Source organism: Kogia breviceps, chromosome 2 (assembly GCF_026419965.1).
Source record: "Kogia breviceps isolate mKogBre1 chromosome 2, mKogBre1 haplotype 1, whole genome shotgun sequence".
Taxonomy (NCBI): Eukaryota; Metazoa; Chordata; class Mammalia; order Artiodactyla; family Physeteridae; genus Kogia; species Kogia breviceps.
In genome coordinates this window covers 74056997-75115834 of record NC_081311.1, presented here as the reverse complement: position 1 = coordinate 75115834, position 1058838 = coordinate 74056997, and the positions used below count along the sequence as shown (strand labels likewise).

General features: G+C 39.2%; 3 protein-coding genes, 2 long non-coding RNA genes, 2 other non-coding genes and 2 pseudogenes across 19 annotated transcripts; 4 read left to right on the top strand and 5 right to left on the bottom strand.

Annotated features, from left to right (window-relative positions):
- Positions 1-1599: 1599 nt before the first annotated feature.
- LOC131751716 (small nucleolar RNA SNORA61) lies at positions 1600-1733 on the top strand. The gene has a single exon (XR_009334281.1). It is a non-coding gene; the product is annotated as a small nucleolar RNA SNORA61 (small nucleolar RNA).
- A 104692-nt stretch (positions 1734-106425) lies between these two features.
- BICC1 (BicC family RNA binding protein 1) lies at positions 106426-416633 on the top strand. Of its 4 annotated transcripts, none has more exons than XM_067025611.1 (22): positions 106466-106709; positions 211468-211514; positions 292257-292326; positions 366785-366864; positions 368680-368838; positions 370127-370180; positions 370627-370821; positions 371049-371300; positions 373634-373765; positions 376150-376336; positions 378185-378346; positions 378949-379139; positions 379278-379410; positions 379953-380109; positions 391214-391379; positions 394339-394378; positions 394753-394907; positions 400991-401147; positions 405101-405261; positions 407941-408040; positions 410812-410890; positions 413677-416633. In XM_067025611.1, the coding sequence occupies exons 1-21, from the start codon at positions 106520-106522 to the stop codon at positions 410865-410867; spliced, it is 2844 nt and encodes a 947-aa protein (XP_066881712.1). In that variant the 5' UTR covers positions 106466-106519; the 3' UTR covers positions 410868-410890; positions 413677-416633. The 4 variants fall into 4 exon arrangements, with proteins under 4 accessions (XP_058911009.1, XP_066881712.1, XP_066881713.1 ...); XM_067025612.1 differs by having other exon boundaries at positions 391217-391379; positions 413677-415500; XM_059055026.2 differs by lacking the exon at positions 410812-410890 and having other exon boundaries at positions 106426-106709.
- LOC131751504 (5-hydroxytryptamine receptor 3C pseudogene) lies at positions 211855-255531 on the top strand (annotated as a pseudogene).
- LOC136793558 (uncharacterized) lies at positions 392348-836096 on the bottom strand. The gene is made up of 7 exons (XR_010838974.1): positions 835863-836096; positions 752570-752645; positions 473794-473883; positions 403895-403968; positions 402745-402877; positions 400951-401032; positions 392348-394239 (listed from the first exon to the last, which is right to left on the bottom strand). It is a non-coding gene; the product is annotated as an uncharacterized lncRNA (long non-coding RNA).
- On the bottom strand, positions 475311-475417 carry LOC131751753 (U6 spliceosomal RNA). Its single transcript, XR_009334311.1, has one exon. It is a non-coding gene; the product is annotated as a U6 spliceosomal RNA (small nuclear RNA).
- On the top strand, positions 835668-926705 carry PHYHIPL (phytanoyl-CoA 2-hydroxylase interacting protein like). 2 transcript variants are annotated; one of them, XM_067025618.1, is made up of 5 exons: positions 835668-836530; positions 914574-914770; positions 916655-916829; positions 920846-920963; positions 925624-926705. In XM_067025618.1, exons 1-5 carry the CDS (start codon positions 836425-836427, stop codon positions 926156-926158), a joined length of 1131 nt encoding a protein of 376 aa, XP_066881719.1. In that variant the 5' UTR covers positions 835668-836424; the 3' UTR covers positions 926159-926705. The 2 variants fall into 2 exon arrangements, with proteins under 2 accessions (XP_066881719.1, XP_058911086.1); XM_059055103.2 differs by lacking the exon at positions 835668-836530 and adding an exon at positions 836893-837344.
- On the bottom strand, positions 908523-911397 carry LOC131750346 (HAUS augmin-like complex subunit 6; annotated as a pseudogene).
- Positions 926691-1051353, bottom strand: FAM13C (family with sequence similarity 13 member C). Of its 9 annotated transcripts, none has more exons than XM_059055048.2 (15): positions 1050787-1051353; positions 1050611-1050649; positions 1043845-1043901; positions 1040192-1040387; positions 996819-996937; positions 979494-979551; positions 966805-966889; positions 951925-952135; positions 950422-950560; positions 945446-945527; positions 943823-944034; positions 934570-934665; positions 933052-933251; positions 931436-931537; positions 926691-928284 (listed from the first exon to the last, which is right to left on the bottom strand). In XM_059055048.2, the coding sequence occupies exons 4-15, from the start codon at positions 1040264-1040266 to the stop codon at positions 928158-928160; spliced, it is 1506 nt and encodes a 501-aa protein (XP_058911031.1). In that variant the 5' UTR covers positions 1040267-1040387; positions 1043845-1043901; positions 1050611-1050649; positions 1050787-1051353; the 3' UTR covers positions 926691-928157. The 9 variants fall into 9 exon arrangements, with proteins under 9 accessions (XP_058911031.1, XP_066881716.1, XP_066881717.1 ...); XM_067025615.1 differs by having other exon boundaries at positions 1051091-1051319; XM_067025616.1 differs by having other exon boundaries at positions 933052-933248; positions 1050787-1051280.
- A 3832-nt stretch (positions 1051354-1055185) lies between these two features.
- On the bottom strand, positions 1055186-1057995 carry LOC131751385 (uncharacterized). The gene is made up of 3 exons (XR_010839309.1): positions 1057829-1057995; positions 1055903-1056018; positions 1055186-1055241 (listed from the first exon to the last, which is right to left on the bottom strand). It is a non-coding gene; the product is annotated as an uncharacterized lncRNA (long non-coding RNA).
- Positions 1057996-1058838: the final 843 nt, after the last annotated feature.

Here is a 1058838-nt window from a genome sequence, read left to right as displayed (position 1 = left end):
GGAGCGCTGGTTCCTGGGGCTGTAGTTCCCGGATGCCTGGGCACAGGACCGACAGGGGGCAGAACACGCCGAGAGCCGAAGGGCTTCCGGAGGCGATGCCTGCGCACGACGTGCGGGAGTTGTAGACTCCGGCCCGCCGAGCTCCTGACCACGCCACTCGTAAGCCCCGCCCAGGGGTTTCCACGGTGATGGTAAACCAGCCTCAAATGCGACTGCAGAGTTCCCCGCGTTTCACCCTCCTCTAGGTTCTCAGAGGGATAGGGACGACCGAGGTGCCGGATGTGGAGAAGAGCGGGAGCATGGAGACTCGGAACGAGACTCGGAACCCTAAGGGAAGGGTGGGACGAGGGTGGGACAGAAGGGGACGAGTTTGGGGAAAATCCCTCTTTTAGGGCAGGGATGTCAGGGAGTCCTGGACGGGTCCGCATCCTAGGACCCGGAGGTATGAGAGGTCTGCACCAACATGTAGGGACATCTTTAAGGGTGTAGACGTGGTTGGAAGAAAGCTCTTTTTACTTTAGTTTGTTTTATCTCTTTTTTTAAAAAAAATTTATTTATATTATTTATTTATTTTTGGCTGTGTTGGGTCTTTGTTGCGCGCGGGCTTTCTCTAGTTGTGGCGAGCGGGGGCTACTCTTCACTGCGGTGCACAGTCTTCTCACTGCAGTGGCTTCTCTTGTTGTGGAGCACGGGCTCTAGGCGTGCGGGCTTCAGTGGTTGTGGCACGCAGGCTCTAGAGCGCAGTCTCAGTAGTTGTGGCGCACGGGCTTAGTTGCTCCGCGGCATGTGGGATCTTCCCGGACCAGGGCCCGAACCCGTGTGCCCTGCATTGCCAGGCGGTTTCTTAACCACTGTGCCACCAGGGAAGCCCTGTTTTATCTCTTTTTTAAAAAACATCTTTATTGGAGTATAACTGTTTTACAATAGTGTGTTAGTTTTTCCTTTACAACAAAGTGAATCAGTTATACATATACATATGTTCCCATATCTCTTCTCTCTTGCATCACCCTCTCTCCCACCCTCCCTACCCCACCCCTGTTTTACTTCTTGAGGCAGTACATTCACATATTTAAAGACTCACAAACTTGCAGAAGCCTTTATTACTCAAAGTTTTTCTCCTACCCATTTCCTGGTCCCTGAGGAAATATTTTCAAACCTTTGAATTTTTCTTCGCCAGAAGTTTTATTTATTCCTTTTGTATCTGCATCTCTTCTCTGTATTTTTCCTTCATCAGCTTCACTAAATTTGAAAACTTCAATCTGAAATATTTCCTGATGGATTTACTTTGCCTTCTGGTCACACTTTGCTGCAGCATGTGTATTCTCTTTTTCTAGTCATACCCTTGACTACGTTTTGCACTGGTTCCTTTTTGACAACTCATCTTGGAATGAGCCTGAATTCAGCAGGTTGTGGGAGTGGGTCCAGGGCTTTGTCTCACGCTCTCATATTTTTTTTTATTATAAAGATTTGATTGTAGTTATATTTTCCCACTTTAAAAATATGACATATACGAGATATATTGTAAAACAAATCTCGAAGGTGTAAAGAATACTACTCAATCCGGGATCTGTGTATCCACCACTAATCTTAAGAAGTAGTACTCTACCCGGTCCCCTTTCCCATTAGATCTGAACACTGCTCTTAGTGGTCATAAGGGAGGAATAGTAGGAATGAAGCTGTCCTCACAGTGCTTGTAGTCTGTTATGTAGCATGTGGGCTAGTTTCAAACAAGGTGTAATTCTCTTAGAACTTGTTTCCTCCTCCCCTGTAAAATGGCATAATCTTAGGCTTAAAGGGAGGCTGTATGTGAAGCTTGGGCAGTTGGTTCAGTGATTGGTGACTGGTATTTCTTTATTATTATTATTTTTTTGCTGACTGGTATTTCTGTATTTGGGAGGGATTTATCAGTGGCTTTCTTGCCTCTTGATTGAGAGTGTTCCTTTTTCGTAAGATCTGTGACCAGTAAAGCTGCATTCATCTGTGATTGTGGATCTACAGAGTTGGGAGGGAAACTTTATGGGAAGACACAAGCTCTTTTATGTGGAAACCTTGACCTTTGTGGGGTTTTTTTGTTGTTGTTGTTGTTAATGTTGGTACCTGGCATATAAGTGAACCAATAAAAGACTCTTGGATGTAAAAAAGAAAAAAAGAAATAGAAATCCATCTTTTTTTTAATGACACTTTGTATGATCCCGATCATCACAGCTCCCCTCATCACTGTCTTGAATTTTATGTTTGTCAATTACTTGCTTTTCTTTATAATTTGACTCAAATTGTATCCCACAGAAAAATGTATTGAATAGTTTTGCATGTCTTTGGATTCTGTATATATTGTTTTCATACTTTGCCTTTCTTTAGTTAATCAACATTGTCTGTTGTCTTCACAGGAGTATTCTAAGACCAAGCGTAAAGCTATAGTAATTTTTGCTGATTTATTTATTTATTTATGTATTTTCGGCTGCGTTGGGTCTTCGTTGCTGCGCACGGGCTTTCTCTAGTTGCAGCGTTCAGGGGCTACTCTTCATTGCGGTGCACAGGCTTCCTGGACTAGGGCTCATATTCTATTTCATTTCATACCCAATATTTCATATTGGGTAGCTTTTTGAGGAATTGGTACATTTCATCTAAGTTGCCAAATTTATGTGAGTAGAGTTCTTTATAGTTTTCCCATATTACCCTTTGAGGTTGTTTTGCCAAAATTGGAATATTTTCAGTCATTATTTCTTCAGATACTTTCCAGGCCCACACTCTTTTATTTTCCCTCCTGGGATCCCATGATGTGAACGTTAGCTCTTTTGTTATAGTCCCACAGGTTCTGGAGTCATTGTTCACTTTTGATGCTCTTTTTTCTCATTCAGATTGGATAATTTCTACTGTTGTTTATTCAAGTTCTCTGACATTCCCCCCTCTGTTGGCTCCATTCTGCTTTTGAGCCCATCTAGTGAGTTTTTAATTTTGGTAATTACATTTTTCAGTTCTAGAATTTTTTACTTGGTTCTTTAAATCTTCTGTTTCTTTTTTTCTTTCTTTCTTTTTTTTTTTTGGGGGGGGGTATGCGGGCCTCTCAGTGCTGTGGCCTCTCCCGTTGTGGAGCACAGGCTCTGGACGCGCAGGCTCAGCAGCCATGGCTCACGGGCCCAGCCACTCCATGGCACGTGGGATCCTCCCGGACCGGGGCACGAACCCACGTCCCCTGCATCGGCAGGCAGACTCTCAACCACTGCACCACCAGGGAAGCCCAAATCTGTTTCTTTGCTGAATTGTACCTTTTTACTTGTTTCAAACATGTTCGTAATTGCTCATTGAAGCATTTTTGTGATGCCTGCTTTAAATTCCTTGTCAGATATTCCAAATATTGGTGTTTATGTCTTCTGGTTTCCTTTGTTGTTGTTGTTGTTGTTGTTGTTGTTTTTGCCACACCACGTGTCTTGGTATCTAGTTCCCTGATCAGGGATCAAACCCGGGCCCCCTGCATTGGGAGTGTGGAGTCTTATCCACTGCATCACCAGGGAAGTCCCTGATGATTTTTTTTTTTTGATGCTGGACACTTTAAGCATTTTCATGAGACTGTGGCTCTTACCCACATCTGCTCTTTTTAGCAGGTTTTCTCTGACACCACGCTGGCAAAGGAAAGGGAGACGCTACCTCATTACTGCCAGGTAGGGTGGAAGTTCAGGTTCTCCATTCGGCTTCTGTTGACTGGGGACGGGCAATGGGAGAGGTGCCTCATTCTAGGGGACTGGGGCAGCTGTCACGTTCTCTATTGGACCTTCAATGACAGCAGCTTGGCTGGGAGGGTGAGATGTGTGTGTTGCAGTCTAGTGGGGGGAAGTCTAGCCTTCCTGTTGGGCCTTGGCTAATGTGGGTGAGGGTGGCATCACACTTTTTTTCTGTGGAGCTTGGCTGGAGTAGGGTGGTTATTGTCTAAAAATTTTGTCTTACAAGGCTGCCCCTTTCCTCATCCTTTGGCTCAGAAGAGCAGGCTTCCCTTAGTACCCATTGACGTTTTCAGACTGCTGGCTTCTCAAACACCCAGTGTAGAATATATGAGGCAAAAAGAAGACCCAGGAGCCCAATGTCATGTCATTCCTTGGGCCCCAAGATCCCTTCTTGGTCTGTGGTTTTCTCTCCACCTTGTTATGTTTATTTATATAATATTCAGTATGTTTAGCTGTATTTAATGGGAGGAATATGAAGCGCACCTTCTTTATCTTGTCCTGAACTGGAAGCTTTGCCTTCAGTTTTGAAAGGTATTTTTGCTCTCTCTGAAATTAGAGTCTGACAGTTTTTTCTTTCAGGACTTTAAAGATGTCATTCCACAGTCTTCTCTGTTGTATTGTTTCCAGTGAGAAATCTGATGTCATCCTTATATATGTTCTTTATTTAACGTGTCTGTTTTTCTGGCTAAGATTTTTTTAAAATCACTTGTTTCGAGCAATTTGATTCTGATGTTATTTGGTGTAGTTTTTTTGTGTTTCTTTAGGTTAGGGTTCATTGAGCTTCTCGGAACTGTAAGTTTATAGGTTTTTTGAAATGTGGAAAGTTTTAGGCCATCATTTTGTTACCGAACAGAGTTCGCGTGCCTGATGCACAGTGAGGCCAAACAAATCAAATGTTGGAGTTTGGAGCAGGGAAAGGTTTATTGCAGGACCAAGCAAGGAGAACGGGTGGCTAATGCTCAAAAGCCCTGAACTTCCCCATGGTTTTAGGGGAGAAGTTTTTATAGGCAAAATTTGGGTGAGGGCTGCAGGGTGTGTGACTTTCTTCTGATTAGTTGGTGGTGAGGTAGCATAGCTGAAATTCAGTGTTTGTGCGCTGGTACCGAATTGAATCTTGGAGACAGAGTTTGGGGCAAAGTACAAAAGAATAGCTTTATTGCTTTTCCAGGCAAAGGGGGCCACAGCAGGCTAATGCCCTCAAAACTGTGTGTCCAACCCAGAGGTGGTAGTGAGGAGTTTTATAGTAATGGTTCAAAGAGGAGAGCGTGATCAGCTTGTGGACGTTCTCCTCATTGGTTGGTGGTGAGGTAATTGGGAGTCAGCATCATCAAACTTCTGGTTCCAACCGGTCTGGGGTCTATATGCTTGTGGGCAGCATACCATTAACTTGCTTGTGGGCAGCATACCATTAACTTCTTCCACCTGGTGGGGGTTTTGGTATCTGTAAAACAGCTCAAAGGTATTGTTACGTGTATCCCTTGATGGGGAACTAGGACCCTGCCCCAAGGCTGCATTATTGTTTCTTGACTGCTCTTCCCTTGTCCAAATCCCCTCACTTCCCTGATTAGCAGTTGTTTGAACCTGCCCTTTGGAACTCAGGGAAGGTCATGGAGGCTGAATGAAGCCTATTTCCTACAAATAAGAAATGGGGGACACAGAAAGACTTTTGTGCCTGGGAGCCCCACAGAGTCCTGCTCCATTACAAAACCAGGATCAGATTCCAGAACCAAGAGATTAGAGTAAAGAACATCATCCACCTGGAGTCTGAAGTTCATCCCCTGCCTCCCCCCAGCTGCACCAGTGGCTTGTGGGATCTTAGTTTCCCAATTGGGGATTGAATCCATGCCCCCTGCAGTGGAAGCAAGGAGTCCTAACCACTGGACTGCCAGGGAATTACCCCAGAACCCATCTTCAGCAAATTAAAATAAGAATCATCTGCAAAACACATAAAATGCAAATTCCTGGGTGTCCCAGTAGGTCAATATGATTCTGCTGCAAATGAAATATTGATTGTAATTTGAGAAATACCAATTGTAATTTGAGAAATACCAATGAGACTATCAAAAAGACCAATTTAATGAAGACTCAGCAGGCTCCTAGGAGATATAGTCTCTCATTTTAGGACAGTTTTTTTTTTTTTTTTGGTATGGACCATTTTTAAAGTCTTTATTGAATTTGTTACAATATTGCTTCTGTTTTTTGTTCTGGTTTTTTTGGCCCCAAGACATGTGGGATCCTAGCTCCCTGACCAGGGATTGAACTGCGCACTCCCAGTGTTGGAAGCTGAAGTCTTCTGCTGGACAGCCAGGGAAGTCCCTAGGACAGATCTTAATATATGAATGGAGATTGGGGTTATCTACCAGGAGTAGAGCCATACCAGATAGATCTTTAGCTAGTCCTATCTAAAAAAGTGGTTGTTGATCTGGTATAGTTGAGAGGGAAGGCTGGCAATTTCCCCCTTAGAACATTTGGCTTTTGTAGACATTTTGATTGTCATGACTACGGGCAGTACTATTGGTATTCAGTGGATAGAGCACAAGGTTGCTGCTAAACATACATTGTGCAGGATAGTCCCCCAAACAAAAAAATTATCTGGTCCCAAGTGTCAATTTTGCTGCTGTTGAGAAAGCCTACTCTAAATCCTGTGTTACCTGAAAACTGGGTTCTCCTCTTGGTGGGTGTTGAGCCAAAAGACACAACCAAGCCAAAGAGGAAGGATTTATTACTTACAGCAAGTAAGGAGAACACCAGGAATCTTTCCCAAAGCAGTGTCCCCCTAAACAGAAAAATTGGGAAAGTTTTAAGCTAAGGGTACATGCATATCCTTGAAGGGGCTTGAACAGGTGAATTCGGCATAGAATTGGGGCACAGGGTGAGAAAGTCCAAACTTTAGTTGATTGAAGTTGTGAAGGTCAGAAAAGGTCAACATTATATCATCCCTTAGGTTCCAGTTGATCTGGTGGTTGAGCTCTCAAGCAGGGTTTAAATTCAGCAAAGCAGTTCAAGAAAGTGCCTCAGGCTAATCTTTGTCATTGAAACAGAACTGGGAGTCTTTGCAACTGATTTACTATCTTTGCTATTGTTTTCTCTCTTGCCTGATAACAGGTTGTTCTTTTGTTCCCTTAAATCATTATTACTGAGACCTGTTCAAGGGCAAGCATTGTGGCCAGGCTTAGATTCCAAAATGGCTTAGGCCAAAAATGGCTTCTCTTATAACAGGAAAGCCATGCCTAGTTCTTTTTCTCTGGGGATCCCCTACCCAATCTGCTTACACTTGGACTAACAAAAGATCTTGGAATAAAGAGAAGAGTAATTGCTGGCAAGATTTAAGAGACATGGCTAAAGTACTTCTAACTCATTTTCTTTGGGAGTTGCTACCATTAGCAATACCCACAACACCACCAAAAGAAATACTAAGCTTTGTGGCAAGAGAAGGATTAAGGGAAGAGTATACAATGCCCCAGGAAAGCCCCAGGAGCTCCCCTTACATCCGTTCTGTGAAGACTGATCCACGTTGATGACTATTTGCATGGTCTTGGAGGTCCTTGTAGAAAGCAACAAGCAAGGAGAGCTTGTATTTGTATAGCACTTAGGTTTATGAAGCACTTATACATTCCTTAGCTTCTTTTCCTTGGGAGGTAACCAGAGTATATCAGTTTCTTGTGGCTGCTGTAACAAATTACCGCACTTGACGATTGAAAACGATAGAAATTTATTCTCTAATAGCACTGGAGGCTAGAAGTCTGAAATCGGGTTTGGTGGGGCTGTGATCCCTCTGAAATTTTTAGGGGAGAGTCTGTTCCTTGCTTCTTCCAGCTTCCGGTGGCTGTCAGCATTTTTTGGCATGTAGTAGCTGTATCTCTCTCTGCTCTGTCTTCTCATCACCTTTTCTTATGTGTATGTTTCAAAACTCCCTCTACCTTTGTCTCACTGGCAAACATGTGATTGCATTTATGGTCTACTCAGATAATTCAGGATAAGGTTCTCCACTCCAGATCCTTAACTTAATCAAATCTTTTGCCATGTAAGGTAATATTCATGGGCCCCAGGGATTAGGATGTGAACTTTTCCTTCAGAAGAGTACAATTCAGTCCACTACACAGGGCAACAGTAACCCCCATTTTACATTATTTGACTAGGTCACATGGTCAATTAATTGTGGAATTTGTCTTTAAGCCCAAATCTTAGTCCCATCTTTTATGACTATACTGTAAATCATAACAAGAAACAAGAGTGAGAAAAATAATAGCTAAGGCACAAAAGGAGAACAGAGGAGAAATAGAGAAGTAGAAAATAAAATTAAACTGCAGACTTGAGATTTTGGACAGTAAGTCAAAAGAAATACTGCTGTGAAAAAAGGCCACTAGATGAGCCCAGGGGCAGTTGCCATTAATGAATAATTACTGCCCTCTGGGGGTTTTCTTTGTCACCACATCTGTGGGTTAGTGTTCCAGGCCGGGAACTATCTAGTGTGGAGATAATACTACCATTTACTTAGAACAGTTGGCTCAGTGCCTTGCAAACAATAGCATTTCATCATTGGAAGGCACCATAGGTACCAGCCGTGGTTATCAGTTAACATTTTTGTGCTTACGTTCTATAAGGACTGTTGATTTGATATTTTTATAAACCTTGAAAATAGTTACTTGCCAGATGATTAATACTCTCAAACAGTAAACTGTGTAGCTCTCATTTTTTCTACTCCTTGTCTACTGAGAGAGAATACTATTTTCAGACTAGCTGTTCTCAACTTTGGGTGCACTTTGTTTTATTTTATTTTATTTATTTATTTATTTTTTTTCCCTGTACGCGGGCCTCTCACTGTTGTGGCCTCTCCCGTTGCGGAGCACAGGCTCCGGACGCGCAGGCTCAGCGGTCATGGCTCACGGGCCCAGCCGCTCCGCGGCATGTGGGATCCTCCCGGACCGGGGCACGAACCCGTGTCCCCTGCATCGGCAGGCGGACTCTCAACCACTGCGCCACCAGGGAAGCCCCCCCTCCATAGAGTTTTATCCTACTAATATATTTTCATGCTTTAATGTCTTTTATGACCCTCTCATAATTCTCTGGAGCAAAAATATGTATATAAATTTTGATTGAACTTTTAAGATTTCCTGTGTCCACAGGCTTTAAGTACTTAACGTTTCTGGATTGTGGGATCATTATAATACCTATTAAAACATAATTAATAAAAGCAGCATTAATATATTACTGTTTTTAAAAAATTAATATATTACTGTTTTAAAAAATTTTTTTAATTTTTGATTTAAAAAATCAACTATACTGGAATATAGTTGATTTACAATGTTGTATTAGTTTCAGGTGTACAGCAAAGTGAATCAGTTTACATGTTCATATATCCACTCGTTTTTTAGATTCTTTTCCTATATAGGCAATTATAGAGTACTGAGTAGAGGTCCCTGTGCTATACTGTGGGTCCTTATTTAGTTATCTATTTTATATATAGTAGTGTGTATATGTCAATCCTAATCCCCTAATTTATCCCTTCCCCCCTGGTAACCATAAGTTTGTTTTCTACATCTGTGACTCTACTTCTTTTGTAAATAAGTTCGTTTGTAGCCTTTTTTTAGATTCCACATATAAGCGATATCATATGATATTTGTCTTTCTCTGTCTGACTTATTTCACGCAGTATGACAATCTCTAGGTCCATTGTATTACAGTTTTGAGGGGACAAAACCTAAATTTCCTTCAATAAGTGAGAGGATAGGGATTTCCGTGGTGGTCCAGTGGTTAAGACATGGGCTTTCACTGCTGTGGACCAGAGTTCGATCCCTGGTTGGGGAACTAAGATTCCACAAGCAGTGCAGTGCGGCCAAAAAAAAAAAAAAAAAGGGATAAAGTAAATACAGTATATTTATACAATGGAATGCACAGCAATAAAAAGGAATGAAATACTTATATAGACATTAGTATGGATGAATTTGAAAAGCATCATGCTGAGTGATAGAAGCCAGACAAAAGAATATATACTCTATGATACCGTTTCTATAAAAATCCTAGAAAATGCAAACCAAATCTATGGTGATAAAAAGCAGGCTTGTAGTTGCTTGGGGCTGGCAATGGAGGGAAGCACGGATTGCAAAGGGTTATGGGGAACTCTTAGGGATGATGGAAATGTTCTGGAACTTGAGTGTAGTGGTGAGGTCACAGGTGTAATCATTTATCAAAATTCATTGAATTGTACAATTTAAATTATACATCAATAAGGTCGACAAAAATGTGTTCCAATTTTTAAAAAAATATTTATTTAATTATTTGGCTGTGCCAGGTCTTAGTTGCAGCACGCAAACTCTTAGCTGCAGCATGCAGGATCTAGTTCCCTGACCAGGGATGGAACCTGGGCCCCTGCATTGGGAGTGTGGAGTCTTAGCCACTGGACCACCAGGGAAGTCCCTGTTCCAAGTTTTAATAGACAGTAAACAGTACACTTTTATTGGAAATATGCAGAAGAATAAATCCCTACTCAGGGATTAAATGAGACTAAAAGTCTCTTTCTCTTTCTTTTTTTTTTTTATGGCTGTGCTGCGCTGCTTGCGGGATCTTAGTTCCCCGACCAGGGATTGAACCTGGGCCCTTGGCAGTGAGCGTGTGGAGTCCTAACCACTGGACAGCCAGGGAATTCCCAAAAGTCTCTCATTTTTGAACCAAAGTCTATTTTGAATAATAGGCTACTGTAGATTCACACCTTCCCCCACCTCCCCATTTCCCTATCTGATCTCATTTCCTGTTCTACCCCTAACTCACCTCATTCCACTCATGTCTCACCCATATGTACATTTGTGGGGTGTGCTTCTCTTCGTTCCTTTAAGTCTTTTCTCAAATGTCATCTTTTCAGGGAAGCCCATTCTGAACACTCTCTGAACTGGTAGTTTCCATCCCCATACTCCCATCTTTTCTATCCCTTCTTATTTTTCTTTATTCTGTAGACATTAATTCCTTTAAGTACTATATAATTTACTCATTATGTTTAGTATTTATTGCCATTAGAATATAAACTCCATGAGGGCAGCAAACTTTCTTTTGTTCTCTATTGTACCCAGAATTGTGCGTGGTCCATACTCAGCCCTTAGTAAGTGTTGAATAAAAGAATGGATGGGGCTTCCCTGGTGGCGCAGTGGTTGAGAGTCCGCCTGCAGACGCAGGGTACGCGGGTTCGTGCCCGGGTCCGGGAGGATCCCGCGTGCCGCGAAGCGGCTGGGCCCGTGACCCATGGCCGCTGAGACTGCGCGTCCGGAGCCTGTGCTCTGCGACGGGAGAGGCCACGGCAGTGAGAGGCCCGCGTACAGCAAAAAAAAAAAAGTAAAGAGTGGATGAAAGTAGACTTAAAACTGAAGGCTTTCAAGTTAATATATATTTGGGTCAATAGGGTCTCTCCTTAAACCCTTCTTGGGATTTCTATGGGGGTACCCTGTCTGAAACAAAAACAAAACCAAACAACCTTCGGTTCGAAGAGGTTGACTCATTGTTTTTGAGATAAAACAAACAGGTTATATGGAATTTCCTGGTGGTCCAATGGTTAGGAGTCTGAGCTTCCATTGCTAGGGTCATGGGTTTCATCCCTGATTGGGGAACTCAGATCCCACAAGCTTTGAGGCGTGGCCAAAAACAAAACAAAACAAAAAACAAGCAGGTTATGAATACTGTGGAATTCAGGAGTACTCAGTATAGCCATCTGATGAAGTAACACAGGGTCTTGGATTCTCCAAAGCTCAGCACTCACTGTTCTTCCTCATAATGAGAGTGCCAGACTTAGGAGGAAAAGTAAATTTGAGGGAAAGTAAATTTAGGATGGTTGTATAGGAGCGTTGAGGTGTCCAACTTGAAGTAAAATACCATTATCTGGGGGAACAAAATTCGTACAGCCTCTAAATAGATGGTTCTTCATATAAACTGAAAGAGAAGACCAGATGTGAAGCAGAATAGGAGACATCTCTGAAGCAGGAGGAGTGCGGCCAAGGATGTTGAACTTCCTACGGGGCTTCTGTTACATTTCTTCCTTTTTTTTTTTTTTTTGTATTGTAATTACTGTTATGATTGGGTTTTATTTTCCATCTTGATATTTGTTTTCTTTTTCTTTCTTTTTTTTTTTGGCCACACCGTGTAGCATGTGGGATCTTAGTTCCCCAACCAGGGTTCGAACCTCTGCCCCCTGTAGTAGAAGCACGGAGTCTTAACCACTGGACTGCCAGGGAAGTCCCTCTGTTACATTTCAGCTCCTTCCTTGTATAACATTAGAGCTTTGTGCTTTCAGTCACATCACTGAAACCTAGTTTCTCAGAGCCTTTAATATTTTCCAAATCAGAGGAACCTCCACCTTTGACACAAAAGTGTCATAGCTTAGGTAGATTTCTATACTATATATGTTAAGCATCCAAAACCTGTAAATGGAGATGAAAAAGTCAGAACTGGGTCAGGAGAAACTAGCCCAACTGTGGGATTATTGTCAGCATTTAAAGGGCCTACTGAACTCTGGAATAGATCAAGTAGACAACAGTCTCTAGGAGGTCAGACCCATTAGCCCAATTAAGGGTGGGATGAAGATGAAATGTACAGTATTCAGAGGGAATGGAGACAACAGGCAATACTCAGAGACAAGTAGAAGCAACAGTTACGCCTCAGGAAGCCAGTTCCTAGGTTTCTAGGGCAAAGGCTGGGCTGCATGTCAAGAAGGGTGGGGTGCAAGCAAGGACCCCAGTTCCAGCAGAACTATCAAGACACAATGTAGTTGTAGGGACTGACCTGGAGCAGTATGATATGTAGGGAAAATTCTTCTGAGAGCACTGGGGAGGCCACTGAGCATTCAGATTTTGAGACCAGTTAACTCTTGAATTAGATAGTATGGGGAGATTTCAGTTGAATATGGATTTCAATTAGGGTCAGAAGTCTAACTTTGACAGCAATACTGAGAGTCAACATGGCATTGTGAGAATAGCACTTATAGTCTTGTTTGAAGATTAAATTAGTTATATTTATAAAGCATTTAGAACAGCCTTACGTAGTGAGTGCTACTTATCAGGAAACGTGTCTTATATAGAACCAAATTTTTGAAAATGCGTTGTCTAAGTTCTCACTCATTTAGCATGTAACTTTGTACTTTCCTGAATAAAATATAAATTTAAGGGACTTCCCTGGCGGTCCAGTGATTAAGACTCTGTGCTCCCAATGCAGAGGGCGTGGGTTTGATCTTTGGTCGGGAAACTAAGATCCCACATGCCGCATGGCATGGCCAGGAAAAAAAAAATGTATCTAAATTTAAGAAGTTGGTATTTTAAAAGTATTTCATTTTTGGCAGCTTTGGGTCTCAATTGCTGCACACGGGATCGTCCTTATTGTGCACGGGCTTCTCTCTAGTTGTGGCTCGTGGGCTCCAGAGTGCACAGGCTCAGTAGTTGCAGCACGTGGGCTCTGTAGTTGCGGTGTGTGGACTCCAAAGTGCATGGGCTCTGTAGTTGCAGCACATGGGCTTAGTTGACCCACAGCATGTGGGATCTTACTTCCCTGACCAGAGATGAAGCCTGTGTCCCCTGCACTGGAAGGCAGGTTCTTAACTACTGGACCACTAGGGAAGTCCCCAGAAGGTAGATTGAGTAATTTGAACTTTAAAAATTGTAAGCGAGGGCTTCCCTGATGGTGCAATGGTTAAAAATCCACCTGCTAATGCAGGGGACCACGGGTGCAAGCCCTGGTCCGGGAAGATCCCACATGCTGCGGAGAAACTAAACCTGTGTGCCACAGCTGCTGAGCCTGTGCTCTAGAGCCCGTGAGCCACAGCTACTGAGCTCGCGTGCCACAACTACTGAAGCCCGTGCGCCTAGAGCCCGTGCTCCGCAACAAGAGAAGCCAGCGCAATGAGAAGCCCGTGCATCATAACGAAGAGTAGCCCCAGCTTGCCACAATTAGAGAAAGCAGCAACGAAGACTCAGTGCAGCCAAAACTAAAATAAATAAAAATTTAAAATTGTAAGGGAAACTGTGAATATTGATGGATTTGAAAAATATTACACAGCTGATGAAAAGAATGATGATGGTGGTATAAGAAAAACGTATAAATGTTGCATATGTATTTACACTTCTATTTTATCTGAATCACATCTAAAAATAACAAAAGTTAAGTAAAAAAAAAAATGGCGAAGGACAACTAATAAAGGAATAGACTTAAAGAAAAGAAATAAAGATAATCGACAAAACAATGAAGCTACAATACTTATGCATTATGCACATGAACTACAGTATGTATAATATGTAGACGTGTATGAATGATCATTTAAGGGAATATCTATCTCATGTTCACTGAGAAGAAAAGTGTCATCATCTAAATAGAAGTAGTTAAAACATCCTTAAGCCATAAACTGGGCAGCCAATTGTTTTGTGCTCATAAATCCAGCTTTTCATCTGTGAATAACTCTGGGTGACCAGCAATTACCTCTGTTGGATTTCCATTTTAATTATTAGAAAATGATATAGATAGCCTCAAGCTCAAAAGGACCAAAATATGAATATTTGTGGAAGGCCTTGTTTCTGTAACAAATTTGTCAGAGAACAATAGCCAAGTTTTAGGGCTCTTTTGAGCTTGAGCTTTAGGCTAAATGGGTTGGCTGTGTTCCTCTCTCATAGATCCTCATCGATTGAGCACAGTGAGAAGACTAGTTCATCACAGATGCTGGTTCTCTGGTTACTATAGCACAGTTTCTCAGAGACTGGACCAAGGATCTGCTGCATCAGAATCACCTTTTGTGCTTGTCAAAAAAAAAATGCCAGTGGGCCAAAGACCTAAACAGATACCACACCAAAGAAGTTACACACATGGTAAATAAGCCTGTGAAAAGATGTTCCTCATTATACGTCTTTAGGGAAATGCAAAATAAAACAATGAGATATCACTACGTAACTACTAGAATCTGAAAAGGCTACATACTGTGTGATTCCAACTACATGACATTCTGGAAAAGGGAAAACTATGGAGACAGTTAAAAGATCAGTTTCCAGGGGTTAGGAGGGATAAAAAGGTAGAGCATAGAGGATTTTTGGGGCAGTGAAACAGCTCTGTATGATACTATAATGGTGGATACACATTATTATACATTTGTTCAAACCTATAGAATGTGCAACACCAAGATGGAGCTGTAATGTAAACTATAGACTTCGGGTGATAATGACTGATGTGTCAATGTTCGTTTATCAGTTATAACAAAAGTACCACTCTGGCAGGGAATGTTAATAATGGGGGAGGCTGTGCATGAATGGGAGCAGGAAGTATAGGGAAAACCGCCATATCTTCCTCTCAATTCTGCTGTGAACCTAAAACTGCTCTAAATAGAAAGTCTATTTATTATTAATTAATTATTTATTTATTTATTTATTTGGCTGCGTTGGGTCTTGGTTGCTGTGCGTGGGCTTTCTCTAGTTGTGGCGAGCAGGGGCTCCTCTTGGTTGCGGTGCACGGGCTTCTCATTGCAGTGGCTTCTCTTGTTGCGGAGCGCGGGCTCTTGGTGCGTGGGCTTCAGTAGTCGTGGCTCATGGACCCTAGAGCACAGGCTCAGTAGTTGTGACGCACAGGCTTAGCTGCTCCGCGGCATGTGGGATCTTCCTGGACCAGGGATCAAACCCGTGTTCCCTGCATTGGCAGGTGTATTCTTAACCACTGTGCCACCAGAGGAGCCTAGAAAGTCTATTTAAAAGACAAAAATGCCTACCAATTCCAGGGTCCAACACCAGACCTACTGAGTCACAGTCTCTAAGGATTAAATCCCTTGGGACTTCCCTGATGGTCCAGTGGTAAAACTCCGTGCTTCCAGTGCAGGGGGCGTGGGTTTGATCCCTGACCAGGGAACTAAGATCCCACATGCGCGGTGGTGCAGCCAAGAAAAAAAAAAAGGATAGATCCCTTAAATTTTCATTGTCAGCAAGTAACTCAGATGATTCCTATGCCCACTAAAATTTAAAATCTACTTCACTAGAGAACATAGATATGCTTCTTCCTCAGATGAGGCTGCCCAGTTCAGGAATAGCTCAGTACCCAGCTGGGTGAAGTGAAGGCATCAGAGGCTGACAAATACTTCCTTCCAGCAAATACTCTTCCCCCCTCTTCCTTGCTTTATTAACCTCAAATGGTCGTGTAATACACATATTGTTCTGCAGTTTGATTTTTTTTTGCTATTGTTTTGCATTTAGCAATGTATTGGGACATAGAGAACTTTTCTTTTTTAAACTGCCCTGTATTCCACTGTATGGCTGTACCATAACTTTTATTTATTTATTTATTTATTTTTGCGGTACACAGGCCTCTCACTGTTGTGGCCTCTCCCGTTGCAGAACACAGGCTCCAGATGCGCAGGCTCAGTGGCCATGGCTCACGGGCCCAGCCGCTGTGGGGCATGTGGGATCTTCCCGGACCGGGGCACGAACCCGTGTCCCCTACATCGGCCGGTGGACTCTCAACCACTGTGCCACCAGGGAGGCCCTATTTATTTATTTTAAAAATATTTATTTTCTTGATTTTTTAGCTGCGTCAGGTCTTCATTGCAGCGCTCTGGCTTCTCTCTAGTTGCTGTGCACGGGCTTCTCTCTCGTTGTGGCGTGCAGGTTTTCTTTCTCTAGTTGTGGTGCGCAGGCTCCAGAGCGCATGGGCTCTGTAGTTTGCGGCATGCAGGCTCTCTTGTTGAGGCCCGCGAGCTCACTAGTTGTCGCACACGGGCTTAGCTGCTCCACGGCATCTGGGAACCTAGTTCCCCGACCAGTGATCAAACCCACGCCCCCTGCATTGGAAGGCAGATTCTTCACCACTGGACCACCAGGGAAGTCCCCCATAACTTTAAAAATATGTTCCCTAATGATGGTTCCTAAACATTTGCCATTACAGAAAATGCTGCCATAAATAATCTTGTACATGCATGTATGTACATGTCATTTTGCACCTCTTTGAGTATATCTTGAGGATAAATTCCTCAGAGTGGAATGTGCTGGATGAGAGGTGTATGCATTTGCGGTTTCCATCTGTGGTGCCAAGTTGTCCTCCACAGAGGTAGTACCAATTACATACCCTCCAGGAATATGTGTGTCCTACATTATTTTTTAATGGCTGCATATTAGTCTATTGTAGGGATTACCATAATTTGTTTAATCTGTCTGCTGTTAGGGAACATTGAAATTGTTTCTCTATCCCACATTTCTTCAGCTCTCAGAGCCACACTATTTGATTGTCCTATGACTAACCTACCCAGCATGAGGGATTTGACAATCTTGGGAGGATCCTTGTGGTTGACTTATTATTGTTGTGATCATCGTAACAACAGCACTACAGACTTCTAAGTGTGTCTCCACCTATGATCTCACTTCTGTGGCTAGACCTCACCTCTAGCCCCTGGGAATTTCTTCTATGACCCCAATAGGATGACATCCCTTAAGTCAAATTCCAAAGCTTTGAAGCAGATCAGCAGATCAGGGCCCCCTAATGACTGATTACACACGGCTCTGACCCTACACAGCTTCAAGCTTGTTATTTTCTGCAGCCTTTCATCCCTGCATCCTGAAGATGAGTCCATTTCTTCCCCAGTGGGAAAGCAAACAGTGGAGTGGGAAGAGTGGTGATGCATGTCCCCCAGGCTATGCAAAGGGGGAACACTCTGATCTCTGCAGTGACTTGTTTGCAAATGCCTTTCCTTTCATGCCAGAGGACCCAAGAGAGAGGTGGGAGTGGGGACAGCTCTGGCACCTGGCAACTGAAGGTTTATCTGCGGGAAGCAATATATGAAGTGGTTTCTGCTCAGCATCTCCAGCTTGTATTTTAGTACTGCTCTAGCCTCAAACTTGGATAGTTTCGTACTGTTTGTGAAAGAGTTCTAAAATATTTAGAGGTTCTCAGAGATGGTGGTCTTGGGGTGGAGACACTTCTCCGATAAGAGTGCTACAATTCCAGCCATGATGGCCTTTTCTTGTTAATCTTCTTGTTTTCTCTATCCTGTATCCGGTTAGAAATCAGAGTGAGATTGAAATGCTACTAGAAATTATTTTGGCCAGAGACACATGAATATTTAATTCTACCGAAGAATAACCAAGAAAGGCATATAGTCAAGGAAGGTTAGCAAAGGAAAACAGAGATTGGTAAATGTGCTTTTGGCCCCTAATCCCAATATAGACAACTCACATGAAGTTGTCTATAAAGAGGAGACCTATTCCCACCCAACTTCACCATCCAAGTATCCCAAACCATAGTACCTGTGTACCACGAAATGGCCATGAGGAAATAAGAGGGAAGAGAAGGATATGACTACAACTTACTTCCTGTGAGCATGGACCCTGGACCTTATCACTTTAGCAGCTTGGAAAGAAGACAAAATGGCCACACTTCTATGGATGCACTATTGGGAAAAAGCATGTCCTAAGCAGGGAGAAGGTAAGGGCACCGAGGCACAAACATACTTGGTATGCCCAAGGGACAGCTTCTAATCCATGGATTTTTATTATTTAATCCATGATTCTGGCAGGTGTTTTGGATTGCAATTGATAGCTGTAGATTTAATAATATTAAACGTAGTAGCCTTCATTTCTCAGTTGCACCAGGACTATTAAGAACTTTGTTTTGTTTTGCTGACATACACGTACTCCTCTTAAAGATAGATAACAAACCAAGAAAATCAAATTAATACTGGCAATAAATTAAATACTTTGTTGGAAGTCTGTCGGATTCATAATTTGTGTAAATGATTTATAATTTAATTGATCATCTGCTTTCCTGATTATTACATGAACCACGAGGAATAATCCCACTCTATTATGGAGAAAAAATAACCCATATCAAGAGGTCTGAGTCAATAATATCTTGGCAAAACTTGATCTGAATGTCAATTGACCGCATCATTTGGAAGCAGTTTTGGTGTCCAGTTCAGTGGATTTTTTTCCAGTTTCCATGAAATACAGATATCCATAGCTGTTCACCTTGGAAAACTGCAGCTAGATGTGTTCTGTTTCAGCGTTTCTCAAAAGTAGTTTATTCCACAAACATTAGAGGGCAGCATTGGATAGGGATTTCAAAAAGACCGAAAGAATTCTCCACATCAAACCCGCCTGAATGCTCCATTGGGCTAGGCTTTTCTCTCTTCTTTTCTGATTCCACTTTGATTTCAAGCCAGGAAATGCCTTTCCCTGTGGCTTTCACTGCCCACTGCCCTCTTCTTCCTCAAGGGACACAGCGAGCTGGCTGGGGTTCATAGTGGACTAGTGCTCAGCATCCCTTTTCCCTCCTTTTAGGATGGGGCCAAAGGAATGCCCAAAACTCTATCTCCCAATTCCCTTATGGTTAAGATTCCAGATGTGATTTAAGTTTGTCCAGTCAGAGGCGCTTTGGGGACATTTGGAAGACAGATATGTACCTGGAGAGGCACTGTTGCTGCTTCTGTTTCCTGCAGGCAAGCCTGGTGCGGAGGGGTTCGGCTTCCTGGAGTAGCATGACCATGTCCAGTCACTAGCTTCATGGGGGTTATGGCGAGGGGTCTGAGCATGCAGTTTTTGCTGATGCCAGTGTAGCAGTGTGCCTTTGAAAGTTACAGCAGCAGCGGTGGGGCATTGTGATTCCCAGATTGCTGTTTAGGCTGTGAGTTTCTGTAGCTAACCGTTCCAGGGCAGTTTCTGATCGTATCTTGATTTTACCTGGTTCCTTGGCAGACAGTTCTATTGTCTGGGAGCCATTTCTGGAGGCCTTGCCTCAAATTTGCTTCTCCAGATCTTCCAGATTTTTCCTTTCTTTTTTCTTTCATTCATTTATTTATTTAATACCTGTACACATGTAGTAGTTTCAGAAATGTTTATGTACACTTGTCTTTAGACTTGCAGTTTCTACTCATTCCCAAAGTTACTTAGGTCAGTTCTCTTTACCCCCATACTCTTCAGTGAGATTTATCATACAGTTTATTTATTTATTTAAAATTGAAGTATAGGGCTTCCCTGGTGGCGCAGTGGTTGAGAGTCTGCCTGCCAATGCAGGGGATATGGGTTTGTGCCCCGGTCTGGGAAGATCCTACATGCCGCGGAGCGGCTGGGCCTCTGAGCCATGGCCACTGAGCCTGCGCATCTGGTGCCTGTGCTCTGCAACGGGAGAGGCCACAGCAGTGAGAAGACCGCGTACCGCAAAAAAATAAAAATAAAAAAATTGAAGTATAGTTGGTTTACAGTGTTGTGTTAGTTTCTGTTGTACAGCAAAGTGATTCAGTTTTATATATATATACACACACACACACATATGCATGTATATGTGTATATATTCTTTTTCAGATTCTTTTTAAAAAATAAATTTATTTTATGTATTATTTTTGGCTGTGTTGGGTCTTCGTTGCTGCATGCAAGCTTTCTGTAGTTGTGGCGAGCGGGGGCTACTCTTCATTGCAGTGTGCGGGCTTCTCATTGCAGTGGCTTTTCTTGTTGCGGAGCGCGGGCTCTAGGCGTGTGGGCTTCAGTAGATGTGGCTCGCAGGCTATAGAGTGCAGGCTCTGGTTGTGGCACATAAGCTTAGTTGCTCCGCGGCATGTGGGATCTTCCTGGACCAGGGCTTGAACCCGTGTCACCTGCATTGGCAGGCGGATTCTTAACCACAGTGCCACCAGGGAAGCCCCTAGATTCTTTTCCATTATAGGTTATTGAATATAGTTCCCTGTGCTATACAGTAGGTCCTTGTTGTTTATCAGTTTTATATATAGTAGTGTGTGTCTGTTAATCCCAGACTCCTAATTTGTTCTTCCCCCCTGCTTCCCCTTTGGTAACCATAAGTTTGTTTTTGCTGTCTGTGAGTCTATTTCTGTTTTGTAAATAAGTTCATTTGTATCATTTTTTAGATTCCACATTTAAATGATGTCATATGGTATTTGTCTTTCTCTGTCTGACTTACTTCACTTAGTATGATAATCTAGGTCTATCCATGTTGTTGCAAATGGCATTATTTCATTTTTTATGGCTGAGTAATATTCTATTGTGTATATATAGCACATCTTCTTTATTCATTCATCTGTCGATGGACATTTAGTTTGCTTCCATGTCTTGGCTATTGTAAATAATACTGCTGTGAACATTGGGGTGCATGTATCTTTTCAAATTAGAGTTTTTCAGTGTTTTATACTCACCTAATTCTCTGCAGTTCTTAGGTGCCTTCCTGCTTAAAATAGCTAAACTGGTTTCTGTTTTTCTAAAAGTGACCCATGAATGATACATTGGCTAAAGGTAAGCAAAAGCTACAGCCCAAGAATAGCACTGTCATCCATATCTCTGTGATCTTTGTAGCCTTCAGGTGAAATGATGAAAAACCACCATGAAATCTCGGGAGTAATGAGTTACTTCTTCCTGTGTTCCTTGCCCCATTCTAAAGTACATAATTATGATCCCACCACTGCTACTATTATAATGGATGTGAGGTGGTAATCTCTTGGACTGTGTGCTGGCAATCAAGCTCACAGCCATAATTCATTCAAAAATCATTTACCTAGCAGATGACAGTGAGCCAGTCTAGAAAGGCTTGTTAAGAACTAACCACACTAACATTAGTGTAGTGTGGCTTCCCTGGTCCCACAGACCCACTGGCTGATGCATTCTGATATCATTGGCTTAAGGAATCTACAGATCTGAGGATGCCTGCCAAGTTCCTCAACTATTCTGCATACTTTCTTTGTGAATGAGGCACAGCTGGGATGGGTTCCCTGACATTATCCACACACTAGTATGAGAAATATCTAAGCCCTTTCGACCTCATAGGATTGGCTGTAAACGAGACACATTCTACTTATTTATGCTTTTCAACAACTGCTCTTGGGGTATTTCCAGTCCAAGGGCACTTTACATGAATACGCAGTATACCAGCCACTCTTAGAATGACATTGTTACTCCAGATGGTGTATCAAATACAGAGTCTCTGGTAAGTGGATTCTTTACTGATAAATGTCCAGATTTTCACATAAGATACTTGAGAAGATTTCAAACTGAATCTACAGTGTACAAAATTAACCTCAGAGTTTGATTTTCAGGGAGTCACAAAATGAAATTCCTCAATTTTCTATGACCAGTAGGCTACGAGAGTCCCTTACTTTTGTAGCTGCAAGGCTGAGATTGCTTTAAGAATTAGAAAAGGAATCAGAGATTTCCAAGTACTCAATCTCTCTTAAAAACCCACCATTGAAATTTCACTGCATAAGGAAGCCCTCTACCTTCTTTGTCCATAGAAACTGTTTTTTGCAACCCTGAGAGTTCTCTTCCAGGAGGAAGCTGATACTCCCCTCATATCTGCTGTCAGCAGGCTAGGGACTAGGACCAAGTCCCATTTTTCCCTGGGATCATATGCAAAACCAGACATTGCAAAAGGAAGTTTATGTTTTGAAAACACTGCAAGAATTGCTTAATTTTTATCAACCAAAAAAATAAAAAATGAAAAGCAAACTTTTTACTAATTGATGTTGAGGCTATTTGGCTCAGAAGCACGGCTGATACTTTCAGATGGGGTTAAATTTGTTTCCAGGGGTGACAATTCCCTGATGGTCTTTACCCTACAACTTGCTCCCTGGAACCAATTTTCGTATGTGTTAGGATTCTTCAGTTGTAAACAATATAAATCAACTCTGGATAACTGGATTGTTGTAGTGGTTAATAGCTTAGGCTTTCCTAAGGTACAAATTCTGACTCTCTAAGTTACTAATTGTCACTGGACAATCAAACTAATCTCCATTTGCTCTCTGCAAAAGGGAATAATAAAAATACTACATACTTCATAAGGCCTTGTGAAGGACAAGTGGGAAATTACATTTGAAGTTTTGGTACATGGTAACAATTTGGTAGATTTTAATTATAATTTTATTTCTAGCTGGCCCTTCATTTCTTGTTAGAATCATAATGATCATTAAATAAATCCCTGCTGCCTCTCACCCTGGAGCCCACTGCGTAGAGTTGTTGATTAATAAATAAGTTGTTATGTTGACAGACATTTAGGTTTACTACTTATTAATAAATAAGTTGTTTCCGAATGAGCACTTGTAATTTGCAGTGTCGGCCCTCATGGTGTTCAGTTTGGAGCTTATGCTTGAAATCGTTTGTGTTAGTCCTAGAGTGAGCAGACCTTGACACAAAGTTGGGAATGCAAGAGGTTTATTGGGAGGTAATAAAAGAAGTGGGTTCACCTTCAGACTGTGATGTAAACTCTGGTGGCAGCGAAGGGAGAGGAGTAGGAAGCAGGACTGGGGAAGGAGAGCCTCAGACTGCAATGCAGAGATGACAGAACTTCAGCCAACCCAATGTGGAGCTCTAGAGCAAAGATAGCTCTTAGAGGAATCTCTAAGGGCCAGACCCTGATGTCCCTGCTGTGCTGTCATTGGCTGGGGGATGCCTTGGAAGAGAATGGTTTCAGCTTGAAAGTTAATGGCAGATCCCAAAAGCATGAACAGCTGAGGCTGCCAGCAAGTTCTTCCTTGAAGGGAGTTCTGAGTGGTCAGCCTCCATGGCTGTCGTGGTCCACCCCTTGTGCTACATGGCAGCAGCTTCTCTAGGGTTTCAATGAGCCTCTCTTCCTAATGGCGAAGTTATGGGTTCCAACTGGTATTCACTGTTACCCTCCAGTGTCCATTCTAAATTCCCCTCTCCCTCATCTATCCCCTCTCTGTCCTTATTGGCTTATTGATTGGTTTGACCCATGTGCTAATTCTAAGGACTCTGAACCCCTAGGAACCATACTCTTCGTCTTCTCAGATCAGGGTGGCTGCGCTTGTCCTTTTACAGTTACAATTGGACAAGGGAATAACCAGAAGTGCCCCAGTGGGTCACCTGAGTTCCACACATATTCCTCCCTGTCCCAGTGTGTCACAGCAGCCCTGCCTCCTATGGATCAAGCTCAATAACTCCTGTTAAGGCAGTAACTCCTGCTCTTGCCTGCTGATCCTAAATATAAAGAGACCAAAGTTCCCAGACGGCAGCCGTGTCTTACAGATCACTGGAAACCTTGCTATGTCCCTTTGCAAGGGTATGTCCCCTTTTGGAATCAGGACCTGTAATCCTGCAGAGCCCAGAGTTGTTTGGACAGAAAGCACAAAGTCCCCTGATGGGTCACTGCAAATGATGTTAAGCGGGGCCACTCCTGCTTGGTTCCTGGATCCACAAATTCTTCCTATTGGGGACGCGGAATCAATAGGTCTCTGATTCAGTGTGTGCACTGCATCCTGGAGGATGGTACGCCATCCTTGCAGAGTATTACCTAGGAGTTAGTACTTGTGTAGGTCATCTCATTATTCTAACAGGTTGGTAGCTTCTGGATGGAGCAATATATGATATAACCATTAGATCTCATGGTCATGGCCCCTCCCATACCTCCTTCATTTCCCTACCTGATTGGATGCTATACTGTGTAGGGCTTTAAGACTGTGGATCAGGTGCTCCTTAGCCATGCCCTCCAAATCTGACTCACTGATGGACTTAAAACTCTTAGGTTGGAGGAGACTCAGAAGTCATCTGTTAGTTCAGGTTTAATCTGATTCCGGATTCACATCAACAGCACCCTTAAAAAGAGATAAACCCAAGGATGACAAAATCTATGATACCGATGCCATTATTATTCCCCTTTTAAGATCTCATGGTAGATACCACTTTTTTTTTTTTTTTAATGACATTTCTTTCTATGCTGAGTCCAAACGGGGCCTCAGAATCCTTTTCAACAAACACCGGAAGCAGCTAACACTAAACCACCTGATCGTCCACATTGGGTTGAAACCTATGTGTCGTTCTGATCTACCCTGTACCCAAGAGCTAGCCAAATACTGGGAATTTCATTGCTACTTGCAAGAGCTAGCTTCATTCCTGTAAAAACATGCTGCCTCATTTGACCTTTGAAGCCCCCAGAACATGTATATAAATAATTAGTAAATACTTGGAGAATGAATGAATGAAGAAAGAAAGGTTCACAGAAGAGTTTCATAACTTGCTTCGAATTACCCAGAAGATCTGTTGACTCATCAAACATTTATTGAGAACTTAACTATGTTAAGTACTAGTCTAGGAGTTGGGAGATAGAGTTTAGTAACCAGACAAGATACCTACCCTTATGGAGCTTGCATTGTAGTATACATTGAAAATAAGAATACTGAGAATAGATAGGGAACAGGGAAGTAGCAAATAGTCCAAGTGCATATGGTGGAAATAACATGATTTTTGTAATAGGAATAACAGAGTGTGGTTCTTTATGTGAGGTGGTCAGGAAAGTCTGCAATGAGAAAAACATTTTTTAATTGTTGTAAAATATACATAACATAAAATTCACCCTTTAACCATTTAAAAATGTATAGTTCAGTGGTATTAAGTATATTCACATCGTTGCACACCCATGACCACTGTCAATTTCCAGAACGGCTTTTATCATCACAAACTGAAACCCTGTACCCGGTAAGCAATAACTCCCCATTTCTCCCTTCCCTCAACCCCTGGTAACCACTATTCTACTTTCCATCTCTGTGAATTCGCCTGTTCTAGGTAACTCATATAAGTGACAAATAACACAATATTTGTTCTTCTGTATTTGGCTTATTTCACTTAGCATAATGTCTTCAGTGTTCATCCATGTTGTAGCACGTATGAGAAGATGACTTTTTAAAAAGCTTTTAATTGAAGTATAACATACAAAGGGAAAAGTGAGTAACTCCTCACAACCTGAACACATCAGGGTAAGCAGCACCTAGATTAGAAATCTAGTGACTGGGACCACAGAAGACGCCCTCATGTCCCCTTCCAGTCCTAACCCCAGTGATAAACTCTATCCTGACTTCTAAGAATACGGATTAATTTCACCTGGTTTTTAACTTTATATAAATGAAATCATGCAGTATTTGTTTTTTTCTGTCTGCTTTCTTTTGCTCAGTATTGTGTTTGTGGCATTCATCCATATTGTTGTGTATAGTTATAGTTCTTTTATTCTTGTTGCAATGTATGAATATTCTCATTACTACGTGTGAAGAGTCTCATTCTGTTGTATGAATATACCACAATTTATTTATCCTTTATACTGTCGATGGTACTTAGATAGTTTCTGTTTTTAGCTCTTATAAATGGCGCTGCTATGAACATTCTTGAACATGTCTTTTGGTGAACCCATGAATAGATTTATATTATTTATATGCATATGTAATATATGTTGAATATACGGTATATAATGTGAATATGTAATATGAACCTATATACAGGTTTCCCCTGTTATCTGAAAGCAGAGCATTCTTTTTTTTTTTTTTTTAACATCTTTATTGGAGTATAATTGTTTTACAATAGTGTGTTAGTTTTCCCTCTACAACAAACTGAATCAGTTATACATACACACATGCTCCCCCATCTCCTTCCTCTTAAGCAGAGCATTCTTATGAAACCTTTTGTAAGCCAAAATGGCGAAGTGAAGAAACAATTACCTAAGGACACATCTCGCTAATGGATGCACAGGATAAATGGAACTAAAGCACAGATGCTCACGGACACAGTTCAAAGCTATGGCAGCTTGATGCTGAGATGTTTAGTGTAGCTCCCAGGGAAGGAGCTTGGCGGGGCCACTCTTGTTACTCAGGTGAGCACTGACTCTAGAATGGCTCCCTGTAAAACAAACACTGAACAGTTTTCACTTTTCACCTTTTTTTTTCAAAAGCAAAAATCCTCTTCAGATTTCTTTCAGTTAGCAAAAACAGGTACTAATGTAGCTCTTTCATTAAAGTGAAGGGGTGTAAAACAAACTTTCTAAAATGGGGTATATCTGTATATGCAATATACATACTTACTCAGTGGAAATGCTGGGCCACAGAGTATGTGTATGTTCAGCTTTAGGAGCTTTCCAAAGTGCTTTACCCATTTAGAAAGGATCACATTCCAGCAGAGGCCCGAAGGACAAAGGGGGATGGAAGCTGCATTGGGATTTCTCTCCTAACATCTCCACGGCTGTTCTGCCAAAAAAGTGTCCTTTCTTAAAGTGGTTATAGACCAAACGGGAGAAGTCCTCCACCTCCTTTCTGCTGTGGTCTCCCAGTGACACTTTGGTGAGAGGAGCCTCTGTCATTTTGGTCAGACTCAGGGCGACAGGAGATGATGACTGGTGACTCAGCCTCCCTGGCTCCACTTCCCAGAGCTCCACTCACCACATCAGTAAGCCTGGCACCGAGGGGGAGACAGAATCACAACACGTGTTGCTGTCCATTCTCGCAGAGATGTCAAGAGCCAAGGCCCGAGAAGAGGAGAGAACTGGGGTAAATATGTCAGTGGGAAAAAGACCAAGCTAGGGACCTGAAATTCATGTCTAAAGAATTAAGTAACAGTGGCAAATGAAAACAAAAGGCCCGACTGCTAAAATAACCCTTGGTACCTGTCTCAGATTCCCAGGCATCTCTATGTTTTGGGGAGGTCTTGGGACTCAGGGCTTGGCCAAATGTGTGGCCTGGGAGGAAAGCCATCAATAGAAGTTGGAGTTCGGGCTTTCTCCTCACCAGAAATGAAAGGAGGCAGAAAAAAACAAAAACCTGGCCACAGTAATGCCTGTAGATGGTGTGTGGGTGTGAGGCCCTGCCTCTTTGTCCTGGTTCAGGAAGTATGAACAAAACTAGTAGAAATGGGTCATTTTGGGAAAAAGTTTCCAGTGTGTAAAAAGAGTCTAGTTGCTTTGTCCTCCGGTGTTTTAGAGTTTCCTCTGGGTACAGAGAGATGCCAGTGTGCTGCTTTCAGATGGTGCTCATAAAGTCCTGTCTTTTAAAGAAAAGAAACAGTAAAAATGATTGGTGTGTCAAGGTGAGGTTTCCTTTTACACACACGTGGCCACAAGTGACTGATCCTTTTCTGAACTGCATGCAGTGTCTTTAAGGTAGCTAAGCAGGTGTGCAGCAAACTGCCCTCAGTCACAGTGCCCAGGGCTATAAAGGGCTGACTCTTATGCCAAAATCTCTTTTGGTTATTTTTCTTTATTTAGTAGGTACAAAAAGGGAGATTTTAAAAGTATCACAGGCTCATCATTTTGAACTTTAGTTCAGTGTTCATGTTTATAGATTAGAGCTGTAGATGTAGAAAGCATTAAAGACTGGAATGTATATATCCTGTCACAGTTGTGTGTATGTGTGTTCTAAGAAAATTTCTTGTGTGAGATAAGTCTCTTTCATTTGTTTTCCCTAAGACTTTTCTGGGAAAATAATGGTTAAGTTAGCTGAGAAAATTCTGATTAGTTGAGTTTCACTTATATCAGTTTCCTTCTGTAGTCATAAAGGAAAGAAGAAAGGGAGAAATGGCCCATTTAAACATGGGCCCCCCTGTGGTCCAGTCTGTATGACATGTCACTTTCAACTAAACACAGGTTTGACAACTGAGACAAATCAGAAGGTGAGACTCAAAGAATGTCGAAAGAGTAGAAATCCTTAAAATTATTTTTCATCTCTTGTTCTATTTCCCACGCACTCTAAAGTTCTTTCCAAAGACTTTCTCAACTCACCAAATCTCTTTCTCATCCCTGCATGTGCTCAGAGTTCTTGTCTTTCCCCCCTTTTTTCTCCCCCAACAAAGTAAGTTTCTGCCCCCCCCCACTTCTAAGGTTAAAATTATATGCATCCTCTGTTTGTCTATTGTCTTCTAATATTCAGATCTTTATTTTTAAAAATTTTATTGAAGTGTAGTTGATTTACAATGTGTTAATTTCTGCTGTACAGCAAAGTGATTCAGTTATACATATGTATATTCTTTTCCATTATGGTTTGTCACAGGTTGTTGAATGCAGTTCCCTGTGCTATATAGTAGGACCTTGTTGTTTATCCATCCTATATGTTTGCATGTGCTAATCCCAAACTCCCAGTCCTTCCCTCCCCTTCTCGCCTCCCCCTTGGCAATCACAAGTCTGTTCTCTATATCTGTCAGTCTGTTTCTGTTTCATAGGTATGTTCATATGTGTTGTATTTTATTTGTTTGTTTGTTTGTTTTTTTGTGGTATGCGGGCCTCTCACTGTTGTGGCCTCTCCCGTTGCGCGGAGCACAGGCTCCGAATGCGCAGGCTCAGCGGCCATGGCTCACGGGCCCAGCCGCTCCGCGGCATGTGGGATCTTCCCGGACCGGGGCACGAACCCGTGTCCCCTGCATCGGCAGGCGGATTCTCAATCACTGCGCCACCAGGGAAGCCCATATGTGTTGTATTTTAGATTCCACACACAAGTGGTATCATTTGGTATTTGTCTTTCTCTTTCTGACTTACTCGCTTAGCATGATAATCTCTAGGTCCATCCATGTTGCTGCAAGTGGCATTATTTCATTCTTTTTTATGGATGAGTAGTATTCTAGATCTTTCTATTCATTGTTCTGATTAGCTTCACAGAAGGCCTGGAGACAAGCACACAGTCACAGAGGGGCAAAGTTGTAAACTATTATACATTAATGGTTTTGGTACCACTTCCTCAGTAATTTTTAATATAATCACGTAACAGGAAGGGATGAGGGAAAGAGTTGAAATGTGGAACAAGATGAGCAACAGCTTTGAGCACAGAAATAATTCTGCCTAGACCCACCTCTTCCCCTCCTCTGTTGACATCACATATGCTCATACTTTTCCCTGGAAGCCCCATTTCTTGAAACCTGATAATCATAAACCAATAAACCATCCCCTTGGAAATGTGGCTACTTTTTGATGGTTATTTGATCAGAAGAAACCTAAAAGGGAGAGAACAGAACTTCAAGGTCAAGTTTAGCCATTTCTCTGGTATTGCATGTCTAATGCCCGAGAGTTTCTTCATTAAGACTCATTTCTCTATTAAAATCAAACAGTATCTGGACTTTCCTCGTGGTGCAGTGGTTAAGAATCTGCCTGCCAGTGCAGGGTCCGAGCCCTGCTCTGGGAAGCTCCCCAATGCCACGGAGCAACTAAGCCTGCAGGCCACAACTACTGAGCTCGCGCTCTAGAGCCCGGAAGCCACAACTATTGAGCCCGTGCACCTAGAGCCTGTGCTCTGTAGCAAGAGGAGCCACCGCAATGAGAAGCCCGCACACCACAATGAAGAGTAGCCTCCACTCGCTGCAACTAGAGAAAGCCCGTGCGCAGCAAAGAAGACCCAACACAGCCAAAAATAAAACAAAGAAAAAAAAGTATATGATTTGATAAGATAAAAGCATGACAAAAAGTTAGACTAGAAAAAATACTAAATACGTACTCAATATATACTTATCATTCCTAAGAGATTGTTAGATAAGAGTTTTTATAGTGTGACAGAACAAAAAAATACTTCCTTAATGAATAGTATATTTAGAAAATTTCCATGTCATTTGTATTTGTCTAGAAAGAGCTGTTTCAAAAGCATCTAGCTGTCTTGAGATTAAACTTCTCCGACCCTGGAGAAAGAAGCAATTGCCTGTTCACTCATTCAATAACTCAAAATATATTTAAATAGAATTCACCATGTACCAAGCACAGTATTAGGTACTAGGAGTAGGACAGAGAATAACATGGGGGACTTCCCTGGTGGCGTAGTGGTTAAGAATCTGCCTGCTAATGCAGGGGACGCGGGTTCGAGTCCTGGTCCAGGAAGATCCTACACGCCGCGAAGCAACTAAGCCTGTGGGCCACAACTACTGAGCCTGTGGTCTAGAGCCTGTGAGCCACAACTGCTGAGCCCGCCTGCCGCAACTACTGAAGCCCATGTGGCTAGAGCCTGTGCTCGGCAACAAAGAGAAGCCACCTCAATGAGAAGCCCGCGCACCGAAACGAAGAGTAGCCCCCGCTCTCTGCAGCTAGAGAGAAAGCCCACGCGCAGCAACGAAGACCCAATGCAGCCAAAAATAAATAAATAAATTTATATACATAAAAAAAGACTAACATGGTCCTTACCCTCATGTAGCTTACAGTGTAATAGGGAAAGCAGACATTGAGTACGTTATTACTCATTCAGACATTGAATGTGTGCATTGAGAGTTATGATGGAGAAGTACATGGTGCTACTGAAGCTAGTCAGTCAGGGAAGCCTTTAGGAAGAATATGGTTTTAAATAAAAGAGGACAGAGTTGCCTTCCTTTCTTTGGCATATTAAACCATATGAATATCTGTTGAGCGATCCAGGTGCTACTGCTGTCACCTCTGGGCATATCTTTCTCCTTTGCCTGAAAAGAATACATTAACCTCAGATTAAGCAAAGAGCTCATAAAATGCTTGATGGCACACTGGCCAATCAAAACATACCAAGCATTCTTCTCCAGAGGATCGGGAAAGAGATTCATTTTGAAATAATTATCTGGCAATAGGTTCAACCTGAAAAAAATAAACATGAAGCTGTAATTATTTTTCAACAGAACTAGAGACATTCATCCTAGTTTTTGAAACTGTATATCTATTTCAGAGCACTGGAAGCTCAATACTATGTTTTATGTTCTAAGGGTAAAAACATGATGTCTGTTTTATTTCACAACATGAATTGAAAGCATTTGTGGGACAGGATGTTGTTTTGGTTCAATAGATTGTTCAAGGTTCCTTAGGAGTTTTATCCAGTAACTGCTTTCAGCTTTAAGATATTAATGTTTCCTTTTGGTTTTCAAATCCAAAGACTGTGTAAGCAGATTTTTCTGTTTTTGATGCCTTAGTCTACTGCTAGGGTGGTTTAAGGTCATCAATCACATAACTGAGAGTAATAAAGGACTCTGGCTAAGAGTTTTTACACAAATAAAACTTGCATTGGTTTGAGTAGGGATGGAGATTATTCAAGGATTGCGAGAATAGCTTGGAGTCAAACCTCAAAAATGTCCCAGGTTTGCAGCTCATGCGCTGGTTGGGAAGGCTGCCCCTCACGTTAATTCAGGTAAGATGCTGGCCAGGCTCAAACTAGGAAAATGAGAGGACCTGATGGGAACAATAAAGGGATTGATACCCTTGGGCTATTCAGCAAGTCTTGGGAATCTTTCTGCCAAGAAAACCTGCTCTCTCTCCTTTCTTTCTCTGGGGATCCAAGTCCAGGGTTTGTGTTTAGGAACACAATGAACTAAGTCAAGGTTGTCGTAGACTGTTTTCTCTCAGGACCCTTTTCCCCTTCCCAGATCTGTTATTCTTATCTTCCCGTGCTCAGAATTTTCCTACTGCCCTGTAGAGGCCCAGAGTTCACCACTGTGGAGCCCTATTTGGTCTGCCCTACTTGGCCCAATATTGCTACCTGTTTTGGTATTTTCCCCCCAATTTTACACTTCCCCACTATTTCAGTTTCCTATTGTTGCAAACAAGTTCCTACAAACTTAGGGCTTAAAACAGCACAAGTTTATTATTTTACACTTCTGGAGGTCACAAGTCTGAAATGGTCTCATGGTGTTAAAATCAAAGTCAGCAGGGCTGAGTTGCTTTCTGGAGACTCTAGGGGAGAATCCATTATCTTGTCTTTGCTAGTTTCTATAAGCTTCCTTTTATCTTCAAAGCCAGCAATGGCTGGTTGAGTCTTTCTCACATTATATATCTCTAACTTTGCTTTTGTCATTACATTCTATTCTGACTCTTAACTCCTAGTATTTCCCTTTCCAATCATAACACTCTTCCATACCATTGGAGATAACCATTGAATTAACTTTTATGGGTTCATTACCTTGATTTTCATTTTAGTTTTGCCGCCCAGTTACATATACCTAAACAATATATTTTAATCTTTGAACTGTATGTAAGTGAAATCACACACTACCTATTTTATTGTGGTTGACTTTCTCCACTTAAAGTTTTTTTTGAAATAAACTCAAATTTATAGAAAAGTTGAAAGTATGGGTAAAAACTTTTTTTTTCTGCACTATTTGAGATAGATTGCTAACATAAGGCCCCATCATTTGAGAATATTTTAGTTTTTTTATAAACAAGAACATTCTGCTGCATAACCTCAATGCAACCATCAAAAGCAGGCAATTAGTCTTGGTGCAGTAACATCTACTCCTTAGATTCCATTCAAGTTTTGTAAATTGTCCTAATAAAGTCATATATAGCTAATAGACCCCATTCAGAATCACATGTTGCATTTATTTGTCCTGTATCTTTAGTCTCCTGCAATCCAAAATAGTTCCTCAAATTTTCCTTGACTTTCAGGACCATGACACTTTTACAGATTATAGGTCAGTTATTTTGTGGAATGTCCCTTAATTGGAGCTTATCTGATGTTTCCTCTTGATCAGATTTAATTTATGCGTCTTGGCAAAAAAACTATAAAAGTGATATTATGTTCTTTGCATTCTACCAGGTGGCACATAATTTCAGTTCCATTATTAATGTTGCTCATTTTGGTCATTTGATTAAGCTAAGTCTGCTAGGCTTCTCAGCTGTAGATTTACTCTTTTCCCCTTTATAATTAATAGATATTTTATGGGAAGATTTTTTATGATATTGAAGTACCTCATTTAAATATACCACAAAACTTTCAGTTTATTCATTTAAAAATGTATATTAAATTTGGGTCATGGTTTCCAATTTTACTCAATGGGTTATAATGCTTTAATATATTATTTATTGTGATGCTCAAATCATCCCAGACAGGGGTCCCTTTAAGATAGTTCTTTGCCCCTTTGACATATCACCATCATTGTTTGAGAAATTTCTCATTTTCTGGCACAAGAAGAAAGAATGTTCCAGGATTGTCTTCTACTTTCCCTGCCTCTACCCTGGAACCAGCTATACCTCTGAGAAATTTAACTCCAAGATTCCATTTAATGTATATTTAGAGAACAAGATCCGGGCATTATGTGTGCTCACTGCTACGGAGGGTACTGCTGCTCCCATGCCCTTTTAGTGGACGTAGCTCGAGAGTATGTGTATGTGTATACATACATTTATATGTATATATGCATATATACATCATATGTATATATATAATATTCATATATAACAATACTCATTTATATCTGTATTTATTTCTCTATCAATCTATGTGTTAAAAATTATGAGTCCACAATGATAACTCTAATTTTAATTCAATACCACAGGGTTTATTCTAGTTTTCCCTTTCCACATTTTTACTCCCTTTCTCTGAACAGTTAGAAAGCTGCTTCCCATTATTCTTAACAAATTTACTTAATCGATGAATCCTTTGTGTACAACCAATCTCCCATCACAGCTGCTGGTCCCTCCCCTACTTTTCTGCTCTCATCATTTTACTGGTGCTCTGACACCATGCAATGGGCCTGTGACCACCCTTATGACCCTTTGTAATCCCTCCAACTTGCTCTTTCCTAAGCAACCACTTATTTCTATTTCAGTAGATTAGTTCAAATTTTCCACTGTAAGTGGAATCATACAGTGTGTACTCCTTCATTCAGCCTAATTGATTTAAGATTTATCCATGTTGTTGTGTTACTAGTTCATTCCTTGTTATTGCTGAGCTGTATACCATTGTATGGATACACAAAAAATTTGTTTTATCTATTCACCTGTTGATGGACATTTGTGTTGTTTCCACTTTTTGGCTAATAAAAATAAAGTTGCCATAAACATTCATGTGCAAGTCTTTGTATGGATATATATCTCCTTTTCTCTTGGGTATATACCTATGAATCAGATGACTAGATAATATTATAGGTATATGTTTAACTTCTAAAGAAACTGCCAAAATATTTTCCAAAGTGGTGTACCATTTACATTTCTACCAGCAGTGTGTGAAAATTTCAGGTTTTCTACATCCTTGTCCAAACTCAGTAAGGTCAGGCTTTTTTAAAAAGTAAATTTATGTATTTATTTATTTTTGGCTGCATTGGGTCTTTGTTGCTGCACGTGGGCTTTCTCTAGTTTCGGCAAGCAGGGGCTACCCTTCGTTGCAGTGCGCGGGCTTCTCATTGCGGTGGCTTTTCTTGTTGTGGGGCATGGGCTCTAGGTGCGCGGGCTTCAATAGTTGTGGCTTGTGGGCTGTAGAGCGCAGGCTCAATAGTTGTGGTGCACAGGCTTAGATGCACCGCGGCATGTGAGATCTTCCCCGACCAGCGATCAAACCTGTGTCCCCTGCATTGGCAGGAGGATTCTTTTTTTTTTTTTTTTTTTAACATCTTTATTGGAGTATAATTGCTTTACAATGTCGTCTTAGTTTATGCTTTATAACAAAGTGAATCAGTTACACATATACATATGTTCCCATATCTCTTCCCTCTTGCGTCTCCCTCCCTCCCACCCTCCCTATCCCACCCGTCTAGGTGGTCACAAAGCACCGAGCTGATCTCCCTGTGCTATGTGGCTACTTCCCACTAGCTATCTATTTTACGTTTGGTAGTGTATATATGTTCATGCCACTCTCTGGCAGGAGGATTCTTAACCACTGAACTACCAGGGAAGTCCCAAGGTCAGTCTTTTTTACTTTTAGCCATTGTAATAGGTATGTAGTACCTCATTGTGCTTTTAATTTGCATTTCCCTAATGACTAATGATGTTGAACTTATTTTCATATGTCCTCTGTATATCTTCTTTTTTAAAAAAGTATTGATTTATTTATTTGGCTTTGCAGGGGCTTAGTTGCAGCACACGAGATCTTTGTTGAGGCACATGGGATCTTTTGTTTTTTTTTAGTTGTGGCATGTGGGATCTAGTTCCCTGACCAGGAATGGAACCCAGGCCCCCTGCATTGGGAGTGCGGGGTCTTATCCACTGGACCACCAGGGAAGTCCCTGTATATCTTCTTTGGTGAAGTATTTGATTAAACCTTTTACCTAATTTTTAGTTTTGTTGTTTGTTCTCTTATAGTTGAGTTTTGAGAGTTCTTTGTATGTTCTGGTTACAAGTGTTTTATCAGGTATATACTTTGCAAAGATTTTTCCTAATATGTGGCTTGTGTTTTCATTCTCATTTGTTAATTTCATTTCATTTTCATTCTTTCATTTAAGAATTTTTTTTTCTTTTTTTTTTTTTTTGTGGTAGGCGGGCCTCTCACTGTTGTGGCCTCTCCCTTTGCGGAGCACAGGCTCCGGACGCGCAGGCCCAGTGGCCATGGCTCACGGGCCCAGCCGCTCCGCGGCATGTGGGATCTTCCCGGACCGGGGCACGAACCTGTGTCCCCTGCATCGGCAGGCGGATTCTCAACCACTGCGCCACCCAGGAAGCTCCAAGAATGTTTTTTAAAGATCAAAAAATTTTAAACTTTGTTGAAGTCCAGTTTATGAATTTCCTTGTTATGAATTATCTTTTTGGCATCATATCTAAGAAATCTTTACTTAACCCAAGTTCACCATAAGTATTTAATATTTTTGCTGCTGTTATAAATGGTAAGCCTTTTCAATTTCAATATCCAGATCTTTGTTGCTAGTATATAGATGTAATGCTATTTAGTTCCTCTCCATCCTGTTTGGAGGCACATAATGACTGATTTCCCACTCTTAGTCATGCTAAGATATTTTTTAAAAAATAAATTTTTATTTATTTATTTATTTGTTTTTATTTTTGGCTGTGTTGGATCTTTGTTGCTGCGTGCAGGCTTTCTCTAGTTATGGTGAATGAAGGCTACTCTTTGTTGCAGTGTGCGGACTTATCATTGCGGTGGCTTCTTCTCTTGTTGTGGAGCATGAGCTCTAGGCACGCAGGCTTCAGTAGTTGTGGCACGCGGGCTCAGTAGTTGTGGCACATGGGCTTAGTTGCTCCGCAACATGTGGGATCTTCCTGGACCAGGGCTCGAACCTGTGTCCCCTGCACTGGAAGGCGGATTCTTAACCACTGTGCCACCAGGGAAGTCCCAGTCATGCTAAGATTTGAATTGAAATAGTGTAATCAATATGATTTACAGTATCCATGAAACTGTTCCCCATCAACCTTTCACCTAATACTTCTGGACCAAAAAACATTGCCTAAATTATATATTTTCATTAGGGGTTGCAAACTGATGATATTCTAATGCTATTGTTCTTCTTGCATTTACTAGCTGTGATTCATTTATAAAGAAGAAATATCCTTGGTCATTTATTTTGTTAGCCTGAAGTAGTGTACCAGGAAACAACATAAAAACTTGATTCTTTCTTTTTATTGATCATTTTTAGAATAAAGATTTCATGCTCTAGCAACTTCTAAAAGTGATGAATGGGGACTTCCCTAGTAGTCCAGTGGTTAAGAATCTGCCTTCCAATGCAGGGGATGTGGGTTCGATTCTTGGTCAGGGAACTAAGATCCCATGCACTACAACTAGAGAGCCCATGTGCTGCAACTACAGAGCCCATGTGCTCTGGAGCCTGCATGCCACAACTAGAGAGAAGCCCACATGCTGCAACGAAAGATCCTGTGTTCCGCAACTAAACCCATCGTAGCCAAAAATAAATAAATAAATAAATATTAAAAAATAAAAATAAAGTGATGAATGAGTTTTTATTTTTGGATTATCATTGTGAACACATGTTTTTGTATATATTTCACATACTTCAGCTTATCAAAGATATTATATTTTAGATGCTGGAATTGTCCCATCTTGGCCAGTATGAGACCCCTTCTAATTGGCTCCTGTGTTTTTTCAGTATGACTCTAGTAGCGACTGATAACTTTCTTGCTTTCAGACCAGACAACATGTCTCAGATTCATCCTGCATATTTCCTATTACAGATTTGGAACTGCCATTTCTATAAGGTGCCGTGGGTCCCTTCTTGGAGAAATGGTATAGAGAGGTCACAATCTAGATACTAGGGGCACTCATTGCTCTGGGATTGTCATGTTTCTTTCAGTGGTGAATGTTCATAAGCAGAAGTATTTAATTTAAATTTTGTCAAATTTATTAATTTGTTGGGGGGTGTCGTACCACATGTCTTGAGGGATCTTATTTCTCCAACTAGGGATTGAACCCGGGCCACTGGAGTGAAAGCATGGAGTCCTAACCACTGGACTGTCAGGGAATTCCCCATATTTTTCTTTTTTAAAATAATTAATTAATTAATTAATTAAATTTGGCTGCGTTGGGCCTTCGTTGCTGCACACAGGCTTTCTCTAGTTGCAGCAAGCGGGGCCTACTCTTCGTTGCGGTGCATGGACTTCTCATTGCGGTGGCTTCTCTTGTTGCTGAGCACAGGCTCTAGGCGCGGGCTTCAGTAGTTGTGGCTTGTGGGCTATAGAGCGCAGCCTCAGTAGTTGTGGCACACGGGCTTAGTTGCTCCATGGCAAGTGGGATCTTCCCGGACCAGGGCTCAAACCCATGTCCCCTGCATTGGCAGGTAGATTCTTAACCACTGCACCACCAGGGAAGTCCCCCATATTTTTCTTAATATTAACCTTATCTTTTTTGTGTGTGTCTTGTTTGAGACTATTTCCTTACCCTGAAGTTCTAAAAATGTTGTCCTATATCGTCTTCTAAAATGGTTTATCGTCCTGCCTTTCGTACTTAGTTCCATGAGCTAACTGGAATTGATTTCGTTGCATGGTAAGTGTTCCAATATCATTTTCCTCCCAAATACTGCTCAACTTTCCTGTCATTATGTATTGAAAAGTTCACCCATTTCTAATTACTCTGCAGTACTATCTTTGTCCTAAATCATCTATCCATATATGTGTAGGTCAGTTTCTAGAGCACACATACTTTATTATTGTCTAGTTGTCTGTCTGTGCACCACTGTTATAGTTTAATGTCAATTTCCAGTAGAGTCAATCTTCCTACTGTAATTATTTCTTGTGTATTCTAGGCTTTTTGTATTTTATACATATTTTAGAATTGGTTTGTTAATATCTCTCTGAAAACCTATGGAGATTTTTATTGGATTACACTGGAATTTTATTTTTATTTATTTATTTATTTATTTTTTTGTGGTACGTGGGCCTCTCACTGTTGTGGCCTCTCCCGTTGCGGGGCACAGGCTCCAGACGCGCAGGCTCAGCGGCCATGGCTCACGGGCCCAGCCGCTCCGCGGCATGTGGGATCTTCCCGGACCGGGGCACGAACCCGTATCCCCTGCATCGGCAGGCGGATTCTCAACCACTGCGCCACCAGGGAAGCCCTACACTGAAATTTTAGATAAAATTGTTGGGAACTGTTATCTTTATGCTTTTGCATCTTCCAATCCATGTACACATACCTCTTCATTTCTTTAGGTCTCTTTTAATTTTCTTTATTAAAATTTTGCAGTTTCTGCTGTATAAATTATACAAATCTTAAGTTATAGTTATTCCTAGTTACTTAATATTTTGATATTATAATAAATGGAATATTCTTTTAACTCCTGTTTTCTAAATGTTTGCTGCTCATATACAGAACTAACAAAAACTATTGTATAAGTTTCAGGTACAGCATTATAATTTGACATCTATAACACAACAAATTGATCATCAGCACAAGTCTAGTTACCATCCATCACCAACAGTTGACCCCTTTTACCAATTTCATGCATCTCCCAGTTCCTTTCCTCTCTGGTAACCACTAATATGATCTCTGTATCTATGAGTTTGTTTTTGTTTTATTTTATTTGTTCATTTTGTTTTTGTTTTTGTTTTAGATTCCACATGAGTGAACATATATGGTATTTGTCTTTCTCCATCTGACTTATTTCACTTAGCATAATGCTCTCAAGTTCCATCCATGTTGTTGCAAATGGCAGAATATCATTCTTTTTTATGGGAGAGTAGTATTCCATTGTGTGTGTGTGTATCACTGTCACATCTTTTTTTATATGTTCATCCATCAATGGACACTTAGGTTGTTTCCCTATCTTGGCTAATGTAAATAATGCTGCTGTGAACATAGGGGTGCATATATCTTTTCATGTGTTTTGTGTAAACACCCAGAAGTGGAATAACTGGATCATATGGTAGCTCTGTTCTTAATTTTTTTAGGAATCTCCATACTATTTTCCATAGTGGCTAAACCAATTTATAGTTCCACCAGCAGTGCACTAGGGTTGCCTTTTTCCCACATCCTCTCCTACATTTGTTACTTATTTATTTATTTTTTTGGTAAAATGCCATTCTAACAGGTATTAGCTGTGAGGTGGATATCTCACTGTGGTTTTGATTTGCATTTCCCTAATGATTAGTGATGTTGAACATCTTTTCATGTGTCTGTTGGCCATCTGTATGTCTTTGGAAAAATGTTTATTCAGATTTTCTGACCATTTTTAAATTGGGTTTTTTTTGTTAAGTTATATGAATTCTTTATACATTTTGGATATTATTCCCTTATAAAATGTATGATTTGCAAATGTTTGCTTCCATTCAGTAGTCATCTTTTCACTTTGTTGATGGTTTCCTTTGTTGTGCAGAAGCTTCTTAGTTTGATATAGTCCCATTTGTTAATTTTTGCTTTTGTTTCCTTTGCCTTTGTAGTCAGATCCATAAAAACATCACTAAAACAGATGTCAGTGAGGTTACTGCCTATGTTTTCTTCTAGGAATTTTATGGTTTCAGGTCTTACATTCAAGTCTTTAATCCATTCTTAGTTAATTTTTGTGCATGGTGTAAGATAGTGGTCTACTTTCATTCTTTTGTGTGTGGCTCTTCAGTTTTCCCAACACTATTAAATGAAAAGATTGTCCTTTCTCCATTTTATGTTCTTTGCTTCTTTGTCATAAATTGTCCATATAATTGTGGGCATATTTCTGGGCTCTCAATTCTGTTCCATTGATCAGTGTGTCTGATTTTGTGCCAGTACCATACTGTTTTGATTACTGCAGCTTTTAAGTACAGTTTGAAATCAGGGAGTGTGATACCACCAGCTGTGTTCATTTTTCTCTCAAGATTGTTTTGGCTATTTGGAATCTTCTGTGGTTCATACAAATTTTTAAAATTATTCATTCTAGTTCTGTGAAAAATGTCATAGGGATTTTGATAGGGATCATATTGAATCTGTAGATTGCTTTGGGTAGTATGGACATTTTAACAATATTAATTCTTCCAATCCATGATCATGGATTTCCTTTTATTTGTGTCTTCTTCAACTTCTTTCATCAGTGCCTTATAGTTTTCAGAGTATAGATCTTTCACCTCTTGGTTAAATTTATTCCTAGGTAGTTTATTCTTTTTAGTGCAGTTATAAGTGGAATTAACATTTTTCTTCTCTTGCTGATAGTGCATTATTAGTGTATAGAAATACCACAAATTTCTGTATATTGATTTTGTGTCCTGCCATTTTACTGAATTCATTTATTATTCCTGAGAGTTTTTTGGTGAAGTCTTTAGGGTTTTCTACATATAGTATCATGTTATCCATAAATAGTGACGTTTACTTCTTTCTTTCTGATTTGGATGACTTTTATTTCTTTTTCTTGACTAATTGCTGAGTCTAGGACTTCCAGTACTGTGTTGAATAGAAGTGGTGAGTGGGCAACCTTGTCTTGTTCCTGATTGGAGGAAAATCTTTCAGCTTTTCACCATTGAGTATGATGTTAGCAGTCAGCTTGTCCTATATGACCTTTATTATGTTGAGGTATATTCTCTCTATACCCACTTTGTTGAGATTTTTCATCATAAATGGATGTTGAATTTATAAAATGCTTTTGTTTTGCATCTGTTGAGATGATCATATGATTTTTGTCTTTCATTTTGTTAATGTAATGTATCACAATGATTGATTTGCAGATGTTGAACCATCCTTGCATCCCACTTGAATGTGTGTGATCTTTTTAATGTATTGTTGGATTCGGTTTGCTAATATTTTGTTGAGTATTTTGCATTTAGGTTCATTAAGGATATTGGCTAGTAATTTTCTATTTTTTTTTTCAGTATCCTTGGATGGTTTTGGTGTCAAGGTACTGCTGGCTTCATAAAATGTGTTTGGAAGGCTTCCCTTCTCTTCAGTTTTTTCTCTGAAAGACTTTGAGAAGGATAGGTATTAAACCTTCTTTTCATGTTTTTTTTTTTTTCTTTTCGTGTTTTGTAGAATTTGCCAGTGAAGCTATCTGGTTCTGGGCTTTTGTTTGTTGGTAGATGTTTGATTACTGTTTCAATTTCCTTACTAGTAATCTGTCTATTCAGATTTTTGTGAAATAACAGATTTTTAAATTGATTTTGTATCTAGCAATCTTGCTAAATTGAATTAATAATTTATTTCTAGATTATTTTTGTATTTCTATATATAAAATCATATCACCTGCAAATAATGACATTTTTGTGTCCAACCCTAATATATTTCTTTTTTTTGAATTTAATTTAATTTATTTTTTTATACAGCAGTTTCTTATTAATTATCGATTTTATACATATTAGTGTATATATGTCAATCCCAATCTCCCAATTCATCACACCACCCCCACTGCTTTTCCCCCTTGGTGTCCATACATTTGTTCTCTACATCTGTGTCTCAATTTCTGCCCTGCAAACCGGTTCATTTGTACCATTTTTCTAGGTTCCACATATATGCATTAATATATGATATTTGTTTTTCTCTTTCTGACTTACTTCACTCTGTATGACAGCCTCTAGATTCATCCACATCTCTAGAAATGACCCAATTTCATTGCTTTTTATGGCTGAGTAATATTCCATTATATATATGTACCACATCTTCTTTATCCATTTGTATGTTGATGGGCATTTAGATTGTTTCCATGACCTGGCTATTGTAAGTAGTGCTGCAATGAACATTGGGGTGCATGTGTCTTTTTGAATTATGGTTTTGTCTGGGTATATGTCCAGTAGTGGGATTGCTGGGTCATATGGTAATTCTATTTTTAGTTTTTTAAGGAACCTCCATACTGTTCTCCATAGTGACTGTATCAATATACATTCCCACCAACAGTGCAAGAGGGTTCCCTTTTCTCCACACCTTCTCCAGCATTTGTTGTTTGTAGATTTTCTGATGTTGCCCATTCTAACTTGTGTGAGGTAATACCTTATTGTAGTTTTGATTTGCATTCCTCTAAAAATTAGTGATGTTGAGCACCTTTTCGTGTGCTTCTTGGCCATTTGTATGTCTTCTTTGGAGAAATGTCTATTTAGGTCTTCTGCCCGTTTTTGGATTGGGTTGTTTGTTTTTTAATATTGAGCTGCATGAGCTGTTTATATATTTTGGAGATTAATCTTTTGTCTGTTGATTTCATTTGCAAATATTTTCTCCCATTCTGAGGGTTGTCTTTTCATCTTGTTTGTAGTTTCCTTTGCTTTGCAAAAGCTTTTAAGTTTCATTAGGTCCCATTTGTTTATTTTTGTTTTTATTTCCATGACTCTAGGAGGTGGATCAAAAAAGATCTTGCTGTGATTTATATGAAAGAGTGTTTTTCCTGTGTTTTCCTCTAAGGGTTTTATAGTGTCCAGTCTTACATTTAGGTCTGTAATCCATTTTGAGTTTATTTTTGTGTATGGTGTTAGGGAGTGTTCTAATTTCATTCTTTTCTATGTAGCTGTCCAGTTTTCCCAGCACCACTTATTGAAGAGACTGTCTTTTCTCCATTGTATATCCTTGCCTCCTTTGTCATAGATTAGTTGACCATAGGTGCATGGGTTTATCTCTGAGCTTTCTATCCTGTTCCGTTGATCTATATTTCTGTTTTTGTGCCAGTACCTTATTGTCTTGATTACTGTAGCTTTGTAGAATAGTCTGGAGTCAGGGAGTCTGATTCCTCCAGCTCCGTTTTTTTCCCTCAAGACTGCTTTGGCTATTCGGGGTCTTTTGTGTCTCCATACAAATTTTAAGATGATTTATTCTAGTTCCATAAAAATTGCCATTGGTAATTTGATAGGGATTGCATTGAATCTGTAGATTGCTTTGGGTACTGTAGTCATTTTTGCAATATTGATTCTTCCAATCCAAGAACATGGTATATCTCTCCATCTGTTGGTATCATTTTTAATTTCTTTCATCAGTGTCTTATAGTTTTCTGCATACAGGTCTTTTGTCTCCATAGGTAGGTTTATTCCTAGGTATTTTATTCTTTTCGTTGCAGTGGTAAATGGGAGTGTTTCCTTAATTTCTCTTTTAGATTTTTCATCATTAGTGTATAGGAGTGCAAGAGATTTCTGTGCATTAATTTTGTATCCTGCAACTTTAGCAAATTCGTTGATTAGCTCTAGTAGTTTTCTGGTGGCATTTTTAGGATTCTTTATGTATAGTATCATGTCATCTGCAAAAGTGACAGTTTTCCTTCTTCTTTTCCAATTTGTATTCCTTTTATTTCTTTTTTGTCTCTGATTGCCATGGCTAGGACTTCCAAAACTATGTTGAATAAGAGTGGTGAGAGTGGACCTCCTTGTCTCATTCCTGATCTTAGAGGAAATGCTTTCAGTTTTTCACCATTGAAAATGATGTTTGCTGTGGGTTTGTTGTATATGGCCTTTATTATGTTGAGGTAGATTCCCTCTATGCCCACTTTCTGGAGAGTTTTTATCATAAACTGGTGTTGAATTTTGTCAAAAGCTTTTTCTGCATCTATTGAGATGATCAAATGGTTTTTCTTCTTCAGTTTGTTAATATGGTGTATCACATTGATTGATTTGCGTATATTGAAGAATGCTTGCATCCCTGGGGTAAATCCCACTTCATCGTGGTGTATGATCCTTTTAATGTGTTGTTGGATTCTGTTTGCTAGTATTTTGTTGAGGATTTTTGCATCTATATTCATTAGTGATATTGGTCTGTAATTTTCTTTTTTTGTAGTATCTTTTTCTGGTTTTGGTATCAGGGTGATGGTGGCCTCATAGAATGAGTTTGGGAGTGTTCCTTCCTCTGCAATTTTTTGGAAGAGTTTGAGAAGGATGGGTGTTAGCTCTTCTCTAAATATTTGATATAGTTCACCTGTGAAGCCATCTGGTCCTGGACTTTTGTTTGTTGGAAGATTTTTAATCACAGTTTCAATTTCATTACTTGTGATGGGTCTGTTTATATGTTCTGTTTCTTCCTGGTTCAGTCTTGGAAGGTTATACCTTTCTAAGAATTTGTCCATTTCTTCCAGGTTGTCCATTTTATTGGCATAGAGTTGCTTATAGTAGTCTCTTAGGATGCTTTGTATTTCTATGGTGTCTGTTGTAACGTCTTTTTCATTTCTAATTTTATTGATTTGAGTCCTCTCCCTCTTTTTCTTGATGAGTCTGGCTAATGGTTTATCAATTTTGTTTATCTTCTCAAAGAACCAGCTTTTAGTTTTATTGATCTTTGCTATTGTTTTCTTTGTTTCTATTTCATTATTTCTGCTCTGATCTTTAGGATTTTTCCTTCTGCTAACTTTGGGTTTTGTTTGTTCTTCTTTCTCTAGTTCCTTTAGATTTAAGGTTAGATTGTGAGATTTTTCTTGTTTCTTGAGGTAGGCTTGTGTAGCTATAAACTTCCCTCTTAGAACTGCTTTTTCTGCATCCCATAGATTTTGGATCTTCATGTTTTCATTGTCATTTGTCTCTAGGTATTTTTTGATTTCCTCTTTGATTTCTTCAGTGATCTCTTGGTTATTTAGTAACGTATTGTTTAGCCTCCATGTGTTTGTGTATTTTACGTTTTTTTCCCTGTAATTGATTTCTAATCCTATAGCATTGTGTTTAGAAAAGATGCTTTATATGATTTCAGTTTTCTTAAATTTACTGAGGCTTGATTTGTGACCCAAGATGTGATCTCTCCTGGAGAATGTTCTATGCGCACTTGAGAAGAAAGTGTAATCTGCTCTTTTTGGATGGAATGTCCTATAAATATCCATTAAATCTATCTGGTCTGTTGTGTCATTTAAAGCTTGTGTTTCCATATTAATTTTCATTTTGGATGATCTGTCCATTGGTGTAAGTGAGGTGTTAAAGTCCCCCACTATTATTGTGTTACTGTCGATTTCCTCTTTTATTGTTGTTACCAGTTGCCTTATGTATTGAGGTGCTCCTATGTTGGGTGCATATATATTTATATTTGTTATGTCTTCTTCTTGGATTGATCCTTTGATCATTATGTAGTGTCCTTCTTTGTCTCTTGTAACATTATTTTAAAGTCTATTTTATCGGATATGAGTATAGCTACTCCAGCTTTCTTTTGATTTCCATTTGCATGGAATATCTTTTTCCATCCCCTCACTTTCAGTCTGTATGTGTCCCTAGGTCTGAAGTGGGTCTCTTGTAGACAGAATATAGATGGGTCTTATTTTTGTATCCATTCAGCGAGCCTGTGTCTTTGGGTTGGAGCATTTATTTTATTTTTTATTTATTAATTTTTTTATGGTATGCGGGCCTCTCACTGTTGTGGCCTCTCCCGTTGCGGAGCACAGGCTCCGGACGTGCAGGCTCAGCAGCCATGGCTCACAGGCCCAGCCGCTCCATGGCATGTGGGATCTTCCCGGACCAGGGCACAAACCCGTGTCCCCTGCATCGGCAGGCGGATTCTCAACCACTGCGCCACCAGGGAAGCCCTGGTTGGAGCATTTAATTCATTCACATTTAAGGTAATTATCAATATGTATGTTCCTATTACCATTTTCTTAATTGTTTTGGGTTTTTGTTTTGGGTTTTTTTTTGTAGGTTCTTTTCTTCTCTTTTGTTTCCCACGTAGAGAAATTCCTTTAGCATTTTTTTAGAGCTGGTTTGGTGGTGCTGAATTCTCTTAGCTTTTGCTTGTCTGTAAAGCTTTTGATTTCTCCATGGAATCTGAATGAGATCCTTGCTGGGTAGAGTGATCTTGGTTGTAGGTTCTTCCCTTTCAGCACTTTAAGTATATCATGCCACTCCCGTCTGGCTTGTAGAATTTCTGCTGAGAAATCAGTTGTTAACCTTATGAGAGTTCCCTTGTATGTTATTTGTTGTTTTTCCCTTGCTGCTTTCAATAATTTTTCTTTGTCTTTAATTTTTGCCAGTTTGATTACTATGTGTCTCGGCATGTTTCTCCTTGGGTTTATCCTGTATGGGACTCTCTGCACTTCCTGGACTTGGGTGGCTATTTCCTTTCCCATGTTAGGGAAGTTTTTGACTATAATCTCTTCAAATATTTTCTTGGTCCTTTCTCTCTCTCTTCTCCTTCTGAGACCCCTATAATGCGAATGTTGTTGCACTTAATGTTGTCCCGGAGGTCTCTTAGGGTATCTTCATTTCTTTTCATTCTTTTTTCTTTATTCTGTTCTGCAGCAGTGATTTCCACCATTCTGTCTTCCAGGTCACTTATCCGTTCTTCTGCCTCAGTTATTCTGGTATTGATTCCTTCTAGTGTATTTTTCACTTCAGTTATTGTGTTGTTCATCTCTGTTTGTTTGTTCTTTAATTCTTCTGGATCTTTGTTAAACATTTCTTGAATCTTCTCGATCTTTGCCTCCATTTTTTTCCCGAGATCCTGGATCATCTTCACTATCATTATTCTGAATTCTTTTTCTGTTATGTTTCCTATCTTTACTTCATTTAGTTGTTTTTATGGGGTTTTATCTTGTTCCTTCATCTGGTACATAGCCCCCTGCCTTTTCATCTTGTCTATCTTTCTGTGAATGTGATTTTTGTTCCATAGGCTGCAGGACTGTAGTTCTTCTTGCTTCTGCTATCTGACCTCTGTATATCATATTTCTTTGTCTTGCTTAATAGTTTTGGCTAGGACTCCTAGGGCAATGTTGACAAGAGGTGGGACAGTGGCATCTTTATTTTGTTCCTTATATTAAACAGATAATTTTCAGTGTTTCCTCATTAAAACTTCTTTGCTTATGGGTTGTTATTTTTATTTTGGAAAATATTTATTTATTTATTTTTGGCTGTGCCGGGTCTTAGTTGTGGCATGTGGGATCTTTAGTTGCAGCATGCGGGGTTCTTAGTTGCGGCATGTGGACTTCTTAGTTGCGGGATGCATGTGGGATCTAGTTCCCCAAACAGGGATCAAACCCAGGCCCCCTGCATTGGGAGTGCAGAGTCTTACCCACTGGACCACCAGGGAAGTCCCTGCTTATGGATTTTTAAACTTTATTTTTATTTATTATTTTCATGTAAGGAGGATCCATTCTATTCCTAGTGTACTGAGCTGTTTCTTTTTAACTACAAAAGAATATTGATTTTCCCCTTTTTTTCTCCATCTGTTGAATTTTTGTTTTTCTTCTTGAACTTCTTAAAATAGCAAATTATATTGGTTGATTATTTTCAAGTGTTAAACCAAAACACAGTGTGAATTGCTGGTGTAAACCCTTCCTGGTTTATATTATATCATTTAGCTATACTGCCAATTCAGGTTGCTACTTTAATGGGGTTTCAAGGATGAGTGAAAGTAGGTGCATGTTTTCAGTGTGCCATCTTTTTTTTTTTTTTTTTTTTTTTTTTTTTTTAACATCTTTATTGGAGTATAATTGTTTTACAATAGTATGTTAGTTTTCCCTCTACAACAAACTAAATCAGCCACTCAGTGTGCCATCTTTACATGCAAGTTAGTAGTCAGTAATTTTTGCCAGCTGATTTACTATGTTGGCACCTTCACTTCTATGCAGTATTCCTTGCCACCCTTCTACCCCGAATCCTGCCATTGCTATTTGCATTGTCTTCTGGTTGTAAATGTAATATGAATGTTCCCAAAATTGTGCTTATACTACATTGCAAATATTTTATTTGTGCTAATTTTCCTTTATTGGCAGTGAACTCCTTGAGATCCCAGTCTTGCATCTTTGTCTTTGTGCTATCAGATGCCTCACACAGTACATGTCTAGTAAATTTTGATGAAAGAAAGACTGGACAGGAAACTTCATCTTTCCCTGATATGTATCAAAAAATCCCTTACTGCCACATTACCATTTGCTGACTGCTAAGAATGACAGCTGCCAAATGGTGTACAAGAATGTGTTTAAATGCCCCATGAGGTGTAGTAAATTACACTAGTATAGAACCATTCTATTTAATCTTTCAAAGCATTTTCACAATTATCCTCTTCTTTGATCATCACAGCAACTGTGAAATAGGTAAATTAGTAGCTCTAGCCTTGCTTTACACATAAGTAAATAGGGCCCAGGGAGAGTAAATGTTTATCCAAGACCATTTGGCTAATGTTTGGCCAAATTTGGGTTAGAATCTAGGTCTCCAGCTATTTAAACTTGGGCTCTTCTCAATAGACCAGTGGTTCTGAAACTGTGGGTCTCAGGGGTTGGCACTGAGTGGGGATGGGAGGTAAGATGGAGGGTGGGGACTTCCCTGGTGTTGCAGTGGTTGAGAGTCTGCGTGCCGATGTAGGGGACACGGGTTCGTGCCCCGGTCCGGGAAGATCCCACATGCCACGGAGCGGCTGGGCCCGTGAGCCATGGCCGCTGAGTCTGCGTGTCCGGAGCCTGTGCTCCGCAACGGGAGAGGCCACAGCAGTGAGAGGCCTGCGTAAAAAAATATGGAGGGTGAATGATCAGGGATCTGAGCCCTCTACCTCTCTCACAGTTCTGCTTTTTTCCCCTTTACATGTTACTGTTCCAAATAATTTTCCTCTCTGAAAATAGCTCTGTTGCTGATTACAACCTGAATTTACTAGTCTTTAAGCACATAATTGCTTTCTGGCACTATGTGATGTTTCAGTTTTACTTTGTACATTCCTTGTCCTAGACTTGGTATCAACCATTTCTCCAAGGAGTTCTGGTTCCTTTTGTGGGGAATGAGATTTAGAATACAATATCTGGGCTCTAGGTGTACTTATTGCTACTGGTGCCTCATTATTTCTAACTCTTTTCTGGGACAGTACTAGGAAATTACCTTTTAAAAAACTCCCGAGTTTTTACTGATACATCTAATTCAAATCCAATGCCACAGTGTTTCTTATCTTCTCCCATTCCATTTTTTTTTTTTTTTTTTTTTTTTTTTTTTTTGCGGTACGCGGGCTTCTCACTGTTGTGGCCTCTCCCGTTGCGGAGCACAGGCTCCAGATGCGCAGGCTCAGCGGCCATGGCTCACGGGCCCAGCTGCTCCGCGGCACGTGGGATCCTCCCGGACCAGGGCACGAACCCGCGTCCCCCGCATCGGCAGGCGGACTCTCAACCACTGCGCCACCAGGGAAGCCCCTCCCATTCCATTTTTGTATTGCCCTTCTCCCATTATGAATACCCTGCTTCCCAAATAACACTGCAAACAGTATTTACTCATTTTCTCTATCCTGAAATGCACACAAAACAATATTAGAACAATGCCACCAGTACCCTTATTCAAAACAAAACTACTAAACAGAGTTCAATTTTTTTGTGTGGTTTTTTTTTTTTTTTTTTTTTGGCAGTACGCCGGCCTCTCACTGTTGCGGCCTCTCCCGTTGCGGAGCACAGGCTCTGGATGCGTAGGCTCAGCGGCCATGGTTCACGGGCCCAGCCACTACGCGGCATGTGGGGTCTTCCTGGACCGGGGCACGAACCTGTGTCCCCTGCATCAGCAGGCAGACTCTCAACCACTGCACCACCAGGGAAACCCTACCTGCTTTTATTTTGTTATTATTTTTTTATTTTGGAAGACATTTCTTTCTTTAAATTAATTTTTATTGGAGTATAGTTGATTTACAATGTTGTGTTAGTTTCAGGTGTACAGCAAAGTGAATCAGTTATGCATATACACATATCCACTCTTTTTTAGATTCTGTTCCCATAGTCATTACAGAGTATTGAGTACAGTTTCCTATGCTGTATAGTAGGTTCTTATTAGTTAGCTATTTTATATATAGTACTGTGTATATGTCAATCCCAATCTCCCAATTTATCCCTTCCCTCCCCCTTTCCCCTTTGGTAACTATAAGTATGTTTTCTACATCTGTGACTCTACTTCACAAAAAGTGGAATTTTGTAAATAGGTCCATTTGTACCATTTTTAAGATTCCACATATAAGCTACCTGCTTTTAGTTGCTTTCCAGTTCTTTCAGGAAGTTATCTTTTATATTTATTCTAGAATTTTAGTTCATATATGTGGAGAGTTAGTCTGATAGGAGCTACTCAGTCATTATTAGGAACAGAGTAACCACACCATTTTATTTATTTCGGCTTTTAATTAAACTTATATCTTGTATAACAAGTCCCCTCACCTTAGTCTAATTCTTCAGAAATGTATTAGATGTTCTTGTGTAGAACCTGAAGACTTACATAGTAACGCTTCTGCCTCCCAAGTATGAATGGAAGGACTTCAGAATTAGTCATGCCAAAGAAAGGATATGTGAAATATAGGGAAGGAAGTTGTTTGTTTATGCATTGTACATGCAACTCTAATGTCAGGGATGATGGCAACCTGAGACACAGGCATGATATACATGTGCATGTCTGGTGTGTTGAGGGAAGGTCATTTAATCACCAGGACAGAATATTTGAGGACAGTAAGTATTTTAGTTGAATGCAGAAACACCTGGGAAGTCTGCAAATGGAGACATGGGTGATTTAGTAGGCTATGGCAGGAGTCAGGTGAACTAAGAAGCTGAACCAAAACAGTGTCAGTCAGAATGCAGATAGGGACCAGACTTGAAAGAGAATTAAAAAGTGATAAACCGGGCTTCCCTGGTGGCACAGTGGTTGAGAGTCCGCCTGCCGATGCAGGGGACACGGGTTCGTGCCCCGGTCCGGGAGGATCCCACATGCCGCGGAGCGGCTGGGCCCGTGAGCCACAGCCGCTGAGCCTGTGCGTCCAGAGCCTGTGCTCCGCAACGGGAGAGGCGACAACAGTGATAGGCCCGCGTACCGCAAAAACAAACAAAAAACCTGATAAACCTTGTATTTAATGATATGGTGCTGAAGGAAATATTTATAAGGGTAAGACACATTTTCTGATTACTCAAATCACAGCATGCATTAACCTCTTACTTGGCTTACACATGTAATAACACTCTAGAAAGTCTAGAAAAAGAGGAAAAATCACCCCAAATTCCACTATCCTTATAAAATAACACATATTTTATATTCCCTTCCAGGCTTTATTCAGAAACAATGGTATATTTTTCAAATATGAAATCGTACCCCATGTTGAATGTCCTTGATACATCATAATTTTGTATTATTTCTATAATCTCAGTGAATAAGAAAATTTTATCTTGCTGGTCTTCATAATTACATCGTTTTTAATGTCTGCATATTATTCTGTTATTTCACACATCCCAACTTTCTGTACCATTATTCAATTTCTTGGACATTTATATTGCCACTAACACTACTGTAAATAATACTCCATGGGAATTCCCTGGCGGTCCAGTGGTGAGGACTCCGTGCTTCCGCTGCACGGGGCCAGAGTTTGATCCCTCGTTGGGAAACAGATCCCACAAGCTGCGCAGTGCAGCCAAAGGAAAAAAAAAAGCTCCATGAACACGTTTATGTATATAATTAGTCTTTCCCTTTTGTGGGAGATAAATTGTCAACATTAAGGTATCTGTAGTAGAACTGATACATTTAATATTGTTTCATGTATTTTAATATTTACTCACTAGAGCCCTGACATTACAAAGCCCTTAGAGTGATATGTGTGAGAATCTTTATATTCTAGATCATTACTAAGAGAAGGGACTTTGCCTGTTGATGGCTGTAGCATCTAGCATAGTGCCTATTATTAAGAGTCATAAGAGCTGTGTCTTGAATGAGTAAATCAGTGAATAAATTAGTGCAGTTGTCTTCTGTGGAGAGTTTAACTCATTTCTCGCTGTCTGGATGCAGTTTGATTTCAGGTGTACCCTGTGATATTGGAAAGGTCTGGAGAGCCATTTAGATAGTCACTCCTGTGATCTGGATTTTACAGAAGTCTGGAATGTTGCCCTGAGAACACAATCTGCAACAGCCTCTGTCTGGGATTTTTACTTTTGCTTCCTGGATCACTACAGACCCAAGTATTTCCATGGGCTTCCTTCTGGAAAACGAAAAAAGAATGTGCTCTTTTCTTTCTGGAGGAAACTTTCCCATTAGTTTCTACCTCCGTGGGACAGGTCCTTGTAGGGCAGGCTAAACTTGGGCCAGAACGTTTGGAAATCTTGACTCTATTCTCTCCTTGGCTTCAGAAGACAACTGGGATGGCGCTCAGCTTAGACTGGATACGTTTCTTTTTTGTTGTTGATGCTCTTTTTTTTTTTTTTTTTTTCGTAAAGGGAGCGAAACAATTTTGGTTCAGATCAGTGTGTAAAAAAGAAGGTTGGTAATCAGAATCATAGAATTATAGAATAGAGAGCTTCTATCGCTGTCATTTTTCTTTTACTAAAAATAATAATGACTACTTATGGCATTTTGTGCCAGGCCTTGTTCTAGCACTTTCCTTACATGACTTCACTTAATTTAATCATCACAACAACCCACCCTTATGAAGTAGGTATTATGATTTCCACTCTGTAAATTAGGAAAATGCTCAACGATTTTTTTTTTAATTGAAGTATAGTTGATTTACATTGTTTTGTTAATTTCTGCTCTATGGCAAAGTGACTCAGTTATACACCTATATACATTCTCTTTTATGTTCTTTTCCATTATGGTTTATCCCAAGATATTGAGTATAGTTCCCTGTGCTTAAAGATCTTAACTCACCTTTTCATAAGCACACACAAGTGGTGGAGTAAGGATTCAAAAATAGGTCTGGCTGATACCAATCTTCATGACTGTATATCCATTTGCAAAGCACTTTCCTTTCGATTCTGCTCTCTAAATCACAGCTGCAGCATCAGGAAGGAGACTGATTAGTCCTGTGAGGCAGAGGTGGAGACAGAGATTCAGAGATCATGTGCTTTGCCATCCAAGTTCTCACAGGAAAGAATGATAAAAGCCAGGCTGTACATGTGGACTGTCTGGTTCCCTGTCCCATACCCTTTCCACTGCTGCCCCTGGAGATCTCTCTGAATCATCCCATTATAGTTGAGGAAACTGGGGCCCAGAGTATTGCAGTGATTTACCAAGTTCATACAGCTGGCTAGCAAACTAAGACTAGAGCCCAGATTTTCTGCCTCCCAAGCTAGTGTCTTTATTATTATGTCTACATGGCAAACAAAAGCTAGTTGTTAAAGAATATTCAATGTGAGTTATATTCCAAACCAGAAAAGACATTAACACAGTCCCTCCAGTGCAGAGACATTTAACTCATCATCTTCGTTGTGTTAAAATGTCCTCCATCATACGAGATACCTGGTCGATCTGTTAATCATCAAGTATGTACTGAGTGACTAATATAAATGTGCTTAGCACTGGGAACAGCCCCTGAGTGGGGTCTCCATGGTCAGTCTATGAAAAATCTCAGGATTAGCAACTCTTCCCTCCTCCAGCGTAGACCTCAAAAGAGTCAAAGTAAATAGAATTTTCTGCCTCAACAGCTGTATTTATTTTGGGCTGTTTCTCCACCTACAACGCCCATTTGCTGTCCTTGGAGCTTCTGAACCTGTTTATTTTCAACCTCCCAGAGGCAGCCAGCTGTTGTATTCCTGTGTCATGGCAGAGAGAAGTCTTCTGGAGGGAAGCGAGCCATTTCAAAATTGTAAAGGAAATAACCCAAAGTAGAGTTTACCAACTGAGGCTATTTCCTGAGCAGGACACCAACCCTGCTCTCAAATATCTTATTCAAATAGCTTAACAAGACATAACTGGAGACAGAACTTGAGCACCGAAAATTACACAATAAAGTAAAAAGAGCTAAGGAGTGATATAAACTCAGGTCTTAAGTGGTATCAAGTGAATGTGATTGAGCCAGTCTGCTAGTTGAACAGTCTCCTAGTCGGTTAGACAGGACTAAACTCAGAGAAATATTTTGTTTGGGCTACAAGTTTGCTTCTGTATGTGCTTGCTTTTTAGTGACCCAATATTTAAAAACCGAGAGCATTTACCTGAAAATCCAGATTTCTGACTCCTTCTGAAAAAAAATGGAAGGTCTACTAATATGTGTTTGTCCTTGTGTCAGGTAACTATGGGCTGGAGAGGTGGGTGTGTTAGGTGAAACACACTCACCAGTTTGTCACAGTCCTCAGTGGTAGTGTGACAAGCACTGTGGGAGGCATGACAGCTCACTGACTACTCACAGAAGACTCTACTAGGTAGGTATTATCCTTCTTATTTTATAAATGGGAAAAGCGAAGCTCAGAAAGGTTATGTGGTCAGCCGGAAGCCACCTACTTAGTGAATAGCTAGGATTCACACCCAGGGCTGCCTGAGTACGTCCATTCTAGATGCTGCCTCCCAGAGGACTAGGAAGTGATAAAGCTGGGTCTTGAATCCAGACTGACTCCAAGCCTACTAGCCATTCTAAAATGTCATACTATGTCAGAGGCACAGACCCTGCTACATGCAATGGAAGCAAGCAAATATGTCACGATGAGCCAAGAAGAAAAGAACCATTCCTACTGGGAAATGACTTACAAGTCCAGGAATAACTTCTGAAGATAATACTTTGTGATAGACAAATTATAAATAGGCCAGACTATCACCAAACATTTGACCTGTGCTTCTCAGGTAGGTTGAAAGTTTTGGCCATTAGCAGCATACTAGAGCTACTCGAAAGCACTGTTAGGTATTTTTATGGGAAGGATTGAATCCTGTGAGGAAGCTGAACAAGGAATACAAATTCCAAATGGCCTGGGCAGAGTAAAGGAGCAGGAAGACCTATATTATATGCCTTGAAGGGCAGATCTAGGCCCACCATCCCCTGGGCAGTGGCCACCAAAGGCTGGACCTCAAGAAGACTGAAGCACCGTGTCAAAACTCATCACTTTGCCTAAAGCTTATCCTGGGTAGTGGAAATACAACAGGTTTAAATGTCAGTTATTCTGTTTTGTATTTTTTTCAAAAAGTGTTCATAAGTTGCAAAGCTTGGAATCAAGTCCAGGACTTCTTGGGTTCTCTCTACTATATGTCACCTTCCAGAAAACAGATGGTAGAGAGGGGAGGGGAAGGTGTTTCAGGTAGGGGGATGCTGTGTTAGGAAATTTCAGATTCTTTTTGAATAGAGAAGGAAACAAAATAATAGAGGTTGAAGCCTCTGACAACAGTCACCAGATTTATCACTTACCTTGTTATCACAGGTTGCAGAGGACTGATCATGCTGTCACCACTGAGATGCCCAAGGGCTGTATCTCTAATGACCACTCTGCCCTTTTTACTCTCCTTTCCTCTGCCATTTAGCCCCACTGCAGGCCATTTAGCCTCCCTACTCCAAGTTCCTGGATCAGTCCTCTTCCTGATCAAGGTAAGTTATAGGCTGGTGGGTAAACCATGAACCAGCTGTAATAACAGCAACAAAATCCAAAATGACAATTACTATAACCGTAATAACAGCAGTTAGTTTTACTGAGCTATTTCTGCATTCTAAACACTATGTTAAATAACTTACAGGCTTTAAACCATTTAACTATTATATCGTCCTGTAAAGTCTATATTATGAGGAGACAATTCTCTGAGAGTCTCTTGCATTTCTGCACATCTTGTGAGCAAGGCACTGGCTCCCCTTGTTCCAGACTAACTTTTTTTAAATTTTATTTTTTATTTACTTATTTTTGGCTGCCTTGGGTCTTCGTTGATGCGCACGGGATTTCTCTAGTTGCGGTGAGCGGGGGCTACTCTTTGAGGCAGTGCTCAGACTTCTTATTGTGGTGGCTTCTCTTGTTGCAGAGCACGGGCCCTAGGTGTGTGGGCTTCAGTAGTAGTGGCATGTGGGCTCAGTAGTTGTGGCTCCCAGCCTCTAGAGCGCAGGCTCGGTAGTTGTGGCACACGGGCTTAGTTGCTCCGGGGCATTTGGGATCTTCCGGACCAGGGCTCGAACCCATGTCGCCTGCATGGGCAGGCGGATTCCCAACCACTGCGCCACCGGGTCAGTCCCCCAGACTAACTTTTGAAGGATGCATGTATAACAAACAGCCTTGGAAGACAGAGATGGTGTTTCCTGTCAGAGCGAAGGACAGACCTGTTTATTGACCATTATAAATGATTCACGTTCCTTAAACTCAGGGTTCCTCTTTTGTAACACAACCTTCTTTGCACCTCCATGTGGGAAATGGGGCTTGGGGAGCCAGCACAGAAATGGGTGATCCTCTGGCTACTGCTGTTGCCGTTAAGTTACTGTCCTTTGCCTCTGACCCAGGAATTTTATGTCTTCTACTAGCACCCATGAAACTGTGGCAGGCTAATCTATTAGTTTGCAAGTAGGGCAGTGTCTCAGAGTCTACGAAACTGAGGTTGTTGGAGGTGTTTTCAACTGCTTGTATTTATTATAGCTGATCTTATACTTGAGTCTGTTGCCTGGATATTCTGCCTTTTAGAGATTAAATCTCCATTTTGAAGCATATTTCTGACACCCAAGTCCCAGTTTTATTCTCTGTTCCTGAGATAGTCGTCTATTCATCTATCCCAGTGTTTATTCAGTGCATAATATCTGTGTTGTTCTCGTCAGTTCTCCTAGGGAATGAAATCTTTCCTTGAACCCCAACTCCCATATCTCATAGTATTGTGGTGGAAATTAAGTAAAAATAATGGATGTAAAAGCACCTAACACAAATGATTCTCAAACTTTAGGTGGTATCTAAAATACTGGCATATTTCTCTTAAAATGCAGAACCACAGACCTCATCCCAAGAGATTCTGAATCAGTAGATCTAGATTAAAATAAAAAACCAGGATTTCCATTATTTTAGTCTTTGCTTACTTCTTGTCCTGTCCTTCCTTACCTTGTGCTTTATATTCTAGCAACTCCTAGCTGTGTGTAATTCTCTCTGCTTCTTCTCTTCTGTACTTTGGCCATCTTTCTTCTCTAACTAGAAGAGCTAACCCCTCCTCATCCTTTAGCTCAGGTGTCTCCTCCTTTAGGAAGCCTTCCCCATCTAATGAGGGGATATCATTTCTTCATCCTCCCAAAGCTTGCTGTTGTTTACCTCTATCATTTACTTGTACCTTTTATTAAGATTATGTGTGTCTCCACCAGCAGACTATCAACTCCTTGAGGGCAGGTAATTTGTCCTATTCACTTTTACACTTTACATGGGAAGCCTTTTATGGAATAGTAGAGTATCTGGTTCACAACAGGTACTGGGCTTTGAAATCAATTTTGTTGAATGAATAAAAGAATGGGGCTTCCCTGGTGGTGCAGTGGTTAAGAATCCACCTGCCAATGCAGGGGACACAGGTTCGAGCCCTGGTCCCGGAAGATCCCACATGCCGCGGAGCAACTAAGCCCGTGCACCACAACTACTGAGCCTACGCTCTAGAGCCCGCACGTCACAGCTACTGAAGCCTGCATGCCTGGAGCCCATGCTCCGCAACAAGAGAAGCCACCGCCGCGAGAAGCCCACACACTGCATCAAAGAGTAGCCCACGCTAGCTGCAACTAGAGAAAGCCCGTGTGCAGCAACGAAGACCCATCTCAGCCAAAAATAAAATAAATAAATTTAAAAAAAAAAAGAATGAAGCCATTTGTTTGCAGAAAGCTTTCAATATAAAATCCCATTGGGACTTTCCTGGCGGTGCAGTGGTTAAGACTCCATGCTTCCACCTAGAGGGGTGGGATAGGGAGGGTGGGAGAGAGGGTGATGCAAGAGGGAAGAGATATGGGAACATATGTATATGTATAACTGATTCAGTTTGTTGTAAAGGAAAAACTAACACACTATTGTAAAACAATTATACTCCAATAAAGATGTTAAAAAAAAAAAAAAAAAAAGACTCCATGCTTCCACTGCAGGAGGCGTGGGTTCAATCCCTGATCAGGGAACTAAGATCCTGCATGCTGTGCAGCCTGACCAAAAAAATTTTTTTTAAAGTCTATTAACGATAGTACCCTTGATTTTCTTAAAAACGTTTATTTCATGTGAGGTAAGACTAGAAATATGAGGAAAGAGAGAGCGAGCAAGAAGTTGAATTTTAGCATGGGTAGAGAGAGTAAACGATAATATAGCCTGACCTCCTCATTGTTTTTTCTTTTCCATTATGGTTTATTACAGGATATTGAATATAATTCCCTGTGCTATACAGTAAGACCTTGTTGTTTATCCATTCTATATATAATAGTTTGCATCTGCTAATCCCAAACTCCCAATCCCTTCTTCTCCCACTCCTCCTCCACCTTGGCAAGCACAAGTCTGTTTTCTGTGTCTGTGAGTCTGTTTCTGTTTCGTAGATAAGTTCATTTGTGTCATATTTTAGATTACACATATAAGTAATATCATATGGTATTTGTCTTTCTCTTTCTGACTTACTTTACTTAGTATGATAATCTCTAGGTCCATCCGTGTTGCTGCAAATGGCATTATTTCATTCTTTTTAATGTCCGAGTAGTATTTCATTGTATATATACACCAGATCTTCTTTTCTTTTTAATTTTTTAAAAATTCATTTATTTAATTATTTCTGGCCGTGTTGGGTCTTCGTTGCTGTATGCGGGCTTTTCTTAGTTGCGGTGAGCAGGGGCGACTCTTCATTGTGTTGTGTGGGCTTCTCATTGTGGTGGCTTCGCCTGTTGCGGAGCACGAGATCTAGGCTTGCGGGCTCCAGTAGTTGGCACGTGGGCTCAGTAGTTGTGGTTCGTGGACTCTAGAGCGCAGGCTCAGTAGTTGTGGCGCACAGGCTTTGTTGCTTCACGGCATGTGGGATCTTCCTGGGCCAGGGATCGAACCCGTTTCTCCTGCATTGGCAGGTAGATTCTTAACCACTGTGCCTCCATAGAAGTTCTTTTTAAATTTTTATTGGAGTATAGTTGATTTACAATGTTTTGTTAGTTTTAGGTGTACAGCAAAGTGAATCAGTTATACATATACATATATCCACTCTTTTTTAGATTCTTTTCCCGTATAGGTCATTACAGAGTATTGAGTAGAGTTCCCTGTGCCATAGAGTAGGTCCTTATTAATTATCTATTTTATATATAGCAGTGTGTATATGTCAATCCCAATCTCCCAATTTATCCCTCCCCTCCCTTTCCACCCTGAGAACCATGAGTTTGTTTTCTACAACTGTGACTCTATTTCTGTTTTGTGAATAAGTTCATTTGTACCATTAAAAAAAATTACTTATTTTTGTTTATTTATTTTTGGCTGCATTGGGTCTTCGTTGCTGTGTGCAGGCTTTCTCTAGTTGCGGCGAGCAGGGGCTACTCTTCGTTGCAGTGTGTGGGCTTCTCATTGCGGTGGCTTCTCTTGTTGCAGAGCACGGGCTCTAGGTGTGTGGGCTTCAGTAGTTGTGGCATGCGGGCTCTAGAGCACCGGCTCAGTAGTTGTGGCGCTTGGGCTTAGTTGCTCAATGGCATGTGGTATCTTCCTGGACCAGGGTTCGAACCCACGTCCCCTGCATTGACAGGCGGATTCTTAACCACTGTTCCACCAGGAAAGTCCCTGTACCCTTTTTTCAGATTTCACGTATAAGCGATATCATATGATATTTGTCTTTCTCTGTCTGACTTACTTCACACATCTCTAGGTCCATCCATGTTGCTACAAATGGCATTATTTTGTTCTTTTTTATGGCTGAGTAATATTCCATTGTATATATGTACCACATCTTCTTTATCCATTCTTCTGTTGATGGACATTTAGGTTACTTCCATATTCTGACCATTGTAAATAGTGCTGCAATGAACGTTGGGGTGCGTGTATCTTTTTGAAGTATGATTTTCTCTGGATATAGGCCCAGGAGTGGGATTGCTGGATCATATGGTAGCTCTATTTTTAGTTTTTTAAGGAACCTCCATACTGTTTTCCATAGTGGCTGCACCAATTTACATTCCCACCAATGGTGTAGGAGGGTTCCCTTTTCTCCACACTCTCTCCAGCATTTGTTATTTGTAGACTTTTTAATGATGGCCATTCTGACCAGCATGAGGTGGTACCTCATTGTAGTTTTGATTTGCATTTCTCTAATAATTAGTGATGATGAGCATCTTTTCATGTGCCTATTGCTGGTCTCCTTATTTTACTGAGAAGGAAACTGAGACTAGAGACAGTAAGAATAACATCACATAGCTTGTTAGTGGCTAAGAGAGATTGGAAGCTTCATCTCTGATTTTTCAGTCTTAAGCTCTCTAGACTAATCATGGTCCCTCCCTTCCACTAAGTTATGGCCCTATCCAAAGCCCAGCTAATGTTTTCACCATCCTGGCTTTTATTGACCTCATCTGATATTAATAATGCTGTTATTTCACATTATCTGAACAATTCCTACACCATGTTTTCTTTACATAAATTTTGCTTTCTCTGATGTATACCCAGTATTGTGGGGTATTTTTCAAAAGCTTTTATTGTGTTTATGTTCAATGTTTAATTAGAGTTTTGCTTCTGTATCCTGTGATCAAATTTGCCTCCCCATCTTGGCTTACTAGTTTTGATCTAATAGGTTTTTCTAGAGAAACGACTCTTTCACTAGTATTTAGGGGAGGAAAATGTGGTATAACATTAAAAAAAATAAGCCTCCTTGGTTTCCCAAATTTCATCCAAAATATAATCATCTCCATGTGTGTTTCTTCTCTCACTTTTATAATCAGATGTGGAAAATATTTAACATCCCATTGAGTCCTCCAGTTTCAATCAGTACACATGATAAATTGCATGGGGGTGTTTAATTTGCCTTGCAATGGAAACCTTTATCTTTGCCCTGTGGCCTGACTGTAGTTTAATAAAAGAAAGGCCCTTTGAATAGGTCTTGTGCAATGTGGGGTCCCAACCAGGTCTATGAATAATTTATTAGGCAAGGATCTTGTTTCTGTTTATGAAATACTATTCTGGAGACCGTTAGGGCTAGACCTGTGCAGTAGTCACAAAGTTCTTCTTGAGTTCCAGCTAGAAATATGCAGAAAATTATTGTTGCTGTAACTCCTCAAGCATATGGCTAGGTTCAGGGCAATCTGTTAACTTCTTGTGTTGTGTCCAAAAGTTTCCAGTTATCAACAAAAGATGGCATACCAGTCCGATTACTCCTGATGTATTCCAGTCAAAGATTCCAAGTAACCATAGTTGTGTGGGCGTATGTGGTCTGAAATAACAGGAATCAGTGAAAATTTCAAGTGTAAATACACAACGGAGATCATTTACATATCACAACCAGATGAACGTATCCCACTGAGCTGAGTGTGCTTTCCACAGGAAGCAGGAATTTTTGGGCCACCTCCCAACCCCTGATTCTCAGCGGTTGTAAACTATTTGAGATACATTTTGTTTCGAGTTTTGCAACAGACTTCTCTAACAGCTTATTTGCTTCATGTGTCAACAAACTTGAAAAACTAGCCTCTTACATAAGATAATGAGAAATGTGAAAAGCTATTGTTAGTGACCTAGTTCCCCCCAAAACTTGGTCAAAGATATTACAGACTGTGACATAGAAGTGGGCTTATCTTGATGGGTCTTAGTATGAACCTTCAGTTCCTAGATAACTCTTATACTCATTGGAATGAATTGGCTTGGGATCCTTTTCAAGGATGTTTATATTTAGTGACTCCATGAGCCAAAAAAATAACAGTAAGAGAGGGAAAAGAGGACTTTTCATCATTCCAGGAAAAGAGTTGCTGCCAGCTTTGAAGGCAAGTTATCCCCAGGGATGAGGCCACAGGGAGATCCCGGAGAGCAAAGTCCTGACCGCCCAGGTCCTGTGACCACACTCAACACTTTCTTCATCTGCTCAGGTATTAGCAGTAACTACCAAGCCTGTCTGTGAAAGTGGCAGAAGTTCAAGCTTGATCTTCCCAAAATGCAGCTCAGATGAAGTCGCTGAATTTTTACCGGTTCTCTATCATTTATAAAATTAAGTGCAAACTCCTCAGCCTGGCTCTCAATACCCTCCCCAAATAATTATCCAATCTTATCTTCCATTAATCACACAGATTCTGAGAAAACTAGATTACTGGCTAGTCCATGAAACAGCCCCTATCTTTTCTATTTTGTTGTCTTTGTTCATGCCGTATGACAAACACTATTGATAACGGTACAGTTATTAAGTCTAGTATTTGTTGAGTATTGACTGTATGTCAGGCACCATGTGATGACTGTCCATGCATTGTCTTATTTAATTCTCATAACAATCTGGACACAGACTTACTAATTAATTGCTTAAGGTCACAGAACCTGCAAGTGGCAGAGTAAGGATTTTGATCCTCTCTTGTCATATGACTGAAATGAGAGCCCTCGTTATACTGCATCTGGACTTCCATAAAAAATCTTATCTCTGAGAGAGATCATTTTCTCTACCTTTTAAAAAAAATAATATGTAATTTTACTTGTTAATTGTCCTTTTGAATGCATATTTGAGGTGGCCGAAATGAAAAGGAAAAAGTAAATGAGCAGAAAAGACAAGAAAAGGTTAATCCAAAGCATCAATGCTAACATTTCAAAGCATCAGTGCTATCATTTAGCCGAATGGCTATACAGTGAAATACTTTCATTTTATATATATATATTTTTTGTTTGTTTGTTTGTTTTGATTTTTTTGCTGTACGCGGGCCTCTCACTGTTGTCGCCTCTCCCGTTGCGGAGCACAGGCTCCGGACACGCAGGCTCAGCGGCCATGGCTCACGGGCCCAGCCGCCCCGCGGTATGTGGGATCTTCCCGGACCAGGGCACGAACCCGCGTCCCCTGCATTGGCAGGTGGACTCTCAACCACTGCGTCACCAGGGAAACCCTCATAATATATTAAAAAAAAAATTTTATTGGAGTATGGTTGATTTACAATGTTGTGATAGTTTCAGGTGTACAGCAAAGTGAATCAGTTATACTTCTCTACCAATTTTAAAACTAATCACCTAGCAATCGTTCTGACCTCTTCCCTAACTACATCGTGAGAGTGGGGATCATGACTGTATTTTCCATATCCCATGCAACACCGTGGTCTTGCTCAGAGTAGGTCTTCATTTGTTCTAGGCAACTCTCTGATTATCTGGAGAGCAGCACAGGATTCTGAAAAGGAAAGCATACTAGGCCAAAAGGAGGATTTGGTGAGGTTGATCTCTGGCATCCCAGCCTTTCTCTGCGCTCCTCTTTTCTTCCTGAGAGAAGGTCCCGTTCTCCAGTGCGCCATCAGAACTGGGAGGCAGAAAGATGTAAGGGTTCTATCAGGGCCAAACACTGATATGCTGGAGCTCATTTGTACCCCTGCACAAGAGTCAATAACAAGTATGTTTTCTAAACTTTGTGTTTAGAGACGTAACACTAGAAACTTGAAAGTGGCCAAGTGAGAGTATTTACACTATGGAAATCAGCTGACACTACAAATTAGGACCTCTGCCCCCAACCAAGGAGCTGGCTTGCCAGTATGCTAGGGTCTTCCCAAAGATGTGAGGGACACGTGATTCCAGTTGCCTCTTGCCTTTTCCCTGCTCCCTTTGACCCTCTCAACTTTTGGACCCACAGAACTTTGTTAAGTGCCTTCTATAAGCAGATACTCTGCCAGGTGGTATGATGAATACTATGATTACTGCCATCTAATTCCTCACGAGGAGGTAACAGGTACATGAATAACATGAATAATTGCTAACGGATAATCTTATTTGTTTTTTTCTCTTGATTTGTTTTAAAATTAAAAGTATACATATTTACATATATGAAAGTATAGAAAAAATGTAAGTGCCATGAGGATAGGAACTTTACTTTTCACTACTTCTGCCCAAATGCTAGAACAGGGTGAGGCATGTGGTAGGTGTTAAACAGTGAATGAATTTCATTACAGATTAAAAAACAAAAGAATACACTAAAATACTAACAATGCTTATCTATGAATAGTGGGATCATGGGTCATTTTAATTTTATCCTTCCTCTTCCTCCTCTCCTTCTCCTTCTTCTTCTTCTTCTTCTTCTCCTTCTCCTCCTCCCCCTCCCCTCCCCCTCCCCTTCCCCTCCTTCTCCTCCTCCTTCTTCTTCTTCCTCTTCCTCTCCTTCTTCTTTCTTTTTCCTCCTTCTTCTTCCTCTTCCTCTCCTCCTTCTTCTCTTCTTCTTCCTCTTCCTCCTCCTCTTCCCCTTCCCCCCTTTCCCTTCACCTCCTTTTTCTTCTTCTCCTTCTTCTTGCCTTATCTGTATTTTGCAAAATTTTAATAATGTGCTTGTATTATGTTGGAAGACAAAAATAAAAGAAAAAACAACTGGAATTATGCAAAGTAGCAAACATTAAGAGGCAGAAGGCACAGAAACATAAGCCTTATTGAAGTCTAGTTTCGGGAGGGTCTTGTGGGAAGGCTTCTTGAAGGAAAAGAGGCTTGAGATACATTTAAAATCTCTTTCCCTTATAGTCATTTTAAGCTAGCTATTGCAGGCGAAGAACCAGGTAAAATAGTTTACACTAACGGCTGAGAGACTGGCAGCTGATGCCACCATCCCTCCCAGGAACTGAAAATCCAAACAGGGGGACTATGCAGTAAAATCTTCTGGAGCTTTACCATTTTTTTCATTTGCTTCTTTAACAATTACTGAGAAATGTACATTAATATCTCTTACTATGGTAGTAGATTTGTCAGTCTCTCCTTCAAATAAAGTGCTTCATTCTGTGTAATTTTTTCAGATCTATTTTCCAGGTCACTAGTTTTCCTTTCATCTTTGTCTAAACCAATATTTAAACCTTCCATTGAAGTTCAAATTTTAACTATTAATTTTAAATCTTGAGACATTTAAAAAGTTTGTCTTTTTCCACTTTGTCTCATCAATTTTGATTCTTTAAATACTTTTGTACAATTTTTTAAACTTAGTTTGTACTTGGTATCTGGTAATTCCAGCATCTGCTGTCTGTTTAAAGCTGATCCTACAGTTTATTTATTTCATGATGATGATGATGATGACGATGACTTGTTTCCAAATACGCTCAGTGACTTCTAAAATTGTGTACCAATTCCTCTGGCATCCTTAAGGCCTGTCTTTAAGTGTGTTATTCAGGAGAGGATTGGTTTTTGCTTCTATCAGGTGTTTTATGATGCTATCAACCTGAAGCTGCTTAAATGGTATGAGTTTTAGCTCCAAGCCTGCATGAGGGTGGGCTCATGGTGAGTTCGGAATTATCAGGGGAGATTTTTTTCTTTTGTTCTGCTTCATCTAGAGCTAAGGCTGAAATAGCCTTAGCTCTATAGTGTTCCCACTACCCATTCTCTTATGAATTTTCTTTTCCTGTTTCTCCACCGACCTCATTATCTTTTAGGGGCTCCTGAATTTATACAGTGGTCTATAATACAACCTCTTACATTGCAGTGGTCTCAGGATTTGTCTTTTGCCACTTGAGCATAGGCCATTAAACCCAAACTGTCATCTACTAGAGACTTGTAAAATGACCCTCAGTGAAAGGTGGTTCCAGTGCTTACCTTCTTCTTTGGACTTGTACTTTCTTGTTATTTCTTCCTCTTTCTCACCAGTTCAGCTATGTACTTAAAAATAAGAATTTTATATTTTAGAAAAAGTTTTCAGGTATCCTGTACTTGGAGATCCTGTCTGGAACCCAGATTGCCTTAGGGCCAAAAATAGATTTCCTGTGTCCAGGCAACAACTTGCCATCCCAGTTAAGAGGAGTCACTGCCCTTATTACCTTTCCCCTCCTCCACAAATTTTATTCATCCTCATCCTCTCCTCATTATCTTATCTATCCCAACTAATAAATAATAAGAGCTCCCATTTATCTGAACGCTTGCTATGTGCCAGTCACTGCTGTAAGTTCCTTACATGTTTTATTTCATTTAGAATTTAGAGTAGTCCTGTGAGGTAGGTAAAGTTTTAATCTTTATCTTGTGGAAGAAGAGCCTGAGGTTCAGAAAAGTTAAGCTATGTGCCCATAGAAGTCTGTGTACTTGTCCACCAAACTGTACTGTTTGTCACGACTGATAGGCAAACTGATGTGACATTCTCAGTCAATGTCTTGAACTCAAATATGTTTAGGAAACACAGTTAGTTAAAATTAAAGGGCCTTCTTTGCAGAGGAATCTCCGAGCCTTTAATACATTAAATGAGCGCAGTGAGTCGTTAAGGGAGTAATGTGGGTAGCTCTCCCCAGACCCCTTTGAGCACAGAACTCTTTTTTCCAGGGGAACATCTGCAGCAGGTGTCACAGAACACATTCTGGGAAATCTGTGTCTAAACTAATGAAATTTATCCCTCTCCTTCTGTACATATTTAAGCATCAAAAATTTTGGAAACTTCAGAGAAAGACGAAAAACAGTCTTTTTTTTTTTTTTTTTTTTTTTTGCGGTACACGGGCCTCTCACTGCTGTGGCCTCTCCCGTTGCGGAGCACAGGCTCCGGACGCGCAGGCTCAGCGGCCGCGGCTCATGGACCCAGCCGCTTCGCGGCATGTGGGATCTTCCCGGACCGGGGCACTAACCCGCGTCCCCTGTATCGGCAGGCAGACTCTCAACCACTGCACCACCAGGGAAGCCCGAAAAACAGCCTTTATAGTGACAATGATGATCCTCATCTACACCAAATGGAGGTACCTAGCTTGATCATTCTTCTAATCAAGTAAAGACAAATCAAATGAGATTTGTCTTCAAGTGACTTTTCCAGTATTCAAAACTAGCCTCACATGACTTATCACCAAGGGCATTCAAAAGACTATGTCACAATATACACACTACCAAATGTAAAGTAGATAGCTAGTGGGAAGCAGCCACATAGCACAGGGAGATCAGCTCGGTGCTTTGTGACCACCTAGAGGGGTGGGAGGGAGGCTCAAGAGGGAGAGTATATGGGGACGTGTGTACGCATATGGCTGATTCGCTTTGTTGTACAACAGACGCTAACACAGTATTGTGACGCAGTTAGACTCCAATAAAGTTCTATTTCAGAAAAAAAAGACTATGTCACAGTCTACAGGGACTTAGTTATCAATGGGGATTTGCCAACTTCCTACTATATGGACAGCGTTGTTGGCACAGGTGTGAGCATCAGGGAGATATTAAAGGGGCAACCCTCACTGGGAATTGTATATTCAGCGATGCTAAAAGCCCAGCAGTCTCACCAAAGGAACACACAAAAGTGTTAACAGTGATTATGATTGTTATTTTTCTTTAAATGAGTCTGTATTTTTAAGTGGCTACAATATTGTTATTTTTATAATAAGAAAAGTACTTTTTAATTGAGATGTAATTGATGTATAACATAATGTTAGTTTCAGCTGTACAACATAATGATTTAAGAAAAGTATTTTTTTAAAAAGGAATCTTGTAACCACTTAAAAGGGCAAATGCATTTTAAAAATTTCAGAATCTGAAACTCAGAGAGGAAAGTGACTTTTCCCAAGTCACGCAGTCTGTCCGAGGTCAAATTGGAATTCTTAACTCCCTGGTCAGGACACTCCTCAGGATACTCTAAATGACCCCATAGTCACCCAGGGTGAGGCAGTTGCCGGGACTAGCCCCTCCTCAGGAAAGGAGTCCCCCAAAGAAGAAAAACGTATCTTATGGGTGGATGGGTTCCCTCCCTCCCTCCCTCTGTGGGCAAACAGAAAGCATACTGCCAATTCCACAGATTCTCTATGTCCGTGCTTCACGGTTGCGACCATTTTTCTCGCCAGAGGGGTGTCATGAAAGGAAGGGGAAGGGTTTGCATTAGGAGTGTGGGAGAATTCGTCTCTCTCTCCGGGACGCCATCCTATAATCTGCGGAGCTGCTGTTTTTTTCCCCAGGCTGTTTATTCTTGTTGAGCACCACCGGAAGACGTGGAGAAAGAATGTTACTTGGGTTCCCCTCCAGGGAAGAGTAGCTGCAGCCACCTAATGTGAAAGTTTGGGGAATCTTTGGTTGCTGAGGTTGAGAGATTGGGAGGTCTGTGGTGATTCTGGAACTCATTTTACAAAATAGACAATGAAGTAATTGATTGATTCACTGTTTTCCATTAAGGCTGCATTTTTGTGGTTTTTCTTGTGGAAATAAGAGCTCAGAGGGATGAGGGTATAACATTGGAGAGAGGATGTTAGAACCTCATACACCTGTATTTGCCTTCCCGTACAACTTGAGCAGTGGATGTTGGAAAGTGAGTGATGAAATGAGGACTGAGAGCATAGATCCTCTCACAGTGACATAGAACTGGAAGGAGTACCCAGAAAGCCTTGGTGCCAGTCTCCTCAGTTTTCACATGGGGAAACTAAATTTTACAGATGAGGCAATGGTAGATATTTAAACATCCATTGAATAATCTAGTATGTACTAGAGACTGAGCTAGGCATTGAAGAAACATCAAAAAACAATATAGGTGAGTCCCTGCCCTCTGCAATCTAGAGACCCAGGAGGCAAAATGACAAAACAAACCCCAAACCAGAATCCAGATCTTTTAGGTCCCAATTGGTGACCTTTCTTACATTTTCCATCTATCATACTTTAGGCACCTAAGTCTTCAGTATGATTTTGGGCAACTCACTAAACATATGCAGGCTTCAGTTTTGCTAACATACGAAAAGAAACGTACACATTTATTTGTTTATTATTTATTTATCAAATATTTACTGAGAACCGTCTGTATCCTAGGTGTATAGAACTCAGAATAGTATTTTTTTTTTTTTTTTTTTTTCGGTACGCGGTCTGCTGTGACCTCTCGCGTTGTGGAGCACAGGCTCCGGACGCGCAGGCCCAGCGGCCATGGCTCACGGGCCCAACCGCTCCGCGGCATGTGGGATCCTCCCGGACCGGGGCACGAACCCGCGTCCCCTGCATCGGCAGGTGGACCCTCAAACACTGTGCCACCAGGGAAGCCCGATCTTTTTTTTTTTTTTAACTTTATATTGAAGTATAGGTGATTAACAATGTGTTAGTTTCAGGTGTACAGCAGAGTGGTTCAGTTATACATATACATGTGTCTAGAATAGGATCTTTTTAAAAAAATATTTATTTATTTGGCTGCACCTGGTCTTTATTTGAGGCATGCAGGATCTTTGTTGCCACGTGTGGGATCTTTTAGTTGTGGCACTAGGGATCTTTGGTTGGGGCATAAGGAATCTAGTTCCCTGACCAGGGATTGAACCCAGGCCCACTGCATTGGGAGTGCAGAGCCTTAACCACCAGACCACCAGGGAAGCCCCTGGGAAGCCCCTGGGAAGCCCCTAGAATGGGATCTTTTTGCTGAGAGTTAATTTCCATCTGTCAGTGAGCAATTCTTTCCGAACAGTAACCAATAGGTAGCTGGAAATTCCAGAGTTGGCTTTATTTTCTTTTTGCCTTTCGAAGTTGTCTTACTCCTCCAAGTACCTGAATCCCAACTTGGATTTCTTATTCCCTCTCTCTCTCTCTCTCTCTCTCCATTCTTTTCTCTCTTCTTTGTTTCTATCCATCCATCTTCTTTCTACCTGATGTGTAAAACAATACCAGTAAATTGATTTACAATAAGATTTCAAAATCATAAAGCTGAACACTTGCATTGGCACAGTTTGCGGCTGCTCCACATTGTGACTTTTACTTATTATTCCTAAATGAGAACTTCTCTTAAATCTCAAGATTTTATTTAACATAGGGAATGTCAATACTGGATTATATTCACCACCCTATCAGGAAAACATGTTGCTGGCATTAATCCCAAAGAGGGCAAGGTTGAGGGAGAGAAAAAGGAAAAATGCAAAATGACATGACTGATTCTTGACATGTCCAGATAAAAAGGAAGAAAAAAACACTGGTCATTATCAGAGCAAAAAAAGTACTGGTCCTTATCAGGGCAAATAGTGTTATCTCCCAAAGTACATAAGAATTTCCAATATTAACCAACCAGTACCCTTCAAAAGATATTTTCTCATAGGTGAAGAATCCCATTCATGTTGGCAGCTGATTAATAAAGGCAGGAATGTGTTTTCTTGGACCTCATTAAAATGGAGAATGTGTAGAAATAGGTGGTGCTCATCTGTTTGTTTTTTTCAGTTCCCTTGCATGTACGTTTTTGTTTCAACTTTCAGGAGATTATTGGATAGTAGTTACTTGAAATTAGTAAGTTTATGGGCATAATTCTAAACACTGCATAGTAGCCCTTTCTGGGTCTTATTTCAATAAGTAAACAAGGTGAATCTGAATACTGTTTTTGAAAATCATTGTTATATCAGCATAAAGACTGACCATCTCACTGAAGCATTCCACCTGTTAAGCTGGTAGCTCTCCCAGGCACTCTGTGTCCATTCAGTGCTCATGATGTGTGTGTGTGTGTGTGTGTGTGTGTGTGTGTGTGTGTGTGTGTGTTTCAGTTTCAGAAGGCCCTGGGAGACCTCAGCAAGTACAGGTGATGGATCTGTGGTCTAATTGGTAAAAAAGATGAGTCCTAACTGGAGAAGTACAATCTGCACCCCTCTCTTGGAAGGATCTTGATGCTGCCAGGACTTGGCTTTTCTCAAGCTGGGAGCACTTTCCTGGAGATCAATTATGTGCCATTTCAGGCATTTTCCTATGGGTGGGAAAAAAATGGCAATATTTTTGGCTTTAGTCTATCCAGAACAAGAGGATCACAGCCAAACAGTAGGCTGGGAAGAAAACTGTTCTCCAGAAAATCGCACTTGATACTCCATTTCACTGTTTTGTTTTGTTTTGACCTTGTGTCTGTACTTCTGTTTCTTCTATTGGGTTGGCCAAAACGTTTGTTCGGGTTTTTCTGTAAGCTCTTACCAAAAAAATTACAGAAAACCTGAATGAACTTTTTGGCCAACCCAGTATAATACTGTGCTGCCCATTGCAAATGTAAGTGTTTTGCAGAGTGCCGCAGATAAGTGCTTTGTATCTCTTAGCCACAATTCTTTTTTTTTTTTTTTGGCTGCACCACACAGCATGTGGGATCTTAGTTTCCCAGCCAGGGATCGAACATGTGCCCCCTGCATTGGGAATGCGGGGTCTTAACCACTGGACCATCAGGGAAGTCCCACAGTTGTTATTATTATACTCTAATACTACTACCACACACCACCACTAATGATTGCTGCCACTCTTTTATAATTACTAGTCTGGGTCATCTCAATATTGTATTTGGACACTCAACAACTATAGTATTATTTTGAACCCCAGAAAATTATGTTTTAGAAGTCTGTCTTTGTGCTTCCCTGTGGCACAGTGGTTAAGAATCCGCGTGCTAGTGCAGGGGACACGGGTTTGAGCCGTGATCTGGGAAGATCCCACATGCCGCGGGGCAACTAAGTACGTGCGCCATAACTACTGAGCCTGCGCTCTAGCGCCTGCAAGCCACAACTGCTGAGCCCGCGTGCCACAATTACTGAAGCCTGCATGCCACAACTACTGAAGCCTGTGTGCCTAGAGGCTGTGCTCTGCAACAAGAGAAGCCACCACGGTGGGAGGCCCGAACACCACAACAAAGAGTAGCCCCCGCTCGCCGCAACTAGAGAAAGCCCACGTGCAGCGACGAAACCCAACACAGCCAAAAATACATAAAATTTTTTTAAAAAGCCTGTCTTTAAGTAACAGAAAATTCAGCTCAAATTGGTGTTTAAAAAAAAAAAAAAAACACTAGAGTTTCACTGCTGGCAATACAGTGAACTAAGAGAACCTGAAATCTTCCCACTGCAAACAAAAGGAAGTGCTGGATAATTTGTTTCTAGATTTTAAACCATGAATTCAATTTCTTAAATAGTTTTGGGCTATTCACATTATTTGTTTCATCATGGATGAGTTTTAGTATTTGTGGTTTTTGAGGAACTGGTCAATTTCATCTAAGTTGTCAAATTTTTATGTGTAGAGTTGCTCACAGTATTGCTTTATTTTTTATTTTTTCTTATGTGCAGGGTCTATAGTGATTATTTCTCTTCTATTCGCGATATCAGGATTTATGTCTTCTTTCTTTTTTTGTATGTTTCGCTATAGGTTAATTTGTATTTTATTGTTTTTACAGAACAAGATTTTGGTTGTTTCGACTTTATTATTTTTCTTTTTTTCAATTTTATTTTCGTCTGCCTTTATGATTTCATTCTTTCTGCTTGCATTGGGTTTAGTTTGCTCTTCTTTGTCTAGTTTCTTAAGGTCCTTTCTGTAAGCATTTAATGGTATAAATTTCACTCTAAGCATTGCTTTTAATCATCACACAAATTTTGATGTATTGTATTTTCATTTTTGTTCAGTTTAAAATATTTTCTAATTTCCCTTGAGATTTATTGGATGCATGGGTTTATTTAGAAGGGTGTTTCAAATTTCCAAGTGTTAGGAGGTTTCCTGTTATCTTTCTATAATTATTTCTATTTTTATTCTGTTATAGTCAGAGAGCATCCTTTATTTAATTTCAGTTATTTTAAATGTGTTGCAGTTTGCTTCATGACCAGAAATATAGTCTGTCTTAGAAACTGTGCCACATGCACTTGAAAAAATGTATTTTGCTGTTGGAGGAAGAAGATTCTAAAAATTTCAGTGAGATTCAGTTGTTTGATGGTTTTCGGTTCATCTACATCCTTGCTGATTTCCTGTTAGTTCTATCGGTTACTGAGAGAGGCAAATTGAAGTCTTTAACTATACTTGTGGATTTGTCTATTTCTATAGTAGTTCCATCAGTTTTTGATTCATGCCTTTTGAAGTCCAGCTAAAGGTACAAACATATTTAGAATTGCTATGTCTTCTTGGTGAAATGAGCCTTTTATCATTATGGGATGCCCTTCTTGATCCGTAGTAAATTATTTTGCTTTGTAGTTAACTTTTATATTAATGCAGCCACTCCAGCTTTCTTCTGATTAGAGTTTGCCTAGAACCTCTTTTTCCATGCTTTTTCTTTTAACCTGCCTATGTCATTACATTTGAAGTAAGTTTCTGAGAGACAGCAAAGAGTTGGGTTATATTTTTTCATCTACTCTGACATTCTCTTTTTTTTAGTTAGTGTGTCTCAACTGAAGATGATTTTGTGACATAGTTGTGACAACCCAAAATTTCTCCAAATACTGCCAAATCTCTCTCCCTCTCTCAATACTTCTCTCTCTCTCCTTCTCTGTCAGCTATCTATCTATCTATCTATCTATCTATCTATCTATCTATCTTCCAAATGTCTCTTGATGGGTAAGATTGCTCCCAGTTGAGTGCCATTGCCCTGGAGACTTCAATACACATCCTTAATTCATTACAGTCTCCTTCACCAGTACATTTCCTGAAGAATGTAAGAATCTTCTAACTTGATTCCATTTGCCATGTCCTACCTTTTGTGCTGTTGTTGTCATATATTTTATATTATATGTTCTAAACTCTAAAAGGTGTTACTATCACTGTTGATTTAAAGAGTTAGTATTCTTTTATGTTTTTCCACAAGTGTATACTCTTTTCAGTGCTTTTCATTTCCTCACAATTTTCTTTGTTTCTACCTGGGAAAATTTCCACCTGTCTAAAGAAGTCTCTGTAGTACTTACATCAATGGTGTGCTGCTGGCAATAAATTTCCTTTGTTTTTGTTTGACAAAAATATTTCACTGGTAAATAATTCTAGATTGGCAGGGTTTTTTTTTCTTTCACCACTTTAAAGAAATCATTACATTGTCTTATGACTTCTATAGTGTGTTCTATGAGAAGGAAACACCAAGATGGGATTAAAAATGCAAAGAAGATTTATTGGAGGAAAAATGCCTGTGACAGATAAATGAAGAAGGAGAGGTGTAGGTAGGGAGAAACTTCAGACAACCAGGAAGTTCTGACACCTGTGAAAGAAGAGAAGGAAGAAAGAACTGGGTCATAAAAGCCTCAGACTATGGAACAGTTGTAAGAAATGCTTGGCCAGGCCAGTGGAGATCTCCCGAGCTTACGTTGTCTGTTAGAGAAATCCGCATCTACGGATGTGGCTTGGTTCTAATACCTTCATTGTGGTCATTCATTGGCTGCAAGCAGCCCAGAGGGAGTGTGACTTGTCATGAAGGTTTCAGTGGATCTGAAAGTGCAGCAGCTGTCAATCAGGTATGCTCCCTGAAGCAGCCTTTCTTGAAAGAAGGTCTGAGGGGTGCATGTCTATGGCCACCACACATAGTTTCTTTTGAAAAGTTAGCTGTTAGTCTTAAGATAATGGGTGTTTCTCTCTCTAGCTTTTAAGAATTTCTCACTTTTTTTCAACAGCTTCTATAATATGTCCAGGTATGAGTTTTCTTTGTATTTATCATGTTTGGGGGTTATTGAGCTTCTTGAATTGGTGGGTTTATGTCTTTCTTCATTATTGGAAATTTCTCAGTCATATGTTTTCAAATATTCTTTTGCTCCATTCTCTCTCCCACCTCTACTTTGGGGAATCCATTCCATATATATTACACTGTTTGAGTATGTCTCACATTTGGACATACTGTTTCTTTTTTTTTTCTTATTAGTCATCCATTTTATACACATTAGTGTATACATGTCAATTCCAATCTCCCAATTAATCACATGCCCCCCTACTGCTTTCCCCCCTTATTGTCCATGTGTTTTTTCTCTACTTCTGTGTCTCAATTTCTGCTCTGCAAACCAGTTCATCTGTACCATTTTCTAGGCTCCACATATATGGGTTAATATACGATACTTGTTTTTCTCTTTCTGACTTACTTCACTCTGTATGACAGTCTCTAGATGCATCCACGTCTCTACAAATGACCCAATTTCATTCCTTTTTATGGCTGAGTAATAGTCCATTGTATATATGGACATACTCTTTCTTTCCAGTTTAGTTTCTCTCTGTGGTTCAGTTTGCATAGTTACTATTGATTGACCTTTGAATTCACCAATCCTGACTTTTATGTCCTGTTTGCTCTTAAGGCAACCCAATGAGGTCTTAAATCCAGAAATTCTATTTTTCAGTTCTAAAATATACATTTGTTTTATTTTGTGTATTCCGGTTCTCTCTTTAAATCCTTTGTCATTTCTTTTGTTTTCTTTAACATATTAGGCATACTTATTGTACTGTACTTTTATTATAACTTCATTATCCTAATCCTCTGTGGGTTTGTGTTTATTTTATTTTATTTATTTCTTAAAATATTTATTTATTTATTTGGTTGCACCAGCTCTTAGTTGAGGCAGGTGGGCTCCTCAGTTGCGGCTCGTGGGCCCCCCAGCTGCAGCACACTGGCTCCTTAGTTGTGGCATGTGAACTCCTAGTTGTGGCATGCATGTGGGATCTGGTTCCCTAACCAGGGATTGAACCTGGGCCCCCTGCATTGGGAGCATGGAGTCCTATCCACTGTACTACCAGGGAAGTTCCTATTTTATTTTTTGATTGTTGATCACTGTTATTGATTTTTTCAATATATGATACATTTCGACTGTATGCTGGGCATTGTGTATAAAAGAACAGCAGACCCTTCTGAAGATATCTTTCACTAGAGAGGTGTCTTCTTTTTTCTTTTTTAGGAAAGTAAGGCCAGGGGCTAATTACCTCAATTCAGTCATAGACTGAGTTGCGGTAGGACTGGATTTACAATTTTAGCAAGATTCTATCAGTCCCTGGTTTGTCTCTGTCCTTTAGGACAGGCTTTTGATTGAGAGCCTGGGGTATCTATGTCTTCCCAGCCCTAAGAAGGACTTTTCCCTCTGGACTTTTACTTCATCCAATTCTCCACAGCTCTTTTATGCCTTTAACATGTTTCTTTCCATTTATTCATTTGTTTTCAGTTGTTGCAGCAAGAGCTTTGACCTCCTGTGACCTCTTCTTCATTGTAAACAGGAGCAGAAGTGTCTCTAACCTGTTATTCTTACTAATAGTGTAACAACAAATAATCTTATAATGCCTCATTTCATACAAATGTGGTACAGCTATAAAACAAATTCTTAGATCAAAGATATGTACAGTTCATAATTTTAATAGACATTTAGAAATCCTCGCCTTAGAGACTGTACCAATTTACACTTCCACCAGCAATATATGAAAGTGCCTGTTTCACAGCACTGTTACCAATACTGTGTGTTAACCTTACAGGTCTTTGTGCACAGAATGACATGACCAGAGCTTTGCATTAAGAAGGTTAATTCAGTGACAGTTTGATAGATGGATAGGAAAAGACTGAGGACAAAGTTTATTTACCCCATAGTTTCATTTTGTTTCTAACGATCTACTAAGTGAAAGCTGACAGTATTCATGCTTGAACACATTCCCAAACTTTTCCTATCAGGCTTCTTTTTAGCTGAAGATTTGATGGCTCAAAGTCTTTTCATGGACTCAATACAAATGTTAAGAGATTTTTAATGGCTGCAATATAGTACATCTGTTTGTTACGGCCAATCTCAGCATTGAAGTCAGAAACAACCAGTTTTGTGATTCAAGAATAGAAGGGACAGAGATGGCTGTGGTTTCCCCTTAGGGCTCTAGCAGAGGAGACAATCTAGGGACAGTAAAGAACCTGAGATGATGTCTCTGTTAAGAAGAAATCTGTTCCTGCCTCATTCTTGGCCCAAACAGCCATAAGCCTGATAAAACAATATTGCATGTTAGTTTCAGGAATGTAACTCAGCCATTTCAGTGTTTCCTTTCTGGGTCTCTGTGGACTTCTAACCCTCACTTTAACAGTAAGGCTATATTATCCTCATTTTCTCCTGCCATCACTCAGCTGTTTTTCTTTCTCCTGTGTTCAGTGAGTCATTTCCTCAAGTCTTCCCTGGTTTGGCTTCAAAAATTTAGGATAATCATCAAGAGCTGTCCTCTTCTCCCCTTCAGGCTTAAATTCCTCTCAGTGTTCGAGAACTTTTGCTTCCCAGTGTGTGAGGTGGGTGGGCTCCAGCTAATATCCTTCCTTAAATCTTAGTATGTGTGCTAGAGAGAGCCCCACAGAATGATGGTAAGAAAGAGGTAACAAAATGAATGTTACAGAGAGAGAGAGAGAGAGGCAGGCCCATGCCTCATCAAAATTGCTGATATAGATGTATTGTTAAAATATATAAACTACTGGAAGATTCCTTCAGAATAACATGGAAACATTAAATGCTTTGTGAGAAACTACACACAGTTTCTAGTCTGTCTTCTAGGTATTTATATTCTTTTATCTAATGTTGTTAAGCACACTTGAGTCCTTAAGTGAGATGGATCTGGGTTCAAATACAGAAACTACCACCTCCTAGCTGTCTGACCATTGGCAGGTTATTTGACCTGCCTGTGTTTTTCATTTTCTTATCGGAAAACATGGAGAGCATATAGTATCCATATCACAGGACCAGCAGAGCAATTAAGTGAGGAAAGTCACATAGGGAGTGCTTTATAAATTATAGCCATTATTACTATCACTCCTGTGGGAATGTAATTGATGCCCACTATTTGCTCATATGTTTTTCTGGGATGTTCACACGGCGTTTAATAAATAACTAGGTCTAGATCAGGTGTTGACAAACTGCAACCTACTGGCCAAGTCTGGCCCACACCTTGTATTTGTAAATAAAGTTTTATTGGAATAAAGCCATATCCATTGTCTATGGATGCTTTTGTTCTACAGTGGCAGAGTTGAGTATTACAACAGAGACCATATGGCCCTCAACACCAAAAAAATTCACTAGATGGCCCTTTGCCAAGCCCTGGTCTAGATAGTCATATTTTAAGTGTCTTAAGGTATATAAATAAATAGATGTGGACAAATTTGTAATTCTGTGTCTCAGTTTCTCTAACTGAAAAATGCATATATTAAGTAAGATGACTCCTAAATAGGATCTTTCTAGAACTATTCAGTTGTCATTGTAACTTGTGGAATCTGGGAATTTGCAGTTGGTTTGTTCTTTCTGATGGGCTCTTCTATAAGCTGTAAGGAGAGAGAAAAAGCAGAAGATAACCCTCAGTGACTCAGATGTCAAATATCATGGTAAATTACGAGAAGCAATTTATCAGAGAGGGGAAGGGCAGTTTTGTGAGGCTTTTCCTTTTTTTCCTCTGCAGCCAGGTGCAGGAGATCTTGGTAACCACTGGGCCCCTTCCTGGCTAATTTAACAATTTCGCCAATTCTTGGCTTCAAAAAACCCCATTCTTCTGTCTCCTCACTGCCTGCCCTCCATAACACTTCCTCTCCAGGCTGGTCCCTGATGTTTTGTCTTCCTCTACCCTGACTTATTCTCCAATGGTTTCTCAGCCCTTGGTTCTCCACTCCCTCCCCCAAATGTGATGAAGGCAGGCTGCCAAGTCTCCTGGCCTCCCTCAGCTATGCCAACTGTCCTGCCTCCAGCAGGGCCTCCAGCTCAGGGCCTGAACTCCCAGCAGCAGGGGAACCAGCAAGTCCTATGAAAGGGAAATACCACCAACCAGTAATCTTGTGTCCTTTGAACTTTTGGATTGGGAAGCAGGGAAGGCTGGGAGATGTTTGACAGTTTCCATTGAGCACCTAGGGAACAGCCTTAGACAGTGAGTCATGACCCTGTCTCAGCTCTGCCCCAAACCCAGTGCGAAGTCCTTGGGCTAGTCCCTTATCTTCCCTGAGTCTCAGTTTCTCTGTGTAAAATGAAAACAGGTCCTTTCCTGCTCTCCTCACAGCACTTTATGCTGGTCACACATATGTAAAAGAGCTTTCTTTTTTTCTTTTTCTTTTTAAAATAAATGTTTGATTTATATTTTTTCCATTTCAAAATTACCTCATGCTCAATGGAATATTATTCAGACATCAAAAGGAATGAAATAATGCCATTTGCAGCAACATAACCTAGAGATTATCATACTAAGTGAAGTAAGTCAGAAAGAGAAAGACAAATACCATATGATATCACTTATATGTGGAATCTAAAATACGAAACAAATCAACATATCTGTGAAACAAAAATAGACTCACAGACATAGAGAACAGACTTGTGGTTGCCAAGGGGGAGGGAAGGAATGGGAGTTTGGAATTAGCAGAGGGAAACTATTACATATAGGATGGATAAACAACAAGCTTCTGCTGTATAGCACAGGGAACTATATTCAGTATTCTGTGACAAACCATAATGGAAAAGAATATGAAAAAAATATAGCCTGATGATTATGTGCTATAAGAACATGTGTCATTTTATGACCACCCAGCAGCATACACACCCTTCATTACAGAACCCTGATTTCCTCTGGGAGAGTCAGCTTACAACCATTGTGTATCATCTTGATGAGATTAAAAAAATTCAGCTGCCTGTGCTCTGAAGGCCCAGATTATTTCTTTCTTTCTTTTTTTAAAAATTTTTTTATTGGAGTATAGTTGATTTACAATGTTGTGTTAGTTTCAGGTGTACAGCAAAGTGAATCAGTTATACATATATCCACTTTTTTTTAGATTCTTTTCCCATATAGGCCATTACAGAGTAGTGAGTAGTGTTCCCTGTGCTATACAGTAGGTCCTTATTCGTTATCTGTTTTTTATATAGTCGTGTGTATATGTCAATCCCAATCTCTCAACTTATCCTTCTCCCCTTTCCCCCCTGGTAACCATAAGTTTGTTCTCTACATCTGTGACTCTATTTCTGTTTTGCAAATAAATTCATTTGTATCATTTTTTTAGATTCCACATATAAGTGATATCATATGATATTTGCCTTTGTCTGTCTGACTTACTTCACTTAGTATGATCATCTCTAGGTCCATCCATGTTGCTGCAAATGGCATTGTTTTGTTCTTTTTGATGGCTGAGTAGTATTCCATTGTATGTATGTACCACATCTTCTTTATCCACTCCTCTGCCGATGGACATGTAAGTTGCTTCCATGTTCTGGCTGTTGTAACTAGTGCTGCTGTGAACACTGGGGTGCAGATTGTTTCTTTCCTGCCTCCTGTGGCCAGAAGGTGGGCTGTGGCTTCAGCTCAGCCCATAGACGCTCTCTGCTGGGACTTTGATTTTGAGTGTGTGAAATTGGTCAGTGAAGGGATTGGCATTCTTTTATCAGGGTAGCAAAGTCTCTGCCAGGCTGCTCCACTACAAGACCAGTCCTGTAATTCCTGCTTTCTAGCCCTTGAAGCTAAATTGGTTTCTGCCTATTTCTGGTTGGAGGCCTAGCTTTCCAACTTTCTTGCATTATTTTCAATAAATTTTGTTTAAGTTGGTTAAAATTTATTTCTGTTACCTGTAATCAAAAACCCCAAATGACACAAATGTTGAGAACCATTTATGGAGCACTTATTATATGTAGGGCCATGTACTTAGGGCTCTGCATCCATTATTTAAATTAATCTTCCTAAGAACTGGGCATTATTATTTTTACATAACATATGAGGAAACTGAGGGTTTGTGAGGCTGAATAACCTACCCACATTTTTGTAAGGAGCGAGTGACAGAACTGGGAACCAAGGTTTGAACCAAGATGACTCTAAACATTTTAACCTTTATACTATGTGAAAATGGTATAATAGCGAGAGTTTTGTTTTGTAACCTGTGTTTTTGGTTTAGAAACTTATTATTAACATCTCCATGTCAATAATATTCTTGAACAATATGACAATAATGGCTGCCTAATAATCCATTGTTTGGATTCACTAACACTTACCTAACCAAATTCATATTGATTGAATTATAAAATGCACTTAATGAATATTCTTAAACTTTACTTTTCTACCTATCTCAAATTTTCTCCTTAAAATGAGATCTTAGATATGAAACTTCTGGGTTTAAAATTCCTGTGTAATATTAAGGTTTTTGATGCATATTGACACAGTGCCCATCAGAGGAATCTTATCAAGTTTTGTTCCCATTAAGCAGTGTGTTTGGGTACCAACGAAAGGGTTTTTCAATGGGGAAAATTGCTAAAAAGTTACAAAGAGCTCATAAATTAATGCCCCTCTTATTTAAAAAAAAGGTAAAATGCACTTCTAAGTTATGTCTACCACAGGGAAATAATATAGAAAGAAAAATAAATAAGGATCCAAATTAAGGTACAACCCGAAATGCAATTAGTATTCAAAGTGTAGGCATTGGGTTCGTATACAGATCCTTGGAGAAAGGGAATTACTTTAATTTTGAGGGTTTTTTTTAAAGGAGCGAAATCAGAGAGGGAAGCAGGAGGATGATCATGACGATGACGATGACGATGATAGAGGGGGAGGGGGAGGCGGGTGGTCATAGTAGCTGCTTAGAGTTTCTTTATTTCCGAGGCTTTGCATCTGCGTTCCTGCAGGAGACAAAGGAAAGTGAGGTTTCTCAGACTTTTGGTAGCCCCTGTGGTAAGAAGGCAGAGAGGCCACCCAGACTTACATATCTGAGGCAATAAATGATGATCAAACAGTATGACCTAAAGGGAACAAAACTCTTCTTCTCCATATACCACCCTTTTCATTCCTCAATAAATACACATTGGTTTCTTTTGTAAGAACGCCTACATTAAGATGAAGAGCTGACATCTGAACATTTTATTGCCCATCATGAAAACTCTAGCTGTAATTATGTCATAAATTTTATTCCAATCATTTAACAAGACCTAAGAGAATGAGATACAGGACTGAATTATTTTCAAAGGGACAGGGTAGCTAGAAAAGTTAAAATTATCATAATGAGGAGGAAGAGATACTTCTAGGAAGTTCTGGAGACATTTGGGAAACAGATGGGAGCTTGAGGCTTCAGGGAGCCTGGATTGAGGGTATGAAGAGCCATCAATAGATAGGAAATCGGATGTATCACAGGGAGAAATAAGAATGAACTTTGCACTACTTGATAGGGTAATACAGGTATGTTGTAGCAAATGCTAATAATATGTCAGGGTTTAATGTGAGAAGTGAGTCTCCCAGCACCTCAGTGTATTTCATTGATTTTAGGATCCAGCTCAATATCTTTGAAAGTGGGATGCATCTTACAATCAATGGTGTGTCATTTGGCAGCACTTTTTTGTTTATTAGTAGTACATAAAGGAATGGTGCATATTAAAATCTATGATGTCTTCAACGTGTGTGTGTGTGTGTGTGTGTGTGTGTGTGAGAGAGAGAGAGAGAGAGAGAGAGAGAGAGAGGGTGTGAGAGAGAATACTCTTCATAACAGGAAATGTCTGACAGAATATATATTGACTACTTATTCCATTTACATTAATAGTTGCTATCCTCTTAGTTTTCATTTATTTTTAGTTATTTTATTTTTTTTTTGAGAAAGAACCTTATAGATCACTGAACCTGGTGTCTTCATTCTACCAAAGAGGAAATGGCTCTGAGGTATTAGGTGCCTTTGTCCCTATCACATGTGTTTTGGGAGCAGTGGTCTGAGTGAGCATTCAGAGCATCACTTCTCAAAAATGACTTATGAATTACAGGGGGTTGGGAGCCCCAAGCAGTAGGATCTGTTTGGAGCTGGAAGGACCAAGAGTGGTAAGGGCTGTGCTGTGTGGAAAGTGCTCCTTGATAGCAGCAAACCACGGAAGGGGAGGGAGATGAAGACACTGATTGTGGCCTGGGGCAGTCAGTAAGTATGAGAGTGGTGGGACTTCCCTGGTGGCGCAGTGGTTAAGAATCTGCCTGCCAATGCAGGGGACATGGGTTTGCTCCCTGGTCCGGGAAGATCCCACATGCTGCGGAGCAACTAAGCCCATGCGCCACAACTACTGAGCCTGCGAACCACGGCTACTGAGCTCACGTGTCACAACTACTGAAGCCCGGGTGCCTAGGGCCCATGCTCCACAAGAGAAGCTGCCACAATGAGAAGCCCCCGCACCGCAATGAAGAGTAGCCCCTGCTCGACACAACTAGAGAAAGCCCACGCACAGCAACGGAGACCCAACGCAGCCAAAAAACAAAACAAAACAGAGTGGTTCCGTTTTACTGACTTTTTCTCCTTCCTCCCTCCCTCCCTCCCTTCCTCCCTCCCTCCCTGCCTCCCTCCCTTCTCCATCCCCCTCACTTTAAAAGGCTGTGAGACATGATAAGATGGTGAATTCAGTTATCCCTTTGAATGAGGAGGGTGCCTCTTGCCTTCTTGGCCATGGAAGAGACACCTGTTCTGTGTTCTCTCCCTAACTTATGGGAATCAGAGTTGCACTTGTTATTTAAGTATAGATTTGTGTTCAGGTGGGCCTGGACGAAGCAGACTGGTCACATTTTTCCCTCCTGAAGGCCCTAAAATTGTCCCACCTCACTTTTAGCCCCCTTACTGATATTGTACACTCCCTTCCCACAATTTTCTCTCTCTCCAATTAAATGATATTCTGACCTTCTTCAGGTCTAATTGGGACGCGGCTGAATAGTATTTTCAGGAACTCTTTTCCGGTCACTATCTTCTTTGAGTCTTGGTGCTGCCATTTGAGCCATGTGACCTTGGGAATGTTGAGCCACAGTTTGCTCATCACATGTAGGGATAGTGAGAAGATGAAATGAAATAATGCACACAAAGTCTTTTCATTTCTCAGTGTCAGACACATCACTAATATTCAGTAAATGATAGCAATTTTTATTATTTTTTGTGGTAGCCCCACTTCCCCTTCATCAAGCACTATATTACAATTCTTTCACCATTATAGCAAATTTATTCTCTATAAATTATAGCTTCTAATATTAATTCATGGTATTTGTGTAATTTTGAGTTGTTACTCTCCCAAGAGTGTTTGCATTCTTCACTTCAATTTTATTTTTGCAGAGTGTAATGGCCCTTCTTATATTGAAAGAAGTTCAGTGAAGTCATTTCATGGGGTACGCTGACGGGGAGGAGGGGAGGGATGCCTTCCTATCCCCTTTCTCTCCTACTTCCTCCTTTAGTTAAGGCTGATCTTATTGTCTACATTAGCATTTCCCCTGGTTCTAAATGCCCTCTTTGTGACAATCCCAGTCTTGTGTACACTGGTTCTAGTCGTGGTCTTCCTGAAGGCCTGTCCCAGTTAACTTATCCGTTCCAGAAAACCATTCTACACCTTTGAAAGCAGGGACTCTTTTCTTTTTCTTTTTCTTTCCTTCCTTCCTTCCTTCCTTCCTTCCTTCTTTCTTTCTTTCTTTCTTTCTTTCTTTCTTTCTTTCTTTCTTTCTTTCTTTCTTTCTTTCTTTCTTTCTTTCTTTCTTTCTTTCTTCCTTCCTTCCTTCCTTCCTTCCTTCCTTCCTTCCTTCCTTTCTTTCTCTCTCTCTCTCTTTCTTTTCTTTCTTTCTTTCCTTCCTTCCTTCCTTCCTTCCTTCCTTCCTTCCCTTCTCTCTCTCTCTCTCTTTTTTTTTCTCCTACCACCTCCTTCCTTTCTCCTGGTAGTGATACGTTGGATACTCCAGCCAAGCTACATTTCAGATATTTCTACCTCGGACAACTCTCTCCCATGTCCCAAATCCTTGTTAGATCTCTCCTTCTTCCCATGTCTGTGTAATAAAATGTACTCTTTCTTCTATTTGTGAATCCAAAAATGACTGTGATCATAAATCATAAGTATAGGAAACAACAGTATCCAGTAAAAGGAAGCTGTAAAGATTTTTTTGTTTTTATTGCTTTTATTCAGATTATAAAAGTAAGACAGGGTGGCTTAAAAAGTTTGACGGATTTAAAAATGTGTGAAAGAGAGTCTCACATAACTTCACCTACAAGAGGCAACTTCTGATAACAGTTTGGGGCATATTGGTTCAGGTTTTTGTTTTTGTTTTGTTTTCCTGGTGGTGTTAAATTTTGAGGTGTATTTAGGCATAATGAAGAAGAGTTGGTTTCCTGAAACTCCAAAAAGCCTTTGAAAATACCCAGACATGCTCTTAGGAATCTGCATTAAATCTCCCATAAAATCTGGTCTTCCTCAAACTGAACATTCAAAATACATAAAAAGAATTCTTATTCAATTTACTATTTTGTTTAATAACTACCATTGCTAAAGTATTGTATTGCATTATTAATAAACAAAGTGGGGTTCAGATTCATGATAGGTAAAACAGGCCTAATCTTGAAACTTGGCCACCATTAAAATATTAATTCTGTAAGAAAATGTGTACCAACAAACTTTGGGAACAGCTAGTATTTACTTCAAAGGGAATTAAGATTTTGGTCAGAAGCATGCAGAAAAGGACCAGATTTGGAGCAGATTTCACTTCATTAGGTGGTAAAGGAAACCTGGCTTAGGATCCAGCTCTGGCTTAGATGATAAAACCTTGGGCAAGTCAGTGAACTTTGCTTGGCTGTCTGGACCTTGCTAGGTAATATTGTAGCAGATATCAGCTGTATGCATGAACATTGCATCGTGGCCGCCAGGAAGGCAACAAATAATGGCTTGAGAATGGAAAATGGGACTGTTTTGTTTAAAAAAAAAGTGCAGTCAAGTTATTTTAGAGAAAAAAAGTTGATTTTTAGGGCTAACACTAGCAAAGGGCAGCAAATTAAGAACAGCTGAGTTAAACAGGCAGTGAAAGTGAAAACTGGGGAATTGAGGCTATTCCATCACTTTTCAAAGGCAGCAGGATCTGCATTCTTGTGCTCTTCTCTGAACACTGGCTATCGCTGCGTTCCCATAATTTTGCCTTCCAGGTGATGGCTCTGGCTGTGAGCTTGACTCTGAGCCAAATTTTAATATCCTTGAATCTTGTCTCCCCCAGCTAATTGAGCCTGTCTTTCAGTGTCCCAATGGCAAATTCCCCGAATGGAAAAATCTGATTGGCCCGAATTATTGTCAAGTGTCCCTCCATCATCCAATCAGCTGTAACTGGAGATGCAATAAGCGCTGGGGTTGGGAGTAGATTCTCAGAAAAAGCTGCGGCAGCCCTGGCTGCCATCTTTGACATAACAGGAAAAGAAATGGGGCTTTGTAACTTCTAATTATTCCTTGACAGCTTTTATTTCAATTTAATTCCATTCAAAAAATACTCAAATCTCTTCAATTCTAAAGACACGCTTTTTCATAAGTTAATGTATCTGATATCTAGTCATACCCCACAATAACTGTGTTCATTTAATGATGTATGTTGTAGTATTTCTTCTTCCTCCTCCCCTCCCACAGGCCACTGCTGTGGCCTCTCCCGTTGCGGAGCACAGGCTCCAGACGCGCAGGCTCAGCGGCCATGGCTCACAGGCCCAGCCGCCCCGCGGCATGTGGGATCTTCCCGGACCGGGGCACGAACCCGCGTCCCCTGCATCGGCAGGTGGACTCTCAACCACTGCGCTACCAGGGAAGCCCCTGATAAGATTTTTAAACTGAGGGAATATTGCATATATTATCGACAGGGCATCCATTGCTTTCTGTGGAGGATATAATGCCCCTAGATATGGGGCAGGGTTGGAAGATGGGGAAATATTTTAGTGTCTTCTTTCCACCACATCTTTGTTTGTTTGTTTTTAAAATGGCAGTGCCACACTTTTTGTTTTTTAAATCAATTAACTTATTTGTTTTTGGCTGCATTGGGTCCTCATTGCTGCACGTGGGCTTTCTCTAGTTGCGGTGAGTGGGGGCTACTCTTCGTTGCGGTGTGCGGGTTTCTCATCGCGGTGGCTTCTCTTGTTGCGGAACACGGGCTCTAGGTGCGCAGGCTCAGTAGTTGTGGCTCACAGGCTCAGTAGTTGTGGTTCGTGGGCTCTAGAGCGCAGGCTCAGTAGTTGTGGCGCAGGGGCTTAATTGCTCCCGGGCATGTGGGATCTTCCCGGACCAGGGCTCGAGCCCGTGTCCCCTTCATTGGCAGGTGGATTCTTAACCACTGTGCCACCAGGGAAACCCTCCACCACACCTTAAATCCTGCACCAAAAGAAAAAGGAGGCTGTTTTCCTCTTTGCTATAAGAGGTGAAGTTCATTAAAGATTCTGAGGTGGTCTCAGGATTTATAGCCCCGAGAAGCAAACATTTATTTTATAGAATAATAACTATCAGTGCTGACTGAGCAGGAAACCAACACTAGAGCACGTGTGGGCACAAAATGTAGCTTTGTATGCAACCAAATTCCAGGCAATTGCCTCGTCTAATTCACTGAGAATTTTTTTTAATGCTTCCTTTGGAACTGAAGTTCTTTCTGTTTGGTTTCAGCCCAAAGGTGAGCGTTTTTTTGAGAAGGTTAAATCTTTTCAGATGTTTTTGAGGTGTACAAAGAGGAAAAGCTAAACCATCTTCTGTTTTGCATACTTCTAGCTTCCATTACCCAAATGGTTTTGAACTTTACTGTTTTTATTCTATTTTGAGAGTCTCATGATCTGCTCAAAAAGTAGCTTATGGAAAAAAGTTCTTCTCAGATCAGTCCTGAAAATAACTACTTTTGTATTTGCTTAGGTGAGTAAACTTTTCAAACTATGTGAGAGGCCCACATAAGGCCTAAATATAGAAATTCATCAACTGGAAAACTGGCAGAATGAATCTATTAAAATCCAGAAAAAACTTGAATCAAGTTTTTAAAAAATAGTTAATCTTTAAAGCATCCATGAATTGGCAAAACAGAGCCTTCAAGCAAATTATTGAGGCAGCGTATATAGTGGGTCAGCTTTGATGCTTATTAGCTGTGTGTGGTTAAATTGCTTCCCCTTTCTGTGTTTTAGGTTTTTCATTTCTAAGAGTGTGATAATAAAAGAACTTATTTCAAAAGATTGTTGTGAGCAATAAATCAGATAATAAACCCAAAGCACATAGAACAGTAAGTGGCACATTATAAGCTATCAATAAATTGTTTTCTATTCATTACATTGAGACCACCTTAAGATAGCTACAGAGCTTCCCTGGTGCCCCAGTGGTTAAGGATCCCCCCTCCAATGCTGGGGACACGGGTTCGAGCCCTGATCCTGGAAGATCCCACATGCTGTGGAGCAGCTAAGCCCGTGCGCCACAACTACTGAGCTTGCGCTCTAGAGCCTGGGAGCCATGACTACTGAGCTTGCGAGCCACAACTACTGAGCCCACAAGCCACAAGTACTGAAGCCTGTGCGCCTACAGCCCGTGCTCTGCAACAAGAGAAGCCACAACAATGAGAAGCCCGTGCACTGCAATGAAGAATAGCCCCTGCTCGCCAGAAGTCGAGAAGGCCCACATGCAGCAGCGAAGACCCAACACAGCCAAAAATAAAAACAAATAAATAAATAAATTTATTTTTAAAAAGATGGCTACAAATACCATTTAATTAAGAAATCAGCATTGCCATTTTAGTGATCACTTGGTGTTTCAACTCATTATTTTCAAATTCAATTGCAATTTTTTTTTCTTATTTCAATGATTTCAAGTGTTTCTTTACAGTTGAAGCGACCTGCCAAATGCAGATGGATTGGGCCATTTGTAAATGGGACAGTTTCTGAGTATGAACATTCAATATGCATAGTAAAAATTCCATGCTACTCACTAGACAGCATATTTGGAGATTCTCTTTCTGACATTTGATATGTCTCTGGAAAAACAAAAGATGACGCATGTAGAAATAGTAGATTCTGTTGGCTCCCAGAAGATCCTCGGCCCATCCACACCCCACCACCCTCAGTGTTAGCTTTGCCTAAGAACCATACAACGTGGGGTATGGTTGTATGTGATGCCACCAACAGTTTTTAAATGGTTTAATACACTTCTTTTGTATGATGCTAATGGATTCCTGGTATTTCATTTTAAGGCTGGCTAGGCCAGAGCTCCACACTTACCATCAGTGACCATTTCACAAAGTGCCTGGAAACAAGGCAGACATTCGATTTGTTCAATATGTAATAAGCGAAGGACAGATTTCCACTACAGAGGAATGTTGATTTCCATGTTATATATGTTCCTAAAATTTGTGCTGTCAACTAATTTTTTATAAATTGAATATTCATCATATTGCCTTTTTCATAGACTTATAATTTCAGATACCTTTTTACTCATCTACAGATATTTAACACTTAAGATTTAAGTGTTTCTTCCCTCTTCCGATTTCACAGCTTTCTAACACCCACTCCCTCTTAACTGTAAGAAATTAATGGTATGTGGGCATCTCTTTTGAATAGAATAATCAGCTGCCCCCAGTGTACTGCTTGCAAATTTTAATTCCCAAGGATAGGTTGTCTTCAAGTCAGGGCATACTTATAAATACGTTTATTTCACCATCAGGAGGCAAATAGAAAATAAATTTCAAAGGTAGATAATGTCTCAAATTTTATAACCCTAAAATTAGTGATTAGAGACAATACGAAGCCTGAGAAAATAAAAGATGAAAATTTTGGGTTAAATCTCTTAAATGTAACAAATAACCTTGTTACATTTATGACTCAAAAACCAAGGTACCTATTTTCCCTTGGCATAAATAATATGTTGGCTAGCTAGGAATGGTTGTAATTATGTGGTATACAGTAAAGGGCTCCATAGATGCCAAAAACAGAAAACTGGAACCAGACCAGAAATCATGTACTGGGTAAACAGCTTCCCAGACAAATGAATTTGGCTGATTTTTTAAAAAGTCGTTTCTTTTACTTTCAGTTTTATGATCTTTATGGATAGATCCAAATTCTTTATTTAAAAATTGAGGTACAAGAGTTAGTATCATATACTTCATTCCATGAAATAGTGTATTCACATAATTAATGGAATAAATTGACCAGACTTTGGGATACTACTTTTAGGACTTTAAATACCAAGCAACTTAAAGCTAACCTTTGTACAAGTTATAAAATAGAGTAGGAAGCTACTGCCTTGATTGATACCTTGAGATTTTTTGTTTTTGCTTTTTGGGTTTTTGTTTTGTTTTCATCTCAGGAGAAAAATTTAATTCAATTTAAATTTTAATTCAACCTTAAATTATCTTTGGTAGGAAGATGCCCAATAATTATGATTGTGAGAAATGTCTAATATTTATAAATTTATCATATTTTTCACCCAGAGATAATCCCTCTTAACTATTATCACCACACCTCTTATTCCCCCACCATTTATAATCAAGATTTTTAAAGGAATAGCATGTATATAATGTTGTTCTGAAATAAAAATTGTTCTGAAAGTGGTTTTTATAACCTAACAGTATATAGAATAGACATGTTTCCATGTCAATCATCAGAAGTTCTGGCATTTCTTATTTATGTGTAGGACCCAGCCATTCCAGGAGAATTGATGGCTTTGGAGGCATCCAGTTACTGTAGACTTGGCAAAGACATTGGCATTGAGATGTCTTCAGAGCAATTTTATGAGAAGTGGAAATGAATAAGTGGGAGCTGCAACATTACTTTGTGGATGTCTCATAATGGATTGTGCTAATAGATTGATGTGTGACCATGTATAATGTCCTCTTTGAGGATTCCTTTGAGGTGGCACTAAACTGCTGCTTTAGCTGGTAAAAAAGTGCTTGGCTAAAGATAGACGTAACCCTTTTTTGCAGTCACAGTCTGATGGAAGGGAAGCAGATATCCTTGTTTCCTTAAGTATGAACGATGCATTAACCACCACAGTCAAACAAGACATCAGAGCCCAGTCAAGAAAACAAAAACACACTAGTTATTTTTAAAAAAGAGAATTTTTTTGACCATCTCATCCAATAGGTATTTTATTTATTGATGATCTGCTAGAGCACTCCACTGATTATTTTTCATACATTTCATATTTAATCATCATAACAACCCTGTAACTAACCTAAGTATTTTTCCTATTTATTTATCTATATGAATTTCAGGTGTACAACAGTGATTCAATGTTTTTTTCAAAATATTTATTTATTTATTTATTTGTGTTGTGCTGGGTCTTAATTGCAGTAGGCAGGCTTCTTTGTTGTGGCTGGTAGGCTCCTTAGTTGTGGCTCGCCAGCTCCTTAGTTGTGGCATGTGAACTCTTAGTTGTGGCATGCATCTGGGATCTAGTTCCCTAACCAGGGATCAAACCTGGGCCCCCTCTATTGGGAGTGCAGAGTCTTAACCATTGCACCACTGGGGAAGTCCCTTCATATCTTCATAGATTATATTCCATTTAAAGTTATTATAAAATGTTGGCTATTTTTCCTGTGCTGTAGAATATATCCTTGTAGTTTATTTACTTTATACATAGAAGCTTGTACCTCTTAATCCCCTTCACCTGTCTTGCACCTCCCAGCTTCTCTCTACCCCCCCACCCTGTAACTGCTAGTTTGTTCTCTATATCTGTAACTCTGTTTCTGTTTTGTTATATTCATTCATCTCATATGTTAGATTTCACATATAAGTGATGACATTTGGTCCTTGTCTTTTTCTGACTTATTTCACTAAACATAATATCCTCCAAGTCAATCCATGTTGTTGCAAATGCCAAAATTCCATTCCTTTTTTAAAAACATCTTTATTGGAGTATAATTGCTTTACAATGGTGTGTTAGTTTCTGCTGCATAACAAAGTGAATCAGCTATACATATACATATATCCCCATATCTCCTCCCTCTTGTGTCTCCTTCCCTCCTTCCCTGTCCTACCCCCCCTCCCTATCCCACCTCTCTAGATGGTCACAAAGCACCAAGCTGATCTCCCTGTGCTATGCAGCTGCTTCCCACTAGCTATCTAGTTTACATTTGGTAGTGTGTATATGTCCATGCCACTCTCTCACTTCGTCCCAGCTTACCCTTCATTCAATGCAATCCCTATCAAACTATCAATGGCATTTTTCACAGAACTAGAACAAAAAATTTCACAATTTGTATGGAAACACAAAAGACCCTGAATAGCCAAAGCAATCTTGAGAAAGAAAAACGGAGACTGGCTGGGTCCATCCCCTGCCATGTTTTTCTTTTGTCGATCAGATACAGTATGTGGAAATGTCAGGAATATTGTACCAATGGAAGAGTAAGAATAAACCACAATGGTAACAGGGCCAAAAGAAAGAAGAAAGAATTCAAAAATATAAAGATTTTTGCCAAGATGAGCAAATTTTTTTAATTGTTGTTTTGACCTTGAGCTTTTACAATACACTATTTCCTCTTCTATCTACCTGATCACATGCTCCCTTTAAATGTTATTGTAGCCATATTGCCTTTGGCCTTATAAAATGCAAATTATACTATGCAAAAGCAATTTTAATATAGGAATTAAATACAGATTCCATTTGTTTTCACTAAGTATGTGCTATAATCAGGGAATATTGATCAGTATAACTGATGGTAGAATTTAGCTTGGAGTTAAAATATGGCAGAAACTGAAACATATTTGAGGGAGGAATTCAATCACAAATATGTGGGGTTTGGGTGGTTTGGATTTTTGAATAATGTATTTGAACATGGGTTGAAGGATGGGTCTGGGAGTTTTTTTGTTGATTTTTAAGAGGAAAAATATCATCTAAGTGTTTAATTTATCTTTTTATTTAAAAAAAGAATATGTAATTGGATACCTTATTACTTCAGTGAAAGGCATATGCAGGGACTGACTATATTCCACCGTCATTTGTGTTCCAGTCACCAACACCCAGCTGTAGAGAAAAGGGATTACACCTGCACATAGAGATTATGTTTTGTTGGAGTAAGAATTTAGAATAGTGATTTTCAAATGAATTCTGGATCATCTGGAAAACATGTTAATGTGTAGATTTTCAAGCACTCTTCCTCCATATCCCACTGTGAAATTCAGATACAGCTGGTCTGGGAAGAGTCCCATAAGTCTGCATTTTTAATAAGTACTCCAAGTGATTCTGATATAGATGACCTTGGATTATACTTTAAGAAAGGCACCAGGGCTTCCCTGGTGGTGCAGTGGTTGAGAGTCCACCTGCCGATGCAGGGGACACGGGTTCGTGCCCCGGTCTGGGAAGATCCCACATGCTGTGGAGCGGCTGGGCCCGTGAGCCATGGCCGCTGAGCCTGCGCGTCCGGAGCCTGTGCTTCGCAACGGGAGAGGCCACGACAGTGAGAGGCCCCCCAAAACAAAACAAAACAAAAAAAACAGACAGCATAGGGAATTCCTGGCGGTCCAGTGGTTAGGTCTTGGCACTTTCACTGCTGTGGCCCCGGCTTCAGTCCCTGGTCAGGGGACTAAGATCCCACAAGCCGTGCAGTGCAGCCAACAGAAAAAAAAAAAAAAAAAAAGGGACCATAGAAATCTCATTCTGAAATTTTTCATATATGAAATTTCATAATGTAGAATATAGAGCTATTAAAAGGCAAAAGACTTGGAACAGTTCTTATAGATATTTTTCTTACTGACTTCTGCTAAAGAAAGATGACTTCCTTAACTTAATTAATGCCTGTAAGCATGAGGGTGATGATTTTATATGGTATTGTTAGTTACCCTGTTCTTTTTCTTCTCTCTTTCTCACTCTCTCTTTTTTAAGATTTTTCTATTTTTCATATTCTCTCCTGATTTTTCCTCCTGTCTTTCATTTGTTCTGTATCTACATTGAAAGTATATAGAGACATTGCATACTATACTATCTCCTTTATAATCATAATTTAGCCTTAGGTCTTAATCATAATTTAATGTTCAGTCCTTATGTTGGATATCTCCCCAATCATTTTGTGTGATGAGAGCTTAAAGTAGATTCTTTAGAAGACTGTAAGAAGGGCTCGTGGGAGCAATGTTTCCTAAGTATATTCATAACAGTTTATCTGTAGCCTTGTTATACTAGTGAACAAGTTTAGCTGGATATAGAATCCTTGATATGGTAATTTTCTTATTTTTTTCTTGAATGCCTCAATTTTTCTCTTCTTTTTTTTTTTTTTTTTTTTTTTTTCCGGTACACGGGCCTCTCACTGTGTGGCCTCTCCCGTTGCGGAGCACAGGCTCCGGACGCGCAGGCTCAGCAGCCATGGCTCACAGACCCAGCCGCTCCACGGCATGTGGGATCTTCCCGGACCGGGGCATGAACCCGTGTCGCCTACATCGGCAGGCGGACTCTCAACCACTGCGCCACCAGGGAAGCCCAATTTTTCTCTTCTTGAATACTTAATATATATTATTTCTTTGTCTTGTGGCATAATATAGCTATTGGAAGGTCTAATTACAATCTTATTATTTTTCCTTATAAATGACTTCATCTTTTTTGCCTGGTAGTCCAAAGAATTTTTATCTTTTCATTTAAAATATAATACCTTTACTAGAATAGTCTCAGGGTTGGCTATTCTAAGTTCTGGAAATTTGATTTAAATATGTAGATTTATATCATCTTTTATTTCATGAACATTTCTTTAAATTAATTAATTAATTAATTAATTTATGGCTGTGCTGGGTCTTAGTTGTGGCATGTGGGATCTTTGTTGTGGCATGCAACATTTTCTTAAATGACAGTTTTTAGTGTTGTTCTGCCCCATTGCTTTGGTTTTCTTCTTCAGAGACTCCTATTATGTAGAAGTCTCCCTCCCCTTGTTCTATCACTTTCTCTCAAATCTCTTTAAGAACATAGTTTTATTTTTTACTTAAAATATTTTTCTCCTTCCATTTTCCATTTCTCTTCAGGCATTATTCATTGTGTTCATTTACTCTTTAGTTTCTTCTAGTTTAGTGTTAATTTCTTAATTTAAACTTTTTTGATTCTGAGTCCTTTATCCTCTCTTTCAAACCTCCAATTCCTCCATTCTTATTAGAGCTTTTTCAACTCTGATTTGTTTCTTCTTTTATAGTTTCTATTGTTTAAAAACATTTCTTTTCACTTGTTTTGAAATTTTAAGTTCCAGTTTTCAGCTTTTTGTAGGGCTGTCTGACATGTTTTCATTATCTCTAGAGATATCTTCCACATTATTTAAATTCTTTCCTTTTTTTTCCCATCATAATTCAATCTCAGTTTATTTCTGTTGCTCATTTTAAAGTGAAAGTAGATTTCTTTAGCAAAGAGGTAAAAACACATGGCCCCATACTCTTAAGATTTGCTTCCTCTGTTCCCTTCTTCCATTTGTGTCTTTTTTTTTTTTTTTTTTGCGGTACGTGGGCCTCTCACTGTTGTGGCCTCTCCCGTTGCAGAGCACAGGCTCCAGACACACAGGCTCAGCGGCCATGGCTCACGGGCCCAGCTGTGCCATGGCATGTGGGATCTTCCCGGACCGGGGTATGAACCCGTGTCCCTGCATCGGCAGGCGGACTCTCAATCACTACGCCACCAGGGAAGCCCTCCATTTGTGTCTTGAACTTCTCTTTCCTTTGCCCCATTTCTCTGTCCTCCTTAATTTGATCCTATTTCCAGAAGTTTCTCCTCAATACAGGGATTTGACTTGAAAGAGAGTTTTGTTCACAGGGGCCAGACTGCTTCAGCACCAACACTCAGACCTATCGCCATCCCATTGTACTCGCCTACAGACTGGACCCTGCAGGACTCCCACCTGGTTTCAGCTGAGTTCAGATTAGCTTTCTGTACTTTCTAATGAGTCCTTGATGGTAGTTTTGCGGTTCTCCTGATGCTGTCCCCACTAGCCTCTATTCTAAGGTTTGAGGGAATACGTAGTCATCTAGTTTTCTTGTGTATACTCTTGGTAAGTTCTTGATTTTGCAGACTAATTGTTCTGTCTGGGTTTTTTTTTTGGGGGGGGAGCAGGGCAGGGAAGAGGATTCAGAGAGTTTCAGAAAATAAACCACTAACCCCACCTCAGTCTTCTTTTATTTATATTTTTCAGGTATATGAATATGTCTTCTCAAGTAGATTCCTCAATTTCTCTACAGAAAACAATTTTTAGAAATAATATCCACCATTTATTGAGTACTTACTACATTCCAGGTACTGAACAAATTAAATGTTTTATAAAGTATTCATTGATTTTTACAACAAGCTTTGGATGTAGTTACTTTATGCCCATTAAATAAGGGTAACCATGGTTAAAAAGCTAAAATAGTTGATCCCAGGTTGGGGTAGGCAGCTTCTAAGATGGCACTAATGATCCCTGCCTCCTGGTGTTCATGTGCTTATGTGATCCTTTTCCCTCCGTGTGGACGGGATCAAGTGACTTGCTTGTAATAAACAGAGTATGGAAAATATGATGGTATGTCACTTCTGAAATTAGCCCACAAGAAGACTGTGGTTCAAGCGCTCACTCTCTCTTGCTTCCTGATGCTCATCCTGATGGAAGCCAGCTGCCATGTTGTGTGTTGCCTTAGGAGAGGCCCATGTAGAAGGATCTGAGGGACGCTTCCAGACAACAGCCATCAAGGAACTGAAGCCCTCCGCCCAAAAGCCCGTGAGGAACTGGATACAGCTAACAACCACATGAATGACTTGGAAGTGGATCATGGAGCCTTTGAATGAGACCACAACTCCAGCTGACAATTTTTTTTAAATTAACTTTTATTGGAGTAGAGTTGCTTTACAATGCTGTGTTAGTTTCTGCTGTACAGCAAAATGAATCAGGCATACAGATACATCCAGCTGACGTTTTGATTGCAGTCGTGTGAGAGATTTTGAGCCAGAGGCACCTGGCTAAGTTATACTAGGATTCTGGACCCACAAAAATCCACAGATAATGTTTGTTGTTTTAAGCTGTTAATTTGGAGGTAATTTATTATACAGCAAGAAATAACTAATGCACAGGTCATAAAAGTAATAAGTGTTCCAGCTGACCTTGAACACAGGGGTTCTCATTCCAGGGTCTATATTCACCTCTTTGTGACACTGACTTTGAGTAGCCTTTAACTTTATGAGCTACTATTTCTACCACATTGAATTTGACGGTCTTCCTGCTCTTCCTTTGTTCTATTAATTTTTCTTTAAAAGAACATTTTCTATGTAGAAACTGCCTGTTGCTGAACTAAGTAATAAGTGAGCACTTTCTTTAAGTCATGGAAATTTGGAGCTAGAAGGAACTTGAAAATTCATGTAGTCCAAATCAACCTGTTCCCAGTTTTTACAGGTAAGGAAATTAGATTCAGCAAAATTAAGAGACTTGCCTAAAGTTACAGAATTAGTGAAAGAATAGGGATTAAAATCCAGGTCTCCTGATGTCCAGTTTAGGACTGTGGGCAGGTACATACTGGTAGTTCTACTTGGTTGTAGCTCACTACCACATTCTGAACGTGGAGTAGATTCAATTTGATTCCCGTTCATTTTCTCTGTACAAAAACAGAGGGATCATGAAGGGAACAGCTGATGATGAGTAGGATATTTACTTCCTTTGCTCTCAGGCTCACCTTCTCAGAAGGAGAGGTCAACAGTCTGGGTCCAACTGAATGACTATTCGTCTTCCAATCCCTTAACCACAGCACTGGCTCCAACATGGCAATGAAGTTTCATATTCAGAGCCAACTCCAAATGATTTGTCTTGGCTCTTTGGACTCATTGAGAAGCATTTCCTGAGCTGGAGTGGAAGGGGCTGTGATCAACTAGTAATGTCATCCATGAGTGGAGGTTGAGGGTGTGGTAGACTTTGTGCCATGTATTTGCCCGCTGGTGTTTCTGTAGTTCTGCGGCCTGGTCCTTCCTTTGATGACCCATGCTTTTCCTGCTATGAACCATTCTTGCCACACAAGCTGCCCAGGAAGGCCCTCGTTTCTGGGATCTTTTTCTTCTCATTTGATGTGAGGTTTAGCACATAAGTGACATTGGTGAAATTTACCTTGTAACTGAGTATAGTGTTAGAAGAGGAGCCAGTTCTCACATCCTTGAAGGCTGGATGCTTTTATGGCTCCATTTCTGGCTAGATCTGAAAGTCACATTGCCAGCAACCTGCCAGTCCATCAAAAAAAAAAAAAAAAATGCAGGAAGGTACAATTTTGCACATGCTTACTCTGTTGTCTTTTGCTAAACATTCCATCTTCTTCAGTCCCAGGGGCTCATGAGGATAAATTTTCACATTAGTGTTAGTCCAGTTATCCTGGACGACAAGGTAAAATATTGGTATTGTAGATCAAAAGCACAATTAACATGTGCCTTGAAACTTGGACAGAAACTTGTAGGAGCTGTGAGGCTGAGCCTTATACATCTCCGTGGGTGGTAGTTTTAACATGGCACTGCTAGCTTTTTTTTTTTTTTTTTCCCCTTTCCCATTTTGGTAAGTGGAGTATTGGGCAATGTTGGAATTCAGTGACTGGGAAAGTTTGTTTCCTTCTTCTATTCTTCTGTCTGCTGTTTAACTTTCTTCTTCCATTTGGATTCATTCTATTCTCTTTTCAATGACCTACGTTTTCTCTTTTCCTTTTCAGCATTGGGATGTTGAAACCCCAATGAAAATTTTTACTTTTCATAATATTCTTTATCAGAAGCCTATTTTACTGAAATAGTAAGAGAATCCAACATGCCCTCTGGCAACTAGCTATTCTCTGCCCTTGACTTCTGGAAAACACAAAACCATTCCTTTTCTGATGAGAAAGCTGTAAAAATCTGAACATGCCTTGATGCTTTAAGCTGTGCAATTTAGGCAAGTCACTTTGGTTCTATATGCTTTATTTGTACCCAGATATAAATGTGTGTGCATGTGCCTGTGTGTGTGTGTGTGTGTGTGTGTGTGTGAGAGAGAGAAAGAGAGATCAGTAGTTTTGTGAGCCTTTGGAACCCTGGGATCATGGAAGGAAAAGGTGAAAATTGAGCTAGTAAGAATCCCCTGTCCTTTTTCGACCAGAATAACTCTGTTATTATTAGTTTTCTATAAGAGCTTTCTGCATTAGAGTTTAAGTGAAACACAGATTCTGTTTTTTAAATGTGAAAACTACCAGCATCGATGAGCCTCAGGTTCCTTCCACCTCTAACAGTTTGCATTACCTACATGTAATCAGGCCCAGATAGGAGAGAAAGCCAGTGTGATGGAACATCATCTCTGTCAGGTGTTTCTGTGTTTCAGTCACAACCACTCCAGACTGTGCGTCTCCAGGCATGTTATCCTCATGAGGTATTAGCTACTCTCTTCTGTAAAATGGAGATGATAGTTGTACCAACCTTATAGGATTGTGGTGAGAAACAAATGAGATAATTAACAGTGTCCAGCAAATTATAAATACTCAATAAGTGTTAGGTGTTATTGTTAGTCTGAAAAGACTCAAAGACACGCTACATGGCATGCTCATCTTCCTTTATTACTTCATTTGTGTTTATGTCAAGTAAGCCTCCTCCTAGAACCAAATATAAAGGTATTAAAATAGAATATCAAATACTTTGCTGCTCTTTTAATTTGACACTACAGGGAAATTTTATTTATTTATTTATTTATATTAAAAAATTATTTATTTATTTATTTTTGCTGTGTTGGGTCTTCGTTTCTGTGCGAGGGCTTTCTCTAGTTGTGGTAAGCAGGGGCCCCTCTTCATCGCGGTGCGTGGGCCTCTCACTATCGCAGCCTTTCTTGTTGCAGCACAGGCTCCAGACGCGCAGGCTCAGTAGTTGTGGCTCACGGGCCTAGTTGCTCCGCGGCATGTGGGATCCTCCCAGACCAGGGCTCGAACCCGTGTCCCCTGCATTGGCAGGCAGATTCTCAACCACTGCGTCACCAGGGAAGCCCCAATTTTATATAATTTTAGAATGTTCACTTAAGATCTCTAAAATATACTGTACCATACCATGGCTATAATTTTGGGCCAAAAAGTTGCAGTGAAAAGTTAAAGTGAAAAAAAATGAGATGAAACAAATAGTTTCTTGGATGATGCTTTGCTGAAAATCAACTTTTTCATAAGTTTTAAGCATATCTTTGCACAACTTCATTTTTCTTTGAGTTTTTAGCGCTCAGTTTTTTGAACTGTGAAGTGAAAGGACTGGACCAGATAATTTTTCAGGTTCAACGTTGATGCTTCTAAGTTGATTTTCACATAATGTGGCACTCTAATCAATTTGTCTCATTTCTCCAGACCTCTGTTTCCTCAGCTGCAAATTAGGAAGAGAACGTTTCTACCTATCAGCTGGTTTTAATTCTAGCATTAGAGTTTTCTAACTTTTCTATTTATGCTCTTCTTCAACTTGGTTCCTCTCTGGTTACATAATCATCCAAACTGTATCACAAAATAATTTCTAAACATATGTTTCTATGTGCATGGTTAAAAGCTTGTTAGACTATATAGTACCAGGCAATTGCTGGGTGTTGGAGACACAGTGATGTAAAGATACATTTCTTGCCTTCAGGAACTCAGTCATCAGATGTATAATAATGATGATGATAAAGACAATAAATGCAAAGATAATTGCTTTAATGGGAATGAGCACAGTATTCATTGAAAACAAAAGGTAAAGAGAACCTAGATCAGCCTGATTGTGAGGTGTTTGTGAAGGTCAGGCAAACAAAAGGGGAGAGAGTGTTCCAGCTGGAGGAATACTATTTGCAAAGCACAGAGCTCCAGATGAGAGAGCAGGACTAGACCAGGAATTACAAATTGCTCTGCACTGTTGGAGTGTGAAATGTACAAAGAGAGTGAGTTGGGATTGCTAAACAAGGAGACTTCTAAGAGCTTTGTAGGCCATTTAATTGAGTAGTATCTGTGTATTGAGATTATTCAAATGTAAGTGAAATGCCAAGATTTTAAATTAAAATTGAAAAGTAGTTATTAATATAAATTTCTGAAACTCTTACAAAAATATATCAGTCTAGGATCAATAGTTCTGTATTTTGTCTTAGAAGAAACGAATTCAGGGAAACTAATCAAGAGAATCTGGAAAAGAACACCAACCCATTTTACTTTAAAAGTTCTCAGAGGAGTTTTTTCAGTAGATGACCACTAATCAAAGTTCGGTGTGCATTTCTAAAGTAAATGTAAGATAACACTCACTTCTTGGTTTTTTTTTTTAAAGCCTTATGGATTTTCATGTTTTGTAAGCTTGAAGATTTAAGGTGATCTTAGTTATTTAAGTTTTTCCCAGGGATTTTAAAAAATAATTTATTTATTTGGTTGCTCTGGGTCTTAGTTGCAGCAGGCAGGCTCCTTAGTTGTGGCATGCAAACTCTTAGTTGCAGTATGCATGTGGGATCTAGTTCCCTGACCAGGGATCGAACCCTGGGCCCCCTGCACTGGGAGTGTGGAGTCTTATACACTGTGCCACCAGGGAAGTCCTGGACTTTTCTTTTTGAGACCTTTACTCCATTAAAAAAAAAAAAATCTGCACAATTGATTACCTGGCATCTGATCTGTTCCTATCCTTCCGAGTAACTGAAATTTATTCTTTTCTTGAATGATATAGGAAGATAAAGACAAACAAAACAAATATACTTAATGGAAACAAAGATTTTCAATTATTCAAACTGTGGTTCAATTTTTGTAGAAAGAGCACAGAACTCAAAGTTGTGAATTCAAGGTTCTGTTATTTATATACCATTTCAATAATGGTATTATGTATTACTTCATCACCTTTTCTATAATCAAAGTTATACATCCATATGGTTTAAAGAATCAACTTGTTCTAGAAGACTTGTGTAATAACCAGAAGTATAACATATGCCTTCCCCCCATTTCCCATTTCCTACAGGTAACCACTTCCAACACTTTCAGCTCCATTCTATTTTTACCTCATATCTCCAAATAACATGCTTGTATTGCTACTCCTTGATTTTAAAAAAGCTTTAGTCATTATCTATTGGTGTTCCCCTAGAGCAGATGAGGTCTCACTTTTTTACTACTGCCTCCCCAAATCCCCCACTACCCACATGTATACTTCCCAATCCTCAAATTCCTAATCTAGTTATATTTATAATTTAGGTTAGATCAGTATCCAGAGTTTACATTATTACAACTACGTAAATACTAGTTACAGCTTAGCCATGGAAAATACTGTAATTTTTCAGCACAATGTTTTGTTATATCAATACTTGGAGTTATTAATAGTTTTCTATGAACCAATCATGAATTTAACCCCAAAGTCGCCAAAAACTTTCTTAATCTCTGAATATGTTCATAGTCAAGAATTATATCTATCTAATCTAGAAGAAATCTCAACCCTGGAGATATCTGACCTATTCCAATTTTTGTTCTCTTTTCACCATCATTCTGAGGAGGCCCTTTGCCTCTATCATGTGCTGGATCTCTTACTTCCCACGTTCCATGTTTTTCTCTTCATCTTGATTTACTCTTTTGTTTTGGTGGCACACAACCTTCAGCAGCTTGTTCAGATAGAGTATAAGGAGAGGTCTTTGAGACCCCTCGTATGGATGCATGAATTCGTCCTCATGTTTGATCGATAGTTTTGCTGGATTCTACTTCACGTTGGAGAAGTTTCAACTTCTACATTGAAAATTATTTGCCATCACTGTTCCATTGCCTTCTAGCTCCTGGTGTTTCACCTATTCGGCAGGACGCCTATGTTTTCTCTGTGCCTGCACCCATGAAGCTTAGCACTGGTGGAGAAAGTCAGGACAAGCAGACTGACCCCATTATAAATTTATGACTACCAACATGAACTGGACTCTCAACAGTACCAATTTATTCTTTTAAAAAATTTTATTGAAGTATAGTTGATTTAAAGCAGCAGCATTCCAATTCATTCTTTTACAGATGCAAAAGCTATTTTTAAACCTCTAAACACACACACACACACACACACACACACACGCACACACACACCCCACTCTACTTTTCTCAAACCTCTGGCAGCTCTTCTCCCACACTCTCAACAGTAACTTTGACTTTGACTTTTTTTGGAAAATAAAAGCCATCAGATGGGATGCCCTTGTGTTCCAGAGATGGTGTTTCTCCTCTACTTGTATCTTAAAGTCTATTCTGTTCCTGTTTTCAAAGCCCTATAATAATGATGACTCCTTTTTTTTATACGTTTCATTTCTGTCGACTGGACCATGTGTAGTTGTTTTTCCAAGTGCTCAAACCTCACCCATTAAATTATCATCCAGCCTAACAGCCAACCAACCCAAGAAACAAGAAACATCTACCCACATTATCCTTCAGCTACTACTATTTCCTCCCGTTCTTAGCCAAACTTCTGCCAGATTGCTGTCTTTCCTCCTCATTTCATTAGCTATATTCTCTTCTCTACCACTCCATTCTGGCTTTCTTGCTAAGGTTCCAGTGACCTCTATCAAAACTTTTTGACCTCTCTTAGTGTACAAAGATGATCACACTTTCCGGTTTGAAACAGAATCATTCCTGGGCTTACATGATAAAACTTTGTTTTGTTTTTTCTTCTCATTACTTTTTCTATTACGTTTCCCGTTATACTGTCATCTACTTGATCACTTAATGTTAGAATTTGTGAAAGCCTCTTTCCTTGGTTCTCTTTCATTCTCTTCTCATTCCTTAGACGGTCGTACCCATGCATATGACTAGAATTACTACCTATAAACAAATAAATAACACATTTTAATCTATAGCCAAGATCTCTTTTCTGAACTCCAGACCCATATATCCAATTGCTTACTTGACATATCTTTTTGGAGGTTTCAATGGCACTGTAATCTCAGTATATCCAATTCAAGGTCATCTTTCCTCCAAGGTAGTCAGTCCTTTTCCAGTGTTTCCTATTTCAGTTAATGGTACCTCTCTCTCTCCAATTATGTTAGCCAGAACCCTAGAGTCATTCTTGGCATTTCCCTTCCTACTACTCCATATCCAGTCCAGCACCCATCTAGCTGATGATATTTACAATCAAAGTGTTTCTCAAATTCTCTCACATTTCTCCATCTTCACCACTCTAGGTAAGCTACCAGCATTTCTTATCTAAACTTCCTGGGTAGTCTCTTAATTGACCTAACTACTTCTATCAGGGCTCTCAATGTGTTTTCCATATTATAGCCACTTTTTTTTTTTTTTTTTTTTTTTGCGGTACGCGGGCCTCTCACTGTTGTGGCCTCTCCCGTTGCGGAGCACAGGCTCCGGACGCGCAGGCTCAGCGGCCATGGCTCACGGGCCCAGCCGCTCCGCGGCATGTGGGATCCTCCCAGACCGGGGCATGAACCCGTGTCCCCTGCATCGGCAGGCGGACTCCCAACCACTGCGCCACCAGGGAAGCCCCACTGTCATCTTTCTAAAATGTAAATCTAAGTACATCATCCTTTGCTTAAAGCCTCTACATGGCTTCCTTGTGCTCTAGGGATAAAAACAAACACTCCTTAACTTGGCCTGAAGGGCTTACAAGCTATACTCCTTACATACCTCTCCTGTCTTGGCAAACATCATCTAATTTCTTATTCTCTTGTACCAGCTATACTGGTTTTCTTTTAGCTCCTTATGCCGCCACCTCTAACTACATGAGCTTTGCTTACACTGTGGTCCAATTGAGGGCCAATACAGCTTGGCGGCTAAGCATGGCACACTTCACGCCTAATTTTCAAGGGAGATTGCCTGCGTTCAAATCCCGATTCTCCAACTTACTTATTTGTGCAAACTTGGGCAAGTTACTTTATCTCCTATGCCTCAGTTTCCTCAACTGGAAAATAAGGATAATTGTAATAGATTTGATCATAATCGTGTTATTATGATCAAATGATCATTTTCAGGGAAGGCTCTTTTCCTCCCCTTTCTTGCCCAGTTAATTTCTTCTCAAACTTCTGTTCTCAGCTCCAGAGTCACTTTCTCAGAGAAGCCTCCACCGACCTCTCTGACTGAATCCAATTACTTCTTGACAGCTTTTCTCATATGTTGAGTCTCTTATTTGTAATGCTTAATATAGGTGCAATTTTGTATTTTTCGGAGTGATTTATGTATTTATTTTTGGTTAACATTCTGTCTTTCTCACTGAAATGTCAGCTCCAGGAACCTAGGGATAGTGTTTGTTTTTTGTCACTATTCTTCATGCCTAACACAGTGTTCATTACTTAGTAGGTTTCCCCCCAAAATGTTTGTTGACACAAAAACCGGTAAACATCTCTGATGGAAGCCTCTTTGATAACCTCTTTTGCTGCTTAAATTAGTGCTCTGGGGCTTCCCTGGTGGCGCAGTGGTTGAGAATCCGCCTGCCGATGCAGGAGACACGGGTTCGTGCCCTGGTCCGGGAAGATCCCACATGCCGCGGAGCAACTAAGCCCGTGAGCCATTGCCACTAGGCCTGCGCGTCCAGAGCCTGTGCTCCGCAACGGGAGAGGCCACAACAGTGAGAGGCCCGCATACCGCAAAAAAAAAAAAAAAAAAAAAATTAGTGCTCTGCACAGTAAGTAATAAGTTCTGAGAAGGAACACAGATGGTGAATCAAAGACCAGTTAAGCTGTACATCTGCTCCTGGCTCTTCAGGAGGTGGCTCTGAGCAGGAGGGTTCCCTGTTCAACAAGGCAGAGTTTTGTGGAGATTTTGTGCAGGATACCCAGACTTGGGTTCAATTCTTGGCTCCATTATCTGCTGCTGTGTGACCTTAATCATGTCTCTTGACTTCTTACAGTCCGAGTGTCCTCATCTGTCAAATCACATCACAGTACTCAGTGCAGAGTCAATTCCTGTTAACTAGGCAACGGAACTGATACGAATTTCACTTCATTAAGCACAGTACATGATTATCCACAGGCTCATGCCAACGATATGGCTTGCCCCTTATGTAGGCCAGTAAGTCTCCTTCTGTGGTCAGTGACAAACAGCTATCCCATCCCCAACCCCTAAAAATGTCAAAAAAAATTTGTGCTTTTGGTCACGAGAGAAATAATCAATGTGAACTGGAAAAAGAGTTCCAACAGGATTTCCTGGTGCTTCATGTTCAAGTTTAAGAGTGACAGTGGGTGAGCTGGCTTGGTGAGGTAGGATCAGAGGTTCGTTTGCTGGAGGGACTGACCTTGGGAACAGAGAAAAGCCCTCAGTCCCTGACAAGACAGCCCTGCCCAGATGCCAGCTGGATCCAGCTAACCGCCACTGCAATCTCAGAGCCTCTTTTCTCCTGAGCCCTCCTTTTTTTTTTTTAAATCAGCTGAATCCATTCCTTGAGAATCACATAGAAAATGACTCCCTTCTCACCTCATTCAAGAAAAAAAAAATCCCATTCCTCACAATAAAAAGAGTAAGCCTCTCGTCCGCCTCTTGTGCAGCTGGCCACTTTGCTGAGAGGAGAAATCTGGTTTTAACATTTGGTGGACGAGTGAGCTGCCTGGAAGCAAGGACCACAGTGATGTCTGAGAGAGATGGACGTTGTTTCTTCCGCAATCCTTCTCTTTTTCGCCTTCCTCCTGTTTCAAACTTGTGGGACCGACTGGGGCTGTGACTTTTAGGGTGTAGTGTGTGTACGTCAATAGAAGGGGCATTGTGTGTGTACTTCGAGCGCGTTCAGGAGGGTGCTGTGCTTGAACTTGCGAGTGTCTGTGACGGAAGAACTATGAAAGCATGTGTGTAGGACAAGATTTAGACGTGTAAGCGCAGCAAAGTGGTAGCGTGTACGTGGTGAGTGTGTGCGCGCGAGTGAGTGCGCGAGCCAGGGGCCGGCCGCCCGCCCGCCGCGGCTCCCCGTGGGCCGGCCCGGCCAATGAGCGCGCGGCTGCAGGGGCGGCGGGCGGGGAGGGGGCGCAGGGGCCCTGCGGATGGAGGCGCGGGCGGCGCGGCGCGCTCATTCCGCGCGGGCGTTGCTGGCGGGGGGCGGTGCAGCCACTGGCCGGGGACCGGGGCCCGGACCAGGGGCGGGGGGCGGCGTAGGCGGCGCCCGGGGCTGGGATGCGCAGGGGGCTCCGTGGCGGCGGCGTTGGCGGCGGCGTCGGCGGCCGTGGGGGCACGAGCTAGCGGCGCGGCGCGGGGAGCCAGTCGAGCCCGGCGGGCGAGCGGAGGCGGCGGCGCAGGCAGAGCGGCGGCCGCAGCCGGAGCCCGAACGCTGCGCGCCCACCATGGCCGCTCAAGGCGAGCCCGGCTACCTGGCGGCGCAGTCGGACCCGGGCTCCAACAGCGAGCGCAGCACCGACTCGCCCATGCCCGGCTCGGAGGACGACCTGGTCGCCGGAGCGCCCCTGCACAGCCCCGAGTGGAGCGAGGAGCGCTTCCGCGTGGACAGGAAGAAACTTGAGGCCATGTTACAAGGTAGGCATCCACCCCGCGTTCTCGGACTGCTGGGCTGCGCCCGCGACTCCTTCCCGGACATCCCCGCCCCGCGTCCCGGCGCCCGCCGCTCCGGCCCAAAGCCGACTTAGTTCCCCCGTCCCTTCCCCCGCGGAGCCAGAGGACACCCAGGGAGTGCAGACCTCGCGGGAGTCTCCACCCTTCCACGCCTCCCAGGTCTCCGGGCACCGAGAACCCTGTGCTAACTTGACCGGCTTCGGAAAAGCCTAAGGCCGTGTTTGTACCCGCGCGTCCAAGTTGCGTTCTTGGACTTTGGAGATGCCAGCTTTAGTCCGGACACCTGGGCTATGCCATCCGGACCCAGTCGGACCGCGAAGAGTATGCGTGACTCCCTCCCCACTCTCTGGCACTCTGGAATTCTAGCTCTGTCTCTGTTACTCTCCCTCGTCTTGTCAGTATCCACTTCCTCCAGCTGAGGGGCCTTGTCTCGCTATTGGGAAACGCTCTGCAGATGTCAAAGCTTAAGACAGGAGTTCCCGCCCCACACTCGGAGTAAGAGGGGCCAGCATGGGGGTGAGCGGCCGAAGCGTGGGGATTGTGTCAGGGCAGTGCTGCTGTGTTGGGGGACAGTGCGTGTTCATCGCCTGACAGGCTTATAAAACACATCTTGAGTTACACTCGGTTCATAAAAGTCTTCCCGTATTATGGGTATCTATCTGACTTTGTCTTTCACAATTTGGGTTGTTGTTGTTGTTTTTTAAACTCCCTCGTTTCTCTGGGACTTTCCCAGGCGTAACAGCTTTAACCATACAGGACTGGGAACAAATTTTGACTTTTAATGGGAGGATTGGAGTTCTCAGAGTGAATGCTAAAATGTCCAACGTCATTTTGATCTTCCCTAAAATGTTAATTACTAGCTTACGTGTAGTCCTCAGTGTGGTTCATTTCCATCATCCAGAGAAATAAGGTAATTTGAATGACTGTTATTCTTAAAATACTGTAGAGGGACCAGGCATTACTTTCACTAAGGGTGCAGTGGTGGATTCATTCAGTAGTAGCTCGTATCCTTATATGAAGGGAGGATTGGAGCTTTCCAACTTTCTTTTGTGGCTTGGTGCCTAATTTACTTTGACTTTATCAGTCAGTGCATCGCAGTGTGGGAGCTATTTAGCCCTCCGTGGAAATGCAGTGGTTTTTTAGGACAATTAAGCAGGTTATTTTAAGACAGAACAAGATGTTTTCCAAAACAATAACTTGGTGGAAACAAATAGCAAGAGTGTTTGGTAGGCGTTTTTGGATGAGTTACAAACTCATCTCTCTTGTTGCTTATTTTTATTGATAAACATCCCCAGTGCTTATCATGTCTCTGTCTTACTCCCTCTTTTTTTCCTCCTTAAATTATGTAACTTTCTAGGAGAGTTACTTCTGTGATAAACTGTTCAAATAGGAATATTGCAAAGTGGATTTGGAAATTAAAGCCCCAGTTGCCTTTCAGTAACCTATTTTAGTTATTCCATTTGTTCCGTGGTTATTTTTTGCCTAGTTCTTATTATAAAACAAAATATTAAATTTATTCAGAAAAATATTGCTGTGAGATTGTTTGGGTTGAACTGATAACACACACACCTATCCTTTCAGCAAGTTTCTAGTTTATTTTGTGCATTTGGAGGGCTGTGAAAGATGGATATTCTACGTCTTCCTTACCTGTCTCGCCTACGCACATGCAAGTAACGACAGTGATATTAGCTCCTAGGAAGCCCTCTTGCATAACCTGAGCTTTAGAAGTGGATTTCTTTTTTGAATTAATTAATTTCCATTTAGAATAAAACGAAATCTGGGTAAGACATTTTTTAAAATTTGAAGGCCGTTCCCTTTGTAGATATGATATTCTGACATAAGATAGTTTAAAATTGCTTTGCTGTGATGAAGTGTCTTTTACAGAAACTCTTGAGTTAGTATTTCTTCAACAACCTATGAATTAATGATGTATTCACACTTCAACGCCAAAGATTTCCTGAATAATTGAACATAGTGCTTTGATTAACTTTCCAAAATCACTAATAAGTGAATTATGCCTTCTAAGATAGTAAGTTTGAACACATTTGACAATAGCACCCAGTGCACTGTGTACCAAGGCATTTTGTCATGCATGCTTCCTAGTGTCAAAATTTGTTAGAACCACCACGTTTGAAGAATAAGACTAGTTTCTGAACCAAACATAATCGTGTGTCTCATGATTATGATACTAGGTGGTTAAAGCAAGCGTGGGCAACTGGAATCACTCAGACCTAGGTTCCCTGTGGAACCTTGAGACAGTTCCTGGGTACCTCCCTGTCTCAGTTTGTCCGTCTGTAAAATGGGACTGATATTAGTACCTTTCTCTTAGAGTTCTGTGAGAATTAACAGAGATAAAGCCTAATAAGGTAAAACTTGCCACAACACTGTTTTATAAATGCTAACAGCTTAATATATATCAGTTGATTTTATTATTACTACTAATAAATATTATAGCATGGATTCAAATGACTTCCAATGCCTATCACAATTTCTGACAGTAGTCTATATCTAAATATCTAGAGAACAAAAGAATTTTGCAGTTTCATAATTGCAGAAGTAAAATAGAGAACAAGGTAGGAAGTTTGGAAAGTCAAGAAATATTCTAGTATTGTTAGATATCCTTGGGTGGAAAGTTTTTCATTTGAAAAGTGCCAATTAAGAAAAGTCTGTATTTGCCTGGTTGGGTTTCTGATTATTGTGAATTTGGATTTGCCATTTTTCCTCGCACAATCGTCTTAAAATATGTGCAGGTTTCCAATTTAAATCAGGATAAATAAGATTCTCTGCCTTTAAGTCTACATAGTGCAAATGGTGATTATAATGCTTGGAATTTGTTTCCAAGAGAGACTGTCCTGGGGGTAAGTTAATCTTTAATGGGTTGTATTTTTCATTAGTAGAGAAATTCTTCTACGCAATGGACCAAAAATTCAGTGAGGTTAAAATATGGGCAGTAGGGTAGTGGTCAAAGAAATGAAATACCATTCTTGGATGAATCCCCAAAGAATTGATACACATAAAATCCACCAGGCCAAAAATGTAGGAGAAAAGATCACTCGTTTTTTATTTTTTGCTTTTGTTTTTTATCTAATAACTACTTTGGAACAGCCATGCAGAGTATCTGACACTTCTGTTTGAATCTAAGTGAAGATTATTGATTATATTAGTCAACAGTTTTGTAAATGGAAATTGATTTTCAAGTTTAGTTTAGGTTTTTGATGGGGACGGTAGGCCTTGGAACAGATACGACAGACAATATAATAATGAAGAAAAATTGTTCTTGATATACTTAATACTGATCTTCAGAATTTAGACTTCATATTTCATGTGGGATAGTAGTATTGATTCATTTCAGTCAATTAAATGTGATTTATGGTATGCAAAGAGGGAGAAGATTTGTCTAGAGGAAAGTCTGGGAGAAAGTAGCAAATAAACGGGTCAAGAGTCAGAAATACAGCCTTGGTGTTGGCCAGGGTCCTGAGAGACAAACACGGAATTTGTACATTTATACTTTTCCTTTTTCTTCTTTTGGAATTGTTTTACATCTTATGATTATACTTTTATTTTTACACTGAAAAACATATATGCGTGCTGTACAGTTAAAAATCCCTACATAAAATTTAGACTCATAGGCATTTTCAAGCTTCAGAATCCCTTGTATTTCATCATAGAAAGAATTGTGGGCTGGGGGCAGTGGCGTGTTTTTATGAATTGAGGTTGCTGTCTGGTGGGCTTTTAGGATACTGCTGTTAAAGACATTAAGAACCATGTTTTGGGGACTTCCCTGTTGGCCCAGTGGTTAAGACTCCGTGCTTCCAGTGCAAGGGGCACAGGTTGGATCCCTGGTTGGAGAAGTAAGATCCCATGTGCCACGCGGCATGGCCAAAAAATTAAAAAACAAACAAACATGTTTTTACATGTTCACAGTGACGGGTAGAACAGGAATCATCGATCACTGCTTGCTTGAGGAGTAGAACTGGCCACTAAAACAGCTGATCACACATCGATTAAAAGAAAGAGCAGCAGTTATATAATTACATATCTTTTTTCTTTTTTTAATCAATTAACTTATTTATTTTTTTGGCTGTGTTAGGTCTTCGTTGCGGCACACGGGCTTCCTCTAGTTGCGGCGAGCGGGGGCTACTCTTCGTTGCGGTGCGCGGGCTTCTCGTTGTGGTGGCTTCTCTTGTTGCGGAGCACGGGCTCTAGGCGCACGGGCTTCAGTAGTTGTGGCTCGCGGGCTCTAGAGTGCAGGCTCAGTAGTTGTGGCGCACGGGCTTAGTTGCTCCTCGGCATGTGGGATCTTCCTTGACCAGGGCCTGAACCCATGTCCCCTGCATTGGCAGGCGGATTCTTAACCACTGCGCCACCAAGGAAGTCCCTACATATCTTTTTAATTTGGCAAACTTTAGTGAAGATTGTCTTATAATTTGGTAAATGGATAATAATCTTTTAGATGCTTTTGTGGGATCAGGGAGAGAGATGAAGTAAAAATATATGAGAATGGGAGAGTGCTGAAAATGAAAATAAACAAGAGCTAAGCTGAAAGTAGTTTTCTAGCTAAGGCTTGATTAAGGCTAATAAACAATAAGAACAAATCCAATAATTTTTTGAAGCTTAATGGTTGAAAGCAAAGTGTTCTTGGCCAGATCTGGGTTTGAGTCTTGGTCCTACCTTTAAATAGGGAGCTTGGGAAAATTCATTACCTGCAGCCCCATTTATGAAAGGGGGTGTTAATTATCGTGCCTACATCTGAGGTGCTTGTGACCATTAAGAGAAAAAAAGATGGATGTAAAACAGCGCTGGCCACAGAGTAAGTGCTGAATAAATCACTAATAACCATATTTATTATAAACCATAGTTCATAAAATGCACATTCTTATATTGAAAATGAAAAGCAAATATATTTGAAAATGAATTAAATGGTTTATAATAAATGAACAGTCACAGCTATCTAAATATTTTTATTGGCCTTCCTGGTGGCTCACCGTATGCCCAGTGTATTAGCCCCTTTACAAGGGGCTAATAGGGGCTAAAGGTAGATGAGCATATGTACTGAGTAAAGCTGTATTGGACACAAGTGTGGAGTTTTAGATTTTGCGCAGGAGGAAAGGGCTTTGCACTCTCTTTAGCTGTCATTGTTCTTGCCTTGTGTATTTTTCACACTTCTAATATTTTTACTAAAGACTAGCCGCAAAAATCCATTAATCTCTATTGTAGTTTGATGTTGCTCTGAACTTGTCATTCATTGGTGTCTCGAAGGAGACTTTTTCAAAGAAAATGTTGTGCCTGGGCTAACGTGTTCTGTTTGCTCACCTGTAAAATGGGGACCATGATGGTCCTATCTTCCAGGGGTGTTGTGAGAGCAGAACGAGATGATGAGTGTGAAAAGTGGAGCTCAGTGCCAGGTGCGTGGTGTTCGGTAGACGGTACTGCAGCAGCCCCAGCAGCCCCATGCCATGTGATGCATAAGGATTTCAAAACACTGGAAAGCAAATGCTTGTCATGGTTTTTGTTTTTGTTTTTGTTTTTTTAAAAACAACTGCATATGAATCTTTTCTTTTTTTCCTTCAGTGAAAGTCTTCCTCCAATCAGAAAAATTTATTAGGACAAGTGTAGTAGGCTCAGAGAGCAGAACTGAAGGTTCAGATTGTTTTAGAAACTAAATGAGTAAAATCCATCAGAGATTGTGTAGCCTGGCGGTGAAGAGTTCAGGAACTGCTATCAGGCTGGCCTGGGTTGGGGTCCTAACTTCACCTCTTGCAGAGCCCCGCGAGGATGCTGTGAGAGGGTGTTACAGCCCTGCACTCGTGGGCAGGGGGTCGACGCTCTCCGTCAGTCTTAGCTCTATGAAGACTTCTGGGGTTTTGCTTAAGTTGATCATTGATGAATTAAAACATAGAAAGGGCTTGTCATATCGATGATTTTAACAGGCAGGAATGTATTTATTTGGCTGTGACTAACAGAAAACCCAACACAGAGTGACTTAAACGAGCCAGGGGTTTATTTTCCTGTTGAAACAAAAAAATCTGGGACTAAGAGGGCCAGGCCCCAAGAGCTGCTCCGGGACTTCAGGGAGCCCAGAACCTAGCCCCTGACCTCAGCCATCCCAGCTGATGGCTTTGGCCTCATTGGTGCAGTCTGGCCAAGGCTATGCCTGGAGATGCACCTGTGGTCTCTGCAAGGAAAAGGGAGGGAAACAAAAATGTTTTTTTTTTTTTTTTTTTTTAATTCAAGATTTTGCCTTTTTGTGTGACAAAGAATTCTCTCTCTTGGAACTTCCATCTGTATTTCTTTGGCCACTCTTTGCTACAAGAGATTCTGGGAAAGCAACTTCTTTTCTATCTTCTCTCGTAGAAGTAGGCAAGGAAGAAGGGAGTCAGAATGGATGCCGAGTGATCCAACCCGTAGTTTCCCCACAAAGGGCAAAGCAGAGGGCACTGTGACAGAAATTCCAAGTTGTGCCTAATGCAAAAGCTTCCCTGTGTCAGAGACTTTGTCCAGCATTGATAACCCCTAGAAATCTAGATGATTTGGTAATGCTTATGTGGGTGGAATTTCTTCTCGGCATTGTCTGGGAATAAACCTAATTCCCAAAGAGAAAACAGCTTTGATCATGGAAAGCAGTTCTCACGTTGTTACTCCTTTTACAAACAAGACCTAGGGCCCCCAAGTACTGTAACTGTCTTTTTCTCCTCCACTGTTTTCTGCCTGTCAGATGTTTTTTTCATTGAAGATCATACAACACAATACAAACGTCCATTTTACCTTTTAAAAAAATTTTATTATTTTAATTTATTTAATTTTTTTAATTGAAGTATAGTTGATATACAGTGTTGTGTTAATTTCTGCTGTACAGCAAAGTGACTCAGTTATACACATATATTATATATTTATTCTTTTTTAGATTCTTTTCCATTATGGTTTATCCCAGGATACTGAATATAGTTGCCAGTGCTATACAGTAGGACCTCGTTGTTTATACATCCTATATGTAAATAGTTTGCATCTACTAACCCCAGACTCCCAGTCCTTCCCTCCCCGACATTTTACCTTATCTTTCTCTAAGATATCCTTTCTCCCCTGCTACCTCCTCCCCTCCTACCACCCATCTCAAGTCACTTTTAGAATAGACAGGTTCAGTGTAGCTCATGCCTCTGCCCTTTAGGGTTTTCTTGGAGTGGCCCCTGCAATAGCATCTAGCCAATGAAGCCAGAATTTGTTCAGAAGATGAAGTCATTTTGGAGGCAGTTTGATAATAGAATTATCATCAGATTTGTGCCATGTTTTGCTGTTTGAAATTGTCCAGAATGATGAGCTAATAAAAATACCAGTTGGCTCATCCTTGGTTCATTCTCTTTATTTAAAAATCTAGTTCTTTAAAAATGCATGGAGTAATAGTGACCATGAATATCCCTTTATGTAAAATGCTTAATAAACTACCTGGGATGAAGCACAATTTAAAAAAAAATTTATATTTTATTTTTTTGGCTGCGTTGGGTCTTCGTTGCTGCACACAGGCTTTCTCTAATTGCGGCGAGCGGGCGCTACTCTTTGTTGTGGTGTGCGGGCCTCTCATTGCGGTGGCTTCTCTTGTTGCGGAGCATGGGCTCTAGGCGTGTGGGCTCAGTAGCTGTGGTTCGCGAGCTCTAGAGCGCAGGCTCAGTAGTTGTGGCGCACGGGCTTAGTTGCTCCGCGGCATGTGGGATCTTCTCCAACCAGGGCTCGAACCCATGTTCCCTGCATTGGCAGGCGGATTCTTAACCACTGAACCACCAGGGAAGTCCTAAGGCACAATTTTAATGCTAACCTATAATGTCTTTTGCAGTGTGGGGATGATCTTGGCAAGAAACCCTTGTTGTTATGCTGCAAAAGCCACCACATTTGATTTTTAATCCTTATGGTATTAGTATTTAGGGAAGTATCCAAAATGCACAAACCATTAATAGAAACATTTTGTAGATGTTATACACTTAAAAATCCATTTACTACCTAATAAGCTACTAATAACTATAGTTGATGAAAGCATTTATATTTGTAACATATTAAATCCTGTTCCCATTTATGATGCTGGTATATAAAAAGATAACGCTTACTTTCTAGCTATAAAGTAGTTTCTCTGTTACAGTGAATAAGATAAACCACATATTAGTCTGCATACTGAGTTGATCTGGAGCTTAACTCTCTTGTATAGGAAGATGCTTAAACATAAGATTTGAAAATTAGCCATTGTATTTTTTTTCAGGTTATGAAAGTAATCAAACTTATTATAGAATACTGGAAAATACAAACAGATGTAAAAAAGAAAAACCAAAAGTCACCCCTAAGTCCAGAATCCAACAATAACCACTGATAATATTTTGGGAATTTTTTCCTGGTCTTTAAAAAGTACGCTCACACATAATTTATTTTTGCCACAGATATTGAGTTCCTACTATATGTCAGGTACAGTGTTGGGCTTTGGGGGTGCAGACAAAACCAAGATAGATATGGTTCCTACCCTTGTGTGACTTGTGCCCCTTAAATTCTAAACTGGGGTCATACTTCCCTTCTTTTTCACTTTATATTGTATCATGGATATTTTCCATTTCATTAAAGATTCTTGAAGAACATGGTTTTATTATTTAAAAAATTTTTATTGGAGTAGAGTTGACTTACAATGTTGTGTTAGTTTCAGGTGTACAGCAAAGTGAATCAGTTATACATGTACATGTATCCACTCTTTTTTATATTCTTTTCCCATATAGGCCATTACAGAGTATTGAGTAGAGCTCTCTCTGCTATACAGTAGGGTCGTATTGGTTGTCTTTTTAAATGTAGTAGTGTGTGATGTCAATCCCAATTTTCCAAGTCATCCCTCCCCCTCCCCTTACTCATTGGTAACCATGAGTTTGTTTTCTACATCTTTAACTCTATTTCTGTTTTGTAGATAAGGAAGAACATGGTTTTAAATAGCTATATAATATTACCTTGACATGTCATGATTTGCTTAAACATTATGATATTTTATAACATTTTTAGGTGGCCAGGCAGTGGAAAGAGCCTAATGTTTCTACTCAGAATGTCCCAGATTCAGATCCTGGCTCTATCATTTATTGGTTGTGTGGCCTGGGACAAGTTAATAATTTTTCTGAACCTCATTCTTCTCATCTCTAAAATGGAATGAATATCATTTCTAGGTTGTGAGGGTTAAAAATACTGTATGTCAAGCATGCACCAGTGCCAGATGTAGTGCATATACTCAAGAATCACCAGGTGATGAATGTTAACACTGTGCCCCAAATGCTTTTGCCTAAAAACCTTTTTTTTTTAATCCTTAATTATCCTCAGAGGAAAAATTCTTACTAGTGAAAATTTTAGCTCAAAGAGAATAGATATTTTTAAGGCTTTGGATAAAGTTTGCAAAAAAATTTTTTGGAAAGATTTATATGGTAGGCAGAAGAGACAACAAATTTGTAGGTTCTCTTCTCCTTCTACCTGTGATCCCACATCCTGGCTTATTTGAGCTGGTGGTTGTGAGAAATTAGGAAATAATTGAATCACCAATCCAGAGTTAGAGTTTGTTTCTTTCATAGCAAACTTTGAATTATGTTTATCATCCCTGAGTAGCATGTCTGGGAATCACTAGTTCTTAAAATCTGTGTGCATAAAAATCACCTGGGAGATTGTACAAAATGGCAAACTCTGGGCCTCTCAAGAGATTCCAACTCTGTAGGTTTGAATCTGTATTTTGTGGTAGGAATCTGTATTTTGAAAAGAATCTCATGTGAGTCTAATGTAGGTGTTCCCAGGAATACACTTTGAAAAATATTGCTAGATAGTTAGATGACGGTGATCAAAATTAAGAATATTCAGGTCCTTTTCTTTCTTTGATTCCCTTTACCCCTTTTTTTAAAAAAAACATTGGCTGTGTTGGGTCTTTGTTGCTGCGCACGGGCTTTTTCTAGTTGTGGTGAGTGGGGGCTACCCTTAGTTGTGGTGCGCGGGCTTCTCATTGCAGTGGCTTCTCTTGTTGCGGAGCACGGGTTCTAGGCACGTGGGCTTCAGTAGTTGTGGCATGCAGGCTCAGTAGTTGTGGCACAGGGGCTTAGCTGCTCCGCGGCATGTGGGATCTTCCCGGACCAGGGCTCGAACGTGTGTCCCCTGCATTGGCAGGCGGATTCTTAACCACTGCGCCACCAGGGAAGCCTTGATTGCCTTTACCCTTGAACCTAGTACTTTCTCCATGTTATTAAACCACCTTGAAGCATTTTAGTCTAGAAGCATAATTTATAACTGGCACAACGTTGTTTAGAGAGTGGCTTGTAAGGAACTTGGAGGAAGAGCACAACCCTATATATTTCTGTGGAGGGGATATACTGTCTTTATTATGGCACAGCAGGCTCAATGCATTTAGTTGTCCTACAGACTCCTATAAAGTCAGGTGTAACAGACATCTGTTTAATATATTATCAAATAACTTAAGAGCACACATTTTTTATTATAGAAATTTAAAAAGCAGTATGAGGGGGAACTTTTAAAAAGAAAAATAATCTTTGGTAATCTCACCTTCCTAACAGCTATTTTCATTTTTCTACCTTGAAATGTAGTCCTTGAAATACAGTCCTTGACTGTTGGCATAGGGGTTATGTAGCTGTTGTTGTAGCATTGACTACAGTTTTGTATTCCACATTAATCTAATATATTAAATGTTTTTGTGTTTCTAAGCAAGTTTTCAGAATTAAAATTTTATGGATGGATAATGGTACCTTTGATCAAAAAAAATTTTTTTTGCAGTTATAGACCACTTTATGGTGAATGCGAATTACATAGCTTTTTTTCTCCTTTGAAACTATATTCCGAGGAAAAAATTTTGAGGCATATGGTTACTGAAGGATAGTGGCGATTTTGAAAGCAGCGGCCAACTTTGAGTACTTACTATGTGTGAGACACTGTTCTGGTGCTTTATGTATGTTCAGTCATCTCAGCCTCTCATGCAACAACCCAACAGATACAGATGCTGTTTGTGTCTGTCTTACAGACACAAAAGCTGTAACTCCTTTATTTAATTTTATTTTTTAATTAATTTTTATTGGAGTATAGTTGCTTTACAGTATGGTGTTAGTTTATACTGTACATCAAAGTGAATCAGCTAGTATACATATATCCCCTCTTTTTGGATTTCCTTCCCATTTAGGTCACCACAAAGCAATGAGTACAGTTCCCTGTGCTATACAGTAGGTTCTCATTACTTATCTATTTCATACATAGTATAAGTAGTGTATATATGTCAATCCCAATCTCCCAGTTTATCCCCTCCCCCCAACTTGGTGTCCATATGTTTGTTCTCTAGTTTGTGTCTGTAAGTCCTTTAAATCTGGGGCCTGGGTTTCTTTTTGGAATTCTGAGTGGACCTAGACACTCATTTTCCTCTTGGGGTTGTTACAGAGTCATAGCTATTACGTAGTGTGGAGATATATCAAATCTGAGTCTAGGATGATAAATCGTACTCCGGAAAAGGGTTTATTGCTTCTTCAGTTCCCTGCCAAAATGCAGAGGGCTGTGGTGGTAGGCACAGAGGTGGTTAGAATTCTTGGTGAGAATGCAGACGTTCCAGAGCACTGCCTTCTGCTAGCTTTGGTTAAGTTTTCTCTGTTTCTTCCTTTGTGAAACTGGGATAATAATACCTTTCTCCTAGGGTTTTTGTGAAGATCGTATGAGAATGTATGTAAAGTTGGCTCGCAGTTGGTGCTCTGTACATGGTCTGCATGTTTCAAATTCATTTCTTATTCCTGTGCAGCCTCCAGCCCAGTGCTATGAAAATACCTGTGTGTGTTTGCAGAGTAAATGACTCATGATGGATCTGGATTAAAGACTGTACCATTTTGGGCTGGTGGACCTGGCATTGACCTCATAGAACGGAACTTTAAAGCTAGGGCATGTGCTTGGCCTTAAGAAACACCAAATAGTTCTGCCTTACATAAGTAAGTAAGGCAGAGTAATTCCCTACGTGCAAGGTACTCTTTCTTCACCCTCAGTCTAGGGCTTGTGTAGAATGTTGTGTTATTAGTGATAGTGCATTGGCGTGGTGTTTTGAATGAGGATATGCAAAACTTAATTCAGGTGAGGTTAATGTGGGATAATTTATGGCTGTGTCTGATTAGTTTTATAAATTGAAATTTGTCATGGTGAATATAATTTTTCAATTTATTCGGTTATAGATTTTCTTATTCTTAGAATAATACATCTCCAGATACTTGTTTAAATATGCTTTTAAAGCATCTCAGATAAGAGATGTTTTTTTATGTTAGTTTGTTCATTGCACTAGGTTACTCACTGAGGTATTTTGGGTTAAGGGAAATAAACCACGCCTCGCAGAAGAGCGGGTGACTGGGAACTCAAGGCAACTTGAGTTCATGACCTGGTCTTTCCACTGAAACTGTCATCTTGTATAAGTTATTTAACTTTTTAGGGTTTGGATTAGATGTCCCCTAAAATCCTTTCCAACTCCAGTATTCTGAGTCTTTTGCACAGTATACAGTACAAGCCCAGTAGTACTTGGCATGTGGTGTTAGGATCTGACTCAGCTCTACATCCATGAGTAGTTTTGGTACGAATTTGCCTTGATCTGAACCACGCACCTGAGCATTCACAGCAAACAGGGAAGATGCTGGAATGAAGACAGTTGGAGTATCTTTGGAGGAGCAAGTATTCCCAAGGCAGCTGACCACAAGCTCTGCTTTCTGACATCTTGGCAGTCAAGTTTACAGTGCCCTCTATTCTGTGGGCTAAATGTTACCTAATTTAAGGTTTTCTGCAGTAACTGAGAAGGAATGACAGTGTAAACCATAGTTGAGACGTGCTGGTGTTGACACACTGTGTTAGATGAACAAAGGAGATCGTATGCTTCCCCAAGTAGCATCTTTTTGTCACATTTTCCTTCCTCCTTTGCCAGTGTGTCCAGTTATCAAGTTCCACGTGCCAGGGTTTATATCTGTCATGCAAACCACTAGAGAAATGTAGCAGGGAAACATAATAGTGTTCATTAGAGTAAAATCTCATTTGAAAAGACATCTGTATGTCCAGATTTTAAGTATTTTCAGAATCGCTTTAATTGCTTATCAATTATTGAGAACTAGCAAAATATTTCTCTTGTGTTGTACAGAATACCACTAAAGCTTGTATTATCTATGTTTTGAGTTGATTCCTTTATCATATGCTGAGCTTTTGAAGTGCCATTCAAACAAACTCAATATTTTGCATATTTGTCTTGTTTTTTTTTTTTTTTGGCCGCGTGGCATGTGGGATCTTAGTTCCCCGACCAGGGGTTGAACCCATGCCCCTTGCATTGGAAGCTCAGAGTTTTTACCACTGGACTGTCAGGGAAGTCCCGAAGTCAATATTCTGTCAAGCTTTTATAATCTTTTAAATAGCTTGATTATAATGATTTAATTTTAAAAAGTCAGGAAAATATATGTTTAGCTTTAGTATTGCAGGAGCAATCCTATAAAGAAATGTTTATTTTAGTCCAGGGTACTGTTTTTCTTAAATTAAAAAAATTTTTATATGGGAAATAGGAACCCAAGATTAGCATAGATCTATAGAGTTTTAATTTATTTTACAGGGATCTGTAATTTAGTAAAACATTGCTGGAAGTCATACTGTTGCCTAAACAGAAAGATAGCTTCAAAAATATATTTACTGGGAATTCTCTGGTGGTCCAGTGGTTAGGATTCAGCGCTTTCACTGCTGGGGTTGGGTTCAATCCTTGGTCGGGGAACTAAGATCCTGCAAGCCACACGGCGTGGCCAAAAAAAAAAAATTTTTTTTTACTATCAGTGAATGAATATCTGGGATGCATTATCTATGAAAATTTATTTGACCAAATCGAAACAAGTAGGCTTGAGCAAAAAATATTATTAAAATGGATTTGATTTTGAAGTTCTGTATGAATCATTAGCTTTCAGCCTTGTGAAATTTGTCTCTCATTATAAATTATTCAGGAATAGTGAAGCCATTTGGAAAACCCAGTGGGAAATTACTGTATGTGTTAACATCATGAAGTCATGTAATGGGACTGCATAAGTGAATGAGGCCCTTTACCTTTAAGAGGAATACAATCTAGTGGAAGAGAGGAAACCTACCTGAATTTGTTAATAGAAAAGAAAAGGCGATCCCATAGAATAAGGCTGTGCTTGCTTAACGTGCACCGTAGTCTGGGGTTGCCTACCTCTCTCCCACAAGATGAGGGCTTGCGATAGCTAGTTTATTTGGGAAGTACTCTTAAGGAGAGGAAGTGAGGGAATAAGGAGTCACATGGGGAAGAAGGCAAAGCCACTACAGTGATGTATAATTGAGTTGGTTACCTCTGAGGGTGATTGCTATTTCTGGTGAGTCGCAGAGTCTGTATCCGTAAATCATCCATATAAGGGACTCAAAGAATCATTTGTCTATCAGCTTCTGTCCCTCTTTGAAGAGGATTGAGGGTTGCCCCATGAGGTTTGCCTCTTCTGTACTTCTGGGTTACATACATGTGACACCTATCAGCCCCTACATACATCCAGCAAACTCCCAGAGCAGGACATGAGAAGTCTGTCTGCTGTAAGCTTGAGTTTAGGCACTGTCAGTACAAAGTGGGTTTACGTATGAGCAGAGCCATTTACTGTAGCCTGACTGGAATCAGAGATGAAGTGTAGTGGGGGTGAGATGGTGTATACAGTACAATATCTTTAATTAATTAATTAATTAAAATTTAGTTTTAATTTTTGGCTGCATTGGGTCTTCATTGCTGTGCGTGGGTTTTCTCTAGTTGCGGCGAGCGGGGGCTACTCTTTGTTGTGGTGCACGGGCTTTTCATTGCAGTGGCTTCTTTTGTCGTGGAGCACAGGCTCTAGGCACAGGCTTCAGTAGTTGTGGCGCCCAGGCTTAGTTGCTCTGCGGCATGTGGGATCTGCCTGGACCAGGGCTCGAACCCATGTCCCCTGCATCGGCAGGCAGATTCTTAACCACTGCGCCACCAGAGAAGTCCCTACAGTACAATATCTTTATATACTTTGAATGCAAAAAAAAAAAAAAAGGGAGACAGAGAAGTAGATGTTTAAAATGTGCCATACTCTTTGTTCTAAATCAAAGAAAAGTCTTTACTGTAAATTTTTGATGACTTCTATTGTGTATGTTTCTGTTGAGTTTGCTGTAATGTGAGATTACAGAAATAAACCTTTCTGTGGCCAGACAGATGGTGGAGTAAGGAGCTCCAGAACTCACTGCCTGACAGAAACACTGACTTAACAACAATATACAGTTCAAAAAGCCATTATGAGAATGCCCAGGCAAGCTCAAAGGCAAGAACAGCTGCAGTGAAATGGGTTAGAAAAGTGGTTTCATTTCACCTACACCAACCCCCTTCCCAAGCCGGCAGAGCTAGCAATTGAGAGAAAAAGCCCAATATGCTGCTTCTCCCTTGGAAGGCAAAGAGAATAGTGGAACATACATTCAACCTTCCAGCTTTTTGGGGGACTATCGAGGGATTGGTTTCTATTTTGCCTGACTTGGAGTACTGATGGAGGAACTGGCATAGTTTTGATGCCTGGAGGTTGTTGAGAACTAAAGAGAGCTTAGCAGCCTGTGACAGTGCCAGAGAACCTGCAGTACTGCAGACAGACATCAGAGGGAGTGAGAGACTCATGAAAAAGAAACCAGCAGACCTCCCTACACCCAGCATGCCTGGAGAAGAGGCATGCTTGTAAAAGGTTTGAAAGGCCCCCAGAATCTCTAGCTTGGCTGATTGATATGGAAGTCTTCCTCTGTACGAAGCCAGTCTATAAAGGTTGGGAGACGGGGCTGTTTTTTAAGTGCAAGAATCATAACAAAGATAACAAGGCACACAAAAAAGCAAGAAAACATGGCTCAATCAAAGGAACAAAATAAATCTCAAGAAGCTGACCCTAAAGGAATAAAGATCTATGAATTACCTGACAAAGAATTCAGAATAATCATTTTAAAGAAACTCAGTGTACTGTAAGAGAACACAGTAAATTAAATAAGGAAAGCAATATATGAACAAAATGAGAATATCAAAAAAGAGAAACTATAAAAAAGAACCAAACAGACATTCTGGAGCTGACGAATACAGTACTGAATTGAAAAATTCACCAGAGGGGATCAATATCAGACTCAGTCAAGCAGAAGAAAGAATCAGTGAATTTGAAGACAGTTCATTTGAAATTATTGAATCAGATGAATGATAGGAAAAAAATGAAGAAAAGTGAAAAAAGCCTAAGGGACTTATGGGACACTCTCAGAAGGACTATATATACTATATGGGTGTCCCTGAAGAGAAGATAAGGATAAGCAGAGAGCTTCTTTGAAGAAATAATGGCAGGAAGCTCCCCAAATCTAAGGAAGGAAATGAACATCCAAATTCAAGAAGCTTGAAAGAGTCCAACTAGGAAGAACCCAAGGAAGTCCATACAAAATGATCAATCAAAAGTCAAAGACAGAGAATCTTGAGAGAAGCAAGAGAAAAATAACTTGTTATGTTACAAGGGAGCTCCCATAAGATAACTAGCAGATTTCTCAGCAGAAACGTTATGGGTCAGAAGGGAGTGGGATGATCTATTCAACATGGTGAAAGAAAAAAAACTTGTCAACCAAAAATGCTACATTCAGCAAAACTGTCCTTCAGAAGTTAAGGAGAAATAAAGACCTTCCTGGATAAATAAAAACTGAGGGAGTTTGTAATCACTAAAGCATATGAAAATAGAAAGCTCTCTGGTAAAGAAAATCCCTATAGAAGATGCACACAAGAAAATGAGAAAGGAATCAAAGCATGTCACTATAAAAAAATCAACAATACACAAGGAAAGGCAGCAAAAGAGGAAAAGAGGGACAAAATACTGACAAGACTTACAGAAAACAGTTAACAAAATGGTAATACTAAGTCTTTCCCTATTGGTAATTGCTTTAAATGTACACAGATTAAACTCCCCAATCAGAAGACGTAGAGTGGCTGAATGGATAAAAAAGAAAAAAAATGCCAATTATATGCTGTCTACCAGAGTCTCACTTTAGGTATAAGGACATGCACAAGCTGAAAGTGAAAGGATGGAAAAAGGTATTCCATTCAAATGGTAACCAAAAGAGAGTAGGGGTTGTCATACTTACATCAGACAAAATAAACTTTGAGTCAAAAACTGACATGAAACAAAGAAGGTCATTATATAATATGAAAGGCTTAATTCCCTAAGAAGTTATAACAATTAAAATATATGCACCTAACATCAAAGCATCCAATTATATGAAGCCAACACTTACAGAATTGAAAGGAGAAATAGGCAGTAACACAATAATAGGAGGAGATTTCAACACCCCACTTTTAATAAGAGATCAGTCATGCAGAGGTTAACAAGGAAACAGAGAACTTGAACAATATGATACACCAGTTGGACCTAACAAACAGATATAGAACACTCTACCCAACAACAGCAGAATACACATTCTTCTTAAGTATGCATAGACCATTTTCTGGGATTGATCACATGTTATGCTGCAAAAGTGGTATTAACAACTTTAAGAAAATTGAAATCATAGCAGGTATCTTCTGATTGTAATGGACGAGACAGTGAATCAATAGCCACCCCCCCCCCAAAAAAAAAAACAAAATTGAAAAACTCACAAATATGTGGAAATTAAATGACACACTTCTGAATAATCAGTGGATCAAAGAAGAAAACACAGGGGAAATTAGAAAATATCTTGAGACAAATTAAAATGAAAATAATTATGTACCAAAACTATGGGATGCAGCGAAAGCAGTAGTAAGAGGGAAGTTTATAGTGGTAAATGCCTCATTAAAAAAAGAAGAAATATTCAAATCAACATCTTAACTTTACAACTCAAGGAACTAGAAAAAGAAGAATAAACTAAATCCAAAGTTAGCAGAAGGAAGGAAATAATAAAGACTGGAGCAGGAATCAAAGAGATAGAAGATAGAAAAACAATAGAAAAAAATCAATGAATTAGGAATTGGTTCTTTGAAAAGATCAATACAATTGAAAAGTTCTTAGCTAGACTAAGAATAAATGAAGTCTCATGTAACAAAAATCAGAAATGAAAGAGGGAGCATTACAAGTGATGCCACATAAATAAAAAGGGTCATAAAACACTTCTGTGAACAGTTATATGCCAACGAATTGGATAGTCTAGAAGAAATGGATTTTCTTCTAGACTATCCAATTCGTTGGCATATAATTTTGTTTTTTTTTGGGGGGGTTGGCTATTGATTCACTGTCTCGTCCATTATGATCAGAAGATACCTGCTATGATTTCAATTTTCTTAAAGTTGTTAATACCAGTTTTGCAGCTTAACATATAATTTCTAGGATCAGTAATCAAGAACCTTGCAACAAAGAAAAGCCCAGAACCAGATAGCTGCATTGGAGAATGATACCAAATGTTTAAAGAAGAATTGACATCAGTTCTTCTCAAACTCTTCCTAAAAATTGAGGAGGGGGAAACACTTCCAAACTCATTCTATGAGGTCCCCATTATCCTGATGACAAAATCAAAGATTTTGATTTTTACAAGAAAAGATTTTACTTTTACAGGAAAAGGAAGCTACATACCAATATCCCTGATGAATATTGATGCAAAACTCCTCAAAAAAAATATTAGGAGACTAAATTCTAGCAAGTTAAAAAGATTATACATTATGACCAAGTGGGATTTATTCCTGGAATGCAAATATGGTTCAGCATATGAAAATTAGTCAGTGTATTATACCACATTAAGAGAATGAAGGACAGAACCCACATGAGCACCTCAATTGATGCAGTAAGAATATTTGACAATATTTAACATCCTTTCATGATAAAAATGTACAACAAACATAATAGAAGGAAATTACCTCAATGTAATAATAAAGGACATATATGAAAAGCCCACAGTTAATATCACTCAGTGGTGAAAAACTGAAAGCTTTTCCTCTGAGATCAGGAAATAGGCAAGGATGCCCACACTCACTACTTCTATTCAAAATAGTACTGGAAATCCTAGCCTGAACAATCAAACAAGAAAAAGAAAAGACATCCAAATAGATAAGGAAGAAGTAAAATTATCTATGTTTGCAGATGACATATCTTATGTATACTTGATATTGTGTAAACCCTAAAGAGTCCATGAAACCCTGTTAGAGCTAATAAATGAATTCAGCAAAGTTGCAGGATACAAAATGAACAGACAGAAGTCAGTTGTGTTTCTATACGTTAATAATGACCAATCCACAAAGGAAATTAAGAAAACAGTACCATTTACAATAGCATCAAAAAGAATAAAACAGGAATCAATTTAATTAGGAGGTGAAAGACTTGAACATTGAGAACTACAAAAATTGTTGGCAAAAAGACAAACAATTGGAAAGACATATTGTTTTCATAGATTGGAAGACTTAATATTGTTAAAATGTTTATATTACCCAAAGTGATCTGCAGATTCATTGCAAACTCTATCAAAATCTCAATATCATGTTTGAAGAAATAGAAAAAAAATAAAAATTCATATGGAATCTCAAAGGACCCCAAATAATGAAACCAGTCTTGAGAAAGAAAAACAAAGTTGGAGACCTCACACTTCCTGACTTCAAAACGTATTACAAAGCTGTGACGAAGTGAGAGAGTGGCATGGACATATATACACTACCAAACGTAGGGTGGATAGCTAGTGGGAAGCGGCCACATGGCACAGGGAGATCAGCTCGGTGCTTTGTGACCACCTAGAGGGGCGGGATAGGAAGAATGGGAGGGAGGGAGATGCAAGACGGAAGAGATATGGGAACATATGTATATGTATAACTGATTCACTTTGTTGTAAAGCAGAAACTAACACACCATTGTAAAACAATTATACTCCAATAAAGATGTTAAAAAAAAAGTATTACAGAGCTATAGTAATCAAACCACGATGGTACTAACATAAAGACAGACATATAGACAATAGAGAACCCAGAAATAAACTTTCTCATTGACAAAGGTGACAAGGCTATACAATAGGAAAAGGATAGTCTCTTCAGCAAGTGATGATAGGAAAACTGGATATCCATGTTGAAAAGAATTAACTTGGACCCTTACCTTTCACCATATATAAAAATTAACTCATAATGGATTAAAGACTTAGGAGGATAGAAATTATTTCAAGCATCTTTTCTGACCACAGTGGTATGAAACTAGAAATCAAACACAGAAAGAAAAATGGGAAAAGCACAAACACATGGAGACTAAACAACATGCTACTAAAAAACCAATGGATCAACAATGAAATCAGTGAAGACAGCAGAAAATACCTTGAGACAAATGAAAATGAAAACACAACCTCACAAAGTCTATGGGATGCACCAAAAGCAGTTCGAAGAGGGAAGTTCATAGCAATACTAGACTTCCTCAAGAAACAAGAAAAATCTCGAATAAGCAATCTAACCTACTGTCTAAAATAATTAGAAAAAGAAGAACAAAGAAAACTCAAAGTAGGAGAAGGAAGGAAATGATAAAGATCATAGAGGAAGTAAATAAAATAGAGGAAAAAAAACAATAGGAAAGATCAATAAAACCAAGAGCTAGTTTTTTGAGAAAATAAACAAAATTGACAAGCCTCAAGCCAGGCTCACCAAGAAGGAAAGAGAGAGGACCCAAATAAACAAAATAAGAAATGAAAGAGGAGAAGTAGTAACCAATACCACAGAAATACAAAAAACCATAAGAGGATACTATGAACAGTTATTTGTCAACAAATTGGACAACCTAGAAGAAATGGACAAGTCTCTAGAAACATAGAGCCTGCCAAAACTGAGTCAAGAAAAAAGAGATAATTTGAACAGACTGATCACTAGAAGTGAAATAGAAGCTGTAATTAAAAACTTCCTGCAAACAAAAGTCCAAGACTGGATGGCTTCACTGGGGAATTCTACGAAACATACAAAGAAGAAGTTAAAACTATCTTTCTCAGATTCTTCCAAAAAATTGCAGAGGAGGAAATACTCCCAAATTCATTCTGTGAAGCCACCATTACCCTGATACCAAAACCAGACAAAGACAGTACAAAAAAGAAAATTACAGGCTGATATCTTTGAGGAATATGGATGCAAAAATCCTCAACAAAATATTAGCAAACTGAATCCAAAATTACATAAAAAAAGATCATACACCATGATCAGGTTGGATTCATTCCAGAGTCTCAAGGATGGTTCAACATATGCAAATCAATCAATGTGATATACCACATTAACGAAAGGAAAGACAAAATCCACACTATCATAATAGATGCAGAAAAATCATTTGACAAAATTCAACCTACAGTCATGATAAAAACTCTCCCCAAAGTGGGTGTAGAGGGAACATGTCTCAATATACTAAAAGCCATTTATGATAAACCCACAGCCAATATAATACTCAATGGTAAAAAGCTGAAAGTTTTCCTGCTAAATTCAGGAACAAGAAAAGGATGCCCACTCTCACCACCTCTATTTAACATAGTATTGGAAGTCCTAGCCACAGCAGTCAGACAAGAAAAAGAAATAAAATTATCCAAATTGGAAGGGAAGAAGTAAAACTGTCATTATTTGCAGTTGACATGATATTCTATGTAGAGAGCCCTAATTAGAACTAATAAATGAATTCAGCAAGGTAGCAGGATATAAAATTAGCATACAGAAATCTGTTGCATTTGTTTAGTCTAACAATGAAATATCAGAAAGAGAAAGTAAAAAAAAATCCTACTTAAAATTGCATCAAAAGTAATAAAATACCTAAGAATAAACTTAACCAAGGAGGTGAAGGACCTATATGCTGAAAACTGTAAGACTTTAATAAAGGAAATGGAAGATGATTCAAAGAAATGGAAGGATATCCCCATGCTTTTAGATTGGAAGAATTAATATTTTTAAAATGGCTATGCTACCCGAAGCAATCTAGAGATTTAATGCAATCCCTGTTAACATACCCATGACAGTTTCCACAGAACTAGAACAAATAACCCTAAAATTTATATGGAACCACAAAAGACTCAGAATTGCTAAAGCAATCCTGAGGAAAAAGAACAAAACTGGAGGCATAACCCTTTTAGACTTCAGATTATACTACAAAGCTACAGTAATCAAAACAGCATGGGGGGAAGGTGGGAAGAATTGGGAGATTGGGATTTACACATATACACTATTGATACTATGCATAAAATAGATAACTAATAAGAACATACTGTGTAGCAGAGGGAACTCTACTTAATGCACTGTGGTGACCAAAATGGGAAGGAAATCCAAAAAAGAGGGAATATATGTATATGTAAAGCTGATTCGTTTTGCTGTACAGTAGAAACTAACACAACATTGTGAAACAGCTATACTCCAATAAAAATTAATTTAAAAAACCACGATGGTATTGGCACAAAAACAGACATATCGATCAATGGAACAGAATAGAGAGCCCAGAAATAAACCCACACATCTATGGTCAATTAATCTACAACAAAGGAGGCATAAATATACAATAGAAAAAAGACAGTCCCTTCAACAAGTGGTGCTGGGAAAGCCAGACAGCTACATGTAAATCAGTGAAATTAGAACACTCCCTTATGCCACGTACAAAAACAAACTCAAAATAGTTTAAAGACCTAAATATTAGACATGACAACATAAAACTCCTAGAAAAGAACATAGGCAGGCAACACATTCTCTGACATAAATTGTAGCAATATTTTCTTCAATCAGTCTCCCAAGGCAAAAGAAAAAAAAGCAAAAATAAACAAATGGGACCTAATCAAACTTAAAAGCTTTTGCTTTTAAGCAAACTTAAAAGCTTTTGCACAGCAAAAGAAACCATAAACAAAATGAAAAGACAACCTACAGACTGGGAGAAAATATTTGCAAACAATGCAACTGACAAGGGCATAATTTCCAAAATATACATACAGCTCATACAACTCAAGAGCAAAAATACAACCCAACTGAAAAATGGACAGAAGACCTAAATAGACATTTCTTTGAAGAAGACATACAGATGTCCAACAGGCATGTGACAAGATGTTCAACATCACTAATCATTAGAGAAATGCAAATCAAAACCTCAGTGAGGTATCACCTCACACTGGTCAGAATGGTTATTATCAGAAAGTCTAGAAATAATAAATACTGGAGAAGTTGTGGAGAAAAGGAAACCTTCCTACATTGGTGGTGGGAGTGTATATTGGTGCGGCCACTATGGAAAATGGTATGTAGGTTACTTAAAAAACTAAAAATAGAGCTATTATATGATCCAGAAATTCTACTCTTAGGTGTTTGTATGGGAAAGGGAAAAACTCTTATTTGAAAAGAAACATGCACCCTAATGCTCTTAGCACTATTTACAATAGCCAGGACATGGAAACAACCCAAGTGCCCATTAATAGAAGTTTGGCTTAAGAAAATGTGACACCTATCTATCTATCTACCTATCTTATCTATCTATCTATTTATCTATCTATCTGTCTATCTATATCTCACACAGTGGAATCTTATCTATAAAAAAAGGATGAAATACTACCATTTATAGCAACGTGGATGAACCTAGAGAATATTATATGTAGTGAAGTAAGGCAGACAAAGACAAATATATCACTTACATGTGGATTCTAAAAAACAATACAAATGAACCTATATACAAAATAGAAATAGACTCACAGACATAGAAAACAAACTTATGGTTACCAAAGCAGAAAGGGAGGGGAGAGGGATAAATTAGGAGTATGGGATTAACAGATACAAACTACTGCATATGAAATAGATAAACAACGAGGATTTATTGTATAACATAGGGAATTATATTCAATATTTTTTAATAACCTGTAATGGAAAATAATCTGAAAAAAATATATAACTGAACCACTTTTTTTTAAACATCTTTATTGGAGTATAATTGCTTTATAGTGTTGTGTTAGTTTCTGCTGTATAACAAAGTGAACCAGCTATACATATACATATATCCCCATTGGTGGTGGATCTCCTCCCTCTTGCATCTCCCTCCCACCCCTCTAGGTGGTCACAAAGCACCGAGCTGATCTCCCTGTGCTATGCGGCTGCTTCCCACTAGCTATCTATTTTACATTTGGTAGTGTATATATGTCAGTGCCACTCTCTTACTTCGTCCCAGCTTACCCTTCCCCCTCCGTGTGTCCTCAAGTCCATTCTCTACGTCTGAACCACTTTGCTGTACACCTGAAACTAACACAATATTGTAAATCAACTATACTTCAGTAAAAAATGGATTAAACACCTAAATGTAAGACCTGAATATCCTGGAAGAAAACAGGGGAAAAGCTTTATGACCTTGGATTTGGCAGTTATTTCTTGGGTATAACATGAAAAGCACAAACACCAAAAGCAACAATAGACAAATGTTTGATCTATTTGATCTAGATCAAATAGATCAAACTTTAAGTCTTCTGTGCAGCAAAGAAAGCAATCAACTGAGTGAAAAGGTAACCTATGGAATGGGAGAAACTAGTTGCAAACCATAGATCTGATTGAGGGACTAATATCCATAATAAAGAACAAAAAACAATATAATTAAAAAGTGGATAAAGGACTTTAATAGCCCATTTTCCAAAGAAGATATTCAAGTGGCCAAAAATGATGAAAATATGTTCAACCTCAAATAATCATTAGGGAAATGCAATTTAAAACCACAGTGAGATATCACCTCACATCCATTAGGTTGGCCATTATCAAAAAACTGGGAGGGCTTCCCTGGTGGCGCAGTGGTTGAGAGTCCGCCTGCCGATGCAGGGGACACGGATTCGTGCCCCGGTCTGGGAAGATCCCACATGCCGCAGAGCGGCTGGGCCCGTGAGCCATGGCCACTGAGCCTGCGTGTCTGGAGCCTGTGCTCCGCAACGGGAGAGGCCACAGCAGTGAGAGGCCCACGTACCACAAAAAAATCCTAAAAAAACTGGGAAATAACAAGTATTGCTGAGGATGTGGAGAAATTAGAATGCTTGTGTACTCTTGGTGGGAGTGTAAAATGGAAAACAGTATGAAGGTTCCTTGAAAAATTATAAATGGAATTGTCATATGATCCAGCAGTCCTACCTCTGGGTTATATATACAAAAGAATTGAAAACAGTATCTCAAAGAGATAGCTTCACACCCATGTTCATTGCAGCATTATTTGCAATAGCCAAGAGTTGGAAGCAGCCTAAATGTTCATCAGTAGATGAATGGACAAAATATGGTGTGTACATAGAATGTTATTCAGGCTTAAAAGGAGGGAAATCTTGTCACATGCTACAACATGGATGAAGCTTGAGGACATTATACTAAGTGAAAAAGTGAAGTAAGCCAGTCACAAAGAGACAAATATATACTGCATGATTCCACTTATATGAGGTATCTAAAATAGTCAGTCTTAGAAACAGAAAGTAGAATGGTGGGACCAGAGGCTGGGGGGAGGGATATGGAGAGTCGTTCAGTGGTTATTGTGTCCATTTTGCAAGATGAGAAACTTCTAGAGATCTGATGCACAACAATGTGCATATAGTTAACACTGTACACTTAAAAAAGGTTAAGATGATAAATTTTATGTTTTATTGACCACAATAAAAAACCAAAAAAGAACAAAATCCTGTGTGCTGTCATCTGATTTTTAACCTAATATGACAGATTCGCCTTAGGTAAACCTTTATGAACAGTCATGATCTTTTAAAAACTCTTTAAAAGTTTTCAAAATGAAAGAGCAAAGGCACTTGAAGAATCCTAACTAGTTCTTTATCTTTCATTAAAAGTTTCAAGAGGGGAACACTTTGTGTATTTCATAAGGGTAAAAGCATTCATCCATTGAAACCTGAACCATGAGTATTTCCTTCTGAGAGATGCATAAAAATAAGTCAGCACGAAGGCAGAGTCCTGCGGTAACTGGAACCTTGTAATAGCATTTACATTTGATGTTAACATGCACATAACAGGAAAAAGGATTGAGTTATTTTCAAGCTCTCAAGTCCCAAATGTGCTGAATAAACATTTCTTAAAAAAAATAAATGTACGAAATGGATTTGTATGACTTGAAGTTTAAATGTTCTTGCATTCCATAGTTAACAATTGTAGCAGTATCACTTTCTCAAATTTCCTTATTTTTCAAGTGGACTATCATGGTTTGGCTCAGCTACTAAATTAAATTATTGCCTGCTTGCACATTCCTGTTGGTTACACTATAATCTTTACCTCCATTGGAAAATATGCCCTATTTTGAATGTTTGTTTCAGGCTGCTTGGCTTGAAACACCTCTGATTAGCAGTGAAGCATGGATATATATGTGTGATCTGCATTATGAATCTAAAAAGGAAAGAATTAAAAATGTCATACACTGTGTTACAAATACCCATTACTAGGGATATGAGACACTTTAGAAGTGGAATGAAAAATATTCAGTACAATTAAATTGTCCTGATAATCGATTAGAAAGGTTCTAGTTATATACATACATGTAGCATATATACATGCGCATATATATATATAATATACACATACATACATACATATCTATGTATATGTTGTAGAATGAGTTGTGTCCACCCAAAATCCGTATGTTGCTGTTCTAACCCCTAGAATCTCAGAATGTGACCTTGTTTGGAGATAGGGTCTTTACATAGGTAATCAAATTAAAGTGAAGTCATTAGGGTGGACCCTAATCCAGTATAACTGAGGTATTTATAAAAATTGGGGAAATTTGGACATAGAGACACATAGAGGGTAGACAATGTGATGACACATAGGGAGAACCTGGCCATGCCTCACAGCCCTCAGAAGAATCCAACCCTGCAGCGCCTTCATTTTGGAATTCTAGCCTGTAGAACTGTGAGACAGTAAATTTCTGTTGTTTAAGCCACCCAGTTTGCGGTACTTATGGCAGTCGTAAAAAGCTAATATAATATGTTTCCCTATTATGCAACACATCAGGATATACTTATTTAACTGTAATACATGATTAGTCTTTGAACATTTTAACGTTTCTTAGTGTATCTGAAGCACTCTTAAGAAATTAGTTTCCCATGCAGGTAGAGAAATTAAGGTTGGCCATGATGCTGAAGCAGTTAGATTTGGAAAGTGGCTCCAAAACCTCTGACCCTGTACTGTATAAATACAAATCAGACATTATTCAGGAGTTTATGAATTTGTGCAGTTTGTAGCAGTGCCAGAGTCCACTAGAGACCTAAACAAATCTGTTGTTATTCAGCACCAAAAAACAAACAAACAAAAAACCCTCAAAATTACACATACTGGAATTAAATTTTCTGGAGATCAGCAACAGCTGTCTTCAAATGACCATTTTTTTCAACTGCCCCAAGGTGTACATCCCTTTTTCTTGTGCTCATTTTGTCATCAGTAGAAGGGATACGAGTTCAGCGCTAGGAAAAGTGGCAGAGGAAGCGTTCCTTCAGCTTTTTCCCTCTGCAGTCCATGGCATACCCAGGTTTCCCATGTCCCATATCCAGGTGAACCCATATCCAAGTTCACTACCTGGCTTACCCAAATCTCTGACTGGGGAGACTTGGAGTTAGTGATAGAGAAGAAGAAAGCTATTTAAAAATGTCAGGTATTGATACTTTTATTGTTGCTATGGAGGTTGAGAGAGGTTAATCTTTCGGTGAAAAAGTTTTATACCTACTTGAATTTTATAGATTAAGATAGTGTTAAAAAAAAGCTGTTAAATTGGCCTGATCAATGATTTTCACAGTAACTTTTTTTTTTTTTTTTTTTTTTTTGCGGTACGCGGGCCCCTCACTGTTGTGGCCTCTCCCGTTGCGGAGCACAGGCTCCGGACGCGCAGGCTCAGCGACCATGGCTCACGGGCCCAGCCGCTCCGCGGCACGTGGGATCTTCCCAGACCGGGGCACGAACCCGCGTCCCCCGCGTCGACAGGCGGACTCTCAACCACTGTGCCACCAAGGAAGCCCCACAGTAACTTTAAAAAAAAAATAAATTTATTTTAATTTTGTCTGCGTTGGGTCTTTGTTGCTGTGCGCGGGGCAGCGAAAGGGGGCTCCTCTTCGTTGCAATGCGCAGGCTTCTCACTGTGGTGACTTCTCTTGTTGCGGAGCACAGGCTCTAGGCACGTGGGCTCAGTAGTTGTGGCTCGCCGGCTCTAGAGCGCAGGCTCAGTAGTTGTGGAGCACGGGTTATGTTGCTCCTCGGCATGTGAGCTCTTCATGGACCAGGGCTTGAACCCGTGTCCTCTGCTTTGGCAGGTGAATTCTTAATCACTGCACTACCAGGGAAGCCCCACAGTAACTTTTTAAAAAAACTGTATTGAAGTTGATTGACAATGTTGTGTTAATTTCTGCTGTACGGCAAAGTGATTCAGTTATGTGTATATATATTCTTTTTCCTATTCTTTTCCATTATGGTTTATCACATGGTATTGAATATAGTTCCCTGTGCTGTACAGTAGGACCTTGTTGTTTATCCATCCTATATATAATAGTTTGCCTCTGCTAATCCCAAACTCCCAATCCATTCCTCCCTTAGCCTCCTCCCCCTTGGCAACCACAAGTCTGTTCTCTATATCTTCACAGTAATTTTAAATTAAGAAGACAAAAGAAGCTATGTTCTATGAAGCTAGCATTCTTTCAGTCATGTTATTGACTATGTTGTCCAGTTATCTAGTAGCTCAAAATATACCAAGGTATGTCACCGAAAAGGTTTTACACTTAGTGTTGAAGATAAGACTATGCAGTTTTTGGAGTAATGAAGAACTCAGACCTTTTGCAAAAATTGATCCAGTCATTGGTAAACTTTTATTATCTATTCCAAAAATGGATTTCATGTTTAGAAAATAACTAATTAAGGGACGTTCTATGATCTGTCATATTTATGAATTTGAGAATTTTGTGACACTGAATTTTTGGGATAGAATTTTCCTGTGTGTTATCGCCATGAGTGTCTTTTCAAAATACACTTTTTTTGGGTGCTTTTATTATGTCTGTTTCCATCCTAACACTTCAAACTCACAGTTTTTACTTATAAAATAATCTAGTCAGTCAGTTAAGAGTAATTTTTTTTTATTTTTAAGCTTTTACATTGTGAAGTGTAATAGAGATACAAGAAATGAACCAAAAATGAATTATAGAGGGCTTCCCTGGTGGCGCAGTGGTTGAGAATCCACCTGCCGATGCAGGGGACACGGGTTCGTGTCCCGGTCCGGGAAGATCCCACATGCCGCGGAGCGGCTGGGCCTGTGAGCCATGGCCGCTGAGCCTGCGTGTCTGGAGCCTGTGCTCCGCAACAGGAGAGGCCACAACAGTGAGAGGCCCGTGTACCGCAAAAAAAAAAAAAAAAGAATTATAAATTATTTACACCACTCAGGTCAAGAAAGAAAATATTATCAGCATCTCAGAAGCACTCCCTTCATGCCGACTCCTTTGAAGTCACAACTCTCCTCATTTGGATGGTAGTATCTGTCTTAGCTTGCCATATAATTTCACCACATGTATGTATGTGTATATATATATGTGTGTGTGTATATATATATATATACACACACACACACACACACACACACACACACAGGGATCCTTGTATACTTTGTTGGGTTTTGCCTTCTTTTAAAACTTCATGGAAATACAGTTATACAATATATATTCTGTTGCGTCTGGCTTTCTCTGTCAAAATTTGAAAGTCATCCATGTTATTGTATATACTAAAGTTTATTGATTTTCACTGCTGAATATTTTCTGTGGTGTGAACATATCATAGTTTATCCTTTCCACTCTGACAATCCTTGCCTTTTAATTGGACTGCTTAGTTCCACAGATATTTAATGTGATTATTGATATAGTTGGATTTAGATCTATAATTTTACTATTTTTTGTTTGTTTCATCTATTTTGTATTTTATTTTCAGTAGACTTTATTTTTTAGAGCAATTTTAGGTTCACAGGAAAGTTGAGCAGACGGTACGGAGCTTTCCCATCCATTGCCTGAACCCACACATGCGAGTCGTTAACAACATCTCCCACCAGAGTAGTACATTGGTTCCAGTTGCTGAACCTACATTGGCACATCATAATCACCCAGAGTCTGTCGTTACATTAGGGCTCACTTTTGATGTTGTACATTATATGGGTTTGAACAAAAATATAATGGCAAGTTCTTTGATTTTTCCTGTCCAGCCCTCTTTTGGCTTAATTGATTACTTATAAAATTTCCATTTATCTAATAGCTTTTTAGCAATAGCTCTTTTACTTATTTTTTTAATGGTGACTGTAATATTACACTGTGCATCCTCAGGTTGTCACAATCTATTTAGAGTAATTTTTGACCACTTCATGTAAAAGGAAAGGCCTTGTAACCATATACATGCATTTACCACCATCCTCCATCCTTAATTATATAGTTCCTCTATGTGTTATGGCTACTTAAATTATAAACCCCACAGTACAATGTTACAAGTTTTTGTTGTAAACAGCCATGTGTATTTTAAAGAAATCAAGAAGATAAATTTATTTGTGAATCTATTTACATATTTGCCTTTTTTGAGCTCTTCATTTCTTCCTTAACACCCAAGTTTCTATGTAATGTTTACCTTCATTCTGAAAAAAAATCGCTTTAAGTTTACTTGTAGTACAATTTTGCTGGAGACCAGTTTTCTTAGTTTTATTTGAACATATTAATTGCTGCATATTTGTTCTTTTTTTTTTTTTTTTTTTTACCCTGGAGTATTCCATTGTATGCACATACCACAATTTACTGTACTGGCCGTCATTTATGTTATTTTTATCTGTTGGCTATTGTGAATAAAGCTGCTGTGAATGTTGTGCATGTCATTTGATCGACTAATTTCTATTGGATGTGTGCCTTGGGATGAAAATGATATATGGTGAGAAAATGTTTAGTTTTAGAAGATATTGCCAATTAGTTTTCCAAAGTGGTCATACCACCTTGCACTCTATTTGCAATCTAAGAGTTTCCCAGTTGCTGCGGAACTTTGCCAATAAATAATAGTTGTTAATCTTTTATGTTGTAGTCATTCTGGTGAGTGTGTAGTATTTCATTGTGGTTTAAATTTGCACATCCTTGATTACTAATGAGGTTGAGCATCTTCTCACGTTTTCTGGCTATTTGGATGGTCACTTTTGTGACACATCTATTCAGTATGCCATCTTGCATAACTCCAGTGCCTGACTCTCTGGCTTCTAGTTGAGAGGTTGTCCAGCCCATGATGTGGGTACTCAGATGCTCTTCTTGAAATCAGCACATGTTCCCATGGAGAAAGCCCCACGTGCTGCCCTCCTGTTCCTGGTCTTCTGTTCCCCACTGTATCCTGGCTTGGCAATTCTTCAGTCTCTTGTTAATGCTTTAGTGCCTCCAAGCAGATTAAAAAAAAATATGTCCATCTTTTTTAGTTAACCACAATGGGAGAGGGTCTCTATACCTGGTCTGCCACTACTGGAAGTGGAATTTCTCAGAGTTCTTGTTTTTTTTTTTTTTTTTTCATCAAATGATTCCTATTTTTCTAATTTTAATTTTTAAGGATATGGAGGAAAACATGCCATGAGACGTTAAGTTTTAGAGGGAATAACTTTTAAGGTAATTTATATGGAACTTCATTTGTGGTTTTGTTGCAAATTATTCCTTGGCTTTCAATGAATTTTTCATACAAGAGCTGTACTTACATTTTTGGTTTTCATTTTGCAATATTACTCCTTGATGTTTTAAGAGAAAAATATTTTGGCTAGGATTGAACTTTAAAATAGTCTAGATATATAATTATGGCAACAAGTAAAAAAGCATATTCTCTCACAGTAACTTCTTAAATATCAAAATATCTGCCCTTTCAGTTGATTTGCAATAAATAGAGTGGTTCTTTGGGTAAACATGGATTGTGTTCTCATAGAATTTATGAAATGGAATGCAATGGACTGGGGGAGCTAGAGAGAAGATGGCAGAGTAGAAAACTCCAGGGATCTGTCTTCCCACCTAGACAACTGTTGCACTGGCAGAATCTGTCTGATGTAACTGTTTTGGAACTCTGGTGTCTGACACATGCTACAACATCGATGAACCCTTCATGACATTATGCTAAGTGAAATAAGCCAGTCACAAAAGGACAAATATTGTATGACTCCTCTTATGTGAGGCACCCAGAGTAGTCAGATTAAAGGAGACAGATAGTAGAATGGTGGTTGTCAGGGTATGGGGGGCGGGAAGGGGAGTTGAGCGTTACTGTTTAAAGAGCAGCTTCAGACTGGAAAGATGAAACAGTCCTAGGTGGAAACCACCTGGTGGATGGTGGTGATGGTTGCCCAACAGTGTGAATGTACTCAGTGACAGTGAACTGCACACTTAAAAATGGTTAAAATGGTAAAGTTTATGTTATGCATATTTTATTTTACCACAATTAAAAATAAATAATGTAGTGATACACAGCACTGGAAATCATGAACTCTTGCTCCTCAAATATCAAAATTAAGCCACCATTTGAATGTATTAGATGATGTAGCTATTCAAAGAAATCATATAGTGAACTGTTTTCCTAAAGTGAAGCCTACTTTTGGAATGGAAGCTCATGCCTGATTTTTGTTTCTATAGATTTAGAGTTTTATGTATTTAGTTTCTGATTAGTGGGACCCATTGTCTTGATATGACATACAGCTTTTTTAGGTGATGGAGCCTTCTCCGTCTAATAAAGTCAGTCCTTGACTACTTGTAAATTATTACAAAAAGCTCATTTTATTCTGGACTGTAAATTATCCAATGAATATTGTAAATGTGCATTCTTAAACATGATATGGCTGTAGAAAGGATTGTGTAGGATGTGCAGTCGTAGTTTTCCTAACCACAGTACTTTTCAGGAGAAACTTTATAAAGACTAAGCAAATGAATAGATAATTGGAGAACAAATTTCGTTGATCCAGATTATTCAGCACCAAATTAAAGGCTTGGAAACAATTTGAAAATATAGCTGAATTATTCAGAGCGTTCTTAGGTATTGCAGGCTTTTTATAAATGACACTTGTTTTACTGTAACAGTAATTATGGCAATTATTCTGCTTACTTTATCTTTGTCTTTTAGATTATTTTAGTCATCTTTTAGTTTAAAATGTATAGGTGTGCTATGGTAGTATTGGTTTTTAATTCAGTGCTTATATTTATACTTTCATAGGTCTCTTGCAGGTTAATTCAAAAGTTATCCTTTGGATATATTTTGAAGAATAATTTCGTTCTTAAAGTTTAAAATGGAAACTTTCAACTTTGATTTATCCTTAGAGTGTATATCACTATGGCCGTGACATGTTTGACTGTTTCGTGACTCCTTTATTAGATACGAGTATAAGGTTTGATAATAACTTGTAGTGTGCTTCTGTATCTGAGGTTTGCTCATGATCTTGTCTCTTGGATTTGAATGGTTGTGACTAACTTGACTTCAAAGTTTTTCTTTAAATTTACTGGATATATGTAATGGAAATAGAAAATGTCAAGAAAAGTGAGTGCTCCAGTCAGGCTCATGGTTTGGCCCAGATTCTTTAGATATTTGTTGTATGGATAGTGCCTGGAGAGGCAGGGCAGGGCATGGGGGAAGGGGGAAGTCAGCCCTCTGGTGGCAGCTCCAGGCCTCTTTTTTCTTGTTTCAGGAAATTTTGCTGCTGCTCAAACTTGCGTATTCCACCTTAGTGAACCAAACCCACCCACTCGTTAGTCCTGCTGTCTCTAGAAGACTCTTTACCTGTCCTTTGTGGAGTTCACTGTTTATGCAAAGAAGGTTATCAAGTTATTTTCTCTGAAACATGCAGCATCCTCTCTGAGCCGGGTTCTGGTCAGTACTGTTTTCTCCATCTTATTACATTGGGTGATGTTTTAGTGCCCTAGAGGTTTTAGAGCCTCTGGGGGGTGAGCAGTCGAGGGAGCCAAACTGGTTGTGTTGTCCCTTGTTTCAGCTCCAAGACAAGAAGTCCACACAGTGCCCAGAGCCTTGTTCCTCTTTGTCTCACTTGATGAGCCCATGACCATCCCATTATTTATTCTAGATTCCTAAAGGTAAATGGAAATTAGCAGAGTGTGTGTATTTGTATCTTGTCTTATCTATTACATATCCTTCCTAATCCATGATTTCTTTCTTGAACCAGAATTAAACAATTAATGCTGTTTTGGCATTTTTAGTAGGGTTGCCCATTATTACCAGTGTAATTCAGGATACTTCTGGGTCATGAAACCCCCAAAAGAATAATATTTGTATTAGCTTATGGATATCGTTGCTGTGTCTCCAAGGTTATTGTTTTTCAAATTTTGGGAGTAATGGGGTGGCCGGCTGTAGAGCTGTAAGTAATAACTGAAGTGTCTTGGGATATTAAAAATAAGGAGTGCTAGCAAAGGATACCATAAACAAGACCAAAAGACAACCCTCAGAAGAGGAGAAAATATTTGCAAATGAAGCAACTGACAAAGGATTAATCTCCAAAATTTATAAGCCACTCACGCAGCTCAATAACAAAAAAACAAACAACCCAATCCAAAAATGGGCAGAAGAACTAAATAGACATTTCTCCAAAGAAGATATACAGATTGCTAACAAACACATGAAAGAATGCTCAACATCATTAATCATTAGAGAAATGCGAATCAAAACTACAATGAGATATCATCTCACACCGGTCAGATTGGCCATCATCAAAAACTCTAGAAACAATAAATGCTGGAGAGGGTGTGGAGAAAAGGGAACCCTCTTGCACTGTTGGTGGGAATGTAAATTGATACAGCCACTATGGAGAGCAGTATGGAGGTTCCTTAAAAAACTACAAAGAGAACTACCATATGACCCAGCAATCCCACTACTGGGCATATACCCTGAGAAAACCATAATTCAAAAAGAGTCATGTACCAAAATGTTCATTGCAGCTCTATTTACGATAGCCAGGACATGGAAGCAACCTAAGTGTCCATCAACAGATGAATGGATAAAGAAGATGTGGCACATATATACAATGGAATATTACTCAGCCATAAAAAGAAATGATACTGAGTTATTTATAATGAGGTGGATGGACCTGGAGTCTGTCATACAGAGTGAAGTAAGTCAGAAGGAGAAAAACAAATACCGTATGCTAACACATATATATGGAATCTAAGAAAAAAAATGTCATGAAGAGATTAGTGGTAGGACAGGAATAAAACACAGACTTACTAGAGCATGGACTTGAGGATATGCAGAGGGGGAAGGGTAAGCTGTGACGAAGTAAGAGAGTGGCAGGGACATATATACACTACCAAACGTAAAATAGATAGCTAGTGGGAAGCAGCCGCAGAGCACAGGGAGATCACCTCTGTGCTTTGTGACCACCTAGAGGGGTGGGATAGGGAGGGTGGGAGAGAGGGTGATGCAAGAGATATGTATATGTATAACTGATTCACTTTGTTGTAAAGGAAAAACTAATACACTATTGTAAAACAGTTATACTCCAATAAAGATGTTTAAAAAAAAATAAATGAAGAAGTGGCCACATGGAATCAGGAGTGGACAAACTAAAAAAAAAAAAAAAAAAAAGAGTGCTGGGAGTCCAGGCAAGCTATAGAAGCGGTGTCTGGCCTACAGGGGAGAGCTCTGCTCTGCTGCATCAGGTTGCTGCCCTGTGGAAATGCAGCCAGGTGTGGCCTGATCTTCCTAATGTTCAGACAGAAAGATAGAAATTTGATTTGTTTTACATGCAGTCCCTCAATTTTGTGTGTGTGTGTGTGTGTGTGTGTGTGTGGTACGCGGGCCTCTCACTGTTGTGGCCTCTCCCGTTGCGGAGCACAGGCTCCGGACGCGCAGGCTCAGCAGCCATGGCTCATGGGCCCCGCCGCTCCGCGACATGCGGGATCTTCCCGGACCGGGGCACGAACCCGCGTCCCCTGCATCGGCAGGCGGACTCTCAACCACTGCGCCACCAGGGAAGCCCCAGTCTCTCAATTTAAAAAAAATTTTTATCTAAGTATATATAGTTGAACAGTCTCCCAATTTTTATTATTGGTACCAAGTCCAGATTAAAAAGAAATATTTATGGGCCAAATACTACAGTACCTGTTCTCAGCCTTCAGTGTAGAGTGTAGGAAGCTGGCTTGTTGCTCCTCCAGGTGGTGGGTGTTGCTTGTAGAACATCACTTCCACTGAGGTACCCTGGTGACCAGTCCTGGAGGAGTCACCTCTGGGACTCAGTATTCAATGGCTCTTGTAGCTGCAGGAAAAACCTAGCTCCAAATGACATCCACAGTTGACCACAGTTTTACCTAAAATGAATGGTCCTCTTATTATTGTAATTTAATTTGTTGTCCTGTTATCAGTGGTTTCAAATACTTAAGAAAAAAATCAATATTGAAGTATCAGTTTTGCAATCCAGAGGATGTTTGTACTTTTCAGAAAATGATAGGCTTTAAAAAAATGATAATGTATTGGCTTCCTGCCTTGTAAATGTATCAGCTTTTATTTTATTTTTAATATGTAAGGAATGTGTCAGACTTTTAGATGCGTTTCAATTGATACCTAGGGAAATAATGGAGGATTCTTATTTTCCCCACTGGTGAGAATTTTTAATACATTTTAGTCGAATTTTTTAAAGTAAACTTTTAATTTTAGGGCAATTTTAGATTTATAGCATACTTGTGAATATAGTACAGAGTTCCTGTATATCCCACACCCAGTTTCCCCTTATTATTAATATCTTACATCAGTGTGGTATATTCTCATAGTTAGTGAACCAGTAATGATGTATTATTTTGACCCAGAGTCCTTATTTTAATCAGATTTCCTTCTTTTTTACCTAATGTACTTTTTCTATTCCAAGATCCCATCCGCAATACCACGTTACGTTAATTGTCACGACTCCTTAGGCTCCTTTCGGCTGACGGTTTATCAGACTTCCCTCGTTGTTGATGATTTTGACAGTTTTGAGGAGTACTGGTTAGGTGTTTTGTAGAATGTCCCTCAGCTGGGGTTTGTCTGAGTTTTTTCTCATGGTTTGGCTGGGGTGATGAGTTCTGGGGAGGAAGACCGGAGCGGTGAAGTACCGTTCTCATCACATGCCATCAGTGTGACCTGTCGCTGTTGATGCTAATCCTGATCACCTGGCCGACATAGTATTTGTCAGGTTTCTCCACTGTAATATTATTCTTTTAAACATTTCCCCTTTCCATACTGGGTACTGGAAGGAAGTCCCAGTGTGCAGTCCACACTTCAGTAGGGACTTCTGCTGTACCTCCCTGCGAGGGGAGAGCCCATGTAATATTTTAGAATTCTTTCGTGTAGGTGATTGGCCTCTTTTCCCCCTTTTATTTCTTTATTCAATCATTTATTTATATCAGTATAGACCATGGATATTTATTTTATACTTTGGGGTAGAAGGCAATACTTCTTTATTTTGGTGCTCAGATTGTTGTAGCTTTGGCCATTGGGAGCTCTTTGGCTTGGCTCCTTTGTCCCTTTCACATACCCCCATTGTTGTGCCTTTTTTTTTTTTGAGCACTTTCTTACTTTCTAGCACTGCAGGATGGCTGAGCTCATCTTTTATATTCCTTGGTCAGCCCTAGAACCAACCATTTCTTTGAGGAGCCCTGGTTTCTTTTATTGGAGAATGGTATTAGAAACCAAGATCTGGTGTGCTCTTTGCCACTGAGCTGTGTTGCTTCTAGGCTCTCTCAGCTGACAGAGCAAGCAAGGAGCTATATTGCGTATAGTAACCCTTATACACTCGTATTTATGTGTTTCTGTTTAAGCTAAACATGAGCTCAGAACTGATAGCTCCAACTCTCACCTATTACCATATGGGTCATTGGAGCTTTTTTCCCTTGTTGGTAAACACCTGCTCCAGCAATGAGAAATCTGGCTCTCAGGATCCACCAGTCATTTATGGAATTGTTCAACTCCAGTATACAGTATATAGTGGTTTTAGAATTGTTTACTAATCCCCCCCCATGAGAAATAATTTTATCAACAGAGCTTATGTGCAGTTCCTTTTGCCTTTACCCTTACACACTGCACTTATTTCTAAGGTCAGCACTTCTCTCTGCCCCCTTAAGTGAGTTTATTTCACACATTTGTTAGATTCCTTTGTCACAGTCTGCATTCCATCCTGGGATTCTCCATCCTCATAAATAATTTAAAATTTTCATACATTAGGTGTTCTATGTATGCTGTACAGTTTTATGGGTTTTGACAAATGCACAATGTCATGTGTCCACCATTATAACATACAGAATAATTTCACCATCCTAAAAATCCCATGTACTTTACCTATTCAACCCTCACCTCTTCCCAACCTCCTGGCAATGACTGGTGTGTTTACTATCTTTTTAATATTACCTTTTTCAGAAGGTCACATAAATGTAATCACATAGTACGTGGCCTTTTCTGACTGGCTTCTTTTACTTAGCTGTATGCATTTCATTCATCCATGTTTTTGCATGGCTTTACGTAGTTCACTCTTTTTTTTTCTTAGTAGTATTCCATTATATGGAAGACAATTTTTTTTAATACATTTACCTGTTGAGATTGTTTTTATTTTTGACCATTATGAATAAAACTTGTATAAACATTCTCATGCAGGTGTTTGTATGGACATATATTTTCAAATGAATTGGATAAATTCCTAGGAGCAAGATTTCTGGGTTGTTTGTTAAGACCACATTCAGCTTTATGACACGCCAAACCATATTCCAAAGTGGCTGTGTGCTATTTTGCCTTCCTACCAGCAGTGACTGAGAGTTCCTGTTGTTCTACATTTTCATCAGAACTTCACATTGAAAGTGTTTTGGATTTTAGCCATTCTAGTAGATGTGTAATGGCACCTCATTATTGTTTTAATTTGTGTTTTCCTATTGATGTATGATGTTGACCAACTTTTCATATGTTTTTTTGCCATCTATATATCTTCTTTGGTGAGGTGTTTGTTCACATCTTTTGTCCATTTTTAAATTGGGTTGTTTTCTTATTGTTGAGTTTTAAAAATTCTTTGCGAGGGCTTCCCTGGTGGTGCAATGGTTAGGAGTCCTCCTGCCATTGCAGGGGACACGGGTTCGAGCCGTGGTCCAGGAAGATCCCACATGCCGTGGAGCAACTAAGCTTGTGTGCCACCACTGCTGATCCTGCGCCCTAGAGCCCGCGAGCCACAACTACTGAGCCTACGTGCCATGACTACTGAAGCCCACGTGCCTGCAGCCCATGCTCCACAACAAGAGAAGCCACCGCAATGAGAAACCTGTGCACTGCAGCAAAGAGTAGCCCCTCTCACCGCAACTAGAGAAAGCCACGCACAGCAACGAAGAACCAAAGTGGCCAAAAATAAATTAATTAATTAAAAAAAAATTCTTTGCGTACTTTGTATACAACTCCTTTATCAGATATGTGTTCTGCAAATATTTTCTCCCAATCTTTGGCTTGTTTCTTTGTTTTCTTAATTGTATCCTTCACAGAGAAGTTTTAAATTTTATTAAGTCCAATTTCCCTATGTTTTCTTTCTTAGATTGTGCTTTGGCATGTAAAAAACTCACCGCTAAACCCAAGGTCATGTAGATTTTCTCCTATCTTTTCTTCTGGAAACTTTATAGTTTTGCATTTTATATTTAGGTCTGTGACTCATTTTGTGTTAATTTTTTTGTTAAGTTGTAAGATCTAAGTCTAGGTTAGATAGATATTGGATATCTAATTGGATATCCAGTTGTGCTAGCACCATTTGTTGAAAAGACTGTTCTTTTTCCATTGAATTGCCTTTGCGCCTTTTCCAAAAGTCAGTTGTTTATATTTGTGTGGGTCTGTTTCTGGACTTTTTATTCTGTTCCATTGATCCATATGTCTGTTCTTTTGCCCATTCCACTCCGTCTTGATTTTGATTTAAATTGGTATTCATTTTTAGTTAGGAGTTGAGAAAGGAGTCAGTTTTATAACAATGCTTGTGTGTTTGAGTTTTCTTAAAACATTAGATCTTTTATCTCCATCTTGTCATAAACTCTTAACATTGCACATCGTGTTTGTTTTCAAGTGATGTTGAGCATGCATGTCTGTAGTCTTCCTTCATATCCCTGTAGTGGTAAATAGAACCTCTCCCTGACATATGATACACTTATTTAGCTGTTTTTCATCTGTTTCCTGATTCTTCAGAAGAACTGAAGATCCATGGGAGCAGGACTTTTGTTGTTGTGCTGTTCACTGCTGTATATCTTTCGCTTAGGACCTGCCTGGCATGTAGTAAGATCTCAGTGATGTAGTGTAAACTAGATGAATGAAATATGGGGTCTAAAATGTATAACATCTTTGAGCAACAGGTTATTGTACAAAGGTGAATTTGCTAAATGGCTAAACATTCTAACCATTTAAGCATTAAGCAGAACTTATAATTGGAAAAGTCTGCAGTCAGTATTTTCAAATGTTACTTTGATTTCTTCAATACACTATACAGAACTGAATTTATTCTTTGTGCTGTCTCATATAGTATTTTGACCAGATATCAACCCTTTTTGTGAAATGACCTAACCAAGTGATCTTATAAAAGTTATAATTTCCCTGCGTCTCAGTGGACCACTAGTTTCAGTGACTAGATGATCTCATAAGATCCCATCAGTTCCTAAAGTTGTGACTGAATGACCTCGTTTCTTGTGGCATATTATACTAGGTCGTTCCTCAAAATAAAGTTCAAGTATGTAGGACTCTTATCTCTAACAGCATGTGGCTTCAGTCGACCATATTTTAAATTATTATTAAAAAATATTCCCTATACATGTGCCTTTTGTTGCTAAGTGTTCTTGTGTTTATATTTTTCCCCACTGAATTGTAGTTGTATCTTCCTTGTAATCCCCGTTAAATTGATTCCCACAGCGCTTGTCCGTCTTGCAGTCTGTCGGTAGGCTCTCTCAGCACTAGATGATAGATGTTGTGCTAGGTGGAAGTCTCCTAAAGTTGTCCACATCCTAATCCCCAGAACCTGTGACTCTGTTACCATGACAAGGGAAAATTAGGGTTGCAGGTAAAATTAAGTTTGTTAAACAGCTGACTTTGAAGTCGGGGGATTACCTGGATTATCCAGGTGAGCCCATTGTAATCACAAAGGTGATAAGTGAAACAGGGAGACAGGAGAGTTAGAGGTACACGTGTGAGAAAAACGCAGTTGACCCTGATTGGCTTTAAAGATGGAGGGGACTGAAAGCCAAGGAATGTGTGTAGCCTCTAGAAGCTGGAAAACGCAAAGAAACAGATTTTGCACTGGAGCTTCCAGAAAGAATGCAGCCCTGCCAACACCTTGATTTTAGCCCAGTAAAACTCATTTTGGACTTCTGGCCTTGAAAACTGTAAGATTATGAATTTGTGTTGTTTTAAGCCATTAAGTTTGTGGTAATTTGTTATAGCGGCAATAGGAAACTAATGAAAATACAGATGTCTAGTGCAGAGAGCACTGTGTAAATCAATTTTAGAAATTAACATTCTGAAAACATTCATAAAATGTATCAAGACAAATAATTTTGGGAGTGGGGCCCCTATTTTTAAGTTTCTTTAATGAGCATCATGAATTATAATACTCATTTTTAATGCTAAAACGTCTCGTGTCATTTTCAAGGTTAGTTTTCTAGAAGTTTTGGCAGTAAAGTACAAAAATTGTAAGAAATTTGAAGGTGTGAGTTTGCTGGGTCTGGATGAGAGGGGCTTCAGTCCTCATGAGATAAGAGTTTTAGCTTCACGGTTACCTACAATATTTGAGAGGAATGCTGACCTATAGAATTTTTTTTTTTTTTTTTTTGCGGTACGCGGGCCTCTTACTGCTGTGGCCTCTCCCGCCACGGAGCACAGGTTCCGGACACGCAGGCTCAGCGACCATGGCTCACGGGCCCAGCCGCTCCGCGGCATGTGGGATCTTCCCGGACCGGGGCACGAACTCGTGTCCCCAGCATCGGCAGGTGGACTCTCAACCACTGCGCCACCAGGGAAGCCCTATAGAATTTTTTTAAAAAATATTTTTATTTATGTATTTATTTGGCTGCACCGGGTCTTACTTGCGGCATGTGAACTCTTAGTTGCGGTCAGGGATCTAGTTCCCTGACCGTGGATCGCACCCAGGCGCCCTGCATTGGAAGTGCGGAGTTTTAGCCTCTGCACCACCAGGGGAGTCCCTGACCTACAGAATTAAAAACATTGAATAATTTGTATTTGAATTTGGACTATGTTGGATGGTTTAGAATAAGGGTTTTACTTTACAAAATAACTAAAATTTATATTATGTGTATTTAAAAATAGCTAGTTTTAAAATGAATTCCATTTTCTTGACATTTGAATGGACAGATTTCTTATCAGGTGGCAAATGGGAGGCAGGATTGATTGAATTCAGGGTTGTTAATCCCTTATATGAAGCAGAAGGAACTATGAAGATTTGTTGAGGTCATAATTCCACAGTTAAGGAAAGCTGAGGTTCAGAGGGGGTGGTTTAAGGGATTAGCTCAAGTTAGCTCACCTGGTTTATTTTAGAACCCTGAGCAGAACTTAAATCTCTGGGCTGTAAATCCTCTCTTCTTTATCCGTCTTGCTACACACAAAGGCAAGGTGAAAATGAGAAAATTTTAAGCTCTTAAAGTTGAACTTAATTGTTTCAGTCAATTCTGAAGTTATATACTTTTCATAAAGAGACTGCAGTATTCTCTTTTAAAATGCAGCAGCCATTCATTATAAACATGTCAGACAAACAGGCATTCTTATTTTTCAGGCATATTCTTATCGTTCAGTTTCTGAATTTTCTCCTTCTGTTTGTTTTTTCTTGTGATGCAACCCTAAATAGCAGTAGTTTTGAAACTATAAAGGAAGTATAAAGGAAGGGCCAAGAATCAGCTAAATGCTGATTTGTTTGCCAGGACAGCATATACAAGATAAGAATTACTTGTGCTTTGGACCCATGAAATGTGAATATTTGACATGCCAAAAACGAAGGACCTAATTTTTAAAGTTTAATATTAATGTTGGCTTAACTATGTGATTTTTAAAGTTCTTACATGAATTACATGTGGATTTTTTGCTTTTCCAGCTTTGTTAGAATTATGTTTAATTTTGGTATAAATTCTGCTACATATACTTACCTCTTTTTCTATAATATATATTAATATACTCTTTTATTTCCTTATAAGCTTTTTAAAATTTCCTTATAAGCTGTCCATTTCTTTTTTGGCTTTGTGTCTGATCAAGAACATGACTAAATGTGTAAACTCTGAATTCATTATTTTCAGCTGGCATGTTTGACCAGATTTTGTGATAGATACTTCAGAGTCCTTTCAAAGGTAAAGGAGCAAATAATAACTAACTCACACAAAGTGGGGAAAGTAAAAATCGTTATTTTAGTTAAAATTGTTTAGATCTAGAATAATTACTTGGGGAAAAGTGCATTTTTGAGATTTTTAAAAGCATATTTTTGTTTAAATTATCTTCAGATGGTGCAAACTTCTGAAACTTGGTATAATGCACTTTCTTGATTTCCATTGTTGTGACTTCATGGATATCAGATTTCTATTTTATAGTTGAATGCAGTGGAGGCTGTTGGACTCTTTGAATACTGCAACTTGTGGCCCTAGATAGTTTACCTATTGATTAATTACTCCTGTGCAGCATTACTTTTGTGTTGTGTCTGGGAGAGAGTTGGTTAGAAAGTAGGACCTAGAGATTGTCATACTGAGTGAAGTAAGTCAGAGAAAGACAAATATCATATGATATCACTTTTATGTGGAATCTAAAAAAATGGTACAAATGAACTTATTTACAAAACAGAATCACAGATGTAGGAAACAAACTTATGGCTACCAGGGGGGAAAGGGCTGGGGGAGGGATAAATTGGGAGATTGGGATTGACATATACACACTACTATATATAAAATAGATAACTAATAAGCAAAGGGAACTCTTCTCAATCCTCTGTAATGGCCTATATGGGAAAAGAATCTAAAAATGAGTGGCTAGGGACTTCCCTGGCGGTCCAGTGGTTAAGACTCTGTGCTTCAAATGCAGGGGTCGTGGGTTTGATCCCTGGTTGGGGACTAGGATCCCATATGTGGTGCGGCGCAGCCAAAAAAGAAAAAAAAAAAAGAGTGGATGTATGTATACGTATAACTGATTCACTTTGCTGTACAGCAGAAACTAACACAACATTATAAATCAATTATACTCCAATTAAAATTTTAAAAAATATTGTGTAGTAATCAGTAGTCCCGGCAGGAGTCCTAGAAACATCAGTGTAAACGGGCACACTTTCTCTTGTGATCATCAAGCTCGAAAAAGGGAAGCTGAGGTCGAGGTAATGAGGTTCTCTGTAATGTGGAGTCAGTTAATTTTCAGCGAGCCCATCAGCATTCTCATCTCTTCTCATGATAATGATTAGCAGCCCCTGGTAAGGGAAGTTTCAGTGTGTGCTTGTCACTGGGGTCTCTCATGTGAAACTAAATGTTGGCCTGGCATCTCTGGAACTCAAACGATGGCCAAATGGGTTTGGCCTCTGTTAAACAGAGTTTTAATCATTAAATGGAAATAGATGAAGTCGGTGAACAAATACAGTGGCTTCAAAGCCCTGATTTTCGTTTTTAAATAGCCCCTAACTTTGCTTGGAGGAGAGTGAAGTGAAATATTTCACCACTGGTGAACCTGGTGTTATCACTAAAGAGAATTAGTTCTGTTAGATGGTCCTTGTTTCTCTAAATGTGGTGTTCTACACTAAGGATGAGAACTGTTATTCCCAGTTAGGTAGCATTTGGATGGAGAAGTAATATTAAATTGTAGTTTTAAAAAATGTCTTCCATTTATTTGCTTAATTATGGTTATTTAGATAATTTATAAGTTATAGGATGAGAAAGCCTATTTGTAAGACTGTGGAACTTCTATTTAGATGTGTTGGGGGATGGTTAATACTATGACAAATTATTAACTTGGGATGAAAGTTATACCTCCAAGGTTGTGTTAAAAATGTGACTTTACTGTTGAATGGGAAGCCTTGATTCTAATTTTTACTGGCATGGGTATATGCATGCAAGTAGAAGAAGATTAATTTTACTCATTTGCAGCCTCTCAAATTCTGAAATTGCATTACTAATTCTAAAATGTTATAATAGGTCAATTTGGTCATGCACTGAAGCATTTCATGTAAGGAAAAAATGTATATTTGAGTTACTGGTATTCTTGATGGGCCATAAATCCACTTAGCATAAAAGTCTGCAAATTGGTTAAGAGTATGAAAGGGAAAAGAAATTTATCAAGAAATACTACATACAGAATATTGTCATAGAGTTAAGTTAGCTGAATTTCAATTTGTCCTTAAAATTAATTTGATAGAGTACTTGATGTAAGAAGGCAGGAGCCTTGGGCTTTTTTCAGATCACTCTTTTTGATTGCTTTTGAGTTCTTTTTTAAAAAACAGCATTTGCAATATTATAAATACGTAAATATTGTTTGCTGCAGAATCAAGTAGTATGCTTGGAGTGATTAAGAAAAAGACAATTTTTTTTTTGGATGGTCATTGCTTGAATATTTAGTCTCCTTAATTTATTTAAATTCAACTAAGTAATTTTTATTTATAGCTCCGCTATTAATATCACAAATACATTTGTTCAGGAAAGTGAATCAAACAAAAGATTGTACTTGAAACCTGCAGAAATGTCCTACACCTGGCTGTGTTTGCAATTCTTTTATGATCTTTCAGAGTCACTGCTGCTTCTGGGGCAGATGGCATGATCACTCATTTTGCTGGGCTGAACTCCATAACTTGGTATATGGCAGAGATTTGGAGATTTAGTGCAGATGCCCAAATATTAGTTGCCCTTGAATAGCAAGCATTTTAGTGAGAGGATTCTTGAATTTTTTTCCTCTATCTTGAACATATGAATATTTGGGGATATAGATAAAATAATGAACTAACTAAAAAATTTAATAAATTTGGTACTATCTACACATTTAAAGTACCATTATTACATAATAATTGAGCAGTATTCTAAGAAAAAAAAAATCTTAAATTACTAAATCTGCAGGTTAAAGGAGAATGTTCCAGGAATCAAAGTCCAAAGGAGTCTCAATTTTTTTTATATGTTTGTTTCTTCTCAGTCATACTCAGTTTCCATTGTTTTTTTAAAAAAATATTATGTATTGTCTTGCATTATTTTTTAATGTGTAACATTTTTAGTAATTTCTTCATATGGGGTGTATAGTAGACAGAATAATAGCCTCCAAAAGTGTGCATGTCCTTATTCCTGGACCCTGTGAGTGTTACCTTACATGACAGAAGGTTCGTCACAAATGTGATGAAGTTAAGGATCTTGAGATGGTAAGATCATCCTGGGTAATTACTTTTCTCCTGTTCGAAGAATTTCTTTTAACATTTCTTACCCTTGAATATTCTTATTTTGCCTCCATTTTTAAAGATAGTGTCATTGGATAAATAATTATAGGTTGGCCATTTTTTTTTTCTTTCATTACTTTTAAGATATTCCACTGTCTTCTGGCTTACTTTGTCTCTGGTGAGAAATTGGTGATCATCATTATCTTTGTTGCTCTGTAAATAATGTGTATCTTTTTTCTTTAGTAGTTTTAAAGATTTTCTCTTGAACGCTGGTCTTAAGCAATTTGATGTGTATGTCTGTGTTGTTTTATGCATGTGTCTTATGCTTGGAGTTCATTGAGCTTCTTAAATTTATGCATGTATAGTTTTCATTTGATTTAGAAAATTTTCAACCATTATTTCTTCAAATATTTTTTTCTGTTCCTCCTCCTTTGGAGACTCCATTTACATCACATTAGACAGTTTGAAGTTGTTCCACTGATGCTCTGTTCACTTTTTTCCAGTATTTTTTACCACTGTGATACCTTTTAGTCTCTATCATTTTAAATACACTAATCTTTTTTTTTTTTTCCTGCAAATTGGTTAAAAGTATGAAGGAGAAAAGAAAGTTACCAAGAAATATTATTTATAGAATGCTGACATAGAGTTGGCAGTCTGTGACTGTCTAATGTACTCTTTATCCCATCCAATGTGTGTTTCACCCCAGACATTGTAATTTTCATCTCTAGAAGTTCAGTTAGGATATCTTTGATATTTGATCTAATCAAATATCTAAGATATTTGAATATCTTAAAATTTTCAAATTTTCCTTGAGCTTTTTGAACACATAGTAACAATTTTTTATGCCCTTTTGTATTAATTCTAACATGTTAGTGCTAGTTCTGGGTCAGTTTTACTAATTGATTTATCTCCTTGTTGTGGATTGTATTTTCTTGCTTCTTTATATGCCTGGTAATTTCTGATTAGATGCCAGACATTGTGAATTTTATCTTGTTGGTTGCTGAATATTTTTGTATTCTTGAGCTTTGTTATGGGATGTAATTAAGTCACTTGGAAAGGGGTTGACCTTTTCATGTCTTGCTTTTAAGCTTTCTTAGGTAGAACCAGAGCAGCATTTACTCTAATTTTACTGCCTACTGAGGTAAAACCCTTCTAAGTACTCTACCTAATGTCCTTGTAGTTATGAGGTTTTCCACTCTGACTCGTGGGAGCAGAAGGAGCCCTTTCCAGCCTATGTGAACTTTGGGGATTATTCCCTCTCATCCTTTCAGGTAGTTCTTGAGTAGTTTCCTCACACACGTGGGTTGGTCAGCCAAAGACTCAAGGGGGGACCCCAGCACATCTCCAGAGTTCTCTGTCTTTGCAGCCTTCTCCTCTCTGGTACTCTGCCCTGCAAACGTCAGGCATCTTGGCCTCCTTGAACTCCTGGCTCCATCTTCTCAACTCAGGGAGAGCACCAGGCTCTGCCTGGCTCCCCATTCTTTGGGCCACAGTCTGAAAATTCTGTCCAGGCAGTAAGCTTCGTATGGTTACCTTGCTTGTTTCCTGTCTTTCAGGAATCACTGTCCTTTGTTGCTCAGTGTCCAGTGTTTTTAAAACGATTGTTTAAAATATTTTGTCCACTTTTGAGTTGTTGAAATTGTGTGGATAAATCCGGTCCCTCTTTCTCTTGCCTGTGAGATCTTTATCATCTCCAAGCAACATTCATAGGATTGCCTTGTTGTTCTTGTTAACTTCATAATGCATCTTGTTTAATAAAAACACCCAGACTTTTATTGTTTTACTTAGGGCTTGAAAAATATCATGTCTTTATATATTTAGGATGATTGATGATGACTTATCAGAAGGTGTATAAAATACAGTAGGAATCTTCAGAGTTCAGTCATAATCCTGAAATACATTAAACTTCAAGTTCTAAACAACTTATAAAACTGAAAAATGGTAGCACACTTGTTCACTTTTTGTGTTTTTCTTTAAAAACTTTAATATTGAAGTGCAGGCATTACATGGGTGGTATGTAACTGTTTTCTGGAATACATGAAAATTTAAATTCAGAAACAATGGAGTGTTTCCTTTGGTGTCTCTTAGTGACAGCAAACAAATAATTTTCCTTGGATTGCATTTTTATGTGTGATAAAATTTTTAGTGATGTGATGAAGTTATTGAAATTTCTTGGAAAACAGTTGCCAAAAGTTTTCCTGATGTTTGCTATAAGAAACAGGTTGTGTATTTGAACACCCAAATGCATTTATTTAATTACTAATAGAGTCCTATTCCATATTTCATTACATACAACTTTTGCTTTTGGCTTTCATATAGAAAAAATAAAATAAAAGCTCTATGCTATTTTGTGATAGCAATGTGATCAAAGTTTGAGGTGAGTGAAAGCTGACTTATTTTAAGCTGATTTCACGTAAAAATCTCTTTGTTTTAGCTTTATACTTTGTTGTATATCTAATAATTTTGGGTCATTTTCAGTCTTTTTCCCTTTCTCTTTGTGGGCTGTTTAAAAAAACAAAATGGTTTTGAAGCAAAGTCTCTCGCAAAGTGCTTTGCTCTCAGTTATTGTTTATTTGCCATGGCTCTAAATCAAGTCCATAAATGAGAAAATGGTTTTGGCTCTCTGAGTGAGGCCAGAAGTGCCGATTGCTGCATTTGAACTCCTACGGCTCTCCTGGGGTTTGCAGGCGGCAGGCACTTCGTATTGATCATCTCAAAAGCATTGGGAGCACATGCAGCAATGTTACAGATGAGGGACCTGATCCTCAGTGAGGTCACAGGAAACTGTCCCTCAAGTCACCCCACTAGCAAAGGGCTGACTCTTTGGACTCCATAGGCCTACGACATTATGCTGTCTTCCAACCCAACCCCTTGGACTGGTAGAGGCAACTATTGGCTGTTCTAGTGCCCTTGTCCATTGTCACAGAGGTCATTGTACCCTCATCAAGGATACTATCAATTGCAGTCTGTCAATTACAGTCTTGAACTGTCTGTAGGGAATTTCTACCTCTTTATAAAAAATAGGCTATAATAACCACTTTATATGACTTTAGAAAATGTGGCTGTGCATGGCTCCGGCTGTTGAAGTACCTTTAAGAATAATTAAAAAGTATCTATGAAATGATAAATTTCGTGTATAATTTTGTCCTTTCCATTTTAAATATCAGTAGTATCAGCAGAAAAGGGGACTAGGAAAGAAGGAACTATTTAAGAATCTGGGTGCCGGCCATTTCTGACACCCTCTTCTTTTTGATTCTTATCTGATTTACCTATGTACAATTTTCGCCTCATTTTATTATAAAAGCCAAATCTTTCCAACACTTTTCAGAGTTACTGATTCATCTCTTTGGTATAATATGAATATTCCATTTATATTCTTGAGTTAGAAGGTGACATAACTTGCAAATCGATAGAAATATGCACTTTAAATTTAGGTTTTTATTGGCCCTTATGCTTATTAATAGGTGGCATTTCAGCAGATAGGTGCATGTGAAAGACCTCTGTTATGTCTATTATGTCCCCGATTCCAGGGACACAGTGTAAACGGGACAGACCTGGGCTCTCATCTCCAAGGGCTTGCCGTCAAGGATTGCAGGAGTCTAGGAACCTTGAGCAGTTGCTGAGCGAAGCCTCTTTTCCTCCTGCCCTCAGGGGAGCTGGTCAGTTAAGTGGTCTGAAAAGCCCTGCCTCTGTATACCATGTCCGTTGGGGGATTGAGAAAGAGAACAAGCCTCTGAGTGAGAAAGCAGACTACCCCCCATCCTCACCGTAGCTGGAAAATACTGTCGCCCACTCCAAATTACCTGCCTTCGGAGGATAGTACTAAATTCTAATGGAAAGAAAAAATACTTTAGCAGGGAGCCCTTTGTCATATCAATATTATGTAGATCTCTCTTTGGTTTGGTTGTAAAGTTGATTAATATTCTGAAAGTCCTTGCAAAATCTGTGGTAGCTTCTTTGACCAATCTATCAAAGGAAGGGGGAGATGGTGTTTTTAAAACGAAGTGTTGCTGTGCAATGCTGGTCCAGGTTAAGTATCCAGGGCAAAGCTTGATTTTTCTCTTGCCTGCCTTTAAAATTTTTCTCCTTTTCCTGTTTTTCTTCCTTTTCATCTCTCTTCCTCTTTCTTTTTTCCCCCATAAAGCAGGAGGAATGAGAAGTGCATGAAAAATGTGCTGTTTAAATTTCCCATCTATGAATGGAGAAGTGTGCATATATGAATGAAATTTCAATGAGTAAAAATGTAGAGTATTTTATTATCTTTTGGGGGTGTGAACATACTAATGCTAAGCTTACCTGTGTTGCCCTTCTTTGGATCATAACTATCAATTGATTTTGTGATTTACACACATAAAACTGTTAACTATTGTGTGTATATGTGTACATAAGTCTGATTTTAACCATATTAAAATGCATTAAAAATCTGTAAATGGTCAGTGATTAAAGTACTAATTCCAGGATATCCATTTCCCTACAGCTGAGAGGGTCAGTTAATAATCAGAATGTTGCTTCGTAACATTATAGAACAGATCTTTAATTAATAAATAAAATAGTTAACAAACAAATGTGGGGGCTTCCCTGGTGCTCCAGTGGTTAAGACTTCGCCCTCCAGTGCAATGGGTTCAGGTTCTATCCCTGGTTGGGGAGCTAAGATCCCACATGCCTTGCGGCCAAAAAAACAAAACATAAAACATACGCAATATTACAACAAATTCAATGAAGACTTAAAAATAAATGCGGCCTTGTAGCCGAAAGGTGTATTCTAATTTAATTGAATATTTCCAGGGAACTGAAGCCTATACTTTGAACTACCAAATCATTAAAAATTATATTTCAGCATGTATTTTTCTGGTTGAAATGATAAAGTGTGTTCATTATAGAAAAAGTTAAAAAGGAAGGGTAAGAAAAAAAACTACCCCTATTTTTAACTCTTCAGCAGTACTTTTTAGTGATAATTACTGTTAATCCTTGGTTTATCTTTACATCTTTACATTTTTTTCTGTGACTATATACATAGGCTTATGCACTTTAAAAGTCAGTATCAGATTGAGCATATTGTAAAACATTTAAAAGTTTAAGTGCTTCTAAAATTCTTCATACACTTTTCTGCCTTCTTGAATACACTAACTTTCTTGGTTTTTTTTAAGATTACGGTTTTGTACTGTAGCAAGTCTGCATTTTATTTGTATGTTTCCTGTTCCAGTGTTAATATATATCCTGAAATTAGGACCCTAATATGTCCTCCATTCTTCTACATTGTGGTGCATTGTGCTCTGACATCGTTTAGCAGGTAAGTAAGCTTTTTAGGAATTTTGTTAAGGGTCAGTAAGATTCAGAGAGAGAACTTAAAGAATAAAGAGTAGAATCTCTTGCTGAGATTCATGGTTTTATTTCCATCAGTCTCCTTATGGGAAGCTGATTAATGGCTCCCCCAAAGACATCCATGTCCTAATCCCCAAACTTGTGACTATATTACCATATATGGCAAAGGGACTGTGTAGGTGTGATTAAATTAAGGACCTTGAGCTGGGGAGATTGTCCTGGATTATCCAGTGGGCCCTGTGTAGTCACCATATAAGGGTCCTTATAAGGAGAAAGGTCATAGTAACAGAGAAGGAGGTGGGAGGATAGAAGCAGAGGTTGAAATGATATGCTTTGAAGATGAAGGAAGAGGCTGTGAGCCAAGGAATGTGGTGGATGGCCTCTAGTAACTGGAAAAGACAAGGGAATGATTATCCCCAGAAACTCCGGAAGGAACGTAGCCTGGCCAACGCTGATTTTAGCCTGTAAGACCCATTTAGGATTTCTGACCTCTGGAACATCTAGATGATAAATCTGTGTTGTTTTAAGCCACTGAGTTTGTGGTAATTTGTTACAGCAGCCATAGGAAACTATTGATAATATATCCCCCAAACGGTGAGGTTTTTGGAGGGCAGAACTGTATCTCTTACACTTTAAAATCCAATACAGAATACAGCGCATGCTAACTAAAGGTACAAACGAAGGAAAGAATGAACGAATAAGTAAATGAATACTGACTTCAACACTTGAATTTTTAAACTTATAGTCTAGGGGTTGTCAGAATTGACTGGAATGAAATCTTGAGGTAGTAGGTTTAAAAAAATAGCCTTCAGGCTTCCCTGGTGGCACAGTGGTTGAGAGTCCGCCTGCCGATGCAGGGGACACGGGTTCGTGCCCCGGTCCGGGAGGATCCCACATGCCGCGGAGCAGCTGGGCCCGTGAGCCATGACCGCTGAGCCTGTGCGTCCGGAGCCTGTGCTCCGCAACGGGAGAGGCCACAACAGTGAGAGGCCCGTGTACCGCAAAAAAAAAAAAAAAAAAGTCTTCCCTAAATTTTGAGGAATTACTCACAGGTATCTGTTAATTCATTACAACTCAGTTGCACTCAGGGATAAATTCCCTACTTAATTAAACAGTGCTTATGAGTTTTACAAAGCCCTTTCAGTACAAGAAGTGAAGCAGTTCTTTTATTTTTATTATTTATTTATTTATTTATTATTATTATTATTTTTTTGCGGTACGCGGGCCTCTCACTGTTGTGGCCTCTCCCGTTGCAGAGCGCAGGCTCCGGACGCACAGGCTCACCGGCCATGGCTCACGGGCCCAGCCGCTCCGCGGCATGTGGGATCTTCCCAGGCCGGGGCACGAACCCGTGTTCCCTGCATCGGCAGGCGGATTCTCAACCACTGCGCCACCAGGGAAGCCCGAAACAGTTTTTCTTTAAAAAAAAAAATTTATTTATTAATTTTTGGCTGTTTGGGTCCTTGTTGCTGTGCACGGGCTTTCTCTAGTTGAGATGATTGGGGGGGGGGGCGGGGGCGGGGCTACTCTTCATTGCGGTGCATGTGTTTCTCATTGCAGTGGCTTCTCTTGTTGAGGAGCACGGTCTCTAGGCACGCAGGCTTTAGTAGGTGTGGCACACGGGCTCAGTCGTTGTGGCTCATGGGCTCTAGAGCTCAGGCTCAGTAGTTGTGGTGCACGGGCTTACTTGCTCCGCGGCATGTGGGATCTTCTCGCTCCAGGGCTCGAACCCGTGTCCCCTGCATTGGCAGGCGGATTCTTTTTTTTCACAATTTTTTTTTTTTTTTTTTTTTTTTTTTGCGTTACGCGGGCCTCTCACCGCTGTGGCCTCTCCCGTAGCGGAGCACAGGCTCCGGACGCGCAGGCCCAACGGCCACGGCTCACGGGCCCAGCCGCTCTGCGACACGTGGGATCCTCCCGGACCGGGGCACGAACCCGCGTCCTCCGCATCGGCAGGCGGACTCTCAACCACTGCGCCACCAGGGAAGCCCCTGGCAGGCGGATTCTTAACCACTGCACCACCAGGGAAGTCCGTGAAACACTTTTTTCAGGGGAGAAAGTCATCTTAATGAATCTTCTCAAGTCTTACCAGGAAGTGACCAGGGACATTGAGAACGGAACTTACCTTCGCATTGCCAGCTGGTGCAGAATCACTATCGATAGCTTTAGCCGGAAAAAGAAGCTCAAGACATTCTCCTATGTCATAGGCCATTTGAATTAGCTAAGCAAAAAGTTCTATGTCTGTAGTAACCAACCATCCATGCCCGTGAGATCCTGGCTGCCTAGAGAAGTAATGAACGGGCGACAGTGCCATCTTGACATGGCCATTCTTCCTGGCAGTCACATACTGCGCTGCCTCTGCTTTCTTTGTTGGAAGATAACCCTTTCCAGTCCATGTATTTATGAGCAAAGCACTTCCTTGAAACCTGTGTGTTTTCTTCTGTTACTCAGTTTCAGAAGTTTGCTTACCTGGCGCTTAAGTCTATGGCCAGTTAGAAGTGGCACATTAGAAGCTTGGAGAAGGGATACTTAGGCCAGCTGCTCTGACATCATCAGCATGAAACACAGTTGAAAACCTGATGGGAGAATTATAAAAAGATGTAAAAAGTGATAGTTGTCTGGGGCTGCTGCCACTCACGTCTCTGGAGGCTGTGTAGCATTGTCATTCATGTTCATGGTGATGACCTGGATTAGACCATGTCTCTTGTGCCTTGAAAGATGTGGAAAAAAGTGTTTAACATGTTCATAGAACACGTTCTATACTCAATTGTTAACTTAAATTTTGTTGTAGTTCTTTTGCTCAAGAGTATAAACTTTAGTGTTCTATGGTGACTCATTCACTAGAAGTGCCATAAAGCTGAAGTTTTAGTACAGATCTCATGAGTCAGCCTTTACCATAAGCCCTCAAAAATGATTTGAACTTGGGAATTCCCTGGCGGTCCAGTTGTTAAGACCCCCCCCTTCCACTGCACAGGGCATGGGTTCGATCCCTGGTTGGGGAACTAAGATCCCGCATGCTGAGTGGCACGGCCAGAAAAAAAAACAAAACTGAACTCTTTTCTCCCTTTAGGAGAGCTATGAAGAGAAAGAAAAGTGATTTGTCGTTTCTTAAAAGAGAATATATATAATCTCTATAAAATATATATAATAATATATAAAAAATATATGTATTTCTTTTTCCTCCCCCCATAATTGGCTTATTTGACTTTGATGCTTCAGTAGTTGACTTTTTATTTTTATTTATTTTTATTTATTTATTTATTTATTTTTTTGCGATACGCGGGCCTCTCACTGTTGTGGCCTCTCCCGTTGCGGAGCACAGGCTCCGGACGCGCAGGCTCAGCGGCCATGGCTCACGGGCCCAGCCGCTCCGCGGCATGTGGGATCTTCCCGGACCGGGGCACGAACCCGTGTCTCCTGCATTGGCAGGCGGATTCTCAACCACTGAGCCACCAGGGAAGCCCGACTTTTTATTTTTAAATTTACTTTTTTAAGCTCCTGCTCAGTGCTATAACCAGAGTTGTATAGCCAACTAGGACCTAAGACAGCCACTGGCAGTGGTAGACAGATAAACTAATGGATAGTTTATGGTAGCATTTTTCAAGTTCTTAGTGTCCAAGGATCCCCTGACCACCTGTGCCTGGAGAGGTGCTGAAGGCTGCCCCGGGGAGGACTTAACATCATCTGATTCTGAAGTGAGCTTCTTAAGAACATTCAGGCAGAGGCACCTTTTAGCATAAAGGCTTGGATGTTAGAAAGGGTATGGTCTCCTCGGAGAATACTGAGAGGTGTTATGTGATCAAAATACTGCAGGGAGGAAATCGGGGGCAAAAAAAGAAAAGGTTAGTCTTCTTTCCTGGAGTGGGAATTTGGCAGCCAATGACATTCTAATCCCAACAACTTTCCGGTCATGTGAGTTTCGGTAATGTACCCCATTCTCTACCTTGGTTTCCTCATCTGCACAATTAATGGTGCTAATAGTGTCGCTTTCTAGGAGAGCTTTCATAAGGACTAGCAGAGAAGATATAGAAGCCTCTAGGACACTTCCTGGAGTTAAGTCCTCTACATGGGATATCCCTGTCTTTCTTCAATCTCCTCAGGACCCCAGGCAACCATCCCTGGTACTTTCAGCAGGCCGGACCAAACTGGCAGGTGCCAAACAGAGCCCCAGACTTCTATGGGAAAAGTCTGGCTTGGGAATGCCTTTGCATAAGCAACGTTTGGTTTGTTGCCTTCAAAGAGTTCCCCTTGAGAGCATCACACCGTAAACCTGGGTCAGATTTGTTCCAAGGCCTTCTAAATCTCACTCTGTATCACACAGCACGTATTTAAATGTTCCAGCGGGTTATCTCTTCACCTCAAAGTTTAAACTGAGAAATCCTTTTGGCAAGGATGAAAGGAAAGGAAGAAGGGTTGCTGGCCAGCAAAAAACAGGATAGAAAAGAAACTTGTGCAGAGATCGCCCACATCAGCACCGCACATCCACTCCAAGGAGGCAGGAGGTTTCTCAATCCCCAAAATCCAGCCAGAGATTTTTTTAGGTTAAGGGTTGGTCTTTTTGGTTTGTTTCTTTTTTATGATTTATTTATTTTATTTATTTTTGGCTGCGTTGGGTCTTCGTTGCTGCACGCAGGCTTTTTAGTTGAGGCGAGTGGGGGCTACTCTTTGTTGTGGCACGCAGGTTTCTCATTGCGGTGGCTTCTCTTGTTGTGGAGCATGGGCTTAAGTAGATGTGACGCGCGGGCTCAGTTGTTATGGCTCGTGGGCTCTAGAGTGCAGGCTCAGTACTTGCGTTGCACGGGCTTCGTTGCTCTGCGGCATGGGGGATCTTCCCAGACCAGGGCTTGAACCTGTGTCCCCTGTGTTGGCAGGCGGATTCTTAACCACTGCGCCACCAGGAAAGTCCTAAGGGTTGGGCTTGAACTTCTTTTTATTCTTTCCTACTCCTGGTGCTCCATCCCCTTCTCCCTGCCTCCCCTGCCTTCTCTCAGCTCAATAGATTATCATAAAAGGGAGAGGTAGGAATCACATCTGACTACCTTTTGGTCAGAACTACATGACAATACCGGGGCCTTCCTAAAGAAGGGGAATTTCACCCCAGAGCTGCTCGGCTGTGGGCTCACCAAGCAATGAGAGGCAGAGACTGCTCAGGTTGCCCCTGTTTTTTATTGTTCCTACGGAAGGATTTTTGCAAAAAGATGAGTCAAGACATTGGACTTCTTAGGTTATGCTTAAGAATTCTCTGTTTGGGCTTTAACAATTTTTTTTTTTTCCTTCTCCAAAAAGCACAGGTAGGGAAATAAACCTGGATGGGCTTGGTAAAGGAGCAGTACAAGTGCTCTTTTAACTTGGAAACAAGTGTTTTTCAAGTTACACTGACAGAGGAAAAGAGCACCTCAAGTGAGTTAGGTGTAGAATACAGTTGATAGAGTTTATATAGCCAGTGGCATTCATTTGGAGATGTAGCTCAGCATTTGTCTACACAGTTTCCTGGAGGTTCTCCAGTCTCAAACCTCTTTAATTACACACTATTGAATTCTCCTACTCTTTGCTTTTCCCCTCAGCACAGGGAACAAGTGTCCATGTCATAACATTTAAACGTCTTGAGAGCTCTGTACTGCAATTGGAATGGAATGTCAGGAATTTTTCTTGGGGGAGTATTTATTTTTTATGAGTATCCTTCAAACCTGTAGCCTTGGGAATTATAACTGAGGATGATTTCTTGATCCACTGCAGTAATGAGTAAAGAAGCCACATGACTGCTTAGCTTGAGAGCAATGATAAGATGAATGTTTATGTGTTTGTTGGTTCTGGGAAGCTCAAAGCGCCTTCGTAGGAAAATTTAGTTAAAAAACAATAGTCGCAGCGCCTAGTTCTGATGGCAGAGTAGAGAAATTATCCTTGGCTAAGGTTATCTTCTATCTTGCCTTGTAACATTGAAATGCATGCTGGAGCGTGATGCCCCGCATGTGCTTTTCCTGGCTTGCTGCTCTCGTAAGTTTGGCCCTGGTAGACTTAAAGGTTCTCCAAGTTGGCCAACCCTCATGATGAACTCTTTGAACGTGATAGGCTGGGGGCGATGGCAGGAGCAGCCAAGATAATTGGAGCTAGGATTCTGGTGTTGAAAGAGGATGAAGTAGAGCTATTCCGAACAGATGCAGAGTAACTTACTGCAATTGATCCCATCTTTGTAGGCTTCTTTTCAAACTTTTGAACTGCTTCTTACTTTGGCTTTGTGTGTTTATCTTTCCTTTAACTTTCTAGCCATACTAGATTTGAGCCAGCAGAACTTAGAATTCGTGCTTCATTTGTGCAAATACAGTTTGGAAACTTAAGGTTAGGAAACTTATGTGTCAATAGAAAATTTAACTTAAACTATAACTGTGTGTGTATTTCCCAGACCTGAACCCATTTAACCTGGAATCACTAAGCCAACTGGTAATTGAGCATGGACCCAGCCTAAACAGAAACAAATGGGTAGCAACTGTAGTTTTGGTCAGACTCTTCCAGATGCTCTTGCTTTATGTGAATCATAAAGAAGGATCTGAATCACCTTTGTATGTGAAATGTTTCATGACACCATTTCCGTTTTGGGTTTGTAAAAATACTGCTGCCGATTTTTTGTTGTTGTTGTTCTTCTTGCATAGGAAGATTTTCTTGACTCTGGCCATTTTCAGTACCCAGCAAAGGTATCCACTTCACCAATTTCTCATTGCTTTTACCTTCATCTGTCATGTTTTTGTATCCAGGACATTCTAGATTTGTTTGTAAGCTGTACATTAAACAATTTGAATTGTGAATCTGACTTCCCAGGTTTTCTTTTTTTAAAATTTCTTCTTCATAGACTGAAAGTTTTTAGGAAGACACTCTGGTTAGCTCTGAGTGGAGTAATGAGAATTCAGAGACTTGCATAATTTTATTGGAAGGAACCTTTGTCTTTCCACTGGGCCTGTCAAAGGACCTAGCTAGTGGAAATGCTTAATTAAAAACTTGTTGAATAGAACTGATAAAGCCAAGCAGTCCATTATTTTTATAGATGGTCTTGATGGAGGCCAGATTTATGGAGATTACCTAGAGGCAAGAATATATGACTGCTGTGGGATTTTATTATTAATCTAATATGAAAACATTATGTGTCAATTTGAACAAATTTCATTAAAAATAATGTTATAATTAATATATGCATAAACTGAAAAGCACAAAAAGTCACCCTTAAACATTTATATCTCATACCTGTATCTGTAGATAGATATTTAGCATATATATTTATATTTAAAGATGTAGAGAAAACTAGAGGGACAGTATGTCAAAAAGGATTATCTCTGGTGTTGGCAAGTACAAGAATAAACTGCCAGAGGAAGAAAACAACATGCTGTACATAGCTTGCCTTTCACCCTCCCCCCCGCCCCGTTTTGGGAGGAGAGGAAGATAAAAATATGGTGAATGTTTTGATAGCATGTTTTTCTGTTATTTTGTGGTATTCCATCCTATGGATGTTTGGTTTGTTTTGGTTATTTAGGGGGTGAGAGAGAAGATTTGGTGCTTACTCTTAACAATTCTTCATCAGGATTAATGGAAGGAAGCCCAAGGAGATAATTCACATCAGACTTAGGATTCTGTATTATCTGAAGTTTTACCTCAAGCAAAATGACAACACAACACCTGGGTGTGGCTTGAATTTTGGAAACTGCGTATTTTCCCTTCTCGGTTCCCTCCCGCCCTTACAGTACTTTCTCTCCTCCCTTCCCTGCTTCCTCCAGTTGTAGGTGGGGCTGTCTTAGTGATCGTGTAGTGATGCCCTGAGTTGATTGCCTTCCCATCTTCTCTGGCATTGGGTCCAGTTTATAGCATTTTTATAAGGTGTAGCTCAGTGTTGGCATGTGAAAGTAGTCAACGGATGTTTGTTCCATTAACTACTTGTCTTGCAAGAAGATGTAGCTAGATTGCTCATCAAAAGGTAACTAGACTGCATTTCAGTCATTGAGAAATCATATCTAGCCTTTGTCATTACTGAGGAGACTGGCTTTGTAAGGCGGAATCCCCTTGCAGCTTTTGAGCCCGTCTAGGCAGTTCTTAGCAGTTAGATGATAGAGCTGGACAAGAAGGACTAGGCGTTTCTGAGGCCCCAATGGCCTGAAAGAGGTTTTGCTAACACTTCTAAACTAATTGGATGGTTTGTAATTTTTCGGTTCTTTTTCGAAGGCATTCATAACCTAACAGCATAGGTGAGGGCTGTAGGTTTCCTCTCCAGCAGCCTTACTGCCAGGTAATGTGTATCTACTAAAAAATTTTTTACAAGGAATTCTGCCTCACATGCAGGTCCTTATTCATGAGCAATGCTATTTCATAAGCTCAGTGAAGTCCTAGCTCTCTGTCCCTCTGGCACTCCTACAGTCCTTGTATGAGATGTTCCTTGAGCCAGAAGGGAAGTTGTGCAAGCAGCATGACTGACTTTCTGGTCAACCCTTACACTGGAAACCCTGAGCTGAGAGTCCTGATCCAGAGGGGTTGGGCCACTGGACTTTCTCAGTTCATGTGCCCCGTTTGGTCAAGGGTTGGAATACCCTACAGTCTTTGTAGTCAGTCCACATGTTAAAAACATCACTATTTCACCCATGAAAATAATTTTTTTTTTTCTTTATTTGTGGTACGTGGGCCTCTCACTGTTGTGGCCTCTCCCGTTGCGGAGCACAGGCTCCGGACGCGCAGGCTCGGCGGCCATGGCTCACGGGCCCAGCCGCTCCGCGGCACGTGGGATCCTCCCGGACCGGGGCACGAACTCGCGCGTCCCCTGCATCGGCAGGCAGACTCTCAACCACTGCGCCACCAGGGAAGCCCCATGAAAATAATTTTTAACGTTCATTTTGCTAACTAACAAAGCCTTTGGTATTTATGAAAGAGAAAGATTCAGACACCTACTGGCTGACACCGGAGTGTGTCCTTCTGAGTGGAGGCTTTCAGATGCTAAGGCAACACACCTGGAGTGTTCTCAGCTGGAGTAATCTGCCATTCCTGGGGTGTGGGTCAGAAACAGCCGATATGCATTTGTCACACGAGCTGTGCTGAAGTATTTAAAATATAATTACAGACAACACATTAGGAGGATGTTTTGTGATTGTTCTTTTATGTGAGAACCAGGTTGGGAGATGCATTTGGACACCAAAAACACTGAAATATAAGGAATATTTTTGTGGTTGATGGGAAAAATTGGAAACACATTTGATGTTAAGATGGGCTGAGAAAACCTGGACACATGGTTGCCAGAGAACAGGCCCTTTCAGTGCTTTTTCCTGGGCAGAGGCAACTTGGAAGTGAGATACAAACACAGAATGCAGTCTAATAAACTTCTTCTTTGCATAAAATAGAAATGCATACTGAAGCAAGGTGCACTTATAAATACAAAGTTGATTTTATGTATGGATCACATATTAAAGTGTATACAACCCTTTCACCTTCATCAGCAGTTTTTAAACATTTGCTCTCATGACCCTTTTACATTTAAAAAATTATTTGAGGACCCCAAAAGAGATGTCATTTGTGTGGGTTATAGCTGTTGATACTGACTGTATTAGAAATTAACTTTGAGGGACTTCCCTGGTGGTCCAGTGGTAAAGCAACCACCTTAAAATGCAGGGGACGTCGGTTCGATCCCACGTCAGGGAACTAAGATCCTACATGCCGCAGGGCAACTAAGCCCGCGTGCCACAGCTACTGAGCTCACGTGCCTCAATGAGAGAGCCCGTGTGCCGCAAACTGCAGAGCCCACGCGCCCTGGAACCCGTGCGCCACAACTACAGAGCCCACGCACTCTGGAGCCTGCGTGCTACAACTAGAGAGAAGCCCGTGCACCTCAACGAAAGATCCTGCATGTCTCAATGAAGATCCTGCGACTAAGACCCGATGCAGCCAAAAGTAAATAAAAAATAAATAAATATTTAAGAAAAAGAAAGAGATTAACATTGAGAAATTTTAATGTATTTATCAGTACATAGAGTTTGAATGTAAATTCTATGTTTAACAGAGTTTAACAGTTTATCAGAGTTTAAACATAACTGCAAACCCATTGCATGTTAATAAAAAAAATTTTTTTCATGAGAAACTCTGTCTTTTCCAAAACAAGACTTGCAGTGAGAAAGTGAGTGACATTGTTTTATATATATATATTTTAAAATTAATTTATTTTATTTAATTTATGTTTGGCTGCGTTGGGTCTTCATTGCTGCATGCGGACTTCCTCTAGTTGCGGTGAGTGGGGGCTACTCTTCGTTGTGGTGCGGCGTCCTCTCACTGCAGTGGCTTCTCTTGTTGCGGCGCACAGGCTCTAGGCACATGGGCGTCAGCATTTGCAGCATGTTGGCTCAGTAGTTGTGGCTCCTGGGCTCTAGAGCACAGGCTCAGTAGTTGTGGCACACAGGCTTAGTTGCTCCGCAGCATGGGGGATCCTCCGGGACCAGGGCTCGAACCCGTGTCCCCTGCATTGGCAGGCAGATTCTTAACCACTGCGCCACCAGGGAAGCCCTGTTTTATATTTTTGCAGATCTCTATAGTATCTCACGTACTGGGAAACAGCTGGATTCTAATGCCTGCTGTACTGGAAAGTAGTAGTATTATGAAAATAGTTTTGATTTCTCAGACCTCCCACCCCCACTGCCCCTAGAAAGGATATCAAGGATCCCCAAGGGTCCTGACAACACTTTGAGAACTTCTGCTTCAAAGTTTCAACAGGTGCCCTCCCAACCACGACTTGATTTGGTCCTGATGCTCTCCCTGAGGCATCAGTTATAGCTCGATTTTATAGTGGAGGAAACCTGAGGTTCCTGCAGGCCTACCCGTGAGTACGCAGCATTGTGAAAGTTCCTCCGCTGCTAGTGCAGCCAATTTTTACTTTTATTTTTTTATTGACATATAGTTGATTTACAATGTTGTGTTAATTTCTGTTGTACAGCAAAGTGACCCAGTTATATATATTTACATTCTTTTTCATATTCTTTTCCATTATGGATTTATTGCAGGATATTGAATATAGTTCCCTGTGCTATACACTGAGACCTTGTTGTTTATCCTTTCTATATATAATAGTTTGCATCTGCTAACCCCAAACTCCCAATCCATTCCTCTCCCAGCCCCCCTCCCCCTTGACAGCCACAAGTCTGTTCTCTACGTCTGTGAGTCTGTTTCTGTTTCGTGGATGTGTTCATTTGTGTCATATTTTAGATTCCACATATAAGTGATACCACATGGTATTTGTCTTTCTCTTTCTGACTTACTTCACTTAGTATGATAATCTCTCATTGCAGCCATGTTGCTGCAAATGGCATTATTTCATTCTTTTTAATGGCTGAGTAATATTCCATTGTATATATGTACCAGATCTTCTTTATCCATTCATCTGTAGATGGACATTTAGGTTGTTTCCATGTCTTGGCTATTGTAAATAGTGCTGCTGTGAACATTGGGGTGCATATACCTTTTTGAATTGTAGTTTTGTCCATATCTATGCCCAGGGGTGGGATTGCGGAATCATATGGCAACTCTATTTTTAGTTTTTTGAGGAACCTTCATACTGTTTTCTATAGCAGTGCAGCCAATTTTTAAATGAGGGTTTTCTGATAGTTCTGCTTGTGTGATTTGTTCTTTTTCAGTGTTTGTCCTTGTTTACCATAACTTGTGTCTACCTTCTAATCAAACTTAGATTTCAGGGAGAGGGAAGCATCCACCATTATTGAGGCAACTTCATCATAAGAGATGAGTTGTTTGCAGAGAGTTACTGCTTTGGGTGATTTTCCAAATGTTCATATACGAAGTTTTCACTGTAATATTTTAATGCTTGATGAGCATTTATGATAACACAGGGTACTATTTACTATGGTTTTTGGAATATGTGCTTTAGATAGGTTATTTCAGGGCAGTCATTGTACTTTCTCACCTTATGTGGATTATATTTCACACCTTAGAAAGGAGAGTGGACTTGCTGAGTGTCACCTAGCCCTAATTAACTATATTTATACTCTCCACAAACTTGTGCCGTCTATGGAGGTCAAAGCAAGTCTCTCTCCCAAGCCTTTCAGGAACAGATCTGTTGTATAGGATCTGTGTTTTGAAATTTTAAACTCTCAGTAGACTTTTTGTTCCATGTACTATTCCTTTAATAGTCAGTGAAAATGAATTGTGAGGAAAGTGAAAATTGCTAGAAAAGCAGCAAAGACGGGTCCCAATTTTTACTATTTTATTCCATGCACATATGACTACCCTTTCAAATTTCTGTAAGAGTTTCTAAGTGCTTACCCTCAATTCTGTATTATTCAGTGTCATCGCCTTGCTGTCTGGGAGCAGACCACACTTCAAGTAGCACCCATGTCCATTATAACCGCTGTGCCTTCTCGTGTGGTTCAAACCTGGATTTCAGTCATTTTATATCCTGCCTTCCATCCTTAACCTCAGTTTAAACTAGAGGATTCTTATATATTCTTCTCTGCCTTCTCAAATAATATTTAAATAATATTGTACTTTGGAAATGATGTTGCAGAAGTAAGGTATGTATATTCAAAGTATGTTATTAAAAAGGATCACTACTGTTCCCCAAACATACTCAAACAGAAGTTCAAATAACATTGTTCTGGACCTTATTTTCTCACTGAACAAGATACCAGCACTGGCTTACTAGTTTGAGGGGGACAAAATAACAAGTTAGTGAGAGAACGAGGTTATCCCAGATGGCTTGAGTTAAGGGAAGGAATGAGTGGTTGCTTATTTTTTCTTTACCGGGTTCTTAGAGTCATTTTACTGAAGACTTGTGGGTGAGGGGAGAGCAGCAGAGGTACAGTCGGTCAGAAGGGGCCGCGGCTGAGAAACAGAGGGCAAACAGAAGCCAACAGGTCGGCCAGGGCTAGAGGAGGATCTAGCAGATATAGAGAGATGAGGTTGGTTTCCCAGCTCTCAGCTGGAGCTGTGATTGTCACGGTCACGGCTGGGATTTCTCTGGGTGCCAGGGAACATTTACTGGATGCCAACCATGTGCCAGGCAGGGGCTGGTTTCTTTTCATGGAACCTCCCTTCATCCTCATGACAGATCCAAGAAGGCGGATAAGAGGACAATGAAGGCCATGGAGGTAAAGTATTTGTTCAGGGACACACAGCTAGGGAGCAGTGAGGCTGGGCTTGGAACCCACGTCACTGTAATGCCACAGCCTCTTGCTCTTCCCAGATCAGCTGCAAATTGAAAAGCTCAGGAGGTCAGCCTGACGTGGGCCCACCCGAGAGCTGGAGCGTGTGGGTGCTTACTCGCTCCAGTATAGTTTCCTACCAATTCCTCCAGTACTTCTCCAGATAAAGAAGCTGGATAATGAAGTATCTGTTTCCAGAAACATTTTGAAGGAAATCAGAGAGAAGCCAAAAGGGACTTAAGTTTCTCCAGAGAGGAAGTTGAGAAACTCAAGGATAGCAAACCACTAATGCCAGATGTTATTTATCCAAAGGTTTTTGGCTACATTGCAATACTTTCTGGATCTCTGCTACTTCTCTGCAATCTTTCTGAAGCTGCTTTGAGTTTTAAAAATATACGTACCTGAATTTGAAACCGTGGTCATTTAATCCAAAATATGCTCTTAAAACCCTAAATTCTTTGTAATAACAATGGTGGAAGCACAGAAGGAATCACTCCAAATGATTATTTGAAGTAGTATTTTATTCCAAGTGGAAAAAAATATTTCTGAACTGGCAACTGTTTCAGCTAGAGTAAGCTGTGCTTTTGCTTTAAAGAAAGATTACATTTAGCACTCCCTTACTACATACCCATGGAATGTTTCCTACTTAAATGTTTAATTATTGTTCCTTAATGGAAGGCTCAAAGGAGGTTTCACTGTAGCTGTCTTTGACTTTTCCACCTAAGTGATAAAAAAAAGCTTTTATATTCAGTCATAAGGCAACAAATAATGACATAGTCCCCTGCAATGGGTGTGGAGAGGTGGATGTGGGAGGCTAAGGACAACTAAAACGTTCTCTTATAAAAAGGACTATTGATTCATGACCTCAGTTCCCCAATTATGCTTTTTTCCCTGTATGACATTTTCAGTAACATTCCAACTTTAATATCTTTACTTTTGATCATTTTTTTCTTTTCATTTAGAGAGAGTTTTCAAGCTACTATTTTTTGTTCCTGAAACTTGAGTCAGAGAATCTCTTCGAATTGTTTGCTTTGCTTTTTCTACCGGAACATTCTGCAGCCTGCCTCTCTATTCCCCAATACAATCCAACAGCCCGTGGTTTAGTGTCCACATTGTACTCCCATACACTTCCCTAATTGATAGAAAACTTGGAATGGATTATTCCGCCTAATCTCTTTTTCTTCTTAATAAGGAGGGATGCAGAAACTTTTCTTTTTGACTCAGGCTGTTGAAAATGTTCGTAAAATAATAGCCCACATTCTTGCCTCTGTGAGCACGGTGGAAGTGATTGCCTCCCGATGGCTGAAAACTTCGTAGTGTTTGAGAGCGGCTTCTCCTGATACCACTTCTCCTTAAACGTGTGGGAAATGGAGATTTGAAAGGAGTGGAGGTAAACAGCTTCTGGCATAGTTGCCAGATGCCAGGGGTCCGGTTGCTGTGTCCCCGTCCCCTCCCTCAGAGAGGCGCTCAGGATCCTGCGGGAGCCGGGCTTCCCTTCCCCACGTGTGGAGGAGCGACAGGTGTGCACGGTTCTCTCCGTGCCCCCGTGCTGCTCCGCGCCAAGCATCCACTCCGCTCTTGTACACGTGGAGGAGGGGAGGCCTAACCTCGGCAGTGCCTCCTAAGACCCTGAATGGCCGGGAAGTGGCTATTTTGCAGTAAATCCTCATATGATACCTACCTTTCTTGAGTCGATTCCTCATGGAAGTTCTGCCTGATGAGGACCTGCTGCGGCACCCAGAGCTCCCCTCACGCTGCCCCACTGATGGTCAAGCCCTCCGAGCCCCGCTGTGCTCCCCTGGGACCCGAGGCCTTAACTGCTGCCCTGACTCGGTCATGCCTCTGGCTTCATTGGAACTTTCCTTACAACAGGTTTGAAAGTGAAGCTTAGTGGGTGAGCTTCCATGGTGGGGATGGGCTGCTCCGTGCTGGAGAGAAGACACTTTGACCTGACTCTCAGGTTTTGCTGGGGTGGTCTCATACCCATGGTTTAAAAGGAGAACTTTCCTTTCCAACTACTCCTGAGGAGTAGTTGTCTGTGTGTGGGCGCTCATTGGTGGCCAGCAGCGTACCAGTGGTGACCCATGTAGCAGTGGTCACACCCCAGAGCCTGGCCTGGCGGGGAAGAGTGTTTCTCTGGCTGCATTGCTCTTGTTTTACAGTCCATCCCAGGCAGAGAAATTCAGGGCTGTCACTGAATGTCATCCTCTCATTGCCAGGTGATTATTTCCTTCTCTCAGGAGGGAGGTTGGGTGGGAAGTGCTCATTCCTAAGCCTTCCTAATGTTTGAAGTGATGGGAGTTTTTAAATTCCCCACCCCTGAGCCGGTTGTAAAGCACTGGCACCTCCTCATTGCTACCTAATCTGCTTCTGGATGACTCTGCCCCCTCTGTTGAGTTGGTATGTTCTCAGAGGGAGTGCAGGCTGACTTAGCGTAAAGGGGGTATGATTAGAAAGCTAAGTCTACAGAGCAAAGAAAGCCCTGGATGTTTTCCAAAGTATAAAAGAACAGCCTTTTGGATTATCCATTATTTTGGATAATAGGCCGTTTACACTGTCACTCAGTCTTTTTTGTTTTTAAATTAATTAATTATTTTTTGGGGGCTGCGTTGGGTCTTCACTGCTGCGCGCGGGCTTTCTGTAGTTGCGGCGAGTGGGGGCTACTCTTCTTTGTGGTGCGTGGGCTTCTCATAGCGGTGGCTTCTCTTGTTGCGGAGCACGGGCTCTAGGAGTGCGGGCTCAGTAGTTGTGGCTCATACTCAGTAGTTGTGGTGCACGGGCTTAGTTGCTCCGTGGCATGTGGGATCTTCCCGTACCAGGGCTCGAACCCATGTCCCCTGCATTGGCAAGTGGATTTTTTTTTTTTAACATCTTTATTGGAGTATAACTGCTTTACAATGATGTGTTAGTTTCTGCTTTATAACAAAGTGAATCAGCTATATGTATACATATATCACCATATCCCCTCCCTCTTGCATCTCCCTCCCACCCTCCCTATCCCACCCCTCTAGGTGGTCACAGGCACTGAGCTGATCTCCCTGTGCTATGTGGCTGCTTCCCACTAGCTATCTAATTTACATATGGTAGTATATATATGTTCATGCCACTCTCTCACTTTGTCCCAGCTTACCCTTCCCCCTCCCCGTGTCCTCAAGTCCATTCTCTACGTCTGCATCTTTTTTCCTGTTCTGCCCCTAGGTTCTTCAGAACCATTTTTTTTGTTTTTTTTTGTTTGTTTGTTTGTTTTTTTTTTAGATTCCATGTGGCAGGCGGATTCTTAACCTCTGCGCCACCAGGGAAGTCACTGTCTCTCACTCTTAATCACTCCAGTTGAGTTCCATGGCTGTGTGCGAACTGATTCTATTATATTTTTCTCTGAATTTTATGCTCTGGATTTTTTGGCACTCCCTGCCACCAACCTCCCCTTCCCAGCATCAAGCAACATTTCCATTAAATTTGAAAACCTCTTCCAAACGGAGTACATACAAGAGAAATGAACCTCAGTGTATAACAGAGGTGGTGGTTTTTGAAGTTCCAACAGTGTGAGAGGAATTTTGTGTCTGCTTAGGATGGGAGTAAGAACAGAAGAATTTATGTGACAGTTATTGTATTTGATTCTAGGAAAGGTTTTAATCAGGGAGAGAGATGTATTCAGAGTTTGAAGTTGTGCACAGAAAGTTCCTAGAAGTGTCCTAGAGTTTTAATTTGTTTGCTTTGTTTCTTTTTTTAAAATTAAGGTATAGTTTACATGTAACATTGTATTAGTTTCAGGTGTACAACATAATGATGTGATATTTGTATATGTAGTGAAATGATCACCACAATACATCTAGTTAACATCTGTCACTATACATAGCTACAAAAAATGTTTTTAAAAGTAAAATTTGAAAATTTGGGGCTTCCCTGGTGGCACAGGGGTTGAGAGTCTGCCTGCCGATGCAGGAGACATGGGTTCGTGCCCCGGTCCGGGAAGATCCCACATGCCGTGGAGCGGCTGGGCCCGTGAGCCATGGCCGCTGAGCCTGTGCGTCCGGAGCCTGTGCTCCGCAACAGGAGAGGCCACAACAGTGAGAGGCCCGCATACTGCAAAAACAAAACAAAACAAAAAACAAAAATAAAATTTATTTATTTATTTATGTATGGCTGCGTTGGGTGTTCGTTGCTGTATGTGGGCTTTTCTCTAGTCGTGGTGAGTGAGAGCTACTCATCGTTGTGGTGCGCGGGCCCTAGAGTGTGTGGGCTTCAGGAGTTGTGGCACATGGGCTCAGTAGTTGTGGCTCGTGGGCTCTAGAGCGCAAGCTCAGTAATTGTGGCACACGGGCTTAGTTGCTCTGTGGCATGTCGGATCGTCCTGGACCAGGGCTCAAACCCGTGTCTTCTGCATTGGCAGGCGGATTCTTAACCATTGCACCACCAGGGAAGTCCCAGATGTTTTTTCTTGTGAGAAGGACTTTTAAGATCTATTCTCTTAGCAACTTTCAAATATGCAATACAGTATTATTAACTGTAGTCACTATGCTGTATTATTTTCCTTTTAGAAAATAAATGGTAACTTTATTTCTTGTCCTAAAATCCGTGAAATCTTTCTACTGTTCCTACTTATTAATTACAGGAGGAATAAGAATCTCTTTATAGTCTTGTTTTTATAAGGATAATGCAAAGTCTCAGATAATTGTGCTTAATAATATTGAAGGTTTGGGACTTCCTTGGCAGTGCAGTGGTTAGGGCTCCATGCTTCCACAGCCGGGGCATGGGTTCGATCCCTAGTCTGGGAACTAAGATCCCGCATGCCACGTGGCACGGTCTAAAAAATAAAAAAATAAATATTGAAGGTTTCATATGTTGAGGCATCTTTTGAAGTGTTAATTGAACTATTTTTAATAATGGTGCTTTCCTAAATTCGAGTACTTCACAGAGCCACAAAAAAACCTAAGTGGTAATGGTAATATTTATATTTAGAATATTTATCAGTTTATTATAGTAAGTTATTCATGATCAACTTCTTTATCATCATAGGTATACATGTTTAATAATGTTTTAAAATATTTTGTTTTTCTTGATCCACAGATATTGATATGGTTCTTGGGAGCATATATGAAAAATACTCCAAGATTTTTAAAGAGGGTGTTTCAACTTTTCATGTGCCTCTGTTTTGTGGTGTAGTGTGATGATGTTATATGTTCCTATTCAATTACCGTCTATTTAGATGTCTTGAAGGCCACTTGTATTTGCTTCTGATTGCTTCTGTAATAAACTGCCACAAACTTGGTGGTTTGAAACAACACTAAATTATTATCTTACAGTTCCGGAGGTCAGAAGTCCAGAATAGACCTCTCTGGCCTAAAAATCAGTGCTTTGGCAGGGCTGTGTTACTTCCAGAGGCTCTAGGGGAGAATCCCTTTCCTTGCCTCTTCCGGCTTCTAGAGGCTGCCTGCGTTCTGTTCCTTGGCTCACGGCGCCTTTCATCTTTAAAGCCAGCAGAGAAACCTCGTCAAATCTCTGACTCTAACTCTTCCATCTTTTAAGGACCTTTGTGATTACACTGGGCCCACTCAGAGAATCAAGGATAATCTCCTCATTTTAACTCAGCTGTTAGCAACCCTAATCCCATCTGCAACCCTGATTCTCTTTCCCCCGTAACCTGACCTGTTCACGGTTTCAGTGATCAGGATATGGGGGCCATTATCCTGCCTATCTAGGTACCACTTAAACTGTGCGTAGCCAACACAAAATTCAGTTTTCCTACCCTAAACTTAGTCTTCCTCTGTTCTGTGTCTTAGTAAATCACTCCCCTATCTATCAGTTGAGTAAATAGATACTTCAGAGTTATCTTTGATTCCATCTTTGTTTTCTTAATATGTAATCTATCATCAACTTTGTGTATTTTGCTTCCAAGATAGCTTTCAGATCAAAGAAGGACATCTGTCTCTGCCACACCTGTACTAGCGTACCTTTTAGGAGTAGGTACCCTGGTATAGTAGGAACTTCCTAACTACTCTCCCATGTTTTTTTTTTTTTTTTTTTGCTTTATTGAGGTATGATTGTCGCATAAAAATTGTGCAGTTGGTCCTCTGTATCCACATGTTCACATCACAGATTTGACCAAACGCAGACTGAAAATATTTGTAAAATAATTCCAGAAAGTTCCAAAAAGCAAAACTTGAATTTGCAGCTTGCAGGCAACTATTTACATAGCATTTACATTGTATTAGGTATTATAAGTAGTCTAGAGATTACTTAAATATATCGGAGGATGCATTAGATTACATGCAAATACTATGCCATTTTATGTAATACGGGGCTTGAGTATCTGTGGATTTTGGAATTGGCAGGGGTCCTGGGACCAATCTCCCTGTTGATACCGAGGGGTGAGTGTATATATTGAGGTCGTACAACATGATTATTTTTTAAAAGTGTACAGCATTTGGGTATATTCTTTTGACCTCTAGACGTTTTCCACACTTTAGCTAGAGTGGTCCTTAAAAATGCAAATATGCTAGTGTCATTTCTCTTCTTAAAAGCTTCAAGACAGGGCTTCCCTGGTGGCGCAGTGGTTGAGAGTCCGCCTGCCGATGCAGGGGACGCGGGTTCGTGCCCCGGTCCGGGAAGATCCCACATGCCGCGGAGCAGCTGGGCCCGTGAGCCATGGCCGCTGAGCCTGCGCGTCCAGAGCCTGCGCGTCCAGAGCCTGTGCTCCACAACGGGAGAGGCCACGACAGTGAGAGGCCCGCGTACCGCAAAAAAAAAAAAAAAAACCTTCAAGACAAAAACAAATCTGTGATGTGGTCTCAAGATTGATCCCGTCATTCTCTGTGGCCTCAGGGCCTTTATGTGGACTCTTCTCTCTGTTATGAAGCTCTCCCATCTCCCTGACTGCTCATCATCTTTACTTTGTTAACTCACATTCATTCTTCATACTTTGATCAATACCCTTCCTTACAGAAAACCTTCCTTGTGCTCTTTGCTCTGTGTCAAGGACTCCAGCTGAGTGTTCTCGGACTTCCCTGTAGTTTTTCTTCATAACTGTTGTCACAGTTTGCAATTTGAACTATTTTATTGAGTAGTTAAGTATCTCTACTCTGAATGTAAACACAAAACTGTCATATATACACTACACACGTGTACACACATAATTTTTCAGTAACTGTTCTTAGCTCTGCTATGTTGAAATTCCCTTTTCTGAGAGGTAGAATATAACATATTCCTGAATGATGTTTCAGTCTGATGTTATAACTTTCCTTTCTCATTTCTGTGTTTAAGCCTCAATCTTGTTCTTTTTACATCTTTTGTCTTCAAATCAGGAATGGGAAGAAATAACTTCTTCCTGCATGAATTCTAGTCTCCTTAAAATGTGACCATCACTGTGTTCTCAGTCCCCCTTTCGTGTTCCCGGGGGTTGGGTGGATGGTATGATTCAGGGTGGAGTTAAGGCCGGTCCTGGTGTCTCTTAGTAAAATCTGGGAGGAAGGCTTCCCCAATATCTGGTGCTCTGAAGGCTGCCCTCTGAACATGTGCTGTGGTGTACTTATCTCTGGACCTTGGCCATAATTTAGGATTCAGGGATCATTACTGTTATGCCATTACGTAATTTCTCTTTGTGATTGTTAATTAATTTCTCCTTCATTGGGCAGTAAGGTTCATGGGTAGTAATCATATCTGTTTTTCCTCTTCGTTTATTTCTCAGTGTGGGTGACCAGCTATTCCAACTATTAGTTTAGGATTGAAGAGTTTCTGAGAAAATAGGACTTTCAGTGCTAAAAATGGGAAACTCCTGGGCAAATTGGGGTGAATTAGTGTATTTCAGTGTTTTCTTAGCATAGTGACTGACAAAGTGGGTATAAAACGGTTTTTGAATAAATGAGTACAGAAGAGTTTGACAAAGGCTAACGTGATTGCAAGATATTTGCAAGTGTTTCTGCTTCACTCAGTTAATAAATATTCAGAATAAATACAGCTAGTCATTGTGCAACCTCACCTGTACAGTTATTAATTTCCTTCACCTTAGATCTCTAGCTTACAGTTGTACTTGGCAAGTGTTAATGAGTTATAGAGGTAGAGTATGAAAAGTGGAATTCAGTTGACTCAATGCTTTGTGAAGCAGATCAGTAATTTGTGATATTTAATAAGACTGGAGTCATGTGTTTATATAGCATTTCAGTATTGCATTTTTTTCTTTTGATTTTGAAGAGTGTTTTGCGTTAGCAAATAAGGATCAGGTAGTCTGAGTGGTGTGTTCCTATCCAGGACCATATGATATAACTCTTTGTGTGGTCATTTTGAAATCCAGTTTAAAAAAAAATCAGCTATGATTCTGTTTTCTCAGTAATTATTATTAACTCATTAGTTCATTTAATCATCAAAACTCTAGACAGTGTAGGTACCATTCTACCAGTGTGACAGATAATGATATATTTTCAGAGAGGTGGTTAAGACGTATTGTTACTATATGTTAACAGACATACAACTTTTGTTCTGAAAGGTAAGGGTTGGTATGCTACACACAAAATACACAATACTGCTAATATTCATTTACTTCAGTTAGGCTTTATCATTTAAGAGATATCCTCACCTTATTACTTAAATTTTTCTGTAAATGTAAAATGAGTTTATACATGCTAGTAATCAAAATGTAGTCACATGCAATTTTCTCTATTAGGATTAAATACTCTTAAGTAGAGTAACTAAAAAAATGCTACTTATTTCTTTTATTCTTTGGTTTCTTAACCCATTTATTGATTCATCCATCCATCCATCCATTTAATGTGTTTTATATGTCTGCTGTATTTCAGATATGTAGATTGGGGGATTGACGGGTAAAAAAATAAAGTGATTAAAATCCAGTTTCTGTCTGGGTGAAATTCAAGGTCTGTAGCTGAATGTTCTTGGTAACTCCTACTGACAAACAGTTAGCCTCACAAATATTTGCTGAGCACTTAGTGTCAGACCCTGTTGTTAGGTGCCTGAAATACAATGTGAAAGAGATCTGCACAGATTTCTTTCACACGTCATATAGTAGATGTAGACACACACACACACACTATACACAGACATACGCACACTACACGCTATGTATGTGTATATATTGGGCTGGCCAAAAAGTTGGTTCGGGTTTTTCTGTAACCCAAATGAACTTTTTGGCCAACCCAATATATGCAAGTACCTCTATTTGTATAGGTATAGAAGCATGCACTTGCATACAAACATGTATATATCATTTGGAAATTGTGTGTGTGTGTGTGTGTGTGTATGTGTGTGTGTGTGTGTGTGTGTGATCACTCAGTTGAGGTTGACTTCAGCAAACAGGCATCAACCAAACATTCTTAACTTGCAGCCCGGGTCTTCTCTGGTCGGGTTTGCCCATTGCTTCTCTGTGGGAGACACACAGGGATCTGCCAGTCAGCCTCTTCACAGCTATGGGTTTTATTTGTGTGTATTGTGCAGAAGAATGTTACCCCGGTGGCCTAATTAAGACCTCATGACTAGTGAGTGCCACATGGCTCGTGTATGATTTGTGTATCATGTCTATTTAGTGTGCCTCAGGTGCCTTCTGCACATTTAGTGCCTTATGAATATTAACTGTCTTTTGCATATTTAGTGTTTCATGAATTGTAGGTGTCTTTTGGTCCTTCCATCCCTTTCTGTGTTCACGTGCAAATGTTCAACTTACTTTGTCATGTCTCATTACTTATCTATGCTTAACACATCTGAGGAGTTTCATCTATGCATCTATTTTCTTGTGTTATTGAGCAGCATTTCCAGCCCTGTTGAGCAGAATTGAATTTTCTCAAACAATACAGTAGGTGTACATCACAGATGTCCAGTTGTAAAGTTCCCTGAGCCTTGTACCAGAAGCTTCAAGGAAAAGAAAAATATCTTTTTATTGTTTCTTTTTCTTTTTTTCTTTTTTTTTTGTGTGTGTGGTACGCTGGCCTCTCACTGCTGTGGTCTCTCCTGTTGAGGAGCACAGGCTCCGGACGTGCAGGCTCAGTGGCCATGGCTCACGGGCCTAGCTGCTCTGCGGCATGTGCGGCAGTCTTCCTGGACTGGGGCACGAACCTGTGTCCCCTGAATCAGCAGGCGGACTCTCAACCACTGCGCCACCAGGGAAGCCCCTCTTTTTCTTTTTTTTTTACTTTATTTTTTATTGAAGTATAGTTGAATTACAATGTTGTGTTAATTACTGCTGTACAGCAACGGACTCAGTTGTACAAATGTATATTCTTTTTCATATTCTTCTCCATTATGGTTTATCACAGGATATTGAATATAGTTCCCTGTGCTATACAGTAGGGCCTTGTTGTTTATCTATCCTATATATCATAGTTTGCATCTGCTAATCCCAAACTCCCAATCCAACCCTCTCCTACCCTCCCTCCCCCTTGGAAAAATATTTTTCATATTCAAAATTTCAGGTCAGTATCATGAAGTTTGTGGACGGAGATGGCAATGCTGTTTGAAACTCCTTTCTGTCTTCAGGGTTTTGAGTTTGGACTTGCCAGTTTTATTCCTCTGTGTTGTAAACATTTTTAATATAGTGTGGTCCAAAGTTATAGTGTATGGAAATGTTATTTTGTAAGAAAAAGTGTTAGACTAAGGTAAATAGGTTTTGGGTGGCTAAGAAGCTCCATTTCACTCTGACCAAGAGTTAGATATTCATGATCTAACTCCTGGCTTTTGAGTAAACCTGGGAGCATGTTTAAGGTTAGCAGTAATTGATAGGATTGTTTGCATTTTCTGTGTATTATGGGAAGCAGTTCATTCCTTTTCATTAATAACTGGTCAGTGTCTTCTCTGCCACCTTCAGAGAGGATCTCCTCTAGATTGTTTAAGAAGCCATCTTTGAAGAGACTTCCCAGCCACCCCACATATACTACCTAGAGAAGTAGTTGTATACAGTAGAAGGGCTTTTCCAGGGACTTCCCTGGTAGTCCAGTGGTAAGGAATCCGCCTTCCAAGGCAGGGGACGTGAGTTCGATCCCTGGTCAGGGAACTAAGATCCCACATGCCTCGGGCCAACTAAGCCTGCGCGCCACTGCTACTGAGCTCGTGCGCCTCAATGAGAGGCACTGCAAACTACAGAGTCCACGTGCTCTGGAGCCCGAGCACCACAACTAGAGAGAGAAAACCCACGTGCCACAACTAGAGAGAAGCCAATGCACCGCAACGAAAGATCCCACACGCCTCAGTGAGGACCCTGCATGCTGCAACTAAGACCCGATGTATGTAGCCAAAAAAATAAAGAAAATAAATAAGTTTTAAAAAAATTAAAAAAGAAGAAATTTGCCTTTTTTTTTTTTTAAAAGTGCTTTTCCAAAGTGATTGAAACCAGATAAACTTGGATAAATTGGGGAAATCATCAAAAATATACACACATTATAAATATTTTATTATACCCTTAAAATATAAAAATCTATTTACATTTTTTGTTGTTGTTACAGGGCCAAGGCCTTTTCTGAATACGAGAGATTAGAAGCAGTCACATTTTTTAGGATTATTTATTTGACAGACATTTGGGGACAAATACAACTAGGTCTTGGTAACAGACAACAGAGTTGATGGGAGTGGAGGTGCCCAGGGTGCACACGTGTATCTCATCAGCCTCGAAGCTTCAATGTCCTGTAGCGTGTGGGTCCCTTCGTCTTGCAGACGGGCGGGGAGAGCGATGGAGATGTGGAGGTTGATTAGGTGAGCTGCTCCTATTGGTGTGACATCTTCAGTTCTCTTTTATGTCCAACTTGAATTTCAAGCTGAGCTTCTCTGCTCCACATCAGAGACGGAGCAGGTAAGAAGGGCATTTCTTGTATCGGAGGCTCTCCTTTGTGTTATTATGGAGCCACCTAAGCAGGCAGGGCCTGGCAGCCTGAGCAGTGGTGTCCAGCAGACCCAGCTCCAGAGGGCATGGGCCCCACGTGTGTCCTGTGTGGGAAGAGCGGATCCCATGATTCTTAACGCTGCTTTGAATATGCAGGAGTAGCTAACATCCCACTCTAAATGCTACACCCCGGGCTGAGTGCTCTGCCTGGCGGAGCACATCTGACCCTCGTGACGCTGGACGGCTGAGCAGACGCTGGCAGTGCTGTGCCCCTACCCCTCGCCATTCGAGCACCAGGTAGGGTGACCAGTTGTCTTAGTTTGCCTGCACCTGAGGGTTTTCCTGGGAGCCTGGACTTCCAGTGCTAAACACCCATTGATGAGTTGGTCCTCCTGCCTGAGGACCCTGCAGCCCGAGGAGTTTGCTCAGAGCAGAAGCTGCCCTCCACCAGTGACAGGCTAGAATTGGGGGCGGTGAATGTCTGTCTGCCTACAAGCCCCTTGAGGGACAGCCCTGAGAGGGCCCCGCTCACACACCTAGATCAGCTTCCTCCTTTGCTGTCTTTCCCTCCCCCCTTCCAGTGACCTCTGGGATCAGCTTCTGCGTACATGACTTTCACTCAGCTGCTTGTCACAGAGTCTGATTCTGGGAGAATCCAGTTGAAACCATAGGGCTGGGAAGTCATTTTGCCCCCTTTTCACGTGGGGGAGGTTAAGTCATCTCCCTCAGAGTTGTTCGGTGGGCGCGCCGTCGAGCTATGAGGAACTTTGCATTATCACATCCTGTATGGCTTTGTTTCCATCCTTGCCCACTGGCAACTATTTCCAGAAAATCTAAAACTTTATTTATTCCTATGGAATTAACAATAAGCAACCATCAGCCCAGTGGGTTGATGGATGGTATGATATTTTATCTGTGCTACACTTAATGTCAGAGGATTGAACATGGAGCAGAAAACTCATTGTAGAGGAAGTTTGGAGCTGTTTTGACTAAGGAGAAATCCATCTTTCATACACAGTTTCCCAAACCAGGGAGTTGCTGACTAAGGATGCAGGGCTTATCCCTTGCCCTAGTGATGCTCAGCCTGGCCTTGGCTGGAAGCAGGACTTTGACGTCTCGGACCAGATTGGATGTAAACGGCCTGCTTGTGCTGAGGAGTTGTGTCTGCTGCTTCTTGGCTCTCAGCCTGGAGCCTTCTATCTATGAAATGACTCATTATAAGGAAGTCTGTTAAAAACAAATCCCTCCCTGTTTTAGAGCATCTCTTAAAATTTTTCTTTAATTAAAGAATTTTGCTGCTTTCAGTTCTAGTTGCTGCCAAGAAACGTAGTGTGCATTGAGAATGGCTGTGATACTTACGGTACTTGAATTTCTTGTGAAGATGGATGCTTTGGGGAATGTGAGCGTATTTCCCTCTCATTTGAAAGCGAGAGGCTTGGGAATCATAACAGACTTAAAACTCCTTTCACGGCAAACCTACAGCCTAACTGAAAGCTCTCCAAGTTTCTCTAATAAAAGTGACTCCCGCCTCTGAGCATTTAAGTTTCTTTCCCATTGTTCTCAATCCCTTGTAGTTTTATAGGCTCTTTAGATTACCCATTGAAAAAAAGGCAACTGCCTGGCAGGTGATCCCCAGGAATAAAATGAGTTTATGCAGAAGTGTAGAGTATAACCAATGCCCATGTTTAGGAATCAGTGGGAAATAGTTTACTTGAAAAAAGACGTAGAAGAATTTTGCCTTTGAGAAACTGACCTTTGACCATAAGTGCTCGCTTGCCCTTTCCAGTCTACTAATCCTTTCTACTAGTGCACTTCTGGCTTCCCTCAGAGATCTAAACAGACACTCCCCGTTTTTGGGAAATATGCTTTCATTCATTCATTCATTCATTCCATCTGGCTCCTCATTTCCCAACTTCACATCTGCTTCACATCCTGTCCCCTGAAGGTGCCACACACACGCGTGCTTGTTCACACTGCTTTAGGTGCTGTTGAGTTGTAAGAAGATGATAAATGCTGGGAAGGATTAAACCCAGTATGGGTGTGACTTGGGGGGGGGAGGCTCTTCCTTTGGTGAGACTGAAAAGCAGATTCCTTTTACCTGTTGTTGCAGAGTGAAGAGAATGGGAAGGTAAGCTGAACTGGTGCGGAGGTTGTAAGATGCAGCGAGAAGATGCCCGTTCTCTGAATATGAGGCACCTAGAGTTGTCTCAGAAAGGCTGATGTGTCCTCAGGAGTCGAGCTGTCTGCTGTTTGACCCCGTGGACACCCAGCTTCTCAAAACACACTCCCTCCTTGTGGACTGTGGAGTGAATGAATTGCTCTGAATTCTTTTCGCACCTAGTTCCGTTTCTCAGGTCTGCCACCAAGTTTCATAGGTCTGCTAACCGCATATAAAGTAGTGCTTAGCAGTGTTTCTCCAGATGAGGTGGTGATGCATGTATTTCTAGAATATGTAGAGTATATTTCCCAGAATGTGACAAACCTCCGTATTTTCTGCATACCTTTTATAATTTTATAGATGCGATTTTATGATGTCCTCAACTTTTCCCTAGAATGAAAGTTTCCACAGAAAACTTTGTTAGAGGAAACATAGTCTCTAATAAATATCTTGTTCATTATATTAATTGGTCTTATTTGGACACAGTCCTTTCTTCAGGTGTCCTGATGAGAAATACATGCAGTATTCCACATATGGCTATTAGTTTGGGATAATATTCTTTGCTCTCTCTTTTGTTATTGTTCATTTTTTTTCTTTGGTGAGGGCTGGGGGTAAGATGGTGGAGAAGGTTGGGGACAGTTAGGTTTTGAGTTACTTGATACTGACCAGGGTTCTTGGCCTTCCCCAGTCAGTAGAAATTGACCAGAGGCCAGACAGGAAATTCAGGCAAGGCTTTATTGGGTCCCCTGCAGCAGGGAGGAGCGAGTCTCCCTTGTGTGCCCCCACCTGAGGGGGGACCAGCTTGTTCCTTGTATGGGGCGGTAGGGGCATGTCCGGGGGTAGGGCTGGAGGGGTGGCTTAGGTGGTCTGCCCACCCCTCTGGTGGTGGTGTGTGCAAGAGACATGCGCAGTTCCCTGCTTTTGCTCCCAGCTCTTTGGAAGTGGCAGTTGATGTTTTTTGGTCTTTTTGTATCCTTCGTCCAGAATTTGCCAGCATGCATGTGGTTATTTTTAGTCGCTTATAGTTTCTTTGTATTTTGTTCCCAGTTTCCTGCTTTTGCTCCCAGCTCTTTGGAAGTGGCAGTTGAGGTTTTTTGGTCTTTTTGTATCTTTCGTCCAGAATTGGGGGCATGCATGTGGTTATTTTTAGTCACTTATAGTTTCTTTGTATTTTGTTGCTGAAGGAGAGGTTCATCCAGGTGCAAGTGCTGCAGCAAAGGGTTCCAGGTCCCAGCCTGTCTCATTATCCCCTGAGAGACTCTACACCCTTATTCTTTTTTTTTTCTTTTCTGTACGCGGGCCTCTCACCGTTGTGGCCTCTCCCGTTGCGGAGCACAGGCTCCGGACCCGCAGGCTCAGCGGCCATGGCTCATAGGCCTAGCCGCTCCGTGGCATGTGGGATCTTCCCGGACCGGGGCGCGAACCTGTGTCCCCTGCATCGGCAGGCGGACTCTCAACCACTGCACCACCAGGGAAGCCCATACACCCATATTCTTAAGGGGTAAGGGACCGAAGGTCTCTTCTTCTGAAACTTCTTTCTGCTGGACAGGGGCCACAGACCCTAGCCTACCCTAGAGGTGTAGAAGTCCCTTGCTAACTGTTCCAAGGACCTATAGGGACCTGGGCCACCCTCTGCTGGAATGGATTGAATTCCTTGAGCTGTCCGTCATGAGTCTTCCTTCAAACTATTGCAGCCTAGAAGACACAAACTCAATCAAAAGGTTAAATAAACAAGGGCTAAAAAGGAGAACAACAACAATAGCCATTAAAGGGCCTACAGGGACTTCCCTGGTGGCACAGTATTTAAGACTGCACGCTCCCAATGCGGGGGACCCGGGTTTGATCCCTAGGCAGGGAACTAGATCCCACACGCATGCCACAACTAGGAGTTCTCATGCCACAGCTAAGGAGCCCGCCTGCCGCAACTAAGACCCAGTGCAACCAAATAAATACTAAAAAAAAGGGGGGGGGGAGCCTAGAAAGGGAAGGAACCAGGTTAACTTTGGGGACACATCCATAGCTGTTGAGCAGACAGGGAAAGCCCTAATAAAGCCTTGCCTGAATTTCTTGTCTGGCCTCTAGGCAATTTCTGTTGACTGGGAAGACCAAGAACCCTGGTCAGTATCAACTATCTTTAGAGAATAGTCTTCAGTGATGTTGATTTTCTTCCTAACTGTAAGTCCTTCAAATAATTTTTAAACAATTCTTTAAAATTTTCTTTTACTTACCTGTCCTCTTCTTCTCCCATCATTTCCACCTGGAAGAGGGAAGGACACAGTAGCAGATCAATGTGGATTGCTTGACCACGGAGCATCTCCATTTAAAAAATTTGAGACCAGTTTCCCTCCATTTCAGGGGCAGGACGGTAACAAGTACAGGAGACTTTTTTTTCCGATGGGAATATTTCTTCCTACACTGTAGCCACTTGAGTGCCTCCCAGAGAGCATTCTTGCTTGAACCAATGCAATTTTGATTGTCTTTCACAAAATCTAGCAGAACAGGGATGGGAAGGATCACCCGCGCTTCTGTTTTGTGATTCTTTACACTTTGAGACGTTCTTTGGGCAAAGATTGGTTACGAATTGCTTCAAGATGCATGCACTGAAGCTCGAGATATTCTTTCTTCAATGCTGGAGGTGAACTCTTTGCTCTTCCCTTGGCCCTCATTGTCTCTGCTCGTGAGTGTGAGGGGGGTTTCTCTTGGTGTGAACAGCAGCGCTATTTTGAGAAGTTGACGCTCAGCCCTTGCTGCTATAACAGGCACGTAACATAGCACCCCATTTTTCAAAACCGTTTTTGTTGGCTCGTGATTTGTGCTCGTAAAACGTGCTTATTTGGAAGCCCCACAGCTGTAGAGTTCTGTTTATAGACACTGAGCAGGTACAGTTTAGCTGACTGCCTTGTGCAGGGAAAGAGTCTGTGTGGAGTCAGGATCAGGGAATGGGAAGGTGGAGGCTGTCTCTACCTCACAACAGTGGGAGGAGCTTAGCAGCACCTACTAGAAGGCAGGCATTCTAGCTTGGGTAGACTTTTGAAGAATTTGGGCAAGATGTACTGTTTGGTACATTTGTTTTGACTTTGTTAACCTTTTTTAAAAATTGGAATATAGTTGATTGACAATGTTATGTTACTTTCTGCTGTACAGCAAAGTGAATCGGTTATACATATACATATATGCACTCTTTCTTAGACTCTTTTCCCATATAGGCCATTACAGTACTGAGTAGAGTTCCTTGTGCCATACAGTAGGTCCTTATTAATTATCTGTTTTATATGTAGTAATGTGTATATGTCAATCCCAGTCTCCTAGTTTATCCCTCTGCTTGACTTTGTTAATCTTAAATAGCCTTTGTAAATACAGGCTTTACTGGGTTTAGTTAGATATATGAGTTAATACAAATTCATAAAGTTCTTATTTTTTCAAAGGAGATAATTTAAAAAATGATTAGACTTATGATAAAAACTCTTAAGTGGTTTTTACTTTTAGGTATGTGTGTGTCTATACTTTTTGGGGGTCATTTTCAGAGTACTGTAGCTGTAGCCCAAGAAAAATTGGGAAATAAAAAAAAATACTATACTGTAGTAATCATATTCTTTCATAGTATACACATTTTGGCCTTTTGATGAACATCCCTAGTTTTTGTGTGTATATTTAAAAAATAATAGTTGTAATCATATTTCACATACAATTTTATGACCCATTTAAAAATCATGCCTATTTAAAATTTTTATTTTTACTGGATAGTTTATTATAATCATTTTTTCTTTACTGCTTTACCTTTTGCAAATCATCAAAACCATCTTTTCAAATAAATTTAAAATGTTTGAATAAGTGCCTATATTTAAATTTTCTTAATTCTCATATTGCTTTTGCCATGCCTTTTGCTTATTTTAAATATTACTGAAATGAACACATTTGTGCTGATAGTTTTTCCTCCTTATTTCACGTTTTGGATTATATTCTTAGGACCTAGTCTCCTAGAAATAGAGTAACAATTCTTTTTTTAAAAAATAAATTGATTGATTGATTGATTGATTGCTGTGCTGGGTCTTTGTTGCTGCGCCCAGGCTTTCTCTAGTTGCAGTGAGCGGGTGCTACTCTTCGTGGTGGAGCGTGGGCTTCTCATGGCGGTGGCTTCTTTTGTTGTAGAGCACGGGCTCTAGGCACATGGGCGTCGGTAGTTGTGGCGTGTGGGCTCAGTAGTTGTGGCTTGCGGGCTCTAGAGTGTAGGCTCAGTAGTTGTGGCACACGGGCTTGGTTGCTCTGCGGCATGTGGGATCTTCCCGGACCGGGGCTCGAACCCGTGTCCCCTGCATTGGCAGGCAGATTCTTAACCACTGCGCCACCAGGCAAGCCTTACAGTTATTCTTTATGTAAACCAAATTACTTTCCAAAATGATTATGTGAATTTATACTTCACTCTGCAAGCACTATATTCTTACTGACGCTCATGGTATTACTGAATTTCATGGTTATTATAACATAGTTTTAGAAATTATAAAACCTTGAGATAAAATCTTTAAATTCTCTGAGAAAATACACCATTTAAAAAAAAGGATGGGGCTTCCCTGGTGGCGCAGTGGTTGAGAGTCCGCCTGCCAATGCAGGGGATGTGGGTTCGTGCCCCAGTCCGGGAAGATCCCACATGCCGCAGAGCGGCTGGGCCTGTGAGCCATGGCCGCTGAGCCTGCGTGTGTCCTGAGCCTGTGCTCCGCAACGGGAGAGGCCGCGACAGTGAGAGGCCCACGTACCACAAAAAAAAAAAAAAAAGGATGGATTCAGGTATTATATCTTAACCCTTACATATCAAGAATTTATTTTCAAACCATTCTGAAATTAACCTAAGCAGATTTAGCAAAATCAGAAAGATAATCTAGAGTATTTTACACTTTATGTTTCAGGATAGGTGCTTTACGCATGAACACCCAGAGCTTGACAACTGTCAACCCACCTGGAAAAGAAATTTTCATTACCTTTTTAGAAAAGCTTGAATATTTTGAGACTGGTGAATAATCAAGGCCTGAGACGTTTAAGTTCCTTGAACTTAAGAAAAATAAGTTTAAACTTCCCAAAGTAAACAGAGTACAAAAAGCTACTGAGAAGATAGAAGAAAATGAATAATACATCCAGGCCCACGTTGCTATTACAGCAGATTCATTTTAACTGAGATAGAATGTGATCCTAACCAAAGTTACAATTCTGGGAAGAAGAATAAAGCTATGGCTTAGAATATGACCACCATGTTTGCATCGTAAATATACGCACATATTTTATGAAAGGAAATCGAGGTAACGATATCGGTTATAACTTTTATCCTAGGCCAAAGACTATTACCTTAAAATTACTCCTCAAGCATTGTTTGAGATGAAAACCACATTTAAAGGTAGTTTTCTGCCTACTGATGAAAAATGAATTCATGTTAACCAACCAAGGCCTTTAAATGGAATAAATTATAATCAGATGTTAGATTTCGATCAGCTTTAACAAAAGCAAATGATTCTTTTCAGAGATGAGAATTGATGGCTTAGCCCTCAAAGAGTTTATCTTTTTTCAGACTAAATGTCTTCAGAGGAGGGTATCTGCTTAATTTCCTAAAAACAGGCTTGTGATTTATCGGCAGCAAACTGCTGAGTTTAAGAAATAAGAGCTCCTAAATGTTTTCCTAGGCGTTCCGAATGAGGATGCCTTGATCTGTAGTAACTTGATTATGCAAAGCCACGTTTTACAGAAGGTGGAATTGTGCAGCTGGCTGTGGAGGAAGGACCTGGTAGGGTCATAGGTCAGATCCTCTCTGAATGACTTCCTTTGCTGTCTTGCATATCTGAACTCGTTCCATAAACCTGTAGATTATAGACCCAGTCAGTCCTCCTGACTGGAGGAAAACGTTCCCCAGGCCTACTGAACACCTGCTGATTATATTAGCCCTTGAGACCTATTCTAATGAGATACAGTGTGAGGCAGTGTTGGCTCAACAGGCCTTGAGTAGAGCAAGTTTGGAAAAGGCCGGAAGCAGTTTTCACAGTAACATGTACGTCTGGGACTGCTTCTACCATCCTTTAGTTAGCCCTGAAAACTTCTCCAGGCTGTAGTGAATTATGCTGCACATCCAGAGCACTGGCATGGCCTTAATGCCGAGAATGACTTAGGTTGTCACATTTAAATCCTTTACTCGCCTCAGAATAATTGTATTTCTCTGTAGCCCTGGGGTTCAGGTGAAAAGTGCAGTGGATGGCAGTGGGCAGCTGGCTAGGATGATAGAAAACCGGTTTGACTGAGAGTTTGGAAAGAAAAGCATGGAGATCACCACGTGACTTTGGCAGTGTCTCAGTGCTCGAGGCTTAACTGTGTGTGAGAACTATCTGATGTGTTTATAAAAATGCAGATTCCCAGACCCCTGCAATGATTAAGGTCCACTGGGATCTGAGGGTGAGGCACACGAATATGATTTTTTCCCTTGAACACCAGTCTCCCTCTGTGTGTCTTTGAGTTGATACAACTACAGTCCACTGGAACATTAGAAAGCCCTTTGCCCAGTTGGTTTATTTGCTTCAGCAGATCATTTGAGCTAGTGGGAGCATCCAGTGAAAAAAAGGTAAATTTTGTGGTATAGCTAAGTGTACTGACAACTTAAAAGATTATGGAAAGACCATGTGAGTTAACTGTCCATTTGGTAGTTCACGGGTGACTTTTGTGGAGCAAGTGAAAGAATATAGGTGGGACATTGACAGAGGTGGGGTCCTCCTTGTAGTGAAAATGACCATCTTCCATAATAGTTATTAGAGCGGGAGGGCAACAACATCCTGTTGCTATAATTTCTAAAGTCATAGAAGAGTGGACAACTAGACACTCGTTTAGTCCTCGATTTAGTGCGTAAGTAATGTGAAGCATCACCAGTATTGGGTAGGCCTGTGTAATTGTTCTTAATGAGCTTCACATACGCTCAGATTTGTCTGTTATGTGCAAAGACGTGTCTTCTGTTGTGACTGCTGCGGGCGTCGTCTGCCCCACTGCCTTTCCATTTGTCTCACCGTTTTCTGCTCTGTCTTCCCACTGGATTCTGCACTGCCGAGAAGACTTCAAAAGCAAAAGGGCTCCTCCGGTCTGTTCCCCCTTGAGTGGTTCACTTAATGCCACCATTGTCCCCCGACATTCCTAGCGTGGTGCTGCCCAGTCCCACTCTGGGGAGGTGGGAAAGCGGAACCCACTTGCAAGAAGCCTCGCTACTGTTGTCTTTTTTTGGGCTGCGCCACGCAGCATGCAGGATCTTTGTTCCCCGACCAGGGATCGAACCTGTGCCTCCTCCAGTGGAAGCACGGAGCCCTAACTGCTGGACCACCAGGGAATTCCCGCTACTGCTGTCTTGAAGGCTGCAGTGAAAAAGTAACATTTCCTTTGTGCTGCTGTTGTTTCATTGTCTGATACTTAGACCACTCAACTTTAACCAGAATCTTTTAAAATAAGATGTCAGTATAAATACTCTGAGGTCAAGATTAAAAAAATTAAGCAAAAGCATAGTTACTATCTTTACATATCATGGAAGAACATTAGGTTGACTTTGTACTTAGCAAGTGTAGTTATAATGGCCTTAGGCCAGATTTTCACACTTGCCCTTTATGTTCTTTCTGTGGCCAGAGTACTGAAATTGGGCAGTATATTAAAAATGATCATCAAATAATACATATATATGGTTTAAAAATGAAATTATATAAAAAGGCTTCTTAAAAAAATCATAATTGTATAAAAAGGCTTATTAAAAATCATAAAAACCATGTTCTGTTCCTTAGATGAAGCCACTTTTTACTCTTTGAGCTGTTTCTCCTAGTATTGTTTCTCCATTTTCTAAGTAATCTATTTTTATTGCTTTCTCTTGATTCATTTCTTTCATACATATTCTGCTGTACTCTTATGTGGTAGAAAGGATTTAGTTGTTCACTTTTCTCCTCCCAATAAAGTTAAATCACAAGTTTTGGTTAAATCAATATTCAGTGTTTATATTATGTATGCTGTTGCTGCTCCCTGACAAGCCCAGGAATATACAAAGATTTCATTTCCTTTTTTGACAGAATTTTGTTTTCCCTGGAGTTAACAATTGCCTTGTTTTTTTCCTTGAGCTTAGTATTTTTATAATTATCACAGGTTCTTTCCACAACCTCTGTATCCTCTCAGTATAGTTTTCTCCATGGTCAAGATGTCAGATAATTCGTTCCTTTTTTTTTTTTTTTTTCCCCCTGATAATCTTCTGCCTGAAGTTGGTTGTCATGTCCCATCCTTTACCATTTGCCTTCTGGGCTGGCTGTACAGCTGTCATCTTGGGATGCCCTTACCATCCGAGGAATTTTTTCTGCTTCCATCCTGGGAATTCTTCCCCCCCCCCTCTTTTCTGTCTTTAACTCTCAGTTTTCTATATTCAGGAAAGTCTCTCACTTCCTTGGCTGAGTTCCTCATTTTGGTAGCATGCAACTTCGAATAGTGCCAGGAAGTAGTAGGGAAGTAATTTTTTTTTTCAACTTTGCATGCCTGAAAATATCACTGTTTCCTTCCGCTTGACTGAAATTTTAGCCATATAAAGAATTTTGGGTTGAAAATCATTTTCCCTTAGAATTTAAGGCTTTAATTCATTATAATGTAGCTTTCTATGACATGAATGAGAATTATGATGCTATTGTAATTGCCTATGACTTGTTATAGTCTCTCTGGAAGATTTAAAGATGCTTTTAGTTCAGGCGTGAAATTTCAGTGGGCTGTGCCTTGATAAGGGTATTTTTTCATTCATATCAGCTTAGATACTTAGCTTGCTTTATCAATATAGAAACATTTTAATTCTGGAAATTTTCTGGTATATTTCTTTGATATTTTCTATCCAGTTTATATTCTTTCTTCTTTTTTTTTTGGCTGCGCTGGGTCTTCGTTGCTGTGCGTGGGCTTTCTCTGGTTGCAGCAAGTGGGAACTACTCTTCGTTGCAGTGTGCGGGCTTCTCATTGCAGTGGCTTCTCTTGTTGCGGAGCACGGGCTCTACGTGCCGGTACTTCAGTCATTGTGGCATGTGGGCTCAGTAGTTGTGGCTCGAGGGCTCTAGAATGCAGGCTCAGTAGTGGTGGCACACGGGCTTAGTTGCTTTGCGGCATGTGGGATCTTCCCGGACCAGGGCTCGAACCCGTGTTCCCTGCATTGGCAGGCAGATTCTTAACCACTGTGCCACCAGGGAAGCCCCTATCCAGTTTATAGTCTGTTTTCTTTCTTTCTGGAAATTTGGTTAGTTGGTTTTGGACTCTTGGATTGAACTTTTTAAAAAAAGTTATATTATCTTTCCTTCTTTATTTTACATGCGTATGTCCTCTTGTTCTCCTTTCTGGGAGATTTAAAAAATTTTCCAAATTTTGGATACTGTTATGTTATTCTTGTTTTATTTTTAGTTTACAAGATTTTTTCTTGTTTGCTAAATATTTTTCTTTTAAAAATAGTATCCCAGTTTTTAGAATGTGGTAGTTTTTCTTCTCATTAGGATAATACTGTGAGTTTAAAAAAATCTCCCTTCTCCTTCCTCCATCTTCCCCTGTTCCCTACCCTGTCCTTCCTTACTGTCACCTCCTCCTTCGTCTTTCTCCTCCTCCCCACATCCTTCTCCTGCCCTGTTCTTCTTTCCTCCTCTCCTCCTCTCCCCTTTTCCCTGTCCTCCTCTTCTTTTCCCTTCTTCTCCTTCCCCTTCATCTCCTCTTCCCCCTCCTCTTTCTGTCATTTTGTTTGGCTCTTGTTCATATTTTAGAGTGAGGCACTAAAACATTTTGCATTGGTGGGATTTGTTGACTGGTGGTCCTTGACAACAAGGGAGTGACCTTGTACGCTGATATACATTTCAAGGTAAATAACTGCTCTATGGCCGTCTTATCACAGTGCAGTCCCCACCACGTAGAGCAGTACCTCAGCTAAGGTCCTGAATTAGAATATCGTGCATTAGAACCACACATGTGGAGCACCTAGGAGGAAATTCTAACCCTAAGTAGGAACAGTTTTCATGGCAGTGCATGGTCCTTGAGTAAGTCTAAGTCACTGACAGTATAGAAAGGAGAAGAGGCATAGATATGCACTATTTAGATCATTTACTGAAAAAAAGAACATTTGAAAAAGAAACACCCTTACCAGTATTGCTCAACTAAGGGTCTTGGCATTAATGGGTGGGACACTTCTTTATCGAGCTGGATTCTTTGTGACGACCCTGGATGGATGCTAAACGTCTGCACCACTGCCCCATCCTGTGACGACAGAAAACACCCACATATTTCCGAACGCGCCTCTGAGGAGTGGTGCTTCCTCAGGAGCATTGCTGTGAGCCGACTTAGGGAATTCCTGCCCCTGCTCACTGGAGAGCTCCCCTCCTCTCTGCTGTCCTGCACCTACAGCTCCTTTTAGGAAGAGGGGCTCTTTTAAGTGCTCTGAGGCACATAAAAGGGAAACTAAAGTTTCTGTCAGACAGACATGGGTATTCACAGCGTTCTCCCTGACCAGATATTACTTTCCACATCTCCCCATGTCTCAGTCCTTTCCCATGTTAAACAGTCAGCTCAGAAGCTCCCTACCGTGTCCATACTTTGAATTCCTGTTACCTGTGACTCCTATATGATGTTCAACCTTTCAGAGTCTTGTCATGTTAAATGACTAACTTCAAAGAACAGGTAAGACCATAAGTTCTTTGAGATCAAAGTTGCAGGCTTCCATTTATTAAATTCTTATAGAGCGCCTATTTGCATTTTTTGGAGGTGAAAATAGAGCCTTTGGGAGGCTCAGTCACTTGGAGTTATACTGCTAGTCAGTGGCAAACCTAGAGGTGAACCTAGTTTTCTCTGACTCCACAACCTTGATCTCCTCTTTTTATGCCTCAGGTGCTAAATGAGTATTGTTTAAATGCATCAGTAAATGAGTCTTTCACCGTTAAGATGAATTGGAGTAGCCCTGATGAAAGGAAGCACATCTTTGCCCCCTCCCACCCCTGCACCCATTTTGGTGGAGGAGAATAGCAAACAGATTGCCCTGTATCCGATTTCTGCACATAACCTGAACTTTAAACATGCCTGGAACACATTTGGTTCTGATTTAAAATAAGTTGGCTTGCTCCATTGCCATGTTATTACAAACACAAAAGAAATATAAACTTCATTCTGTTAAATAACCATCCACATAAACTCTTAAATAGTTTTGGGTTGGGCCAAAGCTGGATATTAAGGAAATGGTTATTAATGTTACATATTTTATTCAAACTACTCTAATTCCTTAACCCTCCCAGCACCTCCACAAACACCAGGCAACCTTCTTCTTCCCTCAAAATGTTCCCAGGGGTTTAAGACAGATACAGCTTGGATGTCAAGCTGCTGACTCCTCCTCTTTGGAAGTATTGCTTGTTTTCGGTCCTTCGGACCTGTCACTATGCTCTGTACTTGAATCTTTGCAACCCTCTTTGGGTAGTAGCAAAGTTATGATCCCCTATAGTAACACAGTGACATGGAAATGTAGTGTGAACCACAGTGTAATTTAAAATTTTACAACCACATGAGAAAGAAACAAAACAGGTGAGGTTAATTTTAATGTCGTTTTCTTTAATCCAATATATGAAAATGGTATCATTTCAACATATAATCAAAAATTATTAATGAGGTTTTTACTTTCTTTTGTACTGTCTTTGAAATCCACTGTGTTTATTCTTTCAGCACATCTGGTTCAGACTAGCCATATTTCAAGCACTCAGTAGCCACAGCAGCCAATGGTTATCATTTTAGACAGCACAGCTCAATGGCAAGACCCATATAAGCTATGTAAAGGCCATGAACATCCTTTAGCGTTTCATAAAGCTAGAAGAGTGTTGCTTAAAAAAAAAAACCTAATATTATGTAAATACTCCAAAGTTGTCAAATAGTGTTTGTGACCACAGGCCAAACTAAATGGTGCTTCAGAGGTTGCTTACATGTGAAAAAATAGGGTGTGAACACAAGACATGTGACATGACCAAAGTTTCTGTTAATCAGTTGGACTCAAAGTCCATTGATGTATGTCAGGGTCATTAGCCCACAAGGAAGTCTTCGTTGCAGGCCAATAAATTTGAAGTCTGAATAAACTCTTAGCCAGAGTTGCTTGAAGAGTTCAAGTTAGCTTGAAGCAATGAATAATGTAATTTAGATGTTCTCAGATTTTGGTGAATATTTGTTTTCTTACGTTTGACAGCAACAGATGCTTTCTGAAACTATATAGCCTGTAGATTACAGAACGCTGGCCTTTGCTCCAGGCTCCTGCTGTGCCCTGAGTGTGGCAGGGCCACCACCAGCTTAGATTGTCCCCAGCACTGGAATATTAGCAGAGGTTTATTGCCCTGAGAGATTTAACGTGGAAAGAAAAGATCCCCTGAAATCTGAATTTTGAGACGTGTAGTCTGACTAGGACTTAATTGTTAAGAGTTAGCAGGTATAAACTTTAAAGAGGCAGCAGTGGTCCCCATTGTTAGAAGAGATCAGGACTCCTATCTTCACTCCCATCATTATCTATGTCATTTCTATTAGTTCTGTTGAAAATTTGATGGGAAATGAAAAAAAAAAAAAAAAAAGCCTCAGTGGATGTCTTGGATCTTTGGTGTAAGTGGCCCATGCTTTTAGCTCAAATTATCATAGATAATCCATCTCTTTTCTTTCAAACTCTTAGCCATTGAGCCCTTTTAGAATGTGGTAAATCTAAATATAATAGAAATATAATAGGTGTTATCCTTTTTATTTCATGTTTTATTTGGCCTTCTTTTAATGTATAATTTATGTGTAATGAGAACTATAGAGTAAAAATTTTCTCCTTTTGATTCATACATTTTAGAGAGCATCTCTTTCTGTCTTTTGGCTAGCTATTAAATTTGGATGTGACTTACAGGTTTTCCAAATATTGGATTGTTTAGTCTTTTCGGCTATGAAGTTTTCTTTCTTTCTCTCTTTCCTTCTTTCTCTCTCTCTCTCTCTCTCTGTTTCTTTCTTTCTTGGCATTCCATCCACGTTTTAAGTTTTATTTAATTTTTATTGGAGTAGAGTTGATTTATAATGTTGTGATAGTCTCAGGTGTACAGCGCACTGAATCAGCCATACATATACATATACAGTATCCATCCTTTTTCAGACTCCCCCCCACCCCTTATAGGCCATCACAAGGCACTGAGTACAGTTCCCTGTGCTATACAGTAGTAGGTCCGCATCAGCCATCCATTCTATATATAGTAGTATGTACATGCCAGTCCCAATCTTCCAATTTATCCCTCCCTGCCCCTCTACCCCCTGGTAACCATAAGTTTGCTCTCCACATCCATAACGCTTATCAGCTGTGAAATTTCTTACTCTAGGCATTAAGTTGTTAAAAAGTTGTTAAAACTTCTTTACTCAGAGTTAGTTTCACATAATCAGAATTTCAGTGTAGATAGTGCTAGGTTGATTAAGGTGTATGATGTTCAACGCTGGGCATGATTTTATGGACTGTTATCTGTCTCTGCTATTACATTAGTGATTTGTCTCCTTTGGTAGCTTATGTCTGCATTTGACCTTTAGACTTTTTCCAGATTGCCTTACACTGTGGGCTGAAAATGAGGCTGTGACAAACCAGTAATGGTAAAAACTTGGTTCACGCTCAAATAGGCAGAAGTATTTTGAATAATTTTAACTGAATTTTTTCCTAATTGGAGGCTATTAAAAGCTATTTATTAACACTATTTAAAGGCATTCTGAAAAATGTAAGGCTTCCCTGGTAGCGCAGTGGTTGAGCATCCGTCTGCCAATGCAGGTGACACAGGTTCGAACCCTGGTCTGGGAAGATCCCACATGCCACGGAAGCAGCTAAGCAGTGCCTCAACTACTGAGCCTGCACTCTAGGGCCCACAAGCCACAACTACTGAGCACGTGTGCCACAACTACTGAAGCCCGTGCGCCACAACTACTGAGCCTGCGCTCTAGAGCTCGTGAGTCACAACTACTGAGCCTGCGTGCCCCAACTGCTGAAGCCCACGCACCTAGAGCCTGTGCTCCGTAACGAGAAGCCACCGCAGTGAGAAGCCTGCACACTGCAATGAAGAGTAGCCCCCTCTCGCTGCAACTAGAGAAAGCAACGAAGACCTAAAGCAGCCAAAAACCAACTAACCAACCAAACAAATAAATAAATAAATGAAAAATGCAAAGGAGGAAACCATAAATGACCCAATAATTCAGCCACTCAAATAACACTTGTTTATGTTTTGTGTTTATCCTTTAAGTCTTTTTTTCCCCTAGCATATACATTATATGTATGTGCACACATGATACTTCAATACAGAATTGATCATTTTGTATGTCTTGTTTTATGGACCCCTCAAATATACACAATTTATTGCATTTTTGAATATGGGAATTCTTTTAACTGCAAAAATAAAACAGTATTTAAAGAAAAAATAAGAAGATGAGGAAAACCATCCTTAAATATCCAGCCACTGTTAAGATAAATTTAATTTTTGTCTGTTTCTTGATTTTTCTCTGTAGGTGTACATGATTTTTTTTTTTTTCAGGGTGAGTGAATTTGATTTTGTTCTCAGTCGACTCTGGGAAGCAGGTAGGGAGTTTTAGGAATGGTAAGGTCTGAACATCTTGCCCACTTACTGTGATATACAACCTTCAAATGACACTATTTACTACTGGAGTTTAATCTTGGAGATGTCCTTCAGTTGGCTAGCGTATTTAAATGTATTTAACTGAGAAATGAAGAAACTTTATAAATTGACTTAATGTCCACTATTTTTTCAATCAATTCTCAGAGCTTTGCATGCCAGTCTAGAGTGTTAGATATGATTGCTGATCATAAGTTCTTTGGGAGTATATAGAAACTGCACTTTCTACATCTTTTGCTGATTCTTCTTTCAGTAGACTTGTAGGGAAGTTTTCTGAAAACAGTAATATACAAATAAAATATATGGTAAAGCTCTTTTAGCATATGGATTACATCAATACAATAAGTGAATGTTTTAAAAAGTTGTTAGTAAAATATTTTTGCAGGAGAATCAGACTAGCTAAATGGTTACATTTATCTTTCAGGTGAACGTAAGGTGCAGCAACCTTCTTAGTTGCAAATGTGCTATAGTTGGGTTGTGTGAAAAAAAAAAAAGGGAGGAATGCCCTGAATCTTCAAAGATTTTTTTTTTTTTAGATTTTTATTTTTATTTTTTAAAGTTATTTCTGAAATATATATTTTAAAGTAATAACTAGAATTATGACTTATAACATTATATCAGAACATATAAGATTTTTAGAAATTTCATGGAATGTCTGAAACATTTAAATTAACATATTTCGGGCTTCCCTGGTGGTGCAGTGGTTGAGAGCCTGCCTGCCGATGCAGGGGACGCGGGTTCGTGCCCCGGTCTGGGAAGATCCCACATGCCGCGGAGCGGCTGGGCCCGTGAGCCATGGCCGCTGAGCCTGCGCGTCCGGATCCTGTGCTCCGCAAAGGGAGAGGCCACAACAGTGAGAGGCCCGCGTACCGCAAAAAAAAAAAAAAAAAAAAAAATTAACATATTTCCATACAAATAACCCCAAAAAAGTTTAGTATTAGTTGTCTCTTTTTGTTGTTTTTGTTTTATACTGCAGGTTCTTATTAGTCATCAATTTTATACATATCAGTGTATACATGTCAATCCCAATCACCCAATTCAGCACACCACCATCCCCACCCTACTGCGGTTTTCCCCCCTTGGTGTCCATACGTTTGTTCTCTGCATCTGTGTCTCAAATTCTGCCCTGCAAACCGGTTCATCTGTACCATTTTTCTAGGTTCCACATACATGTGTTAATATACAATATTTGTTTTTCTCTTTCTGACTTACTCAGTATGACAGTCTCTGGATCCATCCATGTCTCAACAAATGACTCAATTTCATTCTTTTTATGGCTGAGTAATGTTCCATTGTATATATGTGCCACAACTTCTTTATCCATTCATCTGTCAATGGGCATTTAGGTTGCTTCCATGACCTGGCTGTTGTAAATAGTGCTGCAATGAACATTGGGGTGCATGTGTCTTTTTGAATGATGGTTTTGTCTGGGTATGTGCCCAGTAGTGGGATTGCTGGATCATATGGTATTCTATGTTTAGTTTTTTAAGGAACCTCCATACTGTTCTCCATAGTGGCTATATCAATTTACATTCCCACCAACAGTGCAAGAGGGTTCCTTTTTCTCCTTACCCTCACCAGGATTTGTTGTTTGTAGATTTTCTTATGTTGCCCATTCTAACTGGTGTGAGGTGATACCTCATGGTAGTTTTGACTTGCATTTCTCTAATATTAGTGATGTTGAGCAGCTTTTCATGTGCTCTGGGCCATCTGTATGTTTTCTTTGGAGAAATGTCTATTTAGGTCTTCTGCCCATTTTTGGATTGGGTTGTTTGTTTCTTTAATATTGAGCTGCATGAGAAAGCAACGAAGACCCAAAGCAGCCAAAAACAAAACAAACAAATAAATAAATAGTGTTTATATATTTTGGAGGTTAATCCTTTGTCCATTGATTCGTTTGCACATATTTTCTCCCATTCTGAGGGTTGTCTTTTTGTCTTGTTTATGGTTTCCTTTGCTGTGCAAAAGCTTTGAAGTTTCATTAGGTCCCATTTGTTTGTTTTTATTTCCATGACTCTAGGAGGTGGATCAAAAAAGATCTTGCTGTGATTTATGTCAAAGAGTGTTCTTCCCGTGTTTTCCTTGAAGAGTTTTATAGTGACTGGTCTTACATTTAGGTCTCGAATCCATTTTGAGTTTATTTTTGTGTATGGTGTTAGGGAGTGTTTTGATTTCATTCTTTTACATGTAGTTGTCCAGTTTTCCTAGGACCACTTATTGGAGAGACTATCTTTTCTCCATTGTATATCTTTGCCTCCTGTGTCATAGATTAGTTGACCATAGGTGCGTGGGTTTATCTCTGGGCTTTCTATCTTGTTCCATTGATCTATGTTTCTGTTTTTGTGCCAGTACCATAACGTCTTGATTACTGTAGCTTTGAAGTATACTCTGAAGTCAGGGAGTCTGATTCTTCCAGCTCTTTCTTTTTCCCTCAAGACTGCTTTGGCTATTCGGGGTCTTTTGTGTCTCCGTACAAATTTTAAGATGATTTGTTCTAGTTCCGTAAAAAATGCCATTGGTAGTTTGATAGGGATTACATTGAATCTGTAGATTGCTTTGGGTAGTGTAGTCATTTTCACAGTATTGATTCTTCCAATCCAAGAACATGGTATATCTCTCCATCTGTTGGTATCATTTTAAATTTCTTTCATCAGTGTCTTATAGTTTTCTGCATACAGGTCTTTTGTCTCCATAGGTAGGTTTATTCCTAGGTATTTTATTCTTTTTGTTGGAATGGTAAATGGGAGTGTTTCCTTAATTTCTCTTTCAGATTTTTCATCATTAGTGTATAGGAATGCAAGAGATTTCTGTGCATTAATTTTGTATCCTGCAACTTTACCAAATTCATTGATTAGCTCTAGTAGTTTTCTGGTGGCATTTTTAGGATTCTCTATGTATAGTATCGTGTCATCTGCAAACAGTGACGGTTTTCCTTCTTCTTTTCCAATTTGTATTCCTTTTATTTCTTTTTTGTCACTGATTGCAGTGGCTAGGACTTCCAAAACTATGTTGAATAAGAGTGGTGAGAGTGGACCTCCTTGTCTCATTCCTGATCTTAGAGGAAATGCTTTCAGTTTTTCACCATTGAAAATGATGTTTGCTGTGGGTTTGTTGTATATGGCCTTTATTATGTTGAGGTAGGTTCCCTCTATGCCCACTTTCTGGAGAGTTTTTATCATAAATGGGTGTTGAATTTTGTCAAAAGCTTTTTCTGCATCTATTGAGATGATCAAATGGTTTTTCTTCTTCAGTTTGTTAATATGGTATATCACATTGATTGATTTAAGTATATTGAAGAATGCTTGCATCCCTGGGGTAAATCCCACTTGATCGTGGTGTATGATCCTTTTAATGTGTTGTTGGATTCTGTTTGCTAGTATTTTGTTGAGGGTTTTTGCATGTATATTCATTAGTGATATTGGTCTGTAATTGTCTTTTTTTGTAGTATCTTTTTCTGGTTTTGGTATCAGGGTGATGGTGGCCTCATAGAATGAGTTTGGGAGTGTTCCTTCCTCTGCAATTTTTTGGAAGAGTTTGAGAAGGATGGATGTTAGCTCTTCTCTAAATATTTGATATAATTCACCTGTGAAGCCATCTGGTCCTGGACTTTTGTTTGTTGGAAGCTTTTTAATCACAGTTTCAATTTCATTACTTGTGATGGGTCTGTTTATATGTTCTGTTTCTTCCTGGTTCAGTCTTGGCAGGTTATACCTTTCTAAGAATTTGTCCATTTCTTCCAGGTTGTCCATTTTATTGGCATAGAGTTGCTTATAGTAGTCTCTTAGGATGCTTTGTATTTCTATGGTGTCTGTTGTAACGTCTTTTTCATTTCTAATTTTATTGATTTGAGTCCTCTCCCTCTTTTTCTTGATGAGTCTGGCTAATGGTTTATCAATTTTGTTTATCTTCTCAAAGAACCAGCTTTTAGTTTTATTGATCTTTGCTATTGTTTTCTTTGTTTCTATTTCATTTATTTCTGCTCTGATCTTTAGGATTTCTTTCCTTCTGCTTACTTTGGGTTTCGTTTGTTCTTCTTTCTCTAGTTCTTTTAGGTGTAAGGTTAGATTGTGAGATTTTTCTTGTTTCTTGAGGTAGGCTTGTGTAGCTATAACCTTCCCTCTTAGAACTGCTTTTTCTGCATCCCATAGGTTTTGGATCGTCATGTTTTCATTGTCATTTGTCTCTAGGTATTTTTTGATTTCCTCTTTGATTTCTTCAGTGATCTCTTGGTTATTTAGTAACGTATTGTTTAGCCTCCATGTGTTTGTGTATTTTACGTTTTTTCCCCTGTAATTGATTTCTAATCTTATAACATTGTGGTTAGAAAAGATGCTTTATATGATTTCAGTTTTCTTAAATTTACTGAGGCTTGATTTGTGACCCAAGATGTGATCTCTCCTGGAGAATGTTCTATGCGCACTTGAGAAGAAAGTGTAATCTGCTCTTTTTGGATGGAATGTCCTATAAATATCCATTAAATCTGTCTGGTCTGTTGTGTCATTTAAAGCTGTGTTTCCTTATTAATTTTCATTTTGGGTGATCTGTCCATTGGTGTAAGTGAGGTGTTAAAGTCCCCCACTATTATTGTGTTACTGTCGATATCCTCTTTTATCGTTGTTACAGTTGCCTTATGTATTGAGGTGCTCCTATGTTGGGTGCATATATATTTATAGTTGTTATGTCTTCTTCTTGGATTGATCCCTTGATCATTATGTAGTGTCCTTGTTTGTCTCTTGTAACATTATTTTAAAGTCTATTTTATCGGATATGAGTATAGCTACTCCAGCTTTCTTTTGATTTCCATTTGCATGGAATATCTTTTTCCATCCCCTCACTTTCAGTCTGTATGTGTCCCTAGGTCTGAAATGGGTCTCTTGTAGACAGCATATATATGGGTTTTGTTTTTGTATCCATTCAGCAAGCTTGTGTCTTTTGGGTGGAGCATTTAATCCATTCATGTTTAAGGTAATTATCGATATGTATGTTCCTATGACCATTTTCTTAATTGTTTTAGGTTTTTTTTCTTTTCTTTTCTTTTTTTTTTTTTTTGCGGTATGCGGGCCTCTCACTGTTGTGGCCTCTCCCGTTACGGAGCACAGGCTCCGGACGCGCAGGCTCAGCGGCCATGGCTCACGGGCCCAGCCTCTTTGCGGCATGTGGGCTCCTTCTGGACCAGGGCACAAACCTGCGTCCCCCGCATCAGCAGGTGGACTCTCAACCACTGCACCACCAGGGAAGCCCTTTAGGTTTGTTTTTGTAGGTCCTTTTCTTCTCTTGTGTTTCCCACTTAGAGAAGTTCCTTTAGCATTTGTTGTAGAGCTGGTTTGGTGGTGTTGAATTCTCGTAGCTTTTGCTTGTCTGTAAAGCTTTTGATTTCTCCATCGAATCTGAATGAGATCCTGGCCGGGTAGAGTAATCTTGGTTGTAGGTTCTTCCCTTTCATCACTTTAAGTATATCATGCCACTCCCTGCTGGCTTGTAGAGTTTCTGCTGAGAAGTCAGCTGTTAACCTTGTGAGAGTTCCCTTGTATTTTATTTGTTGTTTTTCCCTTGCTGCTTTCAATAATTTTTCTTTGTCTTTAATTTTTGCCAATTTGCTTACTGTGTGTCTTGGTGTATTTCTCCTTGAGTTTATCCTATATGGGACTTGCTGCACTTCCTGGACTTGGGTGGCTATTTCCTTTCCCATGTTAGGGAGGTTTTTGACTATAATCTCTTCAAATATTTTCTCTGGTCCTTTCTCTCTCTCTTTCATTCTGGGACGCCTATAATGTGAATGTTGTTGTGTTTAATGTTGTTCCAGAGGTCTCTTAGGGTGTCTTCATTTCTTTTCATTCTTTTTTCTTTATTCTGTTCTGCAGCAGTGATTTCCACCATTCTGTCTTCCAGGTCACTTATCCGTTCTTCTGCCTCGGTTATTCTGCTGTGATTCTTTCTAGTGTCGTTTTCATTTCAGTTATTGTATTGTTCATCTCTGTTTGTTTGTTTTTAATTCTTCTAGGTCTCTGTTAAACATTTCTTGCATCTTCTTGATCTTTGCCTCCATTCTTTTTCCAAGGTCCTGGATCATCTTCACTATCATTATTCTGAATTCTTTTTCTGGAAGATTGCCTATCTCCACTTCATTTAGTTGTTTTTCTGGGGTTTCATCTTGTTCCTTCATCTGGTATATAGCCCTCTGTCTTTTCATCTTGTCTATCTCTCCGTGAATGTGGTTTTTGTTCCACAAGCTGCAGGATTGTAGTTCTTCTTGCTTCTGCTGTCTGCCCTCTCCAGTTCTCTTTTTATTAACTCTCCTTCCAAAATCATTTCATCTAATTTAATCCTGGGTCGTCTTCCTGTTCCTCCCCTGCTCTTCAGACCCGTGCTGTCCAAAATGCTGGCCACAAGTCACCTGTGCACCTGCTGGTCTTGGAGGGTCTCCTGGGGAGGCAGCGGTCAGCTTTTTTCTTTCTTCAGTGCTTCGTCTAGTTTCAGTTGCTCACAGGGTGCCACGTGCAGAGGCCTCACCTCCAGCGCTTCTGCCCAGAGTTCCTCTTGCGAAACGGCTTCACCCCACACTGCAGTTCAAGATGGCTTCTTCACAGATTTGAAGAATCATTTCTCAATTAGTTTTTGTAATTTGAATTTGGTTTTTTTCTTGCTCACATTCCACAAGGGTGTAAAAAACCCATTGCTTTACAAAGGAATGTTTAAAGATATTCTGTACTATATTTTAAATATGAAATCCATAGCTCTTGTGTTTTTAGATTTGTCTGTGTAAAGAAAGCATCAGATGTTATGGAAAAGCATTTCAGAATGGATTTAAATAAGTTTCCATTTGCCCTGCGAAGAACTGAAAATCGAGCTTTTTCCCCCCGTCTTTAATTCAGTAATTAACTAGACTTTCCCTGTAGTTTGGGGGACTGTAATAGTTTACACCTGTTTCAACTTTTGCTGTTTTTATTGGCTGTGGGTTTTGCCGTCCCATATTTCTTATGAAGCAAAAATATGAAATAACATAGGGCAAAGCATTGGAGAAATTATAATAAACATAAAAAATGAATTGTTCAGCTTAAAATATGAAATGCTTTACCTGCACAATCCATGAAGCCATGTTTCAGTAGTATTGAAGTAATTTATTCCTGGAGTTCTGTGTCATGAAAATAAAGACAGTTGCTTTCATTGGCAGGAATAATCCAGGGCTTTTACAACCAAACGATTAACTTTTGGAACATCAGGCAGAAGTCATATTGTAAAGACAGTTAGAAAAAGCTTGCTAAATTGTTATGTGTGTGTTTATGTTACTGTGAGTAAAAAAGGTGATGGTGTATCAGTGTATAAGAATGAAGCGTCGATAGAACAATTCTACGACAGAATACAGTCTGACTTCAAACGTCAGGGAACGCCATGACATTAAGTATGGGTTGGCTCATTCCACAGGTGATGTTTCCCCCTCCAAACATAATGAAAAGAAAACCATTGGGTCAAGAAATTACTGTACCTCCTATTTTTTCTTGCAATCCAACTCTCAAATGGTCTCCCTGGAAGCACCCTTTCTTCTTTAGTCGTAACAGTAGCTACCCAGCTCTGGTGTTGGGTTAAGAGTAAAATGACTAGGTCTTTAGTGCATTGTCCAGAATAAGAATAGCTAAATTAAATTTTTAATACGTTTAATTTGGATAAAGTTGTGACTGTGGAAAGATCTTAGGGAAAGTTGTTTCTAGAACTGAATTTTAATTGTCTTGATCTCAATCGTTGGGTGGCTTTGAATATATGGGCCAAGGTTGTAAGTTGAATGAAGGTCTATATTGCTTAGTTTGAGTCACCAGCATGGGACTTAAATATTTGTGGAATGAAAGTGAACTTCTCTTTCTTTTCTGGGTCTGTAGAATGAACATCTTATATGCCTAAGTTTATGCTGAGAAAGAAATACTCCACAAACCTCCTCCCTCCCAGTCTCTCACTTCTTCAAGAGGAGTTGATATTTTAATGCTGAGGAATTTAGAGTAAGTTTGAGAAAATGGAACTCTCAAATTTGAGCTCAGAAGGATCCCTCTTGGGGAGGGGAGAGAATACTTTTGGTGAAATATTGTTCTCCCTTGATTGGCTTCTGTGGCCTTGACAGCTTTGTTTGGGTGGAGTCAGTAAAGGCTGTGCAGGAGACCCAGCAACCTGGGAAGGAGGTAAGCATATGCTCCCAGCAAGGACTGATGACAGACTCACCATGGTTTGCACTGGAGACAGTGACTACCCAGGAGTCCAACCAGAGGCTTTTACCAGGTCCTTGTGGGCTTGGGAAATGGACGTGTCTCAGGATTTAGGGGAAAATCAGGCTCAGATTGTGCATAAACTTTTGGAATGAAGAAAGCCAGAGATTTTTGGTGTCAACTAGTGTACCATCTCTGGCTCCCTCCCTCCTGTTCCCCCTCAGATCATAAGGTTGCTAATGGTACAGGTTTCTGGTTAAGTTTTAGATGTTTTTCTGGGAACATAATTATAATTTGGGTCAAACTAAGGAAGTTCCCCCACTTCTGTTCATCCAGGGATTGAAAGGCCGTGCTGTGAATTCTGTTTAGCTGGACTTGGCATGAAGGGGCATTTCAAGGTTGTGACATAATGCATTTGTCATGAGCAAAATAAGTGTCTAAAGGAAGTTTCTGTAATAAAATGTTAATTGTATCAGGAAATTTAAACTGATGAATTTTTATTTGTGAAGAGGTTCCCTGTGGGTGAAAGGGGTGTTTATCTCCCTTGCTTGATAGGCCTTTGAAAATACCTTTGATTCTAAAATTTCTTTTTAAAGAAGAGTTCCCTCGATGTCACTAGAATTTTTTTTCCAGTCTTTGTGCCCTAGTATGCAATTTTCATTGCCAAGCAATTGTGTCATCGAGCAGGGGTGCCTTTAAGCTATTTTTGGCTTTAGAGATAAAGCCAGCCCAAGAGGTAGCTGAGTTGAAGTGCCCCCAAGGCATTTGTGTCATTAGGTTAGGGTGCCAACCTTTTATCTTCCTGGCCCCTCTGGCTAGGACCAACCAAGTTTGCCAGTTTATTTAGGAAGAGTGAGCTTTGCTTATTTTGTTGTTCAAAATTGCTTTTTATGTTCTTTCAGAAGCTTTACTTTTGGTGTATTTCTGAGTTGGAGTGAAAATCATAATTTGTAGAGTTAACTACAAAGAATCTATTTGTGGAAGTGTGTGACTCAAATGCTCACATCGGTTTCTGTGCTTAGTTCATGCTGTTGATGATGTGGTTTTTCTGCAAAGAGTAAAGTTAAAATCATATTGGAATTGTGTGTTAGTTTCCTTTTGCTGCTGTAACAAATCACAAGTATAGTGGCTTACAACAACATAAATATATTTTCTTACTGTTCTGGAGGTCAGAAGTCAGAAATGTGTTTCATTGGGCTATACCAAGGTGTTGGCAGGGCTGCACTTCCCCCAGAGCTCTAGGGGAGAATCCATTTCCTTGCCTTTGCCAGCTTCTGGAGGGTGCCTATATTTCTTGGCTTGTGACCCCTTTTTACACCTTCAAAGCCAGCAGTGTAGCATCTCTGTATCTTTCTCTGCTCTGACCCTCTCCTTTTGCCATCACATGTCCTTCTTTCTCCCTCTGCTTCTGTTGTCACATTGCCTTCTTGGACTCTGACCTTCATGCTCCCTTCTTAAAAGGGCCCCTTGTGATTACAGTGGGTCCACCTGAATAATTCAGGATACACTTCCCACCTCAAGACCCTTAATTTAATCACACCTGCAAAATGCCTTCTGCATATGTAAGGGAATATATTCACAGGTTCCAGGGATTAGAACATGACACCTTTGAGGGGCTGTTTAGCTGCCACATATTAGTTTTTAATTTAATTTATTATTTCTTTCTAGCTCTTGTTTTCATACATTTCCCCAAACTCTCTTTGGAAATCACAGAAACATGTACTCTGCTCTGGTTTTTTTGTTTTTTTTTTTAAAACATCTTTATTGGAGTATAATTGTTTTACAATAGTGTGTTAGTTTTTCCTTTACAACAAACTGAGTCAGTTATACATATACATATGTTCCCATATTTCTTCCCTCTTGCATCACCCTCTCTCCCACCCTCCCTATCCCACCCCTCTAGGTCTGCTCTGTTTTTTAACTGAAAACGTGTCAATAAAAATACACGTTTTTACAAAATTATAGAAGATATCATATTTAACTGTGAAATTAAAGTTGGTGACAAAAGAATTTAGACGTTAATACTTACTACTTTTGGGGGGCAGAGAGGATTTCTTTGAATTTTGAATTCTCTACTTAACGGAATGAGCTGCCACACTTACTGGGTCTTTAATAATTTTAGCAGGTGCCCTTGTCTCACACACACACACACACACACACACACACACAGTCGCGCACCTACACATAGGCCCCTTGATGGTACTGCCCACTAGGTGTTTGGGGTGCCGCGGTCTCTTCCGGATTTCAGTTTCCAGAAGTTCTTGTTTCTGCTTGTTTCTCTGTCCTGGGCAGGGAGGGGACTCTTCCACCCTGTGCCTGAATCTGAGACCTGCTGTTTGCCTTCTGAAAGGTGCAGTTTGATGCTATTGCAAGCAAGATGCCATGAGCTCTTTGTTCCTGTCTCTCCACAGATTAAAAAGAAAATGTTCACAGAACCGTAAAACTTTTGCACGTAAAGAACTGGGCTTGTCCTTTATTTATAGGCTACCATTCAGATATGAAAACGATTGTTCAAATGCAATGACCTTCAAATTAATCTCAGGTGAAATTTTGTTGTCTGAGACCTTCACCATGACTTTTTAACTCTCTTGTTGTTTTGTCTCTCTCTTTGTAAATGTGAATAAAGAAGTGAGTTAAAGTGTAGTGTGTGATGCCAGCTGAAATCCAAGTAGATTATACAGTCATTGCAAAGCATAAAACTGAAATTGCTCTGAGTAGGCCTTGTCGGATGAGCCATCGCTTGAAAAGGCAACCTCACGTCTGGGACTGATTACAGACAGGAGGTGCTCACAGCACTACAGCTGATTCTACTGGTAGTTGTATTTGTTCATGTATGTAGTTCCTTGACTATGAGAAAACAAGATTACTTTCATCTATGTGTGAAAGTAGAGGCTTGTGAGGCTTTCAGACAGAAAAAGGACTGTGAAGTTATCTAAAGATGTCTGATTGATTGGATTAGTATTCTATTCTGTATCCATTTTGCATTACAGATGAGGCCTATCGACAGGCACTGAGCTTTGGGGGAGCAAGGCTGGTATCCTGTTTACCTTTATATTCTCATACCTGATACTCGAGAGTTTTTTGAATACATAGATTGAAAAACGAAACTATTTTAAATGTTTACATTTTTATTTACAGCTGCTGCTGAAGGAAAAGGCAAAAGTGGGGAAGACTTTTTTCAGAAGGTAAGTCACTTTTTACTCGTGCCTTGGTGATAATTAAGGAGAAATGTACCTGTCTCAGCAGTTACACTAGAAGCCGGTGAAAGCGCCCCTTCCATAGGAAGGAGAGTAGGTTTTGATAAGATAGCTGGAGACGCTTGGGGCAAGGAAGGGGTGGTAAAGCGGCTCCTTCTAGGCAAATTTAATGAAGTGTTCCCTTGGAGGCAAGGAGGCAGTGAGGGCTGCCAGATCTGCTGCCCAGATTATCTTCTTTACCACCTGTTTTCCTCCTTCCCCAAACACATACCTGACCTAGGGGGCTGGAGAGAAGGAGTCCATCACAGCTTCTTCATTTCTGGTAAGCATGACCATGGGCGAGGTAATAAAATGGACAAAAGATGCACCATTAGACTGCTTGCTCATGACTGGTAACCATGTCCATTCTGTCCCCGGCTGCCCTCCGTAAGTTCTGACCTTCAGTGAAGCCAGCCTGACCAGTCATAGAGGGAAATAGGAACTGATGGAAAATGATTTGAGATAGTGTGGAGAGCAGTTGATTAATTCTGATTAGCTCTATTTTAAAATAAGTGTTTTATGTAAGGGAAGATGTCTGTCTTTTCAAAGAAATTGACTCAAGTTCCCGTTCTTCTTTTGTTCAGTTGAATTTATTATATTTGTGTGTTTGTTGTGTGTTGGTTTCCAGAAGGCATGTGTGTAGGAAGAAATACACAGTTTGTCCCAGAGTGAAATACAGCAGCCACTACGGATGAGGTTAAATATCACTGTAGAGGGTCATCAAACTTTTGGAAAACACCTGTGTGACCAGATGTGGCTTTTACAATCCTCTTGCCTTCCGTGTGATCTGTTGTTTTATTTTATTTTTTTGTCAACTTCATCATTCATCTGCATTCTCTTCCAATGATATTGAAAGCGAATATTTTCAGAGCTGATACAGGCATTGGCATTTTTTCATTCTGAAAATATTTGTTTACCACCTGCTGTGTTGTGCAACACACTGGAAAGACCAAAATGAGCAAGGCGTAGTCCCTGCCCTAAAGGAATTAGTCAGGTGTTTGATGATAAAGCTGCATAAATAGCAGGAAAGCCTGGGCCGTATAGGATTAAGCACTTGACTGGGACTTGAGATTTAAAAGGACTTGTTGAGGTCTTTAGAAGAGTAGAAATTAGCCAAGTGGAGGTAGGCTTGGGTGGGTGGGAAGGGCATTCTAGGTGAAGAAACAGAATGGAAAAAGGCTCAGATGTGGAAGAATTCATGCAGCATTCATACTTCAAACATTTGGCTGGCATATGACATCGGAGAGTTCATAGTGCAAGGTGAGGTGTACTATCCTATATGATGAGGTACCTTCTTTGGGTGGCCTTTCTTAAAGGGATTTAAATTTTAAAAATTTAAAAGTGCTGTGCTGGCCAAGTAGAATGTGCCAGACCACAGTTTTCCACCCCTGCTTTTTAGGCTCATGCTGTTGAAGTTTATGTACTATGTCTGAATCTGCCTTCCTTGGCATTGTCTGACATTGGTTCATGTCCAGTTTGTACTCAATAGTTGGGCAATTCAGAATACTCTGCTTTTAGCTGGGGCAGGCTTGCCACAAGGGGAAGAAAAGAGAAGACAAATAGCAGAAATCGCAGATTTTCCTTGGGTTGGCTGTGGTGGTACGAATAGATGCAATCTACAGGAGGATTTTTGTTTCTTTTTTTTCTGTCTTTGAGTTCTTCTTTAACTTGCAAAGAGATGTAAAAAGCAGCCTGTTCAGCTTTGTGTGACTCAGACATTTTAAAACCTGAATCGAAACACAGTGTATGGGGTCATAAAGGACCTTCATTCTTAGAAGATTTGCTAATATTTATCACTCTTTGCAGAGCCATATATACATTCCAGCAGTTTAAATGGAAACACATGTTTGAATCCAGGAACATGTGTGCATCCCACAAACTGTGAGTTGGAATCATAGATTACATTCTTGGTCACAGGTTAATGAAGTCGCTGAGTAACTAAATGGAGTACTTTTTAATCTCATCATTTATATTTTTTGTTCAATAAAGTATCTTTCTGATCGACAAGTGTCAATATAAGATTTGGATACTTACCCTGGAAAAAACCCTGCAACTTACTAAAAGGCAAGCATCCCAAATTTCAGAAAAGTAATTTTCAGTGTTTTGACCAGACCGAAGTAGACATTATGGTCTGTCTCCAGTAGAATGAAGGAGTGGAGAAGTATTGAATTCTCCTCCAGGAACTTTCTTCTAGTCACACATCTTCCATTAAAATTAATGGCATTTTGGGAAACATTTGCGAACAAAAAATAAACCACATTGCTGGTCATTAGCATGTTTGAACAAATGCTTTTCTTCTCCCAGGGAAATGCATATATGAAGGTTCTATATGCTTATTATTAGAATATATTTTGGTTTTTTACTCTGGGGTGTATATCACAAACCAAAATTAGAATCTCTCTTTGAGCTGAGTTTAAAATTTGACTATCCCGGCTTTAAAAATATCTAAGTCTGGAAGGATACCTCCCGGATTCATACTGCCTCTCCCTAAGGAGAGGATTGGAAGAGGAGGATGGGACTTGTATATGTTATTTTGGTTTTTTGGGACTATCAGAATATATGTAAAATCACTACTGAGATCATCAAATATATTGTCTCAAATTTGGAGCTATAATTTGCAGTTGTTCAGTTTACTGTACACTTTGGCTTCTCCCAGGAGTCACAGTTACTGTTTGTTTCAGAGATCCCCCTGGTTTTCTGTATACTGTTTTACTGTATGTGTTTAAAATGTTTTATTTCCACTGATATTCTATTAGGGTAAAAGTCTAACCTGTTACAGCAGATAATGCCAACAATATCATGCCTTAAAGAACAGTTCTTTAAAATTAGAAGCATCTTAAAAATTCGAAAATAGGGGAATGGTTGAATAAATTTTGGTGTATTCACATCATGAAATTATATGCAATGTTTAAAAAAAACTAAGTAAATCTTTATGCATTGACACAGAAAGACACTTGCAATGTATTGCTGAATCAAAAAGCAAACATGTAAATAGTATGATTTCTGTTTTGCAAAATACATATAAAAACAAGTTAAAATATAGGTCTGAAATGGTACACATTTCAGATCAATAAAACCATCAACAGAGATCACACCTTTTTATTTTGTCCTTTCCACATAGTACAATTTTTAAGTAAGTGTCTACATCTTTTGTAAAATTTTTAATGAAACAATAACAAAAAGGAAAAAAAGAACAGTTCTTTATTTTACTTTCATGTAACATTCTAAGGAGAATATTCTCTCTTGGTGGGTAGCATTGTCCCATGCTGTCAGTGAGAGACCCAGATTCCTTCTAAGACAGAGCTCAGCTGTTCCTTAAGGCACAATCTCATCTGTATGGTTAAAACTGGGTCATCACCATGGCCAGATGGGAGCTGGTGAGAAGGAGGGAGTGTGCCGTGGTCTTAAGGCAGGTCAGGTCTGGGTCTGACATGTGTCAGTTGTTTTCACATTCTCCTGGAGAAAACTCCTGTATGTGGCCTTATGTAGCTGCAGTCATAGGGGTGGGAGGAGGAGCATCTGGAGTAAATACTGATTTTGCAAGCGCTGTTTACCAAGAGACAGATTAAGGAAAAATGAATGTGGTCGGAGGGTAATATCTCTGTGTGTTAAGGCTTTGGAACGTTTTGCATTATCTTTTGGGGCTGCTCTAAAAATTTGTACCACAAATTGAGTGGCTTCCACACTAAAAATGGGTTGTCTCACCTTTCTGGAGGCTAGAAGTCCAGGATCAAGGTGTGGACAGGGTTGGTTCCTTCTTAGGGCTTCCAGAGAGAATCTGGTCCACGCCCCTCTCCTGGCTCCTGGAGGTTTGCTTGCCGTCTTTGGTGTTCCTAGCCTGTAGAAGCATCGTCCGCATCTCTGCCTTCTTCACATGGCGTTCTCCTTGTGTGTGTCTTGCTGTGTCCAAACATCCTCTTTTTACTTTTTTTTTTTTTTTGTGGTACGCGGGCCTCTCACTGCTGTGGCCTCTCCCGTTGCGGAGCACAGGCTCCAGACGCGCAGGCTCAGCGGCCATGGCTCATGGGCCCAGCCGCTCCGTGGCACAAACATCCTCTTTTTATAAGGACACCCGTCCTATTGGATTAGAGCTCACTCTAATGATTTCATCTCTCAGATTACATCTGCAGTGACCCCGTTTCCAAATAAGGTCACATTTGAGGTACTGGTGGTTAGGATTTCAACATATGAATTCTGGGGGACACAATTCAACTACTAATACCTTTTAATGGAGGAAATAAAGTTTGTGGAACATTTACTATAATTAGAAAAAGTTGGTAGAATTGTTGTGTTATCATGTTTTGATATTCAATTTGATCTATAGATTTTAACTTCCTAGTCATTTGTACTAAATTGTTTTCTTTCCTTATAGCAAGTCATTTTTGAGTTGTCTATAACAAATACATAATTATAACATGCAAGAAAGAAAAAAAAATCTACTTAGTCATCCCACCTTTGAAGAGCTACTATTTATACACCCTTAGTCCTTTTTTCTATGTATATTAAAAATGTAAAGTGCTTCTTAATATTCTCTGATTGGCTGATGAGATTACAAATTAGACTCTTTATGTTGGGTACATCCCAAATGTTTTTCTATGTTGAAATTTGCAAGTTCTCCAGTAATCGTACTTTTTATTCTTTGGCTCTAACTATATTTACAAAAGGAGGGAATGGATACAACTGTTGCCGTTCTCTCTAGTTCTTTGTCTACTTCTCATGGAACCTTAATTGAAACACATGGAAATGATCTGCCAGGAGTTTTACAGTTCTTTGGCCAGTTGTTCATGGCTTACTCACTGTCTGTCCTGTTTCCTTTAATCACTTTTTTTTTCTTTCTCTTGTGAAATGACTACTTTTTTTCTTTCTCTTGTGAAATGACTATGGCAAGACCTTGGAGGGGAAAATGTGTTACAGTGTATTAGGTGGGGATGAGTAAAGTGATTATATTACAAATATGATTCATCAAAGCAAAATGCTTTAGGAATCTCAAATCCCAATGGCTGAAGAAGAGAAAATCCATTCAGCATCATAATTGATGAAAGCCAAGTTTTCCATTACATTGGGTTATATACATCATTTCACCACAAAGTACACATCAAATATTTTAAAGTAGGGATATTTTATACTCTTAAAATATGTCAGTTTAGAAAAGTGACCTTTAAACTATGGTTTTTCAGAAGGGCTTATCACTAAGACTAATACAAATAAGAAACTGTTTGATGGTTTATGTGGTATATTTTTATTACCCTCAAGCTCATCTTGTTAGGCAAGTAGATTTTTGTCATTTTGAGACTGGAAGGTAGCAAGTGTTATCTTCTGGGGTAAATTGCTTGGAGGAATATCTATCTCCCTTTGTACCTCAAAATGAGTGCATTAGTTGGTCTTAGATGGGGACCACTTGAATCTTTTTATTGGGGGGGAGGCAGAAATCTCTAAGTATAATTGCTTCTCCTTCCTCCACTGACCATTATTTTGTATAGGTTGAATAGATCATAGTCCTCTGGTCATAGAAATAAGTTGTGGTTTGTTTTTTTTTTTTTTTTGCGGTACGCGGGCCTCTCACTGTTGTGGCCTCTCCCGTTGCGGAGCACAGGCTCCGGACACGCAGGCTCAGCGGTCATGGCTCACGGGCCCAGTCGCTCAGCGGCATGTGGGATCTTCCCGGACCGGGGCACGAACCCGCGTCCCCTGCATTGGCAGGAGGACTCTCAACCACTGTGCCACCAGGGAAGCCCTAGAAATAAGTTTTGATTTAATTATTTAAAAGTGAATTCACTTCATTATAGCCCATGATATACTTTCTCTAGCACTGAGTCTTTATGCTTAAAATTTAAAATCAAATTTGATTTAAATGAAATTAGGATATTTAAGGTTTTAATCTCAGTATGTGTTTCAATAGGTAATATATTCACGTGGTTCACAATTCAGACATTCCAAAAGGACGTGTATATACAGTGAAGAGTATTTGATGTCACAGTTCTGAAGATGGGCTGAGGAGGCTGCAGAATGAGTGTTGATTTTGATTCCAGACTTAAATGTTGTCACCACCGGATATCATCACGAATGGACAGCCTTAAAGCCAACATTCAGGGACCCTGAGTTCTTATTTCTGATGACAGCATTATGGACTTGAGCAGACTCTCTCACTGAGAGAGTCTGTGATCACTGTTTTCTCCTACAGCTGGCTAAATAGGGGTAACTGGCACGTACAAGACTTAGAAAAATGGACAACCCCCCCAAACAGGTTATTCTGGTCATCTCTTAATTAATTATATTTATTTTTAAAAATTAATTTTTATTGGAGTATAGTTGATTTACAGTGTTGTGTTAGTTTCTGCTGTCCAGCAAAGTGAATCAGTTATACAGATACATATATCTGCTTTTTTTAGATTCTTTTCTCATATGGTCATCTTTCAGAAAGTTGTTAAGGGTAAGAATCTGTCCTGTTTTTATATCTTCTGATTTGCTTTCTGTCTTCCATCAGAGTTGAGCAGATAAGTGTTAGTGAGAAGAGATTAAGAAAATGACTGTCTTAAGTGATTTGCTCATTCTCTCTTTTTCTTTTCTAAGTTCTGTCTTTCTGTTGACTTGAATACGAGGAGCCTGGGTGTCAAGCCCATATTCTCGAGCATGTTGTACAGTCACCTGTTGAGTTCTGTCATCATATCAGGTACTTGGCCTTTCTTTCGGCAGTCATTTCACACAACTGCTTTATGAAAACCACATTTGCTGTTTTATTCCTCTTTCTGCATCCATGGAGGTAGGGGATGTCATTGGAGTTCCTTTAAACTGTGTGTTTGATGGCAGTGAAGATACCCTAATTGCTATTATGATTTTTTAAAGTGAATAATAATAGTTAACTTAAATCAATACCCTGTGAAAGTTTAGTCATTACTGGTTAAAATGTCTCTTGAACCCAAACTCAAAGCATTGGATTACATGGAAAATCACATTGAGTTTATGATTGGATTACTATGTAGGCCTTAAAAAATCATGTTAACATTACTAGGGCAGAAATTATTCCAAAATGTTAAGTGTCTGTTTCAGTGATGAGATTATAGTTGATTTGTATTCTTTCTCTATACTTATTATGCAGTGAACCCCGATTATTTTTAAAACCAAGATTAATCATCACCACCCCCTCATGGAGAGAAACAGACCATAATGGCTAAAGTAGGTTGAGGTTGCCCATGAATGCATAAATTATTGCCAATTTGTAGAACATAAAGTATTTTGTTGAAAGAAGTGTAAAAGATCATTTGGTTCTGCTGCCCATGAAGTACGGAAGTTCCTTTTGTATCTTCTACAACAGGTATAAAGACAGTACGGTCTCAGATGTATATACAAGGCAGATCATTTTTAGTCAGTGCTGATTTTCAGAAAGTTTCCCCCTTTCTTTTCAGCCATGTGACCTTCTTGTTTTGCCATTTGGAGGTATAAAAATTTTTTCGAAGATATTTTTAAATAAAATCTGTATGTTTTCTTTTCTTCAGACTAAAGATATTTAGATTTTATTTATCATATAACTCAATTTTCAGATCCCTTACCATTCTGTTCACTTTTAGGGGCAAGATTTTACATGTGGCAACAATATCTGGGTACAATATTTTGGGTATAGCCTGACGAGTACGGCTATAGTGAGGCCATGATATCCATGATACGGATGTGATCCAGAAGTAGCTGAAGATTATATAATTTTCAGGCACTGTTAATTGGTCACAGACGTGAAGAATTGGCTTTTTTTTTTTTTGGCCATTCTTCATCCAACTGAAGAGGAATGTTTGGCTCCAACTGTCATTACTAATTGTATAATATAAATTAAGGATACTAGAATCCTGACTGGCAGGTTAAAGCCCACTTGTAGATAGCTTACATGCTCTGTCACTCTAAACTCTTGACCTGACATTTGGCTTGGAGACCATGTGGCAGTTAAGGTGGCCAGAACATGAAAGTGTGGGAAGCATCCCTTTGAAAGAGTTCACCTGGTTCTGGGACTGTGTAGTCAGAACTCCTGCATGATTTTCTTTCTTCATTATGGACTTCACAAGGTTACCTGGGAAAAGGACTCAACCACAGCTTGACGGCCCATAAAATGATGGGGCCAGTGCAGTGACTTTTAGTGTGACTCCAGTGAATGCTGTGACATTTAGTAAAGATCTTTAAGCTTTACTGCTTTAAAATGGGTTTACAGAAGAATTATTACATTTTAAAATTGGGTGTGGTGGTGATATCCTTTTCTTCTAGACAAGGATCTGAATAGCCTTGGATTGATTTTTTTTTTTTTTTTTCTTCAGGGTCAGAGACCTAGTTGGTGGCAGCCAGGAACTTGAAGAGTGCTTTTCTGACTTTGTTTGACTGTTGTTCATAAAATACAAATCATTTTCTGTAAATCAGTGATTATCATGCCCTGTTGGGTGGACTGTGCTCCTATAGTGAGAAAAGTTCTGTCTAAAGCTGTAAGTTTTGCTGAGTAGGACTCTGAATTAGAGTCATTGTGGTGCATTAGAGGGACAGCCAAAGGGCTGAAGCAAATTAATACAGTAAAATAAATGGTATGGATTTTGTAGTCCTTTATATTTTGTTTAAACAGTCAGATTTCAAAATCATTTTAAGGTTGGTTGGTCTGATATTTCACTTTTATTTTATCCAGGAGAGTTATAATAGTGGCTTATTGTCATCTCATGAATCAATCCTTTCTTCAATTCAGGAACTCTTGCTGTTTTTTAAAGAACAGCCCTTTGCTTGATGGCATTTAAAATTTTGCATTTTATTTAGACAAAATAGATTGCTTTAGAATTTGTACTTTGGCTAATTCAACTCTTACCTTTTGTCTCTGAATAATACGTTTAAATTTATGGACTTTGTCATTTATGTGATTATATGCCTGCCTTTCCACATACCCTCCCATGAAAAAAGGAGAGGAGCCAGGTGTGTTTTGCATCACCTGTTTCCCTGCTCTTCCAGCCACAGCTCACAGGCCTAACTAGATGTGGCACCAGACCCAATGAGGAACCTTCTATAGACACTGGCCACGACCTGTGTGACTGGCTCTGAAAACTCACTGAGCGAGACCCGTCTCTAACAAACTGGGGAAACTTAAGACCTAGAGTGGTAGTGGGGATGTGGAGGGAAAGGTCGTGGTGTCAGCTGGGGTCGGGGAGAAGCCAGGGGTGACCGTGTGGGCCACGGGAAAGTGCTGGGGTCACTGGGAGAAGCAGCTGGGAGTCAGCAGAGGAAACCCCTCCACAGAAGGGAACATTGAACAACAACAACAACCAAAAAAAAAAAAAAAAAAAGGAGCGAGAGAACGAGAGAGACTGAGCGAGAGGGCGAGAGCGAGCGAGAGAGTGCGCGCAAGAGAGCGAGAGCGCGCGCATGCGCGAGAGCGAGCGAGAGCGAAGCAGATATGTTAGAAGTGAGCAATGACTCTTTGGGGAGCTGGCACAGCTTGTGGTGCTTCTCAAGTTTGGCTCAGTAGGTGCTTTTGCAAACTTCTTCCCTTCTCTTGATGTGCTTGAGAAACTTTGGTGTCTGTGTGTAGTATAGTTTAACCCCTCGATGAGTATCTCAAATTAAGTTATATCGTTAAAGGAGCAGTGCTCCCTAGGTAAGACGTAAGACATTCTCCCCAAACGGGTCATTAAAATATGTATACAGCAGCACACACATATATATGTATATGAATTCTATTCAGAGAGAATGTTCATCATATAGTGGTATAGTATATTTTCATGTTTTGCAACACATACCACAGTGTATTGTAAAACATGAAAATATACCATACCAGTATATGATGAACACTCTTTCTGAATAAAATTCATATATATGTGTTTGTATATATACATATATATATGTTGTGTGTGTGTGTGTGTGTGTATGAATAGTATTCTTATTCAGGGTGTGTCTCTTTTTGCTCGTCAGTTGCCAGCATTATTCAAGGAATCATAAGGTCATAATTGCTGTTAATATCTTCAGTGGAAAAAGCTTGTGCTGGCCTTATTTTCCAAAAAAGATTTAGCTGTGGGCTTTTATTGTATGTTTTAGGATTTCCTCCTTCTCCTTGGACATTGGCACTAATATATTGTTTTAGTCAGTGTTATGCTTTTTGTGGGAAGTTTGTAGTCAGCCAACGTGAGGAGGGGTTAGTACAGCATACAACATTTTCTGTTTTTCTTAGTAGTGGTTAGGGAGAACACTTTGTTACTCTTTGCCTCTTTAAGTAACATGATCCTTGAATTAAATTATTAAATATCCTGAATGTTACTCTCTCATTTTGTATGTTCAGCAGTTGTGGATTGTCCCAAACTAGTTCTTTTGCAGGTTTTTATTTCTTTGGAGGCAAGTTCCTTCTTGAAAGGAGCTACCTTTGTCACTTTAAGAGGTGAAAAAATAGATTTCATTACCGTTTTTTTTTCCCCTTTGGTGAAGTCAAAATGATCTAGGATAAGTGTATAAGTATGTCTTTCCTTCCTTAGCATTTATTACCATTAGTACTCTTGTCATTCTAGATTATCATTGTCATTCAGTTTTTCTGCTTCTTAAAAGTTAAAGTGATGACAATTGGGAATGAAGGAATTTAGCCAGAGATGAAACCAACTACAGGCAAATATATAGAGGCTTCTGTGTTTCCTTCTCAGTTTACTTCCTTGAGTTTTCCATCAATTACTTGTTTGAGAGAGAGAGAGAAAACAAACAACAACCCAGCTTCAATTCCCATGTGGCTGTTTACTTTGGAGTTGCCAAGAAACCTTAATCCCATGTGAATAAGAAAACTTTAAACTCAGCTTGGAGTTGTTTTCTTAAATAGAACTTCTTCCTGTTATAGTTGTCTATGGGATTTTCCAAGACAGTTGTCCAAATTCATGTGTAAGTCAATAGGAGATGCTGTTTGAGAAGCTCTGTGGCATGGTCCTTAGGTTGGTAGGTTGGGAGAGCCTAAATGTTTCCTGGTTTCAGCCAGTATGTTGAGAGGGAGTTATGAACAAAATTGAGGAAGTATTATATTTTAGTATTTATTTGGAACATGGATATTGTGTTTCTTCTCATTTGTGAGTACCACTTCACTTTAGCATCCCTTTACACATTGAAAATATGGTGTGCTAGGACTTCCCTGGTGGTGCAGTGGTTAAGAATCCGCCTGCCAATGCAGGGGACATGGGTTTGAGCCCTGGTCCGGGAAGGTCCCACATGCCACAGAGCAAGTAAGCCTGTGCGCCACAACTACTGAGCCTGCGCTCTAGAGCCCGTGAGCCACAACTATTGAGCCTGCGTGCCACAACTACTGAAACCCGCATGCCTAGAGCCCGTGCTATGTAGCAAGGGAAGCCACCACAATGAGAAGCCTGTGCACCACAATGAAGAGTAGCCCCCGCTCGTCACAACTAGAGAAAGTCCGCGCATAGCAACGAAGACCCAACGCAGCCAAAGAAATGAATAAAAAGAAAATATGGCATGGTACCTCATACTATGTCAATCTGGAAACTCTGACTTCTAGTTTCATGGGACTACTAAAGAAGAAATAATTTCTACCTTCAAAGAGCTTTCAAGCAGAAGGAGAAAGATGTTTATAAGAAAGGGTTAGAATGAATGATGAAGTACAGGCTTTACAAAGATGCCAAGTAGGCCATTCATGAGACACTTACAACCCTCCCTTTGAGCTACACGCTGTGCAGGTGCAGGATCGTGGAGGGGAAACAGGCGACATCTGGTCCCTGTCCTCAAAGGTGCCACACTCTAAAGGAGAAGTGGCATGGGAGTGCCACCCAGGGTGGCGAGAGCATGTACTAGAGGAAACAGAAGGAGTGATTTGTTCTCCTTTGAGGCCTCAAGAAAGGCTGCCCTCAGGAGAAAGTGTTGGAGCAGGAATTTGAGGGAAGGGTAACACCTATGATTAGTATGTTGGGTAAGATTAAAGTCCGGCTTTGTGGAAGAGTTTCTGAGCAGAGAGCAGTGTTGAGATTAGGTTAAGATGTATTCTAGACCTGTGATAAAGTGACCTAAATGTCTTAATGGAGGCAAGATGGAAAGGCATTCCTCACGGAAAGAACCCCCTGAGTGCCTTCGCAAAGGCAAAATAAGAGACAGTGGAGAATGTTTTTCTGTCCTGTGGCCTAGAAAGCAAATGAGTTAAAAGTGATATATATCATTATGTCATCTTTTTCTGAGCTAAGTACTCAGAGTCAAGTGGAAGGTTGATTGGATGAATAGAAGGTTTGGAAATCCAGATTAAATTTAGGAGATCATACTGTTTGTATGCATTGTCTACTGAAAGATGATGAGAATTAAAGATGATAGCCAGGATACAAACATTTTGTGTTATAGTTTGTTTTGCAGCTTCTGACTTCTTTGTTAAGTGCTGGCTTTAGGGATGTATTATTACTTTTTTCTTCCCTCTACTTTCCTGGAGGAAAAAATGCATTCCCAGGAAGATTAACTTTTAACTATGCTTTGAAACATGAGTTTTCAACTGTTGTAATACCTTCATTGCATTTTGGACGATAAAACTTCCAAGTTTGGAATGATGGCTATAAAATAAATAGCATCATTTGACTAAGTCCCAAGCTTTCTATGATAAGCAGTTTTTAAAAAATGTATTTTCCAGGAGGACAGTTGAAAATTTTGGCTTTGCAGTGTACTTCTGGCTGTGTTTTATGGGAATCAGACTAAAACTTATGAGACCAATGATTCCAATTTGGCAAATAATAGAAGATTTGGTTCTATTTGTTCAAAATTAAAGCTTTTAAAGAAATTGTTGGCTATCAATCATTTAGCATGTTCTAGTGTTAGCGTTAAACCACCATTATACAATGATGAACAACACGTACAGAGAAGGCCAAGAATATTCGAGAGCCAGTATTGTATGCAGAATAAATATAGCCAAGTCTCATTTTTTCAGGGGAAGGTTTTCTAACTGAAAAAAGTGGAATTCATGTTCCCTTTCCCATTTCCCTAACTCACCGTGAACCATTTTAGAGTTAGTAAATTCTTAATCTACAGCAGTATTCTTAACCCTCATTGGTGTAGGTTTGCCTGTGAATCTTTTAAAAGCTATTGATGTCCAAACTAGAGATTCTGATTTAATTGTTCTGGAAGTAAAGCTTGAGCATTATTATTTTTGTTTAAACTGCCCAAGTGACTTAAATATGCAGCCAAGGTTTGGAACCACTGATACAGCGTGTGGGCAAGTGCAGAGAGAAACTCTAAATTTGTGTTGGTCTCTAATGCTGATTAAAAGGAAGGAATTGTATGTATTTTGTGTGCGTTTATGTCAATTATGAATGGATTTCACTTTCTGTTGAGTTTCATTCTCTTAGGACTAAGTGTTCCGTGGTATGATTTCCAAAAGGATATACTGTGGAACACTAGTTCTGTATTATGTTAATAAATACTGTACTTTTAAAAGTTCCATGATTAGGTAAGTTTGAGGAATGCTTTTAATTTTTATTTATTTATTTATTTATTTGCGGTACGCGGGCCTCTCACTGCTGTGGCCTCTCCCGTTGCGGAGCACAGGGTGCAGGCTCAGCGGCCATGGCTCACGGGCCCAGCCGCTCCACAGCATGTGGGATCCTCCCGGACCGGGGCACGAACCCGTGTCCCCCTGCATCGGCAGGAGGACTCTCAACCACTGTGCCACCAGGGAAGCCCAGGAATGCTTTAATATACAGTTAAAAAAGGCTTTTTCCTTCAGAACTGCTTGCAGCCACTAATGTGTTAGTTATTTGCATTTTGTGAATTTGTTAGAGGAATATACGTTATGCAGCACTTCATAAAACTATTTGATCATTTTTTTTCCTTTTGGTGACAAGATAGTCTATAGAATTAAACAATCAGTGAATTATTTAGAAATTCCTTTTTTTCCACTGACCAAGATTTGTGTTAGGGCTGGACGTGATGCACTTATACAACGGAGACTTTCTTAAAATGTGTATTTCCTCAGTGAGCCTCATGATAGGGGGAAGAGTGTAAATCATTGCAGAGTACATGATTCTTTCCTAAAACACAACTGTTATCATTTGATAACCATGCTCAGAATTTTTTAACATCTTTCCATTGCTTCCCAGATAAAGCTTAAATGTCTTTAAGCTTGGCATTGAACGTTCATTACAGTCTGGTTCCTTCCTGCTTATTGACCTTTGTCTCCCAGTGCTTCTTAAACCAACCTCCCTGGTATCAACCAGTGGGATCCCCAAGCCGTGATCATTCCTGACTTTTGTGGCTGGAGATAAAAATATCTACCCACCTAGAAAGTCTTTTTCTCACCTTGATCTCTGACCCTTTCCAGTTGTATACCTAAAAGTTCCACCGTTCTGTGGCATGTTCTTGGCTGGCCCAGCCTCCGTGGACAGTTTGCACTTCTTTATACGTTACACACCTGCATCACTTTGGATTTTATTAAAATGTTAATTTTCTTGTGTTGTTGTTCTGTTCTTTGGAGTTGATATACTAATAATCCAACTAGTTTCTGACTTCTGAATTGAGACAGTCAAGTATTTTGGGGTCTAACCCATTGGTCTCTGTGCATGGTTGGGCTAAGTAACCTCTTAGAATCATGTTATTATAGGACTGAAGGGGACCTTAAGAGATTTTCTAGTTTGCATAGAAATGAAGAAAGACCTAGAGAATTTAAGCCATTTGTCCAAGTCATATAACTTTCTAATTGTTGAAGCTGGAGAGGAAACCCAAGTCCCTCTTCTTTTCACTGCACTGACAGTTCATATCTTAAAAAAAAATCCAGGTGCTCTTTCAAGAAAAATTAAAATCTCATGGCCTTCTTTCTTGTTAATGGCAAAACAGTAAATATCATTACTTAAAACAGATCAAAGTAATGAGAGAAAGTGCTGTCTTGTTCCTCACTCTTCCAACCTACCCCCAGATTTTGATGCTTTGGAGGTTCTTAGGGAACACTTGTTTGAGATGGTGTTTAGGAAGCTGGGTTTTTAAAACTTGGATGTCCCAGAGGTGATTACGGTGTGCATTTCTTCATACCATCTCCTCCTTATCCCTTCTTTCCTTTCCTGATGCTTTGCCCTCATTCTGAATCAATCAGTGAAGGAAACAAATAAGAGATGTCAATATTATGAAAAACACTAAACTGGGTACCATGAGATCTGAGTTCAAGTCCCAGTGCAGTCACCAACGATGAAATCTTTTTTTTTTTTTTTTTTTTTTGCGGTATGCGGGCCTCTCACTGTTGTGGCCTCTCCCGTTGCGGAGCACAGGCTCCGTACGCGCAGGCCTAGCGGCCATGGCTCACAGGCTTAGTTGCTCCGCGGCATGTGGGATCTTCCCGGACCAGGGCACGAACCCGTGTCTCCTGCATCGGCAGGCGGATTCTCAACCACTGCACCACCAGGGAAGCCCAAGGACTTTGAAATCTTATTCAAGTCATTTGGGTGTTGAGACTAGTACTCACTTAAAAATGGAGACAGTTCCTCATAGAATTAGTGTTAAAATCAGTTGAATCTGAGCAATTTCAAATTGGCTGAAATTGAAAAGCTTTGAGCAAATCTGAGAGATGATGGGATTCTTCTGAGACCCATCCATGTCAGTGCTTGCATCTTTGAGGTTGAGCGAAGCCTGCAGGGCTTTATTGTTTTAGTATGGGACCCCTTGTTTTTATTATTGTTACTTTTTGGCCATGCAACGGCTTGTGGGATCTTAGTTCCCTGACCAGGGATTGAACCTGGGTCCACGGCAGTGAAATCAAGGCGTCCTAACCACTGGACCACCAGGGAATTCCTGGGATGGGACCTCATGTCTTTAATTGCTTGGGGCAAAAACCACACACACATCTATAATGTCGTTGGTAACTCTTTTCAGTTTAGAATTGAGTGATAGTAACTTTTATTTGCGGATACTACTTTCCGGATTCTTATGTTGAGAAAAGATCCCATTTGCTTGTTTGTTTTTTTTTTTATTGAACTGTGTTGAATTTTTTTGGTATTTGATAGTAAAAATACTTTCTTCCTTAGTGACTTTCTTTTTCTTGAGGTGGTGTTGATGGTGTTAAGTGCTCATGCAATGGAATAGTTTGCACTGTTAGAAATCCTAGTCTTCCTTTGTTACGGGATGGAGAATTGTCAGGGAATGATGGCCTGTGGCAGGGTGAGGTTTGCTACCAATAAAGAGTCATCAGAGGGTTTCCCTGGTGGCGCAGTGGTTGAGAGTCCGCCTGCCAATGCAGGGGACAGCGGGTTCGAGCCCCGGTCTGGGAAGATCCCACATGCCGCGGAGCAACTAGGCCCGTAAGCCACAACTACTGAGCCTGCGCGTCTGAAACCTGTGCTCTGCAACAAGAGAGACGTGACAGTGAGAGGCCTGCGCACCGCGATGAAGAGTGGACCCTGCTCACTGCAACTAGAGAAAGCCCTCGCACAGAAACGAAGACCCAACACAGCCAAAAATAAATAAACAAATAAATTAAAAAAAAAAAAAGAATCATCAGGGCAAACCGAAGTTTCATTTTGGATGAAAAAATATTTCTGTTCTGCTTGGCAGAAGAGGATAAAAAAGAAAATCCAAGAAACTTTTTGATTCAGGGGCTGCCAGTTCTCTCTGGGTGCGAGGAGCATTTCATGTCTCAGCCACAAGAATTTTCCACTTTGGTTCAGATGTGCATTGTCTTCCCTCCTCGTGGCTGCTCTGCTTGCAGCTTGTGGCTTCTTGGCTCTTGGCTCTGAGCCATGAGAGTCCTTTGAAGACCACTCAGGAACTCCTTTTTCTACAGCCTGTTGGCCTCTTGCTAGGGGTAGTGGGAGCCATGCATCATGATTGTTTTGAAAGATTTATTGAATATTGACTGTGGGACACTATTAGGCCTCTGCAGGGACATGATAAGACAGTGATTCTCTTGGTTGCTGATTGTAAGTGGAGGTATTTATTTAGGGATCACTATAGGTTTGGATATTGTAACTGACAGTTAAATTGGTACAGGCATGGAGGGCCTGTGCTGTGAGGGCCACGGGGAGCCACTTACATGGGACCTGTAAGGTGAAGAAGACCAGGAACTTTGGGCAGATATGAGACAGGATGATAAAAGGGCGGATATAAGGAAATGAGAATGAAGAGTCTTGCTAGCATCTAGTGGTGTGGAGAAGGAGAACATGAAAGAATTAAGGATGACTTCAAAGTTTCAAATACGAAAAGGACAGACATAGTACCATCTAGCAGGAGAGCTGTTTTGGAGAAGCCTGTTGACTTTGAAACCAAGGTGGAGATGTTTGGTAGAGTGTAGTGGAGAGATCAGGGCTGAAAACAGTGACTTGTTTGGAATCACTTGGATTATTCCAGCAATAGTGAAGTGGTTTATGTAAAATGGCCTATAAGCTAGGAGTTTTCTCAACCATCTCCTTAACATTATGGAAAATAACCATTACATTTTATGGTAAGTAATTATGCAGTTGTATTTTTTTTAAAGGAGATTTGAAAAAAATGCTAGAAGATATCCAATAGGAAATGCAAGCATATGTGTATTCTTTTTGAAATGTGGGTCTGTATTTGGAAGAGCTCAAGCTGCAGTGAAAGGAAGAAAGCTTCAGTTCTTTGTCTCCTGCCTTCGTTGCTCTCTTCCTGTCTCAGGCTCCTCTCCCCTAACTCCCCCGCCCTCATTTTGGTCTCAGTGCTTCTGAGATGTAGACCAGTGTCTCACTGCCACGTATACATCAATATGTGGTCACCCAGAGTTCACAGACTTGAAAGTTCCTTCTTCCAAAGAGTCACTTGTGACACATCAGTCTCCCCAGTGGTTTTGTGGTATGGTCGTAATGAGAAAGGAGGCCCAAGGCTACTGTATCAGTTTATTAACAGCTGGTTATTGGGAAAAGAGCATTGGAGGAGGAGAAAGAAGAGGGAGATAATCCCAGTGTTGGATATCTTTTCTAAGTCTCTGGGTCCTTATTCATTAAGGAAGGGGCAGAAACATCTGGTCTCTAAGGCTGTGATATTCTGCTTTTTTAGTGCACAGAAGTAAGATCCATATCCATACTATAAGTGTTCCCAATAAATCAAGACAGGGTCCAAGTACCAGCTCATAGAGTATATTTGTTCATCATGGGAGCACTCTTATATTTGCCAAGGCTTTTATTTTCCTGAACTCCCCAGTAAGATAGGGCAGGAGGAAGGTCTTCAATTGTTAAAGCAGTCTCAGTAAGCAAGCCCACCGTTGAAATTAATCCAGGTTCATCTTCTTGGAAACCATGTGGTAATGACAAATGGGAGCACATACAAAAGCTTTATGATTTGCCCCGAGCCTCATGCCTAGTTCTCGTTAACTGAATTTTGGACAGAAATGGTAATTTCTCATTAAGCATAAGGAAATATTATTTTGTACTCCCCTTTCTGGTTGAGGCAATATATATAGTAAGTTAAGCAATATAAGTGTCTCAGAAAGGACTGGGTGAGAAAAAGAATTGAATCCACAGCCTAGTTTTTGTTGTGGGTTCACAACATATGCCCTACCTTTGTTTAGTGACAACATTCCTTGCAGATTTTGTTTACTATTTGTTACTTGTACCAAAATGTTTACCTGTAAACAGGTAGGAGTGTCATGAAATGTAATAACTAGTCTTGATTCATACTGAGGAATGCTCAATTGTGACTTCTTTACATGTGAAATTTTAAGGTGTTTTCAGTCATTAGATTCTAAAGAAATTACTAACTGCCTGTCTTTCCTTTTTGTGAGTTTTTAATTCCAGAGACCAAAAAAGTTTACATACGTAGCTTACAGACATTTGCTTAAACTTAAGATGGTTGTTGAAGCCCTGGAGTAAAGTTATTCAATACATATTTGTTGATTGAGTGAATGAAATGATTTACTCATTAAAATTTTTTTCGAGTTTTTTCATGTGTGCCAGGTACTGTGTTGGGCATACAGTGGTGAATGATTTAGATGTAAGTTCTGCCATTATGGAGCAAACAAATTTTACTAAGGATACAAACACAGTACAAGAAAATAAGCAAATAAAACCATGATTGATTGTAATCCATCTATGAAAGAAACATGCAAAGTACTAAAATGGGGAAAGGCTTATTAAATGGATGAACATATCAAGTTTAAAAAGAACTCAGTTTTTTTAAGTGAAGTGATTTCAGGGGACAGCTAAATTTTAATCATTTCCTTGGAATATACAAAAAGCTTTTTATAGTATTTACTTCAGCTTTCAAAAGCAGTTCTTTACCCTCCCACTTACACTAGCACATTTGAGAAATCTTACCCATGAAGGATATGATTGTGTTTTCTTTAGTTGTCTTTATTGGAATTCTTTTACAGTTCTTCCAAAACAGTACTACATTCCTTAGAGCTAAGCCTCAGCAGGAATAATGAAGCATCTTATTTGATGTATTATTCCATTACCTATGATGTCAAGACAGTTGGTAAAAAATTTCTTTTTATAGAGCAACCAAAGGGTGGGGAGGGGGGAGGGAGAGAAAGACCGATTTAAGCCAATCTAAACAGTCAGATCCCGAGGAAATGATTTAGGGAAGCTTTATCATGTGATGGCTGCTATTCATTATCTACTCTGTGTTGGACAGACTCGGGGTTTTGTTTGCCTTTTAAATCAGGGCAACACTTGCATTGTGGTTTTGCTGTCGTGCCCTTTCTTCATGTCGGAATTTTTCTAGGGCTTGTTGCAAATTCCAAGGCAGATGTTTGTCTTCCTGAGGTTCAGGGATGATTTGGCGCCATCTAGGTTGATCTTTTGCTTTCCCTGGAAGAGCACTGTTGCTGAATAATTTCAAGCAGTGACAACTGCTGGAAGGAAGTGTATGGTGGTGTCTTCATACCCCGAGCTAGTCAAGTCTTGATTAGTCTTAAAGAGATGAATCATTTATAATTTTAAGTTCTAATAATATAGTAAAGCTTATCACTTGTATTTTAGGAAACCAATAGCTTCTACACTTTCTAATGACGAATGAGTTGGACACGTGGTTAATAATATGGTTAGACAGAGGAAACCTCACTCTAGGGATTCTTTGTTACTGTGGTAAAATACATATACCATAAAATTTATCCTTTTAACCATGTTTAAGTGTATATATAGTTCAGTGGCATTAAGTACATTCACGTTTTTGTACTGCTTAAATTCTTGCTGTGAAAAATCAACCCATCTGAATTGTATTTTGACATTAATATAGTCACTTGTTTATAGGGAAAAAAATTTCATGTTGAATCACAGAAATGAAATATTTTGCTGGAAAGATAAAATTTGAAGTTATACTAGCTTTGCTGCATATTTATCTGGAATAGCCAGGATTCTTAGAGGTCAGCTTTGTACATTTCAGTGAACAGTATCTAGTCACTCTAAAGCCGGCATTTAGAATTACTAAACAGTTGATAGATGCTGGGTGCCTAGGAAAGAGCACAAGGAGTTCTTTGCATTTTGTGAGGGGTTAGATACTCTGCACTTCAGGAGTGAGCAAAAATGCACAGCAGCTGCTGATCGTGGCTTCTTTTTTTTTTTTCTTTTATTTGTACTTTATTTGATGCATTTTGACAACCAGTGAACTGGAATGTCTTCTGTATTTGTAGATATCCATGTATACATGCAAGTAGGTTACAGTTCCACAGTGGCTGGGTGACCACAGCAGCTGCATGCATACAGGTGTGCCCGTGCTTCATGGGAAGGCGGGTAATTTCTAGACTTGTTTCTTAGACTTCAGCAGATCTGATCACTTCAGTTTTTAATCCACGCTATATCAGCGATTTTGTTTCTTTATTGGTCCTATAACATGTTTCTACATTTCACAGTCTTTACTGTGTTATTTCTTACTCCTCATTGTGAAAGATGCTTGTGGGAAACAGCACTTGTGTGGAGCTCAGTCCATCTTCCCTGAAATGTTTATTAAGTCTGTGTGTGTGTCGTATTCCAGGATGGAGAATAGTGACTCTGGTAGGGCAGAGGAGGAGGTCAGAGAGGGGAGTTCTAGGCTGGCGTTATTCCTGGAACTTGGTGGAACTTTTTCTGTTATGAGTTCCTGGTGACTTGAGAACATCTGCAAAACCTTTCCCTCTAAGTCTGGGCTGCGCAGTCACCTTTTCTGTCCTACCGGTCTGGCCCTTTGTCCTCTCCGCAGCCCGTGGTCTTGCAGGAAAGTGTGGTTGACTGCACGACCCATGATTTAATTGGACAAATCAGGAAAAACACCTATGCTCTTGAAAATATGGACCATTCATTTGTATTATTCTTAGACCATAATGCCTACGAGGTGACATTTACTTTTGGGGCTTGCCAACCAGGTCTCTCTTAGATACCACTGAACAAAATTTGGTGTTCTCTGGCTTTCTCAACCAACCGGTTACTTAATGGAAAGCCGAGTTGAATTTCTCAGCTTAAAAACTGGAGAGTTTAGGGGCTTCCCTGGTGGCGCAGTGGTTGAGAGTCCGCCTGCCGATGCAGGGGACACGGGTTCGTGCCCCGGTCCGGGAGGATCCCACATGCCGCGGAGCGGCTGGGCCCGTGAGCCATGACCGCTGAGCCTGCGCGTCCGGAGCCTGTGCTCCGCAACGGGAGAGGCCACAACAGTGAGAGGCCTGCATACCGCAAAAAAAAAAAAAAAAAAAAAAAAAAACTGGAGAGTTTAAAACCCTGTGGTTGGCCTGTCTTCTGAAGGCTTTGTGATGGTGCCAATCTCAGATCGGGATGTGAGCCTTCGAGGGAGGGGTGATAGTCTCGCTTACGTGACATCCTTGTGCATCCAAAAGCATTTGGCTGCATCCAGTGTTTGAAGCACCCTCCTTTGATTACAGAGCTCTTTGCTGTCTTCTTCCTTTGCATCTGATTTTGTCAAGCTTCCCAGATATTTCCTGAAGCGGTTTCCTCCGTAGTCATCTGTCACCATCTGTCCATCAGAGAAACCTTTCCATTACCTCCAGATGCAAACTTGGCTGGCCTGCGTTGAACACAGCACTCTTCTATTTTCAGGGTGAGTTCTGAATGGCGCAGTGGTCAAGCTTTAAGGTACACCGTGTTATCCCTTGTTTCACGAAGTGTGAAGGGAAAATAAGAGTTTGGAAATAATATGAGGTGGGGAGCATTAGGGTTTGTATACAAAACATACCTCAGAATCAGAGCTTCCGCCATGGCCAAAGCTGACCAGTTAGAAAAAGCACAAGTTTCAGAAGATTAAAACTGTGTCAGTGGCTCAGGAAGATCACAGGTTTTATGGCTGCAGGTGCCTCAACCTCAGAAGATCTTTTGTGAATTTGCTAAAGGAGACCCTGCAGTATGTGTCTGGTAGACTGGGTTGTCAACAGCAACTACTCCCAGCTGCTGTATGATTATTTCTGGTTATGTCTCAGTGTGGGAGAAATAGAGTTGCTTTTGTGCCACTATGAGTTAAAGCAATTCTGCAAAAATTAGGAATTTAAAGTATCTAGGATGGGGGCTTCCCTGGTGGCACAGTGGTTAGGAGTCCTCCTGCCAGTGCAGGGGACACGGGTCCGAGCCCTGGGCTGGGAAGATCCAGTTGCTCCACATGCCGCGGAGCAACTAGGCCCATGAGCCACAACTACTGAGGCTGTGCTCTAGATCCTGGGCGCCACAACTACTGGAGCCTGAGTGCCACGACTACTGAAGCCCGCGTGCCTAGAGCCCGTGCTCCGCAACAAGAGAAGTCCCTGCAATGAGAAGCTTGAGCACTGCAATGAAGAGTAGCCCCTGCTTGCCGCAACTAGACAAAGCCTGTGCAGCTGCAAAGACCCAACGCAGCCAAAAATAAATAAATAAATTTATTTAAAAAAAAATCTAGGATGACCTCTACAGCTGTGAGACAATCCTCGATGAATATTCCTTCTCCCAGCTGAGTTAGATAAGGTGGTGATCGAGCTTTTATTATTACTTATTCGTTTTTATCCTGACTAATAATCTAGCAATAGCACCACTTTCTAACATGTGGCTACCCTTTTCCTAGTCCCTATAGTGTGTCAGACATGGTATTGAGGCACTTGATGCAGAAGACATCTCGTAATCCTTGCAGAAACCTGGCAGAAGCTTTATTCTGACTTCAGGGAAAGGAAACTGGCTCAGACAATTTGACTGACTTGGCCCGTGCGCCTTGTACAGATTCCACTACCTGAGACCAAGAAGTTGTGAAGAGAGGGCAGTTGAGCTCTTTTCAGCCAAATCTTAAAAACAGTCCAGGGAGTAGCCTTTTTTTCACATTAGCCCATGCAGCACAGAGATAGACCCCCAGCCGCCCCTGCACCTGGGCGCCTCTGGTTTCTTTGTGGCCTCCTGTGTGTCACAGGCGTGCTTTGTGGCATTCCACAGCTGGCTCCCTTTAAGACTCAGAGCTGTGCATCCAGAGCCACATGAGAGTGATTGGAAAAATTAGATAAGAACAAGTATTTTCTTGCTTTGATTTTTAAAATATTCTTAAGCTTTGAAAGCATAATTAAGTTTAATTCATCTAATGTTGTCAGGAAGGGCAGTCTTTTAAGGAGGAAAAAGAAAAAGCCTTCCATGTAAAGATATTTGAGATCTGATAATATTTCTACCACGTCCTCTTGATTTAAAATTTAAGTGAAAAACAGTGTATAGGTTCTCTCCTTCCATCATTTTGACAGTATAGCATATGTTGAAAACTAGCTTTAATATGCCTATATATATTTTAAGCCAGAGGCAAAGTTACTTTTAAATGTTAATTTTTAGTAATGATGTTCATAGGATAGTATTATGTCTACACTCTAAAAGGTTGAATGTGTGTTGAAACAAAGCATTTGCTTTATATGGACAGAAAGGGACCCCCCCACCCCCAACCACTGCCCCCCAACACACACACAATTTGTGGTACCTTAGGTCAAGGTGGAGAAGCTGAAGATAAGTTTTAAAGAGGGTATGCAATTAGAACCACATTGGCATTTTGGCGGTTATTTATTTTTCCAGGGTGAACGTGCTTTCAGAAATTGCCAGTGGTTGCTAGGCAGGCTTCAACAAACACAAAGGACATTACCTAAGCGTCCAACCTGGCTGGTTTCTCAATTTGAGTTTTGTGATCCTGGCTCGAAATGTAGTCAACTCTATTACTGTTTGAATTTGGAATATAGAATTTTGCCAGCAGTCACATTGTCATTTGAGTCAGTAGTGAAGTTAGTTTTCTCTCCAGGAGGCCAGGTGACTGACTTGAAGTAAGGGCGTGCTGTCCAAGACTGTGGGCCAGGTCATTTGAACCGCCTCAAAGGTGAAGAGAAACTAAATAAAGAAAACAACTCCATCTTGCCAGGAGGAGTGGCCTTTTCCTTTGGTGCTCTTCTTTCTGATGACTGGATTTTCCTGCTGGAGATATGCTGGCTTTTTTTTTTTTTTTAATCTCTTTCTTCTGGCAAATGAATGAAATTTTCACACACTCAGGTACACTTAAGTCCTTTACTTAAGCAGCTTTTGGAGCAATGCCAGTGAAACTGAAGGAATACATGTTTTTCTGGACTAGTGATTAGACGTGCAAAGCTGTTGAAAAATAATCGTTGAACCATAGGTCTGTACATTTACTTATCTTTGTTTTTGTTTTGCGCTGACTCTTCAGGGCAAGAACAGTACTGTGCTATTTACTATGAGATGGAAAATTTAGACCAACTACGAAGGCTAAATGTTTCAAAGACAACACCTTTTATTTTTTTTATTTTTATTTTTTTTTGTGGTACGCTGGCCTCTTACCGCTGCGGCGTCTCCCGTCACGGAGCACAGGCCCTGGACGCGCAGGCTCAGCGGCCATGGCTCACGGGTCCAGCCGCTCCTCGGCATGTGGGATCTTCCTTGACCGGGGCACGAACCCGTGTCCCCTGCATCGGCAGGTGGACTCTCAACCACTGCGCCACCAGGGAAGCCCGACAACACCTTTTAAATGTGTCAGTCATGCTGGGGGCAAGATGCTGATAAATATAACTTTCCACTTTCCCAAATAGAGTCAGTATGCACATTTGGGATGTTTATAAGAATGTGAAATATGAAATTTACCTTTACCTGTAAAAGAAGTATATATGAATAACCCATTGGGTTAAAATTCCCCGTAATACACAAATCAGAATTAGCTTTACCATACTTCCTGGTGAGGTATGACTATCATATATCCTTCCAAAAAGGCTTAGGGTCTCGCAGGCTGCCTGCATTATCTGTTTGGATATCATTACATAGAAATGAGGCTGTGGCGATTACTGTAAAGATCGACATCCTTCTACGTATAAACGCTCATTGCTAATAACCCTTTTTAATTTGGCCTCATGTGTCTAGAACATTTTGATTGGGACTTGCATGGTATCTGTGCGCCTCTTGCACAGAACCTCTTAGGAAACTCACAGTAGAAATAATGGAAGTTCACAATTGTGTTTTAGGCTGTGGGAGACACTTCTGTGAAAAATGCAACAGGTAGTGCTGCCTTTGGGAGATACAGGGTCTCTCTTGCCTTGTCTGTTTTAGGGAGTTCACATGTTAGTTTTAAATACAACAGAAAATGTTTCTTTTTATAAGTTTATATTCTATTTGGAGAAATAGCTGTTTCTTCCCCCCGCCGCCCCAGTAAAAATGCTCTGTACTCGTTGACAGAAGAAAAGAGTGCAGAGAATTACAGAGTGGAAACTAGAGAAAAGCCACATTCCTGCCTAAAGATACTACATGCATGTTGGAAGTATCTCTCTTGTCATCTTCCTTTCATAGATAAGCCTATATATATAATTTAATTTCATTGTCATTTACTCTGCCAAATAGTCTGTATTGTGTTTTTTATAGTCATCACCTTTTCTTGTTCATAAATATCGGTTTACAGTATCCTGTTTGATGATCATGGAATCACTTAATAATTTTCTCATTAGAATATGAAAATGTTTTATTTAATTAGAAAATTAGCATTAAACGTTGAATATTTGTCTATAGTAACCATTGAAAGAGAGGATGCCAGCTTTCTGCTGTAAGAAGTTTAGTCTATAAAAGCATGGAAAGGATACAGTTTTAGGAAAGAGCAGAAATGTCAAAATCTCTTTGCTGCTTTAGAGAATCAGAAATCCTTGGCCTTTAGCTTAGTTCAGAAATTTGAAAGAACTTAAAGATCATTCATGAGTTTAGGAAGTATTTTAATACCATAAAATACTAGTTATCTGGAATCCAGAGGAATGCGTCATAGTGGTTATAGTATCAAAGACTGTGAAGGAGTGATTTTTCCCAAGGTGACTTTCCACACTCCTGAAAACCATCATCTTCACCATAATCTGTGTCTTTTGGCTTGTCAGCACTTTGAAAACGTAAGACTTTTCCAAGTCACACAACCCTCTTTGGCTGTTCACAACTACTTTTATGTCTTGTTGATGGGGTATAAAGGATTATCCCTCACCATTACAAGAATGTGTGCTTAAGGGATTTGGGGAGTGCTTTCTCCAAAAAAAAAAAAAAAAGAGTGTGTGTGTAGTCATGGGAGAGAAGCACAGCTCTGCAAACATGAAACTAGCTGAAGTTTTCTCCAGCTCCCTTTGGTGCTTTGCGTTGACCAGAACTACAGAGAAAAGTTGACAAATGTTGCTATGATTGACTGATTTTATAAAGTGTTGTAAACTGTTCTGAGGACACACTGCATTCAGCAATGTATTTTCCAGAAATCACAACATTTTTTTCCCCCAGCTTTAGGGCACCTTGAGTTCTTTTTCAACTTGAATCTAGGGTCTTCATGCCTTATTTTAATTTGAAAAGGTTTTCAGAAATAAACATGGCACAGCCAACTGCATTAAAAAAAACACTTTGCTTATTCAGCAAGCCACGAGGACATCTTGAAAGGCGGTGTCAGCTCATTTGACTGAGACCTTCTACAGTAGAACATGGTTGAAGTCATCTGCTGTAGGAGTGTGTGGTACTTGGTGGTTTTAGATGCTCACAATATACAAAAATACGCCAGCACGCACGTGTGCGCGCGCACACACACACACAGACACACACACCATGCCAGAGTGCTGAGGGACAGAATGGTTCAGTGTTGTTGGAAATCCTCTCCATTGTCTGAGGATAAAGCTACTTGTTACTCTTGCCTTTCCTCCTACTCAAGATGACTTCTGATCTCTTTGCTTCTCTTTACTTTTTGCTTTTCTTTTTTTCTTGGTAGTTGCACTACACGAGATTTGAGTAGGACCTTTTCCTATTACCCCACAATTGGCAACTAGGACTCAGAATGGAGGGCTCTATGGCCCTGGCACTCTGAAGAGAGTGTCAGAAGAATTGCCAACACGTGAATCTGTACACTTCTTCACATTTATTAAGAGGTGGCAGAAACTGCTGTTAATACCAACAGCCACCATGACAAGCCACCCCTCTTCCCTGCAAACCCCCTACCCAATAAGAAGGTTGAAGTGGGAAGGAAGAGTTAGAGAGTCATTGGGCATGTTGGGCTGGTGGGAAGTGGGGGTGGTCCCCAAGAAAACAAGATGATCCCTTGGGAGAAGGATGTTTCCAAGGAAATTTCTCATAAACATTGGGCATCTCTGCAAGAGGAAGACTAGTGTCTTATTACCTGGTGGCATAACTATGTAAGCAACAGTCTTGCTGATGTGCCTCAGTGTCTGTGTGAGATTTGAAAAGAGCACTGGGGAGAAACTCTCCCAAAGTTTAATGTGGGTCAAGTTGATACCACTGAAGGTAGTTGGGCTGGAGAGCTGTCTCTCTGTTCACCCACCCATGAACCCTGATCACTAGGTGAGGAGAGCCCAGCATCTAGAGACCAATGGGTATTCTCCTGGTGTTGGTGAGTAAGGAGACATGGAGGATGTTGGTTTTCTCATGTCAAGGAAGTGTGCAGTGGACTCCTCGTGGCTGCCTCTTGAAAACTCATATAGACTCCCCACAGGAGAGCCACACCTGCAGACCTTACCTGAGAGGTTGTCAGCAGCTGGTTAGCATCAGTCAGAGAAGCACTGGAAAGTAGTGGTGAGAGGATTGCTGTTGCACCCAGGTCAGTAAGGGGGCATTTGATTTTTCTTTCATCCTTTTTTTCCCCTAAATTGCTGATCTGCACTGGCATATGCTGCACACTTTCCATGTGTTATTTCATCTGATCCTCCCAACATGACCCTATGATATAGGTTCTATTACTGTTCATATTTTACATACACAGGAAGCTAAGGCACAGAGAGATTTAGTATCTGGAATTTGGATCGAGGTGGTCTGGCTCCCAAGGCCATGCTATAACCACCGTCTTGTCATACCATCTGAGATCAAAAGATGTGACTTTCAGTTTTTTACTGTCACCAGCAGGAAGAAATACATTTTACATCCTGACCCAGTACACACCTACATAAAAATAAATAAATGGAAAAAAGTTAATGAAATAACATTTACATGTAATACAACCTGAATTTTTTCTGTTCTTTTCTGTTTTGTTAAAAAAAAATGCTAGTTACCACCTACTGAGTAGATGCTCTGGAGCTTAGAAGAGGTTTGGAGGGAGGAAAGAAGAGCGCCCATTCCCTGTGTGCCTTCTTTCTGTAGCTCTCTCCTCTCCTCTCCCCTTTCCACACAACCCTGAGTTTCCTGAGCTGTAAATCTGCCTGGTCAGGGATAGAGAGGTTAACAGAGTTGGTTATGAGTTTGGAGAGTTACACTGCGAGGGACTGAGTTTCTAATACTGAAAGTGACCAGAAATTGATGTATCTTACCTTCTTGGTAAGAGATGGGGAAGGGGGGTTCCAGAGAGCACAGCTGAAAGTAGTGATGTTGGAGTTCATGTTACTGCACCCCCAATCAGTGATTTCTTTGTGAGCTGGTTGTATCAGCCTTTGACTAAACGACAGTGTGAGGGGCTTGCAATTCAAGTAGGATGACCTTGTCCTCTGTGGGTCTTGCCTGTCATCCATGGAATATAGGCTATCCTCTTCTTATTCACTGCTAATGTGGGGCTATTGGGGTGCTAATTTCAGACCTCTATCTATTTTGTATTACTAGCCCAGAGCAGATTTTATTGAAATCGACTTATTTTGCTAGTTCAGACTTATTTATGACTGCATTTATTACTTACAGTACATCATATTCATTCCTCCTTGGTTTATAATTTATTTTCAATAAAACTCAGCCTCTTTATATCCTTTTTAAAAAATATATATGCTTTAAATAAGCTTTTGAAGTCAACCTGGAACTCCCTTTGTTAAAAATAAGTCAAGATGAAAAAATGTCTCGGTAGGAAAAGATGAAACCAATGGCAGTTAGTCCTTGAAAAAGAAGTACAAGTGTTAACGGCAAAACTTCTGTTAGAGTTCATTGAATCATGCTTTCTAGAGACCAGAAAATTACTGGGCTCCCTCTTCACCCCACCCCCAATTTACAGATTACTTCTGGAGGGGATGAGGAATGCCTGCCTTGAACACGTTCCAGGCTAAAATGATTGTGACAAGGCTCTGAACTTTGTGACCTTAATCACCCATTTGTCTCAGAGTTGGAGTGAAGCCAGACTCTTCTCTAAGGGAGGTTTTGCCTTTCTTCACATGTACTTCTCCACCCCAGTGAGATGGTTTGTTGGTCTCTCCTTTACTTGGCTCTAGGCCATCATCCTGTACTGAGAGACGATGAGCAGAAAAGAACCACACACGCCAGTATTGTGGAGGACAACCACTACATCACAGACTGGACTTTGGATGAGGAACTGCTGGGGAAATGGCTTACAGATCTTAATACCCGCAACCTTGGTGCTCCTGCCCTGAAAAATTGGTGTACTTTTTAAGCTTTATGGATACTGTTGAGTAGCGTACAAATGTGGTTTCTCTCTTTGCTTGAGGGAGGCAGGGATCAAATTTGCAGCCCAGGACAGTGACCATTCAAGCCCTGTGGTATGAAATTCTGTGTCCCAGTCCTTCCCTTGGTTTTATTCTTCTCCCATCCTAGTTTTCCTTCTGGGTTTCTCTTCGATTCTTCATGGGATACTTATATTTCATACGTGCTCTTTAAGACGCCTCCAGTTCTCATCGTGAATCACGTACATCCAGAGTGCCATTGCCGAGTAAATGTAACGTGTGTTTTGAAAACTTTAGCTTTGCTTATCTACTGCCTTAAATAGTGGTTGTAGATGAAAACAAGTTATGGCTCCAAATTTATAGTGGGAGAGCAGGACCACAGATTTTCTGTAGACCTTGAACTCTTGTTCTAGGTTTGGCAAGGGTAGGTGTGACTAAGATAAAAGTGGATTTTTCTTGAGATAGCAGGATGAAGACGATTGAAAGGTCATCTTAAATTACTCAATAGAGTTAGCTGATATGAGATTTTAAGGAACCATCCACAGGGCCATTCCATATTCAGTAATGAATTGGGACAGAAAGCATATTAAAAATTCATACTTGGGAATTCCCTAGCAGTCCAGTGGGTGGTACCCTGTGCTTTCACTGCCGAGGGGGCAGGTTTGATCCCTGGTCTGGGAACTAAGATCTCGCAAGCTGTGCAGTGCCAAAAAAAAAAAAAAAAAAATCATACTTAATATCTCAGAAGAAGCGGGTGGAGTGTGAGGTGTTGATCTTGAGAAGCAAGAGAACTGTTAGTCAGTGATGTTACTTTGAGAAGCCGTTTTCCCTTTTCTAAATTAGTCTTCCCCTCTATAAAATGAAGGAGCTAGACAAAACGAACATAACTCTGCCAACTGTAAAGTTCTGTGATTTTCCAAATGCAGTTAAAATAGAACGTTGAAAAGAGCGTTCACCATCACAATGTGTGTAAGTAGAAAGTTGGGAGTCCTGGGATTTGAGGCCCTTAGTGGTGGCTGAATTAACATTAATCCTCACACTGTCATAGCAGTCTCTTGGCAAAATGATCGGCGTTCAGACCCAGCAGGCAGGTGTTTTCCTCATAATTTTGGAGTAAAGCAAATGGAAGCAATTGTGTATGCACACACATGCATGCAGCTGTGATTATAAGTTACCAAGAAGGTTACTTACGCATAGTCATATTCTTGGTGAGTTTTGATATGCCCGTTTTAGCTACTTAATAAGCGTTGATTGTTCTGACTTGGAATTTTATAGTATCGTCCATTAAAAATGGTCAGTTACATAATGCCTTGCTACCTTACCTTAAAACTCATTTGAAAACATTTTATAAAGATACATTATTTTAACCTTGGAGGATACCTTAGAGTCTACCTTGTTAAACGTTTTTGTTTTATGATTTTGGGGAGAAGGATGTTTAGTGTGGTTATTGTCTGGCAGGAGGTAGCTTGTTTTTATTTACTTATTAAAGAACTCTTAAACATATTCTATATGTTGGGTAGAAGAGAACAAGCCCTTTGCCTAGCACATAGTTGGAGCTTAGTAAATGTTAAGTTTTTTTCCTCCTTTCCTCAAATGAGTGTTTGCTATTAGTGGAAGGCTTTGTAATTTGAAATCTGTACATAGGGAGGCTGAGCACAGGTTTCCTTGACAGCCTGTTACATACATTAGAACATTTGGGCCATGCCAATAAAGATTTTAACCACTAATACAAGAGACAAACAGGAAACTAATAGACTAGTCACATAGTGCATAGTTATAGCCTTAGAGCTAATCATTGAGTACTTTTAATAAGGTTATTGAAATGTTGTATTTAAAAGGCTGGTTATTCTCTACAATTTGGTGTGTATTTAGTCAGGGTGAATGATTTTGATGATTTGTCCTGCTAATAGTAACTGCCATATTTCATGTAAGAGATTGCGTTTTCACTGAGATGGGCAGACACAAACGCTTGGCCCCGAGTTTGGCTAAGTTGCCAGAAATAGTTTGGGGATTCATAGAGTTGTCTCAAAAATTCCCGAGGTGTTGCATCATCTTCATGGGTCTGGTTAATTTTCAGTTCTTTATGAAACTGAGCCCCACTGGTGGGACAAATGCTCAGGAACTCGCACCTACACAAAGATGGTGCACCCCAGAGGCAGTGGTGGAAATTGAAAGCCCTTTTCGTAAGCATTGAACTACGTACGCACTTCTCTTCTGAAGGGTCGCTTTATTTCCATGAAAACGTCATTCAGCATTTCTTCAAAGTTTGAACTCACAATAGTCCAGCATGGAAAACGCTGGAGTCCAGCCTTCATTTGCCATCTTCTGTTCAATCCACAGGTCTGTTTGAATCAGGGTACTATGTATCCTTAACCAAGTGTCACTGCTCCTTCTTTGTTCCAGCAAGTACATGTTTAGCCTGTATAGACTGTGACTTCAGTAAGAAAACGTTGTTTAAGTCGTAGAAGTCCGAATTAGTTTGGTCTTTCAGAATTCTTAAAGTTCCTTGATCTGAGAATACAACTCTAGAATTCACAACCAGCTGAACGACTTAAAGTAAATGACATCTCCACACACACTACCATGACTACTTCCAACCTTCAGTATATTGCAGACGGTTGACTGCATCTGGGTGTACAGACAGTTTATAATCTTGACAATGTCTCCACCATGCCTTACCATGTTAAACATTTATCGAACATCTATTGTGAGCTAGACACTAACCTGGGCCTTGGATTTGCCTGTAATTTAAGTGCCTCTGCTTTCTGCACTAGCCTCACTTTCCAGCCTCTTCAATTTCAGCTTTTGTATAATAATCATGTGCTGTTGCCAAATGGGCTGCTAGCTGCTCCCAAATGTAACAGTCTTGCCATTTCATCTAACTGAAAGCTCTCCTTCTATCTCTCTTTTTGCCTATTGATGGATTATTCTTGAAAGGCCACCTGCCATGTTTTTTTAGTGAAATCATCCCTGATCACTGGGGAGCTGGAACTGATCCTTACAAATGTGCTATATGCACCATCTATTCCTCCTTGGAGTTTTTATTTGCATGCAACACTGCATTGCTATATAATAGACATGCTGTATCCAGATAAAGGCAGCGGTGGTTGTTTTTGCATTTTTGATGTTTCAAAGGAACATGCACTGTGGGAATTCTTGTGTCACAGTAGGAGCTCAGTGTCACTGAATGAACATTCCTGTGATTTAAGTGGCACCCACTTAATGTACACAGTGATTTTGGAGAAGAGTGGGATCTGGGTCCATGAAAGTTAACTTAGTGCTGGAGGATTTCTTGAAAATAAAACAGTTCTGTGTATAAATTAATTTAAATTTTAGCTTTATTAATATGCTTACAGGATTCAGGATTCGAAACATACAAAAGTGCACATAGGAAGTTAAAATATCTTCAGTCTCTTTTCCCTTCCCAGCATGTAATTAATATTTCCAGTTTTGAAACTTGCCTTTTGTCGTCATTTAACAATATATCTGGGAACTTATTACAATTGAATACATAAAGATGACCCTTGTTTTTTCATCCTGCTGCATGGTATGTGTAATTATATGGAGGCAGTGTAATTGTTCACCTGTCCTCCACTGGGGAACCTTTAAGTTGTTTACAGCTATTTATTGTAACAGAGATGAATTTTCAGGCATTTGAAAAACTAGAGGAGGAGGGAAAATAAACTAGAAGAAGTATAAGATCTTGAACAAAGAGAAGGGTATTCTTTGAATATAGAGACAATTTTAATAGCTACAGTTTGTTTTATATAAATTCTTATTTTTAGTGAACAAAATAACAAAATTTAAGTTTTAAAGAGCCACTTAAAAACCCATTTGGTACAAGTAGCTCTTAGTTGAATATGCTTCTTTTTGTTTCCAATTTAAGTTGGTATTTTACTTATTTCCAAGGATTCTATAGGCAAATAATGTTTGTAATAATTTATGTCCTTATCTGAGATCAAATTTAGTAATTGTTTTGGGATTTAATAAGCATTTGAGAGATTAAAGACTTGCTTTGCCATCACTACTAATATTTTTTATTTATTTATTTATTTTGCGGTACGCGGGCCTCTCACTGTCGTGGCCTCTCCCGTTGCGGAGCACAGGCTCCGGATGCGCAGGCTCAGCGGTCATGGCTCACACCGGCCCAGCCTCTGCGCGGCATGTGGGATCCTCCCGGACCGGGACACGAACCCGCGTCCCCTGCATCGGCAGGCAGACTCCTAACCACTGCGCCACCAGGGAAGCCCCTAATATCTTACTTACTGTTTTCTTAGTACTGTCTCTGCTCACAGTAGCCACCTCATCACTTGTGTTGGGACTTTGCTGCTTAAGATAGGTTACAGTTATTCAGGATTGCTGTCTTAAAGAATAGTTTTCAATATATGGATTATGTTTTGCATATAGACATGTGAGTTTATGCTAAATATAATAGTTTGAGCAGCAGCATCAGCCATTTGTTGAGCAATCACTGTGTATCATAGAGTGCTAAGTTGGTGGATTCTCCTAGGAGCATTAAATACTGGCCCTGGATTCTCCCCACCCAAAGATTTAGTTGGTGGAAGGGAAAGCTTGGGATATTGGGCTTTTTAACAAGCTCTCCAGGGGATTCTTTGTTAATAGAATAAGTTTTCCTTTTAAATAATGTTGGATCTCCAAAATTGTTGCCAAGAACTCTTACACTCCTGTCACCTAGATTCCTAGTTGTTAACCTTTTACTCAGTTTTCTTCCCTTTTTATTAACCTGTCTAATGTAATCGTTTTTTGAAATAATGCTACATCACATCATCCTTAAATGCTGTGGTGTGTACCTTCCCCAAAGAAGAGCCTCCCCCTACATACATATACATTTGTAATGACCCTGGAGTCTCCATCCCCCTTCACCACCATGCTTCCCCTTCACTGCCCTCCCCCCTCCCTGGGCTGTTAGATTTGCACTCTATCCCCTTTCCTGCCCCACTTCCTTGCGTGTCAGTGTCACCATGCTGGGAGGGTAAGACAAAGGAAAGTAAGGGAGGATGGGAAGGAATGGAAAAATTGTCTATCAGCCATCAGGAAATGAACATTTTCAAAACCACCATACGGTCCACACACCCTGTTCAAATGTCACCAAATGCCCCAGTAATGTCTGTCTTTCCCTTTCTGGTCCAGGATTGTATATATGAACGTAGGTTGAATTTAGTTGTCATACGCATCAGTCTTCTTCAGTATGGAACCCATTCCTACGTCTCTTCCCTGTTTCTCATGCCCTTGACAGGCCATTCATTCTATAGGGAAACCCTCAACTGGGATCACTCAGTGTTTCCCCACGACCGGACTCAGGCCATGCGTTCTTGGCAGGAATGATGCCAGGCTCTTTAAAGTGTTATCAGGTCAAGAAAAATACTGTCGGTCTGTCCCACCGCTGGTGGTGTTAACTGGGATCACCTGGTGAGGTTGGTGAATGCTGAGTCTGTCCACTGTGAAGCCACCATTATCCCTGTTGTATTTAGTTATAGTTATATTTTGTGAGGAAGTGTTCCCATATTGTGCCAATATCCTATTCTTCATCAAATCTCTGCCTGTAAGCCCTAGCATTCATACAGGACTCCTTCCTTTTTAGACTGCCACTTGATAGCTGCTGAACGGTGATTATTTATTTTCATGATCCCATCTACATTTATTAGTTGACATTCTGTAAGAGCTTTCTTTTCTTCCTTATTTGTCAATTAATTTATCCACTTAACTTAGTGTGGATTTATGAATTCTCATTTTATTCATGGGTTTTAATCTGGTAATTTCATTATTTTGATACTCAGATTGTCCCAGATTTGGGATCTTTCACGTTGACCCCTTTGTTCTTTTGACAATTTCCCATCATTCCTTGAGCATTTTCCTACTTTCAGGCACAAAAAGATGTACATTCCTGACCCTGACCCCATCCCTTGTTGTTTTGAGTGGAAGATGGTAGCTAGAATCATGATCTGGGCATCAGTGGTGCTGTTGTTTCCAGGCCCTCTCAGCAGGCAGAACTAGGAAATATATATGTGTCTACATTCATACACACATGTATATCTATGACTATTTCTATATTTATCTGTCTGTATAACTTTAGAAAAATGAGTTTATTCTGATAGTTCAATTTGTAATACAATTCCTCGGTATTCTTTCTAGCTTTCCCTCTTCTCCAGAAATTGAGAAAGCTGGCTTCCATTATCCGCAGTAAATTAATTTTATGCCCAATTAATTAATTAATTCTGCTTAATGTAGCCAATATTCCAGCCGCTCAGAAATCCTCTTTTCTGCCACCGTTGTGCTCCCCCATTCTCCTCTCATCCTGGCAGCCAGGCACGCTGCCATCCATGTCTCTGCATGGCATTCCCTCCCCATCATGGTCTCACTTCATCCGATTTCAACATCATCATGCCAGGCGGGAGGGAAAGGGAATGTAAAAAGAGGAACCCCCTGCCTGCCCCCGCCGTGATTTCATGTGCTGTCAAGGTTGAAAATCACTGTATTTAACATATTGCATACATTATGTCTGATTTAAATATTTCAAACCATATATATATTCTTTTCTCATGAAGTAGTTGAGGTTTGAGAGATGTATCTTTGTTATCAGCTTGTCTTTTTCTAATTTCTTCCATAAGTGGAATAGAGATAAATTCTTATTAATTGTGAGACTCCAGCAGGATATTGATAGCTGGATTTTATTCTGATGTTTTAAATTTCCTTTCTGGTAGTAGGATATGGTTTCCAAAATGGGCTGATCTGGTATATTGGTAGCAACTTGGTACTGTCAATGTTTTTAAGGGGGGAGATGCTTTTCTTTTCTTTTTTAAAAAATGTTATTGGGGTATAGTTGATTTACAATGTTGTGTTAGTTTCAGGTGTACAGCAACGTGAATCTCTTATATGTATACATATATCCACTCTTTTTTTTTTAGATTCTATTCCCATATAGGTCATTACAGAGTATTGAGTAGACTGCCCTGTGCTGTATAGTAGGTCCTTATTAGTTATCTATTTTATATATAGTAGTGGGTTCTGTTTTTAGAAAATTTTATTATTTTTAAATTTTTAAATTATTTATTTATTTATTTTTGGCTGTGTTGTGTCTTTGTTGCTGCCTGCAGGCTTTCTCTAGTTGAGGCGAACAGGGGCTACTCTTCGTTGTGGTGCACAGTCTTCTCATTGTGGTGGCTTCTCTTGTTGCAGAGCACAGGCTCTAGGCACATAGGCTTCAGTAGTTGTGGCACGTGGGCTCAATAGTTGTGGCTTGCAGGCTCTAGAGTGAAGGCTCAGTAGTTGTGGCTCACGGGCTTAGTTGCTCCACAGCATGTGGGATCTTCCTGGACCAGGGATCAAACCCGTGTCCCCTGCGTTGGTAGGCGGATTCTTAACCACTGCGCCACCGGGGAAGTCCCTAGTAGTGTGTTATTTAAATGTGTGACTTTACAAGGGCTCGCATATTGAGCTTGGATTTCTCTCTTAGTCTCTGATGTTCTCTCATGCTTCTCTCTGCTTCTGCTTTTTCACTAAATTCAGAAGCACTGATATCAAGATGGTCCCATGTCTTTTCTCCCTTCAGTTTAGAAATGACATTTTAAAGAGGTAACGCATTTCCTAGACCAACCCCATCCCTTCTGGGAAATCTGGAGGGAGAAGTAGTTGGGAGCCAGTGGCCTAGATTATAAAAATCAAAGCCCCAAACCTGATTATAGTCAGAAGAATCCTAGGAGTGATCTAAAGCTAAGTTCCGTTGCTTTGTGATTCATGATGATCTAAGACTTTTCATCTGTTTTTCATTTTCTGCAGATTGTTAAGTTGGTTGCTATTATCGACAGTGTTTAGGTTTAAACAATTAAAATCAAGGTATAGAGTTACCTATGTATGCTGTGTTCAGATTTTGCTCATTTGTTGGCATATATTCATTCTGCAAAAGTTATATGGCGCAAGTTTACTTCAGATGATCTCTTACATAGTGGAAAATATCTGAAGTCAGTTGGAGGGTAACAGAGTGCTTTATGTAAAATTTCACTTTTACTTAAAAAATTGGATTAAGTATTATGGAATTTATATGAATTTCAAATATGATATAATTTAGATTTTAAAATATTAGGCTTTGTAGTAACATTCATTTGACTAAAGATTAAATTCCATAGCTTGAAGATTTCATATAGTTATAAATGATGACGAAATCAAACAAAAGCATAAAAATTAGAGTATAATTTGAAGAAAAAATTGGAAACCAAGATAACTAAACTTTTAACTTTGAGAACTTGCATATTTTGGAATTCTAAAAAATTGTTAGGAGCAAGGGATAAAAAAAGTTTCATCCCTTATGTTCTGAATTTCTGTTCATTTTGTTTTCTATGTGATGAGTTTCTTTGTGAGACTCCTTGTCCTACAGCTCTGTTGTCTTGGTGTGTGGGTGGTCCCTCCAGGCCAAAATACTGTCCACACAGTTCATGGAAATAATCTACTAGAAGTGTATAAGTGCCCTAATGGCTTGTAAAAAAAAAATTATTGATAGTGTTAAAGCATGAACTTTGAAATTTTTTTCTAAAGTTATCTGCATGAATTATGCCACATAAAAGTGCTTCAACAAAGGATATTCCATTTGATTTTTCTGATTCTGGAAAGTACATTAATTTTTTTATAGGTATATTCCATTTTAAAATGCCTCAATGAAATAAAGCTTTTAAGAAGGACTGTCACATGTTTTCCACTAAGGATAAAGAAGGAGGTAAAATATAAGGCTTTTAAGTAAAAACGGGAGTAGATTTTTTGTCCTTTAGTTCTTACATTAGAAATAGGAAACCAGAAGTCAGCTAAGTCTCCATAGCAATCATCTCTGTTTATGAGATGAATAACACATTTAAGTCTGGATTTTGGGAAGAATTCTTGAAAAGTGAAAAAAAGCTAGCCCAAAATTTCTGGTGTTTTGACTTGAAATTCAGTCATTGATTATTTTGCATTACAATGAGAAAGTGTGCTGTGACCACTGATTACTTTTACAGCTTTCCTATTTGAATTCTTGTCTGTGGAAACATAGGAAAAGAACAACTTTGTTGATTATACTGCAATTTCATATGGTTAACTCTAATGTATAATAAATTATGATAAAATACAGAATATTTGTAATGATCTGGTAAGAAGATGGAGAAGATATTAAGAGTTCTGACTGATAAACATTGTCAACACATATGGAAAACCTGGATTATCAGTTACTTTTCTGAAAATTCAAACATGTGCAACTAAAAGAACCTCTTTTTTGTGCAGTGTCTAGAGTACTGCCTGCCCCATTGTAGGTACTCAGTAAGTGTTTGTTGAGTAAATAAATGAAAGATATTTTTATTTGTAAGTTGGTTTTGAAAATTCAGTTTATAAGTTTTAGCTAAAAGAGCAGTTTCCTTCCCCTCAGCTTCCAGCACCTGACAACCCCTGATCTGTTTCTCTCCATACAGTTTTGCCTTTTTCAGAATGTCATTTAATTAGAATCTTGTGGTATTTAGTCTTATGTCTTCTTTCACTTACAATGAATCGTGTGAGATTCATCTAGGTGGTTGGGTATATCGGTAGGTTATTGTTTTTGTTCTGAGTCGATGTCTGTTGTATACTTCTTATTTGTTGTTCATTCACCAGTCCTTAGGCATTTGAGTTGTTTACATTTGATGGCTGTTATAAATGAAGGTTCTGTAAAATTCACCTACAGGTCTTTGTGTGGACATATGTTTTTGTTTCTCTTGGGTAAGTGCCTTGGAGTGGAATTGCTGGCTCATATGGTAAGTGTATGTTTTACTTTATCAGAAACTGCCAAATTGTGTTGTAAAGTGGCTGTACGATTTGGCTTCCCACCAGCAATGCATGAGAGTTGCAGTTGTTCCACATCCTTGTCAGCATTTGATATTGTCCATCTTTTTAATGTTAGCCATTCTAGTGGATACCTTAGTAATTTTTCCTCATGGATTCATTTACATTTTTCTGATCACCAGTGTTGCCGAGCAGTTTTTCACGTGCTATTGGCCATTCATGTGGCGTCAGTGTCTGTTCAACATTTTGCTAACTTATTTATTATTATTATTATTTTTGCGGTATGCGGGCCTCTCACTGTTGTGGCCTCTCCCGTTGCGGAGCACAGGCTCCGGACGCGCAGGCTCAGCGGCCATGGCTCACGGGCCCAGTCGCTCCGCGGCATGTGGGATCTTCCTGGACCGGGGCACGAACCCATGTCCCCTGCATCGGCAGGCGGACTCTCAACCACTGCGCCACCAGGGAAGCCCTTTACCAAACTTTTTTAAAAAAATTTTTTATTGGAGTATAGTTGATTTACAATGTTGTGTTAGTTTCAGGTGTACAGCGAAGTGAATCTGTTATACATATATCCACTCTTTTTTATATTCTTTTCCCGTATAGGCCATTACAGTGTATTGAGTAGAGTTCCCTGTGCTATACAGTAGGTCTTTATTAGTTATATATTTTACATATAGTAGTGTGTATATCTCAATCCCAATCTCCCAGTTTGTCCCTCCCCTCCATCCCCTGGTAACCATAAGTTTATTTTCTACATCTGTAACTCTATTTCTGTTTTGTAGATAAGTTCATTTGTACCTTTTTTTAGATTCCACATACAAGTGATATCATATGATATTTGTCTTTCTCTGTCTGACTTACTTCACCCAGTATGACAATCTCTAGGTCCATCCATCTTGCTGCAAATGGCATTGTTTCGTTCTTTTTTATGGATGAGTAATATTAACATTTCATTGTATGTATATACCACATCTTCTTTATCCATTCCTCTGTTGATGGACATTTAGGTTGCCTCCATGTCTACCAAACTTGTTACTGTGAAATCACCATAACGATTTATTTATTTTTTGTAGTGAAGATGTGAGGCACTTGAGGGAATTTTATGAAGTCAGTTCTCATTTGTTCACTGTAATCATGAAAAAAATATAGCAAAAAGTGGAAGTAGTTTTAATTTCTCAGTTCACGATGTTTTTTCCTTTAAAAATTAGATGTGTTGTCAAGTATCAAAACTTGTAAGTACTCTTTTAGGGTAGGAGAGCTGTTCCTTTTACTGCCTTCTTGTGGAATGGGTGAAGAAGAGTGAAATGGGACCAAGGCATGGAAGACAGGGTAGAGCTGGAGGAGGGGTGGGGGGAGAAAGAAGTCTGGGCATCCATCATCAGTCCCTCAAAAACCAAATTCACCTTTTAACGTAATGGAAATGTTTAGTTGAGTCTTTTTATTTTGCATATGAGAGAATAGAGTGTCAGAGAGGTGACTTATAAATATATAGGATTTATAGCTAGTTAATGGCAAAACCAGGAGTGAAGGATACTCCTGACTCAGAGCTACATGATCCAAGCAAGCTCTTTAATCTCCCTAAACTTCCTCATCAAGTGTTAAAGGGGGTCACGCCTGCTTTATAAGGTTATATGGATGAAGTGGAGCTCGTGTGTGTGTTTATGAAGTGCTGATGTATACCAGGTGCTCCATCAATGTTTTTTTCCTTTGTCTCATCTTGACTTCCTGTAAATTACTTTTTGGTGTGAACATAATAAGTAGAAAATTGGCAGTAAGCACAGAATTAAATATTTTATGGTCTTCCACTTTTTAACAAAATGCACAGGGTGCAGACTGGAAGTAAAACTTCTTTTGGAAGATTCCGTGAATCATTTTAGCTTGAGAAAATGGAGTTTTATATCATCTTTAGATGCTCTGATTTCAGTCAGTGCATAATTATTGCCTTGGGTCAGGTACACCAATTTATACAAAAAGCTGTTCCTTGCGTTTTCTTCTCTGAAGTCCTCTTGTTGTGGGCTTCTGATCTTCACTGAATGTCCTTATAAAAGAAAGGGAAAATATCGATAAAGTTTCACACTTCAACTTTCCGCTCAGTGTTTTTCCAGATGAATTCAAGCACTCTGAGTCTCACCTTTAGGTCTGACCCTCGTCGCAAACAATCTTGACGTTTTCCTTTAGCACAGCAGCCTGTACCCCAGTAGCCACATTTGAGCTTTACATGACTTCATTTGCTCTTTTAATGAACACACATTCCAAGCATTGCATCAGTTTAAATAGCTGGCGTGTGTAACTCGACATTCTCTTGTTTGGGAAAACTCAGTTTTATTGATGGCATTGAGTCCTGGTGTTTGTTTACCACATTTATTGAAAGCACTTTGCTTTGGGCCAGTTTCAGTATGCAAACAAGACCCATCAACTTGTAAAATAAGATTTCTCTTCCCTCTCTAAAACTGAGGGGTGTAACTAGTTCATTATTTTTCCTGATCAGACCAGAGAAGAATTTACAAACTGAGGACTTGGGACCAGCCTTGTGCTCAATTAGCTATTTCTTTTTCCTTTACTTCAACAATGGGGCTCTGAGAAGAGATAGTGGCTAGATGTTTACTTGAGGGATTAATAAACCTTTCTTTCGGAGTTTAAAAGGGTTATCAAAAGTTTTTTACAGGAAAGATCCAAACTGATAGCATGTACAATAAGAAAAGCTACTTGTCTTATAATATTCCCCAGACTATATGTTAAAAACTTCACTGCTGAAAATGAGCAATAAATTATAGTTTCCCAAGCAGTGAGTATGTAATTAAAATACTTACGCTACTAAATGAAAACTCTTTTCATATATAGTATTGACAGTAGTGCTTGCCACATAAGAAACTTTCTGTAAGGGTTGGTTGAATAAATGAATGAGAGTTGATATTGAGTGTTTTAATTTGTTGTTGGTTTTGAAAATACAGTTTAATTAAAAGTTTTAATTAAAAGGATAAGTTGAGCTAGGGCTCAAGGTGTGGCCTGTGGTCTGTTAAAGTCAACGTCATCACTAAGTCTCCAGAGAAGAGCCTAGGAAAGGAAGCTGGAAAGCGGTTGTCTCCGTAGGAGGGATTTTTTCCTCTGCCTCCTTCTCTACCTGCTGCTTCAAGAAAAAGGAAACACTTTGACCGTCAGTCTCTCAGGCTCTGACCAGCACGGTGTAGATCCTGTTGTTTAACAGAAAGGCTCCCATCCGGTCATCAGCTACAGCGTCCCACTCATGTCAACATCTCCTTCACCCTGTCCGCCATCCTGGAAGTGGATGCACAGCTTCAACTGATGACGTCGTTCCTGTGACTAAATATGATCTCGTACAATCCATTCGTCAGGTAGAACCCAGAGGAATATGAGGGCATCAGGAAGCTCAGCATGGCAAGTGAGAGCCTGTGGCTTCTAGATACCTTTGTTGAAGAGTTCATGGATGTGGATCAGGCACCCACAGGTCTCATGGTTTATGTCAACAGTGAAGGTCCATCAGATACGAGAAGCCACTGTGAGAGGTCCCCATCTGTAACCTGGACATCTTCTATTTCCCCTTTGATGGACAGAACTTCACACTCGTCTTCAGCCCTTTCATCTAAACAGGTGGCCATCAGGCACAGGTGCAGCCTCTGCATGAGGAACCTTCTGGTGCCTGGTGGCTTTCTGTTTGTCATCAGTGCCTTCAGCTTCTTCCTGTTGGTAGAAAGATGATGACACTTCTCCTGGGCTACACCACCTTTCTGCTCATGATGTATGTCTTATTCCTGGCCACTGGCACCCCCTCATCAATGTCTGATTTGTCCTGTCTGTCTCAGCCTGCCGGAGACTATGTTCATCACCTACTTGCTGTACCTGGCCCCCACCCATGCCTTGGTAGCTCTATTTTCTGCTTCTGCACTGCACCAGCCCAGGAAAATGCTGCCCTATTGCACCCCAGAAAGGAAATAAGGGTCTAGGTCTCACCCCCGCTCGCCTGCCCGGCCTGAAGGAGCCAGTGGAGTTGGTAGGGAAGGTGCCAGGTACCGGAGAGGCAGAGTTAAATGGATGCCCTGCATCAACAAGGACTAGTAGAGATGTGAGACTCCGACACAGCGCTTGGTGGGCTTGTGGGTGCTGTTGAGCCGCATGACGGGTACCCTTCTCCTTCACCTCTCCCTGCTCTTCTCGGCCTCTTCCATCATCATGGTCTTTGTCTTCTGGAACACCTCAGCAGGTGTCCACGTGCCAACCCTAGTCTGGAGCTTCTCTTGCCTCTGGAAACTCATCAGGCACTCATGCCTGTCCAGATCCCAGCCCTCAGCCCTGGCAGCCACCTTGTTTTTAACCCAGTCCTTCTATGCAGTTTCAGACCAGGCCTGGATCATCCTCTGTGCTCTCCACGTCTTTGCCCCTGCATGCCATCGGCTCCCCTCAGCCAGCCCTGGAGCTCTATCTGGCTCCTCAGGAATCAAGTTCCTGGACTTCTTTTGTTGAATCATCTCCCATCAACCCTTTTGCAGGGGGGCAAGAAAGGGGACAATTCGACTTTTTTTTTTTGAAGGTATATTTTTAGTAAAATTTAACTAAGCCTTTAATAATTTTATAGTTCCTAATTTTTGCAAAGAATGACCTAGGAATTTTCCTTAAGTAAAACACTTGTGTTTGGTAGTGGAAATTAAGGATATAAGCATTATTCCTAGGGAAACATTTAAAAAAAACATTAATGGGTAACACAGTGTGACATTTGGTATGCAAGTGTTAGTTACCTACTTCTTAAATAGGTCCTAAAGACCTACCAGTGTATGAAAATAAGAAAACAGTATCCAGGAACTTCCTTGGTGGCACAGTGGTTGTGAATCCACCTGCCAGTGCAGGGGACACGGGCTCGAGCCCTGGTCCAGGAAGATCCCACATGCCGCAGAGCAACTAAGCCCCTGTGCCACAACTATTGAGCCTGCGCTCCAGAGCCCACAAGCCACAACTACTGAGCCCGCTTGCCACAACTGCTGAAGACGGTGAGCCTAGAGCCCGTGCTCCGCAACAGAAGCCACTGCAGTGAGAAGCCCACGCACTGCAACGAAGAGTAGCCCCCAGTCGCCGCAACTAGAGAAAGCCTGTGCAGCAACAAAGACCCAGCACAGCCAAAAATTTAAAAAAAAAAAGGAAGAAAACAGTATCCATTAAAATGTTACATAATTCAGAATGACCATTATTTTCCCTGTATTAGCTGGAACTTTCCCTGTTTTTTTCTTGAATTATCATGGTTTCATTGCTTAAAATGCATTACAGTAGTTCTGCTTAACCCTTTTTCTGCAAAGTCCATATTTTGGGCCCTTGATAATGATTTCATATGGCATAAAATATTAATTTTCTTGGTGATTGAATTGGTTACAAATTCCTTAGTAGTCAACGTTCATGGATTCACAATAAAAGTGAAGATGTGAAGGAAAGTAAGGAAGAGTACATTTGTCTATATTATTGTAAAATTTTAGTTAATGCTTTTATAGAAATGCATTGTTTGGTTACTTAAGGCTCTTCTACCATTTTATTATAAAAATACAAAAATGTTGAAAGGATTATGCAGGGAATACCATATACCCACTACTTACATTCTGCAGTTTTTAAATATTTGCTTCATCACACATGGATCATCTATCCAGCCTTCTATTTACTCATGAATCCATCTTTTTGCTGCATTTCAGACTGATGTACAGACAGCACATGCATACCAATAACTGGCATTCAGTATTTGTTCATGGTGTTTTGTTGCCTTTAAATTTAAAATAAATGTAGCATTCACTGTGTTTTGACAGATGTATAATATAAATCCATGTAACGTAAACTCTTATGAAGATATAAACTGTGACTTGGAAAAGTTTCCTCCTACCCCTTCCCCTCAGCCCACTTGAATATCACACCCCAACAGCTCTGGAAACCACTCTTCTGAGTTTTTTTTTAAAATCAAAGATTAGTTTTTTTTGTTCTAGAACATATCTTGAAACAAACAGTATGTACTCTGTAGTGTAAGACCTCTTTCACTTAGCGTAATGTTTTGGGGTTTCATCTGTATTGTTATGTATATCAGTAATTCATTCCTTTTTATTAATAAGTTGTATTACATCATATGGAACTCACCAAGGTTTATCTATTTCCTGACTGTTTCCCATTTTTGGCTATTATGAGTAAAGCTGCTGAGAACAAGCCATTTACCTGCTGGGTATTTGCATCTGATTAACTCAGGAGCTTAAAAGTTAGTATATTCAAAATTGAGGTTACCCAACTGTGTTTTCTCCCCAAGTCCCTGTGTCAGTGAATGGCACCACCCTTCAAAGTGCTGTCCAAGTCATAACCTTGACTGCTTCGTGTCCCTGAGCTCTCACATGTCATCATATATGAAGTCCTGCCAGTACTATCTTAATCACATTTACTCACTTTGCCATAGTGCAGAGTCACGATCCTGTTTGAAGCCATCACCATTTTCATCTGGATTGCCAAAGAAATCTCCTAACTCGTTTTCTTGCCACCTCTCTTGGCTCTCCCTCTCTTACTTTCTCCAAAGTACTGTCAGGGATCTTTGAAAAAGCACACATTAGATCATGTTACTTACCTATTGAAAAATGTCTGGTTGTTTCCCATTGCTCTTAGGATAAAAAAAAGTAAAATCCTTACCTTAGTTTGCAAGGCTCTGAATGATTTGACTCTTGTCTCTTCCCTGGTTCTCACCTTTCTAACCACACTGGGTTTGCACGTCACACATGCTTCGCGCCTTAGGCTTTATCCTCCTGTGTCTTGGCTCGGTCTCTCTAATCGGATCATTCCCATCGACCCACAGTTCTGTCCTGGTACCTCCCATTTTAAAGACAGACAAAAACTGCCTGTGTTAGTTGGGATTAGAATTGTCTGTGGCAGCAGAAAATCAAATCAGAGCAAAATGTTTTTAAAATAAGTTGGAAGATTATTTCTCCTGGAAAAATTGCGTAGCAGGACAGTGCAGGTCTGGGGTGGCGTCAGTGCTCCCCCAAGACCTCAGTACACCAAATCGATTCTCCCTGTACAGTTTCCCACTCCTAGGTTATGGCCTTTTAATCTTCATAATCCAAGTTGGAACTTCAGAAATCACAGTCCAATCAGCAGAATGGAAGAAAGGACAAAGGACATCCACTCATTGGATGATGAGATTTCTCAGAATCTGCTAACATTTCCCTGGGCAGAACTGAGTTACCTGGCCACACCTGTTTTTCAAGGAAGGCATCTAAAAATCAGAGGTTCTAATTTGGGGAAAGTGGATAACTGGGGTAGGTATTTGCCATTGCCATACCTCCCCTAGACTCCCACATTCCTCTGCAGCCACTGTCGTGTTTTTCTGCTTCTTTTTAGAATCAAAACTTGAAAGAGTTGTCTATTAATGATATTCTACTTCTTCAAGGCCCCTTCTCTTCTCAACTCACCTCAACTCCTATGCTCACCCTAGTTGGTTGTGTCAAGGTTACCTGTGATCTCTGTGTTTCAAGAATATAAGGAATATGTACAAGTCTTATCTGATGTCATTTCTCAGTAGCTTTCAGTTCTTTTTCCCTTGAAGGACTTGCCCTGTATGTGGATCAGTCTTGAGCTTTTCATTCATCTTCTGTGACTTCATCGTCTACCATCCTTCTGGAAACTCATTATCCTCTTATTTTTTCAGCATCTCCTATTCTACCCAATGTGTGAATGCTGGAATTTCTCAAGATTTAGTTTTCCTGTTTTTTTTTGTTTTTTAATTGTAGTAATAGATACAAAGCATAAAATTTACCATAAAAATCTCACCATTTTTAAGTGGCATTAAGTGTAGTCACATTGTTGTGTAACCATGGTCACCATCCACATGTAGTACTTTTTCAGCTTCCCAAAGTGAAACTCTGTAACCATTAATAACTAGCCATTTTCCCCACCCTCAGTTCCTTACAACTACCTTTCTACTTTGTCCCTTTGAATTCTCAAGGCTGGTTTTGCATCTAAATTGGGCGCACCTTGGGAATTCCCCGACAGACCAGTGGTTAGGGCTCCACGCTCTCACTGCTGAGGGCCTAGGTTCAGTCCCTGGTTGGGGAACTAAGATCCCATCCCACAAGCCGAGTGGCATGGCCAAAAAAAAAAAAAAAAAAAAAAAATTGGGAGCACCTTTATCTCTTCTTTGTGTCCTTCCTGTGCAAGACCCTCAGTTTCCATGACCTTAAATATCATCTGTAGAATTCCAAATTTATATTTTTGATCAGATTTTTTCCCTTCAATCACTAGATTCTTAAAACTTTAGCTTGATATTTCCACTTGGATGGAAATCCACTTCAACAGCTCATAGACTTTAAAAAATATATAACTTATCTAAAACTTTTATTAGTCTCATTTGTTCTTCTCCTTTCTTCCAAGCTCAGCCATCCAGTCATGTAAACCAGAGACGTGACTGATAACTTAATAACTTCCTTCCCCCCCCCAATCAAATCAGTCAGTAGGCTTCTGAGTTCTACCCTCAGTATATGTTGATTTGAATCACTTTTCTTCATTTTACCTTCCTAACCTTCACCATGCTCCCATCATCTCCTGCCTGACAATTGCAATGTACTCTGAACTCATCTCTCTCCTCCCAGTCCTGATCCCGTCAATGTGTTCTTTTAAACACAAATAGAGACATGTTACTCCAAGTCTTTAAAACCCTTCATTGCCTTCCTAGTACTCTTAGAATAAGATCTAAACTCCTTACCATGGCTTTTCAGTCTCTGATGAGTTGGCCCTTACTGTCCTCTCCACCTCACCTGTTGCCACTTTCTCCTTCCAGTCTGGTCTTCTTTCAGTTCCTATAACACCGAGTTCCCTCCTGCTTCAGGGCTTTTGGGCTGTATGGTACTCCCCTCCTGCAATGTTCTGTATGTATTTTTGACATCCTTCAGGACTTGGCTTAAATAACCCTTTAGAGACCCAGAGAGATTGCCCCAGCCAATATTAAGTAGAAACCCTCTTATTGTTCTGATTCAGAGCATCCTGCTCTTTTTTAACCCCTCCCCCATGTTAAACAATGATTTCTTCCCCTTCTTTCTTCATTTCCCTCAGTAGGTTTATTATTATTTAAAAAAATTTGTTCCTTTTCCCCAGTAGATTGTAAATGTTATCAGGGACTGTTTAAATTCTATTCCCTATGACATACCTAACGTTTAACACAATGACTGACACATATTTGGCAAGCAGTACATATTTGTAAATGAATGAAAGCCAATCCCTCTCCTTGGCATGGTTCGTGTTACCCCCTTGTGTTACCTCCATGGTTTGTGTTACCCTGCTTCATATTGTGGCTCACTTTTTTGAAGGCTGCCTTCCCTGATTAATAGACTACATGGCATCTCTGTATCAGATGGTATCATTGCAACTTTTAACTTTCTTTCTTGGAACTTCTTATGCTTTCTAATTATACATTGGACAGGGTTGTTTGGTTGTTTGTTTCCCTGACTGTACTGTCATCGTCGTGAGAGCAGTGGCCGTGGCTGTTTTCGTCAATCATTGTTTCCCATCAGATGAGCATCTTGCTCACACTCATCTTGTTTCGTAAATGAGCTCATAGTGGTGAAAATATACCTCACCAACTGGTTGACATTTCTTACTGTGATAGTTATATACTATTTTATCAGATGTGACTAGGTGCTGGAGATGGAGCATGTATGGAGAGAATCTTAATTTCTTGAACCCAGGATTTGGAGAGTTGAGTGATTTTTAATTGGATTCTCCTTAGATGTTAAGAACCTAAAAATTTGCAAGAGAAAAACTGTTTTGAAACTTTCATCCTGAGCATCACGTGAAGACATCTGAAATATTGCCAAGTGCACTTCTGCACTGTTGAGGATTAATGAAATCCTGGTCCATCTGCATGTTTGTCTTTCCAAGTCTCCCTTGTGACATCATTAGTGAGCTTAAGCCTCCAGAGAAGCTTCTTTGGAAATTCTCATAATCAATTAAAATCATTTTTGAAATGTGTAAATTCTTTGAATGTTACTCATAACTTTTTATGGGCACCACACATTTTCCTATATCAGAAAGATTTAAAATTACTTTTGCAGAAAAATACATTTGGAGTACAGTAGATATTTTCTACCATGCCGTATAAATTTAGTGGGGTACACTTTATTTTTCTGGCATGTTCTTGGAAGGAATGATTTCCAACATTAATTCAGGAAAGTCTGGTGGTTTTAAAAATCCTACCATGTGCAAGGGGATTTGCCTATCACCTTGTGTTAATGGGCCTCAGTTTCCCAACAGCTTTTAGCCCTAGGCCTCTCCACCATATACCCTCAACCAAAAGTCAGGTGCTGGGCTATAAAGCTGTCTGTGCATTCCTTCTTCCTAAGATCAAAGCCTAACTAGTTATAAAATGCCTGGGGCACCAGCTTTTCTGATTCTGGTAGAAGTACTGTTTACTCACTCTTGTGAGCATTACTGCAGTCCTTATATTTTTCCTTGAACCCATTTCAGGTAAACAGAAGACGAATGGATCACTTGCTGGTTATATTCGGCATACAGCGTGTTTAGTTTAGGCCATATCATATTCATTCAGACAGTGATTTTAATATAAATGATGTGTCTGCCAACATTTTAAAATTAAGGAGATTTTACATAACCAATCTGTTTTGGTAGCTTTTCTTGAAAAATCTGGAAAGGCTGGCTGTTTTGGGCCGGCTCCTGCACATGCTACTTGGAGATGGTGATATCAAGCAACCACCTTGGGCAGGACAGGTGGTCTCCTGTTTGGTACACCTCTACCACTCCCTGTTGTTTCCCTGACACTGAGGTCAAGTGTCAGTTACCATTTATCCTTGTTGTACTATTGGTTTTCTCATGGTACAATAAAATAATTCTTGTACCCCTGTCTGTCAGTCTAGAGAAAATGTGAGGGGGTGGACAGTGAATTCCAAGAAAATGAGAGAAGGTATATTTGTTTGGGGAAATGAATAACTTTTATATGTCTATTTTTTTCTTTTGTGGAATGTATATTTGAATTAAAAGCTTGCAGTGTGCCCCTTCATTGTTAGCAGTTCCTTTCCTAGCTCCTGTAGACCTATGAATCAGGGACTTTTGATTAGATGTATGATCCTATAAAAAAGAAAGTGACTCCACCTTTGGGTCCCTCAGAGGACAGTATATTGATCTCCTCGAAGCTTATGACTCTCTTGGAGTGAAATTCCCAGGTCTCCCGTCTGTGACTTGTCAAGAGGGTAGCTGTTTCTGGCTTTCCCAATAATTAGGCCTTATAGGGCGTGGCAAGTTCAGTATAAGTAAAACAAACTTTGCCGCAAGGACTGTATATTATAAAAAGGGGATTTAACCATTTTTAAAAATAGTAATGCCACATAACTGGTTTAAGAGAGATGATATAGCAGCTCTGAGGAGGGAAAGATTACACCTGATTGAGGGGATCTTGAAGTTGCTTTTATGTTTTGCCTTGAACAATGGGTAGAAAATCAGCAGCAGGAGACAATGAAGCCATAGAACAGTTTGAATAAAGGAAAAAAATTGTAGGGATCAGGTGTGGATAGGACAGTGTCTAGAGGTGTTAATGAAAGTAGAGGAAGCTGAGGAAAAGCAAAACCAAAAAGGTGGGTTGAGACCTGGTTATGGACAGTCTTAAATGCTAGGCCAAGAAGTTTGCACCTAACTTAAGGGATAATGAATAAGCACTGGCTGACTTTTGAATTAGGGGAGGGACTTATCAGAGCCTATGACTTGAAGGGGAAAAGGCTGGAAGTGCTGCTACCAGCGGTGAAACCCAATGTGGAAGTGTTCACGAGGGGCGACGATCTGTATGGAAACTTGTCTTAGATTCTGGGCACAGATTTGGAGAGAGAATCACTAGGTCTGTGCAGCTTCTTGGTTATGGTAGTGTGGGGGGATGGGCAGTGGGGAGGGAGGGGCTGGAGGGGAGGGGAGGGGATAAGGTTTTGAACAGATGGAGTCGAGTATGGATGTCCGAAGGAGGACCTGGTTTGGAAGGTGTATCTGATAGGATGCTTTCAGTTTCAGGTAACAGGTTGGCTCCGACAACATGAACATGTGTGGGCTTATGTTACTGAAGAGTGCAGAGATAAGTGGGCTTCAGGAATGGTTGATCAAGAAGCTTCATGATGTCATCCAAAGCTCAGACGTTCCCTGACTCTCAGCTCTGCCTTCCACGTGGATGGCTTTATCCGGAAGCTGAGCCTCCTCATGGTCATGGGTGGCAGCCTGTAGGAGTCGGGCTCCATTTGTCTTTGTTCACGTCTAGTGGGATAGAGAAAACGTTTTCAGAAATTCTCTTACAAAAGCCTGAAAGCTTCATTCTCAAAAGCTTCCATTAGACCACTTCCCACTTGTCTTTGGCCCAAATTAGATTACATGGTTGACTATTCTTTTTATTAATTATGGTATAAAATTTAATATCTTAACCTTTTTTTGAGGTAACATTGGTGTATAACTTTATGTAAATTTCATGTGTACAACATTACGTTTTGACTTCTTTGTACGCTACAGCATGCTCACCATCAAAAGTTTAAATTTTCTGTCACTATACAGTTGACCCACTGTAGCCATTTCGCCATTCCCCCCACCCCCTTCTGCTCTGGTAACCACTAACCTATTCTTTGTATCTGTGTGGTTTTTTGGTTTAGATTGGTTTGTTTATTTTGTTTTTGTTCTTTTATGTTCCATATACAAGTAAAATATTATGGTATTTGTCTTTTTCTGTCTGACTTATTTCACTTAGGATAATACCCTCAACCTCCATCCATGCTGTCGGAGATAACTATGTTCTCTTTTTTTCTGGCTCAGTAGTATTCCATTGCATATAAATACCACATCTTCTTTATCCATTCTTCTGTCCATGGGCACTTAGGTTGTTTCTATATCTTGGTTTTTGTACATAATGCTACCATGAACATAGGGGTGAATTTATCTTTTTGAATTAGTGTTTTATATTCTTTGGATAAATACCTAGAAGTGGAAAAGCTGTATCATATGGTAGTTCTATTCTTAAATTTTTGAGTAATCTCTGTATTGTTTTCCATAGTGGCTGCTACCAATTTACATTCCGCCGCCAGTGTATGAGGGTTCCCTTTTTCCACATCTTCTCCAACACTTGCTAATTCTTGCCGTTTTGATACTATCCATTCTAATGGGCATGAGATGATATATCATTGTGGTTTTGATTTACATTTTCCTAATAATTAGTGATGTTGAACATCTTTTCATGTGCCTGTTGGCCATCTGTATATTGTCTTTGGAAGAATGTCTATTCAAATCTTCTGCCCATTTTTCAATCTGTTTTTTTGTTGTTGTTGTTGAATTGTGTGACTTCTTTATATATTTTGGATATTAACCCCATATTGAGGATGTGATTTGCAAATATTTTCTTCCATTTGGTAGGTCATTTTCTCATTTTTTGGTGGTTTCCTTTGTTGTGTAGAAACTTTTTGATGTAGTCTCATTTGTTTATTTTTGCTTTGTGTCCCTTGCCTGAGGAGACATACTAAGAAAGATATTCCTAACACTGATGTCAAACAGCATACTGCCTATGTTTTCTTATAGGATTTTTATGGTTTCAGGTGTTACATTCAAGTTTTTAATCCATTTTGAGTTAATTTTTGTGTATGTGTAAGACAGGTCTGGTTTCAGTCTTTTGCATGTAGCTGCCCAGTTTCTCCAGCACCATTTATTGAAGAGGCTCTCCTTTCTCCATTGTATGTTCTTTGCTCCTTTGTCATAAATTTATTGTCTATATATGTGTGGGTTTATTTCTGGGCTCCCAGTTCTTGCTTGATCTGTGTGTTTGTTTTTCCACCAATACCATGGTGTTTTGATTACTATGGCTTTGTGATAATATAATTTTGAAATCAGGGAGTGTGCTACCTCCAACTTTGTTCTGTTTTCTCAGAATTGCTTTGGCAATTTGGGGTTTTCTGTGGCTCCATAAAAATTTTAGGATTGTTTGTCCTAGACCTGTGAAAAATGTTGAGACTCTGTGGAGTCTGTAGATTATACTTTGGGTAACATAGAGATTTGAACAATGTTAATTTTTCCAATCCAGTGAGCATGGACTGTCTTTCCATTTCCTTGTATTGTCTTCAGTTTTCTTTCAACAGTGTCTTACAGTTTTCAGTGTACAGGTCTTTCACCTCCTTGGTTAAATTTATTCTGAGGTATTTTATTCTTTTTGTTGTGATTGTAAATTGGATTGTTTTCTCAATTTGTCTTTCTCCTAGTTGATTGTTAATATACAGAAATGCAACAGATTTTTGCATATTGATTTTGTACCCCGCAACTTGTATTTGTGTATTGTTTCTAGTAGTTTTTTGGAAGAGTCTTTATGGTTTTCTATGTATAAAATCTTGTCATCCACAAACAGTGCCAGTTTTACTTCTTCCTTTTCAATTTAGATGCCTTTTATTTCTTTTTATTGCCTAATTGCTCTGGCTAGGACTTCCAATACTTTGCTGAATAAGAGTGACGAGAGTGGGCATCTGTGTCTTATTCTTGATATAACTTTTAGTTTTTCACCAGTGAGTTTGATGTTAGCTGTAGGTTTGGCATATATGGCATATATACATGTTGAGATATGTTCCTTTTATACCCATTTTATTGAGTTTTTTTAAACATAAATGGGTATTGAATCTTATTGAATGCTTTATATGCATGTATTTGGATGATCATATTATTTTTATCCTTTATTTTGTTAATGTGTTATATCATGTTGAATGATTTGCAGATGCTGAAACATCCTTGCATCCCTGGAGTAAATCCCACTTGATCATGGTGTATGATCCTTTTAGTGTATTGTTGTATTTGGTTTGTTTTCATTTTGTTGAGGATTTTTGCATCTGTACTCATCAGAGATATTGATTGGCCTGTAATTTTCTGTTTTGTGTGTTGTCTTTGTCTGCTTTTGGCATCATGTAAAATGAGTTAGGAAGCATTCCCTCCTCTTCAATTTTTTGGAAGAGTTTGAGAAGGACAGGTATTAAATCTCCTATGAATGTTTGATAGAATTCACCTGTGAAGCTGTCTGGTCCTGGACTTTTGTTTTTGGGGAGGTTTTGGATTACTGTTTTACTCTCCTTACTGGTGATTGGTTTATTCAGATTTTCCTTTTCTTCCTGATTTGGTCTTGGAAGGTGGTATGGTTCTAAGAATTTATCCATTTCTTATGGGTTGTCCAGTTTGTTGGCATATAGCTGTTCATAGTATTCTCTTATAATCCTTTGTGTTTATGGGGTATCTGTTGTAATTTCTCCTCCTTTGTTTCTGATTTTCTTTATCAGAGTTTCTGTTTTTTTCTTAGTGTAGCTAAAAGTTCGTTAATTTTGTTTATCTTTTCAAAGAACCAGCTTTTAGTTTCATTGACCTTTTCTATTGTCTTTTTAGTCTCTATTTCATTTATTTCTTCTCTGATATTTATTATTTCTATCCTTCTACTAAGTCTGAACTTTGTTTTTTTCTAGTTCTTTCAGGTGTAAGATTAGATTGTTTATTTGTGATATTTTTGTTTGTTTTTTGAGGTGGGCCTGTATTGCAGTAAACTTTTCTCTTGCTTCCTCTTTTGATGCATCCCATAGATTTTGGTATTTTCATTTGCCTTCAGGCATTTTTTGATTTTTCCTTTGGTTTCTTAATTGGCCCAATATTTGTTCAGTAGCATATCATTTAGTCTCCACACATTTGTGATTTTTCTAGGTTTCTTCTTAGAGTTGATTTCTAGTTTCATACCACTGTGACCAGAAAACATGCTTGATATGATTTCAGTCTTCTGAATTTATTAAGAATTGTTTTGTGTCCCAACATATGGTCTGTCCTTGAGAATATGCACTTGAGAAGAATGTGTATTCTGCTGCATTTGGATGGACTGTTCTGTTTAAATCTGTTAAGTCCATTTGGTCTAATGTTTTATCTAAGGCTGCTGTTTCCTTGTTGACTTTCTGTCTGTATGATCTATCCCTTGGTGTAAGTGGAGTATCAAAGTTTCCTACCATTATTGCATTGCTGACAATTTCCCCCTTTAGATCTGTAAATGATTGCTCTATATATTTTGGTGCTCCTAAGTTAGGTTCATATATATTAACTGTTATGTCTTTTTGGTGGATTGTCACCTTTTTTTTTTATTATATAATGTCCAATTTTGTCTCTTGTTGCCGTTTTGGGGTTGCAGTCTGTTTTATCTGATGAGTATGACTCTTCTCTCTTTCTTTTGGCTGCCATTTGGTTGGAGTATCATCTTTCATCCCTTTACTTTGTGCCTATGTTTGTCTTTAGAGCTGGAGATGATTCTCCTGGGGGCCACATATGGTTTGGTGTTGTTTTTAATCCACCCAGTCACTTGTCTCTTTGTATTGGTGAATTCAGTCAATTTACATTTAGGGTGATTATTGATAAATAAGAACTTAGTACTGCCATTTTATCTTTTGTTTTCTGGTTGCTCTATTTCTCCTTTTTTCTTTTTCCTTGTGTTTCTGTCTACCATTTTAGTTTGGCAGTTTTCTATAATGTTTTTCTCAGTTTTCTTTTATGTTTCATGTCTCTGCTCTAGATTTATTTTTGTGGTTATTGTGAGATTTGTACGAAATGTCTCAAAGCTAAAATAGTCCTTTTTATGCTGAGATAGCATCTTATCTTCATTTACATCTAGGGGTTCTGTTCTTTCTTTTTATGTTTTTGTTGTTGCAAGTTATCCCTTTTTATGTTGTGAGTTTGTTAACCAAATTGAGTAGCTATAGTTTTTTTTATTGCTTTTTTCCCTTTAACCTTTATGTTATAATTAAGTGCTTAACAACCTACTCTGACATAGAGTTGAATTTTTCTGATTTTTCCTTTCTGATTATTACCTTAGTTTTGTGTACTTTTGCCTTATCATTTCAGGTAGAAGAGCTCCTTTCAACATTTCTAGTAAGGTGGGTCTAGTGGTAATGAACTCCCTCAAAGTATGTTTACTGAGAAAGCCTTTATTTCTCCTAAAAATCTGAAGGGTAACTTTGCTGGATAGAATATTCTTGGCTGACAGTATTTTATTTTTGAGTATTTTGAGTATGTCATTCTACTGTCTCTTGGCTTGTGGAGTTTCTGATGAGAAATCTGCTGATAGCCTAATGGGGATTCTTTGTAGGTTGCTGTCTTTTTCTTTCCTGGCTGCTGTTAAAATTCATTCTTTGTCATTGACTTCTTGCATCAACAGATTTAGATATTCTTTTGGCTTCACTGACTTCATATCTAGTTTCTTCCCCAGATTTGGGAAGTTCTCAGCTATTATTTCTTTAAATAAACTCTCTGCTCCCTTCTCCCTCTCGGATACCATTATCCTTATTTTGCCTTTCCAACACGTCTTGCCCTTCCTAATGGATAGTTCTTTTAGAATTTCCTCATTTTAAAAAACAACAGCTCTCTCTCCTGAGTCATTTCTAGCTTTGTATATTCAAGTTTACTAATTCTGTCTCTCATATGGTCTGCTCTGTTTCCAGTGCTTTCTTTTCTTTTCTTCTTCTTTTTTTTTTTTTCCTGACTGTGTCATGTGGCATGTGGGATCTTAGTTCCCCAACCAGGATTGAACCCATGCCCTCTGCAGTGGAAGTGAGGAGTTTTAACCACTGGACCACTAGGGAAGTCCCTCCAGTGCTTTTTTTCTAATGCATTGAAAAAATGTCATTTATTGAGTTCTTCAGCTCCAGAATTTCTGTTTGGTTCTTTAAAATTTTCCAGTTTCAGTCTCTTTGGCAAAGTATTGTTTCTGTTCATTAATTTTATTCCTGAGCTCATTGAACTGCCTTTCTGATTTTTCTTATAGCTCATTGAGTTTCTTCATGACAGCTATTTTGAATTGTCTGTCATTTAGATTGCAGTATTCAATGACTTTAAGTTTGAGTTTTGGAGAATTGTCATTTTTGTGTGTGTGTGATACTATGTTGCTATGGTTTTTCACGGTGCTTGGTGGGTTGTTCTTCTGCTGGCACTTTTGAAGTAGCAAACACCTTTCTTCTTTAGGTAAAGCTTTTTTCATTTGATTCTAACAATTCAGCAGGTTGGTAATTAGAGGCTTTTCTTTTATTTTGCAGTAGGTGGTGCTATATTACAAGTTTTGGTTTTCTCTTACCTGAGCCACCTCTGGCTATATTTGAGAATTGGCACTTTCCATCCTCCCCTCCCTCTCTGTCAAATGTGTTTCCTGGTGCCCTCATTGTCACTGCTTGTGCCTTTGGGGTTGGTGGTGCCTTGCCGCTGCTGGTGTCACTGCTGGGAACACTGGGATGGTGGGTGTTACCACCATGTCTAAGGTCGCCTGCGTTGCAGGCAGCTGCTGTGGCAGGGCAAGTAGGAAGGATGGGGAGATGAGTTGGGTGCCTCTGCTACATCCAGGGCTGTTGGGTTCATGGGCACTGTTGCTGTGAGTGGGAGGGGGGGCTGGAGACGTGGGCACTGCAGCAGCTGGAAGAATCAGGGTCGCAGGTCCTGCTGCTGCTGCCCAGTTCCCTGGCTGCAGGTGCTGTTGCAGCTGGGAGGCCAGGGCCATGTACCCTGCTTCCCCTCCTGCTACTAGGTTCTCTGGGATTGCAGGCTCAGCTGCTATGGCTGGGGGGCCAGGATCATGGTCACTGCCTCTGCTGTTCCCCTGGCTCCACCTCCTCCATGTGTTCCAGTCCACCCACCTATAGGTGTACAGATGTGTGGAAGTCTCTGGCATCCTGGTGTGTTGGGCAGAGGAACCTTTGTTTGAGTTATGGATGTTTCACTAGTTGTAGATTAAAGGGGAGAGACAAAGGGAGTGTCTCATTATGCCATGATGCTGACATCACTTCATTTTAACCATTTTTAATTGTACATTCATGAATGTCGTTCAGCCATCACCACCATCCATGTCCATAGTTCTTTTCATCTTGTACAACTGAAACAATAACTCGCCATTTCTTTCTCCCCATAGTGCCTGGAAACCACCATTCTACTTTGTGCCTCTCTAATTTTGACTCTCTACTTTTCTCATATACATGGAATCACACAGTATTTGTATTTTTTTTTTTTTTTTTTTTTTTTTTTTTTTTGCTGTATGCGGGCCTCTCACTGCTGTGGCCTCTCCCGTTGCGGAGCACAGGCTCGGACACGCAGGCTCAGCGGCCATGGCTCGCGGGCTTAGTTGCTCCGCGGCATGTGGGATCTTCCCGGACCAGGGCACGAACCCGTAACCCCTGCATCGGCAGGCGGATTCTCAACCACTGCGCCACCAGGGAAGCCCCAGTATTTGTATTTTTGTGACTGGCTTATTTCACCTAGTGTTATGTTTTCGAGGTTCATTCATGTTGTAGCATATGTTAGAATTTCCTTCCTTTTTAAGACTGGATAATATTCCATTGTATGTATAAACCACATTTTGCTTATCCATTCATTCTATGATGGACATTTGGGTTGCTTCCACATTTTAGCTACTTTGAATAGTGCTGCTATGAACATGGTTGAGAGTTGTACAAATATTTCTTTGAGACCCTGACTTCAGTTCTTTTGGATATATACCCAGAAGTGCTAAATCATATGTTAATTCTATTTTTACATTTTTGAGGAACTACCATAGTGTTTTCCACAGCAGCTGTGCCATTTTACATTCTCACCAGTAGTGAGAATGAGGGTTCCATTTTATCCACATCCTTGCCAACACTTCTTACCTTCTGTGTTTCTTGTTTTTTTGATAGTAGCTATCCTAATGGGTATGAGGTGGTATCTCATTGTACTTTTGATTTGTATTTCCGTAACGATCACTGATGTTGAGTATCTTTTCATGTGCTTATTAGCCATTTATATACCTTTGTTGTTGAAATGTCTTTTTGAGTTCTTTGCCCATTTTTGGATGAAGTTGTTTGTTTCTTTGTTGTTGAGTTTTAACATGACTGTTTTTACACTAACCCCTGGCAATGGGAGTGGCATCACTCTAACATAAGTGGGTCGATTTTGGATCCTGGGTAGACAACGTACAGTGTCAAGTTGCACGGAGAAGATTGTGCTCAGTTTAAACATGTCTGAGGAGCTAGTGAGATATCCAGGTAGAGAGAACTAAAAAGGCTATGTGTATGAGTCTGGATTCTGAAAAGAAAGAGCAGAGGGAGGTTTTACTTCAGAATAAGTTCTTCAGCTAACTGATGTTGAAGCTTTTAAAGAACTATCTGGCAGAGGCAGTCATGCCCACCAAATATTCTGATTGCCCCTTGCATGTCCCTGATCCCTTTGAGTTGGCAGAGATACATATGTAGTCATGGCCAATGGGCTGTGGGGGAGGTAGTGTGTTTCTCTTCTAGGCCAAGGCAGTAAAAGAGTGATGCAGGATTCTTCCTGTTTTTCTCCCAGAGGGAGACTGAGGAGGCCATGGATTCCAGATGGGTGACTATAAAATAAAAGGGCCTCCCTTTAGCTTGGGTCCCTAAGTATGTAGAGCCAGGCCCCTCGCCGACTCATGCAGGCCATTTAACATGAGAGAGGAATCAAGTTTTGTTGTGTTCACCTCCTGAACACACTCCATTTGGAGTTGTTGCAGTAGCGTAGCCTGCGTGGAATTTTATCTCTTTTTGATGTCTCAGGGATGCCATTATAGAGCTGCTGTTGTGCTGATCTGTTATTCCTCATCAGCATCAATGCCATTGGGGATTACTGAGCTAAGTAAGATTGTTGACTTTGAGAAGATTAAGATGAACTGGGTGGTAAAATGTATTGCCTAAAAAAGCATAAAAGTGGATTCATGTAACTGGAGTCACTAGGCATATGAAAAATCAGAGGCTAGAAAATTAACAATCAAAAGTTGGTAACTTGATTTTATTAAAGATATCAATAGTATTACATTTCTCCCCAATTTATATACTGTTCTACTCAAGTTACACAAAAGTTATACTCTGATAGTTCAAGGTTAATAAATCTCTTTATAGTTACTCCTGATGTCAGGTAGAGACCTGGTTCATCTTTCTGAGGAATTACAATAAAGTGATACTTGGAGAATGGAATAGCCGTAAGAATCACAGGTCCTTATGTCCCAGGGGAACCAAGAAACTGGTTTTTCACTAACATTATAGGTGATCGTGAATAACCCACTCATACCCCATGAAAATTCTCCTTGGTTTGGAGCACAGATGGGGAAACGGGAACTATGCTTTTTTTTTTTTTTTACTGCCCACAGTGTTTTTTACATTATTGAAATAGGTGCCAACAAGTAGAAATCATATTTTAAAATGGGTGGGTGTGACCTGTCCCCCCAAGCCTGTGCCAACCATAGGCTGGAACAGAAATGACAGAACTTCCCACCTACACTTGACCCAACTTGCCACGCACTGTACTTACCCCGCCACCTCAGACATTGTGGCTGGAGAGTTTGTTTATTATAATGCAGATATCCCCTGGGAGAATGAATCTTGTCAGTGATTTAGTCTTTACTTTCATTTAATGACTCTTCACTCAGTTCATTTATTCTATAAGCATACTCTTCAAAAATGCCATGCTTTGGATGAGTTAAAGGAGACTTTGTAGATGGAATGGCTGCACTCTGTGCTACACCATGTGTTGTATAATTGGAAAGTCTCCTTTTGTTTTTGATTGAATTTTATTATTTATTTACTTAACTTTTTTTAAAGTTTATTTTATTGAAATATAGTTGATTTACAGTGTTGTGTTAATTTCTGTTGTACAGCAAAGTGACCCAGTTTTTAATACATACATATATATATATATATATATATATATATATATATATATATACACACACACACACACACACACATTCTTTTCCATTATGGTTTACCATAGGGCATATTGAATATAGTTCCCTGTTCTATGCAGTAGGACCTTGTTGTTTATCCATTCTATATATACTAGTTTGCATCTGCTAACCCCAAACTCCCAACCCTTCCCTCCCCCACCCCCCTCCCTTGACAACCACAAGTCTGTTTTCTATGTCTGTGAATCTATTTCTGTTTTATAAATAAGTTCATGTGTTTTTTTTTTTTTTTTGATTCCACATATAAGCATTATCATACAATATTTGCCTTTGGCTTACTTCACTTAGTGGGATAATCTCTAGGTCCATCCATGTTGCTGCAAATGGCATTACTTCATTCTTTTTAATGGCTGAGAAGTTTTCCACTATACGTATGTACCACATCTTCTTTATCCATTCCTCTGTCAGTGGACACTTAAGTTGCTTCCATGTCTTGGCTATTGTGAATAGTGCTGCTGTGAACACTGGGGTGTGTGTATGTTTTTGAAGTAGAGTTTTCATCTTTTCCAGATACATGCCCAGGAGTGAGATTGCTGGATCATATGGTAACTCTATTTTTAGTTTTTTAAGGAACCTCCCTACTGTTCTCCATAGTGGCTGTACCAATTTACATTCCCACAAACAGTGCAGGAGGTTTTCCTGAGAAAAGTGATTTTAAAAAGCTGAGGAAAATGGCAAGAGAAAGAAGGCAGATTCAGGAAGTCAAATATCTGTCTTAATAGAGAAAATAAGTGCAGAAAATATTAATGAAAGATGAGGAAGAATACTTTCTATGTCCGGAAAAAAGAAAGTCTCCTTTTCCCTTCATGATCTCTTCCTTATCACTGCTAATTCCTTTACCAATGCTTCTTGAGATCCTAAGTGCTAGATTCTAATGTTTAAAAATGAACAAGATACAGTTGTTGGTCACCAGGAGCCCAATTCATTGGTGGGATTGGAACCCTAAGCAAAGAAAGCAGCACGATAATGTTGCCACACCAAAGTGAGGATGAGGAGGGAGAGAGAGAGCTGACATTTTCCTGGGAAAGGTGGAGGAGTTTTCACAGTGGAGGGCACATTTGAGCTAGGTTTTGATTGATAAGTAAGTGTTCTCTGAACTTTCTGAAATAAATGAGCTAAACCTGCCTATAGTGTGAAGAGTTTGAAACTCCGTATTAGTGATTTTCAGTGGGGTGAGAAAGGTAGTCTTCACCTTGCCTAGTGATGTGGGACCCTAAAAACAACCTTGCAAGCTGAAACTGTGTAAAGCCCTTTTAGTAATCAATGGGAAAATGGAATGATATGCAACCTTTAAAAATTTTTGTCAAAACATTAAAAAAAAATCTCTACCTAACAGTCGTAAATGTATAGGAAAATGAAAAAACAGTAAAATTAATATTTATTCAGAACACTATATTTAAACATTAGAAATATCGAGAATTTAACGTGTTTCATTTCTTTGTAAAAAGCTTGTCAAGTTGCAACAGCGCTAGCTTTCTTTTTGTTGTATAACTTAAAGCAGCAGTCCCCAACCTTCTTGGCACCAGGGACTGGTTTCACGGAAGACAATTTTGCCATGGACTGGGGGTGGGGAGATGGTTTGGGGATGATTCAAGTGCATTACATTTATTGTGCACTTTATTTCTCTTACTATTACATTGTAATATATGATGAAATAATTACACGACTCACCATAATGCAGAATCAGTGGGAGTCCTGAGCTTGTTTTCAGTTGCCACTCCCTGTGAGGGTTTTGATATGAGTCTGCAAGCAATTGATTTATTACGGTCTCTGCAGTCACACCTCTCTGGTAATGATAATCTGTATTAGCAGCCGCTCCCCAGCACTAGCAACACTGCCTCAGCTCCACCTCAGATCATCAGCCATTATATTCTCACAAGGAGTGCACAACCTAGATCCCTCGCATGCGCAGTTCACAGTAGGGTTCGCACTTCTATGAGAATCCAGTGCTGTGGCTAATCTGACAGGAGGCGGAGCTCAGGGGGTAATGCAAGTGACGGGGAGTGGCTGTAAACACAGATGAAGCTTCGCTTGTTCACCCACCACTCACCGCCTGCTGTGCGGCCTGGTTCCTAACAGGCTATGGACCAGTACTTGTCCGTGGCCTGGGGATTGGGGACCCCTGACTTACAGTATGGAGAGAGCATCTTTTCTATGCCTTGAATGGTCAGAATCACAAGTCTGGATCAAATCCCAACATTTCATCTTTTGTACTTTGAAAATTGTGAAATGTCTCCCAGAGTTTTTTTTAAATGTGAGTTATTGTGCTGGCATCACCTCCCCTGGGACGTCTTCATCTTTTTTGTGACTACAGCTTTCATTTTTAAATTTCAATACCTTTGTCTTCACTAAGTTCCTCTGGCTGTGTATTCAGAGTCTCACACACAGCGGCAGTCTCATTATTCCCGCTGTCACCTATTGATTATTTTTAATTTAATTTAATTTATTTAGTTTTGTCTGCATTGGGTCTTCGTTGCTGCACGGTCTTTCTCTAGTTTTGGCGAGCAGGGGCTACTCTTCATTGTAGTGTGCAGGCGTCTCATTGTGGTGGCTTCTCTTGTTGCAGAGCACGGGCTCCAGGTGCGTGGACTTCAGTAGTTGTGGTGTGTGGGCCCTAGAGTGCAGGCTCAGTAGTTGTGGCGCACGGGCTTAGTTGCTCCGCGGCACGTGGGATCTTCTTTGCCAGGGCTCGAAGCCGTGTCCCCTGCATTGGCAGGTGGATTCTTAACCACTGTGCCACCAGGGAAGCCCTCAGCTATTGATTCTACATCCATTGACATTGGATTCAAATTCCAGTTCCAGCAGTATAATTTTTTATTTCTTTGCTGCACTTTCATCTTCGTTGGCCAGTTTTCACTTTGGGTTATCCATTTTCATGTCACTTGGTTTTATCACTGGAAGACAGGAAGTCAGCACAATTTCTTGCTTTGGTGTCTATGCATGAACTGATTACAGACGTCCCATGAGTAATCAGAGACAGACTTTGAAAGAAGCAATATGACTGATCACTGATCAACATGAGCATCTGTTATATATGAAGTGATTTGTGCGCTGAAGAGCTGGCAGTGGAATTTGTATTTGATGCACCTACTCACAATCACAATTAATAGACTTTGGTAACTGGAATGTAATATTGGGGAATTGGTGGTGTCGAACGGAGCTGTGGTAACTAAAATCCATGCGTATCAAAACTTTGCAAAGCCAGGACTGTCTCTATGGATATCTTGAGTGGATTTTCCTGCCCTTTGTGGGAAGTACAGCATCTGTAGTGCTGGCCACTGAGTGCCAGTGTGGCCCTCTTTTGTGTCACTGTGACAACCAAAATGCTTCCCACATTCTCCATATGTGCTTGGGGTGGGGATAGGGTCACTCTGTCATTAGTTAATTGGAATGTTGAGGGGCAGCCACTCTGCTGTTGGTGAGCACTTCAGTGTTCATGGCAGAGTTCTGGAGCAATCTCTCCATGAGTATGTGGTGCCTTCCCTTCCTTCGTAAGCCAAGTGAGGCAGAAATTGCCCTTGCCTGGGGAGTCATGTGACTGATCGTCTAGCGGGGCTTTGCTACCTGCCTATCTGCTGCTTAACCTCTTTGAATCCTGATTTCCTTATCTATAAAAAGAGGTTTACAAGATTATCGTGAGTACATGGTAAGTGTATGTGAACATCAGGCAGATGTGAGCAGTTGTTCTGACAATGATGAATAACTGAATCACTGAGATGCACTTCTTGGATTTAAAATGAAATATATCAGAGGCCTCTAATGTCTCAGCAAGATCAGTATCCTCAGCTTCTAGACACCCCCCCCCCCAACCATGTGAGAAGTTCACTACTTTCCCATCTCCACTTTTCAGTGTCTTCTAGTTGCTCTTTTCTTGCTTTGCTCCCCTCATGGTGAAGTTCAGCAAATTGACTCCTAATCCATCAGTATGTGAAGTACCTTGAAACAGCTTCTTCCCTGAAGATAGATCTTATTTCTCTATTGGTACAAGGAAAATAGAGCACCCAAGAGTTGGTCTCTTGGGGAAGCAGGCTGCAGATGGCGCCCAGCTGGTAGCCATTTTGAATGATGAATTTTCAGTAGTTTAGAGTATAAATGTCGAGCATTCTTTTCCTGGTCCAAGAATAAATATTTCAAGTAAAGTCAGCATAAATAGACTTGTTTCAGGTTGATCTGAGATGCTGATTACTTACCTGTGGATTTTTAACTTTACGTCTGGAATGAAGAATTTGGTGAAATAAGCACATTAGTAGAATGTTGTTGGTTTGGCAAAGGTTTCCTTCATCTGTAAGATATTATCCTATAATTGCTGCAGACTTTCAGAATGTTGTAGTATAGTGAACATTCATAGATATTTTCTCTTTCCACATGTGCTAATCTGGAATTTACTGGAGATGGAAAAAATCTACTATGACTTGAGCATTGAGGAATATAAATGGAAATTATTTTTATCATGGGTGAAACTACATGTGTAATTTAAGTTATGCTTGTTTATTTTATTCTAATTTTGGCAGGTTATTTAAGGACAGTGAAATTATTTAAATGATTCCACGTAAATCTGTGATAATTTTTTTCAATAGCTGATAGAAGTTTCTTCCAATCAAAAAAAAAGCTTCTATATTCCAGCTTATATAAACATTACCCTCCTTTCCTTCTTTCCCTCCCTTACTCCACAGAAACTAAAACCAAAATAAGAATATATGATTCCATGTTTATTAGGTACCTTTTTAATATAAGAAGCAGTGCTATTACTGTTTGATCAGGGAAACTACTCCGTTTCTGAAAAGCAAATATGAATTAGAATGTTAAGATGGCTCTTTAGTTTCCAAAGCTATTATCAGCTTCTATCTTCATCAGATTTTTCATGATGAACTACCCTTTAAAACTATAAAAATAGGTATTCTTCCTAATATCTACAATCTTAATTTTAATTGCTTCATATATTTCAAAATTGGTATTCTTAGGTCAAATACTCTTGTTAATATAAGTATTTGCAATTCATTGTATCTGAGATTAGCATAAGAATTGGTTACATTTTAGTAATTAGTCCCCTGTAAGTAATGAGTACAGTAAGCCTAACAACAGAAATTTAAAAGTTATTTTTCAAATATTTATATTTTTAGATGGACTCCTCCAAAATCTCCTCTCTCCTTGTGACATGTAGAATTGCTGCATATTATGAGAGCAGCTAAAGAAACCTAGCAGAAATTGGTAGGATTGAGAAGAGATTCTTTTGAGAGTGAAGCTGTCCAGAAGTTGACACTGACCTATTTGAGGTGCTTATAAACATACAGCATCCAGAATTATGAGTTAGAACAAGTCTTTAAAATATTCAAGGTATCATTTAATGTTTATTGAAAATAATTCAACATCACATATTTGTTCTTCAAGCTTTGATTTTGTGAAGGTGGACGCCAGAACGATAATACAATTTAGGAAAAAAACACTAGCTGGAACTCACTTTAGGTTTCTTTTTTCCTAAGACGGAGGATAGTCATTTCCTTCTCAGGTTTTGTGGCTTTGTATACCTAGGCATTCTTAGCTTAACTGACATCAGGGTATTTATAGATTTTGTTTCACAAGGAAGTACTAGTTCATTTTAAGTATGTTTCCCAAATTTCAATTCAAATGTCACACAACTGGGGGACATCAACAACTTATTTTTTTGGAGAGGGGTTGGTCAGTGTTAGCCACTTAATTGAATTATTCCTTGAATGCAAACTGAAGTTTTTGGACATCATCCTGATTTGCTTAAAAATTAGGGCATATCATGGGTTTCTGGGAATTGATTTCATTGTGAAGTTTTGCAGGAATTAATTGGATTGTGGGAAGTGTATATTATCCTCTTGAAAAGGTGTCCGTGTTTTCATACATTATTAGAAGATCCACAGAATGAACTGCTCCAGTGTTCCTATTTCCATGCTTTTAAAAAAATGTCACTTTAATTCTCACTTCTCTCTTAAACCTGTCTGGATTTTGTGAAGACAGTGAGTGGCCCCTGCTCATCTCCTTTCCCAACGTGCTGACCCTTTAGATACACTAGGAACTTGTTAACATCCACAGCCCAGCCTTCTCAGCAACTTTGACATGACTTGTGTCCACACCCAAGCTGTTGTTCAACTCAAGGATATGGCCTCTGTGAAAAGGAAAGTAAGCCCTTAGGTCAGGGTCGTCTGGTGGCCCTGGGACATCTTTTTAAAAACATGTAGAATTCACCTGTAAGCTTTCTAGCTCTTTTTTTTTGCCTCTAGGAGAAATCCTAGCTTTATCTCTGACCTCCATTCATTGGCTGCTTTATTAAGGTTACAGCATCCAGAATTATGAGTTAAAACAAGTATTTAAAATATTTAAGGTGTGATTTGATGTTTATAGAACATGATTCAAAATTAGTAGTTTGTTGTCTAAGCTTTGGTTTTGTGAAGGTGGAAACAGGGGCCATAATAAGAGTTTTAAAAAAAAAAAACTCGATGGAACTCACTTTAGGATTTTTTTTCTTTTTTTTGAGATGTAAGATAGTCATTTTTTTCCCCAGAGGTTTTGTGGCCTCTCTAATTTCAGCCACAAGCTTACGGACCTCACCTTTTCCAGTTCCCCTATCTACAATATTTGTCTTGATGACCATTTAGGACATCTTTTTAAGCATAATATGGTAGAGACAGAGCCTCGGAGTTGCTGAGTGCCGTGATTTCTGCCTCTGAACTCCCCGACCCCCACCCGTATCCTGCTTCTACCAGGGGACACGCTTGTCAGCCCCCTGTTGCAGTAATCCGCCTGCAGTCCTGGGATTCTTGGAGCAGTCTCCACCCATACCCCCAGGGGAGAACTGCGCTTCCACCGCCTCCTCCTGAGCATGCGCCCTACTGCTACTCTGCTCTTCTGCTAGTGCTGCTCCCGTAATTGGCTGAGGTGAAAACCAATGAACAGTGTGCAGTGTCTGAACTGTGGGAACTGACTTGGAGTCACCGGAGAGGCTGGTTTAAAAAGCTTCATTGATAACTTTCTATGGGGAGTCTCCCTGTGGGTAGTTAACCCCGCTGGTTCTCAGAGTTTACCTGTAGCAGGTGATAGCCGAGCACAGGTCCTGGCCAACTTCGTGTCGTGTCTTCAAGTCTCTACTGTGCATGCCCGTGTGCGGAGCCGTGGACAGCTGGAGAAAACGCGTGACGAGGTCCCTGGCTCGGCCGCGTGAGGGGGCTTCGAAGCGCCTCTGCTGCACTGAATCCCCCTCAGCCCTCCAGGGTACCTGATCTCCCTCCTTCTAGAACTCTCTACACACACACATTCCTCTTCTGCCTTGGTCACTTTCTCCCCTCTTTCCCCAGCTAGCCAACTTTTCCTTCTCTTTTAGGTCACAATGTTAATAGGCATTTCCTTGAGATAACTTTTCTTGGCAGTACACTGCTGGGTTAGGATCCCTTCAGTACACTCTTGTTGCCGTTCCCCATTCTGCAGCTTGGCACCTAGTACCTAATGGTGGGTTAACTAGTATTCTCCTCACTAGACCACGAGCTCCTGGAGGGCAGCCCGGTCTTGTTTGCTCTTGTATCCCTAGTGTGTAGGACAGCGCCTGGCCAGAGGTCATCAATGTGGAATGAACACAACGGTATTACCGAGCAATCAAGACGTGCCGCCCTCTGTGCTTTGGGTTTTCCACATATTTTCTTAGCGAGGCACAACAACTCTGTGAGTCATTAATTGTATAGAGGAGAAAAGTGAGGCTGCTGAAAGTAATTTGCCCAACATGATAGCTAGAAATCAGCAGAGCTGGTCCTTGATTCTCGAGCCACCTGCCCTTCATGACTAGATTCAACACAGGTGATGAGCGTATAAAGGGATGCTGGAGAAGGCATCCATTCAGAGCTCCGTGTGGGGACTGCAGCCTGGTGAATGACCTGTGAGGTTGGCCTTGGCTGGCCACAGTCAATGGAATTGCTTCCCCCCCCCCCCCGAGTCATATGGGAAAGATCAGCTCCAGGTGCCAAATTCCAATAACTAATAATTTTTTTTCTCTGAAAAATTTGACATTTATTGCAGCTCATTGGACTTTGGAGATCATGTGGTACAGAAGATCGAACTCTGTTTTTAGAATTAAGGATACTAAGCTTAGGATATTGTATTTTCCTCTCAAAGACAGTGTGGATGTGGGTAGGTTGAATGTAATTTTGGGGGGCCCCATCACTTCACTACACAATAGAGACACTGGACTGGTGTGAGGTCTAGAGGGAGTGTGTGTAAAGAAGGCATTTGAACTTGATGGCTGTTACCTGCTAATAGGATATTTTCTGTGGCAAATGATTTTCTTTTATGGAGCATCTGTTGGTGTTTATTTATTTATTTATTTATGGCTGCATTGGGTCATTGTTGCTGTGCGTGGGCTTTCTCTAGTTGCGGTGAGCAGGGGCTACTCTTCCTTGCCATGTACAGGCTTCTCATTGCGGTGGCTTCTCTTGTTGCAGAGCACGGGCTCTAGGCACGCGGGCTTCAGTAGTTGTGGCACGTGGGCTCAGTAGTTGTGGCTCGCGGGCTCTAGAGCACAGGCTCAGTAGTTGTGGCGCACAGGCTTTGTTACTTCGCGGCATGTGGGATCTTCCCGGACCACGGGTCGAACCCGTGTCCCCTGCATTGGCAGGCGGATTCTTAACCACTGTGCCACCAGGGAAGTCCCTCTATTGCTGTTTAATAAAAAGAGATGATCATATTCAGGGTGATTTCTGGGAAGCTCTCCAGATGATTAAGATTTCAGGAAGTTATGTCTTCCAACCGTATTTGACAAGGAAGCTTCTTTATTAAGTCTTATAGTTATGGAATCAGATGTAATTTACTGGATTAAATGGCCAAATTATTTCATTCACAAAAAGTATATAGATTCTTTTCTTTCTGCCTCCCCACCAATAGCATTATAAATAGTAAGATATTAATTTCCCATTTTATCTCTTAAGGTGCCTTAGTCATCATAGAGGAAAACACACAGTCTAATTTTAGTCACTTTGAAGATATGTGTACAGTAGCTGGAGCTAACAGGTGATAAAATGTGAGCAATGATAAAGCCTTCCTAAATGGGCCTTCCTGCCCTCGTTTAGTGACTGATGAACTCATTCATAAATTTGCTTTAACTTGGCTTTCAGGACTTGAGTGACTTTGCAGGTTATATTTTGGGGCGCCCTTTACTAACCTTCCCCTGACCCCGACCTTTTGTGATAGGAGCCAGAGCCACCTCTGTGAGCTGGCCTTGTGCCAGCACCCACCCCATTGTCAGGTAGTTGCCTTTTTTGTCTGTCTGTGTCCCTGACTTGACTGTAAGCTCTTGAATACCAGGAATTGTTTCTTATTCATTGCTTTGGGTCCTGGCACTTGGGGCACCTAGGGAGGCGTTTGACAAATATTTGTAGGTTCTTAAAACCAGTCAGTCTGCACAAATCCTAAAGCATGTTTTCAAATGTGTATATACACATTCTTTAAAGATAGAGGCCCTATATTCAGTACAGCATGGTGGTTAAAAGGACGGTTTTTGTCAGCAGTCTGGGGTTTTTATCCCCACTCTGCTGCTTCCCAGCTGTTTGAGGAATAAAGGAATCCACTTCCCAAGGGTGTTATGTAGATTCGTTTGCCCAGATAGATCTGTGCTTGCTGTGTGCAGGGTAGAGTGCTTTTATTTTTCAGAGACAAACTATAAACAAGTAAACACAGAAAAAAGGAGAATTTCAGACTGTGGTAAGGGTTAGGAGGGAAACGAACACAGTGAGCTGCTTGGGAGGGTGCTCGAGCGGGAGGGGGAGCCGGGGAAGGGGGGGCAGCTGGGGCCCTGAAGGGGGGTCCGCTGGGCGCCTTCCTGGGGAGGCCGTATGCCCACAGTTGAGCAAGTTGAGGGGGGTGATAATAATTTATTTCATTTAAAAATACAGATTTATGTGTCAACCCCAACCTCCCAATTTATCCCTCTTCTCCCCTTTCCCCCTGGTACCCATAAGTTTGTTTTCTACATCTGCGACTCTATTTTGTAAATAAGTTCATTTGTACCTTTTTTTAAGATTCCACATAGAAGCATATTCCACATATTCCACATATTTCCACATATAGTATTTGTCTTTCTCTATAGATAACTCATAAGGACCTGCTGTATAGCACGGGGAGCTCTATTCAGTATTCTGTAGTGACCTACATGGGAAAAGAATCTAAAAAAGAGTGGATATATGTATATGTATACCTGATTCACTTTGCTGTGCAGTAGAAATTAATGTTGTTAATGAACTATATTCCAATAAAAACTAAAGATACAGATTTACAGTTAACTAAGCAATTTCATGGAGAAGACAATGAAACACATGAACAAGGACAGCACAAATGGGAGGAGAAGGGGCAGGGGCCAGATCCGGAGAGTTGGGGCAAACAACCTTCAGGGCCAGGCCAGTCCCTCGACTTTGTAAAGACCTCACTTTTGTTTTTCAATTTTTAATAGAGATATGGGTTAGGGAGCTATTTCTTTTAAGAAAAACAGCAGTGCAGGCACCATGATAAATGGCAAGTGGGTAATACAGACACGGTGACGAGAATGGTTAAGTGGCTCCTGATCTCATTGTGGGAGACCCAGTGGGGGTTGGAGGGTAGCCCAGGGTCTCTTGACCCTGACTAAAGGGGGCATCTGGTCCTCAGTGCCAGCCAAGTGTTGCCATGTGGGAATGTGGGCTCCAGGTGCTAAATCTGCCACATTTTCCAGAGAAACAGAAATGTCTCTGTGAAATTCCCAGATTTAAAAATGTTGGCTTAGGGGGCCGGAGGAAGATGGCAGAAGAGTAAGACGCCGAGATCACCTTCCTCCCCACAGATACATCAGAAATACATCTACACGTGGAACTGCTCCTATAGAACACCTACTGAACACTGGCAGAAGACCTCAGACCTCCCAAAAGGCAAGAAACTCCCCCACGTACCTGGGTAGGGCAAAAGAAAAAGGAAAAATCAGAGGCAAAAGACTCCGGACGGGACCTGCACCAGTGGGAGGGAGCCGTGAGGGAGGAAAGGTTTCCACACACTAGAAGCCCCTTCGCGGGCAGAGACTGCGGGTGGCGGAGGGGGAAGCTTCGGAGCCGCGGAGGAGAGCGCTGCCACAGGGGTGCGGAGGGCAAAGCGGAGAGATTCCCGCACAGAGGATCGGTGCCGACCGGCACTCACCAGCCTGAGAGGCTGCTCACCCACCGGGGCGGGCAGGGGCTGGGCGCTGAGCCTCGGGCTTCGGTCGGATCGCAGGGAGAGGACTGGCGGCGCGAACACAGCCTGAAGGGTCTAGTGCGCCACGGCTAGCCGGGAGCGAGGCCAGGAAAACGTCTGGAGCTGCCAAGAGGCAAGAGACGTTTTCTTCCCTCTTTGTTTCCTGGTGCGCGAGGAGAGGGGGTTAAAAGCGCTGCTTAAAGGAGCTCCAGAGACGGGCGTGAGATGTGGCTAACAGCGTGGACCCGAGATGGGCATGAGACGCTAAGGCCACTGCTGCCGCCACCAAGAAGCCTGTGTGCGAGCACAGGTCACTCTCCACACTGCCCCTCCCGGGAGCCTGTGCAGCCCGCCACTGCCAGGGTCCCGGGATCCAGGGACAGCTTTCCTGGGAGAACACATGGTGAGCCTCAGGCTGGTGCAATGTCACGCCGGCCTTTGCCGCCTCAGGCTTGCCCCGCACTCCGTGCCCCTCCCTCCCCGCGGCCTGAGTGAGCCGGAGCCCCCGAATCAGCTGCTCCTTTAACCCCGTCCTGTCTGAGCGAAGAACAGACGCCCTTCAGCGACCTACATGCAGAGGCAGGGCCAAATCCAAAGCTGAGCCCCGGGAGCTGTACCAGCAAAGAAGAAAAAGGGAAATTTCTCCCAGCAGTTTCAGGAGCAGCGGATTAAATCTCCATAGTCAACTTGATGTACCGTGCATCTGTGGAATACCTGAATAGACAACGAATCATCCCAAATTGAGGAGGTGGATTTTGAGAACAAGATATATTTTTTCCCCTTTTCCTTGTTTTGTGAGTGTGTATGTGTATGCTTATGTGTGAGATTTTGTCTGTATAGCTTTGCTTTCACCATTTGTCCTAGGGTTCTGTCTGTCTGTTTTTCCTTTTTCTTTTTTTTTTTTTTTAAACTTCTAAAAAAAGTTTTTTTCTTGCTTTTTTTTTTTTTTTTTTTTTTAGCGGTACGCGGGCCTCCCACTGTTGTGGTTTATCCTGTTGCGGAGCACGGGCTCTGGACTCACAGGCTCAGCAGCCATGGCTCACAGGCCCAGCGGCTCCACGGCATGTGGGATCTTCCCGGACCGGGGCACGAACCCGTGTCCCCTGCATCGGCAGGCGGACTCTCAACCACTGCGCCACCAGGGAAGCCCAAAAGTTTTTTTCTTAATAGTTATTTTTTATTTTAATAACTTTATTTTTTATATCTTACTTTATTTTATTTTATTATCTTTCTTTCTTTCTTTCTACTTTTTCTCCCTTTTATTCTGAGCCGTGTGGATGAAAGGCTCTTGGTGCTCCAGCCAGGAGTCAGTGCTGTGCCTCTGAGGTGGGAGAGCCAACCTCAGGACACTGGTCCACAAGAGGCCTCCCAGCTCCACGTAATATCAAATGGCGAAACTCTCCCAGAGATCTCCATCTCAACACCAAGACCCAGCTTCACTCAACAACCAGCAAGCTACAGTGCTGGAAACCCTATGCCAAACAACCAGCAAGACAGGAACACAGCCCCATCCATTAGCAGAGAGGCTGCCTAAAATCATAATAAGGCCACAGACACCCCAAAACACACCACCAGACGTTGACCTGCCCACCAGAAAGACAAGATCCAGCCTCATCCACCAGAACACAGGCACTAGTTCCCTCCACCAGGAAGCCTACACAACCCACTGAACCAACCTTAGCCACTGGGGACAGACACCAAAAACAATGGGAACTATGAACCTGCAACCTGCAAAAAGGAGACCCCAAACACAGTAAGATAAGCAAAATGAGAAGACAGAAAAACACACAGCAGATGAAGGAGCAAGGTAAAAACCCATCAGACCTAACGAATGAAGAGGAAATAGGCAGTCTACCTGAAAAAGAATTCAGAATAATGATAGTTAAGAATATCCAAAGGGCTTCCCTAGTGGCGCAGTGGTTGGGAGTCTGCCTGCCGTTGCATGGGATACGGGTTCGTACCCCGGTCCGGGAGGATCCCACATGCCATGGAGCAGCTGGGCCTGTGAGCCATGGCTGCTGGGCCTGCGTGTCTGGAGCCTGTGCTCCGCAATGGGAGAGGCCACAGCGGTGAGAGGCCCGCATACCGCCAAAAAAAAAAAAAAAAAAAAGGTGATCCAAAATCTTGGAAATAGAATAGAGAAAATGCAAGAAACGTTTAACAAGGACCTAGAAGAACTAAAGAGGAAACAAGCAACGATGAAAAACACAATAAATGAAATTAAAAATACTCTAGATGGGATCAATAGCAGAGTAACTGAGGCAGAAGAACGGATAAGTGACCTGGAAGATAAAACAGTGGAAATAACTACTGCAGAGGAGAATAAAGAAAAAAGAATGAAAAGAACTGAGGACAGCCTCAGAGACCTCTGGGAGAACATTAAATACACCAACATTCGAATTATAGGGGTCCCAGAAGAAGAAGAGAAAAAGAAAGGGACTGAGAAAATATTTGAAGAGATTATAGTTGAAAACTTCCCTAATATGGGAAAGGAAAGAGTTAATCAAGTCCAGGAAGCACAGAGAGTCCCATACAGGATAAATCCAAGGAGAAACATGCCAAAACACATATTAAACAAACTATCAAAAATTAAATACAAAGAAAACATACTAAAAGCAGCAAAGGAAAAACAAATAACACACAAGGGAATCCCCATAAGGTTAGCAGCTGATCTTTCAGCAGAAACTCTGCAAGCCAGAAGGGAGTGGCAGGACATATTTAAAGTGATGAAGGAGAAGAACCTTCATCCAAGATTACTCTACCCAGCAAGGATCTCATTCAGATATGATGGAGAAACTAAAACCTTTACAGACAAGCAAAAGCTAAGAGAGTTCAATACCACCAAACCAGCTTTATAACAAATGCTAAAGGAACTTCTCTAGGCAAGAAACAGAAAATAAGGAAAAGACCTACAATAACAAACCCAAAACAATTAAGAAAATGGGAATAGGAACATACATATAATTACTTTAAATGTAAATGGATTAAATGCTCCCACCAAAAGACACAGACAGGCTGAATGGATAAAAAAACAAGACCCATATATATATGCTGTCTACAAGAGACCACTTCAGACCTAGGGACACATACAGACTGAAAGTGAGGGGATGGAAAAAGATATTCCTTGCAAATGGAAATCAGAAGAAAGCTGGAGTAGCAATTCTCATACCAGACAAAATAGACTTTAAAATAAAGACTATTACAAGAGACAAAGAAGGACACTACATAATGATCAAGGAGTCAATCCAAGAAGAAGATATAACAATTGTAAATATTTATGCACCCAACATAGGAGCACCTCAATACATAAGGCAAATGCTAACAGCCATAAAAGGGGAAATTGACAGTAACACATTCATAGTAGGGGACTTTAACACCCCACTTCACCAATGGACAGATCATCCAAAATGGAAATAAATAAGGAAACACAAGCTTTAAATGATACATTAAACAACATGGACTTAATTGATATTTATAGGACATTCCATCCCAAAACAACAGAATGCACATTTTTCTCAAGTGCTCATGGAACATTCTCCAGGATAGATCATATCTTGGATCACAAATCAAGCCTTGGTAAATTTAAGGAAATTGAAATTGTATCAAGTATCTTTTCCAACCACAATGCTATGAGACTAGATATCAATGACAGGAAGAGATCTGTAAAAAATACAAACACATGGAGGCTAAACAATACACTGCTTAATAACGAAGTGATCACTGAAGAAATGAAAGAGGAAATCAAAAAATACCTAGAAACAAATGACAATGGAGACACGACGACCCAAAACCTATGGGATACAGCAAAAGCAGTTCTAAGAGGGAAGTTTATAGCAATACAATCCTACCTTAAGAAACTGGAAACATCTCGAATAAACAACCTAACCTTGCACCTAAAGCAATTAGAGAAAGAAGAACAAAAAAACCCCAAAGTTAGCAGAAGGAAAGAAATCATAAAGACCAGATCAGAAATAAATGAAAAAGAAATTAAGGAAATGATAACAAAGATCAATAAAACTGCAAGCTGGTTCTTTGAGAAGATAAACAAAATTGATAAACCATTAGCCAGACTCATCAAGAAAAAAAGGGAGAAGACTCAAATCAATAGAATTAGAAATGAAAAAGGAGAAGTAACAACTTACACTGTAGAAATACAAAAGATCATGAGAGATTACTACAGGCAACTCTATACCAATAAAATTTACCACCTGGAAGAAATGGACAAATTCTTAGAAATGCGTAACCTGCCAAGACTGAATCAGGAAGAAATAGAAAATATGAACAGACCAATCACAAGCACTGAAATTGAAACTGTGATTCAAAATCTTCCAACAAACAAAAGCCCAGGACCAGATGGCTTCACAGGCGAATTCTGTGAAACATTTAGAGAAGAGCTAACACCTATCCTTCTCAAACTCTTCCAAAAGGTAGCAGAGTGAGGAACACTCCCAACCTCATTCTACCAGGCCACCTGTCACCCTGATACCAAAACCAGACAAAGATGTCACAAAGAAAGAAAACTACAGGCCAATATTACTGATGAACATAGATGCAAAAGTCCTCAACAAAATACTAGCAAATGGAATCCAACAGCACATTAAAAGGATCATACACCATGATCAAGTGGGGTTTATTCCAGGAATGCAAGGATTCTTCAGTATACACAAATCAATCAACGTGATACACCATATTAACAAATTGAAGGAGAAAAACCATATGATCATCTCAATAGATGCAGAGAAAGCACTCAACAAAATTCAAAACCCACTTATGATAAAAACCCTGCAGAAAGTAGGCATAGAGGGAACTTACCTCAACATAAAAAAGGCCATATATGACAAACCTATAGCCAGCATTGTTCTCAATGGTGAAAGACTGAAACCATTTCCACTAAGATCAGGAACAAGACAAGGTTGCCCACTCTCACCACTGTTATTCAACATAGTTTTGGAAGTTTTAGCCACAGCAATCAGAGAAGAAAAGGAAATTAAAGGATTCCAAATCAGAAAAGAAGAAGTAAAGCTGTCACTCTTTGCAGATGACATGAGACTATACATAGAGAATCCTAAAGATGCTACCAGAAAACTACTAGAGCTATTTAATGAATTTGGTAAAGTAGCAGGATACAAAATTAATGCACAGAAATCTCTTGCATTCCTATACACTAATGATGAAAAACCTGAAAGTGAAATTAAGAAAACACTCCCATTTACCATTGCAACAAAAAGAATAAAATACCGAGAAATAAACCTACCTAAGGAGTCAAAAGACCTGTATACAGAAAATTATAAGACACTAATGAAAGAAATTAAAGATGATACAAATAGATGGAGAGATATACCATGTTCTTGGATTGCAAGAATCAACATTGTGAAAATGACTCTACTGCCCAAAGCAATCTACAGATTCAATGCAATCCCTATCAAACTACCACTGGAATTTTTCACAGAACTAGAACAAAAATTTCACAATTTGTATGGAAACGCAAAAGACCCCAAATAGCCAATCAATCTTGAGAACGAAAAACGGAGCTGGAGGAATCAGGCTCCCTGACTTCAGACTATACTACAAAGCTACAGTCATCAAGACAGTATGGTACTGACACAAAAACAGAAATATACACCAATGGAACAGGGTAGAAAGCCCAGAGATAAACCCACACACATATGGTCACCTTATCTTTGATAAAGGAGGCAAGAATATACAGTGGAGAAAAGACAGCCTCTTCAATAATTGGTGCTGGGAAAACTGAACAGCTATATGAAAAGAATGAAATTAGAACACTCCCTAACACCATACACAAAAATAAACTCAAAATGGGTTAAAGACCTAAATGTAAGGCCAGACACTATAAAACTCTTAGAGGAAAACAGGCAGAACACTCTATGGTATAAATCACAGCAAGATCCTTTTTGACCCACCACCTAGAGAAATGTAAATAAAAACAAAAATAGACAAATGGTACCTAATGAAACTTAAAAGCTTTTGCACAGCAAAGGAAACTATAAACAAGACGAAAAGACAACCCTCAGAATGGGAGAAAATATTTGCCAATGAAACAGCTGATAAAGGATTAATCTCCAAAATTTACAAGCAGCCCATAGAGCTCAATATCAAAAAAACAAACAACCCAATCCAAAAATGGGCTGAAGACCTAAATAGACATTTCTCCAGAGAAGATATACAGATTGCCAACAAACACATGAAAGAATGCTCAACATCATTAATCATTAAATCAAAACTACAATGAGATATCATCTCACACCAGTCAGAATGGCCATCATCAAAAAATCTAGAAACAATAAATGCTGGAGAGGGTGTGGAGAAAAGGGAGCACTCTTGTACTACTGGTGGGAATGTAAATTGATACAGCCACTATGGAGAACAGTATGGAGGTTGCTTAAAAAACTAAAAATAGAACTACCATACGACCCAGCAATCCCACTACTGGGCATATACCCTGAGAAAACCATAATTGAAAAAGAGTCATGTACCAAAATGTTCATTGAAGCTCTGTATACAATAGCCAGGAGATGGAAGCATCCTAAGTGTCCGTCATCAGATGAATGGATAAAGAAGATGTGGCACATATATACAATGGAATATTACTCAGCCATAAAAAGAAACGAAATTGAGTTATTTGTAGTGAGGTGGATGGACTTAGAGTCTGTCATACAGAGTGAAGTAAGTCATAAAGAGAAAGACAAATACTGTATGCTAACACATATATATGGAATCTAAGAAAAAAAAATGTCATGAAGAACCTAGGGGTAAGATGGGAATAAAGACACAGACCTACTAGAGGATGGACTTGAGGATATGGGGAGGGGGAAGGGTAAGCTGTGACAAAGTGAGAGAGTGGCATGGACATATATACACTACGAAACGTAAAATAGATAGCTAGTGGGAAGCAGCCGCATAGCACAGGGAGATCAGCTCGGTGCTTTGTGACCACCTAGAGGGGTGGGATAGGGAGAGTGGGAGGGAGGGAGATGCAAGAGGGAAGAGATATGGGAACATATGTATATGTATAGCTGATTCACTTTGTTATAAAGCAGAAACTAACACATCATTGTAAAGCAATTATACTCCAATAAAGACGTTTAAAAAAATGTTGGCTTACATTAAAAAAAAAACTTATGGCAGATTGCATAAGAATGCATCTGTGGGCTGCCAGTCTGAAACATCTGCTGCAAGCCCTTTGCTGCTGTGATAAAAGGGATTAAGCGAAGTATGATGCATGTTAACATGTTAACCATTTAGCCTTGTGCCCAGAACGTAACCAATATGGAGGTACTTTTTATTAATTGTGCTGTTCATGAGTTTCATTGCCTTCACCATTAACTTGTTTAGTTACGTCTAAATCCATAAGTGGTAGTTGCTGTCATTTGCCTACTGATGTGTTCAGTTCTTTGCTTTTATTCATTTGTTGGGTGGATTTTATATTCATGGTATGAAAGTAGACATTAAACTAGACTAATTTAAGTGATAACAGTGGAGAAGAATGAAGGGTTAGCCTTTCTCGGTTACTCATTTTTCTCACATTTACTGTCGACTTCCTTTGCTCTGAAGACACCTGAATCACTTGTTCTAGGGCTTCAGCACGTTTGGGTCTCAAGTCCTTCTGGCCAGCGTTAGGTGCGTGTAACTGCAAAAGAACTGTGGCAGAAATGCCATTTTAGAGAGGCGAAAGGTGATGGGAAATGCAGCCTTATGATGTGATGTCCCGTTTAGAGGCTTTTCATCAGTTTTAATGAAACACAAATGTGTCCAAAGCAAGCTAATTTTTTTTCCCCAGAAAAAAAGAAAAAAGCTTCATTTAGTAAGGCCTAACCCACATCGTTTTGTATTACAAGGATCATGTTTGCTGTGCTGCAATCTGTTGGTGATTGCTTTATTCAGCACAAGCATCTCGGATGGTTTGGCAACAAGTTGGGTTAATTACTTGTTCATGTACTTTTTGGTCTTGTCTTTACGTTAAAATTCTGGAGCATCACAGAGAGGAACGCTGGGAGTAACAAAATATATGTGAATATTTCTAATAGATTAAAGGTTTATAAAAATGCATCTCTTTCCCCCAAGGTTTTTGGGTTTGTTTGGTTTTTTTGCATTGTTTTAAAAGGAGATCATTTTGTTGCATCAACATGAAGCTAAGGACTTGAAAATAATTTTTTTTTCTGGGAAAAAAATCTGTAAATACAAGTTCTTAATTGAATCAATAATTTTCTCTTAATTTTTGCTACAGATCATGGAGGAAACAAATACGCAGATTGCTTGGCCATCAAAACTGAAGATTGGCGCCAAATCCAAGAAAGGTAAATCCTGAGAGATGAAGAAGTTTTTGGTAACGGAGACTGCGGAATTCCTGCAGGTTTCCTGGGGAGAAAAATCAACCTTTATCCTTATCATATTTGTCCCCCAATATTTCTTAAATAGCAATATTTGGGGAGGATTATCATAATGAAAAATAATGTACAACTTTTTATCCAACAACAGAATAATATTTTTAAGTATTCTGTTGTAATGGAAATGTTATTATAGAAGATATTGTGGCAACTTAACAATGTCAAGGATGAGTATTCATTTGGTGGCCGTGAGTCATGGTCACTCTCTCCACATGTAATAATGTGTTTTCAAAACATAAACTCCCACTGTGTACACTTTAGGCTTCTTGTTTATGTACCAGATTTAACAGCTGATTATTTTCCCCTCCAATATGCTGGGAACTTACATTTCCTTTTTTGACTGCTGCTTCTCCTCTTCATCTGTTACACAGTGAAGATTGCACTTGATTACTCTTGTAGGCCGAGCATTTCCCTTGTCTGGCCTTTCCTCTGCTTTAACCTAGAGGACACTCACTAATGTGTGGATGGTCAGAAAGGGAAATATAGAACCCTTATTTCTTCCAAAATTACATAGTATTTTCTAATGATCTGCCAGTATATACTTTTTTTTTTTTTTTTTTTTTTTTTTTTTTTTTTTGCGGTATGCGGGCCTCTCACTGTTGTGGCCTCTCCCGTTGCGGAGCACAGGCTCCGGACGCGCAGGCTCGGCGGCCATGGCTCACGGGCCTAGCTGCTCCGCGGCATGTGGGATCTTCCCGGACCAGGGCACGAACCCGTGTCTCCTGCATTGGCAGGCGGATTCTCAACCACTGCGCCACCAGGGAAGCCCCAGTATATACTTTTATGGGTAGCTTTTCTTTTTCAAGGATAACCTCAGTGTCAAGAAACTTTGTTGTGCATACTTCATTAAAAATGCATGTAGTCACTAGGAGATAATGGAAAACTATCACCAAGCAATTAAACAAACAATGATTGTGAGAGCTGAGCATTATCTCTTGTGGTCTAGCTTTTTTGTTGTTGCTGTTGAGTTTTGTGTTTGCTGCCCCTTCTCCCTATGACTTTTGTTGCTAAATGACACTACACACCACAAGATTGGTCAATTTTCTTGTTTCTTTTCATCCAGATTGTCTTCTTTTACTCTCATTTTATTAGAGCTACTCATCACATGGAATGTAAATTATTTTGCAGTTCTTGTTATGAGTTTGGTTAACTGGACGACAGTGGACTGGAATTCCTACTGAAACTCTGATCGTGTTACTTTCTTATTTGTGACCATAGTGGCGAGGGAAAGGGAAGCTTATGTGCTAAATGGTGAATTTCCAAGTGGAATTCCACAACTTTGTAGAAACCTTGCATTTGCTAAGTGCTATAGGATATATTCTCAATTAATCTTCAGTGTGTTGAGATGTTTTATACTCATTATGCAGAAGGAGAAACTGCTGTTAGTGGGCTGTCTACCTATTTGGTTGTTTGCTGCCATACAAAAATCCCTGGCTGGCCACTTGAGTAAATTGGAACTTGAACATGAACTGGAGCCTTTCCCTGTTGTCAGGTATTTTTACTTAAAGAATGACATGAGCTTCATTACTAGCTTAATAAAAATGTAGTTTGATCGGTCCCTAAAGAAAACCCCCTAGGAAACATGAATATTAAAACAATCCCAGATAATTTTGGATGGCTTATTCTCTTACATTATCCATGCTATGGTTTTCCCCCCACTATCAGGAGAAACTGAGAATCGATTCATTTTTTTAGTTTAAAATGTGGTTACAACTTTAGAGATGTTAGGTAATACAGAGATGGATAGATTAAGATAATGTTTTAGTTTCCAGTCATTGACACATTAAACGTATTCAGGATGGCCAACTATATTCCACATTATGATTATATACTTTGCTTTGAAAATAAGAATATCTCAGCACTACATTTGAGGGCATTTAGCATAATTTCCACATGGTTGAAAGTTACCTTTGGAATTGTGCCTAAGAATTGATCCCTCCAGGCCTAGGTCTACAGACATCATTTTATTTTTTATTATTTATGAAGTGCTATAAATGTACACAGTACTGTATGATGAGCAGAATGTGCCAGAAGAGAGGGGTGGAGCTCAAGGAATAAAGAAAAAAATGAAAAGGTTTCCTCAGAGGAAATTACTGTTGAGAATTGACTTGAGTTGCCCTTATTACTTGAAGACACAGCTGCTGAATCAGATCTTGACTAACATCCCTGATATGTGTATTCCTATATTATTTTCTAAATGATCTAATTCAGAGATGAAATTTGTTTGACTACAATTCGTATTTAGTAAAAGTAAAATGAAAACGGCAGGGGGAATTTTAGAAGGTAAGTATTTGCTCTTTCATCTGATCCTTTCTTATCTCTGAATGTTGTAGAGGAAGGAGTTAGTGGTCTTTATTTTAAGCCTTCTTCATTCCAAACTATTATTATTCAAGAGACCAAAGAATATAAAAATATCTAGGGACTCATGCCATGTTTGGGATGATTATTCAATTCTAAATCCCATGGTGATGTGAAGGTTTAGAATATACAGATGATCCCTAGTGTGCCAGAGAGGCAATGCGGCCATCTGTTTGTGTTGTATTTCACCTTCTAGATTTATGATGCTTATTGGCTGAATATTTGAGCCTAGACAAACATTTTTCATGGCTACTGTTACCATAGTCTGTCCCCTTCTTTACCTTACTGGAATTAGTCCTGTGTTTTTCAAATAAACTTTTAGTAGTCCTGTCCAAACTGTAATTTTTAAGTCATCAATCCTTTATCAGAGCAGCTGTATGGCTCCTTTGGTTGATGTGCCAGTAGGATCCTGCCCAGCAGAAAGGCAAAAAGCCAACAGCCTGAATTTGACATCATTTAGAAACTTAAGATTCTTCTCTAGAGATTCTGGCTCAGTAAGTCTGGGGTGGGACTGGGAATCCATATATTTAACAAGTTCCCCTGGTGGTTGTTAAGGTTGAGTTTGGGAAACAAAAATCTCACCATCTGACATGGAAATATCATGATTTAGTCACTAAGGAGACCATGCGTTCAGAAAGCAATGTATGGATAATGACTGCGATTGAAAAAGAGGCAGAACTGTTTGAAGGTGAACTACTCCTGGAGTCTTCCTCTGCTCTCTTCCCCTATCTGCCCCTGCGATCAGGTTATATTCTGGTGCCTGGTTAAAATAAACGTTTCATCTTTGGGGTGGGGCGGGGAAACAGGCAGAATCCTTCAGTGGTCACTTCTCTTGGATAATGTCTATCTTGGTTTCTAAAGAACTGCACCTGTATGGATTCATTAGTCTTAAGCTTCTGTCATCTTTGCATCAGTTAACGTGAATGAGTTTAGAACGATGAAAACCTCACTGTTCAGCGCCTGTGTGCAATGTAATTTGGGGTAAAAGGCCGTCTGGTGTTTGTCCTGTCCCTCTCTACCCCTCTTCCTCCCACGCCACCCTTCTCCCCCTTCCTTCTCCCCCCTCTCCTTCCCTTTCCCTTTCTTCCATTCCCATTTAACCATAGAGAATACACTGGAAAAAATGTACTAGGAACATTGTCATTTAGTAAGCAGGGCATTTTGGGGAAGTGCACATTTTATGGTATAAAGTATTTGAAATTATTGGGAGGTCGAATCTTTATTAGAGTCAAAAAGAACTAAGAATTGAAGATTCAGTATAATGGCATTTAAATAGGGAAGTCTAGGATTGTCTTAATGGGGGTCATGATGAAGAAAAATAAAGCAATACTTAGTATTTCTTCTGTATAACATAAATTTACTTTGAGTGGAAGAAAATAAAACTTTCCAACTGTTGGAGTCAGAATACTAGAACATTCTGCTTTCCATAGAAAGACTTGAGGTTTGTGCCTGTGAGAGCAGTATTTAAGAATTAAGGTGGGGACTTCCCTGGTGGTCCAGTGGTTAAAACTCTCTGCTTCCAATGCAGGGGGCCTGGGTTCAATCCCTGATCAGGGAACTAGGTCCCTCATGCTGCAACTGAGACCCGTCACAGCTAAATAAATAAGTAAATACTTAAAAAAAAAAAAAAGAACGTGATGGGAGTTCCCTGGTGGTCTAGTGGTTAGGATTCCAGGCTTTCACTGCTGCAGCCCAGGTTCAGTCCCTGGTTGGGGAACTGAGATCAACAAGCGCATGGTGTGGCCAAAATAAATAAATTAATTAATTAAGGTGTATAATACTGTAAGAGCTTACTAACAGGATAACTTCAGGCACTCATTAAAATTTTGAATGTTTTTCTGAATCACAGCCTATTTTAAAATAAATGTAGCTTTACTGAAGTACAAATAATATTTTGAACAAGTTTGACTGTTTCACCAAATACACGTCCTGCCAAAGCTGCCTTAAGTAGATAAAAGTGATTGGTAATGAGAATTTATCGCACTGGTATTATTGTGCTGATGCTCCATGATGTTAGATGGAGTTTATTCTCTCAAATAAGGTAAACATTTTTCTTACAGTCTTCTTCTTCTTGCTCTTAATTTGCTCAGCAGTCTCTTTCTTCTTAGACTGGCAAAGGTAAATGTGGCTAAAAATTGTTTAAAGTTTTATGCCAAATTCCAAATAACTAAGGTCAGCGTTAATGAAGCTTTTTTGTCTTTTGTTCTGGGAAGAGTTGTCCTGCAGAGTTTAGTGATAGAAACTGTTGTCTGCAAGTGTTTCTCTTATGACACTTTCGATGCCCCAAGACAGAGGGAATGAAAGATGTTGACTGGGTTGCTTGATGTATCCTGTTTTGGAGGCCATTTGGCACCAAGTTTGGCCATTCTCTTCCTCCTAGAATAAACAAGAGGATCATCAAAATTCCATGAAGTTTTATTATTTTTGGTTATCTTCCATCAGAACAAGCAATATCTAATACAAAATCTTAGCATGAGAAAAATTGTAGACTTTTCACTTGACTTTTTTCCAGAGGAAAATGTTTTGCTGAGTGTACTTAACCTTTAGTTGTGTGTTCGCATCGGACTAGATAAGGATTTTAACGTGATATTTATTGCTCAAAGGGCAGAGGGCAGAAAGGAGGCCTGGCATAGCATATGGACCACGGTATTTCCAGTGGTGGGTTGTGACCTATTAGTGTATTGAAAATTAATTTAGGGGCTTCCCTGGTGGTGCAGTGGTTGAGAGTCCGCCTGCCGATGCAGGGGACGCGGGTTCGTGCCCCGGTCCAGGAAGATCCCACATGCCGCGGGGCGGCTGGGCCCGTGAGCCATGGCCGCTGAGCCTGCGCGTCCGGAGCCTGTGCTCTGCAACGGGAGAGGCCACAACAGTGAGAGGCCCGCGTACCGCAAAAAAAAAAAAATTAATTTAGGGGTCACAACCAGCATGTAAAAAAACTACTTCTAGATTAGAAAACATCAGAGTGTAAGAGTATTGTTTCATGAGACCTTTAGTCCTATATGCCACTGTTTATATTTACAAACAAATACACACATATATTACTAGGTCATGATGTAAAATGGGTGATAAAGAAAGGTCAGAGAACACATTTCTAGGCAGTTAGTTCCTCAAAGGGTAAAGAGTACATGCATTTTGTTCATCACTGTGTTTCTAGCACCGTAACCGGTATGTAGTTGGCGATTGGTCCCTCAACGCAACTCAGTCGTGGGTATAGTGGAACTCTGAGTAGAGATGGGAATGTATATCACTAAGAAGGTGTATTGTGTAGGGAAAAGATTTAGAATCACAGCCTTCACAGAGGAGTGGCATTCATGATTGAGAAAATTATTGACTAATAATTTTGGAAAGAAACTTAAGGAAAATGATCTGATGGTTGTCACTCATGGGACCCTTGAATGAGTAAAACTCTGGTATTATTCTTAGTGGGTGTGTAAATGAGACTTAAGACTCAGCCTCCTGATTGCCTTCCAGACCGGAACTGTTTTGATTGTGGTTATTTTAATTAGGATTTGGTTATGTAATTGATACATCCATAGTAGTATTGACTACTACCATTTGTTGAGACCTGCTGGGGCCAAGCCCTCTGCTAAATGTTTTACATATATAATCTTATTTACTGATCGGAGCAACCCGTGAGTTAGGTGGTGATAGTCTCATTTTACAGGTGAAAAAACTAAGGCATATGAAGTTCAAATAACTTGCTCAGGGTTTTACAGTTAGTAAATAGCAGACTACAGACTTGAACTCATATCTGTTGTCAGAACCCCGCATCCAAATTACTGTACTCTAATGCCTTTTCTCAGCCACAACCTGGGGGAGAAAATACCTTTCTTGATGCCTTTTTTAAATTCGAGGGTGTTCTCTCATGTAGCATCCCTTTGTCAACCGTTTCCAAGAATAACTGATTATAGTCAAGTAATAACGCTCAGTTTCATAATGCCTCAGTCCTTGGGAATTCCAGAGGCTTGAAGTTGGGCTAAGTTTAGCATGTCTTTACTCGTATAGATGATATTTCAGTTTTCAGGTCAGTTAGATCTGGCAGTTAAAAAAAATATGAGGCGAATTCCCTGGTGGTCCAGTGGTTAAGACTCAGTGCTTCCACTGCTGGGGCCTGGGTTCAGTCCCTGGTTGGGGAACTAAGATCCCAAAAGCCACGTGATGCAGGCAAAAACAACAACACCCCCCCACACACACACACCGTGAAACCGCTCCTAGCTGTGTGCATGTAGAAAAATGCCTGCTTCTGAATTTTAACTTGATATTTCATGCCTTCATGGGCTATTTCCTTAGGAAGAGACTTGCTGATTTGTCATTAAGCTAAACAACTTCGAAGATGAATTTGAAAGGAAAATAAGCTCAGAACATGTTATAAATTGCTTGGGGGGTTTTTGCTTGCCTTTCTGCCTTCCATCTTTGATAGTAATTTCTACCATCTGTCCAGGAACCTTTGTATTTCTGCTGGGTAGAAAGATTTTGTACTTAACATTTTTGCATATTATTGATGTGACTCACCATCAATCGGTGAATGCTAATTAGGGGCCATGAGTAGGAATTCAGCCAAAGAGCTGAAAACGTTGTATGCAGTGTACTAATAGTCTCCCTGGTTAGAGAGAGCATGATCTAACTAGGACCTCTCAGAGGAGGACAGAGCCCTGGGGTATTTCTAGTTCTTGAAGCTTCCAGTATACTTAAACAATAAAAGGCTTATAAAAATTAATATGTATTTTAAATATACAATTTGTCAGTATATCTCTTTCTATATGAATCACCTCATTTGTAGATAGTACCAAACATCCAAATATGAGATCCTTTCTGATTACGTGTGCTCTTGACATACAACCTACACACACATCATTTCACAGGTGAGATGATTCATGCTCTGTGACATATTATCAGGACTCAGGACCTGAGCTTGGGTTCATTTCTTTCTTTCTTTTTAATTAATTAATTAATTTTATTTTGGGCTGCATTGGGTCTTTGTTGCATGGGCTTTCTCTAGTTGCGGCGAGCGGGGGCTACTCTTTGTTGTGGTGCACGGGCTTCTCATTGCGGCGGCTTCTCTTGTTGCAGAGCACGGGCTCTAGGCACACAGGCTTTAGTAGTTGTGACGCGCGGGCTCAGGAGTTGTGGCTCGTGGGCTGTAGAACGCAGGCTCATTAGTTGTGGCGCATGGGCTTAGTTGCTCCGCGGCATTTGGGATCTTCCTGGACCAGGGCCTGAACCCATGTCCCCTGCATTGGCAGGCGGATTTTTAACCACTGTGCCAGCAGGGAAGTCCCTTGGATTCTTTTTTTGTTCTCTAGCTGGTTCCCTTTATCTTCCCTCTGAAGGCCCCAAGGATTAGCATACTTGCTCATCTTATAACTGCCACAGGCTAGCTGCTCTTTCCAGTCTTTTCTCTCTTTCCTGTACCAGGGCCAGAGAGGAAGATGGTTTTAGCTTTTCAGCTGTCCTCTCAAACCTGAAATAAGCAAATATACCTGATGGTTTGTTTGTTTGTTTTTTTGGTGGTACACAGGCCTCTCACTGTTGTGGCCTCTCCCGTTGCAGAGCACAGGCTCCGGACACACAGGCTCAGCGGCCATGGCTCCTGGGCCCAGCCACTCTGCGGCATGTGGGATCTTCCCGGACTGCGGCACGAACCCGTGTCCCCTGCATCTGCAGGCAGACTCTCAACCGCTATGCCACCAGGGAAGCCCCTGATGGTTTTTTAGAAAGATATTTTTCATTAACTTAGTAAGGAAACAAATTTGGAGTAGAATGGAGAGGTTAGAAAGTAAGTGGAAAAGTGAAAGCATTTAAACAATAAGACAAACCAGAGACTGGGAGAAAATATTTGCACAAGATATATCAGCTATTACCCAAAATGTACAAAGAACTCAAATTAGGAAATGAACAACCCAATTAAAAAATCGGGCAAAAGACCAGAACATACACCTCACCAAAGAAGATATACAGATAGCAAATAAGCACATGAAAAGATGCTCAATATCAAAAAAAAGATGCTCAATATTATATGTCATTAGGGAATTGCAAATTAAACCACTACACATCTGTTAGGATGGCTGCAGTCCAAAACACTGACAACACCAAATGCTGGTGAGGATGTGGAGCAACAGGAACTCTCATAGTGCTGGTAGAAATGCAAAATGGTACAGCCACTTTGGAAGATGGTCTGGCAGTTTTTTATAAAACTAAACATAATCGTACTATACAGTACAGCAGTTGTACTCCCTGGTATTTCCCCAAATGAGTTGAAAACTTATATCCATGCAAAAACCTACACACAGATATTTATAGCAGCTTTATTGATAATCAAACTTGGAAGCAACCAAGATGTCCTTCCATAGGTGAATGGATACTGCCAGACAATGGAATATTATTCAGTACTAAAAAGAGATGAGCTCTCAAGCCTTGAAAAGACTTTGAGGAATTTTAAAATGAGTTTTAAATGAGTATTAAAATGAGTATTACTAACTGAAAGAAGCCAATAAGACATACTGTATGATTCCAACTATGTGACATTTTAGAAAAGGCACAATTGTGGAGACAGTAAAGAGATTAGTGGTTAGTATTTGCTAGGGGGGCTTGTGAGGAGGGAAGGATGAATAAGCAGAACACAGAGGATTTTTAGGGCAGCTAAACTGTATGATCTAAAATGGTAAATACATGTCATTATACATTCATCAAAACATTATACATTCATCAAAACACACAAAATGCGTTTTGCTGTTGATGTGATGTTGATGTTCGGGGAAGCAGTGCCTGCGTGTGGCAAGGGGCATATAGGAACTCTGTGCTTTCCATCAGTTTTGCTGTGAACCTGAGACTGTTCTAGAAAATAAAGTCTTTATTAAAAAAATAGTCCTAGATATTGGGCACAACACTTTATAATCAGCATTTTAAAGTGTATTATATGCAAAGATAAAGTTATATGAGCAATAACTCCTTAATGTATAAGTTTAAAAGAACCATGAAATCTCTTAAGAACCAGTGAAAAGTTTTGTAAAATAAAAAAAAGAAAGTGAGAAGGATGATTAAATGGTAAATCACACCTTTTTATTCCCCAGAAGGTGACTGGAGCCAAGTCATGGTCTTTCTTTGTGACCTCTGTCTCCTGGGGAGTGCTCCTTTTCCCTCAGTTGTCTTCTTTTCCTGAACAGATGTTTTATTTTAATTATTATTTTAAAATTAATTTTTATTGGAGTAGAGTTGATTTACAATGTTGTGTTAGTTTCTGCTGTACAGCAAAGTGAATTAGTTATACATGTACATATATCCACTCTTTTTTAGATTCTATTCCCATATAGGTCATTACAGAGTATTGAGTAGAGTTCCCTGTGCTATACAGTAGGTTCTTATTAGTTATCTATTTTATATATAGTAGTGTGTATATGTCAGTCCCAATCTCCTAATTAAAGTTTGTTTTCTACATCTGTGACTCTATTTCTGTTTTGTAAATAGGTTCATTTGCACCCTTTGTTTTTGATTCCACATGTAAGTGTTGTCATATGATATTTGTCTTCCTGTGTCTGACTGACTTCACTCTGTGATAATCTCTAGGTCCACCCATGTCGCTGCAAATAGCATTATTTCATCCTTTTTAATGGCTAATATTCCACTGTATATATGTACCACATCTTCTTTATCCATTCTTTCTTCGATGGACATTTAGGTTGCTTCCATGTCCTGGCTATTGTAAATAGTGCTGCAATGAACATTGGGGTGCAGATGTTTTATTTTAAGTCCATTGCCTTTAGTGAAGAAATTGCTATCCCAGGATCCCTTCTAATTACAGTTCTTTTTTCCTTGTTAAACCCTATGAGGAGGAAGAACAAAAATATTTATTTGTCTAACTTGTAATAGGCCTTGTTCTAGGTGTGTTATCTCTCATAATCCTCACTATAACCTTATATGAATGACCTTTTTATCCCTGTGATACACGTGAGTAACTGATGGAGAGGTGGTATAACTTGTTCAGTGTCATACATAGAATTTGAAATGATGGAGTTAGGCCATAAACCTTGATTTCACAGTTCAAGGTAATTCCCTCCACTCCCTAAGCATGAGCATAGGTGCTCATGATGAGTTTGGCCACCAAAGATTCACCAGCACATTCATTTAGGGAAACCCAGGTTGAGAATATGTTTCTTAACGATCTCTTTAGGAAGAAATGCAATCCTAACTCCTTATACCCACATTTTAGAAGCTTGCTGGATGTCCATCTTTAAAATTTTTTTCAACCTAGATTTTTTATTTCTTTGTACTTTTTGCAGTATTTTTCCTTCCTTTTCTCCTCTTTTAAAACCCATTAATGGTTTTACTAGGATTTGCATAAAATAATTATCTGGAGTAGTGGTTCTCAAGGTGGGATGGCTTTATGCCCCAGGTGACAGTGTGGAACTGCCGAGATAGTTTTGGTTATCACATCTGAGAGGTGGTGCTACTGGCCTCTGGTGGGTAGAGGCCAGGGATGATGCTGCAGCACACAGGACAGCCACCTACAACAAGAATTATTTGATGCCGCATGTCAGCAGTGCAAGGCTGAGCAACGCTGAGCTTAGAGGAGCAGGCGTGGAATTGGGAGACAGCCCTCTGCACAGCCCTGGATTCTTTTTTATTTTTATTTTTGTAATTTATTTTTATTTTTAAAATTTTTACTGGAGTATAGTTGATTTACAATGTTGTGTTAGTGTCTGCTGTACAAAAGAGGGAATCAGTTATACATGTACATATATCCACTCTTTTTTAGATTCTGTTCCCATAAACGTCGTTACAGAGTATTGAGTAGAGTTCCCTGTGCTATACAGCAGGTTCTTATTAGTATCTGTTTTATATATAATAGTGTGTCTATGTCATTGCCATTCTCCCAATTTATCTGCCCTCTCCTTTCCGCCTTGGGAACCATAAGTTTCTTCTCTACATCTGTGACTCGATTTCTGTTTTGTAAATAGGTTCATTTGTACCATTTTTTTTTAGATTCCACATATAAGCGGTATCATATGATATTTGTCTTGCTCTGTCTAACTTCCTTCACTCAATATGACAATCTCTAGGTCCATCCATGCACCGGATTCTTACTAGACCATTTCATGCAGCCCTTTGCCCTGTGTAACTGGTTTCCTTTTGCAGCATTGGAAACGGGATAGTTGATCTATATTAGTGACTCCTGAAGAAAGGGCGTACATACGTAACAACGTAGGTGAAGCGACGGAATTTCAGTAAGAGAGATAAAACATGGTGAGAGGGCCATTTTAAAAGCTAGTTTGCAGTCAAGTTTGAATTACATAGTTTGTGCAACTTGCACTGTTTGTTTACTCTCCATGAGTGTTTCAGCCCAAGTTTCAAGTTGTGCCTGTAGCTCCGGTGCTGGGGGATGACCAGCCGCCCTCCCAGTTCCTGCTGTCTGTGTCTTCCATTCCTCCTTTCTGGAAAGCGTGGTTGTGATAACTGTGACAGTTGCTAAGGTTTTATGACCATATTTGAACACCACGATGGTGCCATATGCTCCTAACTTGGCCTGGAGGTGGGCACCAGATTTTGATGGTTTCCCAAGCCATGTGTGGCATCTCCCTGGCTTTCCTCTGTCAGTCACGGCACTGCTGGACAGAACTCGGTGATGTCTGTCAGGCCTGTCGGTAGCAATTAGATTATTTTTAAGAAGACTTTTGCAGTTGCAAACATGACCGAAGTACCATGTGCATTTCTCATAAGCTAAGGAAAACAACATCATAGTGGCAGCCTCACTTCTTCAAATGGTCTTTCTGTGGCACTAAAACATGGTTTGTGGCTTATTATAACATTTTCATACAAACCTTGGTACTAACAGATGTTTTTAGCAAAAGATATTAGAGAGATTTCAGGAATGAGGAGTTACATTCTCTTTATATCTTGTTGCCAGAAATTACTCTTAAAGCAAATAAGTCTTGCGTGAAATAAAAATAAAATGAGAACACAGCGTACGTATGTTTTTGGCTATTTGGTCTCTGCAGAATTACATATTATCACTTTATGAAAATGGACTCATTCTATACACACAAGCATTTTTGCAATTGGACTTTTCCTCTTAAAACATAAGAGGATGTCTTCTGTGTAAGCACATAAATGGTAATATTCTTTTTTTGTAGCAGTATGAAATGCCATTGTGTATATGTGGGGTATGGATATACCATAATGTGTTTTGACACATCTGTTTTAATAGACTTTGGCCTGTGTTCTTTTTTTTTCCTGTAATGAATGTCAGATTTATTTGTCCATTTGTACAGGCTTTTTTGTTGCATAAATTCTTATAAGCAGAGTTCCTAGGCCACAGGCAATGAGCAACTTTGATAATTTTTAGGATTGCCATCTTGTCCTCCCAATGACTGTTGAACTCCTACCAGAAGGGACTGGCTTCTGGAAAGGAAACAACTCTTCCCTCCCATCTTTGCCAACATTGTGCTTTTCCATCTTCAGGCAGCCTAAATAGTGAAAAATACATTGTCTCATACACTTCCTTAATTAACAGAAAAGGTAAGCATGTCTCATCTGTTCATGTAACACTTGTTTGTATTATTCTGTGAATTGCTCGTCCTTTTACCTTTTGTTGGTTGATTCATATCATCTACCTATTCTAGTGAGTAGTTCATCTTTTCCTTCTAATGAAATAAAGACTTTTAAATTGTTTTTTCTACTTGGAAATTTAAGATTACTTATGCTTCTCTCTAACTGTAGTGTCCAAATGGCTCATTTCTCACTATTAATATTTATTTACAGTAATTCATGGATCATTTCTATTCGAAACTAGAAAGAAATGAATTGACCTTAAGTAGTAATAATGTATTAATTTTTGAAGGACTGTACAAAAGTATGCATGAACTTTTAAGACATTGGATTTCCAAAGTAAACTATTTAAAGATTGGATTGTCAATATTAAGAGAGTGGAAATTATATAAATATATAGATATACTCACCTATATAGACACAAATACATATAGATATATATTTATGTATGTATATGGGTGTGTGTGTGTTATTTGGCAAGGCATGAGAAATAATTATACTATTATTCAAGAAATCATTGAACTCCTGAGTTTTCTTGGTGTAACAGAAATAAGACCCAGTAAGTCATTTGCCTGTATTTGCATGAATTGAGCTTTAGTTTTGTAGTTTAGTGGGAAAAGTTTTTGAAAATTTTTCCATTCCCCCTTATATTCAAGGGAAGGACACCTAAATATGTTATTTTGGATTGACTTGTATTCTGTTTCTACACTGTTTCCACTTTTAGAGTGGGATCCATAAATAAGAGTATTTAGTTTTTGGTAAAATTTACTTCCTCTTCAACCTTCAGTTGACTTAAGAGAACTAAAGTTTCCTTATGCATTGCACTGTTCAGAAGTGCCCCTTTGCTTTCTTTGGGTGGACCTCACTCTTTCTCAAATCTGATACAGCACCAAGGAGCCCAGATTTATTTCACTTAGCTGGGAGATATATATGAACTCAGCAAAGTGAGACTGAAGAAAGGAAAATAGACTTTCAGCCACTGAGGATATACATGTTTGAGATCAAACTATATGCCCCTATTTCCTTTGCTTTCACCATCAAGTGGGTATATTTTAATCTAATCCTCTCGGGTTTTCTCCCTAGGTCAATGCCGAATCGATTTTTACATCATAGGCAAGTTATGTAACACTCTGTCTTTCCACACCTGCAAAATGTAGTATCTGTATAGTCTAGGTTTGGAAATTCATTCGAGTTCATTGCAAAATTTTAGTTTTCAGTAAAGTTTTTTTCAGCCACATTGACTTATGTTCTGTTCCCCAACCCATTAAGCCATTTCACACCTTTGCATCTGCTGTGTCTGCTGTGTCTCCACCCTCCGTTTTCCAACCTGTCAACTCCTAGTCATCCTTCCACATCCATCTCAGATGACATGTCTTCCTGGAAAGCTTCACCTACACTGTAGATGTGGTTTATACTCAGTTCCCTACGCTGTCAGTACCTTATGCATTTTTACATTTTGGCACTTTCCAGGCTTGTGTTGTATCAGCCTAGACTTTTGCCTTTCCTCCTGGGCTGCGAGCTCATGGACCTGTGTCAAAGGCCAGCATGTCTTACTCCCTTCCGTGTGCACAGTGCCTGCCAGGAGTAGAGTGATAACTTAGGAGTTAAAGTTTACATTATCATTTCGGTTTAGAACAAATTTGAAATTAATTCAACAGTGATTTAAGTCATTCTGGTATCTTTTGAGTCACTTTGGAGAAAGAGAAAAATGTCCCTGGCAGCTCAGCTGAAGTGTTCCCAGTTGAGCATAAATACCTCTTGCAGAGTATAAATAATCAGACAAGGCTACTCCCTCAGTATGTCTGAAGCAAGACTGAGACAAGGACACTCTGCAGCCACAAAAGTAATTAAACATCCCTCTCTTTTGACTGACCTGAGTAATTGCTGCTGCTTTACCAACGATGACTCCAGTTCTGCTTTCATCCTCTCCCTTCTGTGTTAAATTTGCCAAGATACTTATTCAGTAAATTTCCCCCACTTCCTGACAGCTTCCAGCCCAAATCTGGCCACCACTTTCCAAGGAATCACCCAGAACAAACCCAGGTTCTATAATAAGCTTCCTTCAGTTTCCTTTTAGGATGCCCCAGTCCCTTTGGTGCACTCTCTCTCTCTTGCTGTAGCAAGCTAAAGAAAGCTCGATTTATTGACTACAGTTGTGTTCCTGGTGGTCTTTAGCTAGTGGGCCCTATAGTGAGTGCTGGAAGAATTTAAAGGAGCATTGATCTCAGTCTCTGCCCCCTGGAACCTTAGAGTTTGGCCAGAGTTTCCTGCCCTCTCACTTTAAACACATTTTTTAAAATGGCATTGTTTGCTGTCAAGACTAGAATAGTTGAGAGGAGGAGGAGAAGAGTGCAAGCCACAGCCAGGGAAAATATTCCTTAGGAGTCGGTGCTTCCTAGTGTGGATTTCCAAAGGGCAGGTAGGGTTGAGGCATTCTGTGTGGGAAAGGCTCAAAGCTGCAAAGGATCATTGTTTGTTAGAGGAAGAGAAGGTGAAAGGGTGGCCAATAAGGCTGGACAGATAGGGCAGATCAGTGAGGGCCATGACCTCATGTGAACCTTGTAGTCAGTGGAAAGCTTGGAGTAGGTGATGGTCACAGGAGATAATTGATACATGTGGTAGGAAGGGGTTAAAGACTGGGAGACGAGTGTAGTGGATCATATTTGATAAATGGGATCAAGGAGACTTCTTGAAAGGTGAAGCAGCAGAACATGGTGGCTTGATAAAAGCAAGGAACTGGGGCTGCTATAGCAAAAGGTGTTCTTTGGCTCTCGGCCTCCCTCTGAGTTTACCTGTGGTGGGCATCTCCCATGCATGCTGACAGCTTCCCATCTCAAGTGCTGGGTTGCTGCCCTTCTCCCCCTCCCACCCCCCCGCCCCGGGGTCAGCCCTGTGGGAACTTCCTCCTCTGGTGTAGAGCAGCTTAGAAGTGCTGGCAGTGATGCTGGAAGTGAACTCTCCCAGGGACAGCCTTCAACGTTAGTGAAGGACTGGAGTCAGAAAACACATGTCCAGTTTCCCCTTCTCTCTGTGGGACAGTGCTGCGACATATCATTCATGTCTCCTCAGGGTGCCCCAGGGGGATGGAGCCCCAGCAGTGGCTGCTCCATACCACTCCCTTTATTGGTCTCCTCTCTCCTCACCCATGTTTTCCTTACTCCCCAACTTGTGCTCCCTGGAATCACCTCCTGAATAAACTATCGCAAGTAACACACACTAACCCAGGTTCTTGTCTCAGGGTCTTTTTGAGGGAGCCCAAGCTAAGATGGCTACGCTGGTCGATTGAACAGTCATTATGCCACGGACAAGTGGAGTTGGCATTCTCTCCCGGTCGTTAATTAACAACTCTTTTTTAGTGAAAAAATGACTGTATTCATCTCAAGTGTATTTTATATATCAGTGCAGAAATATGGCAGAATGATTTAGAGTTCAGGGCTCATTTTGAGAAAAATAATGCTCCAAACCATCTGCAAAAGTATTAAAATGATCCCAAGTAGCACATGTGCACTTGAAGCAGTTTCCAGGCACATTAGATTGTTGTCAACAAAGAGAAAGACTATACACTATGGGGAGAAGCAAGAAGAGAGAAAGGGTCTGGAAACCCGTGATTTTAGCAGGTCAGGAAAAAGACTGTCAGTGGGTGAGCAGAGCAGGAGCCCTGAGCTTCCTCACCTGGGTGTCATCCTGGCGACTTAGGAATCCTAGGCCATTGGCAGCGGTGGTGTGATTCTTGCCAGGTGAGCACTGATGTCAGGGAGCGCTGACAATCAGTCACAGGGAGAGGACGCACCATAGGATCATTTCCATCCATTTGTTGTGTTCTGAAGGTCGCGCTGAGTGGCTTCAGCTAAGTTAGGGAAAATATTTCCGTTCCTAACAAGATAGTTAACTGTGCTCCTTGGGGATTCTGAAATATTTACTTGACAGTAATCAAAAGAATTTCATTCTTTTCCTATTTTTTCCTCATGATTGTATTAGCATCCAACTATTTTAAAAGTCAGCCCTTGATGGAGTTTTATAGACAGATGGCAAGAAAATTGCTTATAACTAAAGGAAGCAATGACTCCATCCGGTTTCCATGAGCAATCATACCTGCACTCTTCAGCATTTGGAACTTGATGGTTGACTGAAAAGTTGCCTGCACAGGGGTGGTCCTGTCTATTACACTGCCTTAGAAAATGAAACCCTGGCTTTACTTAGCCCTGTGTTCTGTGTTGGACCTTATTCTAGAAGGGAAAGAAAGTATTTACTGATGTTTTTCTCCTAAAATCTATTAATTTTATTGAAGTGAATGTAAAGCATGGATTGTTTGTTTACCATTTAATAAATTTTGGAGAGCTCATATGCATTATTACTTTATAATCTCATCAGTCATATGAATTAAGGAATAAAATAAAACTTGAATACTTTTTAGGAACATGTAATTTTTTTTTATTCACAAGATCGTCACCTCCATTGAATAAACCATCATGTATAGGAAAGTAAAATTAAGTAATGATCACATTAGTGACCTCTGAGAGAACAGCAGGCTCTAGAATGCAACAAGCAGGAAAGGAAGAGGCGGCAACTAAAATTGAAGGGTGTCTATCTATGAAATGAAAGAAAATGTTAACAGTTGGAGTGGTTGCTTGACACGTCTGTGGGTTGAGGTGAATTGAGTTTATTTTTCTTTTACTGTTTCATTCGTTTCTTATAAAAGTCAGTTGAGTGAACTACTAGGCTGAGAAAGTGTAGAGGAAAGAATGACACTAGGGAAAATAGGAGAGCAGGGCTAGATTTAAGATGACAGGTGTTGGGGCTGAAGTTAGTTAGCCTTGGGCTGTTCACCTCACTTTGTGAGTCCTTCCACTGATATTACTGTGTTCATTTTAGTCAATAACCTGTTTCAGTGTCTGCTTCCTAGCTGTAGTCCTCAGTAGACTCTGCTAGGTATGGTCACAGGTTTAATGCCTAAGGTTGTTGATTCTGCCAGATACATGCCTTGTAGAAAGCTTGGCTTGGAGTATGTCCTTGATAAATGTCTGTTAAATGGGTTTGAACATATTTTCCTGAGTTTGGTGAGAAGGAGAGAAGAGTAAAGATCGTGATGGATTTAAGAGACGGGAGAAAATTGAGTGTAAATTTCCTCTGCTTTGCTCAGTCTGTTTGGAGATGAAGTCATCTCTTGGGAACATAGGAGGATGCTTTGGAGACCTGAAGAAACCGGGGAGCGTTCAGAACAGTTGCTTATGGAAAATGCAATAGAGATGAATAAAACACTTGCCAGACCAAATTAGTATACAGTAGAGGCTGCACAGTATGAATTTGTAGTCAGATTTCTTAGGACAGTTATATGCCTTTTCCCAGTTCTTTGGTCACTCAGAAGTGGAGAACACAGATTTAGGGGGATTTTAGGGTATGTGATGAGAGGGTGAAATGGTCGACCTGGGGTTGGGATGGCACACAGGGAGAACTGAAGCCAGCAGGAAGCTAGGGAGAGGGCAGGGCCCCGGGAGACATAATATCCTAGAGAACTTGCAGAGTTGAGGGCATTCAAGAATTGCATTGGTAGGAGATTGTAGCCACAGGAAGAAATGACCAGTTAGAAGAAGTCTTAGAAGTGGCATAGTCTGGGTTGTGATGAGATCCAATTTATGGCTGGGTTTGTGGGTTACTAATGTATAATTAGTTTCACAATTTAATAATTCTTAGCACCTTTAGGATTGTTTAGCAAAATTAAATTGGATTCTTTAAACAAGCAAAAAAGAAACTTGTTAAGGAGTTAAAACCAAGTAAGATGGAAACAGTTAGTGTCAATATGACTCTAGTTTACTGATTTCTGTGTGATTTCAAAGCTGGGCAGCCAAGCTTGTACTCCTTTAGTCATTGACTTTCATGTATGGGAAAATGACTTATGTAACAGCCAATCAATGCTTTTGCTAGCCAGTTTTAAAATGTTTCATGTGCAAACACCTCATAACTTATGCATGTTTTCCAGTGAGAATTACATCATAGGTCGAAAGAAAATAAAGGCATCCATGATTCTTAGATGTTACATAATCTGGGAACTTCATAACTTCCTAGTTATATAATTTGAAGTCATTATGTAATCTCATGGCTCCTTACAAGGGGGAAAAAGTTATATTTCTTAAGAAATTCAGCAGGATGATTGGCTGAAGAACATTCGTGTGTGGGTGTGTGGGTGTGTGGGTGGACTTTTGCAAATACTCAAATATTAATTAGAATTCAATTGATCTGACCATCTCTCTGGCTCCTCCCTCTGGATCACCCCAGTGACCATCTAGGTCACCTTTCAGTTCCAGAACATCAAAAGCTGTGACCTGTGCCAGCCTGGAGCTATGCACGGGATTCCTTGGAGTCACAGGGAGTGTTCTCCACCCTCCATTCTTTCTATTCCAGGCCTTTGATTCTGCCTGAATGGCCATTTATGCTCAGCCCTCCTTCCCCTCCAGCATCCCCTGAATTGCTGTAGCAGCAGGATCTGTTGGTGACTTCCAGGATGTGGAGGCTTTGGCTTACAGACTGGCAGTCTGTGGAGCACGTCTGCCCAAAGCCATGGCTGCCTCTCTTCTAATGGGGCAGACAGCACACCTTCAGGTCTCTGATTCTTGTACCCCCAGTTACTCATCATGGGGTCTGGCCTCCCTTACTGAGAAGTGAGTTCAGGGGGTGAAGGCAGATAAGAGTCTCTAAGGATCTGGTTGCCTGTCCTGGCTGTTCCCCCTTTACTAGCCTGAGTCTTATTTGAACTCAGATCCCTGCCTGGTGTAGGTATAAGCTGAAGTCCACTATTCCCTTTGAAATGCAAATACATTTTGCTCAAATCCCTTCCCATTTGCAGTGAGAGAGAATCCGTAGTTCTCTAGAGCAATTTGGTGGGTGTGGATTTCGGGATACTTGGTCTAGTCATTTCTACCTTATTTAAAGTGTGGCGGAATTTCCTGTCCTGTGCCCTTTATTATGCGTTAATGGCAAGGAGCACAGCCTTTCCTTTTGGATTTCCATCTTGTAAATATCAGCTGTGCAAGGCGTTTGTGGCTGACTTAAATGTGTGAGGGAGCAAGAGATTTTGCTTAGCCTGCTCTTTTCCTTGGAGACTCTGCTTCCTGGCACCCCCCTCCCTACTGCAATCCCCGCCTCCAGGCTCTGCCCTAATGTATTTCAGCAAACATTTAAAAGCATCAAATGATCTCTCTGCCTTCATGGTGACCGAGGCCGCCATTTGGGCATTCTTGAAGTATGGATCCCAAGTTCTGGCTTGTGAAGGTACGTTCTTCCTCACCTGCCAGTCTCTAAGAGGGGAGAGGAGCAAGGTGCAAGTGTATTTCACCACCCGTGTGAACACATCGTATCCAAAGGCAGAGATGGTTCCTTTGGGGAAGTAACCGGCATGTGTTTTTGTTTGTGTGTTTGCTTGTTTTACTTTTACAAACCCACATGATTCTTGAATCTTTCAAACTGTGGACCTGTGGACCCTCACCTAATGCCTGGGACCTTCCTGGCCACCTCAGTCTTGGTAGACAGCTTGGATTACCAGTCTTAATACTATAAATTTAGCACCATCTGAGGAGATATCTTACAGGTGCTTGGTTTCCTGAAAACATGTTTTTAGGGGAAAGTTAGTAAAAAAAAAAAAAAAAGTTTTTTTTTAAATGCTGAAGTAGGTTCTAGACGACTTGCCTTATTGTGTTTTTTGTTTTGTTTTGTTTTTTTGCGGTACGTGGGCCTCTCACTGCTGTGGTCTCCCCCATTGCGGAGCACAGGCTCCGGACGCGCAGGCTCAGCGGCCATGGCTCACGGACCCAGCCGCTCCGCGGCACGTGGGATCTTCCGGGACCGGGGCACGAACCTGCTTCCCCTGCATCGGCAGGCGGACTCCCAACCACTGCGCCACCAGGGAAGCCCCTGCCTTATTGTTTTGATTGATGTTTGCTAACAACTTTGTGGGGAACTGGTTACACACTTAGTGCATTATAAATGCCCTTTATAATTGGGGATGCCAACATCAACTTTAATGTAGAGTGTTAGTGGCATTTTTACTTATAATATTTAATTATTTAAAAAATTTCTACTGCTTTCTCTCTCTTATCCACAATGGATGAGAATCTGTTCCTTGCATAATATAATTTTAATTAGACTGAAAATTCAGTGATTTGACCAACTCTTCCTGCCCATTAAAATTAAGTCTTTGTACCCTCGAATGGGAAGAATTAAAAATGAGATCAGGTAATAAGCATGTCTGTTTTCATTCAGATAAGACTATCCACAATGGGTTTAATCTTTTAACCTGTTTCAATAACAACAACTATCATATATTGAACAACTATTACTAAGTGAGGCATTGGATTATAGTATATGTGTTTTCTAATTTATCTCACTCTAATGAATTCTATGACCTAAACATCTCATCTCAAATGCAGGAACAGAGGCTTAGGGTTATGCAGTTAGTACATGTCCTGACTGGAAATTTGCACCTACAGTTCATTTAGCCGGTAGTCCATCCTCTTGACGGTGCTTAGGGCTGCTGGTATAGAACCCTGGACCTGACCTTTTGTACTTGGATGACACCTGTATATTTTTGAGCACTTTCATAGTTAAATCTTTCTGATTTTGGAAGATGATGTTTTTATTACATGTCATAAGCATAGATTAGAGGTGGCTGTGCGACCCCCATTCATCCTGTGTCTCTTACGTACACACAAGACATTAACTCAGCCTTTTCTTCTGGAACAACTAACATTGGCCTCGTACTTTTTTTTTTCCTTTGGGTCATCATCTTAAAAATATACACCTATTACCACGGAATGTTCTGCAGTTGTTTCTTAAGGTTGAATAACTCAGTAGATGGTAAATATCTTTTAATCAGTTTACAAAGGAACAAGTTTACTCCAGGGAAAATCAGATCTTCAGACTGTTGTTATGTAAAATGAAGCTTTTTTTTCCTCCTGGAACTTGGCAGGGTTTAAAGTCCAGGAGGAAAAGAATATGAGTGCGGTTGGGAGATTGAGAAAATGTAAAGAAGGTGACTGAGAAATGTAAGCAGTTGATTAAAAAATAAGCAAATGTTAACCTCACAGAGCTTTATAACTTTATCTCACTAATGTTAATATTTACCTTTAAAAGGTGATAGAATTTATTGTTGCTCTTTTCGGTACAAAACCCAACTGAATTTTACTGAGAGAAAATGGAATTTTCCATGGAACAGTAACAAGGTAATATAGACATGATTAGAATGCTGATTCTGGCTATGTTTTACGTATTTACTTCTTGAGAAAACTTAATGCCTAAATGTCCAGTGTCTTTAACCGGATAGTTAAAAAAACCGTTTTCATACTTTACAATTGCAAAAGGATTCATAGCAAAGTTCTATGAAAAAGTGAGTCTCTTTTTGTATTGAAAATATAGTCTTTAGAAACTGGATTTATATTCACTTAGCAGTACACCTGAGTGATATCAGTTAACAGCTTTTTAATCAAGTAATAAACCAATAATGTATAGGGAGATTAGATAGACAATCATGATGTAGCTAAAATAAGCATAACTCTGTAAACACCTGTCATTCTTCTAATTTTTATGGATCGCTGAGAATAGGATTTTGTGAAACAGTTACCAGCCCTTGAGATAGTGCCTTATGCATAGTAGGTGTTCAGAATGTTGTGTGTGTGTGTGAGAGAGAGACAGAGAGACAGAGAGAGACAGAGAGAGGGAGAGAGAGAGAGAGAGAATTGGTGCATGTGTGGTTGATGCCTGGATCAGTGGGTTGATGTGTGAATACACGAGCTTAACCCCTCCTTTTGCTGTCAGTGCAATTTCTTAGGATTCTAGTAAACAACCAGTGGTTCCTCTTCTATCCCCTACCTCCTTACTCTGGTATACTTAGAGAACATGCTGGATTAAAACTAGAATAATAATCCCAGGCACAAAGTCCTAATAAATTTCGGTGGAGATTGATAGCCTCTGTATTCTAGACATTATCAGTCCCTCTAGACATTATCAGTCCCTGACACCATCAGACCTGCTTCCCTGCCTTCCCAGATTCAGCTAAAGCCGAGAGAGTCAAGTGGCTCATTGGCTACTGCAGTTGCTACATGATCTGTCAGCCTGGCCAGGTAAATGCGTGTCAGGTTGGCCTTGATTATCTTGGAAGGACTTTCTTTTATGCTCTAAAGATCTCTACTCTAGTACAGGGCAATGGTTAGGAGCATGATGTCTTCATCCAGAACTGCCTACGTTGGAATCCTGGCTCAGCTACTTACTAGTCATGAAACAGTGGGCAGTAGGCCCCTTAAACCTCTAGATTCCTCATCTGTAAAATGGGAACACAAGTAGTAGCTACCTCTTAGGGGATTTGTATTGATGTCTACCTCAGACTGTGAAAGCTTCACTTCTAACCACAGGAAAAGTTTTTGAGTGTGGTCGCTAACGTGCACAGGGGTCTGGACAAAAATGACGGTGATTCTAACACATAGCCAGGGCTATATTTAATTATTCACCTGCCACCCTGCCTCTGGTCATCTGCACCTGTTGGACAGCAAACACACCCTCTCTGTGACTTGTAGGCTTGGCAAGGACTTCAGGTCGCTGTTTCCGCTGTTTAATTAAACTCTTCAGAGTCTGTGATCATTATGGTAAAAATGTTCATTCTGGAGAAGTTTGAAAATGCTTTCTGGTTAGCATGAGATTTTTGGCATGTGTTGACTGTGGTTTTTGGCTATAAATTCCTGAAATGCTGACAGTTGAATTTATTGTTGCTTTAAATACAACTGCTAACACTTCTAAGTGTCCGTACGGACTCGACAAATACTTTGCTTCTGCTCACTGGATGTATGAGCTGGGTGAAGAGGAACGATTATGATTTGGGGAATCCTGAACATTTTTCTTCATTTAGCTTGATGCTGAAGTGAATTGGAAATATTTCTTTGGCATCATAATTTTGGGGTTTCAAAATCGTGTTTGGATTTTCAGGAAATTGGTGGTAACTTTACATTAGCTGAGAAAACTGAATTTTAAAATTCTCAGTGAAGAGGCAAATGATCCATTTTTCATAGGAAAAACTTCTTTTTCAAGGGTATTCGCTGCCAAGTTGTCTGCAGTGGCTTTAGGCAGTACTTGACCTTTTGGCACATCAAGAAATTGTTTTCTTTGTCTGAATATTAAATCAATATTTGAGGAAGGCTGGGTAGTGTATGGTATGTGGTGCAAGGGCACGAAAACAGTCGGCCATGTGTATTTCCACATCTGCAAGCAGATTTGGTTTCTATAACTGTCAATCAAGCAGATCTTATGGAATGAATTTTCATTCTCTCACTAGTTGCCATACAAATTCTGGTTCTCCAGGAAATAAATCACAATGGCCTTTCTGATGGAGGTAGACGGTGAAAAATTATATGAGGATATAGTACATCCAGTCTTAAGCAGAAGTAAATTGCTTTTAAAATTTCTTTTATACTGTGAAAAAGAAAACATTTTTTTTCCTAAACATGCATTGTTTGTGATGTGATAGGCTATGTTCTCTTTATTTTATTTTTATTTTTTTGCGGTATGCGGGCCTGTCACTGTTGTGGCCTCTCCCGTTGCGGAGCACAGGCTCCAGACGCGAAGGCTCAGTGGCCATGGCTCACGGGCCCAGCCGCTCCGCGGCATGTGGGATCCTCCCGGACCAGGGCATGAACCCGTGTCCCCTGCATCAACAGGCAGACTCTCAACCACTGCACCACCAGGGAAGCCCGGCTATGTTCTCTTCATGACTGTTTTGTAAAATTTCTCCCTGCAGCAGGGTCTACTTGGAACATGTGGTCTCCTGTTTGGATTCCGTTGTCTGGGGCTATTTTTTCCTTCCTGCTCCCAGTGTTACTGGAAACACTCACTCTTTCTGCATTAGCTGCCACGCAAGTGGAGGTGCCTTCAATTGGGACATGCCACACACTGTTCAAACCTTTGAAGCCAGCCAAGTTTCACAGGGCACAGAGCCTTCTAGGGTGTTTTTCATCTAACCCTTCCATGCACATGTCTGTCTAATGAAGGGGTAGTGTTGCTTGTGCTTAACAAATGTGTCCACTGAGATAGGAAAAAGAATACGAAATACACCTTTGAAAGTACCTGGTATATCTCAGTCATTGTGCTAGATCACAGCCACCCAGCCAGGCAGGGATTACCACCCCAAGTGAAGATTTGGAAACGGACCCTTGCGCACCCCTGGGAAACTATCCAGCTAATATGTGCTGGTATTTAAACCTGTATCTTTTAGAGTCTAAAGCCTGCCTACCACACCAGTCACCTCACTGAATTTTATAGTGAAGTGAAACATTCAAGAACATTAGTGAATATTGTCAGGCTGGAAAGAAATTCACGAAATTCCAATCTGGGTCCCAAACTGGGTTCTTTGTACCATTAGGTCCCTGGATGAAAATGCATTTCTGCTAGGTACCTCATTCTTATCCTGACTCAGAGTGACTTTATGATCTCCCTAAATCTGTCCCTCTTTCACAGTTCCCATTTCAGATGCTCAAGCCAGAATCCCAGGAGTTATCCTTGACCCCTCTTTCTGTCTCACCCTCCACATTCCATCAGGCACAAAATACCGTTGATTTTACCTGTTAAGCATCACTATGTCAGTTGGAGGAATGCCTGGGAAAGAAGCAGGGTGGAGGCCCAATTTAGCTCAGACACCTGTGAAAGGAAGCATGCGGGGAGAGGAGATGGGGCCAGGGGAGCCTTAGATGGCGATGCAGACCTGGCAGCGCCTCTGCTGGTCCAACAGTGGCTCTGGAGGGAAAGTTGCCTGTTACAGAAATCCCATTTTGATCAGAATTGACAGGATCCTAATATGCCTCTGGACTTAGTCTTTGGCTGGGGGCTCCTGGGGAAGAGTGTGGCCTGGGCTGAAAAGCTGAGGTAAATCCTGAGGCCCTGCAGCCAGAGGCAGTCGGCTAACTACACTGTTGCAGCTGCACTGCAAATTCTATCTGAAAGGGAGGTCTGAACAGCTCCCCCTCAGTGGCCACCACCTTTGCTCCAGTCTGTCCACCCCTGAGCCCAGTTGCTTCACCCCAGTCAGCTGCCTTCCCCTCTCACCTGGACTATATGGACTCCGGCTGCTCTAGTTCCACTCTGATCCATCCCTACAGCCGTTTTGTTTTGTTTTGATTTTTCAGAAGGTGGCTTTATCCAACAAACGCAAATTTAAAAGTTGCTTCTTCTTGATAGAGGTAAGACGGTATTTAAAATGGATTTGTACATGTCACATTGAATGAATTATCTTTGGCAGAATTATGGCTTATTTGCTACCACCTTTTAGGTAACTTGTAAACCAAGAAATAGAGCCCCCAAAGGAGTTATATACAAAAATACCAAAAGGTGGCAACAGGGAGATATTTTCTTTTTTTCTTTCTTTTTTTTTTTTTTTTTTTGTGATATGCGGGCCTCTCACTGTTGTGGCCTCTCCCGTTGCGGAGCACAGGCTCCGGACGCGCAGGCTCAGCGGCCATGGCTCACGGGCCCAGCCGCTCCGTGGCATGTGGGATCTTCCCGGATTGGGGCACGAACCCGTGTCCCCTGCATCGGCAGGCGGACTCTTAACCACTGCGCCACCAGGGAAGCCAGGGAGATATTTTCAATAAATTTTCTCTGGTGTGACTTTTACACCACAGGAAATATTCAAATTGCAAAGTCTTACTTAACACAAAAGGATTTGTTTCTTTGTCCTTCTTTTTCCTTTTTCTTTTTGTTACAGTGTTTCCACTAGAATACAGCTGCTGTGACACATGGAATGGGATATTTTTTATTCTCATGTGGTTCCATATAAGAATTTTTTAAATGAATGCTATCCTGGGGCTCTAGTATTTCTAACCTAAGGCTTTTGAGCGTCACAATCCTGTATGAAGCCAGGGTTGGATGACCACCAGTATACAAACCGAAGTGTAATCCTTTTATATCAGAATTTCAAAATAATTTCCTTTCCATGATCACCAGGCCCCAAGGTCTGGGGAGAAATTCCCTAGTGGTGATTTTTTTGTTTTGTTTTCCCTGATGTTCCCTCTTTGCATTCTCTTGTCCTTCTTTAGGACTCACCTCTAATGATGTAATTAGTGATCTTGTCACACCTTTATTATAAACTCTTAGACTAAATTCCAGGTGGGGTCCTGAGGGAGCTGTCCTCTCTCTACCTTTTCACCGCTCATCCCAGCTCACACTAGATCCCAGAGTTGGGATCTCCCTCTCAGAGGGAGTTTCCTGGTTGATACATTTGTCGAGGAATGCCCTTGCCCTTGAGATCAACTGGTGTGGGAGGGAGGGGTGGAGAAGAAGGCCTGGCTGGGTGCAGGGAGGAGGGCACTGCAGTGCAGGGCCCATGACAGGTCCCCCCGCCCTCAGTGGAAGCTTTGGTGTTGGGAGGCCCTTCAGAGCTGTCCCAAGTTGGGTCAAAGGGCCAGGCCTCTAGACCATGAGGTAGATAGTCCCTCAATGCCATGGGAAGAAGCTGTGACCAGGCAGGGGAGTTTTCCTCAGTAGAGGCTGAAGTGGAGGCAGAGGGGGCTGACCCCTCCCAGCATTTTAGGGGAGTGAGTCCTTTGATCCCGCAGGGAGATCTGCTCGGCTCTCTGCCTGGGCTCCTCTGCAGCCATGCGTGACGTCTCCCTGCAGCCTCTGGGCCTGCTTGCCTGTTATTGTTGCCGAAATTTGGCCTCTGTACACTGGTACCGAATTGAATCTCAGAGACAAGAGTTCTGGGTGAAGTAGAAAAGAATGGCTTTATTGCTTTGCCAGGCAAAGGGGGCCACAGCAGGCTAATGCCCTCAAAACTGTGTGTCCTAACCCAGGGGCGTTTGTGAGGAGTTTTATAGTCAAGGTGGGGTTGCTAATAAGGATCAGGGTGCGTGCAGGGCCCGCATTCCTTCAGTCTAGAGATCGTCTGATGTCGTGTCGTCTCCTGATCTGTGGTTCTTGAGGTTACTGAACTGTGACCTTCTCTCTGGAACACCTTCCATTTGGTGGGTGTTTTAGTTCTGGAGAAGAGCTCAAATAAATCGTCATGTGTATCCCTTGAGGAGGAGCCAGGACCCTGCCCCAAGGCTGCACTCTTGTTTCTTGACTGCGCCTCCCTTATCTCCGCATTCCCTCCTTTTCCTGAATAGCAACTGTTAGAACCCTCCCTTTGGAACTCAGGGAAAGGGACACAGAAAGGCTTTTGTGCCCAGGAGTCCCACAGGGTCCTGCTCAGTTTCATTATTTCTTTTACCTGGAAACTTCTTGTTTGCTACTCTGCCTACTTCTGTTTACTCTTCAGATCTTACCTTATGCAAAACCCAAAGCACCCTATATTTCTCCTCCTTTGTGGTTTCCATATCACACTTGTCATTATTTGTTTACTGTCTTTATTCTCTATGAGAGGCATAGCCCACTACATCCCTGAAGGGTGGTATGTGGTACATACCAGGCATTCATCAATAGGTGTTGATTCACTAAAATGGGACAGAGTGTTAAAATTTTTTTTTTTATTACTTTGCTTATCATATATTTCTTCTCTCATAAATAATTTAAATAATATGTAGAATTCTGTGATTACATTTGATACTTGCTTTATTCATTACTTCATCAAATGTAGCATGCCCTTTTTTTCTTGCACTTCTTATTCTTGTGAAAAATCAAGTACCAGATAACTTGTGTGAGTCATCACAGAGGTGAAAATATTGGTCAGTTTGGAGCATTTATGACTGGCTAAATTTCCATAAAATTCAGGAAGACTACAATGCTGTCTTTCCAGTGCATATATCTGTGATTTATTGATGCATTTTTTGGAAAGTATAAATAAGCAAACAAATTTTAAAATTATCTCCATTCTTATTAAAGAAAGACTGTGTATATGAAGATAAATATGTATTTACAGAGTAGTTATGATCAAGGTCAGTGTTATGATATACAATTCTCATGTTAATGGGAGACTTACTAAAGCACAGCACTCTTTATGATTACCTAGTACTTGACAAAAGAGAAGTGAGCTGAGTAGTATGAGGGAAATGTAAGTCTAAATTTTTTGTCATGTTCAGCCAAGATGAGAAACATTGATTTGATTGGAGAAGTAAAGAAAAATAGAACTGGGTTTACAAAACCTCGGTTTAATATTGTCTATACTTTATTTCCAACAATTCTTACATGAACTGCAAGATTTTCCCCCTCTTGTTTGTTTTTGAGATAATATAAATCTTAGCTCAACAAACTCCTTTGTTCTTAGAATCAGTCTTCCTTAAATTGAGTTTATAGTTCTGTCAAATTAAAAAATATTTATATATCATTTTCTAAGGAAATTTTAAAGTTTCTCCCTTTAAGAGGAAATAAAAATCCTTTCAATAACTTTTTTTAGGACTCTGGGAGATTAGTATATAAATCCTAGGTGAGTGGCTCATGTTAAAGCCCCCTGGTTACAGAAGGCTGCCCCTTTGAAGTGGACAGTCCGAGCAGGTGTTTGCTCCATAGAGAAGTCATCCAGTTGGCCTAGCTTTGATTCTGTATCGTAGTTTACAGAATGTGTGTCTGGGCCAGGGAGTCAGAGGGCCTGGATTTGAGTCCGCACTGGATAATGTCTATTTGGGTTCCCTTAATCTTTTTGACCAACTTCCTTATCTGTAAAATAGGAGTTATGACTTCTACTGCGTGGAGTAGCTGCAGGATTCACGTGCAGGAATCTGCAGGAAGTCCCGTGAGGAGCCCTAGCACAAGGCCCCCAGCAAATGGTAGCGATTAATATTATGACCAGTGCTTGGAAATAGCATATGTTTTGATTTCCCAACTTCAAAGTTAACTTTTGAAATGAAGGTTTATTTCCCCATTGAATTGTAAAAGTTTTACACATGTGTAAAGAAAAGACTGTTACAATTTAGAAATTATATTTTGGAAACTCAGAGTCTTAAAATTTTTTTGGCTGTTCCCCGAAACTCCTTTGACATTTAAGAGTTGCAGGTATTTCAAAATGAGATCAGGTCTGATTCATTCGGATGATTCTGATGGTTTCTGAATTTATTTGATTATATTGAGGCTTTTTGTTCCCAGTATTTCCCTGGATTGTGTGTGTGTGTGTGTAATCAAGAGAAGATATGGAGTGCCTGGGATTTGGGTGGAAAAAACTCATCAGGAATTAATAATTTCTAAATCAGTGTTTATGTCTTTCACTTTTGTTCTTGAGTTTTAATAGCTCCCCAGGACAGAGCTGAGAACAGAGTGCCATGGGAGTCCACAGAAGGAGTGACTAACTCATTCTGGAAGACCTTATAGAAGAAGTGACATTTGGGTTGGCTTTGAAGGATGAATTGTTTGCCAGATAGAGAACAGGATGGGTGTGGGGTGGCTTTTACAGACCAAGGGAGCCATACGTGAAAAGTCAGAGCCCTGAGAGCACATGTATTTCATTAACGGTTAAAAAAAAAAAAAAAAAAAAAAAAGCTGCTGGGACCATAAGAAATGACAGTGTGAAAGCTTCCCCCAGACCTGTGCGAGAGTGGCCACCAGTGGGCAATGGTGTGTCAAGATACTGGAAGAGGATTTGGGCCAGATTGAGAAGGGTGTGTATCTTAAGGAGTGTGTTCTTCACCTGGAAGGCAGTGTTCACATCTGCATTTAAAAAAATTTTTATTTTATTTTTAAAAATATTTATTTATTTGGCTATGCCAGGCCTTAGTTGCTGCACGTGGGATCTTTTAGTTGCGGCATGCAGGCCCTTAGTTGCGGCATGTGGGATCTTGTTCCATGACCAGGGATCGAACCTGGGCCCCCTGCATTGGGAGCGCAGAATCTTAGCCACTGGACCACCAGGGAAGTCCCACAACTATATTTTAGAGAGGTGTCTGGGTGGAAGAGGGGTGGAGGAGGTGAGAGGATATAGATGAGAGATGAGACGTGGTGACAGAAATAGGAACAAAAGAGGTTAAGAGTGGGATCCTTAGGCAATAGGATTGATTTGCAGGAGAAAGGATTTTAATTAATATGAGATGTGCATGATATTACATGAGTTTTACCCTCATATTTAAACCTTTTTATTAAGCATAGAAACAAGAGCTTTATTCTCTAATGTGCATTACACACTCAAGGGAATGGTTTCTCTTTCTGGCATTTAACTCTTTCATCAAAAGAAAATCCATCCTAGTTGCATCCATGTTGCTGCAAATGGCATTGTTTCGTTCATTTTTATGGCTGAGTAGTATTCCATTGTATGTATTTACCACATCTTCTTTATCCATTCATCTGTCGATGGACATTTAGGTTGTTTCCATGTTTTGGCTATTGTGAATAGTATTGCTGGGGAGGGAAACACCAGGAGTTTGGGGTAGCAGATGTAAACTATTATATATAGGATGGATAAACAACAAGGTCCTACTGTATAGCACAGGGAACTATGTTCAATATCCTGTGATAAACCATAATGGAAAAGAATATAAAAAAAAGAATGTCTTTATGTGTATAACTGATTTGCTGTACAGCAGAGATGGGCACAACATTGTAATTCAACTATACTTCATTTTAAAAAAAAAAGAAAAAATACACACACACACACACACACAAAAGAAAACCCATCCTGTTTAGTCCCACCCTGGGCAGAAGCTGCCCTGAACAGCGTTTTGGACCCAAAGTGAAAGGCTAATGGGGAGAAAGGGTGGGCACATACCACAGAGCCCCCAGACACCCTAGGCCTGGTGGGACATCTGGGAGGGGATGCAGCACAGAGTGACACCCCAGAAGACCTACGTTTCCCCACACACAGTCACAGAGCCAAGCCCATGAAAGAGGTTAGTAAAGTATTTCACAAGTGATTTTTTTTTTTAGAAGAAAAAATGTCAGTTCATTCCTTAAAAATAAGTCAAGTACAGGGAGGGGGAAGGGTAAGCTGGGCCGAAGTGAGAGAGTGGCATGGACATATATACACTACCAAAGTGTAAATGGACAGCTAGTGGGAAGCAGCCTCATCACACGGTGAGATCAGGCAGTGCTTTGTGACCACCTAGAGGGGTGGGATAGGGAGGGTGGGAGGGAGAGGTAGGGGATATGGGAATATAAGTATACGTACAGCTGATTCAATTTGTTATACAGCAGAAACTAACACAACAATGTAAAGCAATTATACTTCAATAAAGATGTTAAAAAAAAGTCAGATAAGTTTGCAAAAGAGTAATTAAATTGAAACAGCTTTTGCTCTCATTATGTTATTTCCCATCACCTTTAATCTGTTAACATGCTCTGTGAGTTCCAAGAGAACAATAATAGTGTAATAGAAATCTATCTCAAGACCTATTTTTTTAAAGTCTTACACAAATTATATCCTCACTGAGAGTTAAAAAGATTAAATATGTTGTCCAAGGATTTTATAGTTAATAAGAAGCCCTTATATTTAAATCCATGCTGTTTATTTTATGTGATACTGTTTCCTTATTGAAATTGTTGGATTTAGGGTTTGAGGCTGAGAAACAAGTCAAGGCTGACTTAACGGCTTCTGGTCTGACTGACCACAGTTGCTGGCACTTCTAACTGAAGTAGGAAATAGGAGCAAAGGAGCAGTTCTGGTTTTGTTTTGTGTGTGTGGAAGCCATTTGGTTTTGGACTTGTTGCATTTGAGGTGGTTGGTGGAGATGTTGGGCAAGCAGTTGGAATACAAAAAAGACACGAAAAGCATATTTTGGACCTGACAGAATTATAACTTTTTCTGTTATAAAACGGGCCATTAAAGTTTGGGTATTCAAAATTTTTTAACATCTTTATTGGAGTGTATTTGCTTTACAATGGTGAGTTAGTTTCTGCTGTATAACAAAGTGAATCAGCTGTACGTATACTTATATCCCCATATCTCCTTCCTCTTGCATCTCCCTCCCACTGCCTCTACCCCACCCCTCTAGGTGGTCACAAAGCACCGACCTGATCTCCCTGTGCTATGTGGCTGCTTCCCACTAGCTATTTTATATTCGGTAGTGTATATACGTCGATGCCACTGTCACTTCACCCCAGCTTTGCCCTCCCACCCCATGTCATCAAGTCCATTCTCTACGTCTACCTCTCTATTCCTGCCCTGCAACTAGTTTCATCAGTACCTTTATTTTTTAGATTCCATTGTATATGTGTTAGCATACAGTATTTGTTTTTCTCTTTCTGACTTAGTTCACTCTGTATGACAGACTCTAGGTCCATCCGCCTCACTACAGATAACTCAGTTTTGTTCATTTTTATGGCTGAGTAATATTCCACTGTATATATGTGCCACATCTTCTTTATCCATTCATCTGTCGATGGACACTTAGGTTGCTTCCATGTCCTGGCTATTATAAATAGAGCTGCAGTGAACATTGTGGTACATGACTCCTTTTGATTTACGGTTTTCTCAGGGTATATGCCCAGGAGTGAGATTGCTGGGTCGTATGGTAGTTCTATTTTTAGTTTTTTAAGGAACCTCCATACTGTTCTCCATAGTGGCTGTATCAATTTACATTCCCACCAACAGTGCAGGAGGGTTTCCTTTTCTCCACACCCTCTCCAGCATTTATTGTTTGTAGATTTTTTGATGATGGCCATTCTGATCGGTGTGAGGTGATACCTCATGGTAGTTTTGATTTGTATTTCTCTAATGATTCATGATGTTGAGCATCTTTTCATGTGTTTGTTGGCAATCTGTATATCTTCTTTGGAGAAATGTGTATTTAGGTCTTCTGCCCATTTGGGGATTGGGTTGTTTGTTTTTTTAATATTGAGCTGCATGAGCTGTTTATATATTTTGGAGATTAATCCTTTGTCCATTGATTCGTTTGCAAATATTTTCTCCCATTCTGAGGGTTGTCTTTTCGTCTTGTTTATCGTTTCCTTTGCTGTGAAAAAGCTTTTAAGTTTCATTAGGTCCCATTTGTTTATTTTTGTTTTTATTTCCATTTCTCTAGGTGGTGGGTCAAAAAGGATCTTGCTGTGATTTATGTCATAGAGTGTTCTGCCTCTGTTTTCCTCTAGGAGTTTTATTTATTTATTTATTTTTAAATTAATTAATTAATTTATTGTTTATTTTTGGTTGCGTTGGGTCTTTGTTGCTGCACACGGGCTTTCTCCAGTTGTGGCAAGCGGGGGATACTCTTTGTTGCGGTGCACAGGCTTCTCATTGCAGTGGCTTCTCTTGTTGTGGAGCATGGGCTCTAGGCACACAGGCTTCAGTAGTTGCAACACATGGCTTGGGCAGGTGCTCAGTAGTTGTGGCACATGGGCTTAGTTGCTCTGCGGCATGTGGGATCTTCCTGGACCAGGGATCAAACCCGTGTCCCCTGCATTGGCAGGCAGATTCTTAACCACTGTGCCACCAGGGAAGTCCCCCTCTAAGAGTTTTATAGTGTCTGGCCTTACATTTAGGTCTTTAATCCATTTTGAGTTTATTTTTGTGTATGGTATTAGGAAGTGTTCTAATTTCATTCTTTTACATGTAGCTGTCCAGTTTTCCCAGCACCACTTATTGAAGAGGCTGTCTTTTCTCCATTGTATATTCTTTTTTTAAAAAATTTATTTATTTATTTTATATTTATTTTTGGCTCTGTTGGGTCTTCGTTTCTGTGCAAGGGCTTTCTCCAGTTGCGGCAAGCGGGGGCCACTCTTCATCGCGGTGTGTGGGCCTCTCACTGTCGTGGCCTCTCCCATTGCAGAGCACAGGCTCCAGATGCACAGGCTCAGCAGTGTGGCTCACCGGCCCAGCCTCTCAGCGGCATGTGGGATCTTCCTGGACCGGGACACGAACCCTTGTCCCCTGCATTGGCAGGCGGACTCCCAACCACTGCACCACCAGGGAAGCCCTCCATTGTATATTCTTACCTCCTTGATCAAAGATATGGTGACCATATGTGCATGGGTTTATCTCTGGGCCTTCTATCCTGTTCCGTTGGTCTATATTTCTGTTTTTGTGCCAGTACCATACTGTCTTAATTACTGTAGCTTTGTAGTATAGTCTGAAGTCAGGGAGCCTGGTTCCTCCAGCTCTGTTTTTCTTTCTCAACATTGCTTTGGCTATTTGGGATCTTTTGTGTTTCCATACAAATTGTGAAATTTTTTGTTCTCGTTCTTTGAAAAATGCCATTGGTAGTTTGATAGGGATTGCGTTGAATCTGTAGATTGCTTTGGGTAGTAGAGTCATTTTCACAGTATTGATTCTTCCAATCCAAGAACATGGTATATCTCTCCATCTGTTTGTATCATCTTTATGGATATTCAGTTTTATCATGGCTTTAAATAAAAGTTTCTAAGTTGATGTCCCAAGTGGCCAAAGTAGTCACTTTGAAAATTTCTTTTTTTTTTTCTAGTTGCAGTATTATTGATACTTCATGCCCAAGTATCATACTTCATTTTGTATGTGTATATTTTGTCAGAAAGCTGTCTGGATAAAGCTTAGGAGAAAAATATCTGTAACCATTTTCTTTAGATAGAAGTATACTATCTCTAGCTCCTGGGAGTATTTTAAGGATTTCCTCATACCAGTAAGTATCCATGTGAATGGATTGTTGTATCTCAGTGGTGTTTTCAAGAGTTGTTCATCTCTGCCCTGAGGTTACGTGTATGATTTTTTTAAAAAAATTTCTGTTCTAATAATGTGTCTCATACAACTCTGGCTTCATCTGCTTAAAGATTTATATGTCAGTATTATTAGATGCTGGTTGCTATCAATATTCTTTAATTTTCTGCTATTCCTTCTACTGTTGTTGTCCAAGTAAGTGGAGCACCAGCTATTAGATCAAGAACTATTACTGTCTTCTTATGTTATGGTCTTCTCAGTGTATGGGGAGGTGAGCTAGACCCTAGAATACTCTGGGAGGCATAAAGTTAATGTCAAACAAGCAATATGAATAAAAGAGTTATATCAATGCAGAAGGCACTTTTTGCTGGATGGGGATTGGTCATGGTTTTTTTTTTTAAGATTTTTTTGATGTGAACCATTTTTAAAGTCTTTATTGAATTTGTTACAATATTGCTTCTGTTTCATAACGTTTTAGCTTTTTGGTCACGAGGCATGTGGGACCTTAGCTCCCCGACCAGGTATTGAACCCGCACCCCCTGCATTGGAAGGCAAAGTCTTAACCACTGGACTGCCAGCAAAGTCCATGGTCATGGTTTTATAGGTCATTTACTCCTTGTAGGATGATGGCTCAGAGGGTATTTAGGTGGTGGGTATGGCAAAGGGTGTGTCAGAGAGGTACACAGCATATTTATAGAATGACAATCAGGCAGATTTGGCTGGAATGCAGAGTTCATGGAATAATGTAGTTAGAGCCAGGCTTCAAATAAGGTGGCTTAGAACCAAACTGAGGAGGACTATAATATCTGATTTCTTAATAAAGTACACTCTCCCAGTCTCTTAGTATGAGCCTGGCTAGGATGCTTCCGTGGGCTGGTGTGAGACTACCAGGCCAGCTCATAGCATGGTGCATACATGCTTCCAACTAGTTGGGGATCAGGGCCTCTCCCATTCTCCCTGCTTGAATTTTTGTTTCTCTGATGCCATTTAATTTCACCATTTGGGCAAATTGTTATTTTGATGGTGATTTTCAGGTAGGCTTAAAGGAAAAGATGAAGGTTGCTGAATTTCTTTTAAAATATCAACAGAAATAAAACAAGGGGACAGCAGCTGTGAAAACATATGCCAGACTTCTCAGCTGTGGTCTTATCATGCTAGCTTCAGTGCAGGCTTACAGTGTGTACTTCAGTTGCCATGACTACCTGCTAGGGAGCAGAATCCCCCTGATTGGTATGCTCTAGCATCAGAATTTTCATGGAAAGGAAATTTAAGACTTTTCAAAGAGTGAAGTCAATACTTCTTTTTCTGTAAAGCAGATGGGTTATACATTTAAAAAAAATAAAAATGGTCACTACAGTTTTGATTTCCAAGTTATAAGTGAAGCCAGACTTGAAGGTAGTGTTTCAAGGGGTTTGAAATTCTGGCATTTAAATGGTTTCTCCTATATCGTCCCCATGACAACAAAACTGCTTGCAAGTATTGAGTATCATCTTTGCTGTAAAATATTTGTTGCAAAAATGCCTTCGATTCTTATCGCTACCTAATAAGCTGAGGCAGACTTTAGCTAGTTCAAGGTGTTATATGGACAAATATTTCAAAATCTTTTTTTGTTGTTAAGAGCTTAATAAAATTACAATTATAAGTGAACTGTTAAAAAAATTGAGTGATGTTAAATTGATGTTCACTTAAAAACAAGGAAATATTATTTCAATTGCCAATTGGAAAATATATATCACAAATAAATTTATGATTAAAAAATTTAAATTTCTTAAGCATAGCAAAATATTGCTGTTTTAATATTGGCGATTTTATAGTGTGATAAATAACATCTCTCCATGTTCTGGCATACACCCTCTCCCCCTAATTTTTCCACCAAAGAAAAATTTCATTTTCAAGTTAATACCTGATGAAGCCATATATTTATTAAAAGATGTAATTGAAAAATAGTTTTAGTGTTTTAGTTCAGTGGCCATTGTAATGTGTGCTTTTTGAAGCTTTGTGAAGGATTTAAACTGTTACCCAGGTGTAATGAATGAAGTGCCATTTAGGGAATAAGCTGTTTTATTCATTAAGCAATATCACTTGAATTTTTTAAATAGGATCTTTTTTTTTTCCCAAAAGTGACAATTATTCTTCTTGTATTTGTTTATTGTTAAGTATTCTGTTTTATTTACTGACCATTGAGGGGAAAGCATGAAATCTTAAATTCCACGAGGAACTTTTCATGATTTGGCATCTTTATTCTTATCTTGGGTAAGAAACCATTTGCTAAGTCCCCCTTTGTTAAACCCAGATGTCTCTGTCTGGTGCTCAGGACAGTGTCCACTTCTGGACCATCATCCCAGGAGAAGGATGCAGGGAGTCATGGCAAAGATACTGGGAGATGGAGGACACTTGAAGGTGAGCAGGGGTAACTTCATAAGAGCTGAACCACAGAAAGAAAGTTAATTACAGCAAATGGATGGGATTGATGGCCTGGAAGAAATGAGAAAGCTGGACTAATCCTGAGAGATCTTACAAGCGTGTTTTTATTTGGTCTATTTCCCAGATTCAGTCAGGCCTTAAATTGGATTGTCTCTTGTCTCCGGTTATGACCCTATTTTGATACATCCACATTCTTGATTAAATGTCATAACAAACCACTTCACTTCCTTTGACCACATGATGACTCTAATCTTCCAATGACTCTGTCCCAAAACCTTAAATTTTAGCCACAGGATGTGGTTGTCTATGAGGTATTCTCTGCAGCTTCACATCTTTCACAGCGTAAACGATTGCTGACAGTGTGGGCACTGGAGCCTGACTACCTGGGTTGGAATCCTGGCCCTGCCACTTACTAGCTCTGTGACCTTGGACAGGTTATTAACTTCTCTTGTCATAGTATCTTCCTCTGTGAAATGGGAATAATAATGGTACCTGCTTCATACAATTATATAAGAATTGATAGGGACTTCCCTGGTTAAGAATCTGCCTGCCAGTGCAGGGGACACGGGTTTGAGCCCTGGTCCGGGAAGATTCCACATGCCGGGGAGCAACTAAGCCTGTGCGCCACAACTACTGAGCCTGCGCTCTAGAGCCCGCGCGCCACAACTATTGAAGCCTGCGCATCTACAGCCCGTGCTCCGCGACAAGAGAAGCCACCGCGATGAGAAGCCCGCGCACTGCAACGAAGAGTAGCCCCCGCTCTCTGCAACTAGAGAAAGCCCGCGTGCAGCAATGAAGACCCAATGCAGCCAAAAAGAAAAAAAAAGAAGAATTGATATATCAGAATTGTGTAATATGTTAGTTTTCTATTGCTGCTGTAACATGTCACCACAAACTGAGTGGCTTAAAACAGCAAACATTTATTTCCTTGTGGTTTTATAGGTCATAGCTCCCACAAGGGTCTCACTGGGCTAAAATCAAGGTGTCGGCAGGACTGTGTTCCCTTGTGGGGTCTCTAGAGGAGAATTCATTTTCATGCCTTTTCTGGTTCCAAGAGGCCACCCACATTCCTTGACTCATGGCCTGTTCGTCCACCCTCAAAGCCTTTCTATGGTGACATCTCCATCTGACTCTCCTCTTCTGCCTCCCTCTTCTAATTTTAAGGACCCTTGGGGTTATATTGAGCCCATTTAGATAATCCAAAATAATCTCCCTGTTTTTAAGATCAGCTGATTAGCAACTTTGATTCCATCTGCAACCTTAAATAGCCTTTGCCATGTAACATGACACCTTCACGGGATCCAGGGAGTTAGGAGGTGGAAATCTATGGTGGGTGGGTAATTATCCTGTCCCTTTTCCCTTTTCATCTCATGCTATCCTAGTGTTACAGAGTAGATGCTTATATTTCCCCACAACTTTTTTCAATTCGGAGCAGGTATGTTACCACAGACAGAAGAGAGGGGCCAAAGAAAGAAAAGTGGGAAGAATTATGTGCTGATGCTCTTTTTTGCATCTACATAGATTACAGATAATTCTGTTGTCATATCTTTATAACCATCCAAATTGACCTTCCCCTTTGGTTAGTGCCTCTGAAGGTTTGCTAACAGCAGCTGAGAAGATAAGAACAACATTTAATCCATTTATCCATGAGAGGTGGTTTCCCTACTGAAACTTTTTTGTTTATATCCATAAAATATGACCTAATTACATCAAATATTATGATTTAGAGTGGGCAGAGACTTAAAACAATGAAATAAAACGTATTAACATTTGCGAGGTGGCTCACAGTTTACAAATGTTTTTATAAAAATTATTTTATGCCACCTATCAGCATTTTGAGAAGTAAAGCAGCCCAAATCGTTCGGACAACAAAAGTCATCTCTAGAGATCTGCCTGCTCCTTGCTTCTGCCAGAGGATGGGGTAGGAAAAACACCTACCTTCTTCCTTAGTTAAAATTTGGCAGAGGTAGGATCATTGGGAAGAGGGCAGAAGGAGTTCCCTTTTCTACAGCCCAGGAAACTACAGGGACAAACGTGATGGCTGCTCATTGTTTGTGCCTGTGTTTCTATGTCAGTCTGGTTCTCTTTGGTTCTTGATGTGACTCAGTTTGCAGGGGTGGGATGGGAGAGAGAAGCATTCTTCTCCTTTCCTAAACCGGGCCAGGAATATATTAAGCCATTGTTTTCTAGTGCAGTGTACATTTACCAGCACACTCAATGATTACATTTAATAAAAAGGGGATGGAGGGAAAAATGTGTTCTGAGTTCACAGAACTCGCTAAACAAAAAATTTTAGGTCAGCTGATGTGTCAACAGCAGCGAAATAATTCATTCTCTCTTCGAAAAGTGAATGCCAATAACAATAGCCATGATTCTGGCAATGGAATAATGCTCCAGAGGGTGACTTTCAGCTCTTGGCTCTCTTCTTTCCCTCTGTTTCCAAAGGACATTCTCCCCAACAATAGCACCAAGTGATTTATCCTTGCTCACGTCAGCTGCTGAGGTTCGGGGGACCACACAGCGTGGTTCGTCGGCCAGGTCTGTCTTCCTGTGGCTGTAATCACAAAGGAAGTACTCTTTTTTTAAAAAAAGAGAAATACAAAGTGACATATTTGTTATTAAAGCCTTTTGGGGTGCTGTGGAGAAGATCACCCTTATAGCCTTGGGGTGCTGGAGTAAATTGTGTGTAATAAAGTCATGCCCATTTTCCTACTGTCTTCCTTGGCCCTGAAACTTACAAGGTCAATGAAGTGAAGGAGGCAGCCCTTCCTTAATGTTCACCTTGGTTATAGCTCTGTATTAAAGATGTTAAAAGATACCGGAATGAACTTTATGTTGACCAGCTTCTAAGTCAATAAATAATTGATGTAAGTCTCTACAACTTTTTTCATTTTCTGAGAGTATATAAATTTTAAATAACAGGCACTAATGTGCTCTTTCTAAGATAGGTGTTGGAAAGCTGCTTATAGCCTTTAATTTGTATCTGTCAATTTAATTAGTCTTTAAAATATAAAAGTAATAACAGTTGTTAGCTCTTGCTGTGATCAGGGATCAGCTAAGTACATTCCACAGGCCACATCTGCCCCGCCGCCGGTTTTTGTAAATAAAGTTTTATTGGGATGCAGCCACATCCGTCATTTACAAATTGTCTGTGGTTACTTTCCTGCCACAGAGGCGGAGTTGAGTAGTTGAAATAAAGACCTTATGTCCTGCAAAGCCAAAGATATTTACTCTCTGGCCCCTTACAGAAAAAAGTGTCAACTATTAGACAGGTAAGGTACATCACGCCATACTAGGTGATGTGGGTTCAAAAATTATTAAAGGGTGAGTCTCTAGTAACTTAGTACATAGTTGGAGAAAAGGTATCCCTGAGTTTAAGTGATGGCACAAGTAAAATTTAAATTCATTTATTCATTAAATCGAGTGAGTGAGTGAGTGTGTGTGTGTGTGTGTGTGTGTGTGTGTGTGTGTGTGTGTGTGTGTGGTACATGGGCCTCTGTGTTGTGGCCTCTCCCGTTGTGGAGCACAGGCTCCGGACGCGCAGGCCCAGCCGCTCTGCAGCATGTGGGATCTTCCCGGACCGGGGCACGAACCCGTGTCCCCTGCATCGGCAGGCAGACTCTCAACCACTGTGCCACCAGGGAAGCCCTAAATTGAGTGATTTTTGACTGCCTCCGGGGAGCCAGGCATTGTTCTAAAGTGAAAGAAGTAGAAGTAAACAAAGAAGACAAAATGTCTGCCCTCGTGGAGCTTGCAGCCTAGTAGAGCAGGCAGATAATAAAGAGATGAACATATCGTGTAATGCCTGGAATGTGCTATATTTTTATGTATATTGAGGGCACGCCAATGGTCTTATTTGTCATTAGCAATAAATTGGTTAATTTTCCCTAATATCTGAATCTCCAGTGAGGTTCAGATATTTTAAAAAGGGGGGGATGGAGAATGAAAATATCTCAAACCAGTAATTCTCTGAGCTTTTTACATATGGTTCAAAATTACATTTATACATGGATATAACATGGCAAATAAGATATACGTGTTTTGGTATGGTAGGGGAAAATTTGATTAGGCAACAGGACACCTGTTGTATTACTCCCTGTTTAGTCTCTTTTTGGCTGAATGGCCTTTAAGGGTTCTTAACTTCTCTGCAACATGGAGGGGACTGTACTCTCTAAGTGCTTCTCAAAGTTGAGTGTGTATCAGAATCATCTGGAGGGTTTGTTAAAGCGTAGATTGCTGTCCTGCCCGCTGAGTTTCTGATCTAGTGGGTCTGGGGTGGTGCCTGAGAATTTTCATTTCTCACATAGTCCCAGGTGAGGCCAGCTCTGCTGCTGGCCTGGGAAACTGCACTTAGAGAACTGTTGCCCTCCAGGATCCTGGAGGCCCGTCCAGTTCTTCCAGTATTTTTAAACTCCCTGAAAAAGCTTTATAGCTTTTTGAAGGAGACTAGAAGTTCCCACTAATGATTTGACCAAGGTGACTACTTAATATTCAGGACTGTTTACTGAGGAAAATCTTCCAAAGAAGTGAGAATCCTAAAATCTCTTCTTATGGTCACTTGGATTGATGTGCATTTAGTAAATTTTATATAGTTTCCTTGGGAAAATTAATGCATGCTCAATTCTAAGGGTGGAAGCCATGATTGTTCATGATTTTCTGTTTGTATCCCAAGTCCACAGTTGCAGTACGTGCTCTGTACTAATATGTTTAATTGACCTAAACTTAGGGGACAGAATGCTTTTTAAAAATTTTTATTGGAGTATAGTTGATTTACAATGTTGTGTTAGTTTCAGGTGTACAGTGAAGTGAATCAGTTGTACATATACATATATCCACTCTTTTTTAGATTCTTTTCCCATATAGGCCATTACAGAGTATTGAGTAGAGCTCCCTGTGCTATACAGTAAGTCCTTATTATCTATTTTATACATAGTAGTGTGTATGTGTCAATCCCAGTCTCTCAATTTATCTGCCCCCCTCTTGTCCCCCCTTAATGCTTCTTAAGGTCATCTTCCTGAGTTGCTGCTGGTTTTCTGTAAAATTCCATTTAGAATTAAGGAGCATTAATTGCACTGGGTGTCAGAACTCTAAAACTGTCCATAACATGTATTCTGTATCTGCAAACTGTAAGAAGTGTTTTGACACAAGAAATATGAAAATATGAACCTCTGTGTCCCAGTTTGCACAACAATGGAACCGTGCCATGCATGATCACTACAGGACCAAGAGCTATTATGGCTGTCGATTTTTTTAAAAAATTTTATGGAAGTATAGTTGATTTACAGTGTTGTGTTAATTTCTGATGTACAGCAAAATGATTCAGTTATATACGTATATACTTATTCTTTTCTATTATAGTTTATCATAGGACCTTGAATATAGTTCCCTGTGCCCTACAGTAGGACTTTGTTGTGTATGCATCCTATATATACTAGTTTGCACCTGCTAACCCCAAACTCCCAATCCATCCCTCTCCCCCCTGTCCCTTGGCAACTACAAGTTTGTTCTCTATGTCTGTGAGTCTGTTTCTGTTTTGTAGATAAGTTCATTTGTGTCATAGTTTAGATTCCACATATACGTGACATCACATGGTATTTGTCTTTCTCTTTCTGACGTACTTCTCAGTATAATCTCAGGTACATCCGTGTTGCTGCAAATGGCATTGTTTCATTCTTTTTTATGGCTGATTGATATTCCATTGTATACATATATACCACATCTTCTTTTTCCATTCCTCTGTTGATGGACATTAAGGTTGTTTCCATGTCTTGGCTATTGTGAATAGTGCTGCTATGAACATAGGGGTACGTGTATCCTTTCGAATTATAGTTTTATCTGAGTATATGCCCTGTAGTGGGATTACTGGATCATATGGCAACTATTTTTAGTTTTTTGAGGAACCTCCATATTGTTTTCTATAGTGGCTGCAGCAATTTACATTCCCACCAACAATGTAGGAGGGTTCCCTTTTCTCTACACGCTTCCCAGCATTTATTATTTGTAGACTTTTTAATGATGGCCATTCTGACTGGTGTGAGATGGTACCTCATTGTAGTTTTTTGTGTTTTTTTAAATAAATTTATTTATTTTTATTTTTGGCTGTGTTGTATCATCATTGCTGCGCATGGGCTTTCTCTAGTTGCGGTGAGCGGGGTCTACTCTTCGTTGTGGTGTGCGGGCTTCTCATTGCGGTGGCTTCTCTTTGTTGCAGAGCACGGGCTCTAGGCGCACGGGCTTCAGTAGTTGTGGCACACGGGATTAGTTGCTCGGGGCATGTGGGATCTTCCCGGACCAGGGCTGGAACCCATGTCGCCTGCATTGGCAGGCGGATTCTTAACCACTGCGCCACCAGGGGAGCCCCTCAATGTAGTTTTGATAGCTGTCAATTTTAAGATGCATCACGGCCATCACAACTTTTTTGGTGTTGAAGTGTACATCTTATAGTCAGTTAAATACAATAGATAAAAAATTCTGTGTGCTAGATATTATGTTCCTGCCCATAAACTGGATTGAATAGAAGATTTTTGAAATGAAACAGGTCTATCATAACTAACATTACCATCCAGCTGTTAGCACTTCCATGTGAAAAGTTTTTTTAAGGAAGACCTAAGTTCTACAAATCTGAAGGGCACCTGCTTTTTAATTGGAATCAGTCTTTATTCTTTTGAAGCCACAAATATTTTCTTACGTGAAGGGTTCTCACTGAACACAGCTGATTCCTATTTCATGTTTGTCTTCTTTTTCGGAAAAGACGTTTGCTTCCCCAATTTTTTTCTCTTTTTCTCTAAAAAGAAATGTTAAGGCTTTGTGAAATAGAAACACAACTCTAGAGAATAAACTATTAATCACAGGGCTCATTGAAGAGGTTTAAAATGGGAGCTGCATACACCCATATCAACAGCAATAGAAGTGTAGCAGGGCTACAGGCTTCCAGAAATGATTCTTAATTCAGGAAGGGCCATGGGCTCCAAATGATTAAAGTTGTTTTTCTCTTCACTAATTTTTAAAAATCATTTATTCCCATAACTTATGTAAAATCTCCTTTTAAATTTCTCTACTAGTAAAGTGATTCTAACGTAAATGGTACAGTTGCCAAAATATTGACCCATTTTCTAATGTCGCTCCTGTGATTTTGATAGATGTCACGCAGTGCTAACAGTTTGGGGATGTTATTGGTAAATATTTGTAATAAAAATATAGGTATCAAAATAACTATGTCAACCATAGATGACTTCCTGACATTTTAATAGAGACTTTCATTAGTAGCGGCTGGGACCCAGGTGGTGGCATTCTCTCTGTTACGTGCTTGTTGTCTTCTTGTTTGTCGTGTGTGGTCAGGAGGGAGGGGAGGAAGGGCTGCCTGGTGTTCATCACTCCTTCCTCTGCTGATGGAAGGTTCGACGGCCTGTGCTGATCTTCCCCCAGCCTGACGGCTCAGAGTTATCTTGTTTTATTCTGTTTGATTTTACCTTTCAGGTGTAGATCTTTGTTCCCTCTGGAAGTGTGTTTTTGTATATGACATGAGATAGGGATCCAAATTTATTTCCATAAAAGGAGTCAGTTTTCTCAGCACCAGTTTCTAGGTAATCTGTGCTTTCTCACTGATTTGTGATTTCCCTTGTTAACCAAGTTGATGTACACACACACACACACACACACATATACATGCACGCTTTCCCTCCTTCCCTTGTAGTTTTCTGGAACTTGTTCTTTTCGTCTCTTAGATATCATGTCTTAGTTTGTGGTAGGCAAAGACCTTTTTTTCTTTTCTTGTCCTGTCCTTGTCCTTCCCATTTTCTATTCTCTTCTGTACTGATGTTTTCTTTTCTTTTTTTCGGTTTCTTGCTTTTCCATTTTTATCATTGACAGTGCGGTGGAGATGTTGTCTCTGTGTACGCACCATGTGAAAGAGCTTATTAACGTTTGTGTTTCTGTTTCATGGATCAACAATTTAAAAAGCAGTTTTGAGGTACTAGGTGTGTAAGAAGCCTAGATTCAACAATCGTACTCTGAAAACAGTAATATGAAAATCTTAATACACTGTCCACTACAGAAGTTTGTGGCTTGGTTTGGTTTTGCTTTGTCTTTTATTGCCAGGTGGAACAGTGTGTTCAGTGAAAACTACAGCAGAGCCCTGAACGGTGTTGCCATTTTAGATTTTTGTCTCTGTCACCCCTTATCTGACTAAAAATAATTATTGTATTGGGAATTGAGAATGAAGGACTTTGAGAGGAAGTGCTTATTTTCTTGTATTCCAAGGACAAAGTGACTTTTTTGATTCTGTTGAATAGTACTTGAAAGATGCTGAACAAATTTAGTCAGTTCCATCAGCAAACTGGATAATCCTGAGGTTGGAAATGTGGGGGTCTGTAAAATTTAGTCACGGAGGAATAAAGTACCTTTGGTCACAAGTTGTTTAGAAAAAAGCAACACCACCAAACCCTGCAGCTGTTTTAAAGTGGGCGTTTCCTCTTGGAGAGAAGTCCAGAATCTCTCAGAGTTCTATTCTGGTTTCTTCGTAACTTGCCGAAGGTTGGCAACTTCTACTCAGCTGATGGTACACGCTGCAGGGAGCAGGGGGGTGTCTCATCTGTGTCTGTGGTGGGTGGTCCCCCGGGAGGAGCCCAGGGATGCCTCAGGCGTGGCTGGGAAACTTTCCTTCTGTGGCTGTCTGTACTGTACCGGCTTTAGGGACGAACGTGTATGTGTGTGTGTGTGTGTGTGTGTGTAACACTCTACTTGAACTCGAATTTCCAAGTTGAAATTGTTTACCTTCCAAATAATCGAGAGAAAAAAGAGGAAGCCTGAAAAGGGACTTTGGATGTGTAAATGCTTTTCTTGTAGCAGATCAGAATTGTGAGTGGGTCCCCTGCAGACCTGAGGTTTATTGCTTGCAATTCCAGACGAATTACAGTATGTATTGCAGTCACTGTATTTAGGTTACATCTGCTTTCTCTTAAAGTTCCTTGGTAAACTGAAACTGCTAGTGAGTAGAAGCCTGACTCTGAAAATTTTGAAAAGCAGCTGTGTCCAGATCACAAGATTTTTCTTTGTTTTTGTTTTCATGGAGAAATTGTTCTGGGTTTGGTGACTGTTTATTTAAACCAAGTACAAATGCAGGGAGCTAAGTAGACAGCCTTATTTTAGCCTTATGAACTTTGGTTTGTTTGATTCCTTTTTTTTTTTCTAAACTGCCAGGGCACACGTTTTAGTATCTACCCTGCTTTTGACCTCCAGCTCTACTGTTTTGTGTTTGGTTATCTTGGGGAAAGAGGGAGGTGAGAGCATTTGTACTTAACTTGTACTCAGCCTCTGTGGTCCCAAAGTCAGTGGGGCTGTCAAGTTAAAAACAGAAAAGCTGGTTGCTCGGTGGATAGCTGAGACTCTTCATGTGATTTCGGTTTACACTTGGTTGGGTTTCATGTTACAGTACATTTGGGGAATTATTTCTTGGGCTCTGGCAACTCTGCATCACTTCCTCCATGTTGGGGATTTTCCATCTGAGGTCTTCAGGAAGAATTCCACAGAGTTTGTGGAAACACAATTCTGAATGGACAAAGGAAGAAACACCTTAGGTTTGAGTGGATGTTTTTCCATTACATTCCTAGATTGGATATGTTTTTTTCTTTTAAATTTTTTTCCTTTTTGGTGTGAGTATTAAATGCCATTCTCGAAGGTGAATTTCAGTTGAGTTTTGGAGAAACCTTTGCAGCGGTGGTTGAGTCTGGATTAGACTCTGGGGTTTCCAGCGGCAGCTTCACTGCCCCGACCGCTCCTGTCCCTTGAACAACCTGAGAGACCGCGCCTGTGGACCCTGTGCTAATGGGTCACCTCTCAGTTCTGCCGTTTTCGTCGTGAGATGATCTCACTTTCCCTGTTGCTGCTCATGAGCCCTCTGTCTGTTTTTGACCCTGCCTTTGTTTTTTCCGTTTTCCCTCTAGATTTTGTTCCCCTCACATTTCCGTATACCTTTGCTTCTTCTCACCCTTCCAAGGTCATACCTTTTCTTGTTCCATTTTCACTTGTGTCTTCAAGTCTTGCATCTTTTCCTTTGAAAAAACGTTCCTTTTTTCTTCCGTGGCCTGTTCCGACATCATCGAGATGGAGACCTTTTTTTCAATTCCCTTTCATCGTGTGGAAACAAGTAGCTCTTCTTGCTTAAAGACCAGTTGGAAAGGCTTCTTTTTGCTTTTCCTAAGTGGAACTGGGTTGCTACTTACTTAGAAACCACAAGCATTCCTGTGTGAAATTAAACTCGCTGTTTTGAGATTGTGTGTGGGGTTAGAAGAGGGGGACATGGTAATATTTGGAGTCTCTGGCCTCTACTTCCCATAGGTTTTTCATTAACATTTTGTTGATTTTAAGCTATTCCTATATTGGGGACTAGTTTCCTGAGTTAACCTCTGGTTCTCTTTCTAGCAGGACACCCAAGGGCCCTGTTGGTTTGCTTTTTTCTCTTGCCCTGGTTCTACCCCAGACGTTTTCCATATGATCATACCTCTTTCCACAGAAGTTCTTGGTCATCAGGACTCATTAGCACCTACTAGTGTTTTTGCCAGAATGTTTTCCATAATAACTCTAGTCACATATTAAGTTAGCAGTTAATTCCTTTGTGAAGAAAAGCAGGTATTTAACCAACAAAATCATATTTGTGCAAATATATCTGATTTAACACTCTGGCAACATTGAGATGCCTTCTAAAATGGCTTCATCTCACAAAGAAAAGAAATAACTTTCTAGCCTTTGTACTGTACTGTGTAAACCATGCTGTCAAAACTTACCTGTCTGAAACTCTGGGACCGAATAGAGTCAGATAACATGAATTTATTAGGTTTTGATAGTGAGGAATGCTTGTATGGTATTTGCAAAGAATTTTCATAGGTGCTCACATTAAAAATTGCAATTTATTTTCTTGGTGCTTTAATTTCTTAATTGCTGTGATAAGAAAACTTATTTTGCATTGAAATAACCATATGTAATTAAAGTACACACTGCTGAACATAATTCACATGTATAATTACATACCTCACTTTAGAATATACAAGGGATGCATATAAAATAATGTCAATTCTCTGGCCCTGGTGTGAAATTAGCCTCCACGTTGGATGTTACACTACCTGAATATTGTGGTCTGTGGATTTATATTTGCTTATGAGTGTGGACATTTCTCAGTTGTGAAATATAGATTTCAGTAAGTGCTTTGAAATCATAGCACGTTATCTGCAGGAAGAGTATTTGGCTTTACCAATTCATTGCCCAACTATTGCATTTCTGTGTTTCTGTTGGAAAATGCACCCCTAATTGAGATGTGAGTGGTGAAAAGTACGACAAATATTAAAGTGCCTCTGTGTGGGCCTTGATTTATGCTTGAAAGATACAAAAATAAATATCAGAGCATCCATTTCCAGAGTGTAGCTTATGATTAATAAATGGATGTTTTGTTTCAGAGGATGAATATTCAGGATTTCTGACTTAGGTTTCAGTTGCTTCAAGAGGTCTTGTGCACAGAGAGGGGCAGGAAGGGTACAGGCCTTTTTTTTTTTTTTTTTTTTTAAACATCTTTATTAGAGTATAATTGCTTTATAATATTGTGTTGGTTTCTGCTGTATAACAAGGTGATCAGCTATATGTATACATAATATCCCTATATCCCTTCCCTCTTGCATCTCGCTCCTACCCTCCCTATCCCACTGCTCTATGTCATCACAAAGCACCAAGCTGATCTCCCTGTGCCATGTGGCTGCTTCCCACTAGCTATCTATTTTACATTTGGTAGTGTATATATGTCCATGCCACTCTCTCACTTCGTCCCAGCTTACCCTTCCCCCCGCCCCGTGTCCTCAAGTCCATTCTCTATGTCTGCGTGTTTATTCCTGTCCTGCTCCTAGGTTCATGAGAACCTTTTTTTTTTTTTTTTTTAGATTCCATATATATGTATTAGCATACAGTATTTATTTTTCTCTTTCTGACTTACTTCACTCTGTATGACAGACTCTAGGTCCATCCATCTCACTACAAATAGCTCAATTTCGTTTCTTTTTATGACTGAGTAATATTCCATTGTATATATGTGCCACATCTTCTTTATCCATTCATCTGTCAATGGACACTTAGGTTGCTTCCATGTCCTGGCTCTTGTAAATAGTGCTGCAGTGAACATTGTGGTACGTGACTCTTTTTGAATTATGGTTTTCTCAGGGTATAGGCCCAGTAGTGGGATTGCTGGGTCATATGGTAGTTCTATTTTTAGTTTTTTAAGGAACCTCCATACTGTTCTCCATAGTGGCTGTACCAATTTACATTCCCATCAACAGTGCAAGAGGGTTCCCTTTTCTCTACACCCTCTCCAGCATTTATTGTTTGTAGGTTTTTTTTTTTTTTCAGTACATGGGCCTCTCACTGTTGTGGCCTCTCCCGTTGCGGAGCACAGGCTCCGGACGCACAGGCTCAGCAGCCACGGCTCACGGGCCCAGCCGCCCCGCGGCATGTGGGATCTTCCTGGACCGGGGCACGAACCCGCGTCCCCTGCATTGGCAGGCGGACTCTTCAACCACTGCGCCACCAGGGAAGCCCCTGTTTGTAGATTTTTTGATGATGACAGGCCTTTTCTTAACTCCACACACCTAAGTCACTCCTCACCCTATCAGAGAGGCTGGAACCCCATTCAGGTCAGTCATTCCCAGGTATTCTGAGCAAAAAAGGAGGTCGCAGGACAGGGACCAGTGTAAGACTTCCGTCAGAGATTATTTGTTGATTTAGGTTGCTTGTGGGTAAAGTGTGTTAGAACCGAGGTGCCATAAATATCGATGTAGTCTGTCCTTAAGCCTGAAACCTCCAACTCAGATCAGCTGTGAGCAACTGGCTCTCACATCAAAGGCTTTTCTTATTGCTGGCACAACTAAAGGTTTGAAGTTCTTGGAAGTTGGCAACACTGAGAAGCTGCACTCCCTGTGTCAGAAACAACCCCAAGAGAGAACCTTACGAATGGTGTTTGGTTTCCAACGCCATTCGGTAGAAGACAAAATGTCCTGACATGCATTTGCAATATGTTTTCTCTACTGTCTTAAAAAATTATATATCCAGTTTTTTTTTTTTTTTTTTAACTGGGACCAAAGCCATCATGTAAAAGAAAATTTTTTTGACTGGCAAATATATTGCATATTTCGTACGAGTGCAGAAAAACACTTACAGAATGTTACCTGTTCCAAAGTTTGTAGTTCCCAGTTGTGTGCTGAGCATGGGCCGCATATTAGATATTAGATTATGTAGGGGCCCTCACGATAGGTACCTGAAGGTTGCTGGATCGTTTCTTATGCCCTCCTGCCTACCAAATTCTATGAATTCTACTGAATAAAAAATGGAGTTTGTGGCAGATCCTGATAGAGGCAATTATATTGCTATCATGAGTATGACACACAGTAACGAAGCAGTTCCTTGCACATGGTTCATTTACTTCTTTTTTCCCTTCCCCTTTGAGAGCTGTGACAAAAAGCCAACCCATCATTCCTTCCTGTCCCTCATCTGGCAAAGACAAGGTTACTTCTAATAACCAAACTATTGTACAAGATAATCATTCCATGTCCACCCTTTAGATCATTACCAAAAGCTGTCAAGCATCAGAAATATTTCATCAGCCATTTCTTCTCACCATCTGTAGGTCCAAGATAATGAAACAAATGGGACTAGCTTCTATTATTTCTTACTTGTTGAAAATTTCTGTTGCTCTTGGGAATAAAAACTATTAAATTCTGTAAAGTGTGATCAGAGAAAAGAAACTGAAATTAAAGTAAAAACTGAGCATTTGTTCCAATGGGATTTTTTAAAAAATAAAAGCTGGCCACTTATTGAAAGCCCAACTTAGATTCCAAGGACAATAGCTTCGGGCATTAAAATAGAACTGTAAATATTTTCAATATGAACAAGATATCTGTAAAATCTGAAATCTTTGTGAAATTTTCTAGAGGAAAAACATCAGGCTAAATATCTGGAAAGTAGGCATTTTCAGCCCTTTTTCTGGTACATGGAAAGGATTAATTGGTATGAACAGCTTTGGGTATTCACCATATATATTGGTATAATGCCATAGAACATTCTTCACCCAGTTACAAATCACAGTAGGGAAAGAATGAAAACTGCTAAATTGTCCTTTTATTGTTAAGACAGTACTTTCTGTTTCCTCTTTTTCTGTAGTGTGAAAGAAACTCAATGTTGGCCCTCTGTTTTATGGAAACTAAAAATAAAATTATACTAAGAAGAAGGGCAAAGGAGTGAGAAAAATTGTTCATTTTTGAGGGGATTGTGGTCATTTGAAACATGACATAATGCTAGCTGTTTTTCATCAGCATGTTTTAAGCAAACACATTCTTAGCTCTGTTTTTGGTTTTGATCGTAAGTCCACTGTGAATTCATATATTGTGGGAAGAGCTAATGATGCTAAAAGAAGCCTGGTTGTTGCCAGGTCTGAGAACGGGATTGGTTTTCTCAAGGAACCCTTATTCCATCAAGGGTGTTAAATTACTGTAGGTTACATTTTCGCAGCAGATTGGCGAGTCCCTAAGTGACAGTTTCCACTATTTTCCAGCTCCGTGATGTGTCTGTACCTAATAGTTTTGCTTCTTGTTAAATTGTAGAACTCATGTATTATGTTACCTTCCACAGAGAAACTCACATGTACATTCCAGGTGAAATCTCATTACCGTAAATACATCACCACCAAACACCATAGAATGCATTTTCTAAGTCTTTAAATACATTTATTTAAAGTAAAATTGAACGCAGAGAAATTTCTGTTGCAAAAAATGCTTTTCAGAATCTACTTTAACGGGATTTAAGCTGTCTTTATTAATGGCCTTGGGAATTACTTGTTTTAGAGTTCAAGGATAATTTTACCTCCAAATGGAAAATCCTGACTCTCATACAGATATAAATTGAACTCGTGTTAGAGATTTTATTTATCTTATTATTAATGAGAGAACCAGACAGATGTTATAACCTCTCACAGGAGAAGCACAAATTTATATGGAATAAAGGAATGTCATGTGAATTTACAGATGTTTTATGATGCTGGCTTTTTCTAATGGGAAAGAGAAATGAAGTTAATTGAATCACTAGGGGACAGAATTTATTTGCATGTCTGTAGACAACACTTATTTTGCTTTGCTCTTAGTTATATAAAATTTAAGGAGTTATAAATAGTTCAAAGGCAGTGAAAGGCTAGCATCAGAGAACCTGGAAAGGTGAGCTCTAAACCATGCATGGTTTTCCACTGGCGACTCTGGTAATCTGTTTTGCTTATCATTTCCTTATGTTAGTTATGATGGACATAAATGAACATTTGTTGGAACCAGAGGAACTTGCTGAGAAGTAACATGCAGTCTTCCTTAGGTTTTTTCCTGAAAGGTCAAAGGTTATTTTAATTCCTTTACAGACAAAGACTTCTTCATTCTCTGTTATAAAAGATGTCAAGTTCATTCTTTAGGGGTATGATTTAAGATTTTGTAAGGTGAGATGCTAAGAATCTATGAACAGAATGATGAGTTTGTGTGAAACTAGATGAGGCCGAGACACAGGTGGTAGTCGCTAACTCTGTACCAGTTGTCTACAAATGGGGCTGGGAAGAAAGTTGTTTCCTTTGTAATTACAAGAGGAGATGCACAAATCCTAGAGGAGGAGACACTGACAAAGTTTAAAATCTACGTGAGATAAACACTAAAAAATGAGCCAGTGAAGGACTTTAAGCTCCCTAGGGCCTAAATCAGTTTCCATTGGAAGGAACAGGCAGAGAAACCCATCAATATAGGGTTTAAACAATAAATTTATTTATTTATTATTAAATTTAATTAATTAATTAATTTTGGGGGCAGCTTTGTTGCTGTGCACAGGCTTTTCTCTAGTTGCGGCGAGCGGGGGCTACTCTTTGTTGCGGTGCGTGGGCTTCTCATTGTGGTGGCTTCTCTTGTTGTGAAGCACGGGCTCTAGGCACGTGGACTTCAGTAGTTGTGGCATGCGGGCTCAGTAGTTATGGCTCTTGGGCTCTCGAGCGCATGCCCAGTAGTTGTGGCGCACAGGCTTAGTTGCTCCACAGCATGTGGGATCCTTCTGGACCAGGGCTTGAACCCGTGTCCCCTGCATTGGCAGGCGGATTCTTAACCACAGCATGACCAGGGAAGCCCGAATACAGAGTTTTAAAGATGATTTATTGTGATTTCCCTTGTGTGTTAATTAGTTCCATCTGTCTATTTATTTTGATAAAATCATTTAGAAAAATTTAGAAGTGTTTGTGTGCTTAAATAGTATGAAAGGCATTGTGCCCCTATAGATAAGGGTTGTCGAGAATAGATGATTAACAAATGGTTCAGGCTATTGATTCCTTAAGTCTGTCTTAGAAAACAAGTACTAACTGAAGGAGGTGGCTGGGCTACTCTTCTGGAGACTCCAGAGCAAGCTTTGGCATGGGACTCTGATTCCTGGGAGCACGTCTTCATCTTCCAGGAGTCTGGAGTAAGTGCCTGTATAATCCTCTTCATCAACACACTTCAAGAACTCATGGGTTTTACACTATTTTTTTTTTTTTTTTTTTTTTTTTTTTTTGCGGTACGCGGACCTCTCACTGTTGTGGCCTCTCCCGTTGCGGAGCACAGGCTCCGGACGCACAGGCTCAGCGGCCACGGCTCACGGGCCCAGCCGCTCCGCGGCACGTGGGATCCTCCCGGACCAGGGCACGAACCCACGTCCCCTGCATCGGCAGGCGGATTCTCAACCACTGCGCCACCAGGGAAGCCCAAGAACTCATGGGTTTTGAAGTTCATATCAGCCACTGATAAAAGCAACCATTTCCATAATGACTGGAAAAAATTTCTTAGGAAATATTTCCATCAGGAAAGAATTGGGAGCCTACAGTCGGATGAAAATAGGTCGAATAGTAGAAGTCAACTTTTTGTAGGTGTGAGTCCAGGATTCAGTTGGAAACCAAACTCTTTTTCAAGTGTTTGTTTTTAAGTTGGCACTGCTTTCCCTCACGACACTGGTTTTCCCACGTGTCTTTTTTTGTTGATTTATGTCAGAAAGAGCCTGTACGTGCTGTGTTCCCAACCTGGGATGGGCCAGCTCCTCCTCACTCTAAGAGAACTTTGTGGCCAGGAGACTCTCAGAGCTGATCAAATTCAAGGCCAAGTAAGTGAAAGCTGAAGAATGTACAAACATAGGAAAACAAAAATCATGGAAACTTGAAGAGAACAAGAGACTGTAAGAGGTGCCACCGAAGCGAGGAAATCTGGTCAGACATTGAGATCTGATTTGCAGCCAAGCTTGATGGGAATGTCTGTGAAATATTGGAGAATGCACTTGTCAGTTTTGCTGAATACAGCAAAAAATGTCTAAAGTATACAGTGGAAGTGCCAAAATCAAGATCCATAACGTTTTACATGATATATTTATATTGTGGTATCTGGCCAAAAATGTAGTCCACTTTGTTTTCTTTTGCTTCCACATCATGTGGTAAAAGAAAGAGGGATAGGTTATTAAGTGGCTGGCATTCTTTTTTACAGACTCTGGGGTCTGTGGTCAGCTGCTGCAGGTAAGGTCCAGCCTGTCTGGTTAAATGAGTGGATTGATTGTCGTGATGGGCCGTTTGTGCCAGGAGGTGTACGGGGCATTAAGCTTCTGTACATTCTTTTTTCAAAATTTTCTTTACATGGCAATTGACTTGAGTTTTTATTGCGAAATGGAAGTCAAAAGGCATTGGCCAAACTTGCAAGTGTACTTTGGAACTTTAAAAAACAGAGTATTAATCTCTTTCTAGATTAGCCCCTACAAGTATATCGCAGTATTTGAGTGATTTCATCCTTATAAACAAAGGATGAACTCAGCATATTCTTCATTGCCACAGCACATCCCCATGTATTGGTCAGACTCAGCGGAATAAAAAGTCTATCAGAATTTCATAGGTTCTAAATGTGAAATGAAGCCAGCTCTATTATGTTTGTTGTTTCAAGGCCCTGTGATCTTTTTAATTTTTTAAAATTTTTTGGCTGCGTTGGGTCTTCGTTGCTGCGTGTGGGCTTTCTGTAGTTGCAGCGAGCGGGGGCTACTCTTCGTTGCGGTGCGCGGGCTTCTCATTGCGGTGGCTTCTCTTGTTGCGGAGCACGGGCTCTTGGTGTGCGGACTGCAGTAGTTGTGGCTTGTGGGCTCTAGAGCACAGGCTTGGTAGTTGTGGCGCACGGGCTTAGTTGCTCCGCAGTATGTGGGATCTTTCTGGACCAGGGCTCGAACCCGTGTCCCCTGCATTGGCAGGTAGATTCTTAACCACTCTGCCACCAGGGAAGCCCCCTGTGATCTTTCATCAATACTTTTTTGAATGAGGAAAGATAGAGGAAGCCATTGAGTATTGAGTTGTTAACATGACATGATTTCCCTCCTAATACCCAGAGGTAGTTCTGTCAGATCTTCAAACTTGCACGATCATGACCACCTCTACTAAGGATAAAAGTAATAGTTATCCAATAATGAATAAACCCTGAAAAGACAGGATAGTTACTTTAAAAATATTGGAGGTCTTGGGAAAATTATTGCCTAACATATATTTAATCTTTTTTTTCAATGTTGGTACCTAATACTAGCCACTATAGCTGGTAGCATGAGTTGGTCAACTTTTAAAGGTGATTTTAAAACTATGACTATATAGTCCTGAGCTTTCCCTACGACAGCATCCCCAAAGGACAAGTTAAATCTGGTTTAGATGCAGGAAACGTTTTCAGATATAAGTGAAGCTCATAAATTTTGGAATTATTCAAAGCAAAAAATAAGCATGATCGGGCTTCCCTGGTGGCGCAGTGGTTGAGAGTCCACCTGCCGATGCAGGGGACACGGGCTCGTGCCCCGGTCCGGGAAGATCCCACGTGCCACGGAGCGGCTGGGCCCGTGAGCCATGGCCGCTGAGCCTGCATGTCCGGAGCCTGTGCTCCACAACGGGAGAGGCCACAACAGTGAGAGGCCCGTGTACTGAAAAAAAATAAAAAAATAAGCATGATGATTCCTAATAGTGGACAGTGCCACACTGGCTGGTACTGCTGAAGAGGAATTACTCATATAGGAGAGAACCAGGAGGAACTTAGTTCTGAGCACAGACCTTGTCAAGTAGGACAGGATCACATACCGGTGATCTGTTCATCTTTGAATTGCTTTTTGCACAAGCATGTTCCTTCCTAAGCTGAGATCCCCATTTCTCTCAAAAGGAGAAAGGACAGTAATACATTTTGGACCTGCCATGTTGAAATTCAAGAGTGAGAAGTTGTTTACTGGGTGGTTGAAACTGTAGGGAGGCCAAAGCTGGGAAACCAGAACTGGAAAGTGTCAGGGTGTTGGGTGAAGTTAAAGCTGCATGAGGAGATGGATTATCCAGGCAAAAGACACAGACAAATGCCAAAGGGGATACCCTGGGAACAGAGGCAGAGAAGGCAGGAAAAGAGACTGAGGAGGAATACCAAGCGAAGACTCAGTCATAAAATTGCTGTAAGTTTAGTGATGTTTGGGGGTACAGGTGTAATAACACATACTAATGTTTACTAAGCATGTATTAGGAAATAGGCAATTTATCAAAACCATTTTATGAGTGAGGAAACAGTTCACATCAGTACAACCAGGACTCATACCGATTTTACTTTGATAATAACCATTTGCCCACCTTAAGCTTTTGAATGTTATTAGATAAATGATCAAACAAAGAGAGCTGGAAGTGACCACAGATTACCAGAAACACAATTCCATCAAGGATCCCCAAGAATTTAGCTTACTTACCCAGAGACTTTAGATGTGATCAGCAGATGTGGAAAAAATCTAGTTTATGTGACTGTGGGGAAAATCTGTACTTGGAAGGCTGTATCCTTTTCCGGACACCTTATTGGCAGAGAGATCCATTAACTTGGAAGGGACCTGTAATTCACTTGTGGGTGAAAAAGCAATAGAAATGCTTAAGGCAGTAAAAGCATACAGAAAGTGAAGAAAGTGATACGTGTGTATGTGCTGATATAGCAGAAGGGCAGAAAGATCTGAGTAAGCATAAAACTCACTCCAGAGTCAGGGAAGAGAAACATAAAGGCTTGAAGTTGATCCGTAATTCCCATTTTCTTTGGTTCCTGGTAGGGTGTTTTCCACTTTCTTCCTAAAACAGGAAAACGAGTTGGTTTTAAATTTTATGCCTTTAATTTTCTTTAATCCTTGTTTGATGGAGATAAAAATATAAAATCATTGAACTGAAATTCAGGGAACCTGAGGAAACAACAATGGAATAAAACTGGGCAAGTCCATTAGCCTGTCTGAGAATCATCAACAGATTATGTGAGAACAAACATTTCAGTAAATCATTGCTGATCTAGAATAATCAGTGGGATATCTGTGTTATCTAGGGGAAAATTTGAATCCAAAAGCTATTTTTAGAAGAAAGCTTTCTTTCCCTCTGGATTGCATTATCAAATTATGACCTAATATTCTTGAGGAGACCAGTTTAATGATTCGCTATTATGTTTTTTTAGGTATTCTATGGTTTTAAATGTGTAAATTTGGCTTCTAAAGGACCTTCTGGTGTGTGAATAGCAAGCATTTCACTTGCCCGCACATTTTTATTTACATTCATTTACTTATTAAACACCTTCTTCATTCCCAAAGTAAAGGTAAAGCCCAGCCTAGCTCAAAACTTTGATATTGTGAATGAGTGACATCCACATGAATGAGGTTGCACATAATAAACTCCCAGTGGGAATCCTGGAACATGTTCTTTGTCAAGGCCATGAGAATCCCCTTGCTGTCTAAGATTTGGAAACTTACCTAAGCAGCAATTCTGGATAGGCCAGAGCACAAAGGAAGCAATCTAACCTTTCTCCAACTAAAATCTTGGATTCTAAGGTAACGAGTCAGAGGGGAAAAGACTTTTCTCCTGCTCTGAAAGGGTACTTCTAATGCTTCTGTACTTATTAATACTGATGTCAGAAAAGCTGGTGCCTGTTCCATGCCTCCTCTTGAACTCTATCAAGAGAAAAAAAGCCCCGTTAAAGTTTAATCAATGGAAGCAGGTGTTACAGAGAAGAGTATATGTCTGTTGAAAGCTGCCGGCCAGTCCAACTCCCATCTCTTTTCCAGGCACACAATAAAGTTAGTCCACAGGGCACATGAAATCTTTCCAGTCCACAGTAACATTCGAGTGTGTGTGTTGCTGGATGCAGCGTGGAAATATTCCCTTCTGGCTCAGTTATGAGTCACGCTCACAGCCCCACTCCCCAAAGCTGCCTCCTGCTGGTTTGAAAATCTTGGTCATTTCTGGCCGGGCGGTAGGACTGCTTTCCAGTATTATTGCTGTTTAGTGTCTGGTAGTTGCAGAGGTGGTCCATGCTGCACTATGTTCCAAGGAAGACCAATCTGGGAACCAGATTAAGGCCAAATCTAGTCTTGGATGTCGGGCAGTGGGGTGGGAGTAGAGCGGGATGGCAGGGGCACTGGCTGGCAGGACTGCTGGAACTGTACAGTAGAAGAACGACCCCATGTGTGTATTTTTAAACTTCATTGCTCCCCTTGAAATGGAGTAGGGAGAGTAATTGAGTGTTGGTGCAGGGAAATGTTTCACGTGGGTAGCACATTATATGTTTGTTATGTAAATCATAATAAAATTTGGATCATCTCAGAGTTATCAACTGAAGGTGCTAATAAGATATCTTCTTCAACAATAAAATCTCGTAATTTTCAAAGCAATCCCCCCTTTCCTGCTCATATTTCATTAGGAGAGGGTTTTATACTGTTAGGCATATAAGTACCATGCCACATATTTTCTTTGATTTTTAATTTCTTATTTGTCTCTGTCTTTTAACAAGTATTCTCTGAAGTACTGTTGGCCCAACTGTGTATACATGAACAGTTCTGAACTTGAGAATTCAGTAATTGTTATTTGTTTTTGGAAAATATTTTTGTGAATATTGATGGCTTTTTGTTTTGAGGTTTTACCTTCATCATATATTTTACTTCAGTAACAATATGCCATGGTTTATATTTTAGTAGCTAGGACGCTGAGAGGATATTTAAGATTTGTCACCTAAACTCCTAAAAGTGGGCAGTAAAATAGGAAATATTAAATAAAGTAGTGTGGATTGGAGACTTTTGTACTGATTAGTATGAACATAGGAGAATTTTGAAAATAGGACTTGCAAAAACTTTCATGTTTCCATGTCTTTATTGTATGTTCTTTACAAGCTGTCTAAACTAATGGTTAAGTTTTAAATTACAGTTGGAAAATGAAAATTCCTAAAATTTCCTGAGGAATCATTTATAATATTTAGCAGATATGACCTAGTTTAACTTTCAGAAGTCTAGCTTCAAACTCCTTTGCTGTATTTTCTAATTTATATGTATCATTGAGAGACTCTGCTGTGAAAAATATAACTTGTGGAGATGTGATGACTTTATGCTAAATTTGCTGTCATTGATTTCCACGTTTTAGAATTTCTGTTGTGGCCATAATGATCTAAGCTGATGTTTTGCCTTTTTTTTTGTTTGTTTTTTTTTGGAGAGGAACAGTGAAGTGATGGCAAAGTGAATACATCTCATTTTAATTCTTGCCTTTCTGTGTTCAACTGTTATCCTCTCACAAGCTGCGGAGAGCATCTGTCCTCACTAGGGAGTTACCATGCTGCTATGCCGTACATTCCTAATACTCCTTAAAAGTGAGGGAAAACAAACAGATCAAGTGTCACATCGCATGTAAAAGTTTTTCTAAAAAGCTAGGAATAAGAGTTTATCACGTTGTTTATCTTCTCTTGTTCTCGGGGTGATGCTAACAGTCCAATAGAAGTTTCCCATTGAAAGACAAATACATAATAAAACAAATCAGAGACATTTTAATATAGTTTATATTAAAACCATAGTGAAAAAGAAGAGAAGTTGTTTGCACTTGTTGGGACAGTCTGGGGAAGGGAAATGCAGAGCTCACCCCAATTGATGTGAGAAGGCTCTGGGGTTTCGGTTGCTTACAAGTCACCGCACCAGCCGTGATGTGTCCTTGGTGCTGTTACAAAAGCCAATGCTGTCAGCTTTAACAGAGGGATGGAAAGGTTCTACAGACCTAAATCCATTATGCTGTCCCACTTACTATCATTTCCTCCTCACAACTGTGTGGGGGGGACACCTACTTTGTTCCAGAGATTGAGGCTTCAAAAAATTAAAGTTGCTTCTCTTAAAGTCAGTTCCTAGCCGAATAAGCAGGGGCGACTGCCCCAAAATCTATGCCAAAGCCTGGAGGGCTGTGATGGGTGAGCCAAGGGGAGTGGGCTGTGTAGTGTGGAGGAGGGAGGGGTAAGTGCTTAAGAGAGATAGGGAAGCAGATACCGGTCACTCTAGTGAAATCCAGAGCCATCTAACACCTGTATTCTAAGATGCAGTGAACAGTATGCTCTGCAGAGGATATAAAAAGGGGACACAGTGTGTCCCATCAGATCAAGGAGCCTGCAGACTTCACGAGAATGGTAGGTGTGTGGATGATAGCGGAGCCTGTGACAGGGCTATTCGGGGATCAGCGGTGATAGGTGTACTTGGTGCTGGAGGGACCTGATGAAAAGTGAAATTTGGGTTGACCTTAGGTGGCGCAGATTGGCCAGGTGGAGCTGAAAGGAGGAACGGTGCAGTGTCTGATGGCTTCAGGCACAGAGGCATGGAGATGGGAGGTTGTAGGACATGCTGGTGTAGTAGTGAGTGTTCAGGCTGGGCTGCAGTGCAGGTTATATACAGGGAAAGAAAGGAAGTGAAAGAGAAACGGCTGGGTGTGGTCCCAATCACGAAGGCTTTGGAGAGTACAGCCAACAGTCCATGCTTTTAATTCTGTAAGGTTGGAGAATCATTGGAGGTGTGGATTAGAAAGGTGGTTTGAAGAGAATTATTTTTAACAGCTAACTTCTGCTGTGTGAGAAAGTAGTACACTTTCTGTCACTAAAAATGTGGCAGTCTTGATGACTGTTTGGGAGGCGTGTTCTACAGAGAAAGCATCCTGGGAGTGGGAAGTTTTAGAATCTGTGGTCACCTACACAGCTCGGACTATGGTGTCATCTCCACTGCAACTGGGCTCTGTGAGATGTGCCTGGCCCAGTGGGGACCCTCAGTGAACCTTGGTGAAGGACAGGAAGGAAGGCCAGAAGTCTGTTCCATTCCAGGTCTGAAGTTCTTTGATAGAATTCTAGCAGTTCTTCTGAAATAAGATTTCATACCATCTGTTGAATGAAGATCTATCTATTTCTGTAGCAGAATGATAAAAGGATTTTTACTCTAATAAAATATATAGGATTTTTTAAAGAAAGAGAACTTGATTCAGTTGTGCCTTCTTTCACAGACCTTCCATTCTTTGTTACTATTTTCTCCTGTGTCTCTTATGATAACTGAAAGAAAGTAATGCTGAACACAAATTTGGTGTCATCTTATTGGTTAGCATTCATGTGTTAAATATTCCTGAAACTGTATTCTAAAATTTTACCAAAGCATATGTACACATTCTTTGAATGCAATTCCAGGTAGGTTCACAGGTAATCCATCGACCTCCCCTCCCTAATAAGAAACTCTGACTTTAGAATGAGGCCGTGGTTTACAGAAATCCCACTTCCGTAGATTTGAAGTTGGCACAAAAACAGATGCATGTATGTATTTAAAACAGTGGTTTTGGGGGAGGAACATGCAAACAAATGCCTTTAGAGGTAAAAGTTGTATAGAAGCCAAGGAAATACTAAAGAAATTTTTGAGTGCTGCTGAATCCACACATATTTCTCAAAGGTCTGATAAACATTACAACACATTTATCAAGGAGCATCGCACGGTGCAAATACTTCCAGAGTAAACATGGCCATGTGGTGAAAATGCATTGGCAGAGCCGGTGGGTGGAGAGAGAGACAGAGGCAGAGACAGAAATGGGGGTAGGGTGGGGAGAGAGGGGGAAAAGGAAAATAAAGAGAAAACTGCATTACGGTTCTACTATAGTTGTAAAATTGACTTGTGTTGAGCAATCAGAAGTCAGTCCTTTCAAAACAATGTCTGCGAAGATCTAAGGAACATGATTCTTAACCTACGTAAGGCACGGAGCCCACCCACTAAAAGTTAGTGCTTCTGTGGAGAGAGAGGCAGCCCAAGGACTGAATGCGGGGTTCTCCACCACCTCAGCCTCAGGCATGCTTTCCCACTGAGAGAAGATGGGGACTTGGTGGGGCAGGTGGTGTGAGGGAAAACAGAATGAACTCCAAATGATTTAAATGAACTTGAACGAAGGAGCTACTTAGAGTAGACAGAGTCAAGGGCTAGGTGCCGAGGCACAGAAACTGGCAACAGCTGGAGGCCATGACCGCCCAGGGGCTGAAGGGGCAAGGGCAGGAGCCCCGTGAGAAGGGGACCATGACAGGAGGCTGCTCCGTGCGGTCCTGGCCACGGAGCCAGGCAGCGACTGCCACAGGTGCTGGTTCAGCTTCCCGGGCGCGAAGCAGTGGGGACGAGACAGAGCGCAGGCCCCGGCCGGGGCAAGTGGAGCATATCCACGCCCCATTTCCAACTCTTTGACTTCTCTCCTGAGAAGACAAATTGTTATTGCCGTGCTGGTGAAACTCTTTGTCTGGAGGACCCTGTCCTTTGAGGTTGTTATTTACTTATATTAAATGGGTGGTTTAATCACCCCCGAGAATGGTGTGCCCTTGCTCGGCGGAGGACACGGGAGAATTCTTTCAAGAAAGAGCACTATACTCCCGCTACCAGGATTGCTCGTTTCCATTTGTTTTGGAAACAATCGCTGAAGAAAAAGAGAGATGTGGCCATAATTGTTTGAAGGAATTCCATGTGTCGTTAGTGGTGGCCATAAACCTATGGGCTTTGCCCGACTCTCTGGATACTGTTCCAGCCGGGTCTTTCAGCTGCAGTCGAGCCTCTCATCATATTCTTGCTTCAGTTTCACGGGGGAAGTCTGTGTTCAGAGCCAAAGTATGCTGATAAAATATTAAGGGTGATGGCACAACAACAACAAAAAAGGAAAGTTCAGAAAATGCCTGGCAAGAAGCCTGTCGCAGAATTGTAAAGGAGAAAGAAGGAACTTTTCTAATTGAGAAAACACTTTGTTATTATAATTAACATTTTTAAAGGTTTCAGTTTTTAAGAGAATTCTTTTGAAACATTGTGCTTGGAAAACAGGGAGCTCTGACTTAAATACATTTTGTTTTAAAGTATAAGGAACTAATTGGAGCAAATAGATTTCAGATTTTACTGATACAGATATAAAAAGGTATCTAAAGGTTATATACCTTTATATACCTGTATATATACCTGTTATATACCTGTATAAAAATGTTATACAGATAACCTTTTAAGGTATGAGTATTTTTCCAGTATATAAATGTATACTTTTTCATGGAAGAAAATACAGAAAAGTTTGAAGCATAAAATGAAATAAAAATTAACAGTGACCCTGTTACTTAGAAAGTAATCACTATCAATTTGGTTGTTTTCCTTTTTATTCCACCGAATATATGTGTATCTTTAAAAATGAAATCATGGTATTATGAGTCTTTGTTAATATTTCTGTTGCAGGAAGGGGGATCCCTTCCAGGGCCCAAGAGTGGGCTCTTGTCTAACACTCGGAAATGAATGGTCCGAGGAGACACACGTGCTGACAAAGCAAGAGACTTTATTGGGAAGGGGTGCCCGGGTGGAGAGAAGCAGGCTAAGGGAACCCGGAGGACTGCTCTGTCATGTGGTTCGCAGTCTCGGGTTTTATGGTGATGGGATTAGTTTCCAGGTTGTCTCTGGCCAATCACTCTGATTCAGGGTCCTTCCTGGTGGTGCACGCCTCGCTCAGCCAAGATGGATTCCAATGAGAAGGATTCTGGGAGGTTGGTAGGACATATGGACTGGAGTCTCCTATTTCCTTTTGACCTTCCCTGAATTCTTCCAGTTGGTGGTAGCTTGTTAGTTCCACATTCCTTACCAGGACATCCTGTTTAAGATAACTCATGCAAGTGGTTACTGTGGTGCCTGGCCAGGGTGGGCGGTTTCAGTCAGTGTTTCCCCTCGCATTTCCAAATTGCTCTCCAGGCATTTTGCATCAATTTTTATTTCCATCAAGAATATGTTAGTTTGTCTAACTAAATCCTTATTAGACTTATAATTTCAAAAATCTTTCCCCATTTTATAAATAAAATATTATTTAGTAAGGTTGAATTTTATTCATGTTTATACATTTATTGGCCATTTTTCTATTAAATTATTTATCCACGTCTTTTGCCCATTTTCCTGCGGGACAGTTAGTGTTGTTTTTGTTTGTTTTTTTCCCCCTTTCTCTAGAGGACCTCTTTGTATGGAAACAAATTAAGAAGATCAAATTTCTTGTTAGAAAAAATAGGACATATTGGTCACCCTTATCAGGTGATGTTTATTTTCTGTGATTTTTGGTGAGAAGGCCTACATTCTTGCTCTCAAAAGGCAAGCCAGTTTTAAAATACTGAACTTTCAACTTTTTCATTAATATATTTAAGCAGGAGTATTACCTTTGTTTAAATGTTTAGTGAATCCTGATTTAGAAACTGTTGGGCCTCAAGGTAAGTTTAGATATTTTTATTAAGAATAATAAAGGACCATTTTAAAGTTATTTGATAATTGAAGTTATATTTCCCCCCGGAAGATATAAATCTCTTAGGACTGAGAGATTAAGACCCTTGGTTCCTACTTACTTGAGAAACAGTTACCAAAAAAGTCTGAGAAAAACAAGCACTATACAGAATGATCCTGAGTTGGAGACAGGGGTGTGACTGTGTGTGCATGAAAAACTATTAACAATCATCTGTTCAGCTAGTCTGTAGAAAGTGGGAAGAAGAAGAAGGGATTGGTAGATAGGCATTTTCCAGATAATTTTCTTTCAAACTTATTTACCAAATATTAGGTACTTGCAGTTTTTGCGAGAATTACTTTCTCAAGATCATGAACAAGACTGAAACAGTCTTTTAACCCCCAGAGTTGTATGAACCCTTAATTAACTGCTCTTCAGTGCATTCTGTAAAACTTCCGCACTAGATCTTACAACACAGATGAGAAAGGTGGAGAAGTTTAATGCCACCCTCAAGCTGGTAAGTTAGTTTTAGAACTGAACTCCTAAGAGTTTTGCTGTTTCTTATGTAAACCCTTAATTGTGCCTCAAATATCTTCATAAGACAGTTTCTGTTTTTTACATTTCTCCTCTCAGTAGGCCAGAAGTAAAACAAAGAGACCATGTATGTGGTGTGACAGGGTCACATCTTCGTTTATGGGACTTCCCTCATGTACTGTGTGTGAACTCCTCAGTGCATGGTTACTTTTCTGTGACTGCAACTAGCAGCTATGTGTTAAGAGGGCACGAATGGTCCCAGCTGTTGTAAGATGGGACAGTCTGCCCTGGCCACAGATTACAGAGTTTTGGGTTTTAGACCACAGGCAGTACCGCTGGGACCTGCCATGTACACTGTGAACATCAGTATTCCTTGGAGGAAGAATGAAGATTAGTCACTTCTGGCTCTGAGAAATTCTTGCATAACTTGCTTTTATCTCAGTGCAGTTTCCTGGGGATGCTTTATCCTGGCACAAGCCTCCGTCTCCACTTCAGTGCTCCCTCTTCTATCAAATGGACCACTGAGTATCGGACTGGAACTCGAGTTGCACTCCAGAGGGCCGGTATTCAGTGCAGCTCTCTTTTACATGCCCCATTCCTCATCCCAGGTCCTTGCATTATTGCTTTTGTCATGCCCTGCGGCTTGGGCTTTGTTCCTGCTGTCACAAGAGTTGTCCATACAAATGTGAACGTTCTCTCTCGGAGTAACCTAGAACTGCTCATGCTTGCTGTAGACCTGTTATGTACCAACGCTTCACACGATTCCAGATCTCTTCCTGGCACTTCGTTTCCTTTCCTCTCTCTTCTCAGAATACTCTTACTTACTTCTGAAGTATAGAGCTCGGATGCCAAAGGCTTCAGGAAACTAACTGAGTTAGGCTTTGTGTTTTTAACTTTCCTTTTTTACTCTCCATATTCCAAAGTGAGATTTCTCTTGTGCTTTGGATTTTTTCTCCCTTGCTCTACCTGAGCAGCAACTCTGCAGTTATGCGTGCAGGTCAGGTTACACTGCGTAAGATAAGGTGGTTGATAAAACAAGGTCAGTAACCCTTTCCCAGTTCTCACACTCCTCAGATACATCTGTCCTTGATTTTCTCATCTCTTACGCTTCGAGCTTGCTTTATACTTTGTTTGCATTTCGTTGTTTCTCTCTGAGATTATTTCTGCGTTTTTACTGAGCTCCTAAAACTCTGTTTCTGATTAAATAAATAGCTTTGATAAAGCACATAGAAATCTTAACAGAAAAGAAAGAGGTGCCTGGTATACTTCCTTCCTCTCTATGCCTTATTTCATCCTAAAGTTGAAACATCAGTAGAGAACAATTATAACAGCATTATTGTTGTATTTTGAATTCTTTTATTGCTGATTTTGTTCGAAATGCTGGTATTTCATCAGCAAAAGCTCTTGTATATCTTCTAGCTAGCTTTGGATTTTCTCAAGCTGATAGCTCTTTCTACCAACTTGATAAAGAGTCCATATGGTCCATCTTGGTATGTGAACACACCCTTTCCTTGTGTTCAGCAAGAAGTTACTTGAAGTGCTCATTACTATAGTGGTGAGGGCACTTCATTCCAATCATTGCGGAATAGTTGAACTGAAAAGTGTCTTGAGGAACTTGCCATACGTTCTTGTCTTTTGATTTGCTTGTGTCATTCATGCCACTGTAAAGTCAAGAATACACTTTCTCTGTTGAGTATTGTTTCATTCTTCCAAATGGAATTTTGATAGGAAGTTATCTAGGGGTATTATGGTATATAAACTGATGGTGGGCACCAGTGGAAATATTTTTTTCTTGTGAAAACTAGTTTGTTTGTTTTTTTTTTTCCCCCGGTACGCGGGCCTCTCAGTGCTGTGGCCTCTCCCGTTGCTGAGTACAGGCTCCGGATGCGCAGGCTCAGCGGTCATGGCTCACGGGCCCAGCCGCTCCGCGGCATGTGGGATCTTCCTGGACCGGGGCGCGAACCTGTGTCCCCTGCATCGGCAGGCGGACTGTCAACCACTGCGCCACCAGGGAAGCCCTGAAAACTAGGTTTTTACATTTAAAATACATTTGCTTTTTCATGTCTCACTGTCCATCCCTCTTCTAGTTGAGTAGTAAAGAGATTATTTTTTTGTTTTAAAATAAGGTAAATAAGGATGAGCTTATGCCATATCCTAAAGCAGCATAGTTGGTTTAGGGAATGCCTACAACAGGTGAATTGGTTCCTCTTGATCGCAGTTATAATATTTGACTGTTACGACTGTTCACCAACATTTTGCCTTAAGTACTTAGAGCTTGGGCTTTTCCACCCCCTGTCCACATATACTCCTTGCTGTTTTATTTTTATTCTGACTCAGTTTATTGGAATTCTTGTTGTCAAAGGAGCATTCCTTGAAATAATCTGGAGTCTGTATTACTGGCTACAAAATAAGCTTAAAGTGCATTGATTTCCTGTTACTCTGTTTCGTTCTTTTAAAGTCATTTCCAGTCAGGTTTAATGAGTCAGTTCAGGTTTTCCCTATCTCTTGATAAAATATATATCTTTACTTCAAAAAAAGTGATACTGGTATGTTATTTGACCCGTATCACATTTTTGTCTAAAAAGGAAAGCCTGTTTCTCAAGAAGTTAGAGGGAAACTCTTTAATTTCACAGAAAAATAAGGGCTGTGGGCAGTTGACTGTAAGTTTAGTTCACTTTCGCTGATCAGCAAAGCGACTTTCCAGCCTAAAGGAAAAGTGATCAAAATAGCAGACGTATTGGTCGGTGTCTCACTTTGAATGGTGACCTGGCTCAGTAGGGTTTGAGGTAGAACCCCATGTCCCTCTGTGGCCGTCACTGCCTTTGTTTTATGCCTACAAGCACCTTCTGCAGGAAGTGGCAGTGAGGTGAGCCCTGGATTTCACCTGCTTTGATACACAATTCCACATTGCTAGGGTGTACCGAGCAAAAGGAAAGCCTGAGCTGCCATCTGTGAAGCTCATCTTCCTCCACTTAGAAGCAGGTTGCGATTTCAGACATATTTGTATCGCTCCTGCATCTTCAGGTTCTTGGAAACATTTTAGAGGGTGGTGTCTTTGGTGTGAGCCACTTCATGAGGTACCCAAAAAATTGGAAAATACACCTGTTTATGAGGTTAAGGTAAGAACCCGATAGTACTGCTTTACACCAAAGAAATTCAGATTTAGAAGACAGTGTAAAAATGATCTGACCAAACTCCCTCGTTTTTAAAAATTTTTTATTTTGGAAGAAGGTATACTCCAGAGATTCAGTGATCCTTCTTTCCAAGGTAACAAAGCTAGTTTATGCTGAATCGGGATTCAGAACTTAGTATCACGACAGTAGAATCCACATATTCTCCCCACGACATGAAGGTAATCTGTAGCCTAGGTTAGAAGATACTGAAACTCAATCCCTTCTCTGTGGTATCTGCTTTCTTTTCCTAGCATCTCCCTATGTGATCTGAGTCAGCCAGTGCCCTTGAGATGTGTGGGGATTTTTCTGAGATGATGTATATTGGCTGTTCGACAGAATTCCTACTCTTAAAGCCAGAGTCTTCCTTACATAAAACATTTGGCCATACTACTTTGGAACTACTTGCCAGCGGAGGATATAGTCCCAGTGGTTGGAGGGAATTTCAGAGGAAGTTGAAATTCTCTGCCTGTCAACACTGACCACTCCTAATAGTGTTGACAGACCTGGCCCCAGCCAGTGTCCTTGGTTAGACAGGTTTAAAGGCTAAGACTCTTTAGGAAGAACATGAAATAAAAGTGAAAAGAGTTCCCACCCAGGAGAAAGTGAATTCTGTCCAGTGATCTCTTCTGATGGATTTAAGGCCAGTTTGACACTTTTTTTTATATGCATAAATGTACCAAAAGCCATCCTGAGTTTAGGCCATGATACGGAACTTTTCCCCATAAACAAAAAAAAAACAATTTTAATATGATGTCTTTTATTTTGGGGTGTTGAGGTTGGGAGGAGTGAGTTTAGTCAAACAAGGAATTTTCTATTATTTTCTCTCTCCAAGAGAACATGCTGAGAATGAAAGCATTGCTCTGAATTTTTCTGAGGCAGGAAAGTAGTTACAAATAGATCATTGGTGAAACATTGATGGCTTAAGTTCATCACGTGTCAGTAGTATCTTACTTTCTGTAGCATAATAAAATACAATGAAATGCCTAACGTGAGTATTCTGTATAGATTTTTGCTGTGGGATAGGAATGAAACGGAAAGGATGTTTAATCTTGAGGAGAGAAGGCAAAGACAATAAAATATTCACTAATGTTTCCAGGAATGGGAATGTTTCCAAGGATAGAAAACCAGAAGAGGAGAAACCAGAGTTTGAAGAGATAATCTTTTAAAACCATAATTTAAGCTCGTATAAACATCCCAACTCTTTGAAATATTTATCTTTCTGAAAATACGGTTTTTAGCATGTTCTTACGAAAACATTTGTTGCCTTACCAAGTCCTTATGAATTTCCATATGGAGTCATAAAAAAAACCTCTTTTTGCCCAAAGGTTTAGCTCCTTTGCAGGGTACACATATAAAATACCCATATCATACCCATGTCCGTACAGCTTCTTATTACTTATTGAAGGTTGGATCACTGTCTGGTCTTCATAGGACGACACCAGAGAGATGAGAGCAGGTTGATGGGACAGGAATCTAAAAACCCAAAATCTGGATGAATATCTGACAGTTCTCTGTATTTTTATAGAGGTACTGAAATCAGAATATTTGAAATTAAAACTATTGGGAAGGGCTTCCCTGGTGGCGCAGTGGTTGAGAATCCGCCGGCCGATGCAGGGGACATGGGTTCGTGCCCCGGTCTGGGAAGATCCCACATGCCGCGGAGCGGCTGGGCCCGTGAGCCATGGCCGCTGAGCCTGCGCGTCCGGAGCCTGTGCTCAGCAATGGGAGAGGCCACAGCAGTGAGAGGCCCGCATACTGGAAAAAAATAAAAATAAAAAATATATAAAACTATTGGTAATGTTTTGGGAAGTGCAGGACATATGGTCGCCTTGGTTGTGAGGTTTAGACTCTTTCCACAGATGTGGATCTCCTCTCTCTGTATTTTGCCATCTCCAAAAATAGGGACGCCATCGATCTAGTCCACAACTGTTTACTGAGTATCTACTATTTATTTTGAACTGTGGAAGTTTCAAAACCAGTTAAGACAATTCCTGTATTCGGAGAGCTTGAGAGGTTGATTCAACAGCAGTCAATATTATTTTTAGAGCGGTGTCTTAAAACTTTCATGCCCAAATCAGAGTTGTCCTTCAAAGCAATTAGTTTTGGGGAGGAGAAGACTGCTTACTTATTTCCTGTTTCTCCACCATCTTTCAACAGTTCTTTCCTCGTTTTTATGTTTATTAATGTAGTTCATACTTTGATTTTTCATCTCTCCATCAAGTATTTCCAGAATGGCTCTGAATGAAACCTTAGTCCCTTGTGGTGCTACATGGACAAGCTTGAAGGGTAAACTGTAGCACTTATTGAAAGCAGAGAATAGTATTTCAGGATTTGAGATGAGCGCATTAAGCTCATCCTGGAAGAAGAGCCCACTCACAGCCTGTAGATACCTTTTAAGCAAGAGCAAAGAGGGAATGAAAACTACAATACTACAGGCTACTTCAGCGGTCTGAACCAGAATTTTGTCATGTTTTGCTCTGTACTTACGAGACTTGATTATTTAAAGCACCATTTTCCAAATGAGTGCTGATTTGGGTCCTGGAGACACTTTGATGCTGTTGGTGGCTACTGTGTCTCTCTTTTGTGTCCATTGATAGTTTATAATTTTGGCCACTAGATGGTGCTGTTTCACTTTGAAATAAAATGTACACATATATTTTGAGTCTTTTGCTTTTTATTTTGTTTATTGTTCCTTTGATGCAGAGATGGTGGAAAATCAAATTCCTTCTTAAATTGGATCTGAGGTTTCCTGTCCCTCTACAGATGCCTAGGAATTTTAATATGATTATCCAGCCTGTAAAATAATAGGTTTTCAGATTATCATACCACTCAATATACAGTGTTAATTTATTTTGTGAGAAAATACATTTTTTTCCTATAGAAGCATTTTATGTTATATATACTTGGCTGATACATAAGAGATTACAGTTACACGTTTTCTGTGGCTTGATCTGCTGTGTCCTATTCTTGATTTAGGAATCACTTGGGAAAACAACAAAATGCTGATTGCCGGGTCCTGGAGACCCCGGAACCTATATTTTAGTAAGTGCTACAAGTGAGTCTGATGAGCAGACATGTGAGTCTGGATTAGGGCAGCACCAAACTCTCATCCCCCACTGCAGCAGTGAGCATTTCTAGGAGACATTAATGTCAGAGCCTACAGTCATTCAAACCAAAGCTCAAGAGAGTTGAGACCACAATTTTGAATGTAGATAGCTCTTTATGTAAATATTGCCTCTTGGAGCCATAATGGATATAATAAGAATTATTAAAGAGAATGTTTGGTTACTTAAGTATGCTAAAGTTGGCGAGAGTCCTGCACAGAAAAGGCGGTCCCTCTTAGGACGCCTAAAGGAGCAAGCAGACACCACATCATGCAGCAATAGCGCGGAGGCTCTCCCGGCTTGCGGTGGTTGGACAGCCGTTTTGCTCTACGTTTATTTAGCCCCTCACCTTGTAATACCTGATACTTAAACACTTTAGAAAGTTTTAACCAGCATGAAGGTCTTTGATCTTCACAACATCCCTTTGACAGGGCAACTTTCAGAGGAGGGATTAAAGAACAGACTAAGGAAAAAGTGCCTGAGCCAGGAGCAGCCGCCAGGAGGCACGGTCTGGGGAGGGGCCGGGGGGCCGGAGGTGAGGGCACAGTCTCCGATTAGGCCCTGCTGCTGGGAGGCCTCCCCAGGAGGCCAGGCGTTCCCGAACTCTGAGGCTCCATGTGCACTCTTGTTGACTAGGGTTGCTCCATCCTACCCTAAGAACGGGGAGCTTTAGAAAATGGTTTCCTCCATCTTCCCATCCTTCATGCCCTTCTCTGTCTCCCTCCCTCCCTCTCTCTTTCAATCACGCCTTCTGAGTCATGGCCTTGAGGACTGTGAGGTGGCGATGGGTAGGTTAAATCACAATATGAGGATGTACGTGTAGTTCGATAAAATCTACACCAGGTCAGTTTACTTTCTTATCCTAGTTTGTCCTGGTTTAGAAGGACTCAGGCGGAACTGCTTGCTAACTGTGAAAGTTGCTCAGCAAACACTGGCTGACTTTTGTCGTTGGCCTGAGTCTATGAAGTGTCCTCAGCAGAGAAGGCAGTATGTTGTGAGCAGTCAGTAAGCTTGGCGTTATTAACGATGGTGGTGGTGGTGGTGATGCTTTCTCTGTTATTCAGCTTTCTCACTAAAGCTAAAGCCATAGAACGTTCAGCTTACCCCCTAGGATGGTCTTGGTCTCTGTCAGGCTGACCTGTGGGGTAATAAAACACTCAGATTGTTGGGGAGACTTGAAAACCTGATTCAAGAGAGAACCCAAGAGACACGTCCCCATGCAGGCGCTGGCTCTGATGTCTCCTAGTCCTGGAAGACCGGAGATTGGCCAGCTGCCTCCCGCCCTTAAAGCCTTCCTTTCTCAGTGCGGCCTGACACCCCTGCCCCGTCCACAGCTGGTCTTCTCGATCCTTCATCTTGTTCTCCTTTTCCCTTTTGTCATAATATTTACCTTCTAATATACTAGGTCATTTATTTATTTGATTGATTTTTGCCTCCCTGCACAAGACTGTAAGCTTCATGCAGACAAGGGTCTTTTTTTGTCACTAACATATCCCCCAGCCCCTGGAATAGTGCCTGGTACATAGTAGAGGTTCAGAAAATATTTGCTGAATGAATGAATGCTTTCCTGTGCAACATTCCCTGGCACTAATAAGCAGTAGACATAGCAGATATTTAGTCAGGTAGTACCAATTCTGAATAAATATTAAATATTCCTGAATGAAGATTAAGGTTTTTTTTCTATAAACCTTGACTGGTAAGAATATCTGACTTATCACATGGTTTAAAGTATGAATCCAGAGTTGGAAGACATTGGATTACAATAAACAAGCCCTGAATGGTTTTCTGGGGCAAGTTAACTAAACTGCTCTGTGCCTTGGGCCTGGAATGTAGCAAGAGATGAATTAATAAACTGAATTTATAGATTCTTTACTCGTTTAAAAAATAATTATGATATTTTGCAATTAAATTTAAATAGGTTAGCTAGTGTTGAGAAGGAAAAAAAGCATCGATAAATGCACAGTTTGGGTATTTTCCATATTCCTGTTTTTATTACAGTGACAACACACCTGGAATGAATCAGATATTAAATTTATTATGTAATCTCTTTTCTTATAGTGTAACAGCAGTTTTAAAACAGAGCCTGGGAGTTTCATATGAGTCCTTTGTTTTTGATTTCTTATAGATCCCCATATTAAGGTTTCTGGAAAGAAAGAAGATGTTAAGGAAGCCAAGGAAATGATCATGTCTGTCTTAGACACAAAAGTAAGTGATTGTTAAGGACACTCAGATGTCAGAACCTTGTCTCTGCAAGAGCTACTTCATGCTGTTGTGAAAGAACCATTTGGAGAAGAAAAACTAGGAGAAAGTAATGGTGGGTTTTGAAATAAGCATGTGTGATTCTACAGTGGATTAAAGTTCTGTTTAAAATTTGAATAGGTTCTCTCATGCTGGGTAATAGAATAATATTCTCCCCCCAAATATATATATATATATATATATATATATATATATATATATATATATATATATATATATATATATATATATATATATATATAAAATATTGACCCAAATTAGTATAGGGCAAGTAATAAAGATTGCAAGAATGAGCATATTTGCCTTTATGATATCAGTAGAAAATGAGAATAATCTTCTGTATAGCTCTGTGTGTGTGATGGCATGAAATTTGACAATTTGTCTTATACATTCTGTCTCTCTACAAGTATATGTAGAGAGAGAGACAATAGAGAAATTGAAATATGTAAAAATGTATACTCGTTTGTGAGAATTTATTTTAATAAACACGTCAAAATCACTTACTACATGCCAGGCACTTAGCTACACCCTTTACAAATATTAATTGGTTTAATCCTCATAACTATCAGCACAGAGATATTAGGGAATTTGCACAGGATCCAGTAGCTGAAAAGTGGGGAGGGTAGGATTCAAATCCAGGCTGTCTGGCTCTTAACCACTATGTTTTGCCACGTGGTATTTCACTGAAATGGTTTCTGATATCTTCCTCTTTATTTCCTTTCCTGTTCCTTTTTGTTGTTGTTTTTTTAATTTTTAAGAAATATTCACCGTATAATTATTAAATATTTTAGGATACCAAAAAAAGGATATCATTTTTTCTCTTTTTAGAGGTTAAACTAAAAGAAGAACTAAGTTTAAAAACCAAAGTATTTAATGAATATAAGTTTAAAATTTAAGAATTCAGAAAATGTAAACCTATTGATATTTTTAACATCTTGTTGTATTTGACTTTAAAATTTTACTTTGTAAGGACTGAAGAATTTCAGTATCAGTTTTATAAATGAGAAAACATTTCATGTCAGTCTTTATAATTTTACAACACTACATTTTCCCAAATTAAATACATGGATTCCAGTCGGAACTGTAATTATTCATTATGTTTTAGAATTTTAAATTTTGCTTTAATGTAACTAACAAATCTTACACTCCGTATTGGTTTACTTAAGCCATTTTACTGCTAGAGATGTATACTTTGTGGTATCTTCCTCACTCTTAATCCTACCGGCAAGAATAACTTATCTACGTTGGAAGATTTGACATATAGTGATAGAGAAGTTGTGAAATGTTTGTAAATACTTTCTTATTCCATTTTGAATTTTATTCTTATTTCTAGTTTTCTATCATTGTTCAGCGTTTCTACCAACATACATGTATTCGCTCTTGTAATTGTTTTCATCTGTTTTTAGTTATTTGAATTCTGTTTCATGAATAATATCTATTAAAGGAAAAATGAGTAACTTTTTTGTAATTATACCTAATTTTACTTAAATACTGCTGTCCCCCAAATTATCTTGGTACAAAGTATATCTTTCTATTTTTTCTGACAAATTTGTCTTTAAATGAAAATTTCTTTTTTATTAGCCAAGGAGAAATAGATAGAAATTGAAAAATTTATAAATTAAGATGATCTTATTAAGAAATCTGTAAGATTTTCCACTGGGTCACATTTTGTTAATCCTATTCCTTTGGGGGAAAAGTGTTTTTTAGGAGTTGTTCCTTCCTTTTTCATGCATCAAGAAATAATACATTATTTCCACGTAGAGCAATCGGGTCACCTTGAAGATGGATGTTTCACATACAGAACATTCTCATGTAATCGGAAAAGGTGGCAACAATATTAAGAAGGTGATGGAAGAAACAGGATGCCACATCCACTTTCCAGATTCCAACAGGAATAATCAAGCAGAAAAAAGCAACCAGGTGCTTTGTCTTTTCACATGAAGTTTTATGGGACAAATTAAAGCTTGAATTTTCTGTATGCATAACTTTTTTGGGAGATGAGAGCAAGAGAGTAATCATGAAAGGTGGCATTTAGTATGGATTGTATGTCCCTCTCCAAGGAGACTGAAAGTGCTCTTCTTTTTTAAAGAGATGAGTTGTAGATGGGCCATAAATCCTTGATCTCTAAATGGTTTGTAGAAGAGAGGAAAGGATATCATGGCAACATAAAACTAAGTCCCTACGAAAGGCTCGGAAGGCATGTGAGTTAGGAAAGGACATGAAAGCTTGCCTAGTCCAAGCACCTGTTGATAGCTGGGATTCTGTCTGCAGTGTCACCCAAGTGGTCCTCAAGGCTACACTGGATCACCTTCTGAGAGGCAATGTATGAGTGTCTGACTTCCTCACGTTGACTGAATTATGGCTCTGTTTTATACACATTTTTTTCTAGTTCTTGCGTTTGGAAACAAATGGAACTCACCTGTCTACATGAAAACGCTGTCAGTACTTGAAGAACAGATGGTGTTCTTTGTGTTATTTGGAAGTTTTCTCTCCTCTAATCACAATATAGAAACTATGTTGGCCACAAAGATAAATATGATATAGTTTTTTCTCTGTGGGGACTAATGGTGACAGTGGGATACATACATAATTATAGAACTAGATAGGAAGCCATGGTAAAGAGCAAGAGCAGTAATCAGAATATTTGATAGCTGACACGGCATGGGCATGGCCCATGAGAGAGCACTGTTCTGGAGCCCCACCCCCTTGCCCTGACGCCTAGAGTAATTCTTTAGTTGATGGATCATAGTAAAGCCCAGGAGATCCCAGGAGAGGGCTGTTGGAGCAGCACTTTTTTTGCCAACTAGCATGGAAGTAGTTCATTAGTTTGAGAACTTAGTGCGGCACTATCATTGCACATTGATATCCATCTCGTATTCAGAGGGTTTTTATAAAAAGGGAGAAAATGCAGTGAACACGAGAAATTGTGAAGAGGGCAGGATGGGTTCATGGGGGCTGGGAGGCTTTAGGTAAGTCGGGGAGGTGACGTTGATCAGTTGACACACGTCACCAGAGCTTGTTAAAATCCAAATTCTGATTAAGTAGCTCTGGGTTGGTGCCTGAGATCCCTCATCTTTAACAAACTCCCAGATAGGCGATGCTGTTTTATCCTGGACGACACTTTGAGTAGTGAGGGTGTAGATAACTGGGAAAGCAGATGTGGGCTCAAGTACAATAAATCTAACTCTGTGTTTTCTTATTTTTGCAGGTATCTATAGCAGGACAACCAGCAGGAGTAGAATCGGCCCGAGTTAGAATTCGGGTAACTATTATTTATTACCTTTAGTACTGTAAATCAGTGTCACCGATGTCTGCATTATAAGGCAATAAAAATACCATAATTTATCAATTTATAACCAAATCATATGGTCAACATGTAGGAAATAGTGACAGAAATTGTATTAATGTATCAGAGGTGTTTCTTAGAGATGTTCTGGATTTTATCTGGCTTGATTTCTCTGATGATTTTGAAATGATCAGAAAGACGCCTGAGAAAAAATGCCACAGGCAGCTTAAGTTACAAACTCTCAGGTTTCACAAAAGGCTCCTTTCATTTAAAAAACTTTATGTAGTCTACCCAAGCTTGTGGCTGTAATAGAAGCATCATGTTTTAAAATTCCATCTTCAGAAAAGAATGAATGAACTACACACATCTCTAAATGTACAATGACTTAACTATCTGCCCTGTGTTCTGTAATTTCATTTTAGGAGCTGCTTCCTTTGGTGCTGATGTTTGAGCTGCCGATTGCTGGAATTCTTCAACCAGTGCCCGACCCCAACTCCCCCTCTATTCAGCACATATCACAAACGTACAACATTTCAGTGTCATTTAAACAGCGGTCCCGAATGTATGGTGCTACTGTGATAGTACGAGGGTCTCAGAATAACACAAGTGCTGTGAAGGTAAGTGGTTTAGGTAATTCCGAATGTTGTAGGTATACAAATCATCCAAGTTTTATTTTTAAAGGGTTTTAAAAGTAATTTGTTTTCCAGAATTTTTTCTCATAGTACATTCTGGTTCTTAGAATGTGTTGAGTTTTTCCCTAGCTGTCAGAAGCGCAGTAGAATATTTCCCTTCAACGTGGATGGTTACTGTATAGGCCTACGTCTTTCCCGCCCTCTTCTCCTAGGAAGGAGCTGCCACGCTATTGGAGCACCTCGCCGGGAGCTTGGCGCCAGCCACCCCCGTGAGCGCGCAGCTAGATATTGCAGCTCAGCACCACCTCTTTATGATGGGTCGGAACGGCAGCAACATCAAACACATCATGCAGAGAACGGGCGCTCAGATCCACTTTCCTGACCCCAGTAATCCACAGAAGAAATCCACCGTCTACCTCCAGGGCACCATTGAGTCTGTCTGTCTTGCAAGGCAATATCTCATGGTAGGTTTACTGAAGTTAACGGTACGATTTTTTTTTTTTTTTTACCTCTTTGGGTACAGTGTTTGTTGCTGCCCATACTGTACCAATGTGGTATTTATGGAAGCACTTTGAAATTCTGGTCAAATAAGCAACTTACTTGGTAAAGGGAAATAAAAGAACAATGTACATAGCGCCTCACAGACTTAATTTCATTAGATAGGTGAGTAATTTCCTTTTAGTATTTTTTTTAACTTACACTAAGCAACAGAAGAGGTTACACTGAAATAACTGGATGTATTTTGTGGAAGGTGGTTATTTTTATTTGACGTGTAGTATTAGTTTGAAGGTGATTATTTTTATTTGACGTGTAGTATTAGTTTGTGTTTGCCAAAAAAGTCTTCTGTTTAAACAGAAAAGTTAAAAATTAACACATTGAAAATTTTACCCTCAAAGATGTAAATTTTGGTAGCATGAAGCATTTGAACATTTCATAAATCTCTGATACACTTTTAAAAATGCTGTTTAAGCCATGAATTTGAGTGTCATGCATTGAAGAAAAATAAGTTATATAATTTACTACTGCTTCCAGTTTATAATTTTCAATATTTCTATACTTCCTATATTCATTTAAAAACCCAGTGTGTAGGTTGATGTATAGTAACAAAATGGACTGACGTACTGTGGACTCACAAGTATTCTTATTAAAAACACCATTATATTCTCCTGTTCAGGCTAGACCTTTAGTGGCATTTGAATCCATAAGCTTCAGTTGTGACATTTGCTATTACTAAGTTGCAGAATCTGTTCTTGAGAAACTTTCAGAAGACCCAGATTTGTTTGTTGATTCCATTCCTCTGACAGATGAGAACTTGTTATAATCATTAAGGATTATGATATATAATTTTAAGAAATTAATTTTTAATTTTCTTAAAAGCCAGGCTAACTTAGGCTACTTTTAATATACGGCTAATTAGAGAGCATATTTGTATTCAAAGATTATTAAGATTACTCTTCATATTTTCTTTTTTGCGCTTTTCAAGTTCTCTAGATATTATTTGGAGTTAGTAAACTTTTCAAGCGATCAGCACAGTTATGAATTCGTATTCATACTTTGATCACACCTGCCAAAAATACAGGTGTGCAGTGAGACATATTATTATTATTAAACAACATTGAAAGACATGAGGGAGAGATAAATTACATGGCTTTAACTTACATTTTAAATACCATCACCATTTTTTTATAGCAATGTCCTTACAAACATCACTTATCCAGAAGAGAAATGGAACGTGGTGATTTCATTTTAATTCTAGTATGTTTGATGGTAACTTCTGATAATTATGTACAAATCCATCAATCTGTACATCGTAATAATGTATGGGATCTGGTTCCTATACTATACTAAGTAGGGGCCAGGAAGACAGCGTCAGAGAAAAAAAGTGCTAAACTCTGCCATGCTAAAGAGTGAGATAGTGAAAAGAAGGGGTGATAGTAGCATTTACTCCAGGAAGGAGGTAAGATTTGAGCTGTGTCAGAAGAGAAGTAGGAATTGGGTTGGCAAAGAAGCCTTTTGATGAATTAAGATACCAATGTCAGAACCTGTTTAAAAGATAGTCAAGGGCTTCCCTGGTGGCGCAGTGGTTGAGAATCCGCCTGCCGATGCAGGGGACATGGGTTCGTGCCCCGGTCCGGGAAGATCCCACATGCCGCGGAGCGGCTGGGCCCGTGAGCCATGGCCGCTGAGCCTGCGCGTCTGGAGCCTGTGCTCCGCAACGGGAGAGGCCACAACAGTGAGAGGCCCGCGTACTACAGAAAAAAAAATAAATAAATAAAAGATAGTCAAGAGGCTGGTCTAGCCTAGAGGAAGGAGCAGACATGTACACATAAACCTGTGATTGCACCAGCAAAGCCGAGCCGAAATGTGGAGATTTTTAAAGGCTGATACATGTTTAGATTTCATTCAGGAGACAATAAAAAGCCTCCACTGTAAGTCTTTGAGCCAGGCCACAAGATTAGTATCCTTGATGTGGCTGAGAATCTAGTTTCTGGTGTCACTAACAAAACTGAAGTCAGAGAATGGAGGAATTTTCCAAGGTGGAGAGTAGATAAAGAATTCAGAGCCAAAAATAAACATAAGATACATGTTTTTGTCCTCCAAAAAATAGTTTCTACCCCTCAACATTGTTTGCACACCAGCCTTCTAAGCTATGTGAAGGTATATAATTTCGCTTTAATACTTTGGTTTACTCTTTAAATCTGTAAAGGATTGTATTATCTGTAGGCATGTTAAATTATTGGATGTTTAAATGAGTAACTTTTTAACCTCTCACCCTTTCCATTGTGACATTTCCTAGGGTTGTCTTCCTCTTGTGCTAATGTTTGATATGAAGGAAGAAATTGAAGTTGATCCACAGTTCATTGCTCAGTTGATGGAACAGCTCGACGTCTTCATCAGTATTAAACCAAAGCCGAAACAGCCGAGCAAGGTTGGTTCAGCGTCTGGGCCCAAAGAGAACCATGTATCACCTCACATTCTGTATAGTGTTATTTTCATATAAATGTGTATTTGCATATACATGGAACTAAATATTCTATATAATATACATCGTTATATATTATATTTAGTTATTTTATATAAATGTAAATTTGTAACAGCATTCATTATTGATCTTTTTTTAATATATGTGTTGGTTTTTGGAGTCCATTTGTGACCATTATTTTAATTACATATATGGGAAGGAAAGAGAAAACATTTTCTTATTAATTTGCAATCTGGTAACTTTAAACGTTACTAACTTGCCGGAGAGTTGGTAAGGCTGAATGTTGTGTTATGTGAATATGTGTATGTGTACATATCCAAGGCAATTAAAAAAATACTTAGTTTACTTACTAATTGTGAGCCACTGTGCTAGCCCTGGAAATTTAAAGAATAGGCGCCATTGTCTGTCATATATACTTTAAATAAAGAAGTATCCCCAGTTCAGCCTTCTTGGAACTTCTCCTCTAAGATGCTGCAAAGTTTAATGGGACAATTCTGGCGTTCTTAAGTGCTAGTGAGAGTTCGAGGAAAGAGGAGTGTTCCTACATTAAAGCACGTAAGTTGACACAGCCACTTTGAAAAGCAACTTGTGATCATCTGCTCACACTGAAAACACAGAGACCCTACCCTCAACAATGCTACTTCTACTCATACATGCCGAAGAAACCTTTGTATCAGAAGCCAAAGGACAAGAATGGTGTTGAATAAAAAAAGCAAGTTGTGGACTTCCCTGGTGGCACAGTGGTTAAGAGTCTGCCTGCCAGTGCAGGGGACACGGGTTTGAGCCCTGGTCCAGGAAGATCCCACATGCCGCAGAGCAACTAAGCCCGTGCACCACAACTACTGAGCCTGAGCTCTAGAGCCCACGAGCCACAACTACTGAAGCCTGCATGCCTAGAGCCCATGCTCCGCAACAAGAGAAGCCACCGCAGTGAGAAGCCCGCACACCGCAACAAAGAGTAACCTCCACCCTCTGCGACTAGAGAAAGCCCGGGAACAGCAGCAAAGGCCCGACGCAGCCAAAAATTTTTTTTAAAAAAGCAAGTTGCATAATATCATGTACTAAATGATAACATTTATGTATATTTTTAATTATAGTAGGTAAAACACCAAACAATTGTGCCTTCCATTGTTAAAATTTCTAAACTGAATTTTATTATGTATGCATATGGTATATGTATAACATGTATTACTATATACAATTTTGTCTGTATGTAAATAATGTGGTATTTAGTGTCCAACATAAGAAAAAGAATCATGCGTTCTTCAAAAGAAAACTTTAAAGAAGATAGGATTGATTCTAAATGAACTTGATATATTGAGCTTAAAGTTAGAGAATAGAACATTAATTTTATGTATTGTGAAGCTTTGTACTTTACTAATTTGAGTTGTCTAGAGTCACTGTACATACCAGAACGAAAAGATACAGTCAGAAGAGACTTTGCATGTAAAGATGGACAGGCACAGGAAGATTTCTGGAGTTCAGCAAGAAGTGAGCAGAGGTCAGGGGAAAAGAGATTTTAAGTGAGAACTCTGAAACCTTGCAGCATCCCAGGGCTGTTTAATTACGCCTCACAGGCCCCGAGGCTGACTACTGCTTTAACTGCTGTGTCAGCCACACATTTTCTTTATTGTCCACTGGAGGCTTTCCCCCTTGGGTTCACATTTCCGATTTTCCAGATGAGTCCACTGAAGAAAAAAAAGAAGATTTATTGTTTGGAAATTTATTTTACTATAAGCTTTGCCACAGATATGTCATCAATGAGGAAGAGTGGTACCTCAAGGTCCATTAGTTAACTAGTAGACTGTAACTGTCAACTATAAGTGACTATTATTATGCAGTCTTTATATGGTGACGTTTGATTTGTTTTGTAAAGATGAGATAAAGGGGGCAAAGCTTTAATGTAGAGACAAGACGATATAAACGAGAATGGGCTGTAGAGACAGAAGGACCCAAGTTCCAATCCTCTAGCTGCTCCTCCACAGCTCCTCCACAGCTGTGCTGTGAGGGCTAAGGCCCTTGTCCTCACGGAACATGAATAATAATTCCACCCCATGAGGTTTTGCAGGAATTAGAATATACGTGCAGCTTCCATCACAGTGCCTGGGACACAGGACACACCCAATAAATGGTAACTAACATTTTATGGTTTTACCAAAAGGAGTAAACTTAGGAAATACGTGGTTAGAATTTGCAGTTGATTTTAAAGCATCATTCATCCATTCCCTGAGTGGAATTCTTATTACCATATTCATTTCTCATCCCCCTCCCCAATTCATTGTAGACTACTTGCACGTCACTTTTTTCTTTCTCATTATGTGTTTTCATAGTCTGTGATTGTGAAAAGTGTTGAGCGAAATGCGTTAAATATGTATGAAGCAAGGAAATGTCTCCTCGGACTTGAAAGCAGTGGGGTTACCATAGCAACCAGTCCATCCCCAGCATCCTGCCCTGCCGGCCTGGCATGTCCCAGCCTGGATATCTTAGCTTCCGCAGGCCTCGGACTCACTGGACTAGGTATAAAATTTATTATTATAGCCCTTCTCAGCCGCTGGGAGATTGCTTATCCAGTTTCCTTTCTTTCTACTGTTTGTGGCTACATTTTAAAGGCTGTTCTTTTTCCTCTTCAGGCCCTATGATCAGGTGAAAAGCAACAAAACTCGAATGAATCCATTTTGATTTTTTTGTTAGACTCTGTGGATTTCCGTTTGCCAGATTCTTTTTATTTTGGCATAAATAATCAAGGTCTGGCTGTTGTATTTTCGGTGGCTGTGTTTGTTCTTCTAAATTAAGAATGCCATTGAGAGTGAAGTGAGCCGGCTGACAATAGTTTATGTGTTTGTTCTCTCTTGCATTTGCAATATTGCCATTAGTCCCTAGAGATAAAGATTATCCAGTTTGTTTTTCAAAAAGTAATTGCAGACCTGCAGGAGGGGTGGGGAAGGGGGAGGAGAAAGGAAGCGGAACCCTCAGTCCCAGTGGTTAGGCCTGCCTTGCCCAAACACAAAGGAGATCTAGCCTGCGGCCACCACGGGAAACAAACCAACCTGCACTTATACCTAAGGTGAAGAAGAGAAAGATGAAAGAACAACATCATCTTGGTGCTTTAGTTCTTTAAGAAAGCAGGGTGAGCCACTTAATAGGTGTGGTGTGATATGTACTGCCTCATTTACGGATTCCCATCTTGTAGGATGAAGTTCATTGCTATATTACAGTTATTCTAGGTTCACTACTTTTTTGCACATTTTTCAGTAGCCATTATATAAAACATTAATGCTATAACCCTCGCAGATCATTCTACCAAGTTCAGTGTTGAGACAGAAAAAAATACTCTCAGCAGTCTTTAAAATTTTTAATAGCTATTCTTGCTTTTTAAAAATGTAATATGGTTATAATATGATTAAGATTCCAAGTATCCCTGCCCAGACACCATTACAAGTAAAGACAGATTTTTCCCCCTTGGTCCCTAATCTTCCAAAGTTGTCCCTTCCACTGGAGATTCTGAACAGAGTTGTAATAACACAGCAATGCATGTGAGTCAGGAAATGCCAATCAGGCAACTTAGCAGGAACTGAGTTCTTCCTGCACTAGAGGGAAAAAAAGTGACCAAAGATCAGGGTGATTTAATTTTAAAATGTTTTCATGGCTATCTCTAGCCTCCAATACTTAATGCTTTAAGTATTCCTGGAAACTTATTTATACAAACTCACTTTTCACTTTAGAACATATTTGAAATGCCTGAAGGGAAATTTCATTACTAAATCAAACATTAAATCCTTAAAACAAGCAAAAAGCGGAAAAACAATTCCTTTTTCTGAGAAAAGTCTTCATACGCGTTGAGATGGACCCAAAGACGTCACGTAGGGACAGTCATACGTGGTATGAAAACTGTTCCAGGTGGGCCAGCCTCTGCAAATGGACCGAAGGGAGATATTCTGTTGCAGGAAAACATCCCGCTAGTCACTGCTAATTTCAAGTGGTTTAAAAGGAGTTTGTTTGGAAGCAGATGACAAGTGAATTATGCAGAGAAATACAAAATGGGTCTCCACGTGAGCACAGTTTTGTTCTTCCTGGCTAGTTGAAGTGATTATGAAGCAACTGCCTGGTGCTCCAGGCCCCTGATTACTGTCCTGGTCTGGGCATATCTGTCTTCCATTTCTGTTTGTGGGCAGGTGGGGTCCTGTGTTGGAATTGTATCATGCAATATTTCATGTGACTATTTGAAAGAAGGTAATCTGTCCCTCATATCTTGTATTTGGAAAATATCAGATTATATGAATGTGCATTCCAAATGGCAGTATTGATGCCATCTGTATTTTTAAATCTTGAGTTTATGTGTATTGACTTTACATTCATTCATTACAGGTCTTTTGGGACCCACTGCCTTATCTCTCAATACTTCAACAACCCCGAACTCACTTTTGAATGCTCTTAATAGCTCAGTCAGTCCTTTGCAAAGTCCGAGTTCTGGCACCCCTAGCCCCACATTGTGGGCACCTCCACTTGCTAGTACTTCAAGTGCCACAGGTCAGTATTATTTAAGTACAATCAAAGGTGTGCATTCTTAGGTATTAATCAGTTTTTTAGTAAAATTTACTAGTGGTTCCGTTTCCGTAGGGAAGAACTATGGTTCAAAGAATACTGCAGCCAAACAAATTCTCCAAAGTGTAAATCAACTAAAATGAAGCATAATAAAGCAGTGAGATTTTCATAAAAGTAATATGCAATCGTCACACGTGACAGGCAGATCAGGAAAAAGAGCATGATGTGCAGGAAGCAGTGGCAAAAGCACGCGAGAGTCACTGACCTGCTAATTAGGCAATGCACGTTCTAGTTTGACAGGTTCGCTTGGTGGTCACATGCACATGCTCAGTCTAGCTAGCTTCCTCATTTGTACAGTGAAGAGCTTGGACTAAATACGCTCTAAAATGTTGTTCCATTTTAATACTTCTTCTATGTTTTTATAGTAATGTGTTAATAAACCTGTTAACAGAGGGGTATCAAAATTGAATTCTCAGTTTGCAGCAACAAAAATGACTTTTTTGTTGTTACTGAAAATAATAAAATAATGCTTCTTGATTCTGAGTTTATTCCTGTCTAACGTCTGTCTTCATGAAATGCTGTTATAGGTTTTTCTGCTATACCACACCTTATGATTCCATCTACTGCCCAAGCCACATTAACCAATATTCTGTTGTCTGGAGTGCCCACCTATGGGCACACAGCTCCATCTCCCCCTCCTGGCTTGACTCCTGTTGATGGCAACAGTATGCAGACAGAAAGCAAAAAAATCTCTGCTTCATTAAATGGACACACACAGGTAATGCCCTTCAGCAAGAATCATGTGATCTATGCTGTTTGTAAGAGATAAGCCACTGGTAACGTGTTTAAACTTTCACCTGAGATGCATTTTAGCCTTGTGACCATATCTCTGTGTTGTTTTCTATTATTATTTCAGTCTCCGAATATAAAATATGGTGCAATATCCACTTCGTCACTTGGAGAAAAAGTGCTGAGTGCGAATCATGGTGATCCATCCAGACAAACAACTGCATCTGAGCAGGCATCTCCCAAATCAAACCCCGCAGAAGGTATCTTTCCTTCTGAACTTCAGCCTGCTCTGTTGATTGGATAAAGGGGATTGTAGAAAGTCTGTGCAGTGATTTTGAGTGGGTTTTTCTAACTAGTTATGATTCACCCTGGCTCAAGGCTGCAGAGAGACAGTATCTTGAATGAAATTCCAAAGAACATGGTGAAAGAGCACTTTGCCATAGAAAGAACCACTTTCCCATTACATTGGACCTTCCTAAATTAAAGTGAATGTAATTGTGCAGCAGGAAAGCATTAACTTACTAAGTGTGTGTGTGTGTGTGTGTGTGCAATTTTTTCCCAAGTAGAGTATTTCTTTTTATAACACCTTCATCCTTAACAGTCTTTAAAGAAATGTGAGGGTCTTCAAATTTCATCATGAGTGTTTGAGGTAGCCTGAATTTAAGGCATCTTCTCTGTAGCTGAAAGCTGTTATGCTTTTTTCCAATTCCATAGAATTAGATTCTGATTTGTTTCCATTGCAGGTGATTGTTGATAGTAAGGTGATGTCTGGATTTTTGCTTTTTTCTCCCCTCTTCTGCAGGTTGTAATGATGCTTTTGTTGAAGTAGGCATGCCCCGAAGTCCTTCCCATTCTGGAAATGCTGGTGACTTGAAACAGATGATGGGTCCCTCCAAAGTTTCCTGTGCCAAGAGGCAGACAGTAGAACTATTGCAAGGCACAAAAAACTCACACTTACAGTATGTATTTTAATTTTAAAATCCCTTCATCCTTTGAAAGAAAGTGTATAACAGGCTGGATTTGTGTTAAACTCAATAGTTGGTGCTCTTTGGTTCAAGTGCATTTGACATTATCCATAGGTTTTTTTCATTTCTCTTTATGATTACCTTCTCTTTTTACTTTTAAAAACTTTATTAAGAATAGTATCCGATAACTTTCACCCTTGTTAGAAAGCAAAATTCACCTAAGTAAATTTAAAGATCAAATTGACTTTATTCAGCAATTCATGAATTGGCAGCATCCCATTTAGCAAATAGAAAGGAGCTCCAAAGAGCTGCAGAAAGAAGAGGCTTTTAAAGGCAGAAAGGGTGCGGGACAAGGAAGTCATGAAGAAAGGAGTATTTCAGGCAAGGTCACCTTCCTTTGGGAGAAGGCAGGGGTCTGTCAGGTGGGTTACCTCACTAGTGTTGGCCAGGAAATTCCAGACAGGACTGGTTAAGATTACATTCCCAGGAGAGGCTGAAACTGCAGTTAGGTTAGGTATCAGGTCTTGGTTTGTGGATATGGGGCTTAGTACAAATGACTCCATTTTGGGCCTGTTGTCCCTTTTTTCACAATTCTCTCCTTTTGATCAGACTTTCGGCCCAAGTGAGAGATGTGATCAAAATTTAAGGCATTAGCACCACCCTCAGCTACCTCTCTATAGTTTAGTTCTTATAGCTTTCACTCATCCTCTGTGTGGTGTTCACAGGTCATGATTCTTTTTTTTGCTATTGAATCTCTGTGGTATTCACAGGTCATGACTTCAGGCTCACAATTGTTTTAGTCAGTCATTTTCTTCATTTCTTTTCTGGCATTCCAGTTTTAGGGTGGTCATTTGCTCAGTGGTTAGTGGCTGCAAACATACATTTAAAGCTTTTGAGAGAATACAATGCACCAGAGAGACTACTGTGACTGTTATAAGTAGAATACTTGCCAGTGTTTGGAGGGCAGTTCGGAGCCATAGTCCCCCAGACCCAAACCAATCAAAATCAAATAAGTCAAAGAAAGGCCCTGCTGAAGGAGTCATTTTTTAAAGCCAAGTGACTTGCTCAGCGATCTTAGTCAACTGAGTTTCCACTTGCCCAGAATGTTAATCCAGGTTCAGCAGGTAGTGTTGGCCACAGCACAGACACTCCCTTGTTCAGCTAAAAGACAATCAAAGGCTATTCTATTATCAAGAACAACTTTGGCCAGAGAATCTAAGGAATTTTGTTGGGCAGCTGCTGTCTTGGTAGATTTTGCAGTATTTTCAGGAGTTAAGGAGAGATTCCTGATTATAGTTTCATTTACATTTACTCTTAACCCTGGGAGTAGGGCCCTGCTATAGAATGTGAATCCTGAACCATGCAAGCCTCCTGGACTTTTCTAACTCTGCAGTATAGATTCAGGGGATTTGTCCAATGAAGTGTCTCAGTTTGTTTGTAAACAGTTAAGGGCACAGTTAGATAATTCAAGAGGCATTGCCCTGTTACGCGCCAGCCATCTAGGCATCCATACGCCCTAGGAGAGTGATAGCCACCACTGACAAAGATAAATACTGTTGGGGCACAAACCACTTCCAGACAGCACCACGTGGTGCTGTCCATGGATTCATTTGTGGGGGTTGTTGCATTTGCCCATTCAAGCCATGAGTCATTTAAGTTTTCAGTGCATTTGGGAAGTAAATCTCCTAACCTGAAATAAAAAATTCTAAATTACAGAGGTTACCTGCCTTAGCAATGGCCTGAGAGATTCAGAGTGACTGCATTATCTTTCTGGAACAATGCCAGACAGAGTAAAGGAAAGAAAAAGAGAAGAAAAAGGTTTCATATTTAATTAAAGTGTGAAGTCTTGATCTGGGGTCTCAGGAGGAAGCAGTCTACCTCAGTGTCAGCTACTTCTCCAACTAGTCAGTTTGATTTTGAGGTCTCCAGATGTCAGGTGGAGACTTCTTCAGCTGTGAGATGTGTACCTAAGTCTCTGAAGTTTGGCTGCCATCTAAGTATTGAAGAGGATCTGATATAGTGCCTTCCAAGGAGACTCAAGGACCATCTTTGTTCTTAGTGATTCCAAATCAGAAGGGTGGGAGAAAATTGGAAACATAAGTTTGGAGAATTGTGGCTAGTTATTTGAAGGGAACTAGAAGAATTCAGGATCCAGTCCAGTTTACAGGAATATAAAAAAACCTCAAAGAAAGTTAATAGCACTAGAATCTAATATCTACAAAAGTACAAACATTTTTCTCTCTACAGTTACTTCCATTTTTTAAAAACAAAAGATAATTGCAGTTAAACTAATTTGTTTGCTTTAAAATTGGCCTGATTATTTACATAAGTGCAGCAAGAATAGTGATTGTATTGTATGAGTACTTTTTAAAACTGCTTTGCAGGAACTTTTCATAAGGAATCTCAGATTGAACTCTTAAAAGCCTCTGAGGCCAGAAAGCCAAGCCAAGGACTCGCCATCAGATTTTACCTACAATACCTATAGTTTGGGTGAATTCCTCTCTTCATAAGGTCCCCAAAATAACCTGAGGTACCTGGGCCTGCCAGGAAATGACCTTCCTTACTCACCGGGTAAGGCTGCCAGGAACCCTGTAAGCAGAGCACCAGGCCAGTTTTTTTCAAGGGACTTTATTGGCTTTATTAAGTTAACCTTAGTTCCTCAAAGCTGTCAGATCATATCTGAGTCTGTGTATGTCTCTCTCAAATATGACATTTCAGTCAAACTTTGGTAATATAGCCAATGTTTCCAGTGTGTTCTGTTACAAGGAGAACAGATTCTTATTGACCTTTGCAAATAACTAACTGTATTGCTGTTGAAAGAATACAGAAGAGTTTCCAAAGAGTTTCTGGAGGGATCAGGTAGGGAGAAAAGTAAATGTTTCGTCTTTGTTTACAAAGGTATACTTTACCAAATTGCTGTACGTCATCGATAACTTAGGAAAAAAGGTTTCCTTAAATCTGGAAAAATGAAACATTAAGGAACTAGCAATTTTTCAAACAAAAATAATCATTAAAAAATTATAATCCTCCTCCTCCTCAGTTCATTTAGTCCCATGTACAATAATTGATATTTGTTCTGCTTGAATCCAGTTCAGTTTTATGACCTTTATGTTATCAGAAACATGCACTTGTTAAAATTCTTTCCATGAATCTCCTTGAAGTTGAGGCACTTTTGTAAGAACACTTTTGCAGAAGCATCTAAGACTGTAAGTCTCTGTAAATGATAAAGACTTAAAAATGCCCATTGTTCAAGATCTGATGAGATTTCATTTGATAAAGAAATGTAGTTATTTCTGTGATATACACCAGTTTATGTTAATATTAATTATGACTGATAACATTATACCTGGACATATCACATCTCTAGGAATTTCACACAGCTCTGGAACACTTATATACCTCTACAAATACAAAATAGAAAGGGCTTAGTATTACTTTTATTTGACAATACTTCCCATGTAATTTAACACATCAAAGAAGCCTAATTAGTTTAAGATCTCTCCTTTTATAAGGAGAGGGAACAAATCTTTTGAGATGTGTCCCAGGAGCCCTCTGGAAAATCTCAGTTAGTTTGAGGTCAGAAAGATTTCATTTGGGATTTGATTTGGGGGAAGTTTGTCAAAAATATCAAAAGGTTTAAAAACACTTGGTCATATAGGATCATAGGTCACTGTGAAACAACATTTAGTTATCCATTTAACCAAAGTGACAATTAAAGACTACACAGGCAAATATAGAAAGTTAAATAGTTATTACAGGAAATTATTTTGGTAAAGCACAAAATACTTGCTTTCTAGGCAGATTACTTAAAGGTAAATAACAACCTTTTACAATCTCTTATTAAGAGCAGACCAGTAATTCAAAATCACTTGTTCTTTTAACAGAGAGAAAAGCAATTCTGATTTTGCACTGAGGTACTTTTGATATTAAACCTCTTTTTTTTTCCACTTAAATAAATTCATTCTAATTTTAGCCTGCTTGACCACACATAAAATTCCTTTCCCAAGATTCCTTTCCTACAGACCTTCTACAGTTTGGTCTTATGTTTTCTTCTTTCCCATTCTGAAGTAACCAATCTCACTTTAGGGCAAAATTAGTTTCTTTTTCATCAACAAAAATTCCTCTCCATTCCTCATACCTTCTTTTACTGAAAACACACATCCTACATTCCTTGCATATGGAAATGTTTCCTTATTATTTTGAGTAACTTTAATTATATATATATACACATATATATATTATAAACATATTTATATAATATATATTTAATTTTTAACCCTAAACAACCTTTTTAGTGAAAAGGAGTAAACAATTTTGTGGCTTGACAAATTAATATTTTTTATAATGTCTAGAAACATATGCTTTTCCATAGTAAATTTCTCAGTTTGGCACAAAACATGTTTATTAATGTATCCAAATACCTTTAGTTTCTCTGTAAAAAAATAAAAAGGCCCAAAGTGGTAAACCTATGTTCAGTAATTAATGTTTTAGTATTTTATCTTATTTGGAAATCATCTGGATAGTCAATGACTATCCATCATTTACTTTAATTTAGCAAAACTTTTAAGGTTTTAGGTTACCAAAAAGATTTTAGAGAAACTATTTTAAAAGTTCACTGAAACACTTGTATCCCATTTACATCTGTAGTAATCGCCTTTTTTCTGTGGGGGATATGTTCCAAGACTCTCAGTGGATGCCTGAAACCATGGATAGTCCTGAATTCCTATGTATACTGTGGTTTTTCCTATACATATATACCTATGATAAAATTTAATTAGAGATTAACAACAATAACTAATGAACAATTATAACGATATATTATAATAAAAGTTATGTGAATGTGGTATGTCTCTCTCACTTTCTCTCTCTCTGTAAATGTCTTATTGTACTGTACTCACCCTTCCTCTTCTTGTGATGATGTGAGATGACTAAAATGCCTATGTGATGAACTGAAGTGGGGTGAGGGATGTCGGCACTGTGATGTGGTGGTAGGCTGCTATTGACCTTCTGATGATGTATCAGATGGAGGATCTGATCCTGGATCGTTGAGCTATGATGATGTTGATGGTTGGGGAATTCCACGATGGGGTGGAGTGGGGTGGCAAGAAATTTCATCACACTACTCAGATCAGCAAACAGTTTAAAACGTATGACTTATTTATTTCTGGCATTTTTCATTTAATATTTTCAGACTGAGGTTGACTGGGTAACTGAAACCACTGAAAGTGAAACCACAGATAAAGGGGGACTACTGGATTCAATTTACTTAATTTACATAAGCACTTAAATCTTTTAAAGCCACTTAAATAGAGCTCTTTTACAAATTAATTTTGGCAGTACCATCCGGAGGTGGAAAATTCAACACATCTGCAACACATACATAGACACACATAAACTGACAATCATAAACAGAGACCTTTGGGGTTCCATTTTTAAATTACTGCTGTGAATCAGGTACAGTAATACAAAATTTCACTAGTTATAAAAAAAAAAGAGTTGGATTTAAGTTGTTTTCTGGTAGATGGAATAAGTTAAGTTTACCTGCTCAGATGGCTGAAGCTTTTTACTGTATTTGTGGGAAAGACACTTAAAAATTTTTTTGTCCACCTAAGTTTCAAATGACCTTTTCCCTTTTGTTCATCTTCTGATAAGAATTACCTCCCTAAAGTTTGTAGAACATTTACATCTCAAAGGTACAGGGAAAGAAAGCAAGTTCCTCCAAGGACTTTGGTTTCTTCCTATAAGGCCAGAATTTCTACACTACTTAAAAGCCTTCTGAATAGGGGAGGTTTTAGGATTGGTAAAAGGACTAGGTGGACTTTGAACTGCCTCTACAGCTAGTTTCTAGTTCTGCAAAGATTTGTAAGATAAGGACAGTTGCTCTCAATTCCTCAAAGAATTGGTTTGCAGCCTAAATGACAATTATAGTTTGAGCCACCCATCCAACTACATTATCCTTAATTTGCTTTTTTTTTTTTTTTTTTTTTTTTTTTTAATATCAGGGAGAAGATGTCTAACTAAGGTGGGAATCACAAGATTTCTGTGTTCTGGATTTAGAGCTGTTTGCCTTTCGAATGTTTTAGTAAATCCTTTCACAGAGGCTTTAGAGGGTTTTTCTTCCCCTCTGAGTGCATAGTTTAATTTTAGTTTAAGGGAGGAGACGTAAAAAAAAATTCCCATCAGCCTCTGAATATCAGCTTCCAATTTTTGACCAACTGTTGACTGCAGAGCTACTTAAAAAAAAAAATCCTTTAACTATCTTGTCAGTTTTCAGAGTGGACAAGCAATAAATATTTCTGGCAGTATTGAACAACCCCTTAGACTTAAGAGGTATTCCAGAAGAGGGTGCAAAAAATATTTTATTTTCCTCTCTTTATTGGGTACTACAGACAGAGAGACCCAGGAGAGCTGACTCTGGTAAGAATTTTCTCCCTTCGTGGGCTTCTGCCAGTTTTCCCAGGATCCCACCTACAGGCTCCAAATGAGGTTTAAAATAGAGGGTGTAGCTCTAGTATCTTCCAGAATTTGGCAAGGTTTTTCATGAATTTTAATTTAGTTTCCCTTAGCTGTTTAAGGGAATAATGTAGCAGTTTATAAGAAAATCCCTCAGAATCTCAACAATTCTGGGAGGGGCTCATTCTGGGGCCCTCCTTTGAGGGTAGATATGAGGGTGTCTATAGATTCTGAAAGCTCAGCCTCTGTGCACCAGTGCTGAAGCGAATCTTGGAGACAGAGTTTGGGGTGAAGTAGAGGAGAACAGCTTTATTGCTGTGCCAGGCAAAGGGGGCCACAGCGGGCTTGTACCCTGAAAAACTGTGTGTCCTAACCTGGGAGGATTTGGTGAGGACTTTTATAGCAGTGGTTCAAAGGTGATAAGGAGCAGGGAGTGTGCAGGGCCTGCACTCCTTTAATCTGGCCTCAGGTGGTCTCCTGATGAGCTTCTCTGGTTCTCAAGGCTGTCAAACCGTGAGCTTCTCTCTGGAATGAGGATTGCGTCATCAGGCAGTTCGTCTTCCAGTTGTTGGAGTCTTTAGTTCCGTAGAAGAGCTCAAAGATGTTGTTATGTGTATCCCTTGACTCAGAATCAGCACTCTGCCCCAAGACTGCACTATTGTTTCTTGACTGCTCCTCCCTTGTCTCTGTATCCCCTCCCTTCCCTAATTAGCAACTGTTCGAATCTGCTCTTTGGAACCCAGGGAAGGTCATAGCGGCTGGAGTCTATTCCCTACAAACAAGAAACAGGGGACACAGAAAGGCTTCCATGCCCAGGAGCCCCACAGGGTCCCGATGGTTTCACTGCATGACCACTAACACGTCAGACATTTGTTTGTGATCTTCTAGTCTCTTCAGAGTGGAAAGGCAATTTAGACAGGATTACTGGAGTGAGTACTCATGTAAAAGAGGATAGGGAGTTCCCTGGTGGTTAGGACTCTGTGCTCTCACTGCTGAGGGCCCCGGGTTTTATCCCTGGTTGGGGAACTAAAATCCCACATGTGCAGCATGGCCAAAAAAAAAAAAAAAAAGAGGATAGAAGGGAGCAGTAGTAGTTATGTCAGTCTTACTGTCTCTTGTTTTAGGTGCCTCTTGTGTCTGTAATTTTTCATTAGCCTTTTTGCAATGAATCTTTCATTGAAGCTATTTTGGAATTTTGAAGCCTTTTGGAGTCTTCTGCATGCCAATTAAAATAGGTATCCCATTTTATTTGGGGGGGGAGTGGGGAGCCCTTGCTTTTAAGTGCACTTCTTAAATGATCTTATATAATTGGAACATTCTTCATAATGGTCATTCTAATTGTAGGTCATCTTTAGTAACACTTTGCCATTTTTATAGATATTTATAGCTTCCAGGATCATAGTTCTTAGATGTAAAATAAGCAAGTGTACCAGAAGGTGGAGTGCTTAACTCTGAATTTTAAGGATCCCATTTCTTTCAGCTAAGCCGTTTTGAGTTTGGGGGAGGCAGATCAATATCTAAGAAGGATGTGCTGTGGGCTTGGGGTGTGGTGTTTTACAGTGAACTTTGTTGCACGGAAATCTTCTTGAGGTTGGTGGATGACCTAGTGTCAAGCTAACCTGTTCCATGACCAGCTTATTTGAACACGGGAGTCCTTGAGTTAGGTGGAGAGTACTTTATCAGCTTTTAAGTGCTTCACGCATGCCCACGAATTTTTGTGGCTTTTTGGCTTCTGAGATTCCTATTAGTGGTAGCTTTTATCTACAGAAAACAAGATAAACACACACATGCACCTTAACAAATTGGCAGTAACCAAAGGATTTTGCTATGTCCCAGCCAGGTAAAGGTCTCGTGTATACCACCAACAATTCCTGCCACGGGACCTTGGCCTGGGGAATGAATTGAACCAGCAGACCTCAACAAATGGAGACTGAGGACTAGAGGCTCCACATACATGGAGAACTAATAGTTCCCACATGGATCTTGGGACAGAATCAAGGCCTGGGGGTTTCCATCAATTAATTGACTATTGTGGTCTGAAATAAAGGCTGGGGACTTGAGCTCCCAGAATCGGGATCCAGCTGACCTGCTCTGTATTGGAAAGCCAGTTAGATTGGGAGCTCAGTGCAAGAGCTCAGAATTGAGAGAAAGTTAATCAACAGTCCTCAGAAGCAGTGAGACAGAGAACTCAAAAGGGTTTGCAGGTACCACACCTGTTTCTTATTCCCCAAATTATTGGAAGTCTCCTTCAGTCCTATTACTGCTATCAAATCTGTTTTTTAAAAAAAATCAACTGAGTAAGTTTAAAGATCAAATTTACTTTATTCAACAATTCATGAATCGGCAGAATCCCACCTAGCAAATAGAAAGGAGCTCCAAAATGCTGCAGAAAAGAAAACATTTTAAAAGGAGAAAAAAGGAGGGACAAGGAAGTCATAAAGAAAAGAAAGGATTATTTCAGGCAAGGTTACCTTCCTTTGAGAGAATGCAGTGGTCTGTCTGGTGGATTACCTCAACTTGTGTTGGCCAGGAAATTCCAGACAGGACTGGTTAAGATTACATTCCTAGGAGAGGCTGAAACTGCAGTTAGGTTAGGTATCAAGTCTTGGTTTGTTGATGTGGGGTTTAGCACAAGTGACTCCATTTTAGGCCTGCTGTCTCCTTTTTAATACCCTTAAATCTTCTCAGTCATCTCTCCCCTTCCTTTAGCTGGTTGGGTTTATTTCTGGATTCTCTAAACCATCTCTTTTGCTCTGAAACTTTAGCATTCTCTCTGCTCTTCAGTAATCAGCAGGGCAATTTTAACTCTCTGATTTTTGCTGTAAGAAATTTTCTTAGTGTGAATTCTCCTTCATTTGGCTTTGAATTTCCAACTTAAACTATGGCTCCCTTGTTCCAAGGTAGTGAATTGTTCACTTTGGTAATAAATACTTGGCAGTATCATGATTTTACTTATTACAAATCACAGTGAGTATAAATACATGTTATATTAAATATAATTCTCCCTTACCATAGCACCATTAGGGATAACAAATGTGTTATCCTTACTTCTTCCATTTATTTTATTTTTTTCAAATAGGCAGTCTTTTCACATTTTAAAAACACAAAACAGTGGAATGCTTCTACATCAAAAGGTTTTTGTTCCCATCCACTTCATCTACCCAATTTCCTCTACTGCTTTTTATATCGTTACAGAATAGAGTGTGTTTAGGCAAATGTAACATATATATATATTTACTTTTTTAACTAAAAAATTGTTTTTATTGAAGTATAGTTGATTTCCAGTGTTGTGTTAATATATATTCTTATTTCCTCTTTTTCTCAGCAAAATCTGTTTTGCTTTTATAAAAAGCAAAATCTGTTTTACTTTTATAAACTCTTTGATTAACTACCATTGTTCCCATTTTGTCCAAATCTGCTTTACTTGTGTTTTTCTTAACATGATACTAATACGCCAAATTAACATTATTTTAGGTTAGAGAAATGATTTTGTTTTCCCTCTGTGTTGATGCATTTGAAGTATATACCTGTTCCTTTCATTGTTAAATGTGTTCATTGAGTGTGAAAGTGTGAACTGATTATCTCTCATCTGAATTAAGCTGCAACCTCCAGAATGGTCTCCCTGCCTCCAATCTCTTATCAGCTCTATCAATCCTTTATTTTGTTCCAATAATTTTTGTCACACTCTGGCTTTAAAACCACCAGTGACTGCACACATCCTTTCCTTTGCTTATGCTGTTCCCTCTGAGTTGCTGTTACACAATGGCGGACTTGCAGATAGATGCCCTTTAAATTCCAGGTCACACACCTGTGTGAAGCCTCTCTGAATTTTTGTCAAACAAAGTTCTTTGCTCCTCCTTTTGTATTCTAATAGTCCTTTCTAAATTCCTCTGAACTCCCCTGGTACAACTGAAGAGTGAATGATAAAAAGAAGAATGTGTGAGCAAATCAGCTCTTTGACTAATACTGTTTGTTATTTCTGTTTTACTTGAGCCTAACATGCAGTTGGATGTGAACTTGAGGTGCATGTATAGGGCATTATAAATTCTTATAATTCAGATAATTGCCCCCCATTTTAAGAAGCACTTGCGTGTTCTTTCCCTGCACCCTGAACAGATGTTAAAGAATATTTACCTGCTGCCTTTATCATAGCAGATTTGTTAGCAATATCATGTATATTGCACACAAATGAATTGGATCATCTTCATGCCTTCAGGCTGACTCAGTTTGTTTAGACTGCGTAAACATGGGTCAGGGATATCTCCTTGATGTATGTAAATTAGAAATCTTGTCTGTATGTCTGTTTCATATGTACTGCATACAGTGTATCACACATGCTATATTTAATGTGTGTGAGTATTGATCATGAAATAGTTTCGGCACCATCTCTAGAGTCAGAAAGTCTGGGTTCAAATCCCAGCTCTACCATTTACCAGAGGTGTGACCTTGGACAAGGTACTCCCCTCATCTGAAAAATAGGGATAGTAAGACTGTCTTCCTCATAGCAGTACCGTGAGGATTAAATGAGATAATACATGTAAATGGTTGACAGTGGTAAACCTACATAGTCAATGTGGCACCTAGGAAATGTGTGCTACATTTGTATGTAATGGTGGAGTGTTCAATCCCAAACTCTCTTTCACAGCAGCACTGACAGGTTGCTCTCAGATCCTGAGCTGAGTACTGCAGAAAGCCCTTTGGCTGACAAGAAAGCTCCAGGGAGTGAGCGTGCTGCAGAGAGGGCTGCCGCTGCCCAGCAGAACAATGAAAGGGCCCGCCTTGCCCCACGGCCATCATATGTCAACATGCAGGTAATGATAAAAAAAAAAAAAAAAAATGGACAAGTCATCCAAATGTAGGCTGCCTAGGTTGGGGAATGGGGAATTCAGTGAGCTTTTAGCAGTAGAGCAGAAATTAAATTTAAATATATATGCAGTAATTAGGAATTGGTTTTGCTATAAACATTAAAAATGAAATGCAGGATTTAGTTTGAGAAGAAGTCTTTAAAATATATTAAAATGACATAATATGGTCTATGTATGTCACATGCAAATGACATTTTCCATCTGTTTAAAAAAATTTAGATAAATATGAGAGCTGTTATTTCTAAGCATTTACTATCTCATGACATAGTCTTGGATAAATAGATATAATATTCTTCTATCTGTGAAATGGAGAAGATAAATTTGGTGTTCCTTAGACAGTTATAAAAATAACTAATGTGAAGCTTCAGTGTATTGGAAGGAGATGCTAAATATTATTGATGGTTATGTTGGTTCACAGATTCTGATGATTATTTTGAACAATTTCCTCTTTTCCGTGTATCCATTTTCAAAGTATTAGGCTAATTACTCAAAACAGACTATTGATCATGAAATTCAGAAATCTGATTTTCATATAGATCACAGTATAAAAGATAAGGATTTTGTACTTTTAGAGATGCCTCTAAACATTTGATTTCAGTATCTGAATTACTGGATAGACTTACCTACTTTGTAGTAAAAGATATATCATCCCCATCCCCCCACTTCCAAAAAAAGGAAAAACGTCACAAAATCCTAGAAATAAAGAAGTTGTCACAGATATGTCAAAGAAATTAATTCATGGGACTAAATTATACTTCTATAATTCCAGTGAAAACTACAGTACCATCCTGCTTGTCTGTTTTTCTAATCCTTTGCATTTGAACATTTTCAAGAGTTTTTAGATGAATGTTTTTTACAAAAGCCATAGCCTTTATAAAGTGCAAAGTTAAAAAGAAAGACATTTATTACATTTTCTCTGGCAGATTTGTTTTCAGTTATTATAAATTACAGTTCTCTCATCTACAAAGTATCAGATTCCTTTATGATCCCCTTATGGTTTTCATCCATCTTGTGACTCTCGTCTTTTCCATCAGGTATACACTTATAGTGAACCATCTTCATGTTCCTTTCTTTTAGGATGGATGTAAATGGTGATAGAGTTTCAATTTAAATAGATGTATTTACGCCATTAGTGCAGAAGTGACTCTTAAAATCACCAAGAAATCAACGATAATAGTTTGAAGACTTCCCTGATTGCTTTAGCTGAAGATGATCTCTGTCTCTTGAGATGGTCTCTGTCTCCTGAGCATTCTTGGACTTCTGTATCTCCAGTTCTCTCTTCACACTTACCTCACTTTCTAATTTATTTTGTGGTTATTTCTCTTACTCATCCCTGCTAAGCCTCTATATGATTTGAGGCTATAGATTATTTTTGATTCATTGTAATATTCTTCCACAAAGTGTAGCACAGTCCCTTTAGACGGAAGGCACTCAATAGATATTTACTGAACAAGTAACTTCAGCATCTCCCCACATCTTGCCCTTAGACATTAGTCATAACAAGTTGATTTTAACTCCCAGAATCATTTTAGACCTAGGATTTCAAAAACATTATCAAACTGTGTTATCTAAAAATCTGACTCTCCCAATTTACTGCCATGTTCCTTCTGGTTGGTCTAGGTCGGACTGTTTACTTTTATTATTTTGGCCTAATCATTTGTAGTACATTTTCACTTTCCTTCTGATTGGTCTAGGTCAGCCTGTTTACTTTTATTATTTTGGCCTAATCATTTGTAGTACATTTCACTTCCAGAAGTATCCTGTTTCAGACCATAAATTATATGGACACCCTACATATGATGGTATAGTCCTCCTGGGAGGAAGGTCCAAAGAGCTCTTGCCAGTGGGTTCTTGACCCATCTGATAGGCCTTTGAGACATTCTTTTTTTCTTTTTTTAAAAATTTACTGAAGTATAGTTGACTTACAATATTGTGTTAGTTTCAGTTGTACAGCTAAGTGATTTTGGTTATACATATATGTATATATCTATATACTTTAAAAAAATTCTTTTCTGTTATAGCTCATTACAAGAGACATTCTTAAATCAAGTCTAAGCTAGTTCCTGAATTGGCGAGTTGAGAACGCTGGGCTAGCATTTGAGATGTAGCTGTATCGGGACTTCTTTCTTCAAAATGACCTACCTTGGCCCCTGTGCAGACCCAACTGTGTCATAGTCACTTATTCAATGTGAATGGGAAGAATAAATGGTGCCATCCTAGTCCTGTGCAATAAAAGATAACTTTTATTTTTTAAATTTAGGTTTATATTTTTATTTAGGTGTAATCTTAATGTACTGCTTAAGCATTCTGATAATGCATTATTTTGAAACTTAGCATAACTATTATTAGGTTATTCACTATATGTTAGCATATATTGGTCCTAGTGTGTTAAATATTTCATAGTAAATAGGACTTTTTTTCTTTTTGAAGGAAAATTTCTAACTTTTGTCACTGTCATGACTTAAAGTTGGAAGTAGTACTTTATTATTATAATGAATTAGTTTTGAAAACATGTTTAAGTTTATCAGACTTGCATGGATTACTGTCACATTATGGTGCAGAGCTTAGAATTTGTCCCAGGCAGATTCATGGGCTATAGTCAAAATCTTTTCATGGGGCTTCCCTGGTGGCGCAGTGGTTGAGAGTCCGCCTGCCGCCGATGCAGGTTACGCGGGTTCGTGCCCCGGTCTGGGAAGATCCCACATGCTGCGGAGCGGCTGGGCCCCTGAGCCACGGCCGCTGAGCCTGTGCCTCCAGAGCCTGTGCTCCGCAACGGGAGAGGCCACAACAGTGAGAGGCCCGCGTACTGCAAAAAAAAAAAAAAAAAAAATCTTTTCATGAAGTATTGGCATAACAATTGGATAGACTGACAATAAAGATATTTTCTCTGTTTTTTTTTTTTCAGGCATTTGACTATGAACAAAAAAAGCTATTAGCAACCAAAGGTATGTGATACATTAATGATCTGTACTTTGATTTTTTTTCAGTAAACACGTAAAAGGTTTTTCAGTGTTGATGTTGAACTGAGAAATTGGACCTTCATAAAAGGAATCCCAGAATGTTTAGGTTCAAGTTGCACAAACTTTGTTGAGGTTGAGTAGATTAGCATTAGATCAATTAAGAAATAATGTATCATTTTAAAGTTTACCATTACTTTGTATAAAATGTTTTTTGAGGATATTTTAAGGTATTTTGTGTTAAGAAATAATATTCAGTGATAATTTCTTCACATATATCAAAGAAACAATACTCATCAATATCTTATTTAAGAAATTCATTAAAAATACCAAGCATTTGTTTTATGTTCTGTTTTCCAAAGCTATGTTAAAGAAACCAGTGGTGACGGAGGTTAGAACACCCACAAATACCTGGAGTGGCCTTGGGTTTTCTAAATCCATGCCCGCTGAAACTATCAAGGAACTGAGAAGGGCCAACCATGTGTCCTATAAGCCCACAATGACAACCACTTTTGAGGTTTGTAGAGTCATGCCCTACCTATTCTTCCTGTCTGTTCTCTCAGCAGAAGAGAACAATCTTCTCTCCTCTCCCATTCTCTGTTTATATAAGGACAGTCTATTAATGGTGATTTGTTTTAATTTCTATTAATGGTGATTTGTTTTAATTTCTGTTCCTGTAAACGTATTGCTATGAAATTGATACAGTCCAATATATTATGATCTTTTATGCATCTTCTGTCACAGTTGTTGATCAGCTGTGAAGGAGGTGTAAATTTGTATAAACTTGTTTTTGTTAGGTGGAGAGTGTCATAAGTGATAGAGCAGGGCCGAGATTAAGCAAAGGACAGATGTAACATTCCATAAAAAATGTATAAAGAATCCCTTTATGCAAGGGTATCACTCGCAAGCCCACCATAGGAGGAAAAGGCAAGTATTCAACAAAAACATGTTCTCAGATACGAGTTAAAAATTCAGTGTGTTCAGATGTGCCAGGAACACAGCAGGAAGTATCACAAATGAGAGCTCCAAAATGTTATGCTTCCCAGATGTTGGCTGTAGTGCTCAGGGTGAGACTGGGAAGCTGGTATCCTCACCACATGGAGAAGAGATCTAGGGTTCCTTGCTTCTCAGCTAGGCTGTACGACTCACTCGGCAAGGCCTTTTCCGTTGGAGAGTGTCAGATTTTGACTGTAAGCCTTTTGAGAGTGGGGTGGGGTTAGCTCACATGCACACACACTACTGGTGAGGCCGTGCAAACCCAAACGTGGATGAAAATGATTAATCCAAGAATCACAGTGTTCAACCAGAACACTGTAGGCTGACAAACAAATAGTGGTTAAGGGTTTCATAATTGTTAGTCTAATAACTAGCATTTGTAGATTGACCTTCTTTTCTCCACCCATTTTCTCTGTAATAAATTAGAATGTTGATGAAAGGCAGAAGCAAACATGACATGTTTTCCTTTGTCTCTGAGCAAGTGAAAAAGAAAATACTATTGAAATACTAAAAAGAACATTCTCCTGTGAATTTCATTGTCAGACTTCAAGTAGCAGCCTAGCAGGCTGTATTTAAAGATTGAAGTTACTGTCAGCAGCTAGAATGTAGGAACCATTGTGGAAAATTTGAGGCTGTAGGAGGTAACACCCCTCATTCTGCCATTGTAGCTTTGAGAGAAAATAAACATCTCCCTTCACTGGCAGAGACCTTAAAACGGCTGTGCTAATTCTTAGGCTTCCACTGATGTATTGAATACCTGCCGTCTTCCGTTCTGCTCACCCTCCCCTTTGGCAGAGTGGAGTGTTAGGTGGTTGATTGTGTTTCTGTAGTTTCAGAGATGAAACATTTCACTTTAGAAATGCAAATTCAGTTCTCTTCTCAAAGACCAGTAATGTGACAGGTTGAAATGATGATCATTCTAACGACGCAGTTGTCAAGTGCAGGGGCTGTGGGGCCTGACGGCCACCGCTGACACATGCACAGCTTTGATGGCTGACTTCACACCTCTGAGCCCATTTTCTCATTGCACTTGTTCCAGGATGATGTGGGAGAGGGCATCCAGTGCTCAGCGTGGTGTGCAGGAAGTTCTCAGCAATATTTAGCAGCTACTGTTATTTCCACTGAAGAACTTTACCCTGAAGAAAACCAAGAGCCTGATGAAAGATGTGATTCATAGACATATATGAATGCTTATTGCTGGAAGTATTTCTGCACATTCAAACTAGATATGCCTTTTCTATCCAAAGGAATACCTTAGAGTGTTATATGAACACATAATGTGCTAGTAATAATTATCAGATCACACTCATTTATTTTTTTGTGGGTTTATCTGGTACATTTTCATCCATAGGCTTATTTGAAACCTATAAACTACCAGCGAGGGAAAGGGGCCCAGATCAGTGACGTGTCTTACTTGAGGCCATGGTAGTAGTTGTCAGAGAGAGGACTTGAAATCATTTTACAAAATTTCTTTATACTCCTCTTCCTAATGGTTTAACTCAAGAGGGTACATAGCAAGGCGATATATAAATGCTCTAGAGCCATGTTACTGTACCTTAAAAGACATAAGAATCATTGGGAGCACTTAAAAATGCAAATTCTTCCCCCAGGATCTCAACTCATCAGGAGGGAGCGAGCAGGAACCAGTAATCCACATTTTCAGCAAAAGTCTAGTCTGTTTCTGATGCAGCCTCCCTTCTGGAAACATTGCTCTACAGGGTCGTAACATAAGGGGGATGGCACAGAAATCATGTCAGAAGCTGGAAGACTCTTCTGCTCTGGCACTTTCTGTGGGCAGGAACGTGCAGGGTCCTGACTCAGTGGCTGAATCCCCTCCTGTGGGGTTTCTTGCTTTGGCTTTCTTGGGCTAGCCTGTTCTACCTTCCTGGCTAATGTCTAACAGCTCACTCACATTGAGAGGTAGGGGAGAGGATGTAACCAGAGAGATCAGTGCAAGGACATTCACCATGTAATCTGCTTTTATTCACGGCCCCTTTAAACACTGCTGATGAAGAAATGTAACCAAACTTTTTTAGGGAATGGTTCTAGATTCTCCCAGGTGTGTAGGACTTGAACTTTTCTTCATGCATCCGAAAGCCATTGAAAGGAGGTGAAAGGGCCCTTACATAGCATGATATGATATTCTGAAGCAGCCGCTATCTGCAGGTGCCTGCCCTTCTCTTTATTCTGTTATAGCTCAGAGGGATTAAAAACTGGGCAATTGGGGCTTCCCTGGTGGCGCAGTGGTTGGGAGTCTGCCTGCCGATGCAGGGGACACGGGTTCGTGCCCCGGTCCGGGAGGATCCCGCATGCCGCGGAGAGGCTGTGCTCGTGAGCCATGGCCGCTGAGCCTGCATGTCCAGAGCCTGTGCTCCTCAGAGGGAGAGGCCTCAACAGTGAGAGGCCTGCGTACCGCAAAAACAAAAACCTAGGCAATTGGTGAAGATTGTTTCTTTGGGTTAGAACACAGGGACAGGGTTGGGTTGAGAAGGACCTGGGGAAAAGTGAAGAGAACTTAAACAATTTTTATTAAAAGATTGACCACATCTCTGCTTGTAGCACTATTTTAAAATTGGAGGGTAGCTAGAAACACTCTTTTACCTTAATCTTTTCCAAAGAAAAACAAAACCAAGTAGACAAAGTAGAATGCTGCTCTGGAGAAGCACACTTAGCCAGTAGGTCCTGACGGGTGAGGGCTGTTCGGTGTGTCGGGGATCAAGGCACATGAGTTTCCTGCTCTGGGAAGCTTGTTTAAGGCAAGAAACCAAGGCTTTGAACATGTTGTTCAGATTTCTGAGAAACCAGGTTTGAGCAGTTGTTTCCAGTTTTAAGGCATTTTTGAGAAATTAGCCTTTTCCAAAGATCTCCTTTAGAGAAGAAGTAGGTAGCTTGAGGCTTATTTTTGTTTTCTTCAAGACTCAAAAGTATGACCCTATCCACTTGATGATATACTGGGACAGCAAAAAGTCAAACAAAGGCTACTTGACCTGCCATATTTTTGTCACATCAACAGAACTACAAAAGGTTTGGGATTTTCCTTTTCTTTTTGCTAGTCATCTCTTAAAGGCATTTGGAATGGTTACATATTCTCTGGAGCAGATAAAACCTGCACTGGGAATCAAAGAATGGTTTTTAATTTCCTCAGCACTAAGAGTAATGAGGTTGTCTGGTTATTTTAAGTCTTACAGATCTAAGAGTGGAGGTGAGCTGCTCTTTGTGATACTCTAGTTAGTAGATAACAAAGTAGTACATATCAAAAGATTATGTTTTACTTAATGTTTTCAGAAAACATCGTTTAGCCGGGCCTGATATAGCTGTGTGAATTAAATCAGCTTAGATCTCAGATGAGTGGTTTTTTGGTACTCAAAGAGAGTTTAGATATGGAAGTTTTAAAATATATAGAAATACTACATAATAATCTCATTAATCCTTCTGGTAATTACCAATTTTGAGCATGTTCTTATTTCCCTTGCTGCATGGGATTTATCTGGTTGAAGTATAATGTTAAAGATGGTTTTAATTGACAAAGACCATTTATTTGGTCTTAGGAGCCTTCCTTTCCCTATGCCCCTTCCCACAATTTAGCAAAGGGGATCCCATAGATGTAGGAAAAGGTATCTGTGAGATCCAGTATTCTGCAAATATTTATTATTAAGGACCTTCTGTGTTCCAGACACAATTCTAGACACTAGAGATACAATGCTTGAATATAGATTCTTCCTTTCATGGACAGAGCTTTCTCTTTGGTGGGTGGAGAGAAATATGTAACAAGTTAACAAGAAGGCATTAAGTAATAAAAGTCCCTGATAAATGTGAAACAGAGGCTGCTTTATATTGGGTAGTCTTAGCCGGCTTTAATGAGCAGATGATGTTTAAGGTAAGACCTAGATGGCAAGAAAGGGCCAGCCTTGTGAAGATCTAGGAAAAGAGTGTTAGGCCAGGGAAACAGCTGGCATTATCATTTTGAAGTCAGAACAGACTGGTAAGTTCTTGGAGCAGAAGGTGGACAGGTGGTGGAGCACTGAAGATGAGGCTGGAGAGAGAGGCAGAGACTCAGTTATGGGGCATCTCAGCCCGTGGTGAAGTATTGGAAAAGCATGGTAAGACCTTATGAGAGGCGTGATATTGTTCTAATTTGCATTTAAAACAACCACCTAGTTGCTTCATGGAAAATGGATTATTGGGGTGGGAGGCAAGATAGAATCAAAATGTCCATTAAGGAGACTATTGGTGACATTCGTGGGGATGGAGAAAAGTAGGTAGATTTGGGGTGTGTTTAGATATGACATTGATGAAACTGATAGATTGGATGTAGTGAGGGGAGGAGGAACGAATATGACTCTTAGAAGTTTGGCTTGAGCTACTGGATGAATGGTCATCGCTGAGATTTAGGAATTCTGGGAGAGGGGTAGGTTTGGGTGTAGCTGGGGAGATGGTCATCAGCAATAGGATTTCAAGCACTCTAAGTTTAAAATACCTATGAGACGGTAAAATGGAGGTGTCAGATTGGCAACTCTGTGGTGCTAAATTTCAGTAGGGAATTCAAACCCAGGGGTAAAAATTTGAGTCATGGCTGTTGTTAAGCCTTGACAGAGGTTGCGATGACTGATTACTTAAGGAGAAAGTGTAGAGCGAGATGATAGGAATGCGAGGACCGAGTCCCTGGGTAATCTGACATCTGGAGTAGAAAAGGGGAGGAAGATCCTACAATGGCTACAGTGAGGTAGGTAGAAAGCCTCGAGAGTGGTATTAGAATGCTCTGAAGAAAGAAGCATTACAGCCCCGCATGGTCAGCTGTGGTTATGCTGCTGCGGGATTGAATTAAGTGAGTTTAGTGACCTGAATAGTAAAGGATTCTCTTGGAATTACCCAGTAAACGTAAAACTTTTAGAATCAGAGAATCTTGACTTTAATACTGTAGATATAGTACAAAGTATGGTACCTGTAATACAGTGATTAAATAAATGAATAAAGAATGAATAAATGCAAGTTCAGTGCAAACCGTGAGATCTTTTAAATTACTATTTTTATTTTGATTTGGGGGAGTTAAAAAAGTTACAATTTCCAGGTACTTGTAATTTGTTGGAGAGATCATGTACTTAGTTGAATGAGAGTAACACGGGACAAATGCCAGATTCCTCTCCACCCTTCCACTCCGTGAGCCTGGGAGCTCGATTCCTGTCAAAGCATTGGGTGTAGCCGCACCACTTCCCGACTCGTCCTGTGTGATACAAGGCAGAGAATCTCTGCTATACCAGATGGAGGATTTGCCTTGTTCCCCAAAATACGAATCCTCTAAATCTTACAGGAATGAATCTTTATACTGGGGGCTCTCAGAACTCCTCTGGGCACCCTCATTATCAACTCCCTCATAACGAAGGAAGAACACTTCACTGTGTGTATTTCCAAGTGTCCTTGGTAGCTGGAAGACAAAGACTATAGACAGGTCCCATAGCCTCTTCTTGAGAATCAGCATTCGTGGGTAACTGCATTGGCCAGCAATCGAAATAAACGATAAGTGGTCTAATGTGTATTCTTTTCTTCTCCCACCCCGGGAAACCTACCTTATTAAACATTTCCTTATCTGGCTTTGATTGCTTTCAGGGTTCATCAATGTCCCTCTCGAGGTCCAACAGTCGTGAACACCTGGGAAGTGGAAGCGAATCCGATAACTGGAGAGACCGAAATGGAATAGGACCCTCAAGTCATAGTGAATTTGCAGCTTCTATTGGCAGCCCCAAGCGTAAACAGAACAAATCAAGTGAGCTTTGACTTTTCGTCATACTTTTAGATGTAATCAGCTTGGAATTTGCTTAGTTGGTTTAGGGTAATGTTCGAGTATAAATTCTGGACTCCAGGCCTTCAAGTGTTTTGGATTACTCACAGGTCACCTCTTCTGAGAAGCCTTCCCTGTTTTTTTCCAGTGAAGCAGGGCACATGGTTCCTGCTTTCACTGCATTTTGTATATGCTTTCATTTTAGCATTTGTCGTACTGAAGTACAGTTACTTACTTACATAACTATCTCTTCCTGTAGAATTTGAGCTCCACAAGTCAGGGACTACATTCATTCAGTAAACGCTTATTTAGTGCCCATGTGCCGAGCATTCTTTTAGGCTGTGCCTTCTTTCTTTTTTCTTAATTGAAATACAATTGGTGTAGAATATTATGTTAGTTTCAGGTGTACTACCTAGTGATTTTACATTTGCAGGCATTATGAAATGATCGCCACGATAAGTCTAGTAACCGTTTGTTTCTGTACAGTTATTACAGTATTGACCATATTCCTTACACTGTGTGTTACACTCCTGTAGCTTATTTATTTTATAACTAAGGAGGTTTGTATCTCTTAATCCCCTTCATCTCACTCCCACCCCCACTTCCCCTCTGGCAACCACCCATTTGTTCTCTGTATCTGTGAGTCTGTTTTCACTTCGTTTTGTTTTTGGATTCCACATATGAGTGAGATCATACAGCATTTGCCTTTCTCTTTCTGACTTATTTCACTTACCAAAATACCCTCTAGATCCCTCCATGTTGCCGCACACGGCAAGATTTCATTTTCTTTTATGACTGAGTAATATTCCATTGTGTGTGTGTGTAAATATATATATATATATATATATTTACACACACACCACCTTTTCTTTATCCGTTCATCTGTTGATGGACACTTAGGTTGCATTCATATCTTGACTATTGCAAATAATGCTGCAGTGGACATAGGGTGTATATATCCTTTTGAATTAGTGTTTTTGTTTTCTTTGGGTAAATAGAAGTGAAAGTGCTGGATATGGCAATTCTATTTTTAATTTTTTGAGGAATCGCCATACTGTTTCCCATAGTGTCTTCATCAATTTACAATCCCACTGACAGGAGGCTGTGCCTTCTTTCTTAATTTATTATTTCTTCTCAAATGTCTAACAGCGTCTGACACCTAGTAGGTGCTCGGTAAATGTTTGTGGAATGAATAAACGAGTGAGTCATGCACACACAAACATCAGAATGAGGAGGAAAAGGCAGGGATGTAAAGGAGTTGAGCAGAATGTGATCAAATTAGTATCTTAGACAATAGAAGAAAGTCTGCCCAGCCACCTTTGGCTACCAAAGGTGAAGAGCAAGATTTTTCAAATTGGCAAGATGTAGCTAAATGAAATTATCAGGAAAAGAAACGTTTAAAGCGTAGGCTTTGAACAAATATGATTAAGACACAGCATGAGTCCAGTGGTTGTGTCTGTAACAGCACCCACATGTCTGTATAAATGGGTAAACAGACAAGAACTGACACAGTAATCGCAGGATATTCCCCTAATGCCTTATTGCGGGGTTTTTGATGAATTTGGAACCCTGAAACACGTACCCTGGAGTATGTGGAGAATAAAGGCGATCTGGACGAGCCTAGTCAACAGTAACGGCCCATTATTACCATCAGCCAAGTGGGCCGAGTTGTCAAGTCTCAGATTCGAAAAGACCGGTCATGGTGTCGGCCAAGTCTAAACAAGAAAGCATATGGTCAACTCTTTCATTGCCAAGTGCACGGTCAATAGCAGCCTGGAGTGTTCCCGTGGATCCTGGGCTGGGTCCTCTACCGCTGACAGGACAGTGGAGCTGAGAGGCAGGCTGGTGCCAGGTGCACAGCTTGGGGTGGAAATGATCTCCGTTTTATATTCCAGCATCAATTAGCTTTGTGTCTCTCTTCTTCTGTCTTTATCCCCTTTCCCTGCACTGAATCCTGGATGATTAAAATTAACTGTGTGACTCAGCTGCATTGAAATTCAGGATTAGGGTTAAGATAGGGGATTCATTAATTTAAAAAGATTGATTAAAAAAGCACTGTTCCTTGGCTTTTGTCCGATGTTTTAAGAGCCTCGGGAGTTTAAAAGAGAATATAGATACTATAAGTAGTTAAGATGAAAAGAAATGTAAAAAAAAGTTGTGTACCATAATAAATATTTATCACTGAGAATATTTTAAAATATTTTTTTCACTTTTTGCTGATCTGTTTGCTTAACATATGTAAATTATTATCATTTAAACATGTAATCAATGTAAAGATATTTTACATTGTCTTTTTTTTTTGTACTAAGTCTTTAAAATATGGTGTGTGGTATTTTACACTTAGAAGACATTTTTAATCTGCACTAGCACATTTTAGGTGCTCGATAGCCACATGTTGCCAATGGCTAGTGTACTGAACAACAAAGTTTTAGACAAGTTTTCTTGACACCCTTGTCAAGGTCACCAGTGTCTAGGTTTTCTCTGGGTATCCCTGTTTCACCAGTTGTTCCACTGTAATTCCTCAGTAACTCCCTTTTTTTTTTTCCCCCCTCAAAGAAAGTAAATTTATCACTCGGACAGTAAGTTCTGAGGTCAGCCTGACGGTAACCTCCATGTTGTCAAGTCCAGTGGTCACCCCAGTGTGCTCATCCTGCTCTGCTTTGTGTCACCCTCGAACCAGTACCTCACTGGCCATTCCTCCTCACTCTTTGTTGGTGACCTTGGGGCCTTACCTTCAATTGGTGGAGTGTTCCAGGACTCAGCACATCAGGGCTCGGTCCTGGGTCCTCTTCCCTACACATTCTTCCTACAAGAGATAAAATATCTGTTTTTAAAAGAAAGAGAAACCTTATCAAGAAATTCCTTCCACTTGAAACATACATAGGATTTCTCAATTGGGAGATGAAAGCAACCAGAGAAAGTGATTAGTGGCACCCAGTGCCATGCAGAACAAAATTCTTAGATTTTCTGAATGCTCTGATCCCAGAGGAGATTAGATGGATCTGATACCTAAGTGAGTGTCCTCTGCCCTCATCAACCTGGGAATCCCCCGAAGCCACATCTTTAGTAACAGGATAGAATTTCCACAGGGTGAGAGTCAGTTGTTGGTCAGGGCGGTAGGAATGGCTGCAGAGCTCTGCTAGATTCTCCAAAGCAGCTCCTGAAGAGTGTTTGAATATTTGCTCAAGTACTTGGTGTGGCTCGCTAGTCTGTCACCCAGCTGTGCATGTCCTTGGGTCTGAGAACCACAGACAACGTGGAGGGATCTTCACCCACCAGATCAGTAGCAGAGCCAAGGCAAAGCTCAGCATGGCTGTCTTAGAATTTCCCTTAAGAGATGGAGTTGTTTTTGTTGTAAGTTAAATCCAGGAACTCCAGCATCATTCTTTTCATTCATATGTTACTCCTAATTTTGGAAGCACTCTATTTCGTGAACTCACTGCTCCATTATGTTTGAGGGAAGTGAGATTTATATGTGATAATATCATAGTATTTCTTTGACCACAGGAAAGCACAAGTGTGGATACAGAGGGCCAGCCTGCATCTAAAAGGAGCCTGTAACTTTCCTTACCTTTGTGTCCTAGGGATCCTGCTTCCACTTCCTCGTTTAATTCACATCAGATCAGTTGTGAAGAGCCAATGTTCCTGAATGCTCAGGGAGAATATGCTTAATGGTTATTAACTACGGAGGCCCTGTTGCCGAATTGCTCCCTCCCAAGTGTAACCTTTTAAATGGCGAGAGCCTCCCTGAAAGCCGTAACCAGCATTTCCTTAATGAAAAGCCAGTGTTTCAGTAAAGGACTGCTGCATTTCTGCAGCTACTGGTCTATTCAGCCCAAAACACTGAATCCGAACTATTTGAGTGATTAAAACTTTTAATTAAACCATGCTCTCTCTGGGCATTTTCACTTCAGGCCTGTCTTTCCTCTGCCTTTCAGCGGAACACTATCTCAGCAGTAGCAACTACATGGACTGCATTTCCTCGCTGACAGGAAGCAATGGCTGTAACCTGAATAGCTCTTTCAAAGGCTCTGACCTCCCTGAGCTCTTCAGCAAACTGGGCCTGGGCAAATACACAGATGTCTTCCAGCAACAAGAGGTCGGTAGTTATTTATTTATCTTCCCAGGCATCTTTGTTTTGGTTGTGTGTATGATGACTTCTAGAATGAAATCACTCATTTACCTATGACTGTGTTTCCACTGAGCATTTATTCAAGTCTCATAGCTTATTTTTGCTGCCAAGAAAATTGTCGCCATCTTATTTCTTATTTAGTGCAACTTGTAAACACAGGATCGCAGAAATGTAGGAAACTGTGTTTGCAAAAACACCTTCACCAGTTTTAGCTAAAAGACCTAATGAATGTCTTGATTTATAGGAACTTTTGATTCACAAATTCCCTAAGGTCAGCAACAACTCTATTTAATCAGATTTTACTCTTTCATCTGTTCTTATCTTTATTTGTGGCACTTAAAAGTAAATAACAGCGTCTGAAATAAGTAACTATCGTTGTTTGTGACACCATCCTAATCATGTTACTGAAGCTCTCACAGAAGATAATGCGCTTTCATACATGTTAACTTATTCATTAATTTACTGTTTGGGTTTTGCCTGAACTGAGGCAGAACTAAGATGTCTTCTGAAACATCCCTACCATGGATTTTGGCCAGACTGATCAGCCGTGGCCGTGACGCACTGGCATAAAGAAAAGAGCCCCTAAGTGTGGTTCTTTCCAATTGTGTTGTCATAGTACCAGGGCACAGCTAACTCAAGGCAACAGAAACTTCGAATAGTTCTCTAAATGTATCTGTTTTTCAAATCCTGACATGGTCCAAGTTTCATGCTAGTTTGCTTCATTTCATGTTAGATTACATGCCAGTAATTCCCTGGCATGCATCAGTCAGTAAATAATCTAAGATTTTTATTAGGCACTTAATATCATAAAACTAATGTAGTGCCCATAACTTAAGTTTAATTGCTGACCTTTTTTTGTTCTTTAACACCAAGAAAAATGTTGTCGTGTGTATTTTGGACTTTAGGACAATGATTTTGTTTTCTTTTCCCTAAACCTAAATTAGTGTTCATTTAACCAAGGATTTTCTAAGTTGATTAACATGTTCAACATCAGCGCATTAAAAAACTGCATTTATTTATTAGGCTTCCTGGTTAGATGCAGGTGGCTGATTGAGAAGCTCAGGGCTGAGGTATTTTAACTTGCTCGTGCACAGAAGGTTTTAGAAGTAAGTGACTAGATGTTATTCAGTGATATTCTGCATTTGTTTTAAATTTCTATTTCCTATTTGAAGAAGCATAGAAATTTATTATGGGTATTTCTTATCTAGTATTTCTTTCTAGGAAGAAAACATGATAATATAAGGTCAGACTGGCTTCGTCTAATATTAACTGGAGCAGGGGTCAGTGAACTGCAGCCTGGAGACCTGCTGCCTAATTTTGTAAATAAAGTTTCATTGGAACACAGCCACACTAACTCAATTACCTCATATTGCCTGTGGTTGCTTTCAAGCTAAACCAGCAGCGTTGAGTAGTTGCAACAGAGACAGTATGCCCACTAACCCTAAAATAGTTATTCTCTGGCCCTTTAAAAAGAGTTTGAGGATCCCTGAAATAGTCTCCATTGGACAGAATTTCTTAAAAAACATCTCTCTAGATTTGTGATAAATGGTAAATGAAAAGGTTTTTCAAGATCTGGATGTAACCTTCAAAATCAAAACAAAATTTCAAATTAATTTCTATATAATTTGAATTAAAACTATATTTTACTGTTTTCAGGTGTGTTGAAATTTGGTACTATTCTCTTTATGTAGGATATTTTCTCATATACAGATATGACTTAACAAGAATCCCCCATTAAGTGACCTTGTGCGATTTAATATATTGTAACCAGGATGAAGATTTATTTAGCAACTTGCACAGATGATATGTCTGTATACATTATTACTAACTATAGCTGCCAACTATTTTACCCCTTTGGTGAGCACATTGCATTATATCTAAGATCATATTTAAGGCCCCAAACAACCCTGTGAGGTATAGGATTGTCAACTCTCAGTGCCCACAACTAGTTATGGCAGAGTCAGAACCTGAACCCAAGTCTCTCTGGCTTCAGAGCCCATTGCCTTTCTGTCCCTCCACACAGGCTTCACAAGGAGCGGTGGGATTCTTGGGCTACTTCCCTCCACACATTGTTGCCAGGAAGTACATTTGCTGTTGCTAGAAATACTTCATGTATGCCACTTTCAGAGATAGTCTGCTGGGTTAAGCGAAGTGAGTCATGGGTCTGAGGTAGACTGTGAATTCTGCTATCATTTTTATGTAGAACACAATGGAAGACACCCTTTTATGTTATTATTCAGTCTCTTTTTATGGAGATATACTTAACCAAGTCAGAATCTAAAACTAATTTTCTCTCTTCTGGACACGTATGTATTATTCCTTTCATCAGATCACAGAACTGTGCAATTTCTGTTTCCCTTTTTGCCCTGGCTGCCAGGATGCTAAGACCTTAGGATGCCTAAGTTTATATCTCAATTGCAGTAAACCACTGGCTTAGATTCAGTCTTCTGCTAGAATCATCACTTTCATTTTACCACCTTTCTTACTTAACTCTTGTCCCTTAGGTTTGTATTGTGCCCACCATTCTTTTTTGAAAGTAGGCAGAGCGTAATTAATAAATAAAATTAAGTGTAGCAATGAGTAGCATTTATGCTGAAGAAGAAAAATACTTAATATATTGATTATAGATTACTTGTTCACCCACAGATCGATCTTCAGACATTCCTCACTCTCACGGATCAGGATCTGAAGGAGCTGGGAATTACAACTTTCGGTGCCAGGAGGAAAATGCTGCTTGCAATCTCAGGTGAATATAAATGTTCTTACTCATATTTTAAAGTCTGAAGGACCTCTGCCATTGGTCTCCAGCCAGTGGGGCTGGTTCTGCCCATCAGCCCCTTGCTTACTACCTGGCAGCTTTGGGGTTGTGGTTTCAGAGTGTTTCCCACTAACAGTGTGACAGATGCCAAGAACACGCCCACTGCTTTGTCAAGGCATTGCCTGAAAACCTGCCTTGACAGTATCTTTCCTTAAAACAGATCTCTTGGAAAGATCTAACCAAAACTGCCCTTTGCACAACTTGGGGATGACGGAGCAGTTTAATTCTCCATTTTACGGTTGTATTAAGCAATGATCATTGCGTTCGTGAATAATTATCCTGGACTGGCTGTCATGCTTTAAATGCACGTGTTCCTGCATAGCAGCTGAGATCATTGCACCAGAGAAAAAGAGAATTGGTATTTCTTGTCTTAATGCTTTTTAACTTTACCCCAAGTTTTAATAGAATTAGTGAGTCACAGAAGAGGGTAGTATCGTAAAAGTAGTCACAGAATGAAGGAAAGTCTGAAGGTCTGTCTCCCAGACCACCGCCTTTGTGCGTCTTTTGCATGTTCTGTGTATAAGAATATGCTCTATACGTATTTACTAGGTACCTCCCACGTGGAAGGAATGGGCAGATGATGAGTTGGCAAATACATAACAGTGTACCTCAAAAAGGTGTTTAGAGAAATATGAGGAAGGAATCTGGGGGGCAAAAAAATGAGGTTACTTTTTGAAGTCTTTCTGATCAAGTTTCATGAATGCCAATTTTATATGTGTGCCAGTCTCTCAAAAAGACAGAGCCAAACGTCAGGTGTGGTGGGGAAATGACGTTGCTTTTCAAAACACCGAATTTGTAGGCTGTGCTTTTATGAGGCCAGCAGTGGCATCCAACTGGTGAAAGCCCTTTCTAAACAGCATTCGCTAATTGAACCATCAAACTAAAAGCCTCAGTGGTTTTCCATTTTCTTTCAGCCGCAGATTGCTCTTGCATTATTTTATAGCAGCTGATCAGCCCCGCCCACCTCCCCACAGGAAATCGTATATATCTGAAGCAGATATAAGCAGAGTAGCCTTGAAATAGGTGTAGAAATTCAGCCATTGAGCAGCCCGTTAGGCTTCTCTATGGATAGAGCCCTGCACGCATCAGTTTGAGAAGTCTTCCTCCACCCTGTGTGCCCAAGGGGCCGCATTGATGGTGCTCCACAGGGAAGCCACTGTTTCCTGTTCACTCATCAGATCAGCTTGGGTATAGTGGAAAGAACACTGTATTCACATAAGGAGATCTGAGATTTGCCTCTCCAAGTCACGTACCCTTGGGTGAGTTTCCAAACCTCCCCTGGTTGTGGTTTCTTAACTGTGAAGGTGGATTGGAGTAGATGATTGTGTAAGGTCACCTTTCATTTCTAAAATCTGTCCTTCCATGTGGTATATCATCAGGCACAGTGAAAATGACCTACAGTTTTAATGATATATTATTATTGTTCTTTCTTTTTTTTTTTTTTTTTTTTTTTTTTACTATCTGTGGCAATAGGATAGTTTTCAACTTCTTTACCCTAAAGCTCAGTCTCAGAGGGTTACTTCTGGACCCAAATTAACTTTATATATTTTTACATTATTTTATTAATTTGAAAATGGAATTGATATACTACTTGAAATTTTATTAACTCAATCACCATGCCTATACTGTTAAAATATGTCTATGGGGCCGCACATTTATACCACAGAAGTGTATATTTCAGAACTCCATAATCTTTCACTAGAGATTTGTGGACTATCCGTGACAGTATAATGAAAATTAAGTCTCTTCTTTGTGTACCAACCCAATTCCAAACTCTCTAAAGCTTCCAGCACCAAGCACATATCTCTAAATATTTTCATAGATTCCAAGTAGATCTTCAGTACTTTTACTCTGGGATACATTGGTGATATATTCTAGGTGGGTTTTGGGGAGTAGAGTGCAAAAACAGGAGGGGTTTTGAGTCCTCGTTTAAAACAATGTTTTCTCTAATCATCGTCTTCAATGTGTTCTTTTGAGGTTATATCCTGTTTCTATAGACTGCCTCTCTCAGTGAGGTTCACGGGTCCTCTTGCTTTTAAAGGGAATTAGAGACTTTGAATAAGATGCCTTATGAATGCTCTGTACAGTGGGAAGTATTTGATTATTTAAGGATAATTTTGCCTTACTTTGTTGAAGTGCATTTGTTTGAACTTGGTAAATTATTTTCTCTGCAAGGAATAAGTTTTTATTGAGAAACCCTTCATCAAAAAGCTTCTTTTTCCAGTTCAATTCCTCTGATAACAAAGACATTCATTTAAAGTCTCGGAATACTTCATTTCCAGATAGAGGCAGGATATCAGGTCAGCCTTGACTTAGGTTTGTCTTGTGGTTACGTAGTTTGGTTAGATACAGAGTTTGCTCAAACTACGTTTTAAAATTTTGTAGATTTTTAACTTATAATCGGAGTTGTTCTTTCAGTATAAGGTTTCGGTTTGCTTTTAATCTTGGGCCAGAAGACATTTATTTTAATGTTATAGGAGGAGATGAGATTTATCTCTAATAGTAATGGATCAGAGAAAAAATTTCATCTTTTTTTCAAATCCATGATTTTTTGCAAATTCATGGATTTCTCTCTGAGTATTTTAGTGATTGGTTAACTAAATGTACAGGGACTCAGTGAAAGGAAGTTTAGCATCCTGTTGACAGGCTTTCCGCCACAGCCTCAGGTAGTTCTAACATTTCCCGACCTATTCTTTTAGTTTGTGACTCTGTTCAGATCCGCAACAAGATCCTGAGAGCTGCCAGGATTGTGTGAACCTTGGAATTTCAAAGAAAAAGGTTGGTATTTTCTCAAACTATCCCTTAGGCTTACTGAAAAAAATCAGAAGAGGGAGTTTGCTTTCTAATTTAAAAAACAACAAGAACAAAAGTCTCTTCAGTAGGACTTGATCCTTGATAATCTTAAAGATTTATCTCTGTGCTTCACACTTGGAATATCTCTATATATGTACTCTTAGAAATTACATCTTTAGGGAGTGGCTGAATTTCTTCATGATCATTTGTCCTCTCAAAAATCTAGCTGATGTGACTTTTCAGAATGAAGTTTTCAATGTCTGTTAAAAATTTTTGTCTTCAGTGGCCCGATTGTTTTCATGTGCTCATGGAGAATGGTGTTTGACTTACTCCTCTCTTCTCCTTCTCTGTAGTGTGGGAATGTCCTCCTGATTCATGGGTTATTTCCCCATGAGAAAACGGAGGCCAAAGAAAGTCTCCTCATTTGAAGGTGATAAAACTTTCCCAGGCTGTGTTTAAGGGGATTCATTTATTCTCAACTCTCCTATAAGTTTGCCTTTAAATATATTCAATTCTGTCTTGATCTCTGAATTTTATGTGTTTGTTTTTTAAACAAGATACACGTGATGGGAATGTCATTGCTACTGCGTTTCTTCAGGAACTTGAAACAATAGCCATCTATACGCATGCCTGCATGTGTCTTTTGCTTGTAATATCTTCCTTGCTTCTTCAGAGTTTCTAAGCTTTATCTATTTAAAAAGTAAATTTGATATCCATATAAAATATGAAGGAAAGCTGTTATCTACATACCTGAAACTACCAATTTCTCAAATTTGTATTCCTGATAACCTCGGTTGATCTCTGCCCAATGGATGGACCACTGAAGCCCATACATAGCATAGACCTTTGCATCAGGCAGGCAGGGTTTCAGCTCTGTCACTTAACAGGCAATGTGGGCAAGTTACTTCGTCTGTTTTTAAAACTCAGGTTATCTATAAAATGGAGGATGGTAATATTATCTACCCCTTAAGGAGGACTTAAATAGGACACAACGAATGTAAAGTGCTTGTCGTATAATAGGCTCTAATAAATTACTGTTGGTTCTCTTCTCCCCTAAGACTTTAAGTGTGAACAGAAAAGAGGCCTCTTCACTCATGTGTCACCCCTATAGGGCAGACAGTTACATTTTGGAAAGCAGTGGGGTGAAATGTTAAGGGTATTGATCCCTCTTCTAGCACTTGGGAGACAAGAGCACATCTGGCCATATGGCTGTCCCTGGCCACCTACGACCCGCTGCAGCCTGTCTGAGCCTCTGTTCCCGTCCTCAGCATTACTGTAGCAGGCCATAGCTTGCTGTGTAATCTCAGAGCTCAGAATGGGGTTGTGTGTGTGTGTGTATGGCTGAAAAAGTCCTGAGTTCCATGCAGATAATTAAAGGTGCTGAATCACTTGCTTTACCACCCTCCCAGAGAAGAAGACAACAGCTTTAAACACACCAACTATATATTCCGTCTAGTTGAGATTGAATAAGTTTGAAGAGACAGTTGACCCTTGAGCCACACAGGAGTTAACCCCCATGTAACTTACAGTCGGCCTCCGCATCCACAGTTCCTCTGCATCTGCAGATTCCACCAACTGTGTGATACTGTAGTATTTACTGTTGAAAAATATCCACGTATAAGTAGACCCACTCAGTTCAAATCCGCGCTGTTCAAAGGTCAACTATATTTGCATTTGGTGGCTATCAGAAACGCTGCTTTCTAGTGTCTGACAATTCTATTTACTTGTATGAGTTCATTAGTAACAATTACATCAGTTGACTTGAGCATTTGTGTATGGAGGGGAGGATGGGGTATTGCATAGTCATAAACAAGGTAGGCTGCTTCCAGTTTTCATCTTTCTGGTTAATAATTTTTAGTTGGGAAAAGACATAAACTAAACAACCAGTACTCTGGTTGTTTAAAATGAAAATCGAGGATCTTAGTTTTTCTCTGAAAATTTGGATTCACGTATTGGTTGTTTGCGATTGTATTAATTTCCTTAACTGTTGCTATGTTTACTAAGTTGATTTTTTATTCACAGAAGCCTCCTGCTGATGCGATATGCTTTTTCATGTCACCCTTTCTGACTCAAGGAGCTTAGGCATCATGTGTCAGTGGAGCCACGGGGCTGTGGATTTTTTTTTTTTTAACATCTTGATTGGAGTATAAATGCTTCACGATGGTGTGTTAGTTGCTGCTGTACAACAAAGTGGATCAGCTATACGTGTACATATATCCCTGTATCTCCTCCCTCTTGCATCTCCCTCCCACCCGGGGCCTTGGATTAACAGATCAGTGTGCTGCTCCAGTGTTCTGGTGTTTAGAAGTGGGAGCCTCTTTTCATGTCGACTTCGATAATTTAATGATCACTGTGTTTGACATGGATGAGTTTAATGAGCTGTAATAATTTTCTGTATCCCTGGTAATACATCCTCTCACATGCCTTTCACCAGCTTTGATGGTGCCTCTCCCTTTGCCTCTGAAATGACATTTGGGATCGGTGAAGCTACTTTGTATATTTGGACTTGAGTGTTCTGAGGATGACATATTTCCCAGATACTTTATGAACTGCAGTAAAAACGATTTGCTGTCCTTGGTTCTCTCAGCTACAAATGGCTACCTTTCATATCAGACTTTCTAGCATTTCAGAAATGTCTTGATGGTCAACTTAAAGGTTTTCCTTTTGCTACCTACTTGACTTACCCCCCCAAACCTACCACATCACCATTTTCTGAGCTGAGCTCTACTGCCATGTGCTGATTCTCTCTCTCTCTCTCTCTCTCTCTCCAGAACTAAATAAAAACCGAAGAAAGCTCTTTGAACCGCCAAATACACGCACCTCTTTCCTGGAAGGCGGAGCAAGTGGGAGGCTACCCCGTCAGTATCACTCAGACATTGCTAGTGTCAGTGGCCGCTGGTAGCGGTACCGTCCAGGCACACGCCCACCAACTCTGTCAAGTCGGACGCAGGAGATCTGTGAACAGCCTTCACTGCACACCATCCTCAGCACTCGGGTGTCTGGTATCAGGACCAAAGCATCTTATTCGCACCTGAACTTTGTGCCGAAGAGAGAGAAGATGATGTCCTTATGTCATCATACAGAATGCCACACGAGGATTACTTTTTTTTTTCCTAACGGCAATTGGACAGAATTTGCAATATGAGGGTAGGGCTTTATTTCCTGTTTTTATTTACCTATATAATAACATATGCACTGATTTTTTTACTTAACATGAAGGCTGAGTTGACATCTGGGATGCCAGAAAACACAGAAGTTATTTTGTTTGTTTGCTTATTTTGTTTTGGTATTTGGGGATTTTTTTAAAAAAATAATCAAAGTGGAATTTTCTGGTACTGCTTTAAAATAATTATTGAGGTCTTTCAGCACTTTACACTTTCTTACTTCTTGTCCTGTGGAAATTATCTCTCTTTCTCTCGTTTTTATGTCACCTGATGTATTGGTACAAATCAGACTGCGTTAAATTTTTATTTGACATAGTAGTACTGGATTATTAGTTTTTGTGCAGAATAGTCTGTGACTTCGGGAAATGTAAGCGACTCCACTTGGTTATGGACCAGTTCTGTTCATTTATGTCAGCATCCTAGAAACACTTAGCAATGAACCTAGTTCACTGTAACAGGTGCGAGCAAAGAAAGACCAAATGGACTTTGCAATATTAACCCTTTGCAGTCATCATATTTAGCTGCTGCCTTTATTGCTAAAATGTTTTTAATGGTTGTCTGAAGGCAAAGGGCTATTTTTAGTATACTGCCACTAAAGGACACTTATTTATATCAAACTTTTATTTTTAGATATTATAAGCATACCGTACATAACTGATTAAATTGATATCTACTAGAGATTTATGGTAGAGAATGGACGGCATTCAGTAACTGGAGCCCTAGATTGTCACTTTATTTAAAAAAGATAAATAATCATCTGACAAGACAGCACTGTTGCCATGAGGAGGAGGAATAGATGACTGTCCTTATGTACACGTTAGCTGTGCGCCATACGGTCACAGGACTTTCCTAAAACCATGTCTGTCTGCTTGAAGCAGACTTGGGTTTGTTGAGAATGGAAAGGCTTTATTTAAGTCTCCAGGGTGACAGTTTACAAAGACAGCAGAGTTCTGAAGGAGGAAAAATAAAAGACTATTTTGTAAGTGGCTAAACTCGTTGTTACAATCTTGATACTGTGAAAGTCCAAGAAATCAGGCAACATTGTTTCCTAGGTCTATTCAGACATCTCATTATGGATTTATGAAGGGTTTTCAATCCATGAAGACAATCACTATAAGTGCCTCTCTTTCTTCAAAGCAATGTTATTTCCAAGTGTATTAATTTGTTGGAAAACTTTCCCATAGGACATGTGGTGACTTCCCTGTACTGTAATGACTTATTTATGTTCGGTATTCGAGACTTTCTACATGGACATAAACCACTGTCACGTGCTGTCCAAAGAAGGCATTAGATTCATACACAACAATTGGGGACTTCCATACAAATGTGGGATCAGAAATACTTGTCTGATTTTTTTCCATGGTTAAGGGCTTATCATTAAAGGAAGAACAAGAATCGGAGAGAAATTTTGCACACCAAAAAATTTTCACTTAAAAAAAAGAAAAGAGTATTGGTTACCGTGAAGGCATAGATAATGGGCCTGTCATAAAATTATCAATTATAACAGCACTAAGGAGATGCCTGTTCCCAAACAGAACTGTATGTGCTTATGGATGTAGAACTAAATCGCTCCCTTCACAAGTACAATGGAATGATCCTGCATGTATGTCACATGTATGCAGGTCATCACATGGAGCTCCCTGCCTTATATGACTATATGAACACATCATGCTACACCCTCAGCCATAGAGTAAGAATTCCAGATTTGTTTCCTGTGCGACCACTCCGTGCTCTAAATTTTATCATTTCTTTAATAAGACCTCCTCCCCAAATAAAAAGTAATCATTTGGAGTCTTTCCCCCCAGCTCTTTACCATGCATTTGCAACAGGAGGAAGATGGAATGATTTGCAGTATTGAGTTGATATAGGTTTTATGAACAGTGCTTTGATATTATGCCAAAGGGAAAACTGTCCCAATTAAACCAGATTAAATAGGGTGGCTAAAAAAGTAAATAAAAAACACTGGAAATTACTTTTCTCACTTTCTCTTGATGCAATGAAGGGATTATGACACTACAGTATACGGTGTTGTCAGTGTTATATGATGCACAAAATATTTGGATTATTTGAATAAATGTTTTTAATCAATCTGTGCCTTAATAGTGACCGGTTATCTGTAAATATAGAACAGATACAGATTGTATTTTTGTGTGGGTTTTTGTCCTTTTAGTGATTTTTTTTTAAATGAGAGATGGAATTAAACATTGAAAATGGGAATTTTTTTCTAATCAATTGTTATATGAAAAATAAATTTATATAACCCCTTTGTATTGCCCTTGCTAGATGAAATGTGTCTTTGTTTCTAGCTTTTTGAAAAATATTTTCAGCAGAATTGAAAGCCATTTCTGCAGTAGAATTATATATGCACTCCCTGTCCTGTTGTTTTGCATTGACAGTGCTCATGTTCAACCAGAAGCTAAGGCACTTTATTTTAGCCAGAGAATCCAGGACCAGTAATCAATCATTGTTTCTGTGGCCACCCACAGGTACATAGAAAAAGAGTAAGATTATGGAACAGGTTTTATTCTTGTTCATTCTTTTTTTTAAAATAAAGACTCAAGTCTATGACTGCTTTGACGACCTCATCCATAAGCAAAGGGGCTCCTTACTAAAGTGATGCAGGGTTTCTTGACCCACGTTCCCATTGCAGAGGCCGACTGTGCTGTCACGCCGAATGGTTACTGTGCCTTGCTCTGAGATTGTATCTGAACTGATTCTCAAATGGAATTGGCACTATAATATTAATCCTGAGATTGGTCTAAATCTCAAAGAAACCCTAGCCCTACCCATTAGGCTCCCAGAGTTATCTCCACTTGAATTACCTGTGCTAGTGGTTCTTAAAAATTGTTGCTAGCAAATAGTTCTTTTGATAATTGAAATATTACTTCTGAACCCAATATTAAATTATTCATCCATTCACTCATTCATTCATTATATAAATACTTAAATGAGGGCTAAGTACTAGGCCCTGTTCTAGGAACTCCAGTAAATGAAACATAAACCCTTGTTCTCCCTAAGCTTACATTCAAACTGGAGAAAGATGGAACTGATGAAGAGGGAATGAAGGATGGAATACCCTACCCTTCAATACAGGCCTCCTTGCATTTACAGCATGCCAAGGGAGCTCTTGAGTGCTGTCTAGAAACTCCGGTTTTTGACAAAATGGTTGAAAGTACCCATCTCATAGAAACAGGCCCATGCTTTCAATGCAAAATATTATTCACAGCCTCCCTTTCTCCTTTTTCTAGGTTTCATAGATTTAATCACATTCTTGAAAGGAGTGTGTAAGCCAAAAGGGTTATGACACAGCTTTGTATGATGACCCATCACTTCCCAGATTCGACTCCCAGTGACTCTGCGGTATTCAGAAATGAGATTTACCTTGAAAGAACATGAGGTTGCTACCCCTGAGGCTACTCCAAGAATGCAATCATAGAGAATGATGTCACCAAGATGGTGACAGGTCATTCCTGACTTCCTGTCCCCTATAACTAAAAGAAAAACCAGCAACTGTTCACGGATAAGACACCACTAAGGAGGGGCTTGCAACAACCAGCCCTCGGATCTTGGCAGTCTGAGTTCCTACCTGCAGTGCCCAAGTAGTAGTCCCAAGCAGCAGCTTTGCTCATCTGCAGAACCAAGACGGTAGTAGCACCGTCTGACCAGGGAACTTAGAGGAGTGCAGGTCTGCCTGATTCAAGTCCTCAAATGAGGAGTTTTTCAGGCCCTGGAGCCTGGTCTGCCCACACCCAGGCAAGGGAGCTGAGCCATAGTCTCACCCTCTGTGGATTGTGAGTCCCCACGCCATCTGACAGGAAGGGCTGACAGAACACCTGGAAATTGCTGCATAACCCAGTAATGCGCAAGCTGAGAGGCAGGCGGGCAGAGCTGACCTCCAGGGCAAAGCAGGTGGCCCTCTTTGGCCCAGGAACTTGGGGCATGGATTGGCTTGAGTCACCACCACAAACAAAGAGACTTATCTTGGTCTTAGAGTTGCTTCTCCCACTGCACTGGGGAAGGGAAATGAATTCATAATTCCAAGAAGCTCCTTCAGGCTTCTTGATCAGGGAGCCTAACCAGAGCACAGTGCATAGCCGCTCCAATAGCTCTGCTTACAGTGTCACTTAAAACCCACGAGCACGGGGGCTTCCCTGGTGGCACAGTGGTTGGGAGTCCGCCTGCCGATGCAGGGGACGCGGGTTCTTGCCCCGGTCCGGGAGGATCCCACGTGCCGCGGAGCGGCTGGGCCTGTGCGTCCGGAGCCTGTGCTCCGTGACGGGAGGGGCCGCGGCAGTGAGAGCCTATGTACTGAAAAAAAAAACAAAAAACAAAAAACAACCAAAAACCCATGAGCACAATCTATGGCTTTTCCCATCTGCAGAGCAAAACGGGTGGCCTTGCCTGACCAAGATACTCATTTTACACTCTTGCCTAATTCAGGTCCCCAGACAACAAGCTGTGCAGCCCCTGGGTCCTGTCCTGTAGGGCAAGCTAATACATAGCCCTACCTACTGCTGAGTAAAGAAGCCAGTCATGACCACTTAACAAGCATCACCATAGAATCCAAGCAAATGTGGAGCACATCCTATAGCCTCCCTTGGGCAGGGAACCAAGCAGCAGTCTATCCAGCTATTCTCAGCTAGGGGCACATGCCTCACCCTGACCTTAGAACTCAAACAGTTGTCTTGGCCCAAAATAGCAGCTCCCCACCTGCCCAAGGATGTTACCAGCAGACATTCCTGGAAACCCAACTGAGCTGACTGGTGAAAAATTTTCTCTGCCAAGGTGAACCAGCAAAGTCTGGAGGAGGAGACCACTTTTCCAATATATCAGTGTAAGAAATCAAGGACCATAAAACATCATGTAAATATGACACTATGCAAGGAAATTAATAAGGCACTAATAAAGGATCCTAAAAAATTGGAGCACTATTAAATGTCAGGCAAAGAATTCAGAATAATCCTCTTAAAGAAGTTGCTGAACTACAAGAAAACACAGGCAACTCAATGGAATTAAGAAAGTAATGCATGAACCAAATAAGTTTAACAAAGAAATAGAAACCACTAACAAAAGTAAAACAACAATAAACAAAACCAAAACCAAAAACAAACTCAAAATGGAAATCCTAGGGCTGAAAAACAGAATAAATGAATTGATAATTCAACAGAGAGCTTCAAAAGCCCACTTGACCATGCAGACAAAGAATCAGCAACCTGGAAGATAAGACCTTATCTAGTCATAGGAGCAAAAAGAATGAAAGAGGCAGGATGGCAGAGTAGGAAGATTCTGAGCTCAACTCTTCCTATGGACACACCCAAACTACAACCACATATAGAACAACTTTCTCTGAGAGCAACCTGAAGGCTAGCAGAACATCTCTTATACAATTAAGGATATAAAGTTAAAACTCATTGAGACAGGTATGAGGGGCACAGATGCAATCTAGTCAGGACCAACCCCCCAGTGGGTGACCCACAAGCAGAAGGGGAGGGGCTATCACAAACTTGGAAGTCCTCCCTAAGAAATGAGGGATTGAAACCCCTAATAGAGCACCTTAGCCCTAGGGACTAGAACTGGGAATATGAGCCCCCTTAACTAATTCTGAAAACCAGTGGGGCTTACAACCAGGAGAGCCAGAGGACAATAAGAAACCAAAACTTGCTCTTAAAGGGGTTACTTGCTCTGAGTCCCAGCATAAAGGCAGCAGATTGAAAAGCACCTGGCACTCTAGCCAGCCTGCTAAGATAGCATGCCCCCCAGCCTGTTCTGAGCTCCAGCTCCAGTCCCTCCTACCCACCAAGGCAGTAGCTCCTGGTGCACCACAGGAGAAGTCCTGGTCCATGCTGGGCTCCAGTGTTCCCCACACCCATCTAGGTGGTGGCTCCCAGTGTAACCCGGGAGAAGCCCTGGCTTGCACCAGGCTCTGGCCCCAGCCGCCCCTGTCCCCCAACCCACCCACCAAGGTGGCTGCCCTGGCATGCCCTGGGAGAAGCCCTGGCCCATGACCACTTCAGCTCCAGTCCTCCTGCCAAAGCCACAAGACACATGCTGTCTGCATAAAGGTACTCCTACACAAGGACATGCTTTCAAGACTGGTAGAGTAACTGTTTCATCTAATTCATAAACACAGAAAGTCAAAATGAGAAGACAGAGGATGTGCTACAAATGAAAGAACACAATAGAATTCCACAACCCCCACCAATGAATCAGAGCTAAGTGATTTGCCTGATAAATAGTTCGAATCAATGGTCATAAAAATGCTTACTGATCTTGAGAGAAAAATGGAGAATACGGCAATAACTTCAAAAAATTAGAAAATATAGAAAAGAGCCAGTCAGAGCTGAAGAATATAATCAGTGAAATAAAAATACACTACAGGGAATCAACAGCAGATTAGATAAGATAGAAAAATGCATGGGTGATTTGGAAGAAAGAATAGTGGAAATCAGCCAATCACAACGGCAAAAAGAAAAAAGAATTTTTAAAAATGAGAATAGGAGTCCTCAGAGCCAGCCTGGAGGGCGTGGGACGCCACGTGCCCACTTGGCCGTGCCATCCGGGTGGGGGCATGCACGGCCCTGATCCCCCGGCCGGCCTGCCTGTGACTGGGGTGCGGCCCGGTGGCTCCCCGCCTGCTCCTCACTCCTCGTGCAGCCCCTCCGTATGACCCCGGAAGGGAGGCGGCTGAGCTGAGGCGCCGAGAGAAAAGGGAAATTGCAAAGCTCATGTACAGCCAGATCGACAGCATATTTTTTTTTAGGAATCAAGAATCAACACTGGGCTATTTCCTAATATTAAACCATGAAAGCCCACTTGGAGGCTGCATGGCCATCTGCAGACTTGAACCTGAAAAATGGACTTTTTCAATTGGGGAGATCTCCTTCAGCTAAATCATCAGAAGTGGTGAGAAGAAAAGACCTCTACCCGACCAACCTCCTCCAGGCAAATTAAATCAGTCTAGCAAGGAATGGAGCTGTATAAGTGTGGCCAGAACACCATCTTCTGCTTGCACCATCAGTGAGCCATCCCTCTAAGACTGCCACCTACATGCCGGTTGCACCCAGTGCAAGGCATCCAGCTGTGTCAGGGAATGGGAGCTGAAGTCCTGCTCTACTCACCAAGCTGAGTTTATTGGTGCATGGCCGTGTCTGCCCAGATGATGTGGCTCCTTTTTCTAATTTGCACCAATGCACCCTGTATGGGCTAGTGGCATGTCTGACTGCCCCACTCCCATATCCCAGTCCTACCCAGGATTCTATTCCTTACCTTGGATGGATTCAAGATTTTCATGAACAAATTAGGTTTCTTTCAAAAGATGAAATTTTTGACCCAAATTGAAATTAATTTCATAGGTAAAGCTCAAAATATTATCATAGATGTGAATTACATATGTATTTATATATGCATAATAAACAGTCATGTAGATATACATGTCTGTGTATCAGAAGTTAGCAAAACTTAAATTTGGTAAGTGTTTAAAATAAAACTATTTTGAGTATTTGAAAAAAAATAAAAATAAAAACGAGAATAGTTTAAGGGACCTATGGGACAGCACCAAACATACTAACAGTAGCATTATAGAGGTTCCAGAAGGAGAGAAAGAAAGGGGCAGAAGATGTGTTTGATGAAATAGTGGCTGAAAACTTCCCTAACCTGGGAAAGGGAATAGATATCTAGATCCAGGAAGCACAGAGATTCCCAAACAAGATGAACCCAAAGAGAGCCACACCAAGGCATATCATAATTAAAATGGCAAAAGTTAAAGAGAATTTTAAAGGAAGTAAGAGAAAAATAAGGACTTAGAGCCCCATAAAGCTATCAGCTGATTTTTCAGCAGATACTTTGCAGGTCAGAAGGGAGTGGCATAATGTATTTAAAGTGCTAAAAGGAAGAAACCTACAACCAAGGATACTCTACTCAGCACAGTTATCATTTAGAATTAATGGACAAATAGTTTCCCAGAAAGTAAAAACTGAGAGTTCATTGCCACAAAACCGGGCTTACAAAAATGTTAAAGGATATTCTTTAAGTGAAAAGAAAAGGTCATAACTAGAAATAAGAAAATATATGAAAGAAAAAAAATCTCACTGGTAAAGGCAAACATATAGTAAAGGCAGTGGATCAACCACTTACAAATCTAGTTGGAAGGTAAAAGAAAAAAGTTGTAAAATCAACCACAACTACAATAAACAGTTAAGGAATACACAAAATAAAATGTAAAATATGTCAAAAGCATATTTGCAGGGGTGTAAAAAAATGTAGAGCTTATAGAGTGTGTTCAAACTTAAACAACAGCTTAAAATAAATATATATATGTCTATATATATGGACCGCGTGGTAATCACAAACCAAAAACCTATAACAGATACACAAAAAACAAAGAGAAATGAACCCAAACATAGCACTAAAGAAAACCATCAAACCACAAGGGAAGAGACTAAAGAAAAGGACAGAGAAGAACAACTAGAAAATAAGTAACAAAATGGCAATACATAAATACCTATCAATAACCACTTTAAATATAAATGAACTAAATGCCCCATCAAAGGATACAGAGTGGGTAAATGGATGCAAAAAAACAAGATCCATCTATATGCTGCCTATAAGAGACTCACTTCAGAGCTAAAGACACACAGAAAGTGAAGAAATAGAAAAAGATATTCTATGCAAATGGAAATGAAATCTGTGGTAGCAATACTCATATCAGGCAAAATAGACTTTAAAACAAAGACTATAACAAGAGACAAATAATAAAGGGGTCAACCCAATAAGAAAATATAACACTGGTTAACATATATGCACATAATATAAGAGCATTTAAATATATAAAGTCAATATTAGTAGACATAAAGGGAAAAATTGAGAGTAAAACAGTAGCAGGGGACTTCAACACTCCACTTACATCAATGGATAGATCATCTGGAAAGAAAATCAATAAGGAAACAGTGGCTTTTAATGACACATTAGATCAGATGGACTCTCTCTATATATTTATTTATTTATATATTTAGAGAGAGAGAGAACATTACATCCCAAAACAGCAGAATGCACCTTCTTTTCAAATGCACATGGAGCATTCTCCAGAACAGATCACAGGCTAGGCCACAAAACAAGTCTCAAAAATTTAAGACTGAAATCATATCAAGCATCTTTTCTGCCCACAGTGGTATGAAACTTAAAATTAATTATAGGAAGAAAACTATATTAATTATAGGAAGAAATTATTAATTATAGGAAGAAAGCACAAACATAGTGAGATGAAATAACATGCAACTAATAAACAAATGGGTCAACAAAAAAAAATCAAAGAAGAAATAAAAACATACCTTGACATGAATGAAAATAGAAACATAAATTTCCAAAATCTAAGCAGCTCTAAGAGGGAAGTTCATAGTGATACAGGCCAATCTCAAAGAAACAAGAAAAATGTCAAATAAACTACCTAATTTTACATCTAAAGGAATTAGAAAAAGAAGATCAAACAAAGCCCAAAGTTATTAGAAGGAAGGAAATAATAAATACTAGGGCAGAAATAAATAAAATAGAGACTAAAATACAATAGAAAAGATCAATGAAACTAAGAACTGGTTTTTCAAAGATAAACAAAATACACAAACCTTTACCCAGACTCATCAAGAAGAGAGAAGGCCCAAATAAATAAAATTAGAAATGAAAGAGGAGAAGTTACAACTTATATCACAGAAATACAAACAATCATAAGAGAATACTACAATTATATGCCCAGAGTGGACAACCTAGAACAAATGGTTAAATTCCTAGAAACATAAAATATTCCAAGACTGAATCAGGAAGATATAGAAAATCTGAACAGACCAATCACTAGTAATGAAATTGAACTGGTAGTCATTCCCCCACCCCCCACCCCAAATAAAAGTCTAGGACCAGATGGCTTCACAGGGGAATTCTACCAAACACTTAAAGAAGAACTAATATTTATCCTTTTCAAACTATTCCACAATATTGACGAGGAGGGAACATGGCCAAATTCATTTCACAAGGCCAGCATTACTTGATACTCAAACAGAAAAAGACACTATCAGAAAAGAAAACTACTGACTAATATCTCTGATCAGTATAGATGCAAAAATGCTCAGTAACATACAAGCAAACCAAATTCAGCAGCACATTAAAACTATCACTCACCATGGTCAAGTGGAATTTATCCCTGGATGCAAGGATGATTCAAAATACATAAACTGATCAATGTGATATATCACATGAATAAAATGAAAGGGAAAAAGCTATATGATCGTCTCAATAGATGCAGAAAAAGCATTTGACAAACTCAACATCTTTTCATGATAAAAAGTCTTAACAAATTAGGTATGAAAGCAACATATCTGAACGTAATAAAGCCCACATGTGATAAGCCCACAGCTAATAATCGCATTCAGTGGAGAAAGATTAAAGGCTTTTTCTCTAAGATCAGAAACAAGACAAGGGTGCCCACCCTTGCCACTTCTATTCAACATAGTATGGGAAATCCTAGCCAGAACATCAGGCAAGAAAAAGAAAAGTCATCAAAATTGTTAAATGAAGTAAAATTGTCTGTCTCTGCAGATGACATGATTTTATATGTAGAAAATCCTAAAGACCCTACCGAAAAACTGTTATGCCTAATCGATGAATTCAGTAAAGCTGCAAGATGCTATTTTTATAGGTTAATTTTGTATTTCTATATACTAATGACATTGTCTGAAAAAGAAATAAAGAAGTTGATCTCATTTACAATAGCAATCAAAAACAGTAAAATACTTAGGAATAAACTTAAGGTAGGAGGTGAAAGATCTCTACTCTGAAAATTAGAAGATATTGATGAAAGAAATTGAAGAAGACACAAATATATGGATAGGTACACTACGTTCATGGATTAGAAGAACTCATATTATTCAAACGTTCATAACTACTGCCAACCATCTATAGATTCAGTGTAACCCCTATCAAGATTCCAATGGCATTCCAATTCCATTTTACAGAAGTAGGAAAAACAATCCTAAATTTTACATAGGACTACAAAGACTCCAAATAGCCAAAGCAATTCTGAGAAAGAAGAACAAAACAGGAGACATCACTCTTCTTGATTTCAAGCTATACTCTAAAGCTACAGTAATCAAAACAGTATGGTTCAAAACAAAACAAAAAAAACAAAAAAAAACCGTATGGTTTTGGATAAAAACAGAGGAATCAATGGAACAGAATTGATAGCTCATAAATAAACCAAAAAATATATGGGCAACCAACATTTGAAAATGGAGCCAATGATACTCAATGGAGAAAAGGTTGTCTCTTTAAGAGATGATCCTCAGAAAATTGGACATTCACATGTAAAAGAATTTAACTAGACCCCTGTCTTATACCACTCACAAAAATTAACTCAGAATGGATTAGGACTTAAATGTAAGACCTGAAACTAAAACCATAAAACTCCTAGAAGAAAATCCAGGAAAAAAGCTCCTTGACATGTGTCTTGGAAATGATTTTTTGCTATGATTCCTAGAGTCTAAGCAATAAAAGAAAAAATTAAAAAGTGGGACTACATGAAACTAAAATGCTTCTGCAGAGCAAAAGAAACAATCAACAAAGTGAAAAGATCACCTAGGAATGAGAAAAGGTATTTGTAATCCATATATCTGATAAGAAGTTGATATCTAAAATATATAAAGAAATCATACAACTCAACAGTGAAAAAAAAAAAAAACCACACCAAATAGTTCAATTAAAATAGGGTCAAAGACCTGAACAGACATTTTTCCAAAGAAGATACAGGAATGGCCAACACATACAGGAAAGGACACTTAACATCACTAGTCATTAGGGAAATGACAATCAAAACCACGATGAGATATCACCTCATGACTGTTAGAATGGCCATAATGAAAAAGACAAGAGAAAACAAATGTGGCAAGAATGTGGAGAAAAGGGAATCCTTGAACATTCTGGGTAGAACTGTAAACTAGTATAGCCACTGTGGAAAACAGTATGGAGGATTCTCAAAGTATTACAAATAAAACTACCATATGATCCACAATTCCACTTCTGAAAGAAACAAAGATGCTAACTTGAAAAGGTACCTGCACCCCCATGTTCATAGCAGCAATATTATTTACAATCGCTAGGGCATGAAAGCAACCTAGGGGTCCATCAATGGATGAATGGATTAATAAGTTGTAGTAAATATATACAACGGAATATTATTCAGCCATAAAAATGAGAAAATCCTGTCATTTGCAACAACATGGATTGATCTTGCTAAGTGAAATAAGTTAAATGAAGAACAACAAATGCAGTATGATCTCACATGTAGAATCCAATTTAAAAAACTCATAGAAAAAGAGATAGATTGTCAGAAGCAGGGGGTAGGGGAGAGGAATTTGGAGGAAGGTGGTTAAAAGATACAAACTTTCAGTTATAAGATAAGTAAATACTAGCAATATAATGCACAACATGAGGACTGTAGTTAACACTGCTGTATGATATGTAGGAAAGCTTTTAAGAGAGTAAATCCCGAGTTCTCTTCACAAGGAAATAAATTTTTTTTCTTTTCTTTCTATTGTATCTATATAAAGATGATGGCTGCTACACAAACTTACTGCAGTAATCATTTCACAATATATGAAAGTTAAACCATTATGCTGTACTTCTTAAACTTATTCACCAATATGTCAATTGCATATCAATAAAACCAGAAAAATACAGTAATATTTAGAAGTTAATTCCAAAAATAAACCTCCCAATTGTTTTGTGTATCCCTTAACTGCTTATTGTGGATATAGCTGATTTTATACTTTGGTCTTTTAACCTTCCTACTAGCTTTTTGCATGGATAATTTCCTACCTTTACTGTATGTCTGCCTTTACCAATGAGCTTTTCATTTGTAATTTTCTTATTTCTAGTTGTGGCAGTAATGAGGAGAGGAGAGTAAAATGCAGGGATTTTTAAATGCATTTGAAAATAAGAGATCAGCAACTTAAAACAATCATGTATATATGTAGATTTCTATATAAAAACCTCATGGTAACCACAAACCAAAAATCTATCATAGGTATACGCAGACAAAAAGAAAATGGAATCCAAATGTAACACTAAAAATAGTCATTGAATCATAAGAGAACAAAAGAAGAAGAAAGGGAAAAAACAATCTATAAAACAGTTCCCAAACAAGTAACAAAATAAGAACATACATAGCAATAATTACCTTAAAAGTAAATGGACTAAATGCTCTAATCAAAAGACACAGAATGGCTGAATGGATTAAAATATAAGACCTGTATATATGCTGCCTACAAGAGACTTACTTCAGATCTAGAGAAACACACAAACTGAAAGTGAGGGGATGGAAAAAGGGATTCCATGCAAATGGAAATCAAAAGAAAGTTGTAGTAAAAATACTTATGTTAGACAAAATAGACCTCAAAATAAAGACTATTACAAGAAACAAAGAAGGACACTACATAATAATTAAGTGATCAGTCCAAGAAGAAAATATAACAATTGTAAATATATTTACACCCAACATAGGAGCATCTAAATATATAAGGGAATATTAATAGACACAAAAGGAGAAGTTGACAGTAACACAATAATAGTAGGAGACTTTAACACCCCACTTACATCAATGAAGAGATCACCCAGACAGAAAATTAATAAGGAAACACTGGCCTTAAATAATACATTAGACCAGATGGAGGTAATTGATATTTATAGAGCTTTCCATCCAAAAGCAGCAGAATGAACTTTCTTTTCAAGTGCACATGGAACATTATCCAAGACAGATCACATGCTAGGCAAGCCTCAGTAAATTTAAGAAAACTGAAATCATATCAAGCATCTTTTTCAACCACAACCCTATGAGACTATAATCAACTACAAAAAAAACCCCCAAAAAACAAAACTGCAAAAAAAACCAAGAGGAGGCTAAACAATATGTTACTGAACAACCAATGGATCACTGAAGAAATCAAAGAGGAAATGTTAAAAATACCTAGAGAAAAATAAAAATGAAAACGCCGATAATCCAAAACCTATGGGACACGGCAAAAGCAGTTCTAAAAGGGAAGTATCAATAGTATCAATATATAATGATACAAGCTTACCTCAGGAAACAAGAAAAATCTCAAATAAACAACCGGAACTTATACCTAAAGCAACTAGAGAAAGAAGAACAAACAAAACCCAAAGTTAGTAGAAAGAAAGAAATCATAAAGATCAGAGCATAAATAAATAAATTAGAGACTAAGAAAATAATAGAAAAGATCAATGAAGTTAAAAGCTGGCTCTCTGAAAAGATAAAATTGATAAAGCTTTAACCAGATTCATCAAGAAAAAGAGGAAAGAGGGCCCAAATCAATAAAATCAGAAGTGAAAAAGAACTTACAACTTACACCATGAGATACAAAAGATCATAGGAGACTACAATGAACAACTATATGCCAATAAAATGGACAACCTATTTGGAGGAGAAATGGACAAATTGTTAGAAATGTACAATCTCCCAAGACTGAGCCAGAAGACACAAAAAATATGAACAGACCAATTAACAGTAATGAAATTGCATCAGTAATTTAAAAACACACAACAAACAAAATTCCAGGACTGGATGCCTCACAGGTGAATTCTACCAAACATTTAGAGAAGAGTTAACACCTATCCTTCTCAAAGTATTCCAAAAATTGCCAAGGAAGGAACACTTGTGAACTCATTCTATGAGGCCAGCATCACCCTGATACCAAAACTCGACAAAGATATCACAAAAAAGAAAATTACAGGCCAATATCACTGATGAACATAGATGCAAAAATCCTCAACACAGTATTAGTGAACCAAATCCAACAATACATTAAAAGGATCATACACCATGATCAACTAGGATTTATATCTCAGGGATGCAAGGATTTTCCAGTATCTGCAAATCAATCAATGTGATATACCACACCAATAAATTGAAGAATAAAAATCAAATGACCACCTAACAGATTCAGAAAAAGCTTTTGACAAAATTCAACATACATTTATGATAAAAACTCTCCAGAAATTGTGCAACATAATAAAGGCCATATATGACAAACCCACAGCTAACATTATACTCAATGATGAAAAGCTGAAAAAATTTCCTCTAAGATTAGGAACAAGACAAGGATGTCCACTCTTCCCACTTTTATTCAACACAGTATTGGGAGTCCTAGCCACAGCAATCAGACAAGAAAAATATAAAACGAATCCAAATTGGGAAGGAAGAAGTAACTGTTACTGTTTGCAGATGATGATACTATACATAAAGACCCCATCAGAAAACTACTAGAGCTCATCAATAAATTCAGTAAATTTGCAAGATACAAATTTAATATACAGAAATCTGTTACATTTTTATATGCTAACAATGATCTATCAGAAAGAGAAATTAAGAAAACAATCCTATTTGCCATTGCATCGTAAAGAATAAAACACCTAGGAATAAACCTACCAAAGGAGGTATACGACCTGTACTCAAAAAACTGTAAGACACTGAAGAAAGAAATTGAAGACAACTCAGATGGAAGAGGAGTGTTCTTGAACTGAATCTATACTGTGTTCTTGAACTGAAAGAATTAATATTTTTTTAAAGATTTTTTTTTTATGTGGATCATTTTTAAAGTTTTTATTGAATTTGTTAGAATATTGCTTCATTTTTATGTTTTGGTTTTTTGGCCATGAGCCATGTGGGATCTTAGCTCCCCAACCAGGGATCGAACCTGCACCCCCGGCATTGGAAGGCGAAGTCTCAACCACTGGACCACCAGGGAAGTCCGAAAGAGTTAATATTGTTAAAATGACCATACTACCCAAGGCAATCTATAGATTCAATGCAATCCCTATCAAATTACCAATCTTACAGAACTAGAACGAATAATTTAAAAATTTGTATGGAAACACAAAAGACCCTGAATAGCCAAAACAATCTTGAGAAAGAAAAACAGAGCTGGAGGAATCAGGGTGACTTTGAACTATATTACAAAGCTACAGTAATCAAAACAGTATGGTACTGGGACAAAAACAGAAACATAGATCAATGAAACAGAATAGAAAGCCCAGAAATAAACCCATGCACTTATGGTCAATTAATCTACAACAAAGTAGGCAAGAATACACAATGGAGAAAAGATAGGCTCTTCAATAAGTGGTGCTGGGAAAACTGGACATCTACATGTAAAAAAATGAAGTTAGAAATTCTCTAACACCATATAGAAAAATAAACTCAAAATGGATTAAAGACCTAAATGTAAGACTGGAAACCACAAAACTCCTAGAGGAAAACATAGGCAGAACACTGTTTGACATTAATCACAGCAATATTTTTTTGGATCTGTCTCCTAAAACAAAAGAAATAAAAGCAAAGATGAACATACGGGACCTAAGCACAGCAAAGAAAACCATCAATAAAATGAAAAGACAACTTACTGAATGGGAGAAATACATTTGCAAATAATAGGACCAGTAAGGGGTTAAAAATCCAAAATATATAAACATCATACAACTCAACATCAAAAAAAAAAAAAACTGACTAAAAAATGGGCAGAAGACCTGAATAGACATTTTTCCAAAGAGGATATGCAGATGGCCAACAGGCACATGAAAAGATGCTCAATATCGCTAATCATCAGGGAAATGGAAATCAAAACTGCAATGAGATATCACCTCGCACCTGTCAGAATGGCTAACATCAAATAACAAATGTTGGCGAAGATGTGGAGAAAAGGGAGCCCTGGTACAATGTTGGTGGGAATGTACGTTGGTGCAGCCACTGTGGAAAACAGTATGGAGGTTTCTTCAAAAACTAAAAATAGAACTACCAAATGATCCAGAAATTCCATTCCTGGGTATATATCCCCAAACTCCAAAAACACTAATTCAAAAAGATACATGAACCCCAGTGTTCAGAGCAGCATTATTTACAATTGTCAAGATATGGAGGCAACCTAAGTGTCCATCAACAGATGAATGGATAAAGAAGATGTGGTACATATACACAATAGAATACCCCTCAGCCATAAAAAGAATGATATTTTGCCATTTGCAACAACATGGACGGACTTGGAAGGTATTATGCTAAGTGAAACAAGTCAGAGAAAGACAAATACTGTATGACATCACTTATATGTGGAATCTAAAAACACAGTGAACTAGTGAATAAAACAAAAAAGAAGCAGACCCACAGATACTGAAAGCAAACTAGTGGTTACCAGTGGCGAGAGGGAAGGGGAAGAGGGGCAATATAGGGGTAGGGGATTAAGAGGTACAAACTATTATGTATAAAATAAGCTACAAGGATATATTGTACAACACAGGGAAGGTAGTCAATATATTATAATAAGAAAAAAATAGACCTCCCAAAAGACACTGGACAATGGAATAAATGGAGTCTCCTTAGATGACTGTTTCCGAGGAACTTTCACTCTCTTGGCTATGTAAAACTTGTTATACATTATTAAATTGGCTTAGGATTTGTCCTGTCTTGAGTACTTATTAATTAAATATATTCAATTATGTTAACGTGCATTTAAGCTAATTTTGATAATACACCAAAGTTTTTCAATGTTATACAATTCCAGTCATCGCCAGAGGCCAAGAGCCTGTTTTTTCTCTTATAATCCTGCTCCAGGTAAGTCACTTCCTTTCCTCACCTCAAACAGCCATTGAGATAAATTTCAGGTAATTTGGCTGAGTGGTGAAGAAGTTGGACTTTGTAGTTTGACAAACATGCATTTAGATCTTGTCTTTAGCTCTCAGGAGAATCCCTCTTTGCCTCAGAATCCTCACCTGTAAAATGGAAAAAATACCTACCTTCTAGAACGGTTGAAAGGGTAAAGAGAGGCCCTGTGTCAAGCATCCCACATAATATGTGACACATAGTGAGCAGTGAATCAATAGCAGCTACTATTATTACTAACTGGGTGTTCCTTTCACTGCATGGGTGTTTCTTTGCCCATCAGGGATCTTCACTGTGTTCAACTGCCTTCTGCATCAGGAGGAGACTCCCATTTCCTGTGCCAGAACATTAGTCACGAGAACTGTAAACTCCAGTCTCAGGGACCTGCCTCCAAGACTGATTGAGATCGAAGTCAGAACACTTTCCTGAAGGTGAAGGTCGAGGGCCTTACACTTTGTACAGAAATTTGTGTATTTGATTGCTCTTTATTTTGATTCTTTTAAATGTGTGGAGAGGATTAGTAGCTAATTCTAATAGTCAAATACTTTGGGCCCAATTGTTATGTTCCCAGAGAGTTCTCATTACTTCCTGATGGCATTTCTCCCCCCTAAAGTCGATGCTACCCCCTGGTTTTGCCCAATTTCTCCCACTCTCATTCCTTTGGGCCCATACCACCCCAGGGTTTAATATCAGTTTCCTTTGTGTGTGTATAATGAGCTTTTCTTCTTTTTTGGAAGGAGTCATTTGCCTGGATTTGTGCTAAGTTTAGTTGTCTTCCTCTTTAAAAAGTGAACTGAGTTAGATAATTTGACCATTTCTACAGACGTGGCCAGGACACTTCAAAAACACTTCATCAAGGGATTTCACATTTTTGTTGCTTTTTAAAATACTTTGACTCATTCTGCAAGGAGACAAGTGGAGCTTGAAGTTTCCTTTCTCAAGGGTTAGGCCGTGAATGTGTTTTGGAACAGATTTTGAGAACTGGATTCTGAATCTGACTGTGGAGGCAGAATTTCAGTGTGGGAACCAGAATCTTTAGGAAAAAATTACAGTAACTGAAATTTTTCAACTTCACAATAGACTGTTTGGATGGGCTAAAAGAGGAAAGAAAAAAAGAGTAGCTCAGTAATTGGTGTGTGTGGCCCGCTTCTATTTTCAAGGCCAGAGGAAACAAATGACTCTGAACTCTCTGTGTTCACTGGTTCTTAATCCCTCATAGAGAGGTTGTGGGAATTGGACATTAAAAGACTTTAGCAAAACATCTAGAAAACAATTTATGTTCAAACAAAATTTTCACTGAAGCACTACTAACTCTTTGTCCAAATGGATGATGCAATTTGATATAAAGTCACTGTGAATAAAGTTCTCCAGCTTTTTAAGTTTGGTGATGTGGGTGGGTGACACTTCCTTTATTTTTCCCTCTCTTTGCCAGAATCTTTAACTGACACTAATAACAACCAAATGAAGTTGCTCTACTTAAATTCTTCCTATGGGCTGAAAGAGTCTCCACAGTGAAAAGTCAGGCTACCTTCTGTTTCGCAAATCTGAGTTAAATTCCTAAATGAGGGGGGTAAGTCCATCCTATTGCATTTTTTCTATATTTAAAATCTTTTAAGAACACATAAAACTATGTTAAATTTTTCCATAAAACATGTTGCAACAGGGTAGCTTTAAGGAAAGTTACAGCTTTTACTTGTCATAAAATAAATTTTAAATCAGGCACTCCACTATAATGATGTCTTTAAAGAACTGACTTGTTAAAAATATCAGAGAACACAGAACTGAGTTAGAAACTGAGTACTGCAGGAATGATAAAGGTAATACTTATTTCCCTTGTATTTTTAAAAGCCTAGTATATACAAACTTTTTGGAATATCCATGTATTAGGAAGTAGAAATATGAAAAATAGATCCCTTACTTTCGGTCACACTACTTTCAAGGCAATGATAAGCTAACAAGACAGAGAAGCTAGTTAGAAAGTTAAAGAAATAATTTAAAAGCAAATCTTAGGTGCATAACTTTATGTCCTCTTCATATAGTATTTCTCTATGAAGTATTCTGTATTTCTCCCAGTTTGTTAGAAACAATTAAATCTAGGTGATACAAACATGGGTGTAATTCCAGTGCTTCCCAAACCATATGTGATTAAAACACCAGTTTTTAAAACTTCATTTGAAAAAATGAATTCATTTAACTAATACAGTTATAAAATATAGTGAAAACAATGAGGTAGTATAAAGTTATAATAATCATTTCTAAATGCTTACTCTCACTTCCTGTACTTATTGTAGACCAGGAATAAACAGTTCTCAAATGCACACATCTCCACAGACCACTCTTAGAGGAGGACTCAATTATAAGTTTTTTGTAATAGAAAGATTTAAAATGTATTTTAAAAGATACACATGGAATTACTGAGTGTCGTCCACATGTTTTAGCAGCTGCACCAGCCTGGAAAGAACTTGGATGTGCTTTCAAGCATCTTTAAGATGCAGTAAGTTGAGTAAATCTCCTGGAGAAGCAGCGAATGTGTCAACGTGATTTGCTTTTGATTTCTGTTCTTTGGCCACAGCCCTGTGGCTACTACTGCTGTTTCCCATGTGTTTAGTGTATCAAACTCTCCCTCTGCTGTTTCTCCCTCTCACGCTGTCCCATTTATTTATGCTTTCCCACAATTGAGGGGAAATAGCATTTTCAGTCACTTGGAGGAGAGTTTATTTTGTGTGGCAGTACCTCTAGGATCTGGCACGCTCTAGAAGTGAAAAATATTTCCTTTGATGTTTTCAAGACGGTGGCTTGTAGGGTTCCAAGGCAGAGGCTGGCAGGGCGCGTAGGTAATATTACAGCATTGTGGAGGGAGGCCCATTTTCATTTTCACCCTTGCAAGGTTAATCCAGGCCACTTTGTTCGGAGCCATTCTTTAGTAGCACACGTTAGAACTTCACCTCTTTAGGATGCTCTTGGGAACTGATTTCAACGTTCTGCTAAAGCAGAGGAATCATCCCCATACGCACAGCAGGCAGTGACACAGATACACTTTCAGCAGCAGAAAGGGAAACCAAATCCCAAACAGTGGCCACTCCGGCCTACGGCCTAGAGAAACGAGTTGACAGCTATGTGAAGAGGACGTCCAAACCAATGTGCCTGCTGGAACCGAACGGAGCGACCATGTGGAATGACGGTAACAAACCAACTACAAGCCACCTGGGGATTATGAGGACCAACTGCTCACACAGGAGGGAAAGGAACCAAAGAAAACACTAAAAAGGGAAAGAGGGAAATTGGGGGAACATGCTACAGTAAGGCCTACATGCCACAGCACAAGAGAATGAAATCCCTGGGTTTGTCTGTGGACCCTGGATGTGTTCTGCTTCCAGACCCCCCAGCCATGCAGCGGAAACTGCTTCAGTCAAAAAAGGAACTCCTGAAATGACAAGGCTCCAGGAAGAGGCTTCCTTTCCAAGAGCTGCTCAGGCCTTCCAGGATTTCTCCCAGTTAGCTGGGGGAGAGAGAGGGGATAGACGAGAGCACCACTGTCTTCATGATGGGAAGACTCCACGGCAAGTTTGAAGTTAAGTGACGATCAGAGCTTGGACACAAAGTCTTCCTTTGTAAATAGATACATCTGCATCCTGCAGCCACACGTAGACAGTCTTGCTGGGTAGTGTGGGCTTGTGTGTATATAGTGCCCGTGCCAGCTTGGAGGGCCCTGTAGGGTGATGCTTTCCCTCCTGGCTCTCAGACCCAGGTCCGTCTATGAGTTACAAAGATTAATTCCTACCTTGTGCTTGGTTTTGTGACTGGTGGTGCTTATGCCTATGTACTTCTTTTTAATGTTTACTAAATTGAAACCAACAGTTTTATAGAAATACAGATTTCTCAGCTCCACTCTAATGACTGAAAAATTTCTGGGGAAAATTTCAGGGAATCTGTATTTTTCTACGTTTCCCAGATGGTTCTGTCACATCAGGGCTGGAAGCCCAGTCTTTGTAACCAATGGACCAGATCATTGTTAAATAATCATTTCCAATTGAACCCTTTTCTATTCCAAATTGACGTCTAACGCCATCTTTTGAATAATATTGAAAGATTTTGAGTAGGGGATGAATTGCAATTTGCTTTTGCTTGGCAGATCCATTCTTCAAAGTGTAAATAACAAGGGGCAACTAAGAGCTCTAAATGGGGCAATCCTGAGGAAAATGCACTTTTAACTCCCTCAAACTTTAAAAACATTTACAATGCACACAGCAGTTGCAAGATAATCCAGTAATCAGTCACAGATTTCCTAAAGATTTGTATAAGGCAGTGGTTTGAAGAACAGATTAGTGGGTTGGACACTGTCCTTGGAAGGAATAAAATTACATTATTAGAATTTTGCCCTTCCCCCAGTTCGTGAAGTCCCCCTTCTACCACCTTAAAACTGAAGCTCACGTTATTGAAGTTCTTTTTGTAACCTAACTCTAACCTCTCATGTCCTAAAGTTCATCGTTAGAAGTAATGATTTGCCATATTCTGTCATTGCCATATTCTTTCTCTTCTCTGTACACCAACAATTTTCTTCCTGTGAAGGGGAGATGTTAGTCGTGACCTATAGCAGAAAACGGCATCTGGGTGCTGAAAACACTGAGAGGCAGCTCCCATTGTGGATCTGGGAGCCCACACTCCCCTGGGGTTTAAAACATTTCTCTTCCTGGGCTGTCATGGTACCTGAAGTCCACCGTTAAATCTGCCTCTTTGGGTTAAGACAGGTATGTTACCTAACAAACAAAAGTAAGATGTGGAGACCGAAATATGTTTCATTGTGTCTCCTTTTATCCTTCCTACCTTGCTGGATCCCTTGATTCTGGGCACAGTCAGCTTCATGGACATGCTTAGATGGGCCTTGCACTTGGTTTAATGCTCTGCTATTGCCATTTTGAAATTCTTAATACATTTTGAATAAGAGACTCCACATTTTCATTTTGCACTGGGCCCACAAATTATGCAGCTGTTCCCGCCTCTAAGGTTGATCCAGCTGCCTATGAATGCTCAGAAACACTTGGCCAGTCCAACTTCCTTTCCATTTTTGTGGCTGTCACATTAAACTGTGCAGCAAGATGAATGAGGAGAGGTGACCTGATTTGGGGGATTAGACATAGGTCTTCTCACTGGAACAGTGATGGGGAGAATGCTTCCTCTGGCCCACTGCCCCTTCTTGGCAAGACACATAGAGCTCCCTGTGAGCCACACTTGGCCCACAGACTGCGCTCCATTCAATAAACAGCCAATTCGGCATATAATTTTATCATTATTGTTTTTGCGGAGAGTTTTAGGGAAGCCAGAATCATAAAAGAATTCTTTCTCCCTCGCCTCCTGCTTCGGCTGGGCCATGTGTGTGTGTGTGAAGTTCATGACTGACTTAAGGGCCATGTGGTCTGGCCAGTGACTGACATTAAATTCTTGCTCACTCGCCTAGTGCCTTTGCAAAGGAGCCTGCGGGTCTACTCTTCTTCCTCCTTGGATCATCTGCTTTTTTGTGATCTTTAAGCTAAAACTCACTTCTTTTTCTCCTAACCAGCTTCATACTCTCAGCAAATATCAAATGGGTCCTCAAGAATACAATTCAAGGTGGGAGTATGGGGTGCGAGGGGAAAAGAGATGTGAGACTAGGACAGAGCAGGTGAGAGGAGAAGGAAAACTGTTTTCTCTTGCCTAGGGCACTGGCAGGAAGGAGGTAGTGTTTAATCAAATGAAGGTTCAAACCCTCACCCGGAATTGCTTTCTGAACCCTTGAAGTAGCCCACTTTATCTTTATGTTCTAAGATATCCTGGATTTGGCATGACATGTGTCAGGGAGTAGAAAGGTCAGATGAAATAGTCAACATGACAAGAAGGCATGGCACTGAGAGGAACAGTACCTGGCTAAGTTCTGAAAGTTGCGGAGATCAGAAGCGATTCAAAGGAGAAAAGGGTGATGTAAGTGTTTAGGTATTTACCAAGTGCTGAGGATTTCCTGCAGAGGGGAGTCAGTCTCTTCCAGACAGCTTTGCACTCACCAGGATCTGAAAATGGGTTGGCTGGCTTTCAACTATTTACTGAGCTCTTGCCATGTACCATGCATGCACTGTGCTAAATACTTGACATAGATAACCTCATTTACGCCTCACGATAACCTTAAGAAGGTATTAGTCAGCACTCCTTAGGTTGCAAGTGACAGAAACTCATCTCAAATGTATTTAAAGCAAAAAAGGGAATGCATTGAAACATACAGCTGGTAAGACCAGGGGATGCTTCAGGTAGATCCCTGTATTCAATATTCTAAGGAATCTGGTTTTCTCCAACTCTCAGGTCTGCCTTTCTTTCTGTGGGCTTTATTCATTAGTTCTCCTCAAAATGGCTATTAGTACCTCCAAGTTTATAGCCTATGGAAAGATATCTTTCACATTATTCTAGCAAAAGTCCTGAAGCAGACTCTTACTGGCTTACATTGGATCGCATGATGAGTTCTGACCCAGTCTTTGACTTTAATTAGCCAGGCTTGGATTACATGCCCACCCATGAAGCCTACTGGTGGGTGCATCCCAAAGAGCCACATGGATTGAATTGGGGAGGAGTAGCTCCCCCCAAAAGAGGGGCTATTGTTGGAAGAAGGTGGAAGAAGTAGCAGGGAAAACAGAAGACTTCCATTATAGGGAGGCACTATTTTTATTCCCTCTTGCAGATGGTAAAAACTGATGCAGAGTCATGTTACCTAATTTGCTAGGGGTCATATAGCCAGTGGGGGATTAAACATAGGCTCTTCTCCAGTCGGCTGAGATGCAAAAGATCTGGGGCAACATGGGCTGATTTGGCTGATCATAAGTTGCCTATTTGTTTTTAGAGGGGAACTGTGGTCAGAAGACTGACTTGAAAAGAGAACATCTTTCTGTCTCTGGAAGCAGACGGGATGGTGGGATTCTGTGCAGCCTGCCCTCTCCAGGCAATGCTGAGAAGTGCTGTGAGAGTATCTGGTACAGGAGAGGATCACAGCTGAGCATGCACAGCTTAGATGTGGGAGATTTGCAGGCTCTGATTTCTCTCATCGCCACAGAACCTAAAGAAGCCTTGACATGGAAAATAGTGTAAAGGCTGTGGCTCCCACATGCCTCATTCTCAACCAATCAAGAAGAAATTGCGATTATAACAGGAAGGGGGAAGAGGACATGGAATGAGCCAGGTCTCCCCATCCAACCTACACTCCCACCCTCCATTCCCAGCCCTCCTTCAGGGTCGGGGAACATGTCTGATGTATCTTTGAATTCCTCCAGTGGTGCTTTTGGGAAAGTGTTTGATCACAAATATTCTGCTGTGCTCTTCCTAGAGATATGATGGAATTGAGCTTTGCTACTGACTAAATATTGACCACTGGATTTAGCTTACTTATCAGCTTGTCATTACTCTAGGGCAAGTTATTGGGCTTCTCTGACGCTCAAGCTCCTTGTCTGTAAAATGTAGTTAACAAATATCTACTGCCCAGGGCTGTCCTGAAGATTAAGTAAAAGAATTGGGGTTAACCTAGTACCTTGCAATTAGCATTGCTCAGTAAGTGTTCATTTCTTCCTCCATCCTGTTCCAGTAATCTTTCCAGGGCAACACTTCAAAAACTGTTGGAAAAACAATAACTAAAGCTATCTGCATAGAATGACATATTTCATAATCTGACATGCAGGGTTCCTTGCCTCTCCTGAAGTGAATTTTTTGCATAAGGTAGCTGTTGGTGCTCTCCAGCCAGACTCACCAGGAGCACACCTGGAGCTGACAACTGGGTTTATTCTCCCTTGCAGAGAGGGAGAAAGCACCTATGGGGAACTGTGAGGGCACCTCAGTAAGTGGTATTAAAAAGGCCTTCTTAGAAAGAAAAAAAAAAAAAAAGGCCTTCTTAGGATTTGGGCTGGTGTTAGGTGATTTGGGGGAAGAGTTTAAAGGAAGCGAGGTTTTGCTCTGGGTTGGTTGCTGTCAGGAAGCAGGAGTAATTCTGATTGGGTTTCTTAATGCATTTGATCTAGAAGGATGCAGGACAGGATAAAGCTGTGATATGTAAAAATGCAACAAGCAGTGACTCACATTAGCTACGAGAGTGGAATGTTTGGAATTTTGAGGCTTGGACAATATTCATGTTTTGTCTGTTTTCAGACATGGTGATGGAATGGTCTTGTTTTTGTCTTGATCCATCACGGTCATTGAGTGGCCTTGTCTAATGTTGATGTTGTGCAAAACTGTTTATGTTGCGCAGGAGAACACCAAGTTCTGGCTGTGAGTTCCAGGCAGCTGTCCCACATATTAGGGGGCTGCCTTTCTCTTTCTCATGACTTTTCAATTTTTTTTTCTAGTTAAACAATTTGTTTAACTAATTTACTTATAGCATTGACTATTTAGTACTTGCCAGGGATTGTTCTGAGAGCTTCCCAGATATCGACACATTTAATCCCACAATACTCTGAAGAGATTAGTCCTTTGTTAGCCCCATTTTACAGATGAGGAAACTGAGGATCAGAGAGTTGAAATAACTTGCCCAACAAATTTCCCACAGCTCGTGGAGGACAGAGCTGGGGTTCAATCCCAAGCAATCTGGCTCATGAGTCAGGGCTCCTAAGAGACAGCAGTGATAGCAAGTTTTGTTTATCCTAGAAGGCAGTCATCAGGGTCCTTTCAGCAAACCCTCGCCCTGCACTACCCCATGAACTTTACCTGCCTGCCCTTCGGGATGGCTCCTGCAGTACATAGAGGAGGGAAGAGATTTTGAGGGGGCACTTCTCTAGTGCACTGATATCTGGGAATGACTCTTGAGAACCAGTCGTGGAACAGCTTGGGAGAGAGAGGCCAGAGAGGGACAGAAAGAATATTAACCACAAAAAGTTCTCATGGTCCAACTATGGTTTTTTGTAAAAGTTATTTTTTGAATTTCACTCTTCTTTAGCCCTTCTCATCCCATTATTGACCCTGGATTCTGTATGTTTATTTATTCAAAATTCCTTACTTAGTACCTACTGTGTGCACACAGTGTATGTGTGTGTGTGTGTGTGTGTGTGTGAGTACCTACTATGTGCACACAGTGTGTGTGTGTGTGAGTGTGAGTAACCCAGACATTGCCAGGCCTCCTGTGGGCAGTCGACAGTCTCCCTTCTCTCCTGCACCTGTGTGGAAGAATCTGCACCCTGACACCTGTTTATGCCAAAGCAAGATACAGGTCACTCTCTCAGCTTAGTTGCTGGTGAGGGAGAGAGAGTGAATCTTGAGGGCAGGTCAAGTATTACAGCCTCCCACCAGCCAGCACTCTGCCTGTGTTGCCAACACCTGAACAAAGGGAATGAGACGTCCCCATCCCAGAGAGCGCTGCAACAATTCCAGGTGTTGCTCAACCAGAGTGACAGAGCGGAAGGTGAACTGATTAGGCTGGGGACGGCTGACTACTGTTTTGACACTGAGGTCAGAGAGAGTGGAAAGAGGCAGATCCGTCTTTACATGGTCAGTTTATGGACAACGTAGCATTTGCTTGAGATTTCTCTTGGCAGTGCATGCTCCAAAGGAATTATAATCAAGATGCCTCCTAAAGCTATAATCTAAGACTATTAACAAGCTCTGCTGTTTGTAGTATTTCTCTAGAAGAAAAAATGCAAAGACCCAAAAGGAAGTGGGAAACACATGTGGAAATGGAAAACATGAGCTCAAAGCTGGTAGAGACTTGGGATTCTGCTTCCAAGTGGTCAAACATCAGTGAACAAAAACTACTAGGAAGGAGTTCTTCTTTATATCCCAGTTAAATCTCTCCTGTTATAACTAATTCACCTCCTCTTTGCATGCTTAGTTCTTTTGCATAGGAGAGAAGCAAAGTTACCTGTGGGAAAAGCTGTAGAATAAATACTTCATCCCTGACAGGCGCTGCACTCAGCTTTCCCTTGGTCTTCTAGAGCCTCCAGTTTCCTCTCCTACATCTACTTTTATAGTTTCCCCAACATGTGTCTGTCCCCTTCCTCAACAAATTAGTTTTGCTTTAAAATCAAATAAAGTCACCTGGGGAAGAGCGGGAAAAAAATGCTGCTTAGGTTTGAATGGCAAGAATTTCTTTTCATTCTCAAAGTGCCTCTTGGTAACTTGTCCAGAAATAATGACTTAATCTAAAAGAATGAAGAACCAATGGTGGTATATTAGGCATCGGCCACTGTCCTTTCTAGAAAAGATTTTCAGTATGGTTTTCATAAAACTTTGAATGGTACCAGGGAACCAGGTACTTGCTTTATCCCCATAAGAGGCCTTCTCTGTGGAGGATTGATGATCATCATTAAGTTAAATAATGGATATGTGACGTACTTATCACAGTTTCTGTCACATGGTTAGTGGTTGATGAAAGGCAGCCATAGTCATTATGGTCTATTAAATTGCTCTTTACATACTTTGGTTATTACTGATATAGGTAGGGTGGTCTCAAGCAACTGAGCCTGCAAGTTGAGTCATGACCTTATAGAGTAAGAGATTCAGGATAGGTGTAATGTGTGGAAAGGCCATGTGCCCCTTATCCACTCCAGGGTACCCTGTCCTCACAGGACAACTGGGTGTATGCTTGGGCCTTGCTGTGCTTTTTGTAACTGACCATGTGATCCAAATCACTTTTTATTAGTATACGACCCTGGTAACTTAGGCTTTGACAATCTGAGCTAAAATACTGTGTGAATGCCATCCAGGACAGAAATTAACAGAGCCTCAGAAACTCACATTGGACACACATCACAGATGCCTCGAACCAGACACTTTTATAGAGATCTATGTGGATTTGAGGCAAGTCATGGCCCGATTCGGACATAATTATCAGGGAGATGAGGTTTTCACTGGATCGCTTTGAGGGAAGTGAAGCCCTCCTTGCAGTGCTCTGAGGTCACTCCAGAGCACCATTTGGAAGACGGGGTTGGGACAGTTAATATTTTAAAGAATTTAGAGGGAGAGATTATAATAAAGGATCTTAATAATTATCCTATTGGTATTATATTCTTTTTGCAATGTAATATAACAGAAAAAGACAAGAAGAAGAATAAATAGGAAAATATCATGAACGGCACCTTTTTGGAGGAAGCTAAGGTATTTAGGAAGATAGGTGCTCACTACAATCCTGAGTTGGAAGGAGAAATGTACCAGGGTTAGTAAGAAGAAAAGAATGAGTGAAGCCTGTGGATTCAGAGTAATGTGTACAGACTACAAAAGACCTTGTGGAAAAACAAAATAAGGAGAGGGATCTGCAGAATGTTTGAGCTGTGCAACCACAAACTAAGTAAGGGAAGCCGAGGACACCGTGAAGGTTAATGGAATAGATGTGCTTCTGCCATAAGGGTAGGACACGAGTGACAAGTGGGGCTCCTCCTCGTTACCAACGTGACCGTGAGAAAATCGCCTACATGGAAATGAAGTAAACAGGCATTAGAGGTGTTGCCAGAGATGGGAATTCTAGGATTTAAGAGCTATTTATCGGCAGATAGAAAAGAAAAATGACATTGAGGGAAATAATATGAGTTCTGTAAACAGAGTTAAATGGATGTGTGATCATAGGGTTCCTGGGTACATCTCACAGCCTGTTTTTTTTTTTTTTTTACTACTTTCATAGAAGTCAGGGAAGGTATTAAGAAAGCTATGCAGTTGCTTATCCATATTGCTTCCCAGTTATACTTAACAGCATTGCTGCCTGAAGGAACCCTGGGATGAGGAAGCGACAGACACGTACTCTCTGGGTTGCAGTGAAAGACGAATGGGAAGTACGGACGCTGATGCTTAGATTTCCCTGCTTTTATTATCAGGAGGATGGTTTGGCTCACTCAGAAAGGAAAGTGAGAACAGAAGAGGAAGGCCTCAGGGAATAGTATCTAAATGAGAAATGAAGTGCTTCTCCAATTCCCCTTCCCAAAGAGGATTCTCTGATACAACTGAGTTTGGGAACATGGTTGAACCAAGAGGTGAGGTGAGATATGTGTTCCGTGCCCCCTTGACACTGGATGGCTGGGTTGAGGGAGCACAGTCTGAGTTCACTCCTAGGGGCCAAGCCCTGGGTACACATCACAGAAAGCAGGAAGAGGAAGTGAAACGAGGGCCCAGTGGGCAGGGACCAGAAATGACAAGAGACAAGCTGAAGTCTGGATTCCATCTGTGAAGCTCAGCACTAGCCCACTAGAAATAACAGATCCAATGAGTGATAAAAGACTCTGCAATTAGATTTCTAACTTTTCCTTTTGTTGGGAGGAGCTACAGGGAGGAGTATATGGGAAAGAGCATCCAATAACACTTTCTCCCCAGATGTTAGCTGACCTAGAAATAGAAAGTGATGGACAGGAAAGTTATTCCCACCTCAACACTCCCAAGTTCCTCAGAGCACAGTTCAAGTCCTTTATCACAGTTTTTAAGACACTCCATACTTTGTTTCTAGTCTTATCTTCCAAGACTCATGACACACACACACTTCTGTTCAGCCTAATTAAACAGCTGGACATTCCTTGAGCACATTCTCCATGTCTATGAATCCATGACCATGTTCCCTCAGCCTGAAATGCCCTCCCTGACACTCACTGGTTGGAGAAATCTTATGTGTCTCTGAGGGTCCAATTCAAAAGGCAGCTCCACCATGCAGATTTCTTGATTACCTGGGTAGAAGTATCTCACTCCTCCTTTGAATTCCTGTCGCTCTGTGTACCTCTCTCACATGGTTGATCAAATGCTGCCTTGCATTACAGTTTGAGGATAGATGCTAGCTTTCATTCTTCTTTCTATTTCCTCATTGGTGCCTAGGATGGTGCCTAAGATAATGAGTGGAAGAGTAAATGTCCAGCAAATATTTGCCAACATGAACGGAGTTCAAGGGTACTTGATGGAAAATAAGGAGAGGCTACAGAGAACTGGAAACGACCAGCATTTCTCTTGTGCTGCTGTTCAGTAAATATCATTTCATACCCAGTTATAGTGGAGGAGATCCTGGAGGTGGCTGAACTAAGGCAGGAAGTAGAAGGATGCAAGACATATGAGAAACAATTATTTTTTTTTTCCAAATGCAGAATCTGTTGTTCTTGAAATGGACAAAAAGCACGCTCTGCTGCAGCTCTGTGTCATTTCACAGCATGGCCCATCTGCTATAACTGCTCTGTGAATATTTGTTCTGCTATTTGGTCTGATGTGTGTCAAAGACCAAATGATCAAACTGATAAGAATTAGTGAGAATAGCCTCAAACTGGAAAGGGGATATAGAACAAAAATGAAACATCAATAGAGCAACTGGGGTAGTAGCTGGCAGGTGAAGATCATTCTGGAGTGTACTGGGAATCAGATCTGCTAAATAATAGACTTAGCAGTGAGGACTTTCACTGGCCCGAGAAGGAGTTGGTACTAGAAACCAGGAAGTCTAAGCTCTTTTCACAGCTCTAATCTCCTCTAGCAATTAACTTCGACTGGCCTCAAGTTTTCCATCTATGAAACAGATAGATGGAAATATGTCACAAAGCATCTATCTCCCAGAGAATATGGAACACACCCTCACTTTTAATTCTATTAGAGCAACAGCTCAACCAGGACAAGTATAATCTGTATCAATCCATTACAAAATTATTTCATAAGTAGCTATTGTGTGCCAGGCTGTGCAACATGTTCTGGGAATGGAAAAACGAACAAGACAGACACCTTTTGAGACCAAATAGCATTTGATAGGATTCTAGCCAAGTCCACTTTAGGTGTGTGACATTGGGCACCCTTCTGACCATCACTAAACCTGTTTCCTCATACGTAAAAATGAGGTGATGATAAAAGTCAACGTAAAGGACTGTTGTGAGGATCATATAACATGAAGATGTGCAAAGCTCTCAGCAGAATGTCTGGCACACAGGCGGTCACTAATAAATGGGAGCAGTGATGATGATAATCGTTTGACTATGTCTGAGTGACGGAGAAACAGGTATTTGGAGGGAGGCATATAGATCAACCTGAATCAGTCACATGATAGCTTTGAAACTTCAGATAAACCATGGTACATTCAGACAATGTAATATTAATCAGTGCTGAAAAGAAATGAGCTGGACAGTGACTTCACCAAGATGGTAACATAGGTCACCCCTGATTTCATTCTCTCTCACAGAAGAAAAACTGATAACTATTCATTGATAACACACCACTGAGGGAATCCTAGAACACGGGGATGAGGCTGAAGCGCACCCTGCACCACAGAGACCAAGACAGACTGCACAGAAGAAGTGGTACATGCTGACCACACTCCCCCCCGTGCCCTCAGGCCAGGGCAGCACCATGTGGAGAGGTCTCCCCCGAGTCTACCGTTCCTCCAGTGGGAAGAGAGAATCTGGGAGGGACATTCACCCAGCCTCCCCAGTGTTGTGGGTTGCTTGGTGGGAGCCACTACTCTCTGGTCTTGCCCCATGGGGACTGCAGGGCTCAACCACTGGGAATCTGACTGTGAGGGAGAAGAGGGGAGGGGCTTGCAATAATCAGCACTCAAATCTTGGCAGACCAAGTTCCTTCCTGTAAAGCCCCAAAACAGCAGCTTTGCTCATCTGAAGAATCAAGTCAGGGGTACACTTTGACCAGGGAACTCAGTGGAGTGCAGGTTTGCCTGATTTAGGTCCTCAAACAAGGAATTTTGCTGGCCCTAGAGACTGGTTTGCCCACATCCAGGCAAGAGAGCTGAGTCACAGCCCCAGCTGCTGCTGCGGGCATGACTCCTGGCCCCAAGAGACCAGAAGGGCTGGGGAGACCTGTGTAACTTAGCAACACTTCAGCTGAAAGGTGACTGGGCAGAGCTGATGTCCCCAGAGCAAAGCCAATATCAGGTGTAGAGGGTTCCCCTTTCACACCCAGGCAGGGGAATTAATCCACAGCCTCACCCGAGGTAGAGGGTAGCTCCTGGCGCCTCCTGACTGGAAAGCCAGTTCAGAAAAATTGTGAGTTTCCTGGAGTGGACCCTCCTTGTCCCATCCAGGCAGGGAAATGAGTCATGGTCTCATCTGCTGTGGGGCCTGGCTTCTGGCCCCATCTGACCAGAAGTGCCAGAGAGAACACCTGGAAGTTGGTAACCCCGCAATGCTCAAGCCAAGAGATGGGCAGGCAGAGCTGATAGTCTGCAAAGCCAAGCCAGTGGCCCTATTCAACCAGGGAACTTGGGGCATGGGTCAGCTTGAGTTAAGACCACAAACAAAAAGCCCTTAGAGCTGCTTCTACTGCTATGCCTAGGCAGGGAAACTAATTCACAGCCCCACTTATTGCTGAAAACAGCTTTCCAACTGCCCAATCAGGGAACTTAACCAGAGCACATAGGAGGCTGCATAGTCCATCCAACAGGCCTGCTTACAGTGGCACTTGAACAGAGAGCACTGTATCTAGTTTCCCCATCTGCAGAGCAAAAACCAGTGGCCTCACCTGTCAGGAAATTCAGTGCACACACTTGCCTGATTCCAGTCTCCAAACAACAAGCTGTACAGGCCCTGTGTCTGGTCCTCCTGCCCTGCCAGAGAAGGGAAGCTCATTCATAGCCCCACCTACCAGTGAGTATAGTACCCAGTCATGACCATCTAAGGAAGCATTACCAGAGAAATCAGGCAACTGCACAGCCCATCCTACAGCCTCACTTGGGCAGGGAACCAAGGTAGAGTCTTATCCAGCTGTTCTCAGCCAGTGGCACATCCCTTATACCAAACTCAGAGCTCAAATAGTTGCCTTAACCAAAATTACATCCTAATAGCAGGCCCCATCTGCCCAAGGAAATTGCTAGCAGACACACGCAGAACCCAATCTGAGCTAACTGGTCAAAAATTGTCTCTGTCAAAGTGAACCTGTAAAGTCTGGAAGAGGAGCATACATAGATACCAATGTAAGGAATCAAGGACCATAAAAAATTAGATAAATATGATACTACCAAAGGAAAGTAATAAGGCTCCAGTAAATGACCCTCAATAAATGGAGATCTTTGAACTATCAGACAAGAAATTCAGAATAATCCTCTTAAAGAAGTTTAGTGAACTACAAGAACACATGGACAAGGAAAAATTTAAAAATAATGAATAAACAAAACGAGAAGTTCAGCAAAAAAGGAGAAATCATAAAAAAACAAAAAGAGAGATCCAAGAGTTGAAAAATAGAATAACTGAACTTAAGAATTCAATGGAGTACGAGGAGCTTCAAGATGGTGGAGGAGTAAGATGTGGAGATCACCTTTCTCCCCACAAATACATCAGAAATACATCTACATATGGAACAACTCCTACAGAACACGTACCGAACGCTGGCAGAAGACCTCAGACCTCCCAAAAGGCAAGAAACTACCCCATGTACCTGGGTAGGGCAAAAGAAAAAACACAAAACAGAGACAAAAGAATCGGGACAGGACCTGCACCAGTGGGAGGGAGCCGTGAAGGAGGAAAGGATTCCACACACTAGGAAGCCCCTTCGCTGGCAGAGATGGAGGGGGGGGGGGGGTTGGAGGGGAAGCTTCGGACCACGGAGGAGAGCGCAGCAACAGGGGTGCGGAAGGCAAAGCGGAGAGATGCCCGCACAGAGGATCGGTGCCGACCAGCACTCACCAGCCCGAGAGGCTTGTCTGCTCACCTGCCGGGGCGGGCGGGGGCTGGGAGCTGAGCCTCGGTCTTCGGAGGTCGGATCGCAGGGAAAGGGCTGGGGTTGGCGGTGTGAACACAGCCTGAAGTGGTTAGTGCACCACGGCTGGCCGGGAGGGAGTCCGGGAAAAGGTCTGAAACTGCCGAAGAGGCAAGAGACGTTTTCTTGCCTCTTTGTTTCCTGGTGCGCGAGGAGAGGGGATTAAGAGCTCCACTTAAAGGAGCTCCAGAGACGGGTGCGAGCCACGGCTGTCAGCGGGGACCCCAGAGACGGGAATGAGACGCTAAGGCTGCTGCCGCCGCCACCAAGAAGCCTCTGTGCGAGCACAGGTCACTCTCCACACCGCCCCTCCCGGGAGCCTGTGCAGCCCGCCACTGCCAGGGTCCCGTGATTCAGGGAAAACTTCCCCAGGAGAACGCACAGCACGCCTCAGGCTGGTGCAACGTCACGCTGGCCTCTGCCGCCGCAGGCTCGCCCTGCATCCGTACCCCTCTCTCCCCCAGGTCTGAGTGAGCCAGAGCCCCCGAATCAGCTGCTCCTTTAACCCCTTCTGAGTGAAGAACAGACGCCCTCCGGCGACCTACATGCAGAGGCGGGGCCAAATCCAAAGCTGAACCCCGGGAGCTGTGCGAGCAGAGAAGACAAACGGAAATCTCTCCCAGCAGTCTCAGGAGCAGCGTTTTAAATCTCCACAGTCAACTTCATGTACCCTTCATCTGTGGAATACCTGAATAGACAACGAATCATCCCAAATTGAGGAGGTGGATTTTGGGAGCGAAGATATATTATTTTTTCCCCTTTTTCTCTTTTTGTGAGTGTGTATGTGTATGCTTCTGTGTGTGATTTTGTCTGTATAGCTTTGCTTTTACCATTTGTCATAGTTTTTAGTGCTAGTTATCATTGGTGGATTAGTTTTTTGGTATGGTTGCTCTCTTCTTTCTTTTTTTAAATTACTTAAAAATTTTTAAATTATTTTTTATTTTAATTAATTAATTTTATTTTATCTTTTTCTTTGTTTCTTTTTTTCACTCTTTTATTCTGAGCCATGTGGATGACAGGCTCTTGGTTCTCCAGCCAAGCGTCAGGGCTGTGCCTCTGAGGTGGGAAAGCCAAATTCAGGGCATTGGTCCACGAGAGACCTCCCAAACCCACATAATGTCAAACGACGAAAATCTCCCAGAGATCTCCATCTCAACACCAAAACCCAGCTCCACTCAACGAGCAGCAAGCTACAGTGCTGGACACCCTATGTCAAACAACAAGCAAGACAGGAACACAACCCCACCCATTAGCAGAGAGGCTGCCTAAAATCATAACAAGGTCACAGACACCCCAAAATACACCACCAGACGTGGACCTGCCCACCAGAAAGACAAGATCCAGCCTCATCCACCAGAACACAGGCACTAGTCCCCTCCACCAGGAAGCCTACACAACCCACAGAACCAACCTTAGCCACTGGGGGCAGACACAAAAAATAACTACAAACCTGCAGCCTGCGAAAAGGAGACCTCAAACACAGTAATTTAAGCAAAATGAGAAGACAGAGAAACACACAGCACATGAAGGAGCAAGGTAATAACCCACCAAACTTAACAAATGAAGAGGAAATAGGCAGTCTACCTGAAAATGAATTCTGAATAATGACAGTAAAGATGATCCAAAATCTTGGAAATAGAATGGAAAAAATACAAGAAACGTTTAACAAAGACCTAGAAGAACGAAAGAGCAAACAAACAATGATGAACAACACAATAAATGAAATTAAAAATTCTCTAGAAGGGATCAACAGCAGAATAACTGAGGCAGAAGAATGCATAAGTGACCAGGAAGATAAAATAGTGGAAATAACTACGGCAGAGCAGAATAAAGAAAAAAGAATGAAAAGAATTGAGGACAGTCTCAGAGACCTCTGGAACAACATTAAATGCACCAACATTCAAATTATAGGGGTCCCAGAAGAAGAAGAGAAAAAGAAAGGGACTGAGAATATATTTGAAGAGATTATAGTTGAAAACTTCCCTAATATGGGAAAGGACATAGTTAGTCAAGTCCAGGATGCACAGAGAGTCCCATACAGGATAAATCCAAGGAGAAACATGCCAAGACACATATTAATCAAACTATCAAAAATTAAATACAAAGAAAAAATATTAAAAGCAGTTAGGGAAAAACAACAAATAACAGATAAGGGAATCCCCATATGGTTAACAGCTGATCTTTCAGCAGAAACTCTGCAAGCCAGAAGGGAGTGGCAGGACAAAAATAAAGTGATGAAGGAGAAAAAACTACAACCAAGATTACTCTACCCAGCAAGGATCTCATTCAGATTTGATGGAGAAATTAAAACCTTTACAGACAAGCAAAAGCTAAGAGAACTCAGCACCACCAAACCAGCGTTACAACAATGCAAAAGGAACTTCTCTAGGCAAGAAACACAAAAGAAGGAAAAGACCTACAATAATAAACCCCAAACAATTAAGAAAATGGTAAAAGGAACATGGATATTTATAATTACCTTAAATGTAAATGGAGTAAATGCTCCCACCAAAAGACATAGAGCGGCTGAATGGATACAAAAACAAGACCTGTATATATGCTGTCTACAAGAGACCCACTTCAGACCTAGGGACACATACAGACTGAAAGTGAGCGGGTGGAAAAAGATATTCCATGCATGGAAATCAAAAGAAAGCTGGAGTAGCAATTCTCATATCAGACAAAATAGACTTTAAAACAAAGACTATTACAAGAGACAAAGAAGGACACTACATAAAGATCAAGGGATCAATCCAAGAAGAAGTATAACAATTGTAAATATTTACACACCCAACATAGGAACACCTCAATACATAAGGCAAATGCTAACAGCCATAAAAGGGGAAACTGACAGTAACACAATCATAGTAAGGGACTTTAACACCCCACTGTCACCAATGGACAGATCATCCAAAATGAAAATAAATAAGGAAACACAAGCTTTAAATTATACTTTAAACAAGATGGACTTAATTGATATTTATAGGACATTCCATCCAAAAACAACAGAATACACTTTCTTCTCAAGTGCTCATGGAACATTCTCCAGGATAGATCATATCTTGGATCACAAATCAAGCCTTGGTAAATTTAAGAAAATTGAAATCATATCAAGTATCTTTTCCGACCACAATGCTATGAAACTAGATATCTATTACAGAAAAAAAAACTGTAAAAAAAAAAACTCATGGAGGCTAAACAATACACTACTTAATAACCAAGAGATCACTGAAGAAATCAAAGAGGAAATCAAAAAATACCTAGAAACAAATGAAAATGAAAACATGATGACCGAAAACCTATGGGATGCAGCAAAAGCAGTTCTAAGAGGGAAGTTTACAGCAATACAATCCTACCTTAAGAAACAAGAAACATCTCAAATAAACAACCTAACCTTACACCTAAAGCAATTAGAGAAAGAACAAAATACCCCCAAAGTTAGCAGAAGGAAAGAAATCATAAAGGTCAGATCAGAAATAAATGAAAAAGAAATGAAGGAAACGATAGCAAAGATCAATAAAACTAAAAGCTGGTTCTTTGAGAAGATAAACAAAATGAATAAACCATTAGCCAGACTCATCAAGAAAAAAAGGGAGAAGACTCAAATGAATAGAATTAGAAATGAAAAAGGAGAAGTAACAACTGACACTGCAGAAATACAAAGGATGAGAGATTACTACAAGCAACTCTATGTCAATAAAATGGACAACCCGGAAGAAATGGACACATTCTTAAAAATGCACAACCTTCTGAGACTGAACCAGGAAGAAGTATAAAATATGAACAGACCAAACACAAGCACTGAAATTGAAACTGTGATTCAAAATCTTCCAACAAACAAAAGCCCAGGACCAGATGGCTTCACAGGCGAATTCTATCAAACATTTAGAGAAGAACTAACACCTATCCTTCTCAAACCTTCCAAAATATAGCAGAGTGAGGAACAATCCGAAACTCATTCTATGAGGCCACCATCACCCTGATACCAAAACCAGACAAAAATGTCACAAAGAAAGAAAACTACAGGTCAGTATGACTGATGAACATAGATGCAAGAATCCTCAACAAAATACTAGCAAACAGAATCCAACAGCACATTAAAAGGATCATACACCATGATCAAGTGGGGTTTATTACAGGAATGCAAGGAATCTTCAATATACGCAAATCAATCAATGTGATACACCATATTAACAAATTGAAGGAGAAAAACCATATGATCATCTCAATAGATGCAGAGAAAGCACTCAACAAAATTCAAAACCCATTTATGATAAAAACCCTCCAGAAAGTAGGCACAGAGGGAATTTACCTCAACATAACAAAGGCCATATATGGCAAACCCACAGCCAACATTGTCCTTAACGGTGAAAAACTGAAACCATTTCCACTAAGATCAGGAACAAGAAAAGGTTGCCCACTCTCACCACTCTTATCAAACATAGTTTTGGAAGTTTTAGCCCCAGCAATCAGAGAAGAAAAAGAAATAAAAGGAATCAAAATAGGAAAATAATAAGTAAAGCTGTCACTCTTTGCAGATGACATGATACTATATACAGAGAATCCTAAAGAAGACACAGAAAAATACTAGAGCTAATCAATGAATTTGGTAAAGTTGCAAGATACAAAATTAATGCACAGAATTCTCTTACATTCCTATACACTAATGATGAAAAACCTGAAAGTGAAATTAAGAAAACACTCCCATTTACCATTGCAACAAAAAGAATAAAATACCTAGGAATAAACCTACCTAAGAAGAAAAAAGTCCTGTATTCAGAAAATTATAAGACACTGATGAAAGAAATTAAAGATGATACAAACAGATGGAGAGATATACCATATTCCTGGTTTGGAAGAATCAACATTGTGAAAATGACTGTACTACCCAAAGCAATCTACAGATTCAATGCAATCCCTATCACACTACCACTGGCAGTTTTCACAGAACTAGAACAAAAAATTTCACAATTTGTATGGAAACAGAAAAGACTCTGAGTAGCCAAAGCAATCTTGAGAAAGAAAAACGGAGCTGGAGGAATCAGGCTCCTGGACTTCAGACTATACTACAAAGCTACAGTCATCAAGACAGTATGGTACTGACACAAAAACAGAAATATACACCAATGGAACAGGGTAGAAAGCCCAGAGATAAACCCACACACATATGGTCACCTTATCTTTGATAAAGGAGGGAAGGATATACAGTGGAGAAAAGACAGCCTCTTCAATAAGTGGTGCTGGGAAAACTGGACAGCTACCTGTAAAAGTATGAAATTAGAACACTCCCTACCAACACACACAAAAATAAACTCAAAATGGGTTAAAGACCTAAATGTAAGGCCAGACACTATCAAACTCTTAGAGGAAAACATAGGCAGAACACTCTATGACATAAATCACAGCAAGATCCTTTTTGACCCATCTCCTAGAGAAATGGAAATAAAAACAAAAATAAACACATGGGATCTAATGAAACTTAAAAGCTTTTGCACAGCAAAGGATACCATAAACAAGACCAAAAGACAACCCTCAGAATGGGAGAAAATATTTGCAAATGAAGCAACTGACAAAGGATTAATCTCCAAAATATACAAGCAGCTCATGCAGCTCAATATCAAAAAAACAACCCAATCCAAAAATGGGCAGAAGACCTAAACATGTATTCCTCCAAAGAAGATATACAGATTGCCAACAAACACATGAAAGAATGTTCAACATCATTAATCCTTAGAGAAATGCAAATCAAAACTACAATGAGGGCTTCCCTAGTGGCACAGTGGTTGAGAGTCCGCCTGCCGATGTAGGGGACGCAGGTTCATGCCCCAGTCTGGGAAGATCCCACATGCCACAGAGCACCTGGGCCTGTGAGCCATGGCCACTGAGCCTGTGCGTCCAGAGCCTGTGCTCTGCAATGGGAGAGGCCAGAACAGTGAGAGGCCCACATACCGAAAAAAAAAAAAAACTACAATGAGATATCATCTCATACCTGTCAGAACAGCCATCATCAAAAAATCTACAAACAATAAATGATGGAGAGGGTGTGGAGAAAAGGGAACCCTCTTGCACTGTTGGTGGGAATGTAAATTGGTACAGCAACTATGAAGAACAGTATGGAGGTTCCTTAAAAAACTAGAAATAGAACTACCATACGACCCAGCAATCCCACTACTGGGCATATACCCTGAGAAAACCATAATTCAAAAAGAGTTATGTACCACAGTGTTCATTGCAGCCCTATTTACAATAGCCAGGACATGGAAGCAACCTAAGTGTCCATCGATAGATGAATGGATAAAGAAGATGTGGCACATATATACAATGGAATATTACACAGCCATAAAAAGAAACAAAATTGAGTGATTTGTAGTGAGGTGGATGGACCTAGAATCTGTCATACAGAGTGAAGTAAGTCAGAAAGAGAAAAACAAATACCATATGCTAACACATATATATGGAATCTAAACAAAGCAAAAGGTTTTGAAGAACCTATGGGCAGGACAGGAATAAAGATGCAGACGTAGTGAGTGGACTTAAGGACACAGAGTGGGGAAGGGTAAGCTGGGACGAAGTGAGAGAGTGGCACTGACATATATACAGTGTCAAATGTAAAATAGATAGCTAGCGGGAAGCAGCCGCATAGCACAGGGAGATCAGCTCTGTGCTTTGTGACCACCTGTAGGGGTGGGATAGGGAGGGTGGAAGGGAGATGCAAGAGGGAGGGGATACGGGGATATATGTATATGTATAGCTGATTCACTTTGTTGTACAGCTGCAATTAACCCAACAATGTAAAGCAATTATACTCCAATAAAGATGTTAAAAAAAAAAAGAAATGCTAAAGGGAGTTATTTGAGTGAAAGTAAAAGGACACTAATTAATATCATAAAAACATAAGAAGGTAGCATAAAACTCACAGGTAATGGTAAATATATAGTCAACTTTAGATTCTGTAATATGGCAATGATGGTGCAGTATTCAATTCCAGCTCTAGTTTGAAAGTCAAAATATCCATAATAACAATAATCTCTTATTAGTTGCACAATATAAAACTATGTAGGGAATTCCCTGGCAGTCCAGTCGTATTTGGCACTTTCACTGCCTTGGCCTGGGTTCAATCCCTGTTCAGGGAACTAAGATCCTGCAAGCCATGAAGTGTGGCAAAAAAGAAAGAGTAAATTGTAACATCAATAACCTAAAATATGGGGGAGGGGAAGGAAAAGTTTAAGAATTCTGTTGAAGTTAAAATTTAACACACCATTTTAAACTGATAACAACCTAAGATATATAATGTAAGCCTCGTGGTAAACATAAGGGAAAAACCTATAGTAATTACATAAAAGAACATGATAAGGAAGTCAAAGAGTATTGATACCAAAAGACATCAAAACACACAAAAAGACAGCAGGATAAGAAACAAGGAACAATGGATCTATAAAACAACCAGAAAAGAATAAAATGGCAATAGTAAGTCCTTGCCTAACAATAATTACTTTAAGTGTAAATGTATTAAAATCTCCAATCAAAAGACATAAAATGGCTAAATGGATTAAAAAAACAAAATACAACAATGTGCTGCCTATAAGAGACTCACTTTAGCCTTAAAGACAGACATAGCCTGAGACTGCAGGATGGGAAAAGAAATTTCAAGCAAATGCTAACAACGAAAAGCCAGGGTTGCTATACTTACATCAGGCAAAATAGACTTTAAACTAAAAATGCTAAAGAGAAACAAAGAAGGTTACTACATCATGATAAAGAGGTCAATCCATCAAAAAGATATAGCAATTGTAAATATTTATGTGCCTCACATTGAAGCACCTAAATACATAAAGCAAAAAACCAAAAGTTAAAGGAGAAATAAACAGCAATACAATAATAGTTGGGGACTTTAATATCTCACTCTCAACAATGGATAAATGATCCAGACAGAGAATCTATAAGGAAATAGCAGATTCAAACAACACTATAGGTGAAATTGACCTAACAAACATATTCAGAACAATCTATCTGACAACAGCAAAACACACATTGTTCTCAAGCACACATGAAACACTTTTTAGGATAGACCATATGTTAGGCCACAAAACAAGTCTTAGGAAATTCAAGAAGATTTAAATAATACCAAGTATATTCTCTGACCACAACAATATGAGACTAGAAATTAATAGCAAGAGGAAAACTGGAAAATTCACAAATACATGGAAATTAAACAACACTCTTCTTAACAACAAATGTATCAAAGAAGACATGAAAAGGAAAATAAAAAAGTGTTGAGACAAATGAAAATGAAACACAACATATCAAAACTTATGTGACACAGCAAAAGCAGTTCTAAGAAAGAAGTTTGTAGCAATAAACCTACATTAAGAAGCAAAAATGGGAAGACGGGATGAAGATGGTGGAGGAGTAGGATCTGGAGCTCACCTCCTCCCACAAAAACATTAAAAATACATCTACAAGTGGAACGATTCACACAGAACATCTAGTGAATGCCAGAAGAAGACCTCAGACTTCCAAAAGGGCAAGAAAACCTCCATGTAGCCAGGCAGGACAAAAGGAAAAGGTAAAAGAAAGGAATCAGAATGGGGCCTTCTCTCAGGGAGGGAGCTTTGAAGAAGGAAAGGTTCCTGCATCCTGCAAAGGCACCTCACAGGTGGGGAGATCAGCCTGGATGAAGGGGGAGCTTTGGAGCCTAGGAGGAGAGCACAGCAACTGGTCTGTGGAAGGTAAAATGGAGAGTAACTGAACAGAAGGTCAGCACCACCACCCTGCACTCCCCAGCCTGAGACGCTAGTCCATTGGTGATGGTGGGGTCTGGGTGCTGAAGCTTAGGTGTCAGAGATCAGACCCAGGGAGAGGACCAGGGTTGGTTGTGCAGTGACAGCCTGAGGAACTGAAGGTGCACTCAGAAGAAGCCTGTGCCCACCAGAGAGGCCAAGTGCCATTGTTGGCAGTTGTACAAGGAGAGGGGTGGGACCACCATAAGATCTTCCTTCCCTGTGTGTGTGCTCTCAGACAACAGGACACCACCTACAGGAGCTCCAGGCGCAGGCACAAGTCGCTCCCACCACTGTGGGCTCCAGAGGTGGGCATGGGCTGCTGCCACCACTATGAGACCCATGAACAGGCACCAAGTGCTGCCTCCACTGTCTCAGGAGTGCGTGGGCTGCAGACGTCCCTAAGAGATCTGCGAGCAGGCGGCAAGCCCTGCCCTCACTGTCCTGGGACTGCTCAGGCTGCAGCTGCCACTAGGAGACCCATAAGCAGGCACCAAGCTCTGCCCCCACTGTCCCAGGAATGCACAGGCCACAGCTGCTGCGACGAGACCTGTGAGCAGGCACCAAGTGCTGGCCCCACCATCCTGGGGGCACGCAAGGGCCACTGCACCTGCATACTCCATATCAAGGGGATAACAGCCAGCACACACTGAGAAATTGGAAGCAAACATCCAAACTAAGAGCAGCCCCTTGATTCCCGATAAAATGGTGGAGTAGAAGGACTTGAGCTTACCTCCTCTCAGGAAAACATCAAAATCACAACTAATTGCTGAACAACCACCGACAAAAAAGACTGGAACTTACCAAAAAAGATATTTCAAATTCAGAGACAAAGAAGACACAAGATGGTAGAAGGAACACATTTGCAACATAATCAAATCCCATACCTGCTGGGTGGGTGACCCACAAACTGGGAAATAATTATATTGCAGAGGTTCTCCCACAAAAGTGAGAGTTCTGAGCCCCACGTCTCCCCAGCCTGAGGGTCTGGCATCAGGAGGAGGAACCCCCAGATCATTTGGCACTGAAGGCCAGTGGGGCTTGAGTGCAGGAGCTCCACAGGACTGGGGGGCACCAGAAACTCCACACTTGGAGGGTGCACACAAATTTTCATGTGCACTGGGACCCAGCACAAAGCAGTAACTCCACAGGAGCCTGGGACAGACCTACCTGCAGGTCTTGGAGGGTCTCCTGGGGAGGCGGGGGTCAGCTGTGGCTCACTGCAGGGGCAAGGACACTGGTGGCAGAGACCCCAGGGAATATCGATTGGTGTGAGCTCCCCCAAAGGTTGCCATTTTGACACCAAGACCTGGGCCTACCCAATAGCCTGGAGGCTTTAGTGCTGTAATGCCTCAGCCCAAACAACCAGCAAGATAGCAACACAGCCCCACCCATCAGCACACAGACTGCCTTAAAGCCATACTGAGCTCATAGCCACCTCTAAACACACCTTTTGACACAGCTCTGCCCACCAGAGGGATAAGACCCAGCTCTACCCACCATTGGGCAGGCACCAGTCCCTCCCACCAGGAAGCCAGCACAAGCCCCAGCACCAACCTCACCCACCATGGGGCAGGATCCAGAAGCAAGAGGAGCTATGTATGATAATGCAGCCTGCAGAAAGGAGACCACAGAGAAAGTTAGACAAAATGAGATAGCAGAGAAATATTTTCCAGAAGAAGGAACAAGATAAAAACCCAGAAGAACAACTAAGTGAAGTAGAGATAGGCAATCTACCTGAAAAAGAATTTAGAGTAATGATAGTAATGATGATCCAAGATCTCAGAAAAAGAATGGAGGCACAGACTGAGAAGATACAAGAGATGTTTAACAAAGACCTAGAAGATAGAAAGAACAAACAGAGCAGAACAATACAACAACTAAAATGAAAAATACACTAGAAGGAATGAACAACAGAATAAATGAGGCAGAAAAATGGATAAGTGAGCTGGAAGAGAGCATGGTGGAAATCACTGCTGTGTAACAGAATAAAAAGAATGAAAAAAATGAGAACAGTCTCAGAGACCTCTGGGACAATATAAGACACAATGACATTTGCATTATAGGGGTCCCAGAAGGAGAAGAGAAAGAAAAGGGCCTGAGAAAATATATATTTGAAGATATTATAGCCCAAAACTTCCAACATGAGAAAGGAAACACTCAAGTCCAGGAAGTGCAGACAATCTCATACAGGATGAACCCAAGGAAGAACACACCAAGACACATATAAACCAAACTGACAGAAGTTAAAGACAAAGAAAAAAATATTAAAAGCAACAAATAACATACAAGGGAATCCCCATGACTGCTGAGTTTTCAGCAGAAACTCTGCAGGCCAGAAGGAAGTGGCATGATACATTTCAAGTGATAAAAGGGAAAAACCTACAACCAAGAACACTCTACCCAGGAAGACTTTCATTCAGATTCAATGGAGAAATCAAAAGCCTTACAGACAAGCTAAAGCTTCGAGAATTCACCATCACAAAACCAGCTTTACAACGAATCCTGAAGGAACTTCTCTAGGCAGAAAAGAAAAGCCCACAACTAGAAACAAGAAAATTATGAATGGGAAAGCTCACCAATAAAAGCAAACATAAAGTAAAGGCAGGAAATCATTCACTGAGAAATATGGTAACAAAACCAGCAATTGTGAGAAGAGGAGAGTACAAATGCAGGATATTGGAAATGCATTGGAAATTAAGAGATCAGCAACTTAAAACAATCTTGTATATATAGCGACTGCTATATCATAACTTCATGGTAATTGCAAAACAATAATCTACAATAGATACACACAAAACAAAGAAAAAGCAATCCAAACACAACACTAAAGATAGTCATCACATCACAAGAGAAGAGAACAGAAGAGGAAGGAAAGAAAAAAGATCTACAAAAACAAATCCAAAACAAGTAACACAACGGCAATAAGAACATACATATTGATAATTACCTTAAATGTAAATGGATTAAATGCACCAACCAAAAGACACAGACTGGCTGAATGGATAAAAAAATAAGATCCATATATATGCTGTCCACAAGAGACCCACTACAGATCTAGGGACACATACAGATTGAAAGTGAGGAGATGAAAAAAGGTATTCCATGCATATGGAAATCAAAAGAAAGCTGGAGTGGCAATATTGGATAAAGTGACTTTCAAATAAAGACTGTTAGAAGAGACAAAGAAGAACAGTACATAATGATCAATGGATCAATCCAAGAAGAAGATATAACAACTGAAAGTATATATGCACCCAACATAGGAGCACCTCAATATATAAGGCAAGTGCTAACAACCATAAAAGGAGAAATCGACAGTAACACAATAATAGTGGGGGACTTTAACTCCTCACTTTCATCAATGGACAGATCATCCAGACAGAAAATCCAAAAGGAAACATAGGCCTTAAATGACACATTGGACCAAATGAACATAATCGATATTTATAGAGCACTCCATCCAAAAGCAGCAGAATACACTTTCTTCTCAAGTACACATGGAACACTGTCTAGGATAGATCACATCTGGGGCCACAAATCAAGCCTCAGTAAATTTAAGAACACTGAAATCATAGTAAGCATCTTTTCTGACCACAATGCTATGAGATTAGAAATCAATTACAAGAAAAAAAATGGTAAAAAACACAAACATGTGGAAGCTAATAAACAAGCAATGAATCACTGAAGAAATTAAAGAGGAAATAAAAAATACCTAGAGACAAATGGCAATGAAAACATGATGATCCAAAACCTATGGGATGCAGCAAAAGTAGTTCTAAGAGGGAAGTTTATAGCAATACAATCTTACCTCAGGAAACAAGGAAAATCTCAAATAAACAACCTAACCTTACACCTAAAGCACCTAGAAAAATAACAAACAAAACCCAAAGTTAGTAGAAGGAAAGAAATCATAAAGATCAGAGCTGAAATAAATGAAATAGAGACAAAGAAAACAATAGAAAAGAGCAATGAAACTAAAAGCTGGTTCTTTGAGAAGATAAACAAAATTGATAAACATTTAGCCAGACTCATCAAGAAAAAAAGGGAGAGGACTCAAATCAATAAAATTAGAAATGAAAAAGGAGAAGTTACAATGGACACCACAGAAATACAAAGGATCATAAGAGACTACTACAAACAACTGTATGCCAATAAAATAGACAACACAGAAGAAACGGACAAATTCTTAGAAAGGTGCAAACTTCCAAGACTGAACCAGGAAGACACAGAAAATCTGAACAGAACAATCACAACTACTGAAATTGAAATAGTAATTAAAATACTTCCAACATAAGTCAGGGCTAGATGGCTTCACAGGTGAGGTCTATCAAACATTTAGAGAAGAGTTAACAGCTATTCTTCTGAAATTCTTCCAAAAAGTTGCAGAGAAAGGAACACTCCCAAACTCATTTTATGAGGCTGCCATCACCCTGATAGCAAAACCAGACAAAGATACCACACACAAAAAAGAAAATTACAGGCCAATATCACGGATGAACATAGATGCAAATATCTTCAACACAATACTAGAAAACCAAATCCAACAATATGTTAAAAGGATCATACACCATGATCAAGTAGGATCTACCCCAGGGATGCAAGGACCCTTCAACATATGTAAATCAATCAGTGTGATACATCACATTAACAAACTGAAGAATAAAAACCACATGATCATCTCAATTGATGCAGAAAAGCTTTTGACAAAACTGAACACTCATTTATGACAAAAACTCTCCAGGAAATGGGCATAGATGGAACTTCCCTCAACATAATGAAGGCCATATATGAGAAACACACTGCTAATATCATTCTCAGTGGTGAAAAGCTGAAAGCATTCCTTCTAAGTTCAGGAACAAGCCAAGGATATCCACGGTCTCCACTTTTATTCAACATAGTTTTAGAAGTCCTAGGCACAGCAATCAGAGAAGAAAAAGAAATAACAGGAATACAAATTGGAAAAGAAGAACTAAAACTGTCACTGTTTGCAGATGACATGACACTATACATAAAAAATCCTAAAGATGCTACCAGAAAACTATTAGAGCTCATCAACGAATTCGGTAAAGTTGCAGGATATAAAATTAATACATAGAAATCTTTTGCATTCCTATACACTAGCAATGAACAATCAGAGAAATTAAGGAAACAATCCTCTTTACCACTGCATCAAAAAGAATAAAATACCTAGGAATATATCTCCCTAAGGAGGCAAAAGACCTATACTCTGAAAACCATAAGACGCTGCTGAAAGAAAGATACAAACAGATGGAACAATATACCAAATTCTTGGATTGGAAGAATCAATACTGTCAAAGTGACTATACTACCCAAGGCAATCTACAGATTCAATGCAATCCCTATCAAATTACCAGTGGCATTTTTCACATAACTAGAAAAAAATTTTTAAACATTTGTATGGAAACACAAAAGTCCCCAAATAGCCAAAGCAATCCTGAGAAAGAAAAACAGCTGGAGGATAGATCAATGGAATAGGATAGAAGCCCGGAAATAAACCCACACACCTCTAGTCAATTAATCCATGACAATGGAGGCAAGAATACACAACTGAGAAAAGACAGCCTCTTCAGTATGTGGTGCTGGTAAAACTGGACAGCTACACATAAAAGAATGAAATTAGAACATTCTCTAACACCATACACAAAAACAAAGTCAAAATGTATTAAAGTCTTAAATGTAAGGCCAGACTCTATAAAACTGTTAGAGGAAAACATAGGCAGAGCACTTTGACATAAATCACAGCAATATATTTTTGGATCCACCTCTTAGAGCAGTGAAAATAAAAACAAAAAATAAACAAACTAATTAAACTTACAAGCTTTTGCACAGCAAAGGAAACCATAAATAAAATGAAAAGATAACCCACAGAGTGGGAGAAAATATTTGCAAAAGAAGCAACTGACAAGGGATTAATCTCCAAAATATCCAAAGAGTTCATGCAGCTCATTATCAAAAAACCAAATAACCTGATCAAAAAATGGGCAGAAGATCTAAATAGATATTTCTCCAAAGAAGACATACAGATGGCCAAGAGGCACATGAAAAGATGTTCAACATCACTAATTATTAGAGAAATGCAAATCAAAACTACAAATGAGATATCACCTCACACCAGTCAGAATGGCTATCATCAAGAAATCTATAAACAATAGATGCTGGAGAGGGTGTGGAGAAAAGGGAACCTTCCTACACAAGTGGTAGGACTGTTGATTGGTACAACCACTATGGAGAACAGTATTCAAGTTCCTTAAAAAACTAAAAATGGAACTACAGTATGATCCAGCAATCCCACTCCTAGTTATATATCCAGAGAAAACCACATTTCAAACAGATATATGCACTCCAGAGTTCACCGGAGTACTGTTTACAATAGCCAAGACACAGAAGCAACCTAAGTGTCCATCAAGAGAGGAATAGATAATGAAGATGTGGTACATACATACAATGGAATATTACTCAGCCATAAAAAAGAATGAAATATGCCATTTGCAGCAACATGGATGGATCTAGAGATTATCATACTAGGTGAAGTAAGTCAGACAGGGAAAAACAAATATATCACTCTTATGTGGAATCTAATTTTAAAAATGATACAAATGAACTTATTTACAAACAGAAATAGATGCATAGATTTTGAAAACTTATAGTTACTAAAGGGGAAATGTTGAGCAGGAGGGATAAAGCAGGAGTATGGGATTAACATATACACACTACTATATATAAAATAGATAACCAACAAGGACTTACCGTATAGCACAGGGAATTCTACTCAGTATTCTGTAATAACCAATATTGGAAAAGAATCTGAAAATGAATATATGTATATGTATAACTGAATCACTTTGCTGTACACCTGAAACTAACACAACATTGTAAATCAACTATACTCCAAAAAAATAAAATAAAATAAAGAAAATGTGGGAAAAAAAAGCAAAAATTATTCCAAATAAACAACTTAACTCTACTCCTTAAGGAACTAGAAAAATAACACACTGAGCCCAAAGTTGGCAGAAGGAAAAAAATAATAAAGATTAGAGCAGAAATAAATGAAATAGAGAACAGGAAAACATTACAAAATGTTAATAAAACTAAGAATTGGTCCTTTGAAAATATAAGGAAAACTGACCAACCTTTAGCTAGACTAACCAAGGAAATAAGAGAGAGGACCCAAATCAACAAAATTATAAATAAAAAAGAAGACATTACAACAGATTCCACAGAAATACAAAGGATAATAAGAAGCTATTACAAACAACTATATGCCAACAAACTGGACAACCTAGAACAAATGGAAAAATTCTTAGGAACATACAACTTACTAAGCCTGAATCAGAAAGAAATAGAAAATCTGAATAGAATTACTAGTAGGAGATTTCATCAGTAATAAAAAACCTCCCAACAAAGAAAATCCCATGACAGATGGTGTCACTGGTGAATTTTACCAAACATTTAAAGAAGAATTAACACCAATCTTTCTCAAACTCTTCCAAAAAAAATCAAAGAGGAAGGAACACTCCCAAACTCATTTTACAAGGCCAGCATTATCATGATACCAAAAGCAGAAGATGACACAACTAGAAAAGAAAACTACAGGCCACTATCTCTGATAAATATAGATGCAAAAATTCTCAACAAAATACATGCAAACAAAATTCATTAGCACATTAAAAGGATCATTCACTATGATACAGTGGGATTTACCCCTGGGATGAAAGGATGTTTCAACATTCACAAGTCAATCAATGTGTTTTATCATATTAATACAGTGAAGGAAAAGAATCATATGATCATCTCAATAGAGCAGAAAGATCATTTGACAAAATTCAATATCCATTCATGATAAAAGCACTTAACAAATTAGGTATAGAAGGAACATATCTCAGTATAATTAAGGCCATATATGAGAAACCCACAGCTAATATCATCCTCAATGAAGGAAGATAGAAAGCTTTTCCTCTAACATCAGGAACAAGACAAGGTTGCCCACTCTCTCACCACTCCTATTCAACATAGTACTGGAAGTTCTAACCAAAGCAATCAGACCGGAAAAAGAAAGAAAATCCATCAGAAATAGAAAGGAAGAAATAAAATTGTCTCTATTTGCAGATGTTATTTTATACATAGAAAATCCCCAAGACTCCACCAAAAGCTGTTATAGTAGTCCCTCCACCCTTATTTGTAGAGGATATGTTCCATGACCCTTAGCAGATGCCTGATGCTTCAGATTGTACTGAACCCTAAGTATACTTATTATGCTTTTTTTTTTTCCTATTCACGTACTAATGGGTGGATTGTGTCTATAGAATGGATACACTGGACAAAGGGCAGGATACTGTCCCAGGTAGGACAGAGAGAGATGGCACAAGACTTCATCACATTACTCAGAGCAGTGCACAATTTATAATTTATGAATTATTTGTTTCTGGAATTTTCCATTTAATATTTAAGACCATGGTTGACTGTGGTTAACTGAAACCACAGAAAGTGATACTGTGAATGAGGAGGGACTACTGTATATCTAATCAAAGGATTCAGTAAAGTTGCAGTATACAAAATTAACTACAAAAATCAGTAATGTTTCTATACACTGAAAATGAAATTTCTGCAGAAGAAATAAAGAAATTGATCCCATTTACAACAGCATCAAAAACAAACAAACAAAAATACTTAGGAATAAATTTAACCAAAGAGGCGAAAGATCTCTACTCTGAAAGTTACAAGGCATTGGTGAAAGAAAACAAAGAAAACACAAAAATGGAAAGGTATACTGGGTTCATGAATTGGAAGAATTAATATTGTTAAAATGTCCATATTACACAAAGCCACCTATGGATTCAATGTAATAATCCCTATTGAGATTCCAATGGCATACTCTGCATAAGTAGAAGAAACGATCCTAAATTATATAGAGAACCACAGAGACCCAGAACAACCAAAGCAATCCTGAAAAAGAACAAAGCAGGAGCCATCACTCTTCTTGATTTCAAGCTATGCTCTTAAGGTATAGAAATCAAAAGAGTATGGTCCTGGATAAAAACAGACAAATAAATCAATGGAACAGGATTGAGAACCCACAAGTAAACCCAAACATACATCAACTAGTATTTGACAAGGAATCCAAGGATTCTCAATGGAAAAAAGACTTTAATAAATAAATGGTCCTCACAATTGGATATTCATATGTCAAAAAATGAAACTCACAAAAATTAGCTCAAAATGGATTAAAGACTTAAATATAAGACCTGAAACTGAAACCATGAAACTCCCAGAAGAAAATATAGGGAAAAAGCTCCTTGACATGGATCTTGGCAATGATTTTTTTGGATATGACTTCTAAAGCACAAGCAACAAAAGCATAAAAAAATCACATATCTTATAAGAGATTAATATCCAAAATATATCAAGAACTCAAATAACATCAGCAAAAATCCAAATAATTCAATTAAAATAGGGTAAAAAAAACTAAACAACATTTTTCTGAAGAATATATGTGAATAGTTCACAGATACATGAAAAGATGCTCACCATCACTAGTAATTAGGGAAATGTCAGTCAAAACCACAGTGAGACATCACCTCATGCCTATTAGAATGTCCATCATCAAAAAGACAAGAGAAAAAAATTGCTTGTGAGGATGTTGAGAAAAAGGAACCCTTGTGCACTGTTAATGGGATTGTAAACTAGTGCAGCTGCTTATGAAAAACAGTATGGAGGATCCTCAAAAGTTAAAAATAAAACTACCATATAATCCAGAAATACCACTTCCGGGAATATGTCCAAAGGAAAAGAAAGCTAACTCAAAAAGATATTTACATCCCCATCTTCATAGCAGCATTATTTACAACAGCCATTACATGGAAGCAACCTAAGTGCCCATTGATGGATAAATGGATTAAGAAATTGTTTTATACATACAATAAAATATTATTCAGCTACAAAATGAGGAAATCCCGTCATTTGCAACAACATGGAAGAAGCTTTAGTGCATTATGCTAAGTGAAATAAGTCAGACAGAGAAAGACAAATATTGTATGGTCTCACTTACATGTAGAATCTAATTAAAATTTTAAGAACTCGTAGCAAAAAAGATGAGATTTATGGCTACCAGAGGCAGGGGTTGGAGGAGTGGGAATTGAAGGAAGGTGGTCAAAACGTACAAACTTCCAGTTATAAGATCCCCCAGTACTAATAAATAAGTACTAGGGATGTAATGTACAATGTGATAATTACAGTCATCACCACTGTATGATATATATATGAAGGTTATTAGGAGAGTAAATCCTAACAGTTCTCATAAAAAAGAGCTATAGCCATGAAAAGACATGTAGGAAACTTAAATGCACATTACTAAGTGAAATAAGCCAATTTGAAAAGGCTACATACTATATGATTCCAACTATATGACTTTCTGGAAAAGTCAAAACTATGGAGACCATAAAAAGATCAGTGATTGCCAGAGGTGGGGGAGAGGCAAGAGCGATACACAGGTGGAGCACAGATAATCTTTAGGGCAGTAAAAATACTTTATATAATATTATAATGATGATTACATGTCATTATATATTTTTCCAAACCCATAGAATGTACGACGGCAAAGTAAACTCTAAGGTAATCAGTAGACTTTGGGTAATAACGATGTGTCAATGTAGGCTTATCATTAATAACAAATGCGCCGTTCTGGTGAGTGATCTTGGTGATCAGGGAGGCTCTTCATGTGTGAAGGAGGAGGGATATGGGAAGTCTCTCACCTTCCTATCTATTTTGTTGTGAACCTAAAGCAACTCGAGAAAAGATGAAGTCTTTAAAAAAAAAAATCCCAATGCCCTGAATAGGATCCTTTTCTTGAGTTTGGTGACTTTGACATTCTAAATATTTCTACTCTTGGCTGGCCCTTGCTGCTATGTTCAATGTTCCTAAGGGCCAGGATTCACTGTTTCAATGTTGAGTGTCCAGCTTCTGCTTGAACTTTGAATAGACATGACTGTGGTTCATGGTAATATCCCATTATGCAGGAGGCTGTGGAAGTGTGAAGGGTTGAGTGGGGGGCAGCCCATGAGAGACACTTTTGTTTTCAGCTTCCAGCTTTCCCAAGGTGCCATTTTCTGTATTTGAGAATAATAGACTGCCAGAAGTGACAAAAATTAAGACTCAGAGAGAGTAAATGACTTGTCCAAGGTCATTCACCAGTGCCAGGATTGGAACTCAAATCTAAGTTTGTTAACTCTCACTATTCTCAATACTAACTCAATGTTAACTCTCAATATTCTCTCTATTGTGGCACCTTTCACTGAGTTTCTTGCATGGTCAATGATGGGAAAGAAAGTAGAACTTGGTGGTCTTAAATATGTATCTCTCTTAATATGTTTTGTCATCAACAGGTTCAAATAATTCTGCTGCTACTATGTGTAGCATCCGAGATAGTATGGTCCTACTCTGTATTCTAAAGGGCCTGGCCAGTCTCCTTCTGTGTACTCCCAAAGCACCTGTGTTTTGTTTTCATCGAGCAGCAATGCACTAAGGTAAGATGGGTCCCTCCTCCAGGCCCAGGAAATGACCCATGATATGTCTGAAGCAATCACAATCATCTCAATGACTGGCTTAGTTTTGGCCAATGAAATATAAAGATAAATCTGTTGAGGACTTGTGGGAAAGAATTTCCTCTCTGACAAGAAAGAAAAAGGCTTCTAATCAAATTCCTTTTTATACCCCAGGCAAGGGAGAGGCAGGGAACCTCTTGTTTACTTCCTGTCTTTTGATATTTTCATGATGATAAGATGCTGTGGGGGGCTTCCCTGGTGGCGCAGTGGTTGAGAATCCGCCTGCTGATGCAGGGCACACGGGTTCGTGCCCTGGTCCGGGAAGGTCCCACATGCTGCGGAGCGGCTGGGCCCGTGAGCCATGGCTGCTGAGCCTGCGCGTCCGGAGCCTGTGGTCCGCAACGGAAGAGGCCACAACAGTGGGAGGCCCGCGTACCGCAAAAAAAAAAAAAAAAAAAAAATGCTGTGACAGCCATATTGTGATCATGAGACAAAATCAAGAGAATTGGAAGGAAGCCACTGCATTGTTGAATTGCTCAACTCGGGAACTCTCTAGTTTCATGCTTCTTTTAATGTGAAATAATAAGACCACTAATTATTTTAAACATTCTACTACCTACAGCGAAAATCATTCAAGCTGATTTTGAAAACTTTCTGGAGGAGAGAGAACCAGGTCTTAAAAGATAGCAAGATTTACATAGGCAGAAAGGAGGTAGGGAGATCTTCTGTTGGAGGACAAGCTAAGGCAAAGGAATGGGAACTAGCTTGGTCCATGTGGCTGGGGGCAAGGGGACTCTCCAGGCTGCCATGGAGAATGTCAACTGGAATAATTGTCTCTTTCTCTGAACTCACAGTATGTACTCTTCATGTGTGTGTATTGATTTGCAAATGTTTATTTGCTTGCAGAATTTTGTCCACACGAGGAGAAAAGTGGTTGGCTCAGGTACCGGACATATGAGAGGATAACGCAGTCTTCTTTCTGTCCTCTTCTTCTTCTTCATCTGCTGGCCAGGCCCCACAGGCTTGTATGGGAGAGCGGCTGCAGGCAGAAGCCAAAACAACTCTTCTCATAGGGTGTTGTGCGAGACTGACCAAAGGCAGTGCTTTGGTTTCCAGGTAACTAGACTCCACAGAGCTATGGCCATGTTGACACTGAGGACAGCATCAGCCAGCTATGGGGGCACCAGACGGTGGTGCATTGGGCCTCATCATCGTCCCCTGGGGGTCCAAGAGCAGCTGTGTGAGGTGAGTGGCTGCTCCCAAGAGATTTCTCTCTGAGCTGCCACAACACGGGCAGAAGCTGTGGGAGAAGGCCTACATGAACCACGCATGAATTCACTTGAGACAGTTCCTGAGACACCGAAATAACAGCACAAGACTCTGAGGGGAATAAAGTCCTTCACTATGCAGTGGGGGCCTGATTCTATGAAATAGTCATCATAGTCAATGTGGCTCTCCTAGAGTCCTCTGGCAAGTGAGGCTAGATCAGGGTTTCTCATGGTCGGCACTATTGATCCTTTGGGCCAGACGATTCTTTGTTGTGAGAGTCATCCTGTGCATTGTGGGATATTTAGCAGCATCCTTGGCTTCTATTCACTAGATTCTAGTAGCACTCTTCTCTTGAGCTGTGACAAGTGAAGACATTTAAAAATCTCAAAATGTGATGAGACATTTTGAGAACCATTGGTCCAGAGAAACATGGGAGGAAGTGTGCCTGTGCATGTGTATGTGTGTGTGTGTGTGTGTGTGTGTGTGTGTATGTATGAGGGGGGGGGAGGGAAAGAGGGAGGGGGGAGAGGGAGAGAGAGAGGATGTGCATGAGAGAGAATATAATGTATCTGTTAGTTATTTACATTTATGTTTGTTGATCATTTAGATTTTCAACTTTTCACTTTAAAAAAGCTTCAGTAAACATTTCCTTAGTTTAATCTTTGTCAACATTTTAAATTATTTTCTTGTGATAAATTCCTAAACAGAACTGCTTGGTGAAAAAGTGGCAAGCTTTAAGGCTTTTTATATATATTGACTAAATGGCCTCTAGAAAGATTTTTCCAATTTAAATTTGACATTTCTTTTTAATCTTTACGGAATTTAGGACCTAGTTTTACACGTGGTAGCTGTGTAATAAGTACTTTGTAGATAGTTGATTGAATGTTGGTTGTGAGTTTCCATCCCTCTTTTTCCAACAACTATCTGGGTGTGTTGGTATATGACACTTCACAACAATTTCTATGTGGGCTGGGTCTGCAGAAGGAGCTTATTGTTATATGGATTATTTCCTGTAGACCCATGCCTTTTTTTTTTTTTGTGGTACGTGGGCCTCTCACCGTTGTGGCCTCTCTCGTTGTGGAGCACAGGTTCCGGACGCGCAGGCTCAGCAGCCATGGCTCACGGGGCCAGCCGCTCCGCGGCATGTGGGATCTTCCCAGACCGGGGTACGATCCCGTGTCCCCTGCATCAGCAGGCGGACTCTCCACCACTGCGCCATCAGGGAAGCCCCGACCCATGCCTTTTGAAGTGTGGTTCCAGAACCCATGGTCTCCACCTGTGAACTTGTTAAAAATGCAAATTCTCTGGTCCCACACCTGGATCTACTTTGTGTTTTAAAATCCTTGCAAGTGCTCTTCTGAAAGCTAAAATTTAAGAATGACTGTCTACAAACAATAAATGCTGGAGAGGCTATAGAGAAAAGGGAACCTTCCTATACTGTTGGTGGGAATGTAAATTGGTACAGCCACTATGGAGAACAGTATGGATGTTCCTTAAAAAACTAAAAATAGAGCTACCATATGATCCAGCACACTGACTCCTGGGCATATATCCAGATAAAACCATAATCTGAAAGGATACATGCACCCCAATGTTTACTGAAGCACTATTTACAATAGCCAAGACATGGAAGCAACCTAAATGCTCATCGACAGAGGAATGGATAAAGAAGATGTGGTACATATATACAATGGAATATTACTCAGCTGTAAAAAAGAATGAAATAATGACATTTGCAGCAACATGGATGGACCTAGAGATTATCACAGGAAGTGAAGTAAGTCAGAGAGAGAAAGACAAATATCATGTGATATCACTTATATGGGGAATCTAATTTTTTAAAAATGATACACATGAACTTATTTACAAAACAGAAACAGACTTACAGATATCGAAAACAAACTTATAGTTACCCAAGGGGAAACATTGGGGGGAGGGATAAATCAGGAGCTTGTGATGAACATACACACACTACTGTATATACGATAGATAACCAACAAGGACCTACTGTATAGCATAGGGAACTCTACTCAGTATTCTGTGATAACCTATATGAGAAAAGAATCTAAAAAAGAATGAACATATGTATATGTGTAACTGAATCACTTTGCTGTAGACCTGAAACTAACACAACATTGTAAATCAACTATACTCCAATAAAATAAAAATAAAAAAAAGAATGATTGCAGCCGACAATAAAAATGAACAAACACTGCTCTCACCAGCATGAAAATTGCTATTTCCTAGACATTCTCTCTATATTGGCATCTCTCAGGTGGGAGTTGGGCAGCCTGCTCTTTGTTCATAAGAGGTTGGGAGCCTTCGCAATCTAAATGCATGTAATGCTATCTAACTCCATCTGGTGCCCTGGTTGGTCTCTGAGTGGCTCTTCCCAGGCCCACACCTTTATATATACTAAGGCCCAACTCAGCCTGCCTGACCGTCCATGGCCTATGAGCCAACAGCTTGGATGATTAAATGAAGAATGATGCTTGCGTGTTCAACCTCATTTGCTGGATTGCTCATTAGATAGATAATGGCCTATCTTGGCCAGATATGAAGTCCACTGTAAGTGAGGTGGCCATCTGTTCAGGGATGGATCTTATTAGTATAATCAGAGACCATGGGGCTCTAGCAGGCACCTTTGCCAGACAGAAGAGCAGCAACGTCCCTGGGGCTGAACTGCATGGGTGGATGTGAGCAGAGTATAGGAGAAGGTGGGGGGTTGCACACACCTTCCAAGGCTGAGTCACTCAGTCCTCCACATGGGACAACCCCAAGGCATCCAGATGCCTTCCCAAAGTGTAGAAGACACAAAGTCAGGAGGTCAATTTAGAAGGGAACTGCTGCAGTTGGCAGAGACTTTGGTGCTTGAACTCACACCTGGTTCCCCTCCTCCTCTGTCAGAAATGAGTTTCTGTACTGACAGCTCCTGACATCTGTAATCCCTGAGGCTTGCAGGAGTGTGTGTGTGTGTGCAGTTCCTTAATTAGACTGCACCATCTCTTATAAGCAGGGGCTGTGCCTGTCACTACATGCTTAGCTTTACTTATAAATGGGGAATTTTAAATGGGACTGACTGCACTCAATGCTCATGCACTAAGGTACCCCATCTTCAGGTTTCCAAGGGAACATTGGGTGGTCCTGCCCACAAGACACAAGCTTCTGAGAAGCTGATTATGTAAGGGATTGAAAAACTTAATGAAAAACAATTAGTCAAAACTCTTCATTGGGGCCTGTTCCAGCTACTGCTTTGTAACTGAGAAGTTTTAAAATGGTGAAATGCATCATTATTTATGTCTGGCATCTTTATCCCAGGTTGATAGCAGCCTATCTGGTGACCAATTCAGAGAGTCAGCAGCTCAAGGAGATGGGGTTAAATTCTAAACAAGCCAGGAAGCTTTACATCCCCTCTGGCTGGGAGGCACCAACTAGTGAAAATAATCCCATCTTATTTAAGCAGCCCAGCTCAGTGAATAAAGCAGCCATTCTAAGGAAATGAGTGCTGGGGTTACAGCAGTAATAGCTGAAGGGGGAGTCAAAATAAAGTGCTCACCATCAGAAAACACATTTGCATGACTGGATGCCTCTGTATCTGTGAGTAGCACAGCTTGGCATGAATGGAATGCGCTGGAATGAAGAAGAATCCTAGGGGTCCTTGCTGACCATAACAAGAGTGAAGGGTGATCAACTGTCCTGGTTTTAGCAATCGAAGTCCGTGTCACTAGAAGTCCCCCGGTCCCTGGCAAACCAAGATGGTGGATCACCCTACCTGGCTTCTGGAGGTCTTGACTCACACTCTCTTCCCAAATAAGTCCTTCAGAGGTGGCTGCATTCCTCATGAGATACATTTTAGGCAGCTCTGGAAAATAAGAAAGCCAAGTCAGCTGTTTTGATCTGAACTTTGCTTCTCCCTATGAAGTGTGTGCTCAGTGTATGAAGATTTTATGTTTTTCCTACCTCTCAGATCTAAGGCCAGGAAGCAGCAGGTATGGTGGTCCTACAGTGGGGCAGCTACTCGTGTTGGAAGTAGAGTCTGCCTCAACACTAGAAGCCAGACTTCCCTAGGTCCCTTGAGGCTTTTCCAGGTGCCTGCCCTTAACTTCTGGGGTTTCAGCAAGAGGTATTGGCTGAGGTGAGGTGTCACAGTGGGGGATGTGTATTATAATGTTTCAAGAAGTTTCGGTGTCTTTCCCACTCAGGTACTTAGGGATGATGAGTCATCTCCCTCATCCCTAGGATTCTGGTCTGGCATGTTTTCCTTTAAGGGCTTATCAATGCCAATTTGGAGTTTTTTGGCTTTTTTTTTTTTTTAACATCTTTATTGGAGTATAACTGTTTTACAATGGTGTGTTAGTTTCTGCTTTACAACAAAGTGAATCAGTTATACATATACATCATTCTGGAGTTTTGACATTGTCTGGCTAGAAAGTCTAAAGTTCTGAAAAGCACTTAGTTCCAGAATATTTGAAAACAGAACAGTAGAATGTGTTGAGAGTATGGTTTCTGGAGTCAGACTTCCTGGGTTTGAATCCCATTTCTTTCCCTTTTTAGTATGTATGACTTTGGGCAAGTTATTCAAATTCTCTGACCTTAGTTTCCTTACCTATAAAACAGGGATAGTAATGGTGTCTTTCTCATAAAGTTGCTGTGAGAATAAAATGAGCTAATTTATAAAACAGTGATTTTTTAAATTAAAAAGATCTCTTCCATTTACCGAGATATAATTGACATTAATGTTTTATAAGTTTAAGGTGTTCAGTGTGTTGATTTGATATACTTATATATTGCAAAATGATTACCACCATAGTGTTAGTTAACACTTCCATCACATCATTACCATTTCTTTTTTGTGATGAGAACATTTAAGACTTACTCCTTAGCAACTTTAAGGTATATAATACAGTGTTATTAATGATAATCACCATGCTGAACATTAGATTCCCTCGAACTTATTCATCTCATTATTTTTTTAGTTCTAAGAAATTTATTTAACTCTTTCCATATGCATATTAAGATAGCATTAGTTTATTACTTACATGAATTTATATTTTATAGATTTATAATATCCACAACTGAATTTGCAAAGCGGTAATTTATAACTCAAATTTAATTTCTACATGATTTACAATAGCCATCAAGATATTAGCGTTACCATAAATATCTGATATAAACTAACAAATTACCAACATAATATAATGCCATAAACTCATTTATTTTAACAATTTGTAATTTATAGTCAAGGTATACTAGAAAATACTGGGATTTTGAGTCTGACAAATGTGGATGAAAAATATGGAATGCTTCACGAATGTGCGTGTCATCCTCGTGCAGGGGCCATGCTAATTTTCTCTGTATCATTCCAATTTTAGTATATGTGCTGCCGAAGAGAGCACCTTATTTATTTTATGATGGACAGTTTGTACCTGTAGCATAAGCCCTGACACTTGGTTTTTCTTTTTGTGATGCAAGTGTCTGACTTAAGCTTTGATTGCCAAGGGAGCCACTTTAAAGAGGCATCCACTTCAAAGACAGCTATCTCTTATAAACACCTTGCCAGCCACATGACTAGATAAAGAGCCAGGCTAAGGTGCCCGCAACTACCCCAGCCTCCTTTGTTTCAGAGCTTTAAAGAAATAACAGCTTTATCGAGACATAATTCACATACTATAAAGTTCACACTTTGAAGTATACAATTCAGTGGTTTTTAGTATATTTACAGAGTTGAGCAACCATCACTGTTATCTATTCCAGAACATTTCTGTCATTCCAAAAAAAAACCCCCATACCTATTAGCAGTCAGTCCCATTCCGTTTCTCCCATCCCCTGGGAATCACTAATTGACTTTAAGTCTCTAGTTATTTGCCTGTTTTGGACATTTCACATAAGTGGAATCATACAATATATGACCTTTTGTGTCTGGCTTCTTTCACTTAGCATAATGTTTTCAAGGTTTGCCCATATTGTAGCATGGGTCAGTATTTACTTCCTTTTTACTTCTGAATACTATTTCACTGTATTGCCAGACCACATTTGTTTATCTACTCATCAACTAAGGAACACCTGAATTGTTGAAAATACTCTTTTAAAATTACACAGCATAAAACAATCCCACATAATGTATATGTGTACTAATAATGACTGCTAATATTTATTGAGCACTTACTATATACCAGGGGTTGTTCTAAATGCTTATATGTTTTACCCCATTTAATGTTCATTTCAAACCTATGAGGGTACTGTCACTGTTATTCCCATTATTTTTATGAGGAAATTAGGAAATAGGGAGATTAAGTAACATATCTCAAGATAAAGAGCTAGTATGTGATTCAAACCTAGGAAGTCTGTCTGCAAAGCCTGCACTTTATTTTTCATTAAAAATTATTATATAATAAAACTGACTTTTTGGGGGGAATATACATTTCTATGAATTGTAACATACACTGCCACAATCAGATAAAGAACTATTCCATAATACCAAAATACTCTTTTATATCCATCTTAACTATTGGAGGAGGTCATTGAGAGGATGTGACAGCTGGTTTCAGAGATCTTGATTGATTTCAATAACTGACCAGTTGGGCTGCTTGTTTATTCTCTTCCCACATTTTAAATTCACCAATAAAAAGAAGGCCCTTGAAACCCTAGATGCCCATACTTGATCCCAATAAAAGCAGAACCCTAGGCCTGCTGCCTCTCTTTCTCTACCCCTGACTTCACTGTGTGGCCCAAGGTGTGCTGTGTAATTTCCAGAACCTTTGAATAATAAACCTTTTTTCCAAAGTTTCCTGTTGGCTATTGCTGAGGGCATCTTACAATCATGATAAGAACCACAAGGGTCCAGCAACAACACTAGTTACTGATAGGTTGAGACCGGCATAAAACACTACTCTTGACAAACATCTCCCCATTTCTCCTACCTCTCAGCCCTTGGTAACCACCACTCTACTCTCTGTTTCTATGAGTTTGGCTTTTTTAGATTCCACATAAGTGTTATCATGCAGCATTTGTCTTTCTCTGACTTATTTCACTTAGCATAATGTTCTCAAGGTCCATTCATATTATCTCAAATAGTAGCATTTCCTTCTTTCTCATAAGTGAATATTTTTCCATTGTATATATGTATACTACAACTTCTTTATCAACTCATCCCTTGAGGGACACTTAGATTGTTTCCATATCTTGGCTACTGTGAATAATGCTCCAGTGAACATGGGAGTGAAGATATCCCTTCAAGATCCTGTTTTCACTTCCTTTGGATACATACCCAGAAGTGGAATCACTGGATCATACGGTGGTAGTTCTATTTTTAATTTCTTGAGAAACCTCCATACTGTATTCCATAGTGGCTGCAATAATTTACTTTCCCACCAACAGTGCACAAGGGTTTCCTTTTCTCCACATCCTCACCAACATTTATCTTCTGCCTTTTCAGGGGCAGCCATTCTAACAGGAATGTGGTGATAGCTCATTGTGGTTTTGACTTGCATTTCTCTGTTGATTAATAATGTTGAGCTTCTTTTCATGTATCTGTTGGCCATTTGTAGGTCTTGTCTTCTTTGGAAAAATGTCTATTCAGTTCCTCTGCCCATTTTTAATCAGATTTTTTCCTGCTATTGAGGTGTATGGAACTTTATTTAGATACTAACCCCTTATTAGATATGATTTGCAAATATTCTCTCCCATTCCACAGGTTTCCTTTTCATTTTGTTAGTGTTCATTTTGTTGAAAAGAAGCATTTATTTTGCTGTACAGAAATTTGATGTAGTTCCACTTATTCATTTTTGCTTTTGTTGCTTGTGCTTTTGGTGTTACATACAATAAAGTTCTGCCAAAACCAATGTCAAGAAGGTTTTTCTTATGTTTTCTTGCAGGAGTTTTATTGTTTCAAGTCTTATGCTTAAGTATTTAATCCATTTCGAGTTAATTTTTGTGAGTGGTGTAAGGGGTTCAATTTCTTTCTTCTACATGTGGTTATCCAATTTTTCCAGCACTATTTATTGAAGAGACTATCCTTCACCCATTGAGTATTCATGGCTTCCTTGGGAAATATTAGTGGACTGTATATACTAGGATTTATTTCTGGTTCTCTCTTCTGGTCCATTGGTCTATATGTCTATTTTTATGCCAGTACCATACTGTTTGGATTACTATAGCTTTGAAATTAGGAAGTGTAATGTTTCCAGTATTTTCTTCTTTCTTATGACTGCTTTGACTACTCAGGGTTTTCTGTGGTTTCATACTAATTTTAGGATCTTTTTTTCTATTTCTGTGAAAAATGCCATTAGAATTTTGATAGGAATTGCATTAACTCTATAGACGGCTTTGGGTAGTATGGCCATTTTTAACAAAATTAATTCTGCCAATCCTTGAGTACAGAAGGGTAAGCTGTGACAAAGTGAGAGAGTGGCAGGGACATATATACACTACCAAATGTAAATTAGATAGCTAGTGGGAAGCTGCCGCAAAGCATAGGGAGATCACCTCTGTGCTTTGTGACCACCTAGAGGGGTGGGATAGGGAGGGTGGGAGAGAGGGTGATGCAAGAGGGAAGAGATATGGAAACATATGTATATGTATAACTGATTCACTTTGTTGTAAAGGAAAAAACTAACACACTACTGTAAAACAGTTATACTCCAATAAAGATGTTAAAAAAATTTTATTTCATTGAAGTAGAGTTGATTTACTATGTTAATTTCTGCTGTACAGCAAAGTGATTCAATTATACACACACACATATACACACACACTTGTGTGTGTGTGTGCATGTGTGTGTGTATTCTTCTCCATTATGGTTTATCACAGGATATTGAATAAAGTTCCTTGTACTTTATTCAGGGAACAGTAGGACCTTGTTGTTTATCCATTATAATATATATATACACACATATATATATATACATATATATATATATAATAGTTTGCTTCTGCTAATCCCAAACTCCCAGTCAATCCCTCCCCTACCCTTATCCTCCCTGGAATAGTAGTTTCTCATGATCTTTGTATTTCTGTGGCATGAGTTGTAATGTCTATTCTTTCATTTCTGATTTTATTTGTCTTTCTTTTCTCTAGTCTAGCTAAAGTTTGTCAATTTTGCTTCTCTTTTCAAAAATCAATTCTTAGTTTCATTAATCTTTTCTGTTGTTCTACTGATCTCTATTTTATTACTGCTTGCTTTCATCTTTGTTATTTCCTTCCTTCTGATAAGTTAGGGTTTAGCCTTATGGGGGTTCTTTTTATCAGAGAATTTTTTTCTCTTGCTGCTTTTAAAATTCTTCACCTTTGATTTTTTTTTTTTTTTTTTTTTCTCAGTACCCGGGTCTCTCACTGTTGTGGCCTCTCCCATTGTGGAGCACAGGCTCTGGACGCACAGGCTCAGCGGCCATGGCTCACGGGCCCAGCCGCTCCACAGCATGTGGAATCTTCCCGGACCGGGGCACGAACCCATGTCCCCTGCATCGGCAGGCGGACTCTCAACCACTGCGCCACCAGGGGAGCCCGCACCTTTGATTTTTGACAGTTTTATTACAATGTTTCTTGGAAAGGATTGTTTTGGATTGAAATTTTGTGGTGACAAATTAGCTTCATGAACTTGGAAATATGTATCTCTCCCCAGATTTGGGTAGTTATTAGCCATTATTTATTTAAATAAGCTTTCTACTAATCTCTCTCTTCCTTCTGGGACCCCAATGATGCAAAATTTTTTTTCTTTTAATGATGTCACATATGTACAGTAGGCTTTCTTTATTCCTTTTGCTCCTCTGACTGGATAATTTCAATTGGTCTGTTTTCTTGTTCACTGATTCTTTCTTCTGATTCATCAAGTCTACTGTTGAAGCTCTGTATTGAATTCTTAGATTCAGTCATTATATTCATCAGCTCCAAGATTTCTGTTTGGTCCTTTTTTATCTCTTTGTTGAACTTCTCATTTAGTTCTTGTACTGTTTTCCTGATATTGTTAAATTGTTTATCTGTGTTCTCTTATATAGCTCTCTGAACATCTTTGGAAAAATCATTTAGAATTCTTTGTTGGGAAATTCCTGGATCTCTACTTCTTTGGGGCCAGTAACTGGAGGCTTACCATATTCCTTTGGTAGAGTCATGTTTTCCTGATTCTTCATGATCCCTATAGCTTTGCTTAGGTGTCTGTACATCTGAAGAAGCAGTCATCTCTTCCAGGCTTTATGGACTGAATTTGGTAAAGGAAGACTTTCACCTACAGGAGGGGGCATCCTGGAGCATGACACCAGGTCCAATGGTACAAAGTGCTACATGTGATGACACTGGGTCCAAGGTGGCATGATGTCCATCAGGCTCAGTCTGCTGAGGTCCACAGCATTGATGAATGTATGGTTCTTGGTGAGGACTGCAGGGAGTCTTCAGTGTCTGCAAGAGCAGGTCCAGCTAGTATGGACTAGGAGGGTAGGCAATGGTGGTGCCCGGAGCTGGTTGTGTGCACACACTTGGCTGTGGGGCCAGCTACAAGTGCCTATGTAGTGGCAGGGTCTGGTTACAGACAAATGTAGTGGTGCATCCCAGGGCAGTCAGAAAGGCCAGGGCAAACTATGGGCTTACTGGAAGTTGTAGGGGCTTTGCTGTCAATGTGCTCACTTGTGACTGCATAGCCGTCCCTCCACAGTCAGGCCCTGCACTGGGGGCCTGTGATAAGAGTTGGGCCAGGGCCATTCAGGTACACAGCTAGAGGGGCTTGTTGCAGGTGAACATGGTAGTGCAGGCCAGGACAGAAAACGGCCTGATCTGGGCCCACTGCAATTGCAGGTGCCCTGGCTGTCAGCATGCCATCCTGTAGCTGCACAGTCTCTCCCAAAGTGTGCTCACAGTAGTGGAGGCTGGTGACAGGTGTCAGGTAAGCAGCATACCAGTACATATCTGGAGGGTGATTCCCAAGCATATGCACAGTGATGGGATTCCTCTGTGGGAGTCTAGGCTGGAGTTTTGTATTTGCATAGCCACAGAGGTCTGGGCTGGCTGCAGGTGCAGTCCCTGGGCTCTAGTAGGGGCAGGAGGGAGGGAGCAGGGAGGTACTCTGGTAGCTGGCATCAATGAACATGAATACCTGTGGGGCAAATTCTGGTGAAATCTGTAAAGGGGGGTCCACATCAGTTGCGCTGACCTCTGGCTTCTTCAGCGGCAAAATCTGCTCAGTTTGTGCACAAAGCAGGTCACTGTGAACCGAAATGGCTCCTCCTATGTGGCTGCTATTGGTAGCCCCTGCTTTTCTTCCTTGGCTCTTCTTTTCTTAGATGGCTCTATATATCTCATCTTTGGCAGTCTTGAGGGTGGGGGTAAAACTGAATTGAGACCTTCATGTGGTACCTGGAAAGGCTGGAGAAGCTTGTTGCTCACCCTGCTCTACTTCTCCCGGCAAGGGGGACTCTTTCTACCTGGGAAGTTCCCTCTTGGCATGGAGCAGTGCTCGCTTGGGGGATGGGATGATTCAGGCAAAATGAAGCTGTCTTTCTTCTCTTTTTGTGTGGATATTCTCAGGGTTTCCTCCCACTGTGTTGCTAAAGTTCCTTAAGCAGACTCCAGAGCTGCTTTTGTTCATGGATAGCTGTCTAATTGTTGATTTTTGTGAGGAAATGAAGGCTGGAGTGATGTCACCTCCAAGAATGTATATAAAATGCTTAGAGCACAGAATGAGTGCTATATAAACATTTGCTCTAACTATTACAATGATTACTGTTAATGTTGCAAGTGGAAAGAGTTTAGCAGACATGGGTCCAAAATATACCTTTACTATTTGATAGCTGTATGGTTTAGGCAATTTATTTCACCTTTCAGGGTCTCGGTTTTCTCATCTGTAATGTGATACCTCATAGGTTTGTTATGAGAACTCAGTGAGATAACTAGTTAAAGTATCCAGCAAAATGTCTGGCACCCTGCTTGCTCAATACATGTTGATACTTTTCCATCAATAGTAAGTTAACAGAGATTTGGTGTCAGAATCATTTAGTCACATTATTCAGGTAATTACATACAAGGCACTAATAGGGATGATCAAAGCTGGTCCTTGGATTGTCATTGCTTCTGGTTGGGTGCAGTACGTGCTAACCGTTAAGCTTGATTAAAATTAACATCCAAGGTCTCTTTGGAACTTCAATGGCAAGGGCTACTGAAAATATTTCTGTGAACCCCGTACCTCCTGAGAATATACAGTCTTACTTAAGAACAAAGTGTATTTTCATAAGAGGCATGGAAATTGTTTACCAGCTCCTGGAGGATTTGGTTACAGCCCCAAGATTGCTTACCAGCCATAAATGAATGCTTTTGTCTCACTGGAGCCAGCTCACTACCATGCAGTATCTACAGGAATGCCAACTAGGGCACTGAGATCTTTCCCCAGATGGTGCCATCACTACTTGCCTGGTTCCAGAACATCGCCTTGTGTCTTCTGTCCCTTTTATCCCCTGCTTACATAGCATGGCCTTACATTCCCCCTGCTTTTTCCCTCTGACACCTTTTCTGGCTCACAAAAGCACATCCCAGCCCTCCCTGACCACACCCTCCCCACACAAGGCAGCTTCCACATAGCATCACATTGTCCATTTGTTCCTCTTGCTCTTATTTCTCAGAAGAATCTAGCTTTCAGGCTTGATCTCTTATTTCTTGAGTGGCCAAGAAATGAGACCATTCCTGATCCATGAGTAGGGTTCATGCCTCTACCATGGTTCGAAGGAAAGTCCAAAGTTGTCCTGGGGCACACATGAGGTATGAATGGGCCAGTGCCAGTCACCACACAAGAAAGGCCAATGGTATAACTTCTTTACTGTAAATGTATACTCTCATTATTTTCACTAGCTTCCATTTTTATCAGAAGGTCAGATCAGTGGATCATGGATTCTAGCCAACTGTTCTAAGTCACATTCTTGAGTCAAATATAGCAGATCATATCCAGGTGATATCATCTGCATCTTTCTATTATTTTAAACATTTCACACTTCTGGTTATCTGATATGAATGTAAAGCTGAATAAACAACATGGTTGTTTCATGGGTATGAGATCATGCCTTTCTACCCTCATGTTTGAACTTTTAGTAGTCACCTACAGCATGCCATGTTTGTACCAAGTCCTGTGAGAAAAATACACAAAAGATATGACATATGTGCATGACACCTGCATTATGGTGAGAGAGAGAAAGTTATCAGTGATGACAGGACATAGTAAAAATCTATGACAAAGACATCCTGAGGGGAGCACGTTGAGTCCTAGTTGGAGGCGGGGGTGGGAGTAGGACAAGGAGGAGATTTTGGAACACTCACAGTAAGCTGACTGGAACAGTGGGTAAAAGCCAGATGGATGAAGACAGGTGGGAGAGAGATCTACAACTCCCTTAGTCCTTTGTCCCTTCTGATTTTGTCACCATAGACTATACTTTATCCCCGTCCTCTCTGTGCATCAGGGACTCTGGAATTGTCACATAAAGGCATAAAGGAATGCAAATCCCTGCTTCTCATAGTGTAATTTAAAAAGTAAAATCTCTATCCTTTAGGAAACAGTGACTGTTTAGGGTAGTTTTACTTCACCCTATATTCAGGCATGGCCTGTAATTTTAGTTTTTGGTTTGTTCTGAAACAACACATCATGATACTAGGGTTGCAGCTGGAGTAGATTACCCTGGATCTCTGAGCTTTAGAAGATATGCCATTTCTACAATGCCCTGCACCCTCATCTTTGGTCCTTCTCAGGGAGTCTGTAATCATGGAAATGGGACAAGAAAACTTCATGAGGGAAGAGTTTTCTGCTTGGAGAGTTCAGGCCTGTGTAAGTGGCAGGAGAAATGTCTGGGTTGTCAGAGAACAGTATAAGGGTTTGGGATTCCAGGAGAATGTAGGAAGAGACAAAGAGGGAACTTACAAGGGAAATGAGGTAGCTTCAAATATAAACTTGGTCTCCCCTGGGGCATTTTTGTGGGGTTCTGATTAGGTCCTTAACTAAGTTGCTCTGGCCAACAGGAAATGAGATATCATATTTCTCAAGAGATAATCAGGCCTTAGCAACACCAGCACTTGTAGTGGAATTGCAAGGACTCCTATAAAAAATACCACACCTTATTTTCTGGAAATATCTATCGTTCCTGGAAAACTAAAAGCCCTCTGCAGTCTTCTAGGCCTGACTGGGTCTGAAGTTTCTGTGCTGCTGAGCTATATATAGGTCAGGATGGGATGAACTAGCAGCTGGGGTGTGGGGTACCCCTGTCCACTAGGGTTTGATTTCACTTTAAGTTCTTTAACACCGGCTTCTTGCCAAGGCTTTAACAGCTGTTTATTATCATAACCAACCATTATCTGAGCCGCAGAACCTCACATAACCTTACCCAAAATTCAGAACTGGGACGGAATTTTGAGTACAGTGTTAGAATTTCAGACAAGGGCCAATTAGAGAAAATATTGCATCACCCCTCACAGTTCATGCTGCAGTAAGTCCAAAATAAAAACCACAGACTGTGATTACTTAATATTGTTCTGGTACATAGTCTATCAAATGAAAAACAAAATTCAATTTATTCCATTATACTGAGAAATAAAATAAAACTTATTGTAATCATTAGCAGAATATGTTTGAAGAGAAGATAATTTACTTTTAAAATTTTAGTCAAAGTAACTTTTTCCACTGTATGTACTTCAAAACTACATAACTGATAACTATTCTAATTCTTTTAAGCAACAGAGGGAGGAAACAGTGGGTGAAAAAATAATTTCCCTTTTGAGGAATAATCCAATCAAAAGAATGCTGCACAATAATGTTGATAATAACTCTGAAATTACTTGGGATAATAAATTTCAAGTACTGTAATATAAATTATGATTATGCAAGAAAAAACAGAAATAAGATAGTTAAAAAGTAAGTAGCATATTTCTGTAAGAAATTTTCAGTGTTTCAAAAACAGAATCAGAGTTATCAATCTAAGGGAATAGCTATAGCTTACATTTCAGCACCTCCAGAACCTGTTCTGCTCCATTTTTGCTTCTATCAGAGTCTGTCCTAGAGGCTGAATAAAGATTTCATCCCCTCTTCTAATTATCTATTTATTTAAAGAGGAATTAGAAAGCTAGCTGAACATAAGAACTGAGTGTGACCTCCAAAAGAAGATGAGTTAGAAAATAAAATGGAGAGTACCTTGAATAAAGGCAGAAATATATTGACTGGGGAAATTTAAGCAGCTCCTGCTCAGACACTGAAAACAGGAAGCCCTTATTTATTATCATTGGTGAAATGGTTTCCCAAACATAGGCTGATGGACCTGGGAAAGCTGAGCTCTCACTGGATGTTATCTCTTTCCTTCTCAGGTATCCAGAACTCTTTCATAGGCACAACTACTTTTCTTCCTGGCTGGGCACCTCCAGTAATTACAAGGACTTGAAAATGAGAGAGCTGTCAGCCCTCTGATTGCTAGGGTTGATGTGACTGATCTGGCTGGCATATCATCTTTCTTACTCCTCATACCATGAGGAATCCTCTTGAAGTTCTGAAAGGATGACTTTTGCAAGTAGAGAGGATTATTTTTCAATAAAAGAAAAGCAATCACAGCACTCCCCTGTAATGAACTTTGTATCAGTTGGCTAATTTAAGCAGAAATGGAGCTTATTATGAGGGTATTGGGAATATTTTAAATTTTATTTTATTATTTTTTTTGATGGGGAATATTTTTAGATGGGAATATAAAAGAATATATTCATGATTTTGGAAATAGTGAGGAAAGATTTCTAATTCAAGACAAAGCACAAACTACACAAAATGATAAATCTGACTACATAAAAATGTAATTAAAATCTGTATCAAAAGACACTGGAGGCACCTGATATCCAGTGCAGACTCTGGTCACCACAACACCAGTCACACCTCCTATCAAGGGGATAACGTCCAGCATGCACTGAGGAAAGAGGTGGCAGGCATCCATACTAAAAACAGCCCTCACACCAAAAAATATTAAACCCATAGAGACTACACAGGGACGTTCCCACATTAAAAAAAAAAAAACCTTCCAAGACCACAGTAAATAATTGTTTCTTCTCAACTCATTGAGCAAGAGAAAAGTATGTAAAATGTAGAAGCAGAGGAACCACTTTCAATTAAAAGATTGAGAGAATTCCCCTGAAAAAACAAACAATGAAACAGACCTCTTCAGTCTAATAGACACCAAGTTCCAAAAGGAGACACTAGAGCATGGACTTGAGGATATGGGGAGGGGGAAGGGTAAGCTGTGACAAAGTGAGAGAGTGGCATGGACATACACTACCAAACGTAAAATAGATAGCTAGTGGGAAGCAGCCACATAGCACAGGGAGATCAGCTAGGTGGTTTGTGACCACCTAGAGGGGTAGGAGAGGGAAGGTGGGAGGGAGGGAGATGCAAGAGGGAAGAGAAATGGGAACATATGTATATGTATAACTGATTTACTTTGTTATAAAGCAGAAACTAACACACCATTGTAAAGCAATTATCCAATAAAGATGTTAAAAAAAGGATAATAAAAATACTGAAGGAATTAAGAAAGGCTATTGACAGAAATGCAGATTATTGTAAAAAGGAACTAGAAACTATAAGGAGAAGCCAAGAACATTAGAGAATTCATTTGAAGAGACCAAAGCTGAACTAAAGGTTATGAATAGCAGAATGAATAATGCAGAAGAATGAATAAGTGATCTGGAAGATAGAATAATGGAAACCACCCCATTAGAATGGCAGACAGAAACCCAAATTAAAAAAAAAAAAGAATACAAGCAATATAAGAGACTTATGAGATAATATAAAGTGTGCCAATCTATGCATAATAGGGATCCCAGAAGGAGAAGAAAGAGAAAAGGGGACTGAAAATGTATTTGAAGAAATTATGGCTGTAAACTTCCCAAACCTAAAGAAGGAAACAGATATCCAGATACAAGAAGCACAGAGGGTCCTGAACAATATAAACCCCAAAAGACCTATACCAAGACATATTATATTAAAAATGGCAAAGGTTAAAGAGAGGATTCTAAAGGCAGCAATGAAAAACAAAGAGTAAATTACAAGAGAACCCCCATAAGGTTATGAGCTGATTTCTTTACAGAAACATTGCAGGCCAGATGGGAGTGGCAAGATATATTCAAAGTCCTGAAAGGGAAAACTCTGCAACCTAGGACACTCTATCCATCAAGATTATCATTTAGAATAGAAGGAGAGATAAAGAATTTCTCAGACAAGCAAAAACTAAAAGAATACAGCAATACTAAACCTAACCTAAAGGAAATATTGAAAGGTCTTCTCTAAATAGTAAAGAAGTAAGAATCTATAGGAAAGAGAAAATCACATTTGGAAAGTAAATCACTTAAATAATCCAGTACGCAGATTTAAAAAAAAAATCAAAAAATTTCTGTGAAAGCAATGATAACCACAAAGAACAGCAGAAGGATGAACATGAAGATGCAAAAGAGGACATCAAAATTATAAGATGCAAGGGAGGAGAGTAAGACAATATAGATTATTTTTCTAGAATGTGTTTAAGCCTATATGACCACCAGTCTAAAGTAAGTATATATAGAAACAGGTTAACATACTTGAAAAACAGGGCAACCACAAATCAAAAACATACAATAGATTCACAAAACCAAAAAGAAGAGAACATAAGCATAATACAAAAGAAAATCATCAAACCACAAAAGGAAAAAGAAAGGGACAAAGAAGAAATATAAAATCAATGGGAAAACAAGGTTTAAAATGGCAATAAATACATATCTATCAATAATTACCTTAAATGTCCGTGGACTAAATGCTCCAATCAAAAGACATAGAGTGGAATATTGGATTAAAAAAACCCACAAAAGCCTATAATATGCTGCCTAGGATAGACCCACTTTAGGGCAAAGGACACACACAGATGGAAAGTGAAGGGATGGAAAAGGTATCTCATACAAATAGAAATGACAAGAAAGCAGGGGTCACAATACTCTTATCAGACAAAATAGACTTCAAAACAAGGGCTATAAAGAACTGTAGAGAAGAACACTATATAATGATAAAAGGATCAATACAAGGAGAGGATATTACACTTGTCAACATATATGCACACAATACAGGAGCACCCAAATACATAAAACAAAAACTAACAGACATTTAAGAGTACAGAAATTACTTCAAGCGTCTTTTCTGGCCACAGTGGCATGAAATTAGAAATGAAGCACAGAAAAAGAAACAAGAAAAAAACAACAACAATTACATGGAGACTAAACAACATGCTACTGAAAAACCAATGGGTCAATGATGAAATCAGAGAAGAAATTTAAAAATACCTTGAGGCAAATAACAATGAAAACACACAATCTATGGGATGCAGCAAAAGCAGTTCTTAGAGGGAAGTTCATAGTGATACAGGCCTTCTTTAAGAAATAAGAAAAATTTCAGATAAACAGTCTAACCCATCACCTAAAAGAATTAGAAAAAGAAGAACAAACAAAACCTAAGGTCAGCAGAAGGAAGGAGATAATAAAATCAGAGAGTAAACAAATAAAATAGAGATTAAAAAACAGTAGAAAAAAATCAATAAAACCAAGAGCTGGTTCTTGGTTGACAAAATTGACAGACCTCTGGCCAGCCTCACCAAGAAAAGAGAGAAGACCCAAATAAACAAAACAAAAAAATGAAAGAGGAGGTATCACAACTGATACCACAGAAATACAAAAAACCATAAGAGAATACACTGAACAATTAGATGTCAACAAATTTGACAACCTAGAAGAAATGGACAACTGTCTACAAACATACAGCCCACCAAAATTGAATCAAGAAGAAATAGATAACATGAACAGACCAATCACTAGAAATGAAATAGACTATGTAAAAAATAAATAAATAAAAAAAATAAAACTCCTACAAACAAAAGTCCAGGACCAGAAAGCTTCACTGGGGAATTCTACCAAACACACAAAGAAGAACTTATACTGCTCCTTCTCTAACTGTTCCAAAAGACTGAAGAGGAAGGAACACTCCCAAAGGCATTCTATGAAGCCACCATCACCATGATACCAAAACCAAACAAAGACACTACTAAAAATGAAAATTAAAGGCCAATATCTGACGAATATAGACAAGCAAAAATTCTCAACAAAAATATTAGCAAACCAAATCCAACAACACACAAAAAAGGTCATACACCACAACCAAGTTGAATTCATCCCAAGGTCACAAGGGTGGTTCAACTTATGCAAATCAATCAATGTGATACACTGCATCAACAAAGGAAAGGACAAATACTATATGATCATCTCAGTAGATGCAGAAAAAGCATTTGATAAAATTCAACATCCATTCATGATAAAACCCTTATGAAAATGGTTATAGAAGGAAAATATCTAAACATGATAAAAGCTATTTATGACAAACCCACAGCCAATATAATACTCAGCAGTGAAAAGCTGAAAGCCTTCCTGCTAAAATCTGAAATAAGACAAGGAAGCCCACTCTCAGTGCTCCTCTTCAACATAGTATTGGAGGTCCTAGCCACAACAATCAGAAAAGAAAAAGAAATAAAAGGTATTCAAACTGGTAGGGAAGAGGTAAAATTGTCATTATATGCAGACAACATGATACCATATACAGAAAACCCTAAAGACTCCACACAAAATCTACTAGAACTGATAAACGAATTCAAGAAGGTAGAAGGATACAATATTAACATACAGAAATTGGTTGTATTTCTTTTTTTTTTTGGTTGTATTTCTTTACACTGATAATCAAATATCAGAAAGGGAATGTAAACAGTCTCTTTTAAAATTGCATACAAAAAATAAAATGAAATACTTAAGAATAAGCCTTACCAAGGAAGTGAAAGACTTATTTTGCTGAGAACTAAAAAACATTAATAAAGGAAATTAAACATGATTTAGAGAAATGGAGAGATAATCCCATGCTCTTGGATTGGAATAATTAATATTGTTAAAATGTCAATACTACCCAAAGCCATCTACAGATTTAATGTGATCCCTATCAAACTACCCATGGCATTTTTCACAGAACTAGAATAATCCTAAAATTTATATGGAACCATAAAAGACCCAGAATTGCCAAAACAATCCCCTGGAAAAAGAACAAAGCAGGAGGCATAACCCTCCCAGACCTCAGACAATACTACAAAGCTACAGTAAACAAAATGGTGTGGTATTGGCACAAAAACAGATATGTGAATCAATAGAACAGAGTAGAGAGTCCAGAAAAAACCTCACACATCTATGGTCAATTAATCTTTGACAAAAGAGTAAGAATATAAAATGGGAAAAAGACAGTCTCTTCAGGAAATGGTACTGGGAAAGTTGGACAGCTGCATGTAAATCAATGAAGTTAGAACACACCCTCACACCCTGCACAAAAATAAACTGAAAATGGCTTAAAGACTTAAATATAAGATATGACATCATAAAACTCCTAGAAGAGATCATAGGAAAAACATTCTCTGACATAAATCATACCAATGTTTTCCTAGGTCTGTCTCCCAAGGCAATAGAAATAAAAACAAAAATAAACAAATGAGACCTAGTGAAACTTACAAGCTTTTGCACATCAAAGAAAACCACAAACAAAATGAAAACACAACCTCCAGTGATCAACCAAATGATGCGACCGACAAGGGCTTAATTTCCAAAATATGCAAACAGCACATACAACTCAACAACAAAAAAACAGAGAACCCAATCAAAAAATGGACAGAAGACCTAAATAGACATTTCTCCAAAGAAGACATAAAGATGGGCAAGAGGCACATGAACAGATGCTCAACATCGCTAATTATTAGAGAAACACAAATCAAAACTACAATGAAGTGCCACCTCACACTAGTCAGAATAGCCATCATTAAAAATTCTACAAACGATAAATGCTGGAGAGGGTGTGGAGAAAAGGGAACTCTCCTACACTGTTTGTGGGAATGTAAATTTGTACAACTACTATGGAGAACAATATGGAGATTCCTTAAAAAACTAAAAATAGAGCTACAATATGATCCAGCAATCCCACTCCTAGGCATATATCTGGAGAAAACCATAATTCAAAAAGACACATGCACCCCAATGTTCACTGCAGTACTATTTACAATAGCCAGGACATGGAAGCAATATAAATGTCCATCGACAGATGAATGGATAAAGAAGATGTGGTACATATACACAATGGAATATTACTCAGCCATAAAAAAGAACAAAATAATGCCATTTGCAGCAACGTGGATGGACCTAGAGATTGTCATACTGAGTGAAGTCAGACAGAGAAAGACAAATATCATATGATATTGCTCATATGTGGAATATTTTAAAAGGCATAAATAAACATATACAAAACAGAAATAGTTACAGATGTAGAAAAAAACCTTATGGTTAGCAGGGGGTAAGGGGGGGAATAAACTGGGAGATTGGGATTGACATATACACACTACTCTATATAAAATAGATAACTAATAAGGACACACAGTATAGCACAGGGAACTCTACTCAGTACTCTGTAATGACCTTTATGGGGAAAGAAGCTTAAAAAAGAGTTGATATATGTATATGAATAACTGATTCACTTTGCTGTACAGCATAAACATAACATTGTAAATCAACTATACTCAAATAAAAATTTTAAAATTTGATACAAATCAATATATCTATAAAATGAAAACAGACTCACAGATATAGAAAACAGACTTGTGGTTGCCAAGCGGGTGGGGGGGGGTTAAGGGAGGGAAGGAATGGGAGTTTGGGATTAGCAGAAGCAAACTATAATATATAGGATGGATAAACAACAAGGTCCTACTGTATAGCACAGGGAACTATATTCAATATCCTGTGACAAACCATAATGCAAAAGAATATGAAAAAGAGTGTGTATGTGTATAACTGAGTCACTCTGCTGTACAGAAGAAATTAACACAACATTGTAAATCAACTATACTTTAATAAAATCTAAAAGAAATACACTGGAGGCAAAATAAAACCAACCATAATCCTTTGAAAAATGTTAGCAAAACATACACTTGACAGAGTATTAGCATCTAGAATGTGGACAGAACACCTGTAAATCATGTAGAAACTGTATATTTCCCCTTTTCTCCTCTTGACCTTTGAGTTATTGTTATACATTTTTACTTCATTGTGCTAAATCCCACATTTCATTGCTGTTTAAGAAGTCAATGATCTTTTATAGATGTAAATAAGAAGAAAAAAATTATTTATTTACATACATATTACCATTTGGGGTGCTCTTTATTCCTTTGCTCAGAAATATGATATCATCTGCTATCATTTTCTTCCAGTCCAAAGGACTTCTTTTAACATTTCTTACAATTGGGTCTGCTAATTAAATATTCTTTCAGCTTTTGTATGACCCAACAAATCTTTGTTTCACCTTTGTCTTTGAAATATGTATTCACTGGATATAGAATTCTACTTTTTTTTTCTTTTTAGTACTTTAACAATGTTGCTCCAGTTTCTTGTCACTTGCATTATTTCCAGATGAAATCTGCTGTCATCCTTTGTTCCTCTGTAGATAAAATGTTTTTGTTCTGGATGCTTAAGATATTCCCTTTATTGCTGATTCTAAGATATTTACTATTTGCCTTGTTATAGGTTCCTTTGTGTTTCTTGGGTTTCGTTTCAAAGTTGCTTGAAATTATTGCATAGCTCACTAATGGTTTATTTATTTATTTTGCTTTTTAAAAATGAGCCGTTTTCTTTGTTTCACTTTGGATAGTTCCTATTGTTATGTCTTCAAGTTTAGTTATCTTTTTGTCCACAATATTTAGTCTGCTATTAATTCCATCCAGTACATTTTTCGTCTCCTGCATTGTAATTTTCACCTCTACAATTTCAGTCAGGATATTTTTTTCTGTCTCCCATACTTATAATGTTTCATTTTCTTCTAGTTTTCTGAAAATATGGAATACAGTTATAAAAGCTTTCTTTTTTTCAATTGCTTGTATTCTAATTGAAGCATTTATGTGTGGGTCAGTTTCAATATTTAATCTTTCTTCTTATTGAGGGTTTTTCTGTTGTTTTTATTTATTGCCTGGAAATTATTTAATTAGATGACAAACTTTGTGAATTTTACCTCGATAAGTGTGAGATACTTTTGTATTCCTGTTGGAAAGTTTGATCATTTTAGGCCTCACTTTAAAATTTTTAGGTGTGACCATAACCACATTCATTTTGGGATTATTAACCCCTACTGCTGAGGTAAGAGCCTTCTGACTACCCAATTTCTTCTGAATTATAAGATTCTCCAGTCTGGCTGGTGGGAACAGGAGTCAGGAAAATAATGCTAAATGATCAGGGCAGCTTTCTTAACAAAGATTGCTGGTACCTGGATGAATGGATGTTTGGATGATAAACAAGCCTTGGGAGTTAAAGACTCTTGGTGTTATTTATATAATTGACTTAGGGATCTTCACACTTTACCCCCCAAAGAGCATTTGTTTATGTTAAAAGGAAAAAGTCTTTCTCCCTCCCTCTGGAGGAGTGGTGGGAGCAGATGTGTCAGCTCTCTTGTATAGGTCCTATGTACACATAGGAGATTTCTGCCCTCACTGCATTGCCCTATGGGGAATTGGAGCATGAGAGACTGACAACATATGTTCTCTGAGTAATTAAACATTTTTCTCTGTCCAGAAACCTCATGTTTCCTGTCAAAAAAATTCATAAATATAGATATAAAAACTTAATAATAGGCACTATTCCCAGTACTGTGTGAGCTCTGAGTACATTTCTTTTAATCCTTTTGCATGTTTGTTCCCCAGCCTTGGGTATTTTCATCACAAGCATGCACTGATTAGTATTCTCCTGTATCCCTTTGCAAACCTCCACAGTTCTCGCTTTGTTTATATTTCTCTCCTCTGGTTTTCTGTGCTATGAATCCTAGCTACTTAGGATCTCCCCGGACCCTCAGCTCTGATTCCTCAGCTTAGGGAGCACACCAAGCTTTGCCTGAGTTAGTCCTTACTGTGCCACAACATGAAAATTCTCTAAAAGCAATAAACTATGGCATCAGAGGGCTCACCTCATTTTTTAATTGTATCTCAGGGATCACTGTTCTTGTGCCAAATGTACACTGTTCTTGTGTCCAATATCTTGTCTAGTGTTTTAATTGTTAAGGGCAGGGGAGCGGGTAAATCCAGTACTCTATCTTTGATGGAAGTAGAAGTGATATTGCAGCATTTTCAAAAGAGAAAATTGTAAAGAGAACAAATTGCCCATGTCAGGAGAATAAATAAAGACATTTTCAGGTAATCATACAGTGATATACACTATAGCCTGAATTTTAAGGAAAAAAATATCACACATACAATTTTGAGTGCCAGAGAAATACATACAGCTGCCTCCTTTATCTCCACTTAGTAAAAGTGAAAAAGTTGTAGAATAATACACATTATCATACAAGATAAATATGTTTCAGAAAGAGGCAAATCAATACTATATACTAATTTTGAATATCTACACATGGAGAATGAGTATAAAAACTTCTATTAGAATGATAAGCATCCAACTGAAACATGTTAATCAGATACCTTTTGGGAATAGCATATATTTATAGTTTTATTTCCTAAGATATTTGTTCAGTACATAGATATCTGACTGTGGCCAAAGGAGCAGCTGTCTTCAAAATGTAGCTCTGTGGCGTTTTGTTTGAAATTATTCCAGGAAGCTAAGATTTTCATCTGTGTTTTTCAACAATGATTTTGTAATCCATATAATATCCTACATAAATCCCTTTCTGCTTATAGTAGCTAAAGTATATTCAGGTCCCTGCAATTAAAGCTTGACTCATATAACATATGATTCAAAAAATGAAGAAACAGAGCATGAAGGATGTGTAAATTTAAATAGGTAGAGATGGGGTAAGATATTTTAGGTAGAGAGAACAGAAGAAACAGAGGAACTGGAACCTTTCCATTTACATTCAAACATTCTCAATTCACTCACATCTTAGAAGAAAGACCCACTTTCCCTTCTATACACTTACACCTGGTTTCTGCCAACTAACTTCCATTCCATTAAAATTATCAGAGAATTTCAATATTCCACTTACTTGACCTCTAAGTGTGTTCATTATTCCCACTTATAACATTGTCTTTCTTGAGCTTATAATACTAACTTCCATTCCATTAAAATTATCAGAGAATTTCAATATTCCACTTACTTGACCTCTAAGTGTGTTCATTATTCCCACTTATAACATTGTCTTTCTTGAGCTTATAATACTATATCTGCTGGGTTTCCCCTTTCTATCCAGCCTTCTCCTCTCAGCCTTCAATGCAGGCTCATATATCCAGCCACTTAACAGTGGATTTCTTAAAAGCTTGGTGGTTGGTCCTTCTCTCACTTTACTCTATATCCCTAAGGAATATCATTTATGCCTGTGGTCTCAAACACACTGATGTAAAAATAAATTTCAAATTTCTATCTCTTGCTGTGAAATTTCATATGAACCCCATCTTATATATACACAAAACTACCTATTAAGTATCTTCAATTAGTAAAGGCTCCTCAAACTCAACATGTCAAAAATAAAAAAACATAATTATTTAATTTCAGCCATCTGCACAAGTTAAGCCCTAATTTTAAAGATGAGGATGATGATACTTGCCAAAATCAAGTAATTTGACAAAGTCACAAGATCCAAGAATTTAATGAAAAAAATAGGTCTTGACATTTATCATCATTGGTTAAATATATCATGAATGTATGGATTACAACCCCATTCAGAACTGATCGTCACTCTCTACAGTAAAATTACTGGTGCAGTGATGAGAAAGGTTGTTGAAATTCTGATTTCCATGAGTGAATCTGGTGGGAATTACAATATTTAAATGAGTGAAGGCAATTAAAAGACATACATGTATACATTTTTTAAATGGACATCCTTACGATGTTCACTCTCACCTCAACATAGTCTTAAAAGTCCTAGACAAAGCAATTATGCAAGAAAAAAGTCCTCCAAATTGGAATGGAAAACATAAAACCATCACTATTTGCAAATGACATGATATTATATATAGAAAATCCTACAGACTTCACCAAAAAGCTGTTGGAACTAATAAACAAATTCAATAAGTTGCAATATACAAAATCAATAAACAAAAATCTGTTATACTTCTGTATGCTAATAGCAAACTATCAGAAAGCCCATTTACAATTGCATCAAAAAGGATAAAATACCTAGGAATAAATTTAATCAAGGAGATGAAAGAGCTGTTCAGTGAAAACTGCAAGACACTGATGAAAGAAATTGAAGTAGATACAAATACATGGAAAGATATTCCATGCTCATGGACTGGAAGGATTAATATTATTAAAATGTCCATACTACCCAAAGTGATCTACAGATTCAGTGCAATCCCTATCAAAATTCCAATGGCATTTTTCACAGAAATAGAAAAAACAACCCTAAAATTTGTATGGAATAGTCAAAGTCATCTTAAGAAGAACAAAACTACAGGCATTATTCTCCCTTATTTCAAACTATTTTACAAAGCTATTTTAACCACAAGAGTATGGTATTGGCATAAAAACAGACACATAGAACAATGGAACAGAATAGAGAAAGAACCCAGAGATAAACCCAAGCATGTATGGCCAATTAATTTATGACAGAGGAGCCAAGAATATGCAATGGAGAAGGACAGTCTCTTCAATAAATGGGGTTGGGAAAGCTGGACAGCCACATGCAAAAGAATGAAACTGGACCACTACCTAACACCATACACAAAAATTAACTCAAAGTTGATTAAAGATTTGAATGGAAGGCCTGAAACCATAACACTCTACAAGAAAGTATAGGTGGTAAGCTCCTTGTCATAAGTCGTGGTGATGATTTTTCAATCTGACACCAAAAGCAAAAGCAATAAAAGAAAAAATAAACAAAGGGGACCATTTCAAATTAAAAAGTTTTTGCACAGAAAAGAAAACTGTCAACAGAATGAAAAGGTAGCTACCAAATGGGAGACAATATTTGCAAATGAAACATCTTATAAGGGGGTAATATCCAAAATATATAAAGAACTCATAAAACTCATAAAAACTCAAACAGTCCAATTAAAAACTGGACAGAGGATGTGAATAGACATTTTTCCAAAGAAGACATACAGAGGGCTGAGAGGTACATGAAAAAAAGCCCAACATCACTAATTATCAGGGAAATTCAAATTAAAACCACCAGTGGTGATATCTCATCACCTCACACCTGTTAGAATGGCTATTCTCAGAAAGACAAGAAATAAATTTTGGCAAGAACATGGAGAAAGAACCCTAATACACTGTTGGTGGAAATGTAAATTGGTGCGCAGCCACTATGGAACACATTATTGAGGTTCGACAAAAAATTAAAAATAGAACTACCATATGATCCAGCAACTCCTCATCTGGGTATTTATTAGGTGAAAACAAAAATGCAAACTAGAAAAGATATATAAAGCCCTTGTTCACTGAAGCATTATTTACAATATCCAAGATATAAAAATAACTTAAATATCCATCAACATATGAATTGATGAATAAAATGTGACACACACACACACACACACACACACAGGAATATTACTCAGTCATAAAAAGAATGAAATCTTGCCATTTGTGACAACATGGATGGACCCTGAAGGCATTATACTAAGCGAAATAAGTTAGACAAAGACAAATACTGTATATCTCATTTATACATGGGTTATTTAAAAAAATCCAACACTCCCAAAACAAACAACTCTCCCACCCCTGAACTCATAGAGAGAACAGATCTGTGGTTGTCAGAGATGAGGTTTAGAAGGTGGGCAGAATGGGTGAAGGTCAAAAGGTATAAACTTCCAGTTTTAAAATAAATAAGTCTTGGAAATTTAATGTACATCATAATGACTAGAGTTAAGAATCCTGTATTGAATATTTGAAAGTTGTTAAGAGATTAGATCTTAAAATTCTCATCACAAGAGAGATTTGCAACTATGCATGGTGAGGAATGTTCACTTATTGTGGTGATCATTTTGCAATATATACCAATATTTAATTCTCATATTGTACACCTGAAACTAATATCATGCTATATGTAAATTATATCTCAATTAAAAAGGAACATCCTTAGGATGGTTTAATTTGGGGAAATTATTAGAAATGTTACAGGAAAAGATGAGAAGACAGTATCTTATTAAATATAGGAATGTAATAGTTGTTTTTTGTGTTGTGTTGACAAATAGCTTGCTGTCATGAATAATTGATTAATCTGTGACAGAGTAATAGTAGAGAATTAATGTATGTTCCATGTAGAGATTAGATTTTTTTGAGGAAGAATATCAAAGAAAATTAAAAATTACAAGGAACAATTTAAAAAACTGTATTTTCATAACACATAGATAACAATGTTTTGTTATGTTTGCTGTGGCCTCTCCCGTTGTGGAGCACAGGCTCCGGACGCGCAGGCTCAGCGGCCATGGCTCACGGGCCCAGCCGCTCCGCGGCATGTGGGATCTTCCCAGACCAGGGCACGAACCTGTGTCCCCTGCATCCGCAGGCGGATTCTCAACCAATGCACCACCAGGGAAGCCCATATATTTGCTTTTCAAAGAAGTTAAACAATATAGATAAAACTAAAGTCTCCATGTGTTCACTATTCTTATTTGTAGACAACAGAACCCTCTCTATTGAGTTTAAACAGAAAGGGGTTTTTAAAAGGGTAATAAGGTAGTTCACAGAACCTCACAGAGGGTGGAGTACCAGGCTTGGATGCTACATTGCCAGGATCAATGCAGCTAGAATACCTGACCAGCCATACCACGGGGGTCTTACAGCAAAAGCATTACTACTGTTACCACCTGTTACTCAGTACCTACGATGTTAGAGATTTGAAGCTAAAATGCCTCAGAAGAATCACATGCTTTCAACACCATGCATTTCCCCAGGCAGAACTGCCATCTCACAAAGTTCACTCCCCTGTTGCAACTGCACACAGGGTCTCTGCTTGGCAGAACCTAGGTCATACAAAGAATATCAGCTGCAAGACAAACTAGAAATGGATAGCATGAGTGTGGAGCAGCCAATCAACAGTATTTCTCTAGTCCCTTTGATCATCACTAGTCCCTTTTTCCCTGTAACCCTATACCCTCCCTCACAGAAGTAACCAATGTACACATTAATCTGTAAATAATATACATTTTAAGTGTACATACACTGCATTTTGTTTACATGTTTCTATAACTGGATTTCTCTTTTTCACATATTTCAGACCTATTCATTATGATATATTATTCATTGGGAACCTCCATCTAAATGTATCCCATTTTATCATTCACTTTCGATGGATAGTTTATCTTTTTTATTATTATAAAAACCGGTAAAATTAATATCATTAGACATATTTCCTTGGGCACATTTACACAAATAACTGAAAAAGAAAATTCCCTGGAGGTAAAATCACCTAAGGCCATTTATTACAAATATCACTTCCCAGGCTCCTCCATAACAGTCAAGGGGCAAGGAGGAAACTTGGAAAACTAAAAAAAGAAAAGCTGCAACAGGTTAAATTACAAGGAGACTATTTTCAAAAGTAAAGGTATAGGTCGTGGTGGGATAACTTTTTCTGTAAAGGGCCAAAGAGTAAATATTTTAAGTTTCGTGGGCCACGATCTGCTGTAGTCTTCCTGTTTTGTCTTTTACAACACTTCAAAAATGTGAAAAACATTCTGAACTTAAAAGGGCTCTGCAAAAACAGGCTGGTAGTTTGTTGACCCCTGGTTTGGTGAATCAAGGAATAGTACAGTTATTTGGAATCAGTAGCAACTGAGCTTTTACTACCCAGATCTGAAGGGAAGAGACAGGTTACTGGGACTTGAGAAGAGAAAGGGTGTCATCTGGAGTCAGATACATGGCTTGAGGGGAACTGTGAGAGAGCCTGCCTATGGAGACCTTCCAGGAAGGAATTAAATATCTGAACCTCTCTCCTCTGAGTTCCTGCCAGCGCTCCCCATTCGGCTATGCCAACCCTGAAGCCACAGGCAATAGAGTCCTGTTATGCCACCAAGTAGTCCAGTCTTCTGGAACAGACAGTAGGGTGGGCAAAGTGGAGAGTGGGTTTGGAGAAATGAACAGAAGGTATCTAGGAGGCTTCCATTCACTATTCTGAGACAGTATCGCTGGGATGGAACCTGGGAATTGGTGGTTTTAACAAATAACCCAGGTGATGCTTATCAAAGCTTGAGAAACACTGTTCAAGGGTATACAACTAGACGTGAAATTGCTGGATGACAGTGTATGTGAATTATCCATTTTAGAGCTAAATTATTCTCCAAAGTGACCATATCAATTTAATTTACACCATGAACATACAAAAACAACTAATTTCCCTTTTAATCTGACCAAATACGTAATATTGCCAAACTTTTTCATTTTTGCTGATTTAATGGATGAAAAATGGAATATTCTTTGGTTTCATTTTCAATAACATTTACCTGATTTCCAGTGAAGGTGAACATGTTGTCATATATTTGTCATTCCAATCTCTCTCCTTTTTCTTTTTTTTAAATGATTTATTTTATTATTATTATTATTATTTTTTGTGGTACACGGGCCTCTCTCTGTTGTGGCCTCACCCGTTGCGGAGCACAGGCTCCGGATGCACAGGCTCCGCGGCCATGGCTCTGCGGCATGTGGGATCTTTCCGGACCGGGGCACGAACCCATGTCCCCTGCATTGGCAGGCGGATTCTCAACCACTGCGCCACCAGGGAAGCCCTATTTTATTATTTATTCATTTTATTTTATTTATTTTTCGCTGTGTCGGGTCTTAAGTGTGGCATGAGGGATCTTCGTTGAGGCATGCAGGATCTTTCTTTGGGGCAGGTTTTTTGGTGGCACGCGTGCTTCTCTCTAGTTGTGCTGTGTGGGTTTTCTCTTCTCTAGTTGTGGTGCACAGGCTCCAGACCACGTGGGCTCTGTAGTTGTGGTGCGCTGGTTCCAGAGTGCATGGGCTCTGTAGTTCGTGGCACGCAGCTCTAGTTGAGGTGCACGAGCTCAGTAGTTGTGGCATGCAGGCTTTGTTGTCCCACAGCATGTGGGATCTTAGTTCCCTGATCAGGGATTGAACCCGCGTCCCTTGCATTGCAAGGCATATTCTTTACCACTGGACCACCAGGGAAGTCCCTTCCTTTTCGAATTTATGTTCTTTGCCCATTTTTCTATTATATTATTCTTCTTGTTATATTATTTTCTCAATTGGTCAAAATTCTTTACATATTCTGGATATAACCCTATGTCGAATATATACTACAAACACCTTTTCCTCATCTGTGGCTTATTTTTTTTCATTCTGTTGATGTTGTATTCTGCCATATAGAATCTAAAAATTTTTATATATTTTTTGATTTATACTTTATGACCTGTTATGACTTTTCCTATTAAAAGTTCATTAATGTGTTCCACTACTTTCTTATAATATCATAGTTTTATTTATCATTCTTAATATATCTGAATTTTTTTGCAAAAATAAAAATATACTAAAAGGCATACAAAATTATGCTGAATTACACTACAGATAAATCAGTATTCCTTGAATTTAAAATTCATTTAAAAGACTTAAATTTTTCTTAGGGCCAACATGAACAAACTGTCATATAGCAGATGTTTGAAAATGCCAATTAAGAGAATTTGAAAGAAAGGAGATACTCGGTTTAGGCAGTCTTTGGTTAAAAGAAAAAATAATGTACTAAAGTAAGAGAAAGTAAAAGCAATTTATTCCAGTTAGTATTAATAATGAAAAAATATTTCTCAATGTAGCATTATTATCATGTATTATAAGAACACTCTAATATAAAGATGTGCAAGTGTAGTCAACTGGCCAATAAATAACCTGTTATTTCTATTAGAAATTATGGAAAAGAGGGTGCTTTTAAGAAATGGAAAATAAATTAAGATAATATTTTTGGAATCTTGTCAAAATTCTGCACTGAGCAGCTACATCTACCTCAAACATGCCAAGTTTCTACTGAAACAAGAGAATGAATTGAAAATTCATGTGATAATAATAGTTCTGGAATAGAAAAGAATTAGCAGTAAACCAAAAAATTGTGAGGAAATCCTGGAAACTATAAAGTAGATGGAATCAGATTAATGAAAGAAAAGGAAAAAGATCAGGGGATGCCACACTGTTTTCCCCAAAACAGAGGCATAAACACTCCTTTGGGGAGCACCTTTAGTGCTCCAAGCTCAAAGTCAGCAAAGTGCTGGATAATTATTTATAGACTCACTGTGTTAGTCTGTTTGGGCTGCTATAACAAATACCTTAGACAAGGTGGCTCAAACAATAAACATTTATTTCTCACAGTTCTAAAGCCTGGAAAGTCCAAGATCCAGGCGTCAGGAGATTCAGTGTCTGGTGAGGGCATGCCTCCTAGTTAATGGTGGAAGAGGAGAAAGAGCTCTCTGGGGTCTTTTATAAGGACACATCACTTTCCAAAGGCCTCATCTCAAAATACCAACACAGTAGGGACTAGGTTTCAGCATGTAAATTTTGTGGGGGACACAAATATTCAGTCTGTAGCACCCACACTCTGTAGTGTGGCTGCCTGGTACCTCTCCTTCACAGGCAATCTTCTATCTTCACTTCTGTATATCACTCTGAATCTTCCTAGTGAATTCCTTATTCTTCTTAAGTTAACCTTTTCCTTGTAACCAAAATATCCTAACTTCACAGAAAACCAATCCAGGCATCTATGGTAATCAACCTAACTCTTCAATCATTAAAAACACCTGAGCTGAACGAAGATCATACAACAATTGGAGAAAACTAACAGCAAAATAGTTAACCAAGATGAGCAAAAAGAAAAACTGACCTCAGACTTAACAAAAGCACAAAAGACGAAGTTATGATTATAAAACATAAAATAAGTATTATAACCTTGACTGTGAAAAAATACATATAACTAACAAAAATAAGGGTAAGAAGATGAAAGTGGTTGGATGTATAAAATGTGTTCAATCTTCCGTAGTACGAAGTCAGCAAACTCATTTTTTTTTTTAACTTGAGGTATCTGGTTTTCTTTAATTAACAGTAATTTTTCGATGTTCCAACTATCTGGTCTTTGTTGCAGAAACTCCTATGATATCCTGGCTGCTGCCTTTGCCTTTTCGGAGCAGTCTCTCAGAGTTATCTGAGATGCTGTGTCCCTGGCTTAAGTCCTCAGTTTTGCCCGCCAAATAAAACATAACTCTCAACTTCTAGGTAGTGCATTTTTTTCAGTTGACACCTAGTAGCTCCTCTCAGCTAGACAAAATCTTCTAAGACTCTTAAGAATGTCATCCCACAGCCCTCACATTCTGTGCAACGTAGAGAGGAGACTGTCTTGAGAAATCATGCATGTGGTATGTTGGGGCACATAGTGACTTCCAATCAGATTCACAGGGAAACACAAAGTTTTTAAGAGAATTATAAAAACTCTTTGATATTGAAATTCAAGCCAGAGAAGAACTACTATGTTATTTAAACTTGTAATAGTCAACACCAGAAAAATCTAGAAACCAGGAACTGCCTAAAGCAACTACTTCAGGGAGACATGGATTTGAAGGTGGGAAAAAAGGAGGATTTTAAACTGTAGACTCTTTTGCATGGTTGGAGTTTTTCAAACTACATCTAGCTATTAATTTAATGGGTCATTTGTAGAGATGTGGATGGACCTAGAGTCTGTCATACAGAGTGAAGTAAGCCAGAAAGAGAAAAACACAGGGAGCTCAGCTCGGTGCTCTGTGCTGACCTACATGGGGCGGGAAGCGGGGGAGGGAAGTCCAAGAGGGAGGGGATATAGATGTACATATACCTGATTCAATTCATTGTACAGCAGAAACTAAGACAACATTGTAAAGCAATTTTACTCCCCCCAAAAAAAACTAAACCTCGTTTAAATTTTAAAATATAACTTGTATTATACAAATGATGCATGTTACTAGTTCACACCTGCTTATGTCTAGTTTTTTATTTTTTTAACATCTTCATTGGAGTATAATTGCTTCACATTGTGTTAGTGTCTGATCTATAACAAAGTGAATCAGTTATACATATACATATATCCCCATATCCCCTCCCTCTTGCATCTCCCTCCCTCCCACCCTCCCTATCCCACCCCTCTAGGTGGTCACAAAGCACGGAGCTGATCTCCCTGTGCTGTGAAGCTGCTTCTACTAGCTAGCTATTTTACATTTGGTATGTCAGTGCCACTCTCTCACTTCCTCCCAGCTTACCCTTCCCCCTCCCGGTGTCCTCAAGTCCTCTATGTTTATTTTTTAAATAAGAAATTATATCAATTTAGGCTAAGATATCCAGAAACCTTGTTCTTGACCAATGACTCTTCCTCAAGGGTCCACAAGTAGGAAATATGCACACAAGAGGCAAAGCAAACAGAAGGCAAAGTAACACTTTAGTCTCAGCTGTGTTCTTATTCTACAAACTAGTACTCAACATGGTGACGCTAGCTATCTGGGCTGTGACATACCTGGCAGACACTTCCTTCCTTAAATAATCTGGGAATCAGTCAAACAGGCTGCAAGGCAGGCTTGTTGGTGTTTTTCCCTACCTATGCCTGAGTCAGATCATACACGCTGATGTGACAGAAGTTCAATCCTAAGCCCACTTGTCATCACCAGAGAATTGGAAGGCTCAGAGTCAAGAGCCCAAGAGAAAAATAATTCCCCTCCTGCCAAACTGATGTAGGGAGGTGAAGCTTACCTGGGAGAGCGAGCTGCCTGTACCTTCTCCAGTTTGAAGCGGCTTCCAGTCCTTCCAGTTTCAGTCACGTGGAAGCAAACAGCAGGAGGAGAAAGGCAAGAAAGATCCCACTCACGTGTTGCAACTGTTTTACCCAATGGTTCTCAGCCTGGCTATACATAGTAATCACCTGGGAAACTTTAAGCTAAGGTCTGGGCTATATCCCAGAAGTTGATTTAATTGTTCTCAGGTGCCTTGGACATTAGACGCATTAAAATTTCCCCAGGTGGGATATGGATTGACAATTCTGAAACTGCTTTTTTCTGTATACTGGAGTCAAAAAAATAAGTAAATGTTTGGTGGATGGCGGCTGTCACTTTTCTCAGTCGGAGAGGAAAGTTATAGATAAGCAAGAAGGGAAGGCTAGAATGAATCTTGTGGGCTGGAGTTGGAGACATCACCATGAAGTCATGTTTAGCTACACACAGCACACACACACAGAGAGAGACAGGTGAACAGTACAGAATTACAGATATGTGTTTATACATAGACTAATATACAAATACATATTAGTTCTGTTCGCTGAGGGCAATGAGCATTCCCAGTTCCTAGATCTTGATTTCTAATTATCATTCCCCCTATAAAAGCAGCTAGGTCACTTTAAAGAAATAGTAGGGAAAATACAAAATAAACCTAGGGCATTTTGTACTACCACAAAGTCAGGCAGTGTTCAAAAAATAAAAGGATGAGGTCATACTAAAGGGACATAGGAACCAACCTGAAAGGACTCCCAATGGCCAAAGCTGGAAATATTTAAGAAACAAAATAAATTAGTGTTAGATTATGATTCAAAGTGAAATGAACACACATGAGTCCATACTGATACAATTAAACAAATGAATTAATAAGTGAGGAGAAAAAGACAAATCTTTCTTACAGAATAGTTCCAAGTAATTTATTTAGATACTACCCCTTGCAGGAGGTGGAGCTTGAATTCTTCTCTCACCTGCTTGAGGATGCGCTAGACTTTGTGACTTGTTTCCAAAGAATAAAGTAGGGAAAGGGAAAAATAATAACTATTTAAGTGGGGGAAGCTGGAAAACACTAAGTGATGAAGGTTAACATTGCCTGTGATGTCATGTGGCTTTCAAGGATCCTCTGATGTAATGAGAAGGGCATTTCACCCCTGTGGTACCCTTTTCATAAACTATAATTCTAGTCTAATTGTGAGAAAAATATCAGACATACCCAAATTGAAGGATGTTCTACTAGTATTAGAACTACTACTAGATGACCTACTAATACTCCTCAAGACTTTCAAGGAAAGCAAGGAAAGAGAGAAACTTATAGACCAGAGGCGATTGGGAGACATTATATCTCAATGCAGTGGATTGGATCCTAGAAGAGAAAAACTAAAAACTGGTGAAATCTGAGTGAAGTCTGGATTATAGTTAATAGTAATTTACCAATGTTAGTTTCCTAATTTTGACAAATGTACCACAATAATCTAAGATGATAACATGAGAGGAAACTGAAAGGGGGTCAGGGGTATAGGAAAACTCTCTGCCTTATGTCTGCTACTTCTCTGGAAATCTAAAATTATCCCAAAATAAAATTTTATTTAAACACCAACAACAAAAACGACAACAAAACAAAGCAGATTAAGTATTGACCAAAAAATGCCCATGCCAGAGAATGAGTAGAGATGTGCGCAGTGATCTTAATAAAGTTCTGATAACGTGGGAAAAGCAAACACCCCACATGATTCAAATAGCAACTAAATTTGAGAATCCCTGTTTCAACCCCTTTGAAAGTTCTGTCACTAGAACATGTGACCAAATGATTGATCTCTGATTTTGACCAAACATTTCTCCCTGTTGAAGCGGAAAGAGGAGGAGGCTTGGGGAAGTGAATATAAGGTCCTTGAACTACTTACTACACAGGCCAGCAATCTTTATCAGGGTTGTGGAGGAACACTGAGGGTTGCAGACATTTAATTTTTCTTATTTTTACCTGATAGGCTCTTCAGGCATATTTAGGAAAACACAGGAGAACTCAGAATTAAATCAGCACTGGCTTGCAGTGGGAAACAGTGTTGATAGTAAGGAGATTTCCATTTCAGCAATGTAAGCAGGTTCCAGAGAAACAGAATGAAGGAGCATGCTCTGTGTGTGTCCAGTGGTTAAGGTTTTCTTGTCATGGCACTTAGAGAGCATTTAATGCACATTTACTGAATAAATGGCTTAACGTCTTCCAGTGGTCAGTGCAAGAGATTAGAAAAAAAAAGATTTCCTGAACTTGAATCACAAAGACATTACTCATGAGATAAAATGGCAGCATGCACTTTAAAAAGATGTACAGTCTGGCATGTTAGAAATGCATAATAATGTCCTATTTATACTACTTCAGCCAACCTTTCTACTTATGTACTGTTTTATGGGGGAACGAAGAAATGCTCTTAAGATGAGGGAAAGCTCCTTTTTTCCCCCCCCCAAGGATTTATTTAATTTCACTTCCTGAGGTACAGAGGTATTTTCAGAAAGCACAACCCTCCCTCTTTACATATCAGGGAAAAATACACTTTCTTAGAGTGTAAGAATTCTTGCCATCCCCTGGGAAATGTGGTAGGACACTTAAAAACTTTATCCCAAAGGCCAAACCCATCTTGGCAGATGATATCATGGCTTATGTTTTCTTGGGGAGAAACAAGATGAAAATACATCAGAGAGAGGGAAGAAGAAAGAGGAGGGAGAGTGATTTAGGAATGTCAGCCTTTCATCAGGGAAACTGGTCCTGGCCTCAGAGGAGGTGTGGAAAGGACAAGGGGCAAGGAACATGCCTTGAGAAGATTCGGTCCAGGACCTCTCCAAGGAAAATATTTTGTAAAAGTTAAACAAGGAAAAAGATATCTGGGATTTGTCATTCCCCCAGAGCCTTTTGTATTTTGAGCTGAGAAAAAGAGGATTGAGGCAAGGTAGGTTCACCACAAACAGAAGTGCTCATAGGGCGCCCACTCCCCAAATTCCCCGAGCACATCGAGCACACAGGGCACATGTGGGAAGCTGGAGGGATGGAAAATGTAACCCAAGGATGAAAGGAGGGAACAAGGGGTGTATTTATCAACCTCAAACTAAGCATTGTAGAATTTGTTTTCCCAGATCTTGACCATAATGGAAAAATCTTTCATGATCAGAAATGAGATCTAATAAATGGTTCCTTTTTTTCCACTACTGGCATTTTTTTTGACATGCAAAAAGCTGTGTATAATAAATGTATACAATTTGAAAAGTTTGGAGATAAGTATACTTCCATGAAACCATCACCACAATCTATGCCACAAACCTATCCATAACCTCCAAAATTTCCTCTGCCCTCTTTTATTATTTTGTAATAAGAACACGGAACAAATTTATCCTGTTAGAAATTTTAAAAATAATAAGTGGTTCTTTATAGGTCAGGTAAGTGAGTTAAATGGAGGGCTGAGGGCTAAATGACTGTCAAGTGTATGGAATCACTGGTGAAGTCTGAATAACAATATGAGAATCCAATGGATATAAGTGTCTTCTTTCAGGACAAACTGCAAGAAGGTAATTTCTTTTTAAAATTAAACTAAAAGCTCAATTCCTTGTTTCAAAGTATCCTGTCTCCCTTTTTCTGAAGGCAATTTGGCATGCTTAAAAATTCAATAAAAGATTATATTAAATCACATTGGAGCTTCAATACTAGGCTTTATTAATCAATAATTATTTGCTGACTATCCACTATGTCTCAGGTACTGTATGAGGCACAGGGGATACTAGGGCAAACAAGAAAGAACATCATCTCTGCTTTCCTAACTTGTAGTTATCTCCCAATTAGCAACAGAATCTCTGAGAATGACATGGATTTAGCTCTCATTTCAGAATCTGTAGAAGGTATAGCTCCAAATTTCTGGTAGTGCGCTTCTGGGATTCTGACCTAATCATAAATGTTTTATTTGGAGAGAAGGTCTGAGTTATAAAAAGATGAAACATATGTCTCTATCCATCTCCATTAAGAACACAGACATGTTGGAATTGTGCAAATGGTAAGAACAGTTCTACTAAACTTGACTGGTCTCTTACATTTTAGAGTGAGTATATCACCGTTGGAGATCATTGCTTTTTTAAAAAAAAACATCTTTATTGGAGTATAATTGCTTTATATTGTTGTGTTAGTTTCTGCTCTATAACAAACTGAATCAGCTATATGTATATTTATATACCCATATCCCCTTCCTCTTGTGTCTCCCTCCCACCTTCCCTATCCCACTCCTCTAGGTGGTGACAAAAAACCGAGCTGATCTCCCTGTGCTATGCGGCCACTTCCCGCTAGCTATCTAGTTTACATTTGGTAGTGTATATATGTCCATGCCACTCTCTCACTTCATCCCAGCTTACCCTTCCCCCTCCCCGTGTCCTCAAGTCCATTCTCTAGTCTGCATCTTTACTCCTGTCCTGCTCCTAGGTTCTTCAGAACCTTTTTGTTTTTAGATTCCATATATATGTGTGATAACTGCTGTTTTAAATAAAGCTGTGGGGGCTTCCCTGGTGGCGCAGTGGTTGAGAATCCGCCTGCCAATGCAGGGGACACGGGTTCGTGCCCCGGTCCGGGAAGATCCCACATGCCACAGAGCGGCTGGGCCCGTGAGCCGTGGCCGCTGAGCCTGCGCGTCCGGAGCCTGCGCTCCGCAATGGGAGAGGCCACAACAGTGAGAGGCCCGCGTACCACAAAAAATAAATAAATAAAGCTGTGGGAGCTTGTGAAATTATTTATCCTCTGAGCCTCAGTTTCCTAGTCTGGAAAACTGGGATAATACCTACCTTACAGAGTAGTCATATGACTAAGTATATCAGTCTGGTGCTGGGTGCACAGTTGATCCTCAAAATGGTTGATTTTTCGCCATTAAATGGCTGATTGATGAAGCGGCAATTCTTCTGTATTTGGAAATATTCACACCTGAGGGGCTGGAATGAGTAATTACTGACAGAGATGATGTAGAGACAAATCATTCATCAGGAAGGACTAGAACACATCTGTACTGTTTTCCAACTCTGAGATTCTCTAAAAGCCTTGATTGGATGTTGCCATGGAACTACAGTTTCTTCTTTCTTAATAAGTGAGTGTGGACACCCAATCTCCTTTAGAGGTTCAGATAGGCCTAGTTGTTATTAAGCGTCTGACTTGGGAGGCACATTCCAGGTGTCTCTAATACATTATGTCATTCAATCCTCCCAACACCCTAGTGGGAAAGGGATTTTAAAGATGTGAAAAAAGGCTCAGCAATATAAAAATTCAATGTAAATTCAGTATGATAATATTTAATGTAAAAATTCAATATCAACTCAATGAGTGAAGGAGTGAGAGTCTGAACTCAAGACTTTCTACTAATTCAAATCCACATCTTTCCCTCTCTTCAGTATTCAGGTTAAGATGTGGTTAAATTGGAACTTGATTTATTTGGCAGAAGGGGCCATAAGTAATGGGTATTTTTAAACTTTTAGCCCTTGGTAACCAAATTCTGCATATCCACTGCTAATTTCATGTCAGCAAGGGCCACCTGTGTTTCTTGCTGTTGCTGAGGCTACTTGGACAGTATTTTGCCCATTGGGTTCTGGGAGCACAGGTGTGGGAACTAGAGTAAAAGCCAAAAAATCTAATGACTTTGAACTCCCAAAGCATGGGGCTCTGGGCTCTCAAGCCCTCAACTGAAGACAAAGTGGAAATAATGAGAAGCAGCTGCATTGTTTTCCATCACTTTTAGGTTTATAAGCATTCAGGGCAAAGGAGGTCATTGTAAGTCATGTATTTTGTAAGTCACTGGTGTATTAGAAGAGACTTTTAAATATTTGTCATGTCATAGTTGAATATGAAATGTAAATTGCATTTAAATTTTCTCATCAAGCCTGAAGAAAACAATTTTGCCCAGAGGTGTCCATCTGTAAGTTTAGCAAACCAGGCACCAGCTATATTTCATAACAGGCTGGAGAGATAACCCAGAAAACAAGGGGGCTCTGGCAGAAGTGTTGGGAAGGATTCCTCTGTGAGCCTTTGCAGCCTATTTAGACACAGAGGAAGCTCAGTATAAAGTTATCTTTTCCTAAGTGACCAACAGAGGCTGAAAACGTTGAAAACAAAGGAAACCAGCTCTCTTTTCAAAGGTCAGCTGGGCTCTGGTTGTTAAACCCACAACATCTAGCAGATTATATTTAGACACTATTTTGCATACTGAACTCTAGTTTTGCATGAAACATTTGTAGCAGGGAAGGCACTATGTGTAGAAGACAAAACCCTCAAACAAAATAATTTCTACTGCCTCTGTGTAAGAAGTAAACGAATCCTACTCCAGTATTTGCTATGATCTGTGTGTTGTTGGGATCTTGTGCAGTTACTATGGAAATGCCAGGTTCCCAAAAGAGCATAATTTCCACTAGTACTACAAAAATGACCCCACTTAGCACAGTGAATTGATTGATCTCTGCCCTGTAATTTGGCAGAAGGCTCGAAGGCCTCCCACCTTTCTCACTGTTCTTTCTTATGAAATGCAGTTGGCTCTAAGAGCTTGTGTTAGAGAGTATTAAAGAAATGCAGTGGCTGAGCTAAATGCTAAAGCATGTATTTAAGGCAGCACACTTCTTTAGAATTATAATATCAAGTGATGTTTCATTTCTATTGTAAGTTTAGGAATGTGAAATGGTTAACCAGCCTCAATTGGTAGCATGCCATTTATTTTAATTCTCAATGAGAGACTATCATTTGTTATCCATTGCAAATTTATTCTGAGGCTCCAAAGGTAAGCAGAGGAAAAAAATGTTTAGTGTCTAGGTCACGTTTGAATTGGCTAGGAAACCACAGAAGCAAAACAGATGAGTTGTTACCAGATTTGGTATTTTCATCATTTGAAATACGTCTAAACTCATTACTGTTCTTACTGCACTTTTCATCAGAGGAATTATATACACAAATTATACACCACAGTGATATAAATATTAGAGAGCTGAGATCCACTCTTCCCTATTTGCTGATGGGCGGTGAGCTGTCAAGGAGGCGAAGAACCCTGCCGGGGAATGAGGGGAATAATGTTTTGTTTCAAGTTGTATTGTTTTCTTCCATACCTGGGCTACCCAATTACTCTCCAATGTCTTTGACAGACTCCCTACTTACTTTAAAGATGTAGTCCTTCTTGGCCTGCCATTTCATCACAGCTGCCCTCACCCCAGCTCTCAGCCACCCAGCACACACCTATTCAGATTCTACCTTCTATAAGTCCTTGATCAGATTGCAAGTTCTTTGTGATGCTGTTTCAGCTAGTACAGCCAGCATCATTAAAATTTCTACATATAAAACTTTTTCCAAACCACCAAGCCACTTATACTCTATGGCATTCACTGAGTTTTCCCCCAGTGAACTAATAGCCTCTTTTAGTTTCCAGTCTTATCAATATCTCTGCATCATTTAGCATCATTCACCAGACCTCTGTGCCCATGCCTGTTGTGATTCTGTCCTCTCTTGTTGCCCCTTATCTCTGTTAATGCTCTTTCTCGGGTCCCCTGCTGTCTTCCCTTCCTTTCCACAACATTTGTTCATTCATTCATGAAACAAACATTTATGGGGCACTTATCAAGTTCCAGGCTAGATGCTGAGGATCTGCAGATACAATGATGAACAAGGTGTGCTCCCCTCCATCAAGAAGTTTACAGTCTAAAGTAGAAGAAAGGTCAGCAGATCAGCAATTGTAGCTTGATGATTCCTTTTGTAGACATGTGTGAAGTCTACTGCTAATGAGAGCACAGAGGAAGAGGTTCTAAAATCCAGGTAGGAGAAAACCAAGGAAGGCTTCCTAGAGAAGGTGACCATTTAGCTGAGTCTTGATGAAGGGGTAAAACTTATTCAGATGAAGGAGAGAGTGTTGTTCAGGCATAAGGAACAGAATGTGACAAGACATAAACACATGGAATAGCATGTTGGGGAAATAAGGAGCTTGTGGATTGGGAGGCAGTGTGGTATTGCGGGGAGGATTGTAGTCCCTGGAGTTTGAAATGGAATTGGATCCTGGCCATATGACCATGGACAAATTGCTTAATCTCGGAGAGCCTCAGTTTTATCATCTATAAAATGGGAATAGTAATATCTACTTGTGGCGTTCTGGGGGGTGGTTTAATGATAAATAACATAAGGCACCTGCATCAGACCTGGCAACATAGTAGATACCCAGAAAACTATAACTAGGATTATTATGGTGATGATGATGTGATGGTTGGTTAGTTTTATGTGTCAGCTTGGTTAGGCTACAATGCCCAGATATTTAGTCAAATGTTATACTGGATGATTTTTGCAAAGGTCTTTTTTGGATGAGATTAACATTTAAATTGGTGGATTTGAGTAAAGCAGATTATCCTCCATAATGTGGGTGGGCCTCATCCAATCAGTTGAAGGTATTAAGAGAAGAAAGACTGATCTTCCCAGAGCAAAAGGGAATTCTGCCAGCAGGCAATCTTTGGCTTGAACTTCAACTCTTCCCTGAGTCTCCAGCATGCTGGCCCTACCCATCAGATTTTGGACTCATCAAGCCCTCCACAATTGTGTGAGCCAATTCCTTAAAATAAATTTCTCTCTCTCTCTCTCTACACACACACACACACACACACACACACACACACACACACACACACACACAATTGGTTCTGTTTCTCTGGAGAACTGTGACTGACACAGATGGGTTACCTGAACCCCCAACCGCCTACTTGAAATCTCCACTTGGATATCTAATAGGCATTTCTAGTTCAATATATCCTAAAGCGAGCTTCAGATAACCTCTCCTCCAAACCCTACTCTTCTTGCAGTCTTTCCTATTCCAGTAAGTATCAACTCCATTCTTATAATTGTTTGGGTCCCAAACCTGATGTCATTCTGGACTGTTCTTTGTCTCACATCATACATCTGATTCACTGTCAAGGCCTCTTAGCTCTATGTTCAAAACATATCTAGAATTCACCATCTCCACCACTATCCTCATGGCCCATACCACCTGGATTATTGGAATACCTTTTGAAATGGTCTTTCCTCATCCCCTTCTCGGAAGCCAGAGAGATCCTGCCATCCTCTGTTCAAAACCCTCCGGGATCTCTCTGAGAGTGAAAAGGCTGAAGTCCTTACCTAGCCCACAAGGCCCTACACCGTATAGCCCCTTTCCTCTGGCCTCTCCTCCAACTACCCTCTTCTTGCTCATTATTCTTGGCCAATCTGTCCTCCATGTTTTTCCTCAAACTCACTGCATCACAAATGTCTGAGGGCCATTCCACTTGGTATTCTCTCTGCCTGGAATGCCTTTCCCAGATTTCCACATGGCACTCCCCTTCTCTCCTAAAGCTCTAAGCTCAAGGCAGTGAGGCCTTCTCTGAAAATTCTGTCTAAAATGGCAACTTCCTTCTCCCATTACCCTCCCCACACAGAATTCCTGTCCTCCTTCTTTGCTTTATTTTTCTCCTTAGCACTTATCACCATCTCACCTACTAGTTTGTACTTATTAACTTCTTTACCCTCTGTCTCTCCCCACTAGAATTAGGCTGTGTGAGAGCAGGGGTTTTAGTATCTTTCGTTCAGTGCTGCATCCCCCAGTGCCTAGAACAGAAACTGACACTTAATAGGAGCTCAATAAATATCTGTTAAATGGTCAAACGATCAAGATGATGATGATGAAGAAGAGGAGGAATAACTAAAATGAAGGTAGGGTCCTAATGTGTTATTTGTGATATAGGAACATGTCCATCTCTCAGATCTCCCAGTCTTAGAAAATCCAATACCTGAATGATGGGCCAATCTCCCCTATCATTTTCACCAATAATGTTTACTTAAAATGCTGATCACTGGGTCTTAATTCTGGAGATTCTGATTCAGTAGGTTTGGGGTAGGCCTCTAAATCTTCATTTAAAAAAATGACATTGATGCAGGTGCTCCTTGGACCATACCTTGGGAAACAATGACTAGGACTGAGTCCCAAATTGTATAAGTCATGTCTGGCTCCCAGATGTATTTTATTTGGTCCAGAAAGTACTGGCTCATTAAATGTTTAAGAAAAGTACATTACTTATCAACACTTAAAAATTTCCTATATCGTCATTATTTACAGATTTCTATTTTAATTTGATGACAACATTGGACCTATATTCCTAGACGGCTATAATTGGCTAAAGCTGGGTGGCAGCTGCAGTTTTCTTTTAAAAAGGACACATCTAACTGTCTACTCCAGGTTACCACAGATACCATCCTCCTCATTATGTCTTAAACACTGCACTCTTTTATTAAAGCCCCCGAAAACATTTGCGTCTGGGGCACCTTTCCTAACCAAGCTAAGCCCAGGAAGGGACTGGTGTCAGGTCAGCATAACTCTATACAAATCCTGAAACTGAAAAGTTTTGGCCACTGTAAATCCAGGAATCCCAGAACAGGCAACACAAGTACCATTTCTGTGAGGAGCATGAAGCAAATTGCCTTTTTCTTATTTTGCTGATGATTCTGTTCTAGAGGAAATATAACCACTAGGTAGTTTCTACATCAAACTTTTAATACATTAGTCAGTCATTTTACTGGTAAGGATCAACTAGATTTACATAAAGATGTACATTGAGTTTTTCATCATTCTTCCAACAGAAACAGGTGATCAGGTCTTGGCTCCCCAGAAGAACTCTGCTCATCTCACCGGAAGACAGACAGACACGCATCAAGAATCATTCTCCGAAAGGAATATTCTGATTGCACCAGACACGTGCTCTGTAGCAGAGTTCTCTCCTAGGATACTCTCTTATGGTCAGCTTGGTAGTACGGTTTTGGTTGTGATCTGGGCTGTGTCACTCAAGTGTAATCCAACTCATTCCTAAGTAAACTTGTCCATTTGCCTCAAGAGTGGATTAAAAGAAAACAGGCAACCATACTTTGGAGAGCCCAATATAAACATACGTAAACCCTAGTCTTGGAGTCCTAGCCTCTGAGACTTGCAGTCGTATGGCAGTAGAAGCCACAGCTGTGACACTGAAGGACCATTACTGGCAGAACTAGTGGCTCACCAGTCAGGCTAGTAGGCAGTTTGGTGAAATATGACCTTGATGTTGACAGTAAATAAAGGTAACGGGCTCTCAAGGGGTACACTGAGATGTTTGGGATCATGCTAAAGGAAGGGAGGATACCCTAGTTCCTAGTGACTATAATTGGTGGAGACTTGGTCAAAGATATTTTCCATTGTTATTGTTATCCCGGGATCTTCACTATCTCCCCACAGCTTCTAAGGTCTAGGGAGTAGTGTCTCCATAGATAGCAGAGCCAGCATTAAATATGAGTCCAAATGTCACTTTTTCCCTATTCAAAGGTGAAAACACTGAATATACTTATTCCTGCAGTTTTATAGAAGTTTTAAAAAGTTATTGGTTCATGTCAAACCCACTGTATTGAAACGGTAATTGACTATTTTTACCATCTAAGTATCTGTCGTATATTTCCCTAAGACTACTAAGTGCATTAGATGAGTGTCTAGTCAGATGTGATTCTCAGCCATAGCTGGCAGCCCCAGTCAATCAATTTGAAGATGAGTGCTATTTTTGTATTACTATTGGTCACAAAAAGAGCTCAACAAATGAGTGTAGACCAATGAGAGGAAAGACACTCCTCCCCTGGAAAACCATCTGAGGACTAATGACTCATTTCCTGTTTCCATATAGAAGTGCAACATACTGGAAACAGCACCTGCTTTGAGGTTTGAAGGACTCAGGTTAAGATTAACCTCTGCCACTTCCCAGGAGTATGGCCTCTAGCACTTTAGTTGCTCTCCTGAATAAAAAATGACATGTGTAAAGGATCTAGTCCACTGCCTGACTCACCAAGCCTCCATTAAGCTTCACGAATTTGGTTATTGTGATTGTTCTTACACTAAGAATGTCATAGGGAATCAGAGAGCCATAGAACTGAAAGGGATGTAAAGTTTTCTAATCCTACTCTGTTTAAGAGGCACAAAGCATTTTAGGTAAGGGATTATGCAGTTTTTGCTTTAGAGTGTTATTTCCATTAATTAACATTAATACTAATATCACCTAACATTGTTTGCATACTGACTATGTGTTAAAGTCTGGTATATAATGCTCACTGTAACTATTATTATTATTATCTCCTTGCTTTTTACAGCTGAGGACTTGGAGGTTTTGTCAAGTTCCATCACTTGCCCAAGGTCAGACTGCTGGCCTTGGTCCCTGACGCTCTCAATACCATTCTATGTTATCTCCCATGTTCAGACTCCCAAGGTCAGTCTTGCTGCCCACAAAAGCCCTTCTTTTTTTGTTTTTCTAAATAAAAACTAGGCAAATGGAACACACATACCTTCTAGGCATATAAAACCCCTGCTGATACCAGAGTCTCAAAAAAGTAAACATACCTGACTCATCAGCCTTCTGTGTTTTGACTTATTTTCACCCTAGCTGTATCTCACCAAATTCAGAGGCTAAAATAGTTTTAAATGCCCTTGGCTTTTTCTGTGATGATGTGCAGTAGGAGACCCTTTCTGAAATCTGTCTGAGCGATTCTGATCTAAGGTTCCACTTCATAATTGTACATGTTGAGGTTGCTACATGACAATATTCAACTGGGTTAGTCCAACATGATATAGTGTGACACTGTTCCAGGTGTAGCTGTGAAAATGTGAGCAGGGAATTTGAGGGACAAGGTGAACCTGACAGAGCACTTAAGCATGGAGTCTGGTTAGGATGTTAAGGGTCAGATAAGATTGGAAGGAGGTAGAAACATTCATTTGAGGGTCTTTTGCTGGCACACAGACAGAGTCTGGGTGATGGGGGTGGGCAGGCAGCTCTTCTGTAGGGACCTTGCGTGTCTTCAGCTTCAGGGTTAAGTTCATCAACAGCGGTAGTGGTCTGGCTCCTTGGAGGGAAGAGTGTCTGCCTTACACCAGCAATATGTATTCTATAAATATTTGTGGGATCAATGAATAAGAGTAGCTGAGGAAGGGAGGGAAATGTGAAGACAAGGAGACATTATCAGCATGACATTAAAAAAGAGATGCATTTGGGGTGACAAGCAGAGAAGGAGGTGACTCTTCAGGTCAGGTGGCCAGTCGTAAATGAGAGGTTTACTACAAAAATATGACACAAAACTCCATAGTAAGTTGTGGATGGATAAGTGGATGGATCCACTGTTAAAAGTCTGTAGTGTTTATAACTGTGGGGTGGAGATTATGGACAGTTTTATTTCCTTCTTTTTGTTTATCATTGTTATATTATTTCATTGTTTTATTTGGGTTTGTTAGAGTTTACCTACACATTATTCTTGGGTCTGTCGCATCTTGCAATGAACTCTGACAAAGCCTACGTCCTTCTTTCACATGAGGAACTGACTGAAATCTGTACGTCAGTTGAGCCTAAATGAGACTTTTTCTTAACTTATCCAAGGTTCATTTAACTCTGTCTGCTTATCCATATCAGCCAGGAGTTGACAAATGTGCCTTTCTCAACGAATCTTTCTGCCAGTTCTTCACAGCCCTTGTTCGAGTGCTTTTCTCAGCTTACCCAGACATCAGTGAGAAAAGGGAGATTTACACTATCTCTTTGAATTGACAGTGCCCTATTTTCTTTTCTTGTATGCAACCCCATGTATAATTAAAATCCTATTAAGTTTTGGTAGCTATTACAGATACTTACAACAATATTATAAGAAAAGCTGTTTCCCAGCCCAATTGATTACAGAATACTGTTGGCCTTGCCAGTGAAATGTATCTAGCACAAACATTGACTTTGGTGTTTTCTTTCTTCTTTGTCTTGCATTTCTTTTTTAGCCTTAGAGGTGGTGTCACCTGGGGCTTGATGCCAACTTCTTGGTGCTCAGCAGGATAAAGAAGGCTGGGGAGAATGTTGTTTGACATTAAAGAATGTTTAAAGTTCATTATTTGTGAATGTACTGTTGTGTACAGAGCAATTATGCTACACCCTGCTGACTTCCTTTTTACTTGGATTAAGTCTCAGCTATGATTTGTCTGATGTTTATCTGCATTAAGCCTCTCTCTTTCTTTCTCTCATTCTCACTCTTGTTTCTTTTGTAAATAAAATATCTGAAGAAAACAGAGGTGAAGAATGGTAATGGGAGGCATGTAGTCTGGAGACTTTTCTGTATGATGACTATAATTTGAAGGACAGATGTAGGGGAAGATTCCCCTGCTTTCTGAACAATCTAAAATTTAGGCTTGTGTATAAACAGTTTGGAACCCATGTAATTTAGATATTTAAAGAATAAACTCCTGGTGTAACCAGCCACATTTTTTGGTGAACTCTCTGTAATCTAGGTCTAGGGGTGACCAGAGTCCAGAGGATGAAGTAGCAGGTTTGGGTGTTTGCTTCCTCCTGGTTTTCCCTTTCTATGCTCGCTTTCTCCTCCAAGGTACTCTTGTCTTCACCAAGACCTCCCCCTTGGAAGGAACTGATATCAGGCTTGGAATGGAAGTGAATGGAAGTCTTTGTGTTAGCATTTGCTGGAATTTTGAACTTCATTTCTCATTTTGTGTCAAAAGAGAATACTCTGAGAAAGTATTTAGTAAAAGATAAGAGGTACAAGTCAAGTCTGATGAAAGTTGATTAACTCCTCCAAGCCCCTGTGTCTGTTAAAGTGGGATCTATCAAAGGCACCAAGGGAGCAGTGGGTAGGTTCTGTTCAGGTGGATAGGTGAGAAAAGCAAGGTTATAACATACTCTCAGAAGTGTTTTTTATATAAAAGAATTACATATTAAGAAAAGGATACATGCTTATTAACTTATATTTCGTTATTACAAGCCAAGTGTAAGAGCAAGAATTAAAGGAAACGTAAACCTTATGTACAAACTAAAGGTTTTGTTTCTTTTGTTTTGTATTGTTTTTACTACTTCAAATCAATAAGCTCCATCAAGCTGAATATTTTTTTACCACTAAAAGTAGGATATTATTACATATATCTCTGTATATGCATATTTGTTTTCTCAAGGATAATAATAATTAATATTAATATTCCATCTCTCTCTCCCCGCCCCCCACTCCTGTCTCTCTTTCTCTCACTTATTGGCCTCTAATGAAAATTCTCTTTGAGTGCTGAGTTTCTGGGTCTTTGTAATGCAGAAAGGAACTGCATCAGATATGGCCAGTTTCACTCTCAAGAGTAATAATTTCAGGGAAAATGACGGAGGTTAAAGAAAGGAGTAATGAAGAAGACTGGGGAAAAAGGGAGAATAGGGAAGGGTTGAGAACAAGCTTTGGAAGCATGGAATTGGGAAAGAGAATTTTAAGAAGTAAACTGGGGTTATATATTGATGTCCTTTGAGAGAATGGAATGAAAATTTTGATGAGTTTTGATTACTAGAGTGTTTTCCTTTGAATACAAAATAGTAATAAGAGAGAACCATGATAAGTCCTCCTAAATATAATTAGAGCTTCACAAATGCATACATATATATTCGTATTTCATGTCTGAAATGATTACCAAATCTGTGATTATTGATTTTAAGATGCATCATCATTTCATATACCTACATTTAAGAAAGACAAAAACTCTTTCAATAATTATTTTAACAAGTCACCAATTATAAGATGCATCTGTTTCAAAGATGTTAAAATGTGAAAAAAAATTTGTATCAGTAAAAGAGTATAGAAAATAATAGAATAGAATACACCACAATATTAAGAGTACTTATCAGTAGGTTTTGGAATTGTAAGTTATTTTTGTTTTCTTCATATTTTTATGTGTTTTCAAAGTGTTTTATTCTGATCATGAGTTACCTTTCTAATTAGAACCAAAAACATGGTTCAGATGTAGTTTTGCAGGAAATTAACAGGGAATGAAGCCCTGTGCTTCAGGGAACTTCTGATCTCACTGGCAAAATGCTACAACTGCTACCACCATCAGAAAATTCTATTCCAAGGTCCAGCAAGAGTCTTTGAAATTATTGTTACAGCTTGTTCTGTGGATTTCCTAGGACCTAGTGAGTGTCCCTGCCCATAAAACAAATGTAACTTTACTTAGCATAAATTATTTTTACATCTATAAATGTAGGCAAAGCCATTTACAAAATGTAATAGTGGGTGAATTTCTAAATAGTGTAGCGCACAATTTCTTTTCAATGGCCAGTAAAATGTTGAAGTCTATCCATATTCCTCAGGCCTTTTTGCTTCTCATGCTTTCTTAGCTCATTTGAAGGCCAGTGGGCTCAAGGTCTGAAGAATCTGCCATGTAACCTGAGGGTTTAACTCTTCCAAAAGACTGCATTCAGGGGGTTAAAGGGTATATGTGCCATCTACCGCCTTCCCTTAGTGAACAATCCAGTGGAAGAAAGAAATTTAATCAGGAAGAAACTTTCATATTTCCCATGGCAGGGTTTCCAGCTCAGTGTGCCTAAGGATACAGATGATTTTGAGTCAGAGGGAGGTAGCTTGGGAGGGAGAAGGACAGTGATTGCATTTCTGAAAAACTTCCCTCAAATCATCATCTTTTAATGATTTTTAAGATAACCATCAAAAAAGCTCTAGAAGAAACTACATGAAATATGCAATAAAACATTAACGGTTAGATAGTGAGACATGCAATCAAAGGGTGGTGGCTGTTTTATGTGCTTGCTCCCAACGCAAAGTGCTCTCACTCCCAGCACCAACAGAACCTCACTTTGCTTAGAGTCTGGGCCTGTCCAGAGGGCCTGGAGGGCTGATCTCCAGGGCGCTGAATAGGAAAGACTCATCCAACTGGAACGGGGAGTCGGTTTCACAAATTCAAGCCAAGGAAAATAGGTTGGAGTCAGAGGTCAGAGGTAACTTTGAGTCCAGTGTAGTGTCTGCCTCTTAATATGTCCTCTGGATCATCTCTTGCACAGTCATGGATTGTTTCTGGAAAGAGACTATTTCAATACAGAGGCAGTTTAAGGGAAAAAGAAAACAACTCTAATAAAACCTCAGCAAGACTGGGAGAGCAGAAGGCAGTGTAGCAGAGTGTGTGCAAATGTGCAAGTGGGGATGAAGGGAACCTTCTTGCCTTCTGGAGGCCTTTGGCACATGGAGCAGTTCGGCTTACATTTGGACTGGAGACAGAAGCCTTGGACTTAAACCTTGGGGCAGCTACCACACAAGAAGAGACAGCTGACTGCAATAGCTTGAATAGGAGCAGAGAGAGGACAGAAGTTAGACTGCGGCCCAGAGTTTAGGCTAAGGAGCATGTGATGCATTCTGTAAGGAAGTTTGCAGAGGCAGTCAGAAGTGGGACAGGCTGGCATCGCAAAAATACCAGTGAGGGCAGAACCAGAGAAATACTGTTTTGTTATTCTTATAATGATGCTGTTATGACTTACAGAATTTAGGTTACACAGTTAAGCTACTGCTTTGGCACAAAGTGACTCTTGACTTTGCATTTGATCACTGAGGCTAGAGACTGAATCTGTCCAGTGATCATGGCCCTGAGGTGGTATTCTGTGTCAGAGATAAGACTTATTGCTGGGTATTGCCCCTCTTCTAATATATGGAGGCTGAAGGACTTCAGGACTCTAAACTTGGCAACCTTCACATAATTAAGCGTGTCCCAGATTTCCATGGGTTCTCCAGCCTTCAGAAGGAATCCTTTCCCCAAACCAATATTCTTATATCCCATCTGGTGAACCCTGAGAAATCCATTTATTTTTTCAGAATGGACTCCATACTTTCCAAGTATTTCCTGGGAATTTCCAAGGAACAATTACATATTGTGGTTGTTTGTCACCTGAGAAGAGAACTACAATGCAGGAAAAAAAGCTTGGAACTGGATATAGACATCACTCTTTCTAGACCTGTTGGAAATGTCCTTCCACAAGGTTCTTTACTTGACATTGTCCAGCTGCCAGTTTCCAAAACTAAGCCTACCCCCTCTCAGAAAAATGCCTTTTATCAGAAGTTCCCAATTTAGGCTCATCAGCTCACAGCCCATTTCCTCCTCCAGACTAAAGCCTTCCCCCTTTTCTCCCTTCAGGTGATTTGACAGAGGAGACATATTTTTCTTTAGGGGAATGCCCAACCCTTGTTTATAAGATTTGGTCTAGCTCCCAAGTCATGGGATAGAGCAAGTAAAATATTTGACAAGAGTTGTTACAGTTGGAAGTATGTCACTTTTGGGGGATTTAGAAGATTAGCAGGGACATCCATTCTTTTTTTTTTTCTCTTTTTTTAACATCTTTATTAGAGTATAATTGCTTTACAATGGTCTGTCAGTTTCTGCTTTATAACAGAGTGAATCAGTTATACATATACATATGTCCCCATATCTCCTCCCTCTTGCATCTCCCTCTTTCCCACCCTCCCTATCCCACCCCTCTAGGTGGTCACAAAGCACCAAGCTGGTCTCCCTGTGCTATGCGGCTGCTTCCCACTAGCTATTTTATGTTTGGTAGTGTATATATGTCCATGCCACTCTCTCACTTTGGCAGGGACATCCATTCTTAATGATCCAACCACCAGCATGAGGTGAAGACATGCCAGAATTGCTATCTCATCTTTCCTGCCATCAACGAGTCTTAGCTTCTAATTTCTTTCTTAACCACACACACACACACACACACACACGTACACACACATCCCTCATAAGAACAACACAGTACTTCTTTGTAGACAGGGATGTCTAGATAAAAACAAAAAACGTCTTAATCTGTAAAGGTACAATCATACATCTAGTTTATATTACTAATTGCTGGTCAGAAGCAGTGATCTAGAAGAGAAATGGGTGAGTACCTGTGTTATATCTGTGTAAGTAAAAGACCCTGCCCAAATGGCCATTCCCAAAGACAAATTCTGTTACAGAAATTTTGCTACAGAATAAAAAATCTGTGCTCAACTTGTCATTTGATGTTTTAAATTTTCATTCTCCATTGGCACCTGCCTTACAAAAATAAATTAATAAATACAATCAAATAAGACCTTGATAGGCTGTCCAGTTTCAAACAATTTTAAGACACATTTGAATAATTTCAGTTAAGGATAGTCTACTAAGGTAAATATTTGGATAAAAGTGGTATTCTTTTTTTTTTTTTTTGCGGTACGCGGGCCTCTCACTACTGCGGCCTCTCCCGTTGCGGCGCACAGGCTCTGGACGCGCAGGCTCAGCGGCCATGGCTCACGGGCCCAGCCGCTCCGCGGCACGTGGGATCTTCCCAGACTGGGGCACGAACCCGTGTCCCCTGCGTCGGCAGGCAGACTCTCAACCACTGTGCCACCAGGGAAGCCCAAAAGTGACATTCTTCGTCCTGCTTCATTTCCAGAATATTCTAAGTTAGGATCTATGAGGAGGAAGAGAATAAGCACTTGGATTTCACTCTGGAATAACTTTCTTACAAGCCAACACAATTCGGTGAACCAGCAAATATTTCTACCGCCACTACTTTTATACTTAGAAAAGGACTTTCTTCTTGTCTTTTAAATGATTCTTTGGAAAAATATTTTAAATCCTCCTGGGTCTTTTTAATATTTCAATTCTTAGCCTAACCTTTTGAATCACTACTTTCTGGCTTACCTTTGGGATCATGTTTTTCTGTTTGATTGTCAGAGTTCCATTCTAGTAAAAGGTTTACCCAGAATGAACATAGTAGAAACAACAGAAATGGCTACCTATATGGAGTTCTCCAATTTAATGCTCATCAGGACAAGAAGGGAACTTCTGAGGTTATGCCATCTGGACCCCTCATGGCCTTGGAGATAAAGTCTTTGCATTTTATTTTTATTTACTCTCCTAGATTTTTTCTACTTTCATTTTTATTCCTCTAGATCCTTGTTCGTTTCTCTGATTTTTGTCTGTCACTTAGACAATGATATAACTCTTGGCAATGGTATATCTCCTACACAACGATATAGCTGCCTGATTTTATTGTATTAAATAAACATTTACACAATGTTTTGCTCTCTTCCCCTTTCTTACATTAGTTTTCTCTCTCTTCTCTTTATCTGGTAAAGACCTAAAGGAGATAAGGGAGCCAACCATAGGGATAAATATCTGGTAAGAAAACTTTCCAGAAGAGGAAACAGCAAGTTCAAATCCTTGTAAAGGAGCATGGCATGGCTGGCATAGATTGAGCAAGAACAAGAGGGTAGAAAAGATGAAGTCAGAAATCAACTAGACCTTTATAAGCTATGAAGGGGCTTTGGTTTTTCACTCTGAGTGAGATGGAAAGACCCTGGAGGATGTTGATCAGGTTTAATATTTATCTTTAAAAGCTTACCCACACTAGCAGATATGTTGAGAAAAATATTATGACCAACAAAGATCAAAGAAAGGTACAAGGGTGGGAGCCAACTGAAATAATCTAGGAAAGGAATAATGGTGACTTGGACCAAGTTACTAGCTGTTAAAGAGATTAAAGAATTGTTTGGATTCTGGATGTATTTTGAGAAGGGAACCCACAGGATCTGATAACCAGTTTGATGTGTGATGATGAGGGAGAGAGAGGTAAAGGCTGAATACAAGATTAGGGCATAATAAACTGGAAGAAAGGAGTTGCCACTAACTGAAAAGGGAATGGCTGAGGGTAGAACAAATTTGCGATAAGAACAAGATCAGGAGCTCAGTTTCTTTGGATATATTCACACTGGGATTCCTAATAGCTGTCCAGATATAGATGTCAAGTAGACAGGTGAATTTATGGATCTGGAATTCAGGGGAGTATTCCAGATCGCATATACAAATATAAGAATCCTCATTATATATATAGTATTTAAAGATGGGAGAATGAATGAAATTTCCAAAAGAGTAAGAGTGTAGCTTAAAAGGAGAGGAGGTTCATGGATAGTAGTCTAATCTACCCAAGAGTTTTCATGGATTATGTCCCATTACTGTAAAAGTCTCACTGGCATAGCAGTCTGTCCTTGCCTTAAGGGAAAATGCCCAGAGAATAAACATGCCGTTGAAGGGTTTTTAAAAAAATTTCCACAGAGCACACACATTCACTGGTGGTGATCCAAGAACAGGTGTGTGTTGTCTGTGAGTCTGTATGTTTGTACATTTTTTCTTCTGATTTTGAAATATGTTGAGTGTACCAACTTGTTGGAAGTGTAATCTAGTGGAGGAGGAAAACATACCAAGATTCGTTAGAAGAAATAAGTTAATTAATAAACCTAGAGAAAACTGTATAGTTCCTGAGTCCTTGTGGAGAAACTGACGACATATGGAGAAAGATTCTGCTGAACATGTATTTCTTGCTGCCACAAGAGTGAGGTGAGTAAGAATGCTATTGCAGATGGGAGACATGCTTGACTGACTGCACAAGTGTCATCCCTGGTTGCCTTGGTTACAGGCAACTTATTACACATGCAAATGAAGTAAGTGGTAGTTAGCAGTGGAGCAACAGGTGACCTAGCTAGCACTACCTTGGGGGTAGGCTGTGTGGCAGGGATAGGATGAGGACAGGAGACAAAGAACTCATTGTGAATAACAAGGGCAACATTAGGGCTGCCTGTTCAGGAACCTCTCAGTGTAGCAGAACTTTTTATATCTTCCACTAAGTTTGGTCAGCCTCAATGTAGATAACCTGCATCATTGCCACCCTGGTCCTGTCTAATGGCCTTCTAATGCTGAAAAGAAGGACACCCTAGGGAGAACAATGTGAGCGGGTGAACAAAATCATTTAAAAATATCTTTCTTCTCACAAAAGGGAAGAAGACATTCTGAAATTCATCTGAGCATTTTCACATTAATTTCTTTGTAAATCTCTGTGGGTATATACTCCCAGATATTAGTTATGCATTATTCCAAGATAAAGTGAAATGGAAAATAAATCATTAATAGAATCTATGAACATGGTTCTGATTGCTCAAACCTTCATAATAAATCCAAATCTCACAAGTAATACAGGTAACATTTAAGAAAGGAGATTGTTACTCCCATTATATGGATTTGGTAGCTTGATCTGAAACAACTCAGCATTTCTTTGGAAGCCTGGGTGTGAAATTAACTCCCTCTTCCTCATCTCGAAGGCTTTACTGAGTTAATGAAGTCCCAGGAAGAAGGCTGCCCACTTAACCGTGAGGGCTGTGGCACACGCTGATAATCCAGAGCTATCAGAACCCACAATGAGGGCTTCCCTGGTGGCGCAGTGGTTGGGAGTCCGCCTGCCGATGCAGGGCACACGGGTTCATACCCCAGCCCGGGAAGATCCCACGTGCCGCGGAGCGGCTGGGCCCGTGAGCCATGGCCGCTGAGCCTGCGCGTCCGGAGCCTGTGCTCCGCAGCGGGAGAGGCCACAGCAGTGAGAGGCCCGCGTACCGCAAAATAAATAAATAAATAAATAAAAAGAACCCACGATAAGTAACAGTATTATAGCTGGGCCTCCTTCTCCAAGCATTTAGAGCCAATTTGATTTTTATTCTGCCTCTGGCACAAAGGTACTTTGGAAGCTCTAATGTGGACATTTCAATATTGGCCTTGCAGAATCTTAAAATGTTTCGAGAGCTGGATTGAGGAAATAAAGGAAGCAAGGAAACAAAGACCCTTATTTCTGATTCTAAAGTTGATTTTCTGCCACCTGGATAGAGCATTCATGAGGGGGAAATGATGCACAGTGTAGATTTGGGCCAGCAAAATTGGGAAGTCAATTATTTTGTTCCATGTGGTTTCACAGGGGAAGAAGAAGATGAGCTAGTTAAAGACCACTGGGGAGAATGCCAGGTGTGTAACATGCACCCACAGGTGATGATCACGTTGGTCGTGTCGTCTGAGCTAAAAGGGCAGAAGCTCCAGCTATAAGCACAAGCAGATGGAATACCAGTTTTTATTCTTGGCAAAATAATAAACTCAACACTTCAGAGCTTTAAAAGCTTTTCAAATTATTTATCATCTTCAGGTGTTCACCCAAATAACTATTCTTCCTATTAATGTTTATGCCAATAGGAAGAAGTACCTCATGGCTAAATGAAGCCCACAGATTGGCAATTATCATAGTACATTAAGGATGCTCTGTTTAAGGGAATACTTTAAATAACTAGTGTCCATTTGCATTGATACAATATATCTTTTCCCCCTATAATCTGAACAAGAATGCCAACAACCTGCTTTCTCAGAAATAGCATTAATAACAGCTTAAAGATGAAATTCTTATATGGAGACACTAACTGCTTTGAGAAGATTCATTCCTACCCAAAGCAAACAAAAACATTTGGAAATCAAAGGCAGAATTCTTATTTTCTTTAAATAAGATGGAAGGAAGCAGTGAGTATTTATTTAAAGCTTGACTTTGTTGCATATATACTTTCAAAGAGAAAATGTTGAAAGATGACATTTCTCTACAAATAACAAATTCTGGAGAGGGTGTGGAGAAAAGGAAACCCTCCTACACTGTTGGTGGGAATGTAAGTTGGTGCGGCCACTGTAGAAAACAGTATGGAGGTTCCTTAGAAAACTAAAAATAGAATTACCATATGATCCAGCAATACCACTTCTGGGCATATATCCAGACAAAACTAAAATTCAAAAAGATACATGCACCCCTATGTTCATAGCAGCACTATTCACAACAGCCAAGACATGGAAACGACCTAAATGTCCATCAACAGATGAATGGATAAAGAAGATGTGGTACATATATACAATGGAATACTACTCAGCCATAAAAAAGAATGAAATAATGCCATTTGCAGCAACATGGGTGCAACTAGAGATTATCATACTAAGGGAAGTAAGTCAGAAAGACAAAGACAACTATCATGATATCACTTATATGTGTAATCTAAAATATGATACAAATGAACCTATCTATAAAACAGAAACAGACTCACAGACATAGAGGACAGACTGGTGGTTACCAAGAGGGAGGGGTTGGGGGAGGGATGGAGTGGGAGGTTGAGGTTAGCAGATGTAAGCTTTTATAAATAGAATGGATAAATAACAAGGTCCTATAGCACACTATCCTATGATAAACCACAATGAAAAAGAATATTAAAAAAAGAATATATATATATAACTGAATCACTCTGCTGTACAGCAGTAATTAACACAACACTGTAAATCAACTATACTTCAATTAAAAAAAAGATGACATTTCTTTGTCAGGATATTTTTTTAATAGAAATGGTACACACCCGTGTAACCTACACATTCTTTTTATGCAGCGAGCTTTGATTGACTGTTTATTATTATTTATTTATTTGTTTATTATTCTCTTTATTAAAGATCTGTACCAACCACTTTGTAATATGGGTGACCCCAGCCCCTGCCTCTTGGATATGCCTTAGGGAGGAATCAGCTTTCCTGCTGATTGCTTTGTTCCACTTCCTTGCTGCATGAGAGAACTTAGCATATAGCTTTCTGACTAAACTCTAGGAGATAAACTTTTTACAAACTTATCCTACTTGGAAATTACTGTAATTAACTACGAAATTATCATACACACTTGTTATTTAGATCTTCTTGTTTAGATGTATATGTAGGTCTTGTTATTCAGCACATTGATAAACATATCACTATATCATGAATTTGATTTTTTAGATATTTTGTATTTGATTAAAATTGGTTTCCTGGGCTTCCCTGGTGGCGCAGTGGTTGAGAATCCGCCTGCCGATGCAGGAGACACGGGTTCGTGCCCCGGTCCGGGAAGATCCCACATGCCGCGGAGCGGCTGGGCCCGTGAGCCATGGCCGCTAAGCCTGCGCGTCCGGAGCCTGTGCTCCGCAACGGGAGAGGCCACAACAGTGAGAGGCCCGCGTACCACAAAAACCAAAAAAAAAAAAAAATTGGTTTCCTTTGTGATTTTACATATTTTATTTTATGTTTTTAAGGACCTTATTCTGAGAAAGTAGTCACAGGTCTCACCAGAGTGCCAAAGGGGCCATGACACAAGAAAAGGTTAAGAACTCTGAGAGACTTTTTTGCAGTTTCATTTGTCTGAAAATGTTTTCCTCTTGCCTTTGTTTTTGGAAATTCTTTTTTTTGCTGGATATTAAACTCTAAGTTGGCTATTATTTCTTTCAGCATATGGACTATATCTATCCACTGTGTTTTGGCTTTCATGATTGCTACTGAGAAGTCACTGCTAATCTAATTTTCACGACTTGAAGATATACTCCTTTTAAAAACTACTATTAAGTAGTTCTTTCTTTTGTTTTTCATTTTCAGTGAATTGGATTTAGATGTGTTTTTTCTCTTTTTTGATTTGTTTGGCTTCTTGAAGCTATGGCTTGATGTCTTTCAATAGTTCTGGAAGAATTCTCTTCAAATTTTGCCTCCAATCCACTATCTTATTTCTTTCAGGGACCTTCTCACTCTATGCTCTACATCTTTCACTCTTTCTTCTGTATTTTATAACTTTTGTCTACTGTTGTGTTATTTTCTCTGGTCTACCTCCCAGTTGTTTGATTATTTCTTCAGCTGTGACCAATTTGTTGTTATTATTGTCCACTGAATTCTTAATTTGGGTTATTGTATTTTACAGTTGTAGAATTTCTCTTCGGCTTATTTTCAAATCTGTTATGTCACAATTCCAGAGTCCTTGAGTTACAGCTTTTTTTTTACCCTTCTATTTTCTCTTTTCCAATCATGTTTCCTTTCTCTGCATTCATCAGAACGACATGTAGATTAAAAGGCACAATTAAACTTTACTTTTAAAAATAAGTTTAAAATCATTGAGGCATTACACAGAGCAGAACTTGAGTACTAGAACTTCTCTCTAGGCCTCAGTTTCCTTATCTGCAAAGTGAGGGGACTGGGGAAGATCAGTGGTTTCCAGAAATTGTTGGATTTTACAAGCCAGTAAAATTTCCAAAAATAATTTGGTATGCATTAAAGGGTTGTCAAAGTTTTATGTTTCTAAATGACAATATGAGCAAAACAAACCACCATTATTTCTGAAAAGAATGGACATTTAACACAAAAAAATTTTAAAATAATGATCAATTCTTCCAAAAGAAAATCAGTTTGCATCTGCTATGTTGTCCTTATTTTTCTGCTGACCAGTCCTCAGACCCAAGTTTTGGAAGCAGACTAATTAAAGACATGAAGTTCCTTCCAGAATTTACATTATCTGACTTCTAAGATAAAGTACTAATTATGTAGACTTTTTAATGAACACAATAAGAGATTCATTAGAGAGATAAGATGGCTTAACTTTGTTGAGGAAAGTTTCATAGCTGAGTCAGGACTCTCACTGGAACTGGTTTAAATCAGTCTAAGAATGTCCTGGTGAGTTTTAAAAATTCCCAAGGCTCTGGCCAGTGCCATTCTCATTTAATTGGTTTGGGGTGGAGCCCTGATATGGATAGTTTACAGCACCCAGGTGATTCAAATGAATAGCCAGGGCTGAGAACCACTGTGGAAACCTCATGGGCTTTGAAATCAGAAAGTTTGAAACCTTAAACAAAATGAAAAGACAACCCATAGAACATGAGAAAATATTTGCAAACGATGCTTCTGACAAAGGATTAATCTCCAAACTTTCTTGTGGCTAAATATCAAAAAAACAAAGAACCCAATCAGAAAATGGGTAGAAGACCTAAATAGACATTTCTCCAAAGAAGACATACAGATGGCCAAGAGGCACATGAAAATATGCTTAACATCTCTAATTAGAGAAATGCAAATCAAAACTACAATGAGATATCACTTCACACCAGTCAGAATGGCCATCATCAAAAAATCTACAGACAATAAATGCTGGAGACGGTGTGGAGAAAAGGGAACCCTCCTACACTATTGGTGGGAATGTAAATAGGTACAGCCACTATGGAGAACAGTATGGAGGTTTCTTAAGACACTAAAAGTAGAGCCACTATATGATCCAGCAATCCCACTCCTGGGCATATATCTGGAGAAAAACATGGTTCGAAAGGATATATGCACTCCAATGTTCACTGCAGCACCGTTTACAATAGCCAAGACATGGAAGCAACCTAAATGTCCATCGACAGATGAATGGATAAATAAGATGTGGTACATATATATGATGGAATATTACTCAGCAGTTAAAAAGAATGAAATAACGCCATTTGCAGCAACATGGATGGCCCTGGAGATGATCAAACTAAGTGAAGTAAGTCAGACAGAGAAAGACAATTATGATATTACTTATATGTGGAATCTAACAAAAATGATACAAATGAACTTATTTACAAAACAGAAACAGATTCATAGACTTAGAGAACAAACTTATGGTTACCAGGGGGGAAGGGTGGCAGAGGGGATAGATTGGGAGTTTGGGACTGACATGTACACACTGCTATATTAAAACTAGGACCTACTGTATAGCAAAGGGAACTCTGCTCAGTACTCTATAATAACCTAAGTGGGAAAAGAATTTGGAAAAGAATAGATACATGTATATGTATAACTGAATCACGTTGCTGTACACCTGAAACTAACACAACATTGCTAATCAAGTATACTCCAATATAAAATAAAAATAATTTAAAAAAAAGAAATTTAGGCCTAACCCTACTGCTTACTCACTATGTGTATGATCAGGTCACTCAAGATGGTGGTTCTCTTGCTCTCTGTACATCCCCTGCTTGACCACTCCCTGCTTCACCTACACCCTACTCACATGAATATCCAATCCTCTTAATCATAGAGCTTAATCAGTAACTACCTACAAGCTTGCCACCTGCCCCAGCCGCTGGTTTCCCAGATAACTGACAAGCCAACCTGAGGTCAATTCCCCCTATAAATGGTAGCCTCCCTCTCCTCTAAGCAGTGAAGATTGTTGTCGTGTCCTGCCCACCCTCTGCCTTAGGTGGTGGGGTACCGCTCTGGGACCTTTTGCTTCTGACTTGTAAGATTCCTTATGCAATGAATCGTGAATGTCACTGTCACCGTCTCTGGGTTCTTTCTTCACTTTGGTGGCTGGGTAATTACAAGGCTCCTAGGCTTCAGAGTGCAGCTCAACACTGTGTAACCGTAGCAAGTTATTTAAACTTTCTGGCCTTCAGTTTCCTCATCTGCCAACTAGGGATTATAAAACCTGTTTCACTGGATCAAATGAGATAATACATGAAAATTTCTCTGTAAACTATAGAATACTATATAATAAATGATGTGATGATGTTATCATCATTCATTGTCCCAATGAAGGCAGAGAGGCTAAAGAGAGCCTAGTGTGTGTGGAAGTGATAGAACAAAGACAATTTGATTGTGATGGGAAATAGTGAAAAACAAAGATTTATTGGCTCTTCAGTTTTGGCATTGAAGTTTCAACTTAAAGCAGAAGTTTTGTATTACTCATCAAGTTATTGAAAATATTCCTGTATAATAGCTATGATCAGATACCTAAGTTATTTATAATCCTCAAAATAACCCTACCAAATCTCCTTATCAAAATTTGACAAATGAGGACACACCTCAGGAAGCAAAATTACCTTATCATTCTAAAGGTTACCTAGTGCCTAAAGAGCAGAACCAAGATTCGAACTCAAGCCTGGCTCTGACTCCTGTGCTCTTTGCCTATGAGAGGACCAGGGTGGCAACTCAGTTCTGGTTTGGTCAACGGTCACTTAAACACCTTATTTTGTAAGCTGTCAGCTCTTAGAAGAGAAAATGTATTTTAAGCCAAATCATGCGAGCTAGGTGAAAATATGACCTGCGGATGGACCCAGCCCTGGTGTTTGCTGAGGCCAAAGTTTATAGGATGGAGCTGACCTAGGAGAGTCCTCCTTTCCTTCCCCCCTCAGTTAATCCTCCCATTAGGAGGATTTTTTCCATCTCATTCTCATGAGTTTCACTAGCAAATAAAACAGAGGTTGTTTGGCAGCAGTTCAAATGTCCCTCTTCCAGGTGTACTTGCCTTTTAACAGGGAATTCATCAAGCTTGAAATACATTCAGGACCCAAACAAGTGAATCACCTATTATGGAATTTTAGAAACTATGGTCAGCAGCTGGGGAAGATATTTTAGGACAAAACACTTTTATTGCGAGCCTCTGGAATCATAGCCCTGAAATGTACAGGAAAATGCACAGTTTATTTCTATTAATAGTGGTTTATTAGAAGGAAAAAGATAAGAAAGATGAGAAACATTTTAGTATTGAGTAGTCAGGCTTCAGTGAAAGCAAGGGTGTCATCATCACAATTTGAGATAGAAGAGTAGACACAGGAGTCTGAAGCCAGTGGTGGGAACATGACTCAAAAAGTGCTTGATGCTCTAGAGTTAACTCTTCAACCTGTTACTCTCCATGGGCTGCTTCTTCTGGTTCTGCTGCCAGCTACCTCTTTGTTGACTCTCTCTACTTCTACTTGTGACCTTCTCTTTCTGAGAGTTCCTACTTGGTACTACTTTGGTCTCTGCTTACTGTCACTGTAAATTCCATTCAAATTCTCCAAAACATGATCAGATTGATTTGAACTGTTACCATCTGGTATAAAATGCCCCTGCTTGGCAGAGGTCTCAAGAAAGATCACATCAAAGGGCACAGACCACAGACAACTGTCTCTAGCTCAGATGTTAACTCCTGGTCAAACTGGGAAAGATTAAGCTAGTTGGAACCCATAGTACAAAGTGGGGGTGACTTTTGGTCAAAGAACCACCAAAAAGGGGATTAGAAGAATGACAGGCACTCAGTATGAACTGTTAAATACACACTCCATGTAGACACATGCCCATTCCGCCAACTTCATACCTGATTACTATTCAGATGTCCTACTGAGCAGGGCTGGATTAGGATAAGGCAAGAGAGGCCTGGGTGAGGAGTTTTAGAAGGCTCTCATTTTCAGGGACGTGCAAGGGCAGAATCAATGGCTAAGAGTGAATGCCTCCTTAAATTTTGTACCCGAGGCACTTCATTTGCCTCACCCTAGTCCTTGCCCTGCTATTGAGAGGCAGTTTCTTCTGTTTTGACTTCCTTTTACCATCTATTACTTGAGTTTTAATGGTGTGTCTATCACTAATACTGGCATTTCAAAGACAAAAATCCATAGGAGTTCCAAAAACCTGACCATAGGGTTGCATTTTCTATGGAGAGGTAGCATTTAGTAAGTCTTCCTAAATGAATCCTAAAGAAAAAAAACAAAGATCAACCACAGGTTTTGTTTCACCTTGATAAATGTTAATTAACAAAGATAGTTTGGAAATTTTGTCATCAATTTTGTTCCTTTCTGTATTGAAAGGATTATAACAGACAGCCCATGTAGTTATTTTCTGAGCTGAGCTTTAGTGAACTGTACAGATCTGAACTTTCTTTCCCAGGTGAAGAATGAAATATCTTGTGGGTGGAGGGTCAACTATTTTTCACAGAACAGAAAAACAAGGAAATTTTTCCCCCCAATGGATTGCTTCAGATTTGAATCGTGTGGTGTGCAACTAGAATTATTTGCATCAGGCTATAAGCTGTTTCCAGTATCTGTTGTATTCCTACAGAGATGAGTCATTATATAATACATCAAGTGGCACATCTCAAACATACTGGACTTGAAAGTAAACCAAATGGCAATTATAGAGCAAGCACTACGAGTAAGTGGCAATTTTCTTCCCTAGTAAATTAAATGTGGATCATAAAAACTTACTTTGGTAAAAAAAATAAATAAATAATAATACCTGTAGTGAATGCACCAACCAGATCCCCCTTTAGGAATTCATTCCTCCAGCTGTCAAGAGTGTTAGCTGCTGAAGGCTCATGACTATGTCCCTATTGGGGGAATTGCCCTCTGTTTACTTATACTGCTTAGCCCAAGGTTATGCCCCTTCCAAGGGAGCAGCCTGCATTCAATAACCGGCTGAAGCAGGGGAACAAAAGACTGAAACTTTTACCTCTGGTACAAGCATCTCTAAAGGATCATCCCATCTTCGGAGAAACCTGTAGGATCCACGAGGGTATTGTAATTGCAACACAGTTCAACTTCTCCCTCTTCCCAGTACTTTTTACCTTATGTCCTCAGAGGTGCTGTTACTGAAAGCGTCTCTCAAAAACTCAAAAACACATGCGGATGTCAGAATTTCAGTATTCATTTCCTGGGAACCTGATCTGTGACAATTGGAACCAGAAGTTATCCTAAGAGATTTTGAGATTTTGGAGCTGGATGATACCCTAGTTCAGTAGCAGAGAGAACTCCATCACTGGTGGTCGGTGGAGGATGAGTAGTGCCTGACATGCTATAGGAATGCAGTTGTTAAGGATTAATTGGTACAGAACTGGGATATGATACTGATAGAATAAAATGCACTGAGAGGTATATCTCAGATTTATAAGAGGTAAGGGTTATGGTGTCTTTAGAACATGGCTGGAAATTTTTTTATACTCCTTCCATTAATAAGTAGGAACTATGTCCTCTATCCCTGAATTTGAATGAATCTTTGACTGCTTTGATCAATAGATTACAGTAGAAGTGATCCTATGGGATTTATGAGAATCTATCATAAAAGGCCATGTAGCTTTTACTAGACTTGTTTACTCTTTTTTCAAACAATAGATTTTTATTTACTTGTTTATTTAATTTTAACATTTTAATCATTTAAAGTGTATGGTTCAATGACAACCTTGTTTATTCTTGAAACTTTGTGCTGCTACGTAAAAATTCAGCTGCCCTGAGGTTGCCATGCTATGAGGGAGCCCGTCATCTGGAGAGGTCCCAGAATAGCCCAACTTTTTAGTTGTCCTCGCCCAAGTGCCCAGTATATGGTGGAAGAAGCCTCCAGATTAGGATTTCTCAACCTCAGTACTATTCACATTTGAAGCCAGACAATTCTTCATTGTGGGAAGTTGTATCAGTGTACAGGACTATCCTGTACATTGTAGGATGGTTAGCTGTATCTCTGACCTCTATCTACTACTACCAGTAGTAGTCCCTTTCCTGCAGTTGTGACAAGCAAAAATGTTTCTGACGTTGCTGTATTCCATGGGGACAGAATTACCCCCAGTTAGGAACCACTCCTTCAAATAAATTCAGCTCTCAGGCCTTTGAGTAACCTTAAGATATGCGAGCCTTCCCAGTATATATCCCAGACATCATGAAACAGAGAAAAGCAATTCCTCCCTATCGTGCCATCTCAAAATTCCCATCCTGCAGAATCTGTAAATATACTAAAATTGTTGTTGTTTACACCAGTAATTTTGGGGGTGTTTTAAAACACAGTATTAGATAACCTGAGCAAGGGAGAAAGAATAGTTATAATAACTGTGGAACTGGATGACTATAGCATGGAGGCAATCAATACATTGGAAAAGATAATGAAAATTGAGGACGTTTAATCACCAAATTAAAAAGTGAGTATGAAAGCCAGAGGTTCTGGGTGGCAGCATATAAAGAGACTTATCTCCAGAAAGCTGAGGATTGCGTCCCAAACCTTAATTATAAAAGTAGCAGAACTATAGAGACAGAGTTCTCAAATTTGGCATGTTTTCTATGCCAATGGCAGGGCTATATTTGGAGATGTGAGACCCTGAGACATGGCACAGGGAAATCTGGGTTGATACTGTAAAACATCTTGACTCCCCATATTCTCCTTAACCCTCTGGGCCTGGAAAAGTGGCCTAAACTGCTCTATTAAAGTTCAGTTCTCTCCACTTGCTGGAGTCCTCTGCCTTTCTTTCACTTTCATCCTTGGCCACTGGGTGAGTAACTGGCACTGAGTCGCCACTCAGTCCTGCTGTGGAAGTGCGGGGACTGATGAGAAAGGAAAGGGGCTATACTGCGAGGAGCTGTGGGTTCTAGCCCAACACATGTCCCAGGAATTGGGGGAACATATATGCAACTTCATGCAGAGGTCACTGGATCAAGCAGGGGAGAACATAAAGGCAGAGAAGAGAGAGTTTATGTAGGAGCACTCTTGAGTAAGACAGGATTTAGCACCCTGGAAGGTCCCTTAGGAGATGGTGTTGATGCTGTCTTGGAGGATGGCTCTTAGAAGCTTGGAGGAAGACAATACCAAGTAAAAAATGCCACACCTACCATGGCAAAAATAGAAAAGATATCAAAAAGCTAAGTGAACTGGACATGCTTGAGTGGATGTATCATATTATATAATTTAGGAAAACCCACCAGCCCAACATGTTCTGTGGTAGGGCCCAGAAGGTACCCCACTTAACAATGTCATAAGGAATGCACCAGTAAATGGGGAATAGCACTGATGAAATGCTTAGTTATGATCTTCCTCTGTAGGTCAAGCTGACGGTAAGAGATGTTATGTACAACTGGGCCTCTTGATGGCAATGAAGTTGATAGAAGAGTGATTTCTAAGAGTCATTAGTACATTCCTAGATTCCATTCAATGTCAGTAATAAAGAGTTACTGTAAGTATTAAGTTACTTAAAATGTCAAATTGTTTCATAAACTATAAATGCTATTCATATAAATTGTCCAGGATTGTTATTACGTTATGAGACTGAGCCATATTAACTCTGTATCTTAGTCAAATAGCACAGTGCCTGAATGTACAAGGGACTTAATAAAGGTTTGTTGATTAAATGATTGTGAAAATTGATTATTAATATGCCAAAAAACTCAGATATGTGGATGACATGAGTTAAAAATACTTATATTTAATATTAAAAGTACCTTGGCAACAATTAATCCACATGCTCACCATTGTAGAGTCAACTCAATTCAATCAAAAATTAACACGTGATTTTTTTTTTTTTTTTTTCCAGTACGCGGGCCTCTCACTGTTGTGGCCTCTCCTGTTGCGGAGCACAGGCTCCGGACACGCAGACTCAGCGGCCATGGCTCACGAGCCCAGCTGCTCTGCGGCATGTGGGATCTTCCCAGACCAGGGCATGAACCCGTGTCCCCTGTATCGGCAGGCGGACTCTCAACCACTGTGCCACCAGGGAAGCCCTAACACGTTATTTTTAATCTCTACCCTTGAAGAGATTAGAGACTATAATTGGAGAAACTAGAGTCACAGCAAAGACAGTGACAGAACAAAAGAGAGCAAGACAAGAGCATGTTAAGTGTTCTGTAGATCAGAGACTTTGAAGACTAATGCAGGTTGAAATGGCCATGAAGGCTTCCAGGAGGAAGTAGGATGGATTTGGGGTGTGTTTAAATGACAAGAGAGGACACTGGGCAGAATGGGTGAAGTTGGGGTGGTTGTAGAGAAGAGGTGGGGTGCAGAAGGTCAACTGGATTGAAGGCCTAGAGACACTATTGAGTTTGGTGAGCTTATGGACAGAGAGGAAACAGATTCCACCAGAAACTATGGTAGAGTGCATGTTCAAGAGCAGTGGATGATTTGCTATGGTAAGAAATGAGGAGTCACTGAAAAGTTTCATGCATTGGAGGTAGTCATGTTCTATTTCTAGCTCCATCATTTACCCCTGTCCCTACACAATATTTCCAAGGCGCCTCCACTCATTAAGATAAATCATTCAGTGCATTTTAAGATTTCCCTGTATTTTTCTTTTATGTGTGCAGCTTTTATGATGATGCCTAGTCCTACATCATTTGAGGATAAAATTAATGTATTTTCTCTATTTCTTCTGTATCTTGCAGCTCATCTATAAAGAAGTGGTGAAAATGGCACTTAGCATCTATCTTTGACCTGCTTCATCAGATCTTTCTCGCTGGCTGGGTATATTTCTATTTATAATGATCATCACTCTGCAATTGCAGTGAGCTCTTTTTTATCTAATTATTATTCTTTCTTTCTGTGCATTTTCACTAAACTTTTCTGGGGTAAAGCATTAAAAGGCTATTGAAAATTAGAATGGTCAATGTCTAAAACAATACTTAGAAATTACCTCATCAACCAAACTGGTTGTTTATCATAAGTTAAAAATATGCACCCTATTATATTAATTTCCCAGGCTTGCATATTCTGTAGAATATATAATTTGTGAGCAAAAATATTACTTTAAAAATGTCCTGAAACTTAATAGCAGCTTTTGCTTGAAGGAAGGGAGGAAGGGAGGAAGGAAGAGAGGGAAGGAAGAGGAAAAGAGATAGGGAGGGAGGGAGAGAAAAAGAGGTAAAGAAAAGTCATGTCTGACATGGAATCTATCAAGCCCCTGCTATTTTGCCTCATGTATGGTTGTGTGTTGGTCATTATATATTAAGGCTGCATTAGCAGATTTATCTTTTAGTGCTACTTTGCTTAGGCAGTATTCATGGAACTTGGTTGAAAGACATCTGGTGGAAGATTCTGTCGTTTTAGGGTAGAATAAATTTCCCTTTTCAAATTATTCCAGGCATGGAGGGTAACTGACAGACACCAAAGTGTACACTTCTGAGTTCAAGCATATCTTTAAAAAAAAAAAAAAAATTAGGGCTTCCCTGGTGGCGCAGTGGTTGAGAATCTGCCTGCGGATTCAGGGGACACGGGTTCGTGCCCCCGTCCGGGAAGATCCCACATGCCGCGGAGCGGCTGGGCCCGTGAGCCATGGCCGCTGAGCCTGCGCGTCCGGAGCCTGTGCTCCGCAACGGGAGAGGCCACAGCAGTGAGAGGCCCGCGTACCGCAAAAAACAAACAAACAAAAATTAAAATATAGCCTTTTATTGTTTGAATACTGATTAAACTGAGAAAAGATGGAAGCTGTCTTAAAGAAACGCCATGGATTGGCATATTCTCTAATCTCAGCCATTTAAAATTATTGATCATCTAAAAGTGGTAGTCTCTGTAATCTGAGCTATAAACCTCTAAACATTTTTCATGGTTATTACTCTCTGGAATAGGTTTTCTTCAATGGGTGGGTGACAGTTCTTTCCAGCTGCTTGGTCACTTGCATTTCATTTGTTTACTTAAATCTTAGTTTTTGGACCCTATTTGTATCATTTTAGTGTGGGGCTCCTAGTGGTCTGATGAAGAGAAATGCATATTCATGAATGGCTTATTTCTTCAAACTCTGACTGAAATTTGACATTTTGTAGTTGGTCCCCTCAAATAAAATGGCAGTCTACAGAAGCAGAAAATAAGGACAGACTGGAGTGATGAAGACCTTTAGACATCTATAGTTCGCATCTTTTATTTATAATGATAAATGAGAGACTAAGATCTGGAGAGTGATCCACAGAGATAGGAGAAGAACTCAGAGTTCTTAAATCCTGTGTTAATTTATCTTTCCTGTCTTTATCTTCTCCTCTACTTACGAAATGCTTTTCTCTTCAACTCACTCTCATTTCCTTCCCCCCTCACACATAGACATCACCACAGGGATGATTCTGCTAAAACATTCATCTTGGCACATTCTAACTTGGCCTTATAAAATATCAGTGGCTGAGATAAATTTCTATTTGGAATATTTTCTGAAAAGGGCCTCCTTGTCCACCATAATTTAAATACACAATATTTATAAATAATATACAAAAGATATGAGTTTATATGTGGGTTTTTTTTTTTACAATAGTCTAATCACAGAAAACTCTTAAAGTGCTGTTTGATTCTGATGCCTTCAGATAACTTTTAAAAAATTTTAGGATCCTGTATTAACTAATCTTCAGAAGTTTAATACTTTTCAAGTTACCTAAACTAAAATTCTCTTTTATTTAAACACTTGCCTACCCCTGATGCCCCTTCCTTACCAAGCATAAAATTTGGACCATTGATTTTGACTGTCAATCTCCTTTAGTAAAACTTCCATATCAATTTTAACCATTATTTAGGGCTGGTTAAATACATGGATCTTTGGAATTTTGGTGTTACTGACAGAAGACAGATAGCTTTTCATTAACTCCATTGTTCTGGAATAGCCCTTCTATGATTGCCTTTCTTGTATACCATAGAACTTCTTTTTCATTTTGACTTTTAGTCCTGTTAACCTTGAATCACACTGGCCCAAGTCAACCATGTCAACAATTCAATGAATTCCAAATTATACCTAGCAGCCAGACTGGAGGAGCATTAACTGAAATAGACTGCCCTGAGGCTACAGGTAGTATGGGGGAGACAAAACAAAAAGCCACAATTCTATTCCAGTTGTTCTGCCCATACTGAAGGCCACTTGGCTAGGGGAATAAAAAAAAAAAAATTAAAGTACATATAAAGCTATATATATATATATATATTTTTAAAGCTATAGTTTTGAATGCCTTGGTTGTCCAGTAGTTTAACACCATGATGTTTTTCTGTAGATTTAGGAGTTTCACTTGATTTAAGTTTTTATTAACCAGTTTCACAGGTGTTTCTATGATTATGAAAGGTATATATTTTCTTTGTAAAATGCCCATAGTTTACTGAAATGCATAAAATAAATCACTTATTCTATCTTTCAGAGACAACAACTGGTAATACTTTGGTGTATAGCCTTTTTAATGTTTTCTATGCACGCATATGTATGCACATTACAAAGAAATTGAAGCATACTGTAATAATGCTGTTTTCTCTTGATCATCTTTTCTATGTAAAATCTACTATCTTCATGAATGATTCCACTGAATTCTACTTTATGGACCTGATCCAATATCAATAACTTGTACCCCTTTTTAAGTAGCTTCTAATGTGAAGCTGTTATAAATAGCACTGCAGTGACTGTCCTGTTTATTCATCTTTGCCCCTTTGTCTAACACTTTCTTAGGGTTAATTTCTCTACGTTGAATTTCTGGATCAAAAGAATATAAATTTTATGGATTTGGATGTATACTGCCAAATTGCCTTCCAGAAAGTCTGTGCCTATTTAGACTCCTAGAAACAGTAGAAGAAGACCCTTTCCTCACAGTGTACCTCATACCAACAATGAGATTTAGAATCCCTTTTACCTTTGCTAATTTGAGAGGTAAAGAAGGAATTTTGATATTTCAGTTTGCTCAAATATTGGTAAGGTTTAAAATCTTTTCATGTATGTTTTGGGTTAACTCTAACAGAAAGCAACTTAGAGCAACTTAAGTACCAACTGTGTCTAAAATTGACTTTATTGAACTGAAATAAGTAGGATGGTGAATGCATTCTTTGAGTCTATTAAATTAACTGAAAGTACGAGAACTTTTCATTGATATGCCTTTTACATCAATAGGTGATGTTTACTGAGTACTTGTTTTATGCCAGGAATTTTTCCGCATTTGTTGAATTTAGTCTTTGTAACAATGCTCTGCAGTAGGTACACTATTTTATTCATTTCATCAATGAGGAGATTGAGGAACAAAGAAGGTGAGTAACTTACCCAAGTTAAGTAAGTGGCAGAACTAAAATTGAAACACAGGTCCTGCCTCTAAAACTGACACTCTTAAACTCTGCATATTTCTGGCATTTTTACATGCACATATACCCAAGGTACCTTGCTAGAAGACTGTTAATAGTATATTCCTCTATATTATATGTTATTAACAAATACATTTTATTATTAAAATAAAATTAATAAAATAGTTTTCTTCTTAGAAAACTTTTCAGAAAATATTTTTACTTTGATTTTAAGTTCTGATTTATATATATAACTAAAATTATATATAATTAAATTATATATAAATTTATTTATATAAATAAAACTAAAATCTGTGTTCTGCTTTTGGGGATGAATCTCCAAATACTCAGAAATACAGATTTAAACTTTCATAAATTTAGTAGTTTAGGCTAAGTGTTAAAGCCCTCACTGGAAAACAAAGCTCTTTACTTTTCTTGCTGCCTTCTTTTCTTCCCACTAATGAGCTAGTTTTCTGTTTTCATAAATATCTGAATTATCAAGCTGAACTTCTATTTTTTGAGATTTGGAATGCATGCCCGAGGCTATAGGATTGGATGTGAATATATAAAACAAGTTTATGCTTAATAATATGTAAATGCATAAGCAAATGTGTATGTGGTTGGTGATACATAAGTATGAAAAAGCTTCTACCATGAATGACAGGAAAAGTCAGGATGAAAAATTACTTGATATTGGTTTATGGTAATGGGGATTAAAAAATGACAAACATGGTTTTGATTTTAAAGGCCAATCATCCAACGAACACCAGAAAAGACTAATTATTTACCCTAAACCAGTACAAAGTAAGAGACCTGAGTTCTAATGGAGAAAGATACCCTTTGTAAGAAGAAGCCATACAGTTCATGTCACTCAGGCCTCACTGAGTGTGTTAAGTGCTTCCTACACTCATGGCAACCCATCTTCTCCTTGGATCTAGGAGCCTTTGATCCCACTTCTTGCCTGACTCTGCTGGGATTACAGGTTGTGATAAATATAAAGAGGGCTCCAGTCTATTTGTGCCAGTGATACTTCATTTTCTAAGTTTGATTTACAGATCTGAGAGGGGCAGCAAGTGATTTGTTTTGAGTACCAAACAGTAAGATATTTAACTCACAGTAAGTCCATGGGCAGGTCAGAGGACTCTTATTTATATATGAGGACAGTCAGGTTGAAGAGATGAACTCCCTTCACTCAAGAAGCAGAAAGACTGCTTGGGAAATTGGCAGGCATTCCCTTTGTGATACTCGCCCCTCTCTCCCCACCATCATCCTGCTAACTTCTTAATACTTAATGCTAAAAAGCTTGGCCACAAAAATGTGATAAAAATAAATGTAGCTAAGAAAAAACGACAACTCTACTGATAGCCTCAGAGATATCCTAGCTATCTTACTGAGCCCAGAGGAGGCAAATAAGACACAAGGACTATCACTTTAAAAATTCATTTTTTTACAAGATGTACATTTCAGTTAAGATATGAACTTTATAGAAATTCTCTTCCAAATTCCAATTACTTCGCCCTTCTTCATACCACACAACTAAAGTGTGAAAATTTACGTAGTCATCTCTTGCTCTCTCATTTTATAGATCAAGAATCCCTTTTTCAGTCTTAATGTTACACAATAATTAATTTGACTGCTTTTCTTTTGTTGTTGCAATGAGATGGACATATAGAAGTTGTGAGTATTAGCCCCAACATTGTCTCTTTTTCCCAGAGGATGCACAGCAATGGCAGTAACTAACAGTTATATATGTAGTTCTGCTTTGTGTTCTAAGTGCTTTATTTATATTCCAAAATCCTTTTCTAATGCAGTTAGTGGGGGCCAAATAATTCAATATGCCAGAGAAGCATGATTGAAAGTTTATTGTTAGTTGGCTAGGAATTCCCTGGGACAATTATAGTCTATTCTTATTTCTGGCTATGGATTGATGCCATCTGGGAGCAATGATTTTGGGTCCTGAAATCCTTGCTGAGACTTCCAAGACAGCATGAATAATTCCAGGAATCTCTTAATTAGGTGACACCCATTTATTTAGCCCAATCCTGGGATATGTGGCCAGTAGAATTCTGGGGACATGGGCTGGACAGAGGATGGGAGTGAATCAAGTTATGTGCGAATGTGCATTATTATCACAGGGAGAGTTATTCCAGGAAATATTTTCTATATTAACTCACTAAAATCCCAAGGTAAATACTATTATTATTCTCCCATTTTTCAAACCAGTAAACTGAGGCATTGAAGGCTGAGCAATTTGCCCACATAAGTAGTAAGTGGAGGCGCTGGGATTCTAACCCAGGCAGTCTGACTCTACTGCCCCTTTTATTTTTGTCTAACGCATGATTCTCAAGGACAAATCATGTATTTACCTTGTGAATTATTATTATTTTTGTGTGTGTGTGGTACGCGGGCCTCTCACTGTTGTGGCCTCTCCCATTGCGGAGCACAGGCTCCGGACGCGCAGGCTCAGCGGCCACGGCTCACGGGCCCAGCCGCTCTGCGGAATGTGGGATCTTCCCGGACCAGGGCACGAACCCGTGTCCCCTGCATCGGCAGGCGGACTCTCAACCACTGCGCCACCAGGGAAGCCCTACCTTGTGAATTATTATCTGGGACCCTCCACCAGTGTTATTCAAGTGTTTGGTAATGGCAGATGGATTTATTATTGATGTAGGAAACAAAAGACGATGTTTGCTTCTCTGAGAGAAGAAAGAAGAAAAGGAGAAATGGTCACCTCCCTAATTCCAATACCTCAATGGAGATTCAGGAGGCCTAGCGTTGGTGAGAACTGACTCAGGAAGTCTGTCAAAGCCAATCTGCAGTTTGTGAAGAGGAGCCATGACCCTGTCATTAGTTGGACCAAACTGCCCCAGAGTCAGGACCATCAATATTTCTGTAGCACAGAAAACCCAGCAAGGTTCCAGAATGCTAACCAGGTAATTATTACTGCTAGGGCTATTCTTGTTTTCTTTCTTTGACTGAAAAACATGAATGAAATTACGATGCCATTCCTTTTGTTCTTTGAGTCCTCTTACTGTTAGGTTCTTTGTTTCTACTCTTTCCCTGCTGTTAGCAAGATGAAAAAGGCTTCGTATTCCAAGGCTTTCTGTTGACCTTTGAGACTTAAAAGTCTCCCACAAGGGGAAAAAAGCATCCCTGAAATGCGGATTCATGAAATACCTCAGACTTCTGGAGGAAACAAATGACTCTGGGTTCTTTTCAACTCACAGCACACAGCAGACAGAAAAGCAGCAATCTGAGAATTCAGTGAGTCTAGGAGTCTAACAAGACAGTGCTTGTGTGGGGAGCTGGCAGTCTAAGGTACTAGTGAAGTGTTGGTGCTGCAAATTTAAAATGTTCATACTTCCCAGGATTTGAAAACATAAGCAGTCATAGCTTATTAAATTTGGGCTATCAATGGAATTTTTAAAAATTTATCAATTTGGGGTTATTTCCCTTGTTTTGATTTGCCAAACAGACATCACCCAGTGCACACATTCATAAAGAGTTCTAGAGAAATAAAAATGTCATGCTGTAAAGGAGAGGCAGCGTAATATACTGCAAAGATCATCAGCTTGGAAGGAAGACTTGTGTTTGAACTGACGATTGAACAATTAATAATTCTATCTTCTTGGGAGAGTCATTTAATACCATCACTGTTCCTGAATGAGCACAATCGACTCCTAACTTGTTTTCCTTCTTCTACCCTTAACTGTCACACTTATTAACTAATGTTAAATATGAAGTACTTTCTATGTCCCATGAGCATTGGCCTCTCTCACCTTACTTCTAATTAGTGCCCCTTCTCCCTCTGCTCTGGCCACACTGGCTTCCTTGTTCTTTACACACACCAAGCCCAGATCCACCTTGGGGCTGTGGACTTGCTGTTTCCTCTGCCTGCAATTTTTACTCGGCTGGCTCCTTCACTGCATTTGGTTCTCTTCTCAATTTCATCTCGTAATATCAGCCTTCCCAAAATTATTTTCTAAAAAAAAGACCTCTTGTCATTCTCGATTACCTTACTTTGCTTTATTTTTCTTCTCAGCTCTTATCTCTGTCCTGTAGGTGTATTAGTTTACAAGGTTGCCAGTCTCCCCAGCTACAATATAAACTCCCCATGGGTGTATTTCTAGTCTGTTTTGTTCATCACTCTATCCCAAACGTCTAGAACAGTGTCTAGTACATAAAAGGCACGCAATAATTATCAGATGTGTCTTGGTTTCTTTCTCTTTAAAGTGAAGACAGAAGAAACCTCCTTGTAGTGTTTGTGAAGATTATGAATAATGTATTAAATGGTATCTCAAAGTCCTTTAATGCATTGCAGCAGATCTGTCTGTGCTCGTCCTTTTCCTTCAGACTTCACCAATTGTATGTACTATGGTGGACTTCCAACTACCAATGTATGCTGCTCCTCGTCTGAGGACTATTTCTGAAGACTTGGAAGGACAGAAGTGACTGGGAAAAAACATTCCCACCCCAGAGCCCTCAAATTGTGACTCCTGGGTGTTGGTGCATAAACACTCCAATTCCCTAAACACCTGGAATAACTCTGAGGCTTCCCAGTGTTTCTCTATAAGATTAAGCTCTAGCCAGTCACAGTGATAGCTGGCTTGACCACACATCCTTTATTGGCTGCTTTCTCTTTCTTTTATCATTTCTCCACTTCTCTTGTTGTTTCCCAATAAAATAATTGCATTGATTTATTGTCTTAGGAACTGCTTCTGAGGGAACTCAACTAAGATTTTAAAAATGGTAGGTACTAATATGTAATGACTTCTTCTAGTCTACTGGGTAGAATTCAGACCTTTTAATATAAAATAACTGTACTTGTGTAAATGTGGGCTATTCTACAGATCTTAACACATTATTGACCAGGGGATTTTTGCAGAAACTAATGCCTGTGGCTGTAATACGTCTCCAGTCAAAAATGTGTTAATAATTATTAAAAGTAATAGTGTATTTCTCTGATATTTAGCTCATTCTCAAATATCTTACATTGTAGTCCTCATTTCTGTATTGCATATTTATTTTCTTATGCTCCTTCCAAAATGATAAAATGTGTTTTATTTATTGGTATCTGGACTATCTGGTTGTTATGATTCTCAAACTAGCCCTGTTCCAAAATAATCCATATCTTTGGGGTTGCAGATCAGGTATTGATACTTGAAAAATCTAATGGTCTCCTGTGTAACTAATGTGGACAACTCTGGTAAGTCTTCCATAAATTCTCCCTATCCCACAATTTCAATAACTTTTATTTTTCTAGAGTTCTCTGCAGTTCTGTATGATCATAGAGCTTTATTTTTTTTTTTAATCTTAAAAGACTCTTTTCTATGTTTTGTTAGCATCTGTTTATGGGTTATCAGAGTTTTAAATTTAATGACTTTTAAATTGTTACTTGAGTTATTTAAATATTTAAGCCTTAAAATTTTGTAACCCAACAAACTACTGATTTCAAAGTATGTGAAATACATTAATTTATAGACATTTTAACCTTCATTTCAAAAATATTAAGTATTAATACAATGGGGTACTGGCATAAGGATAGAAATATAGATCAATAGAAGAGAATAAAGAGTCCAGAAATAAATCAATATGATATTCAACAAAGATGCCAAGGCAATGCAGTGGAGAAAGGAGAGTCTTTTCAACAAGTAGTGCAGGAATATTGGATATCCATATAATATATACAAAAACTTTGACTCATAATTTGTACCAAACACAAAAATTAAGTGAAAATGAATCATAGGTAGACCTAAATGTAAGAGCTCAAACTATAAAACTTCTACAAGGAAACACTGCAGAAAAATTTGCAAACTTGGGTTAGGCAAACATTTCATAGATATACATTAGAAGTATGATCCAAAAAAATTGGTAAATTGTACCACATCAAAATTCTAAACTTTTGCTTTTCAAAAGATAAAATTAGGGCAACGAAAAGACAAGCCACATACTTGAAAAAGATATTTGCAAAACATACAGCAGATAAAGGACTTACTAAGAATAAATAATTTTTATAATGAAATAAGAAGACAAACAACCCAATAGAAGAACTGAGCAAAAAAGTGTTCAGAAATGAGTTCTCATAAGTGGCCACTGACTACCATCACCTGTCAGTAGCAGTATCATCATTTCTTAATTAACCCATGTGATTTTCAAGTGGTTAATGGATGCTTTCATATTCATTGGTTAGCATGATCATGTAAAAATTATATTCAGATGAATATTGGGTAAATATACTTAAGTGGTTTGCACATAAAGATATGTTGTTGAAAGGTAAAGAAAGTAAATGTCTAGATAAAGGTGAATCCTGTGGCAATTCTCATTTACCAGAGCATTTCTAAATGGCCAATTACGATTATGGTCTAAAGAATGAGTCAGGTGTCTTCCATTTCCAAAAAGGATGTAGTTAAATAGCTCATGATAGGTCATGTCAGGATGTAGTACGTTATGCTCCAATAGACAACAACTAGAAAAAGCCAGATAAATAATAAAAGTCATATATTAAAAATCAGAGAGATGTGGAAATCTAAGGAACTACTTGGACTAAAATTCCAGAGTGGGAGAATCATTTAGAGGTGAGTAGACAATTAGCTACTAGTTTTTCCCTGGGGCCCTTGTCAATTTTAGGTGTAGGCTGATAAATGGAGTTTGACCCATGTATAAGGCTGATAGAGAAATTATTAAATATTTTAAAACTGGAGATTTTAGAGGCCCCAACTACTTGGTCAGTTTTCTGCAAAAGATATTTGCAGTAATCTGAAGTGGCATAGGGTGTTAAGAGATAAGGGAAAAAAATCTGACAGTCAGAGTGAAATCTCTTTCAGTGCTTAAGAAACAAAGATCAACCAGGGCAATCTTGAAATTAAAATGGGCAAGAGATGAAATCCCTAGAGGAAGTAGTGAATTGACATCGAGGATCTATATCCTCTTTTTACCTGGGGACACCTCTGCAGGGAGTGGGAGAGAGGACACAGGTAGAGGCTGAAAACCCAGGTTTGGCCCTGGCAAAAGGCTGCTGTTGGGGGAGATTAGCATAGATTTTGTCATTTATGTAGGGACTGGTGAGTAGAGAAGCCTCAGACACATTGCTGGTCTCCCCCTCAAACATCTAATGTATTTGAAGCTATATCAGGAGGATAATAAGCTAAACTGAAAAACTCAGAAGAGTAGAAGTACTAGAGTTTTATAGAGCCAAGAAGACAAAGACTCAGCAGCTTTAAAATAAAAATCCTAGTGGACCACATCCTAGAAATACTGGCAAATACGAGGTAGACTGAACTTGAGAAAAACTGAAGTCCAAACAGGACGCATCTCAATTCCTGAATGGATTCAGGTGAGTACTCCCTTACCCTATCTAACAAAGGAAAACACCTTTGTGGTGAGACATAACATCAGCTGGGGACTTTCTGGTTCTTTCATATACACTTTGTAATAAGAAAAAATGTGAAACATGTGAAGAGGTAATACCATACAATAGATAATCAAAAGAAAAAAAAAAAACCCAGACAATAGAAGACCAGATATTGGGCAGGAATAGATGCAGACCTAGAGAACAGATGTGTGGACACAGGGTGGGGAAGGAGAGGGTGGGATGAACTGGGAGATTAGGTTTGACATAAATACACTACCATGTGTAAAATAGATAGCTAGTGGGAACCTGCTGTAGAGCACAGGGAGCTCAGCTCGGTGCTCTGTGATGACCTAGATGGGTGGGATGGGGGGTGGAGGTTGGGGGTCCAAGAGGGAGGGGATATATGTATACATATAGGTGATTCACTTCACTGTACAGCAGAAACTAACACAACATCATAAAGCAATTAAACTACAATTTAAAAAGATCAGATATTAGAGTTAGCAGATGAGAATATAAATGAGCTTGATAAATATGTTCAAGAAAAAAAGAGAGAAAAGATAGATAAAATAGATGAAAAGATGAAGAATTTCACCAGGCTACTGTAATTTTAAAAAGGAATCTAATGGATATTTTAGAACTATAAAATATAATTGAAATTGAGAACTGAATGGATGGATTTAACAGCAGATTGGACAATGAAGAACCCAGGATCAGTGAATAAAATAGGTAAGTAGGAAATATCCAAACAGACTGAAAGAGAGAAAAAAAATGGGGGAAAACTCAGGTGTGACATAAAAGACAGGTGAGACACACCCAAAAGGTCTAACGTACATGTAATTGCAGCATCAGAGTAAAGAAAAGGGAGGGGAATAGTAGCAAAAGTCTTACGTGTTTTATCCAAGAATTTCCCTAAACTGATAAAAATCAACTCACAGATTTAAGAAGTTTAGCAAATGTCAAGCAGGATTAAAAAACAAAAAAACCCAAAAAAAAACCCACCAAAAAACCTAGACATATCTCAGTCAAAATACTGAAAAACAAAGGTAAAGAAACAAATTTAAAAGTTGCCAAAACTTAAAAGACAAATTAATTTCAAGGGCTGAAAAGCTGATTTCTGAACAGAAACAATGGAAGCCAGAAGAAACTAGGAAAATGCCTTTAAAGTGCTGAAAGAAAATTAAGTGCCAACCTGGAACTCCGTACATAGCAAAAATATCCTTCAAAAATGAAAGAGAAGACCTTTTTAGACAAGTACTGAGGGAAATCACTGTTATTATGACTGTATTAAAAAAATAAGAAAAGGATATTTTCCAGCAGAAGGAAAATAAACACAAACAAAAACATGGAAATGTTGGAGAAAATGAAGAATACCAAAAAGAGTAAATATCCAAGAAATAGAAATAAATATTGAATATTATAAAATAATTGTAATATTTATATAGTTTAAAATATAGTTAGAACTAAATGCATGAGAACAATAATAAAAAATTTGATAAAGGGGGATTAAAGGAGTGAAAATGTTCTAAAGTAGAATTTGGGAAGTGATAATTATTTGAGCTAGCTATAATAAATCAAAAATGCAATAAAAAAGGGGGGCTTCCCTGGTGGCACAGTGGTTAAGAATCTGGCTGCCAATGCAGGGGACATGGGTTCGAGCCCTGGTCTGGGAAGATACCACATGCCACGACGCAACTAAGCCTGTGCACCACAACTACTGAGCCTGCATTCTAGAGCCTGTGAGCCACAACTACTGAGCCTGCATGCCTGGAGCCTGTGCTCTGCCATGGGAGGGGCCACCGCAATGAGAAGCCCGCACACCACAATGAAGAGTAGCCCCCACTCGCTGCAACTAGAGAAAGCCTACGCACAGCAATGAAGACCCAATGCAACCAAAAATAAATAAATAAAATAAATAAATTTTTAAAAATGCATACTGCAATCTCTCAGGTAGTCATTAAAGGAATTAAAAATAATGTTTTAGTACATATTTACTGTTTCAAAGAGGAAAGCTGAAATAATAAAAAAGGGGTTGATCCAAAATGATAGAAAGAAGAAAAAAGGAAATATAAAACAGATGAGAAATGAAACATGGAAAAATTATAGCTAAAAAATCAGTTATATCAGTAGTTAAATGTAAATGGATTAACACTTCATTTAAATAGTGAAGATTAATTAGATTAAAAACACAAAACCCGAGGGGAGCGAGAAGATGGCGGAAGAGTAAGATGCGGGGATCATCTTCCTCCTCACAGATACATCAGAAATACATCTACACGTGGAACTTCTCCTATAGATCACCCACCGAACGCTGGCAGAAGACCTCAGACCTCCCCAAAGGCAAGAAACTCCCCACGTACCTGGGTAGGGCAAAAGGAAAAAGAATAAACGGAGACAGAAGAATAGGGACGGGACCTGCACCAGTGGGAGGGAGCCGTGAAGGAGGAAAGGTTCCCGCACACTAGGAGCCCCTTTGCGGGCGGAGACTGCGGGTGGCGGATGAAGGGAGCTTTGGAGCCGCAGAGGAGAGCGCAGCCACAGGGGTGCAGAGGTCAAAGCGGAGAGATGCCCGCACAGAGGATTGGTGCCGACCAGCACTCACCAGCCCGAGAGGCTTGTCTGCTTACCTGCCAGGGCGGGCGGGGCTGGGAACTGAACCTCGGGCGGATCCCAGGGAAAGGTCTGGAGTTGGCAGAGTGAAAACAGCCTGAAGGGGTTAGTGCACCACGGCTAGCCGGGAGGGAGTTCGGTTGAAGTCCGGAGCTGCCGAAGAGGCAAGAGACCTTTTCTTCCCTCTTTGCCTCCTGGTGCGCGAGGAGAGGGGATTAATGGCGCTGCTTAAAGGAGCTCCAGAAATGGGCGCGAGCCGCGGCTGTTGGCGCGGACAACAGAGACGGGTGTGGGACGCTAGGGTTGCTACTGCCGCCACCAAGAGGCCTCTGTGGGAGCACAGGTCACTCTCCACACCGGCCCTCCCAGGAGCCTGTGCAGCCCGCCACTGCCGGGGTCCCGGGATCCAGGGACAGCTTCCCCGGGAAAACGCATGGTGTGCCTCGGGCCAGTTCAGCGTCACGCCGGCCTCTGACGTCGCAGGCTCGCCCCGCATCTGTGCCCCTCCCTCCCCCTGGCCTGAGCGAGCCAGAGCCCCCGAATCAGCTGCTCCTTTATCCCCGTCCTGTCTGAGCGAAGGGCAGACGTCCTCGGACGACCTACGTGCAGAGGCGGGGCCAAGTCCAAAGCTGAACCCCAGGAGCTGTGCGAACAAAGAGAGGGGGAGGTCTCTCCCAGCAGCCTCAGAAACAGTGGATTAAAGCTCCACAGTCAACTTGAAGTGCGCTGCATCTGTGGAAAACCTGAATAGACAGCGAAATATCCCAAGTTGAGGAGGTGGACTTTGGGAGCAAGATATACTATTATTTTCCCCTTTTTTCTTTTTGTGAGTGTGTATATGGGTGCTGCTGTGTGAGATTTTGTCTGTATAGCTTTGTTTTCACCATTTGTCCTAGGGTTAGACAGACCCTTTTTTTTTTTTTTCTTTAATAGAAATTTTTCTTCTTAATAATTATTTTTTATTTTAATAACTATATTTTATCCTACTTTATTTTGTCTTCTCCCTTTCTTTCTTCCTTTCTTCCCTCCTTTCTTTCTTAATGCCCTCCTTCCTTCCTTCCTTCCTCCCTTCATTCCTTTCTTCTTTCCTTCATTCTTCCTACCTCCCTTCCTTTCTTCCTCCCTCCTTTCCTTTCTTCCTTCCTTCTTTCCCTCCCTTCTTCCTTCCTTCCTTCCTTTCTTTCCTTTCTATTTTTTTCTCCCTTTTATTTTGAGCCGTGTGGATTAAAGGCTCTTGGCACTCCAGCCAGGTGTCAAGGCTGTGTCTCTGAGGTGGGAGAACCAACCTCAGGACACTGGTCCACGAGAGACCTCCCAGCTCCACGTAATATCAAACGGCGAAAATCTCCCAGAGACCTCCATCTCAACACCAAGACCCAGCTTCACTCAAGAACCAGCAACGAACAGTGCTGGACACCCTATGCCCAACAAACAGCAAGACAGGTCTACAGCCCCATCCATTAGCAGAGAGGCTGCCTAAAATCATAATAAGGCTACCAACATCCCGATACACACCACCAGACGTGGACCTGCCCACCAGAAAGACAAGATCCAGCCTCATCCACCAGAACAGAGGCACTAGTCCCCCTAACCAGGAAACCTGCTCAACCCACTGAACCAACCTTAGCCACTGGGGACAGACACCAAAAATAGAGGGAACTACGAACCTGCAGTCTGCAAAAAGGAGATCCCAAACACAGTAAGATAAGCAAAATGAGAAGACAAAAAAACACTCAGCAGATGAAGGAGCAAGATAAAAACACACCAGACATAACAAATGAAGAGGTAATACCCAGTCTACCTGAAAGAGAATTCAGAATAATGATAGTAAAGAAGATTCAAAATCTTGGAAATAGAATAGACAAATTGCAAAAAACAGTTAACAAGGACCTAGAAGAAATAAAGAGGAAGCAAGTAACGATGAGCAACACAATAAATGAAATGAAAAATACTCTAGATGGGATCAATAGCAGAATAACTGAGGCAGAGGACGGATAAGTGACCTGGAAGATAAAATAGTGGAAATAACTATTGCAGAGCAGAAGAAAGAAAAAAGAATTAAAAGAACTGAGGACAGTCTCAGAGACCTCTGGGACAACATTAAACGCACCAACATTCGAATTATAGGGGTCCCAGAAGAAGAAGAGAAAAAGAAAGGGACTGAGAAAATATTTGAACAGATTATAGTTGAAAACTTCCCTAATATAGGAAAGGAAATAGTCAATCAAGTCCAGGAAGCACAGAGAGTCCCATACAGGATAAACCCAAGGATAAACACGCCGAGACACATAATAATCAAACTGTCAAAAATTAAATACAAAGAAAACATATTAAAAGCAGCAAGGGAAGAACAACAAATAACACACAATGGAATCCCCATAAGGTTAACATCTGATCTTTCAGCAGAAACTCTACAAGCCAGAAGGGAGTGGCAGGACATATTTAAAGTGATGAAGGAAAAAAACCTACAACCAAGATTACTCTACCCAGCAAGGATCTCATTCAGATTTGATGGAGAAATTAAAACCTTTACAGACAAGCAAAAGCTGAGAGAGTTCAGCACCACCAAACCAGCTTTACAACAAATGCTAAAGGAACTTCTCTAGGCAAGAAACACAAAAGAAGGAAAAGACCTACAAGAACAGCCCAAAACAATTAAGTAAATGGTAATAGGAACATACATATCAACAATTTCCTTAAATGTAAATGGATTAAATGCTCCCACCAAAAGACACAGACTGGCTGAATGGATACAAAAACAGGACCCATATATATGCTGTCTACAAGAGACCCACTTCAGACCTAGGGACACTTACAGGCTGAAAGTGAGGGGATGGAAAAAGATATTCCATGCAAATGGAAATCAGAAGAAAGCTGGAGTAACAATTCTCATATCAGACAAAATAGACTTCAAAATAAAAACTATTACAAGAGACAAAGAAGGACACTACATAATGATCAAGGGATCGATCCATGAAGAAGATATAACAATCGTAAATATTTATGCACCCAACATAGGAGCACCTCAATACATAAGGCAACTACTAACAGCCATAAAGGGGAAATCGACAGTAACACAATCATAGTAGGGGACTTGAACACCCCACTGTTACCAATGAAAAGATCATCCAAAATGAAAATAAATAAGGACACACAAGCTTTAAATGATACATTGCAAAAGATGGATTTACTTGATATTTATAGGACATTCTACCCCAAAACAACAGAATACACATTTTTCTGAAGTGCTCATGGAACATTCTGCAGGATAGATCATATCTTGGGTCACAAATCTAGCCTTGGCAAATTTAAGAAAATTGAAATCGTATCAAGTATCTTTTCTGACCACAACGCTATGAGACTAGATATCAATTACAGGAAAAGATCTGTAAAAAAATACAAACACATGGAGGCTAAACAATACACTGCTTAATAATGAAGTGATCACTGAAGAAATCAAAGAGGAAATCAAAAAGTACTTAGAAACAAATGACAATGGAGACACGACGGCCCAAAACCTATGGGATACAGCAAAAGCAGTTCTAAGAGGGAAGTTTATAGCAATACAATCATACCTTTAGAAACAGGAAACATCTCGAATAAACAACCTAACTTTGCACTTAAAGCAATTAGAGAAGGAAGAACAAAAAAACCCCAAATTTAGCAGAAGGAAAGAAATCATAAATATCAGATCAGAAATAAATGAAAAAGAAATGAAGGAAACAATAGCAAAGATCAATAAAAGTAAAAGCTGGTTCTTTGAGAAGATAAACAAAATTGATAAACCATTAGCCAGACTCATCAAGAAAAAAAGGGAGAAGACTCAAATCATTAGAATTAGAAATGAAAAAGGAGATGTAACAACTGACTCTGCAGAAATACAAAAGATTATGAGAGATTACTACAAGCAACTCTATGCCAATAAAATGGACAACCTGGAAGAAAATGGACAAATTCTTAGAACTGCACAAGCTGCCGAGACTGAACCAGGAAGAAATAGAAAATATGAACAGACCAATCACAGGCACTGAAATTGAAACTGTGATTTAAAATCTTCCAACAAACAAAAGCCCAGGACCAGATGGCTTCACAGGTGAATTCTATCAAACATTTAGAGAAGAGCTAACACCTATCCTTCTCAAACCTTCCAAAAGATAGCAGAGGGAGGAACACTCCCAAACTCATTCTATGAGGCCACCACCCTGATACCAAAACCAGACAAAGACGTCACAAAGAAAGAAAACTACAGGCCAATATCACTGATGAACAGAGATGCAAAAATCCTCAACAAAATACTAGCAAACAGAATCCAAGAGCACATTAAAAGGATCATACACCATGATCAAGTGGGGTTTATCCCAGGAATGCAAGAATTCTTCAATATACGCAAATCAATCAACGTGATACACCATATCAACAAACTGAAGGAGAAAAACCATATGATCATCTCAATAGATGCAGAGAAAGCTTTTGACAAAATTCAACACCCATTTATGATAAAAACCCTGCAGAAAGTAGGCATAGAGGGAACTTTCCTCAATATAATAAAGGCCATATATGACAAACCCACAGCCAGCATTGTTCTCAATGGTGAAAAACTGAAACCATTTCCACTAAGATCAGGAACAAGATAAGGTTGCCCACTCTCACCACTCTTATTCAACCTAGTTTTGGAAGTTCTAGCCACAGCAATCAGAGAAAATAAAGAAATAAAAGGAATCCAAATAGGAAAAGAAGAAGTAAAGCTGTCACTGTTTGCAGATGACATGATACTCTACATAGAGAATCCTAAGGATGCTACCAGAAAACTACTAGAACTAATCAATGAATTTGGTAAAGTAGCAGGATACAAAATTAATGCACAGAAATCTCTGGCATTCTTATACACTAACGATGAAAAATCCGAGAGTGAAATTAAGAAAACACTCCCATTTCCCATTGCAACAAAAAGAATAAAATATCTAGGAATAAACCTACCTAAGGAGACAAAAGACTTGTATGCAGAAAACTATAAGACACTGATGAAAGAAATTAAAGATGATACAAATAGGTGGATGGATATACCATGTTCTTGGATTGGAAGAATCAACATTGTGAAAATGACTCTATTACCCAAAGCAATCTACAGTTTCAATGCAATCCCTATCAAATTACCACTGGCATTTTTTACATAACTAGAACAAAACATTTCACAATTTGTATGGAAACACAAAAGACCCTGAATTGCCAAAGCAATCTTGAGAACGAAAAATGGAGCTGGAGGAATCAGGCTCCCTGACTTCAGACTATATTACAAAGCTACAGTAATCAAGACAGTATGATACTGGCACAAAAACAGAAATATAGATCAATGGAACAGGATAGAAAGCCCAGAGATAAACCCACACACATATGGTCACCTTCTCTTTGATAAAGGAGGGAAGGATATACAGTGGAGAAAAGACAGCCTCTTCAATAAGTGGTGCTGGGAAAACTAGACAGCTACCTGTAAAAGTATGAAATTAGAACACTCCCTACCACCACACACAAAAATAAACTCAAAATGGGTTAAAGACCTAAATGTAAGGCCAGACACTATCAAACTCTTAGAGGAAAACATAGGCAGAACACTCTATGACATCAATCACAGCAAGATCCTTTTTGACCCATCTCCTAGAGAAATGGAAATTAAAAAAAAAATAATAAACACATGGGATCTAATGAAACTTAAAAGCTTTTGCACAGCAAAGGATACCATAAACAAGACCAAAAGACAACCCTCAGAATGGGAGAAAATATTTGCCAATGAAGCAGCTGACAAAGGATTAATCTCCAAACTTTACAAGCAGCCCACAGAGCTCAATATCAAAAAAAACAAACAGCCCAATCCAAAAATGGGCAGAAGACCTAAATAGACATTTCTCCAAGAAGGTATACAGATTGCCAACAAACACATGAAAGAATGCTCAACATCATTAATCATTAGAGAAATGCAAATCAAAACTACAATGAGATATCATCTCACACCGGTCAGATTGGCCATCATCAAAAACTCTAGAAACAATAAATGCTGGAGAGGGTGTGGAGAAAAGGGAACCCTCTTGCACTGCTGGTGGGAATGTAAATTGATACAGCCACTATGGAGAACAGTATGGAGGTTCCTTAAAAAACTAAAAATAAAACTACCATATGACCCCACAATCCCACTACTAGGCATATACCCTGAGAAAACCATAATTCAAAAAGAGTCATGTACCAAAATATTTATTGCAGCTCTATTTACTATAGGCAGGACATGGAAGCAACCTAAGTGTCCATCAACAGATGAATGGATAAAGAAGATGTGGCACATATATACAATGGAATATTACTCAGCCATAAAAAGAAATGAAACTGAGTTATTTGTAATGAGGTGGATAGACCTGGAGTCTGTCATACAGAGTGAAGTAAGTCAGAAGGAGAAAAACAAATACCGTATGCTAACACATATATATGGAATCTAAGAAAAAAAAAACGTCATGAAGAGATTAGTGGTAGGACGGGAATAAAACACAGACCTACTAGAGCATGGACTTGAGGATATGGGGAGGGGGAAGGGTAAGCAGTGACGATGTGAGAGAGTGGCAGGGACATATACACACTACCAAATGTAAATTAGATAGCTAGTGGGAAGCTGCCGCATAGCACAGGGAGTTCACCTCTGTGCTTTCTGACCACCTAGAGGGGTGGGATAGGGAGGGTGGGAGGGAGGGTGATGCAAGAGGGAAGAGATATGGGAACATATGTATATGTATAACTGATTCACTTTGTTGTAAAGGAGAAACTAACACACTATTGTAAAACAGTTATACTCAAATAAACATGTTAAAAATAACAAAACACAAAACCCAACTATATGCTTCTTATGAGTAAAACATTTTAATTTTAAATAACATTACAGAAAAGTCAAAAATGAAAGGATGGGCTTGGGGATCTTGAGACTACAAAGAGTGCTACTCCCACACTTACAATAAGAACATAAAAAGCTGGGCAATTTTCAGGACTTCCCCGGTGGCACAGTGGTTAAGAATCTTCCTGTCAGTGCAAGGGCCTGGGTTTGATCCCTGGTCAGGGAACTAGATTACACATGCCACAAGTAAAAGATCCCACATGCCGCAACTAAAGATCCCACGTGCTGCAAATAAAGATCCCATGTGCCGCAACTAAAGATCCCATGTGCCGCCACTGAGACCCAAATAAATAAATTAAAAAAAAAAAAGCTGGGCAATTTTCAAGTTCACAACTTTCTTTGAACCCAACAGAATGCTAACACTGCATGGTGAAAAACTAAAGCTGAAATATGGACAGAGATGGGACACGAGAGCTTGCTTACCTGGGCAGATGCAGCCAGACACCAGTAAGAAGAATTCAGCTACAATAGTTGATAAATTGGCAAAAGTGAGTGTGGGCTAGAGAGATGGTTGGAAGACCCTGAGGCCCACAGATATGGGAGAGGGGAGGAATTTACATCCTCTTGCAAGTTTTTTCTCTACAAATCTCTACAAATCACAACTACTCCCCAGGAAGGCTAAGGAGAATCCTGAGAAAGATTCCTTCATGGTGTAGTTCAGGGGAGAAAAGCAGCTGCTGTGGAAGGGGCACAAAACTCTGCTTAGATATTTCTCTTTTACTTCCCCTATTTCCTCTATGGAACAAAGCCTTACTATACAGAGTAGGGGAAGGAGGGCAACAAAAATTGTTGCCCCTAGAGTAATGGTAAAAACTCCTTGTACCTGGAAGAAGGAAACAGGAAAAGTACCTTCTACGCTGAGGGAGGAATTTGAATATATGCTGGGTCCAGAACTACAGTTGGAGGATAGGCAAGAGGTTTTTAAAGGCTATGTTCCCCGAACTCAGGGAAACAGTACCTATCTAAGACTAAGGTTTAATCAGGATATCAGAGCACACCACCCCTACCGCACTGCCTTCACAATGCTAAAAACCACTGAGTAATAGAAACAGTGGACTACTGCCAGGAGAGCTGTAACATTCAGACCCTCTATACAGTAGAGTGTAAAAGAAGACCTGAAGCTGAGGGTAGAACAGATAATGAGAAAGATCACCTTGGCGACCAGCCCTCAATCTAAACACAAGTTATCATTAGAGAAACCTTGCATGCATTGAGAGTAAACAAGCAACAACAAACCTCAAATTCAAGTTGACTCTGATTAACACAAACCTAAAGCCTAAATGCTAAAGGCCTAGCAGAAGGAAAGCTGTGCCCATTTCCAGGCTCAAAACCTACTTACCTCAGTCTCTGTTGTCCTACACAAGTCAAAGACACACACACACACACACACACACACACACACACACACACACACACACACTCCCAAGAAGCAGCACAGTCAACAGAACCAAATGTGGCTATTATAGAGATGCTGGAATAATCTAACAGAGAATTTAGAATAACTGTGATTAATAAGGAAAAGGCTCAGTGGCAAAGTTGGACAATGGGTTAGATTATATGAGTAATTTCAACCAAGACATGAAAACTATAAGAAAGAATCAAAATGGAAATGAGAAAAATGAAAAACATAATAACAAAGATCTGGACTGCTTTGTATGGACTGATCAGTAGACTGGATACAGCCAAGGAAAGAATCAGTAAACTTGAAGATATTTCAATAGAAATTACCCAATCTGAAACAAAAGATGAATAAGTGCAGGAAAAAACCCCAGGCATCCAAGAACTGTGGGATAATATCAAATTGTCTATATGCATTATTGGAATGCCAGAAGGAGAAAAGAGAAAAATGGACAGAAGAAATATTTGAAGAAATAATCACTGACAATTTTCAAAAATTAATGACAGATACCAAACCACAGATTCAAGAAGTTCAGAGAACATCAAACAGGATAAATACTAGCCAAACAAACAATAGCACACACCTAAGTGTATCATAATTAAACAGTTGAAAACAAAAGACAAGAAAAATTTTAAAGTTAAAAGAGACACATTACATGCAACTGTACATCCATAGGCGAAAACAAAAAAAAACTCAAAACCATATCTTATATCTTATACAAAAGCTAACTCAAAATGTTTTATAGTCATAAATATAAAACATAAAACTATAAAACCTCTAGAAGAAAACTTAGGAGAAAATAGTTGTGACCTCATGTGAGGCAAGGAATTTTAAAATATTATACCCAAAACATGATCCATAAAAGAAAAAAACTGTAAGTTGGATATTATCCAATTTGAAAACTTCTGATCTGTGAAAAACACCGTTAAGTGCATAAAAAGCCAAGCTCAAGACTGGAAGAAAATATTTGCAAATCACATTTCTGACAAAGGCCTGTATCTATAAAATATAAACAATTCACAAAATTCAGTAATAAGACAACCAATAACTGATTTTTTAGCTCTGTAGGTGATTCAAACATACAACCAAGTTTGGAAAGCTCTCTTCAATGGTCTCCTCTCTCACTTATCTGAGAATCAAAACTACCCTTCTGTCTTAGATTAGAGTTGTCTATGAAATATAAATCTAAAACTCAGGCTCACTCAGATTCCTTTGAATTTATGGTGGCTTTCTGGTGTGTGTATTGGCAGCCTACAGGCAGCTGGATATTTCACTTCTGTTCCTTTTGCTACTTCTGTTTATTCTATTCTTTCTTGGCACCTATAGATTTAGATTTGGCTTATCAAGCATGCACATCCCTTGAAAGACAAAATATGGAATGCAGAAATTTGCTTTAAAAGATCATTAAATGAAAACACATCTCAACTTGTCTTTATAAATTCTACATTGATGAAGTTAATACACCTTTGAGCACTGCTCCAGGAGCAAGAGGCACTTGGACATGCCTCTTCATTCAAGACAGACCTTCAGGCAAACCCACTAAAGGTGGATAAGTTGTGGTAAGTTAATTCTTCTAATATTTAGTTTTATGATTTGCTCATCAGTTTGTTTCTAAGGAAATCTCCTATTAGAGTGATGATATTCAGATTTTAGTGGGCATAAAAATCACCTAGGGAAGAAGTTATTAAAATGTAGATCCTTGACCTCCCACCACCAGAGATTGTATGTAGTTAACGTTGGGGTGAGTCCCCCTAATCTATATTTTTATTTTTATTTATTTGTTTATTTATTTTGTGGTATGTGGGCCTCTCACTGTTGTGGCCTCTCCCGTTGTGGAGCACAGGCTCCGGACACGCAGGTTCAGCGGCCATGGCTCACAGGCCCAGCAGCTCTGCAGCATGTGGGATCTTCCCGGACCGGGGCACGAACCCATGTCCCCTGCATCGGCAGGCGGGTTCTCAATCACTGCGCCACCAGGGAAGCCCTATATTTTTAAATAAGTACCGTTCCATGATTCTAATGTAGCCAGGACCATAGAAGACCCGCTTAAAAATCCTGGTAAGAAGATCATCCCTGAGAATTTTGTGTTTATGCATGTCCTGTAACTGAAAACTAGCATAGACATTGAACTTCACCAATGCAGACACTGTGAGGCAAAAGAGAGCTTGCTAGAATAGAACGAGAGAAAATCTAGCTTTGAAAATGACTCTCCCTTTCACTGACTCCTTTTTTTTTCTTTTTTGTAAATGACAAGTTTTGTGAAATGATTCACTGGAGAGTTATTATGGGCCAAGTATGATAATAGTCATTCATATTCTAGCCACAAATGCAATTCATTTGGTAAACGCCAAGCTCTTCAAAGATTGAAGCACCTAATGTAATTGCATTCTGCAGCTAAGAAGTGGCAATGGATCCCTGGGCAGCCATGTGGATCTCCCTCTTGAAGCACTGGATAGAAACCTCAACGTGTGGCCCCGCAGTGGAGCTGTTTCAGTTTTCATCCTTCCCCCACTGCATTTTCTTTAGACTACTGAGTTATATTCAGTGGGGTCCTGACTGAATGTGAAAATATTTAGAAAATGTGAAATGTTTAGAAGGTTGATGTAAAAAACAGTTTACTTTCTCGCATGTAAATAACAATTATTATGAAACCAGCAAGCGAAAATATGAACTCAGTTTGGTTATCACCGCTATACTGTATTGTCTTTTGCTTTTTCCTCAGATTTTAGCCTTTTCTTTAGTGAGGAACCTTGGGATACACTGTCATCATATCCACCCCCAAATACTTCCCCCATCAAATGCATTTCCTTTTTTACTTCATTTGCCATTTAGCTTTTGCTAAGTACAACTGGAAATGGCATTATGGTTTCAGATAATAGAAGAAAAATTAAATGTGTTGAAAGCTGCCTGGTGCCTTTTCTAGGAGGGTGAGGCCCATTGTCATGTGTGAGCCTACTGGCTGACTTCTAATGGAGGGTATGGGAGTGTGATTCTAGAAAATCTTATTTTGAGTTTTGGGAGCTCAAGCAAGTTGCATGCTTACCACTGCTCAGGCGTCCCATCCTTTGTATCTGTTAAATTGTATTTTTCATTAGAGATAACACTTGTAACAAGCCAGAGGAAAGTAGGTCTTGCTGCAGCTTAATTTGAGGAAATTGATTAAGATAAATTTTAGATTGTGCCCATCTTAGAGAAAAATGAAATAACTCATTATGAAAAGAATAGACTGCTTGCTATTATTCTGATAGGGAGCAATTTAATGAGCCAATTTATGAACTGTTGAAGCCAACTTATTGGCATTTGCAATTTGCCTGGTGGTTCCTAAAGGAAAAAAAAAAAACTCGCATGAGGAGGTGAGCAGATGTTAACACAGAAAAACTTGGAAAATACACAAAATTATAAAAGAAAAAAAAATTATTATTAACATTTCTATGTGTACATGTATATGTTTTTTGACATCATATTTTATAATTCCCCTGTAAACTGCCTTTTTTCACCCACTCTTAGATTATAAGAATTTCCCAATGCTATTAAAATATCTTCAATACATAAATTTAATATTTACATAATGCTACCTTTATTTATGCACTATATTTTAATTAACCATTCTTTTATAATTGGACATTAAGTTTATCTACAATAAATATTCTGATAATCTTGATTCATCAGAGAAGGCTTAAAATATTTGTGGAAGATTTCATATTCCCAACAAGCAAATTAAATGGCAGATGGTGGATTCTGGATCTCCCTGTTTATATCAACTAACTCACCTTTTGAGAAAATATAAAATGTTGAATAGGATAGTAGGCCTTAAGGACTGGTTATTTGGGGAATGTCTTTTTGTTATATTTGGGTTTAAGTATTTCCAGAGTTGCTTCCATGTCTGAAGTCAGTGGATTAAAGCAGTAGTTCCAGTCCTTTTTGCAGGGAGGGGAGGAGAACAGTCAGGGAAGATGGATTATAGTTCCAAATCTGCAAAGTTGTGGAAATTCATTGTAAAGTCTCTGAGCTGGGTATTGAGGAACTCCAGCCTCATCTACTTCTCTGATTAGGTAGAGAAAGGGAGCAATGGACTATGGTGAGAAACACGGAAGTCTGTGAAGTGAGTAGGATTTGACACAGACATACTTTGGGGAGAGAAGTGACAAAGTCAAGTTTTTACCAGATAAAAGTTTGATATCTAACACTACTACAGATTTTGGCTGGCCACGTTAAAGGCTAATTTTGGAAAGGGGAGGAGGACTCAGAGTCCCAAACTGAAAGCCTGAGTAGTGTTGAGCATCATGAATAAATGAATATCTCTCATTTCCCAATTCTCTGACACAAACTGCGTGTCCAACATTTCAATTCAATTCTGATACTAACTCCCAGATTTAGCATCACACCCCACAGGTTAAGGGTTCAGTCTCACAAGACTGCCCCCTACGTCAGATGCCAGTTGCAATGGGGTGCCCAGGATACCTGCACTTCTGTCTAGCTTGGCTGGAATGAGTCACAGAACTTAGGAAAATTCTATACAGTAGTCCCCCCCTTATCCACAGTTTCATTTCCTGTAGTTTTAGTTACCTGCGTTCAACCTCAATCCAAAAATATTAAATGGAAAATTCCAGAAGTAAACAATTCATAAGTTTAAATTTTTAAAAAAATTGCATACTGTTCTGAGTAGTGTGATGAATCGTTCCTTTGTCCAATGAATCCGCACTGTATATGTTACCTCTCTCTTAGTCAAGTTAGTAGCCATCTTGGTTATCAGATTGACTTTTGCAGTATCACAGGGCTTGTGTTTAAGTAACTCATACTTTACTTAAAAATGGCCCCAAAGTACAAGAGTAGTGATGCTGGGAAAACCATAGTATGTATAGGGTTTGGTACTATCCACGGTTTCAAGCATCCACTGGGAGTCTTAGAACTTATACCCTATGGATAAGGGGGCACTACCGTACTTACTATTACAGTTTATTATAAAGGATAAAAATAAACAGCCAGATTAAGAGGTACAGAGGGTGAGCACCAAAAGGGTCCTGAGTGCAGGAGCCTTTATCTCCATGGAACTGGAGTATGCCACTCTCCTAACACTTTAATGTGTTCATCAGCTTGGAAGCTCTCCAGACAACCTGTCATTTAGTCATTTTTATGGAGATCTAATTATGTAGGAACGATTGATTAAATAATTGGTCATTGGGGGACTGAACTCAGTCTCCAGTCCCTATTTCCACCCTTCAAAGGCATTTTATTTTAATTGAGAAAGCAGCTTAAGTCAGTTAAGCTTCATCCTACAAATAGTCCTTGAGACTGCCCTATAACAAAGGAGGGGATCTCTTCAGCCCTTGCCTGCTATCTTTCCTCCCAAACCCATTTGCTCTGCCTCAGAGGCAGCAATTCCTGCTTTGATGCATCAAAAGTAAGCCTCTTCGGGCTTCCCTGATGGCGCGGTGGTTGCGAGTCCGCCTGCCGATGCAGGGGACGCGGGTTCGTGCCCCGGTCCGGGAGGATCCCACGTGCCGCGGAGCGGCTGGGCCCGTGAGCCGTGGCCGCTGCGCCTGCGCGTCCGGAGCCTGTGCTCCGCAACGGGAGAGGCCGCGGCAGTGAGAGGCCCGCATACCGCAAAAAAAAAAAAAAAAAAAGTAAGCCTCTTCATAGTAATACTTTGATCTCAGTCCTGATTCATCCCACAGGATGGCCCCCTGGATCTGCCTTTGGCCCTTTACTCTGCATTCACTGTCAGTCCCAGGCTCCTATAACCTCCGCCTCATCTGGGGCCTTGTTTGTCCAGGAAGGGAGAAAGGAACACGTACCAAGTAACATACAGAACAAGTTCTACTCAGAATTGCTAACTGGCACTTTGCCATAATATTAGCAATATTAATAACAAAAACATTAAAAACCAATAATAGTTATAAGAGCTTACTAAGTGCCAGGTATTGCTCTAAGCACTTACACGCATTATTTTAATTAATTCTTACAATATCCCTATAAATTGCTATCACCATTTACAGATGTTAAGATACAGAGAGGCTATTCAGATGGTAGGTGGAAGAAACATGATTCAAATCCATCCATTCTGATGCCAGTACTAAGGCCACTTGAGGCTACACTGATAGATAAGAAAAGAAAAGGAGTGGATTAAGAAAGGTTTCCTGGAGGAAGGTTTGTAATTTCTTTAAGCAATGGAGGACATAAGCCCGATGACTGGATGGGAGGAGCCATTCCAAATCAAGAAAATACTCTGTACCCAAGCTCCAAGAACCTAATGTCTCAGCTTAATGTTTTTGCACATGCTAGTTTTTGTACTTGGAATACTTTCTCCTTTTTATTCTTTTGACTGATTTCTGTTCAGCTTATAAAACTTAGCTTGGATACTATCTTGTTTTGAAGACTTCCTTGCATGCAATGCTCTTGGTTTACTGCTCTCTGCTCACCCTGTGCTGACTTCTGACATAGCTCATGGTAGACTGTAAAAAATGTGCCCAATCATCCACCTCTCTCCGTATTCATGCACTTTGCCACGTACCTTTGCAGCCCTATCAGGAGGTGGGCTCTATTTCCCCTGACCTTTGAGCATGGGCTGGCCTTGTGACTTGCTCTATCCAGTAGATAGCGGTTTGACTGATGATGGGCCAATTTCAGCCTGGACCTCTAAAGTTCTTGTGACTCCTAGTGTCTTAGCGCCCTGCCTTTTCCATGTGTACAGGCTGGGATGCCCTGTTAGAGGACGAGGAAGCACATGGAGGAAAGCTGAGCCAACCCCCAGAAATAGAGCTCTTGGCTAACCCACCAGCTGATAACAGATGTATGAAGGAGCCCAGAAGAGAACTATCAAGTCTGGCCCGGATCAACAAGTCAGGTCTGCCTAGTCAACCTGGAGTCACAAGAAATAAAAAATGGTTATTGTTTTAAGCTGCTAAGTTTGCGGATGATATATTGCACAGCAATTACTAAAGGATACAGAAATTGATGCCCATAACAACATCCTAAAGTATGTGGCATTGGCTTTGTGTCTGAGTGGCGAGTGGCAGCTAGAAAAATGATGGGCAACTGTAAACTCTGGTTGGAAAAATGATGAGGAAATTTTTAGGGGAGCCTAAAAATAGCAACTCGTGTTATATAGCAATGAAATGACTAGCAAACTTGGAATATAGAACGTGTCCCTAACGACCTTTTGGATTTGGCTAAGAAGATCTCTAGGCACAATGTTTAAAGTATCAGTTAGTTGCTGCCTGATGGAAAAGATAAGGTACAGAAAAAGAAGATGAGCTTAAAACAACAACACAACAACAACGACTGGTCAGGTTGCAAAATGTGAAGAACAGAAAACAAAAATGTTTCTCATCTCTAGCCTCTCAAGCCAGACAAAGATCAAATACAGGGTGTACCAGAAAGACATGGCATTGGGGCAAAGATCTACATGGAAACAGGAAAGCAATTTACAGAATTTAAGGCAAACCTATTTTGATCAACTAAAGAAAAAACATAGTTGGTTAGTAGTGAGAAATTATATAGCAAGGAATCTAGAAAGCTCTGAGATATCTTTAAAATTTGAACATGCTCTTATTTCTAAACCTGCCAACTTCTTTTCTCTCTATAATTGTGACCCTTTTCTCCTTCTCCCTCATTTGCTCTCTATATTTCTTTCTGCTTACTACTTCCCTGTCTCTCAATGAAGGCAACGTAGCAAGTTAAATATAATAACTTTGTAACATTTCCCAAACCATCCTTTTTTATGTGACAGACTGCATGATGTTTTAAAATTAATTATGATAATTGAATACGTGGTAAATGTATTATTAAAAAATTGTATACCTTTAAAGAAGAAAGTATAACTTAATACCCATTTATTATTGTGGTAGGCTATCACTTTTTAAATTGGAAACTAAAGGCAAATCAATTTATCAAGTCCTAGGTGTCAGCTGAAATTCCCTTAAATAGAATACTGTGGATTTCTTTCTTTTTTATTTTTTGGTAAGCAAGAGAGCTTCAGACTACTTTTTTTTTTTTTTTTTTTAACCACTTGTGGATTTGGGCAGAGTTTGAAGCCTTGCCTTTTGGGCTTCTGCTTTCTACAAGTCACAGGGTGGGGATGTTTGTGTTTGCCAAAATTGAAAATGCCAGAATCAAAAAAATCATATATTGCAATATTCTGTTTCCATTTCCAGAGCAGGCCCAGCTCCTTCCTGGTTCGACGAGGTCAAATGGAGACTTCCTTTTGAGTCACTTCTAGAAAAAGCTATTTGCAGTCTCCACATATTTTCAGTGAGCAGATGGTGATAATGATGATGACGATGATGGTGGTGGTGGTGGTGATGGTCATGCTAATTAAGACTTTTCTGAATAATTCCTGGAAAACTGTTTCCCACTGCACAAAATGGATGAAAGATATGCTATTTGGATTCACAATAGTTCACCAGTGTGGTGTGGTGATTAGCAAGGCAGAAGGCATCATGGGATCCACTAGCAAAAGGAGGAGAAGTGAAATATGATAAGCAATTCTCTCTTTTCAACCTCATCATGGTTGGAATTTCACCCAAACTAGCATCCAGTTGTGAGTCTCTGTGCTCTGAAAGTTTTGAATATGTTGGAGGGGTGCAGAAATAAGTAGGCAGTATCAGAAGTTCAGTCCATATGTGATTGAAAGAAAGAGTATCTAAGACTACTAAGAGTATTTGAGTGTCTACTAGTTATAAGCAGTGGGTCAGGAAGGTTGTGTGATCATTAGAACTTCTGTTTCTGGCATTATAGAATGACTTGTATCAAACTAACTCTCCTGCCAGGACAAATTATACAAGCTAGATAAAACAATAGCTTTAAGATACTGGGGAGTAACTGCCCTAAGCGCTAGGACTAAACAATAGCATTAAAGGCAGTCCTGAAGTAGACAATGTTCCCATTACCTATTACTGTTTTGCAAACCTTCTCAGAACCAAGAGGCTTAAGACAATAACTAATTATCTCTCATAGTTCTATAGGTTGACAGATTCAGTTGGGTGTTTCTTGTTTCATGTCCTTGAGGTGCAGCCAGATAGTGTTTGAAGCTGGACTCATCTGAAAGAATCTTCACTCAAGTGTCTGGAGCCTGGGCTGGGAAATATGGAATAGGTGGGGAGCGGTTGAGCATTCATCTCTATAGGTGTCCTCTCCATGTGACTAGTTTGGGCTTCCTCACACTTGGAAGTCTCAGTGTAGTTGGACTTCTTATGTGGTGACTGGCTTATATCAGAGTGGGCATTTTAAGAGACAGGAAGCAGAGCTGGAGGTCTTTTAAGACCTGGGCCCTAAAACGGCACAGCATCACTTCTGCCATATTATATTGGTCAAATCAGTCCCCAAACCTACCCAGTTGTAAGGGAAGGAGAGAGTGAGGGGAGTGTCACCTCAGTGAGAGGAGTGTCAAAGAATTTGAGGTCATCTTTATTATGCCACAAACTAGCTCTTACAAAGCTTTGAGCCCAGCCTTGACTGAAGTTGATCTTCACATACTCACTTGCCTGTCAGACAAAATTAAATCCTCCAAGGAGAAAGATTACTCCAGAGATCTTACAAGTTGTTCATACAAAATGTTTGATATTCAATGAAAAATTACTAGGAATGCCAAGAAACAGGAACAGACTAAAAAGCAAAATAAAAAGCAAACAATAGAAACGGGTCCAGATGTTGGAGTTATAATACAGGAAATTTAAAATAACTATGATATAGGAAATTTAAAACAACTATAAGAAATTTAAAATAACTATGATTAATATGATCAAGATTTTTTAAAAGATAGTTTTTCCAGAAAACTGGTATCTATAAAAAAGAATAAAGTAGAAATTCTAAAAATTAAAAATATAGTATCAGATACTATGAATTCAAACATGGAATTAAAATAGATCATTAAATTAAAATATAGACTAGTAGAAAATATTCAGATCTAAGAAAATATCACACAGATAAGAAAAGAATTGAAAATACAGAATGAATGTAAGAAATATGTTCTAGATGGTTAAGATGACTACCATATATGGTTGGAGTTCCAGGAGAAGAAAAGATGGAAGAAAACAAAAACAATTCATTTGAAAAAATACTGGCCAGATATTTTCCATAAGTTGGAAAACATTAAGTTTACAGAGTCAAGAAGTTCTATAAATCCCAAGCGGGATTAACACAAAGAAGACCATTTCTAGAGACAATATATTCAAACTGATAAAAACAAAATACAAAGAGAAAAATCTTTACAGTAATCAAAAAAGACATTCTCCTTCAAAACAACAAGATTGACAGTTGAATTTTCAATAGAAATGTTGAATGCCAGAATTCAATAAAATGACGGATATCTTTAAAGAGCTGGAAAATGATAACAGTCAATTTAAAATGTTATGTATAGTAAAGATGTCCTCATCAAATAAAGACAGATTTAGACAAACAAAAATGAGAGAAATTGTCTTCAGAAGACCTGCACTAAAAGAACTACTAAAAGAAATTTTATTTTATGCAGAAAAAGAAAAATATGACCTCATATGGAAACAACATAATGCAAGAAGAAATGAAGATCACTGTGGGTGGGGAGAGAGTAGAGGAATCTAAGCAAATATTGATGATTGAGAAAAATAATTATAAAATGGTTTATGGTTCTAAATATATAGAGTCCTATAATGCAGGAGAACTATAGCACAGACAGAAATGGGGAATGATAAAGAGAGTTGAATTGATATAAGACTGCCCAGTCATAATAGAAAAAAAAAAAAAAAAAAAAGACTGCCCTGACTCGGAGGTAGTAAAAGAACTAATGTTAGGAAGACTATCATAACTTAAGAAAGCACCTTGAAATGTCTAAGATAACCTTTAAAACCACTGTTAAGGAAGAAAACAGAAAAATGGTTTTAAAGATATTTGATTCAAAAAAAAGGCAAGAAAGGATATAAACAACAAAAATAAATGCAATGAAGAGAAAAGAAATATCATATAGTAGATTTATACCTAAATTTATTAGTAATTACATTAAATGTGAGTTAAATACTCCAATGAAGACACAGAGATTGCTAGAGTGTATAAAACAAAACAAAATTCATATATATGCTCCTTACATGATACAAACATTAAATATAAAGCACAGGTAAAAATATGGAAAAAGTATGTCATGCAACACTAACCAAGAGAAAGCTTATATAACTATTCCAATATAAGACAAAGTAAATTTTAAGGCAATAGCATTACTAGAGATAAAGAGATATTTTATCACGATAGGTATACTTTATTTATTTTTTGATATATGGCTTTTATTATGTTGAGGTAGGTTCCCTCTATGCCCACTTTCTGGAGAGTTTTTATCATAAATGGGTGTTGAATATTGTCAAAAGCTTTTTCTGCATCTATTGAGATGATTATATGGTTTTTATTCTTCAATTTGTTAATATGGTGTATCACATTGATTGATTTGCATATATTGAAGAATCCTTGTATTCCTGGGATAAACCCCACTTCGTGATGGTGTATGACCCTTTAATGTGCTGTTGGATTCTGTTTGCTAGTATTATGTTGAGGATTTTTGCATCTATGTTCATCAGACATATTGGCCTGTTGTTTTCTCTTTTTGTGACATCTTTGTCTGGTTTTGGTATCAAGGTGATGGTGGTCTCACAGAATGAGTTTGGGAGTACTCCTCCCTCTGCTCTGTTTTTGGAAGAGTTTGAGAAGGACAGGTGGTAACTCTTCTCTAAATGTTTGATAGAATTCGCCTGTGAAGGCTTCTGGTCCTGGGCTTTAGTTTGTTGGAAGACTTTTAATCACAGTTTCAATTTCAGTGCTTGTGAATGGTCTGTTCATATTTTCTATTTCTTCCTGGTTCAGTCTCAGATGGTTGTTCTTTTCTAAGAATCAGTCCATTTCTTCGAGGTTGTCCTTTTTATTGGCATATAGTTGCTTGTAGTAATTGTTCATGATCCTTTGTACTTCTGCAGTGTCAGTTACTTCTTTTTAATTTCTAATTCTGTTGATTTGAATCTTCTCCCTTTATTTCTTGATGAGTCTGGCTAATGGTTTATCAATTTTGTTTATCTTCTTATAGAACCAGCTTTTAGTTTTATTGATCTTTGCTATTGTTTCTTCCATTTTTAAAAATTTATTTCTAATCTGATCTTTATTATTTCTTTCCTTCTGCTAACTTGGGTATTTTTTTGTTTTCTCTAATTGCTTTAGGGGTAAGGTTAGATTGTTTTTTATTTGAGATTTTTTCTTGTTTCTTGAGGTAGGATTGTATTGCTATAAACTTCCCTCTTAGAACTGTTTTTGTTGCATCCCATAGCTTTTGCATCATCGTGTGTTCATTGTTATTTGTTTCTAGGTATTTTTAAATTTCCTCTTTGATTTCTTTAGTGATCTCTTGGTTATCTAGTAGTGTATTGCTTAGTATCCATCTGTTTGTATTTTTTACAGTTTTTTTTCTGTAATTGATATCTAGTCTCATAGCGTTGTGGTCAGAAAAGATACTTGATATGATTTCAATTTTCTTAAATTTACCAAGGCTTGATTTGTGACCAAAGATATGATCTATCCTGGAGAATGTTCCATGACCAGTTGAGAAGAAAGTATATTCTGTTGTTTTTGGATGGAATGTCCTATAAATGGTTACTGTTCATTTCCCCTTTTGTGGCTGTTAGCATTTGCCTTATGTATTGAGGTGCTCCTATGTTGGGTGCATAAATACTTAAAATTGTTATATCTTCTTCTTGGATTGATCCCTTGATCATTATGTAGTGTCCTCCTTTGTCTTTTGTAATAGTCTTTGTTTTAAAGTCTATTTTGTCTGGTATGAGAATTGCAACTCCAGCTTTCTTTTGATTTCCATTTGCATGGAATATCTTTTTTCCATCCCCTCACTTTCAGTCTGTATGTATACCTAGGTCTAAAGTGGGTCTCTTGTAGACAGCATATGTATGGGTCCTGTTTTTGTAACCATTCAGCCAGTCTATGTCTCTTGGTTGGAGCATTTAATCCATTTACATTTAAGGTAATTATCAATATGTATGTTCCTATTACCATTTTCTTAATTGTTTTGGGTTTGTTTTTGTAGGACTTTTCCTTCTCTTGTGTTTCCTGCCTAGAGAAGTTCCTTTAGCATTTGTGTAAAGCTGGTTTGGTGATGCTGAATTCTCTTAGCTCTTGCTTGTCTGTAAAGGTTTTAATTTCTCCGTCCAATCTGAATGAGATCCTTGCTGGGTAGAGTAATCTTGGTTGTAGGTTTTTCTCCTTTATCACTTTAAATATGTCCTGCCTCTCCCTTCTGGCTTGCAGAGTTTCTGCTGACAAATTAGCTGTTAACCTTACAGAAATTCCCTTGTATTTTATTAGTTGCTTTTCCCTTGCTGGTTTTAATATTTTTTCTTTGCATTTAATTTTTGATATTTTGATTAATATCTGTCTCGGTGTGTTTGTCTTTGGGTTTATCCTGTTTGGGACTCTCTGTGCTTCCTGGAATTGATTGACTATTTCCTTTCCCATGTTAAGGAAGTTTTCGACTATAATCTCTTCAAGTATTTTCTCAAACCCTTTCTTTTTCTCTTATTCTGGGACCCCTATAATTCGAATGTTGGTGTGTTTAATATTGTCTCATAGGTCCCTGAGACTGTCCTGAATTCTTTTCATTTTTTTTTCTTTATTCTGCTCCCTGGCAGTTATTTCCACCATTTTATCTTCCAGCTCACTTATGTGTTCTTCTGCCTCAGTTATTCTGTTATTGACTCCTTTTAGAGTATTTTTTATTTCAGTAATTGTGTTCTTCATCACTGTTTGTTTGCTCTTTAGTTTTCTAGATCCTTAGTAAATGATTCTTGTATTTTCTCCATTCTGTTTCTGACATTTTGGATCATCTTTACTATCATTACTCTGAATTCTTTTTCAGGTAGGTTGCCTATTTCATCTTCATTTATTTGGTCTTGTATGTTTTTACCTTGCTCTTTCATCTGTAACATTTTTTTTTTGTCATTTCTTTTCCTTTCTATTTCTTTTTTTTTGATGGGTGGGGCTGGATCCCTGTCTTACTGGTTGTTTGCCCTGAGGCATCCAGCACTGGAGTTTGCAGACAGTTGGATATAGTTGGTGTTGAGATGAGGACTTCCAGGGGGCTCAGTCCAATTAATATTCCCTGGGGCCTGTGGTTCCCTGTTAGTTCAGAGGTTTGGACTCGGAGCTCCCTCCACAGGAGCTCGGCCTGACCTCTGGCCTGGGAACCAAGATCCCACAAGCTGGTCGCTGGGGGTTCCTCCCATCCCCTTAGGTGTCCATGGTCTCCCACGGGTGTCTGGTAGGTGCTCTAGTTGTGCGGAGACAGGAATTCCACATCCTCCTAATCTGCAATCTTGACTCTGCTCTTAATTGATTATTGATGCTTACAACCTATGTTAAAAAGAGGTTTGGCTTTACCTTCTCCTTCATGATGTATGACCAAGCCTCATCAAGCTGACCAACAAATATGAAGGAGATGATTTTGGAGACAGATTCCCAATTTGGTGGCTGTGCAGCCAGGAATCTTTCCCAAATATGAAGAATGTTCAGAGGGTGGGTAGAAGACCAGAGAATTGTGCCAAGTACACAATCAGGTTAGTTATTCCAAGAGTGAAGGAAATCATTAAAATACTAGGGGGTGTGGGTCAAATGGTCTGGTAAGTATCTCGTAAGTATGGTCTGGGAGCATGGGACACATTGAAAGGAGAAGAAAGTCTGAGCTGAAAAGGAGAACACTGGTAGCTCTCAAAATTGTGAGAGCGTGAAGAAATTACTCTGGGAACAAAAGTGGCTCAGTTTAGTTCTTTTTCAACTTTGAACTTAAACATAAACTCTAGAAACAGATCTGCTTATAAGACTATGCTGTTTCTGTGAATGATCATGTACCTCCAGGCATGGAGGGTGGTGCTATCTTGTCTTCTAAAAGAGTTCAAAGCCAAACAGAGCTGTACTAAGGAAGTGTTTCAAAAATGTAAACAAAGCAAAATAACAAAAACCCACTCAACTAATAAAATGCAGTATTTCTAGTAAGGTGGGAGTATTTAATATCTGATAATCCCCATTTGGTTTGAGGATATAATTAAAGACATGTGATTCCCCAAACCTTGGTTCTCATTCATCTTTCATCACAGGCCTGCTGATGGGCAGTCTGCTAGGATGCCAGTCCTGGAAGGATATCCATTTCAAGAAGTAGAGACAGACTATAAATAGATACTTTGAATACAGTCTTGTGATAGGCATTTGTGCTTTGTGTGGAACAAAGAGATGGGAGTGATGGAGTCCACCCTGGGTTGGGGGAAGAAAGATATTGTTTTGGGTTTTTAGAAATGGCTCTCTAGAGAGGGGATGCCTGAGCTAAGTCTTGCTCAGCTTCTAGAGTTCACCCATATACCTTGGCTTGTGGACCCCTTCTTTGATCTTCAAAGCCAGCAATGTAGCACCATGTGACCTTGCTTTTGATACATATCTTTCTCTGACCAAAGCTGGGAAAGCTTCCCCACTTTTAATGATTCATGTGATTAGAAAAGGCCTACCTGGATAATCCAGGATAATATACTTATTTCAATGTCTGTAACCTTAATCATATTTGAAAAAAATCCCTATTTCCATGCAAGGTAACAGGTTCTGGAGTTTAGGGTATGGGTATCTTTGGGTGGGTTGGGGGGGTCATTATTCTGCCTATCACAGGCAGGGATGACTCTGATGAGGTATGCAAGAACCACATCATGGATGGAAGGCCCTGTGTGGCTGCCACATGTTCGAACAAGGTTCTGGTTTTCTTTCCCAGTTTGGATTGACCCCCTTGCCAGTGCTCTGCTATTTGGGGGCTGAAGCTGGTCTCTGGTCTCTGTGGCTCATTGATAAACTGAGTGATTAAGGACTGATTGCATTTCATTACCCTTAATGGTGCCCCCAACCCCAGGCAACTTAAACCCTGTACAACATTAATTAAAAAACAATTAGAGCTTTGAGACTACAGCGGCGCAAAAGCCATGTGGAGGACAGGCTTTTGGTGCTCCAGCCAGGCGTCAGGGCTGTGCCACTGAGATGGGAGAGCCAAGTTCAGGACACTGGTCCACAGGAGACCTGCCAGCTCCACGTAATATCAAATGGCGAAAATCTTCCAGGGATCTCCATCTCAACTCCAAGACCCAGCTCCACTCAACGACCAGCAAGCTATAGTGCTGGACACCCTATGCCAAACAACTAGCAAGAAAGGAACACAACCCCATCCATTAACACAGAGGCTGCCTAAAATCATAATAAGGCCACAGACACCCCCAAACACACCACCAGACGTGGACCTGCCCACCAGAAAAACAAGATCCAGCCTCATCAACCAGAACACAGGCACTAGTCCTCTCCACCAGGAAGCCTACACAACCCACTGAACCAACCTTAGCCACTGGGGACAGACACCAAAAGCAATAGAAACTATGAACTTGCAGCCTGCAAAAAGGAGACCCCAAACACAGTAAGTTAAGTAAAATGAGAAGACAGATAAACACACAGCAGATGAAGGGGAAGGCAAAAACCCACCAGACCTAACAAATGAAGAGGAAATAGGCAGTCTACCTGAAAAAGAATTCAGAATAATGATAGTAAAGATGATCCAAAATGTTGGAAATAGAATGGAGAAAATACAAGAAATGTTTAACAAGGACCTAGAAGAACTGAAGAGCAAACAGACACGATGAACAACACAATAAATGAAATTAATAATTCTCTAGAAGGGATCAATAGCAGAATAACTGAGGCAGAAGAATGGATAAGTGACCTGGAAGATAAAATAGTGGAAAAAACTACTGCAGAGCAGAATAAAGAAAAAAGAATGAAAACAATTGAGGACAGTCTCAGAGACCTCTGGGACAACATTAAACGCACCAACATTCAAATTATAGGGGTCCCAGAAGAAGAGGAGAAAAAGAAAGGGACTGAGAAAATACTTGAAGAGATTATAGTTGAAAACTTCCCTAATATGGGAAAGGAAATAGTTAATCAAATCCAGGAAGCGCAGAGAGTTCCATACAGGATAAATGCAAGGAGAAATACGCCAAGACACATGTTAATCAAACTATCAAAAATTAAATACAAAGAAAAAATATTAAAAGCTGCAAGGGGAAAACAATAAATAGCATATAGGGAATCCCCATACAGTTCACAGCTGATCTTTCAACAGAATCTCTGCAAACCAGAAGGGAGTGGCAGGACATATTCAAAGTGATGAAGGAGAAAAAACTACAACCAAGATTACTCTACCCAGCAAGGATCTGATTCAGATTTGACGGAGAAATTAAAACCTTTACAGACAAGCAAAAGCTAAGAGAATTCAGCACCACCAAACCAGCTTTACAACAATGCAAAAGGAACTTCTCTAGGCAAGAAACACAAAAGAAGGAAAAGACCTGTAATAAGAAACCTAAAACAATTAAGAAAATGGAAAAAGGGACATGCATATCGATAATTACCTTAAATGTAAATGGATTAAATGCTCTAACCAGAAGACATAGACTGGCTGAATGGATACAAAAACAAGACACGTATATATGCTGTCTACAAGAGACTCTTTTCAGACCTAGGGACACATACAGACTGAAAGTGAGGGGATGGAAAAACATAGTCCATGCAGATGGAAATCAAAAGAAAGCTGGAGTAGCAAGCCTTATATCAGACAAGATAGACTTTAAAACAAAGACTGTTACAAGAGACAAGTAAGGACACTACATAATGATCAAGGGATCAATCCAAGAAGAAGATATAACAGTTGTAAATACGTATGCACCCAACATAGGAGAACCTCAATACATAAGGCAAATGCTAACAGCCATAAAAGGGGAAATCAACAGTAACCAACAATAGTAGGGGACTTTAACACCCCACTTTCACCAATGGACAGATCATCCAAAATGAAAATAAATAAGGAAACAAAAACTTTAAATGGTACATTAAACAAGATGGACTTAATTGATATTCATAGGACATTCCATCCAAAAACAACAGACTACACTTTCTTCTCAAGTGCTCATGGAATATTCTCCAGGCTAGATCATATCCTGAGTCACAAATCAAGCCTTGGTAAATTTAAGAAAATTGAAATCATATCAAGTATCTTTTCTGACCAAAACGCTATGAGACTAGATATCAATTACAGGAAAAAATCTGTAAGAAATACAAACACATGGAGGCTAAACATCACACTGCTTAATAACCAAGAGATCACTGAAGAAATCAAAGAGGAAATCAAATAATACCTAGAAACAAATGACAATGGAGACACAATGACCCAAAACCTATGGGACGCAGCAAAAGCAGTTCTAAGAGGAAAGTTTATAGCCTTACAATCCTACCTTAAGAAACATCTCAAATAAACAACCTAACCTTACACCTAAAGCAATTAGAGAAAGAAGAACAAAAAACCCAAAAGTTAGCAGAAGGAAAGAAATCAGAAAGATCTGATGAGAAAGAAATGAAAAATAAATGAAGGAAACAATAGCAAAGATCAATAAAACTAAAAGCTGGTTCTTTGAGAAGATAAACAAAATTGAAAAACCATTAGCCAGACTCATCAAGATGAAAGAGGAGAAGATTCAGATCAACAGAATTAGAAATGAAAAAGAAGTAACAACTGGCATGGCAGAAATACAAAGGATCAAGAAAGATTACTACAAGCAATTATATGCCAATAAAATGGACAACTTGGAAGAAATGGAAAAAGTCTTAGAAATGTACACCCTTCCGAGACTGAACCAGGAGGAAATAGAAAATATGAACAGACCAATCACAAGCACCAAAATTGAAACTGTGATTAAAAATCTTCCAACAAAAAAAAGCCCAGGACCAGATGGCTTCACAGTCGAATTCTATCAAATATTTAGAGAAGAGCTAACACCTATCCTTCTCAAAGGCTTCCAAAATAGAGCAGAGAGAGGAGTACTCCCAAACTCATTCTGTGAGGCCACCATCACCCTGATACCAAAACCAGACAATGATGTCACAAAGAAAGAATAGTTACAGACCAATATTACTGATGAACATAGATGCAAAAATCCTCAACAAAATACTAGCAAACAGAATGCAACACCACATTAAAAGGATCATACACTATGATCAAGTGGGGTTTATCCCAGGAATGCAAGGATTCTTTAATATATGAAAATCAATCAACGTGATATACCATAGTAACAAATTGAAGGAGAAAAACCATATGATCATCTCAATAGATGCAGGGAAAGCTTTTGACAAAATTCAACACCCATTTATGATAAAAACCCTCCAGAAAGTAGGCATAGAGGGAACTTTCCTCAACATAATAAAGGTCATATATAACAAGCCCACAGCCAACATCATTCTCAATGGTGAAAAACTCAAACCATTTCCACTAAGATCAGGAACAAGACAAGGTTGCCCACTCTCACCACTATTATTCAACATAGTTTTGGAAGTTTTAGCCATAGCAATCAGAGAAGAAAAAGAAATAAAAGGAATCCATATTGGAAAAGAAGAAGTAAAGCTGTCACTGTTTGCAGATGACATGATACTATACATAAATAATCCTAAAGACACTACCAGAAAACTACTAGAGCTAATCAACGAATTAGGTAAAGTAGCAGGTAACAAAATTAATGCACAGAAATTTCTTGCATTCACCTATACACTAGTGATGAAAAATCTGAAAGAGAAAATAAGGAAACACTCCCATTCACCACTGCAAAAAAAAGAATAAAATATCTAGGAATAAACCTACCTAAGGAGACATAAGACCTGTATGCAGAAAACTATAAGACACTGATGAAAGAAATCAAAGATGACACAAAAAGATGGAGAGATATACCATGTTCTTGGATTGGAAGAATCAATATTGTGAAAATGACTATATTACCCAAAGCAATCTACAGATTCAATGCAACCCCTATCAAACTACCACCGGCATTTTTCACAGAACTAGAACAAAAAACTTCACAATTTGTATGGAAACACAAAAAACACCGAATGGCCAAAGCAATCTTGAGAAAGAAAAACGGAGCTGGAGGAGTCAGGCTCCCAGGCTTCAGACTATACTACAAAGCTACAGTAATCAAGACAGTATGGTACTGACACAGAAACAGAAATATAGATCAATGGAACAGGATAGAAAGCCCAGAGATAAGCCCACACACATATGGTTACCTTATCTTTGATAAAGGAGGCAAGAATATACTGTGGAGAAAAGACAGCATCTTCAATAATTGGTGCTGGGAAAACTGGACAGCTATGTGGAAAAGAATTAAATTGGAACACTTCCTAATACCATACACAAAAATAAACTCAAAATGGATTAAAGACCTAAATGTAAGGCCAGACACTATAAAACTCTTAGAGGAAAACATAGGCAGAACACTCTATGACATAAACCACAGCAAGATCCTTTTTGACCCACCTCCTAGAGAAATGGAAATAAAAACAAAAATAAACAAATGGGACCTAATGAAACCTAAAAGCTTTTGCACAGCAAAGGAAACCATAAACAAGATGAAAAGACAACCCTCAGAATGGGAGAAAATATTTGCCAATGAAGCAGCTGACAAAAGATTAATCTCCAAAATTTACAAGCAGCTCATGCAGCTCAATATCAAAAAAACAGATAACCCAATCCAAAAATGGGCAGAATACCTAAATAGACATTTCTGCAAAGAAGATATACAGATTGCCAACAAACACATGAAAGGATGCTCAACATCACTAATCATTAGAGAAATGCAAATCAAAACTACTATGAGGTATCACCTCACACCAGTCAGAAAGGCCATCATCAAAAAATGTACAAACAATAAATGCTGGAGAGGGTGTGGAGAAAAGGGAACCCTCTTGAACTGTTCATGGGAATGTTAATTGATACAGCCACTATGGAGAACAGTATGGAGGTTCCTTAAATAACTAAACATAGAACTACCATATGACCCAGCAATCCCACTACTGGGCATATACTCTGAGAAAACCATAATTCAAAAAGTGTTGTTTACCACAATGTTCATTGCAGGTCTATTTATGATAGCCAGGACATGGAAGCAACCTAAGTGTCCATCGACAGATGAATGGATAAAGAAGATGTGGCACATATATACAATGGAATATTACTCAGCCATAAAAAGAAATGAAATTGAGTCATTTGTAGTGAGGTGGATGGCCCTAGAGTCTGTCTTACAGAGTGAAGTAAGTCAGAAAGAGAGAATCAAATACCATATGCTAACACATATATATGGAATCTAAAAAAAAAAAAAAGGTCATGAAGAACCAAGGGGCAAGATGGGAATAAAGATGCAGACCTACTAGAGAATGGACTTGAGGTTATGGGGAGGGGGAAGGCTGAGCTTGGACAAAGTGAGAGAGTGGCATGGACATATATACACTACCAAATGTAAAAGAGATAGCTAGTGGGAAGCAGTTGCATAGCTCAGGGAGATCAGCTTGGTGCTTTGTGACCACCTAGAGGGGTGGGATAGGGAGGGTCGGAGGGAGGGAGATGCAAGAGGGAAGAGATATGGGGACATATGTAGATGTATAACTGATTCACTTTTTTTTTTTTTTTTTTGTGATATGCGGGCCTCTCACTGTTGTGGCCTCTCCTGTTGCGAAGCACAGGCTCCGGACACGCAGGCTCAGCGGCCATGGCTCACGGGCCCAGCCGCTCCGCGGCACGTGGGATCTTCCCGGACCGGGGCACGAACCCGTGTCCCCTGCATCGGCAGGCGGATTCTCAACCACTGCGCCACCAGGGAAGCCCTGATTCACTTTTTTATAAAGCAGAAACTAACACACCATTGTAAAGCAATTATACTCCAATAAAGATGTTAAAAAAAAAAGCAATTAGTCTCCTTTTCACTGCTTATCTGAAGACACACAGCAAGATAAAAGGGACTTTGACTTCCTCCAGATCCTGTGAAGTTTTGTTTCTGCCAGCTACTGCCACACTTTCCTTATATTTGCTTCTCAGTTAATTGCACATAAAAACATATGATAGATTCTACATATATCCCCTTTAATTGACTTAATTATATGAATTTCTAAAGGTGAAATTGGTCCCAAACCAGTTCTTTATCTTATTCTCTATCACATAGAAGAAATCTTTGAGACAGTCCAATATTTCTCAAACTTCTGTCCTCTTTACACATTGGTCCCATGCTCAGTCAATCTTCGTCAGTAACATCTCTCATTAAAATAAGTGCTTCTTAATGGAATCACAGCTTGAGAATAGTGGATGTAGTCAATGTCCATAATTTTATGAACTAGGAAACTGATACTCAGATAGGTTAAGTGCAACTTGGCCAATATCACATAGCTACTTAGCTCAAAATCCAGAATTTGACCCCAATACTACTTCTATCTACACTTTCAAGCTTTAGACTCCACATATATTTAGCTCCAAATTTAATTTTATCTCAGGATTTTAATTATTCCTTTGTTTAAAGCAAAATAATTTGTCATTTAAGTTTCTTGGGTTTTTTGTTTTTTTGGCTTAGTCCTATATTTTAGAGGTTTTAAAGTAAAATTCAAGGACCAAACATTGGCATGTAGTCTCTTTCTACACACATCACCTCTTTTTACAAGGAGAGATTAGCTTTGTTGGCCCATGTTTCTTTTTTTATCTGTTCTTTTGACTTCCTTGTAAGACTCACATTCCCCTCACTTCCTCTTCACTTCTAGTTCTCATTCTTTAATAATATTCCACCCTCTACGTGCCTCCTTACTTCCCCCTGGGTCTAAGACTAACAAAGGGCAGATACAAATAGCTGCCGCAGTGGATGTTGATTTAGTTGCTTGACCATGTTCTTACTTGGGTCTTCTCTGAGCCCTTCCTCCAGATGCTTACCTAATTTTCCTCCTCCTTGCTCTATTTTTTCTCTTCTAAAGAAAATGTACCCAGCCCCATCCACATCACCGTTTTCTGTCAGCTCAGGGAAGGAGTTAGCTTCCCCAAAAAGATGGCTATATCGAGCATTTATGTAGCACCTTCCCCCTCAGCTATTGAAAATCTTCCATGGGAGAGGGATTAGCCATCTTTATTAAGTTGCAGATGAGAAATGGAGGCAGGAAATAGAAGGAGAATGCTTCTAGAAGGTGGGAAGAAAGTATCAGTTACACTTTACTGATGGAGCAACCCACGTACAGATTGGGTCTACCCAACTATTTCCCTTTAGGGGTCTTAAGGGAAGCCATAATGCTGGAGCATTGATCAGCAGATTGGCTTGCCAAGAAGCCAAGCCAATCCAATCCTGTAATGAATATACCTAAAACAGAGAGATCTACACAGCCCACAGATGAGAGCTTAGGCAGGACTAGCTGCTACAGAACATGGCATGACACATAATGAAAGGCATTGTATATGGCTGTAACGTCTTGGGTTTGGACCCTACTCTATCATTTCCTCATTAATCTCCATGAGCCTCCATTTTCTCATCTGTGAAATCAAGAAAGGCAAATATGCATTTCATGATTGTTTTCAGGTTTAAGTGATTAAAAAAAAAGTCTTGGACATATTTAAAAGCTGATGAAAAAGATTCAGTATAGAGCAAAAGGTTTAAGATAGAAGAGAGAGGGGATAACTTATAAAGCATGGTCCATCCTGGATAAAGCATGGCAGGGGACTGGTGGACAGTTAAACCCTATTTAGAAATGAAGCGTGCTTCTTATACAGCGTCAGGAGACAAGGGGGAAGAACAGCTGCATAAGCACATGGGTTTGTAAATGTGATGGTGGGAAGTTGAAGAATGTCCCCTCTGAGGGTCTATATCTTCTCCGTGAGGTAGGAGTTGATGCCACCTGCTTTGAGTATGGAGGGATGTGAGGAAATTGGAGGATTAAGGACAATGGAGAAAACTTCACTGTAGAGAAGAGGAGAAAGAACTGATAAAAATCAATAAAAGAGAAATGCAAATCAAAACTACAATGAGGCATCACCTTACACTGGTTAGAATGGCCATCATCACAAAACCTACAAATAATAAATCTTGGAGAGGGTGTGGAGAAAAGGGAATCCTCCTACATTGTTGGTGGGAATGTAAATTGATGCAGCCATTAAGAAGAATAGCATGCAGGTTCCTTAAAAAACTAAAAATAGAGCTACCATAAGATCCTACAATCCTACTCTTGGGCATATATCCAGAGAAAACCATAATTCAAAAAGATACATGCACCCCAGTGTTCATAGCAGCACTATTTCTAAGACATGGAAACAACTTAAATGTCCATTGACAGGTGAAAGGATAAAGAAGGTGTGGTATATATAGAGAGAGTGGAATATTACTCAGCAATGTAAAAGAATGAAATAATGCCATTTGCTGCAACATGGATGGACCTAGAGATTATCATAGCAAGTGAAGTAAATCAGTCAGAGAAGGACAAATACCATGATATCACTTATATGTGGAATCTAAAAAATGATGCAAATGAACATATTTACAAAACAGAAATACATTCACAGACATAGCATACAAAGTTAAGGATACCAAAGGGGAAGGATAAACTGGGAGTTTGGGATGAACATATAAGTACTACTATATATAAAACAGATAAACAATAAGGACAGAACAGGGAACTATATTCAATATCTTGTGATAACCTATAATGGAAAAGAATCTGAAAAAGAATATATATATAAAACTGAATCACTTTGCTGTACACCTGAAACACAACTTTTTAAATCAACTATACCTCAACTAAAAATATTAAAAAATAGTTAATAGAATTTCTTGGCAGTGTATCATGTCCTGTTGAATATGCTGACCATGAACACATGACAACACTCTGCCCTGCTGCTTTTTCTGCAATGATGCTCAGCAACCTTGGTCAATAGTTGGATTCACTGAGAAAGGCCAAGTAGGTGTGTTGAAAGGACAATGGGGCAAGGGAATTGAGGAAATTAGTGAGAGTGGTCGAAGTAACAGAACATTGAATGTAAGTAGGATAGGGAAGGAAGTGATGAAAGGAGGACACTGATAAGTGAGAAACTGTAAGGGTAGTCCAATGAATTCAAGGAGCTGGTTTAAGAGAAATAACTGAATGAGCCACCTGGAATGAAAAGAGTTGTAAGGTGTCTGAGTTGTTGATTTTGAAGGTAGAACTGTTCTGGGTGATAACAAAGTCCAGAGAGTGGCCATAAAAACACATGACCAAAGTTGGGAGTGAAGTAAAAGTGACTGGAGACCAAGAGTTCAAGGAACCCAGCAGCCAGGATACTGGGTATTAATATAAATGAAGTCACATGAGATGCTGACGTTAGAATCTGGGTATAGAGACCAAGATTTGGTGGATAATAGTGACAAAGAAGAGTAGAGGGATGGTAGAGCCAAAAGCAAGAGTCTTAATGGAGCAGGGGTTTTTCCAAGAGGGTGCAAGAACAGTAGTGTGGAAATGTCTATGTGGAACAAGGAGGCCCCTCCAGACTCTAGGATATTCAGTTGAGCAAATTCTCCTTGGGAAAGCTCTGTAGAAAGTTATATCTTCAGGAGTGAGTCAGCATTCTACATAATGGAAACAAAATACAGTCAGCCCTCTCTGTTCACAGGGCCAACCAATCATGGATTGATCCACGGTTGGTTGAATACTGGGATGTGAAATGTGTGGATTTGGAGGGCCTGCCCACTATACTTCACCATCTTATATAACTGACTTATGCATCGGTTGAATATAAGTAGGCTAGGGAAGGGAGTGAAGAAAGGAGGACACTTGGCACTAATTCCTGCAGAAACCGAGGGAGGGCTGTACCTACGTTATGGAGTTACCAGGATTAAATGCAGTAGTGTATGTGGAAATGCCTGTCATATAAAATAATGGTTTTATTTATTAAAAAATACAATTTACAATGCACATGATACTACGTTAAGTACATTTTGTGCGTTATCTCATTTAATCCTAATAGTTGGATAGGCAAACACTATTATTATCTGTATTCTAAAAATGAAGAAGCTGGGTTTTAGAGGGGTTAAGTAACTTGCACAGGTCTCCCAGCTCAGAGGTATCAAATGTGAACCACAGCAGTCTGAGGTCAGAGCCCACACTTTTAAACACTAGTATAAGCTGACTATTTGTTTTGAAAACAGCGTTATCATGTTGTTACATGTGAAGGAACTCAAGAAAGGAATTTCTTTTGAAATCATTTAAACTAAGCCTAAATTAAGTTAGGTAAAATTTGGGGGTAAATGTAAAAATTCTCAAAATTGTAGTGTTTATGTTATTTTCAGTATAAAAATCACACTACCATCATACCCTATGTATAGGGCCAGGAAGGGGGATTAAAGCCAGTTGATTTTTTTGAGCTTTGTGCCTCAAGGCAAGTCTGCAAAGCTATTTTGGACTGTTTGATCATGAATGATGACTCTGAAATAACAGGGAAGTCAGGGAAGAGATGAAGTCAGGGAAGAGATGAAAATGAATTTGGAGTCAATGTAGCTGATCGTTGGAGTAGGTGGAAATAAAAGGAACTATTCTGGCAGGTGTGGAATGATGGGAGGGCTAGAAAGGAAGAACCAGGGGTTCTAGTTGCCTGCATCTCCTTAAGTGGATCAGAGAAAGGGGAGGTGCTGTTCCATCTCTCATGGATCTTGTAAGGGGAGAATTGTCACTTGCATTGAGCAGTGTCTGTAGGCTACTGGGGATATCCAAGCATAATTTACAGTCCAGGAATTCCAAGAACTCTGAGTTTATCCCTAAGAGGGAACAGTTGGCAGTGGTAATTCATGATCAAGTCACAAGAACTTTCATCTGGCGTTAAGTGCTCATTTGGACCTCCTGGTCCTCATATAACCGCCATACTGAAATTCTGGGTAAATGTTCTCATTCTTTCCTTCTCTTAGGAGAAAAGTCTTCAGTACCTCAATGCTGTGCTCTAGAATTCTGCCATCAGGATTGTGCCCTCAGACATGGGCACTGTGGGGAGATGGAAAGGGTGAACAAGGATTCACATTCAAACTAAGGACATTCTAGATCACGTCTAGGGATGGTGTAGTGGTGAGCATTACTCCCCATGCTAGGAGTTGAGACTGGAGGAGAGATGATCCTAGGAAAGAATTAATTGAGTACTGACATTTTCCTTAGCATTTTTTTCTTTTTGTTTTTCAAGGGGAAAATTTTTTTTGGCCCCACCACTGAGGGACTAAACTGGTACCTTAACCCTTCAGGACCCTGTACTATTATCCTCACCAGGCTTGTCCCAGGAATATGAAGTAAAAGAGTTACTTTTCCAATTTATGGAATGAAATGATCAGCCTGAACATGCTCATGAGCTGGTGGTACTATCTTAAGTAAAGAAGATTTTAAAAGATACATTCAGAGCCAAAGAATTCCAGGGAAATTTTTCTGAAGTACCCAGTGAGAACTCCAGATAGCCACATGTTTTTTCCTTTGTTTTGGAAGCCCAGTCCCTGAAGTGCTCGGTTCTAAGAATCGTGAGGAAAAGATGAAACACTTTCTGGCAGGTACTGAGATGTCTGGTTTGTTTTGACTCTGCATTGATCCCAGGAATGTTAAGAGACATGTTTTCATGCAAACCACACTTTAATAAAAAGATGACTATGGTTAGATCCAGTCCCATGGGGTAGCTAAAAAATAAAAATATGTACATGTTGGAAAAACTAATGCTTCTGTAGCCAATTTCTGCCAGGTTCACAGAGGGGGGGCTTTCTGGAAGGTTTTTACACCAATCCTGTCTATTCTGATTAGAGTAGCAGTTCCTAGCTTTTTCAGTTATGGTTTGTCAGTTTTTCCATTAAAGATCACAGCTTCTCAGAACACAAACTTTCTGGTGTGTTTCTAATCCCTCCAACTCTTGCTGATGGCAAGCAATCCAATGGCATGCAACACACCCGCGCTCCATATCTTTGCCTAACTTTTTGATGTGGAATTCCAAGTTTTGTGAGTCTAGTCTTTCCCACATCATCCCATACAGCTGTCCTCAGATCCAGGAAATCTATGGGCAGAAAGCAGAAAATCAGATACTCTGCTTTTTGGAATGTGAGGAGCTTTATACAAGGGGGTAAGAGATTCCTGGCATGTAACCTGGAACAAGTTTTAATTGTTTTATTTCTTTTTGGAAAAAGTCAGTATTGTTGACCAGATGTACTGCTGTGAGCATCTGGAACAAAAAGGAGCCTGATTTTGTCAGGAAGCCTAGATTAGAGTTCAAGCCCTTTCACTGACTAAGCGGTATGGCCCTGGGTGATCATATACTCTTCATGGCAAATGGCTTCCCCTTTGGTAAAATGAAATGGTTGGGTATGTTAGAATCTAAGCCTCTCATAGCTTTTAGACCCAGAAGATTCCGGAGAAAATACCTTGTCACAGGTTTCACAGTGCTACCCCATATCACCAGTAGATGGCAGAGTCGCATTGTAATCTGCAGTGGATACTGTGATGTGATACTGGTGATGAAGCTATCGTAATGGTGATGAAGCTTATCAAGGTAGGTACAGTGTAATGACTAATAAATAAATAAATAAAAGGTTGTTCTTAACCAGCAGATTCATGGACCCCTAGGCAAAGATCCTTGGTTACCATTAAACCCGATGGGGACTCCACCCTTAGACAATTGACATCTTTTCAAACTATATTTTGAAAGGCAATCTACCCACTGGAGCAAATTATGTATTTCTTCTCTTACTCACTCTCATTTATTAATAAATTCAACGACTATGTGTCAAGTCCACTATGTTCCAGGTCCTGGGAGAATCCCGAGGACACAGAGATAAACAAAGACAATATAATATCAGCACTCAGGAAGCTCAACCTCCAGAGTTACACCATTGAACAAGTGCTTATCACTGAGGCAAAAGTCTACAGAGAAGTCTATAGGTAGAATATGTAACATGGGTGCTGAGAGGTAAAGAGTGTTGAGAATAACTTCCTTGGTGAAGTACTGGATATTTGAGAACAAGAAAAGTCTGATTTAACAAACAAAAAAATTAGTTGGGGAAAGAAGTGGTGCAGGCAGAAGAACAGCGTGTGCCAAGATTCACAGGCAAGAGTGGGTGAGGAGCGTTCCAGGAGCAAAAGAAGCCAGAACGCTTGTGGCATAGAACCAGGCAGAGTGATATATTGATGAAAAGAAGAAAACTGGTTTCACAGAATTCTTAACTTCCCCATGACTCCATCGGCAAGGGTGCTTTTGTCAGGCTAGTTAGCTGACATCTTGGTGGGGAGACAAGCCTGGTCCAATGATAGTAAAAGAGACAACAGGTTCATTTTGACTGGGAAGTAGAAGAGAGGAATGTGGAGATCTGAGAATCAAATCTGGCTTGTATCAGTTTAGATCAAAGGAATATTGATTGTATTTCTGGGATTCATTAATCTATCCCTTGCTGGCCAGCACCAAAGATGGCAGCAGTTAGCCTGTCAAAGTGACACAACCAACTCTATAATGTCTGTGTACTCTTGGCTCTATTCTCCTTAACATGAATCATAGCTACCTGTGTGCCAGACACTGGGATTGACACTTGCAATGCAAGAATTTGCAGCACTGTGAATCACAGAGGTTGGCTGAAGAGGCCTGTGTCACCCCTCACTTGCCCACCATCCCCTCACTCATAACTCAGTATTAATTAAGCAACTGTTTTTCTCTGTAAATCTCAGTTCTTTAATAGCATGGTTGCTTAGCAAATGACACTGTGAATTAGCTCCTGAAGTGTTTCTATGCAGTAGAGGGAACAAACAACATGTCGGTATAGATTTTCTGGCCGTAAAACCAAGACAGGTATTAGATTTTAAAGAATTACAGGCTGCAGACAGGCGATCACTTAGTTTTAAAAACCAAGTTAGGTCTGTAATCTGCTATGAGTCTTGGAATGGCCACAAAGCTGAAGGTAGACAAAGTTATGTCTGTGAACTCAAATGACTAGTCCATTCACTGCTCCTCCCCCAGGTCTTTTTAAATGCCCAGAATAGTGAGTATTGTGTACCTAGACATTTGCTTGAAGGCATGCAAAATCCAAAGTCAATGAATCTTTCTCCACTGCCTTTATGTGGAACTAAGCACATTTACATAACGCAATTCTGTGTGTGAGAAATCAGAGATGCTTTGGGGCTACTGGAAAATTTTCATTTAGCTTGTAGTGACATTCTTAGACCATGCAGCAAAAAATCAAGAGCTATTCATTTTCAGGGCCTGGCTGCAGTTTGGCAGAATATAGTGGGCAGCCACTTATTTTTGCCCATCTCATTGCTTGATCTAACCATACATCTAACTGCAGGTTACTATAAATATAATAAGGATCACTTGGGGATGTGAGCCCAGAGTCTTAGACAGTTTTATTAGTATTCATAAATGTTTATGTTCCAGGTATAATCGTATTATTATAGTTTTGTATATATGCACATAAAATTCACAGGCTACTAATTTTATTAACTCAACCATGCCCCCACTCCTAGGCAGAAAAATATATTAGAGATGATAAAAATGAAGACCTATCAGTATGTTGGCCACAATGCTTCAAATAGAACCCATTTTTAATAGAACCATAGGGCTTAGGGTCAGCCTGACCCACTGGTGGATCAAAACGCCCTCCTCTCCCCATATCACTCTTCTTCCTGGCCTGAAATCACCTTTAGAGACAATCATGGACAGTACCATCAGTTAAGAGACTGTTTTTCCACTGGAGGAGACCTGAGGGATGACCTTCCCTTGTATTACACACAACTGTGGGTTATCTAAAGTTATGCACACTTCTCAGTGCGTTAATTAAACACCACTTTCCTTCTTTCCCACTCAAAAAAATATAATTGTGTTCACTGTCATTTACATAAAAAGTGAACTGTTAGCAAGCTAATACATAAAGGAGTAGTAGTAAAAAATAATAATCTCTAATATATCCCATGTTACTGATGCCAGGTCAGGGTCTTCCAAGACTGAGATAAGATTCCAGAAAGGATCCTAAAGGGCTTCACTGACAATCTGAAGAATAATGAGTAATGAATAACTTCGTAGCAGTTACTGTCACTAGAATGCTGAGGGGGCAGGGACAGAAGCAGCACTGGGTAGCTTCTTAAAAATCAGAAATGAAGATCAGAGAAATTTCCCAACAGAACTGTGATCATCAAGACAGTGGAGTTTTCTCTGCATATGTCCGGGTGTCCCTGGCTGGACAAAATGGGGGCACATGTACTGACCAGATGACTTTGAAAGGTTGGATACAGGAGGGACAAAGGAGAGCTATTTTCTGCATCTTGTTTCACCAAGGCTGACAGAACATAAGAGCTAGGGGGGACTTATTTTAAGAAGTCTCCCTCACTCTCCAGATAATTGAACCAAATCCAGAGAGGCTGATGGTCACACGGGGGTTGTGACACAGAGCTGCTAGGGCTGTGGCTTGAACCAGCTTCTCTTAACTACCAGTGAGGTCCAATTTCCTTCACACTGCATATTAAAGCAAGCAGGGGAAGCAAGGAGAATAAAGAAACCACAGTTTAGGGGCATGCCCAGGATTTCCTTAGCTTGCTGAAATGGATGCTTTCAGAAGAAATGGTAAAATGCAATCCTCAGATTACCCTTGGCTAAATGACATAATGGACACCAAACCTTTGGTGTGAGCTCTTGGTTACAGTCCTCTCCTGAGTTAGCCCCCGGTCTGGGACCAGTTCTCTTTGCCCACCTGTTCATACTCACACCATCCTGGACCCCATGTGTCTGCTGGAATTCCCCACCTATGTCTGATCTCTTCCTTCATTTGGCCAAAACAAATAGTTGCTTCCATCTGAAACATAACATCTTTTCAATTTTATCCTTCAAGCCCAGATGTCTTTTGCCCAGCAAGTCTCTAGCTATATAGGCTGTTAATCCTGTTCAAGTCACCATGCTGGGGGGTCTAAAAGGCATTCCTAGAGCCATCCTTCACTACCTAGCTTTCATGCCCTGCCTGTATGTCCAGCAGCAGAATGGAAAAAGGAATTGGAAGATAGAACTTGAGTCTTAGCTATAATGACCTTTGGCGAGACTCAACGTCTTTGAGTTTTAATGTTCTCATCTGTAAAACACAGATTAAAATCCCCCACTTGCCATGTGTTATACAGAGTGGTGGGTCCCAATGTGGAGAGAGATGTGAAAGTGCTTTGGTAAACTTAAAGCACCTTGTAGATTCAACGCATTATTAGTAGCTCCTAGGAGTCATGCCGTGGTAGGAATCTGAAGCCAGGTGTGGAGAACTCCTAAGTATGCTTAAGATCCAGGCCGTGGTGACTCTCTGCTCAACCTGCACACAGAGTCAGCTGTGCTTCTAAGTTTTCTGACTAAGAGAATCACCATCTTGGTGGAGATACACAATATTACACCATCCCTAATACACAGAGATCGCCTCTTCCCACTGCTGCTACTAACCCAGAAGCAGAGGTGATTCAGGAAAGAACCAAGTTTTCCTCACTATCAGGAAACCATCTGGGTTGTCCTTACAGTATTTTTCCAGAAGATGTTTGTCTGATGCCTAAAAACTTTCCTGTTGCCTCCCTGACTAACTTGCTAATTCTTTGACAGAAACTTCATCTACTATCTCCACTTCTTCACCTGTCATGTGTACAGTGAAGAAAAATGTTTTTTCTCATTGCCTTTTGAGCCAAGAGTGCCAAACTTTGGTGTCTGCATTCTCTGAACAAATTTCCTCTGAAACAAATTTTTGTAGTAAATCTCTCTTGAATCTGGCATATCCGTTTCTTTTCACACATTTACCCTATAAACTCACATCTTTGTTTTCTCACCCATCTGAAATCCTGACAGATGGTGTAATTTACATAGTGAATTAAATCTGCTCTGCCTTTACCCTCCATGGGATGCCATTGAAACATAGGCCATGCACCTGCCCCTTTCTTACCTGTGACATTTACAGAAAGAGCTCAACTAATCATGTTTATCTCCTTCCAGATCCAGTTTATGCTGGAAAATCTTGGAATACAAATCAGATCAAGTGTTGATCACTTGGCAGATCATCTGAACTCAGTTGTGCAGAACCCATGGGAAATAGACATTTCCAGGGAGAGGAAAGGATTTGAAAAATATTAAAAGTTTAGGTAAATGTGTGTCCAGTAAATGTTAGAGGGGACCTGTTTAAGATCAGGTAGTGGCCCAGAAAATTGCTAGAAAGCATCCCATATCTCCTACTACCTTTGATCAGGGTTCCTCTGAGACTATGATTTTTAAATTTTTTTGCCCTGTCAGAAGGATGGGATGAAAAGCTAAACAATATTCCATAATAAGAACATATAGATGGATTAAACATTCCTACATACAATAAATTAAAGAGAATGTGTAGTGGTAGTCAATTTTAGTTTTTCATTCCCCTTACTGAGGAAATGATGGCTAAGGGAATTTTAAAATTATTTTGAATTATTTTTACCTCAAATTTTCATTTTGAAAATTTTCAGACATACAGAAAAGTTTATAAAAAGTAAAATGAATTACTATCTATTGTTCACTCAAATTTACTATTTGTTAAAATTTGCCACGTTTGCTTTATCTCTCCCTTTATATTTCCCCCTTTTCCTCAGAATGATTGAAAACAGACATCGTGATGCTGCTTTACCTACAAATACTTTAGGGTATTTCTCCTAACCTCAATATCATTGTTATATCTATGTCATTTAACACCAATATATTTTTCAATAAATTTTTATCATGATAAAATTTATATAGAGAGAAATATATAAATATGTGTACAGTTCAGTTGGTTTTTACAAATGCATATAATTCATGCCCCTATCAAGATATGCCTCTATCAAGATAAAGGGCATTTCTATCACCCTAGAAAATTCCTTCATGCCCTTTTCCAGTCAATCCTCTTCACCCCTAGAAGCAACCACTGATTTCTATCACCATAAATTCATTTCACCTCATCTAGAACTTCATATAAATGGAGTCATACAGTATACATATTTTAGTTTAGTTTTTTTGATCATAATATTTCTGAGATTCATTCATGTTTTATGGCATATCAGTGGTTCATTCCTTTATACTGTTGATTAGTATTATATTATCTATATAGCTCAGTTTATTATCTATCTCATCTGGACTGTTTTGAGTCTTTAGGCTATTATAAACATTCTTTTTTCTTTTTTAATGAACATTTTTGTACAAAGTTTTAGGAACATTGATACAATATTGCCTAATACATAGTCTATATTCAAATTATCCCAACTGTCCCCAAAATGTCCTTCATGGCTTTTTTTCTCATTCAAGGATCAAATCAAGGATCACACATTACATTTGGTTGTTTCTCTTTGGTGGCCTTTAACTGAGAACAATCCTGCTTTTAAGAAATATCTCCTGTGTCATTTGGAAATATCCACAATGATCTTTCAGCATTTTGAGGGAATAATATTAATGCTGGTTCAGCCTAGGTCTTCTCTGTGGATCCCATAGAGATCTATTCAGCACTGGGATTTCTGTTTCTTGCTTCAGATCCCTTATTAATAATTGCAGAATTCCTCTAAATAAATATTTATTGGGTACCTATAAGCACTAAGCATTGTTGTAGGCACTGGAATACAGGCCTAGACAAAAATGTGAAGAAAGAGGGAAAAAAAATCCCTGATGTTATTTATAGAAGTTATGTTCTAGTGAGAATGTTCTCACATTTTGCTTACATAGTTTTTCTTGTTGTTCAAAAAACCAAGGCTTCATCTTCTACTTCTGTAGACATTTTGTGTTCTGCTTTTCAAATGCAACCTGGGCTTCCCTGGTGGTACAGCGGTTAAGAATCCGCCTTCCAATGCAGGGGACACGGGTTCAAGCCCTGGTCCTGGAAGATCCCATATGCTGCAGAGCAACTAAGCCTGTGTGCCACAACTACTAAGCCTGAGACCTAGAGCCTGTGAGCCACAACTACTGAGCCCTGTGCCACAATTAGTGAAGCCCACATGCCTAGAGCCCATGCTCTGAAACAAGAGAAGCTACCGCAATAAGAAGCCTGTGCACAGCAACGAAGAGTAGCACCTGCTCGCCACAACTAGAGAAAGCCCGCACGTAGCAATGAAGACCCAGTGCAGCCAAAAATAAATAAATAAATAAAATGCAGACTGTTTGGAGAGGACTGGGGTTGCCTGCGTGAACACAGCGTTAAAGGGGTTAGTGCACCACAGCTAGCCAGGAGGGAGTCTGGGAAAAGGTCTGGAGCTGCCGAAGAGGCAAGAGACTTTTTCTTGCTTCCTTGTTTCATGGTGCGCGAGGAGAGGAGATTAAGAGTGCTGTTGGGAGAGCCACGTTCAGGACACTGGTCCACAAGAGACCTCCCAATTCAACGTAATATCAAATAGCAAAAATCTCCCAGAAATCTCCATCTAAACGCCAAGATCCAGCTCCACTCAACGATCAGCAAGCTACAGTGCTGGACACCCTATGCCAAACAACTAGCAAGAAAGGAACACAACCCCATCCATTAACACAGAGGCTGCCTAAAATCATAATAAGGCCACAGACACCCCAAAACACACCACCAGACGTGGACCTGCCCACCAGAAAAACAAGATCCAGCCTCATCAACCAGAACACAGGCACTAGTCCTCTCCACCAGGTAGCCTACACAACCCACTGAACCAACCTTAGCCACTGGGGACAGACACCAAAAACAATGTGAACTACGAACCTGCAGCCTGTGAAAAGGTAGACCCCAAACACAGTAAGTTAAGCAAAATGAGAAGACAGAGAAACTCACAGCAGATGAAGGAGAAAGGCAAAAACCCACCAGACCTAACAAATGAAGAGGAAATAGGCAGTCTAGCTGAAAAAGAATTCAGAATAATAATAGTAAAGATGATCCAAAATCTTGGAAATAGAATGGAGAAAATACGAGAAACGTTTAACAAGGACCTAGGAGAACTAAAGAGCAAACAAACAGTGATGAACAACACAATAAATGAAATTAAAAATTCTCTAGAAGGGATCAATAGCAGAATAACTGAGGCAGAGAAAGGATAAGTGACCTGGAAGATAAAATAGTGGAAATAAACACTGCAGAGCAGAATAAAGAAAAAAGAATGAAAAAAATTGAGGATGGTCTCAGAGACCTCTGGGACAACATTAAATGCACCAACATTCGAATTACAGGGGTCCCAGAAGAAGAAGAGAAAAAGAAAGGGACTGAGAAAATCGTTGAAGAGATTATAGTTGAAAACTTCCCTAATATGGGAAAGGAAATAGTTAATCAAGTCCAGGAGCACAGAAAGTCCCATATAGGATAAATGCAAGGAGAAACACGCCAAGACACATATTAATCAAACTATCAAAAATTAAATACAAAGAAAAACTACTAAAAGCCGCAAGGGAAAAACAACAAATAAAACACAAGGGAATCCCCATAAGGTTAACAGCTGATCTTTCAGCAGAAACTTTGAAAGCCAGAAGGGAGTGGCAGGAGGACATGAAGGAGAAAGACCTACAACCAAGATTACTCTACCCAGCAAGGATCTCATTCAGACTTGATGGAGAAATTAAAACTTTTACAGACAAGCAAGAGCTAAGAAAATTCAGCACCACCAAACCAGCTTTACACAAATGCTAAAGGAACTTCTCTAAGCAGGAAACACAAGAGAAGGAAAAGACCTACAATAACAAACACAAAACAATTAAGAAAATGATAATAGGAACATACATATTGATAATTACCTTAAATGTAAATGGTTTAAATATTCCAATTAAAAGACACAGACTGGCTGAATGGATAAAAAAACAAGACCCATATATATGCTGTCTACAAGAGACCCACTTCAGACCTAGGGACACATACAGACTGAAAGTGAGGGGATGGAAAAAGATATTCCATGCAAATGGAAATCAAAAGAAAGCTGGAGCAGCAATTCTCATATCAGACAAAATAGACTTTAAAACAAAGACTATTACAAGAGACAAAGAAGGACACTACATAATGATCAAGGGATCAATCCAAGAAGAAGATATAACAATTGTAAATATTTATGCACCCAACACTGAAGCACCTCAATACCTAAAGCAAATGCCTACAGCCATAAAAGGGGAAATCAACAGTAACACAATCATAGTAGGGGACTTTAACACCCCACTTTCACAAATGGACAGATCATCCAAAATGAAAATAAATAAGGAAGCACAAGCTTTAAATGGTACATTAAACAAGATGGACTTAATTGATGTTTATAGGACATTCCATCCAAAAACAACAGAATACACTTTCTTCTCAACTGGTCATGGAACATTCTCCAGGATAGATCATATCTTGGGTTACAAATCAAGCCTTGGTAAATTTAAGAAAATTGAAATTGTATCAAGTAAGACTCTTTTCCGACCACAACACTATGAGACTAGACATCAATTACAGGCAGAAATCTGTAAAAAATACAAACACATGGAGGCTAAACAATACACTACTTAATAACGAAGAGATCACTGAAGAAATCAAAGAAGAAATAAAAAAATACCTAGAAAAAAATGACAATGAAAACACGATGACCCAAAACCTATGGGAGGCAGCAAAAGCAATTCTAAGAGAGAAGTTTACAGTAATACAATCCTACCTTAAGAAACAAGAAACACCTCAAATAAACAACCTAACCTTACACCTAAAGCAATTAGAGAAAGAAGAATAAAAAAACCCCAAAGTTAGCAGAAGGAAAGAAATCATAAACATTAGATCAGAAATAAATGAAAAAGAAGTGAAGGAAACGATTGAAAAGATCAATAAAACTAAAAGCTGGTTATTGAGAAGATAAACAAAATTGAAAAACCATTAGCCAGACTCATGAAAAAAAAAAGGGAGAAGACTCAAATCAATAGAATCAGAAATGAAAAACAAGAAGTAACAACTGATACAGCAGAAATACAAAGGATCATGAGAGATTACTAAAAGCAACTATATGCCAATAAAATGGAAAACCTGGAAGAAATGGACAAACTCTCAGAAAAGCACAACCTTCCAAGACTGAACCAGGAAGAAATAGAAAATATAAACAGACCAATCACAAGCACTGAAATTGAAACTGTGATTAAAAATCTTGCAACAAACAAAACGCCAGGACCAGATGGCTTCACAGGCGAATTCAATCAAACATTTAAAGAGTTAACACCTATCCTTCTTAAACTCTTCCAAAATATAAGCAGAGGGAGGAACACTCCCAACTCATTCTATGAGGCCACCATCACCCTGATACCAAAACCAGACAATGATGTCACAAAGAAAGAAAACTACAGGCCAATATGACTGATGAACATAGATGCAAAAATCCTCAACAAAATACTAGCAAACAGAATGCAATAGCACATTAAAAGGATCATACACCATGATCAAGTGGGATTTATTACAGGAATGCAAGGAATCTTCACTATACGCAAATCAATCAACGTGATACACCATATTAACAAATTGAAGGAGAAAAACCATATGATCATCTCAGTAGATGCAGAGAAAGCACTCAACAAAATTCAAAACCCATTTATGATAAAAACCCTCCAGAAAGTAGGCATAGAGGGAATTTACCTCAACATAATAAAGGCCATATATGGCAAACCCACAGCCAACATTGTCCTCAACGGTGAAAAACTGAAAGCATTTCCACTAAGATCAGGAACAAGAAAAGGTTGCCCACTCTCACCACTATTATTCAACATAGTTTTGGAAGTATTACCCACAGCCATTAGAGAAGAAAAATAAATAAAAGGAATCCAAATCAGAAAGGAAGAAGTAAAGCTGTCACTGTTTGCAGATGACATGATACTATACATAGTGAATCCTAAAGATGCTACCAGAAAACTACTAGCACTAATCAATAAATTTGGTAAAGTAGCACGATACAAAATTAATGCACAGAAATCTCTGGCATTCCTATACACGAATAATGAAAAACCTGAAAGTGAAATTAAGAAATCACTCCAATTTACCATTGCAACAAAAAGAATAAAATATCTAGGAATAAACCTACCTGAGGAGACAAAAGACCTGTATGCAGAAAATTATAAGACACTGATGAAAGAAATTAAAGATGATACAAATAGGTGGAGAGATATACCATGTTCTTGGATTGGAAGAATCAACATTGTGAAAATGACTCTATTACCCAAAGCAATCTACAGATTCAATGCAATCCCTATCAAACTACCACTGGCATTTTTCAAGGAACTAGAACAAAAAATTTCACAATTTGTATGGAAACACAAAAGACCCTGAATAGCCAAAGCAATCTTGAGAACGAAAAAATGGAGCTGGAGGAATCAGGCTCCCTGACTTCAGACTATACTACAAAGCTACAGTAATCAAGACAGTATGGTAGTGGCACAGAAACAGAAATATAGATCAATGGAACAGGAGAGAAAGCCCAGAGATAAACCCACACACATATGGTCACCTTATCTTTGGTAAAGGAGGGAAGAATATACTGTGGAGAAAAGACAGTCTCTTCAATAAGTGGTGCTGGGAAAACTGTATAGCTATATGGAAAAGAATGAAAGTAGAACACTCCTAACACCATACACAAAAATAAACTCAAAATGGATTAAAGACCTAAATGTAAGGTCAGACACTATAAAACTCTTAGAGGAAAACATAGGCAGAACACTGTATGACATAAATCACAGCAAGATCCTTTTTGACCCACCTCCTAGAGAAATGGAAATAAAAACAAAAATAAACAAATGGGACCTAATGAAACTTAAAAGCTTTAGCACAGCAAAGGATACCATAAACAAGACCAAAAGACAACCCTCAGAATGGGAGAAAATAGTTGCCAATGAAGCAGCTGACAAAGGATTAATCTCCAAACTTTACAAGCAGCCCACAGAGCTCAATATCAAAAAAACAAACAGCCCAATCCAAAAATGGGCAGAAGACCTAAAGAGACATTTCTCCAAGAAGGTATACAGATTGCCAACAAACACATGAAAGAATACTCAACATCATTTATCATTAGAGAAATGCAAATCAAAAGTACAATGAGGTATCATCTCACACCAGTCAGAATGGCCATCATCAAAAAATCTACAAACTGCAGGAGAGGGTGTGGAGAAAAGGGAACCGTCCTGCACTGTTGGTGGGAATGTACATTGATACAGCCACTATGGAGAACATTATGGAGGTTTCTTAAAAAACTAAAACTAGAACTACCATACGACCCAGCAGTTCCACTACTGGGCATATACCGTGAGAAAACCATTAATTCAAAAAGAGTCATGTACCAAAGTGTTCATTGCAGCTCTATTTACAATAGCCAGGACATGGAAGCAACCTAAATGTCCATTAATAAGATGAATGGATAAAGAAAATGTGGCACATATATATCATGGAATATTACTCAGCCATAAAAAGAAACGAAAATGAGTGATTTGTAGTGAGGTGTATGGACCAAGAGTATGTCATACAGAGTGAAGTAAGTCAGAAAGAGGAAAATAAATACTGTATGCTAACACATATATATGGAATCTAAAAAAAAAATGGTTATGAAGAACCTAGGGGCAAGAAGGCAATGAAGACACAGACCTACTAGATAATGGACTTGAGTACACGGGGAGGGGGAAGGGTAAGCTGGGACAAAGTGAGAGAGTTGCATGGACATATATACACTACCAAAGGTAAAACAGATAGCTAGTGGGAAGCAGCCACATAGTACAGAGTGATCAGTTCAGTGCTTTGTGACCACCTAGAGGCGTGGGATAGGGTGGGTGGGAGGGAGAGAGACGTAAGATGGAAGACATATGGGGACATATGTATATGTATAACTGATTCACTTTGTTATAAAGCAGAAACTAACACACCATTGTAAAGCAATTATACTCCAATAAAGATGTTAAAAAAATGCAGCCTATTTGCTTCTTTCTGAATTAAGATGGCTTCTTATTGCCAGAGATTCTCTCTTTCTGTCTCTATCTCTTTCATCTCCTGAGTTTTTTTAAAAACATTTTTAAAAGTAATTTTTATTTTTGGCTGCATTGGGTCTTTGTTGCTGTGTGCAGGCTTTCTCTAGTTGTGGTGAGCAGGAGCTACTCTTTGTTGCAGTGTGCGGGCTTCTGATTGCAGTGGCTTCTCTTGTTGCGGAGCACGGGCTCTAGGTGTGCGGGCTTCAGTAGTTGCAGCATGCGGGCTCAGTAGTTGTGGCACGCGAGCTCTGGAGTGCAGGCTCAGTAGTTGGGTCACACAGATTTAGTTGCTCTGCGGCATGTGGGATCTTCCCAGACCAGTGATCAAACCTGTGTCCTCTGCACTGGCAGGCGGATTTTTTTATCCACTGCATCACCAGGGAAGTCCCAGATCAGTCATTTTTTTGAACTATGACAACAAGAGAAGTCTTTTGAACATTTTGGACATGGAAAAAGTCATTTCTATCTCAGAGTTCAGCTGGAACTAACTTCTGTGTTCTGCAGCTTCATGATACTTTCTGTATAGCAGCATTAAATCTCTCCCATAGGCAGTCATTTGGGGCATTACTGTTTAATCACCTCATTCCAATAGTGTGTGGGCTGCATGAGGACCTAGACAATACTAAGCACATGGTCAAAGCACAGATGATACCTACTGAATGCAATTTAATAAACCCTTGATGTGACTGAATTGACTGACTGGATAAGTGGCTTGCTGTTTTAGTATTACATAGGTATTTTATTTTATGTTGAAGATTAAAAATCCTTCTCAAGACTATGGTCACTTGAGGCATCTTTCCTGTATGGAAACTGCTAATTCTAAGCAACAAAGACTATTGATCACTCTTGTGTTTTCTTAGAAAATTTCCCATCAAAACCTTCTTCTACCTTTACTCTATGCCAGTATTTCTCAACGGTGGGGAGGATGGGGGGGGACAAATTTTACCCCCAGGAGACATGTGGCAATGCCTGGAGATATTTTCAGCAACATGACTAGGAGATGCCATTGGCATCTAATGGGTAGAGGCCAGGATGCTACTTGAACATACTTGAACATGCACAGGACAGCCCCCTACGACAAAAAATCATGTGGTCCAAAACATCAGTAGTGCTGAGGTTGAGTAATTCTGCTCTATACACATGGTCTAAGTCACACTACAATATATAAAAATGCTAATACCCAGAGGGTAATGGGCAGTTGAATAAGTGATGCCTGGACATGGCCTTTGAGTAACATAAGCAACTGTATCACTAATAATGGTAGCAGAATCAAATTTTAGGAGCAAATTAACAATCTGAGTTACTGGGGGAATTGAGTTCCACAAAAATGATCTTGAAAGAGTTTGAATTTTTGCTTCTCCCCATAGGCTTCTTAAGGGAATTCTACCCTGCTACCTCTATTCTTTCTTCACTGTCTCCCTCTTGGGTACATGTGAAGAGGAATGGTCCAGGGACCCCAGCAAAAGATGCCTTTATCTTCCCGTTGCCTTGCAGAGCCTTTGTTTCCTTAACCTGGCTTGGCCTAACAGTCCTCACCTTGTGCATTACAAAGTACCAACTCCATTCTTGAACAGCTGCCATCCTCACTCTGCTTAGGGACCCTGCTTCGGTTGCTGGGACATCACCTGCCTCCATAGCCAGTGAGCAAGTGAGGTCACACAAGCTGTGGTGACAGAGATTACACCAGCTTTTTGCATTTGGCCTGGAATCCCATGGGGCATTCAATCCCCTCTCCTGTGGTGCCTTTGTGGGTCTTTCCCTAACAAATGCCTACTTGTTCTTCCTCAAAGCTCACAGGGTGTTAGAAGCTAAGACTGAGCCCTCGTTTGCATTCCCGGCCCCCATTGGCATGACCTCAGGAATCCTGCAGCTGCGAGATGAATGGGGCCATTGGATGGTTTAGCTGAGGGCTTAAGTGGAGTTGGATGGCACAGAATCCTCCCATTTAACAGCACTGTCAAATCTTCAACCAGCCTCAAACTAATGCTCTTTGGAAAAATCGCTAGCTTGTCTGAGTTCCCTCTCTGCAAGAGAGAGCATCAGGGATCAGGGCTCTGCCCCACAGTGCCAGCACTGGGCTTGGTATACAGTGCTCGGTAAATGTTGGTTAAACAAAATGATTTAAGCCAAAGTGCCAAAATAAAGTCTTATACATTTGTTGGGACTCTAGGGGAAGGAAAAGAAATCTTTTTCCTCTACCTATTTTAGCTTTTCTGGCTGGAGCCCTGTAAATTAGACTGACAAAAGACTGATTAACAAGAGAAAAACAAACACAAGTTTATTAACATGTGCATCACGCATACACAAGGAATGCTCAGAGATGAGTAACTCAAAGGAGTGGTTAGAACTTGAGCTTATATATCATCTTGACTAAAGAACAATACATTTTAGAGAAAGGACAAGACAGAGGAGTAAGACTTTGTTTCCAGCGGTGGCAAATTGTGAGAAGGCAAATACATGGGGAAACTAACAGCAGATGAGTACTAGTTTTAGTAAGGTTTGTTATGTGGATTCCTCTGGTGCTGTCTCTGGGCTGATAATGGTCTAGAGTTGTCTTTATTGATTAACTTCTGTCCTTCTTGGTTATGGGCGCACTTTTACAAATTTATACCCTGCTTTTAGGCAAATAGGGAGAGGGCAGAGAGCTTTTCTTGTATCTGCTTCTTCTCAATTGCTTCCTCTCAAAACAATTCTCATGCCGAAGTGGCATATATCGGGGTAACATATTCTGCTACCCTTCAATACTGTTTTTCTTTGTCCCCACCCCCATCCTTTTGCCCCTATTTTTAAACAGCAGAGTTTTTCAGTGAGATCAATAATATATGTTTCATTATCATCAAAGAAATCCCAGGCTAACACCAGGCATATTGTTCCCATACAGCCAACAGAGTGATCACTTTAAAAATGCAAATCTGACTCTGTCCAGCCCTCAGGGAAAACCCAAAGTCCTTGGAAAGTTTCTGGGCTTTTAAACCACTGGCCTCTGTAACCCTCTAGCCTCAAAACTCATCACTTCTCCTCTATTTCTGACACTCCACTCTGAGCTCATCAAACCCCTTTCCAGTCACCAAACCCACTTTGCTCTCTCTGCCAGTGAGCCTTTGCATAGTCTGTTTTCTATAACAATCTTCCTGCCTTTCTTTATGGGGTTAACTCCTACTCAGGCTGCATTTACCTTAGGTCAGTGGTTCTCAAAATTTGCTGAATATTAGAATCATCTGGGGGAACTATTCACACCCTATACCAATTAAACCAGACTTGCTAGGGGTGGAAGCCTGGCATCACTAGTTTTTTAACCTGCCTAGGTGATTCCAGTGTGCAGTCAAGTTGGAGAACCAGTGGTTTCCATACTTTAGTGTGCAGAGGTATTACCCAGGGTCTTGATGCAGACTCTGACTCAGTAGATCTGGGGTGAGACTTGAATTTCCACATTTCTAACAGTTTTCCAGGTGAAGCCCATGTTGTGAAGCTGCTGGTCTGCAGACCATGCTTTGAGTAGTGCAGGTCGAGGCTTTGGTTTCTCTAGGACTGTGGTTCTCAAAGTGTCATCTCTACATCAACAGCATAAGTACTGCCTGGAAATGTATTCGAAATACAAATTCTCAGGTTTTTCCCCAGAACTAGTGAATCAGAAACTCTGGGGTGAGGACCAGCAGCCTGTGTTTTAACAAGCCCTCAAGGTGATTCTATGCACACTCATCTTTGAGAACTGCTCCTCTAGGAAATATTTCTGCAACCCCAAGATTAAGTTGATTTCTCTCTCTTTCCAGCCTCCTCTGCTTTTTTTCCAGAGCATTCTGTGCTTCCCTCTGCTGTCGCACATTTTATACATACTATTTAGTTGTCTGGTCATTGCCCTGTAATCCCATGGGGGGAAAAGTCTGTATTGTTGGGCCCTTGGGATCCCCATGACCTAGCAGCTCAGTGGCAGGCCCTAATAAGCCCTCAACACATATTTGTAGAATGTATTACATAAGGATAGAAAGTTAAATGCACATTATTGTGTCATTCCTTCCAGGTAGTTTCCTCTGTGGCTAGCATAAAGAATGAAGAGAAAGAACAGATTATAAACTACCATCAAGGTCACCTTGGTGCCTGAACTCTGTTCCAAAGACTGGCCTTTAGAGGGTAGGGCTCAGATTTCCATAATTCCTCTCTCAAGCAGAACAGTTGAGAGAACTACAAATAGCAGTTGAACAAATGTCTTTCTGTGAGGAGGCTGAGTCTGGCAATAATAAAAATTGGGAAAGGGGGAGGGGCCGTTGTTAGATTTTCTGCACAACACGGCAGTAGTTTCTTCCCTCTTATGCTGCAACATGATGAGAAGAAAGAGTGATTCCGATTCCTTTCACACTCCACTCTCTGAGGTTTTCTCCCTTACCTGATGGGGTCATCTCCCTGATCGTTCTCTCAATAGGAACATCTCCATTTCTGCCAGGGAACAGAGGTGGGGATGTGTCGATTGCTAGGGACCATAAACATCATTTTTTTTAGCAGCAAGATATAGGGAGAGAGACACTTGCCATCCCTCAGACACAGCTATCAGCAGGTTTCAGGGAGTATCCCTAGCAAATTCATTTTGGTTGGTATAATTCTGTTGGAAGATGTAAAATTGCTTCTAATCTACCAGGAGAGACATAGTGGACATCCATAATTCTCCCTGGAATCACAGAATCCCAAGGCAAATGCCTATACCAACAAATTCAGAATCTCTAAGAACAGGGCCTGGGTATCTGCATTTTTAAAGTTCCCCTGGTGACTTTAATATGCAGCTAGAGAACCACTGGCTTGGTGTTAAGACCAGGTAGGGGCTTAGAAATCACCCGACCCAATGCCATACAGTGGTGAACATGAGTTCTCTACACAGAACAAAACATTACAGTACAGAGTGGAAAAAAGCAAGTTGCAGAAGTACAGAAAGAGACAATTATAAAATGCACCCCTAATATTATAGATTCTTTTTTTTGTATAGGTAAAAAACAAAGTCTGCAAGTGGATTAGATGGAAGCGCTTTAATTCCTTTCAGGTGGTTTTCTCTGAGGGAGAAGAAAGGGCTAAGGAGGGAGGATAATAGGCTAGAAGGGGTGTCCATCTTCCTGCTGTACTTTATTTCTATTTTAAGAGCAGGTCTTGAAACAAACATTACAAAATGTTACCAATGTTCTCTTTTGGCTGGAAGGTATGTACATAATTATATTCTTTTGTACCTTACTATTTTTAAAAAATGTTCTCAAGACAAAAATGATAATTAATTAAAGAATAAAGATCTAGCACCTAGGTTTTTCTAAATGAGAAGTATGAGGCCCTGATGAGTGCGTGAAGTGATAACCATGTCAGGGGCAGGGCCTGGGCCTCTGGACTCCCACCAGAGGGCTCTGCCATTGACCTCTGCTGAGTCACAGGTGCTGCTGCGGGGAAATCCCTTCTCAGCACGCCATCTCAGCGTCCCCTTAACTGCCTCCTCTGACAGACGTTACAGCCTCCCTGACGCAGGGGCGGCTGCAGGCTACTTTCTCCCTCTTGGTGCCTGTCCAGCACGCGGGGTGCGGCAGCGGCTGTACGCTCGGAGCCCCAGCCCGGTGCACCCTTCTGGGCAGCTCGGCTCCGGGACACCGTGGCCAGGCTGCAGCAGTTGCCTCGCAGAGCCGGCGCTCAGGTGGTCGTTCGCAGGCGGGAACGCCGCAAGGAAGGCAATCAGGCGGCTTGTATCTACGCTGAAAAGCCCCCTCTGAAGGCAGCGATTCAGATACAAAGCTGGATGAATGTGCTTCGTGGCAGAGCGTGCAGCTGCATTATTGACTGGGGCTGAGAAAGGCGTTGAAATCGGGAGACTGAAGAGATCTGCTCTTTTGATTCGGGTTTCCAGGATTTTGCAGACTCTTGATGGCTCTGGTCCAAAGCAAAGATCTCCCTATGATCCTAAGCTGAAATTTAGGGGAGTGAGCTGCATAAATAATTTTCTCTTAATTAAAAGCAAGCACATGGTAGCAAGTGGTTTTACTCCCCCCCTCCCATGTCTGATGTGGCTGGCTCACCTGTCACTGAGCTGTTTGAATGGGTTTTTCCCATTGCTAGGAAAGGGTTTTTCCTCTTTCCTAGCCAGCTCTGGTGTAGAAGGAAGCCTGTGCCCGAGAACAGTTGAGGGGCCATGTTCATGGAGCAGGAGTACAGCTGCAATTATGTCAGGCAATCAGAGGCTGTAATGGATGAATAGCTGTCAAAGCACAGTGGGGTGTCTGATAACCTCTAAGGCTGCTTATTGTGAGTGGAAACCACAGGTGAAAAAGGCGACAGGGATGGATGAGCTTGTGCTTCTCTCCCCTCCTTGCCTTTGAAGAGTTTGACAATACTGCTGAGTACTCCTTGGAGAGGGTACTCTTGGGGACCTAGCAGCCTTCTGGTTTGAGGAAAGAGGAGAAGAGCCACATAATTAAGGAGGAAAAAGCAGAAATTGGGGGCAGGGCTGCACATTTAATGCAGGAATTCAAAGCACAGAAGTTCCATGGAGGGGACAGGGACCAAAGCTCCATTATCCAGTATCCCCAAAGGAGGAGCTGGAGACATTGAGATAGGATCCCCACCTAAGGTCTCCAAACAGAAAACAGGGAGCCAGGAAGGGGAAGCATCTGCTTCACTTTGAAATCAGTCTCTCTCAGGATTTGGCCAGCTCCAGAAATTGAGTTCAAGCGGTGCTCTAGGCACCAAGAGTGTTTTATTGCTAGATTGCTATAGAAGGAATTTTCCTGAATGTCTGGAAACAAGAGGGCATTGGCTCTCTAACGTAGGGACATCAGATAGAGCTCCATTTACTTGCCAATTCCACTTGAATGGCAGTTGCCCGCTGGAATATTCAGTCAGGAATGGTTTTAAAGGCAGATCCAGGCTCTGTGGAGGAATAGTGCTTGATTGATTAGTGATGTCTGCCTTTGGTGTTGAATGATAAAGGCAGTGCATGGGCTTCCTATTTGTCCCCTCTGCTTTGGGATGCTTTTCCTTCTGTAGGGGCACCACCACCACAGACATTAATGTAATAATCTTGATGTAATAATCTTTGCTTTAGACTCTTCTGCTAAGGAGCTTTCAATCTAAAAGGGAAGTAAGCAATGGTATTTTTTCTAGGTCCTTTAAGGAACTGGCTAGTGTATGATTCATGTGGCACTGAAATGCTCTTCCACTGGCTTGCCTCAGTTACCAAAATGTCTGCAGACCTTTTGCCAGAGGGAACACACCTTTGTTGGTAGGTTTGTCCTCTGAAAATTAAACGGATCTCCATACTTAGGCTCATCTTCCCAAAATTAAGCAACCAGAAATTTGCAGTTATATGGCTAAAATAAATGTTCAGTGACTAAGTCTCCTTTCAAGAGTCTTATGTAGGTAGTTTTGAGCACAAATCCAATTACTCAATGTGTCCTTAGGCTTCTCAAGCAATAATAATGGTCACGGTGAAATAAATAAGGAAGAGTAGCTGGAACAGAACTCTGTTACCAATGTCTTGCTGCAGGCGGGAGGAAGGAAGAACCCAGAAAGGATGACTCAGTATTTGAATCCAGACAGAGCTGAGTAGAAGGACAGGAGAGGGACTGTGGAGAGAAGAGAGAGAAAAGTATGTGGGAGGGACTCAAATTCTTACTGTAGAAAGCCCCACCTCGACAACAATGTCAGATACTCAAGCTCGTCATTATAGCCTGTGGTAGGCCAAATAATGACCCCCCCCAAAAGACATCCAGGTCCTAATCCCTGGTCCCTGTACATGGTAAAAGGGACTCTGCAGGTATGATTAAGTTTCTTGAGATGGTAAAATTATCCTGGATTATCTGAATGGATCCACTTTAATCACAAGGTTCCTAATAAGAGGGAGACATGAAGACCACTGTCAGTGAAGGAGATGTGATAATGGAAGCAGAGGTCCGAGTGACCTGGGCTGTGAGCCAAAGAATGTGGGGAGCCTCTAGAAGCTGGAAAAGGTAAAAACGGATTCTTTCCTAGCCCCTCCAGAAGGAACACAGTCCTGCATACCCATTTTAGACTTCTGACCTCCAGAACTGTAAGAGAATAAATGTGTAAAGAGAATAAATTATGAGGACATAATTAACCTCTGACTCTCAGCACTCTTCTCTGTAAAAGAAGGGGATGGAATTTGGAAAACATTTAAGATTCCTCCCTGCTCTAAGATGTTATGTGTTTTTTCATTGGAAACCTTCTTTTGAAAGATACTTCTGTAAAATTCACTTTTTTTTTTTTTTTTTTTGGTACGCGGGCCTCTCACTGTTGTGGCCTCTCCCGTTGCGGAGCACAGGCTCCGGACGCGCAGGCTCAGCGGCCATGGCTCACGGGCCCAGCTGCTCAGCAGCATGTGGGATCTTCCCAGACAGGGGCATGAACTCGTGTCCCCTGCATCGGCAGGCGGACTCTCAACCACTGCGCCGCCAGGGAAGCCCTAAAATTCACTTTTTTAAAAAATGAACTACAATCTATTCCCTACTACAATCAATTGTCCCAGATGAGTCTGGGAACATAATAAGAAAGATGCTGGTACCTGGTCAATTGTCTTTGGATCTCATGTACAAGGCTAGAGGTAGAATCTAATTTTTGTTGTTGTTGTTGCTTGAGAAAATTAAATTGTATTTGTCTTGGAAATGGACTAAAGAGTGAGGAGGGCTAAGAATTTTAAAAACCCATGTATTGTTCAAGAGAGTGAGAGGTAACCATTTCAAGGTGAACCATAGCTAACTTCGTGATGGAGAGCTTTAAGACTGTACCTGACTAAAATGAGTAGTAACTTTTTGTTTTACAGATGAGTGTTGCATAGCTGCCCAGGGCTACCAATTACAGTGCCATCTCATCTAACCTCTCATTCTGTCCCTTTTCCTCCTCATTAAAACTTACTAGCCCAGGGTAAGTTTCATCCCCCTCCCCCCAGGGCCATGAGTCTAGTTGCTATGGTAACAGCTAGCTAATCCGAGCTTAATGTGCCCTTCCTGCCTTCTCAGGCAAGGGAGACTTCTGGAGACATCTCTTCCTGGAAGTGAAATGACACTAATGGGGGAATCTCAAATGAAAAGTTAAGACTGATATTTTGAAACAGGTAGCCTGTGGTACCTCTCAAATTACCACATGGAAGCAGTCTTCCTTCCTACTACATGTATAGCCAATCTGGTACCTGTTATTCCTGTTCTTTCCTTTTGCTAAACAACTATGTCCTATGTGCTGTGATAACAGTGACATGCTGGCTGTGGTCTATCCTATGGAGAGGTACTGAGTGCTGTGACTGTACAGGTGATATTCAAATCCAATTAGCTAGTACATTTTCCTGGACTCTCACTAATGCAGAAAGAATGGACACTGGAGTTAAAACAAAATAAAACAACCTCTGGCAATTTCTCATCTTGTGTCTGATTGGCTTCTTTCACACTCAAGGGAGGTATTGTCAAACCAGCAATCCCCCAGAGCCGTGCTGTCTTGTAGATGATAAATTGAAAAGGGAAAACATCGTGGTGTTAAGGAAGAAGAGCGCTCTGGCTCTGGAATGATTATAAGGTGGAGTAACCTTTGGAAAAATGCTGCAAGATCTCAATATTCTTATATGCTAGTATTCTAAGATTTCCCATTTCAGGTGCTCAGATTTCTAACCTCTGTCTCCTTCTCCCCAACTGTATTTCCTAGCATGTCAATGCACCAAAGAGTGTAAATGACTAACAACAGTTTAATGTTACCCATCCCTACAGGTATTTGCATTTTGACATGCAATAGAAAGGCAGTTTAAAATACAGTAGAATTTAAGTGTAGAAGCAGTAAGGGATGGGAGGAATTGAAAATGCAGATGACTCTATAGTCCAATAACCTAGAATGAATCCTATCTGCACTCTTGCCTTTGGGCAAGATACTGAACCTCCTTAAACTTTAATTTTCTTACCCATATTAGGGGAACATAATTATTCCTATCTCACAGAGGATGTTCAAAAGATTAAATTATATTATCCATATAAAGTGTCAAGGGATCAAGTGAATGCCTAATAAATGATGGTTCTTGCTATAAATAAAGCTTTAAGGGAAAGAAATTAAGACTAATTGTGGAATTTAAAACATCATTATTTATTTATTCAACAAGTTCTTATTGAGCACCCGTCAAATACTTCCATGCCCTGTTCTAAGGGCTGGGCCGGGAGAACAGCTATGAACAAGATGGACAAACTCTGCCATTACTGAGCCTACATATTAGTGGGGGAAGGCAGGGAATAAACAAATGCATGTATAATATAATTTCAGGTACTACTAAGTGCTATGAGGAAAAATAAGCAAGGCAAGGAGATAAAGAGTGATATAGAGGAGGACTATTTTAGATAAGATGGTCAGGGAAGATATCTCTAAGGAGTGGACATATGCACAGAGCTTTGCGTGATATAAGGGATTGAGTCAGGTAAGACTCTGTTGGAAAGGATCAGCAAAACAGTCATGTTTTGTTGGAATATTTATTTTTCTGGGAATTTCCGGTTACCTCTAAAATTATATCAATAGATGCAAATTTACTTGGCTAAGGGTAAGAGACTGATCTTGAATCTGAGATTAGGGCTAGATGAAAGAAGGAAACCAGTTTGCTGAGTTCTTATTATGTGCCAGGGACTATACTCACTTTGACCCTGGTCATTTTGTCCTCTAACTACCTAATCACTCTGTCATTTTTCATAACAGCCTATGTTGTGATTATTACTCTCCCAATGTGAACAATGAGCCTTTAGAATTTTCAACAACTTGCCCCCCAGTAGTAAGGGGCTGAAATGGAATTTAAACAGATTCCACTGATCCCTGGTAGGCTCTCCTCCTGATGGTACCACGACACAGCAGGACTGTGCCCTGGAATGCCTTGGAAAGCAGCAGCAACCTTCCATCCCCCATAAAGCCTTTAAAAGCCAATAGCCCTTATATGGTAATTGAGAACATATCCAAAAGCCCCAAACCAAAAATCTTCACTCAGCACAAGCATAGATTACAGTAGGCGTTGAGCCATCTTTAAAAAGAGTACGGATCCTACTTGAAAGCACAGAACTGCCCATTTCTAGATTCACCCAGGGGAGAGCTAGAATGTAGGCATTCTATTGCTGCAAGATGACATTCTGTCACTACCCTCCAATGCCAATATTTGTGGGCTCAAAGAATTTCACAGAAGACCAGCTGTTCTGCTCTGTGGGGAGTTTTCGGAGGAGTTAATGATTTTTTGAATGTGCAGTTAAGTAGCAGATTGCCAACATATGGGTCTTTGGTCACTTGTAGTAGGCATAACTATAAAGAATATCAACATTTTTGTTGTATAAATGAACATACAAGAAAGTAATTGTAAAAAAGAAGGTTGACCCTTGGGAAACTTCTCACATATTTAAGATGCTGCCTTTGCTTAAAATATTCTACCTACCATTTAATTTTTGTCTATTTAATCTATGAGGTAGGTAATTTTATCCTCTTTATGCAGATGGGCAATCTGAGCCTTGGAAATATTTGCTGAGTTACCTAAACTTAGCATTTAGCAAGCTTAAATTTGAGCTGATATCTGTCCAGATATGCCAAAGTCTGTGCTCTTTCAACTAAAGAAGCTATGTCTTTTGAAATTTAACTTCAGAATTGGTGGCATATTCTTTTAAATAACTCCACTGGTAGCAGACCATTGTTCTTTCTAAGTAGATTTAATTTGTGAGAGTCAAGTTCATTTGAGGTCAAGACTGAGTGGATGACCACATTACATGATGTCACTTTTGTTATTTGTAGTAAAAAAAATAAGAGAGATGAAGGACAAGAGGACTTCTTATTTATCTTTGCTTTTCTCCATCACACGTATTGTGTTTTACATAGTCAATCAGTGTATGTGTTTTTTTATTTAAGATTATTTTTTAGAGCTAATCAATGAATCTGGTAAAGTAGCAGGATACAAAATTAATGCACAGAAATCTCTTGCATTCACCTATACACTAATTATGAAAAATCTGAAAGAGAAATTAAGGAAACACTCCCATTCACCACTGCAACAAAAAGAATAAAATACCGAGGAATAAACCTACCTAAGGAGACAAAAGACCTGTATGCAGAAAACTATAAGACACTGATGAAAGAAATTAAAGATGATACAAATAGGTGGAGAAATATACCATGTTCTTGAATTGCAAGAATCAACATTGTGAAAATGACTGTACTACCCAAAGCAATCTACAGATTCAATGCAATCCCTATAAAAATACCAATGGCATTTTTCAAGGAACTAGAACAAAAAATTTCACAATTTGTATGGAAACACAAAAGACCCCAAATAGCCAAAGCAATCTTGACAAAGAAAAACGGAGCTGGAGGAATCAGGCTCCCGGACTTCAGACTATACTAAAAAGCTACAGTCATCAAGACAATATGGTACTGGCACAAAAACAGAAATATAGATCAATGGAACAGGATAGAAGGCCAAAGATAAACCCACACACATATAGTCACCTTATCTTTGATAAAGGAGGAGAGAATATACAATGGAGAAAAGACAGCCTCTTCCATAAGTGGTGCTGGGAAGACTGGAGAGTTACATGTTGAAGAATGAAATTAGAACACTCCCTAACACCATACACAAAAATAAACTCAAAATGGATTAAAGACCTAAAGGTAAGGCCAGACACTATCAAACTCTTAGAGGAAAACAAGCAGAACACTCTATACTCTATGACATAAATCACAGTAAGATCCTTTTTGACCCACCTCCTAGAGAAATGTAAATAAAAACAAAAATAAACAAATGGGACCTAATGAAACTTAAAAGCTTTTGCACAGCAAAGGATACCATAAACAAGATGAAAAGACAACCCTCAGAATGGGAGAAAATATTTGCAAATGAAGCAACTGACAAAGGATTAATCTCCAAAATTTACAAGCAGCTCATGCGGCTCAATATCAAAAAACCAAACAGTCCAATGCAAAAATGGGCAGAAGATCTAAATAGACATTTCTCCATAGAAGATATACAGATTGCCAACAAACAGATGAAAGGATGCTCAACATCACTAATCATTAGAGAAATACAAAATAAAACTACAATAAGGTATCACCTCACATCGGTCAGAATGGCCATAATCAAAAAATCTACAAACAATAAATGCTGGAGAGGGTCTGGAGAAAAGGGAACCCTCCTACACTGTTGGTGGGAATGTAAATTGATACAGCCACTATGGGGAACAGTATGGAGGTTCCTTAAAAAACTAAAAATAGAACTACCATATGACACAGCAATTCCACTACTGGGCATATACACTGAGGAAACCATAATGCAAAAAGAGTTATGTACCACAATGTTCATTGAAGCTCTATTTATAATAGTCAGGACATGGAATAACCTAAGTGTCCATCGACAGATGAATGGATAAAGAAGATGTGGCACATATATATAATGGAATATTACTCAGCCATAAAAAGAAACGAAATTGAGTTATTTGTAGTGAGGTGGGTGGACCTAGAGACTGTCATACAGAGTGAAGTAAGTCAGAAAGAGAAAAACAAATAGTGTATGCTAACACATATATATGGAACCTAAAAAAAAAAAAAGGTTCCGAAGAACCTAGGGGCAGGACAGGAATGAAGACGCAGATGTAGAGAGTGGACTTGAGGACACGGGGAGGGGAAAGGGTAAGCTGGGATGAAGTGAGAAAGTGGCATGGACATATATACACTACCAAATGTAAAACAGATAGCTAGTGGGAAGCAGCCACATAGCACAGGGAGATCAGCTCAGTGCTTTGTGTCCACCTAGAGGCGTGGGATAGGGAGGGTGGGAAGGAGACGCAAGAGGGAGGGGATATGGGGATATACGTATATGTGTAGCTGATTCATTTTGTTATAAAGCAGAAATTAACACACCATTGTAAAGCAATTATACTGCAATAACTATGCTAGAAAAATAAAATTACTTGTTGAAATATAAACATTGATCTATCATCAGTTATCTGTACCTAGCATTAACTTGTTGATCACATTTTCTGCTAGAGAGGAGAACCCTGAAAGGATAGGATATAGGACAGGTGATTTTTTTAAAAATCATTTTTTAAAATTTATTATTTTTGTCTGCGTTAGGTCATCATTGCTGTGCGTGGGCTTTCTCTAGTTGCCGCGAGCGGGGGCTACTCTTCTTTGCGGTGCGCGGGCTTCTCATTGCAGTGGCTTCTCTTGTTGCGGAGCACAGGCTCTAGGTGTGTGGGCTTCAGTAACTGTGGAGCACAGGCTCTAGAGCGCAGGCTCAGTAGTTGTGGCGCACAGGCTTAGTTGCTGTGCGGCATGTGGGATCTTCCCAGACCAGGGCTCAAACCCGTGTCCCCTTCATTGGCAGGCGCGTTCTTAACCACTGTGCCATCAGGGAAGCCCAGGACAGGTGATTTTTGATGGTGGGGTTAGGAAGCAGGAAGGTCAAACCTCAGAGGACTAGTTCCGGGAAGGGAGGTGGGGAGACTGTGGGTGGAAGGTATGTATAGGTAGGTTGGGAGTAGAGGTGGTAGTATGAGAGAAATGAAGACTTGAGTATAGGATTAGACCCCAGAAATAGGGCTGGAGGGGAGAGACTAGAAAGAACAGGGAAACCTGCCTTCACAGTTTTATGAGAGAAAAGCACTCTTGGAGTTAAATATAATAAAATTTTACATAAAATTATACTTCCAGGAACCACTGAGTGCCTTGGAAGAAGAGGTCATGGTAAGCTCATTTGCCTCAGGGAGAGCTAAGTATTTTTCTCACTTGATTCACCATGGAATTAACTCCAGCTAAAATAGAAATCCCTCTATTTTTTAAAATTAATTAATTCATTTATTTATTTTTGGCTGCGTTGGGTGTTCGTTGTTTCGCGCGGGCTTTCTCTAGATGCGGCGAGCGGGGGCTATTCTTCGTTGCGGTACGCGGGCTTCTCATTGTGGTGGCTTCTCTTGTTGCAGAGCACGGGCTCTAGGCGCATGGGCTTCAGTAGCTGTGGCTCACGGGCTCAGTAGTTGTGGCTTGTGGGCTCTAGAGCGCAGGGTCAGTAGTTGTGGTGCACGGGCTTAGTTGCTCCGCGGCATGTGGGATCTTCCCGGACCAGGGCTTGAACCCATGTCCCCTGCCCTGGCAGGCAGATTCTTAACCACTGCGCCACCAGGGAAGTCCCCCTCTGTTTTCTTGAGAGGCTTAATAACCTTCCTGCCTCAAATGTAGTTGTGGCCATTGTGGAATGATGATCTACCTTTAAACTCATCCATCATCAATAACCAGCAAAAGGATAAGGACAGTAATTAATAAATGTCTGAATATGCTTTAATTTATTCAGCCTGGGCAGGCTTCTCTTTCTAGTTAAGTATTCACTGAGAGTAAACAGCTATGTGTTAAATCATGAAATTCTAAAAGCATACATATAGAGGTATGTACATTTTACCTTAAGCAGGGGATAATTCTCAGAAATGGAACTTCAGTAACATATCCACCCTCATTTGTGCATCTATAAAAAACAGGTCCAATTTTAGCAAGGCACCTAGAATATATTATAAAATGTCTGAATATAATTAATTCAAAATACTCTGTCATTAAATCATGTAATGATGCTTTGTGAGCACACAAGCTTAATTGGGAGTAATGAAACTAAGGAGATTGTGATCCAGAGTGACGTAAATAAAATAACCATTAGCAGCTCCTGCAATATAAATTTAGATCATCAGGTAATCTTGCAAATGTCCCAAGGTTTGTTCTGGCTTGACCTGCTCTCTCTCTCTGTGAAGACAACAGAAAAATTACTAAGTCTCATAATTGGAAGATCTGAAGAGTTTCAGCCCTGTTATTAGCAGGTAGAAGAATTATATGTCAGCTGACCCAACAGTCAATAAATTTCTTTCAGTTTGCAGTACATGAATGGATATAGCACACTCAGAGGCTCCTTGAGGGTGGGACATTATACTGTAGTGAAAAGAGCTCTGCAGGTTCAAGGACACTATGTTTGACCTCAATTATTTTAGTTTTCTCATCTGTAAAATGGACAGAGTCTATTGAGGATGAAAAGAAAAAGGTCAGAGAATACCTTGATACAGGGTTTGGCACATAGGAAGTATTCAATAAATGCTATTGGTTTTCCCATGCCCCCAGCACAGAGTGTCCTACATAGTGTAAGAACAACAGATAATTGTTGATGTGACTGAAGTGTGTCCTTGAGATGAGTTCCCTAAGGGGGTTGCCTAAATTTTCTAGTTAGACACTGAAGAAACAAGTGGAACTCAAATCAGATTTAAGACACAATCAGGCTAATGGCAATAGAGATGCTGGAGAAACATCACAGGGTCAATAGTGGTAGGAGTCAGCTCCTTGGTTTCCCATGATGGGATTCCAAAGCTGAGCAAAGAAAAGCAGATGTCTGCCATTTGTTCTGCCATTTCTCTTACTGTGCATGTAGTCATTACTAAGTAACAACAGCTCTCTCTTCTCTTTACCCAGATGGGTCCTCAGATTCCTGAATGCAGCATTTGGGCAGCCATTCATAGCCTGTTAGTGGTGGCACGTGTGATATCTGCTATTCCAGCAGAATAGTGCAGCCCACTGCCTGACTGACCTGATCAGTTGAATCTGAAAAGAACAGCTGCTATTCTTCTGTACCCTTCCTGAATCCCTCTTAAAGCAAGAGGAAAGGATTCTGTTTCTTTCTCTTTGTAGAGTGACTTTTTAGTCTGTAGATGATTCCTTATATCTGATATTTGAATACCATTTCATAGTTTATATAATATTTTAAAGTGCATTTAACCCTAATAATGTCCATGGGTGAGAAGTGGGTTAACACAGTATTACCCTCATTGTATACAGGAGAAAACCAAGGCTCTTGGCTAATGAATGAGAGGTTAATGAATTTATCTATGATAATAGAATCAGTAAGTGGTATAGCTGGAACTTGAAGACTGAGCTATCCAACTCCAAAATCTGGCGATTATTTAAAAACAAATGCTACCATTAATAAGTAGTATCAGGGAGAAGACTATAGATGATGATGGCACATAAATTTCTCATAGAGGAGAAGCCAGTCTTCAAAGGGAGGATAAGATTTGAAATTGACAAGACGCAGCAGGATGGCATTCTAGGCAAGGTCACGTGGGCAATGGTATGGAAGTTCAACTTTGTGGGCATGGCCAGTAGTGGTGGTGGGTATCAGCCGCAGCATGGAGCCTACCGTGACTGTACGGGAGATCATACAGGGATGCTGAGGAGTATCAGGAGGTGAGTGGACAAGGAAGCTATATCCTGCAGGGAAAGTTCTGAATGCAAGGCCAAGCATGATGCATTACTTGTTTTGATTATTGAGCTATAATCTATGATTTTATCTAAGCCCTTTTGGAATCGATTTATATTTTTAGTTTGTCAAATATGGTCACTGTCTAAATTGCCTTGCCTTACCAAGTAGTATTCCATTGTAGATATATACAATGGAATACTACTCAGCCATAATAAGAATGAAATGATGCCATTTGCAGCAAATAATAATACCTTTTAAGAAAGGTAGAAAGGAGAAATCTGATGTTCTTTAGTTGGCAAATGTGTCTATCCTTTTCTCTTACTCCCCTAGTGACTTTTGATGTTGCTATATCTTGGGGCTATTGTTTTTTCTGGAAAATAAGAATACTGAGTAAAATTTAATATATGAAAATCGATAAGGTTCATATATACAAATTACAGCAAGTTAAATTTTATAAGGGAAGAAATTATCTCTTTCAAAATATCAAAGAAGGAAAAGAACCCAAATCCATGAAATAACTAAAAACTAGGCTTAAACAAGATATCTGTAAGATTTATGCGAAGAACATTTTTAAATGTTAAAGAGGGACACAAAATATGACTTGAACAAATGAAAATACATATATACCTTGTTTTTGGAAAGACTCATCATAAATATATCAATTTATTGTAACTTAATGTATACATTTAATGTAATCCATGATCAAAATATTCTCAGGACTTTTTTTAAGAACTAGATAAGCTGACTCTAAATTCATATGGAAAAACCAGAAAGCAATGATGGTCAGGATAAATTATGAAATAGAATAGTAATGAGTTAGGCCTAGTCCTATCAGATGTAAATTATAAAAAGACAATAATTAAAATAGAACAATTAATGGACTAAACTATAGTCCAGAAATAGACCCCAATACATATGTAGTATATGATAAAAGTGGCATTGCTTATCAGCAAGAAAAAGGGATTGTTCGGTAAACATTGAAGAGTAGAAAAAGAAATCAGAAGTACTAGAAGAATGTTCAACATTACTAATTATTAGAGAAATGCAAATCAAAACTACAGTGAGGTACCACCTCACACTGGTCAGAATGGCCATAGTTAAAAACTCTACAAATATCAAATGCTGGAGAGGATGTAGAGAAAAGGGAACCTTCTTACACTGTTGGTGGGAATGTAAGTTCATACCTCCACTATGGAAAACAGTATGGAGGTTCCTCAGAAAACTAAAAACAGAATTACCATATGATCCAGAAATCCCACTCCTGGGCATATATCCAGGCAAAACTCTCATCCAAAAAGATACATGCACTCCTATGTTCATAGCAGAAGTGTTCACAGTAGCCAAGATATTGAAACAACGTAAATGGCCATCGACAGGTGAATGGATAAAGATGTGGTACATATATACAATGGAATACTCCTCAGCCATAAAAAAAGAATGAAATAATGCCATTTGCAGCAACATGTATGCAACTAGAGATTATCATACTAAGGGAAGTAAGTCACAAAGAGAAAGACAAATACCAGATGATATCACTTATATGTGGAATCTAAAATATGACACAAATGAACCTATCTATGAAACAGAAACAAGACTCACAGACACAGAAAACAGACCTGTGGTTTCCAAGGGGTTGGGGGGGAGGGATAGGTTAGAAGTTTGGGACTGGCAGATGCAAACTATCAATATTATTTATAGAATGGATAAACAACAAGGTCTTAATGTATAGCCCAGTATCAATATCCTGTGATAAACCATAATGGAAAAGAATATGAAAAATGGGAGGGGTTGGGAGAGGGATGGGATGGGAGGTTGGGGTCAGCAGATGTAAGCTATTATATATGGAACGGATAAGCAACAAGGTCCTACTGTATAGCACAGAGAACTATATTCAGTATCCTATGATAAACCATAATGGAAAAGAATATAAAAATGTATATATATGTATAACTGAATCACTTTGCTGTATAGCAGAAATTAACACAACATTGTAAATCAACTATACTTCAATTTAAAAAAGAAGTACTAGAGGATAACAGTATATGTATAAAAAACATATATAAAATGTGTAAAATATAGTCTCTATGTAAGTTATTATATATAATATATATTACTATATATTTTGCAGAGAGGGGTAGGCTTTGTTAGGTATGAAACAAAAATCCAGTAATCATAAAAACTACCAATATATTTATTGAAACAAATCTTTAATCTGCAAGAAAAAAACAGCACAATAATGTTAAATGGCCATCCAAGAAAAAGTATTTGTATATCATAGACTCATTTTCCTAATTTATTAAGTATAAGTCAATATGAGAAAAAACTAAAAATTCAATAGAAAAATTGGAAAAGATGAAAAAATAGTTTATAGGAAAATCGTTCTTAAACATTTAGAAAGATGTCCAGTCTCACTGATCACAAGAGAAATGCAAATCAAAACTACAGTTATATTTCTTCTTCCCCCATCAGAATGGCAATGATACAGCCTCTGCTAGTGCGCATTGCATTAGTGAAGATATGAGAAGTCGTCCACATCAGACATCAGCGGCGGGACAGTGACTGGCACAATTCTGTGGAAAAGTAATCTGCAATATCTTTCAAAATTATAAACGCACATTCCCTTTGCCTCAGAATTCCACTTCTAAGAATTTGTCCTACAGATATACCAGCACATGCACATGTAGAATATGTAGAAACATATTCATTCCATGATGGTTTATAATAGAGACTGAAACAACCTACATGTCTGGCTGTATGGTGCTGGTTAATTAAACTTGGTGGATGCATATAATGTGCAGCTATTAAAATTTATTAAAATTAATGAATTTTAAATATTAGCTCTGTTTTGACCACTGCACAGCTCCAAGGTCTCTTTTCTTTTTGTCAAAATCTCAAAAAGTTATCAGGAAGTTGGGAGGAACTATGAGTGGTAACTTCTCTCTCCAGTTAAATTCATTATAATAAAGAATAATTCATTAGAAGGATAATTCATTAAATTTTAGACAGGCAGAATGCATAGATTGTGCCTGCCCTTTAATGTACATGCCTGTGAGTGACAAGGAGAGGATGAAAAAGATGTATGTCATAATCAGGAATGTTCCTGGAAAATCCCTAGGTCCAATTGTGTAAGAGGTTGTATAACTTGCAACACAGAAAGAAGAGAGGTGGCCTCAATATGGCATAGCAAACTGTCAGGACCAGGACTCCAGAAGTTAGGCCTAGGGGCCATGGCTTGCTGGAAGCACAATGCTTCCCTTCCTGGTAGCCTAAAATATTTCCAGGTGCTGATGCGGATGGGAGGAGGGGCAAGGGGTAAAAGTCTGAGATTCCTTTTCAGAGAGCTTCTCAGCCTTGGCTGACTCCTTACCCCTCAGCAGCTGTCCAATGTCACTATGCTGGGAGCGTCCCTGTGGGGAACAGGAGGACACTGTGGACCCACATTTATGCAGACATATCCTTTGATTACCCCAAGGGTTCTCAGTCTCAACCCAGCCTCCTCCTTACCTGGGGAATCACCTGGGTTGCTAATAAAAATTTACCACTGACTAGGCTCCCCAACCAGTGGTTCTGATTTAAGTGTTTGGGGGTGAGGCCAGGTGTTGGTATTTGTTACATGTTCCCCAGATGATTCTACTGTGAACTGGGTGTTCCTCACATGACTCTACAAGGTCTGAGAATCTTGGGACTGTGCTCTTATATCTTTTTTTTTTTCTATGCTCAATAATGCTTGTGTATAGAAATGTTTAATGTTTGTGAGTTTCATTTCTATTATTCCCCAAACTCATTTGGGTCTCTCATCAGGCTTAAGAGAAAGAGGCAAACAGAAAATGGGCAAGAATAATTGAAAAGAACAATTGGATAGAGAAATTTAAAAGAAAAAGGGAGTGAAGGAGAAATGTTGAGTTCTTCACTCCAAACTCACTCCAGAATCTTTGAGCACAGAACCTAAAAATCTTCAGAAGATTATGAACTTCTGAGTTGATTGTTATGCACAATTTAAGTTTGAAAGCTCAGATCCATTAGGATATCCATTTAAAGTAAAATCAATGAGAGAGCAGATAGGGATCATGTGCTAACTGGTGAAGGGTGATGGAACAGAGGATTCCATCATCAAGGAAACTTGGATTAAGCAGAGGAACTTGTGTAGGCTTCTTGTATTTTGCCTAAACAACCCCATGAAATTGCGGGGCTTCATGTGAAAATCGAAGCCGAACGACATCCATTTTTCACTGGTAAACCTAGCTGAGTCAGGCACACAAGTCACTGGATTTAGGGCCCATTCTAATCCACTATGATTTCATCTTAATTTTATTGCATCAGCAAGGACCCTCTTTCCAGATAAGGTCATATTCAACATTCACAGGTACCAGGGTTAAGACTTCAACATATCTTTTTTGGGGAACACAATTCAACGCTCTACGGATATCTTGTGCAAAGCTGTCTTCCATTTGGCTTAAAGCTATTTTACCCATGAGACCAGCAGTGGCCACACTTTTGAGATTCATTTTTCCTACCTCTTCATTTACAGACCTATAAATTATTCTTTCTAGAGTTGTACTTCTACTTGGTAAAAGAATAGCTGAGTAACAAGGGATGGTGACACCTTATCACTTTCTCCATCACCAGACTGACAGGCATTAAATTACACTGACAAGACAGATGCCCTGGGAGCACATGGCCAGTTTGTAGGGAAAAAAGAGTAGCAATCAAAGTACATGTAAAGACAGCTCATTTTACAGCTCTCTTTCCTGCCCACACATTGGAATACTTATTTGACCACAAGACGTTATTTGGCTTCACAGAGCCACACAATCATCAGTTTTTTTCTGTCCTCAATACCTGAATGTCAATGTGAGAAGGCACAGAATTCCAGAGAAGCAGGTTAAGGGGCCCCTTGGGATTCCTTGGGAACATTTTGATCTGGTTATTATTATTATTATTTCTGTTAAAAGAATTGTTAGAAAATTTCCTAAATCTAGTTCCAACCCAACTGCTTTTAAGTCCATGTAAATACTCGAAACAAAGAAACATCTTCACTGTTTGGTCATTGACTAGGAATAGACTGAGTTCTTACTCAAAGAGCTTTTATTTCCACTGGAATTTGTAGGCATGATACATTTTAAGTGGACAACTCTAATTCCAAGCTCTCAATGAAGAGAGGTTGCCAGGATCTAGGATCAGCATCAAAGAGATAAAGATGTATAGAGTAGAGAAGTAGAAATAATAAAGAGAAAGGGAGGTCAGGAGCAACACATATGAAAATCAGAAGAAAGGTTATTGAGCTGTATGGGAAAAGGAAAAAATACACAACTATACCCTCATGCCTATATGACTATATGACTCATATGGGATGAATATACTCAAAAGTTTTAGGTTGCAACTATGTTGGCATTACTTATTAAGAACTGGGGAACTTCCCTGGTGGCGCAGTGGTTGGGGGTCCGCCTGCCGATGCAGGGGATGCGGTTTCGTGCCCCGGTCCGGGGAGGATCCCACATGCCGCGGAGCGGCTGGGCCCGTGAGCCACGGCCGCTGAACCTGCACGTCCGGAGCCCTGTGCTCCGCAACGGGAGAGGCCACAACAGTGAGAGGCCTGCGTACCGCAAAAAAAAAAAAAAAAAAAAAAAAGAATTGGGAGTTTCCTACATACTGAAATTTAAGACGTCCTAAGTAAAGGTCCCTGCAAAAATTTTTCCACTAGGGCTCCACAAAATTCTCACAGCCTGCATTTCCTTGCAGAAAGGCAGGGCTCCCCAATTAAGAGTTGTAAAGCTACTGATAAACTTTGCAGCCTAAATGGTAGCTCTCCAAGCCACTTGCCATCACCATCTTCACTGCTGTTCTGTCTTCCCGGGTTGGAAATCTCAGGGAGTGCCGTGCAGAAGCAGTACTGCCCTCTCACTTGTTCTATCACCCAGCTCCTGTGAGCACCATCCCTCCAGGTTTTAAGGAAATGAACAGAAACTTCTATACAAGAAAGGGCTCCTTGAGTTAATGCATTTAAATCACCAGATAACTTCATATAAAACATTTAAGGCTCAGCAATCTTTAATATATTAGTGTAAATTTAGCAGTGACTTGACATAGAAGCAAGTGGATATAGACTTGGACTGAAAAGGCCTGATTTTAAACCTCAGCTTTTCATGTCGTGGCTGTAATGATCTGGGGCAAGTTATATAACTTTTTTGATGCTCGTTTTCTTCATCTGTAAAATATGTGTCTCACAGCATTGTTCTAAGGATGAGATGACACACCTGTAGCTATGCCTGGAACATAGTAGGGAGTTGACAAATATTTATCTAATAAATAATCATTACTTTACATTTTTCAAAAGGCTTTTATATATATTATCCACTATTCTTCTAAGTCCCCAATGAGATAGGCAGGGTAATGAGGGCAGGACCAAGATTAGAATCCAGGACTTCTGACTTCCCAGGAGTAGATCTGGTGTTTCCCAATAGTGTAAATGTAATGGGAATAATGGGATAGCACATCCATCTACTTAATTACTTAGAAAATTTAAAAGTTAGATTGAGACAGAGGGTAAATGGACTGGCCATTTGAATAAAATATTCAGCTGTCTCTCCTTATTTGGTAAATAAATTCATTCGCTCCCAGGTATTGGGCTATGTCTTACCACTGTTCAATTTGGGAAGCTCATTTCAGGAGCTTAGCACAGCAAATTTCCCCTATATAAGTCCCGAGAGGCCATATGAAAAATCAAGCAGTATGGCTTGAAGTCAGCGCTGTCAGGCTCCTCTGGGACAGTTGACACAGTGACTGAGTTACTCATTGCCAGCTCATCTGTATCAAGTCACAGGTTTTCTCAGTTCCCAATAGGGACTCATTTTTTTGTGCAGTTACTGTGCATTTGGAACAGTTCTTCTGAAGGGATGCTAGTCCTCTTCCTCAATCCAGGAGATCCAGAGAGGCACACTCACTTGGCTCTAACCTGAATTGCTGTCTTTCTAGAAATGGTTATTCTCTTCCAATGCCAGGGCAAGCAGCCAGGAAAAATACTGCTCTGTTGGGGTATCTGGTAAGTGAGAAGTGTGCCTGTCCTAGGGGAAGTTCTTGCCTATCTTAAAATTACAAGAATTTACATGCGTTCGTGTGATCATATGTGCATTAATTAATGTGCCTATGAGTCCAGATTTTGGAATATTTAGTTAATTGGAAGTGAGGATTTATCAGGTAATTTCATAGTAGCATCTCAAAAAAAGGGTAAGTTAGGTTTCTGAAGATATTTTTATTTTAAAGGCCATCTAGCAAAACATTTCAACATAAACTTTTGTTCTCTTTGAAATGGCTCTAAATAGTGCTAGAAGTGTATAACTTGTTTCAGATATGCTAATTTGAGCCTCAGACAGCTGCAGTGGTTATTAATATGAGCACAATGGCTGACAATTTGACAACAGCCTCTACTTTTCATTTACTGCTTTCATACTAAATATCCCTTTTGTGCACAGGGTGTAAAAATCATGGTCAGATGACTGAATTGGGAGACACGCCCATAGACTGACCAGCATTTGAGAGCCTTCCTTTTTCTTTTGAAGAAAGTGATACCCTCTACATAGGGAAATTGGTAGATCTTATACTAGACTATAAGTCTTTAACATTAGTCTTTCCACATTGCAGTGAAAACTCAATGAGAAGAAACTTTTTAATAAAATTAGTGAGGAGTGATGTGTTCTTAATGCATATTTACTCTAGATATATTGACCTATAAAAGCATCAGAGGGGCTTCCCTGGTGGCACAGTGGTTAAGAATCTGCCTGCCAATGCAGGGGACATGGATTCGAGCCCTGGTCTGGGAAGATGCCGCAGAGCAACTAAGCCCGTGAGCCACAACTACTGAGCCCGCATGCCATAACTACTGAAGCCCGCACACCTAGAGCCCGTGAACTGCAACAGGAGAAGCCACTGCAATGAGAAGACTTCGCACCGCAACGAAGAGTAGCCCCTGCTCGCCACAACTAGAGAAAGCCCGAGTGTAGCAGTGAAGACCCAACTCACCCCCCCAAAAAAAAAGCATCATAGGACATTGGTCTAGCATTAGAACAAATAAGCAGTTCTTTATCATTCATTTGAAATGTGATTTAGAGGTGAATATTTAAAATCAGTTATATTTTGCCTGCTTATTCTTTGTAATTTTCAAAAAAGTAATGCTATCTAAATGAAAAAACTAAAAACATCCATAGAAAAACATCTGATGACATCTATTTTCTTTTCATAGTTGAGTTCTATGAGTCTGAGCCAGATGGATGTGTATTTGTATGTTGTCTGTGGGTTTCTGCTACAGAGCACCATTTTGCTTGGTTGAACTTTGTTCTGTAAATGCACAAAGGCTTAAATCATCCTGTGGGCATCTCTGCATGTGTCACATTCACCAGACAACTTGTCTAACTCTGTGAATGTGTTTCTTCTGAGGGATTCAGCTGAGCCATTTTGTGAATAAAAGCAAAGAACCAGCTTTATACTGAAAGATGTACAACTTAATATTTCTGACCTATGCTGTGTCAAAGGCAGAATTATAAAATATAAGCATTTTTCTGTAGTGTATGAGTTCACAATTTAAACTGGATATCTTAAAAAGTTCCTACAAAAAGATTGCTTAACTAGGAAATACACCTTACATCAAGCACCCTGTGTTCCCAGCCAGAAGATAAGTACTATAAGGTCAGAGAAAGTGTTTTTTCATTGTATCAGGTTTGGTGTCTGTCACATGAATGAATGGATGAATGAATGAATGAATGAATTCTCACAGGACTTGAATATTTATATAGGACTTGAATGTAAGATGTTTAATTTAATTCTCACTACCAATATGTAATGTATATGTTATTATCTCGTTTTACAGAGAAAGAACTTTAAGTGCAGATTGCAATGATTTGTCCAATGTTATCCAGCTTAGGAGAGAAAAGGTAAAGCTTGAATCCCGTCTTTTCATTCCTAAGTCTAGGCAATTTCTAGGTCCTCATAATATCAAATCCCTGTCCTTAGAATTTACTTCTGCTTCTACGTTGATCTTATTCTAGAAAATCCTTTATCCTTTACATGTCAGCAATTTTTCTGTGAAGGAACAGAGAGTAAATATTTAGGGTTTTGCGGGCCATATGATCTCCATTATACAGCTCCTCAATTCTGCCATTGTCCAGGCTATATTATGAGAAATGGAAATAGTAAGTCAATAAAAACAACAACAGCACATTTATTATGCAATTCAGGAAACACATGTGCTTCATCCAATTTATCTCATTTAATAAATCTATATACAGAAAAGTTACCCCATTCATTCAAGGTCATTGAGCTATTAGTAGTAGAGCTGGGTTTAAACCAAGTCTGCCTACTTCAGCAAGCCCTCAAGGCTTTGGAACTACGGTAGGAAGCTCCTGCTCTCACCAAGCTCAAAAAACTGTGCTGCAGAATCTGAAAGAAGAGAGTCCATCATCTTTGGTGACATGAAACTCAGGGAGAAATGATGTCTTGTGTTCCTATAGGCCAGAGCATGTGGATGTTGGCTGCCTAGCATGAGCCCACGGCTGCATAATGTGTTCAAGGGTGACACAGGACTCTGGAGAGAGCAGGCTTTGGTGGATGTCTGCCGCACCTCCTGGGATTTATTAACTATTCTCTCTGGGCTCTAATTGCTTTCTCTCTCTTTAAAAAAAATTTTTTTTAACATCTTTATTGGAGTATAATTGCTTTACAATGGTGTCTTAGTTTCTGCTTTATAACAAAGTGAATCAGCTATACATATACATTTATCCCCATTTCTCTTCCCTCTTGCATCTCCCTCCCTCCCACCCTCCCTAACCCACGTCTCTAGGTGGTCACAAACCACCGAGCTGATCTCTCTGTGCTATGCGGCTGCTTCCCACTAGCTATCTCTTTTACATTTGGTAGTGTATATATGTCCATGCCACTCTCTCACTTTGTCCCAGCTTACCCTCCCCCTCCCCGTGTCCTCAAATCCATTCTCTACGTCTGCGTCTTTATTCCCGTCTTGCCTCTAGGTTCTTCATGACATTTTTTTTTTTTGAGATTCCATATATATGTGTTAGCATACGGTATTTGTTTTACTCTTTCTGACTTACTTCACTCTGTATGACAGACTCTGGGTCCCTCCACCTAACGACAAATCACTCAATTACGTTTCTTTTTATGGATGAGTAATATTCCATTATATATATGTGCCACATCTTCTTTATCCATTCATCTGTCGATGGACACTTAGGTTGCTTCCATGTCCTGGCTATTGTAAATAGAGCTGCAATGAACATTGTGGTACATGACTCTTTTTGAATTATGGTTTCCTCAGGGTATATGTCCAGTAGTGGGACTGCTGGGTCATATGGTAGTTCAATTTTTAGTTTCTTAAGAAACCTCCATACTGTTCTCCATAGTGGCTGTATCAATTTACATTCCCACCAACAGTGCAAGAGGGATCCTTTTTCTCCACACCCTCTCCAGCATTTATTGTTTGTAGATTTTTTGATGATGGCCATTCTGACTGGTGTGAGATGATATCTCATTGTAGTTTTGATTTGCATTTATCTAATGATTAACAATGTTGAGAATTCTTTCATGTGTTTGTTGGCAATCTGTATAACTTCTTTGGAGAAATGTTTATTTAGGTCTTCTGCCCATTTTTGGATTGGGTTGTTCATTTTTTTTGATATTGAGCCACATGAGCTGCTTGTAAATTTTGGTGGTTAATCCTTTGTCAGTTGCTTCATTGGCAAATATTTTCTCCCATTCTGAGGGTTGTTTTTTCATCTTGTTTATGGTTTCCTTTGCTGTGCAAAAGCTTTTAAGTTTCATTAGGTCCCATTTGTTTATTTTTGTTTTTATTTCCATTACTCTAGGAGGTGGGTCAAAAAGGTTCTTGCTGTGATTTATATCATAGAGTGTTCTGCCTGTTTCCCTCTAAGAGTTTTATAGTGTCTGGCCATACATTTAGGTCTTTAAACCATTTTGAGTTGATTTTTGTGTATGGTGTTAGGAGTGTTCTAATTTCATTCTTTTCATGTAGCTGTCCAGTTTTCCCAGCACCACTTATCGAAGAGGCTGTCTTTTCTCCATTGTATATTCTTGCCTCCTTTATCAAAGATAAGGTGACCATATGTACGTGGGTTTATCTCTGGGTTTTCTACCCTGTTCCACTGATTTATATTTCTTTTTTTTGCCAGTACCGTACTGTCTTGATTACTGTAGCTTTGTAACATAGTATGAAGTCAGGGAGCCTGATTCCTCCAGCTCCGTTTTTCTTTCTCAAGATTGTTTTGGCTATTCGGGGTCTTTTGTGTTTCCATACAAATTGTGAAATTTTTTGTTATAGTTCTGTAAAGAATGCCAGTGGTAGTTTGATAGGGATTGCATTGAATCTGTAGATTGCTTTGGGTAGTACAGTCATTTTCACAATGTTGATTCTTACAATCCAAGAATGTAATATATCTCTCCATCTATTTGTATCATCTTTAATTTCTTTCATCAGTGTCTTATAGTTTTCTGCATACAAGTCTTCTGTCTCCTTAGGTAGGTTTATTTCTAGGTATTTTATTCTTTTTGTTGCAATGGTAAATGGGAGTGTTGTCTTAATTTCACTTTCAGGTTTTTCATCATTAGTGTATAGGAATGCAAGAGATTTCTGTGCATTAATTTTGTATCCTGCTACTTTAACAAATTCATTGATTAGCTCTAGTAATTTTCTGGTAGCATCTTTAGGATTCTCTATGTACAGTATCATGTCAACTGCAAGCAGTGACAACTTTACTTCTTCTTTTCCTATTTGGATTCCTTTTATTTCTTTTTCTTCTCTGATTGCTGTGGCTAGCACTTTCAAAACAATGTTGAATAACAGTGATGAGAGTGGGCAACCTTGTCTTGTTCCAGATCTTAGTGGAAATGTTTTCAGTTTTTCACCATTGAGGATGACGCTATCTGTGGGTTTGTCATATATGGCCTTTTTTATGTTGAGGTAAGTTCCCTCTATGCCTACTTTCTGGAGCGTTTTTATCATAAGTGGGTGCTGAATTTTGTCGAAAGCTTTCTCTGCATCTATTGAGATGATCATATGGTTTTTATTGTACAATTTGTTAATATGGTGTATCGCATTGATTGATTTGCATATATTGAAGAATCCTTGCATTCCTGGGATAAACCCCACTTGATCATGGTGTATGATCCTTTTAATGTGCTGTTGGATTCTGTTTGCTAGTATTTTGTTGAGGATTTTTGTATCTATGTTCATCAGTGATATTGGCCTGTAGTTTTCTTTCTTTGTGACACCTTTTTCTGGTTTTGGTATCAGAGTGATGGTGGCCTTGTAGAATGAGTTTGGGAGTGTTCCTCCCTCTGCTATATTTTGGAAGAGTTTAAAAAAGATAGTTGTTAGCTCTTCTCTAAATGTTTGATAGAATTCACCTGTGAAGCCATATGGTCCTGGGCTTTTGTGTGTTGCAAGATTTTTAATCACTGTTTCAATTTCAGTGCCTGTTACAGGTCTGTTTATATTTTCTATTTCTTCCTGGTTCAGTCTTGGAAGGTTGTGCTTTTCTGAGAATGTGTCCATTTCTTCCAGGTTTTCCATTTTATTGGCATATAGTTGCTTGTAGTAATCTCTCATGATCCTTTGTATTTCTGCAGTGTCAATTGTTACTTCTACTTTTTCATTTCTAATTCTATTGATTTGAGTCTTCTCCGTTTCTTTTTTGATGAGTCTTGGCTAATGGTTTATCAATTTTGTTTATCTTCTCAAAGAACCAGCTTTTAGTTTTATTGATCTTTGCTATCGTTTCCTTCATTTCTTTTTCATTTATTTCTGATCTGATCATTATGATTTCTTTCCTTCTGCTAACTTTGGGGGTATTTTGTTCTTCTTTCTCTAATTGCTTTAGGTGTAAGGTTAGGTTGTTTATTTGAGATGTTTCTTGTTTCTTAAGGTAGGACTGTATCGCTATAAACTTCCCTCTTAGTACTGCTTTTGCTGCATCCCATAGGTTTTGGGTCGTTGTGTTTTCATTGTCATTTGTTTCTAGGTATTTTTTTATTTCCTCTTTGATTTCTTCAGTGATCGCTTGGTTATTTAGTAGCATATTGTTTAGCCTCCATGTGTTTGTAGTTTTTTTCATGCAATTGACATCTAGTCTCATAGCGTTGTGGTAGGAAAAGATACTTGATACAATTTCAATTTTCTTAAATTTACCAAGGCTTGATTTGTGACTCAGGATATGATCTAGCCTGGAGAATATTCCATGAGCACTTGAGAAGAAAGTGTAGTCTGTTGTTTTTGGATGGAATGTCCTATGAATATCAATTAAGTCCATCTTGTTTAATGTACCATTTAAAGTTTGTGTTTCCTTATTTATTTTCATTTTGGATGATCTGTCCATTGGTGAAAGTGGGGTGTTAAAGTCCCCTACTATTGTTGGTTACTGTTGATTTCCCCTTTAATGGCTGTTAGCATTTGCCTTATGTATTGAGGTTCTCCTATGTTGGGTGCATACGTATTTACAACTGTTATATCTTCTTCTTGGATTGATCCCTTGGTCATTATGTAGTGTCCTTACTTGTCTCTTGTAACAGTCTTTGTTTTAAAGTCTATTTTGTCTGATATAAGACTTGCTACTCCAGCTTTCTTTTGATTTCCATCTGCATGAACTATGTTTTTCCATCCCCTCACTTTCAGTCTGTATGTGTCCCTAGGTCTGAAAAGAGTCTCTTGTAGACAGCATATATACGGGTCTTGTTTTTGTAGCCAGTCTATGTCTTTTGGTTGGAGCATTTAATCCATTTACATTTAAGGTAATTATCGATATGTATGTTCCTATTACCATATTCTTAATTGTTTGGGGTTTGTTTTTGTAGGTATTTTCATGCTCTTTTGTTTCCTGCCTAGTGAGGTTCCTTTAGCATTTGTTGTAAAGCTGGTTTGTTGGTGATTGCTTTCTAATACATCAATGTAAATGTTTTCTTTTCTTTGAATATTTAATAAAGTCATTTAAACAGAACTTTGCATAGATTGTATAAGACAAAGTTACAAAGTTCCCAGATTCAAAGTTGTGTGAACCTGCACTTCAGGCCACAATGCTTTCTCACTGTCTCATCTTCATGGAATGCATGTCTGATGCCAGGGACATTGGCATGGCCACGAGGCACAGCATGCGTATGTTACTCTCATGGAGAATTGGAACGGTGCTGTTGCTGAGGCTGCAGTGCTGAAATCCTGGCTGCAGGTATGTGGAGTGGCAAATTGAGACTTTTGGACAGGAACAACTGATTTCTCGATGCAATAATGGTCAACGGAGAGAGCTTCACTTAACACAGGCAGAATGTGCAGGTAGACTTCCAGAATTACAGGATCTAAATATTCTTCTCTTGATTTTCTTCCACTGGCAATCCAATAGGGAATGTAACACCCTGCGACTTTAGAATCTTTAGGCCACTTTCCTCATTGTTGAGATATACCAGAGCTGCAAAAAGTATATGGTACCATGAGAAGGTGGAGAAAGTGGAAGAAAGGTAAGGAAAGAGAAAAAGATGAGCAAAAATACTGCCTTTGATTAGTTGACAAAGAAATTGGGGTAAGGATGGGTAGGTGGTGTTCAATGGGTATAGGGCTTCAGTTTTGCAAGATAAAGTTTTAGAGAGCTTTTGCAGTGAATATACTTAACACTACTGAGCTAGATACTTAAAAATAGTTAAAATGGTAAATTTGATGTTGTTTTTCTTACCATAATTAAAAAATTTAAAAAAGAAGAAAAAGTCATTCAAAACCTAGCTCCATGACTAACTGTGTGAATCTGAGAATGCCTAGAAGCCTTGTTTCCTTCATTGTTAAAATCAGGGTTAGGATGCTAACCTCATTAGATTGATTAGGTTAAATGAGATAATGTACATAAAGTGCCAAGTACAGTACTTTCCACCAGTAGAATCTCAATAAAAGCTAGTGTTCTTTTCCCACTTCTATCACTTTCCTCCAGCAATTCCTTTCCCCACTGCTTTGGTATCAGATTTTATCTTCCTACGGAAAAATTTTCCACGAGGTAAAAAACAATTGCCCACTTAATTCAGCTTGCTTCTCTTGCTCCTCATTAGTTAGCCAGTGTGCATATGTGTTGTGGTCTACCTAGTGCAATGAGTAATAAACTAACAGTTGCCTTTATTCAGCATTAACTCTTGAGGCCATTAGATTGCAAAGTATGGACTCAATGAACGTGGGATGAAATGAAGTACACAACCATTTCCTGAGAGTCCCAAGGAAAAATATGGGTTGTTGAACAGCACTAAATCTTTAGGCATGACAGGATTAAGGAAAGTTAAATATAGAATGTGAAACAGGAAATGTGATGCTAATGGATTGCCAGATGTCCCTTCAAGGACAGCAGTGGAAGCTGGGGACCAAGTTGGTGAGAGCTACGAGTAGTGTCTACTAAGAATTTATATTTTACTTGATGCTTTCTAGAGGAAAGGTAATTTAACTCAGTCTCCTTCCCAACAGCATCAGATTTAATTTGACATTGTCTGTTCTGTGGTAGAGAAATGCATGATACAGTTTTATAAAACCTATTTTTTTTCAGTGGCCCTTGGCTTTTTGCATAAATTTGTACCTAGCACCTACTCTGGGCATAGCCTACTGCTGGGTGCCAAGAAGAATAGTGAGAGAATGCCAAGAGTCCCTGTATGGTCTCCTGGGAGAGGAGGCAAGAATGGAAATGTGTGAGTATACACAAACACACAGACACATGTATCAGCACGGTGCAGGGCAGGTACATTCATGGTTACCAAACCCAGAGCCTTGGACAGTCAATGCTTTAGATGTTTATGCAAGTGAGAAATCAGGGTAAGGTGGATTAGTGTTACTCAAACTTTAATGTGCAATCAAATCTCCCTAGCATTTGTTAGAATGCAGATTCTGATTTGGTAGGTCTGGGGTGGGACCCAAGATTCTGCATTTCTAACAAGCTTCTGGTCCAGTTCGTTTATTCATGCATTTGTTCATTATTGAATCTGCCACACACCATGCATTGTGCTATAAACTGGGGATAAAATAATGACTAAAATACAGCCTATCCCTCAAGAAGAGGACAGGTAAAACAAAGATTATAACTTCATGATTGATAGAACTATTCTCAAGCTTCTTTCTGAGCCTAGTGGTATAGAATGCACGCCAATTTATGAGGGATGGATAAGAGTTTCCTTGATAAATAAGTTGTTGTGGGGAGTGAAGGGATGGGGGCAATTCAGGCAGGAGAATCAGTATGTGTGAAGGTCTGGAAGTGTTCAACAGCATCCTAAAGGTTGTTTTAAGTCTTGGATTTGGTCAAAGCACAGGCTCTGGGTAGAAGCGTGGAGGGAAAAAGAGCTGCACAGTGGTCAGGGGCCCGGTCTGGAGGGCCTTGTGTGCTAAACATAACATCCTGAAAGCCAAGGTGAGGTGGGGAGGGGAATCCAGAAACAGCTCAGAGGTCCCCTGTCTAAGTGGTGTGTCCTCCACCTTGTCCTCTCACGTGCAGATGACCATGGTGACTCCTCTCTAGGACTTCAGCCCTTGTTTATTCTATATGAGTTGGTGCCCACTCTCCAGCCCCACCCAAACATGGAAAGCTCTGCTGCTCCAATGATTTTCTTTAAAAGAGGATGTATGCCCAGAGTAGGGCCTCTCAGAGGTTAAGAGAAGCTCCAGCAGCTTCCAATATTTGAGTTTTCTGATTTATTAAAAAAACAAACATGAGTCAAAATAAGGTGACAAGTTTATAGTATATTTAAAATATTCCCTTGAATAATTAAAACATTTATCATAACACGTAGATCACAAGTGTATGCTCTTTTAGAGATAATTATAGTTTTATAAACATTAAAGTACATTAGAAGCAGAATGGGGCATAAGATTAATGCCTGCTTTCAATTCTGTATCTCCTATATAACCCAATTTATAGACAAAAAGTGAAAATATGAGGACTTTTGTAAATGTAAGGCTAGGGCAAACTGCTACCCCACCCCCTGCCCTTCCTACCCATCCATCCTAATAGGCCCTGATCCAGGAGCTTTGGAAATCCTATTTTCTTGTTTAATTATTGAAGAAACAAAGCATTAGACTGCACAGGAAAAAGCAGCAACACTGACTGAAGGGTATGCAAGGTCAATGACCAAACATCAGTGACCTTCAAAAGACACCTTGAGGGCCAACCAAAGAACTCACTGTGTTGCTCCAACCTGATGCCAACATGGGCATTTTCAGCAAAATGACAAAAACCACTGAAGAGAAAACAGGCATGCCATCGTGTGAAAGACAGACTAGCTGGCCTTCTATCATCATCCCTCATTTTTTTTTTGGCTTAGTGGAAGATTTCCTGATTTGAAGAGACAGGTTTATTTTGGAGACAGTGAAACACAAATGAATGCACAAACAAGAGGCGTAACTGGCAGCATAAGAAGCAGTTTGCAGTTTAAAACACAATGACACAAACCAAATTTAGCTCCCATTCCCTGAACTAGCTGAAAAAGCAGCCACTGCACGTGCCCAGCAAGCCACATGCAGCATGCCGATCCATCTCTGGGGTGTATTTGCTGGCCCTGTACATTTGGACTGCAGATATTGGTAGGAACTGTTCCTGTGCTATAATGATTTTTTATAGAAAAATAAAACAAGATCTCGATCCCTACAGAGTCCTATCCGAGAGCTTACTGAGAGAAAGAGCTGTATCGTGAGTTATGAAGAGCAAAGGGGATCCCAACAAAATTAAACTATTGGTTAGTCACTTTGATAAATGAACATTGTCTAGCCTGGTCAAAGATCTGACTGTCCAGAGTTAATTCTGCAGTGATGTTTCATGGTTTTGTCTTTTAAAAGCCATGTGTATTGGCCAGCAGAAAGCTGACAGGACCTGCAGGCTTCACAGAGAACACGCTGTCCCTCTCATTTATGTACGAGAACGCTGCCCCTGCTCAAAGGCCTCCAGTGAGCCATGCCAGAGCGTTCTGCTTGGCCCACGAGTGCTTGATGCAGTCTGGTGGGAGGGTGGAATGGCACAGAGAGCATTCAAATGAGAAAGGATTCTGCTCTGTAGAGACAAAGGAGCCACAGAACCATAGACACTGGACCTGGAGGATTCACGGTTTGCTGCCCTTCCTGACGTAGCAAGAAGATTTCTGGCATGGCTGAGAACTTAAACTTTTCCCCTGAGAATTCTGAACTCTTGTTTTTGGCATTATGTTTTCAGGGCCTGACAAAACTATAATGATCCAAATAGGTTAAAAATTGATCCCTGGGCTTCCCTGGTGGCTCAGTGGTTGGGAGTCCGCCTGCCGATGCAGGGGATGTGGGTTCATGCCCCGGTCTGGGAGGATCCCGCATGCCGTGGAGCGGCTGGGCCCGTGAGCCATGGCCGCTGGGCCTGCGCATCCGCAGCCTGTGCTCCGCAACGGGAGAGGCCACAACAGTGAGAGGCCCACGTACCGAAAAAAAAAAAAAAAAAAAATTGATCCCTTTGATCCATCTGCAATTCAATGCCCTGTAGGATATAGAGATGAGTGCCTGGTCCAGAGAATGAAGAGGAGGTTGGAAACTCTGGTTGAAATGGGAACAGAGAGATTTGCAGGATGACTATGAGGATGTCAGAGCAGAAGGGGCTTCAGAGGTAATCGGGCTGGATGCCCTCATTCATACAGATGAGGCGGTGGAGGGAGACCCCAAGTGATTTGCTTAGGGTCACACAATGATACGTTGTTGGGGTAGAGTTTTTACAGCAAGTAGAAGTCCTGGTTCATGTGAGTGTGGCAGATTTATTGCAAAAGTGGTTCCAATTCTTCCCCTCTCTGTATCCCTCTCTGTAACCAGACAAATGCCCAGCCAGGCCTGACCAAGATCAGCAGAAGCAGCCAGCCAACTGTGGATTGTGAGCAATAATGATGGATATTGTTCTAAGCCCCTCGGCTTTGGGGTAGTTTGTTTGTGGCAATACGTAACTAGTCAGTGGCGCTGTAATGAGAGCTCAGTCACTGAGGAGAGAAGGAAGGAGCAGGATAATCCCCCGTGTTTAATCCTGCAGTTTCCAGCATTTGGGAATAGTGGACAATTTAGAGGATGAGAATATGTGCTGGAAGTGGAATTCCAGAAAAATCTGCTCAGAGCCGTTGTGGTCTTGTGCTCCCTCAATGCCAGATGATCCTGAGGCATTTGTGTCATCACACAGTGAAGTTGAAATGATGCTGGAAATCTTCCAATCCTGAATTTACAAGATATGCAAACAGAGGCTAGGCAGTGTTAACGGAAGAAGTGACCTCAAAATTTGAGGGATCCAGTGCAAGATGAAAATGTAATGTCCCTTGTTAAAAATTAAGAATTTTACGACTGTGACAGCAGAGCACTGAACAAAGTGCTTGTCCCTTCTAGGTGTGGGACACTTCTGCAACTTGTGGGTTGTACTTCAGCTCTGAAGCCAGCCTGGAGTTAAGCAATTGGTTAAATAATGCCCCTTCAAAAGTCCATCTGTTTAATTTTTGCCAAAACTTAAAACTTATTTGTTAATAGCTAGTTCAAGATGTAAGGCAAGAATCTTAAGGCCTCTAGTTCCTACTCCAGTGATTTATTTTCTTCATTTTTTGACAGACTGATAGAAAGAAAATCGGAACCAGAAACAGTATGGCTGGCTTTGGGTCTGACTCAGAGTGAAGAATTTATAATTCGTCATAGGATGTGAAGCATGGGAATTTGGATTCAAGCAAGGAAAGTCTGAAATTAGAATTCTTACATTGAATATTTGCTGTGTCCAGTTATATCTTATATTTTCTTTGTGGAAGTTGACTGCTGTTCATTACAATAAATTACTTGAATTGTCTAGTTAGCTATTTCTTTTCCTGTCTTTGCTTTCTTTCTTTTTCTTCTTTTTTCTCTTTTTTTGTAAGTAAAAAATTCTCAGGTGTTAAATAATGATTTAATATTTTTATTTCTCCTAAGTTTTGCCTTACTTATGACATTAATAATTTTCCAACAGCTCTGAACTCCTCTCTTTCCTTTAGAGTTCTGGAAAAATGGTAGCTTAGTACGTGCGTTACCCTATCTTTAACCAACTTTGTCACTACTTTGAACACTCTTCTGTTTGACTTATGCAAGACCCTGCAGTTAAGTGTTACTCAAATCTTCGTTTCTGTAGGAAACCCATCTCCATTATTTTATTTTATAACTAATTAAAAAGAAAATAGAACTGGGCTTTCTTTAAGGCTTTCTAAGTTTTTTTCTCATTCTCTCAGCAGGGGGAATTCAAAAGGGCCTCAGCTTACAGAGATGAGTCTGTGAATTTAAAAAAATTTCTTTGAGAAAAGACAAGGTTTTTGTGACCTCCTTTTTTTTTTTTTTAAAGACAATGAAAGTGACAAGGCAAGGTCTTAAATGATAAAGGCATCACTAAAGGCAAAAGTCAGAGATGAGAAACAACTATAAGAACACACATGAAAGCCAGTGGCGATGTCATGAGGAACAGAGCTCAGCTTTGCATCAAAGGTTAAGCTAAGTGAACACTAATGCTTGAATCCAGGCAGAGTTCTTGCCGTGTAGAGGCTGGTTGCTTTCTGCATTGACACAAGTTCTTGCTTTAAGGATTACTTGCTAACTCACCAAAGACACGTCCATGTTCTCTGCGTCCCTTTGCCAAGGCTCCTATCCACCTGGCTTTGTCTGTGCAGCTACAAAGGAAGGTGAGATGCTCAGGGCATTTGTCCCTGTTCCCAACTCTTTTCCTTCAAAAATCACCATAATGGGCTTATATTTAGCCAATGACGTCTAACTGGACTAATGAAATGTCTAACTTAATTTGGAACAGTGAACCTCAATTCTATTTTGGTTTGTTCTTTTATTGAATCAGAAAACATTTTCATAGTCCCTAATGGAAATGCGAACTTTCTCCATCAAGGTGGCCAAGGGCTTCTATTACCAAAGGGGTTTTCAAACCAGTTTCCAGAGGAGGTCCCATAGTGGTTAGAATTGGTTAAAGAACTATGAGTTGTAATAATCATGACCTGGTTCTGGTTCTGATCTTTTTAGGCACGGTTTCTCTTCCAGTTTTTCCTCTTTCTCCCCAATCTATTTCTTATCTCTCACCCTCTTTTTTCCCCTATATTTCACCCCAAATGCCAAAGCTGTGAGCCTTTTTAAAATGTTTGCCAAGGTCACATTGGCACAGAAATCTTTCTGCAGGTTTCTCTAGAGGACTAAATCAAACTGAAACTTTCTGCCCTGAAGCTAAAAGCTGTAAAAACTTCTAGGTCCTTGGCTTCTGTTTGGCTTTATTTTCTCTTCCTATTTTACTCACTCTTTCCCCTCTTCTCCCAAATACCAGGTACTCTAGATTCCTTTTTCTGTCTCTCTCCTGCTTTCTTTCTTTTGACCCTGAAAGACAAAATGCTAATAAGCTCCCTTCCTTTGCCTCATTAAAAAATTACCATAAAATTTATAGCTGGCTTAGGCCAGCCATCACTGATCTCCTTGATTTAGTTACTGCCAAGAAGTGTTTTATGATTATCCACTGACTTATTTACAACGCACACCACAAAGTCCTTGGTGTTAGGAACCTGTATAGACCTTCTGATTTGTCTGGAAAATAGAGTGGGTACTTGAAGTTCCCTGTGTAGAATGGGGTGGGTTGGGTTGTTTGACTTGCACATTTTTATATGAAAAGATAAAATCCCCAAGCCTTAAAATGTAATAGTATCAAATCATTTTGCTGCTGTGTAGAAAATGTATACAGCCCTCAGACAACACAGGAAACTTTCCAATACTTCCCTAAGCATTAATTTCAGAAGGCCATTAGTGAAGCTGGTAATTGAAAACAAATTGTATTGGTGATGCTAAAATTGTATATTGGTGGAAGCTGTTTGAATATACGAATGTGATGAGGTTAATTGATTACACAAGAGTAATTTAGAGGCTGATGTAATAACCACCAGTCTTGAGTCTGCTATTTGAAGGATGAATCAGAGTGGCAACGATTTAAATGTTTGAAACATTTGAATTGTGTTGACTATTCAGTTGAGTATTTGAAATATACGAAAGTGATCTCTTCCTTCTGTAACCCCTGGTATCATATTGGTCACTATGTGAATTTAAAGTGTTCAGTAGTACCCAAAGCTCTCTAACAGGTGATATTTTGTTCTGAGCAAAATAGTAATTACCTGGAACAGATTCATAACAAAAGAGTTCTAATGTGTGTTTCTGAAGAGAAACATCAACTGTATCTTTTGGAAGTTAACTCAAAACTATGATGCCAGTGATTATTTGAGCACTTCACTGTCATAGAAGGAATCAGAGAGGAACAGTTGTATTATTCTGCCTTCTCTAGTCACTTTCTCCAACCTGGCTAAAGCTAGGTTTGGGATCTGGGGTAGTGGCAATAAAGATTGGGTGCCTAGAACTGGACCACTGACTATTGTTTGTTCCTTTGATGAGCCTATTCTATGGGGAGTTGCTGGTGGAAAAGATCTTGGTAGTGAAGGTGGGAGACTAAAGGCTCACTTCTTTAAGTTTAAGGTGTAGTTCCCCTAACACATTAGAAGCTGTGAGGAGGAGCTATCATGTCAGGGTAAACCTGTCACAGCACTATTAGAGAAGTACCGCTTGATAATTCAGAAAGTGTGATGGCATGGCGTACAAACTAGAGCCCCACATGGCCTAATGTCCACATGATGCTTCATTAAAAAGCATGGTTCAGGGACTTCCCTGGTGGTTCAGTGGTTAAGACTTTGCCTTCCAATGCAGGGGGTGCAGGTTCAATCCCTGGTTAGGGAGCTAGGATCCCACAGGCCTCGCGCCCAAAAAACCAAAACATAAAACGGAAGCAATATTGTAACAAATTCGATAAAGACTTTAAAAATGGTCCACATGAAAAAAAAATCTTTAAAATAATTCATGGTCCCCAAACCAAATTACAACAGAAAGCTAATTGTTACTTTCATCTCGTAAAGATCATGAAAGTGATTCAATTTATAATCCACAGTAAAATATCTTTCAGAACTCCCTTTGCTTCCTTCTCAGTGTCTCGGACTCCAAATATATTGCAGAGACCCCCCCAATGCTTTTCTCGGGTAACACATGGACTTCCACCCCCTACCCTAGCCCTTCAGCTCTTCATTCTGCAGGTTTACTCAGCCTGTGGTTTGTTTTTTTTTTTTTAATTCTACCTTTTGTTTAACGTGGTTCTGCTTATACTTACAAAAAGGTTAGGAACTTCTTTGGTGAAATTCTCTTAGAGCTTAAGGCAAGGGCAAGGGAAGAATCTGAGCAGATAAAGACAAAGTTCTCTTATTAGCTGGGGTGGAACCAGGAATATGAAATTACTTGTAAGATATCTTGTCCCTAACACAATCTGTAATAAGAGCCAACATTTATTAGTAGTTAACATGTTCCACTTATTTTGCGAATGTTTTTACATTAATTATGTCATAATAAGTCTAATATTTTACAGATTTGTAGTAGCACTGTAAATACAAGGAAACTGTAGTTTAAGGGGCAAGAGAGTGACTTGCCCAAGGTTACATAGCTGGTTAATGGCAGAACTAGGGTTTCTTGGCCTTAGTCTCCTTCCAAAGCCCCTGTTCTTAACCATCACAAGTTCAGGGATCAGCATCCCCAATGGCTGAAGTTATACTGAGAATAAAGCAATCATTTAAACACAATGACTCTGGTTTGTACATAAGAAATATAATTTAATGCCATCCTTTAAATTTTTTTTTCCTTTTTACTCGATTTTTTAGCTGAATGTAACATGGACCCAGATCTGCATTAGCATACTAGTTACCAAATGTTGGACAGTTGTCTACAAATTAGCACTAGAACTTCCCAACTATAAGTGCTTGTGATTTGGGGAGGCAATTCAAAATTTTAATTAATTCATTAATTAATTCTATTTACTGTTTTCCTCCTGAAAGATCAGAGGAAATTCTGTGGCCTGGAGTTATAATCTTGAGCGCGTTCCCTCTGAGTAGTTCACTCCTCTCCTCTGGGTCTCCTCTGTGAGGCTGGAGGAAGGGTTTAGGAGGAAGATTAGGAGCTCATCAGAGCGTGACAGTGATGAATGGTACACAGAGCGCATGTAAGGAACTCCAAATGCAGTTGTTGGCTCCTCTGTCGAGTATACAACCTCCAAATGATGTTTATATTAAATTTCTACCTTTTGAACAAATTTACCTTTTGGTTTAAGTGTTTCAGTACTAGCTTTGAATCCTGATTGAAAGTAAAATGCTATGCCTCTGATGAGATTCATCATTATTCTTTGAAAGACAGGTCTCAAATCAACGTGTCCTATTTTTCTTTTTGGCAGATGCCTTCAACATGGAGTACATGTTGAGTCGGTCACTTTCATTTTCATCGTCTAGAATTGGTTGTAACTCATTATCTTGGTAGTGATGGTCAGTGTAAATTCCCTTGGCAGCTAGTCAGTTCTCTCCCAATTGAAATTAGAGTTTGAGCTAGTTGTTTAAAGGAAATGTAAACAGAGGGTTAGAGGATGCTGAATGTGGGACTCTGATCTTACATTTGGAGGCCTGGGTCTTTACAGTTAAGACAAACAGCAGAGCTATAAAAAGAATCATTCTAAGCCATCTGTCCCCAATTTCTTGACCCTATTAAAGAAAGGGTTTATGGAATTATTATAAGAAATCTATACATCCCTATGTATATTGAATAAATATTATATCTTGCACATGCATATACTATGCATTTTCATATGTGTTGTAATCAATGTGATACAAATTGTTTTAAAAATATTAATTTTACTGAATTTATTTGATATTATGTATTTTTAGTCAATATATCAGTATAGGCAAGACATTCAACTGCTATCATGAGACATTTATAAACTCTTATGTTCGAAAGGAGCTCTCATTTTTAAAACAATTGGGAATCACTCACCTAAATAATGATGGTTCCCATGTGATCAGCAAAACGGGAAGAAACATGAAAGAGGTGAGAAATATGAAGGCATCTCCACAATAAAAAAGAGCAGGAGGTCCCTACCCAAAGCTATCAATTCCTGTCAGGAAACTGGCTGACACATCCTTGCTTTACCTGGGAGCTATGGAAGCCTGCTGCTTGATTTACCACGGGTGTTAAAGTACCCTGTGTCAGCAAACTCACAGGAAGAACTTGTCAATTCTACTGGTATTCTGTCTAAGCTTCAAAATGGCATGGCACTCAGGTACCCTAGAATATCACAGTGTCTTTGACATTTTCCTGAGGAAAAAGCATAGATTACGAGTCAATGTACAAAAGGGAGAATAAAGGCTTTCTCTGATTGTGAAATTTCTGCTTTTAGTTGATGATCAAAAGGATCATCCAAGGGGCACAGCAGATAAGTGGTTTTGTTGGTTTTTACAGCCCCAATTTAATCTCTCCTGCTTCTGGTAACAGAATCTGTTTTCCCTTAGAGAATTTTCCATACCCACTGCTGACGCGTGGCTCAGATTTAGTCTCAGAACTGCTGCTAGAATTACTAAGAAAGAGGTGAATTCCTCTGGATGAAGTTTTGAAGTCAGTGTAGTGCTGCTTATGGTCATTTTCACCATCACTGGAAAGAGCCTGCCCAAGAATAAAGCAACATGATGCAAGAGGGAAGAGATATGGGAACATATGTATATGTATAACTGATTCAGTTTGTTGTAAAGGAAAAACTAACACACTATTGTAAAACAATTATACTCCAATAAAGATGTTAAAAAAAAAAAAAAAAAAGAATAAAGCAACATAGGGAACAACTGACCCAAAGGTGGAGAGAGTCCAAAAAAATAACATTTGAACATCTGATCCAGGTATTCTCAGTTTGACTTTTGGGTAATGTGAGACAATCAAGTTTACTTTGTTTCTTACAGGTTTGAGTTAGGGTATTGTCACTGCCACCATAAAGAAACCTGATTAAGGTAGGGTTGTCCTTCAGCCTCCAGTGGAATTTACCATTCTCTTTGCACTGTTGTTTTCCACATTCCAAGTCCAAGGAAACTACACTCTGCCACATCAGGACTGCTCCAGCCTTACTCCATGATGGACCCTCTCAGTGTGGAGCAGAAAGACTTTTCCTCTGGCTCACCAGCTGACTCGTAGGGACAAGGCATTCACAGCCCTGATAGGGCCCAACAAAACTGGTGAGAAGCAGAGACCCTGTAGTTCTCCTGAAAAACTCAGCTCTAAGATGTCATGGAAAAGTCACCTCAAACTAAAATATTTTAAATGTAACTGAAGATTTCTTTCCAATTGGCAATAAACAGTGAATGATGCACTGCAGTATACAAAGGTTGCCAATTTTTGATAGAGCAACCCAGTAGCTCAGCTGGAGATTCTACTAAGAGGGAAGACTATAATAAGCATTGTTTTATGGAGATGGCTATTTTGATGCTGACTCTTCAGTTTTGCTTTTATTCTTTTTCTCTGTTCCTTTTTTCATTCTTGTTTACCCCTCTGTGTTCTTTTCCATTATAACTCTTTTCTTTGTCTGAAATTGGACCCACAGAAATAAGCCTGTAATAAGGGGACATAAGAATCCCTAAATTTCCCTTATTTTGATTTTCCATTTTATTAATATTTCGGTTTATGAAACATACAGGAGGTATTTTAGCTCACTGGCTCTTCAACTTAGTCATGCTACTTTCTAATCCGTTGCATGGAAAATTTGAATATGCATCATAGCGTCTAAAACCGACATTTCTAAATCTGTTTGTGGTACATTATGTAGGAAAATACTTCAATCTCACTAGTACTTGAAAACCCTCATCATACACCATTCCATCCTAGGGAAAAAAAAAAGCAAGTGGGGATATTTGTATATAAGGGAAAAAGAGGGACACTAATATTGCAACCCACTGATAAAGATTAAACTGTCTTCCTTAGCTTAATTGGACATGGCTTAGCTTTGATTTTGGGGTCTCCTTGCGCCGCTTAATATACAACCAAGTCAGATAATTTTTCTTCAGTGATCTTTGCATAGGATTAAACAAAGTTTGAGTTTAAAGTTGTTATAAACTTTATAAAGTTTAAATGTTTTATTTTCTCTATGAAGCTTTCTGTGTTACTACTGAACTAATTCAACTGGTTTTTTTTGTTTGTTTGTTTGCTTGTTTTTGGTACATTTGGCTGTAGTGTCTTTTTACTTTTACCCTAAAAACTAGGTCATAATATATTGGGTTGGCCAAAAAGTTCATTGGGCTAGTAAATACATTGTTCAACAAAATTCTTTGTGAAAATGACAAATGTCTTTCATTTTTACCTAAAACCAAATGAATTTGGCCAACCCAATATTACAGGACCCCTCACATATGCTGATGGAGAACTTACTGCTTTAGTTGTTATTGTGTGTTTGATGTCTGGTCTCCCCATGGGGTTGTAAACTCTTTAAGGGCAGGAACTGTTTCTTTTGTTCACCATTGAACCCCCTGTCCCTAGTATGATACCTGGAACATAGTAAGCACGTAATAAATAGTTGTTGAATAAGTGAACAAATAATGAAACAGCTCAAGTTAAGTCACTGTCATTGAATATTAGCATGGATCAATTAGTAGTTATCAAACTATATGTGACCAGGTGAAACTAAAAACAACAGCGACAGCAACAGTAACATTATCCTTGCCCTTAAGGATATAACAATGTGACATATTACTTGGAAAGGAAGAGAATGATCATTTACTGAGTACCTGTTATTTAGAAAGAGTATAATGCAATGTATGTAAAATTTTTTGTAACCTATAGTAAAAAAATATACTCTACAGCAATACGCAGTACACATGCACACACAGCTTAAACAAAATTTTCACAGAATATTTACCTTTACTGTGTGGGATATACTGATATTTCTAGTCTAATCTATTTTATGCTTTCTCTTATATTTCATTAAAAAATGCTGGTCATGGAGCTTCCCTGGTGGTGCGGTGGTTGAGAGTCTGCCTGCCGATGCAGGGGGCACGGGTTCGTGCCCCCGTCCAGGAGGATCCCACATGTCACGGACTGGCTAGGCCCGTGAGCCATGGCCGCTGGGCCTGCGCATCCGGAGCCTGTGCTGCACGGCAGGAGAGGCCACAACAGTGAGGGGCCCGCATACCAAAAAAAAAAAAAAAAAAAAAATGCTGGTCATGACCAACTAAATTGATCTCATATCTCTCTCATAGTTCTGAAGAACTCCCTAATAGCAGTGAGGAGTGTGGGTTTTAGAGTCAGACTGCCCACTCACTCTGCCCAACATCCAATGTTGTGAAGCCTCACTGCCTCATCTACAAAATGGGGATGCTGTTAATAACTACATCATAGGGTGGTTGTGAGAACTAAGTGAAATAATGAGTGGAAATCTCTTACCACAGTGTCTGGCACAGAGAAAATCCTCAAAAAACATTAGCCACTAGCATGTACCAGACACTACATTCATGCTTCTCAGGCATCTCCTTTTATCATCTGGAAAGTCTCATGATGTAGTATTATTACCCCCATTTTACAATAAGGAAAGTAATGTTTAGAGAGGTTAAATGAATCATCCAGGGCCAAATGGTCAACAAATGGCAGAGCTGGGGTACTCAAACCAGGTCTGTTTGACTCTGACTGAGGCCTGTGTGGTTTTGCTTTTTTTTAAGGAAATACTCGAAGAAGCCTCCATGGAAATGGTGGGACTTGAGATGGGCTTTGAAAGATGAGTGAATTGTATAGTACCTATGCCCAAATGCTATTGCCCACGGTTGAAAGAAGGTGGAGTTTGGGATCAGCCACATATGGGTTCTATCCTTGGTCTACCATTTGCCACCTTAGTAACTGGGTGCAATTTTACATAGCCTCCCTGAGCCTCAGTTTCCTCAGGTTTATGCTACGGATAAGACCAACTGTGCAGAGTTCTCATGAATAATGAGCTATACAGGATACATTTTTTTATTGTCTGGCGTATAGGTGCTCAACAAATGTAAGCTACTTTTATTAGATAGAATTTGCTTAGAGGGTATGTGAGTTGGAATTTAATCTCTTACCTAGAGCTTAATTACATTTGTAATTTGTAGGTTTCAATAGATGTAATCTGTAGCCATACAGAGAGCACAGGTGAAAATATACTGTATGAATGGGTTTGATAAATTTTATCATTAATCATCTTAAGCAGTTCCAAATAGAATGACTGTGAGTGACACTGAGACTGATTATACTTCTGGTTGTAGAGTTTGTCCAACATAATCTCTTCTGAGTTACTAGCAATACTGTTTAGCTTTCCAGGGTTAATGTAAAGTACATTTGCCTCACCAGGAGACACCAGGACTTTACAAGTACTGCACAGCACCAAATGACAATGGGGTCAACTTGGCCGCACTATACATTTCCATTGTAGTTTAATTACCAACTCTGCTGCCTGCTCTTCAAGCCTTGGGACCAAAGTTGAATCAAATACTAGAAAATATAAAGTTGGCTTCTGTTTATGTCCCCTCTCATTTCTACCTTTGTGGATATGAAGATTGAGAAAGCCAAATCTCTTGCTCCCTAGGGTACCACTAAAGGTATGGTTTACAACTTAAGTAGGCACGTTGCTTCAACTGTGATCAGCTCTGATTACTATGAAATCATTCAGTTTAATATTTCCCCTGTGGACTCCATGGTGTGTTAGGTGGTTACTAAACCTCTGGACATCAGAAGTGGAGCACAGCTGTGATTCTAAAAGGTTCATAAATAGGTAGAGAATGGTGATGGCAAAGCTTATGAAGTTGGGATGTACTGTTAATGCTCTTAGGTGCCCAATCAACCCTGGAGAAACTCCATCCTGCAAGTGAATTATAGAGATGCAGGGAGAACCCATGTTTTAGCCTCTTGGGCACTAAATTACTCCTGAGACAAAACTACCAGGAGAGTGGAAACTGTCAGAAAGGCAATTTTACACACATGTATTTTCTTAAGTAGGAATATGATTCCATATATCAAAGAGGAGCCTGGGAACTTTTAGTGTGTTTGGTGATACAGTGATAAATGCTTTAGTAAAACATATGCCCTTAAATAGTTTATAACAAGTAAAAAGCACTGAAGTTGGGAGAATGGAATTTGAGCCCTGATCCTACTACAATGCTTTGTGTTGACCTGAGTAAATCACTTAGGTTTTAGTCTTTTTTTCCCCTTATTTGTAAATTTCAGATTCATATCCATGGAATATAGAGTCCAGTTCTAAGATTATTTGTCTGAGATTCTGGAAACCTCATGTGATCAAGCTGAGATTTTTTGATTGAGATTAAACTCCATTAACCTTTCTCAAAAAGAAGGAACCTTTTGCACCATGCTAAGGGACTCTACTCATATAAGTCAGCATGCGATTTGCCAGGTAAAAGAATCATGTATGGAATACTTCAATAAAATATATCTTTTCAAATACTATATTTATTAATGAGTAGCAATAAAAGAATAAAAAATAGAGTTTTCAAGATTTTCACACATTATCTGATCCTCATAAAAACTCTATAAGGTAAGTCATCATTCCAGTTTAACAGAAGAAAGTGAGATTGTAAAAAGATTAATTTCTTGCCAATATTTACATAATTAATAAGTAGCAGAGATGGATCTTAGCATTCATGCTCTTAATTAATTAGTTTATTTATTTATGGCTGTGTTGGGTCTTCGTTTCTGTGCGAGAGCTTTCTCTAGTTGTGGTAAGCGGGGGCCACTCTTCATCGCGGTGTGCGGGCCTCTCACTAAGCATTCATGCTCTTGATTTTTACCCCACTGTGAAATGCCAGTGGTCATGATGATACTAGGAATCTTTTTGTATTTTGCCATGTGCCTTTCAACCAAATGCTCCTGATCATACACATTTTGGAAGAGCTAAGGCAGAAGCTGTTAATCTGTAAGATGCAGACCCCTGGGGAGGTTATTGGAAGGTTATTTCTGAAGGCATTTGAATCCTCATGGACACTAAGAAATATCTGTTCATTAAATGCCTTAGTCAGTTCAAGCTGCTGTAACGAAGTACCACAGACTGGGTGTCTTATGAACAACAGAAACTCATTTCTCACTGTTCTGCAGGCAGGAGATGAGGGTACCGTACCTGGATAATCGCATACTGGTGAGCCCTCTTCGACGCTGCAGTCTGCTGCAGAGCAGAGAAAGTTCTCTAGGGTCTCTTTTTATAAGGACATTAATCCTGTTAATTAACTAATTATACCTCCCGAAGGCCCCACCTCCTAATACCATAACACTGGGGGTTAGGAATTTCAACATATGAATTTGAGGGGACACAAACATTCAGTCCATAACACGAAAAAAGTAAGATCTCAAATACATGTGAACAGTTCTTTGATTACTCAAATATTTCCAAACGATTATGATTACTAAAACAAATAATTATGTAAAAACATGACTGAATTACCAACAATTTTCTGTCAATATGTATTTTCTCAATCAATGAATACTGAGAATACAACTAATACTGTTTGGACTCTGTGAAACTTTGGATATTAAAGTGAACCCCTGTGAACTTCCTGGAGTTATGAAAATGTTCTATTTCATGATTTGGGTGTTGGCCGTATGGGTGTACACATTTGTCAAAATGCATTGAATTATATGCTCAGGATCTATACATTTCACTATTGTGAACCTTACCTCAATTTTTTAAAATGAGACCTCAGGCACTTGGAAAGTTTACAATCCAAAAGTACAACAACCTCTCAATCCTAATTAGCATTCCCCTTTTGGCAGTATTTGGGGTGATAGTGAGGTGCCCTTCCCCATGCCACCCTCTGTGAGCTAAACCACAATACTAAAAATCACCATTGGTGGGTGAAATTGGACATCTGTGAGTGCAAACCAAGAAATTTCTTGCAAATATGCCTCTGGGAAGTGTGAAAACAGTAATATCAACCAAGGTGATCAGGACATAGATTTGTGAAGGCAGAAAGAGAATGTGATTGCAATTTAGAAAATGGAAACTAATTGCATGTTCAGAGAAAGGAAAGAGCCAAAACAATTGATTAGGTTTTATGACCAGAAGAGGGGTAGTCAATCTGACACATAAAAAGCAATTCTGAGGATTATCCAATGCTGCCCAAAGAAGAAATGTCCTAAATCTAGTAGGTTCAAATTCAGATGTTCTCTTGGGCAGCAACTTGGATCATAAAACTTCATGTTGGTCCAGATAAAATAGGTCCAAATTAGCCACCTACCTTTGTTCTGATTCCCAATCTTGAGGCAATCTTTTGTTTGCTGATTTTGGCTTTTCAGTTAACCTAATTCTGGGAAATAAGTGCCCTAACTGGAAGATGTGAATATTTTAGATACTTGCAAAGGTCTATACAATTAATATTTTGTATTACACTTCAGTCTCTCTTTTTTAAAAAAATTAATTAATTAATTTATTTATTTTTGGCTGCTTTGGGTCTTTGTTGCTGCACGCTGGCTTTCTCTAGTTGCGGCGAGTGGGGGCTCCTCTTCATTGCGGTGCGCGGTCTTCTCATTGCGGTGACTTCTCTTGTTGCGAAGCACAGGCTCTAGGAGTGCGGGCTTCAGTAGTTGTGGCTTGTGGGCTTAGTTGCGCTGTGGCATGTGGGGTCTTCCCGGACCAAGGCTCGAACCCATGTCCCCTGCACTGGCAGGTGGATTCTTAACCACTGCGCCACCAGGGAAGCCCCACATCAGTCTCTTTTAAAATTGGTTAATGCAAGTCAACTTCTTTGTGCCTAATCATTTCTAAAGACATCAACTTTTAAGTTTATGCATCTCAAGACTGTGATGACTCCTTGTATTCATCAAGAATTTTTAGTTTTCAAGTGACAGAGACACAACTCAAACTTGCTTAAGCAAAAGCAGGAATTTACTGGCTCATTTCACTTAGAAGTTCAAGGTGGCACATCCTTCAGACAAGCTGGATCCAGAGGCTTGAATAATTTGGTTAGGAATATTGCAGTCTTCATTGCTAGGCTCTGCTTTACCCTCCATTAGTTCCATTTTTATTCAGGCTTTCCTTCTGTCTTGATAAAATGGTTGTCAACAGATCTAAATTACTCCTAAATTCTAAGACATTCCAGTGAGAAATGAATCTCTGTTTCCAACAGTTACCCCCAAATCCTGGACCCATATCTAATTGGCTTGACTTGGGTCAAGCGACTAAGCTTGAACTAATCACTGGGGCTAGGGAAACAGAATGTGCCAGTTGGCCTGAGATTTGGATCCTAGACCTCCACTGCAACCGGAGGGTTGGATGGTCTCTTCCAATACATGAGGAATTAGGGGAAGGGGAGTTCTCAAATAGAAAGTAGAGGGACTAATGCCAGGTGAAGGAAGAATGGAAGCTAAGCCAGGTAAAACACAATAAATATCCACCATGTCCCTCAAAATCACACTGTGATGCTTTGCCTGGCCTTTCAGCTGGTAATCCCTGACTCATCCTGGTTCCCTCTTTCCTTTATCCCCTCCCTTTCTAGGAGACCAAGGAAGTATGAGTGGGTCACAGTTTGTAAATGTCTTTTTAAAACAAATCTATTCTAAATTTAATTTAGGAAGTAAATCAGATACAATGTGGGGCTTGCATCTTAAGGTTATGACCCTAGTAGTTATCCTTTTATAAATGAGGATCTGCTGAAAACAAAAAGATATTCTGAAACTAAAATAATATTTTTTGAGATATGATCATCTGCTTTTGATTTTCTATTCTCCTCCTTTAGTTTACTAAGTGTGGTTGGGATTTGTTTTTTCTTTGATCACAATAAATAAACAAGCAAACAAATAAAGTCTGCTTGGCAACAATGGATTATCTATTCATTCTGCAACTACTTATTAAGCACCTACTGTGCACCCAGAACTGGTTCTAAAAGAATATAGTATTAAAATTTATGTGATTGTAACTATGTGAGATAGTAATGATTTTGAGGATAATAATAATACCCTCCCCCCCGCACTTAGGTTTATAGATAAGGAAACTAAGGCACTGAAGTATTAAGTGTCTTGCTCTCATATAGCTAATCATTCATGGAGCTACAATTTGAACCTCCCCTGCAGAGTCAGTGTTCTCAATCACATGACTGTATACTACCTATAGTGAGGTAATCACCAGTTCTGGTGTCTGATACATAATTGATGCTCAAGAAATTGCAGGGCAGAATTATCAGCACTAAGTCCAGGAGCAGGTGATTTGCAGTGATCCAGGCAACAGGCTAGTCACTGATATTAGGGAGGATTGAAGCAGAATCCCAGATGCGTGGTGAAAATCTAGTTCTTAGGAGATTTTGACAGGAATAAAAGTGAGTCTCCATCCTGGAAAGCTGTGACATCTTATAGGTTATAGGCATAATGACTGTAGCACAGGAGACCAAAGTAAGGGCCTGGGTCCTGGAAAAGTGTCACAAAGTGGAAATGAACTCAGAAACAAGGCAGACTCCAAGCAACTAAATTGTAGCTCAAATTTAGAAATGGGCTAGCAAGGAAGCATGGCATGATTCCCTGTCACCCAGAGAGCTCTGACCAGCCTGGGGACTACCGAGCTGCAGCTGGGCATCAGGTGCTGCACTAAGAGGAGGGAGAGAAGGCACCAGGCAAGTTATACCAGAGTCACGTTTATTGATGACAGTAAATTGCTGACTTAGCAATCCCTAGAAAGAGAGAGAGACAGAGAGACAGAGAGAGAGAGAGGGAGACAGAGAGAGAGAGAGAGAGAGACAAAGAGAGAGAGAGACAGAGAGGGAGACAGAGAGAGAGAGACAGAGAGAGGGGGGAGACAGAGAGAGAGAGACAGAGAGACAGAGAGAGAGAGAATGTGTGTATGTGTACACGTTTGTGGTGTTAGTCAATCTTCTAGTGTGTATGAAGCTATTTTTAGAATGCATCCTTCCTACGCTTCCTTTGGATTCCTAAAACTTGTAGACAGCTACCTTATCAAGATGATTCTTTAGAAAAATAAGCTCATTACTTGCAAGCAAACAACCAACAATAACAATAAGAATAAATTTAAAAACCCTCACCCAAATCAATCATTACAATAAAAATAAAAAGCCCTTTTTTAAAAAAGGGAGACTAGATATTCAATGGAGTTGTTATTTAGACATCATCTTTATAATACGTAGGATCTTCCTAACCTTTCATCATATGAGAAAATAAACGCAACACCATGAAGAGAGACTAACCAAGGGATATTCTTAGGAAAAGACTGTGAGGAAATCAGCCAGATAACAATAAAGGGCTTTCCCCCACCCCATTTTCCTTTTTTTCTTTCTTTCTTTTTTTTTTAAATCCAGATTTTGAAAAGAAAAACCTGGCCTGGACATAAGAAAGGAGCACTGGATCCTAGTTCTTCAGGCTACTTCTTCTGGCAACCTTTGAGGGAAAATGTGGGACTGAGCTGATACCATCTGGGTGAAGGACAGATTCATTTCCATTTAAATTTACATCTGTTTCAAACTCGCATCACAATTAAATGTGTTTCTTAGGTATCTTACTAAAGTTGAGGCTCTTTGAGTCTTATGTAAGTTTTCCATAAACTAGTTGTTAAGGAATGAGAAAATCCAAATTCTAGTCTGCAATCTATTTTGGCAAGTATCTTAAATTTTCTGGGCCCGCTGATTCCTCTGCAAACCAAACACTTTTGACTAGATTCAAATTTTTTAAAATCCTGGCACTTTGGCAACATGGTAAAGTTTTTATATTCATAGGCTAAATATAGACAACATGCTCACATATGGCAAATTATAATGAAGCAAGAATTATACCAGGTTGAAACCTATGATCCATGAATTTTAAAAAAATTCTGCAGAAATGGTTAGGAGACTCCAAAAAAAAAAAATAATAGCAATGTTAATGAAGTACTAAGTATAAGGTTAGGGGTGGATGTTGTAATATCTTTCTTCTTCCTTTTCACGTCATTCCTTTTCTGAGGTGTGTCAAATTAGGCATTGATTTTCCACTTCCAGGTGGCAATGTATAGTGACCTGACTCAGACACTTGGGCCAACAGTAATAATAATAGCAGACATTTCTTACCATATAGCAGGCACTCTCCTAAACAATGATCTCACTTAATCCTTCACATACCTTCCCCCAAACACACACACCATTTTACAGACAGGGAAACTGAGGTGCAGAATTAACAGTACCAGGCTAATGAATGGCAGCCTGGAAAATGGAGCCTGGTTTTCTTGCCTTCAAGCCTATGCTCCTTCCACTGTGCCATGCAGCTTCAACACTGGAAATATAGTGAAAGAAAGACAAGAGCATAATTTGGGAATTGAAGAGGAGAATGAGGCTGTGAACAGAACAAGAGCCCTTGCACAAATATATAATTTATTAAAGATTTGTAATTTCAGAAAAATGCCAAAAGCCTAAGTCTTTTTACAAAACAACTCACAGATCCCTAGCAAGCATCCAAGGAGGCCTTGAGCACCACAAAACAGTTTTGAAAATTCCTATCTAGATGATCTCTAATTAAGGACTTTCCAGCAGTAAACCTGCATCTGTCCTTTGCTGATCTTTAATTATTAATATAAGATAGTCCCTATTTTTAGAAGGGCAGATAGGTTACCCTTCTTAGTTTTCCTTCTAGGGCCCTAACCTTCTCTTAGAGGTTTGTCTTGTAACATAATCATAATATAAACCCAGGTGAAGTTTGGAGTGGGTGAAGCAAAAAGAGGAGAGATGACCACTGGATTTAGCTATTGGTCCAGGAGTGAAAGAGGGCTGGACTAAGCAACTGAGCCTCTCCAACCCAGTCAGTCTCCCTTTGGACAGGGGAATTCTTGTGTAAGGGACTGGCTGGGCCTACCCACGGAAGGGGGCTGGATCCATGGCTGAAAATGAGACTGAATGTCTGCTTGAGACTCCACTAGGGTCTGTGCCTGATGGAGTAACCAAACCAAGCAGAGACTGCTGGCAATCCCTGAAGAGGAAATCGGCTTTTTCCGAGACTGGGCCCTGAAGGGTTTACATGATGTCTGAGGCCTTTATTTGAAAGATTAAGTCCTAAGAATTGCTTCTTGATCCCATCTTCCTGATTGGCTTCCTAAGAGCCAGCTCCATCATGGGGTAAACCTGATAGAGGTTTAGATGTTTTGAGACATTTCTGGCACATGGAAGTACAGACTGTAGCATCCTTAAGGAAAAAAATGTATATATACTCATGTATGTATGTATTGATAAATATATACGTAATTTCTCTCACTTTTTTTTCTCTCTTTCTATACACATGCACACACACATGCACATGTTCACACACACATTGTTTTTTCTAAGGATTGTGCATACCAATACCAAAAGCAACAAGGGAAGAAGGAGAAGCCCAGAGGTAACATGGAGTCAAGGCTTCCAGGTTCATTCTGCCACTAATTACGTGTGGCCTTGGGCGAGTCTCTCTGAAAAGTGACCTCTTCTTCAAGTAGTATGTTGCTGTATGTTCAGAAAGACTGGGTGTTGAAAAACCATAAATTCAAAATTAGACAACACAATTCTACTGAGAAGCCATCAAGAGCACAAAGTACCTGGGAAGCAGAGGGATGGGAATGCTGACCTCCAAGAGCTTTGTTTTTTCTTGGGTCTCATGGTAGATCCATTATTTCTGCTTGTGAAATAATCTAAGTCCAAGAGGCATTTTTAAACTTGGAAAGTACAATTCAATAGGAGGTATCACTATGCAGAAATGATCACTGTTAACATTTTTGTTTTTTCCTAGCCTTTTTTCAATGCATGTGTGTGTGTGTGTGTGTGTGTGTGTGTGTGTGTGTGGTGTGTGATTATTCTCTCTCATAGTTGGAGCCCATCAGCAGCCTGTGGCTTTCCCCACACTCATCTTGTATGTAGCATTCCACACACTATGAGCAATTTCTATTTTACTGATAATTTCAAGCAGATGAGATAAAAGGGTAGAAACTGCCTCAGACAGCACGTAGCATTTTGCTTTAAAAATTCCTTTCCTCTATTTAGCTCCTAGCTAAATCCTCTCTCCCACTGTATTTTCCCCCATGTAGGAAGTTCTGCTTCTCTTCTCAGCTTCAAATACCACAATCAGAAATAAAAGGCTGATATCTTGCTGAACAGCTACCACGTTATATCCAGGTGAAGGCAAATACGATGCCAACAAGTATCACGTACATAACTGTATAGACATATATTATTTTCTGAGAACTATACTTATATTGGATACTTTATCTCCTCTTTCACTAATATATTCTGTTCATTTCCTCATATCATTAAATATGCTTCAAGAAAACATAATTTTCAAAGGCCCCCCAACAAGAGTATGAACTTTTGATGTAAGAGATGCCATGTGGAAGTGACGTGGACTCTGGAAGATGTAAGATGACCCTCGTCATAGGAGACCACAAGGAACTTTATCACCTACAACACTACATGAGGAAGCTGAGTTTCCTTGGAAGGAGCAAGACGGGAATAGGGAACCTAATACTGTGTGCTTTATATTCATTATGCTATTTAGTATTCAAAAAAAACCTTATGAACTATTACTATCTCATTTCACCTATGAGGAAACTGAGGCCAGAGATCAAGTTAGATAATATGAAATAGATCTTGGATTTGGGACCAGATATGCTTGAGTCTAGACCCTAGTTATTTTCAATTTCACTACACTGCACCTCTGAGAGGTAAATGGAACCTTAAATTCAAGTCATATAAAATGCCTCATAGAACCACATGAAGAAAAATTTTTAACAAATGTTATGAGCAAGAATAGGGCATGCGGTTACTTACTGAGAATCAGAGGGAAAAAATGCAATGTCAATATACTTCATATTTAGTTCCCTAAGTATAAAATAGGAGTCTTGTGGGCCAGGCAGGGAAGCCCCTCACTCCTTGGGTGGTCAAGGACCAGGGGACCGAACAGGGGTAGAGGAGCTGCTGAGATGATGTACATAGAGCTCAGGCTGGGAGGAGTGGAGCCAGCTCAATTGCATATGAGCCAAGTGCTGGAAAGGACTGAGAATCTTTGTAAACTCTTCATCCCATCTAACAAGTAGATGCGCTGGTCTAGATAGTATTCCAGCAATGTTGGGTGAGCACGTTAAGAGGGATCTTTTAATGTATGTTGGCCAAATGTCTTTGGCAATATTTAATAATCTTGGCAATAAAGTCCTATACTCTATGAAATCCATGATCTCTTAGACATTTTGAAAAATTTTATTTGCTCAGTTTGTATTTTTCCCCTTTGTCTCTGTTGACCTACCCTTTCTAGCTGGGCCTGGCTCTCTGATACAAGCAAGGAACAAGACAAGCATTCAAGTAAGTGAGCTACCAGGAAGGCCAGCAACCCAAGCCATCTACCAAGAGCCACCAGGAGGATCAGTTTCTTATCTTCACTCCAAGGTTTCTGCCATTCAATGATGGTGGCAGGTAGGACAGGAAATTACAGATACCACTGTACTTATGCTGTTCCTTAAGCTGATGGACAAATAATAGGCAGGCATGATGCCCAGAAGGTCTCAAGTATGTCACTCCGGGCATCCTTTTATTCACAGCCCCAAATGTTCTCTATCAACTCTTGGTAATGGAGCCCAAACTTCCCCAAACCTACCATAGCTCTTCAAGTCCTCTATATAATCCTTCTTCTTTAATAAGCCTGTGTACCCGTATAGGTGGGAGAGATATGTTCTTATTACTGATCAGCTAATTTTTTTGCTTAATTCTACCTCCTTCATATATTTTATTCTGCCAAAATATATAAAATACATTATTTCCAATCATGAACAACCACATGAATCATGCCTTTTATGTAGAGAACATACATTTCTCTTCGTATTGCTTAGAGTAACAATCTCTCTATCTCAGGATACAATAAATAGCACCACTGCCATCTGCATTCATCTTTACCAAGCTGAGGGGAAAGGTCGCTATGAGCCAGGAAGGTGACAGCAGCACCAGAAGGTGCAGTGCCAGGTGTGGGATACGGATAAAACCAGTGGCACTGGGACAGTTCCTGAGGTGGGCCTTCAGTGCTGAGGTGGGTGGGAGGGACATCTGTATCAGGAACTTCCTCCCTCCTTGGGAGTGTCCTTAGCAAGCCATAGCTGCCTTGCCCTACCAGCCTCATCCCAATGTCCTTTATGTTTCCCTCAGTGGCTCCCACTGCTGGAATGATAGCCTTGGCAGCTGATGGCAGGGTCAAGAGATGTGCACAGTTATACACTCTCTCTTCACTCCTTTCTGAGTCCTTACATAACCTCGTAGTCTCTTGGGCTGAACAGAAATCCTGTCAGAAACAAAAGGGATTCGAGAAAAAGGAGGCAAAGAAGAGTTACAGGGCAGACTCCCTCATTCCCTCAAGCCTTGTCACTGATGTCTGTCACCTGGCAATAGTCTGAATTCCCCCTTTCCCAGCCTGTCCTCCTCCAGAGGCACTCACAGCTCTATGGCCCAGACAGCAACTACAATGAGCTGCCGACATGCGGGTCAAGGGAGGACTGACAAGATTAGTCTCATGTCCTAAGGACAGGGTGTGTGTGAGAGAGAGAGAGAGCCAAAGGCTTTCTCTACTCCAAAGCAGAATTTTATTTCTATTGAAAGATCAGTTACTCAAATTCTACACTTAGATATATACCTGAAAGAACTGAAAACAGGGACTAAAACAGATACATGTATGTTAGTGTTCACTGCAGCATTATTCATAATAGCTAAAATGCAGAAACAACACAAAAGTCCATCAACAGATGAATGGATAAATAAAATGTGGTATGTATATACAATGGAATATTTTTCTTCCATAAAAAGGAATGAAGTTCTAATATACGTTACAATATGGATAAACATCAAAACCTTTGTTTTAAGTGAACTAAGCCAGACACAACAGAACATGAATTTCATGGTTCCACTTGTGTGAAATATCTAGAATAGTCAAAATCATAGACAAATTAGATTAAAGGTTACTAGGGGCTGAGGGCAGAGAGGAATGGAGAGTTAACTGTTTAATTATTACAGAGTTTCTATTTGGGTTGCTGAGAAAGTTTTGGAAATAGAGGTGATGGTCGCATAACACTGTGAATGTAATTCATGCCGCTGAATTGTACCCTTAAAAATGGTTAAAACAACAACTTTTAGGCCATATATATTTTACCACACACAAAAAAAGATCAGTTAATCAGTGAGCATTCATTTTCCTTGCTATTCACAAGAAGCCTTTTTAGATTCTGCCAAGTCACTGGAAATTTTTTTGCTGTCATCAGATGGGAAAACATTTTCTTTTCTCTTTCTGCATTTCCCCATTGTCTAATTTTCTGAATGACTTTTAGTAAAAAAATAAAATTACATAACATTTATGGAGTCCCAGGCACTCTTCTAGTCCCCATGAATTTAAGTCATGTGAAAAGTACTATAATTATCATCCGTATTTTACTGAAGGAGAAGCATATATCCTTCCCCAGTGTCACCCAGCAAGTACAAGCAGAACCAGAATTCAGTCATTCTTAACCATTACTCTATGGCATCCTTGGAACTCTGCAGCAGGCACTTTTAGGGAACTTGTGAAAAATCAAACTCATATTCTACCTCATACTGATTGAATCAGAATCTCTGAAGGTGGGGTCCAGGAATCTACATTTTAAAAAAGATTCTCATATGTTCCAAATTCAAAACTTACTAGAAAGCTACAGGAGTCAGTGCCCGTATGGTACAGGCATAAGGAGAGACATATAGATTAATGGAACAGAAATGAAAGTTCTCTACACTCTGGCAGAGTATAGAGGATGGACTGACAATGGTTAGAGATGATTATATGAGATTGTAGAAGGAAAAATTCTTAGCAAACTATACTAAATTATCCAATTGAGAGATGAAGAAGACTGAACTGTGACAGGGGGTAAGAGAGAGGAACAACTGAAAATAAATCCGTGGCTTCTAGCCTGGGTGACTGCTAATAGAGTAATGATATTTTCTAACAGAAAATAGGGGAGAAAGAGCAGATTTTTTTGAGATGAGAAACAGGACAATGAATGATTTAAGATTTTCTGAATTTAAGCAGCCTGTGAAGCTTTCCAGAGTGGCTTGGCAATACTAGTCAAGAGGTATGGGCTAGAGATATAAATTTGGGATTCAGGCGCTTGCAGGTATTAACTGAAACTGGAGGAGGTGAGTTCTCTGTAAAGGTCAGAGAGACAAAGAGATGTGTTGAGCACAAAGCATTAGGGAATTCCTGTATTTAAGGGGTAGACAGAAAAAGAGGCACAATTAATGGAGATTGAGAAATAGATGGAGAGGTAGGAGAAGAACTAAAAGAGATTGAAAGGCAGACATTTCTAGGAGAGTGTGGACCCATCACACCCATCAATGAAGTACTTATTGTGATACTTTCAGGTGCAAGTAGCAGAAATCCACTTGAGCTAACTTAAGTGGAAGAGGAGAATTTAATAAATGGATTCAGGAGTGTTTCACTCAATCTAAAGGCAGACTGTGTGGCTGGGCCTCACAGGGGGCTAGAATCAGGAACTGGACAGCTGTCAGGCACCAAGGGGGATACCTGTCAGTTCTCTAAGCAAGTGCTTCATTTATCTCCCTGCAGACCCTTTGCTTTTGCCCACCTCACAGTGTCTGATTCACCTATTGAGTAGTTCTCTGAATCCCAGTTCCAAGTCATTAGAAAAAGAATCTGATTGGCCCCAGTTGGGTCAGGTGTCCACCCATAATCCAATCAACCATGGTCATGAGGGGGATAAAGGAAGATACACAGAACAAATGTGGCAGCCATGATTCACTTCTGTGAATAAAGGTAGTAGTTCTCAGAGAAGAATTGCTCTGAATTTGGCAGAAGTCCCCAAAGATATCTACTTCAACCTTAATCAAAGTGACTAAACAAAGATTTAGTTGTCCATTCATGGAGGCATTAATTATAAGGAAAGTTGTGAGAACCCTGACTCATTTTCTCTCGTCTCTGTTCCTATTTCCTTTCTTAGCTCAGAGGGAAAGTTTCATTAATGTCCTTGTGGGTTTCTCCATAACAGAGACAAGAATAAAAGAAATTGCTTGTGAAATGCCTTGACATCCTTAGGACAAAGGATCTAAACAAATACCAAGGATATTTTATTTTTTTCTAGGGAGAGCTAGAGCTTTCCTGTTTTTGCCTTTGGCTGGGTCTCAATGATTTCCCAAACTGTACTTGCTGCTTTCTGGCTTTCATTAATCAAACTGCCACCTGTGATAGACTGCTGGTCCCTCATCTTATCCTGATTAATTCCATTCTCACATTCATCTCTCTGGCACAGTTTGCAGTGGATGATTTGCTAGGGGCAGAGCAGGATGGGAGATGACTAGAGATTTGGAGTAGTGGAGTCTTCTCCTGAATCTGATTGAGTCTATCTGTTAACAGAAATACTCCGCACCCCCCCCCCATTCCTTCCAGTTCTAAGAATAGCAGTACCAGCTGTACTTGCCTGAGCCATATCTGAATTAATAAAATAAAGTGGGATTATTGACATTTTCTTGCTTCAACTAGCAAATGTGCATCATTGAATTTTTATCAACTAAAATGCTCTTATAATGGAATATTCACAGAAATGGGCTTGACATAAAAATGATAATGCACACTTTACTCATGCTAATTATGCATTTGTAGTCCTCTTATTTATGTTGTCCTTTTATCTATTTTGCATTTTAGAAATTAGTATTACACTAAGGCAGTTATAGGAAAGCAATGTAACTTAGTAGTCAGGAAAGGAGTTTTGTGGTCAGACTTGTGTCTTATTGCCAGTTCTATTACCTAGGACCTAGGTGATCTGGGGGAAATTATTTAACCTTTCTGACCCCTCCTTTTCATATCTGCTATTATGCTCTTTTGAGGTTTAAATGATACATGCAAAGAATGCACCATTAGTATCTGACACATAGCAAAGGCTAATTAATGTTAGTTCAAAAAAGGTGTTTCGGTGAGGAGAGAGTGACTTCTCAGCCACACTGTTCAGCATCTTTGTTGCAGATGTCGAGATAGAAGAAAAGTTTAATATGAGGATAAACCCAAGAGAGATCTGGGAGCCTGGTTTAGCAGGGGAAAATAGTGGACTACTTGCTGGTGGAAATGGGGTCAAGCTCTCTTTTGCATCACGTAGGAGAGTGTGACAGAATTAACAATTTGAGAGCTGGCACATTCTTTACACTTGGGATTGAGCACATCTGAAGGTCTCAGGGGCTGGTCCACCACTGTCTATTTGCGTGAAGGCCTGAGGAGGCTCCTGGGCAAGAACTCTTCCAGGTTTGAGTGACTGGAAGCTGCAGGCCAGGCTCAGTAAGGAAGGCGATATTGAATGCATCTGCTACTCAAACGTCCTATGGTCCAGATTGTGGGTCTCATGCTTAGACTAAGATTAAAAGATGAATGACCTTCATTTACACCTTTTTTGGACATTCAGAGCACAAGGAGACATGGCTTTGTAACTAGCTTAATATTACAAATCAGGGTGAACTAAACTTTTCCCCTTGAGAAAACTCCTGGAACCTAAACAAGTCAAGGACACGGTAGCCTGAGCAGTGCACTTGATCACTAAGAAAATGAAACAGCAGAAGGAGAAACAGGTGAGGGCCCTTGGTGGCTGGGAGGACCAGTTCACAAACACAGGCAAGACCCAGGGGAGGGAGCTGATGTGCTGGGGGTATGGATGGAGTGAAGGAAATGCCATTTGTGGCTGTTGCTGTGATGCTAATTTTACCCTCTTAAAATGTAGCCTCGGAAATAATCTGCACCTAACAAATGTTTGTGGAATAAATTTCTACTAATTAAGTAATTTACATGTATCATACTTGCGTATTGTCCTTTTAAATTTATTTTGCTTCTAGGGATTAATACTGAAGTTAAAAAGTTCAAAGCAATCTGCGTGGTGTATAAACATGGGCTTTGGCATCTGAGAGGGACTTGGGCAAGTTACTTCATTTCTCCATGCTTTTTAAATTTCATCTATAAAATAGAATTATTGGGAGATCTAATTGGATGATGTGTGAACATGGGCCTGACCCTAATAATGGAGTTTTCTGCATAGCAATAATCAGCCATGAATCGCTTAGCAAGGATTCATGTATACAATTGCTTTTCCCTCTTCTCATTGTTGAAGATAGAAACATAAAAAGTAGAATTCAAAATTAATGTAAAATTAATGAGGAAAGACATCTGCAATGAGAGGAGCAATTTGATTCATTTGTGTAATAAATTATAATAATTTAATTGTGAAGAATGTGCCTCATACTTATTTAATACTTTCCAAAGTTTTTAGCAGTTCTAGGTTCATTTAGGTAGGTGCTCAGTAAATACATACTAATGTATTGATTTGGGGTGCCCCTCACAAGTTCAGATAATAATAATAATGCAGTAAAGCCACTGACTAGGAGTCAGGAGACTTGGGTCAAGACCTAGTTTTGCCACTAATTAGCCATGTGACCTTGGATAAGCCTTCAGGCCTTAGCATATTCTTCCTTAAAATAAAGAGTTTCCTCCAAATTCTTTCCAGGTTGAATATTCTAATTTTTACATAGCCTCTGAAGACCCAGAAGAGTATTTTTTTCATGAGGGACAAAGGAGCATAGAAAGCGCATAGGAGGGCCCCAATATGAAAATTCACAGTATTGCGGGCACTAACACTATGTGAGAATCAGAGAAATAATAACAGCATAAACAACCATTTGAGTGCCTATCAAGTTTCAAGCACTGTGCTTAGTGCTTTACAAACATTATTTCATTTCATCCTTACAATAACCCTGTGAAATAAGTATTAATAGTCCAAATTATAGCTAAGGAAACTGAGTTTTAGACACTGAAAATTTTCAGTGACCACTTGCCTCGTATACTAACTTAAGAATCTGGTTTGCCCTTCTTATTAACAAAGAGAACTGGATTCGGTATTAGAATTATGTCCATAGCCTTGGTTTGTTTATCATGGTTCTTGACCTTTAGTGAATTACAAATTCCTTATGGAATGTGATGAATGTTGTATGGATGGCAGCAGAAGTCACAGACCCTTTGAAGCACTTTTATTGTTTAGAACATCTCTCAGATAAAGAGACAAATTCTGCCCATGATCTTTAATGGCAGCTTAAGAGGATCCAAGAACATCTCAAGTAACTGTTCACACAGTGCTTCAAAGATTAGCAAGGTGATAAAAATCCTTGCCACTAATATCCTTTCAGGATATCATGTTTTCTCATTTCTTAAGTCTCCTTCCACCCATGTATCTATTTCACTGAGGCTAGAGTGCTTACCGTGGAGCAATAAAAGTTAAATCATTTGTGCTAGATCATTGCATTGCTTTTGATCTACTTCTCCATGAGCTTCATTTCTGGATCTTTACCACATGCCCCTGGATTCGGTGGGTAGAGATGATTACTTTATACTTACGGGTGTTTATGATAAGCTTGGTGATAGCACTTCAGCCTGCTTATTCCAACAACTGCAATCTTTCCAGGCTGAATTAGAATATACGGGGCTACCACCCTGCCATTTAAAGGCCCTGCAAATGAAAACGGCCAAGAGCCAGAGGATGCAGGACCTTATTTACATTAGTTTGAATTACATACTGAGGGAAACCAGTAGAGTTTGAAGCACGGGAAATATGACCTAATCAGATTTGATTTTCCAAAATGGCACTACGACTACAGGAGGAAAAGGCTTGGAGAAGATTCAGAACTGGCAGAGTAAAACTAAGTAGGAACCTTAGGTCATCCCATTTCCCTTTGAGCTCCCTGAAGGAGAGACCTTGTAAATCCTTCTCTTGATGGTGTCCACAGCACCTAGCACAGAGCCTAGTACAGTGTAGACTGCTGAATTTACCAGTGATCAAATAAAGAACTAAAAGCTCCTTGAAGGCAAGAAGAGTTCTTTGTCACTGATCAATTTGTGAAAGGCTACTATTTACAAAGAATGGTCTTGGTGCAAAAAGTGCAAAGCAGCACAGCATCATTTTCAGTAAATTATAAGCTCCTGAAAAGCAGCAGCTGTAACTAGTTTTCTTTGCATCTCTGCTTCCTCCTAGCACCTAGCACAGTTATTTGTACACAATAGGCTAGTAACAAGTGTTTACTGAATGAAAATTCTATTTGTAGGCTAGTAGAGTTTTTTTTTTAAAGCCAACTGCTGAAACATCATTTTCCACATTCTTAGATCTTTCTACAATTACCAGTGCCTCTTAGTGGGGCTGATTCTAGAGTTACAACAATGAAAACCTGAAAGAAGTAGAAACAAAGAATGCCCAAGTTGGAGAAGGCTTTAGAGGTCATCTGATCCAACTCCCTGTACTGTGAACAACAGTACAACTACTGTGGGTATTGCTTTCTATTTTGGTCTCATGCTTGACCCCTGTGCTTGACTTCTCTGAACTCTGTCCTCATTTCTTTCCAGCTCTGAGTAGTGCACATCTATATGACTCTACTACATTCATTTGAAAACATAAAAATAGGATGAATTCCTGGTGTGATGCAGTGACTGTCATTCATCTTGGCTCAGATCAACTTCTTTAGCATTACTTAAAGGAGGACCTTCTGGGTCAGGAAGTGCTGAGAGTTCTACAAGTAAGACTGTACAATCAGTATGTTTGGGGCTTCTTTGTGGGATTTTGCAGGATGTGCCACTTGCCCCTCCCAAGTACTTTAATAAGCAAAGCAAAGGCAGCTAGGGTGGATGTTGGGATTATGTAAATTCACTAGTTAATAATTTGATCATTAATATAGCATTCCTGAGCTCTCCAGTGGAATTTTTATACCTATTATCTATTTATGAAATGCTTCCATGGATCCTTTTTCTTTTGGTCAGTGCTTGTTTATCCATTTAAGTTCTTTAGAATGTCACTAATGAACACTTACCCTGTGACAAGCACTGTGATTTGTGTGATGGGCCATGCAAACAAGTATAGGGTTTGCCCCTGTAACAGTTAGAATGTTTGGGTTGCCAGCAACAGAAAAACTGACTAACTTGTTGCAAGGCTATCATGTTGTTCAAAGAAAAGCTAGAGTAGCAGGCTTGACTAGAATAGGATCTGGTAGATCTAGGGGGCGCCAAGTTAGCAGAAGATGGACAACTTCCCCAGGACACTGCCACTAGAACAAATCAACTGTTTTTCCCTATGTTTGTGACACTTTGTTCAAGTTTCAAAGCCCTGGGAAAGAATTCCAACTAGCCTTGGAGTCACTTACTTACCCTTAGGGAGAGGAAGTGCAGAAAGCTTTGATAGACTGTCCTATCAAGACCACACACAATGGAAGAAAGATAACTTCCCAAAAGAGAAACAAGCTACTGTTTCTAAAGTAGGAAGGATACTGTAGCCAAAAACCAACATATGACTACTACAGCTGGTTTCCCTGAAGATTTTACAATTGTGCTTGGAAGATGTCACATATGCTCATGAAGAGTTAAAGGGATAAGGGTTGAATAGCCAAACAAATTAACAGCACAAATACCTCAAAGTAGTGGTCTGATTAAATCTCATATACTGCATAAATAGTCATACTGAGGATAAAAGCTGTGAGTTTAGAGAAAAATAAGTGACTAGGGAAACTCAGGCAACTCTCACAGAGAAAGAGAAATTTAAGCTGGGCATGGTAGGATGAGTAGAATTTGACTAGGTGGGGTGTTGTTCATCAGGTATTCACTCCTGGATAGATTTAAAATAGAAGGTCCACTTGAGGACACGGGGAGGGGGAAGGGTAAGCTGGGATGAAGTGAGAGAGTGGCATGGAAATATACACACTACCAAATGTAAAATAGATAGCTAGTGGGAAGCAGCCACCCAGCACAGGGAGATCAGCTCCATGCTTTGTGTCTACCTAGAGGTGTTGGGATAGGGAGGGTGGGAGGGAGACGCAAGAGGGAGGAGATATGGGGATATACGTATACATATAGCTGATTCACTTTGTTATAAAGCAGAAACTAACACACCATTGTAAAGCAATTATACTTCAATAAAGATGTTACAAAAAAAACAGAAGTTCCAAGGTTAGAATAGTTCCTGGAATTAAGTGCAAATACTAATTATTGAACAGCAAAAGATGAGACATATAGCATACTTAGAATACAGTCTTTCTCACAATAAGTACTTAAAAAATGTTAACTATTGTTATTAACATTATTATCATCATTATAAAACTATTCTTCCAATTATACATCACATTGATTTTTATATGTCTCCAAAAGAGTATATATCTCTGCCTTATATGTTATAGAGTCTGATATAAACATCTGCCAAAGACTGTGTCCCTGGACTGATTGAAAACTGATCTCTGGGACTCAGATTTAAAAGGTCAGCCAGGGCAGCTATAACTAGATTTTGACCTGAATTAGCCAGGATATTTTTAGATGCACCAGGTTGATATAACCATACCCTCTCTAGCACGCTGTTCTAGTGTTGTCACTCTCCCTGACAAGACATCCTTATTTGTGTCAAATCAAGTTATTCTGCTGTAGTATTTACATTGCTAACCCCTGTAGAAATGGAAAACAACCTGTCAGCCTCCTCCTCATAATAATTCTTACACTTGAATGCTATTGTCACTTTTTGGCTTCTTCCTCTCCAAGCTAAAAACACCCTGGGCTCCTTTCACCTTTCTTTACAGCTTCCCAGCTTTTAAAAATGCCGTTGTTGTTGCTTTATTTCGGGATCACTTTCAGTTTCTCCACATCCCCTTTTATACTTACTAGAACAAAATTATATACAGTAGGTGATCATAGGGAGTTCCCATGAATAGGGCCAAGAGACCTCTCAAGAAATAATAATAATGAACAATTGTGGAGTGCTTATTATGTCCCAGGTATTGTGCTGAACAATTTACATACATCCTTTAGTAGTCAAAATACTTCTATGAATTAACTATTATTATCCCTATTTCAAATGTATGCAAAGTTTCAGAGCTAGTAAATGGATACACAGGACAGTTCTTAGGTCTGTTCAATACCACAACCTGTGCTTTTAACCCCCATGTTATATTCCAGTCTGTTGAGTTTGGGACCATGGTAACAAACAGATGATTGGATGATCAAGGCCCCCAAATGCTCTACCTTAGAGCAGTGCTTCTCCCATTTTTCCCACCCTAATATTCAGAAGACATGGGGAGAATCACTATGTAGTCTATCAGAAATGGGAGAGATTCTTGGAGAATTCATCTTTTCTTTTAAAAGTTCATGTATATCTTGTATTCCATTTAATAATATATTCATGTTTATTCAAATAGAAAAAAGTTAAAATTACAAACACCAAAGTAAAACTGAATCTCTAAAAAGGTACCTCATATTTATGACACTTTGAATTCTCTAGGACTACGGGAAGCCCAAATGGAGAATTAGAGCCATAGCACTGGCTACAATAACTTTAGCATGGGAAATATTTCAAAGAAGTTGTGATGCTTTTCCTTAGAACCCCCTCCCCCATCATCTTAGCAAAGCACCATAAGAGATCAAGCATCACTCTGAATTACATCATTATGTGCCCTCTAATATATACTGTTTGCAAAAGACCTGCTAATATAACTCAGTGCCTATGGTATGGGGTTGTTTAGAATAATCTAGGCAAAATTTTAGGGACATTTACCTAAAATGATGATTGTCATTTAAAAATGATCGATCTGTCGTTGCCTTTCATCGTGGTAATAATTAAATATTGTGTAAGAAGTGGCTGTTAAGCTCATTCTGAGTTTGCAACAATACTGTGAAGTTAAAAGAGAAGGAAAATGTTTTCTGCTTCATCACCCTACTTTCATGGTAGTACCAGTGCTATCAGTAGCTCTCCGTGAGTATTGGTTGTTGGAGCAGGGAGGAAAGCCTGCGCTGAGCTCCTAAAGTTTGGCCCCGAACAAGGGTGATCTTATAGTCTATCATTCAAACTGGGGCATTCTGGAAAAAGAAAGGGGGCACTATTAATAATTCGGCCTAGACAACAGTCATAAACTGGGACTGTTCTGGGCAAGCTGGGACACACGGTCACACTACCCATAACCAATTCTTCACATGGAGTTAAAGGCCAAGGATGGTTGATTATACTAAAAACCTAATGTTATCCTATCTAATTTCAGGTTGCTTTTTGGTGATACTTATGACTAATTTTCAGATTTGAGTGAGAGCTGTGGGCTCTCAAATTTAAAAAAGCCCTCTGCCCTACCCCTGCCAATTCCTGTACCAATGTGACTTTCTCCTTCCCATACCTTAGGTGTTTGTGTGTATGTCTATTTACCAAAAATTACATCTGAACTAGCAACATTATTGTTTATTCATATCCAATTTGTGTTCTATTTTGACCATGGGATTTTTTTTTCAGCAATCAAGTGGTTAGTCACTTTCTCATCTTATATCTCAGTATGTGTGTGTTTGCTCCTAATTGTACTATATATAACTGTTGAATTTCCATTTTATTTTTGAAGGATTTTTTTCAAAAACAATTTACAGTAAATTTGATTCCTGTCTTTTAAAGTGTTGGTAATCCTTGTCAAGTTAATCTAGATGGCATCTTAATTAATAGTTGCTGATATCAATCACAGGACTGCTTAGTGTGACACCAATGAAAAAGCCTTCCAAGGTCACTCTAATTGTCATAACAGATAAACTCTCAAATCTCAGTGATTTAACAAAATAGAAGTTGTTGCTGCTGTGTTTTTTTTTTTTTTTTTTTTTTTACTTCAGTCAAAACTAAAACAGTTCTTCCTAACCAGCAGGTTGACTCTCCTCTGAGGAGTGATCAAGAGACCTAATTTTATTTCACCTTATTGTTATTAGGCTAGGCATGGAGATGGTACACATCACGTCCAGCCATCATCTATTGGCCAGAATTTAGTTGTATGACCACACCTCCTGAAAGAAGTTTTGGAAATGTAGTCTAGCTGTAGTTCCAGAAAGAAGAGGAAATAGGTTTGGTGAACACCTAGGCATTCTATGCCACAGAAGTGATTTTTCTATACTATTTGCTTGGCACATTGAGCAAGAATTGTACTTAGAAAGATAAGTTCAGAACCTAGTCTGTACCATATCTCCTTAGTGTGCAAATAGCACAGATCCTTAAGCTTTATTAAAGTCCTTGCAGAAGCAATAGATCAAACAGAGTTGGGTACGACCTTGAATAATTCACTTAATCTTTATGAGCCTCAATTTTCTCAACTGTAAAATTTAGGCAAAAGTACCTAACGCCATTCCTGGCACTTAGAAAGCTCTGGTAGTTGACTATTTCTTATGGTTTCACAAGGGAATACGCTATACACCAGTATTTGATTCATTGTAGCTTTTGTTTTGTTTTGTTTTTGTAGTATCTTTCCTATCAAGGAAGCTAAATTAACTGGTATCTAATGGACATACCTACCCTAAAGCATAACATTACGTTTCTCAGTGCCCAGGGCTTCTTTCAGTCCCCCAAGAGTTATCAAGCAATAACTGATGGACCTACTGCCACCTTATGCCTGCAAGGTCCTACTGATTATCTATCTATCAATTCATGGTTCAATTATTTCTTTATTCTGATCAGAAAATTTCCATTTTCTCTTATTAAAAGCACTTCATTTTGGGTTATCTCAGAGTTCCTTCATAAGATACTTTTATAAGATACAGTAAATACTAGTTCAAGAATTACTGCCAATAACAATTATAAATTGTTCAAAATCAAGAAATGTCTCCAGGCCAGATTCCCATTAGACATTGTTTTCTGGCAGTGTATACACTGTCATTTTTATTTTTACTTTTCCCTTCAGGAAAGAGAATGTCATGGGCTTATACATATAATAGAGGAGGGAGGGAAAAACACAATAATAGGCACTTACTTACATTAACTCATTTTTTCCAGTTCTATTGAGATATAATTGACATATAACATTATATTAGTTTAAGGTATACAACATGATGATTTGATATATTTATATATTATGAAATGTTCATTATGAAATGAACATTAAATTATTTTATTCTCACATATATAATCCTATTAGGTATAAGCACCCTCATTTTAATAAAATGAGTAAGCCAAAATTCAGAGAGATCGATTGACTTCTCCAGCTTTGAGGGAAGCTTTAGGTTTTACAGAAAGACATATGCTCCTTTCTAATCCAGAGTTTCTCAAGGTGTGTTCCAGGTGCTATAGACTTTCAGAATCATCAGAGCCTCAAGCAAGATCTATGGGACCAAAATCTTGGAGGGTGGATCTCAGAAACCTGCATTTTAAACAATCACCTCAGGTAATGTTGGAGCCATAGTACAAACCAGCTGGTCTCTACCACTGTTATCCCTACTAAACCTACTGCTCCACAGAAGTCAGTCTAGCTGAGGTATGCTATGACCTGCTGCAACTAACTCAGATGACATTCTCACTCCTGATTTTAAAGTCTCTCACCTTCATTTGATGATACTGATCACTCCCTTCTTGAGAATTTTACTACCTTGGCTACCAGGAGTAGCAATTCCTGCTCATGATTCTACATGCTATTTCTTTTCTATCCTCTACACAAGTCCTTCTTCTGCCTACACTTTAAATGCTGATATTCTCCAGAGTTATATCCAAGGCCTACTGCTCCCCTCATTCATACTCTCTTCCCACAGGGTTGCTACGACCTCTTACCTGCTGTTTGCTTTTCCTGCCCAGAGATTCACACACACCTACCCACTGATCCATTACTTCAATGTGCAACATACCACAAACAGAACTAATCATTCACACACATGTACTGAACTACTTTACTTTTGAAAGGAATCTATTAAACTTTTTATTGAAATATACATCCTGAAAAGAGCACAAGTCATAAGCTTGGATCACATATCAATGAACTTCCAGAAAGTAAACACACCTATGTAAGCAGCACCCAAATCAGAAAAATAGGCCAATAAATACTGGCAGCCGGTAGCCCTCCTCATGACCGCTTCTAATCACTATCCTCCGCATTTTAAAAGTATTGCTATCTTGACTTCTAATGCCATAGATTAATTTTGCTTGTTTTCGACTATCATATAAATGGAATCATAGAGTATGTGTTCCATTTGTACCTGGCTTCTGTGACTCAATAGTATGTTTATGAGATTCATCCATGTTGTTGTATGTAGCTGTAGCATGTTTATTCTCATAATTATGTGATAGTCTGTTATATTAGTAAATCACAATTTATTTTTCCATTCTGCTACTGATGGACTGTTATTTCAACTTTGGGGCTGTTATGACTAGTGAAGCTGTAAAATTGTCATACGTGATTTTTGGCGAACATATTACATATTTTTGTTAGGCATATATCTAGAAGTGGGATTTCTAGCTCAAGGTTATGTATAAGTCTGACCTTAGTGGATATTTCCAGACACTCTTCCAAAGGATTGTGCCGATTTATACAACTACCAGCAGCATACGAAAGTTCCATTTTTCCCATCCTCATCAACACTTGATATTGCTTGTCTTTTTTTTCATATCAGCCATTCTGGTGGGTGTGCATTTAATTTGCATTTTCCTGAAGACTAATCACTAATCATTTTTGCAAGTTCTGTTTCATTAGATTGGTGCTGGAACTAGAAATCTGGGCCTCATCTATGACTCTCTCCTTCCCTTACCCTCATATACTAACTTTACCACATAAATGCTTCTCAAATCCTTCGTCTCACTGCTATCAATTAATCCCAAAACCTTCATTCAGAGCTTCATTACTTCTCAATTTGTTTACCTCCATGGCTTCCTAAGTAGTTTCCCTTCTCTTAGTCCCCAGATAAATCATCCATAAAGCCAGCAGAATGATCTACTCTAAACCAGAATCTGCCATGTTTCTGCCATGTTTAACCGTTTCCATTTCCATTGCCCCGCCTCCTCTAAAAGAAAGTCTAAGCCTCTGAAAATTGCATATAAGACCCACCCGTGTCTGGCTTTTTTGTCCTCCCATTTGGCCTCATTGCTCATTACTTTCACTACTATCTTCACACTCCAATGCTGAATTTTCTTCCTAGTGTCTCCTTTCCTCAAAAAGTGCTGTATCTTCCACTTTCTCACTTCAAAATCCATCTCATATGTCCTGCTCTGCTCCTAGAAAAGTTTCAGTTTACACTAAGTCAAAGAAATGGTTGCTAAAACCTTGAGGTATTTCCTCTTCATAGGATGTTTATATTTTAATGGACACTGAAACACTTGTCTCTAACTGTGGAATTTCTAGCATTAGTGTGCATGTGAAATAAAAACAAAATTACACCATGAAGCTTGCACTCTATACATAAAAAAAGCCCTATGAAATAACAATTCTTAAGTATATTTAGGAAAGAATAAATCTGTAGCCTTAAGTAAATCATTACACTAAATTCCACATGGATCAAAGGTTTAAATATAAAAATAGAAACCAGAAGAATGTTAAAAGAAAATACCTTTTAAGATAAGGTGATCATATGGAAAGCCTTTCTAAACATCACAAAAAAGAAACTTTGAAAGAAAAGATGGATAAATTTGATTCCATGGGGGGGAAAAACATGAATGTAAAAAGAAAAAAACACTACAAATACGACTGAAAGACAATGGTAAACTGAGTGTGGGGCACCAAGTTCTTTAACCACAGTTGCTGCCTGCTATAACTGATACAGCCTTTGTGGAGAACAGTGTAGCACTCTGTGCCAAAATATAGAACGTTCATTTACGGAGCAATCTCATTTTGGTGCCATTAAAATGGTGATATATATTGATGGAATGTTTATGGCTTATTACTGAATGGGGGAAATAAGTAGATTATAGGCTGATTTTAAAGCAATTTTATTTGTGTGTAATTATTAAAATGATATATGTATACAACATTATAGATATATATAACTCTATGTGTGTGCTTATGCACAGAGAGGTGGAGATCCTCGAGGACCGTTAGATTCTAAGGCACGAGGACAGAGACACTATTCTCTCTTGAGGTGCCTGTCACATAGTAGGTATTCAATAAGTATGTGAGGGAGGAAAAGGGAGGGAAGGAGGAAGGAATGGAAAAATTATTTGTCAAAATGTTTATATTGGTTTATAGACTTTGGGTTGTTTTTACTTTTAACATTGTACTTCTCTATAGGTCCTTGATTTTTTTCCTCCATGGAGCATGTATAATTAGAAAAACAATAACAAAGATATTTTTAATAAATAAAAGCTTTGTAGCTGGATAAATATTGGTCAGATGTGGGGGATGTGTGAGAGATCCCAGAGTAGTCCAAGCCTGAGGAGGAAGGGCTTTCACACGGCCAACCAGCAAGAATGGGTTTTCATTTCAATGGTAGATCAGTGCTCTCTCGCCACCAAAAAAGGTAACCACTTCATCCTCAGGAAAAACAGGAGACCTTCACCCTAAACATGGCCCGTGGCGCCAAGAGATCCCAAAGCCTGCTTTCCTGTGCCAGTGGAAATCCCTTGAGCAAGCTAGATCCACCTCGTCCTCTTTGTAGAGGTCCTTTGTCAGTATTAGCTTGTCTCATGGGATACGCTTTGCTGATCTAAAGTCATCTTCACCCTCCTTCCTCTCTCCCTGCCCCCCAATAACCTCCTTTGCAGTTTTTCCCTCAGTCACCGATTCCCATCTTTTAGGTATCCTAGGCACATAATCCAGTTCTTGTTTCTACAACAGACAAAAAGAAAAATGTCCGCCTGCCAGGAGAGGAAACAGGATGCTAAAGTAGTGCCTCACTGCTCCACATAAAGTGCTTCTGTCTGGATCTTCTCCCAGAATTCTTAGGAGAAGAGGCTGCTGCCAGTGGGGTATGCCTTTTCAGATGGATTTGGCAAGTCAGAGATAGTCTCACTTCCCTCTGTGCTGTGGGAACACTCAGGCCAAGTTACAGGAATGTGGTCTCTTTGTGGTTTGCCCTTGAGAATCTGAGGCCAGTGCTTTGGTGTGCTATCTGCCCAAGGCTCGAGACAGCCAGGCTCCAGTCAGCTCAGTTGGGTAATTCAGCACTTTGCTTGCAAAGGCCTTTCCAACCTGACCCCTAATGTTGACAGAGATCACCTATTTCTTTCTAAATGAACAAGAAGCCAAGTTTAGTTCCAGGGCACTTTTTCAAGCAATTGGTCTTCAGCATAGAAAATAAATGCACTTTGATTTGACATCTTAATATATATTCTGAATACTTATTTATGTATCGGTCGGTGTTTCTTTGGAAATAAGAATGGGTGTTATTTTCCCCTATCAAACTTCATTTTTAAGTTTAATTTTAATTTTTTAACCCTGTGTCCCTGTCTGCTTGGTGTTTTGGAGTTCCAGCTGTACTTTTGCTTCCTGTGCAACTGATTTAGTAGCTTAAGGAAACGATCAGGACTATCCTTATGATAGCTGTTGCTTTTTGTTGTTAGTGTTCTTTCCAAGAATGGCATTTTTTCCCTAAGTATTCTTTTGACATGGAACTTTTGGACATGGATTTATTAAGACTTATAGGGGCTTTAGGTAAAACCCCTCTTTCCTTGCAGGGTGGGGAGCTGTGGGCATTTCTAGTAGAGGAGGGTGAATGAGGACCTCATCACTGGTCAGTGAGCCTGGGTGCCCCTGCCTAAAATGGTCTCAAAGTAGCTCAAGCAATTAGAAGTCTTGGGGAAGGGGTTTGGGGGAGGAGGTGACACAGAGTAGAAAACATCCCTGAAGAACTAAGTTTTAGGAAGGGGGAAACAAGGCAGCTTTGGAGACCACCCAGTCTAGAAGGAGGGCATTAAAAGCTGTCACAATTCTCTTTCTTTCTCTCAGTGGCTCATGTTTCTGCTTCTCTGTGTGTGCCCCAAACTGTATAGTCTCTTCTAGACAGAAATGACTTTCCCTACCAGGTAGGGGAATGTCCTCTGGCAGCACAACCCTGTGTTCCAAGCTTTCTCAGGATCAAGTAAAGAATGCCTTCTCTGAGCCTGCCTGTGTAACTATGCACCAAGCCCCTGGTCAATCACTGCGGCAGGGGAGCTGAGGTCCTGTGAATGGTTCATTGCTGGTCAGTCCTCCACCTCCAGACCAATCACGGGGGGCCAAGGAGGCAGGGTCGTGAGGTCTTGTGAGAAGATTTCATTTCTTCTGCTCTCATTTCAAGGCCTTTGTTAAAGGGGTTTCCCAGGAGCAGGGTAGTGCTGGATGGATTCCAAAAGTCCTCTGCAACTGTCCTACAGAAGACCCTTCAGGGGCTCCCCACTCTACAGAATGTTCCTCACAAGCATGCTTGTCTTCCTCTGGGTCCGCCTTTGTATTTTCATGCCTTCCTCTGTGGTTCTGAAAGATTTTCAGTTCCTCAGTCAAGCCATTCTGCTCCCCTCTGCACTCCTCTGTCTCATCCGTTAAGCAAACTCCTGCGTAACTTTGAAGATTCCATTCCAGTGTCGCTTCCTTGGAGAGACGTTCCTGCAATTCTTCATCCTGTGGGTCACCATGACTTACTGTTCACATTACTGTAGTTCTTAGGACTCATAATCGTTTGTTTATGTGTTTTACTCTTTCTCTTCCTCCAGACCAAGGGATACATTGAGCCCTATTCATCTTTGTAATCGGGGCCGAACACAGTCACTGGCACTTCCTAGATGTCTGTAAAATGTGCACGTGAATAAATTAATGGAAGGTGAGGGAGGGAAAAAGGAAAACCCCTGCAATCTGACCAGGTTTGTAAGTACTTTAGAAAGGAATTTCTAGAAAGTTCTATAATTCCAAAGCTTACATCATCAAAGTGGTTTGTATTGGAGCCATGTTTGTAAATTGCAGGGCAGTAGTTGCAGAGCAATCCCCAACATTGTCTTTAAATAATTAAGCTACACCTAGCAGCTGGTGTGCTGGGGTTAGGGCAGCAGGGGAGACAGCTTGGAGCAAATGAGAGATGTAATTGAGGATAAGAAAATCACAGGATTTCAGACTGAGGAAATCATATGTTTTGCATTTTCCAGGGCAGTTCTGATTTTAAACATTCTGTCCCATTGTCTCCATAAACATACTAGTTTCTGTTAGATTGCTGTTCTGATATCTGGGCAGGGAAATATGGGAACAATATGTAAAATTAATCTCTCTATCTAGTTGCTAAAAAAGAAAGAAAAGAGAGGCATGGAAGTGAAGGCACAAAGGGACTGATACGGATTTCTCCTAATTTGAACCTTTCAACTAGTAGAATAGTCTGTTGATATGAGGCAGAGAGAAGCAAATTTATGGAAATTATTAAATTAAACATCCAATGTTATTATTTAATGATAAAGCATCAGGGTATCACATTTTACTGAGGTACTTGATATCTTAAATAAACACTCATTTTCACAAAGAAAAGCCTATTGTTTCCTTCTGTTTTTGCCAGACTTATTGGAAGCCTGGACCCCAAATCAAAGAATTTCCACATGTTGATAATGATTTTTAATTTTTGGGAAAAATGAAACTAAAAATGGTGGTTCCTAATCATAGAAGATCTTTTAAGTCTACTGAAGAGATACTCTACCAGTATCCTACGTCCTGTTCTCACTAGATTCTGGCTCTAGATAGCTCTGGAGTGGGACCTATGTGAAGGCATTTAAGAAAAGCTTCCCAGGCAGCTCCAATCCAGAGGACTGCACTCATAAACCAGAGTTTCTCAGGATATGGTTCTGATTTAACCCAATCAGAGTCATCTGAATGCTTAAGAGAAAGCTAATTCTCAGGTCCACCCTGGGGCCTATTGAATCAGAGCTTCTGGATGGAAAGGTCAAGAATCTGCATTTAAAATATATTCCCCAGGTAAATCTCATGCACGCCATGAGAATGCATGGGTTTGGGACTCACAACTAATACATTTCTGATTTAGAATCAGTAAGTATTGATGACTAGTAATATATATATAGAATCGTGATTAACCAGAATGCTCAGAGAATTGGGAACTCTAGTAAATTTAATTTTGCTGTAAATTCATCCTTAACTGAACAAAGAGGGCTCCCATCTTCTGTGCCTAATCACAAATTCTGAAATTTCCAAAATTTCCAGAACAGGCCTACCATGCTTTTATTTATAAGCAGAACCCATGAGCCTCCCGGGAAAGACCATCTTTAAGGAAGAGAAGTTGAAGAACCCAAACTTGGTCCAAAGGCAATGGGCTGATGCCAGAAGGGAGGGCAAGCAGGGAGAGGGGGGAGGTAAACATAAGAGCTTTATTCACCAAAAAATGAAAAACAGTAAATATGGTTGATTTTCAACGTTGAGGGAGCTGGTTAAATGCACACTACAGCACAAAGAGAATGGTGGCTTCTGTTTGTCCAGTCTTCAAGATGGAGAAGTGGGAGGGGATTCACACATACGAACACTGAGAAAGTCAGAAGAAAGTCCACTGTGGCTAGAATTTGAAGGGAAGAGCATAGTGAGCCCTGTGAGATGCTGAAAGGATAATATTCTTCCTGGTACATGAGATGTAAGTGCTAGGGACTTTCTGAAATCCTTGGGGGAGATTTTTGGAGTGGGTGGTTTTCTTGTGGATGGCAGATGTGCATCAAACTGGGGAAGGACTCCTTTGTCACTGTCTTCATGAGATTCATAATACCTAAGGAAATAGGGATTGTCCATGGTTTCTTTGTTGGAAATCATTCTAAAATGCTGTGCTCCTACCATAGTAATTGGAGTAAAGAAGGTCAATGTGCAGTGATAAGAAAGAACATCAGACTGGACATCAGAACCTAGTATTCTAATTTTGGGCTCTAATCCTGGGACTCATTTTCTGCTGTGCAACTTTGAGCAAGCCTTAGTTTCCTTTGTGTTCTACCACCTAGGGTTCTGCTATGATTAAATTAAGTAATACATGGGAAAGTGCTATAAAAATGTAAGGTGGACTGATTGTAACTGAATTTGCTCTTGACTGAGGAGCCTTGGTGATTAGTGAACAGTTCTCTTTAGGGCAGTTGTTCTAGGGGTTGTGCCTAAATGCCTGTAGACTTTGAAAAATATAAAGTATTCCTTGGCCCTGACCCTGGATATTATGATGTGGGGAAGGGGAGGTATCTATATATGTACTTAAAATTCTTCAGGTGACTCTTAGGGACATCAGAGGCTGAGAGCCACTGCTTTAGCATGGAGGTCAGTGGTGACTGGACAGATGCCTAGCAACCTGAGTCCTTGCTCTGCTTCAACAAATATTTCTGTGCTGCAGGAGGAAACTCGGCAGGATCTTGAAAGGGTCACTAAACTCTTCACACTTCATTTTTCCCATTTGTAAAATGCCGAGCCGGACCAATCACAGACTCCTTTATTCAATGAGAATTTTACTTGGAAGCTTTAACATGTAAAACAAAAAAACCAGCTCTGCTTTGATTTCTGCTCAGCAGCCCCTACAGGATTTCAGAGACCACTGGCCCGGATGGTTGATAATGTCCCTTCTAGCACTAGAATTCTGTTCAAGGCACAGAAAATTTTAATAAGTTTGTACTGGCTCTATTCAGGAGGCTGGAAGTTTCACGGTATATATATTCTGAGGACCGTGAATTCAGGCAAGAAGGCAGACAGAGCTGGACTTTTACCTGCTTTCTATCTTATCTTTTCCCTGCCCTGCTCTGTTTTTCAGATGCACTTGCCAACTTGCTGCCAGCTAGGTTTGGCCAAAATGATGCACTGGCAGGAGACTGGAAGACAGGAAAAAATGTAAACCAGAACATTTCAATCCTCTTCCTCTGTGTTGGGTGATGTCTCAGGAAGACAGAGGCTGTCTCTTCCCTCATTCCAGAGCCAGCCAGCTGGGGACAAAAGTGCACAGTTACCTCTTGACTCTAATACCACTGTTCTTCCCACTGTCCCACCAGCACCAGGGATGGTGGCAGCTTCTATCTATGTCTGTGTGCTAACATCTATGCTGCTTAACCACCACCTCTTTTGGTCTTTCAGTTCTTTCAACACCTACGTAAAAAGTTTCCTGTATTAAGTCTCCCTCGTTTGAACTACCTCGCAAGGACTCTCTTTTTCTGACTAGATCCTGACTGAGTTGGGTGTTGAAATTACATCATAGGACCTTGAAAAACATGCTAAGGAGTTTGCATTTTACGCTTTAATGTTGGGAACATTGTGTTTAAGGAAAATGAGTGGTCCCAGTGTAGACACTGGACAAGAGAAACAAATGAGAGGACATGAGGAACAGCAAATGTTACCATAATACAATGGAATTGTTTCAGTATTCAACTTTATGATAAAATGTTTTACCCATTTCTGGCTGTTTTTTTTCTCAGGGAAAATTTATTTCTAGCACCTTGGGGGAATTCTGCCCCCAAATATCTTTTGGCTACCTCATCCATCCCCCTTTTTCACTTTGACTTTCAAAAGGAGGAGTCAGATGGCACATAGAGTGACTCACCATGTTAAAGGAATTCCATGGTAAAGGAGGTGAGGATAACTCAAAAAAAACAATTTCACTCCGAGGCATATACCTGAGAGAAATGAAAACATATATCCACACAAAGACTTGCATGGTAGTTTCTTAACAATATTATTCATAATAGGTCCAAATTGGAAACAACCTGCAGACCCATCAACTGATGAGTCGATGAACAAAATGTATATATCCTCACAGTGGAATACTATTGAGCAGTAATAAGGAACGGACTGACGATATATCCCATAATGTTGATGAACTTCAAAAACATTATGCTAGGTGAAAGATACCAGACACAAGAGACCACATATATGATCCTATTCATAGGAAATGTCCAGAAAAGGCAAATCTATAGAGACAGGAAGTAGGTTAGTGACTGCTTGGGTAGGATGGGGATGGTGAATGGTGGAGGGGAATTGACCCATAAAATTGCATGAACAATCTTACTGGGGTGATAGAAATGTTCTAAAATAGATTTATGCTGATGGTTGCCCAACTTGGGAAATGTACTAAGAAATCATTGAATCGTACGCTTGATGTGAGTGAATTATATGATAGATAAAATATGTCTAATAAAGTCATTTTTTAGAAGGAGAAAGGTAATAGGCAGCAGCACTGTTGTTAATCTAGGCCTTTTTAGAAACCAATTAGTTAGTTACTATGTCACTTTCAGCTGTATTACCCAGGTAACTATGTCATTTTCATGGACCTTCATCCCAAAACAGTGTCAAGAGCCTCACTAAAGTCTCAATACCTTATCATTAGTCTGGTACTCCTATGTACCCATTCAGTTCCATCACAAAAACAATGCAGTGTATGGTTCAGGAGCTGATTTAAAAAAAGGATCATTTTCTTGAGGTTCAGCACTTTAAACTCCTACCATTATCTAACCCCCAAAAGGCTCAGAGGTTGGTAGTCTAATACCAATTCCTACCAGAGGTTTGGGGAAATACTAACTGGTGCCGGATAGTCTGCACTTAGAGGTGTGTAAGAGAATGCTTGCCTTTGTTCTCTGTACCCAATAGCTGGGAGATGGGTGATAAACAAATCCTTTTAAAAATAATTTCTGTCTAACATGGCAATAGTTTTAATTCCTATGATCTGGAGAATAAGAAGCCCTGTTTATCTTGCTGTGTGGTGGCAAGAGGGTGCTTGCTGTGAAAGTCTGCTGTTCATGACAAAGCTCAATGACTCACATAATAATCTATTGATTCTTTCCACACTGGGCTTGTCATTACCCTCAGATTAAAGCCCCCTTTCCTGACTTCAGTGTTCACAGATCTGCCATCAACAGCCTAGTGAGTATCGGACCACAATCTCTGAAATGACTGAGCTGGACATTTAGTCTCTTACTTTTATTATTCTTTCATGCTTTCTCTCTGGGACGGAAAATAATAGGCCTCCACCTCTGCACATTCCAAGCCTGCACCTTCTAAGCATGGCTAGAAGAGAGGAGATTTCACTCAGCCATAGTTCTGCCATCATTGAGGGACCTCAGTAAAATTACTGAACCTTGGATTCTTCGTTTGCAAAACTTCTTACTGTGCCGTCTCCTTTAAGCACGGTTGTGAAGAGGGATGTAGTAGATGTAAATATCTTCTAAAAATACTTACTGGAGGAGAGATTCAGACATATTTTGATTCTGGGCTGAAATCAAGCTGAGTTTCTGACCTTTAGAGGGATATAGGAGGGAAGCAGACTATAGAATTAACCTGAAATTTTTCAATTGCTGTGTCACTTTCAGATTTTGAAACCTCTGCCTGGGGCTCCTCACACTGGGATCTTTGCAGCTGATTGGAGTAAAAGGAGGGACAACTTCGGGTCCTTTGATAACTGAATCTTAAGAGAACTAATAATAGATGCCACTGCGTCCCCCTCCAGCCTCACATTGCTCCCACGAGTGGGAGGTCTATCCCCAATCAAAATCCTGTCCTCTGCACTTTTCTCCATTGCCTCTACTCTGCCCGCCACATCTAATATCCTTTTCATCTCCCTTTAATAGATGCCTAAATGCCTAACATGTGACGGCAATGCCTGTTCCCACAGGGCCGCTGCTTCCAAGGAAGCTCACAACAGACAAAGACAAGGCAGAAAATGGCCTCCTGGCTGGAGAGAAGAAGACGCTGTCCTGAAAAGGAAGTCAGTTCTCAGGTCTTGTCACTAAAATCTCCCTCTTCTGCCTCTGATCTTCTTCACTGCTCACCTCCAGAAGCACCTGCTCCCTCAGAAGGCAACACACACAATAGAGAAAATATTGATTCTATAACCCAATTTTGATAAACACAACCAAAGTGGAAAAAGTGATCTACACAAAGATAGGGCCTCCTGATTACTTTAAGATTTCATCATCTCCTCTTGTGCCTCTATGTTGCTAAGAGAACTCTAAAGGTCTAACTTATACTTTATAATACTTGGAAGAAAAAAAACCTTTACTTTTGTATCTGTTTGTGCAGGTGTATCATATACCTGTAGCTGTATGAATTTATTAGAATTAATGCATTTTAAAGTACCTAACATAACCGATACGATGCTGGGCACTGAGGAAACAAAGATGACTGGGCCCCTGCCTTCCAGAAGTTCACACACTAGAAAGGTAGGTATATGAAACACTATCTGTAGAACACTGTGCTTAGTTATTTAGAAACTGCAATAGGATTACAGATGAGGTAGCAGAGAACTGTGGTGCAGAAGAGGAGAAAGTTTGACAGAAACCTATAGGAGAAATGAAACTTTTGCAGGCCTTCAAAAGGTGAACTGAAATTTCCCTGGTTGGACCAGGATGGAAAGGGCATTTCGGCAGAGGCAAACTGAATAAAGACCTTGAGACATGGAAGTGTGTGGCATGTCCAAAGAACTTGTAAACCTGGAGAGTTAGACCCCCTGGGTAATATTTTGCCAAGTGTGGTCATCAGCATCACTACCATTTGGGGGTATTTGTTTAATGTTTCAGCTTCTTTAGCCTCAGCCCAAACCCAGTGAATCAGAATATCTGAAAGTGGTAATCAGGAATCTGAATTTTAGAAGTTCACCCCCGCCCCCCCAGAGAGTGTGATGAGTAAAGGTTAAGGATCATCTGATTTAGGCTGTTCTAGGTAGGGTAGGGAATACAGGGAAGAACACTGATTTATGACTCCAATTTGTACTGTGGTTATGTGCCTACATACTGTCAAACAGATTGGTCAATTCAGTTCCAAATGTGTTCAATCAAACAAACAGAATTCACTGTTTGTAAATTTATTATCATAAATTGTAAAATTTCTGTAAGCAGAAGCGCACTTATTGTAAATTGAAAGAGTCAAAAGGCAAATATCCAGCTGAGCCTGTCTGAAAATGGGAAAATGTTTTCCAGCCTGTTCTCAGCTCCAAAGAGAATCTTCTTCTCATATAATAGTGGGAATCGTGAGTAAAATCTCTCCCTGCTCAGCAGCACTAAACTCTCTCAAGGGATCTCAAAAGAGATTCACCTCAGAGTTGCTCACCCCAGTCCTTCCATCCTTGAGCTCAGTTTTATCACTACACAGGCTTGTGTGACAGCAGAGTCACTGTGAGGAAGGCAGAGAGCAAGCTGGGAACTTGATGGACTTCCTTGTCTGAGGCATAGAGCCTGGACTAGGAGGACTGGATGCTTCAGAGAGAGATGGACCTTTTCTCCGTGGGTGCGTCAGCATCAGGGCAAACTGATGATCCCAGATAAGAAGCGGACAACGTAAATCAGGCAGAGCAGCGCAATAAAGCCAGAATGAGGCAAATATTGGTAGCTACTCAGAGCTTTGTGCTTCCCCAAGCTGTTCTCAGAGAGATTTGCTGATTTCAGAGCCATACTGTAGTCCTAGCTACCTATAACCCCAATAATTATACACACAAATACCTGCAATTAAGTTATATTGGCTTAAAATTGATACACAATTCAGCCGGTGTTGACAGTGTTTCTCGACAAAACCTTTCCCCCCAACAAAGGTAATATTTCTCATATAATCACCAAAGAACTCCTCCATCAGACTCTTACCTGAGCTTGTTAAAATGCAGACTTGGGTGCCACCTCCAGCCTTCAGAATCAGACTGTCTCAGGTTAGGGCCCAGGAACCTGCATTTTCATAAGCTCACACAGGTTGATTCTTACGCACATGAAAGCTGAAGAACCCCTATTCTCAAGTTTCTGGTTAAACAGCCCTCTTCAGGTACTGTTGAAGTAAGATACTTGAACGAGGAACCCACTCTGGGACCAATCTGATGGGACAGAACTGATATGAAAGTTGAACAGAATTGGCCCCTAACCAGATGCAGTTTCATTAAGGAAATGAATAGAACAGGCCAACTGTAAAAATACCTGGATATTTGGTTAAGTGAATAAAAAGAATCAAGTTATTTTGATATTCTGAAAACACACTCAACATTCAGCTCTTTATAATGTCTTGCATCATTGGAGCTGTTCTGGGGTGACTAATAAATCAAATATGGCTCATAAAGACTAAGAAGGAATTATAAAACAACAGAGCTGGAAGAGGCCTTAGAAATGGCCTCGTCTGGTGTTTCATTTTACAAATGAAGAAACCAGAGCCTGGAGAGGACTAGTGACCGAGGTCATACTGCTCATTAGTGGCTGAGAACCAAAGTGTCCAGGCTTCTGGCCTAGGGTTCTTTCTATGGTGCCTCCTCTGAGACTAGAATAAATTCCCACTACTAAAAAGGTAAAATAATATTTTCCTCCTTAACAAGTAGCCTCACCCTCTCACTGAAAAAGTCATTAAAATAAAAAATATAAACAAATATGCTGACTCAAGGACCAAAAGGAAACTTAAATGATTTGATGATCTCAGGCTGAAATAGTCATTGAATCATTTATTCATTCATTCAATAAGTACTGTGGAATGATAGTTCTCCTCATACCTAGAGAGAGCAGGAAATGCTCTCAAGAGAGAGGCAGTGACATTTAGGGAAGACGACACTGCAGACAGCTTGCTATTTGGCTGCCAAGGCCTCCCTCACCTATCTTCACCTACCTGTCTTCTCTTACTTTTTCTCAAATTGAACTGTCCGCCCCAGGAGGCCAGGCCCATTCTGCCTCTTCACCTTTCTTGCTGCTATGCTCCAGCTGGTATGCCTTCCCAACCTCTCTTTGGTTCTCTAAATTCTGTCAATCAAAGACCAAACTTGAGGAAACATAGCTCTGCTGACACCTTGATTTCAGACTTCTGGCCTCTAGAACTGTGGGAGAATACATTTGTTTTTTAAGCCATCCAGCACTTTGTTATAAGAGCCCTAGGAAACTAATATACTCCCATTGTGGTACTTACTGCATTATATTATATTGACTGGGCATTTTTGCTTAACTCCTTTCCTCATTGAAAGGTGGTATTGAGTCTGAGAAATCTTTGAAATCCCATGCACATCTCAGTCCTTAGTAGGTGCCCAATAATTAGTTGGTAAATGATAAGTCCATTAATATGAAAATGAACTAAAATATTTTAAAATCTCTAGCAGGGCTCCCCTGGTGGCACAGTGGTTGAGAGTCCGCCTGCCGATCCAGGGGACGCAGGTTCGTGCCCCGGTCCAGGAAGATCCCACATGCCGTGGAGCAGCTGGGTCCGTGAGCCATGGCCAAACCTCTAGCAAACTATCTGACATGAAAAAATACTTGGTGAATGTCAATTGCTTTCCCTTTCACCACCCTAACAGTTAAAATCTGCTCAGGGGCAAGGACTTGGTCTTTGTCTTCCTTGTACTCCTTCTCAGCACATGAACAATTCGACAAAGACCACTGGGGCTCCCCAACCATCCATGTGCTCCCCCATATTCTCCAGCTTCCCTGGCATTTAGGGTTAGGGTCTTGCACTAGAGTCTGGTCAGTTTGCTATAGATAGAAGTGATAGTAGCCCAATCTGTCCTCTTAACCCTTCAGGGGCTCCTTCCCATGCCATGGCAACCTCGGGAACCTCATGTCAAACTTGGGGGCCCACAGACTAAGTTAGATACAAGGTGAAGGAGCTTGACTCAATCTACGTAGGACTCTATGTCAGTGAGAAATAAACTTTTATTATATTAACCACTGAGATTTGGGGGGGAGCGTATTTATGACCATGAAAGAACCTAGCCTATCTTGACTAATGTACAAAGCAACATGGACACAGAGGAGGTACCAAGAAGTCCCTGTTGGTTGGCTAATTAAATCATCACAACAAATAAAAATATCAGAGAGTCCTGACTGAATAAAGACTGAGAAAAACAGGCATCTTTATGTTTCCTCTTGGCATGCTTTGCTAGCTTTAAAAAGTGTCTGGAGCTTGAATGTTTTGATTGAGAAGAAGCTGCCCAGCCAAGACAGCTGCTGTGGTGAGGCTGTCTCGCCATGACACTGAACCGGTTCATGTTGCTTGGGCTTGAAAAGAAATTAGTTCAGTGGGACCAAACTCAATTGAATGCTGCCTGCTTCGCTCTCTTCCTCTCCCTGCAGGTGAAAGGGGTATAATATTTTTTTATCATCAAGCATGTCTTTGTAAGAAATTATTGTTATGCTGCAGCTCTTGCCATAAAGTTAATAAGGATAGTTAATTAAGACATTAAAATCTAAACCACAGTAATTACCTGGAAGTAAAGTAAATGTCTAGTAAGCTAGAAAACAGAACATCGCCAATAAAAGACACAAATTGAGCAGGCATTTTCTACTAACACAATTAAAATTTCACAATGTAAACAGGAGAGCCACTTGTTACTAAGATATGAATCTAAAGCTTTATTTGCACAGAGTCATAAACCTCAGAACATTTGGGCAAAAGTTCCAGGGCCTAAATGGTGAACTGGATTCACTTTACTTGGCTGTGCATTGGATGTTCCTGGGGTGACAAAGGGGACTTATTGACCGCAGGGGGTCACTGATGCCCAGAGGGCAACATTTGTCAGCATTCGTTTATTATGGCTGACTCATGGAGGGCAAGTAGGAGTGTATCCTGCTAAGACTTCTCACTCTTAGAACTAGGACTATAGTGAAGCTCATCAATCCAACTACTTTTCTCTTGCCCCTCTCTCTCCACACATGTAGATGACTATTCTGTACACGTTTTCTCTCTCTTTAGCCTCGAATACCTCCTCTCCAACTTCATTCTCAGCTAATGAGGATGCTTCTGATTGTGCTGAAGAAACAAGAGCAATGACAAGAGAATGTCCACACACTCCCATAACCACACTAATTCACCTACCTGCATCAGTTCCCATTTATTCTGCCTTCTCTTCTATTACGATGAATGAAATGTCTGAGACTCTGCTTGTGCACTAGATTCCAGGCCCTTTTACCTACACAAGGTATTACTTAAAAAATTCTCCCTTCTTGCTCCTCCATCAGTGGCTTTTTCTTCTCTACTTATTTGTTCTTATCAGTACACAAATATCAAGAACTATGAAAGTTCTGTGATTTTACCCTACTTGCAAATCACAAATTAGCTTGCCACAGTTTCATGGCTGCTGGCAGGAGCCACAAGACTCCTGGGTCAGAAACAAGGGACTTTATTACTGACAGCAACAGCAGTAGCCAGAGGATCAGCATTCTATTGTGCTGGTTCCCTGAGCCCCAATCCCCACAGGGTGATGCAAAAAGAGCCAGGTAACCCTTCCAGACACAATGAACTGCATTACAGGAGAGGAACCCTGAGCTTAGGGAACTTGAATTATTTATTATACTGGACAGTAAACATGCCTGCTCTTTGTTCTAGAGGGAAACACCCTCTTTGTCTTCAAAAGCTGTTCATTATGCAAGTATCCTTGAAAAAAAGTCCAGAAGATAAGCAACGGTATTTCTGCCCACAATACATGCAGAAATGCAAGAGACAAATGGAAATTTGCCTTCCAACAACAGCGTGTTTTAATTTCTCCCATCATTAATAAAAACATCTTTCTTGACCCTCATATTCTGTCTACCCACCACCCCATTTCTCTGCTCCTCTTTATAGGGACAATCCTCAAACGACTTGCCCATGATTGCTGACTCAGACTTATCTCCCCCCGTTCTCTCTTGAACACACTACCATCAGCTTTCATCCTTACACTGCTTTGTCAAGGCCACTGATGATATTAGTGTACTAAATCTTCAAAGCTCTATTTTCTTTTCCTATTTCTTGACCCATCTGCAGAATTTGACACCATTGATCACTCCCTCCTCACTGAAACACCTTCCCTGAAATTCCAGGACAACATTACTTTCCTATTTTTGCCTTCTACTTCACCTATTGTACCTTCTCAGTTTCCTTGGCTTTTTTTTTTTTTTTTCATCTTCCATAATGCTGGAGCTTCCAGGGTCGGAACTAGAGCCCCTTCTCTTTTTTATTTACCAGGATATAGAAGGATATCTATGTCCAGCATATATAACCAGGATTGAATATATATCACCCTTGAGTATCCAGAATTATGACTTTAAAACCATGAATGAGATGATGACTCTCCAGTTTGGGCCTGTCCTCTGAAATGCAGACTAATAATCTAACGGCCTATTCCACATTTCGTCTTGAGTGTCTCCTAGACATCTCAAACCTAATGGGTACAACACACAACTCCTGACTATCCTACCCCTAAACCTGCCCCTCCCATAAGCTTGCCCATCTCATTAAATGGCAACTCTATTATTCCAGTTTCTTAGGCCAAAATCCTTGGCACTATTCTTGCTCCTTCTCTATCTCTTATATTTCACATTTTATCAGCACCAAATCCTGTTGGCTCTGCCTTCAAAATATAGCCCCAATCCAATCATTCTTTAGCACCTTGCTTCCACTTTTGTTTTCTTTCACTCTATGCTCAACACAGAGGATGCTGTTAAAAATATAAGTCAGATGATATCACTCACCTCACTCAAAACTCCCCACTGGCTTCCCATGCAGAGAAGACGCCAGCCTTTACAGGGTCTTCTGCTCCCCATCAAGTCTTCGACTCCAGCTTCCACCACTCCCCCCTTTACTCTGCTGGCTTCTCTCCATCCCCCATCCTCAGCCATGCTCCTGCCTTATGGCCTTTGTGCTTACTTGTCTCTCTGCCTATTGTGCTCTTTCTCCCAGATATCCTGATAGTTCTTTCCTTCACCTCTTTTACATCTTTGCTCAAATGTCACCTGAACATGTAACTGTAAATGAAAAGCATCCCCCCGCTCTGAACACTTCCTGTACAACTTGTAACCTTATTTTTTTATCTGTAACATTAACAAAAATCTGATCTAATATATACAGTTGATTCTTGTTAATCATGGTAGTAACATCACTGTGGACGCTAAATTAGCAAACACTGAATCCTTGTTCTTACTGTGAGCCTCAGTTATAATACTTTCTTCAACCACTAGTACATAACCTTGTTTTATGTGTGCTTCTGTTTATGGTCACTTTACTTAATATATATTGTAGATTCATTAACATTGAACTTACAACTTATGCTTGAACAAAGCTTATCTAACACATGTATTTTCTCTGAAAGGGATATCACAACCTCTTTGCACTAGGAAACAATAGATGGCACCTTGGCACCGTGTTTGTGGGGCCATTGTAAACAGTGAAACTACGAAGAACACAAAAATGAGAAAAATGTGGTGCTATATAGACCAATAAAAGTACACTTGTTAGTATGAGATGGTATGAAAGTGGAAACAAGAAGGCAGAGTGTTGTCTTGTTTGACCTCACCTAGGAACATGCATGTCAGGCGACTCAAGTTTTTCACTCCTCTGGCATGTTTAAAGATGACCATGAAATGCTGTAAGTACTGATTTGGGAATTACAAATAAATTTTTGGCAAGTAGGTGGATTTTCAAATATGGAATCCTCGAAAAACGGGAATGGACTGTGTTTACCACATATATTAGTTACATGTTTGTGTATATAACTATTATGTATTTATTGTGTTTCCTCCTACTAAAATGTAAACTCTATGAGCCTGAGGATTTTTGTCTGTTTATCTCACTGACGTATTCCCAGTGTCTAGAATAGTACCTGTCATGCTCAATACTGCTGACTGAAGGTGCTTTTCTCTCCAGGTTGGGAAATGCAGTCCTATTGAAGGTTCTGAAGGCCAAGACTGTTGATGTTGAAGGCCAGAGCCCCAGGGGCACCAAAGCCATGGGAGCATTTAGAGCCAAATGTCCAGGGGAAATATGAGGTTGGTATGCCAGAGAAAGAAATCCAAATGAGTCATCAGACTCAAATGGGGAGATACAGGTATGGAGAACTAGGGATGGAGCTGGGGAGCTGAGGACCAATAGAAGAATGTACTGAGCATTGGGCTGAAAGACAAAATAGGATAGCAGTCAGGAAATTCTCTGAAACTGCAGTTAATATATTTGGCTGGATATTTCACAACCATGATAGTGATATTTATGAGAGAGCCAGCTGGGTATTAAAAACCCGGCAATATGGAATATGTTACTAGCTGTGAGCTGCTTGAAATCAGAACATGTGTCTAATCTATCTTTATACTTCCAGCTCTTGGCAGTACCTAGCATACCACAGGTGCTAAAAAATTGTGTACTGCATTGAAGTAACGTCTATTACCTATTACAATCCTTTTGGGCCAGAGGGAAGAAGAGTTTCTGCATGCTCTTGGGTCTAGGGATCTTAAAAAATAGCTTCCATTCAGACTATACTCCACGTTAACCAGGGCCCTAACTCAGGGATAAGCTTCCTCCTCCCAGTCCACAGCCCACTCTAGCTCTCTAAGCCAGACTTTTCCATATTCCCTTAACCCTACTGTGTCCTGTGACCCATCAAGACAAAATGTTTACTGAAGTTGGTTGACCCAGTTATCTTTCCCAGGGCAACGGCTCTTAATCTGACATATATGAATTGGCCTTAAGTCTGTGAACCTCATGAAATGTAAAATGTAAATGTGTATATGTGCCTGTGTGAAATTTCTTAGGGAGAGAATTCATAGATTTCACTAAAGGGGACTCATTATTCAGAAAAATTTGAGAACAATTCCTTAGAATGATTCTGATGGTTCTTGCAGATCAGGGATAGAATTAAATATGATCAGAGAACTCTAAATAGACTATATCCATCCAGGCAATTGATTGTTCATTCATTCATATATAGAGATGTTCTAAAACCTTGGCATGCACGGAAATCTCGAGAACCTCATAGAGAAGAGATTTCTGAGACACTAAAATTCAGATTCAGTAAGCCCAGGTTAGAGTCCTAGAATTGGCCTTTTAAATTAGCCTAACAGGAGAGTCTTACGTTCCCCAGAGCATACTTCTGACTTTCTAAAGTGTTTGGCTAAGTAAAGGCATGGCTCTCCTCACTTTTTGATCAGCTGGGACCATTTCATTGCTCCGGGCAGTGGTTCCCAAACCTGGCTGGGTACAAGAATTACTCAGTAAGTTGGTGGTTAGTGGTGCTGGTGGTTTTAAAACACAGATGCTTAGGTCTCACCTTAGAGACTCATATTCACTACCGCTGTGGTGGGAACTGAATATCTATACTTTCAAAAATCTCCCAAGGTTGTTCTAAACACAGCCATGACTAGAACCTCTGCAGCAGAGGCCAGGACCAAGAGCAGCCATGTTTAAATAATGCCACACAGTGGGGAAAGCTTTCCTTGTGGATGTGATCCCACAAACAAACTGGAAGTTAAATATTACAACCAAGCTTTGTTGAGAAAACAGTTCCATTTTTTTAACCTCTGGATTCCTCTGAAAATGGCAAGTAAGCAAGTAACAATTTGGTACTTGTTAATGTTTCTTTTTCACAGAAGTCAGTGAAGGGAAACATAACCCATGGATTGAATTTCAACATGGAGTATTAGCTATGTAAAGGCCAAAGTGAGATCCATACTAGGATTTCCTGTGTTATTATCACAGCTCCAAGCAATAGTTTGATTAAAATGAAAATGACTCAATTAAGGAGTTAAGTGAAATCCCAAAAGGAACAATGGTGCTAAGGACTCAAACTTTTTAGAACAGTATGTTCTCCTAGCACCAAATAAGAATAATTCAAATACATCACTAATGCTCAAAATCACCTCCAGTTATAGACAGACTCTTCAGTAATTACTTCTGTAATTATTACTCTCAAAGTTATGAAGAGAAGCTAAACATCAATATCCAATAACAAAGAAAAACCACAACTAGGTACCATTTATGAAAAGGACAGGCTAAAACTATAACCCTGAAGAAAGTTTTAGTATTATCTTATTAAACATTCAATTTAATTGAACAGATAACTCATTCGGTGCTTATTTACTATAATTCATATGAGATAATTTCTACCTTATCATGGTATCCCTTGTATATTAAATGTTTAATAAATTAGCCTAGATTGGCCTATAGATAGGCATCAACAGAGGGGCCTCCCGGGATGGCATGACAGGCTGCAGATGACCTCAGCGCAGCATCAGTTAGCAGGGAAGGGCCAGCCCCCAACCCTGCCCTTGCCCAGCTCGCTGGCTGCAGCCATCCCACCTAGTCCACCTCACTCATACCTGTGCACTTCTTTCAGCCGTGGTCAAGCTTTGAGGCTCCGTCATTGAGCAAAGATGACTGGACTTGGGCAGCTCTCCCCCACCCCTCAGCCTCAGCCTAACTTCTTACCCTAAAGCACTGCTCCCCTAGCCCACCTCCCAGCTCCCCCACTAGCTGTACTGTCTCCCTTCCCATCTCAGGCTGAGCAGGGGGGACATGGGCTGGGGGTGGCCTCGCTGTGGGCAAGTCCACCATCCTTGGCAGTGGATGCCCATTGAAGGAGACCCAGCCCAACTTCTCCCCCATTTTTTGCTGGAATATTTTGGGGGTTGAAATTCAAACATAAAAAAAAATAAATATCAATCTTTTCTCAGGGAAAAAAGAAAAACAACTTAGGATTCTGGAATCTTACAACAAGTCTGATGTGCATGAAAGCTCCCAGGTGGACTTGTACTAGACTTTGTGATTGATGGCCAGGCTCCTAAATAACACAATTAAAATTCTCAAACCAAAGAAAGATGACTGCCCTAACAAGTATAAGAGAGTCAAGGCATATACTCCCTATCTTAGAATACTGCTTTAAGGTTCATGAAAAAGGTTCAAGTGGTCTCAGGTTATTAGTTCCAAACTTGGTATGAAGTACCCAGACAGAGAGAAATGTGAACCATAAATAGCAAGTCAAATACTGGACTTGCTCATCTCTTACTCCTAGTTTCCATTGGAGCCCTTCACTGGCTTTTTTTTTTTTTTTCCTACCTGCACCTACCCCACCCCCAGGGATTAAATGCTTAAGGCTCTTCTTTGCTTCCTTAATTCTCATCACCTAAGATCTTGCCAAGGCCCTGCTCTGAACAGTACCACCCCAGGCCTACTGAATCAGAACATTTTATCAAGATCCCCAGATCATGCATAGGTATATTAAAGTTTGAGAAGCACTGGCTGAAGACAACATAATTTAGTTTCCCTTTCAGAAGCACTGGCTGAAGACAACATAATTTAGTTTCCCTTTGCTTCATGGTGTCTACAGAGAGCTTTAAATTGCACATTAATAAGTTTGTGGTTATTCAGTAAACAGGGAGTCATGGAAAATTTCCGAGCAGCAGAGTAAAAGAGCACATAGCTGAAATTTGTTCATTTTGATGACCAATAGTAATCTTGTTGCACTAAGTTTTCTAAATTGCTTTGGCTTGAGAGAGAATCTGAGTAGAAGCTGATAATTTTCTATTAGAGCAAATATCATGCACCGTTTAAAAAAATTAACTGGTTTAAAATCTTATCATCGAGAACAGAATACAGCTACAACAAATTATGTGTTCCAGTTAAACCAGCATCTAACCTAACCCTAACCCTCCTGCCAGAGGAAGCATCCTCACAATAGCGTGTTAATCATTTTCAACCACAACCTGAAGAGGTCATAAGGGTTAGTTTTTCTGACATGCTTATGATTTAGTCTTATGAGTCATCCTTCTCAGCAAAACAGAAACTGGATCCAGAGCCATGGAAATGTACAGAAGTAGCTCATGGCTCACCTTCCCAGATCTCTCACTCTGCTTTGACTTTTTTTTGAAAAGCAAACTCTCCTAACTATGATTTGACCCTAAAAGAACCAAGTCTAAATCTGTACCATTTGATCCATATCATGTTTTCAATGAACTGGCCACTTGAGTCAGCAAACAAAAGCCAAATCAACCAACAGCAGACACCAATAGGTGGTAGGCAGAAATAATAGTTATGAACAATGTGAAGAATCAGAAACAAAAGGTGAAGCATCAGAAGATGAAGGGGAATAAGGACATTCTCAACCCACTCAAAGGTTAAAACAGGAGCAGTGGCAATATTATAAGTTAAAATTCTGAGCCTCCCTAATGCAAAATTAGCAGCCATAATTTGTTGCTTAAGTATTAGACACTTTATATTTCCCCTAACTCCCTAACCACCCTGCAAGGTGGGCATCATTATTTGCTCTTCACAGATGAGCACACTGAGACCCAGAGTTTACCTAACTTGCCCCAATTTGTAGACATACCAAGGGCAGAATTAGAATACTGTCCCAGATTTGACTGTCTCTGAAGCCCATGACCTGTCCACTCTACCATAATGGTCTTTTGAGGAAGGGGGTCTCCTTCCATTTTTCTGTCTGCCAAGAGTTACCTCACTGTGAAGAGGAAGAGTTCCTGGACCTCTTAAACCAGGATTTCCCAGACTGTGCTTAATGGAACACTGGTCTTGAGACATCCTCTGTGAAAAAGGGATCCTAAGGCTGGGTAACTCAGAAAACAGTGTCCCAATACACATTTAAGAAGACCTCGAGAACTTGTTTGACCTCGAAACATTTTTCTACCTATATTTAGTATTTTAAAGAACTCTATAGGGAGTCTTGTCTTAACTTCCTTGAGTTACTTATGTCTAGGTGCTTCATAACAAAACACCTTAAGCATTATGGGAAAACCACGGAGCATTACCCTGACAGCCAGATAAAAGACACACATTTGTGAAGGGTCTTCAGGCTAATAACTAACTCCTGAACTCCCACTTCCTTCTCTCCCACTTCCTTCTCTCCCACTTCCTGAATTTGGACTCTAGCTTCTGATCTTTCTATGCCCTCAAATCTGACCTGTTCAATAAGAATAGAGTACCCCGGTTGCCAATGCTTTGTTTCAGAATCTTCATTTCTACATTTCATCTTCCATGCTTCACTTTTCTAATCAACTTCATTTTCTACACTTCATCTCGACATCTTTCTAGAAAATTAAATCTTAAAAAAATCACATCTGCTTGTGCCACATTTCATTTTAACACCTCTACTCTCTCTTTGCTGCTGACTAGATGAAGTTCAACTTTTTAGTTGGCACATAAAAACCTCACACTCTGGTTCCAACATATATCTTGATACTCTCCAATGAAGCTGAGCTCAACAAGGTTCCCAGCACATTCCAGGTCCTTCATGATTCCTTAGTGCATGGTGTTCCTCTGCCCAGAATATTCTGTACCCCCTTCTTTGTATGTCAAACCCCATTCCTCCTTCACACCCAGTTTAATTACTGCATCCTTATAAACACCTTTTTAGCTCTCTGAGGTAAAGTTTGCTACTTTCTTTTTTATGCTCTTATAGATTTTTGTTCCTCTCTCTATAGGTTTACCAGGTAGCTTTTTAATTAATTGCTGTCTTGTTTCTCATCCTCACTAGACTATAAACTCCTTGAAAATAAGAACACTTACTTACTTTTTCATTTATTTACAGTCTTGTTTTTGATAGGTGTTCATTAAATGTAGCAAAAACTGAGAGCTTGCTATGAAGCACCTCAGATATAAAGATTTAGCTATAGCAGCTTCTCCATTTTCTCTCTCATGTGCTCTCATTTTGAAGTGAAGCTTCATCATACTTAAATCTCTTAGATTTTTGTGACTTTCCAAGTTTCGCAATTATTTCTTTAGGACTCCTGCCTGAAATGTGACAGTCCATCATACACTTCTTTGATCATCTAGAGTCTCTTGAACCAGGCTTATCACTTCTCAGACAAGTGCTTATGATCTAAACCTTGTTTTCATGCAGAAGAGAAGTTTTTCCTTTTGAGAGGTATCCAAGCTGTTTCTCAAGAACTTGAAAGTCAGTGAATTGGACACAGCTTCCCCCATAGTGAGGTGTTTCTCCTTTGCTTATCTCAGAGACTCTTGGCAAGACAGCACAGTGTATGTGTAAGACAGCAATTCTCAAAGCGTGGTCCCTGGAGCAGCATCGGCAGCATCACTTGGGAACCGAGAAAAATGTAAATTCTCTGGTCCCAACTCTGACCTACAGAATAGAAAACTCTAGAAGTGGAACTCAGTAGACTGTGTTTCAACAAGCCCTCCAGGTGAGTCTGATACTTGTTGACATTTGAGAATTACTTCTGTAAGAGTTTGGAGTCAGACTACCTAGATCCAAATCCTCATTCTGCCTCTGTATCTTGTGTGTTTCCTGACACCTCTGTGCCCCACCTCATATCCTCCTGGCTTGCATGGTAACTCCTGCATTTCTGTGATAACTATCTTGACCACACTTTGCCTCAGCTGCACTCTTACTTCTTGCTTCCTGCTCTGTCATTACCCTCATGGGACACCTGTTAGAACCTGTTCAACTTTCTAATGCATGTGCAAACCTGAAATTTCAGGGGAGTGAAACACTTATGAAGAGAACTTCAGCCAGTGGGAAGATGGGAGCCAGTTATTGAATAGTCCCTTCTTCTGTCCTTTGAAGACAATTTTGTACCTTCTTCTCCTCAGCTCCTCCTCCCAGGTTAATTGAGGCTTTGTTGCCCACTCGGTTACCATGTCAGTTATACAGCTTGGACTGGGTTTCCCTGCTTCCCTCTCTAATTTTTCTCAGTCTTCCATTCCTGTTCCTTGGGGTCACTTTCCAAAATAAACTACTTGACAGGCAAGCACTTGTTTCAGATTCTGCTCTTGGGGGATCCCATTCTAAGGCATTAGGCAAGTTTCTTCACTTCTTCAAACAAGCCTCAGCTTCCTAACATGAATGAGCGTAATACTTACATTTACCTTACAAGCTTTTTCTGAGTATTAAGAGTGATAATGAAGGTGAAGTGCCTAGAACAGCACCAAGAACTAAGTGAGGATCAACTAAAGTTAGGTTTACTATTATTCCCTTCTTCCTTTAATTTTTTTATTTTTAAAAATTTTTATTGAAGTATAATTAACATATAACATTATATTGATTTCAGGTGTACAACTGTCACTGTTTGCAGATGACATGATATTATACATAGAAAATACTAAAGATGCTACCAGAAAATTACTAGAGCTCATCAATGAATTCGGTAAAGTTGCAGGATACCAAATTAATACACAGAAATCTGTTGCATTTCTATACACGAACAACGAAATATCAGAGAGAGAAATTAAAGAAACAATCCCATTTATCATCACATCAAAAAGAATAAAAAGCTAGGAATAAACCTACCTAAGGAGGCAAAAGACCTGTACTCCAAAAACTATAAGATGATGATGAAAGAAATCGAAGATGACACAGATGGAAAGATAAACCATATCCTTGGATTGAAAGAACTGACGCTGTCAAAATGACTATATTACCCAAGGCAATCTACAGATTCAATGCAATCCCTATCAAATTATGAATGGCGTTTTTCACAGAACTAGAACAAAAAAATTTTTTAATTTGTATGGAGACACAAAAGACCCCCACTAGCCACAGCAATCCTGAGAAAGAAAAACGGAGCTGGAGGAATCAGGCTCCCTGACCTCAGGCTATACTAAAAAGCTACAGTCATCCAAACAGTATGGTACTGACACAAAAACAGAAATACAGAACAATGCAACGGATAGAAAGCCCTGAAATAAACCCACACACCTCTGGCCAGTTAATCTAGGACAAATGAGGCAAAAATATACAATGGAGAAAAAGACAGTCTCTTCAATAAGTGGTGCTGGAAACTGAATTTTTTTAATTGAAATATAGTTGGTTTACAATGTTGTGTAGATTCTGGTGTACGGCAAAGTGATTCCGTTTTTTGTTTCATTAAAAACCATTCTTTAAAACAAACAACAAACAACAACAACAAAAATTCAGTTTTATTAATCAACATATAATAAGTTCACATGTAGTCTAAATAAAGCCTTTCAAAATTCACTGTAGGATCCAAAATCAAAATATATATATTCTTTTCCAGATTCTTTTCCATTATAGTTTATTACAAGGTATTGAATATAGTTCCCTGTACCATACAGCAGGTCCTTGTTGTTTATCTATTTTATATACAGTAGTGTGTATCTGTTAATCCCAAACTCCTAATTTATCCCCCCCTTTTCCCTTTGGTAACCATACTTTGTTTTCTATGTCTATGAGTCTGTTTCTGTTCTATAAGTAAGTTCATTTGCATCATTTTTCAGATTCCACATATCATATATATATTATATCATATATATGATTATACAATATATCATATATATCATACATGATATATCATATATGATATATCATATATATCATATATGATTATATATATTATATCATATATATTATATCATATTATATTTCTCTTTCTCTGTCTGACTTCACTTAGTGTGATAATCTCTAGGTCCATCCATGTTGCTGCAAATGGTTATTTCATTCTTTTTTTAATGGCTGAATAGTATTCCATTGTGTGTGTATGTGTGTGTGTGTACATTATATATTATATATATATACATATATATAACCATGTACAAATGCAAGGGGAGTTATAGGAGTATATATACACATATACATACATTCATACACCATATCTTCTCTATCCATCTGTCAATGGACACACTTAGGTTGCTTCCATGTCCTGGCTATTGTAAATAGTGCTGCTATGAACATTGGGGTGCATGTATCTTTTCAAATTACAATTTTCTCTAAATATTTGCCCATGATTGGGATTGCTGGATCATATGGACTTCAATTTTTAGTTTTTTAAGGAACCTCCATACTGTTCTCCATAGTGGTTGTATCAATTTACACTCCCACCACCAATGTAGGAAGGTTCCCTTTTCTCCACACCCTCTTCAGCATTAATAATTTGGTATTTTTATATATTGTGAAATGATTACCACAATACATCTCATTAGCATCCGTCACCATACATAGTTAAAGGATTTTTTGTGATAACTTTTAAAATCTACTCTCAGCAACTTTCAAATATCCAATATAGTATTATTAACTATAGTCACCACACCATATATAACATCCCCATGACCTATTTTATAACTAGAATTTGTTCTCTGTATTTATGAACTTATGAGGTTTTATTATTTGTTTTTAGATTCCACATATGAGTGAGATCACATGGTATCTGTCTTTCTGTCTGACATTTCGCTTACCATAATGCCCTCAAGATCCATCCATGTTTTCACAAATGGCAAGATTTCATTCTTTTTTATGGCTGAGTTTTATACACACACACACACACACACACACACACACACCACATTTTCTTTATCCATTCATCCACTGATAGACACAGGTTGTTTTTATATCTTTCTTTAATTTTTCAGAACTATTTTGTCTCCATCTATGATACCATTTTTATTTCTTATATTATAGGTAGACTCTAGAAATCATCTTTTTTTTAAAAAAAGGCGAAAAAAGCTATTTAATTCATACACTCAGAGGTCTCATAGAAATGGGATTCCTGAAGTGGCCAAAGCAGGCTGTTTATATATCATTTTGAGAAAAAGAAACAATTATTTGTAAAGATTTAACAAAACAAAGGAGCTTGTGCTTGGGATAGCAGGTTAATGGAGAAATAATAAATTCTGTCTATACAGCTAGGAATCATCTTTTTATTCTGAGGAAGATACCAGCTTTGAGAGCAAATTTCATCTTTTCTTTTTTTTTTGTCTCTCAGGAGAGCGAAAGTTGAAATGGGAAGATCATAGTTTTTGGAGTTAGAAAGCAGTGAATTTAAATCTTGGCTGTTCATAGTAGCTGAATGAATTTCTAAAAGTGTTTCCTCTTCTACTTTATCTGTAGACTTGGGATAATCTTACCTACCTTTCAAGGTTGTCATGATCAATACATAAGATAATGCATGTAAAGGGTCAGGCACATGAGAGATGCTCAATAAATGCTGGTTCTTTCCTTCACTGAAAAATCTGCCCTTTCTCTCCATTTTTATTGCCATCACCCTGGCCCAAGACCTCCTCGCCTCCTCACCTCATCTCTTGCTGTGCTTTCACAACAGCTTTTCGTTTCTTTCCTTGCTATTATCTTTATGGCCTTTAATCCATACCATATACTCCATAGACCCTTCTGGAAACAATACTGCATTTTTACGGCCTTTGATAATCTAGACCCAATCTACATATGCGATTTCATTTTTCACTACTTCAAATTCTATTTTTCACACATTCTCCATTTCCAATCACAGTAGATACCCAAATTTTGTATGCTCACTGCTCCCTGCCCATCCTCACGCTCCTCCCAGACACTTTCTTTACTATTCTTTCCTCAAGTTCCCTCACCTAGAATGTTCTTCTCTTTCCTTATCAAACTACAGTGTTCACATTTCCCAATTGCCACCATCTTCAACTACTCCTCTGGTCTCTCCCATCTATAACTTCCCCTGCATTTGTACATGGTTAGATGCCTAAGCGTCCACAGTTAAGGCCCGTTCTCCCAGGGCTCAGGTTAGGGCAGTGGGATAGCACCAAGGAACAGTGACAAGAGGTCACCTAAGTGTGGGGATGTTAGAGTAACTTATCTTCACTTTCATTTCAATTTCACATAGCCATTCAGTCTAACAGCAGGAGTTGAAATAAGAAGTAATTGCTCACCAAACAAAAACATCTTAAAGAAAGCTGCCCAGGCTGAAGAACATGCCAGCTATTGTTCTCATTTCACTCCTGTTCATCTTAGAAGCAGTTCTAAAAACTGTAAAACTGTATTCATTTAATTTGAGGAGAAGATAAAGCCACAGTTTTCTGCTTCCCTTTGCAGGGGGAGAAAGGTTAAGATGTACAATTTCATGGCTCTGTCTCCATGCTCACATTGGGTTACTGGGTCTGAGTGCCACCCAAGGTACAAATAATTTGTTCACGAGGTAAGAGCTGTAGCAGCTTAGGGCTTTTTGGCGCTTCTTCATGGCCACTTTGTTTTGGTGGTGGGTTGAATGAATGTCTCAGGGAGATAACTTATGACTGCTGAAATATATTTATAATTCATGACCATTTATTTATAATTTATAATCTTTCTCTTCCAAAAGTAATTTTAAGCATCTTGCAATAAAAATGAACATATACTCTTACATGGAGTTTAAAATAAATAAGAAAAGGACAGCAAATGTCACACAGAGGAAGGTCCCAAGTCTCCAAGGGCTTCACTGAGAGAATAAAAGCTGCCTTCATGTGGCAGTCCAGATGATCATCCAACAAACAACTGCCACTTTTGGGGCCTTGGCTGACTCCCAGGCTCAACTAGATGATCACTCCATAGATGACCCCTTCTTCACCCAGGTCATCTGGGAAGTTAGTGGGAACAAGATAAAGAAGTAGAGAATTAAACTGAGGATGAGCTATTAACAGGTATTGACTCTAAACAGGTACTGAGTTAACTCCAAGCCCTTGAGAGCCAAACCAAGAAAGAAAAAAAAAGGGAAGGGGAGATAAAGTTAGATATAACTCTCGTTCTAATAAAAGGAAAAAATACCTGATTTCAGAAGAAATGAACTTTCTTTCTGACACTGAGTTTTGTAGAAATTAATCATAAGAGTGTCACAAGCCAAATCATGTGAAGTATCTTCAATAGCAGTTACTCAGAGGATGATTTTTGAGGGCCATTTCTCACATGAATCCACAATTCTTAAAAATACAATATTAAATTGTGGTTCAGTAAAGGCATTTCTATAGGGAGATGTCTAGTACAGACACATTTTGGTGGTACATTCAAAGTTGTTCTTAATATATGGAAAATCATGACAATAACCCTTGAACTGTTTGTGAGGGAAGGGCAGATTTGTGGGAGCAAGACGGATCAAATTTACAATCTGATGGTCAGTGATTGAGGAAGGCATCTAAGAGTAGCAAGGACTTTGTCGCCATGGGCTAGCAAAGAACAGTTAAACACAACCAAGCCCTAAAACTGCCCAGGATCAATACTAAGGCAAATTCATTCCCCAGCAAGATTTTTCTCCTGAAATCTGCAGGGTACTCCTTTGGGACAACTTCCCCTCTGGTCTTTACGATCATTTCATACTTAACTTTATCTACATGGGAATGGAGGTGGGGTTTGGAAAATGGTCATACAGTGAAATTTTGCCCCAGATCCTCACCCTTGTGGAGCTGATTCTGAGTCCTTAAAATTTTAAAACATTGGATTCCCAAGGACCCATTGTGGTATGCTTTGTGAAATTTGAGCCTGGATTTCAGAGGCAATTCATCAGTGCCAGAATTTTCTACAGGTACCTACAGACTTTCTGACAAAAAAGCTTAGTTGGAATACTCTCAACCTGAAAGTTTTCTAGCTTGGCCAATAGCAGAGTAATAACAATGGAAAAAATGTTAAAGGAAGTAGTGTTGTATGATGGAAAAAAAACCAAAGTATCTGGAGTCAAAAGATATGTAGTAACTACTTGAATTATCCTGGTTAAATCATGCTACCCCTCTGGACTCAATTTCCTCAACATTAAAATAAAAGGCTTGAATTATACTGTCTATAAGCCCTAGCTGTATTATGCCATGATTATTTGTAATTTATGGATATGAGTGTGTGTGGGGGTGTGTGTGTGGAGTGGACGGGGGGTTTTTTGTGTGTGATCGTATTACTCCATTATATAACATCCTTCAGCAGCTCTTGGGGTAAAATCCAAGCTCTTCAGATTTGGCTGATAAAACTGTTCATGATCAGATGTGGTTTATGTCTCTATCTCATCTCTTGTCACTTACCTTTTATATAAATGTATACATGTATATGTATGTATATGTGTATATTATGAACATACTATACATGTATACTATATACTATATATATTTTCTATAAATATTAAATGTTCAGTTATCCTAAGCTCTGATGACTTTTTTTTTAACATCTTTATTTGAGTATAACTGTTTTACAATAGTGTGTTAGTTTCTCCTTTACAACAAAGTGAATCAGTTATACATATACATATGTTCCCATAACTCTTCCCTCTTGTGTCACCCTCCCTCCCACCCTCCCTATCCCACATCTCTAGGTGGTCACAAAGCACAGAGGTGAACTCCCTGTGCTATGCTGCAGCTTCCCACTAGCTATCTAATTTACATTTGGTAGTGTGTATATGTCCCTGCCACTCTCTCACATCGTCACAGCTTACCCTTCGCCCTCCCCATATCCTCAAGTCCATGCTCTAGTAGGTCTGTGTTTTATTCCCATCCTACCACTAATCTCTTCATGACATTTTTTTTTTTTAGATTCCATATATATGTGTTAGCATACGGTATTTGTTTTTATCTTTCTGACTTACTCCACTCTGTATGACAGATTCCAGGTCTATCCACCTCATTACAAATAACTCAGTTTCATTTCTTTTAATGGCTGAGTAATATTCCATTGTATATATGTGCCACATCTTCCTTATCCATTCATCTGTTGATGGACACTTAGGTTGCTTCCATGTCCTGGCTATTGTAAATAGAGCTGCAATAAACATTTTGGTACATGACTCTTTTTGTATTATGGTTTTCTCAGGGTATATGCCCAGTAGTGGGATTGCTGGGTCATATGGTAGTTCTATTTGTAGTTTTTTAAGGAACCTCCATATTGTTCTCCATAGTGGCTGTATCATTTTACATTCCCACCAACAGTGCAAGAGTGTTCCCTTTTCTCCACACCCTCTCCAGCATTTATTGTTTCTAGAGTTTTTGATGATGGTCAATCTGACCGGTGTGAGATGATATCTCATTGTAGTTTTGATTTGCATTTCTCTAATGATTAATGATGTTGAGCATTCTTTCATGTGTTTGTTGGCTATCTGTATATCTTCTTTGGAGAAATGTCTATTTAGTTCTTCTGCCCATTTTTGGATTGGGTTTTTTGTTTTTTTGTTATTGAGTTGCATGAGTTGCTTATAAATTTTGGATATTAATCCTTTGTCAGTTGCTTCATTTGCAAATATTTTCTCCCATTCTGAGGGTTGTCTTTTGGTCTTGTTTATGGTATCCTTTGCTGTGCAAAAGCTTTTAAGTTTCACTAGATCCCATTTGTTTATTTTTGTTTTTATTTCCATTTCTCTAAGAGATGGGTCAAAAAGGATCTTGCTGTGATTTATGTCATACAGTGTTCTGCCTATCTTTTCCTCTAAGAGTTTTATAGTGTCTGGCCTTACATTTAGGTCTTTAATCCATTTTGAGTTTATTTTTGTGTATGGTGTTAGGGAGTGTTCTACTTTCATTCTTTTCCACATAGCTATCCAGTTTTCCCAGCACCACTTATTGAAGAGACTGTCTTTTCTCCACTGTGTTTCCTTCCCTCCTTTATCAAAGATAAGGTGACCATATGTGTGTGGGTTTATCTCTGGGCTTTCTATCCTGTTCCATTGATCTATATTTCTGTTTCTGTGCCAGTACCATACTGTCTTGATTACTGTGGCCTTGTAGTATAGTCTGAAGTCGGGGAGCCTGATTCCTCCAGCTCCACTTTTCGTTCTCAAGATTGCTTTGGCTATTCGGGGTCTTCTGTGTTTCCATACAAATTGTGAAATTCTTTGTTCTAGTTCTGTAAAAAATGCCAGTGGTAATTTGATAGGGATTGCATTGAATCTGTAGATTGCTTTGGATAATAGAGTCATTTTCACTATGTTGATTCTTCCAATCCATGAACATGGTATATTTCTCCACCTATTTGTATCATCTTTAATTTCTTTCATCAGTGTCTTATAGTTTTCTGCATACAAGTCTTTTGTCTCCTTAGGTAGGTTTATTCCTAGATATTTTATTCTTTTTGTTGCAATGGGAAATGGGAGTGTTTTCTTAATTTCACTCTCAGATTTTTCATCATTAGTGTATAAGAATGCCAGAGATTTCTGTGCATTAATTTTGTATCCTGCTACTTTACCAAATTCATGATTAGTTCTAGTAGTTTTCTGGTAGCATCCTTAGTATTCTCTATGTATAGTATCATGTCATCTGCAAACAGTGACAGCTTTACTTCTTCTTTTTCTATTTGGATTACTTTTATTTCTTTATTTTCTCTGATTGCTGTGGCTAGAACTTCCAAAACTAGGTTGAATAAGAGTGGTGAGAGTGGGCAACCTTGTCTTGTTCCTGATCTTAGTGGAAATGCTTTCAGTTTTTCACCATTGAGAACAATGCTGGCTGTGGGTTTGTCATATATGGCCTTTATTATATTGAGGAAAGTTCCCTCTATGCCTACTTTCGGCAGGGTTTTTATCATAAATGGGTGTTGAATTTTGTCAAAAGCTTTCTCTGCATCTATTGAGATGATCATATGGTTTTTCTCCTTCAGTTTGTTGATATGGTGTATCACGTTGATTGATTTGCGTATATTGAAGAATCCTTGCATTCCTGGGATAAACCCCACTTGATCATGGTGTATGATCCTTTTAATGTGCTGTTGGATTCTGTTTGCTAGTATTTTGTTGAGGATTTTTGCATCTATGTTCATCAGTGATATTGGCCTGTAGTTTTCTTTCTTTTTGACGTCTTTGTCTGGTTTTGGTATCAGGGTGATGGTGGCCTCATAGAATGAGTTTGGGAGCACTCCTCTCTCTGCTCTATTTTGGAAGACTTTGAGAAGGATAGGTGTTAGCTCTTCTCTAAATGTTTGATAGAATTCGCCTGTGAAGCCATCTGGTCCTGGGCTTTTGTTTGTTGGAAGATTTTGAATCACAGTTTCAATTTCAGTGCTTGTGATTGGTCTGTTCATATTTTCTATTTCTTCCTAGTTCAGTCTTGGCTGGTTGTGCATTTCTAAGAATTTGTCCATTTCTTCCAGGTTGTCCATTTTATTGCCATAGAGTTGCTTGTAGTAATCTCTCATAATCTTTTGTATTTCTGCAGAGTCAGTTGTTACATCTCCTTTTTCATTTCTAATTCTATTGATTTGAGTCTTCTCCCTTTTTTTCTTGATGAGTCTGGCTAATGCTTTATCAATTTTATTTATCTTCTCAAAGAACCAGCTTTTACTTTTATTGATCTTTGCTATTGTTTCCTTCATTTCTTTTTCATTTATTTCTGATCTGTTCTTTATGATTTCTTTCCTTCTGCTAAATTTGGGTTTTTTTTTGTTCTTCCTTCTCTAATTGCTTTAGGTGCAAAGTTAGGTTGTTTATTCGAGATGCTTCCTGTTTCTTAAGGTATGATTGTATTGCTATAAACTTCCCTCTTAGAACTGCTTTTGCTGTATCCCATAGGTTTTGGGTCGTCGTGTCTCCATTGTCATTTGTTTCTAAGTACTTTTTGATTTCCTCTTTGATTTCTTCAGTGATCACTTCGTTATTAAGTAGTTTATTGTTTAGCCTCCATGTGTTTGTATTTTTTAGAGATCTCTTCCTGTAATTGATATCTAGCCTCATAGCGTTGTGGTCAGAAAAGATATTTGATACGTTTTCAATTTTCTTAAATTTGCCAAGGCTAGATTTGTGACCCAAGATATGATGTATCCTGGAGAATGTTCCATGGGCACTTGAGAAAAATGTGTATTCTGTTGTTTTTGGATGGAATGTCCTATAAATATCAAGTAAATCCATCTTGTAAAATGTATCATTTAAAGCTTGTGTTTCCTTATTTATTTTCATTTTGGATGATCTGTCCATTGGTGACAGTGGGGTGTTAAAGTCCCCTACTATGATTGTGTTACTGTCGATTTCCCCTTTTATGGCTGTTAGTATTTGCCTTATGTATTGAGGTGCGCCTATGTTGGGTGCATAAATATTTACAATTGTTTTATCTTCTTCATGGATTGATCCCTTGATAATTATGTAGTGTCCTTCTTTGTCTCTTGTAATAGTTTTTATTTTGAAGTCTATTTTGTCTGATATGAGAATTGCTACTCCAGCTTTCTTCTGATTTCCATTTGCATGGAATATCTTTTTCCATCCCCTCACTTTCAGCCTGTAAGTGTCCCTAGGTCTGAAGTGGGTCTCTTGTAGACAGCATATATATGGGTCCTGTTTTTGTATCCATTCAGCCAGTCTGTGTCTTTTGGTGGGAGCATTTAATCCATTTACATTTAAGGTAATTATTGATATGTGCGTTCCTATTACCATTTACTTAATTGTTTCGGGTTGTTCTTGTAGGTCTTTTCCTTCTCTTATGTTTCTTGCTTAGAGAAGTTCCTTTAGCATTTGCTGTAAAGCTGGTTTGGTGGTGCTGAACTCTCTCAGCTTTTGCTTGTCTGTAAAGGTTTTAATTTCTCCATCAAATCTGAATGAGATCCTTGCTGGGTAGAGTAATCTTGGTTGTAGGTTTTTTTCCTTCATCACTTTAAATATGTCCTGCCACTCCCTTCTGGCTTGTAGAGTTTCTGCTGAAAGATCAGATGTTAGCCTTATGGGGATTCCCTTGTGTGTTATTTGTTGTTTTTCCCTTGCTGCTTTTAATATGTTTTCTTTGTATTTAATTTTTGACAGTTTGATTATTATGTGTCTCGGCGTGTTTCTCTTTGGGTTTATCCTGTATGGGACTCTCTGTGCTTCCTGGACTTGATTGACTATTTCCTTTCCTATATTAGGGAAGTTTTCAACTCTAATCTCTTCAAATATTTTCTCAGTCCCTTTCTTTTTCTCTTCTTCTTCTGGGACCCCTATAATTCGAATGTTGGTGCGTTTAATGTTGTCCCACAGGTCTCTGAGACTGTCCTCAGTTCTTTTCATTCTTTTTTCTTTCTTCTGCTCTGCAATAGTTATTTCCACTATTTTATCTTCCAGGTCACTTATCCGTCCTTCTGCCTCAGTTATTCTGCTACTGATCCCGTCTAGAGTATTTTTCATTTCATTTATTGTGTTGCTCATCGTTACTTGCTTCCTCTTTATTTCTTCTAGGTCCCTGTTAACTGTTTCTTGCAATTTGTCTATTCTAGTTCCAAGATTTTGAATCATCTTCACCGTCATTATTCTGAATTCTCTTTCAGGTAGACTGGCTATTACCTCTTCATTTGTTAGGTCTGGTGTGTTTTTATCTTGCTCCTTCATCTGCTGTGTGTTTTTCTGTCTTCTCATTTTGCTTATCTTACTGTGTTTGGGGTCTCCCTTTTGCAGGCTGCAGCTTCGTAGTTGTATCTATTTTTGGTGGCTGTCCCCAGTGGCTGAGGTTGGTTCAGCGGGTTGAGGAGGTTTCCTGGTTGGGGGGACCAGTGCCCCTGTTCTGGTGAATGAGGCTGGATCCCGTCTCCCTGGCGGGCATGTCCACGTCTGGTGGCGTGTATGGGGATGTCGGTAGCCTTACTGTGATTCTAGACAGCCTCTCTGCTAATGGATGGGGCTGTAGACCTGTCTCGCTCTTTGTTGGGTATAGGGTGTCCAGCACTGTTTGTTGCTGGTCCTTGAGTGAAGCTGGGTCTTGGTGTTGAGATGGAGATCTCTGGGAGATTTTCGCCGTTTGATATTACGTGGAGCTGAGCGGTCTCTTGTGGACCAGTGTCCTGAGGTTAGTTCTCCCACCTCAGAGACACAGCCTTGACACCTGGCTGGAGTGCCAAGAGCCTTTAATCCACACGGCTCAAAACAAAAGGGAGAAAAAAATAGAAAGGCAAGAAAGGAAGGAAGGAAGGAGGAAGGGAGGGAAGGAAGGAAGAAAGTAAGGGAGGGAGGAGGAAAGGAAGGGAGGAAGGAAGGAAGGAGGGAAATAGGAAAGAAAGGAGGGAAGAAAGGAAGAAAGGGGAGAAGACTAAATAAAGTAGGGTAAAATACAGTTATTAAAATAAAAAAATAATTATTAAGAAGAAAAATTTCTATTAAAGAGAAAAAAAACCAAAAAAAAAAAAAAAAAAAAAAAAAGGGTCGGTCTAACCCCAGGACAAATGGTGAAAACAAAGCTACACAGACAAAATCTCACACAGCAGCACCCACATACACACTCACAAAAAGAAAAAAGGGGAAAATAATAGTATATCTTGCTCCCAAAGTCCACCTCCTCAACCTGGGATACTTCGTTGTCTATTCAGGTTTTCCACAGATGCAGGGCACTTCAAGCTGACTGTGGAGCTTTAACCCGCTGTTTCTGAGGCTGCTGGGAGGGACCTCCCCCTCTCTTTGTTCGCACAGCTCCTGGGGCTCAGCCCTGGACCTGGCCCCGCCTCTGCGCGCAGGTCTTCCGAGGGCATCTGCCCTTCGCTCAGACAGGGCGGGGTCAAAGGAGCAGCGTTAACGGAGCAGCTGATTTGTGGTCTCTGGCTCACTCAGGCGGTGGGGGGGGGGGCACGGATGTGGGGCGAGTCCGTGGCGGCAGAGGCCGGCGTGACGCTGCACCGGCCCGAGGCGCATCGCGCATTTTCCCGGGGAAGCAGTCCCAGGATCCCAGGACCCTGACGGTGGCGGGCTGCACAGGCTCCCGGGAGGGCCAGTGTGGAGAGTGACCTGTGCCCCCACAGAGGCCTCTTGGTGGCGGCAGTAGCAACCCTAGCGTCCCACACCCGTCTCTGTTGTCCGTGCCGACAGCCGCAGCTCGCGCCCGTTTCTGGAGCTCCTTTATGTGGTGCCCTTAATTCCCTTTCCTTGCGCCCCAGGAAGCGAAGAGGCAAGAAAAAGTCTCTTGTCTCTTCGGCAGCTCCGCGCCCGTTTCTGGAGCTCTTTTAAGCGGCGCGCTTAAACCCCTCTCCTCGCGCAGCAGGAGGTAAAGAGGGAAGAAAAGGTCTCTTGCCTCTTCGGCAGCTCCGGACTTCAACCGGACTCCCTCCTGGCCAGCCGTGGTGCACTAACCCCTTCAGGCTGTTTTCACTCTGCCAACTCCAGACCTTTCCCTGGGATCCGCCCGAGGCTCAGTTCCCAGCCCCGACCGCTGCGGCGGGTGAGCAGACAAGCCTCTCGGGCTGGTGAGTGCTGTTGCTGCGCTCTCCTCCGTGGCTCTGAAGCTTCCCCCTCCGCCACCCGCAGTCTCCACCCGCGAAGGGGCTTCTAGTGTGTGGGAACCTTTCCTCCTTCACGGCTCCCTCCCACTGGTGCAGGTCTCGTCCCTATTCATTTGTCTCTGTTTATTATTTTTTCTTTTGCCCTACCCAGGTACGTGGGGAGTTTCTTGCCTTTTGGGAGGTCTGAGGTCTTCTGCCAGCGTTCGGTGGGTGTTCTATAGGAGAAGTTCCATGTGTAGATGTATTTCTGATGTATCTGTGAGGAGGAAGGTGATCCCCGCGTCTTACTCTTCTGCCATCTTCTCGCTCCCCCTCTGATGACTCTTGACTGTATCTCTCACACAGTCTGTTTCTCTGTCTGATATGATCTTCACCCTTCCCCTGGTTCTCACCTACTCATCCTTTAAGTCCCAAATAATTAACAGCAATAAAACAACAGTAATAGTATATTAGTAATAACAGTTTAAGAAATAATAGTTTAACAAAAATAATGGTATCAACTATGTCTTGGCAGAGCTTACTATGTCCAGCAACTATGCCAAGAGCTTTACATATGTAATCTCATTTAATCTTCACCTCAATTTTATAAGGTAGTATTATTATTCCTGTTTTAAAGATAAAGAAACAGAGGCCCCCAAAAGTGACTCATTCAAAGTTGTTTCCTCTTGGGCCTTCTTGATCTGGTCTCTCAAATCTCCATTAGCTGCCCATCCTATGGACCCCCATAGCACCAATAATAGCAATTAACACATTAGATTATGACACCCACAATGCTCCGCAAACGAGACTTGTTTACGCCTATATTCTCAATGCCTGGTATAGTACTTGGTTCATAATACACACTTAATAAATACCTATTAAATGGATGAATGAATAAACTCAAAGCTCTCCGTACACAAAATGTTAACTTAGGCCAAATTAGGAATCACTGTATCTCATTCTCCATTCGTTTGCTCATCCTCCCTTTGCTCTTCTGTTCCTAGTCACTTAGTAGATATTCATCAGTTTCGCTGCTCAGCATCTGAACCCTCTTCAAGACTCAGTGGAAGGTATGGTCCTATCTCTCACTACAGAAGCTAACAGCTTGTAAAACTGTTACTTTGACCATGGCTAGACACTGTTTGCCATTGTAGATACAGGATGGGGAGGTGCTCCTGGGTCTGTTGCTTTCTGAATCATAATAATCTATGTAACATTACTTCCTGAGCTGTGGATGACAGTCAGAGATCCAAATGTAGGGGTTTCCCACATTTTCCATGTTGTTCCCTTGTCTGCCCGCCCCCTAATGAACAGGACAATATAAGAACTTGAAGATTCTGCTCGCCTTGTCTCTGGAGTGGTCCTGGGTGCTGGCCACCCATCCCACTTGGCATAAATGCCACATAGATCAATGTGAATTGTGAGAAGGATACAATCAATTCCTCAGTAAAGAAAAAAATAATATGCCAAGATTTGTCCTCACTTGAGGTACTCTTTCTGGATAATTTCCTTTTACTGGCATCTGGATTGCAGCCAGATCCTTATGTTTTCAAAACCCAGAGATCCCACAACTTGATGGGATGGTCCTCCCCATTAGTCACCGGAAGCCCCAATTAACTGTGGAGTCTGCAACAGTCAGAAGGAAAGTTGGCAATCTCTAATAAAAGCTAAAACTTCACTTAAATATTTTCTCTTTCAGAGATACAGGTGTAACACAAAAGGGTATTTCAGTTATATTTTCAGAATCCACAGTTTACAAGGCATCATTTCCCTGTGTATGTGGACTCACTCACTTAGGGTTCTACCATAGCAGCTGGTTCATATTATGAAACTGAAGCCATAAAGGAATTTTACCAAGAAGAAGGTGTACTGTAATTGGAACTGCTGGGTGGGACCTGAGGTTCTAGATGTTGTTCTTGACTATGCTGTGGATCTGATGGTTCTAGAAACGTCCTGGCCTCCACCGTTAGCATCTGTTTCCAGGTGAAGCTGGGCTACAATAAGGGTCTAGGGCAATCCCTGAAAGGAAAAAAAAATTTTTTTTCAAACATAGTCTGATAAATTTGGAAGGAGGAGGAAGGTCAGCTGCATACCATATGGTCATGTGCAGGACCTTGTTTGTAGCATCTGCAGCTCTAGGTGGCCTAAGTCTGTGGTATGGGGGAATGGACCTAATTTTCCAACCCCCAGGGCAGCTTTGAGTACAAGTCAACCTAACTAGGAGAGTACTTTTGCAAACTGTTTAAAGTAAGAAAAACACCAGCTCTGTGATACTAAACTTTCCATTCAAATGGCAATAAAGAACCCTGAATCCAGGTGTGTTGCCCACAGGGAGATGTTGGGAAATAGCTGTCTCTTAGATTGATTTGTCTCTTTTAATTTTTATCCAGATCTATGGATCTATGTGTGCCAATACCAAGATCCAGCTGGAAAGTATTTCTGCAGTCTTCCCTTTTCTCATAACTACTCTGCAAATGCTGGCAGCAAAGTATGGCAAGCCATAGCACTAATATGCTTCAAATTAAAAAATTGATCAGGATGCTGATCACCACTGGTCTGCCACAGGACACCTTACAGGACAGAAAAGGCCTGGGATGCCTGACTCCTCTGAACTTCCTCACTGCAGTCAGTAGCTGTTTGGGACATGTAATCTCAACTTCAAGGTTGCTGAGACACAATCACCCAGAAGTTCTTGTTATAAACACACATTCCTAGTTCCTGCCCTTAATATATGGAATCAGAAATTCTGCACAGGGAATCTGCATTTTAAACAAGTTCCTGGTAAGATTCTTATGTACTCCAGAGTTTAAGGACTTCTACATATTTTAGAGTCCAGGCACAGTGTTCCAAGTGCTGTGAAGATCCACTCAACTACTTAACCACCATAAGCCAGTATTTATTTAATAGCTCCCAAGTCACTGTCCTGATATAGGCTCTCCATTCTGCCAGCTCTTACTCCTAAATTCCAACCTGCTGTGGCTAACTCTCATTCACATGTTATTCCTGGTTCCTGTCTAGCCTTTTTACCTGTTTTCCTGGCTCTGCTTAGTTTTGGGAACATAAAATCTTAGGATGTCAGAGCTAGAAGAGACTTTAAAGGTCACCTCTTCTGACACCATGTTCCATGAAGGTTTGGTCTTGGTGGGGGACCCATTGAATCTTCTCTTGAGAGATTCTATTTTCGGAAAAATCACTACCTACACAACCAAACCCACATTTTTCTAATTGGACAGTTAGGTACTGAGAGTCCAGCACTGTGTTAAAAGGCTCAGCTCTGAGAAGCCAGAGCCATTTCAGTTCAGAGGCAACATCATCTAAAGCAAGCCATACATGTATTGTTCTCTTTTTACTGTTTTTGTTTTGTTTTGTGATTAGTTATCCCTGAGTGCAGGTTTTATGTAACATCAGCATTATACCCTTATATACTTAGCACAGGCCTGCATATTAAGGCTCCTGGAAAATATGTGTTTAATTGTGGAAAGAAGGTAGAGAGGAAGGAAAGGAGGAACCAGGGCAAAGATTCAAATCCAATTCTGTGAGGGTCTCAAGGCTGAGCTCTTCCTACTTTCGCATATACTACCATTATTGCATTATTGTGTCTCATCCACTAGGTTGTGGTCTACTTGACTACAAGGTTAACATTTCATTTACATCACCAGTGCTTTGTGAAGTGGTTTCCCCATAGCAGATATAGTAGATAACAGTTATTTGTGGAATTAACAAAATTAACCGAATAATTTAATCGTTTAATTTATGTGAGTGGAGATTGAGTAATAAGAACATGCCAGGGGATGTTAGTGAATTTTATCTGGCACTAAGTCTCCTCTGTGTAATTGTCCTTTATAAATAATTGCCCTCCTCTTAGCATCATAGAGGGGAAAAAAAGCTTATCTGGTCTCTTATCCATAATGGAGTGTAACAAAAACTGACAATAAGTGGCTTCTCTGTATGCTGATCATCTTCTATCTCCCCCCTGATTGGCTGAGACCTGGGGGTAACACACAATGGAGCTTGCTCTCCCTAGTCCTTCCTCTATGACTTTCCTTCTGAGCTGCCATGCCCCTTTCTAATGGTTCATTTCTCTTTCCCTTTCACTTAACTCAGCTTTTATACATCTGTCCATCACTGACTCTCTACCAGCTAGGATGGCCTGGCTCTTTTTTAACTTTCAAAGGAAGCTCCCTGCTCTGAATGTGTGATGCTAGAGAATGGGTTTGGTCAGTCCTTAAGAACAGTTGTTTATATTCTTTCAAAGGTTGCCAAGTAATAAATAGTTGTCTGAAAGTGAAGGGTAAAGTGGTATTTCATCACCCTGTTCTCTGGTGTTCTAGTGATGGCCCAAATCATAAAACATTGTGTTTCAACCTTTGTAGGGAGATCTCATCAGTCCAGGGTGACTGAGTGGGCACAGACACTTGCTTCTCTACTCAGTACCCAGGGCACTACTCAATTCCAGCCTAGCTGGAACTCCGCTGGTTGAACCTTTGAAACTCTGAGGCTGACTGAAGCTTCTAAGCCAACAAAAAGAGGCAAAGGGCCTTTGTACTTCAGCAAGGAAATGTTCCAGTTCTTTTGCACTTTCCTAATGAAAGCAGCCCAGCAGCCCTAGTGTCCCTGGCACACGGGGTGGGGGGGGTGCAGGGAATAAAGGGAATTTGACTCTTTGGGGTCACTCCTCTCTTCCCAGGGACTTTGACAGATGGCTTTCCAGCCACTGAGAGGTTTGCTACTCATTCAGATTTCATAGCTTTGAATCTTGGGGAAAAAAATAGAAGTGCTATTTTGTGTATTGTTGAACTGTATCAAATGTTCCAACGCATCTCACACATGCCATGTCTCATTTACATTAGTCCCCACCTAGCTTCATTCATTTAGGTCAACTGACCAGGCTTGGAGGGATTTCGGTTTGCCATCTCAAACTGAATTTGTAAATTACAGGGCTAGGAAGATGTAAATTGTTCACCATTGTTGTTACTGCTGGATCAAGTTGAAGTGCTTTACAGTATGAATTCAGGTATTAATTCCAGTACCATGTAATGCCTCCAGTAAGCTGAGTGAAGGGAGTTTTCAATTCCTTCCTGACTCAGTATTAGAAAATGTGAGATTTTAAAAAGCGCAGGACCCAAATTCCAAATTCCACTGTGACTAGTTATGTTAGATATCTGGATATGGAAATTGAGGTAAGTAGAATTGCAAACAGCAGGCCTGAAAGGAGCTTTGCAATTTGATCCCCAATCCTTGACTTTATAAATAAGTTACCTTACTTATAACCCAGAGTAATACTGGATATGAGTTAGTGCATGAGATGACAATAGTGTCCTCTGGTCATCAATTAGAAATCTCCAAATTGCTGAACCCATTAGAATAATTACGGTATAGCATCTGAGCTTGCAATGAAAGAATGCAATGTAAAAGATGGTTCTGATACCACTTAGAAGCATCTGGCCCTAATCAGACTCCAATTTTATACATAGTCCTACCTAAAGTTTCCTATAATTTATTACATCAGAAGACTGAGTTATTTTTATGCAGAGAAAATTGGACTCAAGTAAAAGTTATTTTCATCACTTCATCTAATTACAAAGCTGAGCACAGAACCATGACTATTGAAACATATTACAGATATAACAAAGAGAGTGAATAGCAATGAAAGATGGTCTTGACTAGCTGCCAAGGCAAGCAAAGATGGGGGGAATGATTCTCATGATTAGAGGGGAAAGTAAGGAAGCAGTAATTTCTTTTCAGAATGTTTACACACTCTGTTTAGGTAGATATTTTAAGGGTTCGTGTTAACTATGATACTGATTATTTCTTAGTAGCATGTAGCTCATCTGAGCAATGAAGTGTGTTTTTATTGCAAGTGACTTCAAGGGATACGGTCTCCCACTGAGAAAATAAAGAGGAAGACATAGTTGGGCCAGGGAATGTGAATTTGAGCAAACAGACATAGAGTCTAGATTTAGGGTACAGGTCCATATCCTTTTGGGTGATTCTTTCCTTCCTTGGGATAACACAAAACTACATTAGCATTGAGGAGGGAAACATTAGCACTGAGGAGAGAAAATTTAGGCAAAAACAATACCTTGTGTTTAAAAGTGAAGCAAAAGAAAATTTAACATGATGAAGGAGAGTTCATAAATCAGTCAACGATTCTGAGTTTTTTAAAAATGCAAAGAACTCTGGTTCAGAGAAAAACTTCAACTTCCTCTCAATTACCTGTGGCAGGTTAAACAGATTTAGCTTACCTAGTTTCTTTCTAATACTTTGCTGCTGAGAAGCAGTGTGTGTACAAGTCCAAGAAACCTGGAATTAAATCCAAACCATGCAGTTTAGAGCCTTGTGACTTTAAGCAAATCACAATCTCTCTAAACCTCAATTTCCTCACCTGTTAAATAGTATAAATCAAGGCTATTTTTAGGGTTGGCATGAGAGGTAAGTGCAAAAAGATAAACCTCAATAAATAGTAGTTTTAAATTTCTGATGAACACATCGTTTTCTAAGACTCAGCACTGTCAGTATATTTCCATTGTCTCTGGAAGTAACTGGAAGAGTTATTTTCTTATTCATTTAGTTACCCTTGCTGCCCAGGGAACAAACAGCTTGGAAAAAAGATATCTCTACTCCAGATGAGGGTTTGCACTAGCCCAAGATATATTACTTCCTAGAAAATGGAAGAGGCAGAAAGAGGTTGGAGCGAGTAATTTTCATGCTCCTGTGAGCTAAAAGCTTACTGTACTTACAGTTTGGCAAATCCCTAGAATTTCAGACACAGTCATATATAAATATGTTAGTATATAAACATAAATACCAGTGGCCAGTTGAGGAGGTGGTGAAAGGCATCACTCCATAAGCATGGACATTTTTATTTTGTTTTAAATTCTTATTACTGAGCATCCACTATGTGTTCAACACACACATACTGTTTAGGTGCTTTATATATGCCATTTCATTTAATTCTTCCATTATTCTGTGGAAAAGATGTTATCCTCATTTTGCATTTGAGGGAATTAACAGAGAGGCTAACCTGGATTCATGAGCAATGTTTACAACATAAAGCAGAGGTAGGGAGGCCAGTTAGGACTCCTTTGCAGTAATCTAGCTGAGCGGAATTATTTTTCTATAAGAATGGAGAGAAGTAAATCTTTTGGAAAGAGTCTACGATGTTGTTTTTGCACCAAATGGCATATTACAGAAATCAATTAATACAGTTAAATTGCAACAAAATGCGCAAACATGTTCTTATGACTCGTCTGGATCATATCTTGTACTTTCCCTTTAATAAATGTCATTTATAAATAAATTAAAAGCACTTGAATTCAGGGATAATGTCCAAACACCCATCTAGTCTCTATTTTAAAGACTTTTAGATAGTGAAATTGAGAAATGTGCTTTGCAAAGCGTTCTGCAATCCTGATAGCCAGGACTTGCTTTTGGAAATCTGAACAAAGCTGAGCCTTTGGTTGGTGAGCATTATGTTGGCTCTAAAGGAATCACTATCATCTCAATAATTTAGCCTTATCATGAATCTACTAAATGAAAATAGCCAATATAATCTTGTATTATTTAGCTCTTTCTTTTATACTGCCACTCCCTTCTCTATAGTGAACCATGTGTACAAAACAGCTATAAAATAAAGGAATATATTTAAAACATATATGTCTATGAACTCCATTTTGAATGACTTCTCTATAACCAATAAGTTACATTGTTGGCCACTAAAAACATTTCCTCCACTAATCTGACATTGAAGTCTTGTATTTTGCCATCAGAGAGGCTTCCAGTATCAAAATGCTAATTACTCCAGAGTGGGGTTTCTCAAACTTGACACTCCAATTGTCATTTTGGACCAGACAATTCTTTGTTGTAGGGAGTTAGCTGTCCTGTGCATTGTAGGATGTCTGGCAGCATTTCTGGCCTCCCCCAACTAAATGCCAGTGGCAACTGCACCCTACTTTTCCAAAATTATGATAATAAAAATGTCTCTAGGGCTTCCCTGGTGGCGCAGTGGTTGAGAGTCGGCCTGCCGATGCAGGGGACACGGGTTCGTGCCCTGGTCCGGGAAGATCCCACATGCCACGGAGCGGCTGGGCCCGTGAGCCATGGCCGCTGACTCTGCGCGTCCGGAGCCTGTGCTCCGCAAAGGAAGAGGCCACAACAGTGAGAGGCCCGCATACCGCACACACACACACACACACACACACACACAAAAAAAGTCTCTAGACATTGTCAAATGACCCCCAAGGAGGCAAAACTGCCTCCAATTGAGAACCACAGCCCCAGAACAACAATATATTATTCCACTTTCAGTCACAGACAAAATGATATTATTTGTTTTTCCATGTGACAAATGTCTGTAAGAATAAAACTCAATGGACAAGTCTGTCACCATCATTATTATTAAAAAAAAATTTATCTTTGTTAAAAGAAAAAGCAATATATGTCCATTGCAGATAAAAGCAGAAACACAGGTAAAACTATCAGGAAGTATTTACTCACTCTTTTTCCATGTTTCAGAAACAACCAGCATTATTATTTATGTATTAATCTTTTTGATCAAACTTCAAAATGAGATTATATTGTACACATTGCTTAGAAACTTGATTATTTTTAAAGTAATAATATATAAAATTTAGTTATCCACCTACTGCATAATTTTAAATAGAATAGCATTCCACTGTATGGCTTTACAATTAGTGAGTCATTAATTCATTTAATAAATATAGTAAACCTCTATGTGTCAGGCACTGTGCTAGGTGCTAGGGATAAAATATGAAGAAGATAAGTGGGCAAGAAACTGCCTAATGGAGTTTAAGAGACCAACAAAGAAAATAAATAAAGTAGGAGAGACTAGGCAATAGCCTAACACCCTCTAGGAAAACAGGCCTTGGCAGCCAGGTTAGACAAGACAAATGAGAATAGAAAAGTGAAGAGTAGCTAGTGCTGAAGACCAGCTGTTGTCCTATTGATCTACGTTTCTCTCCATTCACTTATCATTCTACTGCTTAATAAATGATGGAAGAATTTAAATTTTTATACAAACCTGAACATCTCCAATCATTCCTACCCCTGGTTTGGTAACCTTTCTGCTACTCTTCCTCCCTCCCTACTTCCCTAGATGTGCAGGCAAATGTTTAGTGTCTTGCATCTGTGTTCTTAACAGGTCTAGAGATGCAGAGTGACCCTCAGACCCTAAAGGAAGCACTCAATAGGTAAAAATTATGATTAAAAAGGTGTTTGAACTCAAACTGATACAGTGTTTTAGACTAAAGATTTTCTTGTTTGTTTTTTGTGTTTCTTCTAAGTGTAATAACAGCCCTAATCTCTTCCTGATTAGTGTCGATATTCTGGCCAGAATGGTAATTCCTCTTTTTGCCAGCTGATCCCTTGCCAGAAGTAGCCTTGGAAGAAGGAGTTCAATGGGACTCTTGCTATTCCTTCTATAAACTTACAGAATCCAGAGCTGTAGGAATGGTAAACAAAACTTCTCTGACTGGGACACTAGGAGTGATGGGAAACAGGTAATCAGGACCATTTCTGTGCCTATTTATTGGTTCTTGGACCCATGTATTTTGCTAATTGAATAAACAGAACTATGTAATAGTCATTTATTTAGGATATATACTTTTCTTGGAAATGGCATCCCGTCCTCATTGGGGATCATTTCTAAGCTGGCACTATAACTGGTAGTTCCGTCATTCCTTCAGGCCAGCAGGTCCAAGGTGGTACACTGTGATGAGACTAGTAGATCCCATTGTAATACGCCCATTGCTGCACTTTCTTTGCTTTAAAATAGGTCCCTTGATCTGTGTAATGTCTTGTGGTCAATGGATCAGGCTGTAAGCCTGCATATAGTGGTGCTGACTGCGGACCTATAGGCAAAAAAAGACGAAACTCATACCAAGAATAGAAGTCAGTTTCCATCAAAATGGAAACTTCTATTCAACACTGTACTGTAGTTCCTAGCTAATGCAATATGAGAAAAAAAAAAGAAATAAAGGTATTCAAATTAGGATGGAAGAAATAAAACTATTTGCAAAAGACATGCTATCTATGTAAAAAGTCCTAATGAATCCACAAAAAACCCTATGAGAACCAAGAAGTGAATTTAGAAAGGCCATAAAAAAAAATATATATATATATATATATATATATATAAACTTTCAGCTTATGACACTTACATAACAATGGGATCAAAATACATTTACAAATGAAATAAAAACAAAATATAATACAATTAACAGCATCATTTTTATGTGATGGGTTCTTTTTTTCTTTGCTTTATCATGAATATCAGACCACTATATCATGCTACATTGTTTTCCGATGAGCATGTCTACTACCCTGTTCCATGTGATAACTCCAATTCTTCTTCCGCTCTTTCTATTTCAGCTATTTATACAGCTTTCTGCAATTTATATGCATTTTAATTGACTTGAATACTTCATTTGTTTGTTAACTCCTGACTAGTAAGCACAAAAAAGTGATACAGCTTGGACTCCATGCTATTATAATCACAACTACAAATATAAACTTTGGCAATGAAATGCTGTAGCAGTACTCAATTATATGTTATCCCCCAAATGATCCAGAATATGATATTAATTTTTAAAGATTTTCATAAAAATATTTAAAAATTACACAGGGACCTTCCATAATAATATAACCATGGATTATACAGAGGTTCATGGATCCCACTTTTGAGAAACACTGTTAAATACCACTCATTTGGCAATAAACTCTATAAAGTCTGGTAGTACCTCTTATATTGTGTGCTATACATTAGAGCTAGGAACTTTTCAAACTTTTATAGTACACTGAGAGTGTGCTCAGTGAGGGTTTATTTCTTATTTCCTAACACATAGAGGATATTCTTCTGATATTTATGGGTTAAAATATACCCAAATTACTCTTCAGTGGACAGAATGCCTGTGACCAATATAAAATCCTAAGCTTCAAATTTCGTTTTCTCTGAATGTAAAAATGAGGACATTTCATATGTGTCATCTAGTTTAAGGAGATGCTCAACTTAATATTCCCTGAATACTAAGCATTAATGCTTTTATGCAATGCATGGGAATATGAGCTGTATGTCATTTGAACCTACCATAGCCCTCTGAAGAAGGTTATGCTGTTATCTCCACTTACAGTAATACTTAGGAAAAATAATGCCCTGAGGCTCAGAAAGAGACAACAATTTGCCTAAAATCACGTGACTATTAAGCAGCAGAGAGGGAGTTTGAACTCAGGCAGATTGGTTTTGAACCAGAGTACCAGACCCCCATGTTCCAATGCTCAGTGAATGCTGGAAGCTTCCTGGGTATCCTTGCTTCCTGAGTTCTACAATTTGCCCCCCAGCTGTTTAAGTTGCTTGGAATGCCTGTTACATAAACATTAGTAAGGAAACCTCATCTTCGGTTCATGAAGATCCATAAGGAAGTGATCTTAATTCTCAATGGGAGTTTAGTAAGTGTATTTGTACTCTGGAGTTTTATGCATCTATTTTTTAAAATATTTTGACTTCGGCAGCTGTGGCTTGCTAGGAGCATTAATGTACTTATGCAAGGATACTGATTTTTTATAGTAAAGAAAGAGATGATTCTAAATTCCTTTGATAATCACAACTTAGCACTCCCCCTTAAAATACCCAAGAAAAGGAACTGCTTCTCCTCCATTTTCTACAGTAAATCAGATGGAAGTGAAGGACGTTCACAAGCCATCTGGATTTAATTAGTGCACTGTAGATACGCTGGTAGCAGCATTGCTGAGGGGAATTAGCTTTAATGGAAAGAACCTCAAATTTGGAGTCAGGAATTCTGGTTTCTCTCTGGCCTCTGTCACTAACCTCTCACTCTATGTTTTTCTTTTAAAAAAGAAATATTTATTTATTTTTCCTGTGTTGGGTCTTGGTTGCTGCGCGCAGGCTTTCTCTAGTTGCGGCGAGTGGGGGCTACTCTTCGTTGTGGTGCACAGGCTTCTCATAGCGGTGGCTTGTCTTATTGCAGAGCACGGGCTCCAGGCGTGTGGGCTTCAGTAGATGTGGCACACAGGCTCAGCAGTTGTGACTTGGGGGCTCTAGAGCACAGGCTCTGTAGTTGTGCCGCACAGGTTTAGTTGCTCCACGGCATGTGGGATCTTCCCAGACCAGGGATTGAACCCGTGTCCCCTGCATTGGCAGGCGGATTCTTAACCACTGCACCACCAGGGAAGTCCCTATGTTTTTCTTTTATCAAAAGAAAAGAATTATCTCCTCTGGTACCTCACTGAGTTTTACTTTTACTTTGGAGATCAGATATTATTTCAAAAAGTACAAATCACCTCCGAATGCAAAAGATTCTTTTATTATTATTATTATTATAGTACTGTGGAATTTAAACCATGTTTGTGGTTATTGTTGTTTTTAACAACTTTTATCAGTATATGATAATTAAACCTCTTTGTCATTTGTTACTACTTGGTTGGACCAAAAATGGTGACCAGGACATTTTGAGGCTCTAATTTTGGATCTAGTATCTCTGTATAACCTCCCTGAGCCATAGCAGCACTCAATCATGCAAGTAGAGTTTGCCTTTATTTGCAGACTTCCTCTCCCCTTCCTGTTTCCCTCAGGTTTCAGAAGTTGAAATATTCAGGCATGCACACAGGAAGTCAAAGAGTTATTACTGATTCCATATTGGGATGAGGATTCCAAAACAGTTCAAATGAGAGAAAAATAATCTGCAGATAGCATGTAATTAGCCAGCTGTGGCTGAGGGGAACCAGCCTCAATTAGGGGAATCTTGGATTAAATAATAGAAGTGTGCATTTAGCTGATTCTGGCCTTAGTTAGGAAACGTAGTGACTCTGCACAGAGTTTGCTCTTATAAAGATATTTGTAGCCATCCTCATTTCATGACCAAATATTTGGAAATTTGGGACATGCAGTGTGTTTCTGAAAAATGGTCAACTGTTCGTTAGGCAGTTTGCAGTAGGAGGGATGAAAAGATTCCATATCTCCACTTATATTAGACTCTCAGCACCAGCCTTGCTCCTTTGGGAAGTCAGAGGAAGATAAATAGACAAAAAACAAACAAACAAAAAAAGCAAACAAAAAACTAGCACATGAGCACTGAAAACCTAAAAGCAACAAAAATCTTTTTTTTTTGCCAAAAACACTCTTCTAGGAGGCTTAGTCTGATTTAGTAGCTGAAAAATAGATTTTCATTAGTTTTCTTCCCCACCATCAAACTTTAATTTTGTATTTTTATAATTTCTTTAGAAAATATTTTAAAGCATTATTACAAAGATGGTATGTGGTTTTAGTATAAACATTTTATGTTTATTGCTAAACAGAAATGAAATAAGATGAAAAAAGCAATCAACTTGGACTAACCATGGAGTTTATCATCGTCCTTGCTGACCTTACCTTACTGACCAGTGAAGATTAAATCAGGTAAGTGGGGACTTCCCTGGTGGCACAGTGGATAAGATTACACGCTCCCAATGCAGGGGACCTTGGTTTGATCCCTCATCAGGGAACTAGATCCCACATGCATGCCTCAACTAAGGAGCCCACGTGCCACAACTAAGGAGCCCAGGAGCTGCAACTAAGGAGCCAGCAAGCCGTGACTAAGGAGCCTACCTGCTGCAACTAAGACTTGGTGCAACCAAAAAAATAAATATTAAAAAAATAATAAATCAGATAAGTGATGTGATAGTCCTTTAAAAGCGTCCAGTTGAATATAGAATAATAAGAGCTAACCCTCACTGAGAGCTTACCACGTGCCAGACATTGTTCTGACCACTGTGCAAGTATCCTTCTGACAATCCCAGATAGGTACTGTTATCCCTATCACAGAGATAACAAATGTTAAAGATGTTTAGTAATTCACCCAGGGTCACAAAACTAGTACGGGACAGAACCTGAATTCAAACCCAGCAGTCTGACTCCAGAGCCCATACCCTCAACCAAGAGTCATTAAATTACATCCCAAAAGCCAAATCTGGCCCTGCCACTTGTTTTTGTCAATAAAGTTTTAGTGGAACACACACACATCAATCATAATCTTAAAACTCAGAGATAAACCTTGCTGATTATCAGTAGGTATGTCCATGGTTTTCCAATTCTTTCCTTTTTTTTTGATGAGAAAGGGAAGAGATGATAATGGATAAGAGTAGGCATTTGTTAAACTTATTTATTACCAATTCCAGACAACTACCACTCAAAGAATTTATAAGAAAGACGTGTTCTACATTATCTCAAAGAGAACAGAATATAAATTCATTAAACCTTTTGCATCTATCTATTAGATAGGGCTAAACCCTGAGACAGATTTTGATAATGTTGTTTTTGATAAGCACAGCTAGCTATATTTTTGTATAGCTCACGACTCAATTTAAATACTGATTTATGCCTTAACACTAAGTAGGACTCTGAAAATGCTACTAAGTTTTAGACCCTGGTTTGGAAGTAAACAACTGTGTGATATAAACATCTTTTAAAACATATACTGAAGCCTGCACGCATAGAACCCCTGCTCTGCAACAAGAGAAGCCACCCAATGAGAAGCCTGCGCACCACAACGTAGAGTAGCCCCTGCTCGCTGCATCTAGAGAAAGCCTACATGCAGCAATGAAGACCCAATGCAGCCAAAAATAAATATATTTTTAAAATAAATAAATAAAATAAAATATAAACACCAGTCATTCCCGAAAACAAAACAAAAACAAAACTCTAAAGGCCAGCAATAAGTGAACATCAACATGTGTTTATTAAGCCCTGCTATGAGAACTATAAAATAGATATTAGAAAGATAACATCTCTATTTTTAAGAAGCATAAACCTCGCTGTAACAAAGTTTACTCTCTTCACGAACAGGGCTCCTTGCCAGTATATATGCATTGTTTAAAGCACATATCCCAGCTTATCCTATTCTATGGGGACTGTGAGTCTTTTATTGCCTTTGAACTATAACACTGTTATGACAGTTAATCTACAATAAGTTGATACAATTGTAGATGTAATAAGTTGTAGATAACTGAAAGCAGTACAAAAGAATTCTTCTCTATAGATGCGTAAATAAATTCTGTCCAGTGTAAGTTCAAAGACTTCCCTCCTCCACTATGGAGGTCAGTTGTGGCTGTTTCCATAGTGGAAATTTGCAAATTCATTTCAACATTCCTGATCTATAATAATGTCTATTCTTCAGACACTTTTTTGAACTAGTTAAAACCTGTTACCAGTTCTGCTATTTATTTAATGAGTTAGATAAAAATCTTTGACATGTGTTCATTGTATACTTGTTAAAAAATTATCCCTTAACATGAGTTTAGGCTCTAGAGTCGGTCAGTCAAAGATCCTAATCCTAGTTTAGCTACTACATTAGGCAAAAAATTACCCTCTCTATTAATAATACCTGCCTCATTAAACTGTTGTGGGATTATGTGACACGTTACTTCTATTCTGAAACTTAAGATATACGTGGTGAAATAAAATCTGTATTTTAAGGCAAAATAATTTTTTTAAAAAAAGAAATATAGTTGATTTACAATGTTAATTTCTGCTGTATAGCAAAGTGATTCAGTTTTATATATACATATATACACACACACATACACACACACACACACACACACACACACACACACACACACACACTCTTTTTCATATTCTTTTCCATTATGGTTTTTCACAGGATATTGAATACTGTGCTATAGAGTAAGACCTTGTTGTTTATCCATTCTATATATAATATTGATAGTTTGCATCTGCTAATCCCAAACTTTCAACCCATCCCTCCCCCATACCCCTTGGCAACCACAAGTCTGTTCTCTATGTCTGTGAGTCTGTTTCTGTTTCTCAGATAAGTTGATTTGTGTAATATTTTAGTTTCCATGTATAAGTGATGTATGGTATTTATCTTTCTCTGACTTACTTCACTTAGTATGATAATCTCTAGGTCCATCCATGTTCCTGCAAATGTCATTATCTCATTCTTTTTTACAGCTGAGTAGTATTCCATTGTGTGTGTGTGTGTGTGTGTGTGTGTGTGTGTGTGTGTGTATACACCACATCTTCTTTATCCATTCATCTGTTGATGGACATTTAGGTTTTTTCTATGTCTTGGCTATTGTGAATAGTGCTGCTATGAACACAGGGGTGTATGTATCTTTTTAAATTATAGTTTTGTCTGGATATATGTCCAGGAGTGGGATTTCTGGATCATATGGCAACTCTATTCTTAGTTTTTTGAGGAACCTCCATACTGTTTTCCATAGTGGCTGCACCAACATTCTAACCAACAGAGTAGGAGGGCTCCTTTTTCTCTGCACCTTCTGCAGCATTTGTTATTTGTAGACTTTTTAATGATGGTCATTCTGACCAGTGTGAGGTAGTACTCCATCGTAGTTTATATCTGCATTTCTCTGATAATTAACGATGTTGAACACCTTGTCATGTGTAAGGCAAGATAAATTTAAACAGAGATTTTTTTTTCTCTGCCTGTTTGGACCTCCTCCCTCCCCTGTAGTGTGCATTGTACATCTGCATTATGCATTAACCAGACCTCCCCAATGGCAGAAATACCTGCTCAACCATAAAGATCCATTTTTCTTCTTTGGATGCCAACGATGTAACTCCCGAGAAGACAACACTCCTTTATCAATCCTGTAAGGGGTCCCGATGACCCACCACTTGCCTTGTAAGTGCAGATAACTTTGGTGAAATTTACGTACAGGTATAAAGACACAGACGTAGAGAATGGACTTGAGGACACAGGGAGGGTTCCCAGGGTAAGTTGGGATGAAGTGAGAAAGTGGCATGGACATATATACACTACAAAATGTAAAACAGATAGCTAGTGGGAAGCAGCCACATAGCACAGGGAGATCAGCTTCGTGCTTTGTGACCACCTAGAGGCGTGGGATAGGGAGGGTGGGAGGGAGATGCAAGAGGGAGGAGATGTGGGAACATATGTATATGTATAACTGATTCACTTTGTTATAAAGCAGAAACTAACACACCATTGTAAAGCAATTATACTCCAATAAAGATGTTAAAAAAAAAAACTTACGTACTATGCCAACATATCATTTCCCTTAAAGATAGCGACTGGTATGGAACAGACTGGGTCAGACAAGCTGGGGAAATTCTGGACCCCACCTGATGGAAGTTCTTAGCTTAGATACTTACTTATGACCTTATTAATGTCACTAGCTATGTTACTTGTATTCTGCCTATTTTATAAGATTATTGTTCCTTGTATTACCAAATATGTGACTGAGTCTCTCATAAAAATAATGATGACCAGGTGACTTGAAATGATTGACCAAATACATAATTTTATAAGATCAATAACTGTAATAGTGTAACTCTAGATATGGGAAGAAGCAACAAGAGGGAACCATATCCTGGAACATAACAGATTAGTAAAACAGGGGGTCCAGAGGCTTTGGGCTACTGTAACAGGGCCTAGTCCAGTAATAGGACACTAAGTGGACTATCAATGAAACACTTGTTTGACCTGGGAATGAGCGAGCATTCCTAGCACCATGGAACACATCGGTCACAAAATGTCTCCCAAACCTTGGACAAAATGAAGGCAAAAATGGAGGGGATTGTAAAATAAAGAATACTGCCCACCATTCAGTTCTATAAGAATCAAGTCATTAGCCACTGCAGTTGCTGACCTATGATACACTCTGACAGGAATTCAGAGTGAAGATCAGGATGAGTTACTTTGTGCTCTAGGAAAACTGGCACAACTAGCCCTCAAATAGTTAAATATTTTCAGGAGAAAATTTTATGAACCCAGTTTCTTGCATCTTCCCATACTTAGGAAAGTACTAAAACCATTAACTAAGATATCTGTTCCTCATGAATAGTAGTAACCTGCTATCAAGACATGTGTTTGACTGCATGTACCTTTTTACCAAAATTACATATATGCCTCCCTCTCCCCTTACCTCTTCAGAACAGTCTTCAGAGCTTTCTGAAGGACTGTCTCCCAGGTTGACTAGAATAAACTGATCTATTTCTTTCTTAGATTGACCATTAATTACTTTTACATCGACACACTCAACAACAATTTAAAAAATGTTTTTTAAGGAATTAGCAGAGCCAGGGTATGAACTGCCTACTGTGTAACAGCAATAAAGTAGAAGACCCATTCTATCAATATCCAGGATGTACACTGAGTGTGACTTCTCTTTTTCTAAACCTCTAAAGTTCCTACTTTAAGGCTTATGACCCAACTACATAAATAGGTCAAAATGTTTTCCAAAACCATATAAAAGAAACAGGCTAATGACTTTCAAATTCCAGTTAGGGCATAGTTAATATGCAAAGGTTAATCAGTGAGTAATCTCTGCAGTCAGGTTTGTACAGGAAGACACCCATAAAAGTCAATTTCATGCATTTCCTCTCTCTAAGTTTTTCTGAAGTTCTTCCTCTAAATTTTCATATTAACTATGAGTTATTTTTCAGTGGACTAAGAACAAAGGCTGTCCTCAAAAGATTAGTAATACTTATCCTTAATTCTAGATCCAATCATGAATATAATTAATTCCTCCTACAATTATACTTTGCCTTTTACGTTCAGAAATATTGAAACAAGCCTCTTTTTTTTGGAAACTGGAATAGATAATTAACTACTTCTTTAAGTGGTGAAGAGCCAGTTGACAAAACAGAATACATGTGTGGTATTACACACCATTTATGTAAACAGCCATTAATTCCAATTTAAGGTCCCTTTCAAAATCCTGCAGAGATTAAAATGATCTCTGGATTTTAGAAGATTTATTATCAATCTTCGTAACTTCTAGAACAAAATTATTCTACCCACCCCCCACTCCAACATTCCCCACCCATCTAGTCCCTGCTACACACACTTACATACAAGCAGTATTTCCTAAATGAGAAACGTGAGTCTCTATAAGCTCTGTGCAGAAGTAACTTCAGATTATTGTACACAACATACATCTTGGAGATTCACTAAACATTGGATTAGTGGAGATTCTGAGAAGGCCTACAACAAAGAAACCTATTTAACATCTTTAAATTTACTACCTGAGACCTCTGAGACAGGCTGAGATATCTGAGTATCTTGAGAGGTCAATGAGGTGTCAGAGAACTTTTAAGATTGCCAAACAATCAGCAAGTAAATAAGAGAAGCCTTTTCTTCCAGGTCAATATGAAAAAACTCAGACTTCTTTCCTCTCACCGTTCACCATGTTTCTTTCTCTAGCCAATTTTACAGAAGTTGTTCTTTTAAAAAGGGCATGCAGCAGTGGCAGACTAGAATCACCTGAGGAACATTTAGAAAATACAAATACATTACATCTAAGACCAATTAAATTAGAATCTTTAGGGACTTCCCTGGTGGCTCAGTGGTCAAGAATCTACCTACCAATGCAGGGGCCATGGGTTCGAGCCCTGGTCTGGGAAGATCCCACATGCCACAGAGCAACTAAGCCTGTGCGCCACAGCTACTGAGCCTGCACTCTAGAGCCCAAGAGCCACAACTACTAAGCCTGTGTGCCACAACTACTGAAGCCCGCATGCCTAGAACCTGTGCTCTGCAACAAGAGAAGCTACCACAATGAAGCCCATGCACTGCAACGAAGAGTAGCCCCCGCATGTCACAACTAGAGAAAGCCTGTGTGCAACAATGAAGACCCAACACAGCCAAAAATAAAATGAATAAATTAATTAAAAAAAATAGAACTTCATAAAAAAAATTAGAGACCTGAGGGCAAACAGCAGAAGCAAGAAGAACTACAATCCTGCAGCCTGTGGAACAAAAACCACATTCACAGAAAGACAGACAAGATGAAAAGGCAGAGGGCTATGTACCAAATGAAGGAACGAGATAAAACCCCAGAAAAACAACTAAATGCAGTGGAGATAGGCAACCTTCCAGAAAAAGAATTCAGAATAATGATAGTGAAGATGATCCAGGACCACGGAAAAAGAATGGAGGCAAAGATCCAGAAGATGCAAAAAATGTTTAACAAAGACCTAGAAGAATTAAAGAACAAACAAACAGAGATGAACAATACAGTAACTAAAATGAAAACTACACTAGAAGGAATTAATAGCAGAATAACTGAGGCAGAAGAACGGATAAGTGACCTGCAAGACAGAATGGTGGAATTCACTGCTACGGAACAGAATAAAGAAAAAGGAATGAAAAGAAATGAAAACAGCCTAAGAGACCTCTGGGACAACATTAAATGCAACAACATTCACATTATAGGAGTCTCAGAAGGAGAAGAGAGAGAGAAAGGACCCGAGAAAATATTTGAAGAGATTATAGTCGAAAACTTCCCTAACATGGGAAAGTAAATAGCCACCCAAGTCCAGGAAGCGCAGCGAGTCCCATACAGGATAAATCCAAGGAGAAACATGCCGAGACACACAGTAATCAAACTGGCAAAAATAAAAGACAAAGGAAAATTATTGAAAGCAGCAACGGAAAAATGACAAATAACAAACAAGGGAACTTCCATAAGGTTAACAGCGGATTTCTCAGCAGAAACTCTACGAGCCAGAAGGGAGTGGCATGATATACTTAAAGTGATGAAAAGGAAGGACCTACAACCAAGATTACTGTACCCGGCAAGGATCTCATTCAGATTCGATGGAGAAAGCAAAAGCTTTACAGACAAGTGAAAGCTAAGAGAATTCAGCACCACCAAACCAGCTTTACAACAAATGATAAAGGAACTTCTCTAAGTGGGGAACACAAGAGAAGAAAAGGACATACAAAAACAAACCCAAAACAATTTAAAAAATGGTCATAGGAACATACATATCGATAATTACCTTAAACGTGAATGGATTAAATGCTCCAACCAAAAGACGCAGGCTTACTGAATGGATACAAAAACAAGACCCATAAACATGCTGTCTACAAGAGACCCACTTCAGACCTAGGGACACATACAGACTGAAAGTGAGGGGATGGCAAAAGATATTCCATGCAAATAGAAATCAAAAGAAAGCTGGAGTAGCAATACTCATATCAGATAAAACAGACTTTAAAAACAGAATGTTACAAGAGAAAAGGAAGGACGCTACATTAATGATCAAGGGATCAATCCAAGAAGAAGATATAACAATTATAAATATGTATGCACTCAACATAGGAGCACCTCAATACATAAGGCAACTGCTAACAGCTATAAAAGAGGAAATTGACAGTAACACAATAATAGTGGGGGACTTTAACACCTCACTCACACCAATGGACAGATCATCCAAAATGAAAATAAATAAGGAAACAGAAGCTTTAAATGACACAATAGGCCAGATAGATTTAATGTATATTTATGGGACATTCCATCCAAAAACAGCAGATTACACTTTCTTCTCAAGTGCACACAGAACATTCTCCAGGATAGATCACATCTTGGGTCACAAATCAAGCCTCAGTACATTTAAGAAAACTGAAATCATATCAAGCATCTTTTCTGACCACAACACTATGAGATTAGAAATGAATTACAGGGAAAAAAATGTAAAAAACATGAACACATGGAGGCTAAACAATACGTTACTAAATAACCAAGAGATCACTGAAGAAATCAAAGAGGAAATCAAAAAATACCTAGAGACAAATGACAAAGAAAACACAACTATCCAAAACCTATGGGATGCAGCAAAAGTAGTTCTAAGAGGGAACTTTATAGCTATACAAGCCTACCTCAGGAAACAAGAAAAATCTCAAATAAACAATCTACACTTACACCTAAAGGAACTAGAGAAAGAAGAACAAACAAAACCCAAAGTTAGTAGAAGCAAAGAAATTATAAAGTTCAGAGCAGAAATAAATGAAATAGAAACAAAGAAAACAATAGCACAGATCAATAAATCTAAAAGCTGGTTCTTTGAGAAGATAAACAATTTGATAAACCATTAGCCACACTCATCAAGAAAAAGGAGAGGACACAAATCAATAAAATTAGAAATGATAACGGAGAAGTTACAACAGACATTGCAGAAATGCAAAGCAACCTAAGAGACTACTACAAACAACTCTATGCCAATAAAATGGACAACCTGGAAGAAATGGACAAAGTTTTAGAAAGGTATAACCTTCCAAGACTGAACCAGGAAGAAACAGAAAATATGAACAGACCAATCACAAGTAATGAAATTGAAACTGTGATTAAAAATCTTTCAACAAACAAAAGTCCAGGACCAGATGGCTTCAAAGGTGAATTCTATCAAACATTTAGAGAAGAGCTAATACCCATCCTTCTCAAACTCTTCCAAAAAATGGCAGAGGAAGGAACACTCCCAAACTCATTCTATGAGGCCACCATCACCCTGATACCAAAACCAGACAAAGACACTACAAAAAAAGAAAATTACAGAACAATATCACTGATGAATATAGATGCAAAGATCCTCAACAAAATACTAGCAAACAGAATCCAACAACACATTAAAAGGATCATACAGCATGATCAAGTGGGATTTATCCCAGGGATGCAAGGATTCTTCAATATACGCAAATCAATCAATGTGATACACCATATTAACAAATTGTACTATAAAAACCATATGATAATCTCAATAGATGCAGAAAAAGCTTTTGACAAAATTCAATAAAAACTCCCAGAAAGTGGGCATAGAGGGAACCTACCTCAACATAATAAAGGCCATATATGACAAACCCACAGCAAACATCATTCTCAATGGTGAAAAACTGAAAGCATTTCCTCTAAGATCAGGAAAAAGACAAGGATGTCCACTCTCACCACTATTATTAAACATAGTTTTGGAAGTCCTAGCCATGGCAATCAGAGAAGAAAAAGAAATAAAAGGAATACAAATTGGAAAAGAAGTAAAACTGTCACTGTTTGCAGGTGACATGATACTATACATAGGGAATCCTAAAAATGCCACCAGAAAACTACTAGAGCTAATCAATGAATTTGATAAAGTTGCAGGATACAAAATTAATGCACAGAAATCTCTTGCATTCCTATACACTAATGATGAAAAATTTGAAAGAGAAATTAAGGAAACACTCCCATTTACCATTGCAACAAAAAGAATAAAATAACTAGGAATAAACCTACCTAGGGAGACAAAAGACTAAAAGAAATTAAAGATGATACCAACAGATAGAGAGATATATCATGTTCTTGGACTGGAATAATCAACATTGTGGAAATGACTATACTACCCAAAACATGCTACAGAGTCCATGCAATCCCTATCAAAATACCAATGGCATTTTTAATGGAACTAGAACAAAAAATCTTAAAATTTTTATGGAGACACAAAAGACCCCGAAGAGCCAAAGCAATCTTGAGGGAAAAAAATGGAGCGGGAGGAATCAGACTCCCTGACTTCAGACTATACTGTAAAGCTACAGTAATTAAGACAATATTGTACTGGCACAAAAACAGAAACATAGATCAATGGAACAAGATAGAAAGCCCAGAGAGAAACCCATGCACCTATGGTCAACTAATCTATGACAAAAGAGGCAAGGATATAAAATAGAGAAAAGACAGTCCCTTCCGGAAGTGGTGCTGGGAAAACTGGACAGCTACATGTAAAAGAATGAAATTAGAACACTTCCTAACACCATACACAAAAATAAACTCAAAATGGATTCGAGACCTAAATGTAAGACCAGACACTATAAAACTCTTAGAGGAAAGCATAGAAAGAACACTCTTTGACATAAGTCACAGCAAGATCTTTTTTGATCCACCTCCTAGAGTAATGGAAATAAAAACAAAAATAAACAAATGGGACGTAATGAAACTTCAAAGCTGTTGCACAGCAATGGAAACCATAAACAAGACGAAAAGGCAAACCCTCAGAATGGGAGAATATTTGCAAACGGACAAAGGATTAATCTCCAAAATACATAAACAGCTCATTATTAAAGAAACAAACAACCCAATCCAAAAATGGGCAGAAGACCTAAATAGACATTTCTCCAAAGAAGACATACAGATTGTTAAGAAGCACATGAAAAGCTGTTCAACATTACTAATTATTAGAGAAATGCAAATCAAAACTACAATGAGGTGTCACCTCACACCAGTTAGAATAGGAATCATCAGAAAATCTACAAACAACAAATGCTGGAGAGGGTGTGGAGAAAAGGGAACCCTCTTGCACTGTTGGTGGGAATGTTAATTGATACAGCCACTGTGGAGAACAGTATGGAGGTTCCTTAAAAAACTAAAAATAGAATTACCATATGATCCAGCAATCCCACTACTGGGCATATACCCTGAAAAAACCATAATTCAAAAAGACGCATGCACCCCAATGTTCATTGAAGCACTATTTACAATAGCCAGGTCATGGAAGCAACCTAAATGCCCATCCACAGACGAATGGATAAAGAAGGTGTGGTACATATATACAATGGAATATTACTCAGCCATATAAAGGAAGAAAACTGGGTCATTTGTTGAGACGTGGATGGATCTAGAGACTGTCATACAGATTAAAGTAAGTCAGAAAGAGAAAAACAAATATTGTATATTAACGCATGTATATGGAACCTAGAAAAGTGGTACAGATGAACTGGTTTGTAGGGCAGAAGTTGAGATACAGATGTAGAGAACAAACGTATGGACACCAAGGGGGGAAAGCTATGGGGGGTGGAGATGGTGGTGTGATGAATTGGGCGATTGTGATTGACATGTATACACGGATGTGTATAAAATGGATGACTAGTAAGAACCTGCTGTATAAAAAAACAAATAAAATAAAATTCAAAAATTCAAAAAAAAAAGAATATTAGAATCTTTAGACATGGGGTTGGACATTGGTATTTTACGTAATGTCCTCAAGTGAAAGTAATGTGTGGGTAGATTTTTGGCAATCACTAACTACAAGGAGATGCTCCTTTGAATAAGAATCGACAGGCAGTGAACAAACCTTCATTGCAGGGCATTGTTCTAGGTACCACAGAGGATACAAAAAACAACCAAAGCTTGTCTCTGTACTCAAGGAGCTTTCAGCTACTTGTAGGAGAAAACTTCCACTGGTAAAAACATAAATAACCAAAGGCTACAAGTGGTGGGTGTATGTGTGGGTAGAAACTAAATGCTGCAGAAATTTAGAGGTGAGAAGTCAATGGAAGTTGGACTAGCCAAAGGTCTCATGGCAGAGGAGGGAGGTCACTGAAGATTTAGAGGGATATGAAGTCAAGAAATGCCATCCTTGACTTTTTCACATCAACTTTGGGACATATTTTCAGGAGTATGGGGGGCTTCTTGAAACTCTCATGTGTTTTGGCCTAAATTTTTAAGACACCACAAAATCTTTGTAAATATAATTTGTTATTTCTGTAAAATTTCAATTCTAAGAACAGCTCTTGAATGCAATGCTACTGTTATTCTCTGTTTAAGAAACTGACACTTAAAAGTAAGTGATAGCTTTAAGGAAGTGTGGTATATAGGCAGGTGCATATTAGACTTGAGGGAACAAGCAACTTGCCAATGTTTCTCAGGATCTTATACTCAGGCAACTTGCCAATGTTTCTCAGAAAAGTCAGTGTTCCTTTTGCCTTTTTGGGCTCTTCCTAGGTCACACAGGAAGGACAAAATTTCCCATAAGCAGCTGGGCAAAACTCTAATGGCCTGATCCTCCATCTAGCAGCCCAAAGCCTCCTTCTCTGTATGTGGAATTGAAATTAGTCCTTGACTGTTCTCTCGGTAAGAACCAGTAATTTCATTTCTACTCATTTCAACACAGTTTCTTTGCTATTGGACCTAAGGGTTTTATACAGAAAAGAAAAAGCATTGATATTAATGTACATTTTGTCTCCTTTCAAGAGTATCCTTTATTACATATGGAGTTTAAGATATCTAGACTTTCATTTCTGAGAATCACACCTTTGTAACACTTTTGTCAAAAGAAACTCATTAACTTTTCCTGATGGAAATGTTAGAAGCATCACATGCTTATTTGAAGTTTTATTCTAACAGGGTTGGCTTAAGATCCTTTTTTGGGGGGGTCTGACTGAACACTGACCCAAATTACTGGCATTTTTTGTGCTTCAGTGCTGCTGTTTCAGAATAAAAACCAATAATTCAACCCTACAGAAAAACTTCATAAACTTCCCTAGTGAGTTTATAGCTCATTTCTCTTTTTTTCATGGTCACTGAATTGATCTTTCCTTGTTGCTTGTACATGGCATTCAATTATAGTGCATTGCCAGAATCAGATGACAACCTGCTATCAGAGAAACTGTAGAACTTGAAGGGAAAATACAGATATTTAAGCCTTCTCCATGGATAACATCCCAGCCCTTGGCTCTACCAAGTAGTTTTTTGTTTTTTTAGATGTTGGGGGTAGGAGTTTATTAATTAATTAATTTATTTTTGCTGTGTTGGGTCTTCGTTTCTATGCGAGGGCTTTCTCTAGTTGTAGCAAGCGGGCACCACTCTTCATCGCGGTGTGCGGGCCTCTTACTATAGCGGCCTCTCTTGTTGCAGAGCACAGGCTCCAGATGCGCAGGCTCAGTAGTTGTGGCTCACGGGCCTAGTTGCTCTGCGGCATGTGGGTTCCTCCCAGACCAGGGCTTGAACCCGTGTCCCCTGCATTAGCAGGCAAATTCTCAACCACTGCCCCACCAGGGAAGCCCTATCAGGTAGTTTTGAGCTTGCCTTTTTTGAGAACATATCATTTGCCACTATTGAGAGTAATGTGTAAATTGGTTTAATTTTCTATTTGGGGGTATCTCTAAATTATACATGGAGTAATTGTTTTTTCAGGGGTCCTTTGAAGTTGATCTTTAAATCAGTCTATTAAAAATGAGTTAGCCTCCACCAAAAGAAAAAAGTAAAACAACAACAACAACAAAATTGGGTAGCCACTATGGAAAACAGTATGGAGGTTTCTCAAAAAGCTAAAAATAGAACTACAATATGACCCAGCAATCCTTCTCCTGAGTATATAACCAAAAAAAACCCCAAAACACTAACTTGAAAAGATACATGAGCCCCAATGTTCATAGTAGCATTATTTACAATTGCTAAGATATGGAAACAACCTACATATCTATCAACAGATGAATGGATAAAGATGTGGTGTGTGTGTGTGTGTGTGTGTGTGTATGTATGTATGTATATACACACACATACACAATGGAATACTACTCAGCCATTAAAAAGAACAAAATTTTGCCATTTGCAGCAACATGGATGAACTTGGAGGGCATTATGCTAAGTGAAATAAGAGAAAGAAAAATACTGTATGATATCATTTATCTTATATGTGGAACCTAAAAAATACAAGCTAGTGAATATAACAAAAAAGCAGCAGACTCACAGATATAGAGAACAAACTAGTGGTTACCAGTGGGGAAGGTGGGGTAGGGCAATACAGGGGTGGGAGAGTGGGAGGAATAAACTATTGGGGGAATAAACTATAAGATAGACTCAAGGATGTATTGTATAACATGGGAAATATGCCAATATTTTGAAATAACTGTAAATGCAAAGTAAATCTCAAAATTGTATAAAAAATAAAATTTTTTTAATTAAAAAAATGAGTTAGTCTCCTCCACCAAAAGAAAAAAGTAAAACAAAAATGAAGACATGTACCCTGGTTACAGGATTCAACACAGGGGAATGACAAAGGATAAGAGCTGTGAAGTTGCCTTTTCAGGAAACCAGTTCAAATTGAAATAGGAGGCCCAAATTGACTCTAGAAGGAAAGTCTAGAAAAAAATGGAAATAAAGTAGGTTTATTTGTGACAGGTTGCATGAGTGAGCAATTCTATTGAAATGCTGGCTGCTAGAGGATGTAAAAAGACTTTAAGTGTAAACACAAAGAAAACCAAGTGAATTCTTTTAAAAGAGGCAATAAATAACTCTAGGAAAAGCAAAAATTATGTTCAGAGAAACAAAATAATATCATGACTTGGCACAGCCATGAATTATATTTATATAATTACATTAACATAAAGTTAATTCTTAAAAACATGGACATAAATACCATAAGAAACAGATAAGATACTTGAAAGTAGTTGCCTTTGGAAAATGGGGTTAATGTTGCTAGGGTTGGAGAAGCAGCTGTTTGTTTGTTTTTAGTGTAAGCTGCTAACACTGTTTGACTTGTAAAACTTTGTACCTCTATGATTTTGATTTAAAAATTAAACATTTAAAATACAAGTTTGTATTTCTAGCCCTTTTAGCATAAGTACAAGCTTGGCATGTTTTCCTCAACGTTCGTGGAGCAGTGCTGAAGGAGGGGATTGGCTTTTTAAGCATATGGCCTAGCAAGACTTTGGTGGGATTGGTAGGATGGAGGAAGAGCCTTAGGACTGGGTTCTGTCTGGAAGAGCCCTGGTCAAATTTTGTTAATAACCTATGTTGGCATTGATCCAGCCCTGATGAATAAGGAGAGAGGATTTCATCAACCTCAGAGGGCCGAGTTCTGTGTGTTCCTCTGGGCTGCTGAGCTTTTCCTTGCCATTATTGGCTATTGGCCCAAACATAATTCTCATTATGAAAAATGTTCTTCCAGGCCGCCTGGGTATGCAATGGGCTTGTGTTTAACTCTTGGATGTGTCAAAGCACCTTGCTGGATCTAAGGTCTTTGGATGAATATGGATACAAGAGGTTGAAGAACTAGAACGCATTTTGAAAAAAAATGGACAAGGATTTATCTTGAACACCTGTGAGCAGACATGCTCTATACCTTCTTATTCATCCTTAAAGCAATTTTTCTCATTTTTCAAAATAGTATCCAAGGCATGGTGGTAAGTTTGAGTTAGTAATGACATTTTTTTCACTTGAATAAGTTTCAAAATCTTGTATCAGCTGGATTTTGTAGCATGGCTAATTATATGCATGCATTAATGTCTGTCATGCCTTAGTCACTCAAACACAGCAAAAATGCTTCTGGGACTGGAAACTGGTCATTTGAGTTGAGGTATGTGATTTTTAAATGATCTGAAACAGTGGAGTTGTTTACACTCAGGTTAAGAATTAAAGGAGAAACATTCTAGTTTAGGCTCAGATTAAGAAGGAACATGATATGTGTTTGGGGAAAGAAATGAACATTAGTTAAATGTCTACAAGGTACCAGGCACTTTACATATATTATTTCATTAATCCCCGCAAAAACCCTGAATTATTCTTAAAGTCAAGATCCAGAATGGTCATGTGACTTTTCTAAGGACTTCTAGCTAGTAAGTTGCAGAGTTTTTAAACAAAGTTTAAAATTTTAAACAAAGTTTGGCTAGAAACCCAAAAAGAAAGAGGTTGAACAATTTTTACCAACATAAATCCACTTGCAACAAAATCACTTGTAAAACCTGTTAAAAAGTGGAAATTGTAGGGCTCCATTCCCTACCTACTAAATCAGAATTTCTGGGAGAAAGGCCAGGGAATACCTGGTAACTTTTATGTACCCCAGAGTTTGAGAACCACTGTATGGTAATTGTAAACTGTGCTCCAATTATTTTGTAGAATACATGGTATTACCCTTCAATTAAACTTCCTTCAAGATTAGCCTTGTTTTATCACTTCTATTTCTCATTCTCCATGTATGCAGTCACAATTTTGGGGAACTACATATAGAAAATATCAGAAGATCACATTTTAGACTCAAATGGGGTCACAAAGAATTAGCATTTTCTCCTTAGACTAAGTTTATGGGGTAGTCATACAAAACAACAGTGGAGTAGGAAGATTAAGAGCTGAGGAATTTTCTGTGTGTGCATTCAGGGTAAGAACCATGACTGTGCTGCATCTGTTTACTGTGGCCTCTTAACTACTGATACTTGTTTTAACATACAAGCATAGATTTTCTCCCCACCCATTCTGATGGCTCAATGGCTGAGCGCTAGTCCTATTTTATTCTTTCTCTTTCTTCAGAGAAGACTGAATGAATGTTTCCAGAACCCCTGGAAAAGTTATTGCCAGAAATTTAATAAAAACCTAAATATAGACAGAAATCAAGTGCAAGGCAAAATTAAGAAAATATAGGAAAGGGGGTGAAAACAATAGGAGAGTTTGTACTGGGCCATTTTTTCCATAAACCCAAATAAAAGGGCCATGCCCTAAATGTAACAGAGCAGAAACGGCAGGATGAAAAGAGATAAGGGCAATTTATTCTCTTCCTACTGTGTCCCTTTCAAAAAGGGAAACTTGTTAATGTAGAAAGATGGGAGGTTTAGATTTTGGTACCAGTTTGGGTTTCCTTTTCTAATAATTCAGTGTATTTTAAACTAGGAGAGTGTAAGGTTACCAGTTCAATCTGGGATATTCATTCTGAATTTAACAAGTATTTATTGCATGGCTTCTATATTAAAGTCCTCTGAGTTTTGAAATACTGAACTCCTACTCAGGGAATCAGGACACACCAGTTCTAATCTCAATTAGTTGTATGACTTCAAAATGGTCACTCATTTCCTCTGACCCTCAACCGCTTTCTCTGTGAAAGTAAAGCAGATAGTACTGAGGCTCTTTCAAGCTCTGTGAGTCTGTGTCTGCATTTACAATTGTGCTACAAGGAGAGTCTGAATATATTCTTTGGTGGATTAGGAGATTCTGAGTGAGGTTATCATAAGTTTGTTTAAACTGATGAAAAATTATAATTGTACCAGAAGATACTTAAAGCCAAGTTGATAGTGATTATTTTAGATAATATATTCTGTTAACAGGAGTCCAATCAAGGCTCCTAGTCAGTATCTTTTTCTGAGACAGTTATCAAGTTAGTTGTTCTGCTGATAAAATAAAATGCTAATGCTTAATGTGTAAAGTGGATAGGAGACAGTGGTAAAATATTTGCATCCTGATCACCCTGAAGTGAAACCTTCTGTGCATACTATTATATTCCAGTTGTTTCTGAACAGCTTTATTGAGGTATTTATTGATGTACAGAGTTATACTGATGTACCATAAACTACACACATTTAAAGTGTACAATCTTATGTTTTGACACATGACATATGTCCACATATTAAATACGACGTATGACTCCATCACTACACTAAAGATACTGAACATGTACAGCAATCTCAAAAGACCCCTTTTGCCCCTTTGTCATCTCTCCCACCCTTCCCCACAACACCCTGTCCTGCTCACCCACCTGGAAGCCAGTGATCTGCTTTCTGTCACTATACATTAGTTTGCATTTACTAGAATTTCATGTAAATAGAATTACGTAGTAGTTTGTATTCTTTTTTTGTCTGGTGTCTTAAGCTGAGCACTTATTTTGAGATTCATCCATTACTGTTGTATGCATCAAGAATTCATTCCTTTTATTGGTAAATAGTATTTCATTGTATGGATATAATATATTTTGTTTTTCTATTGACCTATTGATGGACTTTTGGGTTGATGACAGTTTGGGGCTGTTACAAATACAGCTGTTATGGACATCTGTATACAAGTCTTTATATGGACATATACTTTCATTTCTCTTGGATAAATAAACACTAAGGAGTGAAATGGCTGGGTCATATGGCAGGTATATGTTTAACTTTATAAAGAACTTCCAAGCTGTTTTCCAAAGGGACTGTTGCATTTAACATTTCCACCAGCAATGTGTGATCCATTTATCATTATGAAACGATAGTGTGAGTATGGCATATCTTTTTCCATACATTTTTTTTACTTTTAACTTATTTGTGTCTTTATATTTCAAGTAGGTTTTTGGTATGCATCACATACTTGGGTCTCAAATTTTTATTCAATATGATAATCTCTGCCTTTTAATTGAGGTATTTAGATTATGTATACATCAGGTACATCATTAATATGGCAAGATTTAAATCAACCTCCTATTTAATTTCTCTTTGTCCTATATGCTTTTTGTTCCCCTTTTACTCTTTTTCTGCCTTCTTTTGGATAACCTGGGTATTTTCTATGATTCCATTTTATCTCCTTTGTTAGCTTATTTGCTAACAATTCTTATTCTTTGTTCTGTTATTTTAAGGGATTCTTTAGGATTTATAGTATACATGTTTAACTTACCACATTTATCTTCAAGTGATAATATATCATTTCAAATGATTTTATAAGGACCTTATAACAGTTTACTTCCATTTCCTTCCTATTAGTCTGTGTGCTATTACAGTCATACGTTTTACTTCTATGTATCTTATAAATCCCATATCCCACTGTTATTACTTTTATTTAATGCAATCATCTTTTAAAGATATTTAAATAATAAAATACAAACTTTTATGGCCTTTGTGTAGATCCAAATTTCCAGTTGGTATCATATTTCTTTGACCTGAAGGGCTTCTTAAAACATTTCTTGTAGTACAAGATTACTGCTTATGAATTATTTCAGTTTTTGGATATTGGGAAAAGACTTTATGTGACATTTATTTTTGGAAAGATATTTTCACTGGGTATGGAATTCAAGATGGACAGAGTTCTTTTGCTCTTTCAGAAATTTAAAAATAGTGCTTCGCTGTGTTTCCACTGGCATTGTTTTTGACAAGAAAGCTGCTATTATCCTTCTGCATCCCTCTGTATATAATGTAACACTTTTCTCTGGCTGCTTATAAAATTTTCTCATTATCACCAGTTTTTTGGCAATTTGGTTGTGATGTACCTTGGTGTAGTATTCTTTCCATTGCTTATTCTTGGGGCTTTTGAACTTTGTGAAGGTTTATAGTTTTCATAAATTTGAAAATTTTTTGTTCACCATTTCTTTATCTTTTTCTGGTTCCTAGCTTGCTGCAAACTCCAATTATGCATACATTAAGTCACTTGAAGTTGTACCACAGTTTACTGATTTTTACTGTCTTTGTAAATTTTTAGGCTTTTTTTCTCTCTGTTTCATTTTGGATATCTATTGCTATGTCTTCAAGTTCATTAAACTTCTAAACTGTTTAATCTGTAATAACCCCATTAATGTTTTTTTCATCTAGGTTTTACTTCTAGCATTTATTTTTCTGTTTTTTTTGTCTCTAGAAATTTGATATGGGTCTTTTTTTATATCTTCATCTCTCTATTTAGAATGTTTAATTTTTCCTCTGGCTTTTTGAATGTATGAAATATAGTATAATGATTTTCCAATGTCCTTGTCAGTTAATTTTAACATCTGTCAGTTCTGGGTCAGTTTTGCCTGATTAGTTCTTCTCCTTATTATAGTTTTCCTGTTTCTTTTCACGCCCGGCAATTTTTGATTGGATGCAAGATACTGTGTTTTATCTTGTTGGATGCTGGATATTTTTGTATTCCTATAACTATTTTGGGGTTTTGTTCTGGGACACAGTTAAGTAATACGGAAATCGTCTGACCCTTTCTGCCACTGCTTACAAGATTTATCAGGCAAGACCTGAGCAGTGTTTTGCTTAGGTCTAATTAATTTCTACTACTGAAGCAAGACTATTCTCAGTACTCTATCCTATGGTTCATGAATTATGAGTTTTTCCTCTCCAGTAGGGGATGGATCTAGTCCTATTCCCTAGTTTATCCTGCTGGTCCTGGCCCCATTTGGGGATCTGAGTGCTGTTGTCTCTAATCTTTTTTTTTTTTTTTTTTTTTTTTTTTGCGGTATGCGGGCCTCTCACTGTTGTGGCCTCTCCCGCTGCGGAGCACAGGCTCCGGGTGCACAGGCTCAGCGGCCATGGCTCACGGGCTTAGCCGCTCCGCGGCATGTGGGATCTTCCCGGACCAGGGCACGAACCCGTGTCCCCTGCATCGGCAGGCGGATTCTCAACCACTGCGCCACCAGGGAAGCCCTGTCTCTAATCTTTTTGAGTATTTCTTTTCCTAGACTCAAAACAGTTTCTACACATGTATGCCCTGATCATTATTTGGCTGAATACTTGAGGAAGACCCTCTGCCAATCTAAAGAGAACTCTCTCTTTGCAGACCTCTCCTCTCCAGTATTCTGTCTTCCAAATGTAAGTGCCTTGGTTTCTCTAGATTCTCAGTTCCAACTCAACTCCAGAGTTTTGCAGCCTCTGCCTGTGTTTCTCCTCAGTGTGCAATGGTCCAGAAACTCTCTCAAAGCAACAAATCTTGGCAATCCTAGGGTTCCCTCATTTGTTTGCCATCTCTTTGAGATCACTATCTTTCATTGCCTCATATCCAATAACTTGAAAATCATTTCTTAACTTACTCTGATTTTTGTTTGTTTGTTTGTTTCAGGCAAGGGCATAAATTCAATTCTTATTACTACTTCTTAGCCAGAACCAGAAGTCTTCTCTGCTTTTTTTTTTTCTTTTAAAAAAGAGCAACCTGACTACACTAAACAGAAGAGAGGGTAGGATAATAGAAAACACTTAGGAAAAAAATTCTACAGCATTTTGGAGAAAGAAATAACCCTAATTAATGTAAATGAGCAAATGTTTGTTTAAATATATAAATGAAATAGGAAAGACTTTGAAAATCCATCTTGCAGAAAGGCTCAAGAGTAGCTTCTAGAAATATATCATTTACAAGCATGCCAATATCATTATTTTTATATATTCTCAATGCAAACTAGAAGAGGAAAAATATCATCCCAGTCATAAAGCTCTGTGTAGTTTTAAAACATGTGACTATTTCCCCTGCCCCAATGTGGCTGTGCGGATCCATTTACTATGCACTGGGTAACTGCATCTAAGGGCACTGTGGATGGCAACGAGGTTTTTGTTTTGTTTTGTTTTTTAACATCTTTATTGGAGCATAATTGCTTTACAATGTTGTGTTACCTTCTGCCGTATAACAAAGTGAATCAGCTATACGTATACATATATCCCCATATCTCCTCCCTCTTGCGTCTCCCTCCCACCCCTTTAGATGGACACAAAGCACTGAGCTGAACTCCCTGTGCTATGCAGCTGCTTCCCACAGGCTATCTGTTTTACATTTGGTAGTGTATATATGTCCATGCCACTCTCTCTTCGTCCCAGCCCTCCCGGTGTCCTCAAGTCCATTCTCTACATCTGCATCTTTATTCCTGTCTTGCCCCTAGGTTCTTCAGAACCAATTTTTTTTAAGATTCCGTATATATGTATTAGAACACAGTATTTGTTTTTCTCTTTCTGACTTATTTCACTCTGTATGACACTCTAGGTCTATCCACCTCACTAAAAATAACTCAAATTTCGTTTTGTTTCTTTTTATGGCTGAGTAACATTCCATTGTATTTATGTGCCACATCTTCTTTATCCACTCATCTGTCGATAGATACTTAGGTTGCTTCCATGTCCTGACTATTGTAAATAGTGCTGCAGTGAATATTGTGGTACATGACTCTTTTTGAATTAGTTTTCTTAGGGTATATACCCAGTAGTGGTATTGCTGGGTCATATGGTAGTTCTACTTTTAGTTTTTTAAGGAACCTCCATAATGTTCTCCATAGTGGCTGTATCAATGTACATTCCCACCAACAGTGCAAGAGGGTTCCCTTTTCTCCACACCCTCTCCTCCATTCATTGTTTGTAGATTTTTTTATGATGGCCATTCTGACCGGTGTGAAGGGATACCTCATTGTAGTTTTGATTTGCATTTCTCTAATGATTAGTGACGTTGAGCATCCTTTCATGTGTTTGTTGGCAATCTGTACATCTTCTTTGGAGAAATGTCTATTTAGGTCTTATGCCCATTTTTGGATTGTTTGTTTTTTTGATATTGAGCTGCATGAGCTGCTTGTATATTTTGGAGATTAATCCTCTGTCAGTTGCTTCATTTGCAAATATTTTCTCTCATTCTGAAGGGTTGTCTTTTCATCATGCAAAAGCTTTTAAGTTTCATTAGCTCCCCCCCCCTTTTTTTTTTTTTTACGCGGGCCTCTCACTGCTGTGGCCTCTCTCATCGCGGAGCACAGGTTCCGGACACACAGGCTCAGCGGCCATGGCTCATGGGCCCAGCCGCTCCACTTCATATGGGATCCTCCCGGACCGGGGCATGAACCAGCGTCCCCAGCATTGGCAGGCGGACTCTCAAGCACTGTGCCACCAGGGAAGCCCTAGTTCCCATTTTTAAATTTTTTTTTTTAATTTCCATTGCTCTAGGAGGTGGGTCAAAAAGGATCTTGCTGTGACTTATGTCATAGAGTGTTCTGCCTATGTTTTCCTCTAAGAGTTTGATAGTGTCTGGCCTTACATTTAGGTCTTTAATCCATTTTGAATTTATTTTTGCTTATGGTGTTAGGGAGTGTTCTAATTTCATTCTTTTACATGTAGCTGTCCAGTTTTCCCAGCACCACTTATTGAAGAGGCTGTCTTTTCTCCATTGTATAGTCTTGCCTCCTTTATCAAAGATAAGGTGACCATATGTGTGTGGGTTTATCTCTGGGCTTCTATCCTGTTCCACTGATCTATAATTCTGTTTTTGTTCCAGTACCATACTGTCTTTTTTTTTTTTTGAATTTTATTTATTTATTTATTTATTTATTTATTTATTTATTTATTATTATTATTTTGCGGTATGTGGGCCTCTCACTGTTGTGGCCTCTCCCGCTGCGGAGCACAGGCTCTGGACGTGCAGGCTCAGCAGCCATGGCCCACAGGCCCAGCCGCTCCACGGCATATGGGATCCTCCCGGACCAGGGCACAAACCCGCATTCCCTGCATCGGCAGGCGGACTCCCAACCACTGCGCCACCAGGGAAGCCCTATTTATTTTTTTATACAGCAGGTTCTTACTAGTCATCCATTTAATACACATCAGTGTATACATGTCAATCCCAATCGCCCAATTCATCACACCACCACCTCCACCCCCTACCACTTTCCCCGCTTGGTGTCCATACATTTGTTCTCTACATCTGTGTCTCAATATCTGCTGTGCAAACCAGTTCATCTGTACCATTTTTCTAGGTTCCACATATATGCATTAATATACAATATTTGTTTTTCTCTCTCTGACTTCCTTTACTCTGTATGACAGTCTCTAGATCCATCCATGTCTCTACAAATGACCCAGTTTTGTTCCTTTTTATGGCTGAGTAATATTCCATTGTATATATGTACCACATCTTCTTTTTCCATTTGTCTGTGGATCGGCATTTAGGTTGCTTCCATGACCTGGCTATTGTAAATAGTGCTGCAATGAACATTGGGGTGCATGTGTCTTTTTGAATTATGAGTACCATACAGTCTTGATGACTGCAGGTTTGTAGTATAGTCTGAAGTTAGGGAGCTGGATTCCTCCAGTTCCGTTTCTCTTTCTCAAGACTGCTTTGGCTATTCAGGGTCTTTTGTGTTTCCATACAAATTGTGAATTGTTTTGTTCTAGTTCTGTGAAAAATGCCATTGGTAGTTTGATAGGGATTGCATTGAATCTGTAGATTGCTTTGGGTAGTAGAGTCATTTTCACAAAGCTGATTCTTGCAATCCAAGAACGTGGTATATCTCTCCATCTGTGTGTATCATCTTTAATTTTTCATCAGTGTCTTATAGTTTTCTGAATACAGGTCTTTTGTCTCCTTAGGTAGGTTTATTCCTAGGTATTTTATTCTTTTTGTTGCAGTGGTAAATGCGAGTGTTTCCTTAATTTCTCTTTCAGTTTTGGCAATGAGGTTTTGAAAGCCTTCATGAGATCCAAGTCTCATCTTTGCAGAATGACGCAAGAGCTCATTACTGTTGATGAATTTTAAATAGAACAATCATTTTGATTGCTTAAGTCTGACTCAGTAAGCCTGCAAAAGCATTTCTCCCATCATGCTGAATCCTCAACAAATCTCAGGATTCTACCAGACATGTTCATGAGAAAATATGAAAAAATATCCAGAGTTTCACATATTACCACCAGGCCAAAATGTCTCCTTTTTCTATGCCATGGTCTATGGGCATTAAATAGAAAGAAAGAGTACTAGAGAATAAAGTTAGGGATATTAAAATTAAACCTCGAATTTCATAGTTGGTTCTTACACTTCCTTTCTGCTTTTCATATATTTACTCTTATTTCCCATTACCTTTTCTGAATTCTTTTTTTTAGCTTTTAAGAAGTATTTATGGTACCTCAAATTCTTTAGGAAAGAAATGGACAATAATACATGCAGTGCATGTAAACAGCATTCTAGTCTCTTATAGCAGGTGGCTGACCTGTTGGACGGCAGACACTTCACATCTTCAGCAAGTAGAGAATCAGTCATAGCTTAATGTGATTCTAGAACTATAAAGACCTTAGTGATTTCATGAACTAGAGATGGTAAGATTCTGGCATAAGGGCCCTCATTCGTCTATCCCATGCTTATGGCTAATTTATCACAAAACATTCTCCCACTGCATCAGGTTTCATCTTTGCTGTCTCAACTCAGTACCCCAGTTAGCTACTACCAACCACTCAAAGTAGGACTGTAAAATAAATCCTATTTGCAATTCAGCACCTAGTCCATTCTCTTACTGTTACAGATATGGGAACAGAGGCTTCCAAGTAGCTACAGGGCTTAGACTGATCCCTAACTCTGAGCACAGTCATTCCAGAATGTCTCCATAGTCCTAGAGGGCCAAATATTTTCATGTGAATACACAATGACAAAGCAGATATGTAGAAAGAAGATGACAGAGCTGGCCTGGAAAGAAAGATTAAGAGACTTTTATCCTGTTCTACTTGTTGCCAGACTGAAAATTTACCAAAAGAACAAAAAGATTTTCAACTGATTTAGAAACTAATCTTGTTTGTCAAGCAACCCAGAAAGAAAGGGGAGCATGAAATGTTTGTTTGCTTGTTTTTCTTTTTGTTTTTTTCTTATCCAGCTTTATATAGAGGCAGAAAAGAAGAATATACATATAAAAGTATTTCAGAGTCATTGGAAGTCTCCACCCACTTAAAAACCCTTCTCTCATCATCAGGTCTTGATATGTGACATTCCTTTAGTAGGTCTATAGCTTATCATTACTCACTGTATGACTATATCAAAAAACAAATTCCTGTGGAGAGAAGGAATTCTTGGTTAAGGTGTCAACAAGTATCAGCAGATTATTTTCTCAGGGAAGTTTGTATAAAGAGGGGAAAAAAGAAAGAAAATACACAGTGAGAGACGTGAAAAAGGAGGCCAAGTAAGTGAGTTGCCAAAGGTCTTTCAGGTGAAATTGAATTTTGAATCCTGAATTCCTTGACCTGATTCACATTACACTCTCCTGCACTGCACACACCCCTGGAGGTTCTTCAGAGACACTTTCCATGACCAAAAATGATCACTCAAAGCTCCAGATAAAAATCACTAATATTAAGGGAACACTTACTATGCGCTAGCCTATATGCTTACTGTTTCTTATGTGTATTACCTCACTTAGTATTCAAAGAAAACTTATGAAGTTCATTCTTTTATTATACCTACTTTGCAGATAAGAAAATCGAGTCTTAGAAAAGTTAAGTAATTTGCCTAGGGACTTCTGGCTAGAATGTGACAGAGCAGAGATTTGAAGCACAATCCATCTGATTGCAAGCCAAACTTCTAATCACTACAGTAATCTTCATTCAGTTGTTCCAGGGCCTAACAGAAGAATCTTCGCCTGGATTTGTATGTTCCTCAGTATTAAGAGCACAATTATGTGACAATATATAAAAATTCTAAAGAATTCTTATTCTTTCTTCAGATGTGAAAGGACATCTGACATAAGATTGTGAGAGACAACTTACTGCAGAAATCAACCACTAATCCAAGGCCCTTGATCAAGCTGACCCTTGCAGATAGGGTAGGGATTTTAACATTTAGTTGTTCTCTTGGGCTTGTTTACTGGAGGTATGCTAAATCTTAGGCCAACTGTCCCATCTTCAACAGTTGATCAAAAATGAGAAGTCTGATCAACTTCTGTTGTTGGACTTGCAAAGATCTGAACTCAGTCACAGACACTTCATCCATTAAAGCCATTCATTCAAATGACATTTATTTGAACATCTACTAAGTTCTAGAAATGATGCTAAGTTTTGAGGATTCAAAGGTAAAAAGATATGATCACAGAAGTCAAGAGCTTCCTCAAGTGATAGGCTGATTGCGTCATAAGTAATAACAAAACTAAGGGTAATCGTTATCATGGAAATCAAAACACACTGCAGAGCAAGTATCAGAAGACGGGTTCCTGCCCTGGTCCACCGGGGCAATAAAAGGATACCATAGACTAGGTGGCTTATAAACAATAAAAATTCATTTCTCACATTTCTGGAGCCCTGGAGTTCAAGGTGAAGGTGCCAGCAGATTTGGCGTCTGGTGAGGGCCCACTTCCTGTTTTATAGACAGCTGTCTTCTGTGTCCAAACATGGTGGAAGGGACACGGGAGTTCTCCAGAGCCTCTTTTATAAGGGCATTAATCTCATTCATGAGGGCTCTGCCTTGATGACCTCATCACCCCCTAAAGGCTCCAGCTCCAAATACCATCACATTGGGGATCAGGATTTCAAAACATGAACCTTGAGGGGGAAGACAACATTTAGTCTATAGTGGTTCCTACGTCAGGGGGAAGACAACATTTAGTCTATAGCAGTTCTTTAGTCTACCAACACAGTCTGGGAAGGCAAGAGAGAATATCCATAGAAGGCTTAGGCAGAAGATATGTCTCTATTTCTCTCTTCTGGGCAGTGCTACAAAAAAAGATAAAATCACAAGGGGTAGAGGGTGAAGTTAGCACCCAGGAAAAGGCATTAGTAACTCTCAAAGTTGGTAAGGGCTATTCTTGTCTATGAGGGAAGTATTAAGACCCTAAATCTCTAATTACACAGCAATTTAAACATGTAAGTTCAATGATCCCAGGTCTCTCTCTGTGAATTCAAATAAAATCACTTGATATTAATATTTTCATCATTTGTCCCAAGCTGCAACTGCTAATGGAGACTTCTGGTTCCTTGCAAGATCCCTCAAAAAGGTAATGGAAAGTGTGGAATTAGATAGTAGTGAAGGTTGCACAACATTAAGAATATACTAAAAGTCACAAGTATACACTTAAAAATTATTAAAATGGTGAATTTTACATTGTGTAAATTTTATCTAAAAAAAAAACATTCCCTAAAAACATTTTCAAAACTCAAAGGATGTTTTTTAAATGCTTACAAAAGAGTCCAACACCCTTGCCCACTTCTGGCTTCTACTACATGCCACTGCTTTTCAAACTTTTAAAAATCCAAATAATAAAATAATTCAGACATGCAGAAAACTGCACAAAAATCCACCATCCAGAATCATATCACCACCTAAAATCAAGAATTATTAACATTTTGCCATTTTCAGATTATTTTCACTCAAGTTTTTTTCCATTAAAAATCAAATGTGGGCTTCCCTGGTGGCGCAGTGGTTGAGAATCTGCCTGCCAATGCAGGGGACACGGGTTTGAGCCCTGGTCTGGGAAGATCCCACATGCCACGGAGCAACTGGGCCCATGAGCCACAACTGCTGAGCCTACACATCTGGAGCCTGTGCTCTGCAACAACAGAGGCTGCGATAATTAGCGGCCCCCGCTTGCAACAAGTAGAGAAAGCCCTCGCACACAACTGAAGACTCAACACGGCCATAAATAAATAAATAAATAAAGTTTTTTAAAAAATCAAATGTAACTTACAGTTGAAGACTTTTCCCAACTCATTCTCTGCTCTCTCCAAAGAAAGGGATTTTTCTGAAACTGTTATGCTTCCATTCTGTAACACATTTAAAAATATTAACCACCTGTAAGTTTTTTCACAAGTTGTATACAATACCATTTCACAAGTTTAACATTTTTTTAAACATCTTTATTGGAGTAAAATTGCTTTACAGTGTTGTGATAGTTTCTGCTGTATAACAAAGTGAACCAGCTATATACATATGTATGTCCCCATATACCCTCCTTCTTGCATCTCCCTCCCACCCTCCTCATCCCACTCCTCTAGGTGGTCGCAAAGCACCGAGCTGATCACCCTGTGCTATGTGGCTGCTTCCCACTAGCGATCTATTTTACATTTGGTAGTGTATATATGTCAATGCTACTCTCTTACTTCGCACCAGCTTACCCTTCCCCCTCCCTGTGTCCTCAAGTCCATTCTCTATGTCTGTGTCTTTTTTCCTGTCCTGCCCCTAGGTTCACCAGAACCATTCTTCTTTTAGACTCGCTACATATGTGTTAGCATACGGGATTTATTTTTCTCTTTCTGACTTACTTCACTCTGTGTGACAGACTCTAGGTCCATCCACCTCACTACAAACAACTCAATTTCGTTTCTTTATGACTAATATTCCACTGTATATACATGCCACATCTTCTTAATCCATTCATCTGTTGATGGAAATTTAGGTTGCTTCCACATCCTTGTTACTGTAAATAGTGCTGCAATGAACACTGGGGTGCATGTGTCTTATTGAATTATGGTTTTCTCAGGGTATATGCCCAGTAGTGGGATTGCTGGGTCATATAGTAGTTCTAGTTTTAGTTTTTTAAGGAACCTCCATACTGTTCTCCATAGTAACTGTACCAATTTACTTTCCCACTAACAGTGCAAAAGGGTTCCCTTTTCTCCACACCCTCTCCTCCATTTATTGTTTGTAGATTATTTGATGATGGCCATTCTGACTGGTGTGAGGTGATACCTCACTGTAGTTTTGATTTGCATTTCTCTAATGATTAGCAATGTTGAGCATCTTTTCATGGTTCTTGGCAATCTGGATATGTTCTTTGGAGAAATGTCTATTTAGGTCTTCTGCCCATTTTTGGATTAGATTGTTTGTTTTTTTTTGATATTGAGCTGCATGAGCTGCTTGTATATTTTGGAGATTAATTCTCTGTCAGTTGCAAATTTTTTCTCTCATTCTGAAGGGTTGTCTTTTCGTCTTGTTTATGTTTTCCTTGGCTGTGCAAAAGCTTTTAAGTTTCATTAGGTCCCATTTTTTAATTTTTGTTTTTATTTCCATTACTCTAAGAGGTGGGTCAAAAGGATCTTGCTGTGATTTATGTCATAGAGTGTTCTGCTTATGTCTTCCTCTAAGAGTTTTATACTGTCTGGACTTACATTTAAGTCTTTAATCCATTTTGAGTTTATTTTTGTGTATGGTGTTAGGGAGTGCTCTAATTTCATTCTTTTACATGTAGCTGTCCAGTTTTCCCAGCACCACTTACTGAAGAGGCTGTCTTTTCTCCATTGTATACTCTTGCTTGCTTTATCAAAGATAAAGTGACCATATGTGCGTGGGTTTACTCTGGGCTTTCTATCCTGTTCCATTGATCTATATTTCTGTTTTTGTGCCAGTATCACGCTGTCTTAATGACTGTAACTTTGTAGTATAGTCTGAAGTCTGGGAGCCTGATTCCTCCAGTTCCGTTTTTCTTTCTCAAGATTGTTTTGGCTATTCAGGGTCTTTTGTGTTTCCATACAAATTGTGAAATTTCTTTTTCTGGTTCTGTGAAAAACGCCAGTGGTAGTTTGATACGGATTGCACTGAATCTGTAGATTGCTTTGGGTAGTACAGTCATTTTCACAATGTTGATTCTTCCAATCCAAGAACATAGTGTATCTGTCTACCTGTGGTATAATCTTTAATTTCTTTCACCAGTGTCTTACAGTTTCCTGCATACAGTTCTTTGTCTCTTTAGGTAGGTTTATTCCTAGTTATTTTATTCTTTTTGTTGCAATGGTAAATGGGAGTGTTTCCTTAATTTCTCTTTCAAATTTTTCATCATTAGTGTATATGAATGCAAGAGATTTCTGTTCATGAATTTTGTATCCTGCTACTCTACCAAATTCATTGATTAGCTCTAGTAGTTTTCTGGTAGCATCTTTAGGATTCTCTATGCATAGTATCATGTCATCTGCAAACAATGACAGTTTTCCTTCCTCTTTTCCGATTTGGGTTCCTTTCATTTCTATTTCTTCTCTGATTGCTGTGGCTAAAACTTCCAAAACTATGTTGAATAATGGTGAGAGTGGGCACCTTGTCTTGTTCTTGATCTTAGTGGAAATGGTTTCAGTTTTTCACCCTTGAGAACGATGTTGGGTGTGAGTTTGTCATATATGGTCTTTATTATGTTGAGGTAGGTTCCCTCTATGCATACTTTCTGGAGTTTTTTTTTTTTTTTTATCATAAATGGGTGTTGAATTTTGTCAAACCATTTTTCTACATCTATTGAGATGATCAATTGGTTTTTCTCCTTCAATTTGTTAATATGGTGTATGACAATGATTGATTTGCATATACTGAAGGATCCTTGCATTTCTGGGATAAACCTCACTTGACCATGGTGTATAATCCTTTCAATGTGCTGTTGGATTCTGTTTGCTAGTATTTTGTTGAGGACTTTTGCATCTATGTTCATCAGTGATATTGGCCTGTACTTTTCTTTCTTTGTGACATCTTGTTCTGGTTTTGATATCAGGGTGATGGTGACCTCATAGAACGAGTTTGGGAGTGTTTCTACCTCTGCTATATTTTGGAAGAGTTTGAGAAGGGCAGGTGTTAGCTCTTCTCTAAATGTTTGATAGAATTCACCTGTGAAGCCATCGGGTCCAGGGCTTTTGTTTGTTAGAAGGTTTTTAAACACAGTTTCAATTTTAGTACTTGTGAATGGTCTGTTTGTATTTTCTATTTCTTCCTGGTTCATTCTCGGAAGGTTGTGCTTTTCTGAGAATGTGTCCATTTCTTCCAGATTCTCCATTTTATTGGCATATAATTGCTTGTAGTAATCTCTCATGATCTTTGGATTTCTGCCATGCCAGTTGTTACTTCTCCTTTTTCATTTCTAATTCTGTTGATCTGAGTCTTCTCCCCTTTTTTCTTGATGAGTCTGGTTTATCAATTTTGTTTATCTTCTCAAAGAACCAGCTTTTAGTTTTATTGATCTTTGCTATTGTTTCCTTCATTTTTTCCATTTCTTTCTCATCAGATCTTTCTGATTTCTTTCATTCTGCTAACTTTGGAGTTTTTTTTCCCTTCTTTCTCTAATTGTTTTAGGTGTAAGGTTATGTTATTTATTTGAGATGTTTCTTATTTCTAGAGGTAGGATTGTATTGTTATAAACTTCCCTCTTAGAACTGCTTTTGCTGCATCCCATTCGTTTTTGGTCATTGTCTTTTCATCATCATTTGTTTCTAGGTATTTTTTGATTTCCCATTTGATTTCCTCAGTGATCTCTTGGTTATTTAGTAGCGTATTGTTTAGCCTCCATGCGTTTGTATTCTTTTTTTTTTTTTTTTTTTTTTTTTTTTTTTTTGCGGTACGCGGGCCTCTCACTGTTGTGGCCTCTCCCGTTGCGGAGCGCAGGCTCCGGACGCGCAGGCTCAGCGGCCATGGCTCACGGGCTTAGTTGCTCCGCGGCATGTGGGATCTTCCCGGACCAGGGCACGAACCCGTGTCTCCTGCATCGGCAGGCGGATTCTCAACCACTGCGCCACCAGGGAAGCCCCATGCGTTTGTATTCTTTAGTTTTTTTCCTGTAATCGGTATCTAGTCTCATAGCATTATGGTTGGAAAAGATACTTGATACAATTTCACTTTTCTTAAATTTACCAAGGCCTGATTTGTGACCAAGATATGATCTATACTGGAGAATGTTCCATGAGCACTTGAGAAGAAAGCGTATTCTGTGGTTTTTGGATGGAATGTCCTACAAATATCTATTAAGTCCATCTTGTTTAATGTGTCATTTAAAGCTTGTGTTTCCTTATTTATTTTCATTTTGGATGATCTGTCCATTGGTGAAAGTGGCGTGTTTAAGTCCCCTACTATGATTGTGTTACTGTTGATTTCCCCTTTTATGGTTGTTAGCATTTGCCTTATGTATTGAGGTGCTCTTATGTTGGGTGCATAAATATTTACAATTGTTATATCTTCTTCTTGGATTTATCCCTTGATCATTACGTAGTGTCCTTCTTTGTCTTTTGTAATAGCCTTTATTTAAAAGTCTATTTTGTCTGATATGAGAATTGCTACTCTAGCTTTCTTTTGATTTCCATTTGCATGGAATATCTTTTTCTATCCCCTCACTTTCAGTCTGTATGTGTCCCTAGGTCTGAAGTGTGTCTCTTGTAGACAGCATATATACGGGTCTTGTTTTTTAATCCATTCAGCCAGTCTATGTCTTTTGGTTGGAGCATTTTATCCATTTACATTTAAGGTAATTATTAATATGTTATGTTCCTAACATTTTCTTAATTATTTTGGGTTTGTTATTGTAGGTCTTTTCCTTCTCATGTGTTTCCTGCCTAGAGAAGTTCCTTCAGCATTGTTGTACAGCTGGTTTGGTGGTTCTGAATCTGTAAAGGTATTAATTTCTCTGTCCAATCTGAATGAGATCCTTGCTGGGTACAGTAATCTTGGTTGCAGGTTTTTCCGATTCATCACTTTAAATATGTCCTGCAACTCCCTTTTGGCTTTCAGAGTTTCTGCTGAAAAATCAACTGTTAACCTTACGGAGATTCCCTTGTATGTTATTAGTTGCTTTTCTCTTGCTGCTTTTAATATTTTTTCTTTGTATTTTTTATAGTTTGATTAATATGTGTCTCAGCATGTTTCACTTTGGGTTTACCCTGTATGTGACTCTCTGTGCTTCCTGGACTTGATTGACTATTTCCTTTTCCATGTTAGGGAAGTTTTCAAATATTTTCTCAGATTCTTTCATTTTCTCTTCCTCTGCGACCCCTACAATTCAAATGTTGTTGTGTTTAATGTGGCCCCAGAGGTCTGTGAGATTGTCCTCAATTCTTTTCATTCTTTTTTCTTTATTCTGCTCCCTGGCAGTTATTTCCACCATTTTATCTTCCAGCTCAGTTATGCATTCTTCTGCCTCAGTTATTCTGTTATTGATTCCTTCTAGAGTATTGTTAATTTCAGTAAGTGTGTTGTTCACCAGTTTGTTTGTTCTGTATTTCTTCTAGATCCTTGGTATGTTTCTTGTATTTTCTTCATTCTGTTTCAGAGATTTTGGATCATCTTTACTATCATTACTCTGAAGTCTTTTTCAGGTAGTTTGCCTATTTTGTCTTCATGTATTTGGTCTTGTAGGTTTTTGCCTTGCTCCTTCGTCCTTAATAAATTTTTTATCTTTTCATTTTTTTTTTTTTTGATGGGTGGTGCTGTATTCCTGTCTTACTGGATGTTTGGTCTGAGACGCCCAGCACTGGAGTTTGCAGACAGTTGGATAGAACTGGGTCTTGGTGTGGAGATGAGGACCTCCAGGTGGCCTCACTCTGACTAATATTCCCTGAGGTCTGAGGTTCTCTGTTAGTCCAGCACTTTGGACTTGGAGCTCCCACCACAGGAGCTTGGGCCTGTCCTGCGGCCTGGGAACCAGGATCCTTTAAGCTTTGTGGCACGGTTAAAAAAATAAAGGAAGAAAGAAAAAAAAGAGCAGTACAATATCAAAGAATAAAAAACAAACTAAATTAGAAAGATACAAAATATATTAGGAAAAATAAAACTGTATTTGAAACAACTGCAACAAGGTAAAATAAAACCACAACAGAAAAAAGAAAAAAAGGGGGGGGGGGTAACAAGACAAAAGGAGAGATTACTAACAAAGTATAACAAATAAAATAAAATTAGAAAAATAAAAGCTTTACTAAAAAAATAAAAATATAAAAGAATCAACAATAATCAATCAACAAGGTAAAACAGGACTCCAATCTAAAAGAGGAAAAAAAAAAAAAAGGCCTTGGCTCTAGGGGCAGGGTTTAGGCAGGGGCTGGAACTTAGGCAGGGGCGGGGTTTTGGGTGGGGTGGTACCTAGGTGGGTTGGGGGATGCCATTTGAGCATGGCCTGGGGCCTAGGCAGGGCAATGTTGAAGCGTGGGGCAGGCCTCTGTTTAGGGCCTGCACAGAAGGGGAGAGTCAGCATGTGGAAAGGAGGCTCTCTGGAGTGTGGAGTTCCGGAGTTTAGACCTACGGCCCTGAGTGAGGGTGTGGTTTAGCTCATGGAATTGGGTCTCTAACTGTAGAGGCAGGGCCCTGGGTGGCGGTATAGGGGTGGGGCTTGGGTTCTGTGTGGGAGGAGGGAGGCTCCAAGGGCAGAGGATTAGGCCCGGGAGCCCAATAGGCTTCCAGGTGCCTAAGTGGACAGGGAAAGCATTGGCCCCGTTCCCTTCCGTTCCTTCGTGCCCCTCCCCCACCATCTTCCCCAGGGTCTCCCATGTCATCGATGGACCCCCTAACCATGGGTGGGTCCCACTGGGCATAGGACCTCCTTCCCTCCCCCTGCCACCCCTCAGGGGTACCGGTTGCAGAGGTCTGGACTTCACTTTCGCTCCCCCTTTCCCCCCCTCCCCACTCCCTCAGGACCCGGGCAGCTGGAGGGGGCATAAGTGGGCAGAGGATTAGGCCCAGGATCTCAACAGGTTCGTGGGTGTCCAAGTGGGCAAGGGAAACCTGGCCACGCTCCCTTTTGATCCTCTGCCCTCCCAATGGTTCTCCAATTTCCCCCTTCATGCTTGGGATCCCTTCCCCTCCCCCAACCACCCCTCAGGGGCGCCAGTCCTGTCCCACCTCCACTTCTCCTCCCCCCTCACTCCCCCTACACCCCATGTCCCACCTGGTCACTGGGGGCTCCTCCTGTCCCCTTAGGTGTCCATGGTCCCCCACCAGTGCCTGGTAGGTGCCCTAGTTGCAAGGAGATGCAAATTCCTCATCCTCCTATTATGCCAGTTTGACTCTGCCCCCCACAAGTTTAAATTTGATAAATAAATGATATCCTACCACACACAAATTTTTATTCCATATTATATTTTCAAGATTTTTTTGGAAACAGTTAAATGTGCTTATTAAATTCAGTTTAACTGCTGTATACTATTCCATTATATGTATATACAAGTGTCTATCCATCCCTTACTGATGGACACGTACATTGCTTCCAAATATTCACTACTGCAAACAAGATAGCAGTCATCATCACTGTTATGTCATGATATGCACATTTCTTTGAGTTTCTCAAAAATGTACACATGAAATAAAATTGTTACAATATTACCAAATGCCTCTCCAAAGAGGTCATTGCTATTTTCTCACGTTCTCCCACATTTATTATATTTATACTCTTTATTTTTATCTCCTGATTTTATATTTCATTAATTATTAGTGAGTGTGACCACCTTTTCTTAAGGTTTTGGCCGTTTGTGTTTCTTCCTCTGCAAATTAGTTCATACCTTCTGCCCATTTTCTGTCTGTTGTTTGTCCCTCTTACTAATTTGTGGAAATTATATATTCTGAGTTCCACTCTTGATTATACATCTTCAAGTTTCAGACATGTAATAAAAAAATTTAAACGTACACATAACCAAATTTATCAATCTCTTCTTTATGGTTTCCACCTTTGCATCTTATTTAAGAACTTCTTTCCTGACTTGTCACAAAGACATTATTCTATACTTTATTAATAATTTTACTTTTTTTTGCTCTTTACATTTATGTAGTTGTTCTTTTTGGGAAGTTTTTGACAAAAGACCTATTTTTTCCCAGGTGAATAATTGTCAGAGCAACTGTTGTTAAACAGTGCATTTTTTTCCAATTTAATATAAGGTCACCTCTCACATATACCAAGTTCTGTTGCTGCACTCTTTCTGTTTCACATATCTATTCATTTATTCTGAAGTCAGTACCATGCTTTCTTAAGGACTATAGTTTTATAATAAATAGGCTTTGATATCTGAAAAAGTCCTCAGTCATTGGTTGGATTCCAGGGGCAAGTAAAACCCTGAGATAGATATTAGCATGCAGGAGGTTTGTAACATATCCCTCTTGGAATTAAAACATGTGGAAGGGAAAGGAAAGAAGCTGAATTCAGCAGAAGGAGAATTTGAGCTATGACGCAGTCCCACTGAAGGTCTCAGCAAACCTCACAGGGAGCTCTGGAGCTGGGATAGCTTTTCAGAGTTGTTCTGAGGTGGGACAGAGGTGTGGCCTTTATACCCTAGCATTGATCAGTAAAACACCTGGACAAGGGGCATGGCCTTGGGCTGGTTGGCTCTTTTCAACTGGGGCAATGTCCAAAGGCAGCTGACAACTAAAAAGTATCTGTCAGCAGCACTCAGCATTTGGGAAATGAATTCCTTCATTCCTAAAGAGGGATCGATGTGGCACATCATATCCTCCCTTTTTCTCTTATTCACAGTTACTTCAACTATTCTTGGCACTTTACTGTTGATACAAATGTTACAATTATCTCATAAAACTGCACAAAATAAAAACAACACCTGTTTGGGTATGACTGGAATTTAGAATGCATAAATTATTTGCAGTGAGATGATATTTATGATATAGACTTTTCCCAGTCACTGACCATGGTCTTTCTATTTAAGTCTTGCAGTAATATTTTACAATATTTTCCATAATTGTCCTGTACATCATTTGTTAAGTTTATGCCTAGGGATATCAGTTTTTGTTACTTTTTGAATTGTGATTATTTTATATTATTATTATACTTAAAAATTGTTTAAAATGATATGTAAGATTTCAAATAATTCTTCTATCTTTGATGTAGATGAGATGGCAGAGTAAAAGGACCTGAGCTCACCTCCTCTCATGAAAACACCAAAATCACAACTAGCTGCTGAACAACCATCAACAAAAAAGACTGGAACCTACCAAAAAAGTTATTCTACTTCTAAAGACATAGAAGAGGCCTCAACAAGATGGTAGGAGGGTAGCATTCATGATACAGTCAAATCCCATACTCGCTGCAGTGGGTGACCCACAAACTGGAAAATAATTATATCGCATAGGTTCTCCCACAGGAGTGAGAGTTCTGAGCCCCATGTCAGGCTCCCCAGTCTGGGGTCTGGCATTGGGAGAAGGAGCCCTAGAGCATTTGGCTCTGAAGGCTAGCAGGGCTTGAGCGCAGGAACTCCATAGGACTGGGGGAAACAGATACTCTACTCTTGTAGTGCACAAAGTCTTGTGTGCACTGGGACCCAGAGGAAAAAGCAGTGATTTCAAAGGAGCTTGGGCCAGACCTACCAGTTGGTTTTGGAGGGTCTCCTGGAGAGGCAGGGGACAGCTGTGGCTCACTGTGGGAAGGAGACACTGGTAACAGAGGTACTGGGGAGTACTAACTGACGTGAGCTGTACTGGAGGCTGCCTTCTTTTTTTTTTTTTTTTTTTTTTTTTTGCGGTACGCGGGCCTCTCATTGTTGTGGCCTCTCCCGTTGTGGAGCACAGGCTCCGGACGTGCAGGCTCAGCGGCCATGGCTCGCAGGTCCAGCCGCTCCGCAGCATATGGGATCTTCCTGGACCAGGGCATGAACCTGTGTCCCCTGCATCGGCAGGCAGACTCTCAACCACTGTGCCACCAGGGAAGCCCGAGGCTGCCATTTTGATGCCAAGACCTGGCCCCACCCAACAGCCTGTAGGCTCCAATGCTGGCCAAACAACCAACAGTGAAGGAACACAGACCCATCCATCAGCAGACAGGCTGCTTAAAGCCTTCTTGAGCCCACAGCCCTGTCTTATCAGACCCCTTGAAATGGACCTGCCCACCAGAAAGACAAGACCCAGCTCTACCCACAAGTGGGCAGGCACCAGTCCCTCCCACCAGCAAGCCTACACAAACTTCTTAGACCAGCCTCACCCAGCAGGGCGCAGACACCAGAAGCAAGAGGAATTACAGGCCTGCAGCCTGTGGGACCGCACATACAGAAAGTTAGACAAAAATGCAATGGTAGAGAAATATGTTCCAGACAAAGGAACAAGATAAAACCCCAGAAGAACAACTAAATGAAGTGGAGACAGGCAATCTACCTGAAAAAGAATTCAGAGTAATGATAGTAAAGATGATCCAAGATCTTGGAAAAAGAATGGAGGCACAGACCAAGAAGATACAAGAAATGTTTAACAAAGAGCTAGAAGACAGAAAGAACAAACAGAGTTGAACAATACACAACTGAAGTGAAAAATACACTAGAAGGAATCAATAGCAGAATAAATGAGGCAGAAGAATGCATAAGTGAGCTGGAAAACAGAATGGTGGAAATCACTATTGTGGAACAGAATAAAGAGAAAAAAGAAGAAATGAGGACAGTTTAAGAGATCTCTGGGACAACATTAAATGCACCAACATTCACATTATAGGGGTCCCAGAAGGCGAAGAAAAAGAGAAAGGACCTGAGAAAATATCTGAAGAGATAAAAGCTGAAAACTTCCCTAATATGGGAAAGGAAACAGTCACCCAAGTCCAGAAAGAACAGAGTTCCATACAGCATAAACCCAAGGAGGAACACACTGAGACACATATTAATCGAATTGACAAAAATTAAAGACAGAGAAAATATGAAAACAATAAGGGAAAAGCAACAAATAACATACCAGGGAACCCCACAAGGTTATCAGCTTATTTTTCAGCAGAAACCCTGCAGGCAAGAAGTGGCATGTTATATTTAAAGTAATGCAAGGGAAAAACTTACAACCAAGAATACTCTACCCAGCAAGGCTCGCATTCAGATTCAATGGAGAAATCAAAAGCTTTACAGACAAGCAAAAGGTAAGAGAATTTGCACCACCAAACCAGCTTTACAACAAATGCTAAAGGAACTTCTCTAGGAGGAAAAAGAAAGGCCATAACTAGGAACAAGAAAATTAGAAATGGGAAAGCTCGCTGGTAAATGCAAACATACAGTAAAGGTAGGAAATCATCTTCATACAGATATGATGTGAAAACCAGCAATCATGAGAAGAGGAGAAAACAAATGCAGGATATTGGAAATGTATTTGAAATTTTAAAAAATCTTGTATATATATAGACTGCTATATCAAAAATTCATAACTGCAAACAAAAAATATACAACAGATACTCACACCAAAAAGAAAAACAAATCCAAACACAACACTAAAGATAGTCATCAATCACAAGAGAAAAGAACAAAAGAGGGAGGTAAGAAAAAAGATCTACGAAAGTAATTCCCAAACAATTAAGAAAATGGCAATAAGAACATGCATATTGGTAATTACCTTAAATGTAAATGGATTAAATACTCCAAACAAAAGAAACAGACTGGCTGAATGGATACAAAAACAAGACCCATATATATGCTATCTACAAGAGACCCACTTCAGATCTAGGGACACACACAGATTGAAAGTGAGTGGAAGGAAAAAGGTATTTCATGAAAATGGAAATCAAAAGAAAGCCGGAGTAACAATACTTGTTCACACAAAACAGACTTTAAAATACTGTTACAGGAGACAAAGGACATTCCATAACAATCAAGGGATCAATCCAAAAAGAAGAAATAACAATGTAAAAAATATATATGCACCCAACATAGGAGCACCACAGTATATAAGGCAAATGCTAAGAGCCATAAAAGGAGATATCAACAGTAACACAATAATAGTGGGGGACTTTAACACCCCACTTATATCAATGGACAGATCATCCAGACAGAAAATGAATAAGGAAACACAAGCCTTAAATGACACATTAAACCCTTAGCATTCCATCCAAAGGTAGCAAAATATACATTCTTTTCAAGTGCACATGGAGCATTCTACAAGACAGATCACATGCTGGACCATAAAGCAAGCCTCAGTAAATGTAAGAAAACTGAAATCATATCTAGCATCTTTCCTGACCACAATGCTATGAGATTAGAAATCAACTACAAGAAAAAAACTGTAAAAATCACAAACACGTGGAAGCAAAACAATATATTATTAAACTCCCAATGGATCTCTGAGGAAATCAGAAAATACCTAGAAATAAATAATAATGAAAACATGATGATCCAAAACCTATGGGATGCAGCAAAAGCAGTTTTAAGAGGGAAGTTTACAGCAGTACAATCTTACCTCGGGATACAAGAAAAATTCCAAATAAACAACCTAACCTTACACCTAAAGCAACTAGAGAAAGCACAAACAAAACCCAAAGTTAGTAGAAGGTAAGAAATCATTAAGATCAGAGCAGAAATAAATGAAATAGAGAAAAAGAAAACAATAGAAAAGAGCAATGAAACTAAAAGCTGGTTCTTTGAAAAGGTAAACAAAACTGACAAACCTTTAGCCAGACTCATTAAGAAAAAAAGGGAGAAGGCTCAAATCAATAAAATTAGAAATGAAAAAGAAGAAGTTACAACAGACTTACAAAGGGTCATAAGAGACTACTACAAGCAACTATATGCCAATAAAATGGACAACCTAGAAGAAATTGACATATTCTGAAAAAGGTACAATCTTCCAGACTGAACTAGAAAGAAATAGAAAATATGAACAGACCAATCACAAGTACTGAAATTGAAACTGTGATTTAAAAACTTCCAACAAACAAAGGTCCAGGACCAGATGGCTTCACAGGCAAATTCTATCAAACGTTTAGGGAAGAGTTAACACCTATCCTTCTGAAACTCTTCCAAAAAACTGCAGAGGAAGGAACACTCCCAAGATCATTTTATGAGGTCACCGTCACCCTGATACCAAACCCAGACACAGATACCACACAAAAAAAAGAAAACTAGAGGCCAATATCACTGATGAATATAGATGCAAAAATCTTCCACAAAATACTAGCAAACTAAATCCAACAATACATTAAAAAGCTCATACACCACGATCAAGTGGTATTTACCCCAGGGATGGAAGGATATTTCAACATCTGCATATCAATTGGTGTGATACACCACATCAACAAATTGAAGAATAAAAACCATATGGTCATCTCAATAGATGCAGAAAAAGCTTCTGACAAAATTCAATACCCATTTATGATAAAAACTCTCCAGAAACTGTCATAGAGGGAACTTACCTCAACATAATAAAGGCCATATATGACAAACCTACAGCTAACATCATAACTCAATGCTGAAAAGCTGAAAGCATATCCTTTAAGATCAGGAATGACACAAAGATGTCCACTCTCACCACTTTTATTCAACAGAGTTTTGGAAGTCCTAGCCACTGCAATCAGAGAAAACAAAAAAAGAAATAAAAGGAATCCAAATTGGAAAAGAAGTAAAACTGTCACTCTTTGCAGATGACATGATACTATACATAGAAAATCCTAAAGATGCTATCAGAAAACTACTAGAGCTCATTGATGAATTTGGTAAAGTTGCAGGATACAAAATTAATACACAGAAATCTCCTGCATTTCTATATTTCTATACATTAACAACAACAAAAGATCAGAAAGAGAGATTAAAGAACCCATTTGAAGATGGTTCTTTGGTACACAAGCCCACAATCTTCTCAGTCTGCTGGCTTCCAAATAAAGTTGCTATTCCTTGCCCCAGAAAAAAAAAAAAAAAAAAAAAAAAAAAAAAAAAAAAAAAAAAAAAACCATTTACCATCACTTCAAAAAGAATAAAATATCTAGGAATAAACCTACCTAAGGAGCCAAAAGATCTGTACTCAGAAAACTATAAGATGCTGATAAAAAAAATCAAAGATGATACAAACAGATGGAAAGATATACCATATTCTGGGATTGGAAGAATCAATATTGTCAAAATGACTATACTACCCAAGGTAATCTACAGATTCAAAGCAATCCCTATCAAATTACCAATGGCATTTTTCACAGAACTAGAACAAAAATTTTTACAGTTTGCATGGAAACACAAAAGACCCCGAATAGCCAAAGCAATCCTCAGAAAGAAAAACAGTGCTGAAGGAATCAGGCGCCCTGATTTCAGACTATACTGCAAAGCTACAGTAATCAAAAGAGTAAGGTACTGCTACAAAAACAGAAATACAGATCAATGAAACAGCACTGAAAGTCCAGAAATAAACCCACATACCTATGTTCAATTAATCTACGACAAAGTAGGCAAGAATATACAATGGAGAAAAGACAGTCTCTTCAGTAAATGGTGCTGGGAAAACTGGACAGCTACATATAAAAGAATGAAATTAGAACAGTGTCTAACAACATACACAAAAATAAACTAAAAATGGATTAAAGACCTAAGTATAAGACCAGATACTATAAAACTCCTAGAGGAAAATGTAGACAGAACACTCTGACATAAACCAGAACAACACATTTTTGGATCCAACTTCTATAATAATGAAATTAAAAAAAAACAACAACGAATGGGACCTAACTAAACTTAAAAGCTTTTGCACAGCAAATGAAACCATAAACAAAACAAAAAAACAACCTACAGAATGGGAGAAAATATTTGCAGACGAAGCAACCCACAGGGGATTAACCCTCAAAATGTACAAAAACAGCCCATACAACTCAATATCAAAAAACCAAACAGCCCAATCAAAAAATGGCCAGAAGACCTAAATAAACATTTCCCCAAAGAAGACATACAGATAGCAAAAACGCACATGAAAAAGTGCTCAACATCTCTAATTATTAGAGAAATGCAAATCAAAACTACAATGAGGTATCACCTCACACCAGTCAGAATGGCCATCATTAAAATGGCTATAAACAATAAATGCTGGAGAGGGTGTGGAGAAAAGGGAACCCTTCTACACTGTTGGTGGGAACATAAATTGTACAACCACTGTGGAGAACAGTATGGACGTTCCTTAAAAAAAGAAAAATACAACTACCATATGACCTAGCAATCCCACTCCTGTGCATATATCCAGAGAAAACCATACTTAGAAAAGATACATGCACCCCAATGTTCATTGCAACACTATTTACAGTAGCCAAGACATGGAAGCAACCTAAATGTTCACTGACAGATGAATGGATAAAGAAGATGTGGTACATATACATAATGGAATATTACTCAGCCATAAAAAGAATGAAATAATGCCTTGCAGCAACATGGATAAACCTAGTGATTATCATACTAAGTGAAGTAAGTCAGACAAAGACAAATATCATTTGATTTCACTTATATGTGGAATCTAAAAATATGATACAAATGAACTTATTTATAAAATAGAAACAGACTCACAGACTTAGAAAACAAACTTATGGTTACCAAAAGGGAAAGGTGGGTGGGGGGAGGGATAAGTTTGGAGGTTGGGATCGACATATGCACACTACTATATATAAAATACATAATCAAAAAGGACCTACTGTATAGCACAGGTTACTCTACTCACTACTCTGTAATAACCTATATGGGAAAAGAACCTGAAAAAGAATAGATACATATATATGTATAACTAAATCACTTTGCTCTACACCTGAAACTAACATGACGCTGTAATCAACTATATGCCAATATAAAATAAAAACCACAAAAGGAAACAAATAATTCTTCTATCATGATAAAATACATGGCAAATTTGATGTATTCTTATTCTTTCTCTAATAAGAAATATTCCATTTGTCTGTAAATTCACTTGGAATTTTCAAGTAGAGAATCACTGCTATTTCTTTTTCCTTAGCTATGACAATAAAGCACAAAATTGAATAGATGCAGCAATAGTTGGCATTCCTATTCTGTTCTCAACTTCAAAGAGAATGCTAAATAACCTTAATGAGATTAAGAAAATAGGCTTCAAATCCTATTTTTTTCCTAAAAGGATTCTTTAAATCAATGTACATACTAAACATTTTAGAGATAGGATATTAATAAGTTAAGATTGATGAAGCAGGCACTTGATTAAGGACTTATTATCTAATTTTACCAATGAGAAAATTAAGGGAAGTAACTTGTTGAAGACCACACAGCTAGTAAATGGTAGAACTAGGATTTGAACACAGAAATCTGTCTTCAGGGTACATGTTCTTAATTGCACACTTACTGCCTCTCTCTCAAGCTTGCTCACCTAACTTCCTTGAAATGATTTCCTAGTATTTTATTTCTACCTTATTCTAATTTTGTCCCCTAATTTTCTTTTTTACCCAGAGTCCCAGACTAACTATAAGATTCCTTGCCACTTCCAGACTCAGTTTTACAGAGGGGGAAACCCTTATGGCATACCATCTTTGAAATCTCTGCAAGAATCTCAGTTCTAGCTCTCTGCCTTTGATAGGGCTAAGACTAGATTTCTGCCCCTTGCCTGGGCACTAAAACCCAACTTCCTGGCTATTAGGATTATATTTGGAAACATTACCTCATTGGTCGGTCATCATGGCATCAGCTCATGTGCTTAGCATTTTGTTTTCATGTTTCTTCATTTTCAACATCTAGTATTTTTTTCTTTTTGATTGTATTTCATTCTAATTTTTTAAATTATATTTTTACCCAGTGTTTCTATGTGTTTGGAGCCATGGAAGTGGGAGGGGAGAGAGGGCCCCTCAGGGTCATGTCAGTCCCAATGTTGCCAGAATTTCCACCTCTTGTTTTGTCCCTTCTACGCTCTTCTTAGCATTTACCCGGCCTCTGCCTCCAGTCACTTTGTTAACCTGGCTCAATCACTCCAAATTTATTTAATGATGCACAGCTTTGCAGTCCTTGTGAATGCCAGAAGGAGAAGATTCTCTCCTCTGTGTAACACTCAGGTGCTGGTAGAGGGACAAAGCAGTTCCCTGGGCCTAAAGATGATTCAGTGTTCTCCACATTGGAGTAGGTTTCAGCCACAGGTCTGTACTCCAACCAACTGGTCCTCTCCTACCCTCAGGTCCTGTTGCTGACTCTCACTGGACCAGATTTTTCTTATCTAAAGATAAATTGGATTTCAGAGTCCCTGTCATTCCTTCCAGCCAAGCTTCAGCTAGCACCCATCCTTCCCTCCAGTCAGCATCCCCACCCACCTCCAGAAGACTCAGCAGATGCAAAGAGATACCTTAGCAAGGGTTAGGTAGAGAGGGGTGTCACTTCACTATGATTGTGGACTTGCCCACTCTCTGCTCTAGCCCACCAAGACGCACTGGTCTGTACCAAAATCAAAGCAAATCAAACATGTGATGTAAATTTTGTTTTAAAAGAATACAGTAAAATTTTTGTTTCAAATGGAACTGTTTTCTATGTAGTAATGAAATCACCCATTAGTTCTCTGTTCATGAAAGATATAAGTATAATGACAACAGAAGACCTGAATCTGGGCTCCACCTTTACAAGGCCTTAAATCAGCATTCCAAGTTAGAATGTTAAGTCTAGATAATGTGTAAATATCCACAATTAAGGAACTAATCTGTGTGGGGACCACTTCTACTTACTTGGTAAAGACAAACTTCTTCAACATTATTTATTTATTTACAACATATGTACATTAAAACTCACCCCTTCTTGAGGCGTATACAATTCTACGAATTTTAACACTTCTGGATCACACAAGCATCATGATCAGAACAGACAGTGCCATCATTCCCCAAATTCCCTCGTGCTACCTCTTATAATCATACCTTTCCCTGACCTTGTAACCCCAGCAGCCATTGATATGTTTCCATCACTACAGCTTTTCCTTTTCTAGAATATCACATAAAGCAGTTGTACAGTATGTACTTTTTTGAGACTAGCTTGTTTCACTTGGCAGAATACATGTGAAGTTCATCCATGTTGTTACAGGTATCAGTAGTATGTTTCTGCTTAATGCTGAGTAATATTCCATTGCATGAATTTATTATAGTTTGTTTAGTCTTTTACCTGTTGAAGAAAGTTTGGGTTGTTTCTAGTTTGGGGTGATCATAAGTAATGCTGCCTAAATATTTTTGTAAAAGTTTTTTTGTGAATGTAAGTGTTCATTTCTCTCTGGTAAATACCCAGGAGTGAGACTGTTGATGATAATGGTGAGCGTACATTCAACCTCACAAGAAGCCAATAAACCATTTTCTAGAGTGGCTATGCCCCAAGCAATGTAGGAGAGTCCCCAGAGCTCCTCACCCCTGCCAGACCTTAAGAGTGCCAATTTTGGAGTATTTTTTTAACTTAGACATTCTATAATAGGTGTGTATAGTATGGATAGTAATTAAGCACACAAAAAGATGCTGAGCATCATTAATCATTAGGAAAATGCAAATCAAGCTCTTCTAACACTCTCATGAAAAGGGTATTAGGTTTCACACTAAAGAGACAAAAAATACTTCTTTCCAGGAGGTAAATAGTATAGCAATGTTGGCAGTATGACTCTCAACTTGATGGCCTGTGGATGTGAGAAGAAAACAAAGAGATCAATAAAGATTCTGGAAGAATGCCTGGTCCAAAAATAAGAAAATACACTCCACAGTGTGCTGAAAGTCACTTGCTGGGTATCTCTAATCTGTTGTTTGAAATGGGGTGTAGAATTGATTTCCCAATAATGGATTTTTGACAGTTGTTAAAAAAAAAGGTTATTACATTTGCAGTTGAAAAGGGTAACTTTTCTGTGCTGTCTGAAAATTCAATGGTCCCTTCACTACAGGAAACGTGTTACATACAGATAAACAGAGGGAAACTGAATTATTGGGCATCAGTCCCACCAAAGGGTTCCATAAAATTGAGAGAGACCTTTCATGGTTCGTATTGATATAAGTGCCAGAAACTTGAGGTGAATTTATAGCCACAGACTTAAAATCCTGCCAGGAGACCTTGCCTCCTATCAGTTATCCTCCCCAAACAAGTTCCTCTGTTCCCCTGGCCTTCTCTAGTTTCCCCTCGGCACTTTAGAATTATGAACATTATTTTCTCCCTACTTGCTTCCTCCTGAGACTTGAAGGACTCTCAATTCCAGGCCTCCTGATCTCTGGTCTTCTTTTGTATCTCATCCCGCCTCCAACTCTCCCCAAACCTTAGCCTCAGGCTTCAAGTCAAGGACACTTCCCACTCTCTCAGCCAGGCAAGGGTTGCCAAGGCTGAAGGGGCTATTTTTCTCTTTGTGGCCTCTGAAGGCCCTCACAGAGCTCCTCCAATTTTGCCTTCCTCCACTAATGATTTCATCTCAATTTGTTGTCAGCCCTAAAGACACATTTCTCAACTTTGACCCTTGGCAGCACTGTTAGCTAAACTCCACAAGTCACATTTGAGTCTCACTTGAGTTACTTTTCTTTTCCTCCAGATTACAGTAAGTTTTCAATTAGTTTCTTCCTAACTTATTTCATACCTTTCTCAGCTATCTCTGATCACTTCTGTGCCAATATACACTATGGATTATTTATTTAAAGTCATTTAAGTCGAATCCTAAATTGAGGGCCCTACTGTTCAATAAATGATAAATGCAATAAGAATGCTTCCGTTTTCCATTTGCTTCATTATAGAGTCATTTCTATGGTACACTGCATCAGGAAGGTTCTTTGGAGTCAATTATTTTTATCTATTCTTTCTGGAAATAAGAGCTAATATTCTTTAAGAGGAAGGATGGCCTGAGAGAAAGGTTGGCACTTCAAGCACAGACACATTTTAGTCCTAATTCTGTTGTTGACTCATGACAGGATCCCAAAAATGCCACCTAGAAATACGTTGCCTGTTAAACAGTGAGGATGAACTGCCTCTCAGGTTTCAGTTGAGGAATAAACTGCTAAATCACTTTCCTGACGTATTGAGTTTTGTAGCTCATCCATTGTCAGGAACCTGAGCTAAAAAAGAGGGAAATGGCTCTCTGGATATCATCACAATCACTCATAGGTCGAGTCAATTGTTCTAGACAACAGAACTAAAGCATGGAACCTAGAAAAAAAATTTTAACTAAATCATAAATGAGTCAATTCTTACAGGCAACAGAACTTACACATAGAAACTTCAAAAAGTTTTATCTAAAATGTGTTAGCTAAATTTCAGTTTAGCATAACTTATGATGTCACAAAATTGGGTTAATCTAGCCTGGAGCCCATACGGCCAAATGAATTTAAGGATATTTCTCCTTGTACCACTGAGTGACACTGTAATTAATGAACAGATGATTTAATACCTATCTTGCTAATAGACTGTAAGTGCCATCAAAGTAGAGTTGGTGTCCTGTTGCGTTCTACATATATCTGTTAAATGAATAAGTGAAAAAATGACTTTTTACCTAAACAGCCAAAATATGGTTTAAAAGTAAAACTGATTATCAGGATTTTGCTTTGTCAGGGATTCCAAAATACTCAGGAGTTGAACGTTCAATTCCACTTGTCAAGTGTTGTTGGCACAGCTGACAAATAGCATTTGGTGTGCGCAGGCAGGCACAGATTGTTTAGAGGCAGTCGGTCTTATCTTTAGTGAGATGGAAGGTTTCTGGGGTTTTTGTTTTTTAATTTTTTTTGGTGTTTAAGTGTTCCAAGTGGAATTTATATAGCCTACAAATGTTGAACCTGAGGTATAAAAATATAAATAAAAGACTCTATTTACATAGGCTAATTAGATTGGAGGTCTGAATTGCGTTAGGTTCACAGAATTGAATCATCAATAAAATATACCCATGCCCCTCAATCTGGCCTCTAATCAGTCTTGTAGGTGGAAGCCCCTAATTTTTTCCAATGTGCACTTCAGTATACACAACAGCAACAGTCTCTGCCTACCTCCAGTGTTTTGTTGTATTGTGCCACTGGAACTACACAGAAATCCAACTGTAGCTACTGAGTTCCCTCCGGACATAGCTGAGGCTCTGTTGGAAGTGGATCATTACCCAAGGATCAGAGCTAGACTTGATTCAATCTCATTATTGTAGTAGTTGCTGACTTGGCAGCTCAAGAATAACCTCTTCTGTGGTAATCTGTAATGGCAATCCCATATCAAAATGGAATCTTCACCTTGTTGTATACTAATCTCCAAGACACTCTCTCACCTTCCTCAAATGCCTGTCAGGCAGCTGGCTCAGTCTTTCCCTCTGCCACCACCTTCCCTTTCATCTTCATAATAAGTTTTGAAAACTCTTCCAACTCTCTGGCCTAAACCATCTAAATTGTAATCCCCAATTTAGAGATCAAAATGATTAAAAACTGCTTCAGATCCTGAACCTCAAACTCCAGTATGTGAAGTGTCATTCATGTTGAGATATAAAGAATGAATAAAATCAGAGAGCCCAAAGGAATAACAATTGAGGGAAAGGGATCTGCCTCTCTAAAGAATCACCAATGAATGAAAGAGATCTCTGCTCTTTTAAGAAGCTGAAAGACACTCAACATAGCAGGGTAAAGATGAGGGAGTAGAATCAAGAGTTTAAAGAGGAAGACAGTGCAGGGCCTTGGGAGCCTTAGAAGTCATGCTAAGGAGTTTGAACTTTATCTCAAAGCTGTTGAAGGATTTCTCGCAGGGCTGCAACAAGATAAAATTTATAATTTTGGAAAGACCAATCTGGCTTACATATAGAGTAGGGATTTAAGGGAAATTAAGACATGTGGCCAAGAGACCTAGAGGAGGATGTTGTAGAAATCTAGGAAAGACACGTTTGCCTGAACACGGGCAGTAGGAATGGGGAGAAATGGATGAATGGATGACTCGGGAAGGATTCCAGGTAGGAGAAATGGCAGCTTTAGTAATAAACAGAATCAAAGGGTAAGGGAGAGGAACTTGCTAAGACTGAGTCTCAGGTGTGTAGTTTAGGCAGTTGGATGGTGGAAGGTGGTTAATTTGACTTTAGAGAAGTTTGAAGTACCTGTCAGAAATCCACGTAGAAGTACTAGTAAGACATTTAAACAGCAGTATCTGGCTATTAAAAGTAGAAGGGTTTGCTGTAGCTTGGAAATATGTCTGTACATAGATGGTATCTGAAACCAGGGGAGTGGATGAGGCTGTTAATTACAGAGGGAGAGTGAGAGAGAGAGGTGGGGGGAGGGAGGGGGAGGGGGGGGGAGGGAGGGAGAGAGAGAGAGAGAGAGAGACAGAGAGAGAGAGAGAGACAGGGAGAGGTAGAGAGGCAGAGAGAGAGGGGGAGAGAAAGAGAGAATGTCTTAGCCTTAGTTCTCCAGAAAGTAGAACTCAGGCAGAAGCTTCTGTGCTACTACGTTTTTAGCGTGTACGTCCAATGAGAGCATGAGCTGAAAAAGGGAAATGAGTCAAGGAAGAAAGAAAGACTAATAGGAGTTTGCTTTACCCAGCTAGTTGTCCCTTAATATCAAATTGGACTATTTTTCAGGAGACTGGAGAGCAGCACTGTATGGGGGAGGAGAGAGAGGGAAGAAAAATATTTCAACCTCAAATCATAGCTCCCACCTTCCATTGGTCAAAGGTTTGCCCCAGTGACTTTAGCTTTCCACCTTTCTCACCCTCCAATACATACATCTCCTCCACTTCTGGGTTGCTCCTTGCATAGGTGACCACTAGGATCTTTGTGGTATCTTATGAATCATTGGCCGTAGGAAGCCCCAGATTGAGAGGCAAGGCACTGCAGGTCACACCCATGTGAAGTCAGTAGTGTAGCAGCTGGCAAAGCCCCCCTGGAGTTTTGGTCACTACAGAGTGGCAGGGCTGAAAAATTGGGCAAGGACTTCAGAGACAGGTGAAGTCAAGAAGGCTTAAGCTGGTTTATAAAAAGTGTCTGTACACTCTAGGACAGAATGTAGCAAACACCATAACCAGGGGGATGGGCAGAGGAAAATAAGTGGTAAAGGATATTAAAAAGGCTGACAAACTGCTAGAAAGGTGGGGGTGAAGGAGGGCTTGAAGGTGGGGAGTGGTAAGCAAATAGATAGGTATGCTATATTCCAGGAAAATGAGTAATTGCACAAGTTTTTCCCCTTCTGCACTACTGCTAACGATGATCCCTCTTCTTAAAGTATCTACCCCCTCAGTTTCACTGCTAACCTTGTAATTTTATCCACTTGGCAAATAATGAATTACCTCTGCACTGAAAAAGTCTTTTATTATCACTCTCCATCCAAACCAGAGGTCATTTCCCCTCTTCAGCCCACTTACGGTACTTGCAAGACCTTTCCCTTCAGGCTACTGCTACCTATGTATATGTTGTAAACTCCTGGTTATCTCCTTCACTGCTGTGCCTGTCCTAGAGGACCTAGGGATCCTTGTTGATTGTGGATTATTTGAAGGATGAAATCATCTTTGAAAAGCTGCACTTAGAGGTTCTCTAGCTAATATGTCAAAGGACTGAATGTCGTAAAGACAATTCCCTGAAGCTCAGACTCTTAAGTGAACAGTAAGTTGTCTGGGTCAGGAAGTTAGATGAACTGGGCTTTACTCCCTTCATCTTCCTGTCTCACTTTTTGTCTTTCTCCTTTTGCCAGCTTCTTTTCTCTACTCTTTCCCCACATACATACTCATTCCCCATTATTTTCTTCCTTCTTCATAGCTATCTCTCATTCTCTCTTCACTTCCTTTTTAGCCCATCTGTCCCTTATACTTCCCCTTTTCCCTTCCCATTTTTAGACTGTTTAATAAGCACCTATTATGTGTAAGACATTCAAAAGGAATCAAAATTACTGACCTCAAGGAAAAGAAAATCTAACTAAGCAAATGGAACACAGACATGTTATTATAATCCTTCAGTAAGTGTCTTACTATTTCTGCTGTCCCTTCTCCCTCTCCTGGCCACAATTATTGGTCTCCAATTCCTAACAACAACAGCTCATTTTTAGCTGGCCATTAAAATGCACTGTAGCTTTGGGTTTGCATCCTTGGGACTCAACCACAAGCAGGGCCAGCTCTACTACCTGCCAGCACAGTAACCATTGGCCAATTCAGCCTTGGCTTCCTCACTGGCAAAGCTGAAATAACAATAGTGTTTCTTTCTTAGAACTATTGTTAGATTTAGAGGTAATGTATATAAAGCATGAAACAGAGTATCTGATACAGAAGTACTGCTCAATAAACATAACTATGCTAATGATAATCATAACATATCGCATAGTACTGAGTAATAATTTACACTTTGTTTGGAAACCATATTTGAGATTAATGCTTTATTGCTGTTAAAAGTAATGCACAACTAAATGAAGTTGCTTACATACCACATGGTTTTTGATAGGGGTTGGAGTGGGTAGGGGAGTTACCCGTTCTATGGGAACCGGCATAGAAGCATTTTACCTGAATATGGATGAGTGAGAGGCAACATCCCATTCTTTATCCTCTTAACCTCCCACCCTTTCCCTTCCCATGACTAGGGAAAGTAGGTCTTCTCAAATAAAAAGGGAGAGTCTGTTTTCCTTAGGTTTAAATTTAGTTCCACGCTATAAATTTCTAAATCTACCCTGGGACATGGGCTGCTTTCTGTTAAGAAGATCCCATGAAAGGGTCAGGCTAATGTTTTCTCCAGAACTGTGTTTTTGGTATGCTATTGGCACTGACAGTCCCTATGGTTACACACTCTGTTAGTCAGAGCACTTCCTGTGAGCAAGCAGAGGAGAAGGAATCAGAGAGGAGGTGGTGGGCAAATGCCCAGCAAGCAGTCTTGTCAAGGGACAGTAATGGGGTAGGAATGAGAGATGAAAGAATGGCTTGTGAAACAGAGACAAACAAAGGCAGGAGGAATAATGACCAGGCTTAAAAGGACTCTAGAAATAAAGGGAAAAAGAAAGAATTTACCATAAAAGAACATCAGGATAAAAATACAATAATTATTAATACAAAGATGGATCACAATGAACTTTAAGCTCCTAAATTATTATGTGGAGAAGAAAGAATATTTATTTTGTGAATTTATGGCATTTGGAATTATTTCATAGCTCCAAATATTTTTTGCATTAAAATTTGGAATTCAAATCTGATGACACAGATTCCCCTACAACTCCTAGTCCAGAGAAATGGCTCTTCAGCTTTTTTGAGCCATGAGATGCTTTTAAGAATCTGATGAGAGTTGTGGACCCTCCTCCTTAGAAAAAACCCACATTTGTAAACAAAATATTACACACAGAATTTTATTCACTTATTCATATGGACATGATAAAGCTTATTCATGGACTCCAACATTCTCAGATAAAGTAACTGGAATAACATCTTTTACCCTCATTTGAGTGATGTCTTAATTAAAGAAATCACCATTTTCAGAAAGGAATCATGATATTCTCAGATGGTAAATAATGGGAAGGACAGAAAGTTTACTTAGTCCCAAACTTTAAGAAAGTATTCAAACCTTCACCCCGTTTATAATACAAATTAAATATAACATTAACAAGCCTTTCAGATTGACTTGGTAACCTCTGCTTAAGTGTTTTCTATAATGGTCTGAATTGTGTCCAGTAAAGTGAAACCTGTACATTTCAGCTGACCTACTTTATGTACATTGCTTGCCTGGTCAGAGGCACAGTGTCTTCAGAGTTAAGGGGTAGGGCAGAAAGAAAAGGGGACAGAGAGGGACTGTGAATTGGAGAAAAATTTACAAACCTACTGTATATGGTGAATAAATGATAAACACAAGAAATTCAGAGAATTAAAATCAGGAAATCTCCAAAACACACAATTGACTTGACATAAGGGCTCTGTAGAACATAAACCTGAAGACTCAAAAGTGAGCCTTTTTTTTTAACATCTTTATTGGAGTATAATTGCTTTACAATGGTGTGTTAGCTTCTTCTTTATAACAAGGTGAATCAGCTATACATATACATATATCCCCATATCTCTTCCCTCTTGCGTCTCCCTCCCTCCCACCCTCCCTATCCCACCCCTCTAGGTGGTCACAAAGCACTGAGCTGATCTCCCTGTGCTATGCAGCTGCTTCCCACTAGCTATCTAGTTTACATTTGGTAGTGTATATATGTCCATGTCACTCTCTCACTTCGTCCCAGCTTACCCTTCCCCCTCTCCGTGTCCTCAAGTCCATTTTCTAGTAGGTCTGCGTCTTTATTCCCATTTTGCCCCTAGGTTCTTCATGACTTTTTTTTTTTTTTTTTTAGATTCCATATATATGTGTTAGCATGCGGTATTTGCTTTGAAGAAACACAAATTACTAAATGAAATGTAGGTTGGATCCTAGAACAAAAATAGTTAATCAATGGAAGAACTGGGGAAATCTGAATAAAGTCTATGGTTTAGTGAATAGTATTGTGCCAAGTTTAATTTATTAATTTTCATAAATATGGTCATATAAGATGTTGAGATTGGGGAAGCTGAGTACTATCTTTGCAACACTTCTATAAATCTAAAATCCAAACTGAGAGGTTAAAAAAATTTTTTTTAAGAATCCTAAATGGAGGAACTAAAATAGATCTTGAAAAAAAATAATCAAATCTTGAAATATGATTTTAGAAAACTAAGTGCTGACCCATCCCACTTTGAAAGAAAGATCCCACTGGTCCCTCAGTAAGTCTACTCTCCCATTTCATCTCCCTTATTATCATAGTCCTCAGTTACATTTACCTTGGTATCCCTCTGACCAGGTTTCTTTTCACTCATGGGGAAAGCAAAATGCTTGGATGACCATGATTTAGCCTTTCATATTTTTGAGTTAGTCCTTCTATTGCCTGAAGCAAAAAGATTCCTTTTTAACCTTTTTCAGAAACTAAAGTAACCTAGCAATTAATCGTTTCCGTGCTGTTCAAACTTGCTTCAAAATGACAGTTTGTCCTAAGATCCTATCTATGCACACTCAGTTTAATTAGGTGGGAAAATATCTAACATATGTTATTAAATGGATGACTTGGACTATGAGTAGTTGAGGAAGAAAATACTGCTTTTTCAATGTTTAAGCAATATATTGTCTGGCTTACTAAAAACAGATCCATTGAACATTTCTATGCAATCCAATACAACAAATGTTTATTAAGAGTCTTTTATGAGCCATGTGCTGAGCTGAGTGATGGGAAAACAAGGCTGACTAAAATGAGATCCCTGACTTCAAGGAGACTCCATTTGGGGGAGAACACAGAGAGGGAAAGAGCTAATTTCAATGTACTAAGCGCTCTCAGAGAAGTACATATAGGGTCTCATGGAATTGTACGAGAAAGGTGTAGGGACTATGGCCAAATGCACATTTAATCATTCTTTTGCCCAGTGTTAAAACACCTGTAAAACAGATTAAAATGGTGTCTTTCCCATGGCTTTTTTAAAAAACAGATGCTTTTTCCCTACATGCAAAGGATCTTTAAATTGTTGTACACTAGACATAATGCACCTATGACATACCGTTTTCTGTGAAACACATGGTTGCATTTTTGTCTAACACGTTACTTTCCCAATGACTATTTATCATCTGCTCTGTTTGTCTAATGAACAAAAAGTGTGAGGCAATGAAATAAACCTCAGCAAACAATGAAAAGGCAACCATGCATCATCGATTTAGCAGGGTAAAAAAGGAACAAATAAAAAGAACATAGAGACTCAGTTGCTTCTGAATACCAGGAAAAGGCATCTGTGTTTCTCAACAAGTTAATAGCACCAACTGTGCCAACTAGCTGGAACCACTGAGGAAAAAAAAAAAGTCAGCCAGAATTTAACACAAAAAAGCTATTCAGCTGTATTCAGGTGCTCCAACAGTATGTAGTCAATCAAGAAGCCAACAAAGCAGCCATAATAAGATTTCATGTGTCCACGCACAGTAATTTCTCCTATCACCACCACTAATTCAACCAAGGAAAATATATTAATATTTTAATATAATGAATAAAAATCTGGAACTACTATTCATGTACCTATGGGATTTTGTTACGGCCACTCTGGATGCCACAACAAAATACCACAGACTAGGCAGATTAAACAGAAATTTATTTCTCACAGTTCTGGAGGCTGAGATGTCCAAGATCAAGGTGCTGGCAAGGAAGGTTTCATTCTGAGGCCTCTTCTCTTGGCTTGTAGGCAGCTGTCATCTCACTGTGTGCTCACATGGCCTCTTCTTTGTGAACTGGGGTAGCTCTCTTGGACCTCCTCTCGTAAGGACACTAATCCTTTCAGATCAGGGCCCTACCCTTATAACCTCATTTAACCTTAATTATTTCCTTAAAGGCTTGTCTCCAAATATAGCCACACTGGAGGTTAGGGCTTCAACATATGAAATTGAGGGGGACACAGTCAGTTCTTAACAACTTACAAAAGAAGAGGGAGTTGTGGGGGGAGCTGAAGAACACACAACATCAGTAGGAAAGAATAGAAGACTATAGGTTAGCAAGTTAGTTCTGGGTGCACATGTTCTAAAAGCAGTGTCAACTACAGCAACATCTCTGGAGATGTCAGTGCCTCAGGCATACCTTCCTGAGTGTCAGAAAGAACACTGTGTCCTGGGAAACCCACATATCACACATGATAGGAAGCAATGTAGTGGTTGAATTACAGCTAGAAAAAATGCAGTGGATGCAAAGAAGGTGCTAGTAGAAGAATAATATTCTCCAAGAGAGTATTTAAAAATCTGAGAAACAGTAACTTTCTAAACTTGTATTTGAATTAAAGTAATGTGTTGATGAATTTCTGAAAGTAGCTTTGGAAGCACATTTAAAGGCATCTTAAGAGGAGCTATGGGGCTGTGTGGGGTGTGTGTGTGTGTGTGTGTGTGTGTGTGTGTGTGTGTGTGTGTGTGTGTGTGTGTGTGTGTGTGTGTGTGTGTATTCCCCCAGTTATATCCTGAATGTGCAAAGTGCCCTAAGGGGGACTATTTTAACTTCTCTGTGTCTAGGCCTCCATATTCATTAAGTAGAATGGCACTGACAAACATTTTCCCATAACTTATCACATTGAGACAGAGTAACATAATACATTAATAAAGAATGATTCTTTCCAACTAGGGAAAAAGGGATCCTAACACAAAAACAAATACAGCTCATACATTTGAACAATGAACTTATCATCACTAGTCATTAGATTCTTTGACTGTAAAACAAGGATGTTAAACTAAAATCTGATATCTAAGATTCCAATGAATTTTAAGACAATGTTTTTTATGTGATCAAAGTTATAAGTGTAAAAAGACTTCAGGGAATCTTTATTATTAGATAAAACTTTAAACCTATTTTCTTACTGTTCTAACCTAAAAAACATTTCACTTTTGCGTATATTTTAGGCTTTTAAAAGAAATTTCTCTCATTTTATATTTTTTCTCACTACACTCTGTGAGAAGGATTTTAGTCTCCATTTTCAGACAAGGTAACTGAGTCCAGAGAGGCGAAATGACTTGCTCGAAGCTATATCACTAGTAAATGGCAAAGACTGAATCCATCCTTTCTACTCTACCTGTCTTAACAGTAAATTCTACTCTTCAGTCCACATAAATACCATTTTCAAATGGAAAATGAAAGTATTATTCTTCAGCCAACCATATTATTTCATAAGCATTTACTGAATACTTATCATACACCTGGAATGGGCTTTGAGTTTATGTTAATCGTATCTGAGTCACCACAAGATCCTTCTCTACAAAGCAACTATGAATCCATAGACATGTTTGTAAAACTGAAGTTTCTACCTGCTGATAATATTTTGCCCTCACTTACCCAACTTACTAATTTTTAGTCTTCCTAATTTCTACCCCTTCCATATGCTATGAGATAAAAGATGCCTTCTTTGACATTACTTAGAGTTTACTTATAGGTATGCACTGATCTAAAGATGTGGTAAAAGGTAAATATAAACAGGAAAGGTATAGTATTATGTATTTATTTTCTGTGTGTGGCTGCTTTGCTCTTATACATGGGAACTGGCTGCTTTGTGCTATTAGGCTAATGTAAAATGATAGATGGCAAAGATAAAGTCTTGGTTGCGCTGGCACCTATCCAATGATGGTAGGCATGAGAGAAGTTCTGATGAAATAGAGCCACTTCACAATAAGAATAACCCACTAAAGGAGATTCCATAACATTGTACTGTCTTGATGTGATAGAAAGATCACCTAATCTTGCATGTTAGACCACTTGGAGTTGAACATGCCTCGTACCAGTATAATTACTGTACAGCATTTCTGCTGTTTGAGCTATCTGTAGCTGGGAAAAGTTTAGAAAGACAGTTCCTAAATGATATTTCTCTTCATTATTAATAGAGAACTGAAAATATAGGGACCTTGAGAAAAGAATAGCTTAGTAGTTAAGAGCACTGACTGGGGAGACATGATGATATCTGAAACCATGCGTTCAAAATAGAGTTGGATTTGGAAGTAGAGGACTGAATTCGAGACTTAAATTTAACAATCTGAGAAGAGTGAAAGCTCTCTGGGCCTGAACCAGGCTGTGGCATAGGGCTGACAGGAAGGGATGGCCTGGATTTGAGATAGGAGTCACCATTGAGGCTATATAATTGGGAACTCTCATATATCCTCAATTAATCACTTGTTAAAATTTACTGAGGAAGGCCACATTCTGTTCAAATACCTCCACATGTCTAAACCAAGCTTTCTAGCAGGGTTTATTCCCAAGTCCTTCAGGCAAGACAATTACATTCTTATGTTAATTTGGCAACTGAAGTCAGAGGAATGGCTCCATGGGAGTCTTGGGGTCAGGGAGTATTGCTAAATATATATCTCATTTCTGGCCCAAAGGACCCTTAGCATTAAAAAGAATTACTTGGTTTCACTTATATGAAAAAACACATTTTACATTGCTGAAACACAGTTGAGAGACATTTGTATCAAATAATTCTTAGGCATAAGAGAAAATGTATGAAAAGTACCTTCATTAAAAATTAGGAGTTTGCCAATCCAATTAAAAAGTGGGCGGAAGACCTAAATAGACATTTCACCAGGGAAGACATACAGATGGCCAAGAAACACATGAAAAGGTGCTCAACATAACTAATTATTAGAGAAATGCAAATCAAAACTACAGTGAGGTATCACCTCACACAGGTCAGAATGGTTATTATCAAAAAATCTAGAAACAATAAATCCTACAAAGGGTGTGGTGAAAAGGGAACCCTCTTGCACTGTTGGTGGGAATGTAAATTGATACAACCACTATGGAAAACACTATGGAGGTTCCTTAAAAACTAAAAACAGAATTACCATATGATCCAGCAATCCCACTACTGGGCATATATCCTGAGAAAACCATAATTCAAAAAGGGACATGTACCACAATGTTCACTGCAGCACTATTTACAATAGCCAGGATTATGGAAGCAACCTAAGTGTCCATCGACAGATGAATGGATAAAGAAGATGTGGCACATATATACAATGGAATATTACTCAGTCATAAAAAGAAATGAAATTGAGTTATTTGTAGTGAGGTGGATGGACCTAGAATCTGTCATACAGAGTGAAGTAAGTCAGAAAGAGAAAAACAAATACCATATGCTAACTCATATAATGCATATATATGGTACTGATGAACCTAGTTGCAGGGCAGTTATAAAGCTGTAGACATAGGCAATGGACTTGAGGGCACAGGGTGGTGGGGGGAAGCTGGGGCAAAGTGAGAGTAGCATCGACATATATACACTACTGAATGTAAAATAGTTAGCTAGTGGGAAGCAGCAGCACAGAACAGGGAGATCAGCTCGGTGCTTTGTGACCACCTAGAGACATGGGATAGGGAGGATGGGAGGGAGGCTCAAAAGGGAGGGAATATGGGAACATATGTATGCATATGGCTGATTCACTTTGGTGTACAACAGAAACTAACACAGTATTGTGAAGCAATTATACTCCAGTAAAGATAAAAAAAAATTAGGAGTTTGCGATTTAACATATACACACTACCATATATAACATAGATAATCAACAAGGACCTACCGTATAGTACAGGCAACTCTACTCAATATTCTGTAATAACTTCAGTGGGAAAAGAATCTGAAAAAGAATAGATACATGTATATGTGTAACTGAATCACTTTGCTATACACCTGAAGCTAACACAAGATTATAAATCAGCTATACTCCAATGTAAAATAAAAATTAAATTTAAAAAAGTTAAGGGTTATTTTACTAGTATTCACTCTTTGCAATCATTGGTTCATAGAAAAACTGGGAAGAAAAAAATGAGGCAAGGAAAAAGAAAATGCTAATGGTTATGTTTGTTTCGTGTTTTTACAACACTGTACACATGCTACACATCCCTAACTACGCTTATATAATATCAGGTTATATAAAATCTTACATGATCATTAGCCAGATTATGTAGTCTTATGTTTACCATGGAAAGATCTATATTCTGCTCCTTAGGCTATGAAATGCTATTTTTTTTTTTTTTTTTTTTTTTTTTTTTTGCGATACGCGGGCCTCTCACTGTTGTGGCCTCTCCCGTTGCGGAGCACAGGCTCCGGACGCGCAGGCTCAGCGGCCATGGCTCACGGGCCCAGCCGCTCCGCGGCATGTGGGATCTTCCCGGACCGGGGCACGAACCCGTGACCCCTGCATCAGCAGGCGGATTCTCAACCACTGCGCCACCAGGGAAGCCCTGAAATGCTATTTTATGCCTTGGAAAAAGCAAGTAATGAACAGGCTAGAAATACATTTTAATTTCCTTGGAATTCATAACTAATACTGATGATTTGTTGGATTCCTTCAACTCCTCTGATAACAGAAACAGTCTAATTAAAGCAACATCACCCACATAAAAGACATATGTTTCCTTTCTAAACATTTATATTTTGTTCTAGTATGTTTAACATAAATATAAATAATCCTGTGTTTTAATTTCAGTATATCTGTATTTCAACTTTTTGATTTATTAATTGGATCTATCAGAACTTTAAGATTTCTTTGAGCTTATGTGGTTTTATTTACTTACATTTGAAAACATTAAAGCAGTATGTACTTTTTTTTTTTTTTTTTTTTTTGTGGTACACAGGCCTCTCACTGTTGTGGTCTCTCCCGTTGCGGAGCACAGGCTCCGGAGATGCAGGCTCAGTGGCCATGGCTCACCGGCCCAGCCGCTCCGCGGCATGTGGGATCCTCCCGGACCGGGGCATGAACCTTGTCCCCTGCATCGGCAGGTGGACTCTCAACCACTGCGCCACCAGGGAAGCCCCTAGAAATATGTATTTTGATTTTGCTTTTTACCAGATACACTTTGTTTTGTAACACAAATACTGAACTACTACTTTAAAAACTTGGTAAAATAACCATGAGTGATAATATTTAACTAAGCCATTCTTAGAGAAACATTCTAGGAATAAGTTACTTATGTAAATTCTGGAATAGCATTCTCTGGAGATAATCAACTAGACTGTTAATGCCATAAGCTAGGGAATCTAGCTATGTCAAATAATGATGCAAAATGGTGAACAGGAGCCATGACCACAGCTTGGTCAGATCCTATCTCTGCAGAAAGATGAGCAGGCTCTGGTTGCTATTGTGTAATCCCAAGGATATTTTCTAAACATGAAACACAAAAATCATGGGTGACTCTCATGTGATTTTTTTGGTTCAACTAATGACACTTGTGGCTTTCAGTGTTAAAAATGAGAAAGTTCCAGGCAAAATGGGTTGAGTTGGTCACCCTACTAATTATCCTTGCCTCTTCTCCTATCCCAGAAATGAATGTAATGTCTAGGGATATAGCTTTCATCTTGAGACAATAAGGGCAAAAGCTTTATGCAGACAGAAGTAAAAACAGATAGGGAAAAACCTAGGTCCCTAATTCCCTATCTAAGCATCCATATCAGCTTTGAATCAGCTACCTCTAAATTTCATATTAGGTGAGGAAATCCAACCTGGGTTTGTTCAAGTCACTGTAGTATGATTTCCTATTAAATGAAGCCAAATGCATTTCAAACTCATGGACACATTCAGGTGGATCTAGAATTCAAAGAAACTTCCTGGAAAAGTTGATGATTAATCTAAGTCTTGATCAATGAGTAAAAATTAGCAAGGCAAAGAAAAGCTTTTAGCTTGGGGTCAAGCCACAGTAGGCACTTCATGGAGTGACTAAAACTCCGCAGAAAACCCATACTGTCTCTGGCACAAAGAACCAGAGGACAAAGTCGAGGACAACCACAGCCACTAGAAAGTAGCTATGAGTATCTGAGGTGGGGGTAGGAGGGTTGCAAAATCAGATGGAAGCTCAGAACTTGAGGAAGAAATGAAAAAAACCTGAAACTGTAAATATATTGGTAAATATAAAAGACTATATTCTCCTCTTATTTATTAAAATAAATGACTATTTTAAAAAATTATACCATTGTGTTATGGGGTTTAATTCTATAGATGTAATAATGATGCCTACAGTATAAAGGAAGGAGAGTTACAATAAATGGCCTATATAGGTACAAGATTACTACATTTTATACAAAATAATGTTAACTCTAAGCATATTGTAAAATGTTTACTGTCTATATTTAGAAATATAGCTAAAAAGTCAATAAACTAAAATGGAATTCCAAAAAAATTCAAGTAATCTAAAAGAAGGTAGCAAAGGAGAAACAAAGGAAAACAAAACAGAAGGGAAAAGCAAAAATCAAATAATAAAATATGAGATCCAAATTCAATCATATCAATAATTACAATAAATGTCAATGAACTAAATGATCCAATTAAAAATCAGCAAAAAACCATAAAGTATTAACCCCAAAAGGCACAAATACACGCTCTCTACAAGAATGAACTTTAAAATACAGACACAAATAGGTTGAAAGTAAATGGATGGGAAAAATTTACTATGCAAACAGTAAGCACTAGAAAGCTGGAGGGACTCACTATCCGATAAAATAAGCTTTAAGACAGAATACAACCAGAGATAAAAAGGACATTTCATAATGATAAAGCTCATAAGAAATAACAATCATAAGTATGTATATACCTAATAATAGAGTTTCAGAATATAGTGGACCCTTGAATAATGCAGGGGCGCTGACCCAGAGCAGTCGAAATTCTGTGTACAGCTTTATAGTTGGTGCTTGGCACCTGCTGTTCCGCATCTGTGGATTCAACCAACCATAGATCATGTAGTATTGTACTATATATTTACTGGAAACAAAATCTGCATATAAGTGGACCCACACAGTTCAAACCTGGGTTGTTCAAGGATCAACTGTATATGAAGCAAAAATTGACAGAATTAAAGGGAGACATAAACAGACAATTTCATTATCATAGTAAGAGATATCAACACCCTTCTTTCGGCATTTAATAGATCTAGGCAAAATTCGATAAAGATATAAGTGATATGAATTACCTGGACTTACATGATACCCCCAATAACTACAGAATACACATTATTTTCAAGTGTACAAGGTATGTTCAACAATTAACGAAATAAATTATACAAAGCATGTTTTCTGACCACAATAGAATTTTAAAAGAAATCAATATCTGTAAGATATCTAAGAATTTACTGGGGGGAGACCAGATGGATATGAGAACACAAGCTACTACAGTATGGAATGAAAGATAGTAGTGTTGAAACATATGTTCAAATATTGTCACCTGGAATTATTATTCATTAAAATAATACAAAAGTATTATAAAATGCCCAAACTCCAATTTTACATAATAATCAAAGCAAGGGATATCGAAATACAAAGATTCCCAAATTAAATGTCAAAGGAAGAGAAAGTATCAAAAAGAGTAATTAGAACTTATGATAAAAATGTACATTTCTAGGAAAGGACAAATGTGGCCATTTCATTCAGAAGCCCTTGTAAAGTGTCTATATTTAGAAAAAGGAGCTTCACAACTGGTTCCTGTTCAATCTGGGGAAACTAGAGGGTATCAATTCAACTCTTTGTATTTTACTTTCCTGTTTTTTCTTTTCAACCTTGGTCATGAGATCTTAGAAGAATTAATGAATTAACAAACAAACCATTTCAGGTTATTTGAGAAGATGGTGTTCATTTGGGTTTTATGTCCTTAGAGTACAAGTACTACTGGATGTTCAGTGGTTATATTGTATGCTTTTCCTCTAGAGCTGAAGTCTGTGAATACAATTCTTATCTGATCACAGCCTCTTCTATCTGGTAGTGCATAAAGCTAACATTTACACCAAGAAGTCTAAAACAAGGGATACCCTAGGGATTAGAGGCACAGACTTTAATCATCTCCTAGCTGACAAGCTATGAGTGGTACTTTCAGAGCTGAGTAAGTGGTGGTTAAATTCTCATGACTAAAGTGGGCTCCACCAGCCTCCACCTCCCCAAGCAACCTTGTTAGCTAGTTGTTGACTAAAAGTTACAAAGTATAGACTCCTGATACAATAAATCATGGCATCAGAAGCACACAGTGATATGCATGAACCTATCTGCAGGGCAGGAATAGAAACACAGACACAGCCGTGGACACGGTGGCGGGGGAAGAGGAGGGTGAGATAAATTGCGAGATTAGGATTGACATAAATACACTACCATGTGTAAAACAGATAGTGGGAACCTGCTGTATAGCACAGGAAGCTCAGCTCGGTGCTCTGTGCTGACCTAGATGGGTGGGATGGTGAAGGGAGAGAGGTCCAAGAAGGAGGGGACATATGTATGTATACATATAGCTGACTCACTTCTCTGTACAGCAGAAACCAACACAACATTTTAAAGCAATTATACTCCAATTCTTAAAAAAACTAAAAAAATTAAAAGAATAAAGCAAAATTTTCATTTCTTCCTTGGAAAACTCATTTAATTAAAAAAAGTAAGAGTGGCTTGAAAGTGGTTATTGATTACTTAATGTACAACCATACCTGGGTGAAATATATTCATAAGACAGATTCGAGTAAGGTAACTGCAATTTGTTTGCCTTAAAAACCTGTCATCATTATTATCTGACTGGAACAAACCTTTTTATTCTGCGTTTCCATAGTACCATGTTCCTGGAATTGGTTGCAGTTCTAGAGTTGTTTTTATGATTATTTGAATAATGCTTTTTTCCTCTACTAGACTTTAAGTTTTAAGTGCAAATAGCATGTTTATTTTCCTAACAATTATATTTCCAGCACTCAGCATGGTGACTGACACAAAGTATGCATTCAGTAAATATTTTTAATGGAAAAAATTAATGATCAGTTGTATTCTTTCAACTCCGTATTTCCTCATCTACATAATGTGGATAATAAAACATCATTAGCAAGTATTAAAAAGATTAACTTAGATAACATACATTAATGTTCTTTATAATCAGCAAATTGTTTTGCAAATCTTATGCCACTTTATTTTTATGATATTACCCCCACCACCACCTCTCTCACTCTTTACCGAGTGTTATCATTCCATTCCTTTCTCCATCTCTTCTCTTCCTTTGTTATGTCCCCTTCTCTGCATCCTTATCTTCTCTCTTTGGATTTATTACATCCCACCTGGATCCTCCTTTCTGAAATGGAGGATGATTATGGTGGTGATGATGATGACGACAACAACCACCGCCACTAAGAATATAACATCATATGGTGTTTCACCTGGATAATAAGGGTGGGAATACTAGAAATGAAAGTACACATGGTCATGGTTCCTTAAATATAGAGAACTGTATTTTTTTTGTCCTTGAAAATTTTTCTAAATCCTATGATATTATTTAATACCCACATCTTTCTCTTTTTGAGAAATAAAAGAAAAAAAGAAAACTGTATAGTGTTAATGTCCCACCATCTCAACACATCAGAAAGAGAAGTCTATTTTATAGCCATGTCTCTGTTCCTCTCAACTGTGTGCTATTGTGTAAGACTTAATATTAATCCAGGTAGGGACCATTTCACTCACTCAAACCCAAAGAATAAGTCCTTGCAGGGTGTCTTTGGATTCAGTGTTATGACTCTTTCCTCAAACTTCACATATCTGTAGCTAGCTGAGTAGTGAAGCAAACCCTTATTGGTTCAATATGTAAACTGTGTGCATTAGTTTATCGGCATTTTTTGTGGGGTTTAAATCAGGCTTAAGTATAGGTTAAAGACTCACAGAGACCAGTACATCTGGTTGTTTTATCACGTGTACATCATGTTTTCTAATGCAATGTTACTGCATTGCAAACTACTCCCAAATTAGTAACTTAAAGGAAAGACCATTATATTTGCTCAAGAATTCAGATAGAGTTCAGTTGAGTACTTTTTCTTCACCTTATAGCATCAGCTGGGGTCATTCCCTTGAATGCATTCAGCTGATGAATCCATTGTACACTATGCTTAATTGCAATGCTGAAATAGCTGAGGTTTTATTGTCCAAGACAGCTTCAATGACATATCTGGTCACTCACTTGGGATGCCTGGAACAGTTTGGGTATGGATGGGCATCTCTCTAACTGATCTCTCCAGGAAGGTAGCTGGATCTCCTTAAATGGTAGTTCAGGGCTCTAAGAAGGATGAAGCAGACACTCTCTTAAGGTCCAGAGTTGGAAATTACACAGCCCTGCTTTCAGAGATAGGAACACATACAGACTAAAAGTGAGGGGATGGAAAAAGATATTCCATGCAAATGGAAATCAAAAGAAAGCTGGAGTAGCAATTCTCATATCAGACAAACTGGACTTTAAAATAAAGACTATTACAAGAGACATAGATAGACACTACGTAATGATCAAGGAATCAATCCAAGAAGGAGATATAACAATTGTAAATATTTATACACCCAACATAGAAGCACCTCAGTACATAAGGCAAATGCTAACAGCCATAAAAGAGGAAATCGACAGTAACACAAATATAGTAGGGGACTTTAACACCCACTTTCACCAATGGACAGATCATCCAAAATGAAAATAAATAAGGAAACATAAGCTTTAAAAGACACATTAAACAAGATGAACTTAATTGATATTTATAGGGCATTCCATCCAAAAACAACAGAATACACTTTCTTCTCAAGTGCTCATGGAACATTCTCCAGGATAGATCATATCTTGGGTCACAAATCAAGCCTTGGTAAATTTAAGAAAATTGAAATCGTATCAAGTAAGAATCTTTTCTGACCACAACGCTATGAGACTAGATATCAATTACAGGAATAAGTCTCTAAAAAATACAAACACATGGCAGCTAAACAATACACTACTTAATAACCAAGCAGTCACTAAAGAAATCAAAGAGGATATTAAAAAATACCTAGAAACAAATGACAATGAAAAGACAACGACCAAAAACCTATGGGATGCAGCAAAAGCAGTTCTAAGAGGGAAGTTTATAACAATAAAATCCTACCTCAACAAACAAGAAAAATCTCAAATAAACAACCTAACCTTACACCTAAAGCAATTAGAGAAAGAAGAACAAAAAAACCCCAAAGTTACCAGAAGAAAAGAAATCATAAAGATCTAATCAGAAAGACATGAAAGAAATGAAGAAAACAAGAGCAAAGATCAATAAAACTAAAAGCTGGCTCTTTGAGAAGATAAACAAAATTGATAAACCATTAACCAGACTCATCAAGAAAAAAAGGGAGCAACTCAAATGAACAGAATTAGAAATGAAAAAGTAGAAGTAACAATTGACACTGCAGAAATACAAAGGATCATGAGATTACTATAAGCAACTCTATGCCAATAAAATGGACAACCTGGAAGTAATGGACAAATTCTCAGAAAAGCACAACCTTCCAAGACTGAAGCAGGAAGAAACAGAAAATATAAACAGAACAATCACAAGCACTGAAATTGAGACTGTGATTAAAAATCTTCCAACAAACAAAAGCCCAGGAACAGATGGCTTCACAGGCGAATTCTATCAAACATTTAGTGAAGAACTAACACCTATCCTTCTCAAACTCTTAAAAATATAGCAGAGGGAGGAACACTCCCAAACACTTTCTATGAGGCCACCATCACCCTGATACCAAAACCAGACAAAGGTGTCACAAAGAAGGAAAACTACAGGCCAATATCACTTATGAACATAGATGCAAAAATCCTCAACAAAATACTAGCAAACAGAATCCAACAGCACATTAAAAGGATCATACACCATGATCAAGTGGGGTTTATCCCAGGAATGCAAGGATTCTTCAATATATGCAAATCTATCAATGTGATACACCATATTAACAAACTGAAGGAGAAAAACCATATGATCGTCTCTATAGATACAGAAAAAGCTTGGAAAAAATTCAACACCCATTTACGATAAAAAAAAAAAAAACACTCCAGAAAGTAGGAATAGAGGGAACATACCACAAACATAATAAAGGCCATATATGACAAATCCACACCCAACATCGTTCTCAATGATAAAAAAATGAAACCACTTCCTCTAAGATCAGGAACAAGACAAGGTTGCCCAGTCTCACCACTATTATTCAACATAGTTTTGGAAGTTTTAGCCATAGCAATCAGAGAAGAAAAAGAAATAAAAGGAATCCAAATTGGAAAAGAAGAAGTAAAGCTGTCACTGTTTGCAGATGACATGATACTATACATAAATAATCCTAAAGACACTACCAGAAAACTACTAGAGCTAATCAACGAATTAGGTAAAGTAGCAGGTAACAAAATTAATGCACAGAAATTTCTTGCATTCACCTATACACTAGTGATGAAAAATCTGAAAGAGAAAATAAGGAAACACTCCCATTCACCACTGCAAAAAAAAGAATAAAATACCTAGGAATAAACCTACCTAAGGAGACATAAGACCTGTATGCAGAAAACTATAAGACACTGATGAAAGAAATCAAAGATGACACAAAAAGATGGAGAGATATACCATGTTCTTGGATTGGAAGAATCAACATTGTGAAAATGACTATACTACCCAAAGCAATCTACAGATTCAATGCAACCCCTATCAAACTACCACTGGCATTTTTCACAGAACTAGAACAAAAAAGTTCACAATTTGTATGGAAACACAAAAAATACCGAATGGCCAAAGCAATCTTGACAAAGAAAAATGGAGCTGGAGGAGTCAGGCTCCCAGACTTCAGACTATACTACAAAGCTACAGTAATCAAGACAGTATGTTACTGGCACAAAAACAGAAATATAGATCAATGGAACAAGATAGAAAGCCCAGATATAAAACCAAGCACATATGGTCAACTTATCTTTGGTAAAGGAGGCAAGCATATACAATAGAGAAAAGACAGCCTCTCCAACACGTGGTGCTGGGAAAATTGGACAGCTACATGTTAAAGAATGAAAGTAGAACACTTCCTAACACCATACAAAAAAATAAACTCAAAATGGATTAAAGACCTAAATGTAAGGCCACACACTAAAAAACTCTTAGAGGAAAACATAGGCAGAACACTCTATGACATAAATCACAGCAAGATCCTTTTTGACCCACCTCCTAGAGTAATGGAAATAAAAACAAAAATAAACAAATGGGACCTAATGAAACTTAAAAGCTTTTGCACAGCAAAGGAAACCATAAACAAGACAAAAAGACAACCCTCAGAATGGGAGAAAATATTTGCAAATGAAGCAACTGACAAAGGATTAATCTCCAAAATTTACAAGCAGCTCATGCAGCTCAATATCAAAAAGACAAACAACCCAATCCAGAAAGGGGCAGAAGACCTAAACAGACATTTCTCCAAAGAAAATATACAGATTGCCAACAAACAGATGAAAGGATGCTCAACATCACTAATCATTAGAGAAATGCAAATCAAAACTACAATGAGGTATCACCTCACCCTAGTCAGAATGGCCATCATCAAAAAATCTACAAACAATAAATGCTGGAGAGGGTGTGGAGAAAAGGCAACCCTCTTGCACTGTTGTTGGGAAAGTAAATTGGTACAGTTACTATGGAGAACAGTATGGAGGTTCCGTAAAAAAGTAATAATAGAACTACCATACAACCCAGCAATCCCACTACTGGGCACATACCCAGAGAACACTGTAATTCAAAAAGTCATGTACCACAATGTTCATTTCAGCATTATTTACTATAGTCAGGACATTGAAGCAACTTAAGTGTCCATTGACAGATGAATGGATAAAGAAGATGTGGCACATACATACAATGGAATATTACTCAGCCACAAAAAGAAACAAAATTGAGTTATTTGTAGTGAGGTGGATGGACCCAGAGTCTGTCATACAGAGTAAAGTTAAGTCAGAGAGAGAAAAACAAATACCGTATACTAACACATATATATGGAATCTAAAAAGAAAATAAAAAGCATTGTTCTGAAGAACCTACGGGCAGGACAGGAAAAAAGATGCAGACGTAGAGAATGGACTCCAGGACACAGGGAGGGGGAAGGGTACGCTGGGATGAAGTGAGAGCATGGCATGGACTTATATATACTACCAAATGTAAAACAGATAGCTAGTGGGAAGCAGCCACATAGCACAGGGAGATCAGCTCGGTACTTTGTGACCACCTAGAGTGGTGGGATAGGGAGGGTGGGAGGGAGATGCAAGAGGAAGGAGCTATGGGGTTATATGTATATGTATAACTGATTCACTTTGTTATACAGCAGAAACTAACACACCATTGTAAAGCAATTATACTCCAATAAAGATGTTAAAAAAAAAATCCAAGGAACCCTAAGTTAAAATTAAAAACAAAAAACAAAAAACCCCAGAGGAATCTCAGAAGTTGCCTAGCCTAACACGTAAACCTATCAATAATACTATATATAACGTCCCTGGCAGATTGTTAACCTCTCCATGCCCAACAGTTACTGTGATAGAGCAAGAAACATTTCAAGAAGTAGTTCGTATTCAGACTACTGTAATTTCCTCAGAATTTAATCAAGATCTACAAATTGCATTTAGTTGAGAAGTTCACCTTTTAATCAATAACAGAAAATTTTTTACCCTATTTATTACTTGCCATTTATTTGATAAAGAACCTGGCTCATTTATCTTACAGAAATTCCCCCATTCTGAACGTGGCTTATTGCTTCCTTGGGATTGTTGTTTTGCAAGTTCCTCTATCCTCTATATTTCCTGAAAAATGGTAATTCATGCCTAATTAAATTTCCTTGGCATGAATACATCATTGGTGGTGTTGGATGTTTATGATCAAATCACTTCAGGAGGCACATAATCCCTGGCTGTCTTTGTGTGATTTAAAATTTATCAGTAGGTTCAGGTGCAGTCAGCCTAATCTCCCAAGTATTGATATAAAGTTCCCCATGAATCTTTCTTGTAGTTGTTTTAGCATTCAAAATGCATTATTTCATTAGGTGTTGCAAGCTGATTACTTCCTAATTCTATAATTCTGCATTTATTAGCTGAAATTCTTCTCTTAAGATTATTGATTACACAGTCTGTATAGCAAGAGAAAAATAAACGCTTCATTTTGTTCATTTTATTTTCCAGTTTTTAGAATAATGATTTGGTGACCTAGCAACCTTTGAAGGTGACCAGCAGGTTTTGTTTGGAACTCATGAATTTTAATGCATTTGCTTCAATCCATTGGAGTCATTATTCTTTTGATGCACAAATATCCATCTTTGGCCGGCCTGTAACAACCCTTTCAAAGTGGTATCCTGAGTCCTTCTGACACAACCACAGTGTTCTTGGATCACGTTCATGCTTTCCAGCATAATAAGATGGCCCAAGGCAATCTTGTACATTTCTTGCCAGGATGTGGCATTAGCCATTTCTCCTAAAAGTTTCTCCTAGTCTCAGTAAGAACAGGTATTTAGAGATCTCACTCCAGGGTCAGTGATTTATTTCTACTGTGCTGATATTACTTCCAGGAACTTTTCCATGGATAGTGCAAGGAACTAAATATTTTTTAAATGGAAAAAAGCATCATGAACCTATAGTGGTATTAACAATCCAATTTAAGATTAAGGATTTTTCCTTAACTAATTTAGTATCAGTATTTGTATCTCTTTTCACTTACTCTGAAATAATAATTCTAGAAGATATGAACGTAACTATTTATGGATAAAGAAAATAAGTAATGAAATTAATGAATTATATGAGAACCTAATACATATACATATTAATTATAAAGTAGCAATACCAATATGATTAAGTATGTTTTAATTTTCTTTTTTATCTTTTTGTCATGAAGATATATCTCCTAGGAATGTACATTCAAATTACTGAGTTTTGTAGATACTTGAAAGATTTCTTCTATGTGTGACTAAGCTACCAACATGGCATAGAGTTAGTCTTACTTATTTCATTTTGTTATTGATTTTTTAAAGGTGTCTCTTTGTTTTTCAGATTACTTTGACCTACGATGACTATATATATTTTGTTTATACATTTATCTTTTCAAAACAATTTCAAGATATAACTCATGTAACAAAATTCACCCATTTAAAGTACACAATAAAATGTTGCTTAGTGTATTCACAGTGTCCAGCAACAACCATAACCTAAGTTTAAACCATTTTTGTTCACCCAAAAAGAAAGCCTGTATTCATCAGCAGTCATTCCCCGTTCCCCACCACTTCCATGCCCTTAAGCCCTACGTAATCACCAATTAACTTTCCATGTCTATAGATCTGCCTATTCTGGACATTCCATGTGAATGGATTCATCAAATATCATTTGTGACTGGCTTCTTTCACTTATCATAGTGTTTTCAAGGTTCATCCATGTTGTAGTGTCTATCAGTACTTCATTCCTTTTTACTGACGGATAATATTCCATTATGGAGGAAAGGATCAAGATGGAAGAGTAAGAAGACACTGTACTCACATCCTCCCACAGGCATACCAAAATTACTACTACTTACAGAGTAACTGTTTATGAGAATGACCTGAAGACTAGCAGAAAGGATTGTCCACAACTAAAGATATAAACAAAAAGCCAAAACAGACATGTAGGAGGGGCACAGATGTGGTCTAGTCAGGACCCACACTCCCAGGCTGGCAACCCAGAAACAGGAGGGCTATCACAACCACAGAGGTCCTCCCAGGGAGGGGTCCAAGCCCTGAATCAGGTTCCCTAGCTCAGTGGTCCTGCACCCAGTAAGCCAGGCTTTGAAAACCAGCAAGGCTTATGTTTGGGAGAGCCCTAGGGCTATAAGAGACTCTGTTTTTAAAGGGCACACACAAAATCTCACATATATTGACTCCCAAAGCAAAGGCAGTAATTTGAAAGGTGCCTAGGTCAAACCCATGTGCTGACCCTGAAGAGCCTCCCAGAGAAGCAAGTGGTAGCTGGGACTCCCCCTGGGGACTGAGACAATGATGGCACAGCCATTTTGGGGGTCTCACTCTACCATGCTAAGACAATGCTGGAAAGTGTCATTTTGGGATCTCCCCTCTAGCCTTTTAGCACTGGGGGCCTGTCCCACCCACCCACAGTCCCACAGCAGTCACACACAACCAGACTGCACGGCCAGATGCACAAGGAGCCAGCCCCACCCTTCAGCACACCTGCAGCCACTGAATAAGGCAGAGCCTCAGAGCCAGCTGGGCTAGGGGACAACACCACCTACCAGCAGGCCCATAATAGTTGGCCCCATAACAACAGAAGCACACACACAGCTCACAAAGGGGACACTCTGGGAGCATCTAGCTCAGGTAGCCAGAGGGGAGTATGATTTGGGGCCCCATAGGACAATTCCTACATAAGGCCAATTCTCCCAAGATTGAGAAATGTGATGGACATAGAAATACAAATACACAGAAGTAAACTCAGAAAACTAGGCAAAATGAAGAGACAGAGGAATGTGTTCCAATGAAGGAATAAGACAAAAACCTCAGAAAAAGTACTAAAGGAAATGGAGATGAGTAACCTACTTGATAAAGAATCAAAATTCTGATCATAAAAACGATCACTGATCTTGGGAGAAGAATGGATGACCACAGTGAGAACTTCAATGAAGAATTAGAAAATATAAAAAAGAACCAATCAGAGCTGAAAAATACAATAACTAAATGAAAAATACACTAGAGGAAATCTATAGTAGATTTGATGATGTGGAAATATGGAACAGTGATCCGGAAGACGGGGTAGTGGAAATCACTCAAGTGGAAAAGAAAAAAAAGAATTAAAAAAAATGAGAACAGCTTAAGGACTTCTGGGACAACAGCAAGTGTACTAACATTTGCATTATAGGAGTCCCAGAGAAGAAAAGAGAGAGAGAAAGGCAGAAACTTATTTGAAGAAATAACAGCAGAAAACTTCCCTAACTTGGGAAGAAAACAGACATCTAAGACCAGGAAGTACCGAGAGTCCCAAACAAGATGAAGCCAAAGAGGTCCACACCAATTCATTGTAATTAAAATATCAAGAATTAAAGATAAAGAGAGAATCTTAAAAGCAGTGAGAGAAAAGCAACTAGATACGTAAAAAGGAACTCCCATGAGACTATCAGCTACCTTTTCAGTAGGAACTTTCCATGCCAGAAGAAAGTGGCATGAAAAAGTCAAGGTGCTGAAAGAAAATTTTTAAAACCTACAACCAAGAATGCTTTACCCAGCAAGGTTATAATTCAGAATTGAAGGAGAGATAAAGAGTTTTACAGTCAAGCGAACACTAGCACAGTTCATCACCACTAAACCAGCCTTAAGGAAATGTTAAAGGGACTTCTCTAAGTGGAAAAGAAAAGGCCACAATGAGAATTTTAAAAATTATGAAAGGAAAAATCTCACTGGTAAAGGCTAATACATTGTATAGGTAGTGGATAAACCATTTATAAAGCTAGCAGGAAGGTTAAAAGACAAAAGTAATAAAATAATCCATATAAGAATACAAAATTAAAGGACGTAAAATATGACATCAAAAACATAAAATGTGGGGAATGGTAAAAATATAGGGCTGTTAGACTGTGTTCAAGCTTAAGAAATCATTAACTTAAGATAGGTACCTATATATAGGTGGTTATATATGAACCTCATGGTAACCAAAATCCAGAAATCTGTAATAGATATACAAAAAATAGACGAGAAGCCAAACATAACACTAAAGATACTCATCAAATCACAAGGGAAGAGAGCAAGAGAAGAAGAAAGGAAGAGAGAACTACAAAAATAACCAAAAAATCCTAATAAAATGGCAAAAAAAACCACCCCATACCTATTAATAATTACTTTAAATGAAAATGGATTACATGTTCCAATCAAAAAACATACAGTGTCTGAATGGATTAAAAAGAGGAAGACCCATGTATATACTGCTATAAGAGACTTATATCAGATCTTAAGACACACACAAACTGAAAGGGAGGGGACGGGAAAAGATATTCCATGCAAATGGAAATGAAAAGAAATCTGGGATACCAATATTTACATTAGAAAAAACAGACTTTAAAACAAAGCCTGTAACAAGAGACAAAGAATGGAATTAAGTAATAATAAAGGGATCAATCCCACAAAAAATATAATACTTGCAAATATCTATGCACCCAACATAAGTGTACCCAAATTTATAAAGCAAATATTAACAGACATAAAGGGAAAAACTGACATGAATAGAATAATAGTAGAGAACTTTAACACCCAACTTACATCTGGAAAGATCATCCAGACAGAAAATCAATAAAGAAATATTGACCTTAAATGACACATTAGACTAGATAAATTTTATAGATATATACAGAACATTCCATCCAAAAACAGCACGATACACATTCTTTTTAAGTGTACATGGAACATTCTCCAGGATAGATCACATGCTAGGCCATGAAAGAACTCTCAGTAAACTTTAGAAGACTGAAATCCTATCAAGCATCTTCTCTGACCAAAATGGTAAGAGACTAGAAATTAAGTATAAGAAAAAAATGAAAAAAAACCCCAACATAGTCTAAATGATACACTACTAAACAATGAATGGGTTACTGACGAAATAAAAAATGAAATAAAAAACTGAACAAATGAAAATGGAAACACAACTTTCCAAAATCTATGGGACACCGCAAAAGCAATTCTAAGTGGGAAGTTTACAGTGATACAGGCCCACCTCAGGAAGTAAAAAAAAATCTCAAATAACAATCTAACTTCACACATGAAGGAAGTAGAAAAAGAAGAACAAACAAAACCCAAATTTAGTAGAAGAAAGGAAATAATATGTACTCAAGTAGAAATAAATGAAATAGAGACTAAAAAAATAAAAAATAAAAAATAAACTGGTTGATTGGTTCTTTGAAATGATAAACAAAATTGATCAACCTTTAGTCAGACTCATCAAGAAAGAGAAGGCCCAAATAAAAATGAAAGAGAAGTTACAACCAATACCACAGAAATATAAAAGATCATAAGAGATTACTACAATTAAATGCCAACAAACTGGATAACTTAGAAGAAATGAGTACATCCTTAGAAATGTACAATCTTCTAAGACTGAATAAGGAAGAAACAGAAACTCTGAACAGACCAATCACTAGTAATGAAATTGAATCAGTAATCAAAAAATTCCCAACAGACAAAATTCCAGAAACAGTTTCACAGGTGAATCCGACCAAACATTTACAGAAGAGTAAACACCTATCCTTTGCAAATTACTCCAAAAAACTTTTAAGGAATGCTTCCAAATTCATTCGACAAGGCCAGCCCTGATTCAAAAATCAGATAAAGCCACCACACACAAAAAAGTTACAGGCCAATATTACTGATGAATATAGATACAGAAATCCTCAATATCATATTAGAAAGCCAAGTTTAACAATATATTAAAAGGATCATACATCATGATGAAATGGGATTTATCCCAGGGATGCAAGGATGATTCAATAACTTCAAATGAATCAATGTGATATATACTACATTCACAAAATGAAAGATAAAAATCATCACCTCACTAGATGCAGAAAAAGATTTTGAAAAAATTTGTCATCCATTCATGATAAAAACTCTCAAAAAAGTCGGTATACAGGGATCACACCTCAACATAATAAGGCCATATATGACAAACCCAAAGCATATATCATATACAACAGTGACAAGCTGAAAGCATTTCCTCTAAGATTAAAAACAAGGTAATGATGCCCACTCTCACATTTTTATTCAACAAACTACTGGAAGTCCTAGCCACAGCAATCAGACAAGGAAAAGAAATAAAACACATCTAAGTTGGAATGGAACAAGTACAATGGTCACTATTTGCAGATGACATGATATTATATATAGAAAACACTAAGGACTCTACCTTAAAACTATTTATATGGATTCAGTAAATTTGCCAGATATAAAATTAATATACATAAATCTGTTGCATTTCTATACACTAATAACACACTAACAAACATAAATTAGGAAAACAATCCCTTTTACAATTACATGAAAAAGAATAAAATACCTGCTAATAAATCTAACCAAGGGGAAAAAAGAAAAAAAATCATGAAAGTATATTTTAGCAAACAGTGGTCTGTGAATTTAAAATACTGACATCTAATGTTGAAATATATTGACATAAACTTACTTAAATTAAAAATGTAACAGATATTTATCTGCAAAAAAATAAATCCAACCACCGAAGTAAAAGACCTATAACTGAAAATTATAAGATACTGATGAGAGAAACTGAAGATGATACAAGCAAATGGAAAGACATACTGTGCTCATGGAAAGGAAGAAGTAATATTGTTAAAGATAGTTACTGGACTTATTGTGGTGATTTCACAGTGCATTTAAATGACAAATCACTAGGCTGTACATCTGAAATTAACATAATATTGCATACCAACTATATTTCAATAAAAAAGAATTAGTAAAACATTTCCAGTTCAACATATATTTACTAAGTGCCTTCTCATTCTAAATAAAAGTTATTACTTAAAAATATTCTGCTATATGAATATTCTATTATATAGATATTCTATATGTATTTATTTATCCATTTATCATGGATATTTTGATGGATGATGGGTATTTTGGTTGTTTCCACTTTTTGCTATTATGAATACTACTACTATGAACAGAACACTTATGTACAAACTTTTGGGTAGACATATGTTCACTTCTCTTGGGTGTTTAAAAGGTATGTTTCTTTCTTATTGAAGAAAACAGTAGTGACTCTATTGTTTGTCATATTATACCAGACCCAGTACTAAGAACTTACATACCACCTTATGCAATAATACAGGAAAAAATATCTTAGGTAGTTGTCCCCACTTTCTCTTACTTAGTAGATGTCCAAAGAAGTTGCCCCCACAAAAGAGCAAAGGAAAGTAAAAATCAAATTTCAGTTATATCATCCATGCCTCCTTTGATTTCTTGCCAACACTTCACAACTATCTCAAATCAGGTTTTTGACATGGTTTTAGCTTTCTACCCACAGCTGAAAAATATCTTTTATGGATATTCATTTGTATATCTCTTCCTGACTGACCCAAACAATCAAAGGGTACTTACTGATAGAGGTAGAGGAAAAGGAGAATTACCTAATGGGAAAAGCATGTAGTTGAAAGTCAGAGATCTGCGCTCAAATCATAACTTTAGTAGCAGTCTAATCCAGAACAAACTACTACTTAGTTTCTCTGTGCCCAGGTTCATTCTCTGTAAAAAGAAGGCAAACAGAATGGAAACTACCAGAGGGTTTCTACAGGCGTGCTCTGCATTAGCGATGTTTCTGTTTGACTGAAGGCTTCCCTAAGAAACAAATTCATAGAGACTGCTTCAAGATGGCAGAGTAAAAGGATGTGTTCTTACTCCCTCTTGCAAGAGCAGTGGAATCACAACTAACTGCTGAACAGTCACTGACAGGATGACACTGGAATTCACCAAAAAAGATACCCCACATGCAAAGACAAAGAAGAAGCCGCAATGAAATGGACGTCGACAGGACTGGGGGAAACAGAGACTCCACTTTTGGAGGGAACAAACAAAGTAGTGTGTACATCAGGACCCAGGGGAAAGGATCAGTGACCCCACAGAAGACTGAACCTGACCTATCTGCTAGTGCTGGAGGGTCTCCTGCAGAGGCGGTGGGTGGCTGTGGCTCAACGCAGGGACAAGGAAACTAGCAGCAGAACTTCTGGGAAGTACTCCTTGGCATGAGCCCTCCCGGAGTCCACAATTAGCCCCACCAAAGAGCCTGCAGCCTCCAGTGCTGGGTCACCTCAGGCCAAACACCCAACAGGGAGGGAACTCAGCCCCACCCCTCAGCACACAAGGAGATTAAAGTTTTACTGAGCTCTACCCACCAGAGCAACACCCAGCTCTACCCACCACCAGTCCCTCCCATCAGGAAGCTTGCACAAGCCTCTTAGAAAGCCTCATCCACCAGAGGGCACACAGCAGAAAGAAGAACTACAATCCTGCAGCCTGTGGAACGAAAACCACATTCACAGAAAAATAGACAAAATGAAAATGCAGAGGACTATGTACCAGATGAAGGAACAAGATAAAACCCCAGAAAAACAATTAAATGAAGTGGAGATAGGCCACCTTCCAGAAAAAGAATTCAGACTAATGATAGTGAAGATGATCCAGTACCTTGGAAAAAGAATGGAGGCAAAGATCGAGAAGATGCAAGAAGTGTTTAACAAAGACCTAGAAGAATTAAAGAACACAGATGAACAATACAACAATTGAAATTAAAAATACACTAGAAGGAATAAATAGCAGAATAACTGAAGCAGAAGAATGGATAAGTGACCTGGAAGACAGAATGATGGAATTCACAGCTATGGAACAGAATAAAGAAAAAAGAATGAGAAGAAATGAAGACAGCCTATGAGACCTCTGGGACAACATTAAATGCACCATCATTCAAATTACAGGGGTCCCAGAAGGTGAAGAGAGAGAAAGGACCCGAGAAAATATTTGAAGAGATTACAGTCAAAAACTTCCCTAACATGGGAAAGGAAATAGCCACCCAAGTCCAGGAAGCGCAGAAAGTCCCAGGCAGGATAAACCCAAGGAGAAACACGTCAAGACACATAGTAATCAAATTGACAAAAATTAAAGACAAAGAAAAATTATTAAAAGCAACAAGGGGAAAACAACAAATAACATACAAGGGAACTCCCATATGGTTAACAGCCAATTTCTCAGCAGAAACTCTACAAGCCAGAAGGGAGTGGCATGATATATTTAAAGTGATGAAAGGGAAGAACCTACAACCAATAACTCTACCCAGCAAGGATCTCATTCAGATTCAACAGAGAAATCAAAAGCTTTACAGACAAAGCAAATGCTAAGAGAATTCAGCACCAACAAACCAGCTCTACAACAAAAACTAAAGGAACTTCTCCATGTGGGAAACACAAGAGAAGAAAAGGACGTACAAAAACAAACCCAAAACAATTAAGAAAATGGTAATAGGAACATACATATCAATATTTACCTTAAATGTGAATGGATTAATTGCTCCAACCAAAAGACACAGGCTCCCTGAATGGATAGAAAAATAAGACCCATAAATATGCTGTCTACAAGAGACCCACTTCAGACCTAGGGACACATAAAGACTGAAAACGAGGGGATGGAAAAAGATATTCCATGCAAATGGAAATCAAAAGAAAATTGGAGTAGCAATACTCATATCAGATAAAATAGACTTTAAAATAGCGAATGTTACAAGAGACAAGGAAGGACACTACATAATGATCAAGTAAGAACACTACATCAATCCAAGAAGATATAACAATTATAAATATATATGCACCCAACATAGGAGCACCTCAATACATAAGGCAAATGCTAACAGCTATAAAAGAGAAAACCGACATTAACACAGTAATAGTGGGGGACTCTAACACCTCACTTACACTAATGGACAGATCATCCAGACAGAAAATTAATAAGGAAACACAAGCTTTAGATGACACAACAGACAGACAGATTTAATTGATAATTATAGGACATTCCATCCAAAAACAGCACATTACACTTTCTTCTCAAGGGCACATGGAACATTCTCCAGGATACAGCACATCTTGGGTCACAAGTCAAGCCTTGGTAAATTTAAGAAAACTGAAACCATATCAAGCATCTTTTCTGACCACAATGTTTTGAGATTAGAAATCAATTACAGGAAAAAAATGTAAAAAACACAAATACATGGAGGCTAAACAATAATGTTACTAAATAACCAAGAGATCACTGAAGAAATCAAAAGGAAAATCAAAATATACCTAGAGACAAATGACAACAAAAACACGATGATCCAAAACCTATGGGATGCAGCAAAAGCAGTTCTAAGAGGGAACTTTATAGCTATACAAGCCTACCTCAAGAAATAAGAAGAATTTCAAATAAACAACCTAACCTTACACCTAAGGAACTAGAGAAAGAAGAAAAACAAAACCCAAAATTAGTAGAAGGAAATAAATGATAAAGATCAGAGTAGAAATAAATGAAATAGAAACAAAGAAAACAACAGCAAAGATCAATAAAACTAAAAGTTCATTCTTTGAGAAGATAAACAAAATTGATAAACCTTTAGCCAGACTCATCAAGAAACAAGGGAGAGGACTCAGATCAATAAAATTAGAAATGAAAAAGGAGAAGTTACAACAGGTACCACAGAAATACAAAGCATCATAAGAAACTAGTACAAGCAACTCTATGCCAATAAAATGGACAACCTGGAAGAAATGGATACATTCTTAGAAAAGCACCACCTTCCACGACTGAACCAGGAAGAAACAGAAAAAATGAACAGACCTATCACAAGTACTGAGATTGAAACTATGATCAAAAATCTTCCAACAAACAAAAGTCCAGGACCAGATGGCTCTACAGGTGAATTCTATCAAACATTTAGAGAAGAGCTAACACCCATCCTTCTCAAACTCTTCCAAAAATTGCAGAGGGAGGAACACTCCCAAAGTCATTCTATGAGGCCACCGTCACCCTGATACCAAAACCAGACAAAGAAACTACAAAAAAATTAAAATTACACATCAATATCGTTCATGAAAATAGATGTAAAAATCCTCAACAAAATACTAGCAAATAGAATGCAACAACACTTTATTTTTTATTTATTTATTTATTTATTTATTTTTGCGGTACACGGGCCTCTCACCGTTGCAGCCTCTCCCGTTGCGGAGCGCAGGCTCCGGACACACAGGCTCAGCAGCCATGGCTCACGGGCCCAGCCGCTCCGTGGCATGTGGGATCCTCCCAGACCGGGGCCCGAACCCACGTCCCCTGCATCTGCAGGCGGACTCTCAACCACTGAGCCGCCAGGGAAGCCCAGAATGCAACAACACTTTAAAAGGAACATACACCATGATCAAGTGGGATTTATCCCAGGGATGCAAGGATTCTTCAATATATGCAAGTCAATCAATGTGATACACCATATTAACAAATTGTACAATAAAAACCATATGATCACATGAATAGATGCAGAAAAAGCTTTTGACAAAGTTCAACACTGATTTAGGATAAAAACTCTAGAAAGTGAGCAAAGAGGGAACCTACCTCAACATAATAAAGGCCATATATGACAAACCTACACCCAACATCATTCTCAATGGTGAAAAAATGAAAGAATTCCTTCTAAGATCAGGAACAAGACAAGGATGTCCAACCTCATCACTATTATTCAACATAGTTTTGGAAGTCCTAGCCATGGCAATCAAAGAAAAAGGAATACAAATTGGAATAGAAGTAAAACTGTCACTTTGCAGATGACATGATACTATACATAGAAAACCCTAAAGATGCCACCAGAAACTACTACAGCTAATTAGTGAATTTGGTAAAGTTTCAGGATGCAAAATTAATGCACAGAAATCGCTTGCATTCCTATACACTAACAACAAAAGATCAGAAAGGGAAATTAAGGAAACAATCCCATTCACCACTGCAACAAAAAGAATAAAATACCTAGGAATAAACCTACCTAAGGAGGTAAAAAACCTGTACTCAGAAAACTAGAAGACACTGATGAAAGAAATCAAAAATGACACAAACAGATGGAGAGATATACCATGTTTTTAGATTGGAAGAATCAACATTGTGAAAATGACTATACCACCCAAAGCAATCTACAGGTTCAATGAAATCCCTATCAAATTACCAATGGCATTTTTAATGGAACTAGAACAAAAAATCTTAAAATTTTTATGGAGACACAAAAGACCCCGAAGAGCCAAAGCAATCTTGAGGGGAAAAAATGGTTCTGGAAGAATCATACTCCCTGACTTCAGACTATACTGTAAAGCTACAGTAATTAAGACAATATTGTACTGGCACAAAAACAGAAACATAGATCAATGGAACAAGATAGAAAGCCCAGAGAGAAACCCACGCACCTATGGTCAACTAATCTATGACAAAGGAGGCAAGGATATAAAATGGAGAAAAGACAGTCTCTTCAATAAGTGGTGCTGGGAAAACTGTACAACTACATGGAAAAGAATGAAATTAGAACACTCCCTAATACCATACACAAAAATAAACTCAAAATGGATTAAAGACCTAAATGTAAGGCCAGACACTATCAAACTCTTAGAGGAAAACATAGGCAGAACACTCTATGATATAAATCACAGCAAGATCCTTTTTGACCCACCTCCCAGAGAAATGGAAATAAAAACAAAAATAAACAAATGGGACCTAATGAAACTTAAAAGCTTTTGCACAGCAAAGGAAACCACAAACAAGACGAAAGGACAACCCTTCAGAATGAGAGAAAATATTTGCAAACAAAGCAACTGACAAAGGATTAATCTCCAAAATATACAAGCAGCTCATACAGCTCAATATTAAAAAAACAAACAACCCAATCCCCAAATGGCAGAAGACCTAAATAGACCTTTCTCCAAAGAAGAAATACAGATGGCCAAGGGGCACATGAAAAGCTGCTCAACATCACTAATTGTTAGAGAAATGCAAATCAAAGCTACCACGAGGTATCACCTCACACAGGTTAGAATGGGCATCATCAGAAAATCTACAAACAATAAATGCTTGAGAGGGTGTGGAGAAAAGAGAACCCTATTGCACTGTTGGTGGGAATGTAAATTGATACAGCCACTATGGAGAACAGTATGGAGGTTCCTTAAAAAACTAAAAATAGAATTACCATATGACCCAGTAATCCCACTACTGGGCATATACCCAGAGAAAACTGTAATTCAAAAAGACACATGCACCCCAATGTTCATTGCAGCACTATTTATAATAGCCAGGTCATGGAAGCAATCTAAATGTCCATTGACAGATGAATGGATAAAGAAGATGTGGTACATATATACACTGGAATATTACTCAGCCATAAAAAGGAATGAAATTGGGTCATTTGTAGACATGGATCGACCTAGAGACTGTCACAGAGAGTGAAGTAAGTTAGAAAAACAAACTTTATATATTAATGCACATATGTGGAATCTAGAAAAATGGTACAGATGAATCAGTTTGCAAGGCAAAAATAGAGACACAATGTAGAGAACAAACATATGAACACCAAGGGGGGAAAGCAGGGTGGTGGTGGATTAATTGGGAGATTGGGATAGACTATATACACCAATATTTATAAAATTGATAATAAGAACCTGCTGTATAAAAAAATTAAATAAAATTCAAATTAAAAAAAAATAGAAGGCAAACAACACACAACTCCCTAATCTTGTAAAGATTAAATTTAAATATCAGGAAGTCCATAGCAGGATGCATTGTTTTGTCTAGGTACCTAACAAATGCTGGTCATAGTTGTTTTTTTTGCATAATTTCAGTTTAAGAGTAAATGATAATAAGATTTAGTGAAAAGAGTTTAGTAATTGCATTGAATTCTTATTCTACAGGCTATATAATTTATTATCACCAACTCAACAGAGGTTTAGAACTGTCATAGTAGTGAGTTGTACACTGAGTTGCCTTGACAAATTATTGTGGGAAAGTTGTAAATGTTCTTTTTCCAGCAATTTGGCTTTTTTCCCCTTCCTTTCACATACCATAATAAAACACTTGGAACATGACTCAATGGGACAGATGAGAAGGTGTCCTTAAAAGTGACTACAGATAAGACTCCCGAAGCTTTCAAAAATAAAAGCTTTATTTTTTATTTTTCAAAGTGGTTGTACCATTTTACACTCTCATCAGCAGTGTATCAGAGTTCCAATACATCCACATACTTGTCAACACTTAGTACAATCAGTCTTTTTAATTTCAGCCATTCTCACAAGTGTGTAGTGGTAACTCATTGTGGTTTAAATTTTCATTTCCCTAACAATTCATGACGTTGAGCAACTTTTTGAATACTTATTTGGCATTTTTACATCTTTATTTAGTTTTCAGTTTCCTTACTACTGAGTTTTAGAAAGTAATTTTTATATTCTGGATACAAGTCTTTTATCAGGCATATGAATTTAAAATATTTTTCCACAGTCTGTGGCTTTTCTTTTCATTTGCCTAAAAGTGCCTTTTGAAGATCTGAAGTTTTTCATTTCGATGAAGCTCAGTTTTCATGGATTGTACGTTTGATGTCATGTTGAGGAAATGTTTGCCTAACATGAGATCAGAAAGATTTTCTCTGAAGTCTTCTTCTAGAAGCTTAATAGTTTCAGTTTTTACATTTAAATTTATCATCCATTTTGACTTAATTTTTATATATAGACAAGGTATGGATTGAGGTTCCTTTCTTTGTGGGGGGGCGAGTATAAACTTCTAATTGTTCCAGCATCTTTTGTTAAAAAGACTATCCTTTCTCCACTGAATTACATTTTAGCCATAGTCTACAATCAGTTTCCCAAATATATGTAGATAAATCACTGTCAGAAAAATGAGACAGTTGCTTTCCAATCTTGTAGCTCATAAATTTTCTGATTTCCCTCTTGATCTTCTTATCCCTAGGTAAACACACCAGTTATTTCAATTGTTATTCCCTGGTCACACTACAATGATGGATATTTTTCCAGGTTGGGAGTGAGAAGAATGAAAAGCAACAGTCTATTGCTGACTTTAATTCTGTTTGCTTTTGGTACTGTTTGTTGTTTTATTACTTGTCTTTAAAAATACAACAATTTGGAAATTGTTGCCCCCATGTATATGATTATAACTGAGGTACTAAATCCATCATTCGTCAGTGAGACACAAACTAAGGCATCAAAAACCCTCTTGTGCACATGTAACATCTCTTCAGAAAAATCAGGCTGAAATGGCAGGAGGGTACACATTTCACGAACCTTTCTACACGTCTACTGTGCCTGAACCAGCCAGGCAGATGAGTCCCCCTTTATCAGGACAGGACAAAAACATGCACAAAATTAAAAGCTTGCGGACAGAGAAGCAGGAAGAAAGATACAAAAAAAGAAAGACAAAGACAATAATAGAGGCAATGGGAGGATTGTGCCTATCCCTAGAGTATGTTCTCCTACAGTCTATTCCTAGAGAATCAGCAATCTCTGATATCATATGTAAATATTCCACCTTTCACAGGACAATGACCAGATCATGAGGCTACTGTAAGACACCACTCAGAATACCTATGTGCACACACTCACACACAACCTAGACTGAGTTTCTGAAACAATCATTTAGCTTTGAGGCTACTGTAAGACACCACTCAGAATACCTATGTGCACACACTCACACACAACCTAGACTGAGTTTCTGAAACAATCATTTAGCTTTGACTCACAAGAAAGCTGCTGAGTCACTTAAGGTAAAATTCTAACAATGACATTAAATTGATAGCTAACTGGTTTTCAAGGTCTTTTCCATACTGCTATATCTTATTCATATTTTTTTTAAATAAATTTATTTTATTTTATTTTTGGCTGCATTGGGTCTTCATTGCTGCGCACAGGCTTTCTCCAGTTGCAGCAAGCAGGGGCTACTTTTCCTTGCCGTGCGTGGGCTTCTCGTCGCGGTAGCTTCTCTTGCTGCGGAGCATGGGCTCTAGGCACATGGGTTTCAGTAGTTGTGGCACGTGGGCTCAGTAGTTGTGGCTTGCGGACTCCAGAGCTCAGGCTCAGTAGTTGTGGCGCACGTGCTTAGTTGCTCTGCAGCACGTGGCATCTTCCCGAACCAGGGCTCGAACCTGTGTCCCCTGCATTGGCAGGCGGATTCTTATCCACTGCACCACCAAGGAAGTCCCCTTATTCATATTTTAAAAAATATTTTCTCCTTATATTCAGGTACCTACTTGAGGGCTTCCCTGGTGGCGCCGTGGTTGAGAGTCCACCTGCCGATGCAGGGGACGCGGGGTCGTGCCCCGGTCCGGGAGGATCCTGCGTGCCGCGGAGTGGCTGGGCCCGTGAGCCATGGCCACTGGGCCAGCGCGTCCGGAGCCTGTGATCCACGGCAGGAGACGCCATGGCAGTGAGAGGCCCACGTACCGCAAAAATAAATAAACAAACACCTACTTGATGAGGTATTTGAATATACCTCAAATATACCTATAAAGAAATAATTACAGAACCCAACAGGTGAAACAAATTAAATAATTTCTTTAATTCTTATCATCTGCTAAATGCTGGTACCGGTGGAAAAGACTCTATGTAAATAATATAACTAACCCTTCCCTAAGTCACCCACATGAGTCAATGGCTGTGCTTTTAAATTCAGCCCTAAACTAATTGATTTGTGTGGGGTTTTTTTCTTATCTATGGTTTTCATCATGTAAGGTACTTTTGCTCCTTAGCACAAAAAGCTGAGGGGAGGGGATCAGAATTTTGAAATCTTGCATTATCATTAGAAATCAATAATGCTAATGAGTTGGCCTACTATTTTTATATGTAAACTTAGGTGATAGTTATATGATCAGAATAACAATGCATGAGATTCATATTTGATACAACTTAGTGAGCAAAGGTCCATAATTTTCCTCCTATGGAAACACATCACCTAGGAAGCTACATACACTCAAGCCATACTAATAATCATATTTGCTAAATAAGAGAATAAAAACAGGTTATAGTCGCAGCCAACAGGTTTCTCAATAGCCTAAAGCAAAAGTAAACAGTACACTGCAATTGTCAATAGTATTTTATAAAACACAACTAAATTGTCCTTTGTTTTATACAGTTTTTTATGTTTTTAAACCTTGGTTACATCTAAAACCTCAAATCAAATTATTCTCACCCATAATTACTTCTGAGTCACTAGATAAAGAGACATGTAAAAAATTAGGGACAACTCCATTGGGATCTTGTATATTTAATTATACAATAAAAGACTCATAGTTCTTTAATCGCATTTTAAAAATATAAGCACCATACACCTTAGGGCAAGGTGTCCTTCTGGGTTTTGATCCCAACTAGGTCATCCCAAGGGCTTTGGCCAAACAGCCACCTGCTCACACAGGACATCATTTAGTTGGCTCTCTTAATGATCCAAATAGGTCACTGCACAATTGATTTGTATGAGACACATTCAAATAGACTGAATAAATTCCCCAGTTCCATTATGTTTGGTCATTTTTCAACTGCCCAAAGCTTGTGCAATGTGTGCATAATTAAAAATTGAGGAATAATAGTTTGGGACACACTTGCCCCAAAGTTTAAATTTTTCTGAAGAATGAAAATATAAGCTACTTTAAATATTATTAACTAAACAAAGACTTGACTGAAAATGTGTAAGAAATGACAGACCCACTTTTCTGTTGCTTTGGGGAAGAAAACCCCTATCTTTTGATACAAAGAGGGAATAGCTACAAATATTTACATAATACCTACCATGTACCAGGTAATTTTCTACACATTTTACATTCATTACATTCATTATCGCACAACATCTATATGAAATGGATCCAATTATTATCCCACCTTACAGAGGTGGAAACCAAGGCACAAAGAGGTTAAATAACTTCCTCAAAGTCTCACAGTGGTAACTGGTAGAGCTGGAATTTGGATCTTAACAGTTTGACTTTTGAGCCTGTGCCCTCAACCATTAGGCAACACTGTCTCTCTTTCCTTTGGCCTCCGTCTTCTAATTTCCCTCCTTCTAAGTTTAAGCTTCACTCTGAATTCCAAAGAGACTTTTCACCACTGCTATCCCTTTATCAATGTGCCCTCTTGCATACAGGATGGGGTGGGGATGGGCCAGAAAATAGTTGGGTTGAGAAAAAATGAGCTCAACGATCAAAAATGGTTTTTATTAATTAATATAAGGAGCTAATAGACAGTGAAATTTCAAAGAGTAGCAATGGCAAAAGTTTTAGGAAGTCAAAAAAGTTGCAGATTAGTTTCTCCAAACAAGAGGATACACTATCTCCCTGGATTTGAAAGAATATAACATGGGCAATTTAATGATCTATCTGAGATCCCTGGGATGGCACAGCAATCCTCATTAAGCAATGTGAATCTCTAAAAACACCAATTACTGGCAAATCATGTTTTAAATACATTTCTGAAATCCTACAATTGGTAGTTCAAGTGACAGTACTAGGGTGCAGGATTAGCAGTGGCATAGGGCAACAGCCGATTAGCTTTGCAGTGGTGTGTTGATAAAGGTTTTAACAACTAGCTGGGAGGGAGTAGGAGGATTCCTGATTTGTAGCATTAGTTAACTGATTTCTGTGGAATAAATGCTCCCAGTATGGCCAGTTTCAAGCTACTAACTTGACATCACTGAACAAAGAGTTTAGAAGAGACGTGCAACAGCACACTGTTTTACAGTGCTTCCTCCATACAGATAAAATCTGTATTTTACAGATAAAAATACGGTGCTTCCTCCATACAGATAAAATAGATGTCAATAAACTCAAAGATAATAGTAAAATGTAGCAAAATAATGTTTTTTGAGTATTTATAACCTTTGTGTATACTTTATTTGTATGTTTATATAATTTAATTTTTAATAATGGCTGTGTTTAGCAACCAGCTTGCAAAATTCCTAAAAATTTACTAATCAGCTCTTGAGAGCTGATATGAACTGACTACAACACTCTACTGCCACCAAAAAATGTACAGATGACTTTACAGGGCGTAATGTCAAAAAATAAAAGTCCACTAAATTTCACGGGCCTGATATCAAGTACTTAATTATAGGTAGGACACATCTCCTAGTTGTCTTACTCTGGAATCCAAAAACAAGTTCTGTACTATAATCAATCCCTGAGAAGGCAAAAATGTTTATTAAGAATGTTCTCCTTGGGCTTCCCTGGTGGCACAGTGGTTGAGAATCCGCCTGCCGATGCAGGAGACATGGGTTCGTGCCCTGGTCCGGGAAGATCCCACATGCCGCGGAGCAACTACGCCCGTGAGCCATGGCCGCTAAGCCTGCGCGTCCGGAGCCTGTGCTCCGCAACGGGAGAGGCCACAACAGTGAGAGGCCCGCATACCGCAAAAAAAAAAAAAAAAAAGAATGTTCTCCTAGCCAAGAATATTTAATGTAGAAGATGTTGTTTGGTAGAAACCTATTTTCCAGAATTGTCTTAACTGAAACAACTCAATGTTTAGAAATTCTATAATCACTAGAAAAGGAATATAGATTTGCTATCACAGACTATATAACTGGCTGATAACACACCACTGATTCTAAAAGAGACAGTGTAGCATAGTATTGAAAACCACAAACACTAGAGTTAGATAACCTGACTTCAAATCCTGTTTCTTGCACTCATTATCTGTGTGGAGTTGAGCAAAAAATTGTGTCTATTTTTTTCACCTGTCAGGTGGAAATCAACATAGTATCATATCTACAGCAAAAGACTGTCATCAGAATTAAGTTAATACATGTAAGCTCTGAAAACAGTACCTGGCACATAGTAAGCACTCATTTAGTGATCGCCTACTGTTAAGAAAAGAAAATATATCCTTGTACTATTTTTTAACATTTTTTCTGATCTTTTTTCTTCATTTAGTGTCATACAGCAGTAGTAACAGCCACCACTGACTGAGCACTTAGTTTTGCTAAGCTTTTCATGTATATATGTGTGTGTCACAAGTGTATTTAGTGCATGGTTGTTCATAATTTACAACCAAACTTAAGAAAAACATATATTACCTCTTCTTTATAGGTGAGAAAAAATGAGCTTTAGTGAGGTAACATGATTTTTACAGCTGACACAGCTAGTAGGTGGTGAAGATAATTTAAACCCAGTTCTCTCTGCCTCCAAAGACTGAATGTACCTTTTCCCTATTTAACACTGCCTCTCTATAATATCCCATAATTTGATGCTCTTGATCACAACCTAATTCTTGAAATATTCTTTCCATGGTTGCTGTAACACAATTTTTCCTGATTCTCCTGACTCTATTTCTACCTAATCATCCCTAACTCAGTGAGTCATAGCCACACATTATAAACCATGTTCCCATGGTGTTTACTCTGTGTGCATGTCTATCTCTGTGTCCAAATTTGTCCTTTTTTATAAGGACAACATTCATATCAGAGTAGGGCTCATTCTAATAATCTTAACTTGACTACATCTACAAAGACCCTATTTTCAAATAAGGTCACATTTTGAGGTACTGGGGGTTATGACTTCAACATATGAATTTTTTAGGGGAGATACCATCCAACCTATAGCAATGCTTACCCCTATACTTATTTTCTCACAATCACAATTTTCTCTTTGGGATTTTATTGTCTACCCATGCTTTTTATCTGGGCTTTCATTTAAAATATATATAGATTTGCAAAAAAAGTAAACTTCTCAATTGTTTACATCCTACCTCTTCCAAATTGAATTAGCAATTATTTAAAATACAGCAAAATGGATAGACTAGATATATAAAATAATAAATGTGAAGATAAAATGAGTATAGAAGTATAAATACAGTTTCTTTTTTACTTTTTATAACTTTCAAGTGTATAGCATTATAATTTGACATCTGTATACACTACAAAGTAATCCTCAGAAGTCTAATGACCATTCATCACCATACGGTTGACCCCCTTCACCCATTTTGTCCACCTCCCAATCCCCTTCCCCTCTGGTAACCACTTCAACTCCCTGTATCTATGAGTTTATTTTTTAAAGTTCTGTTTGTTTGTTTTGTTTTTTTTTAGACTCCACATGAGTAAAAAAATATAGTATTTATCTTTCTCATCTGACTTATTTCGCTTAGCATAATACCTTCAAGGTCCATCCATGTTGTTGCAAATGGCAGGATTTCATTCTTTTTTATGGCTGCATAATATTCCATTGCATATAAATACCACATCTTCTTTATCCATTCATCAGCTGATGAGCAGTTAGGTTTTTCCACTTCTTGGCTACTATAAATAATGCTGTGATGAACAGAGGGATTAATATATCTCTTTGAATTACAATTTTAATGTTCTTCAGATAAATACCCAGAAGTGGAATAGCTGGGCCATATGGTACTTTTTAATTTTTTGAGCAATCTCCATACTGTTTTCCATACTGGTTGCACAAATTTACAGTCCCACCCACGGTGTATGAGGGTTCTGTTTTCTTCACATCCTCTCCAACATTTATTATTTCTTGTCTTTTCAAAAATAACTATTCTAACAGGTGTGAGGTGATACTTCATTGTGGTTTTGATTTGCATTTCCCTAATAGTTAGTGATGTTGAACATCTTTTAATGCATCTGTTGGCCATCTATATTATGTCTTCTTTGGCAAAATGCCTATTCAGATCCTTTGCCCATTTTTTAATTGTTTTTTTTTTTTGTTGTTGTTGTTGAGTTGTGTGAGTTCCTTATATATTTTGGATATTAACCCCTGGAAGTTTCTTTTTACTTTACACACCATATATTATGCTCAACAACTAGAGATGAGTTTCAAGTATGGGTTATACTGATTCAATATTTTAAAGAACTTTCATGATTATAAAGTAATACATTAATTGTAGAAATTTGAAAAATGCAAAGAAAGCATTAAACCCATAATCAATCCCACCACTATGAACATTTTGATATGTATCAATCATCCCAAGCTACACTATATCAATAAATAGACATACATCTGTAATTTGGAAGTTAATGCAGTATATAATTCTGTAGGCTTTTTAATTTATTATATTGTGAGCATCATTCTATAGTTTGTTACCACCATAATTTATTTAACTCATGTGATTTAAATTTTATTATAAATGAGTTACTAAGGGCATTGTACTTTTTTTAAGAGTTTGACTAAAGATTATAAAATCAAGAACTAGATGTTAAAATTTAATTTTATCCAAACAGAACAGGCAGAGCTGAATATAATTTAGCAATACTCCATTGAAAAACATAAATTACCAAAGATAGCATTTCAGTTGAATCTCATACAGCAAAAGGGCACCAATAATTTTTGAAAGACCCTCACTCTATCTAATCCATTGATAGCTTTCAGGACATAGATTGAGCAAAATTACTCACGTTCAGTAACTTCTTTTTGACACACACTTCCATTTTATTAGAACTGCTTCTTATGGAGAGATATATGCTATTACTGTCAAAAGTACAAAAGCCCTGAGATTTTACCCTGCTTACAAGCTAATAAGCTAATCTGATACTGTTTCACAGATGCTAGCAGAAGACACAAGATTCCTAGATCAGAGACAAAGGACTTTATTCCTCATGACAAAGCAGTAGCCAGAACTTCCTGTTGGTTTGCTTTCACTCCCCATGCCCTTCCAAATCTCACAGGGATAATGCAAGTGGGCCTAAATGGATGCCTTCATAACCAGGTGCTGCATTTCTGGAGAGGAACACTGAGCTTGGGGAATTTACTACTTTCATAGTATGTAAAAGTAAACTTGTTCTTTGTGTGGAGAAAGACATCACCTCATCCCTCAAGGTTGTTCATTGCAAACACAAAGCTGAGGAATGGCCTGAGCAAAATACAGTCAAGGTCTTGCATTCTTTGCATACCAAGTCAGAAGTACAGGAACCTTCATGCCCACAGCAGATGGCTCTCCTAACAATCTCCATTTTCTAGTTATAAACTCAATCTCACCAAATCTTGGTATTTATGAGACTGTTTCTCCCCTTAGTTTAAATCTTTAGATTTGCTTTTGTATAGGCCTTTAAAAATAGGCTTTGATATTTTAAAAGTTTTTTGAAGCTCTATATGTACATTTACATTAATGACTATAAATAGTTATTGAGCACCTATTATGTCAGGAAACGTGGGACATCTGAACTAGCCTTGCTCCTGATTCTTATCTCTATTATTTTCTCTCAAGAATTACTAGACATGCAATATGTTTGTTTTTCCTTGATATTTACCAAAGTATCAGATTTTATAGTTTTTTTCTTCATATATTTCCTTCCTCAAATTTGATCTTTCCTAATCAGATTAAATTTTTTTTTCATGTATGCTCTTTCCAGTCTTTCACTGCCTACTATCCTACACCAAATCAGGAATCCATCATAATACCATAACAAATCATCACAAAGAAAATAAAACCCTATTTTTCAATAGCATCTGCATAAGCAGTATATGACTTTTGCATTCTGCTTTTTGTGCCAAAGTCACAACCTTCAACTTGATATCTAAATCCATCTGTGCTCCCCTTAGTCTTCCAGATTCCCTCCGCAAATCTCCAAGTCACTACAGCTATGTTCCAGGTTCCTTCTGGCTCCCTCAATACTTGTGTAAACTTGTCTCCATGAAGAGCAGTTGGCAGGCTTCATGTATCCTGGCAAGCTTTCTCATACATCTTAGGTGCTTACTCCAGGAAGGGGGCACACATTCCAAATGACAATTCAATTTCAGGCCTATATATGCCTACCTCACTCCACTTTCCATTAAAGAGCTACATACTACAGTAGTTTTCTCTTCCTCCAAGAAGTGGTAACTTGATTCCAAACACCTGTTATTGCCCATGGCCCTCCTTTTCTTGGTCTGTGAAGCAAGGAATATCGAGTCATCTTCAGAATGTACAAATTCACAATTAATGTATTGCACTTCTACCCCTCCTTCTAGTCTGTGGCAGGTTCTATTCCATGTTACCCTCTTGGCACTGAGTTTGATTGCTTTTTATCTCCTTGAATCTTCTTTCTGACTTGCTTTCTGATTTTTTTCCCATCTTATCTAAGAAGCCTTTGTCTTAACATGTAAATCAGGTTGTTTACAGGCATCCCTCAATTCCCTCAATTTTGCCCTTAGCAAGAAAGCTAGCTTGCATAAATATGCTAGATAGAAAGGCAAAAATTCGTATCTCTGCTAGTAATTTAAACAGATCCCCTAAATTTACACTTATGGATCCCAAGTTGAAATTTTCTCTTTAGAAACAGTTAGAGTAATGATTTGGGGGGCCTGTTTTCTGGAGATCAAAGGGACTCTACAAACACTGCCTTAACCTTGCTTGGCCACTCTGCTCCCCTTCCAGATAATCTCTGCTAACACTTAAAAATAACTATTATAACTAATTTTACCAGAACATCAACTTCATTTTTCCTTAGTAAACAAATAGCTGTGTTACATGATTCTGACATTTAATGAATACCTACTGTGTCCCAGGTACTCTATTTATCAAATTCTAGTTGAGATACCTCTTACAATGTGTGCTGTAAGTGAAAACTACATAATTCTAAGTGCTTTCAAGTATTAAAATGATGGAGCTGGGAATCTACAACAGTCAGTCACATTCCAGATCTGTGCTCTTAATCACTGATATATATTTAATTTTCACAATAACCCTGCAAGGCTAGTTATCCACAATTTAAAAATGAGAAAACTGAAGCAGAGAGAGGTGGAATAAATTTCTCAGGGTCATCCACCTATAAGTGGTAGATCTCAGATTCATACCTAGGTTTCACTGATCTCTTTCCACAAGCATATTGCCCCTTGTATAAATTATTTTATTCCTAATTAAAACTGGACAACTAAGAGCATCATTGTATCAGTTATCTATTAACAAAATATTGCTACATAACAAACAACCACAAAACCTCAGTGAATACATTAAAAATGTATTTATCCCTATGTCCCTGTGGCTCCACTACTTGGGCTGGGCTTGTTCATGCATCTGTACTCATCAGTAGGTCAGGTAAACAGATTTGTGATTCTGGCTGGGCTCACTCACATGTCTTGGGATCGGCTGACTGTCAACTGATTTAGGATGGTATTAGTTTCAATGCAGGAAAATCTGGCTTTGCTAGACTGAATATGTTCTAATGGCAACAGCAGAAGTTCAAGAGAAAGAGTAGAAATATGGTCTTTTTCAAGCTTCCACTTGTATCATGATTGATAACATCCCATTGGTCAAAGCAAGTCACTTGGCTGGTTCAAGAATATATCAGTGGAAAAAAAAGGTGGGGGGGCTTCCCTGGTGGTGCAGTGGTTGAGAGTCCACCTGCCGATGAAGGGGACATGGGTTCGTGCCCTGGTCCGGGAAGATCCCACATGCCGCGGAGAGGCTGGGCCTGTGAGCCATGGCCGCTAAGCCTGCGCGTCCGGAGCCTGTGCTCCGCAACGGGAGAGGCCACAGCAGTGAGAGGCCCACGTACTGCAAAAACAAAACAAAACAAAAAAAAAGAGAATATATCAGTGGGAGCACATTACAAGGCCACACGGCAAAGGATGTAGATACACAAGGGGTGAAGCACTGGGGCCATAACATAATCAGTCTACTGCAGTTATATCATTGGGACTAAGTAACCAAGTCATATAATTATACATTCAGTTGTATGAGATAGCTGAGTACTAAATTTTCATAAATTTTGCAAGGCAGTTGCTAAACCATTAGCAGCTTGAAATCAACCCATGATAAGAGTATTTATACCACAAAACTAGTCAAATGTTACAAATCAAGGCTTTGTATAGCCAATTTACCAGCACACTTCTGTATGCATCTCAAAACTTTAAGTCTAATGCTTCTCTTATGTATAGAAAAATTCAAGTGATTAAGTTACATTTCTATTTTGCATCAAAAAATTATATACGTATTATTATCAGGTTGCTGTTATGTCTTCTTTTCCTTAGTTACTTTTTATGTATGCAGATAGCTTAACATAGTTCTAAAGATAGATGGCTCATCATTCCTTGAAAAGGTAGCGTAACAACAGTAATTAAATAAACATCATCAAAGAAATTACTTATGAGTCTAAAGATTCCAATTTGCTATTTTTAAGGGTATTTGAATTCTCATTCATTCTGTTTTGTTTTCAGCAAATCTGCTGTAGATAATCCCAGGGGCAGCATTATGTTACAGAATCTATTAATTTTGTCTGAAGACAGTTGAAATGGTAATTTAGACTGACTTAGAATCACAGATCATATGTAGAGTTCCTTCTATCACTCAAGGCTTTGCACATAGGTGTGTCTTTCTTCATAAACAAAATAAAAATTCATTCTATTTCAAATACAAGTAAAACTGTTTCACAAACTGTGCCTGATGAAGCTGGGGAGGCAGGAAATTAAAACTTTTCTAGCCTTTTAGCCATTCCCCAAGTTTCTAGTATACCATCACTGTCATCATCAAGGAAGGAAGGAAGAGGGGGAAGGGAGAAAGGGAACGAGAAAGAAAAGAGAAGAAAATTGCCAATAGGCCGCAATTCAAAACATTAAATAATACTGAAAAGAGTTGAAAATGACTATGTATTAGTGTTTTTCTTTCCTCAGTGGGTAAGGAAAGTGTGACATGAGTCTTCTTTCTCTATGAAAATTTTAACTATGGTAGGAAGTTATGAAACTGTACCCAGTATTTCTTTCTTATTAAGAAATGAAAACACTGAGTTTGAGCACATATACATATTCTCTCTTCCTCCCTTTCTCTTTCTCTGCCAGTATGTGTCTGTATCTTTTCTTTTCTTCCCTTTTTTGAATATAAAGATAAAAATTATGCCTGATATACCCAGAGAAAACCATAATTCAAAAAGACACATGCACCCCAATATTCACTGCAGCACTATTTACAATAGCCAAGACATGGAAGCAACCTAAGTTAAGTGTCCATCAACAGATGAATGGATAAAGAAGATGTGGCACATATATACAATGGAATATTACTCAGTCATAAAAAGAAATGAAACTGAGGTATTTGTAATGAGGTGGATAGACCTAGAGTCTGTCCTACAGAGTGAAGTAAGTCAGAAGGAGAAAAACAAATACCGTATGCTAACACATATATATGGAATCTAAGGGAAAAAATGTCATGAAGAGATTAGGGGTAGGTCAGGAATAAAACACAGACCTACTAGAGCATGGACTTGAGGATATGGGGAGGGGGAAGGGTAAGCTGTGTTGAAGTGAGAGAGTGGCATGGACATATATACACTACCAAATGTAAAACAGATAGCTAGTGGGAAGCAGCCGCAGAGCACAGGGAGATCAGCTCGGTGCTTTGTGACCACCTAGAGGGGTGGGATAGGGAGGGTGGGAGGGAGGGAGACGCAACAGGGAAGAGATATGGGAACATATGTATATGTATAACTGATTCACTTTGTTGTAAAGCAGAAACTAACACACCATTGTAAAGCAGTTATACTCCAATAAAGATATCAAAAAAAAAAGACACATGCACCCCAATGTTCACTGTAACACTATTTACAATAGCCAAGACATGGAAACAACCTAAATGTCCATCAACAGAGGAATGGATAAAGAAGATGTGGCACATATATACAATGGAATACTTTGGGTCATTTGTAGAGACATGGATGGACCTAGAGACTGTCATACAGAGTAAAGTAAGTCAGAAAGAGAAAAACAAATATTGTATATTAACGCACATATGTGGAATCTGAAAAAATTGGTATAGACGATCTTATTTACAAAGCAGAAACAGAGACAGACATAGAGAACAAATTTATGAATACCAAGGGTGAAGGCAAGGGGTGGGATGAATTGAGAGACTGGGATTGACATACATACACTATTGATACTATGTATAAAATAGACAGTATCTAATGAGAACTAATGAGAACCTACTGTACAGCACAGGGAACTCTACTCAGTGCTCTGTGGTGACCTAAATGAGAAGGAAATCCAAAAAAGAGGGGATATATGTATACGTATAACTGATTCACTTTGCTGTACAGTATAAACTAACACAATATTGTAAAGCAACTATACCCCAATAAAAATTTTTTTTAATTATGCCTGAAGCCAAACTATCTATATCAGTTCAGATTCAAGCTCTGGGACTCTGAGCAAGTATTTAACCTCTGTGTTCATTTTCTTCATCTTTAAAATGTGGATAAAAATAGTATTCACTTCAAGGGTTGTTATGAGTATTAAAAGAATAAATATGTATAAAGTATTTAGAACAGTGCCTATAAATTCTGAAAAAATGTTGCATGCATTATATGATACCCAAACCATTTTAATTCAAGTCAGTTTTAAAAAATGAATCAAACTAGAACATTCTCTAATACCACACACAAAAATAACCTCAAAATGGATTAAAGACCTAAATGTAAGACCAGATACTATAAAACTCTTAGAGGAAAACACAGGCAGAACACTCTGACATAAATCGCAGCAATATCCTTGTTGAACCACCTCCTAGAGTAATGAAAATAAAAACAAAAATAAACAAATGGGACTTAATTAAACTTAAAAGCTTTTGCACAGCAAAGGAAATCATAAACAAAACGTAAAGACAATCCACAGGATGGGAGAAAATATTTGTAAATGAAGCGACCGACAAGGGATTAATCTCCAAAATATACAAGCATCTCAATATATAAAAAAAAAACCCAATCAAAACATGGGCAGAAGACCTAAATAAACATTTCTCCAGGGAAGACATACAGATGGCCAAAAAGCACATGAAAAGATGTTCAACATCGCTGATTATCAGAGAATTGCAAACCAAAACTACAATGAGGTATCACCTCACGCTAGTCAGAATGGCCATCATCAAAAAGTCTATGAACAATAAATGCTAGAGAGGGTGTGGAGAAAAGGGAACCCTCCTACACTGTTGGTGGGAATGTACATTGGTACAACCACTATGGAGAACAGTATAGAGGTTCCTTAAAAAACTAAAAATAGAACTACCATGTGATCCAGCAATCCCACTCTTGGGCATATATCCAGAGAAAACCTTACTTAGAAAAGATACATGCACCCCAACTTTCACTACAGCATTATTTTAAATAGCTAGGATATGGAAGCAACCTAAATGTCCATTGACAGAGGAATGGATAAAGATGTACATATACAATGGGATATTATTCAGCCATAAACAAAGAATGAAATAATGCCATTTGCAGCAACATGGATGAGATTATCATACTAAGTGAAGTAAGTCAGATAGAGAAAGACAAATATCCCATAACTCATATGTGGAATCTAAAAATATGATACAAATACAAATGAACTTATTTACAAAACAGAAACAGACTCACAGACTTCAAAAAAACTTATAGTTACCAAAGGGGAAAGGCGAGGGGGTACGGATAAATTAGTAGTTTAGGATTAACATATACACACTACTGTATACAAAATAAACAACAAGGACCTACTGTATAACACAGGGAACTCAACGCTCTGTAACAACCTATATGGGAAAAGAATCTGAAAAAGAATGGATATACGTATATTATAACTGAATCACTTTGCTGTACACCTGAAACTAATACATTGCAAATCAACTATACCCCAATATAAAATAAAAATATTTAAAAAAACAATCAATTCTGAAACTTTAATCATATTAGTTGTCATTGTTCAAGATATTTCTTTATTCCTCAATATTTCTTTATTTCTCAATACTTCTTTAGTTCTCTCTGTTACACCACTATAGTTTAGGAATGTACAGACACATTCTGAGGAGGGCATCAGCAGCTCAGACTCAGGGTAAAGACAAGGACCTCCCATTTCGGCTTTGATGGTCATGCATATTGATATATACAGAAGTATATATAATAAAGACTTTATGAAAATGTGGTATCTGTGTCACTTTATAATCTTATAACCCTGAAATTACAGGATACAGAATCGATCTATGTGTGCTTATTATTTATTCTTACTTTAGACATATTTTAACTAGGAAAAAAATCTTAGATGTATTAGAAATATTTACATGTATTTTTATCTTTTCATAAATGTAACTTCACACTGGGGTCAAAGAGAAAGTGTGAACTGTTATCTCTTGGTGGTATATGCTTGGCAAAAGCCCAGAAGACATAATGGGAAAAGAGAAGAGTGAATGGTCCTGGTAACAGAATATGAACTATTATAAAAGATGATCTTACAATTTTATAATGTACTGAACTGAGATAAAAAAGACTGTGTTATATTTTGTAAGTGTGGAGTTTAATTATATAGAATAGATAGTTGGAAATCTCACATGTAAGGCAAAGACATGCATATCTCAATGAAAAATTCACTGAGGTAAAAACTGGCAATTGAAAATTTATATCCTCTAAAATTATTTTATTATACACTGCTTCAGTTAGAGCAAAATATAGACTAGTGATGCTATTTATAAATCTGTTTGGAAGTCATGTGCTGTGGCACTATTAGGTAGCATCTATAAAACAGGTCCTATTTGTTTTTCTAGGCTTTATTTGAAGACATGGGCAGAGAACAGAATTATTGAGGTTAATCTAGAGGGGTGGGATAGGGAGGGTGGGAGAAAGGGTGATGCAAGAGGGAAGAGATAAGGGAACATATGTTTATGTATAACTGATTCACTTTGTTGTAAAGGAAAAACTAACACACTATTGTAAAACAGTTATATTCCAATAAAGATGTTTAAAAAAAATAGAATTATTGAGGTTATAAACATGGAAACTGCTATGGTTTTAATTAATATAAATATATACTCTTATGTGGTATATAGAATTATATATAGATATAATATATGTTTATCTAAATTATAGAATATACATTTATTCTTATATTTTAGTTAAGAGAAATATAAATCATATCTATATTTACAGGAGACTAAATAGCCTCAGACACTTTTATTATAATAGTCACAAAATATATCATAAGAAAACAATATTTGATAATTTTAATTTAAAAATTAAAACTTATGGTATCATAGGTTATCACTCAGAATCAACCAGAGTTGAGTCAGTATTCAGAAGCCCAGATTTTCAAAGAATAGCACTGCCAGACCAATCTTACAATGTAAAGTAATGTAATCCTTATAGGTGAAACAAGAAAATAAAGACTTTAAATATAAGCCTTTATAATAGTACGGAGGTATTTTATGGTATATACAAGTACTTTCATTATATTAAATGAGATTAAAGTTGTCCGTATAACTGACCTCATTATTCATCATTGTTAAATGGCCTCTGCACATAGAGCACTCATCCTCCCTACTCATTAAAAGGACCTAACCTGAAAGAACATATCAGGTTTGTTGACAATGGGCCATTTAATCAAACAGTTTTTTCCTTATATATCTATAAAAAAGAAAAAAAATGTTTGGGGTATAAGATGAATGCTTCTGTGGATACCTCTACAGATTAAAACGGTTGACTCAGCAGCACTCTGAGTACAACATAGAGCCTAGAGAAGCAACCTGATGGCACTTTAGTTTATTGTACTTAATGGCACTCAGGACAAGCATTTTATTCACATAGATTTCCCCTAGCTGAAATTAATTTCTTCCTTCTTTGTGCTCAATTTCTTCCCCTCCTACAGCATTTGCCACATTTTGCCTTATTCTAAGCTCTACTTTTTTGTGTAAAAAGGTGAAACATCAATACTTACAAATAATCTTGATAAAAATGTTAAGGTTTTTCTGTATCTTCCCTCCTTCTCCATATGCCCTTCTCCTCTAAATCAGTATTATAAAGCACATGCTTGCTATACAGAATTCAAGTATAGATCAATTATTACCACTATAAAACACACCAACAACATGGAAAATGAAAGAAGAGTGAATTAGGATGAAGTGTCATATTTTATATATATTTTAGGCTATACAGTGGCATACCAGAAAACTATTAATGTCTTTCTTTCTGACCAAAAATTGGTTATAGCATATACTATATCATGAAAAGCAAATTATTTGTGTGAATTTGAGGTCTCTTCAATAGCAGGAGACTGTTACCTTCTCATGAGTAAATTCAATCTCAGAATAAAAAGTCTTATACTCTGCGTCCTAGTTCTTAGTGCCCTACATAGGAAGTACTAAAAATCTTTGTTAAATTGCATTAATCAAACCAACGGAGTTTACTTTTGTTGATTCTAGTCTATAAGCCAATGATATGGCAAGCATTCTCCTTCTACTCAGTATCCACAGGCCACTACCATCCAAAACAAAAAACAAAAACAAACAAACAAAAAAAGTGTTTAACTGATTTAGCTTTAGCTGTCTTCTTAGTAGTCTGAGGAACTAAAGGATAGAGAGCAGATGGATATAGTCAAGGGGTCAAGGATGAAGTCTGAAAGCTAAATTATCTTATAGCTCAGCTATAAAAACAATTCCACAAGTTTACTCTTTCAAATCATTCAGAGGCCATTATCTTGATAAAGGCACTGAAGCCTTACTAGTGAGAAAGAAGAGTGCCTTGAAATAGAAACTTAATATATCCAAATTAAGTCTTCATGTGAGGTGGCAGAAGAAAAAAATCAATCATAGGTTTTGACCCATAAGGGTTTTTCTGCTCATCCATAAGAAGGTGAATGAGACCAGTAAAAATATTATTTGTACCATTTACTACTATAGATTCTCAGCCTCTTATGAAGACATGAGACAAAGTCATTATGAGCTGTGTCTTAAGAAACTCTAGCACAGTTTCAATAAGATGTTCAAAACAGTATTTTAAAACTATAAAACAAATTAGATACTTGATTTGTTCATATGACACCAGACAAATTAGTTTGACTGAATACATATTAACATATGTCCTGCAGTAAACAGTTGTTTGGGCCACCTATAAAGACATCCTTAAGAAAGAGAAATAGAGGAGCTGACTACTGAGGGCCTACAATGGTCCTATTAAGTATCATATCTGTTTTGTTTGGTCTTCTTTTCCTTCCCCTGCCCCCATACCACTAGGGATATTTAGTTTCTATGAGAAAAAGAAAAGAAAAGAAAAGAAAAGAAAAGAAAAGAAAAGAAAAGAAAAGAAAAGAAAAGAAAAGAAAAGAAAAGAAAAGAAAAGAAAAGAAAAGAAAAGAAAAGAAAAGAAAAAAGGAAGGAAGGAAGGAAGAGAGAAAGAAAGAGAGAAAGAGAGAGAGAAAGAGAGAAAGAAAGAAAGAAAGAAAGAAAGAGAGAAAGAAAGAGAAAGAAAGAAAAAGAAAGAAAGAAAGAAAGAGATCTAGAAAGAGTGATTGATGCATGGATGTAAAACAGTGAAATAATATGGGATAGAAACCAGGGCAACAAAATGTAGTGTGTGGCAAGAATAAAACTAAATGTACCTAGTCTCTTAAAAGCTCAATTTTGCCAAGTGATTAACTTAGACTTTAACTTTGTATTTGTATCAGTCTGGTTCCTGGGAGTATTAGGACCTGTTCAGTAGGCTTACTGTCTATGTAGTGTCTCTATAGACTTAGTCTCTCTCTTGGCTATGTTTGATCATTCATTCATTCTGTTTATTCCTCAGTTCTGTGATATCTTAAACAGTCAAACTACTAGTTTAGTTGAGCAACATTTTTGTGGAGGAAAAAGTAAATGCACTGTCGGACTACACTGTAATAAATAAGCATCACATAAGAGACCAAAGAAATATTCTCCCTTATCACTATAACAGTATCAACTAAATCTTTATAAGGCTTTCAGGTTTTTCCTATGAATATCTGAAATAAGGCTTCTTTATTGCATTTCATGAACTGTCAACACCTTCCACACCATGGAAGATTAGCCCATGATCTGTCCCACAAAATGTGTGAATCCACAGATACTGTGTGGTTATATGACACTTACCATAAACAGAAAATCTTATTATCAAATTTCATGACATACTGTGTCATTTAAAGGTCTTAAGGACCACAGAGTAATCAAGAGACTACATAAAATATAACTATATTGCAGTAGATGTCCCATTTTTATATGTTTTGCATAATTAGCTTTAATATCATCTGTGATTTGTAAAAATGAGAACAATAGGCATTTCTTTCAGCTTAAAAAACAAAAGTTCAAGAAAGTTGTTGTGAGGAATAATAAATGAAAGTTACTGTGAAGGACTTTCCAAATATGAATAGACATACACTGTCAAATAATAATCAAATAACATTTTTAATGTGAATGCACTGGCAATTTATGTACTTATTTATAATTAAACAGTTCAGATAAGGTGCTCTATTGTAAACAGACCTCCTCCATTATATTGTTAGTCCTGGACGTTGTATTTTCAGAATGAAATATATCATTTTAGAGCATATTCAGAGGAAACCAAGGACTAAATATGCTTTGAGTCAAGCTGCAATATGAGAAGATTCAGACTAGAGAAAAGACGAATCAGGAGACAATGTTTTGCATTATACACATACAGCTGTCATGTGAAGAAGAATTAACTGTTCTCTGTGTCTTCAAGATAAGTGGGGAAACATTGACAGTGAAGGAAGTTTGGGATTCCATACAATGCTGACTCTGGAGCTCTCTCTAGATACAACAGACTACTTCAAAAGGAAATAGTCTTCTAGCTGCAAGGCATAATCACATACAATTTGGCTTAGCTATCGTGGAGAAGTTTCAAACAAGGAAATAGTAAAACAAATATTCCAATCTTTAAAGCATTTAACACCTTTATGAATATTATACAATGAATATGAACACATATTGGGACAATAGTCTCATTTATGTGTCTGAATGATGGGGATTTATTAGGAAGAGCAGGTGATAGTTATCTGTCTCCATGGCCTCACTATTGCCACTTTCTAGTTGAAGCGCCTCCTGTGAATAGCTGCTGTGCTAATTTTTATGATGCCATCTACTCTTGCTAAAATTAGCTAGAAGCAACTCCATTTATCTGTATTATAGGATAACAGCAATAACATGATGTAAGGGGAAATGTTGACATGGGCAGTGTCTTTGTATCGTCACAGAAAATCTAACGGCACTCAATAATGTGCACTGACTTGGGTTTAAAGATGGAGGAAGTATGTTCAATACATTTTTCTTCCTTCATCTGCTATAGGATGTTGTACTATGATATCAATATTTATAGTATATAGCCATCAATAATATGAGTGAACAATTTAATCTTTTAAAGTGTCAAAATATTGAAGGACCTCTCCTTTTTGATTTTTAAAAATAACCTCAGAAAACAACAGTATAACACCACTCTCTCAAATCCATTGCTTCCTTTACATTCCCATTTCTAATGTCTTAGTCTATAATACATTATGGTTTTTGCCTGGACTATAATAATCTCCTAAATGCCCGTCTTCCTCCATTACGTTTATCCCATGAAACATGGACAGATTAATCTTCTTACAACATTGCTTTGCAATTGTCATATAACTGCCAGAAAAACTTCAGTAACTGCAGAACAAAAATAAGTAGCCACTGTAATTTATCGAGCAAGTTCTGATCAATAAAGTGCTTTAGCGGGTCAATCTTAGCAGCAGCATGACTGAAGAAGGGAGGTAGGAGGACTATTCACATGATAATTTCAAAAATCTGGTCAAAATGATGAGAACTTAATGGTTAGCAGTACTTATAATTCAGAAAAAAATCACACATCCAAGAACTATTGCAAAATTTTAATTATTTTCAGGATAGTTTCATTTAAAGAGGAAAAGAGAAAATCAGAAAATTGGGTAATACTGGGTGACTAAAAGGATACTGTTGCCAGTGATTATAATGGAAGAAATCAGAAAAGGTAATCAGTTTTCGGGATGAACGGATCAATTAGAAATGGTTATGGGAATGTAAATAAAAATGTTCATTAACTGGAAATAGGGCAATGGCTTTCGTTTATAGTTGGGAACTTGAGATACGGATTTGACGTTAAAGGTGAGAATTTAAACATTAAGAAGACATTAAAATTCATGGGAATGCATGCATCCTCAGAGGAAATGGCTTTAAACAGGGAAGAACATAATGTCAGAGGCTGAACTTTAACAAATACTTACACTCAAGCGGGTAGCTTAGAAGCTAGATAAACATTAAGCACATGTGAAGGAAGAGATCCAATAGAGTTCAGTGCTAAAGAAGTTCAGCAGAAGTAAACTGCTGCAATATCAAAGAGGATGCAGATGATAAAAGGCCTCCATACTTGGTGATGTGAAAAATCTCGCAGAAAAAAAAAAAAATCTCACGAAATCCAAAGATGATTTTGAAGAGTAAGAATCAGAGTGGTAGAGATGGGTGATAAACTGTATGAGGATTAAAAGGAAATAAAGACAATGAATAACACTTTTATGCACTTCACAATTTATAATGGGATCCTTATTTACCTAAGAAAACTTAAAAATTGGATAGTAACTGGTTGGTTCAAGTACGATAATTTTTTAAATCCAGGAGATTTGGAACAAATACTGTTAGTAAACACATACTCAGAGCTAGGCTTTATTTGTTTGAGAAAAATAAAGCAAGGTGACATTAGATGACATCAGATAGTGGAGCAAATATTTTTTGTGTGTGTGTATTTATAAATGTGCATATATTTATGCACACATATCTATGAGATGCTGGCAGAAAACACACTGAAATATTAACTGAGTTCTAAAAAGAAACTCTGCCTTCATTACTTTCCATCTGAGGAAGAAGCTTTTGGAACTGTAACCTTGGGAAAGAGCAGCTCCCCTTGATGAGTTTGATGTTCTTCCACGTTTATCTTGGGATTTATAAGATCTGATGAGCAACAGGGCCAGCGATGAAGATGAAACATTTCCATCCTTTCCACTCACCCGTGTGTGGTATGTCCCCTTCCATTCAGCCCTGGAGAGCAAGGCAGAGTGAACTGACCTGAAGTGTGTTGTGGGAATCAAAATTCAGTTATAATCTAGCATACTGTGTCAGTGCTTCATAGTACCTAGTTTTAAACGTTGAAGTGTTTCTGGCAAAGGTGTATTTTATGTTTATGTATAATGCTAACATACTAGCAAGGGATTTAGTTGTGACCATTCAGAAATAATTTATCTGTTAAACCTTAATTTAAAATAAAATGATGTTTAATCAAGAAAAAAAATCAAGGAGATTTGGTAATGTTTAAAAACAAAAAGAGAATCAGAGGAAAGAAAAAGACCAAAACAGCTGGAGGGGGTAAAAATAGGGAGTTAACTATATTCTGCAATAGACAGGCACTGAATGGAGAGCACAGATGAAGGAAGGCAAAGTAGCAAGTTTTACCAGGACCTACTGAGCTAAAGGTAAGAACAAAAGAGAAACTTCACTCTGCCTTCCATTTTTTTTTTCCAGGAAAGAGAGACAGAGACATCATCCTTTGAAAGTGAGAGTAGAGCTGGGGGATTTCAAAGAGAAGTGGTCTGCAATAGCCATTGAATTGTTAAGCAAGCTGAATTTTGACAGCGTGGATTTATAATGGATCAAGTCGTTATAGTTCTCTACCTTCTCCCATCGGTGTCTGGTGATACAGAATTAGGAGTGTAGAAATCAAATACTGGGCAGAGATTCAATGTTGAATATTTGCTTATGGGTTTGGCAAAAATCTATCATTGAGATAAAACCCAAAGCAAACAAAATGAGGCATAATTTTTAAGGGCCCCAACACACTGAATCATAAAGATATTCTAAATATGGAAGTTCTTAATGTTTTGAAATAGCTATTAAAATATATCCAGAAATTTGTACTGTAAAATTGACAAGAAATCTTTTCTTAATGGCATTCTTAGTGCCCAGTAATAATAACATCCTAACTTTCTGAAGTGCCTCACAGCTCACACAACACTTTCATATGCATCATCTCATTTGATCTTCACAAGTCCAGACTCTACTCAACTTGAATCAAATTAAAGAATTTAGAGTATTTGAGCTGCTTTCAAGTTTGTCTCTATCAATCATGAGTTTTCTTTCATGCTACCATTTATAATAAGAGCTCAGGAAAAGTTACAGTAATGTTATGAGATAAAGAAAAAACACTCCTTCATTTACTATGCATTTTGTGGAGTTTGCTTCTACCCATGGTTTTGGTTCTCACGCTTTGCCTTCTGCCTAATAAAAAACTGGGTTGTGCCTACAGCTGTGGGTCCTATAAGAATGACCTCTGCACTTAAAAACTTACCTAAAGGACTTTTGTAACCTACTTCTTCTTTGGGTTTGAGAAAATCCTAGGCTAGTTGCAACAATATAATTAAACACATTAAAAGTACTGAATGAACTTCAATCAAATAATTTAGCAAACTGTACTGAGTATCTTCTCTATGCAAATACTATAATATGTACTCAAAACTTACAATGTCAAGGGGGGAATTAAGAAATGTTCAGGGAAGAAGGATAGGTTTTATGTGACTGTAAGCTCAGGACGTGTAAGCAGAGTGATAACACTGTCAGAAAAGCTAATGTGTTCCTGGGCTGTGCTACAAGATGTCTGGCATATAGAGCAAAGACAGTGATAGACTACTGTGTATTTCCCTACATATATTTGTAATATAATTTATAATATTTGTATTATACATTATTATATTTCTACCCCTAGTGTGTTCACCTATGAACTCTTACAAAAATTAGAGCTATCCAGAGGACAGTGTCCAGAGTGAGAGAGGGACTCAAAGCAATGTGATATCAGAAATGTTTGAAACAACTAGCAGCATTTACCCAGAGAATTGAATATATATGTGTGCAGAAGGAAACAGGATTATCATTATTGTGTATGACTGACAGAGGGGAAAATTAAGGCCTTTGTACTGACCTTACAGTAGGCATGTTTGGGCTCAGAATGAGTTAGACTTTAGATTACTTCATTAGGATTTTAATTTACCATTTATTCAAAGGTAAACAACTTCTTGTCAAGCGCTTCAACACTGGATAAGGGATTGAATTAGGATATATTTAAGATCCTTTTCAAATTTGAGCCTGATTTTTCATGTATAATAATAACTTATAAATCATAGTGTGACTATGTCTGTAGATAAATATAAAGCCCCATGTAAATAAAACAAAAAGATTTTTGGCAGTGGGAATAATCTTTATAGAGAATGTACCATTTGAGTTCGAGCTTGAATGATTGGTAGGATCTTGACTGTAATAGTGGGCACCTCAAGCTAACAATTAAATGATGTAAGTGTATGGGAATTACAATTACTCCCACTGCAACTTAGGTATGAGAAGAAAAGAATTTTCATTTTCTTATGTAATAATCTAAATCCTCAGCAGAAAGGTGCTTGGGATTGAAGAGGTCTTATGCCCAAAAAATCACATTACTAATTCTCAAAACATTACCCCCTTTCTCATTACACAAATTTTCTGTGTAATGGTAAAAAATCTGATCATGGTAATTTCCATTTTAAAGCCTTTCACACATTTCCCATTCCTTTAACATAAAATCCTTTTAGAGACTTTCCTAACTAACCAAACTACGGTGGGGTCCCTGTGTGCACTTCCACAAGCTCCCATACCTCCTCTTCCGTAATACTCATCATTTTACTTTTTCAATGTCTATTTTTCCTCATAGATATGAACTCAAAATTTCCAACATTTAGTGTATTGTCCTTGAACACAGCAGGTGCTTCCTAAATATCTGTATAAGTCAAAATTTTAATTATATGCATGAACTATATGTCTCATCTGTAAATCAGTAAATTGGTAATCTATCTTACATAGTTCCTTTTAAGATTTGTAAATTTACCACCACTCTGAAAGATGAACCCACTGTGGTTGGGCTGACAATATCAATTTCTAGTTGAAACTGTGTTCATCTTTGGAACACAGGAAATTCACTAATAAGCCTCATCTTGTCATATTTCTTGACAAGTAAAAATTTATCCTCTCCTTGGGGACACTCCTCACTTGACACAAAAATTCTCTCAAACTACACGAAGGAGATCCATCTTCGTTAATACCTAAGTTCATAATGAGGACGTTTCCCTTTAAGAGACCCAGTTATCTTCCACAGATTTTTAACAACTTGCAGTCGTGCCAAATTGTCTCACAGGCTTGTTTTACCCTAAGCTGGTTCATCTGTTTTATGAGGCTTCAATTAACTAGATTTAGTCCTGTCATGGCTAAATGGATGTTACTAGAAAGGGTAGCATACAGCAATCTTTATGTAAATTGTTACTCTACTGGTTAACATTTAGGTTTGAAGTTGGGAAATCTGTAAAAAGAAACTTTAATTTCAAAGAGGAATCCACACTCAAAAGGGGAGCGGGCACTACTTTTGATCCCCAGATAGCTACAAAACTAAAAACTATTCCAAAGATGCAAATGGCAACAGACATCAACAGGCTGTGACCTCTGTTTCCTTTTTAAAAATCATTTGCACCTCCACTGAGTGATTTATTGCTAAATCTTAAGTGACATTAAAAAAAATGGGCAGACAAGTTTAGGGTAACTTAAGGAAGCACATTTTCCACGTGGAAAAGGTTCCTTCCATATCCTTGAGGGCACCGTCTCGTCCACCTTCACTGGCGCCCAGAACAAAGCCTGGCACAGAGTAAGCGCTTATTACTTATTTGTTGGGTGAATAAATGGATGAATGAATGAAGCTAGACTGAGAAGTTTTGGGTGGGGAGCTGGGGCCCCCGAAGCATGTCTGCTGCCTTTCCAGTAGGCTGGCGGGCATCTCCTCATTCCCTCACTTTCCTGGCAGGTCTGAATTCCCCTGTTTGCCCCTCCTTCGGGACGACCAAAATCCTGTCCCTAAACCATGCCACTCCTCAGTTAATCCGCTCATTTCTCACACAGACTCAGCTGTTTCTGAGGAATGGCTGGAGGAACACGTTAAGTCTGGGCTGCGAGTAGCCCGGGACCTTGAGGGGGCGAAGGCAGCCCGCTGGCTCCAAAACCCTATATAAAAGGGTCTGGACCCTCATTCTTCCAATCCTTGATAAACAAACAAACTGCTCACTCTCACCTCCTCGTGCAGACGCCGCAGTGCTAACCTGGTTCCGACTAACACTGCGAAGAGGGAAGGAACGCGAACCGCCCTCACCAGCAGAGAGGGCTGGGCGAGCGCCTCCGCCACGGCCCGCGACGCCCGCCGTTCCGGCGCTCTCAGCCGTCGGACGCCTCACGCGCGGGCTTGCGGGCGCCGAGGCGCGAGGGCCCCCCGGGCAGCGTACGCGCGTAAGGCCAAGGGGTTGGGGGGCAGGGAGCTCCGCGCGCCAGCAGGTGGGCGCGTCCTCTCGCGCGCGTGCGCGCCCCGTGCCTTCTCCCTCACGTTCCCCGCGCGCCGCGTCCCCTCCCCGCCGGGAGCGCGCCGCCTCCCGCCCTCGCGCCGGGTCTGTCTCGGCCTCTCAGAGCTGCACGCTCCGTTGAGCTCCCGCCACTGCCGTCGCCTCGGCCCCTCGGTGCCGCGTCCCAGGCCTCCTCCCCTCCTCCGCCAGTCCCTTTCCCTTTCCCGCCCTTCTCTCTCACACGGTCCACGGAGAGAGCCTGGATACGAAGCAGGCGGACGTGAGAAGGGGGTTGGAAAAATGGAGGTGCCGCGCTTGGATCATGCCCTCAGCAGCCCCACCAGCCCCTGTGAGGAGGTGATCAAAAACCTCAGCCTGGAGGCCATTCAGCTGTGCGACCGGGACGGTAAGAGTGGCCGGGACGGTGAGGATGGGGGGTCGAGCCCACGGCCAGGCACAGCGGCCGCTCTGGCTCAGCCGCCCTGCCCGCCCGGGCGGCAGGGTCTTTTGTTGTCCCCCCTGTGCAAATGAATGCCGGTGGGGGCTCCCCTTCGCCCACCCCCCACCCCTCAGACCCCCAAAACAAAAGCACCCCGGGGCTCGTGCGTTGGTGGGGAGAGTCGCCGTCGTCCCCAGCCTCGGCGCCCCTCGCCGGCCTCGCCCGCCTGGTCCCGTCCGCGGGCTGCCCTCGCGAGGGCGCCGTTCCCGCCCGCGGCTCCTTCCCGGGACGCGGCGCTTTTGATCTTTGCCGCAGTCCCGCCGTCCTGGGTCTCCCGGCATCGAAGGGGACATGCCCTCACGGGGTTTCCAGCCTGCTCGCACCCCCGCCTCTCCCCGCACACACACTAGTTAGCGGTCTCTGCCCAGAAACTTACCAGTTCCTTTTTCGAGCATCTACATTTAGAAGTCTTTTTATTCTCTCAAAATGGGATGGGGGTGACAGTTTTTTTCTGTGAGGGGGCAGAAAAAGAGTGCATTTCAGCACCACGGATAGCCACCAGCTTCGCCGTTTGGGGCTGTGATTCAGAAACTCAAAAATCTGTGAAGGAAGTGGCCTCGTACATCTGCCGTGATTCAGAACATGGGGCGAGTACTCGCCATTGTGTCTTGATATTATATCGCTTATTCTGTTGTTAAAGTTGGCAGTCTCCTGAAGAAGGACGTTGAGTAAACGTCGGTCTGAGCGTTAAAGAGAGAAACCGGTACTACGTGCAGCACGGGTAGGCACAGTGCTTCTCTATTAGTTGGAGAGTCAGTGCTATTTCAGTAATGCGGAAAAAAACTTCATTTGTAAAGAAGTCATCTGATTCGTACTGATTGGCCTAATAATTGTAAAAATCATACATGTGACAAAGGAAAAACAATTTATGTGTTGTCAAGATGATCCTGAACAGTTTTGGCTATACATGAAATTAATGTTTAACTGTATATAGAGACGATTATTTTAAAATGGTTTTTCTGCCAAGGTTATGTAGATATACTAATATACTCACAATAAGGTCATAAAATTGATCAGTATGTAATCCAGGTAGAGAGCAGAGGTTTTGTTTCCAGTCCATTTAAATAGTAATAACTTGGTTAGGCGTTGCTATACAGTACGGTTTTAGGTCAACTGAACACCGAGTTTCCGTTTAATAATAAATTTAGGACAATGGGTCTTTGATTAATTGCTCTTTGAAGCCAGAGCCGCTTTAAATAATTCTGAAACAGGTGTAGTATGGATAATGAATATTCTTGCAAAAGCTGCTTATATTTTCTTTATCCCTAAATTGTTTTGGTCACCATAGTATTAAGTGCACATATTTATGGCATTAAAAAGATTCATTGTTTTGGTATTCCATATATAAGGTTGCATTATTAGACTATACAGATTATTTTTAACATACCACATAGGAAGTCCTGTAGTCCTTTGGGTTTGTTTATACTTTTGTGGAATGACTTTTTGTAATGTTACCACTGTAAATATTTTTATTTTCCTAGACTGGTTTGACAGAAAACCAAGAATCTAATAAAATAAAGGCAGATTTTATTTTCATTTACTTCAGTGATTTATCAAAAAGCTCATTATTGTAGTTATTGGAAATGGGCAATTCATGGTTGCTCCTCAGAAGGCAGTAATCAATACTTAAAATTGCATTTACCACCTGTTTCAAAGATACTAAGAAAAATAAAGTTTTTAAAATGACCTTTACAGAATTAATAATACAGAGTACAAAAATTAATGTGCTGCATTTACCATGGTCTCTCCTCCTAGAGTAGAAGTTATTTTATTTTGGTAATATTTTTTAGTTGTTTTAGTTCACATTAATAATCCTTGCAAAATGAGCAAATTATGTAGCATTTAATGGGGGGGGTATTGGCACTAGGCAGTATCTATGAAAATTAATACTTATTTGCAGACTTCTGAGTCAACACAGATTAATTAAATAGGGTTTCATTTTATAAAATAGCTTATGCCAACAAATACAGAGGGCTAACTCTTCTATTAAAAGATGTGTAAAATTTGAAAATAGCTAGTGTAAAGATGTTAAATGCCTAACTTTTCATTTTGTGACTCTACTTTATATGTCAATTCCAAAAATGTTAAGTTGGTGTCATAGGAATAATTTAGAAAAGGTGATATGGTTATTTTTACAGAACAATTTTTAAATGTTGCATTAAGTTTTTCAACTAGATCTTATTTGTCATAATTTTATATTGAGAAACTTTCAGCTAGATGCATTTGCTTCCTTCACTCCCTTACTTTCACTCCCTCTCAGGTCTCGTTATTTTACTGCTGAAAATATATAACATAGAAAAATTAGTATGTGGTAGATCTAGTATGTGCTTAAGTACATAATAAGTGCTATATTTTCATAATTTTATTATAGAAATAGATTTGTCTTGTTTGCTCTTTACTTACTTTATTTTACCCTAGTATTCTGATGATGGGAAAAATTAGAGCAATATTAATTCCTTGGAAGTGTAATAAAGTAGATTAAGAGAAAGTATAATATGATTGTTTAATAAACATTTCCTTTTACCTTCTCCACTGATAGACATTTTTAATTTTATAGTGTTTTGAATATTGCATCAACTAAGATCTGCAGCTGCTGGTAAACATAACTGTATGTCTTATGCTTCCCTGGCTTTCTTCTTTTATGTTTTTTTTTTCTGTCGCTTGCCTTTTTTCTTAAAATCTGTTTACGTTATTAGCAACAATTCACAATGCTTCTTTTTCTCATCATTCCTCAAAATATTTAATAGTCTCTGAAGAATATGGAATAGAGTCCAAGTGGTCATATAATTGGATTTTTTAATTAAGCAAAAGGGTTCTTATATACACACGTTATCTCATGTGTGCTTTTATCCTAGGCATGTGTGCTTTGGTTGCTAATACGTGGCCCTGCCTAGATGTTACTTGTAGTTCAAAATGAGGATTCTGGGTCAACTTCTATTAGGAAACCTCTGAAGATGTGCTGTAAATCTAGTAGTTCCTATAATCTCTGTTGTAAGTAAAAGAGTGTTTCTGTTATTCGCCTCTGCTGTGCTGAAGTAGCCTCAAGTTGCGTATATGATGTACTTTAATTGTGGCTTTTCAAAAAAAATCCAAGAAAAAAACATTAATTTCTCGTTGGGAAGCATTAGTAATATAGGAACTTATTTCCAGTTTGTTTCTTCACATAGATACTTCGGACCCTCACTGACCTGTGACACGACAAAACAGCTCTGACCTCACACATAGAATTCTACGTTACTTCTCTTCATCTTTTCTCATCATGCATATACATATTGAAGCTTTATTTCCTTGCCGAGAAGGAAAGATTTATCTTCATGTTGCTTTATATGCATCCAAGCTCCCTGCACTCTTGTTATAATAGTAAAGAAGAAAATACGAAGTTAATTTGTTGTATAGCATTTGATCCACCCCCAAGGCTTTCTAGCTTTAATAAGTATTATTTCCATGATTCAGGCATTTTATGACTGCCTAGATACGGTTTGTGGAGTGTATGCTGCTAGTCAGCAAGGGAACACATTTTAAAGGAATTGCACAGGCAGAAGCTGACAGATTTCCCTGTCTTTGTCTAACAGTAGTTTGCAGAAGAAAAGGGGAAAGGTTTTCTCTTTTTTTTTTTAACATATTTTAAAAGATAAATTCCTTTGAATTTGGACTCTATCATATTTATTTAAATTATAAATCAGTTGAGACTTTCTTCTTTATGCTTATTGATGTGTGAATTAAACAAATTTTAATTTTGGAAACAAATGGTAATACAGGAGTGCTTAGTAACACAACGCTGTATTAGATAATTCTTGGAGATATTTTCTAAAGCAGACATCTAGGACAAATACCCTTAACTATTACCTTTCATAGTACAAGAATGTAAGGTAGGCATTACTCAGTCTCACTGACATGCAAATAGCATGGTGGTAATACCATTTTAGAATCAGACCTCTCATACAATATTTACCCTTTTTTTTTTTTTTTGTGGTACGCGGGCCTCTCACTGTTGTGGCCTCTCCCGTTGCGGAGCACAGGCTCCGGACGCGCAGGCTCAGCGGCCATGGCTCACGGGCCCAGCCGCTCCGCGGTATGTGGGACCTTCCCGGACCGGGGCACGAACCCGTGTCCCCTGCATCGGCAGGCAGATTCTCAACCACTGCGCCACCAGGGAAGCCCCAATATTTACTCTTGATAGATATCTTAGGCAAATTACTTAACCATTTTCTAGCCTCAAGCTTTCTCATGTAATATGGGTATAATATTGTCAGTCCTGTAGGATTGCTGAGATATTCAGTAAAGTATTATATACCATTTCTCACAGTTCTTGACACAAAATAGAATAATAATTATTTTTAATGGACTATTATTCTCCACATACCTTCTTGAGTTGAACTGCTTTTTAATTCTTATTTTTTGGCCAATGTTTAGATCTTTTTTAAAAATTTCAGTTGTGTTTTGTTTACATAGTAAATCCTTCTTATGTCACTTCAACTTCATGAGTAGTCAATGGAAACTGTAAATTCTGAATTTGAAAAGAACAGTAAAATCACAGTTACAGTACTCTCCGTTGTTTATATTTTTCTATCGCATCAGTAATATCCTTCTCAGCATTAATCCTAAAAGCTATTTTCAGCTTCTATTTTGAAACTATTGTTTGCTGTTTTTCATGTACCTTGTGACCTTGATACCTGCTTTGGTAGGTATTTGTATCAGAGCCCTTCTCTGTTCTTGATTTAGCAATTGTTTTCTTTATGATTTTTTTTCTAAGTATAGATCTATACCAACACGTGTGACCTCCGGGTTCATTTCTTTGACCCTGATTTGACTAAAAAGATGCTGTAAATTTTCATTAGTGAGTATGAAACAAAACAAAAAGAAAAGAAAAACTAAAAGAAACAAGCAAAAAGCTTGAAAACCTTCACATTATGTTAAACGAATTTATATTCTTGGTAGGGGTTCTAATTCATTCCCAGAGGAGACCAGGAAGTTTTTAAGAGTAAAAGTCACATCAAAGGATATGTGACCAGGCTCCCTCCAGTGGTAGAATGACCGATATGTTGTAAGTGGTAACATTCTTGCCTAGGTAAGTAAGCCAGTTAGAAATTCACTCTGTAGAACACTATCTAAGCAACTTCTAAGTCACTTAAAAAAAAAAAAAAAATTACTGCTGATGTTTCCCTCTCTTTAGGCCTAAGCTTGATTTTTCCCTTAACGTATGTGAGTATAGTTTCATGATGACGTTTATGTTTTATCCTGGGCTTCGGTAATAACAGCAGCTGCATCAGTTACTGTAGTAAGCGTGATCCTTCTAGTTTTTGGTATTCCTTCTCTGCCCTTAAATGTATAATTTAAGTTCTACTTATAGCATTTGCCTCTTTCTTGGGTTTGTTTTACATTTCTTTTAACTTTCTCTATAAAGAATCTCTTTATTATTTATAAATTATTAAAATTCTATCTTTACTACTCTAAAGCATTTGCCTTATTTTTAACTGTTTAAAGTATTTTATTATTACTAGACAGTAGTTAAACTGTCTTATTAAGAAGGCTGTATTTTATACACATACATTTGAGAAGTAAAATTAGTATTGGGGGAGGACTTCTAGCAGAAATGTATTAGAAGATCTGAAGAGTCTCAACAGGAAAAATAGGCAGCCTCAGCCTGTTCTCTATAGGAGGATAGTGAGTGGCAATGGTATGAGAAAAATCTAAAAATAATTACCAATAATTTGTGACTGATTGAATTTTCAAACAAAATGAAAAGTGACTGGTGTTAACTTTAGGATTTTAAGTCTAGGAAATCTGAAGAATCATTGACAAGAATGAAAAAAAAAGGAGAAAGGAAAGAGTATTTAGACATTGTGATGACAGTATTTTACATCTCAAATTTTAGGTCTCAGTGGATATCTAATTATGTCCCTAGCCCTTTTCCAGGGGTGCTTCCCTCTCAGAAAAATCATTCCCAGACAGTATTATATACTGCCTTCTCATTATTGTTTCAATGTGGATCCCCACAAGAGAACCCATTTACATTCTTCTTAGACTCTCCTTTTTCTTGATTCCCACTATTCCCACTCTTTAGGGCTACTTATCATCCAGTGATAATATTTTGAGAATCATTACTAAACCACTTGATACCTTATAGAGGATTATGAAATAGAGATTTTTGAGTCATCTGCATAAAGGTAGTTTTGGAGTCTTAGGAGACTTTTCACAGGGATTTAGTATAAAGTGAAAAGAACATGTACATTAAGACATTTGAAATCTAACATAAGAGACTTCCTTGGAAACTTATATTAAACCTTTAGCAATTCCTCTTATGTTCTGGGGAAAAGTGTTCTAGAATGAGGAAGAGAATTGTTCATAGAACTATATATTTCACTGGGGAGGCTAGAACTTAGGTGAAACAGGAAGTCAAGAATTTGACTTGAGTTTTAGAGTGACTTCTGATGAGCTTTGTGTCTCACCCCTTGAGGTAAGGAATTATCACATGCTAGGGAAGGCCAATTTTGAACCCCAAAGATGAAATAAATCTACGATCCAGGCTTGTTAATGCAAACAAGTGCTCTACATTTTTAAGTCCCTCACTAGATGTGAGTTGAACAAAAAAACATCATACTCAGAATCGTGGTTAGTTTTGTTTGTGATATTATGACTATCTGGGCCAAGTTTGTGGTTCATTTTAAAGGGGTTGTGGGAGTTTTGCATATACACTACTAGTTGCAGTGGTAGTGGCAACTACTGTAAATAAATCTGTCTTTTTGTTTTCTATAGCCTATGCAAGTGTTGCTGTCTAATAATGGTATGAAAGACTTATAGCTTTCCTAGATGTATGCCATTAAAGACAAGCCACAAAATATTTTTCAATATACTTATTGTGATTTTTCTTGAAAAATAGTGTCTTACCTTCTCTAAGACTGAATGTTGGTAAATCACTCAGTCTTTAAAGTTTTTAAAGCTGCTGATAAATGAAAAGAAAAGTGACAGTTTTTGAGCATCAGGTATGTTATATGTTCTTTATGATTGCATTTTAGAGTTATATCTATGATGTAGAACAGGGATCAACAAGTTACAGTCCTTGGGCCAAATCCAAAAACCGGCTGCCAGGTTTTAAAGTAAAATTTTACTGGAATAAAGCCATGCTCATTTGTTTATATATTGTTTATAGCTGCTTTCTTACTAAAACATCATTTAGAAAGAAATACTAGTTATACATTAGTCTTTCCAGGTATGCTTACAATTCCATTAATAAATATGTTTTAAAGTATCAAAGATGATAACATGAACTTCGAGAAATACTGATAGTTACATTGATAATTTAAAAATTTTATGTGTATATCATATTCTTCCTTGTAAACTAAATTCTCATTGAAAAAGAGTCAAGATCTTACTCATCTTTCCATAGTTTCGTACACTGCTTCCCAACCTATCTGTATTTTGTTGGGTTTTTTTTCAATATTCAATCTATCACTTAGACATTATAAAAGTAAAATAAAAATGAATTATTAGAAAAATGAAATTTAAAAGATCCAAAAAGATTCAGCACACATAAAACTTACTGTCAGATTCCTATAAAAGTTTCTAAATGCTCAATCCTAATTTTTATATTTATCTCATCACAGACTGGTAAATAGTTTGCAGACCTCACTTTGAGTACAGTAGCTAGAAGACAGTGCCATTCTATTCTTGTTCAAAGGTTAATTTTTAGGTACTAAACTTAACCAGTTAATATTCGCACTTTGTTTCCTTCTGGCTTTTTTTTACTTGCCTGGTATTTTTACTGTTTATACATGTATCACAACTTTAGGGTCTATACTAAGAACGGGAAAAAAAGACCCAAGAATGAATGTAACTTGGATCCTGCATTCAAAGGATTTGCTGACAATTAGGGAGATGATATATTTATATAGATGAATATAATATGTGATAAGGATATAATAAGAGTAGATGCAGCTCAGTATCAAAAAAATAAGCAACCCAATCCAAAAATGGGCAGAAGACCTAAATAGACATTTCTCCAAAGAAGATATACAGATTGCCAACAAACAGATGAAAGGATGCTCAACATCACTAATCATTAGAGAAATGCAAATCAAAACTACAATGAGATATCATCTCACACCGGTCAGAATGGCCATCATCAAAAAATCTACAAACAATAAATGCTGGAGAGGGTGTGGAGAAAAGGGAACCCTCTTGCACAGTTGGTGGGAATGTAAATTGATACAGCCACTATGGAGAACAGTATGGAGGTTCCTTAAAAAACTAAAACTAGAACTGCCAAACGACCCAGCAATCCCACTACTGGGCATATACCCTGAGAAAACCATAATTCAAAAAGAGTCATGTACCACAATGTTCATTGCAGCTCTATTTACAATAGCCAGGACATGGAAGCAACCTAAATGTCCATCAACAGATGAATGGATAAAGAAGGTGTGGCACATATATACAATGGAATAATACTCAGCCATAAAAAGGAATGAAACTGAGTTATTTGTAGTGAGGTGGATGGACCTAGAGACTGTCATACAGAGTGAAGTAAGTCAGAAAGAGAAAAACAAATACCGTATGCTAACACATATATATGGAATCTAAAAAAAAAGAAGAAGAAGAAGAAAAAAGAAATTAGTCCGAAGAACCTAGGGGCAACATGGGAATAAAGATGCTTACCTATAGAGAATGGACTTGAGGATACGGGGAGGGGGAAGGGTAAGCTGGGAGAAAGAGAGTGGCATGGACATATATACACTACCAAACGTAAAATAGATAGCTAGTAGTAAGCAGCCGCATAGCACAGGAAGATCAGATCGATGCCTTATGACCACCTAGAGGGGTGGGATAGGGAGGGTGGGAGGGAGGGAGATGCAAGAGGGAAGAGATATGGAGACATATGTAGATGTATAACTGATTCAATTTGTTATAAAGCAGAAACTAACCACTGTAAAGCAATTATACTCCAATAAATATGTTTAAAAATAAATAAATAAATAAGAGTAGAGGAGAAAAAGTGGTTAATTCTGTCCTGAGTCTCTCAGATGGCTTCACAGAGAGAAGCAATATTTTTTCTGGGTATTAAAATAAAGTAAAAAATTTCTAGAAGTGGGATAAGGGCATTTCCGGCAGGATAAGTGTGTATATAAAGGCATAACACCATGTATGTCCTAGGAATACATAGCATTTAGTATTGCTGAAGGAAAGAAGTATTACTTGTGAAAAATAAACTAAACGCTAGTTAGGGCTAGCTAGATTATGCCATGATCTATAGTTTGGATTTATCTAGTTTGAAATCTTATTAGTAGATTTCAAATTTTCTAATTTGTAGAGAACCTTTTAAAACAAAAATACCACATTTTACAAAACTCTAACAAATAAAAGTAGCATTTTATTAGTATACATTTATCCTGGAATTTCAAACATGCATCGTTTTTCAAATTAAGTCGATTGAGAAATTAAAATTAGCAGTTATACTTGAAAATTGTTACTTAATATCAGCCTCAGCATCCACTTTATTTCTGAATTTTATTTTTATTGCATTGTCCCTAGGAAATTCTGGTTCATACAGATAAGTAGTGGCAAATGGTAATTTTTTTTTTTAAACTTATTTTGCCTTCTCAGGATACTCTTCAAATAAATTGATTCAGACTTTAGAGAAATAGTAAGATTTTTTCCCCCAAAATGAATCAAATTAAGTCCCAACTGAATAAATCCTTTTGGAGGGAAGTGATAGAATTGATTCATCCATCAGTTCATTTTTTCATTGTTCAGTGCAACAATAATGTATCTTATAATATTCTAAGATATTCATTGACAACATTTTTAAATGCTCATATTTTTGCACTGATCTCTTAAAATTTCAGAACAGCTTAATTTAATTTACTTGGATGATGACTTAACTGTAAGGATCAGTTTCATTACTGATACTTTATCTGCATTTATAAGCTTGGTAACGTTTGTGACTGTTGTCAGTTTGAGTTTTTCAACTTGTTACAAAGCTATATAATCATATTAGTGTGCCTATTATTTATATTTGAAAGATTTATAAAAGGGTTTTTTAATGAATAAAGTATTTCTTGTTTCTTTTGAAATATTTATACTTTGCTCCAAGACACCTACCTAAGTTTGGTGTGAAAAAAATGAATTTTGAAATTTTCTATCTGTAACATTACAGCTAACTTCAGAAGAAAAAAAAAGAAAAATCCATCAATTTAAATGATAGTCTGTATGTGATGAGGCAAAATTATTTTTAAGTATCTTAATATCCAGTCCTTATTAGTGAACAGTTGCTACCTAATGAAAGCTGACAACAGCTTTTATAGGAGCTACCACTCCTGAGATTTAAAAAATTTTACTGCTTTCCTTAGTAGAGTTGTCTCAACAATTCTGACAGTTTAGTTGATGATGTGTAAAAATGTGATGTAGACATTAAAATTGTCTTGTCCATTGTGTGTTGTTTTAGCATCCTTGAATTGACCTATTTGAGACAGTTCTACAAAAGTAAATGGAGAGGGCTTCCCTGGTGGCACAGTGGTTGAGAGTCCACCTGTCGAGGCAGGGGACACGAGTTCGTGCCCCGGTCCGGGAAGATCCCACATGCCGCGGAGCGGTTGGGCCCGTGAGCCATGGCCGCTGAGCCTGGGTGTCTGGAGCCCACATTCATATTCTAATGCCGTTAAATTAGAAAGATTTTATATAATTTCAGTATTTGAATTAATCGAGCATATGTGATGAATAATATTGTATTCTCTGCACTTTTAGACATGTACCAATATTTATTTCAGCTTTTGGTAAGTTTACAAATTTAATGTATTTGTTACACTGTCATGCAGGATTTAATAAGATTTTTCTCCAATCGTATATGCTGTTGTTCATGGGTAATATGGTGACTTTGTTCTGAACACATTTTATTTTAATTCCTAGATTTACAATAACTTCAGGTACACTTTTTTTTTCAAAATTATGGAACTTGTCAAAGACTGTATTATTACAGATTCCTCTCGATATCCAAAAGTAGAGCTTTCTTCTGAAAGCTTTAGTAAGCCGAAATGGTGTAAAGTGAAGAAGCAGTTGCCTTAGGACACATCTTGCTAATGATACACAAAATAAATCCAGATAAAGCACAGATGCTCACAGACACAGTTCAGAGCTCTGGAGGCTTGATGCTGAGATTCAGAGTGTAGTTCCCAGGGAAGGAACTTGGCGGTGCAGCTCTCCTGGTTTGGGGTGCACACTACCTCAATAATGGCTCCCTGCAAAACAAACGCTGAAAGCTATTCTTTGCTTTTTGCCTCTTTTTGTAAAAGGGAAAAATCCTCTATGGATATTTTTTGGTTGGCAAAAACAGGTACTAGTGTAGATATTTCATAAAAGTGAAGTTACATAGAGCAAACTTTTGGAAAGCAGAGGGCATCTTTATTTTCAAACCTTGACGTATGAAACCCAATGAAAAGTTATCGTTTAAAATTTATCACTACAATGTAAATTCTACTGACCAGATGACTGTCATTGAAATTTAGCATCATGTTTTAGCTTTGGTGAGAGGTCCCAAATGTTAGCTGAAAGATCAGCTGTTACTAATTAGTAGTAAGACTTTGAGAAGTCTTGAGCCAAATCAGTCTCAGTACATCCATGTTAACATTTATTCAACATTCCTGCTTTTAACTAGGGATCCATTTCTAGTTTTATAGGTAATTATTTCATAACCTATACTGGAAAAAATGTAACTATAACCCAAACTTAGAATAACTTTATCACAAACATCAAGAAGTACACAAAATTCATAATAAGCCCTTCTGTTTAATTTTGTTCTGTTGAGCTGAAGGGACAAAGAGATGCACCTGAGCCTTGCCTGCAGCTAATTGAACACTGCATGCAAACACATAATGTTTGCAAAATTTTACTTGAGTATATACTTGCTGACTTGAATTAAAAAAACAATCATGAAACATGATCAGAGCCGTAACCTTTTTATACATTGTGCCATTTCGTGCACTGAAGTAGCAAGCAAATTTTTATTTTGATGTTTAACCCAAATCACATGATATAGCACAATTTAATGTATGCTATTTGTATTCAGTTTTCAAAATAGTTCAAAAATTAAGAAGAAAGTTAAATGATAATGCTTGCAGAATATTTTAATCTCCTTTGTGTTAAAAATAAATAAATCATTTGTCAGAACCAACTTAAACCATGGGATCTCAACATTTATCACCAAGGGGGCTTCTTAAAACAGATTGCTCGGCCCCACCCCCTAGAGTTTCTGATCCCTTAGTTCTGGGGTGGAGCCCAAGAATTTGCATTTCTAACAAGTTTCCGGGTGATGCTGATGTTGGTGATTTGGAGACCACACTTGGAGAACCACTGCAGTAGGTAGCACAACCAAAGAAGTTCTTAGGTAAGGAAGAGATATTGCATATTTTGTTTTAATAAATATACTCATTTGAGGAATGAACTGGGATATTGAGCTCAGGAATCTAACCACTTGCAGGGCAATTATAGATAATAGCATTGTTAAGAAAAAGAATATAAAAATTGGGGGTGGAATTGAATAACATTTTTGAAGTAAAAATCTGTTGACTTTGTGATTAAATTGGAAGTGTGAGACGTGAAAAAGGAGTTGTTGATGGCTAAATTTTCTAGATTGGGAGATTGGGTACTTTTTGAGCCAGTAAATAAAGTAGTAATTGTTGGAGTGAATGTGAAGGCGAAGCCTTCCTAACAAGCTATTAACAAGGTATTAAAGTCTTTTCTGGACAAGCTAGGTTTCAGATATTTGTGGAATACCTAGATGGAAACATCCAGGAGGCTGTTAGAAATATCTATCTATGTCTTATACGGAGTGCGTTTGAGGATCAAGATGGAAATTGGTAGTCCTTTTCAAGCTGTTTTCTATTGCTCCTTTATTAAGTGTTTTTTTCCTTCATCTTTTAGTCAGTCTTTTACTCATGCCAAATTGTTGAACTGCTCATTAGAATGAATAAATTAAAATGTTGGTGTCCTTTTTTGTGGTGTTTAAAAGGAGCATTTGAAAATTAATTACTTTAATATAATTAAATTTGGCTTGGGAGTAGTTATTCGGGGCAGTTAACATGGAGGAAGTACAATTGACCTGAGCTCTATACTTGATAGATTTCTCTCCCTTATATCCACTGGAAAGAGAGTTAAGTATATGATTTTCTGTGCTTACTGTGGAAATACACTGGACTAATTTTTCCCTCCTTGACAACAGTCTACAGTGCATCAAGTAAACACCTGAGCCTACAGAAACTAAAATCTTCACCAAAGCTATTTCTAAAGCTTTCATACTGAACATGTATTTCCAAGATTTTCTTTTGACTTCGAACCTACTAAATTTAATGTTTGCTATGGTATGTATTGAATGCTAGCCTAAATAAACCATTGTCTTTTTTCACTTAATTTTTGTTCTTTGCAGATTTTGTGGTATAAGTTTAGGTAAACCTACCATTTTAATACATATAGTTTTTGTATAACTTTTTCGAGCTGTGCTGAGGTTGGGTATTTGAGCCTATTTTTACATATTTTAGTACAGTTCAGTATGTCCAATATTAATTTCCCTGGAGCTTGCTGTGCTTTTTTGGTTGTTATTTTTAGTGATTAAAGAAAAATAAAAACAGGAAAGCCTAATGACTAAAAAGGCAGTGATTCTGGAATTTGCTCTTTGCACTATTTGTTTTGCTAAAAGCTTTAGTCATTCAAATTCTAATGATAAAATTTACAGTAATAAAATTTGAGGTTGAAATAATGATAAATGTTCCAAGTACAATCTAGCCATCTCTACCAGAATTTTTATTCTGCACTATGTATTATAGAATTGTATCTTCATTTATATAAATATTTTTAAGCTTCACAAATATTTCTAAAAGCTTCATATGGGTCAGCAGTCACTGAACTTTTTCTTCACTGATTTCACAGTAATTTGAAAAATATTTTTACCAGTTTTTTTGGTTTTAGTATTAATATATTACTATTTAAATTTTTTGAAATACAAAGACCACTTAGTTTCATTATGATATATTAATATTTTAATGAAAAAATTAAATGTATTTTCCTGGATACATGCGTGACGCTATTTTAGCACAAACAAAATGTATGTATGTGTGTGTACTTACTTATATTCATTACACTTTAAAATGCAGATATGCTGTCCTTTAAGAAAATCTAAAATATGAAGTCTAAACTTACAAAACACATTAATCAACCACAGTAGTGCTCGCTGTCATTTCTCTAGTGTTCTTGTTTCCTTCTGAAAAATTTGATGGAAGGGCAAAATGGCAGTGAGATGTAATACCAACTAAATTGTCTTAAACTATGCTTTCTTAAATTATTTCTGAAATTTTATGAGGGAAAGTAAATAGTAGACATTGGAAATACAAAGATATAACATTTTTATCTTCATCTATTTATAGGCCATGTCATAGATAGCTAAATTGTTACTGTGCTGATAGTTAAATTTCAAAAACACTCTAGAATGCTGCATTTGTATCATTTACCTATGAGTTCGCATAGTTTTTTGCCCAGCATTTCTATCAACATTTCTTTAATTTTTTCTCAGAGCACACAGAACTCTTGTGAAATGTCAAAAACATTGTTTTTAAGTAAAAAATGATTTCTAAGAAAGCGAAGTGTGATGATGTAAGAAAGCAGAAAGGAGAAGAGGGATTTTTACCCAGAATAGTTTTTGTAAAATTGAAAAGTAGTTTTGCAAAATTTTTGCATTGACTAATGTTATTGTACTAACAGTATAAGGTATCATAATTTATTATGGTGTCAAAATTTACTTTAGTTGCTTTTAAAATGACTTTCACAGTCCTGTATTATCATTAAGAGTCTGCAAATGGCTTACTTCCATTTTTCTGTTATACTCTGCTACTTTTTATGGGAAAGTTATATGGTTTGTTTCTACAATGTAAGGACTTTCAAGAGTGTTGTGTAAATGCTATGCGTATATTGTGTATGAACGCTAGAGGTAATATAAGATAATTAATTGGACCATGGAGGAAAGTAATAGAAGTTCTAGTAATATTTATTTTTATCTTATCTAAGAAAAAATAAGTTTGATTAATTTTACTTATATAGATTAATACTTGATATAGCAAACTGTCATCTATACTGTATGTGCCTGGGGTGCCTTTATATGATTCGAGTATGGAATTGAGAAATTAAAAAATATTAATATTTAGTAAGGGCTTCCCTGGTGTCGCAGTGGTTCAGAATCCGCCTGCCGATGCAGGGGACACGGGATTGTGCCCCGGTCCAGGAAGATCCCACATGCCGCAGAGTGGCTGGGCCTGTGAGCCATGGCCGCTGAGCCTGTGTGTCCAGAGTCTGTGCGTCCAGAGCCTGTGCTCCGCAACCGGAGAGGCCACAATAGTGAGAGGCCCGCGTACCACAAAAAAAAAAAAAAAAAAAAAAAAATTTAGTAAGACACCTACTGATGCACTTTCTCCATTCTGATGTACCCATTCTTGTGTGATACCTTTTGCAAATGTGACAGCCCTCAAAACAGGTAAAAAATAAATCAAGTTTAGAGGTTGTCATTTGAATTGCTATGTCACAAAATATTAAAATAGATTATCAAAATAAGAACAATACTTATATACTTATTTTAGTAATAAAAATTTTTAAATATGTATTTTATTATTTTAAATTTCTATTTTGTCCTTAATCTTTAACGTTTGTAATATGGTTGACCCTTGAACAGCTCAGGTTTGAACTACACAGGTCCACTTATATGCAGATTTTTTTCAATAAATACTACAGTTCTACTATCCACAGTTGGTTGAATCCCAGATGTGAAACCTCGGATACAGAGGGCTGACTCTGGGACTTCAGCATCTGTGGATTTTGATATCTGCATTGGGTCCTGGAATGAGTCTCCTTCAGATACCAAGGGATGACTCTATATTTCGTACGGTAGTATTTGTGTATAATTTACGAAGAAATACCTGCACTTATGAGTACACTCTAATGCTTTTTTGTATAGGAGTACAAGATCAAAAAAAGTTTTAAGGAATGAATTTTTATTATATTCTGTTTTTACACATCTTGCTTTACATATCAAGGTATATCTGTATAAATCCACTCAATGTTCAGAGGTGAATATTAAGATTACATAACATAATTAAGTATTCTTTACGATCAAAAACATTCCTTAAATGTATTTTATAGAGGTATAGTTGACATAACATTATATTAGTTTCAGGAATACAATGTAATGATTTCATATTTGTATATATTGGAAAATGATCACAAAATAAGTCCAGTTAACATCCATCACCATACTTAGTTATACTTTTTTTCTCATGATGAGAACCTTCAAGATCTAGCTACTTTCTTTTTCTTTTTAGATTTTATCATATTATTTATTATATTTATTTTTGGCTACATCTGGTCTTAGTTGTGGCATGTGGGATCTTCACTGAGGCATGCGAGATCTTTTGTTGCGGCGCGGGCTCTTTGTTGCAGTGCGCGGACTTCTCTAGTTATGGCGTGCAGGCTCCAGGGTGCATGGGCTCTGTCGTTTGTGGCATGCAGGCTCTCCAGTTGAGGAGCGCAAGCTCAATAGTTGTGGCGCACAGGCTTAGTTGCCCAGCAGCATGTGGGATCTTAGTTCCCTGACCAGGGATCGAGCCTGCATCCCTGCATTGTAAGACGGAGTCTTTAGCACTGGACCACCTTGGAAGTCCTTATCTAGCTATTTTCAAATATGCAATAGAGTATTATTAACTACAGTCAGTTTTTTGTATGTTTGCTTTTTGGTTTTGTTTTTTAGATTCCACATAAAAGTGAGATACAGTATTTGTTGTTTTTTATCAGATCTACTTCACTAAGCATAATGCCCTCACAATCCATCTATGTTGTTGCAAATGGCAAGATTTCATTCTTTTTTATGGCTGAATAATATTCCAGTGTGTCTCTGTGTGTGTGTGTGTACACACATTTTCTTTATCCACTCATCCACTGATGGACATTTAGGTTGTTTCCATGTGTTGACCATTGTAAATAATGCTGCAGTGAACATGGTGATGCCTATATCTCTTTGAATTAGTGGTTTTGTTTTCTTCAGGTAAATTCTCTGAAATGGAATTGCTGGATCATATGGTACTTCTATTTTTAATTTTTGAGGAATCTCAATACTGTTTCCATGATGGCTACATCAATTTGCATTCCTACCAACAGTGCCCAAGAGCTCCCTTTTCTCCACATCCTCACAAACTCTTGTTATTTCTTGTCTTTTTGATAATAATCATTCTGACAGATGTGAGGCAATATCTCATTATGGTTTTGATTTGCATTTCCCTGATGAATTGTGATGTTGAGCATCTTTTCATGTACCTCTTGGTTATTTGTATGTCTCCTTTAGAAAAATGCCTATTGAGACTCTGCCCATTTTTAATTTGTATTGTTTTGCTATTGAACTTTGTGAGTTTTTTATCAGGTACCTTATCAAATATATGATTTGCAGGTTTTATCTCCCATTCAGTACAGTGCCTTTTTCATTTTGTTGATGGTTTTCTTTGCTGTGAAGCTTTTGTTTATTTATTTTTGGATGCTTTGCATGGCTTGTGGGATCTTAGCTCCCCGACCAGGGATTGAACCCAGGCCCTTGGCAGTGAAAGCGCGGAGTCCGAACCACTGGACCACCAAGGAATTCCCAGAAGCTTTTTAGTTTGATGTAGTCCTGCTTATTTATTTTTGCCTCCATTACCAAATCAAAAAAATCCTTGTCAAGATGGCCCTCAAGGTGCTTACAGCCTATGTTTTCTTGTAAAGTGTTAGGGTTTCAGGTCTTGCATTCAAGTCTTTAATCCATTCTGAGTTAATTTTTACGTATGGTTAAAGACAGTAGTTTAGGCTGTCCAGTTTGCCAGCACCATTTATGGAGGAGACTGTCTTTTTCTGATTGTATATTGTTGACCCCTTTGTCATAAATTAATTGACAGTATATGCATGCGTTTATTTCTGGGCTCTGTATGCTGTTCGATTGATCTGTGTCTTTTTATGCTCAATATCATACTGTTTTGATCTCTATAGCTTTGTTATATAGTTTGAAACCGGGGAGCATTATGCCTCCAGCTTTGTTGTTCTTTCTCAAGATTGCTTTGGTTACTCAAATTCTTTTGTGGTTCCATTTAAATTTTAGGACTGTTTTTTTCTATTTCTGTGAAAAATGCCGTTGATATTTTCATAGGGAATGCATTGAATATGTGCTTCAGGTAGTGTGAACATTTTAACAAAATTAATTATTTCAATCTATGAGAATAGATTACTTTCCTTTATTTGTATTGTCTTAAATTTCTGTTTTGTTTTGTTTTAATTTATTGACATATAGTAGATTTACAGTGTTGTGTTAGTTTCTGGTATACTGCAGAGTGCTTCAGTTTTATATGTATATGTATATACATATATTCTTTCTCATATTCTTTATCATTATGGTTTATTGAATATAGTTCCCTGTGCTATACAGTATGACCTTGTTTTTTATCCATTCTATATATAATATTTTGCATCTGCTAATCCCAAATGCCCAATCCATCCTTCCCCCCACCTACCCTCCCCCTTGGCAACCACAAGTCTGTTCTCTATATGTGTGAGTCTGTTTCTGTTTCATAGATAAGTTTATTTGTTTCATATTTTAGATTCCACATATAAGTGATACCATATGGTATTTGTCTTTCTTTTTCTGACTTACTTCACTTAGTGTGATAATCTCTAGGTCCATCCATGTTGCTGCTGATGGCATTATTTCATTCTTTTTTATGGTGAGTAATATTCCATAGTATAAATATACCACATTTTCTTTATCCACTCACCTTTTGATGGACATTTAGGTTGTTTCCATGTCTCGACTATTATAAGTAGTGCTGCTATGAACATAGGGGTGCATATATCTTTTCAGATTAGAGTTTTGTCCAGATACATGCCCAGGAGTGTGATTACTGGATCATATGACAACTGTATTTTTAGTTTTTTGAGGAACCTCCATGCTGTTTTCCCTAGTGGCTGCACGACTACATTCCCACCAACAGTGTGAGAGAGTTCCCTTTTCTCTGCACAGTCTCCAGCATTTATTGTGTGTGGACTTTTTCATGATAGCCATTCTAACTGGTGTGAGTGATACCTCATTGTAGTTTTGATTTGCATTTCTCTAATAATTAGTGATGTCTAGCATATTTTTATGTGCCTGTTGGCCATCTGTACGTCTTGTTTGAAGAAATGTCTACTTAGGTCTTCTGCCCATTTTTTGATTGTATTGTTTGGTTTTTTATTACTGAGTTGTATGAGCTGTTTGTATATTTTAAAAATTAAGCCCTTGTTAGTTGCATTATTTGCAGGTATTGTCTCCCAGTCCATAGGTTGTCTTTTCATGTTGTTTATGGTTTCCTTTGCTGTGCAAAAGCTTGTTAGTTTGATTAAGTCCCATTTGTTTATTTTTGCTTTTATTTCTATGGCCTTGATAGACTGACCTACGAAAACATTGGTACAATTTATGTCGGAGAATATTTGCTTATGTTCCCTTCTAGGAGTTTTATGGTGTCATGTATTATATTTAAGTCTTTAAGCCATTTGAGTTTATTTTTGTGTAAGTTGTGAGAGTGTGTTCCAACTTCATTGATTTACATGTGGCTCTCCAGCTTTCTCAACACCACTTGCTGAAGATACTGTCTTTTCTCCATTGCATATTCTTGCCTCCTTTGTTGAAGATTAATTGACCATAGGCGTATGAGTTTATTTCTGGGCTCTCTGTTCTGTTCCACTGATCCATATGTCTGGGTTTTTTTTGTCAGTATCACAGTTTTGTTTACTGTAGCTTTCTAGTATTGTCTGAAGTATGGGAAGGTTATGCCTCCAGCTTTGTTCTTTTTCCTCAGGATTGCTTTAGCAATTCTTAGGGGTTTTTTGTGGCTTCACTGGGGAATTCTACCAAACATACAAAGAAGAACTTATACCAATTCTTCTCAAACTCTTCCAAAATATTGAAGAGAAGGGAACACTCCCAAATTCATTCTGTGAAGCCACCATTACCCTGATACCAAAACCAAAGACACCTCCAAAAAAAAAAATTACAGGCCAATATCTTTGAATATAGATGTAAAAATTCTCAACAAAATATTAGCAAATTGAGTCCAACAACATGTAACAAAGATCGTACATCACAATCAAGTTGGATTCATCCCAGAGTCACAAGGATGGTTCAACATATGTAAATCAATCAATGTGATACACCATATCAACAAAAGACAAAAACCACGTGATCATCTCAAGAGATGTAGAAAAAGCATTTGATAAAATTCAACATCCATTCATCATAGAAACTCTTACCAAAGTGGGTATAGGAGTAACATATCTCAACATAATAAAAGTTATTTATGACAAACTCACAGCCAACATAATACTAAAAGGTGAAAAGCTGAAAGCCTTCCTGCTAAAATCTGGAAGAAGAGGATTCCCACTTGTATACAACATAGTATTGGAAGTCCTAGCCACGGCAATCAGACCAGAGAAAGAAATAAAAGGTGTCTTGAAATTCTTTCATTAACGTTTTATAGTTTTCAGTGTACAGATCTTTCACCTCCTTGGTTAGATTTATTTCTAGGCATTTTATTCTTTTTGATGCAGTTGTAAAGGGGATTGTTTTCTTAATTCCTCTTTCTGATAGTGTGTTATTAATGTATAGAAACACAACAGATTTCTGTATATTGACTGCATCCTGCAACTTTAGTGAATTAGTTTATTAGTTCTAACAGTTTTTTGGTGTTTTCTGTGTATAATATCATGTCATCTGCAAATAGTGATAGTTTTGTTCCATTACAGTTTAGATGCCTTTTATTTCTTTTTCTTGCCTAATTTCTCAGGCAAGGATTTCCAATACTATGTTGAATAAAAGTGGCAAGAGTGGGCATCCTTGTCTTATTCCTGACCTTAGAGGTAAAGCTTTCAGAATTTCACCATTGAGTATGGTGCTAGCTGTGGACTTATTATATATGGCTTTATTATTTTTGAGGTGCACTTCCTTTATATGCACTTCGTTGAGAGTTTTTGTCATAAATGGATGTTGAATTTTGTCAAACACTTTTTGTGCATGTATTAATATGATCATACGATTTTTATCCTTAATTTTGTTAATGTGGTATATTATATTGATTTGTGAATGTTGATACATCCTTGAATGGTATATGATTCTTTTAATGTATTGTTGAATTTGGTTTAAAAATATTTTGTTGATGATTTTTGTATCTATGTTCATCAGTGATACTGGCCTGTAATTATCTTTCTTTGTGGCATCCTTGTCTGGTTTTGGTATCAGGGTAATGCTGGCTTTGTAAAATGAGTTTGGAAGTGTTCTCTCCTCTTCTGTTCTTTGGAGAAATTTGAGAAGGATTGTTATTAATTCTTTGAATGTTTGGTAGAATCCACCAGTGAACCCATCTGGTCCTGGACTTTTGTTTGCTGAGAGGTTTTTGATTACTTATTCAATCTCCTTGCTAGTAATCGGTCTGTTCAGATTTCCTGTCTCTCATGATTCAGTCTTGGTAGATTGTATGTTCCTAGGAATTTACCCATTTTTTCTAAGTTTTCAAATTTATTGGCATATAATTGTTTATTGTAGTCACTTACTATCCTTTGTATTTTTGTGGGATCCACTGTAATGTCACCTCTTTCATTTCTGATTTTATTTATTTGTGTTCTCTTTTTTTTCTTGGTGAGTCTAGCTAAAGTTTTGTCAGTTCTGTTTATCTTTTCAAATAACCAGTTTAGTTTCATTAATCTTTTCTGTCTTTTTAGTCTCTACTCCATTTCTGCTCTGATCTTTATTTCCTTTCATCATAACTTTTGACTTCATTTATTCTTCCTTTTCTAGTTCCTTGAGATGTGAAGTTAGGACGTTTATTTGAAATTTTTCTTGTTTATTGATATAAGTAGTTATTGGTATGAATTTCCATCTTAGAATTGCTTTTGCTGAATCTGTAAGTTTTGACATCGTGTATTTCCATCTTCATTACTCTGAAGGTACTTTTTACTTTCTCTTTTTTAAAAAATAAATTTATTTGTTTTATTTATTTATTTTTGGCTGTGTTGGGTCTTTGTTGCTGAGCACGGGCTTTCTCTATTTGCAGTGAGCAGGGACTACTCTTCGTTGTGGTGCACAGGCTTCTCATTGTGGTGGCTTCTCTTGTTGTGGAGCATGGGTTCTAGGCACACGGGCTTCAGTAGTCACGGCACGCAGGCTTCAGTAGTCGCAGCACGTGGCTCAGTAGTTTTGGCTCATGGGCTCTAGAGCACAGGCTCAGTAGTAGTGGTGCATGGGCTTAGTTGCTCCACAGCATGTGGGATCTTCCCAGACCAGTCCGTGAACCCGTGTCCTCTGCATTGGCAGGTGGATTCTCAACCACTGTGCCACCAGGGAAGCCCTACTTTCTGTTTTGATTTCTTCTTTGACCCATTAGTTATTCAGTAGCATGTTGTTTAATCTCCACATATTTGAATTTTTCAGTTTTCTTCTTCTAATTGTTTTCTGATTTCATACCATTGTGGTAGGTGATGCTTGATTATGATTTCAGTCTTTTTAAATTTATGAAGACTTGTTTTATGGGCTAACATGATTTATTCTAGAGAATATTACATGTACAATTGAGAAGAATGTGTATTCTCTTGCTTTTGGTTGGAATGTTCTGTGTATATCTGTTACATCTATCTGGTAGAAGGTGTCATTTAAGGCTGATGCTTCCTTATTATTTTTCTGTTTGGATGATCTATTCATTGATATAAGTGGGGTATTAAAGTCCCCTACAATTATTGTATTGCAATCTATTTTTCCCTTTAGGTTTGTTAATATTTGCTTTATATATCTAGATGTTCCTATGTTGGGTGCATAAATATTTACAAATGTTATATCTTCTTGTTGGGTTGGCCCTTTTATCGTTTTGTAACACTCTTCTTTGTCTCTTAATATAGTCTTTGTTTTAAAGTTTATTTTGTCTGACATAACTATAACTACTTCAACTTTTTTCATTTCCATTTGCGTGGAACATCTTTTTTCCATTCCTTAACTTTCAGTCTGTGTGTGTCCTTACATCTGAAGTGAGTCTCTAGTAGGCAGCATATAGATGGGTCTTTAAGCTAGCTTCACTTTTTTTTCTTTTTTTTTTTTCTGCCCTGATTGGGTGAGTTCCACTGTCCTGTCCTTGAGTTCACTGATCCTTTCTTTGTTTCATCTGGTCTGCTTTTGAACCCCTCTAGTGTATTTTTCAGCTCAGCCATTGTATGTTTCACCTCTATGACTTTTATTTGGTACTATCTTACATTATTTCTCTTTGATGAAGTTCTCACTACATTTATCTATTCTTTTCCCACGTTTAGTTCACATTTTTGTGATCATTACTTTGAACTCTTTATCAGATAAATTACTTATCTTTGTTTCATTACGTTTTTTAACGTTTTATCTAGTTACTTTATTTGGAGCATATCCCTGTGTTTCTTCAATTTGCTTGACTGTCTGTGTTGGCTTTTAAGCATTAGATTAAACAGCTACCTCTCCATTCTCGTAGGAGTGATCTCATGTGGGAGATGAACGCTGTCATCCAACCATGCCCTAGCTCTTGGTTGTTTCTCAAATCTTTGTGATTGTTCAAATAGACTATTTTATTTTTAATGGCTCCCAGTAGTTGAGGGTGTGCCAAGACCTATCAGTGTCCCAAAGGGGAGGATTTCAGTCAGCACCTAGATTCAGACTGATTTGGAAGCCAGACCCTCAAAAAGCAGCTTTTAGAGTATGCAAATAATACAGTCCTGTGGGACCACTAGTGTAAACCCCACTGGCCCCCAGAACCAGGTGATCTGGAGGTGTGACCTCAATGGCAGTCACAAAAGTTGGGGTCCAGATGAGTATATAACCTCCTTTCTAGGACATACTGGTGATGTGTAGGAAGGTAGAGGGAGACTGCGAAGATGGGCATCCATTGGCTTTTGTTCCCTGTGAACACCTCCATAGGTCCCTGTTGTGTGCCAGTCCTGAAGCCTGCCGCTTAGGTCAAAGCCCTAGGACAAATAAGCATCTTTCACAGACTGGAGTGTGTTTCAGTCAACTGTCTGCACAGTACCCTGGGAGTAGTGGCCTGCCAAAAACTGTCTCTCTTATTGGAACAATTCCATAGGACCAAAGAACACAAACCCCCTTGGCCACCAGAGCCAGATCATCAAGGAGCATCCACTGGGTGGCAGCTGCAAAAATTGGGGCACCAGAATTGTGTAAAAGCTCATCTCAGGGAGATACTCATGGTCTGGAGCACAACAAAGGGAGAGTGTGAAGATGGCACCCACTGACTGGAATGAGGCAGAGGCAGAGTATATAGATGGCACCCACCAGGAAAGAGGGTAATAGAAAGATGGTACCTGCTGGCTAGAGAGCACAAAGATAACACTTGCTGCCTGGAATGAGACAAAAGGAGAGCATATAGATGGTGCCAACAGAGAAAAAAACAAGAAAAAAAGCATAGTATAAGAAAAAAAAGATGGCACCCACCAGCTAGAGCAAAGCTGAGGTAGAGTGTGAAGATGGTGACCCCCAGCTGGCAGGCCCCTAGATGTGTGGTAAATTAGATGCCTGCATCTAAAGCTCAGGCCAGAGCTTTATGACTAGTAAATCAATGTCATTCACATAAAGTCTGGGTGCTTCTCTAGTGGCTGCCACTTGCTCTGAGCCCTGGGGTGGGTGAGTGAATACTTGAGCCCTTTAAGAGCCATTTCTCGTCTTTACAGTCTTGTGGATGCAAGCCTTGTTGGTTTTCAAAGCTAGATGCTTTGGGGCTCATCTCTCAGGTACAGGACTTATAAGTTGGGGTTCTCAGTGTAGGGTTCAAACCCTTTACTCCTCAGGGAGAAGCTCTGGGTTCTAAGTTCCCCCTGATTGTTGGTCACTGCAACAGGGATGGATTTTATGGCAAAATTGTGTCCCAGACTCTCCTACCAACTTTGATGAAAGACTTCTTTCATTCATTGGATGCACAGGAGTCACTCAGACAACTTTCAGGTTTTTTCAGAGGAAGTTGTTCTACATTACCTGCAAGTCTGGTCTGTTTATGGGAAGAGGTGAGCCTAGGATCCCCCTACATCACCATCTTGAACCAGAACTTTAAATGGGTTTATGTGTTTTTTTTAACATGATGCTGTATGATGAATTCCCTGGGTTTGAAAAAAAAAACATTAGTTATGTGTATGAAATCAAAGTTTAGGTGCTCATCAAGGAACTAAAACACCACAACAAATTTAGAAACATCTTGCTATCCACTACTCCCATTAAAAGTTCTCTTTTCCAGATGTTCTCATTATCCTCCCCAACTACCAAGGCACTGTTATTTAGAGACATTTTTAATATAAAATCTTAAGATAATATCCCTTGAATTATTTCTCTTCATTGGCCTAATCTGATTTTATCTTTCATAACGTTATAACTGAATAACTTTGAAAGCCTCCTTGATGATCTAATATCACTAGTCTTTCTTCCAATCACATCTTATTCTTGGTCTAAAAGTAATCTTTTTTTTTGGCAAGAGGTTTTCAGTATCTGTCTTCCCTGTTAACAAACTTTAATTGAACTGCAATACACTTGCAGAGTTTCCTGAAGGCTATTTCAGCCTTCCCTCTTTTAGGGTTATTTGGTTTGGGCACATGTCACCCCATTGTTCACCAAGCTCACCTAACTGACTAATCACCTGTACTGTTTGTCCCCCTACATTCCATGTGTTTTCTTCCAAAATTTTGCCAAGTTCGAAGTGAACTGCTTTACCATGTACAAGTCATTGTACCACACTGCCAGGGCCAGCATTCCCTACTTTCACTCCTGTCCCACAATTTACCAATGTCGTCTTCTATTCTGGCTGTGCTACCAGATTTATTGTCTTTTGCTTAAGGCTTTACTTCCTACTTCTGTGGGATTGTACATATTGGATCCCCTCCATAATTCAAGAGGCTGCTTTCCTTTAAATTCAGTCTTAAAACACAGTTACCCCTATTTTAATTATCATTTATTCTATTGCCAAAATTATTTTGTGCTCCTCTTGCACCTTACTTGTATTCATTACTTTTTATTTTACCTTAGGTCAAATACAGTTGCATTTGTGTGTTTTTGTTGCTAAGTACTCAGGGTTGTACCTGAGACTTGATTTGCATTTGTGCCCTCTTGTGGGATGAAACACTAAGGAAGAGTGAGCATAGGAAGAAGAGTTGAAATTGGGTCTGTATGATACTTGCCTTCTCATTTTTGTAGATGCCAGATCTCCCTTGAACTAATCTGGCTATGATACAGTGATTTTGAGGAATCAGAATGTCATCAAGCCTTTTCCATTCCAGTTTTAGCCTTTGAATCATGAAAGTTGAAATTAAACTGAAAAACTTAATGATTTATGAAAATTATAAATTGAAAATATTGGAGGTAAATCTGGGCCTTTGTTTTTTACTTAAAAATGTATGTGAAATCTTATTTGAAGATTAAAGGTTTATCATTTATTCATTATTCATCTAACAGAGAAATAGGTAGGAAGGTCTCCTAGGTGACTTGTTGGGGGAGGGTCAGGAGAGTAAAGTTAACTTGAAGGATGAGTAGAGATTAGGAAGGCAAAAAATTCCTGGAGGTGTTGATAGGGAGAGAGAGAAAGAAATGAAATAGGCAGTACTAGGCCAGATACGATAAATCACTCCAACAGAGGCTTAATAGTGACTATTGAGAGTGAGAGTGGGAGTTAGCAGAGCTTAGGCCAGAGAAGACAATATACCAGATCTTGAAGAGCCAATTTAGATAGTTATCCCATATTAATAACTATATCAAAAGGTTATCTAAGGAAGGATTTAAAGAATGAGAGTAACATTATCTTCACATGAATGGTTAAGAGGAGAATTTAAGCAATTGTTGTTCAGATAATTAAAACTAAGTCATTGCTAAATGACTTAGCTAATTTAAGAGTGTGTGTGTGTGTGTGTGTGTGTGTGTGTGTGTGTGTGTGTGTGTGTGTGTGTTTCCCTGTTCTGAATGATACTACTTCACTTTTATACCATTTTGGTGCATTGAGTGCTTAAGTAGTATTAAATTTATAACTAGAATTAAGGAAACAATTTTAGAGCTTAGAGAATACCTTTAAAATTATCTAATTCAAACTTCCATTTTTTAGATGTGAAAATCAAGGACTACTGAAGTTAAGTAACCTTTCTAATGTTGTATAACTAGTAAATAGCAGAGTCAGGATTTGTATCGGTTTTATCTAATTCCTATGCTCTTAACCAACATATCATCCCACAAAATAAAATCAATAATAGGTATACTTCAGACATTTTTTTCAAACTGTTTTATAAATATGATTTTATTTTGCAATTTACACCACTATGTATATTGTAGTTCACAGATTAAAAGTCACACTAACATAAACTGCAGTACGCATCTCAACTTTGACAGACTAGTGATTACTTAAGAGACCATAGATTATGGTAAATTGATCAGTTGCCTGCATGGAGAAGAATTCCTTTCCTGTGACTGGAAAGGGAGCAAAAGAGGGCTAAATGGTTTCATTGTTACAGAAATCTACATCAAGGTCAAATTCCATGAAAAGTCTTTATATAGCTATAGAATGTGTAGTGTTTATAGAATGTTGATAGGGTTTATGCCAATAAACCAAGTTTCTGATAAACTTTATAAAAAGACCTATCAAAAGAAGGTAAAACAAGTCACAAAATATGCTTTCAGTATATCCAAATATTAAATTTTAAAAGTTCTAACTTGCTGGGAGACGAGACCTTAAGTTAAACCTGAAATATGAAAATTCATAACTAACTGCTGCTTTTTAAATTGTATGTAACTATTAGGGTACATGGTATTTTTTGACAGGCCAGTTCATAACCATTCTAAATAGCCTAAGTAGTTACAATGTTAAAAGTAGTTACAAAGTTAAAAAATAAAATATAATATTTTATTATATAGTGAGTCTAGGTGTGATGACTTTTAACAGATCCCTTCTTTATGAGGCTTTAAATTTCCCCTGTCAGTCAAATGAGAATTCATTTATTTAAAAAAGAAGGAGAAGGATGAAGAGTTTCATTAATTTTAAAGTCCTTGGGTTAGTACAAATTTAATTTGGTTCCATTCCCATGTCATCTGGGGGAACTGGAGGCCCAGCTTCTCACCTAATGTAGATTTCTTTCCCTTTTGAGTAAATATCTTCTGTATGACTTTTTATTGGCTTTTAATCTGAAATCTTTTTCTTAACATATTAAGTACTGCCAGCCTTGGTAGGGAGTGCCATCTTCAGTATGCTTTAGTCGTATATTCATATTTTCATATTCCTCATTCATGCATTTATTTTTTAAAATTTATTTATTTATTTATGGCTGCGTTGGGTCTTCATTGCTGCACGTGGGCTTTCTCTAGTTGTGGCGAGCAGGGGCTCCTTTTCATTGAGGTGCACAGGCTTCTCATTGCAGTGGCTTCTCTTTGTTGCGGAGCACGGGCTCTAGGTGCACAGGCTCAGTAGTTGTGGTTTGCGGGCTCTAGAGCACAGGCTTAGTAGTTGTGGTACATGGGCTTAGTTGCTCTGCAGCATGTGAGATCTTCCTGAACCAGGGCTCGAACCCGTGTCCCCTGCATTGGTAGGTGGATTCTTAACCACTGTGCCACCAAGGAAGCCCTCATGCATTTATCATTTACTCAACAAATATTTATTAGTGCCAGGCACTCAGGGTCAGTAGAAAGGAGTCTCATAAAGTTGTTAAAAGAATATAAAGTCATTGTACTTAAAGTTAGACTATGAGAAGATGTCCCAGTCCCTTGTGGACATTTTACGGATGTTATCTTGGTGCAGCAGCTCTATTTTGTCCATGTGACATTCTAGATGGATATTTTTCATGAATGTGAGATTATGCAAGTGTTGGCCATGGGACCAAAAGGGAATTAGTTGATCCATCTATTTTCCACAGAGTAATTTTCCTTGATTTTTTGTAATTACAACATTGCTCTCTTCTCACCAAATGTAAGATATCGCAATTGCTCACATTATCAATATTGTTTTCATTTTATTTTTTAAAGTCCTTAATATAGTCACCTATTTTGTCATCTCACCAGAGAGAGCATATTTATGAATGTTCTTATCATGTATTTATCATCATATCCCCTGCTAGAAGAATGGCCTGACATTCTAGTTGCCAGTATCTTGGAGAATTGCAGAGTTCCATGGGCAACCTGTGTCCTTGATTCTGCTTCAGCTAATTTTTTTTCAGGCAGAGGAAGCAGTCACGTTTAAGGCTTGATTTCTGGAGTGACAGCTACAACAATGGGATTTGAATTATTAGTATTAAACTATAGGCTTTAGCCTGATAATTCTTCTGGATTTCACAACTTGAGTTCCTTAATACCACATTTAAGTTTAGCCCTTCTCCAGTTACTGGTAACAGTTCTATGTCTAAGAACAGATACTGTGAGGAATGCACGGTCAGGATTTTAAGACCTTAGTATCAACTCGTTCTTCGTGTTACTTTGTGTTGGTACATTGGTTGCAGTCGTTAAGCTCTTGCTTTGACCTCTTTCAAGCCCTTTTTATGTCTGTCTCTCGCAGTTGAATCCCTGTGGTTTCATCTGTAAATGAATCTATGCTTTGTTTTCTTGCACATTATCCTAGTTCCTTAAAACCTAAAGTGCTGTTTTGAATACCAAGATTTCATGATTCCTTACAGGTCGAATTCAGCAACTTTCTGTTAAACCTCCCAGGTGCAACAGCCTCATCACCTGTACTCTTCCTGTTGCCTACTATTAGATTACTTCCTCTTATTCTGTGTCATGCTTTGCCTATTGAATGGGACTTTGACCATTTGTAGACTGCCAAATTTCTCTGATAGTCTGGATTACCTCTCCCTTCCTGCTGCTTAGAATCTCCCAATGATTGCCATCTCCACTTCAAAGGTCTGTCTAATCTCTGAGTCTCTGCGTACTTACTGTCAACAGTGTAATCCATTCTTAATCTGAGTCTCTGTTTTTACAGTAGTTACATGAAAATTCTGCATAAAAATTGGCTAATTCTGAAAATCCAGTGGACCAACCAAGCCTGTTGAATGTAACTCCACATTGTGTTTAGGTTTAGAAACATTCAGAAACACATTTATCTGAATCAAACTTGTATACTGCATAAGGGGATAGAAAATTGTAAAAGCTACTGGTAAGTAACTATAAGCTGCTCTGGGTTTCTGTTTTATTTATTTTTTAGTAGTTTTTGGAGAACTAAATTCAAAGTGGAAAGAAAAGGATAAAAGCACCTGTTAGTTCATGATGAGTTCTTACATTTTAAGTGACTAACCGTAAGTGTAGTTTATCTCCTGTGTGAGTCATGTTTTACAATTTATCAAAATTTTGGGAAGTATGACATAATTCATTAACATAGTAGTTAACATTTCAAATAGATAAAGATGGGCTTCTTTAGTAAAACAGTACAGCAAAAGAGTCGTTTTCTCTGTGAACCATAGGCTAACACAGTAGAGACAGTTTACTTAAAGAATAGGGCATAGCTTAAATGTACCTTAAGAATATCACAAATAGTTTTTTTGTTGTTTTGTTTTTCGGTATGCGGGCCTCTCGCTCCTGTGGCCTTTCCTGTTGCGGAGCGCAAGCTCCAGACGCGCAGGCTCAGCGGCTATGGCTCACGGGCCTAGCCACTCCGTGGCATGTGGGATCCTCCCAGACGGGGACACGAACTCGTGTCCCCTGCATCAGCAGGCGGACTCTCAACCACTGCGCCACAAGGGAAGTCCACAAATAGGTTTTTTATTTAGCTCATTAAATATAAATTTAGCCGCCTTACAGCACAGCATCTGAATAAACCAAAGTACTTTTTAAGGTCAACTGATTTTGTTTATAGTTTGTCTTTTTTTTTTTTTTTTTTTTTTTTTTTTTTTTTTTGCGGTATGCGGGCCTCTCACTGTTGTGGCCTCTCCCGTTGCGGAGCACAGGCTCCGGACGCGCAGGCCTAGCGGCCATGGCTCACGGGCTTAGTTGCTCCGCGGCATGTGGGATCTTCCCGGACCGGGGCACGAACCCGTGTCCCCTGCATCGGCAGGCGGATTCTCAACCACTGCGCCACCAGGGAAGCCCTATAGTTTGTCTTTAAATAAAAGCTGATCCCCTTCTTAAAGTGAAACTTGTATTTCTGATTTCATATTTTCCTTTTTCAAAGAAATGTCTTATATTATTGTTTCTATAATAGTAAAACCAAACTGTGAGTGTATCCCTAAGTAGCTATGGTCCCTGTAGTTTATGGGCTCTCATATAATTAATTAGTCATGTCAACGTAACACTTAAGATTATTTGATACATAACCTGTATGTACTCCAAATAGTGTAATAATTTTCTAAATGCAGATTTTATCTGCTTATCAAGTTGTGCATCATAGATAAAAAATTAATGATAAATGATAATTCCATTAATTATTTTATTTGATTAGAGACCATATTTGTTGTCTTTCATTTTCAAGATGATACTTGGTAAACAATCTTGTATTCATATTATCTGTCAACTCAAATAATTTTATAAATTAATTGGAATCCATACTTGTGTATATGGTTCTAAATTATAGCTTTTGGTTAATAATTTGTAGAAGACTATTTAGAATGTGTAGTAAGGCCCTAAATCTATTTGGATAAAAGAGCTTTGTTAAAAAAAAAAAAAAAAAAAGAAAGAAGGGAAAAAAAAGTAATCTCATGTCTTGTGCACTTCCTTCCGTGCTGCCAGAGTGATTTTTCTAACAGAAATCTAATCATTTCGTTTACTACTCAAAATTATTCACTGGTAGCTTATTGTCTATATTCTTAAATATTAACTGTGTAACATTAAAAATACTCTGTGATTTTACCCTTGTCTCCTAAACCAGCCTTATTTCCTGCCATTTCTCCTGTCTTTTTCTAACCATATCATAATGCTTGCTTTGCCTTCAACACCTCATGCTATCTTTTAAAGCTTCAGAATATTTCTAGAAAAATAATATTTAAAAGGTAGTTTCAAATGTTAAGATAACCAACTGTAGGTATATTTACCCTCTGAAATAAATATATATATATATTTATATATATAATGAGGTGATATGAGCTTATGGTTAGTGATACATGTTAAGAGTCAATTACTAAAGATAGTAGTGAAAATTCTGGTAATTATAATTATAGACATGTGTTTCAGCTACAGAATGTAGAGCAGAGAGACCCATAGGCTAGAGTTTTGGGAATACTCACCATTGAATTATGGGAGAAAAATCATATTGTGTAAGTTAGGCTTCTTGGCTGCATACAGCCAAAACTACTTTGATTAAAAAACAAAACACAATATAGTAGAAAAAATTCAAGTGACTCTTAATCAGTGTTAAATCCAGAGGATCTAGGTTGGGTAGAAAACAAAGGATGCAACACAGCTAAGATTCTGCCACAGCAATAGTCTACTTTAGGTACTACTACTAGTGCCATTGCCAGTAGATACTCTCAGCCATTTTCACTAACTCTCCTGCCACCAGAAACTCCTGCTGTGAGTCTGGACTCCTAATAAATGGTGATATTTCTAATCTATGAGGAAAAATATGGATTATTCAATAAAGTAAACTAGATAGCCATTTGGACAAAAAAATAAATAAAATGGATTCCTCCTCTACCATAATTCCATATAGATCAAAGTTTTAAACGTTTAGAGAATAAAATCTTATAAGTACAAGGAAAAAAGCATGAATGAATATTTTAAAATATATACTCTTGGAATGACGAAGATGCTCAGGGATGACACAAAACCAAGAAATCGTAAGAAAGGTACCTTTTACTACAGTAAAAACAAAAAGAGCCCTAAAATGTAAAATAAAGTAAATCAATTTGAACCTCAAAATGTATCCAATTGGTGGCTTAATCACACAGAGAGGAGGTATTCCAAGTGATTTAAAAACACAGCTGTTAGAATGCACCTCCCTAAGTGACACATACCCTACAGAAAAAAGAACTGAGAAAAGAAACTTTAACAACTCTTTACAGAAATCATATAGTTGATAGTCATGTTAGTATTGTTATTCTCAGACTGTTAATGTGTGGATTGTGGGATTTTAAAAAAATGAGTAAATAAGCAGTATTCTAATTTTATCATCCTGGTCCCCTTGAGAACCAGGCTTGGGAGAAAGGAAATATAAACATAAGATGGAAGGGTTAAATTAAAACCCTGTAGTACTGAACTTGAATTAGAAGTATTAGTAGAACTCATAATAACTTTTCTCTTTAAGAATAAAACAATTATTTCCTAGCTCTGTCAAATGAAAAATCCTAGAAACAAAGATCAATCCAATAGGAACGAACATTCTTAGTGCCCAGATTATGCTCTTAAAGTGTCATTTTCCATGAAAAACCTCTAGGGATCCTAGAAAAAATGGTTGATTCCAGACCTGGAAAGGGCAGATAACAAGGCTATGTGTGTAGAATATTCTGGAAGAATACACAGAAAAACTGTTAACGGTTGTTGCTGGGGAGGGGAATTGAGGGCTCTCTATCCTTTTTTGCATATTGTGCATTCTTTATTTTCAGCATGATAAAATCATTAAAAATTATTTGGAGACATAAATTCTTACTCATTGTTATTGTCTGCCTGAAAGAGCATGTTACTTGGGGTTGAGGTTGGCAGAATTTACCCATATAATGTGATAGAAAAACATTGTTGTGTCATATGTGTGTTTTAAAGTATACTTATTAACTTCTTTATTGGATCTACAGAAGTGAGCATTACCTTCTAATAGGTTACCACATGAGTAGTACAAGAAAAAATTTGGATAATTTATTATGAACCTTTGGGAATCAAATGATTAATAATTAACATTTCCTTTGTCAGTTAATAAAGTGGTATTTTAGAACCATAAAAATAATGTCCTGTTTCTGAATTTGAGGAATGGATGGATTCCTTTACTTAAGTAGTCATGTATTCAATAAATATTTATTTTAACACTGTGAAAATATTGGTAACAAGATGGACATGATCCCTGCATTCATATCTTATGATCAAGTTGGAAAAACAGATTAAAGATAAAAATAGACAAATTATGGAAGTGCTGTGAAGAAAATAAATAAGGAGCTTATGGAGAGTATCAGTACTATGGGGACAAACTTACTTTAGATAAGAGACCTGAAGGATGAGAAGTAGCTTTTAAATAACTGGAGGTAAAGCATTATAAGACAGGAGAATCAGCCTTCAGGGAGAAAGGAGCTTAGATTTTTAAAGAATTGAAAAAAGATTAGTTAACCTTTATTAGTTGTTGAAGTATAAAATTTCTAGATGGAGCATCTGGGTAGTTGCTGATGCCATTTACTAAAATGGGAGAATACTGGGTTGGAGCATAAGTCTGAGAAGGGAAATCAAGAGTTCTGTTTCAGATATTTTAAATTTTAGATGTCTGTGTGACATCCAAGTGGAGGTTTAAATACACTTTAGATTTTGAGATATAAATTTGGAAATTATAAGCAAACAGATGATAGATCACTTTTAAGGAGAGGAAAGAAAAGCAGGCATTCTTTAGAGCTGTGTTGTCCAGTGTAGTAGCCATTAAGATCAAATGGCTCTTCAAATTTAAATTAATTAAAGTTACATCAAACTTAGTGTATTTCTTCATCAACAGTAGCCACATTCCAAGTGCTCAACGGTCACATGTGGTTGGTAGCAACCATACTAAACAGCCATATAAAAACATTTTTATCATTGCAGAAAGTTCTGTTGGACAGCAGTAGTGTAGATCCCTGAGAAACACTAACTTCTGGTTAGGCACAAAGGTCTGGAGAAAATGAAGGAGTAGTTGAAAAAGGAGAAAAACTAAGAGCATGTTGTAAGAAGCAGCAAATGGTCAACTCTGTTAAATGCTGTTGAGAGGAAAAGTCAGGGGGAGTATCCATTGGATTTGCTATCATGTAGTTTATTGGCAACATGACAAGAGGACTTGTCTGAGCTGGTAGAGGCAGAAACTAGATTTAACTGGGTTTAAAAGTGAATAGATGGTTAAGAAATGGAGATAGCATATTTTGGCAGTTCAGAGAAGTTTGGTTATGAAGGGAAGCAATGAAATAGATCACTATCTGAAAGGGTATATAGGAGTAAGAGCTTTAAAAATTGACATATATATTTATAAATAAACATACAAACACTTATATACATATATATGCATACATATGTGTCTACTAGATTGTAGTGTAAGCTTGAAAGAATGAACTCTAGTGTCTCAATGAATCATGTTTTTTAAAATTTTATTTTATATTGGAGTATATTTGATTTACAATGTTATGTCAGTTTCAGGTGTACAGCAATGTGATTTAGTTATACATATATCTATTCTTTTTCTGATTGTTTTCCCATAGAGGATATTACAGACTATTGAGTAGAGTTACCTGTGCTATACAGTACACCCTTGTTGATTATTTTATTTATAGTAATGTGTATATGTTAATCCCAAGCTCCTAATTTATCCCTCCCCACCCCCACCTTTCCCCTTTGGTAAGCGTAAGTTTGTTTTCTAAGTCTGTGAGTCTGTTTCTGCTTTGTAAATAAATTCACTTGTATCATTTTTTTGATTCCACGTATAAGTGATATGATATTTGTCTTTCTCTGTCTGACTTCACTTAGTATGATAATCTCTAGATCCATCCATGTTGCTGCAGATGGCATTATTTCATTCTTTTTTATGGCTGAGTAATACTCCATTGTGTATATGTACCACATCTTCTTTATCCATTCCTCTGTCAATGGACATTTTGGTTGCTTTCATGTCTTGGCTATTGTAAATAGTGCTGCAATGAACATTCAGGTGCATGTATCTTTCGAAGTATGGTTTTCTCTAGATATATGCCCAGGAGAGGGATTGCTGGGTCATATGGTAGTTCTATGTTTAGTTTTATAAGGACCTGCATACTGTTCTCCATAGTGGTTGTACGAATTTATATTCCCACCAACAGTGTAGGAAGGTTCCCTTTTCTCCACACCCTCTCCAGCATTTATTGTTTGTAGACTTTTTGATGATGGCTGTTCTGACTGCTGTGCGGTGATATCTCATTATAGTTTTGATTTGCATTGCTCTAATAATTAGTGATGTTGAGCATCTTTCTGTGTGCCTCTTGGCCATCCTTGGCCTGCTCTGGCTTCTTTGGAGAAATGCCTATTTAGGACTTCCACCCATTTTTCAATTAGTTTGTTTCTTTGATATTGAGCTGCATGAGCTGTTTGTATATTTTGGAGATTAATCCCTTGTCGGTGGCTCTGTTTGCAAATATTTTCTCCCATTCTGAGGGTTGTCTTTTCGTTTTGTTTATGGTTTCCTTTGCTGTGCAAAAGCTTTTCAGTTCAATTAAGTCCATTTGTTTATTTTTGTTTTTATTTTCATTACTCTAGGAGGTGGATTGAAAAAGATCCTGCTACGATTTATGTCAAAAATTGTTCTGCCTATGTTTTTCTCTAAGAGTTTTATAGTATCTGGCCTTAGATTTATTGATAGGTGTTTAATCCGGTATGTATTTATGTATTTATTTTTGGTACGCAGGCCTCTCACTGTTGTGGCCTCTCCCGTTGTGGAGCACAGGCTCCGGACGCGCAGGCTCAGCGGCCATGGCTCATGGGCCCAGCCGCTCCGCAGCATGTGGGATCCTCCCGGACCAGGGCACAAACCCATGTCCCCTGCATCAGCATGTGGACCCTCAACCACTGCACCACCAGGGAAGCCCTGTGTTTATTTTTTGTGTATGGTGTTACAGACTGTTCTAATTTCATTGTTTAAATGTAGCTGTCCCGTTTTCCCAGCACCACTTACTGAAGAAACTGTCTTTTCTCCATTGTATAGTCTTGCCTCCTTTGTCGTAGATTAAATGACCATAGGTGCATAGGTTTATTTCTGGACTTTCTTTCCTGGTCCATTGATCTATATTTCTGTTTTTGTGCCAGTACCATACTGTTTTGATGACTGTAGCTTTGTAATATTGTCTGAAGTCAGGGAGCCTGACTTTCAGAGTACAAGTCTTTGGCCTCCTTAAGTAGGTTTATTCCTAGGTATTTTATTTCTTTTTGATGTGATGGTAAATGGATTGTTTCCTTAATTTCTCTTTCTGATCTTTCATTGTTAGTGTATAGGAATGCAAAAGATTTCTATGTATTAATTTTGTATCATGCAACTTTACCAAATTCATTGATAAGCTCTAGTTGTTTTCTGGTGGCATCTTTAGGACTTTCTATGTATAGTATCATGTCATCTGCAAAGAGTGACATTTTTACTTTTTCTTTTCCCATTTGTATTCTGTTTATTTCTTTTTCTTCTCTGATTGCCTTGGCTAGGACTTCCAAAACTTTGTTGAATAAAAGTGGCAAGAGTGGACATCCTTGTCTCATTCCTGATCTTAGAGGAAATGCTTTCAGCTTTTCACCATTGAGTATGATTTTAGCTGTGGGTTTGTCATATATGACCTTTATTATGTTGAGGTAGGTTCCCTCTATGCAGACTTTCTGGGGAGTTTTTATCATAAATGGATGTTGGGTTTTCTCAAAAGCTTTTTCTGCATCTATTGAGATGATCATATCGCTTTTATTCTTCAGTTTGTTACTGTGGTATATATATCACACTGATTGATTTGTGGATACTGAAGAATCCTTACATCCATGGGATAAATCTGACTTGATCATGATGTATGACCTTTTTAATGTATTGTTGGATTCTGTTTGCTAGTATTTTGTTGAGGATTTTGAATCTGTGTTCATCAGTGATATTGGCCTGTAATTTTCTTTTTTGTGTGTTATCTTTGTCTGGTTTTGGTATCAGGGTGATGGTGGCCTCATAGAATTAGAGAGTGTTCCTTCCTATGCAGTTTTTTGGAAGAGTTTGTGAAGGATAGGTGTTAACTCTTCTCTAAATGTTCAATAGAACTTGCCTGTGAAATCATCTGGTCCTGGACTTTTGTTTGTTGGGATTTTTTAAATCCCAGTTTCAATTTCAGTACTTGTAATTTGTCTGTTCATATTTTCTATTTCTTCCTGTCTCAGTCTTGGAAGTTTGTACCTTTCTCAGAATTTGTTTATTTCTTCTAGGTTGTCTATTGGTATATAGTTGCTTGTAGTAGTCTCTTATGATCCTTTGTATTTCTGTGGTGTCTGTTTTAACTTCCCCTTTTTCATTTCTAATTTTATTGATTTGAGCCCTCTCCCTTTTTTTCCTTGATGAGTCTGGCTAAAGGTTTGTCAATTTTGTTTATCTTTTCAAAGAACCAACTTTTAGTTTCATTGATCTTTTGCACTGTTTTCTTTGTCTCTGTTTCACTTATTTCTGTTCTGATGTTTGTGATTTCTTTCCTTCTGCTAACTTTAGATTTTCTTTGTTCTTCTTTCTCTAGTTGGTTTAGGTTTAAGTTTAGGTTGTTTATTGGGGATTTTTCTTATTTCTTGAGGTAAGACTATATTGCTATAAACTTCTCTCTTATGGTGCATCCCATAGGTTTTGGATTAGCGTGTGTTTGTTGTCATTTGTCTCTAGGTATTTTTTGATTTCCTCTTTGATTTCTTCAGTGATCCATTGGTTGTTTAGTGTAGCATATTGTTTAGTCTCCATGTGTTTATGTTTTTTTCAGCTTTTTTTCTTGTAATTGATTTCTAATCTCATAGCGTTGTCGTCAGAAACGATGCTTGATATAATTTCAATTTTCTTAAATTTATCAAGGCTCGCTTTATGGCCCAGCATGTGATCTATCCTGGAGAATGTCCCATGTGCACTTGAGAAAAAAGTGTATCCTGCTGCTTTCATATGGAATGCTCTATAAATATCACTTAAGTTCATTTGGTCTAATGTGTCATTTAAGCCCTGTGATTCCTTTTTGATTTTCTATCTGGATGATCTGTCCACTAAAGAAACTGGAGTGTTAAATCCTCCACTATTATTGTGTTACTGTCGATTTTTCCTTTAATGGCTGTTAGCATTTGCCTTACATATTGAGGTGCTCCTATATTAATTGCATATATATTTACAATTGTTATATCTGCTTCTTGGATTGATCCCTTGATCATTATGGAGTGTCCTTCTTTGTCTCTTGTAACATTCTTTGTTTTAAGGTCTGTTTTGTCTGATATGACTATTGCTACTCCAGCTTTCTTTTAATTTCCATTTGCATGGAATACCTTTTTACATCCCCTCACTTTCAGTCTGTATGTGTCCCTAGATCTGAAGTGGGTCTCTTTAGACAGCATATATATGGGTCCTGTTTTTATATCCATTCAACCAGTCTATCTTTTGGTTGGAGCATTTAATCCATTTACATTCAAGGTAATTATCAATATGTATTTTCTTATTGCCATTTTATTAATTGTCTTGGGATTGTTTTCATAGGTCTTTTTCTTCCTTCCTCTTTTATTTTCTGCTCTTGTGATTTGATGACTATATTTAGTGTTGTGTTTGGATTCCTTTCTATTTTTGTGTGTGCATCTATTGTAGATTTTTGGTTTGCTGTTACCATGAGGTTTGTATATTGCAGTCTATATATATATATATATACAGGATTGTTTAAACTTGCTAATCTCTTAATTTCAAGTGCATTTCCAATATCCCACATTTGTACTCTCCTCATCACTGCTGGTTTTGATATCATATTTGTGTGTGGATTATTTCCTACCTTAACTGTATGTTTGCCTTTACTGGTGAGCTTTCCCCTTCTTAATATTCTTGTTTCTAGTTGCAGCCTTTTCTTTTCTATCTAGAGAAGTTCCTTTAGCCTTTGTTGTAAAGCTGGTTTGATGGTGCTGAATTCTCTTAAATTTTCCTTGTCTGTAAAGATTTTGATTTCTATGTCAAATATGAATGAGAGCCTTGCTGAGTAGAGTAGTGTTGGTTGTAGGTTTTTCCCTTTCATCACTTTAAATATATCGTGCCACTCACTATTGGCCTGTCATTGATTCATCTTTTAATCCTCTTACCCTTAGGCATTCAACCAATATCTGTTGAACATAGCAATTAACCTTCTAACTGTGTCTGAGAAAACAGTTTGTAATATTTATTTTATTTTGCTATTCTTGGAGTGAGATTCTCATCCTCAAAATTTGTATATTTACTTATGGAGAACTGCCTTTTCATATTCTTGAGATGACAAGTAATAGTATACTAGACCACCTTTTACAAAAACACATTTTCTCCAATATTTATTGTGCAACCAAATACTTTTTAGCCTTCAAGTATAAAGGGAATTTGAAGTGAAAATGGTCCTTTTTTTTTTTCAGAAAGATAAATTTCATTGTGCTGATCAATTTTATAACAGTGCTCTGAATACAGATAGAGTCTCAGTTTTAAAAGAAAACACTTTATGATGCAGTAGCTTCTCTAGTGTGTACAAGCATACTTGCTGGTGAAAACTGGAATAAAAGAAAATTAATAAGTAATTTTCCAATCACTATCATGTATATTTTTTTCAGTTTTTCATTTTTTGAATTTCAAATGCTGAAAGAAAATACATCTTTTTTCCTCATAAATTTTCTTTATAAAATTTCCTCATCTATCTTCTCTATAAAACACAGTTGTAGTTTTTGTAATTCAAAGAAATATTTGCTTTTGAAATGTTTTAGCTGTTTCTATGCATAGTGATACCTGTGATGCTCTTTGGTTCTTAATGTATTTTGCATTTTTAAATATTTTTGCATAAAGTTATTTTGCATCACAATGAAGGGGCAGATGTGGAGAAAATATCTAAAAATATGGTACATAAAAAATTACATCTTAAATCATTATTCACTTTTAAAAAGAAATTTGGATAATTTTAATGTACGATGATTCATAACCAAAAATGTAAGGAAAACTGAATGTATAACACATCCTACTGAATGGATGTAATAGCATTCCATCATTCTTACCTTTATTTGAAAAACAGTTCTTTTTAAGGATGCTTACCAGAAGAAAGAGAGATTCAGGTATGGTGCCAGCATAATCCTTTATGACCTTGATTTAGATCAAACATTTATTTTATCTTCACTCAGTGTTACCTTCCACTTGACTCTGTAAAGAATAATTTTCTGAGAAGCAAGAAGAACTACAGTCCTGCAGCCTGTGGAACAAAAACCACATTCACAGAAAAACAGACAAGATGAAAAGGCAGAGGGCTATGTACCAGATGAAGGAACAAGATAAAACCCCAGAAAAACAGCTACATGAAGTGGAGGTAGGCAACCTTCCAGAAAAAGAATTCAGAATAATTATAGTGAAGATGATCCAGGACCTCAGAAAAAAAATGGAGGCAAAGATCGAGAAGATGCAAGAAATGTTTAACAAAGACCTAGAAGAATTAAAGAACAAACAAACATAGATGAACAATACAATAACTGAAATGAAAACTACACCAGAAGGAATCAATAGCAGAGTAACTTAGGCAGAAGAACGGATAAGTGACTTGAAAGACAGAATGGTGGAATTTACTACTGGGGAACAGAAAAAAGAAAAAAGAATGAAAAGAAATGAAGACAGCCTAAGAGACCTCTGGGACAACATTAAACACAACAACATTCACATTATAGTGGTCCCAGAAGGAGAAGAGAGAGAGAAAGGACCCGAGAAAATGTTTGAAGAGGTTAGTGTTGAAAACTTCCCTAACATGGGAAAGGAAATAGCCACCCAATCCAGGAAGCACAGAGAATCACAGGCAGGATAAACCCAAGGAGAAACATGCCAAGACACATAGTAATCAAATTGGCACAAATCAAAGACAAAGAAAAATTATTGAAAGCAGCAAGGGAAAAACGACAAATAACATACAAGGGAACTCCCATAAGGTTAACAGCTGATTTCTCAGCAGAAACTGTACAAGCCAGAAGGGTATGGCAATGATATACTTAAAGTGATGAAAGGGAAGAACCTACAACCAAGATTACTCTACCCGGCAAGGATCTCATTCAGATTCAATGGAGAAATCAAGAGCATTACAGACAAGCAAAAGCTAAGAGAATTAAGCACCACCAAACCAGCTTTACACAAATGCTAAAGGAACTTCTCTAAGTGGGAAACACAAGAGAAGAAAAGGACGTACAAAAACAAACCCAAAACAATTAAGAAAAATGGTCATAGGAACATACATATCGATAATTACCTTAAACGTGAATGGATTATATGCTCCAACCAAAAGGCTTGCTGAATGGATACAAAAACAAGACCCATATATATGCTATCTACAAGAGACCGACTTCAGACCTAGGGACACATACAGACTGAAAGTGAGGGGATGGAAAAAGATATTCCATGCAAATGGAAATCAAAAGAAAGCTGGAGTAGCAATTCTCATATCAGATAAAATAGACTTTAAAATAAAGAATGTTACAAGAGACAAGGAAGGACACTACATAATGATCAAGGGATCAATCCAAGAAGATATAACAATTATAAATATGTATGCATCCAACATAGGAGCACCTCAATACATAAGGCCCTGTTAACAGCTGTAAAAGAGGAAATCAACAGTAACAATAATAGTGGGGGTCTTTGACACCTCAATTACACCAATGGACAGATCATCCAAAATGAAAATAAATAAGGAAACAGAAGTTTTAAATGACACAATAGACCAGACAGATTTAATTGATATTTATAGGACACTCCATCCAAAAAGAACTGATTACACTTTCTTCTCAGTGCGCATGGAACATTCTCCAAGATAGATCACATCATGGGTCACACATCAAGCCTCTGTAAATTTAAGAAAATTGAAATCATATCAAGCGTCTTTTATGACCACAGTGCTGAGATTAGAAATGAATTACAGGGGAAAAAAAATGTAAAAAACACAAACACATGGAAGCTAAACACTACGTTACTAAATAACCAACAGATCATTGAAGAAATGAAAGAGGAAATCGAAAAAATCCTAGAGACAAATGACAATGAAAACATGAAAATCCAAAACCTATGGGATGCAGCAAAAGCAGTTCTAAAAGGGAAGTTTATAGCTATACAAGCCTACCTCAAGAAACAAGAAAAATCTCAAATAAATAATCTAACCTTACACCTAAAGGAACTAGAGAAATAAGAACAAAAAAAAACCCCCAAAGTTAGCAGAAGGAAAGAAATCATAAAGATCAGAGCAGAAATAAATGAAATAGAAACAAAGAAAACAATAGCAAAGATCAGTAAAACTAAAAGCTGGTGTTTGAGAAGATAAGCAAAATTGATAAACCATTAGCCAGACTCATCAAGAAAAAGAGGGAGAAGACTCAAATCAATAAAATTAGAAATGAAAAAGGAGATGTTACATTAGACACCGCAGAAAAACAAAGCATCCAAAGAGACTACTACAAGAAACTCTGTGCAGTAAAATGGACAACCTGGAAGAAATGGACAAATTCTTAGAAAGGTATAACCTTCCAAGACTGAACCAGGAAGAAATAGAAAATATGAACAGACCAATCACAAGTAATGGAATTGAAACTATGATTAAGAATCTTCCAACAAACAAAAGTCCAGGACCAGATGTCTTCACAGGTGAGTTCTATCAAACATTTAGAGAAGAGCTAACACCCATCCTTCTCAAACTCTTCCAAAAAATTGCAGAGGATGGAACCTTCCCAAACTCATTCTATGAGACCACCATCACCCTGATACCAAAACAAGACACAGATAACACAAAAAAAGAAAATTACAGACCAATATCACTGATGAATATAGATGCAAAAATCCTCAACAACATACTAGCAAACAGAATCCAACATCACATTAAAAGGATCATACACCATGATCAAGTGGGATTTATCCCAGGGATGCAAGGATTCTTTGATATATGCAAATCATTCAATGTGATACACACCATATTAACAAATTGAAGAATAAAAACCATATGATCATCTCAGTAGATGCAGACATAGCTTTTGACAAAATTCAACACCCATTTATGGTAAAAACTCTCCAGAAAGTGGGCATAGAGGGAACCTTCCTCAACATCATAAAGGCCATATATGACAAACCCACAGCAAACATCATTCTCCACGGTGAAAAACTGAAAGAATTTCCTCTAAGATCAGGAACAAGACAAGGATGTCCACTCTCACCACTATTATTAAACATATTTTTGGAATCCTAGCCATGGCAATCAGAGAAGAAAAAGGAATACAAATTGGAAAAGAAGAAGTAAAACTGTCACCGTTTGCAGATGACATGATACTATACATAGAGAATCCTAAAGATGCCACCAGAAAACTACTAGAGCTAATCAATGAATTTGGTAAAGTTGCATGATACAAAATTAATGCACAGAAATCTCTTGCATTCCTATACACTAATGATGAAAAATCTGAAAGAGGAATTAAGGAAAAACTCCCATTTACCATTGCAACAAAAAGAATAAAATACCTAGGAATAAATCTACCTAGGGAGACAGAAGTCCTGTATGCAGACAACTATAAGACAATGATGAAAGAAATTAAATATGATACCAACAGCGGCAGACATATACCATTTTCTTGGATTGGAAGAATCAATATTGTGAAAATGACTCTACTACCCAAAGCAATCTGTAGATTCAGTGTGATCCCTATCAAATTACCAATGCCATTTTTTACAGAACTGGAACAAAAAATCTTAAAATTTGTATAGAGGCACAAAAGACCCAGAATAGCCAAAGCAGTCTTGAGAGGAAAAAACGGAGCTGGAGGAATCAGACTACCTGGCTTCAGACTATACTACAAAGTGCAGTAATCAAGACAATATGGTACTGGCACAAAAACAGAAACATAGATCAATGGAACAAGATAGAAAGCTCAGAGGTCAACCCGTGCACCAATGGTCAACCTATGACAAAGGAGGCAAGGATATACAATGGAGAAAAGACAGTCTCTTCAATAAGTGGTGCTGGGAAAACTGGACAGCTACATTGAAAAGAATGAAATTAGAACACTCCCTAACACCATACACAAAAATAAACAAAATGGATTCAAGACCTAAATGTAAGACTAGACACTATAAAACTCTTAGAGGAAAACAGGAAGAACACTCTTTGACATAAATCACAGCAAGATATTTTTGATCCACCTCCTAGAGTAATGGAAATAAAAACAAAAAGAAACAAATGGGACCTAATGAAACTTCAAAGCTTTTGCACAGCAAAGGAAACCATAAACAAGATGAAAAGACAACTCTCAGAATGGGAGAAACTATTTGCAAATGAATCAATGGACAAACGATTAATCTCCCAAATATATAAACAGCTCATGCAGCTCAATATTAAAGAAACAAACAACACAATCCAAAAATGGGGAGAAGACCTAAATAGACATTTCTCCAAAGAAGACATACAGATGGCCAAGAAGCACATGAAAAGCTGCTCAACATCACTAATTATTAGAGAAATGCAAATCAAAACTACAATGAGATATCAGCTCACACTAGTTAGTATGGGCATCATGAGAAAATCTACAAACAACAAATGCTGGAGAGGGTGTGGAGAAAAGGGAACCCTCTTGCATTGTTGGTGGGAATGTAAATTGACACAGTCACTATGGAGAACAGTATGGAGGTTCCTTAAAAAACTAAAAATAGAATTACCATATGATCCAGCAATCCCCCTACTGGGCATATACTCAGAGAAAACCACAATTCAAAAAGACACATGCACCCCAATGTTCATTGCAGCACTATTTACAATAGTCAGAAAGCAACCTAAATGCCCATCCACAGACGAATGGATAAAGAAGGTGTGATACATATATGCAGTGGAATATTACTCAGCCATAAAAACGAACGAAATTGGGTCATTTGTTGAGACGTGGGTGGATCTAGAGACTGTCATACAGAGTGAAGTAAGTCAGAAAGAGAAAAACAAATATCGTATATTAATGCATTTATGTGGAACCTAGAAAAATGGTACAGATGAACCACTTTGCAGGGCAGAAATTGAGACACAGTTGTAGAGAACAAACGTATGGACACCAAGGGAGGAAAGCTGCAGGGTTGGTGTGGTGGTGTGATGTGTTGGGCGATTGGGATTGACATGTTTACACTGATGTGTATAAAATTCATGACTAATAAGGACCTGCTGTATAAAAAATAAAAAGACTAATTTTCTAACATTAACATAAGTTTTATTGAAATCTAAACCAAAGGTGCTACTCCACTGCTATTGCTCTGAGTCATCCAAGTCCCTGAGCTAAGGATTTTTGCTTAACTAGCTATTCTTGTTTTTGAACGTGTTGGGTTTGCATATTTATACATATATTTTTTTACTCTAGACAGTCATGAATCCAGATTTCATGGTGACTGAAGTTTATACAAGTTTAGATGTCTTATTTGAGAAAAAACAATATAAAATTATGGGTGTAAAATCAAGTACCAGAAATAAGAACAAATAAAGGACCCTAGAAGCTTAACTTTCATTAATTTCCTGGTAAATTCCTCTCATGATGTAGTATTATTCTCCCCATTTTCAAGGTGAATCACTTGAGGACAAATAATTTAATATCTCCAAGATCACAGAACTAGAAGTGACAGAGATATCAAAGTCTTGTCTGATTTCAAAGCCCATATAATAGAAAAATAGGGTAGCCTAGAAAAATCTGTGGACTACACAGTTACAACAGAAAGTTCTATAAGAGTTCTGAGAGAAGGCTTTTGTAGATCCTGGTGTCATCAGGATAGACTTTTAGAAATGTGGTGTAAGATCAACTTTGAAGAATAGGTTACATTTTTTGAGGAACCTTCATACTGTTTTCCATAATGGCTCTACCAATTTATATTCCCACCAACAGTTTAGAAGGATTCCCTTTTCTCTATATCCTCACTAGCACTTGTCTTTTTACTTTTTCATAGTAACCATCCTAACAGGTGTGAGATAATATCTCATTGTGGTTTTGATTTCCATTTCCCTGATGATTAGTGATAATTGAGCACCTTTTCGTCTACCTGTCCGTTAAGTGTGTCTTCTTTGGAAAAATGTCTATTCAGTTCCTTTGCTCATTTTTAATGGAATTACTTAGAGTTTTTATTTGTTTGTTTTTGGGATTTTGTTTGTTTTGCTATTATGAGTTCCTATGTGTTTTGGATATTAACCCCTTATCAGATACATGGTTGGCAAATATTTCCTCCCTATCTGTAGTTTGCCTTTTCATTTTGTTGAATGTTTTCTGTGTTGTTCAGAAGCTTTTTCATTGAATATCGTTCTACTTGTTTATTTTTGCTTTTGTTACCTGAGCTTTTGATGTCATGTTCAAAAATAATTGCCAAGGCCAGTGTCAAGGAGCTTTTTCCCTGTGTTTCCTTCTAGGAGTTTTATGGCTTCAGGTCTTATGTGTAAGTCTTTAATCCATTTTGAGTTGATTTTTTTTGTATGATTTAAGATAAGGGTCCAGTTTCGTTCTCTTGCATGTGGACATTCAATTTTCCCAGCACCATTTGTTAAAGAGACTATCCTTTCATCATTGTGTATTCTTCATGCCCTTGTGGAAAATTAGTTGGCTGTATGTGCTTGGGTTTATTCCTGGATTCTCTGTTCTGTTCTGTTGGTCTGTGTGTCTGTTTTGATGCCATTACCATACTGTTTTGATTACTCAAGCTTTGTGATATAACTTGAAATCAGGAAGGGTGATTCCTCCAACCCTGTTCTTTTTTCTCAGGATTGTTTTGGCTATTTGGTGTCTTTTGTTGTTCCAGATGAATTTTAGGATTCTTTTTTCTATTACTGTGAAAACTGCCAATGGAAATTTGATAGGGATTATTTTGAACCTGTGTATTGTTTTTGGTAGTGTGTACATTTTAGCAATATTAGTTCTTTTAATTCTTGAATACAGTGTATCTTTCCATTTATTTGTGTCTTCTTCAATTTCTTTCATCAGTGTTTTATAGTCTTCAGTGTGCAGATATTTCACTTCCTTGGTTAAGATTATTCCTAAGTATTTTATTCTTTTTGATGGTATTATAAATGAGATTATTTTTTTGCATTTCTTTTCAGATATGTCATTATTCATGTAAAGAAATGCATCTGATTTTTGTATGTTGATATTTATGTCCTACAGCTATACTAAATTCATTTATTAGTTTGAACCATTTTTTTGTTGATCCATATAGGATTTTGTCATTTGTAAACAGAGGTAACTTTACTTCTCTCTTTCTGATTTGGATGCATTTTATTTTTTCTTGTCTGATTGCTCTTGATATTGTATGATCCAGCAATTCTTCTCTTTGGTATATACCCAGAGGAAATGAAATCAGTACCTCAAAGAGATATCCACATTCCCATATTTATTGCAGCCTTACTCACAGTAGCTATGTTATGGACACAACCTAAGTGTCTGTCAATGAATAAATGGATAAAATAATTGTGCTATACATACAAACAATGGAATGTTACTCAGCCTTAAAGGAGGAGATCTTGTCATTTGCAACAACATTGATGAACTTGAAGAACAGACATTATGCTAAGTGAAATAAGCCAGACACATAAAGAAAATAACTACCGATTGTCTGCAACTTTCAGTGGTTCAATTTAGGATTTTTTTTTTTTTTTTTTTTACATTATGATGGTGCAAAAGCAGTATGCATTCAGTAGAAGCTGTACTTCAGATTTTGAATTTCAGTCATTTCCTGGGCTACCAATATGCAGTACTATACACTCTTATGATGTTGGGCAGTAGCAGTGAGCCACAGCTCCCTACACTTAAAACCATTCTGTTTTTCACTTTCAGTATAGTATTCAGTAAGTTACATGAGATATTCAACACTTTATTATAAAATTGGCCTTCTGTTAGGTGATTTTGCCCAGCTGTAGGCTAAGTGTTCTGAGCATGTTTAAGGTGGCTAAGCTATGATGTCTGATAGGTTAGGCATATTAAATGCATTTTCAGTTTACAACAGTTTCAGTTTACAATGGGTTTATCAGTACGTAATCCCATTGTAAGTCGAGAAATATTTGTATATGATCTCACTTATATGTGGAATCTAAAAAAGTTGAATACATAGAAGCAGAGAGTAGAAGGAATGATGGTTACCAGGAGCAGGAAGGTAAGGGAAATGGAGAGATACTGGTCAAAGAGTAAAAAGTTACTGTTATGTAGGATGAATAAATCTAGAGATCTAATGTACAGCATGATGACTATAGTTAACAATACTATATCAAGTACTGGAAATTTGCTAAGAGAAGATTTCAGGTGTTTCACCATTTTAAAAAAAAAGGTAACTATGAGATGTTATGTTAATTATCTTGACTAATTATCATTTCATTATGTATATGTGTATCAAATATGTTGTATACCTTATATAAAAGCGTATTAAAGTATACACCTTGTATACAGTTGTATAAAGGTGTCTTTTTATTTTAAAATTTAAAAAAGAATAGGTTAAAAATTGGCTAGATTCATTCAAAAAACATTTAATCCTCCTCTGGAGGAGTGGATCTAAATACTGTGTCACCTCAGTGTTATATTTATAATTTGGAAGACCCTCTTTAGAAAAAAGAATACATAATTATAAATAAAATATTATGTATTGGGCCATGTAAGAGGACCATGTGAATGAGGGGCCCTGAATATTAAGCTTCATTAACCTTATGATAAAGCATCTCATTACAATGTAGAAGTACAGATTTTGTATGCAGTATTTGGGTAGGAGGGGGCAGGGAAGCTGTGGAATTATCATACTGTGTAAGCTTGCTTGAAATTAGCTGGTGTTGACCACATGAAAAAAAATTATATTCTAAGTATTTTAAGAGACTTTTTGTTATCCCTTTGTCATGTTGGGACTGTTTCCTACATGTATTCATAAATAAATAAGAAAGTGCTATTTAAAAAATGATAAAAAGAAGAAAGCCAAATAAATAGAGTTATGAATAAATTATAGTGTTAATAGTTTAATGCCTTGCATATGGCTATTTTTTAGATAGTTTTTTATTTATGTTCTGAAGTGTGATATGTAAAACTGAAGTATCCATGTATAGGTTTCCTACAATAAAAGTGCTTTTAGTTACCTAGGTGGGAATAAGTAAATTAAAATTTGGCTCACTAACTAGTCTCTCCACATAGTTTCATGCCGCAGGCTTATTTTATACCCCAAACTGTTCTATCCATAATTGCTTTTATAAGTCACAACATAATGCTTATTGGATCCATTTATATGTAAAGTTATTAGTTTATTTTCATTTTTATATGAATTGTGACCACTATTTTGCTGGAAGTTTTAGACTTGATCATTGATGCTCATTATTTTACTACATGGAAGTACCTTCATATATGTCAATTAAATGAATATGCTTATAGATTGATAATTTTTCAAGATTACTGATACACGGGGGGAACAAGGGTCATTATTAGAGAAAGGGAAGGAGGGAAGAACTCTTAGTTGGCATCCATAATGGACAGTATCTATTTCCCTAAGAAAGGATTATTTCATGCAGTAATTCCACTTCAAATGCGTATCTTCCTCTGAGTTTCTAGTATACTACAAGATATTAAGCACAACACAGGCCTTACTGAATTCATATAAAAATAACAAAGGGCCAGGTAAATTGAAAAAAGCAGAGAATAGGATTATGCAAACAAGTTGTGTTTGTTCTGTAGTTTTGGCAAAAGGAGCAAAAAAAGCAGTTCAGACCTTAAGTTCAATGCAGATTCTGCCTCTTTTCACACCATTTTTATGCCGAATTGCTAATAACTAACAAAATAAATTGATATGCCTCTTGCTTATTTTATCGGCCCCTGGGTGTCCTTGTAGAGTATTTAATACTATAAAATGGCAAAATTTAGGCATAAATCGTCAACTTTTAAGTAAATTAAAGTTGATCAGCTGTTTTTTGTCATTTAAGATTTTTCAAATCAAGAACAACAATATAATACCTCTAAAAATGGAACACACTGACAAGTCCCCTTAACTTAAAGAGGAACTTGAGTTCGTGAGAAGTTAAGTGACTTAGCTAATGAAGATCGAAGATCGTTGTCAGTAAGAGAGCTTGGACTAGATACTAAGCTTCTCTATTCCTATTGCACTACACCATGGTGTCCCAATTAGTTGCCCTATGGCAAGGAAATATAATCAGAAAAGAATTGAGTTCCTGGATATAAAGATATTTAATTTGGTCATGAGGTAATGGAAAATACCGTTAACTAATAATACATACAAGAAGCTTAAGATTGCCCTTGAGAAAAATTGTGATAGCTAATTGTGGAGTTGTAAGTGACTTTAGAGAGAATCTATTGTGGATCAGTTCTCTTATTTTACAAATGAGGAAGCAATGAAGGTTAGGTGATTTGCCCAAAACAATACAAATAATTCTAAAGCAACTATCAGAAGGCAGCTGTAGTTACAGTGGTTAAGAGCCTACAATTTAATGCCTGCCTCCTGGGTTGAAATTTTGGCTTCTACATTAGTTATTTGACCTTGGGCAAATCCTGTAAACTCTTTTTATCTCAGTTTCCTCATCGTTAAATGGGATGATGATAATAATACTAACACATAAATTTTATGAGGATTAAAAAATATATTCAGAACACTGCATAGCAGGTATGTGTTCAATAAATGTTTCTATTACTAAAAGATTTTGATTGAATGCTTTATTTAAATATTGTCTATTTTAGTTAACCAAAAAACCTTTTATACCTTCATTTGCCTAGTTATTGGGAGAACCTAGGCTAGACCCTTGATGTCTACAGTTGTCATCTAGTGTTTTTCTTTTCAATCATATAAAATTGTTTCTTTTGTTACAGATTTGTTTTATCACGAAATCATTTGCGAAGGTGTTTTTCAGTTTTACCCTGAATACTTTTAACATTTGAGTAGTGAAAAAAGTGAAAAACAAATTTATCTTTAAAACTTGTTTAACAAAGTGCACTCATTTTCTCATTGCCATTTTGGCTTTTATAAGGAGAAATGACAAAAGAAATCATTGGTATTTTATTTACTGTTTTTAGACCATGTTTGAGTAATTTAACTGTACAATAGATACTGAATGAGTTTGACTTTTTCATTTATTGCTCATTTACTAGTGTTTCAGTTCAACTTTAATGGCAGGGATCACATCTATTTTAAAACTGATTAGACAATCTAATTTGTAATTTAACACTGGATATGGCCAAAAGAGATAAGCCCACAAATAGTGTGAAACATTAATCTTGTGCTGCTTCTTATGTCAGTGAAAGCCAGCATCTTGTGTTTCTGCTGTGAACTGGAGTGTCCAGTGCTATCTGTGAAGGGTCAGCACCACAGAAATCAACCGGTTTTCTTGGTTTTACACAAAAGATCAAAACTTTGTAAAGTCCATGAGCATTGTAATTAAACTACATTCAGATTCTTTTGAATATTGGTGACTTGGACTTCAGAGTCTGAGGTTCCAGGGTGGTCATATTCCCCTGCTTTTGACCACACAGATTGCCTTTACAAAGAGGATAAGTTTTCATTAATATTCAGGTACCAGTGTTCCCTGTAGAATAGTTTTCCTAATATTATGACAGTTGAATTTTTGTGTCCTCCACTTCTAACCCCTAACCTCTAGAGTAATGAGAAGCTGTGAAAAAGTATTGGTATCAAGAGGTTTCAATAGCCCTGTAGCTGGTTCAGTAAATGCAGTTTTATCATTGGTGAAGAATGAAATAGTACCTCATAAAAGTTTCTTGAAAAGTGAACTGGAATTCCCTTAATAAAGAAGTGCTGTTACATGGATTTAAAACAACCCCAGGAACGATAATCACAGAAAAGAGATTTAAGATCCAAAATTGGGGTGAAATGCTATTTGGATACTATGGTTATTGGGAAATATGCTTTCAAAAAATCTTTATTAATGATTTGGATATGAAATAACCATGAAAAATGTACAGATAATTAGGATGTGCTATAAGCATTAATCTAAGAGAAATAATTCAGAAAGAGAGGTTTAACGATTAGGTGCATAGAAGAGAAGTTAATAAAAAGTGATATACTGTGAAAAAATAAAAACTAGAGGCCTGTGGAAAGAAAGAATACTACAAGCAGGGTGGCAAGCTATAAGATTAAATAACACTTTAAAAACAGGAAATTAGATGTGATCTACAGTGATTTGGTTTTAAAAAATGGTTAAGAGTATATTTGAGCGGGAAGCATGAGGTAATTTAGAGATTAGTTATACTCAAATATCACATCAAGATTAGGAAATTATAGCCTCTTTCAGCATATATGGATTTATTCAAAAATACTTGCATATATCTGGACACTAATGAATGTCAGCATATTTAAAGGATTTCAAAAGAAAATCATTCAAGACTTGAAGGAATAATCATCCAAGACTGACATTCTGGAGTGAATTAGAAAAGTTATACATTAATTAGACTAAAGGATAGAGTCAATTAGTATTGCTTTTTCTATCAAAGTAATGTTAAATTACCTAACATTTATTGTCTACTACGTGGTAGATACTATATTAAATGTTTTGTGTATCTACATTGCCTCATTTAATACTCATTGACCCTCTGAAAAACTGGAGGCTTAGCAGGTTATAATATTTACACAAGATCAGACAATTCCTTGTGGCATAGCTAGAATTCAAACCCTTGTCTGTCTAACTAGTATAAACAATCTTAGCCAATCTGTAATTAATAGTTGTATACTTATTTATGTGAGATATAGCTATCAACATAGGAAATTAATTTGAGTATTAGCATAATGGAGGTGCATAATTTGTGACAAATATTCAGAGATATACATACAAGTACAGTTTACCTTATTGAAAATGAGACTTAAAAAATTTGAATTGCTTTTGGCCCACCTCTGAGATTGCTCATGGGTTCTATTTCTTTTCTTAACTGTGTCCTGTTTCACATTTCCCTTCCTGGATCAGTCCTGCAATTCATTCTTGGCTCTTCCCCTTTGTCCTCTTTTGAATGGTGCCTCAATATGCAAGCCTATTCTTACCTCTCTTGTGTAGTGTAGCATAATCATTGCCTTTTGTCCTGCATCTTATCTTTTGTCTATTTTAATACCTAAGGAACATTTATCCTCAGTTCCTAGATTCCTTTAATTCTGGAAGTTGGATATCCAGAATTGTAATTTATCTTAAATCTGAAAAACACATATTCAGGTTGATGGGCTACCACTACATAATTTATAGTAAAACAATAATATTAAAAAATAATAATGAGTTCATTGGTATCAAAAACATCAGTTAAATTATTAACTGTTTAGTTTATTTTCCAAAGGATATATACATTAACATTAAGCAATTGGCTTATTTGAGGTTTCTAACTTAACTGAATTGATTAGATATTTTATGTCACAGACTGATGAAGCTTCACAATGTAAACTCACCAGATGCCAACAGCACCCTCCCCATGTTGTACTGATCAAAAATACCTCCAGACATTGCCAAATATCCCCTGGGTGGGGGCTGAGGGGTCAAAATTAGTAAAGGTATAGACTAATATACATTTTTATTAGAAACTCATTCAATTTAATTCCAGACTTAAGAAATTAATGAATTCAGTGAAAGAGTCAGAGAAACAGTACCATGTGAAATTAGACAAGTTCAATATGAATTACCATTAAGCTGTTCAGTTAGATTGCAAGGATGTTAAGGGCTGTGACCATCTTTTAGGCTTCATGCAAAACAGCCTCTAGAGCACCCAAATAATTTAGTTGATCTTACCACTGACATCTTTGCCCACACTTCTCTGATTACACATATAACACACAATGTTCAAAATAGAAAACCAGCAAGAAACTAAACTGGGAAAGACAACATAGTGTAATGAAAGAAGTCCATGGACTTGGATTAAAAAAAAGCAAAAAACATGGATTTACATTTTTTTTTGTTCATTTAATTACCCAGTCTTTAACTGTAGCCACATCATTTAGTTTCCCTGAGCCCTAGTTTATTTATCTACAAAGAAGGGAAATTGAACTATGTATCAAATGGTTTTCAAATATCAGTCCTTAGAACTAGTACCAAGCCATAGAGAAGTTTTCATTAGTCTTCTGTTAAATGAGAAAATATAGAAAATTTAGTCAGTTCTTCATAAAGTTAATTTATTCAATTTTAGAAGACTTTTTATTCTGAGATCAGGTATTTTGACATTTGATGTTAAAATGTAATTTTAAAAAGTATAATTGTGATTGTAATAAACTACAGTTTTGTTTTTACTCTTTACAAAATAAAAACAATTCTCTTAGTTTTGTATGAAATTTTGCTAATCTGTTGAATGAAAAGATTTGAGAACTATTGACTGGATCTCCAAGGCCAGGTTCAGAAAGAAGAGTGTATAATTCTACAAACATATAAATATAGCTCTACTGTTTACTTTTATCTGATAATATTACAATTGCATAAGGGTAGTCTGGTGAATGCTGCCACAAAGAATTCAAGTTAAAAAGACAAAAAGGATAAGAAGTTACTACTTTTTAAGTGAATTAAAGAATCTCAATAAGATGGTCATTTTGAGCATAAATATCAAACTAATCTTGTCTACAAGATCTTGGCCAAAATGAATATGGAAAAATTAAAATAGAGGAAAACTGTCTTTAATACTAAACATTATAGAAAACTTCCATTGGCATTCCACTCACTGAGGTGTCTCTGTTATATAATTTACACATGAAATCCCCATTGTAGAAAGGAGCTTAGAATTTTGACTCCTTTTACTCAGAAAACCATGTGGTATTGCAGGAAAAATAGTGGAGAAGCTCTTAGAAGGGACCTGTTCTAGAACCCTCTGATTTGGTGGATAGAGGGATGGATAGGGAGCACAACTCTACTTGAATTTTCCCTTGTTGCTGTGGATCAGTAGTTCTTGAAAGCAGGTGTGCTAGGGGCCACAGAAAGTGAAGTTATCCACCAGTACCACCTGGTGGGTAATGAGGCATATCCCTAAAGTAGTAAGACACTTTTCTAATGTGAGAACCAGCAATTTAATAAAAAGAATCCAAACTTAGCTATATATTGTAACTGGAGGAAACAGACCACACAGAATGCTAGAGGTGGCAAACGTGCCTCTGCTCATTGGTTATCCAAAACCAAGAAAATAATCTAAGATGAAGTTTCTGTCCTCGAATTATCCATGTCTCTGGTTCTTTTCCCCTTCACACACACTTCAGAATTCCTTAACCAGAAAAATAAACATACAATTGCCCCTTCAAATTAAGATCTAAGAGCAAAATTTTGATAGTGTTCTCTTACAACAAGTGAGGAGAGCTGTCCTTTGCCAAACCTAAAGATGTGTTCTTGTTCAAGGATAAATACACAGAAAAGTTAAAATGAGACCTAGCTATGAAAAGATTCTACAAAGAAATAGGTGGAGAAAAATTCAGCAATAAGAAGCAGAATAGCATTTATGAGAAAGATTTTCTGTATTAAAACCATGTGAATTTTATAGATTCTGATTTATATATTCTCAGTAAAATTCAAAATTAGATTTAATAAAACAAAAAAATGAAAGATTAGATAATAAACCAATATATAAAGAGACCTAATTGTGAACAGGAGAGAATATAAGAAAATCAATAATGCTATACCAACTAAAATTCCATTAGCAGCAAAGAATGGAAGGCACACTGAAGAAAATAAATCATAGATATGGAGGAAACACAGAGTTTTTTTCTGAGAATGTAAAGGAAAAGTCAAAAATGAAAATAGAAGATAGTATATATATGGAGGTCAGAAACAGATACACCTAAACAAAAGATACACCTAAAAAGAATTTACCCAAAAAGATTTAAAGTGAAAAATAAAATGCAGGAATGAGCAAAAATTTTCATACGCATGCAAATTGAAATAAAACAGTATATAAATTATTTCAGAGTATAATTAATATATTACACTTATTAAGATGAAAATGGTCATTTTTAATTAAAAACGCTGTAATGCCCAATGAAGCTATAACTATGCACATGCGCGCGCGCACACACACACACACACACACACACACACACAATGTGGCATCAAGATTAGAAAGTAAAAAGGAGAAATTAGATAAAACAATGGTAGAAGGGCACTTCTGTGGTTTTTATGTTTTACATTTAAGTTTTTTAATCAATTTGAGCTAATTTTTGTGTAAGGTGTGCAGGTTAAGTAAAGTTTCATTTTCTGTTTTTTTTAAGATAAAGATTCCAATTTTCGCCCATCAAAACAGGTGGACATTGTAAATAGTAGTAAATGGAATTGATAAAGATTCAAAAAACAGACACTCAAAAACTGTAGTTGCGAATACAAATTGATGAAACCTAATGTGATTCAACATTTGCAGTTTGTGGGATTTATCCAAAAATAAATAATCATAGATATGCACAAAAATTTACATAGAATAGTGTTAACTGAGTGTTATTACAGGAAAATACTGGAAACAATCAATCTACATATCCAGTGTTAGGATGACTGATTGGTAGAATAGAATACACAAGATTAGAATGATATGTAGCTGTAGGAAATTGTTCATAATATAGTAAGGGCAAAACAAGTTACAAAACAATATTCTATAGTATGTTAATAGTATAGAGAATTACAAATGATTTTTATATTCTTCTTTGTGTTTTTTCCTAAGAGTTCCAACAATATTCAATGTTACCACTAAGGGTATTTTTATTTTGGGAGTTTATTGTGAATAAAGCAGAGAACACTTTCAGGTTTTGTTGTGGTTACTATTTTGAGTTTTATTACTGTCTTAATGAGTTTTTCTTTCATGACTTTAAAAGTATTGCAACATTTTAAAGTTTTTTTTATGAAGAGAAAAGTATTTTTACCCCAGCAGACTGTATCTCTTATTTTTATAATGAAAATTATATATATTTATTTAAACATATATACATATATAATTTTAATTATAAAATTATAAGAAGTCTTCCTTTTTGTACTATGTTAGCTGATTTTTCATCACTAAAACTTTAGGAAGGAAAAAAAAATGTGGTATGAGGAAATTGCTCCTAATTGCTGTTTTTAAGGGAAGTGAACTTAACACCTGCAATTTTTTTCTTAGAAGGACAGCCCAACGCTTATTTTTAAAAATAACTACATTTATTAACTTTTTTTTTTTTTTTTTTTTCCTGTATGCGGGCCTCTCACTGCTGTGGCCTTCTCCCATTGCGGAGCACAGGCTCCGGACGTGCAGGCTCAGCGGCCATGGCTCACGGGCCCAGCCGCTCCACGGCATGTCTTCCCGGACCAGGGCACGAACCCATGTCCCCTGCATCGGCAGACGGACTCTGAACCACTGCGCCACCAGGGAAGCCCTATTAACTTTTTAAAACACTCTTTATTCAAACTGAGTCACTTATGCCCTTTTATCTGCTGTAACTAAGATTTTAGATTGGCTTCTATTATAGCACTCTAGAGAAGATAATATGAGGAAGAAAAATTACTCATTTTTACAAAACTTGTGGGGGCCAAGGGACAATGGTGTAAAATTTTGCTAAAAACATAGAGGTTCTCAATAAATAGAAACATGTTCTGTTGCAATGTTTGTCCGAGTACATCTATTAGGTGGGTGAAATTTTTAATCTTTGTATTCAAGATGAAACTGCATTTTTGGATTAATCAAATTGGGGATATACTTCATGAGGTAATCTTGATAACCAAGTAACTTTTTTCTTTTATACAGCTTTCAAAAAGATAAAGACACTTCAGGTTGTGAGGAAATTAGCTAAGGACTTTGATAGGTAAATAATTTAAATCTCTGTCCAAAACTATCAAAAAGAAAAAGTATTACATATGTGTATATTATATATTCAAACAAATAAATGTGCATACATGTATATAATGAGACAAAAAATTATGTTGCAAGATTTCTATTCTGAACATGGCCCTAAAATGAAGGAGTAAGGATTATAATGCGTAATGTTTGTTTAGAGTAACTTCTAATTCTTGAGAGGGAAAAGGAAAAATATGCAAACTTGAAGTATCTCTTTCTTATAAAATGGATAATTTATGGAATATATTGACAGTATTCTAGCGATATATATAAATTCTTAATGCTGTAGTAACACTGGTTTTATATGCATAGATTGTAGTGGTTTTATTACGCTTTTGTACACTTAAAAGGTTTTAGTGAGTCTAGATCCTTTTAAGTTCCTTTAGATACAGAGTTTGTGTGTGCACTTCACAGATATCTTCTTAAATACATGGAATAACACTGGATATTCATGGATATTAAAAAATTGCTTTCTTGGTATATTTGAAGGGCACATTTGAACTAAGTATGAGTCTGAGGATACATTTTAGTGAAATTTTATCTTTTGTGCTGTACCTATTGAACTCCATGTTAAGCAACCATTACTTTTTTCTCTTAGAAATAATTCCTCAACTTTGTTGACAACATTTCTCTTCTTTTAGAATTCTAACTCAGTATTTTCTTCATATACAATATGCTGAATTAACTAAAATGAAAATACACTTTTTCTTAATGCTTTTTCTGTTGCCTCCATTTTAGAATGCCATGTCCTCAGCTTTTTCACTACTGTCTTCACCTGTTGAAATTCTGCTTCTCCCACAGCATTGTTATTACAGCTAATAATACTGTTATATACTTCAGAGTTGCTGAGAGGCTAGATCTTAATTGTTCTCACCACAGAAAGGAAATGATAATTATGGGACATGATGGAGATATTCGCTGACTCTGCAGTAGTAATCATATTGCAATATATATAAATTATATTAACATATGTATCAAATCAACACAGTTATACACCTGAAACAATGTTACATGTCAATTATATATTGATATTAATAAATTGTTTTTAACTTCTCCTACAAGGAAGAGTGTCACATATTTTCTGAAACACTTCTTGATTCCCTTAATGTTGTCTTTCAGTTAGATTATGTGATAACTTTTAATATTGCATTTTCCACATTCTTCCCCATTTTATATTCTTGAGACAGTAACTAGTTTATACATCTTTGCAGCTCTTCTATTGCATGCTCTTGTTATGTAAATAATTGGTACTTAATAAAAGTTGTAATAAGTAAAAATATATATATATATATATATATATATATATATGAAGGGACACACATTTAAGTAGCAGAATGGTATGCATCCTCAACCAGTTTTACAAATCTGAATGATTTGTCAAAGTCAATGTGAGAAGCCACTTAGTTCAACCACCTGCTAAAAATATAGCTAAAAATCATCCAAGGTAGAGATTTCACTTCAAAATCTTCCTTTCAGGAAGTTTTACTAAAATTAAAAATACAAAAAATTCTTTCCAACAATGATTCAACTTAACACAAGATAAAAGTAAGTGAATGAATCTGATTTCTAAATAACTGAATCTGAATCTCCCAACCCAGATATTAGGTAGAGATTGACAGCAACAACAACAAAAAATATGTATCATGACCTAAATCCCACACCTTCAGAATAACTTTAAACTAAGAATGTATAACCTTCAAATTACCTCTAAGTTAAAAAAAAAAAAATCAGTGCAACTATTTCTCAAACTCCTTTCCAAAGTCCATCCCTAGAGCGACTGGAAAGAGAAGGGGAGATCCAGCGAAACTTGAGGAATGAGAAAAGAGGAGAATGGAGGGTCTAAGATGGAATAATTGGAGACTCTTTAGGAAAGATATGAGAGCACTTAGTACTATTCTTGCAACTTTTCTGTAAGTCTGAAATTATATTTTTAAATACCATCAAAAAATTAAAAGGTGAATAAAAGGTGTGGTAAATAGATGAAACAAAACGGGCAAAATGTTAATAATTGTTGAAGCTGGGTGATATGTACATGGGGATTCATTATATTCGTTTCTAAACTTGGTGTATGCTTGTGAACTCCATAATAGAAAGACTTTTAACAAGGAATGAATTTACAGTGATCTTTTCATTGATAATGTAAATTTACTTCCTCATTAAATACTTTTAAGGCATTTAGATATGGTCATGTTGAAATAAACTAAAGACCTAAATAAATGGCAGTCATCTTTATGGATTAGAAGACAATATCATTAAGATGACAGTATCACTCAAATTGATCTCTAGGTTCAACTCAATCTCTATCAAAGTTTCACCTAACTTCTTTGCAGAAATTGAAAAGCTGATCCTAAAATTCACGTAGAAAGTCAAGGGACCCAGACTAGCCAAAATAATCTTGAAAAAGAAGGAAATTAGAGGACTCACACTACTCAATTTCAAAATATACTACAATGCTACTACAGTATTCAAGACAATGTGGTAATGGAATAGAATTGAAAGTCTAGAAATAAATCATACAATAGCCAATTGATTTTTGACAATAGTGCCAAAGTAATTAAATGAGGAAAAATAATCTTTTTAAATAAACGGTGCTGAGAACACTGCATATCCACATGAAAAAGAATTAACTTGGACCCCTACTGTACACCATGTATAAAAATTAACTGAGTATGGATCAAAAACTTAAATGTAAATGTTACAACTATAAAACTCTTAGAAGAAAATTTAGGTGTAAATCTTTGTGACCTTGAATTAGGCAATGGTCTCATATGACACCAAAAGTACAAGTTAGATAGTAAGAAGTGTGGATGAGGATGTGGAGAAATTGGAATCCACATACACTGCTGGTGGGATTGTAAAATGGTGTAGCCACTTTGAAAACCAGTTTGGCAGTTCCTTAGCAAGTTAAACACAAAGTTACCATATGAACCAACAGTTCAACTCCTAGGCATACACTCAAGAGAAGAGAAAATATATATTCACACAAAAACTTGTACATGAGGACTTCCGTGGTTGCGCAGTGGTTAAGCAATGCAGGGGACATAGGTTCGAGCCCTGGTCGGGAAGATCCCACATGCCGCAGAGCAAAAGCCTATGTGCCACAACTACTGAGCCCGCGTGCCACAACTACTGAAGCCTGTGTGCCTAGAGCCCGTGCTCTGTAACAAGAGGAGCCACTGCAATGAGAAGTCTGTGCACTGTAATGAAGAGTAGTCCCTGCACGCCACAACTAGGGAAAGTCCACACAGCAACGAAGACCCAATGCAGCCAAAAATAGATAGATAGATAGATAGATAGATAGATAGATAGATAGATAGATAGATAGATAGATAAATTTATTTTTTAAAAAAAACTTGTACATGAATGTTCATAGTGACACTATATATAATAGCCAAAAAGTAGTAACAAGTCAAATGTCCATCAGCTGATAAGTAAATAAACAAAAGCTGGTATATCCATACAGTGAAATATTATTCAGCAATAAAAAGAAATAGTCTTTTTACAACATGGATGAACTTTGAAAATATTATGCTAAGTGAAAGAAGCCAGACACAAAGGACCACTTATTATATGATACCATTTAAATGAAATACCCAGTATAGGCAAATCCAGAGACAGGAAACTGATTAGTAGTTGAGGGAAGAGGGGACATGTAGAGGTTGGGCTTGGAGAGTGAGGTGTGTAGGGCTTCTTCTGCTATTAAAAGAAAACCGATGTTCTGTGATTGATTGTGGGGACAGATACACAACTCAAAATACTAAAAGCCATTGAATTGTACACTTAAAATGAATGGCTGTATGGTATGTGAATTATATTTCAATAAATCTATTTTTTTAAAGTATCTGATCATTTTTTGCAAGACAACTTAAGTTCAGTGAGAGAAGAGCCAAACATATAAAATATATCAGTATAATTTGGCTATGTTTTCAGTTTACATTTTAATAATTGCTGTTGTTGGAAAAGTGCTTTTGAAATGTTTGTTCTGAAAAAGCAGTTTTCATCTTTTGGACGGATAGAAAGTGCCACTTATTTGTTCTCCATTCAGTATTACCAGTGAGCAGCATAGCCAGAGTTATTAGAATTATTTGGTGGGTAAAGTAGAGAAATGTAGCTAGAATTACCTTTAAGATGAAGTCTTACTAAAACAGGGAAGCTACATTTGGAAGTACACTTGATCGTATAGATCTGAGATAATATTGGCTACTTATTGAATATTAACATCATGTGGATCACTGTTGTTTCACCGGTTTTAAAGACAGAATCATTGTCTTCTGTCACTTATCTCAAAATCTCAGTTAAAAGTTGATTCACACAGCATGAGTAGGAAGCAAGTTATATGTAAACTGGTAGGAATTATTAAATTCTTATCTTTTTCTTCCTAAGTAAGAAAGCTGCATAGAGGCTAAGTATATTTGTAAAGAACTGGTATTATGATAAGTAGCTTGAAAATGAGGGTTCTTGATACAGCATATCCTTTATAGGTTTGAACTTTATATTGTTCTGAATAGCAAAATATGATATGAGCAAAAGTTTCCACATTTCAATAAAGGTAACAAAATTTTAATCAAGTTTTAACAAGTCGAAGAGAAACCATATAAAACAAAGTATTCTAGAAAATAATTGTTTATAACTTTAAGGTTGAAAAGATAACAATACTGGAAGTTTAAATGGTAAAATACAGTATTTTAGATACTGTCAATATATTGAAGTTGTATTTTCAGTAAATTGGATCAAATGCTAAATAGCTTTATTTTTTTCTTAAAAACAGTTTTTTCACTGTTTGAAATTATGTAGACAGTCATAATGCATAGGATTTCTTTTTTAATTTAATTTTTATCTTATATTGGAGTATAGTTGATTTACAATATTATGTTAGTTTCGGGAATAGAGCTAAGTGAGTCAGTTATACACATACATATATCGATTCTTTTTCAGATTCTTTTCCCATATAGGCTATTTCAGAATATTTGAGTAGAGTTCCCTGTGCTATATAGTAGGTCCTTGTTCATTGTCTATTTTATCCATAGTAGTGTGTAAATGTTAATCACAACCTCCCAACATATGCCTCCCTACCACCTTTCCCCTTTGGTAACCATAAGTTTGTTTTCTAAGTCTGTGAGTCTCTATTTTTAAAATAAGCTCATTTGTATCATTTTTTGAATTAGTTTCCACATATAAGTGATATCATATGATATTTGTCTTTCTCTGACTTACTTCACATAGTATGATAATCTCTAGGTTCATCCATGTTGCTGCAAATGGAATTATTTCATTCTTTTTTATTTCTGAGTAATATTCCGTTGAATATACGTACCATATCTTCTTTAGTCATTCCTCTGTCAGTGGACATTTAGGTTGCTTCCATGTCTTGGCTATTGTAAATAGTGTTGCGGTGAACATTGGGGTGCATTTATCTTTTCGAAGCATGATTTTCTCCAGATATATGCCCAGGAGTGGGATTGCTGGATCATATGGTAACTCTATTTTTAGGGTTTTCTTAAATCTTTATTTTATTTATTTGTTTATTTGGCTGCATGGGGTCTTAGTTGCAGCACACGTGATATTTGTTGCAATGTGCAGGATCTTTGTTGAAATGTGCAGGATCTTTGTTGTGGCATGTGGGATCTTTATTGTTTTTTTTTCTTTTCTTTTTGTTTTTTTAATTGCGGCATGCAGAATCTTTAGTTGTGGCATGTGAACTCTTAGCTGCGGCAAGTGGAATCTAGTTCCCTGACCAGAGATTGAACCTGGGCCCCCTGCATTGGGAGTGCGGAGTCTTACTACAGGACCACCAGGGAAGTCCCTCTATTTTTAGTTTTTTAAGGAACCTCCATACTGTTCTCCATAGTGGCTGTACCAATTTACATTCCCACCAAAAGTGTAGAAGGGTTCCCTTTTCTCCACACCCTCTTCAGCATTTATTGTTTATATACTTTTTGATGATGGCCATTCTGACCAGTGTGAGGTGATACCACATTGTAGTTTTGATTTGCATTTCTCTGATAATTAGTGTTGTTGAGAATGTTTTTATGTGCCTCTTGGCCATCTGTATGTCTTTTTTTTTTTTTTTTTTTTGTATGTCTTCTTTGGAGAAATGTCAGTTTAGATCTCCTGCCCATTTTTTTATTGGGTTGTTTTTTTTTTTTTTATTTTGAGCTGCATAAGCTGTTTATATAATTTGGAGATTACTCCTTTGTCAGTTGCTTCATTTGCAAATATTTTCTTCCATTCTGAGGGTTGTCTTTTCATTTTGTTTATGGTTTCCTTTTCTGTGTAAAAGATTTTCAGTTTAATTAGGTCACATTTGTTTATCTTTGTTTTTACTTTTATTATTCTAGGAGGTGGATCAAAAAAAGATATTGCTGCAATTTATGTCAAAGAGTGTTCTGCCTATGTTTTCCTCTAAGAGTTTTATAGTATCCGGCCTTAATTTGGGTCTTTAATCCATTTTGAGTTTATGTTGGTGTAAGGTGTTAGGGAGTGTTCTAATTTCATTCATTTACATGTAGCTGTCCAGTTTTCCCACCACTTACTGAAGAGACTATCTTTTCTTCATTGTATTGTTGCATCCTTTGTCATAAATTAGGTGACAATAGGTGCATGGGTTTATCTATGGGCTTTCTATCCTGTTCCATTAATCTGTATTTCTGTGTTTGTGTTAGTACCACACTGTTTTGATGACTGTAGCTTTGTAGTATAGTTTGAAATCAGGGACCCTGATTCCTCCAGCTCCATTTTTTCTTTCCCAAGATTGCTTTGGCCATTCGGGGTCTTTTGTGTTTCCATACAAATTTTAAAAATGTTTTGTTCTAGTTCTGTGAAAAATGCCATTGTTAATATGATAGGGATTGCATTGAATCTGTAGATTGCTTTGGGTACTATAATCATTTTTACAATATTGATTCTTCCAATCCAAGAACATGGTATATCTCTCCATCTGTTTGTGTCATCTTCAGTTTCTTTTATCAGTATCTTATAGTTCTCTGAGTACAGGTCTTTTGCCTCCTTGGGTAGGTTTATTCCTAGGTATTTTATTCTTTTTTGATGTGATGCTAAATGGGATTGTTTCCTTGATTTCTCTTTCTGACCTTTCATTGTTAGTGTATAGGAATGCAAGAGATTTCTGTGTATTAATTTTGTATCCTGCAACTTTACCAAATTCATTGATAAGCTCTAGTAGTTTTCTGGTATCATCTTTAGGATTTTCTATGCATAGTATCAGGTCATCTGCAAACTGTGACAGTTTTACTTCTTCCTTTCCCATTTGGATTCCTTTTATTTCTTTTTCTTCTCTGATTGCCATGGCTAGGATTTCCAAACTATGTTGAATAATAGTGGCAAGAGTGGACATCCTTGTCTCATTCCTGATCTTAAAGAAAATGCTTTCAGTTTTTCACCATTGACAGTGATGTTTGCTGTGGGTTTGTCATATATGGCCTTTATTATGTTGAGGTATGTTCCCTCTATGCCCACGTTCTGGAGAGTTTTTTTCATAATCGGGTGTTGAATTTTGTCAAAAGTATTTTCTGTTTCTATTGAGATAATTATATGGTTTTTATTCTTCTATTTGTTCATGTGGTATATCACACTGATTTTTGTGGATATTGAAAAATCCTTGTATCCCTGGGATAAATCCCACTTGATCATGGTGTATGATCCTTTTAATGCATTGTTGGATTCAGTTTGCTAGTATTTTGTTGAGGATTTTTGCATCTGTGTTCATCTGTGATATTGGCCTGTAATTTTCTTTTTTTGTGGTATCTTTGTCTGGTTTTGGTATCAGGGTGATGGTGGCCTTGTAGAATGAGCTTGGGAGTGTTCCTTTCTCTGCAGTTCTTTGGAAGAGTTTCAGAAGAGTAAGTATTAACTCTTCTCTAATGTTTGATAGAATTTGCCTGTGAAGTTATCTGGTCCTGGACTTTTGTTTGTTGTATTTTTAATCACAGTTTCAATTTCAGAACTTGTGATTGGTCTGTTCATATTTTCTATTTCTTCCTGGTTCAGTCTTGGAAGGTTGTACGTTTCTAAGAATGTGTCCATTTCTTCTACGTTGTGCATGTTATTGGCCTATAGTTGTAGTAGTCTCTTAAGATCCTTTGTATTTCTGTGGTGTCCATTGTAACTTATCCTTTTTCTGTTCTAATTTTGTTGATTTGAGCCCTCTCCCTTTTTTTCTTGATGAGTTTGGCTAAAGGCTTATCAATTTTGTTTATCTTCTCAAAGAACCAGCTTTTAGTTTCAATGATATGAGATTTTCTTATTTCTTGAGGTAAGATTGTATTGCTATAAACTTCCCTTTTAGTACTGCTTTTGGTGTGTCACACAGGTTTTGGATCATTGTGTTTTCATTGTCATTTGTCTCTAGGTATTTTTTGATTTCCTCTTTGATTTCTTCAGTGATCCATTGGTTGTTTAGTAACATACTGTTTAGTCTCCAGGTGTTTGTGGTTTTTACATTTTATTTTCTGTAATTGATTTCTACTCTCATATTGTTGTGGTCAGAAAAGATACTTGAAATGATTTCAGTTTTCTTAAATTTATCGAGCCTTGATTTGGGACCCAAGTTGTGATCTGTCCTGGAGAATATTCCATGTGCATTTGAGAAGAAAATGTATTCTGCTGCTTTTGGATGGAATATCCTATAAATATCAATTAAGTCTATCTGGTCTAATGTGTCATTTAAGGCTTGTGTTTCCTTATTAATTTTCTGTTTGGATGATCTGTCCACTGTTGTAAGTGGGGTGTTAAAGTCCCCCAGTGTTATTGTGTTACTGTCGATTTCTCCTTTTATGGCCATTAGCATTTGCCTTACATATAGAGGTGCTCCTGTGTTGGGTGCATATATATTTACAATTGTATCATTTTCTTCCTGGATTGATCCCTTGATCATTATGTAGTGTGCCTCCTTGTCTCTTGTAACAGTCTTTATTTTAAAGTCTATTTTGTCTGATATGAGTATTGCTACTCCAGCTTTCTTTGATTTCCATTTTCATAGAATACCTTTTTCCATCCCCTCACTTTCAGTCTGTATGTGTCCCTAGGTCTGAAGTGGGTCTCTTGTAGACAGTATGTATACAAGTCTTGGTTTTTTTTTTTTAATCTATTCAGCCAGTCTGTGTCTTTTGGTTGGAGCCTAATAATCCATTTACTTTTAAGGCAGTTATCGATTTGTATGATCTTATTGCCATTTTGTTAATTGTTTTGGGATTGTTTTTGTAGGTCATTTTTCTTCCCTTCCTCTTTTGTCCTCTTCTCTTGTGATTTGATGACTATCTTTAGTGTATGTTTGGATTCCTTTTTCTTTTTGGTGTGTATATATCTATTGTAGTTTTTTGGTTTGTGGTTACCATGAGGTTTTGATATAGCAGTCTATATGTAAACAAGATTGTTTTAAGTTGCTAGTCTTTTAATTTCAAATGCATTTCCAATATCCTACAGTTGTACTCTCCTCTTCTCACAGTTGCTGGTTTTGATATCATATTTGTGTGTGGATGATTTCCTTTCCCTCCTGTATGTTTGCCTTTATTGTTGAGCTTTCCTGTTCGTAATTTTCTAGTTCTATTTGTGGCCTTTTCTTTTCCATCCAGAGAAGTTCCTTGAGCATTTGTTGTAAAGCTGGTTTGGTGGTGCTGAATTCTTTTAGCTTTTGCTTATCTGTAAAGCTTTTGATTTTTCTGTCAAATCTGAATGAGAGCCTTGCTGGGTAGAACATTCTTCGTTGTAAATATATTGTGCCACTCCTTTCTGGCCTGCAGTTCCTGCTGAAAAATCAGCTGATAACCTTATGGGAGTTCCCTTGTATGGTTTGTTGTTGTTGTTGTTGTTTGGTATAATACTGAACATTTATTCAAGACTAGCATGTAAAACATTTACAAATAGTCCCATGGAGGATTCACAAATATTTTAAATTCAGGATGTGGGTTTAACATTCACAGTGCATAAGGCGAAAGGTATATGAACTATGTATCTGCAATTTAATGTGAAAGAGAATTTTACTTTAGCAAGTACTTTCTTTACATTGAGGAAGATGTCCTTAAACATAGCTTCTTTAATTTTAGTATACTCAGAGTAGGGAAAAAACAGTTTCCTTTTATACAGGTCTCAAGAATTAAATAAAATTGACTCCATAGATCAGGGTTAAGAAACACATGGTAAAGTATGGTTTCAAAATACTTATATTTTTGTTTTCAATTAAATTTCCCCAAATTGATTTTCTTTAACAACAAAGTCTTTATTCCACTTGATAACATTTTTCATGTTAAGCAACATTATATGCTTGTCCTCTTTAAACATTTAAAACAATTAGGACATAGGGGCATTATCTAAAGTTTCAAACTGACAGAGAAGTCAGTTTACACACCTCCATCTTATGAATAGTGAGTAAAATTAACATAAGCCAGAGGAGATTTCAGAGAAGGGACAGTCCCATGGATAAGAGATTAAGACTTCAAGGTGAAAGTGAGATTTGTTCTGAACCCTAAAGGACAACGATAACTGTGAAAGGCTGGGAGATGAAGGTAGGATATTCCAGCTTCAGAACTGTGAATTAAGATTTTTAAAGACGTATGCCCACCAAAGCATTTCAGTAAAAAAAAAAAAAAAAAAAAAAAAAAAGGGAGATCATAGTGGAAGGGGGGAAAGAGCAATCTATGGAGGAGACCTTATATGCCTTTAAATTTGAACTCGATTCTGGAATTAACAATGAACCATTAGTGGAATTGTAAACAAAGAAGTGATATGGTCAAAGCAGTCCCTTAAGGTCAAAAGGCAGGTATGCAGGCAATATTGGATAAGGAAGAGGCTGAAGGCAGTAAGTCATAATCAAAATGGTTTAGGAGAAAGTGACAGATTTAATATGCTTTTGTTTATACTACTGACATACAAAGGACAGGGAAGAATGCCAAAATCTCTCAGCCTTTCACAGGTATGACTCACTTAACAGCAGTGTGGTTTTTGTAAATCCATTAATATCCAAAGATATTTTGATCTTTTGATTCTCAATAATTCAGGGCCCACACTTATGGGTGAACTTCAGCTTCCTCATCAGAGAGCTAAAATCTCTAAAGCAGTATGTATGTAATAGTGTACCCAACTTCTTTAAGATATCCAGGGCTAAATGTGAATCTGTATCCCCTAGCAGTGGCTCTCAAGCTTTTTATTGAGCTGAAGAATTACCAGGGAAGCTATTTAAAATGTAGATTTCTAATCCTCATTTTAGACCTACAGAATATACTTTTTAAAAGATGTATCCCAGGTAATTCCTCGAGTCCATCTTAGACAAGTCATTTAAGCTCCCTAGCTTTGGTATCATTACATGTAATATATGTACAATATCACTAGAATTAAATGATATGATATGTATTATTAAGTATCCAGGAATAGCTGTGGCACTTTGTGGATGCTAATATGATAGCTCTACCTTCTCCTTAACGTGTTAATTTTGGATTTACCGATACTAGGTTTCTTAAGACTGGAGGATAGTTTCTCAGTAGACTTACAGAGTCCCTATTTGTTCTATTAACTAATAAAAGAATATGGCACCTTAGGAGAAGCTTTTCTCTTCCTCTTTCTTTTCCACTGCAAAGAAGGTAGTTATTTGTGGTTTTCTTCTGTCTTTTCTTACAAAAAAAAAAGACTGGCCTTCAAACTTGGATCAAACAACCAACACAGAGAAAGTAAGCCAAAATGAGTGAGGGAAGATGAACTATTGAGCCCCTCCACTTCCAGAACTCTTCCCTAAAACTTTTCTCCTCTTTTTGCCAGTTTCTTGGCAAATTGGACAAGGCTGTGATGGTTAAGAGTTGAGGCTAGATACAGGGGTGCTGTAGGTGCTATCACCCTTCCAGAGTGTGCTTAACCTCCTGGTTCACAGAGGGCAATGGCATGTATTCACTTGGATGGTAAAGACAAGCCCGTTTCTTGGCCAGGGGCTCCGACTACATGAGGCAGGACACTGTACAAGAGGCCTCACATCTGACTCCCGTTTAGAGTACAGAAAGCCCACTCTTGCAGCCATATCCTACATCCTGGTCCTTTAGTTACTTCTAGGAGGTCTTGTTGGTATATTAAGGAAGGAAAATAGGGTCAAATCCTAGCTTCACCACTGAGTTAGCTGTGTAACACTGAACAAGTAATTTAACCTCAAATTCAATTTTCTCAAGTTAATTTGAAGCTGTTCTGTAGGCAGTGGGGAACTGATGGTTTTTGAGGAGGAAAGTAACAATCAAAATTAGCTCCCTTAACCTGCTGTATAGCACAGGGAGCTCAGCTTGGCACTCTGTGATGGCCCAGTTGGGTGGGATGGTGGGGTCGGGGGGAGGGAGGCCCAAGAGGGAGGGGATGTGTGTATGATTATGGCCTATTCACTTCACTGTGCAGCAGAAACTAACACAACATTGCAAAGCAACCATACTCCAACAAAAAATTTAAAAAAAAAAATCTCCCTTCCCCCAAAACAGTGGCCCTCTGAAAAAACCAAACACAGACTAATTTTTTAATTTACATTTTTTCTGTTAAAATTAAAAGCTAGAGTTAAATTCTCAAAGTCTAAATTAGACTAAATATAAAACTGCTATACAACCCACTGAATGGATTTATAGTTAGTGTCCCTCAAAAGTATCTAGTCATCTTCCACCTTTTTCCTTTTTTCTAAATTCATTCTGCTCCAGTCTTCACTATCATCACATGCACTTTATTCCATCAAACATCATTTTTCAGGATCAACCTACCTGAATAATCATTAAGCCTCTTTAGAGCTTTCCCAAACTTAAATATTGTCATTTTGATTATACACCCCAAAGCATTACTTTCCTCACTTTTTTTGTTTAGTACCAGAATGTTCTAAAAAGAAACAATAAAAGTTGTTTATTTCCCTAAAAAGAAAGATCAGTGTATCCAATGGCTATTAAGTTAACCACTTAATAAAACACATCAAAAACTACTTATCCTTGTTAATTATCTGAAATTAGAACATAATGAATTAGTTAACCTAATACTTTGCCATTTACTTCATGCTTACAAGATTATGCAAGAAACGAAAATGGCTTCTCACAACTTGTTTGCTTTCCAAATATTTCACATTTCAACCCCATATCCATACAGAGAGAGAAAATCCAAACATACTCTCCTTACCTAAAATCAGTAGAGAGGGCTAAAAAGCATTATTTAGGACTTTTTTAGACCTTGAAAAACAGTCACAGTTCCAATGTGTATTTAAATTACAAATCAGTTTTTATCCTGTGACATTGCTTCCACTTAAGTTCATCATAGTTAAATTGACTGGACTACTGCTTCATCTTTCAAGTCAGATGGAGATTCTTTTGCATCAAGCCTCTTATTCAAGATTTCTTCTTCAGCAATACTGACTGTTAAATTAAGTAGAAGTTCTCCAGGACTACATGGTATTGTGGTTCTCAATCTTTGTTCCACTGGAGAAAACCTAATTAGTGGTGAAACAGGCTGTTTTCTTTCACCAAGGGACAAGCGTGAAGATGGTTTTGTATAGTCAATGTGCAAATCATGAGTGCCCTGAAAGTTAAGCATATCATCAGTTTGCATGTATTGGGAAGTAAGGCTCAATTCTGGTTTGTGTCTTTCAAGTGTTTCAGGATTAGAGAGGCAAATTTCTTCCCTTTGCTTGGACAGAGATTTCTTCAGAGCCTCATATCCACTGCAAGTAGCCTGTAAATTAAAGTCTGATTCTGGAATATTCTGTCTTCCTCCCACAACACCTTCTGGGAAAATGCCACTGTGCATAGGACTATTTGGTTCCAGTTTAAAATTGGCCTCTGTACTACTGGAGCTATTAAGACTTAAGTGACCAACTTCTTTTGGAAGAGTTTCATGTAATATGCCAAAATCACTATCTTTAAAACTGGAACTAATTCCACTTGATATCTGAAAAGAGTTCCATAACATAGTTTTATGCATGGAAAGATCTTTGTAAGAAGCTTTCGAGTGGTCTGATATTTTAATATACTCTTCTTCACTGCTACCTATCACATCTCTCCTATTACCTATGGCAGGGGAGAATGTCTCTATTTGGCTAGTTTCTAAAAGCTTGTTCTGTAAAGCTGTACATTCCAAATCTTGCTTACGAATTATGTCCTTATTTAACAAATCTGACAGATTTTGTGTTGTTGGTTCACCTATGCAACTGGTCCTTACGGGTTTCTGAAGCACACACTTGAGGCAATCTGAAACAACTTTCTCTTCAGGCAAATAAGAATGCCTAGAATTGGACACAGTGGTTGCTGAGAAAAAACTGGCCATGTTAAAACTCTTTTTGATTAGGCACCACATATAGGGATTCTGGCAATACTTCTGTATGTTCAGTATCCATTTGAATTGGTTCTGTACTTCTGTTATCTTCTATTTTAACAGCTTTTCTCCATGACCTCCTGCTTTCACTTACCAAGTTTTCTGGAGTTCAGGGCATTTGATTCCTTGTTAAGAATGGGTTAGAAACTAGAGAGTCAATTAGTTCCTCAAATATTACTTCTTTTCCTTTAGAAGGCTGTGGTGAATCAGATAAAACTGCCCTTGCAACCTCTTCTACCAGATGATCGTGTTCTTTTTGGAATGGATCACTTTTTTTTTTAGCTGGCAGAGACCCTCCAAATGCTCTACTCTTATCAATATTTGATGATGAAGAGTCTTCCACTTCAAGCTCAGGTGTTTTCTTAGAAACTGTTTCATTTTTCTCTGTAGGAGTTGTCGACTTTGTGTCCTTTTCAAGTAGTGTAACACTGTTTCTATCTGATGATGATGAAATGGGCTGCAACAGGAAAGAAGCAGGGCTGTTGGCTAGATCACATTTAGGTTCCAGTATATCACTTTCCCTTCTGCAATTATTTTCCTGGATATGTTGCTTAGGTGTATCTGGAAGTGAAGCAGGCTACTGCAATAGAATACTCTTTGCATATGCTTCTTCTGAGGCACGATCAAATGAAAGGGTAGACATAGGTGATAAAAGATCCACAGCTGGAGTCCAACCTTTAATTAGACTGAAAGGAGGCCGAGAAATTCTTTCCAATTTTTATGCCATTCTTATTGTTTTTCAACAATAGAATGTCTTATAGTTGTGAGATCTTCTTTTATACCTAATATACTTCAGATCTGACAGTCTTTCTCTCTGAAATTTGGTCTCTTTTTCAAGGAAGTGAAGGTCTACTGTCAGTCTTGCTTGGTTAGCCTGACAATGTTCATATTTCATTACTTTCAAGACTTCATTTATTAACTGAATAACTGTTAAGAAATTCAATTTTCCAGCCTCTTAAACATTTCCTATGTGCAGCTGACACATTTGTTTCTCAATTTTCTCAAGTAAGAGCCTTGGAATATTGATAGCAACATTAGTTCCATCTAAAGTATATTTAACAAGACTAAAGACTGAACTAACAACTTCTCTTTTTCCAAAGCCGTGAGTGTTTCATTCACTGAAGCCCACAAAGACCGAACCTTTTGAATTTTCTCTTATATATTACTTTGGTCATCATAGGGTTCCATTTTTTTTATTTTGTTTTGCTGTCCTATACATTCTGATCTCAAATTTCTTATTTGTTTAACTGACAATTGTGCATTTTCCTGGTATTTTCGGGTAACACAATCTTCTCTGCAAAATTTGTAAAATTCTGTTACGTGCTACATGGCATCTGGCAATGCACTTGCACAAATCTTGTGGCTTTATGTTAAAAGGTACAGAAGAATTTTTAGAATGGGTTTTTATATAATTTATTGTAACAAATCTTGCAAAGTGATACATCAGATGAATAAACTTAGGACCACCAGGAGAAAGAAATAGTGAACCAACAACTTGAGAAAAGCTACTTCTACATTCAGCAGAAATCTTTTTTAACCATTCACAGCAATGTTTTCGGAATTCAATATCACTTTTTTGGTCAAATGGAGGCCAACAAAATTTGAAAACTTCTTTAGTGAGAGACTGGTCAAGCATTTGAAACAAAAAATAAGAAGCTATCTGAAAGGCATCACTGTTCAACTTGTCAAACATGTTCACTCCGAGGTGCATGGGCGACACGATCTTTCCACCGGCTACAGTCGCCGAGCCCGGCTCGAAGCTGAGTGCCTGCAGATACATCCAGAGATGCTCCTTCTCGAAAGAAGTGACCCAGGCCGAACTCATCTTTGCGGTAGGCAGGGCCCGGCAAAGGAAGAAAGCGCAGTCTCCAACGACTGAGAGGACCCCTCAGGCTTTTTCCCTACCGGTATCCTGAGATGGCGGCGGCCCCTCCATTGCCATCACCTGATCCTCTCGCCTGGAACCATTTCTCCTCACATGCCTCAAGTGGCCTGAGACTCTAAAGTCTCAGGGAATTAGAGCCTCTAACGGTAGTACTGCACAGCGGCCAAAGCGAAGTCATCACCCCTTGCATGTTATTTGTGCTTTCTCTTGTTGCTTTTAATATTTCTTCTTTGTCTTTAATTTTTGTAAATTTGATTAACATGTGTCTTGGCCTGTTGCTACTTGGGTTTATCCTGCATGGGACTCTATGCTTTCAAGAATGAATGTTTCCTCTCCCACGTTAGCGAAGTGTTTGGCTATAACCTCGTCAAATAATTTCTTGGACCTTTCTCTTTCTCTTTTCCTTCTGGGACCCCTACAATGTGAATTTATTGCATTTAATGGTGCCCCAGAGGTCTCTGATACTACTCACTTAACCATTCTTCTGCCTCATTTATTCCACTATAGATTCTTTCTAGTGTATTTTTCATTCCAGTTATTGTATTGTTCATCTGCATTTGTTCTTTAAATCTTCTAGGACTTGGTAAACATTTCTTGTGTCTTCTTGATCTGTGCCTCCATTCTTTTTCTAAGATCTTGGATCATCTTTACTCTGAATTATTTTGGGGGAAGATTGCCTAACTCCACTTCACTTACTTGTTCTGGGTTTTTTTTTATCTGGTTCCTCATCTGGAATATACTCCTCTGCCGTCTCATTTTGTCCGACTTTTCTGTGTTTGCGGTCTCCTTTCCGTAGGCTGCAGGATCGTAGTTTCTCTTACTTCTGGTGTTTGCACCCTTGTGGGTGACTTTGGGTCAGGGGCTTGTGCAGGTTTCCTGGAGGGAGGGACTGGTGCCTGCCCACTGGTGTGTGGAACTGTGTGTTGTCCCTCTCATTGACAGGGCCATGTCAAGGGGTGTGTTTAGAAGTGGCTGTGAGCTCAGTACAACTTTAGGCAGCCTGCCTGCTGATGGTTGGGGCTGTGTTCCCCCTTTGCTGGTTGTTTGGCCTGAGGCATCCCAGCACTGGAGCCTGCAGGCTGTTGGGTGGAGCCAGGTCTCAGTGACAAAATGGCCACCTCTCAGAGAGCTCGTGCCAATCAGTATTTTATGGGGCCTCCACCTCCAGTCTCCTTGCCCCTGCCTCTGCACCACAGCCAACCCACACCACCCCAGGAGACCCTCCACAACACACAGGGTGGTCTAGCCCAGGCTTCTGTGGAGTCACCGCTTTGTTCTGGGTCCCAGTGTACGTGAAATCTTGTGTGCACCCTCCAAGAGTAGAGTTTCTATTTCCCCCAGTCCTGTGGATCTCCTGCACTCAAGCCCTGCTGGCCTTCAAAGCCAAATGCTCTCGAGGCTCCTCCTTCTGATGCCAGACCCTCAGGCTATGGAGCCTGACCTGGGGCTCAGAACTATCACTACTGTGGGAGAACCTCTAGGGTATAATTATTTTCCAATTTGTGGGTCTCTCACCCAAAGGGTATGGGATTTGATTATATCGTGGAAGCACCCCTCCTACCGACTCATTGTGGCTTCTTCTTTGTCTTCAGGCATCAAATATTTTTTTCATCTTTTCCAGTTATATGCCCAGAAGTGGGATTGCTGGATCATATGCTAACTCTAGTTTTTCAAGGAACCTCCATACTGTTCTCCATAGTGGCTGTACCAATTTACATTCCCACCAACAGAGTAGAAGGGTTCCCTTTTCTCCACACCCTCACCACCATTTATTGTTTATAGACATTTTGATGATGGCCATTCTGACTGGTGTGAGGTGATATCTCATTGTGGTTTTGATTTGCATTTCTCTGATAATTAGTGACATTGAGTATATGTTCATGTGCCTATTGGCCATCTGTATGCTTCTTTGGAGAAATGTCTATTTAGATCTTCTGCCTATTTTTTGATTAGGTTGTTTGCTTTTTATTGTTGAGTTGTATGAGCTGTTTGTATATTTTGGAAATTAAGCCCTTGTCAGTCGCATTGTTTGCAAATATTTTTTCCCAGTCTGTAGGTTGTTTTCATTTTGTTTTTGGTTTCCTTTGCTGTGCAAATGCTTATAAGTTTGATTAGGTCCCATTTGTTTATCTTTGCTTTTATTTCTATTGCCTTGGGAGACTGACATAGGAAAGCATTGGTACAGTTTACATCAGAGAATGTTTTGCCTACCATCTCTTCTAGGAGTTTTATAGTGTCCTGTCTTATATTTAAGTCTTGGCAAATCTATATTTTCTCTTTTTGTCCTGTCATCCATCATATTCTGCTCTATAATGTTAGCCAAAGTGATAACATTTTCTCTAATTGGAAATGTAGGACATAGTCTGTAAAGTAACTAGACGTCAGATGCGTTCTTCAAGATTTTAATGATATCAATCAACATGGCAGTCATTCTCTTTAACCTTATCTATTGTTTCAGCATTCAAAATTAAATTTAGGAAGATACAAAAGGTAAAAAGATTCCTGAAGTAATCCTTGACATAGTAACTGTTAAGAGAATGGTCTTTGATATTATTTATGTATGTAGCATAAACATTACACGCTATTTCTATATATAAATTTCCAAAAGAGGGAAGGGAGAGCAATTTTTATAGACTCACTGATACCTCAGATTTTTTTTTAAAGAAACATTCCCTTTATTTGACTGGACTGTTTCATTTCATTATCAACATTTCTGATTTCATCTGGCTTAAAACACCTAGTATTACTTTAGAGCAAAATTGATTGGTCATGTAAGAAACATGGTTGCTTGGGGCCTTTCAGCAGAACCTACCATGTAAGGCTAATCTTTCATAGATGGATCACCAATGTTCTTGTTTTTATTTCTGTAAACGCAGAAATTGGAAAAGGAATTGAAAACATAGAGGTGATAAGGACTAATTCATTTATGCATTTTGTTGGTAATATGATCTTGTAATGATAGTTTTACTATCATTAACAGTCAATTTACTTCATGAACAAAATGAAATCTCAAATTTAGTAATTAGGTGAGTTCAGAAACAGGTACACAGCTAATGGTCTTGCAAACTAGAAAATATCCATTAGTTGGAAATTATCTGTGCATTGTTTTCTTGCAGGGAACAAATCACAAGACAGTGGCATAGCAGAGATGGAAGAACTTCCCGTACCACATAACATCAAAATAAGCAACATTACATGTGACTCATTCAAGATTTCATGGGAAATGGATTCAAAATCAAAAGACCGTATTACACACTATTTCATTGACCTCAATAAGAAAGAGAACAAGAACTCCAATAAATTTAAACACAAGGTAAAATTCTAACACATCCTTATATTCATTTGTATCTTAAAACTTTCTAAGTATGAGGACATTTTGAAAGAAGGAATAATGTTCTATTAATTACTAATATGATATATTTAACATTGGGAAGAATAAAAATTATGTCATTTAAAAGCCCTACTCCTTCAAGAAATTGTGTAAGAAAATGAAATGCCAAATATATGGGTAAAATACATTTTTTTCTGGGAAAGCTGAAATCTTGACTCTTATACGGACATAAAAATTAACATGTGTTAAAGATTTTCTTTAACACATTAATGAGGTAACTGATGAGGTATTACAGCCAATTCAAAGGATGATCCACATTTTTATGGATCAGAATATTGAAATAAATGTTTAGGTAGAGGCAAAACTGGTATGGGGTCGGGGAAGAGCAAGGGCAGGTGAGGAGGGTTTTACTTCCACTGGGCAAAATTCACTTGCATGTACTTAGACAAGAATAACTGAATTGTTATCAGTTGTCTACAAATTACAGAGTTGTAAAATAGATTCCACAAAATCAGAAGGTAGCCAGAAGAGTGTGCTGTAGACAATTCATAGTTTTCCACTGAAGCACACATTTTTCCCTATAATAACTGCCAAATGAAGAATGTGATGGCAGCTTATAAACTGTAGGATATTTGTTAAAAAACTTAAGGGCTGAAAATTGCTTTATGTGGTCAATTTTATTTTATGGTTTGAGAATAAAAATTAACCTTTAGGTGTTTTAGACATGTAACAATTCTCTGATATTCTCTTACCTTTCTGCTTATCACATATCTTTTCTGATATATACCTCCCTTCAGAAGTAGCTGTAGAGAGGGTAATAGTTACCTGGCTTAAGAATTCTTTCTTATGTTTCAGTATTTTCACTGATATGAAACTGATCTTATTTTAATACTGATACTAAATTTTAACTTGGCAAATCTTTTGGAAGAATTGTCTTATCTTGTCTGGAAATTATGCATTTTACTATATGTGTAATTACACATACTAATGGTAAGTGAGGCTTATACACACAGATAAGTGTGATAGAACAAGACTGATGTCATTATTTTCCCATGTTCCAATTTTAATTATTCCATCTAGTGTTGAATATCCTCTTTGCTGACATTTGCTTTCTTAAATTAGCTTTGAAATATTTAGTATTAAATGGTGAGGAGTCAAGATTTGACCCCCTTTCTTCATTCCACACTTAGAATACCATATCTTTGGAAATATAGTGAATACTCAACTAGCAGGTTTATTTACCTTATTAATCATTGTTTAAAAATACCTAAACTTTTCTGTGACACATAGGCTCCATACTTGAATACAAGTAAAGCAAATGTTACCTCATTTGTATGTAAAACTGAATCATTTAAAAATATTTATTTAAAAAACATTCTGTCCCTTCACATATAAAATATTTAGTAATGGGCTACTCTGATAAAATTATTGTGTAGTATATATTAAACAAATATAATATTTTAAAATGCTAAATCTGTTGAATTATTTCATGTTTCTGTTTTTTGTATTATTTTGTCATCTAGTATTAGAATATTGCATTTTAAGGAGCATATTAAGGAGTGTACAGAGAATAACATTATACTAGAAATCAAGAAACAAATCCAAGTACATTTATGTCATTAGCTTAGCTGTATGATCTTGGCATGTCTCTTGATCAAATTGGGCCTTAATTTTTACATCTGAAGAATAAGAGATTTGAATATAGTAATTGCTAAATATCTTTAAAAAGGAAACGTGTCATCAGCCAGGAATTTAATGTTACTCCACATTGTTTACAATTGATTCAAGTTATACTACTAAATTAATTCATTTCCTTCCTCCCTCCCTTCCTTCCTTTCTTTCTACTTTTCTTTCTTCCTTTTTTAGGATGTTCCAACAAAACTGGTGGCAAAAGCTGTTCCCTTGCCGATGACTGTCCGTGGACACTGGTTTTTGAGCCCAAGAACTGAGTATACAGTAGCAGTGCAGACCGCCTCAAAACAAGTTGATGGTGATTATGTTGTGTCTGAATGGAGTGAAATTATAGAATTCTGCACAGCAGGTAAGAGAACTGTGTATAAATACAGAAAAAAAACCACCTTATTTAATAGTTCCTGGGAAACTAATTAGAGAAAATACATTCTTTTTAAAAATTATGAAGTGATGTGTATTGCACTGGTCATTTTTGCATTGCCAGTAGCATTGTGTGACAGAACAAATTGATTAGAAGGAGCGGAGGTTCTCTGCAAAAACTGGGTAATGGCATTAGATTACTTCTGTGCTACATGCACAGTCTGAATTTTCAGAGTAAAGCCTTGGCAAATAAAAATTGATGCAGTATAAAAATATATTCAGCATATTTTGAGATTCATTTTGAGAGAGAGAGAGCTTTTTCCTTCCTTTTTTTTTTTTTCGTTTCTTACTTTCACAGTCTTGAAAGAAAAAAGCCAGGAACATCATTCTCTAATTTAAGGGAATGGAGGCAGATTGCAATGACTTGACCTAGCAGATATGTTACTGGATTTTTCACTTGAATGTTGATAATCTGTCTCTAAACTAGTGTCATGTGAGAGAGAGAGAGAGAGAGAGAGAGTGAGTGTGTGTGTGTGTGTGTCTTTGCTTCATTAGAAAGTACTGCATAGGTTCCTTAAAAAACTAAAAATAGAACTACCATACGATCCAGCAATCCCACTACTGGGCATATACCCTGAGAAAACCATAATTCAAAAAGAGTCATGTACCACAATGTTCATTGTAGCTCTGTTTACAATAGCCAGGACATGGAAGCAACCTAAGTGTCCAGCGACAGATGAATAAAGATGTGGCACATATATACAATGGAATATTACTCAGCCATAAGAAAAAACGAAATTGAATTATTTGTAGGGAGGTGGATGGACCTAGAGTCTGTCATACAGAGTGAAGTAAGTCAGAAAGATAAAAACAAATACTGTATGCTAACACATATATATATGGAATCTAAAAAAAAAAAAAAATGCTTCTGAAGAACCTAGGGGCAGGACAGGAATAAAGACGCAGACATAGAGAATGGACTTGAGGACACGGTGAGGGGGAAGGGTAAGCTGGGACAAGTGAGAGAGTGGCATGGACATATATACACTACCAAATGTAAAATCGATAGCTAGTGGGAAGCGGCCGCATATCACAGGGAGATCAGCTCCATGCTTTGTGACCATCTAGAGGGGTGGCATAGGGAATGTAGGAGGGAGACGCAAGAGGGATGAGATATGAGGATACATGTATATGTATAGCTGATTCACTTTGTTATAAAGCAGAAACTAACACACCATTGGAAAGCAATTATACTCCAATAAAGATGTTAAAAAAAAATACCTCATAGCCATTTGGGATTGGGATATCTGATGTAGAAAGCCCATCCCCTTTGATCTTGAACTGTACCTTAATAGCCCACTGGGTTGTAAATGTTACCATTCATCTTATGCATTTATCTATTTTTAAAATTCATTCAGTCAAGAAACAAATATTTATCGAGCACTTAAATAGGTGGTGAATGGACACAAAGATATCTCTACCAGAACACATCTGTCATCCACTCTTTTTTGTCTCTTAGAGAGAGAGGCTGTTTCAACACACAGGAGCTTGTAGAAAAAGTCATAAAAACAGTTTGCCTCACCTATTGCAGGTTGCCTAGCAACTTTCCCCAGCTGAGGCATCCTTCAGATAAATCAGCTGTTTTTTTCCCATAGCCTCACACTAGATTTATTTCAGACTCAGGATGTGCTTAGCTACTGCTTTATCTCAATATCTTCTGTTTCTTCTTAATTTCAAACTCAGTATAAAACTTCTCATGTGGGTATGTAGAACGGATGAGAGTTTAATTCTAAGTTACTGTGAATTTATCTTCAAACTCCTTTTGTTTATTCTATGAGGAAGTTGCTAAGGATTGCAACATTCTTTATTGCTAAGGATCTCAGTGTATTAGAGCAAGGAAAATAGTATCTCTCTGGTGCTATATTTCTTCCTAAGATGTCATTGATTATAAGATCCACCATTTTATGTATTGCTAAGAAAAAATTAAACTGCCAATTAAACTGTGAAACTGTTTTTTATCACATTTATTGTCAGACTCATGCCAGAGATGCTAAAATGTGAAAAAAATACATTTTATAATAGATGAAATATGGTATGTATCATAGTCCAGTAATCATTAATTAAATAGTTAAAGATTTCAATGCTGTATTAATAGTGTGTAAAGAATTCTCATGTTTACCTGTATTTGGTGTGTCACATTAGAATTAATATATCCCTTCAACTTTTTTCCTGAATTAAAATTCCTCCTTGGAATCTACCTCATGTTTCACATCTTTCCATTTACTTTTATTGCATCCTACCAGGGAGGTAGACACAGTAAAAGACATGGTATCTTTTGACATTATTTTAATACATGCTATTTTCCATAGGACAGCACCAAACAGCATCATAGTATTTGTTCATTTTTTTTTTTAAAGAGCTATTATTTACCTGCTAAAACCCCATTTGACATTAGGGAAAGGCATGAAATAGTATTTTTTTCTTTAGCTTAAGGAAGACCTTCGGCATTTTCAGTTCAGAAATACCCATCTATCTAGATGCACACATTCACTCTTTTCTATGATCTATATAACTACATGAGTACATGTTTTATTTCCATGTATATAAAGAAAAACCTTTTTGTCTTCTTTCTTTCCTTTAGATTGATCTCCCTATTGTTCTTTTATTCAAATACACCCCATAATTCTTCTAAGGAATTTATGGGGTAAATAATAAGGAAAATGCCAGCTTATTTTAAATGTTCCACAATATTTTTCTATAAATTATTTTGCATTTTTATTTTTATGAGTAAAATCTAAGGGGAACTTAGGCTGTTCAAAGATTGTTGTTTCAGTTTATTAAAATAATTCAGAGCCTGTTTCACCTAAGCTTTATCAATAACATTGACTCCAGAAATTTTGAGAAAGCTATTTTATATATATTGTCTTTTAATCTAGACATCTAATTCACTCAAAATTTATTGAGCACATATTGTATGCTATGCACTGTGCAAAATATTGGAAATAAAACAGAATGCCACTGACTACTTCTAGGCTAATCCATGACAGATGAAACCCCATAATAAGTCACAGTTGTCTATGTTTACTTTTTCCCTTAGACTGTGAATTCTTTGAGAGAAAGAAGAAAAATTTTTTTTATCTTTTAACCTGATCATTTAATTTTGCATGATGCCTTGTACATCATGTTTTGATATAAATAAATATTTGTTGAGCCACTGAAGCAGTGAGTAAACAAACTATGCTGCCATGAGTAGTTCAACTAGGTTGCTTTTGTTTGAAAAGTCTTAAAATCTTTATAGACCAAAATTTTTGCTTAGCTTCTAGTACAGGAGTTTGGCAACAATCCTCAGTTTTCAAAACAAAAAGTTGGTGAAAAGATCAGATTACTTTGAGAGATGCTTTAAACTTTCACAAGTCTTGTGTACTCAAAAACTACCAACTAGGAGCCAGAGACCTAGTCTCTAAGTTACTGGCTTTATGGACATTTGGCAAATCATTAAACTGTGACAAGCCTCAGTCTCTGCATCAATAAAATGGTCATACTTAATCTACCTTGCCAACCTCATAGATTTAGGGAGTAAATTAAATGAACATTATTATTATTACTCCTTTAAATTCTATTTGCTATTGCTTGCAGGTTACAAGCTTCTTTTATTTGATTCATCAGCTAATTGAAGAAAGGCTACTATGGTGCTGATTGACATTATTCCGGTTAGGCAGAGTCTGTATTCCTTGTTTAACATTTTGGTTTCAGGATCATTAATTTCAATGAGTGAAAAAAATGCAAGGGTATTCATAAAAGCAACCGTAAACTATAACAAAAATATTTTTATAGAAAGAAAAAATATGCCAAAGACAATGAATGTTTTCTTTTTTAAGTACAGTTTCCTATTCACTAAGATGAATTTCCTAAAAGTAAATTTTAATAATTTACAATTTATTAAGCATGTAGTTGATACTTTTGATAATGCATTTTTAATAACAGACTGCTTTTTGTTATTTTCAGACTATTCAAAAGTTCATCTAACACAACTGTTGGAGAAGGCCGAAGTGATTGCAGGACGGATGCTTAAATTTTCTGTTTTTTATCGTAACCAGCACAAAGAATATTTTGACTATATTCGGTAAGAATCAAAAAATATATATACTGATTTGCTTTACTAAGTGCCATTCCAAATTCTAGGCTCAGGTTTCTCTTGAGTCTGCTTCTGTGAAATAGCAATTTTTATTTTTCTTCTCAAAATAATTATACTATGACTTTATTTCCCAGAAAAATTAAGTAGAAAAAATCAGATCATGGGATTTTTTTCCACTTCACTTAGATTCCTTTCTATGATCACTTGTAATACCAGTTCCTGTCTATTTGAGTGGAAGATCTTAAACCTCCAGGGTTAAGACTGGTGAGCATGTCTTCTAATTCCCAATAACTCAGTGCCTTCTGTCTCATACCAACTGCTGAATTTTCTTCTCTTCCTGTGGGTCATTGAAAATGAGAGAATAAAAGGGTGACTGGTTCATGAAACATGGTGAATCAGGTGGGATTTTTGGGCTTCTGCCTACGTAGAAATCGCCCAGCTATTATCTTGGGTTAATTATTAATGAGGAAAATCTCCTTTGTTTACCTTTGAATTTTACTGTTCAATAGTATTTCGAAGATATCCTATGTTTGTCCCTGAAAGCAGTTTCCAAGAATTCAAAAGAATTCCATGTCACAAGTAGTTTTAATACTTACAGCCCTTTCATATTTGTAGAAGAAAATTTCAAGAGAGTAAATAGGCAGATGTGTGTTTTAAAGTGAGACTGAAGCTTTTAAATTGATATAGATTCTAAAACTTTTACACAGCAATCCCTATAATTTGTCATTTTAAAAGCCTTGATCTCACTTTTTAAACTCTAGAGTATTCTTGACAGGATTTTATGTGAAAAAAAATTAGGAAGTTCTGTTGTGGCTTTTTTGTTTGTTTCATAACTCTCCAGTTTTTCTTAAATCAAGATCATGGTTACAGATCTAAATAAACTCCAAGCTGTGGAAAATGCAAAGAGAATCAAAGAGAGAAAGGTGAATTTAGGCATGTGTGTTCTTCAAATTAAGTACTTATGCAATATCATATATTTTGATATATTTTCATTGTGAAAACTATTCCTGCCTTATGTTTGAATATCCTATAAATACAGAGTTCAGTCCATAATTCTCTTTGCTGGCAAATTATTTACCCTTGAGTCTATATAATTCATAGTAGATGCCATTCACTAAATTAAGTGAATATAAGCTGAGAGATAGAACACAAATTATACTTGTCAATTGTTGAATGGGAATGACCATATATGACTTAACAAAAAAGGTACTTCTTTATATTTGTTAAGCGTAAAATTAGAAATAAAGAAGATCCACAGTTGCTATTTTGTTTAATAATAAATAATAAATCAATAGAATAAATAAATACATGTTTGGTACTAGGTTTAGATTCCCAGAACATTGCCAGTGTCTATTTTAGGTGGCCACTGGAGGTCACTGTTTCTCTGATTTTTCTCTGTCCTTGGGTGGGAATTGACCTGCTTTCAGGTCCTTAGATACTCTAGATTTGCTCCATTTGTCTTCAAAAATTCTTCCAAGAAGAAAAAAGATAAAGACGGGGAGCATGGAAAATGGAAAAAAATTATTGTATATATTGTATGATTGATTTCAATATACTAGTATAAAAGATGTATTTACTAACAAGGAAATTTACCTTTGTTGGATTTTCTGATAGTTGTAAAATTCATGTAAATTATATTTTGAGGCAGTATATATACATATACTGCAGTATATATACATAAAAAAATATACTTGCCAAGGCATGGGTACAGTTTTTCAACATTGCTTTTTTAAAAAGCTCTATTAACTGAAGCCATATTAGCATTAGTGGATCTTGATTTTCTTTAAATCTTCTAGGACTTGGTAAACATTTCTTGTGTCTTCTTGATCTGTGCCTCCATTCTTTTTCTAAGATCTTGGATCATCTTTACTCTGAATTATTTTGGGGGAAGATTGCCTAACTCCACTTCACTTACTTGTTCTGGGTTTTTTTTTATCTTGCTCCTCATCTGCAATATACTCCTCTGCCGTCTCATTTTGTCCGACTTTTCTGTGTTTGCGGTCTCCTTTCCGTAGGCTGCAGGATCGTAGTTTCTCTTACTTCTGGTGTTTGCACCCTTGTGGGTGACTTTGGGTCAGGGGCTTGTGCAGGTTTCCTGGAGGGAGGGACTGGTGCCTGCCCACTGGTGTGTGGAACTGTGTGTTGTCCCTCTCGTTGACAGGGCCATGTCAAGGGGTGTGTTTAGAAGTGGCTGTGAGCTCAGTACAACTTTAGGCAGCCTGCCTGCTGATGGTTGGGGCTGTGTTCCCCCTTTGCTGGTTGTTTGGCCTGAGGCATCCCAGCACTGGAGCCTGCAGGCTGTTGGGTGGAGCCAGGTCTCAGTGACAAAATGGCCACCTCTCAGAGAGCTCATGCCAATCAGTATTTTATGGGGCCTCCACCTCCAGTCTCCTTGCCCCTGCCTCTGCACCACAGCCAACCCACACCACCCCAGGAGACCCTCCACAACACACAGGGTGGTCTAGCCCAGGCTCCTGTGGAGTCACGCTTTGTTCTGGGTCCCAGTGTACGTGAAATCTTGTGCGCACCCTCCAAGAGTAGAGTTTCTATTTCCCCCAGTCCTGTGGATCTCCTGCACTCAAGCCCTGCTGGCCTTCAAAGCCAAATGCTCTCGAGGCTCCTCCTTCTGATGCCAGACCCTCAGGCTATGGAGCCTGACCTGGGGCTCAGAACTATCACTACTGTGGGAGAACCTCTGGGATATAATTATTTTCCAATTTGTGGGTCTCTCACCCAAAGGGTATGGGATTTGATTATATCGTGGAAGCACCCCTCCTACCGACTCATTGTGGCTTCTTTGTCTTCGGGCATCAAATATCTTTTTCATCTTTTCCAGTTATATGCCCAGAAGTGGGATTGCTGGATCATATGCTAACTCTAGTTTTTCAAGGAACCTCCATACTGTTCTCCATAGTGGCTGTACCAATTTACATTCCCACCAACAGAGTAGAAGGGTTCCCTTTTCTCCACACCCTCAACCCCAATTATTGTTTATAGACATTTTGATGATGGCCATTCTGACTGGTGTGAGGTGATATCTCATTGTGGTTTTGATTTGCATTTCTCTGATAATTAGTGACATTGAGTATATGTTCATGTGCCTATTGGCCATCTGTATGCTTCTTTGGAGAAATGTCTATTTAGATCTTCTGCCTATTTTTTGATTAGGTTGTTTGCTTTTTATTGTTGAGTTGTATGAGCTGTTTGTATATTTTGGAAATTAAGCCCTTGTCAGTCACATTGTTTGCAAATATTTTTTCCCAGTCTGTAGGTTGTTTTCATTTTGTTTTTGGTTTCCTTTGCTGTGCAAATGCTTATAAGTTTGATTAGGTCCCATTTGTTTATCTTTGCTTTTATTTCTATTGCCTTGGGAGACTGACATAGGAAAGCATTGGTACAATTTACATCAGAGAATGTTTTGCCTGTGATCTCTTCTAGGAGTTTTATAGTGTCCTGTCTTATATTTAAGTCTTTAAGCCGCTTTGCATTTATTTTATGTATAGTGTGAGGCAGTGTTCTAACTTCATTGATTTACATGAGCCTGTCAAGCTTTCCCAGTGCCACTTGCTGAAGAGACTCTTTTCTCCATTATGTATTCTTGCCTCCTGTGTCCAAGAATAATTGACTGTAGGTGAGTGGGTTTATTTCTGGGGTCTCTATTCTCTTCCATTGATCCATATGTCTGTTTTTGTGCCAATACCATGCTCTTCTGATTACTGTAGCTTTGTAGTATTGTCTGAAGTATGGGAGGGTTGTGCCTCCAGTTTTGTTCTTTTTCCTCAGGATTGCTTTGGCAATTCTGGGTCTTTTATGGTTCCATGTAAACTTTAGGATTATTTGTTCTAGTTCTGTGAACATTGTCATGGGTAATTTGATAGGGATGACATTAAATCTGTAGATGGCATTGGATAGTATGGCCATTTTCCAATATTCTTCCAATCCAAGAGCATGGGATACCCTTCCGTTTCTCTTACTGTGCCTCCCATTGGTATAACTGAAATGGAAGGGACCAAGGAACAGGAAGAACTGGATGATACAGTCCTAGCCCACAGTGGAAGGTGAGAAGGGTAGAGAATAGATCTGAGAGTGGGGTAAAGGGACATAACCAGCTCTATTCTAAGGAAAATGCAGGCAAGAGGACCTGATTAGTAAACTGTGTCTGGGTAAAAAAAAAAAAAAAAACTAAAGCAAAAAATGATGATGCTTTTATACCAAGGTACATGGACAACATTCATTTTAGATCTACATTCTGGCATACTTTAAAGGAACATTCAACATATTTAACCAGTATTGTTAATCCACTTTTCTCTTCACCAAGCCACTTCTAAAATCCAGTAGGCATATAATGGATGTGATTTCAGCCATAAGATTTCTCATTTCACTTTGGTTTTCCTGGTCAGGAAATTTATTATGTAAAAGACCTCTGAGGTTTGTAGCAGAGCATCCTTACCTTAGGGTCAAGGCTGAAATTTAGCCTTCTATAGGAAATGTTAAAAGATGCATTCTACTTGATCTGACGGTAGGATGGATGAGCACTCAGGCTTTTAATAGTAGACAGTTGACCTTTAGGTCTATCATCATTAAACTCTGTAAATCAGTAGCTTTACCACTGTTGTACCAAGCAGTGACCATTTATTTTCTCTTGCAGAGAATATCATGGGAATGCTATGCAGCCCTCTGTCAAGGATAACAGTGGTAGCCATGGCTCTCCTATCAGTGGAAAATTAGAAGGCATCTTCTTCAGCTGCAGCACTGAATTCAATACTGGGAAGCCACCCCAGGATTCACCTTATGGAAGATACAGGTTTGAGATTGCAGCAGAAAAACTTTTTAACCCCAATACTAACTTATACTTTGGGGACTTCTACTGTATGTACACTGCTTATCATTATGTGATTCTTGTCATTGCCCCTGTGGGATCACCAGGAGATGAATTTTGTAAGCAGCGCCTTCCTCAACTAAATTCCAAGGATAATAAATTTTTGACCTGCAGAGAAGAAGATGGGATGCTGGTTTACCACCATGCCCAGGATGTCATTTTAGAAGTCATTTACACTGACCCTGTGGATCTTTCTCTAGGCACCGTGGCAGAAATCACTGGTCATCAGCTCATGAGTTTATCTACTGCAAATGCAAAGAAAGATCCCAGCTGCAAAATCTGTAATATTAGTGTTGGACGTTAATGCCCACTTTTCTTATCCTTAGTCCCCTTTCTTCCCTTAGGAGCATTGATCCTCTGTTCATTTTCATCACCAGATGTTTTCCACTGTAGCATGCACATGCCGCTCTCACCAAAAGCAAACTGCCACTTATCAAATTTCATTCAGAGCTGTTTTAGTGTTTCCTATTCCCTACCCTTCCCCCTCCTTTCAATGCTGAAATATCCTAAGTTGTCCTTCTGACACTCTGTTGCCTAGATGCTGCAATGTTTTAATTTTTCCTTTATGCCAAACATAACCAATTATATAAACTGCTTTAGCAAAATACAAAATAATGGAAAATAATGGCTTATAAATGGTGTTTAAATATGCACTCATTTTAATCTACTGAGCAAATATTGGGATTATTCCAAACCGCATGAAAGGGTGTAATTGCAGCATGAATTAAATCTTGAAGCCTAGAATTGTCAGCACTTCCAACTTGTTGTTTGACAGTGTTATTTATGTTATTTATATTAGCTAACAGGAAACAACTACTGTGTTTCAACATAATAAATATAATAGAAAAATATTTTATTTGTATTGCTGTATAAAATATTTACAATCTTATAGAATATATAGAGTTACATTTTAATAGCAATTGTATACATGTCACGAAACCATTTCCCTTATCAAAGATGTAGTTTGTAAACCTCAAATAGTTGTGTATCTGTTCTGTTACAAGTAGATGACTTTAATTAAACAAATTTATGAAGGACATTATTCTGATTTATAAAACATCAGGTAAATACAGAGAAAACAATAAGCCTCTGAAATAGTCTGCTTCAGAAAGTCAATATTCTTCCCATCCAAACTATGTGAAAGTGTGAATTTGTTCAACATCATGCTTAAACATTACAGAAGAGAGAAATATAAACATGGTTGGTACAAGAGAAAATGTGGACCTTTTACTTATTTTTACAAAAGCAAAAGTAATAAACAGGTGGTTGGTTTAGTACAAAATAACAAAACTGCACATGCTAAAGTGGATGAAGCAAATAAAATATCCTGGCTTCTTTCCCAAGGTGTAGCAACAATTTCTAAACCTTTCATTTTATACAGAATGGAGAACAACTATGTAGAGTTCATGGGAAAGATTTTTGACTTCACAAAGTATAGACCTTGGAACATTAAAAAAAAAAAGTTTCCAATGGAAAAATAGTTATATAATCTTATAGTAAATAAAGATTAGCAATCATAACTATGATCACATTAGATTATATACTACAGACACATCTATCCAAAATACCTATTTTCAAATTTTAATACCATATTTTAATATAAACATCTGTTATATAGACAAAGATAATTCACAAAGTACATGCTATCAGAATGAACTTTGGTAATCAGAAATGTAAAATTTTAAGTAACAGATAAAATAATGTGCTATTTTTATATAGAAATAAAAAAATTATCAGTGACACATTCTAGTATATTTTAGGGTGCTGAAAACCTAGCAGATTTAAGGAACAAGGTAGTAGGTTTTTTTTTATCACTTAAAAATCTATTAGAAGTTTCAAATAAATTACATTCTTACTAGCTGTATTCCTTCCTACATAAAATAAAGTTTCTTTTCTTCCTCTTACTGATTTTTTAAAATTATGCTCTTTTCCATATGTCAATATAAGCAATCTTTGGACACTAAGTAGACTTTCTTAACCAGTAGCCCATTTAACAGGTGGATGCTTTGTGTTATTTAGATTTGATAAAATAGATGTTTTCTGAAATAATTATATTGACTGCATTTTCTCCCTAGCATGGAGAAGGCTGAATTTTATTTTCCAATTATACTGTTCCTTGTTATAACCCCTCCCTTTTTAATCCCTTCTACTCATTTATAATTACACTTGCCATCCATTCTTAAAAACAGCTAATACACTAAAGTGCTTCAATTTGCATTTGTCATAACTACTTAGCAAGAACGGCAGAGGAAAATAAACTTGACTTATCTTGGGTCAAAGTGATCACAAACATTTCCTGAACCTCAAATAGTTTTGGCCACATCTTGTTGCTTGCTGATGAGGACCTCTAATAGTCTCAGTTTGGCTTTTATATGCTTGTATTCGTAATACTCATCTGCCATTGGTATCCTATCTTCCTTTTGTGGACTTCTGCAAAAAAGAAAATACCATCCATTAGTTAATAAAGAACCAAGTCATTAAAAATCCTTTTCTAACTCTTACATGAGAAAAGTGCAGGGTAGCAGTTTCCACTTGATTTTTGCACCATGTCTTTTTTTCCCTTCCCTTTTACCTTCATTCACTCCCTCTTCCACATGTTACTAGGTTTCAGTATAAAAGTACTCTGAGAAGTTAAATATTTTAAGTGTTTTGCAAATATATCCAGTGCATAAACATATAACATTGGGGCAAGTGAAAAGTTACCAGGGAAATAAAAAGCAGAACCCTCAAGGCATTCTTATCTAGTCATTCTCCCATGATCCATGCCTATGTAGAATGTTCAGCCCTTACAGTGATAGCTGTATTTTAAAATATCAACCTAGAGATACAACAGAAATTACATTAACAGAAATAACTTATAAATTTATGGTAATAGGAGAAGAAACTAAGTAGCTAACCTTACAAACATGAAATATTTCTAAGTTTTCCTATAATTATAATACCTAACTCTGCTAATATATAGTAGAATCACTGAGAAGTTTTGTAAGGAATTTGAGTCTAAATTTCAGTGGTTCTCTTTGCACACTAGTTGTACTAAGACTAGGCATATGATGATGCACATAGTTTTATACATATGCCTTCTAACTACCAGATGTTCTTCACACTTATTTTGAAGAATAATTGGATAGCATCTGGAGTTGAAACCATTGCCTTCCCAGAAAAATACATTGCCAGGATATGTTTTCTAAAGGAAACTAGTTACTTCAGGATCTCAGAAGGGTCTTTCCTCCTTTGTTAATAAAGATGGCCAACTGCTTTTAAAATATTTCCACCCATGACTTTGAAATACAAGGGGTGGGTACACATGTGAAGTCAGCACGATTTCCACTGAATATAAATATAGATACTCTCCAATATTAGTATGGCTGAAAACACTTAATATTTTACCTATACCCCTTCTCTTTTCCCAGTACTGATAAAGATATTTATATTACTTCCAAATAAAAGAACAGCTAATCTATAAAGATTCCCTACGAATGTAGTTACCTACTTATGTTGTAACACTACATACACTGCCCTGAAATTTCTAGTTCAGAACATCAGAACAGCACACAAATCTTTAGACAGGTTTCCTCTTAAATGTTGTCTCAATTATTTAACATAATTGCTTTGCCTCCCTTCAATATTCTGAGCCAAACTTATCATAACTGGGTGTCTAAATACCATCTTGATTTGTGTAAACATATCTAAGTGAAGAAATGTTCTAATCTATAGGGAAATACTATAAGCCATTATGCAATTGTCCCTGGTCCTGCGTACTCCATTTTGGCTAATAAACAAGAGTTCACTGGCCAGAGTGAAAATTTTTGTTAAGTATTTCCTTAAGCAGTTTTCTCATTATATAAAACATACTAAAGTGTTTAGCACAGTTCCTGGCTCATAACTGTTAATGTCATATCTAGATAATTATGCTTCTCACATGGTGAATATTACCAAGAACACTTACAATACCTTAAAATTTTTAGTAATCCATTTGCCTGGTTATTTTAGCTATGTAGTTAACCCTTCCCAATGAAATGTTTTAGGAAAACAAGATCCATATTCCCTAGCCATTCAACTATTTGATTTTACTTGTAATATAGCACTACTTCTGCATTTAGTTTAAGTGTATTACCACAAGAGGGCATATAACCTCAATCAAGTATTAGGCATATCTGAAGTGAGTTTAGTACTCACTGGTGCATTAGAATACTATACACATAACATAACTAACTTCCCTGTATGTCAAAGGCATGCCAAGTACCATTGCAGACCCATTTGGCAGGACTGGGTAACACACTGGGAAGTTCTCAAACTCTTTAAATTGCTGGGTTCAGATAGGTTAAAAAAAAATGTAAAAGTTGTATGGAAATTTTGTAAAGGAAAAAATGGAAATGGGAAAAGAAAACAAGAAATTATGTTTTATATTCTAAATTTAACAACCGTGTAACATTTCTCACTAGATAACATCAGCAGAAAGGTAAGTAACTTGGACTTAAAACAGTCAACTTGAAGATTCCACTAGAAAACTAGGTGGGTTACATCTGTACTTGCTAAATGCAAAAAGTCTGAGAGGTCCAGTCCTAGTGAACAGCCCTGGAGGACTGAAATAGAAAGTTACTAAGAGGTGAGTAGACCAAACTTTCAGGATGCTTTTAGAAAACAGTCTCTTCTCCATCAGGGCAGCCCTCAGGCTGCTGAAATCAAAGCAATTCAAGAAAGGCAGATACCTAGATGGAGAAGAATACTGAGGAGCCAGTGTAGCACAGACTCCTACCTCTGCCACCCTAATAACTCTGTGACTTTGGCAAAGTTACACCCTTTAAAATTTTTTTAAAGAATGATGTCCCACACGACAAATGTAGCTTCCCAAAGTATCCCAGGAACGCTAATTATTTCCTCTTACAACTGTAGAAACAGGCTCAGGGGAGCTAATTGGCTTGTCTCTGTCTCTTCCAGAAGTAGATTAATAATCCTTTTCTCATGATTTTATATATATGCATATATATAATTTTGTTCACAATAAATCAAAATTTAGAAGAAACTTATGGAGTGCATAGTGAGACTGGGTTGACACAGAAAAAGAGAGGATATAGCGAAACATTTATTTAAGGGATAGAAAGAATAGGAATGAACTCTTGACCAAATCCTGAAATAAAATAATTAAGGGCAGATCCTGAAGCTTAAAGAATATATTTAAAGCAAATGAAGAATTATTTAATAAAGTAGGGAGTAACCTGTAGAACTAAGTAACAAGAATGAAGAAGTTATATGGGCTGAAAAATTAAATATTATAGTTTTTTTTAACGTTTAGGTACATTCAATTGTAATGAGATTTATTATGCAAAGTTAGGGATTTGGGGAGTTCATCTTTTATTTTTTAAAGCTTTGCTGTCTCATACTTGATAGCTACAGCCTCCCATAAAACATACCCAATAATGGTACTACCCAAATGTTGCAGTAGACAAATCCTGGGTCTAAGTCACTTTGGAAATTATTTATGTCTTGTATAAAGTCACTGTTCCTGAAAAAATTACAGCTCACTCTTAACAGCAGTTCTTTAGGAAATAATAGCTTAAAAAATATTTCTGCCCACACTTACCTTCCTGTTTGTTTAAAAAACTGTTCCTCAAATTCTCTTAAGGCTTTCCGAAGTCTCTTCTTGTCAGCCCTAGTTTCTCGGAGATGGTCAAGAAGTACAGGCCTGTATCAGGTAAAATATATATGCTCTGGCATAACTGAGAGCTCATCATGAGCAGAGTTACCGATTTAGCGAAAGCATATTATGATACAGAAGTGATCTGCCTAAAAGTGTGTCTTTTGAATAAATATGACACATGTAGAGCATGACCATAGGGGAGCACATCACTGAGGACATTACTTGATGAAAATAATGTCCTAGGAAAGTGGAAAGGGCAGACAGGAGGCAAGCAGACTGAGTCCATTATAAAAAGAGGTGAGGGTAAAGGCCACATGAATACATGAGGGAGAGACAGACATTTTAGAGGAATACTCATCAGTATTTGGTGATAGACTAAACATAAGAGGCACAAAAGGGAGAGATTTGAAAGAAAATTCTACCCTTAATCTAGAGTATAGGGGGAATGGCAAAACCCTTGGGAATGAAACAAAGACCCAGAGAAAGCTATAATTATGTCACAGATTCTACTCACTTCATTCTAAGACAAGAGAGAAAAGTCAGATACTTCAGAGCAGGAATTTTTATCTGGGGAACTTGTGTCTGGTTCCAGAAACTTTGTGAACTCCCTGAAATTATATATGGGCGTTTTCTAAAAAGTAAAAGATTCCATTGCTTTCAGAAAAGTCCAATACCCCCCAAGAAGATAAGAACAGCTGCCTTAGAACAGCCAGCCAGCCAACCAACCAACCAAGAAAGAAAGAAAAAAAAGGAGAGAGGGAGCCAGGGATGGAGGGAAAGAGGAGGAAAGGGAGGGAAGATGGAAGGACTGATGTTCTGCTTCCAAACAGGTCACTCTTCTCTGAGCTGAAATTGGGGTACCAACTGATAGACGCACACTAAAATCTCAGCTCGCAACTTAGTGCTTGGTCTTGCCTCATATTTATGGTGATTCCATCCCTATCTTGGGGCATATACTCACCACACTATTATACATGTTAAAGAAAATCTCATGATCTGGCCTGTAATATACAAACCAAAGAAGGCCAAATGATCAAGAGGAGTGCCAGCTACTGAATAATGATAATAATAATACTAATGAAAATCCAAATGGCTCCTGACTGAGTGGCCATTAGGAGAGAAAGGTCAGCTCATTTACTTAAGTCCCAGTCTGGAGAAACCATTTTATCTAAATAGAACAGACTAGGATAAAGGCCCTGACAACTGCTGACTCAACACAGGATCCCAATTCCTTTTGATTCAGCATTTTCAAAGGCCAACTCTGCTTTCCACACTGCCAAGCATTAGATTGGTGCCAGACCCTGCTGAAAAGATGTGCAAGTGTAGCAAATGGACCATTAGCATTCATGACATCCCTGGGACCTTATTGGGAGGCTTGGTTCCTCATGGCTTTGTCTTCTCAGTTTTCCTGTTAAAAGGATAACCAGATTATGCTTTCTGCTGGATAGCATTTTTTAGAGCGTGTAATAGCTTTTCTGAATTTTGTGTGTACGGACATATAATGTCCCCCAGACCGGAAGGAGTTAAAAGGGGACTCCATCCTTAGGATTCACACTCACATGGTGGCCTCATGTAAATTGGACATGGAGAGAGCTGGTTGTTTGATTTCTTTCTTTTCATCTGGTAGCAGGAGCCGAATAGGCTCAGTCTCATTAGAGTAGGTGAGGTGGTCGCCAATAGGAAGGTGGGATGCTGGGTTTGGCAAAGAAGGTTGTTGGCTTCCCTGTGGACAGTCTTCATCAGAGTCTTCTTCCTCCTGCTTATCATAGGAAGAATTAAATAAAGTTACAAAATGCTAAGTGCCTCTAGAGGAAGCAAAACCAGGAAGGGGAACCATAAATAAACACAATGAAAACAGTAGATGATCCCTGGGCCTACTGAGAACCAAGAAGAAAGCAACCAAGAGGAACTCTTGCTCAGTTGCATCAAAAAACTTACAGAAGTTAATGAGCAAAGAAGCACCCATCCTGGGCTAAAATGCTCACCAAGCTCAGATCTCTCTGCTGGGCCAAAGTAGGCACAGACATCTAGGATATGTTCCAATCTGGGCTGCATTGCCTAGTAATTCTTCCCTTTCACCCAGGCCTTCTGGGTCCCAGCTTCTTAACAGTTATATGGGTTAGGATGAGATGGACCATAGACTTCTTTTGTCATCCAGAAATACCCCAAATCAGGTCCTGGTGTGGGCCACTTTCAAATACAGAGAATACTCAGATAACTGACAAGTTCATGGAAGAGCTCTATGAAGGCCAAAACAAAATGGAGTTACTGCTTAACCTGTTCAGGTAATGCTTATCACAACCAAAACATTTTCTTGTAAGGAAATCTGAAAATCATACCCCATTTTAAATTATGCTTCCTTAATTGGAAAATTTCAAAGAGTATGAATCACTATTGTCTTTGTCTTTAGAGTTGTGGAAATATAAATGTATTGAAGTATACTTGAATGTGTTAATATTTCTTTTAATATTGATATCTTGAGCAAGTGACTGTTCTAATATTGATGGAGTAGGATGTGTGGTGCTTTTCAAGTTCTGTATTCCCATAAATCATTCTTTATTAAAAATAGTCTAACTCAGTTTCAAGTATTCATATTTTCTATTGAAATAAAACTTATATCTTGCGCAGAGATGGTCAAATGGTACCAAAAACAAATGCTGCATTATATCAAGGAACATACTATCAATTTTCTTATTAAAGGAGAAAAATTAACAACACACAGACTAGAACAGCTCTGTTCTGTCTAGCTGTGTTGTTGTAAATTAGGTAATGCCAAACTAAAATCCATCAGTTGTTCTCCCCACCCAAGCAATGAAAGCAAGTGTAATAACTGGCTTCAAAAATAGAATTGCTATCTATTCCTGTTTCACAATAGTTTTCATTATCAGCCACTGTTAAGTATAGTATTGGAGTTAAGGGAGACCACGTTTCTACTTTGTGAAATAACAACTGGCCTTGTTAGCAGCATATCCTGCAGAGAAGGCTCCTTTATAACTCTCATGGTGCTGCCTCCCTAACTAAACATTAATACAAAGCACAAGGACAGATTTCTAGTTAATGCAAACATCCCAACTTACAATTGTTGGAATAAGGGAAGGCGTGGACAGGATTTGCTTGATAATTCTGTATCTGTCATAAAGAGGCTTTATGAGGTTCTTGTCTTGCTTAGTTACCTGGAAAATATGAAATTAATTATTCCTTTCTCTAACAAGAATGAAAACACATCATGATTTTAGCAGGCCAAAAAACAAAAAAGTTTTGAAGCCTCTAAGGGATTGCAATACTAAAATGCAACAGTAATTTTAAAAAAGTAAGTCATTTATAAGACAAAATATGAAAGCACATGCCAATTTTCTTCTAGGAAAGTTTCTTAAAAGATAGGTCCAAGTTTAGAAATACGTTTTTAAAGCTTACTGAAGGAGTCCTCAATGTTGTTGTTGTTGTTTGTTTGTTTTTTTGCGGTACACGGGCCTCTCACTGTTGTGGCCTCTCCTGTTGCGGAGCACAGGCTCCGGACACGCAGGCTCCACGGCATGTGGGATCTTCCCGGACCGAGGCACGAACCCGTGTCCCCTGCATCGGCAGGCGGACTCTCAACCACTGCGCCACCAGGGAAGGCCCCTGGAGTCCTCAATGTTTAAATGGTAAGGAGCCTGTTCTTTAATTACTTCTTCATTCTTAAAAAACCAATGGGTGATCCAAGAGCTATTGATTTTTCTTCTGAAACATGTATTTTATCTGACTTTCAAGATCTTTTATATCCACAGACACCAACCTTGTCCAGGTCTTCGCCACTACATACTTGGATTATATGCTAGCGTACTGGCTAAATCTGACATAAACTAAATATTTTCGATAAAACGGTTAACCTCTCTGAATTCTCAATTTCCTACCTATACAACAAAGAAGTTGGAGTTAAAAAGTTCCTTCCAACCAAAAACTTTCATAACCTCTTGTTTACTAATGTATTCTATTACCTTGCTGCTCTTTGACTCATCCCTAGGCACCATTTTTAACATGTCACAAAGTACATAAAATTTTAAATAGTTTCCTACTTATCTATTAATCATCTACCTACCTACCTATCCCAACCTATCTACGTCTCCAGCCAAAATGACCAAACTCCTCTGCTTGCCTTCATTTTCCTCCCTGATGTGTGTCCTGCATTAAGTTTTCTACATATTTACCACAAACAACCTCCTTTTCATTCTAGTCCAGTGGTTCTCACTCAGCAGGTAGTGGGAAGGAAATGGTAGAAATAGCACATAGCATAATTGCCCAAGTGTCCTATCTGACTCTGCCTTCCAGATGCCCTCTGAGAATCCTGAAGGAAAAGAAAATGGCTCAAGCAGGTGTATTTTTTAAGCTTTCTAGTTCTTCTCATGCTACCTTACCCCCATCCCAGGTGAGAACCATTCTGGCCCATATTGATCTTTCTTTTCTCTGAACTTCTCTGTGTCTCACTGTCTGGGCCTTAACTCTTTTCTGTGTTTCAGTCTCGTCTGCCCAAATAAATTATATCACATATTTCTTCAAATTCTCACAGTACCCAATGTATCCCCTTTCCTACTACCCATCTAACAACGCAGGTTTATATGCAAAAATAGTCTAATTTTTAGAGGACTCCATATATATTCCACAGGCTATATAACCCAAGGCTCTTTTATTTTCAGTAGAAAGAAAGACCACCTCTCTCTGTAGAGCATTTTAAGTATTGGTTAAATAACCCCAAGAGCCTTTCATTTTCTAGCTCAATCATTCCTTAAACATTTTCTTAGTCATGACACATTTTTACACAGAAAATAAATTCTTTCATGTATTCCATGGGGTTTTAATAGGTGACAAAGAAAAAGAAATCTCTAAGTTCAGAAAACACTGAAATAATGTTTTTTATTCAGTATCTTATTGGGACTTATATTCCACAGAAAGCTCTTCAGAAAATGATGCATTTAACTATTATTGGCATCTCTATTGCAGTTTGATTTTTTTGGTTTTATTTATTTTTAGTATATTGTCTGTATTCTAGAAAAGCTAAATTTAGTCTTAAAAGAGAAAAAGAAAAGAGTTACCAAAAAGCAAGTTAGAATGATGAATAATGCCATTATAGAAAAGTTCCTTCCACATATGCTAGATAAAAGTCAGGGTACAGGTACAATGTATAGCACTCATCTTTCACTCTCATGATTCTATGATTTTACTTTTAGGATCATTATTAAAGTAATCCCCAAAGACAGATGTGAGGGTTCAATAGCCGTAAGTACAGGACTTCAATGCCATAAGTGCTTATCCTCAAATATATGTGCACAGGAAGGCATGCTGCCTGAAGAAGAAGGGTTAGTGGCAAGAGTATGTGCCAGGAAGCTGTCTTCTACTCAGGGGCCTATGGACACCAGCTATTATGAGGCCTGCAACATCAATCTTCATGGTGGCAAATGAGTCAAGATGTAGGCTCTGCAGGATAGGTACCTCAAATCTAAGGGGCAGAAATACATTAGACTTTGCTATTTCTCGACCACTTTCTACTAAGAATCAGACCATTCTCTCCTCTTAATTCAATGGCTCTGTTTCTGAAATGCATCCTCTCTCCCTAATTCTGCATATTGGTGGCTGACTGTGGTATGTTAATAGTATCTAACTTATGATTTTTATTTAAATGGAGAAAACAAGGACTGTGTTGAATAACCTGAAAGAGCCAGAGAGGGATATCCAGCACATGAATGGGTTGTCAGATTTTAAAGATAAATATAAGGAGATAAACCCCAAAGCTAATTATCCTTACTTCCTGCTCCTCCATTTTATATGGCATCAGAAGAAATGTAACTTAAAGGAGGTTGAGCAAGAAGGGACTGTGCATAGAACAAAATTTGATATACTTTGTTGATACCTTGACAGTTCCGTCATGAAAAACTCCTGGCCCCCTATCCAGTAGGTTGCTCGAATTATCAAGATCTGGAATAGTACCCCCCCAAACAAGCTGGCTTTCCAAGTAGAACTGCTGCTGAGTGGTCAGCCCAAGTATTATTTCTCTCTAGGCCCTGGTCAGAAAGTTGTTTGGGGAAAAAACTGCCACAGCTTAAGTGCTTTTACCACCATGCTTGTTTTCCGTTCTCCCCATGGCACTGGTCCCATGTATTCTTTCACAGTAAACCATGGAAACATAAAAATCAGTCGTACTGTCACCATAAACAAGCTCTCTCCTTGAGAGGGAGGTAAAACTGACGTTCTCCTCTCTGGACAGTGAGTGATGAGAATCTATTACTCTTTAGCTTTATAGAGACTCATGTCTTGCCAAACTTTCCCTGTGTCTAAGTCTCCCCAGCCCCTCACTGAGGGAGAAAGTATACGTGAAACAAGTCTGACAGCTTGAACTAACCAGTCATTCCAACAACGTGGGAAGTCAATAATGAACATAATCATACAAAGCAACTGCTGAAGAGAATGGCTTGGTCAATTCAGATTTCTAAGTATACTGCCAATTAATATTGGCCTTGAAAAACAGGTCATGAGTTCAGATAACTGGCTTCAAGAATTACACACTATTTTTAATTCGGAAAATTATGGAATCTCTGAACCTTAGATTCTTAATGTGTAAATTCTTAATATGCAGAATGAGGATCATTTTTAATTATCTTATGTAAATGTCCCTGGCACAGGCACACTAAATGTTATTTAAGCTATCAAACTAGTTGATTTGAGGTTACTATCAATGTTGTAAATTACTTATAAAGGAATACCATGGTGCTATTAAAGCATAAATTTTAAAGATAAAAAAATTGAGAAGCACTCTGTCCTGCTATAAAAAGCTATCTAGAATATGCAAAGTGAAAAAAGGATACATAGTTATGTAGCCTGCTACCTTTTTTCAAAAGGGGCAAATTAAGAATGTGTATTGATACTTTCTTGTATATGCTTTATATAGAGACTCCAAAAGGACACCTAAAACATTCATAACAATAGTTACACCTGCTTAGAGTGAGAGACCTCAGAACTGGAGCTGGCAGATGGGGTAGGAAGGAGTCTTTTTAATGTGTAACCTTTTATATTTTTTGAACTATGTGAGAAAGTATTACCTATTCAGAAAATTAAATTTTTTTTTAAAGGGTAAGTAGAAGAACTTGATGGGATCTTCCTTTTGGTGCATTTTACCTGTGAGTCTTCCCTCTCTCCAATGCACAACTACTCACTAATCAGTTATCAAATTTTTACTTGATTTTTACAAAATAAAATGAATTATTATGTTTTTTAAAAATCTGCTTTTCTACATGACGACCCAAAACCTATGGGATGCAGCAAAAGCAGTACTAAGAGGGAAGTTTATAGCAATACAATCCTACCTCAAGAAACAAGAAACATCTCAAATAAACAGCCTAACCTTACACCTAAAGCAATTAGAGAAAGAAGAACAAAAAGTCCCCAAAGTTAGCAGAAGGAAAGAAATCATAAAGATCAGATCAGAGGACTCCCCTGGTGGCGCAGTGATTGAGAGTCCTCCTGCCGATACAGGGGACACAGGTTCGTGCCCCAGTCTGGGAGGATCCCACATGCCACAGAGAGGCTGGGTCCATGAGCCATGGCTGCTGAGCCTGCGCATCCAGAGCCTGTGCTCCGCAACGGGAGAGGCCACAACAGTGAGAGGCCCGCGTACCACAAAAAAAAAAAAAAAAAAAAAAAAAGATCAGATCAGAAATAAATGAAAAAGAAATGAAGGAAACAATAGCAAAGATCAATAAAACTAAAAGCTGGTTCTTTGAGGAGATAAACAAAATTGATAAACCATTAGCCAGACTCATCAAGAAAAAAAGGGAGAAGGTTATAATCAACAGAATTCGAAATGAAAAAAATAAGACTACCATACAACCCAGCAATCCCACTACTGGACATATCCCCTGAGAAAACCATAATTCAAAAAGAGTCATGTACCACAATGTTCACTGCAGCTCTATTTACAATAGCCGGGACATGGAAGCAACCTAAGTGTCCATCAACAGATGAATCAATAAAGAAGATGTGGCACATACATACAATGGAATATTACTCAGGCATAAAGAGAAATGAAATTGAGTTATTTGTAGTGAGGTGGATGGACCTAGTGACTGTCATACAGAGTGAAGTAAGTCAGAAAGAGAAAAACAAATACCATATGCTAACACATATATACGGAATCTAAAAACAAACAAATCATTCTGAAGAACCTAGGGGCAGGACAGGAATAAAGACGCAGACATAGAGAATGGACCTGAGGACACGGGGAGGGGGAAGGGTAAGCTGGGATGAAGTGAGAGTGGCATTGACTTATATATACTACCAAATTGTAAAATAGATAGCTAGTGGGAAGCAGCTGCATAGCATAGGGAGATTAGCTCGGTGCTTTGTGACCACCTAGAAGGGTGGGATAGGGAGGGTGGGAGGGAGACGCAAGAGGGAGGGAATATGGGGATATATGTATACGTATAGCTGATTCACTTTGTTACAGAGCAGAAACTAACACACCATTGTAAAGCAATTATATTCCAATAAAGATGTTAAAAAAAATCTGCTTTTCTCCTCAAAGATGCTGCAGTTAATGAAAGGCCAGAAGAAGTAACTGCCATTACTCATCCAGCTGGTAATTTGTGCTGTGCACCTGACTCCACCTACAGTTCTTGGAAAGGACAATAAAAAGGGGATATATGCCAGTACCAAGTCAGGATTTTCAAAAGAAAAGGACATAAATAAGCACCACAATCAGACCTAGGGTTGATTCATTCATTTCCAGTGTTCAACGGATGCCCTGTGACCAAAAAGTGATTATCTCCAAAAATCATCCATAGATGATGCAGGAAGAAGATTACTCGGTAGCAGTATCTGAACTGACAAGGCAATGCTGTAGGGTTTATCAGCTTTAGTATGAGCTCTGACTAAACACCAAATGCAAAAATTTCAAGAGGAGTCATAATGAAGGTCTCTCTAGAAAAGAAATAACTTCATCTTGGAAGCTTAATATTTAATGCATTTTAAGCAGTAGAGCAAAGACTCCAGATGAAAATCATCCATCAATTTGAGTTTAAAGAATTGGGACCTAATGAGATAATCTCAAATGTGAATAAGCTCACTGAGGAGCCAGGAATAATACTACTGTGGAAATTTTTAATCCTCCCTTTGCTTCTTCTGTGGCTTCTGGACTCCCCCTTAGGAACCACCTAATACCTGCCTAGCCACTTCATGGTCTGCTGTGTTAAGCTCTCCCAGGAACAATTCTGCAGCTTTAGATATTGAGACATACATGTTCTACTGCAGATGCTCTCTATTTAAAGGGCCTCACTTTAGCCTACTGCAAAGATAGGTTTACTTGAAGGGACTTCTGACACTAAACAGTTTAACGGCTACTTCTTTTAAAATAACAAATAAATTGCCGTTTAAATAAAGATGACTTCTAAAGAAGTCAGAGTTTTTCTCTGACCTTCAGATTTTCATTTACATGTTTTTATTTGACTTGAATACATCAGTAGGGTGATCGACCATCCCAGTTTTCCCAGGACTGAGGCTTTTGGTGGGCCATGGAATTTTCAGTGCTAAAGTCAGAAAGTCTAGGGAAACCTGGGAGGGTCGGTCACCCTATTTCTGAAAGATCTTAAAACAAACATGTCCAAAACAGACCTCCTGAGTTTTCACTCTCACCCTCAATCTCTCCTCCTGTAGTTTTTCCCCATCTCAGTAAATGGACCCATCTTCCTTTCCTTCACTCCCTACCATCCAATGATTCAGCACATCCTTTGGATTCTATATCCAAAATATACTTTGAATGTGTCAACTTCTTTCCATCTCCAAGGCTACCATACTAGTCCAAGCCACCCATTTCATCTTCCCTTTTCCACTCTTCTCCCCTATGATTAATTCTCCATACAGCAATCAAAAAGATCTTTAAGTGTAAATCACACCATGTCACTTTCGCTCTTACAACCATTCAGCAGCTTCCCAATACTTTCAGTGGCCTAAAAGGTCCTGTGTTACGTGCCCTGATCTATCTTTTCTGACCTCATCACATGCCATCCTGTGCTCCAGCCCTCAGACGTGAGAACTCCAACTACAAACAAGCTCTTCCTTCAAAGGCCTTCATACTTGCAGTTCCGTCTAAAATGCTCTTTGCTGCTCTCTTGGCCTGCTGATTCTTCCGCATTAAATGTCATCTTATTGGCCTTCCTAATCACCCTATATAAAATAGAAACCATCCATACTCATTATTTTCTATCATATCATTTGTTTCTTTGCACAGTACTTATAAAAAATTTTAATGATTTTGTCTATTGAGTTATTTCTTGTTGTATCCCAACGCCCAGAAAAACATGAGCTCCGTGAAGGTGGTAACTCACATCACTTCTCTATCTTGTTTATTTTTTATATCCAGCATGGATCATAGTTCACAACACACAGTAGGCACTCAAATCTTTTTGCAAATGAATGATTACCCACTGGTCACCAGGCATCTCCTTTTATTGTCACAATAATTATATAAATAGGTATTATCTGTATTTGATAGATGAGGAAGTTGAATATCAGAGAATTAGTTCACTTGCCAAGTGTGTATGATTAGAAAGTGTCTTGTTCAAGGACTGAGTCCTGCTCTAAATTTATTATACCAGTCCCAACTCATCCCTCACTCCTTAGTGAACTGAGCAGAACACAGAATTAGGACTTGGGTGTTGACCAAGCTGCTTTTATAGATGTGGTCAAAGTAACTATAAAATCCAGGAAAGACCATAAGAAGCACTGAAGGATGGAAAACCACAGATGTGCCTGACTGTGTGTGTTTATGTGTTTATACACACACACACACACACACACACACACACACAGAGAGAGAGAGAGAGAGAGAGAGAGAGAGAGAGAGAGAGAGAGAGAAAGTTAGTTATCCACTTCTCCACTGATTATCACAAAGTCCAGAATATTTGGGGGTGGGAGGAAGGGACAGGTTGGCTGAGTGGATTGAAAACCACTAGTCACAACATATATTGGTTATTTTTAAGTTTAAAGGTATTTCTTAAAGACAGAGATAGCCAAGGGCCCATTTCTACTTGTAGGTCACATGTACCAATGTAAAGGACTAGTCCAGGGGCATATGGTAAGCCTTTTGGGATTTGGTAAATGTTGCCACCTTATGATCAAGACTAGATAATGTACAATAGAATAGGTGAAGCCAGCATTCTCCTCAAGAAGACTTCATTTCAAAGTCAAACATGCTAGATTGTTCTTTCATTTATCCATTCGCTCTGCCAACATTTATTCAACACTTACTTTGTACAGACACTGAGGATCATGAACAATAAACAGTGTGAACTCTACTTAAGAAGTTTCAAGTACTATAATGAGAGACAGAAAATGGCACAGAGCATAGTTAGAGCTATGTTAAGGTAGCTACAGATTATTCAAGAAATGAAAGGCAACCACATCACTCAGAGTTCAGACAGGAAGGACTACAGGAAGGTTCCTTGACGTAAGTAAAATGTAAGCATAGATATGCAGGAGGAGGGATTAACCAGGTAAATACTAAATACTAATTGCTTTCATCATCATTTTTGTGAAATATAATCTTTTCTTTGAGCTCCAGGCACCCATATCCAAATGCATAATTGACAACTCTATCTGGGTATCTCACAAAGATTTCAAAACCAAGATGTCTGGGCTTCCCTGGTGGTGCAGTGGTTGAAAGTCCGCCTGCCGATGCAGCGGACACAGGTTCGTGCCCTGGTCCGGGAGGATCCCACGTGCCGCGGAGCGGCTGGGCCCGTGAGTCATGGCCACTGAGCCTGCGTGTCCGGAGCCTGGGCTCCGCAACAGGAGAGGCCACAACAGTGAGAGGCCCGCGTACCGCAAAAAACAAAACAACAAAAACACCCAAGATGTCTAAGCTGAAGTCTTTAGACATCTCACCTAGCATTCCTCAAGAAACCCTACGTCTCTATTCTTATCATACAAAATACTAAACCACTTTCCTTGCTATTTATACCTCAGCCCTGCTTTATTATTTCTTAATAAAACATACAGTAAAATGAGATTGTAATCCTAGTCTCAGGTTCATTTGCTAACGTATCTGGGGAAGTTGGGGAGAAAGGAATATGCAATGCCCTAGTGTCTACCATGCGTCTCCCATCAGCATGCGACACTGTAACCTCCAGAATAGCAATGCCCTAGGTCCTAGCTAATAACCCACTAGGAGCTCACCTGACTGGAAGTTCAGAGCCAGTCTCCTAAAGATATTTATATGGTACCAAAGTGCTCTTACAAACTGGTCAAAATCATGATCTCAGTGGCACCATGTGGAGTGGTGGGGCTCTGTGAATGTTGGCGAGGTACCTTAGAAACCTCCTGAGAAGGAAGCTGCTCTCTCTTCTCCTTCACGCATGTCAACACAGCATCTGGAGTCTCCTCTCCAGAGGAGCCTGGCTCGGGGCCCACAGCTTCCGGCTTCCCATTCTCTCCAGGGACTGCGGGTTGCTCACAGGATGGATTTCTAGGTGGGCCTTTGGGAGCACTCCCTTGTTCTTCTGACAGCTTCAGCTTTAGTTCTAAGAGAAATGCCATGAGTTACCAGGAGCAAGGAGGACTCAATAGCCCTAATAAGAGCAGAGAGCCTTTCAGGAATTCCTTCCCTGATGCCAAGTGAGTGGAAATGAACAGTGCCGATGATGGTTCCCCAGATGTGAAAATAGAGGGCTCTTGAGGCTGGGATCTCATGGAGGTGGAGGATCATCCGTGGGAGTAACTCAGTGGTCTAGATTTCCGAGAAGGATTCCTGGAGAAAGACCAGTGGTACCTGGCCCCAAAGTTTTCACCTGTTATCTATCATGACACCTGAAATTCTATACGCAAAGATTCATTTACTTGGGTTTTGAAAGTTGTGCAGCCATTAAGAGCCCCTGCATAAATGCAAGTACTTCTGGAAGGTATTACACAGTGTAGACATCTGAGGATACATAGGAGGGGTGGGGAAGGGGACACGGGAATGCCAGCCCCAACTTGACAGATTTCACAATTTTGTCTAATGCCAGTATTTAAAATCCAGAAATCACCATTATTGCAATGTGACTTTATATAAACCTATGTAATTAAAAATAAAAAGGCCACCTGGGACTTACCAAGAATTTAGATTTCAGAATATGCTAGGGGACTGCTCGCTTGAATGAGGCCATTTATATTGATTTCTCAATTACGTACATAGCTCATCTTCTCTGTTTCATGTTTGTTTTTTAGTTAGGCTCTGGCACAGTGCTTAAACACCGCATATACTATAAACCTGCTACATCACTACACTTCAATACCACTGAATTAATATTCCTTTCAGTTCTTTATCACCATCCTTCTAGAAATCTGGAAAAACTCCCATGTCTCTTAAGTATTGAAATAAAAAGTGTAGAGAGAGGAAGAAAATAAATGTTTATTGGTAAATAACCATCATCCCTTAAGATAGATTTTAGAGTTAATTAATACTCACATCACCACCTCCAGAGAGACAGAGAAAGAATAATACTGGATTAGGAGGGAGGCGAACCAAGTTTTACTCCTAGGTCACCACCTCCCAGCTATGTCACCTTCCCCTCTCTGGACATAAATGTCCTCATCTGTGCAATGGGGTGCGTGGGAAATTAATTGCTCAGGCCTCTTCTGTTTCTAACATCCAAGAAACCAATAACCCAGAGAAATGAATACTCCACATGTTGAAATGTTCCTGGCACTGAAGTGAATCATTCCACCTGGGAGTCTGGAGCTCTCCTCAGTCTCTTTATAAGGAGATGTATTAAACGGGATCAAACAATGAAGGGGACCCAGCACCCTTTATTTCAAGATGGGGCCTCTGATCTAGGCAGGAGACAAGGTTAAAGAGGGCACAGGTGGAAGAGAATCAAGAACTCCTTGGAGCACATTATCACGATTTTATCTGCTTCCTTCCTGAGAAAGGAGACCCTTGCTGGCATTTACCTTTGAGCTGTTTACGACCTTTAGCCAAATCATTCATCCATTTCAGGACTTCAGGATTAGATGTCTTGTCACCATATGAAGGCTGCAAAGGGAGGGAAAAATGGGGATGGAAGGAGGTAAAGGGAGGGAGGGAGAGAAGAAAGAGAGAAAAGGAAAAACAAAATTTTAAACAGCTAAGGCACATGAAGGTAGTTCAGGAACATATAAAGCTGGGAGAGAGATTCAGGCGTGATACCTCCAGTTGATGGAGTTGCCTCTGAAAAACAGTGAACATTCTTGACCTCCTCCACTCTTTCATCCTTGCCATGGACGCTGTTTCTAAACACACTTGGCCACCCAGCATTTTTTACGTAGTCCTAACTATGTCAGCGCCCGCTACAGTCTAACCCTCAATCACCTTGTGGGCTACCCATACCCGACACCCCATTGCCAGTTCATTCTTTGTATCAACGTAGATGGCTCTACTGATACAAACCAGCGCTTCCTCCCTTGCCTCTGCTCATGACTTATGACCAAAACCTGCCTGGGGAACACTAAGAAACTGGAAGCTTTAGCTCCTATCAGTCATTTCCCCCAAGACCCCAGGATCTCTAAAACCTGACAACAGTCTGAGAAGGCATTTTTTAAGGGGGATACCCAGATTTCAACTGCTCTCACTGTTTACAGTCTCACTATTCTACTGGGCTAGCATTAAAGTAAAAATTAACTATATGAGTATGGACTTGGGCAAATTATTTAGCCTCTCCATGCCTCAGTTTCATCTACCAAATGAGGATTATAATAGCATCTCCCTCATAGGGTTGCTGTGAGGGATGAATTAGTGAATATACGTAAAACACTGAAAAGAGTTCCAGGCACATGCTAAACACTATAGAGGTGTTAGCTAGAACTAAAAATATTATTATTGTTATTATTACTGGCAGAGATGATAGCAGTAGTAGTAGTAGTGTTACTACCAGACCTTCAAAGGAATGGTGAATAAGTCTTCACTAACAAACATACACGTAGGGGTATGTATGTCCTACCTAGTAGCTAATCGCACTTGGATGTGGCAATAAGAATATAGTTTTACTTTTAGAAGGATATGACTCTGTTCATACAAATCATTCACCTTAATTTCTGGATTTCTTTTCAGAGCCTAAAAGTAAATTTTCTACAGAAAGAGAAACTGGGAGAGAAGAATAGCCAAACATACCTAGCCTCCAGCCCCACAGGTCAGTAGGAAATTTTCTTAAACAAGTTGAGGCCACCCTGGTAACTTAAACGGAGGCTCAGGAAGATTAGTGGTTACTATGAATTGGGGATATACAAAGAGCTATATAAGCATGCTCAAGAAGACATCACAAAACAAACGCTGTTATAGTAGCCAGAAACGTGTACAATGTTAGTGACAAGTCAGGTGGCTCTGCTATGTTTAAGAATCCATTAAATCCATATAACATCAGCAAGATGTTGGTGGGAGAGAGACATAGGGAGAGGAGTGTGTTCAAGTTTGAAGGAAAAAACAGTGCTTGTGTAAGAGGATCATCAAATGTACATGGGAATAGATGTTTTAATTGTGAAACACAAGACATGGTTCTGTCACTTCTATAGTGATGTAAAAACCATACAGTTTAAAATCAAGATGGAAAAAAACACACTGAGGGAAAATGACAGTGATTTTTCCCCTAAGGGAGCCCAGAAGGGACACTCTGGTTTCCAGTAGGGAAACCCTCGTTTCAGGACCATGGACAGTGACACAGAGGGCACACCTCCAAACTGCCGTGCCTGGTCCTACCCGTGGTCTGCTAGAATGATGCACTGTACTATTTCCCTGATATAACGTTTAGTACTTTGGCTTTAGGTAACAGTCTGGTTATATGAACAGTCAATGTTTTACACGTGATTTCTCAAAATCCTCACAGAATTCTTCACTCTGATCTGAAAACACATCTTGTTCTCTGGAACACATAGTTTTCACTGGATGTGTTCCACACAGTTAATGCAATCTTCTGAAACACTGTTAAAAACAAAAATGAAAACCTAAGACCCTAAGCCAATGACCATCAAAGAAGCTTTCACTACTGCAAACAGGACTTAACAGAAATTTAAGGCTGAATTTTCTGACAAAATATTTTAAAGCCTGAAATCATTTTCTGAAATGAATTTTGTATTTCCCTGCTCTTGGGTGAGCTTTCAAAAGATGTTAAATGAAGCCCACAAGGATGGCAGCTCTCAGATCATATGGAAAGTTTTTATATACAAGCTGTGGATCTTCAAGCCTTCTAACGTCTGAACTATTTCAGTTTAATAGGCCCCAAGGGCCATACACCCAAAAATTACACAGTGTAGATTTTGTTCAGTGTAATTAAAATGGAGCTCATGAGTCACATAACTGAGGGTACTACTGGACCAGTTTCGTGGTCTGCCAAAGATGATTCAAAAGACACTTTAGAAAGATTTATGGATCAGGAATGAAAGGACCTACGTTGCTGTCTTGGCTACATCAATTCTTTGCTGTATGGACCTGGAGAAGTTACTTCCCTTCTCTGGGCCTCAGTTTCTTCAATGGTCAAATAAGATAAGACTAACTGATCCCTTCTAATTCTAACATTCTCTAATTCTACTGAAAGTGAACATCTGGCTGAAACAGTCTTTTCTAAGTCCATGAGTCTAACAACAGTTAATGTAAAATCAATTGTAGGGAATAAATACAGTTCTGGATATGAAGTGAAATGGTTACATGCAACAGAGAAGGAAAGATGTATATTATACCAGGGCATCAGACTAGCATGGAGGCCCAGCAGGAGCTTGGATTCAAAAATTAGCAGTGGGTGCTATTAACGCCCCCACCCCCACCCCCATCAGGCCGCCAGGAAGGAAAGCCATACACACAGCAAACAATCAAAGCCCATTAACATGTCAAACCTCTAACCACAGCCTGGCACCCAGACAGGAAGGGTGAGGGGAAGTCCTGCTTCCTGAGACGTGGAAGGTTCTGATTACTTCAAAGACTTTAATACACACAGAAGCAGTGACCAATGAAGCCTTCTTCCTTTACTGCTCCCAAATTCATCCATCGGCATGTTTAAGTGTGTGGGCATGTGTCTACTCTGGCCCTAAAGCTTCTCCAGACAAAGGCAGGAGGTGCCAGGATAAATTCTCTTCTAAAATACTCAGCTGCTGGGTGGCTGTTATAGTGGAGAAAAGTAATCCAGAGTCTGCAGCTGCAGGTAGAAAAATCCAATGGAAAATTAATGTCTATAATTTTCCTTTATTTTTTTGACAAGGCAGAGGTTGCCATGGGATAGCCTATTCAAATATCACTCAAACAGACTAAAAAGTTAATAATATCTAAGACCACTTACTTCCTTTGTGCCCAAACTGTAAAAAGCCTTATATATGCACTCCCTCATTTAGTACTCACAAACTTAAGAAGTCACTACTAATATTAACTCCACTTTACAGATGGACAAACTGAGACTCAGAAAGATAAAGTAACAAGTCCAAAGTCACAGAGTTCCTAAGTGGCCGTGCGGATTCAAATCCAGATCAGTCTGATTCAAGAACTGCCAAGTAAGAAATATTAATAGGCCCTGGAGATGGAGCCCCTAATTGTTTCTCTACAGATTCCAATATGAGGGCATCACAGATCCAATAAAACTCCAGCAGCAAGTACGGAAAATCAGCTTCTCTCAGGCTATCTGGAGCTTTCAACTTTCAGTGGACACTTAATGAATTTTACTCGTACTTCTCCATTGCAAAAACTACTCATCTTTAACCACCCCAATCCTGAGCTGCTAGAACACAGCCACCTTAAGAAGGTTTTAAGTCTTTGCTGGGCCTCCTTCTCCTTATCTGTAAAATAAAGGCCTGTACTCAAAATGTGTAGGGCACCCTCCTGCTCTAGAAAAGACAATAAGTAGTTGTGACTGCCTGACCTCAAGGAAGAGAAGAATCGTCAACACCTTAAGGTGGTCTTGAAAGCCAATCTGATTATTTTTTCCATTTTTAACAAAGCTAAAACTCCCTCCTTAAAACCCCTCTTTTAGTGAATTTGAAGTCACTGTGGGAAACACAGCACAGGAAGAACAGGAGGCTGGAGTATTACGTACACTCACCTCCCTCCCCAGAACTTACCCACACTACAGGGACCTGCAGATTGCCTCTGGACCAAGAGCTTACTGAGCCTTTAAATATTTTAAGATGTTTGAGACCTTCCCTGGTCTCATTTATTTTAATAACAAGCTGCTCTGGACCCTCTGCCAAAGACCCAGTATCTTTGTGCAATTCTACATGGATATGATTCTTCTCTATGCCACAGTCACCAGTAGAGACAATAAATAAAACTAGTATTGGCCATCAGGACACTTACCTCTGACTCTATTGTTTCTTAAGTAAGAAAAGGAAAGGTTCACGATTGTAACACTGCAGCACCAGCAAGAAGGCTGGTGTCTCTGACAGGAAAGGATGGAATCAGGGTTTGTTCTTAAGAGTGGCCTGAATAGATGTCACTTGATAGGTCCTCACCCATCAACCAGAAAGTACTTTATTGTCAAAGACAACTCTCCCTCATTCAGTTCCACAATGAGAGATTCTGTCCTTTGAGTCCTTAATAGGTTCTTCTCAAATGCAAATGAGAAAAGGCTAAAGAAAAAATAAGACCAAAATTCAAAAGCTTTCCAAATTTTAGTCCTAGGAACACTAATGATAGGAAGGTTCCTCAGAAAAAAAAAAGGAGAGATCAATAATCAAATCAGTTTAGAAATAAGAGTTGTAATTTGCTACTAGGAATTATCTTAGCAGAGATCAGCTAACAGCATGTGAGAACAAGACAGACCCAGGATGGAAACTCAATTTATGATAGGTGATAGGTCCTGGGTTGGCCAATGGAAACTGAGTTGTCCCCTGGCACAGAGATGTACTCAGGAAGGAAGGACAGAAAAGCCCATGCATTTCTGACACAATCCACTCATTTCAAACCACAGGGTCCTTACCCGGTATTTCTTTTCTTGTTCAAATTTTTCTTCAAATTTCCGAATTTTCCGCTTGAGGCTCTGGATGTGCTTGGTGAGCTGGGTAATGGTCTGTGGCTCTTTGCCATCACCACAGCTGCACCGTGAAGAACTTCGGGGCCTGCAATGATTCCAGAGAGGGAAAGAATCATCAAAAACAGTACTATATAGAAAAGAGGTAACTAATAAGGACCTACTGTATAGCACAGGGAACTCTACTCAATACTTTGTAATGGCCTATATGAGAAAAAGAATGTGAAAAAGTGGATATATGTAAAACTGATTCACTTTGCTGTATAGCACATACTAATACAACATTATAAATCAACTATACTCCAATAAAAAGGTTTTTTTAAGATATAAATTTTTTTTAAATGGTCTTCCAGTAAACACTGCTGCTGGTCTACAAACCAAGCTTCCTAGATTATCAGAGAAGTCCAGAGGCCAGTTCATTATTTGCTGAGTCTACTATGGTAGCATCTGCTCATTACTGGAGATCCCTGATCACAGAACTCCATTATGGGCAAATGCATCAGGGACTTTTGTCTACAAATGTCAGAATATTAGTCTAGGAAATGTATTTCCTAAAGCTTGGAGGATACCAATTTCAGACTAGTGAGAGAGCCCTATCGTACCGTTATCCTCAATAAGTTGCATGAGCCCCACCTAAAAACAATTTCAAGGAAGATTTAGATGAGTAGTTAACTCTTCTTTAAATAACAGAGCCTTTGTGAATCTAATGAAAGGAATGCACCCCCTCTCCAGAAAACACGTTCACCTTCTCACCTGACACACTTTACAATAGTAATAATGCACTAAATCCCTCAAGTCCACCAGTAGACAGTCCATGGACCCTGGTCTAGATAAACTCATGAGTAACAGCAGGAGTTATTAAGGAGAAACTAGGAATTCCCTGCACGTATTTTTTGGTCAAGGGAGACTCATTTTAGCTATGCATCAAAACTACTTATGAAACTTCAAAAAAAAAAAAAAAAAAAAGAACACAGTTTCACACTTTTTTTGTCTGGGGGAGCTATTGTAAGCTACCACTTTTCTAGAATCTAAGAAGAAATTGAGATGTACAACTCACAAGCAAAGCTACAATCCATCCATCGAGGCCACTGCCGGACATGCAAAGAATACTTATGAGCTCATCAAGAATTCCTGGTACTTGCATGTACATAGACTTTCTTAGGATTCTGGTCATTTCACCAAAAATGTTCAGACATGTGCGCCGTAGGGCAGTCTGTGTCTTGAGACCATCTCCTCCTGATTCAGGAAGGCCTGAAACAGCATTCTTCACTAGAAAGTACTCTGATTTTTTTGCCATTTATTGTTCAGGGCTTGCAGTTGCTTTGGGTAGGCATGTTTGTTCTATTTTGGACACACACTTCACTGAATTTATAAAAGTATTGGGTTGTATTGTAAATAGTATTTTTTAAAGCTGCATGAAATGAAGACAAGAACAAAACAAGGTTTTCTTACATCATAAACTGCTGAGTGCTGGGTGGAGAAGGGGCTGATTCAGGGTCTAAGTTGAATCTCTGGCTTTGGCTAAAGATGGAGCATCGTGGTGACAGAAGTGGGTTGTCACCATCAGTGATGTGATAGAGCAGCCTGCTAGTCTCAACAGACTGGAGGTCTTCTGGTGCACCGTCCGCTCCACTGGGCACATCTTTGTGCACTGGCGCAGGGTCTGAGGAAACAAGATAAATCATCGAGACTTAGAAGTGACAGAGGGCTTGAGACTGTCATGTTCTTAAACAAAGATTATCAACATTCATTATAATGTCTTGCCTCTTTGTCATTTCTTCCTTCTGGGGATATGAAAGCCTTTCAAAATTCTGTCATGTTCGTTCTCACAGAATCTGGACAGAAAATATTACAAAGCCAACACACACCAAAAGATAGAAACACAGATTGTTTCGGTCTGAGTTACAGAAGTCAGCATGGTCCAAAACTACAAAAATCCTCTCTTTATTTCATATTATCTGCATATGTCAGAGAGTATATAACAACATGTTAGAGTGAAAAAAGAGAAAACAATTACATGGAACTGGAGAAAAAGATGATAGATTATGAGGGAGAATAGTTATAACAGAATTGCAAGTGAAGGAAGGGAGAGGAAGGGGTAGGGAGAAAAAGAGAAGAGAAAACAAAGGAGGAAGAGAGGGGCGAGGAGTCCCCAGCTAGAAAATTACTCAGCACTCATTAAAAATGATGGAGAAATCAACATCAATATGGAATATGGAATGATGTTCTGAATATACTAAATGAAAACCATACATTTCAACACAGAACAGTAATGATTCCATTTGATATAAGCAGCATACATTTATGTCTACAAATAAATGCACTAAAAGATCAAAGAAGCTACATAGCAACTACAAAGCATGGTGGAGTTAGGAATGATTCTATTTCTTCTCCAAAATTTTATGTAGCATTTTATTTAGGACAAAAACAAAAACCAAGAACAAAACCTGTTCTAAACCCTCTCCCCAGCTTGGCAGCTGTCTGCCTGAATTCTCACTGTGATCGTTCTCCTTTTAAACGAGCTCACTGGCTCCCCAACCAGGTCAGTCCAGAAAGTGGGCAGCCCTGTGCTACAGAGGTGAGGGCGGGGAAGGAGGAACATCAGGACTCTGAGCCACGGTGGCCGGAGTGAGAGTCTCTCCATCCTGGCGTACTGTACAGAGCTACTCAAGGAGCAGCCAAAACCTTCTCAATTTTGCCCAGCAAACAAGCGAGGACAACCCAAGGCTTTCTCTTATTCTGACTACCCTAAAGAAAGAGGAAAAAACAGATTTTCTGGGTGAATAAGTGAATCTGAAAATACTGACAATCCACTTTTCCAAAATAACATTTATCACAATTTGGTACTGGATGAATCTTAATCAGGTTTAGAGTGGCTCGAGCTCTCTAGAGCTTGAAATGCAATTTCCTTTGCGTAACATCAAAGTTCCGATTAGGTCCTTGTGTGTCTTCAGTTGGCTTCTCCCCTTCTGCGCTGTAGACTGGGAGGGTGGAAAGTGTCTCCCATCGGGCCTTTGAAGCCGATCGACAGCATCTCTGTCAGCGGCTGAGGCTGGTCAGAAGCGGATGGGGTGAGGACTGGGGAAAGCTGGAGCCAGATGAATGCCAAAGCCCAGGCCCACAGGCAAGTGTGCTGGTGTGCCTGACACAGCTCGCCACAGGCAACACCCTGGCTAAGAATAATTTAGCCAGAAAACACTGCCATTTGGCGGGAGCCCTAAGAAGAAACACGAATGATAGTTACTAACCAGTAAACGACAGCATATACTAACAATGACCTTCAACACCCACCAGGAAGCGTCTGAGTCCCTCACCAAACCCTTTTCTTAAACCATTAGACTCTAAGAAGAAATGCATTTTATTCATGTTACCCTTTCCTGGGCAGCATCTTTTGGTAATAATGATGGGGAAGAAAAAGATTTTTGGCATGCACCTGACCAGCATATTTTTGTTGAAACTGTAAAGACTGGAGGCCTTCTCTTCAGCTCATCTGTGGTGCCAGGGTCAAAACTAAAAGGAGTCTCTTGGTGCTGTCTTATAATGACAAAATGGGGACACTTGGGTTCCTAGTCATATGACTAACATGGATGTAAGAGCTTAGCTTCTGAAACCCACAGAGACCTAAGATATGACTTCACAGAATCACAGGCCACTATGAACACCATTGCAATCGTAACTGGAAACCTCCATTTACATGGCAACTGTTTTTTGTGGGCACTCAAAAAACCAGTGCTGCCTAACTAACATCCTGACCTTTCTTCCCCCCAATTCACCACTAAAGGAAGCAGTGAGCCCGAAAGATCCCAAAGTGACCAGTTGAAAAGTGACAGTCAACCTAAGTGTCCATTGACAGATGAATGGATAAAGAAGATGTGGCACATATATACAATGGAGTATTACTCAGTCATAAAAAGAAATGAAATTGAGTTATTTGTAGTGAGGTGGATGGACCTGGAGTCTGTCATACAGAGTGAAGTAAGTCAGAAAGAGAAAAACAAATACCATATGCTAACACATATATATGGAATCTAAAAAAAAAAAAAGTTCTGAAGAACATAGGGCCAGGACAGGAATAAAGACGCAGACGTAGAGAATGGACTTGAGGACACGGGGAGGGGGAAGGGTAAGCTGGGACGAAGTGAGAGAGTGGAATGGACATATATACACTACCAAACGTAAAACACACAGCTAGTGGGAAGCAGCCGCATAGCACAGGATATCAGCTTGGTGCTTTGTGACCACCTAGAGGGGTGGGATAGGGAGGGTGGGAGGGAGACGCAAGAGGGAGGGGATATGGGGATATATGTATACGTATAGCTGATTCACTTTGTTATACAGCAGAAACTAACACACCATTGTAAAGCAATTATACTCCAATAAAAATGTTAAAAGAATAAAACAACCTGGTAATCTGATAATGCCTGAGCTCTTTGTCTAAACTAACCATTTGAGTCGAGAAGTGGCTTAATTAAATCAGTGGGCGCATGCCTATGTGTGCGCATTTGTGTAGACAGGATTATTGAGCTCTTTGCTCAGAAGAGACCAGGGTGGATTCAGAGCCAACGAGTGTTGCTGCCATCCTGGGAACAAAGCCCAGGCCACCACTTACAGACCCTGCTCCCCAACAGGGAGAAGCTTATGGCAATATTAAACTCGGGTGGCTTCTGATGGGACCCTGGGAGCACACTGCTTTTTCTTCCAAAGAAAGGCACAACGTGCCAGAGCCCATGCTGTGATGCACTATGCTTTAGAGGGAGGGCCTGGGAGCCAGGGCTCAGCTGGGGGGGGGGGGGGGGGGGCGGTGCTCATACTTTCTTGTGGGGCTCCAGCAAGTTCACTGACCTCTCTCTGTGTCCTTGTTTGGACCACCTGACAGGGCTGTGACAGCAAAGTCAAAGGAGATCTCTTGTACAACCTCATGCCTTTAGTTAACAGTATTGTATTATACACATAAAAAGTTATGAATGTACATCTCATGTTAAGTGTTCTTACCACAAAAAAAAATTATTTTTCTTTTATCCTTCTTTATATTTTCTACAATTTCTGTAATGAATGTCTTAATTGTATAGGAAGAAAAAAACCAATAAAAGTTAATATAAAAATTTGGGGAAAAAAAATGCATTCCTCGGAAGAGAAGTGAGAAACAACCCCACGGGAGAACAAGAGAGAACAAAGATTGTGAATTTGAATCCCAGGTCCACCATCTGTTAAGAGGCACTTGAGAAAAAATGGGGCTTTTTAAACCCCAGTTTCTTCATCTGTAAAACGGGGAGAATAAGACTAAGGGAGGCCTCTCCCTGCCTCTCAAGACTAAGGGAGGATGAAATAGGAAAACTGTATCCCCTACAAATTTTTGCCATATCCGCATAAACCTATTTTTAATATATATGTATATATGTATGTTATGTGTATATATATGTGTTTATATATATAATCTTAATTTCTTTGTTTTAATTTCTTTTTTATTGAAGTATAGTTGGTTTACAATGTTGTGTTAGTTTTAGGTGTACAGCAGTGATTCAGTTTTCCTTTTTCAGATTCTTTTCCCATACAGGTTATTACAAAATATTGAGTATAGTCCCCTATGCTATACAGTAGGTCCTTGTTATTTATCTATTTTATATATAGTAGTGTGTATATGTTACTCCCATATTCCTAATTTATCCCTCCCCCCTTATAATATATATAAGATTATATATTAAATACAATCTTAATTTCAATCTACAGTTTTCCAAAGTTTCAGCTTCATCTTAGGCAATAATGGCCAAGAAATCATAAATTTGATGTGCTAGTTACATTTCTTCAACTAATACACATTAAAATAAATTCCTATTAAAACAATGTTCACCCATGCATCCTTTGCATAGTATATTTGTTGAAACATTGAGATAAGACGCAGAAACTGCTAAATCGGTAACCATGAGAACCATCATTTTAACAATTATTAATATCAACATAAGGAAGTTGAATATTATCTTCTCTTACTGACCACCAACTCCACTAGGAGTCCTTATGGGGTTAATGTGGGAAATGAGAACCAACACACCCCTCAACATACTGTACCTCTTACCAGTTATTTATAAATAGTAAGAATAATAATCATATCTAATACTTATGCGGTGAGTCACTATGTCCTCAAGCTTGTAATAAGAGTTTTTGCCAAGTATTTAATCTTCATAATAACCACCGGAGGCTGGGAGTAATGTGATCTTCGTTTTAATTTCAGGAGGGAAGGTGGTATGACTATGTGAGCTCCAGTCAGGGAGGGTTTGACCAATGCCTGTGGTAGAAGACTCCACATCTCTGACCTTGGAGGCCAGAGAGTATTTCTAGCAGGTCACTCACTGAGCAATAGGGACCACAGCTTAGAGAAGTCATTATCATCAGGTGTGAAGGCCAGAGCCCACTTCTGATCTGGCTACAACCCCAGGCAGGAACAGATGCTGTATTACAGCTGTTAAATGAATCAGTCAGATTTTAAAAAACATTTTTCTAATGTGAATTTTTAAGCGATTCAAATGTAAATCAACTATACTTTAATTTTAAAAATTTAATTAAAAGGTAAATTAGGGCTTCCCTGGTGGCGCAGTGGTTGAGAGTCCGCCGGCCGATGCAGGGGACACAGGTTCGTGCCCCGGTCCGGGAAGATCCCACATGCCGCGGAGCGGCTGGGCCCGTGAGCCATGGCCGCTGAGCCTGCGCGTCCGGAGCCTGTGCTCCATGATGGAAGAGGCCACAGCGGTGAGAGGCCCGCGTAACGCAAAAAATAAATAAATAAAACAAAATTAAAAATTAAAAAAAAAAAAAAATTTCCATCAGTAAATAAAGATCCAGGTTTTAGGTTTTTGAGTAGTTCTTAAGGCAAAGTTAATACTATCATTCCTGTTCCCTAGAGAATTATGGAAAGACAATTTTGGAATATTGTTTTCTTGAGTCACTGCTATTATATCTAACATACGCAACACTTTTTGCCAAGTAAACGTAACATTTAAATCACAGAAATACATAAATACATAAATCTTCAGGATATACTGTCACTGATTATTTTAGAAGTCCAATAATAATTTCTATGTGCTCTGATAAGAGACTTTTGCAGTTCTTTTTAAGTATTTTCATTGTCTCAATGGTAGAAATAAGGAATAAATGACCTCCAGTTTAAAAAAGGTAGTATCAACAGAGGCCCAAGCAAAGGAAGATCACAGTATCCTTTTGAGAGGTGTAAATGATTTGAACTCACCCAAATTTTCAGTATTATAGTGATATTCAATAAATTTAAGTGTCTAGATGAAATTCAATAACTATCTTAAATATGCTTTCATTTCACATGGAAACTGGCTTAGCAAAGGGAAAAGGAGGGCGGAGAGACCACTAGATTGAATGGAGACAGAGGAAGACAAAGTGGGTAAGGTAGTGGGTAAGAAAGATCAGCCGGAAAGCTGTGGGGGAAGAAGAAGAAGAAAAACACAGACACCACGATGGTGAGGGTGGGTGAGAAGGCAGGCGCGGCAGGGTGACAAAGACTGAGTTCGTTCTCGGGAACTGTGCAGTGGAAGCTAACTTCTAGCCCGAGGCAGACTGAGGTCCTTGGACGGCAGTGACTTCTACCAGAGCTCGGAACCGTGCTGTGGGCTACAGTACTGTGAACCACACTGAGGACAGGGTCAGGTCGCCAGATCTCTGTTGTATGGGGAAAGGGAAGAAGTCTATTCTTTGCATTGCTCTGGAGAAGCACATATGAGGCAGATCATTCATATGTTTGGAAGCAGTTTCTACACAGCACCAAACCAAAGGCACCACTTGGGGAGAAAAGAAGAAATGATCTTCTAGACAAATCTACTGAGCGACTGCATGAATGTCTGCACTTTCCTCTGATTAGTCAAGACTTAACTTCTTTGCCTATATGCACACTGTCGAAGAACCAATGAGAAATAACCAAGGGAAATAAATGGCCGATGGTGTCTCATCCCTGAAAACATCTTTTCCCCTCCCTGTGTCACAAAAGTGGAGCCAAGTGCTCAGCTGAGCTGTGAGGGTAGGGAAGGGGAAGAAAGAGCAAATATCACCCATGATAGTGTCCAAGATTCAGAAGCACCCTGCCGTACACAGAGAAAGCTGGGTGCCGGGATGCTGATCATTTTTCAGCCCAAACAGCTTTCCATGTCTTCTAGTTGATTTCTGTGCAACTGATCACCTCAGTGGGAAAGCTGAGAAAAATCTGCTAGGAAGGTAACAAGAGCCATTTTCAAAAGAGGGTTTTCATTTACGAGCAGACGTGCTTTGAAAAGCAAAAGGGAACTTATATACAAAGCAAACAGGAAGACTACGGAAAGAAATTCCAACCTTTGTGGCAGGGCGTATCTTCACAGGCTCATTCAATGTCAGTAAGGAAAAATTAATCAGAAAAAGTGGGACCCGCAGTTCCACATAGAGACATGGAAAAGTGTAATTCTAGGTTACTGAAAGAGTCAGAAGAGGTTGTCCACTTTGGGCCTGGGGGCTGTTCAGAGCAGTGTCAGACACTGAGCAAACTGTCTGATCACTTCTAGACTCTCCTTCATAAGCATGAAAGAAAAACCAGAAAGAAAGGTTTTTAAATGACTGTAATATACAAGAAGTTATGTGCAGGGGAAAGGGGGCATATGAGAACTCTCTGTATTGTTTGCTTGATTTTCTATAAACCTAAAACCTCTTAAAAATAAAATCTATTAATTAAAAAACTAACACATCTGTAAGTCCACTGGTTAAAAGCCTGGGCTATGGAGTCAGAGCCCTGGGCTTGGTCCAAGATGCCACTTACAGCTATTAGGTCCTTGGCCAGATGAGCCTCTTCATACCCAGAATCCTTTGTAAAAAGTGTGGCGAAGACAAATAGGACAATACATACACCACAGTCCTTGGCCTGTCTTAACAACTGAATTTTTAAAAAAATTTTTAATAATCACCTGGTGGTTTAGGCCACAGGACTGACTTTTTCCTTCCTTTTAAGGCAGTTATAGAAATGGCACCAGAGAATTATACTGTCATCTATGAATTTTGAAATCATTTTTTAAAATGCTTTCTTTGGAAAACAAGGGGTTAATGTGAAGCTCCCTCTTTCAGAAACTATGAAGATGGCGATAAAAGCATCAGAGAAAAATTATTAATAGTAAAGATCTTTTCCAGCCAAGTTATGTCATGGGTTTAGCACAGGATAGATTTTATGGTAACAAATATAATTTCACCTTTAATAAGAGGTAGTTATTCAACCATCAGCATTGTAGATTATCGCTGTTATAAATACCTTTTGCTTAAGAGAACTAGTGTAATGTCAATCAAATGCAGGACTCTAGAGAGGACCTAGGGAATAAACAGTACTAAATGTCATTTCCACACCTTGAAAGTCATTAGCAATTATGATAGAATAGATATTTAAAGACAAACGCAAGCATTATCAACTGGAGGAAAGACATATAAGCTCTGAATGCCCAGCTTTTAAAACAATGATGGCTGACATTTATTGAGCATTTACCACAGGTGATGTGTTAAGACCTTGATAGGTATTATGCTATGTCATCCTCACAACAACGCTAAAAAGTAGATACTATCATTTTTCCCTTTTTAAAGAAAAGGAAACTGTGGCAGAGAGGTCAAAGAACCTGTCCAAGATCACCCAATGAGCACATCAAGTTCTACAAAGAGCTATGTTTCTGAACAAAGTAGAGCCAAGGAATGTAATTTATTTGGGCTTTCAAGAAGTCTATGGCATGGTGCTCATACCAAGAGTTATTTAAAAACCAAACCAAATGATGATTGGGCTAAATGTTTTGTAACGGATAAAAAATTCCCTTAATAATATGCCCCAAAGAAAGAGTTGAATTAGTATCTTGATGACAGATGTGTCAGTACTAATCCTTGCAGATGGATCCTGGATTAACCTTATTTCACATTTCAGAAATAACACTGAAGTGGAAGTAGAGTCCCAAGTCTGAGTTTGTGGATGACGTTAGTATTTTTCAAAGAGTAAAATGCAAAGCAACCACAGAAGAAGCTCACAAACTGTGAGGCGGCTCCAGAGTGGCAGATGACCTTCACTGTGGGCCGGCAGGCTCTTCAGCTGGACAACATTAAGCCATCTACACGTAACACATAAGAAGCACTAGACTATTAGTTTTATGGGAAATAGGATTTTTGGACCTCTTATAGACTATATTGATACGACAAAAAGGTCTAGAAGATAGTGTACATTTCTAGGAAGAGTATGGAAAGCCACCCAACAAGCATAATTACTTTGTAACTAGTTTATGAAAGACTTCCGCTGCCCATATTTTTTAGGTATTAATTCATCTTTTATTGAGATCACTGTAGTTTCACATGTAGTTGTGAGAAACAATAGATAGAGCCCTTGTACGCTTTGCCCAGCTTCCCCCAATAGTATCATTTTGCAAAAGCATAGGACCTATGCCCATATTGACAAACAAAATTCTACTATTCGACTCCATCTGGAAAACACTATGCAGGTCAGGGAAATACGCATCAAGAAAGGCACAGGGGCCTCGAGGTGGTTAAGATCAGAGGAGCTGAAATGACTATAAGAACAGAGGGGCTGAAGTAGGCTAATCAAGTACAAATCTAGATGCCTCCAGTCTAACAAAACAAAGTCAGGGATGGATGTTTAAAATGACTTTAAAACCTATTAGTTATACAGAGGGCACATAGGCTGTCTTTGGGCTTAATTTCAGAATATTAGAATCATGTGGACTTAACATTTAGACAGGATGGCAAATGATACCGTGTGAAACACTGAGACCACGGAGTCTGACTGAGGAAACTCCCCCAACTCCTCCCCTTTCCTCCCAACCCCCCACCACTCAGTACTGTGGGACTGCCCACAAGTTACATTAACTCCCTAAATTCATTTCCTCATCTTTCATCTGGGGATAATAATGGCACCTTCCTCCTAGGGTGGTTATGGCCATAAAGTAAGAAAATGCATGCAACAATGCCTGGTGCAAACGAAGAGGTTATTGTTAGCTAAGGTTGATATTATTCATTTAAAGACCTTTAAAGCACGGTTTCTAAACTCTGGCACTCTTGACATTTTGGACCAGATAACAATTTGTTACAGCAGTGTTGGGGCAAGGGGTGTCTTGTACATTGCAGGGTGTTTACCAGCACCCCTGGACTCTACCCACTAGATGCTAGTAGCACTCACACTCCAGCTGTGACAAGAAAATAATGTCTCCAGATTTTGCCAAATGTCCCGAAGGGGGCAAAAAAACAAAAACAACAAACAGACAAACAAACAAAAACACCCAGGTTGAAAACCACTGACCACTGTTTTAAAGGAACCAATTTAGGACAAGAAGATGAAGTACTACTTTCTACAGTGATAGCCATTTTCTAGTTAAAGCAACCAGTGCTACATACTAAAAACATAAAAAGGTTCAAGAAGGACTTAGAAATAACACACACATACACAAACTCAATGTATAAAGTTTCTAAAAGACATTCGGAGTCTGGGTACTTCTGACGCTGAGGTAATGTAGACTCCAATTACTGACTTTAAGAGACTGTCTGGGGCTGCTGCCAGATAGGATGAGACATTATGTGGATGATCAGACCCACCGAGTAGGAGACCTGAGATGCTCCCTGTTCTTGAAACCCAATTATAAACTGCACCTGCAACAAAACCAGAGCCCTTGGAGGGTACTGAGTTCTACAAAGTGTTCCTGAATCTCCCTGAACATCAGAATCATCAAGGGGAGTTTTCAAACACGGAAAGTTTCAGGCATCATCTTTACATTTTAATTTTGTACCTTAGGGTGGGGAGCCCAGACATCTGTACATTTAATAAGCACTGCCAAGTAACTGGGAACATCTGGTCAGGTAGACAGTGTCTTAAAATACGACAGAGAAGGTCAGGCTCTCTTCAACTCTGCCCCATTTCAACTTCAACCTTAGGAAGAGACCTACAGCCCGTACAGTATGCTTTATGGGAATAATTATAGACTGTACCTAGATATATTACATTAGTGTTGTCAATCAACGTTAGCAACAAGGCTTTTACCCAAATGAAAAGTTCAATGTGAAAGTCAAGATTTTATAATAAAATAATTAATTAGGTATTGCTTTAGAATTATTACTTACAGTAGTAAGTCTTCAGTTATCTCCAGTGACAGCTTTTGCTAAAAATTCCATCACCTGTGCTCAGACAGAACAGTGGTTACTATGCTTAGTCATGGGGAGCAACGTCAAATGGTCCTTGTACGTACATTGAAAATGACAAGCAGGTGAAAAGACGATCCTCATTCCATTTTCCCATCAACAACACCAGAATGGATGCTTACTAATGTCTGGTGGAAACATTTGCTTCAGCTGTAAGAGAGGGCTGCTGATTCAGTTAGAGGAATTTGAGCCTCACTATCATGTGGGTTTCCATCTCGCATTATGCAGTTTGCAACCTACAGGTAGGGTGACCAGCTGTCCTGGATTGCCTGGAATTGAGGACTTCCCAGCATGTGGAATTTTTAGTGCTAAAACTGGGGCAGTTGGTTACCCTCTGTACAGTCCCAAAGCTGCCTTGCAGCTGGTACCTTCTGTATCGCTTTTCTCTAAAGCCCTCTACATCCCTCAGATCTGTCCCTGTCCCCATCCCGCCAATCTCGAGCTCTAGCTTGAGCACCTTTCTCCTGAAGTGAATGGACTGAGCCAACTGGTCACAGACCCTAAGGTATAAGTCCATGTGGTCTGTGAGCTTCTTTCCATTGATGAAACTGAGTCAAAGAAAACCTAAGAGAACCTGACCTTCTTTCTCTCTTAATTCAAGACACTGTCCACTTAAATACTGGCTCCCAATACTCAAGAATGTTTACAAAATATAAAGATTCCAGGACTTCCAACCCTAGACTGTCTAGAGATGAGGACTGAAAATCCCCAGGTACAAAAGCTTGCTGATAATTGTGATGTGAGGGAAGGTTCAGGAACACTCTCTAGAACAGAGTGTCCCTTCGGGGTGCCATAAAATCTGCTCTTGCTGCAAGTGCAGTTTGTAATTGGATTTCTAGAACAAGGGAGCATCTCAGGTATTTTACTAGGTGAGACTAATCTTTGTATCCTGTAAACTCAAGTTAAAACACAATATTTGATCTCAAGACATAGAGACTATGGTACTTTGCTCAGACCAGCATTTCAGATGCCCCCTGCAAAAGTTAAACAACTTCAGGGACTTCCCTGGTGGTCCAGTAGTTGGGAACTTGGTGCTTCCACTGCCGAGGGCCTGGATTCAATCCATGGTTGGGGACCTAAATCCTGTAAGCCGTGTGGCACGGCCCCAAAAAATAAAAATTAAAATAAATTTAAAAATTAAAAATCTAACCTTGATGTTTAAAGAAAAGTTAAACAACTTTACTTAAGTCATGCCTTAAATCAGGTCGAAAGTAAGGTTGAAACCTACTTAAATCACAAGTTATATTTCTGAATGTTTGCTTTGAATGGTTAATTAGTAGCATATTATATCCAGATATTCCTGTAAAAATCTCTTGTTGGATTTTGTCCTTCTTATACCAAATATTAACATCAACAATTACTAATCCAATATTTATAGACAGCTAAGGCCCAGGGCTAGATTCTAGACTTTAAAAGAAAAAAATTTTTTTCAGTTACTGTAATCTTTTACAGACTTATGACATCTGTGCTAATCTATGCAATCACACTATCATCAGGGATTTATGCACACACACAAAACTATAGTTTCCAGGTGTTCAAAGATCACTCAAGATATCCATTCATAGGCCCTGAGTTAAGAACAGCTGATCTAATATGAGCATAAATTTCTCCCTTCTGAATGACACGTGGACTAGAAAATGCAGGGCCTTCCTAGAAGAGTGTGTCTTGGAAGCCAATGAGACCACACTATCCCATGAATTGAACTGTGAAAGCTTCTTTCAAATGCTTATCACTTTGGCAATACTTCTGCCAAATGAAGAAACTCCTTAGGTCCCTGAAAACATCTAGTAGGTGGTTTATAGATTATATCAAAGGTTTGTTTTTTTAATAAAATTACAGCAAAACATGGACGAAATAAAGCATTCCAAAGTCCAAAATAGGGGCTGGGACTTCTTCACTTTCCCTGCATCAATTCCCATGCAGTCATTTTACCTAAACAAGACTCCTTATTCATAAGTTCTGCAAAGGCCAAAAACATCAGGATAGGTTTTATCTTTGAAAACTTGCAGGAGCTGTTCTTGCCTAGCGCACGTGTGCGTGTGTGCACGTGCACACAAAACACACACACACACACACACACACACACACGCACACACCCCAGAGTGGAAACCTCTCTTTTTTATAACCTCTCTTGGAAGGACTCTGGCTTATCTCAGATTCACCTACATTTTAGAAAATCCAGCATCCAGCCTATAGGCCTCCTCTATAAAGAGCCTTTTGCCCATTTCTGCCATTTGACACCTAACATGGAATATATTGAAGGTTCCTTTGTGTGGGCGATCCCTACATAAACTTAGTACATATTGCTATTTTATAAAGAATGTGTTAATAAGTTTATTCAAAATCCCATCCATCCAGAATGAGAAAATGTAAAACTATTATTGACCTTTGGAAAAAGTAAGACACATACACATAAAAGTTATGATAAAATATGTATATATACACATATATGTATATGTGTGTGTATATATCTATATATGTATCTCCATATCCAACATGCAGCAAATATTTTATTAAACAGTCTTTGCCAGATACTTGTGAAGCTATACAAAGCATCAGATAATTCAAAAGTTAATTTGGGGCTTCCCTGGTGGCGCAGTGGTTGAGAGTCCGCCTGCCGATGCAGGGGACACGGGTTCGTGCCCCGGTCCGGGAAGATCCCACACGCCGCGGAGCGGCTGGGCCCGTGAGCCATGGTCGCTGAGCCTGCGCATCCGGAGCCTGTGCTCCGCGACGGGAGAGGCCACAGCACTGAGAGGCCCGCGTACCGCAAAAAACAAAAAATAATTTTAAAAAATAAGTTAATTTGTATTTGGCTTGGGACTTCTCTATGTGTTTTGTATGTTGTTTACAGGGTGTGGAATATGGGGTTGGTAGAAGAAGAAGGACATTGTCTAATAATCTGACTCCAAGCCCTAACTGGCTTGACACTGGCTCCTACCTGATTGTACTTGCATCTCATCCAAACACAATGGCCAACAGAGCAGAGGAGCTCACCAGGCAACAAGGACAGCCAACTGGGCACCTGCATCCACAGGGAAGTAGTTTACCACTTACCAGCAGGGCCACACTAGGCCTCAGCGTCCTTACTATGAATAGTATTATTTCACAGGTTTAAGGATTTAAATTAATAGCTATGAAGTGCTTAGAACAGTACCTGGACCACAGAAAGTCTTCCATAATAATAGTAGCTACTATTACTAGCTATTAGTAGCCACTACTATTAATACATATTCAAACACTGGAGATGGCTGTTTTGCCTACTTAGACCATGTGGGTCTGTTTTAAACAGTAATATCTTCAATGCACTATTGCTAATGGTATGGATATAGATTACCTTTGTAAATCTCTTCCTTCAATTCCTGGAGATAAAGGACATCTCATGAAGCAAGCTCACCTAAGCCTATTTCTACCATCCACTCAGAAACCAGTGTGCAAACCTCTGACCCACTGATGTTAGAAAAGACAAGCTGTGCTCTCATTTCTGCCCATATAAATTGAGTATTTCTTTCCCATCGAAGTCTTCCTGGGAGCATTGATTTGCCTTCTGCTTGCTAGCCAACCTACTATCCCTGAGATTAAAACTAGAGAAACTAACAGCCAAATGAGACCCAAGTTTGAGACTTTTCAACACAGAAATTAATGCTAAAAAAATGAGACAGAACTAGACAATAAAGCATTGGAAGGAGCTGTGTCACTCACCTCCACCTTCCCTGGGGTGATGGGTCATCTTACAAGCAGTTAACAGAAGAAACAAAGTAGCAATGTTGAAACTCCCCTAATCCCTCAAAAATATCATGAGCTGAGATTCAAGACAGCACAGATGATCTACATCCAGTGATATATAAACATGCCACTTGTGTGTCACAGGAGAACAAATAGGAAAATGAAGACCAGTTATTATGGGTGCTTTTCACCTGACACCATCTCTGGAAGTCTGACCCTTGGCCCCCGGCTAGAGAGGGAGGTCTAGATTCCAGCACATCTTCATTTCTCCTGCTACCTCTCGGCTCCCCGGCGCACCAGGCACCGCTTCCCACGGGGCCAGGTTGAGGAGGAAGCAGCAAGAGGTAGAACTACCCTGACAGTACACACGGGGACCCCACCCTCTCGAGCCCAGGCTCTTACCTGTGGCATCTGCCCCCTCAGCAGGGGCACTCTGGCTGGACGCTGGGGCTGGATCCTTGACTCCGTGCACCTGAGCGGCTTCTTCCTGGTGTGTCAGAAAGGCAGAGCACAGATCAGTTTCCAGGGCTTGGAGCTTCAGCAAGGGATTCTGCCAGCAAAAGCAGAACATCGGGCTGGCTCAGTGATATCCTGAAGCAACACTGGGTCCGCAGCTCCTTTCTCCGGCGCCTGGCAGGAAGGGGGTCTCGGCCTCAGCTGCTTCAGGCAGGGCTGGTTGTGCCAGCATCAGAGGCGTGTTCTTCCACAGGCAGTCTCTGTTTCTGCTTCATATCAATCCTAACGTATATTGATTATCTGTGACACATGGGACTGGTGATTTCGTCAGCAAGAGACACTGCACCCGGAGAACCACTCTGAGAAGGTATCTGCTTCCCCAGTGCTTGAGCCTTTACGCTTTGCAAGTGTTTCATTCATTGTGCTGACATCAGGAGCGAATGACATTAGGCCCCTCCCAGGCTACCATTCATAAAAGCCCGCAGTGCACAGAGTTACTGCTGCAGAGGCCGCCTGGCAGCTGGGAGGTGCTTCAGGGCTCCCTTATCTGCCTCTGCGTGGGGGCGGGTGTGCGTGCCTGTAGGTGTGTAGGTGTGTGTGTGCGTCTGTGTGTGTGTGTGTGTGTACGTGTGTCTTCTGAAGTTACTTTCTCACATGGAATGGATACAGCTGCCTTTTACCAAGAACGGAGTGGAGGCATGGAGGGAGATGACCTTGGTCCCTTAGTCGGACCCAGCCGCTGAGGGAGAAGCAGTTTCCCGTTCATCACTGGCAGCACAAACTCCCCACTCCCCCTCCTCCTTTCTCATTTTAAATTCCTCCAGCGGTTCTTAATAAGAGCAAAGTCAGACAGACTGACGCACGTATGCGTGTGCTGCCGTGATGCAGACGCCCCAGCAGATCCATTTCCCCCAACTAGGTGAGTGTGAGTCACGCCGAGTCCCTGGCCGGGCCCCAGTCCCCTGCAACAGGACAGCTCTACAGGCCCCAGAGCTCCTGGTGGGGGGGGCGGGGGGCTACCCGAGTGGAGCCGTGTGTCCTTTTCCCTGCTCTGACCCTGCAACACACACATGCGCACACACGCACCCAAGCACCTGCTAACAGCCCGCCTTCGTATAACCTATTCCCCACCCACCCTCAAAACCAACACCACATCCCACTCCAGACACACACCCCCAGCCCGTGACCCACACATACCCTCACGCCCTATCACACACACACACTCCGCCCCAGATGCACCCTCATTCCTATCTCACACCCTACCCCACCCCTCGTGCCCTGACACCCTCACGTCTTACCTCACATACACACCCACGCCCCGCACCTCCTCACGTCCAACCCCTCCCCACACACATACCCTCATCGTGCTGTTGATGTGAGTACATATGAACCCACAGCAGTGTTTTAAAAGCTGCTCCCTAAGAGAAAAACAAATACCGTATGCTAACACATATATGTGGAAACTAAAAAAAGAAAAAGAAAAAAAAAATGGTCAGAAGAACCTAGGAGCAGGACAGAAATAAAGACACAGATGTAGAGAATGGACCTGAGGACACCGGGAGGGGGAAGGGTAAACTGGGACGAAGTGAGAGAGTGGCATGGACCTATATACACTACCAGATGTAAAACAGATAGCTAGTGGGAAGCAGCCGCATAGCACAGGAGATCAGCTCAGTGCTTTGTGACCACCGAGAGGGGTGGGAGGGAGACGCAAGAGGGAGGGGATATGGGAACATATGTATATGTATAGCTGATTCACTTTGTTATAAAGCAGAAACTAACACACCATTGTAAAACAATTATACTCCAATAAAGATGTTAAAAAAAAAATAAAATAAGTAAAAAAATTTTTAAAAAAACAGCTGCTCACTGAGGAATGTCTTAAATCTGTTGTCTCTTGGCCAGTTTGAAAGTGGCAGGTCCCTCGCAGGCTCAGGACCCCTCCTTTGCTCAGCTCAGAGATGGAGCAAGACCTAGTACAAACCTCCCTGTGCTCAGGGGCTGCTGCCTGGGAGCCCACAGCTTGGATGAAGCATCTGCCTGACACCAGGCCATTTTTTTTATAGCTTCTTCTTCCTCTCTGGGATGTCTTCCCAGAAGCTAAGTGTGGAAGCAAGAGCCCCAGGCTACTGACAGGAGGTACAGAAGGAGCAAGGGCACCAAGTTTCTGGAAAGATTTAGTACCCAAGCATCTGGGAAGCAAAAAGAATGATTCCAGGCAAGCTTCCTACTGAAGGACTTTGGACATTGGAGTGACCTCTCAAAAAGAGCAAAACTATTCTGAAAATTAAGAAGTAATGCCGTGAGAATGTAAGACGGTACAGCTGCAATAGCAAACAGTATGGTGGTTCCACAAATAGGTGTTTCTAAAAATAGGTAGTTCCTCAAATATGGTAATTCTGAAAACAGAACTACTGTATGATCCAGCAAACCCACTGAAAGAATTGAAAGCAGTGACTCTAACAGATATTTGTATACCCATGTTCATGGCAACATTATTCACAATAACCAAGAAATGTATTATGGGCTGAATTGTCTCCCCCAAATTCATATATTGAAGCCCTAAACCACAATGTAACTATATTTGGAGACAGGGCTTTTAAGATGCAATCAAGGTAAAATAAGGTCAAAGGGTGAGGCCCTAATCCAATATGACCAGTGCCCTTATACAGAGAGAGAGACACCAGGGATGCACATACACAGTGGAAATGCCATGTGAGGACACAGTGAAAAGGCAGCCATCTGCAAGCCAAGGAGGAGGCTTCAGGAGAAACCAATTTTGCTGGCACCTTAACCTTGGACTTCTTACCTCCAGAACCGTGAGACAATAAATGCTGTTTTGGCCACCGAGTCTCTGGTATCTTTTTTTAAATGGCAGTCCTAATAGGGTATTAGCAGATTAATACAAGTTGGAAGCAACCCAAGGGTCCATCAGCAGATGAACTGATAAATAAATTGTGATATATACACCCAGTGGAATATTATTTAGCCGTAAAGAGGAAGAAAATTTTAACACACGCTACGACATGAATGAACGTCGAGGATATTATGCTAAGTGAAATAAGCCAGTCACAAAAGGACAAGTATCTAGAGCAGCAAAATTCACAGAGATGGCAAGTAGTATGGTGGTTGCCAGGGGCTGGTGGGGAAGGAAAGGGAGTTAGTGTTTAATGGGTACAGAGTTTGAGGCTGGGAAGGTAAATAAAGCTCTGGAGCCGGATGGTGGTGATGGCTGCACAACAATGTGAATGTGCTTAACGCCACTGAACTGTATACTTTAAAATGTTTAAAACGTTAAATTCTATATCTATTTTACCACACTTTTAAAAAAATAAAAAGTATAAAGGAAAGAAAACCAGTCCTTCTCTATATTTAGAGGGAGGATGTGGAACCAGCCACCTCCTGTAAACTCTATGTGCTCTTGAAGATTCTACAAAGCAGAGGAGGACACGGCCTTCACGCCGAACCAGAGGCCATCTCTGCTACATACTACGCAGCTAACTTGGGGCAAAAGAATCTTGGCTATTCTAAGCCTTAATTTCCTCCTGCATAAAAAGAGGCAATAATGACAGCTGACAGTGGTACCTGCTCGAAGAGTTAAACAAGGGAAGAGGCACAGAGAGCACTTTGCACAGCATCAGCACGTGGGAAACACTCAAGCACTGGACTCCGTGGTTATTATGTTCATCTCCAAACCCCGGAGGCTGCTGGGCAGAGGGCTGGTGGTGTGCGAGGCCAGACCCCATAGCATCTCTTGACCTTGACTCATCACTCTACTCCCAGGGCCTCACTCTGTATCTGCCCAGGAAGGACCTGAGACTAAGTGACTTGAAAGTTCCCTTCCAACTTTCCAGGAAGGAAAAGCAAACGTGTCCGTACACTGAGGCTGGTGCACAGTAACTTGACAGAATGGATGCTTGGAAGCTGTTCGTGGAACTGAACCAAGTGTTCCCACAACACAAATCAACAGCAAAGAATCTCACTGCAGAGGAGCTCGTCAGGTCACGTTCAGAGGACTCTCTGCTCCCCCAGAGAGTGGGGTGTAATGCTGAGACCCAGTTACCACTGGGAGTAGTCACAGGTGGTTCTCACCCACCTTCCCCGCCCTCCTCCTCCCTCACCTGTACTCATACTGAAGCCGAACCGACGCTCCGAGCGTCGAAGGAGATCCATTTGCACGGCTGGTTTGTTCCTCTCTCAGACACCAGGTAGGAGGAAGCTTAAAGGAATGGGGGAGAACAGAGTGGCAAATGGAACAGGAGAGAGGAGATGAAGGTCTCGAGGGACAAGAAGACATCCAAGGAAAAGGGAAAACATCACCTGCTGGAGTTGAGGACCAGGAGGCAGAATGGAACAAACTCTGCACACCAACTGTCATCAGCTATGTCCCTCCGCATCCCTCACTGACCCCTTACCTGAGGACCACCTGCTGTTCCTCGGCACAGGGACAGAGAGTGGAGGCTTGGACGCCCTGTGTGGGATGGAGCCTGGTGACCAGAGAACGCACGACAGGGGAAGCTGGAGGCTTTTCCTCTGAGCAATCTATGCCACTGTCACATACATGTCCTTCCAGTGGGCAACAGGAGGAATCCAGCCTGTCCCATCAGGGCTGAGCCCCACAGAGCCTCCCCTGAGAAGGCTGGAGCAAGCCTGCACCACACACGTGAGGGTCATGCCCCCAGCAGCTGTACCAGCACACGTGCAGCTCCCAGGCTCCAGCAGCTCTCAATGCACAAAGAGATACACTGGGCTCTGGAGACTGACTGATGTCAGCCCCTTCCTCGTGGGGCCCCAGTCTAGTGCGGAGAGGGCTACTACACAAGCAAACACATCAAACAATAATGCCAGCTATTACTGTCACAGGGTGATGGAGGAAAGACACCACAAGCCCGCGGACAGAGTGAATAAGCAGCTATTTCACTCTCCAACCTTGCCTGACTTGGAGACCTTTTATGCAGCAATAAGTTTTACCCCTATAGAAAAATGAAGGGCAGCCAACCCCTGTGGTCCTAGTGCTACCTCCGGCCCTTCTTGCTCGGGGGCCGGGTGGAGGGGCGCTCCTGGTCCCTGTCAGGCTGCCCCCAGCCCCTCCCTTGAGGCCAGCCTGACAGCTGGCTTTTCCAGGTTTACATCCAAAGTCTCCCTGAATGGGTCTCTACGATCTGCAGGAAAACTGAACAAAGGTTGATGGATCCTCTAAAGAACAATGCCTACCTCTGCTTCCCCAGTTCTCCCATCTGGTCATCAAAGAAACCAGAGGGACGTCCGTGAAACCTAAGGTGTGGTTTTCTACAAGCTAATTTTTCTCTTTTACATAATGGAAAATATGCAACTTGTTTTAGAAAATACTCTACTCATTTTCTCTCCTCTACAATTACCGGGTCCCACTTTAGTTGGCTGGAATGGAGAACACCCACACAGGCTGGATGGTGGAATACTATTTTAGGATGCCTTTGTCTGCAATTCACCAGTTGCAGAGCAGAGACAGCTTACTTTTAATTTCTGTGAAGCGGTTTCGTGACCCTCTCCCATCCCTCTATCTATCCAAGAACTGTGCATAGATTCTCTGTGGCAAAATCAAACTGGAAATCTGCTCAAAACAGAGGATACAACAGGGTCCCCAAACAGCCTCATTTCTACTTACCACTCTCTTCCCTGAGCTTTCCTGTTTCCTGTGTAGGCTCCACCCCAACACACACACACACACACGCACACACACGCACGCACGCACGCACTCACGCACCCACCCCTCCTTTCCATCTACTCCCTGCCCCTACCTCCCCAGGCCTTGAATTCAGCTGTAGTTGCTTCACCGTCAAATTTCCATCAAATCTTGAGCCAGTTCTGAATACCTCATCCAAAGAGGGCCCCCCAATTTCTCTTTTAGCAACTTGTTTTTTCCTTCCCAACACTCACTATAATATAGACTTTTATTTATTTCTCTACTTGTTTATTGGCTCTTTCCAGCTCCAGAAGGGCTGGAAGCATGCTGCCATTGTTCACGGCTGTACGTAGCACAATGAGTAGAATAGGAGCCAACCATAAAAAGCCTGCCATTGAATATATTAGTTTTATTTGCCTGGACCCCTTAGGCAGTACTTGGGAGGCCCTTTTGAGTATCCAATTTCAAGCCTCCTTGCTGCCCTGGTTCAGAAATTTTAAAAAGCTTACGAATCAAGGAGGAGTTTGTTAAAGATGTACGCTCCCAGGCAGGGACAGACTCGGATTCTGTGGCCTGGGGCAGGGTCACTTAGATACAGGAGGTCCAAGGTCCACACTTTGAGAAATACTGCCCTATTCCCTAGGGACCTGACCCACCCTAAATGCTGCCTTGGTTGCCTGTTTAGCTCTACCTGTCCCAGGAACAACAGCTTTTCCCTGACCTCCAGCCTTCTGACAGCCTCATTGGCCTCCAGCCCTGGTACCCACCTCCTTGGAACGGGACCTCCACATCAGGAAGTATAAAGTATGGGGAGCTCAGAAGCAAGGCAGTGTCGCCTCCTGAACTGCTGCTGCCGTCCTCTGGATGTTCTTGCCCAAAGAAGTGGGACTTCCTCCAATGGTGATGGCTACAAAAAAAACTCCAAATTCACCCCATCCCTAGGGACACTGGGCATTTGGCTAATCCCTGTGGGGCCTGTGTTGCTTATGTCCCAGTGTGCTTTGCAGCCAAGTCTAACTGAAGACCAGAACACCTTGGCTCAGCCCATCCCAGCTGCCTCAGGATGGTCAGCCCTCACTGTCCTGCACTACACAATGGAGAGATTCAATATAAGAGAACAAGCTATGCACTTCATGTAGTCCTCTGTTGACAAGAGGATCCAGGTCTTATTCTGATAATAGCAGCACTTCTTTCTTAAACAAGGGCAATCTTGCCACCACACATGATAACCCAAATCAAATTTCTTTCCAGCCAGATGATTTGATTTCAACCTAGGAAGAGGGGGTCGTGTACTTAGTTTTACCTGTTTGTGATATCCTCACTATGTTTACTTTATTAAATAAACAATAAAAACAAGATGTTTGGGAGAGAATAATAGACTTCTATAAACTCACGTTTTAATACAGGACTCTGAGCTTTTCTACATGATAAGATGTGGATTTTCAAAAAATAGAATATATCTCATTTTCAACTCATGGAATGGACTTCAATAGTTTCCCAAGGTCAGGGCTTCCCTGGCGGCGCAGTGGTTGAGAGTCCGCCTGCCAATGCAGGGGACACGGGTTTATGCCCCGGTCCGGAAAGATCCCACAGGCCACAGAGCGGCTGGGCCCATGAGTCATGGCCGCTGAGCCTGCGCGTCCGGAGCCTGTGCTCCGCAACGGGAGAGGCCACAGCGGTGAGAGGCCCGCGTACCTCAAAACAAAAACAAAACAGAAAACAAATAGTTTCCCAAGGTCATAGTGATTGGTTCAAGAATGGGCTACAAGTCACAAGCCAGATAAATGAGACTCTAGTATGGAACTTCATGGATCTAGAAAGGACTCCATTTCTACTGTGTGATAGGCAGAATCTTAAAGATAGCCCCCAAGATTCCTGTACCGTGGTTACTCAATCAAACATGAATTTAGATGCTGCTATGAAGAGATTTTGCAGATATAATTAAAGTCCTAACTCAGGTGACCAAGGACACAGAGATTGCTTGGATGGGCCTGACCCAATCAGGTGAGCCTTTTAAAAGCAGAGTGTTTATTCCAGCTGGCAGAATACAACATCACAGAGATTTGGAGCACAGAAGGATTTGGTGCTGCTGGCTCAAAGGTGAAGGGGCCCATGTGAGAGGGAACGTAGGCAGTATCTAGAAGCTGAGAGCTACCCCCCAGATGCTGACCAACAAGGAAATGGGGTCTACAGTCCTACAACCTCAAGGAAGTAAATTCAGGCAATGGCCTGAATGAGCTTGGACATGGACTCTTCTCTGGAACCTCCAGATAAGAGTCTATCACAGCCAATGCCTTGTTTTCATTTTTGTAAGACCTTGAGCGGAGAATCCAATAGAGTCTACTCAAATTTAGGACCTACACAACTGTGAGCTAATAAATGGGTGTCTGAAGCTCTTAAGCTTTGGGGAATTTGATTCACAGTCATAGAAAACTAATATACACTGGAATTACTAGCTGTAAGAACAGTGTGTCCCTAGAGACGGGTCAACCCAAAGATAAGGTCAATATAGGAAAGCAGAGTCAAAATGGACAGAGATGGCATCTACATGACGAGTCTTTAATCCCTGGATCTAGCCATTTGTGAAGCCTATCCTGATCCTAAAGTTTCAGGCGTTTGAATCAATAAAATCCTGTTATTTATGAAAGCCAGCTTGAATTGACTTTCAGTCACAAGGAAAAAAACCCAGATACTGGAAAAAAAATTCTCAGTCAATTCTGATCTAAGGCCCAACCCTATAGACTGGGTTTGCATTTCAATAGAAAAAGACAGCTGCCTATTCCTACAGAAAGAAATACCATTCAGCCAACTCAGGAGTATCAAGGGCCTGAATAAGCCTCTTGCTAGACCATTTTCTCCATATTAAAACAATTTTGAGGGAGAAACACATCTCAAACAAAACAGTAAGTACCATCTGGAGGTCTGATATGGCTTGATGCCAAAACATATCTATATGCTAAACTATGGATGGTAATAAAAAGACAATCAAATCCTTCACATGGAGACCCACACGTAGACATGTGCACATACACTCAAAAAGGGGCACAATTTGCCTCATTCCATCCGTCATGGGAACCTATGACTAAATTCTACAAGCGCTGGGAAAAGGAAGAAAAACAAAAAATGGTGGAATCAGTGAGTGTTAAAACTGAAAGCAGTCCTAGAGTTAACCTAATTCAAAACCTCAATTTCACAAATGAAAAACTACAAGAAGTTGATGGGATGTTTTATGATATGCAGTCTGGGAGTTGGAGAAAGTAGTAGGAGGACCCAATATGGCATGTTTTCTCAGGGAAGGGGAGATCCATTCATTTTCTTCATACATCTGTTATTTTACTTAAATGAAACTGAAGCCAGAAATGGGATCTACTAGGATGTGGAGAGGGAAAACAGTATTTTTTCTCATTTTATCTTTCAAGCAACTTTTTGAACTATTGACTGCTTACTGATTATATGGACATGGGGAAATGACTAAAACCAAGGATCAAGGTGGATTAGACATTGACGACCTCAAGTCTAGAATATTTTCCAATCAGGATCTATGACACCCCAACAAATAATATCTTCTGATGTTTTACAGAGGCAGATATTTTCCAACCAGGATCCAGGGGACCCCAACAAATAAAATCTCCTGATGTCTTATAGAGGCAGAGTGTGAAAGTTCAACTCAATGCCAGAATGGACACTTAATCAGGTTTTCAGAAACCAACTCCTATAGTATACTCCCAGAGACACCAAAACTCATGGAATGGAGAGGCAAGTCCTATCATGAGACCCAAGGTCAAAAACTAGGAGCTTGAGACTGGCAGAAGAAAAGTTGAGGCTGGCAGGAATGAGATCTATACTCACACCCAGTAGAAGTAAGAAATGAGTTTTTCAGTTCACTGGGAAAGTACTGGGAACACACCCAGAGACAAATGCTCATAGGTAGCTATGTCACATCATGTATCACCTTACTACATAGAAGAGAGCTCGGGTCAAGCACCAGCTCTGGAATCAAATATAGCTGAGCCCCATCTACCTGTGACAGAGCAAGTGGAATTAAGAAGTTTAAAAAGTAGATGTGAAACATGAGATGTGAAATTTGGAGAAAATATAAAGCACATATATAACATCTTAAAATTGCTATAATCGACAATTATAACATTAGGGTCCATAGAAACATCTGGAAAGTATTTGTGGACCATGCTTCTTACAATGCTCAAGAAACTGTTTTTTTTACTTTAGACTTGCAAGTTGGAATGAAAGGAAGAGAGCAGATATGGAACTAGTGGGTTCTTTTTAAAGAACTAGAAGGCTGTGTGTTGGAGGCTGTGGTATATAAATAAAAGGGACAGGGGCTTCCCTGGTGGCGCAGGGGTTAAGAATCCGCCTGCCAATGCAGGGGACACAGGTTCGAGCCCTCGTCTGGGAGGATCCCACATGCCGCAGAGCAATTAAGCCCGTGGGCCACAACTACTGAGCCCACGTGCCTGGAGCCCGTGCTCCACAACAAGAGAAGCCACCGCAACGAGAAGCCCGCACACCGCAACAGAGTAGCCCCCGACCCCGTTGCAACTAGAGAAAGCCCGCGCACAGCAACGAAGACCCAATGCAGCCAAAAAATAAATAAATAAATAATTTTAAAATAAATAAATAAAAGGGGCAAAGAGCCATGAAGATGGGTAACATAACAAAAAATTCTACCTTACATATCCACTTGGAGATGGAAGGAATATTCCTATAAAAAATAAGCTGTACAAAGAGACTGAAAGAGAGTTCATTTTTAAAAAGTACAATTAGTAGCAACTGATCACGAGTCAAAAACTAGAAACAACCATACAATGGGTTACAGCAAGGAGAATGAAAGCTAAAAGTACGTGCCAAACATGTATGAATCTCATAAACATAATACTGAGTAAATGAAACCAGACACAAAAGAGTATATACAGCCCATTTATAAAAAATTCAAAACGAGACAAAACAAATCTACTTAAGTCCAAAGAATAGTTATCCTTATAGGGGAAGAGTGACTGGAAGGAATTAAATAAGGGTGCCTGGATGCTAATAATGTTCTGTTTCTTGATGCTGGTTACACATTTTTTGAGAATTCATCCAGCCATACACTTATGATACGTGCACTTCTCTATATGTATTTTCTATTTGCATTAAAAATATTAAGGTAGTATTTCCCACCTTTATTCCATAAGAGTCTGTTGCCTAAAGCAATGTTATCATGGGGTTATTCCATGAAAGAGTTTGGTGTTCTCTTAAGTTTGCAAAATGCTAGGCAAGACCGAGTTTAATATGTTCCCACTCTATAGGACGTCTCCATCGATGAGTCTGAATGAGTCAACCCTCCCTCCATGGCCTTGGACCATGAGCTGCCCCGGTTCAAGCTTTCCTAAGGTTTCCTCCAGCCCCCAAATCTTAGCCACAACATGATCTGCACATCTGATTTATCCCAATTGCAACAATTCCACTTGAGCACACACTGTTATCAACCAGTCTGGACCAGCATCACCACTTTTTCATGGAAGGGCGCGTATTCACAATATGGTGCTGACTGCTCTTTCAGAGGCCTGTCTCCAATCAGCACTCTTGCACCCATGTAATCCCAGAGCAGTGAACTAGCACATTTCATGTAATTTGCAAGTACAATAGCATGAAGGAATACAGAAAAGCAGATTTTCAAAGAGAGCATTATGCAACTGTAATTTGAGAATGCTCAAGTCATCTTCACATTCTCATGGGGCTGCAGCTCACAAATCAGAGTTTCTCCCAAATACTTAAACCTATCACAACTTGACTCTTACAATCACCTCATTTTTCTAGTCACTTATGTCAAAACAAGTCAGTGCTTCTTTACAACCAGCATTTTGCTTATTCCCAGTGGGGCAAACAGCTGTGCTCACTGATTCAGGCTCTTGCCTTTTTTCTCTCAAACCTTTTTTCACTCTTTTTACCACAGGCAAGATTGCGGAATCTGAAGACTGTCTCCAATGCACAAAGGAATAACAAGCAGGGTTCTGTGTTGTTATCTTTAGGACATTTTCCACAACTTCAGTAATTTATTTAACTGGGTTTAATTAGGCACCTGGTTTACCTTTGGCTACTCATCTATGCCAAGTTCCACAGTAAAAAAGAAAAAGGAAAATCACCTAAGTTCAATTAACTGTCATATTTTTGGAGGTGGAGGAGAGATGGCATCAAATGACAAACAATGATGGGCCTGAAGCCCATCATTTCTCTTCCTGGCATCTGAACATCAAGTCTTTTCATTCTTTTTGCCATGATCTTAGTCAGACATACCACCCACTGCTCCTTAATTATACAATGAGGGCAAGAGAAATTAGAGTATTCCAAACCAATGTCTTAAGCTAAGGCATTCACAACAACAAGGATCCTAATTATATTATACTGATTTCCAATGGGAGAATTAAATTATATATTTCAAAGAAAATCTAGAACAAGTTTATTAACATTGTGATGTCCAGTGCAGTGGGAAACCATTTGCATTGGAAAATGTGGCTTCAATGTCTCAAAGCATACTAGAGGGCCATTTTGCAAATACCAAACTATATCACACTCCATGGAAAAATGGTAAGCATGATCATATTTGAGACTGCAAAGGGCATTAGAAAAAGCAGGGGTTGGGAAGATAAAATAAAATTAAGAGAAAATTTTACATATGTAACTGTCACAGCCATGGTTATATAATCCTGAAGCAAAGTGGAAAGAAGTGTAATGAAATGACTGCTGGACTTGGTTTAGTTCCAAGACATACTGTGCAGTCTTGCAAATTATATTTTAAATGTATTTGCTCCAGAGCAAGGAGAAACAGCACCCAAAGAAGTGCAAGGAAAACACGTTCACTTAAGAGCAAAAACACTTAAAGTTTTAATCAGAATAAATTCATAGTACTAGGAAAAAGAATAATAAATTTCACGATTGGCTAATTCATGTTCATACAACCAGCAATGACTGCACCTACCTCGTTGAGGTCCTGCCGAGTTTCATCCTTTGGCCACAAGGCCGCCCTCTGGTCTATTCTATAAAACACAAAGAAAAAGTATTTCCATTTAAAAGAAACCTTTCAACAATGTATATTTGAAGTTGGCAGCTATAGATCTGACCACACCCCTGTTAGAAACCCTCAGTGGTGTCCCATTGCCTGAAGAACAAAATCCAGACCCCTTATAATGGTCCGCAACACATTACAGTGTCTGAACTCTGCCAGTCTATCACTCTCACCCTTGTCCTCTACCCTCCAGCCTCTCTGGCCTTCAGTTTCTTGAACACACAGTGCTGGCTCCCTGTTCAAATCTTCACACTTGCTTTTCCCCCAGATTTTCACAAAGCTGACTTTGCCCAGCACGGAGCATCAGCTCAGCTCCTATGTCGCCTCCCAAGGAGTCCTTCCGGATCTCTCCAATCAAACTATCCCTCCCCTTCACTCTCTATTGCACTGTCTTTAGATTTTCTTCTTAGCGCTGTCACTACCTAAAGTTATGATGTTTATTTGCATTTCCATGCTAAAATGTAAGCTCCAAGAAATCAGTGATTCTCTCCATCTTCTACACTGCTGAATCCTCAGTACCCAGTGCAAAGTCAGTATTTTTATGACCAAATGTGATCTGATACAGTTGTTACAGAAAGATACCATTTGTTCACTGAAGATAGCTTTTGGAAATTTCATTCTATCACTTACCTAACAAAATAAAAGTTACAGCAATCTCTGAGTAACATGGTAAAGCTAGGTTTTGCCATTTCATAGCTTCCAACAGAAGAAAAAGGACTTAAGGCAAATCTACTCTGAATACATTTTTTTAGGTTAAAAACAAAAAAACCAAAACTCCACTACTGGCAGATGCTCAGCTCCAAATCATGATTCATCAAATGCTATGGTCCAATGGCATCTACACATAACATTCAAGTTTTTCTGCAGCAGTTTGCATGCTATTATATAATAAATACATTAAGTTATAATTATTCTTTTTAAAAGGCCTGCTGTCTTAAGGAATAAAAGCTTTAGTCAGTATTAAGTCATTTATAAAAAGATTTACTTTGGGATATAATTATTTACAGTTATTAGTCTGCTTTGTTTTGAGTCCTGAAAAAAGTATATATGTCCTCTGAATGGTCATCAAGAGGAATGATTTCTGAAAGTAATGATGCACATTTAGAAATGCCATGAGCCTAACTTCTTCAAAGTATTCTTAAGAATGAAAAGTTCTTTCAGTCCATGAGTACTGCTTACTGTGCAAACAACTTACTTCTAATGAGAAATTGAGATGTTAAAACAGAATTGGATGGTCACACTGATGTTGACCATGTCTGCACAAACGTCCCTCCTGGGTGTGAGAGAAGACGAAGGGTCCCAACCACGAGCCCAGGAAGAGGTGGCCCAAGTGAGAAAGTTAGTTAGGGGAAGAAAGCGCTGGCACACCCATCCTCTGCCCGTGAGTTGGCTGGGCCACAAATAGTGACTCCAGGGCTTCAGAAAATACCAAGTAGCTCTTTCCTGCAAAATGGGAGAAACCCTCTTGCGGAGAGGGGTTAACCTGACCTATCCAGTAACATCTAAAGTTCTGAATGGCTCATCATTTCCCTGTAACCTAAAGTGGTTCTCAAATTGTGTTTTTATAGAGTTACAGTAGCACCAGAAAAATGAAAGAATCGTGTTCTCTAATGGCAAGAATATTTACCAGTTTACAGTTTTCAGCCATAAATTTCTCCAGGGCTCTGATGCCAGCAAATGGTAAAACAAATACATGGTAGCAAACATTAATGGAAGAGAGCAGAAATAAGACTTTGTTTAAAATATATAGTATATATTATTGAGATGCAGAGAATAGCTACATGTAATACACTCACATGATCTTCAATGAAAACTACTTGTCATCTCCAGATAAACCTCCAGATCAAGTTTAAGAACTCTGGTCTAAGCATCCAAGATGCTTCAATTTAACAGCGATCTGAATGTCTCCTATGTGACTGGTACAGTGTTGGGGAAATAAGAACCAATGAGCAGACTCAAGGCCTTTAGGAAACTTACAGTCTAGTGGATCCTGAAGCAGAGAATAAAACTAATTAAAACCCAGTCTTGAGGTTCTTTCCATAAATCAAGGAATGAGTGCACAGGAGCTGATATTAGAATGGTGGAGAGGGACTGGGGAAGTAGATACAGATGTAAGAGACACTTTCAAGGAGAAAAACAACAAGAGGTGTTGGGTGTGTATTGAAAGTATGGAATGAAAGAGATGATGTAATGAAAAGTAATCCAAAGTTTTGAGCCTGTGTGACAAGAAAGATGATAGGTGGTTTTTCCAGTGGAGAAAGAAAAATAGGTCATTTGGGAGGGGAGAGCAGGCAGCTGGCATGAGTTTTGATTTAGACATTTGAAGCTTGAACTGAGGATAAAATAGGGAAGTGAAAATACCTGAGCCGGGCTCCCTGTAGCATGGGGCACTCGACAGTGTGTTCCAGAGAGTGAGGGCAGGGATAACAACAGAGACTCACAGCGGTCACAGGTTCTCATCAGTTTTTCACTTGCTGTGTGGCCAGAGCCTGACACACTGCTTGGCACATGTCACATGCTCTCTACACGCCTTTCGGATGGATGAAAAGATGAAGAAACAGAAGGACCCAGACTCAAGAATGACTTCTTGATCTACCACTTACTAGGTGTGTGTACCCACTGGCAAGATATTAACCTCTGTCAGCCTCAGTTTCCTCATCTGTCAAGTGAAGATAATATCAGCTACCGCACAGGATAATTCAGGATGTGAAGGACAGTTCATGAAAAATGTTTATGACTACTATTGGCTGTATTAAAAATAACACATGGATTCTATAATCAAATGTAAAAAATACCATAATAGAATTATAAATGATGATAATTAATGGTATACTTAATTATAATAATTGAAGCCTTGTGAATAAGCTGAAAGAGATAAAAAACTGAGTCATCCTTACTCAGGACCACTGGGCAGGTTTCTGAAATTGGCCAATTAGGGGACAGAAGAAAGAAGGGCTGTGAAGAAAATACAGATGCATCGCTAAGGAGATAAGAGGGCAACCAGAACAGCACTTTGAATAGTGAAGAGAAAGATGTTATAAGAAAAAAGAGTGTCAAGAAGAGCCTAAGAGAAATATACTCAGCCATCAAAAAGAATGAAATAATGCCATTTGCAGCATCATGGATGGACCTAGAGATTATCATACTAAGTGAAGTAAGTCAGAGACAAATATATCACTTATATGTGGAATCTAAAATATGACACAAATGAACTTATCTACGAAACAGAAACAGACTCACAGACATAGAGAACAGACTTGTGGTTGCCAAAGGGAGAGGTGTTGGGGGAGGGAAGGGTTGGGAGTTTGGGATTAGCAGATGCAAACTAGTATATATGGGATGGATAAACAACAAGGTCCTACTGTAGAGCACAAGGAACTATATTCAGTATCCTATGATAAACCATAATGGAAAAAATATGAAAAAGAATATATGTTTAACTGAGTCACTTTGCTGTAGAGCAGAAATGAAACACGACATTGTAAATCAACTATACGTCAGCAGGATAGGAATAAAGACACAGACATAGAGAATGGACTTGAGGATGTGGGGAGGGGGGAAGGATAAGCTGGGACAAAGTGAGAGAGTGACATGGACATAATATACACTGCCAAACATAAAAGAGATAGCTAGTGGGAAGCAGCCGCATAGCACAGGGAGATCAGCTCGGTGCTTTGTGACCACCTAGAGGGGTGGGATAGGGAGGGTGGGAGCGAGGGAGACGCAAGAGGGAGGAGATATGGGGATATATGTATACGTATAGCTGATTCACTTTGTTATACAGCAGAAACTAACACAACAATGTAAAGCAGTTATACTCCAATAAAGATGTTTTTAAAAAACCCACTATACTTCAATAAGATTTTTTTTTTAAAAAAAAAAGAAGAGCCTATCAATTTCAGGTAAATGCCAGGCACTTTACTTACATTATTTCATCTAAGCCTCATGGTAACCACATAAGATTAGCATTATTAGGCCCACGTGACCTAATAGTAAACAGTTAAGGCAATTAGATAATTTTATCCATGAATAAACAAATATTTATTAAACAGCAACTTATGTCAAATATTATTGCAGGTGCTGGCAATAAAGCAGGGAATAAAACAAGTCTCTGCCTCACTGTCATAGAAGCAGAGAGACCATAGAAATAAACCTGGTGCACCAGGTGCTAAATATTATGGAGAAAAAGAAAGCAAGGTAAGGAGAATAGGACGTGCAGGAGGACTGCCCAAGCTCAGGCTGCTAGAAAATCACAGTCATCCGGAGATAATGAGAATGAAAGCAGAGAAATAAAAAGGCCACTGGATCAGAAAAGATAAAGGTCACGGCAGAAGAGGAAACAGAAACAGGAAGCTTCGCACTAGAGAAGTTTAGCAATGAAAAGAGAAGAACCAGAACAGGAGCTAGGTGTTTCAAATTCCCTTCTTCTTAAGATCTTTAAAGGGAGTGTTTGAACCATTTACAATCCTGCCAACTCCAATACAACCCTGCCCTCTAGCCCAGGCCCGGGAAGCAGGAAATTGCAGCCTGGACTCAGCACTGATGGCTCCAATCACCACCGCCCCCAACACCCCCATCACCACCACTGCCACCGTGACGACCACCACCATGACATAATTGAAAACAAAACACTTCTTAACAGAGGAACATAAAACATAATTGTGTGCTGATATTAAACGAGCTTTTTCCTGGACTCTGTGGCTGCAAAACTGTGGCTAGCCCATGGAAGTGCAACTTTTCTAAAACTTGTTGGTGTTCCCACGTTGCTGGAACCCCAAAGCCTGTGCTGAGCCAGCCTGTAGGCTCATCCTGCGGTGACCTTCCCTTGGGAGGTAGAATGGAATTCAAAACAGCAAAGTGAACAAAGCATTAAGATACTTTTCTTGGCCTACAGATAATGTCAAATCCCAGATGTGATAATTTGTGAAGAAGCAGTATTTTAGCATAGGATATTTGATTTATACCAACTTACTATAATTAATTTAGCAGATTAAAATGTTCCCTGTCTCAGTAAAAAGCTTCCCCACCTATCCAATTGCTCATGGAAGATATCTGAGAGTTATCTGACACTCTCTCTCAAGTCCAACAGCCAAGCCATTATCAAGTCCTTCAATTTCTTATCCCAAATCACGTTTAGATCTGTCCTCTCTCCTCCCACCGCCACCTTCGGCCAAGTCGCCATCATGTGTCTCCTGGGCTACCTTCCCGGTCTCTCTGCTTCTCCTCTATCTTCTCCAAACCACTGCCCACACAACAACCTTGTCGCTACCCTTCTGCACGCTTAAAATAAAGATCAAAATTCTTCCAGCATCCTGTGACATGCTGAAGGAGTTACATCTGTCCGCTTCTTCAACCTCAACTCACGTCATTCTCCTCCTCCATGCTCCCTTCCGCCTCAGGCCTTCTATGTGCTGTCCCTGCGCCCCGTAACGCTCTTCCCTCTCCACTTTCTCTCCTAATGAACTCATGTATCCTCTAGACACCAGGTACCAATCAGGTCTCCCTTTCATAGGTCTTACTGTATTCCGATCTTTCACATCTGCCGTGTAGCATGTCTCAGTCCCTAACTGTGTATTTGTCTAATTATCTGATTGTCTCTTTCTCATGATGGCAAGCTCGGTGGGGCAGGGATCATATGAGTCTTGCTCAATGTTTTCTCTCTAGAGCTAAGCCTGGCATTTGGCACATAGTAGGCACTCACATGTTTGCTAATAAAGGATTAGCCCCAGGGTCATGGGCTGCTGTCGATTCCGGGATATTCCTGAATGTGTTTAATGATTAGGATAAGACTCATACTCTCTCCTCCACCTGTGGCCGGACTGGCAGGATGGCATGGCTCTCATTCCCACAAGCAGATGCATTTCTTGCCTGAGGAGACCTGCTACAGTTGAGCAAATGGCTTTCCAACCCACGTTTAGAAAATCTGGGCAGAAAGTAAAAGCAGAGCATCCAACACACTTTTCAGAGTCCTTTATAAAGAACCAGAACCTGAAAGCTAAACAGTGTCTACCATGGGTCACATCTTAAGAGTTCAAGATATTCCACTACCTCAGATGACCCTCTGTATTAGAAAACAACACAGGATACACTACTGTATACCCGGATGACTGTCTGCTGGCTGGACGACTGTTGTTTCCTGAAACTCTTTTGAAAACAAAAGGTATATCCCAAGAGGACAACCCTCGGAGCACAATATTCATTATATACAAACAATCGCTCTATATGCAGACACAGGCAAGATGCCAAGGAATTCCAGTAATATTATTACAAACAGTAACAGCCCTCGATACCAGCAAATATAAAGCTCCTTTCCCTGCAGAGTGTAGGCTCTATTAAAGACATTCTCTTACTGGTTTTTACAAAATTTCTACACTAAACGACTGAGATCAAATACTGGGCAGCCAACTCCAAAGGGAAAGAAACCGAGGCACAGAGTTCAAAATGGCTTTCAAAGAGATGGCTGATGGAAAACAAAACTAGACGTCGAGATCTGACTTTTCCATCCACGGAGCTCCTTGTCCAGGCCAGTGAACTCTCAGAGGCGGACAAGGGTGCTGGGGCTGGAGGTGGAATGCGGAAGCCCAGTAGCGGGGACCCACGCTTGGCTCCCTCCTCTCACGGCACTTTTCTGAAGACTAGAATCAGCCAGTGTTATTAACAACACATTCCTTATTACTCAGCCATAAAAAGGAACAAAACTGGGTCATCTGTAGAGACTTGGATGGACCTAGAGACTGCCATGCAGAGTAAAGGAAGTCAGAAAGAGAGAAACAGGGACTTCGCTGGTGGCGCAGTGGTTAAGAATCCGCCTGCCAAAGCGGGGGACACGGGTTCGAGCCCTGGTCCGGGAAGATCCCACATGTCGCGGAGCAACTAAGCCCGTGCGCTACAACTACTGAAGCACCGGCGTGTAGAGCCCGTGCTCCGCGACAAGAGAAGCCACTGCAGTGAGAAGCCCGCGCACCGCAACGAAGAGTAGCCCCTGCTCGCTGCAACTAGAGAAGGCAAGCGTGCAGCAACGAAGACCCAACGCAGCCATAAGTTAATTAATTAATTTTAAGAAAAGAGAAAAACAAATATTGTATATTAACCCATATATGTGGAATCTAGAAAAATGGTACAGATCATCTTATTTGCAAAGCAGAAATAGAGACACAGACGTAGAGAACAAACATAGGGACACAAAGGGGGAAAGGGGGGATGTGGGATGAACTGGGAGACTGGGAGTGACATATATACACTATTGATACTATGTATGAAATAGATAACTACTGAGAACCTATTCTATAGCTCAGGGCTCCGCGGTGACCTAAATGGGAAGGAACTCCAAAGAGGAGGGGATATATGTATACGGATAGCTGATTCACTTTGCTGTACAGCAGAAACTAACACACTGTAAAGCAACTATACTCCAATAAAAATTAATTTTAAAAAAACAAACAAACAGAGATTCCTGGACCCACACTCACTAGGTCAGGATTTTCTGAGGCTTGGACTGGTAATGTGAAATTAACAAGTACTCCAGGGTATCCCCAACCAGAAAACATCATCCTAAAGGTTCAGGTGCAACCACACGGGAGAAGACCAACGACTGAAGGGCGCAGGTGAGGGACTCCTGGGAGTACGGGAGTGACCTGGGTGTTTCTGGCCTGGCCTCCCGAGGGACACATTCCAGAAGAGGGAAAGGCTAAGTCCCTGGAGACGCTCTGAGAAACTCGAAACACAAGGGAGCCCAGCCACACTGGAATAGGCACCCCTCCTTGGTGGGCTGGAACAGAGCCCAGAAACAGCCAGAACCACACTAATGCCTGGAGAATAACGGAGCAGTGAGTCAGGCCCACAATATCGGGACTGGGAGAGGTAAGAAGGTAGAGTTGGGACAGGTTATCTAGGACAGGAGATCCAGCAGGGGCAGACGTCCCAATAATGCATTTTCATTAATAATGATGATAGCACCACCTGGTTTGCTGAGCAGGACACAAAGCTCTCTGCTTCCATCATCGCACTATTCCACTCACTTAGTACAGAATGATCAGACATCTGCTCCTGGCTCAAGCAATGCTCAGCCCAGGGGGCGGAGTGATCTCAGCAGACGCTTCGTTCCACAGACAGCTCTGTTCACTCGCATTATCCGCCTCAAGCACCTACCAAGTCTCTTCATTTTTCTGCCTCAAGGTTTTTTCAAGTCAGAGCTCAATCCCTTAGCCTGCAAGTGTGGGAGAGTTACCCTGTGCTGGGGGCAATCCGTAGCCAGCGGAACACGGAGGAGAGCGTGTGGATAAACACTGTGATCCCCAGCTTTCAGAGGGATACGTCTGAGGACTTCCTGGGGATCGCAGTGTAATACTGTTATGTAATTGCTTTTTTCCCCACTAGATCATGAACATGTGCCCATGTAAGTAAAGACTCCCATAAAATGTGGTTTTAAATATCTATCACGCAGATTGGCATTTCTTAAGCGGGTGGTATGGTGTGCCCTCTAGGGAGCATTTAGGCAACTGAGGGTTATTTGTGATCTGCACAGACGTTGGGGTGCCCCTGACATGCGTGGGGAAGCCCTACACAACACAGAATTGTTCCACCCCCGCAGAACTTCCAAATGTCCCCTGGGAACGTGAGAGTCACGGGCACTTGCTCTCAGCACAATCTGAACTAGAAAATGACGACGGCTAGTGGATGAAATAGAAGTATCTAGAGTACCCAAGTATGGAGAAGGGGATTGGATTGAACTGTCTCAAGTGTTTCACCCAGAGCCACTATCCTATGATTCCACCATATATAGGAATCCAGCCACGTGACTTTCCATCTAGTTCTCTCAGAGGTATCAATTTTCCATTATATTCCTATCTCCCTCCATGATCAGATAATTGAAAAATTTACATTCTAAGTCTCAGCTGGGTTACCCATTCAAATCCTACACCTAGACAGCTATTACCCTTAAGTACAAACCAAGGAAACTAAAATGGATGTACTTAAGAATAATTTTCAACAATTGTTACTACAGAAATATCTACAGATATAAATCCTAGAACTAACCAAAATATCAAATAATTTGGAATTAGTTAAATCAATGATGGTATATCCATAGAATAGAATATTTCCAGCCATGAATATTTTAGAATATTTTATGATGTTGAAAAATACAGTATTAAGTGGGACAAACAAGTTACACAGAAATATGTCTCTAAGATTTCACATATATGAAGAAAATTGATATATATATATTTCATATATATACATATGTATAAATTACATCAAAAATGTTTTATCTAGCATTGATAAAGGAAAAAATACGGGGGGGGGTGGGAGCTGTGTGTGTCATTATATAGGGGTGTGTGTGTGTGTGTCATAATACATCACAGAACCATTGCGTCATTGGGAAGATGAAGAGTAAGCTGAAGAAGAGCCTATGGTCTCAGGAACATGGCACACTTAAACAGCTAGTCAAAGTTCTCAATTACATTTAAGTTTAAACACACACTGTCTCCTACTATCATTATTGAAATTTCTCTCTCAAATCTATTCCAAGTTAGGCCAAGAAGCTTTCCAAGATATTGAGATGTTAAGGACAAAGTTCTTTGTTCAATCTCCTAGAAATATCATTTCTAACACAGGGCTATAATGACACCAAAGTTTGTAAAACAAGTTTCTTATAGAAAATTGTAGGTTAAAGTATTTGTTATAGAAAATCAAATTTGTTCACCTTAGTTATAAATGAACTCAGCAGCCCTGTGATAATTAAACCATTACTCTATTAGCTTCTGTATAAAGACTGTATGGTCAGAATGCATTCTAGTCTAGCTTTATACTCTGGGGCCTGCTTTAAATAAACAGTACTTCTAACAGATTCAAACCCTAATGAATCAGGAAGTCCCTTTCACACACCATTCTTTTTTATGCCCACATTAAAACAATATCAACAATACAAAAACATATACTACAGAGGTAATATATGAGTGGTACAATTACAAGAAATTTTTATTTCCTTGGAATTTACTGTATTTTCCAATAAAACCATGTTTCACTTATTTTATTATTTTTTAATGAAAGAATGAGTTTCCCTTTTATCTTTATGCTAAATGTTGTCCAGTGAAGGAGCTAACATTTTATCAAGTGATCAAGGGCAGACTCCTTCAGAAAAAAAGAAAAAGAAAAGGAGGAGAAGAGGGCTTCGTTCCCAGAATAATCAAGTGTGGGCTCTTTTGCAATCAGCAGTGTAAGGATTTGGTGTGGGATTTTTTTGTGCTCTACAGCAGGTAGGATGAATTATTTTTATCTGTGACTGCAAGAGCTTGTATTATTAAGCTAAAGTCTTCCTGTGTCTAATCCTTTAAACATCCAGAGTGTTGAGCGTTTTCAGTGTTAGAGCCAGAGGGGGCTTTAGAAATCATCTGACCCAAACTTGTGTTTGGGGAAGGGACTTAGGGATCTCAGTAACGTGACCAAGGTCACCTGATAGACATGAGATAAGACCCTGCATTTCTTTTTTTTTTTTTAATTCATTTTATTGAAGTACAGTTGAGTTACAATGTTGTGTTAATTTCTGCTGTACAGCAAAGTGATTCACTTATATATATGTATCCTTTTGCATATTCTTTTCCACTATGGTTTATCACAGGATAATGAATATAGTTCCGTGTGCTATACAGTAGGACCTTGTTGTTTATCCACCCTATATATCATAGTTTGCATCTGCTAATCCCAAACTCCCTGTCCATTCCTCCCCCCCACCAACCTCCCCCTTGGCAACCACAAGTCTGTTCTCTAGGTCTGTGCGTCTGTTTCTGTTTCATAGGTAGATTCATTTGTGTCATATTTTAGATTCCACATATACATGATATCATATGGTATTTAAGACCCTGCATTTCTTAATTTGAATGGTTTTTTCCACTCCACCAGCTTGCTTCTGCACCCATGCGGGTGAAGGCAGGATGGGGGGATGAGAAGAGCCCTCACTATACAGCTGCCTTCCTATGCAGTATGAGCAAAGAAAGCTATTTTTAGAACCCACTCATTGCCCAACTGCATACCAGGGACTCTCAAAATATTGTCAAGACAAACTAATGTTTTTATCTCTACTATACCCCAACCCCCCATTTAAAAAAAGAAAAAGAAATTCTAAAAGCACTCTAACAAGAACAGCTGACAGCACGCAGAGCTCTTGCTCTGGTACAGCCCAAGAAGGCGGATCTTAAGCTCTTTATTATTAAAACTCTCTGGGCGCCCATTCCCTTACTCATTCTTTCTCTTTTTAGCAGAACCCATTTAGACTCTGCCTACTTCTCAAAAAACATTTGAACAAGAAACAAGTAGCTATTAAAACACACACAAGTTGTCTATCTCAAAAACAAAAGATGAAAGGATTTATCCCCCATGGAAAAGTTGCTGGCAACAAAACTTCCTCTTTCCATAAAGCAACAAAGCTTTTTCTTTTATCTGGAATGTTACAAAAATAGTCAAAGCCATCAAAGGCCATTATCCTTGCTAATACCCCAATCTTCAACCCCCTCTAACTGGGGACTTCCGGATGAAGAGGCTAATGAACTTCTATTCACAAATGTAACCACCAACTTAATTAGTAGCAACACATTGCTATAGGATAGCTCCTGTTTATACAGACGAGGTCTTTAACGACACTAAAAGGCTTAATGCTGTCATAAATTTTAATACAATATTTTAAACACAAGGGAGTTAACCACTCTCAAAAGTAAATTTACTTAGCTGGGTAAGAAATCCCCAACTGCACTGTATTCTCTTACATTCATAAATTCCCCTTTATCATATCTGAGCATTTACAGAACTGGCACTGGCGTTAGCCATAAAAATCAATCAAACTGATGCATATTCATCAACTGACTGCTCTAAACAGATTGAAGGTGCTTATCTTGGTTCTATTACAAGGGAAGTGAGGGCTTAACCAAATCACAGCCTCATTGGGGGGTCAAACTAGAAAATGAGAGGGTTGTATTTAATGATTACTAAGGCTTCATTCTGGCTCTAACTAAATGCAGTTCTATACTTTTATGTGTTTTGAAAAGCTCCAGGTACATACGCTGGAGCTTTTCAAAACACATAGAACTATAGAACTGCATTTAATACGCAGCCTCACCACTCAGATGCACTGAAAATCCAAGTTAAAATGTAAACACATCCGGATATATGTATATGTATAGCTGATTCACTTTGTTATAAAGCAGAAACTAACACACCATTGTAAAGCAATTATACTCCAATAAAGCTGTTTTTAAAAAAAAAATGTAAACACATTATCTTGGAGAAGGAGGCATTAAGCTACTATCAGCCTTCACCTTATTAGGGCTTAGCTCCAGGCAGCTAGAGTCCTAAGGATGAGCAGTTGCTGGGAAGGAAAGGATGGAAGCAGGCCTTTTAAATCAAATGCCTATAGGAGCCAGGCAAAAGCATAAATTAATAAAGAGATCTGGGTAGGAGCTGTGAAAAAACGGAGAGCTGCTCCTAAACTCCAGCTATCTGCTGCCTTGTAGGAATGTACATCCTGGGTTATCCCATTTTCAGATTTTTCAAAACAATGTAAAAAAGGCATAAAGACTAATATTTAAACACTGAATCAAAATATTTTTACAACAGTCTACAAGTCAAATATACCTCCACACTAGATACATGTGCAGGACACTGAGTTTGAGATCTCTAATGTGGGGCACTACACTGCCAAGGAATATAACAGAAACATGAGGGGAGCTGGTAAATAGAAGGAAGGGTGCAAAGACACAGGACAGAGTGGGCTACATCAATATCTGAGGTTGGCTCTGTTGAAGGAATTCAGAAGAGCAAGCAAACTTGGAGGCAGGAAGAGATTAAGACAGTGAGTCTAAACCTTTTGGGGGATCATGGATAGCATAGGAAACTCTGATAAATGCTTTAGAGATTTTTCCCTGGAAAAATAAACATATGTAGTAGGCAGAATAATTGGCCCACGAAGATGTCTATGTGCTTATTCCTTGTCCCCCTCCCCTTGTTACCTTACATGACAAAAGGGATTCTGCTGATGTGATTAAGCTAAGGACCTTGAGATGGAGAGATTACAGTGGGGTGTCTGAGTGGACCCAATCTAATCACTCGAATCCTTAAAATCAGAACAATTTTCCTGCCCTTGGTTGTAAGAAAAGAACAAACCTGACCCCACATTGAATCTGTTCCTTTAGCTCTAACCCTTGTGCTCTGTTGGCTGTGCTTAGTCATGTTGGCTCTGCACCTTTGTAAAAAAAAAAAAAAAAATGTTGCCCATAACCTGAAATATTCATGGTAGCCCATTCTCAAGGCTCTCTGACATTTAAAGGTTTAACACTTTTCCATTCATACAGAGATTAAAAGTTGCAGAACAGAGAATAACCTCTGTCTTGTTGGAGGTTTATGGGAACACTGTGATCAGACCTACGTGGATAACTGCAAGAGCAAAGGATTCTGGCACCGAGAAGTGTGCAGCAACCAGCCACATCCTCTCCCCTTTTAGTACAAAAGAAGCCTGAATTCTAACTCAGGGAAGATGGTTCTTGGGGACAAGAGTCCACCTTCTTCTCAGTTTGCTGGCTTTCCAAATAAAGTCACTCTTCCTTTGCCCCAACACCTCATTCTCAATTTAGCCGCCTCTCATGAGACAAAGCAGTAGGAGCTTGGACTCGGTAATATGGTCAGAAGGAAACATATGGAAGAATGCTAAGAGAGATGCAACGTTGCTAGCTTTGAATATGGAGGAAAAGACCATAAGCCAAGCAATGTACACAGCACCTGGAAACTGGAAAAGGCAAGGAAATATATCCACTCTCCCCTCGAATCTCCAGAAAGGAATGTAGGCCTGCTGACGCCTTTCTTTTACCCCAGTGAGACCCATGGTTGGTCATCTATCCTACAGAAGCATAAGATTATAAATTTGGGTGTGTGTTTTATTTATTTATTTATTTATTTATTTATTTATTTTGGCAGTACACGGGCCTCTCACTGTTGTGGCCTCTCCTGTTGCGGAGCACAGGCTCCGGACACGCAGGCTCAGCAGCTGTAGCTCACGGGCCCAGCCGCTCCGTGGCATGTGGGATCCTCCCGGACCGGGGCACGAACCCGCATCCCCCGCATGGGCAGGTGGACTCTCAACCACTGCGCCGCCAGGGAAGCCCATATTGTGTTGTTTTAAGTCACAGGTTTGTGGTCATTTGTTACAGTAGCAACAGAAAACCAATGTAGTATACAGACACTCAAACTTGGGCAAAAACATTCATAGACCTCCCTAAAGCGCATTTAGACACACAGATAAACGTCCCATGCACTAGGAAAAGCTCAACAACATGCTCTCTGAGCTGAAGGTATGAAACTATTTCTCTTCGGCACACATGAGATCAATACCACCCCACGACAACAAGCAGCTCCAAAACCTCACTTCTGCAAGGCTGGATTCATTCTCTGAACACTAACTACCCTTTTGAGTCTCACCCAAACCACATGTGACCCCTTGACAGCTCCTTGCTGTAGAAAGATCTTTCCTTCCTTTCTCAAAGTGTTCATTATGATAAAAACATGCTCCTTCCCAGCCCCCCTCCCCAAGAAGGTGGTGTTTTACACCTGCTGAGAATTAGCCTGGCTTCTTCCCTCACTTTGAGCCAGACTTAGGTCTGGAGTGTTCTATCACAGTCCTCATGTCTCTATCAAGATTTTATTGGACACAATGTGCCTGCACCGGGCCATTTGCTGGCTTTAAAATGGAAGTGCAATGTTATCAGGAATGCGAGCTACCTGACTCAAAGTTGTTTTTCGCCTCAGCTCTCATTCCATCAGTTCATCAAATTTCACAATCCCTGTAATATTTAGAGTTTTCTTTTTAAGTTCCATTAGAATGATCCTAGGTGACGCCACCATGGCTGTGACAAACAAAACTCTGTCGTTTAAAGGTTACCATCCTGACCTAAGTACTCAACCTAATATACCAGACGTAACTGGCCTCACAACTCCTGATCTACAACTTAACACCAAACTCTGTGACTGTCAACTCTGGAGCCCAGGCAATTCTGGAAAGCTGCTAGCTCAGAAAGTTAGATCCTGTCAAAGTAGAACATGGAGGCTAGAAAGGAAAAAGAAGAAGAGAACAACAAGGCATTGGGGGTCCTATGGAGGTTTGCTAAAGCATAGAGGAAGACAGGCCGGATCTGTTTTGGAGGAGACAAGCCTGACTCAATGAGGAAGGCTGCCCAGTGACCATGTATTCGGTTCCTTCTCCTGACATGCAGAAGAGGTCTAGGAACAGCCTAAAATGTTACACAAACTTTTCTGTGTACGTGCATCTCTTTTCTTCTGAGGAAAAGTGCCATAGATCTGAGAATCTGAATGAACTATAACTCCCCACCCCCAAGTGTAGGAGTTGCTGCTCTGTATGTTTCCTCATGAGGACTTTTCTAACTCAATACACTTAGCTCTCCCTAGTCATATGTAAATGATCCCCAGAGCAGAATCCCATTAAATTTCTGACCTGCCCTCTGATAACAGTAATATTACCACTTACCTTGTCCACTGCAGATGGGAAATAGAGTGGTTTTAAGTATACCAAATATCAAGCGTCTTTGAGAAGGTAGATTGCTAATGTCATTTTCCCCTATCAGCCTCTGTGGAGTATCCAGCCCAAAGGGCACCATGCACTTCATATGTAAGCATGAAGGATTTCGTCTTGTTTTTTGTGTTTGTTTTTTTCTGTCTTTTTTATGATTTTGAAATATGCATGGGAATATAGTTGGCCTTATTCTTGCTGAGAGAAGCAGTCACCAGTCTGGTGGGGGAGACAGGGTCACTGCCTAATTGATTCTAGTCAACCTAAAACAGCTTTGTTATAGTAAGGCCTCCAATAGGAAGCTGAGTGTCCCAATGAGCTGAGAAATGACAGGGCTGAGTCTTACCCGAACTGAGGTCAAGTAAGAATAAACAGACAAGAGACGGCAACCAGCGAGGAGGTGAGAAAAGGTGTTGAAGGATCCAACTGGATAATGGATCACCTTACTTTTGGGGTCTCCATCAACCCTTTGGGGCTCTCTGATTCTAAATTTAGTATGATGAAGATTTTAAAGCACAATTTCACTATATATAAAATAGATAACTAATTAGGACCTACTGTATGGCACAGGGAACTCTACTCAATACTCTGTAATGTATATGGGAGAAGAAGCTAAAAAGGAGTGGATATACGTATATGTATTTCACTTTGCTGTACAGCAGAAACGAATGCAACATTTTAAATCGACTATACTCCGATAAAAAATTTTTTAAAAGCACAGTTTCATAGCACCGCCAATCTTGTCTGTCGTTGCTAATTCATTTAGACTCTGCTGCCTTAGAAAAAAATTGGCAAAGTCATGCCCAGAAGCATAGCCCTCCCTTTCCACTGAGTGAGAGCTATGATTACACTGTACACAAGATCCTACAAAGACAGCTGACACAACCAGCAAGCAGTTGAATTCTTTCTTCTGTTTATTTCCAGAAGAGACTGTCCATAGACAGCTGCAAGGCCAGGCTCCCATCTGAATGCCATGCCAACCTTGCTTCGGAGAGCCTCCCACACACGTTCTTGCCCTGACCCAGGGCCGTCTCTAGCAGGTCCGGGAGACCAGAGGGGTCAGCCCCAGGGCCACTTCAGGGCTTAGAGACACCACCCGGATCAGCACAGGAGCCACGGCTGCTATGCCGTAATCAGACATTTGTAGGTTCAAATTCTGGCTCAGCCTTTTTTACCTGTACAATATCAGTCAAGTGCCTTGACGTCTCAGCCTCAAGTTCCTTCTCTATAAAATGGGTCTAGGAGTACCCACTCTGCGGGGAAGGGGTGAGGGCTAAATGACAGAATATGCGAAAAGCAATTGGCCTGACTTCTACACTGTCATCACCAATTACCATTATCACAGAAGAAAACCCAGTCCTCTCTAGCGGGGAATGAAAGAGGACGAAATGAAATCAGCTTTTCTCTCTCTCAGGGCAGGAGAATCTCCGCTCCTCTCTGAGCCTTAGGGCCGATTATCTTCAAACTGAAGGCAGAGAAAGTAGGTTATTTACATTTCTCTTAGACTCAATGATTCTCCTTCTAGGCCCCTTTAAGGAGGTTCTCTGACTTCAAGGGATGCCAACGGAAGTCAGAAAGCCTTGCCTCTTGTGCAGGGGTAGCAAGCACAGGTGTTAGCGTTTCTGGGAAAGGAACCCAAGGCCCAGTGCAACTTCTGACAACAAAGGGCCCACCTTCGTTGAGCTCTCACGGTTTCTTGGCACCTGAAGGTGTGGTTCTGTGGACTCTCCTGAGCTGGCGTTCCTGTTCTCCCCCGACACTCTGCCTGGCTGTGTACCACATGCTCTGTCTCCTGCAAGAAAAACAGGAAAAGTAGATGAACTGTCAGCAGCCATCAGGTCCACAGTGTTCTCCGGCGGGGTGTGGGTCACAGGGCAGCAGCCATGCAAAACACACACTACCAAGGGCTGTGGGGAAGGGGGCCCATGAGTGATCCGAACTTAAAAAGCCTCTTTCTAACAGTCAGTTGCTGCAAGATTTCAGAATAAAGAAAAAATAATAATAACCTAAAATTTACAATTTATTTTTTATATTAAAAATATGAGAGAAGCATATTTAATGAATAGATGTGCAAATACAATTTCTAGAATATTTATAGCATAAGCTCATTTTTGCACAAACATGTATGAATGTACACACACACACACACACACACACACACACAAACTGGCATCAAGTAAACCAAAATCTTAACAGTGACTAACACTTAAGATGTCATTTTATTTTTCTTTTGGGTACTCATCTATATTTTTTATACAATAATCATACATTATTCCTATAATAAGAAAGAACCTTAAGTTAATCTGAAAACCAAGGAACAAGTCATTTTTATAAAATCCAAATCCCAAGTATGCTTGCTACTCTCCCCTCCCCTCCCCCCCAAACACACACGCACACACACTCCCTACACCTGTCATTGGCTACACTGAATCCAAAGAAATCACTATGTTGGTCCCATTACCCCATGATAAACTCCACTCATTAATTTACAAAAACTCCAGAAGCTAATTCTAGAGAGTATCATAAACATACCAAAGCTAAAATGAATCTCTATTCAATACAAGGACACACAAACTCAAAATGAAAGATTTTTATATGTTCAGCAGTTGAACCACTATAGTATTTGAACAATGCCAAACCTCAGAAAAATTTTCCGTAGGATAAAACAGTCCCTCTTAACCTGATAAATGAAATACTACAACCAAATTCAGGGAGAAACTCAGAAAATCCAGATGGCTACTGTCATGCAGTCAAAATATTCATGTGATACAGTGAATGTGGGTCTGGAGGTGCAGTATACTGTGGTGACAATACAGACCAAGCTCCTCTCTCAGGGGTATGGGTTGAAGTCAGTACAAGTGCCAATATGTCAGGTGTCTCAATATGTCAGAAATCATTTTTCTAAAATATTGTACTAGAATAATTTGGTGGAGCTATTTGCCAAGTAGCCATCACAAGCTTCTAGAGCAAAATCATAGGAATGCCTTCCTATTAGAGGGGTAAAATGCAAAGTGGGAGTAGAGCTGAGGAAACGGAATGAATCAGAACTACCAAGATTCTTTCTCTAATTTTTCTAAGCCTCCAGCTTCAGGCAAGAAGACACACCACATGAAAGGGTTCCATTAGTATCCAACAGTTCCCTAGGCATACTAGTTGCTTGTGAAAACTTCTACAGCTATTCAAATACTGGCCAAGTTTCCCCAAACAATGGTTTTCAAGTGAGACAGCACTGCTTGCAAGTATGCTAGCTATGTGACCTTAGGAAAATCACATCCATTATCTGGACCTCAGTTTCCTTGTCTGTAAAATGGAGACAATACTCCAAGCTCACAAGGTTGTTGAACAAGATGCTCTTTTACTACTTACCAACTGGAGGCACACAGAGGATGGGAGCTACTGAAGATGATAATAGTCCTTTTACAAAAATCCCCTTGAAGCTCAGTATTCTGAAACTGGTGTTAAGGAAATCCTTGGAGACTTAACCCAAGTGAGTTCAGCAAACTCAAACTTATTTTTGTGGTGGGATCCTTGTTTCAGGTTTCTATACTAATAATATTATTTTAAACATCATATTTGGAAGCCACCCTACTTGTAGACCTAAAGAAATGGCCCTTCTCATTTCTAAACAATTTAAACCAGACATTTCCATTCCTTTAAAACTTAACCCTTTCAGGAAAGAGTAGTTTTTTTTTTCCCCCAAAGACAGTGTTTTATCTAATTCTTTGAACCCACGGAGGCTGAAAAGGGTTACAGGCCAACACTGCTGGATTCCCATGGATTTTACAAACAAAAGCAAAAATAAATAAATGGCAATCTGTCAAACTAAAAAGCTTTTGTACAGCAAAGAAAATGATCAACAAAATGAAAAGGCAGCCTACTAAATGGGAAAAGATATTTGCAACTCATGTATCCAATAAGGGGCTAATATCCAAAATATACAAAGAACTCACACAACTCAATAACAAAAAGAAATCTGATTAAGAAATGGGCAGAGGACCTGAATAGACATTTTTCCAAGGAAGAACTACAGATGCCAACAGACACACAGGAAAAGATGCTCAACATCACTAATCATCAGGGAAACGCAAATCAAAACTACAGTGAGATATCATCCTCACACCTGTCAAAATGGTTTTTTTGATAACAGCCAACAAATAAATGTTGGTGAGGATATAGAGAAAAGGGGATCCTCATGCACTTTTGGTGGGAATGTAAATTGGTTCAGCCACTATGGAAAACAGTATGGAGTTTTCTCAAAAGATTAAAACTAGAACTACCTTATGACCCAGTAATTCCACCTCTGGGTATTTATCCAGAGAAAATGAAAATAGTAATTTGAAAAGATATATGCATCCCTATGTGCACTGCAGCATTATTTACAAGAGCCAAGATATGAAAGCAATCTAAGTGTCCATCGATAGAAGAAGGGATAGAAACGATGGTATAAACACACACACACACACACACACACACACACACACACACACTGAATATTACCCAGTCATAAGAAAAGAATGAAATCTTGTCATTTGCAGCAACATGGATGGACATAGAGGGCATTACACTAAGTGAACTTAAGTCAGACAGAGGATGACAAATACTGTATGATTTCACTTACATATGGAATCTAAACAACAAAACAAATGAACAAGCAAAACAAAACAGAAATAGACACATGGATACAGAGAACAGCACTGATAATCACCAGAAGAAAGGTGGGTTGGTTGATCATGCAGTATAGGTGAAGGGGATTCAAGAGGCATTCCAGTTATAAGTCACAGGTAAGTTATGCACAACATAGGGAATATATTCAACAATGTTGTAGGAACTTTGTACGGTGACAGATGGTTAGTAGACATATCATGGTGACCAATGTGTTATACATACAAATGGTGAACGGCTATGTTGTACACCTGAAACTAATACAACATAAGATGTCAACTACACTTCAATAAAAAAAGCAAACACCTACTACGTACCAAGGATGTTGATAGTTAAGAGGGTTATATAAAAGTAAATAAGACATCCCTGCCCCAAAGAACTTTAAAACTGCTTCTAGAGAAAACTAAAGTGTGAGAGGGCAGACACTAACTTGCCTACTTCTGTGTTAATGTGCTTGTCAAATGGGCAGGTCCAAACTGACCAAGGGAACAAGGGAAGTAGAAGCCAAGAACTTCTCCTCCAGGTTTGTCTTCCTGCCACCTGGTCCGGCATAGTCTGGATGGGGCATCTGTAAGAGGAGTCATCCTACCTACATCTTTTCCTGCTCCCAAACCATGCTCTTCTACCATTCAACCTCACCTCCTGCATGTCCCAAGCCCAGCCTCAGTAAAGTGATTTGTGGGTTTTCTGCTTATATGCAGGAACAAACAAATTGATTAAGATCTGAGATATTTCATAAGAAAGATATTTCTCAGAAAAAAGATATTTCATACCAAAACAAATGTTACTTTGGTTATATTCTGATCCATGAGCAGAGGCTAGGAAAGTATACACAATAACAAGAGCAAAGCTGTCTACTAATCGGGTACAGAGGCTCAAAACCCCAGCTGAGTTAAGGAAAAAAAACAGGTGTCCCTAAGTAGAAATGGTGAAATATGATATTCTGTCCTTGGGATTTTAGTGAGTTCAGCTGGCTCATAAAAAACTTGAGAGAATCTAGTTTTAATCCAATGGCATGTCCACTGCTTCAGGCCCTTCCAAGTTTTCCAATTTGTACAAATCCATGACCCAGAAGAACACATTTTCCATCCTCATTCCAGTTTTTGCCCATCTGCTCTAGTATGCCCAGAGTATTACCCTTGGGCCTCAAAGACATAGGCATCCTCTAAATCTTCCTTCCAAGATGTGGCGAGTCAAAACAGTCACTTTTTTCAATCTTCTCACACTTGAGGTTTATGACCATTCTATTCTGAAATTGATTTAAAATGTTATTTCCTCCGATTGCTGGCTTAAATTTTAAATTAAATGGCTTTATAACTAATCACTCCATTGTTAATAAAATTGCCTTGCATTTAAGAGAGCGTGTTCTTCCCAAGAGCTCTAATTACTACATGATTAATGCATCTGATATCTCCATAGTTGACAAGAGCACATATTTTCAGCTCTTAGAACAAACAGGAAAAGTGCTATAAATACACCCTATCCTATATCACCCTAAAGTTCCTATTATGTTAAACCTGCACATGTCTGTGAAAGTGACTTAAAGTCCTTCTGAATAATTGGGAGTTTTAAAGACTTTCACCCCTGATTAAAAGAACTATTTGTTATTATCACATTCATTTCATAATTGGGGGAAAGGAAGCCCTGGAAGAGATTATTTAAATTTCTTTTTAAAAATGTGCATCTGATTATTAATGTTCTGACCCCTTAAGAAACAGGGAATGTAGATCACTATTTCTTCAGACCTATCAGTCCCATTTTAAAAATAATTTCTGCCTACCTTAGTCACTATTTCAACACAGACTAATGTAAGTCATGTAGAAAGGCAGGCATCGGTTCAAAGTCCACACATATCCCCAAAGTAGAATCTCCTCTGATCCTATTTCCTTACCTGTAATACAGAGATATCACCTAGTTTACTGCTTAGAGTTGTAAGAATTTCTAGTAGAAAACAGACACTCAAATTATATTGTCTATCTCGTCCACTTTCCAAATCACACTCAAATTATATTGTCTATCTTGTCCACTTTCCAAATAACATTCACTGAGTGCCTGATCTGTACCAACACTAAACTAGGCACGTTTAACCTATGTTTCCTCATTTAAAACTAGGAGGTGGATTTTACTCTCCCAGTTTTCTGCAGTGAGAATAAGAATAATCAAGAGCAGACAAGATAGATGACTTACCTAGGACAGAAAGATTGTCTTTTACATAAGAGATGCCTTCCTGAAGACCCTGCAAAATCTAACTGAGATTTATATATTTTAAGACCATTCCCATAAAAGAAGACATTGGGTATTTCTGTTCACTAGCTAAAGTGGAAATATTTCAATAAAATAAACACAGCTTATAAATTCAATAGACCCAAACAGCTTTGAAATTATGCAAATCTTGATAAATCTGGGGGAAGAATTACACTATTTCAAATTGTTTACTTTGAGAGACCTAATACTTTATATTCAATATTTAATTCAAAATTGCATGAAATAGGACCATACTGTTCCACTTGAGCTAGAGAACCCAGATCCTAATCCCAATCTCCTAAATCCGAATTTGGAGTTCTGACCACTATGTTTCAACATCCCAAATTCACTACTGTCAGATGACAAAACTAAAACAATTTGTAACTAGTTTGATGTCCTTTACTCAAGAGGAAACAAACCATGGCTTGGGGAATACAGTACCTATCAAGCAACAGGGCACTGTCCCTGAGGGATTTTAGGCAAGAGTGAGTATTACCGAGCATTAGAAGAGGCAACGCAGAAGCAGGGCATGACTGGCTAACAGGATGGGGCTTTCCTTATAAGGCTAGCAGGGCCTATCTTCTTGTGTAAGGTAAACTAACTCAAGATGAGGTGGAGGATTGTAATTGATGTGTGTTAGGTTTCCTGGACAGGTGCTTCCAGTAAGTGCAGGCTGACTTAGGCACTGGAAGTCCTGGCCAGAGCCATTAGGCAAAATAAAGAAATGAAAGTCAACTAAATTGGGAAGGAAGAAGTAAAACTGTCACTATTTGCAGATGACATTATACAGAGAAAACACTAAAGACTCTACAAAAAGGGGAGACCTTCAAGATGGCATAGGAGTAAGATGTGGAAGATGATCATCTTCCTCCCCACAAATACATCAGAAATACATCTACACGTGGAACAACTCCTATAGAACACCCACCGAACGCTGGCAGAAGACCTCAGACCTCCCAAAAGGCAAGAAACTCCCCACGTACCTGGGTAGGGCAAAAGAAAAAAGAATAAACAGAGACAAAAGAACAGGGACGGGACCTGCACCAGTGGGAGGGAGCTGTGAAGGAGGAAAGGTTCCCACACACTAGAGGCCCCTTCGCGGGTGGAGATGAGGTCGGGGGGTGGAATGCTCCAGAGCCGCGGAGGAGAGCGCAGCCACAGGGGTGCGGAGGGCAAAGCGGAGAGATTCCCGAACAGAGGATCTGTGCCGACCAGCACTCACCAGCCCGAGAGGCTTGTCTGCTCACCCGCCGGGGCGGGCGGGGGCTGGGAGCTGAGGCTCGGGCTTCGGGCTTCGGTCGGATCGCAGGGAGAGGACTGGGGTTGGCGGCGTGAACACAGCCTGAAGGGGATAGTGCACCACGGCTGGCCGGGAGGGAGTCCGGGAAAATGTCTGGAGCTGCCAAAGAGGCAAGAGACCATTGTTTTGGGGTTCATGAGGAGAGGGGATTCCTTCCCCGCCTGCCCACAGAAGGCAGGCACCACCTGAACGAGTCCCAGAGATGGGCGCGTGCCACGGTCATCAGCACGGACCCCAGAGACGGGCATGAGACGCTAAGGCCGCTGCTGCCGCCACCAAGAAGCCCGTGTGCGAGCACAGGTCACTCTCCACACCTCCCCTCCCGGGAGCCTGTGCAGCCCGCCACTGCCGGGGTCCCGGGATCCAGGGACAGCTTCCCCGGGAGAACGCACGGCTCGCCTCAGGCTGGTGCAACGTCACGCCAGCCTCTGCCGCCGCAGGCTCGCCCCGCATCCGCACCCCTCCCTCCCCCCAGCCTGAGTGAGCCAGAGACCTCTAATCAGCCGCTCCTTTAACCCCGTCCTGTCTGACCGAAGAACAGACACCCTCCGGCGACCTACACGCAGAGGAGGGGCCAAACCCAAAGCTGAAACCCAGGAGCTGTGCAAACAAAGAAGAGAAAGGGAAATCTCTCCCAGCAGCCTCAGGAGCAGCAGATGAAATCTCCACAATCAACTTGAAGTGCCCTGCATCTGTGGAAAACCTGAATAGACAACGAATTATCCCTAATTGAGGTGGACTTTGGGAGCAACTGTAGACTTGGGGTTTGCTTTCAGCATCTAATTTTTTTCTGGTTTTATGTTTATCTTAGTTTAGTATTTACAATGTATTATCATTGGTAGATTTGTTTATTTATTTGGTTGCTCTGTTCCTTTCCTTTTATATATATATTTTTCTTTTTTTTCATTTTTCTTTCTGAGTGTGTATATATATGCTTCTTTGTGTGATTCTGTCTGTATAGCTTTCCTTTTACCATTTGTCCTAGGATTCTGTCCATTTTTTTCATTTATTATTTATTTTAGCATAGTTTTTAGCACTTGTTATCATTGGTAGATTTGTTTTTTTGGTTTGGTTACTCTCTTCTTTCTTTCATTCTTTTATTTCTTACTTTAAATTTTTTTTATTTTTAACAATTTTTTAAATTTTTTATTTTAATAACTTTATTTTATTTTTTTCTTTCTTTCATTCTTTTTTTCTCCCTTTTCTTCTAAGCCGTGTGGCTGACAGGGTCTTGGTGCTCTGGCCGGGTGTCGTGCCTGTGTAGCATCCAAGTGGGCAATGATAAATAGATGGGTTGGGGTCCCAGAGCCATACAAGGGCTGGGAATATATGCTTGGAAATAAGCATGAAGGTGACTAAAACTACAAGTGGAAGAATTCCATTCAGCATGTGCAGAGAGAGAAGAGAAAACCTAGAAGAGAACCCCGAGAAACACCGGTATTTATGGGACTGATGATATATTGTTAAATTAAAAATTAAGCTAAGAGCGCTTCCCTGGTGGCGCAGTGGTTGAGAGTCCACCTGCCAATGCAGGGGACACGGGTTTGTGCCCCGGTCCGGGAAGATCCCACATGCCACGGAGCGGCTAGGCCCATGAGCCATGGCTGCTGAGCCTGCGTGTCTGGAGCCTGTGCTCTGCAATGGGAGAGGCCACAACAGTGAGAGGCCCGCATACCACAAAAAAAAAAAAAAAAAAAAAAATTGGGCTAAAAGTCATAAGTGTCCATCGACAGATAAATGGATAAAGAAGATGTGGCACATATATACAATGGAATATTACCCAGCCATGAAATGAAACAAAATTGAGTTATCTGTAGTGAGGTGGATGGACCTAGAGTCTGTCCTACAGAGTGAAGTAAGTCAGAAAGAGAAAAACAAATACTGTATGCTAACACATATATATGGAACCTAAAAAAAAAAAAAAGAAAGAAAAAAATGGTTCTAAAGAACCTAGGGCCAGGACAGAAATAAAGACACAAATGTAGAGAATGGACTTGAGGACATGGGGAGGGGGAAGGGTAAGCTGGGACGAAGTGAGAGAGTGGCATGGACATATATACTCTACCAAATGTAAAATAGATAGCTAGTGGGAAGCAGCCGCATAGCACAGGGAGATCAGCTTGGTGCTTTGTGACCACCTAGAGGGGTGGGATAGGGAGGGTGGGAGGGAGACACAAAAGGGAGGGGATATGGGGGTATATGTATAGCTGATTCACCTTTTTATAAAGCAGAAACTAACACACCCTTGTAAAGCAATTATACTCCAATAAAGATGTTTAAAAATAATTAATTAATTAAAAAATTAAGCTGCAAAATAGTATATACAATAAGACCCCATGGAAGGGAATTCCCTGGTGGTCCAGTGGTTAGGACTCCACGCTTTCACTGCCAAGGGCGTGGGTTCAATCCCTGGTCAGGGAACTAAGATCCCACAAGCCATGCAGGTCAGCCCCAAAAAAACCAAAAAACAAAACCCCCCAAAAACCAGTAAGCATCCATGGGAAAGGTGGAGGGGATGATCAAATATGTGTGTGTATCTGACAGTGTGTGTACTGTTGTGTACTTATATTTTTGTGGGACGTGTTAATTTATACTCTATTGTTTGAATTGTTTAATGAGTATATATTGTTTTTATAATTTAACATAACAGTATTTCATTTTACAAGCCTTTAAGAAACAGGCTGATGGGAAGGAAACTGCAAAGAAGACCAAGAAAGAGAAATGAGAAGAAAATGCAGAGAGAAGGAGGCTTATTGCCTGACCCTACTTACGTCTTATCTCACTGTAACGCTAAAGGATTTTAACTCTGTGTGGGAAATCAGGGTAAGGCAAAAAAAGAAACAATAAATATTAGTAAGAGTTCACCCAACCATATGACTTCTGTTTGAAAATGTTATAAATAATGTTCTCTAAAACAGATGCTACTGTGCCTTACATTCTAGGTATGTTAAATTTTAATAAAGATACACAATTTCCATCAGCAAGGAATCAAAAATTATGACCAAATGGGACAAGGGGTGCAGTGAGTCAGCACCTATAAATATGGTGACACAAGCATAAGCCCTCCTACTAGAACCTGGTCATATCCACAGCGAAGAGGCATGAAAGAAAGACATGATGGCACCTTTATAAAGTCTACACTCCCTTCTCCGCCCCACTGCCTCTTAAGCCTATGACTTAAGCTAGTGCCTCATTTTGACTTTAAAAGATTACTATAATATCTGTGATTTTAATATAAATTAAATATTTATGCCTATTTTAAATCATCTCCCTCTGAGTTGAGATTTAAACTCCTCTAAATGCCTCTTTTTTACTATAGAATATTTCCTTCCCAGGGAAAAAAAGTCACCTTTTATTCCCCTTTTCACAGAGAAAGTGAGGAGCCTGTTGATATGGAAACTCTACCATGTTATTTTCTGAAATGATGAAACTATGTCTGTTATTCTTTGCTTTCAAATATCCCTCAGTGTTCCATTTCACAAGCTCCCTTGTTTATTTTATGTAGTTTAGCAAGAATCAAATTATTCTTCAGTTCCCAAAACAGCCATGAGAAAAATCCAAAATTACCATCACAAAAATGACCTCAGCTCCTCAAGCTTCCCCACTAATGTCAAGCACAGGAGAACTAGGGCTACTCAAATTCAGAAAAAGTTCCATACTCAATGAGCATGTGGCAAAGGGGGCCTAAACTCTGTGGTTTCTTGATATCTACTTATTCAAATACATACTGAATACTTTCTACAGTGCCAGGGATGGTTCTAGCCATGGGACCATAGTGGAAAATAAAACAAATCATCACTCAGGAAAATAACCACAAAAAAAAAAAAAAAAAAGAAGAAGAAGAGGAAGAAAAAAAGAAGACAGTTCTAATTTTTTGCCAAGTCAATGCATATTCCTCCCCATTTCCAACACTCTATTGTAATAACAGATGATCAAATCAATAAGCCTAAGAGCACCACAAGATACATATCTTCTGAGAAGATCCCTCTGTGCTCTGATCACCTTTCAACTCATATCCTTTGCCCTCTCAGTGCAGTTTCCTCCTTCCCAGGATGTGTGCCTCATTCCAATATTATCTATATCCTGTCTTAGTTCAGGTAGATGTAACACGAATACCATAGACTAGGTGGCTTAAACAACAGAGATTTGGGCTTCCCTGGTGGCGCAATGGTTGAGAGTCCGCCTGCCGATGCAGGGGACACGGGTTCGTGCCCCGGTCCGGGAAGATCCCACATGCCACGGAGCGGCTGGGCCCGTGAGCCGTGGCCGCTGAGCCTGTGCGTCCGGAGCCTGTGCTCTGCAATGGGAGAGGCCACAACAGTGAGAGGCCCTCGTACCGCCAAAAAAAACAGATTTATTTCTCACTGTTCTGGAGGCTGGGAAGTCCAAGATCAAGGGGTCAGCCAATTGGGTTCCTAGTGAGGGCCCTCTTCCTGGTTTACAGATGGATGCCTTCTTGCTCAGTGCTTACATGGCAGAGGGAGAGGAAGTGAGCCCTCTCTTTTCTCTTCTTACAAGGGCACCAATCCATCTCCCAAAGGCTCCATCTCCAAATACCATCACATTAAAGATTAGGGTTTCAACATACACATTTGGGGGGGTACACAAATATAGAATCCATACCATATCCCATGGATCCTGGGTGGTCCTCCTCCAATCCCCTGTCCTCTGATGACTTTAGGCCACATCAGCAGCCCTATCTCTCTCCTTCTGGACTCTCCTCTCGTCCTCTGTATGCTTAATCCAGTACAGCCCTGTTTCACAGTCTATGCAGAATGTGTGCTTAGCTTACGTCCCTCGAGTTAAAATGTAAGCAAGCACCCCAAGAGAGGATGCCTGTGCCTCGCATTTCTTTCAGTCTCTCAAAGCGTTTCAGCACTGTACAAAATTTTGTTGATTCATTCATTCAGTCATAACATGTCCATGTAGCACCAGAGCCTGGTGCTGAGGGCCAGTCGTTTGTGGATCTGGGAAATCTAAACACACACACACCACCCTCCACAACATAAAGAACTAAATATTCTTACTGAAATGCCCGTGTCTCACTGCTTGCATGCTCATTTCTGTAACTGGAATGAGGCTAAGAGGGTTTGGCCTAGGGAAGGGCCTTGAACTGCTGTTTCACTGAATAAATCAGAGACTGCCAAACACCAACAGCAGCTTGCATGTGCAGTATGTAAACTTCTCAAATTGTTTTCCCATCCATTAGCACAATTTATCAAGTATGTTTCTTAAAATAAGGGCATCTAAGTACTTGGAAAGAATCCGTTTTACACATTATTATTACAATGTTTATAATAATGTTATAATATTGTAATTACTATAATCCTGTCTACATCATTATTATGTTGAATAACTTTTCATAGCTGATGGTCATGTCGAAATCAACCCAGAATTTTTCCTACAGATTCTGAACAAATGAAAACTTCAGGTCTTCCTATGGGACACTGAACTGCTATCCAACTGCTGAACAAAACACAGCATTCGACAAGGATGTTTCACAGCTTTCAACACCAGGCTCTAAGCACCTTCCTATATTAACAAGGAACATGTGTCTTTCATCCTGTTGAACCAGTCATTGAGGACTTCTGGGAAGTCGAACTGTTCTCACAAAATGTGGGACAGTTAACAGAAAGGAGAATTGTGTCATTCCAACATTCTCCTTTTAAAGACTTTGTGGAAGCACCAGATCTCTCCCATCTTTGAAACATATGGTTCTGTTTTAGGCTTTTTTTTTTTTTTTCTTTTGAGGGAGGCTGTAGAAGGCAGTGCAAAGAGGAAGAGAAATAATGTTATCTCAGAAACCAGAAATGCCTGGATGGATTTTAATTTCACAGAAACTTATTTTAAAAAGCATTTTACAACTGGAATTAAAATAAGCTGAAGTGAAAATGAAATACTATGATGTACTATACTAACTCAAATTTAAAATAACAGCAGTGAGACAATAAATCCCGACAAAATTATTCTAAGATAGCTAAAGAGAACAGACACATCGAAAATAGTGGTATCTTGTGAATACCTAACATCCACTTGAATTGTGGCTTCTGGTCCATTTTAACCGTGGTTGAAAAAGCCAAGTCTTTGATGCTAGCTTTCCTTGGTAATACCCCACATACCAGACATTAGGGGATCCCAGAAAGGTGTAAAATATCAGCTCCCTCTTAAAAGATCTCCATCTACAATGTTAGTACAAACCAAGACGAACTCTCTAGAAGCCACGACTTGTCTTATCAAAGGCCACATAAGCAACTCTATTGTCTAATTTCTCTGTGAACTTAGACTGATAAACTACGACTGTTTATTTCTAAGTCCTTTACCAGACTTTTTAGCCACTGTAGAATATGTAAAGTTTTTGCTTCAAAGGGGGGCTCTATTTAGGAAGAATGTTTCCTTCCACACAATAAGATCAGATGACACACATGGACTGAACTGAATATTCCAAGTAAAAGTAACTCATGAAAAAGCTTTTATGTGGACCTGGGAGAAGTCTAAGGATCTGTTAGACCCAAATACTTATTGTAGCACCACTCATGCTTAAGGAAGTTTTTAATTTGGAAACCCAGCAGTTACCTGGAAAGAAAAAAGAGCTCAACATCCAGAACATTTGAACTCAAAAGCATTTGGAGCTCCACAGATATCTGGCATCTCAAACCCAAAAGTCATAGATCCCTGCTCCGAATTTGTTTCCATAGGGCTTCAAGATACAGGAAACCCTGAAGGGAGACAGGATTCCACCAAATGAGTGATGATGAGAATAACTGAAGAAAGCCCCTAAGAAGCAATTCTACAAATCAGGTCACATCAGTTCTTCAAGTTAAAGCATCTACCAGCTCTCCATTGCCTGCACTGCGCTTCTTAACCTGGGTCAAATCCCCCAGGATAGGAATGGCAGGTATTAGGTGCTGTGCCAGGGGGATGCAAACCCACAAGATACAGGTTGGAATAGAATAAAAGCTCCATTATGAGCTCATTCTCCATAATATCACACAGAGGTTGTCAAAAAATATTGGTTGAATGATGAGCTATTAACATGGCATAGTTTCTTGGGACATCAAATTTAAGTGAAAATTTGGGGAGAAAAAAACCCTGCTTCCATTAAAACCATTATATTAATAAACTGCAGCATTCTTAAGACTTTTAAAGATGACTTGCATGTAACAGTCAGGATTCTTTGCTTCAAACAATAAAAACAAACTCTAATTTAATCAAAGAATAAATTTCTTGGGAAGCTTACAAAATAACCCAAAGGCCTGGAGCACGAGTTGTGGGGCTATGAGGCCAAAACTGTGCTCAGAACTGGTCCAACATGGACACTTCTGCCACCACTGAGTATCTCCAATGCTGCTGACCCTAAGACCATTATATTATTATTTTATTTTCTTAAGGAAAAAAGTAGATAATACAGCTTATCAAACTCTATCACAACACTGGTTTTCAGGATCACCCTGATTTCAACAATACTAAAATTCTGGGAACAAGTGAATTTCTGGATTGATGAAGCCCTCTGGATTCTGCAGCGTGCAGGGCTCCCCCACACAGTAGCAATGGGCACCACCACCATTACCACAGCACACAGCCCAGGTCTCCTCTCCTGCTGTATCAGCTCCCACCCCAGGTTCTGCCCGTGTCCTAGCTGAAAGGGGGGATGGAAAAGCAAATACTGGCATTTTTAACTTCTAGAGTGGAAAAAAGATTCTGCTTTTTTCCCTCATGTGGGAAATTCTCCAAGCTCAAGAACAGAGTTCAGATGCTGGAAAGCCAAAATAGAATGACAAATATCCCCTATAGGGAGATTTCAAAGAAACACCCTCTTATGGAAAAAGTTCAGTCTCTTCTGTGGTTAGGACTTAGAAAGTTAGAAATATGTTTGAGAGGAACAGGAAAACTGCTTAGGCCGGGATCCAAGGCCCTGACAATCCAGCCCCTACAAACTGTTCCAGTCCTAGTTTCTGTCACCCTACCCTTTGCACACCCTACAGTCCAGGGATGACAAATTAGGTAGCAGCCCTTAAATTGCCATTATCACTCATGGTGTGTTCTCTCAAGTCAGAAGACCTCCCTCCTCCCGTGATTTTTCTCTATTTAACGCCTATCACACAACTTGGACCAGAAATCACCCCGCATGTGAACTCTTCCTTATATCCCCATCTTTATGATCCCTTAGCTCATAACACACATCTCGCCTGTTGAAGGCAGAGATCTCAACTCAATATCTGAACAAAAAGCCAAATTGGGAGACTTCCCTGGTGGCACAGTGGTTAAGAATCCGCCTGCCAATGCAGGGGTCACGGGTTTGAGCCCTGGTCTGGGAAGATCCCACATACCATGGAGCAACTAAGCCCATGCGCCACAACTACTCAGCCTGCACTCTAGAGCCTGCAAGCCACAACTACTGAGTCCACGTGCCACAACTACTGAAGCCCATGCGTCTAGAGCCCATTCTCTGCAATGAGAGAAGCCACTGCAATAAGAAGCCCACGCACGGCAAAAAAGAGGAGCCCCCACTTGCCGCAACTAGAGAAAGCCCATGCACAGCAACGAAGACCCAACACAGCCATAAATAAATAAATAAATAAATAAAAATTTTTTTAAAAAAGCCAAATTGATAGCTTGCCGAGCATGGGAGAGCTGCACTTTAACAGACCCTCTCCCTAAGCAATGCATGAAGAGCTGGTCTGATATAGGGTCTGGAGACTCTTTGAGTTCGAGGGTTGGGAGACTTCCAGAGGCTGGCATATGAAGGCATCCGCTGACCTTTAGGTGCAGAAGCAAAGCTGGAGTGAGAACAGAGCTGACTGGCTCACTTGAGTTAAGCTGTTGCTGACTGGCTTTACAACTGGGTGTGTTAGCAGGCTGGTGAGCTGCTGTCACTGATCAGTTTAAACAAATATAAAAACAGGTTCTGGGGCTTCCCTGGTGGTGCAGTGGTTAAGAATCCGCCTGCCAACGCAGGGGACACGGGTTCGAGTCCTGGTCTGGGAAGATCCTACATGCCATGGAGCAACTAAGCCCGTGCACCACAACTACTGAGCCTGCTGTGCTCTAGAGCCCGAGAGCCACAACTACTGAGCCCATGTGCCACAACTACTGAAGCCTGCCCACCTTGTCCTGATCTGCAACGAGAAGCCACCGCAATGAGAAGCCTGCGCACCACAACAAAGAGAAGCCCCCACTTGCCGCAACTAGAGAAAGCCCGCACGCAGCAACAAAGACCCAACACAGCCAAAATTAATTAATTAATTAATTAAAAACAAACAAACAAAAAAAAACAGGTTCTGATGGTTACGGGTAACCATGGCCACAGAACAATCAGTCTTTTCCTAAAAGGCTAGGAACTTTTCATTCTACTACAGCAATGTATTAGGTATAAGAACCATACTGACAGCTGACATGCTAATATTTATTGAGCTTTTACTATGTACCAGGCATTCCAGTAAGTACTTCACAAGGATTATCTCAATCCTTGAACAACCTTATCGGCAGGGGAGGAAACTATTATCCACCATTTCACCTATGGGTAACCTTAGGGGCCTCACTGGGATCCAAGTACACACAGAATGACAACAGAGGTTGCACTCTCACCCAGGGCATTATAGAAACCCCACTGTGGCTCCTGTTGCCCTCTCCCCAGTAATCATACATTCACCTCAAGCAAAGCAGTCCCACAACTACCCTGGTTTGGGGCCTCTCCTGCAGAGGCACCCTCAATGCCTGCTGTTACAGGAAGAAATAGAGGGTCCTGCATCACTCCATGTGTTCACAGCCTGATCTGAAGGTCAAAAGCTCTGCATCTTGCCATCCAACCACAGCCAAGGTGGACAATAAACCAACACGTGGTACAAACTGTCAGCAACATCTGTGATGTGAAGAAATCCAGGCTTGGGAATTCCCTGGCGGTCCAGTGGTTAAGACGTGGGCTTTCACTGTTGTGGGCCCAGGTTCAATCCCTGGTAGGGATTGAACACAAGCTGCACAAGCTGTGCAGCCAAATTACTTAACTAATTAAAAGAAAGCCAGGCTTGAAGGTAATATATTCTACCTGGTTTCTAATTACTTTGGAGCCAATTCTCCATCTCTGTTGCAACTGCTAAGCCTAAAACATGGGTCACCAACATTGCCTCAGATTCCCCGAGGTGGCAAGGTTCCAAGAACCCAAACACAGTCAGAAACACCAGATGCAGCAAAGTGGCAGCTGACTGTCTTGCCACTCTCTGCTCACATGGCTACACCCAAACAGGAGTGCCCCAGTCACATGCCTGAAGAAAAGCACTCCCACACAGCCTGAAAATATTAAGTCGTATGAAACATACCAACCGGCATCCAAACCACAGCATTCACCTGACAAAGGCCCTGTCATTAACGACAAAGATATGCCATTAAAATATCTCTATTTCCCTCCCATCACTCCGAAGTAAGTATGAGGAAATCCCTCTGCAATTGATTCCTTTATTAAAAGTTATATATTCTTCTTATCCCAAGAAGTTAGAGGAATGTTGGATCCCTCCTTTTCTTGAGCCCAGCCAAGTCTTATCCTCCAAGGCCCTAGACACATTCAAAATCTGCGGTAACCTATTTGCTGTGTATGTGGAGGACCCAAATGTGGTTAATCCACTCCTCAATCAATAAAAAACATAAATCAATTTTAATACAACCATAATTAATACCTAGTAATACCATTCAGTTAGTCATTCCATTTCTGTAGTCTTGAGCAAGTTACTTAACTTCTCTGTGCCTCAGTTTCCTCTTCTGTAAAAAGGAATGAGTACCGGCATCTCATAGGGTTGTTATGAGAATTAAATGAATTCTTATATATTGTTAATTATATACTAAATATCATATAAATATTAAATATAAATTTATTACTATGATAAAGCACTCACGACCAGGCTGTTCCCATGGTGACTATAGCTAATAGTATAGTGTACTGGTCAGACCGGCCATCATTAAAAAGTCTACAGGGCTTCCCTGGTGGCGCAGTGGTTGGGAGTCCTCCTGCCGATGCGGGGGGTGCGGGTTTGTGCCCCGGTCTGGGAGGATCCCGCGTGCTGCGGAGCGGCTGGGCCCGTGAGCCATGGCCGCTGGGCCTGCGCGTCCGGAGCCTGTGCTCCACAACGGGAGAGGCCACAACAGTGAGAGGCCCGCATACGCAAAAAAAAAAAAAAAAAAAAAAAAAAAAGTCTACAAATAGTAAATGCTGGAGAGGGTGTGGAGAAAAGGGAACCCTCAAACTGCTGGAAGGAATGTAAGTTGGTGCAGCCACTACAGAAAACAGTATGGAGGTTCCTCAAAAAACTAAAGATAGAGTTACTCTATGATCCAGCAATCCCACTCCTGGGCATATACCCAGACAAAACTATAATTTGAAAAGATACATGAACCCTTATGTTTGCAGCAGCACTATTTACAATAGCCAAGACATGGAAACAATTTAAGTGTCCATTGACAGATGATGGATAAAGAAGATGTAGTACATACATATACAATGGAATATTACTCAGCCATTAAAAAGAATGAAATAATGCCATTTGCAGCAACATGGATGGACCCAGAGATTATTATACTAAGCAAAGTAAGTCAGAAAGAGAAAGACAAATACCATGTGATATCACTTATATGTGGAATCTAAAATATGACACAAATAAACATGTCTACAAAACAGACTCACAGACATAAAGAGCAGACTTGTGGTTGCCCCGGTGGGGCAGGGGGTGGGGGAGGATTGGGAGTTTGGGATTAGCAGATGTACACTATTCTATATAAGATGGATAAACAACAAAGTCCTACTGTATAGCACAGGGAACTATTGATATATTCAATATCCTGTGCTAAACTATAATGGAAAAGAATATGAAAAAGTATATATGTATAACTGAATCACTTTGCTGTACAGCAGAAATTAACACAACATTGTAAATCAACTCTACTTCGATAAAATTTAAAAGAATAATGCAGTGTTGTAAACTTGAAAGCTGCTGAGAGTAGATCGTAAGCATTCGCATCATACACACACACACACACACACACACACACACACACACACAGAGTTTTAACTATGTGAGGTGATGGATATATTAGTTCTCTCGACCTTGGCAATCATTCCACAATGTACATGTACTTTAAATCATCACACTGCACCCTTTAAATGTATAGTTATATTTGCCAATTATTCCTCAATAAATTTTTTTAAAAGACAAGGCTCTGCATAGTCATTACCATAGGAGTAATATTTTCATAGTTAGTACAGCTCTCCAGTAGGACCTAGAAGGTCTGAACCAGGGATGCTGCAGTAATATTGTCAAGAAAAGGACACCTGGGAGCAACACTCTGGGGTTGAGGACAAAAGCCTTCAACTCATCCACTATCCACTTCTAAAAATACATGGAATACACACAGCGCTAAACAACTGTGCAAGTAGTGAACACTTGATTGTACATCCAGAAACTTCCAGTTATCCCACTGTTTCTTGTGATGAGCTACTTGGCGCCCTTGCTCTACCCCTAGAAGGGCCCGTCTGCCCCTTGGCCGCTGTCAGGTTCAGCTCTAACAGGACCTAGGGCAACTCTGTCCTCTGTCAGAGGAAAGGAAAGGAAAGTCAGTGTGGGTAACGTGGCAACAGAGGTGTCCTGCTGCGGGTGCCGCTCTGAAGTTTTACTCCCTGTCTGCCTTGCTCCTGTCTCCAAATGCCACTCTGTACCCCACTGCAGTAACTGGATCCCAGTCGTAACACTCTATATCTGCATCTCTGCCCTGCCAGTCTGCTCGGTGCCCTGAAACCACCTGGATTGGCATCCCATTCAGCTCTGGCCAGGTCCCCTGGAGCACAGGGAAGCCAGCCTCACACAGTCTAACTTAGGAAGCCTCTTGTGTTCGTTTCCTAGGACTGCTGTAAAAATTAACATAACTTGGTGGCTTTACAGAGCACTTATTCTCTCACAGTTGTAGGGGCCAGAAGTCCAAAGTCATGGTGTCAGCAGGGTAACGCTCTCTCCAAAGGCTCTAGGGGAGAATCCTTCCTTGTCTTTTCTAGGCCTGGAAGGTTCCTGGTGTTCTTTGGTTTGTGGCAGCATCACTCCAATCTCTGCCTCTATCTTGCCATGGCCTCTTCCCTGTGTGTCTCTCTCTTTCCCCACCCCACCCCCTTCTTAGAAGGACACCAGTCATTGGCTTTGGGGTCCCAGCCTATATCCATGATGATCTCATCTGAATTCTTAGCTTAATTACATCTGCAATTGCCATATTTCCAAATAAGGTCACATCCTAAGGTCCCACATGGACATGAATTTTGGGGAGACAGTATCCAACACATTACACTCCTCAAGTTACAAGAGGGGAAACAGAGGCCCCCTCTGGCATACTCAGCCCAGCATCACTGATGAAACACCATGTTACTGAGCCTGTTTTGGCAAATCAAGCAAAATTGATAGATGATGTTGCCCAGGAAGGGACTATTATTGAAACCGACAGCCTGGGAAGTGAAAGAAAAGGCCAGGTCAGTCTGCATAGATAAGGCCATCTTTGAAATAGAATGTAGGTCCTGATATCGCTAAGGCTAAAGAAGATGACATTAAAATCATCCACTTAGAAATAAAGAGGGACTTCCCTGGTAGTCCAGTGGTTAGGACTCCGTGTTTCCACTGCAGGGGGCATGGGTTCAATCCCTGGTCAGGGAACTAAGATTCCCTATGTGGCGCCCTGCGGCCAAAAAAAAAAAAAAAGATGGAAAGAAAGAGACAGAGGATCATTTGTATGTGTGTTAAAGACTCTTTAGTACTGTTTGCAATGGAAAAACCTCCTTCTAAAGAATACAACTTTCAAAGGCTCTGAGATAAATCGCTTTTAGCAGTTAGGTCACAAGTAAGAGGAAGCCAAAATAAACAGACTTCAAAAGTACCCTAGTCTATGATAAAATGTGTTCAGAGTTACAACATTGCAGTCAGACACTGTAATAAATTCTAGAAGTGTCATTTCAGAAATTTTAATCAAATAATGGAATTTTCAATGACAGGAAAATAATGCTCAAGTACAGTTGCAGCTACTGCATTTTCTGATTTAAAAGTCTTTTAAAATAGTATCTGCAAAGACTTTCATTGTCTTGTGAATTAGAATTTTATCTCCACTCCCAGAGGTTAGATCCCTGTCTCTCTTCTAGGGTGAGCTCCCTGCTGCCCTCTCATCCTGATGCCTACTTCAAGCCCACCCCAGTATCCGCTTTCCACTGGGGGAACTGTCTCCTCGGTCCCTCACTTGCCTCTAAACCCTAGAGACTGAAGACTGCATCAGCTATAGCAGAGCTCACCAGATTCCTGCCCTGTAGATGGCCCAGGGAAGGCTCTAACATCCAGACCCTGGTTCCTCAAAACTCTATCACATTGGGAACCAATCACTGACTTCCCATCCTCTTTTTTAGCATTATGTGGAAGTGAGACAGTCAGAGATTTAATAGGGTGTTATGTTTTGATTTGTTCTCTATTTCCACCTTGATGTTTCACATCAGGTAGAAAATATTACAGTTGTTGAAGTCTTTATAAGTAACCAGTAAAAAAACAAATAAATAGAATTTTTAAAGGAGCCTTAAATCATGAGTGTCTGCCTGTTTTTTATTTAGAGGTAAACTAATTCAGTCTTTTTTTTAGTCCTCTTGTCTTTCAGAGGGAGCGGTATCTGGACCAGGCTGTCCCGGTGTCTAAATCAAATGTCCATTTCAATACAACTGAGAAGACAGCAGAGAGAACAAAGAAGAGGTCAGGGGGGTAGGGGCAGTGCCCTTCTATGGATCCACAAGCACAACATTCAACAATTTTCCCCTGGTGGATTTTAAATCTAGTAGGTCATAACTTCAGTACAGTTGGTGTTTTCTGGATTAAACCTCACTAAAAGCCAACCCCTTAAGCCCACGGCACTGGCAGACTGATTATGAGTTTTTAAACCTTGACAGTATCCCTTTGGTCATTTAATGTTAGTTACAGCTGAAAGGTCTGAAAATCTAACACTGGGATGACCTTTTCTACTGGAAATTTCCCTGGCACACAGCAATATTACCAAGCCAAGCAAATCATCATATTGTAATTCTGCCTGTTAAGGAACAAAAGATGCAGAGTTGAACATCTCTGTTCCTGCAAGAAATCCCCTAATTGTGGCTACAACTTATTAAGCAACAGTTAACATTGCAGAGGACTCAGCTATTTAAAAAAAAAAAAAGATTCATAACAAAACTAAGCAGGGTTTATAATTGCGGGGGGGGAGGCAAAGTGCCATCATGACTCAAAAACCACCAGTTACCTGTGCCAGTCAATCAACTACATGATAAAAGAATGCTTGAGATAGAAAAGCCATTCTTATATGTGGCAGTAGCCTCAGGCTAGAGCAGCAATGTTCAAGGCAGCAATCCTCTGTCTCTGCTTATCTCCAGGAGGATTAACGCTCAAAACACAGCACTATTGTTCTGTCTGCGTCTGACATCAATTATATTGTTTTTGATCATTTTAACATGGAAACGGGCTCATCAAAGTCAGCCTTTCTATTGACTTGATGACAGCTACTTCATGGCCAAGGAGGGTCCAGTGGGAGAGTCTGCAGACTTCCAGGGCAGATTTTCTAACTTTTTTGCACTTCTATCCAGTTTTTAAGGCTTTATCATCTACTTTTTCCAGAATGTTTCAAGCTATTTGAAAAATAGCCATAGATGTAAAATATATACAGCAATAAGCCTCGAGATCTGGACAGGATGCTGACTTCCCTTCCTATGCCTGTTTTAACTATCTTAGAAAGATAGAACTAAAAAAAAAAAAAATTTAATCCTGATACTCTCAGGCCACATGGGAGCAACTGTTACTTCTACCTTGGAAGAGGAGCTGAGTGAGGTTAAATGTTCATGCCATTCATTCTTGATACAGTCACCATATTAGTAAATATTCATAAAGTCCAGTTAAATTTGAATTTCAGAGAAACAATGAATAACACTGTAGTATAAGTATATTCCATATAGATATTTGCTTGCACAAAACTCCCATTCCTGTTCAAAGCAATATCTACGTGGGACATACTTACACTGCAAAATTATTCATTGTGTATCTGAAATTCAAATTTAACTGTGCAGCCCATATTCTATCCAGCAACTACATCTCTTGCAAAATATGGAGCCTAAAATTGCAGGCTTGAGGTTTATATGTTATGTCTCAGTCCCAAAGTGATATTTAACCATGTTTGATAAAGTTTAGATTGGCAATTCTTAGTTTCCCAAAATGTCAGTTCATTATGTTTCTGCTCTCCAGACTTCTCAAACAGCTTCGCTTCCAAGCTCCAAAACAGGCTGGCTAAGTCCTCCTTAAGTTGTTTTCTTTGCCTGTAGAACACTCTGCTCTTGGATAAATACCACTGAATACATGAGGATGTGAATTTGCATATCTGTGGGTATGGAGAAACCCAGCTGACAAGATCCCAATTGTCAAATCCACTTTCTATACAAAGGATTATTCGGGGATCAAATTTTAAAATGCCAATTAATCATAGTACCACACGTTTAGCTAGCATAACCCAAAGTCACTACCACCTTCTGGCAAGACTAAAACCACAATTATTCCTAAATAAAAGACAGTTGATGAACTCTGTAGTTTCATTTGGCAATAGAGGAAAAATCAATAACTAAACCTACTTTTTTATTCCTGATAATAATGAAGCAGGTGTTTAACAAATGGGATGCTTATCTAAAACTCCAATTCCTGTACAAGACAGTAATATAATGCCATGTATCTCCTTTGGTGAATTGGCCTAATTAGTGCTCTCTTTCTTCCTCCAGTCCTTGACATTAAGAACATTAATACCTCAGTATTTTGAAGAACTGGAAGAGAAAAAGACCAATTAACTTCTTCTTGCCTTAGGTTATATGCTACTTGGAGAGGAGATGTGGAAGTCATTAGTGCTGCTGGCCAGGATTTCAGTCTCCCCCTGGGGGCACATTGTAGGATTAGACTGCCTTGTCCCTATGTTACAAAGCTGTGGTCATAGGGGAAATACATGACCAGCTCTGGCCAATTAGTAGAGAATGGAAATACTGAGTGTGGCTTCAGGCCTAAATCTTCTAATTATTGGTCCAGAATCCTCCAGAGCTCTCTTATTTCTCTGACTCAAAACCAGCACGTTGATGATTGTCAGTGTTTGGTTAGTTTGAGTCCTTAATTGACTGCCATGAACACACTTCCTGGTAACTAATGATGGATGTATAACGTGTATAAGAAATGTACTTTTGTTGGTTTAAACTACAAAGGTTTGGGATTATTTGTTATTGCAGCAGAGCCCAGACTAGCCTAACTCAGGAGACATGCAATTATTGAAGTTTTAGTGTATATCCAGCCAAATGAGTCTATAAAAAAAATTCTATATACTCTTTTTAGCCCCCTGAAACTTGCTGAACAGTTAAGGTTGTATGGTTATCACTTTTCTCAACAAACTCTTAAGGTAAATACAAATTATCATCTCTGCTTTATAGATGGAAAACTAACACAATGAGCTAGTAAGTAGATGCTTAAATTCACACAGAAAGTGACTGAGAAGGAATCTGAACCCATATCCGTCAGGAACTATAGACCATGCTTTCCACTACCACACTATACTGCAATTCAACTGTTTTGTCTCTGGGAGTTATTAAAGGAAAATGCTCCATAGTAGAGGGAGCAAGTCTTGGAACGCCATGGGAGGGCAGCAGGTGCCAACAGGGACAATGGTATCCCATGGAGGCTTTACTCCCCTTTCTATATGTTGATAGGTCTTGACTATGGGCTGGGTTTATAGGGCTACATGTATAATGTAGAAACCATCTTTGGAACTATGTAAGGGAATCAGAGATTATTTAAACCAGAATTTATTTACCTGTGCAAAGGATGCAGAAGAAGATAAACGAGTTTAAGAGCCATCCTATATAGGAGCCATCTGCATCTCTGCTAAATAGTATAGTCAGCGCATCAGTGGAGATCATTCCTTGCCATCTTTCATTGCTATACTCAGAAGAACCAATACCATCAATACCATCTTGTTCATGTTTTTAAGGGGAATTATTCTGTTACTTCCATCATAGGTGGAATATCAATTAGATAATGTGGCCTTGAGCACTACAATGCCAACATTTAAAATGTCTCATTGCTCATAAGCTTGTCTCAAACCAGTTATGTAAACACAGATTCCCTCTGACTGACCATTTTTTTTTAACTTTTGAGATTCAGTGCCCAGGCAAAACAGGCACATCACTTAATTTTAAGATTCCTTCTTCTCAGTATTAAACTGAATATAGTCATTTACTTGAAAAAAGTAATCAAGTTATATTACAGACACTGCAGATTCCTTCCTAAAAATATCTTTCTTCATCAGCTTAATCACTAAGAACACGCTGGTTGTTATTTCAAGGAGGAGAATCAGAATCTGATACACCATGAGAAACAAGTAAATCCAAACATTGACTCTGATTGGCTCACTTTCAAGGACGCTGAATTTCTCAACGCTCTCGGAGGACTGATGGGGAACCTGGGAAAAAAATCCAGAGGACCACCTTTCTTCCTGACCAGTAACAAGTCTTCCCAAAAACCATACCTCAACAAGAATTGAAGTAAAACCTCTACACCAGAGCTGCAAGACCACACAAGAGAAATAATGCAACACAAACTAATGTGTCAAAACAATTATCTAAGACCAACTGTTAGAATCACAGTGAATTCACGCTTTTGACACACTGCAAAAAGCCTTCAAAGGCATATTCAGAACCCAGACTTCTTCCTTTTACTGAAAAGCAGGTGAAATTCTATTTGAAGTTCATTTTAGCTTTCCAGGGTTCTCAATTTCAAAGTCAATCAGCTGTACCGGTTTTCTTGCTTTTACCATTTGCACTAACTCAGCGGTTCAGTAACATATTAAGAACAATGTACACTAAAATAGATTTACAATTGGGAACAGAACCCTAGTTCCTTTTGGGGTAAAAAATGACGCAGAATTAACTACTGTCTTTCTTTTAATTAAGAGTCAAACACAGGGCTTCCCTGGTGGCGCAGTGGTTGGGAGTCCGCCTGCCGATGCAGGGGACACTGGTTCGTGCCCCGGTCTGGGAGGATCCCACGAGCCGCGGAGCGGCTGGGCCCGTGAGCCGTGGCCGCTGAGCCTGTGCGTCCGGAACCTGTGCTCCGCAACGGGAGAGGCCACAACAGTGAGAGGTCAGTGTACCACAAAAACAAACAAACAAACAAACAAGCAAAAAAAGAGTCAAACACAGTAAGAATAAGGGCTATACTCTCCACAAACAGAAATGTAGTAAGTACTTCTAAGTTAGGTTATTTTGCCTGAAAAGTGTTCAGGGGGTTTTCATTTCTGCAAACAGATAAAAATGCAGTTTTCACAATCAGACCTAGATCCCTTTCCAGCTTCTTAACACATCTACTAGAGCCAACTGGAAGAAACCTAATGCTGGTGTACTCCAGACCGAACAGCTGGTCTCCCCAAGGAAGTGAATTAGCAGCACGATCACAGGACACAGCTCACTGCAGAAAACTCTCTATATAGCCTCCTACTTTTTGTCTTCTGCTAAAATAGTCACCAGAGGGGGAGGACAGAAGGATGGTGCATAGCCTGATGCCAGCTGGAAGGAAGTGAAGATGGTTAGACTCGATCTACCAAGGCTAACTCTAATGCCCCCTGGGCACTTACGAGGTCCAATACAAGAAGGTGGCTCTGAGGGCTTCCCTGGTGGCGCAGTGGTTGAGAATCTGCCTGCTAATGCAGGGGACACGGGTTTGAGCCCTGGTCTGGGAGGATCCCATGTGCTGCGGAGCAACTAGGCCCGTGAGCCACAACTACTGAGCCTGCGCATCTGGAGCCTGTGCTCCGCAACAAGAGAGGCTGTGACAGTGAGAGGCCCGCGCACCGCGATGAAGAGTGGCCCTCACTTGCCACAACTAGAGAGAGCCCTTGCACAGAAATGAAGACCCAACACAACAAAAATAAATTAATTAATTAATAAACTCCTACCCCCAACATCTTAAAGAAAAAAAAAAAAAGAAGTAGGCTCTGTCAAATCTAATCATCCCCAAATCAGGTTATTAGGGATTAATACTATAGCAATACAGAAGTGATTTTAATTTTTCACAAAATATTATAACATATAAAATCTATTGCCTTTTTAAAAACCAGTATATATTCATTATTTTACTTTTTTTGGAATAATGATAAATTGTACTTATTTATTTATTTTTGTTTGCCTTTTTTTTTTTTTTTGGTCATGCCATGTGCCTTGCGGGATCTTAGTTCCCCAACCAGGGATTGAACCCAGGCCTCAGTATGAAAGCACCGAGTCCTAACCACTGGAAGGCCAGGGAATTCCCTATTTTCTTTAATTTTTACTTTATTTTGGAGTATAGTTGATTTACAATTGTTTGTTAGTTTCAGCTGTACAGCAAAATGAATCAGCTATATATATACATATATCTATTCTTTTTCAAATTCTTTTCCCATTTATGTTATTACAGAATTGAGTAGAGTTCCCTGTGCTCTACAGTAAGTCCTTGTTGATTTTCTGTTTTGTATATAGTAGCGTGTATATGTTAACCCCAAACTCCTGTTAAGGATATGTTGGAATATTACTCAGCCATTAAAGGAATATTACTCAGCCATAAAAAGAAATGAAACTGAGTTATTTGTAATGAGGTGGATAGACCTGGAGTCTGTCATACAGAGTGAAGTAAGTCAGAAGGAGAAAAACAAATACCATATGCTAACACATACATATGGAATCTAAGAAAAAAATGTCATGAAGAGATTAGTGATAGGATGGGAATAAAACACAGACCTACTAGAGCATGGACTTGAGGATATGGGGAGGGGGAAGGGTAAGATGTGATGAAGTGAGAGAGTGGCAGGGACATATATACACTACCAAATGTAAATTAGATAGCTAGTGGGAAGTTGCCGCATAGCACAGGGAGATCACTTCTGTGCTTTGTGACTACCTAGAGGGGTGGGATAGGGAGGGTGGGAGGGAGGGTGACGCAAGAGGGAAGAGATATGGGAACATATGTATATGTATAACTGATTCACTTTGTTGTAAAGGAGAAACTAACACACTATTGTAAAACAGTTATACTCCAATAAAGATGTTAAAATAAATAAACAGCTTCGGGGAAAAAAAAGGATATGTTAATTTAATCAGCAGAGGAATGTCAATAAATAGAGATTTTTTAAAATTAAATAGTAGGTTTCTACACTTTTTTACTAGGTAATTGGGAAACTGTGAATACAAAAGATTAATGTGAGACAAATAGTTCTAGAAAATGGTAGCAACTGTACCTAAAACAGGAAAGACTGATCAAGACTGGTGGTGACACAGAACAAATAAAAAGTATATGTGTTGGGGTTTTTGGGAGCGGGGGTGAGGGTCTCACAGTCAATCAATTCCAAAGTTTTCCAAGATGAAGAATTACCTAAATATTCTAAAGGGGAGAGATGAAACCTCCAGAGCTCATTGTTCATTATGAGATAAGGCACACATATTTTTTATAGAGATATAATTAACATAACATTATAACATAATGAATTGATATATGTATATAGTGTGAAATGATCAAAATAAGTCAAGTTAACATTCATCACCACACAGTCACAAATATTTTTTCTCATGTGATGAGAACTTTTAAGAGCTAATCTCTTAGCAACTTTCAAATATACAACACAGTATTATTCACTACAGTCACCGTGCTGTACATTACATTCCCAGGACTTATTTATCTTATATCTGGAAGTTTATATCTTTTGACCACCTTCACCCATTTCACCCACTTGCCACATTTTGTGTAATTTTTCACAAAATATTACAACATATATACTCTTGCCTTCAATTACTTCTCCTCCCTAGAAAAAGTGTTTGCTATTTAATATGACATTCCACAGGATAGCAAACTGTTCACTGGATTCTACTTTGATGAACCGTTCCTGGTCAGCACAAATTCACAAGTCTTGTTTTAACTTCAAGTTCATCATATCAGTAAACTCTAATATCAGCATCAATAAAACTTGACCTTTCAGGAGACAGGTCATTAAATGGTCCTTATCCAAGCCATTCTTTCACAAAGCCCTCTAAGGAAGACAGGAATACAAAAGCAGAAAGGAAACCTGCAACTGATCCTGGTCAAATGAACATTCTCCTTATTCTAAATATCTCAACTTTCTCTTTTCTTGAAGTATAGCTGATTCACAATACTGTGTTAGTTTCAGATGTACAGCACAGTGATTCAAATATATAAGTACATCAATATATATTTTTTTCAATTCTTGTCCATTATCAATTATTACAAGATCTTGAATATAGCTCCCTGTGCTATATAGTAAATCCTTATTGTTTACCCATTTTATATATGGTAGTATGTATCTGTTAATCCCATATTCCTAATTTACCCTTCCCCCCTTCCCCTTAGGTAATCATAAGTTTTTTGGGTTTTTTAAATAAATTTATTTATTTAATTCTGGCTGCATTGGGTCTTCACTGCTGCAAACAGGCTTTCTCTAGTTGCGGTGAGCAGGGGCTACTCTTTGTTGTGGTGTGCAGGCTTCTCATTGACATGGCTTCTCTTGTTGCAGAGCACGGGCTCTAGGTGTGTGGGCTTCAGTAGTTGTGCCATGAGGCCTCAGTAGTTGTGGCATGAGGCCTCAGTAGTTGTGGCTTGCAGCCTCTAGAGTGCAGGCTCAGTAGCTGTGGCGCATGGGCTTAGTTGCTCCACGGCATATGGGATTTTCCCGGACCAGGGCTCGAACCCGTGTCCCCTGCATTGGCAGGCAGATTCTTAACCACTGCACTACCAGTGAAGTCCCATAAGTTTGTTTTCTGTCTGTGAATCTCTTTGTGCTTTGGAAATAAGTTCATTTGTATTACATTTTAGATTCCACATATCATATAATATTTGTCTCTGTAACTTACTTCACTTAGTATGATAATCTCTAGGTCCATCCATGTTGCTGCAAATGGCATTCTTTCTTTTTTATGGTTGAGTAATATTTCATTACATATATGTGTGTGTATATATATGTATGTATAGACACACACACACACAGACACACACATGCTACATCTTCTTTATCCATTCATCTGTTGATGGACACATAGGTTGCTTCCATGACCTGGCTATTGTGAATAGAGCTGCTATGAACATTGGGGTGCATGTATCTTTTTTAATTAGAGTTTTTGTCTTTTTTGGATATATGCCCGGGAATGGCATAGCTGGATCATATGGTAACTATATTTTTAGTTTTTTAAGGAACCTCCATACTGTTTTCCATAGTGGCTGCACCAATATACATTCCCACCAACAGAGTAGGAGGATTCCCTTTTCTCCACGTGAGTTTCATGAGCTGTTTATATATTTTGGAAATTAATCCCTCATCAGTCGCATCACTTGCAAATATATTCTCCCAGTTCACAGGTTGTCTTTTCATTTTGTTTATGGTTTCCTTTGTTGTGCAAAAGCTTTTAAGTTTGATTAGGTCCCATTTGTTTATTTTCGCTTTTATTTCTATTGTGTTGGGAGACTGATCTAAGAAAATATTGCTAAGATTTATGTCACAGAATATTTTGCCTACATTCTCTTCTAGGAGTTTTATGGTGTCATGCCTTATATTTCAGTCTTTAAGCCAGTTTGAGTTTATTTCTGTATTGATCTATGGTGTAAGGGAGTATTTTAATTTCATTAATTTACATGTGGCTGTCCAGCTTTCCCAACACCATTTGCTGAAAAGACTGCCTTTTCTCCATTGTATATTCTTGCCTCCTTTGTTGAAGATTAATTGACCACAGGTGTGTCTGTTTATTTATGGGCTCTCTATTCTGTTCCAATGATCCATATGTCTGTTTTTGTGCCAATACTGCCCCATTTTGATTGTTGTACCTTTGTGGTACTGTCTGAAGTCTGGGAGGGTTATGCCCCCAGCTTTGTTCTTTTTCTTCAGGATTGCTTTGGCAATTCTGGGTCTTTTGCGGTTCCATATAAATTTTAGGATTATCTGTTCTCATTCCGTGAAAAATGTCATAGGGGATTTGATAGGGATCACATTAAATTTGTAGATTGCTATGGGTAATATGGCCATTTTAACAATATTAATTCTTCTAATCCAAGAGCATGGGATATCATTCTATCTTCTCATTTCCTTGAATCATCTTTGATTTTCTTTATGAATGTTTTATAGTTCTCAGCATGTAAGTCTTTTACCTCCTTGGTTAGGTTTATTCCTAGATAATTTTGTAATGTGATTTTAAATGGGATTTTTTTTTTTACTTTCTCTTTCTGATATTTCACTGCTAGTGTAAAGAAATGCAACAGATTTCTGTATATTAATCTTGTATCCTGCTTCCTTGCTGAGTTCATTTATCAGTGCTAATAGTTTTTGTGTCACATTTTTAGGGTTTTCTACACAGAGTATCATGTCAACTGTATATAAAGATAATTTTACCTCTTCCCTTCCAATTTGGATAATTTTATTTTTCTTGTCTGATTGCTGTGGCTAGAACTCCTAAAACTAGGTTGAATAGAAGTGGTTAGAGTGGGCATCCTTGTCTTATTCCAGAATTCAGTGGGAAGGCTTTCAGATATTCACCATTTAGTACTATGTTGGTGTTGGTTTGCCATAAATGGCTTTTATTATGTTGAGATATTAAATATCTTAATTTCTTTGAGGAGACTCTTGCCTTGCCTTCCTGGTTCCTGAACTTTTGCTGGATCAGCAAATACACCTAAAGCCCCTCTCTTTTACATCATTCATAGTAGGTACAAAACTGGAATCACATTCAGACATACACACAAAACCTCAGATTCTGCTACTCTATGGATTAAAGGAAAGTTGTTCTAAATTAGATTTAATCTGACCCGCTATAAGTAGGATTTCTCATTCTGACTTTGGGGTTGATCAGGAAGGTGAGACTGATCAAAACTTTCAATGGTTCCTATCTGGCCGTTTCTCCCTTGCCCATACTGTCATTCCCAACCTGGTTAGGATCAGACTGAAGATCCACTCTGGGGTCCTGAATACAAACTTTGTGACAAGAGAACCCAGAAATGGCACTAGCTAAACCTTCAGCTTCTAAGTTATAAAAGTTGTGACCATCGGTTCTTCACAGGTACTTTCAGGGAATAATGCTCTCATAACAGACCAGTTAGAACTGTGTTTTGATGATGGCAACAAGTCTCAGGCAGGATTTGCAGCATAAGCTCAAGTTCCCCAAATAAATCCAGCTTTATGAATAGAACTACTCTCTCTACCACAGTGGATGGTAAATGCAGTTAATGGGTCACTTACCCTTTGATCAAAACTCTTATGAGGGCTTCCCTGGTGGCGCAGTGGTTGAGAATCTGCCTGCTGATGCAGGGGATACGGGTTCGTGCCCCGGTCAGGGAAGATCCCACATGCCGCAGAGCAGCTGGGCCCGTGAGCCATGGCCACTGAGCCTGCGCGTCCGGAGCCTGTGCTCCACAATGGGAGAGGCCACAACAGTGAGAGGCCCGCGTACCACAAAAAAAAAAAAAAAAAAAAATACTCTTATGAAATACAGAGTTCTATCAAACTCTTGTATATCTGTTCTGGTCCTGTGGAGCTTTGCGTTATGATATTAGACAGCAACACTCTAATATTATCAGTAATAACTGCAGTTATTATTTAAAACGTTGACTTGTCCATGGCCTTACTTCTTTCATTTGAATCTAGCACCATCCAGGCCAATGGTTTTCAATTAGGGATGCACTGCAGACTTGTCTGTGGAGTTTAATAACAATGCAAATGTCTAAGACCCACACCAGACTTAATGAATTTTTTACTTGATATTCTTGGCATCTTCTTTTAGGATTATTATTCTATATTTCAAGGTTTTTCTCATCTGTAAGAATTATATCCCTCCATTTTTGTAAAACCAGAACCAAATTCCCTGAGTTCTTTAAAAACAGGCTTATTTATTATCCTTTGAAACATTCTAACTTGGGGGGAATGGTTTTATTATCGTGTTTTGCATGTCACATTAATGTATCATTTTTATTATGAAATGTCATTAGACTTTACACATTTGAAAATTACTAGTAGTAAATTAACCAAAATCACTTTCAGTTTCTGTCATCTACAGATGTTTGTATTCCTCAGATACTTGCCTGAAGGTTCTACTATCAGCTTCATGCCAGAGTTTGTGTCTTCAACAAAGAAGAAAACTCTTAGGAGTCCCATGGTAAAGGCCCAGATATTTTAAATAATTGACATGTCAAGGAACAGACTCTTGGGTATAGGCATCTGATGACACCAATGGGCTGAGTCAGAACTTGCAGAATTTCAGTCAAGAAGCAGACAACTTCATGCTACTGCTAACCCAAGATCAAGAGGAACAATAATTAATTACACAGTCCATAGTGAATGGACTGATAAGGGAAATTTTACAGTGGTTATCTGACTGGAATATAGTTGTTTTAATGTTCTCTCTTCTGGATCTATAAGAAAGTCCTTTCTCTCTACTTCAATGATTTTGATTTGCTACCCATACAATTTAGTAGATTCTTGTATTAATGGTTTTTTATGATTTTCCTTATTCTTGATGCTCTGGCATTTCCAGCCTCCGTGACTGGGGAGAGATTGTCTCTCCCAGGACTAACCAATTCTTAGGGATAGCAAACATGACAAATGACTTGCCCCAGAGTGTGCCTTTCATATGCAAACAAACCAGTCCAGAATCCATACTCTCAACCACCTCCTCTATCTGGTTCATATGCTCCAAGAGGTAATTCTCCTCTACCTTATCACCCAGGGCCCGGTACCAGACCACGAGTGAGAACCCCATACCTCAGTCCACTGAAATCATTCAGACCAGCCAATTTTAAACCTGCTTACTCTGCCTTGCCTCACCATGCCAATAAAAACAACAATAAAGTCTCCACCCATGCTGTCTCCTTGCCCCATCTTCCTCCTGGATCAACCCTGGTGCTTCCCCATATGGCCCTGCATGACATGGCATGCCCTATCCCTCTTAAAAACTGCAAGTAGAAACCTTTCCAAATGGTAGTCATCTTCTGTTCTGTTGGCCTCATCATACCTGAGTGATAATAGAACCTACATTTAAAAACCATTCTGTTTATATAAACTGAAATGAAATATTTTAAAATGATATCTGAGTCTCACTGACCCCCAGAGTTCAGAAACTCATACCAAATGTCCTTACTTTCAATGGTGATTGGGTTATTTAATATATTCAGTAATAATGTCTTCCTTTTTACCAGGATATAATTGGAGAAATCTGTTACGTAACTAACATCTTGCCTAGAATGCCATATTGAGAATGATGCTCCTTGGATCAGGTAGAACAGGCTGACTTTGAGGAACTAATGTGGCTTTATTATGGCGTCAACGCCTACAAAGGACTCTCAGGATAACTGCCCTGCTATCTAGTTCACAGGGTCCAACCTTATAGGTGGTAAGGATCATCACTCCTTGGCAGTCCAGGAACATGAAGTTATTTGGGGGACTTCAAGAAAAGAGGAATTTACCCAAATGCATAAGAACTGCAGGTGAAATAAGGTGGAGAGAATTTCTTGAACTTGATTTGCCTTAGGAGTGCAAATAATACAGGCATTTAAGGTCCAAGCTGAGATTCCTTATGAAAACCTCCAGAGAGAAGTTAATTTTGTAATTATTCAAAACCGTATGGCTCTAGATTTTGCAAAGCATACGTAAGAATACCTTTATGATAAATGAACACTCTTGCTACACTTAGGTAAATAATATGCCAAACCTAATGAGACTAGTCTTACCTGTGATCAAGGTTAATATCTCTTTGAGATTATTACGACAACAAGGAAGAAGGAGGAAGAGAGGAAGGGAGAAATAGAATAGAAGAAAAAATTATAAAAGACTTTGAAATTTAGTGGATGTTCTGGCTAGCTCACCCATCTGAATAATCTCAGCTTTTGTTTGTCTATGACTAGGCTAATTTACAAGGTTATGCAGATAGCAGTTAGTTTGTAGAAACCAATGACAGTGCAAAAAATTTCCCTCCACAGAAATGCAAACTATGACCCCAGGAAAGTAGTTATCACCCTATAGATATTCCAAGTTTTGCCAATTTTGTGTGCATCTAAAAATTTATCTCACCATTCCTTGTCAGACTATAAATGTGCAATACTTTGCATTCTTTTTTGAACCGGTTGTAATATCTTACTTGTTCCCTCATTAATTCATGATTTAAATGAAATTTTTGATATGTCTCTACTTCATATCTGTATAAGAGTCACGATTATATGCTCTTTTTTCTTTTTTTAATATTTTATTTTTTTATACAGCAGGTCCTTATTAGTCATCAATTTCATACACATCAGTATATACATGTCAATCCCAATCACCCAAATCATCAAACCACCACCATCACTCCCCGCCACTTCCCCCCTTGGTGTCCATACGTTTGTTCTCTACATCTGTGTCTCAATTTCTGCCCTGCAAACAGGTTCATCTGTACCATTTTCTAGGTTCCAGATATATGCGTTAATATACGGTATTTGTTTTTCTCTTTCTGACTTACTTCACTCTGTATGACAGTCTCTAGATGCATCCACGTCTCTACAAATCACCCAATTCTGTTCCTTTTTATGGCTGAGTAATATTCCATTGTATATATGTACCACATCATCTTTATCCATTTGTCTGTCGATAGGCATTTAGGCTGCTTCCATAACCTATTTATTGTAAATAGTGCTGCAATGAACTTTGAGGTGCATGTGTCATTTTGAATTATGGTTTTCTCTGGGTATATGCCCAGTAGTGGGATTGCTGGGTCATATGCTAATTCTATTTTCAGTTTTTTTAAGGAACCTCCATACTGTTCCCCATAGTGGCTATATCAATTTACATTACCACCAACAATGCAAGAGTGTTCCGTTTTGTCCACACCCTCTCCAGCATTTGTTGTCTGTAGATTTTCTGATGATGCCCATTCTAACTGGTGTAAGGTGATACCTCACAAAATTACAATATTTTGATTTGCATTTCTCTAATAATTAGTGATGTTGAGCAGCTTTTCATGTGCTTCTTGGCCATCTGTATGTCTTCTTTGGAGAAATGTCTACTTAGGTCTTCTGCCCATTTTTTGATTGGGTTGTTTGTTTTTCTAATATTGAGCTGCATGAGCTGTTTACATATTTTTGAGATTAATCATTTGTCCGATGATTCGTTTGCAAATATTTTCTCCCATTCTGAGGGTTGTCTTTTCTTCTTGTTTATGGTTTCCTTTGCTGTGCAAAAGCTTTGACGTTTCATTAGGTCCCATTTGTTTATTTTTGGTTTTACTTCCATTACTCTAGGAGGTGGATCAAAAAAGATCTTGCTGTGATTTATGTCAAAGAGTGTTCTTCCTATGTTTTCCTCTAAGAGTTTTACAGTGTTCGGTCTTACATTTAGGTCTCAAATCCATTTGGAGTTTATTTTTGTGTATGGTGTTCAGGAGTGTTCTAATTTCTTTCTTTTTCATGTAGCTGTCCAGTTTTCCCAGCACCACTTATTGAAGAGACTGTCTTTTCTCCATTGTATATCATTGCCTCCTTTGTCATAGATTAGTTGACCATCAGAGTGTGGGTTTATCTCTGGGCTTTCTATCTTGTTCCATTGATTTATATTTCTGGTTTTGTACCAATACCATATTGTCTTGATTACTGTAGCTTTGTAGTACAGTCTAAAGTCAGGGAGTCTGATTCCTCCAGCTCCATTTTTTTCCCCTCAAGACTGCTTTCGCTATTTGGGGTCTTTTTTGTCTCCATATAAATTTTAAGATTTTTTTGCTCTAATCCTGTAAAAACTGCCATTGGTAACTTGATACAGATTGCAATGAATCTGTAGATTGCTTTGGGTAGTATAATCATTTTCACAATATTGATTCTTCCAATCCAAGAACATGGTATAGCTCTCCATCTGCTGGTATCATCTTTCTTTCATCAGTGTCTTATGGTTTTCTGCATACAGGTCTTTTGTCTCCCTAGGTAGGTTTATTACTAGGCATTTTATTCTTTTTGCTGCAATGGTAAATGAGAGGGCCTCCTTAATTTCTCTTTCAGATTTTTCATCATTAGTGTATAGGAATGCAAGAGATTTCTGTGCATTAATTTTGTATCCTGCAACTTTACCAAATTCATTGATTAGCTCTAGTAGTTTTCTGGTGGCATCTTTAGGATTCTCTATGTATTGTATCATGTCATCTGCAAACAGTGACAGTTTTACTTCTTCTTTTCAATTTGGATTCCTTTTATTTCTTTTTCTTCTCTGATTGCCATGGCTAGGACTTCCAAAACTATGTTGAATAATAGTGGTGAGAGTGGACATCTTTGTTTCGTTCCTTGTCTTAGAGGAAATGCTTTCAGTTTTTCACCATGGAGAATGATGTTTGCTGTGGGTTTGTCGTATATGGCCTTTATTATGTTAAGTTAGGTTCCCTCTATGCCCACTTTCTGGAGAGTTTATATCATAAATCGGTGTTGAATTTGTTCAAAAGCTTTTTCTGTATCTATTGAGATGATCATATGGTTTTTACTCTTTAATTTGTTAATATGGTGTATCACATTAATTGACTTGCATATATTGAAGAATCCTTGCATTCCTGGGATAAATCCCACTTAATCATGGTGTATGATCCTTTTAATGTGTTGTTGCATTCTGTTTGCTAATATTTTGCTGAGAATTTCTGCATCTATATTCATCAGTGATATTGGTCTGTAATTTTCTTTTTTTTTAATAGTATCTTTGTCTGGTTTTGGTATCAGGGTGATGGTGGCCTCATAGAATTAGTTAGGGAGCGTTCCTTCCTCTGCCATTTTTTGGAAGAGTTTGAGAAGGATGGGTGTTAGATCTTCTCTAAATGTTTGATAGAATTCACCTGTGAAGCCATCTGGTCCTGAACTTTTGTTTGTTGGAAGATCTTTTTTTTTTTTTTCCCGGTATGCGGGCCTCTCACTGCTGTGGCCTCTCCCGTTGTGAAGCACAGGCTCCGGACACGCAGGCTCAGCGGCCATGGCCCACGGGCCCAGCAGCTCCGTGGCACGTGGGATCCTCCCCAGACTGGGGCACGAACCTGTGTCCCCTGCACCAGCAGGTGGACTCTCAACCACTGCGGCACCAGGGAAGCACTGTTGCAAGATTTTTAATCACAGTTTCGATTTCATTCCTTGTGATTGGTCTGTTCATATTTTCTATTTCTTCCTGGTTCAGTCTCAGAAGGTTATACCTTTCTAAGAATTTGTCCATTTCTTCCAGGTTGCCCACTTTATTGGCAAAGAGTTGCTTGTAGTAGTCTCTTAGGATGCTTTGTATTTCTGCAATGTCTGTTGTAACTTCTCCTTTCTCATTTCTAATTTTATTGATTTGAGTCCTCTCCCTCTTTCTTGATGAGTCTGGCTAATGGTTTATCAATTTTGTTTATCTTCTCAAATAACCAGCTTTTAGTTTTATTGATCTCCGCTATTGTTTTCTTTGTTTCTATTTCATTTATTTCTGCTCTGATCTTTATGATTTCTTTCCTTCTAACTTTGGGTTTTGTTTGTTCACCTTTCTCTAGTTCCTTTAGATGTAACGTTAGATTGTTTTTTTGACATTTTTCTTGTTTCTTGAGGTAGGCTTGTATAGCTATGAAGTCCCTCTTAGAACTGCTTTTGCATCCCGTAAGTTTTGGATCATCGTGTTTTCATTGTCATTTGTCTCTAGGTATTTTTTGATTTCCTCTTTGATTTCTTCAGTGATTTCTTGATTATTTAGTAACGTATTGTTTAGCCTCCATGTGTTTGTGTTTTTTACGTTTTTTTTCCCTGTAACTGATTTCTAATCTCATAGCGTTGTGGTCAGAAAAGATGCTTGATATGATTTCAATTTTCTTAAAGTTATTAAGGCTTGATTTGTGACCCAAGATGTGATTTATCCTGGAGAATGTTACGTGCACACTTGGGAAGAAAGTGTTATCTGCTGTTTTTCGATGGAATTTCCTATAAAGATCAATTAAATCTATCTGGTCTTGTGTCATTTAAAGCTTGTGTTTCCTTATTAATTTTCTGTTTGGATGAACTGTCCATTGGTGTAAGTGAGGTGTTATATTCCCCACTATTATTGTGTTATTGTCAATTTCCTCTTTTAGAGCTGTTAGCAGTTGCCTTACGTATTGAGGTGCTCCTATGTTGGGTGCATATGTATTTATAGTTGTTATATCTTCTTCTTGGATTGATCCCTTGATCATTATGTAGTGTCCTTCCTTGTCTTTTGTAACATTCTTTATTTTAAAGTCTATTTTATCTGATATGAGTATTGCTACTCCAGCTTTCTTTTGATTTCCATTTGCATGGAATATCTTTTTCCATCCCCTCACTTTCAGTCTGTATGTGTCCCTAGGTCTGAAGTGGGTCTTTTGTAGACAGCATATAGATGGGTCTTGCTTTTGTATCCATTCAGTAAGCCTGTGTCTTTTGGTTGGAGCATTTAATCCATTCACGTTTAAGGTAATTATCAATATGTGTGTTCCTATGACCATTTTCTTAATTGTTTTGGGTTTGTTTTTGTACGTACTTTTCTTCTCTTGTGTTTCCCAGTTAGAGAAGTTTCTTTAGCATTTGTTGTAGAGCTGGTTTGTTGGTGCTGAATTCTCTTAGCTTTTGTTTGGCTGTAAAGCATATGATTTCTCCATCGAATCTTAATGAGATCTTTGCGGGTAGAGTAATCTTGGTTGTAGGTTCTTCCCTTTCATCACTTTAAGTACATGATGCAACTCCCTTCTGGCCTGTACATTTTCTGTTGAGAAATTGGCTGTTAACTTTATGGGAGTTCCCTTGTATGTTATTTGTCGTTTTTCCCTTGCTGCTTTCAATAATTTTTCTTTGTCTTTAATTTTTGCCAATTTGATCACTATGTGTCTCAGCGTGTTTCTCTTTGGATTTATCCTTTATGGGACTTTCTGCCCTTCCTGGACTTGACTGGCTATTTCCTTTCCCATGTTAGGGAAGTTTTCAACTATAATCTCTTCAAATATATTCTTGGGTCCTTTTTCTCTGTCTTCTCCTTCTGGGACCTCTATAATGAGAATGTTGTTGCATTTAATGTTGTCCCAGAGGTCTCTCAGGCTGTCTTCATTTCTTTTCATTCTTTTTTCTTTATTGTGTTCCACAGCAGTGAATTTCACCATTCTATCTTCCAGGTCACTTATCCATTCTTCTGCCTCAGTTATTCTGCTATTGCTTCCTTCTAGTGTAGTTTTCATTTCAGTTATTGTGTTGTTCATCTCTGTTTGTTTGTTCTTTAATTCTTCTAGATCTTTGTTAAACATTTCTTGTATCTTCTCGATCTTTGCCTCCATTATTTTTCCAAGGTCCTGGATCATCTTCACTATCATTATTCTGAATTTGTTTTCTGGAAGATTGCCCATCTCCATTTCATTTAGTTGTTTTTCTAGGGTTTTACCTTGTTCCTTCATCTGTTACACAGCCCTCTGCTTTTTCATCTTGTCTGTCTTTCTGTGAATGTGCTTTTTGTTCCACAGGCTGCAGGGTTACAGTTCTTCTTGCTTCTTCTGTCTACCCTCTGGTGGATGAGGCTATCTAAGAGGCTTGTGCAAGTTTCCTGATGGGAGGGACTGGTGGTGGATGGAGCTGGCTGTTGCTCTGGTGGGCAGAGCTCAGTAAAACTTTAATCTGCTTGTCTGTTGATGGGTGGGGCTGGGTTCTCTCCCTGTTGGTTGTTTGGCCTGAGGCGACCCAACACTGGAGCCTAACTGGGCTCTTTGGTGAGGCTAATGACAGACTCTGGGAGGGCTCATGCCAAGGAGTATTTCCCAGAACTTCTGCTGCCAGTGTCCCTGTCCTCACAGTGAGGCACAGCCACCCCCCGCCTCTGCAGGAGACCCTCCAACATTAGCAGGTAGGTCTGGTCAGTCTCCCCTGGGGTCACTGCTCCTTCCCCTAGGTCCTGATGCACACACTACTTTGTGTGTGCCCTCCAAGAGTGGAGTTTCTGTTTCCCGCAGTCCTGTCGAAGTCCTGCAATCAAATCCCACTAGCCTTCAAAGTCTGATTCTCTAGGAATTCCTCCTCCTGTTGCCGGACCCCCAGGTTTCGAAGCCTGACATGGGGCTCAGAACCTTCACTCCAGTGGGTGGACTTCTGTGGTATGTGTTCTCCAGTTTGTGAGTCACCCATCCAGCGGTTATGGAATTTGATTTTACTGTGATTGTGCCCCTCCTACCATGTCATTGTAGCTTCTCCTTTGTCTTTGAATATGGGGTATCTTTTTGGTGAGTTCCAGTGCCTTCCTGTCAATGATTGTTCAGCAGTTGTGATTCCAGTGTTCTCGAAAGAGGGAGTGAGAGCACGTCCTTCTACTCTGCCATCTTGAACCAATCTCTCTATATGATCTTTTGAAATGTGACTTTTTATAACTGAATAAAGTTATAATGCTTCCATTTTACAGAAATATATATATATATACCATTTTACCAAAAAATTATATATGTAATTGTATATATAACGTGTGTGTGTGTATAGAGAGAGAGAGATAGGTAGATAGATAGATATGTAAACAGTTTTGAGTCATTCATTGAATAATACTGAGTGACTAAGTGCCAGAGATCCAAAGGTGGACAAGAAAGACTGACTCACTGACCTCAAGGAACCTAAGTCCTAGTGGAGTTAACATTCACTGAGACAATGTTTGTCTAGCTTATGTGACCAACATCACAAAGCTTTAAGGGCAGAGAAGAAAAACACACTTATAAAATTCTCTCCAAAGTAATCCTTTCTCAATAACTAATTACTGCTTAGCAACACAATATATGACCAAAGGAAAAAAATTCCAGAGTGAAATAAAAGGTTTTGTATAAAAAGGGGTAAGTAAATCACCAGAATCATACTTGGAAGTTCTGGGTACCTCTTGTTAGAAATATTGTGCTTTTATGGAAAAGACATTCCACTCAAGTTCTTCCAAATCTGACTAAAGAGGTTATGTAATCCCTCTGAGCCTTCGTTTTCCCATTTGTACAAAAAGATAATAATAGCCATTCCATGGGATTGTCGTAAACATGGTACATGCCTGGAGCACAGTAAATGCTTAAATAAGTGTCAGCTGATTTTATTAATAATATTATTTATAGATGCTCAGTTCTTGATCACTACTCAACCAGTGTTAAATATATCTCTCCAAAGAAAATGGGAAGAATGAAATCTGTTTCAAATTTCTCCAAAATATGGAAGACCTAAAATGATATTATCAAAGTTCTCTTAGTCATTACGGGGAAAACAGTCTCATTATGTACACAGGGATGTTTGGAATGAACTGGAAATTCTACGTGCAGTCCTGGATTCCAATGCTGTATTATCCGCAAAGACTATACAAGCATCTCACTCTCCTGGAATCTTCCTGTACATGAGCAACATTCTGGAAATTACATGCCCCATTAGCACCTTATTACAAGTGACAACTGTGTAATTTCTCGGAGGCCAGACTACAGGATGACACGAAAGAGGGCATTCTAGGAGAGACGGCTGGTCACCCAAAGCCCACAATGTCACAGGTGACCCTTAGTAGGAGATTCAAGGTCAGAGTCTCTCTGGACCCAGTCAGACTCTGCAGACAGCCCTTTGGGTACCTATGTCCTCCCCAGCACCAGACTCCTAATCAAACAAGTATTGGGTACACTCAGTAATAGGCAGGGTCTCAAGTAAATCATAACTCAAATGATATTTCACACTTACCCTCTCTCTACAATTCAACTCAGTTTCAGAAAATTACAACAGAACTTCATAAATGCTCACAGCATTTCATCTCACTGCAAAATTAAGTGACTAAATAAGAGGTCACAATGCCAAAAAAGAAATGAGATAAAAAACACAAGGCAAATAAGAAAATTACAAGGTCAAATAAACTGCCCAGCCAAAGTTGTTCTAGCAGGAAGATTATCTGGTGCCCATTTGCAAAGTTGGACTGGACTTCAAGCTATTAGATAATTAACGTATTACACTGAGAGCCTCCCACATTATTTTTAAAGTTAACAGTTAGGTGTTAACAAAAAAGCAAAGGTCACATTAATGAAGCACCTATGTCCCCAAAACTGTGTTAGGTGCATTACAAGTATAATCTTAATGCTGGGACCATTAACCTCCCAGTAAGATTAAAATGGATTAGATTCATTTCACCTCTTTCAAAAGCACCATAAATTATTTGCAGTGTATTTAAGAGTGTTAAAAGTCACATTCTTTGATACATCCCTCTACAACTAGAAAAGTAAAATAAATGTGTATAAAATGTATTACTTGAATGAAGTTGTAAAGATGCTTCATTCATACCTTTAAATACTTATCTACCTCAAAGAACCAGGTTCTACACACACATACAATCATGCACATACACGCTTGAGTGTTTTTCCAAAGCCACTAAACTGCAGCCTAAGAAGAATGGCTCTGTATAAACCTGGGACTTCTGATTTGCTGAGAAGAGGCTCCCAGTTTGGGGCCAGAGTTACACACCGTGGGTAAGTGAAGCTCACTGGAAATCCTCCTCCACCCTCCCCCACAAAGCACGCAGCAGCTCCCCTAATTCAATGTCAAAGTCCTGCATTTAAGAATATCAGTTTGAAAGGGCGCTAAATGAGCAGTCTGCCTAGCGCACTCGTCTATTAACCCACGGGAGGGGAGCATGCACGCGTCCCAGGTTGCAGGTGCGCAATGACAAGTCACGCTAATCTCCGCCTGCAAAATAACATGCTCAGACCATCACCGTCACCGGAACAGTGCTCTTGCCAGAGGAGCACCTGTCTTGGCCAAGGTCTGAGGAGGTGGAGCCCGCTACCTGACTTTCTCCGTGGCTCCTCCCGTTCTCGGCCTTGAAGATGGACTTGGGCTTCCGGGACTTGAAGTTGCCCATGCTGGGTCGCAGCACGTCCAGCCTCGTGGGCTGCTCTACATGCTGCGGCGGCTCGCGGGACGGCACGGGCTCCTCTAGTGGAGCCCCGGCATCAGGATAATTTTCTTTAACATCTTCATCTCTAGAACAGGAAAGACCCAATTTAGAAAGCACCCATTTTGTATTAGGTGGACATGCTGGCAACAGGGAAGACCAGATCAACAGGCTTATTAGAAGGATGAACTAAGGTATCTACCATGATTATTTTTGTATTCTGGTCAGTTAATAAACAGTGACTGCTTTCAAATTGAAAACAAACAAAATAGAGACTAATAATCCACCCTGGGAAAGAGAGGCTGGCGATCCTCACTGCTGCTCATTTACACAGTACCTAGCAAACTTTGTAGTGTAGACTGCTGCAGAGGAACTGAATGTCACTTTTTAGATCATGCCACATTCCCTTCCCATCTTCGCTAGTGGAGACGTACTTTCTGTAGTTGTAGCTTTGCACATACTATCATATTTTTCATTTTTCACTTCAAGATGGTTTCACATGTGTCATGTTTTTCTCTCACGATAATAATGTGAGATAGTCCAGTTAGCTACTGTCATTCCTACATTATAGATTAACACTCTAAACCCCAGAGATTAAATAAAGGGCTAATTCACCCAGACCTGGAGTGGTCAGGTGGGTCCCCAGTCTCTCATGCATGTGTCCTTGGTTCAAGGCATGATGCTTCCTCCTCACTGGCAAGTCTCTAACCATCTCCTTACAACTTTCAGACGCATTTAAAAGTCTAACTGGGGTCTATTTTAATAGAACACATACTACCTCAATAGAATTAAGACAAGAGCCAAGTTTTACCCACCAAGCCATCTATCTGAACAACCCTCTCAATGCAAAGCCAAAGATCCCAGTATCTGGGTCCTGAGGGTGTGGCGTGGCTGGAGAAGACTGACCTGGCTGGCATTACCTCCACACACTCAGTGCTGGGAGGGCAGTGTTCATTTTCACACATCAATCCAATTCAACACAGCATCGCCCTGCCCCTTCAACTGCCTCAAAAATAGTGACATAATAACACTCTTATTTGAAGTCATTTGTCCCTCTTAAATCTAGATGCATTTTATTTTCTTATTTTGCTAAGAATTCAGCAACTACCATAGCCAGATGGAGCATTCCCTTTATACGATCAATATGATTGTCCTTAACCCACTGGCAATCATTCAGTACGAGACCGTGCAATTCTGTAGGACTGGCCACTTCCCCCAGGTGGTGTTTTTCCCTCCTGTGCCCTGACCAGCAGTACCCATAAAAGAGATTCTGGCAAGGTCAGCTAGCAAGCAATTCCTCATGGCTCAAGGATACATAAAGCCAAGAGACAAGATCAGCAAAAGGGTTGTATGTCGACTGCTCAGGACGCCTTTTTACAAATAAAAGATTAAACTCACTAAGCTGATATCAGAAAGATGAGCTCCAGTTAGTTCGTTTCTGGGATAAGAACAAAGAAAACATTGGGCCAGGAGGTCTGGAGCATGGCCGGGGTGCATGCAGTTGGACAAAAGATGTGGAAGTAAAATTATGTGCAAGAGTTAAAACTCAAGCTTCAGGACAAACTTCGTATCTGGTAAAGGAAAACCCAACAGGTGAAATAATTCTTCATGATAGTAACTGAAAACAAAAACAAAACAAACAACAAAACAACATCAGTGACACTGGTTAATGTTTTCCCTTAAGATCATCTATAATTTAAAAAAATTGTATGTCACGAATGGGTCTGGAAACCAATATCAAACCATGAGTTGGAACTACACTAGTTCGTTTGAAATGCGTGCCTCTCCCTAGTGACAAATACTACTCATCCACACACCCGATGCTCCTGGGTGAGCAACGAAAGAAGCAACAGCGACCTCTACCATAACCTAAATGTTCTTCATTCGAGGAGGATTCTAGAACACTCAAGAATAAAAATGATTTTTCAAATCTAAAACGATGCTTTTGATAGACTCCTTCCTAAAATAATACCTGAATTTTGTTTTCTATATCATATTTTCAAGGTGCCCAAAAGGTATAAATGTCATCCTTGACTTGAAAAACGGGGCAAAAAAGCATCTTTCTCTCATTACACAAATATAAAACCTAAATAGAAAAGTCATCTTTAGAAATACATTTCCAACCTATTACTGGTTCCTCAGAATCCCCCAAACAGAATACAGGTAATGTAATTTATGTCACCGCTTACTGGAATCAGTCATAACTGAGAAGGAGCACGGTGTTCTGAAAAGAACAAGAGTCCAAAATATCCTCCTACTTGTTAGAAATGCAGCCGGAGACACAGCACCTCACCTCTGTGACCCTCATCCGTAAAATGCCGGAATCTCTACGTGACAGAGGCAGTACAGTCTCTGTGAAATGCCTACCAAAGAAAGTTGGCTCAAGACCACAATCCAATAAATGGGGGCTACTCTCACTTGGGGCCTTGGGCGAGTGGTTATTTGCAAAGAAAAAACTGAAGGTTATTTTTAGTCTTCCCAATACCGCCAGGATAAATTCCAAACTCCTTAGCAGGGTAAACAAACCCTTTGTAATCAGGTCTTTATTTCTGGAACTTTCTTTCTTACCACTCCTGGCATCCTCAGCTCTAAGGGTTCCTGCCATCCTGAACTGCTTGCTATACCTTCAGGTTGAATTATTTTCTCTGCCCTCTGTTGGCTTGCCAGTAAGTTGCTCCCTCAGGTTTTTGGCCTTATATTCCACCAAGAAAAGAGTCATGTGCCATGTGTAATTTTCTTCAGGAATCCATCCCAGAAACCTCACTGGGTTATTTGGTCACTCTAAGTGAGTCCTCTGTTTCCCGCCAGTAAAACAGCACTTAATGCACTGTAGCATCATCTATATTCTTGCCTATCTCCTCCAGTGAACTCAATTCCTGGGAGCAGGGATTGGTTTGTCTTTCCCCATCCCGTATCTCCACTGGTTCCTGGCACACAAAAATGTATGAAACAGAGGCCTTCAACAAATGTCTGTTATCCAACAAGTGTCACACAGACCCGTGTCCAACTTCTGCCTCATAGCGGCTGTGTTATCTTGGATGAGCTACAATACCTCTGAGCCACAGTTTCTCCATCTGGGATGAGGAGGGAAACCTCAGCTTCCTTTCAGTTGTTTAGATTAAATAATAAAATGCATGTGAAAGTGCTTGAGTGAAGCAAATGTAGAAGAAATGGTTAATGTGAAGGTTCTGCCATCATAACATGAACCCGGTGATGACCAAGATCACACTCCAGACACTCAATGCCACGTTTGGTGAATAAATCTAGCAGCTCTTCCTTAACGTCTATGATGGGAACAGATGCGCTAATCAATGTTGAATTCAACAGGCATTTACTGAGCATTCTCCATAGAAAAGGTACCGTCCTGAGTGCTAAGGGGGGTATGCAAAAGTGGACAAGACAAAACTTCCTTCAACAGCTGATAATCTATTAGAAGAAATAGAACATGAGAACAAATTATTAGAATTCAAAGAAGAGACTTAAGATACCAGACCCAGATGGTTTCTGTCCTTCATAATTAAGAACCAAGCAATGGTGGGTCCTACCTGAGACTAGAGCAGTCAGTCTGATCTTCATGCAGAGAGGCTGTGTCTTCGTCACACCTGGAGAGAGGTGATAAAACCACATCAGATCCAACTGTCTGCTGCAGCAGAAGTAGCAACAGTCTAAGATTATCTGAAGATTAGCACAGGAAACTAAAAAATGGAACAATCTTTACCACTCTCTCTCAAACCAGCATCAATTTCCCAACGCCTACCAGGTAGTGACACCAATGTTGTCATATCATGTGAGCTTAAATGCTCAGAACCAGAGGTAACACTCCTTTTTCGTCCACTACTCTGCATCACCTAAGCAAACAAGATCTTAGCAAGAACCTAACTGTTCACAGCACTTGAGGAAACATCTGACACCAACACTGGTGGATTGTTGTTGGCTCAAAAGAGACTCTGCTACATACCTCTTGGCATTTCTTCTGCCTCAAGGCAGTCCCAAACCACACCAGCTGCCCTTTGGCTCACTCCGTTGGCCTCCAGACTTTCTTGACATCCTTCCTTTTCACAAAACTTCTGAAATAACCTTGTGAAAATTTCTCGGCTCTTCCATACTGAAAACTCTCCAGTGTTCCACACTGCCTAAGTGCCTCTGGAGGACAACCATTCTCTCACTCTAGTGTATGAGGGAGCCTTTGTTCCTATTCTCAGCCCTTCTCACCCCACCTCACCCCACCCCACCCCACTCCAGCCTGGAATGCTTTTTTCCATCTTCAACTCCTACTCAGCCTTCACTGCTCCAGCCTCACAAGCTCTGTGAACTTTTCTCGCCGAGTTCACCCACGTGCCATGTTCCCATTTTAACCTTAGTACAGAACGGTTTACTCTTCATTCTGAGGTTTTAGTAACCAACTAGATCTTGCCTAGCACTGTTATGTAATTCCTTTGTACCTCTGAGATCTTTTAAATTAGTTGTTAATTCCATGAAAAGAAATACCCATCATTTCTTTTTCTAGATACACTGCCACAGTGCCTACAATGTTACCCCAGAGTAGACACTCAATAAATGCTTGAATCAAATCATTAACTTGGGCCCCTCAGCAAGTCTGTTCCCTGGAATAACTGAACAGGCATTTATTGAGTACTCGCTGCCTTCCAAGTACTGCCTTAGGCATTGGAGCTGTGCTTCTCAAACTTTTTGGGATTCACGACTGACCAGTTGGTGTTCTACTTCCAATCCACTGTGGAGAGATAATTTGGTAAAAAGGTCGCAGGAATGTCAAATTCCTATAAAAGTTATTAAAGGCATACTCCCTATTTCTGTACTGTACTTGTCTCAGACAAGTTACAGACAATCTGTGAACAACACTTTGAGTAGCACTACTGCTAAAGGACAGAAAGTTGAGGAAGACCTAGCCCCTGCTCTGAGAGTCCCAGTGTAATGAGTAGACATAAATAAATAAATGTCTACATACTTAGATATAACCATAATATTTATATTACATGAAATCATTTAAAAATTTAAAATATTCCTTACCAGCAATGGTATATAATTTACCCACAGAACACATTGATGAAAGTTTCAGTCCTCTTCCCTTACTATCCCTTTTAAATTATGGTTTTGTAATGAATTAAACAAAGACCACCTACAGTCTCTAACCTTCTTTACCTGCTGGCCACTGGGGAAAAAAAAAATCCATCGACTTAACAAAATGCTCTCCTTAACAAAATGAACTCAGTTTCCTTGCTTTCCCATTTGGTTTTTTGGTTTTTTTTGACTCTCAGTAACCCACTTTGTCCATCTCATGGAAAACAACAATTAAATTCCTAAACGTTCTCTTGTTCTCCTCCATTAGAGACATTTACAGTAATAGATCATCTGAGCTGTGTAATGAATAAAAATGTTTCCCAATAAAAACAACCTAGCTAAGTAGAAAAGCCAATGAAGAACAGAAATCTAGCATTGTTGCTTCCGAAGAACTAGGGTTCAAACAGAGTTTCAATCTTAGAGCTCAACAACACCTATTGTTTGGGAATCTGGCAAGAACTTTTTTTTCTCCCCCTCATTTGATTTATTAATTTTTCTACCCAAAGTACAATTAGTTAAAAATGAGAAATCAGCACCAGAACATACAAAGTTGCAGATGCTTTCTGAAATATGAAGCCAGACCTAATTAGTTGATCCGATTTTTTTTTTTTTCAGTACACGGGCCTCTCACTGCTGTGGCCTCTCCCATTGCGAAGCACAGGCTTCGGATGCACAGGCCCAGAGGCCATGGCTCACGGGCCCAGCCGCTCCGCAGCATGTGGGATCTTCCCGGACCGGGGCGCAAACCCGTGTCCCCCACATCGGCAGGTGGACTCTCAACCACTGCGCCACCAGGGAAGCCCAGCTGATCTGATTTTAAGGACTACTGAACAACTCCAGTCATCACTCAAGAGAACACAATTCCTAGCTTGCAGACATAGCAATGAAATAGATCTCCCTATGGCTTCCGTGGCACACATATACAAGCTCTTTTAGTTCAATTTTCATTTGCTTTGATGAAGACCATCAAGCTCTAGTCAATTAACATCTTTCTGATTGTTCTACTGATTCCTTGCCCAGGAGCCCCCTGCAAATGCACAATACTGGCCCAATTATAAAACTGGATTCCACACTGGGAACCCATATCCAAATATTCCTACTCCTGGAAAAAAAATCAACACAGATCAAGTGTCCAACTGGTCTTGGGCATGAGATTCTCTTCCTACATGTTATTCCAATAAAAGAATTTAAAGACCAACCCTTTAATGATGTTCTTTGTAAATTATCAAATCCAGGTATCTTCTAGTATAAACTTTTTCAAACTGTAAATTGTGACCTATTAGTAGGTCCTGAAATTAGACAGCAGCTACCAGCATTTTGTTGGTACTGTTGGTACAGAAACAGAATAGAAAATGTCAGTACAGTGAGGGTTAAGTATTATTTCACAAAACTTGTTTAAATAAACCATATCTATACGTTTGTGCTGGACTGCAACATAAAATATGTTTATTGTTGTTCACAGTAAAAAATGTGAAGACACCTCTATTAAACGACTTCCTTTGAGGTTCTCATCAACTAGATTCTAAGTTCCCAGAGTTCTTAATTTGTGGTTGCCCAGACAATACATGGATAATTTGTCCTTGCCATCAGTTCTTTGTGAAATGCTCAGGGTTGTACCTTTTCTCTCTATGTGGACTTTTGCTTCCTCTATCAACCACAAACAAGAAAAAGTTACATGGTACTTTATAGCTCACCTTCTCTTTCATATGATCTCAATTAAGCCTGACAATGGTGTGAGGTAGGAACTACCTTCACACAGGGGCTAAGGAATTTCCCAGGATTCCGAGGCGTACAGCAGTGATGCCTGTGTCAATTCTGTTCCACCACACTAAGCCCACTGAACAGTCTCTTCAGTCTATGCTCCCAGGGGTTCACAAGAGAGAGAAAGACTTGTTTCTTAGAATAATGGTGGAGAAAGAAGTACCCATGAGAGGTTCTCTTTTTTGTCTTGGGGTAAATAAGAAGAGAAATCTCAGACTGGTGATTAGATAAAATGTAGTTGCACCCGGAAGGGGACTTCTATTCCCTGCAGTACCATGTCCCTTGAAGGCAAAGTTGCAGGGATATAGCCTGCAATTCTGTGGGATTTCTCAAAGTGTGTCTGATTAAAATACAGGTTCCACTATACGCAATAACCTGGGATAAACCATAATGGAAAAGAATATAAAAAAGAATGTGTATGTGTGTGTATATATATATATATATATATATATATATATATATATATAAATCACTTTGCTGTACAGCAGAAATTAACACACTGTAAATCAACTATAATTCAATTTTTAAAAATAAATTAATTTTTTTTAATGGAAAAAATATAGCAAGTTCCAGCCTCATCCCCAACCCCAGCCCCACTAGATCAACTCTCTGAGGGTGGAGCCCAGGAATGACAGTTTTTAAATTAGACTGCCCTTCTCCCCACATAACTAGTATGCTTCTAAACAGTTCAACATTGACCTAAAGGTTAAAAGACCCAGACCAGCAAGTGGGCTGACTCCAACATATTCACCTATTTCTAGGTTCCCACTTGGGAATAAAGCCTGGGAAGCTGGATTTTTCACAAGCCCTCGTTCCCTTCCCCAGTTGATACTGATAATCAGTTGGGTTTGAGAATTACTGCTTTGCATGATAACTAGTGTTGCAGAATTCATTGCTGGGCAGGCTGCATTTCAAATAACGGGTTAGCCAGGGCAACAGAGGAGATGACCATGGAAAAATAACAGATGAAAGGGCGCTGCAGATACAGAAGGGAAGGCCAAGGCCATTCTGATCTCAGAAGAATTTGGGTAGCAAAAGAAATTGAACTGGTCCAGAGCTGCACAGACAGGGCCAGGCATGGGAGAAACTGAGAAAAGCATAAAATACGTCCTTGAGTCCCTCCCAATTCCCCTTCGCTTTGACTCTTATAAGACCCCCAGCTGGCCAAGCAGAACCCTCTTAGGTTAGAATAGCTGATAACATAATTTATATTAAAGTATTAATGACAATTTGAATCCACCTCCCAGGGGCACCAGACTTGTTAATTTCCATTTTAATAAGGGTCGCCACCAGAGTTCTTCATCCAAAAACAAAATCATCTCTAGGTAGAATTTCAGGGACTAAAAAAATAAATACATGTGGGTAGGAGAAAGTAGGAGTGGGGTGGGGCTAGGAGAAAGGGGACATTTTCTCATATCTAAAACATATAAGAGAGGCAAGTGCCTCCTCTGTGCGTGCCGAGACCAGACGTGAACATTTACTGATTACATGCTACTTCTTTGTCTCAGTGTAGTGCATCCTGGTCCTGCTGACTTTAAGGTCATGCCCAAAGAACCGTGGAAAATGGTTCATATTACTGAAGCGAGGAGAAAATACTATATTAGATGATGACTAGCTTTAAAGGCCCCTCGTCTGTACTGTTACACCAATGAAGATTTGGTCTGTACTGTTACATTTATGAAGATTTGGCCTGTACTGTTACACCTACGAAGATTTGGCGTGTACTGTTACACCTATGAAGATCTGCTATGCTTCAAATGTTCTCCTCAGATTTTTAGATTAGCCAGATGGCATTTCCCATTGTCACTCAGTGCCTTTTAAAATAAATCACTGTCACTTCTGTGAAAACAACAACAGGATCTTATGCAATCAGAACTCCTTGGGGAGTGTCCAAAGACAAGGTACCGGACTTTCCCCAGCATTTAACTATAAAACCATTTAAAAAAAATTGTCCATGTGAAATCTAGAACTAAGTAACTCCATTTTGAAGCTGCTGTGCCTATAGCTGACTTTCAGGATTTAGCCACACAGGCGTCCTGAGAATCAGGCCCAGAAAGCATCCGGTGCTGTAAGCACAGCAAAAGGAGGAAAGCAATACCTGTGCACCTGAACCAGGAGTCACAGCCTCATCTTTGGCCTGCAAACTTTGGCCTGCATCTCTCCCCACTCTTAGGCTTTTAGAAAAGCAAAGTTGGAGCACCGTTACCAAGCAATCTCATTAACAGGACACAGCAGGTCCCAATGAGTATTTTACATTGGATCTTCTAAAATCAACCCTGGGCCATGTTTTTAAAAAAGTAACTAAACTTAATTGAGGCCAAAGCTCAACACTGAGAAAGCAGCGTATCCAAACAGAGAAACAAAGGAATGTGAAAAACAAGAGGGCCTGGGAAGCCCTGTAGCCCTCCATCACCAAGTCACTGTGACAGTGACCTGAAACTCACATAATTTATTTGCCTTTTAGAGAACTTTAGCAAATAACTCCCAAGTTACCGGGACTTCTGTATCAAACTTGCAGCATTTTTAAATGTAGTTGAGTATACAACCTTATACCCCCTTTTTCCTGAAAAACTGTTTAGAGTGACTTCTATCATAAGGTCCTGGAAGTAAACATAATGAGTTAGCCTAGAGAAAGACTACTAAATATAGATAGTTCATACATATATGGATATATGTAAATCATATCAGTTACATATAGTATGAGCATAATACACTACCTGTTAATTTTTAACATATACATATAACATAGTATTAGAAAAACACATTAAGGAAGGGATGACGAATTAAAACCACAAACTATAAATATCTAATTAAAAAATACCATGCATGCTGGCCTAGAGTAAAATATTCACTCCCTCATTCCATGTTTGAACGGTGTTAGTTGTCCCAATCGAAAGCTTTAACCATGAGACTAGATAACGCATTCCTCCTATAGCCAGATCTCTGAGGGCAGAAGACAAAATTGACCAAGGGCATGCAAGAAAAGTTTACTCTACTGTGTCTTAAAAGTCTGTACACAGCAGAGGGTGCGACTAAGTTTAGCCTATTTATCACATGCCAGAATCCAACTCATTTCACATCCATCTCCTATTTGCCGTAAATGTACACAGCATGCTCCATGAAAACAGACACCAACGTTGGCAAAATACAACAAAGCTTCCCTACTGAACTGTCAAAGAGATTTATTTTTTAAAAATCTGAACTCCAAGAACACATATTTTGGAGCATTGAGCTCCCGCAGGCCATCAGTTCGTTTTAATAGCTCTCCCGTAGTTGCTAAAAGACTGATTTCAACCTGTAAAGATTTCTGGGCCCCATCAGTCCCCACGTCTCGCGGTCTTCACAGCCCCAGATTACAGGAGACAATGCATCTAGTACCCAGAGCGGCTGGAAACGGTGGAGGATACCTTCCCGATAGTTGCTTCCTGAGAAAGGCATGCAAATCTTATTTTAGTGACAAGAATCACTTACTCTGTTACAGCGGTGCTGCTGAAGGAATTATCCTGAAGGCTGAAACAGAAACAAGAAAACATCAGCCAAGTCCGGCCGGGGAGCCGTCTCCCTGATTGCTCTCCGGGAGTTAGAGCACATACACAAACATGGCATTGCAAGGCAAATCTCAGGGCTCCCCGGCACGCTCACTCTACCTTGGGCTGCTGTCTGCACATGCTCGTAACGACACCCCCAGCAGGGGCCCGGCCGCACGGGCGAACCACAAAGCCCGGCAGCCCGCGAGGCTGCGGGGACAGAGCTGGGCGGGGCGCGGCGGCGGGGCCGGGACTCCGGGACCCCCTCAAGAAGCACCTGGAGCGTGACCGCACAACCCCAATCTCGCCAGCCGGGCGCCGCGTTTAATCCGGGCCTCCCGGCACCCACCACCCCCGGGAAAGCCTGTTTCTGCCTAGGTGCTGAAATCCGCGGGGGACTTGCTTTCTTCCAGACGTCTCCTACCAGTTTTACAGAGCTACCTCCCTCTAGGGATGGAGGCTCGCAGAGATTCAGAGACCGTTCAGAAAAAGCTGGAAGGGAACGAGAAGGGGGAGGGGAACATAGCTGCTGTTTTGGGGGTGTGGATGTGTGGGTGTGTGTTTATTGCCCAGGAGAAAGAAAAGCCTCTGAAAAAAGGGCTAGCTGCATCACACCAGATCTGTCTGCACTCTGTTATTTCAGTCCCGAAGAGGAAGCGCCCAGCCCCGGACTGCAGAGCTGTGAATGAGCCCACGCAGGGCGGGTGGAGAATTTGTTCCAGGCATTAGCTGGTGACTGGGGGGGGTTGGGGGGGGCGTGCGCGAGATGGAGTTTCCTCTGCAACAGCAGCCCGCCCGAGCTCCACTCCCAACCACCTTTACAAAAGATGAGAGGGCAAATGCACCCACGCTACCGCCTTTAAATAAAGGCAGCCTTGCTGGGGGAGGGGACGGCTGTTAGCCCCTACTTGCTTCGTTCCCCTGGAGATGTTTGTCCTGCATTCTTTCCATTGTTAATTTCTCCTGCCCGTTGACCTTGACATGGAGTGAACAGTCACCTGGGAAAGATGCTTATTTTGAATTTCGAATTAAGAAGACTTCCCCATTCCCTTCTTTTAATCTCTCCATTCCCAGAAGCAGCTGAGACGGTTTTCAGTCAAAATTATATCAGACGGTGAGTTAAACGATAGCAAAAAATTTCAAAATTTCATTTTCAGATTCTCGGAAAAATTACTCAAAATGTGGTACCAAGGGGAAAGAGCGAGACCTTTCAGTGTCATGAGACATTTTTCACAGGTCCACCCAAAGACTGCTTAATTCTCTAAAAAAAATGGACTTGTGTTTGACATGTTATTCACTGTTAGTTAGATTCCTGACACTGTGGAGTTACGTGTTAACATGGCACATTTTGTCCAATCTGTCCAGAGGAAAAGATAACCTCAGCGTTGATGGTTTTATTGCATGGTGCAGCTTTAACCAATTTTGCATCTAACCTAACAATCGTATACTAACATTATTTCTAAATGCCTGCAAATGTTCGGATCCTCAAAATGCTCTTGGAACCAAGAATATCATCGTCTTATAGATCCCCTCATTAATCATCATCTTGTAGATCCCCTCTTATGGATCCCCTTATTAAAGTTAACAGATCTGATATGTCCCTATATTTGTATCAGAGTCATATCTTTAACTTTCAAAGTTATACTTTGAAAAGTCAAAATAGAGTTTTCAAAGAACAGGTTTCCTTAAGTTCCTTTGCAATTTTCCTTTCCTCTCTCTAAATATTTTTAAAAGTAGCTGAATAAAAGCCTAACACAGGCATTCCCTGGAAATACTGCAGGTTTGCTTCCAGACCACCACAATAAAGCAAATGTTGCAATAAAGCTCATCACACGAATTTTTCGGTTTCCCAGTATGTATAAAAGTTATGTTTACACTATACTGTAGTCTACTAAGTGTGCAATAGCATTAAGTCTGAAAAAACAATGTACATACCTTAATTTAAAAATACTTCATTCCTAAAAAATGCTCCCCATCATCTGAGCCTTCAGTGAGTCATAATCTTTTGGCCAGCGGCAGGGAGGGTCTTGCCCCGATGTTGATGGCTGCTGACTGGTCAGGGTGGTGGTTGCTGAAGGGTGGGAGGCTGTGGTCATTTCTTAAAATAAGACAAGGAAGTCTGCCATGTCAATTTAAGCTTCCATTCACGAATGGTTTCTCTGGAGCATGCAATGCTGTTTGATAGCATTTCCCCCACAATAGAACTTCAAATTGGAGTCAGTCCTCTCAAACCCTGCCACCGTTTTCTCACCCAAGTGTGTGTAGTATTCTAAATCTTTTGCTGCCACTTCAATAATCTTCACAGCATCTTCACCAGGGGCAGATTACATCTCAAGAAACCACTGTCTTTATTAACCATAAGAAGCAACTCTTTTGTTAAAGGTTTATCATGAGATTGCAGCAGTTCAGTCACATCTTCAGGCTCACTTCTAATTCTAGTTCTCTTGCTATTTCCACCATATTTTCAGTTACTGCCTCACCTGAAGTCTTGAACCCCTCAAAGTCATCCATGAAGGTTGGAATCAACTTCATCCAACCTGCTGTTAATGTTGATATTTTGACCTCTTCCCATGAATCACCAATGTTCTTAATGGCATCTGGAATGGTGAATCCTTTCCAGAAGGTTTTCAATTTACTTCGCCCAGATCCATCAGAGGAATCACAACCTAGGGCAGCTACAGCCTTACAAGACCTATTTCTTTGACAACAGGACTGGAAATTCTAAAGTACTCCTCGATTCATGGGCTGCAGAATGGATGCTGCGTTTTAATTTCCTACAGGAACATTTCCTTTGCATTCACAGCTTGGCTGTTTGGCACAAGAGGCCTATAGATTTCACATGTCCTCCTCACTAAGCTTAATCATTTCTAGCTTTTGATGCTAGCGAGAGATGTGCAATCCTTCCTTTCACTTGAACACTTGGAGGCAATGGTAGAGTTATTAGCTGGACTAATTTCAATACTGTTGTGTCTCAAGGAATAGGGAGAACCAAGGAAACGGAGAGAGAGAGGGAATGGCCAACTGGTGGAGCAGTCAGAACACACAGAGCATTTATCAATTAAGTTCATCATCTTCTATGGGTGCAATTCGTGGTGCCCCAAAACAATTACAATAGTAACATCAAAGAGCACTAATCGGGCTTCCCTGGTGGCGCAGTGGTTGAGAGTCCGCCTGCCGATGCAGGGGACACGGGTTCGTGTCCCGGTCTGGGAAGATCCCACGTGCCGCAGAGCGGCTGAGCCCGTGAGCCATGGCCTCTGAGCCTGCGCGTCCGGAGCCTGTGCTCCGCAACGGGAGAGGCCACAACAGTGAGAGGCCCGCGTACCGCAAAAAAAAAAAAAAAAAAAGCACTAATCATGGATCACCATAACAAATATAATAATAATGAAAAAGTTTGATATATTGTGAGAACTATCAAAATGTGACACAGAGTCACAAGATGAACCAATGCTGGTGGGAAAATGGTGCCAAAAGACTTACTTGACACAGGGTTGCCACAAACCTTCAATTTGCTACAAAAACGCAGTGTCCGCAAAGAGCAAAAAGGGAAGCACAATTAAATGAGGTGTGCCTATATGGTCTCAGATTTGAACTCTATGGACTAAAATAACTTTAGAAGTATTCAGCTCTTGAATGATTTAATATATAGTGTGAATACATTTGTAAGCCACCTACTGCCTCATACGAGTTATGTTCAGGAGTGTCAGACATGGCCTCTTCACTATGTATGTGTACGCATTATTTAAAAATCACAAAACGAGGTTTATTCTTTCTGTCTTATTGAGACCAAAAAAGGTAAGTTTATATTCAGCATTCTTGGCTCTAAAAATGCAAAGGTTGCCAGTTTTCAGAAACCTCTTTTACTCATTGTCTATGGTGCTGATTCCAAATGTTCTAATGCAGAGAAAGGTCATACTTTTCTCATTTAAGTATTCCTTGTGATCTATTTGGAATGGAAAAACATAACGCTCTCAACTTTGAAACAGGACTTGGACAAGTATATGAAGTAATGTGGGCCCTTCAAAAATAACATGAAATAACAACTGTATAAAATAAGTGCAGGTATTCAGTAATGTCTACGGATAAGAAATAAGGATTTTCAGCGGCTCCATGAATAGTAGGGACTAAAATTAGCTTTTAGGTAGTATTCTCATTCAATGAAACAATTTTTTGATATAGTTGATTATGGTTAAAAAAAAAAAACACAAAAAAGTCCCAGAAAAAAAAAATTCTTGTTTTTTGCAGCATGTAAAAAATTCAACCATTTTAATTCTTATTTTTAAACAATTCTTCTAACATTATGTTTTCATTTTAAATCAGGTTTAAAGTTTATCTTTATAGTGTCTGGGGCTTTGTTTTGTTCTGATACTTTGTATTATTCAACTTGGAATACGAAAATACTGATGAATAATTATATAACATCTGGTTATTTTGGAGACACTAATTGACTAAATAGTAGTTCAAGATGAGTTTTAAAAGAGAAGCAGAAAACCTACAGTCCTGGACTTCTAGAAGTAAGTTGTAGATCAGTGTTTCCCAAAGTGTCCTCAGTGGAATTCTAGTCTCCCAGATGGTCTAAGAAAAGAAAAAAAGAGGGTTACATGATCAGAAATAAGTTTTTGAAAGGAAGTATATTATAACTTCACAATGCATATTAGGCAGTATTTTGTTTTTCAACCAACATTTCTCAAACTCAATGAAGACCAAACAGTTTTTTGTTCAATGTCATCTATTAACATCATGTTGAACTGGAAATTTTGAGGAAAAAGTTCCAGAGTGTATCAGGGAAAAACAAATGCAAAACAGATTAACTGGTATAATTATTAATTGAACAAATGACGCTACATGGCTGTCACTATTCCGTAGCTATGAACAATCCAGACACCGTCCCTGTCATCATGATGTTTTTAGAGTAATTATGAATGTATGTATATACATATAATATATAGTATATATTTTATGTACAACCCTATTTTATACAATATAAGTAGAATAAGGGGGAAATAAAGATGCTAGATTTGAATATGGTTAATTCACTTAAATGTTAAAAGTTTCAATGTTTTACTTTTTCTATCAGTACTCTTAAAGTCAACATCTGAATTTCCGACTTAATAGTCTTTATTATAATTGAAGATAAATTAATTCTAATGTATGGACTTGGCTATATGCAAAATATAAAGCAATAATATAGTGGTCAAGAAAGAAATGTCTAGAGTTGCCAGGGTTCAAGACTCACCTGTTACTAGTAGTTTGAACTTGGACAACCACTCCATGCCTCAGTTTTCTCAACTGCAAAAGTGGAGGTAATAATTACCTATTCTCATGGATTTTAATGGAGACTAAATGACGTAACTGAAAATGACAGAAAAAAGTCAATAAATGTTCTCCTCACTATAATTTTTATTATTATTACAATAAATAAGAAGATATAAACAAAGTCTGGAACAGGATGAACAAACTGCTGTGCTTGGGTAGCAGGTTTAAAAGATGAAATTTTCTTTCTATTTCTCATAATGGCACAGTGTTATATAGGGTTTTTGTTTTTGTTTTAAGAACAATAAAAATGAAAACTTTACTAAATGTAGATGGACTGCTCTTAAAAATGAAATGAGCTCCATCCAGACTGGCTCTGTGCTCACTTTACAGTTCTTTGATGTAAAATACCCACACATCCCTGGAAGAACATTCCATTCTGAGAAATCACCTTCTGCAAGCTCCTGCGGCAAGCAGCCAGCATCCTAACAATGCCAGGAAGTCAGCAGAGGCCTGCTCCACTGGTCGCCACACAGCGACTCTTAGCTTCCTGCCAGCACCCTTGGGAGTGAGCAGGCTTCCCTGTGCAAAGAGAGAACTCTTGCCTGAAAAGATAATGTTCCGTAAAGGAAACTCTCCCTAATTCTCTGTCCTCTTGTCCTTTCCCTCTCCAGCCCCAATACCTGATGTGGCAACCAAAGAGGCCTCATTATCTGAGTGATTGACCTCTCTGAGCTCCCGAAGATTCAAAGATGTCCAGCGAAGCAAAGGTGAGATACCAAAAATATAAACCAATGGAGGACTGGTTATGATACTGGTTTCCATTCAAACATCCCCCCACCCTCCAATTAATGCTAGTGTACAGCAAGTCCACCTCTGTGTGACAATCTCTCTGATTCGTCTGACAACAAAATGCAGATATGTAAACGGATTGCTAATCAAAGTTTTAATTTGTGTACAAGATTCAGAATTCCATGAAGTCAGTGGAGGTGATGGTGGAGACTGGTTTGAATCACATTCAAAACCAGTGATAAACAAGGTTTTGACAATAACAAGAATAAAAAATTGACAAGGATGGTGACACGTCAATACTGAAGGGAATGAGTTAAATATTAAAGGATTAAGAGTGGTTCTTGGAAAAATGTATGAAGCCCTTAATTAATTTTGTAAATGTTACCTTTTTATAATTATGTAGTACATGTCAAATGTCAAGTGAAGGTGATCATTCTGAGCTATTAAAATTTTTGCAGAAAAATTATATATAAATCCCCTCCAATGGGCCGAATTTATTCTTGATTGTTTCTAAGAATTAGCTCACTATGACAATTATATCCATAATGGAAAGTAAGAACATTTTTATAACATATTTGCTGTTTACCATGACCTACCAGGCCCTATGCACCCTGGCCCTGAGACAACTCTGAACTTCCCTCCAATCATGCTGGCCTCCCTGCTCTTATTACAACAGGTGAACTTGATCCTTCCCTAGGCCCTTTGCACTTGCTATTCCCTTTGCTGGGAACACCACCCCCAGATCTGCTCAAATGTGCTTCCTTGAGGAAAATGTCCCTGACCACACTCCCTAAACTAGCAGCTCCCATCACTTTATTCTGTCTTATTTTCTTCATAGGACCTGATGTTTAATAATTGTTCATCTATTTGTGTTATAATTGCCCCCTCCACTAGAATGGGAGCTCTTTGAAGACAAAGATTTGTGGGTCTTATTCACTACTGTACTCCCAGGGCTGAAAATGGTGTCTACCATGGTAGCTACCCGGTAAATGCTTGTGAAATGAAATGAATGAGTGAATATTCACTTCCACTTTTTTTTTTTTCAAGATAAAGCTCTATTCACCCCTTATTTTTTCTATTTACTTTGAACTGTTAGCTCCTGTTTTAAGTGACTCACCTTAAGTGGGCTTTTTCCAAGACAAGTTACCTTCGGGTAATGAGGCTTTCCTGTTTCAGACCTTTCTTCCTTGGCTTTGCAGGGATAACAAACAGATTTCATGCTGTTATGCCAACAGAGTTGATGGTACCAGTTGCCCAGAACATTGTTTGTTCCTGAGGGGTGGTCCCAGTCCAGCCAGAAAGACAATAGGGGATCGATCAATCACCAGTGTTTGCTATGGGACAAGATGGGGGCATGGTAGTAGAATTATTGATTTAGAACGCCTTATTAAAACAAAAATTTTCTTGGGAAAAAACACATTTCATTATTAACACCTTAGCTTGAATTAATTTTCAGATGATCAAATACATCCTTCCTATTGATGGGATTCTTAAGAACCTCAGAAGTTAACTGGTCTAGTTCTTTTTAAACATCTAAACTTGTACCAGGACAGTCCCCCAACTGCTGCTTGAAACCTTCAGGAACAAGAAATTTACACTCCACAAGCTCCTTTATTGGACTCCTCTAATTCTTGAAAAAAATTTCTTTCCACTTGAGCCCTCCACCATCGCTTGTTACTTTCAACTGTGAATGAACACCTCTAAATATGAATCTACCCCATCTTCTCGTCTCCTGGCCAAATCTTCCCCATTCCTTCAGTACATTTTCACATGGTTTGATTTAGAATCCCTTCAGCGTCTTTCTGGGTTGTGTAGCACTGGATAAACTGTGAAAATGTCCTCTTAAAGTGCACCTACTATCCTGAACATGTTATTACTTCAGGCATGGTTTGTTCAGTGAAGACCAAAATGGGATTCGCACCTCCTCCTTTTAACATTATACTCTTTGCATGTGGCCCAAGATAACTGTGCATGGTTCTGGTGGTTACATCACCCCATGGACCCAGATTGTTGGAGTCAACAGCTACTCCAGATCCACATCTGTGCCTTCCAAAAGAGAGCAACTGGTGTGTGGAATCCAGGTCCCAGCTTTGCATACATTCCTATGAAATTCTATGTTGTTTCGTC

Coding starts and splice junctions, on each gene's coding strand:
- BICC1 (XM_059055026.2), top strand. CDS start 106,520: ATGGCCGCTCAAGGCGAGCCCGGCTACCTGGCGGCGCAGTCGGACCCG. Junction 106,710..211,467: donor ACTTGAGGCCATGTTACAAG/GTAGGCATCCAC, acceptor TTTTATTTACAG/CTGCTGCTGAAGGAAAAGGC. Junction 394,379..394,752: donor AAAGCTATTAGCAACCAAAG/GTATGTGATACA, acceptor TGTTTTCCAAAG/CTATGTTAAAGAAACCAGTG.
- PHYHIPL (XM_067025618.1), top strand. CDS start 836,425: ATGGAGGTGCCGCGCTTGGATCATGCCCTCAGCAGCCCCACCAGCCCC. Junction 914,771..916,654: donor CCAATAAATTTAAACACAAG/GTAAAATTCTAA, acceptor TTCCTTTTTTAG/GATGTTCCAACAAAACTGGT. Junction 920,964..925,623: donor GAATATTTTGACTATATTCG/GTAAGAATCAAA, acceptor TTTCTCTTGCAG/AGAATATCATGGGAATGCTA.
- FAM13C (XM_059055045.2), bottom strand. CDS start 1,050,672: ATGTTTTCTTGTTTCTGTTTCAGCCTTCAGGATAATTCCTTCAGCAGC. Junction 944,035..945,445: donor AGGTCGTAAACAGCTCAAAG/GTAAATGCCAGC, acceptor CATTTCTCTTAG/AACTAAAGCTGAAGCTGTCA. Junction 933,252..934,569: donor CTTCCCTTATTCCAACAATT/GTAAGTTGGGAT, acceptor TCCTATGATAAG/CAGGAGGAAGAAGACTCTGA.